At 40.7% G+C, this 1,115,959-nt stretch overlaps 4 protein-coding genes across 7 annotated transcripts; 2 read left to right on the forward strand and 2 right to left on the reverse strand.

Annotated features, from left to right (window-relative positions):
* Positions 1-129,544: 129,544 nt before the first annotated feature.
* On the reverse strand, positions 129,545-685,551 carry tmem135 (transmembrane protein 135). Of its 2 annotated transcripts, none has more exons than XM_060825966.1 (15): positions 685,468-685,551; positions 637,965-638,092; positions 635,671-635,763; positions 545,880-545,913; positions 430,193-430,258; positions 318,378-318,424; positions 212,635-212,676; positions 205,890-206,054; positions 173,189-173,258; positions 169,617-169,784; positions 164,016-164,079; positions 159,429-159,505; positions 152,379-152,477; positions 148,039-148,106; positions 129,545-132,370 (listed from the first exon to the last, which is right to left on the reverse strand). In XM_060825966.1, exons 1-15 carry the CDS (start codon positions 685,489-685,491, stop codon positions 132,241-132,243), a joined length of 1,275 nt encoding a protein of 424 aa, XP_060681949.1. In that variant the 5' UTR covers positions 685,492-685,551; the 3' UTR covers positions 129,545-132,240. The 2 variants fall into 2 exon arrangements, with proteins under 2 accessions (XP_060681949.1, XP_060681948.1); XM_060825965.1 differs by lacking the exon at positions 685,468-685,551 and adding an exon at positions 657,175-657,401.
* A 9,750-nt stretch (positions 685,552-695,301) lies between these two features.
* On the forward strand, positions 695,302-698,370 carry fzd4 (frizzled class receptor 4). Its single transcript, XM_060825967.1, has 2 exons — positions 695,302-695,892; positions 696,798-698,370. Exons 1-2 carry the CDS (start codon positions 695,638-695,640, stop codon positions 698,127-698,129), a joined length of 1,587 nt encoding a protein of 528 aa, XP_060681950.1. The 5' UTR covers positions 695,302-695,637; the 3' UTR covers positions 698,130-698,370.
* An 85,325-nt stretch (positions 698,371-783,695) lies between these two features.
* Positions 783,696-804,526, reverse strand: LOC132816419 (serine protease 23-like). Its single transcript, XM_060825968.1, has 2 exons — positions 804,146-804,526; positions 783,696-785,156 (listed from the first exon to the last, which is right to left on the reverse strand). The coding sequence occupies exon 2, from the start codon at positions 785,138-785,140 to the stop codon at positions 784,034-784,036; it is 1,107 nt and encodes a 368-aa protein (XP_060681951.1). The 5' UTR covers positions 785,141-785,156; positions 804,146-804,526; the 3' UTR covers positions 783,696-784,033.
* A 112,693-nt stretch (positions 804,527-917,219) lies between these two features.
* On the forward strand, positions 917,220-1,102,453 carry LOC132816420 (NADP-dependent malic enzyme-like). Of its 3 annotated transcripts, XM_060825972.1 has the most exons (16): positions 917,220-917,445; positions 917,548-917,769; positions 994,026-994,159; positions 998,018-998,167; positions 1,004,124-1,004,199; positions 1,026,608-1,026,769; positions 1,044,149-1,044,252; positions 1,052,597-1,052,706; positions 1,072,913-1,073,010; positions 1,073,651-1,073,764; positions 1,078,683-1,078,788; positions 1,083,798-1,083,940; positions 1,086,186-1,086,359; positions 1,092,043-1,092,141; positions 1,100,878-1,101,087; positions 1,101,526-1,102,453. In XM_060825972.1, exons 2-15 carry the CDS (start codon positions 917,548-917,550, stop codon positions 1,101,037-1,101,039), a joined length of 1,854 nt encoding a protein of 617 aa, XP_060681955.1. In that variant the 5' UTR covers positions 917,220-917,445; the 3' UTR covers positions 1,101,040-1,101,087; positions 1,101,526-1,102,453. The 3 variants fall into 3 exon arrangements, with proteins under 3 accessions (XP_060681955.1, XP_060681953.1, XP_060681952.1); XM_060825970.1 differs by having other exon boundaries at positions 917,220-917,452; positions 1,100,878-1,102,453; XM_060825969.1 differs by having other exon boundaries at positions 1,100,878-1,102,453.
* Positions 1,102,454-1,115,959: the final 13,506 nt, after the last annotated feature.

The raw sequence follows: 1,115,959 nt of genomic DNA on the forward strand, positions 1-1,115,959 counted from the left end.
GATTGAGATCCTGCTGTGCTATACTTTGCACAACCTGGCTCTAAAGAGGGGAAGACCTGGCCAAGGAGAATCTGACGAAGAGAGCAGCCCAGCCTGATAATGAGGAGGGTGAGCTGTGTTAGCCAACTTCAATTTTCAAGATTTCCTAAATCTGCAAAGATTCCTGTCAACTATGGGCTAGCTTTTCCCATTTCCTGGCAAAGTGTTGCTTTCAGGAAGATTCTTGGCAGGTGATCCCATATGGAACATGTTGGCTTTTTTCTTGGATGCTAACTTCTCGTGATTCATGTACAAAGACTGCCAAAACTCTGTGTTGCCGCTTTCTGCAGTCATTTTAGATTTAAATAATATTCACCTCCTCTATTCTTTCCGCCAAAGTGCATAACCTCACTTTCTCTCACATTATATTCCAGCTGCCAAGTTATTGTCTCAGATGCATTGCTGGTAATACTGGACAACACGGAAATGTTGTCATGCCAACACCAAGCTTAAAATCTCTTTCTCCACCATTGAATATTTCTCTTGATGAGCGTTCAACGTCCTGGAAAAATACCAGATGGGTTCTTCTATCTTCTCGTCATCCTTCTGCAGGAGCAACGCACCAACACCCACATCACTGGCATTAATAGCCACCTTGAAAGGCTTCATGTAATCTGGTGTGGCTAATACTGGGGCAGTGTTTAACACAGTTTTAGGCTGTCAACTGCCTTTTGACAGTTCGCTGTCCACTGAAACTTCTTGCCCTTTTTTAACAATTCGGTGAGTGGAGCAGCCATACTGCTAATGCTCAGCACAAAGTTCGGAAAAATCCATTCACTCCCAGGAACCGTAGTACTGCTTTTTCCATCGACGGTGTGGGAAATTCCTCAATTACTTTCATTTTCACATCTTGTGGGGCCATTTGTCCATGTCCTGTAACATGGCCCAGGAAGGTGACTTGGGCTTTGACAAATTCACTTTTAGCTAGATTTACTACTAAGTCTGCCTCAAATGCTGTAAATATTCCTTCTATGAGTGACTAAAAATCACCAGGTCACCAATGTAAACAACACAGTTGTGTAACCTGTCAATGACCTTATTAGTCAGTCTCTGAAATGTGGCTGGAGCGTTTTTCATACTAAATGACATGACTTTAACGGATATAGTCCATTTGGTGTTACGAAAGCCAAAATTACCTTTGCTCTCTCTGACAGAGGTACTTGCCAGTAGCCTCTGAGCAAGTCCAACTTAAAAATGTAAGTTGCTCGTCCCACCTTTTCGACACAATCCTCCAATTGTGGGATTGGATATGCATCAGTCATTGTAACAGCATTGACTCTGCGATAGCCCACACATAACTGTTGGCTATCATCTGGCTTTGGCACCGTGACTATGGGTGAGCTCCAGTCACTGTTATTCACTTTGATAATGCCATCTGCAGCACACACTATCTCTTTCTGAACCCATGCCAAGTTTAGAGAGTTGTGCCTATAAAGATGTTGCTTCATTGGAACAGCATCTCCTAAATCTACATCATGCACAATTAGGTTATTACTTCCCAGTTTATTCCTGCATATCTCCCCATGTGAGTCTTCTTTCAGGGCATTTGATGTTTTTGTGGAAGGTTACTCAATACTTTATCCCAATTTTTGACAACTTCCTCATTGCCCAATTTGATTTGAGGAATGTCTAATTCAGAATCCTCTGAACTTGGTTCTTCCTTCTGTGCTGTAATCTTTACTACCTTTTCTTACCTTCCTTATATAAATAACTTCTGAGCATGTTTGCATGACACACTCTGTGAGATTTCTTCCTGTCTGGAGTCCTTATCAAGTAGTTCACCTCACTCAATTTCCTCTTGATTTGATAAGGTCTATGAAACCTTGCTTTTAAAGGCTCACCTGTTATTGGAAGTAACCTTAGCCCCATTGCAAAATTGCAAATTTGTGATTTCTTATCCACTTCCTGTTTCATTGTATACTGTGAGACATTTAAATGCTGTCTAGCCAACTCTCCAGCTCTATTTAATTGTTCTCTAAAATTTGACATATAGTCCCATAGTCTCTGAATTCTGACTTATTAATTTCTCCTTAATCAATTTTAATGGTCCTCTTACTTCATGTCCAAAGATTAATTCTAATGGACAGAATTTTTGTCAATTCATTTGGTGCATCTCTGATTAGAAAAAGTATAATGGAACACCCTTATCTCAATCATCTGGATAATCCTGAACATAAGCCTTCAACATGGTCTTTAGTGTTTGAAGTCTTCGCTTTTGCGCTCCCTGCGATTCTGGATGGCATGTGGTAGATTTGAATTACTTTATTACCAAGTTATCTATAACCTCCTTGAATACTTTGGATGTGAAGCTTGATCCTTGATCTGACTGGATCTCTATGGGTAGGCCGTATCTAATAAAAAAATTTAAGTAATTCTTCAACAACTCTTTTAGCTATGATGTTGCGTAATGGGATTTCCTCTGGAAATCTAGTCAATACATCCAGGATTGTTAATAAATACCTATTCCCACATTTTGTTTGAGGTAGGGGATCTACACAGCTGAAAATGTGTTGTTGGAAAAGTACAGCAGGTCAGGCAGCATCCAAGGAGCAGGAGAATTGACGTTTCGGGCATGAGCCCTTCTTCAGGAATGAGGAATCTACACAATCAATCAAGACTCTTGTGAAATGTTCCTCAAATGCTGGAATAGGTATTAAAGGTACAAATATATTATTGCCTGCGGTTTTCTACTTAGCTGATATGTATGACATGTCTGGCTAAAATTCAATTGCATCCTTGTTTAGTCCAGGCCAGTAAAAATGTTTTTGCATTTTAGCCTGTTGTTTCCTCATCCCAAAATGACCTCCAGTTGGTAGCTCATGTGCCAGTCACTGCACCTCCTTTATATACCCTACTAGCAAAAACAATTTGATGAATCATTGCCCATTTCTCACCTACTTGAATGTGTGATGGTCTCCATTTCCTCATGAAGACACCATTTGTTAAGTAATAACACACAGGGACTCATTCACTCTCCTTCTCTGCAAATGCCTTTTGATATAACTGTTTTAAGTTCTCATGTTTCTGCTGCAACTCAATAAACTTAGCAGAGCTAAAGACACTTGCACTTTTATCTAGTTGCTCCAGCTCTGTCCCACTTCTCTGATCAAAACAAGTCTCAGATAAAGCTATGTCAGCTTCTTTATATGTGCCTTTTGAACTCTCCTGCTTCAGCTTGTGCCTTTGTGATCTTGTGATCACATAATCAGGGAAAAGTCCTGAATAAAGATCCTTCATTTCTTCAGTTGCCTGTGTTTCCACTGGCTTTTCAACTAGCCCACCTACCGGTGAATCAGCTATATCATTTGCAAGGACAATTGTATTCCTGGAACTGAGAGTTTGAATTCTCTACTCTTCTCTGGACGCTCTCACCTCGCTTTACACAATTCAGCGCTTTTTGTCTCACCAGGAATTCCTGTTACCAGTACGTTCTCTGACAATAGTCCCTGCGGAGTACATATCTCCTCATTCTTCACTATTACAGACTGACAGGATCCCGTGTCCCTTAATATTTCAACCTCTTTACCTGCTACTGTGAATAAACTTTACCCTTGCATGTATATTTTTTAAGCAGACCTGGCACTTCCTCCTTAACCAATCTCTGATCATCTTGTACACTCTGAGGCAGTTGTCTAATTTCCCCTGTGCTTTTTGTTGCTAGCCCAACAAAACTTCCAGGCTTGTCTAGTTTTCCTACATCTGGCTTTCTCCTAGGCCACCAACACTGTGGTTTTGTGTGGCCCACTTTATTGCAATAAAAACATCAAAGCTTTGTAACTCTTTTGTCCCCCTCAAGGGTTTATTTTTTACCCTGTGGTAAGTTATCCTTATGATCATCACTGATATCTACCTTTCCTTTTCCATGTGAGGATTTCTCTTTGCCCCAGTTTTTATCCCTCATGGACTGAAATTGATTCTGGAAGCCAACCATGTTTTATGGACCAGCTCATAATCATCAGTCACTTCAGCTGCTAACCTTGCTGTTTTAACTCTCTGCTCTTCCACACACTACTTCCTCACTAAGGTTACCTTCAGCCTTTATCTCCAGCCTTTTAAGCTGACTTTCCTTTCTAAGTGTCAGTTTTTGAAGTTTAAAAGCTCTCTCCTTTTTCTTTCTCTTCTGCTGCTCTCTTATGCTGCTCATTCTTTCCCTCTCTTCTGCTTTTAATCGTAACTCAAACTTTCAATACTGCTGCACTTTCCTTATCTCTCGCTTCTAGATGCTTCATTTGCGATTGAATGTTTGCCATTTCTATAGATTCGGATGGTTTCTTCAGCAGGTTTAAATGCTGAGCTACTGCTGTAATTATCTCTTTTTCCTCACAGATTAAGGCAGGTCCAATTCTGGCTTGTCTGCTAATTCCTGCAGCTTGGTCTTATTCACCTTTTGCAAAACTTCCAATGTCACCACATCCACTTCGAGAAAACTTCTGGCGACTGGAAGAGCGTTACTATCCCATGATTTGTTTACCCAACCAAACCAACAACCAAAGCAAAGACACTGGCACCTACCACTCACTGTTTAAAATTCCACAAAGAGCCCTCAGTCTGTTATGGAATAGGCCAGATCACTCAAAACATTCTTAAGCAAGTAGCCCAGACCATAACTTTACCACTTGTTTTGGTAAGTGTACAGTGAAAAATACCCGGAGAAGGCTAGCTAGGTTGATTACTAGGTTTTAAAAACAGACAGAAATGTATTCACAAAATTACATAATGAAACTCAAAGAACAGAATAAAGAACCCCCACCAAACTCAGTCTATCCAAACTAGACGTAATTATGCTGCTCCACATATACATGTCCCAATAAGCAAACTTCCTTAAAACACAGTAAAACAAAAGGAACAGGTGTTTACAGGTTGAAGTTAGAAGGGCACAAAAAGAGAGACCCTGTTCACACAGTTCACTGCTGAACTCCCAACTAGTTCTGAACTGAGCTGCCCAGCTAGAGAGCTGACCGCTCCTATTCCATTATACAGTCACTTTTAAAAGATGACCACTTTGGCCTGAAGTCTCATCTGTTTACATATAAACAAAAGGCCTCCCAAAATCCTTTCCACCTCTGTACCAAACCAGTATAATCGGAGCCCAGCCAGTTTACGACCCCTCTGAAAAATATCAAGAACACAGTATCCTTGAGAAAAGGAACAGCTTTGAGAAAAGAGGGACCAGCTTTGTGACAGTATCATGTTCTACCTTGACTTTGAGACTATATCTTAACTTTCTGCCTTCTATTGAAGGCAAAGCTATTTATATTAGTTATGGTAAACTATTTATGGATTATAGTAGCATCACCCGAGAGACAAAAGTCTCAGTTCTGAGGAAGCGTTACTCGACCCTAAACATTAACTGTGATTTCTCTCCACAGATGCTTCCAGATCTGCTGAGCTTTTCCAGCAATTTCTTTTCTGTCACAGTTACCCTGATGGATTACATTATTTTGCTTCCTTTATTTGGCAAAATTCTATTGTTGAAAAATGTGTTGCTGGAAAAACGCAGCAGGCCAGGCAGTATCCAAGGAGCAGGAGAATCGATGTTTCGGCCATAAGCCCTTCTTCCTGAAGAAGGGCTTATGCCCGAGACGTCGATTCTCCTGCTCCTCAGATGCTGCCTGACCTGCTGCGTTTTTCCAGCAACACATTTTTCAGCTCTGATCTCCAGCATCTGCAGTCCTCACTTTCTCCTAAAATTCTATTGTTGTCTGTTCAATAATCTGTCGGTTGTATGAACCTCATTGAATTCTTACCCAATGGTTTCCCATCGCGTCCAGGTACAGAGTTTTCATTTAAATAAGAAGAATCATGTCTGATGTTTGGGAAATGAGCAAGTTCCTGTGAAATCCTGTGATTGTGTTTGCTCACCATTTGGACACCAAACACTTTGCATTTGTGAGTGTGCTGGTGCTGTGTAAAGGATCCAGACAATGTTTTGAACGTTGGAGATTCCAACAGTTTGAAGGTTCGGGAAGAGCTGGAATCAGTCTCAGAAACTAGGAAAAGTTTAATCGCAATCTTTTCATTACAAGGGTTTATTCAATAGATGGTAATACAAAACCTGTGAATACAGTTGTCCCAATACATATTCAGGGTTGTGTTTTTAGATTTGTATGGATGACTACATGCAAATAAATGAGCAGTGCATCTCTCGTGCAAGTAAACCTATCTCACATTCCACCTTTCAAATTTTTCTTCTTTCATGCAATAATAAAGTTGAGAAGGAAATTCAATCTATTATTTATTTCAAGAATGAATGCTGCAAAAATAGTTTTGCATGCTCACTTTCTAGGGTATGCTATGCCCTTTCTCACCCAATCATCACTTTTGCAAGCTACAATCACAATACATTCTTAATGAGAAAAATCAGGAAAACTCAGTAGTTCCTTGCAGATTTTATACAGCACCCAATTGTTGAAAAATCTATCCTATAATTGACAGATTCCTGATGGTAGAATCACAATTTTTGGCATCTCAATGCCAAGTAAGGGATTTTTTCCTTAAAAAAAACTCTTTCTGCATTTGCTTCTGAGGTTTGCATTCCCAGCACAAATAAGTTATCAAATATTAGCCAAGAGATAGACTGGGTTATTTCTCATGGAGTAGAACCTCTTGGCACTTCAACACACGCAATCAATTCTTCACCCAAGTAAAATTCAATCTCAGATAAAACTGTTATCAATGAGATTTAACAGCATTTTGACTAAAATAAACCATAAAGTGCATGATTCTCTTGTCCCTGTCCTGGTTGAGATCACTCTTGATCTTTCAAAATCCATTTAGAAAGTTGTGCAGACTTAGATTTTTGTTTTGAATCTATGTTCCAACCAGTTACACTTTAGGAAAAAGTCCACAAGCCAAAATCACATGTACAGAAATGACCAAACATGGTCAAATATTGCAAACGGCATTGTAGAAAATGTGACCAGTCAATTTCCAGTCCAATAATTTCAAAAATGACAAATCATCATCTACTGAGATGCAGTCACCATATTCATTTCTGAATTCACCCTGGGTAAACCCCTAAAAGTTAATGCTCCAATGTGACAAATGAATACATAATTAACAGTTCAGTAAAACTATCATAAATGTATCCATCACGTTTTCCAATTAATCTAACAACTTTATTCCTACCACATACTTTTCTGGGGGTCTAACAATCTCCACTGACATTTCCTCACACTGTCCCACTGCAGCAAAACATAGAAGTGACCAAAACTTCCAGTCTCTGACCACTCCCTGAAAGATGCATGTTGAAACCTCTTGTAAGTCTTGATGCACTTAGTACATGTTATGTCTGTCAGAAGTTTAAAGTTCCCCGATGGACAATTTCCTGGCATCTTGAACTGTCCAGAAAAAAAAAGCCTTCAGCTCTGAGTTAGGTTGGGGGACTGCAAAAGGTTCCAACTGCCTTACCTTAATTTTTTAAATTCATTTTTAGGGTGCTAGCGTCTTTGGCTGGGCCAACATTTATTGCCCTTTCCTAACATGCCTGGAGAGCAGTTAAAAGTCAGCAACATTGCTGTATCACTGGAGTCATATGTAGGCCCAACCAAGTGAAGAGGACATTAGTGAACCAGACATGTTTTCACAACAATCAAAAGTGGTTACGCAATCACATGAGACTACTTTTATTTTTAATTCCTGATCTTTATTTATTTCAAATTACACCATCTGTGAAGGTGTGGTGCAAACACATAACTCCAAAATATTTGCCTCGAGTTCTTGGTTACTTGTCGAGAGTGAGATGCTGGAAAAGCACACCCAGTCAGGCAGCATCCGAGGAGCAGTAGAATTGACATTTCGGGCTTAAGCCTTTCATCAGGATGGTCTTATGCCTGAAATGCGATTCTCCTGCTCCTCAGATGCTGCCTGACTGGCTGTGCTTTTCCAGCACCACACTCTCGACTCGGACCTCCAGTATCTGCAGTCCCCACTTTCTCCTTCTAGATTACTTGCCCAGTGACATTACTATTTGTCACCACCTTATTTAGGCAGGAAAATGTCAGAGGAATTAACTTGTTCTAAATCCTGGCTAACTGTAAAATTGCCACAACCCTCCATTCCAGAATTCCCACTCAGTGTTCCAGTAATTCCCTGACCCAACCACTGACAAATGACCATCGCATCCAAAACCTGACCCACAACTAGCAGCACTCTCAATGCAGAACCCCACAGCCCATGACCCCTAACCCTCATCTTCTCACTCACTCACTTGTTACCTATACATCTCCCAGTAGTTGTCAGAGGTTTTGTGACCGATAAACCTCTTATTTAGCAGGCATAGAGTGGCTATCGCCTTAATAAGGTGCATGACTTCTACAAAGATCTCTCCGACACCACTTGCAGAGATGCTGGGCTGTACCTCTTGGTATGGATTTTGCACTGGAAGCTGAACATCCCAGGAAGGTATGTCGGCAACATTTTGTCTGATCTGTGTTGGAAATTGATTTTCAGAATCAAATGTGACTAGTTGTACAACCTTGAAAAAAGAGCTTGTTAAATGAGACACTGACAGTCAGTTCTTGTGAAAACAGCAAGCAAGTAAATTTTACTTAAAAAAAGCAAGTTCAACATTGAAGTAGAATGCAAGATGCAAGTTATATTAGTGCAGATTAAATAACTTCAGATTAAAATTGAAGGAGGTGGATCAATGGCAATGTTACACCTGGATGAATTAAGGCTTATTAAAGTATCGGATACATATAGAGTTGGGACAGGTATTAAGGTGGAACAAAATAGGATAAACCTAAATGTAATGGAAGGAAAGAAGGAGAGTTAAGTATTAATGATGGTTTCAAAGGAGGAACTGACATTTGAGTGAGAAGGAGATTTCAGGAGAAAATTCAAAGAAGTGGTACACAATTGCTGAAGGACCAGCTAACGATGGTGAGTAAAACATAAGTGTAACGGAAGCTTGAGTCAGAGCGACGGTGAAATTAGTGTTGGAAGGTGGGAGGTTACTGGATAAGATGAGGTGATGTCATAGATGGATTTAGACTCGAGCAATTTTAAGTCTGAAGTATTGGGGGAAATGAGGATATTACATTGGACAGTGAGGATGCATATTGGGTGAGTGAGACTTGGAACAAATTGAATCAGGGTCAGCCTTTAGGGTAGGAAATGACTCCATACTGACAACAACTGACTCTTAACTGCTCTCTAGGTAATTAAGATTGGGCAATAAATGCTGACCTGGCTAGCATTTACCCATGAATGAATAAAAAATCTGAAAAAAGGGGAAATTTTTGGATGCTGCAGGACGATTAGCTGATAAGGGTGGCATGAGAGATGTTGCATCTAGGGGTGACAAAAAACAAGTATATATCTGAGAATTGAACTAGACAGTCTTTGTGAGATTGATGTTTGCCAGGATCACTGAAACTGGTGACATCAATTCACACTGTAGTTGTGGGTGTCCACATTTCCAAGACTTCATGATATTCTTTGTCTGAAAATAGGAGCATTTTTACTGTGGGCATAATTTTGCATTTCTTCTACCAGTCATACTTCTATATCCTAATGAAATAAAAACTTCCCAAGACATTTTACATTCCTAGCCTCGGGCTATATGCTCTTTCATTTGCACCAATTATGTTTTTTTGCTTTCAGTCATTTCAACTTGCTTGAGCTTAACTGCTGAACTGCAAAATTATTCAGTCATAGGTCAGACTTGTAATAGAATATCTACAAAATACTTAGTGAGTTATCAGATTTTATCATACAGTGCATTTTTTTAAATAATAGAAATCTGAGACAAAAAAAACTAAAATGATAAACACTTTCTGTCTCATTGAAAATGTTTTCACAATTTTTCAGCTAACTTTATTATAACAGCTAGAGCTGTTCACTCCCAATTGTCAGCTCACAATTTTCATCAAAATTTATAATTTTCAGATTGTCTCAAAAGAGTGTGACCATGTTTGCTGTCCTATTAGCTATGTCACTGAATACTACGATTTGGAAAAATGTTGTTCAATATTTGGAGACCAATTTGAGACTATATGCCACACTCTATTTGGTTACCTGATTGTCAAAGAGAACAGAACCCACTTTATCTGGCAGAATATAAAAACGCAAAAGACAGTAAGCATTGGAAATCTGAAAAAGAAATAGAAAATGTCTGATTAAGAGTCATCTATCTGCCTGAAATACTAGGTGGAATTTTGTGTTGCTTCCATGAATGTGAAGCATGACACACAAATAATATGGGAGGCAAAAAAAAATCAACTTCAAAATGGTAAGTTGAAACGAAGATATCAAGGTTTGCAGGTTTGAAAGGCAGATTAAATTTCTTGAAAGCACGCATTGAGAAACCTGTGAGGATTCTTCTGCAGGTTGTGCATGCTCATTCAAAGGCTGGCTCTCCAGAATTAGGTGCACCTTTCAAATTAATAATCAAGGAGCAATTAATCCATCTTCAGATTCACAACTGCATTTTGGTAGTGTGCAGCAGGTTATGCTTCTTGAAAGCACACATTGAGAAACCCTTTTGGATATATCTGCATGCTGTACCAGAATAGCAATAATCCTAAAAGACAGAGTTAATGTTATTAACAGTGAGGTCCTGGAAGCTGGGAATTGAGGCTATTGGAAAGAGGAAGGAACAGACACAGTAAGAGGAGGGAGTGAGGTTTGGGAGAGTGGGAGTTCCAGAGTCATAGTTGGGTATTAAGTGGCCTTATGGGGAAGTCACAGAGTCTAATGGATTATATAATATTGATAAAGGGAGGGTTCAGGATCAGGTTGACTGTAGGACAGTAATGGATGTAGATTCAGAGGGGAGAGGAGGCATGTGGAAAGTGATGATGTTAGATTTAAGGGTAGTGGGTGAAGGTTCAAGAGAAACAAAGGGGAGAGGAATGGTTATATTGGGTGGGTCAATGCTGAATGTGTTGGGACCAGTCTGGAATTTGACATACACCACTTTTTAATTGTTTTCCAGAAAACAAAATCATTCTGAAAGTGTATCCTTTGAAATGGAAGAGGGTTATTTTCAGCGAATGGAGATATTGATGAGTACAATTAGCTGACTTATAATGAGGAATTAAATGATTCAAATGACTGCTAATCTTTCCCCTTTCACTATTGAACCTCAGTCCAATACTCTTATCTTGCCTTCACTGTGTTAGCTCTGAAAAGCTATCACAGTACCTTGAGCTTCCTCCCAGCTCAAATCCATTATTGAGATGTGTTTTCATCCCTACGGTTATCCTCTGAACACAGTAGCATTACTGCCTGGCCAATGGGTATCATTGAACTGAGATTCCAACAACTTTGGTAGAAGAAGTGGGCAGTGTACTGAAGAATAGCTCTTGTGAACCAAGGGAAGAAGGAAGGAAGGTTGGTGCCTGCCCTTCAATCCCTTGAAGGGGACAGAGATAGGGTACTTGACCATGCCAGGAATTTGATGTCTACAGCAAGTCAGGAAGAATTGTTGGAGGAGCAAAGTCATTGTTAAGAAGGTTATTTTGAAAGTCTTGAGATTCCAGGGTAAATACAGAAGCTGAAGAATAGCAGTCAGAGTGTTGAGAATGTTTGACTACAGGGTGAGGATTTTGTTGATGCACTGGAGAATGTACCATTAAGCTGAGAGGAAGTTCATGGCTCTGTGATAGGTTTTCAGGGCTGACATGGTGAGGGCAAGACAATGGTATTGCACTGAGGTCCAATAGTGATGGAGAGAAGATACACAGTCATAGCTTCCACTGCTCCAATGTTCACACACGTGATCACATCAACAAAAAGTGACATCAGGGCCTTCAGAATGGCATTGACCTTTGGGAAGCGGATGGAGGCCAAGGTGTCAGGTATGGCTTTCCATTGGGTAGAAATGCTCATGACAGGAAGTAAGACCTCAAAGAATATGCTGACCAGATCACTCCATTCAATTTGTTCATGGATCACATCAGGCAGACATTATAATGGTTTAAGTCAGCCCAGCAATTCTGCCAGCTAAGGGCAAGCTGCCAGAGGCTAGCCCAAAGCCAGCCTGAGCAATGACCAGAAATGGAATAGTGAGTGGAAACACACTGAGAAGCAGTACATGATGCTGCCAACCTGGGTCTAGTGCAACAGCGAGCTTTGCAATGGAATCAAATATACCACAGCGGTGCAATGAGCTGTAAATCTTTAAGAGGTAATATCAGTGACAACAGAAGATCTCATAGACTGTGGATACTGACATATAACCACACCTCCAGGAAGATCTGCATTTGGGACAGTGCCACCCACCCTGACCTAATCTAAACGCTGTATCACCTATACGGCACCCTATCCAGCTAGTACAGGTCGTTTTCCTATTATACAGGTCATTAATGCAAATTCGCTATAACACGATTGACAAATTGAGGGCACTGTTTGTATAGTGAGAACTTTAAAAGCATGCATTGGTTATAGCATTATCTTAAATGCTGCCGCTATTATATGATTTTCTTACAATACAGGATTGCATGAGAATGGAACTACAGCATTATAGCAGAACTGTCTGTACCTTACTTTCTCATTCATTTACAGGAGGTGGGCATCATTGGCTCAGCCAGCATTTATTGTTCAGCCCTAATTGCCCTGAGAGCAGTTTAGATTAGATTCCCTTCAGTGTAGAAACAGGACCTTCGACCCAACAAGTCCACACCGACCCTCCGAACAGTAACCGACCCAGACCCATTTCCCTCTGACTAATGCACCTAACACTATGGGCAATTTAACATGGCCAATTCACCTGGCCTGCACATCTTTGGACTACAGGAAGAAACTGAAGTAAACCCACACAGACATAGGGAGAACGTGCAAACTCCACACAGTCACCCGAGGCTGGAATCGAACGTGGGATCCTGGTGCTATGAGGCAGCAGTGCTAACTATTGAGCCACCGTGCCAAGTTAACAGTCAACCACATTGTTATGGGTCTGCAGTCATTCATAGATCAGATCAGGTAAGGATGCAACTTCCTTGCTTAAAACCAGACAATTTTTTCCAACAATCAACAACATTATGGCTTTGGTAAACTCCAGTTTTTTTTTATTGAATTCAAATTCCACCATCTGCCACAGTAGGATTCAAACCAGGGTCCACAAACCATTGTCTGAGTCTCTGGATTGATAATATTGTGAGAATACTACCATACCATTGCCTTACCTAGCATCTTACTTCTCTGTCACCTGATCCTCCTGATATCCAAACTACACATATACTTCCATTTGGTAGCAGCTGTCAAGATGTCTGTGATTCTAAACCTTTCCATTTTACAGTTCAGCAGCTGACTGCTGTGAAAAGGAGATGTGGTTCCCCACCCCCAACAGTTTTGCACAACAAGAGAGCTATCAGAATGGATTTGCATCTGCATTTCTGAAGGAGCCAAGATCAGAGCCTCCTGTCAGTAATACCTAGCTCTCCCTTTATGTGAAAACAAATAAGATTGCCACCCCTTAGAAAATCGAACCCAATATTTCACTGCTTTGAACCCTCAGGCAGAACATTGCAGTACTTGCCAGAAAAACAATCTACTGCACCCTGTACAACCTCATTCAGTACCTTCCCCTCCACAAATTCCTCCCCCATTTGCTGAGTAAGAGAATTTAAACGTGACATCCAAAACAAGAGTACAAGACAATGAAACAAAGATATTTGCATCTACAAAAATACCGCAGGCTTCCAGCAACTTGTGAATGAAAACATATTGTAGTATAGAGATGGAGCATTCTGTCAGTGAAATCTGATGTTGTTAGGGCTGTCACAAGCAGCATCACTGTGCCCCATTAGCCTGGCATCTGCCACTGCATCTATACCATCCACTCCCTTAGTTCCATGCTGCTGTTATTATGATCTTTTGTATGTACCAATCTGACATAAAACACATCCTCTGAACACTAGATGTGTTCTTAACAAAACTATAAAATCAGTACCAGTGAGACTAGAGTGCTACCTCTGTAACACTGTATATTCCCTGACTTCTGGCATCTAGAAGCAACAATGATATAGACCCTTGGCAAAAACAAACCCACACATTATATTTGAAGTCATATGCACTGTAATTTGGCTAGAAGTTATATATGGCTCAGTGCCACATTCTCCAACAGACAGAAATGTCTTGAAAAGAACTTTTTCATGCGAACCCCAACAAATACTGCATTGACTCAGCCATCAATGGTACTCAAACAGCAGTATCAGTAGAATGATAAGCAGGTAGTAAGCTATCAACTGAGCTGCCAGATGCCAAGCCCCTTACTTAACAAATGATGCCCAAAGTTTAATCCTACACAAGTCAGTGTAATCAGTATACCATCACTGAAGAGGTGGAGATAGTGAGGACTGCAGATGCTGAAAGGTCAGAGTCCATAAAGTGTGGAGCTGGAAAAAGCAAAGCAGATGCAGCAACATCTGAGGATTACGGAAGTCAATGTTTCGGTCAACTTCATCAGGGCTGGGGAGGGGAAAGGGAGGGCGGTAGGACTTCGGGAAAGGTAGGTGGGATGGTGACAGGTGGGTGCAGGTAGGAGGTGATTGTGATTGGTCATTGGGAAGGGTGGAGTGCATAAGTGGGAAGGAAGATGGACAGGTTAGATCAAGTCAAGGGGACAGAGTGGAGAGGGAGATCTGTACCTGGGATGAAGTGGCCTCAACATAGAATTCAACAGCTTCCAAATCTCACCACCATCCACCCCATCCCAGGTCCAGTCAAGCTCCCTTCCACCCAATCACAATCACAATCATCTCCTACCTGCATCCACATATCACCATCCTTACGTAACAGCCTTAAATTGCAGGAACTAGCAACAGAGTAGAATTTGTAAATAAGGCAAAATTAAACATATATGTACTGTGTTTCATATACACAGTGATTAGACTTCTGTGCCATCTTTATGTCTTCATAGTTTCTTTCTCTTTTCCTATTAGATTGATTTCGGGTAGGCTCATTGTCCACCACTAACAGAGGGTTACCTGCTGACCTCTATGCCCTGCAGCCTGAGATGTTTTCAATGAATGGTCCTGGTGGTCAAAGAGCCGAGAGAGCTCCAGACTGCTGATGGTCTCTTGGACAGTTTTAGATGCACCCTCCCCAGCCTAACTTCCTGGAGGTGATGGTGATTATTAGCAAACATGCAATGAAATGGTAGTACACCCTTAGAATGTCTTGAGATGAAGCTCCTGGTTTGCTTTGCTGGCATTCCTCCTCCCTGTCAGTGCCCAGGTTGAAACTCATATGGAAGCTGAATCTTTGAATTTGGCCATAAGAAGCCTGATGGAGATGCAGAAGCAGGCAGGGGCACATCTGGTCAAGGGCACAATGACACTTTCTGGATTTCTTGAGAAGGCGGAGCAGTTGGAGGCAGGTTGAGGTTCAATGATCTGTATTGCTTAGCCATTAGTGCATTAGACCCATTATTAGAATAATGGCATGCAGATCTGACTGCATATCTAGCATCTGATGCATGTTCTGCTGCATCAAGATTTCAAAAGTGGTTGCTATCCTTTCCATGCCAAGAGACATGACAGCAGTCAGAAATTAATTAGACTCCTTTCGCTCCAGTCTCCTGTTGTCTGTGGCATCACTGCCAGATGTGCCCCTGCCTGTTCCTGCATCTCCATCAGGTCTCTTATGGCCAAATTCAAAGGTTCATGTTCCATGTGCCTTTCAACATGGGCCCTGTCCCCAGCAGTCCTTTGAGTGTCAGACACCTTGACTGTCATTTCCTCTGTCAGATGCAGGCATCTGACTGTGATCTATTTGCTAATCATGACTCTTAAGCCTCATCTAGAATGCATGCTCACTAAGATGGATGTCTCTGCACTGTCAGGGGGTGCAAAGGAATGTATCCTCCAATTGTCCTGTGTCTTTGTCCCCAGAGCTGGAGCTGGAGCTGGAGCTGGAGGTGGAAGTGGAGCTTGGACAGGAGGAGGTGGTGGAGACTGTCGCCTCTCCATAATTTTAGCTTTGCTGTGACAACCTGCAGTAGAGAATAACAAAAAGAATTGGATGATGGTGCTCACAATCCCTTTTCACAACAATGTTGATATGTTAATCCTGTTTGTCCTTTAAACAACACTGGAGATTAACAGCACCCTCACTGGATTACTGTGAGACTCCAGTCTCGCCATCACCCAGACTCTGCCGATGCCCCCACCAGTAGATTCGATCGCCACCATCTTAGCTGCTGTCAGAATTCTGAAGACTGCGACTTCTCCTTCAGTCTCAAAGTGCTCTCACCTATTTATATGGTTTTCTACTGCATACAGACATAATGATTGAGTGAGATGCCAACAAGAGCATGACCACTTGAAGGGTTACTCATGCCAACACCTGAACCCTTTGTGAGTGTTCAACAACTATTAAGCCCTAGAACGGGGCCTAGCCCTGATAGAGCATTCACAACATGAAGTGATTCTCACACATTCAGACCACTTGCAGCATCTGATATCAGGCCTGCAAACCTAAACATTGTCTAATAACCATCTGCAACTGTACACTTCACTGTTTGGAGTTTTTATGAATGATAAATTGCTGTGATTTCATGGTGCCACTTATCCCAGCAAGTCAATCATCCTCTTCCTACACTACATCCAAGTTCTAGAATGAGCCCCAGAGGCACTAACACATGCTGCAATCTCCATTGTGGACACCATTATCTGCTTGGTAGCCCCCTGCTATCATCCCGAGGAAACAGAATCTCCCGCCTTTCCAGATGGACCTGGAACAGAATCTATAGTGAGGTGTTGCTAAACCACAGAGCCACTTAGTTGTCTGTGCTCAAACCAAGTGGGGATGATTACAAGCAACAAATGGTGAGAGTAGTTAAAGCTTTCAAACACTCCACAGTCAATGAGAATGGAGATCCTGGCTTGCAGAGAATGAATGCATCCCTCAGTGCCTCTTAAATAATGCACTTGAATCTCGCCATAGCATTGTGTATGATCAATTATCTTGCCACCGAGTAATTGCGTTGCTCACTTCCTGTCCCATCACCAACAATCTCATGGTTACCAGTAGTTTCAGCCCATTATTCTATTCCTCTCTACAGATGTTGCCTTACCTGCTGAGTAAGTCCAGCATTTTCTGTTTTTACATTACTGTATCCGTAGAATGTCTGCACCCTGCATGTGTGGCATAGCTTTGTTTCTTCAAGAATGCTAAATAGCACATTGCAGCAGAATAGATCTTAGCAACAGTGGACATGTGACTTTATGGTTTGGATTTCAAAGCAAGAAAACAGTTAGTATGGCATTGTCTTAAAATATGGAGGCACTAAAATGATTTCTCCATATTGAGTAATTCCTTTTGTCCATTATTTTAACAGTAATTTTATTCTTTTTTCAGATAAATGCAATTGAAAATGCAGATTGCAAATTGCATATAAATGCAGTCAATTGTTCATGCACTAATATCTATGGAATAATTTTGAACCCTATTTACAGTATTTTTCAAACCCTTATGATTTCAAAATTATGTTTTAGCAGGTGGATATGGGTATAATATTACGCAAGGATCAACAGCACAAGTAATTTAGCAGTTCTGATCTGCTGAAAATCTCATCAACATACTGTAAATTATTCTCCAACAGAAAGCTTTTGCTAATTGAGAATATGCTGTGTTTTCCCCCATCTAGTGGAGGTAACAACAGGGTATCATTCTTTTTATTTTTTTTAATCTTTGCTACAAGGATCAGAATTCTAATCATGAGGCACATGATTAAAATGTGTAAAGTAATCTCACTCACTCTGACTGTTTATGGCAAACCCAGCTATTTATATTTGCAGTGATCTGCAGTTGCTCTTTACCAGACAGAGCTGACTTATGACAGAACTAGTAAATGGTGGGCATTTTAAAAATGCCAATTGATGCCATCTAACTGAAACTAAAATTTATATTTTCCTCAAAATCCAGTATGATTTTATATGTTTTTACAACTCTGCCTTTTGTCAATCTTCACTTTCTCACCATAATCCTTGATCATTTTCATGGTATAAGGTGTGACCTTCTGGGCCAGACAAAATGAAAAGTGTGACTGGGATAATATAAAGTGAAAGTCAGCATCACAAACCCATTAGGTAAAGCAGCCACCCAGTTAAAAGCAGATAATGCAAACAATTGTGTGACTACATGGGGGTGCATTTATTTTATGTGAATTTTATGTGCAGGTGGAAAATCCAAAGTTAGTGCAATATTGCAAGCACTTTCACTGAATATTGGAGCATAATAGTAGTTCACTACTGGATCACCATTACTGCATTCTCAGATTGATCTCTTTCCTCACTATCTCAGAAAAAAAATCAAAAAAAGGCAATGGCATGGTGGCTCAGTGGTTAGCACTGCTGCCCCAGGGTCCCAGGTTCAATTCTAGCCTTGGTTGACTGTCTGTGTGGGGTTTGTATGTTCTCCCCGTGTCTGTGTGGGTTTCCTCCTGAGGGCAGGTGAATTAGCCATGCTAAATTGTCCATAGTATGAGGGGCATGGGTGGATTACTCATGGTTGGTATGAGGGTTGGTATGGACTTGTTGGGCTGAATGGCCTGTATCCACACAGTAGGGAATCTAATCTAACCATATCTCAAAAGATGCTATATGCATTGCTAGTTATTAGGCAGGATAGTTTACATAACATCAACTTTTATTGTCAGGTTATTTTAGCCTACTCGGCAATACCATAGATATCAAAATTAACTCCAAGAATTATGTGTACAACATCACTGAAAATAATCAAATTGTGCAGAACAGGCACACACCAAAGATTGATTGTTTGTGGAAAATGAGCTGTATGTTATAATTCACAAGCATTGCAGAATAAAACTTTGACTTGATATAACTCATGAATTATCATGTCTGAAAGAAGTCATCTTTTTCCAATGAATCACAAATCCTTCTATAGTTCATTTACAAAACATCATTCTTTTGCTTAGTTTTGTTGGGCAACTATTGCAGATTAATGTTTACAATAAAGCTTGCAATAGGAACACAAATTGAGAGTTCAGATTTAAAGATCAAAATATAGGACAGATGTCAGAGGTAGTTTCTTTACTCAGAGTAGTAAGGGTATGGAATGCTTTGCCATCAGCAGTAGTAGATTTGCCAACTTTAAGTGCATTTAAGTTGTCATTGGACAAGCATATGGATGTACATGGAATAGTGTAGGTTAGATGGGCTTCAGATGTATGACAGGTTGGCGCAACATCCAACGCCAAAGGGCCTGTTCTGCGCTATAATGTTCTATGTTCTATAAAATGCAAAAGTTAAATATTGCAATTCTGGAGGGCCGAAAGAAAAACAAAGAAATGCCTGAAATACTTAGTCAGTCGGGTAGCATCTAAGGAGAGCAAAACAGAAATTTTCAAGACGATGACCAAAGCTGATGATTAACATGCCTGATTCCTAGCCACTCTTGCCTATTTATGAATAACCTCAAAACATATTTTTATGAAACACTAATGCAGTAGCTGATAACATGGAAATATTAATCAACACTGACCAATTCAGCAGTTACATCATATTAATTTGACTATCATTGCACCAAATTCATGCTTGGAAAACAGGCATAACAGTGCGGAATTTAACTCCCTAATTGTTCTGCAGGGATTGATATTAATCACAAGTCTAGAGCCAGAATTTATAAAACCAAATTCAGTAGCATTCTGTGTTTCTCAAAAGAAGTACACTCCAGAGTCTCATTTGGTAGCGTTGCCTTAGTTATAGTGGAATTGTTTTATTGGCTTCAGCAGCAGCAGGAGCATTGCAGCCGACAGTCAGTGTGAAGTGCTGTGAATGCTTACATCCTTCTCAAATCAATCAATTGCATGATTATCAGCCACGGGACAATCAGATGAACAATAAGATTTAAATACTCATACACAAAAGATTTAATGGATTTTTTTTTCAGATGTATTTTCAGAAAGATAAATATTTGTTTTAGCTTTTGACATTTTTTTAAGAAGCAGGCAACATAGCAACACAGATAACAACCTTCATTAAATTTGACACCAACATTGAAAAGAATCCCTTAATCTAATAATTATTGTCATGTTACTGTAGACCCTTGAATAGATCATTACCACTATAATAAAATGTGATAGCATATACTGTGTATTTCAGTCAACAGCAACATCTTTCTGAGCTAATGCAATACTGACATCTATTGGATTAACTAGGGAAAGTTATTTCAATACCTTTCAAAGCAGACATTTTACCATATGAATTGGTATGTTAAATTCATTATTTATTTAATTAAAAACACGTGTATTAAAAAAAAATCTTGCAAGAAAGTTTACTTGGCCTGAAAACCATTGATGCGTCAAAGTGATGGAGAATGAGTTCACACGAAAACGTCGTATTTAGAAAACCACACTGGTAACAATGACTGAATATTTCTTTCAACAGAAACCTCATTTCTGGAAATGTTTCTTCAGTGATACGTGAGCAGCTCCAAAGGTGTCCAAGTCATGCTTTTCTTAGCAATGGTGTATTTTTGATGAATGCTGGTATGGCAGTCATAATAGATGGGGACATGAAGACTTTCCATTCAGTATCCTGAGTCAAAATGTAAACATATTCTTTTTAAATGTCTATTGTTTCAGTAGGTATCCAGCCATGGGAAATTTTAATCAATGCAACGTTTTACAAATTCATCCCAGGAGTGTGGACTTCGCTGGCATTTATTACCCATCCCTGGTTGCCCTAGAGAAAATGGCAGTGAGCTGCAGTCCTTTTGCTGTGGTCACACCCACAGTACTGTCCGGCAACACTGAAGGAACAACAGTAATGATCAAAATCAGGATGTTGAGTGGCTTGGAGAGGATCTTGCAGGCAGTGGTGTTCTCATTTTTATGCTACCCTTCTCCTTCTAGATGGTAGTGGTTGTAGGTTTGGAAGGTGTTTCTAACGAACCTTACTGATGTACTTCATTCATCTTGTAGATGACACAAATTGCTGTGACTGAATATGGTGATAAAGGATATGAATGTTTGTGGATGTGGTGCCAGTCAGGTGGGCTGATTTGTCCTGGATGGAGTCAAATACCTTAAATGTAGCTGGAGTTGCACTCATCCAGACAAGTGGGAATATGTCACTTTTTCTTATTTAATTACAGGATGAGAGCCTTGCTGGCTAGGCCGGTGTTTATTGAGTCAATAATTGAACATGTAGAAGAGTTAACTACATTGCTGTGGTCTGGAGTCAAATGAAGGCACTTTCCTTCCTTAAGGGGCATGAGTGAACCAAACAAGTTTTTCTGACAATAGTTTCATGGTCACCATTAGACTCTTAATTCCCAATTTTTTATTGGACTCAATTCAAACTGCTACCATGGTGAGATTCAAACCTGGATCCCCTGGATATTACCTAGGTCTTTGGGTTAATAGGTCTAGTGATAATACCACTAGCCATTGCCTCCTTTCATTGCTTCCTTGACTTGTGCCTTGTAGATGGTGGATAGACTTTGGGAAATAAAGAGGTGAGTTACTTACAACAGGTTTCCTGCTCTGTGAGCTGCTTTTGTAGCCAAATTATTTCTATAGCTTGACAAGTTCAGTTTCTTGTAAATGGTAACCCTCAGATTGTTAATATTGTTAATATTGTTAATACTGATGAGAATGCCTTTAAGAATTTTTAGATTCTCTCGTGGTGGAGATAGCCATTGCCTGGCATTTTTATGATGGCAATGTTACTTGTCAATTGTCAGCCCAAATCTGAATATTGTTCAAGTCTAGTTACATTTAAACATGGACGGTTTCAATATCAGAGAAGTTATCATGGTGCTGAATAATGGGCAATCATCAGTGAACTTCCTCATTTCTGAGCTTTTGGAGGAAGGTGACTGAGGAGGCAGCTGAAAATGATTTGGTTGAGCATATTATTATAGGGGTTTAGATAGGGTTGACAGTGAGAACCTTTTTCCACGTATGGAGTCAGCTGTTACTAGGGGACACAGTTTTAAATTAAGGGGAGGTTGGTATAGGACAGATGTTAGGGGTAGATTCTTTACTCAGTGAGTTGTGAGTTCATGGAATGCCCTGCCAGTATCAGTGGTGGACTCTCCCACTTTATGGTCATTCAAGCGGGCATTGGATAAGCATATGGAGGTTATTGGGCTAGTGTAGGTTAGGTAGGCTTCGGTCGGCGCAACATCGAGGGCCGAAGGGCCTGTACTGCGCTGTATTTTTCTATGTTCTATGTTCTATTATCTTGAGGAACTCCTGCAGAGATGTCTGGAGCTGAAATGGCTGAGCTCTAACAAACACAACCATCTGCCTATTACCAGGTGTGACTCTGAGGGTTTGCCCATTGATTCCTATTGAACTTTTATTTGCAAGACATTTTGCTGCTACAATCGGTCAAATGTGGACTTGGTGTGACTGTCACTGTCACCTCAACTCTGAAATTCAGCTTTTTTGTCGATGTTAGAACCAAGTCTGTAATGAGGTCAGGAGCTGAGTGGCCTTGGTAGAATCCAAACTGTGTATCACTGAGCAGCTTATTGCTAAACAGATGCTACTTGAAAGCACTACTGATGACACCTTTCATCATTTTACCAATGACCAAGAGCAGACTGATGGGGCAGTAATTGGCCAATGGATTTTCCTAGCTTTTATGTCCAGGACATATCTGGGCAAGTTTCCACATGGTTGGTAAGATACCAGTAGCTATACAGGAACAACTTGGTCAGGGAAGCAGCGAGTTCTCAAGCTCAAGTTTTCAGGATAGTTAGATGGTTATTTTGACTGGTGCAGATTCAATGGGCTGAAAGGCATTTGCTGTGCTGTAGGCCCCTATGATTCTATTCTGATGGAAGGTAACCACACTGTGAAGATAAGACTCAGTCTCCTCAAGGATTGTACAGTGGCCACTGTTACTTATATTGTCATGGGCAGATCATGACATTTGTCTTTTTCATTGCCTCACTACCTGTCACAGACCCAGTCTAGCAGCAAAGTCCTTTAGCAGTTGACCAGCTTGGTCTGTGGTGATGCTATTCTTGGTGATGATGTTAAAGTCCCCCATCTAGAATATATTCTAAGCCTTAGCCACCCACAGAGACTCCTCCAAGTGGTACTCAACATCAGCTGAGGGATGAGGGATGCAATTGTGATAATCATCAGGAGGTTTCCTTGCTTACGTTTGACTTGATGCCTTGGGACTTCATGGGGTCAAGACTCAATGTTGAGGATTCCTAGGGCAATTCCCTCCCAGCTATATACCACTGTCTCACCACTTCTGCTGGGTCTGACTTGCTGGTAGGACAGGACGTACCCAGGGATGGTGATCAATTTTTTTTCTGGGACATTGCCTGTCGAGTACAGTTCCATGAATATGATTATATCAGGCTTTTTTCTTGACTAGTGCATCCATATAACAACTCTCTCAATTTTGGCAAAAGCTCCCAATGTTAGCGAGGAAGACTTTGTATGTTAACAGTGTGATTTTGCCATTGTCATTCCTGGTGATGTTTTCCTATGTTAGCTGTTGTTTTTAATCATATATATCGTTATTAGATTAATACAATATATGAGCTAGAACAATGATTTTATTGAAGAATAACATTTTGCCACCTCCTAATTGAGTTGGGGTAATGTTCAGTATATCTTGATATATACAGCTAGGGTAATTGTCATTAATTGATTCTCTCCATGTTCCAAAAGCAATGCCTACAATTTCTAAACAGATCAACCTGGTAATATATATTAAATCAAACAAGATATTGAAATACTTTCAAATGCAGCACAGGCGTACAAATGCAACAATCTCACACTTTCTGTCGAGGGCAACCTTAAAGGCCCTCTCATGGAAAATGTTCAGAGAATGGTGCAATTATGTGAATTATAAACTGTGTTACCATAACAATGATGCCTGTCTGTACAAAGTCATTACTATTCAAATAGTGGATTCATTTCTATAAATTTTATCCTTGTTCTGAGAATTGAACAGATGTTTAAGATAGCAGCTGCAAAATAGACGCACCCTGAATGTTTTATAGAAAGATCACATTTGGAAAAATAGCTGGTCTCAAAAACATTCCATTTGCTTTACTCTGCCAGCATTCTAAAAACAATTTTCTAAATAGAATCACTGGTATATTACCTGTGCTATAATATCTGTTATAAGTAATATTTGCTGATGTGATCTAGAAACTGACCTAAATGTACTAGACACCGATGACAACTCAGATGTGGAGATTCCACTCAAAGTGCTTCCACTGTCACTCAACTTTGTATCAAGCTTAAAATTAAAGGAACATCATTAACATAAATATCTTCTTTCCAAAACACTCAACTTAAATCATTTTCTTCCCCCAGAACTAGCTTCTCTGCTTTTGTACCCTGTTCTACCTCATGAACTTATTTTGTGTGTAGCTATTTAACTTTCTGCTGTTCTGTGACAAGGCCTAGTTCAACACATCTTCTGAAGGAAATTTTTATTTAACAGGTAAAGCATTTTTTTTAAATAGGAGGGCTCTTCTTCTGCTTATTAGATTTCCTTGGTCCACAATGCTGACAATGAGTTTTAGGACTTTCTATCTGGCTTCCTTATTGCACTGGTTTCTCCCATGTTTTTAGGGTTTTTTTTAACCATTACACCATGAGACAGACAAGCAGACTTAAGCCATTCTGTCCATTGAGGATGCTTTGCCAGTGGATCATAGCTTATATGTTTCTCAACCCCATTTTCCTGTCTTCTGCCCATAACCTTTACTCAAGAGCTTTTATATCTCTGTGGCACTCAATGGCTTGACCACCACAGATTTCTGTGGCAATGGATCCCACAAGTTCATCAACCACTGGCTAAAGAAAGTCCTCATCACCTCAGTTAGAGTCATAGAGTCATAGAGATGTACAACATGGAAACAGACCCTTCAGTCCAACCCGTCCATGCCGACCAGATATCCCAACCCAATCTAGTCCCACCTGCCAGCACCCGGCCTCTATCCCTCCAAATCCTTCCTATTCATATACCCATCCAAATGCCTCTTAAATGTTGCAATTGTACCAGCCTCCATCACTTCCTCTGGCAGTTCATTCCATATACATACCCTCGGTATGAAAAAGTTGCCCCTTAGGTCCCTTTTATATCTTTCCCCTCTCACCCTAAATCTATGCCCTCTAGTTCTGGACTCCCCATCCCAGGGAAAAGACTTTGCCCATTTACCTTATCCATGCCCTTCATAATTTTGTAAACCTCCATAAGGTACGGTGGCACAGTGGTTAGCACTGCTGCCTCACAGCGCCAGGGACCTGGGTTCAATTCCTGCCTCAGGTGACTGACTGTGTGGAGTTTGCACGTTCTCCCCGTGTCTGCGTGGGTTTCCTCCGGGTGCTCCGGTTTCCTCCCACAGTCACAAAGATGTGCGGGTCAGGTGAATTGGCCATGCTAAATTGCCCGTAGTGTTAAGTAAGGGGTAAAATGTAGGGGTATGGGTGGGTGGCACTTCGGTGGGTCGGTGTGGACTTGTTGGGCGAAGGGCCTGTTTCCATGCTGTAAGTAATCTAAAGGTCACCCCTCAGCCTCCGACGCTCCAGGCAAAAAATCCCTAGCATGTTTAGCCTCTCCCTATACCTCAAATCCTCCAAGCCTGGCAACATCCTTGTAAATCTTTTCTGAACCCTTTCAAGTTTCACAACATCTTTCCGATAAGAAGGAGACCAGAATTGCATGCAATATTCCAACAGTGGCCTAACCAATGTCATGTACAGTTGCAACATGACCTCCCAACTCTTGTACTCAATACTCTGACCAATAAAAGAAAGCATAACAAAGGCCTTCTTCACTATGCTATCTACCTGCAACTCCACTTTCAAGGAACTATGAACCTGCACTCCAAGGTTTCTTTGTTCAACAACACTCCTTAGGACCTTACCATTAAGTGTATAAGTCCTGCTAAGAATTGCTTTCCCAAAATGCAGCACCTCGCATTTATCTGAATTAAACTCCATCTGCCAATTCTCAGCCCATTGGCCCATCTGGCCCAGATCCTGTTGTAATCTGAGGTAACCCTCATCGCTGTCCACTACACCTCCAATTTTGGTGTCATCTGCAAACATACTAACTGTACCTCTTATGCTCGCATCCAAATCATTTATGTAAATGACAAAAAGTAGAGGGCCCAGCACCGATCCTTGTGGCACTCCACTGGTCACAGGACCCCAGTCTGAAAAACAACCCTCCACCACCACCCTCTGTCTTCTACCTTTAAGCTAGTTCTGTACCCAAATGACTAGCTCTCCCTGCATTCCATGAGATCTAATCTTGCTAATCAGTCTCCCATGGGGAACCTTGTCGAACACCTTACTGAAGTCCATATAGATCACATCTACCGCTCTGCCCTCATCAATCCTTTTTGTTACTTCTTCAAAAAACTCAATCAAGTTTGTGAGACATGATTTCCCATGCACAAAGCCATGTTGATGATCCTGAATCAGTCCTTGCCTTTCCAAACACATGTACATCCTGTCCCTCAGGATTCCCTCCAACAACTTGCCCACCACCGAGGTCAGGCTCACTGGTGTATTGTTCCCTGGCTTGTCCTTACCACCCTTCTTAAACAGTGGCACCACGTTTGCCAACCTCCAGTCTTCCGGCACCTCACCTGTGACTATCGATGATACAAATATCTCAGCAAGAGGCCCAGCAATCACTTCTTTAGCTTCCCACAAAGTTCTCGGGTACGCGTGATCATGTCTTGGGGATTTATCCACCTTTATCCGTTTCAAGACATCCAGCACTTTCTCCTCTGTAATCTGGACATTTTGCAAGATGTCACCATCTATTTCCCTACAGTCTATATCTTCCATATCCTTTTCGACAGTAAATACTGATGCAAAATATTCATTTAGTATCGCCCCCATTTCTGCGGCTCCACACAAAGACCGCTTTGCTGCTCTTTGAGGGGCCCTATTCTCTCCCTAGTTATCATTTTGTCCTTAATGTATTTGTAAAAACCTTTGGATTCTCCTTAATTATATTTGCCAAAGCTATCTTGTGTCCCCTTTTTGCCCTCCTGATTTCCCTCTTAAGTATAATCCTACTTCCTTTATACTCTTCTCAGGATTCACTCGATCTATCCTGTCTATACCTGACATATGCTTCCTTCTTTAACTTAACCAAACCCTCAATTTCTTTAGTCATCCAGCATTCCCTATACCTACCAGCCTTCCCTTTCACCCTGACAGGAATATACTTTCTCTGGATTCTCATTTTCTCATTTCTGATGGCTTCCCATTTTCCAGCCATTCCTTTACATGCGAACATCTGCCTCCAATCAGCTTGCATAATACCATCAAAATTGGCCTTTCCCAAATTTAGAACTTCAACTTTCAGATCTGGTCTATCCTTTTCCATTACTATTTTAAATCTAATAGAATTATGGTCGCTGGCCCCAAAGTGCTCCCCAACTGACACCTCAGTCACCTGCCCTGCCATACTTCCCAAGAGTAGGTCAAGTTTTGCGCCTTCTCTAGTAGGTACATCCACAAACTGAATCAGAAAATTGTCTTGCATGCACTTAACAAATACTTCTCCATCTAAACCTTTAACGCTATGGCAGTCCCAGTCTATGTTTGGAAAGTTAAAATCCCCTACCATAACCACCTTACAGATTCTTACAGATAGCTGAGATCTCCTTACAAGTTTGTTTCTCAATTTCCCTCTGACTATTATGGGGTCTATAATACAATCCCAATAAGGTGATCATCCCTTTCTTATTTCTCAGTTCCACCCAAATAACTTCCCTGGATGTATTTTGAGGAATATTCACCGTCAGCACAGCTGTAATGCTATCCCTTATCAAAAATGCCACTCTCCCTCCTCTCTTGCCTCCCTTTCTAACCTTCCTGTAGCGTTTGTACCCTGGGACATTAAGCTGCCAGTCCTGCCCGTCCCTGAGCCATGTTTCTGTAATTGCTATGATATCCCTGTCCCATGTTCCTAACCATGCCCTGAGTTCATCTGCCTTCCCTATTAGGCACCTTGCATTGAAATAAATGCAGTTTAATTTATTAGTTCTATTTTGTCCCTGCCTGCCCTGACTGTTTGACTCACTGCTGTTCTCAACTGTACCAGTCTCAGATTGATCTCTTTCCTCACTATCTCCCTGCATCCTACCCCTACCGCCCCACCCCACTTACTAGTTTAAATCCTCCCGAGCAGCTCTAGCAAATTTCCCTGCCAGTATAATAGTTTCCTTCCAATTTAGGTGCAATCCGTCCTTCTTGTACAGGTCACTTCTACCCCAAAAGAGATTCCAATGATCCAAAAATATGAATCCTTTTCCTATACACCAGCTCCTCAGCCATGCATTCATCTGCTCTATCCTCCTATTCCTGCCCTCACCAGCTCGAATAATCCAGATATTACTATTTTCGAGGACCTCCTTTTTAAATTTCTGCCAAACTCTCTGTAATCTCCCTTCAGAATCTCAACCTTTTCCCTTCCTATGTCGTTGGTTCCAATGTGGACAATGACCTCTTGCTGGCCCCTCTCCCCCATGAGAACATTCTGCACCCTCTCTGAGACATCCTTGATCCTGGCACCAGGGAAGCAACACACCATTCTGCTTTTTCGCTGCTGGTCACAGAAACATCTGATTGTACCTCGGACTACAGAATCCCCTAACACAATCGATCTCTTGAAAGCCGACATACCCCTCATTACATTAGAGCCAGTCTCAATACCAGAAACTTAGCTGTTTGTGCTACGTTCCCCTGAGAATCCATCACTCACTACATTTTCCAAAACAGCATACCTGTTTGAAATGGGTATAGCCACAAAAGACTCCTGCGCTAACTGCCTACCTCTCTTACCTTTCCTGGAGTAAACCCATCTATGTGACTGTATCTGAGACATCCCCACCCCCCCACCCCCATAAATGCCATCCATCACATACTGTTGTTATTGCAAATTCCTCATTGCTTTTAATTGTCTTTCCAACCAATCGATTTGATCTTATAAGATTCGAATCCTGCAGCATTTATGACAGATATAATCCGCAGTAACACTTAAACTCTCTTCAAACTCCCACATCTATCAAGACATACATATCACTGTAAAAAAGGCCATTTTTGCTCCTTCATAATCTACAGACTCAGAAAATAACACCATCTTATTCCTCTACAAAACACTGCCCCAGGTTAAATTAATAGTTTTGGCTTATATTTTAAATTTAATCAAGAGACACATCTCCAAAAACACATAAACAAAAAAGAACTCACCCTACTCACTACTGCTGCCTTTCTGCTGGACACACTTAAAACAACGATTAACTTATCTGATTCTGTGCTGTGAACTTTGCCCAAAAAGGTTCCTCCAAGATCAGTTGTGAATTTCACTGTTTGTTAATTTTCCAGACGCACTCCGATGTCCAACGATATATGAATTCAAAACAGCAAAGGCAGTAACTGTGCAGGTTCTCTCTCTCTCTCCCTCACTGACCTCACCATGTGCTTCCTTTGTCTGTTCTTCTCCCTTTTAAAACTGCTGTTGTTTTGACTTTTTTTTTTCCAAAGTTCCAAACAATGCAACAACATATGAAACAGTAATTACTGCTCCTGGAATTCGAGAAAATCGCCTCCAGCACCTTTTATGTCAGTGAGCTAGAACATTGAATAGAAAATAGAAGAAGAATAGAATAGGTCACCATGCCAATGTTAGGAGACTGCCACACCGCAAAAGAGACCACTGCAACAGGCCGGGAGGACACCACACCAGGAGGCCACTGCACCAAGCCAATAGACTGCTTTGCCAGGTTGGGAGTTGACACTGGAGGCCAGGAATCATGACTCGTTTGAGGCCAGGAATTGTCCCTCCTCACTGGAGGTCACCAGAGGCTGGGAGTCAAAGAAAAAAAGGAAGAAAGAGAAGAAGAGAAAAAAAACTAGGAAGAAAAGAGACGAGAAAGAAGAAAAGAGGAAGAGCAGACAAAGCGGATGAGGTCTGGCTGGAGCATCCTACCCTGCTGCCATCCACCTTCAACTGAAGCCCAAGTTGAATACACAAGTGTATTTACTTGCTCAGCTTACTTTTTCTTATTTGTTCATGGCATGTGGGCATCACTGGCTAAGATGGCATTTGTTGCTAATTCCTGTTGTGAAGTTAGTGGTGAGTTGAACCACTACAGTCCACAGAGTGTAGGAACAGTCACAGTGCTGTTATGAAGGGGATTAAATTTTGACACCGCAACAGTGAAGGAATGGCAATATAATTCCAAGTCAGGACAATATGTGTCTTAAAGGAGAACTTACAAGTGGTGGTGTTCCAATGAGCTTGTTGGTCTTGTCCATCAAGGTGGTGAAAGTCATTGGTTAGGGAGGTGCAGCCAAAGGAGCTAGGTGTGCTGCTGAAGTGAGTGGTGCAGATGGTGCAGACTACTGCCAACAAATGTCAGTGATAAAAGGAATAAATGTTAAAGTCGTTTAACAGGGTACAAATCAAGAGGGTTGCTTTGTTCTGAATACTGTCAAGTTCCTTGAGTGTTTTTGGAGTTGCACGCATTCAGGCAAGTATGGAGTATTCCATCACACTCCTAACATATACCCTGTAAATGGTGGACATGCAGTGGGGGGCACAGAACTCACTGATTTCTTAGCTAAAACAAAGGACTGCAGATGCTATAGATCTAAAACAAAAAAGAGAAAGTGCTGGAATAACTCGCCAAGTCTAGAAGCATCTGTAGAGAAAAAAATCAAAGTTAATATTTCTAGTCCATATTATCACCATTTCCCAGCTGCTTTCAATCAGGTCATTGAACTCAAAATGTTAACTCCGTTTTTCTCTCTATGCTGCCAGACCGGCTGAGCTTCTCCAACACTTTGTTTTTAACTCAGTTCTTGACCATTGACCTGCTCTTGTAGCCATAGTATTTATGTGGTTAGTCCACTTCATTTTTCAGTCAATAGTAATACCCAAGATAATGCCCAATATACAATCCATGCCTTGCTGCATACGGACATGGGCTACTTCAGTATAAAGGAGTGGCAAATAGTGCTGACGATTGTGAAATTGTCAGCAAATATCTCAACTTTTACTCTTACAATGGAGAAAAGATTGTTTGTGAAGCAGTTGATGATTGGTCCTATGACATTACCTGACAAACCCCTACAGTAATGTCCTTGGACTGACCCCCAACAACCACAATGATCTTCCATTGTGCTATATATGACTCTAACTAATAGAGTTTTCCTCTTGATTCTCATTGATGCTAGTTCTGCTAGCACTGTGTGATACCACACATCAATGTCCAATTTAGACACAATACTGTATCTTAAGAATTGTTTTCTATAATATCTCTAATTCTGTGATCTTGTTGGCCCATCCCTGAAATTAAATCTTTCTACCATATCAGTTCTATCATGTATTCTAGTTGATTATTTATTTTCCTTTCTCTAACGGCTTTTAATTTATTATGCAAAAATGCTATTAAAATGGTGGATATTGCTTTCTGTGAACTAAGTTGCCACCCAAGTGGATAGGGTTGTTAAGAAAGCATATGGTGTTTTGGCTTTCATTAACGGTGGATCGAGTGTAAGAGTCGTGAGGTTTTACGGCAGCTCTACAAGTCCCTGGTGAGACGACACTCGGAATATTGTGCCCAGTTCTGGTCACCCTACTATAGGAAAGATACAGAGGCTTTGGAGAGGGTGCAAAGAAGGTTTACCAGGATGCTGCCTGGACTGGAGAGCTTGCATTATGAAGAAAGGTTGAATAAGCTCGGACGTTTCTCTCTAGAGAGAAGGAGGAAGAGAGAGACCTGATCGAGGTGTACAAGATAATGAGTGGAATAGATAGAGTCAATGGCCAGAGACTTTTCCCCAGGGCAGGATTGACTGGTACAAGGAATCGTGTTTGAAGATATTAGGAGGAAGGTATAAAGGAGATGTCAGAGGTAAATTCTTTATGTAGAGAGTTGTAAATGCATGGAATGCGTTGCCAGCTGTGGTGGTGGAAGCAGAGTCGTTGGAGACATTTAAGTGACTGCTGGGCATGCACATGGATAGCAGTGAGTTGAGAGGTGCATAGGTTAAGTTACTATATTTTACATTAGGATTAAACCTCAGCACAACATCGTGGGCCAAAAGGCCTGTTTTGTGCTGTACTTTTCTCCGTTCTATATTCTAAAATGGATGACTCCCACATTTTGCATGCAAAAAGGGATGATTCTAAATGGTTCCTACTGCTTGCAACCCTAATAAGTAATTCCAATTTCCTCAATGCTTTACAGAATATATCACTGTGGTTTAAATAAATTATTTCCATTTTTAATAGCTTTACTAAATGAATCCCATTGCCTGTGACTTTAATAAACAGTTCTCAATCTTTTGATGCTTTTAATTCGTTAATCCAAATATTCATAACTCTGTAACATAAATCCGGTTTCTTTAAAGGATTTTCCTAGATGATTTCTGCTGTCTGCAGTGCTCTAATAATTCTTGTTGTTTTACAGGTTTTCCCTGGATCAATCTCACTGTCTGTGGTTTGAATAAACGTTTCCTGCCTTTAACTTTGCTAAACTAATGATTTCCTTCTTTTTCCATAGCATCAATAGTTTGCTAACTTACTTTTTCCATTAAACCTTGTTTGCTTAAACTTCTATCTTGGTCCTCTATTGCTTCAATTCAGGCTTTGTGATATTCCTGGGTCTGTGGCCTAATCTTAACTTGCATCTAATGCTCTCAATTTCTCTCATGGTAGCCATGCCTTGTCATGCCACTATAGTTGTGATGCTTGAGCGAAGTTGTAGGTGCCTTGCTTAATTCTAGGCATTCCAGCTCTGTAACCATGCCATTTCTTTAAGCTTTCCCCTATTCCATCAGAGATTGCAACTTTACTAATGGAGCCTCTGATGTCTATTAATTATTTTGCCAAATTTCAAGATGGGAGCTCTCCCACCAGTTAATGCGAAGCCCTCAGGAGCTAATTTAGTATTGAATCCTGGATTGTCCTTCTATAGAAGGGTTAGGATTAGGAACCCTATCTCTCAAACTAACCAAGATAGCCTAGGTGAGTGCACTGTCATCAGAGTTTCTTCAGTGAAACTGACAAATCCAGAAGGTTTTGATCAGTTCACAGAAGAGCACCAGCCATGGCCATTGAGAAACAGCCATTCAAAGTATTCCCTTTCTCCGTACATGTTTCCACACTTTACCAAGAGAGAGTAAACAGCTTGTAAGTCACTATACCTGTCCTGCATTTCTTACACTCTTACACATGCTGCCAAACTTTGCCACAGCATGAAGCAGCTTCTATTGGTTTCCTTTCCATCTCAGCTGAGGAGCAAGGATAGAGTCCATACTACAGATAATTTCTCCAGCAGCAACAACACCGGCACTAGTACAAGCTATCTCTTTCTTAACTGCATGCTGTTCCTCAGGAAGGAGAGATAGACAGGGATCTCAAGCTTGAAGGAAGTGAGACCCTGAAAAGAAGTCCCCAAGCAATGGATTGACTGAGTACTAGTGCCTTAGGAGGCTCACTGAACCAGGTGGGCACCAATATCATCAGCTGACAGTGTACTCTCACCCAACCCCACTCCACCGGTTTTTATTTCGCCCTAAGTTGTGTGTTCTCTTCTATAATAAAACACAGATCTCCAATATTCACAGTTCTTTGTTTTATATGTTGTGTGTTCTTGTCTGCTGCAACCAGATAAAGCAGAGAATGTAAGGCCTTGTGGTGACTTTTCATTGGAAAGACAGAGAAGGAATTCATTTGTAGAGGATCACTGTTAGTTTTGGTTGCAAGAGGCTGTGGGTATGTCAACGTTTTTTGTTTATTCATTCATGGGAAAAGGATATTACTGGCCAGGCCAGCATTTATTGCCCATTCTAGAGGGCGGTTAAGAGTCAACCACATTACTGTGGGTCTGAAGTCACATTTAGGCCAGACCAGGTATGTTTTCTTCGCTAAAGGGCATTTTTCCAATAATTGGCAATGGTTTCATGGGTATCATCAGACTTTAATTCCAGACTTTTTTTTATTGAATTCAAATTCTACTATCTGCCACAGCAGGATTTGAACCAGTGTTCCAGAACATAACAGTCTAATGATATACCACAAGCCCATCACCTCTCCAGGTGTGAAGAAGTATCTAGTATCTGAAATGTATATTGCAAGAGATTACTGTGAAAATCAGAGGGTGGAGACTGGCACCTAAAATTTATTCCACTCAGCTCCCCTGCCTTCATGTGGACCTGAGTATCAAAGTGCACTGTATCAAGGAAAAGGTATACTTCTGATAAATCAGCATGCAATCCCAGCAGATGAAAGTTCTCACCAGGGCCACAAAGTCAGGAATTGATTTTCACAACTTATTGAACAAAAACTTTCTTTATGTAAATATTTCAAAGCAGTGTTGCATAGGGAGAGCACCACAGACTTCTACATACATGACCCATTTGAGTTTTCCATTTACATCAATTCAACTGCCTACAGAGAGTTTTCTGCAGGAGACTGGAAAGGAGAAATCTCTGATCCTTGAGTGTGGTAAATATGCCCAATGTTACAATAAAGTTAACCCAATAAGTGAAAGAAGTCATGTCCGCAGTCTAGAGAATCAGAACAGAACAACATAGGTTTTGGTAGGGCAAATCAGGGCAGGACTTCTACAGTTAATGGTAAGGTCCTGGGGACTGTTGCCGAACAGAGAGACCTTGGAGTGCAGGTTCATCATTCCATGCAAGTGGAGTCACAGATAGATAGGGTAGTGAAGAAGGCGATTGGTACGCTTGCCGTTATTGGTCAGTGCATTGCATATAGAGGTTGGGAGGTCACGTTGCGGCTGTATAGGATATTGGTGAATTCATTTTTGGAGTACTGTGTTCCATTCTGGTCTCCCTGCTATAGGAAATATATTGTGAAACTTGAAAGGCATCAGAAAGGATTTACAAGAATGTTGCCAAGGTTGGAGGGTTTGAGCTAAAGGGAGAGGGTGAATAGACAAAGGCTACTTTCCCTGGAGCATTAGAGGCAGAGGGGTGACCTTGTAGAAGTTTATAAAATCATGAGTGGCATGGATAGGGTGAATAGTTACGGTATTTTCACCATGGTATGTGAGTCAAAAATCAAAGGGCATAGCTTTAGAGTGAGAGGAGAAAGATTTAAAAGGAGCAAATCTTTCATGCAGAGGGTTGTACATGTATAGAATGAGTTGCCAGAGGACGTGATGAAGGCTGGTATAATTATAACATTTAAAAGACATCATGCTATGGACCAGGCCAGACCCGCTCAAAACATTTCAAGAAAGTAGCCAGACCCTACCTTTGCTAGTTGTTTTAAGCAGTTGTAGAGTGGCTATTTCAGGCGTGATGCAGCTGGCCCAACCACTTAGCTTAAAACAAAACAGAATTTACTTGCGATTTCACCAAATGAAACACAAAGGAGAACAGAATATATAATAACTTTATCCATCAGAAAAACCAACACACTAACCCAACTTAATGATGCTGTTCCAAATTCCTGCAACAATCCCCATAAACACCTCTTGGCAAAAAAGGTAAAATCAAACACAGGGTCTTACAAGAGAGAGAGATGCTGAGAGATTCAGCATAGAACATGTAGCTGTTTCTTGGCGCAACAATCTCAAATTGACTGACTGCTTTCAGTGAACAGCCAGATTGCTAAAACCAAGCCAAACCAGAGAAAAGCTGAGCTGGGAGAACTAGCCACTCCCCTTTCATTATACAAGTGTCTTTTTTTATTAAAAGCCTTTTGTCTAAGACAATATCTGTTAGCTATAACTAAATTGGCCCTAAAATCCTTCAAACCTAGACTTTTTGGAATCGCTGCTTTTATGACCTCTCTGAATAAAAAGCCAAGGATAGCATAACCTTGTTGAAGAAGAAGCATCATCACCATCTGGATGAGAACATGAATAGGAAGAGTTTAGAGGGATATGGCAAAATGCTGTCAAATGGGACTAGATTAATTTCAGATAGCTGGTCAGCATGGAGAGGTTGGACCAAAGGGTCTGGTTCCATGCTGTACATCCCTATGACTCTATGACAGAAGTTGGTCATTTAAGAACAGGCGGTTAGCTCACTAACCTGAACCAAATTTGCAAAGCTGCATTAGCAACATCAATAACATTAAAAATAGAAATTCAAAAGTTCCTATGACAACAGTGATGAGCCTTGGAATTGGTTCATGACTTTCTGCCAGCACCAATGGGACACAAGGTACAACCCTGGTACTGGAACATGAGGGACAAAGACAAATCTAATAAAATACCTTATTAGTCTGGACAGCTACCATCATCTCTTGGATGACCCCAGGCTACTTGTTAACATTGAGAATTTTAATTTCATGGTGCTGCATTGCCAGTGGTGACTTCCAAATAAGTCCTGCCAGGAGCAATCAGTAATCAGCATTCATCTGCTCTTCAAGTCTGTCACAAGCCAAAGAGGAGCATTTCTGCATCTTCCATTCCACATTTATGTAAGTACTTTAAAAAAAAACAAGCTTTGGTGATGGCATGTAGGGGTCCCTTTAGATCACTGGTTTGGCTTCATATAAACTACATTTGCCTGAAATCAGTCAGTCTGCCTCCTGAAAGGTAGGCACAGCATCACTGACTGTCTCAGGCTTGGAGTCTGCTCTGAAGGTCACAACAAATTTTTAGTGAGTTGTCTAGCAATAGCTGCTTCTTCTGAATGTAAAAAGAATCATTTTAATTGTTACTTATTCCCTTTCTTTCCTTCCCTGTTTGGGAAAATGGGAATGTCACTCTAGTTAAACCAGAGTTAAAAATCACACAACACCAGGTTATAGTCCAACAGGTTTAATTGGAAGCACACTAGCTTTTGGAGCGACGCTCCTTCTTCAGGTGATAGTGGAGGGCTCAATCCTAACACAGAATTTATAGCAAAAATCTAGTGTGATGTAACTGAAATTATACATTGAAAAATTGATTGTCTGTTAAGCCTTTCATCTGTTAGAATACAGTGATAGTTTCACTTCTCTCATGTGTAAATCTCAAAAACCGTTTCTTAAAAATGTTGCATTCTCAGGTTAGCTGTTAACAATGGTGATAGCTAGACAGTATGTTAAAGGTGTTAGCCCCCTGTGTTCTCTGTCTATGCACGATGTTTAGATTGATTCTAATCTAAAAAGTGAGATAACAGAGTTTTACATAAATTCATGCAGTTTTTGAGCTCAGAGTTCTACATGAATGCATGCAGTTTTTGAGCAAAGTACAATGTAACTCTGCAAGTACAAATTCACCCCATATATTTTGTGGGGTGAATTTGTACTTGCAGAGTTACATTGTACTTTGCTCAAAAACTGCATACATTCACGTAGAACTCTGAGCTCAAAAACTGCATGAATTTATGTAAAACTCCGTGATCTCACTTTTTAGATTAGAATTAATCTAAACATCGTGGCATAGACAGAGAACACAGGGGGCCAACACTTCAACATATTGTCTAGCTATCACCATTGTTAACAGCTAACCCGAGAATGCAACTTTTTTAAAATAAAGGTTTTGTGATTTACACATCAAAGGATTGAAACTATCACTGTATTCTAACAGATGAAAGGCTTAACAGACAATCAATTTTTCAATGTATAATTTCAGTTACATCACACTAGATTTTTGCTATAAATTCTGTGTTAGGATTGAGCCCTCCACTATCACCTGAAGAAGGAGCATCACTCTGAAAGCTAGCGTGCTTCCAATTAAACCTGTTGGACTATAACCTGGTGTTGTGTGATTTTTAACTTTGTACACCCAGTCCAACACCGGCATCTCCAAATCATAGTTAAGCCAGGGCTCTGTGAACAGGGATTTAAATGGCAGTCAGCAGAATTTTAATTCAATTCATAAATCTGGAATTGAAATCTAATCTCAGTAATGGTGTAATGAAATTATCATCAATTGTCATTAACAAGCCATTTGGTTCAATAATGTCCTTTGGGGAAGGAAATTTTCCATTCTGGTCTAATCTACATATAACTTCACAGCAAAGCTGTTGACCCCTAGCAGCCCTCTGAAATGGACTATTAAACCATTCAATTGAAAGATTGACCAGGAATGGGCAATAATGGGCCTTACCAATGATTTCCATGTCCCATCTGTCGTGATTGGGGTGAAGTCAGCGGCTTGATATCATAGAATATGAGTTCTCTGATGGAGGTGTTTAATCTGGTCCAAACAAGGAAGTCTGGCTGGCATAAAAGGGTGAATGTCAGGAATATTGAGGCCCTGAATGCCTGATTCAGTGAGAGACAATGCCATTGTCAAAGGTTATGCATTTGTAAATAAAGGGTGATTGGTGATGGAATGTCGGCCTCTGAAGAGTTATTTTAGTGGTGACAAGAGTAAAGCATGATCCTAAAGAAACTCGCTCACAGCAGTTGTTTTGAAATTGGAGGGATAAGCATTTTCTTACATCATGACTCTGTTTGGGAAGCTTGATTCATTTGACCCTGTCGTTGAGGACTGGGCACAGTATGTGGAAAGAATATGTTATTTTTTCTGGGCAAATGACACTGTGGCAGACAGCAAATAACAAGTAATTCTCCTGACAGTCTGTGGAGCTGCAGCTTTTTCTGTCATTAGGAGACTAACATTTCCTGAGGCACCAGTTACCAAAACCTTTCAAGAATTGATTGACCCCAATATTACAATAATACTCCTTTAATTCTGAGATTCTATTACTTTTACTAGACAATACGAGATTGAAGAGAATCCTGAAATTCTGAAGAAGGGTCACTGGACCCCAAATGTTAACTCTGATTTCTCTTCGCAGTTGCTGCCTGACTTGTTAAGTTTTTCCAGCAACCCCTGTTTTTGTTTTTGTTGCATCTCATGATTGTTCAATAACTTAGTCCCTACCTGCATACTCACATCAGCCATGCTTTGCTTTGTCATGCCTTGCTTTTCCATCCCTTGCTTTGCCTTGCCTTGTTGTTCAATTAGCACAGTCACACAAGAAGTTTGCCTTGCTGGTCAGCAGTTCTTAGTCAAGATGTCAAGCATCTTGCTGTATGGCAGTGTGCTATCAATCTCACATCTGCCCATTTTGTCAATAGCTTACACAGCATACACACTGCTTGTGCAGCAAGCAGCGCACACTTCAAACTTATTACCCACAGGTGGACTACTTTTCCTGTGTTATGGTTATTTTTCAATGGAATGCATATTCATCGAACATAATAAAAAATTTTTTTAATGTTTGCTATTTCTTGCCTACCTTTTAGCATAATTTTTCAAGCTACCAATGTTCAAAAGCCATTAAACACTCAAGAAGGTTCAAGATCTCAAGATCTCAAGATCTTGGTGTCCATGTACACAGATCTCTGAAAGTTGCCACCCAGGTAAATAGTGCTGTGAGGAAGGCATATGGTGTACTGGGCTTTATTGGCAGAGGAATTGAGTTCCGGAGTCCTGAGGTCATGTTGCAGTTGTATAAGACTCTGGTGCGGCCTCATCTGGAGTATTGTGTGCAGTTTTGGTCGCCATACTATAGGAAGGATGTGGAAGCTTTAGAACGAGTGCAGAGGAGGTTTACCAGGATGTTGCCTGGAATGGTAGGAAAATCTTATGAGGAAAGGCTGAGGCACTTGGGGCTGTTCTCATTGGAGAAGAGAAGGTTTAGGGGAGATCTGATAGAAGTGTATAAGATGATTAGGGGTTTAGATAGGGTAGATACTAAGAACCTTTTACCGCTAATGGAGTCAGGGGTTACTAGGGGACATAGCTTTAAATTAAGGGGTGGTAGGTATAGGACAGATGTTAGGGGTAGATTCTTCACACAGCGGGTTGTGAGTTCATGGAATGCCCTGCCCGTATCAGTGGTGAACTCTCCTTCTTTATGGTCATTTAAGCAGGCATTGGATAGGCATTTGGAAGTTATTGGGCTAGTATAGGTTAGGTAGGATTCGGTCGGCGCAACATCGAGGGCCGAAGGGCCTGTACTGCGCTGTATCCTTCTATGTTCTATGTTCTATAAGGTTAATCTATGCTCTTTTATTTCCATTATCTGTGCCAGTGGCAAAACATTTGCTTTCAGTCTGTTTCATTCTCAAGATGTTTATTGCAAATTTCATCACAACTTCAGCATTTCCATGTGCCATATCTGCTTACTCACTCAGAAGTGGGTTCACCTCTGTGTTGTCATAATTGCAGAACAGACACATAACAGAAATTCAAGTCAGCAGGAAAAGTGTAGACTTAGCAGAGTTCTTATTAAACATATGGCAAGTATCCAAATGTATGAAAGTTACAATGGGATTAATGATGAGAAAACAATTTGCATTGTCTTGTCCCTTTAAGCAACAATTATTATGATATTTATTTTTCAACCTAGAAAGAAACATTTTCTTTAATGTGCAGCAAAATAAGCATTTTGGGGACAACTTAGGGACAAATTCTTTACTAAAGTCCATGGAGATACCATCAGTCAGGGGATCCCCACACAGTAATTCAAGGGCAACCTCTAATACCAGTCTACAGTATTGTCCACATTAAAGCATAAAGTCAGCATTTCTTGGTTGGGGTCCACCTCTCCACTCCAGGGAATGGGTCATGGTCAATAGCAACACTGCAGACAGTCCGAGGGGTCAGGAAGATGAACAGACATCAGCCATGGATCTGGGCACTTGTCTGGGTCTGCACAGTTAAGTCACTTGTTTGAGAGGGGATGGACAAGAATGAACATCAGTCCGATGTGTTTGTTGGCAGAAACTAAGAGGAAAGGAGAGTGGGTGGGGACAAGGGACCCACTGTTGTGGGAAGGATACAAATTATTCTTTTGGAATCGGGTCTGCAGGCTGGGTGGAGGAATGGAGGGATGGGACAATGTAAAGCACAGATTGAAAGAGGGTAATGTGAGAATGAGGTTTGTCCACTTTCGGGGAGACTCTAGCTTCAGCAAGAGGGTGACCATACAAGACATAGTCACTTTATATGCCAGAGGCTAAAGAGCAAGATTTGAGTGGGACCTAGGCAGGTGCAAGATGCATTATTAGGGAGCGGATTTTGATGTTTGATGTACTGACATGTAGATATGAAGACTGCAAGCTACTGCCTTGGGAATGCTCATCATCGTTTTCCATCATGCTGGAAATCCAATCACTCCGAGTTGACAAGGTAAGTGTCTCAACCTGTAGGGGAGAAGGATGCAAGACCCACCAGTGTGAGGATATCTATAGAGAAACAATGTTTTACACCAACTCATACAATGCACAGGGCATAGACCTGCAGGGTCCCTAATCCTCAGCCATTCTAATGCAATGGCTCCCTGTTTGCTGTGCATCTCCCTGTCCCAGACGTCACTGACCACCTCATTTGCACCAACAGTTTTGGACTAAAAGGCCTGAGAAAGAGTAAGGAAGTTGTAATACAAGAGACAATAGTGGCACTAAGATCCATTATCTTGTAAATGCCTTGTTTACCTTGTTTCCACAAGCTGCAGCAAGCTGTCAACACAGACACTGACTTATGATAGTCCCTGTGTGGAAATGGAGATTTTGATTAGATTCCCTACAGTATGGAAACAGGCCCTTCAGCCCAACAAGCCCACGCTGACCCTTCGAAATGTAACCCACCCAGACCCATTCCCCTACCCTATATTTACCCCTGACACTATAGGGCAATTTAGCAATTTTTTTGGGTTGTGGGAGTAAACCCACGCAGACATAGGGAAAATGTGCAAACTCCACACAGACAGTTGACCGAGGCTGGAATCGAACCTGGTTCCCTGGCATTGTGAAGCAGCCGTGCTAGCCACTGAGCCACTCTGCCACAGGAGTTATGCCTCCTGCTGAGACAGTTAGATTCAGGAAACACAGAGACAAACAACAAGGCATAAGGCCAAAACAGCGCAATTTATAGAAAAAAAAAGTGTAAAGTAACATACAATGTATTATGTACCTGTGCCACTGAAGTAACCTCATAAGTTTATGTCTTACAGTGCTGCTGGCTGTTCCACATCATGGAGATGGCACTGACTAGAATGTGACCTCACACCAGGGTGCCAGGGTCTGGTGATCTCTGCTACCAGTACTGCAGGAAGAGAAATCCTCTCCTTTGCACCAGAAAAACACCTTTGGCCACAAGTCTATCAGGAAGTTGTCAGCACGTAGTGTCCTGAAGACCCTTCGGGAAAAGGAGAGGGCAGATCCTGTTGAGCGGTTCCCTGAGTAGACTGTCAAAGTCATTTGGCAGAATGTCTCATCGCCAGAACTTTCCAACATGCACCAAGGCATGGCTTGGCTGATGGTGAGAAGGACTCTGCCTGTGAGATCCTTAATGCACGCCCAGACCCTCTGCCACACTGCACGCTGCCCTCGAAGTGGCTGTGAGGGGATGAGACTGTCACACACCTCCTTCTGGAATGTGCCTATGCAAAGGAAGTCTGGAGAGGAATGCAGTGGTGTTTATCGAGGTTCATCCCGAGCAGCGCCGTGACGTGGGACTCGGTGCTCTACGGTCTGTTCCCCGGGACGCACACCAAGACGAACATCAACTGTGCCTGGAGGATCATCAACTCGGTGAAAGACGCTATTTAGTCTGTCTGAAACTTGTTGATCTTCTAGCTGAAGGAGCTGACCCCAACTGAGTGTTGCGGACTGCCACATTCCAAGGTCCAGGACTACATGCTGAGGGACGCGCTGAAGGTTGGGGCAGCTGCTGCCAAGGCATGGTGGGGAAAGACCACCGTGTAACATCTGCCTGCCAAAGAACAGGGAAACCACGCAGTAAGTGGGTTCCACTAATGCCTCAGCTGAACATATGGATGGTAAACATACAGGCCTGTATGTACAAATGCTAAATTCTGATCTCTGTATGCAAAGAAATGGAATGTTTACGTATGTATGGCATGACCAATTGTACAGATCATCAAAATATTTTATGAATAAAGTATATTTTTGAACTTAAAAAAAAAGTACTCGATCAGGAGCTCCAGATCCCTGTCAGAATATTGTAGTACCATGTTTCCCTTCTTCCTGATCAAGAAATGTCCTTAATCAACCAGGGCAGCTTTCAAATGCCAGTGCTCGACTGGGTGTGCGCCAGACATTTATAAATGGCAAGGAAACAAGGGGTATCGATGAATACCCAATGAGGAGCACATTGTTCTGGGAACAGTGCACAGTAAGATGGGGACAAGAGAGACATTATAAGGATGGGGGTAGGTAGTCAACAAGGTATGCTTTTGTATGATATAGTGAGAAGTCCTGCTAAGCAGCTCAACAGGAATTCCTCCAAAACTCCCTCATCATAACATGCACCATGGCTAAAAATGGTAAGATTTACTTGATAACTTCCTCTGCTCTGATATTATGTTGACACTTTATTGATGAAGTGTACAAACTTTGCAATATTTAAGTCATTAGTACCATTGAAATCATGTCATGCCTGTCACTACAGCCAGAGGTAAAGACTGTCATTACTGTCATATTAAGGTGCTCTTCACTGCAAACACACAGACAGGTGGCTTGTCATGCTTAACGTTCGGATCTGTCCTGGGATGTAGGGGAGATCAACTCAGTGAATGGCACACCGAGACATCAATGTAACTCCTTATAGCATTTGCCAGCTGCCTACGTGGCAAACAGACTGCATGTTCATTCAACTGAATGGATATATCAGAACCTGGTGGGTGTTAGTCCCCAGTCCAGTCAAGGGGGGAGCCCTTGTCAGTCAGAGGTTTCCAGTATCATCTGTTACAAGCACAGTCTACACACAGTGCAGAGGTTTGGCCAGATCAGTCTTGCTGGTCATGGTTACACATGGGACACCATCTGTTCAAAGAGTCTGTCCAACTACAACCTGAGGAGTAGGCAATGGTCAGTCCGGTGGGGCCATCACAAAGAATCAGGAGAATCACACTGCCTCAGTCAGGGAACTACGAACACAGCAGTCAGGGGCCTGATCAGCATGTATAGGGGCTGAAGTGGAGTGATTACAGTCCTGGGGTTCACTCAACAATGTTTCAGGAGGGCACAAGGGTGGCCTATACAGGCAGCAAGGCTCCGCTCCAAAAGAATTGGGGGAGTCAAAGCTGGAGACAGCAGAAGGCAAACCCCTAGCATTTGTAAAGGTAGAGACAAGGACATTGATGGAGGGGAATCTCAAAATGTGTGAGGGTATATGCAGAACAACTTCAGAGAGTATGGTAGATTGTGAGGGTGTCTATTTGTGGCAGTGACCACTGCTACGGCCTCCACAGCAAAGTGCAGAGGAGCAGAGTGGACATCATTAAAGTGTAATGTCAGGCCTCAAGAGCAAAGAGAAGTATTGTCGATGAAATTCAGATGATGATGTTTGCATTCTGCAAAATTAAAGGGGACGTGAAGGCTTTGGAGGATACCTGGTATCCAGTGCTGACTGTGTCCATTGTCAGCAGGATGTACATTTGCTGGACACTAAGACAAATACATAAAGCAGCTGTTTTCAAACCCCAGCTCAATTTAATTTATAATCATTCATTGTTAGTTTGCTATTCTGAAAAAAATATAGGTGCTTGGGGTCAGATGCTAGTTAAACACGATTTACAGCCTGCAACTGGTGCTTGCATGGGCTTCTCAATATGTTGAAGTTAGTAGCAATTACATTATAAAAGGCTAATGTTGGCAGAACATGAACCATTATTCATTTAGCTTTCAAGGTGCTATGAAAACCACAGCATACTGGTTCATCCCCGTAACAGTGGCACAGTGGCTCAGTGGTTAGCACTGCTACCTCACAGCGCCAGGGACCCGGGTTTGATTTCCACCTTGGGTGACTATCTGTGTGGAGTTTGCACATTGTCTCCATATCTGTGTGGGTTTTCTTTGGGTGCTCCAGTTTCCTCCCAAAATCCAAAATATGTGCTGGCCAGGTGAATTGGCCATGTTAAATTGCCCACAGTATTATGTGCATTAGTCAGGGGTAAATATAGAGTTGGAGAATGGGTCTGAGTGGGTTAATCTTTGGAGGGGTGATGTGGACTTGTTGGGCTAAAGGGCCTGTTTCCAAACTAATCTAATCATCTGTCACGTTGATGTAATGATAGTCTGAATTGATTCTGTGGTGAGAAGTTGGGCCTCTGATGAGAGGTGAAGATAACTGGTGTGCCAGAGCACTGTAGGTGGCAATCACTCAGCCAGTATGGAACAATCACCAAGTTGCAGCACCAATTGAGCCTTAAGGTGAATAGATGATGGAAACATCTCCCTCATTATCAGGATGCAGCATGTGTCAATGTATCAAGAGATGTGCTTAGCCCTCACTGGCAGGGTATGCCATCCGAGATCTAACAACATTTTCTGTTCCTACTGTTCGCATGTTAGGTCCTCTCCACTGCGAATACTGAGCCCTGTCGCTGGTGAGATGTTGGCTGCTTTCTTAAGAATATGAAGGTGGATGTAAGGGAGAATCCAGGGCAAACCTCAGAGCAGCAGCAGCAGACTACTACAGAGGCCCAGGAGCACCCAGCTCAGGGGGAATTTGCAGCCTTGGGGCACTTCAAATTTTGCAGGGTGTGCAGGAAGCCTAGAGATTTTATAGCTCCCAGCTCCATTTCTTGGGGATGAGTGAGGCACCGTGCACAGATGCTGAGACAGAAATTTGCTGGATGCTGGAGTGGAACTATAGGACTGCAGGAATAGGAGGCCACCCTCTTCTGGTGACCATGAAATTGACTGAAACATAGGAACTAGGAACCTGCCTCACCAATCAATATGGTCATGAATGATCCTCTATCTCAGTGTCATATTCCTACCTTATCCCCTAATCTGATGCCTTTAAAATCTAAAAATATATCAAGCTCTCTCTTGAATATATTCAGTGACTTGGCCTGTACTCTGGTAGAAAATTCCAGATGTTCACTAGCTGAATTTCTCCTGGTGCCTTTCAGGGAGTGGTGGGTGACCTGTGTGGAATTTATCTGTCATACACCCACAAATGTATTGGGATAGTGATCAGGCCAGCTGTGTAAGGTCATAGCAGTGCATTTCATTTTCCCAAGCTGAGACAAGGAAAGCACGAGGTGTGATTGACTGAACACACGTGGCACTGAAGGATCCATATCACAGCATGCCAAATACATAATCAGAAAGAGCTTCATTTGTATCACATTCAATTGATCTGGGATTATCACTTCCTGGAGGAGTGTATCCACTATCCTGGCAGCTGCCATGGCATCCATATTCTGGAGCACCCTCATGTGCTTTCTGTCTTTGAAGGTCCAAGTACCCTACTAGGCAGGGTACTGGAGGACAAAAGCTACATACTGCAACAATGGTGCATGACACTGTTGCACAACCCTATGACTGATGCAGAGTACAAATGTAATGGTACCTATTCCTTGACCAGAGTAAAGTATCGGGCTGGCGAAGAAGTGGTTCTGCCGCTTGGACCAGTCTGTGGGGATCCTCAAGGTGTGCTGTGCTCTGCACAATTGGAGCAGGCAGTAAAGCAGTGTGATAGATGCTAAGTAACTGAAAGAATAGGAATAATCTTCTGAGTGTAATCGTAATTCCCAATAAGTTGTCAGCTAATTTTTAGCTATGTCTGATGCTGCTCCTGTCATAATTTGCATTCCCCTGTACGAAGCAGGATTGGTTTTCCGATTTGATGGAGATTATAAACTGAAGAATATAGTGGATCATATGTTAAAGGTTTGCAGTACAATTCTGCTTCTGCTGAATGCTGGAAACACCCCATGGATACTAGTTTTGAGCTGCTGGATCTGTTCTGAAGCTCTTTCATTTAGCATGATGGTAGTGCTCCATCACACAATGGATGGTGTCCTCTGTGTGAAGATGGGACTTGTCTCCAGAAAAGCTGTGTGGTGACTGACCACATCAATACAATAACCACATGAACATATGAACAAGGAACAAGATTTGTCCATTCAGCCTTGCTAGCCAGCTCTGCCATTCAATAAGATCATGGCTGATCTGATTTTAACCTCAACTCCACAAACTTTCCTAACCCTCTTTCATTCCTGTCTTAATCAAGTATCTGACTACCTCTGCCTAAACATATGTAAGGATTTTGCATCCACTGACTCTTGAGGGAGTGAGCTCCAAAGACTGTCAACTGTTTGAGAGAAAATCTTTTCCTCATCTCTGCTTTAAATTGGTCCTTCCTTATAGTTAATCTATGACCCCTAGTTCTAAATTCTCACATAAGAGAAAAAATCCTTTCAATATCCAACTGGTCAAGTCCCATCAGAATATCATATATTTCAATTAAGTCACTATGGTGTCAGATGATTCCTTGAATAAGCATCAGTCAAAAAATATTCATACAGCCACATAGACTCTTTGGTCCAACTCGTCCATGTTGACCAAGTTTCCCAAACTAAATTACTCCCATTTGCCTGCTGCACTTTATGAAAAAAGGTAATAGCTAGTGGTCAATACACAGCGGAGTTGATTTCACACACTTGCTTCGATGTCACCAATTGAAAAATGTCCATATTACAGAGGGGGAAGTGCTGGATGTCTTGAAACACATAAAAGTGGATAAATCCCCAGGGTCTGATCAGGTGTACCTGAGAACTCTGTGGGAAGCTAGAGAAGTGATTGCTGGGCCTCTTGCTGAGATATTTGTGTCATCAATAGTCACAGGCGAGGTGCCAGAAGATTGCAGGTTGGCTAACGTGGTGCCACTGTGTAAGAAAGGTGGTAAGGACAAGCCAGGGAACTATAGACCAGTGAACCTGATGTTGGTGGTGGACAACTTGTTAGAGGGAATCCTGAGGGACAGGAAGTACATGTATTTGGAAAGGCAAGGTCTGATTAGGGAAAGTCAACATGGCTTTATGTGTGGGAATTCATGTCTCACAAACTTGATTGAGTTTTTTGAAGAAGTAACAAAGAGGATTGATGAGGGCAGAGCGGTAGATGGACTTCGGTAAGGCATTCGACAAGGTTCCCCATGGGAGACTGGTTAGCAAGGTTAGATCTCACGGAATATAGGGAGAACTAGCCATTTGGATACAGAACTGGCTCAAAGGTAGAACACAGAGGGTGGTGGTGGAGGGTTGTTTTTCAGACTGGAGGCCTGTGACCAGTGAAGTGCCACAAGGATCGGTGTTGGATCCTCTACTTTTCATCATTTATGTAAATGATTTGGATGGGTGCATAAGACGTACAGTTAGTAAGTTTGCAGATGACACCAGAATTGAAGTGTAGTGGACAATGAAGAAGGTTACCTCAGATTACAACAGGATCTTGATCAGGTGGTCCAGTAGGCTGAGAATTGGCAGATGGAGTTTAATTCAGATAAGTGTGAGGTGCTGCATTTTTGGAAAACAAATCTTAGCAGAACTTATACACTAAATGGTAAGGTCCTAGGGAGTGTTGCTAACCAAAGAGACCTTGGAGTGCAGGTTCATAGCTCCTTGAAAGTGGAGTCGCAGGTAGATAGGATAGTGAAGAAGGTGTTTGGTGTGTTTTCCTTTATTGATCAGAGTATTAAATACAGGAGTTGGGAGGTCATATTGCGGCTGTACAGGACATTGGTTAGGCCACTGATGGAATATTGCGTGCAATTCTGGTCTCCTTCCTATCGGAAAGATGTTGTGAAACTTGACAGGGTTCAGAACAGAATTACGAGGTTGTTTCCAGGGTTGGAGGATTTGAGCTATAGGGAGAGGTTGAATATGCTGGAGCTGTTTTCCCTGGAGCGTCAGAGGCTGAGGGGTGACCTTACAGAGGTTTACAAAACTTTGAGGGGCATAGATAGGATAAATAGACAAGTCTTTTCCCTGGTGTCGGGGAGTCCAGAACTAGAGGGCATAGGTTTAGGGTGAGAGGGAAAAGATATAAAAGAGACCTAACGGGCAATGTTTTCACACAGAGGGTAATACATGTATGGAAAGAGCTGCCGGAGGAAGTGGTGGAGGCTAGTACAGTTGCAACATTTAAAAGGCATTTAGAAAGGTATATGAGTAGAAAGGGTTTGGAGGGATATAGGCCTGGTGCTGGCAGGTGGGACTAGATTAGGTTGGGATGCCTGGTCAGCATGGACAGGTTGGACCGAAGAGTCTGTTTCCATGCTGTACATCTCTATGACTCTATGACTCTACTGTGTATCTGCAGATTTAATACATATACCCATCAATAAACATGAGAAACAGTTTACTCATTTCTGGTTCAACGAGATTGAGATTGCAAACAATAACATTGATTTGAAGAATAATCATGCTATCATGCAACATACAGCAGTCAGTATGGTGACAGTAATGACCCGCTGCATCCTGAAACTTGGTATCTTGCTTGAGTGTTTCTTGTAATGCTAAACTATCCAGTTGGTGCAATGAAAGGGAACCAATACTAATTCAGCTTATGCCAAACAGGGGATTGATTGCTGGCTTGCTTTGAAAATTGCCTGAAAACCTACTTCTGCACCTTGGCTTTTCCTTCTGTTATGCACTAGGCCAGACCACTTAAAACATTCTTAAGCAGGCAGCCCAAACCGTAACTTTGCAAATTATTTCGGTAAGTGTACAATGAAAATTACTCAGATTAAGTTAGCAAGTTACCAGGTTTAAAACAGACAAAAAATGTATTCACAAAATTACACAATCAAACATGAAGAATAAAGAACCCGTACAGAACTCAGTCTGTCCAAACCAGACTTATGTATGCTGTTCCGAATATACACAACAGACCCAATAAGCAAACCCCCCTTAAAAACCAGTACAAATGGAACACATGTTTACTGGTGACAGTAGAAGGGCAGAAAGCGAGAGAGAGCAAAAGAGAGACAGTTTTCACACACTCACTATTGAACTCCCAACCAGTTCTGGTCTGAACTAAACTGTTCAGCTAGAGAGCTACCACTGCCCTTTCATTCTACAGGTCACTTCTAAAACATGACCACCTTGGCCTGAAGTCTCACCTGTTTACATATAAACAAAAGGCTTCTAAAAATCCTTCTCACCTCTGTACAAAACCAGTCTGACCGGGCCCGGCCTGGTTTGTTACCCCTCTGAAAAAAAATCAAGGTCAAAGGATCCTTGAGCCAAAGAATAGCTTTTTGAAGAAAGAGGACTAGCTTTGTGACACTTCCCCTTCATTGTTGTTTCTTAATTCATAATCTCCTGCCCCTTCAGCTGAGCAGTAACCTACTTATGGGTAAAGATGCTTTTTGTTTGAAAGATAGATTATTAACTTTTTTTCATTAATTTTGATGGTTTAAATTTCACTTCTATGGAATTTACAGTGACTAGAATGTTATCTATACTCATTAAATTTAATATTTTGACCCTGTAAATAATAACTTCAGTCAGGAAATGGAATGCTCATGTTTTTGTTTCAGAGTGGATTGGAACCAGTATTCAACCTTTCAGAACTCATACGACAAGCAAATAGATGATCTTCATCCTACCTTAGCAGATTTGTTTTAGTTAGTGTAGAAGTGAACATATATTATACGTGTCGGACTACACAGAATTGAACCTCATCCTATAGCAAGTACAAAGCAATGATACAAGTCAAGATGTAAATTTTGAAAAATTCATTTCATGGACTCATTAAAAAAAACATATTTAGAGGATCAAAACTGCTTAAGCGTACATGCTAACCATCAGAGTTTAGGAGTTACCATTTATTCATCCATGTTTCTGGCTATTTCCAGCTTGCTCTTTGTACTTAGTTCCAGATCTTCCCTTCACTACCTCTTCTCCTTCCTACATAATGCTATAACTACTGTTTCAGTGGATGTATCTCTGCTTCATATAGCGAATAAGAATTATCTTTATGCTTTAAAAAAAGCACATTCTTCTGTTGTGTAGAGAATTTTTAACATGAACAATACAAGAATAAACATTTCCTGAAAAAGGGATTTTCTAACTTGCATTTTTCTACTTTATGATGTACTTTAATTAAAAAGCATTGTTTGTATTCAAACATGGACAGCAAAACACCATTATGCAGAAAATGGGTTTGCACTGAAGGCCAATGTAAGCTGGCGAGTTATACAAAAAGCTTCCAAAGAAACATGAATGAACCTGCTTCCTTTTCCTACAAATCCTGAATTGTACATTCTTTCCACAATAATTCTGTCCAGCCTTACATTATATTGTATTGCATTATTTGCCTTATGTTATGAAGGGCAAAAATAAAAGCATCATGACACTTTAACATTCCTTGGTTATTTAAAAGGAATATATCTATTTTACATAATTTCCTATGTTCAAAAATGTATTCACATTGTTTGTGCCAAGGGGGAATCAGATTTATTTCATTTGAAGTGCAGTATTTGCTAAAGTCCCACTTATGGTCTTTAATTCGGATTGGTTACATTGCATATTTGTGTCATTTCCTGCAGATTGATCTGCTCTGTAATTATTTGAGCTCTGTAATTATCTACATGTATTATATTTTCATTCAGAAGCATGCATACATACATTTGTTATTGCAAAATAGGTGGGTAGTCACTTTTTGTAATAGCTAAATTCAGGGCAGTTAGTGGTAGTACCTGATGAGCATTTCGTGAAACATTGTTCCACGTTCAACAAACTTAGTGACTGTTACATACACATCTACCTCGCTATGCATAAGAATCATAAGCAGATGTTGTACTATAAATGTTTTTTTTTATATATTCACTCACAGGATGTAAGCCTCTCTGGCCAAACAGCATTTATTTGCCCAAAGGCCAGGTAAGAGTCAACCACGTTGCTATGGGTCTGGAGTCACATGTAGGCCACACCAGGTAAAAATGGCAGATTCCTTCCTTAAAACCAGATGGGTTTTTCCAACAATCATGGTTTCATGGTTATCTTTAGACTCCAGTTTTTCTTAATTGAATTCAAATTCTGCCATAGGAGGTTTCGAACCAGGGTAAACATAATGTGTATTTTTCTGAAAATTGACAATAGTTTTGTGATCATCAATAGACCGTTAATTCCAGATTCTTTATTGAATTGAAATTGCACAACCTGCTGGAGCAGAGTTTGAACTCAGATCCCCAAACATTAGCTGAGTTTCTGGATTAACAATCTAGTAGTAGTACCATTAGGCCATCACCTCTCCTTTTGCAAAAAATCAAAACGATAGCACTCTCTGGAAAAATGTTCCATCACATTAAATTCTGTTAAGATTCAAAATTCTAAGTTTGCACCTTTATGCTTGTTGTTCAATCTACTGAGTAAAAAACAAAAAAGGACTGGAAAGCTATAAAATGTGTATTAATTAGATACTTTAGTGCACAACATGTGGTTATTAATCCTAAAATTATTTTCAGATCATAAGAAACAGTCATAAATCTTCTATTAATACAAAAGAAGGAAAGTTGAGCAGTTGATTTGATTGAAATGCATGTCAATTATTTAGATTTTTGCTAATTACTGTGCTGAAATGCTCCAATACACAAATGATGCAAATATTGAAAAATCTTCCCTCATCTCTGATTAGACAAGAAAGATCAATGTGAAAGCTTAACCATGTTGATATTGAAAATGGCAACTCTGATGTCAATAATAAAAAGAATTTTAAACTCGTTGGAAAATAAAGAAATAATAAAATGATAATTTCTTTTTGATTATATTTAATAGTGTATTAGAATCACTATATTGGCAATTACTGTAGCTGTAATAAGTGTGGCTGTATTTATTTCAAGTCTAATTAATGTTAGATATCAGTACATCATTTATTCTTTGTAGAAAATAAACGGGACAAAAAGAAAATTTTAATCATTATTCTCAAAAAGTAGTCATTTTTTTGAGCATTCAACCTTGACTATATCAAAGATTAATTAGCATATATTTGAAGGAAGGTAGCATTAATTAGCATTAATTAGCAAGGGCACAGAATGTACTCTGGATTGAAAACTTTGATGCCTTAATTTCATTGAATGGCATAGGAGCAGCAATTCTGATCAGCTCAGTGCTAAAGGACACAGCTGCCATATTTGGAAGCTGGTGTTCCAATTTTAAGGGAAAAGCTTTCAGGACCTTGTTCTCACTAAAGTATCTGTCACAGGGCAGGTATTCAGCTAAAGATTGGGGCATGCACCAAAGTTTGGCGAGTTGTGGTGAATTAAAGAGTGGAGGAAAGGTAACAGAGGAAGGAATTAATTTGGGCAATGATAAGCAGAAAGTGACAGGAAAAGACAGAGGAGGCAGATCTAAGAGCAAATCAACAGAAATGACTAGAGATTACGAAAATAATAAATGAACAAAACTTAAGGCACTATGTTTGAAGGAAGGTAGCATTCAAAACAAACAGAAGAATGAAGGAAGTGAGCTGAATAAATAGAATCTCTGAAGCATAGACATTCGTTCCACCAACACAAACATCACATCAAAACCTTTCCCATTCTGATAGACTGCCCTGCCAATCTGAGAAGCGATAATTAGCTCAGGGGCGATACTCACACCACCAGCTACAGAGGAGAGCAGCCCCTGAGAGCTGCTGACAATCTGTTGAGTTTCTCACATACAGTTCTCTAATTCCCAGTCATGCATGTTACAGAGAACAAACTCAAATCTGCAATTTGTGTTCTTTTAGCAAATAGTAAATTCAGGGTTTGAGCAAAGCAAACATGGTCATTCATAATTCTGTTTGACCTGACATAATTATAAGTCAGCCCGCATGTTCTTAGTTCAGATTAGTGAGTCAGCATTAAAGTACTTAATTTTCGTGTTGCTTTTTTTCTGTATTATATGTGTGTGATTGATTTTGGCTCCCTTTTTATTTTGTCGTTTTAAAGTAGGCCTTAAAGTCAGTCCTGGAAGCTGCTGGATAAATAGTACAAGTTTCTTTTTAATATGAAGGAGTATGCAGATGGAGAGTGTTCTTTGCAGCTTTCTACATTGCTGTGATATTCTCCCAACCTGTTATGTTTGTAGGTGGGTGTGCTGCCCCTTTAAGATAGGTTAGGAGAAAGTGAGGACTGCAGGTACTGGAGATCAGAGTCGAAAAGGTGCTGCTGGAAAAGCACAGTAGGTCAGGCAGCATCCAAGGAGCAGGAGAATCAACATTTTGGGCAATGGCCCTTCATCAGGAAATTTCCTTTTCAACTCTAAGAGAGTTAGGTGACCTGGAGGGGCAGAGAGTGGGTCCAGTCAAGACCTGGCTGTGAAAGTGTGAGGATCATCAATAAAGTGTTCTTGTCCAGATTTACAATTTATTTCTCTATTATCTAATGCCTGGCTCCAAAAGAAGCACCAACATAACAACTGACAACAAGAGTGAGATTTGGACTTTGAACTGTATGCACCTGCCATTCCTTTTGTCTGGAGGAGACTTGCCTGCACTTCAGAGTGGGCATAAGGAGGTAATGTCAAGCGAAGCGGTTGCAAGGACACTCGAACTATAGTCGACGCCAAAAAACATGGTATTCACTAGGGAGGTGTCCAAGAGCGATAGTCGTGAGGAGATTTGGACCAACAGCTGAAGAAGAGAGCACTCACCCAGTAGCTTACGGAAGTCAGATAGCAGTCATAAAGAGACTTGGGCTACAGGCTACATACAAGCAATGCCAGGGAAGAGCAGTACATTAGCATAGTCAATGAGGGGATGGCTGTGCAGAGAACATTTACAGAAGGGACTTGGGCTACTAAACAATTACCACAGTGGAGTAGTGGGCAAAATTCTCACCAGTGGGAAAACAAAATGTTGGGCCATTTTGCGACCATTTGAGGAAGAGACAGAAAATCGGACTTTATACACAGAATGCTTACAATATTTCCTAGAGGCAAACAATTTTGCTGAAGGCAACATGGCACCAGTACCAGCAGGAGAAAGATATTCAGAATTCTAAGGTGCCTGGTACAGCCAAAGGAACCCGCAGAAAAGACATTTCAAGAGCTATGCAAAGAGTTGGGAGATTATTTCACACTTAAGCCCTGATGATCGCAGACAATTTCCATTTTTATAAATGGGCATAGCACGAAGGAGAATCCATAGCCTTAAAGAACATTTCAAATTCCTAGGGTTCTTCCAAGATGCCTTATGGGCATATTTGGTTTGTGTTCTCCAACACAGAGCCATCAAACAGAAGCCACTGACAAGAAAATACCTGGATTTCAAGGCAGCGTTTGGATTTGCCAGCTTGATGGAGTTGGCTGCTGGTAAAGCAAACCCAGTTGATTGATGACGCACAGGTGCAAGTCATGGAAACTCGGCAGATGCAATACCAATCGTAAAATGCCTCCAATGTGTGTGTGGGGGTGTGTGTTGGGGGAGGTGGGGGGTGGTGGTTGGTGGCGGGGAGGAATGAAGGGAGTTGAAATTCAATTACAGTTGAAGTTTGTCCTAGAAGTCAGAAAGCACAATCAGTATGCTGTACCATCCGGCCTAAAATGAAGGCAGAACTGGAACGGTTGGTGAACGTGGGAGCATTGGAACTAGTAACCACCAATAAATGAGCAACTCCCATCATTCTGGTCAGAAAGCAAATGGTGAGGTAAAGATTTGTGACTCCTTTAAGCCCACAGTCCCGAGTGCGGATCGATACTCACCTCAACTCTCAAAGATCTATTCAGAGGACTGCCTGGGGGTAAGAAATTCTCAAAAAGAATCTGTCACAGACCTACCCACAGAGTCATAAAGGAGTCCCAGCCACCGCTGATAATAATGACATACAGGGGGTCTTTCCACTACAAGGGACTTCCTTTTGAAATCACATCAGTGCCTGCTCCGTCCAGAGGGCCATGGACCAAATTTTGAGTTAATGGCCAGTTCTACAGTGTTATCTGAATGATAGTTGGATACACCCAAGAGGAACATTTGAAAAATTTAGAAGGAGCCCTCCTCACATTGCAGGAGCATGGCCTAAAAGTGAAAAGGGAGAAGTGTTTAATGCGAGATGAAGCAAGCCTTGAAAATGTTGGAAGCATTCACAACGTTTTGAATGAAGTTGACATTGTAGTTGGTTTGTGATGCCTCGCCTTGTGGGATTGGTACTGTACAACTACACAGCTTGCTGAACAGAGAGGAAGAGCACATTGCTTTCACATCAAGGTCACCAACAAAGACTGAGGAGAAGTATACCCACGTGGAAAAAGAAGGATTGAGTGTTTGGTGTTAAGAAGTACACCCATTTACTTTAAGGCAGGCACGTTGTGCTACTGACCATCCACAGAATTGCATTTTTGGGCTGTATACGGGAATACTGTCAATGGTGGCAGCAAACCAGAGATAGGCACCGGTTCTGTCAGCTTACTCATACAAAATCAGACACCGATAGTTGGAGAAGCTTTGTCAAGGTTACTTCAACCAGGAAACAACGATGTTCCCAACTGGAACCTGAAAATTATGTACTTCTTCTAAGAAGACAAGGTACTGGTGTCAGTGAAGCAGTACCCTGAGTGACTTGGTCTTGAGCCAAGTGGTGGACTTTACCCTGAGAGGATCAGTCATAAAAACTGCCCATAATTACACCTTACCTGTCTAGGAGGTGGGAGTTGTCCATATTCAGAGGAGTGTTCAATGTAGGGAATGAGAGTTGTCATCCCGTCCCCATTAAGAGGAAAAGTGCTGGAACAAGCGCACCAAGTCACTCAGGCATGTTGTGAATGAAAGAGATAGCCAGGAACTACTTTTGGTGACTGACGGTAGACTCCCAGATTGAAGAGGAAGCAGGATCATGTGAATCCCGTGCATTATTAAGGAAGGCACCACTGTTAACACCCCTTCACCGAGGGCAATGGTCTCAATCACTATGGCAGTGGGTTACATTAATTTTACAGGACCAATAAAGGGAAGGATATTACTAGGGGTCCTGGATGCCCATTCCAAGTGGCCAGAGGTGGTGGTCATGAAGTTGGTATCAGTGGAATCAATAATAGATATTTACCAGGTTCTGGAACACTGAACAAGTTGTGAATGACAATGGTCCACAGTTTATGGTGCAAGAATTTGAGAAACACTTATGGAGTCAGACATGTGAGATCAGGTCCATATTACACTGCAGCAAATGGTCAGGCAGAGAGATTTGTACAAACTCTGAAGCAGGTCTTAAAAGGCCTTACAGTGTTGGGGGGAGAGGAGGGTTGTATTTAATAAGATAGTCAACAAGCTCCCCAGCAGGAACATCCCATATGTGACAACCATATGTCCATCAGTGTCCTCAATGTTCATCCACCAGCTGAGAACCATGGTTGAATTACTGCAGCCGGAAGAGACCACAAAGGCGATAGAGCAAAATCAAGAAGGACAGATGTTCAGAAGGGCAGGAACTTCAAGGTTGGGGGCATTCCAAAAAGGAGAAACTGTGTTGGCCTGGAATTCTATGTCTCGGGAAAAATGGATCCCAGCAGTGGTGGTGGCTCAAACAGGATGGTTATCATATACAGTACAGGCTGGGATGAACCGGTCTGGAGAAGACACAGACCAGCTGCTCAAGGTACCTCACAAACAGGGGAAGGTTCTTCAGAATACCGAGCCAGTCCGGATGGAACCAGTGATGTCAACTGAGTCATGTGTCCCTGAGCCAGCATTGGCCATATCCAGGAAGGAGATGACAGCAGAACAGCCAATCAGAGAAGGATGTAACTGCAAAACAACAGGAGCTTTGGGAAGTCCAAGAGACTATTCTTGAAAGGGTTCCTGACATGAAGAGAAATTGTCATCCCCTCAGAGGTAGTTCATATCAATGTAAACTATAGAAGGGTTGTTTTCTTCTCCATGCTTTTGTTTGTATGCAGTCTTGATGATGCATATATGTTAGCTACAATGCCTATGGAATAGTTATAATTTTAGTAAATATGTTTATTAACGGGAGTTTTAAAATGAAGGTGGGAGAGGTGTTATGCATGTAGTTGGGGGTGAGACCCTTTAAGAGATCTGATCAAGTGACCTAGCAGGAGAGAACTTGAAGCTAGTCTAGAACCGGCTATGAAGATATGAGGATCATCAGTTCCCATTCAGACTTGCCATTTGTCTGACTTGTGTATGATTCCTGATTCCAAGGGAAGCACCAAAATAACACAATCCATTCGTAATTTACCTGCATACCTCATTCTCCCATACTTTCTCATACTCACTTCTTCAGTGCCATCACCTGCTACCTCGAGAAACAAAATATGGATGATCCTGTTATGAAGGGATTCTCTTTAGAGCAACAGTTAAACAGGTTGAGACTATTTATAAGAATTTAGAAGAACAAGAGATGATCTCATTGAAACATATAAGATTCTTAAGGGGCTTGACATGGTACATGCTGAGAGGATGTTTCCCTTCATGGCAGAGTCTAGAATCAGAGGGTTCTAGAGGTCACGATAAAGGGGTGGCCAATTAAGACTATGATGAGGAAGAATTTAATCTCTCATGGGCTTGAGAATCTTTAGAATTCCTTGCCATAGAGAGGTCTGTGGGGAGAGTCCTTGTGTGTCTTTTACGCTATAATAGATAGATTTTTGATCATAGGGGAATCAAGGGTGACAGGAAAAGAGCAAGAAAGTAAATATGAGGCATGTAACATCAGCCATGACCATATTTAATGAGAGGCTAAACAGCTTGCTCTTGTTTCTATTTTTTATGGCCTTTATAAGACTGAATTTGTGAACAATAGAATGCACAGGCCTGAATGCGTTACATTTCATGAGCAAGACATGTCTTGCAAAGTTTAATTAGCAAAAATGCACTTTTATTTTATTGTTAACATTTTCCATTTCAAACTAGTTCTGACAATTTATGGAGATATAAAGACTAATAACCAGATGTCATGGATCACTGCATTTAATGAATAAGCAAAGTAGAACGAAGATCCATGACTTCTGGTCTGGATCCTTTTCTGTGAATTAAGGATGTATGCGCTTGGCTGATGTCAGACAAATAGGCAGGAGGTTAAATTCCTTTATTCATTTTCTGATATTTCTATAGCTCCTTTGGTGTATTGTATATTTGGCAGCTTGGGACATTGAGATCAAGAAAATTTTGCAGCCTTTCCCCCAGCCCTTGACAGTCAGAAGATTGGATAGGGCAGGCAACATCCTGTCAGTCATTAGCGTAAGGGTCAGAGATGGTTTGAGATTAAATGGTTATTTGCAAAGACAGATCGTGTGGATGAGGAAGAATCACTTCCAGTTATATGGGGGTCATGATAGCAGTTTATCAAGAATGCAATATGAAACATTGCATGAGATGGTCATTAGTTAATATTAACTTTATTTCTAAACATTATCACTTATCTTCCTTTGAAATATGTTATTATGTATATTCTCCTTACATTAGCAGCCATAGCCATTTCATCTCTCTTGAGTAGCTTTCACATGTTTGACATTCCTGCTATTATCATCTCTTGGAAAATTTATTCCAGAGCATGCTGAATATAAAAATTGAAATTAACATCTCACAACAACAGATTAATTAGCATACTCACCATATTGAAAACAATTCACAAAAAATATCATGCAACATTAAACAATTTTTAACCTCTTCATCCAATTAACTTTACTGAATTCTAAATCTTTCTCACTTTCGAGTTATGAAATGAGGTCACTCAAGAGATGGAAATCTGAACCCTTGGGTACTTGATCTGCATCTTTCATGTCACTGAGCTAATTACTATGCAATGTAATGCAATCATGGATGCTGCTTATCAACAGATTCTAATTCAGAATTTCTACTGATAATGTGGTTTATCACTATAATGACTATATTTGTCTCCATAAAAATTGCCTGCTTTAGAACTCCCCAGACAGAATAGAGCAGCCCTGAGGTTAGATTAAAGAAATGGAAAATGATTGTATCCCAACTATATATAGCCCTCTCTAGACTACTTTACATTTTTAGAAGTGGCAGAAAAGGTAAGGATGTTGATGCAATATGGTTTATGGTTTTTGATAATTAAGAGAATCCTGAGGAATAAAGGTTGCTAGGTAGAAATTAAAATTATATTTTATTGCTCCCTGCACTCACACTGTCCTGATAAAAATAATATGTGCAGATTAGAACATGATATTACAATGCATCTTTAAGCAATATATTATTTCTGGCATTAAATTATCAAAATATATTTTTGATAAACAAATTTTAAATCACTTTTCTGATACAGAATGGAAACAATTAATCAGGTCCATTACTAGGCATGAAACTATAATATGGTAAACAAGCATGGAAATGCTGGAGAAACCCAGCAGGTCTGGAAGCATCTGTGAAAAGAAACTATAATATCGTATTTGGAATATAACAGCCCTCATTTTACGAAACAAATCTCTTTTATGGCAGCTGGAGGAAGATAGACATAATAAATATTCCCAATTGAAGTTATTTAATACCCATTGGATTTATACTTCCAATACTATTGAAGTTTGATTTGGGGACAGAAGCAGTCCTCCAACTTATTTTACTCATATATTTTTCATATATGATATAGGCAATGAGCATTAGCCATTTATTGGAAGCTTTAGAGTTTAAGTTCTGTTCTGTTGCTGCCTGAAGTTTATGCACCTACAACTTCCAATAGATATTGCTGGGCACTGATATTTCTGGAGCTAAAATGAATGATAAAAGATTCCGAACCAATCCGCTAAATGGTGTCTGCTTCTGTTCTCACTGTTTCAGGTAAATAACATATGGGATACAACTCCCAACAGTCCAGTAAACCTGATTTTTAGAACTGCAGTCATCTCTTTGCCAGGTCCCCTTAGTTTTAAAGTAGTAGCTTCCATTTTTTTAGCCCAATGTCCAAAAGTAAAATCAATAGTAAGACATGGTCTTTACATGACTCTACCTTAGGGGGATGAAACTTCATTTCAAAAATGGGCTTCATCACAAAGTATTTGACACAAAGTTAAAAAAAGCAGAACTTACATCCATTCTTTCTTGTAACCAGTCTTAAAGAATATTTTAACACCTCCTAAATCTTTAACTTATTTAATCATTTAACATTTGGGAAAAAAAAATCTGTAATCACATTAATTTTACCAGAATGTGAATAATCTTTATATTAGAATGGTTGGCTCAATAGATTCCATCTCAACAGTCGGCCATTTTGATTTTTAACTTTTGAACAAAAGTATTTCTCAAAAAATAGGATATTCCATTAGCTTTTGTGCACAGTCTCCCAGTCCAAATAAAAAAATGTTAATCTAAGATAATAATTCTCAATATATGTATTCAAATCTTCATTTGAATCAAAAAAGAATTTTATTTGGTGTCATACTGAATTCCTCCGCAACATTGTCTAAAATTACTTTGATTTAATTCTGTTCCAAGGTAATACTCTTGGGTTAGAGTCATTGGATTCTTGCTGAAATTTTAACTCAAATTATCACTTCAATGAAATCATTCTCAAGGTACAAACTTGAAACATTCTCCCACACCTCTGTCTATAGGTCTGTTTCCTTACATTCAACTGCAATTTCTTGTTTTGACACAATTGCTTCACTAATGCTCACTTCCTAAGGTGTGAAGGAAAGCCTGATTGCTCCGAATAGCTGATCAGTATGTGTGTTAATCAAATAATGTGTCATTGGTACATTTATTAGTCTGAACCATTATATTAGACCCACAATATTTTTCGAGAGGCCAACTTACTAACTCTTGTTCTTTTTATTTAAACAATGGCATTTAAATTTTCTGACCTTTTTATTTTATCCAAATGAACCCAAATTTTTGCATTCATTGAACTGAATATGATTATAATAATCAGTGTGAGGAATTTAAATCATAGATGTTTCATGATGCAGATCCAAGCTTGATGATTCTGATTCAACATTAATTTCTGTGTCACAAATTCGATGCATTTTCTACTTTCTCTTTCTGAATGTCCTGCTTCTTTTTATCAGAGTCACTAGGGAATTCCTCTACTTCAAAGTCTCCATCAAACATTCTGAAAAATATTGATATTTCCTGACTATAATTTGACAGATCTACATTGACATGAGATTTTATAGGAGGAGGCTCAACAACTATGTTTTATCTTTTCAATGGTACAATGGCTGTCTGCATTATTCCATCCATCAAACAATATAATCATTTCTAAAGCATGGTATGAAACATCTGGACATGATATTACTGTGGAGAGTGTTAAAAAAGTCTTTAATGACAATACGGTCATTTTATTGCACAAAATTTACCTGTATTTCCTTGTTCTCCTGCAGTTTGAGCAAGATTACTACTTCTTGAGCACTATAATCAAAATTTAAACCCAATGGTATAGATTATTCTGCTATAGGAAACTGAAAGGTTGTTTCATATTCTTCAAACTGAAGAAGTTTTATTCATGCTATATTCCTGGATTAGTGCTTCAGGTTCAGTATCTTTATCCCTTGTTTCAAACAAAACAGTGATTCCTTTATCACATTTAACATTTTCCTTTGAACTAACAATCTATGCCAACGGTTCTTCCAAACTGTTATGGTGTTAAAGATGCCAGATTAATCACACGTTGTGGATTTCTACTACCTGATATATATGACATGTTTGAAAGAACCGCACCATATCTTTTGAAATCTTGCTCTTTAAAAATGCCTGTTTATCAATGTTTGAGTTTTCGGTATTCCTACATATCGTGCAATAGGAATTTCACATGCTACTCACAATATGTCCTTACAATATCAGAGTGGTACCACTGTCTGTAGAATAACAATCAAATCCTTGCCTGCAGATCTCTGAATGTATCTTCACTTGCTCTTCAGAACTTGATTCTTAATACAATAGTACTCTGGAACACCTTCAACCTCATCTTCAGTGTGAGCTGCCTGTGCCGATTTATTTAACTCTGAACCTCTTTCTGAGCTTCAATTAATGAATACATGTAAAACATCTTCTTTGAATTCTCCTCACCATTAAAGCATGCTTTGACTATCGTAACATTTGTTTTTGGCATTACTTTGATCTGTTGATGGTCATTGTTTAACCAATGCTCTGGTCAAGATACATGATGGAAAATATCTGGAGCTTGTAAATGTTTTGTCTCCTTAAACATCTTCAGGTATTTTGCGTTTATGATCTTTTAGGATTTTAGGCCTTTGGTTTTCACCTCCACTCTCAGTATCATCCTTTCTGATCTGAGGAAGAGATCTTGGGGCATTCCTTTCTTTACTCTGGTACTTGCATTTTTTTCACTCTCCCATGCCTAATCCTTCTTAAGTTTACAGGGATGACAGAGAAAAGATTTAGTTTCATGAATCAGTTCATGAATCATCAACAGTCATCATTACCTAGTGCTAATTATTGCAGCTTATCCAGCAGCTGCATTCCTTCAGTCTTCAAAATGGGTTCTTATTACAAAGGGTAGTTATTTTTAAAATTATTCTCAGGGAATGATCTCTCTGAGAATTTCGTATGTATTTTCAACTCCTAATGCTCATTTCGACCTGTCAAAATGACTTTGCTTAACTCTTTTAAATTCAAGGTAGATTCTTCTAGACTATGTCCTTAAATTTTGAAACTTCTGCTTGTATGCATCAAAACCTAACTCATATGCACCCATTATAGGTTGTTTTAAGTGTCATAATCCCTAGAAGCATCCTTCAATAGAGATACATAAACCTCCTTTGCTTTGCCCATCAACATGCATTTTGAGGCACCCCCACAATCTTCTTTCTACAGAAAAACTGTCAGAATGGGAGCAGGAGTAGGTTATTCAGCCGTTGAGTCTGCTGTGACATTCAAGGTAAACTAAATGCTGGCCCAATCAAGAATGTCCATTATCTGTGAAAGAATAAAAAAAACTTTTAAAGTAAGATTATGGTTAATCTGAGTGTGGCCCTTACTCCACATTCCTGCCTAGCCCATAACGCTACTCTATTTTCAATCAAAAGTCTGTTTAAATTAATGTTGAATATATTCAAAGACCCAACATCTATTCCTCAACAGGGGAGAAAATTTCAAATACTGATAACTCCCTGAGAATAAAAACCAACTTTGTCATCACTCCTTAAATGTACTTTACTATATAACTGCGCTGTCTAGTTTTAGATTCTTGTCCAAGAGGAAATATTCTCTCAGTATTCGTCTTGTTACGTATGTTGTGGTTCTGCTCGCCGAGCTGGAAGTTTTTGCTGCAAACGTTTCGTTCCCTGGCTAGGGAACATCATCAGTGCTGTTGGAGCCTCGTGTGAAGCGCTGCTTTGATGTTTCTTCCGGTATTTTTGCAGCAAAAACTTCCAGCTCGGCGAGCAGAACCACAACAACGGATACCCGAGCTACAAATCTTCAATCAGATCTTGTTACGTATGATAAGAATTGTAATTATAGATGTGTAATTTATATATATTTTGATATCATTTATTTAGATTAGATTTTTGAATTTTATCCGGTGGTTTTTGTGCAACTGAAGAGGTTTAAGAATTAATTTGCAAGTATTTTTGCAGTTATAGAGATTCCTTTGAAAACACTGTGCTAGAAAGATTATCTGGAGAGTGGTGAATTTTTATTTATATTGGGAGAATGTCATGAGTGAAGAAAGTAAATATAGTTACACATTAGTGGGTAAGGGAAATATCCATAGCTTGGGGGTTCCATGTCTCTGCTGTCCTTGACCTACTGGTTGGTAGACGTTACATGTTTCAAAGGCGCTGTCTCATGAGCCTTGATGAATTTCTGCAATGTATTTTATAGATGGTACACACTGCTGCTACTGACTGTTGGTGATAGTGGGTGTGGATATTTGTAGATGTGATATCTATCAAGAAGACTGCTTTGACCTAAATAGTATTAAGATTTCTGAGTGTTGTTGGAGCAGCACTCATCAAGCCAAGTGGGGAATATTCAGTCAAACCCATGACTTATGCCTTGTGGACAGGTTTAGAGAAGTCAGAAGGGCAGTTGTTCACTGCAGGTTTCTTAGCCTCTGGTCTGCTCTTTTAACAACAGTATTTACATGGATCATCCAATTCAGATTCTGTTTAATGGTAATGTTGATACTGCAGGGTTTATAATGGTAATGCCCTTGAATGTCAATGGGTGATGGTTACATTTTCTCTAGTTGTAGATGATCATGGGTTTCGTGACCTTGTGCATCCTCTTCACAGCAATTCCTTCTTCCATTCTCACACCATATTTCTTTTCCGCAGCACAGATAATTGATGAGTTCGTAAGTATTACAGCCTTTGAAATCAGTTTCAGGTTTCATTCCTTTTCCTCGAGGATCCATTTCTGTTCATCATTTAACCTGCATGTTCTGTACTTTGTGGGTAATTTTTAACTCCCATTCACCTTATTGTCAGCAATCCTTTGCCATTTGCTTGATGCCATATGCTAATTTATAATATTGAGCAAAATATACATTTCTGTACTGAACAGTTGTGGTTGTCTCACGTTAGATCTCATATGTTCAGTGAGAGTCTGTGTTGCCAACTGTATTCAGGTGACCTTTAATGTGATTTACAGCATAGTTACAACATACAGCAAAAAGACACACAAAAATCTTCAGGATGTCTTAACTTATACAATATAAACTCAGAGTGCACGTGCCCTTCCTTTGATTACTATTGGTCAATGGAGTTGAATTGTTCCTCTCTAATTGACTGGTATAATTTAAACTTGCCTCAGCAAAATGACAAAGCCATAGACAGGCTTGTGGTCCACTCCCAGTCTTTCATGATGTCTTCTAGGCTCTTATCTTCTTTCTTGAGACTTTTCACAATAGATCTTATTACTTTAGAATCTTTTAAGTTTCTAATTACAGGAAATAATATTGATTTTTGACCATTTCCAAAAAGGTAATGTGGTTACACCTAATATTAGAATTATTTACTGAACAAGTTGTGTTTTAATGTGTGCATTCAATCTACATTCCAATGTTTGCTAATTGCCATATTCATTCCTGTCTGCAATGATAAAGAGGGATGGTTTTTTTACTATCTGAAACTGGTTTGAATATTTTCCTTTAGTGCTTTTCTATAACTAATTTGGATCTATAATTATAATTATTGATTAAACAACTAACTCGTGTGAGATGTTCTTATTTAATGCCTTATGCATTAGCTGCAATCTTGATTGTTATCTAATGTAAAATTTTACTATGTCTTTACAGAGTTGTTATTCTACTACTATTCTAATCAAATGTTTAAAATGTTATATCTATGTCTTTATGCACATTCAGCAACCTTGAAATATTACTGTCAGCCTTGTTCTGCTGCATTTGCCATGGGTAGCCATTGGCCATTTTGTGAGCTCAGTTATGGGCAGTCCTAACATCTCATAATACAATTATAGGATTTTTGAGCAGATAAAGGAAGTTGACATATTAAGTGAGTCTAGACCGAAACTTAATTTTTAGTGCCAAAAATTGAGTTGTCTTATACATCATATTGACGTATACACATAATTTAAAATCATAATGGGATTTGAGACAGGGAAAACAGAAAAAAAAATCCAGAACAGAGGGAAGTTCAATAATGAAATTGGACTTTTGAGGTCATTTAAGAAGGAAGTGAGGAAGCACATATTTCACACAAAGGTGGTGGAAATTTGTAACTTTCTTCCTAAAAAGCTCTTGATGCTAGGTTAATTGAAATTTTAAGGACTGAAATTAATAGATTACTGTGTGGTAACTATATTAAGGATATGGATCAAAAGTGGGCAAATGAAGTGAGATTCAGATCAGCGAGTAGGCTCAATGGGTTGAAGAGCCTACTCTGATTCCTATATTCTGAACATGACGTACACTGTGCGTGATTATTGTTCACAAAACAGACAAGTAATGATTGAATATTTAAATCATAATGTAGAAAAGAGTTAACTGCTTTAAGTTAATTAGTTAGTGGATCTACAGATTGTAATATTAGACTCTAATTGATTCTACCTGTTCTTTAATAAGGTGACAGTTCATTGTTAGTTACATCAGATCCAGAGTAAATTAAGTACACCTTCATTCCCTGGGCAGTACGATAATACTTTCAGTCATCATCAACACTAAAAGTGCTTAGAGCAATAAGCTAGATGCTGGGATGGAGAGGTTGTACCTGCCAGAAAAGATTGAACAGGTAAAAGAGCTAGATGAGCTGATAGAGATTATGAAAGGGTCAGATGCAGAATCATAAAAAGAAGTTTTGGTTTGTTTATGAACAACAGTCACAAGGGAATTCAGGAAAAATATCTTTACCAAAGAGTGGTTATCGTTAGGAGTTGTGCCAATGGCAAGGATGCATTTAATGGAAACTAGATAAACAATTGAGGGAAAAAGCAATGTTGATGGGGCCAGGCGAACAACAGCTGGAAGGAGTTTGTGAGAAGCCTAAGCAATAACATGGAACTGTTAGGTCTGTATCAATACTCTAACTACTTTATAGTTAGCATTAGCCTGACACCACTAATCAATTTTTAATAATGAATTATATTTTTCCAACCATTTCTGGGAAAATTCTTAAACAATATAACATGAGTATAACTACAGTAATTGGAGTATAATCAAAAGTCTGGACTTTCCAATATCTCAATACCATTTGATAATAGTTATTACATATAATGAGAACATAATTGTTAGCCAATAGTAAGTTAAAAGTAACAGGTATTTTCAGGCCTTTTATTCTTCTATCATAAAAATAGTGATGTCAATGTGAAACAGCTGATCATTCAAAATTGCCGATCATTGTTGGCACTCGAACAGGATGTTGGTGAGGCCTCTTCTGGAGCAGTCTGTGCAGCTCTGGTCACCCTGTTATAGGAAGGATATTATTAAACTGGAGGGAGTTCAGAAAAGCTTTACTAGGATGTTGCTGGGAATGGAAGATTTGAGTTATAAAAATAGGTTGGACAAGCTGGGGCTTTTTCGATGAAGTGTAGGAGGTTGAGGAATGAACTTAGAGGTTTATACAATCATGAGGGGCAGATAAGGTGAATAACAAAGGCCTTTTCCCTTAGGTGGGGGAGTTCACAATTAAGGGGCTTATTTTTAAGATGAGAGGAGAAAGATGTAAAAGGGATGTGCGGGACTTTTTTTTTACACATCGAGTGGTTAGTGTGTGGAACGAACTTCCAGAGGAAGTGGAACATGCAAGTATAGTTACAATGTTTAAAACACATTTGGATAAGTATATGAATAGGAAAGTTTTAGAGGGATTTGGGCCAAATGCAAGCAGGTGGGATCAGTTTAGGTTGGGAATGTGATCAGCATGGACTAGTCGGACCGAAGGGTCTGTTTCCATACCATATGACTCCATGACTCTGTAATTGCTTGTTCCATCAGTGTTTAGCTGACCTGTGTGCTGAATTAAAATGTTTTCTCAATTTTCACAATTCATGCAAAGGAGGAATATATACACTTTGCAAGTGTTTGTTGATTTTTTTCAGGTAAATTTTCAATTATTCCAGTTTAGTCAATTTCATGTTTTTCAATTCTGACAAATGTTTCACACCCATCAGAGGAAATTGACTTCAAGAAACATAACTAAAGACCATTCACAGAGATATTAGAGGAAAGAAAGGATAATTCACTGTACCTATATTAATGAACAAATTAATTAATTAGCTATTTAGCTAACAGGTGTTAAATGTTTCACAAAGTTCATTTATTAAATGTTCTTAGTAAGTATTGTTGCATACCTTCTCTCTCAATTGAGCAGTGATGAACCATTGACAATTTTAATTCTTCAATAATCCTTCCACTGTGTCCAAATTGAGTTGTGGATAACTTGGAAAACATTCCCTCCAGCTCATAATTTTGATGCCACAAATCATCAACAATCAATGAAATAAGTGAAAGCTACTACATTGCCAAGTAGTTGGAAAGAACCAGTAATTACACCATGCCTTTTGTCGTACTTAATCTATAAAATGTATTGGTAAAGAACAAATTATAAATGTCAAACAGACCAAAACAAATCTTCCTTCCAGATCCCTACTGCTGTTACAGTAAGTTATTAGCATTAATGATATGTTAAAATTTCTGTTGCTAAAAATGTTATACAACACTGGAATTATACATGGACTTCCAGAAGAAATTCGTCAAACACTGAATACTGTTTCTTACCTGACAGCTAACAAAGCATGTGCTATTCTTTTATTTTAATTCTATACTTTGAAAGGAGTGACAATTCTTTCAGAGAATTTAAATTTAATGGCATGTCTGGAGGTTGGTGGATTGCAGTTCATGAAAATGTTTGTAGATGAGTGAAGCTTCATCACCCTCTTCCCACAGGAATGTAAACTGTCATTAACAAATTTGCCGGTGCAGAAGATGATGTAGAAATGTTACCAGCAGTTCAGGCTCCCTTGATAAAAAAATTTCCAAAATTATTCTTTGATCATAAGATATCTTAGAGTACATAATGTAACAGTTGAAATTTGACAATGGATATGCTGAAATACATTTAAATTCTTCCATTGCAATATGTGATACTCTGGCAATTGCATCATTCCATTTCTTACAATTATATGTTACATTTACAATTAGCATCACATAGTTAACGTACATGTTTTTACATGAATTGCATCGCCTCAATTAGCAATGATGGGAGAGCTTTGGTCAGAGGGCTTTCAGCCTTTGCAGCCCTTAATCCTGGACCTTAGACCAAAGAGGAATGCGTCAGTTTGCAATTGTGCTTTCAGTTTTCCCCTTTCTTCCTATGTCATGGCAGACAGTTCGTTTATGAGGAACAGTTTTGCCTGATCTTGATCTTAGGAAATATCCACAGATATATATTTTCCCACAGTATCTCCTGGATAGCCCAACTACAAGAGATTTGGCTGATTTTCTGAGAGATTAACTGCAAGATTCATGTTCTTGCTTCAACTGGGATCATCCAGCTCAGCATAAAGCTGAAATTGAAATCAGATTTTTCATTGCATATGTAAAAATTACCAGCAATCTTAAAGAGATTTTCATTGAAACTGCTCTGTCTTTTTTGCTGACCAGTTAGTCATTGTGTTTCTTGCTCAAATAAATTAATATTATGTTCTTCTGTTATGCAAGGACTTCAGGATCCTGGAACAACTTTATGATGGTGTTTTGGAGCTGCACTTCACGGAATGTAAGCACCACAGTGCAACTTGAGTTAGAATAAACTGGAAACCACACTCTAGGAGACATGGTAGAGTGAGACTCTCTGGAAGAAACACATAGAGCACATGACATAAACACATGAAGATGATGATGAAAGCTTTCCACCTGTAGAATTAATGGTCAATGGTGGGTTTTGGCTGTGCCTTTGGATGAAATGTATTGACTCCTCACCACCTCCATTATACCTTTTAATCAACTGTTTCAATAACTACCCATTGGTATGTGCTCTGCTGGAGAGATTTTCCAAAGTACCATGTCCAGCATTTTACAGGGACTAGATCGCATCATATACCATCCTGATGATATCCTAATACATGCTGAAAGTACCCAGCTCCATGATATCAGATTACATAAGAACATGAAATGTTCATTAGCAAAAAGCTTTATTGTGAATAAAGTCTGGTTGAAGATTTGTAGCTCGGGTGTCCGTTGTTGTGGTTCTGTTCGCCGAGCTGGAAGTTTTTGCTGCAAACGTTTCGTTCCCTGGCTAGGTAACATCATCAGTGCTATTGGAGCCTCCTGTGAAGCGCTGCTTTGATGTTTCTTCCGGTATTTTTAGTGGTTTGTTCTTGCCGCTTCCGGGTGTCAGTTTCAGCTGTAGTAGTTTGTATGTGGGGTCCAGGTCGATGTGTCTGTTGATGGATGTTCTTGCCGCTTCCGGGTGTCAGTTTCAGCTGTAGTGGTTTGTATATGGGGTCCAGGTCCATGTGTCTGTTAATGGAGTTTGTGGATGAATGCCATGCCTCTAGGAATTCCCTGGCTGTTCTCTGTCTGGCTTGTCCTATGATGGTAGTGTTTTCCCAGTCAAATTCATGTTCCTGGTTGTCTGAGTGTATGGCTACTAGGGATAGCTGGTCGTGTCGTTTTGTGGCTAGCTGATGTTCATGGATGCGGATTGTTAGCTGTCTTCCTGTTTGTCCCATATAGTGTTTTGTGCAGTCCTTGCATGGTATTTTGTAAACTACGTTAGTTTGGCTCGTGCTGGCTATTGGGTCCTTTGTTCTAGTGAGTTGTTGTCTGAGTGTGGAAGTTGGCTTGTGTGCTGTTATGAGTCCTAAGGGTCGCAGTAGTCTGGCTGTCAGTTCTGAGACGCTCCTGACGTATGGTAGTGTGGCTAGTCCTTTTGGTTGCGGCATGTCCTCGTTCCGTGGTCTATCTCTTAGGCATCTGGTGATAAAGTTGCGTGGGTATCCGTTTTTGGCGAATACCTTGTATAGGTGTTCCTCTTCCTCTTTTCGCAGTTCTGGTGTACTGCAGTGTGTTGTGGCTCTTTTGAATAGTGTCCTGATGCAGCTTCGTTTGTGTGTGTTGGGGTGCTTACTTTCATAGGACAAAGGACCCAATAGCCAGCACGAGCCAAACTAACGTAGTTTACAAAATACCATGCAAGGACTGCACAAAACACTATATAGGACAAACAGGAAGACAGCTAACAATCCGCATCCATGAACATCAGCTAGCCACAAAACGACATGACCAGCTATCCCTAGTAGCCATACACTCAGACAACCAGGAACATGAATTTGACTGGGAAAACACTACCATCATAGGACAAGCCAGACAGAGAACAGCCAGGGAATTCCTAGAGGCATGGCATTCATCCACAAACTCCATTAACAGACACATGGACCTGGACCCCATATACAAACCACTACAGCTGAAACTGACACCCGGAAGCGGCAAGAACATCCATCAACAGACACATCGACCTGGGCCCCACATACAATCTACTACAGCTGAAACTGACACCCGGAAGCGGCAAGAACAAACCACTATAAATACCGGAAGAAACATCAAAGCAGCGCTTCACAGGAGGCTCCAATAGCACTGATGATGTTACCTAGCCAGGGAACGAAACGTTTGCAGCAAAAACTTTATTGTGAATGTTGTAGGGATTCAATTTGTTTCAAAGGTCATGTTTTCAACAGGATTTGATACAAATTGAACCTCCCTAAACCAAGGTGGTAAAAGCCTTCTGATTCTGAAGCCAGTCTGAAGACAGTTTCTAGTTATGATAAATCACATGGCCTAATTTTCACTATATCTCCACTTCAGTGACTAAACCTTTGAGAAGTCACTTTTAAAAATTCCAGACATGGTATTGGGATGGACAGCAAAGAATGATCTTTCAGAAAATTCAAGGACATACTATTGTCCACTGATGTCTTTCCCCATTATAATCCATCACCTCCCAGGATTATACTTGTGGATGCATCAGCCACAGATATTGGAGTAGTCCTTTATCAGGAACAGGTGGTAGGATACCGAACACTCTTTTATTTGTGATTCAACAGCATTGTCAAATGCAAAATCCCAGTATATCATTATCAGGGAAGAAGCTTTAAGTAGTTACCTGGGCCTGTAAAAAATTTTCAGATTAAATTTTAGAGCCCTCAGGTATGATTGTGACTGATCAGACATTTCATAGAATCATAGAATCAGTGTGAAAGCAGGCCATTCAGTACTTCGAGTCTGCACCACCCTCCAAAGAACATCCCATCCAGACCCTGTCCCTGTAAGCTTGCATTTCCCCTGGCTAATCCACACCACAGGCAATTTGGCATGACCAATCCACCAAATCTGCACAATTTTGAACTGTGGAGTAAAACTGAAGTACCCATGCAGACACAAGAAGAATGTGCAAACTCTTCACAATCACCCACGGGAGGATGTTCAATCCATTTGCAAAATTATAATTCACCTACATATATTCAGTTGAATAAAGAAGCAGAAGCATGGTTCAGGCATCAAAAAATCTGCTTAAAATATTTCCAGATATTCTTTCAGCTCATTTACCCCTCCACTCACCCCAGGGAAAACAGCTATTGGGCACAGTAGTCATTCCAGATTGTTTCTCAGAAGGAATGCCAATCCTGACTAAGCAGTTGTTGAACTATAATAAACCTTTTGCGCCAAAACACTGTCTACACCAGGACATGGACAAGTGGTCTAATAAGGCACCTCTGTAAGGAGGGCACTGTTTGAGTGGAACTATCAAGACTGCATTGATCATGCGTTTCAGACACAACTGAGTGTCTAGTTGTTCTAACTGTTGTTACTTTATTTGACAATTAGAGCCTATCCAGTTATCATCCTTACCACAGGAATGACCTACTCAATTGGGACAAAATCAAACACCACTGGCAGTATGCCATGATATGCCAGTCAGAATCCTAGATTTGTATTACCCATTCAAAGCATATGGTCAGGCTACCAGATTGATTGAATGTCTTACTTAAAGTAGCCAGTAAAGAACAAACAGGATCTCCAAATACACCTGACATGCTTCTATACCTTATCATAGATTTGGGGATGGGTGGACAAGACAAAGTCAGAATCTACAGTGAATATTGTAAAAGATCATCTAAGTTACTTGTTTGTGAAGGTATATAATCAATGATTATGACAGGAAGAAAACATATTTGGGAGGAAGGTCATGTAAAGGCTTCAGGACCTGGAAAAATATTGATAGAGAGCTGCACGTCACTGAATATAAATGCCACTGTATGGTAGAGTTAGAACAAAGTAGAAAGAAACGCTTTGAAAAACACAGGGAGAACACATGGGCAGGAGCATACAAAGAAGTTAAATTAGTCCTTACTTAATGTAACTATAACATCAGAGCCTGGTATTTCTATAATTGCCATATTAATATCAATCTATAATAAATAGCGTAACTTTGAGGTCTAAAGCTGGGCAGTTCTTGACTTTACCTTCTCCTCAACTAATCTGCAAATAAAACAAGTTCATAGTGTGCCATCAAGCCACATGATAAAAGACTTCTGATCACAAATAACGTTTTGATGTTTTATACATTAAAATTCACTGATCCGCAGTCACCACATCCTATGATGAACATAAAACCTTTACGGAATGCAATTCAGCAGTGCTGAATGAAGAAGAAGAAACATAAATCAGCAGTTATGACTTTCTAGGAAGGACATTTTCTATCGCTGCAGCTGCAACACTTATCACACAAATTTATGGTATAATGATCTATGTACTCTCATGGAAGCTTACCAAATTGGCTGTTGCTGAGCTATATTTTACATTCAGAAGTAAAACTCATTTGAGTACTATTTGATGATAATTTTATGAAGACTTGCATTTAAAAAGAATTTTGCACAGGCTAAAGACATCTCAAAATACTTCATAACCAGTTAAGTAAATAATGATCAGATTATCAGATTAAATGATAGTCAGAACACGAGCAAGAATCCCCTTCATTTCTTCAAATACATCCAGCTAAGAAGAGACATGACCCAGATTTCTTATCAGAAGTAAAAACCCTATTTCCAAACCAGACCAAACAATAAACTACACATCTATCTCTTGGCCAGTTCTGCCTGGGAATTTCTAGGCCAGGAACTTTCTGTCACAGAACAGTGGAGACCAATCCAGGAAACATTGCAGCTAGCAGCACAGTGGACCAGCATGGAAACCACACAACCCTCTTCAGCAGTAATGAAATATCCAGCAGGATAGAGCAGATGAATGTATGGCTGAGGAGCAGGTGTATGGGAGAAGGATTCACATTTTTGGATCATTGGAATCTCTTTTGGGGTAGAAGTGACCTGTACAAGAAGGGCAGATTGCTCCTAAATTGGAAAGGGACTAATATACTGCAGGGATATTTGCTCGAGCTGCTCGGGAGGATTTAAACTGGTATGGTGGGGGGTGAGACCCAGGGAGATATTGAGGAAAGAGATCAATCTGAGACTGGTGCAATTGAGAACAGAAGTGAGTCAAACAGTCAGGGCAGGCAGGGACAAGATAGGTCTAATAAATTAAACTGCATTTATTTCAATGCAAGGGGTCTAACAGGGAAGACAGATGAACTCAGGGCATGGTTAGGAACATGGGACTATGATATCATAGCAATTACAGAAACATGGCTCAGGAATGGGCAAGACTGGCAGATTAATGTTCCAGGATACAAATGCAACAGGAAGGATAGAAAGGGAGGCAAGAGAGGAGGGGGAGTGGTGTTTTTGATAAGGGATAGCATTGCAGCTGTGCTGACGGTGGATATTCCTCAAAATACATCCAGGGAAGTTATTTGGGTGGAACTGAGAAATAAGAAAGGGACGATCACCTTATTGGGATTGTATTATAGACCCCCTAATAGTCAGAGGGAATTTGAGAAACAAATTTGTTAGGAGATCTCAGCTATCTGTAAGAATAATAGGGTGGTTATGGTAGGGGATTTTAACTTTCCAAACTTAGACTGGGACTGCCATAGTGTTAAAGGTTTAGATGGAGAGGAATTTGTTAAGTGGGTACAAGAACATTTTCTGATTCAGTATGTGGATGTACCTACTAGAGAAGGTGCAAAACTTGACCTACGCTTGGGAAGTAAGGCAGGGCAGGTGACTGAGGTGTCAGTGGGGGAACACTTTGGGGCCAGCGACCGTAATTCTATTAGATTTAAAATAATGATGGAAAAGGATAGACAAGGTCAAAACATTGAAGTTTTAAATTGAAGAAAGGCCAACTTTGACAGTATTAGGCAAGAACTTTCAAAAGCTGATTGGAGGCAGATGTTAACATGTAAAAAGACGGCTGGAAAATGAGAAGCCTTCAGAAATGAGATAAGGAGAATCCAGAGAAAGTACATTCCTGTCAGGGTGAAAGGGAAGGCTGGTAGGTATAGGGAATGTTGGATGACTAAAGAAATTGAAGGTTTGGTTAAGAAAAAGAAGGAAGCATATGTAAGGTATAGACAGGATAGATCAAGTGAATCCTTAGAAGAGTATAAAAGAAATAGGAGTATACTTAAGAGGGAAATCTGGAGGGCAAAAAGGGAACACGAAATAGCTTTGGCAGATAGAATTAAGGAGAATCCAAAGGGTTTTTACAAATACATTAAGGACAAAAGGGTAACTAGGGAGAGAACAGGGCCTCTCAAAGATCGGCAAAGCGGCCTTTGTGTGGTGCCTCAGAAAATGGGGGAGATACTAAATGAGTATTTTGCATCAGCATTTACTGTGGAAAAGGATATGGAAGATATAGACTGTAGGGAAATAGATGGTGACATCTTGCAAAATGTCCAGATTACAGAGGAGGAAGTGCTGGATGTCTTGAAACGGGTCAAGGTGGATAAATCCTCAGGACCTGATCAGGGGTACTCTAGAACTCTGTGGGAAGCTAGAGAAGTAATTTCTGGGCCTCTTGCTGAGATATTTGTAATATCGATAGTCACAGGTGAGGTGCCAGAAGACTGGTGCCACTGTTTAAGAAGGGTGGTAAGGACAAGCCAGGGAACTATAGACCAGTGATAGTTCCAAACTTCCAGCTCAGCACTGTCCCCATGACTTGTCCTACCTGTCTATCTTCTTTTCCGCTTCTCGATTTCACCCTCCTCCCTGACCTATCACCTTCATCCCCTCCCCCACTCACCTATTGTACTCTATGCTACTTTCTCCTCACCCACCTCTCATTTATCTCTCCACCCTTCAGGCACTCTGCCTGTATCCCTGATGAAGGGCTTTTGCCTGAAACGTCGATTTTACTGCACCTCGGATGCTGCCTGAACTACTGTGCTCTTCCAGTTCCACTAATCCAGAATCTGGTTTCCAGCATCTGCAGTCATTGTTTTTATCTAGTTAGTTTTAACCCTACTGTGAATCCTCTTGCAAGGATGCCTGCCTTGAAGAAGTTTTCCTCCTCTCTCTACAAGAATCTCAGGGAGTCCCTCTCCTACTGCAACTCCCAGGTCATTTCCTCTGCCCTGAAGCTCCTCAACCATGTCGTGAAACAAATTCAGTACCACAGCACATTTGCTTCCTCAGTGCCTGTCTCCATAACCAACTCATCCCACACGGACTCCAGACCACCTTTAAACCAGTGGAGTTCAGACCCGAACAGGACAAACAGTACAGACTAAAGATTCAAAAACACCAGCAGCAGTTCTCCCTCAAGATCCTCCGCTCCACGCTCGCAGCAATGCGCCGGCACCTAACCTCTCTACAGTCAGCTCTGCCTCAGCTGAGAGCCACACTCTCAGAATTGCAAAGGACCCACTTTGTACTACATCCTCAGGAGAATTCATACTCTCAACAAACAGTATTTCAACTCTATCTCAAACATCAAAAACTGTAAGTATAACAAACTTTTATCTATCCACCTCCATAACCAGCACTCCTCAAACATTCCAGTAGATTCCCCCGGCCTCTGGAACTGCTCGGATGCCATTAGCTATGCGGCTGGTGCAGCCACCACGCTGATTGATGACGTCACTTCCGCCCCCATCATGGCCGCTTCCTCAGCCACTTCCACCCCTCACAATTCCTCATGAACCACATGTAGCATCACTTCCACCACTCACATCATCACTGATGTCACATGCTCAGTGACTTCCGTCCCCCGCCATGTTTGCCACCACTTCCTCCCCCACCAATGCCACTCACCTGCATTCTGCTTACATGCCCCTACAGATCCCACTGTCACCATCCCCACCCCCCAGAACCCTGAGGGGAACACCACTCCTGCTCATGACTCCACCCCCATTCCCCCCACCACCACATCCACTCCAGTTACTGACTCCGACCCCACGCCCAGCTCCACACCCACACCAGTTCCCAGTTCCCAGCCCTGCCAAGTTTTTCACCATTCCTCCAGACCTCCCCCTCACTGAGAACGAATGATCAGTCCTCAGCAAAGGACTCACCTTCACCCCCCTTCGTCCACGCATCAATGAATTTAATACATGCCGTGACGTCAAATACTTCTTCTGCCACCTTCACCTCCGAGCTTACTTTCACAATCAGGATTCCTGCCCGCCTTCCAAGGGGCCCTTCGCCCATCTCCAACACACTACATCCATCTGGACACCCCGCGCTGGCCTATTACCTGCCCTCGACCTCTTCATTTCCAAGTGACCCCAGGACATTAACCACCTCAACCTGTCTACCCCCCTCCCCCACTCCAACCTCTCACCCCCACAACGTGCAGCCCTCCAATCCCTCTGCTCCAATCCCAACCTCAGCATCAAGCCAGCAGATAAAGGGGGCGCAGTGGTAGTCTGGTGCACTGACCTCTACACTGCTGAAGCCAGACGCCAACTCGTGGACACCTCTTCCTACCACCCCCTCGACCATGACCCCCTCCCCCCCCCATCACCAAACCATCATGTCCCAGACCATACAGAATCTCATCACTTCAGGAGATCTCCCACCCACAGCTTCCAACCTCATAGTCTGGGAACCCCGCACTGCCCGGTTCTACCTCCTTCCCAAGATCCACAAGCCTGACCACCCTGGCCGACTCATTGTCTCAGCATGCCCCTGCCCCACTGAACTCATCTCCACCTACCTCGATATTGTCCTATCCATCCTGGTCCAGGAATTCCCCACATATGTTCGAGATACCACCCACGCCCTCCACCTCCTCCAAGACTTCCGTTTCCCCAGGCCCCAATGCCTCATCTTCATCACGGATATCCAGTCCCTCTACACCTCCATTCACCACGACGACGGTCTCCAAGTCCTCTGTTTCTACCTCTCCCGACATCCTCAACAGTACCCTTCCACTGACACACTCATTCATTTGGCTGAACCGGTCCTCACTCTTAACAATTTCTCCTTCAAATCCTCCCTCTTCCTCCAGACCAAAGGGATAGCCATGGGCACCTGTATGGGCCCCAGCTATGCCTGTCTCTTTGTTGGCTACTTAGAACAGTCCATCTTTTGTAATTACACTGGCACCACTCTCCACCTCTCCCTCCGCTACTTTGATGACTACATTGGCACCACCTAGTGCTCCCACGAGGATGTTGAGCAATTCATCAACTTCACCAACACATTCCACCCTGACCTTAAATTTACCTGGACCATCTCTGACACCTCCCTCCCCTTCCTGGATCTCTCTATCTCCATTAATGATGACCAACTTGACACCGACATTTTTTACAAATCCACCGACTCCCACAGCTACCGGGATTACACCTCTTCCCACCCTACCTCCTGCAAAAATGCCATCCTGTATTCCCAATTCCTCCGCCTCCACTGTATCTGCTCCCAGGAGGACCAGTTCCACCACTGAACACAACAGATGGCTTCCTTCTTTAGAGACCGCAATTTTCCTTCCAACGTGGTTAAAGATGCCCTCCAACGCATCTCGTCCACATCCCGCACCTCTGCCCTCAGATCCAATCCCTCCAACCATAACAAGGACAGAACACCCCTGGTGCTCACCTTCCACACTACTAACCTTTGCATAAACCAAATCATTCGCCGACATTTCCGCCACCTCCAAACGTACCCCACCAGCAGGGATATATTTCCCTCCCCACCCCTTTCCGCCTTCTGCAAAGACCGTTCCCTCCGTGACTACGTGGTCAGGTCCACGCCCCCCCCTACAACCTACCACCCTCCCTTCCTGGCACCTTCCCCTGCCACCACAGAAATTGCAAAACCTGCGCACACACCTCCTCCCTCACCTCCATCCAAGGCCTGAAAGGAGTCTTCCACATCCATGAAAGTTTTATCTGCACATTCACCAATATTATTTATTGTTTCCGTTTCTCCCAATGCGGTCTCCTCTACATTGGGGAGACTGGATGCCTCCTAGCAGATCTCTGGGACACCCGCACCAATCAACCTCACTGCCCTCAGGTCCTGGGCCTCCTTCACCGCCGCTCCCTCACCACCCAAAACCTGGAGGAAGAATGTCTCATCTTCCGCCTCGGAACACTTCAACCCCAGGGCATCAATGTGGACTTCAACAGTTTCCTCATTTTCCCTTTCCCCACCTCACCCCAGTTCCAAAATTCCAGCTCAGCACTGTCCCCATGACTTGTCCTACCTGCCTATCTTCTTTTCCACCTATCCACTCCACACTCCTCCCGGACCTATCACCTTCATCCCCTCCCCCGCTCACCTATTGTACTCTATGCTACTTTCTCCCCACCCCCACTCACCTCTCATTTATCTCTCCACCCTTCAGGCATTCTGCCTGTATTCCTGATGAAGGGCTTTTGCCCAAACCGTCGATTTCGCTGCTCCTCGGATGCTGCCTGAACTGCTGTGCTCTTCCAGCACCACTAATCCAGAATCTGGTTTCCAGCATCTGCAGTCATATTTTTACCTAATACAGACCAGTGAGCCTGATGTCGGTGGTGGGCAAGTTGTTGGAGGGAATCCTGAGGGACAGGATGTCCTTGAAAAGGCAAGGACTGAATAGTCAACATGACTTTGTGCATGGGAAATCATGTCTCACAAACTTGATTGAGTTTTTTGAAGAAGTAACAAAGAGGATTGATGAGGGCAGAGCAGTATATGTGATCTATATGGACTTCAGTAAGGCAATCGACAAGGTTCCCCTTGGGAGACTGATTAGCAAGATTAGATCTCATGGAATACGGGGAGAACTAGCCATTTGGACACAGAACTGGCTCATAGGTAGAAGAAAGAGGGTGGTGGTGGAGGGTTGTTTTTCAGACTGGAGGCCTGAGACCAGTAGAGTGCCACAAGGATCAGTGCTGGGTCCTCTACTTTTTGTCATTTACATAAATGATTTGGATGCGAGCATAAGAGGTACAGTTAGTAAGTTTACAAATGACACCAAAATGGGAGGTGTAGTGGACACGAAGAGGGTTACCTCAGATTACAACAGGATCTTGACCAAATGGGCCAATGGGCTGCAAAGTGGCAGACGGAATTTAATTCAGATAAATGCGAGGTGCTGCATTTTGGGAAAGCAAATCTTAGCAGGACTTATACACTTAATGTTAAGGTCCTAGGGAGTGTTGTTGAACAAAGAGACTATGGAGTGCAGGTTCATAGCTCCTTGAAAGTGGAGTTGCAGGTAGATCGGATAGTGAAGAAGACAAACTGGATGTATAAAAAGGAAGTTGAAGGGAAAGTTAGAACAAGAGAAGTCAAGAAAGACAACTGTACCAATGAGGCAGAAAATTCAGAAAGGGATCATGCTGTAAGGTTGAGTGGAATAGGGGTTGATGGGAAGGGTGAGAGCAGCAACAAATTAAAAATACTGTATATGAACGCACAAAGCATTAGAAATAAGATGGATGAGCTTGAGGCTCTTTTGGAAATTGGCAGATACGATATTGTGGGGATAACTGAGACGAGGCTTCAAGTGGACAGGGCCTGGGAAATGAATATTCAAGGCTACACGTGCTATCGTAAGGACTGACTGACGGGCAGAGGAGGTGGAGTGGCCTTGTTGGTAAGGGAGGATATTCAGTCCCTTGTGCGGGAGGACCTAGAGTCAGGGGATGTAGAGTCAGTGTGGATAGAGCTGCGAAATACTAAAGGTAAAAAGACCCTCTTGGGAGTCATCTACAGGCCCCCAAACAGTAGTCTGGATGTCGGATGTAAGTTAAATCAGGAGCTGAAATTGGCCTGTGGTAAAGATGTTACTACAGTTGTTATGGAAGATTTTAACATGCAGGTAGCCTGGGAGAATCAGGATGGCATTGGACCTCAAGAAAGAGACTTTGTGGAGTGCCTCAGAGATGGATTCTTAGAGCAGCTGGTGCTGGAGCCGACCAAGGAGAAGGCAATTCTGGATCTAGTATTGTGTAACGAATCAGAATTGGTCAGAGACCTCGAAGTGAAGGAGCCATTGGGAAATAGTGACCATAATACATTAAGTTTCAATCTGCAATTTGAGAGGGAGAGGGTACAGTCAGAAGTGACAGTACTTCTGTTGAATAAAGGGAAGTATGGAGCTATGAGGGAGGAGCTGGCCAAAGTTCAATGGTGCAATACCTTAGCAGGGATGACCGTGGAGGAACAATGGCGGATATTTCTGTGTATAATGCAGAAGTTGCAGGATCAGTTCATTCCTAAAAGGAAGAAAGATCCCAGGAGGAGGCATGGGTGGCCGTGGCTGACGAGGGAAGTTAAGAAACATATAAAGTTAAAAGAGAAAAAGTATAACATAGCAAAGATAAGTGGGAAAACAGAGGACTGGGAAGCTTTTAAAGAGCAACAGAGGATTACTAAGGAGGAAATACGCAGAGGAAAAATGAGGTATGAAGGTAAACTGGCCAATAATATAAAGGAGGATAGTAAAAGCTTTTTCAAGTATGTGCAAGGCAAAAAAATGGTTAGGACTAAAATTGGGCCCTTGAAGACAGAAACAGGGGAATATAATATGGGGAACAAAGAAATGGCAGAAGAATTAAATGGGTACTTCTGATCTGTGTTCACTGGGGAAGACACAAGCAATCTCCCTGAGGAACAGTGACTGAAGGACCTGAACTTAAGGGAATCTGTATTTGCCAGGAGTTGGTGTTGGAGAGACTGTTAGGTCTGAAGGTTGATAAGTCTCCGGGGCCTGATGGTCTACATCCCAGGGTACTGAAGGAGGTGGCTCGGGAAATCATAGATGCGTTGGTGATTATTTTCCAGAATTCGATAGATTCAGGATCGGTACCTGAGGATTGGAGAGTGGCTAATGTTATACCACTTTTTAAGAAAGGTGTGAGAGAGAAAGCAGGAAATTATAGACCAGTTAGTCTGACCTCAGTGGTGGGAAAGATGCTGGAGTCTATTATAAAGGATGAGATTACGGCACATCTGGATAGTAGTAACAGGATAGGACAGAGTCAGTATGGATTTATGAAGGGGAAATCGTGCTTGACTAATCTTCTTGAATTTTTTGAGGATGTAACTCTGAAGATGGACGAGGGAGATCCAGTAGATGTCGTGTACTTGGACTTTCAGAAAGCTTTTGATAAAGTTCCACATAGGAGGTTAGTGAGTAAAATTAGGGCGCATGGTATTGGGGGCAAAATACTAGATTGGATTGAAAATTGGTTGGCTGATAGGAAACAAAGGATAGTGATAGACGGCTCCATTTCGGAATGGCAGGCAGTGACCAGTGGGGTACCGCAGGGATCCGTGCTGGGACCGCAGCTTTTTATAATATATGTTAATGATATAGAAGATGGTATCAGCAATACCATTAGCAAATTTGCTGATGATACAAAGCTGGGTGGCAGGGTGAAATGTGAGGAGGATGTTAGGAGATTACAGGGTGACCTGGACAAGTTAGGTGAGTGGGCAGATGCATGGCAGATGCAGTTTAATGTGGATAAATGTATGGTTATCCACTTTGGTGGCAAGAACAGGAAGGCAGATTACTACCTCAATGGAATTAATTTAGGTAAAGGGGCAGTACAGAGAGATCTGGGTGTTCTTGTACACCAGTCAATGAAGGCAAGCATGCAGGTACAGCAGGTAGTGAAAAAGGCTAATAGCATGCTGGCCTTCATAACAAGAGGGATTGAGTATAGAAGCAAAGAGGTGCTTCTGTAGCTGTACAGGGCCCTGGTGAGACCACACCTGGAGTACTGTGTGCAGTTCTGGTCTCCAAATTTGAGGAAAGACATTCTGGCTATTGAGGGAGTGCAGCGTAGGTTCACGAGGTCAATTCCTGGAATGGAGGGATTACCTTACACTGAAAGACTGAAGCGACTGGGCTTGTATACCCTTGAGTTTAGAAGACTGAGGGGGGATATGATTGAGACATATAAGATTATGAAAGGATTGGACACTCTGGAGGCAGGAAACATGTTTCTGCTGACGGGAGAGTGCCGAACCAGAGGACACAGCTTAAAAATATGGGGTAGACCATTTAGGACAGAGATGAGGAGAAACTTCTTCACCCAGAGAGTGGTGGCTGTGTGGAATGCTCTGCCCCAGAGGGCAGTGGAGGCCCAGTCTCTGGATTCATTTAAGAAAGAGTTGGACAGAGCTCTCAAAGATAGTGGAATCAAGGGTTATGGAGATAAGGCAGGAAGCGGATACTGATTAGGAATGATCAGCCATGATCATATTGAATGGCGGTGCAGGCTCGAAGGGCTGAATGGCCTACTCCTGCACCTATTGTCTATTCTCGATTGTCTATTTGGTATGCTTTCCTTTATTGGTCAGTGTATTGAGTACAGGATTTGGGAGGTCATTTTGCGACTGTACAGGACATTGGTTAGGCCACTGTTGCAATATTGCATACAATTCTGGTCTCCTTCCTATCGGAAAGATGTGAAACTTGAAAGGGTTCAGAAAAGATTTACAAGGATGTTGCCAGGGTTGGAGGATTTGAGCTATAGGGAGAGGTTGAACTGGCTGGGGCTGTTTTCCCTGGAGTGTCGGAGACTGAGGGATAACCTTATAGAAGTTTACAAAATTATGAGGGGCAAGGATAGGGTAAATAGGCAAAGTCTTTTCCCTCAGGTGGGGGAGTCCAGAACTAGAGGGCATAAGTTTAGGGTGAGAGGGGAAAGATATAAAAGAGACCTAAGGGGCAACTTTTTCACACAGAGGGTGGTACGTGTATGGAATGAGCTGCCAGAGGATGTGATGGAGGCTGGTATAATTGCAACAGTTAAGATGCATTTGGATGAGTATATGAATAGGAAAAGTTTGGAGGGGTATAGGCTGGGTGCTGGCAGGTGGGACTAGTTTGGGTTGGGATGGCTGGTCAGCATGGACGGATTGGACTGAAGGGTATGTTTCCATGCTGTACATCTCTCTGACTATGACTATAAGGTACAGTGAGAAGGTAGCCGTGAGTGGTAAGGTAGGACTACAGGTGGCTGAGGCTCTCGTGACAAGGTCAGCAGAGGGTTAGGAGTATGTGGTAGAGTGGTGTAAGGTACCAGGCAGTTTGCAGGTATGTAAGGGGGAGAGGGTGGCAGGTAGGTGAGGGTTTAGGTGAAGGTAGGAAGACATTTGTGTTAGTGTATCAGATAGGAGATAGTGGGGATTGCAGATGCTGGAGAAGTCAGTCAATAAAGTGTGACGCTGGAGAAAGCACAGTAAGGTTTAGCCCTTTTGCTCCTCAGATGCTGCCTGACCTGCTGTACTTTTTCCAGCACCACACTTTATCAATTTAGTGTATTAGGTTGATGAGGAGATTGGATTGATACCCAGATAGCTATTTGGAATAGTTGCCAGCGGGGTGCGGGTCCACAATGGAATTTAGGCTCAGGGCTAGATGGGTGACTGGTGTTGTGTCAGGGCAGAGGAATTGTAGGGTTAAGCAGACTTGGGTCAGGACTGAGAGTGTGGTGCTGGAAAGACACAGCAGTTCAGGCAGCATCGGAGGAGCAGAAAAATTTATGTTCCAGGCAAATGCCTTCCTGATGAAGGGCTTTTGCTCAAAACATTGATTTTCCTGCTCCTCAGATGCAGCCTGACCTGCTGTGCTTTTCCAGCACCACACTCTCGACTCAAACCTCCAGCATCTACAGTCCTCATTTTTGTCTTGGGTCAGGGTTGCATGTTGGGTGGAGAAGTTACAGGTGTGGAGTGGTAGTGTCAGGTCCACAGGGTCAGGAGATGGTCAGGTTCGGATTTGTCAGGAATTGGAGTGATATCGATGTAAGTGCCAGCAGTGAGTCATGGGTTCAACTTAATAGTTACCCAGGAATTAGAGCAGGTTTGATTTCTTCTAACTTTGCATGGGTAAGCTTAAATGAGTTGGAACTTTTGAACCCTCAAACTTAACTTCCAATTGGGTACTTTGTTTGGAGGGCTTCAGATACGTGATTGCCTGAAGAAAATTTCTACTTCCTTGGTGGATTATTCGGTTAAGCTCTGAGTCAAGGTTATCATTTTCAGTAGGGTTAGGACAAACTAGGCAAAGCTGAGGGAGTGGTGACAGTTGTTGGACCCAGAACAGGATAAGCATTGAGGGCTGTATCAGGTCCAGCAGGGTCAGGTCAGGAAAGAGGTGGGGATGGCATTAATGCATGGGTCCAAACGGCTAGATCACAACATTAACTACCCTTTTAAAAAGTAACCCATTGGCTGTAAAACAGTTTGGGGTATCATTAAGTCCTGAGAGGCCCAATACAAATGCTATCTACTTTCATGCCTTGGTCTGGGACTTAGATCCTATCATCTTCAGACTCACAATTATTCAAAACAATTCCCCATAGTTCTTGATGATGCAAATAGTCATCTGTGTTTTCAAATATCCTCATCTATCTTCTACATCATCATATGATCAATGTTCTGTTTGTTTTGAGATTCTACCAGTCAACTTTACATTAATTAGCAATCTGGAAACTCTGCATAGATGTCAATATGATGTCATATGTGTAGGCATTTTCATGGTATGCCAAAAAGAGGGCATTTCACTTAGTTTGTAAATGAGATGTGTGTGCCAATATAAGTATATACATGATGATAGCATTGTTGCTTTGACTACATAAGCAGAGGCATTTAACAGTGGCTGAAGTCAAAATAAAATCAGAAATGCATTAAGAAGTATATGTAGTGCTTATAGAAACATACTTATTCCCTCGATCATGAAAGAATATCTTTGTGAGAAAGACTGTTCCAAAAACTGAGCCCATCGAAAGTAAGGCTAATGGTTCTTTAATGAGAAAATTAATCTTTGGAAATTTATATACAATTAACTTGACCCACTTCAGTTCTGTTGTTACCAGTTGAGTACTCAGATCTTAAGTCCACAGGTCAACCTGAGAGGTCAAACTACATTTGTTATTATTTGCAAATTGTGACCTGATTGACTCAACTAAAACTCACATGAAAACAAATATTCATGAATGTGCAGATGAATTGTGATTTACATTTGTGACAAGATGGACAATAAGAATTTCATTAAATATGTACACTGGAATAGAGGGGCTGAAGTTAATATAGACCCCTTAGAGAATGAGGCTGGGTAAATGATAAAGGGGAACCAGGAAATGGAATAGGAGTTCAATAAATACTTTGCATCAAACTCCACAGTAATAGATGCTAATATCATTCCATAGCAAAAGGATAAGAGGAAAGAAATAAGTATCACTGGAAAATATATGCTAGAGAAACTAAAAATCAATAAATCCCTAATCTGATGGGATGTATTCTAGCTAAAAAGAAATAGCTACAGAGATAATGGATGCACTGACAGTAATCTTTGAAGAATCCTTAGATCCTCCCAACATAACACTTTTATTTAAAAAGGAAAGGAGACAAAAAAAAAACAGGTAACTGTAGGCCAGTTATTGGGAAAATATGATAAAAAATGGCAAGGCAGTTAAAATTCATAATATGATCAAGCAGAGTCTGCATGGCTTCATGAAAGGTAAATCATGCCTGACAAATTTATTAGAATTCTTCAAAGGAGTAACAAACAGGATGGATAAAGGGGAAATAGTGGACACAATGTATTTGTGGGGATCTTCAGGAAATGCTTGATAAGGTACCACACATTAAGTTACTTAATAAGATCCTAAGAGCCGCTGGTATTGGAGATAGTATACCAACATGGATAGAGGAGTGGCCAACTAATAGAAGACAGAGACTTGGAATAAACAAGGCATTTTCAGGATAGCAATCCGTAACTCATAAAGTGCACGTTGCTGGGGCTACAATTCCAATATATGTTGATGATTTAGCTGAGGAAAGTGAATATACTACAGCTGAGTTTGTAAATGACACAAAAATAGGTGGAAAGGTAAGTGGTGAGTCTGCAGAGGGATATAAACAGATTAAATGAATGGGCAATAATTTGCCAGATGGAATAGAATTTGGGAAAATGTGAGGTTATACATTTTGGCAGAAAGAATAAAGGACCTGAATGGTATAAAATTGAGAATTGTTGCAGAAAGCTACAGCAAAGGGGGTTTTGGGAGTGACTGTGCATAAATCATAAATATGCTAGCATGAAAACTCAACAAGTAATAGGGAAGGCAAATGAAATGTGGGCCTTTACTTCAAAGGAAATATAGTGTAAAAATAGGATGGTCATACCACGAATATGCAAGGCATTACTCAGACCACATAAGGAATGCTACGAAAAGTTTTGGTTCCCTTATTTAAGCAAAGATATATTTGCAATTGAGGCAGCCTAGAGGAAGTTTGCTAGGCTGCTCCCAAGCATGGAGGAATTGTTTTATAAGGAGAGGTTGAGTAGGTTGTCTGTACTCATTGGATTTCGGAAAAATAAAAGGTAATTTTTTTGAAACATACAAGATTCGTAGAGAACTTGTCAGACCTGCTTAGTTTTTCCAGCAATTCTTTTTTGTTCTGATTTCCAGCATCTGCAATTCTTTGGTTATTTGTTTAGCATATTAAATGGGTCACCAGTGTGACTCTAGCAGACCTCCCAGCAACCCTGTGGTTAGTTCTTGAAATAATTGAGAGAGCTACTGGCAGGAATCAAACCCACGAATGCACAAATTCTGCAGGCTGATTTTTATCAACATCTCAATTTTTGAAAGTTCCTTCATATTATTTAAATATGTTTCAAATTCATATTCTCATATTCAATCTTCAATAAGAAATGAACATATGATGCAGCACAATTGTTTTCATGGATAATTACAGAGACTGTGTTGCATTGACATTTGACTAAACAGTGAGAGTGTGGAAAATACAACACTCAAATGCAGAAATTTTTAGCTTGGAGTGAGATTGCTTATGAATAGTATCTGACTCATTTACTTACAGTTTGCAACAGATTCAATGCTAGAAATCAAATCAATGTGATGAAAGTTGGTATGTGAAAATATCTAACCTCATGTAAATAAACAAAAGGAATAAAACAACTAATGATCAAGGGCTTACTTAATTTAACACTTAAGGCTTAATTTTGCAATGTGTGGAGCCTTTCTGGCAACAAATGTAGGTCAGGCCAAAAATAGAACAAATTCATTTGATAAACAGAGAGTATATTAATGGAAAATTGGCTCCATGCAGACTGAAACAAAAAGTACCGTTAAATTACATCCTGTTAGAGACTACACTGAAAAGAATCACCATGGCAACTTTCAGAAAAGGGTTCCAATTCTGCTGGATATTTATATAACATAGATACCTGAATAATGTTGTAAAAGAATACATGATGAATCAATCCGAGAATGTACCTGAAGAAGCTTAATATTGGCAACGAATTGCCCTGGCAATGTGGTTCAAAATTAAAAGGACTGAAAACTGCAACCATAGGAAAAACGTGTATTTCCTCTATACTCTACCAAACCTGATCTCAGCCCCACCTCTATCAACTCCTCCACTGTTTCAAAATAAATAGACTCTTTGTTAAAATGTGATTCTAAATTAGCAGAAATTTTCTCTGATTAAGTATAATGGAGACCAAACTATTGACATCTGCATTCCAAAAATGCCATCTTTGGCCAGCTCTTTGTCAACTGGCTGAAACTGAGCTAGCCTGTTCACAATCTTGGTGTAATAGTTGATGCCAAGATGAACTCGTGATCACTACAAGCACACATTTTCACCTGTCAATTGCCAATCTTTATCCCACTTTGGCTCATCCATTGCTGAAACCTGCATTCATACTTTTGTTACCTCGAGATTTAGCTATTGCAGTATATTCCTAGCTGTTCACCCACATTCTATCTTCTGTAAACTTGAGGTCAATTCATTAACTTGCCCTAAGTGACATTCCCCAATCATCCCTGTACTCAATGAATACACTATTGGCTCCCTATAAGCAACATCTTAATTTTAACATTCTCAGTTTTGTTTTCAAACCTCCTCATGGACTTACCTCTCCTTTTCTTTATGATCTCTTCTATGCCCACAACACTCTGCGATATCTTTTCCTACCAAGTCATGATCTGTTTTGATTTTGATTGGTTCGCGTTGGTGGCCATGTCTTCAGTTGCCCAAACCTTAAGCTCTGGAATTCCCTCCTTCGATCTCTCTGTTTCTACAGCTTTCCTGTCTGTTCTAGATGCTTCTTATTCCTTACCTTTTGAACCGGGATATTGGCTATTCACACAACTGTTGTTTTTTGTAACTGTTCTCAAATTTGCTGCCATGAAAGACCTTGCATCATTTTATTCCTTTGATATTGCTATATAAATACATTGCTGTTAATGTTCTTCAACTGAAACACTTCTGCCAGAATATTAATTAGGTAAGTTGTGCCATTAACAAAGCATTTAATAAGTAATGATGCCATTTAATTGGCAACATCTCACTGCCTACCCAGAAACTCACCTCACCGCTTGTCAAACCATAAGAGATGGCACAAAATGCCCCTGATGTCAAGGTAGGCCTTGCTGAACATACTTGATTCTGCTCCAAGTCTCCCCTTCAGCCCCCTATCAGATTTTGCCCGTAGTTACCCAGTGGCACAATGACATAATGGTTCACACTGCTGCCTCATAGGACCAGGGACCCAGGTTTGATTCCAGCCTTGGGTGACTGTGTGGAGTTTGCACATTCTTCCAATGTCTATGTGGGTTTCCTCTGGGTGCTCTGGTTTCCTCCCACAGTCAAAACGTATGCACGTTAGGTAGTTTGTTCATGCTAAATTTCCCTGTAGTGCACAGGGTTGTGCAGGCTTGGTGGATTAACCATGGTAAATGCAGGGTTATGGGTATAGGTTGTGATGCTCTTCAGAGGGTTAGTGCAGACTTGATGGGCTGAATGGTCTCTATCTGAACTGTGGGGATTCTATGAATTACATTAAGCTTTAATCTCACTGATGTTGCCTGGCAAGTTATTTTCAAGTAAGTAGGCCACAATCTCTGAAGTCTCAAATGTTATGTCAGAGCTGGAGATATTTTTGGACTGTTCCAAATGCAGGGCATATTCCCATGACAAATTTAGACTTCCAAGGAAAATCCCTTGTAGTCACAGTGTTTTGATTTCTGAAGAGTCCTGTAATGCTACTTTCACAGGACATCTGGAGACCAGAAGATCTGGGCCATATAATCAAATCATGTAGTTGGTAAAACAAAAAGGCATTTTAACCAAATTAAAGAATAACAATAAAACTTTACATAACTCCATCACCACCAAAGTCTCCAAAAAACAGTGGCAATTTGCAAAACATTCTTTTGTTCCCAAATTAGATGATATGACTTACAGTAGTAGTCCTTATCATATCAATTGTCTGCCAACCACAACGTGAACAGTTGCAAATGAGGATACCAATTCCATTCTATGGATTATCTTGAAGCTTCCAAATTATAGTATTTATTTTCACATTGCCATTTACTTTAGACCAAGACCATATTTAAAATAAATTACATTATGTCTGAAGCAGTGGATGTAACATTAAGAGAATGTCCAGGTCTTGGGAGAACATTCAGAAGTGGTCAATATTGAAGGAATTCCAAAAGGAATTCTGTTATCTTTCAATACATTCCATGATACAGCAAAGAGATGTAAGGATCATTTCTCAAGACTCATTAACTAAAAGTACAGACAAAAGTCACACCAAGATAGTGTTTTACTCCCCATGTATTAATAACTTTGATTATTTACATGCTAATTTTAATGGAATCTTCATTTTTGCAATGCCAAAGCTAGAGTGCACATGAGTTCTAATAAAGAAACCTAAACTGTTAGTGATTTCTGACAATGTTACAAGTCTCTATAACACAAACATCACAATCCTTTGAGAATGAAGGCAATGAACTGAAATTAATTTTCTTTTTCTTCTACATTACACTAGGGAAAGGTTAAAACACCAACTTGAAGAAAGGAAATTCTTTCAGTTGCAACAAAGGATATCAGAGCTGTGTCCACAGCTGCTGGAACAATAACAGAATTATTAAACACTATCTCTGGGGATAGATAAGATAGCTAAAAAGAAGAATGAAAACCTTCAGAAGACCTAAATTCTGGAAATGAGGACTTTTCTACTACTCAAGAAAGACAAAAACATCTTTTACTGTGTATAGTGATGTCATTTACTATACTTGTTTCAACTCAAGGTTGCTCCTATGAAGATAATAACATTTGTAAACTCCAACAGAAAGGAAGATTATACCATTGTTAACAAATGCAATACACATTTACACTAGGAATGAAAGGAATGCCTGCACAGTACTCTGGTCTGCAAATTTATTGGAAAATTAATCAATGGTGTTACATTCAAAGTCTGCATACTAGTCTTAAACTTGTCCAAAGGTTTTGACTGACTAGATATCAAGGGCTTAAGTCATACAATTCCCTCCACCTTTTTTATATTTCCTTCTTTAAAAGATGTTAATTGTTCTGAGGTTGATCTCTGTAATTAACAAATGCTTGCTTTTCCAGGATATTCTTTTGCACAGATAAACTAAGATTGCCCAATAGCTTCCATTCCAGATGTGAGACCATTACATGTTGATTGTAGATTGCAGTCCTTGGAATAGAGTTTCTGAAGTGGAGACTGATTCACAGGGCACTGAGTTGACTCCAGTTACTTCTGCAAATGCTGCAGCAAGAAGTTTCAAAGTCACATTAGCATTTACACTTAGCAAAGAGTGATGATTGAAACTGAGAGACAAAGCATCGGTGATCTCCCTTCCTCACAGTGAAATACAGCTGGTATATGCCTCTCACCTTCTGCATTTTAAAATTGAATGGAGGAAGGTCATAAAATTCTTAGCCTCCATCATGGCTTTGCATGCAAAAGAAAGACATGCCCACCAGTGTATTCAATTTAAAATTCATTTTCTGTCTTAACCATGAATATTTGTATATCACATTCAACTTGTGGGCTTATTTAATCAAAGGACCAAAGACCTGCAGTGGGTCCATTAAAACCTTTAAGAGGAAGTCATCTTGCCCTTCAATTTCCTCCAATCTTTTGATACATGCGGAATGTTTATTCTATCTCTAACATCTTGTGCTACTGATCCAATTCAGAGATGATTTTTTTTTCCTGGCATCAAGATCCTTTCTACTATTTAATAAAGTTCCCACTGAGTTCCAGGGCCCCAAGGTCAGGACCAAACGGCTGTGTCCAACTGACCCTTAAAAGCATCATATGCACACTGTTTCCTTCCATGTATTCCACTTGTGAACTTCCTGAGTGACTTTTCCTTCTCATATCTGCAAATAAATCTAATCTACAGTGATTCATTACTCTCTGTGAGTGACTTTTCCTGAAATTTGTCAGCATTGTGCGGGGTTTTGCTGTCTGCAACTCAGTGACTTGCTTGATATTAAAGTCCTTTGCCTGCTGCACCATAAAACAGTTTGTCATCAGACATTTCTGCCCTTTGGTCGTCAGATCGTTGGACTGGCCTCATTCCTGACAAGCTGCACCATGCTGCCATTGGGCCTCTTTACAGATACTCACTTGCCAACTGGCAGCAGTTCTGTGGATCTAGTTGCTACTTGCCCCAATGTAATAAGATCAGGTCTGGGTTGTTGATCGAAGATGAATGATGTAAGTAAACATCAACAATATTTATTGAGTACAAACTATAAAATTTGATGAGAGTAAGGTCCTAGTTCCATGCATTCCAACATCATTATGAAAATGGTCTGTAGAAATTATTGGTAAAATTATCAATCACATTCTATTCCACAACATATACGATTGAATTCTACAAGCCATATTTCAATTATGTGACACACTGTGCCAGTTTGTGGCATTTAGCCACAATTGTAATCATTGTTCACCAAGGAAAAGGAAAAAAATATTTAAGTTGATGCAGTATCTTAATGCAACTCTTAGGAATGAATGAAAGCGCTCTGAATACAATTATGACTTTGAAAGGCAGAGATGGTGCTTGTAGACTATTAAACAATAAAGATGCAAGCTATTGAACGTTGGTACTGCTTATATGGAACAACCAACTGGAGCGCAATTATTATTTTTAAATAGGAATAGGAAATGTCAGTGAAATAGAAGCTTTCCTTTGAATTTGAAGTTTGCAATCACAATCCTATTGAATGCTGCAATAGACATTAGATGGTTCTATACTATACAATGCCAAATGGTACAGTATATTTATAATGATACATCTTGAATTACAGAAAAGGATAGCTTGTATTTGTGTATTACCTTTATATTCTCAGAACATACTAAAACATTTTAGATATAATGAACTTTTGTTGTAGTAGACAAACATCACAGCTAATCTGCACACATTTCCACAAACAAAAACTAAACAATTGAACAAATGATTAATTGCTTTTTTTATATAAAGTTGAGCAAGGAATATATTTGGCTCCAAAACAGGATAAATTCTTCATTTTTTTTTAAACTGCCTTGGGATCTTTTCTGTTAACTTGAACTGGGAGATAATGCCTCAGCAGAATTTTTGGACTCAGACTTTTGCTGTCAAGGTGGGTAGCATGAAATAGGATCTTTTCCCACCTCAGGAGCAACTTCTCCTTTCAGTCATGTTGGGACAGGGATAAAATGGTGGGGGGGCACTGCAGCCCATTACTGTGGATGGAGGAACTAGATTGGTATGTGTGTGTGTAAATAACATCACAGATTAACAGGTTTTATTTTGTTCTTTCATGGGATGTCAGTACTACTGGCATGTCCAGCATTTTGTTGCCTATCCTAATTTCCCTTGAACCAATGGATTTTCAAGCCATTAGAGATGGCAATTAAGAGTCAATCACATTGTTATTGATCCTTGATCACAGACAATGCAAGGATGCCAGCCTTCTTCCTGAAAGAATATTACTCACCCAATTGAGTTTGGTAGTTTCTTGGTAACTACTAGATGGTAGGTTTATGGTTGCCATAATTGAAACTAGCTTTCAATTCCAAATGTTATTAGTCACAATGAAAATGGAAATGTATAGAAATGGAAACAATTTACTGACTTGGAAAAATTGGTTAGGGTTCAGGAGGTGAGAGGTTGGATTAATGAACTTGTACCCAAAACTGGCAGTGTATAACTAGCGGCCAGGACCAAGTGGCCGTGTCCAACTGACCCACGGGCCCCACGGCCAGGACTGAGCGGCCATGTCCAACTGACCCAGGGGCCCCACGGCCAGGACCGAGCGGCTGTGTCGAACTGACCCAAGGGCCCCACGGCCAGGACCGAGTGGCTGTGTCGAACTGACCCACGGGCCCCACAGCCAGGACTGAGCGGCTGTGTCGAACTGAGCCACAGGCCCCACGGCCAGGACTGAGCGGCTGTGTCGAACTGAACTCCCAGTCCCCACAGCCAGGACCAAATGGCCATGTCCAACTTACCCACGGGCCCCATGGCCAGGACCAAGCGGCCGTGTCCATTTGTGCTCCCAGGCCCCACAGCCAGGACCAAGCGGCCGTGTCCATTTGTGCTCCCAGGCCCCACAGCCAGGACCAAGCGGCTGTGTCCATTTGTGCTCCCAGGCCCCACAGCCAGGACCAAGCGGCTGTGTCCATCTGTGCTCCCAGGCCCCACAGCCAGGACCGAGCGGCCGTGTTCAACTGTGCTCCCAGGCCCCACAGCCAGGACCGAGCAGCCTTGTCCAACTGTGCTCCCAGGCCCCACAGCCAGGACCACGCGGCTGTGTCCAACTGTGCTCCCAGGCCACACAGCCAGGACCAAGCGGCCGTGTCCAACTGTGCTCCCAGGACCCACAGCCAGGACCACGCGGCTGTGTCCAACTGAGCTCAGGCCGCCAAAGCCAGGACCGAGCAGCCGTGTCCAACTGAGCTCAGGGCCCCAAGGCCAGGACCACATGGCCGTGTCCAACCAAGCTCAGGGCCCCAAGGTCAGGACCACGCTGCCGTGTCCAACCAAGCTCAGGGCCCCAAGACCAGGACCGAGTGGCCGTGTCCAACTGAGCTCAGGGCCCCAAGGCCAGTACTAAGCGGCCGTGTCTAACTGAGCTCCTGGGCGCCACAGCCAGGACCGAGCAGCCGTGTCCAGCCAATCTCCCAGGCCCCACAGCCAGGTGCGACAGACATGGCCCTGGGTCCCATGTCCTTGAACCACTCACTGGGACCTTGGCCCCAGCCTTTCCCCGCGATACTGCCAAAGCCCAAGGGCCAGGTTCTCTCCGTCCAGACTAACATCAACTTCTGCTTTGAGTTGCGGGTGGGCGGGGGTAGGGTTGGTTCAGGAGGGATATGTTTCTCAAGCTGGGGTGTGAGAGCGGAGGATATTTTTACTGGGGGAGGTTGTGAGGAAGGGGGATTTTTCTTACTGGGGGAGGTTGTGAGGGTACTGGGAGGGGGTGGTGAGGAAGAGGGATGTTTTTACTGGGAAGGGGTGGTGAGTGAGGAGGATGTTTTTACTGGGAGGGGTGGTGAGGAAGGGGGATATTTTTACTGGGGATTGTGAGGGAGGGGACTGTTTTTACTGGGAAGGGTGGTGAGGGCAGGGATGTTTTTACTGGGAGGGGGTGATGAGGGAGGAGTATATTTTTACTAGGAGGGGTGGTGAGGGAGGGGATTTTTACTGGGGATGGTGAGGGAGGGGGATATTTTTACTTGGGGGGAATGATGCGGGAGAGGGATGTTTTACGTGGGGGGTGATGAGGGAGGGGGATGTTTTTACTTGGGGGGTGATGAGGGAGGGATATGTTCTTCCTAGAGGGGCGTTGAGAAACTCTGATTTCAAACCTCTGCTGCCTTGCAGTCATATTCATTTCGGGAGTAGTCCCTGAGGACACATCTGGAGCTGGAGTCCCTAACGCTATCCAACATTGACTTCAACTTTGGTCTGGCAACTCTTACGACACACTGGTGCCAAGCTGTAACAGCCCTTGCCCCTCCCTCGAACAACATCGGTGGTGTGGATAGGGGAGTGTGCATGGGCAACTGCTTCTGTTCTATACAACCTTGCCCAGGCCTGCGCCCTGCAGAGGACTCTCCAGCATCGCCTCACCACAATAGTGCAACACTGAAAGCAGCAGGATACTAGTTATAAGCTTGCACTCAATTGGTGTAGAGCAAGGCACTAGGGGCTGCTTTTGACAGAGGAAGAGGTCATCGTGCCTCACTGAATAGCTACTGCCCACCTCAAGCAGAGCAGCCCTCAGCCAATTAGGTGCTGTCCTGCCACCGTCCGCCCACTCCGCTGGCTGATACAAGTAGCCCGAACTCCAGACTGTAAACCCTGTAGCTAGTACAACAAGAAGACAAAGAGAAAAGCCACACTCAAACCAGGAATATATGGACCATACCCACTGGTGTATCAGATGACCTTCGGGAGATCAGCGACATACACAAGATAGCAGTGAGTAACAATGAACTGCTGAGACTCCAAGTGAACATTGCAATGCTCCAAGAGACACCCCCCCCCCCCCCCCCCCCCCCACAGAATCAGGAACCCTACGGGAGAGAGACTATACCTTCTGTTGGCAGGCGAAGGACTCAGATGAGACCAGAGAGCATGGAGCCAGCTTTGCCGTTAAGAACGCAGCGCTAAAGACGTAGACCCTAGTGAGAACAGGATGGAACACACTTTCTCACTCTGACTCTGTACATCTGGTAAGCCAGCAAGCCTGTCAACCTTGTCAGTGTTGATGTTCCAACCCCCTATTGTACACAAGACGCAAACGATGAGTTCTAAAACCAGCTCTCGATAATAATATAGGGGATCCCAAATCAGGAACAGCTGCTGCTATTGGCTACTTCAATGCCACAGTAGGCGCCAACCATGACTCCTGGCCAAGCTGCCTGGGGCAGTATGGGATTGGCAGGATGAATGACAACAGGCAACAACTGCTTGAGCTTTGCACGCTCCACAAATTGGGTGTCACCAACATCTACTTCCAGACCAAAGCTCAGCACAAAGTGTCTTGGTAACATCCCCGCTCTAAACACTGGCAACAGATAGACCTGATAATTACCAAAAAACACCACCTGAGAAACGTGCGCATGATTTGCTCCTTTCAGAGTGCCTACTGTGACATGGATCACTCTCTGCTTTGCTGCAAGATCAGACTTCGGCCAAAAAAGCTGCACTATGCCAAGCCTCCAGGCATGTAGCACATCAATGCCAGTAAGATCCAACATCCAGACAAAGTAACGGAGTTCATCAACTCACTGGAAGATGCGCTCTTTGCAGACCCATCAGAAGGAGATGTTCAGCAGAGATGGGACTCTCTCAGGGACACTATCCACAGCACTGCACTCAAGGCCTTCGGGAAGAAACAGGGTAAGACATAGGACTGGTTTGAAGTGAACTCAAGTGAGCTCATCACTGCCATTGAGACAAAGCATGTTGCACTACTACAACACAAACACCACCCTACCCAGGAAAAACTGCAAATGCTAAGGACAGCAAGAGGCAAGGCCCAGAAAGCAGCCAGATGCTGCACAAATGATTACTGGCTACAACTATGTGAAAGCATTCAGTCATCATTTGACACAAGCAATATCTGTGGAGTGCAATGTTGTGATCTCTCATGTCTTGCTGCACTGCTCTCTCTTTCCAGCACTTAAGCAGTAATTCATGCAGGCAGTTTAGCCGGACGCCCTTTATGCACTTGATGGCCTCTGGTGGAATGCCATCCAATCCTGGTGCCTTCCCAGTGGGTAAGCTATTAATTGCTTTACTTAGCTCTTCAGCAGTTGACAATGCATCCAGTTCCTCCATGACAGGTAGGCGTTCCATAGCGTCTGGCTCGCTATCTGAGATACTGTTTCACTCTGGAGGAGATCAAGAAAACCTTCTGTCCAACCCAGAGGAAGACAGCACCACTGAAAACAATAACAGACTAGACTATCAAAGTCAATGGCAAGCAGATGGAGAGATGGGTGGAGCATTACTCAAAACACTACTCCAGAGAAAACAGCATCTCGGACAGTGAACCAGACACTGTGGAATACCTGCCTGTCATGGAGGAACTGGACGCATTGCCAACTGCTGAAGAGCTACGTAAAGCAATCAATAGCCTGCCTACTGAAAAAGCACCAGGATTGGATGGCATTCCACCAGAGGCCATCAAGTGCATAAAGGGCATCCTGCTAAACCGCCTGCATGAACTACTGCACCAGTGAAGGAAAGAGGGAGCAGTGCTGCAAGACATGAGAGACTACAACATTATCACCCTACATAAGAACAAAGGGGACAGAAGCAACTGTAACAACTATAGGGAAATCTCTTTGCTCAGCATCATTGGGTAGGTCTTTGCCCGTGTGGTCCTAAACAGACTGCAGAAAATCGCCGAGAGGGTATATCCCGAGTCTCAGTATGGTTTCGGGTCAGAACACTCTACAATCGACATGATCTTCTCCCTTTGACAGCTACAAGAGAAATGCAGAGAGCAAAGACTATCACTCTACGTCGCCTTCATTGACCTCAAGAGGCCCTTCAGCCTTGTGAGCAGGGACAGCCTGTTCAAAACCCTCACCAGGATTGGTTGTCCCCCGAAGCTCCTCAGGATAGTTTAGTCATTTCCCACAGACATGAAAGGCATCGTTCTGTTTGACAGCTCTTCTTCGGAGACCATCAACATTCACAGCAGTGTGACGCAGGGCTGTGTGTTTGCTCCCACCCTATCCAGCATCTTCTTCCCAGTCATGCTGAAGCAGGCCTTTGGAAAATCAAGTGATGGTGTCTACCTCCACATCAGATTGGACAGGAGGCTGTTCAGTCTGTCCCGGCTGAGAGCAAAAACTAAGGTTTGTGTAGTACTCATCAGGGACATGCAGCACTGGCAACATACTCGGAAAAGCAACTGCAATGCCTCATAGACAGCTTTACAAGAGCCGGCCAGGACTTCAGCTTAACCATCAGCCTGAATAAAACCAATGTATTGGGTCAAGGTGTTGAGTGCCCCTCGCCATTACCATCAACGAGTACAAGCTGGAGATAGTTCCCGAGTTTACATACCTTGGCTCCACCATCAAGGACAGTCTCTCCCTAGACTCTGAAGTCAGCAGATAGATCGGATAAGCAGCCTCAGCCTGACAGACAGACTCTGGGAGAACAGAAAGCTGACCACACATACCAAGGTTGCAGTCTACAGGGCCTGTGTCCTCAGCACACTGCTTTATGGCAGTGAGACCTGGAGCCTTTACTTCAGAAAAGAGCAGTGTCTCAATGTCTTCCACCTTTGCAGCCTGAGACGCATCCTGGACATCAATTGACTGACCGCGTTGCCAATGAGGTCCTAACCCATGCCCGAATACCCAGCCTCTTCACCCTGTTCCAACAATGCTGTCTTCACTGGCTGGGCCACGTATACCACATGTCAGACAGGAACATCCTGAAAGACTTCCTGTACAGGGAACTGACCTCCGGCAAGAGAGCGTAAGGGCAGCCCTATTTTTGTTCCAAAGATGTCTGCAAGAGAGATATGAAGTCACTGAACGTGAACGTCGAGAGGCAGGAGGATGTTGCAAGTGATTGCTCTTGCCAGAGACTGGAATTACACAAAGGTCTAAAAGGAGGAGAGCAGAAGCTGAGGTTTGCTGCTGAAGAAAAGTGCACCCGCCGAGAAACAGCACCAAGACAACACCGGAGGTCTCAGCGCCTTCAAGTGCAGTCGCTGCAGCCGAGACTGCCACTCCCATGTGGGCCTCTACAGCCACAACAGATACTGCTCTAACAACAAAGACTGAAGCAAGACTTCCCAGGCACAGATCCATGGTCTCACAAAACTAACAGATGCCACCACTATAACCAGTGTGGTCTTTAGGGAACTGTTCTGGGGTCATGCCTTTTCATTTTAGTTATAAATTATTTTGATGAAGGAATAGAAACAAGTGAGTAGAAGATTGCTAATAACACCAGCTTAGGTGCAATATAAATAATGTTGATACAAGCAAAAGCTTACAAAGAGACATTGGATAGATCAGATGAATGGGGAAATCTGTAGGTACTGGTTAGTTTGGACCTGAGAAAGATGCGTTAAATATTTTCGAAATATTGGGAACCTAAAATATTTGGATGAGCAGACTTTAGGAAAAGCAGGAGTTGACAAGCATAAAAATGATTTAAAAGGTTCTTTGAATGTTACCTACTATTTGAAGCAAGTTGGAATACAAAGAAATAGAAGGTATGTAACAGGCATACAAGACGTGAGATGAAATCCCTTCTAGAGTAGTATTTCCAGCTCGGACAATGTAGCTGAGGAAGAATATACTTGCCTTCCGATGGGCACAGCAAAGATTCAGAAGAATGATGCTCATCTAAAATGTTTAAATAATAAAGAGAGGCTTTATTGAATAAAGTTGAATTTGCTTGAGTGCATAAGTTAAGGGATGAGCTAATTGAGGTGGCTTAGGATAATTAAAGGATTAATAGAGTGGAAGATTTTTTAAAAAGCTTTTTTTTCCAGTTATAATCTTGGACGAGGGAGGCATAATGTTAAAATTAACTCTGAGGAGTACTACAAGAAACACTTCTTCACACAGTGAATAACTGAAACAAATTGCACCTCAAAAAGTGGCTGAGATTAGGCTAATCATGCTTATTCTATGCTTATTCCCCCACCTGTATATAGTGAACAGAGAAAAATATAAGCACTACCACAGTTAGGCAGCAGTGTGGGATTTTTTAAAAAAATTATAGTGAGCAGAGATATCATTTTATTTTCAAGATTTGAAATATAATGTACCAGTTTCATTAGAAAATGAAGCTTAGCACACTTTATTTTCATGCAAATTGGAAAGTTTTACTCATGCAATCTTTTGACTGTTGATTATTTTCTTCCAGTTGCAGCTCAGAATGCTTTTCTTTCCCTCATGCTGCTTTTTCATTTCCTTTTGATACACAGCACTAAGAAGCTACATAGTACTGATGCTCCTAACAGTTGTGTGGGCCTGTTTGCTTCTGAAGTGCATGGATAATGTTGTAATTTATTGTCCTTGCAGAGATGTTGCTGTTGCTTTCTTTTGTTAATTGTCCATTCGATAATCTGGTTGGATCAAATAATGCTGTTTAATTTCCTGCAGGTTGATCCATGCGACTGTATTAAATGTTGTTATTTGTATAATTTAATGGTTAATCAGAATGTGTCACTATAATTTATGTGCTTCCATCAAATAAAACTAAAAAGTGGAATGTTCAGTTTAAAATTTTTAAATTGATCATTGATATAATAGAAAATGTCAGAGGAGCTAAAGTTGATGCTGACTTATAGGATTAGTCATACTACAAATCTTAAATTAATCATTTATTGCAGCCTTAAAGCATGATTGGAAAATAAAGAGTGAAGGAAATAGCACTGGCAGTTCCTTTGTCATTTATAATGTTAAACCAGAAAGGCATTGAGTAAATAAATGGTCAAATTACTACAGTCCAAAAATGTCTGTTTCCATAAAATTCTACACAAATTTTCTAAATGCTATAATGAATAAAAGTGGAAAAATACAAATATTTATATTATTTATCATATAAAATATAACTAATTACCTAAAACAACACAGGGTACACAACGTAAACATGCAGTCTAGTGCTATTTATAGTGTCGGTACTTTTGCGCTGGTTCTTTGCTAGATGTGAATAAAAGAATATGAAATAAGATGACAATAAAATGTTTGTCTTTGAAATTAACTTATGTAGTTTGTAGCACAATATACATTTATTGAGTCTTGGACATAGAAGACGTATTTCATTTCATTCCAGTCTTCTGTTGGCACAGTTTTGAATGTTGCTTAAATTTGGCACCTTCCATCATGCTGAAAAATTCCAGTTTCTTGGTTCTAACCATTTTATTTTCACAATGGATGCACAATCTCTCTTCATCTTCATGCCACACTATGACAGTCTGAGGGCTTTCTACTTCTTTCTTGATTGAAGACTCAATAAATACCTGTCTATGACCGCCTTCCTCTGCCTGACCAAACATGATCTCATATTGAACAACTTCTCCTATGCCTCCATGCACTCTATCCAAATATGGATATGGATATCCATTTGGGGTTTAGCTATTCCTACTTTGCCACAAAACATTCTTTAATCCATTCCTATGCAGGTTCACTTCCACACTTTTTTTGCTTTTTTCACACTTTTACTTTACTGATTGTAGCTAAGATTTTGATTCAGTTTTGAAACTTTCATCCTCTTTGATCTCAATTTCCACTTTTCACTCAATTTCAAAATGATCCACCTCCAACTCTTCCCTTCTTCAATATCTTCACCTCCATTCTATGACCAATGTCCACTAAAAGACCATGACTCACACATAACGACACATTCTTTCAATTTGATTCCCTGAGAAAATCTGTTCTATTCTCACAGTTCTTCTACCACATCTGGTCAGACAATGCCACTTTCCATACAAGTGCTTCTGATATATCTTTCTTGTTCTCAACTAGAGTTTTTGTCCATCTTGGTTGACAGGGTCTTTGACTGGGTCCATACAGTTTTATACACTTCTGGTCTTACTCCATCCTATGAACCTCAGCACCAAAAAGGATTTCCCCTTATCCTCACTTTCCAACTCACCAGCCTTCACATGCAACAAACCTCCTTGCCACTTCTACCACCTTCCATGTGGCGCAACCATCAAACACACCATCCCTTGCTTCCCTCTTTCTGACATTCCTGATGAAGGCCTTAGGCCCAAAACATCAATTCTCCTGCTCCTCAGATGCTGCCTGACCTGCTATGCTTTTCCAATGCCACACTTTTCGACTTCTTTCTATCACAGCCCAGAGGAACTGTTGCCCCTCAGCATCTTGGTCTTCTCCTCATAGTGGTACATTAAGTTGACAAGGTGATGTAAACAAGGATTTTGAAGGAAGTGAGGATAGAAATTATTGCGCACTGGATGATATCATTTGGTTTTCCATTGACCCAGGGGAGATGACAAAAGTCTGGGGAATTTCCAAATTTATGTTTTGTTCAAGAAAGATTATAAGGTTATTTCTAGCCATTACGGATCAGTCAGTTCATGATGAGGAAGGTTCTAGAAACAATTGTGTGGATTAGAATTAGTAATCACATGGAAACATCTGGGTTGATTATGAAGAGTAAGCATGAATTTCTAAAGAGAATATCATGTTTAATTAACTTGCTGGAGTTTTTTGAAGTGGGGATGAAAGAATTGATGACAATCCTGCTTTGATGTGTTATACATTGATTTTCAGAATGCTTCTGATACTCATACAAGGGGCTTGTGAGTATCGTTATAGGTCATGGTATAAAGGGACAGAAGCAATATGCAATCAAAGCTTGATTGCAGCAGAGTTCCCTAGGGCCCTGCATCAATACCCTTGTTTTTCTTGATATGTATGCATGAACTAGAGCTTGATGTGCAGGGGAAAATTTCAAAATTTGCAGATGACACAAAACTTAGAAGAACTGTAAATTGTGAGGATAGTATGGAACTCCCAAAAGATATTAACAATTTGGTGAAATAGTCAGCTAGATTGGTAGATCAGAGAAGGGTGAGATGAAGCACTTTGGTTGCAAAAACTTTGAAAAACAATATAAAACAGATGGTACAATTTAAAAGGGGGTGTGGGAGCAAAGGGGCCTGGGAGTATATAAGCACATGTGAAGGTGGCAAGATAGGTGGAGAGAGCAGGAAAAAAGCTTACAGTGTTCTTAGCTTTATGAATAGGGGCAGAAAGTACAAAAGCAAGGAGTTGATATTGGACTTGCTAGGCATCAACTGAGTATTGTATACAGTTGTGATTCAAATACGTTGGAGAGAATGCAGAAGTGATCTACAAGCATGATTCCAAGAAGAATAAGAAGTTGGAACTTTCTTCTGGGAGAGAATAAGACTGAGAGGAGATTTGGTTGAAGTTTTCCAAATTATGTGTGAACCTGATGGAGTAGATCGGTAAAAGCTGTTCCTGCTCATAAAATGAATACAATGTGAGGGCATAGACCTAAAGTGATTTGTAAAAGAAGCAAGGGTGACATGAGGTTTTTTTTTTCACTCAGTGAGTTGTTGGACAATTGAATGCACTGCCTGAAAGTGTGATGGAGGCAGGTTCAATTGAGGCATTTAAAAGGGCATTGAGTGATTAGTTGGATAGGAGATTGATTTTAGATCCAACTTTAGAAATTTGGATTTTTTAGATGGAAATAGTGTGTAAGAGTATGAGGGGAAAGCAGAAAGTTTGTGCTAGGTAATGATGCTCATTTGCAGACACAATGGGCTTCTGCATTGTGATAATTCTGTCAGGGATAATGAAATTTCCAATGATTGAAAAATTCTTCTCACTCACTCCATTTTTTAAAAAATTTCACTCAAAATTCAATGTCAGATGTACAGCATTATTGTATTCATATGTAAAGATACAGCTAGTGATATGATTAGGTTAGATTCCCTACAGTGTGGAAATAGGATCTTCAGCCCAACAAGTCCACACCGACCCTCTGAAAAGCAACCCACCCAGACTCATTCCCCTCCATTTGCCCCTGCACCTAACACATGCAATTTAGCATGGCCAATTCACCTAATCTGTACATCTTTGGGCTGTGGGAAGAAACCGGAACATCCGGAGGAAACCCACACAGACACGGGGAGAATGTGCAAACTCCACACAGACAGTTGCCCGAGGCAGGAATTAAACACGGGTCCCTGGCACTGTGAGGCAGCAGTGTTAACCACTGAGTCATCATGCCACTCCCAATGGTTATACATGGGTACGTTCTTGGTCAGAAATGTCAGTTTTCAAACTGAAGGATGCACCAAGCATGGCACCCCAATTCCTCCAGCCTTTCAACTCTTGCTCTAGGGTTACCCTGTTTCTATCCATTTCTCTTGTAAAAAGCTGTTCTGTTCAAGAGACTTTCTGAAGTAGAGATACTGGATTCAAAACATTACTCTGCTTTTCTCTATGTACAGATGCTGCCAGACCTGCTGAGTTTCCCAAGAATTCTGTGTTTTCATCCATTGTAAAGAGGTTTAGTTCTGTTGTACGCACAGGCTGTATATCTTGCTAAGTCCTCTTGCAGCATGACATGCTGAGGGAAGCATGCTGGGAGTTGTTTCTTTATAAACAGTCACTGCTGTTAACCCAGATCTGTTCTACTCTCACAAGCTGCTGTGGATGCGGTGATGGGCTTTTTACTGAGTTGAATAAGGCAGCAATGCTCAATTTGCTCCTCATGATTTAACTGGGAATTTTAGGAATTGTTAAAATCTCTGCTCAACTTTCTTATGTCCTTTGAATATTGATACATTAATTGATAATTCTTAAACACATTTCATTAAATGAAATAAATTTATTGTGTTCAAATCTAATTTTAGAAGAACCTTAAGCTGGTCAAATGCTGGTTAATCTGTAAATCACAAAATAATTATCAGTCTCTGTTAATCTGCTCTAGTACAATTTCTGATTGTTTCCTACCCAGCACCCTCTCCAATTTCTGGATTCACTAATAGGCCTAAACACAAGCTGCAATGTGTTAGACATTCCCTTAAGTTAAAACCAATTAAACGTGTGAGTGACTAACTGGTCTAGTATACTTCACAATAAAAGTCCAGTCTGACCAGTACATTCATTTCTAAGTATTATTGTTTTCTTTTACTGTATATTTCTTTGGGTTATGCTGTAAGGCACCTACATCTTGCTTCATTGGGGTAATGAAACCAAAGGAAGATTTTAGTTTTGTCCTCCGGGCTCCCCATTCTTGTATGTAGTTTCTGTATCACATCAGAATCAAGCCCAGTTTTGGCTTTTCTGTGTGCATTTAACATTGACTCATTATTTGCTTTCAGTTTGATAGGGACTTGTGTCTTCTCCACATTCCTGAAGTGTACAACTAATTATATAATGATCAAAAAAAAATTGTGACCTTGACTTCCATTTAAATGGAACTTGTCCAAAGCAATTTTTCTAATAGATGAGGTATGTCATTTTAAAAGGTATGTTGGCAGTGTCTGACCAAGATGGAGGAGGGACTCAAGAGTCCTGCCTTAGAGTCAAAAAGGGGAAAGCTTGATAAGTCTATGCTAACCTTTTTTCCTATTCCTAAGCCCTTTCTCTGAAGGAATTAGCTATTGCTGCTTTTAAATGCATTCCCATTGGTCTACTTTCTCCAAGCAGCCCACCAAAGAAGATCCAAATCTAAAGAATTGCAGCAGTTTAGTGAAAAAGTTTTGAGAGCTGGCATCTCTGATATCACATGTTGGTGTCCCTTTGATGTGATTGTCAATACTACTGATGTTGGCATCAAAATCTAACTTTGATCTCTTTTTAATGCATAGATATGGCTGTATGCAACTCAGAAATAAATAGCCTTATGTTTTTATATGTGTTCTTACATTACCCTTTAAACTAGATTCACAACTGCATCCCTTTACAATTCAATGAAGCACATTTTGAATGTCAAAGATTATCTCCATATTTCATTCATACACCTCTGCTCTTTTGAATTAATTCTTCCGTTCATATTCCCAACTCAGCTTTATGTTAACTCTCAATCAGCTCCTCATGATTCAACTGGGAATTTTAGGACTTGTTAAAATCTCTGCTCAACTTTCTTATGTTCTTTGAATATTGATACATTAATTGATAATTCTTAAACATATTTCATTAAATGAAATAAATTATTGCATTCAAATCTAATTTTAGAAAAAATATACGCTGGTTGAGTGCTGGTTAATCTCTAAATGTAACCATACTGTCCTCTAGTGGATATTCTTGTAAAGCTGCAGTTCAATAATTTCTTAACACTCACTTGTTGTTCTTTCACACTTGTGGGCACAGTTTTATCATCATTAAAAAGGCTTTTGTTTCATTACAAATGGACAATATTTATACTGGCCAAGCCAAATGACTATTTAGCTGTAAAAGTCAGTACGACCAAATCTAACACTGACTTAAAACTGAAAGAAGTGCAGGTGCTGTTTATCAGAAACAAAAACAGAAATTGCTGGAATTACTCAGCAGGTCTGGCAGCATTTGTGGAGAGAAATCAGAGTTAACGTTTCAGGTTGAGCGACCCTTCCTCAGAACTGATGGTAATTCGGAAAATGTCAGGTTGCATGTAAAAGATAGAGTTGAAGGAGGGGGTAAGGAGTGAATGACAGGTAGGGATAAAGCCCAAAGAGACAGAAGAATGTTTGGACAGACAAAGGCATGGATAAAGATCTAGCTAGGAGGGTGAACAGCTATTAACGGAGACTGTTAGTGGCTAATAATGGATTGTTTGTAATAGTAGATTATGTGCTAATAAGGTCTGGTATGTGGGAGTTGGGGTAAGGACATGGGAGAGCTCAAGCCCTAAAGCTGTTGAACTTGATGTTCAGTCCAGAAGGCTGTAGAGACCTCAAGTGGAAAATGAGGTGCTGTCCTTCCAGTTTGCATTGAACTCCACTGGAGCACTGCAGCAAGCCTGATACAGAGATGTTGGCCAGAGAACATGACGATGTGTTGAAGTGACAGGCAACAGAATGTTCAGGGTCTTTTTTGTGGACAGAACATAAGTGTTCTGTGAAGCAGTCACCCAGTCTATGATTTGTTTCCCCAGTATACTGGAGACCACATTGTGAGCAGTGAATGCAGTAGACTCAATTATGTGAAGTGCACATAAAGCAATTGGGGATTTTATGCATTCAGGGTTTGTATGTTCCCCACCAGATTACTCTGATACTGTATTTTCCACCTCTTACTTAATCTATTTGTCCTCCTATGCTGAAATCTAAACTGCTCCCAATTCTCAGGTCTCTACATTTTTTGACCAATAAATGTGCCCCTTCCTTGAATCTAATACAATCTCTAAATTCCCTGTTTAGCCATGGTCGGGATATCCTTCCTGTTTTATTTTAGAATCAGATAGGAACAAACAACTGTTGCAGTTTTTCCATACTCTCTTTGATTGTTTGCCATTGCCTATCAAACATGATCTCTTCAAATAACATATCCCAATTTGTTATAGCTAGCTCACACCTTTTACCATCATATTTTCCTTCATCTAGATTCAGGACCCTAGCCTTAAAATCAATTATGTCACTCATATTTTGGTCCCATTTACCCCCATTTCTAATTATTCCTTTTTTGTTACGTAATACCCTTTTGTTGGTACCTCAATGTATTGATCCAGAAAACCATCTCATATTACAGAAATTCCCCCTTACAGCATTTTACTGATTGATTTGCTCAATCTATGTGTAGAATAAAGTTGCCCATAATTACAGCTGTAATTGCTTGCATTCATTACTTGCATCTCAAACTTCCTGTTCAATGATTTCCCCAATGTTACCACAACAGTTTTGGTGGTCTGCACTTAATGCTATTATCGTTTTCTGCCCCTTGGTATTTCTGCTCATATGCTAATATGCTTCCTCACAGTTGTGGTAATCTTCGCCTTAATAAACAATGTTACTGAATCCCTTTTCCTTTTTGTCTGCCTTTCCTAAAAACTGAATACCCCTTGATATTCAGTTCCCATCCCAACGTATCCCATGGTCTTTTAACTCCAATCATATCATACCTGTTTATAAATATGTGCTTCACTAATTCATCCATTTTATTGTGAATGCTCAGTGCAGTAAGACACAAAGCCTTGTGGCTTATTTTTTACACATTCCTACAACTGTTCACTCTAGCCATGTTTGATTCTTACTCTTGAATTCTCTGCCTATCACTTTTCTTATTTCCTATTCTATCTTTGTTCTGTTCCTTGTTTCCCTCTGTTATGTCTCCCCATGCAGGTTAACATCCTCCTACCATTTTAATTTAAAGTCTCCCCAACCACATTAGCAAATACTTCCCCAGGACATCTGTTCTGATCCTGCCAACATGCAATCTATCCAGCCTCACTTCCCCCAGAACTGGTCCCTGTATCTGAGGAATCTGAAACCCTCCCCTTTGAGCCATCTTCCTAACTAGCTATGTTTCACTTTCAGGACCGTATCCCTTCATTTTTACACATGTTGTTCGTACCGATGTGTACAACAACCACAGGCTGTTCATTCTCCTGCTCCAGAATGTTCTGTAGTTGCTCTGAGATATCCTTGACTCCAGCACCCCGGTAGGCAACAAACCATCTTGAAGTCTCATTTGTAGCCACAGAAAAATCCATCTATATGATTAAATCCCCTATTACTATAGCCTTCACACACTTATTCTTCCTCTGCTGTTCAGCAGAGCCAACATATACACTTTGTGCATATACGATACAACTGTGATACAAGCTGCTTAGATTTACATATATCATTAATAATCTGATTGAGGTTAAAGGTTGTTTCTCAGTTTGGTTTAAGAGGAAAGTTTAATCCTAATATACTGAAATTTCAGAATATTATAATTTATCAATGCTCAGCATAGCAGTGGCTGAGGCATTTGCAATCATCTTCAACCAGAACTGCCAAGTAGATGATCCATCTCAGCTTCCTCCTGAGGTCCCCAGCATCACAGATGTCAGACTTTGGCCAATTCAGTTCATTCTATATTATATGAAGAAATAGTTGAAGGCACTGGATACTGAAAAGGTTATGGGTGGTGACAACTTCCAATCACTCATTCTGAAGACATGTGCTCTATAACATTTTGCTCTTAGCCTAACTGTTGCAGCTATAATCCTGAAGATTTGTGCTTCAGAACTGGCCACATCTATATCTAAGCTATTTAAGTACAGCTACAACACTGGCATCTACCGGACAATATGGAAAATTACCCAGTATATGCTGTACACAAAAAGCAGGACAAATCCAACCCAGCTAATTTCAATCATCAATAAAGTGATGGAAGGTGGAACAACAATATTAACAAACAACACCTGCTCAGCAATAATCTGCTCACTGATGCACAGTGTTTGTTCCGCTAAAGACACTTATTCTACCAAGGTTGTAATAAGATCTGGTGCTAGGTACAGGAGTAGGCCATTCTGCCCTTCGAGCCTGCACCACCATTCAATATGATCATGGCTGATCATCCTTAATCAGTATCCTGTTCCTGCCTTATCTCCACCTTTGATTCCACTATCCTTGAGAGCTCTATCCAACACTTTCTTAAATGAATCCAGAAACTGGGCCTCCACTGCCCTCTGGGGCAGAGCATTCCACACAGTCACCACTCTCTGGGTGAAGAAGTTTCTCCTCATCTCTGTCCTAAGTGGTCTACCCTGTATTTTTAAGCTGTGTCCTCTGGTTCAACACTCACCCATTAGCGGAAACATGTTTCCTGCCTCCAGAGTGTCCAATCCTTTAATAATCTTATATGTCTCAATTTGATCCCCTCTCAGTCTTCTAAACTCAACGGTATACAAGCCCAGTCACTCTAGTCTTTCAGCATAAGGTAGTCCTGCCATTCCAGGAATTGACCTCATGAACCTACGTTGCACTCCATCAATAGCCAGAATGTCTTTCCTCAAATTTGGAGACCAGAACTGCACACAGTACTCCAGGTGTGGGGTCTCACCAGGGCCCTGTAAAGCTACAGAAGAACCTCTTTGCTTCTATACTCAATCCCTCTTGTTATGAAGACCAGCATGCTATTAGCCTTCTTCACTACCTGCTGTACCTGCATGCTTACCTTCATTGACTGGTGTACAAGAACACCCAGATCTCTTTGTACTGCCCCTTTACCTAAATTGATTCTATTTAGGTAGTAATCTGCCTTCCTGTTCTTGCCACCAAAGTGGATAACCATACATTTATCCACATTAAACTGCATCTGCCTTGCATCTGACCACTAACCTAACCTATCCAGGTCACCCTGTAATCTCCTAACATCCTCCTCACATTTCACCCTGCCACCCAGCTTAGTATCATCAGCAAATTTGCTAATGTTATTACTAATACCATCTTCTATATCATTAACATATATTGATTTGATTTGATTCATCATTGTCTCATGTGTCCAGGTACAGTGAAAAGTTTGGTTTTGTATGCAGTACAGGAAGATCATACAATGCAAAGTGCATTAGGGTAATAGAACAGAATGAAGAATACAATGTCCCAGCTGGAGAGAAGGTGCACAGAGATCGAGATCAGCATGAAATGTCAAATTTGAGAGGACCTTTCAGAAGTATAATTATTGAGGTAAAAAAGCTGTTTTTGAATTCTCCCTCGTATGTGTTTACAAACTTTTTTTCTTCTGCCTGATGGAAGAAGGTGAAAGAGAGTACAGCCATGGTCTGTGATTATGTTGGTTGCTTTCCCGAGACAGTGGGAAGTATAGATGGAGTTAATGGATGGAAGGCTGGTTTGCGTGATTGGTTGGACTGTGTTCACATCTCTCTTGGGAAGAACAGTTGCCAAACCACACTGTGGTGTGGCCAGATTAAATGCTTTCTATGGTGCATCTACAAAAATTGGTAAGAGTCCTGTGGACATGTTGAATTTCCTTAACCACCTGAGGAAGTAGAGATCTTATTGTGCTTTCTCAATCACTGCATCACCATGGGTAGACCAGGACAAATTGTTGGTGATCACCACTTGCTGGCACTTCCTCCACTCCCTTGGTACTCCCCGTCTACCTCCTCTTTAAATACTTCCAATGATCTAACCTTCACAACTTACTCTGGTAGACAATTCCAGACATTCATTATTTTGGGAGAAAACATTCCTTTACATCCGAGTCTTAAATTTGTATCCCCTTATTCTGTCACTATATATTGTGGTTAGAGACTTTCCCCCAAGAGTAAAATATCTTCTCAACATCTACCTTATCAAGCCCCCTCAAAATCTTGTATGTTACAATAAGAACACGCCTCATTCTTCTAAACTGTACTGAATAAAGGGCCTAATCTGTTTAGCTGTTCTTGTACATCAAGGTTTTCAACCCAGGAATCAATCTAGTGAATTTCTTTTGAATTGCCTCCAATGTCAGTAAATTCTTTCTTCAATGCAAGCCAAAGTCATGCACAGTATTCCTGGTACAGCCTCCCTACACCCTGTACAGTTGCAAAAGGTTTTCCCCATTTCCAACTCTGAATGCCCTAGCAATAAGGCCAAAACTCCATTTGCATTCTTAATTACTTGCTGGATGCTAATTTCTTAAGTTTCGTGAACAAGAGCACCCAGATTCTTCTTCGCTGCACTCTTTGGACTCTCTCCATTAAATAATTGTACACCTTTTGATGTTTTGCAACCAAAATACATGCCCTCACACTGTCTTTAAATAAACTCCAGCTGTCAAGCTTTTTCCCACTCACTTAACCTTGCAGCATTGCTCTCCCACCTATTTTTGTCTTATCAGAAAGTCTGGACATATTACACCCTGCTCCTCCTCCAAATGCTGCTCCTACTCTCTGTAATATACTTCCTTGCGGCACCTTGTCAAATACATATCCCTCTAATTCTATTCTATTCATGTACCCATCCAGGTGCCTTTTAAATATTGTACATGTACCCACCTCCACCACTCCCTCTGGTAGCTCATTCCATACCCTGTGCATGAAAACTTTGACCCCCCAGGTACCTTTTAAATCTTTTCCTTCTCACCTTTAAGCGATACCCTCTAGTTTTGGATTCCCCTACCCTAAGGAAAAAAAAGACTTTGGTTATTCACCCTATCCATGCCCCCCATGATTTCTTAAACCTCTGTAATCTCAGCTATCAATCTCCAGTGCCCCAGGGAAAAAAAGCCCCAACCTATTCAGCTTCTCCTTACAGGTCAAACACAAATCCCGGAAACATCTTTGTAAATTTTTTCTGAACCCTTTCAAATTTAACGACATCATCCCTGTAACAGGGAGACCAGAATTGAATGTAGTATTCTAAGAGTGGTCTAACCAATATTCTGTACAGTCATGACATAACATCACAACTCCTATACTGAATGCGTTGACCAATGAAGGCATGTATGCAAAATGCCTTCTCCACCACCCTTTCCACCTGCGAATTCACTTTCAAGGAACTATGCATCTGCACCCCAGGTCTCCTTGTTTGGCACCACTCCCCATGGCTCTACAATTAACTGCACAAGTCCTGCCCTGGTTTGCTTTACTAAAATACAACACCTCACATTTATCTAAATTAAACTCTATTTGCCACTCCTTGGCTCATAGGCCCATCTGATCAAGGTCCCATTTTACTCTGAGGGAACCTTCTTCACTGTAATATATTGACCGATGCACCCATTTTCTCTGTAGCCACTTCATTTCAAATCCTTCAATACAATCAATTATATGCTGGCAACTTCTCTGACCTCAATCTCTTCATTTGTCAAATGTCTTATCCCTGGTGGTAGAAATGCGTACAAGATCTTTCTTCTCTTTAACATATTGCTCATCTGTTATCTTTGTGATTTTCATGGAGTTTTCCAACATGAGTTTTCCAAATGCAAAATATTGATTTAAATTATCTGCTATTTCTTCCATTATTAATTCCCCAATTGTATCCTCCAAAGGTCCCATATTCACTGGCTACATTATTTTTTATACATATTTGTAGAAGCTCTTGCTATCTATTTTTACATTTCTTGCCAATTTACTTTAATAATAATTTTTTTCCTTCTTTCTTACTTCCTTCTTTTGGACCAAAATAAAATGCTGTTCAGGATTATGAAATACATAATGCTTTCCTGAATCCTCTGTAATTGCCCTTACTGAGGTTGATGACACTGGTTTGAGACCTGAGTTGTTCTCATGAAGCTGAATTCAAAATTCTACCACATTGTGAAGGCTATCCCCTACTCGGTCCTTAACTATGAGATCTCTTATCAATTCTGCTACATTCCACATTACACATTACTTGATCGAAAATAGCCTATTCCCAGATCGGTTGTGCAATATACTGTTGTAAAAAAACAATGTTGATTTACTCTACATCTTCCATCTTATCCTTGCCCATTTGATTTGTCCAGTGAATATGTAGATTAAAATCACCCATGACAATTGTTGAACCCTTCTTACATATCTCCATGATTTATATGTTGCCCTATATTGAAACAAATCTTTAGAGACCTGAAGACGACTCCCACTTGTAAAGTTTCTCCTGTATTCTTCTTTACTTACACTCAAACTTATTCCACATCACTGTCTATTGTGCCTGTATCACTATGCACCACCACATAAGTACCTTCCAAAAACTGGCAAGGAAGCTGGAAGACATGAATGGAAGATACAGGTTTAAAATACTATTATAAAGATGTATAAATTAAATGTTATATAATAAATAAAAACTTCATCCTCTGCTTATGCACATGATTCTAGCAATACTAGAACCCTGAACATACCTTCCTCACCAGTCTCTACAAATTACAAATAAACACAGCATCATTCTGATGCACAAGGCTTTTATAATACAAACGGTTTTCCTAACGGCCTTCCATAAGTTGAACTCAACTGGGACAAGTAATGTACAACAAATGACTAAATACCAGTTAGTAACCATTTCAACTGCCCAGTTAAACCAGTGATTTCCTTCAGGTTTAGGAAGAAATTTCTGGCAATTTGGGGCTACATTGTGCAAAGGCCCAGAAGATCAGCTTGCAGCAAACAAAAATGAAATAACAAAAGATCAAAGTAATTCAGCATTAAATGAGAACCATTCATGAATTGATATTAGTTTTAAATGTTTTTGATATGCAAGCAGATAAAGGAAAATACCCTTTTTCTGAATTTTCTGTTCCAATATTTACATTTCAAAGTCCAGGCTCTTTTAATCTTCTGTGGATTTGAAGAATAATTCAAAGCAATTAAATGCAGTTCTATTTAACATTTTCAAAATAAACGTTTGTTCTCTTAGAAGGAGCAAAACAGTAACGTGCATGATTTAGAGTGGCATCTGGGATCTGAACTATAAACTCAACTTCTTAAACAATACATGGAAGGAGGAATAATCCACAAAGAGCAATAGATAATTGTCTTCATTAAAGAGAGCCAATGGTAATGTATAGCTTTGGGGTAACCACTTCACAAGCATGGAGTAAAATATGGAAACAGGCTCCTGTGAATTACCACAGCTGGTACCGGGATTGAACCCATGCGGCTTGCTTTAACCTGCAACACACACTAGTCAGTCAATTTGATTGATTGATTTGATTGATTGTCATGTGTACCTAAGTACAGTGAAAAGGTTTGTTTGCGAGCAGTACAGGCAGATCATTTAGCTAATCAATCCCTAAATAATATACACATTATATTATATCTATTCACTGGCCTATTGTGTTTCTGTGCAGGATTGTGATGAAATCAAGTTCCAGGTTCAAGGAAATTGGTTATTAATTTTATATCAGTTGCGCTCACCTATATTCATACCACTCTACTCACCTTTAGTAGAATAGTTCAGATATTCAGGGTCGGAAAACATTCATATTTTTAGCAAGGGATTTTTACAAACCTCATGGCTTCCATCGATTGCACAGCTATCACTAGAGGGCGGTCAGCTACTAGAGTTACATGTAATTCACATTTTGTATGAATCAGGTGCAAAGCCACATACAAAATATGTGTCAAACTGTCTTAGCTAAGGTCTGAAAGAATTAATGTAACCCTCCCACCTCACTGCAACCCCTCCATTCCCAGCCCAACCCTGAATAAAAATAATTTTTGATCATTAGCATTTGTTTTGCATGACTTACTCTGATAACAATTACAATTTTTTTTAACCAATTGCAGAGTAGGAAAAATGTGTTGGATTCGCAATTTGCTGGGAAGGAGCTGGTGATGTTGAAGGTGGATGCAGTAACCCATAGTAAATCCAAAAGTTAGCGCATCTTGTCAATTAGTGGCTTTTTAGCCCAGCAGTTATATTAATACAATATTTCTGGTTGTCCGGCTCAATTAGCAGAATACATATGATGATAACCCACACTTAATCAATTTAAACTCCTGTCTTTAAAGGCACATCGTAAATATGAAACTTGATGGATTCTGGAGTGTTAGAAACAGAATTTAAGTCACAAAATGCATGTTAGATGCTCAACAGCTGTACCCTCCTTTATTGATGTTTCTCTAGGTACAAGTTGATGGTTTTCTAAATTTGCAGGGAAATACTGTTCTCTACTAATTGAAGGAATAAGCCCATCAGTAAAACCAAGGCAGTGTGACTGGAAGTAATGGAGTAGGTCAGCAGCAGGAGTCTGATGCCATGTTCCTCAATTCAAAGCTGAAACCATTTTAACAATGTAAACAGAGTACACATTCTAAGACAACGTGAATTGCACATCATCCAACCACCTCACATTGTCATGTATGAGCTTATTCCAGCACTTCATCCAACCTACTTTGCCAATACAGTCACCCTGACTGCACATGCAACTCTTCATCTCCCCATCTGTCCAAGACCGCTGACATTTGCAATTGGCATTAAACATTATTATGATTCTCCTTCAATGTCATCATCAACGTATATCCTCCATTTGTTTGACACATTCTTCTCATTCATAAATGCCTTCCTTCCCTCCTGGCAAGACTACATGATAAAGAGGCAAAGAACCAAAGTCTTGCAAAGTGCAGTTCACAACTGAACATTAGTAAAATTGCAGTGTACCTGATCAGAGGGACACCCTCATATCTACTGCTGACAGATTAAAGGTCAGACAGGCATGTAGCATATGACACACAATGAGGATATCAGAAGTGAATGAAATATGATCATGGACTTAATGATTATTATAATATCCTTACCTTCATAGTTTTAATTTATGGCCTGTCTCTAATAGGGCCCTCAAGCATCCTGCAGGAGTTGATGCTGAAGGACAGCAATGACTTCTCACATCACAGGATCTATTTAGACTGCACAGATTCAATGGGACCAGGAAGGAAACTGGTTTTCATCTCATGAATCAACCATCATGGGTGGCATGGTGGCGCAGTGGCACAGTGGTTAGCACTACTACCTCCAGTGCTAGGGACCTGGGTTTGATTTCAGCCATGGATGATTGCCTGGATGGAGTTTGCTCATTCTTCCCGTGTCTGCGTAGGTTTCTGCCGAGTGCTCCGGTTTCCTCCCACAGTCCAAAGATGTGCAGTTTAGATGGATTGGCCATTCTAAATTGCCCAAAGCGTCCAGTACAGGGATAGGGCAGAGGGAATGGGTCTGGGTGGGATACAGTTTGGAGGGTTAGTGTGACATAATAGACTGAATGTCCTCTATCTGCACTCTAGGTTTTCTATGATCACAATGTTAGGAAAGGTAGATGGCAGAGGCAAGGATAACAATGTGGTAGATATTGCAAGATTCTCAAAGTTCTGCTTATCTGGAGGTAGATGCTAAAATTAAGGTGCCATTGATGAAAAAGATATTGCTGGAGCAGCATAGAACCATAGAAATAGGAACAGGAATAAGACATTTGGCCCTTTGAGTCAATATGATCATCTAACTCAGTGCCATATTGCTGTTTTCTAACCATACCATTTGGTCCCTTTAGCCCTAAGAACCATATCAAACTCCTTCTTGAACACATTCAACACTTTGGCCTGAGCCGCTTTCTGTGGCAGAGAATTCCACAGACTCACCACTCTCTGGGTGAAGAAATTTCTCCTTATCTCAGTCCTAAATGGTTTGCCCTGTATCCCTGATTCTACACTCTCTGCTCTGTGGGAACAGCCTTTCTGCATTTATCATGCTGAGTCCTGTTAGAATTTAATAGGTTTCTATGAGATCCCACTTATTCTTCCAAACTCCAGCGGGTATATTCCTAACTAATCCAGTCTCTCTTCACTCATCAGTCCTGCCATCCCAGGAATCAATCTGTTGCACTCCACTAGAATATCCTTTCTCAGATAAAGAGACCAAAATGGCAAACAGTTCTTGATGCATGGTCTCATCAAGGTATAATTGTAGGAAGACATCCCTGAGCGGTACATGAATCCTCTTGTTGCAAAGGCCAATATACTATTTGCCTTCTGTACTGCCTGCTGCACCTGCAAGTTTACCTTCAGTGACTGGTTCACAAGGGCATCCAGTTCTTATTGCAACTTCCCCTTTCCAGCACCATTCAAAAAATAATGTGCCTTCTTGTTTTTGCTACCAAACTCGATAACTTTGCATTTATCCACATTACACTGCACCTACCAAGGATTTGCCCACTCATTCAATTTGTCCAAATCACATTGAAATACTTCTGCATTTGCCTTACAATAGGGAGGGTTCTGCTGGGTGTTTTCTTGTCTTTAAATTTCAAAAGCAGAGGCATGGCTATACTAATACAGAAGAATCTCCATTCCAGTTTGTAGACCAAATTAAGGACGAGCACGGGTGATTTGTGATCCACAAAGCCCTAATACGCGAGGAGGAGTACAGCATTTTGAATGTCTATTGCCTGCTGGCACACCCCCTAAAATTTTTAATTGATGCACTTTTCAGGCTGATGGCCCTTAGAGTGCGTCACCTGACTATAGGGGGAGACTTTGTCTGTCTCATGGATCTCGAGGTGGATAGGATGCCAAGGGATCTTTTGGGCATCTCCCATGGAGTTGGGCTTGGTGGATGTGTGGAGATGTCTTCACCCTAAGGGAAGGGGTTTTACTTTCTTCTCCAACCCACACAAAGATTGATATGTTTTTTGCCCCACCTACTTTTTTGGATTTGTTACTTACCTGTAAGATTCAGAATGTAGCCATTTTGGACCATGCAGCAGTATATTTGGAGGTTAATGGGACACATACACAGCATTGGCGTATGGATTCTTTTCTCTTGAAAGACAATAAGTTCGTTGAGTATTTCACAAAGGAGTTTAAGATCTTCTAGAATATTAATTCGAGTATGGCCAACAACCCATCGGTGCTCTGGGTGACTGCCAAGGCTTATTCAAGGCTTATCTCATAATCAGCAACCCAGAAGAAACAGAGGGAAGAGCAACAGCATATACTTAAAGTCCGGTTGAAGGCACCCAAGACAGCATATTTTGACAGACCATCTGTTATTAAGTTATAGCGTGTTACAGCTCTCCGGGCTGCTCTGAGCTTCGTGTGCACCCAGGCAGCAAAAACTATTTGAGCTCAGTGGTAAGCCAGGTCGATACTTGGCACATCTGGCCAGGAAGATGAGTGCTCCTCAATCTGTCATGTCCATTAGAGGGGGTACTGATACTCCCACTCGTGAGTCCAAAAAAATCAATGCAGCATTTGGGAAATTTTGTGCAGAGTTATACTGGCTGGAGGGCTGTGAGGATGGGTTGGTGAGGATGGGGAGTTCTTTTTTGAGAACTTGGATCTTCTAGGTGTAACTTTGGAGCAGGCCTCCCTTTGAATGCCCCTCTGACAACACAAGAGGTACAAGAGGAGGCAAAGTGCCTGGCACGGTTGGATTCCTGAGCAAGTTTCATAAGAAGTTTATAAGCATGTTGGCCGAGCCAATGTTATGCACGTATAACCATTCGTGTAGTCAGGACTGCCTCCCGCCCTTTCTCAGGGAGGCTAATGTTTCCTTTATTCGTAAAAGAGGGAAAGATCCTGAGGACTGCGCCCTGTACAGACCTGTCTCACTACTAAATGTGGATTTTAAAATTCTGTCTAAAATGTTAGTGTTGACACTGGAGAAGCTATTGCCCTCTATTGTAAAGGAGGATCAGATCAGTTTCGTTAAGGGTCACAGGTCCTCTAACATCAGGAGAGTGTTGAATATGGTCCAGGTGTGCCGTGGGCTTGGTAGTCTCCTTAGATGTGGATTTGTTCGGGTGGAATGGCCGTACCATTTTTATGTCTTGGAATGGTTTGGTCTGGGGGGATGGGTGGGCTCTTTGCCAGGTGGGTGGTAATGTTGTATAGCAATCCCATGGCAGCAGTTCTCATGAATGGCATAAATTCAGACAATTTTAGAATTGGTAGAGGCAGCCAATAAGGGTGCCCCCTCTCATCACTGCTGTTTTCTTTAGTGATCGTACCGTTAATGAGACTATTTGAAGGACCCCAAAATAGTTGCCGGAGAAGTGGGAACAGGAGAGCATAAAATCCCTCTCTATGCAGACAATGTTCTTCTCTTTCTAGCAAACCTGACAATGTCTATGCCATGTTTAATACAAAATATTAATTTATTTGGTTCTTTTTTAGGGTATAAAATTAATTTTATGAAATCAGAGGCAATGCCCATGGGGGTCTTGTGGGAGTACCTGATCTTGAAGACGGAACGCAATTTCCTTTTAGATGGTCGCAGGGAGGTTTCCTATATTTTGGTGTTTTCATTATCCCCACCTTTCGCCAAATGTACAAAGTTAATTTCATACAATTACTTGAAGATAAGACAAGACCTATAGCGTTGGGAGATGCTACCAATATCCTGGTTGGGTAGAATAGCTCTGATCAAAATGAATGTTGTTCCTCACCTACTATATCCCATGTGAATGATCCCCTGGTGCTACCTCGGCAAGCACTGCAGAGACTTAATGGTTGGCTTGGATCTTTCATTTGGCACTGCAGGTGCCCTCATTAAGTTTGCTAAGCTGCAGATTCCACAGGGAATGGGGGTTAAACCTCACAGACTTCAAAAGATATCAAATAAGTTGTTGTGGTTCTGTTCGCCGAGCTGGAAGTTTTTGCTGCAAACGTTTCATTCCCTGGCTAGGGAACATCATCAGTGCTATTGGAGCCTCCTGTGAAGCGCTGCTTTGATGTTTCTTCCGGTATTTATAGTGGTTTGTTCTTGCCGCTTCCGGGTGTCAGTTTCAGCTGTAGTAGTTTGTATGTGGGGTCCAGGTCGATGTGTCTGTTGATGGATGTTCTTGCTGCTTCCGGGTGTCAGTTTCAGCTGTAGTGGTTTGTATATGGGGTCCAGGTCCGTGTGTCTGTTAATGGAGTTTGTGGATGAATGCCATGCCTGTAGGAATTCCCTGGCTGTTCTCTGTCTGGCTTGTCCTATGATGGTAGTGTTTTCCCAGTCAAATTCATGTTCCTGGTTGTCTGAGTGTATGGCTACTAGGGATAGCTGGTCGTGTCGTTTTGTGGCTAGCTGATGTTCATGGATGCGGATTGTTAGCTGTCTTCCTGTTTGTCCTATATAGTGTTTTGTGCAGTCCTTGCATGGTTTTTTGTAAACTACGTTAGTTTGGCTCGTGCTGGCTATTGGGTCCTTTGTTCTAGCGAGTTGTTGTCAGAGTGTGGAAGTTGGCTTGTGTGCTGTTATGAGTCCTAAGGGTCTATACACTCAGACAACCAGGAACATGAATTTGACTGGGAAAACACTACCATCATAGGACAAGCCAGACAGAGAACAGCCAAGGAATTCCTAGAGGCATGGCATTCATCCACAAACTCCATTAACAGACACATGGACCTGGACCCCACATACAAACCACTACAGCTGAAACTGACACCCGGAAGCGGCAAGAACAAACCACTATAAATACCGGAAGAAACATCAAAGCAGCGCTTCACAGGAGGCTCCAATAGCACTGATGATGTTCCCTAGCCAGGGAACGAAACGTTTGCAGCAAAAACTTCCAGCTCGGCGAACAGAACCACAACAACGGACACCCGAGCTACAAATCTTCAACCAGACTTTAATCAAATAAGTTCTTTATTGTCTTATGGGAATGATTGGGCATGTCAGGATCCCAGGTCAATATGGCTCAATATTGAGGTCTCCCAGGCAAAATGTCCCCTTAATAATTTGCTAGTGACAGGTTGAGAACTGTAGTGCAGTACTGTAAAATTCCAATCATAATTAACACAGTCAAGGCTAAGAGAATGATGTGACAGAGCAAGGGTAATTTACATAAGACATACCCGCTCACCTCCATAGTAGGAATACAAGGATTTAGGCTGGGATCAAAGGATTCCAGCTTTAAGGTATGGGAATCGAGGGGCGTCTCCTATTTGTGAAACCTATTTGAGAGGGAGGTCATAATGTCTTTTGATCAGCTGAGTCATAAATATGGGTTATCCAGTCAGGATCTCTCCCGCTATTTTCAGATCATGGAATTTATACAGAAAAGGACCATGCTATTGGTTCATCCCTATAAGTCCAAATTGGAGAGGAGAGTGCTTCGGACCACAGGTACTCTCTCAATTAGTACCCTCTGTCATTTACAGGGATTGGGTGCCTCAGAAGATATAAAATCTGGAATCAAGAACTGGGAGCAGAAATTTCATCAGAAGTATGGGAGGTTATCTTGGAGAATGTGAAAAAGATTTCAAGTTGTAATAAAACACAGGCCATGCAACTAATGTTTCTCCACAGGGCCCATCTGGCCCCCGAGCAGATAGCAAAATGTAAAAAAAACAGCATCTCCAAAGTGCCCTAAACATAAACCAGACATTGGTACTCTCACACATTGCTTGTGGTCAACGATAAAATTTGCAGATATTGGGGCGCCATAGCAAATGTGTCGGAGGAGATTTTGGGAACTGAGGTTAAAGCAAATCTGGTATCCCTCTTTCTTGGATTGCCAAATCTGCCTTCTCTAGATGAGCATGGGAAGAAACTGCTTAACATTCCTACATATCCCACGTGGAAGAACATTCTGATGACCTGGGTCTTGGAAAACACTCCAGGCCTTCCAGGATGGCATAGGTTAGTGATGGAGCATGCTCCCCTAGACTTCCTTACAAGTATGGTGCAACAGAAAACAGAACACTTTTTTATAAGACATGGTGGCCCTTTTTGAATCATACTGTTGCAGACTTGTCAGCCAGATTGATTAGGACTTTTTGTTTAGCCACGAAGACTACATTTGGTGGGCCGGGGACCCAGATAGGGAGAATCCTGAATAAATATGGAAATGTTAACTGATGCTCCCAATGATGGGAGCTTCGGTGGGGTGGTGCTGAGTGGTGAAAGTTAGTTTAAGTCAATTTAACCTAATTTAATTTAACTTACATCTAATTATTTATTGAATTGTAGTATGGGAAGATTGTTCTTTTCTTTTCCCTTTCGTATTTTTGAATTGTTTTGTAAAGTAGCATAGTAATTAGTGTATTATTGTTGTTGCACCATAAGATTGTTATACTTTCGCTTTAGTAATTTTATAATTTTGCTTAAAAAAATCTTTTAATAAAAAAATTGTAGTTGTACAAGGGCATGTGCATGGAAAATCTATATAATGTTTGAGTCACGTACACATCATTTGTTTCCACCACCTCTCTACACTGCTGCCTGAAGCTTGTGATAATAAGTTAAAATAGAAATTGATATTGGGAAAGAGATGCTTGGTAGTTCGCATGATTGTCAGTGTTGGGGGAAGAAAGAAGCTGGGTAAGTGTTGGTAGGCAGGGTGAAGGATTTATGTTGCTGTCAGATGAATATAGGGTATTTTTGGCATTTATACATGCCACTGTTGTAGCATTGGCCTCATTGGTTTTCTCCTTTACCTCATCCTCTCAAACACTTGTATTTGGAATCCTCCTTTCACTGTAGACCTAGGCCTTGTGCTGTATAATGTTATGCAGAGCATCGTACACCACAAGTACGCAGAGAGCGGCGCGAGCTGGGCGGAAGTGAGGTTGGAGCGCAGAGCTGGTTGGGAAGGTAAGTGATTGGTATTTAAAGAACTCACCTCGACGCCAACGGTCTTTTCACCGCAGAGAGCGGCGCGAGCTGGGCGGAAGTGAGGTTGGAGCGCAGAGCTGGTTGGGAAAGTAAGTGATTGGTATTTGAGTGGGTGTGTTCTAGACCCCAGGCCCTACTTCGTAGGGCCTCCCTCCCATTCTCCTCCTCTAACCTAACTTAAGTCCACAGGTAAGCGACTCAGTGTTATTGACTCAGTGTTCTTGTTTTGGAGACAAAGTATACAGTCATGGCAGTGCAGGCAGTGGAATGTTCCTCCTGCAGGATGTTTGAGGTAGGTGTGACCACCGATACTCCTGCCGACTTCGTCTGCAGGAAATGCAGTCAGATCCTGCTCCTCACCGAAGGAGTTAGGGAACTGGAACTGGAGTTGGATGAACTGAGGATTATTCGAGAGGCTGAGAGGCTGATTGATAGAAGCTACAGGGACATAATTACGCCGGAGGACAGAGGTAGCTGGGTAACAGTTAGAGGTGGGAAGGGGAAGAAGCAGGCAGTGCAGGGTTCCCCTGTGGTCGTTCCCCTAAACAATAAGTATACAGCTTTGGAAACTGTTGGGGGGGACAGCCTTGCAGGTGTAAGCTGCAGTGACAGGGTCTGTGGCGTGAGGTCTGGCTCTGAGACTCAGAAGGGAAAGGGGGAGAGGAGGAGAGCGCTAGTTATAGGAGACTCTCTAGTTAGAGGGACGGACAGGCGGTTCTGTGGACATGGGCGAGACTCTCGGATGGTTTGTTGCCTCCCGGGTGCCAGGGTCTGAGACGTCTCGGACCGTGTCTTCAGTATCCTTAAGGGGGAGGGTGTGCAGCCAGAAGTCGTGGTACACATTGGCACCAATGACATAGGTAGGAAGAGGGGTGGGGAGGTCATTCAAGAGTTCAGGGAGTTAGGCTGGAAGCTAAAAGCTAGGACAGACAGAGTCGTCATCTCTGGGTTGTTGCCGGTGCCACGTGACAGTGAGGCAAGGAATAGGGAGAGAGTGCAGTTGAACACGTGGCTGCAAGGATGGTGTAGGAGGGAGGGCTTCAGGTATTTGGACAATTGGACTGCATTCTGGGGAAGGTGGGACCTGTACAAACAGGACGGGTTGCACCTGAACCAAAAATGCACCAATATCCTGGGGGGTAGGTTTGCTAGCACTCTTCGGGGGGGGTTTAAACTAATTTGGCAGGGGGATGGGATCCGGACTTGTAGTCCAGCAAGTAAGCTAGCTGTTTGTCAGGATGTCCAAGAATGTAGGGAGGCTGTGGAGAAGGTAGCACTGACAGGGAATACTTGCGGACACAGAGATGGGCTCAAGTGCGTATACTTCAACGCAAGAAGTATCAGAAATAAGGTGGGTGAACTTAAGGCGTGGATCGGTACCTGGGACTACGATGTTGTGGCCATCACGGAAACGTGGATAGATGAGGGACAGGAATGGTTGTTGGAGGTTCCTGATTACAGATGTTTCAGTAAGATTAGGGAGGGTGGTAAAAAAGGAGGGGGGGTGGCATTGCTAATTAGAAATGGTATAACAGCTGCAGAAAGGAAGTTTGAGGGGGATCTGCCTTTGGAGGTAGTATGGGCTGAAGTCAGAAATAGGGAAGGTGCAGTCACCTTGTTGGGTGTTTGCTATAGGCCCCCCAATAGCAGCAGAGATGTGGAGAAACAGATTGGGAAACAGATTTTGGAAAGGTGCAGAAGCCACAGGGTCGTAGTCATGGGCGACTTCAACTTCCCAAATATTGATTGGAAGCTCTTTAGATCAAGTGGATTGGATGGGGCGGTGTTTGTGCAGTGTGTCCAGGAAGCTTTTCTAACTCAGTATGTAGATTGTCCAACCAGAGGGGAGGCCATATTGGATTTGGTACTCGGTAATGAACCGGGACAAGTGATGGGCTTGTTAGTGGGTGAACATTTTGGTGATGGTGACCACAATTCTGTGACTTTCACCTTGGTTATGGAGAGAGATATGTGTGCACAACAGGGTAGATTTTACAATTGGGGGAAGGGAAATTACGATGCTGTAAGACAGGATTTGAGGAGCATAAGTTGGGAGCATAGGCTGTCAGGGAAGGATGTGGTGGAAATGTGGAACTTTTTCAAGGAGCAGATATGACGTGTCCTTGATATGTATGTACCTATCAGGCAGGAAAGAAATGGTCGTGTGAGGAAGCCTTGGTTAACGAGGGAGGTTGAATGTCTAGTAAAGAGGAAGAAAGAGGCTTACATAAGGTTGAGGAAACAGGGTTCAGACAGAGCAGTGGAGGGATACATGATAGCCAGAAGGGACCTGAAGAAAGGGATTAGGAGAGCTAAGAGAAATGAAAAATCCTTGGCAGATAGGATCAAGGATAACCCCAAGGCATTTTACGCATATGTGAGAAACATGAGAATGACGAGAACGAGGGTAGGTCCGATCAAGGACAGTAGTGGGAGATTGTGTATTGAGTCGGAAGGGATAGGAGAGGTCTTGAATGAGTACTTTTCTTCAGTATTTACGAACGAGAGAGACCGTATTGTTGAAGAGGAGAGTGTGAAACGGACTGGTAAGCTAGAAGAGATACTTGTTAGGAAGGAAGATGTGTTGGACATTTTGAACAACTTGAGGATACACAAGTCCCCCGGGCCTGACGGGATATATCCTAGGATTATGTGGGAAGCAAGAGAGGAAATTGCAGTACCGTTGGCAATGATCTTTTCGTCTTCACTGTCAACGGGGGAGGTACCAGGGGACTGGAGAGTAGCGAATGTTGTGCCCCTGTTCAAAAAAGGGAATAGGGATAACTCCGGGAATTACAGGCCAGTTAGTCTTATTTCTGTGGTAGGCAAAGTAATGGAAAGGGTACTGAGGGATAGGATTTATGAGTATCTGGAAAGACACTGCTTGATTAGGGACAGCCAGCACGGATTTGTGAAGGGTAGGTCTTGCCTTACAAGTCTTATTGAATTCTTTGAGGAGGTGACCAAGCATGTGGATGAGGGTAGAGCAGTGGATGTAGTGTATATGGATTTTAGTAAGGCATTTGATAAGGTTCCCCATGGTAGGCTTATGCTGAAAGTCAGGAGGCATGGGATAGAGGGAAATTTGGCCAATTGGATAGAAAACTGGCTAACCGGTCGAAGTCAGAGAGTGGTGGTAGATGGTAAATATTCAGCCTGGAGCCCAGTCACAAGTGGAGCTCCGCAGGGATCAGTTCTGGGTCCTCTGCTGTTTGTAATTTTTATTAATGACTTGGATGAGGGAGTCGAAGGGTGGGTCAGTAAATTTGCAGATGATACGAAGATTGGTGGAGTTGTGGACAGTGAGGAGGGCTGTTGTCGGCTGCAAAGGGACTTAGATATGATGCAGAGCTGGGCTGAGGAGTGGCAGATGGAGTTCAACCCTGCCAAGTGTGAGGTTGTCCATTTTGGAAGAACAAATAAGAATGCGGAATACAGGGTTACCGGTAGGGTTCTTAGTCAGGTGGAGGAACAGAGGGATCTTGGGGTCTATGTACATAGATCTTTGAAAGTTGCCACTCAGGTGGATAGAGCTTGTAAGAAGGCCTATGGTGTATTAGCGTTCATTAGCAGAGGGATTGAATTCAAGAGTCGTGAAGTGATGTTGCAGCTGTACAGGACTTTGGTTAGGCCACATTTGGAGTACTGTGTGCAGTTCTGGTCGCCTCACTTTAGGAAAGATGTGGAAGCTTTGGAGAGGGTGCAGAGAAGATTTACCAGGATGTTGCCTGGAATGGAGAATAGGTCGTACGAGGATAGGTTGAGAGTTCTCGGCCTTTTCTCGTTGGAACGGCGAAGGATGAGGGGTGACTTGATAGAGGTTTATAAGATGATCAGAGGAATAGATAGAGTAGACAGTCAGAAACTTTTTCCCCGGGTACAACAGAGTGTTACAAGGAGACATAAATTTGTGAAGGGTGGAAGGTATAGGGGAGATGTCGGGGGTGGGTTCTTTACCCAGAGAGTGGTGGGGGCATGGAATGCGCTGCCCGTGGGAGTGGTAGAGTCAGAATCATTGGCGACCTTTAAGTGGCAACTGGATAGGTACATGAATGGGTGCTTAATCTAGAATAGATGTTCGGCACAACATCGTGTGCCGAAGGGCCTGTTCTGTGCTGTATTGTTCTATGTTCTACACTGGGCACTCTGCTCGATGCACATAGAACACCTGAAGCACGTTTTCAACAAACCAATGGCTTGCTCAGTGACAAATCATATAGTCAAATGGCTTACATCATATTTTTTCTCAGGCCTCATCAATTGGGTTTCTCCCAAATATACTTCGCCACATTTTCAAAACATAGTGCTAACCTTTTCTGCTAGTTGGTAATAAATAATCAACCAAAAATTGAACATTGTATTCTAGCCCAATTGAGACAAGGATCAAAGTTATGAAGTTATTTTCCAGCTTTGTAGATCTTTGGTCAGACCCTGTTAACTTGTGATAAGATATTCACAACTTGTAGAGACAAATTGAACCTGGAAACCATGTTTAACCCATATTACCATCATCCTCAATTTTCATAGATTTTATGAAGTTCTTTACTTGAAGAATGAACCACTTTGCTTCCCTTGAATTCTATTTTGCTCATTCCTACATGCCCACAAGTCAGTTCACAATCAGTCAATCATACTGCTATGGCTCCAGAGTAAAGGACATTCATGTACAAGATGGGTTTTAATGACAACAGACAATAGTCAACATTAGGCTAGCTTTTGATTCCAAATTTTACTGAATTAAAATTTCACCAATTCCCACAGTAGGATTTAAACTCAGTCTCAGAACATGTACCTGTGGTTGTTAATTATTAGTCCAGGGACATTACCGCTATACCAATGTTTTCCATAAGTGAGTGAACGAGGTGGGCAAAGTGTGAACGATTTAGGTGGGTGTGGAGGTCGGGGGAATCTGTGGGTAAGACGAATTGGTGGTGAGTGGTTCATTAGGGGAATTGGGTTGGGTAGGGGAGAGATAGCCAGGTAGCTGAGGAATGATGAGGCAGTTATTGAGTTAGATTGATTTATGGAGTTAGGTGTAGGCAGACAGGTAAGTGGTCAGGGAGATGGTTTTTAATTGTCTAACATTTCCTGGGCAACTATCCAGTTAAATGCCATGAATTTGGTCCAACTCTAGTAGTTCAGAGTTGGAGACATTCATGGAAAGTCTTGGGGAATAGGAAAATTGACCGTCAGAATTTTAAATTTCTCAGGGGATTCCCAATAGATGTGTATGTCAGGCCACTTGCAGAGTCCTGATGCATATCGCCTGTTATATGTTCAGACTGGAAAACTGTTAAAGTTGCAACAATTCAAAGTCAGACTAATATTTTAATGTTGTTACAGGGATCAGCATAAAGTAATGCAATCTAATTATAATTGGGTTTTTTTTGCATTAACTAAACATTTAAAATGAAATGTTACTTGTTTCGCTTTCTGCTACCATTAGCACGAAAGAAATCCTTTGAACACGATTGTTCATTCGTTGCAAAAAATTGTTAAAAATGCAAGTAGGACGAAGACATTTGGAATTTCAGTACCAGGGCATAACTGCCTGTTCCTTCAGATTGATTAGAGCATATCACCTTTATTAATGCTTAGTAACTTGCTCTTCATCAGGATGAATCAAAATCATGGTGATGGCTTCTTTTTAAAATTGCACTTGAGGTAGTTTTTAAATAGCTGGAACTGGGTTACTCATATATATCATGACAAGAAAAGTAAAAGTATGAACAACATGAGATAGCATGCGCCATTGCACAAAATTAGGAATGCCCACATAAACATAGACAAAACGTATTTTATATAGCATACAAAATGTCAATGAACAATTATTTCCAACAGGAGAAAATCATCAGTGCATCTCAGGTCAATAATATTCATCTGTGCCAGCTGCCAATTAGACTGTCACTCATGAAACGATCTTCACAGTCACAACAGCCGATATTAAGTCCGGAAACAACATACACCAGGGGTACAGTCCATCATCTCCTTAGATAGTGGGATCAGAGTCTAAATACTCTTGTTGCAGATTATATTTGCATAAATACTTGTAAGTTTGAAGAAACTATTATTATTGGCTTCGGGTTACTGCCACTAACCAAAAAGAAATATTTGCATTTGTAAAAAGCCTCTGATGATCATTGGACAACCAAAAGAATCACTTGTTGACATGTAGTCATTGTTGCAATGTAGTGCCAGTTTGCATGCAACAATCTTCCATGGTGTCGGTTGATCAGAAAATCTGTTCTTTGTGATGTTGATTGAGAAATAAATATTGTTCGATCCCCAAGCATAACTCCTCTACTTTTCTTCAAAACAGTGCTATGCAACAAATTAAAACAGGCATTATACAAATAATACTAACTTCTATCATTACTATATGTAAAAATATACTTGGCCTCATTGATGTTTTATTAGCATTTTAATTGTTAAAATTAATAGCCATTTATATTACTTTACAAATGTGTTAAGATACAGCCTTAAATTTATCACATGATTTACATATTGAGACTTTTCCCTACAAAATTGAATGCAATTAAATGGTAGAATTTCTAGATTTACTGTGCCATTATTTGCGATGAAGACATTTTATACAGACCACTAGAATCTGTTGACATTGGAAGGGTTCATGCCCTTTGTTTTCCTTTGTGTTTCAAACACAAGTTTTCCAGGAAGAGATTTAAGGCAGTATGGACAAATTGAGTGATGACAAACAAAAATCAGGCTCTTTGCATATTAAGCTATACATAAACAGGGACAAATTTCCCTTTAGCCCTTTGTAACTCAATGTGTGTACACCAAAGCAATAAACTCTTTTTTTAAAAACAAAAGACATGAATTCCTTTTGAAGTTTGACATGTTTTTGAATCAACTTTTCCAATCTAATTTTTACCAGGGAAAAAAAAACAATGCTTCCAAAATGTTGAAATAATTTGAATGCTCAGTTTTAATCAAAAGTGCCAAAGTAACTCATCACAATGTGTGATCAGTCCTCCTTATGAGGTAATTAATCTAATTCTACTGATGATCAATCAGACACTATTTGATGGAATACAAGTCACAGCTTTTGTCACTCACAACCACTTGTGAGTAAATATATTGTTCACATAAGACTTCAAGAAACCATAGTACTTCCCATTCTAATTGCACCCACTACTGAAAATGATGTATGTGGTACAATTAAACAGCTTAGGCATAGTTAGATTTTAAGATTAAAACAGTGACTGTGGCCTCATTAATAATTAGATATACAAGATCTAGGAAATCACTATTTCCAATTACAACATATGTAATATATTAGAGTAGTTCCTGTCAGCATATACAAATCACTTGTTAAGCATCTGTTTTTTATTGCAAGTTCCTAAAACTGCTCCATTTATACCTCAGCTGTAGGTATAATGTCAGTTCTTACAGATCCAGCATACATCCATTTTTTTTTGCTCAAATAAAATAATTTTCACACGATTATGTCCAGAAATTACTTTTTGAAAATTTTGTGGTGGCATAAAACAGATTCAATTGGTGAGTATTTAAATTTATTGCACTTTCAAATATTTGGAATTTCAATTTCTACATGACATCCTTTTTGAACAAATTACTCGGTGACCAGTATTTCATTATTAGAAACAAAATCTCTTCAGCACTTGAAAGGCTCATGAAGCTGAATTGCAACAAAAGCCTCTAGGATCAATTTCACAGTAATATTTCTAATTGAATTGCTTTATTTGTTTTAATTTTGTGACACAATTATTCTTCTGAAATACACCATTGCATTTATAGGCAAAACTATTCTTTATAATTTTTATAATATTCCAGAGTATCAAAAGTTTCCATTCAGTCAGAAGAAAATTAATAAATGCTGCAACAGAAAATGTTACTAAGATTTTCATTAAGATAGCTGTATGGATAGCATTTAATGATAAAGAGGTTACTTCCTTAAAGGAAACTAAAAACACACAGAACAATTCAATGGTAAAAGCAAAGTTTCTTCAGCAGTGCAAGTGGGTGGTTTAAGTTATATAGCTGGATGTAACTTATTTTCCATCAAATTCTGTTTCCTTCATTTGTTTGTCAACCATTGGTTATAAGGAATGAAACCATAACCACTGACGACATGAAAGAGAAAACATATTAAATTTCTCAAACAAATCTTTCAGTACTGCATGCATATAAAACAGGTGAGACCCTACAAAAAAAGGCTGTTGGCATGACATTTGTAGTAACCTGAATGTGTGTATATAACATTTAAAATAACGAGCAAAAGTTGTAACAAAATCTGGATCAATTAACAGAAGCTACTGAAGTTCCAAAAAAAAGTATTTTAAGCATTCACATTTCTTTTAATTATAGAAGAGGGGCTCAATTAGGCAGCCCTCCTCTTAAGGAAAACAGCAAGAATACGATTATTGACCATTTTTATTTTAAAGAAGAACACCAGAATTACTTATTGCTGTTAAACCTGCCAGGAGAACTGAAACACTGCACCAAAATTTTATCCTGGCCAATAAAACAGAGCAAGTCAGGAATGGACATCAAGTTCTGGTGTTACAACAGTGTATCTTGGGTCCAGTCTTGGTATGAATCCTTTGAAGTCTCTAGAGGCTTGTGTGCCAAAAATATCCAATGCTCTTCTGTTCATCAGAGCAAACCTAATTGAAACAAAATTATAAGGGTGAATACTGTTACAAACAAAGATAAAATCACCTACAAATATTCCATTTTCATGATTTGACTTTAATGGACTAGAAAACAGCTTTAAAAAGGAGTAAACAGGCCTTATATACCTGCTGAGATTATCTGACAAGCACATTCAACTCATTTCCAAAACCAACTGCCTTGGTGTTATCATTATAATCAAGAGATGTTAAAACTCAGTAAAGTCTGAAGAAATTGGCATCTCTTGTTTCACTCACATTTGCAAAATAACAGAACATACTGAGAGATAATGTGGAGGTGCCAGTGTTGGACTTGTGTAGACAAAGTTAAAACTCACACAAAACCAGGTTATAGTCCAACAGGTTTAGTTGGAAGCATTAGTTTTCAGGGCACTGCCCCTTCATCAGCTCTTGGAGCAGGATCATAGGCACAGAATTTATAGTAAAAGATCAAAGTGTCATACAACTGATATGATGTATTTAACAAATCTATATTGCTGTTAAGTCCTTAATCACTTAGAATGGGTTGCAGGTTTCAATTCAATAATATGTAAATCCCAGAACTACTTTCAAGTCACATTCTCGAGATAACTTAAGGTTTTATAAAAAAAACTTAGACATCTCAACTGAGGCAATATATTAAAGGTGTTAGGTTAGAGCCTGTCTGTATCCCAACCTTGATTCAGACCTGTTCTTTTTCTAAAGTAGGAATTTTTAAAAAAGTCATATGGACTGACTGCCTACAGATTGTGTGCTATTTGAACAAAATAGAATGTATCTGCAAATACAAATTCACCCCATAGACCTGTGTGTGTGAGCATGCGAGAGAGAGAGAGAGAGAGAGAGAGAGAGAGAGAGAGAGCGCGCATGTGTGTGAGAGGTGGGGGTAAAGTGTGTGTGCGCACAAGTGTGATGGAGTCTATGCCTGTGAGAGGGTAAGGCATGTGAGTGAGAGTATGGGTGTGTGTATGTGTCTGAGAGAGAGAGAGAGAGAGCGAGAGCGTTTGTAAGAAGAGGGCCTGCCTGAGTGTGATCGTGTGTGTGCGCACGTGCGTTTATAGCATTGTGGAGTCAACAGTAGTGTGACATGAATGCAAGATCCTGGTTGAGGCCACCTTCATGGGTGCCGAACTTGGTATCAGCCTCTGCTCAGTGACTCTGCGTTGTTGCATATCCCAAAGTCCACCCCGAAGATCCGAGGCCGAATTTCTTGACCGCTGGGAGGACCGCTGCGATTGTGTTGCAGGTCACATTATCAATGAGCACTTCACCAAGACCTTCCCCACACCTCCACTACTTGCCTTTAAACAACCGCCAAACCTCAAACGAATCATTGTTCGTAGCAAGCTGCCCACCTCTCAGGACAACTCCATACAACCCGTCACGGTAGGCACTGCAAGACATGTCAGTGTGTGGACATAGATACCACCATTACACGTGGGGACACCTCCCATCTTGTACGTGGCAGGTACTCATGTGACTCAGCCAAGGCAGGTACTCATGTGACTCAGCCAACGTTGTCTATCTTATACGGTGGAGGCAAGGATGCCCGGAGGCATGGTACATTGGGGAAACCGAGCAAAGGCTATGACAACGGATGAATGGACACCGCACAACAATCAACAGACAGGAGTGTTTCCTCCCAGTTGGGGAACACTTCAGTGGTCCAGGACATTCAAGCTTGGACCTTTGGGCGACCATCCTCCAAGGCAGACTTCGGGACAGGCAGCAGTGAAAAGTGGCTGAGCAGAGGCTGATAGCTAAGTTCGGTACCTATAGGAAGGGCCTCAATCGGGACCATGGGTTCATGTCACATTACAGGTGACCATCATTGCACTATACACACACACAGACACTCCTATACACATACACGCATCCTCTCAGAGACTTAGACCACTCTACACTCATGCGCACACATACATACTCTAACAGACACTCATAACCCACCACCCCAGACATGCACACGCACTCCTATACTCTCACATGCACCCCCTCACAGACTTAAGACACTCTACACTCACTACACACACATATATACACTCTCTCTCACACTCACAACCCCCAACTCAGACAGACAGACAGACACACACACACAAAGACAAAGACCTACATGCACAAATATATTTTGTGGAGTGAATTTGTACTTGCAGAATTATATTGTACTTTGCTCAAAAACTGCGTGAATTCATGTAAAACTCTGTTATCTCACTTTTTAGATTAGAATCAATCTAACCATCAGGGCATAGACAGAGAACACAGGGGGTAACACCTTCAACATATTATCTAGTTAACACCCATTGTTACAGCTAACCTGAGAATGCAACTTTGAAAAAAAAGGTTTTGTGATTTACGCATGAAAGAAGTAAAACTATCGTGGTACTCGAACGGATCAAGATATTTTTCAACGTACAATTTCAATTACATCACACTGTAAATTTTTGCTATAAATTCTGTGCCTTAGAATTGTGTCCTCCATAATCACTTGATGAAGGAGCGTCGCTCCGAAAGCTAGCGTGCTTCCAATTAAACCTGTTGGACTATAACCTGGTGTTGTTGAATTTTAACTTTGTACACCCCAGTCCTACACCAACATCTCCAAATCATGGCAAGGATACTAGAAAGTCTGTCTGTCTTCCTTTCTCAATTTCCAACTTTAATCACAGACGCCAGCACTGGTATAGATGCAACATGGAAAAAATAACAATTTACTGAGGACTTAAAATCCAGAATCTTTGCCACTACTAAAGAAATACCACAACAGCTAAATGGTTGCACTCAGGTCTTTTCATTCTCTCAACCCAAAGGACTTTATTAGAAACTGCTTTGCCTTTTACTTCCTATCTGTAAAAGACACCCTCAACCATCTTTGTAAAGTATTTCAGTGCATGACTGATATCACATTTTAGTTTATTTCACAGTAGTAGATAATGATATTCAACTTAAGAAAGCTTTAGAATTGGTTTTCCTTTATATTTGGTTTGGTTACCTGAGTCTAAGTGAAGTTTAATTGTTAAAAAAAATAAAAAATACATTTGTTCTGACTGATGAAGGGGTTTTTTAAAAAAAGAGCTGTGACGCCACATTATGTGGTCAAAGAAAATTCTAATACTTGAAGATACACAAGTTACTCATTGCTAATCCACCGAACCCTGTGGATGACATCGTGGTTAGCACTGCTGCCTCATGGCGCCAGAGACCCGGGTTCAATTCCCACCTCAGGCAACTGTCTGTGTGGAGTTTGCATATTCTCCCCATGTCTGCGTGAGTTTCTTCCAGGTGCACCGGTTTCCTCCCACAATCCAAAAGCGTGCAGGTTAGGTGAATTGGCCATGCTAAATTGCCCGCAGTGTTAGGTGATGGGGTAAATGTAGGGGAATGGGTGGGTTGCTCTTCAGAGGGTCGGTGTGGACTTGTTGGGCCGAAGGGCCTGTTTCCACACTGTAAGTAATCTAATCTAACCTAATATTGTTGGCTAGTACCTTTGAACAGTCATGTTTTTTTTTGTTGTTTACTTAGCCCACTTTATCTTGAGATATTTTACACTATAAGTCAAAATCTAATATGATATTCACGTTCAGAAAGATTAGTGGAAAGGAGGGGGTGAAGGTACTAAGATGGGGACAAGGGAAGAGGTGCAACTGAAGGCGAGAAAAGAGATGGAGTGGAAGGGGGAAGAGATGGAATGGAGGAGAAAAGAGATGGTATGGAGGAAGGAGAAAAGAGATGGGAAGTGTGTAGGAGAAGAAAGATCGGGCAGAAGTGGGTAACAAGATTGTTGACTTCAGTGCACAAATTGTGATAAATGGGTATAATTTAATTGGCAGAAAAGCGGTGTAGCAAAAGTGACTAAGACTGCAAAATGAATATTTAAAGATCATTTAGGAATGATAGGCAAAAAATAAAAGGAGGTATTAGGTCATTCTTAATAAGGCATGAGATCACAACATTGGTGAGACACGAACTTAGGATCAAGATGTAGAATCAGTCTCGGCACAGCTTTAAAAAAAGCAGCAAGAGATAGCAACATTAATGGGGAGTTGTTTATAGGCCACCACACAATGATGGTAATGTTGAGTATTGTTACAACTGAGAGGGGAGGAGTGCACTGACTGTGCCTAGTCACATGACTGAAAGGGTCACAATATAAATTTAATTGTTTAGCCAGTACATCATATGAATGCTCTCTCAATATTAGATTTAAAACATCAAGCAGAGTTCTTTAACAAACACAAAATTATTGATTGTAAAACAAAACATATCCAACAAAAATATAGAACTGGTTAACACAGTTTGAAATATGAAGGCATAAATGTTTAACTGTCTAATTCACCAAAGGATATATATGCATGCACACAGCAGGTTAGAAAAAATCATTTCTGTCCGCAAAGATTCTTATTTGGGGAAGATAAAACACATTTTTTGGCCAGTAATGGTTACTTCTTAAAGGAATAAAGGATAAGGTGTGGAATGTTAAGGTGGTTGTTCTGGTAGACTCAGAGAGACCACTAGGCACGTGCAATCGGTTCTGGGTCCTGGTTGTCACAGCTTTCTCAGAGAACATAATATTGAGATGCATTCCAGCCATTGTCCAAGAGAAAATCAGGTTACACAATGGATGCACAACTGAAGTGTTGTGACTAGGCAACGATACGAGCTGGGTAGCCCTTTTTTTTGCAGCAGGCCATGTGCCAGTTGACAGTACACAAACAAGATAATCACAAAACCCAAGATAGGTGATTTCTAAAATTGAGTCCAAACAATTAGCCGATAACGTAATTTTTCAGAAGCATTTTTTAAATGTTCTAACACACTCATCCCATTGACATGTACGTTAAAGAAAGCACGGCACTTGCACTAAATCGATTGTGCACAATTTATCAAAAGTCAAGATCTTAAAAAGATTAAATATTTAAGTTTTATAACATGACAAATCAGTAAATTAGGGTACAGTGTATTACAAAGTACAGTTGTATCGGGTGACTTCAATGTACATATAGACTGAGTAAACCTAATAACACAAATGCTGGAGAGGAGATATCACAGAAACTAGCAGGTAGTGGTCATTCGGCCCTTTGAACTTGTCTGCCATAGCTAACCATCCATCTGAATAACCTGTTCTTACTTTCCATAATTAACAGGGCCCTCAGCCAAATCCAAACCATTCTCCAAACTTTTGCCCTCACCCCTTCCCTTCCTTCCAAGGAGAACAACAATAGAGTCCCCTCATCCTTATTTTGCACCTCAGCAGCCTCCATACCTGAAGGATCATAAGCTGCTATTTTTGCAACCTCCAGCAGGATGCGACCACCTGACATATATTTCCCATCCTTCCCTTGTCAGTATTCCTCAGGGACTGTTTCCTCTGGAACACCCTGATCCACGCCTCCTCCAGCCTCATCACACTCCCACTGGTCCTTGCTGTGTAGTCACAGAAGTTGCAGTCCTTGCCCATTTACTTCTTGCTTTCTTGGTATCCAAGGCCTCAGACATGCCTTCCTGGTGAAGTGGTGATTTACCTGCACTTCATTCAATCTAGTGTACTATCTTTGTGGGCGGCACGGTGGCACGGTGGTTGGCGCTGCTGCCTCACAGCGCCAGAGACCCGGGTTCAATTCCCAACTCGGGCGGCTGGCTGTGTGGAGTTTGCACGTTCTCCCCGCGTCTGCGTGGGTTTCCTCCGGGTGCTCCGGTTTCCTCCCACGGTCCAGGGATGTGCAGGTCAGGTGAATTGGTCATGCTAAAGTTGCCCGTAGTGTTAGGTAAAAGGGGTAAATGTAGGGGAATGGGTGGGTTGTGCTTCGGCGGATCAGTGTGGACTTGTTGGGCCGAAAGGCCTGTTTCCACACTGTAAGTAAGCTAATCTAATCTTTGTTGATACCATATAACCTCTCCCCACCTCAACCATCTCCTTTAATCGCTTCAGCACCAAGCGTTATATCTAACTTCTTCTTCAAATTGTACAATGCTTTGTCCTCAACTGCTTTCTGTGGTAGCAAATTCCACAGGCTTACAACTCTGAGTGAAAAAAGTTCTCTTCATCTCAATCCAAAATTGTTTACCTTACATCTTTAGACTGTGTCCCCTGGTTCTGGATTCCCACACCATCAGGAACAACCCTCGTGCATCTACCCTGTCTCGTCCTGTTAGAATATTAGACGTTTCCATGAGACTCTGAACTCGCACAAATATATTCTGAACCAATTCAATCTCTCCTATTACATCAGGAATCAGTCTGGTAAACCATTGATGCACTCACTTTATAGCAAGACATGCATCCTTAGATAAGGAAATCAAAACTGCATACAATATTCCAGATGTGGGCTCAGAAAGTCCCAATATAATTGCAGCAAGACATCCCTGTTCCTGGACTCAAATCCTCCAGGAAGGTCAACATACCATTCGCCATCCTTACAATCTACTGTATCTACATGCTTACCTTCAGCAACTGGTGAACAAGGACACCCAGATCCCATTGCACATTCCTCTCTCAATTTATTAGCCATTCAGATAATAATCTGCCTTCTTGTTTTTGCTACCAAAGTGAACTACCTCACATTTATACACACGATACTAGTTCCGCCATTAATTTGCCAATTCACTTAGGTCAAAACCACACTGAAAACTGGGGTCCAAGTACTGATCCCTGCAATATCCCAGAGTCATTGCCTGCCTTGTAGAAAATAAATTGTTTATTCCGATTTTGTTTCCTGTATGCCGACCAGTTTTCTATCCAATGTAACACACAACTGAGCCCAAGTGTTTTAAAATAACACACTAATTTCCAATGTGGAACTTTATTTGGACTTTCAGAAAGCTTTCACCAAACTACATCTGCTGGTTCCCCTTCATCAACTCTACCAGTTCCATTCTCAAAGAATTCCAGTAGATTTTTCAAGCATAATTTCCCTTTTTAAATCCATGCTGACTCTACTTGGTCTTGCTACTGATTTCCAAATGCTCAGCTATTACTTCTTTTATAATGGACTCCAGCATTTTCTCTATTCCCACCAGGCTGACTGGTCTGTAATTTCTGGTTTTCTCTCTGCTTCCCTTCTTAAATAGAGGGGTCACATTAACCACTCTCCAATCTTTAGAAATATTCCAGTCCATAGAATCTTGGAAGATGACCACTAATGTATGCATTATTTGTAGGGCCACTTCCTAAGTACTCAAGGATATGGATTATCAGTGCCTGGTGATGTATCAACCTTTAATCTCATCAACATCCCCAACACCATTTCACTAATAATATACATTTCCTTCAATATCTCCCTCTCACTAAATCCTGTGTTCCCCAATATTTCTGGTGCATCTGTTCTGATAATGCCACTTTCTGCAGGAGGGCCTCAGAAATATCCACTGTTTTCCTCAACTGGACCCCTACCCATGTCTGACCCACTTCCTGTACTTTTACTCTCACCTGTTCTGTTCCCCCCTACACACCGATATGGTCTCCCTAGCATCTGCACCCACAGGATCATTTGCCACCATTTTTGCCATCTCTTGTGGGATGCCATCACAAGACACGTTCCTCCCACATCAGCATTTTGCGTGGACTGCTCCCTCTGCAACAGAACAATTTTGCTTCACCACCACTCCCAACATTTCCCACAGCACTTTCCCATGCAACTGTAGAAGGTGCAACACTTGTCTGTTTACCTCCCCCTCAACACTATCCAAGGCTCCAGATATACCTTCCAGATGAAGCATCAATACTTCACTCAATCTAGTCTTTTGTATTTGCTGCTCACAGTGTGGTCTCCTCTATTATAGAGGGATGAAGCACAGCTGTGCAACTGCATTGTGGAATTTATACTTTCTATGCTCAAAAATAACTTTGAGCTTTCAGTTGTCTGCCACTTCAACACACCAGTGTGTTCCTTGACCAACTTTTCGATCTTGCAGCTGCTGCAGTGCTCCAGCAAGGCTAGAAGAAGAGCATTAATTTTCTGCTCGATAACTGCAGTGTTTATGACTCAATATCAAGTTCAACAATTTTAGAACCTGAACATCATCTTCTATGCTCGGTAACCACTCCCACACCCAGGCCCTGTTATAACAATGGCTGCTTTCAACACATCTAACACATTTTCACCTTCTGACAGTCCCCATTATCAGATATTCTTTCAGCACATTCTCACCTTTTGTCTGCCTATCTGTCTTTCTCTGTCCAGGTTCTGCACCTATTTGCTCACCCTCCCTCCCGCCTCATTCCCTCCAATTCATCTGTTTCGGCTCACATATCACCTTTTCCAAGCAATCATAAGTTCTGAAGGGGGATACTGGACTCAAAATTTCAAACTCCACTTTCTATCCTCAGATGCTGCCAGACTTGCTGAGTTTCTCCAGCAATTTCTGGTTTTGTTTCCGATTTTCTGCATCCGTAGTTCTTTGTTTAATTTCTGTTATGTTATTTTCATCAGCCTTTACAAACAGAATCAATGTATGCACATGTGTCTCCACCAATCTTTTTCTCTTCACATACTTAAAGAAAATTTTACATTTGTATGTCCCCATATACACTCCAGGAATTCCTCCTCAACAACATAGTTACTAATTTGATTTGCCCAATCTATATGTGGATTAAAGTCACCCATAATTAAAGATGTTCCTTTATTGTTTGTTCTCTGATCTCCTATTTATGGTCATTCCAAACATCCTACAGTTTGGGGTTTTTTTTCACCCCTTGATATTTCTCAGCTCTACCTATGCATTTGCTACATCATTGGAGCTAATATTCTTTCTCACTGTTGTGTTAATTTCCTCTTTAACCATCAATGCAACTCTATGTCTTTTCCTTTTTTTGTCTGTTATTCTTGAATACTGAATGCCCTTGGATATTCACTTGTCATTCCTCCATCCATGACTCCGTTATACTGACTATGTCATACTTGGTTTCATCTATTTGTGTGATTAGTTCAAGCACTTCATTGTGAATACTCCATGCATTAAGATGCAGAGCCTTCAGTCTTGTCTTTTTAACATCACTTGTCCCATTCCCATTATATTTCATGATGTTTGTGTATGATCATGATCCTTGATTTTTGAGCATATCACTTTTCTATTCCTCTTTCGATCTTTTATTCTTGTTCTTGATTCCCCTTCTTCTCACTTAGATTCTCCTTCACCTGCTTTTTTAGTTTAAAGATTCCTCAACCACTCTAGCAAATATTCCTCCTAGGCAATCAGTCCCAATCCTGCCCAGATGTAACCTGCCCAGTTTGTATTGATCCTACCTTCCCAGAACTGGTTCCAATGCTCTACAAATCCAGCTCCATCTCACACCATTTCTTCAGCCTCACATTCATCTCATATATCAAACCATTTCTGCTGGCTAGCACATGGTATCGGTAGCAATCCTGAAGTCTTACCTTTGAGGTAAGTCCTATGTTTCAACTTGCATCCAAAATTTCTATATTCTACTCTTAGACCTCTTGCCTTCTTCTCATCTATGTCATTTATGCTAACGTTTACCATAAACACTAGCTGTTGACTGAACGTTCCGTAGCTGTTCTGAGATATCCTCAACTCTATGTCATTTATGCTAACGTTTACCACAAACACTAGCTGTTGACTGAACGTTCCGTAGCTGTTCTGAGATATCCTCAACTCTTGCATTAGAGAGCCTACACACCACCTGAGAGTCTCGCTAGCAACCATATTATGCCTGTCTCCTCTCCTTACTGTTTAATTCAATGTCATTATTGCTTTTTACTCCTCTCCTGTGCAGCAGACCCAACTGTCATGCAACATATTTAGCTGTTGTTCTTTTCCCTGAAGAGGCCATTCTCCTTAACAATGTCCAAAGTGGTATATCTGTTTTGCAGAACAGTTATAGAGGAATCTTGCTCTAACTAGTCCTCTTGGTCCGCCTGATGGTCACTCTTTCTCTCTTGCCTATGGAGTTTTAGCCTGCAGTGTGACCACTTCTCTGTATGTGCTATTGCAACATTCTCCATCTCGCACATGCTCTACAGTGTCTCCAGCTGCTGACCTAGCTCTGAAACCCAAGTTCCAGGAGCTGCAACTGGAGGTATTTCCTCACCAGGGCACTGGAAATTTGCCTGGCTTTCAACATAGAGCAGCAAGTGTACACCATAGCTTTGAGCCCTTCTGCCATGACTTACCTCTTTAGATTAAATCTTTTGGAAGATGCCTATTAACAGGTAAAATCAATTATGTAAGAGTTTTTATTCACTGGTCATCATTCCTATAGTACCATAGTGCTTACAAACTGCAAAACAAAAAAAACACATCTTCTCCTCTGCATTGGTTTCTGCCATCTGTGAAGGATAGAAATTAAGGAAAAGAGAAATCCTCAGCTAGTAAAAGAAAAAGATGATCTCATTGAAGATAGCAAAGATAGTTTTCCACAGATTAAAAAAGGACCGCATGAGAAGGGAAGAGATATAAAAATCCTCAAGTATTTTCACTGTAATAAACTGGAACACGAAGTTACAACGTTGATGGTTTACAAAAGGCTCTGGGAAGACAGGTGTTAAATCAGGACAAAGTTTACTCATGTGTACCAGGAGGAGTAGGTAAAGAAATTAAAATTTTAAGAGGTCCAGGAGCAAGCCAATCTTTGATGTGAGAGATGAGGAGGTATGCACTTTGGAAGGAGTATTGCCAGAAAAGGTGGAGTTCATGCTGAGAACAGTATTGTCCATTGTATAATGCAAGGCTGGAGAGACCAGTGGAAAGTAGTGAAGTGGTGGTAGGAGTTATAGAGATATACTCAGTTGCAGAAATACAGTTTATCCTCAATACAGGCAAGAGTGATGCCTACTGTGGTTGAAAAGCCAGTGGAAAATCTGGCAACTGAGATGTTACAGAAAGTATATTCTGGGATTTTTCTTGACTGTGTGGTAACAAGGTTACAAAGCCACAGGTTGAAACAGGAAGAGAAATCAAAGAAAATAGATAAGGAAGTTAAAGTTAAACCAAGGAACTGAAATAAATTAACTTTAATAAAGTAGTAATATTTGAAAAACTTAATGGATCAAAAGTTAATGAATCATTTGGACCTGATGAGTTAAATTTGAGTACTAAAGGAGGTGGCTATAGGGATGGGCGATATATTGGTGGTTACCTTTCAAAATTCTATAGCTTCTAGAAATTTTCCTGAAGACTGAAAAATAAAAAATGTAACCCCACTATTTAAAAGGGGAGCACAAGGGAAATGGAGAACTACATGATAACTCGACACAAGGTAAATTGGGCAGAAGCAACATAGATTTATAAAAGGGAAATCATGTTTGACAAACCTGCTGGAAATTTTTTAAGGATGTTATTTGCAGCATAAATAAATTAAAACCAGTCAATCTGGATTTCAGAAGGCTTTTGGTAAGGTCTCAAATAGGAGATGGAACACAAAATTAAGCATATGGGTTTTGGATAATATACTGGAAAGGACTTAAAATTTGTTAACAAACAACTAGGTCCACAACTATTCACAATCCCGATAAATGACTTGGATGTGGAGATCAATTGCAATTCTCCCAGATTAATCTATGTTTCAAAACTGGGTGGGAATGCAAGTTGTGAGGGGGAGACAAGGAAGCTTCAGGACAATGTGGTCAGGCTAAATGACTGGGCAAGAAAATTGAAGATTGAATGTAATCAGAATAATTGCAAAGTTATTCATTTTGAAAGATGATCACAAAAAGACAATATTTTCTAAATGATGAAACATTGGTAAGTGTTGATTTCCAAAAGGACTTAGGTTCCTTTGTTCATGAATCCTTCAAAGCTGGTACGGAAACTAAACCTGAGAATTGGATATGCTGCCAGTTGGATACTGGCCAAATGGAAATTTAAGGGAATCGCGATGTTGATGACATGTTGTAAAATTAATTTCAGGTTACAGGTTTCTCCTAACCTTGTTTATTCACCCATTTCAAAAGTGCTTCCACTGCTAGAGGTTCAGAATCTTACACTGCTCTATGGCATCCCCAGTGGCCAGGTTATTATTAAATGCAGAGATAGCTACATGAAGGTTCAAATCAAATTGTAACTTCTGTATTTCCTTGACTGCTACCACCGTTTAGCATTACTGCTTAGTGACAACCCATCACAAATAGGTCTCTCAGGTTTGTATGTAAATATAAGAAAAATAAATAAATAAACAGTTGACATAAAGATTTTCATTACATTCTAAACTAGAATATTGAGAAAACTTCTAAATATATATTGATAAATATGAATGGTGAATTCAGAACAATAAATATAATAAATTGCAAAAAGTAAAATCAGGGTCAAGATTTAACCTATCAAGCCTTCTCAGAATGTTGTGTTTCAATAAAATCATCCCTCATTCTTCTAAACTCTCATGAATAAGGGCCTAACTTGATTAGCCATTCTTGATAAGCCAACACCTTCATCCTAGGAACCTGTCTGGTGAATTTCATTCGAACCGTCTCCCATGTCATGATATCCTTTCTTAAATACAGAGGCCAAAATTGTAAACAGTACTCCAGGGCAGACTCACCAATACCCTGTATAGCAGTAACAAGACTTCCTATTTTTAAACTTGAACCCCCTAGCAATAAAGGCCTAAATTATATTATTTTTAAATACCTGTTGTACCTGTATGCTAGCTTTTTGTGTTTCATGCATAACAACATAAAGACACTTCTGTGCAACATTTTTTGGAGTCTCTCGTCATTTAATAGTAGCCTGTCTTTTGATTCTTCCTACCAAAGTGTATGACCTTACACTTTCTTACATTAAGTTTTATCTGCCTGGATTTTGCCCATTCATTCAATCTATTTCATTTTTCAGATTCCTTATGTCCACATCTGAATATGTCCTCTCATCTATTTTTTGTAACATCTGCACATTTGGATATAGTCCACAATACCACTTCTAGAAATCACCTTCTATGTGGCACTTATTAAAACCATCTGTAAATTCAAATACACTACATCTACCAGTTCCTCTTTGTCAACACTGCTTGTTATGTTGATAACTAGAAAATTTGTTAAACGTGATTTCACTTCCACATAATCATGTTGACCCTGTTTGATTGAGTTAAGCTTTTTTAAATGTCCCATTTCTTCGTTAATAATGGACTTTAGCATTTTGTCAACAACAGAAAATATATTTTCATACTATTATGTACATCATCTTATGTTTTACAAACAGGGGCACAGATTACAGAAGCAAGGAAACTATTTTTACAGAATGACTGGCCATGATCTAGAAAGGATTAACTGAAATGATAATGAAAGCAGATTTAATCAATGTTTTGAAAAGGGAACACAATAAGCATATGAAGCAAAGGAAAATTGAAGAATTACAAGGAAAGGACAAGGAAAATGAGACCATCTGTAATGTAATTGTGGAGGGATAGTATGGGCTCAGCAGACCAAATTAGCTCCCTTCTGTGCTATAACTATTTTATGAAATCAAGAGACTAACAGATTGTTGGACTGATACATTCAAGGGAATTAAGCATAAAATTCTTTGAAACATTATCAGTCAATATGTCAAAACACATCGAAGGTAGACATTCTCAGCTGGCCTAACTAGTATTCTAAAGTTTTAAAAGTAAAAATATAAACCTAGACCGTCCTTAATGTAAGGCCAATCTATCATTAGATATGTTGTATCTTCGAAGAAGTTGCATATCGGAAGCTTAAAGAAGAAACACAAAACTAATTTAGAAAAAATATCTTTGTAAATTTTACCATTTTAGTTTGGAAAACCTGCGCTCTATCAGAAATTTTCACACTTTCAAAGGATAAATTAAGGGGAGCCAGAGGCGGCACAGTGGCTCAGTGGTTAGCGCTGCTGCCTCACAGCACCAGGGACCCGAGTTCGATTCCAACCTCGGCCGACTGCGTGGAGTTTGCACATTCTGCCCAGGCCTGTGTGGGTTTCCTCCAGGTGCTCTGGTTTCCTCCCACATTTCAAAGATGTGCAGGTGTTATGGACTAGGCCAGACCACTCCGAACACTCTTGAGCAGGCAACCCAGACCATAATTTTGCAATTTGTTTCAGTAGGTGCACAGTGAGAATTACCCAGAGAAAGCTAGCTAAATTGACTACTAGGTTTTAAAACAGACAGGATTTTATTCACAAAATTACACAATGAAACACAAAGAACAGAATAAAGAACCCCTACAGAACTCAGTCCATTCAAACTAGACTGGATTGTGCTGTTCTGAATATACACAACAGACCCAGGAAGCAAACCCCCTTAAATAGTTAAAAATGGAACAGATGCTTACAGGTTGAAGTTAGAAGGGCAGAAGGAGGGAGGGAGACGGAGAGAGGGAGAGAGAGAGGGAGGGGGAGAGAGAGAGAGAGAAAAAAAAAATGGAACCAGTTTTGTGACACAGATTAGGTGAATTGGCCATGCTAAATTGCCCATGGTGTTCATAGTTAGGTGCATGAGTCAGGGGTAAATGTAGGGTAATGGGTTTGGGTGGGATATTCTTCGGAGGGTCGGTGTAGACTTGTTGGGTCAAAGGGCCTGTTTCCGCACAGGAGGGATTCTAATTCCAATTCTAATATCAAGTGTCTTCGAAACAGAAATCTAAGAGATTCATTTCTTAAAGAGATAGAATGTGAGGTTAGGTTTTCATTATCAAGATAGTCTGTCTCTGAGTGAAGTTAACTTTAATAACATACCACATTGCTGCTGAGTCTGAAATATCCACTGTTTGAACAATATAAAGGCAGCATACAATGAGATCCAGTAACTTGCTTTTAAAAGTGCAGAACTCTTTCCACGGTCCTTGCTCTAAAGCAGACCCAATCCGCTTTTGATCCATAATACAAAATAAAGAAAAATAAAGGGATATCTTACCAGTTCCTGTATAAATAAAGTATAAACCCCCTACTTTAGTATTCAAGTTTTGTATTTGCAATAGTTAACCTTGTATTGGCTTTCCTGATTAGTTGCTGCACCTGGATGCTAACTGTGTAATTCATGCATCCATATCCCTCAGCATCTCAGACTCTGTAACATCCTGCCATTTAGATAATATGCTTCTTTATTATCCTTCCTGCCAAAGTGGATCACTTCACATTTTCCCACAATGCATTCTACTTGCCAGATTTTTGTCCACTCACAACCTACCCAGTTGCTTGGCAGTATTTTTATGTCACCTTCACAACTTATTGTCTGATTTACCTTTGTCTCATCAGTATATTTGTAAATGATACGTACCATCCCTTCATTCAAGTCTTTTATAAATCTGGACAGTTGAGTGCTGTACTGTACCAACCCTGATCGCTATGGTCTTGTGGTACACCACTTGTTACATCTTCCCAACTCAAAAGACCATTTATATCCATCTCTACTTTCTGGTAGCCAGGCGATCTTCTATGCCTGCTATCCTTCACACCATAAGATTTTGTTTCCCACAATAGTTTTTGATGCGGCATGTTATCAAACATCTCGCATTGCAGGATAAGGCCCTGGGAATGCAAAATTGTATCAGTTTGAACTCAGCAAGTACAAAGTTCAAATGGTCTTGCTAAGTTTGGGTTTCCCACCTATAAATTGTGACTATAAACAATTGGATCTGTCGTAGGTGGAGACAGGAGCCTCTATATCCGGTTTAGCATGCCATTTTTAAAAAGGTCCTCAGAGTCTTCCTGACTCCACAGAAATTCAGCTCCAAGTGACTGATGTTAACTGAGGCACTTACCTTCCCTTTGTTAGCCTCAGTAAAAACTTCCAGTAGGAAGGCCGTAAGTTCTGTACTTCCATCACAGCCTAAAAGTGAAGAAGAAAGTTGACCATAATTTTTCAAACAAAATGAAATGTAATTTGGCTGAGTACATAAGAGTAATGTGCAATATTTTATGTTCATTTAAATGCACAGAAAAGGATGTCAAACCTGCATTTTCCTGACAAGTACAACATGTTCTGTTTAAAATTAACTATTTACTTAGTCCCATTTTCTTATAAAAATTAAAGGATGAAATAGATCAGATGATCAATAGCTTTATCAAAGAGATAGAATTTAAAGAATATACAAAACCCCTGTTTTATGTTGCCCATTTAGAGTCAATCTGCTTTAACACTGGACAGTTTTTTAGTATCAGAGAGTACGCTTTAAAGTCATTTAGCATCTGGTTATAGTCCAACAGATTTATTTGGAAGTACCAGCTCTCAGAGCGTTGCTCTTTCATCAGGTAACTAGTGGGGCATGATAACAAGACACAGAATTTATAGCAAACGATCACAGTGTCATGCAATTAAAATGATATATTGAACAAACCTAGATTTCTGTTATGTCTTTCATCTTTTAGCATAGGTTGTAGGTTTTGGTTCATTCATATGTAAATCCCAGAACTTCTTTTAAGTCACATTCTTGAGATCACTTAAGTTCTTGCATAAAAAAAAGGTGATATCTCAGCTCAGACAATGCATTAAAGGTGTCAGGTTAGAGTCTGACTGTATCCCAATCTTGAGTCAGACTGGTTCTATTTTCAAATTAGGAATTTATAAAATGTTAACTGGATTGACTACCTGCAGGTTGTGTGTATTTTTTATAGCAAAAATAGAATGTATCTGCAAATACAATTCTGCAAATGCACATTCACTCCATTGATTTATACGTGTGCATGTGTGTGTATACGTGCATATGAGTGTGTGTGTGAGAGAGAGAGAGAGAGAGAGAGAGAGAGAGAGAGAATATGAGTGTAAGTGCGCATGAGAGTGTGAGTATGTGTTTGTGTGCGTGCATGCTTGGTAGAATGTGTGCATTAGTGTGACGGAGTAGAAGCCTGTGAGGTGGTGTGAGTGAGAAGGGTGTATGTGTGTGTCTCTTAGAGACAGTGTGTAGATGAGAGAGGATCTGCGTGAGTCAATGCAGGCAGTCAATCCAGTTAACATTTTATAAATTCTTACTTTGGAAGTAGAACCACTCTGACTCAAGATTGGGATACAAATAGACTGTAACCTCACACCTTTAATACATTGTCTGAGCTGAGAGGTCGCCTTTTTGTTATCAACTAAGTTATCTTGAGAATGTGATTTAAAACAAGTTCTGGGATTTACATATTAAAGAACCAAAACCTGCAATCCATTCTAAAAGATGAAAGACTTAACAGCAACCTAGGTTTGTTCAATATATTATTTTAATTACATGACACTGTAATCTTTTGCTTTAAATGGTGTCTTATGACCCTGTCCCACTCATTCCCTGACAAAGGAGCAGCCCTCTGAAAGTTAGTACTTCCAAATAAATATGTTGGACTATATCTGGTATTGTGTAATTTTTAACCTTGTCCACCCCAGTTCAACACTGGCACCTCCACATTTAGCATCTATTCAGCTTAGGTTACAAAACCCAATAAGTAGCTAGGAAACAGAGTTTTGAATGGGAGTGAAAACAATGGCTTCAGCCTTTCCAATATTCAATTAGAGGAAATTCAATTAAATAAATGTAAGTATACAATCTATATTATGGGGAAAAAAAAAGGGATAGTAATAAGGCAACCCTATATGCTTCAGGTCATTGGCCCATCTAGCTTATAAACACAAATGTTCTACTGGGTTTCATCTCATGATTCCACGCTAATTGCTCATTAGCCTGTTATTGTCAAGAATTATTCAATCTACATTTGCCATAGTTTCTGATAACAATTACACTGATAACTTCTGGAACGAAAAAAGTTGTGTCAATCTTTTTGGTCTCTAAACTTAATGTTCTATACTTTGTCCTTGTATTTGGTACTGGACAGACTTAACTCCAAAATCTGCATACGCTATTAAGTAATTGCACAAAGTTGACAATGCTCTGTTTCCTGTGTGGATTGTCAACATTTCAAGACTCTAGAAATCAGTAACTTTCCAGCATTCCACACTAGTATTACACACTGCTAATATTAGTACAGTGTTTTAAAAATTGGAGCAATATTCACTCAAATAAATAAGGTGATACTGGATATGGAAACTTGAGGATAGTAATTTAATTATTGCTCTCTCATCATTAAAGCCTGTTGGGGAAAGAGAGGAGAAGCAGTTATCGGGAGAGGAATATCTGACCTCCATCTTTCAGATAAGGTTGCAGAATTTTATAGAAAAAAGTTTAAGGAAACAATTGATAGGGAAAAATCAAAAGTGAGAACTACCTACAAAGTGGGTTACTTTGATGTAAATTACTTAAACCATGTGCTGGATGGTCAAACTAGCTGCACACCAAATATGCCAAGTTGATGCTCCCTTGGACTTGAAGGATGCAAATAGGTAGACGGTGGCAATCACTCGTTAATGATTGTCCACCTTGGAAATTCCAAGTCACTGGACTTGCATCCTGTGCATCCTCACAGGCTGATGAGCCTGATCCTAGAGCTGCATTTTCGACAACACATTAGTACACACCATGGACAAGCGGGATGGGAACAAATAAGTATTTTCATGGGGGCAAGATCATCAATGATGGAAGCGAGGGCATGTTTGGTACAATACTATAGCGGCAGATGTGAACGATGAATGAATGGCCACAGGATAGGCAGTTGGGAATTTGAAACTGTAGTTCAAAGCCCTAGAATATTAACATTATCATGGAGTCTATTAGAGTTTGTTATATGCTTCATCAATTTTAATGATAATGTTAAGTGAAAGAAGGCTGATCAACTAAAGCTAGAAGTGCATTTCTACTTAAATGTACTTCAAAATAGTTCTTCAGTTTTGTATATGGTATTGAATGACTAATTCTTCTGAATTTTTCTGAATCTATGCCTTCTATTACCTCTGCCATCACAACCAAAACTCTTTTAGTATGCCCCTTGTAATAAGACAACATTGTGCAATTACAATGGATGAGAAATAAGGTCAACCCAGAAGAGGGGCATATTAAAAATATTACTGTACATATGTAAAACTCCTTCTGTATAGTAATTTGAAACATGGTGTCCTGTTCTTCTGTATGTCTTCGTGACATCAGCTTGGAATTTATGGACTTCCTAATCTGTCAAAGAACTTACTAGGTTACCTATTACAGAATCAATTTCAATTTATGAACTGACCTTTTCACTATATTATTCCATTGTTTTGTCTACCCTAACATGGATTGGGGCTGGTCATGGGATTACTGGAAATAGAGGCTTAACTTGGGGTTGGTATTTTGGTTGAAGTAGTAAGGGCATTTTTTTAAACTAACTCTTTAAAAGCAAACACTGCAGCAATAACATGTTCTAAGTGGACTAAATTAACTATTTCTATTTCCAATCAATTTCTCACAAAGAGACTATTAACACCCATTGTCTACTTGCTGTTTGCCTGTCAATGGCACAGGTTTTCACAACAACCTGCTTCTTCCATACCTGATCCCACATTCTGCCCAGCGTGTCATCCTCCATTTCTCAATTGTGCACCCTTATAGTCACTACCGCTAAATAATTACCAATTTATTTCCAATCAAAACCATTTTTACACAGTTCACCCATGTCCATTAGGTTTATTTCATTATGATCATTACAGCCTTCAGTCCTGGCTAAATTTCAAGTAAAGATCTGTCATCAAATATCTTCCTTCAGAGAATCCCTACAACGTGGAAGCAGGTCATTCGCTTATTGAGTCCACACTGACTCTCTGAAGAACAGCCCACCCAGACCCACCCCCCTTACGCCTAGCCCTGCACATCCCTGAACGCAATGGGGAAATTTAACATGGCCAATCCTCCTAACCTACACATCTTTGGACTGTGGGAGGAAACTGGGGCACCCAGAGGAAACTCATGCAGACATTGGAGCATGTGTAAACTCCACACAGACAGTAGACAGAAATTTTTACCATTAATTTCAGTTCAATTGGATGACTGGCAATTACTTTAAGTGGACATGTTCAAATAGCAAATTTTCAAAGCTGTGTCTGAAATATTGTTTAAATCTTTGCTTTAGAGCATATAGAGCAACACGTTATATGATAAAGTAATCAATCGTTCTAGTTAATGTGAGATTCTCCTAATTTGAAATTCCGAGAGATGACTTTCTAAAGAATAACGTGTGAAAACCTGTCCCATCATTTGGTACTTACTGCTTGAAAGCATATAGCTGTGGAAATCGCATAGATGACTGTGTCTGCATGTGCAACATACGGACATTTTCCTGCTTCAATGCCTTTGAAATACATTGCCTGCCAGTAAAAAAAAACATTAATTAATTAATTAATCAATTAATTACTTTTATTACTTATGGAAGTAATCTGACTGTCATTATTTTAATTTTAACACTAATATGCAGTATCCAATATCCTATGTTATGTTACACATTTGAATTCACCACAAACCACTACTGGAATTTGTCTTCTGAACAATGATCAATAGGGCCGTTCAGAAAAACAATTAATGTCATGGCTAAAACAATGCATGAAAGTAAGGGCAGCCTTACGTAAGGTAATACAGCATCCAACGGCAAGAGATTTTACCAGGAGGAAAACCATTAAAATTCATATTACTCCCACTCTCGAGCCAATTGGTTTCAATGCACAAGGAAAGAGAAATTGACTTTCTAGACTGCTATCTCATGAGCCCTGCTTGAAGTGCATGCCTGGGCACTGAGATAGGACAGTGTAATGCTCAGCTATGATGCCTTATAATAGTAGTCTACTGACACACACACACCGCCAACTCTCACAAATGGATAAAGTTGTATATGATCAGATAATATATGATAACATGAAGGCGATGGAAAAATCACAAGACTATTGCATAGTCCTGTACATTAACAGCAGCAACTGCCAAAATGTGGACAGCAATTAAAAAAGCAACAATGGACTGTACAAATAAAAGCAGATCTGGCAGCAACTGGGGAGAGAAAATACAGTTAACATTTCGAATAATGTGACACTTCTTCGGAATGGGCCATGACTAAAACAGGAGAAAAATGAGTGGATCTACAGACATATTTGAGATCTCGAATTTTTACTTTAAATAGCATATTTTGATCTAATGTGACTTTACAAACTCTAACTTCAATATACTTCATGTAAAGTCTCCTTTACATATTTCATTTTTCATGTACTGTTGGAGCTGATCTCCAACATATTCTGTTTTGAATTTGTAAAAGTAGTATTTTAGTTTATTTCCCAATCTTTCCTATGATAAAATACTGTTAGGAAAACAGAATAGAAATTCAAGGTTTTAAAAAATTTCCTACACAAAGCTACGGTGGCTTATAAAGTTACTTTAAACTATTGGAAAAGAAAAAACAAAATGACAGATTAAATTTAATGCTATTCATTTGAAAGCATTCTGCTTTACACAGACCAGCTTTAGTAGAATGATAAAATGATATTAAATAAATTTGAAGAGGAAAGCTTTTACACTGATCTAAGTTAGATTAAGACCTAAAGTGAATTTATCTGGAGCTATTTGGAAAAATAAACAGTATGAGGAAATTCACTACAAATGGTAATATTTAAAAATGTCTGATAAATAGAATGCAAGTGAGCAAAGCCTTAAAAAAGCAAATGATTTTCATTCATAGGGCTATTAAATATAAAAGTCAGGAAGTGACATTGAATTTAAACATATAAGTTAAATAGAACAGTTAGGCATTCTATTAAAAAATATTAAATTCTACAGAAATTTTGACTTCAAAATGAACAGCCCAAAGTGCACAGAAGATCTAATGAGACAAAAGAACTACTGAGCCAAAGGGTATATTTGGTAAGAGTAACCACTAGCAGATTCAAAGAGATGGATTTTACCATGGGCCTCAAGAGAAGAGGCAGATAGAAATGTACATAAGATTAGAGAGACATTTCCTATGATAGCTGGAGGCATGGCTGCCATGATTTAGGCAAAACAAATGCACAAAAAGCTCAAATCAAAGAAACATTGAGTTTTATGAGATAATATGGGTGAAAAAAATTACCTTTCATGATGAGCTGAAAATGTGTTGCTGGTTAAAGCACAGCAGGTCAGGCAGCATCCAAAGAACAGGAAATTCGACGTTTCGGGCCAGAGCCCTTCATCAGGAATGAGGAGAGGGTGCCAGGCAGGCTAAGATAAAAGGTAGGGAGGAGGGACTTGGGGAAGGGGCGATGGAGATGTGATAGGTGGAAGGAGGTCAAGGTGAGGGTGATAGGCCGGAGTGGGGTGGGGGCGGAGAGGTCAGGAAGAAGATTGCAGGTTAGGAGGGCGGTGCTGAGTTCGAGGGAACGGACTGAGACAAGGTGGGGGGAGGGAAAATGAGGAAACTGGAGAAATCTGAGTTCATCCCTTGTGGTTGGAGGGTTCCCAGGCGGAAGATGAGGCGCTCTTCCTCCAACCGTCGTGTTGTTATGTTCTGGCGATGGAGGAGTCCAAGGACCTGCATGTCTTCGGTGGAGTGGGAGGGAGAGTTAAAGTGTTGAGCCACGGGGTGGTTGGGTTGGTTGGTCCGGGCGTCCCAGAGGTGTTCCCTGAAGCGTTCCGCAAGTAGGCGGCCCGTCTCCCCAATATAGGGGAGGCCACATCGGGTGCAGCGGATGCAACAGATGATGTGTGTGGAGGTGCAGGTGAATTTGTGGCGGAAATGGAAGGATCCCTTGGGGCCTTGGAGAGAAGTAAGGGAGGAGGTGTGAACGCAAGTTTTGCATTTCCTGCGGTTGCAGGGGAAGGTGCCGGGAGTGGAGGTTGAGTTGGTGGGGGGTGTGGACCTGACGAGGGAGTCACGAAGGGAGTGGTCTTTGCGGAACGCTGATAGGGGAGGGGAGGGAAATATATCCCTGGTGGTGGGGTCCGTTTGGAGTTGGCGGAAATGACGGCGGATGATACGCTGTATACGGAGGTTGGTGGGGTGGTAGGTGAGAACCAGTGGGGTTCTGTCATGGTGGCGGTTGGAGGGGCGGGGCTCAAGGGTGGAGGAGCGGGAAGTGGAGGAGATGCGGTGGAGGGCATCGTCGATCACGTCTGGGGGGAGTCTGCGGTCCTTGAAGAAGTAGGCCATCTGGGCTGTATGGTGTTGGAACTGGTCCTCCTGGGAGCAGATGCGGCGGAGACGAAGGAATTGGGAATATGGGATGGAGTTTTTACAGGGGGCAGGGTGGGAGGAGGTGCAGTCCAGGTAGCTGTGGGAGTCAGTCGGTTTATAGTAGATGTCTGTGTTGAGTCGGTCGCCCACAAGGGATGAACTCAGATTTCTCCAGTTTCCTCATTTCCCCTCCCCCCACCTTGTCTCAGTCGATTCCCTTGAACTCAGCATCGCCCTCCTAACCTGCAATCTTCTTCCTGACCTCTCCGCCCCCACCCCACTCCAGCCTATCACCCTCACCTTGACCTCCTTCCACCTATCACATCTCCATCGCCCCTCCCCCAAGTCCCTTCTCCCTACCTTTTATCTTAGCCTGCCTGGCACCCTCTCCTCATTCCTGATGAAGGGCTCTAGCCCGAAACGTCGAATTTCCTGTTCCTTGGATGCTGCCTGACCCACTGTGCTTTAACCAGCAACACATTTTCAGCTCTGATCTCCAGCATCTGCAGACCTCACTTTTTACCCTTACCTTTCATGATGGCCATGATGGGATATAACGCAAGGATGAAATTTTAAATTGGATATTTTGTGGACAAAAAGCACAAATGCACATAGTTGGAGCTGGAATGAAGAGGGGTACAACTAAGAGAGCTTTGTGATGGACAGGGGTTGGATTCGAAGCTCAATTCAGGATTGAATTATGAACAGTTTGATTAAATCGTGGAGATGGAATTTGAATTGGTACTATGCATTTGGAATTCGTAGTGATACTGCAGAGGCTGTTGGCATTTATTTTTAATGCAGAGGGTAGTGGTTGTGGGTAATTCACTGGCTGAATTGAGGTAGAGACTTTAGACTCGTTTAAAGCATACCTGGATCTGCACCTTAAATGCTGTAAGCCACAGAGCTATGGACTGTGTGCACCAAGCTGGGATTAGAAATTGTATCTGGATGTCTTTGCATAGGTACGTAGAAGATTGAGCAAATGTCCCCCTTCTGTGCTGTTTCAGTTTAATGATTTCAAGATGGCTTCCTTCCATCCCAGTGTTTGAGCAAAGGAAATTAATGGCTTCCAAACAAGCAGTCTGGAAATCTAGATTCACTGGACGAATCCAATCAGAATGTCAACAGAACTTTATCCCAAGAGTGGGAATCATGCTGGAGTCAAGAAATATTTTTTAGGATCCCTAGAAATAATTAAGCAAAGGCAGAAAGGGAACAAACTCTTCACATCCACACTCACTGTGCGTAATTGATTGGCCCTTGCAATAATTTAGCCCATTGTAGCAATAATTTCCCTCTTTCTGTCCAGATGTTGAAAGGGAGAACAAAACACTGCAATGGTTATGGTTGCCACTGTTTGCATCTTCTGGGTGCTCTCTCGTCCCAAAGGGAGGACCAAGCAGAACTAACATTATTTTAAATTTAATGTTCTGCAATAAGACACAGTTAATAAGTAATTCAATACCAAAGACCTACTTTGAAAAAGTGACAATAAAAGTGAATTCCACATATAGCTGAAAAGTGACATCCATTTGTCTCAATTAAGAATCTTAGCTTTAAACAAAGCAAATTACATCGATATAGAGGGAAAGCTTGTTGAGCTTGACTGAGTAAATAGACAGAAGATATGGTGTAAATAAATAGGCTGACAGGTTTAAAAAAACAATTTAAAATGGTCAACTAACTCAAATATCATTAAAAACCAAAAGGTCAGCAAGAGAGATCTGTGGTTTACTAAGGAAGTTAAGAATAGTTTTTGGTGCAAAGAGTAGTTTTCTAATGTTGCAAAGAATAGAAGTAAAGTGGAGAACTGGGAGCTTTTCAGAAATTAACAAAGAATGAGCAAAATGATGATGAAAAAGGAAACAATTGAAAAGAGGAAACTAGGTAGGAGCTTGAAACAGATTTTTTTTATAGAATCCATACAGTGTGGAAGCAGGCCATTCAGCCCATCAAGTTTACGCCAACCCTTTGAAGAGTATCCCACCCAGGCCTACCCCCTATCCTACACTTTTCCTGTAACCCTGCCTTTCCCATGCCTAATCCACCTAGACTACATATCCCTACACACTATGGACAATTTAGCATGGCCAATCCATCTAACCTGAACATCTTTGGACTGTGGAAGGTAACCAGAGCACCCAGAGAACACCCAAGCAGACATGGGGAGAAGGTGCAAACTTCACACAGACAGTCGGCGAGGCCGGAACTGAACCCAGGTCCCTGGTGCTGAGAGGCAGCAGTGCTAACCATTGAGCCACCATGCCACCCAATTATGAGAGCTTTTTAATAAGATTTTTAAAAAGGGAGTAGCTAAAGTTACCATTGATTCCTTGAAGGAAGAGACAGGATAAATTATAATGGAGATTAAGAAAATGGCAAACACTGAACAAATATTTTATGTCCGTCTTCACAACAGAAGACACAAATCGCATACCAAAAACAGAGCGTAACTAAGGGGCTATAAACAATATGAACCAAAGGTAATTAATACCATAGACAAAAAAGAATTGGAGAAACTCACAAGGGCTAAAATCTGACAAAGTCTCAGAACCTAAAGCTTATAACCTAGAATTATAAAGGACATAGTGGCTGAGAGAGTGGATGCTGTGGTTACAATTTTCCAAAATTTCCAAGATATTAGAATGGTCCCAGCAGATTTGAAGTTCACAAACATAACAGTGATATTCAAGAAAACAGAAAGAGGGAAATCTCGGAAACAAAGCCCAGTTACCCTATTAGCAGTTATTGGGAAACTGCTGAAAGCTATTGTTAATGAATTCTTAATAATGCACTAAGAAAATCATCTGATCAAAGTCAGCATGGTTTTTGCAAAAGAGAAACGTGTTTGACAATTGTAATAGCATTTTTGAGGATGTAATTAGTATGGTTAATAAAGGGGATCCCAAAGATGGAATATACTTGAATTTCCAAAAAATTCATTGAAAAAATGCCACATGAAAGACTATACAAGATAAGGGCTCATGGGTTCAAATAAAATATTAACATTATTGAGGATTAGACAGGAACCACAGAGTAGGCATAAGTAGGGCATTCTTGGAGTTGGAAGATTAAATATGGAAGAGGCAATGACCTCATGGTATCAATCTATCAATCTCGAGACCCTGGCAATGGTCTGGGGACCTGAGTCTAAGTCCTGCCATGGCAGATGGTAGAATCTGAATTCAATAAACATCTTGAATCAGGAGTCTAATGATGACTCTGAAACAGTTGTCAGCAAAACTCATTTAGTTCATTAATGTTTAGGGAAAAAAAGTTGCTTTCTTTACCTGGTCTGGCCTACATAGGACTCCAGGCTCACAACAAGGTGTTTGAGACTTAACTATCCTCCAGGAAAGTAGGGATGGGTTATCAATCCCTGGCCAGTGGTGTCATACATTCCGTGAATGAATAAAAATAAGTAGCGTGCCATAAGAATCAGTGCTGCCACCCCAGTTATTTAAAAGTTATATTGCTGACTTATTGCAGTCAATGCTCTATTTAAGTGTGAGACAGTCAGATTTCTGGTCTCCAAGGGAATTGGGGAGAAGGTGGGAAAATAGTGTTGGGCCTGAACATTGGCTTTGACCATAGTGAATAATGGAACAATCTCAAGATGCAGCATGCTCTACATTTGCTGCTATGGATAGATAAGAACAGAAATCATTGGAAACACGTGGGAAAATGATGGGCCAGATTTTCTGAGGACTGGCAATTTCTTGAAAATTGCCATTTTATTCCTTCATTTATATGAAAGTAACTCTGCAACTTTAACACGTTAGGGTTGCTTCAGAAATGTGAAGCCATACCACCATTTTGACACATCACTTGCAACTTAGAATAGTTGGGAGAAGGAAACCATGCTCCCTTTTCGCAGTGTCAGCTGCTGTTTTCTGGAATCCATGAGCAATTTAAAGAATATATAGACTTGGTACTGAGTGATTTCACCTTTTTTCACTCTTTCTTCTATACTGTTGTCGTATGAAACGAATATTTTCCCCATTCAGTAAAGAGACAAAGAACTTATTTTCTTAATCTAGTTTACAAAATACTATACCCAACATGTAAAAGCATCGAAACACATATATATGTATATTAAAGACAAAACAAAAACTTTTGTTTTTACCTCCACAAGTTTAGAAGCCAAGTACATGGAGATGGTTGTGCTTTTGTAAAACATCATTGACATTCCCGCTAAGAAACCTGAATAAAAATATGATTGACGCATTCTTATAAACTGAAACAGTGATGAAATGTAAAACTTTCTTAGCTCTTCTTGACATTTGAGGTTGCACTCTAAGTGAGTATAGTTGCCTCAAAAATATTTCAATGATGTAATGTATCGCTGAAAACTATCTGTGGAAGACAACATTTGACAAGCTGGATCTGAAAATGAATTGAAGTTTACTTTTATACCCGAGATCACATGTAGAAAGAATTACACAGGGCATTATTTAGTTATGTTTCTTCTTCTACTTTCAATACACATTCACCCTCATTTTCATTCTGAGGTCATGTGCACATAAGAAATAGGAACAAGATTAGGCCACTCAGCCTCTCACACCTGCCCCACCATTCATAAGATCATGGATGACTCACACCGGGACTCAACTCCAATTCCCTGTTACCTAATCATCGCCCTCAATTCCAATCTACCTCCTCTTTAAATACTTTCAGTGATCTAGCCTTCACAACTCTCTTGGGTAGAGAATTCTAGACATTCATTACTCTCTAGCAGAAGAAATTCTTCCACATGGAGTCATACAGATCAGAAACAAATGCTTCAGTTTATGCTGAACATAATCCCAAGCTAAACTAGTCCCACTGCCTGCTCCATCTCAGTTTTAAATGTACATCCCCTTATCATAACTAAAGTCTCCTGGTTAAGAGATTCACCCACTAGTGGAAACATCTTTTCAACATCTTTCTTGCCAACCTCTCCTCAGAATATTATTCAACAATATCATCCTGTATTCTTCTAAATTCTAATTAATAAAAGCCTAACCTTTATAGCTGTCTTGATATCATCCCAGACATCAGTCTTGTGAATCTCTTTTTAACTGCCTCTGATGCCAACATATCCTTTCTTAATAGAGGAAACATGGAAAGGACCCTAACCCTCCTAGTTTCTAAGGAGACAAAAAGTTGAAATTGCATTTTGGATGAATTTTTCCAGCCCCTAAATGACATGGACATTGGTGAGATAGTTGGAAAAATACAGCAAGAACATTAAAATGAAATTCTCAACATCAAGAAAAAGGGATAGTTTCCTAGTTATTGCTTTAACAGCTCAAGGGGAATCTGTATTCTCACTTCATGTATATATACATTGCTATTTCCCCAGGCAGTGAAGAAAAACTAGGTGGCAATAATTCTTGACATAGAAGTCAGAATGGGACACTGTCAGCTGAAGCTTGCTGGAGTCTTTTCCAAGCCCCTACCTTGGCCTGCATTCTCCAACATCTCAGGTTATAATCCACGGGCAGCAGCCGCATGCACTCTCTGGTCCTGGATGCTGACATCCACAAAGCACGAGGTGAACATCTCATTATGGCACGTCTCACAGTCATGTATAATACAGTGCAGGACTTCAGAGTTTACTGATATCTTATGTTACAATACCACTGCCAAGTCACTTGATATGAAGGGACAGATACCCCACTGCACACATCAGAACAAGGTGCATCACACAACTCTTGATATCTTAGTTCTCACTCACTTTGAATTTACTTGGATACCAGTTATCACTCTTTCTTGCCTTGCCTTCTCCCCTCCATTGTCAACTTACTAAGAAATTAAAGGCTCATAGTACACTATATGGCAGCAGCTGATGTGGCAAATACACTAAAATGCTTCCATCAAATGGTCATTCCGCGAAATGGTAGAATCCTTAGTCAGATTCAGGGGCAGTTCTTGTAAGTCAGAGTACTGCCACATTCAGTCAACATCATCTCATTTCGTTCCAGGGGCTCAGACATAGTCAGTCAGCTGCTTGGACATTTAGGGTCAGGGATTCCGTATCATTATAGTTAAAGCAGGGAGCCATGGTCAGTGCTGCAGGTCAGCACAACTAATCCAAGAGTAGCTGTAAATCAGTAAGGGAGCTGTACATATATCAATAAGGGACCTGGTCAGTCATCAGCCAGGGAAATCGTTCCAAACTAGTAAGTGATGTAGGCTGTGGTCAGTCCTAATGGTCTCTTCAGGGGGATTACCAGGGACTACAGCAGTGGTAGGGAAGTTGGGGAGGTCAAGTACAGGGATTACAGGGAGTTTGGTGGGATATAGAAGGGACAATAATTGTGAAGTGGGTGGCAATTTAATGTATAAGGATGGAAACAACACAGGATAGTAGGGCACAGGGTACTATGTGGTTGAACTGGAGAAGTGTATTGACAGTCATCACCACCCCGAATCACTAGGCATGATGCATACAGAGTGCGTAATGATGTTTGTTACATGGGATAAAATGGGAAAATACCAATGTTAAATAGAGAGCTGGGCAGGAATGTTAGGAAGATCAAATCCAATGGAGTTGACGGTGAAAAAAACAGAAGAAAGATGAACATTTGGGGTGAGGGTGTCAGGAGGTCATTCAGATGTCAGAATTGTTTTTCTCACACATTGAACTGTAAATATTTCACAATATTATGCACAGTCTTAAGCACAATTCTGCCTGACTTGGATCATCTGTGGGAGTTGGAAGAGAAAATGTCATAGTTCCTACCACATTTACAATCTCCTACTGTCAGTGTGCAATCTGGCTTGAGCAGCATACATCCATTGCTGGAGAAATGCAGCAGATCTGACAGCATCTGTGGAAAGAAAACAGAGTTAACGTTTCGGGTCCAGTTCAGGTCTAGTTCTGAAGAAGAGTCACTAGATCCGAAACATTGACTTTGACTTTCTTTCCACAGATGCTGCCATACCTGCCGAGTTTCTCTGGAAATTTCTATGTTTGCTTCAATTCAGTTTGCTGTGCATCTGCAATAAATCTCCTGTGTTTGTTTGTGCATTTTGATGAAGCTTTAAGTGGCCATACTATGGATTGCCCTCTTGCCCGGGGATTAACAGGTATCTAATCTTTGGCACTTCTCCAAATATCAGCTATTTGGGTTTTTTTTCCCCTCATCTGTGGAGATGTGGCAGTTCACCATATGTACTCCCACTCTAATCTAGCTATTGTACCCAGTAAAGCATCAATATCTGAGTTGGAGGAGGATGCAGAGGACACTTTTGAAGGTCTGAGGAAAGAGTATGGCCCATGTTTCTATCACCTGTCCTCAAGGTCCCTGTCAGCAAATCAGTGTTTGCTATCAGTTATTAATGGGGTAATTCTTCCAACACTGGAACTGTGAAATCCAATTCACCATTGAACTAATGCACAGCTGGGCTTTAAATACAGTGCCAAAATCCAGTCAATTCCAGATGTAAGTATTTCCACCACTGGTGAGCTCAAGATAGCACAAAAGTGGTACCATAGAGGGATTTTGTGTACTTAATGAAATGAGCACTATAAAATTGCACAGAAAAATTTGTTTGTCGTGAAATCTTCCATGAAACCCCCAAAACTGATACTACCACTTTGATTTAGGAAAAGTCTGCCCTTGGAAACCAAAGCTGCAGACTCACCTAAGCTTAGTACTTGCAGTTTAGACTCAGTTTGGTTGATAGCTCAAAGTGATAGCAGGAGTAAATGGCAGTTAGCTACGCCTGCCCTATAAGCAGACCAAAAATATTAACTTAATTATTCACTATATGGAATGGTGAGGCAGAATTAAATTTTGTGAGAGAACAGACACTAAAGGATTGCCTAGCTTGAAAGTATAAAAATGTGTTGCTGGAAAAGCACAGCAGGTCAGGCAGCATCAAAGGAACAGGAGAATCAAGGGCTTATGCCTGAAATGTCGATTCTCCTGTTCCTTTGATGCTTTTCCGGCAACACATTTTTAAGCTCTGATCTCCAGCATCTGCAGTCCTCACTTTCTCCTAGCTTGAAAGTATAGAAAGAATATACTGTGGACCGACAGAGTCTTCAGACTAAGAAAAGTAACCATTAAATTATCTAGGAAATGTTGGAAAAGTAACCAGTACAAAGACCAAGGCATCCATTATCAAGAGGTGGCAAATTAACATTTTATCTTTGTGGATAGCTGGAGTTGAGAATTCAATTTGTCTCCAGAGAACCACAGCATACGTAAAGCTATTTACTTTGCTTGAACTATCTGTAAGATATCATCATGTATAAAATAATTCTTTTGTGAAGTCAATAGTAAACCCAAAGGCCTAACACTAAATTATTATCTTAATTGTGTTTGCTATGTTTAATTTGTTTCACATACAAAGTATGCACTTTGTTTAAAAGACATACTATCTTGTCAAGTTGCTCTACTGATTAAAACAAGGTGCTCGGATTTCTCTTTAAATATTAGCAGTCCCTAACTGAATTTCAACAGTAGGCAAAACAATAGGGGTGCATGTTACATCGTGATGTGCAAACTGTGAGATTATAAACATAATTTTAATGAATTAAGATAATATAAACAGAAAGAAAATAACTTTACAAAAGGGTTCTATTGAAAAGCAATTTTGCGTTTTAGTTTGTTATCCCTACTTTTAATTTGCGTTGTATAATCCCTCAACTTGCAGACACGTGATGAATGGATCGTAAAACCTTTTTAAGGGAGACAGCTGAGAAAAAAATTACTCTCACCGGCAATCAATGCGTGAAGTTCATTGTCCAAATTTCTCACCCATCGGAGGAAGCAACTTACACCCTTGACATGAAATAAAAACACTATGATCATACAGCAAATCACTGTCAAAATTTTGTAATTACGTTTTTTCAGACTTTAGAAAGCAAAAAAACTATCAGCTTGCTAACATAGAACAAAGCCTTTAAGTAATGATTCAGAATGATAAAAAAATCAACCAAAAACTTGAAAATTGGTTGGAAATTGATTTTTAAAAAACTGTACGAACAACACACGGTCATTTATGTGCAAACTGGTTGGCAAAGTTCAGAAATTAGGGGAGATATCAGAAGTTACAAATCTTCAGAAGTTGCCATAGTTGACTCTTAACTGCCCTCTGACATGATATAGGAAGCCACTCAGCTCCAGGGCAAATAGAGATGGGCAGTAACTGCTGGCCCAGCCAGCAAGGCCCACATTTCATGAGTGAATTGAAGAAAATTAGCCACTTCACCATCCACTTCATATGAAGAGCATCTTATTACCCTTTGCTTCTCTCACCTTTTTGAAAATAACTTGCTGTAATTGAACATCATTTGCCTGTTAAGCTCACTAGAGAAAATGTAACAGGGCACTCAGCCATATCTGACCCATTTCCCGCACTACTTTCCTCACCCCTTCTCTTCTTAGGTGCCTTATTAACAATGTAATAGACAATTGCCCATCAATCCCTTCACCAGAGAAAGTGAACAGTTTAAATTGTGGTACCTCATTCCAACAATGTAATAATTGTTAATGATTACCTTTTGAGAAATTCAAAAAATATTTTTAAAAAACAATTCGTTCTGTAATTGATTTGGCAGTAATTCACTTGTTCTAATTCATCTCCTTTGTCATTCCTCTGTTTCTCAATCTTTCAATCTATTTGATTAAAAAGATATTCTGTTGATCATCCCATTCACTAAGATTCTAGACACTCTATTGCCCTTCACATTCATGGCTTCGGGATACCCCACTACAGCCTGTTAATGGGTAGACATTTTCGCTCAGCACTGAATGACAATTATCAAACTTTCTTCCATATTTTTATAAGGTTTTGCACTTCATAGGAAGCCAGTTTAGTGCCAAACCTTCTCAAGAAGATCTGCCACAAGGTGAACTGGAAAAACAACTGTGTATCTCCTTAACCAATCAGAATGAAGAATCATTACTGAATTTAGCTGAACTAGAACATATCAGTTAAAAAAATTAATAGTAAAATAATGTAGTGACAGTGCAATAAAGAGGGAAAGAAAAATGTTATTAAGGCTTACGAGTTTAACTTTTTCTTAAAATTTCTTATTAAATTATTTCTTTTTTAAAAAAAATTGGCCAACAGTATTTAAAATCTTTAGGAATAAAAATCTCTACTTGCAAAAGTAAATTATCTAGACAGGTTCTTTGATAGAAATTAAGATGGATTACCTGTTAGGAATTTACATAAACCGGTAAGGGGGTATCCTAGAAAGGGGCTTTTGTGACAATGTTAAGTGTTCCTACTTTTGAGCCAGAAGGCCCAGATTCAAGTCTCATCTACTCCAAACGTGCATCATAAAACATCTGAACAGTTTTGTTTAAAAAAGTCAAGATAAACCCTAATTTTACCTGGCAAGCATTGTAGAGACATATCATGCGAATGCAACTAGTCCAGCTATTTCAATACCAAGTCTCTCTTGTAGTGAAATAAAACAAATGAGTGCATATACTGCATATCTGAAACAAAAACAGAAACTGCTGCAGAAACTCAGCACATATGGCAGCATTTGTGGATAGAAAAAGAGTTAACATTTTGAGTCCAGTGACTCTTTGCTAGAACTGATTTATTGAGGACAGGATTGTGGTGGGGGGGGGGGGGGGGGGGGGAGGCAACCAGCAAGAATGACAGTGAGATAGAGCAAGGGAGACAGCAATAGAGAATTGCTGTTAAAGTGCGAATTCTTAAAAGTGAGTTGGCTGTACTGGAATCAACCCACGCAGAACAAGATTTGGGCAGGGTGGGGGCATTAATATCTTCTTCACAGTCAACTGTACATCAGTTTTGGTGTTACCGCAAACTTACTAACCAGAAAAGACCAAAGAACTGCAGATGCTGTAAATCAGAAAGAGAGAAAGGAGCAGAACTTCAATGTGGGTATGCCAGTTCTGACAAAGGTAGACAAACAGCAGGCTGGAAGAACAAGTCGGATCAGGAGTTGGAGAAGTCAACATTTCGGATAACCTTGGATTCCAGCATTTGCAGATTTTTTTTGTCTCTAACCAAGTTCTGAGGAAGGGTCACCGAACCCGAAACGTTAACCTTGATTTCTCATCACAGACCTGCTGAGATTTTCCAGCAACCTCTGCTTTTGTTTCTAACTTACTAACCATGCCTCCTAAATTCTCATCCAAATTGTTTATATAAATGACAAATGACAGTGGACCCAGCACCAATCTGCGTGGAACACAGCCCAAAAGCAATCTTCCACCACCACCCCCTGTGTCCTACTGGTAAGCCAATTTTGTATCCAATGCAAAAGCTCTCCCTGAATTCCATGTGATCTAAACTGTCAACCATGTGGAACCTTGTCAAAGAATTTCTTAAATTTTCTCCAAAGCTACAACCCTGCAAAAATTCTGTGTTTGTCCTGTTCTGACTGCATGCATATTTTTAAATTCCTTTACCCCGTCTCTCGCAGTCATGCCTTCATCTGTGTAACCTCTAAATTCTGGAATTCCCTCTCTAAACCTGTCTGCAAACTTTAAGGTGATCTTTAAAACCTACCACTTTGACATAGCTTTTGGTTCATTATTATGATTTTTTTTCTCAGTGTCTTTCCCATCACTTAACAAAACGTTAGTACTTCTCAATGGTGCACAAGTGGAAGTTTAATATTCATATTTGTTTCTTCATCAGTTCCCAAGATAGAAAGAGAAAAAGTTGTGGAGTTTTACAATTTGTCTTCTGGTACAAATCAGATATTTAAGTTTCTTTGCATGGTACTGAATTTAATGCAAATTATTTCAGATATTAATAAAGGCAACAGCCTAAGGATCAATGATTCAGTGCTTCTTTCGCAATGCTTATGTTAACTATTCATTGGAGCTCAATGTTTAAACTGCAAGAAACACACAGTTGCTCAACTCAGTAATGTTAAATCCTGGTTAAACAAACGCAACTGTATAAGTACAACTACACATTTTACAGCCAGTTTTGTATTTCAACTAATTTTATAAGGCTGACTCTGCACATGCTTTTGAAATGGTGAAAGATATTTCTTGTGATGTACAATAATTTTTCATAATACTTCAAGCCATCCTAATCTGAAACATGCAAGATCTCACAAAAATAGGACTTAACATTGATTATGTGAACTGTTTGCTCCATTGTACTTCAATATGCCCTATTGTATTAATACAACACAGTGAACACATTTTGTATAATCTTACAGCATATACCAAGTCTACTAAAAACTTGTTCAAAATTGCTGTCCAACTTGTACGTTTTATTCCATAATCAATTGATCACATACAGTAATCAATAAAGGAAATAAAAATGAAGTCTAGCTTCCAGATTAATTGGAATTAGAATGTTGAGGAATGATGAATCTAGGGACATTAAGATACAATTAAATCTTCAGCTTAAGATCATTAAGCTATGTGCAGAATATACGCACATTATATATTCATTGTAAATGGATACCTCCCCATTTATAAAGGTGACTGATTAAATAATAACACACTGCCGCCCCCACTGCAAAACCTCCGCTGATCACAGTGCCTCTACCATGAGAAAGAGTGCAACTGCAGCAGGACAAATTGACTGACAGTTTTCATTACAAATGTGGTGGTAGAAATTTATAACGCAAAAGTTGGTATGAAATACACACAGATAGACTTTTCAAAAACGTATTACTATAAATGGATAGTCATGAGAAAACTGAGGTCTACACTAGAAGTTGAAAGCTTTAGTGAGATTTGGGAGGAATGATCTAGTGTCACTGAATATTGTCGCATGCGTAATTAATCAATGGAAAGATGTAGCTTTAGCACTCATGCTGCTCAGCTCCCAATCTATGTCATGGACAAAATGACAGAAACAACTAAGGTTGCAGACAGGTGATTCAACCAATCACAGCTAATGAGAAGGCTCTGTTTATTTCCCATAATTCTATATTTAAATATTTATCAATTCTTCCTTCAATGATAAAATGGGTTTTAACCCAAATATTCTCTTTGGCAAAGTATTTCATATGGTAACACCCTGCAAAAGGTTCTCACCTCATTCTTTTTGTGAATCTGTTAAATAAAGATTTATTTGTCATTTAATTAGAAATCAGAAGAAATAAATTGACTAGGAAAAGACTATCAAAATGGTTGCTTGGCTGTACAGAATTTGAATGTTACTGAAGAGAGACAGATGCATGCCTGACATTTCTAAGGACAAATGTAAGAATGACAACATTTAAACTGTCACAACAATTTACATTTCAGGAGGGGAAAAATGGAGAAGGCAATGGGGGAACTATAGGCTCCTATAACTCCTGGTTAATTTGAAAAAGGCACCACAATTGAACATAGTCCCTCTTTATTGTAGAGAATGCACCTATATTTGAATATACATTGTTTCTAGCAAGTGTAAATGAGCTATCAAACCATTTCAAATTATTTTAAAACACTTAAATGTCAATTTAGCTTTTTTCAGGACAAGTAGAATATTTCAACTCCATTCCACAGGATTTTAGAACACAGGAAGAGGTCACTCAGTCCACTGTACCACAGTCAATTCTTTGCCAGACCAGTAATGCTTTGCCCACAAACCATTTTTTTGTTGACAGCCCTGGAAACTCTTCATCCTCAAATACTTGTCCAACTCGCTTTCAACAGTATTCATGGAATGAGTTTTCATCAAATTTTCAGGTAGTCTGTGCCAAACATCTCTTTTGAAATATCTCTCCTCATCTTCCCTTCAGATCTTTCTAATGACTTTGAACCTATAACTTCTAATTATTGGCCCACTTATTTCCGGTGAATATTTTTTCTCTACCTATTCCATAAAAACCTCTTCTCATACTAAAACCCTCTTAACTTTTTTAGTTCCAAAGAGAAAATTTATAGCACTTCATAACAATAATTTCTCATTCCAGTAGTCATTTTGGCGAATACATGTTGTAGGCTCTTGAAGACTCTCCATATGTTTTAATATGGTGCGAGTACAAAACATATTATAATTCTTACTTTCAGATAAGAGTTATATTATTAATTCTCCAAGAACATGGACGCACTGTTATGTCTTTCTAAGTATTTCGTGTAACAAAAACATTCACTCGAATCTCAACTTTTCTTCATTTTAGTACATTTCTACAGGAATCAAAATTCTTAATTCTGGTTTTTGCATTTATTTTCCATACAGCTCCAAATTTCCCTAGTTATTCATTCTAAATAAGCTAAGAAATATTGAACATTAATTTCCATTTCTTATGCACTTTATTGTCACAATATTAACTCCAATGACATAATATCCAAATGTTGTCAAAACTGCAATTTCCCAGTATCTCAATTTCAATCAAGTAAACCATTAATCAAGCATTGTATACTGTTGTTACCTTGTAAATACTGACAAAGGATCCTAGAAATGCTCCAAGCTGGAAGTTTTCTTTATTGTACAAAGCAGACAGTAGCCGAGATGGCTTTGTAAACAGGTGTCTAAGTGCTGATGGAATACGAAGGCAGCACTGAATTAAGTAGCCAACACTGAACATCCGTATAAAACCCTGGAAATAAAATATTTTTAAAAATAACATGACATTTCAGGCATCAAGTTACATTTTCTCTATTGCTCTAATGCCTAATGCAAAATAGAACATTGTAAAAAGCAAGTATAAAATGAATAATGGGTGCTATATAATTCAAACAATAGCCAGGATCAGGGTTACTATAATTGATATAGTTAATGCAGCCCTTATAAGTGTTCACTTTGAACAAAACTTCAAATGTCATTGTACTGAACCAATATTAACTTCCTGACAATAGTGCTTTTTGCTATTCTCCAAATAACTATAATAGCATTCAGTTGTTGTTGCAGAGAACCCAATATTTGAATTTAGTTTAAAAAATATAAACAAAGCTAGTAAAGATCATTGTGAACTAATCAGGTTGATGTAAGAACTGTTTTGACCACTAGGATGTCTAAGATAGTTATAAATGCTCTCAAGAGAGGGAGTAATATAACTCATAATAAAGACTCATGTAATTTGGTTCCCATGATGACAATGGGCCATTCTCAAGCCCAACTTAAAGTCCGATTTCAGTTTTAAAGTCTAAACATTGCCGAAAAAGTTGCAATTCTGGCTTCTTTCAGACTCATGGGCTACCAGAATCAGTCATAAACAAAATTCTGCAGAAACTGATACAGCTACATAAGGATGGAGAGAAAGTTTGTTTTTAGGGAACCTGCATTGTGAATAGTTAGAGATCAGAGAACCGTCAAAGGAACCATTCAAATGAACGTCTATTTGATTATATTCCAAGTGCTGAGTGATGTGGATTTTGATTATGAGAAAGCTGGAAGATTCACTTTAGTGAGAAAAGGGAAAAAGCATCCTGTTAGAGCTGGAAAGAGCTTTGAACTTTAGTTCAAGACTTCAGGCTAGATTCTAAGTAGTGCACCACTGAGCTCTGAAGTACCTGATTGGCTGGCTATTCCTGAGGGCAGTACCTCCTCCCACTGAGGGCCAGAAGTGCCACTGTTTAACTTAATGAGCCTGCTGCCGATCACAGGACAGGTTTCCAAGTATGTCAGCTATCGGTGATTTTCCTTCTGGGATGTAAAGTTGGGGGCAGTTTCCACCCACTGTAAAACATAGCGCTACATTTCTACAGAGCATGTGATACAATGTGTAAATATAATGTGGAGTTGTGTTCAGGAATGGATAACATTCCTGTAGTTTAATGCCTTTTTTCTGGTTTCCAAAATATTTATTGCCTACCAACTAACATTTATTCATATTGATCTTTACTTTGCTTATTAGAGTACAGATTTTAAGATGTGAAATATTTCATGCAGTTCTTTCCATAGATTACAGGAAAATTCATCTCAAGTTATCATTCTCTCCAAGGAATCGTAACAAATCCCAATTAGTTCATGAAAGCCTTGAGGGAAGGAAACTTGCTTGGTACGGTTTATATGTGATTCTAACCCACCATCAACTTGGTTGACCTTCTAATGTGCAGAATTCTTCTTCTACTATGTTTACACAAATATATCGAAAAGGAGGAAAAAGTATAAATGCTAGGAACTGAAAATAAACACACGATGTCAGTGAAAATTTGTTAAAATGAGGATATGATACTTCGGATAAAAAATTATTTTGATACAGGATAAATATTCAGAGCTTTATAGCCTGTGAATGATGCACTGGGAATTTTGAACATCTGTTGCTTTTAATCTGATTATATTGATTGACTAGGATACAAATAATCTCTAATGCTATAGGAGGCAGCAGTTAACTAAAAGTGGTGTCATTAGGAAATAGCTGCTTGGCTTTTGCAATGTCAGTGAGTAGTCTTGGTGGATGGCAGAACACTTATCAGCACTTTAATAGTTCATCTAAGGTGTGACAATGCTCTCATGGACTGCTTGGCCCCTCATCTTGCTCAGCACGTATACCTGCATTGGTTCAAGGCTGGAGTCAATGATCTGATTTTATGAAATGGTCTACATAAACACCTTAAAATGTTGCTTAATGGGCACCCCTAACTGGTCCCAACAAGCCATCCTTCTGAAATAACAACTTTTGGATTATTTGACTAGAACCCCCGAGTGTTGGACCGAAGGGTCTGTTTCCATGCTATACATCTCTATGACTCTATTTGTGAACCTTTGAAAGGAAAAAAAATGTCTCATCTCTAACTTTAATAGAAAATCCTGACTTTTAAACAATAGTTCCCAATTCTAGATTCTCTAGAAGAGGAAACATTTGCTCCACAATCTCCCATGTCAGCGAATGTGGGCAGTTTTGGAGACTAGTGCATACTTTCCATGCTTTAGATTCCTGTTTCAGCCATGAAATAATACATTCCTAAAAACAAGCAAAACGTAGCATAATGAAAATAGAACGTGTTGCAAATATTCAGCATTATGACAGCATCTTTGAAGAAACAGAACGAGTGTAGCAAGATATTTTGCAAGTAGTGCCTGCAATAAAGTAGCATTCAACTAATTAAGAGAACACAAGCATTCACAAAGAAAAAGAACAACCATTCATGAGGGATACAAGTACAAATGGTGCAAAGTGACTTCCTACCTTCATCTGGAATGAGTGAGGAAAATTCTAAGAGAGAACCTGCAATAGTCATTCAGCACACATCTCATGGCAAAGAACTCAGACCAGGGGCTGCTGGCCTGTTTCCTTGATGAGGTTTGGTGAAACAAACCAACATAGAAAAAAGAGAGACAGAAAGAAAATAACTTAACAAATAGGAAATCATATGCACATGTCTACCAGACATAATGGAAACATACAAATTATGTCAAAGCATAATTATGCTGTAATGATGATACTCAGGCATCAATGAAGTTGGCGAGTGAACTGGTTAACTGTACGAAAGCCATTTTGATGTGATATCACTTTTTGAAGGAAATGTGCAAATGCATGATAGCCCTGGAGCTCGGAAAAGTTTTTTTTCTCTCTCAGCAGATGAGTATTTCCAGCATCTGCAGACATTTGCTTTTGTATGTAAGAACTGAAAATGTCTAAAAAGCTAATGGTTAGTGATTATAATCTGATAAAGACAATACCATAATTTTAGTTCAATGGTAGCTAAAATGTAAAAATACTATAAAATATGAAGAACATGGAGCAAGTTAAAAATGGGTCTCCTTTAAAATAGCTGAAAAATATCAATTGTTCTTAAAGAAAAAAGAAGCATTGTACAGAAAGTTAAGAAACTAAAATAACTTATCTCATAACTAATTCTTGGATGAGAGCCCAGATTTCAACACATTACACTCCACACCAAATCACTGAGCCAATATTTTTGATTTTCAAACAAAATTGTTTTAGTTCAGTCGAAACAACAGTTACCGACATCATGGGCTACATGGTTAATTGCAAAGTGTCACGCTCTGTCACTTATGCTAATGAGGTGTTGCCCATTTTATTTTAAAAATACTCACTTTAATGCAGTAGGAGATACAGTTGTCTTCGTAATGTTTACAACATCTGTGCCTTGGACCATGTTTGCAGCTGAATTAAAAGAAAAGTTTTAAACATCCAATCCCCTCAGTTACAGTATATTTTCTTTTATTAATACTATTTTAAATAGAGTTCCAAACATTTATAATGTACAAGTTATATTTTTGTTCTGAGAAAGTGAAATAAGCTATCATATTACATATACATGTTGCACAGCTTTTAAGACACAGTTTTGCTAATTGATGAAACACTCTGAAAGGGTCAATATATATTCTGCCCTCTACATCAGACTTCTATTGTGCTCATTGTATATAGTTATTAAATACATGACAATTTAATGTACCTCATAAAACAAAATGAACAAGCAGCACCATACCAGTTAAATTTCAACTGACAACAGTCATAAATTAAATGGCGTGCAAGCCTTAAATCACAGAAGTAAAATATTGGGTCATACATCATATTACAAGCAGCATTCTCAGATTCTGTGATTAAAGGTCAACTTTTAAAAAAAAACTCAAGCTTGACATTATGAGATTACTTCACGTTTCCAACTCATTGTCAAGGCCAGAATTTCTCTACACAGCTGTACCAACAACTTGTGCAAGCATTTCACTGCAAGGTATCCTTTGGTAAACTACACTTCCATTCCTGACCTCAGTTCATCTTTCCTAACATGGAAATAATACGAAGCAGTCAGTTATGTTGTGGAGCAAGCCATCATCTTCAGAGATTATACTGATAATATATTGCCAGGCTGTGCAGGGTTTTGAAGATGAAGGCATGGAATTTTAACTCAATTCATTGGTGAATAGGAGTCAGTGGAAGTCAACAAAGTTACAGATGAATGTTTTAGAAAATAATGTCAAATAAGGTCAAGCTGGAGTGTTTAAAGGATATAAATCCAGGAAAGAGAACATCCCAAAGTGCCCAAACTATGGCAAGAATTCTGATAGTGATAGGATAAGCAAAGCAAACGCACTTTGCAATATAATTTTGGTCCAATTTGGTCAAACTAATAAAATGAATACAGCATCTGTTCCAGGCTTCTTCTGATGAACTTGTATAACTGATTGCAAGGAGATCAGAGAAAGCAATTTAGGGTGGTGAACTGTCAGGTTTGGAACATTTTGATGTGAAACCACTATTCACATTCCCTTTTGATGGAACACAAGACAAAAAAAAGTGATAGAAATCATTGAATACTTAGCCCGATATCAAAATTGGTTTACATTTCTCTAGTTACATATAATAATTAATAGTTAATAACCCTGTTCATGTGTGTGCTTGGAGCCATTACGTACACATGCTATTTCATGAACTTCAATTCCATGAAATTTCATAGAGGGTTTCTCTCCATGAGCAAGCTCTTTCACACAAGTACCCCCCATATGTGCACACCAGTCCTACTGCACTGCATTTGCACCATCGTGAGCTCACCAGTGGCAGAGGTACTTCCATTTCTAGGATTATTTCAGGATTTCTGCCATTAATGCCATGTTTAAAACTTCATGATGCATCAATTCAAATGTTTCCAACCCATCACAATATATGTCGTGGGATAGAAACTAATTAGCAAAGCTTCTGAGGGCACACAAATTTAGCAATATATTGGTACTTGACTGATATCTGCAGCTCACTGAGTGACATCCCAATAATCCCTAGACAGACTGCACTGGACCTCGAAGACTTGATGACTATAGCCCATTCCGCAGGCTGTAATGATACAGACCCTGAACCTGACTGTACTCAAGCCCCTGGATTGAGATTGTATGATGCCCTGACTGATTGTGGCAGGACCCCTGCATGTTGATAATCCCCCAGACTTGACCAAGGACTATGTCCTTTAGACTTTGAGACATGGCCATTTCATTGAAGCACAATAAGTTTGCTGCATACGCTACTGGTTTTCTCTCTGCACTAAAAGATATAGTGTTATGAAGTTTAAGGCATTTACCATACCTTGAAGAGAGAATGACAGCTGAAAGCTGGCAAGCACCTGTCATGTCGCAGAGTGTGCTGGAAAATTGAAAGATGTAACATTTTGGCTGTAATCTAGATACCAATTGTTTTCACAGCAGTTTGACTTTAACCAGTTTAAATTATGCCCCAAGATACTAAAACCTAATCCAATTTGAATTTTACTGCTTTGACAACATTGATTCAAGAGACAACCTGATGTTTGGAGTATAAAAAGCAAACATTTTGGACAGTTAGCCATAAAGAGCGCCACCTGTCAATGTCAGGCAGACTGCCATAAAACTCTGTCAAAGGTATCTTTCTCATATGAAACATCTTTGCAGCAGAAGACCGAAGACTGCCCAGAGGGATCTACAAACAGAGGAAGATCAACATTGGAGACAACAGCCACTGTCTGGTTTTGAAAATTAAATTGCTGTAAATTTAATATGGGCTTTTTGGGATTAGTATATTGTTATAGAGTAGGAGGTAGATAACAAATCTTTAAGAGAAAGGAGACTTACAGTTGTAAATAGTTATTGTTTAATGTTCATTTTAGAGTTAAAATAATAAAATTGTTATTTTTTGTTAAATAGTGGGATTTGGGTAATTCCCTGTCACTCATACTTTAATAGATTACAGGGCAAGGTGAGTTTTTCTGTATGTTTGGTTTAATTAGCAAAAGGCTTTTCTGCTGTGTTGTAACAATAGCAAGACACAAGTACTGTGAGACATTAAATTCTGAATGAGGCAGAAATGCACAAGGCACAGCAGAGATGGTGTGGGCATCCACGTAGGTGCAAGGTGAGTCAGTACTAAGAAAGCAAGCAAAGAACCAAGGAACACCATTTTTTCCTGCTGCGTGAGATGCGTGCCTGTCCCTTCGTGCAAAGTGGCTCAGCAACAACACTGCAATCTGTGTTGGTGAGCTTCAAGTGCAGTAGCTAATAATAAACTGTATTATGAGAGTCCAAGATGTGCTAAGATGATGTGTTAAGACGGTGCTTTGCAGATGTCAACCTCCACGGTCAGAGAGTACAGGCAATTGCTACCCACTTGAAGCATACCCTGAAATGTTGGGAAATTCTGGCCAAGATGGACTGCTTGAAGAAGCAAACAACGGAACACAGTTGTGTTTCTCTAGTGCTTCTCTCTGCTGCCTGGGAAAATAACAACTTGCATTTAAATGAAGCAAGCATAGGTATGAATGAGCTATTAATACATGCAAGTTGCCTCTCACCAGTGAGATTCACATCTCACCATTAAAAGCTGAGGTGGAAAATTAGATTTTTTGTTCTTAATAGAAAATAATAAGACTTCCAGCATCTTGTCACATTTTCCCCCATCAGAGTCACGTGTATATGTTGTTCAAGGGTTGAAAAAAGTCTGCCGCTTATAACCAATCTTAATCAGATTAAAAATTACTCATTTATCTTTAGAATATTCCTGCAGTGGATGATGCCGGAAAGGGGTCCTTGTTATGAATGACATATCCACAAATCCAGCAGCAAAGATGACTTTTTTTTAGTATTTTTCCTTATTCATTCATGGGATGTGGGCATTACTGGATAGACTAGTATTTATTGTTTATCCCTAATTGCCCGGGGGCAGTTAGGAGTCAAACACATGTAAGATATACGAGGTGAGGATGGCACATTTCTTTCCCAAAAGATTGAGTGCAAAACAAATGAATTTTAAACAACAGTTGACATGCTAGGCATTAGATAGGCATTTCATTTCAGATTTTTTTAAAATTCAAATTTCACCATCTACCATGGTGAGATTTGAACCAGTGCACCCCAGAACATTTGACTGGAGTTCTAAATTACTAATCTGGTCACATTATCACAACACCACTGCCTCCCCCAGTGAGTTGCAAGACTTTGCATTCATCGCTTTGATGGACTTTTATTGAAATTTCCAGATGGAAGTGAGTTGCACGTCAGAATCTTCAATTTCCAGGCAATTGACAGGAATTCAGCTGTTTCCAGGATTCTACACTGTCCAGATGCAAAACGTCTAACCCTATTTCTGGCCATCAGAATATTTGAGTCAATGTAATTTCTTCTTGTAAGAACAAATCATCATAATTATTTATTTATTGGGATGTTGAATTAATCAAAATACTGAAGAAATTAGTTTGAATGTTTAAGATATTCAAGGGAAACAGTTCAGTGTCAGAAATGGCCATTTCATATAAAAAACAGAAAACGCTGTGCAGGTCTGGCAGTATCTGTGAAGGGAGAATTAAGAGTTTTTGTTTTAAATCCAATCTGATCCTTCTTCAGAATTGAAGGAGGGTTGCAATATGATGGGCTTTATGTCAATGGAGGGTGGGGGAGTGAGTGCAAAACAAAGGGTAATTCTGAGATAGGTTAAAGAGTAAATGACAAAGGGTCATGGAACAAAAAAAGCAAAGGGAGTGGTGATGGCTGAGAAAAGAGCCAAAGCATTTGTCAAGAGTTACTGTAAATTCTCGAGGGAGGAACAGAGCAGTCCAAAACTAAATACATAAAAATAAAATTAAAATCATCACACGGCAGAAACAAGCAACAAAATGGAAGACAAACTCGTGACTTTGAGTTCAGCAACTAGCAAGATCAGAAAGCTGTGAAATACCTAATTTGAAATGAGATGCTGTTCTGTGAATCTGTGTTAAACTTCCCTGGAGCACAGCAGCAGGTCGGGGACATAAATGTGTTAGAAGGAGGTAGTGAATTAAAATGGCAATCAGCCAAAAGTTCAGGGTTATGCTTGTTTACCTGGAGAAAGAGAGTTCTGCAAAGCAGTCACCCCATCTGGGTTTGGTCTGCCCGACGCAGAGGTGACTGCAGTGTGAGTGCAGGTATACAGGATAGAAATTGGAAGTAGGACAAGTCAATTGCTGCAGCATCTGGAACAAGTGTTTGAAGCTCTGAACAGCTTAGAGAGGACAGGTTTAACATCTTCTGAGACTGCATGACAAGCTGCTTTGGGAAAGGGATGAGGTTGAGTGTAATTGAAAAGTGAATCAGGGTGTTTCTGAGGGAATGGTTATTTTGGGATGCGCCCTAAGAGAGGGCAAGATATGCTTAGTATCATGTCAGGGGATCAAACTGGTGAAGGACAATCTTGTGAATGTGCAAACTATTAGAATGGAAGGTGAGGAACAGGGTAACACCCCTCGCAGTTTTAGCTGAGAGGAAACAGGTGAGAGCAGAGGGATGGGAAATGAGTCAGATGTGGGTCAAGCTCTGTCAACCAGTGTGACAGTGAGTGTGTGAGACTGCGAGTGTAAGAGGTGTGAGAGATAGAGATTATGAGCTGAGAGAAATGAGAATATGAGATTAGAGTATAAGGTGAGAGAGAGAGAGAGAGAGAGGAAAAGAATATGAGGAGAATAGAGAAAGCGTATGAGACGAGAGAGAGTGTGAGGAGAGAGACAAAGGGGGAGAGACTGAGAGATGTTGGTGAGAGACTGAGGTGAGACAGAGAGAGAGGGTGAGGGGTATACAAAGAGTGAGGGAGTAGAGAGAGACTGAGGAGTCGAGAGAGAGAGGGAGGTAGAAAGAGAGAGGGGGGGTAGAGAGAGTGAGGGAGGTAGAGAGAGAGAGGGAGGTAGAGAGAGAGGGAGAGAGAGACCGTGCAAGAGGGAGTGAGAGGGAGATAATGAGAGAGAAAGAGTGTGAGATAAAGAATGTGAGAGAGTGCATGTGTAAGAGAGAGAGAGACAGACAGAGACAGAGAGGGAGAGGGAGATAGTGAGTGTGTAAATACATGCAACGGCCATTTCATCACACTGGCAAAAGCATACACCATGTTGTAGACAACATGGCCCTTTACATTTATATCTGAAAGTTTTAACCATTGTAAGAAAGAAATGCCTGCACAAATGATTCAGCTGAATGAATGTCAACCAACTGAATAATAAAAAACAAAGCCATGCACAAAAATAATTTTATAATGTCATTTGAGTACATACACTCACTAACACACTGGTTGATAGGGCCTCGATCCCACAATCACTCACATCAACCTCTCCATCAAAGGGAGCATTCTGAAGAGACCATTCTCTCCATGACATCCTGATCCACTTTTCAATACTGTTTTGCACCATTTGTTTAAACTTGGTGTATCATTCTGATAAAGTCAGTGAACAGAAGGATCCATTATATAAAAGTATGATATTTAATGTTTGCTCTTATATATTACTTACACTCAAGAATTTTGAATTTGTACACTTAGCCTTAAATATTAGACAAAATTCCGATTCGTGCTAGGTGGATATGAAATTGTGGCTACTTAAAAAGTGGTATTATAAATGTTTTTTGGTAACTTCCACACCTAACCCTCTTATTTCACATCTGTCCCTCCCTTTCCTTTCTCAACTAGCCTGTGAGCAGAGAGGGTGGGCACACAACTTGTGCTAAATTTCCCTGCAGTGACATCCCATAACACACAGTCAACTGGCAGGACAAATTTCTTTTATTTTATTTCCCTCCTTTTACCATCCCTCCTTGCTTTCTGCATAATATGGCTTCTGATGGACAGCTAATGAATCTGATAATTCTCCTATTTCATTTCGGACTTGAATATTTTAGTTGTGCGACATTGGAGTAAGATTTCCGTTCTGCTAATTAAGAAATGGTACTTGCTCTTCCTGTCTCAGGTCAAATTAATCATCCTGTGGCCAACTCACTTCCTTAACCTCTAGTTAAAACAACTTTAGAAAAGGAAATCTTGGGACCCAACAGATTTGACTGCTTTGCTTTCAAGCCTGAACTTTGGGTTTAATTTACTCTCAAGTGAGACTCACAACACAAATCAGCAAGAGGCAATATACCATGTGAAACACAACAAATCCTACAATAATTGTGTTTTGAAGTTGAGGTTGAAGCACAGTCTTTGAATTAAGCAGTGACTAGCGTTTTACTCTGCATCTAACCCATTTAATCTTTACTGACAACGATACTGACAAAATAAAAATGTGCTCTTTCCTTTACAACCATCACCTTCATCTCTACAAACACTGATGCAATCACAAACTTTAAATACAAATGTACAATGTTATTACTGTTTTAAGAATTAACTATTTTGTTTGATTACACATATTTGGAATTTGTATAAATGCAAATTTTATTCAGAAAAAAATTTTTGAAACTCAACAGAAACAGGAGACAGAATAAGCCATTCAGCCCGAGCCTGCTCCACAATTCTACACGATGACCTTTACCTGCAATCTCCCCGTATCTCTCAATGTCATTGGTACCTAGAAATCTACTGATATTTGTCATGAACATACTGAATGACTAAGTTTCCAAAGCTCTCCAGGCAGAGAATTCCAAAGGATTTCACTATCTGATTAAAGCAATTCCTCTTCATTTCAGTCATAAATGGCTTCTCCATTATTTTGAGAATACTTCCCGACGTGTTACATCAAAATAAGGCAGCACACTGGAAATCAAGCCCCACTAGTCCCAGAGCAGTCACAAGGGTAAAGATCCAGCCACATGTAAACAACTATGAACTAAGAGGGCAGCACGGTGGCACAGTGGTTAGCACTGCTGCCTCACAGCGCCAGAGATCCGGGTTCAATTCCCGACTCAGGCGACTGACTGTGTGGAGTTTGCACATTCTCCCCGTGTCTGCGTGGGTTTCCTCCCACAGTCCAAAGATGTGCAGGTCAGGTGAATTGGCCAAGCTAAATTGCCCATAGTGTTAGGTAAAGGGGGATAATATAGGGGGATGGGTGGTAACGCTTCGGTGGGTCGGTGTGGATTTGTTGGGCCGAAGGGCCTGTTTCACACTGTAAGTAATCTAATCTAATCTAATCTAAAACAAAACTCCTGACATACAGCACCATGAGTTGAAACTCTAACACCCTTCTACAATACACATACAAAGAGACACAGTCAAAAAAAGCAGTGGCCTTAAGGGTAGAGGAAAGGCAGGGTTTGTTAGATGATCATCTACTTGCTATGAATTGCTGTTTTTCAGTCTTTCAGCTCAAAGTACATAGACTTCCTTGCGGGAGGTAGTGAGCAATCAATTCACAAATTATAAAGTCTCTGACTTATTGTTTATAAGTAATAGCTTACAGAAACTGATGGCAGAAGGTAACTGGCTTTCTTTTGTATTTTCTGCTGCACGAGCATAGAAGCATAGAATTCCTACAGCGTGAAAGCAGGCCATTCGGCCCTTCAAATGCACACTGCCCCTCCAAACAGCATCTCACCCAAATGCGCACACGTGTATCCTATCTGTCTCCCATGGCCAATCCACCTAACCTGCACATCTTTGGACTGTGGGAGTAAACCAGAGCATCTGAAGGAAACCCAAGGAGACAGGGGTGGAATGTGCAAACTCCACTAAGACAGTCGCCCAAGGCCAGAATCGAACCCAGGTCCCTGAAGCTGTGAGGCAACAGTGCTAACCACTGAGCCACCGTGCCACCAAAGCGAGACACACTGCCTCCCCTTCCAGAAGTCCAAAGGCTTCTCTGGCAGTATCATTTACACACATGCTGTACATGTCTGCTGGCAAAATCTCACTTTGTACACACCCTTGGTTCAAGTCCATGTGCAATCAGATTTCTCCGAATGAATAAAGCAGCAGTATAAACACCACTTACAATGAATTTTGGCAACTTACTTTTAAAATGTGCCGCAATCCTTTCCACAATCCTTGGCTTTTAAACAGCTTGTTTTCTATTTCAGTCCATAATCAGAAATACAGAAAAATTTAAAAACAAAATTCCTTTATACCTGGCTCTAATCCTTGCCTTGCCGGAGAAAAAATATTTCTGCATCCACTCTGTTGAATCTTTTAAGGATTTCGTAAATGTAAGGACATTACTTTTCATTCCTTGATACTCTGCAGAACATAGACACAGTGTCCTCAATCTCTCTTCATAGGACAGTCAGAGTCATACAGCATGAAAACAGGTTCATCAGCCCAACCCGTCCATGCTGATTAGGTTTCCTAACTGAATGAATCCCATTTGCCTGCATTTGGCCCAAATCTCTCTAAACCTTTCCAATCCATGTACCTGTTCAAATATTGTAATTGTATCTGCCTCTACCACTTTCTTTGACAGCTCGTTCCATATCTACACCAGCTTTGTGTGAAAACGTTGCCCCTCAGACTCCGTTTTAAATCTTTCCCCTCGCACCTTAAAACTACACCCTCTAATTTTGGGTACCCCCTACCCTGGGAAAAAGAGCTAGGTTATTCAACTTATTCATACCGCTCATGATTTTATAAACCTCTAGAAAGTCAGCCCTCAGTCTCCTGTACTTCAAGGAAGAAAACGCCAGCCCATCCAATCATTCCTTATAACTCAAACTCTCTAGATTCAGTAACATTCTCATAAATCTTTTTTGCACCCTTTCCAGTTTAGTAATATCCTTCCTATTGAAAGGCAACCTGAATTGTACACAGTGCTCCAAATGTGGTCTTACCAATGATTTGTACAGGTGTAATATGACATCCCAACTCCTATACTCAGTGCTCCAACCAATGAAGGCAAGTATGCCGAATGCCTTCCTCACTACCCTGTCTACCTGTGATGCCACTTTCAAGGAACTACAGCCCTAGGTCTCTTCATTCAACACTCCCCAAGATTTGACCATTACCTGTGCAAGTCCTGCCCTGGTTTGTCTTAGCAAAATCCAGCACCTCACATTTATCTGAATTAAAAACCATCTGCCATTTCTCAGCCTTTGACCCAAATGATCAAGATCTCAATGTACTCACAGAAAACCTTCTTCACTCTCCACTATACCACCAATTTTGGTGTCAACAGCAACTTACTAACCATGCTTCCTATATTCTGATTTGAATCATTTATATAATCGCAAGCAATAATGGGACCTAATCAATCCTTCTGCACATTGCTGATCACAAGCCTCCAATCTGAACAACAATCCTCTACCACCACTCTCTGTCTCCTATCATTAAGCCAATCTTATGTCCAAATGGGTTAGCTTTCCCTCTTCCTGAATCCCATGTGATCCAACGTTAGCCAGTCTACCATGTGGAACCTTGTCATAGGCCTAGCTAAGGTTCATGCAGACAATGTTTATCATTCTGCCCTCATCAATCTTCTTGGTCAGCTCTTCAAAAAATTCAAATTTGTGACACACCATTTCCCATGCACAAACTCATGATGATTCTCTATAATCAGTACTTGCCTTTCTAAATGCATGTGGATCCTGTCTCTCAAAATTTTCTTCAACCACTTACCCACCACTTATGTTAGGTTCAACAATCTGTAGTTCCCTAGCTTTTCTTCTTTTTATAAATATTTTTATTAAAATATTTTTCAAATCTTTTACAAAACAACAATATATATTAAAAAAAACCCCAAAGTACAAAAAGATAGAGGTAATACAACAGCGTCATATCACAATACTATTAATAATAAACGACCTAATATTCTACCAGAACAAATGTATCTACTTAACTTGAACTAAACTACAATCAAATTAAATAAAAATTAAATTAAGCTGAATTCAAATTAGCTTAAATTAAATTATATGACATTACTTTATTCTATTTCACTCACCACACCTCCACTAAAACTCCCACCCCTGGCAGCACCATTCATTGTGCCTGTAATTTTTTTTTTCCCCAGCTTCCTCTTCAATCACCAGCCTGCACCACCCAATAAGACTTGGGGGTTTTTCCAACATCCAATTCAATAAATGTTCTTCCTCGTACAGTCTATTCCCCCAGAGAAAGCAAATTTGGCAACCCCAGAAGAAATATCGGGTCCAGTTTGATATTAATTCCCAGAATTTCCTTCAGCTCCCTTACTGTGGCACTCCAGTATCTCTGGATCTGGCAGCATGACCAAAAGCAGTGTGTAAGAGTGCCTATTCTAATTTTACATTTGGGACACCCTGGAGATGCTCCTCTCTTGAACTTAGCTAGCCTCTCTGGCACCATATGAGTCCTGTGTACAATCTTCAATTGCATGGCCTGCGCTTTGTTCCATATTGAAATTTTCTTTACATTTTCCCATGTACCTTCCCACATTTCCAATGAAATATCCTCTCCTGGTTCCCAATTCTAAGTCCGACAGAGTCTCTCCACATCTCCTAAGGCATGTCTTTTCTGTAAATAGTACAGAGTACTAACTGAAAGAGCGCCCATATACCAGAGCACTCTTTTCTCCATGTATGATTTGTAAGGCTGAGCCAGGAGCATGGTCCTCTTCTGTATACAATCCCTTATCTGAAAATACCGGAAAAGGTCCGTAATAGACAATCCAGATTTCTGACTTAGTTGGCTAAATGATATCAATACCACCGGCCATTCTATCCAGTGAAACACCTTTTCAGTGTCTAGGAAGACCACCAAACCAGAGATCAATCTTTGCTGGTATACCTGCACTACGTTCAACCCCCTCCTGTTATTGTTGGAAGAGCTACAGCCCCTGGTAAAACCAGTCTGATCTTCTTTTATAACATTGGGCAATACCTTTTCCAACCTCAGGGCCAGCACCTTTGACAGAATTTTAAAGTGTACATTCAACAACAAAATTGGTCTGTATGAAGCAATTCTTTCAGGGTCTTTCCCCTTCTTTAAAATGAGGGAGATATTAACCTCCCTAAGAGAGGGAGGAAGGCAATCCTGTGTATATGAATAGCTATACATCCCCAAAAGTGGCTCCCCCAACACATTTATGAATCCCTTATAAAACTCACTAGGGAATCTATCTGGTCCTGGTGCTTTGCCACCCTGGAGATGCTTTATTGCTTCCTGCACCTCTTGTATTGTCATAGGCACATTTAACAGGGAGACACATTCAGTGATTATACTGAGGAGGTCCAGGTTCTCACTGCACCATCTTCACTGCCTTCCAACCGGTATAATTCTGTAAAGTATTTCCGAAATCTAACATTGATCTTCGTCAACTCATGGGGAAATGTGCCAGTCCTCTCTCTAACAAACATAATGGATTAGGAAACATTTTTCTTGCTAGCCAGACATCCACCTGGCTTATCTCCAAATTCAAACAAACAATCTTTGTTTAGCAAAGGAGACCTCTTTTTTGCCACCTGTGTATGCAATGAGTTGAGAGCAGCCGGAGAGCCATGATCCACTGTAGCTTGACCACTGAAGGCCTATTATAATATGCTTCTTCAGCTACCTTCAGCCGGGTCTCCAGCATCCATTGCTGCTCCTCCCTCTGTCTCCTTCTCATTGTTGAATAAGAAATGATCAGGCCACATAAACATACCTTTGTGGCTGAACTGGCTGTACCTGAGTTGATATCCCAGAAGGCCCTGAACTCTCTTGTAATGTACTCAACGAATTTGCTATCACTTAACAGGAATGGGTCCGTTGAACGAAAAAGTCTCTTCCGTTAACGGTGGAGATTCATCCACTAACCCCAACTCCTCACAGAAGTCCACCAGCTGTCCAGATTGCACGGGCATACCTGCTGGACCTCTTGGCATCCGGTCCAACCCGGGATTCATTAGGCAGTTAAAATCCCCTCCTGTGATAGCGTGGCACACCCCAAGATGCATTAATTTAGCAACTGCATCAATTAGAAATTTAAGAGGGAGTACCAGGGGACGATAAACACTCAAGGCGCTATACTTTTCTCCTACATTAGAGCTTTAAGAATAATGAACTGTCCATGTTCATCCTCAATTTGCTCAGTTATCTGGAATGGGAGGTTATTTCTTACCATATAGCCACTCCTCTACTTATGGAGCTAAAGAAGGAGAAGAATACCCAATCATAAACCCGCTGCTGCAGCTTCAGATGTTCCTTATCAGTTAAATGTGTCTCCTATAGCAGGGCAATGTCAACCTTTCCTTCCTAAGGCTTGAGAGCACCTTCTTACTTTTAAAGGGGGAGTGGTTCCCTTTTACATTCCAGGTGCAGCCACCTGAACAAATCATTAGCCATGGTTGGCCAGGGCAGCCCGTGTTTTCCCAAGTGGAAGAAGCTTTTCTGAGGTGCGTCAATCGAAAAAGACATGAACTCTATAAAGTCTACAAACTATCCCTATAAAAACAACTACAACTGAAAAACTAACCACAACATTTAACTTAAACAAACACCCAAATAAACCCCAATTCACTAGAGTTCTCCTCCCATGCCCACAGGGGGCAATCCTCCCAATCCTTGCTACCATCATGGCTCCTTCCAACTGAGGCCACGCATAGATAAAGAAAACATGTTATTTTACATTCTGAGAGTTAACAATGGATGCCCACCCTCCTCCCTCCACACCTATTCTCCATACATCTTAACCAGAGGTATAGCCACCCCCAATCCAAAAAAAAATACCGTACACAATAACCAATCGACCAAAATGATAAACAAATCAGGTTTTACACCAAGGCAGTACAAAAGTTATAAAACCAATAAACACAAAAAGGGGAGAGAGGAGAAAAAGAGGGGAAACAAAGTAAAGAAAAACTGAACCATTGTCTGTAATGGTGCCCATTCCCCCCACTCCCAACCCGAGTCCTTTATTTCAATGAGTTCACAGAGTCCTTTGCCTTTTCTGCTGAATAAAAATTATATACCACCTTTCCATGAGCAAAACGCAACACTGCTGGGTACCTCAAGGAATACTGAATGTTCAGATTCCTTAATTTTCTCTTCATCAAATGCCTTTCTCTTCATGATTATGACTCCTGAGAAGTCCTGAAAAAAACATTATTCTTGAGCCTTTGTATGTTAAAGCCAGTGGATCTCTTCCCAGTCTTCTTACTGTTTCAATCACTGCTTTTCTTTATAGCGCTGGAGTCACACTAGGACCAGGCGGGGGCACGGATCTGGCCTAGACCTGCGCACTGCAATCCACCAGGCCCAACTTCAACTCAAGCCCCAGGAATTTTGGGAGCCACTTCTCCAGGGATCCAAAGACGTCCAATCCTCGGACTCCAGGAGACCCACGAGCCGCAAGTTTTTTCTTCAGTTTTCCAGATTGTCTACTTGTTCCTGAAGGATCCGAACCTGGTCTTCCAGTGTTCAGATCCTTCCTCCTGAGACCTCCACCACGGTCTCTGATGCTGCAGTCCTCTGCTGCACTGCTTCTACTCTTCGGGTCCAGTGTTTTAATCTCCTGCTCATGCTTTTTCAGCATGGTAGGTATTGGCTCCATCGCTGTTTCAATCTTTTCTTGGAGTTTGTCAAACTCAGAGAGTAAGTGTTACTGCCCCATTAAATCCAAAGGGGCCGCCCCGGGAGTTTGAGTTTTGGCTATGGGCACCCCTGACACAGTAGGGGAGTGCCCTCCTTGCTGTACTCTGTTCACCCCATTTCTTTTATTCGCTTTCACCCTGATCTTAGAGCTGTCAAATCACAATTTTAGTAGGTCCAGATGTTCAGTAACTTTATATTACCGATTTTTCTCCTAGGGGTGGTTAACGAGAAGGGTAAAGGTCCATCTTGCCAGGGGATGTGCCACAGAGCCCAGCACAGCAGACCACTCAGACCACCGCCATCTTGGATCTCCCCAGCCTTAAGTAATGGCACAGCGTTAGCCAGTCTCCAGTCTTCTAGCGCCTCACCCAAGGCTGAAAGCGATACAAATATATCTGCTAGCGGCCCCATAATTTCTTTCCTAGCTTCTCACAATGCTCTGGGAAACACCTAAGCAAATAAAAAATAGGTGGGGGTATAGGCCATTCAGGCCTTGGAACCTGAACCACAATTCAATATGATTTAGTATCCTTCTGTTCTCTCCCATACCCCTTATGCCACAAGGGTCACGTGCAGCACTCTCTTGAATATCTAATGAACTGATCCCAACAGCTTCCTGAGGGAGAGAATTCCATAGGTTCACAATTCTGAGGGAAGAAATTCTTCCTCATCTCAGTCCTGTATGGTTTACCACTTATCCATGGACTGTGATCCCTTGTTCTGGACTTCCCCAACATTGGGAACATTCTTCCCACATCTCGCCTGTCCAGTCCCCATTAGGATTTTGTATGTTTCTATAAGATCCCCCCTCAATCTTCTAAATTCCAGTGAATACTCGCTCAGTTGATCCGGTCTTTCCTCATATGTTAGTCTTGCCACTTCAGGAATCAATCTGGTGAACCTTCATTGGACTCCCTCAATAGTAAGAAGAGACTATCAGACCAAAATTGCACATAATACTCAAGGTGTGGCCTCACCAATGTCCTGAACACATTTAAATTCCTCTTCATCCAAGCTTTTAACTCATTGCAGTCTGTGTTTGGAAACTTAAAATCCCCTACCATTACAACCTTATTATTCTTACAGCTATCTGCAAACTCCTGACATATTTGCTCCCCGCAGCGGGGAATGAGGGAGGACTAATGAAATAAACTAATTATCTGAATTCCAGAGGCCTGATAGGCGAGGCAGATGAACTCAGAGTATGGACGGGAACATGGCACTGGGATATCATAGCTATTATAGAAACATGGCTGAGGGAGGGACAGGATTGGCAGCTCAGTGAGAGAGCATGGATACTTTCGGAAGGATAGAAGGGGTAGCACAAGAGGAGGTGGAGTGGGGCTTTTGATTAGGGCAAACATCACAGCAATACTTGTAGAGAATATATGGATAGAATTGAGATATAATAAGTGGGTGGCTTTTGATGGGATTGTACTATCAGTCACCAGTGGTCAACGTAAAATTGAGGAGCACATATGTCAGGAGTTTGCAGATAGCCCCCTATCATAATTGCTTGGACTTTACAGCAGAATTAGTTGCGATGCCAAAGACCTGGCTGCTGCTGCTGCTATCTGCCCCTAAAAAGCTAGCCCCCCCAACTGTATCGAAAACGGTATATTTGCTTGCGGGAGAAATAGTCACTCTAGACTCTTGCACTACCTGCCTACCTCTTCTTGTAGTCAGCCATATACCTGACTGAATCTGTGGTGTGATTACCTCCCTGCAGCTACTATCTATCACAGTTTCTGCCTTCTGTATGCTCCTGAATGTGTCCAACACTACTCCTACTGTCCATGTTTCTGAGAGGAGCTGCAGCTGGACACAATTCCTGTAGATATAGTCACAGGAACTATGAGACACTCAACTGCTCGCTAATGTCCCACATCTGGCAAGAGGAGCATACTACTACACTGACTGGCATCTCTCCCCTTTTAGCAACTAGTGGACCTCGAAAGAGAAGAGCTTACTTGCCGCTTCTTGCCCTTCTTAACAAAACCCAATATTCATCTAAGCTTCCGAATGGACCTACCAGCAGCACTTTGACCACAAAGCAGCCCTCTCAAATATGGCCAGAAGATGACACAGCAATGTTTCCCTCTCCCACTCCCCTAATCCCCCACACTTAGCTCAACTCCCAGTGTTTTCACTCTCTGCAGCTCACCCACCATGCTGGAGCATTTTAGATCTTGCTTTTATACTTTAGGCCTGCCCTACAGAACCAGACTAAACCAATATACATAACTAGTTGCCCTTTATGTGCTACAGCAGTAGGAGAGCTTGTTTAAATTTTTCTTAGGCCTGAAAGAAAAGAAAAACAATCTTAAATGACCACCTTCACTTATCCATAGTTTGCTAGATATTAAGAAGGCAAAATATTAAGATTTATACCCTTAACCTCCAAGGTTTAGCGTTTTCACTATCCTGCCAACCACAGGATTTAGTCTCATGAAATGTCACTGCTCTCCATCTTTGGAAAGTATATACTTAGGAGATCAAAACTGCATACAAAAATCCAGGTGTAATCTCACCGACAATTCATTAGAACTGAAGCAAGACATCTTTACTCCTGCATTTCTTCTGATAAAAGCCAATATATCAGTTCCCGTCCTAATTGCAAACTGCCCTAGAATGTTGGCTTGCAATTACTCAAACAAGGAAACCCATATTCCTTTAGAATCAAATTTGCCAATCTCTCACCATTCTAGAAATACTCTACACTTCTGATTCTCTTGCCAAAGTTGCTAACCTCACACCTATCTACATTATATGTCATCTGCCAAGTTCTTGCCCATTTATTCTAAGACATCTTTTAGGTGCTATTCTACCGCCTCAAGATCCACAATATCTAGTTTTGTGTAATCCTCAGATTTGGAAATATTATATTTGGTTCCAATATCCAAATGACTGATCAATACTGTAAACAGCTGTCATTCAAGCACTAATTTATTAGTCACAGCTGCCGCCTGTTCTCTGTTTACTTTAACCAATCCTCAACTCATGCAAGTTTGTCTAACAAGATTTCTCTTTCTTAAGTGCAATCAGTATTATTTTTTCAATGCCCAGTTTCATATCCTTCATAATCAATTCCACAATTTTCTCTACTAACAGATTTGCAGTTCTCGGTTTTCTCTCTTCTTTCTTAAATATTATGGTTACACTTCAGCCTTTTATTCTGCAAGCACAATTTCAGAATCAATGGAAATTTGAAAGATTATCAATTGTGCATCCATTATCACTATGACCACCTCTTTTAACACTCTAAGATATAGATAATCAGCACCTTGCATCCCATTCATTTCTTTAGTGCTGCTTTTTGCTGTTGGTAATTTATTTCAGTTCCTCATTCTCAGGAGTCTTTTGGTTGTCTATTATTTCTGGAAAATTTTGTGTATCTTCCTCCACAGAGATAGACACTCTATTTCCCATAATATATTCTCCTGTCTTTGTTTGTGATAAGCTCATATTTTATTTTTCTCACATTTTCCTTTTTACATAACTACAACAGCTTTGCCGATCAATTTTTATGTTCCCTGCTAGTTTATATTTTGGTTCTATTCTCCCTTTCTTTTATTAAATCCTGATAAACCAGAAGACACAAGAAGATAACAAGAATAAATTGAAAGTAGAGTAGCTTACTACTTCAAGTTTATTTAACATAATGGAATATGGTGAAATGACAACAGACCTTAAGTAATTAATGAAGCTGCAAGTCAATTCTAGGAACAGTACTTTATCATTTGATAAAGTAATTCAAAGCTCTCTGGATTCAACATTCTATTTGAGAATTTCAAACTGTAAACTCTGTCCTCATTTTATTTTTTCTCTCTTTGCGGATTTGAATTTTACTTTCATTCTATAGAAGCACAGAAGGTGACCTCTAGCCTATCATATTTATATCACAGCTAGAGACAGACAGCTCATACTATCCCCCATATATTCCTTGAAGTCCAACAAGTTTTTGTTTCACTTCAGATATTATCCAATGCCCCTCTGAAAGGTATGATTGAATCAGCCTTCCCCCCCAAACACACGTAATTTATTTCAGTATAACCTTTTGCTAAATTAGAAAGCATTCCTTCATACCACTGTTGGTTCTTTCACTGTTGGACTTAAACTAGCACCCTCTGTCCTCTATTCTTCTGCCAATGGGAAGAATTTTGCAATATTTACTCTGTCATTACTCCTTCGGATTTTGAACACTGTCAAATGTCCTCTTAGCAGTCCTAGCTTCTCCAATCTATACTGTAACTGAAATCCCCCATTCCCGGAGGTGGTTATGGAAATAGTTTCTGAAACCTCTCTAATGCCATTGTAACCTCCATGAAGCCATATCATTACTTTGTAAAGAATCACCATAACTTCTTTGCTTTTGTACTGCATGGCAGTACTTATAAGGGTGCAGAATCAAGCAACTATGCCAGAGCGAGAGATACAAGTCAGAATCAATCTACTTTCACATGGGGACTTGGCCAATGGCAGAAAAGTGTGCTTAATGAAAAGAAATTGCAACTTGTGAAGTGTGTTAAATATTACCAGAATTAACAGTACTAGTAAAGTTTATCTGTAGTTTTATAGTTTTAAGTTTTATACCACAAAGTAAAACAGAGTCAATCCATGCTTGGATGTTTACAGCACAATAATTTGACTTCTTGTATCAGCACCAGTCTACAAGGGTCTGACAATACTAATCACAGTTTCCAGCTCTTCGCTCATTGGTTTGGAGGCTAAAGCAATGCAAATGAATATCTAAACAGTGCTCAAATGCCACAAGAGTTTCTGACTCAACCACTCCTTCAGACAGTCTGCATCAAATTGCCAACACCCACAGCATTACAAGATCTCTGAGTAACTTAAGTGAAGTATGGTTAAGACATGGCAGGACAGCTTGGTCCTGATGCCTGCAGTCTGTCAGAAGTCATAGATGCCACCACTAACTGAATGCTGCAAGTGTCACCAACTGCAGAAACTGGAGATCCAGGTTTCTGTTCAGACAAGCAATGGCAGAAAGCACTGTGGCACATCCACAAGGCTGAGAATTATGTGAATAGCATGCTCATAGTGGTGGTCATATGGCAGCCCAGGAGCAAGCAGACATAAAAGGTATGGGTGATCGCCAGGCAGTCTAAGAAACTAGGAAGGTGGTGCAGGAGACACCCCAGGTCTCACTCATTTTCTATTTTAGATGTTGATTAGGGCATAGGATGTTTAGAGAAGAACAGTCAAAAAGAAGCTTTTAGCTCTAAGGATGGTTCACCTGTCCATGAAGGGAAGAAGATGGGAAGAGCAGTAATGATAGGGGTTTCATTAGTCAGAAGTTGTGATTCCCAATTCACCCAATGATATGGGTAGGCAAGGGAATGAGGACCTAAAGCAGATTGCAGTGAGCTAGAAAGGCGACTGAAAAGCAGAATCCCTAAAGCAATAATCTTAGGATTACCTCCTTCTTCTCAAGCTTAGTGTGTTTGGAATCACCATATGAGAATTGCGATTGAACACTTGGCTGTAAAACAAAATTGGAGGTACAACAGAAGACATTAGAGACATTAAGAGCTGTCTGGGGTTGGTGGGACCTCTACAGATGATCAGTTCTAACAGGACTGGGACTTGCACCTTCACAGAAAGACCTGCTGCTATTTCAACAAGGGCTTAAGTTAGATTGGCAGGGGAGCTACGTTTCAAGGGAATTAAAAGTAGCATGAGGAAAAGTAGAAATTAAAATTAGAAGAGAGGTGAAATGTAGATAAGCATCAACAGGATTGGAAGAAGGAAAAACATAAAAGAAAAAGCAAAATTAAAGGCACTCTATATGATGCATATAGCATTAAAACAGGTTGAGAATTTGAATGCACAAATTAGTTAAATTAGTATTACTTAATTGACATGATGGAAATGTAGCTGCAGGGCAGCCAAGACTTGGACCTGAATACAAAAGGGTATTGGACATTTCAGAAACTTAAGCAAAGAGGGAAAATGGTGGGAAGTAGAAATTTTAATAAAGGACGAGATCATTAGATCAAAGGATCAAATGTGGAATCCAAGTATGGAGCTAAGAAGCAGCAAGGGACAGCAAAATTGAAGGAGCTGTTGGTAAAGCTGGGCACAGTATTAGAATTACATATAAGGTGGCTAATGCAACAATAACTTCAATTAACATAGACTGGCTGACACAAATTAGCAAAAATAATGCAATGGACACTGTAGGATTGAGCAGAAATCCCCATTATATAAAATACTGGACAAGACCCTGGACTTTACTAACATTTAAAATACTGGGCTCAGGTTGCAAACACACAACACAGCCAGAATGATTTTTGCCTGGGACTGTTGTTCAGCCTGGAATTCCAATTTAAACCTTCACTCCAAACCAAACCTAGCACCGTAGACCAAAACTAACTTCGATACCTCAGGCAACCAGGCACAGACAATATGGGACTAACATGCATACTGAACATTCAACTTCAATCAAAATCCATTCACTCATACTCTTAATTGTCAGGAAGCCAATCAACTTCAAAGGGAACACCAGAAACACAATGGCAAGTACAGATTTGGAACCAAGTTAAAGGGCTCACAATTAGTACAATTGCAGGCCCCAATCTTACCCGAAGCAGCAATTCCCAGGTGAGATCCCAGCAGCTATCCCCAGACGGGTTCAAGAGAGCTATTCCCCATGTGTTCCAAACAGCTATCCCCAGAAACCAGCTACTTCCAGTTGCTATTTATAATAGCCATCTCCAGAAGGTGGATCCTGACAGCAATTCTGAGAGCTACCAAAAAGAGTCTGTTCTGAACCAGGGGAACCAGCCACAACCAACCACAACCATGAGATCCAAGAACTGACAAGCTCCAAAAACCAACCGACATCACATAGCCTCAGACATGTCCTTAGGTGAAAACTGGGCCAGTAAAACCACCAGAAACTAAGAAAAACCAAGTACTTATCCAACAGATCAACTAAGTGTCCTACCACATCAACCCAGAGTGAAGGCCTAAGTAGTTCAAACTCTTCATCCAAGCACTGGGTACAGCAAGCGGGGAAAACCAGCTCAAAATCGCGTTTTCCTCAGTAGTGAGCTTAAACTACCAAAACCCAATGTTTCCAACTGAGCTAGCAAGGAAGGGAAGGCGGGTGATGACAGGAAGCCTGATTCAAGTTTCTGTGGTTAAAACTGTTGCTTTAGGTTCTAATAGTGTTTAATTTAATATGGTATATAATTACATTAATTTCACTGTTTACTGTTTATACCTGTATTTCTTGTATTATACCCTTTGCATTTAAATAAATGCAGAGATTCTTTTGCTCTGAAACATCTGTCTCCTGCTTTCTTCATTTCACATTCCTTAAACAAGTCCAGTGTCTAGAACTAGAGATCTAGAGCCAGACAGGATATACCCAAGGTTACTACAGGTAGCAAGGGAAGAGATTGCGAGTCTTTGGTGATGATCTTTGCGTCCTCACTGTCCATTGGAGTAGTGCCAGATGTTTGGAGGGTTACAAATGTTATTCCCTTGTTCAAGAAAAGGAATAGGGATAATCCTGAGAATTACAGGCCAGTCAGTCTTATGTCAGTGGTGGGCAACGTATTGAAGAGAATTCTGAGAGACAGGATTTATAATTACTTGATATACTCATGTAAAAGTCGATCTCATGTAAAAGTCCACATTTTATTTTTATCCAAAAAGTCTTTCATCTTCCATCTCTTCTAAACGGTAATCCTACTATACTGCATTATAAACCTCTCACAAAGGAGACTGCATGTTCCCATTAACTCATTAAATGAAATCGCATTCACTTATTCCGGTAACTCTACTCATCATTCTCTGTTTAACAAATTGCATCTCTACTGATTCATTCATTCATTCATTCATTCATTCATTCAAAACTCTACTTAGCCCACTTGGTTTACACAGCATGTTTTGATTAATTGATTGATTCATTCATATTGGTACTAAGTCGTTTGGTACTTAACGCACTTTGTTCACAATAGATCCAAAAGTTAATACTATTAAAAAGTTCATCATTTTAATTGTGCCATTATATCTGAATAAAAGGGAGATATATTAGCTACATATATCTTTAATTCCTTGACAAATTTGTTAATGTTGTTGAGGTTCATTACATACGAGAGTAAATGGGAGGGAAACTGAAGAATTTGGTGGGAAAGTTTAAGATGCTTACACATACAGAATTTAATAAATGTTTCATTTTATGTGTGCCATTATACCAGGTTATGACAATGTTGAACGGTGTGATTTTTCAGGATTTCAGTGACTCTTTGACATGTTAAATTTTCATACTGGTGCATGTAAATATAATTTACTACTAGTAATTCATTCTTGTTTCTCTTGCTTTTATTTGTTAATTCCTTCTACTGTAATTCATTGTGCTTTTCTTTTTTACCCAGGACTAGTTGAGCGATCAAATCAACTTCTGCTAATATGGCATTTCGAACTGCAGCATGAATTTCAGCCCCTCAAAACTAGCGCCTGTGTAATAGTCAACCCTATAAATTGAACCTTTAAAAATAGTGTAAAAAATTTGACTTTTACATGAACATATATGGTACTTGGAAAACCATCGTTTGAATAGAATGAGTCAGCATATGGCTTTGAGAGGGGCAGGTCATGCCTCACAAACCTGAATGAATTTTTTGAGGACGTGACAAAACATGTATTTAGATTAGATTACTTACAGTGTGGAAACAGGCCGAAGCGCAACCCATCCAAACCCATTCCCCAAATCTACCCCTTCACCTAACACTACGGGCAATTTAGCAAGGCCAATTCACCTAAACTGCACACTTTTGGACGGTGGGAGGAAATCGGAGCACCCGGAGGAAACCCACACAGACACGGGGAGAATGTGCAAACTCCACACAGACAGTCGCCTGAGGTGGGAATTGAATCCGGGTCTCTGGCGCTGTGAGGCAGCAGTGCTTGCCACTGTGCTGCCCACGTTGATGAAGGTAGAACAGTGGGTGAGATGTACATGGATTTTAGCAAGGCATTTGATAAAGTTCCCCATGGTAGGCCCATTCAGAAAGTTGGGAGGCATGGGAAACAGGGAGACCTGTCTGTCTGGATACAGAATTGGCTGGCCCACAGAAGACAGAGGGTGGTGGTTGACGGAAAGCATTCAACCTGAATGACCAATGGTGTTCTGTAGGATTGGTTCTGAGACCTCTGCACTTTGTGATTTTTATAAATTACTTGGATGAGGAAGTGGAAATGTGGGTTAGTAAATTTGCTGATGGCACAAAGGTTGGTCAAGTTGTGGATAGAGTGGAGGGCTGTGGTAGATTGCAATGAGACATTGACAGGATGCAGAACTGGTCTGATAAGTGGCAGATGGAGTTCAACCTGGAAAAGTGTAAAATCGTTCAAATGTAACAGGGTTAAAGGCAGGAATCTTAGCAGCATGGAGGAACAGAGGGATCTTGAGGTCCATCTCCATATATCCTGCCACCCCAGTTGATTGGGTTGTTAAGGAGGTGTATGGTGTGTAGGCTTTCATTAGCAGAGCGATTAAGTTTAACTGCTGCAAGATTATGCTGCAGCTCTACAGAGTCAAGAGCGTGGTGCTAGAAAAGCACAGCAGGACAGGTAGCATCCGAGGAGCAGGAGAATCAATGTTTCAGGCATAAGTCCTTCATCAGGAAAAACCGAAACGTCGATTCTCCTGCTACTCTGATGCTGCCTGATCTATTGTGCTTTTCCAGCACCACACTCTCAACTCTGATCTCCAGCATCTGTAGTCCTCACATTCTCCTTCCTGCAACTCGAGAGCATCCTGGTTTAACCACACTTGGAATATTGGAAATGTCTATCATGAGCGGGCATAATTTTAAGGTAATTGGTGGAAGGTTTAGGGGCGATTTCAGAGGTAGGTTCTTCACTCAATGGATGTGTGGAATGCACTGCCAACAGTGTTAGTAGAGTCAGATACATTAGGGACATTTAAGCAACTCTTGGACAGGCACGTGGAAGTTCGTACAATGAAGGGTATGTAGGTAAGTTGATCTTAGAGTAAGATAAAAGGCCGGCACAACATCAAGGAAAAAGGGACTGTACTGGGCTGTACTGTTCTATATTTTCTATGTTCTATCTGGGAGTGATTCAAACTACCTAAAATCAACAAATTACTGGTTGCAAACAGAATCCTGTAAGACATTTCTCAAATGCATATGTGTGATGGTTTCTGGTGCAAGATAATGAGGAACCAACTAGGGATCAGGTTATTTTTCTTTTGATGCTAATTAATGAGAACCAGCTAACTAACGACATTAGTGTAAAGTAGTCTTTGAGAAATAGTGATCATAACATGATAGTATTTCACATTAAGATTGAAGACAATATGATTCATTCCTGAGGCAGGACCTTATATGCAAAGGAGATCATTATGCTATGAAAGTTAGGTTGTGATGAATTGAGAAAATTTTCAAAAGATTGGATGGTAGACAGGCTATGGCCAACTATTTAAATAAATTGTATGTAGTCTACAATAGATATACATTCCTCAAACACACACAGAACAGTGAACTAAAATTAAAGTCTGCATTAGATCAAAGGAAGTGGATAACAAGAATGCCAGAAAAACTGGCAAATCTGACAAATGGCAGTAGTTTAGAACACAACAAAGCAGGACCAAGAAATTGATAAAGAAAGGGGAAACTGAGTATTAATACAAATAAGGAACATCAAGGTGGAGTGTAAAAGATATGCAAAAAGAAAAAGATTGACGGACAAATGCAGACCCATCACAAATGGCATTAGGAGAATGTAAAGGGGAAAACAGAGAAATGTCAGAGAAACTAAACAGTTAATTCATGCCTGTCTTCACAGAAGCAGCTGCAGAAAATCTCTCAAGAATACTCGGCAATTAAGAGACTTGCGTAAATCAGGAACTGAAATAACTCAGTATTTGAAAAGCTAACCGGATTCCAGATTGATAAATCCCCTGGAGCAAATAAGGTTAACTCCAAAATGTTGGACGTGCCGAGAGAATCAGTGAGCTTACTTCCAGTTATTGTTTAAAAATTCTATAGGATCTGGAAAGGTTCCTGTGGACTGTGAAGTAGAAAATATAGACTATTATTTAAGAAAACTGGAAGAGAGAGAATGAAGAACTGTTAGTTCTAACAGACCTGTTAGTTGCCCTCAATAGTCAAGAAAATATTAGACTTTAATTCAAAGGATAGGATAATTGGATATGTGGAAAAGGATGGTAAAATTGGTCAGAGTCAACATGGATTTATGAAAGGGAAATAACAATGAATAAATTTGCAGAGTTTTCTGAGGATATTATTGTAACAATGATAAAGCAGACTCTGTGGGTCTGGTGTATTTGAATTTCCATAATGTACCACACAGGAGCTTAGTAAATAAAATAGGTGGCATGAGATTTAAGGAAATATACCACAAAGAATTGACATTTGGTTATTAGGCAGAAAGTGAGAATGAACAAGTTGGGTACTACAAGGATAAGTGCTCAGTCCATGTCTGTTATCACAAATATAAATACTCTGGCTGTTGTCAACAACTAAAATTTAAGACCATAAGATGAAAGGGCAGACGTAAGTTGTTCAGCCTATTGTGTCAGTTCCACTATTCAATAAGATCCTGGTTGATCTGATAATCAACTCCACTTTCATGCCATAATGAACTCTACAAGTTCATTACTGTCCGAAAGGAGAAAATCCTCTTCTTTGTCTGAAATGACTGACCATTTTGTGAATATGCTACTCCTTTAACAAGGTTATATTGTCCTTGTCAAGAGGGGTTTTAAAGGCATAGGTTCCAATACATGTGGCAATGTTTACCTTGAAAATGCTTAAGTGCTTTTTGAAACACTTGTACAATGAAAAGGGGTGGCCAATTCTCCCAGTTTAGGATTTTGTTTGGTTGGGTTTTAGCAAGCAATCTGTTTTGAGGCTGCTGTTCAAAGAAACTGCTCCATGCTGATCCTCTCTCTCTCTCTCTCTCTCTCTCTCTCATATTTCTCTCCTGTAAGGACCTTTGTTTGATTGTACCTTTTTGCCATAGGGGTGTTATGGAATGTTGTGGGAAATCAGAACAGCTTTTGTTAAGTTGAGTTTGTGTTGGTTGTGTTTTCAAATAGTTATGTTATTCTAAATTTAGTTTTCTTTTATTAGTGTATAAATAAATTGTTTTGTTTAAAACTGAGTGGTTAAGCCAGCTGTACCATTACTGGAATATCCACTTTAACCACCTGCTTAAAAACTAGAAAAGTTAGGGTCTGAGCTACATTCTTGAAATATGTTGAGGAGGAATGGATTGGTCCATAACACTTTGCTCTGAGATGATGCCTTCTGGTTCTAAACTCTCCCTCAAGGGAAAACAACCACTCTGCATTTAATCTGTCAAGCCCCTTAAGAATCATGTACGTTTCAATAAGATCACTTCTCATCTTTTTAAATGCCAATGATTACAGGCTCCTTCTACTCATAAAATATCCCTCCACAACTGAATTCAACCCACTTCTATCCAGTGCCTCCAAATGCCAGTTTATATTTACTTTGATAAGTGGATTAAAACTGTTCACAGTATTCCATTTAAGTCTCCTACTTTTATACTTCATTCACTTCAAAATAAAGGCAAACGGTCCATTTGCAATCTCTATTTCCCAATGAACCTGGATGCTAGCATTTTGTAATTCATGAATTCAGGCAGTGAGGGAAAGTTGTCATAGAGACTTACAAAATTCAAACAGGAAAAGACAGGGTTGATGTAGGGAGGATATTCCCAATGGTGGGTGTGTCCAGAACCAGAGGTCACAGTTTGAGGATTTGGGGTGGACCATTTAGGACAAACATGATGAGACATTTTGTCACTCTGAGTGGTGGACCTGTGGGATTCATTGCTACAGGAAGTAGTTGAAACCAAAACATTTAATGTATTCAAAGGGCAGCTGGATATAGCACTTGGGGCGAATGGGGCCAAAGATTATGGGCAGAAAGCAGGATTAGGCTATTGAGTTGGATGATCAGCCATGATCATGGTGAATGGCAGAGCAGGATTGAAGGGCTGAATGGCCACCTCTTGCTCCTATGTTTCTATGTTTTCATGTACAAGGACCCACAAATCCCTGCATGTTGCAGCTTTCTGCAGTCTCATTCCATTTAACTAATATTCAGTTCTTCAATTCTTCCTGCCAAAGGGCATAATCTCATGTATTTCCATATGACGTTCCACCTGCCAAGTTTTTGCATATTTACTAAAGATGTACCTACACCCCGAGGACTGCAGCAATTCAGAAAGGCACCTCATCATACGGACAATTAGGTTTGGAGATTAAACTTTGGCTTGGTCAGTGATGTCCACAGATCACAAATGTTCAAAAAAATCACTGCGTTGTCCTTATTGTCCCTATTACACACACTTCCTTATAGACTATTGTCACCTTTCCCCTTTTTACTCATTTGCTTAAAACTATTATACTTTTAACATCTCCCAGATACGATGAATGGTCCAGCATTTCCCAATTTTCTGTTTGGACAAAGATTAGGATACCTTAAGAAAGCAGGGAGTGTAAAACTGTCAGATTTTAAATCAGAAAAAAATACAACTATTACCACTTCCAAGCTGATGTTGAACTGTTCAAGATGGAAAACAGCCATTTTGTCTAGCCAATTGACATGTGGGATCTCATTAGTACCAAAGGCTCCTACCCTTAATGGCATCTACATTTATATGCTTATTGTCAGACAGCCAAGATTAGAAAATTTAAAATTAATGCAGAAAACTTTATTCCTTACTATAGGCTTCTTTAAACTACTTCTGGTTCTATTGTGTTGGTCTCAACAAAGCAATAAGAAACATAAGACCTCTTATTCATTTTCTTATGATCACAACCATTTGACTGTTAGCATTACCCTCGCTCGGCAATAAAGATGTTTGAAACATCTAAGATAATATTGTCTGCTGGTCGTATGATCTGTTTTTTTTAAAAGAAGTGATTTACCATTCAAACCTGCTTCATCTCCACTTAAATAATGAATATAAATCACCCAGACTATCCACTGAGACGTGTCCTAGTATGAATTACTTGATTCAATTTGAGATTTACAAAAGCACGTCTGTCTCACAAATTATTTCTGTTTCTCATTTTGTTAAGCAAAAGTCTGGGTCATTTTTCACTTAGCATCCCATATTCCACAATGGCACATCAACAACTCACTATTTAGTATGTTGAATTAATGCCTTCAAAAGAAATTTATGCTTGAAAAACAAGAAAAAAAATGAAAAGCTCTTCATTTAATTCAGACATCAGACAAAAAGGTTTGGTAACACTTCACTAATCACAATTTCAGTTTATTATGATGTCATATGTATGTTGTGAACTAATTCTTCCCCTCTGCCTTTGTAGTTTGAAACATTTGCATTTAAACTTTGCACTGACCATCCCACATGCACTTTCGAGAAAATTACATCTGTTGACAATCACTGAAGTCACAATAGTATCAATTCTGCTGCAAAATTATATTTAATTGAGAAGAAAGCATGACTTCCTATCAAAAGTGGGAGAAAGTGAGGCCTGCAGATGCTGGAAATCAGAGTTGAGAGTGTGGTGCTGGAAAAGCACAGCTGGTCAGGCAGCATCCAAGGATCAGCAGATGAAGGGCTTATGCCTGCTCCTTTTTCTATCAAAAGTGACCTGCTTAGCTTAGTTGTAAACAAAAATCACACCAAACTGTTCTACGATTATCTAACTGAAGCAAAATCTTAATCTAAAATCTTAAATTCCATTGTTAGCATTTACACCTTTGAATCAAGTGTTATAGGGCTGAAGTCTCCACATGAAGAGACTTGAGCACAGATATTCAAATTCAGTGCTAAGAGAGCATGTTGCACGACTGGAAAGGTGCCATCTTTCAGATCTGATGTTAAATAGAGGCCCTTCTGCCTGTCAAATAGATGGAAAAACCTCTCAGCATGATTTTTAAGACAAGCTGACGAGTTATACCCAGTAGCCTGGCTAATGTCCGTCCCTCAATCAGCAACACAAAGCAGATTGATCTTGTCATTATCGCATTGCTGTTTGTAGAAGCTCATGAGACATGATTTTTCACACACAAAGCTATTAACGATCCTTAATCGAGTTTCCCTTTCCAAATACATGAAATTTCCATCCTTCAGGAGTTCCTCCAACAACTTCCCCACCACCGATGTCAGGCTCACCTGTCCATAGTTCCCGAGCTTTTCCTTACCACAGTTCTTAAATAGTGGCACCTCCAGTCTTTCAGCACCTCACCTGTGACTATCAATGAACCAAATATCTCAGCAACGGGCCCAGCAATCACTTCTCTAGCTTTCCACAGAGTTCTAAGTACACCAGATCAGTTCCTCGGGATTTAATCACTTTTTTGCGATTTAGGACATATAACACATTCTCCTCTGTAATATGGGCATTTTTCAAGATGTCACCATCTATATCCACACATTTTATATCTTGCATGTCCTTCTCCACAGTATTGTTTCTCGATTTCTCACTGAGTATTGGGTGGTCTATAGTACAATCCCAATAAGGTGATCATCCCTTCCTTATTTATCAGCTCCATGCAAATAATTTACCTCGAGGTATTCCAAGGAAAATCATCCCTAGGTACAGCTGTAATTTTATCTCTTAACAAAAACGCCACTCCCCCTCCTCTCTTGCCACCCCTTCTTTCCCACCTACAGCACTCGTATCCTGGAACATTAAGCTGTCAGTCCTGTCCATCCCTGAGCCACGACTCTGTAATTACTATGAAATCCCAGTCCCATGTTCCTAACCATACCCTGAATTCATCTGCCGTCCCTGTAAGGACTCTTATATTGAAATAAACGCACTTTAACTTATCAGTACTACCTCATTCTTTGCTTTGTTCCTGCCTGTCCTGACTGTTTGACTTGTTTATTTTCCTAACTGTACCAGTCTCAGACTGATCTGTTTCCTCACTACCTCTCAGGGTCTCCTCGCCCCCAACAAACTTACTAGTTTAAATCCTCCCGAGCAAATCACCCTGTTAGTACATTAGCCCCTTTCCAATCCAGGTGCAATCCATCCTACCTGTACAGGTCACTTCTACTCCAGAGATTACAATGACCCAAAAATGTGAACCCATCTCCCCTGTACCAGTTCCTCAGCTACACATTCATCTCCTCTATCCTCCTATTCATAACCTTACTAGCTTGTGGTATTGGGTGTAATCCAGCAATTACCACCCTTGAGGACTGCTTTTTTAAATTCCTTCCCAACTTCCTATATTCTCCCTTCGGAATCTCATCTTAATTCCTCCCTATGTTGTTAATTCCAACGTGCACAACGACCTCCTGCTGGTCCCCTTCCCCTTTGTGAGTATTCTGCACTCTCTCAGAGATAACCTTGATCCTGGCAACAGGGAGACAACATACCATTTTGATTTCTCACAGTCGCCCGCAGAAACATCTGTACACATGCACCTGACTAGAGAGTGCCCTTTCACAATCGATCACTTGGAACTCTATGTATCCCTCGTTATATTAGAGCCAGTCTTGGTACCAGAAACTATGCTGTTCCTGCTACATTCCCCTGAGAGTCCATCACCCCCTACATTTTCCAAAACAGTATATTGGTTTGAGATAGCCACAGGAGACTCCTACACTACGTGCCTCCGTCTCCTACCATTCTTGGAGGAAACCCATCTACCTGACTGTATCTGCAGTTTTTCTCCCTTCCTACTGAAGTAATGAAGAGCATTGATGAGGGAAGAGCGGTAGATGTGATCTATGTGGACTTCAGTCAGGCATTGAACAAGTTTCTCCATGGGAGACTGACTAGCAAGGTTAGATCTCATGGAATACAGACAGAACTAGCCATTTGGATACAGAACTGGCTCGAAAGTAGAGGGATGATGGTGGAGGGGTGTTTTTCAGACTGGAGGCCTGTGACCAGTGGAGTGCCACAAGGATTGGTGTTGGGTCCAATGCTTTTCATCATTTGTATAAATGATTGGATGTGAGCATGGTTGGTAAGTTTGCAGATAACAGCAAAATTGGAGGTGTAATCAACAGCGAAGAAGGTTACCTCAGAGTACAATGGGATCTTGATCAGATGGGCCAACGGGCTGAGGAGTGGCAAATGGTGTTTAATTTAAATAAATGTGAGATGTTGCATTTTGGAAAGGAAAATCAAGGCAGGACTTATACATTTAATGGTAAGGTCCTGGGGATTGTTCCTGAACAAAAAGAGACCTGGAGTGTAGGTTCATAGTTCCTTGAAAGTAGAGTTAAAGTAGATGAGATAATGAAGAAGGCGCTTGGTATGCTTTCCTTTCTTGGTCAGAGTATTGAGTACAGGAATTGGGAAGTCAAGCTGCAGCTGTCCAGACATTGGCTAGGCCACATTTGGAACATTCTGTGCAATTCTGGTCTCCCTCCTTTCAAAAGTATGTTGTGAAACATGAAAGGGCTCAGAAAAGATTGACAAGCATGTTACCAGGGTTGGAGTGTTTGAGTTATAGGGAAAGGCTGAATAGTCTGGGGCTATTCTTCCTGGAGCTTCGAAGGCTAAGGGGTGAATTTATAGAGGTTTATTAAGTCATGAGGGGCATGGATAGTGTAAGTAGACAGGGTCTTTTCTCTGAGGTGGGAGGAATCCAGAACTAGAGCGCATAGGTTTAGGGTGAGAGGGGAAGATTTAAAAGGGACCTAAGGGGCAACTTTTTCATACAAAGGGGGTGCTGCGTGTATGGAATGAGCTGTCAGAGGAAGTGGTGGAGGCTGGGACAAATGAAAACATTTAAAAGGCATCTGGATGAGTATATGAATAGAAGGGGTTTAAATGGATGTGAGCCAAGTGCTGGCAAATGGAAGTAGATTAATTTAGGATATCTAGTCAGCCTGGAAGAGTTGGACCAAAGGGTTTGTTTCCATCTGTACTTCACTATGACTCTATATTATGCAAATTGGCTGCTGTGCTACTTGCATCACAGCTGCAGTTAAAAAAATACTTAACTAGTTGCAGAACACTTTGATATCTCCTGAGGTTGTTAAAGACACTAATAATGTGTTTCTCTTGAGTCTTTTTTTTAAAAGACTGGTTATCCCATTATCTTCATGGAGAATGCATAAACTTGCAATCTGTTTTTGATGTGCCTGAGCACCCAATGTATTAACTAGTTAAAATAAACTTCCAAGCTTTTCATTTCTTGGCTTATCATCTGATTTTGTTATTTTTAAATGTTGAAGTTAAATATTTCATCTAGGAGGAAGTAAGGACTGCAGATGCTGAAATTCCTGATGAAGAGTTCACGCTAGAAAAGCCGACTCTCCTGCTCCTCAGATGCTGCCTGACTGGTTGTACTTTTCCAGCATTACACTCTTCGAGTCAAATTTTTTCATAACTGATCATGCAATCGGTGTCTACTGAAACTTTGGTCTCTCACTAATGTAACGAATAGTGCCACACGTTATCTTGACTTATTCAAAAAAATATTTTTCCTATGGTCCCTTGCTTACATTGGTAGACAATGGAAATAATGCCTCTCTCGACAAAAAATAAGATTGGTAATTAAAATATTTTCTTACATTCTGTCAACAAGTTGTCTTGTCAAGGCTAGCAGAGACTTCTTGGTCTTCTTGTTTGGACCTTCTATTGCCTGGTGCTCAGTCGTGTGACTACTGGGTACACTGATGTTCCGCGGTTCAGCCGAAATTGGATGTGTTGGAATTTCTTCCTTTCCAACAATAAACCTAACATATGGGAATCAACAACATTTTTCATGAAGTAAAATGCAAACAAACAGCACTGTGAATCTTTAAATTTCCAATGTGGTGAGTCATTGCATTACTTAAAAAATACAAGTCAGGATTGCAGTTGGAAATGATTTAATCTTTACATTTAAATCCAAGGCTCCTTGATAGCTTTGTTACAAATGTATTACCATGTAACTCCCAGTCTGGTTTCAGTCAGCAATCTCAGTTCAGGGAGCAGCTGAAACACCATTTGTGGTTTTGACACCCCTAGGTTAAGGGATGGAAATCATTATTCAAGTTTCAAAATCCAGATAATTGCCTTGTGGCCCAGCTGGAAATTCTGTGTGTTAACACAGAGAGGACAGAGTAACTTGCCAGTATTCAATGCCAAGCATTACTGAAATGGTCGTGCTTCATGTGTAATGAACAACAGACATGGACATGGAATTGCTCATTCACACAAATCAAAATTTGAATACAATAAGAAAAAAAATACAAAGTTGAAGACCTCAAAACGTATTAAAGCAAAAATTAACTACTTACACAGGTCATAATTCAGAAATTAAATCAGATAAACAAAAACCTGGCAAATTTATGCTACCAATGCACAAGGAAAACACTGGTGACTTGTAATTGAAACCATCTGTAATTTACATTGACAATACCACATTTTCGACGTCAGATCATCAATGGAGTTGTGATATTCCAGATGCACCAGAGCTGACCATCTCTTGTGCTTCAGCTTTCAAACTTCAAGAAGTCATGCGTTTCTGCCATAAAGAGGGGCTATTTGTAGGCCTCATAACACAGACTGACAGTTTGGTAATGCTGGTTACCAGTCTACCTCATTATCTTCAATAAATACATCAGTCATTAATATCAATTAATAGCTATGATACAATAAAGCGATTTCTTTTAAATTTAACAAGTTGAGAGTCATAATATTTCAAAGTGCAGATATTTTATCTATACATTAGTGAAGGCAGATTCAATGGTGTCTATTTATTATTTTTAATTATTCTATTCTTTCTCATTATTCTATTTATACTCTTACCAAGATCTGAAAAAAATTACTATAGAATTTAATATTGCTTTAAAATTGAAGTTGATTTCCAACTTTTACCTTCTTCAGTTTTTACCTAAGTTCTCATGAATAATGCTATTTTGAAACACTCACAAGAGTGCCTTTTTCCGAGTCTTTACATTGCCCGTCAATGTTTTGGACTCTCTAGCATCACCACAGTCCAAGAGTACTGGTGTTATATGAGGCTCGGGTATTGGTGGTCCTCCATCGGTCTGGTATCAGACTGATCGTGTTTTTGGTGGGCCGGTGTCCCTGTTTTTTATTTTTATCTTTATTTCTTTTTTTTTGGTGAGGGTTGGCCGGTGCTGGTCTCCGGCCAGAGCCAGTTAATGGTAGTTTGCTCACTTATCACTAAAGAGTTGTAATACTTCGAGTGTTAGTGATAATGTGAATTTGGATGTCTTTTGGGCGAAGGGTTCAAATCTTTCTATGCAGAGGAATTTCATTAGGCTGTTTTTCAGGCCCAGCCACTTGCCTCGAGCGCCCATCACAAAGCCAAAGTACTTAGGTTCAGAGCCTCCCATCAATTCCGTTGTCTCAGTGTTGAGGTGTTTATATGTCTCGCCTTTCTCACGCTATGCCATATCCAGTGCTTTGCTGTCATTTTTGTACCGCTCTGTGACATAGACTACCACAATATTTTGATCTTTCTTAAACACGAGATCAGGTTTCCACAGTCTTTTGCAAATAACCTGGGCTCAACGTACAATATCCAGCCATACTTACTGACATGCTTTTGCAGCTGGTCTGCGATATTATTATGGCGTTTTATTCAAGCATTTTTGACAAATGGGCAGCATCCTGAGATGGTCTCGATTGCCGTCTCACACCTTCAGCAAGCTTTGTTTCTATTTGGTCTTCCCCTTGATAGGGTGGCTCTTGTTGGTAATAGATTACATCGCAAGAGCAAGCTGTTTATAAACTGTGAGGATTTCTGTTGGATTGCTGATTTCAGCCACGAGTTAGAGATCCTGCTGTCTCTGAAATACTGGATGCCTGTCCCTTGACATTCCAGCCTTCGTCACTTTTCAAATTCCCATCCTACATACCTGTTGGGCAGTTTCTGTCGCCCAGCATCTGCCTCCTGGAGTGCTGACATAATGGCCTGGATGTGAGTCATCAGGACCGTTTCCCCTTCGCTGCAGTTTTGGCTGCTGGTCGGAAATCTTCAATTTATTTGAGGACTTTGAGCTCGTGCAGTCCTGCAACAGTGTCTGTTTTGCATTCTCCTTTGTACTGAAAGGAGGCTTGAATTATAACATTGTTGGACATCTCTAGTGCCTCCCGTTTGTGGAGGATCATGAATAGAATTTGCACCTCCAGTTTTGGGATGGCTAGACCACCGTTCCTGTTGCTGGCATACAGGACTACATCAGTGGTATGAGGTGGAAGGTGGAGGAATTCTTTTGTGGTGTTACGGATGATCTGGGCCAGTTTTATAAGTGTGCATTGAGATGCTTCGGATAGGATCAGATGGAAATACAATCTGGGGATGACATGAGATTTTAGGATCTCCAGCCATTGCCTTGGTCGGAGAGATGCTGCCTGTATTCCTTTAACCCAGGTTTTAAGCCTCTCCTCCCATTCTCCTTCTGACACATCTGCCCACACATCGATATGGGCACCCAGGTATTTCTCTGTATCGCCTGGGAATATATAAGCTATGGATTCACTGTGCAGCTTCCAGTTATAGAAGTGGCTGTTTCAGAAGGTCTTCCTCTTAAATATAAAATGGAAGCCCTTTGTCTTCGTGATGTTAATACTGAGACCCGTATGGTCACAATATGACTGGAGCAGCCTCAGATTCCTCGCCATACCGGTGTGAGAGTCAGTCAGAAGGTCTTTGTCATCTGCAATGGCCAAAGTCGAGCAGTTGACTCTTCTGCCTCCCAGGAGCATGGCGATGTTAGCGATGTTAAATGATACTGGTGAGAGTGTGCCGCCCTACTTTACGTGGCACCTATGGGCCTACCATGGGGAACCTGATCAAATGCCTTGCTAAAATCCATGTACATCACACCCACTGTTCTACCTTCATCAACATGGGCGGCACGGTGGCACAGTAGTTAGCACTGCTGCCTCACAGTGCCAGAGACCCGGGTTCAATTCCCACCTCAGGCAACTGTCTGTGTGGAGTTTGCACATTCTCCCCGTGTCTACATGGGTTCCCTCTAGGTGTTCCAGTTTCCTCCCACAGTCCAAAAACGTACAGGTTAGGTGAATTGGCAACACTAAATTGCCAGTAGTGTTAGCTGAAGGAGCAAATGTAGGGGAATGGGTCTTCGTGGGTTTCTCTTCCGAGGGTCTGCGTGGACTTGTTGGGCCAAAGGGCCTGTTTCCACACTGTAAGTAATCCAATCCAATCAATGTTTATTGGGGTGATACTGTTACTGTTCCCTGGGTTCCCCATACCACCATGGTTGTATTGCCAGTGTAGAGATCCTTGATCCTTGATCAGACCTACAAAGGCTTTGGGATGTTGTGCTCTTTGTAAAGTTTTCACTTGTAGCTTGTGCCCAACTGAGCTGAACACTTTCGCCAGATCAACAAAGACAACTGAGAGGTCCTTGAGGTTATGTTTTGCTCCCTTAATGATGTTTTCGAGGTTGACAATGTTTTCATTACACCCGGGAGTGGCTGCTAAGAACCCCTTTTGCCTAATTTTGACTGTTTCACTGAGGCATTTTGCCATTATTTTCGTGAATATTCGGAGCAGCATCAGACCAATAGTTATCAGCCGCCTGTTGTCAATGCTTTTCAGGCGGTCTTTATCTTCACTTAGGAATCAAGACTGTTTGACTCTTTCTCAGTGATTCCAGTATCGTGCTTGATTTGAGCCATAGGGAGAAGAGTCGGTGTAGATAAGTTTCTTCCTCTTCATGGATTAATCGTATATCGCTCAGTTTCAGGCCGTTTGGTCCAATGGCACTGTGCGCGTTCATCCCTCTTGATGGGTACCTCGACATCTTCTACCTCTAGGGGTTTCATCAAGGATCCGTCATTTACGTTCCCTGTATATGGGGCGTACTTATTGAGGTTTGATTTCTGGTTCAGTATTGACAATTTCTCACGGAAACATGCCTCCAGGCCCTCTTTTGAGAAAGGACAAGTGGATGAGGTCAGCACTCCCATGATCCTGCAAACTAGTTGGTGCCGGTTGGTTTTGTAGTGCTGCTGTATCGCTCTAAGCAGCGCTCTATATGCTGCCCATGTTTTCTTTGTCCCGGTGTTGTTACTGGTCTTTTTGTATTTATTAGCTTGGTCTTTCAGAGGCTTATTTTGTTTTTTTTCTGTCTCTCCCTACTATTCATTAGTAGGTTGATAATACTTTCCATCAGTCCTACCCCTAGGGTAAGTGTGTCCAGGTTGTTCCTCGCGCTCAAGAGCTCCTCAACTTGTGTTAGCTGGTCATCTATGTCCCTATGCTTAGAGATTGAGGCTGGTGTTCTGCAGCTGGCTCTTTGGCACAGGTTTGGATCATTGAAATTTTCCTGGACCTCTCCGCCTCGGATTCGTGCAAGTCATCGGTTATGCTTGACTTGTTTGGGTTTGGACCTTCGTCAGGGTGTTTGCGAGGTTTGTGCTTGGGTGTTTTCATTTTAAGGATGTTGACAATCGATTTATTCATGAATTTGCATCCTGCAAATCTCACTTCTAGTTCCCTCAGGAGTGCTATCTCCTCCTGTGACTATACGCAATCACTTCTCCCTGGTCGAGTGCAGTTTTGAGGAGATTTTCATTCCATAGAATAGGATGTTGATGCCTCTCGTGTTGACCAAGTCTCGCCTGAATTGTAAACCATTGGTTACATGCGCTGCATGCAAAGTCCCCTGTTGGAGGGGATTTCTTACATTTGCATTTGGGGTAATGGCAGGAGATTGCGTGGTACTTTCCTGCTTTGTCACAGCATTAACATTTTGTTCGAATGTTCTTAATTTTGTGCACCTTAGTCATATGGGGTGGCACAGTGGCTCAGTGGTTAGCACTGCTGCCTCACAGCACCAGGGTTCCAGGTTCAATTCCAGCCTTGGGTGACAGGCTGTGTGGAGTTTGCACATTCTCCCAGTGTCTGCGTGGGTTTCCTCCAGGTGCTCTGGTTTCCTCCCACAGTCCAAAGATGTGCAGGCCAGGTGAATTGGCTATGCTAAATTGCCCGTAGTGCTAGCTGCATCAGTCAGAGGGAAATGGGTCAGTGGGTTACTCTTCGGAGAGTCAGTGTGGACTTGTTGGGCCAAAGGGCCTGTTTCCACGCTGTAAGGAATCTAATCTAATCTGGATCTTAAACAGGCTCACCATGGGGAAGATAGTGTCGCAATCCTAGCAAAACAGCCCGTCGATGGGGTGATGGATTACTACCTCCGGGACAGACATTCTGACATATACTGGTTCGATCATAACTCCTCCTATAAAGGCAATTGCCTTGGTTATCATATCACCAGTCTTGGTTTCAGTCTCTTCAGCCATATGGTCTGTGCCCTGTATCGAAATGTGATATCTCTTGTTGTTGAAGGTTTGGGTAGTTATGCTTATCCCATCTAGAGATGGGCCGCCCACACAGTTCCTTCTCTAACGTATCTATCTCATCTACTGGATGAACGGGCTCCCTGGCAGGGGTGGCCAGCTCAGTTCCATGTAGAGCAGGAGGTATCATCTCAAGACCGCAGTCTCCGTTTGAATCGAGATGGATCTTGTTGCCGGTTTTGTTGAGCAGGCACATTTACAACCTAATGACTTAACGCAGCTTGCAGTTGTGGACAAGGCTGCAGGGAGGTTGTTTATCCGGGACACTTCCTAGCCGGACTGTTCCGTTGAAAATGGAAAACTCATGACTTTTGAAAGCCATACCGAGGTATCCGATCTGCGTGGACCACGGCCATCTCACACTTTTCCTCAGTCGTTTTGTCACTCAGCAGCCAAGACTACCGAGCTTACCAGCAGGGCCAACGAGGAGGCACGACACCAACTATGTGCCAAAAATACGTCAAAACGTCATTGTTACTCCCGCATTAGGAAGAGCTGCTTTTACTTCCTGCAAAAAGAATGCCATCAGTCTGACATTGTACAAATACAACCAAGGGAGAAAGTGAGGACTGCAGATGCTGGAGATCAGAGTTGAGAGTGTGGGGTCAGGCAACAGCAGGTCAGGCAACATCCGAGGAGCAGGCGAACTGACATTTCAGACATATGCCCTTCATAATAGTATGAATAGTTTGGGAAACTTAGTTGGCATGGACGTGTTGGTCCAAAGGGTTTGTTTCTGTGTTATGTGACTCTATAACTAATTCAGCAATAGCTATACACAGGTCTTGATCATCTTTATTTAATAATTGGTGTCATTCAGGTTGTACAATCCTGAAACTGGAACAGAAGCTATCCATAATACAAAGCTTCTTTGTAAACTTATATGTAACTAGATTTATGTTTATTGTTTAGTCTTGTGAGCAAAAAAAATGAACAAATAAAATTTAGAAAATTCACATTTGATCTACTTACTTGAGTGCTGAGAAAGCAAATCCCTTGAGGCCATCTTTGCATCTGGAAAACAAATGTCACTTGATTCTTACGTGCAGTTAAAACTGCCATAAAGCATGTACATTCTGCTGTAATGTCTGGTGACTTATATTCTTTTACATACTGTTTTCAGCAAAGAAACCACCATTCAGCCCAATAGGTCCAAGTTCCATGTGACTTCCCTCCAATCATTCTTTCTCAAATCTCATCAACATAACTATTCTGCTCCTTTTTCATTTTTCTGTTCAATGTTTGGGTAAAAAAAGTTCCCTTGCTAAAGTCCCTATAGGAATTATTATTAGTAAGTACTCTATATTTGGGGTAAAGGGTAAAACAGAATGAAAAAAAGCTAAAATTTCTACCTTTGATCTCCATTTCTTTAAACTTCTGCTGGAAAGAACATATCAGAGAAAGGTGGCAACAACAATGTCAAATCCAATATCGGATCTCAAGGTGGATTACAGGCAGACAACGTAAACTGGAGCCCACACCTGAACCTACTCTCCCCTAAGCCACATACTTCAAAGCTCCTAGGACTGAAGGGATCATACCTCAGCTGGATTCAATGTCTTCAGGTAAAGAACAGGGGAGAAAAGAGAAAATAGAAGTTTCAGGGAAAAATGGGAAAGTAGTGTAACTACTAATATACAGAAATTTACCAGATCATACATTGCAATCTTCTGCAAATTCAGTTAGCAACTGCCTACAAGGTGAAAGGAATGGAGGTCACTGATTTTCTTGAGATAGAGCTGATGGCAAAATCTGACAAAGTTGTTATGGCACAGAAAGAGACCATTTGGCTCATTGTGCCTTACCAACTCTTTAGTCGAACATCATTAACCCGTGCTAATCTCCTGCATTTTTTGTTCCATACATTTCAACACTATAATCATCCAATGTTCTCTTGAATGCCTAATTCAATTCAGGCAATGCATTCCATACTACATTAATTTTCAGTGTGAAAATATTTCTCACGAACACTTTTGCTTCATTTGCACATCATTTTAAATATATATGCTCTTGTTCCTCTTCTCTAACCATCCCGCTCACAATTTTAAAAACCTGTGTCAAATCTTGTCTTAGCCTTCTTCCTTCCAAGGAGAACAGTGCCAATTTCTTCTATCAATCCTCATAATGGAAGCTTCACACACCTGGAACTAGTTCTGTAAATCACTTTTGCTCTCTCTCCAATGTATTCACATCATTCCAATAATGTGGCACCACAACTGTAAACAAAGCTCCAACGGAGGCCTAACAAGTGTCTTGTACAATTTCAACATCATCTTTTTGTAATCTATGCTCCTATTAATAGATTTGAGGATATTGTATTCTTATTAACTGCACCTGTCATGCCACCTTCAATAATCTGTGAGACGTTTATTCCCAAGGTCACTTTGCTGCTGCACTCCCTCCAGAAAATACCCTCTATTATATTCAAACAAAGAAATGCAGATCAGAAACAGAAATTGCTGGAGAAACTCAGACCTGGCATCATCTATGGAGATAAAGCAGAGTTAACATTTTGAGTTTAGTGAGCCTTCTTCAGAGCCTTCTTATTTTGTATTGTCTTTCAATGCTCTCCCTACTGAAGTGCAGTACATCATACTTCTCTGCATTGAACCTGTCACCAATTACCCACTCCAATAGCTTGTCAATGCCGTTTCAGAGTTACATATTGTCCTCCCCACAGTTTAGAAATCTTCCAAGTTTCAGGTCATCTGCAAAGTTGTCCCCTGCACACCAAGATCCTGAGTGTTAACACAGATCAGGAAAACCAAGGGTCCCAGTACTGACCCCTGGGGAACTCCACTAATAAACTTTCTCCAGCCTGAAAACTATCCATGATCATTACTTTCTATTTCCTATCAATCAGCCAATTTGTATCCATATTGTCAATGTCTCTTTTGTACATGACACATAAGTTTCGTCACAAATCTTGCTTGGTGCTGGATCAAATGCTTTCTGAAAATCCATGTATACCACATCAACTGCAATACCCTATCAGGACTCTTACTTCTTCAAAGAATTCCAGCAAGTTAGTTAAACACAATTTGCCCTCTAAGAATCCATGCTGATAATTCCTAATCAATGTACCTTCTTCTATGTGACGACTAATTCTATCCCAAATAACTGTCTCTAGAAGCGTCCCACCACTGATGTTAAAGTGACTGGTCAGTAATTGTTTGGATTCTCCTTACACACTTTCCTAAACCAGACTGTACTGTTCAAAATTCTCAAATCCTCCCAGAGTCCAGCAAAGACCAAAAGATCTTGGCCAGTAACCCCTGCAATTTCTACCCTCAGGCCCTTCAAAATACTTGGATGCATCTCACCCCGTCCTGGGGTCTTATCAGCTTTAAGTACCAACAGTAAATTGAAGACACTTCCCTTCTTAATTTGCACCCTTCTAATGACAGAGTTTCCTCTCTGTCACCATGGCCTTGGCAGTATTCTCCATTTTTGTACAGACAGAAGCAAAGTATTAATTTAACATCTTAGCCATTCTCCCTGCCTTCAGACATAAATGCCTTTATGGGCCTTACCCTTCCTTTAGCCACTCTTTTACTATTTATGTGACTTTGGAATTCCCCTTTATGTTAGTTGTTAGGTTTTTCCCATAATTCCTGTTTGCTTCTCTTATTTACTTTTACACCTGCCTCTAAACCTTCATATTTTTCTTGGTTCTCAATCATAATTTGTCACACTCTGTCATATATTTTTTCTTCTTCTGCTAATCTCAATCTCCTTTTGTCATTCATGCAACTCCAGACATTTTTTTGTCCAATCTTTTCCATTTGAGTTCTTGCTCCATCTCTGCCAATTAAGTTTTCTTATTTTGGATTGTTGCATGTCATTTTCCAATATCATGTCGAACCTTATGATATAATTACTTTTGCCTCCCATAATTCCCTGGGACAACTGATCCACTTGGCCCATGTCATTTCCAAGGACCAAGTCTAAAAGTGCGTTCTTTCTTGTTGGACTGGACAAACACTGATGTAGGAAACTCTCCTGAACACTTGGCCCGCCACCAGTATCCCTGGTCTATATATGAGTAACTGAATTCCCTTGATATTCTATAATGTTGCCATTTCTCTGTAATTTCTCTGCAGATTTGTTCCTCTTCATACTAGTTGGTGGTCTACAGATCGCAGAGTAATGTAATTGTAACCTTTTTATTCTTTAGCTCTAGCCAAAATGGCTCTACCCTTCAATCCTCAGACATCTTCTTTCTCCAGCACTGCAAAAACCCTCTCCAATCAATACTGCTTCCTTTTTCTTTTCCTCCCTTTTCACCTTGCACCTAGGACTATTTAATTCACAATCTTCCTTGAGCCAGGTTTCTGTTATTGCCACATCATATTTTCACATTGCAATCTACATCTGTAACTCCCAACTTTATTCGTTATACATTTACAAATATGCATACTAACTCTGTTTTAGACCATTTCTTACATTTTACTCCAACTTCACATATTATTTTGCTATTCTCTATGCTAGTGCCAGCTGTATTTTGCAAAACCTAGTAGTCTGGTCTACTGTTTTCTCTTGGCTCCCCAATTCCTGCCAAGTTAATTTGAAGCCCTCCCAACAGCACTAGCAAAACCACTTTGCAAGAAACTCAGTCCCAGTCATGACAGGGGACAATGTGTTGGAGAAACTTGGTGGTGAACTGAGAAACCTGATTTCAAGCTTTTACTTAATACTAAATTTACCTCTAACATGCAACATTATTTTGTTAGGGGGCAATGATAGCACTTCCCTAACAGTTCAATAATCTTGGAGGTATAGTTTCAAGTCCCACCACAATGGTTAATGACAGTTAAATTCAATTAATAAATGGTGACAATAAAATTAGTCTTAGTAACAGTGATTATGACAACTGATATTAATTGTTGTAAAATTCTATCTGGCTCACAAATGCCTTTAAGGGAAGGAAATCTGCCATCTCTAGCCAGTTTAGTGAGAACACCAGACCCATTGCAATGTATTTGTTTTTTAACTGCCCTTAAGAACAGACTAACTGCTCTGAAGAACAATAGAGATTGCTAGCAGCAACCACATCCCTACAAAGAATACAGCAAAAAAATTTACAATTATCTGCCTAAAAATGTTGCATTTGCTGACACTGATGCAATGACTCACAAATGTGCATACTTCAGGGGACACAGCCAGACTGGGGAAGAAAAGATTAGGGTTGAGGCATGAGAGTGGTGTGTGGTGGGGAAATGAGCGATCTGGATGGTGGGAAGAGAGAGAGAGGTAGACAAATGATCGGGACTTTGGGGAAGGGAGACATTGGTACAGCGAGGGTGAAGAGACTGCGACATAGTAAACAGGGTGGTCAAGAGATTGGGATTGTAGTGAAGCATTCAGGGGGACCTGGGATGGGAAGAGGGTGGGATTTTTGAGATCTGGGAGAGAACTAGAGGGGTGGTTTTGGTGGGCCTTAAGAGGAGCCTAGAGGCCAGGAGGCTATCTCCCTGTTCGTATCCCTTCTGGCTCCTGGGTCCCTCTTCTGATCCCTTCTTATAGTGGGAATTCCTCACCACCCACTATCGACATCCAACATCACTCTCCCCACCAGCCCCCATCCAGCATCCAGATCAGTAAGCTTCGCAGAGTCAGGAAGGCGTGATCACAACAGGAGTGAGACATAACCTGAGTGTATAATTCAGGGAATTTGGAGGTAGCATGGTAATTTGGTGCAGTGAGGAAAAGTGCTTTTCAAGCCTCATAATTTGTAAGTTTTTTTTAACAGGATGAATTTTAGCCTAAGATTAGGGACCCAGGACAAAACAGTGACATCACAGGTCAATCATAGATTCATTGGTCGGTGTTAGCTACTAATTTGACTATAATAGAATGAATTTTAAAAATCTGAAAGTAATCATGTTCCTGGCTAGGCAGCACTTATTGCCCACTCCTAATTGCCCAGAGAGCAGTTAAGATGCAACCACATTGCTGTGGGTCTGGTGTCATATGTAGTCCAGATCAGGTAACACCGACCAGGTAACACCAGGGCAGTTTCCTTCCCTAAAGGACATTAGCGAACCAGATGGGTTTTTTCGACAATCAATAATGGATTCATAGTCATCATTAGACTCTTGATTCCAGATATTTATTGAATTCAAATTCCACATCTACCGTGGCAGGATTCAAACCTGGTCCCCAGAACATTACCTGAATCTCTGGATTAACAATCTAGCAATAATACCATTAGGCCATCACCTCCTCACTAAAGATTGATGGTAAATAAGGGAAATATTCACAGGCTACCAACAGAACAGGCTACCAACAGAACAGGCTACCAGTAAGACAGTTTTAAAAAGCAAATCAGATCATAGTGACCACATCTGTAACCAGTGTTGGTTGCTTAGGAAATTTGGCACAGAGTTGATAAGTTGGAATCAAAGCTTTCAACATGGTGATACATCAGGGAAGGGGAGAGTTACTTGGGCATTGTTTCAGGAGGCAGTCACCCATTTTAAATTAACTATCTCAAATTCAGTCAGTAGTCAGGGACAGGAAGTGTGACTAGAAGTGAGACATACACAGGGATTCAGGAGGTAGTGCTGAAGGAGCCTCAGTCCTTGAGGTTATCAAACAGGTTTGAGATTCTTGCATTCTGTGTGGACAAGAGTGGAAGCTATAGGAAGAATGAGCAAACTGACCATGGCATTGTGGTATCGGGAGGTATTCAAGACAGGAAAGAAAAGAGAAATGTAGTTGAAATTGGAGATAGTAGAGTCTGAACTCTTGACACTGCTCTTTGTAGCCAGGATTGAGAGTCCTGAAGGATTTGTTGCCTGCCTGGGTGAGGATATCCCATCCAGGTTGAAGAGGAACTTGGAGTAGGAGAGGAAAGATCCACATGTTGTGGCCCACCAATATTATATGTTGAAAGAGGAAAGAGCTTCTGCTGAAGGATTATGGGCAGTTGGGGCTAAATTAAAAGCAGAAGCAAAAAAGATAATAATCTCTGGATTACTACCTCAGCCATAAGCTAATTGGCACAGGGTCAACAAGATTAAGGAGGTAAACATGTGGTTCAAAGATTGGTGTGGGAAAAATAGATTTGAATTCAAATGATATTGGCACCAGTACTGGGGAATGAGTGAGCTGTTCCAATAGGCTCCACCTGAATTATGCTGCGACTAGAATCCTGGTGAATTGCATAACTGGGGCTGCGGACAGTGCTTTAAACTAAATAGTTGGGAGGTGGGGTGGGGGGAGGTTGACCGAATTGCAGGCAACATTACATAAACAGTTAAGTGAGGCAAGGCTTAGCAGAGAGTATTAAAGTTGCCAAAACAAATAGAAGGGGTCAGGAATCTAAATTTGCGAACAGCAGATGAGGAGAAAACTATCAGAAGGGGGCAGTCATTGCAGGGTATTGTACTGAAATTCATACAAAACAAGGTGAATTAGCTTATAGTACAGATTGAATTTGGCATTGTGGGTATCATGGCAGCAAGGGGATCAGGGCTCGGAACTACATATCCAATGATACACATTCTATCAAAAGGACAGGTAGTTGAGCAGAGGGCGTGAGGTTGCCTTGTTAGTGAGAAATTAAGATAGCAAGAAGTGATATGGAATTGGAAGGTATAGAATCTATGTGGGTAGAATTGAGTAACTGCAAAGGAAAAGATACCCTGTTGGGAGCTGTGCACAGGCATCTGAGCAGTAGTCAGGATATGGGGATAAAAATAAATAAGGAGATAGTAAAGGCCTGTAAGAAACATGATTACAATAATCATGAGGATTTCCAATATGCAGATGACTGGGGAAAATCAGGTTGGTGGCAGATCCCAAGAAAAGGAATTTGTGGAATGTCTACGAGATGACTTTTTGGAGCATCTTGTGATATAACCCACAAGGGAACAGGCAATTCTGGATTTGGTGATGTGTAATGTGGTAGACCTGATTAGGGAGATAAGGTGAAAGAACTCAGCAGGGTGGCTCAGTGGTTAGCACTGCTCCCTCACAGCACCAGGGTCCCAGGTTCGATTCCAGCCTCAGGCAACTGTCTGTGTGGAGTTTGAACATTCTCCCTGTGTCTGTGTGGGTTTCCTCCGGGTGCTCTGGTTTCCTCCTACAGTCCCAGGTGAATTGGCCATGCTAAATTACCCATAGTGTTAGGTACATTAGTCAGAGGGAAACAGGACTGGGTGGGTTACTCTTCGGATGGTCGGTGTGGACTTGTTGAGCTGAAAGGCCTGTCCCTACACACTGTAGGGAATCTAATATTAAAAAAAATCCTAGGCTGGCAGTGACCGCAATATGATAGAATTAACCCTGCCTTTGACAGAAAGAAGCTGGAATCAGATGTAACAGTATTATAAGTGAGTAAAGGTTCAGTCATTCCTCTTTTTTGTTGGAAAAGGACTTTTCTTTTCCTGAGAACCCCCCCCCCCCCCAAAGAATGATGAAATACACGACTGCAGAGCTCGCTTAAAAATAGGTTAAAGTGGTTAAAAATATTGTTGATTTCTGTTATTACTTATTTTTTGGCACAGATAGGAACAATTGTGATTCGTGATTTCACAGATACAGACGATTTATGATACCTGCAAATACATGAGGCAGGAGTTGGCCAGAATTGATTGGAAGCGAAGCCTAGCAGGAAAACAATGAAGCAGCAATGGCAGGAGTTCCTGGGGTAACTCAAGAGGCCGAGTAAAAATTCATCCCAAGGAGGAAGAAATATACCAAGGGAAAAAAATAAGGCAACTATGGCTGACAAGGGAAGTCAGGGAAAGCACAAAAGCACAAGAAAAATTATACAATGTGGTGAAAGTTTGTGGGAAGCCAGAGAATTAGGAACCCTTTAAAACCTAGCAGCGAATAACTAAGAAAGTACTAAGGGGGAGAAGATGAAATATGAAATACAAACCATCTAGGAATATAAAAGAAGATTTCAAGAGTTTTTTAAAAAAAAATTAAAAGGTGAGCAAGAGGCAAGAGTGGACAATGGACTGACAACTGGGTAGTAGTAATGGGAAATAAAGAAATGGCAGTGAAACTGAGTAGGTAATTTGTGACAGTCTTCACTGTGGATGACACCAGTAGCATACGAAAACTTCAAGAGAATCAGGTTTAGAGGTGAGTGCAACAATCACCATTAACGAGAAGGTGTTGAAAAGCTGAAAGGTCTGAAGATGGATGAATCACCAGGATCAGACGGACTACACCCGAAGGTTCTTAAGGAGATAGAGACAGGAGGAGATTGTAGATCATTGTGGTGATCTCTCAGGAATCATTGGAATCAGGGAAGGTCCCAGAGGATTGAAAAATGGCTAACAGAAAGGGAGACTGAAGAAGGGAACTACAGACAGGTTAGCCTGACCTCAGTAAAAATTGAGAGTCCATTATGAATGATGAGCTTGCAGAGTACGTGGAGGTGCATAGTAAAATAGGGTTGAGTCAGCACAACTCCATCAAAGGGAGATCATGCCTAACTAATCCATTAGAATTATTTGAAGAGATAATAAGCAAGTTAGACAAGGGAAATCTATTGGATGTGATCTATTTGTATTTCCAAAGGCCTCTGAGAAGGTGTGGGACAGGAGGCTGCTAAGTACAATAAGAAATCATGGTGATAAGGTACTGTGAATAGAGGATTGGCTGACTGAGAGAAAGCAGACAGTAGAGATAAAGGGTTCTTTTTCAGGAGAAAATGCGTTGCTGGTTAAAGCACAGCAGGTCAGGCAGCATCCAAGGAATGCAGCCAAAGACTAACAAGTTCTGCAACTACTCAAAGTACATTAACTATCAGAATGAAGGAACTGACAGCATTGTTGGAAACAGTAAGGACTGCAGATGCTGGAAGCCAGAGTCAATAGATGGGAAGCTAGAAAAGCACAGCAGGTCAGACAGCATCCGAGGGCATTGTTGCTAAGTTTGCAGATGATACAAAGATAGGTGGAGAGGTAGATGTGTTGAGAAAACGGGAAGGCTACAGAAGGACATGGACAACTTAGGAGAGTAGGCCGAGAAGTGGTAGATGGCTTACAATATGAGTGTGAGGTCATGCACTTTGTAGTCGAGAGTGTGTTGCTGGAAAAGCACAGCAGGTCAATCAATAATTTGGGCATAAGCCCTTCATCAGGAATGCTCATTCCTGATGAAGGGTTTATGCTCGAAATGTCGATACCCCTGCTCCTCGGATGCTGCCTGATCTCTGATCCCCAGCTCTCCCTTTCTCCTTCATGTACTTTGTAGGAAGGATTGAGGTGCAGGTTACTTTCTGAACAGAGAAGGCTTTGGAAATCTGAAGCACAAAAGGACTTAGTAGTTCTAGTCCAGTATTTTCTTAAGGTTAACATGCAAGAATGATCCTAGGGATGAAGGACTTGTTGTAGAAGGTTGAGGACTCCATGTCTCTACTCGATGGAGTTTAACAGGATGAGGGTTTTTTTTAGATTAGATTATTTACAGCGTGGAAACAGGCCCTTCGGCCCAACAAGTCCACACCAAACCGCTGAAGCGCAACCCACCCATACCCCCACATATACCCCTTACCTAACACTATGGGCAATTTAGCATGGCCAATTCACCTGACCCGCACATCTTTGGACTGTGGGAGGAAACCGGAGCACCCGGAGGCAACCCATGCAGACACAGGGAGAACGTGCAAGCTCCACACAGTCAGTCGCCTGAGGCGGGAATTGAACCCAGGTCCCTGGCGCTGTGAGGCAGCAGTGCTAACCACTGTGCCACCGTGCCGCCCATAAATTTGGTATTTGGTTCTGGTTGAAACTTACAGAAAATTGAGAGGCCTGGATAGAAGGAGAGACTAGGACCCAGAGACAGTCCTTTAGAAAGGAGATGAGGAGGAATTTCTTTAGCCAAGGTGGTCAATCTATGGAACTAATTCTGCTCCTATGTTTTATCCCTCTTGACATCACCCCATCCTGTCCCCATCACCACCCCCATCCCATATCCGGAATCCCTTTCCCCTCACCCCATCCCTCTCCCCTATCAGCTCCCGTCCCATGCCCAGCATGCTTCTCCCCACCATCCCTCCATCCCCATCCCCATTCCCATTCCCATTCCCCCACCTACCCCCAACCCCTCTTCCTACCCCTGGAGTCCACTTCAAAATTGTGCACGCTTCACTAAATATGCATAGTAATGCACTTGCACATGATGTCACATGCAAAATTAATGTGGTCATGTCAATGTATTTTGCAATGAGTACACATGCTTAGTTGCCTGCAGTTGTCTGTCAGCAAACACTACCACTTACAAATAGAATCAGCTGTAGAAACTCAACAGAACTGGTATTATTACATTTGGTATGTTAACTTCACTTCGCTTTCAACAAGTAGATAAGATTACTTATAGTGTGGCAACAGGCCCTTCAGCCCAACAAATCCACACCAACCTGCCGAAGCGCAACCCATCCAGACCATTCCCCTACTTTTACTCCTTCACCTAATACTACAGGCAATTTAGCATGGCCAATTCACCTAACCTGCACATTTTTTTTGTGGACTGTGGGAGGAAACCGGAGCACCAGGAGGAAACCCATGCAGACACGGGGAGAATGTGCAAACTCCACACAGTCAGTCGCCTGAGGAGGGAATTGAACCCAGGTCTCTTGCACTGTGAGGCAGCAGTACTAACCACTGTGCCACCATGCCACCCAAAATTGAATTCAAAGTCCACCATCTACTGTGTCAAGGTTTGAACCCAGATCCCCAGAACTTTGGCTGAGTTTCCTGGATTAACAGTCTGGCAATAATACCAATAGGCCATTCCTTACCCTAAAGGACAAGCAATGCAGAGTCAGACGCCCCGGATGGGACTTGAACCCACAATCTCTAGCTTAGGAGGCCAAGGCCTTAACCATTAGGCCACAGGGAGCTTTTGCCTACCAAGCCTGCTGAGTTTATCTAATATTTTCTATTTTTATACAGATTACCAGCATTTGCAGAACTTAGCTTTTGTTCAAACATCTGCATCTTCCATTAACCACATCAGAATCATAGAAATCTTCCTTTAAATGTACTGAAGATACTTTCCTGAAATCAACCTGTCAGAATTTGTTATTGCACACCTCTGGAGCAGATGAGACTTGAACCTGGGCCTGTTGGATTAGAGGAAGGGGCATTGCCACAGAGTCACAAGAGCCCTTATTATATGTGGAGGATACTTTTAGCAGTGTCCTCCTCTTGTGTATCCTTAACTTTAATAATATAATAAACATGCCATTAACACTATCCTAATTTGGAACTGCAATCCCTTTACTATTGGAAATATACCTTTTTTGTGTCCCTGGTACTTGGTTGAAATTCTGGAGCTCCCTTGCTAACAGTACTGCGGTGTACCCACAGCTCCAAGAAACACACAGTTCAGGATGGAAGCGCCCGACCACTTTGTGAATCACAATTAATTATAAGTGCAATAAGAGCTGGTTTTTCTAGAGACGTTCATACTCTTAAAAACAAACAAAAACTTGCTCCCCAACCCATCCTACTGCAAAGCCAAATCTCACTCCCAATTTCCCAAAGGCATTCAATGCCCTTCAAATGTGATCCTTCCCATCTCCCCAACCACATCAATCCCCAATTTAATCTCTTCCACTACTGAGGTCTTCAATCTCTCCCTTCCCGACTCCCTCCAATTATTTTCCCCTCCAAATTCTACATATGCTTTTGATTTTCAGAAATATTTTGCATGGCTTTGTTTCCAAGTCACCCCTGACCACAACAGGTTCCTTATTTTGTAGCTTCCACTTGTACTTGACACCATTCAGCTCTCATTATCCACAACCTGTGATTCTACAAACACCCTAAAAACTGCTAATCATAAATGAGGTAGAACTTTCTCTAACTGAGTTCTTGAAAACTATAAACCATTTTAGTCAGTTCCCACCAAAGTTCCACAGTTTAACTCCGGCTACACCAACCCTTTCCCAGCTGTTGAGGCACACATTCACTGTTACGTTCTGTAGTATGTTGTTTCAGTTCTAATATATTCATCACTTAAACCTTTGATCTCTTCTGCAAAGGTTGCCACCTTTGTCTTTATTTCATCAGACAAACAGTGAAACTCCAGTCTAAGCTTGCAATATCTCAAATTTTAAATCTCCAGCACCATCTGTCAGCCCTCAGAGTTGTACGAAGGGTTTGGAGGGATATGGGCCAGGTGCTGGCAAGTGGGACTAGATTGGTTTGGGATATCTGGTCAGCATGGACAAGTGGGATTGAAGGGTCTGTTTCTGTGCTGTACATCCCTATGACTATGATTCTAATAGTCATTGCAGGTTGCCCTTCAGTTGACAATTAAACAATACAGATTATAATTTAATAACACAGTTTCAAAATCTCTGGATGTTCCACATTCAAAACAGATTTGAACTGAAGGCTCCAAAGTTTCCACGGCAGCTTTCCAGCCCAGGTTTTTGTTTGTCTCTGGAAGGAATTTCAATCCTATAATAATTGCTTTTTTGCTTCAAACTGGCTGCCAAAGGTACCAGGTTATAAACACACATATATCCACATTTATGTTAGGTTACTACTACAGAAAAGAAATAGTAAGTGAGTCTTACAAAAGAATGAACAGGTACAAGGTGCAAAATCTTAAAATAAGTGTTTATTTCAGAGAGCACAGGCACTCAAAAGGTTACATTTTGAGCCAAATTTAATATACACTAGCCACAAGTGAAAATTTCACATCTTTTCAATATGCAAGAGCAAACTGGCAAGTGATAAAATTGTTTTGCTGATGTATAACTGGGGGAAATGAAATGTCGACAAAGAATCTTGATTTAAAATATGAATATTACATTATATTCAATATTAATTTTGAAACTACATTTCAGAAGTGAATTTATTTCATTAACTTGCCATTTGATTGCTTAATGTAATACTCCAATTTGCCTAAAGAGGTCCTCAATCTACTCTTGTTCACTTTGTACAATTCCATGGTTTGAAATAAATTATTTCAATACACTGTAAATTTTGCATTAATCTCTACCAAAAAAGGACCTCAATTGTTATTTAACCTTTCTTTTTAACTGTGGCTTCAGATAAAACAATCTTTGCATTATATTTATTTTACTTAAAAGTGTTGTTCCTTTAGGCTTTTTTATATGAATAAAATGTATGGTTCTTTCTCATATAACATGTTCTACATGTTTGGTGAATGGAGAAGAAAGCTATGAAAATGTTCTCAGACCAGAAAGTGTTGGTGGGGCTGGTTAAACATGCAACAACAATAATATGGATTTAATCTGTAATCATACATGATCTAACGGGTCACAATATAAAAGCAATCACCAACCTGTCACCAACCTCTAATATCCTCAACCCCTGACCACCTCAGCCTATACTCTGCAATTACTTTTACAAACTGCATCAAGCTTTCTTGTCTTTCCAATAACAACCTGCACAAAACCTATTTATTTGACCAAGTCCTCAATCATCTGTCCTAATAGTTCCTTCTTCAGCTTGTTGTCAATTTTTGTCTCATTACACTCCTTCCTTTTACTTTGTTGTGGCTTTCTTCTGGTAAGGACACCTTTTATATGAACAAAACTCACAAGACAGACAAAATGCCCATTTGGGGATCCTCTTAGCATATTTGAGCTTAGCCCTGAATTTTGACACATACCCTTATCTTCCCATGATCTTGTTGTTCAATCACTAGTTTCATCATCACCTGTCAATAGTTTGACCAACGTGCTTGAATTGCTGAGCATTCAACAGTGTAAATAGGGCTTCTGCTGCATTATGTAGCAAGTTATGGTTTTATATGCATCTCCAATGAAATATTGCAATTAGATACAGGGAATGAAATAGTCAGAACAAAAGGTCTTCAATAATAATGATATAAACGCAACAGAAACACCCACCAACTAAAAACGTATTAGAATGACAAAAGAAACATGCAGATTCCCGATGACTGAGAGTAATATTTGATACGGAAGTGAACCAGACAATCAGGAAGTCACCAGGTTTGAACTCATGCCAAGGGAGCTGTTCTCAGCTCATGCTTAAATGTGGCTGTTACAATTTTACCAACATCTCTAAACTAGGAACAGGAAACAAAACTTAGCCAGTGTCTATTGTCAGATAGTGTACTTTCCTGCACAAACTTTAGGAAAATGAAAATCTACATTGCTACGTTTCTGAAAATCTTTCCTTATATTGAACAATAAGGCCAAAGGAAATTAAGTGTATACCTTTTGTTTGGAAGGAATGGGTGGAATCAACCCTAGAAATTTGAATGACTCAGTTATTCTTTAGTGATCAGCATCTAGAAATTGAAATGATTTCTCAAACAATCTTGGTGGATCAATTTTTTCAAGCAATTTCAAGCATTGCTGTCAAGTAATGTATTGATGCAGTTAAAGGACTGTTAGGAATTCAGGCTCATTGACATTGGTACATCACATTTAAATTATTTGTTTTGAAGGGTTCTTCTTTCATCAGCAATAGTTGGGAAGGTGCAGACAGGTTTTTGCAGACGCAAGGCAGATAAAACCTAACACAGCTGTGATACATTTGGTAGGAAGAATGAGAAGAAGTATTATGAAAACCTTGGTACAGTTTTAAACAGAGTGCAGAAGTAGAAAGAAATGTGATCATAAAAGTATGTGCAATCATCTTTGAAGGCAGCAAGACAGGTTGAAAAGTTGTTGAGAAGCAGATGCACTCAGACTATTTTTAATAGAGACAGAGTATAAAATCAAGGAACAAATGCTAAATCTTTATAAACAAGTAAAGCAACATGGCCAATGCCCTGCTTTAGGAAGAAGGTTGAAGTCTCCTTAGCAGGAGAACTAAAATTATGCTAGTGATGAGGGACTTACGTTATATAGAGACTGCAGAAGTCGGGTTTATTCTCCTCTGAGCAGGGAAAGTTTAAAGGGGTTATAATAGAAATGTTCAAAATTCTGACTAGATTTGGGAAATAATAAAAAAACTTTTTCCATTGGCAGGAGGATCAGTAACCAGAGAGCTCATATTTCAGTGATTGGCAAAAGAAGTACAGATGATTGAAGATAGTTTTGATTTACAAAGTGAGTTGTAGCGATCGGAATTGCACTGCCAGAAAGGATAATAAAAGCAGATTCAACTGTAGCTTTCAAAATTGGACAGGTTCTTAAAGTGGAAAAATGAGAACTAGCTATTACGACAAAGCAGGATAATAGGATTAATTAGCTGGCTCTACTGAACAGGAGATGCTAGAGATCAGAGTCAAAACGTGTGGTACTGGAAAAGCACAGCTTGTCAGACAGCATCTGAGGGGCAGGAGAGTTGATGTTACGAGCATAACCTTTTCATTAGGAATTGGGGGAGGGGGCAAAGAGGCTGAGAGATAAATGGGAGGGGGGTGTGGGGCTGAGGAAAGGTAGCTGGGAATGTGATAAGTAGATGAAGGTGGAGGGTGATGGTGATAGGTCGGAGTGAAGGGTGGAGCAGATAGGTTGGAAGGAAGGTGGACAGGTAGGACAGTTCAAGAGGACATTGCCATGTTAGAAGGCTGGAGCTGGGATAAGGTGGGGGAAGGGGAAATGAGAAAAGTGGTGAAATCCACATTGATTCTGTATGATCAGAGGGTCCCAAGGCAGAAGATTAGGTGTTTTTTTCTCCAGTTGTCAGGTGGCTAAGATTTGGTGGTGGAGGCGGCCCAGGACTTACACCTCCTTGGCAGAGTGGGAGGGACAGTTGAAGTGGTTGGTGACAAGGCGGTGGGGGTTATTTAGAGTATGTGTCCCAGAGATGTTCTCTGAAATATTCCGCAAGCTGTCATTCTGTCTCCCCAATGTAGAAGAGGGTGAACGGTTGACACAATACAGTGGGCTGAATAGCCTCTTTCTGTGCTTTATCATTCTAAGAATCTATTTTTGAATTATAAGTTAGGATGTTGATTGATTTTGCATGCATAAATATAGCTAATATATTAAATGTACTCTCAGAAAGAGCACTACAACTAGAGTTCTCTCATGTTGATAGTTCAATGAATATAGATTCAAAAAGCAGAAAAATAATTAAGAATAAATTCTATAAACAGCACTTTTATATGAAAACAGAAAACACTGGAGAAACTCAGCAGTTTTGATGGGGACTATGGAAAGAGAGAAACAGTGTTAATGTTTTGAGTCCAAAGATTCTTCTTCAGTTCCACTAGCCATTTCCATGTACAGCAGAGGAAGTGGCCACTCAGCCCATTGTGTTTGCAATAGTCAACAAAGATCTGACTACACTAATCCTATTTTCCAGCTTTTAAGCCATGGAGCTGGAGGCTATGGCAACACAAGTGAATATCTAAACTCTGCTTAAATGTTGCGAGACTTTCTGATTCAATCGTCCTTTCTGCCAGTGAGTCCAGACCCCCATGTGGCAAGCTATGTGCAGTGTGGGCATACAAAAAGGCTCTAAGTGAATGCATGCTCAGACAGCAAGGGAGCAACTTCAAGATGCAACCTGGATCAATCCATCAGCTGGGTAGCTGTGCCTCTGTGCAGCCTTTCAACATTAATTGCCAGTGTGCCCTGCAATCTAAATCAATGCTTCCAGAGTGCATTGTCAGTGCATTAGAGAGATGTCAAAGTTGTGTTGGCTATGGCATCTGACATAACTCAATATCCATGGAGGAAGGGTGCATGAAGCCCGTTCTCCTGGATCATGCCTTGGACTGTAGTTTGGTTATTTGGAGTAAGCAGCAAGCCGAATCTGTAGGTTATAGACTCTGATTTCTATGTCAAGTTTTGCAACTGTCTCACTTTTATGTTAAAATAGGAGGGTGAATACCAACAAGACAATTTGTTCTGTCAACAAAGAATTTAACAACCAATAATCTCCCATAACTGACAAGTTGTTGCTATCTAAAAAGAAAATCATTATAATAGGTCACTCTCCAAAAGCATAAACGATGGAGCAAGTTGCTTCTGTATCGAAATGCACCTCTTTGATCTTCTCATCGGACAGTCCTCCTCGTCTATGCTCCTATAACACTTCACCCTATGTACTAACTGAATCACTGATGATCACAGTGCAATATACACAAATTTTGTAATTCCGATCAGTTAATTATAGTGAAACCTATTTATGAAAAATTGTTTGATTAAAAAGTTCTGATTCATGTAACAGTATCAAGTAGAAGAATATCTTAAGTAGAACAGAACACATTCTTTGGACATGAAGAAGACTACACAGAAATATTACAAAGCCTCCAGCACACCCCTTCTGAAAATTGCAGTTAAGCCACACCAAAGTCACATGAACCTTGGAAGAAACAATTAGGAGCCTCTAAACTATGACATTTAAACTACTAAGTATAAAAATACAAACGTTACATATAAAATTCTTAACAAGTGATTACTGATTTCTCTAAACTGGTTGCCTCTATTGTGCTTGGACCTATTAACACATCTCTGAACAAGTATGTTTGTCTTGTGCACATGATTCTGTGGTTAGGTGAATCTCTTAAATAGAAATTCCCAAAATGGGGGGAGAACCCCACTGCTGATTTACATGATTTCCTTTTTCATTTTAAATTTTTTCAACAGATTTTGTATCATTGAATAGGAAGTCTTCAAATCATTAAAATCTGTTTAAATCATAGCTATCACCCCATGACTGAATCTACTTGGGAAACTGTGCATCATAGATGTATCTACAAACCAGAAGGATTACCTGTTGCAGTAAATAGTCATCATAGTCCTAAAGGACTATAGAACTCTCATTAGAGAAAGGTGGTGGTTTAACCTGAGGGTCACTATACTTCAGGTGAGGGGTGAGGTTGAGAAAGAGAGTCCTTCATGGTGACCTCAGCTGGTACAGGAATTTAACTGTACTGTTTGTGTCACCCTGCTTCACAGTGCATCATAAACCAGCTGCCCAGTAAGACATAATTTAAATATGCTGGTTATGCATGTGAAAACACATATTAAAGATAATATAGCCGTGCCCATGTCTCGAACAACAACAATTGATATAAATTACAGAAATTCTAACACATTGTTCATTGTTTAAAAAGCTATACATACTAAATAAGTTGTTCCATCTACTGCATAGATTCTGGCAAAGAATGAGTGAAAATTAGAAAATAAACCCTGATAGTGTTGGAATGTGCTGAAGTCATAGGGAATGTGTAATATAACTAATTTATTTTAAGGGGCAGACCATTAATACATTCCAAATTTAGTATTTAAACAATAAGAACTAATACCTAAAGGGGAATAAAATGTGCAATCTGCAAACGAATCTCAAAGTTTCCTTCCTGGCAAGTAGCATGCATTTTTTTCTTCATGTATACAGTATCAACTTGTATTCTGGATTGTAAAATATGTTTTCTTTAACAAAGTATATATATTGTGACTGTTTAGAAATTCATCATAATGAATTACAGAAATTTTACATTACTGCAAAACTAACTGCCCTCTGGATATGTCTAAGCTATTTCCCTTAAACATCAGAACCACATAAAAATAACATGGATCAAGAGTCCTTTAGGTTCAGTTTTTAGCTTTCTTTGATCAAACAAAATATGGAAAATTACAGTAAATATGTTATCCTAAGTAAAATCTGGCTGTTCCTTCCTTCCTTTTATTTCCAGTCTTTCCTTTAGACATCTGAGGCAGTATTTAATGCCTTTCCATGTGACAAGTTTAGTTTAGAGGCATCAACTGTGTTAGGTGGATAACAGGTGGGGATCCTGCTACCCACCTGTCTCCTTCCTAATTAAGTCCGTGGTGGGATAGCCTACAGACAGCATCCCCTCTCCTGTCAATTAAGACTGTAAATGGTGCAATTAGTGTATACTTAAGAGTCTCATTCTATTGCTTATTAACCAGTGGCAGATGTAGAGCTTACCATGCAGGGGATATGGCGACCAGGAGTCACTTTCAGGGTTCAAGGCTGTGCAGTGACAGCACCCATTATGCTTCTTGCCAACTACCACTGCTCTTTTCCTCACCTTTTCTCACTATCCTTACCCTGTCGACCATTCTCCCACTCCCACTTTGCCCCAGATCTATCGAAGATCCTACTGATTGAGTGGGGATCACATATGTACCAGACACTGCCTCTCCAGTTTTCTTGCAACTCATAGAGCTGTCAGCCTCTGATTATCTGTCAGATCTCAACACGAGGGACATTTGCCCAAGGGGTCTGTTGACCAGAAGGTGGCCAAGCTATCTTTCGACATGCCTCGGAAGTACATGGTGCTATAGGTTTTCCCAAAATAAAGCAGTGCAGACTTTCATTAGCACTCCGGCTGGTGAAAAAGACTCCCATCACCTCCATTAAATTCTGCCAATACTCAGCCTTATTCATTAATACCTTAATGCCAGGCATTTCATTCATATTCTTAACCATAACATGGCTTTTTTACGACATTTATCAATACAATTGTCTCACGTCCAAAGGCCTACAGGAACCTATGAAAGCAAATTGCCCCACCACTGAATTGATAATATTGATCAAGATAATTTACATTAACCAAGAATGTCCATTAATTAAAAACTGCTCCCCTTCATTGTTCAAGCCTCATGTCAACATCCCAATGCATAATCAAGCTGAAGATCAAGAAGGTATCTTGACAAATATCCATGCTCTGCTGAGTTAACAGATCACAGCCACTGCTATGGTAGGGACATAAGAATTCTCCCCTGTAACCTTGAACTTTAGAATATAATAATATGCTGCCACAACTGCCATGGCTCTGTGCTATCCAGAATCACCAACATCAGATGAAGATACAACCATTCTCGACTGTGATACTCTGATATGGCAGCACTCAGACTTTAATTTCAAACATATTGAGTTATTTAAGTAACAGTGCATAAGAGAGCATAGTTATTTCTATTCTGGAATGGCAACGTACCAAATTTAAAAGAATTGAAGAATTGAATTAAAAGTGCTACAAAAACATATTTACCAAATCCCAATGAATGGGTCAATTAACATAATATCTATTAACCAGTAGGGAGAATAAGTACTTTAGAAAATATTCAAACTAATCCCACATTTTACAGTGAGTAGAAAAGAAACAGCACTCATTAATTCTTTGGAAAAAAGATGTCCAAGCTTTAGCGAGCTTTCAAGTACATAAGTAGGCCTGGGTTGTTAGACTTTAAATTTAATGTGATCATTTTAAAACTAACTTTACATTCACTGTAATGGAAGGGGAAGGTAATGACCTAGTGGTATTATCGCTGGACCATCAATCCAGATATCTTGGTAATGATTAGATTAGATTCCCTGCAGTGTGGAGACAGGCCCTTCGGCCCAACCAGCCCACACTGACCCTCCGGAAGAGTAACCCACCCAGACCCATTTCCCTCTGGCTAATGCACCTAACACTATGGACAATTTAGAATGGCCAATTCACCTGATTTGCACATCTTTGGACTGTGGGAGGAAACTGAGCACCCAAAGGAAACCCACACAGACACGGGGAGAATGTGCAACCTCCACACAGACAGTCGCCCAAGGTTGGAATCAAACCTGGGACCCTGGTGCTGTGAGGCAGCAGTGCTAACCACCGTGGTAATGTTCTGGGGACATCAAAAAGTCTGGAATTAACAGTGATTCCATTGTCAATTGTTGAAAAAAACCTCATCTAGCAATGTCCCTATCCCATGAAAGAATAGAGAAAAAAAAATCTAAACAAACTCTAGGAAGCCATTGTTATCTGAAAACAATAGTGTAGTTTCATTGAAAACAATGAAAACCTGATAGAAGGCATCTTGTATTAACCACATGAATTATCAAATTACTGCACAAGGTAACAACCACTCAAAGCAGATAATTATTCATCTAAGAAGTGAGCTTTAGTTGAATTAAAATGAATGAATCAATAATCATAATATTAAGATTGAAATTTTCAGGTAAAGCTTGTAGATTTATTGCAAGTTTTTTTCAATGTCTGAAAAGGGCAGTTTAAAGAGGTTGTTCAAGTAGAGTAGTTCTTGAATCTCTATAATATTCCTGTGGGGCAGCACTGTGACATCAATGGGTGGAATCTTGTTTTTCTGAGACTAAATGTGGCATTGGTTCTAAAAGTGAAAACTACTTCTGCTTGGGGTCAGGTTGAGCTGTCTCACGTGATTATACTCATCTTAGCATGGGACTATATATGATATATAATGTCATGCTAATGTCACTTAATTATTCTAAGTGCCTATAGGGGAAGAACATGCACAATAGGCACAAACGTGCCCAGCCCTGGAGGGTCTAGGTGTGTGCGCAAGTGGAATAATGTACATGGAACAGCAATATCTTCAAAACATCTCTTTAAGAGGGTAGCTTGAAAAACTAACAAATCCTTATGTTTTTCTATGCAATCTCCAAATCTCACAATCACTACAGGAAGGAAAATAGTACAACGCCATCCCTCAGACCCATCTCTTGCACAACCTCAGAGGAAGAGGAGTCAGCACTCAAAGGCAGCGCTGTCAAGCTCTTTTCACAACCTTTTCCACCAGTGCGGAGACATTGAGCTTTGTCAGTTATTTATCTATATGAGGCTCAAGGTCATAATCTGATGAATGTAGCACTGACATATGTTCACAGCAAGCACAGAAATTTAGAGTGGAGTTTCTGAGCGATAGAAAGAGAGAAAATGTCAGTAAATTGGTAAAAAAAAATCAAAAAGCAAGAGTTCCACAGAGGTAGAAAAAGAAAGAATAGCTGAAGTAAGTATGGGATCCTTGGAGGATGCGACTGGGGAATTATTAACAGGGAAAAATGGAATAGAAGATAATTTAAACAATTTTTTTCAAAAAACCTTCACTGTGGACAACACAATAAACACCTCAATGATAAATGATTAACAGAGTACTAGTGGATGAAAAGATCCTGCATTTGGCAGTATGTGACAAACTAATGGGAATAAAGGCAGACATGTTGCCAGGACCCAATGGCCTGTACTGAAGGGCTTGAAAGGACGTGGGTGCAGAGATAATAAAGACATTGTTTGAAATATTCTGGAACAAACTGGATTCTGGGAGGATTTCATTGAACTGGAAATCCACTGATCTGATGTCCGTATTCAAGAAGGAAGGGAGTCAGAACTCAGGAAACTACAGGTCAGTTAGCCGAGATTCTGCTGCTGGAGAAGGAGCTACAGTTCATTACTGAGGAAGAAATAGCAGCTCATTTGGAAAGGCTTAACACAATCAGAGTCAAGATGGTTTTACAAAAAGGAAATCATATTCAACAAATTAATCAGAATTCTTTGACAAAGAGTTGATAAAAAAGATCCGGTACGCGTAGATTCAATCTAGATAACTGCGAGATGCTGCATTTTGGTAAGGAAAATCAGTGCTGAATGGTCAGGTCCTGGGGAGTGTTACCAAAATAACAGGCCTTGGAGTGCAGGCTCATAGTTCCTTGAAATTGGAGTCACATGTAGACTGTGAAGGCATCATTTTGTATGCTTGCCTTTATTGTTGAGTACATTGAGCAAAGGAGGTCATGAAGTAGCTGTATGGGACATTGGTTAGGCCATTTTTGGAATACTGCATGTAATTCTGGTCTCCCTGCTGTAAAAAAGATGTTGTGGAACTTGAAAGGGTTCAGAAAAGTTTTTCAAGGATGTTGTTGGGTTTGGAGAGATAGGGAGAGTCTGAATAGGCTGAGGCTATTTTCCCTGGAGCGTTCAAGGCTGAAAAGTGCCCTTACAGAGATTCATAAAGTCATGAGGGGCATGGATAGGGTTAATAGACAACGTCTTTCTCTCAAGGTAGAGGAGTCTAAAACTAGAGGACATAGGTTGAAGGAGAGAGGGGAAAGATTTAAAAGGGATCTAAGGAGCAACTTTTTAATGCAGAGGATGGTATGTGCATGGAATGAACTGCCAGAGGAAGTGATGGAGGCTGGTACAATTACAACATTTAAAAGGCACCTGGATGGGTATATGAACACAAAAGATTGAGAGGCACGTGGGCCAAATTCTGGCAGATGGGACTAGATCAATTTAGGATAGCTAGTCAGCATAGACCAGTTGGACTGAAGGGTTTGTTTCTATGCTATATATCTCTATGACTCTAGTGGCATGGATATCCACATGACAGTCACAAAAATTAAGATTTCTTTCTATTTGCTCCCAGAGATTCCTGAAATGAATCTACTAGATTTAGACCATTTGAACTGGTTTATATTTATAAGATTAATGCTCATTAAAATTGATTATGGAGAAGTTCTTGAATGTTGAATTGCATTCATGTTTGTAGAACGACTCTTAGGCACATGTAAAGTAGCAGAAGAACATTTGAGAGATTCACATGCAAAATGGAAACGTTCAAGCAAACATTCAGTCATTAGAATGTCTCAAGCTGGAGATTAAGTATTGGCATTGTTGCCTAGATAAAGTGAACCTCTGACAGCAGAATTCAGTGATCCATATAAATTAGTTAGAAGCATTAATATAGTGACTTATGTAGCAATTTCTCAAGACCATTGGATGAAGAATCAGTTATATGACATAAACATACTGGAAAGATATTATAGGGAAGAAGAGGAACAACAATTGTATCTTATGGTAGGAATAGTATAAGATGACAGAATAAATGGAAGTGAGGTACAGACAGAGGTAGAGAATTCTCAAAGTAAACCTCCCACAATTCGACTTGTTAAGGAAGGTATATTAGGACAGTTAAACACTGTGTTCTCATATTTCGAAAAAGATAACAGGAAGATCTTGTTAGATTACTGAAGAAGTATGATGCAATCTAGAGATATACCTAAATCTAGCACATTAGCTAGGCATACTGTGGATGGGGATTAATATGAACTGAGAAAACAACATCCAAATTGGTTGAGATCAGAAAAACAAGCTCAATGGAACACATGCTGGAAAAACACTAAATTGAACAGAGTCAAAGCAATTGGAGTTCATCAAGAGTGTTGTTTCTGCAACTGAATGGAACAACTAGATGTGCATAGATTATAGAAAGATCTATGTGGTCACAAAGTCAAAATCACTCCAATGGCACAGTTAGAAATCCGCTTTCATTTCAATTGGCAATGCCTCACTCCTTTCCAAGACTAAGCTATTGAAGGGTTACTGATGACCTATTGAATTCAAGGGCTAAATAAATATCCTCTTTTGTCAGACCAAATGGGTTATATTAGTGTTGAGCAATGCTATTTGGGTTAAAGAACGCCCCTTCCACATTCCAGAGGATTATGAATCAAATCATAGCTGGAGTTTGCAACTGCATAGTTTATCAAAATTATGTTATAGTATATACTAACAACTGGGAACAATATGCGAGACAAGACAAAGACTTACTTAAGCAATTATGGTTGGTTATTGTTGGCTGATTTAATAATAAGCGCTGAAAAATATGTTGCTGGAAAAGCGCAGGTCAGGCAGCATCCAAGGAACAGGAGAATCGACGCTTCGGGCATGAGCCCTCCTTCAGATATCCAGGAGAATCGATGTTTCGGGCAAGAATAACTTACTTGGGGCATACTGGTGGAAAGGGATAAATGTTACCTAGGCCAGCGCAAATGAAGACTAATACCCTGTTCCTAAAACAAAGCAAGAGATTATGAGGTTTTAGCAATATGTAGATTTTATCAGAAATTTCAACACAACAGCAATGCCTTTAACAAATTTGTTAAAGAAACAAGCAAAAGTGGTAAAGTCAAGGAGCCTTTGAGAAATTAAATGAACCAGTGTTGGCCACTCCTAATTTTTCCAGGCAACTCAAAATGGCAACTAATACCAATGACTTAGGGGTAAGTGCTGTCTTGTTCCAGGATGATGAGACAAGAGGAGAAAAAACAGGCAATACTTCACACAGAAATTAAATCAGTATTAGAAATATTCCTCTACCGTGAAAAAAGAAACTTTGGAATTATTAACTTTTTAAACACTTAGAAGTCTATATCTGACATAACAAAGAAATGCTAATTTACAATGATCATAATTCAGTTGCTTTCATTGAAAATCTTAGATACAGTCTTTTATTACAACCATGTGATGTAAAATGTATTAATGTTATGGGAAAAGAAAGAAAATATACTTGCAGAAGCATTGTCCCAAATATGAAACGCTGGAATAAGTGAGATGTTAAATGAATATTAAGACTGTATAAGGTTGCCCAAGAAGGGAAGAAGAATGAATGGATACAATTCTTGTGTTTTGTTGCTTTTCTATCCCAAATTTATAACGAAACACATTATTTTGAAAAGCACACCATTTTCTTATAAGTGGACGAATGTGAAGTCCATGAACTTTTATTTTTGTGCTGTTATGACATGGAGGGAGACAACTAAGTCAAATCAGCCCCCTTAGCTTGTAGCACAGTAAAGTTAAAACTTTCAAAAACCCTCAAAATGGACCCCAAAGGATCCTAACCAGACTTTTTGAATAGCCAATCCTACACTCTCCAATAATCAATGTTAGAGACCCAGTTTATAGTTTAATTAAAAGACTAAACTATTTATCTTTATGATAACTTCAGCAGAGCAAAATTAAAGAACATAATTTAATTGATGTCTGTGATTTAAACCTAACAACCTTTGTTTTCAGCCCCATTCACACAAAAGAAAAGCACATGATTAAGAGATAAATAAGAGATTATAAAAAAATTGACCAGATCAATTAAACAAATTTCACAATGTATATGTTTGCTTCTTGGTGGATTTTCTGAAGATGTCGATCAGGGCCACGATTTCAGTTAACTCTGGGGGAGTTTCTGCAAGACTTATAACTTAGTTTCTATTATCTGAACTTCCAATAGCTGATAATGAGAGGTTAGGCAGAGAGTTTTCAGGTCTTCATGCTACGCTATCAACCGCCAAATTCCTTCTTTCAAGAAGCATGTTGCAAAAATAAAACCAGTTCCATCTCTCCAGCCCCTCCCTCAGTTTAACTATGGTGTTCTCTCCCAGACTTGCTGGCACCAGTACCTAGGTGCTGACCTTATTGAGCCAAACTAACCCATCAGATACATTCATTATATGTACAGTTGGACTTATGAACACATGGTTTTCTCACTTTTGCAGAACAAACTGCATCCATGAACATCACATCACGCAGCAATGCTAACGTGCTTCCTGTCTCTCACCGTTGGCGCAGCATGTTGACCAGAAAGCCTCTGAGAACTTAGTTCAGAAAATTTAATGTGATATAGGAAATCTGAATTCCGGGCAACTAACTTCCCTCTTTTGCCTTTCTAAGGACATTCTTCAAGATCAGACAGTACCTTAAGTATGCTACTTCCCTGAGATTAACAAGTTTCAACCTGTGAAGAATCAATTAAATTAACCTAATAACAGCAAGCACCAATTATTACCTTGGAAAAAGCCCAACTCTGAAGTAGGATGATGATCCCTTAAGAGTTAAAACCTGGGGTTATAGAGTCATAGAGTCCTACAGCACACAGATGGGCTCTTTTGGCCCAAACTGGTCCATGCCGACCAAAATGCCCATCCACACTAACCCCATTTCCTTGCACTTGGCCTCTATCCTAATCCTTTCCTATCCACAAAGTTGTCCAAATGCCTTTTAAATGTTGTTAATGTGCCTGCCTCAACCACTCCGCTGGCAGCTCTTTTGTATGCATACCACTCTCAGTATAAAAATGTTGCTCCTCGAGTTCCCTTTTATTCTTTCACATCTAACTTTAAACTGATGGCCCCTCATACTCAATTCCCCAACCCTGGGGAAAAGACTGAGTACATTCATTCCTGGTGAAGGGCTTATGCCCAAAATATCTATTATCCTGCTCCTCGGATGCTGCCTGACCTGCTGTTGTGCTTTTCCAGTGGCACATTCTCGGCACTTCACCCTATCCATTTCTCTCATTATCTTCTACACGATCCTCCCTCAGTCTCCTACGTTCTAAAGAAAAATGTCCGAGATTGTCTAACCACTCCCTATAACTCAGACGCTAGAATCCTGGTAACATCCTTGTAACTTTCTTCTGTACTCTTTTCAATTTTACAACATCCTTCCTATAGTAAAGTGACCAAAACTAAACACAAAACTCCAAGTGCAGCCTCACCAACATCCTGGACAACTGCATCACAACTTCCCAACTTCTACACTCAACACCCTGACTGATGAAGGTCAATGTGTCAAAGCCTTCTTCACTGCCCTGTCGACCTATGACTCCACTTTCAGAGAACCAAGCACCTGAACTCCTTAAGGCCCTACCATTTACCATGAAACTTCTACCTTAATTTAACTTTGCAAAACGCAACACCTCACACATCTATATTAACTCCATTCACCATTTCTTGGCCCACTTCCCCAGTTGATCCTGCTGCAACATCTGATAAACTTCTTCACTGTCCACAACACCATCCCCACTTCAGTGTCATCTGCAAACTTACTAATCATGCCTTATACATTCTCATCCAAATCATTGATATAGAAAGCAAACAGTAATGGGCCCAGCACCCACCCCTGAAACACTCCACTAGTCAAAGGCCTCCAAGTCCAACAAACATTCTTCTGCTGTTATCTTCTGCTTCCTACCATCAAACCAATTTTGCATCCAATTTGCTAGTTTCCTCTGGAGTCCATGAAATCTAACCTTCCAGAGGAGCCTACCATGTAGAACCTTATCAAAGCCTTACTGAAATCCATAGAGACTACATCTACCGTCCTGCCCTCATCAACCTTCCTGGTTACTTCATCAAAGCCATGCTGACTACTTCTAATCAAAGTTGAGAGTGTGGTGCTAGAAAAGCACAGGAGGTCAGGCAGTATCTGAGGAGCAGGAGAATCAAACCCTGTCTTTCCAAATGCATGTATATCTTATCCCTCAGAACCTTCTCAAGTAACCTACCCATCACAGATATTAAGCTTACTGGTCTATAATTCCCAGGCTTTTCTTTATAACCCTTTTATAATAATGGGACTACGTTGCTACTCTCCAGTCTTCCAGGACCTCATCTATGGCTAATGATGATGTAAAAATATCAGCCAGCGCCCCCATAATTTCTTCTCTAGCCTCTTGCAATGTTCTTGGACTTACCTGGTCAGGACCAGGAGATTTATCAAAGTTAAAAATCTCACAACACCAGGTTATAGTCCAACAGGTTTAATTGGAAGCACTAGCTTTCAGCATGCTTCTCCTACATCAGGTGGTGGTTGAGTACATCTGTTGGACTATAACCTGGTGTTGTGTGATTTTTAACTTTGTACACCCCAGTCCCACACCAGCATCTCCAAATCAGGAGATTTATCCACCTTCATACATTCTTATATATCCAACACCCCCTCGACTGTGATATGAACTGTCCTCAAGATATCACCATTAAGTTCTCAATTCTTCATGTCTTTTGCCATGGTAAAGACAGAAAAGAAATATTCATTGGTTCTGTAAAATTTAATCATTAGCCAAATTCTGAAAATAGTCACAGAGTCACTCAGTATGGAAACAGACCCTCCAGTCCAACCATCTATACCAACCAAGTTGCCCAAACTAAACTAGTCTCACTGCCTGAGCTTGGCCCATATCCTTCCAAATCTTTCTTATTCATGTATTTATCTAAATGTCTTTAAATGTTGTTACTGTATCTGCAACTACCACTTCCCTAGCAGTTCATTGCATATGCGAACCACCCTCTGTATAAAATGTCCCCTCTCAGGTCTGTATTAAATCCATCCCCTCCAATCTTAAAAATATGCCCGAGTTTTGAATTCCCCCATTTTAAAGAAAAGACACCTGCCAATCACCCTATCTTATTCCTTATGATTTTATAAACCTCAATGTTAACCCTCAACCTCCTGTGCTCCAGTGAAAGAAGTCCCAGCGCATCCAGTCTTTCCTTAAAACTCAAAACTCTCCATTCCCAGCATCAACCTGGTTAATATTTTCCGAAACCTCTCCAACTGAATAATATCCTTTCTTTAGCAGGGTGACCCCAGAACTGTAAATAATACTCCAATAGTGGCCTCATCAAGGTCCTGTACAACCTCAAGATGATGTGCCAACTCCTATACTCAATGATCTGAGCAATGAAAGCAAGCATGGCAAATGCCTTCTTAATCACTCTGCCCTGCCTGTGATGCAAATTAGACTTTCAAGGCAAAACCATGTCATGTTTGTATGCTTAACTTTTTGAGAGCTATAGAGTCAGTCAGCAATACTTATGACTCATATAAACTTGAGTAATTACAACTCAAATAAAAAATCTCAATCTTAAATGAACAAGCTTAAGTTTTCCATTTTTCAGACAGTGAAGCAGGATACACTCACATGAAGCAAAACGTGGACAACATACAGGCTTGGGATGATTTGTGCCACATAATAACCATCTCATGCAAGAAAAATCTAACCACCTTCACTTTACATTCAATGGCATCATATTGTTAAACCCTTACCATCAACACTCTGGATGTCACAATTTATCAGAAACTGAACCAAACTTGCAAAATAAATACTAACGTGATAACTTTGGGTAATTAGTTAAGTTTCATGTCATGACAAACATTCAGAACCCATGAGTCAATGTAACAAGGAGTCTATTGGAAGAGCAATCTTTCACTAGATTTCAGTTACAACAATTGCAACGAGCTGAAAATGTGGCATTTTGCCCAGGTATATTTTGTCCATAACATCAAGATGAACAGAATCTTACCAAATAATCCCAATAAACTTATATACAATTTATCAGTAAAGTTTGGAAGGTGATATTGACAGTGCTATCAATGAACATTTATTCACCAATACTTGATGCTCAGTCTGCATTCTGCCAGTACTATTTGATGCCAGACTTCATTACAACGTTGATCCAATCATGGACAAGAGTTTAATCCAGAGCTGAAGTGTGAGACTGATTGACTTTGGCTTCAAAGCAGCATGCAAAAAAGTATAGCATGAAGAAACCATGAGAAAACTGCAGTTAACAAAAATCAGAGAAAACTGTTGGTTGGCTAGAGTCTTGAAACGATAGAAAATGGCTGTGGCTGTTAGAGGTCAATCAGAACAACCCCAGCATAAGTATTCCAGGGCAGTATTTTAATTCCAACCATCTGCAGCTGCTATATCAATGACCTTCCCTCCCAGGTCAGAAGTGGGGAGGCTTGCTCATGATTGTAAGGTATTCAATACCATCTGTGACTCCTCAGACAGTGAAGCAGGATACACTCAAATGGAGCAAAACATGGACAATATTTAGGCTTGGGATGATTTGTGCCACATAATAACCATCTCATGCAAGAAAAATCTAACCATCTTCACTTTACATTCAATGGCATCACATTGCTAAACTTTTACCATCATCACTCTGAATGTCATAATTTATCAGAAACTGAACCAGACTTGCAAAGTAAATACTACTGCTAAAATATAGGTCAGAGACTAGAAATTCTGAATTAACTTACTTCCTGCCTCCCCAAAGCCTGTCCACCATCTACAAAGCACAAGTCAGGAGCATAATAGGATACTTACAACTTGTCCTGGAATAGTGATCAACTTTGAAAAATCTTGACACCATACTGGACAAATCAACCCACTTGATCAACACACCATCCAGCCCATTAAATGGTCACTCTCTCCTACAGCAGCATGCAACAGCAGCCTTGTGTACAAGCTACAAGACGCACCACATAAATTTGCCAAGTCACCTTTGCAATACCTTTCAAACCTGTGACCTTTATCATCAAGAAAACGTCAGCAGATACATGGGAATACCATTACCAATAGCAATTTGCCCGCCTCGTAAAACTCCATTCTGATGTGGAACTATGGCACCGTCCCTTCACTGCTACTCAATCAAAATCCTGGTCCTTCCTCTTTAATAACACTGTAGGCACATCTCCATTACGTGGACAGCAGCAGTGCATAACCACTTTCTCAAGGACAATTATGGATGGATAATAAACAAAGGCTTGTCAGCAATGTTCACATCCTACAAACAAAATAATTAGAATTTGCATACATCAGAACTTACTGTAGTTTTGTACAGCAAATGTAGGTTGGCAGTTATTAGTACAAAGAAAAAGTGAGGACTGCAGATACTCGAGATTAGAATCAAGAGTGTGTTGCTGGAAAAGCACAGGTCAAGCAGCACCCAAGAAGCAGGAAAATCGACGTTCGGGCAAAAGCCCTTCATCAGTTATTAGTATAACACAACCTAGAAATCGAGTTCGTACCAAAGTTGGAATGTGGAAGGTTAAGAATCAGCATTTAACAGCAGTTTATGGAGACTAAAATTTTAGATGGATCAGGTTTTATATTTCAAATAAAGAGGGAGCAATGATTTTTATCCCATAAAAGTATTTTCTTGTTGTTTGACATGGGATTAGATCCAAGTAATGTGCACAGGCAATACTTTGTAAACACTGCCATAAAGCTCTAGATTTCTGATCATACAGTAAGAAATTCATAGTTGCACTCTGACATGCTTTGACACTTGTTCCTTTACCAATTACACAATCTTTCAAAAATTCTTTATTCATCAAAAAGTTCCTGCAGTGTTGATTTGCCAGCTTTTGTTCATGAGATTCTGAAAGAGGCACTGTCATCTCCACTTTGCCTCCAGTTTCTTGTACTTGAGTAATCAACAGCATTTACACTGGAGGTTCTGTTCATATTTCAAATAATATATAAACAATGTTCTTGCATTTCAATGTATTTTATCATTGAATGGATAGGACAAAGTGCAGAATATAATCATAGCATTGTTTAAAAAAAAACTGAATTGATACATCACCTGATTAATTGAAACATCTTGTAGAGAGTGACCATTATGAATTGCTTGCCATTATTTTGACAGCAATTTTTGGAAGACAGACTTTGGCCCTCAGCAAACACAACGCACTTAAAATTGCTTGCATTTCCTGACCAGCCACTATCAAAGATTGAATCAAACTATCAACATGTGTGTTTCAACCCTGGGCTGCATTTCCAAAACAATATCCCCTCCATAACAAAGATTATTCTACCACCCACTTGACAATGAAACAAACTTTTACTTCACCCATGTGTCTCTGCAACTCAGTGTGAATTACTCCAAGGCTTTCATGAAGGCCTTCTCTGTCTTCTAATCCCAGCACACTTCACTTAAGACACCAAAGTGAAATCCTGCTTCATCATCTTCACTTGAGATACTAACCAAAGACTGCTTGACCCCAAGCATTCAAAATTTTAATCATGTACAAGTCATTTACTTTCATACTATAACTGAAATCTTCTCCATTTCCACAATAATTCCTTGACCTCAGCTTTTTGCAAACCCAAATCTACTTGTATTATTCCATGATTAGCCTTCAACTGCCTAAACTGCAATCAAACTGGCTGCATTAATCCCTCAGCCCTTCACCTGCACAACCCCTCCCCATCAAATTATTAAAACCAACCTCCGACACGTAGTCAACTCTTTGAATCCCTGCACATTCTCACCATTTTCAGACATTTTTTAAACTTAAGCCATCATTAAAAATTATTTTAGTATTGCCAACATGTTTGTTGCATCCTGGTTAGAACAATTACTCTAGATACAATTTAACACTTCAATTTGTTTGAAACTCTGGATTATGACATGGAAATTACATACAGGAGAATTATTTCTCCCTGCTAAGATTGAAATTCAGGGGACTGCATGGAACAGCACAAAAGACAAACAAATTTTTACACAAGATAAATATCTTGAAAAAAAAAGAAAATCACAGTTCAACTTGACTACAAATCAGGTAAAAGATATGGGAAATAAAATTGTACACATGGTTTAAAAACACCATTATCTTCAAACATGTACCTTCAATAGTAAAAGATCCTAATTAAAATTAGCTTTCTCTCAGGTATATGCTCCTCCATTAGCAAAGATGTTTAAAGGCCTATAACGAAAGGAGCATATATAACGTCTAGAGTGATTTTCTCCACTGGGATCTCATGCATGAGAAACTGCACTGAATGAATATCTGATGGTCTGAAGAAGGCAAGCAATTGAAAGGTGCTGTCCATTTGAATATGATTGTAAAACATACTGCTGTAATCACTGCAATATACAGAACAAACCATACAGGTCTGGGAATGATGGACAAAGAAATGAATATTTTGTTGAATTAAAGCTATGTTCTCTTTCAAATCACGTATCAACCAATGGTAGAGGTTTTATAACATAACAGCTACGCTACAGAAGTAGTAATTCAAACATTTGGGTGAATAACCCAATCGAAAGTGTATTGGAATTCTTTCATAGTTGCTGGTCAAAATCCTGGATTTCTTACCTATGCAAGTACCTTCACCAATTGGACTGCTGTGGCTCAAGAGGTTTACCCACATTACCTTTGCAAGGTAACTAGAAATTGAACATAAACACTGATCTTGTCAGTGATGTTCAAATCACAAAAATTTTTTTTAAAATTTAGTTTGGAGCTAAAAATTGATTCCAAGTTAACATTGTTGTTTAGTTTAAAGAGAGACTTGGTATCTAATTTGGTTCACTGAAGTTGATCATAAATTATTTTAGGCTTGAACAATTATTTTAATGTCATGACAAAAAAGCAGAATTGTTCTTTTTAGAGGAAATCTGGTAGCTATGAAATATGGCAAGTATTGCATAGGATCACCTATACAATAAGTGCTAACCGTAGGCTAACAGTGCTCAAAATTAACTTTAAGTGGTACTACTGGTACATCGTGTTCATTAGAAAGATAATTGCACACAATTTAGAATTATAATTTTTAAATGAGCTCAAGAAAACTTGTCAAACAAAGGAGAAGAATAAGGTGCCAGGGTTAAGTTACAAGGTTTTAATAAATCTGCATTTAGTAAGTTATACTTGTCCTGAAAAAGCACCTAACTTGTTCATTTATCCAAGAAGCAGTGTGAACTTTTCACGTTATTCTGATGCCACTCATTCAGATTTTATATGCTCAGCACTTCTTAATTCCTACATACACATGCTTTACTGACATGTGAAGCATACTGTTATGGACCAGAGCAGAGCCCCTCAAATATTTTAAGCCTAGACACTATTTTTTTCATATTTAAAGGAAGCTGTTAAGTGGGTGCTGCTGCAGGTATGGTGTAACTGCTCAAACCACTCAGCTTTAATCAAAACAGAATTTATTGAAACACGAGAGTTGAAAATAAACAGAAGAAAGCAGAATTTGGAATCACTTAACTGACCCAGTACAATAAATATTACTAATTAACTGTTCCAATATAGTAGCATGCCCTAAAAATATCTCTGGGCAAAAAGATAAATTCAAACTCAGATTGTTTTACAGGCAGGAGGGAACAACATCCAGAGAGATTTCAGAGAAAGTCAGTTAGGAATTATTTACTGAAGCTTGCAACCCTTCTGGTACTCATTCTTCTTATAACAGCAATAGCTAAAAACAACTGAATAACCTGAACTGGGAGAACTGGCCACTCCCCTTACATTGTTTAATTATTTCAAGAAAAATTGTTGACTCAGTCTGGTTCACTAGCCACTCTGGCACCCCTGCCTTTCCAACCTCTCTTCAAAACAAAAACCAGGGCAAAATAACCTTTTCAAAGGGACAGCACTGTCACAATACCCATATCATATGTAAATAAAAAAGAAAAAGTAAAAATTTAATATCTTTAGTACCCTTGGCAAAAACATCTGTTTACTTGTCTTTGCAAGCGCAAATGTAGGCATTAACGGTCTTTCTAATAGCCTATAGAAAGAAAAAAAACATGATGAGGCAACTCTTGTTACCAAGAAAAATGCCTTTGTATCAAGGCAGAGTGACTGGAAACCTCGCAGACCAGAATTACCTTGGTCATTAAATTAATTCTATAAAGCAACATAATTCAGCAAGGAGATTGTCTCGTCTAATGAGCAGGTGGAACATGGGATTGTGCAGCATTCTGTCATAGTATGACAGATGATTACAAATTCTTTTGTCAAAGACACAAAATATCCAAATCATAGGTAAGCCTAATGACTTAAGCACCGGGTTTCCACTGAAACAGCAAGTTGCCAGACAGATCAACAATTTCTTATGTAGCAGATTGATGAGTTCAACCTTTCCATTATATTGATGACTCTACTAAAGCTGCTTTTTGGTGTCTCCCGTTCTACAGAATTTAATTGACTGTTTCAGATTTGCACCCCTCGTTCTCAGGTCAATTGCCTTGCAATTCAATTATGTCATATCAAGAAGATGTCCCTTTGAAGTTGGGATCACAGCAAATGTGTAATAAAAAATATTACAAATACACAATGAAGGTAAAACTGATAAAAGGCCATGAGAGTTAAATTTAAAAATATAACAGATTCTTGTAAGTTAAAAAGTTGGGAGTAATATGTTTAAATTGACACTGCAAAAGTAGGTGGGAGAAGAATTAAGATGAACCTACGAAGCATGTGGATATTAGCAAGTTCATGGTTAATGAAAACATTATGTCAATGACCAATTACTAACATAATAGATTAAATGATTAATTTGAGACAAAATAATTGACTAGCTTCGGTTTACTTTTATTTTGTTTTGTTAACAAGTTTAGGAAATAAAATTAGAAATTAATTGAAGAGTACCAACATTTCATTAATCTGAATCAATTGCTCCAATGATTTATGTTGGTTGCCCATTGTCACAGTCAAAAAGTGTGGTGCTGGAAAAGCACAGCAGGTCAGGCAGGATCCGAGGAGGAGAGTCAACGTTTCAGGCACAAGCCCTTCATCAGGAATATCACCGGATTGTAGTGATTCATTCAAATATGAAACTTGAAATTCTACAGCTGTAGCATTTCCATCTTAAAATTTTCCATACTGCTTAATCTCATTAAAATTAATAATTTTCCCTCAAACAAATATCATTACAAGTCTCTTCCTTTTCCATATAAATGTAGGCATTTCATAAAATCATGGGAATGAAAGAAGGCAGACAGTTGGTGTCACCCAATACTGGAAGCATTTAATGCATGGATTAAGGAAATTCAAACACCACCCCAGTTATTCTACAATAACTGACAAATATTTGTCATTTATTTGTCAATTATCTGACTGTTTTTGTTTAACAAATAACTGTTAGGCAGCTTTCTTTCTTTAGTTTCAAGGGCTGGTTATACATACCTGATTAAGTTATGTGAGGGACAGGTATGATTTACCTTAGATTTTAATTTTAAAAATACCACGCTTCAATATATTTGAAAGAAAGCAAATGCAATGTTCAAAGAGTAGTGTCAAGGAAGACGACTGATCAGGGTTTAGAAACCAAAGGATGAGTGCTTAAAAAATTGGAGTGTGAATGAAAACTAGCAAGAAATACATAATAGTAAGTAACAAGAAAAAAAGTCTCCATCTTAGAGGGCATAGTTTCAGAGTAAGCAGTCACCAAGTTAGGACAGAAATGAGAAGGATTCTTCTCTCAGAGGGTGAATTGTCACTGTGTGGAATTATTTGCTGCAAGGCTTACTAAATATACAGAACAACTTTGGTTATCCAAACCTCAATTATCAGAATTTTGGATTATCTGAACAAGATCTCAAGGTCCCATAAAAATGTTACATGAAAGAGGTAAGTGAATTCAGATTACCTGTACTGACGAACATGTGAAAACGCTGGCAAAAACAAAGAAACACAAGCTCCTCTAGCAACAGCAACTGGACATTTTTTATGAAAGGGTTAGTTTTACAGCCTTTTGCAAAAGTAAGTGCTTTATTCCCATCACTTTACTAGGCCGTTCATGAAAAAACATGGCAGAGAAAGTAAATGCATGTGTGAAGCAGTGCTTCTGTCTTTCTATCACGACACTGAGTTCAGCAGAAATGCTCTTGTGATTGTCGAAGCTGTTCAGGACCTTGTTTGACGCTGGTATTTCGATATTTACATGATGGTAAGGGTTTAGTCCTTCTCAGTTTACCCTGCAATTTGTAGGATGCAAAGATTCGTTCGTTTAAGTAGCAGACTCATCAAAATTGTAGATTTAAACAAACTCTCCAATATAGCACAGCATTAAATCAGTATGGCTTCCTTTGTTCACGATCAGAACAGTTATCCAAACAATCAGGCATTCCAACAAAATACTCCCCGTCCATCTCATTCAGATAATCGAGGTTGTTCTGGATTCAAGACTGAGAGAATTAGATTTTTAATCAGCAAAGATATCAAGAGTTATGAGGAAAAGGCAAGAAAACAGAGTTTAGGATTTCCAGATCAGCCACAGTCCTATTGAATGGCACAGCAGATTCAGTAGGTGGACTGGTTTACTTCTGCTTCTATGTCATATAGTCTGTAAGATAGGATACTCTCCACTTTATTAGTTGAATGTGGCTCTAACAAGACTCAAGAAACCTCATCACCATCCAATAATAGCAGCCTGGTTGATTGGCACTCCATCTACCACCTTAAAACATTCACACCCTACAGGACTGACTCACAGTGGCAGCAATCTGTGGTATGTACAAAATTCACTGCAGCAACTCACCAAGGCTTTCCAATAGCATGCTTCTAATACCATGACCTTAATTCTCTAGAATGACAAGCGTAGCTGATTCACAGGAACATGAAAGTCTGCAATTTCCCATTCATGCCACACAAGATCCTGACTTGGATCTATATTGCCACTTCTTTACTGTTACCAGAACAGAGTCCTTCAACTCATTTCTTTATAATACTCCAAGTGGACCTGCACCATTATACCACTATCTTTCAAAGCCAATAAGGGATGATCAACAAAAATTAGCCTGGTCAACGACATCCATGTGCCTTGAAGAAAATGAAAAATGGAACCATAAACAAACTTTACACAACCCAGTGTCATCATTTAAAACCTTGAAGCGCTGCTATAAAGTATAGTTGTGCAAAACGCGCTGTGCATATACATAGATGTGTGTCCTGGTTTGAGATTAGTTCCTTCTGTTTCCTTATGCCAATTTGTTCAATACATACAAATTAATTTAGGCAAAGAAAAGACAATCACCATAAAATAAATGTAGCTAGCTTTTTTAAAAAACTCATTCGTGTTACATGGGCTTTGCTGGCTGGGCCGGCATTTATTGCCCTTTCCTAGATACTCTCGAGAAGGTGGTGACGAGCTGCCTTCTTCAATCACTGCAGGCCATTTAGTACAGGCATACCCACAGTGCAGTTAGGAAATGAGCTCCAGGTTTTGTCCCAGCAACACAGAGAAGGGCAATATATTTCCAAATTCAGGATGGTGAGTAGCTTGGAGATAAACTTGCAAGTTATGGTATTCCCAACTATTTACTGCCTCTATCCCTCTGAATGGAAGTGGTAATAGGTTTGGAAGGCGATACCGAAGTAGCTTTGGTGAGTTTTTGCAGTGATAGTACACATTGCTGTTATTGAGCATTGGTAGTGGAGGGAGTGAATCTTTGTGGATATGGATATGGTGTCATTCAAATGAATTACTTTGTCCTACGTGATGGGAAGTGCTGTTGGAGTTGCACTCATCCATGCTGGTCAGAGTTAATCCTTCAGTCTCCTGACTTTGCAATTTTTTTATATATTTTTTTATATATTTCATATATATTATATTTCATATATATTATAATATATTTCATATATTTTATATATATATTTCATATATATATATATATATATATATATATATATGGTTTTATGTCTCCTGTGAAACACTTCCAGAGTTTTGACATTGATCCAGGACATGTTATCTGCACCATGTAAATGCACTTATAGGATGAGATAAGTCCATTTAATGAAACAGCAATTGATGTAATCTGATATTGTAACAGGGCAACTCTTGTTTGAGTAGTAAATATTTGTTAAGATTACTTTCTAATAGTTATATTACTACAGTGCATAATTTATCTTTTTTTAAAAACAGTGCTATCATAAACACCTCAAAGTATTTAACATCTGTTTTATGTTTCCTCATTTTTTGCCATGAACAGCATTACTAATTATTACCTCTGAGTAATCCATTATTTGAATAAGGGTGACTTGTAGTTGAAAATATGTTAGTGCAGTCATATGTGTTTACAACTAAATACTTGAGACACATTGGCATTCTTGTGTGAAAGATACCTTTACCGTGTAATATAAACAAAATACCAACACTTTTGCAGCTATCACTTAATGCATTAGGAACCTTTACAATAAAGTGCAAGTTACACAAGAAATTCCTGTTTTCAAACAAATGGGTCAATTGAGATTTCAGGGAGTCAGACAAAAAATGGTTTTGTGCAAGATTGTTTATTCTATTTTGCTAAATCCTTGGACATCTAATTCTTTAGTCAAGACAGAAAGGCGAATTTTCACTCATGCTGCCAATTCAGCTCTTTACTGTGAGTGCAACAGAAAATTCTGTTTTCTCACAACTCCAGTGAATAATATCATTGAAATTGACTAGGTCTACATTCTCCCACAGCCAGGTAGTCATTTCTAAAACTTAGCTGGGAATTGCATTTGGGGGCCCTATAGAACCCCCTTTGTCGCTCCAAAGGAATCGTCCAAGAAGTTGAAGATTCTACTGGGCAATTCCCCTTGACCTGGATCCTGTTGAAAGTCTTCATTTAAATCCGAGAATTTGGAGGGTTCTGACATTAAGCAAATACGCACTCTGGAAAGGTTAGTTGATTAAATACCTAGTCTCACTGTTAAGTAACTATTCAACTAAATCTGAACCTACTTGACTGATCCTAACTATACTGCTTAAAACCATGGCCCTCCACCCCCTGGCCCTAACATGCAATAACACACATCCTAACATCAACCCTTTCCGCCTATACAACAAATGCGCCCCATTCACCAGGCTTTGGCATCCTCTCCTCTCCTGCATCAACACCAGATCTGCCCTGGCACACCCCTTCTTCTTGGGATTCTGTAAATTACATAATACACCAAATGACTGGTGTGGAAAGGGAAAAAGAGGGGTGGGATGTGCTTCATGGCTTGTCTTTCCTCAATTGTGTTGCATTATGAAGGACCTGGCAGACTGCAAATACATCCTCGTAATTCATTCAGGAGCCTTAGAGCAGAAGGCTTTCATTTTGTGAAAAAAGAGCACAATGGCATCTGCTAGCTACCTGGAGGACGAGCTCGGCTCCGAAAGCTTGTGGTTTCAAATAAGCCTGTTGGACTATCACCCAGTGTCACGTGACTTTTGACTTTGTTCACCCTGGTCCAACATTTAAAAGACATTAGGACAGGTAGATTAGATTAGATTCCCTACAGTATGGAATGTCAATAGGTACATGAATAGGAATGATTTAGAGGGATATGGGTCAAATGCAGGCATTTTGAATTAGTTACTCTGATTTGCCTTTCAAAATGCAGCACCTCACATTTACCCAAATTAAATTGGCCCATCTGATCAAGATCGCGTACTCAGATATAACCTTCTTCGCTGTCCACTTAACCTCCAACTTTGGTCTCATCTGCAAACTTACTAACTATACCTCCTATGTTTACATTCAAATCATGTATATAAATGACAAAATCCAGTGGACCGTTCAATGTTTTGAAGATTTTGCTATTGTGCATCATATTAGGATATTTTCAGTGGAGAACAAGCCAAACATAATGAAATCTGGACACACCTTTGATATGAAGGATTGGCAGTGACTGTGCCCTCTGCACAATGTTTCTGTTTCTTACTGGCACATTGACAACCATCCAATTAATGAACAAAATCAGAGTCAGTGCAGCCATGCATTAATACCAAGATTTTAATGTATTTGACAGAAGAGAGCTGGAAATCAAGCTGACATAAACTAATGAACATTTATTGGTCGTTTACATGAGTTACTGGTAAACAGTTTTGCAGATTCATCAGGCAGTTTCTGGGTCAGCTTCCAATTATATGTAATTTTAAGTCATTTGAGTGCACTGATGCTTCACTCTAGCATTTCACCTAATAGCTCTTAAACTCTTATTCTGCAGTAATGGCAGTCAGTGACTTCCTGCCTGCCCTCTCCACACAATTAGCTGATCTCGTTGACATGTGATTACATGGGCAACTGTCTCACCTCCAAACAAAATTCCTGCTTCTCCAAGTTCCTGTTTCTCCAGGGATGTTCACCAGAGCAAGAAGATTCCATCATTTTCAGGCAAGAGTAATAAGGTTAGAATTATTACCAGAGTGCTGCAAATAAACAAAATTCTACTTCATTTTATTTTTAACATGAAATATGACAGGAATTGGACCTTTGCCACTCATATTCTCCTACTTCCTATGGGGAGGTGATGGCCTCATGGTTTTATTGCCAAACTATTAATCCAGAGACTCTGTTAATGTTCTGGGGACTTGGGTTCAAATCCTATCATGATAGATGGGGGAATTTGAATTCAACAAATACCCAGAATTAAGAATCTAATGATGACAGGAAATCATTGTCAGGAGTTTCAGGAAAACATTCATCTGGCTCACTGATGTCCTTTAAGGGAATGAGACTGCCATCCTTACCTGGTCTGGCCCACACATGATTCCAGACCCACAGCAATGTGATTGAAACTTAATTGCCCTTTGGGCAGTTAGGGATGCATAATAAATACTGGCCTGGCCAGCGATGCCCACAGGTTGTGAATGAATAAATTTTAAAAATTGGGGAACCAAATATTCATATTCAGACTCTTCGAACTCTATTTGGTGTGGACTTGTTGAGCCGAAGGGCCTGCTTCCACACTGTAAGTAATCTAATCTAAATTATTTTGGGCAGCCTCAGTTCACTTAGTAGCTATAAAAAGTTAATTGTGGGCGGCACGGTGGCACAGTGGTTAGCACCAACAGTCCAATAAGGCATCTCGAATGAACTTTCCAAATTTGCAAAGTTCCCCTTACATTGTTGGGTCAAATTTGATTAGATTACTTACAGCGTGGAAACAGGCCCTTCGGCCCAACAAGTCCACACCAACCCACCGAAGCGCAACTCACCCAGACCCATTCCCCTACATTTACCCCTTCACCTAACACTACGTGCAATTTAGCATGGCCAAATCACCTAACCTGCACATTTCTGGACTGTGGGAGGAAACCCATGCAGACATGGAGAGAATGTGCAAACTCCACACAGTCAGTCGCCTGAGGCGAGAACTGAACCCAGGTCTCTGGCGCTGTGAGGTAGCAGTGCTAACCACTGTGCACCGTGCCACCCACAATTAACTTTTTATAGCTATTAAGTTCAACCCAACGTTATATTGTCTCTCCAGTGGCCGTGGTTTATTTCTATTCAACAGTTTAATCATAGTTTGTGGTGAGTTCGAGGAGATTTGTCATTTACTAGTTTCTCCCCAAGCTTCTGTTTAATTTCAAAAAAGGCAAACCAGCTCTGTTCAGGGCACTGTCATGAGAAGTGCTTCAGAAAACAGTGTGCGCCCAGGTTATTGTTTCATTAAAAAAGTTTCAATGTCTAGACACTGTCTTTCTATTTACAATGGACAGGCCCTGCATGTGAACATGTCACTTCTAACAAGCACCAATCCTTGTGGCAATCCACTGGTCACACACCTCCATGTCTGAAAGGCAACCCTCTGCCACCACCCAGTCTTCTATCTTTGAGCTAGTCCTGCATCCAAATGTATCTGTATTCCATGTGATCTAACCTGGCTAACCAGTTTTTCATGAGGAAACTTGATGAATGCCTTACTGAAGTCCATGTAGATCATGTCCACCATTCTGCCCTCATTAATCCTATTTGTTACTTCAAAAACCCAATCAAGTTAGTGAGACATTATCTCCCACACAAAGCCATGTTGATTATCCCTGACCAATTCTTGTCTTTCCAAATACATGTAAATCCTGTCCCTCAGGATTTCCTCCAATAACTTGCCCACAACCAATGTCAAACTCCCTGGCTTTTCTTCAATAGTGGCACCACATTAGCCAACTTCAGTCTTCCAGAACCTCACCTGTAACTATCAATGATCCATATATCTCGGCAAAGGGCCCAGCAATCACTTCTCCAGCTTCCCACAGAATTCCAGGAGATACCTGATCAGGTCCTGGGGATGTATCCATTTTATGCATTTTAAGACATTCAGCACATCCTCCTCCGACATACGGACATTTTTCAAGGTGTCACCACCTATTTCTCCACGTTCTATATTTTCCATAGCCTTCACCACAGTAAACACTGATGCAAAATACTTGTTTCATATCTCCCCCATTCCTGCAGTTCCACACATAGGCTGCCTTATTGATCTTTGAAGGGTCTTATTTTCTCTCTCTTTACCTTTTTATCCTTAATGTATTAATAAAATCACTTTTGATTCTCCTTACTTTATTTGCCAAAGCTATCTCATGTCCCCTTCTTGCCCTCCTGATTTCCCTCCTAAGTGCATGCCTTTATACTCTTTAATGTCTCTGGACTCCCATTATTTTGTTTTTGAAGACTTCCCACTTTTCAGCATCCCTTTACCTCTGAACATCCGCCCCCAATCAACTTCTGAAAGTTCTTACCTAATACCGTCAAAATTAGCCTTCCTCTAATTTATAACTTCAACTTTTAGATCTGGTCTATCCCTTTCCAACACTATCGTAAAACGAATAGAATTATGGTGTCTGGCCCAAAGTAGTCCCCCACTGACGCAATGATCACTTGCCCTGCCATATTTCCCAAGAGTAGGTCAAGTTTTGCACCTTCTCTAGTAGGTACATCCACATACTGAATCAGAAAGTTTGCTTGTCCTCACTTAACAAATTCCTCTCCATCTAAACCCTTAACACTATGGCAATTCCAGTCTAGTTTAGAAAGTTAAAATGCCCCACCATAACACCCTATTATTCTTACAGATAACTGACATCTCTTTACAAATTTGTTTCTCAATTTCCTGCTGACTACAGGGGGTGGGGGAATCTATAGTACAATGCAAATAAGATGATCATCCCTTTCTTATTTCTCAGTTCCACCCAAATAACTTTCTTGGATGTATTCTCAGGAATATCCTCCGTAATTACAGTTGTAATGCTACCCCTTATTAAAAATGTTACTTCCCCTCCTCTCTTGTCCCCCGCCTTCTTTCCTATTGATAGCATTTGTATCCTGGAACACTAAGCTGCCAACCCTGTTCATCCCTGAGCCACGTCCCTGTAATTGCTATGAAATCCCAGTCCCATGTTCCTGAATACATCTGCCTACCCTATTAGGTCTCATGCATTGAAATAAATGCAGTTAAATTTATCAGTCCCACCTTGTTCTCTCATTTGTTCCTGCCAGCCCTGACTGCTTGACTTGCTCCTTTTCCTAACTGTACCAGACTCCCCTTCCTCACTATCTCCCAGGGTCCTCCCCACTTCCCACACCCCACCCCCACTTAACTAAATTAAATCCTCCCAAGCAGCTGTAGCAAATCTCCCATTGTTTGCGTCCTAACAATCTATCGACCCGGAAACTAGCACCATCTTACTGCTCTAAAATACACTGCTCCAGGCTAATTTAGTTCTTATGTTTTAAATTTTAATAATTTAATCGAGAAGGACCTCAATAAAACATACAACAAAAAAAAAACCACACGACTCACCATTATAGATTTATGGCAAGGTTACACTTAAAAATTATGCACTTAGCTTCTCCATTTCAATGAGATCTCCCACACAGGTTCCTCCAAGGTCAGCTGTGAATTTTACTATTAGTTAAATTTTCTAAGAAACACTCCAATGTCCAGAGATACTTGAACTCAAACAGCAATGGCAGCAGCAGTGCAGATAGCTGCGTGGGCTTCTTTCTCTGGCCATGTGGTCGCTGCCTTTGTCTCTCTTCCTCCTTTTCAAAGTGCAATTGGTTTGACCTTTCTCAACTTCACAAAGTTCCACAAGAATACAACAACTTATAAAGCAGTAACTACTGTTCCTAAAATTCAAGGAAAACACCTAAAATACCTCAAAAACAAGCAGCTCTTACAGCCACAAATATTTCCCATATTCCATCTTGGATTACCCAGAACACTTTTTCTGTTGGTAAAAACAATAATGTGGCACAGGAATCAAGGATGGAACCTCAAATGTTGATAAGGTATATAAATGACTGGGACGAAGGTATGGTTTTCAAATTCGCTGATGATACGTAGGTCGGTAGAAAAATAAGTTGCAGAAAGAACATAAAGAAGTTATAAAAAGATATAGATTGGGTAAGCGAGTGGGAAAAGGTTTCGAAAATGGTGTATAATGTGAAAAGTGTGAACATTTTCATTTTGGCAGGAAGACCTTTTTAAAAAAAATATCTAAACAGTGAAAGATTGCAGAGCTCTGTGATGGGAGTGAGATGTATGTCCTAGTGCAATCTTGCAAAAGGCTAGGGTGCAGGTACAGCTATAACATTATACGTTAATAGATAGTTAGATTCTTGATAAATATGGGAGTGAATGGTTATCAGGAAAAGGCAAGAACGTGGATTCAAGGTTACTATCACATCAGTCATGATCATTGTGAACAATAGAGCAGAAGCGAGGGTCAAAAAGCTCCTTATTCACGTTTGTTAAATTTGCTTTTTTCTCCCACTCCATCTTTCTCATACTATCAATTCCACCATAATGTATTATTTTTATTGTGTTTTAATACACCTGCTTCACAAGGTCAGATAAGGACAATTAAGTTAAGAAGGTAAGTAAATGAATTAAACTGATCGGAAAGTTTGATCCCTAGTTTCTGAGATATGAGATACCTAATCTCAACAGGACACAAGTTGCTATTGTTTTCCTTTACATGCCCGAGAGATTTGTTCCAGACTCCTCCCATTAACAGGGTATGCCATCTGCTTTGACTTCAAACCAGACTACTTAGTGATTTTGTTTTTCTTCTGGTGAGATATAATTTCAGTTTTTCTGAATTCTTGTAATGGAATATTTAAAGCTAAAATTGATCATATGATTTAGATAAATTGTGGTGCATGAAAAAAATTTATAGATATTTATGAATTATGATTTATTTTACAGTTTTTTAAACTTGTAAGCATTTATTAAGCTGAGTAATGAAGAATGATTTTTTTCAACATTATTTTCAAGTTAGATTTATGTTTCACACAGCAGAACGCAATCTGTACCTTCTCCAAACCTCAGCAAAACTCTCATAAATTGAAATATATTCAATGAATATTTTTAAAAGTATATATATTAATTTGAATCTTAAGCTATGTTAAATTACTTTTAACTTTAAAAATTTACTCCATCCAAAATCGCATGAAAATAATGACAATAAAGTTCAGAAGTGGCGATACAAAATATTTAACTTGTCAAGTAAAACGATTAGCTGCTTTTCTTCAGATCAATGAAACAAACCATGTTTGCGAACATAAAACAGATTAAGAATAAGCAACAGATCAATCTAAAAGTCCAAGTGATTTTGGGTTGTGATTTTATAAACAAGCAGGTCGCAATACTCTTACAAGCTTCATACCCTCAATCTGTCACAATCTTTTTCTTTTGGGCATAACACCATGATGTTAAAATGGGATTAGGTTAAAAGAAGAGACTTGGAAGCCAATTCTTCCAACAGCAGCAATCACTGTTGGTTTGCTGATCTTGCAGGTACTTTAGTAATATGTCCATCCTCTGCATTTCTCAGCCAACTTGTGATGTTGGGAGTATTCTGTTAATTTAGCAGAATCCTTGCAGCGATGCATAATCAAGGAAAGCCTAGTTACGCATTGTTGTTTACATAAGTAACTGCCACTGATGAAAGTGCTTTCATTTATCAACACATTGCACAATGATAGGACATTTAAATTGCTTTTCAACATGTTAATGAATGAGTTGGAGTCAGATATTTGGGTAAAGGGGTTTGGGGTGAGATAAGGAGGTAAGGAAGAGAATTAATAGTGTTGTAGGATGGAGAGTGGGACAGGGGCTAGTCAAAACATTTTAGTGATAGGGATAGTTGGATCAGATTTTTTGGAGGGGTTGGGCGACATGTAGCAAGAGTCAGATCAAGTTGAGGTGGGAGACTAAGCTGAGATAAGTCAATAACATTGTCACATGCTCAGGATGAGATCCTGATCATTTAGAACAAGAGAATGTGTGGGATTTCATCACTCAAAAGGTTGTAAACTTTTGGAATTCTCTGCTCCACAGGGTCGTGGATATTCTATTGTTCAGTGCATTGAAAGCTGAGATGAACCCATTTTTACTCTGTTGGAATCAAGGGATAGGCAGGAACATGGACATGAAACACAAGATCAGCCACTGTTATAATGAATAACAATTGATATTATACCCACTGGCACTAACACTCCTTTACTCCATGAATCATAGCGTTTAAACAAGTGTTTCAATTAAATTACCAAATGGCTATTGCTTCCCTGATTCGAGACAGATTCTTCATAAGGCCATAAGAGTTCAGCTGCCATGACTGATCTAACAATCCATAACTACTTTCCTGCTTTTCTCCATAATCCCTGATGACTAAAAATATCTATCTCAGTCTTGAATACACTTAAATGACTCAGCCCCCACCACCTTCTGTGGTGAAGAATTCCACAGATGCACTACCTTGTGCCATTCTCACGACTGGCCTTCCTACCTATTTTTGTGTCATCCACAAACCTGGTGATAGTACATTTATTTCTGTCATCCTAGTAATCAATATATATTGTAAGTAATTGTGCCCTGGCATTGATCCGTGGCACTCAACTAATTTCAGGTCATCGTCCTGAAAATTCTAACATTGTCTTTTATTAGCTAGCCAATCCTATATCCATGCTAACATATTATTCCCATTAGTCTCCCTAGAATCTTTCTCCAGTGATACTTGCATCTCTATGCCCCAGCCTCTTAATTCTTTAAACTGTTTTATATGCGATACCTTATATTGTGGATATCTCAATGCTCTGCTATTGCATCCTTTGTATTAGACACCAGCAATTCCTCAATTACTGATGTTAAGCCAATTGACCAAGTTATCGTTTTTTTGTTTCCTTCCATTTTTGACTGAGAGTTTTACTTTGACAGTTTTCCAATCCTCTAGGGAATTTCCAGAATCTAAGAAATTGAGAACGATTACTACCAATGCATCTACTATCTCTTTAAAATGTTAGCATGCAACTTGTCAGGCATTTATTGGTCATTAGCCCCCTTAGTTTCCAGAGTACATTTTCCTCTACTGACACCAGTTGTGTCTATTTCCTCCCCCTTTTGGCCCCGTTTAGTATTTTAGTATTAGTATCTGCTATTGTGAAGACTAACGCAAAGTATTTGTTCAAATCCCTGTCACCTCCTGGCTCCCAATATTATTCCCCAGCCTCGTTCTTTAATAGGCCTATATTCAGTATTGCCTCTCTCTTCTTTTTTAATAGTCATAGAAATGTACGGCATAGAAACAGACCCTTTGGTCCAAGTCTTCCATGCCAATACATATCCTAAATTAAGTCAGTCCCATTTGCTAGCATTTGACCCATATCCCTCAAACCCTTTCGATTCATATACCCAGTCAAATTGCTTTTTAAATGTTGTAATTATACCAGCCTCCATCACTTCCTCTGGCAGTTCATTCCATAAATGCACCATCCTCTGCATGAAAAAGTTGCCATTAGGTCCCTTTTAATTCTTTTCCAACATGGCAAAACTGAATGGGTGATGCTGGCACAAGAATCCTCAATGAAAAATGTTGACAGAAAAGTATAACCAGAAATTGTGACAAGTAGCAAGGCTGTATTGCTGAAAGTTTTGTCTCAATGAGATTATTTTATTAATTAACAAACTTTTTTTGTTGAGGGAAACAGTAAAATAGTGGCAATATTACAGGCTCTTGCAATCCACAATCACAGACTAATGCTCTGGGGATATGTGTTCATATCACGAGAGCTCAGAATTGGAATTCAATTAATAAAACCTAGAATGTAAAGCTCTCTCAGTAACGATAACCACGACCGTAAAAACCAATCTAGTTCATGGGAAGGGCATCAGCTGGTAACTGAACCAGCCAACAGGTGGCTCAATAGCCACAGCAATGTGGCCAACTCCCAACTGCCCTTCAAAGTGGCCCAACCAGCAACACCATGATTAGGAGAAGACAACAATGCTGGCAGCATTGCCAGCAACTGCCACATACCATGAAGGAATACACAATTTTTTAATAATACTCAGTTCAACCCTACATTATTGAAAAGTCACACTTTAGAAACAGACTTAAGGTGTTGATGCTGTAATCATGTTACAGCTAACACGTTTTAAAAATTCATGCAGGAGAAACAGCACCCCCAATTCATCAATTCCATTACAGCGAATTTGCATTGATGAAACACACATTATAACAGAACAACCCATATATACTATATATGTTTCAAGATATTTTTCAAGCAATTAATGTCCATTTGTGTGTTTCATGCTAGATTGCCCTCTAGTTTATTTTCTCCTTTTATTATTCTTTTGGTCATCTTTTGTTGCCTTTTAAAATTTACTAAATTCTCTGATTTACCACCAGTTTTTGCCATGTTGTATATATTTTTAACGTTCAATTTGATACCGTTCATTAACTTCCTTGGTTAACGGTGTTCGTCTATTTTCATCTGAGAGTCCTTCTTCCTCACTGGGATATACTTTTGCTGTGAGTCATGAACTTTTTTAAAAAAAAATCCACCATTGTTCACCATTGTATGCTAAGCTCCTCTTCCTAGTCCACTCAGCCAACTCTACCCTCATTCCAATGTAATTATCCTTATTTTAGTACCGTGCTTCCGAATCAAGTTTCTCAAATGTAGAGTGGATCCACTAAGTAAGATTGGCCACAGAAACAGAGTGTGTCATGGAGATGTACAGCATGGAAACAGAACCTTTTGTCCAACTCGTCCATGCTGACCAGATATCCTAACTTGATCTAGTTCAATTTACCAGCAGTTGGCCTACATTCCTCTGAACCCTTTCTATTCTTATACACATCCAGATGCTTTTCAAATGTTACAATTGTACCAGACTCCACCACTTCCTCTGGCAGGTCATTCCATACACACACCATCTTGTGTGTGAAAACTTTGCTCCTTAGGTCCCTTTTAATTTTTTCTCCTCTCAACCCAAATCTAGGCCCTCTAGTTCTACACTTCCTTACCCCAGGGAAAAGACCTTTCAACCCTTTCAAGTTTCACATAGGAGGGAGGGGGACCAGAATTGCACACAAAAGGGATCTGTCATCCTCCCCTGGTCTATACATGACTTTAGACCCACAACAATCTCTGGGCAGGGACAAATAATAAGTGCTGGCCTCACAGAGACACCTATCCCTTGAACAAATTTATTTAAAAAAAAATAAGTTCCACCTGTAGAGAGAGCACAGAAAAGATTAACAAGTGATGAAGAACTTCAGATGTAAGAACATCAGATGTAAGCTAATTGGCAAAAGAAGCAATTGCAGCATGAGGACATGGTTAGGTTCTGGAACGTACTGGTTGACAGTGTGATGGAGGCAAGTTCAAAGGAGGCCTCCAACAGGAATTAAATGAATATTTGGAAAAAAAAATGAATACAGAGAATTACAGAGTGGGGTAGCGGCTATAGGTTAAATGTCCTGCAGATGGCTGGCTCTGCAGCAATACAGACTGGGCTCTTCTGTAACAATTCTGTGAAATATATAAAATATTTTGACATACTTTGGAATACCTTGGACATATTTTGGAATATCTGAAGTCACATGGTCACATCACAGGCATGTTACTGAAAAGACAGAAATGGTTCTCAACTCTAAATCAGGTGGCATGGATTCCTGGTCTACTTGAGCATGAGGTTGGACATCTTTGTTTGAGGTGTGACCTTTCAGATCCACTAAGCTAAGGCCCTGTCAGGTTGTAATAAAAAATCCTAAAGCACTAGTCAAAGAACAGCAACAATTTTCAAACTGCCTTGGCCTAACACATGTAACTTAACTATCTGAGTAAAAATAATTTGTTACTAGTGGGGCTTTGTAAATTGATTGCATTTTGCCCACAAATGAACAGTGACTGCAGTTCAAAACTAACTCCATCTGTAAAGTACATTGGGTTATCCTGAGGATGTAGAGTTCAAGTTCTTCATTGAAAGATACATACCGAGAAAACTGAAACCTCAGATTTTGCTCTCACCTCCTTTTCCTAGACATGCTCTGAAAAATCCAATAACTTTTCACTTAATCTCCATCTAAACATATCTTATCATTTTCCACAAGAGAACAGCAGACATATCAGAAAACAGATCATTTTACAGTGTGAAAAGCAGATTTCCTTCAGAGAGAATCCTAGACTCTCTCTAGAGAGAACACTAAACATAGTCATTTATTCTCAACAAAGCACAAAAACATAATATGATCCAACATTTTTCACAAGAATAGAATTATTCACATATAGTTGAAGAATTCACTTAGATGACCTGCCTTTTTCCTGTTGTCGGCTTTTCATTTCATTTTTTGAAAAAAATGATGCCAGACTTTACTTAAACAGGTAATGCTAATAAGCCCTTAAGGACTTGGTGGAGCCACAAAGAACATAAAGAAACCTTTCTTTGCTGGTAAGCAGTCACTGAGCCTTAAAATAAAATTAATTTTCTTTTAACCTCTCCAACATTAAGTTTGCATATCAACTACCATTAATCTGTTCAATAATTTCTTCCAAAGAGAATTCAATAAATGTCTGAAGTGCAGAAAATTACAGGTCTATCAGAAAGGGCAGAGCACTGGGACAAATTGGATAGTTTATTTAAAGGACCAGCACAAACATGATGGGGTGAATGGATTCCTTCTATTATGATTCCGTTCTTCAAAATTCAGATCAGCATCAGGAATGTAATGGATTTGACCTAACATATTGGGGCAGCATGGTGGCTCAATGGCTACCACTGCTACCTCACAACACCAGGGATGCAGGCTTAAGTTGTCTTGGGTGACTATGCAAACTCCACACATTCTCCCCAGATCAATGTGGGTTTCCTCCCAGTGCTCCAATGGGCAGGTCAGGTGAATTGGCCATGCTAAACTGCCCATTGTATTAGGCGCACTAGTCAGAGGGAAATAGTCTGGATGGGTTACTCTTTGGGGGGGGGGGGGGGGGGCGGGGGGTCAGTGTGGGCTTGTTAGGCTGAAGGGCCTGTTTCCACATTGCAGGGAATCTAACCTAATCTAATATGCCGGTTAAGTGGCCATGCTAAATTACCCATAGTGTCCCTGGGATGTGCAGGCTAGGTGGGTGAGCCAGGTGGGAAATGCAGGGTTAATGGCATAGAGTAGGGAGTGGATCTGGGTGGGATGCTCTTTAGTGGGTCGATGTAGACTCAATGGGCAGAATAGCCTACTTCCACACTGTAGGAATTTTCTGATCAGACCAAAAATGGATACCGCAATCTCATACTAGGTGAAAAAACTACAAGCTTGAAAATGGAATTGTTTACTTTTCATGTTTGTTTGGAAAATGGTTCAGGTTTATTTTAAAGTAATGATTTTATCAGGTACAACATCATAAATTCAGAGTGACAAATTTGCAGGGCCACGATATAGTCCTGTTTTTGTATTAGCTTGTACTAAGACAAGAACAGTGTTGTAAAATGTGTCGCTGGAAAAGCGCAGCAGGTCAGGCAGCATCCAAGGAGCAGGAGAATCGACGTTTCGGGCATAAGCCCTTCTTCAGGAATGAGGAGGGTGTGCCAAGCAGGCTAAGATAAAAGGTAGGGAGGAGGGACTTGGGGGAGGGGCATTGGGAATGCAATAGGTGGAAGGAGGCTAAGGTGAGGGTGATAAGCCGGAGAGGAGGTGGGGGCGGAGAGGTCAGAAAGAAGCTTGCAGGTCAAGAAGGCAATGCTGAGTCCGAGGGTTGGGACTGAGATAAGGTGGGGGGAAGGGAAATGAGAAAGCTGGAGAAATTTGCATTCATCCCTTGTGGTTGGAGGGTTCCTAGGCGGAAGATGAGGCGCAGCTCCTGCAGGCGTCGTGTTGCCATGGTCTGGCAATGGAGGAGGCCAAGGACCGGCATGTCCTTGGCGGAGTGAGAGGGGGAGTTAAAGTGTTCAGCCACAGGGCGGTTGGGTTGGTTGGTGCGTGGGTCCCAGAGTTGTTCTCTGAAGGGTTTCGCAAGGAGGCGACCAGTCTCCCCAATGTAGAGAGGCCACATCGGGTGCAGCGGATGCAGTAAATGATGTGTGTGGAGGTGCAGGTGAATTTGTGATGGATATGGAAGGATCCTTGGGGCCTTGGAGTCTGAGACGGTCCAGGTAAATTTGAGGTCGGGGTGGAAGGTGTTATCCAGGTAAATTTGACCTTCCAATTTGACCTCAAATTTATCTGGACCATCTCAGACTCCTCCCTTCCCTTCCTATACCTTTCCATTTCTAAGTCGGGCGACCGACTCAACACGGACATTTACTATAAACCAACCAACTCCCACAGCTACCCAGATTACACCTCCTCCCACCCCTGTAAAAACGCTAACCCATATTCCCAATTCCTTCGCCTCCACTGCATCTACTCCCAGGAGGACCAATTCCAATACTGAACAACCCAGATGGCCTCCTCCTTCAAAGATCACAATTTCCCCTCAGGATGTGGTTGACAATGCTTTCCACTGCATCTCCTCCATTTCCCGCTCCTCCGCTCTTGAACCCTGCCCCTCCAATCGCCACCAGGACAGAACCCCACTGGTCCTCACCTATTACCCCACCAACCTCCAGATACATCGCATCTTCCTTCTTCATTTCTGCCACCTCCAAACAGACCCCACCACCAAGGATATATTTCCCTCCCCTCCCCTATCAGCGTTCCGCAAAGACCACTCCCTCAGCAACATCCTCGTCAGGTCCACACCCCCACCAACCCAACCTCCACTGCCGGCACCTTCCCCTGCAACCGCAAGAAATGCAAAACTTGCGCCCACACCTCCCCCTAACTTCCCTCCAAGGCCCCAAGGGATCCTTCCATATCCATCATAAATTCACCTGCACCTCCACACACATCATTTACTACATCCGCTGCACCCGATGTGGCCTCCTCTACACTGGGGAGACAGGCCGCCTACTTGCGGAACGTTTCAGAGAACTCTGGGACACCCGCTGACCAACCCAACCACCCCATGGCTGAACACTTTAACTCCCCCTCCCACTCCGCCAAAGACATGCAGGTCCTTGACCGCCTCCATCGCCAGACCATGGCAACATGACACCTGGAAGAAGAGCGCCTCATCTTCCGCCTAGGAACCCTCCAACCACAAGGGATGAACGCAGATTTCTCCAGCTTTCTCATTTCTCCTCCCCCCACCTTATCTCAGTCCCAACCCTCGGACCCAGCATTGCCTTCTTGACCTGCAATCTTCTTCCTGACCTCTCCGCCCTATCACCCTCACCTTAACCTCCTTCCATCTATCGCATTCCCAACGCCCCTCCCCCCTACCTTTTATCTTAGCCTGCTTGGCACACCCCCCTCATTCCTGAAGAAGGGCTTGTGCCCGTAACATCGATTCTCCTGCTCCTTGGATGCTGCCTGACCTGCTGCACTTTTCCAGCAACACATTTTTCAGCTCTGATCTCCAGTATCTGCAGTCCTCACTTTCCCCAAAAACAGTGTTGTTCCTGCATGGTCTACTTAAGATGGCTGCGATGAGTCTCCAAGTTTTTTTTTCCACTATACTTGGAGCTATACTCATATCTTAGATCATATATATTTCAGTATAGAAATAAACCATTCAACTATTAGGTGCAACAATTCAGAATTCAACCTTTACCTCAATGTCATTCCATTACCCATTATACTTTGGTTCAAATGTTGATCCTTTCTTTTTCCCTTGGAAGATGCAATATTCTGCACCTCAATAATTTCCTATGTCAAAGTAGGTGGACATGGGCAAACGCAGAATAGTCAATGCTACTGAAGTGGAAGTAGGTAATATTTATAAATTATACACTTGGAAGTTCACTTTGTGGTCAAATTGAATATTTAAGTTTCAAACACTCAGGATAAACCTGAAATTCTTAAGGGCAAAGGGAACCGAATTTGTGACAACTGAACTGACTTTGTGACGTGTCCTGTAGATAGCAACATTCAGTTTCCCAATGTTTAACTGGAGAAAATTGCAACTCATCCAGGAATAGATATTGAGCTCATTGAGTGCTGAGCATGATTTTGGAAAGGTAGAGCTAAGTGTCATCAGTATAGATGTGGAACCCATATCTTTCAATCATATTACCAAGGGGTAACATGCAGATGAGGGAAAAAAACTGAGCCAAAGACAGATGTGATAGACTGTGGTGGTTATGATGTAAGTGCAGGAAGTGCAACTGTCAAAGAAGTTCCATTGCAATTTGATATCTAAAAGTGAACTCATGGGAGACAAAGGAAAAGTAATTAAAATGGAATAAACCATTTCCCCACCCAAAGTCAAAAGGTTACAGGAAGATCAAGAAGGGCAAAGTGGGATGTACATCATAATTTGTCATAGGGACTTTGATCAAGATTGCTTCAATGATGTGGCAGGGTAAGAAACTTGATCAAGAATTTAAAACTGACTATAGCAAATAAGGGCACAAACAATATTTCAAAAGCTGCAGAATTGAAAGGAAATTTGGAAAAAGAGTTAGAAGCTCAAGGGTTGAACTTCTGAAGAGAGATGGATGGCTGAACTTTGAAAGGAACAAACAGAATCTGAGGAAAAGGGAGAATTTACCATATTGACTAGCATACAGACTGGGAAGGGTAGTTAGTTGCTCAGTATTTGAAGTAAGAATGCAGTAAAGTGGAAATCTAACAAGTCTCTAAAATTGACTCAGAGTACATGAGGAAAGAAATGAGAGAATCCAAAAGATTACGCAAATTTATGTCTAAGTCAAGAGGAAAGATATTTACCTTGCTGAATAAGGGCTATGAGGGAATCAGAAGAAACATTCAAATGGATGGGCTCGATCTTAGTGACACAAAGTCTACAAGTTCGTATACACTTCATCAGCGGGATAGATGGTTTAAGGTTTAGAAAGGTTTAAGGAGATGGATGCAGCTGACAAAAGGGATTACCCATATTACCCAAATGATCTCCCCGTGTGGAGTAGTTTAGGTCAAAGAGAGCAAGGCATACGTTGCAAGACGTAGTCAAGCAAGATCGGAAGAATGCAATTGGAGCTGTGTGTCACATACACTCAGGATTCCACTTCACAGGAGCTGCTGTACATGATTTTTATGATTTCACTTGCAGAATAAATACTATCAGGAAGTACCTTTACAAAGTAACAAATTATTACAAAGTACTCTTGATTTTTTACAAAATATTAGGTCATCTGGATACAGGAATTCTGTTCTGTATTGCACCAAAAACATGCTTCATGGGATACTCTGGAAACAAATAATCAAAGAATGCAGGGAAGAGAAATAAAGGAAATGTTAGCAGCATAAACCCCAATACTTTCTACTGCACTAGGGAGGAATGAAACAAAAGAAGGGTCAAGACAGAATCTATTCACTTAGAATTAAGGGGGCGAGAGATCTATTGCATTATTGGGTACACGTTACTTGCAATAGTGGAAGATATATATTTGTCCAGATAAATACTTGAACTGATAGAGCATTTAAGTGCTTTAACATAGACTGGGATATTGACAACTTAAAGGATAAAGAAGGGGAGAATTAATGAAATTTGGATAAGAATATTTTTAAATGGTGTATTCCCAGCTCAATAAGGAAGGAACAATGCTGGGCTGAGACATTGGAAAAGAAGTGGGGAAGTGGAGAAAACTTCAGTGGGAGAGCTTTTGAGAAATAGTGACAGTAATATCATCAGGATTAGAACAATTATGGAAAGGAACAAGAGCAAATGTAGCATAAAAATACTTCAAAGGAAGAGGTCAGATTTCAGGGAATTAAAAAGACACTTGGCTCAGGTGGATTAAAATCAAGAACTGGTCAATAGTTCATCAATCAATGAACACTGGAATTAGATTAGATTAGACTTACAGTGTGGAAACAGGCCCTTCGGCCCAACAAGTCCACACCGACCCGCCGAAGCGCAACCCACCCATACCCCTACATTTACCCCTTACCTAACACTACGGGCAATTTAGCTTGGCCAATTCACCTGACCCGCACATCTTTGGACTGTGGGAGGAAACCGGAGCACCCGGAGGAAACCCACGCAGACACGGGGAGAACGTGCAAACTCCACACAGTCAGTCGCCTGAGTCGGGAATTGAACCCGGGTCTACAGGCGCTGTGAGGCAGCAGTGCTAACCACTGTGCCACCGTGCCGCCCACAACAAATGTCTACAAAGAGATGGTTTGGGTATGGCCAGACATTTCCACCAGAGGTGAAGGAACAGCATCCAAAATTAGCATTTCCTGTGTGACAGAAAATGGTGAATTAATTTATATCCAAAAAGGAGGCTTAGAATAAATGTAGATAGATTTTAGATTGTAAGATTAATAATGCTTTAGACATCAAAACTGAATGTAGAAAGTATAGACAAGATATAAAAATCAGAAAAACAGGGGCAAATTTAAAGCATTGGAGTATGGTCCAGGGGCAACAATTATCACACATGGTCTAGGGCATTCCAGTCAGTCATGAACCAGCTTCAAAGCAAACCTTATGGTACAGCTCCAATCCATTTACAATACAGTTCTCAACTTGAATGCCACACTTTGGAGTACATCAACAGCTTTTCTAAAAATGCTATATCAGGTTCTTTGACAGACATTGATCTTGTGGACTGAACCATGGATGCCTTTCTGTGCTTCTCACTTGCTCTCCTGGATTTACTCATATGTATCAACTGGATGACGACTTTGCAGAACACTACTGTTCAATCCATAAACATACCCCAACCTGTGGTCACTTATTTTGATTCTCCACCCAATTCCCTCTCTACACAGCTCTACTTGATCTCCTGCATTGTTCCAAAGAAGATCAATTGAAGATTGGAGATCAGAAACTCATCTTTTAATTATTCATTACACAGCCTATTAAACAACACAGAATTCAATAACTTCAGCCTATCAAACGCAACACAGAATTAAATAATTTCAGGTCTTCATCTCAATTTCCATTTTTGTTCATTTTTTTTCATCTTTGGATAGCAGCTGTTGGCCATAAGGTTGTTTTTTCCACTTGCACCTCTCCTCAACCAAATTTTTGCTTTTTTTAATTGCCCCATTATTGTCTCATCCTGCAACTATTTTCGCCAGTTAACTTTAATTGCTTTCCACCTGATTACAGATACTCCCTTTTGTTCTTTTTCATATTATATATATCGTTTAGTTTCCCTATGCTGACAGAACAACATAAAATGTTAATTTTATGAGCATTAATTTTTAAAAACTGGGCATTTCTCAATTGGAACATCACATAATATAAGTTGGAAGTGTTTAAAGTTATGTAGAAATGGGAAAGCAGAACTAGTAGCTAATGGTTTCCACCAATTCAGCAATTATGAAAAGATATGTTGACATTCAAGGTAAGACAAGGCCGAGTGCATGCAGTTGCTAGGTAAGAAAGTCTGAATCTTTAATTTGTACAAATCTAATTTAACTTGTAGTCATAGTTAAATTGAAACTTACAATTTAGATTCTGAAAGTGCTAGCCATAATGAATTTTGTTTCCCAAAGGTTGCAATGAATGAACAGAAGACTGTATTGATGCCAGGGGTCCAGCAATTTCTGGACATTGTGCAGTGAACTGAATTAGACGAAAGATTGGTATTTGTGATTTTGGGGTTCACTAGACAGGAACAATGCACATGGGACTTCTGGCTGAAGATTGCTGCAAATGTTTAACCTTTACCTTTGCACATTATTTGCACAGCCTCTTCCTCCAGTGTGTCATTACATTAGCCATCACCATCCATGACTAGATGTGACAAGACTGCAGAGCTTCAACCTGATCCACTTCTTTTTGGCTTCACCAAGTTGACATCATAATTTTAGGTTTGCTGATGGTGTTCCTGACATGCTCTCCTGCATTCTTAATTGAATCTGGCTTGATGTTCATGATAGTGTAGGAGAAATGCCAAGGCAATGAGGTTGAAAGTTGTTGGCAGTACAATTCTGCTGCTGCTGATGGCCCATCAAGTGCATCATGGATGTCCATTCTTAACGTGCAAGATCTGTTTGAAGTCTATCCCATTTATCACTGTGATAGTGCCACACAATATAATGGAAGGTGTTCTGAATGTGAAGATGGCACTTCATCTCCATAAGGTCCGTGTCATGGTCACTCTTAGCATTATTGCCATGACAGATTTGGGAAGAATGAGACCAAGTCTGCTTGTTCCTCACATTGATTTCTTCACCTCCTGTTGTAAGTCCAGTCCTTTAGGACATGACCAGCTCAGACAAGAGTGGGCCTTCCAGAGTACATTCTCCACCTTTGCTTCTCTCAGTAATTCCTCCAAGCATTGTTCAACATGGAGGAGAAGTGAATCATCAACCTAGAGGACAGTATGCGGTAATCAGCAGGAGATTTCCTTGCCCATTACCTGATATTGTGAGAGACACAGTAATATTGAGGACTTCCATAGTAACTCCCTCCAAATTGCATACACTGTGCTGTCACCTCTGCTGAGTTTGTCCTACTGGTGGTACAGGATATACTTAAGGCTATTTATGATGTTGTCCGAGACATTGCGTATAATTCAATGAAAATGTCTGTGACAAGCTGTTACATACTTGTTGCCTAAGGGCCTCTCCAATTTTACTCCTCTTTTGAGATTTTTTTTAATAAAAAGAGGTTAACACAATTGGGCAGTTCAAGTCAACCCCATTTCTGTAGGTCTGGAGTCACATGTAGGGCAGATCAAATAGAGATGCAGTTTACCTTCCTAAAAGACATGTGAACAAATAGGTTGCTGCGAAAATCAACAATGGTTTCATAGCCACCACTAAAAATTTAATTCCAGATTTTTATTGCATTCAAATTTAACTACCTGCTGTGGTAGAATTTCATCCTGGATCCCCAGACTGTTACTTGGGTCTCTGAATTACCAGACCAGCAATAACACTACCATGACACTGCCTCCATTAGCTAACAAAATTCAGAAAGTTGGGTTAAAGTGGGCATTTTCAGGATGGCAATCTGTAATTAGTAGAGTGCCACAGGGACCACTGTTGAGGCCACAATTATTTACAATATATGTTAAAGCCTTGGATGAGGCAAGTGAATGTACTCTGGTCAAGTTTGCAGTGGCAAAAAAACAGGTGAGAAGTCAGGTTGTGGGAAAGACACATTTGCAGAACATACAGATAGATTAACTGAGTGGGGAAAAAAAAACCTTGGTATGTGGAATATAATGTAGGAAATTGAGAGGCTGTACTCATTCATAAGAAGAATTGAAGAAACTGATATCATTTAAATGGATAAAGACTGCAGACATTTGCAGTACTCAGGGATTTGGGGGCACTTAGACATGAATCCCAAAAAGCTAGCACCCAAATTCAGCATGAAATAGAGGAGGTAAATGAAGTCTTCTCATTTATTTCAAAGGGAATGAAAGCCAAAAATACAGCAGTCTTGCTAAAACTATACAAAGCACTAGTTAGAATCACACATGGAATACTGCAAATAGTTTTGATTCTCTGGAAAAGATATATTTGCATTGGAGCAGTCCACAGAATGTTCACTAGCTTGATCCCATGTTCTGAGGGAAGTTCTCAAGAGGACACGGTTGAGTTGGTTGGTTCTGTACTTATTGGACTTCAGAAGAATGAGTGGAGGCCCTGTTGAAGCGACTAAGATTCTTAGAGGGCTTGACAGGATAGATGTGGACAAACTGGTTTCCGTTATCAGAAAGTCGAGGACTGGAAGGCTATCCTCAACAGGGTTGCTCATTTAGACAAATAAATTTCTTCTCTCAGAGTAGTCAATTTGTGGACTTCTTTACTGCAAAGAGTCACTGAGGCTGGGTCATTAAGTATATTCAAGGCTGATATAGTCATATTTTAATCAGTAAGGACAATCAAGGGTTTTGGGTAAATGACAAGAAAGTGGAGTTGAGGATTGTCAGATCATCCATGCTCTCATTGAATAGCAGAACAGAGGTGATGAGCGGAATAGCCTACTCCTGCTTCTACGTGTTATGGTCTGAAAAACATGTTGGTGGATTTGAAAACAAGGTGAATCATCGTTAGTAGTCACATGGAGAACAAATGGTGCAGACCAGTTGAGCCAAATGAACAGTTTGTATAATGTAATTTCTTTGCAAGTGATCACAAATCTATCTTGCTACAACATGAAAACTATTAGCGTAATCTGCACCAAATTGGCAGTGGTTTGGGGAAATCTATATTTTATAAATTGTCAAGAAATACAGCTTTAACAAGTATCTATATATTTTTTTTAATGTAAAATAATACAATCTATATTGAGGCACTGTGCCAAAATAAGAGCATAAATCATTTTAGAGCTGCTGAATTGTATATCTGGAATATGGCTCACTGAAATAAAATTTTCGTGCACAATCTCTTTACTAATCATTTCTTTTAGCTTTTCAGTTTCAAGTTTCATGGTCACCAAGTATTCCTGAAATGTTTCTTGTATCTTCTTCCATGAAAACTAAGGCAAGGTAACTGCTTAGGTTTTCCCCTATTTCCCTGCTCTCTTCTATAAATTTGCCTGCTCTCAACTGTAAAAAGCCTACATTTATCCTTGCTGATCACTTTTATTTTTAAAAAATCACACAGATGGAAGATTACATAGTCCACCTTTATGTTCCTGGCTAGATTGCATTCATATTCTTTTTTCCTGATAAGATTCTTGGCCCTTCTTTCCTGGATTCTATAAATTGCTCCCCATGCTCAAAGTTGGATAAGCCACAAGCCACAAAACAGACTTTGAGAAGGAGTGGACGTGAGCAATAAGAAGGTGCAATGAGTTGCAAGAAAGTTCGAAAGATCACGAAAGGAAGCAGACAAAAAGCTTGAGTAGGACGGATGGGCTATCAGCAAATGTAATTGGCTTGTATCATGCGAGTATAAGCAACAGGCCATCAGGGAGCAGGGGGCCATAGCAGCAAGTGAAAGGGCATTAGGGAGATTTGGTGAAAACTGGAAAAGGAAGCGATGGACCACACGGAGGAATGGGAGAAAAAGATTGGGCATGACCAGAGAGGGGAAACAATGGGCTACAAGTAAGATTGATAAATTCTTAAGGGATCTGAGCAATAGCAGCAGCAAGGGTGTGCAACAGATTGCAAAATGGTGCAATTGACGGTGATGGATTTTGTTTGGGAGTGGATGAGAGCTGCAAAAGAAAGTGACATGTAGGAAGAGGAAGAGGGCAACAGTTTGCGGCACGGTGGCACAGTGGTTAGCACTGCTGCCTCACAGTGCCTAGCACTGCTGCCTCACAGCGCCAGAGATCCGGGTTCAATTCCCGCCTCAGGCGACTGACTGTGTGGAGTTTGCACGTTCTCCCCGTGTCTGCGTGGGTTTCTTCCGGGTGCTCCGGTTTCCTCCCACAGTCCAAAGATGTGCGGGTCAGGTGAATTGGCCATGTTAAATTGCCCGTAGTGTTAGGTAAGGGGTAACGTAGGGGTATGGGTAAGTTGCGCTTCGGCGGGTCGGTGTGGACTTGTTGGGCCGAAGAGCCTGTTTCCACACTGTAAGTAATGTAATCTAACCTAATCTAGTAATCTAATCTAAAAGCTGCATGAGGGAGCAAGTGAGTACCATGACAAGGAACAATGCACCTTGACAGCAACAAACCATGACAGGAAGCAGGCAAGGGTCCTAAAAAGAGCAAAAGAGTGCAAGAAGGAGCAGTTGTGAGCCATAAGAATGAGCAACAGATCAAATGAGAAAGCAAAGGTCTGCAAATGGGAGCAACAAGTCACGACTGTGAGGGTTCAAGAGCCGCAAGAAGGAGCAGTGGGAACTAACAGGAAGGAGGTAAAAGCTGAAAGAGTGAGCACCAGTGACAAAATTGATAAATGGGCTACGCGAGTTAGCGTTAGATGGTAAGAGTGGGCGAGAGTAAAAAGATATGGTGTTGGGCTGAGAGAGAGGGATTACCATTTAACCCATTACATTAAAATAACCTTCTATAAAATCCATTTCTCATTTGTATTTCGTGCAGCCACATTTGATAAACTTTTGTCTACAGGTGTGAATCATATGCTTCAAAAAAGTGAAAAAATCAATTTTAGTGAAAATAACCTAATTTACTAAAAAGATACAACAACTTTCCTGGTTAATTAATTCTTTCAAAAGAATTCTTTCAAAATCTGGAACTTTCTACGTTTATGGTGTTATTTATCAAAGCATCAAAGGCAAAATATCTGCAAAATTTCTTTCACCTCCTTTAGTTTGTAGTATCATTCTAAAAAACAGGTACTGACTAGAAGACCTGAATCACTGAGATGTAATGCATTTTAATCATTAAAACCAGACAGAAATCATTCCAGGGCAGCTGGGATATAGGTCCCGACAGCAACAAGCAGCTTATTATCTGTGGCCTGAGAACCATACAGCCACTTTCTCCCTTCTATGCTTTTAGATGACAGGAACATGATAAACAGCAAAGACACAGCAACATCAATGAGCTTAAATGACAAAGACGCTTTGTGATTGACAGAAGGGGCTGCTGGGAGGGTCCCCTCTTTCCTTCCTCAAGGGATGGCTCTGAACAGAGATGTCTGAAACTTTAGACATTAAAAGCTTCTCTTATTACCATCTCCTCACCTAACAGGTGAACACCTTCCTGGTTTGCTAGATTGCAGTCACAGAACTGAAACCAAATACCCAGGGACAGCAGAAAACAGCAAGCAAAATCTTTCAATTCCGTTGTACTGTTGTAATTTATGCAGTACTTGTCCAAAGGCTAAGCACTTTCCTCTCAATCTGCCTCAACAATCAACTCATACTGCAAAAGAAGTAATTGTCTGTTAAGCAGCAGATATGAATCATTGCTACGAGCTGAGGGTATCTTTCAATTAGCACCAGGTGCTTCTCATATCTTGCCATCTGCCATATGTCGGCAAAAGAACAAGAGGAAAATCAAAATGCAGCACCTACTTCTTACTGTTGCGTATTATTGAGCTGTCAGGAAAAAATAAACAAGGTTTATATTCTCCTAAATACACTAGTTGTTTTTGAAAAATGAAGTAAAATAAGTGGAAGCAGAAAACCTCTCTCAGCACATTAAACTTCCAGATTTAATACAGACTACAGCACATTTTCTCTCATATTGAATCTTTTTTAATAAAATACTGCAAGTAGATATTACCTGCATAACAATTTTAAAATGTTTCATTTTTTATTCACTTGTCGGATGTGGGTATCACTGGCAGCCCAGCATTATATTGCTAATCTCTACATGCCCTTGAGAAGATGTTGGGGAGCTGCCCTCTGGAGCCTCTGCTGTCTGACTCTCAATGCCATTCGGGAGGAAATTCCAGGATTTTGATCCAATGGCATTGAAGGAAGAGTAGAAACTTTCTAATTCGGTATGGTGCATTGCTTAGAGGGGAACTTGCAAGCGGTAGTGTTCCCATATATCTGCTGCCTTTGTCCTTCTAGATGGAAGTGGTTGTGGGTCTGGAAAGTGCTATCTGGCCAGCAGACTGGGGACCCAGAAGAGTAAGCCAGCGGACTGAGGCCCGGTGCAGACAGCCTGGCAGTGTAGGGAAAGCAAGGCCATGTGTGGAAAGCCCACAGTGTGAAGAAACTGCAGGCTGTACAAGCTCTGTAACATTTATCTTTAACTTGATTTCTTTATCTTCCTAATTTTTGCCATCAAGAATTGTAATGTAGAACTTTTATCTTTTTCCCTTTCTCTATTTTTGTACCCATTTTAGTACCTAAGATTTGTGCATAGAAACTTTGCATCTAAGAATAGCCCCTTGTGTGGCAACACTGTACACATTTCACTGTATTCTTGTATTTTGTACATGAATATGCATGACATTAATCATAATTTTAATTCTAGCCATGGTATTTAGGTGGGGAGTCCAGTTGAGTTTCTGGTCAATGGTAACTTCAAGGATGCTGATCATGGGGAATTCAGTGATGGTGACATGGTTGAATGTCAAAGATTGGTAATTAGATTTTTCTTACTGGTAATGGTCATTGCCTGGCACTTATGTGGCATGAATATTATTGCCACTTGTCAGCTAAAACCAGGATATTATCCAGATCTTGTTGGATTTGATATCTGAGGTGTTGGGAATGATGCTGAACATTGAGCAATCATTGGCGAACATTGCCTCTTCTGACCTTATGATGGAGGATAGGTTATTGGTGAAGCAGCTGAATATGGTTGGGTCAAGGACACTACCCTGAGGAACTCTTGAAGAGATATCCTGGAGCTGAGATCTCCAACAACCACAACCATCTTCCTATGTGCTAGGTATGATTCCAAACAGCAGGGAATTTGCACTTTGATCCCCATTAATTCCAGTTTTGTTGGGGCTCCTTGATATCACACTCGGTCAAATGTGGCCTTCATGTCAAGGGCTCTTCCTCTGGTGAGTTGCTTAATTGTCCACAATCATTCATGACTGGACATGACAGGACTGCAGAGCTTAGATCTGATCTGTTGGTTGTGGATTCACTCAGCTCTGTTCTATCACTTGCTGTTTATGCTGTTTGGCATAGGAGTAGTCCTGTTTGGTAGAGTCATCAGGTCGAACACCTCATTTTTAAGTATGTCTGGTGCTGCCCTCCTGAACTCTACACTAAACCAGGGCTGATCCCCTGACTTGATGGTAAGGATATGTTGGGCCATGAGGTTACAAATTGTTTTGAAATACATTCTGCTGCTGTCCTCATGCATGCCCAGCCTCTGTTCAAAATCTGTCCCATTTAGCTCAATGATAATGCCACACAACACGACAGAGGATATTTTCAGTGTGAAGGCGAGACTTCATCTCCACAAAGACTGTGCAATGCCCACTCTTACCAATACTGTCATGGATAGATTAATCTGCAGCCACAGATTGGTAAGGGAGAGGTCAAGTATGTTTTTCCCTCACCACCTGTTACAGACCCAGTCCAGCAGCTGTGCCCTTTAGGACCCAAGCAGAGGTTTTACTTGCAAGCCATTCTTGGCATTGAAGACTGAAAGCCCCCAACCACAATACATTTTGCACCCTCGCTACCCTCAGTGCTTCGTCCAAGTATTGTTGAATATGATGAATATCAGCTGAGGGAGAAGAATGCATGGTAATCAGCAAGAGGTTTCCGTGCCTATGTTTGACCTGAAACCATGAGACTTCAAGTGGTCCAGAGTCAGTGTTCAGGACTCCTAGGTCAAATCCCTCCAGACTGTATACCACTGCGCCACCACCTTTGCTGGGTCTGACTTGCCGGCGGAACAGGACATTTCCAGAGATGCTGACTGTGGTGTCTGGGTCATTTTTTGTTAGTGAGCATGATTTTGAGACTATGACTATGTCACAGTGTTCTTTCACTTGTGTCCCAATTTTTGCACTGGCCCCCCGATGTTTCTAAGGAGGACTTTGTAGGGACAACAGGGTTATTTCTGTTGTTGCTTTTTCCTGTGCCTAGGTCGATGTCAGGTGGTCTGACTGGTTTCATTTCTTTGTTAAGACTTTTTAGTGACTGATGCAACTGAGTGGCTTGCTCGGCCATTTGAGAGTCAACCACATTGCTGTGGCTCTGGAGTCACATGCATACCAGACAAGGTAAGGTTAGAAGACTTCCTTCCCTGAAAGACTTTAGTGAGCCAGATGGTTGTTTCCGATGATTGACAATGATTTCATGGTAATTCCTATCTTATCTGAATAATTCTTATTTTTTATTGAATTAAAATTCCACCATCAGCCATAGCAGGATTTAAACCTAAATTTCTGGATTAATAGGCCAGTGATAATATCACTAGGCCTTCACTTTCCCACAATTTAGATTATATATTTCCTTTAGATTTTGTTCAATTATTTCAAAATAAAATCTGAGCAAAACTTACTTCAAGTTAAAGAATAACATTCCAGCAGTTTAGCTGACTGTACTGTGTTCCTGCATCCTTGGAAGTTAGGTACACTGTACCACCTCAGACTGCACTACATAGTAAAGGGTGAATAAGAATTAGAGAGATGAATGCAAGGCTCAAAAACTGGTTTGGAAAAAATGGGTTTTGAATCAGAGGGCACAGGCATCAGTATGGAGAAATTGGGAGCTGCACCATTAGAATGGGCTTCATATGATCTATGCAGTTTTCTAACCACCCATAACTACAGCTATGGAGAGAATTTTAAAGTAAATAGTAGGAGAAGGAATTATGAGAAAAATGTGAGATTATATACTCTGGCAGGAAGAATAGAGGAGCTGAATATTATCGAACGGGAGAAAGACTGAAGAAAATTTCAGAACAGAGGGATTTGAGAGTCTTTGATCATGAATCACAAAAGCCTAGATTCCAAGTTCAGCAGGTAGTAGAGAAGGTTGGTCTTTATTTCAAAGGAATGCAATATGTCGGATGATTTTGCTAAAACTATACAAGACATTAGTCAGACTACATCTGGAATACTGCAAAGAGTTTTGAGCCCCTTATTTAAGCAAAGATATACTGGCATTCGTGGCAGTCCAGAGAATGTTCACTAGGTTGTTACGAGGTATGAAAGGACAGTCTACTTCTAAGACAATCTACATCTTGAACCTGAACCTATTTAAAGATAAAATAATGACAGGCAATCTCATTGAAGCATACAAGTCTTAGAGGACTTGATATGCTTTCCCTTGTGGGAGAGTCTGGTAGAAGGGGGCATGATCTCAGAATAAAAGCACATTTAACAAAGAGACAAGGAGGAATTTCTTCTCTCTGAGGGTTGTAAATCTGTGGAACCCTTTACCACAAAGACTGGATCATTGAGTACATTCAAGGCTGAAATAGATTTTTTAATCAGTAAGGGAATTAAGGGTTATGGGGAAAATACAGGAAAACAGAGTTGAGGATTATTAGATCAGCTGTGATCTCATTGAATGACATAACATTCTGGTGAACCTTCCTCAGAACAGTGAACCCAAAATGTTAACTCTGATTTCTGTTCACAGATGCTGCCAGACCTGCTAAGCTTTTCCAGCAACTTCTGTTTTTGTTTCTGATTTACAGCATCCGCAGTTCTTTCAGTTTTTATTTGACGTAACAGACTTGATAGGCTAAACTATCTACTTCTATTCCCATGTCTTATGTTTTATGACATCTTCTCTCATAAAACCAAAGACAAACAACAAGGTAGGAATAAGTAGGGTTGCAAATTTAACAAGTAATAACCTGAGTGTGACAGGAAAGGACAAGGAGTATGAAGTTAAGAATATACCAGGGGATTAAGACCAGAGATCGCTAAAGTAGTAATAAGATAACTGAATGCACACAGCATTTGAAACAAAATGGATGAATTGCTAGCCCAGCAAAGTCGAGTTGAGACCAAAGCCAGATCAGCTAATCTGTACCATTGGATGAATAGACTGAGTTCATGCTAGCTAAAATTATTGAGAACACCAAGATAGTTGGGAAACTAACATGTCAACAGGAATTAGACAATCTGCAGAGGCTTATAGACAGATTAAAATGAATAGATTTGGCAGATGGAGTATAATTTGGTCATTTTGTCCACTTTGGCAGGAAGGAGGGAGATGGATACTATCTAAACAATGAGAGATTGCATAACTCTGAAGTACAGAGAGATTTGGGCACCTTGTTACGTGAATCTCATCAAGTTAGTACTGGATGCAACTTCAACAAGTGAAGCTTGCAAGTCAAGTGTGATGTTGGAATTTATTGAAAGTGGATTGGAATATAAAAGTATGGAAACTCTACTGTGGCTGAAGTAACTGTATCAGAGTAAAAAAGGCTCTGTTCATTCCTGGAATGAGGAGTATATGTTATGCACAAATTTGGGCATGTAACTATGAGAGGTGACCGTATTAAAACATTAACTGCTGAGGGGATGTGGATGTGTTGTGATAGCTGAATAGTGAATACTGAAGGATGCTTTCTTTTATGGTAAACACCAGAACTAGGAGTCATGGGAGAGCAAGAGATCTCATTTTTAAGACTAAGAGGAGAAGAATGCTGTTTTCTTTCTGTCAAACAGTCTAGAATGTGTAATTCATTTCTTCAGAAAGCAGTGGAGACTGGGTCTTTGAATTTATTCAAGGAAGACTTAATGATATTTGTAGTGAACAAGGGAGTTAAGGGTTCTGATGTGAGGGGACTGGAGAATTTTATTGAATGCCAGAGCAATTTGCAAGGGTTGAATGGCCTGTTCCCATTCCTAAGGCCCATGCTCAGACAGAGAACTCACATTTATTTCACAGTTCTGAGTAACATCACTAAACATAAAACCAAGGCTTTTGAGAGGAATTCAGATCAATGCTTTAACTGCGGCTTTAGAAGGCACAAAAATTCAGAAATGAAACTCTGAAATATGCAATTTCTTGAAATATTTATGTACAGCATTAAAAGGCATTACTGAGCAAAAATGGCAGACTTTTTTTTCAGAAATCATTAAGCCATTTGCAGAGAATAGTTAATTGTGGTCCAAATCACGGTACAGCACAGATCCTTGGCAGACAAGTGATAAAAGATACAACTGATACAGCTTTCACAATCACCCTAATAAACAGTACTCAGGGAGCCCAGCACATAAATGCAAAAATCAAAGCTGAAACCATTTATATCCAACTTCAGTCAGAAACGCTAAGTGGATGGTCTGTCTTGGTCTCCTCCTGCAGGTTCATGACTTGCAGCCAATTTGATTCATTCCACAGATGCTGGAAGACCTGTAATGTTTGTACCATACTAGTGCCAGGCACCACCACCCAATAGGTACACATACACAATGTCACTGATTCAAAATCCTGAAATCGGCTTCAATTACAGTTGTTCCATTTTACATTTAGCTGGTAGATTTTTGGTGTAGCTGTTGATACTTTTTCATTCTTATTCTGTTTTTGGATTTGTTTTGTCAAGGTACAGAACAATATATGATTGTACTTGCTTTCCTGGCAAAATTAGAAAACATATAGCCAAGACAGCTTGGAATTAATGAGGTGGAACAATGTAGACAAGTAAAAACAACATCTGTTATTTTGTTAAAGAAAATATTTATGGTTAGGATCTTGTCACAATAAACATTTGCTCTACCATAATCAGTTGTCATAAAATCATTTGGTCCAGCACGCCCCTACTAGCTCTCTGCAACAGCAACTGAACTAGTTCCACATTGTTACACAGAGCCTTGTAATTTTCTTCCTCTTCATTCTAACAAAATTCCTTTTTTGGAAACCATAATTAAATTAGTTTTCTCCATGTTCTCAACCTTTATGTTTCTGATTGCAACCATTCATGGCAAAAAGGTTTTTTCTTCATGTTTCTGTTGGTTTTTCTACCAGCACAGTGGCACAGTGGTTAGCACTGCTGCCTCACAGTGCCAGAGACCCGGGTTCAATTCCCGACTCAGGCGACTGTGTGGAGTTTGCACATTCTCCCCGTGTCTGCGTGGGTTTCCTCCCACAGCCCAAAGATGTGCAAATTAGGTGAATTGGCCACGCTAAATTGCCCGTAGTGTTAGGTAAAGGGGTAAATGTAGGGGTATGGGTGGGTTGCGCTTCGGTGGGTTGGTGTGGACTTGTTGGGCCGAAGGGCCTGTTTCCACACTGTAAGTAATCTAATCTAATCAAATTACCTTAAACTCGTATTTTTGGTTCTCAACAGATCAACCAATAAAAAGTTTCCATACATCTTCTGACTAAATCTCTCATAATTTTGAACACATCTTTTAAATTATGTTTTGATCTTCACTTCTCTAAGGACAGCAGCCCAAGCTCCTTCAATACTTTCACCTAACTGAAATCCCAAATCAATGACAAGGTTTTGTGACAATCCAGCTATAAAGATGACAAGTGTTTTTGATCAAGTGCAATGATAATCAAGAAAGGAACAATGAGGTTATTGTCTTAACTGGGGAAAATTAAAACATATCTACATACCTCAGATAAAATTACAGACCAAAATACCTGATACTGAAGTGCTTGTGCGAGCTAGTTTAGAAAAATATTTGAATCCTATTGAGGCAAACACAACTAAGTTGGGCTGGCCATACAGCGAGATTGTCTGACACTTGCTTATTAAAGTGCATCTTCCATGGAAAATTTGAGCGTATGATGTATTCTCATTGTTGTGAAAAGATTACTTTAATTAATAGTTTTGAAATGGACTTCAAGACCTGGGAAAGCTTGCTCAAGATCACTGCATCTGACAACACAATAAAAAAGGATGCAGTTTCCTTTGAAAGAAAGTGCACACCAAAAGGTAGACAGAAAGTGCAAGAACAGGAATGCTAAGTCAACAACTTGTTTTTTGATACAGGTTTCACAAGGGAGGCAAGTTAAAAAGCTCAGGTTCCAGGGTAATTTGACAATTAGATCTAAAATTGATTGAGTGGCAAGAAGCAGAGGGTGATGGCGAACAGTACCCATATCTTTTTTGAAGGCAAAACATTTGTGTCAGGTCAAGGTTTGCTTGAAAGTACAGAAAATCACAGGATAGACTTGTAATTAAATGAACTACAATAAAGACAAACCAATTCATAGATTTCACACCTGATTTAAAATAATGTTGTTCTCCAATAAATTTGTGAGATTAATTTAATTGATATAATTTGAGAATATATCAATATTTCCAACAAGATGCTGTGTCATTGTTTAAGAAGGGACGTAAGGAGAAGCCGGGAACTCTTGACCTGAGAATCTGACTGGTGGGGGTAAGTTGGTGAAAGTGATCGTGAAAGCTAGATAGGCTCTACATGCATTTAGAGAGGTAGGGAATGATTAGGAATAGTCAGCCTGGTTTTGTGCAAGGGAAATCATGTCTTACAAACTTAATTGAGTTTTTTTGAGTAACCAAGAAAATTGACAAGAGCAGAGCAGTAGACACTGTTTACTCTGAGAAAGTGAGGACGGCAGATGCTGAAGATCAGAGTCGACAGTGTGGTGCTGAAAAAGCACAGCCAGTCAGGCAGCATCCGAGGAGCAAGAGAATTGACGTTTTAGGCACAAGCCCTTCAGCAGGAATGAGGCTTGACCTTGGACTTTACTTGCTTGCTTGGAGTTTAGTAAAACGTTTGACAATGTGGTAGACTAATTAATAAAGTTAAATTACATGGGATTCTGGGTAAAATTGCCAATTGGAGACATAATTAGCTCAACAACAACAGGAGACAGAGAGTAATGGTGGAGGATTGTTTTTTGGACTGGAACCTGTGACCAGTGGTATTCCACCGTGATTGGTGTTGAATCCACTTCTGTTGTCATTTATATAAATGATTTAGATGAGAATATAGAAAACATGATTAGTAAGTTTGTGGATGACACCAAGATTAATGATATCATGGACAATGAAGAAGGTTATCTAAGATTACAAAGAGATCTTGATCAATTGGTTTAATGGGCTAAAGAGTAGCAGATGGAGTTTAATTTGAATAAATGTGAGGTGCTACATTTTGGAAAAACAAGCAAAGACAAGGGTTATACAAATAAATGTGGGGCCTTGGATAGTGTTGTAGAACAGAGAGACCTAGGGGTTCAGGTACATAATTCTTTGAAGTTTGCATCATACATAGATAAATGCATTTAGTACGTTTGTCTTCATTGCTCAGACCTTAAGAGTATAGGAGTTGGAACCTTATGTTGAAGATGTACATGGTGTTGGTGAGGCTTCTTCTGAAAGACTCTGGTTGCCCCGTTATAGGAAGGATATTATTAAGCTGGAGAGGGTTCAGAACAGATTTACCAGGATATTCTTTTTCACTTCATTTACGGACAGTGGACATTGCTGGCTAGGCCAGTATTTATTGCCCATCCCTAATTGCGATGAGGGCAGTTAAGTGTCAACCACATTGCTGTGGGTCAGGAGTCACATGTAGTCCATAGAGTCACAGTCCGACAGCATGGAGACAGGCCCTTTGGCGCAGACTGGTCCATGCTGACCAAAATGTCTGTCCATACTAACCCCATTTCCTTGCACTTGCACACATTCTTCTAATCCTTTCCAATCCATATATTTGTCCAAATGTCTTTAAATGGTGTTAATTTGCCCGCCTCAAAGACCAATGCTGGTAGTTCATTCGATATGTGCACTATCCTCTGTGTAAAAGTTTTTCCCCTCTGGTTCCCTTTTATTGTTTCCCCTCTAACCTTAAACTGATGCCCTCTAGTCTTCTAATCCCTGACCCTGGGAAAATGACTGAATGGATTCACCCTCTCCATGCCTCTCATGATCGTATACACCTCAATAAGATCCTTCCCTCAGTCCCCTGTGCTCTAAAAAATAAAGTCCTAGCATGTCTAACCTCTCGCTATAACTCAGACCATTGAATCCAGGCAACATTCTTGTAAATTTCTTCTGCACTCTTTCCAGTTTAATTACATCCTTCCTATAGTAAGGTGACAAAAACTGAACACAATTCTCCAAGTGCAGCCCCACCAATGTCCTGTCTACAATTGCAACATTACTTCCCAACTTCTACACTCAGTGCCCTGACTGATGAAGGCTAGTGTGCCAAAAGTCTTCTTCACTGCCCTGTCTATGAACCTGAACTCCAAGATCCCTCTGTTCCACCACACTCCTTAAGGCCCCAACTTTTCACCATGAAACTCCTACCTTGAACTGACTTTCCAAAACGCAAGGCCTCACACTTATCTGTATTAAACCCCATTTGCCATTTCACGGCCCACTTTCCCAGCTGATCAAGGTCCTGCTACAATTTCTGGTAACTTTCCTTACTGCCTACGATGTTTTAATGTCATCAGCAAAAGTACTAATGATGTCTTGTACATTCTCATCCAAATCAGAATAGGCCCAACACCAACTCTGAGGCACTCACTAGTCACAGGCCTCCAGTCCAACAAGCATCTTTCCACTATTATCCTCTGCTTCCTACCATCAAGCCAATTTTGTATCCAATTTGCCAGCTCGCCCTGGATTCCATGCGATCTAACCTTCCAGAGCACCCTATGTGGAACCTTATCAAAGGCCTTACTGAAATCCATATAGAGTATGTCTACTGCCCTGTCCTCGTCAACCTTCCTGGTCACTTCATCAAAGATCCCCCACAAGCCAAGTCATGCCAACTACTCCTAATCAAACCCTGCCTTTCCAAATGCATGTAGATCTTGCCCACCACAGATGTTGAGCCTACTGGTCTATAGTTCTCAGGCTTTTCTTTGCAGCCATTCTTGAATAGTGGCACAACATTCGCTACCCTTCAGTCTTCCTGAACCTCACCTGTGGCTAACCATTATGCAAAAATATCAGAAAGAAAAGTTTGGTGGTTATATGGGCCAGTTTGGGACGATGGCCGGTATGGACTGGTTGGACCAAAGGGTCTGTTTCCTTGCTGTACAACTCTAAGATTTTCTTCATTTTAAATATTCCAAGTTTATACTATTTGTTGGTGTCAGTGGCAGAGAAGAGAGTAATGCCAAATCAAAACAACTGAAGTGTGCTAGGAGACCGCTCTGCTTGTGTGGACCTGGGTAGTTGCGGGAACAGATATTAGTTATCCTTAATCAACCTGTTTCGAGATTGCATGACACATGGCAGGAGTAAGTGGGATTCTATCCCAGAACTACAGAACTATAGGTGTGGGAAAATAGCATATCCATGTTAAAGCTTTTTTTTAAAAAACAAACCTGTTCAGGCACGTTATGACACACATCCAAGGCAGGAGGGACTTGAATATGGGCCTTCTGGCTCAGAGGTCAGGATGCAATCATTGTTCATAAGACCTGGGAAACATATTCTAAAATTGCCCCAAGCTCCATCTCCTTAGAAGAACCAGCAGTCAAGGAATTTTCAACTACAATTAGACACTTTCTCCTTTTAAAATGACTAGATATATACATTTACTCCACTGTCTTTCCCATTCTCCCTACTTACTGCCACAAACAAATGGTGCTATCCATTGTAAGTCTGAGTGTGCATTGTTAAAAAAAAATCTTGCATCCTGTTTATGATTGAGACTCAGATTTATAGTTTGCAGCATGATAGTCTTGGCTCTCTGCTCACAATATGATCAGGAGTAACAGTTTTCTGCTTCAGTCTAAGTGTAGTATGTATTTGCTCCCTGGTGGCTTGTTTTGTTGAAGTCAACATTTGATATAATGACTACAACCTAATCACTACTCTCATGATTTATAAGCAGCAATAGACCCAAAGTGACATAACGTGGCATAGTCAAAGAATTCTGGTACAGGCTATGGCTGGACAGGCTGCTCAAAATGATGGCTCGATGGAAAAATGGACAATAAATGAGGCATGCTGGGAAATTGAGGCAAGCCTTGGCCAAAACTGACTGTGCTCAAAGACTCTGAAATAAACAAGCTACAGACAGTCAGTATACACTTGACTCAGCAGATGCATATAATACTATATACACTTGAACTTGAATTGAATGGAATTGACCTGAGTGCCATCCCTCAGACAATCAGAAACATCAAGTTGTTTACCAAACAAAGGGGCACCTCACACCCTCATTGGGAAAGGGCTACCTGACCTATGTGCCTCCAACACCTCAGAAATGGATGCTCAAGGTCCACTCTGCCATCGACATGTCAACACCTGGTTGGGTCTAATTGAAGAGGGTTATCGAGCCCTGATCGATCTACCTGTGGACATCGAAGACCCTCCAAAAAGGGTGTGAAGACTTCTAAGTATAAGAATCACCGCAACACACCCACAGGATGGTAACTCAACACCAAGCACTGTGAAGCAAAGATATTCCTGGGACCACTGGAAGGCGACAACCAGACAATCATTACCATGTGGATCAAGGCCAAGATCTAGTGTGGCGGTATATGATCATCCAAAGTTAAAGCACATAATCGTTGATTTATATTTATGGTGTAATTTGTTAGTTTGTAGTTACTTATTTATCACAAATAATATAATTATATAAATGGACTTATTAAGCGTTGACTCGCAGTTTCTTTGCTAGATATGAGTTAAATAACACTGTAACAGGCGCAAATTGGCACCCCAGATGGGACCTTTAGAAGAAGTGACTATCACTCGGAGATCAAATCTCCTAGAACCTAATATTCCTTGAGATTTTGCCGAAGACAGTTATTAAAAGGACAGCTCTCCCATGCGAAGGTCAAGAATTGAAATATATCAAAGGAAATAGAAAGGACTACACTGAACTGTTCTTTAAAGGAAAATATGCCAACAGTTGTTTACTCCTGATCAAGCAAACAGCTTTTTTTTTGTGTGGGAGAGGGACCCTTAGCGGGACAGGCAAGGTAAAACATTGAAAGTCAGTAGAGAACCAGTGGGATTATGACCAGAACATACGAAAGCCACATCCTCAGTCGGATACACCCCCTATAAGCCTTAGTTAATCAAGAAGGGCAGAGAAAGGCACAGGAGTAGGAGACTCTCCCTTTCGTGTAAAGAAGCTAAGGCAATTTATTAGCAATAAAAAGTAGCCCATAAGGGCAGAACTTGGCTGTAATGATGGAACTGGACCATGATCCCTCCGACAAAAAATATTGGGAGGATTTCAGGAAAATTCAAGGGAAGCTGGCTCCCAAACTTGAAAAGGTCACAGCAATGTCGTGCTATCTGGGACAATCGAGAGGGACAGAACAGGAATTGAAATAGTCTGTGAAGAATTAGAGGACACAAAGAAAGAAATAACAGAGTTGCAACTAAAAAATGCAGTTCAGGACCAAAGAAATCAAGTAAATCTACTATACATGGGGCAATTCCAACTCTGAGAGAAAGCACACCAGGCACGCAGTGTCAGCGAAAGGCCACTGAAAATGAAGTGAGTCAGTTAAGAAGTAAATGTGCAGATCTACAAGCAGCAGTATAGGTAGTACACCAGGCAAATATGGAGAAGAAACAGGCAGACGCAGACCACACTAAGTGCATGCTGAAGATTGAGAAGTTAAAAGCTCAACTCTCAATCCACAACACAATAATGTATGCATATGAGGAAGTTAAAAGGGAAGGAGCACAGGAGATAGACTGGGATGAGCTCAGAGAAGACACGCAGCAGTAAGCTATGTGCACAGAGGACTGGGGTTCGCTCCCACTTTTCCCAAGGAGTCAACTCCTTCCGCGCTCTCAGAGACACACCCTGTCGCAATGAACTCCATTACCACCAAAAGACAGACTGGGGATGCCAATGCTCCAGCAATAACATACACCACCCCATTCACAGAGGCACAATTAGCAGAATTCACTTTAAAAGGTTCTAGACTTTGAGCCATCGGCTGATCCATTTGTATTCTTTAAAAGGGTCAGAAAACACAAGTTTCACATGGGTTGGATGAGAGAAGAGGTAAAACTTATTATAATGCATCTGAGCCAATGTAGTCTGCAATCCCAGACCCACTAAATGTAGGGGAAGGAATCCTTGCTGATATGAAAAAGGCAATCCTAACAGCATCTGGGTACAATAGGTGGGTTAGACAAGTTTAAGCTGAAGAAGGGGAAACACCTGACTGCCGTTACCAGTCATTTATGGGTGCACTTTTCTTGAACGCACAGGGACCTAAACAGGGGTCAGTTATCCGAGGCTGACTCAACTAAGTGGACTAGGACTTCAGTTTCACATGCCACCGAGGAGAGCAGGAAGGCCTGTGTGAACTTCAGTCCCACAGAGCCAACCCACAATGATGCATGGGTTTTGAGGAGAGTGTCCTGGGGTTGGGAAAAAGAAGCCCATGTACTAACAAGAGTAAATGCTTTCTTTCTAAACCTCCAATCAAGGTCTGTTGTGGAGGAATGAAAGAAAAGGGGAAAACTCTTATCAAAGGAACCCAGTTCCACCTTACACAGCCACAGGCAGAGATAGAGGGACAGAGCAGGGAAATACGTGGTAGCCAGTGCTGTGCTACCACTGAGAGTACACAGGGCATGATGTGAGAGATGTAGAGCCCATGTGCAGCCACACACACAGCCACAGGGACCAATGAGTAATAGAGGGAGTCACCATTAGAAGGCCCAATTCAGCAGGGTCTGGTCCATGCCGTGGACATTAGCCAACCCATGTACTCCCCACTCCCAACCTATGGCCATCCACATGACGGTGGTCAGGCTTTTGCCTCCCCTGTGTGCAATGTGAACTGGGATAGTGTGGGTAGGGCAGTAGTCAATGGCGAGTAGGAGGCCACCCTGTAGAATGAACTTACAGAATTTAAACGAGGCGACATTACAGGTCAGCACCTTGCTATCTGAGTCAACTATCCCCCAGGTGCAGAACATATCTTTGGTGTCGATTACACGACCACATGCAAATCTTACCTTTGATCCTTTAAATGCCTGCATATGGCAACTGTCTCCGGTTAGCAATGCACCACCCATCATCTCAACAGGAAACTACGCTAATCAAATCAGTTTTGGTTTAATCCCTTGACAATGACCATGGATCCAGCTATGAGAAAGATCATAGTGAAACACAAAGGGTTATTCACCCAGCATAAATATGACTGTGGGCGTATCCCAGCAGAGGTGATAATCGAAAGGCCCAACCCAAAACTACAAAGACAATACGGCTTCCCCAGACAGCCAGAGGGGGAGGTGGCCAATGTGATTAAGTCTGTTACTGCAAGGAGTGCTGCAACCTGTAGCCTCCACTAATAATGCTCCAATTTAGCCAGTCAGGAAGCCAGATGGTTCATGGTGTTTAACCATTGATAATCGGGAGCTGAAAAAAGTCAACCTTTGCACTGCCCCAACAGTAGCCACCAGCCCAGCCACAACAATGAGGCAAGCCCCACAAGCGAAGTACTTCACAGTACTTAATAATAGTAGTGGTTTTTGATCCATGCCTTTAAATCAGTCCTGTCAGTACAAATTTGCATTTACCTTCCAGGAACAGCAGTATACCTGGACCTGACTATCCCAACGGTTCCAAAACTCATCCTCGATTTTCCATGGATGATTGGGCAAGGGACTAGAAAGGTTTACCCGGCCTGACTGCTTAATCCAAAATGGAGACAACCTACTCCTGCAAACTAAAACAAAGGAAGAGCACATCCAACTCCTAGACAAACTGCTCAACCTTTTACACATGCTAGCTGTAAAATAAACCTGAAAAAGGCACAAATTCGACAGCCGAGGAAGAGAGAGAAAGACCAAAAGTGATTAGATTCCATAGCTCCAACTCCCACTGCATGGAGATGTTAGTGCACGCTCAGATTTCCTAGCTCTAGTGGAAAACTGCAGGAACCACATCAATGAATTTGCTACCGAAGCAGTCCCATTCTCAGAACTGCTGAAAAAGGCGGCTGCTTGGAATTGGACATCTCAACATCCAAAGGTAATGACTGATTTAAAACGCATCCTCGCAACACCACCCACCTTAATAGTTCCCAACCCTGACTTACCACATACCTTAGAAGTTGCAGCCACGACCAGTAGAAAGCTGCTGTTCTACTCCAAGAGTGCATGGTAGGCCAGGCCCAATAGCCTACACCTCCAGGGTCCTACAGCCTGGGAAACAAGGGTTTTCCATGTGCTAACGACACCTTCTCATAGTCTTTTGGGCAGTCCAGTATTTCAACTACATTATTGGTTTAAACCCACTGACTATATTAACTGAGCACACAACTCAGCTGCTCCTGGACAACTGAACCACACAATGAGCCACACAATGGTCTCTGCTGCTTCAAATTCGGGACATCATGGTCAGACGTACGAAGATGCCCTCCTTCCAAGTCAATAACCTAAATTATGGGGGAGACCCACATGACTGCCAAATCATAGTCACTAAACACCATACTGGCTTTTTTATACCAAAGCAGCATAAGAAACAACTATGAATGAGAGAAACGAGAGACACAGGTAGACACTGCAGCCAAAACACATGTGGACGGATCCTCCACTATAGAGGATGACAGTCGGTCACTGGCTATACATGACAGACACTCAAGGACAGCCACGAATTGAACTAGCTTTAAAGTTACACAGCCATCTAAGTGCCCAAGCTGTTGAACTAGCAGCTGGTGCCTATTTAGTCAGCTAGCCTGATCTGTTCCCTTCCTCCTCCCCGCCGATATATACTCTTGTAGCATGTATGTATGCAACAGCCTCACTAAATTTTTACCATTATGAGAAGCTAGAAGATTTATTTCTGCCTATGAGAAACCCCTACCATAGACACCCCTTATTAAAATACATACTGCAGGCAGCCAGTGGAAGGAAATATGGCATAATTAAAGTTAGAAGCCACCACACAACATGCCAGAAGGTAACCGCAAAGCAGATGAGTTAGCTAAGAGAGGTGATCATGAAGAAGAATTCTGGCAGCCACCCCCAGGTGAGCAGGCAAATGGAGTCACTAAGCCAAACGGATGTGGAGGACCGTAGGCAAACACAACACCGCGACAATTCCTTGAAACAGATTTTGCGAGGGGTTTATCCGGATACTATGATAAATGGAAAGTTTCCCTACGGGTACAGGATGGATTAGTTTTAAAAGCAGGAGATTATGTAGTTCCAATTCAAGATAGAAATCAAATCATATGCCAATACCATGATGGGCATAGGCACCAGGGAGTAAAGGCCACTACCAAATGACTGAAAAAACTGTGTTGGAGGCCCGAGTTACATAAGGATGTAGCACACGACATAGGGAACTGTCCGGTGTGCGCCCAAAACAATGCAGACAGGTATGCTTGAAAGGGAGAACTGAGGCACACCCATCCAGTGGAAGGGCCCTAGACAAATCTATAAATTGATTACATAGGTCCTCTTCCATGCACGTAGGAATGGATTTACTTATATTCTAGTCATCACAGACACGTTCATAAAATGGGAGAAGATGTTTCCGGTTAGACAAATACAGTCAAAACAATTGCACAAATCAGAACACAACAGATATTTACGAGATTTTAGTATTGAGTCAGATCAGGGAACCCATTTCACTGGCCAAGTCATGCAAAACCTGATGACTACACTTGATATGAAGCAGAAATTCCACATTGCATACCACTCCCAATCTAGTGGAATTGTGGAAAGGATGAACTGCACCCTAAAAGGAATGATTAGGAAGATGATGCAACTACATAATAAAACCTGGGACATAGTACTTCCAATTGCCCTCATGTGGGTACACAACACCGTCTCACTATCCATTTAGTATATTGACAATATTAAAAGCCAAAGACACAATCCGATGCTTTGAGGGTATAAGACCGGGGAAAATTGAACAGTTGGGGGAAGAAGTGCCAAAGACCAACAGATGTAGGCTGCTAGTCAGAGCTCTGAGAGGTACCTGTCTAGAGAAGGAGTCTGCACCGAGAGAAACATCAACACTGACTTGGAGAGGAAGATATAAAGAGAAGATTCGAATGTTGGCTGGTTTTGTAATATGAATTATTCGTTAATTCTTAATTGGGAATCTTTATTAGACTAGTATCATAGAAGGGAAAGTAAAAGATAAGTTAGAGAAGAGAGTTGTAAACAGTTGTTAATTAATTATTCTCAATTATACTTTAAGAAATAAAGTTGTTAATTTTTACTTTAAATAGTTCTTGGCGTCTCAAATTTCACAGATTACTGCACAGGATTTTTTTTTTGTATATTGCTGGATTGAATTAAGCAGGAGGGTTTACCCAGTGACGTGATACCCCTCATTATACAAGGATCTATTTGCTACAGGAAAAACTTGATGGTACCATGTAAACCAACTAAAAGCCTATGGCACTCAACATAATAACTCCCACCACATTGAGATGTATATGTTGCATGACTCTGTCCTAGAACAAGTGACAAGACCAAATTTAGCCCAGGTACCAAGGACAACCTCTGAACATCCTCTCAGTCAAACTGTACCCCTGACGAAAATTATATTTTCCCATTGCTACCACCCAACTACAGTTTCAACGCTGAAGTGACCCCCAGACTGTCTAATTGACTTAATGGAAGACGCTCTAACAGATTGGAACAACTCGCTAGTGACTGACAGCATGCATGTGTTTCTCATTCCCAACAGTCTAGACACGACAGTCTCTGCAATAACTTTCTGATAGACAAGGAAATCAAAAGACCCCAAGTCCTTATAACTCAGGCCCCCAGACATTGTATCCATAACATTCAGGACATCATCACTAGAGGGAATGACAGGACACAGACATAGGAACTGGGAGGATACAATGTTGTCAAGACCCCAGAGACAAAGGATTCACCAATAAATTGTTGGGTACATATTTAATGAATGCACTAACTCATTAATCCAGATGATGAAACAGCTCCTGACAGTCACCCAAGGCAAGGGGTCACTATTTCTGATGGTGCAAACTCACATGCACTTTCACATGTCTCTACAGTCCCAAGGGACGAACTCTTATTCCTGTACATGCTGATGGGATTAACCAGGTTACAATTGTTTGGTTTTCCTAGCATCATTCAATGAATGTAATCTCCATACCAGAATCTGGCCCATGGTCACAACGAAGGTCTCATCTTCAGCTTAATATTCCATTCATAGGTCACAACAAGCACTTCGTTTTCACATTTAATTCAATGGTCATGATGACCATCTCATTTCAGTCTTTTCTGACTCTTTGGTCAGACCACTTAAAGCTACAAACTCCTACCACTAGAAACAGAGGCAAAAACTTACCAGGCATCTAAACCTGAATTAACATTCCATATGGGTTCCTATTCCTTAAAAAAAAAAGCAGGGGAGGGTTAGGGTGCTTGCATTACACTTGTTCTAAACTCTTCAGATATTAGACAAGGATAAATCAGAAACAACCTTAATCTCTCCTCAGAACAACCATGACCACACACGGAACATAATCAAGAATAACTTCAAAAATATCATCATCATCACCGGAAACAATATACAAGAAACACTAAATAGACCAGGATACTTATGGTTTGCCCCACCGGACGCAGGCGAATGTGAGGACGGTGTGTTATGGGTATACTCCAGTAAAAGTACAAAATTCAGATGCAACAATCAAAGAAAACAAATGATCAGATGATTGTTATTGAGCATTAAAAAATCACGGGTGATTTGTAGGCATTCTCAAACAATGGGTGCCCGATGTAGGGCAAGCAGGCCAGGAAAGGGATTAGAACTCTGACGGCAATGCCCTGGAAAACTTATAGACGACCTGGTGTGAAGATTTCTGGGACTTGGGCACCAACATACAAATCCATCCCCGAGTCCACCTTATGTTACATCTGTCTGTGGTGTTAATTCTGGTTACCTTGATATATCTCACCATTCTTCAAGTCAAATTTGCCCTATGGAGAAGATAATTATCGCAGAGACTGGACATAAGGACCTCACTCAATTCATGGTCTCCAGAGCTTATTAAAAGCTATGGTGACATGGTAAATATTTGTTTAACCTATTGTTTGTATAAAATATTCTCCGGATTATTGGTTCATTGTACACAGCAACCTTTGCTCGATCACTGTACTCCGGTTTATAATGAAAAATCAAACAAACATTATGGACTGCTTTTTCTTTTCTTTTCCAATGTCTTATTTAGTTCTAATTTACCACACTTGCTTGATTTGCTATTAAGCCCAAATTTTGATATTCCATTTAGGTATAGTTTAATGATGTTTGCTTGATCTTGGTTAGGTGTGATTTTCCAATTTGCCATCTGTAAGAGTTTAATTGCTTAAGTGTTATTTTGTGCTTTGCTTGAGCTTGGATGATCATATAGTCACCACATGGAAATTGATCTGTGGTCATGCGATCCATCATGCTTCACATTCAGGATCAAGAGGAGGGACTGTGGCCAGACAAGCTGCTCAAAATGATAGATTTATGAAGAAAGGGAATATAAATGAGACACGCTTGGAAACTGAGGCAAACTCAACCATAACTGACTGTGCTCAAAGATTCTGAAATAAAGAAGCTGCAGAATCCAAACAGGCTGCAGCGACAGACAGACAGTACACAATTTACTCAGATGCAAACAAAACAATATACATTTGAATTTGGATTGAATGGAATTGACCTGAATGCCAACCCCAGCACAATCAGAAACAGTGAGTTGTTTACCAGACGAAGAGGTGTCTTGCACTCTTATTGGGAAAGAGCGATCTGACCTACATGCCCCCAACATCTCCATGAATGGATGCCCAAGGACCACCCTGCCTGGTTGGATCCAATCAATCAGGGTGATTGAGCTCAGATTGATCTATTGGAGAGCAACAAAGACCTTCCCCAAAAGGCATGAAGACCTCTAAGAATTGCCGTAATACAGCCCTCGGGGCGATAACTCAAACCAATTATCTTGAAGAGAAGACAACCAGACTATCATCGCCACCCGGAGCAAGGCAAGATCTAGTGTGGTGGTATATGATCACCCAGAGTTGAGTTAAAGCACAAGATAGTTGATCAGATTTAGTATGAACTGTTAGTTTGAAGTGTATTTTATTATGATATTAATTATGTTAAATAACACTATTGTGCATTATTATTGAATCGACTTGCAGTTTCTTTTCTAGATATGAATAAAAACACACTGGCAGGTGCAACAGGACTGTCACAGTGCAATATGACACCAGTTCTTGAAATAGAGCAAAAAAGCAGATATTTAACATTGTGTCTCAACCCAGTCCAGCTTTTTGACCTTCTATTCAATGCATCAACTTCAATGTGATTAAAAGAATGTTCTGCCTTTTGTTCTGGAAAACTGTAGCCTCATCATCAACATGCTGTATGACTGCTCAACCCAGAATTTGCTTCAGTGTTGAATCTGATATGGGGATGGTTACACACAAACTAGATGTCTGGACTAACTACACCCACTAAATGATCAGTTGTGTCCAAGAAAAGTGCTCCTGAACCAGGGCATTCCAGCCTCCCCACACCACTCTGGGCAGTATGTGATTATTCAAATCTGATATCTCATTGATCTTATATGTTTGAAATGGTGGTGGCTGCATCACTTCTGCACCGACATTAAGGGGTTTGGCACAAGGACAGCTGCCATCTTAGTACTCGGTATGTTTTACCCATCAGGAGCCATCAAAAAAGGTTATCTGGTAATATGAACAGCTCAAATATCCACTGCTTTTTTTTATTCATATAAATGATTGGGATGTGAATACAGGCGATATGGTTCATAAATTTGCAGATGACACCAGAATTGAAGGTGTGGTGGACTGCAAAGAAGGTTACCTTAGAGTACAACAGGACCATGATCGGATGAGCCGAAAAGTGGCAGATGGAGTTTAATCAAGATAAATGTGAGGTGCTACATTTTGATGGGGCAAACCAAGGCAGGACTTATACACTTAATGGTAAGGTTCTGGGGAGTGTGGCCGAACAAAGAGACCTTGGACTCTTGGACATAGTTCCTTGAAAGTGACAGACAGCTATTAAAGGTGGTGTTTGGTACACTTGCATTTATTGGTCAGAGCATTGAGTACAGGAGTTGAAAGGTCATGTTGCTGTTGTACAGCTTTTAGAATCTTGCATTCAATTCTGATCTCCCCACTATAGGAAAGATGTTATGAATCTTAAAAAGGGCTCAGAAAAAAATTACAAGGATGTTGCCAGGGTTGGAGGGTTTGAACTCTAAGGAGAGGCTGAATAAACTGCGGCTATTTTCCCTGGAGCATTGGAAGCTCACGGGTGACCTTCTTGAGATTGATACAACTATGAGGGGTATGGGTAGGGTGAATAGTCACAGTTTTTTTTCCCCAAGGGAATCCAAAACTTGAGGGCATAGGCTTAAGGTGAGAGGGGCAAGATTTAAAAGGGATGTAAGGGGCAACCTTTTCATGCGGAAGGTAGTATGTAGATGGAATGAGCGGTCATTGGAAGTGATGGACGCTGGTACAATTACAACATTTAAAAGGCATCTGGATGAGTTTACGAAGAGGATGGGTTTAGAAGCATATGGGCCAAGTGCTGGCAAATGGGAGTAAATTAATTTAGGATATCTGACTAGCAGGGACAAGTTAGACCAGAGAGTCTGTTTTCGTGCTGTACATCTCTATGACTTCATGACTCTAACTCCTGAGACTACCTGACAACTGCCAGGACATCTAGCACATACACGAAGGAACAGCTTATACACCAGTTGCACATTAAATGAGCAAAGTCCTTTCTTGGTGGTCATTCGGGTACAGTACTGCAGCTGAGGGAGTCCTGCCATTGAGGCAAACACCGTGGCCTTTTGTATCTGACTGGTTTTGTCCAAGTTTAAGACAATGAATCAGATGTCCTCGTTAAAAATGTAACTATCACTTCAGGAATGCAACTGCAAACTGCCAATTGTAATTTCCTACACAGATTTTTTGCCAATTGCTAAACTGAGCTTGAAGATACAAAAAGATCACTGCTAGATTGACAGCTAGAGCACATGAAGCTCACTGTGCCTTGTACCAGAAAGTTATTCTCCAAGAATGCACAGAACTCTCTCAATAGGTGCAGCTGGCAGTAGCACTGCAACTCAAGAAACCAACCCAGTTTCCAGGTATCATCCTCAGCCACTACCCCACCCAGTGACCAGCACCAAGTGCACCAGGTAACTGTTTTTCTTACTGGGACCACTGTTTCTTCCCACAACTCCAGCCCAGATGCAAGTAAATGGGCTCATATTCAGGTATTGCCTCAGTCACTGGGACTTCAGCTGGCAAATTTCCCCTGTATCTCGATGAATACACCATTTTTTAAGATCCATAATTTTAGTCAGCACTGTCAATTCTTAAGCTCTGATGACACCATTAGAAATTAATAACTACAAGTAAGTTTATGTCTCAATGACCCTGCAACTTCACACAGATAACTTAATGTCAACTGTTTTAAACAAAGGGCTTCAGCTGAGAGGTGACCTCATCTGCTTGGATACGATGCTAACACAGCACGACGCCCACATATCTGAGAAAACTGAAATGCTGTATTGATAAGCTTCGCAAGTGCTTATTCACCAGACTGATGCAACCAGGCATTGCCGCAAAGGAACCTCCAGAAAAAGCGTATCCAGCCGAAGCATCAGGCAACCAGCATGCCATGCTGCAGCATGGATTTCAGAGCTTTCACTCCTTACCCAGTCTAATGCCAATGGAGCACTGAAAATACCTATAGGATGCTCAGCTTAAAAAGAACCCTTTTAGATAAAAGTTTGACTTTTGCTTTTTATCCTGTGGTGTGCATGGAGGGTATTGAAAAAATGGAATCTGTTGATAGCAGGTACCCTATTGTTGAAATAATGTTCACAAGACCACCTTTATTCTGCCATTTTTAACATATTTAATCAATTTTAACACCACTGTATCTTGCATGTATCAGTGATAGCCAAGTAATTAGAATAGTGCAGCAGGGGGAGCTGGAAGCTAAATTGTAAAACCACAAAACCTCTGTTTCAAAATCTGTTGATTCAACATTTCCTGTGGGCGGCCAATATTGTCCTGCTTTATTTCATAAAATGACTAATATAGCTGATGGTGAAACATACAATATAGGCTTTCCTTCTAGAATGCCTGTACATATTATTTTAACATCTGCACATCTGATCTTTTTTAGTTGATTTAATGCTTGTAATTGTTGATTACTTATTCCTATAATTTCTGTGATCACTTATGTGTCACTTATAGTGTCACTTATGTAATAAATCAACCCAAGGCACTTTTACTGGTATATGACATCAGTGATACCAAGCTATATAAAGAGATAGTAGGTGGAATGATTAAAAGCTTGGTCAGAGGGGTAAGTTTTCAGACATGTCATAAGGAAGGGAAGTAAAATTAGAAAAGTATAGCGAGGGATCTCCAGATTCCACACAATTGTAGGAAGCAGTTATGATTGTGAATGCACAAGAAGCCAGAATTAGAAGGAATGCAGATCCCTCTGAGAATGAGGGGTTGGAAAAGATTTGAGATAGGCAAGGACAAGACCAGAAAGACACTTGAAAACAAAGATGAAATTTATAAAATTAACACATTGCTGAGAGCCGACGCAAGTCAGTGCTAGGGGATAAGGCCTTGCTGGACAGGAAAAGCAGAATCATGTATTCTTCCAAGTTTACATGTGGTAGAATATAGGAATCAGCAAGGAATGTAACGGGATAATTAAAATATAGCTCGATAAGGGTTCCAGCAGATGAGCTGAGACAGGTGCAGTCAACCAATGTTACAGAGTGGAAACAGGTAGTCTTAGATAGAGCATAAAATGAGGCTGAAAGTTAATTTTGATATCAAGTGTGACAACAACATTGAGAAGATATTTTAATCTCAAACTACCGCCAAGCAGAGTGATGGAGTCAGTAGCAGGGGACAGAATTGAAACAAAACCAAAGGCAATTCTTTTTATCTTCCAAACTATTTAATTGCAGGAAGTTTCTGCTCATTCAGTACTGTGTCAGATAAACCATTCAATAGACTCAAGAGATGGTAATAAAGTAGAATTGCATGTGGTAAGTGCACATGAGAACTAGCATAGGCACCTGTGGATGATCTTGCCAAGGGACAGCATGTACATCAGCAATAAGAAGGGGAGCATCAAAACAGGAGCAGGAAGAGAAGCCATTGCAAGTGACTGGAAGTAATTAGAATGATACCACATGAAAGCAGTCCCAACCATTTCAATGAAAGGATTGAGATTTTGGAGATAGTCATACAACACGGAAGAGGCTCTTCTGTCCATTGAGTCTGCACTGATCAATCTACACAAACCTCACTTTTCAGCATTTGGCCGTTATGACATTACAAGTGCTCATCCACGTATTTTTTTTTTAAAAAAGATTGAGCTTTCCTGCCTCTACTACCCTTCTAGGCAGTGCATTCCAGATTTCCATTGCTCTCTGAGTGAAAAATGATTTCCTCAAATCTTCTGCTCTTTATCTTATTATGCCCTCTTATTTTTGACTCTTCAGCGAATGTGAGCATCTGCTTTCTATCCACCCTGTCCAGGCGCTCAATCTTATACACTTCTAACAGGTCACACCTCAGCCTTTTCGGTTCCAAAAGAAAACAACCCGAGCCTATTCTGTCTCTCTTCATAGCTAAAATGCGGTAATCCAGGCAACATCCTCGTGAACCTCCTCCGCTCCATATGCAGTGCAATTACGTGTTTCCAATAGTGTAACAACCAGAACTAAACACAGTATTCCAGCTAAGGCCTAACCAAAATACTTACACAGCTCCAGGATGACCTACCAGCACTTGGAATCCACGTCAATGATAAAGACAAGTGTCCTGTACGCCCTCTTAACCACCCTATTAATCTCTCTTGCTGCCTTCAGGGACCAGTTGGCAAACACGCTAAGATCCCTCTGTTCCTCTAAGCTTCTTAATGTCCTGCTATTCAGTGAGTTCTCCCTCACCGTGTCACTTCTTCCAAAATGTATTCCCTTCTACTTACCAGTGTTCAAGTCCATCTGCCACTGTTCCATCTATCTAAACAACGTCTATACTTTTCTGTAATCCAAGACCTCATTTTCACTATTAACCACCCAGCCATCTTCATGTTGTCTGCAAACCTACTTCTCATTCCCCTCACATTCGATTCTATCACAAATGACAAGGGATCCAGCATTAACCCTGTAGCATGCCACTGGACACCAGCCTCCAATCACACGAAGAGTCTTCTACCAGCTCCCTCTCTACCAATGAATAAGCCAATTTTGGACCAAACTTATCAAATTTACCCAAATCTGCCCCCCCCAGACCCATAGTCTCACTACCCGGAACACCAACTTACAGACTGGCCAAAGAACTACACGCAAGACTGAAATACCTAGTAGAAGAGTCACAGCACTCCATCCACTCCACCCAGGAATTCCTAAAAATCATCAAAAACACCAAAATAGAAGAAGACGAAACAATGATCTCATTCGACGTAACAGCACTGTTCACCTCCATCAACATCGATCTGGCAAAGGAAACACTTACCACATTTTTAGAAGAGACCATCACACACACCCCAACCACCAACAATCACATTACCAACGAAAACATCATGAAGCTAGTTGACATGTGCCTCACCACCCACTTCACCTTCAACAACATAGTCTACAAACAAACCAACGGCACACACATGGGATCTCCACCATCAGGATTCTGAGCGGAAGCGGTAATGCAAAGACTAGAACAAACAGCCCTACCAACCATCAAACCAAAAATCTGGGTCCGCTACGTAGATGACACCTTCGTCATCACAAAACGAAACAAGATAGAAGAGACATTTGACATCATCAACAACACCCTCACAGGCATAAAGTTCACCAGGAGGAAGGAACCGACAACAAACTTGCATTCCTGGACGTCACAGTCGAAAAAAAGGACAACAGAGAACTACAAACCTGCGTATACAGAAAACCGACAAACACTGACCAAATACTTAACTACACACCAGCAACCATCCCAACACACACAAACAAAGCTGTATCAGAGCACTATTACAATGAGCCACCATACACTGCAGCACAGACGGACTTCAGAAAACAGAACCACCTATTCAAGAAGAACGGATACTCAAAAAATACACAGTCTGCAGATTCCTCAAGAACAAACCACGACAAGCAGAAGAAACACAGCCAGAAACCCTAACCACCTTGCCATACATCAATGAAGTTTCAGAAATGACAGCCAGACTACTAAGACCCCTTGGAATCCTAGTAGCACACAAACCCACCAACACTCTCAAACAAAAACTAACAAACTTAAAAGACCCAGTACAATCCATGGACAAAACAAACGTCATCTACAAAATTCCATGCAAGGACTGCCACAAACACTATGTAGGACAAACAGGAAGAAAGTTAGCCACCAGGATACATGAACACCAGCTAGCCACAAAAAGACACGACTCTCTCTCCCTCGTAGCCCTACACACAGATGAAAAAAACACCATTTTGACTGGGACAACACATCTATCCTGGGACAGGTTAAAGCAAAGACATGCCAGAGAATTCCTAGAGGCCTGGCACTCCAACCACAACGCCATAAACAAACACAAAGATCTAGATACCATCTATCAACCCCTCAAAACAAACAGGAAATGATATCACCACAGGAACCCCATCCAGGACAAACATATAAATAGAAAGCAGGTAATGAAACGTCTGGATATTAAACCAACAGCTCAGCGAGCAAACCTATACCCTAAATCTCATGTACTTTTACCCTCTTATCATTTAGAATCTTGTCAAAGGATTTGCTGAAATCCACATATCAAAACCTGGTCATTATCTTGAAAAATTGCATGTGTTAAGCAGACCTCCCTTTGACAAAGGTTTGCTGATTATACCTGGCCAGACTTGGCCCCTCCAAAAGGAAATTAAGGGTCTCTTTCAGAATTTTCGCCAATAATTTTCCCACTACAGTTGTGAGATTCACCAGTCTATAATTCCCTGGATTATTCCTATCACCCTCCTTAAGAAGTAGAATCACATGCCTGGAGGAATGACAACGGTCAGGGACAATTAGGTTTTACAAGGGATTAGGACCTGAAAAAGGTCCAGGCAAGGGCACAGTTGAGAAAATCAAGATTTACAAGGATGGTGCTAGAGTTAAAGGACTTGAATACAAGGAGAGATTGAATAGACTGGGCCTGTTTTCCCTGGGGCATCAGAGGCTGAGGGGTGACCTTATAGAGGTTTATAAAGCCATGAGGGGCACATAGAGGGTAAATAGGCAAGGTCTTTTCCCTTGGGGGGAGGGGGGTTGGAGTCTAGAACTAGACGGCATAGGTTTAGGGTGAGTGGGGAAAGATTTAAAAGGGACCTAACGGGCAACTTTTGTATGCAGAAAATAGTGTGCATGGAATGAGCTGCGAGAGGGAGTGGTGGAGGCTGGTACAGTTACAACATTTAAAAGGCATCTGGATGGGTTTATGAATAGGAAGGGTTTAGACGGATGTGGGGCAAGTGCTGGCAAATGCACTAGATTAGTTTAGGCTTTCTGGTTGGCATAGATGAGTTGGATCTTAGGATCGGTTTCCATGTTGGACATCTCTATGACTCTATAATATTGACATAAATGTGGCTGTTGGACAGGTTTCACAATGCTATAAACTTGATTATAATATATTTATGATAAACTACTAGTATTACTCATTATTAGTTGAAAATAAATAAACAACATACCAAAATGGATTGAAGCCAGAGACCTGAACAATAAACGTAACTACCCTGAATGACCTGTTCAGGGCTGTGGATCTACAATGAAGTTTCCAATGGTGCACATTATGCAACTATGTGCCACTTGCAGCTGCTCCTTCCCTAACTTTAGGAGAATTCTGAATACATACTCTCTTCTGTCCATGTACAGCACAATACAGAACAATAAGAAATTGTCACAGAAATTGTCAATGGCATATCTTTAATTTGTTAATTATAATAATCAGTTGTTATTTTTGCTACTTCACTACATAAAGGTGTAAATTAATTTTTTTTGCCAGATTCCTTGAAAAGGTCATAAAAGCATTTTACTTTCAATCTCATTTCCTCATTCCATTTTCTACTGAATCTAACACAAGTTTATTACGTATTTATTATTTTATCAGAACGTGTTCATAAGTCTCCACGAAATCCTGTTTAAAACATCACAATTGTGATTACACTCACTCTCAAGTACTTATTCAGCTTTAAAACACATTTTGGACGTTGTGAAATCATGAAGAGTTCTACGCAAATCCTCTTTTTTTTCCTTTTGTCATGCTCTCAAGCAGACGTATGGAGTTAGTCTCAATAATGATGAAAATCATTGATTACTGTAAAACTCATTTGGTTTGCCTGATAAGTTAACAAAAGGGAACTGAGACAGTTAAGCAGATAGCCAGTTTGATAATGATTTCTTAAAGTTTAAAAATAGTAACAAATTTGTTGCCTTGGCTTGGCAATCAGCAAACACCACAAACTCATTGGTTCAGGAGGTCTGCAACTCTGATTACAAAACCACAGAATTGTTACGGTGTAGAAAAGAGGCTGTACATTACTCAGCAGAAGACTAGTAAGACTTCTCTTACTAGTTGGACTTGTATTTTTGCTTGCATGAAGGTGAGTTGAGAATAGTTAAAGTTGACACAATTCAAACAAAAATCATAAGGACTATTAATTTGACCATTACAAACAATTTTGTTAATTCCAGGAAAACATGGTAAAATGCAACTAATGGCATGATGCATGTATGAAAGTGGTCTCTCCAGATTAATGCATACAACAAATCTGTTAATTTTCTGGAAATTCCAGGCCATTGTTTTTGTTTGTTGACAAAATTTTAATGGCAGTGAAAACGCAATCTAACATTCTTAACAGGACTTTTTTCAAAACCACAAAACCATGACAGTAGCAGTGACTATGAAGCATTTTTAAAGGGGAATTATATCTGGAATGTGGACATCATTTTTGCCCATCCTTAATTACTCTTAAGAAGATGTTGAGTTGTTTCCTTGAACACTCCAGTCATTGTGTGGGGGGGGGGGGAGTAGGGACATCAGGGGGAGAATTCCAGGATTTTGATCAAAGAGGGAACGAGAATACAGTTCCAATTGAGGATGATGTGTGACTTGAAGGCAAGAATGACATTGTCAGGCATCTGCTGTCCTTGGAGAAAGTGAGGACTGCAGATGCTGGAGATCAGAGCTGAAAATGTGTTGCTGGAAAAGCACAGCAGGTCAGGCAGCCTCCAAGGAGCAGGAGAATCGACGTTTCGGGCATGAGCCTGAAGAAGGGCTCATGCCCGAAACGTCGATTCTCCTGCTCCTTGGATGCTGCCAGACGTGCTGCCCTTTTCCATCTGCTGTCCTTGATCTACTTGATAGTAGGTTTAGAAGATGCTGTTGGAGAAGCCTTGCTGACTTACTGCAGAGCATCTTGTAAGTGATACATTTAATTGTTACTGTGGGTTGGTGGTGAACAGAGTGAAAGTTGAAGGTGGTGGGTAGGGTGCTAATCAAGTGAGCTGCTTTAGTCTGAATGATTTCACATTTCTGGAGTACTGTTGGAGCACAGTCACAAATTCATAGAGCCATAAAGCATTCAAATAGGCCTTTCATTCCAACCAGTCCATACAGAACATAATCCCAAACTAAACCAGTCCCACCTGCCTGCTCCTGACCCATATTCCTCCAAACCTTTCCCATACATGTACTTATCTACGTGTCTTTCAAACATTGTAACTGTGTCTGCACCCATCACCTCCTCAGGAAATTCATTCCACACTATGTAAAACATTTGCCCCTCCCCCATGTTTTTTAAAACCTCTCTCCTGCTAGTGGAGAACATAACATCATACTCCCAACTTCTATCTTGCAGGTGGAGGACTGGCTTAAGGAAAACAGAGGAGGGTTTTTTAGATTAGATTCCCTACAGTGTGGAAACATGCCCTTCGGCCCAACAAGTCCACACCGACCCTCCGAAGAGCAACCCACCTGGACCCATTGCCCTACATTTACCCCTGACTAATATACCTAACACTACAGGCAATTTAGCATGGCCAATTCCCCTAACCTGCACATCTTTGGACTGTGGGAGGAAACCGGAGCACCCGGAGGAAACCCATGCAGACACCGGGAGAATGAGTTACTCTCCACAAAATTCCCAGTATCTGACTTCTTCTGTAGGCATAGTATTTATATGGCTGGTCCACTTCAGTTTCTAGTCAATGGTAGCCTCTTGGATGGTTATAGTTAAAAATCACTCAACACCAAGTTATAGTACAACAGGTTTATTTGGAGGCAATAGCTTTCAAAGCTCAACTTCTTCATCAGGTGGAGTTTTTAAGGATAAAAACAAATTACTGCGGATGCTGGAAAATGCTGGACAATGTCAGCAGATCTGGCAGCATCTGTACGGAGAGAAAAGAGCTGACGTTTCGAGTCTAACTGACCCTTTGTCAAAGCTAAAAAAGGGGAGAAATAGGGAGGTATTTATACTCGCTACCACAGCCACATTTGCTTCCTCAGTGTCAGCCTCCGAACCACCACAGAACACACCAGATGGTCTTTAGAGACCGCAATTCCCTTTCCCACATGGTTAAAGATGCCTTCCAATGCATCTCGTCCACATTCCGCACCTTCGCCCTCAGACCCCACTCCTCCAACCGTAACAAGGACAGAATGCCCCTGGTGCTCACCTTCCACCCTACCAATCTTCGCATAAACCAAATCATCCGCTGACATTTCCGCCACCTCCAAAAAGACCCCACCACCAGGGATAAATTTCCCTCCCCACCCCTTTCCACCTTCTGCAAAAACTGTTCTCTCCATGATTACCTGGTCAGGTCTAAGCCCCCCTACAACCCACCCTTCCATCCTGGCACCTTCCCCTGCCACCGCAGGAACTGCAAAACCTGCGCCCACACCTCCTCCCTCACCTCCATCCAAGGTCCTAAAGGAGCCTTCCACATCCATCAAAGTTTTACCTGCACATCCACTAATATCATTTATTGCATCGATTGCTCCTGATGCGGTCTCCTCTACATTAGGGAGACTGGACGCCTCCTAGCAAAGCGCTTTAGGGAACATCTCTGGGACACCCGCACCAATCAACCAAACCACCCTGTGGCCCAACATTTCAATACCCCTCCCACTCTGCCAAGGGCATGGAGGTCCTGGGCCTCCTTCACTGCCGCTCCCTCACCACCAGACGCCTGGAGGAAGAACGCCTCATCTTCCGCCTCGGAACACTTCATCCCTAAGGCATCAATGTGGACTTCAACAGTGTCCTCATTTCCCCGCCCCCCCACCTCACCCTAGCTCCAAACTTCCAGCTCAGCACTGTCCCCATGACTTGTCCTACCTACCTATCTTTTTTCCACCTATCCACTCCATCCTCCTCTCTGACCTATCACTTCATCCCCTCCCCAACTCACCTATTGTACTCCATGCTACTTTCTCCCCACCCCCACCCTCCTCTAGCTTATCTCTCCACGCTTCAGGCTCTCTGCCTTTATTCCTGATGAAGGGCTTTTGCCCGAAACATCAATTTTGCTGCTCTTCGGATGCTGCCTGAACTGCTGTGCTCTTCCAGCACCACTCATCCAAAATCTGGTTTCCAGCATCTGCAGTCATTGTTTTTACCTAGGTATTTATACTAGGCTGAGAGAAGGTGAGTCATGGCTCCAGAAGCAAAGGTAGCAATAAAGAGGTAATAATGACAGTGCATCGAGAGATTATAGGGAGACTAGGAGTTGTGAATGACCAAGGCTGAAGCCAGTGCTATGTGACAAAATATGTGGGGATGGATGAAGCAGAGGCAAAATGGAAAACAGGGGAGAAGGGTAGCAAAGGGGGAAGAGAGGAAAAATGTGATGAGAGTGTGGGGAGCAAGAGAAAGAGAGACAATCGAGAAATAAGAGGTACAGAACAGTAAAAAAAATATAAAAAAGATAAATAAAATAAACGAAATAAAATTATCTGAAGTTGTTGAATTCAATGTTGAGACCGGCAGGCTGTAACATGTCTGGTCGGAAGATGAGATGCGGTTCCTCCAGTTTGCGTTGAGCTTCACTGGAACATTGCAGCAGGGCACGGATAGACATGTGGGCATGGGAGCAGGATTGCATGTTGAAGTGGCAAGCCATGGGAAGGTCCGGGATCTGATTGCGTACAGACCGAAGGTACTCAGCAAAGTGATCACCCAGTTGGTGTTTTGTCTCTCCGACAACGAATGGGAGCAACGAATGCAATAGACCAAATTGAAAGAGGTACAAGTGAAACACTGCTTAATCTGAAATGAGTGTCTGGGCCTTGAATGGTGAGCATGGAAGAGGTAAAGGGGCAGGTGTTGCACCTTCTACGATTGCATGGGAAGGTGCCGTGTGTTGATGGGAGAGGTGTTAGGTGTGGTGGAGGAGTGAACTAGGTTCTCCTGGAGGGAACGATCTCTGCGGAATGCAGACAGGGGGAGGGAAGGGAAGATGTGTTTAGTGGTGGCGTCGTGTTGGAGTTGGCGAAAATGGTGGAGGATTATTCTTTGCATGTGAAGGCTGGTGGGGTGAAAGGTGAGAACAAGAGGGACCCTGTCCTTGTTCTGAGAGGGGAGGGAGGGGGTGAGGGTCATAGCGCGGGAGATGGACTGCATGCTGTCGAGAACCTTGTCAACAACTGTAGGTGGGAAGCCACGGTTGGAGAAGAAGGAGCACAAATGAAGAGCACCACTTTGGAAAGTGCCCTCATCGGAACAAATGCAGCGGAGGCGAAGGAGCTGAGAGAAAGGGATAGAGTCCTTACAGGACGCAGGGTGAGAACAGCTGTGGGAGTCAGTGGGCTGGTAATGGATATTAATGGATAGACTATTGCCGGAAATGGAGACAGAAAGGTCAAGGAAAGGAAGGCAAGTATCAGAGATGGGCCAGGTGCAGGTGATGATAGGATGGAAACTGGAAGCAAAGTTTATGAATTTTTCCAGGTCAGGACGAGAGCATGAAGCTGCACCAAAATAGTCATCAACGTATCGATAAAGCAGTTGTGGGAGGGGACCCGGGTAGGCCTGGAACAAAAAATGTTCCACATACCCCATGAAAAGGCAGGCATATTTAGGACCCATGCAGGTACCCCTTGCTACACCTTTGATTTGGAGAAAATAGGATGAGTTGAAGGAGAAGTTGTTAAGAGAGAGAACAAGTTCAGCCAGGCGGAGGAGAGTGGTGGTGGATGGAGATTGTTTGGGCCTCTTTTCGAGAAAAAAGCGAAGAGCTTTCAAGAGGTGTAAAGAAATTGCGCATCCATGGTGAATAGAAGGTGGTTAGGGCCTACAAACTGAAAGCTATCAATGTGTCACAGGGCATCAGAGGAATCCTGGATGTAGGTGGGGAGGGAGCGAACCAGAGGAGTGAGGATGGAGTCAAGGTAGGAGGAAATAAGCTCAGTGAGGCAGGAGAATGCTGACACAATGGGCCTGCCGGGACAGTCCTTCTTGTGGATTTTGGGGAGTAGGTAGAAACGGGCTGTCTGGGATTGGGGGATCATGAGGTTGGAAGCTGTGGTTGGGGGGTGGGGTTAAGGAGTTTTAAGGAGAAAAGTTGATACAGTTAAATTCTAGCAGTAAACATAACTTTCAGAGGACTAAGAGAAAGGGAAAAATGGGTCAAACGTTTTTAAAAATTCAATTTAGAGTTAAATAACTTTTGATTCATTTGGTTGTGAACAGAAATTTCAACTTCAAACAGAATCAATCAGCACAAAACAGTCTATCAATACTTATTTAGACAGTCGGTGTGGATTTATTGGACCGAATGGCCTGTTTCCACACTGAAGAGATTCTGTGATCTATTTTTTTCTCTGATTCTAAATAACTGTTTCGAAAAGCTTCCACATCATTGAAATTAAACTGAATGATCAGTAATTGCTGGCTTTTCCTTACAAACCTTTGTGACCAATGGTGTAATAGCTGCAATTTGGCAATCATCTGGCATTTCCTGTAAATTTCTTGTAAAAGATTAGGGTAATGCTTCTGAAATTTCCACTCATCTTTCAAGAACCTTAGGTATGCTTCATTCAATCTTTATGTCTTTTCAACTTTGAGTATCAACAACATATCCAACTCTTCCTCCTGACTAACTTTGAACCTTTCTAATGACAAAGAAGCATAGAAATTCAGAGCAGGAGTTGCCATTCAGCCTTTTGAATCTGCTCTGCTAGCCAACATAATCACAATTGATCTTCTTTCTCGTTTTCTCCTCATATCCCTTGACACTTTTAAATCTAAAATTTATCTCTTTCATAAATACATTCAGTCACTTGACCCTCACAGATTTCTGTGGTAGAGAATTCCACAGGTTCACTGGCAGTTGAGTGAAGAAAGTTTTCCTCCTCTTAATCCGAAATGGCTGACCCCATATCTTGAGGCTCTGTCTCGTGGTTCAAGGGTCCCTAACCAGCGAAATATTCTCCCACCATCTAGTCTGACGAGCTATTTTAGAGTTTGTGAAAAGATTTGTAGCTCGGGTGCTCGTTGTTGTGGTTCTGTTCACCTAGCTGGAAATTTGTGTTGCAGACATTTCGTCCCCTGTCTAGATGACATCCTCAGTGCTTGGGAGCCTCCTGTGAAGCCGGAACCGGAGTTATTCGTATGTGGCGTTTAGGTGGTTGGCACAGGATTCCCATTTCCTGGCTTGTCTTAGCGTCTCTCGCCCGTAGATGTTCAAAAGTTTGTGAAAAGATTTGTAGCTCGGGTGCTCGTTGTTGTGGTTCTGTTCGCCGAGCTGGGAATTTGTGTTGCAGACATTTCGTCCCCTGTCTAGGTGACATCCTCAGTGCTTGGGAGCCTCCTGTGAGGCTTGACAGGAGGCTCCCAAGCACTGAGGATGTCACCTAGACAGGGGACGAAACGTCTGCAACACAAATTGCCAGTTCGGCAAACAGAACCACAACAGCGAGCCATTTTAGAATTTTATACATTTCTATCAGATCCCCTTTCATCCTTCTAAACTCCAGTGGATGCAGACATAGTTGAACCAGTCATAAGATAGTCCTACCATCTCTGGTATCAGCTTAGAGAATCTCTGTTGCACTCCCTTTAAATAATATCCTTTGTTGGACAGGGAGACCAAAAGAGCACACAGTACTTCAGGTGTGGTCTCACTAAGATCCTGTACCACTACATTTTTTTCTCTGCACAGGCTGATTAGAAGAATTGGTATTACTTCAGTAAGATATGCCTACTTCTGAATACAAATTCTCTTGCATTGAAGGCCAACATACAATTTGCATTCCTAATTGCTTACTGCACCTACTTATATACTTTCATTAACTGGTGCACAAGGACACCCAGATGCCTTTCTGAATCTATATGTTAGATTTCCAATGTATTAGCATTCAAATAATACCTTCTCTTTGGTTTTCACATCAAAAACTTCACATTTGACTATAATGTACTGCATTTACAATGTGCTTGACCACTGACTCAACTTATTTCAAAATTAACTTGAAGCTTGCATCCTCTTGACAACTCCACCTAACTTTGTGTCATCAGGAAATGTTGCATTTGGCTAGTTCATCCAGGCCATTCATAGATAAACTGAATGGCTGGGCTCAAATACTGATCCTTGCAGTACCTCACTAGTCACTGCCCACCATTCAGAAAAAGACTCATTTATTCCCATACTCTGTTTCTTGTCTGTCAACCAATTCTTGATCTATGCTCATATAGTACCCTCATTCCATGGACTTCACATTTGTCCCCTAATTTCTTGAGCAATCTCATCAAAAGCTCTGAAAATTCAAATGCACTACATCCACTGGTTCTCCCTTACCTATTCCAAAGTTGCATCCTCAACAAGCTCCAACAGATTTGTTCAGCAGGATTTGGCTTTCATCAATCCATGTCAATTTTTTCTGATCTCTTTAATGTTTTCCAAACATTCTGTTATCACCTGTTTTATACGAGACTTTAGCATTTTCTGGACTACTGATGCCTCTTGCTTCCATGTGTAAATCCCTTTTTTGATCCCTAATTGGCCTCGCTTCTCTGTGTCCACAGGAGACAATTGGATTCAAACACTAATCTGGCTACATTTGAAATTTCCTTGACAATGTTTATATGGGCAAGAACTTGGGATACTCATAACTTTGACCTACAGAGCTCGATGAACTCAGATCTCTTAAGAAATATATTACTTGAGATTTCATTTCCTTCATATTTTTTACCACTATTATCAAAGTTAAATTTTACATTAATTTTAGACATTTTTAATACTGTATGCTCATTTGCTCAAGATATGCATCTTAACACACAACTGAATTGCAACAAAAGTACATAAAAGTCTTGTTGAAAGACACAGCTTGTATTTATACTGAACTTTTCACATCCTTAGCATGTCCCAAGGAATCCCATACCCAACTGATTCGGTATGTAGTCACCAGTTACATAAACAGGTAATGTCTCATAAGCATTGAGATAATTGACCAATTAATCTGTTTTATACTGTTGACTGAGGCATAATGTTGGCATGATGTTGGATGCAAGGGCTCTTCTGGCACAATGATCGTGCCTCTGCCTCAGTGGCAGAAGAATCAGGGTCCAGTCCCACCTGCACTGGAGACGTATCATACCATGTCTGCATAAATCATTTCAAAATACTTAATGAACACACTTCCTGCTCCTCTTCAAAGTATACCATTTGCATTTTTACAACTATCTAACCAAGAAAATAGGGTCTCAAGTTAACATTGATTAATTTGGTTACATTACAGACTTATGCAAGAATGCCGCAGCTAAGATGTTATTCAAAATTCATGGGGAAAGTAAAATGCAGAATAGTCTTTTTATCAATTCAGACAGTGCCTTTAAAACTCTCAAAACAATACTGATCACAACATTAAACAAGAGTAGATAAAGAATATTAGCTCATACACATGCGGTTTATTAGTATTAAATGGTTAGCTGAGAAAACCACTAAAAATCTCACCACATTTTCGCATTGTTTCCAATGAAATTCTGATTGAGGTTTTGAACTTTTCTGGGAAGTTTTTTTTAAAATTGCTGCAGCAAACAGCTAAATAATTAAAAATACTAACCGTGGAGAAACAGCCAATTAACCACCAGCTATCATTACACATTTGTAGGCACTAACATATGTTCGCAGGATGTTTAAAAATATCTACAATTGTAGGCACTACTAGCAAACCTACCAAAAATTAAATTTACTCGTAATAATGAAGTGGGTTCTTCAGGAACCAACAGAATTATTAGATATTCAATTTCGTAAAGCAGAAAAGGCTTGGATTGTTGTTCACTTTGTTATTCTCAATGATTTCATAAAAGACTAACATTCCTTAGAGACAATTATAAATGTGTGTAATTTTTGCTAAGTCATGATATAATTTTGATTATTTTGTAGGCCCAACTTCCTATGTGCAACCAGGTGATGCTGAAGAATTTCCCTGGCGTAACTAGCAACCCAATTGTTAAGGATCACTTTCATAAATTAAAATTGTATAATTCATAGAATAATAGTTGTGAATGTTAATAATGTTGTGTGGCACAGAACAGTCTGAATAAGTCAGGGAACCCTTAATTTCCTGTTCACTGTCACATATAAATTGATGACACCCACTTCTAACTCTCTTGACTCATTCATTGTTGGTAAATTATCAGACTACTCATCCAACATACAGTGCTGAATGAGCAGAAATTCCCTCTCTAACTTTGGTCCTTCCTATTGGGAGGATCAGAGCCATTGTCCTTGGAAACCACTACAAGCTTCATTCCCTAACTACTGATTCCATTCCACTCCCTAGCAACTGTCTAAAGCTGAACTAAAAACTGCTTAAAGTAGCAATGTCAATATCTAACCAAGATATGAACTTCAGAATGTAAACTGCACCATCACTAAAACAGCCTATTTTGTTCTCTGTAACATTATTCAACTCCGTCCTATTTTAGTGCATCTACTATAAAAGATGGTACACATGTGTGCGATGTGTTATTTGTGGAGCCCTACTCGAGTTCTCTGATGTGGAATGTGATACACCAAAATGACTGTCATGCCCTCCTGTGCTGAGGGCTAATTAAAATTCAACTACTATAATCCTCTGAAAAAATGAGATAGCAAGAACCACCATGACTGCCTACATTGATTAGATCAATGAAACTTTAGCCATCACAATCCACCAATTATAAAGAAGTTTCATCGTATTAATTTCTGCATTAGTTATTACTGTACTGCATTTGGAATAGTGTCATGTGCAGGAAAGGCCTGGAAGAGCAAGAGTTGAAAATCTCAGAATTATTGAAGTGCAGAAAGCTGGGAAAGGAGTGCATAATTTTCTTCTCCATATTGAGGGGACTTTTTAAATCAACATTTGAAGAAAATGGAGCATATCTTCCTTCCAGATGGCCACAAAGATAGATTAAGGTGGTGGTGAAACTTCTGTGACAATAACCTGAGACTGTACAACACTGCCACTTCTGTCTCTGCTGCAACAATCTGATCGTTCTACACACCGGTATCATCGGTACTAATAGTTCTCATTCAATGTAAAAGTCAACATCTCAACTTTCATACAATGAACCAATGGGCAACTACTCTGTTGAAATCTTTACTGTCCCTAGATTGACTTTTCAAAAGACTCCTAATCGGTTTCCTACATTCTCCTCTTTAAACCTGTGATCACCCAAATTCTGCTATTAGTGTCCTTATTCAGACCAAGTCATGTTTTCTCATCCACCTTCTGTTCTTTGGCCTATATTTGTTCCTAGTTTTGTAATGTCACAATTTTAAAGTTCAAATTCTTGTGTTGAAATCTGTGTCCTCACCCAAACTTATCTTTGCAATCTCCTACAGCACCACAACATTCGAGATATCTGAGCTCAAGGTAATTCTCATCTCACACAACCCCAATTATAAGTGTTCATCCTTAGCAGCTGTGCTATCAGTTTTCTCAGCAGAAAGCTCTGGTACTCATTCCTTCTCCACGTCTCTACCTGAGTTTTCTTCTTTAAGAAACCCTTAAAATCTACCTCTTTAGCCAAGTTTCAGTAATTTGACCTAATGTGGATTTGATCAGATTAGATTCCCCTACAATGTGGACATAGGCCCTTTGGCCCAACCAGGCCACACCAACCCCCATTTCCCTCTGACCAATGCACCTAACATTCTACGCAATTTAGCGTGGCCAATTCACCTGACCTGCACATCTTTGGACGGTGGGACGAAACCAGAGCACCTGGAGGAAACCCACGCTGACATGGGGAAAATGTGCAAACTCCACACAGTCACCTGAGGCTGGAATCAAACCTGTGTCCCGGACGCTGCGAGGCAGCAGTGCTAACCACTGAGCCCCCGAACCCAAACCGTTCACCGGCAAACTGGCGCCCAAGCCTCCCCCCGGAAGTCATCCTGGCACCAGGATAACTTCCTTATATACTTGTGTCAAATTTTGCTGTGTTTTCTTCCTGTGAAGCATTATTTATTATTTTAATGGTGCTATGTAAATCAAAGCTACTGCTCACATTTTACTGCATGGGAGATGTTTACCGAGCTCTTGAAATGTATTAGAAATACTTTTTTTGAGTGATGAAGAGGGACACGGAGGCTCTTCATTAACTGTTAGAGAATGATTAATTCAACCCTCCTTGTTAAAATATTATAGTAAAACATGAGCCAGTTTAAATATTAAAAATTCCAAGATTCTCAAGTGTTACACCTGCAATTTTTGGTCAGTTTTCTCTCCAAATCTCCTCGCTTGAAAGCCAGTATTTATTCCCAATGCCAAAGCCTCTGGATATTCTGGCCAACAATGTTAAGGCTTGCAAAGGATCACTGTTAAACCCGAATGTGCCCTCACTTAGCAGACATACCTTCAAGAGTTGAAAGCCCGGCTTTGCAAACTTTCCTAAGCATTGAACATTTAGTGTAATTGCAGCACCTTTATCACAACCCAGGCAAGATCATCAAGTTCAGTATAAACTGGAATTTGAGGCCAAAAATCTCCTGGTTTGTACATCTTGGCAACATTTGGCTTTGTGAACGGAGCCTTAAATGAATGTACGCAGGCATTTTTCAAATCTTCTCTTGATTAAGATTTATAACTTGTGGGTGGCACAGTGGTTAGCACTGCTGCCTCAGCGCCAGAGACCCAGGTTCAATTCCCACCTCAGGCAACTGACTGTGTGGAGTTTGCACCTTCTCCCTGTGTCTGTGTGGGTTTCCTCCGGGTGCTCCGGTTTTCTCCCACAATCTAAAGATGTGCAGGTCAGGTGAATTGGCCATGCTAAATTGCCATTAGTGTTGGGGGGGGGGGGGGGGGGAGAGAGTGTAAGTGTAGGGGAATTGGTCTGGGTCGGTTGCGCTTTGGCGGGTCAATGTGGACTTGTTGGGCCGAAGGGCCTGTTTCCACACTAAGTAATCTAATCTAAAAAAAAATCTAATAACTATTCTCTTATTTTGGTAATAATTTAAGTCATTTCCAGCTTGCTTTGAAGAATTAATCAGAGCAGTATTATTTCTTTTGGTGAAAGAATTACTCTCTTCAAGAAACAACAGAATAGCCACAAAAGGACAATGAAGAGCCAAGAACAACAAATATCTTTCAATTTAAAAGAACAGGGCAAGTATTATGGTTATAATTTAAATACGAGTGAAGTTCATGCCAGATCCAAGAAATTTGTTTGCCTCACTGTGGACGAGGTGATCGTCACAGTATATATATATCTATTTACCTTCTGAAAGGATCCAACAAAATTGAGTACATGCATAGCACAAAGATATTTTCAGTATTTATTGTTAGAAAAGAAAACGCAATGCCACTATGTTTTCCCTTGATTTGGGAAAGTATTTATTGTAACTTAATTACAAGTGTGCACTAGAGTATCCACTTTTCAGATCAATTAAAATGAAGCAAAACTTTTGTAGGCCTATACAATAGAGAAACTGGATTAACTACCATGGTAACTTCATGTTTTCTACTCTCACATCTTCACTGGTTGATCACAGGTAAGCTTTGGAATACAAAGCTCATGTTTATTATTCCCATCTCATCCCACGAAGCTTTACTGCTTAAGTTAATTATCCCCCCCCACAAGAAGTGTTTCATTATCTTTTGAAGTCTGGTAACCATTGTTATGCTTATTAAATTCAAATATCATTTGAGGTGATTAAATTGTTTATAGTGTATAGGCAAGTGTTCATGTTTTGATTGCTTGCTACAACTTCAATCAAACAATAGAGGAAATGAGCAATTACCTAAAATTGTCAGCACTGCATCTTTCAATTTGAACATACCTGTCAATGTTCTTTGTGCTTCATCAATGAACCATGATTGTACTTTACTGTGTCTTGTCTAATATGTAAATCAATCTATTCCAAATGGTTTTGTTCAGAAGAAAAATAGGCTGACCTGTGGTGCCATTCTAACTAGTTCGCTCAGCCCAAGTCTTTTGCAAACATATTCAAACTCATTGCTCTGACCCAGAGGGCTCAAGGGAATGACAAGCTTTCAAAGCTTTGAATACAATTCTCTTCGATGGGAATAACATTTCAGCAAACCTCCCAATAATTGGGAGCATTGGATCAACACACGAAAAGACGACAGAAAACAGCAAACTCAGTAATTAAAAAGGCTGAGAAATACAAAGACCATATACTTACCTAAAGAAGAACATGTACAGGGCAGCTGTGAAGCAAAACAACAGGACCTGTACAAAACAAAGGTAAAAGGAAAGTTATTCTAAGTGTAAAAATATGCCAACCCATTCTCTGTCCTTTCAAAAATAACAAAATAAAAATCCAATGGGCAATCAAAATCTGAAAGTCGTAATTCCAAAGAAAGCACATCCAGCTGAATTTTAGTATGTCATTTTCTGATAAATATCAGTGCAGGGTTTCTGAGAAGTTAATTTGAACACAGATTTATTGTTCAAAATAAATCCTATTTGAATGCTTTATTTTAAAATACCCATTTATGTTTCTGCAGACAAAAAAAATTGGCGATGCCAGTAATTCACTTATGAAAATCATAATCAATAACCCGAAAGCTCAAATGACCAGAGCATGCCATTCACTCAATGATCAGATAAATAGCTTCTTTGAGAATCTTATTTTGATAACAACCTTATGACTCAAATATTTTCATAGTGACTTAACTGCATGTAAAAGTTTTACAAAATCAAAAGTTAACAAAGGATTCAAACCAAATTGTTTCTTGGCCAATATATTGTTGTTTAGGTAATGCTATAAACACACTCCTTTGCATTTTCTCATGGCTCGATATAAAGAAGTGGTCCTGTACTGTATTGAATAATTCATGCCTGGAAAAAGCCAGTTTCAAGCTGGAGGTCTTTGGAATCTTCTATTTTTGCTGGAGGTGGGAAGAGCATTTAATTAGTTAGGGTGTTGTGCCTGAACATCACAGCCTGCACACTTCAACCAAATTAAGCTCTTGTTGAGATGGTTCATAGTTGACCTGCCACCCTTGCCACTAATTAAGGCTTTTAAGTGGCCAATTAGGGACCATTTAAGAACCTCATGCCACCACCTTTGGGATTAATTCAGTTGCAAACTGGTCTGTCATCATGCTGTATGCATAACAGGTCAAACTGTGGGGGCCACCTCTCACCTCAATGGGTTGGGCAGGTGTTATCTCTTGAAGCAAAGCAATCACTAACGCCTGGACACCAGGAAGTGAGTGTCCACAGTGAGCGAAGACCACACGCCACCCTCTTGTTTCATCAGTACCATCTCCACAATTCTTCTGGCATGGTCCGCATTCCCTATGATCCTTGTACTCCAGCAAATGTTATTCTAGCAGTAGTCCCCTCATTGATAGTGCTGAATGCAAGAGATATAACCACCAACAGCTCCATGGTGCTTTGGTGTGATGTTTGCTCCCAGCCTTGCCGGATTTTCACCATCCCTCCAGATCTCCCCCTCTCTGAGGATGAAAGATCAGTCCTCAGCAGGGGCCTCACCTTCGTTCCCCTACGCCCTCGGATTAATGAGTTCAACACGCGGCGAGATATTGAACAATTCTTCCGCCGCCTTCGCCTCCGTGCCTACTTTCACAACCAAGACTCCCGCCCACCCTCTGACGACCCCTTCTCCCGCCTCCAACACACCCCATCCACCTGGACACCCCGTGCAGGCCTCCTACCCGCCCTCGACCTCTTTATAGCCAACTGCCGCCGTGACATCAACCGACTCAACCTGTCCACCCCTCTCACCCACTCCAACCTCTCACCCTCAGAACGTGCAGCCCTCCACTCCCTCCGCTCCAATCCCAACCTCACCATCAAACCCGCAGACAAGGGAGGCGCGGTGGTAGTTTGGCGCACTGACCTGTACACCGCTGAAGCCAAACGCCAGCTCGCGGACGCCTCCTCTTATCGCCCCCTTGACCACGACCCCACCTCCCACCACCAAACCATCATCTCCCAGACCATCCAGGACCTCATCACCTCAGGGGATCTCCCATCCACCGCCTCCAACCTCATAGTCCCACAACCCCGCACCGCCCGTTTCTACCTCCTGCCCAAAATCCACAAACCTGCCTGCCCCGGCCGACCCATTGTCTCAGCCTGCTCCTGCCCCACCGAACTCATCTCCCAATACCTCGACACGGTCCTGTCCCCTTTAGTCCAAGAACTCCCCACCTACGTTCGGGACACCACCCACGCCCTCCACCTCCTCCAGGATTTTCGCTTCCCCGGTCCCCAACGCCTTATTTTCACTATGGACATCCAGTCCCTGTACACCTCCATCCCCCATCACGAAGGACTCAAAGCCCTCCGCTTCTTCCTTTCCCGCCGCACTAACCAGTACCCTTCCACTGACACCCTCCTTCGACTGACTGAACTGGTCCTCACCCTGAATAACTTCTCTTTTCAATCCTCCCACTTCCTCCAAACTAAAGGAGTTGCCATGGGCACCCGCATGGGCCCCAGCTATGCCTGCCTCTTCGTAGGATATGTGGAACAGTCCATCTTCCGCAACTACACTGGCACCACCCCCCACCTTTTCCTCCGCTACATCGATGACTGTATCGGCGCTGCCTCGTGCTCCCACGAGGAGGTTGAACAGTTCATCAACTTTACTAACACCTTCCATCCCGACCTGAAATTCACCTGGACTGTCTCAGACTCCTCCCTCCCCTTCCTAGACCTTTCCATTTCTATCTCGGGCGACCGACTCAACACAGACATCTATTATAAACCGACGGACTCCCACAGCTACCTGGACTACACCTCCTCCCACCCTGCCCCCTGTAAAAACGCCATCCCATATTCCCAATTCCTTCGTCTCCGCCGCATCTGCTCCCAGGAGGACCAATTCCAACACCGCACAACCCAGATGGCCTCCTTCTTCAAGGACCGCAGATTCCCCCCAGACGTGATCGACGATGCCCTCCACCGCATCTCCTCCACTTCCCGCTCCTCCGCCCTTGAGCCCCGCTCCTCCAACCGCCACCAAGACAGAACCCCACTGGTTCTCACCTACCACCCCACCAACCTGTGCATACAACGTATTATCCGCCGCCATTTCCGCCACCTCCAAACGGACCCCACCACCAAGGATATATTTCCCTCCCCTCCCCTATCAGCGTTCCGCAAGGACCACTCCCTTCGTGACTCCCTTGTCAGATCCACACCCCCCACCAACCCAACCTCCACCCCCGGCACCTTCCCCTGCAACCGCAGGAAATGTAAAACTTGCGCCCACACCTCCACACTCACTTCCCTCCAAGGCCCCAAGGGATCCTTCCATATCCGCCACAAGTTCACCTGTACCTCCACACACATCATCTATTGCATCCGCTGCACCCGATGTGGCCTCCTCTATATTGGTGAGACAGGCCGCTTACTTGCGGAACGCTTCAGAGAACACCTCTGGGCCGCCCGAACCAACCAACCCAATCACCCCGTGGCTCAACACTTTAACTCCCCCTCCCACTCCACCGAGGACATGCAGGTCCTTGGACTCCTCCACCGGCAGAACACAACTACACGACGGCTGGAGGAGGAGCGCCTCATCTTCCGCCTGGGAACCCTCCAACCACAAGGTATGAATTCAGATTTCTCCAGCTTCCTCATTTCCCCTCCCCCCACCTTGTCTCAGTCGGTTCCCTCAACTCAGCACCGCCCTCCTAACCTGCAATCCTCTTCCTGACCTCTCCAACCCCACCCCACTCCGGCCTATCACCCTCACCTTGACCTCCTTCCACCTATCCCACCTCCATCGCCCCTCCCCCTAGTCTCTCCTCCCTACCTTTTATCTCAGCCGGCTTGGCTCTCTCTCTCTTATTCCTGATGAAGGGCTTATGCTCGAAACGTCGAATTCTCTATTCCTGAGATGCTGCCTAACCTGCTGTGCTTTGACCAGCAACACATTTGCAGCTTTACGTCTTGTTTCCACGAAAGGATCTACTGGTGGCCTTACCTGATTGATGTGTGGATAGCAGGCCTGCCCAAAAATAGACACCATGAATCTCACTCAGCTCGCCAGTCAGCAGGCCATGCCTCATAAAGGTTATGCTTTTGGTCTTTTTCTGAATTAGGTAATCAGAGACTGTTGATTTCAGCAATCTCTCAATTATACAGAGAAACCAGTAAAAGGCGGCACTAAATGCCCAGCTAAGAGATGTGTAAACATCTGTAAGAATTCTTTTTGGGTTATTCTCCAACACTGACCAATTGCTGACAGGTAGATGACTTAGAGTTTATTTGTCCCCTGCTCATTTCAAGTTCAAGTAACTCAGCACGTTCAGGGGAGAAATTAAAAAGTGCATGAAGCTGATGGGGAGGAAAAGTAAATCAAATCTGATGAGGATTAATTCTTCGCAAAGTAAGTAATATATGTGCACCATATCCAATATATCACAAAATTGGTTGAGAGTTTTCCTTCAAGGTGTAAAATAAAAGCAACATAGCTCCAGGTAATGTTATTTTATTCAGTGTGCTCCTGAAACAATAGATCGGAAACTCAAGATCAACAGTGGAAGGTACAAATGATCCTATAGTTCTTTTCAAAGAAGAATAGGGGAGTCCTCTTGGTGGTGCTGGTAAAATACCAATTTGTCAAGAAATGTCATTGAAATTGTATTAAATTGGTGGTGGAAATGTCACTGGACTAATAACACAATGCCAGTTCTGGTGTGCATGTACTAGTGTTGGACTGGGGTGGACAAAGTCAGAAGTCACTCAACATCAGGTTATAATTCAACAGGTTTATTTGAAATCAAAAGCTTTCAGAGTATAGCTTCTTCGTCAGCGGAAGTGACTTCAGCTGATGAAGCAGCTGCACTTTGACAGTTTGTGATTTCAAATACACCTGTTGAGCTATAACTTGGTGTTGTGTGACTTCTAACTTTGTTAGTTCGGGGGCATGAGTTCAAATCCCATCATGACAGCTGGTGAAATTTGAATCTAATAAAAATCTGGAATTAAAAGCTAGCCTAAAGTTGCTAGGGAAGGAAATCTTCCTTGCAAGAGGATTCGCAGTAGGTTAAACTCCTGAAGAAGGGCTCATGCCCAAAACGTCAATTCTCCTGCTCTTTGGATGCTGCCTGACCTGCTGCGCTTTTCCAGCTACACATTTTCAGGGAAAGAAATCTGCCAACCTGTATAAATCTCCATGTGATTCCAGCCCTACAACAATAGTTGAGGTAAAACAATGACTGCAGATGCTGGAAACCAGATTCTGGATTAGTGGTGTGGAAGAGCACAGCAGTTCAGACAGCATCCAAGGAGCAGCAAAATCGACATTTCGGGCAAAAGCCCTTCATCAGGAATAAAGGCAGAGAGCATGAATCGTGGAGAGATAAGCTAGAGGAGGGTGGGAGTGGGGAGAAAGTAGAATAGAGTAAATAGGCGAGTTGGGGAGGGGATGAAGGCGATAGGCCAGGGAGGATCTCCACTGTCATTTCAGCAATTGGGGATTGACAATAAATGTTGGGCTAGACAGTGATGTTTATTCCTATGAATAAACATCGCTAAACAAAAAGTGATTTATTTACTTATCGTACTTGTATTGTTTGTAGGGCCTTAACACTTGTAAATGGATGCCTAGTTTCCTTGCAATCATCTTCATCTTCAACTGCTTCAATGACTTCCTTAAGTCAGAAGTGGCAACGGCACTAATGATAAAACAATTTGCAGCACCATTTGCATAGTCTCAGAAAATGAAGTAGACCGTGCCAATATGCAATAAGTCCAGGACAAATCCAGGCTTGGGTTAATAAATGACAAGAAAGATTCATGCCAAGTAAGTATTGGGCAATGATTATCTCAATCTAACCATCACCCCATGGCATTATTGTGGCATTTGAAAGAGGCATATCACACTAATTTCTGGGATGGCTAAAAATGTTAGGCCCTTGTTCCTCATACTTTGCAAGAATAAGGAGCAATCTTATTAAAAAATGCAAGATTCTGAGCAGGCTTTGCAGGAACAGTAAATCCGCTGCATCTGTAAAATCACAAATCGCAAATTCACCTTTCCACGCCAGAAAATAAGTAACAACATAAATGAACATCCTCGGGCAGAACTTGTGTTTCAGTGATATTTTTATCCACTTTAACCTATTTTTAAATGCACTCAGAAATTTCATCATTTGCAGAGGTTCTGTGGGACGGAACACTCGCAGATATGGAGGAATGACTGTAGAATTTGAAATGATATTTCCACTAGTGAAGAACCTCAAACTAATGGACACTATTTTGTTTCTCCCAGACGGTAGTGAATGTCTACTCCAGAGAGTTGCAAAGGCTATATTACTACAAGTATTTAAAAAGGCAGTTGATAGATTTTTGAAATATTAGAGAGTTGAGGGTTATTAAGAGCTGGTACTCTTCAAAATAGCTGTGGCCTAGGTAGATTGGCTATGATACTACTGAAAAGCAGATAGGTTTGAGCGACCGAATGGCCTATTCTTGCTCCTATTTCTAGTGACTACCATGAATTGCCCACTGATATTATACTGAGGATGATCATGGATTAGAAACTGAACTGGATAGATAAATTAGTACAGCTCCAACAATACCCAAAACACTTAACACCTGTACAGGAAAAAGCAGCCCACTTGACCAGCACCCCGAACATTCATTCTGTTTACCCACACACACACACTGGCAGAAGTATGCATCAATTAGAAATTATTATAGTAATTCATCAAACCTCCAATTTCTAACATCTTGAAGAAGAAGGGCAGCAGATGCATGGGAACATCACCATCTGCAACTCCCCCTCCACATCACACTATCCTGACCTGGATTAACCAAGCATATAATGATCTATATCTCTGGCACTAGGTCAAAATCCTGGAACTTCCCTCCTAACAGCACTACATTTTAAGAACTACAGCAGTTCAAGGCAGCTCACAACTTCTTTCTACAGGACAATTAGAGATAGGCAATAAATGTTGGCATAACCAGAGATGTTCACATCTCATGCATAAACAAAATAAAACAAGTGATTGTACTGAAAAATGTATTCCATTCATTGGCGTGCTTTGAAACATCTTGTAGTCATGAAAGACATGACGTAAGGTGATTTTTTTTTATTTACTCCTGGAGAAATTGTAATAGAATGGGACCAAGGAGATAGCTCTTTCAGAAAGCCAGTGCAGGTGCAACAGGCTTAGCAAAGGTCCATGTATCTATAGACACCTGTTTATCTCTAAGAATAATTGCATCAAAGTGAAATGACAATCCCTATAACATATATTATATTCCCAGTTAACATAACTAGAGAGACATTTCTCCAAAAAAACTCTTTTAGCTAATTTAATGTAGGTAGCCCATAGCTTAAATTTGACTCAAAAATAATTACATGCAATCCTGCTTCAGATGAGAAAGAGATCATTGTTAGCTTTGGTAAAGCCTTTCTTCTCTCAATTGTCTACTTACTGTGTTTATATATACTATGATATTACTCCATTACCCTACAAGGTTGGAGGTAGATCTTAATAATCATAACGGTGACTTGACATGATTAACCACAAATCTTTACTATATAGAATTGCTCCAATTAGCAGCTATTTCTAAATGCATATCAGAATCACACAGATAACAGTGGCTGATGTTGTGGTTTTAGTTTTTTTAAATACAGTGATCTTAATTTCACCAAGCAGCAGAATGAATTAGATGCTGTTAGTTATCCGTGATTGCAAAAGGAGTATTTCTAATTTTTGTTCCATGGAAAACTGTTGCAATTCCACAAGTGTACTATTTTGTTAATGACAAAATAGTAAGTTCTTCTAATACTGACATGGTGACATGATTATTGTCACATCGGGAATTTTAAGTCTCACTATCAAACTAGCCCTGACTATTACAGCTTAAATCTGCAGACCAAACAAAGCCCTAACTTTCATTAATCTGAAGGTGTAAACATTCGAACAATCTCACATGAGGAAAAATGTTTCAGAACATTTTACTGAACAGGAAGTAAGTGGGCATCGACTAGATGTACAGAAAGAAAAAAGACAACACTGAAGAGAATTCTTTTGACAATGAATGGAAAAGCTGAAGGATTTTAGACAGTCCTGTAGAGAGTAGTGCCCTGAGAAGTTGGAAGGGGTATGAATATAAAATAATCTAGTATTAGAGCAGCAAATAAAGCATGCGAGGAAAACAACCATGGGAACAAAGGCAGATAGCGAGAACCTGTGGAATTTTGACAAAAAAGATGAGCATTGTTAAATTTCAGCATGCTGAGAAATGGTAAGCAGAACAATGTGACTGAAGAACTAAACTTTGGGAAGGAGTAATGTTTTAAAAAAAAGTGTTGATTGCAAATTCCTTCTTTCTTTCCTTTTTCCTGCCTGTGTGGAGAGATTAGGAATGCTGAGGGTTTAGGGCAGAGAGAGTTTAAAGGAGATTAATTGAGATATTGAAAATTATTAAGGGTTTTGATACAGTAAATAAGGACAAAGTGTTTCCATTGGCAGCAGGATCAGTAACCAAGACAATAATCAGTGGATATCACTGGTAAAAATTTACTAGACGGGAAATAGATTTTTAAAATTATGAGGGGCATGGATAGGGTAAATAGGCAAAGTCTTTTCCCTGGGCTCGGAGACTCCAGAACTAGAGGGCATAGGTTTAGAGTGAGAGGGGAAAGATATAAAAGAGACCTACGGGGCAACTTTTTCACACAGAGAGTGGTACATACATGGAATGAGCTGCCAGAGGAAGTGGTGGAGGCTGGTACAATTGCAACATGTAAGAGGCATTTGGATGGGTATATGAATAGGAAGGATTTGGAGGAATATGGACCAGGTGCTGGCAGGTGGGACTAGATTGGGTTGGGCTATCTGGTCAGCATGGATGGGTTGGACTCAAGGGTCTGTTTCCATACTGTACATCTCTAAGTTGTTAAAACCTGAATCACATATTCTCAAAGCAGAATGGAAGGAGATAAAATTGTGACTTTAACAAAGAAATTGAAATATACCTAGAGGAAAAACAATATGGAGAAAGAACAGAAGAGCTGGATTAATTGGGGGGGGGGAAGAAGTCTTTCCACAAGTCAGCTCAAACAAATTTAGCACAGTGGTCTCCTGTTCTCTAAGTATCAGACACGTGAAGCATTTAGTACTGTAGTTTCATGTAGGGAAAACACATGTCCTTAAAATAATCAAAAATCAGAGCAGGCTGAAATGGTGATACCTCATAACTAGAAAGACCAACCTCTAATTTTGAAGACTGGCTAAGCTGTAAGAACACCAAGGTTTATTATAACAAGATTGGGCTGAGCTCAGTCATAACCATACTGGTGAATGACTGAGGTCAAAACACAGATGTGTGTAGGACACCACTGGTCATAACGTTCAGCCCACTCCATCATTGAATAAGATCATGACTGATACCTTTATTCAGAATTTCACATTTCAATCTACCCCTGATAAACGCTTATTCCATTGTCTAACATAAATCTATCCTCTCTCTCAAAGACACTCAACCCCCCACCCCAGACATGCACACATTCCCAAATGCACCCCCTCACAGACTTAGACACTCACATACACACATATGTACACATTCTCTCACACTCACAACCCCCCATCCGAGGCGCGCGCACACAAACACAAAGACCCACCATGCACACATATATGTATATGTTTGGTGGGGTGAATTTGTACTTGCAGAGTTACATTGTATTTTGCTCAAAAAACTGCATGGGTTCATATAAAACTGTGTTATCTCACTTTTTAGATCAGAATCATTCTAACCGTTATGGCACAGACAGAGAACACAGGGGACTAACACCAATTGTTACAGTTAACCTGAGAATGTAACTTCTTAAAAGAAAGTTGTGTGATTTATACATGAAAGAAGTGAAACTATCATGGTATTCGAACAGATGAAAGACTCAACAAACAATCAAGAAATTTTTCCATGTATAATTTCAGTTACATCACACTGTAAACTTCTGCTATAAATTCTGTGTCTTAAAATTGTGTTCTCCACAACCACCTGAAACAGCGGCGCTCCAAAAGCTAGTGCTTCCAATTAAACCTGGTGGACTATAACCTTGTGTTGTGTGATTTTAAATTTTGTACACCCCAGTCCAACACCGGTATCTCCGAATCATGACCCCTAGTTTTGGACTGACTTACAAGAAGAACCATCTTTTCCACATCAACTTTATCAAAACCATTCAAGATCTTACAAAGTTTAATCTGGTCACGCCTTATTCTTCCAAACTCCAGTGGGAAAAAAGTTCAGCTTGTCGAACCTGTCCTTATAAGGCAACTCACTTATTCTAGGTATCCATCTAGTAAACCTCCTCTCAGTTGCCTTCAATACAGTTCCACACTGAAAGGGCTGAAAATTAGGAGTTCAAAACTGCACATGGTTTGAGATGTGGTCTCAACAATCTTCTGTGCAAGTGAATCGTAGCATTTCTATTTTATGTTCAACTCTTCTCAAAACAAAACATAGATTCAATTTGCATGCATTAGTCATAGAGTGTTCTCTTGTTGTCTATCACAGAAAGGTCATTGCAAGGAACCTCCTCAATCACCTTTTCCTTGCAGGGCTCATAATGGGATTAAGTCTTTCAAGATGCACAGTGGACTTAAATCTTAATAGCAAGAAAAGTCCAGAAAATGCAGACAGCACCAGCAATCTCTATACATGGTCTTGTTTTATTGCACGAGGTCCTTTGCTTCAACTGGTCAGTCAGGACGAGCATCCTCCCTAATCAGAGTCAATCCACCCTCCTGAAATTTGGCTGCCTGTTGAAATTCAAAACCATCCTCCACCAACTGCATGATAATATGCAAGCCATTGATCTCATTAAGGACCTAATACAAGTGCAATGTGAGGACAATCAACATTGTATCATTGCACGAACATTCCTTTCCAGATCCCTCCCACATCCATGAAGCTTCTCAATGAAAGACCTTTGGAGGGCCAATGGAAAACCTGTTATCTCCAGTCCAGAATCAAATCACTGAGCTACAGTGTGCTGACAATACTTGTATGAGCACACTTTGAGGCTGAGCTCCAAAACATTCTTGATGCATTTATGGAGGTCTGAGACAATTGGTCTTATGCTAAACATCCTGAAGACTGAGGTCCTCTACTTGCCTCCTCCAGCTACACAACACGGCTGCTGAGAATCAAGATCCATTGCAAGCTGCTGGACAATGTGGATTAATTCTCATACCTTTGGAGCCTCCTTTCAGAGAAGGCCAACACTAGTAATGAAATTCAACATTATCTCCAACGTGTAGCCTTTAGCTGTTTAAGGGCAAAGGCCTCAAACACAACACCTATCTATCTCCTGGTCTAAAATTTTACCTGCATCAGAGACATGAACAATGTACAGCAAATGTCTTAAATCCCAAGGGAAATACCATCAGTGGTGCCTCCATAAAATCCAGACAGGATAGATATTCAACTATCAATGTCCTCTTTCAAGCTAAATCCCCAGATTCAAGTCATTGGTTACAGTCAATCCGTTGTATTTGGCCACCCACATTTTACTGACACAAAATTTCTAAAATAAGCTCTCCTCTGAAAGCTCCATCGTGGAAATGATTGCCAAGAGAGCAGAGAATCATGCAAGCACCTGATCATGCCAGACAATAACCGGTTTGAACATCAGCTGTGGAAGGAAATGTGGATCTCGCACTGGACTGTTTACTCACCTTAGGATCCACAACTCTGGATTGGAATAAAGTCATCCACAGCCCAGAGGAACTACTTAGGATGATGATTTTGCTTGTAGTATACTCCAAACTTGCAAAACATTTTTTAAATACACAGGCAAAAAAGTAATGACATTTTAAAGTGCTATTCAATCACCCTGGTTTATAGAACATTTTACTTTGGTGATATGCAAGTGAATTTGAGCAAAAGTTTTCATTGAAAATACCAGAATAATTTTAAAAATCAATGTGCACTGGATTGCCAATTTGTACCCAAAACTGAAATTGTCTTCAACTACAAATGGATAAATTTGGGTTTTATTCCCACACCCAATCATAATTGTGGCATTTAAATAATTTATTTAGAACCTTTGATAATTACTTAGGTGCCAGAGAAACCCGAAGGCAGTACATCAACAATCTACAGCTAAGGATTAGAAATCAACACTGCTGTCAACAGTTTGAAATCACTTTGTACGTTAAGAGGTTATATTGCCCTCCCCCATACTCTTTCTCCACCACTATCCTCCCTCCCCCTTCTTTAGACAGGAATAGGTCAAACAAATGAAATGCCTCATGCAGCAAGCCATCAGGCAAAAACATGCCAAGTATATATTATCAGCAAAGCTTAAGTTCAATTGCTTCAACATCCTGTGTCATTTACAAATGGTAGTATGGCAGATGGTCTGAATAGCTAAATGAATTGAATATTCCTCAGGTGGGACTGTGAAACCTGACAACTCAGATCAGCTTCATACGTGAAGTAAACAAGTACAACAAGCAGACATACTGACTGCTTTTTTGAGGGGATTATGCTGCATAGAAATGAAATTTGAGCTGCGGATGTTTAACTTTGTGAAAAAATCCAGCTGTACAAAAGATGCATTTTGCTGTACAAATAAAGGTAGCTCAGACAAAATAAATTCCTTTAAATCAATTCACAATTATTAGCTCACCAGATATTTCACACTCTAATTTAATTAGCTGCACTAAACTGGCAACAAAACAGTTGACAGACCTGAACTGGAAAACAATTCAGGCTAAAAGGCTGTTGGTTTGATCACAGTGGCCTGGGTGTTCCCAGCAGTTTATTAAGTAACCAAATAGAGGTCAGGAACCTCTCTATGTTGGGCTTGAAAGAGCAGAATGAAAGAGGAACAAATTCAAGCTTGCTGCTGTATTTGTATAATGTAAGAGTTGCAGAGACAAGTTGCCCATTTAAAAATCCAGATCCAGCAAGCTCCGTACATATGTATAAATTGACCTTTAAAGGCTCAAAACATTCTTCTAAAAATAGGGATCACCTGATTAGTATAAAGGTGAAAGGCCAAATGGCGTGAATGGTCACCATCTGCGTATTTCCCCACATGGGGTCTGGTATATGTACGCATGTCTTTAAATTCCCACACAGCTTTGAATGTAGCCCAGAACACCGCAACTTTCTTGGGTAGACCCTCAGGATTGTTTCCAAACTGGTTCAGAGTTGAAAATGGTTGATTAGTTCAATGTGCAAGCTGCAAATTGTTTCACTTATGCGAAAGAGAATTTGAGGGATTGAGTAAACAGATTGTGTATAAGATTGTGCAATTCCTCTGATGCCTCAACTTCACTTCTACATGATTCCAATCAAGTCATTTGATATATATGATGTTATCTTTAATACTCTATTTCCTTCTCAAATGACATTGTCCGGCATGCTGAGATCTCTGGCATTTTCTGTTTCAGATTTCGAGTATTTTGCTTTTAAATTTGCCTCAAGATGGTACATTTTTATATTCAACATACTTCCTAATGAAACTCAGTTGGGCATTGAGGCCAACTGCAACTCCTGTACTGTTATTTTGGCTAAGATCAAATGATCTGGGTGGCAAAGTGGCTCAGTGGTTAGTGCTGCTGCCTCACAGTGCCAGGGACCCAGGTCCCAGCCTTGGATAACTGTCTGTGGGGCATTTGCACATTTTTCTGGTGTCTATGCTGGCTTCCTCCAGGTAGCTCCAGTTTCCTCCCATAGTTCAAAGATGTGCAGGTTAAGTGGATTGACCAAGCTATATTGCTCATAGTGTCCAGGTATGTGCAGGCTACTTGGGTTGGCCATGGGCAATGCAGGGTTATAGAGGTAGGATAGGGGAGTGAGTCTGGGTAGGATGCTTTTTGGAGGGGTGGTGTGGATTCAATGGGCTGAATGGCCTGCTTCCATACTGTAGGGATTTTATGATTCTATGAGGAACAAAGATAGGGCATTTTTTCTATGTGGTTCACCAATAATGAAGTACTGCATTTTCTACTGCTCTAACAAAAGAACTGTGTAATTTAGATAAATCATTGTACTTAATATCTCTTAATTACTATGTGGAGGTGCTGGTGTTGAACTGGGGAGGACAAAGTTCAAAATCACATAACACCATGTTATAGTCCAACAGGTTTATTTGGAAGTACTAGCTTTCAGAGTGCTGCTCCTTCATCAGGTAGCTGTGGAGCAGGATCATAAGATACAGAATTTATAGCAAAAGATCAGTGTTATGCATGCAACTGATACAATATATTGAACAAACCTAGATTGTTGTTAAGATTGCTACTAATTATTGTACTTAATATCGACAATATATATTTTTGCAATTCCAATGGTTCATTATTCATCACCTAGTTAGAGTTCCTACAGTGTGGAAAGAGATGATTCAGCCCATAGAGTCAACATCAACCCTTCGAAGAGCATCCTATCCAGACCCAGTCCCCTACCATATTCCCATAACTCCACATTTACCATGGTTAATCCTACCAATCTATCTAACCCACACATCTTTGGAATGTGGGAGGAAACAAGAGTGCTTGGCAGAAACCCATGCAGACACAGGGAAAACATGCAAACTCCATACAGTCACCCAAGGCTGGATTCAAACCCGTGTCCCTGGCCCTGCGAGGCAGCAGTGTTAACCACTCAGCCACCAGGCCGTTCTTAGGGAATTATATTTGAAGTGCTTTCCAATTTTACTTACGAATGGTATACTTTCGAAGACTATAAACTTATGGAAAAGCAATTACCTTGTTGTTACTATTAAGCAGATGCTAAACTTCAGACTAATCTGAAAATCAATTCAGAGCCAAATCAACAGTTGGAGTCCAGCTGTGGAGCAGCACTCAGTCCAGTGAGAGTCTGGCCTCAAAATTTATAATGGGGCCACTGCAGTGTGCAAAGTCACAATTAGAAGATGACAATATCACAGAATCTGCAATTTTCAGATGGTCAAGTTGAAAGGAGTGAACCATTCTCTCAGATATATATATATATATATATATATATATATATATATATATATCCAGTCCAAAGTCTCTGGCTTAGATGAAAAACACCTGAAATTGAGTTAAACTGATAAAATACTCTCTTCGGTTTACATTTTCTACAACAAACTGCAACTGCCAGATTTCCAACTGATTCCGTTTGTGAATCACTATTGCGACACCATTTTAGCCCATGAAAACCCTGTCAAAGTTTTGCAAACATGTTATGTTCCAAAGGACAAGAAGTAATTCATGAAACATTTCAAAAAATGTTTGAGTAGCCATATCAATGTGACAAACTATTACTAACTTAGTCCTGCATTTAATTTGTACCACATTATGGCTTCACTTAATATACTGTGAACAGGTACATGTTTTCATTTATCGTTTTACAACTCTGATAAGAATCAGCAATAAAATAAACCTCAATGCGTACCCAGTTTTGACATGCTCATCTTTAATGTCTCTGGCAAGAACACCCTCAGCATATCTGGGCCATCCAGACACAAACACACCTTGGGGGTCACCCAACCAAACTGCCAGGGCCTTGGGCTGTACTGACAAAGTCTCCCTCCATCCACATCCAGAACCTGGGACTACACTCAGAAGTAATTAAATGGAAAGAAAGAAGATAACCTATTGAGCGCACATCAATGGTACATCACACAAGCATCAGATTTGTATAAATTTGATTATTTTGATATTGCATCTGTTTATTTAAATCTGTGCAGCCCTGAAAGTAGCTGTTTCCCCAATGACGGCTAATTCCATGTCACACAGTATGTGGCATGGATCGAAGAGTGTTAAAAGCCTCTTGCAGCATCTTGAAAGAAGACGAACAAAGAATATGCAAAGCCATGGGTTCTGCTGACTCTGTTGCTCCTCATCTTAATACATCCCTATTTTTTCCTCTGGTTTCTTTGACCGAAGACGCAGATGTAAATGAGGTCGTTGGCTATATGAGAATCAGGGAAGCACGCAGCACACAAGAAGCTAATACAGGAGAATCACTAGGGATTAGGGACCCTGTACAGATCTAGATGTGATGTAATGTTTCCCTTCAAAGGGCCTCATGTTGGCAGATTCTGAACCCCCTCTCTCTCAGGTCAAGAACTTATCCAGTCCACTCTGTGTTGTCAGTCATTTTCCTTCCCATTGAATTCCTTTGAATTCCAGCAAGATGAAAGGCTACAGTGACAACTCTTCAGCCAGTGGTTCCACCTCTTTTGTGAGACCCCAAGCATCCAGATCCCCTTCCTGTGAGCCCAACCCATGACTTCAATCAACTTCGTAACTCCCCAAGTTTCCATTCAACCCGTTTACATGAGCCTGCACCTGCCCACTTTTCCTCCCCACTATGTGACATTTGAAGTGATCATGTCAGGTGTGATTATACACTGTTTTAATCCCCCTTGAAGCCAGGGAGCTCCTGACTGTGTGTAAACTCACTTGCTGCTTTACTTATTCCCGTTCATATTTTACTGTACCCAAACTTCACAAATACAGTTGCCCTCCTTTACAATTATCATTCCCCTTACGTCAAGCCTGCAGTCTCCAAGTCCCCTTGCCATGGCAGCAGCACCCCTGACTCCCCAAAACCAAATGGCAGCCTTGTTTGCTCAAAACATTGGGTAAGATAGGTTATAATAACTGGCAGAGGCATGTGACTTTGGTTTTGCCCTTAATGAATGCTGAGAGACTGTTTGGTATATGGGATTAAGTAATCATGCAAAAACATCTACTAGCAAAAGCCCAACTGGCCTTCAAATATGAACAACTGGTTTTATTATCAAAAAATGTGGTAAGTGGAGCTTGATTACTGCAGGGTATGTCAATGGAAGTGGATACCCTTGCCAGTCCAATTGAGCTCAAGAAACACCACTTGAGAGAAGGCAATTGCATTGACTCACTCAAGATATATCCTGACTAAAGATCAACCCACAGGAAAACCCCAAAACAAAGCCAAGCCTTGGCCAAATGGTTAAAAGTTTCCTCAGGATCTGAGCCAGCAAGCCTTGTAGTTGCTGCTAGTATGCAGACTCAAGATAGCAAAAGAGTCATAACACGCCCGAACAGGTTTAATAAAAGTATCGACAGTGCCCTCTTGACTGCCTTGATTGAACTGGTCTTCACCACACTTTCAGGCACTCTCCAATTTTTCCACATAACTGAAACCATTCTCAAACTCTCCTGCACTCTCTCAATGTATTCACATCTTTCCCATAATGTGGAACACAGAACCAATTCCTGAGTTGGGGTCTAAACAGCATCTGCTTATAACTCTCTTGCTCTTGCATCCTATGCTATTCTTTGCCTCTTGAGTATGCTTTATTCACAGCTCTCTAGTTGGCTTGCATTTTTAAGGCAGTTATATGTACACTCAGGTCTCCATAATCTGCAGATGGTTTTAAAATGTATGTTTATATTGCTTCCATGTTCTTTGCACCAAAATTTATCACACTTCTCCGCATCTAACTCCATCTGCCACATATGTCTATTCTTTCCGATCAGAAAAACATTTTTTAATCATTATACTCTAATAAATAAAAGCAAAATAATGCAGATGCTGGCAAATCTGAAACAAACACAGAGGATGCTGGAGAAACTCAACGGTTCTGTCAGCTTCTGTGGAGAAAAAAACAGAATTAAAATTGAGTCCAGTAAGATTCTATTCAGAGTCATTATTCTCTGTTTTCTATCTCAGTCAACATTGCTTTTGTCCCTTTATTCCATGACCTATAGCTCTCCTCAAAAACAAGTCTGTTTTTGGCATTAGATCAAAAAACCTTTTGGAAGTCTACATACACCACAATCAACCTTTCCTGTTCATTGATGGGTAACATTAATATGCACTAGGAAAGTTCCAGATTCTGTACACAATTCATACAAGAATAATTTCAGTTGTGTAACCACAGAAGTTTCAGAATTGGCCTTAGGCTTTCCAAGTTGAGGTGCTCAGAGAAAGATGGCAATAACAAGTTTTTAATCATGATAAAGACATTGATGCTTGAAACCAAACACATGATCTTGTTAATGTGAATGAATTTGATTGTGGGGCAATGTGTAGCTTCACAAATTCAGAACAGCGTTTCAGAAGACACACCAAAGGAGCAACAGCACCAAAAGAACCATAGTTCACTATAAATTACTAACCTCAGATGGGGACGAGAAGTAAAGGAAAACTGGAAAATGAAAGAAAAAATTACATCTAACTCCAGGTTCAAGTATCACATTATCTCTCCTCAGCAATGCTGGCGAGGAAAGGCTTTGCAATTTCTAGAAATTATACAAATGAAATCTGGAAATGACTGTATGTGATTATTCAAGAATAAGAGTTTCAATGTATAAGTCCATATTCCTACAAATGGAAAGAATGTTTTACATTAGTTGGTTTTAAAAATATTAATCTTCTAAAAGTCAAGATTTGATTTTGATCTATTGTCACGTACTTAAGTACAGCGAAAAGTTATGTTTTGCATGCAGTACAGCAGATCACACCATACAAAGTGCTTAAAGGTAGTAGAACAGAGCAAGAAACACAAAATTATGGCTGCAGTGAAGGTGCACAAGGAGCAAGGTCAACATTAAACTTAAAAATTGAGAAGTCCATTCAGGAGTGTGGTGCTGAAAAAGCATAGCAGGTCAAGCAGCATTTGAGGAGCAGGAGAATCGATGTTTTGGGCATAAGACCTTCATCAGGAAGGGCTTATCCCCAAAATATCAATTCACCTGCTCCTTGGATGCTGCCTGACCTGCTGTGCTCTTCCAGCACCACAGCCCCAACTCTGATCTCCAGCATCTGGAGAAAGTCTTCACTTTCTCCAAGTCCATTCAGGAGTCTAATAACAGTGAGAAGAACTGGTTCTTGAATCTGTTGGTATATGTTTAAACTTTTGTATCTCCTGCCCAATGGAAAGGTTCGAAGAGATTATAACAAGGGTAGGAGTAGTCTTTAATTATGTTAGCTGTCTTCCTGAGGAAGTGAAAAATGTAGACTGAGTCAACAGAAGGAAGGTGGGTTTGCATGATGAATTGGACTGTATTCAAAACTCTCTATAGTTTCTTACGGTCCTCAGCAGAGCAGCTGCCATGATGTATCCATATAGAATGCGCTCTATGCTGCATCTATAAAGATTAGCAAGAGTCTTTGCAGACATGCCAAATATCTTTAGCCACCTGAGAAAATAGAGGTGTTGTTGTGCTTTCTTGACTGTAGCATCAATATAGGTGGGCCAGGATAGATTTCTGGGGATGAACATCACTCCTGGAAACTTGACGCTCTCAACCATCTCCACCTCAGCATTATCAACATAGACAAGGGCTCGACCTCCACCTTGCTTCCAGAAGTCAATGATCAGCTGTTTCATTTTGCTAGCATTGAGGGAGAGATTGTGATCTTTACACCATACCACCAAACACTCCATCTCTTTCCCGTATTCTGTCTATCATTGTTTGAGATCCTGCCGACAATAGTGGTATCATTATGAAACTCGTAGATGTAGTTAAGACGAAATTTGATCTCTCAGTCACAAGTGTATAGGGATTATGGCAAAGGGCTGAGTACACAGCCTTGCGGGTCACAAGTGTTGAGGATTATTGTGTTATTGCCTATTCTCATTGATCGTGGAGGGTGGGTCAGGAAGTCAAGGATCCAGTTGTAGAGAGTGAAGCAGAGACCTAGGTTTTGGAGTTTGGAAATTAGTTTGGTTGAAATTAGTGTTGAAGGAGGAGCTGTAATCAGTAAGTAGGTGTCTGACATATCTATCTTTGTTACCAGGAATGAGCGTAGGGCCAAGGAGATGGTGTCTACCATGAATCTGTTGTGACGGGAGACGAATCGCAAGGGATCAAGGCAGGTTGGCAGGCTAAAGTTGATATTAGTCTTTGAGATCCCAAAGCACTTTATGATTATGGAGGTCAGAGCCAGGCAGTAGTCATTGAGGCAGGGTCATGAGCTTTCTTTGGTACTGGGATGATGGTGGTCTTTTTGAAGCAGATAGGGACATCAGGTCGTAGTAAGGAGTGGTTAAAGAGGTCAGCATATACATCCGCCGGCTTGTATGTGCAGGATCTGAGTGCACAGCTGGGGGCTCCATCTAGGCAAGTCACTTTCCAAAAAGGCCAATCTGACATCTACAACAGTGACTGACAGAACAGGTGCTTGCAAGGCTGTCAGGACAGGTGACTTTGTTTCACTGACCTTCTGTTCAAGATAAGCGTAAAGTGCATTCAGTATTTCAGGGAGTGATGTGTTATTGTTCGCAATTCTGTTCTGCTTTGTTTTGTAGCCCATTAAGTCATTTAAGCCTTACCACAAATGGAAGGGGTCAGTGTGGTTAGTACGAGTGTCTAGCTTCGTCCAGTACTGGTGTCCCTAATGACTTTACGGAGGTCGTATCTGGATTTGCTTGCAAAGGTCAGGGTCATCTGATTGAACATCTACTGAGGTCCAGGTGTATGGCAATTGATCTCCTGCTTCATCCATGATTTCCAGTTGGGGATCCTTTGGATTAACTTCTTTGGTGTGCAGTCTTCTACACATTTGCTAATGAGTTTTCAAATATAAACCAGTCCACCAATTCTAAACAATCCTGTACAAGCTCTTCTACTGCCTCAGACCAGCACAGTATTACTTTCTGTACTGGGTCCTCACATTCCAATTTCCGCTTGTCCAAAATGCACAAGAGGTATGGAGCAGCAGGTACCTTGAATGGTTGCATAGATCTGGTCAAGAATGTTTGGATCTCTGGAAGGACAGGAGACGTGTTAATGGTATTTTGGTAGCACACTTTTATTTGAAGTTCGCCTGGTTGAAATCACTGGCTACAATGAACAAAGCTTTGGAGTATCCATCCAAAGTCCTTTAAAAATCTATATTTTATCAAGTGCGCTCTTTGCTTCCACATTTGGGAGAGGCGAGTGGGATATGCAGACTGCTGCTGTCAGGATAGCAAAGGTGAACTCGCTCAGCAGGTTTTAGGGAAGGTACTCCCTCGGAAGTGCCTTAGGAATCATTTAGGAAGGCTATAATGTTCAAATGTGGAATTTTCAGTTAAATTTTAATTGTGAACAATTAATTTCCTCATATGCTCAGTACTCCCATTTTCCAAAATACAAATAGAACAACATTATGACAACAAATCATGGATGACCATCCTAAGAGGGAAGGAACTCCTTAAAGTTTGAGCTAATAAACTTTATAAAATTGTTGAATGATATTCTGTTTCAATATGCATGCTGGCAGAGTAAAGTGTTAAAAACCTTTAACTTTGTGAATCTCAGTATTAGAGAAACAACTTTTTAAATTGAGTTTAACTCCTATTCTGATGGCACAGAACTGTAATTCAACTTAACTGCTTGTACTGTTCACAGTTAGGGGAGCAGTATGAAAACTAATTCAGCTCAAAAATATTCACTGTTTTAATTTTTTAGCTTCAACAACGTTTTGGAGGAATATGCTTCAAAAGGATTATTTTTGAACAGTTTTGATTTGAAAGACTCTGAATTTTACACTTAGCCTCACATGTTCTGTCTGTCCATACAAGAGAACACTATAGCTGAGTTTAAAAAATTCTAGAGGCAAAAATCTCAAAGGAATCACAACAGTTGAAAAGGCAGACACATGACACAGGACTGCAGTGTCACAAGGAGTCATACTGCACGGAAACAGACCTTCCAGTCAAACCAGTCCATGGTGACTATAATCCCAAATTAAACTAGTCCACTGCTTGCACTTGGTTTAAAACCCGCCAAATATTTCCTTATTATATACTTGTCTACATGAATAGAAAAGAAACAAAGCCATACTATTAAAACAATTTTTAAAATTGGATGCTGGAAATCTGAAACAAAGCTTGAAGGTTCATTTCCAGACGTTTCATCACCCTGCTAGGTAACATCTTCAGTGGGCCTCAGGCAAAGCACTGCTGAAAATTCCTGCTTTCTGTTTATATGGCTGGGTTTCTTTGGGTTGGTGACGTCATTTCCTGTGGTGAAGTCACTTACGGTTCATTTTCTGATGGGGTCTAACTTGATGTGTTTGTAGACAGAATTCTGGTTGGAATGCCATGCTTCTAGGAATTCTCGTGTGTGTCTTTGTTTGGCTTGTCCTAGAATGGATGTGTTGTCCCAGTCGAAGTGTTGTCCTTCCTCATCCGTATGTAAGGACACTAGAGAGAGAGGGTCATATCTTTTTGTGGCTAGTTGGTGTTCATGTATCCCAGTGGCCAGTTTTCTGCCTGTTTGTCTAATGTAGTGTTTGTTACAGTCCTTGCACAGTATTTTGAAAATGACACTAGTTTTACTTCTTGTCTGTATGGGGTCTTTCAAGTTAATTAGCTGCTGTTTTAGTGTGTTGGTAGGTTTGTGGGCTACTATGATGCCAAAGGGTCTGAGTAGTCTGGCAGTCATTTCATGAGATGTTTTTGATATAGGGGAGAGTGGCTAAGGTTTCTGGACGGGTTTTGTCTGCTTATTTGGGTTTGTTACTGAGACATGGGCGGACTGTGTTAATTGGGTACCCATTCTTTTTGAATACACGATATAGGTGATTTTCCTCTGCATTGCAGTGTGTGTCAGGCTCATTGAAATAATGTTCTGATGCAGTTTCATTTGTGGATATTGTGATGATTGCTTCCATAGTTCAATATTTGGTCCGTATGTCTTGTTTTCCTGAACACGCTGGTTTGAAATTCCCCATTGGCTGTTCGCTCGACTGTGATATTCCAGGAACGGCAATTTGTTGCTATTTTCCTCCTCTTTAGTGAATTTTATGCCAATAAGGGTACTATTGATGGTCTTGAAAGTTTCCTCTAATTTGTTTTGTTTAGTGATGACAAAGGCATCATCCACGTAGCGGATCCAAAGTTTGGGTTGGCTGGTTGGCAGCGCTGTTTGTTCAAGTCTCTGCATTACTGCTTCTGCTAAGAACCCTGACATTGAATGTGACATCACCAACCCAAAGAAATCCAAACATATAAATAAAAAGCAGGAATTTTCAGCAGTACTTCGCCTAAGGCCCACTGAAGATGTTACCTTGTAAGGTGACAAAACGTCTGGAAATGAATATTCAAGCTCAGGAAGCAAACCTACATCCAAAACCTCAACCTGAGCTACAAATCTTCTCAAAACTCGATCATCTGAAACAAAACCCGAAATTGCTGGGGAAACTCTGCAGATCTGGTAGTACCTGTGAAGAGAAAGCAGAGTTAACATTGCAATTGCAGTGACCTTCTTCAAAAATGTGTTTTATCTGGAATTAAGGAGGAACAGAAATATTGACATTAGAATTAGTTTTCATGCAATCAGAAGGCAAGTAAGAATGTAATGGAGAATAGGAGATCAAAAGTAACCTGGAGACCAGTTCAACACATTCAGTCCAGAAATGCATTGAAAGCGTTACAACTGCAGAGTCCACAGTTGTCAAGGAAGAAATAACTGGTATGACATAAGATGGTAACTTCCAAGGCAATAGGTCGTTTCAGCAATGCAGAGAGTGTCACTAAACTACAAGCAGTTGGTTGTTCATGAGTTTCAGCCTATTTAAACTTTATTATTACTGGACAGAAAGAGTACTGAAGATAATATTACTCGTTGGATTCCGAACAGAGAAAGATTTTGACAATGTTTGAAACTTAGGTAGGCTTTCTTCCTATACTTAATTCAATTCAATTTCTTCTCCATCACTTAAATGCTTTCTTATAATAAAAACAGTGAGAGTGGCAACAGTGTTGTTGGATACCCACAACACTGAAATTGCTCTACTGTGTGATCAGAGTTTTCAATTATACACTTTGGATTGGATGAAGTAGCAAGTCCAAAAACAGCAGAAAAATATTAAGGGCAGATTTTTTTCCCCTCGCTCTTGAATTGAACACAGCTGTGATTGGGTGATCAGTACGCAATTCTAGAACAAATATAAAAAGTGCTGGAAAAACTCAGCAGGTATGGCAGCATCTGTGGAGACAGAAACAGAGTGCACTTCAACTCTTCTACAGAACTGAAGGTTGGAAGACATTTTTATACACTTTGGACCGAAGTGAAGAAAGGGCGAAGAGAACAAATAATGTGGTGGCCCAGCACAAAGTCAATAGGTTTCACCATTAATGGTGGTGGAACTGAAAAAGAGATGTACAATGAGAGTAAACCATGGTTTAAGGGGGAGAGAATAGGTCCTCTCTACTGACAAAGTGAACAAGACACAAAAGCAACACAAGACTGTGGGGGTGGGTATCATGCACACAAAGAAAGTGACTGCAAACAAAATGGATGACAGGTATCATACGGTCAGGCTTTAAAGTTCTTGAATTCAATAATGATTCAGAGGCCATAAAATGTCTGAACTGAAAATGAGAACTATATCGAATATCATCTTCTAACATGTGTTATGCTTTGTTGGAAGATTGCAACAGACTCAAAGTGGAAATGGTTGAATGGAAGCAAAATGGTTTATTGAAATGAGGAGTCACTGGAAGATCAAGGTCATTCCTTTAGACATACTGGAGGTGTTCTGTAAAGTGGTTACTCAGTTTGCATTTCATCTCACCAAGGTAAAAGAGACTGCAATGCGAGTGGTGAATGCAGTAAACTAGATTGAAATAAATACAAGTAAAACACTGATTCACCTGGAAGGTGTGATTGGCACCTTGGAAAGTGAGGAGGGAAGAGGTTAATGGGCAAGTATTACACTTTCTGCAAATGCCTGGGAACATGCCATAGGGGACTGAGGAAATGTTCGGAGTGGACAAAGGTGTCAGGGGAAAATTCAAATGGATTCTTTGCAGGAAGCAGGGAGTAATGTGGTGTGTTTGAAGTAATTAAGGCAGTCAGTGAAATAGTAATTGATATTGGTGGACAGCCTATCCTAAGAAATGGAAGCAGTGAAGTCAAAGATTGGAAGGGAAGAGTCAGAATGGACCAGGTGAAGGTGCCAAAAGAATGAAAATTGGAAGCAAAATGTATTCATCGTTTCAATTCTAGACAAGAGCATAGTTGCACCAAAGACTTAATCAATATATTTGAGAGGTTGTGGGTCGAGGCTCAAGTAGGACTGGAGCAACAAATGCTCCATACACCTCACAAAGGGACAGGCACTGCTGGGACCCAGTCAGATACCCACAGCAACACCTATTTCAATTCAAGGAAACACTCAATCAATCCAAGAGGTTAGCAATCCTATCCCCTCATGCAATATCAATTATAACCATTCAGTAATCCACAGGAATGAAAATCAGACTTTCAAATTCAGTACAATTAAACCAAAGGCAAAAAAAAAGATTGGTTTAAATATCCTAAAACGAGACATGTATGAACATAAGAATCCTTCCCTAGACATAGAAGGCACAGATGACATTTCTCAACTTGCATACAACTTTTATCTTTCAACAGAGTTTTGAAAATGACTCATCAACAGCTTATAACAAGTATAAAGATTGTGAAGCAACGGCATAATTCTCAATATTCTGGACCCTCTCGAGATCAACTGATTAAACTGTTGCAGTGAGTCCTAATACCTCCTGACATTTTAACTGTGGTCAGCTGTATTCCTTTAAGCAACAGGATATTTTATAACATACATTTATTAGGATTCTTTTTGAGTTTCTCTACAAACAATAAAAGAAAAACAGAAAACTAGATAAAATCTTCAAACAAAAAAATAGTTTTATTTGCTTTGGGTAGGTTATGACATTGTGATAATTTTTCAATCTTTGCAACTCCAGCTATTTTTAAATTGTAACGTCTGCAAAAGACGTACCCAATTTCACAGTTAATTTTTGATTATGAGTGACTCTATGGTATTACATTCATCCTAGTGCTCAGCAAATTAGATTTGGTCATCTTGACCTCCACCCTTCACCCCAAAGACATCCTCACATGATGCTTCACATGAACTACTAGGTTTGTCACAGCAGATTCTACAAGATCTCTATTTATAGGCAAACAGAAAGATGCTTTATGACAAACCTATTTCAATCATATTGATATCTGTGCTATATTGCTCTTATTGCAAAAAACAAAGATATATCTATTTTAATAGTACACTTTTGAATGATAACTTTTTTAGCACAGTGCTTTTTCAAGCACATTTATATGAATGTGATTACATATGCAAAATTAAACTAACTATTGATCTAACAGTCTGACAATGTAACTTGCTGCTACAAATAAAAGTGATGGTTTTACTACTTTGCACAGTACATTGGGTGTATGAAGTAGTGTATGGAAGGTATACTGGGGCATCATTTTTAAAAAATTACCATACAAATTCAACAAATTTATGAAGAGAATCAACTCCTTTCCTACCCAACATGATTACTGAGCAATAATTGAGGTTAACCAATAAACCATGGAAGCAACGGGCGGCACGGTGGCACAGTGGTTAGCACTTCTGCCTCACAGCGCCTGAGACCCGTGTTCAATTCCCGACTCAGGCGACTGACTGTGTGGAGTTTGCACGTTCTCCCCGTGTCTGCGTGGGTTTCCTCCCACAGTCCAAAGATGTGCGGGTCAGGTGAATTGGCCATACTAAATTGCCCGTAGTGTTAGGTAAGGGGTAAATGTAGGGGTATGGGTGGGTTGCGCTTCGGCGGGTTGGTGTGGACTTGTTGGGCCGAAGGGCCTGTTTCCACATTGTAAGTAATCTAATCAATATTCTGAATTTTACCTTAAACAGGTCAAATGCCAATTTTGAGGAGCTTCGCTACTCTCTTCAAGAGTCGAGCAAGTTATTTCATACAATTTGCTGCAGCTTGCCATATTAGCTATGCATCATACACTATGGTATCTTGCCTGCGCTCTCTTACACTCATCAATTGTAAGGAATTCAACACTACCAGGATAGACAAACATTTTCTCATGATTCAACATGGGAGCTTCATATATGGAACGCCATCAAATAGGTGTAATCATTCACTTTTATTCAGCAAAAGCAAAGAAATAGCAAAGAAAAACTGCTTGCCTTTCTATCTTTAGTAAATTTATGATCATTACATCCAACTGGCATCTCTTGAAACCATGTGTCAATGAAACCTTGCTTTGCTTGTTGTGCATGAAGCTGCTTCACTGTATGATGCTGAAGGTGATGTTCCTCTTCTTCAATACCCTCATCCACTGCCACAGAAGAGTGTTGTCCCAAGCACTGAGGATGTCACCTAGACATGGGACGAAACATCTGCAACACAAATTCCCAGCTCAGCGAACAGAACCACAATAGTGTTGTCACTCTCCCAGCTCTTCAGTATCCATCGCATCTCCTCTTTGCCTGCACCAGATACGAAGAGCGCTGCATGTTGGGGTTGTGCAGTACATTCTATCTGGACTAACATATCCTCCCTCGCAAAAAGATTGATCGAAGCATTTTCAGCCAACTTATCATTTGCTCCATGACGGCCCGACTAATAAGAATTAGCCGCATTGTATTTACAATCAGCCTCATTCAGAGGGTTGCATAACAGAGTCATGAGCAATAGTTGCAGAGTATAGCTCTTGTCTTTTAGTAACCATCCTTGTAAGATTTCTGACCTATGAGACAAAGCAGGAACATAAGAGTTCTCAAGAATACCTGCATCATAGCTGCTCCCAAAATACCTGGCTGATAATCACAAATACCTGCACATAAACTACAATTATTCAAGAAGCTGGTTCATCACCACCACCTTCTCACAGGCAACTTGGGATGAGTAATAACTGCTGGCCCAGCCAGTGACATGCACATATCTGTGATCTAATTAAGAAGTTACTTGCACATTGATGGAATAGAATCCTTTACTATTGATTAAGTCAGTTGCATTATGATATGGCACTCTCAATGTGACATGCATACAGTCTACTATACCCTTTACCTGCAAGCAATCAAATATATTGGCAAAGTTACAGCCTGAGCTCATCACAGGAAAATGTGTGAAGTAGTGTGATCAATCTAAGTTGCACTGGCAACACACAGGGTCAATTAGCTCAGTTGGTTGGATAGCTGGTTTGTGATACATAGTAACACCAACAGTGTGGGTTCAATTCCTGCACTGGCTAAGATTAGTGCCATGAAGGATTCTCCTTCTCAACATTCCCTTTGGCACAGGCATAGAGGTCCAGAGGATGATAGGTTCTGGGCCTCCTGTACTTCCTCTGTATCCTGAGGGGCCCCCTGTGGTAATATCTTCATGTGGAGGCTGTTTGGCCCTAGACTTGCTGATCGTGTATCCGTTCCTCTCCAATTTGTCTGTACCTTCAAAGCATACAGCCAGGACAATGCCCCAAGGTACCCAGCTGAAGGAGGACACACATACAAGCCTCTTAGAATACAAAATACAGAATCCCCACAAGCACTTAGCCCAACAAGTACATACCAACCCCTCAAAGAGCATCCCATCCAGACCCAACCCTCTGCCCTATCCCTGTTACCCTGCATTTCCCATGGCTAATCTACCTAGCTTGCATATCCCTAGACACAATGGCCAATTTAGCATGGCCAATCCATCTAACCTGCACATTTTGGGACTATGGGAGGAAACCGGAGCACCTGGAAGAAACCAACGCAGACACAGGAGAATGTGTAAACACCACCCAGTCGCCAGGTCGAATCCAGGTCTCTGGTGCTGTTAGGCAGCAGTGTTAACCACTGAGCCACAGTGCCACCTTATGACATGCTACCCTCAACATCAATGAGGAAACAGACATGTAGACTGTGACTAGTGTCCCCTTAACTCACCCACACAATTCATGTGTTCTGATGGTATTCTGCAAATTTAATGAAACTGCATGCCTTTATATAAATATGACTCAGTTGTCAACAATCAATCATCATTGGCCAATTAAGATGACCAAGTCTCAAAGGGATTTAAAAAAAATAAACCATTTGCTATTGTGCTTTGAATAATCCACACTAACACAATACATTTTTCCACTAATGAGGAAAAACACTGCTTTGTCTCAATGCAATGTATTCAATAGGTTAACATTCCTAACATTGTACCCTGCAGCTGTGAAATAAAATTTTCCAGAAAACACTGCCTTGTAAAAGAACACTGAAATAAATCCCAAAACACTGGAAAATGTCACATGTATGAAACATAACAATCTACATTCCCAGATCACTTTGTTTGCAGGAAGCACGTGGTAATTAAAGTAAAAGCTTGCACTTACACAATGTCTTTCACAACCTTGGAACATACCAAAAATACTTCGCAGCCAATTAAGTATTTTTGAACTGTGGCCACTCTTGTAGAGTAGGAAAGTGGGCATCCAAATTGCCCTCAGCAAGTTACAACAAACAACAATGGAATCAAAGACTGAATAAATTGCTTTAATAGTATTTGTTGAGGGATAAATCAATCAGGATACCAGGAGGATTATCTTCATCTTTTTCAATAAGCTTGCTACATCCACTGAGTGCTAGATAGTGTTGTGAATTAACAGTTCATTTGAAAGATAAATTCCCAGACTTTGAAATAAGTGTGTTAGCACTGACCCATGGTGAGCTTCAGCCCTATTTTTCAGAAAGCAAAGCAGCCAAACTGGACTACATAAAGTACAGGGAAACACTAAGCTGTAATTTAAAAATCTATAAAACAGCAGTACCGTTTAGAAACAGTAGACACCACACTGATATTTATAAATCTTGACATAAGTAATAGCTTGGCCTACTCAATTTAGTGCAATAACTAACACGATACTACATTCTGCTTACATACTTAAATGTTGGTCACTGTACTATCTGTCATACTTTTGCCTCTAAGTCATATGGTTGCAGGTTAAAATCTCACAAGAACTTCAGCACATTGACCCTGGCTGATTCTCTAGTGCAGTACTGTTGGAGTGCTGCAATGTCAAAGGTATCATTGTTCTCCTTTAGCTATAAGAGATCTCATGGCATTATTCTGAAGGGAAACAGGAGAGTTCCCCTGAAATTTTTGACCTATATTTATTCTTTCCTCCAATATCATAAAAACAGATTGAACACTACCACAGTTCTGCTTGAGTTACTTTGTCATGCATAGTAGTTGTTTTTTTCCTACATTATATCATATATAGTTAATAGTTAGCAGCATTGATGTACAGAGGAATATTGGCGTTCAAGTTCACAGCTCCCTGAAAGTGGCCATAAAATTAAATAGGGTGGCAAAGCTGGCGTATGGCATTGGGGAATTGAGTACAAGAGTCAGGTTCAAGATTAGAGGGGTGCGGGAAAAGCACAGCAGGTCAGGCAGCATCCAAGGAACAGGAAGATTGATGTTTCATCAGGAATGTGGCCTCAGGAATGAAGGGCTTTTGCCTGAACCGTCGATTTTCCTGCTCCTCAGATGCTGCCTGTCCTGCTGTGCTTTTCCAGCACCACTCTAATCTTGACTCTATCTCCAGCATCTGCAGTACCCACTTCCGCCAACAAGAGTCACGATGTCATGTTGTAGCTTTGGTTAGGTTAGACTTAAGAGTTTTGTGTTCACTTCTGATTGCCACATTACAGGAAGAATGTGAAAGCTTTGGACAGGGTGCAGAAGAGGTTTAACAGGATGCTGCCTGGATTAGAGGTTTTAGGAGAGGCCTGTAAACTTCAGGTTGTTTTCTCTGGAGTAGTAGAGGCTGAGGGGAGACTTGATAAAATAAAATATGAGATGCATAGATAGGGTTGATGGTGAGAATATTTTTCTGAGTTGAAAGTCTAATTCTAGGGGACATGCATTTAAAGGTGAGAGTGGAAAGTTCAAAGGACATGTGAGGGGCAAGTTTTTTTATTTCAAACACAATGGTAGGAACCTGGAACATGCTGGCGGGGTGATGATTGAGGCTCATATGTTAGGGGCATTTAAGGGGCTTTTAGATAAACACATGAATATACAAGGAATGGAGTAATATGGACCACGGGCAAGCAGAAGGGATTAGTTTAATTTTAAATTAGTTTAATTTAAAACATGGGATACCTTCTGTATCTGCCACCAACTAATTTGCCAACTGTTTTAAAAAAAAACTAACATCATCATGTGCTAAAGGGCCTGTTCCTATGCTGTATTGTTCTATCATCTATGTTCTAATCACTACACTCCAAAGAGTACTTTGTTGGCTATATAACTCTTTAGGTCATCTGGTGGTCGTGAAAGGCGTTGCACAAATGCAATTTTTTTAAAAATCTGGAAGCAAACGTCCCACATGCTTAAAAGTCAGATCAAAAATTTGTAATCATCAGCCACTTATTTGAGTCATCTGTAGAAAATACTTGTCAATACACTGGAGGTAATAATGCTATGATTACACTAGTAGGTTCTTGTCATATCAACAAAAAAATTGAATCACTGTATGAATGGAAAAAGGTTTTGCAGAAATTCCTCTTGGATAATTAAGAGAAGCTCTTTATCTTTTGTCGACAGGCAGGAAGCACTAAATAACCCAGCAGTTTGTGCACAATTACATTCTGGCCTGTTTCCTGTAAGTTTACAGAATGTCTTCCTGTAAGATTTTGCTTAGTCCCAAAACTCTCATCTCTTGAGCCACATAAAAATTAAAAGAGGCACACATTTTGGCAGTCTTTTTGCAGCCTAGCCATTAAAGTAAGCATTTAAAAGGAAAACATGTTTTCCAAACACAGTAATAAGCAGAACACTCCTTCAATGGGACACCTGTTTTCAGGTGAATTCCTGAATTCAAAAAGTTCTCTTTTTAACTCAACAGCTTTTTTTAGCATCTGCAATTCCTTTTAACACAATGTGTAATTCCTACTAGAGCAACACAATTTACTTAATATGTTTCAGTGAGACACAAAGTACTGGTCATAAAGTGAGATAAATATGCCAAATTGAATATTTCTTCATGCATTACCATCAAAACATGGGATACCTTCTGTATCTGCCACCAACTAATTTGCCAACATTTTTTTAAAAAAAACTAGCAGAAGCCTCCAGCAATTTCAAAAAACAATCTGAAGGTTGACAGCTGCAACTCTTAATGCAAACTCATGATGTGCAAAAATGAGTACTCAAATAGGCTTAAAAGGCTGTGTTCCCCAAAATTCAAAGTACATTGAACATGCCCTTACTGTCCTCAGTGGAAAAGTATACATATATGAAATCCCAAAAGAAGAAATACTAACCTTGAAAATATGAAACTGGTAGTGTATCTATATGAGACTCCAAGGTATAATCCCTTGGAGTAATTTTACATTATAATAATGCATTCACGCTAATGTTAAACAGAAGTCAGCCACTTTGCCCCTTGAGTCTGTTCTGCTATTCAGTGAGATCATTGCAATATGGTGACCTTTGTCCTAGATCCCTTAATAGCTTTGGTTAAAAAAGTCCTCAGACAGAATTTAACAAATGAACTATCATCTGAGGAAGAGAGCTCCAAATTTCTACCACAACATATCAATGAAGTGTTTCCAAACTTCGCTTCTGAAAGATCTGGCTTTAATTTGTAGATTATGCTTCAAGAGCTCCTGCCTAGAAGTAGTTTCTATCAATCACTTCATTTCTTTTGTTACAATGATACAAAACGTGGACTTTTGATCTGAGCTCCACCAGCTGATATAAAATCTGAGACGATCATTGACTGAAACTGTTTTAAAAAGAAACCAAAAACACTGACTTAAAATGGCCACAGGGATTACCTGACCCACACAGGTTGGCCATGTTTCATGAAATCAACATGGATTGAACAAAAGCCAGTCTATACGGAAATCAATATTATACCTAAAGGTAATTAAATCAATGAGCCTTCCTAACCCTACCCGCCTCCACCCCCAGGGGTGGAAAGATTATAATTTCCTATTCTGATTTGCACTTTTATCAGAATCTTCACAAGTGAAATGTCAAGGCTAAAAACAATGAACTCAACCGACAGAATATACAAGCATGTTGTTAAATTGGATTTTTGACTGCAGAATTGAACAGGATTGAAAGACCTTCACTTGATTTCTTAAGAACTAGAGTACCTGGTTATAGCACTGATTGGAAAGAGACATCAAGAAACTAAGAATTTAAAAAGAGAACTCTATTCCTGATACCTCAAAAACACAAATGAATGAACCACTCTCACAAAGCATAACTGAACTCAAAATGTTAACTTTGTTGCTTCTGCCACAGATATTACCAGATCTGCTGAGATTTTCCAACACTTTGTTTTTGTTTCAGAATTCCAACATCCACAGTTTTGTTTTATTAACGAATCATGGTCACTGGTTAAAATGTTAGTGCCTCAAGGATATCTAAATAATTCTAAACTGTGAACTCTATGGTGTGCTTCTGAATTGAACTGGAATTCAAAGAGTCCAAACAAAACTGGAGTTAGTGAGAATCAGGGAAAGCTTTTACCTGGTTGGAGTGAAAAGGTAGATAGTTATGGTCATTGGATTCCAATCATTGCAGCACAATTTACTCACTTTAGGCATTCTTCAGAATAATATTCTAGGTCCAAACCATTTTCAACAGCTTCATCAACGATATCCCCTCCATGATGAATTCAGAGGTGAGGTTATTAACTAATTACTGAATAATGTTCAGTACCATTTGTGAATGCTCAGATTTTGAAGCAGTCCATCTCCAAAGCTTTGACAACATCCAGGTTTAGGCTGATACATGGTAAGTAACATTCACAGCACACAGTGCACACATCTCCAAAACACTGAACAGAACTTTTGACTGCTTGATGTTCAATTGCATTACTGTCACAGAATTCCCACTATCAGCATTCTGGAGGTTACCATGAACTAGAAATTGAACTCGACCAGCCATAACTTTTGGAATATTGCATTCAATTCTGGTCTCCCTCCTATCGTAAGGATATTATGAAACTTGAAAGTGTTTAGAAAAGATTTACAAGGATATTGCCAGGGTTGGAGGGTTTGAGTTATAGGGAGAGGCTGAACAGGCTGGGGCTGTTTTCCCCAGAGCATCAGATTTGGGGGGGGGGGGGGGGTGACTTTATAGAGGTTCGTAAAATCATAAGGATCATGGATAGGGAAAATAGACACTGCCTTTTCCCTAGGCTGAGTGAGTCCAGAATTACAAACATAGGTTTAAGATGAGAGGGGAAAGATTGAAAAGGGATCAAAGGAGCAACTTTTTCACGCAAAAGATGGTGCATGTATGGAATGAGCTGCCAGAGGAAGTGGAGAAGGCTAGTACAATTACAACATTTAAAAAGCATCTGGATGGGTATATGAATAGGAAGGAATTAGAGGGATATGGGCCAAAAGCTGGCAAATGGGACTAGATTAATTTCGGATATCTGGTCAGCATGAATGAGTTGGACCAAGGGGTCTGTTCCATAGTGTAATCTCTATGGCTCTATATAAACCATGGTTACAAGAACACATTAAAAGGGTAGGAATTTTGTGGCAAGTAACTCACCTCCTTCTCCCCAGTACCTGTCCTTCATTCACGAGACAGAAGGCAGAAAGATAACTGAATACTTTCCATTTGGCAATATGGGTGCAGCTCCAACAACACAAGCATGACATTATCTAGGATAAAGCATCCCACTTGATGGACATCACATTCAAATGTTTAATGCTTACAATTTTCAAAACTAATGCACAATGCCGCAAGTGCATACTTGATGGCCCATAAGGCAGTGGAGCAGAAATTAGTCAATTTGGTCCATTGAATCTGCTCTGTCACTCAATCATGGCTGATAAGTTTCTTGACTCTATTCTACTGCCTGCTCCCCATAGGTTTAGACTCCTAACAACTAAGAACCTATCTAACACGGTCTTAAATATATTCAATGGCCTGACCTCCACAGCTTTCCGTGCCAATAAAGTCCATAGATTCACCACTCTCTGGCTAAATAAGTTTCTCCTCATCTCTATTCTAAAAGGGTGTTCCTTTACTCTAAGGTTGTGCCCTCAGGTCTTGGTTTCTCCTGCCAATGGAAACAGTTTCCCAATGTCTATGCTGTCCAAGCCGTTCTGTATTCTGTCAGTTTCAATTAGTAACCCCCTCATCCCTCAAAACCCTATCAAGAATGGACCCAGAGTCCTCAAACACGTCTCATTTGTTAAACCTCTGCATGCTTCCTGAGATATGGGGCCCAAATCTGCGAATAATACTGAAAACGTGGTCTCACCAGAGCCTTATGGAACCTCAGAAGTACATCACGGCTTCTATATTCTATGCTTCTCGAAATAAGTGGCAATGTTGCATTTGCCTTCCTAACTACTAACTCAACCTGCAACCTTAAGAGAATCCTGGAAGAGGACTGAATTTTCTCCACATTTAGAAAATACTCTATGCCTCTATTCTTCCTACTAAAGTGCATGACCTCACACGTGCCCACATTGTATTCCATCTGCCACTTCTTTGCCCACTCTACCAGCCTCTGTAAATTCTTCTGCTGCCTTCCAAAGCTCCTCAATACTACCGGTCCCTCCACCTATCTGAGTACCATCTGCAAATTTAGCCAGAATGCCCTCAGTTTCTTTATCTGGATCATTGATTACATAACGTGAAAAGTTTTGGCCCCAACATTGACCCTTGCAGAACATCGCTACTCACCAGCTGCCATCCTGAGAAGGAATCTCTACTAGATGCCCTGCAGTTACCCATCAAAGATCCTTCTAAGACATCATCCAAACCCACAACACCTACCACTCAGAAGCTAGACATATTGGAACACTATCATCTGCAAGTTTCCCAAAAGTCACATATCATCCCTACTGAGGATTATATCATTATTCCTTCACTGTAGTTGGGTCAAAATGCTGGACCTCCCTTCCTAGCAACAGTGTAGGTGCCCCTACATCACAAGGACTGCATTTCTTCAACAAAGCAACTCCCCACCATCTTCTCCAGGACAATTCGGGCTTGGCATTAAATGTTGGCGTAGCCACTGATGACCACATCCCACAAATGACATTTTTAAAAGTCAATCAATAGCAATACCATACTAACAATAATAATTGCAATAAAAATCTACAAGTAAAAAAATGCACTTGGTGAATTCAAGTCTCTCATATATAGTAAAGGTCACCAAAATTAAACATAAGAAAGTTGTACCTGTTATAGACCCAGACCCAACCTTCTTCAAATATATCAAGGTACCCTGGACCCTAATTTTTTTTTTAAAAGTTTAAGGGTCTGTGCTCCAGCAATTATTCAATTGGTTACACCACTCAGCTTTAAGCAAAATACATTTTATTCTTCGTCGAGAGTGTAGTGCTGGAAAAGCACAGCAAGTCAGGCAGCATCTGAAGAGCAGGAGAATCCTTTGAAGGGGTAATGTCCCAAACATCAATTCTCCTGTTCCTTGGACACTGCCTGACTTGCTGTGCTTTTCCAGCACCACACTCTCCACTCTGATCTCTACCATCTGCAGTCGTCACTTTCTCCACATTTTATTCTTATCCTACAATTAAAATACAAGCAGAAGAATTGTTCAAACTAATTCTACTGGAACACTTAATAGAATAATATATTGTTGTGATTCTGTTCGCCGAGCTGGGAATTTGTGTTGCAGACGTTTCGTCCCCTGTCTAGGTGACATCCTCAGTGCTTGGGAGCCTCCTGTGAAGCGCTTCTGTGATCTTTCCTCCGGCATTTGTAGTGGTTTAAATCTGCCGCTTCCAGTTGTCAGTTCCAGCTGTCCGCTGCAGTGGTTGGTATATTGGGTCCAGGTCGATGTGCTTATTGATTGAATCTGTGGATGAATGCCATTCTTCTCGGAATTCACTGGCTGTTCTCTGCTTAGCTTGTCCTATAATATTAGTGTTGTCCCAGTCAAACTTATGTTGCCTGTCATCTGCGTGTGTGGCTACTAAGGATAGCTGGTCATGTCGTTTCGTGGCTAGTTGGTGTTCATGGATGCGGATCGTTAGCTGTCTTCCCGTTTGTCCTATGTAGTGTTTTGTGCAGTCCTTGCATGGGATTTTGTCCACTACATTGGTTATGCTCATGCTGGGTATCGGGTCCTTTGACCTGGTGAGTTGTTGTCTGAGAGTGGCTGTTGGTTTATGTGCTGTTTATCAGTCCTAGTGGTCGTAGTAGTCTGGCTGTCAGTTCAGAAATGTTCTTGATGTATGATAAAGTGGCTAGTCCTTTGGGTTGTGGCATGTCCTCATTCTGTTGTCTTTCCCTAAGGCATCTGTTGATGAAATTGCAGGGGGATCCGTTTTTGGTGAATACATTGTATAGATGTCCTTCTTCCTCTTTTTGCAGTTCTGGTGTGCTGCAGTGTGTTGTGGCCCTTTTGAACAGCATCTTGATGCAACTTCTTTTGTGTGTGTTGGAATGGTTGCTTTCGTAGTTCAGGACTTCGTCTGTGTGTGTGGCATTCCTGTATACCTTTGTGGTGAATTCTCCGTTCGGTGTTCTCTGTACCAAGACGACTAGGAATGGGAGTTGGTTGTCCTTTTCTTCCTTTCTAGTGAATCGGATTCCTGTGAGTGTGGCATTGATGATCCGGTATGTGTTCTCTACTTCTGAGTTTTTAATAATTACAAAGGTGTCATTCACCTATCTGAACCAGAGTTTGGGTTGAATTTGCGGTAAGACTGTTTGTTCTAATCTCTCCACTAGGACTCATAACAGCACACAAACCAACAGCCACTCTCAGACAACAACTCACCAGGACAAAGGACCCGATACCCAGCATAAGCATAACCAATGTAGTGTAAAGTCCCATTAAAGGACTGCACAAAACACCACATAGGACAAGCAAGAAGACAGCTAACGATCCGTATCCATGAACACCAACTAACCACGAAACGATACAACCAGCTATCCTTAGTAGCCACACACGCAGATGACAAGCAACATGAGTTTGACTGGGACAACACTACTATTATAGGACAAGATAAACAGAGAACAGCCAGAGAATTCCTAGAGGCATGGCACTCATCCACAGATTCAATCCATAAGCACATCAACCTGGACCCAATATACCGGCCACTGCAGCTGACAGCTGGAACTGACAACCAGAAGTGGCAGATTCAAACCACTATAAATGCCGGAGGAAAGATCACAGAAGCGCTTCACAAGAGGCTCCCAAGCACTGAGGATGTCACCTAGACAGGGGACGAAACGTCTGCAACACAAATTCCCAGCTCGGCAAACAAAACCACAACAACGAGCACCCGAGCTATAAATCATCGCACAAACTTTGAAGAATAATACATTATTTAACTACTAAATAGCAACTGTTCCAATACAGCAACATCGCATAAACACACCTTTGACAAGAGCAAATTCAGTCGAACAGATTGTCTCACATGCTATGCTTCTCCAGTCCGGGAGAAAAGAACTCCAAGTGAAAACTCTGGGAGAAAGAGAAGAAAGATAGCTTCCACAACCAACTTCAAAACCCCAACAACTACAAGCTAAACTAAAACCATGGCTCTTTGGGAGTATGGTTCCACACATTTGTGCTACTTCTATTGTTCTAACTCTAAAATACCCAAGGCCTCACAAACTGTTTACTTTATCGGCTTAGATGAGATAGCTCAACGCCTGTGGTTCAAAACCGCTTTTAAAAAAAAGGATAAACTACACCTCTTAATATCTTTACATACCACTGAAAGATTTATTTCCTGAATTTGAGCCAAATTCAACAATTATACTTGAAATGTACTCCATTGGTTGTAAAAGTATGGGACGTCCTGAGGTAATTAAAGTTACCTTATAAATGCAATATACCATTACATATTTTACATCAGATTTCCATGTTGATTTGCTTGGCTTATCCATATACTTCTGTATATCACAATGGGGTCAAATTGTATATTTGTTTGAAGTTAAAAATCACAACACCAGGTTATAGTCCAACAGGTTTAATTGGAAGCACACTATCTTTCGGAGCGACGCTCCTTCATCAGGTGATAGTGGAGGGCTCGATCGTAACACAGAATTTATAGCAAAAATTTGCAGTGTGATGCAACTGAAATTATATATTGAAAAATTGATTGTCTGTTAAGCATTTCATCTGTTAGAATACAGTGATAGTTTCACTTCTTTCATGTGTAAATCACAAAACCCTTTTTTAAAAAGTTGGATTCTCGGGTTAACTGTTAACAATGGTGATGGCTAGACAATATGTTGAAGGTGTTAGCCCCCTGTGTTCTCTGTCTATGACCTAATGTTTAGATTGACTAATTTAATAAGTGAGATAACAGAGTTTTACATAAATTCATGCAGTTTTTGAGCTCAGAGTTCTACATGAATGTATACAGTTTTTGAGCAAAGTGCAATGTAACTCTGCAAGTACAAATTCACCCCACAAAATGTGCGCGCATATGGGTCTTTGTCTGTCTGTGTGTGTGTGTGTGTTTGTCTGGGGTGGGGTGTGTGTGTCTGTCTGGGGTGGGGTGTGTGTGTATATGTGTGTGTGTGTGTGTGCGCGCGCACGTGCACACAATGAGTGCAGAGTGTCTTAAGTCTGTGAGGGGGTGCATGTGTGAGTGGGTGTCTGTGTATATGTGAGAGTGTGTGCGTGTAGGAATAGCTGTGTGTGTGCGCGTAGTGCAATGGTGATCACCTGTAATGTGATATGAACCCAAGGTCCCGGTTGAGGCCCTCCCTATGGGTACCGAACTTAGCTATCAGCCTCTGCTCGGCCACTTTCCTCTGCTGCCTGTCCCGAAGCCCACCTTGGAAGATGGTCACCCGAAGGTCTGAGGCTGAATGTCCTGGACCACTGATGTGTTCCCCAACTGGGAGGGAACCCTCCTGTCTGTTGATTATTGTGCGGTGCCCATTCATCCATTGTTGTAGCCTTTGCTCGGTTTCCCCAATGTGCCATGTCTCCGGGCATCCTTGCCTGCATCGTTGCCTATCTTATACGTTGCAGGCAAGGATGCCCGGAGGCATGGTACACATTAGGAAAAACGAGCAAAGGCTACGACAACAGATGAATGGGCACCGCACAACAATCAACAGACAGGAGGGTTCCCTCCCCGCTGGGGAACACTTCAGTGGTCCAGGACATTCAGCCTCGGACCTTCGGGTGACCATCCTTCAAGTTGGGCTTCGGGACAGGCAGCAGAGGAAAGTGGCCAAGCAGAGGCTGATAGCTAAATTCAGTACCCATAGGGAGGGCCTCAACCAGGACCTTGGGTTCATGTCACATTACAGGTGATCACCATTGCACTACACACACAGATATTCCTACACACACACCCACACACACCCACACGGACACAGGTACACACAGACACCCACACACACTTATAGACACACACACTCCCACATGCACCCCCTCACAGACTTAAGACACTCTGCACTCACTATATATATACACACACACACACACACACACACACACACACACACACACACACCACCCCAGACAAACACACACACACTGACAGACAAAGACCCACATGCACAATATTTTGTGGGGTGAATTTGTACTTGCGGAGTTACATTGCACTTTGCTCAAAAGTTGCATACATTCATGTAGAACTCTGAGCTCAAAAACTGCATGAATTTATGTAAAACTCTTATCTCACTTTTTAGATTAGAATCAATCTAAACATCAGGTCATAGACAGAGAACACAGGGGGCTAACACCTTCAACGTATTGTCTAGCAATCACCATTGCTAACAGCTAACTCGAGAATGCAACTTTAAAAAAAGGTTTTGTGATTTACACATGAAAGAAGTGAAACTATCACTGTATTCTAACAAATGAAAGGCTTAACAGACAATCAATTTTTCAATGTATAATTTCAGTTACATCACACTGCAAATTTTTGCTATAAATTCTGTGTTATGATCAAGCCCTCCACTATCACCTGATGAAGGAGCGTCGCTCTGAAAGATAGTGTGCTTCCAATTAAACCTGTTGGACTATAACCTGGTGTTGAGAGATTTTTAACTTTGTACGATGTCTCCAAATCATGACTATATTTGTTTGGGTATGTTTGAGTTGCATCAACTCTTTTGAAAGGTATTTCACCACAAAATCTAATGAGTATTTTTGCCATATCTTACCAAACCCATTCCATAAACCATCTAATCTGCCACTAGGGTAACCCTCTTATCTGATTCAAGCCCAATCTTACCATAGACCATTCCCAGAACAACTCACATTGCCTGCAGAACTGAGAATTGACTGGCATCTCATGGACCATGTCCTGAGAGGTGACTGGTATCTAACATTGAGATTGCTTAGAGCAAGCTGTTAAAGTTGCCAGGTACCCATTCTAACAACCATGTCGAGAAATTGTACGTCTAGTTTGTTCAGCATGTTGGTAAGATCAGAGAGCGAACATTAATGAGACCAGTTGTGGTATTAGTTAGCCATTTAACAAGCAATAACCTCATGTGACAACTCAAGCTCACCACTGAGCAAAAACAAGTTGCTGCAAGGTGCTCCTGATGTCTAGACAGGTCTCACCAGATCACTGGCCTGATTCTCTGCTGCAGACTGTGTGGCATAGCTCACATCATTCAGGTCTCTGCAAGATTCCTCCCAGTGTTTCTTACATAACACAGTACAACTGATTTGCTCAAGTTATTGGACAGTGTGTTTCTGTTGGAATTTAAAATTTAAAACATTTAAATGTCAAGAGAAAACATACCATACATAATCGATCTCATGTGAAAAACAATCCCTTACTTTTGACCAAAAAATCTGGCATTTTCCATATACCTTCTGCAAACGTTGACCCTAGTTCTTCACAGATAACAGATCAACATTTATGAGTCAGTCATAAAAAGTAGTCAAAAAAATTTGACTGTTACCTGAGTATATACGGATAGTTCAATAGAGTCACACAGCACAGAAACAAACCCTTTGGTCCAACTTGTCCATGTCGCCCAAGTCTCCCAAACTAAACTAGTCCCACTTGCCTGTGTTTGGCCCATAACCCTCTAACCTTTCCTACTCATGTACCTGTCCAAATATTGTTTTAATGTTGTAACAGTACTGAATTTTCCACTTCCTCCGTTAGTTTATTCAACACATGAACCACCCTCTGTGCCAAAACATTGCCCCTCAGGTCCCTTTTAAATCTTCCTCCTCTCAACTGCTATCCCATACATTGATAATATCTCAGCCGTTAGAACACTCTTAGAGGAACGTAAATTTGTGGGTTCAATTCTACAACGGGACATAACAGTACTGAGAGGGCGCTGCAATTCTAAATGCCTCTCTAACCTTTTCGATAAATATTGAAGACATCACAGCATACTTCAAAGAAAAAGAAAAAAGTTCCTAGTAGCTTGACCAATATTCCTCCCTAAATACTACCACCAGAAACAGACTTATCATCTTCGGTCTCTTAATCAGATATTCCCTACATGGAATGATTGTTGGATTTATCTATTAGTAGTACGAGTATCTAATAATAGTTATATTCAAAATATGATTATGCATCTAATGCTTTGAGATACTAGGAAATTATTTTAAAAATTCAAATATTATTTGTTATCTGGATTTAATTTACTGAGCTTGATTACAATTGAACATTCTCATGCAATAAAGGCTTAGAGCATTCATCTAGTCTTATGGTATAGATGGCAAAAATAGTCAGATTAAGCTATACTTGTAAAGCTTATGAAGCATGTGAACCTTTCAATGGGTCTTCGCCTTTGCTAATCGTGAAAGGCACTATATAAAGAGGAGTTCTTTTCTTTATATAATTATTTCAAACATCCACAACTGTTTTCAACTAATCTCCATTTAATACCAATAACACGTTTTTCTTACAATACAATAAGCAATACCACAATTCACTTGGACAGTAGAATTATTCAAGGTAGGTATCCACCAATCCACTGCCAAAACCTAAGCTAAAATAAGGCAGCTTACAGGAACACAAGCAATTGGTAAAGTATTCGATTGGATTAAAATTTCAGAAATTTTCTCAATGATCACAGTCAATACATATTATTCAGATTCTTGCTGTGTGTCATGCACATATCCAAACTGTTTGCATATCTATTTCAGAAACGTTAATTAAGCCCTAAATTACAATGAGGTAAGAGTTGAATGACATACGGTCTGATAGTGCGACAAAATCCATAGTTTCATTGCTCCCAGGAAGACCAATTCCACCACTGAATATCCCAGATAGCCTCCTCCTTCAAGGACCATAATTTCGCAGCCCACATGGTCTATGATGCCTTCCAGTGTATCTCCTCCACTTTCCACACCTCCACCCTTGAACCCCCACCTCTCCAATCACAACAAGAACAGAACCACCCTGGTCCTCACCTTCCACCCCACCAACCTCCAGCTACAATTCATCATTCTCCACCATTTCCGACACCGACAAACACACTCCACCACCAGGGATATATTTCACTCCCCACCCCTATCTGCGTTCAGCAAAGAGCATTCCCTCCGCGACTCGAGTGTTAGGTCCACACCCCCCACAAATCACCTTCCACTCCCAGCACCTTCTGCCACCACAAGAAGTGCAAAATCTGCACCTACACCTCCCCCCTCATCTCCATCCAAGGCCACAAAGGATTCTTCCACCTCCAACAGAGGTTTACCTGTAATTCCTCACACATCATTTACTGTGTCTATTGCTCTCCTCTACACCGTGGAGACAGGACGCCAACTTGCAGAACATTTCAAACATCATCTCTGGGATGCACTCACGAAACAACCCCAGCACCCTGTGGCCAACCACTTTAATTCCCTCTCCCACTCCACCAAGCAAATGCAAGTCCTGGCCTCCTCCACCGCCAAACTCTAGCCACTCGCCTCATCTTCTGCCACGGGACCCTCCAACCACACAGAATCAATGCTGACTTCACCAGCTTCCTAATTTCCCCTCCCCCACCTTATCTCAGATGCAACCTTCCAACTCAGCATCCCCTTCAACCGTCCTACCTTCCCACCCTCTTTTCCAACCTATCACCATTATCCCCCACCTTCACTTACCTATCGCATTCCCAGCTGCCCTCCCCCCAACCATTTATCTCTCAGTCCCCTTGGACTATCCTCTCATTCCTGGTGAAGAGCTTATACTCGAAACATTGACTCTCTTGCTCTTCAGATGCTGCTTGACCAGCTGTGCTTTTCCAGCACAACCCTTGTTGATTCTGATTTCCAGCATCTGCAGTCCTCACTTTCTCCAAGTGGATGCTACAGTCATGACTGAGTGGGCAAGGAGGTGGGATATTAAAGCTTTTTGGAATAGAAGAACCAAGATGAGCCAATTGATTCTCCTTGGCCTGTTGTAATTTTGTGAATTTGCGGTGACTAATCTTTCAGTTTAAGGGAATGATTTTGTGGCTGCACTACTTCCATGGCAATTTGATTTGTACAGTGCATTTTATTAAGTGCACTCTCAAAGACATTCAGATAGCAAATTTATCTCTCAGCTCACCTCCTACTTCAATAATTCTGTCTACATAAACCAAAAGTGCATTTCTGTATCAAACTTTCCCAACCTCCTTTTCATCCTATAAACCAATTCCTCTTGGAAAAAGCAATGTATGCTGGTGTACAATTTAAGGCCTGACAGACTTTTGGAACTTCACCCAAGATGGTATTCTTTATACATATGCCCATACAGTCAAGTGTCACCAACTGGGAGACAGTCGTGACAGCAAATCTCAATCCAATGCGTAAAGCATTCATGAACATCTGACTTTTAAGCAAACGCATGGACAGTAATCAGAGAAGATGTACACTGATTATTTCCTCTCAGATTTTACTGCACAGATGCACTGGCCAATTGCTCCAGTGCAACCCCATCCGAGTCAAGCTATGCAACACATACACAGAAAGCAGACTTAGAACTTCCTGATATATTTGGCACAGTCCCAACACACGATATACTTACCCATCAGGGAGGTTATAATATGTTTCAGACAATGTACAGAGCAAAAGAAATTAACGCTAGGCAGTCTAATCAATCAAGTGCACTGCATGTTCTTAAAAAAATTGATATAACAGTCAAAGTCAAAAGTTTTTTTCACATATTACAAATCTCCCTAGCAAAACATTTTTTCTTGCACCATAAAAAATTCTTTGCTTCCAGCAGTCAGTACAGTTCAGTTCAGGAACACAGCATTTACATAAGTGTCAAAAATAAGCAACAAGTGAACAGACCTATAAACAAATAATATAATCATATTAGTTGATAAAACGTGGAGCTGGAGAAAGCACAGCAGGTCAAGCAGCCTCAGCAGAGCAGGTGCGTTGACATTTTGGGCAAGATCCTTCGTCAGGACCAAAACGTTGACTCTCCTGCTCCTCTAATGCTGCTTGACCTGCTGCGCTTTCTCCAGCTCCACATTTTATCAATTCTGACTTTCCAGCATCTGCAGTCCTCACTATTTCCAATTATATTAATCTCGCTATTATGGAGTGATGTAAAAATACAAGTGCTGGATGATAATGGTCAATGCATATCAGTAGGTGTGATCTTAACTCAAGTTAATTACTACTCTTCATTGTGAAGACTACATTATAACAAGAATGTTTATTCAAATTTTTACTTTAAATAAAGGTAATAAGATGGAAGGAAGGGAGCTGAGAGAGCTGAAGAAGTTGGGGAATCAAGGGATGACTTGGGGGGACAGAGACAATTTGTTTATATGAAAATGGACTGAAGATCAATATGAACAGGAAATAAAGAATATTTCACTGAGCTTATGCAGACTGGTGCAAGCCCTGTAGCTTTACATAACACAGCAGTGGAAGACAACACATAGTATTGCTTGTAAGCAGCATTATTACATTTCTATATTCAGCCAAAAGTTCCAAATCCATCAAGCTGCATCATAGTTCTGAATGTGTGCTTTGTCTTCATTGTGTACGATGAGGAATCATGACAAATTCAACAGCATATAACCCTTTGGGTATCTGATTTATTCATCTGGATATTTTTAGAACCCATATGGTGGAATCAACATATTAGAGGAAGGTATAGAAAGGAATGTCGAACAGCACTGCGAATCAAATATCAGAATTACACACACAAATTTTCTAGTTAGGTGGAAGGATAAGTTTCAGTATGATGGTGAGATAATGTTGTTTGACCAATGCTATTGCTTTGATCCTAACTAATGGCAATACTGGCCACTCATCCTTTTATTATCAGTCTTTGAGAACAAGATTTCTTTATCAATCTTATGTAAACCAGTCATAACATCCTATTTGGAGAAAGTGAGGACTTGCAGATGCTGGAGACCAGAGTTGAAAAATGTGGTGCTGGAAAAACACAGCAGGCCAGGCAGCATCCGAGGAGCAGGAGAACCGATGTTTCGGGCATAAGCCCTTTTTCAGGAATGAGGCTGGTGTGTCTATTTGTCCAGCAAAACTCCTTTTAATTTACTTGGTCCAAGGAGAATAACCTCAAGTTCTCCAAACTTGAAAGCTAAATTTCCTCATCCCTGCAACTGTTCCGGCAAAACTCCTCTATAGCGTTCCTAAAATATGATCACCAAAACTGAGAGCAATATTTTAGATGTGGCCTTACCACAGTTTATAAGGTATAACCTTCCTGTTTTCATAACCTATTTATGAAGCCCCAGATCCCAAATATCTTCCAAACTACAGGTCAACTGCAAAGATCAACGCACGTGAATTCTCAGGTCTTTTTGTCCCTGCATTCTTTTGAAATGTGCCACTAAAATTATATTGTTTCTCTCAATCACTTTATCAAAATAGGTCATTAAGTTCGACAGCTATTTTTCTATACATTTTCTGAGCCTATATCATATTACAGTTCATTGGAGTGCTACATTTTAAACTATAGGAAAATGAATAAAGGAATTACTGACAATCCAAAATGGAGAAACAGAAGGATAAATTTAAAAAAGCATACTGAATTGCAAAAGCTCCACAGAATATAGTAACAGTTTCAGTTCTAAGTAAAAATGATAGGTGATGGTGAAGGTATCACAATACTGGAATTTAAAATCCTTCCAGAAAATGCAAGGACCAAACTCCCCTTACTTGTACACTTTTAATTATGGAAGAAAAAGTAATAAACATGCACATTATTTCTTTCAAACTTTGTTTAATAAACTTTCAATAACCAGGCTTTTTTGTAGAAACCAGATGGACCTATGTTCAAAGTGCAGCTTGACAACAGAAGAAATAACTACTTTATCAGAGATTGGATTAGTAGTTCCCAACATGAAGTCATCAGACACCATCATTCCAAGGGAATCATCATTATTAGAATAAACAATTCCTCATCGATATTTATGTTCTTCCACTTTTCTTCCTGAATTCTTCCATCCTTGAAAATGGTGCTTCACGCTGGTCTTTGGTCTCACAAGCAGAAGTTTCTCTCTAATGTTTAACACAGATGGCCTTTCTTGAAATGAGTTACTTTATAATGTACAATGTAATCACTGAGCTTGAGGTTTATTATGAAATAATTGCTAGCTATATGCATACATGTACACACAATTTTCTCTTCATAGGGTTGGTGTGGACTTGTTGGGCCATAGGGATTGTTTCCACAATATAGGGATTCTGAAAGAACCTTCTGGAAACACCAAAGTCTTTAGAATATTATCTGAAGAGTACTTATTCACAGAATGGCCAAATGTTGGTCTGCAGCTGAAATTTATATTCAAAATCCTGATTTGGGTCTATGTGATCTCCCTTTCATTGCAGAATCAGTGACTATTCAAGAAATTTGTGTTTTTTGTCAATTAAATATTTTGATTGTTATAGTTAGTGTCCTCTGCTTGAAAGTGTTTTCCTCAAAAAAAGTCAAGGCACACATCCATATCAATTAATATTTTAGATAATACATCTTCACAATGCTGTCTCGGTATTTCTAATCCTGTGATGGATCATCCTCAGAGTGAGTGATCTCCTCTTAAGAATTTCCCTCCTCCTCCTGCACCACTTGAATACTTGAAGAGTCTGTGAAGCTGGGTAGAATGATAGTGAGTTGAAAAAAAACTATGGTCCCCTTTAAGAGAGAGCTTAAGGTACAGCAAATGCTGCCAATATACAGAGCAGCTGGGAGGCAGGCTGGCCCAAAATAGACACATGTATCAATTGGCTGTTAAATGGATACCTGAGGTTTGACTGCTGTTTTGACAATTGAAATCCAACCAATTGATTTAAACCAAACATTCAGCCCTTCAAAGCCAAATGAATTTAAAATCCGATGATGTTGACAGCCTGAAACCAATCCAACTCTAAGAATTTCAGGTGTAAACAGAGTATAAAAATGAGTGTTTTTGAAAACAAGGGAAGAGCAACTGCCACAGACAGACAGCTAACAGCTCTGAAAGAAATCTCAGAAAGAATCAAGGAATTTTATACAAAGATATTCGGACAGTTAAAAAAAATCATAGAAGACGGTCCAGGGAAAAGACAGCAGAATCATAAGGATGGAAGGAAATGGCAGATTCAGAAGACCGGAAGGAACTCAGCATAAGAGATTACATGGACTTTGACAGATTAACTTAATTTAATGTTTATAATTTGTGTTATTAGAGCAGCATTTTGAGAGAGTTGGAGTCAGATAGTGATTAGTTAAGAAGAAGGGGCTTGGGTTTATTAATAGTTTTTGTTTAATGTTCACTGTTAGAGTTAGGAAAATAAGCTATTATTCTTTATTTAAACAGTGGAAATCAGGGGTTTACTTTCTTTCACTCACTCACATTTTTAACAGATAACGAGATGATGTGAGCTTTTCTGGGTGTTTCAGTTTTAATTAGCAGAGGGGTTTGACCTCCATGTCGTAACACAAGATAAAAAATGTCAAGATCATCATTACGTATATCATTATTTTCAAAGCCTGTTGACAGTAAGTTAACATGAATAGTGTTGCATGCCATGTGACTGCACACCAATTCAACTCTGTCACCAGGTGCATCAAGGTCTGGCTTACATCGAATGCCTCCTTTTCAACAGTTATTAAAATAGAAATGATTGGAGGGCCATCTCTACTTCTCTCGGACTCTTCAGCAACTCTGCATCATCTTCTATAATGAAGGCAACAGGAGTGTAAAATATGGAATATACAAATATGACAGAAAGACTATTTATATAAAGTCACTGTAAAGGGTTGATATGACATTGCAGTAAGATAAGGCTAAGTAAAAGTGGTGGCTAGTAAAGATGGTGATGTGAGAAAGTGACAAGGAAACAGATGTGTTAATGAGGCGTGATGTTCAGGAGGTTTGAGAATGTAGTGATGTGGGTTGGGTTAAGACACATATCAGGACACAGTTGGAAGCGCCATCCAAACATCCATGCAGCTCTAATTAGGGCATTTAACCTCTTCTACAACTTGATTCAGGAGCATAACATCCCACCAAAACAGGCTGTTTTCTCCCATATCCAAGGGAAAAAATCTTTCTATGGATCAAGCTAAAAATCAAACACCACCAGGTTATAGTCCAACCGGTTTATTTGGAAGCACCAACACTGGCACCTCCAACTCAAACCTTTGAATCCTCACATAACACAGCATTATTTGCACATACATATCACTGAATCATGGCAATGCTCTAGAAACAGTGTCTTTATTTGTATTTGTGTTTTCATTTCTCATTCTGATACTATATGAAGATCTTTGCAATGTTTCAAATTTGATCCTTGCAGGATCCCTTTGAAGAGTTGAGCTGAAATGTAAGCCGTCATTACATCATATCATTTTAATTGGCAAAGAAAGCAGAAGTTCGATGCAGCTGCAGGAGGTGGGTTAAAAAGACATCAACAAAGTGCAATACTGAAACTGCTAACCTCTCTTTTATGAGCAGGTCAAGTTCAATTTCAGCACTTGTACTTAGATTTGGTAAGCTCCACTGGTACTAATCAAATTGAAGTCATTGGACGGCATTTTATCACTAAACTAGGTTAATTGCAGGAAAAACTCTGAAAAGTGATTCAATAATAAAATATTGCAGATGCTTATTCATTAGTCTGAAAACTGTAATATTAGCTTTTTTTTTGAAACAGAGTCAATTATTTTAATTCTCTCAAGCAGTCAAATTTGTGGCTGCAATATTATAACTCAACCAAAATGGGACATTCCTGAGGGGTACTGATCTCTTCAATGCTGTATCAATAGTCCTTACTTAATTAGCAGGTACATTGAAACAAAAATTACCAATTGGCAAATAGAAACAGAATGTAATTTTACAGCAATATTACTGCTAAAATTTCTGCACATGGCTTAAGTTAATATGAAGAATGGTTGTTCCTTGGTCACTTCAAAAGCCATGTCAAACAGCCATAACCAACAGCTTGAGAGAAAAAAAATCATCCAACTTCAGGACTGAGAAGTTTATCTCAGAAGAACCAAGGGCATAATCATCTGCTGTCTGGACTCAAGAGAGTGTTCACATTAACTACAATATAAAGGTGGACATCATACACATCACTGCACCTAGTCAAGTACAAAATGGGGTTCAGGATCAGTTTAATCCTTAGTCATAGAGTCAAAGATGTACAGCATAGAAACAGGCCCTTTGGTCCAACTCATCCATGCCGACCAGATATCCCGACCCAATCTAGTCCCACCTGCCAGCACCCGGCTCATATCCCTCCAAACCTTTCCTATTCATATATCCATCCAAATGCCTTTTAAATGTTGCATTAACCTAGTTTAATGATAAAATGCTGTCCAACGACTTCAATTTGATTTGTACCAGTGGAGCTCACCAAATCTAAGTGCAAGTGCTGAAATTTAACTTGATCTGCTCATAAAAGAGGGGTGAGCAGTTTCAGTGTTGCACTTTGTTTTTAACCCACCTACTGCAGCTGCATCGAACTTCTGCTTTCTTTGCCAATTGAAGTGATATGATGTAATGACAGCTTACATTTCAGCTCAACTCTTCAAAGGGATCCTGCAAGGATCAAATTTGAAACATTGCAAAGATTTTCATATAGTGCCACCCCATACACCAACCACATTGTGTGTGAAAAAATTGCCCTTGGGTCTCTTTTATATCTTTCCCCTCTCACCTTAAACCTACGCCCTCTACTTTCGGACTCCCCCAACACAGGGAAAAGACTTTGTCTATTTATCCTATCCATGCCCCTCATAATTTTATAAACCTCTATACGGTCACCCCTCAGCCACCGACACTCCAGGGAAAACAGCCCCAGCCTGTTCAGCCTCTCCCTATAGCTCAAATCGTCCAACCCTGGCCACATCCGTGTAAATCTTTTCTGAACCCTTTCAAGTTTCACAACATCTTTCCAATAGGAAGGAGACCAGAATTGCATGCAATGTTGCAAAAGTGACCTGACCAACGTCCTGCACAGCTGCAACATGATCTCCCAACTCCTGTACTCTATACTCTGACGAATAAAGTTAAGCATAACAAACGCCTTCTTCACTATCCTATCTACCTGCGACTCCAATTTCAAGGAGCTATGAACCTGCACTCTAAGGTCTCTCTGTTCAACAACACTCTCTAGGAACTTACCATTAAGTGTATAAGTCCTGCTAAGATTTGCTTTCCCAAAATGCAGCACCTTGCATTTATCTGAATTAAACTCCACTTGCCACTTCTCAGCTCATTGGGCCATCTGGTCAAGATCCTGTTGTAATCTGAGGTAACCCTCTTCGCTATCCACTACACCTCCAATTTTGGTGTCACCTGCAAACTTACTAACTGTACCTCTTATGCTCGCATCCAAATCATTTATAGAAATGATGAAAAGTAGTGGAACAAGCACCGATCCTTGTGGCACTCCACTGGTCACAGGCCTCCAGTCTGAAAAACAGCCCTCCACCACCACCCTCTGTCTTCTACCTTTAAACCAGTTCTGTATCCAAAAGTCTAGTTCTGCCTGCATTCCATGAGATCTAACCTTGCTAATCAGTCTCCCATGGGGAACCTTGTTAAACGCCTTACTGAAGTCCATATAGATCACATCTTCCACTCTGCTCTCATCAACCCTCTTTGTTACTTCTTCAAAAAACTCAATCAAGTTTAAAATCACAGAACACCAGGTTATAGTCCAACAGGTTTAACTGGAAGCACACTAGCTTTTGGAGCGCCACTCCTTCATCAGGTGGTTGTCCGCTCCGAAAGCTAGTGTGCTTCCAATTAAACCTGTTGGACTATACTGGTGTTGTGTGATTTTTAACTTTGTACACCCCAGTCCAACACCGGCATCTCAAAATCAATCAAGTTTATGAGACATGATTTCCCACGCACAAAGCCATGGCGACTATCCCAAATCACTCATTGCCTTTCCAACTACATGTACATCCTGTTCCTCAGGATTCTCTCCAACAACTTGCTCACCAACGACATCAGGCTCATTGGTCTATAGTTCCCTGGTTTGTCCTTACCACCCTTCTTAAACAATGGCACCACGTTTGCCAACCTCCAGTCTTCCGGCACCTCACCTGGACTATCGATGATACAAATATCTCAGCAAGAGGCCCAGCAATCACTTCCCTCGCTTCCCACAGAGTTCTAGGTTACACCTGATCAGTTCTGGGGATTTACCCACTTTTACGCATTACAAGACATCCAGAACTTCCTCCTCTGTAATATGGACATTTTTCAAGGTGTCACCATCTATTTCCCTCCATTCTATATCTTCCATGTCCTTTTCCACAGTAAATACTGATACAAAATACTCGTTTAGTATCTCCTCCATTTTCTGTGGCTCCACACAAAGGACACCTTGCTGATCTTTGACGGGCCCTATTCCTTTCTAGTTACCCTTTTGTCTTTAATGCATTTGTAAAACCTTTGGATTCTCCTTAATTCTATTTGCCAAAGCTATGTCCCCTGTTTGCCCTCCTGATTTCCCTCTTAAGTATACTCCTATTACCTTTATTCTATTCTAAAGATTCACTCATTCTTTCCTACCTCTCCCTGACATATGCTTCCTTCTTTTTCTTAACCAAACCCTCAATTTCTTTAGTCATCCAGCATTCCCTATACCTACCAGCCTTTACTTTCACCCTCACAGGAATATACTTTCTCTGGATTCTCGTTATCTCATTTCTGAAGGCTTCCCATTTTCCAATCAACCCTTTACCTGCAAACATCTCCCCCCCAATCAGCTTTTGAAAGTTCTTGCCTAGTACCATCAAAATTAGCCTTTCTCCAATTTAGAACTTCAACTTTTAGATCTGGTCTATCCTTTTCCATCACTACTATAAATTTAATACAATTATGGTCACCGGCCCCAAAGTGCTCCCCAACTAACACCTCAGTCACTTGCTCTGCATTATTTCCCAAGAGTAGGTCAGGTTTTGCACCTTCTCTAGTAGGTACATTCACATACTGAATCAGAAAATTTTCCTTGTACCCACTTAACAAATTCCTCTCTATCTAAACCTTTAACACTATGGCAATCCCAGTCTATGTTTGGAAATCCCCTATCATAATCACCCTATTATTCTTAGATAGATGAGATCTCTTTACAAGTTTGTTTCTCAATTTTGCTCTGACTATTTGGGGGTCTATAATACAATTCCGATCCCAATCATCATCCCTTTCTTATTTCCCAGTTCCAACAAATAACTTCCCTGGATATATTTCTGGAAATATCCTCCCTCAGTACAGCTGTATTGTTACCCCTGATCAAAAACGCTACTGCCCTGCTCTCTTGCTTTCCTTTCTATCCTTGCTGTAGCATTTGTATCCTGGAACATTAAGTTGCCAGTCCTGCCCGTCCTTGAGCCACGTTTCTGTAATTGCTATAGTATCCTAGTCCCATGATCCTAGCCATGCCTTGAGCTCATCTGCCTTCCCTATTAGGCCTCTTGCATTGAAATAAATGCAGTTTAATTTATTCGTCCTACATTGTCCCTGCCTGCCCTGACTGTTTGACTCGCTTCTGTTCTCAACTGTACCAGTCTCAGATTGACCTCATTCCTCACTATCTCCCTCGGACCCACCACACGCACCCCACCCCACCCCGCCCCGCCCCTGCCCTCTTCCCCACCCCCCCGACCTTATTCGTTTAAATCCTCCCGCACAGCTCTAGCTAATTTCCCTGCCAGTATATTAGTCCTTTCAAATTTAGATGCAATCCATCCTTCTTCTACAGGTCACTTCTACCCCAAAAGAGATTCCAATGATCCAAAAATGTGAATCCTTCTCCCACACACCAGCTCAGCCATGCATTCATCTGCTCTATCTTCCTACTCTTGCCCTCACTAGCTCATAGCACCAGGAGGAATCCATATATAACTACTCTCGAGGACCTCCTTTTTAAATTCCTACCTAACTCTGTCATCTCCCTTCTGAATCTCAACCTTTTCCTTTCCTATGTCGCTGGTTCCAATGACCTCTTGTTGGCCCCTCTCCCCTTGAGAACATTCTGCACCCTCACTGAGACATCCTTGATCCTGGCACCAGGGAAGCAACACACCATTCTGATTTTTCGCTGCTGGCCACTGAAACGTCTGTCTATACCTCAGACTAGAGAGTCCCCTAACAAAATTGATCTCATGGAATCAGACGTACCCCCTCATTGCATTAGAGCCAGTCTCAATGCCAGAAACTTGGCTGTTCGTATTATGTTTCCCATTGAATTGATCACCCCCTATATTTTCCAAAACAGCATACTTGTTTGATAGCCACAGAAGACTCCTGCACTAGCTGCCTATCTCTCTTATCTTTCCTGGAGTTAACCCATCTTTGTGACTATATCTGAGACTTGCCCCCCATCCTATAATTGCCATCCATCATATACTATTGCAAATTCCTCATTGCTTCTAACGGTGTCTCCTACCGATCCATTCGATCTGATAAAATTCGCAACTAACAGCATTTATTGCAGATATAATCCACAGAAACCCGTACACTCTCTTTAAACTCCCACATCTGACAAGAAGAGCATATCACTCTACTAAGGGCCATTTTTTTCTCCTTCACAATCTATACACACTCAAAATAACACCATCTTATTCATCCACAAAACACTGCCCCAGGTTAAATTAATAGTTATGACTTATATTTTAAGTTTAATCAAGCTTCAAAGGAATACTATAATCCAACGTGCAATTCACAATTTACCCCATGCCATGTTAACTCAAAGCCTGTGCAAGAATTAACATTGACATTGAGTGAATTACTTTCAAAACATCCCTTACAAAATCATGTTTTACATATACAGTATCAGTAAATTACCATAAATTACTTTTTGCCTATTTCTATCTCCACTGGAAATTGCATTGGATTAAAAGATAATTTTTGACACTGAAGGTGAAAGATACTTAATAGAACGGCATTTCTAAAGTGACACCACAGTCCACTTTCAATGAACATAACTCCAGAAAATAAGGAAAGCTACTGAAGTAATACAGATTAACTGTTTTAATCATACTTTTGCACTTTGACTCTGGACTCTAACATGAAGGACATTTTCAGCATTACCAATACAACAGATAGCCCATGTGATGATGCTGCTCCTTTAACTAGGTTATGCTGTCCATGGCTTTTTTTTTTGCAGAGAGGTCGTAAACAACACATACTCCAAAAGGTCTAAGTTTGTAGAGTTTTAGGGCCAGTTTGATTACAGCTAACAGATACTGCCTCGTGGAAAAGGCTTTCGAGTTTTTGAAAATAAAACACTTGTACAATGAAAGCGGAATGGCCAGTTCTCCCAGCTCAGCTTTCCTCTGTTTGGTTTGGTCTGGCTATTCACTGAAAGCAGTCAGGCAATTGTGAAGCTGCTGGACCCAAAGAAGTGGGTCCATGCTGGTACTCTTTCTCTGACTTCTCCCCTGTAAAAACCTGTGTTTTATTGATGTGGTTCTGTTCGCCGAGCTGGGAATTTGTGTTGCAGACATTTCATTCCCTGTTTAGGTGACATCCTCAGTACTTAGAAGCGCTTCACAGGAGGCTCTGGTGATCTTTCCTCCAGCATCTATAGTGATTGTATCTGCCGCTTCCGGTTGTCAGTTCCATCTGTCCGTTGCAGTGGTCGGTATATTGGGTTCATGTTGATGTGCATATTGATTGAATCTGTGGATGAATGCCATGCCTCTAGGAATTCCCTGGCTGTTCTGTGTTTGGCTTGTCCTATAATATTAGTGTTGTCCTAGTTGAATTCATGTTACTTGTCATCGGAGTGTGTGGCTACTAAGGATAGCTGGTCGTGTCATTTCGTGGCTAGTTGGTGTTCATGGATGCGGATCGTTAGCTGTCTTCCTTTGTAATCATTAAAAATACAGAAATAGAGAACACACACCAGATCATCAACGCCACACTCACAGGAATCCAATTCACTAGAGGGGAAGAAAAGGACAACCAACTCCCATTCCTAGACGTGATGGTACAGAGAACACAGAATGGAGAATTCACTACAAAGGGATACAGGAAAGCCACACACACAGACCAAGTCCTGAACAACGAAAGCAACCATCCCAACACACAAAAGAAGTTGCATCAAGACACTATTCAAAAGTGCCACAACACACTGCAGTACACCAGAACTGCAAAAAGAGGAAGAACACCTATACAATGTATTCGCCAAAAACGGACACCCCTGCAATTTCATCAACGGATGCCTAAGAGAAAGACAACGGAACGAGGACAAGCCGCAACCCAAAGGACTAGCCGTACTACCATACATCAAGAGCATTTCCAAACTGACAACCAGACTACTGCGACCACTAGGACTCATAACAGCACATAAACCAACAGCCACTCTCAGACAACAACTCACCAGGACAAAGGACCCGATATCCAGCATGAGCTAAACCAATGTAGTGTACAAAATCCCATGCAAGGACTGCACAAAGCACAACATAGGACAAACAAGAAGACAGCTAACGATCCGCATCCATGAACACCAACTAGCCACGAAACGATACGACCAGCTATCCTTAGTAACCACACACGCAGATGACAAGCAACATGAATTCGACTGGGACAACACTACTATTATAGGACAAGCCAAACAGAGAACAGCCAGGGAATTCCTAGAGGCATGGCATTCATCCACAGATTCAATCAATAAGCACATCGACCTGGACTCAATATACCAGCCACTGCAACGGGCACTGGAACTGACAACCGGAAGCGGCAGATACCAATCACTATAAATGCCGGAGGAAACATCACAGAAGCGCTTACTGAGGATGTCACCTAGACAGGAGTCGAAACGTCTGCAACATAAATTCCCAGCTCGGTGAACAGAACCACAACAATGAGCACCCGAGCTACAAATCTTCTCACAAACTTCGAACCCTGTGTTTTATTTTATCTTTTATGCTGAGGGGTGTATACAGAGATTGTTGCAAGTATTTGAAACAGCATCATTAGGTTGGAATGATTTGTTGAGTTTTCAGATCGTTTACGTTATTCGGTATTGTGTTCACTTTGGTAATCTTGTAAATAAATTGTGATTTGTTTAAAACTAAGTGGTTTAACCGGCAGCCTCTCTCCTGGAACATCCACTTACACCTGCTTAATATAATGAGCAAAATTAGGGTCTTGGCCACTTTCTTGAAATGTTTTAGAACATAGAACATAGAAACATAGAAAAATACAGCGCAGCACAGGCCCTTTGGCCTTCGATGTTGTGTCGACCCAAGCCCACCTAACCTACACTAGCCCACTATCCTCCATATGGCTATCCAATGCCTGTTTAAATGCCCATAAAGAGGAAGAGTCCACCACTGCTACTGGCAGGGCATTCCATGAACTCACGACTCGCTGAGTAAAGAATCTACCCCTAACATCTGTCCTATACCTACCTCCCCTTAATTTAAAGCTATGCCCCCTCGTAATAGCTGACTCCATACGTGGAAAAAGGTTCTTATTGTCAACCCTATATAAACCCCTAATCATCTTGCACACCTCTATCAAGTCACCCCAAACCTTCTTTTCTCCAATGAGAACAGCCCCAAGTGCCTCAGCCTTTCCTCATACAATCATCCTACCATACAGCAACATCCTGTTTAACCTCCTCTGCACCCGTTCCAGTGCCTCCACATCCTTCCTATAGTATGATGAGCAAAACTGCACACAATAGTCCAAATGCGGCCGCACCAGTCTTATACAACTGCAACATGACCTCAGGACTCCGGAACTCAATTCCTCTACCAATAAAGCCCAGTACACCATATGCCTTTTTCACAGCACTATTTACCTGGTGGCAACTTTCAGAGATCTGTGTACATGGACACCAAGATCCCTCTGCTCATCCACACTACCAAGTATCCGACCATTAGCCCAGTACCCCATCTTCTTGTTACTCTTACCAAAGTGAATCACTTCACACTTACCTACATTGAACTCCATTTGCCACCTTTCTGCCCAGCTCTGCAGCTTATCTATATCCTGCTGTAACCTGCCACATCCTTCCTCACTGTCAACTCCACCGACTTTCGTATCATCCGCAAACTTGCTCACCCAACCTTCTAGCTCCTCCTCCAGGTATTTATAAAAATGACAAACAGCAATGGTCCCAAAACAGATCCTTGCGGAAGACCGCTAGTAACTGCACTCCAAGATGAACCTTTACCATCAACTACTACCCTTTGTCTTCTTCCAGCCAGCCAATTTCTAATCCAAACCTAACGCACCCTCAATGCCATATCTCCGTATTGTTTGCAGTAGCCTACCATGGGGGACCTTATCAAATGCCTTACTAAAATCCATATACACCACATCTACCGCTTTACCCTCGTCCACCTCCTTAGTCACCTTCTCAAAGAAAGTGTCTGGCCTGGTCCATAACACCACAATACCTGAACTTGTTTTTGATAGAGTTACTTTGAAAGGCAACTTATTTGCAGTTTTGACTAACTTCTATCTTTCATTCAGAGTAGCAGAACAGACAGCACCAAGGAATGAGTGAAAAATAGGATGGCGAAGCAAGTTTCCCTATCATGATCAGTTTTTCTAAATAAGAAATTCTGCATATCATACTTAATGAAATAATAACGAACTCATTTGTGATTAAGTACTGTCTATTTCATTCTGAAGCAGCTATCCTCACGAGCGATTACCAACAAATACTATTCGCACGCACACCGCTCAGAAATATCATTGAGACCCACAAATCAAAATGCCTAAAGTGCCCCTTAACGAACTGCAGTTCTTTAGTCTGCATGTGAACTGAATCACAATGTTATAATAGGGGCAAAATATTGCTCCTATTCATTCCTGAAGAAGGGCTCTTGCCCGAAACGCCGATTTTCCTGCTCCTTGGATGCTGCCTGACCTGCTGCGCTTTTCCAGCAACACATTTTCGGCAAAATATTGCACCCATGAAGTAGTTTCAAAGGCTAATAGAAATTGAACTTTATGAGTTGCTGACCTGGTTATATTGGTCTTGTAATCCAGAAACACAGTTAATGTCTTGGGAACCCTGGTTCAAATACACCTTGGCATACAATGGGTTTTGAATTCATTAAAATCTGGAATTGTAAAAATCATCTGGTCTGCAATCGACATTACCCCATGTGCTATCTACCCTCTGAACTGACCCCCAAGAAAACTACTCAATTGGAAGGAAAAATCTCTAAAACGACCAACTGGCTCTGACTATGGAACCAGATATAACAATAGCAAACTCAGCCTTATCGGCTATGCAAAGTCCTCCTTACTAAAAGTGCCAAATTTGGGAGGGCTGATTCTTTGACTAGTCAAGCTACAACCTGACATAATCAAACTCTCAGAATTTTACGTTACAATATCCCAGATAGCACCATCACCATCCCATCCTTGGGTACACACAGTTCATTGGCACAGGTCGCAGCAAAATGGAACTTCTCAACATTGACTCTAGACGACTTGAAGTCTCAGGTCTCACACAGGCAAGATAACTGATTGTTGATTACCACATATTACCAATTCCAACACTGACCTTACCCAGCTAAACAGATCAAGCAACTCAAAACTGGCATTGTGAGCAACTAGCAACAGCAGCTGAATTGTATTCCAACACAATCTACAATCTCCTATCCCATTTATCCCCAACTCTGCAAATTATCATCTAGCTGAGAACCGATCTTTGGTTCAATGAAGTTTGCAGGAGTGCATGCCATTAACAACATTAAACATATGTAAAAGTGAGGTGCAAACCTGAAAATATAAAACAGGACTACTTCTCAGTCAAACCATGTAAGCAGGAAGTGATACACAAAAGATAGTGCTTCCACAACCAATGGATCTAACTTAATCTCTGCAGTCCTGCCACATTCAGTTATGAATGGTGTTGGATAATTAAGCAACTCACTGGAGGTGGTGGCTACACAAATATCCCCATCTTCAATCATGCGGGAGCTCAGCGCATCAGTGCAAAAGAAAAGGATAATGCATTTGCAATAATGTTCAGAAGTATCAAGTGGGTGGCCCATCTCAGCCCCTTCCAGAGATCCCCTGAATCACAGCTGCCAGTCTACATCCGATTTGGTTCACGCCATGTAATATCTAGAAATACCTGAAGGCACTAGACATTGCACATGTTATGGGTCCTGACAACATCCCAGCAACAGTACTGAAGATGTGTGTCATCTCAGGTCCAGGAGATCGCCACAGGACGTCCTCAACGTGATGTCTTAGGCATAACCACCTTCAGCTGTTTCATCAATCAAAGTTGGTTCATTGTAAGATCTGAAATAGGGATACTCACTGATGATTACCCAAACTTCAGTACCATGCACAACTCTTCAGGTAATGAGGCAGTCCACATCAAAATGCAGCAATATCTGGACAAAATCTCAGTTTCAACCGACAATCAATAATGAATTCACGTCACACAAGTGCCAGGAAATGTGCAGATTCAACAAAACGGAATCTAAACATTACTCCATAACATTCAATGGTATTGTCGGAACTGAATTCCCCCACTATCAACAGCCTGGGGAATTCTCAATGACCCAAAACAAAACCGGATTAATCATGTATATTCTGTGGCTACAGAAGCAGGTCACAGTCGACAAATTTCGTAGTGAGTAAGTAGATTTTTGACTCCCTAGAACCTGTCTATTATTTACAAAGCACAAGTTATGAGTGTGATGAAATATTCTGCACTTGCCTGGAAAGAGTGCAGCTCGAACAGCACCCAAGAAGTTTGACAACATTAAAGACAAAGCAGCCGGTTTGATGACATCACATTCATAAACATGCAGCCCCTCCACCACTGACAATTATTAGCAGTAATGTGTATTATTTACAGGATGCATTGTAGAAATTCGCCAAAGCTCCTTAGGTAGCACATGCCAAATCCACCACCACCACCACCTCCAGGAACAAGGACAACATATACATGGAAACACACCACCTGCAAATTCCCTTCCAAGCCACTCACCTTTCTGACTTAGAAATATATCACCACTCTTTCAGTATTGCTGGGTCAAAATCCTGGAAATCCTTAACAGCATTGTGGGGTCTACCTATAGCACGTGGACTGCAGCAGTTCACTGCCACCATCACAAAGGCAACCAGGGATGGACAATGAATGTTGGCCCTGCCAGTCATACTCACATTGCATGAACGAATTAAAAAGATGTCAGAACGGACAGAGCAGCAGGTACTGATACTGGATAAGTCAGGCTGCAGAACAAGATGCTACAGAGCAACATAGACTGTGCAAAGCAAAACTGTGCAGTTTTTCTTTGTGGAACAGGATTCAATTTTAACATGTGAGGATTGCATATTTCATCATCAAGGGAGAGTGTGGATTTTTTTGATAATGGTTGGAAGATTCAGTTTAGTGGTTTTTTGATTTGCTTTTGTAAAATGCATTCACTCAATATTTGCATCATGTAGACTCAAAGTTTGGATGCTTGTCCTATTCTTATGACAGATATGGATCAAGTTATGTGAAAAAAACACGTTGTGATTTTAAAAAATTCTTTAAACTAACTGCAATATGGCATTTTGAAAGATAGTAATATGCTAAAACCTTTAAAAAGTCTAAAGTTGAATCTACTATCTGGGTCACAGTGATGTTGATGAATGGTCAAAAGTAGGAATGTAATGAGGATGAAAATGACCTTTGTCTTTGCCTGCTGGGCAGATGTTGTAGTTCGTATGTAAGGACAAGTAGGTCAGAGGTGTCCAAGCACAGAACAGCAGGAAACCAGGGCGAACTAGAAATTGGATTTTCATGGCTATTCACTAAAATTGTTACTTTCATGGAAAAAGCAAGCCAAACTACAACACATTGCTCTAATTCTTAAAATTAACTTAATTACTGACTTACTGGTTTTCATTAAAATTCAAAATGCAGTATTGTAATAGATTGTAATTATATCTTAACTTCCTAACAGCAATGATTTCAGATGATGCCATAAAATGCATGTGTAAAAGAATGATTTACAGCACCTACAGCCCATCACTTACAAACAGTCACTATTTTTAACCCACACATCACCAGAGAGTACAGTTCGTACTTAGTTGGAACTTCATCTTTTGACCTCTGGGATCAAAGTTACCATACGCTGTTGAGATAAGATTTCTCAATGACAGAGTCAAAAATGCTCACTGAAAACAATTAATGCAATAACAACTAGTTTGAAGTTCAATCACCTTTCATATAAAGTTGCTATTAAGTCATATCCTCACTCAGGAAAGCCACAACTCGGATGAATAGGAAGGTCATATTTACAATGTGGAGTGGTCTTCGTTGGATGTAGCAAAGCCATTGAACGATGCAGTATCAGAATTCAAAAAATATTTTCATCAGCCAAAGGGATGCTAAAGTTTCTTTTTCTCATACCATTGTAAACAGTTTTAAATCACTAAAGCTAGAGTAAATATTTGACACTTATAGATTCTGAAATACTTTGGGCATCAATATGAATACTATGATTCAGAGAAAGCAGATAGCAGTATGCTCGGAAAAATTAAGCTTTTCAATGTGGCTTTAAGACCATAAGAAATAGGAGCAGAAATAGGTTATTGCAACCAGAGTATATTTTGCCATTCAATATGGAAACAGCAAATTTGATTATAGCTTCAAATCTACTTTCTTGCCTGTACCCCACGATCCTTAATAAAAAAAATCTAAGTCAGACCTGCATGTACTCAATGGTACAGTCTCCACCGCTCACTGGAGAAGAACAATGACAAATTACTCTACGAGGGGAAAATATTTTCCTAATCTCCACTTAAATAGGAAACTGTCCATCCCCCAATTCTAGATTCCCCATGAGGGGAAACAACCTACTTACCTACCTTGTCAAGTTTCCTCAATTTTTTTTATTTCAACAAAATCACGTCTCATTCGTCTAAACTCCAGTATATATAGAACTTTCTCAACTGGTTCTCATATTACTTCATCGCAGAAATCAAGTTAATGCACCTTCCCTGAATTACCAGAAATAAAAATGTCCTTCCTTAAATCCTTGAGTTCTTGGGTCAATTGGCAGGATGATTGAAACCTCCTTTGACTTATTGCAGTACATTTCTTAACTTATAATCTGCCTCATGTCAAAGAACTTCTAAACTATTTCCACCAATGACTACTTCCCAGTATTTGTCCTATTTCTTATCTCCAATCAACAGACTGTGTATCCTGCCAAAATGTCAAACTCCCTTCAATGTTTAAATGTGATCATTTTCCAACCATATCTCAACAATCATACCCAGCTCAGTTATTCCACTTGCACTAACAATTCACCCATCTTCTTACAAATGCTGCATGTATTCCGATAACGACTTTGGAAACACCGAAATTGGGAGCAGAATTGGGCCACTCAACCCTTTCAGCTTACTCTGTCACTTAAGATGATCATAGTTGATCATCAACTCATTACCCAGCTTTCTCTCCTCACTCTTTTATTCTTTTAGCCTTAAGAATTATATCTAATTCCTTTGTGAAAACTTTCAATGTTTTCACCTCAATTGTTTTCTGTGGCAGAGAATTCCTCAGCCTCAGCACTCTGAGTAAACCAATTTCTCCTCATCCCAGTCCTAAATAGCCTATCCCATTCTCTTAGACTGCAACTAGGGTCCTGAATCAAAACAGAGGAAACTATGATGGCATGAGGCATGGCTTGGTTACGTTAATTTGAAGGGATAACGGTGGAAAACCAATGGTAAAAATTCAAAGAGCATATGGGTGAATTGCAACCAATTGTTCATTTCTATGCACAAGTCAAAGGTGTGGGCATGGGTACCCACATGGAGCCCAGTTATATTTGTCTCTTTGTGGGGTACATGGAACATTCTTTGTTCTAAACCTATTTGGTTCCTTCTTCACAACTCTTTCTCCAGTATCTTTTTCATCAATCTTTCTTTATCCTAATTCTCTCTCAATCATCAATTTTCCATCAACGAAGTCATCAGTGCTGCTTTCCTCCCTCATTGAGAACTGAAAAAAATTATCAATTTTGCTTCCAATTTCAATCCTGCTCTCATCTTTACCTGGTCCATTTCTGACTCCGTTCTTTACTTCCTCGGCATCTCTGTTTCTATTTCTGGGGATAGGCTTGCCACTGATACACACTACAAACCCACCAACTCCCACAGTTACCTTGACTATACATCCTTTCACCTGAATCCTATAAGGACTCCATCCCATTTTCCCAGTTTCTTAGTCTCTATCACATCTGTTCTGATAATGCCACCTTCCACAGGGAAGCCTCCGCAATGTCCGCCTTCTTACTTAACTGAGGATTCCACGCCATCTTGGTGGACAGGACCCTCAGTTACACCTAACTCTTCTCCTGCTCCTTTGCCTTAAACCCTTTCCTACCTTCTCACAACAATGAAACAGTCCCTCAAGTCTTCACTTACCACCCCACCAGTATCTGCATCCAAAGGATTGTAAGCCATCATTTCCATAACTTCCACTGGGTTGCCATGATCAGACATATTCTCTTCCCCTTCACTGTCAGCATTCTACAGGGATCATTCTCTCCAGGACACACTGGTCCACTCCTCCTCCACTCCAAATACCTCCCCACATCCCCAAGGCACCTTCCCATGCAATTCTTGAAGATGTAACACCTGCCAGTTTACCTCCTTCCCCCTCATCAAGGCCCCAGACACACTTTCCAGGTGAAGCAGTGATTCACCTGCACTTCACTCAATCTACTGTATTCGCTGTTCACAACGTGGTCTCCTCTACAGAAGGGAGATAAAACCACTGGACAGGTTGACCACTTTGCAGAACACCTACATTCTGTCCACAAAAATGAACCCAAGCTTCTGTTCCCTGTCACTTCAACACGCCACCATTTTCTCTGGTCAACATTTCTATCGTGCCCCTGTTGCAGCATTTGAACAATGCTCAGTGCAAGGTCAAAAGAACACGCCACATTTTTCGCTTGGAGACCCTGCAGCCTTTGGGATTTGACATTGAGTTCAATAACTTTAGAGCCTGAAACTATCCTTCCATGCATTTGATCCATCCCACACCTGGTCCTGCTATGCCATGAGGTGCATTAAGCATAGCCAACTTATTTTTTTGACCCTTAGCCCTTATTATCTGTTATTCAGCTCTTCTTCTGTCCTGGCCTGCAATCAATTATCTCCTGGTTTACCTACTCCTTTCATATCTTTCTCCTGGGTTCCATCCCCTCCTATTCATTAAACACTCACCACTCTCCCTCTTTCCATCACCAATTCCACCAGCCTCCCAATTCAGCCTCAGCATAAATACTACTTGTTCCTAGCCACTAACAGTTCTGATGAAGTCACTCGACTCAAACCATAATCCCTGCTTTTTACCTCCCCCACAGATGCCATGCCTGCTAAGTTCCTCCAGTAATTTCCATTTCATGTCAAAGTAAAGTTTGTTACTGCCAATGCTGGAGAATGAAATAAATTGCACCTGAATCAACAGCATGGGCAAATTCAACACAGTTTTATATTCCAGTACAAAAGTAAATGTAATTTTAACTAAAATTTTAAGATGTTGTTTTAAATAGTAAGTGACGTATATTGAAAGCAAAAATAAAATGCCTATTGTGGAAATTTGTAGATGAAGGTCACAGTGGCTTTGTTATTTGCGAGGGAGTAGATGGTGCATTAACCCTTACCCAGCTGAACAAATAGAGCTCCATCTGGTTAGCATGCAAAAACAACAGACTAGAGTTAAAGAATAACAAGATGATAATTGACTGAGGTAAGAAGTTCATCATCCAACTCATACTGCATTAGTTTGCTGAAAAACAATTTGGAAGAGAATAGTCGAAGTGGGTATATCAACAAATCTTGGCGCAATAATCAGCGCATTACCTTAACTTATATTTAGTGAAAACCTGCAGTGCAACATGTCATCAAATGAATAAACAATGTAAAAGCTACTGTCCTTTTCTTTAATAACTTAATCAGTGAGTACAGAAGTATTGGCTTGAAAAAATAAAGCAGACTGCTTTGTCCTGCATAGCATCCAGTTTCTTGAATTGATGAGCTGTATACATGGAGCCCTCTGAAAACTATTCATCACATTCCTAATTTGTGGAAAGTAGTCTGGTTTTAACCAGTCAGGAAGGGACCTCCTTGCCACAGACTTGGTCATGTACTCATAGTACAAGTTTTAGTTTTGGATGCCAAGCCAGTGGTGGTCAGTGCCCGGGGTGGGGATTCTCCAAATTTAGAAGTGGCTGGTACCATATTGGCCAGAACGAACCTCTCCATCATGGCCAGTTTGGCTCTGGGGTCAGGAGTGGACTTTTGGGTTGAGGGGAAGAGAAATGCTGCTGAACACTGGCTGTGGCAATGGCCAGATGAAATTCAGCAGTTACAGCAATGCAAACTGTGAGAGGTTATATGTTGGCAGGCTGGGAGTGATCTCAGGTTCGAGAAAATAGCATTAATCAGGTCAGCAAATGTAGTGTAACAAACAACTTTTTCAAATCTCGTGATGCCCCGTAAAATTTTCAGTCTCATTAATTAATCAATGTTAAAGTAAATTAATGTTAAATAGATTACTTTAACTGTAGGCTGTCTGTAAGGCTGACTTAGCCTGGTCTCTGGTAACCCATAGGTATTGATAGTATGAAATTCAGCATTAAATGACAAGATAGTTAGTTCCACTCTCTCATTTGGAAATGGTTGCTGTTTGCCACATGCAACTTGAATTTTCCTTGTCAATTTACTATTGTAAGCCTAAATGCAGTCCAGGCTTTGTTGCATTGGAGGAATATCTGAGCATAAACAGCAGGTTATTGCTGAGCAAGTATAGATTGATGGATCTTTGACTGCATTAAAAAGTAAATATTTTCTTTCAGATTGAAAAGTCATTACACATTGATAAGATTGCATTTTTAAAAATATTTCTGGCAATTACATTTTATACGTAAAAGAAAAGCATATTAAACAAACTTTTGTAGCAACCATCTTTCACAGGGAAGTATTTGTAATGATTTATTTCCTAAATAGGATTTACAGGACTGGATACTCTTCTTTGAGATTACAGATTCCATGCCAAGTTTGTCAATAACAATAAAATAAAACTGGCTCAAGAGAACAGCATTTTCTCACAGCTCTGGGCACAAGGCAATTTAACAAGTGGACTTTTGGCCTACACCATGGAACATCACGCTCCACAGTACAGTGTCCAGTTTTTGATTACAAAGAAACAAAGTTGACAGCTTCCAGAGGAAGCACAAGGCTGATCTACAACCTAATAGATATGAGTTGCAAAAAATGAGTAGAGGTGGCTGGAGTTTATACATATCCATACAGGCAGTGCCCTGTGTTTGGACTGGAGAGATCAGGGAGAGTGATTACAGGTTCACTGAAACTTATTAATGGGGGTTCAGTGCAAGCAATTGGCAGGAGTTCAGTGCGAGTCATTGACAAGGCTTCAGTGAGAGTCATCAGCAGAGTCTCAGTATGATACACCATCCCCTCTCCAGATTAAATGCCCGACATCTGATCCACTCTACCTTCTTAGCCATTTAGCTGACAGTCAACTTCTTCACCCTTTTACCAACTTACCTTATCCCCTCATTCATTTACCGTCCACTTGTGAGCCTACCCACATACACACTTGTTTTTAACACTTACATTCTCTCTGCGTTAAAGAGATTTTGAACTCTATGCCCAGGAATATGGCAATTGCTTCTATGAAAAGGTGGCACAGTTTGGCTTCCAATGCTGATCCTGCATTGTACTGGAAAGCTTCCTCGATAGATCTACATTTGATTCAGGTCTATGCTGAAATAAGAGTTTCAGGCCAGGAACACTGAGCTCTGATGCAGGGTATGTGAAAAGGATTGCAATGGTGATCTGTGATTGCCACTCTTTGTCATAAACCATAACCAACTTAATCCTTTATGGCAATCCAAATATTAGAATGCAATAAATACTGTAATATACTCACTCAAAAACTGTGGAAAAATATTCTGACTAGGTACAGACAGTTAACCTGCAAATTCAAATTTACCTATGGGTCAAGCAAAGAAATGCAATCTAGAGAAAGTCAAGTATCAGCTGGGACTAGTAGCACCTTACAATCTGAGATATTAAAAGATTCAGGCAAGTTGATGAAGAAATCATTTTGTTTAAACATTCATGATTCTGTTTTCACAATGATAATGATAAGGAAAGGAAAGATAAGGAAACAAAACATTTTCATTAATTGCACCAATTTAATAATCATAACTGATGGAAAACATTCAGTGGATGGCAGGGAATATCCACAAGAGAAAGATGGGGAGAAAGATCAACAGAAATTATGCATGAAGTGACACTGTGCACTTCCTGGTGTATACTTAACTCTTGTAGATCTTTATGCGACAGGAATTGGAAAAAATGAAATAGACAGCTTTTCTAAGAATGTTACATACAAATTGCTGATTACTGTGCAAATGCAGCTGTTCTTTCAAAGCCTCTTTATTCCACAAGTACAGCATAGGATAGTGAAGGCAGCATTTGGTCTGCTTGCCTTTATTGGTCAGTGCATTGAGTATAGAAGTTGGGAGTTCATATTGCAGCTGTACAGGACATCGGTTAGACCACTTTTGGAATACTGAGTTCAATTCTGGCCTCCCTGCAATAGGAAGGATGTTGATAGGGTTTAGAAAAGATCCAGAAGGATACCAGCAGGATCGGAAGGTTTGAGCTATAGGGAGAGGCTGATTAGGCTGGTGCTATTTTCCTTGGCTGAGAGGCGACCTTATCGATTTTTATAACAAGATGAGAGGCATAATATAAGGTGAATAGACAAGGTATTTTCCCCAGGGTAGGGGAGTCCAAAACTAGAGGTATAGATTTAAGGTGAGAGGGGAAAGATTTAAAAAGGGGGCCTAAGGGGCAACCCTTTCACACAGATGGTGCTACACAAATGGAATCAGCTGCCAGAGGAAGTGGGGGAGGCTGGTACATTTACAGCATTTAAAAGACATCTGGATGAGTATGTAAACAGGAAGGGTTTCGAGGGATATGGGACAAATTCTGGAAAATAGGACTAGATTAATTTAAGAAAACTGGTCCGCATGGATGTGTAGGACCTAAGGGTTTCCATGCTGTACAGCTCTACAATTCTAAGTGGATTGTGAAGGATTGAATTGGCAGTTGCAGCTTTTGCAATGTAAAAAATGAAGTTAAATAATTTATGCACCACAAAAGATCTGGGAAATTTGTAGCACAACAGAAATACAACATCAATTATAATTTTGGACAGAATGGTTTTTAAAATAAAATCCTGCAACTTGGGAGCATTATCCAAGAGTCCAGACATTTCTGTTGTGTAAAACTGCCTTTACAACTTTATCACAATCAGTAATTTGACAAACTCAATGGATTGCTAAGAACTAAAAGTTATAACCAAAATATTTAGATTGAGCAGCAAGAAAAAAAAGTATGAATTAAATTTAAAAGTGGTTTCCAAACCTGATTCACGTAAGTGCACACCATTCTCTATTGAAAGATAAAACTGATAAGTCACTTTAGCATCATTAGCGAGTAAGATTTTAGAGTAATCAAGGGAAAAAAATAAAATATACTTGGAGAGCTCTGAGCTAATTTGTCACATCCTGCATGGATTTGTAATAGACACATTCACTATACTAACTGAAGTTTTTAAAGAAGTGACTAAGAAGGATGAAGACGACAATTCATAAAAAGTGCCTGTACAGATTTTCATGAAGTGTATGATCGTATTCTAAATAAGAGATTAATTAACAATATCAACTATAACAAAATAGGTGAGTATGTATCAGCCAGGATATAGAAATGATTCAAGGCCAGTGACAAGCAAGTTGTGATAACTCTAGTTACCAAGGATCAGTGTGAAGACTCCACTGTTTTTTTGATGAATGCAAATAGTTTGGATATTTGAATACAGGATAAAACTTTAAAGGTTGCTGTTGATACTAAATTTGAAGCTATTGTAAACAGTGACAAAAGTAAAAGAGTGATCAACTGCCTGCATCAGGACATAGATTGGCTAGATGAATGAGACGACAAGTAACAATGCAATTTAATACAAAGAAATATGAAGTAATGCATTTTGGCAAAAGACATAGCAAGGGAAAATATAGTGACATGATGGCAAGGTTCTAAAGGGTATAATTGAGCTTTCTAGGTATCAAGGCATATAAAGATAATAGTTAGCAATACATATCAATCTTGGGCTTGATAAATTAAGCATGACAAAAGGAAGTTATTCTGAACCTTCTCATCTTGCTAGTAATACTTCAAGGAGAAAATTGGGCTTTTATTCTCAACATCGCCTTTTCATTATATATTGCCAACTTTCTTGCCATTGCTCACAATATTCAATGTTAGGAAAACCCACCCCAGTACTTCCAAGACAAGTATCAGTTGTAAGCAGATACTCCTTCCAGTTCCACAGTTGATGTACTCGCACATAATAATGATGCTTGTGAAGTATACTTATTCTCAGGCAGCAGCGTTATCTTGATCACTTTCTTAAGGGACAAACTAAAGGAGTATCCCGAGTGTGTGTTTGTGCAAACATATGGAACACAAAGACAGCATGGTGCTCAATTCATGAATTGTGCCATGATGACTTACTTCAAACACTGGTAGCATTCTCTATTGTTTTCAATGATCAACTGGTAATCCCCCTTGCATTGTGGAAAGACATCCTTCAGATGCTTCACCAAGAGCACAACAGTGAGGCTGTTCGTTATCGAGGGATCTTGAAACTGTTCAAGGTTCTTGTCATCAATTACAATACACGTGCTCTACACAGTAATAAACAACAAGAATATTTCATTTTTATAAAATTTCCTGGTATACCCTGGCCAGTTTGGGTGTGTACCTGTTTATATATGAGAATCATTCATACCACATAATTTCAGCCTGGGATAGTTTGGATTAGAAAAAAAACCTGACATCAGGGAATACTAAAGCAGTTTTAGGAGCCCTACCGGGAACATCATATTCTGGATGCTGTTGGAATGGCCATCTCTAATGCGATGTTCAAAATAGCAGCAATGGCACTGAGATTTTAACATGTCACAAATTAGGTTAGATACCTCTGTTTCAATGAAGAGGCAAAATGAGCAGTTCACTTAGAAAAATATCAAAAGATAAATACAGTTTTTCTTACTACATGAAGCATATGTAACAGCTCTCTTGGTTCATACTACCCATTCAAGGTGTGCAATCAGACCACCAGATCAAATGAACAGTTTTGACAAAGGGACCCGAAACATTAACTCTGCTTTCTCCCCACAGAAGCTGCCAGGCCTGTTGAGATTTCACGGCAATTTCTGTTTTTGTTTCCGATTTCAACATTCATAGTTTTATTTTTAAAACATAAGATCACCAACTTTATCACAAATGCTTCTATACTTGGTCATAGACCTTCCTAATTTACCAATCAATACAGACAGATCAAGACAAAGACCCCGAGAGGAATACGAGAAACAAGAAAACTATGTATCTTAAAATGTAAAAAAATTCGGAATTTAGGGAATGCATTTGAGAAGATATGTGATTTTTATTCAATGTTTATGATAAGGGACAAATAGATAGAAAGAAATTTGCAAAAGTACAGTAAAACATGCAAAAATCTCCACAGAAACAGCACCATTTAATCATATAAACTATATATTCATTAAAATCAGACAGAGATAAACATCATCTTTTGTTTATTCCATGGTCTCTTCATTTCATGAACCGATGAGTGCCGAACATCAGGGCCTGCCCAACTGCCATGGATGGAGGTGGGCTGCCACAACTGCCAAGGACTAGAGGTTGTCTGTCAAAACTGCCAAGGTCCATGAGCTTGTTGAAACAGCCAAGGGCAGGGGTCTGTCAAAACCGCCGAAAACCTGGCACAAGGTGGTAGTGGGTACTGCAAATGCGGGAGATTAGACTCAAGGTTAAAGTGGTGCTGGAAAAGCAAGCAGGCAACATCCGAGGAGCAGGAAAGTTGACATTTCGGGCAAAAGCCCTTCATCAGGAATGGGACCAGGGATTCTCCAACCAAAACTACCATGCCTCAGCCACAAAAAGAGGAGATTTATTTGATACAAAAGGTAAAATTAAGAAATAATAGAAGGATGCAGCTGATCAGCCAAAAGGATGTGGACAGACCAAGAGCATGAACAATACCTAACCTGTCGAGTCTGCCATCTTGATATCATGGTGTTTGGGGATCTTGGACCCGTGCAATGATGTTACTGAATATTACTAGCACAGTATGGAGAGCTAGAATATTCTCAAAGACTGTATCACACCAGATATTGCACCCAGAATGACAGAATGTGTGAAGAGCATGAACACACAAAATAGATCATTTGTTCTTATTTCATGTAAATATAAGTCAAAGCCTATTATATCAATAAAAACCAGGAATAATAGTATTTAGTATGAACGTATTGCGTTTCTTTGAAGCAAGAATAACACGGTGGTTATGGTAGGGGATTTTAACTTTCCAAACATACGCTGGGACTGCCATAGTTTTAAGGGTTGAGATAGAGAGGAATTTGTAAAGTGTGTACAGGAAAATTTTCTGATTCAGTATGTGGATATACCTACTGGCTCAGAGATGGACAGGACTGGCAGCTTAATATTCCAGGGGACAAATGCTACAGGAAGGATAGAAAGGGAGGCAAGAAAGGAGGGGGAGTGGCATTTTTGATAAGGGATAGCGTTATAGCTGTACATAGGGAGGATATTCCTACTAGTGAAGGTGCAAAACCTGAGCTACTCTTGGGAAATAAGGCAGGGCAAGTGGCTGAGATGTCAGTGGGGGAGCACCTTGGTGTTAGTGACCATAATTCTATTAGTTGTAAAATAGTGGTGGAAAAGGATAGACCAAATCCAGAAGTTGAAGTTCTAAATTGGAGGAAGGCCAATTTTGTTGGTATTAGGCAAGAAATTTCAAAAGCTGATGGGGGTAGATGATCGTAGGTAAAGGCATAGCTGGAAACTAAAAAGCCTTCAGAAATAAGATAATGAGAGTCCAGAGCCTAACCAAACCAAATTGTGGGTTTGGTTCGTAAAAAGAAGGAAGCATATGTCAGGTACAGACAAGATAGATCAAATTAACCCTTAGAAGAATATAAAGGCAGTAGGACTATACGTAAAAGGGAAATCAGGAGGGCAAACAGGGGACATGAGATAGCTTTGGCAAATAGGGTTAAGAAAAATCAAGGGTAACTAGTGAGAGAATAGGGCGCCTCAAAGATCAGCAAGGTGACCTTTGTGTGGAATTGCAGGAGATGGGGGAGATGCTAAATGAGTATTTTGCATCAGTACTTACGGCGGAAAATGACATGGAAGATATAGAATGTAGGGAAATAGACGGTGACATCTTGCAAAACGTCCAGATTACAGACGGGAATGTGCTGGATGTCTTGAAACACATAAAAGGTGGATACATCCCCAGGAGCTGATCAGGTGTAACCAAGAACTCTGTGGGAACCTAGGGAAGTGATTGCGGGGCCCCTTGCTGAGATATTTATATCATCAATAGTCACAGGAGAGGTGCCGGAGGACTGGAGGCTGGCTAACATGGTGCCACTGTTTAAGAAGGATGGTAAGGTCAAGCCAGGGAACTAAAGACCAGTGAGCCTGATGGCAGCGGTGGGCAAATTGTTGGAGGGAATCCTGAGGGACAGGATGTACATGTATTTGGAAAGGCAAGGACTGATTAGGGATAGTCAACATGGGAAATCATGTCTCACAAACTTGATTGAGTTTTTGAAGTAGTAATAAACAGGTTTGATGATAGCAGAGTGGTAGACGTGATCTGTATGGATTCAGTAAGGCATTCGACAAGGTTACCTCAGATTACAACAGGATCTTGTTCAGATGGGCCAATGGGCTGAGGAGTGGCCGATGGAGTTTAATTTAGATAAATGCAAGGTGTTGCATTTTGGGAGGGTAAATTTTAGCAGGACTTATACACTTAAGTAGGGTCCTAGGGAATGTTGCTGAACAAAGAGACCTTGGAATACAGGCTCATGGCTCCTTGAAAGTGGAGTCGCAGGTAGACAGGATAGTGAAAGCGGCATTTGGTATGCTTTTCTTTATTGGACAGAGTATCGAGTACAGGAGTGGGGAAGTCATGTTGCAGCTGTATAGCATATTGGTTAGGCCACATTTGGAATATTGCATGCTATTCTGGTCTCCTTCCTATCAGAAGGATGTTGTGAAACTTGAAAGGGTTCAGAAAAGATTTACAAGGATGTTGCCAGGGCTAGAAGATTTGAGCTATAGGGAGAGGTTGAATATGCTGGGGCTGTTTTGCCTGGGGTGTTGGAGGCTGAGGGGTGAGCTTATAGACATTTATAAAATCATGAGGGGCATAGATAGGATAAATAGACAAAGTCTCTTCCCTGGGATGGGGAAGTCTTGAACTAGAGGGCATAGGCTTAGAGTGAAACGGGAAGATATAAAAGAGACCTAAGGAGCAACTTTTTCACAGAGGTTGGTACACGTATAGAATGAGCTGCCAGACGAAGTGGTGGAGGCTGGTACAATTGCAACATTTAAAAGGCATCAGGATGGGTGTATAAATAGGAAGGGTTTGTGAGGATATGAGCCGGTTGCTGGCAGGTGGGACCACAGATCGGGTTGGGATATCTGGTCAGTTTGGATGAGTTGGACCAAACAGTCTGTTTGTGCTGGATATCTCCGACTCTATAAAAGCCTGAAGAAAATCTTATTTTGCCTTCTTCGAAACCATAAATAACCCAAATTCAGTATGGCATTAAACCACAAACAAAAGAGCTGTCACTAGTAGGAGAGTTAGAAATTCAGAAATTCAAAACAATTGAAGGCAAAAACACAGAAGGAAGTGAAAATTTGTTTTTAACCTCATGAAACATCATGATTGGTTATTGCTCAAGATCGAAGCACATGGTATTAGTGTAATACAATTTGCATGGATTGAGGATTGGTCAACAAAAAAAATAAATTTGGATTAGCATGCATTTTTCACGTTGCAAAGAAATACATTGTGGAGTGCCACAAGGGTCAGTTAAATGGCTTCTATTATATACTAACAATACTGATAACTTGAAAGAGCGGTTAGAACGTAATATATTCAAATTTTCCAAGATAGGTAGGAGGCATGTTGCGATGAGGACAGAAGAAATCTGCAAGGTAATATATTTAAGAGTTAAAAATCTCACAACATATGGTTATAGTCCAACAGGTTTATTTGGAAGTACTTGCTTTCAGAGCTCTGCTCCTTCTTCAGGTGGTTGTGGAGTAGGACCATAAGACACAAGTTATAGCAAAAGATTGCAGGGTCTTGCAAGTAAAATGATACAATTAACAAACCTCAGTTGGCGTTAAGCTTTTCATCTGTTAGAATAGGTTACAAGTTTTGGTTCGTTAATATGTAAATCCCAGAAATTCTTTTAAGTCTCATTCTTAAGATAAGTGAAGGTTTTATATTTTTAAAAAGTGGCATCTCAACTGAGACAATACCTTAAAGGTGTGAGTCTGTCTATATTCCAATCTTGACTCAGACTGGTTCTATTTCCAAAATGGAATTTACAAAATATTATATAGGTTGACTGTCTGCTTTGACGGTTCTCTCAGGGAAGTGATTTTGGCCAAAAAGCTTAATATTTATTGTTCACTTTTATGTTTTTCTACAATTAAACCACTTAATAGTTTATTTTCTGTTGTTCAGAGAATGTGGCCTTTGCTGGCATGCTAACATTGATTATCTAACCCTATTGTGCCCTTGCTAAGGCACAGTGAGTAGCCTTGAACTGCTTTAATCCAGATGTTGTATGTACACCCACACTGTTCTTCGGAAAGAAGTTCCATAATTTTGATCCAGCAGCAGTGAGACCATGGTAACATAGTTTCAAGTCAAGATGATACATGGCGTGTAGAGGAATTTACAGGCGGTGGTGCTCCCAAATTGAAAATAAAAATCCTCAATTAACTTTAGAATGATCATAATTGTAATAAAAAACAACGAATCAGGAGGGACTCAAAATTTGTCCATCTGCAAAGTTTTATCTCCGGCTATAAAGAAAAACTGGAAGCCTTTTCAACTTTGTCACTTGTTACAATTATATCTATTTGTAACCTTGTTTCTGTTTTCTAAATAATAGCAAGGAAAATTGCAGGTGCGATCCAATAGTCTGTGAGGTTAAAATTGAACAGCTCAGACTCAAAGAGAAACTATTGTCGTGTCAAGTGCATAAAACTGTGCATTGAAAGAAAGTTATGAGAATTCAATTTCCAGGGTTTTATAAGCAGCAAGAAATTTCACAAATTTCCATACCCTAAAATTATCTCCTGCTTACTAGTGAGTGCCTCACCCTGACACTTCGGAGACTAAGGGTATTTTCTCCAATAGGAAGTTTGCATTTGAAGTGTCTTGAAATATTTCACTATGTAAAAGGCACTATATAAGCATGCTGTCATTGCTGAATTAAGAAAAAGACGGCTTTTTGCATATCTATTAATGAAAAGATTGAGGCAATACATACTCTCTCAATGACCGTGACACCCACACACATTGGGACACACACACATACACACACACACACACACACACACACACACACACACACACACACACACACACACACACACAAACATTATCTATTTATCCTTTTCTAAGGATTTCTCTGACCCACGACCGAATCCACATCTTTGAAACATCATATAGGTTCCGCTTGATATATATTATTTTCTTCTGCATTCATATCTTTCATACTTACACCATTTCTTCCTTTCTCTGTACATGCCTTATCTTTGGTTTTTGAAAACAGGCGGCACGGTGACTAGCACTGCTGCCACACTGTACATAGGACCCAGGTTTGATTCCAGCCTCGGGCGAATGTGTGGAGTTTGCACATTCTCCCTGCGCCTGCGTGGGTTTTCTCCGGGTGCTCTGGTTTCCTCCCACAGTCCAAAGATGTCCAAGTAATTGGCCATGAGGAGTAGGTTAGGTGCATTGGTCAGGGGTAAATAGAGGATAAAAGGTTGGGGGATGGGTCACTTTTCAGAGGGCAAGCATGGACTTGTTGGGCCAAAGGGCCTATTTCCACACAGAAGGGGTTCTATTATTCTATCTCTCCCCTTTCATCTGCTCATCAGGTCTGCAGCCAGACTCCAGGCTCTGATGCTCCTATCATGCTAAACATGAACCAATGATCTTGATAATATTAGACGATTTAAAGGGAGCCACACAACATGTAAAGGCTAGACAAAGAGTGGATGCAAGCCAGGAGTGCACAAAAATCATTTCCCGTGGCCATATAATTAGGAGTAAGTACTCTTGGGATCATATGAAGTCAGACTTAATACTCCAATATTTCAGATAGATGAATCAAATGACAACAATGGAATTTAGATGGATATTTATTTCTAAAATCTTTTGATTCAACAGTTGCTGACCTTTCACTTTCCTCAGGAGTGTATTAAAACTTGTAAAATTTAAAGTGAAGCTTACCTTGTCATATTTAAGACATAGTGTATTACATAGAAGAAAAAATCCAGTTAGTTCTTTAACACATTGACAAAACAGTTTTAGGATCTTTACGATTTCTTTTCTCTGTTCATAGTAATCTCACATAATATTATTTGCTTTCTCCCTCAAAAACAAGATTGTTTTACTATAACCAATAATGTACATTAACTTGCCTACTCAAAGACTGAACTGGACCATAGGATATGCATTGCTATTTAATATATAGCTTGAAATTGTAAGGATCACCTCATATTGAATATAACTAACAACACTTTTCCCCAGGGACTTAATATACAAGAAATTATTCAAAAGGGACAAGAAATTTGGACACAAGACTAGAAATTGGAGATGTCTCACAACCCATGTGAACAGAACTTTTGAACTCTTGGCAATAATAACATCTTTGTAATTTGAAAGCAACGGAAAATTGTAAGGCTGGTATCACATCACTACTTTCTACATAACGTGTCTGTGAGTGATTATGCCTGGCATGCCCGTAGGCTGAAATCATAGGAAGCAACTGCATCCAAATGACACTAATTGCAATGAAACTGGAAGATCACAGTTTTAAATCTCATTTAGGGCTTTCACCCCTTCTTTCATAGACTGTTCAAGTAACGTACTTTATGAACTCTATCTCTCTTTCTTTGACATTTTCTCAGGCTCTCTGTGTTGTTTGTCTGTTAAGCTTTAATCGAATAAAGTGAACAGCACACTGACTGGGGGAAATAAAGACTATAAGCACTTACTGCAGAAATATATTTTCAAACAGTTTATATTTAAAGGAGTCATTAAAATGCACAAGAAAATACAGAAAAAAAGCTTATCTGAAAAATAGATAAAAAGTTGAAACTGAGAAACATTTGCTTTTAAAATCACAAGTACTTGCCAGAACACTTGTATAACAAAAGTCTCGGATGACTTAACTACTTTGTACAAGCATTGCACTATGAACATTAGGTTTAGTAATACATTACTAATACTGGCTACTTTTAGAGATATAAATATTTTGAAAATCAAATTATTGTAATCTTACAAATACATTTTTCATTTGTTTTTAAACAATGACCAATCTACTATGTACTGCAAATAAGAGTTACAGTCCTGTACTAATACACAAACGCTATCAAATTGGATCAAAATATATTCTTTATTCCAAAGGTTCTGAGAATTTGTAATACTCTAAATGTTCAGTGATACTAAAAACACATTTCAACTCTGAAGGCATCATGCACCATTTTGAAAGGTGAAGTTCTCAGTTAATTCCATTAAAAACACCCGACCTCAATTCCCCCAACATACAAAAATAATTGCATATTATTCACAGAATATCCCTCTTACTTCCTCATGTATCATGCATTTTTCGAGGCAGTGCAGTATACTATTGAGTTAGAGAGGCCCTTTTTATTCCATGCAATTACAATTTAAGAATGGTACACAATGATGTAACACAAGTCTGTTGCTGAGGCAGAAATGAGCCTTTGCTGATATAACAAGGGTCAACTGGTTTGGAGCTACCTCGACGCTCCAATGCTGACCCACAAACAAACAGGGAAGACCTAATAACATTTGGGAGTTGAGAATGGTGATACAAATATATAGAGAGAATTTATGTTCACCTCTTGTATAGCAGAGCTTGGGCTACAATATTCTTAATTATTCCCGCAAGTGATCAAAATCCTTGCTCTGCCAAGACTGTGTGTAGTTGGGAGTGCAACAGCCACCCCACACTGAAAGAACTCGTACACTGGTATCTTCCACCACCTCAAAATAAAGTTCAGGACTTAGGAGCATCAGAGCCTAGCAGTAACAAACTTCAATATCATACAGATATCATAACCCAAGTATCCTAGTGCTACGACATTGGCACCACTCTCCAGACTGACAGACAGTGGACAGGAGAGATCAGCTCAAAGAAAAACATGAATATATCTGCTTCTGAAAGACTAAAGTTGAGGAAGAATGCCAACTCCATGGGGTTGATTTCTTCGTAAAAGCAAAGTTGTTGACTTTCTTAGTGAGCCCTTGGGGGACAAACAAATGTCTCATGACCCAACTGCTCACCCTAACCTAGGAGTGCATCACAGTGATTCATGCATACATCTCAACCTAGAAAGATCAAATGGGGGATTCTCATCCGGCCTTGATCAGTCACTGCCTGTATCCCAAAGGCTGACCAGTAAACTCTCTTTAGTGATTTCAGTGCCTGAGTTAGGAAGGCAACAAATTTCTGGAAAGAAAGGAAGGATGAGCATAGAATGGGTCAGAAAAGCAAACACCAAGAAAGTCCTTCTCTTGACGAAAGTTAAGCGGCATTATGAAGAAGGCTGAGGTGCATTAAAGCCTTAAGTTAAATATCCAGACATAAAACATCCTGTTGAACTTGGAGGTAGTAAAGACTGCAGATGCTGGAAGTCACACTCGATAAAATGTGGAGCAAGAAAAGCACAGCAGATCAAACAGCATCAGAGGAGCAGGAACGTCGGTGTTTTGGGCCAGGACCTTTCATGAGGACTGCGCAGAGGGAAAGAAGTTCAGAGATAAAGAGAGAGAAGGGGGTGGGGGTGGGGCTGGGGGGAAAGGTAGGTGGAATGGTGATAGATGGATGCAGATAGGTGATTATTGTGGTTAGTGGAGCAGGTAGGTGAGAAGGAAGATGAACAGGTTAGGTCAGGTCTAGGAGGCAGGGAGGAAAGGGATGGTTGGACATGAGATGAGATTGTGGGAGGGCAGATTATGAAGCTGGTGAACTCTATGTTGGGATGTCAGCTCCCGAGGTGGTACATACTTGTTGTTGCTCCAGCAGTTTGTGTGTGGCCTTATTTTGACAGTGGAAGTGGCCCACGATGGACAAATCACCAAGGGAGGGGAAGAGGGTGTTGAAATGGCTGGCAAACAGAACGTGATGTTGACTGGAGTGTACAGAGTGCAGACACTCCACAAACTTGTTTCCGAGTCTGCATTTAGTAGAGGAGACCACATTGGAAACAATGGATGCAATAGACCAGGTTAGACATGCAGGTGAATATCTGCCCAATTTGGAATGATTGATTGGGCCTTGGACAGAGGTGAGAGGGGTGATGTAAGAGCGGATATTGCATTTCCTGCAATGGCAGGGAAGGTGCTAGGTGTTGAGGAGAGGTTAGAACTGATGCGAGTCACAGAGTGATAGGTCCCTACAGAAAGCAGATTAGGGTGGGGAAGGAACAATCTTTTGGTGGTTAGGGCTGACTCCAGGTGGCAATAATGTCAAAGCCTGATGCATTGGATTTGGAATTGGTGGGGTGGTATGAGGACCAGGGGAACTATTGTGGTTGGGGGGTGTGGGGAGTGTGTTTGAGGGCATTTGATAGCAGAGATGCAGGAAATGGAGGAGGTGCAGTTGAGTATATCATTAATCATGAGACAAGGGAAATTATGGTCTTTGAAATAGGAGGGCATTTGGGATATCCTGGAGTGGAATCCCTCATCTTGAGAGCAGATACAGCAGAGGCAGAGTTATTGGGAGTGTGGAATCACATCTTTACAGGAGGGCGAGTGAAAGGAATTGTAGTCAAGGTAGCTGATGGAGTCGGAGGGTTTGAAACGGATGCCAGTGCTCCATCGGTTTCCAAAGATGGAGATGGACAGGTCCAGGGAGAGGAGGGAGGTGTCCGAGATGATAGAAGGGAATTTGTGGTCAGGGTGGAAGGTGTTGGTGAAGTCAATGATCTGTTCAAGCTCCTTGTGGGAGCATGAGGGAGCGCCAATACAATCATCGCTTTAGTGGAGGAAAAGGTGAAGCATGGTGCCAGTGTAGCTGCAAAAGTGGAACTGTTCCACACATTCTGCAAAGAGGGAGGCACAGCTCGGACCTATGTGGGTACCCATAGTCATTCCTCTGGTTGTAAGAAGTGGGAGGAGTCAAAGAAGAAATTTCTGAGGGTGAGGACCAGTTCCACCAAGCAAATCAGTGTGTTGGTGGAGGGGGACTGATTGGGCCTGTGGGAGAGGAAGAAACAGAAGCCTAATAGGCCATCCTCATGGGGGATACAGATGTAGAGAGACTGAATGTCCATGGAGAAGATGAGCTATTAGGGGTCAGAGAATTAAAAGCTTATGAGAAGATGGAGTGCATGGGTTGTATCCCAAACATAAGTGGGGAATTCCTGGACTAAAAGAGGACAGGATGAAGTCAAGATTAAACATGATGAGTTCCATGGGGCAGGATCAGACAGAGGCAGTGGGTTGACCAAGGCAGTCAGGTTTGTGGAATTTGGGTAGGAGACAGAAACAGAAGGTGCACTGTTGGGGATCATCAGATTAGGAGCTGTTCATGGGACAACACCCAGATAATGGAGATTGTTGATGATCTGGGAGAGGACGGTTTGGTGATGAGGTGTGGGATCACGATCAAGGGGATGATAGGAGAAGGCATCAAAGAATGGCTGTATGGCCTCAGCGACAGATGTCAGTACGTCATACTACCAACTTGTTCTGACAAGGAAAGGTTGAAGTAGGTGAGAGGGGTGAAGAGATTCAGGCGAGTGATGATGCGACGGCAGTTGGAGATAAAGAGGTCGAGGGAGAATAGGAGCTCCAGGAGAATGGAGTTTGTTGCAGGTGGGAGAAGAGGTCTTCACATAGTGGGTTGGATTCATGTTCAAAGAAGTAGGCATGGAATTGAAGGTGGCAGGGGAAGAGTTCGACATGCAGATGTGTGCAAAGTAGAGGATGTGTGAGCGTAGAGGAATGAAGGTGAGTTCTTTGCTGAGGACTGATTGCTCATCCACAGTGTGGGGGCGGTGTTTGGGGGGGGGGCGAAATGATGAATACCCAGCAGGGCTTGGGGCTCGGGCTTTATATTAAGCTGGAGTTGTTACTACCATGCAACAATATCCGCTTTACTACCTGTTCATAAGTTCATGGTCTGACAGTGAATTATTATAAATTTTAACCAAATTGTATACCTCAAGTAACACATATTTTCCATCTGTAATACTTTCCATTCTTTCATTTATGATCAACCATAATGGAGATAACTTCTGCAATTTTAGAATACATCACAATAATTACCTGAACTAACCTTATATTGCAATTTTCTGTAAATGGTAATGACCGAAATACACACAGAATTGTGGAAATCTGGAACTTTTTCACACAAAAGGCAGACGTTGGGTCACTTTAAATTTTCAAGACTGAGATACGTAACTTTTTGTTCCATAAGACTATTAAGGACTTGGAGCAAAACGCCCACTAAATGAAGCTAACGGACAGATTAACCATGATATGTTTCGATGGCAGAGTAAATGGAGGCTAACTGGCCTCTTCCTTCTTCTTAGGCAGTCCCTTGATCCAAGGATTAATTTACCTGGTTGTGGAATGGTGGATCCTCAGGTGACTGAACTGACCCCCACCCCCTTCTAGATCGTCAAATACTTAGATTAGATTAGATTACTTACAGTGTGGAAACAGGCCCTTCGGCCCAACAAGTCCACACCAACCCGCCGAAGCGCAACCCACCCATACCCCTACATATACCCCTTACCTAACACTACGGGCAATTTAGCATGGCCAATTCACCTGACCTGCACATCTTTGGACTGTGGGAGGAAACCGGAGCACCCGGAGGAAACCCATGCAGACACAGGGAGAACGTGCAAACTCCACACAGTCAGTCGCCTGAGGCGAGAATTGAACCCAGGTCCCTGGCGCTGTGAGGCAGCAGTGCTAACCACTGTGCCACCGTGCCGCCCTTCTGCTGTTCACACTTGATTTCCAATGTGCCTTTTAAATGTTTTTAAACTCCATTTGCCACTCCTCAGCTCATTGGCCCATCTGATCAAGATCCTGTTGTAATCTGAGGTAACCTTGTCGAATGCCTCACTGAATCCATATAGATCACATCCACCACTCTGCCCTCATCAATCCTCTTCATTACTTCTTCAAAAAAATTCAATCAAGTTAGTGAGACACAATTTCCCACACAGAAAGCCACATTTACTATCCTGAATCAGTCTTTATCTTTCCAAATACACATAAATCCTGTACCTCAGGATTCCCTCTAACAACTTGCCCACCACAAATGTCAGGCTCACTGGTCTAAATTCCCTGGCTTTTCCTTACCACCTTTCTTAAATATTGGCTACATGTTAGCCAATCTCTCTTTCCGCACCTCACTTGTGGCCATCAATGATTCTTTCTTGATCTCATCTCAAAATGCCCTAGCATATTAGCATGCTCCACACAAATCTCATTATCCTCCATATACTTTTCCTGGGTAAGTACCAACACAAGTACTCATTTAGGATCTCCACCTCCAAGCACAAGTTCCCTCCTTTATCCTTTAGCAGTCCTATCTTCTCCCTAGCTATTCTCCTGTTTTTAATGTATGCACAGAATGCATGGGGATTCTCGTTAACCTTACTTACCAAGGTAATTTCATGGCCGTTCTTGCTCTCCTAATTCCTGCGTGAGGCAAGAACTCCTGCTTTCTTTAAATTCCTCATGGGCCCTGTCTGATTTTAGCTTCCTAAACCTTAGATACGCTTTTTTGCCTTTTGACTAAATTCACAACCTCCCTCGTTATCAAAGGGTCCCTTATCTTGCCATCTTCGTTCTTCCCCCTTACTGGAACATGCTAGTCCTAAATCCTCATGAGCATGTCTTTAAATAACTCCTGCATGTCAAATGTGGGGTTGCCTAATATTGATATAATTTGCCCTCCCCCAATTCACTACCTTCCCTCAAAGTCCTGACTTAACCTTATTCCTAGCTATCTTAAAACTTAAGGAGTTGTGATTATTGTTTCCAAAATGCCCTTCCACTGAAAAGTCAGTCACCTGGCCAGACTCATTAGCCAATCCAAGGTCCAATATGGCCACTACTCTAGTTGGACTATCTACATACTGTTTCAAGAATCACCTTTAGATGCACTTAAATTCTGCTCCATCTAAGCAAGTCCCGGTCAATATTGGAGAAGTCAAAGTCACCCACTATGACGACCCAGGTTTATTGCATCTTTCCGTAATCTGCTGACATATTTGTTCCTCAACGTCTCAGTGGCTGTTGGGGGACATATAGTATAATCCTATCAGAGTGATTGCATCCACTGTATGTTTGAGCTCAACCTATATTGCATCAATGGATGAATCCCACAATACGTCCTCTGTGAGTGCAGATGTGATATTCGTCCTGATTAGTAATGCAACTCCTCCAACTCTTTTACTTTCCTCTTTATCTCATCTGAAAACAACGAAATGCTGGAAGGTTCAGCAGCCAGTCCTATCCCTCTCTCAACCAAGTCTTCGTAATGGCCACAACATCATATTACTACATACTGATCTAGGCTCCAAGCTCAACTACCTTACCTTAAATACTCCTTGCTTTGAAATAAACATGGTTCAACCCATTAGTTCCATTGAGTTCATTTTTTTCCCTGTCCTTCCTTTCTGATTGAGTAGTCCTACCTTGCCCTCAATCCCTCCACTTGCAGACCTGCTGCTCTCGGTCCCAGCCTCTTGCCACTCTAATTAAACCCTCCCAAGTAATATTAGTGAACTTCCCTGCAAGGATGTTGGTTCCATTCCAGTTTAGGTGTAACCTGTCTCTCAAATGAGAGAGCCCAATGATTCAAGAACCTGAAATAAATTTACACCTCAAGTCACACAGTAAATTTCTGCTTTCTACGAGTTGCTGCTTCTAAATTGCGCCTCTCACTTCAAATCTTCTCCAGTTTCTATTTGTTATATTTTATTTCATTTGAGTAGCAGTAGATGGTATAAACAATCTTGTCTCCTCCACCCAACTTTATCTCTGTTCTTTTATCCCCCACAAATTTGCCCTGATTTTCCCTCCTCCCAAACCTTGCCTCTCCTCCTCTTCTTCCACAATGATTTCACCAACTGTTCTCACATTGTTCCAGTACTCAGCATTCAGCTGTTGCCCTCACACTTCCACAGCTTTCATGTCCCTTTTCTACCCAGTTGTTGATGCATTTGGTCTTGAGTCTTCTCTCCATCAGTCTTTCGTGTTCCCTCTCTTCTTACCACATTGCTTCTATCTTGACATTATTTTCCCATATCATGTTCTTGCTGAACTGTTACTCCCTCCCGCCCTTTATTCTGAATAACTCCTCCTTTGCTTCTACATTCAACTGTCTTCTCTATTGCTTCTACTTCACAGTCCCATCTATCTCAATCTTTCCTTTGTACCTTTTAGAAGTTAGAATCTGTGGTAAGCACAATAATTAAACAAACCAACGACATTGGAAGATAAAAGGATGAGATTCTGAAGGAAGTTGGGCAGGAAATTAAAAAGGAGGTCCTCGAGGGTACTAATATCTGAATTACTAGCTACAAGCTAGTGAGGGTAGGAATAGGAGGATAGAGTAAATGAACGCATGGCTGAGGAGCTGGTGTATAGGAGAAAGATTCACATTTCTGGATTATTGAAATCTCTTCTGGGGTAGAGCTGCTCGGGAGGATTTATACTCCCTGCCCACCTTACGAGTTGAGAGAAGATGGAAGCCAGAGAGATAGTGAGGAAAGAGATCAATCTGAGACTGGTACAGTTGAGAATAAAGTCGAGTCAAACAATCAGAACTGGCAGGAACAAAGCAGTGAACAAGGTAAGACTGATAAATTAAACTGCAATTATTTCAATGCAAGAGGCCTAACATGGAAGGCAGATGAACTCTGGACATGGTCAGGAACATGGGACTGGGATACCATTGCAATTACAGAAATGTGGCTCAGAGATGGACAGGACTGGCAGCTTAATGTTCCAGGATACAAATGCTACAGGAAGGATAGAAAGGGAAGCAAGAGCGGAGGGGGAATGGCGTTTTTGATAAAGGATAGTATTACAGCTGTACTGAGGGAGGATATTCCCAGAAATACATCCAGGGAAATTATTTGGGTGGAACTGAGAAATAAGAAAGGGATGATAACCTTATTGGGATTGTATTATAGACCCCTAATAGTCAGCGGGAAATTGAGAAACAAATTTACAAGGAGATTTCAGTTATCTTTAAGAATAATACGGTAGGGGATTTTAAACTTTCCAAACATAGACTGGCACTGCCATAGTGTTAAGGGTTTAGATAGAGAGGAATTTGTTAAGGGTGTACAAGAAAATTTTCTGAGTCAGTATGTGGATGTAGCTACTACAGAAGGTGCAAAACTCGACCTATTCTTGAAAAATAAGGCAGGGCAGGTGACGGAGGTGTCAGTGGGGAAAGACTTTGGGGCCAGTGACCATAATTCTTTTCATTTTAAAATAATGATGGAAAAGGATAAACCAGACCTAACAGTTGAAATGGTAAATTGGAGGAAGGCTAATTTTGACGGTATTAGTCAAAAACTTTCAAAAGATGATTCACAGGTAAAAGGGACAACTGGAAAATATGAAGCTTTTAGAAATGAGATAATGAGAGTCCAGGGAAAGTATATTCCTGTTAGAGTGAAAGGAAAGGCTGGTAGGCATAAAGAATGCTGGATGAATATGGAAATTGAGGTTTTGGTTAAGAGAAAGAAGGAAGCATATGTTAGATATAGACAGGATAGATTGAATGAATCCTTAGAGTATAAAGGCAGTAGGACTGTACTTGAGAGAAATCAGGAAGGCAAAATCAGGACACGAGACAGCTTTAGCAAATACAGTTAAGGAGAAGCCAAAGGGTCTTTACAAATACATTAAGGACAAAAGGGTAACTGGGGAGAGAATATGGCCCTTCAAAGATCAGCAAGGCGGCCATTGTGTGGAGCTGCAGAAGATGGGGAGATACTAAACGAGTATTTTGCATCAGTGTTTACTGTGGAGAAGGACATGGAAGATATAGAATGTAGGGGAATAGATGGTGAGATCTTGAAAAATGCCCATATTAGAACAGAAAGTGCTGGATGTCTTGAAACGCATAAAGGTGGGTAAATCCCCAGGACCTGATCAGGTGTACCAGAGAACTCTGTGGATAGCGAGTGACGTGATTGCTAGGCCCCTTGCTGAGATATTTGTATCATCAATAGTCACAGGTGAGGTGCCAGAAGACTGGTGGCTGGTTAAAGTGGTACCATTATTTAAGAAAGATGGTAAGGACAAGCCAGGGAACTATAGACTAATCAGCCTGGCGTCAGTGGTGGGCAAATTGTTGGAAGGAATCCTGAGGGACAGGATTTACACGTATTAAGAAAGACAAGGACTGATTAGGGACAGTCAACATGGCTTTATGCGTGCGAAATCACATTTCACAAACTTGAGTTTTTTTGAAAAACAAAGAGAATTGATGAGGACAGAGCGGTGGATGTGATCTAGTTGTTCGACAATGCCTCCCCATGGGAGACTGGTTAATAAGGATAGATCTCATTGAATACAGGGAGAACTAGCCATTTAGATACAGAACTGGCTCAAAGGTAGAAGACAGAGGGTGGTGGAGGGTTGTTTTTTAGACTGGAGGCCTATGCCCAGTGAAGTGCCATCAGGATCGGTCTGGGTCCACTACTTTTCATCATTTATGTAAATGATTTGGATCAGAGTATAAGTGGTCTAGTTAGAAACTTTGCAGATTACATCAAAATTGGAGGTGTAGTGCACAGCAAAGAAGATTACCTCAAATTACAAAAGGATTTTGATGAAATATGCCAATGGGCTGAGGGGTGGCAGTTGGAGTTTAATTTAGATAAATGCGAGATGCTGCATTTTGGAAAAGCAATTCTTAGCACAGCTTATACACTTAATGGTAAGATCCTAGGGAGGGTTGCTGAACAAAGAGGCCTTGGAGCACACGTTCATAGCTCCTTGAAAGTAGAGTGCACAGGTAGATAGGATAGTGAAGGTGGCATTTGGTATGCTTTCCTTTATTGGTTAGAGTATTGAATACAGGAGTTGGGAGGTCATGTTGTGGTTGTATATGACACTGGTTAGGCCACTTTTGGAATACTGCAAGCAATTGTGGTCTCCTTCCTAGCAGAAGGGTGTTGTGAAACTCGAAAGGGTTCAGAAAAGATTTACAAGGATGTTGCCAGGTTTGGAGGATTTGAGCTATAGGGAGAGGTTGAATAGGCTGCGGCTGTTTTCCCTGAGTGTCAAAAGCTGAGGGGTGACCTTATAGATATTTGTAAAATCATGAGGGGCATGGATAGTATAAATAGACAAAGTCTCTTCCCTGGGGTCGAGAAAGTCCAGAACGAGAGGGCATAGTTTTATGTTGAGGGGGGCAAGATATAAAAGGGACCTAAGGGGCAACTGTTTCACGCAGAGGGTATTGCATGTATGGAATGAGCTGCCAGAGAAAGTGGTGGAGGCTGGTACAATTACAACATTAAAAAGACATCTTGATGAGTATATGAATAAAAAGGGTTTGGAGGGATATGGGCCAAGTGCTGGCAAATGGGACTAGATCAGGTTGGGATATCTGATCAGCATCGACAATTTGGACCGAAGGGTCTGTGGCCGTGCTGTACATCTCTATGACTCCAGTTCATAGCTATTACAATTAGCAAAATCAAGTTTATGAACTTTGTGGAATAAAATTTCCTGAAAACTAGTTTCTAAAAATAGCATATCTATTGAGTCATGTTAATTTCTAGTTTTTAAGATAGAAAATTTTGATATTAATGACTTGCAAGTTTTCAAAACCACACCCAAGTTTCCTTGATATAGTTTCCAATTTTGTGAAATCTCCATTGAAATTGCCACAATGATCATCAGCATTGATTTTCATGTAACTTAACTCTGAACAGGCTGCAAATGTAAGCCTTAAACGTTAGCTGCAAGAGGGCCCAAACTCACATTTATGGGAACCACTTCATCGTTAAAACTTCTAGTTGCTGAGTAAAACAAACTACAGATGGAAACCTTTTCCTGATTTATCAGAACAGAGTGACCAGAGTATACAATCCTAAAATGATAGGCTAAACACAAAACTGAATCAAGAGGCCAAGAAAGGGAAGAGTCCAACTTTTAACATTGAAAATAGCTATCAAAGTGCCACCTACAGCAGTCATAGATATTGCAACAATTTCAAAAATTATCAAAGAAATTCAAGCATATTATACCAAATTTTATTTGCAATAGATTGAATTCACTCAGATCAACATCAAGAATTACTATTTTCATGAGGTAGGTATTGGAGAAATTTCTTGAAGTCATACCCCAGCAAGAGTCATGGTTTGGAGGTGCTGGTGTTGGACTGAGGTTATAGTCCAACAAGTTTAATTGGAATCACTAACTTTCAGAGCACTGCTCCTTCATCAGGTGGTTGTGAAGTATAAGATTGTAAGACACACAATGTATAGCAAAAGACTGTCACCTGGTGTTGTATGATTTTTAAACCAGCAACAGTGAAGGATGGAAATTTCAAAAGAAGAATCGCTCTTGCAAAGCCAGTTGAGTTAGTCACAATACTACATCCTCTCCCAGAAACCCTACAAATATTTTTCCTTTTCAGTGCTTATCCTTTGAAACTCAAATGAAACTATCCTCAACAGCCTCTCAGGCAGGATGTTGCAAGAGATGCTATTCTTCTGTTTCTCATTGAGTATGTATTAAATATTTCAAGTATCATATGGCTCAGTGCGCACCTCACCATGTGAGGCCATCGAAGGCCTGTATAGATTTCAGCAACTATCAAGGATAACCTTCAACTAGAGATAAGAGCTGCAAATAATCAGCTGCACAAAACATTCTTGAGCAATTGCTGTTTGTTTAACATTGCTGTCAATATCATGGAATCTAGCCCACATTAAAAGCAGCAACACATACAGCGTGAATTAATACCAACTCCAATAAACACAATTTGACAGTAATATGCCTGTGCATAACTTGGCACAACTGAATTTCTAATGAGCACATTTTATCAAGTGTTGTAAATGACAGTACAGTTGCACCATGACAAACATAAAATAGAGAATAATAAAGAACAGCTGAATATGCAATTTCTTCCCCAGATGACATCATGACCTTACAATGAGAAAGTTGTTCAAAGTGGACTTTTAAATCATAACTCTAATAGTTCAATATTGCTGGGAAGAACTGATTACTTGCTTGATAGAAAAATATTTAAATCAATCAATAATGGGACATCTTACTCAGCTTTATTCAACATTTCTCACAATTGAAAAACTTGAATAAAAACATTATTCTCTGCCCTTCCCTTTCAGCTAACATACAAAATGGTACAGTTGACATAATTAAAAGGAAAACCAACTAGCCAAGACAAATACACAGACTCCAGAAAAATGAAACAAAGTTACTTAAAAACTTAACCTCTTTATACCTGTATTACTAAAACTGGGTGGCTACAGGGAACACTACAAGTGCTTTACAATAACTTCACAAATTTATAAAAGGCAAGCTTAGAGTCACTTCTTATGTTCATCTAAAAGATTACTTTCTTTATTGTTTTTTGACACAACTCTTTCAGGTCTATAACATTGCTGAGACAAGAGTACACAAATTGCAGATTGCACGGACTTTCACAGAGATAAGGAAATGATGTGTAAAGCCTAGCAACACATCTGGTTCCAATACTACTTGGATGAGTAGAATTTATTCCAACCTTATTTAATTCACCGTATTTCAAGTATAAAGCATCAACGTGAGAAAAACAATGCAGGATAAAGTGAAAACCAGTTAACAAAAAAAAATTCTGCTCATTATATTTCCATAATTTGAAAGACCACAATAACAAAATGATTTAAATGCTGTTTTCAATTTTCATTTTATTCTGCTCCCTTCCATAAGACTTGGCAAGTTACTTTCTTGTCCTCAAAGGACATGATTAACAATATACTAAAAAACAATGTATTTCACATCAAACACTGTGGATCTACATGTCCATTAAATGTGATTTTTGCATGCTTCCTCGTAAACTGTACTCCTATCCGTCACTAACTCACAGCATGAGACAATATTCATCACTTACGCAGGTATAACAAACTCAGGTTCTAATCTAATCCTGCGTTTAATTGTTACTAACCCAGAGTTATATAAGACTTCTTACTAATCATACTGATCTTCCGGGTCTTCAACTCAAATTCACTTAAATTTTACATTTGTGTGCCAATATTCAATGACAAAACAATAACCATGTAACCGCAGCTTTAATTGTGCATTTTAAAGGGTGAAAATAGAGATGACAAAGTAATTGGAGGCGGCAGAGGAAAGAACTCAGATAGTCAATGTCTTCAAGCTGATTTGTCTAGTCTCTAAACAGATGCGAGACAGCCAGTGATTGATGTAAATATAGTGATTTTTAGATCACATAATTCAATCCAAAGGATGGACTATTTAATGTGTACTAACCAGTGCTAAGAATTTAGCCAAAAAACTACTTTCTTTACCCAATGTGGTTAAATGTTCCACTATTGTGCCTGCATTAGCAGACAATAAATACTGTATTATGGTACATTAGCCAAAGTGATTTCCCAAACTATCTGTTCCATAACAAATCAACCACATACTGGAATTTAGCCAATCATATGTATACAGTACAAGGTTCAACCTGTTGAAATGCTATATGATGTCAAAAATCTGAGAAAGATGTGAACAGTCTGGGTCAGACGTGACAAAGAACAGACTTACTATCAAATTAGCAGATAATGCAACAGGGTGATGCAACCATCCCTCAGATGCTAGGGTAGTCCAAATTTACTGATCCCCAATCTACTTGTATTTTCACTTCTTAACACCCCTCAATATCCTCTGAAACAAAGCTGGAAAAGAAAAATCACGAATGTTCCAACAATTAAATGTTTTATAAAAACGCTACCTACAGTGAATGATTCAATGTACATTCAAAGGTCAGTCCCTACCCCTGAACCTGGGTTCAAGTCCCACCTGCTGCAAAGGTGTAAGATAACATCTCTGAACAGATTGGTTAGGAAAGTAAGCAAATTCTATCATCTGAAGAAAACTGGAGTCCCCTCTTGTGGGCGTAGTGGTAGTGTTCCTATCCCTGAACCAGGAGGTCTGGATTCACATTCCATCTACTCCAGAGATGTATTATAACATTACTGATCAGGCTGATTAGGAAAACAGGATAAATGAAAATAAATCAATATGAATTCCATTGTATTTCAGCAGACTGAGATACTTTGACAGCTGAAGAATACTTGTAAATTAATCCAAAATTAAATGCAAATCTGAAGACTTGCACCAAGAACTGTACATGGAAATAGTGCAACATATCTTGAAAACGAAGATATAAACATGCCAGCATTTTAGATCAGGTGGCAACTAAATGTTAGACATTATCAGGACTTGTAGCTGAACTTCACTGTTACTAGTTATAAGCAATTTCACACACACAGAGCAGGATGGGAGGTACTAATGGATGTGGGGAAGAGAGGAAGCACACCTTGGAAAGAGCGAGTAAGGGAAACCAGTAAGCATATACAAACAAGCAACAGATAAACAACACACCAATAAACATAATGACAATGGTTTTAAATCTAGTAGTGCAAATCCTACATTAGCAAGATCATCTACGCCCTAATTTAGTTAATCTTGCAATTGCCTTTGGGTACACTTTCACACTAATTTAAATTCCTCTTGTATTATGCAACCACATAACGTTATAGTCTTTCAAATGGCTATTTGGCAGACTCACCAGTATTCCGAGCTAGTGGGGCACAAGCTCTGGAGACACTGCCTGCAAACAAGAACCAATGGATTACTTCAAGAAACCCTCAATTTCTGATGCTTTCAATTCTAAGTGTCAGATCACTTTCATATTCTCAACAAACAGCAATCAAGATAATTTTTGGAGGATTTTGAGTTGAGAAGCACAAGATGTTATAATACAATATGCGATCAAATATATTCATCAGCTGTTTGTTCTGGATCTATTCTTCATGCAGCTAAGTTATGAATTCTACATGCTGCTTTCTTGACTGAAGTGATTGAAATCCGGTATTTTGGTACTGTAGACAACTGGAAAAATAGTTTAATCTAAGTTCAGTTTTAAGTATGGAAGAAAAATAATCAAATTTTATTAGAGATATTAATCATTCATTCTATAGAGCTACTTTGCAGTTCCTTAATCCAAAGATATATTCTAACTGCTGTACACAATGGAAAATTAATGCCACAAGTCCAGAGCATACCATTTTATTATTAAAAGGGTCTACCTTGATATATTAGAAATACAATGATACCAAGTCTCCATAATTATTTCCTTTCAATATTTAGAAACAACTGACAACGCCTTTTGTCTCTAAACAGTTGGTTAGTACCTTTTCTCTTTATCATTTCTTACTTTTTAATGATATCAACGTCAGTCTAAGGAAAACATGTGTTCTGACCATTGTTAATTTGCTAAGGGCACAGGTATGACTCATTCAATAATGTATTTGCTTTCTTATTTGACGGAAAATTAAGTCTACACACAATGTCCCAGCCTCGAAATTTAACACAGATCATGAAGTCACACAAGGATGTGTACAGCTACCAGTGGCCCAATTTTTCCAAAAATCTCATTGTACTGCTTTGTAATTGGGCACCCATGCAATCCTCCACTGGATCTGCAGCAAATCATTATACCAAAGAACAAACTTGCTCTTACTCTGCACATTAACCGTCTTATTGTGCACCGAGTCTTCCAGACATTATGACAAGATAAATTTGACATAATAATATAAATCTGCAAAATACTGCATTGAAAGGTGTGATTAATCAATATTCTAAAGAAATATGCATTAGAAGATCACTGTTGAATTCTAACTCAATGTCACTGCATCCACTACCAATTGCCCTCTACCCACCAATGTTTCAAATAAAAAAAAAGTTCTGTTAGACTTAAAGAATATGAACTCTACAGTGCATGATGTATGGCACCTTTGACAAATAATTAGATCTAGGCACAGAAAAAGACCAATTTGTTTGCACAGCATTAAGGAAATGGTATTCATTTTAGAGAAAACAAGAGATAAATTAAGAAGTACTTTTATTCTTGAAAGCTAACAGACTGAATTTTCTCCAAATATACAAACTGAAAGAGCTAATTTAAACATTATGTGAGGCATCATAAATCTGCATTATGTTTTCTGTGAGAAAAGTTCATCCTTCTTTAAAAAAAAGACATGAATTGTCTCACAAAATGACCCTAAGAAGCCAAATAAGTTCTCTTGTACATGTACAACAGCAGCTAAAAACATCAAACTGTGTTGTCTTAAGAGACAATTACTCAACCTCTTTAAAATAATTCTCAAATTCCAAGACTGACATTTGTGAAAATACTATGCTTTTAATTTTTTTTTAAAGAGCGGTTTTGAAACAGAAGTGATAAGCTGTCTATTTGAATCTAACAAAGTAAACAGCTCGGGCAGCCTTGGGTTTTTTTTAGTTGAAACAATAGAAGCAGCCTGAATGGGTGGGGTCGAGCTCCCCCAGAACCAGGACTTTTCATGTTCAGTTGCAGTTGCTAGGGTCTTCAAGCTATGGTTAGAAGTAGCAGTACATCTCTCCCTGGTACTTATCTACCTACCCACCCATTCAGTTTCTGCATTTTTTTTTCTTCTTGGACTGGAGAATTATCTGCAAGACAATTTATTTTACTGAAATTGCATTTGCTAAGGGTTTGTTTCTGGAATGCTAGTATATTGGAACATTTACTGTTTAGTAGTTAAATAATCCATTATTCTGTTAAGTTTTCCAATGAGTTAATTTTTCCAATTCCTTCTTCCTTTTGTTATATTTTAACCATAGTATATGGGTCAAGTGTACTTTGCTTCAAAACAGATAATTTGACCAATTGATTTGCATCCAAAACACAATGCCTGGCACTTGTTATAAAACAGGATAAAGTTAGGATCTAAGCTATCTTCTTAACATAATATGAGGGTTTGGGCCGGTCCATCATACATTGTACTGTCAAAATGTGTGAAGATGCAAGACAGTTGTTAGGGTCAAAAAAACGAGAGAACAGAAACAGCACAAGACATATCAACATAACTGACTTTGATTTGTGGAACTATGAAGAATTAAGATTATTAGGCTGCAATCATTTTGCTGGATTGTGATAAAACTGCCCGACAATAGCCATTTTAAGGCATCTTAAAAGAACACTACTGTTTCTTAAAAGACGGGATATCCAGGATTGCTGTACTAAATCAAGCCGGCAAGAGTCACAAGCTGAAATGATATGAAAACAAAACAAAGGAGCCTTTCACTCACTCCTACGATCACATCTGCCCAGTTCACCTGTAGCAACTATGAAAATCTTGATAGCTGCTGACTCAACTTCAAGTTTTCAACCTTTTCACTTCAAAAACAAAATCTTCCAGTAGCCAAACCCACAATGGTATTAGAGACTGATCTTATTTTTGTTTTTATATTTAACTTTTACCCTTACTTTATATATTTGCAACTATAGTTTAGCTAATTTTATTTTTCTCACTTAAATACAATAAAGAAAAAGCTTTATAATTATCTAACCTTATACCTTGTGTTAATTAAGACTTTTCATATTTAATAAGATTGGTGAACTTGAGCTCAAGATATTGTGCAAATGCCTAGATATCTTTTAAAAATGTCAATAAAAATACATATTGGAAGATTTTATTTTAAAAGAAACAAGGCATTTGAAACCATAGGTTTCTAGATAATTGCAGATCTTACTTACTCCAATTCATTTCAGGTAAAACACCAACTATTTAATGTTTTATATCTCTCTGTTTGAACAGTGTTTGCAGACTTGGAGTTTGTATTTGGATTGTTTCAGTTGAGCAAAATCCACTGCAGAACACACTGCTTAGCTTGTAACCCTATTCCTGAAACACCTCGACTCTGAGATCAGGGTGACACTTGTCTGTTTTTCTGCAATTGCAATGAAACGTATGACTAAAATATTTCCTGAGCAAGCTATATCTCCAAAGACTCCAGGAAAACGTGTATTAAATGACTTGACCATATATGCAAGAAAACAAGATCAACAGATTTAGAAACATTCCACAATTTAATTTTAAAAATACCCATCATTGACTTTATTTTTAAAAGAATCTTTGGAAAGAGAAATCAGTTTTATTTTCTCTTTAACTGAAATGAGAAAGAGCAACAGAGTAGGCATACATACACATACATGCATTTTGAGTTATTTAGAGGAGTCAATATTTATATTTTCATGTTACAAACTACAGTTACTAAAATAAATTTTTGCATTTTCATTGAATGGTTTAATGTATCAATATTTTTGTGTTTGTTAAAGAAACGTGGCTGTTGGGTCTTTTCATTTTAAGTCTAATATAGTTGATTATATCAGGATTGGGTAAAATATTGCTATCTTATTTGCAAGCCATGGAGTACTGGGATTAAAGAGTGACAATGCACCCTTAACACATTGGTTATAACACTTTTCCACATATAAAGCTATGCTGCTGTTTAGCTTTACATTAAACCACTCAAACTAAAAAGACTATGGATAAGCTTGTAAAATTTTTAAGTTCATGAACCACTTGGAGAACATACCTACTATGTGGTCATGACAAAGATGTCACTTAACCACCTTAATGAAACAATACAGAAGTTTCAAATAATCTGTGTACCACTCTCCCAGTGGATGACCTTTACAAGATCATTTTGGCAATAATTGACTAATGTTCCTGATTGTATTAAGTTAATCTGCATTGTAGAACAGAAATGAGTAACCTAATTCCACTTATAGTTACAAACTGAGACACTATTGGCTGTTAAAATAAATCCAAAGTCCACTATCTCAATTACACACAAAACACACAGCAGTATTATGATGCCATGATAATAGCAGTTACAGCCATCCAAAGACAATGGCAAAATTAAAGGGCAGTGATAAATTTTCTCTAACAAAGACTCTGATCATTTACGTTTTGTTCTTCAATTATCAGCATTAATGAACACCTATATTAATAGTAACAGGTTACTTCTCGGACTAAAACCAGAAAAAAATTAAGGGTCTCAATTAATAAGACATATTTTTAAGTAATTAAAATGAAAATTGGTGCATAACTTGGTGACTGTAGATGCAGTTAAACCTAGAAATCAGGAAACTGTTGTTCTGAGTTGGCCCTGTGTTTCAGATGCCTTACTACATCAGAAATTCAAGAAAAGAGTCAGCATGAAATTTGTGTGTAGTTACTTCGATGACAAAGCTGATTAGGTGCAGATGTTTGCAAGTAAAGGGACGACTGGAAAATGGGAGGTCTTCAGAAATGAGATAACGAGTGTCCAGAGAAAGTATATTCCTGTTAGGGTGAAAGGAAAGGGTGGTAGGTATAGGGAATGCTGGATAACTAAAGAAATTCAGGGTTTGGTTAAGAAAAAGAAGGAAGCATATATCAGGTGAAGACAGGATAGATCTAGTGAATCCTTAGAAGAGGACAAAGTCGGTAGGAGTATCCACAAGAGAGAAATCAGGAGGGTAAAAGGGGACACGAGATAGCATTGGCAAATACAGTTAAGGAGAATTCAAAAGGTTTTTACAAACACATTAATAACAAACGGGTAACTAGGGAAAGAATAGGGTCCCTCAAAGATCAGCAAGGCGGCCTTTGTCTGGAGCCGCAGGAGACAGGGCAGCTACTAAACCGGTACTTATGGATTCATGCAAGACTCTGTTAACTCATTTTTTAGATTAGAATCAGTTTGTTAAACATTATGGCACAGACAGGGAACACAGGAGGCTAACACCTTCAATACCTCAACATCTCATCTGCGCTGACACCAATTGTTACAGTTAACCCGAGATTGTAACATATTTTTGAAAGGTTTTGTGATTTACATATGAAAGAAGTGAAACTATCATGGTCATTCTAACAGATGAGAAACTTAAACAATCTAGGTATTTTTCAACGTATAATTTCAGTTACATCACACTGTAAACTTTTGCTATAAATTCTGTGTCTTACAAATGTGCTCTTCACAACCAGCTGATGAAGGAGCAGTGCTCCGAAAGTTAGTGCTTCCAATTAAATCTGTTGGACTATAACCTGGTGTTGTGTGATTTGTTACTGTAGAAAAGGATATGGAAAAATAGAATGTAGAGACATAGATGGTGACATCTTGAAAAATGTCCATATTACAAAGGAGGAAGTGCTGGATGTCTTGAAACGCATAAAAGTGGATAAATCCCCAGGACCTAATCAGGTGTACCCTAGAACTCTTTGGGAAGCTAGAGAAGTGATTGCTGGGCCTCTTGCTGAGATATTTGTATCATCGATAGTCACAGGTGAGGTGCTGAAAGACTGGAGGCTGGCTAACGTGGTGTCAGTGTTTAAGAAAAGTGGTAAGGACAAGCCAGAGAACAATAGACCAATGAGCCTGACGTCGGTGGTGGGCAAGTTGTTGGAGGGAATTCTGAGGGACAGGATGTACATGTATTTGGAAAGGCAAGCACTGATTAGGGATAGTCACCATGGCTTTAAGTGTGGGAAATCATGTCTCACAAACTTGATTGAGTTTTTTGAAGTAACAAAGAGGATTGATGAGGGCAGAGTGGTAGATGTGACCTATATGGATTCAGTAAGGCGTTTGACAAGGTTCCCCATGGGAGACTAATGAGCTAGGTTAGATCTCATGGAATACAGGGAGAACTCGCCATTTGGATACAGAACTGGCTCTAAGATAGAAGACAGAGGGTGGTGGCGGTGGTGGAGGGTTATTTTTCAGACTGGAGGCCTGTGACCAGTGGAGTGCCACAAGGATCGGTGCTGGGTCCACTACTTTTCATCATTCATGTAAGTGATTTGGATTTGAGCACAAGAGGTACAGCTAGTAAGTTTGCTGATGACACCAAATTTGGAAGTGTAGTGGACAGCGAAGGTGGTTACCTCAGATTACAATGGGAACTTGATCAGATGGGCCAATGGGTTGAGGAGTGGAAAATTTAGATAAATATGAGGTGCTGCATTTTGGGAAAGCAAATCTTAGGACTTATACACTTAACTGTAAGGTCCTAGGAAGTGTTGCTGAACAAAGAGACCTTGGAGTGCAGGTTCATAGCTGCTTGAAAGTGGAGTCGCAGGTAGATAGGACAGTGAAGAAGGTGTTTGGTATACTTTCCTTTATTGGTCAGAGTTTTGAATACAGGAGTTGGGAGATCATGTTGCGGCTGTACAGGACATTGGTTAGGAACACAGCATGTAATTCTGGTCTCCTTCCTATCGGAAAGATGTTGTTAAACTTGAAAGAGTTCAGAAAAGATTTACAAGGATGTTGCCAGGGCTGGAGGATTTGAGCTACAGGGAGAGGTTGAATAGGCTGGGGCTGTTTTCCCTTGAGCATCGGAGGCTGAGGTTGTCGAGATTTATAAAATCATGAGGGACATAGATAGGATAAATAGACAAAGTCTTTTCCCTGAGGTGGGGGAGATCAGAACTAGATGACATAGGTTTACGGTGAGAAGGGAAAGATATAAGAGAGACCTAACGGGCAACTCTTTCACTCAGAGGGTGGGACGTGTATGGAATGAGCTGCCAGAGGAGGTGGTGGAGGCTAGTACAATTGCAACATTTAAAAGACATCTGGATGGGTATATGAATAAGGAAGGGTTTGGAGAGAAATGGGGCAGGTGATGGCAGTTGGGAATAGATTGGGTTGGGATATCTGGTTGGCATGGACGAGTTGGACCGATGGGTCTGTTTCCGTGCTGTACATCTCTATGATTCTATAAATACCCATAGGTAGGTTAAAAAAAAGTTAAGGTACATTCATTCCAGTATCAGTAAATTTTAACTTCCACAATTGTCAAATCTCATTCCCTCAGACTTTGTTTATTATTGAACATATTAAATTAAAATTGAACATTTTCTTTGGCTTTTCTCCCTCTCTACGCCATTTTATGTACATAATTTGGCATATTATTATTTTAGTGTAAAAAATGAGGTCTGCAGATGCTGGAGATCACAGCTGCAAATGTGTTGCTGGTCAAAGCACAGCAGGTTAGGCAGCATCTCAGGAATAGAGAATTCGACGTTTCGAGCATAAGCCCATATTATTATTTTTCTAACTTGTAGGATGGGAACAGAGGTGGACAGGCAAAGTAGTTTGTTAGGTCAATCAAGAGGCTATTAAAGCCATTAATTAGGGTTCCATAGAGTCCAGTTGGCATCATAGCCAACATGAATCATCAGGAGTATGGGTAGATGCCTGAAGGTGATGGTTTCCCGATGACAGACAGAGGAGACCCCTATCAGGGTCACTTTGAGGTCCCACTGTTTGTGGCTGCAGCTGTGGCCGCAGCTGTGGCCAGCTAAACTGTCGGCACTTGCAATACTGACCATTATTATTTTATATCTGCTAACAGTGTGGGGGGGGGATCGTCAAAATGGAGACATTCTTTCTGTCCCTTTCTCCTTACCTGCATTTACATGTTGCACCACCTCTAGTGATGGAGGATGTCTACTGACCTTCCTCAAGTTTCAACATCTGACAGCCATCCTCAATTGAAAACAAGTGTGCTTTTGAATCATTAGCCAAAGCATCCAAAATTTTGACTATAATTTATACTTCAGACTCTGTGCTGCAAAGAAAGAATTCTTTACCCAGATCAACAAACTACATTGCTGCTTGAAAATACGCAGCAGACTTTGCAGCACCTATTCCCGAAGTTCCCAAGCTTGCAGAGTATTTACCACATTTTCTTTTTACACATCAGATTTACAGCACCTGCTCTATTTTACTTTTGTGAACAGTTGTTTGTCATGTTCACACGTTTCAGTTCTCTTCTAGAGGGCTGTGTGCCAAAATAGCTTTCCAATCACAGCAAGTTCAAGGGCAAAACCTCATGAAAGGTTTGTAGGTAACAGTAAATGGCTCACAACACTCATTCACTGATGACGGTAAATTCATTTCAGATGGTGAAATCCAACCAGAATGGCTATGGTTAAATTGAGTTAAATAGTGAGACCATGTTTGCAACAAGTTCACTTCATAATCTATAAACTGACACCTTTATGGTTGTTTATATAGGGGCCTTGATGGGCCGAATGGCCTTACTTCCATTCCTATGTCTTAAAAGCTCTAACTTATTCTACACTCTCATATAATAGATATAATGTCTCAAATTAATTTAGATTTTTACATCTTGCTTTCCTGATCAAAAGAATTATAGTGTTCCCATAACATAATTCTTTAAATAATTTAATAACTTACTAATGCTACAAGTTAACTATCAATGAAAAATGATAATTCTAATAACAGTGGCTAAAAACTAATGCTAATTTTAGTGAGACATTATTCAAGTATATAACATAATAAAATGTAGATTAAGCTCATAGAAAGAGCATATTATATGATCCTTTAGCACATTTAGCACAATTAGCACATTTCTCTTTTGCATTATCAAGTACAAATAAACATCGTAATGTTTACCCCATCAATGGAATGAAGTTAGAAATTGTGGGACAAAACCACCTGATGAAAAAGCAGTGCTTTGAAAGCTAGTGCTTCCAAATAAATCTGTTGGACTATAACCGGATGTTGTGAGATTTTTAACTTTGTACACCCCAGTTCAACACCAATACCTCCAAATCAATGGAAACACATCTTAACTGATAGCTAGCCTTTTTTTAAAAACTCTATTCTTATCTAATCTGTCGAGTGCATATACTAAATGCAGATTATCAAAATACCACACAAATTTTCAATGTGCACCACTGTCTTTTTTTTAATTGGTAGGTTTTATAAATTATTAACAATTGTATTACAAAGCTGGGAGTAGCAAATCTGGAGCCATTTCCTGTACTAAACTTAATGTGACTGCAAGTAGTTTCAAGTGTATTACCAACGATCAAAAGGAGAGGAATAAAGATGCTTTACACTTAAGAATGCATTGTTTAACTTAGTCGAGTATTTCTGCAACCTAAAACTATTAAAATTCCCAACTTTTTGACTGGTTAAGACAGATAATGGCATTACTCTGCTTCACCAAATTAAGGCTCACATTTCACTCTAACAAATCCAGATCAAAATGTAGTTATGCTAGATAATAATTTGCATCAATTAAAATATTGACTGGAAGAAGGCTAAGACAGGACATGAGGAAAGTCTTCTTTCCCAAAAGGGTGGTGTGTGCCTGGAATCCTCTGCCCAGTTTAAATGTTTCTGCCTAAACTACTAAAGACATTTTAAAGGAACCTAGATGTGCACTTGAAATACTGTAACCTTCAAAGGTTATGGATCAGAAACTGATAAGTGGGATTACAGTGGACAGTCTGTAGATAGACCGCAGTGTGAATTACAGCTTAGAAAGCACTCACTTTTCTATGTTTCTATGATCAAAATCCAATAAGAACCTGTCTTTATTGTTTGCAGTATATTTTAGCACTTATTGTCAGATTATGCCAAAAATAAAAGTTTGTGTTGATCGTCTTCACTTGTAAGTTGATGTTTAAATATTATGGAGTAATTTATTTGAGCCAGAGAACAACATGATAGGTTCAGATCGATCTTCCTAAACAATCCCTTCCCTACAAAATAAGAGATACTATAATTTTCATGTTTGGGACAAGAAACTGAAATGGAAGTTGGATTGCAGTAACTGGAAAATCAGAAAAACTTTTGTAAGCTGAAAATCAGGAGCTGCATATATTGTTAAACTGCACGCTTTGATGTTGCTTCTTGAAGTACTAAAAGGAGTATTCAAGATGGAACCCCCAGCACCAAGAAGTTTTTGAGTCTAAGAAATTCAACCTGACAACAGCCCTCTGAGACAACTTTTTAACATTCTGTAGACTCAACCTATGTGGCAAGGAGTGACAAAGAAGTAGAACATCCAGAGTCTGCTGCCAGAAAGCACCCATCTCTCCCTTTCTCTGTCTCCTTATGGGAGAAGGACAGAAAAATAAAGCTTTAGAGAACAAACGTATATGAGAAAATGAACTGATCAACCATCACCCTACAAGCAACATTTCATCATTGTTAAAACTGAAGAGTGTGAGACAATAAAGTTCTCCCCATAGTATACGTGTTAAACCATTTTTCTTTTGCTACCTTAATCATGACTGCGTCTACTTGAAGGATGCTTTAAGGGGTCTTGATAAAATTGCATAGATTAGAAATTCTTTCTTTTCACTGCTATATTGAAGTTAAGTGTGTTACAAAAAATAGACTTACTTTCTCAAACACTGATAAAACCTAGTGTGAATTGCTTTTGTACTGAGTTTCAGTCAGTCAGTGTTTTAGTGCTCTCTTCAGGATATTGTACATTTAGACATTTCAGAGACTGCTTATAGAATAGTGGGACACAATTGTCAGTGCATGCTTTCCAGTTAAATCATGCTAAAAGTGGTGAAGTACATACAGAATCCAGGGTCCAATCCTGAGAAAACAGCAATAGCTGTCAAGCAACATAATTTCAACCTCCCAGTCAATTTAACAAACTAACTTAGACTTACATACTTTAAATCAGGTTCCAGTATTTACAAATCATTCAGTTTCAACAAACCAGTTCATTAAGTTTCACAGCTTTACACTTCATCTTTTAAATGATACAGGACAGTAAATTGAATAAAAGCAAAATACTGAACATAGAAAATCTGGAATAAAAGCAGAGTGCTGGAGAAACTCAACAGGTTTAACAACATCTGTGGAGATAAAAACAGTTAAAATTGAGTCAGATTCTTCTCTTCAAGAGTTCACAGGAGCTGCAAGACATGCTGGGTTTCTCCTGCACTTTTTGTTCATATTTCAGTAAATAGTTTTAACAGGACAATATTTCATTAAAACAAAAATAATGAAAATATTCACCATTTTTTCTTATGAATTAGTTTTGTTTTGGTTAAGATAATTGCATGAAATGTGTAGGAAAAGATAGTTAATAACCAAGCGTGTTCCTCTGGTGAACTTGCTTTTGAAAGACACAGAATTCAGTACCGTTCTGGTATTTTGTTTAATTTTCTCCACTTTCTTGATGGGAAGACATTGCAGTAGCTGTTTTGACACCAGTCTAGCAATCCAGAAATCCAAAAGGTTACCATGTAGAACACCAATTGGAAGAAGGGTAGCAAGAGTGCAGAATTATATTCTGGTTGAGGGTCTTTACTTAGCAGTACCACAACTGACTAAGCTGGCCAAGTCCTAAAGGATAGCTCCGAGACTAGGCGAAAGTGAGTACTGCAGATGCTTGAGATCAGAGTCAAGAGTATGGTGCTAGAAAAGCACCGCAGGTCAGGCAGCATCTGAGAAGCAGAAAAATTGACGTTTCGGGCAAAAGCCCTTTATTAGGAATCAGGCTGAGAGCCTCTGGGGTGGAGAGATAAATGGAAGGGGAGTGGGCTGGGAGGAAGGTAGTTGAGAATGCAATAGGTGGATGGAGGTGGGGGTGAAGGTGAAAGGTCAGAGGGGAAGGTGGAGCAGATAGGTGGGAAGGAAGATGGACAAATGGGACAGGTCATGAGGATGGTGCTGAGTTGGAAGGTTGGAACGGTGGTAAGGTGGTGGTGGGTGAAAGTGGGGGGTTCTGGATTAGAATCAATCTGAAAATTGTGGAACAGACTATCTCACACAGGGCAGCTCACATCTTAAATTCAATATCTGGGCCGACATGACACCAATTGTTAAAGTTCACTTGAGAATATACTTTTTAAAAAGTTTGGGATTTGCATATGAAAGAACTGAAACCAACGCGTTCATTCTAAAAGATGAGAGAATTAACAAATAATCCAGGTCTTTTTCAATATATAATTTCAGTTACATTACACTGTAAACTTCTGCTATAAATTCTGTGTCTAATGATCTTATACTCCACAACCACCTGATGACGCAGGAGCGCTCAGAAAGCTAGTGCTTCCAAATAAACCTGTTGGATAATTTTAAATGAAGAAACTCAGAAGCAAGAAAAACACACCTTATGTCATCCCCACCAATCTACTTGACGCAGGTGCACTTGTCTAATATGGGATCATAAAAATAACCATTGCACAATCCTTGTGAAAACAAATTCCAACCTTGATGTTGAGGATGCCCTCCATCGTATTGTGTGGCACCACTGTCATGATAAACAGAATAAATTTCAAACAAATCTCGCAAACGCAAGGCTTTGCATCCGTAAGGCATTGTAGACAACCCACAGCAGCAGAATTGTACTAAATCCTAAACCTCATGGCACAGTACTTCCCCCTACACAACCATTACATCCAACTGAGAAATCAGCCCTGGTACAATGAAGAGTGCAGGAGGGCATGTCAGGAGCAACAACAAGCATACATAAAAGCCTGGTGAGACCACAACCAAGTGCTCAAATACCAAATAGCATTAGTAAGTAAGTAATTCAATAACCAACATATCAGACCAACATTCTGCGATCCAGCCATTTTGTGAATTATGGTGGACAATTAAAAACACTTTGGAGGATTTGGTTCCAAAATAACCAGCCCTGCATATCAGTGCAAAAGCTGAGTCTGAAGCATTTGCAACACTCTGCAGCCAAGTGTGAATTAAGTGACCTATCTCAGCTTTCACCAGAAATCTCCAGCATCATAGCCTTCAGTCAACATTGCAAGATATCAAGAAACAGCTGAAGCACTATGGACCCTGACAATATTTCAGCAATAGTACTACTGAAGATTTATGGGCCAGAAAAAGCCACACCTTGAGCAAAGCTTTTCCAGGACAGTGACAATACTGGTATCTACTTACAAGTGGAACATTTTCCAGGTATGGCCTGTGCACAAAACGCAGAACAGCCCTGACAATTACCACCCCATTGGGCTACTCTCAATCATCAGGAAAGTGATGGAAGGGGACCACTCAGCCCCTGACCTTGTTGCAGCCTTAGTTTAACAATGAACAAATGAGCTGAACTCCAAAGGGAGGGATAGAGTGACTGCTCTCAACATCAAGACAACAACATTTGAACAGATGCGGCATCAAAGAACCAACTCTCCATCAAAAGGTCAGTAGTCTGGTTTTCAACGGTGACTGCTCAATGTTCAATACCATTCACAACTCCTCAGATACTGAAACAGTTCATGACCAAATGCAGCAAAAACATGCAAGAATAGGTCAGAGACTACGAATCCTGCAATGAGTAACTCACTTCGACTCCCCAAAGCCTGCCCATCATATACAAGGGACAATTCAGAATGGTGATGGAATATTCCCCTGCTGCCTAGAGTATAGCTCCAACTACACTCAAGAAGCTTGACAGCATCCAGAACAAAGCAGCTTGTTTGGTTGATCACATCCACACTCCCCACAATTGAAGTATAAAGTGACAGCAGTGTGTACCATCTACGAGATGTAACGCAACAACTCATCAAGTCTGCTTAGTCAGCACCTTCCAAACCAGTGATCACGAGCATCTGGAAGGACAACGGTAACTGATATAGGGAATCATCACCACCTCAGGTTCCTCTTTAAGTCACCCATCATCCTTAATTGGAAATATATCACCGTTCCTTCAGGTTTGAGAGGTCAAAGTCCTGAAACTTTGCTTCCTTGTGGATATACCTACACCAAATGGACTGCAGTGGTCATGACAGCAACTCACCACAACTTGCTGGAAGCCCACATCCCACGAATAAATAAAACAACTTTAACAGAAAATTGAACATAAGCATTATAATTTTCCACTTCAATCATTTAAACAATTTGTTAAGCAATGTACTTAAGCATAATGTCTCCAAATGCTCTTTCAGCCACATTTTGCAGTCGCTCTTCATAGATATAGCTACAGGTAATATTTAAAGCTCTGACTGATACCATCATAAATAGAAAGTATGTGACTGAAATATTTAAAAATATTTAAAATATTTAAAAACATATTCAATTGAAAAAATATTAAAATCAAAGTCTATTTGGAGACTTACTTAATCTTCCATGGATTTATCATATCCTGTGTAGAAATACTCAAACATACTCAAACAAAAATATTCAAAATTTGTAAACCACTCTAAACTAAATTTTAAAACTGAAGTACTAGTAGTCACCATAAAACAAATAATGGCAACAGGGTAGGTCCCACTTGATTGGAAACACAACATAAAAACTATTTTCAAGGAATGTTATCAAAGAAATCAAAGTACGAAAGATAAAAGCAAAATATTGCAGAAGCTGGCAAAGTTAAATAAAAGCAGAACAGTATGAAAGAAACTCAGCAGGTCGTGCAACATCTATAGAGAAAGAAACAGAGTTAACTTTTCAAGACATGATGTGTCTAGAGAACTACAGTACTACAATAAGTACTAGACATGGCTTTTTAAAATATTGCTAAGTAATAATAGAATCAGTAATGTGGATGTGAATGAGTATCAATATGAAAGTCCAAACCTAAAGTCAGAGTTGTTATCTAGAGCTCAACGTTAAAAAGTTAAAAAATTTATGCAAAATGTTGATTCTATTGGAATCAACCTTAAAATTGAAGTTAAGTTCCATACAGTCAAGAGTGTGGTGCTGGAAAAGCACAGCAGGTCAGGCAGCATCCAAGGAGCGGGAAAATCGACGTTTTGGGCAAAAGCCCACCATCAGGATCAATGCTGCGCTTTTTCAGCAACACACTCTTGACTCTAATCTCCAGTATCTGCAGTCCTCACTTTCGCTTAAGTTCCATACAGTCTTGCGAGTAGAAAACATTTAAAACAATATACCTGCAATCACAAAATTGAAATAAAGCATTTTAAATGCCTAATTCCTACATTGGTAAGTGAGATAACTGTTAACCTAAGTTTCAAAACATAAATGAAAATTGCAGCATTCCACTGATAGTACTTCCAATCACAGACCTTCAGAGTGGAGCTGTGGGACCACTGCTCAGGATCAGTATCGCTGCTGAGGGCTTTTACTCACTGGGCTCCAAGCCATCTGAAGTAGTTATTTATTCCTGGTTACTGTCCAAAGGCATCTTTTTGGGTTCAACAGCAGCCCTTCTAATAACCAGTGCCTCTGGTAGCCATTTTAATCAGTGGTCAGAGGACATAGCAAGTAGGGCACTTTGACTTTTGTTTACCCCCTCCTCTTAAGTGGAGGTTGCAGAGTCGTAGAGATGTACAGCACGGAAACAGACCCTTCGGTCCAACCCGTCCATGCCAATCAGATATCCCAATCCAATCTCATCCCACTTGCCAGCACCCAGCCTATCTCACTCCAAACCCCTCCTATTCATACACCCATCCAGATGCCTTTTAAATGTTGCAATTGAAACAGCCTCCACCACTTCCTCTGGCAGCTCATTCCATTGACATACCACCCCCTGCGTGAAACATTTGCTCCATAGGTCACATTTATATCTTTCCCCTATCACGCTAAACCTATGCCATCTAGTTCTGGACTCCCCCACCTCAGGGAAAAGACCTTGCCTATTTATCCTATCCATGCCCCTCATGATTTTATGTCAGCCCCAGCCTACTCAACCTCTCCCTGTAGCTCAAATCCTCCAACCCTGGCAACATGCTTGTAAATCTTTTCTGAACCCTTTCAAGTTTCACAGCATCCTTCAGATAGGAAGGAGACCAGAATTGCACACAATACCCCAATAGTAGCATAACCAATGTCATGTACAGCAGCAACATGACCTCCCAACAGCTGTACTCAATACTCTGACCAATAAAGGCAAGCATACCAAACGGCCTCCACTTGCGACTCCACTTTCAAGGAGCTATGAACCTGCACTCCAAGGTCTCGTCATGCAGCAACACTCCCCAGGACCTTACAATTAAGTGCGTAAGTCCTGCTAAGATTTGCTTTCCCAAAATGCAGCACCTCACATTTATCTAAATTAAACTCCATCTGCCACTCCTCAGCCCACTGGCCCATCTGATCAAGATCCTGTTGTAATCTGAGGTAACCTTCTTCGCTGTCCACTGCACCTCCAATTTTTGTGTCAACTGCAAACTTACTAACTATACACCTCTTATGCTCACATACAATTCGTTTGTATAAATGACGAAAAGTAGTGGACCGAGCACCAATCCTTGTGACACTTCATTGGTCACAGGCCTCCAGTCTGAAAAACAACCCTGCACCACCACCCTCTGTCTTCTAACTTTAGCCGGTTTTGTATCCAAATGCCTAGTTCTCCCTCTCTGTATTCCACGAGATCTCACCTTGCTAATCAGTGTCCCATGGGCAGTCTTGTCGAATGCCTTACTGAATCCATATAGATCACGTCTACTGATCTGCCCTCATCAATCTTCTTTGTTACTTCTTCAAAGACTCAATCACATTTGCAAGACATGATTTCCCACGCATTTAGCCATATTGACTATCACTAATCAGTCCTTGCCTTTCCAAATACATGTACATCCTGTCCACCACCGGCTTCATGCTTCCCTGGCTTGTCCTTACCACCTTTCTTAAACAATGGCATCACGTTAGCCAATCTCCAGTTTTCCAGCATCTCATCTGTGACTATCGATGATACAGATATCTCAGCAAGGAATCCAGTAATCACCTCCCTAACTTCCCATAGAATTCTAGGGTACGCCTGATCAGGTCCTGGGGATTTATCCACTTTTATGCGTTTCAAGATATCCAGCACTTCCTCCTCTGTAATATGGACATTGTTCAACATGTCACCATTTATTTCAATACATTCTATATCTTCCATGTCCTTCTCCACAGGAAACACTGAAGCAAAATGCTCATTTAGTATCTCCCCCATTTCCTGCTGCTCCACACAAAGGCCGCCTTGCTGATCTTTGAGGGGCCCTATTCTCTCCCTAGTTACCTTTTTGTCCTCAATGTATTTGTAAAAACCCTTTGGATTCTTCTTAACTCTATTTTCCAAAGCTATGTCATGTCCCATTTTTACCTTCCTGATTTCCCTTTTAGAGTATAAAGGCAGCAGGAGTATACTTAAGGATTCACTCCATCTCTCCTGTCTATACCTGATATATGCTTCCTTCTTTTTCTTAACCAAACTCCTCATTTCTGTAGTAAATACAGCATTTCCTACACCTACAAGCCTTTCCTTTCATCCTAACAGGCATATACTGTCTCTGGACTCTCGATATCTCATTTAGAATCATAGATATATACAGCACAGAAACAGACCCTTCGGTCCAACCTGTTCATGCCAACCAGATATCCCAACCCAATCTAGTCCCATCTGCCAGCACCTGGCCCACATCCCTCCAAACCCTTCCTATTCATATACCCATCCAGATGCCTTTTAAATATTGCAATTGTACCAGCCTCCACCACTTCCTCTGGTAGTTCACTCCATACAGGCACCACCCTCTGCATGAAAATGTTGCCCCTTAGATCCCTTTTATATCTTTCCCCTCTCACCCTAAAACTATGCCCTCTAGTTCTGGACTCCCACAACCCAGGGAAAAAACTTTGTCTATTTATCCTATCCATACCCCTCATGATTTTATAAACCTCTACATGTTCACCACTCAGCCTCCAATGCTCTGGGGAAAACAGCCCTAGCCTATTCAACCTCTCCCTATAGCTCAAATCCTCCAACTCTGGCAACATTCTTGTAAATCTTTTCTGAACCCTTTCAAGTTTCACAACATCTTTCCGATAGGAAGGAGACCAGGTTGCAGCTGGGCTTACTGAGATTTCCCACTGGAATGCTCTCCAGTGCTGAATCATGGCTGGTGAGGAACTGCAACAGAACTGCTGGGTTTTGCTTGGTCTGTGGTGGTGGTGGAAGAGAGACAGGGAAGGGGTTTGTGGAGAGAAGAGAGAAGAAAGTAGAGAGGAATAAAGGTTGAGAAGAAGATAAGGGAGGAGGGTTGGCAAGGATCCCACAGAAGTGAATGGGGAAGGCTATTCAGGGAAAAGGGGCAGGTTCGGCTGTGCAGAGTCCTCTTGTGAGGAGCTCAGACAGTGGTGAGAAATAGTTAGAGACCACAAGTCAGGAGGCAGGGAGTGGCTTGAGAGGCAAATGCTGCTCCAAAACACCACCAACTGGATCAGGTAAAGTACTACAATATTGGAAATTACATGCATACAAATCTCATAATTCTCAGAGATTTCTGGTCTTGTTATTGTGTGGAAACAGGACTGCAGCTATTTCTGCATCACACTTTCAGTAGTATTGATAGAACATGGTCAGTGCCATTAGGTTTAGCAGCATCCAGTGTCTTGAGCCAGTTCTAGAAAGCGCATGGAGTATATTGATTTGGCTGAAGACTGACATCTGTAATGCTGGGGTCTCCACAGGTAGTTGTGCTGGATTATCTATTCAGCATTTTTGACTGAAGATGCATACAAATGCTTCAAATTTGTCTTTTGTACTAATGTGCTGGGCTTCTCCATTATTAAGGATGGCCTCAGTGTGAATACCCACCCAATCAAGCAGAATAGGATTAGGTGAATGTCAAAAGCTTAAAAATTAAAGTTTTATCCCAAATCGTCACATTCCTAGCCACAACAGAATTAACATAGACCTCATTTTCTTTTTTTGGAGACAACTTTGGAATATACCTCAGTGAGTAATGCAAGCCTCATTGAAAATAATTCCAATTTACTATTCATCTACCAATGACACAAAAACAGAGTGATATATTCTTACCTCGCCATGTTTAACTGGTGTGATAAGACCCCTTGTTACTGCCATTCGAAATATGCTTTCAGTTGCCTGTAAAGAAAGACAGTTTTAAGAATACAGAAAATGTGAACCATTCTAAAAGTGAACATGGCACTTTTTTTTCTCCCCTATAAACTAGCACTTACAGTACGTCTCAGAAACAAATATCTCAGAAGCAAAGTTCTCATTTGTAGACATGTCAGCCTTAAATAGAGTCATAGAGATGTACAGCACGGAAACAGACCCTTCGATCAAACTCGTCCATGCTGAACAGATATCCCAAACTAATCTCGTCCCACCTGCCAGCACCTGGCCCATATCCCTCCAAACCCCTTCCTATTCATACAACCCATCCAGATGGCAGCTCATTTCACATAGGCAACAACCCTTGTGTGAAAAGGTTGCCCCTTAGGTCTCTTTCATATCTTTCCCCACTCACCCTAAACCTATGCCATCTATTTCTGTACTCACAACCCCAGGGAAAAGACTTTGTTTATTTACCCTATCCATGCCCCTCATGATTTTATAAACCTCTACAAGGTCACCACTCAGCTTCCGACGCTCAAAGGAAACCAGCCCCAGCCTATTCAACCTGTCCTTATAGCTCAAATCTTCCAACCTGGCAACATCCTTGTAAATCTTTTTTGAACCCTTTCAAATTTCACAACATCTTTCCAATAGGATGGAGACTAGAATTGCATGCAATATTCCAACAGTGGTCTAACCAATGTCCCATGCAGCCGCAACATGACCTCCCAACTCCTGTACTCAATACTCTGACCAATAAAGGAAAGCATACCAAATGCCTTCTTCACTATCCTATCCTATCTACCTGCGACTCCACTTTCAAGGAGCTATGAACCTGCACTCCAAGGTCTTTTTGTTCAGCAACACTCCCTAGGACCTTACCATTAAGTGTATAAGTCCTGCTAAGATTTGCTTTCCCAAAAAGCAACACCTTGCATTTATCTGAAATGAACTCCATCGGCCACTTCTCAGCCCATTGGCCCATCTGATCAAGATCCTGTTGTAATTTGAGGTAATCTTCTTCACTGTCCACTACACCTCCAAGTTTGGTGTCAGCTGCAAACTTACTAGCTATACCTCTTAGGCTCGCATCCAAATAATTTATATAAATGATGAAAAGTAAAGGACCCAACACTGATCCTTGTGGCACTCCATTGGTCACGGGCCTCCAGTCTGAAAAACAACCCTCCATCACCACCTTTGAGCCAGTTCTGTATCCAAATGACAAGTTCTCCCTGTATTCGATGAGATCTAACCTTGCTAATCAGTCTCCCATGGGGAACCCTGTCAAACGCCTAACTGAAGTCCATACAGGTCACATCTGCCACTCTGCCCTCATCAATCCTCTTTGTTACTACTTCAAAAACCTCAATCAAGTTTGTCAGACATGATTTCCCACGCACAAAGCCATGGCGACTATCCCTAATCAGTCCTTGTCTTTCCAAATACATGTACATCCTGTCCCTCAGGATTCCCTCCAACAACTTCCCCACCACCAGTGTCAGGCTCACTGGTGTATAGCTCCCTGGCTTGTTCTTACCACCTTTCTTAAACAGTGACACCATGTTAGCCAATCTCCAGTCTTCCGCACCTCCCCTGTGACTATCGATGATACAAATATCTCGGTAAGAGGCCCAGCAATCACTTCCCTAGCTTCCCACAGATTTCTAGGGTATACCTGATTAGGTCCTGGTGTGTTATCCACTTTTATGCATTTCAAGACGTCCAGCACTTCCTCCTCTGTAATATGGACATTTTTCAAGATGTCACCATCTATTTCCCTACATTCTGTACCTTCCATGTCCTTTTCCACATAAATATTGATGCAAAGTATTCGTTTAGTATCTCCCCATCTTCTGCGGCTCCACATAAAGGCCGCCTTGCTGATCTTTGAGGGGTCATATTCTCTCCCCAGTTACCCTTTTGTCCTTAATGTATTTGTATTGTAAAAACCCTTTGGATTCTCCTCAACTCTATTTGCCAAAGCCAACTCGTGTCCTGTTTTTGCCCTCCTGATTTCCCTCTTAAGTACAGTCCTACTGCCTTTATATCTAAGGATTCACTCGACCTATCTCATCTATACATATGCTTCCTTCTTTTTCTTAACCAAAACCTCAATTTCTGTATTCATCCAGCATTCTTTATATCTACCAGCCTTTCCTTTCACCCTAACAGGAATATACTTTCTCTGGACTCACGTTATGTTATTTCTGAAGGCTTCCGTTTTCCTGCCATCCCTTTACCTGCGAACATCTGCTCCCAATCAGCCTTTGAAAGTTCTTGCCTAATACCATCAAAATTGGCCTTCCTCCAATTTAGATCTTCAACTTTTAGATCTGTTGTATCTTTTTCCATCACTATTTTAAAACTAATAGAATTATGGTCGCTGGTCCCAAAGTGCTTCCTCACTGACATCTCAGTCACCTGCTGTGCCTTATTTCCCAAGAGTAGGTCAAGTTTTGCACCTTCTCTAGTAGGTACATCCACATACTGAATCAGAACATTTTCTTATGCACACTTAACAAAAATTTTAAAATTCCAATGTCATTCAATGGCTGAAACATAAATCAGATTCTAAAAGCTCCAAAAACTTCCCTTCAAGTAGCCCTGCATATTTTCCATAAAACTCATACAAGCATTTTAAAGCAACTTGAAATGATTCATCTCCTCTTCAACCAACAAACTTAATTAACAAAACTATAAGAGAAATATTCCCTGTATCAGATTGCCTTTTTCTCCAGAGGATTTAAGTACAGGAACAAAGAAGTGTTGCTTCAATTGTATAGGAAAGACAGCACCTGAAATATTCCATTCAGTTATGGCCCTTAAGGAAGGAAATAATTGCCATAGAGGGAGTGCAGTGAGCTTCACCAGACTAATTCATGGGATAGTGTAACTGTCCTAGGGGAAAGAGATTGAGGAGAATGGGCGTGTTTTTTCTAGAGTTTGGAAGAATGACAGGTGACCTCATAGAAACTTTACAACATTCTTAAAAGGGACAGCGTAGATGCAGAAAGGACTTTCCTCAGCTATGACATCCAACAAAAGGACACATAGACTCAGAATAAAACATGAGTCATTTAGGATTGAGATGAGGAGGCACCTCAGATAGTGATGAATTTTTGAAATTTCCCTCTCCAGACAGCTGTGGAACTCAGTCATTAAGTTCAAGATAGTAATTGATAGATTTCTAGTAACTAATAATGTCAAGGGAAATAGCGACAGCATGGAAATACAACACTGTGTTATGATTGTCCATGATTTAGAATGGCATGCTCCTATGTTTCAATGTTCCTAGGCCACTGCAAAAAAAAAATTTATATTATCGTTGATATGGCTGTGGACATGGAGTCATGGCAGATTTCTTTCTTTAAAAAGGGCATTACTGAACCAGGTCTTTGGTTTACAACAATCCAGCAATTTCCTGTTAATGAGGCTAGCATTTTATTTCAAAGTTATAAACTGAATTTAAACTTCCTCAGAATTTTTAAAGCAATGGTTAATGACAATTTCATGGTCACCATCACTGAGGCTAGGTTTCCAGAAGTTTTTATATTAATTAAATTTAAATTCTAATATCTGTGTCTCCAAATCAGTAGCTTGGGCCTCTGGCATTCTAGTCAAATTACAATGCTGCCAACTAGCAAGGAACAGGGAAAGCAACAGGGAGATTGATTAATAAATAAGTAACCAGCAACAGGAAAACAGATTAACCAAAACATCAGGGCGAGTGAAGAATTCTCACAAGCAAAGCTGGAGGCAAAATCTTGGATTATAAACCATATATAGTTCTGTATAGTGAAAGTAAAATAAAGACTAAAATAGTAACAAACACTAGAGCGAAGTATTACACAAAATTGTCAAATTTAAAAGTGACCCCGAAGAAGAAATTACCAACAAGATTGTACTTTACATGGCTTTCAATTTAATATGAATCAGAACAAATGCAACCAATGAATTAACAGGCAAAATATAACATGGATTATTTGATATCAAGATGATCAATAAATCAAAAATTCAGTCATATTTTAGAGCTTCCAAACATTTGAACAAAATATGAAAGGACAAAACATTTATTTGAAACTCATTATCTGCGCCATGATACCACCTAAATAATGACAAATAGCCTCAGATGTTTGTATGAATAGGCCTGTATTAAGGCAGGCACAGCAATCAACTCTGCAGTATTAATTTGATGGGGAAACAAAGTGTAACAAGATCGATGCAAAGCTGGGGTTGATAGGCAGGATACAATATGGGAAATTGCAGCTCATGACTGGTGTATCAGATTTCAAATGGCAAGTTAGGATCAAGAAAGAGGACAGGTTGGGCTGAGATGTGCGTACTGTCAGTGACACTGAAGGATGAGCCAAAAGAGTTTACACAACTAGTGAAAGTAAATAGATAGAACTGTGCACAATTGTTATTTATATGAGCAGGCAGAAGGAACACCCATCTCAGGACACAGTGTAAAAGTCCAGGTGACAAGTCGAGTAATGAACTGAATGGTCAGACAGAGTTCCTAGTTAATAACAACTGGTTCAACAGACTCAAATGAAGACCTGGGATAAAACAGTTAACGATCCTTTAAGAGATTCAGGTCAGCAGACAGAGTTGCAGCTGAAACCATGAAATTGAACGTCTAGCTCAAGTACGAAGGCTTCACACCACAGCAAACGAGACAGGTCAGTTTGCCAAGAATCTGCCTGATGCCATTTGGCAGCAAAGACCGAGACCCCTAAGACTTCAGGATTTAAGCAAAAAAAATGTAGGCAATGCAAGCACCAAGAGACATTCAGCTAATCTGTAAAAAGACAAGAAACCATAAATTCTCTCCAGTTCTTCATGTAGCTCTTTGTTGTGTTTGCAGCAGCTTTTTTTTTGACCATAAGCCAAACTATTTCTTCCATAACTTCTTTCTGTTGGTATTGCTTCTAAGTCAATTCTTGCCCAGTCATATTGCCCATGAAAATACAATAAAATTACAAGTGATCCCTTCATTACAATTGATGCAAACTCTTAAAAGTAATTTTCAAGCACTTTTAAAATAAACTCTATAAACAAATTTTCCTTGCTGTACTACTTCTGACCCAAAGGTCATCACAAGATGTAACATGAGAAAAAGGTAGAAACTTAAGTCTCAAAACCAAACATTAAGAATAACTTTTTTTAAAAATCTGTAAAACGTAACTTTTTTTGAGGAAGTGAGATTATATATGTGCAAAGTCAGAGAAATTGTTAATCTGCCCTAATCCTGATTAAAACAAGGTGTAATGTTTTATACAGTCCTTACAGTGAGAACACAATATTAGATAATTAGTTCAAATTCATGCCTTAACAGTGATTGTAATGCTGATTCCATCATCACAAATTGCAATAGCCCACTCATAGGAGTAGGTGACCAATGGTAAAGTACAAACATGCAGATGCCATAAGTTGCCTTCAGACTCACCTAGTTAATAATGGTGAGTGCTGACAGCCTTGCTGTTATTACAACTGGAAACTCCAGAACAATACGTTAAACATCTTTCTTGAGCTTTCTATGCTTCAGGGGAATGTGAGCACTGCAGATCCTGAAGATCAACGTCGAGAGTGTGGTACTGGAAAAGCACAGATCAGGCAGCCCTCCTGATGAAGGGCTAATGCCAGAAACGTTGATTGTCCAGCTCTTCAGAAGCTGCCTGACCCTCTGTGCTTCAGTGGAAATAGCACAAACATTTCAATTTGTTCCCATTCAGCTTATGGCTTAAATGCTCTTTCTATAACATGTCAATGAAAAGTAAACAAGGCACTAAAACTGTGGTGTAAACCATCAATTTATACCATTATATTATATGTTTGATCTTTGATTGTCATGTGTGTCAGTTTTTATGTTTCAACTTGCAATTTGTGTTTGATAGGTTAGGTGGAGTGAGGCGCAAAGCGAACCAATAAAAATACATATGAAATGTTCACATTTTTGAACAATGCACAAAGCTAGAGATGATTCAACATCTTAATTTAAAATGTTCAGTACGTACATATTTGTTATTAAAGACAACAAATGCTGGAGATCACAGCTGATCACACAACATCCATGGAGAGACAGCAAGCCAATGTTTCGAGTCCAGTGTCTACATAACTTATTCCTAAATATTTGTTATTAAGTTGGTTTCGGGTGTCCACAGCTTTTTTTTGCTTTTTTTGATTATAGAATGCCTTCACCCTCAGAAATTATGCGGTCATTTCTAACAATTGACTTTCTGACCATTTAACAGCTTGCTTCTCAGGAATAGATAAAATAACAATGTCCATGAAAGTCTTCACTGTCGGTTAGTTTAAAAAATAATTTGAATACATCTATACTTTTTTGCACTGGTAACTTTACACATTTATAAATAAACAAAATTATTCTGCATCATAATTGAAGCTGAAGTGTTCTTAATTTAGATACAAAATGAAATAACAAATGTGACCACTATTGGAACTCAGTTAAAAGCATAAATCTGAAAAGTCACTGCTGTTCAATCAGACCGTCGGGTTGCTCTCTCATTAGAGAGACATAGCTAGTGATAGTTTGACCTGAGGGTCGTCACACCTCAGCTGAGGGTCGTCACACCTCAGCTGAGGGGAGAGGTTGCGAAGGTCAATCCTTCATAGTAGCCTTAACTGGTGCACGAACTGAACTCATTGTTGGTATCACTGCACATTGCAAACCAGCTATCCTGCCAACCGAGCTAACCCCAATCTTAGGGTTAGGGGCATGCACAAACAAACCTGAATACAAATCTTGACTGACAAGTAATCATACTTTGGAATCACCCAGAAGGGAAAACTGTGACCACAAAATAAATCTTGAGTAATGTCCACAAGGTGATCCAACACACAAGTGCAGATTAAAAGGAAAAAAGTACAGAGAAATTGAGACTTCAAATACGGTTTCATTGTTAATTAAGCATTCTATTTGCAGATCTTCAGAAGTTAACACACATCACATGGGATCACAAAAAGCATGACTAATTCTTTAAGGTCATGTTCCTAGATTTGTCTAACGTAAGATTTATTGGTTCTCTTTAATTGTAACTATGACATAAAACAACCTTACAAGTAAAAATAATGCAACATAAATGGGGTTCACACCAATGCAGCAATTGAAAATAGAAGAACAATTATTTTCTCGTCAATCTAAGCAACATCACACAAGTAATTATACACCTGTTAGAGGGTAGGGCACTGACTGTACAATGGCATTTAATCTAAATGGGTCTGATGTGAACTTACTTAAATTATCTAATATCTATGGTAACTTCAAGCTCTTTTTCTCACACAAGAAAGGGGACAGAAAAGGGGAGGGAACATGTTAAACAAGTTTTTGTATTCCATGGAATTGCTTTCTTTCATCAGTCTTCCCACCAACGTTTTAAGAATGTTTCAGCCAAACAGAGTAGACTGTGAATCCAGTTAAGCTTCTTTTTTCTATTGAGAATCACTGATGTGTGGACTTTTCTTTTCTACAAGCAAGAGATCTTTTTAATACACTGGTACTTATACAACTACACCGCATGTCAAAACCATTCAAATACAAGACAAATCTGCAGACCTTGAAAGGTTGGTACCACAGATCCTTGATAGAAACTGCACACTTGATGTGTTCTGTGACACTAAGAAGATTAACACAACAAGTACAGCTTCCTTTCTGAAAAGGGAGAAGAGACCACCTGGACCTATTACAAACTGACAAAGGATAAGCTTCTAATGGCTGTGATAACTTCATTGCATCAAAGAGATGGCAAAAGAAATTTCCAACATGGAGAAAATAAGCAAGAAAAAAATAGTATAAATCATAAAACTTCACTGCATTGACATGTTTTTGTAAGGGGAAGGCATAATAATTTGACAAGAACCTGGCAATTTTCTTCAACCATATTTTAATTACCTTTATTGATTCGGTCATGCAGTTAAGCCTATACTTCAGCAATAAAAAGACCCTGAAGCAATTTCAGTGATTATGACAAATAAACACCATTTATCTTTATGTATGAACTTGATCATTAACAAAAGGAAGCTTTTTGGTTAACTAATTGTAATGAGGTGAATAGAGCAGTTAACACTATAGGACAAATCATACCAAAAGCTGAAAGATAGCATGTACAGAATATAAGCATACTGATTTGATTGTCTAGAACAATTCAGGTGAATTAAGGACTGCTTATTCAACAACAACCACATGTATTTCTATAGAATTCTTTAAATAATAAACTATCAGAAGGTACTTTACAGAAGCAAAATTTCACACCAACCAGCATCTGAAGATAGCTGATGAAAAACTTGGTCAAACAGGTAGGTTTTAAGGAGTGTCTTAACACAGCTAGTGGCATAGGATAGTGAAGGCGACATTTGGAATTCTAGAGAAAAAGGTGCAAGAGCTAAAAGCACACACAGCCAGCAATGGTGGTGCGATTAAAATTGGAGATGCTAATGAGGCCCAAACAGGAGAAGTGCCGATATCACAGAGGGCTGCAAGACTGCAAAGATATAAAGACAAGACAGATAGAGGGCTGAATCTTACCACTTTCAACTTTGGAGCACAGTAAATACACTTCCCGGTCGCAAACTTGCCTTCCCAATTAAAGGCTTTCCAGGTACCCTTTCCAGAGCAGAGAAATTAACACCTGTCTCTGGGCTTGCTTTCCAATTATGGGAAGCAGGTGGGATACCATTTCAGCAACAGTCATAAAGGTTCACTACTTAAAAAGACCCAACAATACTCTCAATGGCTCAATTATCTGGTTTGATGCACTTACTGCAGGGTGCAAAAGAAAGAAATGAAGGAAAAACGTGGAAAGGCAGGACTTGGTTCCCTGATGATAATGTTAAAAACAGTCAGGGCAAGAAGGCAAGTGCTTTTTCGAGAGCATGGCAAGAAAATAAACAGTTGAAATGTGGTGCAGAGGACCTGGATCCAATGCCATAAATATTTCATTCTCAAGTCTCCACTCCAACAGACACCACTAATTTACAGTCTGATACCTTCACACAGACTATTTCCTTGTCATCCCTCAATGACCTTGCCTCTCCCCTTAACAGACATCTCACACCTCAGTCCTAATGCTCTGCCATTCCACATTGTGGAAGACAAGAGGGCAAGGAAGTAGTGGATGGAGCTGCATTTATGCCCATCCAAACAGTGTCAGGGAAGGATCCCCTGGAGATTGGTGGGATAATACTGCAGGTGGCTGGCAATGAAGCAATCTGTGGCACAGTGACCTCATAAAAACATTAGCCACTACATTGCCACTTAACAGTCATTCATGTTAAACTAATATATTAGCATTGTACAGATTATTATAATAAAGGTGAAGAGACATTTCACCTACGAGCAGTACAAATATCTGTGTTTCGTCTCCTGAAAATGCATTGTTAGGATCACAGCAGCAGCTGGAGGAGAAAACAGTGGAATCTGCAGATAAGGAACTTCACTTTGAGCTTCAAAATGCCTCATATTGTGCACACACTCTACCAACACAATGTCACATACCTGAATGGTTCAGCACTGCAAATAGATAAGGGGTGCATGGTAACACGAACAGCATGAGAGCAGGAGCTGGTCTAAGTAGCAGGAACAGCCGTGGAGAAATTTTATCAAAGACCTAGATACAGATGCTAAGTCTTACTATCGTAATCCAAACAGGTACCCAGAGAAACACTAAAGGGAAATGGGCGTGCACTTTTCAAAGTTTATAGGCAGCGTACACCCTTGTGCAGAAAATGGAAGTAAGTCCATAAACGCTGTGTTATCTCATGCACTCATGATAATACTTATCTCCAACAAAACAGTGACAAGTCTCCTGACAATGTCACCTGGCAGGTCACCAAAAAGATGTAGGGCCCTGGCAACAGTATATATACACCAGACAGCAACTTGACAAATCATTGATCAAAGGATCACTTTCATAGCTGAACACTATAGTCAACTGCAGCAAGTACTATCCTGCTTTTGGTTACCACTACAAGTACCCTGATGGAGAAAACAGAGACAGGGACAGCAGCAACAGTGACTCTACTCAAGTTGTCACAGGTCATGGACCATGCCTTCAATCTCTCTGACAGAGTCACAATTGCTGCTTCCTGCTTTCACGACCAGAGCTGTCACTGCACAGGTCCAGTTGGTCTTTGACAGAGACCTCCTGGGTTTCACAACTCAGAGAACATCCACCAAAATATATAGTACTACTAAAACAGCACATGTTTTTATCAAAGCTTTTTATCTTGTATTCATTAGAACAAATTACAAAAGTTACCAATAAAATAGTACAAGATGGATGTGCTAATTAGGTTTCAAATGGGCTGTGAATGGTCAAGGCACTGCCAGAGAATGACTCTTATCCAGTTTGTTAAGTTGAAACAAATGCAATGCATGTACGTGTTCTTTTTATTTCGTGCATATTAATATATGTAGCTTCCAGAAGACTAAGTTTGCCACACTGCAAGCCCAACTGACAATCCTAAATTGGTTGCCAGTTTAATTCTTCAAACACTCAGCATTTCCATTCAGTAATTCATAAAAGCAAACTGCGATGTACCAACCAGATTATTGTCTTGCAAATTTTGCATGCACAACCAAAATTATCTTTAATTCTGTCATTGAAAAACTTTTGCCAAATAGCCCAATGTGCATGAAAACTGGCAATTGATGATTGTCAGTTCACCTCACTATGTGGCATATTGTGTAACAGAAGCCAAAAATATTAATATTCAGGGATTTATTTTTGTAGAAAGAAAAAATAAGTACACAGTTTGCCATTTGTTCTCAGATTCAAGTAATAATCAAAGTTTTCAGAACTTATTTAAAAGTATCTGCACCTTCTTTCGTGTTTTGACAATTTATAATGTTATCAGTTGGAGATCCTATTGAATGCAGTGGGTGGTCATGGAGTATTAAGGTCAGAAAGAGTCCTTCAGTACATCAAGTCCACCTTGGTCAAGAACCTATCAACTCTAACTTTATTCTCCAAAACTTGGCCTGGAGCCTTGCATGATATAACTTTTAAGTATTCATCTAAATACGAGTTAAATTGTGATGGCTCCTACCTCTACCACCATTTCAGGCAGCAAGTCACAGATAACTCACAAAAACAACTTTCTTTTATCCTCCCTAAACTTTCTGCCCTTTACTTTTAATCTTTGCCCCATGTGTTGGCTCGTCTACTAGGAGGAAAGGTTCCTTCCTCTCCACCTATTTATGCTCCTGATAATTCTGTAGACCCCAAATAGGTTTCCCCCACCAACTTCAGCCTTCTCTGTTCTGAAGAAAACAAGCCCAGATTATTTAGCTTTTTCCTCTTAACTGAAACATTCCAGCCCAGGGAACATCCTGGTAAACTTCTTCTGCAGTCTCTCCAGTACAATCACATCCTTCCTATAGCAGAGACCAGAGTGCATACAAAACTTCAGTTAACTGACATTACATACAACTCCATCATAATTTCCATGCTCTTGTATTCATGGCCTAGGCCAACAAAAGAAAGAATCCTATACGCCTTCTTAACCACTCTGTCCATTTGCCCTATTGCCTTTAGGGATACGTGCACATATACACCTCTGATCCTGAGTACATCCCAGGGTCCTACCATTCATAGTATACTCCCTACCTTTTTAACTGTACCAAAGTGCATCAGACAATAAGACGCAAGAGCAGAATTAGACCACATGGTCCATCGAGTCTGCTCCACCATTTGATCATGGTTAATAAGATTGCTCAGGATTAAACCTCACCTGCCATTGTTGTACTCATCTGACAAGCCCATCTGCATCAGCCTTTCAAGTAAAACTTGCCTCCTTGCAATTTGCCATACCAGCAATGTTTGTCTCATATACAAACGTAATGATCAACCATCCTGTATTCATGTTGAGAACATTAATGTATAAGACAACTACAGGAAGACCAACACTGAGCCTTGTGGTACGTTACTGAACACAGGTTTCCAGTCACAAAAACAATCTTTGATCATCACACTCTGCCTCCTGCCACCTAGCCAGGTTTGGATTCAATTTGTCAAATTGCCCTGGATCCCATGGGCTCTTAACTTCTTCCATTCAACCTTCATTAGTATGCAAATTTTATTGAAATCCATGTAGACAACATCAACTACACCACCATCATCTAAACACCGAGACAGCTCCTCAGTAAATTAAATCAAATTTGTTAGATATTTTCTTCCTCTGACAAAGCCATGTCAATCATCCTTGATTAATACGCGCCTTTCCAAGTGTAGATTAATTCTTTCCAATATTAGAGTCATTGGCTTGTGGTTCCCCAGTTCATCCACTCGTTTTGAATAATGGTATCAAATTAGCTGCCTTCCAGGCCTCTATCACTTCTCCCATGGCCTGTGGTTGATTTGAAAATTAAAGTCAGAATCCCTGCAACCTAGTCCCTTGCTTCAAACAGCAATGTGCATTCATGGATTAATCAGGATTTAAGGAGTTATCCAATTTCATTCTACTAAAGCCACTCACATCTCCTCTCTCTCAATGCTAATTTATTCAAAGTTATCACTGTACCCCCTCCCTGATTTCTATACATACAGTGTTGTTATCCATATCGTGATTACAAGTGCAATGTATTTGTTCAAATCATCACCTACATTTTCTAGTTCTTGATACAAAGTGCCACTTTCATCCCTTATGGGCACCACTCTTACCCTGATTATCTTCTTGTTCCTAATATCTTACAAAATGCCTTTGGATTTTCCTTTATTTTATCCACCATTTTACATTACGTCAGCCATGTCTCCATGATATCATATCCTCACGTGTTAATCGACACCCTCAACTCATCTATCTTAAAATGTCAGCCAGCCTTGCCATACTTACCTTAACTATGTACACTCTGCTTTCTACAGTGACTTGATTCTTCGTCGCCTTTGCATCACTCTGACTGCAACTTCTAATCTCTATCTCAGCCCACTACACTAATTTAAACACCCACCAAAAGCATTAGTAAGCATTCTGCCCCTTCTGTTCTTATCAATAACCCCTGTTTCCTCCCCTACAAGGACAGTAGTCTCATTTAGATTTATTCCAAACTGTCAGGCTTTTACATGTCCCACCTTCCCGTAAAATGGATCCAGTGATCCAAGAATCAAAAGGATCCCTCCTGCATAAACTTTTCAACCATGGATTCATCTGTTCTATCCACCTCTTCTTACAGGTACATTGCACCAGGTACAATCCAAAGATTACACCTTGAGGTTCTGCTTTTCAATCTTCTGAGCTCCCTGAATTCTTGTTTCAGGACCTCATCGATACCAATCTGTACTATGATCTCTGAACATTCACCCTCCACCGTTAAAATGCCTTGAGGCCAGTAAATGTCTTTCTTAACATTGGCCCACAGGAGACAACATACAAACCTGAAATCATGTCTCAGCAACAAAAATGCCCATCTGTACCTCTCATCATTTTGTCTGCCCTTGCTGTGTTTCTCCCCCTCCCTTGTTTAGCTGGGCTCGGGCTGCATTCCCCAGAATAACCATCACTTCACACTGCTTTCCAACATAGAAAGAGTGTTCTTGAATTATGTATTTCTTTGTTCAGCTTATGATTCAGTGTATAGGCTTGAAGCAATTCTGTATCTTGAGAACTGCATTAACTGAGATATCCAATCTTGTGCTTAATTTATCCCAACTCTTATATTAAATCTTGCAGTTGATATTACCTCCAGTCATGTCTTCATAAAGTGAATATTTCTTCTTACCATAAAGATCTTGAACTTTACAATCTCTAGAAGACTTTTAGTTTCGCAAACAGCAATGCTGCTTTATTTTCCATATCTTAAAGCTTTTAAACTGTGCTGTATTTGCTGTATTATTTTATTTAAAGCTCATAATTCTGCAAATCATCATAGAATCCGTACAGGGTGGAAATATACCCTTCAGCTCAACAAGTCCACACAGACCCTCCAACCATTTTCCTGCCCAGAACAATTCCCTGACCTTATTACTCTACATTTCCCATGATCAATACATCTAACCTACACATCCCTGAACACTATGGACAATTTAGCATGGCCAATTCATCTACGGTGCACATCTTTGGACTGTGGGAGGAAACCGGAGCATCCAAAGGAAACCCACGTAGACACGGAGAGAATGTGCAAACTCCACACAGACAGTCGTCTGAGGCAGGAATCAAACTCGGGTCCCTGGCGCTGTGAGGCAGCAGTGCTAACCACTAAGCCACCGTGCTGCCAGTGTTAAAAGTTCATGCCGTATGACTGTACTGCGTACTGGGGGTTTACCCATACTTTGTCAGTCATTATAGATACTTCCCACCTCCCATTCTTCACAGCCAACAGACAATGCAGGGAAGATGGTAGCAGAGTGGGACTGTCACAGTGCTAATAAACCTGTCCCTAGGCTAATGTTCTGGGACAATGGATTTAAATCCCATCATCCTCTATGGTGAAATTTGAACATGATAAAAATCTGGGATGAAAAGCTACTCTAATAGTGAACATAGAACTACCAACAACTGTTGTAAATACCCATCTGGTTCACTAATGCCCTTGAAAAAAATCTATTGTCTGGCCTTAGCCACCCAGTCTGGCCTCCACTTGACTCCAGACTCTCAATATGGTGGACTTTTAGCTACCATCAAAATGGCCTAGAGAGCCAATAATTTCAATGCCAGTTGGGAATGGGCAACAAATGTCAGCCATGCCAGTGACACCTATCTACCAATGCTTCCACAGATCCACACTTACAGATGGAAGTTACAACTACCTGAATTACTTCTTACCAGGTTTGAAGCGAGAGCTTTAGTCTGCAATGCCTTTTCTCCCTTGCTGATCTTTCCATAACTTCCTATTGGTTGGCCATTTGTTCAAGTGCTTGCAGTTGCTAATTGTCTATGAGTAATTCTTAAAAGGGGTGAATACTTCAGCACTAAAACTTACCTGAACTTCTGCAAGCTTCATTGTACTACCAGTAATGAACAACATACCTACTGCTAATCACCATGGTGTATCTGTGGATAGCAGGATACAACCATCATTCCTTTTTGGTGATAGGATTTAGGGACATATCTGGACTACAATGGTCAAAGAACCACCATTAATGACCCTTAACAAGAATAGAATTTTGTCTTAACATGAGATAGTTTATTGCATGATAACAAAAAATTACATTAGCTAGATAGACATTGTTGCTGGGTCTGCAAAGAGGGCGATTTATATGTCATACCTGTCTCTTTCAAGATCCAGACTGCTCTTCCCGAGTAGCTTTGGCAGAGGGGAAAGATTTCTTAGCCAATGGAATGTAGGAAACCAAAGACTGTATGATATTGCTCAACTGGGTGAAACTTAATGCACCCCAACACTAAACATTTCAGAACCATTACCTTATTACATAGAGTCAGATGTACAGCATGGAAACAGACACTTCGGTCCAACTCGTTCATGCCGACCAGATATCACAACCTAATTTAGTCCCATTTCCCAGCACCCGGCCCATACCCCTCTAAACCCTTCCTATTCATATACCCATCCAGATGCCTTTTAAATGTTGCAATTGTGCCAGACTCCTGCATTTCCACTGGCAGCTCATTCCATATACGCACCACCATCTCAGTGCAAAACGTTGTCCCTTAGGTCTCATTCATATCTTTCCCCTCTCACCCTAAACCTATGACCTCAAGGTCTGGACTCTGCCACCCCAGGGAAAAAACTTTATCTATTTATGCTATCCATGTCCCTCATGATGTTATAAACCTCAATAAGTCCACCTCAGTCTCCAATGCTCCAGGGAAAACAACCCCAGCTTATTCAACCTCTCCCTATAACTCAAATCCTCCAACCCTGGCAACATCCTTGTAAATGATTTCTGAACCCTTTCAAGTTTCACAACATCCTTCCAAATAGGAAGGTGACCAGAATTGCATGCAATATTCCAAAAGTGGCCTAACCAATGTCCTGTACAGCCGCAACATGATCACCCACCTCCTGTACTCAATATTCTGACCATTAAAGGAAGGATTACCAAACGCCTCCTTCACTATCCTATCCACCTGCGATTCTACTTTCAAGGAGTTAAGAACCTGCACTCCAAGGTCTCTTTGTTCAGCAACACTCCCTAGGACCTTACCATTAAGTGCATAAGTCCTGCTAAGATTTGCTTTCCCAAAATGCAACACCTCACATTGATCTAAATCAAACTCCATCTGCCACTTCTCAGTCCATTGGTCCATCTGGTCAAGATCCCATTATAATCTGAGGTAACCTCCTTCACTGTCCACAACACCTCCAATTTTGGGGTCATCTGCAAATTTACTAACTATGCCTCCTAAATTCACATCCAAATCACTTACATAAATGTCAAAATGTAGTGGACCCAGAACCGTTCCTTGTGGCACTCCACTGGCCACAGGCTTCCAGTCGAAAAAACAACACTCCACCACCACCCTCTGTCTTCTTCCTTTGAGCCAGTTCAGTATCCAAATGGCTAGGTCACCCTGTATTCCATGAGATCTAACCTTGCTAATCGATCTTCCATGGGGAACCTTGTCGAACACCTTATTGAAGTTCATATAGATCACATCCACTGCTCTGCCCTCATCAATCCTTTTTGTTACTTCTTCAAAAAACTCAATCAAGTTTGTGAGACATGATTTCCCACACACAAAGCCATGTTGTCTATCCCTAATCAGTCCTTACTCTTCCAAATGCCTGTAAACACTGTCCCTCAGGATTTCCTCCAACAACCTACCCACAATCGAGGTCAGGCTTATCGATCTATAGTTCCCTGCTTTTCCTTACCACCTTTCTTACATAATGGTACCACGTTTGTCAACCTCCAGTCTTCCTGCACCTCACCTGTAACTAACGATGATACAAATACCTCAGCAAGGGGCCCAGCAATCACCTCTCAAGCTTCCCAGAGTTCTCGGGTACACCTGATCAAGCCTGGGGATATTTCCACCTTTATGCATTTCAAGATATCCAGCACTTGCTCCTCTGTCATATGAATATTTTTCAAGATGTCACCATCTATTCCCCTGCATTCTATGTCTTCCATGCCCTTCTCCACAGTAAACACTAATGCAAAATTAAGTTTAGTACCGCCCCCATTTTCTGTGGCTCCACACAAAGACTGCCTTGCTGATTTTTGAGGTGCCCTATTCTCTCCCTAGTTATCCTTTTGTTCTTAATGTATTTGTAAAAACTGTTTGGATCCTCTTTAGCTCTATTTGCCAAAGCCATCTCATGTCCCCTTTTGGCCCTCCTGATTTCCCTCTTAAGTATACTTCTATTGCCTTTATATTCTTGTAAGGATTCATTCGATCTATCTGTCTGAACCTAACATATGCTTCCTTCTTTTGCTTAAGCAAACCCTCAATTCCTTAAGTCATCCAGCATTCTCTATACCTACCAGCCTTTCCTTTCACCCTAACAAGAATATACTTTCTCTGGACTCTCATCATCTCATTTCCGAAAGTTTCCCATTTTCCAGCTATCCCTTTACCTGCGTATATCTGCCCCCAATAAGCTTTTGAAAGTTCTTGACCAATACTGTCAAAATTAGTATTCCTCCAATTTAGAACTTCAACTTCTGGATCTGGTCTATCCTTTCTCAACACTATTTTAAAACTAATAGAATAATGGTTGCTTGCCCCAAAGTGCTCCCCCACTGCCGTCAAACACCTGCTGTCCTTATTTCCCAAGAGTAGGTCAAGTTTTGCATCTTCCCTAGTAGGAATATACTCCCTCAGTACAGCTATAACGCTAACCCATATCAAAAATGCCACTCCCCTCCTCTCTTTTGATCCTTCCTGTAGCATTTGTATCCTGGAATATTAAGCTGCCAGTCCTCTCCATCCCGGAGCCATGTAATTGCTGTGATATTTGTAATTGCTATGATATCCCAGTCCCATGTTCCGAACCATGCCCGAGTTCATCTGCCTTCCCTGTTAGGCCTCTTGCATTGAAATAAATGCAGTTTGATTTGTTAGTCCTACCTTGTACTCTGCTTTGTCCCTGACTGTTTGACTCGCTTCTGTTCTCAACTGTACCAGTCTCAGATTGATCCCTTTCCTCACTATCTCCCTGGGTCCCACCTCCCCCGGCCAAACCCCAACCTCACACCACCCACCCACCCGCCCCCGCATCCCCCCCCCTACACCCCCCCTCCCCCCCCCCCCGCATCCCCCCCCTACACCCCCCCCCCCCCCCCCCCCCCCCCCCCCCGCATCCCCCCCCACCCCCCCCCCCGCATCCCCCCCCCTACACCCCCCCCTCCCCCCCCCCCCGCATCCCCCCCCCCCCCCCCTCCCCCCCCCGCACCCCCCCTCCCCCCCCCCCCCCCCCCACCCCCAACCCCCAAACCTTACTAGTTTAAATCATCCCAAGCAACTCTAATAAATCTCCCTGCCAATATATTAGTCCCTTTCCAATTCAGGTGCAAACCATCCTTCTTGTTCACATCACTTCTATCCCAGAACAGATCCAATGATCTAAAAATGAGAATCCTTCTCCCAAACACCAGCTCCTCAGCCACTCGTTCACCTGCTCTACCCTCCTATTCCTAACTTCACCAGCTTGTAGCTCCAGGAGTAATCCAGATAATACTATCTGAAGGACCTCCTTTTTAAATTCCTGCCTAACTTTCTATATTCTCCCTTCAGAAGCTCATCCTTTTTCCTTCCTATGTCATTGGTTCCAACGTGTACAATGACCTCCAGCTGGTCCCTCTTCCCTTGGAGAACATTCTGCACCTTCTCTGAGATATCCTTGATCAGAAAGGCAACACACCATTCTGATTTTTCACTGCTAGCCACAGAAACATCTGTCTTTGCCTCTCACTACAGAGTCCCCTAACACAATATACAATAGAGCTTTTCATTTCTATGTATTTCCTCCATTTCACTCCAAAATCTGTAGCAGATTTTGAAAAGCTCTCCATTGACAGAATATACCCATGTTGTCACATGCAAAGACGTGTCAATTTTAATTCAGCCTCCCAGGTCGGCCTAAGGAAGGCTCACATTAAAGGAAATGTCTTCTATAAAAGTTAAAGTTCTGTATGCTGTGAAAGAGAGAGATAAAGTAAGGGATATTGCATAAACGTCTCTTCTTTCATAATTTCACTAAATGGCACCACCAATGAGGGAAATATACCCAAAAATTCAACTTAACTGAAACCTTGCCTCACATAAAAAGGAAATTGTCAATTACAGTATTTATAATCCTTCTGAGAAAGACCAAACTTCCTCAACCTCCACTCCCATTTGTAAAGAAAAGTAATTTAAGTAAGAATTCTATGGCTGTGCACTCCAAGATAAGCATTTCCTCCCAAGACAATTACTGCAAACTTTGGACTTCAGTTGTTGCCATTGCTTACTTGTTTAAATCTTGAGTAATGTTTTCAAAATTTCCATCTGCTCTACACAGAGGAAGTGAAATACATATGTTTCTCTTCAGGGTTACAAATCATTTTGGAGAGCTATTTTAAAAAAGACTCTTCAAGAGTCTTGATTCGAATTTTTCCACAACCCTGAGTTTTGGTAATTATGAATTTTGGTGTTTGAAACAATTGAACAAAATAAAATTGCCTTCACAGTTCCGCAGAGACTTTAAAAACTGTTGCGATGATGGACATTACCTTTACCTCCCTCTTCCTCCTCATTCCTGGCATAACTCTTGCTATCGCTCCCCCTACCACATCTGCTAAAGCTAGTCTGTGGACTAACTGCTAGATGGAGGAATTACACCAATTCTAAATTTTCCTTAATTCCCTGCCATAGTTAGGATTTTTTTTTAAAAAAAGTCAATCACAACATCCTAGGGAGTGTTGCTGAGCAAAGAGACCTTGGAGTGCAGGGTCATAGCTCCTTGAAAGTGGAGTCGCAGGTAGATAGGATAGTGAAGGTGTTTGGTATGCTTTCCTTTATTGGTCAGAGTATTGAGTATAGGAGTTGGGAGGTCATGTTGCGGCTGTACAGGACATTGATTAGGCCACTGTTGGAATATTGCGCACAATTCTGGTCTCCTTCCTATCGGAAAGATGTTGTGAAACTTGAAAGGGTTCAGAAAAGATTTACAAGGATGTTGCCAGGGTTGGAGGATCTGAGCTACAAGGAGAAGCCGAACAGGCTGGGGCTGGTTTCCCTGGAGCATCGGAGGCTGAGGGGTGACCTTATAGAGGGGCATGGATAGACAAATAGACAAAATCTTTTCCCTGGGATCGGGGAGTCCAGAACTAGAGGGAATAGGTTTAGGGTGAGAGGGTAACAATATAAAAGAGACCTAACAGGCAAAGGGTGGTACGTGTATGGAATGAGTTGCCAGAGGATGTGGTGGAGGCTGGTACAATTGCAACATCTAAGAGGCATTTGGGTGGGTATATGAATAGGAAGAGTTTGGAGGGATATGGGCTGGGTGCTGGCAGGTGGGACTAGATTGAGTTGGGATATCTGGTCAGCATGGACTGGTTGGACTGAAGGGTCTGTTTCCATGCTGTACATCTCTACGACTCTATGAGTCTATATTAACCCTCTGAAGAGGATCCTACTTAAACCTACACCCCCTACAGCTAATTCACCCATTTCCCACAACTAATTCACCCAGCTTGCACATCCCTGGATATTAGATTAGATTAGATTCAATTCCCTACAGTGTGAAAACAGGCCCTTCGGCCCAACAAGTCCAGGCCGACCCTCTGAAGAGTAACCCACCCAGTCCCATTTCCCTCTGACTAATGTACCTAACACTATGGGCAATTTAGCATAGCCAATTCACCTGGGGCTGTGGGAGGAAATCGGAGCACCCGGAGGAAACCCACACAGACACTGGGAGAATGTGCAAACTCCAGACAATTGCCGGAGGCTGGAATCTGTGAGGTAGCAGTGCTAACCACTGAGCCACCATGCCGCCCTATGGCCAATCCACCTAACTGGTAGGTCTCTGGTCTGTGGCTGGAAACCACAGGACCCAGAGGAAACCCACACAGACAGTCACCAAAAGGTGGAATCAAACCCAGGTCCCTGGTGCTGGAGCTGTTGCTAACCACTGAACCATGCCACCCCTAATTGGCCACAAACCTTCATGAAAATTTAAGAACTAATACTTTGACCAGTGCAGTAGATCCAAGCACAAAGTTTTCACTAATAATGTTAAAACTAGAATTGATGACATTGCAAAACACAGGCAGGAAACTGCACTTGTGTACCCGTACATCAGAATGAATTATTCCTGTTCTTTCCCTAAATGTGCATAAGAGAAATTGTAAAGTAACATCAATTCATACAGCTAAAAATGTTTCAGATCTGCCTCAAGTGCTGCAGTGGTGGCAACTCCCACAATCAGTGTTAAAGATCTTAAATTGAGAAGTTATCTTTAATGGCAAAACATATCAAACGCTTGATGGCTTTTGAAAAAGAAAATTTGACACCAAGCCACAACAGGCAAAACTGAAACAAATGAGCAAAAGCTTCCCTAAAGAGTCGGATTTTAAGGAACATCTGAACACAAATGAGACAGTTGGAGAGGTGGAGAGATTTATACAGGAAATTGCAGAGCTAAGGATTTAGGCAAAGGAACATCAAATTAACATGCAGATTAATAGTTACATTCAATTTCTATTTAGATCCACCCAACTCCAGAATGTTTTACAAAAATAAGGAATATCATTTAAAGCACACTGCATTTCCACTGGTCTTCTGATTTAATCAGCTGTGAGCTCAAGATTACTGCTTCCATTAATAAGCCCAGCATTCTTCTTACCAGCTAATCGATGGTCCATTTGCCTTTATTTGCATTCACCCAAGTATCCACAGGAAGTAGAATGGAAGAGGCTCACACTCCTCCACCAGTCAGGGCTTCATGACTGGGCCCACTAACCAACCATTCTCTCCACATATTTTCAGTGGGCATTGCGTCCTGATGTCTTTTGAATAGAGTTATCCTCATAACATCAATTAAGGTTTTTTTTGGGTGATCAGATATTTGAGAAAAAAAATGTATCAAACCCCCATGATTTTAGATAATAGGAACTGTAGACATGTTAACTCCTCAATCCTGCCTCAGTGTTGCAACATCAATATTAAAATCTGTGTAAATATTGAATTAAAACAGAACCTCAAACATAATAAACAAACTTTTTCACTCAGAGTGAGGTCGGAATCTGGAACTCATTGCCTATAAGATGGCATAGGCAGAAACCTTCACAATAATTAAGAAATATTTAGATATGCATAAATGATGCCAATGCATAAGTGGCTATCGATCAAGAACTAGAAATCAGGATTAGAATACTTAGGTGGGTGTTTTTGACCAGGGCTGAATAATGGGCCAACAGGCCTTTTTCTGTACTGTAGACCTCTATTACACTATGAGTCCTCCTAAGTCTCTTAAAAAAGAATGTTACGTAGTCCAAAATGTGATGTAGCTTAGCATAAATATGGCTATTATCACAGAGATTCATGGCTGGTCAAGTAAAGGACACTGCACATAAATTGTCTGGTAGTTCATAGTTGAGTGCTCTCTTGTAAAATAGGTCATAAATTTTAATTGTGTTTCCAACTACTCCAAATTCACTTATTTCAACGAAAAATAGAGTTAGCTCATCATAAGCTGTAGGACAAATGGCTATGGTGAAGAGGTACATGGATGCTGGGGAAGCAAAAAAGAAGCTTGCTGTCTCTGTTTTGCTGGCGCGCACAGGAATCTTGTTTTCTTAGTTCAAGGATGTGGGATGTCATACATTCAAGAAGCGAAGAAAAAAATGAACTAATTTTTCTTTAAAACTACAACAGGAGTGTACAATATCCATCTGTTTGTGTATGCCAAGAAGGAAACGCTGACAGCTACATTCGAGGACATGAAATATCTTTCGGATGCAAAGTTAAACCAATTTCCCAATTGTACAGTCCTGAGAAACAAATGACATCATGAGTTAGCATATCTCCTAAATTGCCTTGGAGACTCCTGGAATACAGTGCAGATTTCCTGGCCAGACCATAGGGTCCTGAAACTTCTCCCTTAAACTTCTCTTATTCTGGAAGGTCATTTCTATCACCACAGGCACCTGAGACTTTCTGATGTGTTTGCCTCAAGAGAACTGCAGATTGAAAATAAGTGGGAGAGTCAGTGGAAGATGTAATTAAGAGTCAGTGTTTTTTTGGTGGGGGTGATGTGCCTCAGGTGCGCAGAATAAGTCAAGGGTCAATGGAAGCCTCGGGGAAAGGGCTAAATCTAAAATATGTGGCAGTACATAGGGAAGGGGATTTAAGTATCAGTGGACGCCTTGGAGTGAGGGCTAAATGAGAGTAGCTACATGGCAAGACCTAGAAGTCGACACCAGAGCATGGATTTGAGAATGGATGGGTTTCGGAGATTTGGAGATCAGGGAAGAGGAGGAGATAGGATGGCTGGCAAGGAAGAGTGAGAAACTGAGGATTAAGGCAAAGAGAATGAAAGCCTAGGATGAGAAGTCAGAAAGTGCAGGTTTGGATTTTTTGACAAGAACTTGGTTTTGGAATAGAACAGAAGACAGAGGATAAAGGAAATTGTGACACCAAGAGGTTCAGATCTGGAAGAGAGAAAAGAATTATTCGGGGAATGGGGTGGGACCCAATAATTCCTCGAAGGTGTTGGCCCACACAACAACTCAAATGCTATGCACATAAGCTAGTCATAAGTTAGTCCTTATTATCAGCCGTACGTGTGTGGCTGCTTAAAAATATTGAAAGGGGCTGTTTACTTAAACAAATCACCTATGCAATCCAAAGAAAAGGGATGGATTTCACTGGGGGGTAGCAGAGCCATATAAAAATCAGCCAGTAACAGAATGAATTAATGATGTGGAGGTGCCGCTGTTGGACTGTGATGTACAAAGTTAAAAATCACTCAACACCAGATTGTACTCCAACATGTTTATTTGAAAATACAAGCTTTTGGAGCACTGCTCTTTCATCAGGTAGCTAGTGGGGCAGGATCATTTTCACAGAATTAATAGCAAAAGATCAAAGTGTCATGCAACTGATGCAATGTATTCAATAAACTTAGATTGCTGGTACGTCCATAATCACTTGGAATGGGGATGCAGGTTTCGATTGATAAATATGTAAATCTCAGAATTTCTTTCAAGCCACAGCTCCGAGATAACTTAAAGTTTTATCAGTATAAAAAAGATGACATCTCAGTTCAGACAATGTATTAATGGTGTACGGTTAGAGTCTGTCTGCATCCCAACCTTGAATCAGACTGGTTCTATTTCCAAAGTAGAAATTTGTAAAATGTCACATGGACAGATTGTGTGTTTTTTGAACAAAATTGTATCTACAAATACAAATTCACCATACAGACTTATATATGTATGTGCCTGTGGGAGAGGGAAAGTACATGCATGAGAGAGAGCAAGAGAGCGAGAGCGTGAGAGCTGTGTTGTGTGTATGAGTGTGACAGAGAGACAGACCGAAACCGAGATAGAGGCAGAGAGAAACGTTGGGTCACCTGAAACCCAGGGTCCTGATTGAAACCGTCTTCATGAGTATCGAATTTGTCTATCGACCTCTGCTCAGTAACTCTGCATTTTTGCATATCCAGAAGTCCACCTTGGAAGATGGTCACCCAAAGATCCGAGGCTGAATGACCTTGACCGCTGAAGTCAATGTGGTCAATGTTGTTCTGAAGACTGAGCAGTTTGCTGTGAACATTGGTCTGCTTAAGGGTTGGCAGTTGTTTAAAGGGGAGAAGGGGAGGTGTAGGTAAGATCATGGCGAGGTGCTCATCCTCATCCATAATGTGTTAGCATGCTGTAAAGAATGAACTAAGCCTTACAACCTTAGTGTGTTTTCACAGATCCTGGAAATGAAGTGACAGCAGAGATCAGAATCAGTGGGGGCCAAATTTCTACCTTTCTGTGAGAATGCTCATTTAAGAGTCATAACGAACTGTACATAGTGAAGATGAACCAGCAAATTTTAAGCATTCATTTTCTGATTTTCATAGACTGAAGCGGTTTTAAAAATTACACTGTTGAACTAAAATGGCTGATGTGATTATCTGAAAACTGACACAGAATATGCAAAACTGAGGCACAGAATTATCGAAATCAAGAACTCAATGAGGCATCAAAAAATTTGCATCGCATTTCACTCACATTTGCTAAATAGCCATCCATATTAAGAGGTGAATGGATGCCTACAACTATCCAGATTGAAATGGAAAATGGACACAGACTCCAGAGTCCACAAAGTAACAATATATCAACAGTAGCCTTTTGCTAAAGCAAAAAACAGAGAGAAAGCGACGTGGACTGATAAGAGTAAGGATACCGGGAGGCCTTTTTCAGCCACAAAAAAAGTTAAAAAGCAAGTTGGGAGAAAATTACTGTTCACTGAGAAATCAAGATCTGCAAACTTTGCTACTGCTAAAGAAACAGGACGATAGCTAAAAAGTTGGACTCTGGTATTATCATTCTCACAACTCAAAGGCTTCTTTGTTCCAAGGCATATATGTGCACTTGCCTTTACCTTTCTGTCTGTCTGGTACCAAACACCCCTCTCTCCCATATCTGTTCGTTCATTACATGTATTTGTGTGTGTTTGATGCTATATTTATATTGCTATATATACTTAATGTGTATTTTTAGTTCAGGACAGGAGGTAACAAAAGTCCACTCCCTCATTTGGAATTGGCTCTCCTTCAGTTTTTTTTTAAATCAGTTAACACAGATTAATTGATGCAGGACTGCGGCATGATTTAAAAAAAAGACTTTTTATTACTGACCAGCAGTGTTACCAAAAGGGGAGCTATGATATCTCTTCATATGATTAAAACTCTTCATAGAGTTGCTGCTAATTTAATTGTAATATGTTTCCTCTGAGAAAACAAACTCACTATGTTCTTTGCAATTTATTAGACTGGTCCAGATCAGACTATGACAGCTGACTTTCACCAGTGAAGCCCGAGAATACATTAGCTCTGACGGAGGAGTGCCCATCTTCATATGCAACTCAAGTCCATCCAAACCAGGGCCTAAAGAGACTGGAAGGAAGATCATACTGTGAAAAGCAACACTGACTGAAGCACCTCTCTGTACAGGGTGCAGCTTGGTGAGCTTTGGCCTTAATTTCAAAGTGAATGTCAGTGAGGTTACAGGATTACTACTAGTTACACATATGGAGGTATTATACCCATTACAAGCAGTCATGTGTATCATCCTATTAGATTATCAAACATAGCCTTCAGCCTTGCTGGTATTCCAAATGAGGCTATCAAACTGGTCAATCTTTGCCTACATCAAGCCTCTATATAATGATTCGAAAGATTTAAATGGATAAAGAAATCATGCCATCCCATATTTCAGGAATATGAAAATTGTAACTTACTATCTTCACATAAGGAACTAAGTCATGCTCTAGAAATTATCAAGATACTTCTCTTTTGTCCGCGCATGGCAGTTGGGGGGGGGGCGCGGAGATGCCAATGTGCATGCTCCTGAATCACTATTTTGTGGATGAAAAAATTCTACCAGGGACTTGGTGGCTTTAGATCTTCCAGGAAAATCTCCATCAGGCAATCGAGATGAAAAACTGACCAACTTCAATCATCTCTATGTCAAGCTTAACTGACCATCATAGCATACATAATCTACAGCATGCAGATGACTGCAATGCCAATGCAAACTGCAGCAAAATTATAGGTCACTTAATCCCATTAATTGTGCAGACAAGAAATTTGGCCATCTTTGCATCTTGCCAAAACAAAACATGCATATCAACTCTATACCAGGTTAGCCATATTCCACCTCTAATATTTGATGTATGAGGCATGCTAGAACAAATTGAACACTTCCATCTTCAGCAGGCATCTCTCTCAGGTGACAACGAGACTAAAGCTAGATCAGCTAAGTGCTTGAAATAAAGACCTTTACAAGTCAACAGAAGTTCAAGTGTACAGTTATTGTCACCAATTTTCCATACTACAGTGAAACCTAGAATGTGTATTAATGACACATAAGAACATTAGAGCCATTTCATCAACAATGCCTACTCCTCACTCTCCAGATTCAATGCAAGAACCATTGAATAAATGTTTAAGGCCTTCTTGAAATGTAAAACTCTGTCAAAACCAACTCTAATGTCCTGGGACCAAATCACCCTGCCTCATCAGGTTCTCTAAACTCTCAAATAGAGTCAAAGTTCAGCAAAGAAAATGTTTTAAAGACATTTTGAAGTATGCCTTAAAGCATGTTAGCATTAATCTTGGTAACTGGAAATAACTCACTCCCAAATGAAACATAGCAGCACGAAAAAGGGAAGAAAATGATGCAAAGTAAAACTCTGGATCCCACTTCCTCATAGGACATCCTGAACCATATGCACAAAGATCAGCAGATTAAGAATCTGCTTCATCAGCTAAAACAAATACCAGGGCAGATACTCCCAACTCTCTATTGACATCAATTTCAAATCAAAGGACAGGCTGCTAAGCGGCAAGTAACAATCATGGGACACAAGTCTCAGATAACGACGATCTCAATACAAGAGGATCCAATGACTTTCCCTTGACATAACAATAGCAATACCATCGCTGAATACAGATAAGTGACATCCTGGGGTCCATCCTTGACCGATCGAATAAATTGGACAAGTAATGTACAAGAAATTTACTAACATGAACAGGCCAGAAGCGGAGCACTGTGCAGTGAGTAATTTACCTCTTGACTCCTCAGATCTTTTCACCATGAAAGAAGTTCTAACATGCTGAAAAAACTTGGCATCACGCAGAACAAAGCAATTCAGTGGACAGGGAACATCCGCCATATTAAATATTCACACTCTCAAGTCACTAGCCAAACTAGCTGCACTGTACCAAGGCTCCTTCAACAGCAACTCGAAAACCTGTGACCACTTGGACCTAGAACAAGGGTTCCCAATTAACATTCCCATAGGGACCTATAAAAAGCTGGAAAAACACTGTGACCCTTTGTTGAGGACTATTAGAGCAAAGGCAGAGAGGGGACTTTAGGAGGGCAAAATGTGCATAAGAAAGGATTATTAGACAATATCACTGTAACACCTTGAAAGAAATGTGAGGATTTTAAAGCTGTCTGACAGCAGTTCACTCATCGGAAGCTCTTGGTACCCTTTACAGCTTTAGATCTTGCAACCCCAAAATTTAAGACTCATTCTCCACTTAGGAAATCCCTGACCTAGAAAAAAACGAGGATAACAAAAGCACAGGAACCATTACCTACAAGCTCCCCTCCAAGCCGCATGTCATCCTGACCTGCTATCACTGTTCTCTCACTATCAGTGGATCAAAGTCCTCAAACTCACTTTATAATGGCACTGTGACCATATCTGCAAACGGTGGGATGGCAACAACTCATGATGGAAGCCCTCCAGAAATTTCTCAAGGGAAATGTAGGATGGGCAATAAACGTTGGCCTTGCCAGCAGTACTATATGCCAAAGCAAATTATAAAACCAGCTTATCAGTAGGACATTTTATTTTTGGCTATGACAGGAATCAGTGTGTTACCAGAGTTTGTTATCAGTGGTATTTTACTATGTTATTATTAATTACTGGTGGAATTGAAGCTCCACCCTTCCGTGGCTCCCACCCCTTAAATATGTCATCACTTCAGCTTCTCCCTTCACCAGCTTCTCATTGTTGCATGCTCAGAAGCAGTCTTCTGAATTTCACAGGCAGAAGCACAGATCCATAATTCTAAAGTATTAACTGTTATAATGCACATTCAACAATCGTTGTAGATGTGATGTCAGATCATATGATATTTTCAGACAACCAGGAATTCTTTCAACAAGAGCTGACAGTTGTAACAGCACCTCATGCTAAACTGAATGTGCAAAAGTTTCTCTCTCTGTATGGACCTAGAAAACAGCTGCAAAGAATGGTGATGTGCGGGACACAAGCCAATGCTGACCACAAATCATCCAATGTATTTGTAATTTCTAAACTTGAAGATTTGCACAGACTTCAGGGCTTATGAGTATTGCGTGTCTCAGAATTTTCATCAGAAAGTTTTGTCAGAGAATTTTGATAGTTAGCCACACAGTATTCAATACATATAGTCCTGATGCTATGCTCAGATTTTCTGCGGATGCTGGAAATCAGAAACAAACACTCAGAGGGGTCATTGGTCCCAAAACGTTAACTCTGATTTCTCTCCACAGATGCTGCCAAACCTACTGAGCTTTCCCAGCAATTTCTATTTTTGAAAACTAACTTGCTCCGAGTTAAGATTCATAAAAAATAATTACTTTCAACAATTCTGATAAAAAAAGGATCCAAATATTAAAATCAGAGGAAGACTGGCAGTCACTTGTGTTATAGTTTACAACACAAAGAAATGCATCATTTTTGAAGCGCAGAAAAAGTCAGATGTCTAAACAATAATATCTTGTTCAACTGACTAAAACAATTTCATGGATAAGATAGCTACTGATACATGCTTTTTGAAGTGGACCTTCCTTGTTTAGCAGTTTAAGACATTACCAAATCTTCTGTGGTATTTATTCACACATACAAAAAAAGCCAATGAAAAACAGATATGTTTCCAGTTTGCAACCTAACAGTGCTCAAAAGTTCAGATGTGAAATTTTAATTCCAGGATGAGATAGAATGTCAAAATGAGTTATTAAAAATTCACACATCACCAGAGTTGCTGAAGGGCCAGATGAGAAATTCTTGTGTGACAACTTGGCCCTCATGTGCAATGCTAAATGTCATTCAAATGATGAGAACAGAATTTAAACAGCGAAGTGCCAGTGAAGCACTGGTGACTGACAAGGTAGAATACAAGAAATGGACGAGACAGAAGCTTTGAAATACAACGACTCTAAATAACTTCACGCCAGGATGAGAATGGTTTTGATTGTAAAACAAGGAGAAGAAAAAGTGTTGACAATATGCTGGAAAACATTCAACCTCTGCATGTGTGAAAGTATTTCCCTTTCTCTAATTTGCTAAAAAAAAATGTTTATAGAACATAGAACAATACAGCACAGAACAGACCCTTCGGAATTTTTCATTCAGAAAAATTAGCAAAATACTCATCCTTTCAGATGGTTTAAGAACTTTACAGCTTTTCATTCAAATACAACATTTTAATTTCATTCAACTCTCTAGATACACGCACAAAGGCAAATCTTGGATTTAGCTGTTTGACCACATTTTGGTTCCACATCTAGGAAAACACAAGACACTTACAAACCCAGCCAGTTAGTTTTGCAATATATCAGAATTATGCAAATTTGAACTTAAAAATAAAAACCATGCATAAATGTAAAGGGAACAATAGTCTATTATGCTCTGTAATAACTCAAATTGACCACCCATTGAAAAACAACCAATAATTTGTAGCCACTGCCCCATTTGTGATAATTTCTTTTATTGCTACCTCAGTTTCAGATGTCTTGGTAATGATTTCCACATTTGATCAAACAGAAATGAGTACCATATGTCCAAGCAGATCTTCAGTATTTACAACGTTTAGCAATAACATGCTGGCTTTTGTGCAATCTGGCTAGCTTAATCACGTGGAGTACATGAATCTTTTTCCCAGGTTACATCTATTTGGGCACAGGATGTGCTGTTAGAGACAATCTCCTGAAAGACAGAATAGAGGTCTTATCGAGCGTTACAAAGTAGAAATTTAACCAAATAGCCCAGATGGCACCAACTACAAAAATGTCACGTATTTTCACCTCTCGAACTTAGTTTTGAATGCAGTACAATCTAATAAAATTAAAATCACTGCTGACTCAGAAACCAAATTGAAACATGTTTGATAAAGTTTTTTAATGATCACAAATGATAAGCACCTTCTCACAGTTTAGCACCAATTTGTATTTTCACGCAAACAAACCTCAGGTATAATTAGTCTGGAAACAAAGTTTTAACCTAATGCTCCCAAACAGGAAGCCAGCATGATTTCATCAGCTTCCCATCTTTATTTCCCATTGCCTTGCAGAAAATAAAACCAAGAGACATGTAAAGCAATGGCAGCCAATCCAATTATGGCAGCTCCTAATATGCACAGGTTAGATTAAAATGATACACAAAATGCCACAGCAATAAAGAATGCAGCCAAAAGATTTTAGGTTGGATGTAGCTGAAGCAATGCATTGACAATCAACCCTGTTAAACTTTTATCTAGACCAATTAGATTAAAGGGTTAAGAAACAAATAGCAATCATGAAAAAGGAGAATGTATTACAATGGGTGAACAAAAGTCAAATCGGGTGAACAGAAGTGGAAAGAGGGAACTAAAAACAGGATTGCAAAAAACAGTAAGAATAGGGCAGATAATAATCTTAACTACTACATTTTTAAAACTGCCAAAAAGGATAGAAATAACAGTGATTTTAACCTTTTCATTTTTAAAGTTAGAGGAGCTGATTACCATTGTATGAACAATTATCACACCATCTAAAAAGCTGCTTATAGCCTTAATTACAAAACGTACTTTCTGTGACAAATTTAATGGGCAGTCAGTGTACAAATGCAGCAAGTTTCTAAAACTAACAGTAAGACAAAGCGGGAAGATGCCACTTGAGCAAAGGAGAGTACAGTGGTACATATCACCAAGCCAGATCGCCAATTCACAGTCAATGCAAATATCTCTTAATCCACTGAATTCACTGGCTAAATTACAAATTAATAACAGCCTACAAGAATAAGTCAGTATTATTTTTCCAACAAAATCATCCCAATGTTGCACAGATTAGTAAATTCTACTATACCACAGAGAGCACTCTCCAGAGACAAGAAGAATAATTTATCTTACTATAAACTAAGATGCTCAGGAACTGTGCATTGAAAATATAATCTGGTTTAGATGACATCTGGAAACACTTTGAAGTTAATAAGGTATATGAAATGGATGCAGTGCTGTGTTTATATCAGCAGCATCAGTGTTAGCCCAAATCAGTGCATGTATAAAGCATTTAAAATCTGATTGAAGATTTGTAGCTCGGGTATCCGTTGTTGTGGTTCTGCTCGCCGAGCTGGAAGTTTTTGCTGCAAACGTTTCGTTCCCTGGCTAGGGAACATCATCAGTGCGGTGGGAGCCTCGTGTGAAGCGCTGCTTTGATGTTTCTTCCGGTATTTATATTGGTTTGTTCTTGCCGCTTCCGGGTGTCAGTTTCAGCTGCAGTGATTTGTATCTGGGGTCCAGGTCGATGTGTCTGTTGATGGATGTTCTTGCCGTTTCCGGGTGTCAGTTTCAGCTGTAGTGGTTTGTATATGGTGTCCAGGTCAATGTGTCTATTGATGGAGTTTGGGGATGAATGCCATGCTTCTAGGAATTCTCTGGCTGTTCTCTGTCTGGCTTGTCCTATGATAGTGGTGTTTTCCCAGTCAAATTCATGTTGCTGGTTGTCTGAGTGTATGGCTACTAGAGATAGCTGGTCGTGTCGTTTTGTGGCTAGCTGATGTTCGTGGATGCGGATTGTTAGCTGTCTTCCTGTTTGTCCTATATAGTGTTTTGTGCAGTCCTTGCATGGTATTTTGTAAACTACGTTAGTTTGGCTCATGCTGGGTATTGGGTCCTTTGTTCTAGTGAGTTGTTGTCTGAGCGTGGATGTTGGCTTGTGTGCTATTATGAGTCCTAAGGGTCGCAGTAGTCTGGCTGTCAGTTCTGAGACGCTCCTGACGTATGGTAGAGTGGCTAGTCCTTTTGGTTGTGGCATGTCCTCGTTATCAAGTGGATAAAGTCTTATCCTAAATTGCACAGTTGTGATCAGAATATATAGCAGCAGAACGAGGCCATTTGATCACAGATGATGTGTTTCTCAAACCCACTCTCTGCCTTCTCCCCTTACTAATCAAGAACCTACCTATTTCTGTCTTAAAGAGAAAGGAACTAGTTGTTTAGTGATTCTCTGGTCAGTGTTTAATGTCTTTTATATCCTTAAATGTTAATATACAAAAAAATTGGTAAGGTTGAAGATATAAATGAATGTTAAAGCTCATAAATCAGATGATGCAGCAAGACTGCAGTCTGTGGAAGCTCAGGGATACCATTATGATCCATGACAAACATGCTTGAAGTAAATGGTCGAAGATTAAGCAGCTTCAGATCAGAGTTTTAGAGCTGGAAGCTGATGTACAAATACAGCAATGCTTCAGGAAAGGAGAAAGTCACCTGAATTCTTTGTACAAGGAAGCAGACACATTACTTAGGATGGTCAGTGAGGAGGGACAGAGGCATGCGAATACAAGAGAGATAGATAAGGAGACCTAGAGGGCAGAACTGTTGGTTTCAATAATTATTCAATAATTTTGAGTTTCTCTCAACTTGTTTAAACGAGATTGGGGGCTGCAAAGTGGAGATGCAAACTGACTATGACACATAGTTGAAAATGTTGGGGTAGCAACTCTTAATGCGGTAGTAGTTGATCACATAGCCAGGGAATTGGTAGCATTCTCTCTTACAGAGTGACAGTCCAAACAGACATGTCACTTGCTCCATGGCACTGATTAGGAAATATCCTCAGAATTGGAAAGGGAGATGCACTGGGAGTGGGAAGGAAAGAATCCAATGGGTATAGCCCATACAGGTACAAATGAAACAGGTAGACTCAGAAAGAGCTTCTGCAAGACTAAAGGCATAGTTAGATAGGAAAATAGTAATATAGGAAATAAGGGTCAGGAAGAGGACATCAACAAAGACGACTCAATATTACAAAGGTCATTATAAGAAAAAAGAAAAGGCTTTATATCTATTCACATGCAGCATTCATAACAAAGTAAACAAATTGATAGTGTGCACTGAAGTAAGTGAAAACGATCTTGCGCAATTACAAAGAAATGGCTTCAGCATGACAAGTACTGGCTCCCACATAGGAGGGGTACAAGATATTTGAGAAAAACAGGAACCTAGGTAAAGACAGCAGGATAGTACTGTTAAACAACCATTTGCGCAAAGGTTCAGGAGGTCATGGTGCAGGATCAATTTGGTAGATGAGAAAAATATTACGGGAAATAAATCACAAAAGTGAAAGTGGTCTACAGGCCCCCAAACAGTCACAATCATGTGGGACAAAGTGTGCAACTGAAGAAATTTTGGGAGTTTATATTGAAGGGATAGCAATAAACATCTAGGGCTTTAACAAACCCAGAAAATGCTGAGATACTCAGCAGGTCCTTCAGTATCTGTGGAGAGAAAAACAGTCAACATTTCGAATACAGTATGACGCTACTTCAGAACTGAAAGATCTTGGATAGCAAGGTTCTGTTTTATACTTTTGACAGAGGCAGAGAAGAAGCAGGAGGACAAGGTGCAGACGTCCAGTGCAAAAAACAAAGGGGTTGTCAATGGTGGAGAAAGAAGACAGATGAAAACTGGGTATAAATTAAGTTGTGAAACTGAAGAATCAATCCCTTCTATCAACTGCAAAGTGGACAATATACAAACACAATGTGACTTTTTTCTTTGGCAGAGGAAAGTAGACAATTCAAGAAAAATGTAAAACAGACATGCGTTTGTGAAGTTATTGAATTCAACAACCTCTCCCACCCCAACTCCCTCAGAGATGTATCATATTTGAGACACATCTGGAGGCTTATCACTGAGAAGTTATATTAGATTCAACAATTGTGCAACGTGACAGGATTAAGAAATGATTGCAGATTAAGGCACACAGTGAGCAATAACCACATGAATGATTGAATTTTACATCCGGTTTCAAATACAGAAGATTGTCTTTAATACTAGCATTTTAAATTCATAGAAGGGCAACTATGTGAGGTTGAAGGTTGAACTGCCAGAAGTGAACTGGCATACTAGATGAGGGTATATATCAATACAGAATATTCCTACTGCAAAGAAAAATTCCAAAGGGAAAGCCTGTGTTTAACTGAAGTAGGAAAAGCATGAAAGATAAAGGGGAAAAAAAAAGTCACAACTGTGCAATGATGAATGACAGGTCAGGTGATTCGTCAGAATATAAGGAATATAAAGAGTAGCTTTAAAAAAAAAGTACTCAGGGTAAGGAGTTTAAAGTAAGAGAGGCTGCTAGCACGAAATGTAAAAATTGACAGATACGTTTCTACAGGTATTTTCTACAGAAGTAACTACAGTAAGTTTTGACCCTCTAGAGAAGAGGAAGATGAGGGAAGAGTAGATAATGAATAATTGACAGATAAGATGAACACATCGTGCTTCTGTATTCATTACAGAGAATAAAACAAATATTAGAGTAATAGCTACAAATCAAGTGCTAGAAAGGAGAGGGGAACATTGCAAAATTACAAATAAAAAAGGAGTAGAAAGCAAAGCAATAGAATTGTGGGCTGATAAGTCTCCTGATCCAGATGAATTGCATCTTAGGATTTTAAAAAGGTTGCAAATAAGGCAATAAATTAATTGTTTTCAATTTTCCTAAACAAAGGTTAGGAAGGTCTAGAAAGGTTCCAATGGATTGAATGGTAACAAAAATAACTCTTCTAAAAAAGAAAGGATGGAGGCAGAAAATAGGAGATTTTAGGTCAGTTAGCTTGATCCTGCCATGGGGAAAGTATTAGAATTGATCATTAAAACAATTACAGCTATGCACTTACAAGAATTCAAAATAACCAAGCAGCAAGTCAACGTGGCTTTCTCAAAGGGAAACTATGTTTAACCAATTTAGTGGACATCTTTAAATGAATATCATTCACTGTGGGTAAATGGGAGCCAATAGACATAATATACTTGAATTTCCAAAAGACAACTGACAAGATGCCATGTGAAAGGTCACTGCAGAAAATAAATACTCATGGTTTAATGAGTAACATATTAGAATGGACAAAGATTGGCTGGCTATTAGAAAACAGACAGTATGCATAAATGGACCTTTATCTGATTGGCAGGTTATGATGAGTGAAGTTATGGGTTACCGGTCAGTGCATGGACCTCAATGTTTTACTATTTAAATCAATGACTGGTAAAGGGAACATAGGCATGGTGATTAAATTTACAGATGAGGCAATGTTAGGTAGGAAACCGTCATGAAGACGACATAGGGAAGTTTCAGTGAGTGCGTAAAAATCTGGTAGATGGAGTATAATGTGGGAAAATGAGAAACCATTACATTCAACAGGAAGAATTTTTTTTAAAACAGGCATTGCTTACAGAGGAAACAACTAGAATTCTGAGATACAAAAAGTATTTTGGTACACGAGTTTAAAAAATAAGTAGTATGCAGGCACAACACATTATCCAGAAAGCTAACAGGATACAGAAGGAGTGGAAATGAACAGAAAACTAAGGGTAAAAAGTACTTGAGAAACTCAGCATCTGTGGAGAGTGAAACAAAGTGCTTTTTTTTTGTTTTCTACGAGAACTTTTCATGTTGCACTTTATTTTAATTTCTAGAAATCCAAGTATAGTATGTCCACAGGCCTCCGTTTATCCAGAGTACACATTACTCTTTCAAAGAATGTTAATATTAAATACAAGTTTTCTTTTACAAGAAAATGTTGACTCTTTCCAATTGAGGTTTTCTAAACACATAGCCATAATCACTTCAATAATCAATTTGAAACACCTTCCCAGTAAGTGGCACCAAGCTACTTAGCTTTTAGTTTCCTGTTTTATGCCTCACACCCTTCTTGAACTACATCTGCTTATTTTCATTCCTTTGGAACCTTTCTTGAATCAAGGGAATTTTGAAAAATTATCAATATATTTACTAATTAGCTAATTCAGTTAAGGGTCAAGATGAATTTCATCTGGACCCAGATAGTTGGCGAGCCATAGCTCCATCAGTTTGCTTAGTGAAATTACATTCCCATAGAACTGGTACTAAGTTCCTCTCTCCCTTCCACAAATCACTGGATCCACCCCCTTCTTTCCAGCACTGAGCATCTATCCTAAACTCTGTCATCGAACAGGCAGCACAATCATTGGACATTTACTCTTTGCTCCAGAGAATGATATCAATCCCCTTGTTTTTAGTCACTCATTGGCCAGCATTTATTGCCTGTCCCTAGATGCCCTTGAGAAGTGATGATGAGCTGTCTTCTTGAACCACTGCAGTCCATATGCTATAGGTAGAATCACAATGCCCTTCGAGAGGGAATTTCAGGATTTTGAGCTAGCTTCAGTGAAAGAACAATGATATATTTCCAAGTCAGTTATGGTGAGAGGCTTGGAGGGGAACTTGCAGGTTTTGGTATTCACATGTACTTGTTCCCATTGACCCTCTAAATGGAAGTGGTCATGGCTTTGGAAGGTACTGTCTAAAAATCTTTGTCAAATTCCTGCAGTACGTCTTGTAGACAGTACACACTGCTGCTACTGAGTGCCAGTAGTGGAGGGAGTGGATGTTTGTGGCTGTGGTGTCAATAATGCAGGCTGCTTTGTCCTAGGTGTTGTAAAATTTCCTGAGTGTTGTTAGAGGTAATTGAAGAATATTCCATCCCACTCCTGACGTGTGTGTTTTGTCGATGGTGGCAGGTTGGGGTGAGTCAGGGGCTGAGTTATTCGCTGCAGCATTCCTAGCCTTTGAACCTCTCTTGTAGCTACAGGTCGTTCTTCTGACAGGATTGTTGCTTTCTTGTAGAACTCAGTGTTATAGAAAATCACACTTTAGAACCAGTGTTGGCAATGAAATCATGTTACAGCCAACACACGTTTTAAAAGTTCGTACTTTAGAAACAGCGTCCATAATTTATCAATAACTTTATAGTGAATTTGCATTAACAAAATGTGCATTAAGCAGAATGACCTGTACTGTATATGGTGAGCCCAGTTGTGTTTCTGGTCAATGATGTTGTTGATAAAAGGAGAGTCTCATGGGGGGGGGGGGGGGGGGGGGATGGTGAGGGATCTTTGATTATACGATCCCATATTACTCATCCACCAGTCAGTCACTGTTTTTATGGACCAGGCCAGACCCCCTCAAATATTTCAAGAAGGTAGCCCAGACACTAACATTTTCAGTTATTTTAGGCAGATCTAAGGTGGATATTCCAGGAGTGATACAACTGATCAAACCACTCAAGTTGAAGCAAAACAGAATTTATTTACAGAATATGGTAGAAACATGAACAAATGAAAACAGAATTCAGAATAACCTAAATATTTGAAAATCCAATCAAGACATCGCAACCAACAAACGAGCTGTTCCAATTACCCGTAACACTTCTATAAACACACCCCTTGGCACAAAAAGGTAAATTCAAACACAGGTTCTTATAGGAGAGATGCTGGAGAGAGAGAGAGTCAGCCAGAAACATCTGTTGAATCAGGCAACTTTTTCCACACTAGATTTGTTTGACCAATGGCCCTTAGCAGAGTCGGAGGGGGAGTTGAAGTGATCGGTTACAGGGCGGGGGGCTGTTTAGTGCGTGTCTCAAAAGTGTTCTCTGAAACATTCCACAGGTTGGCGTCCTGTCTGCCCAATGTAGTAGAGGCCACTTCCAGAGCACAGTAGATGAGGTTTTGGAGATTCAGGAAAATTTCTGCCAGATTTGCCTCCATCCAAGGTTCCAAAGGATCCTCTCACTATTTTATCCAACAGTTTCCCTTTCAGTGATGTTAGATTCACTGTTCTATAGTTTCTTGGTCTACCTCTTCCACCCTACTTATAAATTGGAACCATATTAGTTGTCCTCCAGTTCTCTGTCACCTCCCCTGTGGCCAGAGACAATTTAAAAATCTAGTTCAGAGCCCATGTAATTTCTTCCCTTATCTTGCACAATAGCCTGGGGCACAACTCCTGTGAACTGGGGATTTTCTTGAACTTTACATCCAACAAACCCTCCACTATCCTCACTTTTTGTTGAATCACAAATGACTATACTTCAGCCGCCAGCTCAAACTCTGAGCTGAAGGTGCTCAAACTTGAAGCACTTCCTGCAGACAGAAGATATGATCAGTGTGGACTTCAGTAAGGCATTCAACAAGGTTCCTCATGGCAGACTGGTTAGCAAGGTTAGATCTCATGGAATATACGGAGAACTCACCATTTGGATACAGGACTGGCTCAAAGATAGAAGACAGAGGGTGGTGGTGGAATAGAAGAAAGTGAGGACTGCAGATGCTGGAATACCAGAGTTGAAAAATATGGTGCTGGAAAAACACAGCAGGCCAGGCAGCATCCAAGGAGCAGGGTGAGGATGTCAGACAGGCTTTCAGGGAGCTAGGTTGGAAGCTCAGAGTTAGAACAAACAGAGTTGTAGTCTCTGGTTTGTTACCCGTGCCACGTGATAGAGAGTCGAGGAATAGGGAGAGAGAGCAGTTAAATGCGTGGCTACAGGGATGGTGCAGGAGGGAGGGATTCCGGTTTCTGGACAACTGGGGTCCTTTCTGGGGAAGGTGGGACCTCTATAAAAAGGATGGGCTACACCTGAACCTGAGGGGCACCAGTATCCTTGGGGGGAGGTTTGCTAGTGCTCTTTGGGAGGGTTTAAACTAACTCCGTGGGGGCATGGGAACCAGGACTGTAGCTTTAGGGTACAGGACCTTGAGTGTAGGGAGGTTAGGAATAATGCAGTGATCTCTAAGGAGGGTGCCTGTAACCAGAAGGGTGGATTGAAGTGTGTATACTTCAATGCCAGAGTATAAGGAATAAGGTAGGTGAACTTGCAGCGTGGGTTGGTACCTGGGACTTCGATGTTGTGGCCATTACAGAGACGTGGGTAGAACAGGGACAAGAATGGCTGTTGCACGTTCCAGGGTTCAAATGTTTTAGTAGGATCAGACATGGGGGTAAAAAAGGGGGAGGCGTGGCATTACTTGTGAAAGATAGTATCACAGCAGTGGAATGGACGATGGAAGAGGACTTGCCATCTGAGGTAGTTTGGGCTGAGGTTAGAAATAGGAAAGGTGAGGTCACCCTGTTAGGTGTTTTCTACAGGCCTCCTAATAGTCCTAGAGAAGTAGAGGATAATATTGCGAGGATGATTCAGGAAAAGAGTGAAGATAGCAGGGTGGTTGTTATGGGGGACTTTAACTTCCCAGATATTGACTGGGAGAGCTATAGCTCGAGTTCATTAGATGGGTCGGTGTTTGTACAATGTGTGCAGGAGGGTTTCCTGACACAATATGTCGACAGGCCAACAAGAGGGGAGGCTATATTGGATTTGGTTCTAGGTAATGAACCAGGCCAGGTGTTAGACTTGGAGGTAGGTGAGCACTTCGGGGACAGTGACCACAACTCGGTGACTTTTACTTTAGTGATGGAGAGGGATAATCGTGCGCCGCAGGGCAAGAGTTATAGCTGGGGGCAGGGAAATTATGATGCAGTGAGGCATGACTTAGGATGTGTGGATTGGAAAAACAGGCTTCAAGAGAAGAACACTAATGAGATGTGGGGATTGTTCAAGGAGCAGCTACTGCGTGTCCTCGATAGGTATGTACCAGTCAGGCATGGTGTAAAGGGCCTTGTGAGGCAGCCGTGGTTTAGTAAGGAATTGGAGTCCCTTGTGAAAGGGAAGAAGGCGGCATATGTAAAGATGAGGCGTGAAGGTTCAGTAGGGGCGATTGAGAGTTATAAGGTAGCCAGGAAGGAGCTAAAGAGGGAGCTAAGAGAAGCGAGAAGGGGACATGAAAAGTCTTTAGCTGGTAGGATTAGGGAAAACCCAAAGGCTTTCTATAGGTATGTCAAGAATAAAAGGATGACTAGGGTAGGTATCGGTCCAGTCAAGGATAGTAGTGGGAAGTTGTGTGTGGAGGCGGAGGAGATTGGAGAGACATTAAATCAGTACTTTTCATCAGTATTCACTCAGGAACAGGACACTGTTGCTGATGTGAATATGGAATCACAAATAATTAGAATGGATGCCCTGGAAATATGCAGGGAAGAGGTTTTGGGAATATTGGAAAGGATGAATATAGATAAGTCTCCTGGGCCTGATGGCATTTACCCCAGGATCCTATGGGAAGCTAGGGAGGAGATAGCAGAGCCATTGGCCTGGATTTTTATGTCGTCATTGTCAACTGGAATAGTACCAGAGGACTGGAGGATAGCGAATGTGGTCCCATTGTTCAAGAAAGGGAGTAGGGATAGCCCTAGTAACTATAGGCCAGAGTCTGACTTCAGTGGTGGGCAAAGTCTTAGAGAGAATGGTAAGGGATAAGATTTATGAACATCTGGGTAGGAATAACGTGATCAGGGATAGCCAGCATGGTTTTGTGAAGGGCAGGTCGTGCCTCACAAACCTTATTGAGTTCTTTGAGAAGGTGACTAAGGAAGTGGACGAGGGTAAAGCAGTAGATGTTGTGTATATGGATTTTAGTAAGGCGTTCGATAAGGTTCCCCATGGTAGGCTAATGCTAAAACTACGGAGGTATGGCATTGAGGATACATTAGAGGTTTGGATTAGGAATTGGCTGGCTGGAAGGAGACAGAGGGTAGTAGTTGATGGATTATGTTCATCTTGGAGCGCAGTTACTAGCGGTGTACCACAAGGATCTGTTTTGGGACCATTGCTTTTTGTTATCTTTATAAATGATCTAGAGGAAGGACTTGAAAGCTGGGTAAGCAAGTTTGCGGATAACACAAAAGTCGGTGGAGTTGTGGATAGTGAGGAAGGAAGTGGTAGGTTACAGCGGGATATAGATAAGTTGCAGAGCTGGGCGGAAATGTGGCAAATGGAATTCAATGTAGCTAAGTGCGAAGTCGTTCACTTTGGTAGGAATAACAAGATGATGGATTACTGGGCTAATGGTAGGCTACTTGGTAGTGTGGATGAGCAGAGGGATCTTGGTGTCCATGTACACAGATCTCTGAAAGTTGCCACCCAGGTAAATAGTGCTGTGAGGAAGGCATATGGTGTACTGGGCTTTATTGGCAGAGGAATTGAGTTCCGGAGTCCTGAGGTCATGTTGCAGTTGTATAAGACTCTGGTGAGGCCTCATCTGGAGTATTGTGTGCAGTTTTGGTCGCCATACTATAGGAAGGATGTGGAAGCTTTAGAACGAGTGCAGAGGAGGTTTACCAGGATGTTGCCTGGAATGGTAGGAAAATCTTATGAGGAAAGGCTGAGGCACTTGGGGCTGTTCTCATTGGAGAAGAGAAGGTTTAGGGGAGATCTGATAGAAGTGTATAAGATGATTAGGGATTTAGATAGGGTAGATACTAAGAACCTTTTACCGCTAATGGAGTCAGGTGTTACTAGGGGACATAGCTTTAAATTAAGGGGTGGTAGGTATAGGACAGATGTTAGGGGTAGATTCTTCACACAGCGGGTTGTGAGTTCATGGAATGCCCTGCCCGTATCAGTGGTGAACTCTCCTTCTTTATGGTCATTTAAGCGGGCATTGGATAGGCATTTGGAAGTTATTGGGCTAGTATAGGTTAGGTAGGATTCGGTCGGCGCAACATCGAGGGCCGAAGGGCCTGTACTGCGCTGTATCCTTCTATGTTCTATGTTCTATGTAGAATCAACATTTCGGGCAGTGGAGGTTTGTTTTTCAGACTGGAGATATGTGACCAGCAGTGTGCCGCAAAGATCAGTGCTGGATCCACTACTTTTCATCATTTATATAAACGATTTGGATGTGAACATAGGAAGTATAGTTAATAAGTTTGCAGATTACATCAAAATTGGAGGTTTAGTAGACAGCGAAGGAGGTTACCTCAGAGTACAATGGGATCTTGATCAGTTGGGCCAATGGGCTGAGGAGTGGCAGATGGATTTTAATTTAGATAAATGTAAGGTGCTGCATTTTGGAAAAGCAAATCAGAGCAAGATTTATACACTTCATGGGAAGGTCCTGAGGAGTGTTACTGAACAAAGATCTTGGAGTACAGGTTCATAGTTCTTTGAAATTACAGTTGCAGATAGAAAGGATAGTAAAGGTGACATTTGGTATGCCTTCCTTTATTAGTCAGAGTATTGAGTACAGGAGTTGGGAAATCATTTGCAGCTGTACAGGAGATTGCTTAGGTCATTTTTTGGAATATTGCGTGCAAGTCTGATCTCCTTCATATCGGAAGAAACCTGAAAGAGTTCAGAAAAGATTTACGAGGATGTTACCAGGGTTGGGGGATTTGAACTATAGGGAGAGGCTGAATAAGCTGGGGCTAGTTTCCCTGGAGTGTTGGAGACTGAGGGGTGACCTTATAGAGGTTTATAAAATCATGAGGGGCATGGATAGGATAAACAGACATGGTCTTTTCCCTGGGATGGGGAGTCTAGAACTAGAGGGCATAGGTTTAGGGTGAAAGGGGCAAGATTTAAAAGGGACCTATGGGGCCACTTTTTCACACAGAGGTTAGTGAGTATATGGAATAAGTTGCCAGAGGAAGTGGCGGAACCGGTACAATTATAGCATTTAAAAGGAATCTGGATGGGTAAATGAATAGGAAGGGTTTAGAGGGATATGGGCCAAGTGCATGCAAGTGGGACTAGATTAGGTTAGGATATCTGGTCAGCATGGACGAGTCACACCGCTCTATTTCCATGCTATACATCTGTCTGACTCCATGACCTATTTACATGGATCTCCCACACGCTGCAGTCTTGACACATCTCATATCTGGTAATCCTTATGCAATTAATGAATTCATTTGTGACCTTATTCAATGTTAAAATTCAAGAATATAAAATAGAACAACTTAACTTACATGAGACTGAAACTCCTTTCCCTGTTATTCAGCAAGAACAAATTCCAATCATTTCCAAACAAACAACGTCTCTCTGACTCTAATTGCTCGCCTTGGCATTGTTTTCTCACGTGCACTGCCAGATAACAGTGACTGTCTGTTTAAGGATCCTCATCTCACTCGCTCCTTTAGATAACATGGATTATCTGTGTCCGAGTCATCCCCTCACAACTCCTCTAGGTAATGCTAGCTGCCTATTGAGTGTCCTCAGCTCACCTTGTCCTTCCTGAAGCATTTGGAAAGCACTATTACTATTAATATAAAATTGTTTAAACATATTCATTCTGCAAATTTTATCACTGTTTTGGTTCTGTGACTATATTTTTATTTTTTCCCTGATTAACACCTGGAAATGCAGTCTCAAAAGACAGAGAAATGTTTATGGAGGGAGTTCCAAAGCCTTTGTTTGTCCTTGGAGAGCTGGTCAGTCCCAAAAATGGATCATAATGGACAGTGCAGGCTTAAGTAAGAAGTGATTTAATTTTATGGTAGACAAGGTTTAGTGGTGTCAGGTCATTTAAGGTTTACCTATCTCCATGGTGCATTGGCTACAGTGGGAGATATCTCACTAAATCAACATTCAATAATGTGACAATAAAGTTCATTAATAAATTTGTCTTGCCAACTGAAGCAAGTTATAAAATCATGCTTTTCTTGTTGTTTTCTTCACAGTGAGATGATTCTCTAATATCTTTCTGAAATTTGCTCACACATTCTCTGTGTGATAAAAATATTGAAACAAATCTCATGTGGAAAAGTCAGACACTTGGTGCTGGATAGACTTGTCTAAACATGGTTGCCACAACACTAAGGAAGGAGTATAACTTTTCCCAGTTTCTAGCTCTAACTTCAGTGTTAGTACCAGAACTCGCAAGATCAGCTACTGCTAAAACTGACCATTTCTGCTCCAGCTCCAAAAGAGCAAAAAGGCAATTGGAAGTAAAGATATATTTCCAGCAATTAGATCTGGATTGATCAGGTCTAGAAATGGAGGACATACCATCAATATTAACCACTTACCTGATACATTGTACTTGTACAGCAGGTGAGGAATGTCTTCAAATTTCATCATATTCTTTATCGAAACATAACACAAGCTGAAATGCAGAGAAGGCATCATGAACCACTGAGGTTCAAGAGACAGCTTGTTGCCAGCTTCTCGGGGGTAATTAGGTGGGCAAGTGCTGGCCTGGCCAGAATAAAAGTAATTGACCTCTCACTCCTCAGCCTTGGATACTTTCCAATAAAGATGAACACCAGCTTGAGAAACAGCAACTCATCTTTCAATTAGGCACTACTTTACTGCCTTTTGGAATTAGTATTGAATTCAAGAGTTCTGTTTTCTAAGTAACAGACAAGGATACTGTTTGCTGCAATAGATTGTACATTGGCCTTTACTCTAAAAGATTAAACCACAAGTGTAAGCAAGTCTTGATGCAATTCTATAGAGCTCTGGTGAAAGCATGCCTCAAGTGCCTGAATAGCCATGTTGGAGGAGTTTTTTTTTAATTTATTAATTGCCAGCAATGTGGGCAATAAAGAAACTATAGTTTATATCAAGACAAAACTTAAATAATACTTGAAGCAGAAGAAGGGAAGTACATGGCAATGTTTGGGTTGTTCTCACCAAAAGCTAGCAAAGACAGAATCTTTTGAAAGATCTTTCTGTGCTGAAAACATCTAAGGTCATATAGCACTAGTACTAAACATTCCTGTACTACTCCCAGAATTCATCATGCATACCAGCTACTACTGTCTTCCATCAAGAATGATGTTTACAACCAAAATTATCTCAGTTCTCCACTCCTTTATAATCTTCATTATGTACTCCAAGAGCATATTAATGAGATGAGATTTCACTTCTCTCAGATGCTAGAGTGATGAGTACTTACACAATTCAGACTGTTTACTATAAGCACTAAGTTTATAGGTAAGCCTGCTTTTGAAAAAGAAACATATTTTTAAAAAGCATTCGGAACTGAAGCTTAGTCCCAAAGGTCAAGCCACAAAAATTACATGAATAAGGAGCTATACCATTTAACTGCTTCATCTCAAAAGATACATTTTCTGCTCTGTTAGAATCACTAACAAAATGCGTGAGCTCCAATTTACAAATTATCCATTCAACAACTATATTGTCACCATTGGGTAATTGCATGCAAATCAAAATACTTGCAGCGTAGAATGCAGTAGAAATAGTATTTCAGAATCATATACAAATACCTATATTATATGGATATTTTCATGTTGTGAAATCTTATTCCAGTTTTAAGTTCTTACAAAATTGATGTTTTCATACAGCTGCCCGTCTGTTGCAGATATAAATTTTTTGTTTGTATAACTAGCAGTGAACACTTTGCAGTACTCTTGATTACTGAACTGTCAAGATCACATGGTTTATTTCCTTCATTTTTAAGGCTGCGGACTAAAAATGGACGACACTGCATTAAACCAAGGAGATTGTGCAAAGTGATGGTTGTGGTTTAAAAAGTGTCTTTACTGGAACACCTTGTGAGTTGTTCACAATGTTGCTTTTTCCTGGAACAGTGAAAACAAAGCAGTTAAATGGAACAGACAGGGGTTCTGAACTGGTGGACAATCACTAGATACCAATGTTTTTATTGGTACCTCACTAGTTTACTATGGCTTGTTTGGGACCAGTGCTCAAGAAACATTCAGCCTGTAAAGTGAAAATATCAAAAATCTCTCAGAGGTACCAAATAGCCTACTCTAAATGCTAGCCGATTCCCACATACCTTCCTTTGCAAATCCCTATTGAGAAAAAGGAAAATAATCTTCAAAGACATTGAAAGTGGCAATACCGCATTGAATGAAATCAATAGCATCAGTTTGTAAACTTCACCTCATCAGTCAAGAAATAAAAGGAATTGGAACAAATCAGAAAACAAGACCAACTTCTACGATCCAGATGAATACAAATCAGTTTCCTTATTTTGTTTTCTTTTACCGCCCTTAATGTTACTGTTTTATCTATCTTTGTGTATCTATCCATATGTGAAAGAATTAAAAGATATAAACTTAGTGATACCAATTAATAATTCATATTTCATCTTTACCATACATTAAAGATAATTTGTCCACGATAAACAGTTACTTTCTTGTGAAATATAGAAACCCAGTGACCATTTTCTTTTAACCTGAGTTCATAATTTGAGTAAATTGGGGACTTTTAATTTGACTAATTTTTTTTAATTGTCACAACTCCGGGAATAGTGGGGTTTGATTTTCAGTTCACTACCCTAGTGAGTTGTGACAGGACTGGTGGACTGCTATTTATGAAGTAAATATGGCTGCAACTTATTGTTGTTGTTTTGTGACCAATACTGGACCCAAATTCTGACATGAACATTATTTTTCATTTCCTCAAATCACAAAAATTGAGCAGCAATACCGATCAGGAGATTCACTGTCATTGTATGCTAAGCTCACCCATTTTGTGCCATCCTCATACATCTGCTGTAGCTCATCTGCAATTGCAGATTGTAAAATGTGTCATCCAACTACACCTAGATTGATTCCAACATCCACAACTTTTGCTTTATTTCAATTTTAAAAATGCCATGTTGACAAACAAATACCAAGAAACTTTGCAATTACTCCTTACCTTGTATAAATAAATGCTTCATTTATCAGTAAAAATGCATGCTTTTTCTCTTTGTTTTCTCAAAAATGTGAGCTACATGTCCACAGATAACTGCATGATCCAGTAATTAAACAAAAATGCTTTGCTTGACATATGTTAGGAAGTTAACCTACTACATGATAGTAGAATGGCAGAAAGAGCCCAGAGCAGTGTGAATCTAAGTGAGTTTGGCAGCTTTCTCTGCAGGACAGTGTAATGCCAATGCAAATCATGTGAATGTTGGTATATTTTCCTGTAGGAAGTTGAATGGTAGTGTGAATGTATATACAGGTACTTCTCGGATAACGCACTTTGGCTATAATGTCGCTGAAGAATTAGGGAACAGTATTTCAAGAATGCTTATCTCTGCTCACAATGCGCGATTCCAGCAGGGATCAGTCCATGTGCTTCATTCTACGCGTGTGCCGATGTCAGCGCCAAAATCTCCGTGCTAATCTGAACGTGCATCAATTTCCGCACGGAAGTCTCAGTGCCATTCTGTACATGCACGATGTCAGCACCAGTCTTCATGCCATTTTGCACATTCGCCGACGTCAGCTGCTGACAGAGCAGTTTTCTGAGAGGTACTGTACAGAGAGCAGCTTTCTTACATTTTCTAAATGTACTGAATTAAATTTACTTTTGCTTCGTTAGTAAATATGATTTCAACCTTCATTCAGGCTGCTGTACTTCGTGTTAGACTTTTGAGTGATCGTGAGTGATATTTTTTGCTGATACGCCCCTAACCCCACTTTTCCCACAGGCCTCATTATTTATATTAAGTGATTTGCTATTAAGCGAGGTTTAGCTGGAATGCAACTATGGCGTTATAGGAGAACTACCTGTAGTCAATAACTGAAACAGACGTTATATGAATTTATATTTTTATGATGCCTGTTCTGTCAATTTTTTTTCTTTGAATGCTGTCTTCAAATTTCTTCTTAATTTGCTTGTCCTATGGTGATCACATTTTTTTGTACCACAATGTTAACTTGCTATGACTGCTGCTTAAGTATATCCAGGTCCCCCTAAGTACAGACATTTTCCAGTCTCTCTCAATTCATCTTAGAAAAGTCCTGCTCATTTTCATTCTTCTGAGCAAAGCAGTTAATTGCCTCTTTAACACTTGCCCACTCATCCACCTTCAATATATTCTTCTGGAGGAAAGACATCCAATCAAGCAAAAGAAAGTGCAAAATACATCTGTATTTTTAGAAGTGTTTTCTGTATGCAGAAAACACACTGGTTCTGACTAGCCATTACACAGAAATATATCTGAGGTACATTTCCACAAGGGCATTTTTGTCATGTCAGAGTCACATTTCAAATATCTGGTTTTAGTCAAAGGAAGCTATCCAATAAGAAGAACAAGGTTTAACCTGCAACTAACAGTTATTTAATCCAGGTAGTTGAGTCTCAATGCAAGTATATACGACAATTTATTACTTACAAGTTTCTCTACACATCATTTCTAACTTTTCTCCAACAAATCAAAGCACATTCTAAGGACCTGGGCACTGCAACTAAAAACATGACAGAGATAATAAGCGTTTTGGGCATTTCATTCACAATTAAAGAGTGAAATCTGCCCAGCCTCTGAATGACATGGCATTAGCAAGTCAGTTGGAAAACGGAGTTGAAATTAGCAGAAATGAGATTTAACATAAGAATAAGGCTGATTCTCCTGCCAATTCTTGAATGGCGAGATGAAAATCTCGCTAGTAAGTGGTAAGAGACCTACTTGCATCTATTTGCGTGTAAGAGCATGCCATCATTACCAAACCTCATCTCACTGATATGCTGCTTCCCATTCTTCCACCTACCTGTTAGAAACTAGACATTGATAATTCCCAAAATGAAAGTCAGAGCAGGTACCTGGTGACTGCAATGCACCATTTGTTCCTCTGAGGCTCCAGCAGTCACCAGCATCCCAAAGCAAGCTGCAGGGGCAGCAACTGCCCACGTCCACAATTCATGGACATTAGCATCAGACACATTCTAGCCTTACCATATCCTAATGGCACACCTCTAACATACTTACAACACAGCTCTACACTTCACTGTTGCACTGCGGAGAACACTAGTGGCCTGGCATTACCACCAGGGCATTTTGTGCTCGGGAACAGGCACCCAAACCATGGATTAGGTCATGGTACATCTCAGAGATCCTTGCTTGCTCCCTTCACACTCACTCACTTTATAGCTACTTAGATGCTCACAGCATCTTCTGCCTTGCCTTCTCCTTTAGTACTTCTTGTCTCTTCAGACAGATCCTAAAAGCTCACAGTACCTCTACCTTGCATTGCTGTTTAGCTCAGACACAAAGCCAAGCAGCTTGTCATGGTTGCCATCAGTCCTAAGTCAAGGGAATGAACAAGTTGCTGTTTGGCACAATGCTATATCAATCTCACACATGCAGCATATGTCAGCAGCATACATGGTAAACATGGTGCATATGATTCACCCAAAAGACCATGTCTGAAAGCCTAAGTGGACAAAATTCTAAGTCAGGCCAAGAGAGACTGTATTTATATAATGGCAGAGATGCCAGGCATCCAGGAGGCATTGGAACTGATGAGTACTTCACCACTGTTGAGAGGGAAGATGAGGCAAACTGAGCACCACAAAGGCATGGTGCACAGGTAATAAGACAAATTTCAAACAACAGTGATAATCTCACTAGGGCTCACAGGGAGAAACTGTACATTAAGCTTGTCAAATTGACAATTAGCTGATTTCTGATAAAACTTCAGACCATTGTATCATCACTCCTCATCTCCATTACAGACCTTTCTGAAGCTCTGTAGAATTTAGCACAATCTAGAAAAGGGAGTCCATATTGCCAGACTGAGTTTTACCTGCACATCCACTAATATCATTTATTGTATCCGTTGCTCCTAATGCGGTCTCCTCTACATTGGGGAGACTGGACGCCTTCTAGCAGAGCGTTTTAGGGAACATCTCCGGGACACCCGCACCAATCAACCACACCACCCGTGGCCCAACATTTCAACTCCCCCTCCCACTCTGCCGAGGACATGGAGGTCCTGGGCCTCCTTCACCGCCGCTCTCTCACCGCCAGACGCCTGGAGGAAGAACGCCTCATCTTCCGCCTCGGAACACTTCAACCCCAGGGCATTAATGTGGATTTCAACAGTTTCCTCATTTCTCCTTCCCCCACCTCACCCTAGTTCCAGATTCCAGTTCAGCACTGTCCCCATGACTTGTCCAGACTTGTCCTACCTGCCTATCTCCTTTTCCATCTATCCACTCCATCCTCTCCTCCCTGACCTATCACCTTCATCCCCTCCCCCATTCACCTATTGTATTCTATGCTACTTCATCCCCTCCCCCACCCTCCTCTAGCTTATCTCTCTGCCTTTATTCCTGATGAAGGATTTTTGCCTGAAACGTCGATTTCGCTGCTCCTCGGATGTTGCCTGAACTGCTGTGCTCTTCCAGCACCACTAATCCAGAATCTGGTTTCCAGCATCTGCAGTCTTTGTTTTTACCCCGTGGTGATACATCTACTATCCCTCTTAGGATGCAATACTGTCTACTAAGTTCAAGACGTTGGCTTTGAAAATGATGGTAAAGTAGATCTCGGCATGGCTCCTGAGGCTTTCCGTGGTGGTTAGTGGGCAATTTGACTTGCAGCATATAAAGGTAAAGGGTGCTGGATTGAGGACATGGGTCGCCACTTAGTGAGAGAATGAAGAGGGTCATTAGTATTGGATATGAGGGGTGATGACTGGTGGGTAGTGAAGCATTGGTTGGTATTGAATGTAAATGCTAGAGTTGCTTCTTATTATTTTTGTCACAACTGGGATGAAGTCTCAAAGCAATGAGGTGGGCCTTTTAACCAGACCACATCAATAGTTGTTAGACTTCATAACTGTCTCCAAACTATTCTTGCTGGTGGCAAGCCAGACTCTAAAGTGCATCCCTGTCCACATACAATTCTATGTCTCTAACCGCACTGGAATGAAAATCTGTCCATTCAGGGCTCTTTCGCCTGAGGGGGGCTCAACAAGCCAGGAAATAGTCAAATTTGTATATCAACCTCAGAAACATACACACGGGTCATGGTTTATTGCAGGACACTTAAAACAATCACTTACATTCCATCATTTGGCAAATGCACCTTGTAGAAGCCCAAGAAACCACAATGTCATAATATAAGGAAGATGTGATATTACTTTAAATTTGAGAAAGTTGAACGAATACACTGGGACCAATAGTGCACTGAAAATCCTTTTGAGAGATAATATAGCCATTCAGGAATAGAAAGGAACATTTTGGGAATTTTCCCTCCGAGTTCTTGATTGCATGACAAGTATAAGGCTGAGATATGGTTTTCATTTCAAAAGTGTATTTATACCGCACTTGCGATGGTTATACATTTATCCTTTTCTTTCCCATCTTTTTATAAAATTGGATTTATCAAAACAAAAATCAAGCAGTCAATTTTGTTAAAGACATACATGAATACAAATGTTTCAGCTTTAAGCTATACTTATAGATGAACACTTAGAAAGTCAGAATATAAACTAAAGAAAACTGTAAGCTCTTGGAGCTGCAGCCATCTTAGCTATCTAAATACACATCCGACACAAATCTTCAAACTGTAATGTCTCATTTCATGCCTAACGAACTTCATCAATCCTCCTACCTCCCCGAAGGAAAAACCCATAAAACTATTTATCATACTTCCCAGTATGCCTCCGGTTAAACAATAACAGACTAGTGTTACCTTAAAATTAATCTTTACTTGCTTTGTTTCAGACAGGAGTGAATGCATAGATATCAGGAAAGTAGACAAAAACAACATTAACTTATGTAATAATTTTCTTATCTGTGATGCTTCTGGCTCTGGACTTTTAATATGGTTCAATTGTTGAAGCATCAGTTATGTACTCATTTACACAGAAAAATAAACCACATACTTGTCAACTGTAGCAAGGACACAGGAATTCAGAGAATTATTTATCGAGATTACAGAAATTTGTATCAATATCTTTTTACTAACATCCAGAAAGTCTGTCAACAATTTCAGATGATAAGAGCAATGAATGAGAGGAGAGGACAATTATTCCAGATCCAACTTTTCCTCCAAATTCTGGTCAGGCCCCAGTCCCAAAGGGATGATAATTTTCGATGACTCATACGATTGCTGGCAATTTTTCAGTTGAATTATACTCCAAGGAGAACCTGAAACCTTAATATGCAGAACAGCACTGTAATAAAATTGACAGACATTGGCAGAATGGAAAGAGGAAATAATATACTACCAAGCTCAGGATCATTCAGGGCAGATTCACTAGAGGCTTTAGTTTAAAAGAAAAGTACAGAATCATTTTCCACAAACTGGAAGGAGGGGAAACTGAATTATCTCTTTAATAACATAGAAATCTTTACAAAGGAAGATGGCTAAGTGCACAGTCATTTCAAAATGTAGGCAGAAGTGAATACTGCAGATTGGAGTCAAGATTAGAGTGGAGCTGGAAAAGCACAGCAGGTCAGGCAGTATCTGAGGAGCAGGAAAATCGATTCCTTCATCAGGAATTCCGTCGATTTTCCAGCTCCCCGGAAGCTACCTGACCTGCTGTGCTTTTCCAGCACTTCTCTAATCTTGATTCTAATCTCCAGCATCTGCAGTACCTACCTCCGCCTAGTTGATTTTAACCTTACTGCGAATTCTCTTCCACGGATGCCTATCTTGAAGAAGTTCTCCTCTCTCTTGATGAAGGGCTTTTGACCGAAACGTTGAGCTCAAATGCTGCCTGACCTGCTGTGCTTTTCCAGCACCATTCTAATCTTGACTCATTTCAAAATGCAGCTGAAAATGTGTTGCTGGTCAAAGCACAGCAGGCCAGGCAGCATCTCAGGAATAGAGAATTCGACGTTTCGAGCATAAGCCCTTCATCAGGAATGAGAGAGAGTAGCCAAGCAGGCTAAGATAAAAGGTAGGGAGGAGGGACTTGGGGGAGGGGCGATGGAGGTGGGATAGGTGGAAGGAGGTCAAGGTGAGGGTGATAGGCCGGAGTGGGGTGGGGGCGGAGAGGTCAGGAAGAAGATTGCAGGTTAGGAGGGCGGTGCTGAGTTGAGGGAACCGACTGAGACAAGGTGGGGGGAGGGGAAATGAGGAAGCTGGAGAAATCTGAATTCATACCTTGTGGTTGGAGGGTTCCCAGGCGGAAGATGAGGCGCTCCTCCTCCAGCCGTCGTGTTGTTAAGTTCTGCCGGGGGAGGAGTCCAAGGACCTGCATGTCCTCGGTGGAGTGGGAGGGAGAGTTAAAGTGTTGAGCCACGGGGTGGTTGGGTTGGTTGGTCCGGGCGTCCCTGAGGTGTTCTCTGAAGCGTTCCGCAAGTAAGCGGCCTGTCTCACCAATATAGAGGAGGCCACATCGGGTGCAGCGGATGCAATAGATGATGTGTGTGGAGGTACAGGTGAACTTGTGGCAGATATGGAAGGATCCCTTGGGGCCTTGGAGGGAAGTGAGTGTGGAGGTGTGGGCGCAAGTTTTACATTTCCTGCGGTTGCAGGGGAAGGTGCCGGGGGTGGAGGTTGGGTTGGTGGGGGGTGTGGATCTGACGAGGGAGTCACGAAGGGAGTGGTCCTTGCGGAACACTGATAGGGGAGGGAGGGAAAGGAAATATATCCTTGGTGGTGGGGTCCGTTTGGAGGTGGCGGAAATGACAGCGGATGATACGTTGTATGCGGAGGTTGGTGGGGTGGTAGGTGAGAACCAGTGGGGTTCTGTCTTGGTGGCGGTTGGAGGAGCGGGGCTCAAGGGCGGAGGAGCGGGAAGTGGAGGAGATGCGGTGGAGGGCATCATCGATCACGTCTGGGGGGAATCTGCGGTCCTTGAAGAAGGAGGCCATCTGGGCTGTGCGGTGTTGGAACTGGTCCTCCTGGGAGCAGATGCGGCGGAGACGAAGGAATTGGGAATATGGGATGGCGTTTTTGCAGGGGGCAGGGTGGGAGGAGGTGTAGTCCAGGTAGCTGTGGGAGTCAGTCGGTTTATAATAGATGTCTGTGTTGAGTCGGTCGCCCGAGATAGAGATGGAAAGGTCTAGGAAGGGGAGGGAGGAGTCTGACACAGTCCAGGTGAATTTCAGGTCGGGATGGAAGGTGTTAGTAAAGTTGATGAACTGTTCAACCTCCTCGTGGGAGCACGAGGCAGCGCCGATACAGTCATCGATGTAACGGAGGAAAAGGTGGGGGGTGGTGCCAGTGTAGTTGCGGAAGATGGACTGTTCCACATATCCTACGAAGAGGCAGGCATAGCTGGGGCCCATGCGGGTGCCCATGGCAACTCCTTTAATTTGGAGGAAGTGGGAGGATTGAAAAGAGAAGTTATTCAGGGTGAGGACCAGTTCAGTCAGTCGAAGGAGGGTGTCAGTGGAAGGGTACTGGTTGGTGCGGCGGGAAAGGAAGAAGCGGAGGGCTTTGAGTTCTTCGTGATGGGGGATGGAGGTGTACAGGGACTGGATGTCCATAATGAAAATAAGGCGTTGGGGACCGGGGAAGCGAAAATCCTGGAGGAGGTGGAGGGCGTGGGTAGTGTCCCGAACGTAGGTGGGGAGTTCTTGGACTAAAGGGGACAGGACCGTGTCGAGGTATTGGGGGATGAGTTCGGTGGGACAGGAGCAGGCTGAGACAATGGGTCGGCCAGGGCAGGCAGGTTTGTGGATTTTGGGCAGGAGGTAGAAACGGGCGGTGCGGGGTTGTGGGACTATGAGGTTGGAGGCGGTGGATGGGAGATCCCCTGAGGTGATGAGGTCCTGGATGGTCTGGGAGATGATGGTTTGGTGGTGGGAGGTGGGGTCGTGGTCAAGGGGGCGATAAGAGGAGGCGTCCGCGAGCTGGCGTTTGGCTTCAGCCATATAAAGGTCAGTGCGCCAAACTACCACCGCGCCTCCCTTGTCTGCGGGTTTGATGGTGAGGTTGGGATTGGAGCGGAGGGAGTGGAGGGCTGCACGTTCTGAGGGTGAGAGGTTGGAGTGGGTGAGAGGGGTGGACAGGTTGAGTCGGTTAATGTCACGGCGGCAGTTGGCTATAAAGAGGTCGAGGGCGGGTAGGAGGCCAGCACGGGGTGTCCAGGTGGATGGGGTGTGTTGGAGGCGGGAGAAGGGGTCGTCAGAGGGTGGGCGGGAATCTTGGTTGTGAAAGTAGGCACGGAGGCGAAGGCGGCGGAAGAATTGTTCAATATGCAGTCCTGATGTTAGTTTAGCTTTGTGGTCATGCTTTATGCATGACGTAGCATGTATTATTTTATATGAGCTTTTCATATACTGAGCTAAAAATTTAAAACGTTACAATCAGCTTTAATATTAAATGAACACTGCACTAAGTTTTCAATGCAGCTGATTGATCTGGCCAATCAGATTTCAGTGGACATGTTTAGTGTGACCAAATGGTCAATAAAACCTTCAAAATGACAATGAAGAATGCCATTATTTTACCACTATTTTATAAATACATATATTAATGTTCTTTCCATGCTGATTGACATGACCTGTAACTCTGCAACGATCACAGCTACACACTGAGGTCATTGTGGCCAAGCTTTCGCCCTGAGCTAGATAAAAGTGAGGACTGCAGATGCTGGAGATCAGTGTCAAGATTAGAGCGGTGCTGGAAAAGCACAGCAGCTCAGGCAGCATCCAAGCAGCAGAAAAATCGATGTTTCTGGCAGGAGCCCTTCATCAGGAATGAGCTTCCTGTCAGTAGCTGAACGGGCCCCTCTGTCTCTATCTATCTCTCTCTCTCTCTGCCTGTCACACTTGATGCATTCCCAAATATGTTTTTGCAAATGGCTGTACGATAGCAGCATTATTCTTCCCAAGTGACAGCCTGCAACTAAGTTTTTTTTAAATTTACTCCTTAATTACTGCTCTTACCACTACAAAGAAATGTGAAGACAGCAAAACTAATTTTTTCCATTGCAACAACATGCATTTTCCTTGTATTACCAACAATTTAAAATATGGTATAAGTTCACAATTTGGACTTTGAAACCACAAACAATTTCTAAATTTGCTGATGTTAGACAATACAAACAGAAGGAGCAAATGGCTGGCAAATGAAAGTCAACGCAAATAAATATCAGATAATACGTTTTTTTCCGAAAGAATAGGGAGGTCGCTTATGAATGCACTAATTACAAAACATTGCACTGTAGGTTAGCAACATAATATAACAAAAATCAAATACTAGTTTTTATTTCTAATGGGACAAAATCAAAAAACTACACAAGTTATCTGAATTTGTATCGAACTTCAGTTGGATCAAATTTAGAAGGAATGCAGTTCTCATTGCCATATTATAAATGGATGCATGCATGGAGAAGGCAAAGAAAAGAGTTCTATGTATGTGCAAACAAATGCAAGGGTCTACATATCGGTACAGGATATCAAAAGATGGGAGAAAAACATTTATAATAATAACCAAAAGGTTGCCCACTGAACTGACCCTCATCCCATGTTTTATGTGTTTTGTATACAGCAGCATCAAACAACAAAAAACAGAATCTGAGTGGCTGTGTCTCCAATGATAGCATCAATCTCTGCCAATGCTCCAGACCTTCAAATGGCAGGTTCCTTCCCACCTGTGCTGGTCACTCCTTTATAAACAGAATCTACAACTGGAAGATCAGAAAGGATGGGAAGGAGTGTGACCAGTAAGCTTTCCATTGTCAGGAAGGAGAGATCAAATCCAGAGAAGACATAGTCCTAGTGAGTATATAGTTCAGGGAGTTTGATAAGGGTTACCCATGGTAGGCTAATGGAGAAAGTGAAGTCGCATGGGGTGTAGTAGCTAGATGGATAGAGAACTGGCTGGGCAACAGGAGACAGACAGTAGTGGAAGGGAGTTTCTCAAAATGGAGACTTGTGACCAGTGGTGTTCCACAGGAATCAGTGCTAAGACCATTGTTGTTTGTGATATTTATAAATGATCTGAAGAAAAGTATAGGTGGCCTGATTAGCAAGTTTGCAGATGACACTAAGATTAGTGGAGTAGCAGATAGTGAAGGGGACTATCTGATAAGGCAGCAGAATATAGATACATCGGAGAGTTGGGCAGAGAAATGGCAGATGGAGTTACAGAATGGCAGATACAGGAAACCCTGGATGAATCAGTATATACAGAACCTGCTAAAAACCAGGCGTGAGGCCTTTAGATCATGAGACCTATTCAAATATAAGGAATCCAAGTATGTCCTTTGCAGAGCCATGAAGACAGTCAAGGACCAATACTGGTCCAAACTAGAGACCCAGACAGACACTTGGTGACTACAGCAAGGACTGAATGACATCAGAGGTTCTAAAAAGAGACAGTGCAAGATAGCAGATGATGACATATCCCTCCCAGATCATCTCAACATTGTCTATGTTCACTTTGAGCAGAATTCCGGTGGAGAGGTAACACATATTCTGACAAACCTATCCCAACAATCACTGCATCAGAGGTCAGATCAGTTTTCCTTCATGTGAATCCAAGGAAAGCGATGGAATACCAGGCAATGCATTCAGAGCATGCACAGATCAACTGGTAGAGGTCTTCTCAGACATCTTCAACCTCTCCCTGCAGCAGGCCACTGTCCCTGTTTCTAAAGAGCCAACTTCATCCCTGCGCCTGAGGTGGCTCATGCAGCATGTCTCAATGACTACAGTCTAGCGTCCCTGACTTCAGTGATCATGAAGTGCTTCGAAAGGCTCGTCATGGCATTAATCAACTCCAACCTCCCCACTACTTTTGACATACTCGAATTTGCCTATCGAACCAACAGATCCATGTCAGATGCCATATCACTTGCCCTTCACTCCTCTCTAGAACATGCTGACACCAAGAACAGCTACGTAAGAATCCTACTCATTGACTACAGTTCAGCCTTCACTAAACTTAGTGATCTCAGACTAAGGCCCACTCTCTGCAACTGGATCCTCAGTTTCCTGACCCATAGGCCACAATCAGTGAAGATTGGGGACAATATTTCATCCTCACCAACACTCAACACTAGAATCCCCCAGGGATTTGAACTCAGCCCCCTACTGTACTCACTGCATACCCATGACTGCGTCGCCAAATACCAGACTAATGCTATTTACAAGTTCGCTGATGACACCACCATATTTAGTCGAATCTCAGATGGCGACGAAACAGACCACAGACGGTAGGTCGAAGACCTGGAAAAATGGTGCACTGAGAACAACCGAGCTCTCAATGCCAGCAAAACCAAGAAACTCTGTTGACTTTTAGCAGGATGTTACTCATGCCCCCCCACCCCCAACACACGTTAACAGCACAGAGGTGGAACTAGTGGAGTGTGTCAAGCTCCTGGGAGTGGTCACCCTCAACACACTTTCTTGGACTCTTCATGTGGATCCACTTGTTGCAAAGGCCCAAAAACATCTCTTCTTCCTCTGGCAGCTGAGGAAATTTGGCATGATGGCAAATATCCACTTTTATACATGTGCCAGACAGCATTCTGTCTGGATGTATCACTATCTGGTATGGCAACCGCACCATTCAAAATTGGAGACTTTTATAGAGAGTCGTGAACTCAACCAGGGCAATCACCAAGGCCAACCTCATATCGACACAATCCAACTACCAGACCCACTGTCAAGGAAAGGCTGCCAGCATTCTCAAAGATCCATCCTACCTTGGCAATGTTTCTCCACAACCTCTACCATCGGGGAGAAGGCACAAAAGCCTGAACACACACACACACCAACTAGTTTTGAAACAGTTTCTACCCTACTGTTGTTAGGATACAAAAGGGACTCAAACTCTGAACATTCACCTGCACCTATGTTTTTGTTTTGGCCGCTGTTTACCTATTATTTACTCATCTATGCTATTTAACGATGTGATTTGCCTGTATTGCTCGCAAGACAAAGTTTTTCACTGACAAGACAAAGAAATTCAATTCAATCCAGGCAAATATGAAGTGATGTATTTTAGAAGATCCAATTCTAGAGTAAACTATATGGTAAATGGAAAAGCCCTGGAGAAATTGACGGACAGAGAGATCTGGTTGTTCAGGACCATTGTACCCTAAAGGTGGTAACACTGGTTGATAGAGTGGTCAAGGGGGCATAAGACATGCTTTCATTCATCGGACATGGTATCGAGTACAAGAGTTGGCAGGTTATGTTACAGTTGTGTAAGACTTTGGTTCGGCCACATTTGGAATACAGAGTACAGTTCCGGTCACAACATTACCAAAAGGATGTGAATGCTTTGGAGAGGGTGCAGAGGAGGTACACTAGGCGTATTGCCTGGTATAGAGGGTTCTAGCTATGAAGAGAGGTTGAGTAGATTAGGATTATTTTCATTAGAAAAGTGGAGATTGAGGGGTTAGATTAGATTCCCTACAGTATGGAAACAGGCCTTTCAGCCCAACAAGTCCGCACCGACCTTCCAAACAGTAACCCACCCAGACCCATTCTCTTACCCTACATTTACCCCTGACAAATGCACCGAACATAATGGGCAATTTAACATGGCCATGTCACCTGACCTGCACTCTTTGGATTGTGGGAGGAAACTGCAGCACACAGAGGAAACTCACACAGACACAAAATGCGCAAACTCCACACAGTTACCTGAGGCAGGAATCGAACCTGGGTCCCTGGTGCTGTGAGGCAGCAGGGCTAACCACTGAGCCACCATTCCACCCCTTGACTGAGGTCTACAAAATCATGAGATGTACAGACAGGGTGGATAGCACGAAGCTTCCCCCTCTCCCCCTGCCCAGAGTGGAGGACTCAATTACTAGGGGAAGGATTGATGGGAAGGGGACTCTCGCAGGAAAGACAGTAGAGCAGCAAGGCAGGAGTTTGAGGGTAATTAGGGAGGCACAGCAAAAATTCATCTCAAATGCAAAAATTGTATGAAGGCGAGGATGAGGCAACCATGGCTGACAAGAGAAGTCAGGAACAGCATAAAAGCAAAGGAGAATGTTTATAATGTGGTAAAGATTAGTAGGAAGCTGAAGGATTGAGAAGCCTTCAAAAACCAGTAAAGAGTAGCTAATAAAGCATTCAGGCGGCGGTTGGTGGTGGTCGGGCTTGCAGATAATGAAGACGAGCAAAAGCTAACTAGTAATAAAAAAGATGATTGTAAGAGTTTTTTTTAGATAGACAAAAGGTAAAAGAGAGGCAAAAGTGAACATTGGACTACAGAAAAATGAAGCTAGAAAAGTACTCATGGAGAAACAAACAGCAGAGGATAATCTGCAAGGTGGAAGACATCAGTAGGACAGCAGAATCTAAAGACAGTCGGGGGAGAGGTGAGTGTACTGGCCATCACCAAGGAGAAGGTGCTGGAGAACGGAAAGGTCTGAACATGGATAAATATTCTGGACCAGATGGACTGCACCCCAGTGTCAGAAAGAGATAGCTGAGGAAATTATGGCGGCATTGTTGATGAGGTCTCCAGAGAACTGGAAAATAGCTAAGGTAACACTCCCGTGAAACTTGAAAGGGTTCAGCAAAGATTTACAAGGATGTTGCCAGGGTTGGATCTGAGCTACAGGGAGAGGCTGAACAGGCTGGGGCTGTTTTCCCTAGAGCGTCGGAGGCTGAGGGGTGACCTTATAGAGGTTTACAAAATTATGAGGGGTATGGATAGGATAAATAGATAAAGAATTTTCCCTGGGGTCAGGGAGTCCAGAACTAGAGGACATAGGTTTAGGGTGAAAAGGGAAAGATATAAAAGAGATCTAAGGGGCAACTTTTTCATGCAGAAGGTGGTATGGGTATGGAATGAGCTGCCAGAGGATGTGGTGGAGGCTAGTACAATTGCAACATTTGAGGCATTTGGATGGGTATATGAATAGGAAGGGTTTGAAGGGATATGGGCCGGACGCTGGCAGGTGGGACTAGATGGTGTTGGGATATCTGGTTGGCATGGACGGTTGGACTGAAGGGTCTGTTTCCATGCTGTACATCTCTATGACTCTAAGACTCTAAGAAGGAACAGAGGCAGAAGACAGGAAATCATTGGCCTGTTAGCCTGACCTCAGTCACTGTAAGGATGTGAAAGCCCATTACTTAGGATGAGATAGCAAAGTATTTGGATGTGCATGGCAAAATAGGACTGAGCCAACGCAACATCATCAAGGGGGTGTCATGCCTGACAAATCTGTTCGAACTCTGAGTAGGTAATGAGCAAGTTAAGCAGAGGAGGCTGTTAAATAAGATAAGAGCCTATGGTCTTAGGGATAAGGTATGGCATGGATAAAGTATTGACTGACTGACAAAATGCAGAGAGTGGGTATAAAGGAGTCTTATTCAGAACGGCAGCCAATGACTAGTAGAGTTCCACAGAAATCAGCGTTGCAATCACAATTATTTACATTACTGTTGAGGAACTGGGGAGGCTGCAGAAGGACTTAGACAGGCTAGGAGAATGGGCAAAGTAGTGGCAGATGGAATAGAAATGCAGGAAAATGTGAAGTTACGTAATCTTGTAGAAAGAACAGTGGCATAGATTATTTTCTAAATGTGGAAAGGATTTGGGAACCTGAATCAGCAATGGACTTAGAGGAGACTCAAGGTTAACATGCAGTTTCAGTGGGCAGTTAGGAAGGCAAATGCAATGTTGGCGCTCATTTCAAGAGGATTAGAATACAATAGCAGAGATGCACTACTGAGGCTGTGTAAACTTCTGGTCCAACTGGCATTTAGAATATTGTGAGCAGTTTTGGGCCCTGATCTAAGGAAGGATGTATTGGCCTTGCACAGTCCAGAGGAGGTTAACAATAATGATCCCAAGGATTAAGGGCTTGTCATATGAAGGGCGGTTCTGAATTCTGGGTCTTACTCAATGGAGTTTCAAAGGATATGGGTGAATTTCATTGAAACTTATAGAATACTTGGAAGTCAGAATAGAGTGAATGAGATTATGTTTCCCCTTGTCGCAGAGACTGGGACCCAAGGACAATGCCTCAGATTGAAGAGATGGCCCTTTGGAACTGAGTTGAGGAGGAATTTCATCAACCAGAGGGTGGTAAATCTGTAGAACTCATGGCCTCAGCAGCCTTCTGTGGTAAAGTCAGAGAGTGTTTTAAAGACAGATATAGTTAGCATCTGGACTGGTAAGGACATCAAGGCTTACAGCGAGAAGGCAGGAGAATGGGGTTGAGAAACATAGCAGCCATGGTCAAATGGTAGAGCAGACTCAACAAGCTGAAAGGCCTATATCAGTTTGTATATCTTGTGGTCTTATGGAACCTATGGGGGACTTCAGCCTATACTATCCACCACTTTAACCTGTCAACCTCCTCTTGGGTGGAATAAAGAAGCAAGGTATAAGACAACACATTCAGTAAAGCTTTACTGAGAGCTAAAAAAATTATTCAATGTCTCATGAGATAAACATTTCACAAAGACAAAAAAAAAGAGAAAAGACAAAGGGAAACTGAGATCAATGTGAAATACAGGAAAGCATTTCTATTGCAAGTCACTAACAATCTCTATTGTTTATCTGATGAAAAAAATACAAGTTTAAAAACTCTTAAAAACAGCTGCCATGTGTAATAAATATTTAACAATACAAAGCTAGTCTAGTTTAGAAGACTTTGACATGAACACACAAAAATACACGTGAATTTGTAATTTATGATGACTGAGTAAGTTGGTGAAAATGAGAAAGGAACCCCAGAAAACCAAAAAGTGCTGCTGACAACCTGAAGGCAAGCAGTTTCCTTCCTCAAAAACAGTCCTCAAAAATTATTTTGACCCAGGAAACCATTAATATGGGAAATTCACTTGTGATACTTATTTACTCAAGAAATGGTGAGAACACGAAACTCATTACACAGTTTGAAGACCCATTAGCATGGTTGCCTAGCTCCCCCTTCAATGCAATCATGTAAAGGAGAAAGTAGAGGGTTGTATTTATAGGTTGATATGAGCAAAGACAGGTGGTGGCTCTAGTGGAGCATTAATGCCATATTGGACGTGGTGGGCTGAACAGCCTGTTTCTGTCCTATATATCCTGTGCAATATCATTTTTATTTTGAACTCCTCGCTTTGATCAATTGCTCTGCAATCCCTGCTCGCAACATGCAGGTTTACAGAAAAGTGCTACTAAAACTAACATTTACAGAGCATGTTTTAAAGCACAAACCCATAATAAAAAAAAATCACAATGTGTCCTTTGTCTGTTAAAATACCTAACTTGTTAGTTCACAAAGTTGGATTTTTAATGCCAATTCACATAAATTTGACATGCATTGTAAATAAACCTTAAACAGCAATTATGTACCGCTTGCAACAGCACATAATTAACAGCTATGCAATGGCAAATTTCATTATAATTGACTAAATGGCCAATACATTTTACTCACACAAACTAATTATAATACTTACAGCTGCAGAAAAAACATTATATTGGAAAGTGATAATGTGAAACAGTTTTGGGGCTGAGATCTATTATTTAAAAGCTTCCTTGGAGTATTACCAAAGATTGTGAAGTCTTGCATTCTTGAACAGTTCTGAAGATAGTTTGATAGATTGGAAAGCACCTTGTATCAAGTTGGAAAATTCAGCAGATAAACCAATTCTCTGTTGCCAAACTATATTTCTAAAGGCTGTTTGGGTACGATATGGAAAATAGCCACATAGATCATGAAAAGAACCGCCATTTTACATGGAGATATCCTGAATTGGAAACTTGGGAACTTGGAAACCTATTCCATGGAATAACACTTGCTTAATTTTTTTTTAAAAAATCGATTTTTTTTATGTTTGTTGAGTCCCTTTAAAATTCTACAAAAAGAAAACCACTTCTCCACCCATTTTCCAGTTAGCACATGCATATTCTGTTTATTTGCTGTTCTTATCCATTCAATTGATCCCAGCCATTTTGTTTACCTGATTCAGTTAACTGTCAATTGTTTAAATATCCAATTCTACCTGAACTGTATGCAAATTCTCAACTGTTGTCACAATGATTTAGCGAATGTCACAATTGCCCTAACTATGTGCAGTAGATGGGACTGCAATGCTGATTTGCATGAGGTTAAGAGATTAGACTGAAAATCTAACAGGACTTCCCCAAACAGATTCTGATCTTGCTTACAGTGGATTACAAAGCATTGGAGTCAATGCTTCAAATATTTAATTTTCATTAATCAACTTGCACTACAAGGATTTTGGTGCAGGCAGCAACTCCAACATTGGGAAAGTTTCCAGCTGAACCAGTATGGGAAGGGAGAGATTAGGAAAGAAATACAGTATAAGTGATAGCTTGAAAGCAAACAAGAGACATGAGAGCAGAGTAACAGTCAAATATTGTGCAACAGGCACTTCATTTGGAACACAAAAAAAACATTCAGCCTGGTGATTCAGTGAAATCACCAAGACCATTTTCCTCAATTTCACCTTCCTGTACTATCTCCACCTTCCTCGATATCACTAGCCTACAGTTAAGAGTCAGAGATGTACAGCATGGAAACAGACCCTTCGGTCCAACACATCCACGGCGACCAGATATCCCAACCCAATCTAGTCCCACTTGCCAGTAACCAGCCCATATCCCTCCAAACCCTTCCTATTCATATACCCATCCAAATGCCTCTTAAATGTTGTAATTGTACCAGCCTCCACCACATCCTCTGGCAGCTCATTCCATACACATACCACCCTCTGCGTGAAAAGGTTGCCCCTTAGGTCTCTTTTGTATCAATTTCCTCTCACCCTAAACCCATGCCCTCTAGTTCTGGACTCCCCGATCCCAGGGAAAAGACTTTGCCTATTTATCCCATCCATGCCCCTCAATTTTGTAAAGGTCATCCCTCAGCCTCCGACGCTCCAGGGAAAACAGCCCCAGCCTGTTCAGCCTCTCCCTGTAGCTCAGATCCTCCAACCCGGGCAACATCCTTGTAAATCTTTTCTGAACCCTTTCAAGTTTCACAACATCTTTCCGATAGGAAGGAGATCAGAATTGCACGCAATATTCCAAACAGTGGCCTAGCCAATGTCCTGTACACCGCAACATAACCTCCCAACTCCTGTACTCAATACTCTGACCAATAAAGGAAAGCATACCAAACACCTTCTTCACTATCCTATCTACCCGCAACCCCACTTTCAAGGAGCTACGAACCAGCACTCCAAGGTCTCTTTGTTCAGCAACACTCCCTACGACCTTACCATTAAGTGTATAAGTCATGCTAAGATTTGCTTTCCCAAAATGCAGCACATCGCTTTTATCTGAATTAAACTCCATCAGCCACTTCTCAGCCCATTGGCCCATCTGGTCAAGATCCTGTTGTAATCTGAGGTAACCCTCATCGCTGTCCACTGCACCTCCAATTTTGGTGTCATCTGCAAACTTACTAACTGTACCTCTTATGCTCGCATCCAAATCATTTATGTAAATGACAAAAAGTAGACGACCCAGCAACGATCCTTATGGCACTCTACTGGTCACAGGCCTCCAGTCTGAAAAACAACCCTCCACCACCACCCTCTGTCTTCTACCTTTGAGCCAGTTCTGTATCCAAATGCTAAGTTCTCCCTGTATTCCATGAGATCTAACCTTGCTAATCGTCTCCATGGGGAACCTTGTCAAACGCCTTACTGAAGTCCATATAGATCACATCTACTGCTCTGCCCTCATCAATCCTCTTCGTTACTTCTTCAAAAACCTCAATCAAGTTTGTGAGACATGATTTCCCACGCACAAAGCCATGTTGACTATCCCGAATCAGTCCTGGCCTTTCCAAATACATGTACATCCTGTCCCTCAGGATTCCCTCCAACAACTTGCCCACCACCAAGGTCAGGCTCACTGGTCTATAGTTCCTTGGTTTGACCTTACCACCCTTCTTAAACAATGGCACCACATTAGCCAACCTCCAGTCTTCCGGCACTTCACCTGCGACTATCGATGATACAAATATCTCAGCAAGAGGCCCAGCAATCACTTCTTGAGAAAACTAATCAGTCTAAACCAAATAAACCAGAAAAGGGAAACAGAAAACACGAGTAAAACATTAAAGTAAGAGAGGAGTCTGTTGCCTAAATAAACATTCCTTATCCAAGTGTACTCAGTACACAAAACAAATGAAGTGAATTGCAACCACAATAGAAGGATTGGGGTTTTGTACGCCCCAGTCCAACACCGGCATCTCCAAATCATGACAATAGAAGGAGACAGTGGTGTGACTGAATACATCAACATGTCAATTAATCAGATAGAATCAGCATGAATTTCTAAAGTCAGTTCGTGTCTGACAAAGCGAATGAATTTTTGATTTGAAGTGGCACCAAAAATATTGGAGTGGAATGTCTAAGGATGCTGTTATATGGACTTCCTAAGGTATTTAATAAAATCTTTCATGAATGTTTCATGAGTTTCAACTTCAGCGAATGAAGACAAATTGTGGCCCAGTTAGAAAACTGGATGATGACAGGAGACAGAATAGGTTTATTGGTTAGGTAGCCTAATTTGCAGGCTGTGATGAGGACCATCTGCGAGGATGGGTGTTGTGGCCTCACCTGTGCACCAGGCTGATTAACTTAAAGGACAGTAGTCATGATTTGGAGTTGCGGTGTTGGACTGGGGTGTACAAAGTTAAAAATCACTCAAAGTTAAAAATAACCTAGTGTTGTGTGATTTTTAAGTTAAAGGATGGCATAGAAAGTCCCATATCCAAATTTAATGATAGCATAAGGAGGAATAGTATTCTTATTAGTGGAGATGAAAAATAAAATTGAGAGATATTCAATGAATGACAGAACAATAATAGATGGACTTCAATGCAAAGAAAGGTCACCCACTTTGAATCTAAAATGATAAACTGGGTACTTTCTAGATTTAAAATAGTAGAAATAGAAAGAAGCAACAAGACTTGGTGGGGGGGGGGGGAAGCTGATGTACCCAGATCATTAAATATTATGAATAGTTGTAAAATTTGAAGAAATTATTGCCTCAATTAAAGTATTAATGAAATGGAAGTTTGTGCACCATAGAGTCTACCGTTACAATATCTGACCTCCAAATGTTAAAGAATAAGAAGAGATTCAACAAACTAAGGTCATACTCCGTAGAATTTAGGCGGTGAAGCCATAATTTGATTAAAGTTTTCAATAGGTCATGGGAAATAGACAGGACATAAATATAGATAATTTTGTTTGCTGGTTGAGAGATTGAGAACATAATCCAAAACTGGAGCCAAATCTGACAAGATCTGAAGGTGAAGGCTGAGAGAAATTTGGAACTCAATTCCAAAGGCTGAGATTGTGACAATTTTGTTAACCCAAGGCCAATAATGGAAGTATACGCAACAAAAGTGGCACACACAGTTAAGTTGTAGATTAACCATGATCTCAACTGAAAAACAGGTTCAAGGTTTAAACGGTTTGCTCTTTTTCAAATTTGCTATTTCAGCTCAATACATTATTTAAATATGTTCAAACATCTCAAGTGCTTCACTCACTCAGCATAATTAATTTGAGTTCCCCCAAACCTCTCATTTTTTATGCAAAACATTTTCTTTCATTTAATTGTCGGTCTCACCTTAAACGCTTTGTCCCCATTTAAAATAATTTACATTTCACAGTATTAAGTTTCATCTTCTTCTATGCGCCAAGATTCTAAGTGTATTTATAGCCTTCTGCAGTTTATTCAACTCAGTTTTGCAGCATACCAACTTTATTTGCTTTGCGTCATCTGTAAATTCAACCACTGCTGATGTGTTCTGAGCTGCATAAAATTTATTAAGATCCCAAGCAAGGGGTGCCAAAACAGAATACAATGACAAGCTCTGTACCACCATTGTCTAACTTCTACCAATTAACTAAATACATATCTATTGCAAAATATTCCCACAGATGCATAATTTATTCACTGTAGGAGACTTTTCAGAGGTACCATACTGAAGACCTCATGAAAATACATGCACACCATTATTCACTGTCTTCATTTATCTAAGAATGGGCTGAAAAATGGTAGATAAATTTCAGTACAACAAACAGAAGTAGGTTGCGTATGATTAATGGTCTTGGATAGTGTTGTAGAACAGAAGGACCTAGGGGGGTCAGGTAAATAATCCTTTGAGTTTCCATCACATATAATTAGAGTGATTAAGAAGCATTTAGCACACATGCCTTCACTGTTTAGTCCTCTGAGTACAGGAGTTGGTAAGTCATGTTGAGTTTGTACAGGATATTGATGAGGCTTCTTCTGGAATACCGTATCTAGTTCTAGTCATCCTGTTATCGGAAAGATATTGGGGTTCATGAGAGATTTACCAAATGTTGCCAGATATTGAAGGTTTGAGTTATAAAGAAAGGCTGGACAGGCTGGGACGTTTCTCACTGGAGCACAGAAGGTTGAGAGGTGACCTTACACAGATTTATAAAATCATGAGGGGTATAGATGGGATTAATGGTAGTTGCCTTTTCGCTAGGATGTGGATTTCCATTCTAGAAGCCATCTTTTTAAGGCGAGAGTAGAGAGATTTTTTAAAAATGAGGGGCAAATCTTTCTACAGAGGGTGGTTCAGTTGTGGAATGAACTTCCTGAGGTACAATGTTTAAAAGACACTTAAATCAATACACGAGTAGGAAAAGTTTGGAGGGATATGGACCAGGAGCAGACAGGTGGAGCCACTTTAATTTGTGATTATGTTTGATATGGACTGGGAAGACCAAAAGGTCTGTTTCCATGCTGTGTATGATTCTATGACTCTGTTATTAAGTATTAAAGCAATTGTACTGAGATGTTAAAAGATGTTAAACTATTCTTTCCCAGAATATAGTAGGCCAACATGAGAACAAACTCTCAATGTGCCTTCAGGAGAGTTTTGGACTAGTTCCTGGTTGGCAAGGTGAAGTTTTATAAAAGGCAATTTTCTCTCCAATTCATTTACAGGAAATGGGAGTCACTGGCTGCCTATCCTGAATTACGTTTGAGAAGATGGTGTGAGCTGCCTTCTGGAGCTCCTGTAGTCCATTTGTTGTATGCTGGCCCCTTTGGGCAGAGTTCCAGCAACTGATCCAATAACACTGAAGTTACAACACCAAGTACTATATTTGTGGACCATCGGCGGGGGGGGGGGGTCCTGGACTAGTTTTCATCACCTAAGGGAGTTGGAGAGGACAGACAGATGCACATATATCCACACAAGACTTCATGATGTTGGTTTTGATTTCCTAAACAAGACATTGCAGGCACTGCCGTTGTCTTGGGCAGATTCGGTTGTTAACTTAGTCGTTTCCTGTCTGCTGATTTTGTACACGTATATAATACGTATAAAGCTGGAAAATAGATTGACATAGTCAATATGTGTCCATCAAAGGAAGGTTATGGCTTTTTTATCTATTCAGATTGACAGCAAGTTATCTATAATAAGGTCGTCCATAATGAATAGGAATCCCATCTCTCTTTCTTCAGTTCTTTAGTAACTGTCTCATGTTCAGTGATTTCTGGAAGATTTATGTTGAAGTTCTTTCAATCTCCACTCTTTGTTCCCCAAGGATCATAGGATGCAATGCTAGAGAATTATTTACTTGGAATTTTCACAGATGTTTGGCAACTACGCTGGCAGCAATGTTAAAAGTATCACAATGTATCTCTGCAGCAGCCTCTATCTAACTTCAATTAAACAAAACTACCTGCCTTACTTCTTAGTAAAAACTAAACTTAGTCAATGTTACACAGGTAGGAAATGTGCTATCTATCAAGTCCTTACTTGTCTTTACTTTCAGTTGTCTCATGTACTCATGATGATTTCAGTTCATATGACATTTTTTTCTAATGAAGATGGAAATCTAATGACAAAACTACTATAGGATCTCATTGGCTTTTAAACTAACTCATCTGGGCTGACATAGGACGTATACCAGATGCAAAACACCAGCCATGTAATCAAAAAGGAATCAATTTTCTTTTCACATCAGGAAGGCTTGGCAGGATACAACAATAAAAAGACCACAAAAACCTGTGTACTTAAGTGAGACAAGTAGCACGTGTCTAATTATCAGTAGCCAGGATTGAGATACCTTGGGTACAGTATTGCTTTTCTGTTAAATTACTATCATCCTAGGTAGGAAAAAATGGGGAGTTAAAAGGAAGTTCCTCCAGAGTTAAATTGACTCCAATGTCCTGAGACCAACAATTGAACACCCACAGAATCAAAGAAGTAGGTCTCCAGTTTCTTCAACCTGCTCTACCATTCAATAAGATCATAGCCGATCGATTTCCATTTCCAGTTCCACATTCCCACTTGTCCTGGATAACTTTTGATTTCTCTGCCTAGCAAGAATCCACCTTAAAAACAATGAACAACACCAGCTCAACCACCTTTTAAGAAAGAAAGTGGCGTAACCCTTAGGGGCAAAAAGATTGTTCTCATCCCTTTCGAAAATTATTCAAGATTCTATTAATTTAAAATCATGTCACCATGGTCTTCTAAACCCAGTGCAAAGAAAGCAAGGTCTGTCAAAACCCGCCCTCACAAAATAAAAATCCACTCACCAGGCATCAGTTTAGTAAACTTGTGCTGAACCATGTCTAACACAATTATATTTTCATTCACTAAGGAGATCAAAGCTGCACATAGTACGCAAGATGTGGTGACATTAACAACTTTATGCTGAAGCATGATACCTTTATTTTTATAAAAACAAAACACAGCATATGCTGGAAATCTGAAACAAATATAGAAAATAGTGGAGAAATCCAAAACGTCTGACAGCAGAAATAAAGTTAATGTGTTTATTCCAATGGGACCAGACCATAACGTGGAGGAACAATCAACCTCACCATCCCTCTGCTGTAACAAATTTGAGATTCACTAAACAATAAAAAACTGAAAAAACTGCAGATGCTAGAAATCATTAAAAATCAGAAATTAGTTGTGAAGAAGTACTACTCTACCCAAAGCATTTACTCCAATTTATCTTCAAAGATGCTGCCAAATCTGCTACATTTTTCCAACAATTTTGGTTTTGTTTTTGCTACAGATTCACTGCCCTCTGAAGGAAGAAATTCCTCATCTTCAATATGCAACACCTTAATGTGAGATTATGTCCTCTGGTCCTCGACTCTCCCATAAGGGGAAACAGCTTTTCCATAAGCAAGAATTTTATATGTTCCAATTTGGTTGCCTTCATTCTTTTAAATTCCAATAAGTACAGGCTCAACCTTCTCAACTTCTTTTAAGACCATCCCTCATACCCAGGATCAGCCTGGTGAATCTTCCTTGGACTACCTCCATTGCCAGTATATCTTTCCTGAGATAAGAGGTCCAAAACTGTTCAGTATCCCAGCTGTAGTGTGACCAGTACTTTGCGTTGTTTTTGCAAAACCTCTCTACTTTTATATGCCATTCCCCTTCAGAACTGAAGAACAGTCATATCAGATTCATAGCATTGTTTCTTTCCAAAAATGCTGCCAGAATATCCTTCCTCTTATAATAAAGGATAACATCCTATTGGTTTCCTGCACCACATGCTGTACCTACACAGAAACTTTTTGTGATTTGTGCAGCAGAATACCTAGATCCCTCTCCAGTCATTCTTTGTTTAAGTTATACTGCTGTTTTATCCTTTCTACCAGAGATAACTTTGTAATTTCTCACATGATATTCCATCTAACAATTCATTTTTACCTATTCATTCAACCATTCTAGATTAGTCTACAAATTAATCATGTCTTCTTCACACTATATTTTTCTGCCTATCTTTGTATCTAAATTCATGAATAACACAAAGTTTTCATTTCCTTCATCTGAATCATTGATGCAATTTTTAAAAAAAATGAAGTTTCACCATAAACCCTGGTGGGATTCCATGAATCACATCCTGTCAACCAGACAAACAGTTACCATTTATTCATACTCGTATTCTTCTGCCAGTCAACCAATCTTCGATACATAAAGCATTACCCTCTATACCATGAGTATTTATTTTCTATAACAAACTTTGATGTGGCACCTTATTAAATACCTTCTGAAAGTCCTAGTACATCTATAGGTACCCCTTGATTCACAACACATGCTACTCTTTCAAAGAACTCTAATAAATTGGTAAACACATGTTCCCATTCACAAAACTATGCTGACCCTTCCTGATTACCTTCAGTTTTTTTTAAGTACTCAGCTACAAACTTCTTCACGACCAATTCTAATATATTTTGTATGACAAACATCAAGCAAACTGGCCTATAATTTGTATTTCCTACCTCTGTCATTCCTCAAATACAGGTGGTTTTTAATTCATTCACAGGATCAGAGCATCGCTGGAAATTTATTGCTCATTCCTAATCACCCAGAGGACAGTTAAGAATCACCCACATTGCTGATAATCTGGAGGCACATGTAGGCCTGACTGTCTGTGTGGAGTTTGCACAAAACCCCATATCTGCATGCATTTGTGTTGACTGCTGCAGTTTCCTCCCACAGTCCAAAGCTATGCAGGTTAGTTACACTGGCTATGCTAAATTGCCTCATAGTGCCCAGCCTTGGATTGACCAAGTGAATTAGCCATGGTAAATGTGGGGTTACTGGAGTAGTTTTTTTTGGGGGGGGTGGGCAGAGAGAAGGGTTGTCTGGGTGTAATGCCTCTATACAGTCAGTGCACACTTCATGCACTATAAGGATTCGATGATTCTGCTGCACAAATTTTCACTTTTATTTTTCTTTAATGTCATATAGACCTCAATATTCAAGACCCAAACTTTGTCATCCTACAGCCATGTCTCCCTATAAGCTACAAGACCATTTTTTTGCTTCAATGATTGCTTAAAACGTGTTTGATTTGTTATGAATGCTCCAGATACAAGGGTATGAAGTATTTTATCTTTGTTATTTTTGCAATATCTAATCTTGATTATTGGTGCACTTGTAGGTTTTTTTTCTCATATCCCTTCACTCAATTCCCATTTTACTACTTTTCTCTCTCACCTGGTCTCTACTCTTGATATGCTAGATTGATTTGTATCAATCCCTTGCCTGTACCTTTTAGCTTAAAAACTTCTCTACTTTTCTAGTTAACAAGAACACTGCCCCAGTACAGTTCAGGTGCAGACCATCCCATCTGTAAAGCTTCCACTTTCCCTAATAACAGAGCTAGTGACCCAAAATCTTGAACTCACTTCCCCCACACCTGTTTTTCATCTAAGTATTTTTTTATAACTTTATGCACTGTATGCCTATTTGCAAACACCTCAAATAATAATTTAAATATTATCAGCTTTAAGATTCTACCCTCTAATTTAGTGCTTAGCTCCTCATACTCCCTACGCAAAGCCCCTTTCTTAGTTTGACTTATATCATTGGATCTTGCATGGACCACGACCACTGAATTCTCTTCCTCCCACTACTACAGGTTCCTCCCCAGCTCCATGATCTGAACCTTGGGCCAGGTGGATGACACAGCCATGAGTTCTCAATCTTTGCCACAGAAAACATTAACAATTCCTTTCATGGTAATCTCCCCTTCTGCCACAACATTCCTTAGAAGACCTCAAAGTTGAAAGACCTCCTGTGCCATGGTGTTATGATCAGCTTTCACATTAATCGTTCAGCCCCACTTTCATCCAAATAAGCTGACAGAACCAAAAAACTACTGGACAACTGACAATTCTACCCTCTGGGTCACCTTACTAGCCTCACACTCAGTCAGACTTTTCTGCTCTTGACCACTGTCCAAATCAGAAGATCCTATCCCAAGTGGTAAGCAATGGGGTACATAGATTCTAAATATTTTTGGCCTGCTCTGATGTGTTGCGGACTCTGCAGCTCAGCTTCAGTGTTAATAGGTAGAGCTTCTAGAGGCACAGACACTGCACAAATGTCTGCTGTAAATCACAATAGTATCCACTGTTCCCATGTGCCTCAATCTTGGCACATTAGGTTTTTTTGCTATCGTAATGCATTTTAGTTACTTAATTATATTATTCACTGTTTACATATATTTTATTAACTGTACTATCAACTTGCATACTACTTTAAATCTCAAGGATAAAATACCTTAACCACTTGCTTGATACTCACCAAAAGCTAGCCCCTTTCCCTGAAGAACAGCAAGAATCAATTCCTACAGGGAGAGAAACATAGTAAAGCAAAACCAAATAAAAACCTTCCCTGAACTCCCCATTCACCAAACTTTCAAATTTCTACCTAACTTCCTTAGCTGCACTTGTTTGCCTCTGCCAACACTGAGGAATCATGTATTTATAGCCAACTAAACTGGAGGATGAAGTAGCCAGTTAGCTAATCAACTACACAGCCTATCCAGTGTGTGTTTACCCGGAGTAGGTTGCGACAAACAGAAACCTGTCTGTTTATGCAGTGCTTTCCAATTCCTGCTAATTACAGAATAGATTAGAATTATGGATAAAATATAAGGACATGACACTTCAAACTCCCTGTTCACCAAACTCTCAGGTTTGCGTCATCTTCAAAATTTCAGAAAATTCACGAGGTGCAATATAGTTGGTTGCACCTTTAGGTTTCAATCTTTTCCTAAAAATAAACAGTTTGGAGTGGCTCATGTTCACAAGTTAAAAGACAGCTTTTCAGGAATCAATACTTTATTTTTCTATTGCTTTGAATTACGAAGTGAGAAAGCATGTACTTTTTTTGGTTTAGAAATGTTTTTAAAAAGTCAAAGTAAAAACACCCCAGTCTGACAGGGGTATTACAATTTAGTATCAAACATTCTTTCTGGTCAGATTGCCTTTATAGAGAATACATAATATACAGGTACACAATAAGCACAGGTAAATCACCAAAATTTCAAAGCCAAAGGGAAATTTTAGTTACTGATTACCATAGTTCTTCATCTCATGAATAATACCAAAATCACAGGTTAATGCAGCTGAAACTCATCGATATTTCAAGTTCCAAAAAAACTGATTTATTACGAGAGATTTAGCATGAAGTAACCTCTATTTGTTATGCCAAAAATAATCTACAGCATTCTATACAAATTCCTTTAAGAGCTGGATCCTGATACAAATACACTTTAACAAGATTTGGAATAGTACTTATATTAGCACTAAATAAAAATGACCAATCCATACAACATTGAAATCCTTGAATGCAAGCTTAAAAGATTGATGGCACAAAATAATCCCTACGATGTACACTCTCTAAAGATAGAGTAAATTGGTTAAAATTGCTGAGCACAAGATTAAGAAAGATAATCCTGGATACAAAAGGCAGGTTGCAGCCACCATCCCCCTCATAAGGAACAAAACACATAGTAAAGTTACTCTGGTCATTTGTCTACAAATAGAATACTTGTTTTTCTCTGTTGACAGGGAATAAGTACATTATTAAGTTACCCAAATAGCATATGGGTAGAGGGAACCTAATAATAAATAACAATGATGTTTCTGATGCATTTCAACATAGGATTCCAGCCAATAAGCCATGAGAACTCGTACTGAATCAGGAATATAGTAATTAACAGCATTAATAAGTATTAACTCAAAGATTCTACAAAATGTAAGCCTTATTCATCCTAATGATTCTGACCTTGATCTAACATCACCTCATACAATTATCAGAATAAGATTCTTAAGATTTAATTACATATTTTAAATAAAAATTGAACTTAATTTTCATTATTGCATTCTAAATCATCAACATTCAAGCTAAATATAAGTAAATAATTATGCATCATGGAAAGTATTAGAAGATTATATAAGATCATCTTACAGTGACTCATCTCTCAACAAGTAGCCTCACATAAGTATTAGCAATGTCCACCCTCTTAGTGACAGGTCATACACAAGGAAAACAAAGAGGTCACAAGCATTGGTAGCTTTGTTGATGACTGTATTTTTGCAGTATGAAACGGAGCCATAAATAACTGAAAAAATTCAAATTTATTGCCTTAGATTGTTTTGAATGAACTGATCTCTGCCAGACTATTATGATGGCCATTAGAGATAAGCTCTATATCACTTAGTTTATAAACATGGTCAAAGCAGCCACTTACAACAACAAGTGAGTGATTGATGCTAGAAAGTGCATTCAAAAAAAGAACAGGGTCGTATTCATCTATAATGTCTTCCAACTGTTAAATAATCTGGTAATGAAAAAACAAAGAACTATGGATGCTGGAGAGCTGAAACAAAAACTGAAATTGCTTCAGAAACTCAGGAGGTCTGGCAGCATCTATAGGAAAAAAGCAGACTCAACATTTCGAGCCAAGTGACTCTTCATCAGAACCTGGTAACACTTGTTGCCACAGTTCAGCCTTGCAGATTGCTTCAGAAAGATAACAAAAATTTCTGGCATTATAGGAAGTATGATCCATCACACATTAGTCCCAAACAGGGAGAAATTAGAGATGAGGAACAAATACTTTCATAGAGATTTGAATACTTACAATTATAGATACATCTGTGACATAAATAAAGTTTAAAGTCACTAACTTATGAGAACAAAGAAACAGGAATTAGCCATTTGGCATTCTTGTCATTTTTTTTTGGAAATGGCAGTTCCTAATTAAGCATTCTTCTCCACATCTCTTATCGCTGCTAATTCTGAAGAAAGAATTGAAACATTTGAATTTTTTTCACTTCTTGATTTTATAAATCACAATACGAATCATTAGGCAACCCATTATGGGAAGGAAATTTCCGTACGTATTTTCAACAGGCTTACTTTGAACTCCAGTCCCTCAATACAAGCTTTCAAGCTAATAGAAAATGGGATCCAATTACAACACAATGTTGGTTCTAGGGGGTGGGGGGATGGGGGTGGGTGGGTGGGATCGATGGGTGACAACAGAAATAAAGAACCAACAGGGTCAAAGGTCCTTCAACCATAATGCAGACAAGATCACCAATCTGTTAACAAAAACAGAACCAATATCAGCACCGCTGATATGGAAGGCTGCACTCAGAATAGATGCAACAACAGAAAAATGCATCAGACTCCTTACATTTGCCAGTTCTGTTAACATCCCTTCCCCCTCTTCCAAGAATCATGTTTATTTTTCCATACTCTGACTTGCTCTATTACATTTCTAATTCTTCCCAATCCTGATGACAGGTCATTGACCTGAAACATTATCTTCTATTTCTCTCTCACCAAGCACTGCCTGACCTGCTAACTACTTTCAAAGTTTTGTTTTTATTCATTATCTCAGTCACACGATGTTTAATTGCTTTACTATTGTCATGGTAACTTTCTTATGTTTATATTCTAAATATTTAATTTCTATTGTACAAAGTGACTTGTCAGATTTGTTTCAGGAACCCATGTCAGGATACATTTCTGCTTTTCTTATATTGTTTTAACAAAGGCCACATGTGTAAGTTTGTTCCTTTTCTATGTTTATATTTTAAATTTCTGGGTATCAAGAGTTTGACTCAAATGATCTGAACCAAGTTAATTTATCAGAGATTTTTGCTCTACTCAAAAAAGCAGTTGCTCCATAAGGATTCTTAGGCTGTGTGCAACTATTTCCGCAGCTCCCACAAAAACATTCCAGAGTCACTAAAAACTGGCTTACATCTGAAACTTCATAGGAAGCATCTTGGACAACATACCACTAAACACTTCCTTTTAATTCTCTGTTTTGATTCACAATTTACCTCCACTCAGAAACTTTTAATGAAAAACATGAAATTTTGAAATCAGTGTTTAGCTTCTCTTCCAACCCCACTACTGATCAGGGACTGCAAAAATATCAGGAACCAAAAGTAGAATATTATTCTTTTGCGTGGCTCAGAGTATGTCCACAGGTTCAACTGTCAATCAAGGTGGTGACGCTGCAAAAGTTTAATTTAACTTGAGTGAAATGGAAAGCCACAATTTTTTTTTAAAATTATTAGGATATTCTTGTGACAAAGCAAATGTAAACACTCAGCAATGCAAATGTGAAAGTTTTTGAGTTTGGTTTCTGGCATGTGTACAAACTTAATCGAGTTAAAAATCACAACAGTTGGTGACATGAGCTATGGGCCCTGACAGCATTCCGGCAAGAGTAATGAAGACATCTACTCCAGAACTTGCCATGTTTCTAATCAAACTGTTCCAGAACAGCTCAAACATTGTATTCTAACTGACATGGAAAACGACAAAAACAACTTGACCAGTTACTGTGCCATTAGTCTACTTTTATCATCAGTTAAAGTGACAGAAAATGTCATAAACTTGCTGATTAGTAATCTGCTCACTGATGCCAGTTTAGATTCCAATAGGGTCACAAAATTTTCTGACCTCAATCCAGCCTGGTTCAAACATGACAAAATAGCTGAAATCAAGAAATGTGGTGAGAGTGATGAACCTTGACATCAAGGTCATTGTCATGGACCAGACCAGACCCCCTCCAAAGTATATTATGGAGATAGCACAGATCCTAACTTTTAATTTTTTTTTGAAAAACAATTGTAAGGTGCTGTTTTCCAAATATGATTTAATTGGTCCACCACTAAGATTGAAACAAAATACACTTTATTCTTCAACTCAGTTAAAATACATCAAAAAGAAGAATTTACATGACTTTACTGTAGTGAAATACCTAACAAGATAATGTATTATTTAACCATTAATCATCAACTGTTCCAATACATGCAGGATCCCCAAAACATATCTTTGGCAAAGGTAATTCAGCAACATTGTTATTATTCTCATGTGCTGTCTCTCTCCAGTCCAGCAGAAACACCGAAAGAAACATCTGCAACTTTTGATTTTAAAGAGGAAGCATCTCTGCCTAAGACCTCACTAAAACAGCAGAAAACTCAAGTTTTCAGCTCCAGCAACCAGCAAAAAAACCCACCAAATAACCAAATTAACGCAAAATCAAAACCTTCTCAGTCTCAGTGAGCCTGATCCAGCACACACATGGCTTTTTTGTCTTTGTTTAAAAATAAACCCAAGGAGAACTCAAAGCTGTTTACCAACTGCTTGCCTGGAGCAGAAATTTTGCCACTACTGTGACAATGCCCCTCTACAAAGAAACCGGAAAAACACATCTCTTAAATGCACAATGTCATCACACCTCCTGCCTTAAAAAGAACCATTAATAGCCAAAGATGGCTTCATTTGCAAAGCCTTTAGTCTTACACTATTAGCACAAAATTAGACCATGTCAACATTCAATAATACAATCCATTTCAGTCTTTAGTCAATATCTCCATCATCAAAGACATGACAAAGCATCAGCAATTACATTTTCTTGTCCTACTACATATATAATTTTCAAAGTGAATAGCTGTATCAATAAACTTCATCTAAATAATCTGGGATTTTTATCCTTCAATTTTTCCAAAAACATTAACAAGTTATGACCAGTATATACAATCATCTCAATAAGTTACTGTGTAATTGGGTGTTGTGAACACGGGGGCAGTGGCCAACACAGGTTTCAGGCCAGCAAATGCTTTCTGACACTCATTCGTCTGCTAAATGTTTCTGCACTTCAACAGGGCAGTCAGTGGAGCAACCAGACTGCTAAAATTCAGTATAGATTTCTGATTTTTAAAAAACACTCATGCACAGGAATTGTAAAACTTCCCTCTTTGTTGACTGTATGGGAAACTCACCAATCATCTTTGTTTTAACATCCCATTCGCTATCTATGCCCAATAGTATGTGATAGGAATGTGATTTCACTTTTGTGATCTCACTCTTAGTCAGGTTTATCACCTAAGCCCACCTCCTGAAATTGATCGAAAAGTTCCGCTGAAAGCTCCAAATGTTCCTTCTATGTGACTAAAAATCACCAGATCATCTGTGCACATCATACAATTGGGTAATCTTGAAATTACCTTTTTGGTTTATTTTTGAAATGTGACTGTGCATTCTTCACACAGATGGCATGACTTTTAACAGGCACAGTCCATTCAATGTCACAAAAGCTGAAATTTCCTTCGCTTTGTCAGGAAGCGATCCTTGGAGTTAGTCAAGCTTTGTATACAAGTTGCTTGTCCCACCTTCTCAATTCAGTCTTCCAATCTTGGAATTGGATATAAATCAGATTTTTTTTTAAAACTGTGGCGACGTTTTGACAATCCACATACAATTATTGGGTACAATCTGGTTTTTCATACCATCACTGCAACTCACTTTGATTATATTGTCTCTGAGCATGCCTTCAATCTCTTTTTGAACCTGTGTCAATTTTAGAGGGTTAAGTCCGTAAGGATGTTGCTTAATTGAAACAGCATTTCCTATATCTACATAATGCATAATCAGTTTTATACTTGCCAGCTTATTCCCACATGTATCGTCATGTAGGAGCAAATTGCTGCGGATTTGGAGTTTGCACTGAAAACAAAAGATGCGAGATCGCAGCGAGTCAACAGCATCCATGGAGAGAAAGCAAGTTAACCTTTCAAGTCTACATGACTCTTCATCAGAATTGACATGAAGTGCAGAGGGAACAGCATTTTTGCTTTAGTTGGGAGTCGCTGGGGGAGAAAGGGTGCTGATAGTGCAGGTTAAGTGAATGAAATGTGAGAATAGCAGAACAATGGTGTAATTAACTGCCAGACTGGAAAGAACAGATAACCCCAATGGAGTGGCAGAGTGGAGAGAGGACATGATGGTACAGAATACAATTAGTAAAGGCAAAAGAGGGGAAGGAATTAGAGTGGGTTCACAATCTTCATGTGAACATCATAACTCTTTAATGTCATATTCGCATCACACAAGTGCTAGACAACGACCATCTCAATTCAACAGCATCATCATCACAGAATCCCCCACTATCAACATTCTGGGTTATCATTGGTCAGAAACTCATAAATACAGTGACTACAAGAGGAGGTAAGAGACTAGGAATATTGCAATGAGAAAGGCACTAAACTCCTAAATCCTTCCCACTGTCTACACTATTTACAAGTCACGAGTGTGATGGAATACTCCCCAATTGTCTGGCTGAGTGCAACTCCAACAACACTTAAGACGTTTGACACGAAGACAAAGCAGACCATTTGACAGGCACTCTATCCACCACGGTCACTCAGTAGCAGCAGTGCGTATCCATCTACAAGACACACTGCAGAATTTCACTTAGGTTCTTTAGATAACATTTTCCAAACCTATGACCACTTCCATCTAGAAGGAGAAGGCCAGCAGATACATGAGAACATCAACATCAACACTTTATAACCTGACTTGGAAAAATATCATTTTTTCAATGTCATTGGGTCCAAATCCTCGAACTTGCTCCTTAATAACGTTAAGACTCTACCTGCAGCACATGGATTGCAATAGTTCAAGAAGGCAGCATGCTGCCACCAAAAGGGTAACTAGGGATAGACAAAAATACCCATTAAAAATTGTTTTACAAGTCAAATATTCACAAGTGTTTTTACAAACAATCATGAAACATTGTATTAACAATAAATGAGTTCATGAATAAAAATAAAAAATAAAGTTTAAGCTGATTTTTCAACTTTTAGGTCTCCCCTTATACAAATAATTGTGGCACAACCCAGACATTTAGAGACATGTCAACTTTCATATCAGCTTCACTGCAAAAGCCAGAAAGCTGCATTAACACACGTACTTTTTTCCCTTTAACTGCCAAGCTTCCTGCCCTGAAGTGATGGATGAGATTTCCTGGGGCTGACATGCCAAAGCCAATTAGCCATGTCAATCCACAAGAATACCAGCTGCCAGAATCTAAAAAAGTTTATTACTGTAAGATTCGAGGGCAAAGAGGCCACAACTGGCCAGGTTCATGTAAACGGCCCTGACAAAATTCTTTCAAAACATTTCTTAACATTTGTAAAAAAAAAGCCCTCATCTAATAAGCGGGTGTGAGAAAACACAGTTATAGTCAGGCTTACCTCTGGAATAGGTTTTAATGCTAACTAGATCAACTAAGATATGTTGGCATTAAATAAAACCAAATTACATTTCGTGTCATGAATACAGAAAATCAATTTACAGCTGTTTTATGAATTCAGTCACAAACATTTTAAATGCAGACATTTGATAGATTCCAGATAGGGTCTTAAAGTTTTGCAGCTATTCTAGGGGAAACTACAGTTTCTTTCATTTCACTATTTTGTACTAATTAAACATTAGAAATATACTCAGTGTATTGTTGTCATCATGTCTACTTTCAAGAATAATTGCCTCCTTAATCACCATCAACCACCCCCCTAAACCTGTCATCATTACATATATAGAAGGCTAAATAGGTAGCTCAACTAATAAGTAGTACAGCTGTTACTGGATAAAAGGCAACAATTCTGAAGAAAAATGCTTTTACTTCTATTTTCTCTAATTATAATGTTTCAAGTTTAAGTAGAACTGGCCAATAAAAACAATTATATTGTATATAGTATAAAATATACTATATAACTTATAAAGTATAAACTCAGGCTGAACAGCAAGTTACAATACCCATTTCATTCCAATTTCTACACAAGGGCATTACCTCACCACAAAATCTCAATAAAGTCATAATTTACAAAATCGGCTTCTTCACACACTTCCGCCAGTTTACAGTTGTGTCATTTCTTTGGCCCAAGCCCATAACTGTTCATGACTGTAACTTCTCCCTAAGAAACACAAATGGGGGCCTAAGTATGAAAAGACTGGATGATTACTACAACTAAAGGTTCAGAATTCTTAAATAAATGTTCAAAATCATAAAAATCTTTTCTCAAACCATTTGGATATAATCAGGTCAATTCTTCCAGTTCTACTTGTTCTTACGCACATTGCTAATGTGTATTGACTACAGTCTTAAGAAATGCAAACAAGGCTTTGCAGTTACAGCTGATGGCCTTATAAAACAACATAAACCATAACAAGAATCATTTCATACCATGTTGTGCATTCTGACTAAAACATCTGAAGCAATATTGCACAATCTTTTTTACACTTAAGAATGGCTCCCTCACAGAAATAGGGAAAGAGCAAGGATCATCAATTGTCAATAGCAAATAAACATTGACTTGCAAGTTTTGGATTGTTTGCTGTAAATCCAAAATTCACAGACATTGATGGCAAAATTTATGAGAACCAAAATTATACATATATCTTTAAAACTAACAAAACATTAAAACATTCCTTTTCACTTTGAAGTGGAAAGATTCTCCTGAGGCAACTCAAGTATATAGTACCAAAATAGTTCTTGGTAAACCAAAATTAAAAAGTTTAAAAATGTGTCTGAAAGATTTTCATAGTATAACTGTCAGAAACCCTATTTTTTTCTCACTAACAATGGACACAGGTATGAAAATGGCTCAAAAGAGATTGCATTAAAATACACAATAGTGTAGGAAATGTTGGTATTTGATCTGCTGTTAAAAGCATATTCATAAAATTACTTTTTTTTGGACTGTGTCTTCAGTTTGAGATAAACTGGAGAATCACATTCTGCAGTCTACCTAAAAACAAGTCTGGATAATGCATAGTGATCAAGGGTGGATTAAAGGAAGTGCAATTTGTCCACGCTTGGAAACAACGATAGGAGCATTGGTGTTTAGACTGCAGTTTCAAAAGTCCCAGAAAGATGCTGAGTATGTCAGTTTGCAAACAGTCTGTTTTCGCCTATTCAACTATTTCCAAGATAGAATATAGTTGGGATCTGAGTGGCATGGTGGGTCAGTGGCACTGCTGCTTCACAGCGCCAGGAACCTGGGTTCGATTCCATCCTCAAGCGACTCAGTGTGGAGTTTTCACATTCTCCTCATATCTGCGTGTTTCCTCTGTGTGCATTAGTTTCCTTCCACAGAAAGCGGTGTATATTCAGCTATGCGCCCTTAACTTGGTCTTTTCGACATCATTCCATTTTGAAGCATTTTTGATGCTCAGCTTGGTTTCTCCTGTCTTCTATTTCCATATCATCTTTTTGACTTCGTTATCCACCATACTTCATTCAAATTTGGGTTTCTCCTCAGGTTCCCATCCCCTGAGCAGCTCGTTTTAAACCCAACTGAGCAACACAAGTAAACCTCCCAATGCAACTATTAGTTCCTGTCCCGTTAACGATGTTGGTTAGGCCACTTTGGAATATTGCGTGCATTTCTGGTCTCCCTGCTTTAGGAAAAATGTTGTAAAACTTGAAAGAGTTCAGAAAAGGTTTAAAAGGATGTTGCCAGAGTTGGAGGGTTGAGCGAAAGGGAGAGGCAGAATAGGATTGGGACTGCTTTCCCTGGAGCAGCGTAGACTGAGTTGTGACCTTATAGAGGTTTATAAGGTCATAAGGGGCGTGGATAGATTGAAAAAACAAGGTATTTTCCCTGAAGTGGGGGAATCCAAAACTAGATGGTATAGTTTCAGGTGAGAGGGGAGAGATTGAAATGGGACTTAAGGGTGGTTTTCATACCAAGGGTGCTGTTTGTATGGAGTGAGCTGCCAGAAGGAGTGATGGAGGCTGATACGGGTACAACATTCTACAGGCACAGCATTTTACGGGCAAGTGAATGGATAAATGAATAGGAAGGATTGAGGGATAGGGACCAAATGCTGGCAAATGGAACTAGATTAAATTAATTTAGGATAGCTGGTCAGCATAAACGGGTTGGACCAAAGGGTGTTTCCATGCTCTATGGTTCCAAAAGGAACAAGGAGCAAATGGACTGCTGGTATTCACTTCTGGCATACTTAAAGTGAGGAGGCGATTTTCAAGGGATACTGGATGACTCCAGGTGGAAGCAGGCAAATCTATGATGCAGAATAGAGAAATAGACTTGATAATAAATGATTACTTTTGTGCCTATTTTCACTGAAGTAGTTACCAGAAATTGTGCAGAATTAGAGTGCCAAAGGGATCGAGAGAATGAGTAAAAGGAAATTAACCTTAAAGACTGCATTGGAGAAATTAATGGAGCTAAAAGTGCATAAAGCCCCAGGACTTGAGGGTCCACACCCCAGACTGTTGAAGGGGTAAAAGAGAGATTGATGCATTGGTGATTATCTTCCAAAATTCTATTGATTCTGGAATGATTCCTCTGGGTTGGAAGGTAGAAAATGGTACCCCACTATTTAAGAAGAAAGGAGAGAGAAAACAGGGAACTATGGAACTGTTGCCCAACATCACTAGCTTAGAAAATGCTAGAATTCAGGGAGGTAGCCATAGTGTAGGTATTCCACAAAACTGTTTTAGAGGGCAAACACCCCTTTCTTTGTCTACTACCTATCTCCACTACTCCACGTCCTGGCAAGAAAGGAGTTGCTTTCAGTGTAGCCAAGCCATTTTTCAACTACTCATAGTTCTCATCACCATCTGTCTGACTTCTTTTCTTCCCTACCTAACGGTCAAGAATCTCTTTGTCTGCCTATCTTTTCTCTCTCTGGGCTCTCTTTCCAATTGTCTGCTAATTCGTTCACTTTACCCCATTCTCCAAACTCATCATCAGCAGAAATACTACCTTCTTCTAGTATGTGAATCTGAAGAAGGGTCACGAACATGTCAAATATTAAATGTTTTCTCCTCTGGAATTTCTGTTTTTGTTTGTTTCAGATCTCAAGCATCTGCAGTTTTATGGTTTATTTATCAGGAAGAATGAGTTGGGATGGCGGCCCTAATATTTCAGAAGGGACTGGATCAGTTAGAACTATATCCACTGGATAGAAGAAGAATAAGGGGGTATCTCACAGAAATCTATAAAATTCTAACACACCTAGACAGGACAAATGCAGGAAGAGTGTTCCCAATGACCGGAATTCCAGAACTAGGGTCACAGTTAAAGATATAGAATGGCCATTTAGGATTAGTTTGAGGAGAAATTTCTTCATCCACGGAATAGTGAGCTGAGGAATTCTTTGCCACACAAAGTGATTGACGCTAAAACATTGAATGATGTCAAGGAGCTAGATATAGTGCTTAGTGCTATAGGACTAAGGGATGGGGTGAAATTGGCAGCAGATGACTGAAGAATGATCAGTCATGCTCACATTGAATGGTGGAGCAGGGCTGAAGGGCCAAATGGTCTACTCTTAATCCTGTTTTCCATGTATGAAGACTCCCCTCATGATTTTTTTTTAAGCGTTCTTGCACTAACAATGATTTTTGATCAAGGTACTTAGGGGTTACCGGTATTAATACAACAAAGACCAACATGAACTCCTGCTATTAGGAGTTGAAGGAATCTTTCTATAATTGAAGTAAAAGTTCTTTCTTATAGAGATAGAGGTTGATGCAACAATTTAGGTTTGCTTTATTTTTCCATTTCCAGTATCTTAGTTTTGTCACTCACTCACAACTTCAAGTCAACTAATTAATTTCCTAAATTCCAAATTAGCAATAAATAAATAAATAGCCTGATATACAACATGCTTCTAAATTTTAGAAGGAGAAACAAGTCATATTTCTTATTTGGGCACTAACAATTAGTTTTTCTCTTACAAGTTAGACAGGACCATTGTGGAAACAATACATTGACTCCCAATAATTAATACTTATACACCGCTTATAATGTCATGAAACATCTTTGAAAGTTGCACAGGATATAAAACGAACCAGGACACCAAGTCACATAAACTGTATTAGGACAAATCACCAAACATTTGGCCAAAGTAGTAAGGTTTAAGAGTCTTAAAGGAGATGAAGAGGCAGAGAGGTGAAAGAAGTCTTTATCCTGCTTGAGACGAAGGCAATGCAAGACATAGGTATCATGGAAGGGTTGATGGAAATTACAAAGATAAAGATTTTTAAAGAAAAATTAGCACCTTAAAATTAAGACATTGCTTGATTGGAAACCAATGGAGGTCAGCAAAAGTAGGGAAGATAATGGACAGGAACTTGTTGTGAGTTAAGATATATTCTAAGCATTTTGAATGAGCACAAGAGCATAAGAACAATAGAGTCCAGTAAGGAGTCCATTGAAAGTCAAATCCAGATGTCAAATGGATGAGGGTCTCAAAGAAAATCAGTAGAGCCAGGAGCAAATTTGGTCAATGTTTGAGATTTCTGGCACATTCTATGACAACTACACCTTCTAACAGGAGACACAGCTTGAACATTTTCAGATTTTTCCATCTGGAGTCAAAAAGAACCAATATTAAACATGTCAAACAATCTCCCAATTCAAATGAACTAAAGTAAAAACGTGAAATTTAGTTACTAATATTCCCCTACTACCATCCTTCCAGCGGCCAAACACAAAATGTTAATTAGTTACACATTTTGCAAATTTTTTTATTTTGCTTTCATGCTTGTTCATAATTTAGTGAGATCCTACACAATATTCTAATCTAATAAATGTGATTTTATTTCACTCTGAAATGAAGCAAACAATAAGGATTTTTTAAACATTACAATCGGAAGGACTATTGTGCCAATAATGTGTATTAGTGTATCGTAGAAAAACATTTTAGATGCACCCTTGACATTTTTTCCCTTAATGATTGCTAGTGCACTTCTGTTGTGTAATATTATACAGACATCCCCATAGTTCAGCTTCAAGACAGGAGAAGGCAAGATGAAGAACTGTCTTCAGGTTTGGGGCTCTTTATGAAACTGTTAATTACATATTAATACTAAATACTACAATACACGGTATTCAGAAATATATGAGGATTTAATCTTACTGTTACATTATGCAAACATTATTCCAACAATTCAACCACCTAATGCTAGCTGGTCTGATCCACATGCTTCTCTGAATGTGTCTTCTCTCATTAACTCTGTCTGCACTGCTATTTATGCCCAATGAGTAGCAGTTTTTATAAGTATAAGCTGTCCCAGCGTCATAAAGTCCTCAGGTAACTGGTGCCATATCCAAAATGTAATTATAGTCAGGAATGAGGTACTAATGATCTTTTTTGGGGTCCTCCTGTGGGACAGTGGTAGTGTCCTTACCCCAGGGTCCAAGTCCCACCTGCTCCAGAGGGGCATAATAACATCTCTGAATAGGTTAATGAGAAAAATAGGTTAAGTTAAAAAAAAAATTTTAGAGCATTTACAGTTAACATTAACATTAAGATTATATTACAATTCATTTTATAGAAAATGATACAAGTTAGCAAATGCTGAGGTTAAGTGCTCCCTTCAATTTGCCTTGTTGCTTGCTTCCATGCTTATAAATGCCTCAGATCCTTAGTCTAGGACACCACACTGCATCTGTCACCAAAGACAGAAAATCTCTGCTCAAAAGTCAACAAGAAGTTTGGTGGCAGCTATCATTAAGGTAAATAGCTGGAGCAATTCCTTCACCACTGATCGCAAATTATAGATTGTTAGATATTAATTCAAATTTAACTACCAATGCATGGATCAGTTTTAATTCCTAAGAAAAGAAAACTTAAAATTCAAAAGATTGTTCATAAATAAACTGTGTTTAAAAATTTAAAAATATTGCTGACAAGGCACAATCTTTTTTTCCTTAAAGACATAATTCATTGCCCTTACAGTATATTCAAGGCAGAATGGCACACAATAGCTATAGATCTTCCAGAGAAATTTGGAAAATAATAGCTCTCTTTTTGGACATAGGAAAATGTCAGGCAAACTATTAGGCACAGCTACAGCTTAGCACCTTTCCTGAATGCAACTTGAACAAGCAACGATAGCCGGACTCATCATCAAAGTGGCATATTATAAAAGATTTTGACTGAGCAATCTTGTTTGCAAACATAAATGTTAAACACATTAAAAGGTCAGGACTCCAATTTGCTCTATTATGATGTCGTAAAGATATACAATTCTTATAAGTGCACTGCTAAAATGTGTGACCGCAACAGTTGTCTTTGCTGTTCTTATTGCCCAAAGTAATACCCAGATTACATTTTATTCTGTTAATGAATGATCAGAGAACCTTTGACCATACAATGTGGAAATTCTAGGATATTGTTTGACAAATCTGAAATAATTATATTAACTCAATTAAATTGCACACACTACATGTACTGATTGAAATACATGTTGTGATTGCTAGAATAAGACCAGAGAAACTTAGTTCCTCCACCTTTGAGGGGAAAGGTTCCCAATGACAAGGCATAACCAAGAAATTTAATAGAAGTAGACTAGTTTTTTTCTTGAGTCTTGGATTATAAAATGTAACAGTAATGAGTTACTTCAAATATCCCCCATACGGGATCTCTTTTTTTAGGAGCAAACCTTTACATCATAAAAACATCATTGTGCAATAAAAACCTAAATGTTACATGCTAGATTTCTCTTAAATAGGAGACTGTTATGCAATGATTCAGACAGAGAGTACATGATTTTAATGAGTAAGCTTTTAAAAATAGCTAGTTTTCAAAATCCTTAGCCAAACTTCTGCACACAGCATTTCATATCAGTCAGAAGAGGCCAAGTTGGCAGAAACAGTTTGTATTAAAACCCTTTGACTAAGCAATGTCACAACAACAGAAATGGCAATTGAGGCAAATTCTGTCTCCCAAACCATTTTGCCTTTCCAGCTGAATAAAATAAGGATATTAGGGAGATTAGAACAAAGGGCGATTTGACGGTGATGACTGCAAATAGAATGGTCTTTCACAAGTCAATACTCATCCCTGGATTAATTGATGAAGACGAACTAACCCTCCACATATATTAAATTACCATACTGAATTTTAAACAAAAGAGAAGACTCATTAACCTCAAAAGAGTCAGGCCCGAGAGTTAAAGTCTAAAACAGTCATGAAGTAGACAAATCCACATCATAGATCAAATGTAAGCAAATGTCTCAACTAAATGATTCCAAATGTGAGAGGTCAGGGGGAAAAAGAACATAATTCTTAGCATTTCAAGATCTCATTGTTTCAATGTCCCTTGAGCACCACATTTTTGTATTGGTAAAAATAATGACTCAAAAATTACTGTCAAAATAACAGTGAGCTAAGACAGGTCACCAACATCTACACACAAGTGCCTCAGCAAGTTCAGGCAAAGGGCAGTCCACAGTTTAAATGTGGATATCGAAAAGTTGCTATGACTTGCATTGCTCCACTGCCAACTTTACAAAAATGGCATCTCACTGTTAGGTTCCCATTGAAACAGATTGAGCTAAGATAAAGTTGCAGTTTGTGCAAGGAAGATGTGACAACTTCACCACAGAAAGTTATCATTTTCCAAGTCTTCAGTTCAAAGTTTGGGACAACCGGAAGCGGTAGGTACAAATCACTATAAATGCCGGAGGAAACATCACAGAAGCACTTCACAGGAGGCTACCAAGAACTGAGGATGTCACCTAGACAGGGGATGAAACGTCTGCAACACAAATTCCCAGCTCGGCGAACAGAACCACAACCAACTCTTCAGTCTCCTCTCAAAATGATGTTAAATGTTAATTATGGTATTTCAAACTCTTTGGCATAGAAAATTAATTATTAAAACATTGTCAAAGCTTTAACGGTTTCTGGAGATTTTTCCACATGAAAAGACCGTATCTTTTTATGTTCCTGTATTTTTGATTGTGAACGGAAAATGTGCAAAGGGCAGTTTCATAAACCAAGGATTGAGGAAGGGATTTCTGTGCTTTGAAAAGCAAGCAACCAGTACTTCTTATGACGGCTGTTTATATTGTTGTTTGACCCACCAGTGAGGAATGTTTAATTGCACACATGCTGGCACCAGGGAGTGTGTACAAAGAAAGATGTGGCCAACAACATGTAGCTGACAGGTCTACAGAGGATGACCATTTGTCAATGGCAAAGGCCTTCTGCCTGTCAACAACTGTGTGATTAGCTCCCAGAAACCTTTGGATTAACAAGAACCAACCCAGCAAATCTTGTGAACAAAAAATACAGAACTGTTTTCTCAGTTTTCCTGCAACCAGGTGTTTCATTTTCTGTTTATGTTTGTCCATCTGTGTGTATAAGGAAGTTTATAAGGGGTTTCAAGTTTTAATTTGTAGAGTTTATTTAATTTAGTTTAATTGTTAATATTTAGCTAGAATCTAATTATCTACAATAAAACAGTGATGCTTATTAAGTACAGAGAACGGGGTCATGCTTTTGATCCACCAAACCCTATCACCAAAACAGCTCATTTGGAGAAATTCTCTTTTAAGACTTTTAACTTTTGTGATGACTCCAGCAATAGTGGGGCTTGATTTCTAGTGTGCTACCCCAGTGAAGATTAACATGAACTGAATTGAAAATTTGCAATTTTGAGAAGATTGTATTCAAACGTTTCATCACCATGCTAGGTATCATTATCTGTAAGCCTCCGGTGAAGCACTGGTGTTCTGTCCCGCTTGCTATTTAAGTGCCTTGGTCTGTTGTGGTGGGTAATATCATATCTGGTTCTGTTTCTGAGAGATTGGTAAACAGGGTCCAAATCGATATGCTTGTTAACAGAGTTCGATTTGAATGTGAAGCCTCGAGAAATTCCCGTACGTGTCTTTGTTTGTCTGTCCCAGATAGCCCCAGTCGAACTGGTGTCCCTCTTCCTGTGCGTGTATGGCTACTAGTGACAGTTGGTGGCTTTTGGTGGCTAATTGGTGCTCATGTATCCTGGTGGCTAGTTTCCTGCCCATATGTCCAATGTAATGTTTGTTGCAGTCCTTGCAGAGTATGTTTTTATATGACATTGAATAACTGCTTCTGTTAAACGTCCTATATAATGGTTAGAATGAACAGCCCTTCCCACAATCCAGCCTAAGCTTTGGGTCCGCTACGTGGATGAGACCTTTGTCATCACAAAATGAAACAAATCAGAAGAGACCCAAAACACAAACAACATCCTTACCGGTACAAAGCTAACACGATTCCTGTACAACAGACTTAAACAAGATGACACAACACGCCCAGAGACTCAAGCCACCCTGTCATACATTAAAGACATCTTGGAGATGACGACCAGACTACTCCAGCCCCGAGGCATCATGGTAGCCCACAAACCTACCACCACACTGAAACAGCTCCTGATGAATTTAAAGGGGTGTCACAGCGGCTCAGTGGTTAGCACTGCTGCCTCACAGCATCATGGACCCGGGTTCAACTCCAGCCTCAGCTGACTGTGTGGAGTTTGCACATTCTCACTGTGTCTGCGTGGATTTTTCCAGGTGCTCCAGTTTCCTCCCATAATCCAGAGATGTGCAGATTAGACAAATTGGCCATGCTAAATTGCCCATAGTGTTCAGGGGTGTGTAGGTTAGGTGCATTGGTCAGGGGTAAATGTAGACTAATGGGGAATGAGTTTGGGTAGGATACTATTCAGAGGGTTTATGTGGACTTGTTGGGTTGAAGGGCCTGTTTCCACACGGTTCTATCCTATTCTGTAAAGGACCCCGTACCAATAACCAGAACGATAAATACAAAATACCCTGCAAGGACAACAGGAAACATTACATGGGACAGAAGGGCAGGAAACTAACCACCAGGATACATGAGCACCAAGTAACTACCAACTGTCACTAGTATCTGTACACACAGACAAAGAGGGACACCAGTTCAACTGGGACAGGCTCAACAAAGACACGCACAGGAATTCCTAGAGGCCGAGCATTCAAATCTGAACTCTATTACAGACATATCAATTTCGAACCCACTTACCAATCTCTCTGAAAAAGAACCAGAAGTGATATCACGCACCACAACAGACCAAAACACATAAACAGCAAGCGGGATAGAACACTAGTGCTTCACCAGAGGCTCACTGATGATGTTCAAAGTGAGGACTGCAGATGCGGGAGATCAGATCACTGATGATATTACCTAACATGGTGACGAAACGTCTCAGAACAAATCTACCAGCTCAGCGAGCAAACTTAAAACCTAAATTAAAAGTTTTGCTTTTTCGCCCCTTTCTTTGCATCATTTAATCAGATTTTTCTATTCACCCTTTACTTGTCCTTTTAAATTTGATTTGAAAGTGAGTTCATGATAGTAAGTTATACTTCACTGTACAAGCCTTGTACTCTATACTTGTGAGTGATAAAGGAGATAATAGTTTCAGAGTAAAATAATGGGACACTGGAAGTCGAATACTAAAACAGAAAATGCTGGAAACATTCAGTAGGCCTGGGAGAATCCATAAGAGAGTAAAAGAATTACCATTTCATCAACCAAAAATATTAACCCTGTTTCTCTCAGAAGTGTCAGAATGCCAGATGCCCTGAGTTACACAGATAGTCGTCCTCGTTATTCAAATGTCAGGTGCCTGTAGAGGTAGTCAGGTAGCTTGAAGGGCAAAATATCATGAAGTTAAACAAGTTTAATTAACAGCAGGTGCTGTTCATTATCCAGATATAGGAATTGTCTGGGTCATTATTCAGCTTACATGGAATTAACTGCATTATAAAATGCTGAAGTTTTAAATCATGTTTGCAATGTTACTAAAAATAAATTTGCTTTTCTTCTTTAATTATATCAGTGCTTTGAGCCAAACCAGACATGAAGCAAGGCCCGGAGCAGTCTGGAGACAGGTGCTGGCACGGACTGGATTGAAAGGACTGTTATTCTGAACTTTTTATTCCTTTACTTTTCTAATGTATTCCTATGGTTTTGTACTATTGTACCAAAGATGGTGCAAAGATCTGTAATGCTAGATATGTTATGTCTTTCATTTTTCTATTTTTTATCCTAAGAATTTGTACTTAAAAATCTATACCGAGGTACTTTTGTACCTGAGATGGCGTCATAAGTGGCGACTTGTAATCTTTTCACTGCATGCCAGTGCTTGGGACAATAAATCTAATTTGAATTCTAAAATAATATTATTCACTGTCCACTTGCAATACTGATATACTATAAACAATGCAGAAAATTAACAAACGTACACGTACTCAGAACCTGTTGGTACTTTTTCATACCTACATTTTTAAGAGTAAAATAAATTCTCTCATCTGTTGTTTCAATCAATTTATTCAATATTGGCCAGGGAAGTCATGGTTTGGTGCCCAATTTGTGCTAAGTTAGAAACTTTCAGCCAAGATGAAAGTTACTTTTTGGAGGGTCGGTGTGGACTTGTTGGGCCGAAGAGCCTGTTTCCACACTGTAGGGATTCTAAAAAATATATTTCTCAACACAGAACTGTTCAATATCATAAAAAAACATATTGTTCTCCAGGTTACATTATAGACTCTCAAACAAAAGCTCAATCAATCTTGTGTGTTATTTCCTGATTAGTTTGTTCTTAGATTAAGATCACAAGTTCCTTTATCCTATTTAAAATCTTAAATTCATTTGGGCGGTACAGTGGTTCAGTTGTTAGCACTGCTGCCTCACAGCACCAGAGACCCGGATTCGATTCCAGCCTCAGGCGACTATCTGTTTGTAGTTTGCTCATTCTCCCCGTGTATACATGGGTTTCCTCCGGGTGCTCCGGTTTCCTCCCACAGTCCAAAGATGTGCAGGTTAGGTGAATTGGCCATGCTAAATTGTCCAGGTTGGGTGCATTAGTCAGGAGTAATGGTAGAGTAATAGGGTAGGGGAGTGGGATACTCTTTGGAGGGTCTGTGTGGACTTAGAGTCATAGATTTGTCCAGCACGGAAACAGACCCTTCGGTCCAACCCGTCCATGCTGACCAGATATCCCAACCCAATCTAGTCGCACCTGCCAATTTGAATTCAAGAAATATCGGGAATCAAGAGCTTCTGATGATCATGAATCCATTGCTGATTGTTGTAAAAACCCATCTGGTTCACTAATATCCTTTAGGGAAGAAAGCTACTGCCCTTATCTGGCCTACATGTGACTCCAGACCCACAGCAATGTGGTTGACTCTTAACTGCCCTCTGGGGAATTAGGAATGGGCAATAAATACTGGTTATCCAGCAACGCCCTCATCCTATGAATGAGTTAAAGAAATACACAGAGGGCCCAGATTTTACTTGGAATGGGGAAAAGGGCATGGTAATGAGTGACAAAACTGCAACATGATGTAATGTGGAAGGCTGCCTTTGGCTTTCAAAGGGATTTCTCTGTCTGTTTCCTCATGATGTCACAGGTGCGAATGTCAATTCCATGACCAAGCACTGTTAGGGCAAGGGATTTCTGGTCATATAAGAATGGCAGAAGTAATACATGTCTAAGTTTTGTTTATTCATTCAGAGGATGGGAGCGTTGCTGGCTAAGCCAGCACTTCTTGCCAATTCTTAATTATTTCTTGAGAAAATGAGTTGCCTTCTTGAACCGCTGGAGTCCCTGTGGTGTAGCTATACCCATAGTGCTATTAGCTGGGGGGGGGGGGGGGGGGGGGGGGGGGGGGGGAATTCCAGGATCCAATGGAGCACTGAGTTATGCATCTCAGAGTACGAGGTGTTTACCAAAGCATGCGTCATGTCCTCCCTCTTCTTCACTGACTGAGCAAAGCATCATATGCCAAGCATCCTTCAGCAGCAACTATCAAACCCACTTGCTCTACCCCCTAGAAGAACAAAGACAGCAGGTACATGGACTGCAGTGGTTCAAGACGGCAGCTCAACACCACCTTCTCAAGAGGCAAACAGGAACGGGCAGTAAATGTGATACCCACATTCCATCAATAAATTTAAAAAAAGGTACCTGAACTCAAACTGAGCCATCAGCTACTTTCTGCTTTATCTTGTAGTTAAATGACTGTTGTTGTACCTGTTCTGCTGCAGTAGGGTGGGGTTCTGAAAAGGCATCATCTGTGATATAGAAGAGGGTGACCACTGCCCAAAGCATTCAACCTCTAAGACCTGTACTAGTTTGAAAATGTTTCACACCTCCCCTGAACTTGGTATGACTGCTCATTTGGCTCCTGAACTGCTGGCTCTGACATTCCCCCAAGGATCTATCCCTTCCTATTACTCATCTTCATGCTGCCCTTTGGTGACATCATCCAAAAACATGAAATCAGTTTCCACGTCTGACTGTTTATCTAACACCCACGTTTGGCTGTCAGAATTGTGTCTAGTTCAATCTGAGGATTACCCGTAAAACATCTTGGATCCTTGCCTACAATGCAATTGCTCCTCCTCAGTCACCATTTCAGGTTGAAGCCAATTGTTCTCACCCACTATTCAACCCCATATCCTCTCCATCACAAAAACAGACCAGATTTCAGCTCTGTAACACCACTGCCTCAGTTCATTTACTGCTGAAACCTCTCATTCCAGTGCTCTCCTGAACAACATTCTTGTTCAGCAGTAGGGCCTGTTTCCACAAGGTAGGGATTGTATTAAAAAAACTTCAATGGTACCCCACTGTTTTCAAAAAATACTTTCAAACATTTAAACAGATGAAAATAAAAATACATTACAATAAGAATACATTCCTTAAACTATCAATATCAATATAGACAGGAAAATTTATCCATTTGAAATTCAAAAATAAATACAGAAATACACAGGTTAGTTAGCATCTGCCAAGTTGAAGCATATGACATAATTTTCCTGAGATCATAGATAGGAATTGTGGAGTAAATGAACCTAGCAGTACTCAGGGGTTCCTTTCATTTCAGCCTTCACAGCACTCATGTTCTGCATGAGCCCTCCCCTTCCACTTTACATCTGCTCCTTCAATTCCTTACTAATATCACTCCTTCCTACCAACCTTCAGTCCACTTGCAACATTTACTTTTGACCCTTCGAAATGTGTGTCCTGTGATTCTTTCTTTTGATGTTATTCATTTCAAGCTTAACAGTCAACTCACTTGTCCCCCTCTCATTCTCAAGGATCACAGACAGGCTTTTACAGCTTTTTTCTATGCTATATTCCCTGCAATCTATTTTGCTCAAAGAAGCCTCGTTGCTACAATGAACTTTGGTTCATTGGAGGGAGACTAGGGATTAATAGTGGGAAATACAGAAATGGCAGACACACTAAATCAATATTTTGCCTCAGTTTTCACTGTTGAAAGTAATACTACTATCTCAATAATGATATGTTATGCAGGGGGTTTAGAAAGGGGAAAAAGGTACAGCGCAAACTATTGGGATTGAAGGCAGGAATTGAAGGAACTTCCCAGCAGCTGATGTCTACAGTCTGGGGTCTTAAAGGAAGTGACAGCAGAGATATTGGATCCACAGCCTTTCCCTGGATGCAGGAAAGGTTCCAGTCGATTGGAAAAATGTTAATGTAATGCCCTAATTCAAAAAGGAAAGAAATCACAAAGTAGGAAATAACCGACTTGCTGGTTTAACATCTCTAGGTGGGAACTTCGTAGAATCCAATATTAAAGGCAATAACAACAACAGTTTAGAAAGTAAAAACACAATCCATCAGAGTTAGCATAGTCGCATGAAGCGTAAATCGTGTTTGATTAATTTCCTATAGTTCTTTGAAAATCTAACAAGTAAAGTAGATAATAGAAATGTACATGTATTATAGATAGACTTCCAGGAGGCACTGGATAAGTTGCTGCATAAAAGATTAATACACAAGGTAAGATCATGTGGGGCTAGGGGTAATTTATCTGCTTGAATAGAGGATTTGCTAACAAACAAAAACCAGAGAGTTTGAGTTTTTTTCTGGTTGACAAGGTGTAACTAGCGATGCCACAGGGTTCAGTCCTTGAGCTTTGTAATAACTCAGAAAGCATGACTGGAAAGGAAAATCATTTATTGTTGAATATCAAAAGAGCCATTATTCTTGACATACATAAGCTAGTCCCAGGTAATAGAAAGTGAGGACTGCAGAGGCTGGAGATTAGAGTCGAGAGCTTATGCCCAAAACGTTGATTCTCCTGCTCCTCGGATGCTGCCTGACCTGCTGTGCTGCTCATATATTGCAGTCTGGAGAACAGATCTCTATGGCGCGGAGGCCAAACGCCAACTATCCGACAGCTAAAAAAAAATAAACTAACAGCCAAATTCACAGCTGACCTTGGAGAAACCGGTGTGGGGGAGGTCATGGCAAGGGACAGCTAAGTGGCTAGTTTTATAATGTAACCTCACTGTTTTATTTTGAAAATCTACAGCAGTGAATAGTGAGTAGAGTGGTTCTTTGATTATATGTTTTTTATTTAGATCTGTCTCTTGATTAAACTTTAAAAATTTTAAAACCATAGCTACAAAGCTAGCCTGGAGCAGTGATTTTTGGTACAGTAAAACTGCTATTTTCTGGGTCTGTAAATTATTAAGGTGCAAAGATGGCCTTGAATAGAGTAATGTGTTCTGCGTGTCGAATGTGGTACATTGTGAAGAGTCTCTGTGTTACTGATGATTATGACTGCAGGAAGTGTGTTTAGTTGCGAATCCTATCAGATCGCATGGATCAATTGCACTGTCAGTTACAGGCACTGAGGAATTTACCGGAGCTCGGGGGTGTGATGGATGGCAGTTGCAGGAAGAGAAATAAACTGGAGATACAGTCAAGTAGACAGGTTACCACAAAGAAAGGTAGGAGAGGGAGACTTGTCCTGCAGCTTTCCCCAACTCAAACATAATTGGCTTCATGGCAGGAGACAGAGAGTAATGGTGAACGGTTGTTTTTCAGGTTGAGGCCTGTGACTAGCACTGTGCCATAGGGATGGGTTCTAGGACCTCTTTTTTGTCATTTATATAAATGATTTGGATGACAATAAAGAAGGTGTAGATAGCAATTTTGCAGATGACACCAAAATTAGTGACATAATATACAGTGAAGAAGGCTTTCGAAGATTACAAAAGCATCTTGATCAAATGGGTAAATGGGCTGAAAAATGGATAAATGTGAGCTATTGCATTTTGGTGCAACAAACAAGGGTAAGGCTTATATAAGTAATGTTAGTAATATAAGTAATGTTATCGCAGTACAATGAGACCTTGGAGTGCAGGTTCATTGTTCCTTGAAAGTGGAGGCATAGGTTGATAGGATAGTGAAGATGGCATTTGGTATGTTTTCCTTTATTGGTTAAAGCATTAAATACAGGAATTGGGTAGCCATACTGCAGTTGTACAGGACATTGGTTAGGCTAATTTTAAAATACTGTGTTCAATTCTGTCTCTTTGCTATAGGAAGGATGTTGTGAAACTCGAAAGGTTTTAGAAAAGATTTACAAGGATGTTGCCAGGGTTGTAGGATATGAGCTATAGGGAGAGGCTGAGTACACTAGGCTGTTTTCCATGGAGTGTCAGAAGCGGAGGGGTGACCTTATCGAGGTTTATAACATCATGAGAGGCATGGACAGGGTAAATAGACAAGGTATATTTTTTCCTGGGGTGGGGGAGTTCAAAACTACAGGGCATTGGTTTAGGGTGAGGGGGGAAAGATTTAAAAGACACCTAAGGCGCAACCTTTTCACAGAGAGGGTGGTGCATATATGGAATAAGCTGCCAGGAGGAGTGATGAAAGCTGATACAATTATAACATTTAAGAGGCATCTGGATGGGTGTATGAATAGGTAGGGTTTACTTGGCCAAATGCTGGCAAATGGGACTAGATTTATTTAGGATATCTGGTCAGCATGGACGAGTTGGACAGAAGGATCTATTTCCGTGCTGTACATCTTTATGACTGTGTTATTAAACACTTCTGGAGCAGTTGGGACTTGAACCTAGGCCAACTGGCTCAGAGGTAGGGACACTACCATGACACAACACTCCTCTGTTTCTGCTTTTTTTTCTAATAATCAATCTGGTCAGAGATGTTAGTACACACTTCTGGAGCTAGTGAGACTTGAACCCAGGTCTCCTGTTTCAGAGGTAGAGATACTACCACAAGAGCTCTTCTGGGTCTTTAGTAATATATCGAGAAATACTCTTAAACACAACTGAATAGCTTTCCGACCACTAAATCACCTTGACTTCTCGTTTGTTTTTAAAATATTGACCGCCATCAATAAATTACAATGTAGCCAATTTATTCTTTACATGCAAAGCCCATCACAGTCCTGGGTCTGCTAGTTCTAGTTTTCAAATTAGCTTTCTAATCAATCTGTTCAGTGATGGTATCACACATCTCTTCAGCAGTTGGGACTTGAACCCAGGCCTTCTGGCTCTCAGTGACTACCACTGCACCACATCAGCACTCATTTTCTCTGCACAGATATTTTCTAATGAAATTGTTCAGGAGCACACAATTACACACCCCTGGAGCTTAACATCAGGTCTTTTCTGGCTCAGAGAGACGGACGCAACCACTATGCCACAACAGTCCTCCTGCTCACTTGATCTTTTTTTCTAATCAACCAGTTATAGAGTCAAAGAGACGTAAGGCACAGAAACAGACTGTTTTGGCCCAAACTGGTCCATGCTGACCAAAATGTTCGTCCATACTAAATCTATTTCCCTGCACTTGGTCTAAATCCTTCTAATGCTTTCCTATCCATATATTTGCCCAAATGCCTTTTAAATATTGTTAACGTAACTGCCTCAGTCACTTCTGCTGGCAGCTCATTCCATATGCGCCCCATCCTGCCCCTCAGATTCACTTTTATTCTTTCCCTTCTAACCTTAAACTGATGCCCTCTAGTCCTTGGTTCGCCAACCCTGGGAAAAAGACTGAGTGCATTCACCCTTTTCATGCCTTTCATGATCTTATACGCCTCTACAAGGTCCACCCTCAATCTCCTACGCTCTAAAAAATAAAGTCCTAGCTTGTCCAACCTCTTGCTATAACTCAGACCCTTGAGTCCAGGCAACATTCTTGTAATTTTCTTCTGTACTCTTGCCTGTTTAATAACATCCTTCCTATAACAAGGTGACCCAAAACTGAACACAATACTCCAAGTGCGGCCTTATCAACGTCCTGTACAATTGCAACATAACTTCCCAAGTACTATACTCAATGCCTTGACTAATGAAGGCCAGTGTGCCAAAAGCCGCCTTCATTGCCTGTCTACCTGTAACTCCACTTTCAGAGAACTGTGAGCCTAAACTCCTAGATTCCCTCTGTTCCACTACACTCCATAAGGCCCTACCATTCACCATGAAACCCCGACCTTGATTTGACTTTCCAAAATGCAAGACCTCACACTTATCTATATTAAACTCCATTTGCCATTTCTTGGCCCACTTCCCAAGCTGGTCAAGGTGCAACTGCAGTTTCTGACAACCTTCCTCATTGACCACAATACCGCCTATTTTCACGTAATCAGCAAACTTACCAAACATGTAACTGTACTTAGATTCAACACTTCCTTATTGGATGTGTTAGCTTAACAAGGGTGCTTTAAATCCACTGACTTCCTTAAAAGAGGAAATCTCTGCATGAACTATGTAATTTAAATCTAGTTTCCAGTTCCACAATCATGATGATGAGATAAGACAGTGGCAGAGAGAAGTGAGTTTAGTTAACTGCAGTCAAGAATCCAGTGACAGAAGTACATGGTGGTGTGCTGAGGAAGAGGAATTTAAATCAATAACTGAAGGGGCAGTTAATCATTTGAGAAGAAATAATGCTCTTCACTGTCCACAACTATACCACCAATATTGGGATCATCCACAAACTTACTGGATACACCTCCTAAATACCCATCCAAATCATTTATATAAATGACAAATAACAGTGGACTCAGCACCAATTACTATAGCACACCAATGATCACGTCTCCAGTCACTGTCACCACCCTGTCTTACATCATCAATCCAATTTTGTATCTAACTGGCTAGCTCTCCCTGGTTCCCATGTGATTTAACCGTACTGAACAACCTACTATGGGGTATCTTGTCAAAGGACTTGCTCTCATCTACTTTTTTGGTCACCCTCTCAAAAAATTCAATCCAATTTGTGAGACACTATTTCCCACACAGCAAGCCATGTTGACTATCCTAAATGAGTCCTTGCCTCTCCAAAAGCCTGTACATCGGAGTCTCAGAATTCCCTGTAACAACGTACCCACCATAGATGTTAGACTTACTGGTCTGTAGCTTCCAAGCATTTCCCTGCAGCCTTTTTTTAAAAATGACATGATATTAGCCACTATGCAATCTTCAGGCATTTCACCTATGTCTGTCAATGATACAAGTATCTCTGCTAGAGAGCCCACAATTTCCTCCCTAAACTCCCACAAAGTCCTGGGATACACGAAAGCAGATCCCTGGGATTTATCTACCTTACTGCCTTTTCAAGACTTTCAATATCTTTTCTGTAATGTCAACTCTCTTCAAGACATCACTATTTACTTCCCCAAGTTCCCAAGCATCCATGCCTTTCTCAGCAGTAAATACAGATGAGAAATATTCATTCAGAATCTCACTTATCTCTTGTGGCTTTGCATGTGAACGACCTTAATAATTTTCAAGAGGTCTTGTTCTCTGACCAGTTACTCTTTTTCCTTTTATGTACTTTTAAAATGTCTTTGGATTATCCTTTACTTTACCAACCAAGGCCATTTTATGCCCTCCTGATTTCTCTCAATATACTCTGACACCCTTAATACTCAAAGAATTCACTTGATCCCACTTCTTTACCTCTTCTCAGTCTCTGTCCCTGTCTATTTCTTAACTAAACATCACCCTCTCACCTTCCAGTCTTCATCTGCCCTCTCCCTTGCTACCTCACCATGAGTGTCAAAAAGGTTAGCAGTGGAAAAGCCCAGATTAGACAGCATTCAAACAGCAGGAGGGTCGACTTTTCAGCATCCTCACCATTTCTATCCTCTCCTTCTCCCATCTTTCCTTTCATTTCCATTTCCTTAGCCTCTGCTTTGTAACTACTCAACATGAAACATTCAAACTGATCTTTACCATCTATTATTATGGTCGTCAACCCTTGTTTTAATTAAACAGTGAAATTAATTTATTTTAAAACAGTAACTTTTTTTCAACAGCTTGCATCCAAGGCTGGCTTTGCTACTTACTTCAATATTACAGAGCCAAAGGATGAAAATTCTGGCGATTTAAAGGATTGTGGATAATCCAAGATGGAGGAAGAGAAAAATTTGTGGCTTTAAGGGTTGTTCCTTTTTTGAGGTATTTCACATATTGGAGCAGTAATTACTGCTCTATAAGCTGTTGCATTGTTCTGGAACTTTAGGGAAAAATAGATCAAAACAAAGGCACTTTAAAAAGGAAAAAGAGAGGGAAAGATAGAGACCACTCGGTCAGTGTGTGAGAAAGGGGGGGGGGGGGGAACAGGGAGCGAGACAGACTGGGAGCGAGACAGACTGGGAGCGAGACAGACTGGGAGCGAGACAGACTGGGAGCGAGACAGACTGGGAGCGAGACAGACTGGGAGCGAGACAGACTGGGAGCGAGACAGACTGGGAGCGAGACAGACTGGGAGCGAGACAGACTGGGAGCGAGACAGACTGGGAGCGAGACAGACTGGGAGCGAGACAGACTGGGAGCGAGACAGACTGGGAGCGAGACAGACTGGGAGCGAGACAGACTGGGAGCGAGACAGACTGGGAGCGAGACAGACTGGGAGCGAGACAGACTGGGAGCGAGACAGACTGGGAGCGAGACAGACTGGGAGCGAGACAGACTGGGAGCGAGACAGACTGGGAGCGAGACAGACTGGGAGCGAGACAGACTGGGAGCGAGACAGACTGGGAGCGAGACAGACTGGGAGCGAGACAGACTGGGAGCGAGACAGACAGGGAGCGAGACAGACAGGGAGCGAGACAGACAGGGAGCGAGACAGACCGGGAGCGAGACAGACCGGGAGCGAGACAGACCGGGAGCGAGACAGACCGGGAGCGAGACAGACAGGGAGCGAGACAGACAGGGAGCGAGACAGACAGGGAGCGAGACAGACAGGGAGCGAGACAGACAGGGAGCGAGACAGGGAGCGAGACAGACAGGGAGCGAGACAAAGACAGAGAGAGTGCGAAAATTGATCTCTGACACAGCAATGAATTTACATAGCTACTGCCTTTGCTGTTGGAGTTTACGTATTTGTGGGCAAAATGCATCAAAGAAAAATAAACAAACAATGAAATTCACAGCTGACCTTGGAGGAGACTTTGTGAGAGAGATCACAGCATAGGAGCAGATAAGTCCATGTTTTTAAAGTGTAACCTTGCTGTCTTTTTTTAAATAGTGAATACAGTGGGTTCTTTTTGGTTATATGTTCTATTGAGATCTGTCTTGATTAAAATTTAAAAATATAAAACACAGGTACTAACTTAGCCTGGAACAGTGCAGTTTAGAGCAGTAAGATGGTGCTATTTTCTGGGTTTGTAGATTGCTAAAGTGCAAAGAATGGCCTTTCATAGAGTCATGTACTCTTCCTGTCAGATGTGCGAGATTAAGGAAAATTTCCATGTTACTAACCATGATATCTACAGTAAATGTGTTTGGTTGTGAATCCTATCAGATTGCATGGACCAGTTAGAATGGCAGTTAGAGCAATGAGGAATTTACAGGAGCTAAGGGGTGCAATGCAAAACAATTATAGGGAGGGAGAAAACTGCGGATACAGTCAGGTAGATGCATTACTGCCAGAAAAGGTAGGAGGGGGAGGCAGGTAGTGCAGGAGACTCCTGTGGCTGTCACCATCTTAAAAAAGTATGTTGTTTTGGAAAATGTAGGGGATAGAGGACTCAGGAGAATACATCCTGAACAGCCAAGATTTCTGCTAGAGAAATTGGCTCTAAAATAACAAGGGGTACGTCAGGTTCCAAGCAATCAATTGTGAGAGGGAACTCTCTAGTCAGAGGCACGGACAGACATTTCTGTGGCCGACAGTGAAAAATCAGAATAGTGTGTTGCTTCCCTGGTGACAGTATCAAGGATATCACAGAGAGAGTGCAGAATATTCTCAAAGAGAAGTGGGAGCAACAGGTCATTGTAAACATTGGAACTCAAGACATAAGAAGGAAAAAGGAGGAGATTCTGAAGGAACAATACAGGAAGTTAGGAATTTAAAAAGGAGGTCCTCAAGGTTAGTAATATCTGGATTACTCCCAGTGTTACAAGCTAATGAGGATAGAAATAGGAGGACAGAGCAGATGAACACGTGGCTGAGGAGCTGGTACGGGGTGAAGGGTACACATTTTTGGATATTTAGAATATCTTCTGGGGTAGAATTGACCTGTAAAAGGACAGATTGCACTAAAAATTGGAAGGGGACTAATAAACTGGCAGGGAGCTGTGCTAGAACTGCTTGGGAGCATTTAAGTTACTAAGGTGGGGAGGTGGAACCTAGGGATATAACGAGGAAAGTGGTAAGTCTGAGACTGGCACAATTGGGAAAAGAAGCAAGTTAAACAGTCAGGGCAGGCAGGAACAAAGCAGTCGACGAGGTAGGGCTGATAAGTTAAGCTGCACTTATTTCAATTCAAGAGGCCGAACACAGGAGGCAGATGAACTCTGGGTATGATAAGGAACATGGGACTGGGACATCAAAGCAATTACAGTGACGTGGCTCAGGGATGGACAGGATAGCAGCTTAATGTTCCAGGATACAAATGCTATAGGAAGGATAGAAACGGTGGGGGGGGGGGGGGGGGGGGAGGGGGCAAGAGAGGAGGTTTAGTGACATTTTGATAAGGTTTAACATTACAGCTGCACTTAGGAGGGAGGATATTCCTGGTAATATGTCCAGGGAAGTTATTTGGTAGAACTGGATGATCACCTCATTGGGATTGTACTGTAGACCCCTTAACAGACAGCAGGAAATTGAGAAACAAATTTGTACGGAGATCTTAGTTATCTATAAGAATACTAGGGTGGTAAGGTCACGAATTTCAACTTTCCAAACATTGACTGGGACTATCATAGTGTTAAGAGTTTAGATGGAGAGGAATTTGTTAAGTGTGTACAAGACAATTTTCTGATTCAGTATTTGGATATATGTACTAGAGATGGTGCAAAACTTGATCTATTCTTGGGAAATAAGGTGGGGCAAGTGACTGAGGTGTCAGTGGGCATTTTGGCTGAGGGTGGTGAGTTCAAAAGGGCACATTTTTAAGGTGAGAGGAAAAATCCTTAAAAAGAACACGAGGACCAACTTTTTTTTTTAAATACAGTATCAAATTGGAAAGGTTTGGAGGGATATGGGCCAAGCACAGGAAATTGGGACTAGTTTGGGAACATGGTGGGTTTGAAACTGGTTGGGCCAAAGGGTCTGTTTCCTTGCTGTTTGACTCTGAGATTCTAATATCAGATACAAACACCTCTGCATTGCAATTAGACCAATGGATGAATAAATTTCTTACTTTATCGCTCCTATGCTTCTTAAATAATACAGCAAAATTGGCAGTTATCCAGTCCAAGGAGTCAATTCCTAGTTTTAGAAGTGAATGAAAATGCTTCAAAATTTTCCTTACCTGGTTCTTTCAAAACCCTAAGAAGAAACTATCTCTAGATCTTTAAAATTAATTTCTCTTCTACCTTTCATTTTATTTGTACTCAATCTAACTTTCTATGATTTATTTTTAGCTTTCTTCGTATTTCTGGCACTGTAACCACATCCTTTGCAGTGACACTGGATATAAAGCAGATATTTTGTAAGGGTGACATCTCCTGATTTCCAATTAAAATATAACCTGTACCTGCATGTCACTGAGATACTACATAACTTTTACCACCTTCAGCAAACATACTAGCTAACTACAAATAGAGGTAGGTCATTGGTTTCCCCGAGCCTATTTTGCCATCCAAAACAATCATGACTGGCCCGATTACTCCACATCCCAACCATCCTGATAACCTCTTACCTTCTTACTTATCAAGAATCTAACTACCTCATTCAGTCTTGAACATATTCAAAGACTTAGCTTCCACTGCTTTGAGGAACACACTTCCAAAGTCTGATTATCCTATGTACAAAGCAAATCTCATTCATTTTAAATCTGTAAAACTGGAAGTACCCTTTTCGTATCTACTATGTCATGAATCCTCAGGATCATTATCTATTACCCATCGAAACTTTAACAGACAGAAGTCTAAACTGTCCAACCTTTCCTCATCAGACAACCTGTCCACTTCATTTTAAATAAACAAGTTAAATTCACTATTTACTTTTCTCATAGAACCTTCTCTGGAAAAATTAGAAACAGTACATCAATTCTGTCATTTTAAGATGCTAAGATGAAGTCAATCAGGATTCAGATACTTGGCTTGTAGTTCCAACAATTTTCTCAAAACCATTTCCCAAGAAACTGGCATTTTCTGTAAGTTCACTCCATGCCTTCTATTTGACTCTCTGACGCTGTTTAACCTGGTCAGTTAACCATGGGTGATCAGTCCGCCACACTCTCTCTCTCTCTCTCACTGGAATGTAACTGTGCCCTTAAATGCCTGTCACTACATTGGGGTTGACCTATCCTTTAATTTGATTTGCCAGTTGACTTGCTTTCATGCCATACTCATAATTCCTGCATTTTTAAGCTCAAAATACCGACTTCTCTCTCCCTCAAAATGAACGTGAAACTCGAACATTATGATTGCTGCTACCTAGATTCATCTTTGCTTTGATATCATTAATTAATCCCACCTCATTGCACAATTGCAGTTGCTGTCAGTCAGAGACAAAATGGAAATTGCTGAAAAAGCTCAGCAGTCTGGCAGCATCTATGGAGAGAAATCAGTCAACATTTCAGGTTGAGTGATCCTCAAGTTCATATTTTTGGTCATAGCTTGCTCTCTGGTCAGATGTGCTGTTTTAAGAATGTGTCTTAAAAATAACTCATCTCGGCTACCTTGGATCACTGGGCTATGTTTTGTGGTAAGCATAAATGATACAAGAGAGACAGTTTGCACCTTAATAGGTTGGGGACCAGCATTCTGGCAGGCAGGTTTGCTACTGCAACATAGCTACGTTTCAACTAAATATCGGGGGGGAGGGGACAAACTGGATGTTTAAGAAGGAAATTGAAGGGAAAGTTAGAACAAGGGAAGTCAAGAAAGATAACTCTCAATGAGGCAGAAAACTCCGAAAGGGATCATGCTGTAAGGTTGAGTGAAATAGGAGTCGATGGAAAGGGTGAGGGCAGTAACAAATTAAAAATACTGTACATGAATGCACGAAGCATTAGAAATAAGATGGATGAGCTTGAGGCTCTTTAGGAAATTGGCAGATACGATATTGTGGGGATAACGGAGATGTGGCTTCAAGTGGACAGGGCCTGGGAAATGAATATTCAAGGCTACAGGTGCTATCGCAAGGACAGACTGACGGCCAGAGGGGGTTGGGTGACCATGTTGATAAGGGATGATTTTCAGTCCCTTGAGCGGGGGGATCTAAAATCAGGGGATGTAGAGTCAGTATGGATAGAGCTGAGAAATTCTAAGGGCAAAAAGACCCTCTTGGGAGTTATCTACAGGCCCCCAAACAGTAGTCTGGATGTTGGATGTAAGATGAATCATGAGCTGAAATTGGCCTATCGCAAAGATGTAATTACAGTTGTTATGGGGGATTTCAACATGCAGGTAGACTGGGAGAATCAGGATGGTATTGGACCTCAAGAAAGAGACTTTGTGGAGTGCCTCAGAGATGGATTCTTAGAACAGCTGGTGCTGGAGCCTACCAAGGAGAAGGCAATTCTGGATCTGGTATTGTGTAACGAACCAGAATTGATCAGGGACCTCGAAATGAAGGAGCTATTGGGAAGTAGTGACCATAATACAATAAGCTTCAATCTGCAATTTGAGAGGGAGAGGGTAAAATCAGAAGTGACAATATTTCTTTGAATAAAGGGAACTATGGAGCTATGAGGGAGGAGCTGGCCAATGTTCAATGGTGAAATACCTTAGCAGGGATGACAGTGGAGGAACAATGACAGATATTTCTGTGTATAATGCAGAAGATGCAGGATCAGTTCATTCCAAAACGGAAGATCGATCCTAGGAGGAGGTATGGGTGGCCGTGGCTGACGAGGGAAGTTAAGAAACATATAACGTTAAAAGAGAGAAAGTATAACATAGCAAAGATAAGTGGGAAAACTGAGGACTGGGAAGCTTTTAAAGAACAGAGGATTACTAAGAAGGAAATACGCAGAGAAAAAATGAGGTACGAAGGTAAACTGGCCAAAAATATAAAAGAAGGATAGTTAAAGCTTTTTTAGCTATGTGAAAGGCAAAAAAATGGTTAAGACTAAAATTGGGCCCTTGAAGACAGAAACAGGGGAATATATTACGGGGAGCAAAGGAATGACATAAGAATTGAATTGGTACTTCAGATCTGTGTTCACTGGGGAAGACATAAGCAATCTTCCTGAGGTAACAGTGGATGAAGGACCTGAACTTAAGGGAATTTATATTTGCCAGGAATTGGTGTTGGAGAGACAGTTAGGTCTGAAGGTTGATAAGTCCCCAGGGCCTGATGGTCTCCATCCCAGGGTACTGAAGGAGGTGGCTCGGGAAATTGTGGATGCGTTGGTGATTATTTTCCAGAGTTCGATAGATTCGGGATCAGTTCCTGTGGATTGGAGGGTGGCTAATGTTGTACCACTTTTTAAGAAAGGTGGGAGAGAGAAAGCAGAAAATTGTACTATAAAAGGATGAAATTACGACACATCTGAATAGTAGTAACAGGATAGGTCAGAGTCAGCATGGATTTATGAAGGGGAAATCATGCTTGACTAATCTTCTGGAATTTTGAGGATGTAACTCTGAAGATGGACAGGGAGATCCAGTAAATGTAGCGTACCTGGACTTTCAGAAAGCTTTTGATAAAGTCCCACACAGGAGGTTAAAGAGCAAAATTAGGGCGCATGGTATTGGGGGCAAAGTACTAATTTGGAATGAAAGATGGTTGGCTGACAGGAAACAAAGAGTAGTGATAAACGGCTCCATTTCAGAATGGCAGGCAGTGACCAGTCGGGTACCACAGGGATCAGAGCTAGGACCGCAGCTTTTTACAATATATATTAATGATATAGAAGATGGTATTAGTAATAACATTAGCAAATTTGCTGATGATACTAAGCTGGGTGGCAGGGTGAAATGTGAGGAGGATGTTAGGAGATTACAGGGTGACCTGGACAGGTTAGGTGAGTGGTCAGATGCATGGCAGATGCAGTTTAATGTGGATAAATGTATGGTCATCCACTTTGGTGGCAAGAACAGGAAGGCAGATTACTACCTAAATGGAATCAAGTTAGGTAAAGGGGCAGTACAAAGAGATCTGGGTTTTCTTGTACACCAGTCAATGAAGGTAAGCATGCAGCTACAGCAGGTAGTGAAGAAGGCTAATAGCATGCTGGCCTTCATAACAAGAGGATTGAGTATAGAAGCAAAGAGGTGCTTCTGCAGCTGTACAGGGCCCTGGTGAGACTGCATCTGGAGTATTGTGTGCAGTTCTGGTCTCCAAATTTGAGGAAAGACATTCTGGCTATTGAGGGAGTGCAGCGTAGGTTCACGAGGTCAATTCCTGGAATGGCAGGACTACCTTACACTGAAAGACAGGAGCAACTGGGCTTGTACACCCTTGAGTTTAGAAGACTGAGGGGGGATCTGATTGAGTCATAAGATTATTAAAGGATTGGACACTCTGGAGGCAGGAAACCTGTTTCCGCTGATGGGTGAGTGCCGAACCAGCAGACAAAGCTTAAAAATACAGGGTAGATCATTTAGGACAGAGATGAGGAGAAACTTCTTCACCCAGAGATTGGTGGCTGTGTGGAATGCTCTTCCCCAGAGGTCCAGTCTCTGGATTCATTTAAGAAAGAGTTGGATAGAGCTCTCAAGGACAGTGGAATCAAGGGTTATGGAGATAAGGCAGGAACAGGATACTGATTGAGGGTGATCAGCCATTATCATATTGAATGGTGGTGCAGGCTCGAAGGGCAGAATGGCCTGCTCCTGCACCTATTGTCTATTATCTATCTGACCTTTCTGGTATATACACAGATCAATATCCCCCATGATTGTGTATTTATTGTTCAGGTGCTTGTACACTACTTCCAACTAGTGAATTCTTGCCTTTCTCTACCCCAACCGTTTCTACATCCTGGTTTCCTCAAGTTGGGCTATCCCTCTTTATTGTGCTAGTACCATGATTAATTAATAGGTCCACCCTTCCTCTTTTTCCTAGCTTCCTGTCCATTCTAATCTTTCAATATTCAAGTTCCAATCTACATTATCCTGTAGCCATGTCTTTGTAATAGCTATATCATACATATGTCATTTTATTCTCAGCTCATGTTTTATTCTGAATGCTGTGTATTCAGTTACAGAATCTTTCGATTTGTTGTTTAATGACTTTTCTAATCACTGCCCTTAGCTGTCATTTTACTCTTCTCTTCTTACTCTCCTGCCTTTCCGGTCAGTGTTTCTCAATCATTGTTCCCATACTAAATCTTTCTTTTAAAATATTTATGAAATCTTTAGAGCTGTTCTTGCTATTCAAGTCTTTTTTTTAATTTTTGCAGTTCCTATCATTTTGTTTTAAATCCCTTTATTGTTCTTTATACCTCTTGCTGTGTATAAGGCATCTCCTGCTGTTTAACTTTTAAAAAGTCCTTTGTTTGAATATTATTCCATTTCTCATCTGCCTTTTCTGACCAAGATTGTTTAATCATATAAGCTGAACTCTTGAAGTTCTTGAATAGTTCTTGCGACATGTCCTCATTCCGTTGTCTTTCCCTTAGGCATCTGTTGATGAAAATGCCGCAACCCAAAGGACTAGCCACACTACCATACATCAAGAGCATTTCCGAACTGACAGCCAGACTACTGCGACCACTAGGACTCATAACAGCACACAAACCAACAGCCACTCTCAGACAACAACTCACTAGAACGAAGCACCCGATACCCAGTATGAGCAAAACCAATGTAGTGTACAAAATCCCATGAAAGGACTGCACAAAACACTACATAGGACAAACAAGAAGCCAGCTAACGATCCGCATCCATGAACACCAACTAGCCACGAAACGACACGACCAGCTATCCTTAGTAGCCACACACGCAGATGACAAGCAACATGAGTTCGACTGGGACAACACTATTATTATAGAACAAGCCAAACAGAGAACAGCCAGGGAATTCCTAGAGACATGGCACTCATCCACAGATTCAAATCAATAAGCACATCGACCTGGACTCAATATACCGACCACTGCAACAGACAGCTGGAACTGACAACCAGAAGCGGCAGAGACAAACCACAATAAATGCCAGAGGAAACATCACAGAAGCGCTTCACAGGAGGCTCCCAAGCACTGAGGATGTCACCTAGACAGGGGACGAAACATCTGCAACACAAATTTCCAGCTCGGCGAACAGAACCACAACAATAATGGTTCTGAAAGCACTAACTTTGAAAACCGCATTAAAATCTAACCAATGTGATGATGTCATGCAGTCATGGATAGGGAAAAGTGTCATCTGGCTCAAGATCCCAATACAGACATGTTATTAGTGTCTGCTGATTGGCTAGTTAAGCATAATAACCAAGACTAAATAATTCATACCTGTTGTTATAATGCAACAAACCACTTCATTAAAGCAACTGACTCTTCCCATTAAGACTCACTAGCAATTCATCCTAGACCACTGTTGACCATATAAATTCAGTCTAAAAGCCAGGATCAGCAGCAGCACCCTACCCTAGCCATTAACTGACAGTGGTTGCTTTGACCACATACAGAACAATTCAGTCCACCTATCTTATTGAACCAAGGTTAGCCTTACCTAAAACTATTAGCTTTTGTTCATGAAGCATCCCTTTGCTCTTTTGAGAACCAGTGAATGTCAACATATTACTGTCGGTAACTAGTTGAGATTTTTGACTAATGCAGATTCATTTACTCACCATTAAATATCAAATATTTATCACCTTCAATATAAAAATGTGTAAATAAATGCCAATATCTACCAAAATTTCCCAATTAAATACAAGATTTTTTTCTTACTTCTCCACATAGTCAAATTTTAAACAATACTTTTAATGACAGTTCCTCCTATCCTAAAAAAAACGTTTTTCTTATTTTTGACAAATGGCAATTGGATTGAACTGGAGGTAGAAGGCAGGCTAAGGCAGTAAAACTGGATAACCCTCATTAAATACCTATTTGCACATAAAAAAAGCTTCGCCCAATCAACACCATTTGCCACAAGAAATATTGTTGCTAGTTGCATTTGCAACTTATTATTGTGGAAATTGTGAGAGGTTTTTCACTCTTCTTCACCCCTTTTTAATAAGGAGGAATCATTATACACTCATTGTATTAAATGCATTCTGACAAAAAGAATAAGACTGTTTTCAGATTTATGTGTCATTGTCACACTTAATAAAAAGAATGAAAATTCAACTCCAATTAATAAAATCATAATAATTAAGACAGTTAAGGCCATTTATTTCAACTATGGCTTGAAAATATTTGACTTCACATTTAGAAGTCCAATTTCAATAAATGCTCCTCTTTAAGCTAACCATTGTCGGTTTCATTTTAATTCATACAGCTTCAATGTAAAAGCATTTCGACTAGTTGTTTGAAGGCAATGACTCATGCCATTGTATAATTGCACAGACACTGGCTATCCTACAAACTTGTCTTTTGAGAGTCATAAAAGCTCAGAAATAGGGTAATCAGATCAACATGTGTGCACTGGCTAAAAAAGGAAAAAAAAGTAACAATTCATTCTAATCCTACATTCCAGCACCTGGTCCAGAGCCTACAGGTTACAGGATTTCAGCAGCAGATCCAAGTACCTTTTAGACTAGTTGAGGGCAGCAAATTCCCAACAACCACCATCACCTAGGTGACTAGGTTTTTCCCTCAAACCACTGTCAATCACTTAAACTGGTAATTTACCTCCCTGCTAAGGAAGCTTATTATGAGAAGGTTTTGGTAGATTCTTCAGTTGTGCAATTCGACGTGACCTTCAGGAGTGTGAAGCAATGTGAGCAGCTCCTGAAGGTCTTCAAGGAGAAGGAAGGGGAGCCGCTGTTCTCCATCTTGTCAGTGATCCCATTGTGTGTGCTTCCTTCACAGAGGAGTCGGGTTGTTACAATCCATTTGTACAACCCCTATGTTCCATCGGCTGATGTCCTGACCTTCCAGGGAAGGTACGTCCAAGTCAAGGGAGAAACCACTGATGTGGTCGACCCCTTTGGGATCTGGACCAGTAAGCGGCAGGTCAGCGTAACTCTGAGGGTCGATGACAACAGGAACATTCTCCACCCACCCTCGAGCTTCACAATTGGAGGGAGCAGGGCAGCCGAAAGTGTGCCGAACCTGCAGGAAGTCGGGACACATGGCGGCGGGATTGCAAAGTGACCATCTGCAGGAACTGCAAACAGGAGGGTTACCTGACCAAGGACTGTCAGGAAGTAAACAGCTGCAACCTGTGCGGAGAGGCGGGCCACATGTACAAGACCTGCCTAAGACGGGGGGGGGGGGGGGGGTGCGGGGAGCCCCACTTACACACATATGGCTGTAGATGGCAATGTGAGTCAGGGACCTCCCAACCAGGAAACATCAGACCCCCCCAAAGTCCATCCTCCATCCAGTGAGAACCAGGGGATACCCACTGCCCCACAGGTAACTGAGAGCTGTGATCCTCTGACAGTCCCACTGTCAGACACTGTACTGGACGGTGCGGACCCTTGCCTTGGCTCAATGACACCAGAGGGGGGTAAATGACCCCAGTGAGAAACTGGATAGCTACCTCAGCCCAGTGAGGGTCCAGCAGTTCGTGCTCACCATGGGGATGCAGACAGCTATCCCAGAGACAGGGCAGTCAAATGGACAATGGTAACCCCATAAACTGGGGGTTAAAGAAGGTTCCTTTGCTACCGTATAACAGGGGGCCCACTGTGGGTTACGCTGAAGCCACAGTTAAATACTAAAATTCTGGATGGTTAATAAAGGGAACTGTAAATACGATAACTGTAAATTCGATTAATTCAACCTGTTCTCTGTAATGTTAAGACATGCAATGTGTGTGTGTATACATATGTGAACGGCATGACCAATTGTACAGGGACTAAAGATTTATTTCTGTGAATAAAGTATATTTTGAAATAAAAAAAAAGTTTTGGTAGATTCTTCAGTTGTGCAATGACAAAACCCACCGATCTGCCATAAAATATATACTTCCCAGCAGGAGTAATTGGTAAAAAGAGCCCTGGTATGGTTTTTACTTTTCTCAACCAGGAGCACCAAGGGTAATCATAATATTCCCCACTACAGCTCTACTACGGCTGAAGCTAGTTAACTCGGCAGAGATCAAGGATTGTTATTGACTTGTGACCCTGTGCTGTTTATTTGATGTGCAGTTATATTAACTTTCTGCAATTGCTGGGTCACCTGTGAAAAAGAATCATGCTACTCTGCTCAGATGTATTTAAAATTCTCCCAAAGTCAGCCAGCTACGTTAATCAAGTGATTTTTCATGGGTAGGAAGGAAGGAAGGAAGAAAGAACGAAAGAAAGAAAGAAAAACACCTTTTTTCTGTCAGTATTTGAGCATCAACAGCCAAATGGTACTGAAGTCAATGTTAATTATGAACAACCTGAAAATATTTAATTCCTATTTAATATTCATTCTAATATTATCAAAGTGGCTGGATAAGTAGTAATTTTCTTTTATTCAGTGGTATTTAACACATTCAATGCAGAAAAAGAGGGGCGCAGATTATGAACAGTACAATCAAGATCACCATGTTCAATAACGCAAAGCCAACAAGTATCTAGGAAATAATTGGATAAAAATTACATTTTGCAATCTTACAAAAATAGTATCAACCAAAGTGTAAGCAACAAAAAGCATTGACGGAAACAGAACAATTTCCAAAATAAAAATGTCACTTACCAAGTTCGCCATATAAATTGTTAACAGCCCTCGCCTGTAAACCAAAGAGACATTTAATTATGTACTGGATACTTAGTAAATATGGCTACATTACATTGGCTGAATGCATTTCCAGATAAAGGTGTTAAGGGTTTTTCAAATATTATAATATAAAAGCCTTTTTTGGGATGATATTGCAACATAAAATGACCAGAAGCTGAATCGTGAAAATTGTCAAGTTTTTAATCTGAATGACATTTTTGTTAAAAATCACACAACACCAGGTTATAGTCCAACAGGTTTAATTGGAAGCACACTAGCTTTCACAGCGGCGCTCCTTCATCAGGTGATAGTGGAGGGCTCGATCCTAACAGAATTTATAGCAAAAATTTGCAGTGTGATGTAACTGAAATTATACATTGAAAAATTGATTGTCTGTTAAGCCTTTCATCTGTTAGAATACAGTGATGGTTTCACTTCTTTCATGTGTAAATCACAAAATATGAAAGAAGAATGAAAGAAGTGAAACTGTCACTGTATTCTAACAGATGAAAGACTTAACAGACAATCAATGTATAATTTCAGTTACATCGCACTGCAAATTTTTGCTATAAATACTGTTACGATCGAGCCCTCCACAATCACCTGATGAAGGAGCGTCGTTCCGAAAGCTAGTGTGCTTCCAATTAAACCTGTTGGACTAAACCTGGTGTTGTGTGATTTTTAACTCAATGAATTAGACTCAAAAGTCTTCTGTGACAATGAGTTTCACAGATTCACCACCTTCTGAAGAAATCCCTCCTCACCTTAGGTCTAAAGGGTCATACCTTCATAGAGGCTGTGCCCTTGGACTCTCGTCTTTCCTACTAATGGAAACATCTTCTCCAAATCAGCTCCATTCTCTCAGTACTTCTGTAAGTTTAAATGAGCCTTGTGCACTCTCAGCAGTACATTTCCACTCTGTATTCCAGTCCTCTTACAATGCTAATGCTGCATTTGCCTATCTGTCAACTGAAACTGCATGGAGACAGTGAGGACTGCAGATGCTGGATATCAGAGTCATAAATTGTAGTACTGGAAAAGCACAGCCAATCAGGCAGCATCCCAGGAGCAGGAGAGTCGATTTTTTGAGCATAAGCTCTTCATCAGGAATGTGGGGGTGGCCCAAGGGGGCTGAGAGATAAATGGGAGGGAGGTGGGGCTACGGGGGAGGTAACTAGGAATGCAATAGGTGGATAAAGGTGGTGAGTCATGGTAATAGGTTGGATTGAAGGGTGGAACGGATAGGTGGGAAGGAAGATGAATAGGTAGGACAGTGCCAAGTTGGAGGGTTGGATATGGGATGAGGTGAAGTACGGGGAGATGAAGAAACTCATGAAATCAAAACCGATCCCGTGTGGTTGGAGGGTCCCAAGGTGGAAGATGAGGTGTTCTTCCTCCAGATGTCAGGTGACTAGGATTTAGCAGTGGAGGTGGCTCAGGACTTGCATATCCTTGGCCCAATGGGAAGGGAGAGTTGAATTGCTCGGCCACAGGGCAGTGGGGTTGATAGATGCATGTGTCCTGGAGATATTCTGTGAAACGTTTTGTAAGTTGGCGCCCTGTCTCCCCACTGTATAGGAGACCAGATCGAGAGCAATGGACACAGCAGATAAGGTATTTGGAGATACAGGAAAATCTCTGCTGGATGTGGAAGGATCCTTTGGAGCCTTGGATGGAGGTGAAGGGAGAAGGTGGCTGTGGCAAGGGAAGGTGCCAAGAGTGGAGAGTGGGTTGGTTTTCTTTGGGGGGGTAGGGTGCGTGGGTTAACCTTTATTGAATCCTGAATTAGTAATCCCAAGTACCTTTGTGCTTCAGATTTCCAAAGTCTTCCCCCATTTAGACAAAATGTCTGACACCTCTCGCCAACAAAGTGCAAAACCTCACATCTTCCCACACTGGATTCCATCTGCTACTTCTTTGCCCACTCTCCCCTCCCTGTCCAAGTCATTCTACAGCTTCCTTACTTCCTCAACACCAATTGTCCCTTCACCTATCTTTGTGGCATCTGCAAATTTAGCAACAATGCCCATGTTCCTTCAGCCAGATCATGAATGTGTAATGTGAACAGTTATGGTCCCAATGCTGACACATGCAGAACTGAACTAGTCACTTGCTACCATCCTGAAAAGGACCCCTTTATCCCCACTCTGTCTTCTCCCAATCCTCTATTCATGCCTGTATCTTGCCCCTAACATCATGGGCTCTTATCTTATTTAGCAGTTTCCTGGATGGCACTTTGTTAAAGACCTTCTGGAAATCCAAATACATCATGTCCACGGGTTCTCCTTTGTCTAACTTACTCATTATCTCCTTAAAGAATTCAATGGATCAATGGATGAGAGAATATATCACAAATCTGGAAGAAAAATTAAAAAATAAAATCTGAAGAAAATAACTAACTTTAACCATGCCCATAAACTTGCCTCATAAAACTGCAAACCTGTCATTGTAAAACGTGCTCCAGTTGCAACTTGCAAGATGAGATAACTATAATATTTGACTTTCTATTCCATTCAGGATAAGTTCAAACTTCCACTGATCACCTCTGCTCTCAATCACTTTAGTGGTTTTCAAATACCATCCACTACTCACCTAAGTACAGAAACAGCATTATGTCTTTTCCAAGTTTGACAAGCAGATCCAGCAGCATAACTTGAACCAAAAGTTCAAAAAAAAGGTAGCTACAACATTCCAAGAGCGTAAGTCTATGTATATACGCTGTATAGCAAAACCAATATCAAAAGTCACTCATTATCAGATGTGTTAGTCAAAAAACATTGCAGCATGGTTTCAGTTTTCTACTATCAATTTTAATTTATCGTGAAGGCTAAAACTAATATCATATTTCAGGCTGTTAAATAGATCAAATTTTGATATTCATGATTTGTATGGTCAGTTACTTGGGAGTGCAGTTTTTCCATCAGTCATTCCCTTTAAAATTTGTTCTTTTCTTTAACAGCTTCCAGCAGACCAAGCTATGTGCCCAGAATTCCCTGATGATCTTGGACAGGCACCAACTTTTGCATTGTACTCACAGTACTTCTGTGACAAGATTGAGGCTGTGAGGCTTTGGATGGATACTTCACAACAGATTTGGGCAGTGAGCAGGATGACTACTCAGTTTTGAACATAACATAACCTAGTTGTCCAGCAATTGTAATTAAAGTCACCATAGGCCCAGAGGACAATAGGTGTGCTCTCTTGTTAAATAGAGCTGACTTTAATCGGAGAGTCTCCACACCACAAGGGGTGATGTTGAAAAGGTACAGTGACCTCACCCAGTGTAGGACTTCTACCTGCACTATTGGCTTCACTTTGCATCACAAATCACCTATTCAGCCAACTGAACTATCAAATCTTTTATCAGCAATCATAGACAAAAAAAAGACTAGAGGGGAGATCTGAGTTTGACAGGCATGCTTGCAAGATGACAGAACAAACCAGTCTCATTTATAGTCACATGGGAATATAGAATGTATGCATATGCAGATCCTAATCAATCCTGGAGAAACATTGTTTGTGGTAGCATTGGTTTTACTACATACTTCTCACCACTTCTCATTTCTAAAATTATAGCAAGAAAATTAAAACTATTCATCATTTTTATTAGCAACAAATAATACGATCATGAGCCAGATATCTCAGTTAGTGACCAACACAATAACTGGAGTCATTGAAAGCAATGAGGATGACCAATGAGATATTTGTTTATAAGTAGTTTGAACAAGTGCAGTGTAGATTTAAATTTGTAATGAGAATTGTTTCTGAACTGCAATAGTTTAAATATAATTACACAAAACTATGGTATAGTCACAGGAACGGTACAGAAACAGACCCTTTTATCCAACCAGCCTATGCTGACCAAATATCCTCAACTAATCTCGTCCCATTTGCCAGCACTTGGCTCATATCACTCTAAACCCTTCCTATTCAAATACCCACCCATATGCTTTTAAATGTTGTAATTGTACCAGCCTCCACAACTTCCCCTGGCGGCTTATTCCATACACACTCTACCCTCTGCATGAAAACATTGCCTGTTAGGTCCTTTTTGAATTTTCCCCTCTCACCCTAAACCAATTTCCTCCAATTCTGGACTCCCCAACCCAGGGAAAAGACCTTGCCTATTTACACTATCCGTGCTCTTCAAGATTTGATAAATCTATAAGATCGCCACCTCAGCCTCCAAAGCTCCAGGGACAGCCCCAGCCTATTCAGTATCTCCCTATAGCTCAAATCCTCCAACCCTGGCAACATCCTTGTAAATCCTTTCTGATCCCTTTCAAGTTTCACAACATCGTTCCAATAGAAAAGAGACCAGAATTATGCACAATATTCCAAAAGTGGCCAAACCAATGTCCCATACACCCGCAACATGACTCCTAACTCCTATACTCAATGTTCTAACCAATGAAGGAAAGCATACCAAACACCTTCATTATCCCATCTACCTGCGACTCCACTTTCAAAGAACTATGAACCTGTACTCCAAGGTGTCTTTGTTCAGTAACACTCCCCAGGACCTTACATTAAGTCCTTTCCTGATTTGCTTTTCCAAAATAAAGTACCTCACATGTATCTCAATTAAACTCCATCTGCCACTCCTCGGTTCATTGGCCCATCTGATCAAAATCCTGTTGTACTCTGAAGTAACCTTCTCCCCTATCCACTACACTTCCAATTTTGTGTCATCTGCAAATTTACTAATTATACCTCCTATGTTCACATTCAAATCATTTATGTAAATAACGAAAAGCAGTGGATTCAGCAGTGATCCTTGTGGCACAGCACTGATCACCAGCCTCCAGTCTGAAAAGCAACCCTCCACCACCACCCTCTATCTTCTACCTTCAAGCCAATTCTATATCCAAATGGCTAGGTCTCCCTGTACTCCATGTGAGCTAACCTTGTTAACCAGTCCACCATGAGGATTTTTGTCAAACACCTTATTGAAGTCCATATAGATCACGTCCACCAATCTGCCCTCATCAATCACCTTCACTACTTCTTCAAAACACTCAAATTAGTGGGACATGATTTCCTATGCACAAATATTTGTTGACTATCCCTAATCAGTCCTTGCCTTTCCACATATATATCTCTCAGGATTCCCTCCAACAACTTGCTCACCAATGTCAGACTCGTCGGTCTATTCCTGGCTTTTCCTTACCATCTTTCTTAAATAGTGGCACCACATTAGCCAATCTCCAGTGTTCCGGCACCTCATCTGTGACCATCAAAGATCCAAATATCCCAGTAAGGGCCCAGTAATCACTTCCCTGATTGACAGCTTCAAAACAATTGGATTGTATTTTCAAAATTTCTCCTGGAAGCACTGGAAAGATTTGAGGTTCAATAGCAACCCTATTAAACACCATCATGAATTGCCCTGAAGAAAATAAGTGAAACAGATAGCATAGCTATAAATTGTTTCTCCTGTTCCTAAAGCAACTGAAATATAAAATCACCTTTGTTCCAAATCCATTACAAATGCACATTTGCACATACTCATGTACCTCATCACAAGAATGTTCCTCTTTAGAAATGTCTTGCAGAATCATGGTCCAGATGTCAAATATATTTCACCTATTCAGAATAAACTTTGAGCTGTTGATGCATTAAGATGCAATGCATATACTACATCTCTGACCCTACTTAACATGACTCCAGTAAATTCCCTGGACTACTGGTGAAAGTAATTGTCAAACTATTATAATGGAGCTCTGTTACAAAATACTTGAACCACCTGCAAAATATTTTCACCTGATCAACAGAAAGCTTCACTCTACATTAAATACCAAAATACAGCAAACTCAAACTTTAACCAAGTGATTTTAATTCAAATACAACTAAAACCTGATTTATGATTCCAGTTCACACCATTTTAGCCTCAGATCTGGTCATTTGCTATAATATTGGGTTATATACATCCTAAAGCTTCACCATAGAATAATGCTGTATTTCTCTCTAACCACATTTCAATTACAGCCTCTGTTAAAGATACATGCACAATCATGGAGTGTGTTAGACTAAATCCTATAAACAGTTAACTGCAATAGTTTGTGAATACAGAAAAAAGTGTCAGAATCTCAGGCCACAAGTGTGTAAGAAAAAGTAGCATGGAAAGAAATGAATATAGCCATGTGTTAATAACTATATTTATTATAATATTTATAATAAAGTTAGAGTGTTTTATAGCCAGCAAATTGAGAGTTATTGATAATTATTGAATTTTTGCCTTGAAGTATGTAAATATCTCTTTGCAGATTCTGGTCCCAATATTTTTATAATTATGTGTTTATATTAAACTCAAAATTGTCTTTCCAATTTCATTTACACAAATCCTGATTGTGTTTTGCTACTTGAATGTGGGAGAGATCTTCCTTAAACTCTTTACTAAAGTGATTACTTGTGCAGCGAACAGCAAATAAATATCTGATAGGAGTCCAGAGTAGATGACTCACCAAAGTAGCAATACCTAAAAGATTAGCAGAACCAAAGAATGGTGACAAATAAGCTTTAAAAATATACCCAGCTGACAAAAAATTGTCGACAAACAAATGCCTGACCAGCCATGGATATCAACAACCCACAAATAAATTAAAAAGCCCTCAATTCATTGCAGTGATAGATAAGAACACAAATTCAAAGAAAGAAAATGCCTAAACAAAAAAATTATGAATAAAATAAAGCAGTGCAACTGTTCAGGCATTTTAGTTTTATATTGTTTGAATTATCACATTTTTTGGTGAACTCATTACTTGGACGCTATAACAGTTTTCCAAGTTTTGCAGATAGGCAAAGATAAATGTAACAATAGCATTTCAGACTCTTTCTCTTTGAGCAAATATCCAATTGTCAATGTATTATGCAACCCTAGCAAAGATATTTAAATTTGTTGGATCCAGCCATTTGCAGATGAATTTATAAACACACAGAACAGCTGCATTAAATTAAATTGGTTTTATAAGCACACACAAGCCAACAAGGAAAAAATCTTAATGGATCAATTAGTAAAATGTAATGACAATATGGAACATAAAAACTAACATTATTCACATTTAGCAAAAGCACATTTTAAAATGATCACATACAATCATGAATCCAATTGCTGTTACACCACAAAATAGGTGGTCTGAACCCAGTACCTGTCCATAGTAAATAGAGGGCTGCACAACCAGCTGAGTTGCATTGTCCGCTGTAACTTGTACTGATTTCAGTAGCAGAAAGTCCTGCACATTCACTATTTGCACAATAAGGTAGAACACCAAGGAATTAGGAGACATCATTTATTAGTTTGTTAGAAAAAGGTCAGAGAGTTCTATTGTTATACATTTCGTCTTCTGGATCAGATATTAAGCTAAATTCTCAATTGAGAATAGAAGTTCTATGACAATATTCAAATTAACTCCAACTTTCCAATCAATATCCCAAGAACGAATTAAGAACACTCACTTCATAGTAGTGACAGAGAAGACCACAAATTGAAAGAAAGAAAATGCTGTATAAATTTATGAACAAAATTAAGCAGTGCAACAGTTCAGATATTTTAGTTTTATATTGGTTCTTACAATCCTTAACAACATCAGCAAAAATAGTTATGAAGAAAAAAGGAAAGAACTTAAACAAGAAATTGCTGGGGGGTTTGTTGAAAGGGGGCTGAAAGCAATTTCCTTGGCAAGTAGGATTAAGGAAAATCCTACATAGTCTGATTTTATATTAGAACTAAGAGGGTAGGTCCACTCTAGGAGAGAGGGAATGTATGTATGCAACTCGAGGAAGTTGAGTGATGAGTACTTTGCATCATGATTCATCAAGGAGGAGGACATGGATGATGGTAAGATTAGAGAGGAGTATGTTGATATTCTAAGGCACTTCAATATTAAGATGGTGTTGATGTTGGGAGACATTAAGATAGAGGAGTCCTCAGGGCCTGATGAGATCTGCCCCAGGATATGGTTGGAGGCAAAAGAGGAGATTGCTGGGATCTTCACGGAGATTTTGTATTCTTTTCAGCCATAGCTGAGCTCCCAGGAAACTGCAGAATTGCTAGTGTTGTTTCTTTGTTCAAGAAGGACAACAGGGATAATCCAGGAAATTATAGGACACCGAGGCTTACATCACAGAAATTACTGGAAAAGGTTCTTAGGGACAGGATTTACTGTACTCACAGTTAGAAAAGAATGGATTTATTCAAGATACTCAGCGTGGCTTTGCATGGGGTCTTGTGTCTCAAACTTGACTGAGTTTTTTGAGGAAGTGATGATGATGATGATTGATGACATTAGGGCAGTAGGTGTTCTCTACAGGTGCCTCATATAGACTGGTCCAGAAGACTAAGTCACATGGGATTCAAAGTGAATTGCTAAATTGGATACAAAATTGGTGTGGTCTTAGAAGACAGAGGATAGTTGTGGGAAGGGTGTTTTTCTGATTGAAGGTCTGCAACCAGTGATGTTCTGCAAGAATCAGCGCTGGGACCTCTATCATTTGTTTTATATATAAAAAGATGTAACTATTTGGATGCAAAAGTAGGCGGCCATATAGTAAATTGACAGATGACATGGAAATTGGTGGGGTTATAGACAGCGAGGAAGGTTGTTGAAGGTTATAGCAGAACATAGATCAGTTGAAAAGTCGGATGGAGAAACTGCAGGTGGAGTTTAATCTGGACAAATGTGAAATGATGCATTTAGGAAGTCAAATGCAAGAGGCAAGTATACAGTAAATGGTAAGATCCTTAGGAGCATTAATATACTGAGGGATCTTGTGGTGCAAGTGGATACGATCATAACGAAGGCATATGGCATGCATGTTTTCACCGGATGGCACTAAGCATAAACGCTAGCAAGTCAAGTTGCAGCTGTACAAGACTTTAGTTATGCCACATTTGGAGCTGTGTGTGGAGTTTTTGTGGCTACACTATAGGAAGGATCAGAGGCTTTGGAGACAGTGTAAAGGAGGATTACCAAAACATTGTCAGGATTAGCTTTCATTATCTATAAGGAGGGTTTGTACAAACTTGGATTGTTTTTGCTCAAGCGTCAAAACCAGAGGGACAACATGTTACGAGTGTATAAAATTATGAGAGACATGGATAGGGTGGATAGTCGGAGGTTTTTTTCCGCAGGCTGCAAGTGTCAAATACTAGGGAGCATAGTTTAAGGTGAGGGGCAAAAGTTTAAAGGAGATATGCAAGGCAAGCGTATAGCACAACCAAAAATGAGTTCAGAAACTCACTTGTCAGAGAATAGTTAAAATTTAATTGGTTTTAAGCAATTTCAGATTTCCATAGGAATGGAAAGAAAATAATATTAAACAGCATATGGTTTGCTGACCTCAGCTTTAGATTCTTAGTGCCTGCCAATTGCAACTAGGAGCAAAAGGAAACTGTTGAGGACATTCCTAAGTAATGGTACTGCATTTGGAAACAATGGAAAATAAATTTAACTCCAGCTTTTCCTGAAGCTTGCAAGCACAAAAACCTTAACCACTAAAAGCATTTCAATTTTCAGGCTAGTGAGGAAGTCTGAAATTTGCACTGAAGAGACCAACAATAGGCCAAAACTAATTGCACCTTGTTGCTGCTGGAGAGGCACAAGGGGAAAGAGACCCCGAGTCACAATCATATTATATTGAAAGAAAGTGCTAAAGCAATGTGTTAAAATCCTACTCATGGAACCTCAACTGAAAAATATCCTGAAAAAATTCCTACGGCCCAATAAAATTACCAAAAGACTCCTTGTCCAAATGAACAGTTTGTCTCTGAAGGAATGATTTCTTAAGTATATGCATAAACTAGAAAACTATTGAATAAATGACTAGAAATGGGTCTCACACAGGCTAAAGCTATTGCTATAACACAAGGTTAACAAGAAAACGAAGTTATTTTACCTCTTATCACCAGCCAATGAAATAGCAATAGTAAATTAGTCACCCTCATTACAAGGCAATAGTGAAGTCTGCAGAGTGTAAGACTAAAGAGTTAAGTCGATAAAATGTGGCACTGGAAACAGCATGGCAGGTCTGACCCTCCTACCTGCATCCACATAATGTCATCCACCTACCTTTACCCCAGTCCCGCCCCACAGTGTTATTTGTCAGTCATCTTTCCCTTCCCCAGTCCTGATGCAGGGCACTGCCCAAAATATCGAGTCTCCTACTTCTCAGATGCTGTCTGGCCTGTTGTGCTTTCTCCAGCACCACATTTTATCGACTCCCACTCTCTTTACAACACATTTAATTGCCCTCAAACAAAGAAAAGCAAATCAGGCAAGGTGCAAAAGTGTGACTGAACTTTTATTTGTGGCAATTCAAGTTAAAATTATCCCAGGTTCAAAACGTTAACAATTTAAACAGTCTTATTTGAATTTTGGTTGTTGTAAAGTCAACCATTTATTCTTCAAAAATATGTTCAGATTTATCAGCTGTGCCTTCAGGAAGGCTCACAAGACATAAAAAGCAACTAAGCCCCAGTAGTAACTATTCAAATTTTACCAGTGTCCTTTGTCAACAAGAGATGAGTCGAAAACAAGTGCAAGTTGTGGTACACCAGCTACTTAATGGAAGCATTCACCATGAAAAAGTCAAGGCATCAATACACACTAAAGGATGAATACTCTGTTTAAAAACACTAAGTGAAGAAAGAACTACAAATTATGCATATATAAAGCAGGTACACAAATAGCTCAATAGGCACTGGAGACTTCAAAGAAATGGTTGAAGACTTCAATTGACTGGGTAATATCACCACTGCTACAGAACAAAACTATTGGAAAAAGATGACTGGCTGAAATTAGAGACTAAATAATGTAAAATTATACATCAGAGATTTCATAACAGGGTTTGGGATCAAAATCATGATACAATGCAGGTGAAAGTTGTGGCAAGCACAACAGATAGCAGGACAAGATAATGTTATACTGTATATTAACGGTACAGATGAAGGAACGGAGGGTATTGCTGCTAAGCTTGCAGATGATGCAAAGACAATTAAGTGGAAAGGTTGTGTTGAGGAAGTGGAGAGGATGCAAAACGTCTTGGATAGGGTTGGAGAGTGGGCAAATAAGTGGCAGATGGAATACAGGTAGTTCTGGAATAATGCATTTTTCAGCAGCACAATTTGGCAATAACGTCGCTGAAGAATTAGGGAATGGTATTTTGGAGAATGCTTACCTCCGTTGGCAATAGCACGATTCCAGCGGGGACCAGTTCACACACTTTGTTCTGCGCATGCACCAATGTGCACACCGAAATCTCCACACCATTCTGCATTCTGCACATGTACCGATGTTAGCTACCGACAAAGCAGCTTTCTGTAAGAAGTACTGTACAGAAAGCAACTTTCTTACATATTTTAAACGTACTGTGTTAAATTTACTTTTGTTAATAAATTAAGATTTCAACCTTGATTCAGGCTACGCTATACTTCTGGTTAGACTCTTGGGTGATTTTTGAACGATTGAGTGTAACATTTTTTGTTGGTCCACCTCAACTCCACTTTCCCCATAGACCCCATTGTTTACATTAAGCAATTTTTCTATGAAGCGAGGGTTCGCTGGAACACAACTACAGTGTTATAGGCGAACTACCTCTACAGATGTGGGAAAATGTCAAGTTATGCACCTTAGTAGGACGAAGAGAGGCATAGACTATTTTCTAAATGAGGAAAGGCTTTGTAAATCTGAAGTACAAAGGGACTTAAGAGTTTTAGTTCAGGGTTCTCTTAAGGTTAACAAGTAAGTTCAGTGGGCAGTTAGAAAGGAAAATGAAATTTTCACATCCATTTCAAGAGGGTTAGAATACAAGGTTTATGCTTAGGCTGCATAAGGTTCTGAAGACCAAATTTGGAATGTTGTTAGCAGTTTTGGGCCCTGTATCTAAGAAAGGATGTGCTGTCCTTGGAGGGTGGCCAGGCCAGGTTTGAGAATGGTTCCAGGGTTGAAGGACTTATGAGGATGGTTGAGGTCTCAGGGTCTGAACTCAATGGAATTTCAAAGGATGAGGGAGGATCTCATTGAAACTTACAGAACACTGAAAGGCCTGGATAAAATGGATGTGGAGAATAGAATATGTTTCCACTATCAGGAGAGACTAGGACCCAAGGACACAGCCTCAGAGTGAAAGGACAACCCTTTAAAACTGAGATAAGGAGAAATTTCTTCAGCCAGAGGGGTGGTTAATCTGCCAAGGCAGGCTGTGAGGATCAATTCATTGAGATTATTTAAGTCAAAGATAAAAAGGTTCTCGATGAGGAAGGAGATCAAAGATTATAGAGAGAAGGCAAAAGGATGAGGTTGAGAAACATAACAACCATGATCAAATGATAGAGCAGCTTCGATAGCCAAATAATCTAATTCTGCTTCTTTAGCTTATATTCTGTGGGACTTTGAGCCATGCCTTCAAGATCCAAAGCCAGCATTGAATAGGGTTAGTCAATGTAATTTTCCCTGGAGCAGTCAATTTGTGGCAGCAATAGTCTCTTGAAGCTGGATAGCCAAGCAGAAGCCTTCCAAAAGGAAAGCAACAGCAGAATGTCATAGCAAGCGAGAGGGAGGATGCTGCAAAATGAAGACTCCCTCTTCCCAACTTTTCAACATTTAAATAATAAACTAAATTTGCAGGTACGCCATCACTGTTGGTCTCAAACCAGGATGGCACGCAGTTTGGTGATGCACATGTACCTTTATTCCCAGCTTTGGCAGGAGCTGAAAAATCCAACTTCAGGAAATGACTACTCAGTTTTGAGAAATAAAATGATATTTACACTTTGAACGTTACTTGATAATCAAAGCAAGATTTTATCAAACAAACATCTCAATGTCAGCTTCCTGAATTTCACAAGCTAAGTTTAGTGTACTTAAAAGTTACGGACCTCATTGACTAGACCAGCATTTATTGCCCATCCCTAGTGGCCCTTGAAAAGACGGTGGTGAGCTGCCTTCTTGAATTGCTATGGTCCTTGCAGCATGAAGTAAGCAATGGGTGAAAGAAAATTAGACTTGAACAGTCAAATTTATTCACTGGGCATGTAATCATTGTGAATTAACATGCTCATATATGCTGTGACATAGTTTGGGGACAGATGAGACTTTAACCCACACCTTCTGGTTCATAGGTAGAGATGTAACAATGTAGCAGCATATTGGTACTGGCTCTCAATTCCTCCCAACAGAGACAAAACCTGACAATTGGTGCCAGCTAAATGTTGCAAAATACAAAGTTTGCATAAAGATTTGTAGTTCGGGTGTTGGTTGCCATCGTGTGGGTATGTTCACCAAGCTGGGAAGTTGATTTGCAGCTGTCTTGTCCCCTATCTAGGTGACATCTTCAGTGCTTTGGTGCCTCCTGTGAAACACTGCTATATTGTGTCTTCTGGAATTTATTTGGTTCCATTCCTGATGCTTCTGGTTGCTGGTTTTAGTTGCTCACTGCAGTGGCCGGTATATTGCGTCTAGGTCTATATGTTTGTTGTTGGAGCCCATGGAGAAATGCCATGATTCTAGAAGTTCTCTCTGGCTGTCCTCTGTTTAGCTTGTCCTATGATCATTGTGTTGTCCTAGTCAAAGTTGTGGCCCTTGTCATCTAATGTGGATGGCTTCTATGGACAGTCATGGCATTTAGTGGCTCGTTGGTGTTCATGGATGGGGATCGCTAGCTGCCTGCCTGTTTGTTCTCACTAGTGTTTCATGCAGACAACAAGAACATAAACCTAGACAAGGATGAAGTGATGATCTCATTCAAACTAACAGCACTGTTCGCTTCAATTGACAAAACTCTAGCCAGATAGATTAGCCAACCTCCTGGACAAACAGACCAGATGACACAATGGGGAACCTATCAACAAGAACTGCGCACCCAAACCATTCGATCAGTGCTTGACGACACACTTCACATTCAACAAGCAAATATAGGAATAAATCAATGGGACACCTATGGGCTGACCTAACCCCAGGCTCGTAGCAGAAGCAGTGATGTAAAGACTGGACCCAACAATCCTCCCGCAAATCCGACCCAAACTCTGGATCAGGTATGAGGACAACACTTTGGTAATTATTAAGAGAACAGAAATTGAGAACACACACCAGATTATTACCACCATGCTTACAGGGATCAAATTTACAAGAGGAGGAAGCTAACAATCAGCTCCCATTCCTGGATGAGGTGCTAGAAAAAACACAATAGTGAATGCGCTACGAAAGTATACAGAAAAGCCACACACACTGACCAAATCATGAACTACAACAGCAAACACCCAAACACACACAGAGAAGCATTAGGACTCTGTTCAAAAAGGCTACAACACACTGCAGCACTCCCGACCTACAGAGAAGATGAAGAAGAAGAACACCTCTACAGGGTCTTCACCAAGAACGAATATCCCACAACTTCATCCACAGATGCCTGGCAGACAAACAACGTGACTAAGACATGCCACGACCCAAACACATTAGCCATGCTACCATATATAAAAACATTTTGGAATGAACAGCCAGACTTCTCCGACGACTCGGGTTCATGACGGTTCATAAACCTACAGCCACACTCAGACAACAACTCACCAGGATAATAGACCCTATACCCCTCATGTGCAAGACTAACGTAATTTACAAGACTCCATGCAAAGACTGCATGAAACACTATATAGGACAACCAGAAGCAGGAGAAACGGAACCAAATAAATTCCAGAAGAGACAGCAGCGCCTCACAAGAGGCTCCAAAGCATGGGAGAGGTCACCAAGACATGGGACGACACACCTGCAAATCAACTTACCAGCTCGAACATACCCACAACAATGGTTGCAATTTTTTTTTTAAAAACTCATACATTTTACTTGGTAATGAAACTCTCCAAACGGGAACTATAATTTAAGAGTTGAACTCATTAGTACAGGTGGGGAGGGAAAGACATTGTGGTGCACAGCATTTCAAGTTAAAACTAAATGTAATTTAACTTGGTAACAGTATAACGAACAAATAGCCTGTTATGCAATTTTATGTGTTTTTTAGTGATTACTCTGCAATTTATAACCCTCGGTCTAGCCAGTGATTTAACAAATAAAATGTCACAGTAAATAAGCTTTGCTTACCCAATTATATATTATGCAGTGAATAGTTTAATAAACACAGCTGGAACTAGGCATATGTGGTGAGCATTTTATGGCAACTGTACCAACTGCCAGCAGAACTGAAATGCTGGAGTCTCCTTCAGGGCTGAGGAACCCAACATTGGGAGATCTTCCAGATACGGATCTCTCAGTACAATGGAAATATATCCCTGCTACAATTTTCCAATGTCAGGGCCAATTAATGGCCAGAGGTCACGCTCATCATTCAAACAAGCTAGATGGTAAGGCTCCCAAGGCTAGGTGGCCAATGTCACATTGACATCACCACCATCCAGGGTTGGAGCTGCCAATGTATGAAGGACAGAGGCAATGCCTCCGTCTCCGAGCTTACTTTTTCAATCAGGACTCCCGCCCACCTTCCAAGGACCCCTTTGCCAGCCTCCAGAGCACTCCAGCGAACCCTGTGCTGACCTATTACCTGCCCTCGATCTCTTCATTTCCACCCACCGCCGAGACATTAACCGCCCCAAACTGTCTACCCCCCTCCCCCCACTCCAATTTCTCACCCTCAACGCACAGCCCTCCACTCCCTCTGCTCCAATCCCAACCTCACCATCAAACCAGCAGATAAAGGGAGTGCAGTGGTGGTTTGATGCACTGACCTCTACACCGCTTCACCTGGACCATCTCTGACACCTCCCGCCCTTTCCTGGACCTCTCCATCTCCATTAATGACGACCAACTTGACACTGACATTTTTTTTTACAAACCCACTGACTCCCACAGCTACCTGGATTACACCTCTTCCCATGTTACCTCCTGTAAAAATGCCATCCCGTATTCCCAATTCCTCCGCCTCTGCCGTATCTGCTCCCAGGAGGACCAGTTCCACTACAGAACACAACAGATGCCCTCCTTCTTTAGAGACTGCAATTTCCCTTCCCACGTGGTTAAAGATGCCCTCCAATGCATCCCACACCTCCGCCCTCAAACCCCACCCCTCCAATCGTAACAAGGACAGAACCGCCCGGGTGCTCACCTTCCACTCTACCAACCTTCGCATAAACCACATCATCCGACGATATTTCCGCCACCTTCCAACAGACCCCACTAGTAGGGATATATTTCCCTCCCCACCCATTTCCGCTTTCCGCAAAGACCTTTCCCGCCGTGACTACCTGGTCAGGTCCACGTCCCCCTACAGCCCACCCTCCCTTCCTGGCACCATCCCCTGCCACCACAGGAATTGCAAAACCTGCGCCCACACCTCCCCCCTCTCCTCCATCCAAGGCACCAAAGGAGCCTTCAACATCAAAAGTTTCACCTGTACATCCACCAATGTCATTTATTGTATCCGTTGCTCCCAATGCAGTCTCCTTTACATTGGGGAGACTAGACGCCTCCTAGCAGAGCACTTCAGGGAACATCTCCAGGACACTCATGCCAATCAACACATCGCCCTGTGGCCCAACATTTCAACTCCCCCTCCCACTCTGCCTAGAACATGCAGGTCCTGGGTATCCACCACCGCCGCTCCCTCACCACCCCACGCCTGGAGGAAGAACTCATCTTCCACCTCGGAACACTTCAACCACAAGGCATCAATGTGGACTTTATCTCATTTTCCCTTCCTCCACCTCACCTCAGTTCCAACCTTCCAGCTTAGCACTGTTCCCATGACCTGTCCTACGTGCCTATCTTCCTTTCCACCTATCCACTCCACCCTCCTCTGATCTATCACCTCCATCCCCACCCCCATTCACCTATTGTACTCTATGCTACTTTCTTGCCACACCCACTCCCCTCTCATTTATCTCTCCACTTTGCAGGCACCTTGCCTCAATTCCTGATGAAGAGCTTTTGCCCGAAACATCGATTTTCCTGCTCCTTGGATGCTGCCTGAACTGCTGTACTTTTCCAGCACCACTCTAATCTAGGCAATGAGCATGTGTACACCCTACATCTTCCTACACATTTTAATATGGAAGAAAAGAGAAATAGGCCATATCTATCAGGTCATCATCATATTGCAGTCTCCACAGACAGCCCACCTCCTAACCAGAAAATTCCAATCACTGTGGGACAGAGGCCTTAACACACTCCTTATAATCCCTTTATAAGTGCTTACCACAGATAGCAATTTCACCCACATCCAGCTTTTTCACTAAATCCTTCATTATCAACATAGTGGGGATTACCACTGACCAGAAACTGAACTAGGCTAGCCACGTATATCCATGGTTTTAAGTGCAGGTCAAAAGCTGGGAATTCTGTGGCGAGTCACTCATCTCCTGTCTCCTTGGAGCACGTCCATCATCTAAAAGACACAAGTCAGGACTACAATGGAACACCCTTCACTTGCCTGGTTGAGTGTAGTTCCTACGTAACTGAAAACACTATCCAGGACAAAGCAAACTACATGACTGGCTCCCCATCCACCACCTTAAATATGCCAACGATGTAGTGGTAACATCACTAGACGAGTAACCCTGAAACTCAGGTTATTGTTCTGGAGACATGGTTCAAATCCCACCATGGCAGACAATGAAATTTGAATTCAATAAAAATAAAATCTGGAAATAAAAAAGAAAGCTGACCATGGAACCACAACTTATTTTTATAAAAACACATCTAGTGTACTAATAACTTTTAGGGAAGGAAACCAGCTGTCTTTACCTAGTCTGGCCGACATTTGACTCCAGACCCGCAGAACTGTACAGTCATAGAATCAAGATGTACAGCACGGAAACAGACCCTTCGGTTCAACTCATCCATGCCGACTAGATATTCTAACCTAATATACTCCCGTTTGCCATCACTTGGCCCGCATCCCTCTAAACCCTTCCTATTCATATACCCATCCAGATGCTCTTAAATGTTGTAATTATACCACCTCCACCATTTGCTCTGGCAGCTCATTCCATACACACACCACCCTCCGCGTGAAAAGGTCACCCCTTAGGTCCCTTTTAAATTTTTTCCCTCTCACCCTAAATCTATGCCCCGTAGCTCTGGACTCCCCCACCCCAGGTAGTTGGCTCTTAACTGCCCTCTGAGCAATTATCGTTGGGCAACCAAGGCTGGTCTAGCCAGTGACACCCAAAGTTCAATAAGCAAATTACAAAAATCCCAACACAACAGCAGAAGTATGTACCATCTACAAGATGTAGTGCAGTAACTCACTAAGCCTTCTTTGACAGTACCTTCCAAATGAAAACAAAGGTAGCAAATGCAAGGAAACCATGACCTGAAAATTCCTCTCCAAGCCACATCATCCTGACTTGAAACTATATTGCTATTCCTTCAATGTCACAAAGGTCAAAATCCTGGAATTTCTTCCTAACCTGTAATATATTGGGACATCTTCCAACCAACAATTGTAACTGGAATGTCAAAAACTTAATGGTCTGCTCAATACTGGTCCTTAGGAGATATTCATCAGTTGAAACCTATGTGGGGCTCTACTGCAGATGCATGAAAAGTTGTCATTAATCATCTCTTCAAGAGATACCCCTGTACTGCCAGGAAGAGCAGTGGCACTCAATTGCCCAAGAATAAAGGATGGATAGCAGCTGCCAAAGTGATAAGTGCACAATAACAAAGTCTTTATGGTAATCACAGTCCATCTGAACATTTTGTGAATGAAAGCTCTCCCAAGTTGCTTACTCAATAGCCACATGTTTCCTTCAATTATGCACTGCATTACAAGAATACAGCTATAGACATGAATTTCTCTGTCCTTGGAGCATACAAGACCACCTCTGTTTGGAAGCTAATGCACTCTAATGCTCTCGTAAACAGGACACGAGTGACCTCCGATTTGCAATAATATAGTGCTACTTGCAAGAATTCACAAAGATCTACTGCTGATTTTTGGAATGATCCCAAGGCAACAAAGTTCAAAGCTGACCTTACAGAAACTGACAGAGCATGACCACATGAGTTCTGTAACCAGTGAAGTCTTCCATGCAAAGGACACAAACATCAGAACCCATATGCCTAGATACGCACAATCTCCTGTGGCCCCAATTTTCTGACACATCATGTAGCACATTCTTCTATAGTTTACTCAGTATGGAGGGTATGATCATCATTGCTTACATGCCCCACTTTTGACTTTCTTGTCCATCTTATCCCCAATGCTCCCTAGATTCTCCCTTTTCATCCCACACTTCCTTCTTGAACTGCCCTCTATGCACTCCACCAACTGTCTTACCTGCACAAAGAATGGCATTTATGCGTCAATAAATGAGCACATCTGTGAGCCTTCCACATTTTTTTTAAATGAACCTGCATCTCAAATATATCCACTGCGAATGTCGAGTGACGAGGCAGGCAGAATAAAAGGGCAACCTCAAATCTCTGGAACTATGTCCCAGTTGTCCATATTACATATTATGACTTCTCGCCCTCACCTTCCACACATCCTCACCCTTTCTCCTCACTCTCTATGCTCATCCATGCTACTTCATGCCAACTTAGTCCCCCAATCACCCCATAGTCCCTATATTCACTATGCAAACTTTGTTCTAACTTATGCCAACCCATACACTATCATTTACACTTACACCTTACACACTTACCTAAAATACTGGTTAATTGATTTATTTTCGTCACATGTACCAAGATGCTGTGAAAAGCATTGTTTTGTGTGCTGTACAGGCAGGTAATACCATGCAACGTGCTGTAGGGTAGCAGAACAGAGTGCAGAATACAGTGTTACAGCTGCAGAGAAGATACAGAAAGAGAGCGATCTAAATTAACATTTGGGAGATTTGTTTTATACAGAGGGTAAGAAGCAGCTCTTGAACACGTTTGTCCGTATATTCAAACTTTTATATCTTCTCTCTAACAAGAGGGGATGGAAAGTGGTATAACCAGAGTGAGAGGGGTCTTTGATTTTGTCGGTTGCTTTCGTAAGACAGTGGGAAGTATAGATGGAGCCAATGGATGGAAGGTTGGCTTCCATATGGGCATGATGACTTTCCTTAGCCTCCTGAGGAAGTAGGGCGTTTGTGCTTTCTTGACAGTCATATAGACATGGGTGGACCAGGACAGATTTTTGGTGATCAGCACTCTCAGGAACTTTAATTCCTTAACCATCTCCATCTCAGGACAGGGACATGGTCTCCACTCTGCTTTCTGAAGTTAGTAACCAGCTCCTTCATTTTGCTGATGTTGGAGAGATTGCTGCTTTGATAACATGTCGCTAAACGCTGAATTTCTTTCCTGTATTCTGTCTTATCGTTGTATGGGACCCATTCAACAACAGTGGTGTCACCAGCAAACCTGTAAATGGAGTTGGGGTGAAATATAGCCAAATAGTCATATATAGGGAGTATTGTAGGGAGTAGAATATACAGCCTTTTGGGGCACCAGAGTTGAGGACTATGGTGGAGGAAGTGGCCATAACCTTGGGAAGGCCCCAACTACCAAGGAAGATGAAATAAACTCAAATTTGAAACATCCATAATCAATTTCACTTATGACTCACAGAGAAATAGTCTTTACTTCACTTGTGTTGTAAATGGATTTTAAAACAGCAATCTCCAGTTCTAGACTCTCCCATAACAGAGCACATTCTCGGCACCCTGTCAAGGCACTTCACAATCTTCTGCTTCATTAAAGGCACCTCTTAGTTGTCTAAACTCCAGCAGATACAAACCTACGCTGTCCAACCTTTCCTCAAAAGACAGTCCTCTCATTTCAGGTATTTGTCTAAAACCTTTTCTTAACTGCCTCCAGTGCATTTACATCTTTCTTTAAAGAAAGTTGAGCAATATTGAGCACAGATGCAATTTCACCATGCCCTGTAGAAGTGAAGAATAACCTCTCTACTCTTATATTCAATTCTCATGACCAATAATAATATTCTACAACATTCCATTATTAATCCTTTCATTACCTCCTATCTGTCATTCAAACTGCAGGCTGTGGAAGCTGTTAAGTATTCATAATGCTATAATGACAGCACTAAAGTTGTATCAACAAACAGCAAATTTTTAAGGGCATGTACTTTAAATAACCTGACATCTAGACAGCCCTGCATACTTTACCCACCTTTCAAGAGCATTTACATTCCCAGTATAAAGTTATGAAGCACACTGCCACTTTAAGTTATTCATATCAGCTTGTCCTATGCAACAGGTTTACATGTGTTAACTAGTAACTCACGCTTAAGTGTTTCATGCCTTACCTCTTTCCCTTACTATCAAGAAAGGGAATTTCCAAACAATGGGGCATAGGTTCCAGATCCCATTCCCATCAGGCATTATTAGAAGTCTGCAATCATGTTAACCCATAGTCTTGATTTTCCAATCACTTTCTGAGGGGATTGTATTCCATTTCAATTCTATAGAAATCTGCTCAAAAATATAACTCAATTCTACAGGATTGAGAAAACATAGCAAATACAGAAACATGGCTCAGGGTGGACAGAACAGGCAGCTTAATGCTCCAGGATACAAATGCTATAGGAAGGATAGAAAGACGGGAAAAGGAGGGAAAGTAGTGTTTTTGATAAGGGAGAGCATTACAGCTGTACTTGGGGAGGATATTCCTGGAAATACATCCAGGGAAGTTATTTGGTGAAATTGAGAAATAGGAAAGGGATTATCACCTTATTGGGATTGTATTATAGACCCCTAATAGTCAGTGGGAAATTGAGAAACAAATTTGTAAGTAGATGTCAGTTATCTGTAAGAATAATAATGTGGTTATGATAAGGGATTTCAACTTTCCAGACAGACTGGGACTGCCAAAGTGTTAAGGGTTTAGATGGAGAAGAATTTGTGAAGTATGTACAAGACAATTTTCTGATTCAGTATGTGGATGCACTTACTAGAGAAGATGCCAGACTTGACCTACTCTTGAGAAATAAGGCAGGACTGGTGGCGGAGGGGTCAGTGGGGGAGCACTTTGTGGGCAGCAACCATAATTCTATTAGATTTAAAATAATGATGGAAAAGGATAGACCAGATCTATAAGTTGAAGTTCTAAATTGGAGCAAGGCTAATTTTGATGGTGTAAGTCAAGAACTGATAAGGGGCAGATGTTCGCAGGTAAACAACTGGGTGGAAAATGGGAAGCATTCAAAAGTGAGATAAGAAGAGTTCAGAGATAGTTTATTCCTGTCAGGGTAAAAGGAAAGGCTGATAGGTATAGGGAATGCTGGATGGCTAGAGAAATTGAGGTTTTAGTTAAGAAAGAAAATGAAAAAAGTGTATGTCAAGTACAGACAGGAGACATTGAGTGAATCCTTAGGAGTATAAAGGCAGTAGGAGTATACTAATCAAGAGTGCAAAAAAAAAAGAGGACATGAGATAGCTTTGGCAAATAAGGTTAAGAAGAATCCAAAAAGTTTTTACAAATACATTAAGGACAAAAGGGTAACCAGGGAAAGAATTTGGTCCCTCAAAGGTCAGAAAAACAGCCTGTACGTGGAGTCACAGGAGATGAGGAAGATACTAAACGAGTATTTTGCATCAGTGTTCACTGTGGAGAAGGAAATGGAAGATACAGAATGTGGGGAAATAGGTGGTGACATCTTGAAAAATGCCCATATTACAGAGGAGAGTGTGCCGGATGTCTTGAAATGCATAAATAAAGTAGATAAATCCCCAGGACTGTGATCAGATGAACCATAGAACTCTGTAGGAAGCTAGGGAAGTGATTGCTGGGCCCCTTGCTGAGATATTTGTATTATCAATAGTCACAGGTGAGGTGCTGGAAGACTGGAGGCTGGCTAACTGGTACCACTATTTAAGTAAGGTGCTAAGGAAAAGCCAGGGAACTATAGACTGGTGAGCCTCACATCCTGAGGGACAGTACTTACATGTATTTGGAAAGGCAAGGACTGATTAGGAATAGTCAGTATGACTTTGTGCATGGGAAATTATGTCTCACAAACTTGATTGAATTTTTTTGAAGTAGTAATAAAGAGGATTGATGAGGGCAGAGCAGTCGACGTGTTCTATATGGATTCAGTAAGGTTCCTCATGGGAGACTGGTGAGCAAGGATAGATCTCATGGAATACAGGGAGAACTAGCCATCTGGATACAGAACTGGCTCAAAGGTAGAAGACAGAGGGGGCAGTGGAGGCCTGTGACCAGTGGTGTGCCACAAGGATCGGTGCTGAGCCCACTGCTTTTGGTCATTTATACAAATGATTTGGATATGAACATAGGAGGCATAGTTAGCAAGTTTGCAGATGACACCAAAATTGGAAGTGTAGTGGACAGCAAAGGAGGTAGCCTCAGAGTACAACGGGATCTTGATCAGATGGATCAATAGGCTGCGGAACGGCAGATGGAGATTAACTTGGATACAAATCAGAGCAGGACGTTTACACTTAATGGGAAGGTCCTGGGGAATGTTGCTGAACAAAGAGACTTTGGAGCGCAGATTCATAGTTTCTTGAAAGTAGAGTCGCAGGTAGATAGGATAGTGAAGAAGGTGTTCGATATGCTTTCGTTTATTGGTCAGAGCATTGAGTATAGGAGTTGGAAGGTCATGTTGCAGCTGTACAGGACATTGGTTAGAGCACTTATGGAATAGTGTGCGCAATTCTGGTCTCCTTCCGATTGGAAGGATGTTGTGAAACTTGAAAGGGTTCAGAAAAGATTTACAAGGATGTTGTCAGAGTTGGAGGATTTGAGCTATAGGGGGAGGTTGAATAGGCTTGGGCCTTTTTCCCTGGAGTGTTGGAGGCTGAGGGGTGACCTTATAGAGGTTTATTAAGTCATGAGGGGATGGATAGGGTAAATAGACAAGAGCTTTTCCCTGTGTGGAAGAGTCCAGAACTAGAGAGCATAGCTTTAGGGTGAGAGGGGAAAGATATAAAAGGGACCGAAGGGGCAACATTTTCACAGAGGGCGATTCACGTATGGAATGAGCTGCAGAGGAAGTGGAGGAGGCTGGTACAATTTACAGCATTTAAAAAGCATCTGGATGGGTATATGAATAGGAAGGGTTTAGAGGAATACAGGCCAAGTGCTGGCAGGTGGGACTAGATTAGGTTAGGATATCTGGTCGGTATGGACGAGCTGGACCGAAGGGTCTGTTTCCGTGCTGTATGACTATGATACTGGGGGAAGATATTAAGCGTAAAAGCACACTTTTGCAACATAACATGTTCTGTAGAGGTCACAGCTGACTGTCATCAAAGCTGATGAAGTCATCTAGTCTCAAAACATTAGTTTAATCTCCCTCCATGGATGCCACCTGACTGCTGTGATTTCCAGCATTTTTTGCTTTCAACACAAATTCTAGCATTTGGAGCAAAAGTGGAAAATACATAAAGTACACAGGTCAACCTTCTACGGAATAATAAGATGAATTTTTATTATTTGTAGTTCTCCCAAACAGAAATAGTTGGCAGAAATAATAACATGATTTGAAAAAAGGACTAGATCTTTTGTTAAGAAACAGTGAAAAGATCATATCAATAAAATATGAGATGAAACATTAAGACATTAAAGAAACAAAAAGGTGCACAAATAGCTAAAGCAAAAAACAGCAAACTTTTTTTAAAAAATGTAAGCAAATGAGAAGCATGTAGAATTTGGAAAAACCTGGAGAACAAGAATGAAATTACTGGAGAGAAAATTTAGGATATAGTTAAATTCCAAGGTTGCTGAAATCAATTTTCAGATCCAGAGCACCAAAAAAGGACACATCATTTCTAAAACTTTCAGAATTTCATTAGGACAGTATACCAAGCAAAATGAGAATAAAAGTTAGCAGGGCACCAAAGCAATTTAGGTTGGTGGTTGCCAACAGAACAGCAAAGCAGTAATTTCAATTCAGTCTCCCCAAGCTACAGCAGACCACACCATGATCTGAAAGTACAGTTTGCTAGAATTGCGGGTGCATTAATAAATTGTTCTCACATAATGTGTGTCAAACCTCAATGCATAAGTTTTACATTTTGCAGAGGCAAGTATGATTAAATAAAGGTCAGGATAATTTTAAAAAATGAATCTTGTTGTCACAAAGAATAATTTCTCTTAAAAACAGTAGATGATCCAATTGGTTTCTGGACAATGCTGTAGATGGCCAGCAAAACATTTAATGGTGACATTAAAAGGAGATTTGCTGCAAGTCTTCTCTAAGAGTTTGGGAAGAGATTCAAGGAACTTGGCTGGACTAGGTCGATAGCAGTGGTGAACTATATTTTTACTTGGAAGTTTACTTCTATAAAGGAGAACTGCTCAGAAGCTCTAAACATCACATATCAACACAAATACATTAGAAATTAGAGCAACTTGGACAAAAAGATGGAGTATTTAAAGGAAATAGGATAGGAAGAAGAATGTGTCAAGTAAGTGTGGACATTGGGGAGCTTGCAATGGATTTCAACAGAAAGCTCAGCACCAGAGATAAAAAGGAAGATGTCCAGATTTGGAATCAAAGGAGGAGTAATGATATTACAGATCAACATCAGGGGTTTGAAACTGGAAACACGTTGTGAAATTCTGAAGAACAAGAGCAAAACTACTAAGTAGAATGCATGATTGTCATCAATGCAAGTGTGGTGGACTGGGACCGGAATAAATAAACTTCACTATACCTGTCAAACAAGAGATTAAACAAGACCTGCATAGCCAAAGTAATTATAAATCAATTAGAAAGTATAACAGATTGTGACATGCAGCATGCATGCACATCAATTATCAAAAACAACAAGGCAGCAAGAGATAAGCAACAAGTGCACTTATTACTTTTTTTTATAGAATACTAAATCCTCAAATTCCAACTTTATCACAGAGTGTCTTATGCTATGCCTTCGAGTTCTTTGAATTTCATATGAGGCATGAGGCTGAACTACACTTCTTCGGCAGGTAAAGTATTCAAGCCTGCAGAAACAAATGTCATCTCTTCTGGACATGGCTTCCCATATTATGATTCTATGGTCAGTTTGATGATTCACCCTGCAGCCCTTGTTCTCAGCAGACAGCGAGCAACCATCTCAAAACTGTTAGTCAAATGCAAAAGCTGAAAACTATTCCAAGACTATATTCCTGGATCCCCATGCCAACTGATTTAATCATCCCATCCTCCTGCCCTCAGTCACTGACCAGCTAAAGTTCCACTTAATCTAATTTACGCACCTCATATCATTGCTAAACAGATATGAATTTTGAAGAAGTTGTTAAACAACCCAATGCTAATCAATGTGGCTAATTCTGACTGTCATAAATCTGGAGAAAACACTCAAACTGGAACAACACAAATTCTAGAACAATACTGTTGAAAAAGAAAGTCCTTGCCTCAATATACCTGATAAAATGCCAGTTAGAGAATCACAAAAACAGATGAAAACTGAAAAACCATAATAAAATCTAAAACTAAACTGCTTAATTCTGTTTTTACAAAAGGTAAACACATCAAGACAGTGAAGTATCTTGAAACAATAATTAAATGAAGACATTTAACTAAACAAAATGAAGACAACAGCCATAATAGACTGGCAGCTTTTTTTCAAACCTGTACTCGTCGTTAGCTACTGAGTCAGTGTCTTCAATTTATTCATGGAATTTTAGTCTCACTGACTGGACCAATGTTTATTGTCCATTCCCAATTGCCAAAGAGGCAGTTAGTGGTCAACCGTGTTACTGGAGGTCTGGAGTCACATATAGGCCAAACCCGGTTTAAGAAAGAAGGCAGATATCCTTTCCTAAAAGGATACTAGTGAGCCAAATGGATCCAGACATTAATTCAATTCATGTTTCACCATCTTCCATGTTGGGATTAAACTCATAATCCTAAAACATTAGCTTGGAACTCTTGATATCTTCAGAGATGCATGTACCCACACACAGCAACATATTTTGATTTGCGAACACTACAACACGTACTGTCAACAGGCATTTTTCATTCAGACAATAATATAAAACCATACGAAAACACAACTAGACTGTCCAATTGCTGCAGTCACCGGAAATGCGTTTAAATCCTGGATTAGTTGATTAAGGAAAATCCACTGTAATAACAGTCATGTGTTTGAGTGGAAGCATGTTTCTACATGCACCCACGTGTAACAGAGGCAAAACCCTGATTTAATTTCTAAGTAATTATCTCCAAAAATTGTGTTGTTCATTTCAAAATTTGTCAATTTTACTTGGACAAAACTGTTACATAAAATCTAGAACTATAACCTCATTACTCATCTGAACACCTAAAATCTAACAGTTTCAACATTCAAGAACCATTGTAGCAAATTATTTTCAAAAACTGCCAACTAAAATGTTTGTGTTGCTAATATCACATCCCTATGGCCTTGCACAATATAGAAATTAAGTGTCCCTTCATCAGAACCGGACCCAAAATTTTAACTCCGATTTCTCTTCGCAGATGCTGCCAGATCAGCTGAGCTTTTCCAGAAATGTGTTTTTGTTACTGATTTACAGCATCTGCAGTTCTTTCAGCTTTCAAAAACAGGAAACAATTGTTTTATACTATCAAAAAGTGACAAATGCACTAATAGAAATACAAATTAAAATACATGGTTAACTATCACAACACAATTCACAACTGACACAATCTTAGATTTGTAGATGGATGTCATGTATGAAACATTTACAAAGACAGATTAAGTGCACTGAAATAACAAACCTGCTGTTTCTGTTATTAATTGTCAAAATCTCTTAGGCCCACTGATTTCCTTCAGGTAGTTGACCCCCTGCAGTGCAGTCAATAGTGCAAAAGATAATGTGCCAGCAATGAGACTGGAATGCAAAAGAATGGTCCTACACTAATCAGGTACAACTAAATAAATCAGTGTCTGGCATCTTTGCTTAGAAATAATTTTAAAAAATGGAAGCAATGAGATAATGATGAAATCCAGTCTCATGCTTCCAAATTTCATCAGATTTTGAACCACAAGAGTAAGAACCTGAGCTTTGAAATTGCTTACTATGAACAACTAAATCCTCCAGTAAAATATGGGTGGATCTCTGTCAAACGTTTTAAAGTTAAAGCTTGTATCCCTACGGTGTTTTTTTAAAGTCTGTACATTGACAAGAATTTTTAACAAAACTTTCTGCACAACTTCTCCATGTTTAACATTATGAAAACTAGTCTAGCAATGTCCAATGATCTTCAGATACTAAATTCATCATTCAGCTGTGACAAAAAAAGTTTTCAATGAAAAACACGAAGTGAAGTTGTAACAATGCAAATTAAACATCATTTCTAACTGATTGGCTGTCAAATACTCCAACAAAGTTCGAATGCAAAGTTATGAGACTTAAAAAGTTAACACTGTTTCTCTCTCCAGAGAGACTGCTAAATGTACTAAGTTTCCCCAGTACTTTGTTTTTATTGCTCAAGTCTCTTTCCTTCCTTTCCTACCCCCTACTATTAGATACTATTATAGAGGCAGAGTCATAGAGACGTACAGCACAGAAACAAACCCTTTGGTTCAACTCATCCATGCTGAGCAGACATCCTGAATTAATCTAGTCCCATTTGCTAGAATTGGTACACATCTCTCTAACCAATTCCTATTCATATACCCATCCAGATGCCTTTTAAATGTTATAATTATATCAGCCTCCTCCACTTTCTCTGGCAGCTCACTCCATACATGCACCACCACCTAAGTTAAAAGTTGTCCCTTGAGTCCCTCTTAAATCTTTCCCCTCTGATCTTAAACCTATGTTCTCTAGTTTTGAACTCCTCAGGCTTGGGGAAAAGACCTTGACTGTTCATCCTATCCATGTCCCTCAGCCTCCAAACACTTATAACCCTAGCCCCAGCCTCCATTCCCTATAGCTCAAACCTTTCAAACCTGACAACTTGCTTGTAAATCTTTTCTGAACCCTTTCAAGTTTAACAACATCTTTCCTGTAGCACAGAGACCAGAATTCAACCCAATATTCCAAAAGTGGCCTAACCAATGTCCTGTACGGTTGCAACATGACCTCCCAACTCTTATACTCAAGGCAAGTATACCAAATGCCTTCATCGCTCCCGTCTCTCTGCAACTTCACTTTCAATGAACTATGAACCTGAAGTCTGATGTCTCTTTGTTCAGTAACACTCCCATGACATTACCATTAAGTGAGTAAGTCCTGCCCTGATTTGTCCCACCAAAACGTAGCACCTTATATTTATCTCAATTAAATTCCATCTGTCACTCTTCTGCCTATCTGATCAAGGTCCCATTGTACTCTAAGGTAGCCTTCTTCGCTGTCCACACCACCACCAATGTTGGTGTCATCTGCAAACTTACTAACCAGACCTCCTATATCCACATCTAAGTCATTTGTACAAATGACAAAAACCGGCAAACTCCCAACCAATCCTTGTGACACACCACTGGTCATAGGCTTCCACTCCAAAAAGCAACCCTCCACGACTACCTTCTTTCTCCTACCTTCTGACCAATTTTGTATCCAAATAGCTGGTTCTCCTGGTTTTTACCTTGTGATCTAACATTGTTAACCAGTCTACCATGTGGAACCTTGACAAACGCCTTACTGAATTCCCTATAGATCATGTCCACCACTCTGCCTTCAATGTTTCTTTGTTCCTTCTTCAAAAAACTCAAGTTAGTGAGGCACAATTTCCAACACACAAAGCCATGTTTGACTATCTATAATCAATCTTTGCCTTTCCAAATACACATGAATCCTGTCCCTTAGAATACCCTTGAACAACCTGCCCACCAGTGATGTCAGACTCCCTGTCTACAGTTCCCTGGCTTTTCCTTACCACCTTGCTTAAATAATGGCACCACATTAGCCAACCTCCAGTCTTATGGCACCTCACCCCTGGTGATCGATGATACAAATATCGCAGCAACGGGCCCAGCAATCACTTTCCTAGCTTCCCACAAGGTTCTAAGGCACATCTGATCCAGTCCCACAGATTTCTCCAACTTTATGCATCAGTAGTAAGCAACCAGAAGATTCAGTAAACTTTGCATTAATTCAAAGTTTTTTTTCCTCATTGAATGGTACAAAGTAGTAGTGAAATCCAAACACAAATTCTGAACTTACAATTTTTCAGGAAAATAATATGCATCGTACAAACTGTTGCAAACTCAAAGGGAAAATAAAGATGAAAGAGTTACTTTGCAGAATAACTGTTCTTCAAATTCTGAGCTTATGTTCCCTAATTTTAGGAATGCAGAACCTATCAAAAGCCAAACCTGTCAGAATACGCCATAAATACCAAGCTCATGCTTTCAAAAAGTGACTTCTAAAGTTGTACAATAACTGCTAGTCTCATTGACTGTATTCACTATTTCCTAAAGACCACTTATAAATGTTTATCCCATTATTGAACTCAATCAAGGTCACAATAACTTTCGAACTTTCAAAGTATTTATTTTATGCACTGAAAACTGAAAATCTACCTACACAAAAACTGTCAGCTTTTACAGCACTTTACTGAAATTGCAAAAGTTTGGAACAAATCAAGTGGCATGATTTGACATGCAAGAATATAACTTAACATTGAAATCAAAACAGTTTAATCTCAAGTTTTTTTTTAAATTTCGTGGCTATAATATTTTCTAGCTGTTAAACCATTAACAGAGACCAGTGAAGGCATCATGAAATTCGTTAGGTTATCCCGAGAAACAAAGAAAATTAGACGTAAGACAAAAACGTTGTTAACATGTTTTACTTTTAGGCTGTATCTCTGACACCTTCTTTCACTGCAAAAGTGCAAAAAGCATTGAAAAAAATTGAGTTATTTCACAGCAAACTAACCACCCTTCCCTTTCTAAAATTGTTTTTCCAATAACTTTGACTCCTCCACTAAGCAGAAAAATAGCAAGAACCCTGGCCAACACTGCCATGCCAGTGTTTGGGCATTTTAAAAAAAATTTATAACACCAATTGTGTCAGACACTCTTGGAAGCAAAACATTTCCCACAGGGAAAACCAGTTACAGAAATTTACCAGTGAGTTACAGCAGCTTGATTCTGGCCAAACTCCAATCACACTTCATTTTTGTTAAACACAGCAAACCCCTAACGAGTCTTTTTCACAATGCACCCCAGTCACAGAGATTTTGCACTTCATTGCATTCTGGACAAGTACAGCTTATTCTGTCATGTACAACGAAACAAAAAGGCCTGTAACTACACCACATGCACTTACCATCTCTCATCAACTGAAGCCTAAGCCATAGCTGAAGTTAAAAAGTATTTAAACTGAGGAATACCAATCCTTTCAGATAATAGCACAACCATAATGTCAACTAGTCAGTAGTTATTGATTGAAAATAGAGCTTAGTAAAGTGTGTTCAATAACATCTGGTCAAAGGCCATAATTCCAAGCAGTGACATGCCTGAAGGCTACTCTTTCAAATTCACTTCCTAATCAAACTGCTTCAACCATTATCCTGCATACCATTAGAAATCCAAAAGAATCAAATCCTAAACATTGTTCATTTACGACCCAACACAATTTCTATGATTACATTTCTGAAGTTGTCAGCATTTGTTTCCAGCTTTGCACTCTACAGGATGTAACTTATAATATGCATTGCTCTATGATACGATATTCAAATCCATTTTAGCATCTGTAAGAAAGGCACTGAGCAGGAAACTGCGAAAAAAAAAATCATTTCTGCACATTACTTTTTTAATTGACTTTCTCTCCATACTAATGCAGGTCTTAAGCTGTTTTCACAGAGAAATGGAGAAATGGAGGGTCCAAATATGAATGAGGAGTCCAGTATACTCAAAGCAGAGTGATGATATCACTCAAACAAGCTTCTGGAGTAACATGGGCAATCTCCTTCGTTGTTGGTCTTGTTCCCCCTGTACAGGCTATCAATTATTCACTAGTCTGCTCAACAAGGCCCATTATAGCCATCGGGTCTCAAAACTAAAATAAGACGACAAAATAAACTAAAGTAAACAATGGATAATAAAATGAATATATTCAGAAATCTCAGTGATCACTGAAGCAAAATGTAAAAATGTATTATACAGTGAGGTGCAAAGAAATAGTCCACATATGACGCTGTTATTAGTCAATCTTTACTCAAATTTGGATTGCTTAGAATGTCACTAATTTGTTACTGTTTACCAAAACAAACATTTCATCACCTTTTAATTCCCAATGATTTTTCCTAAATTCGCTTTTTTTACGATGCCTTGGATAACAGAACCTACTTCTACATTTTATAGAAAGACTTTTGTTCTTTCCCTACCAAAACAGAAACGGTGAAACGACATCAAATTTGATGTACATTCATTTTTCAAAGGGATTTAGAGAGAAGTACAGCACGGAAATAGACTTTTCAGTCCAACTCATCCATGTCAACCAAATATTCTAAATTAATCTAGTCCCATTTGCCAACACTTGGCCCATACCCCTCTAAACCTTCCTATTCATATACCCATCCAAATGCCTTTTAAATCTTGCAATCGCACCAGTCTCCAATACTTCCTCTGGCAGCTCATTCCATACACACACCACTCTCTGTGAGAAAAGTTGCTCCTTAGGTCCCTTTTAAATATTCCCCCTCTCAACCTAAACTTATGCCCTCCAGGTCTGGACTCCCCCCCACAAAGGAAAACACCTAGTCTATTTACCCTATCCATGTCCCTCAGATTTTATAGACCACTAGAAGGTCACCTCCTCAGCCTCTCTCACTCCAGGAAAAATAGCCCCAACCTATTCAGCCTCTCCCTATAGCTCAAACCCACCACCCTGGCAACATCCTTGTCAATCTTTTCTGAACCCTTTCAAGTTTCCCACCATCTTTCCAATAGAACAGAGACCAGAATTGCACATAATATTCTAAAAGCAGCCTAACCAATGTCCTGCACAGCTGGAACATGACCAGCAGCATGGTGGCAAATGTACCGACGCTTGGGAGGTGTGGAGGTAGAAACATAATTGCTAAATCTTAATCTACTGGAATGCACTGCAAGGTAGAAACACATTTGCGTGCACCATACCAACAAAAACAAACAGCACGAAGTGCCCCTGGGACAGCCCACCCCTCTCGCTAGCCCGGGCTCTCTACAATTCAGCAGCATATTAGACGTTGCGTCTGACCTATGATACATCGTAGGTATATGCAATGTCACAAGCAGCTAATATGTTTATTGCACGAAATGGCCATGCGTGGTTTCTATTGGGGAAGATGTCTAGATGTGGAAAGCAGTCTGCAGTCTATAGGGCTCTGCTCCGGAGGAGTGCAATTGAGCCCCAGCACAGTCCAACCCACAGCAATGTAAGGGTTACAGCTTTTATAGGTCTCACTAAAGCTCCAGGATACCAAGAAATGGACTAGAAAACAATTCGAGTGTGTCCCCAATGAGACACGAGCAACCAAAACTTTAATTTTGAGAAAGACCTTACATATGATATAGACCTTACAACATGGTGACAATGGACGAATATATTGATCAGCTTCTTGCAGAGTGGCAAGTGGACTCTGAAGAGGGAAGCAATTTGTCAACCTAGACATCCAGGACCTTCCCCCAGTTCAGATAACCAACGAATCGTGGGTCAAGATCTTGAACAATGATAAAGAGGAGTTCAAAGTCGACGGTGCCACGGAGGTCTTCTCCACATGGAGAGTAGAAGCAGAAGACCCGCTTGACATCGGCGAAGTAGAGGTTGCTGATGACATTGAGGTCAGGGTAGGCCACATGTCCCTGGAAACTCACATCATAGATGAGAGCAGCACAACTCCTTAGAGTACAAAAAAATCAGTTCCTGCACAAGTGGGATGAAGGTGACTGAGTTGTTGAAGACAAGTTTGATTTGGTTCAGACTGAGAAAAAGAAGGACCAGAACATCATCGAAGGAGACCAGCCCAGGTTTTTTTTACTGGCATCGACAAAGTCTTCTACCAGAATGCATATCCTGTCACCGCTGTCATCTATGGCCTCTACTCCCTAAGGGAACCTGGTGTAGCAAATCTGGCCCCATTCAGAGATGGTGACCTCAACTGCATTGTGAGAGGGTCCACAACCCGGCACCACTGTTGACGATGTGGCTGAGCTCGAGAAGATCCTTAAGTGGGTGATCATCCTTAAAGACATCGCTGGCGCAGAAATCTACAACTGTGGCATATACCTGTTTGGAGGAAACAGTGTAAGAGGAAAAGTGAAGCTCATCGTCCACAATGGCCACACCTGGCTCAAAGACTTTCACTTCCACCCAGAATAGGCAAGTTCACATTTACGAGGGCAATGTCTGGGAAGCCACTGAAGAGGCCACACAAAACAAGCCAATTGCCATCTGGCCCTTTGGTAGCCAAGACAAGCAGCTCAGCGTTGACTAGTTCATCCTGCAGGATGGATGCCCCTACACAATCTTGCACAAGCTTCAAGGAATCAAGGCTTATGTATCCCTCAGGACCTGTGGCTGCAAGGAGGAATGGTGTGTCTCTTGCCTCAATGGCCAAGAGTATCTCTTATCAATAGCTCTGGCCCAGTGGCGCGATAAGTGTGAACAGCCATGCATGCCTCAGGAGCACACCGCTTACCTCCCCAGGCCAGAATACTACAGCCAACAAAAAGACATTTCACACTCCACAGCGCCTTGCTGTAATGACCCCTCACCCACCATCAGCTGAGCTATCTCAACGGCAGTGGTCGCGTGGGCAAGACGACAAGAATGACTGAGCTCTTCAAGGTGAGCGATTCCCTGGTGTTCGCCCTGACACATTAGCTGGCCAAGGAAATGCCAGCCAAAGGTGTCAAGGCCCAGACCTACCACAGCTTCTTCCAATGTTCGCCAGACCGAATGGGCCAGATGTTCACCCCTCTACATCAACTTGGACAAGGTTTGCACAGCTCTCCGACTCATCTTGAAAACCTTCCTAGCCTGGCTAGAGCAACCTGGGGTCCAAGTTATCTGCTGCAGCGACCAAGGCCAGCCCCACCAAATTGTGGGAGAGATGCCCCACAATTGCCTACGGGAGTATGTCCACTACTACGAAGAGGTCGAGGTTGACCATAGAGCTAAGAAGGACACCCCCAAGGCTTTGAAAAGAGCAATTTGTCTGCAGACCAATGCCAACATACGCAAAAGGCGTTCCCCAGCTGCCTAGGGTCGGACAGATTCATGGAGCAATGGAATCCCAGTGATCTCATCCTCATCAGCTGCCAAAAAGTCCAAGACAGGGCACAGGACCTGCTGTTCTAGAGAGACAAGGAGCAGTATCCAAATACTCTAGTCTCACTCCACTACCACCCGAGGACAGCTAGAAACAAAATATCATGGTAATAGTCCCAAAACAGACAACCGTGAAGAGTTTGTCCTGGATATCATTGTGGAAGTCACCATCAAGGCCACTAAGCAGGCCACTGCATCCCTGCATAGAGACCGGCATTTCGGCTATGCATTCACAGTCCACTCTTCCCAAAGCCTCACAGTCCACTCTTCCCAAAGCCTCACAATCCACGACCCGCAATAGGTATGAATAATTACACCTCCAGTAGGCAAACTTGGCCTACCTCTCGGTCTCTAAGATCGAGTACATGTGCCAGCTTGAATGGGTGACCTGTCCACCAGCACAGGGGATGGAGGTCAGGCAGCCCACAGAGCAGCAATACCACAAAAACATCGTGCAAAAGTTCATAGCCGATAAGCAGGACCAGGCGAAGAATTCCCAGAGTTTAACCTCAATGTCGACTATATCTTGCAGCTCAAAGCGCGCCAGTAGAACTCTCGTGCGGCATGCAACATCAAAATGTTCTGGGCTGACCAGCCAAAGGACACACAGCAATTCAGCACTGACCGGCTGGACAACAGTAAAGGGCACTGCAAGGACAATGTGCGCCCTTGTTGCTTAAAATGCAACTGAAAACGAAAGGCTGCAGCTCTCAACAAGTGAGAACATCACCTGGCGGCAGCTGGGTTTCTGGAGGCACCACAAGCAGCTCTTCCCAGATAAAGCCACAACCTGGTCCGTCCTGAAGGTAATACAAGACAGATTCATCAACCTTTGTCTCGGACTTTCCCAGCCTGTAAATCTGCAGGGACCACACAGGGTTTGTAGCACAGCGATGCCCTCCTCTAACTCGCCTGGCTGGTACAGGTATCTCACCCCAACACCAGAGGGGAGCTTTGGCTCTTCCAAGCCAACAGCGCGACTTGCAGGCAGAGGGGGCTTTTGTGCGATAACCTTGGCCTTGATAGCATCAGAGGGTTTTTCACCAGTCAGGTGAGTCACCTCATTGTTCAGAGTTGACACAATGGCAGGTAGTTGGGCAACCCATTTGGTTGACCTTTAGCCCTCAGAAAACCTCATTTCCTGCACATACTGGTGCCCAAAGAGCCTTTCGGCAATGGTACGTTGAAGCGCTCCACAATAGCCTGATCTCGGTGGACATCCACATGACTGCATCTCACCAAAATACCACGCTTTGCTCGTAACTGAGTTCCCCCATGAACTCACACCTAGGATCTACCTGTAGCAGCTTAAGCCAAAGAGGGTGCTGTTTGTACACCCTTTCGAGGGCACCCGCAACCTCACTTGTCTCTTTTGTGGCCAGGGGGTTCTATCTCTTTGTAGCTGGAGGCCACATCCACCACCATGAGGGCATACATGTAGGCCTTATGACCACGGGTCAAGCGATAATGTGGCAGAAACAGTAGATTGGCCTGGTGGACCTCATTTGGCACACATAAATCGATCTTTGATCATGGAATATGCCTTAGGGCTGGCAGATGACCTGCTTTTTCAACCAAGCCCAAGCCACATCTTGGTAGCCACTACCAGTTTCCTGATGGCTGATATGCTTTTCTAGCAGCCCTTGGGGTTGTAGTATACTTGAGCCAACTTCCGTTCCATTGCCAGAATATTAGATATATTCCAGCAATGTTGTAAGCTTTCAACCGGCTTGCAGAGAGTCCTCCGACAGCTGCCCAATAGTTACGCTTAGGTTGGCTGGACCCGAGAGCACCATAGCAGCAAAGTGTGAGAGATCATAGTGTGAGCCAGAGTCCAGGGATTTTACAACTTCACGTGTAGTACTCTACTTCTAGCGTTGCACAATATACTTGTTCAAGGATCCCCTTGATGCGATACATAGGCGCACAAAATAAGCCCAAAATCGAACACTCAAGCCTCAGGCTGTGTCAGTGTGCTGCCCCAAACAACAGGTGGCAGATGAAACACGGTCTTTTCCAATTACTGGCCTAAGTTTATAGGTAACAAGGCCTGTCATGGCCAACCAACGACAATGAAGGCGATCTCGCAGTCCCTTTGACCATCTGATGACGTATATTAGACTAAACGCCGAGGCTCACGGCCAAGGGGGTTAAGTGTTTTGCCCACGACCAGGGCCTACTTGTGGCTTGCGATATCAATGTCCCAGAAAGTTTGCACAGCATGACCTTGCCAGTGGAGGTCCTCACTGATCTAATCGAGGCATTTGGTTAATTTAGATGACCATTTGGCCTGCGCAGCTTGTAACTGTTCTATGCCCATATTGTGATTCACGCAATGCGTCAGCCTTAGTGTTTCGCTGCATCAAGAAGAGGTACTTGCTTCCGCTAAAGGCCAAGGCTGTAAGGACAGTCCTCCTTACAGTCACTTTTTTGGGGTCCTTTTGGTGCACTGCGTTTCTAGAAGTCTTGGGGTCTGCGGTTCCAGCTCCTGCAACAGCACAGTCACTCTTGACGTCTCATGGGTTTTTTCCGACATCCTCAATCTGCTTGTCTTCTATTGGGTTAGTGGGTGCAGTGTCCAAATCAGCAATACTTGGTGGCTGTCAGGGCTGCCGTGAGTGGAGTCAAGTACATACATAGCGATAATACAGCTCGCAGGTGGCACTGCTCAGTGTGTGCCCGACAAACGGGTCAGTATCAAGGTCAGCAACCATTTTGATTGATTTTGTGGGGTGGGGGAGGGAATACTTCCCGGATTTCCCACTGAGCTTTAGCACTTTATAAACAGTTCGTTGATCAGTCTTCAACAGCAGCTTGCTATGTCTCTGTCAGCAGCTGGCAGACAGCAGGTGGCTCTTACTATGTGAGGATCACGTCATTCTCACGAAAGCAGTCCTCAAAAGAGTCATGGCCCATGCATTCGACCCACCACATCTGCTCGCACAAATCCTTCAGGACAGAGATGCACTTTTGCGTTAAGGGCCAAATGCTTTGATGCACGTGGCAGCCAGAGAAGCCAGCTCTGACAGCATGTTCTTCTTTTGGGTCAAGGCCTTTGTTGCTGAGCAGTCATCAATCACAAAGAGTGGGCTTGCTGGCAAAGCAGCTGTACAAGGCTCGGAGGTAATCATGCAGCCACTCACCTGGGTCAACAATGAAGACTTCGGGATCAGCCCATAACTATGGTCAAGTTTGGTAAGTTTTATTACATTGCGCTGTGGGGCAGGGGACCACAATATGTTCAAAGACGCTTCAATAGGGGCCCTCCAACAGGTCAAGGAAGAAAGAATGTTTTCCCACGGCAGTCTGGCTGCAGATGATGATCGAGTGCGGATCCTTCGGAAGTACATCAATACAAGGCACTAACAAATCTGTTGTCTTGGATGTTGAGTTGGGCATCCATAATGACATACAGGTAAATGGTCAAAACGTCAGCCAGCTCTGCAGCTTTTGTGATCTGGATTGTGACACCCTTAGAGGCATTTTCAACGTGCCAGCCACTGTCATGAAGCTGGACATTGTCAGTTGTCCTGAGGTCCAGCCACAGGGTGTATTTGCTGCTGAGGAATTGGCTGAGGGAGGCATCTGCCAGCACCAGGTCTTTTGCGACCATCGCCTCCTCGAGGTGCTGCCTGCTGCTGGGAGAAACTGCGAAGAACTTCATGACCTCATCCCAGCACTGGTGTAGGCACATGCCCTGAGAGTACAGCTGATTCAGAACGCCCTCGATGGTCACCTTGACAGTGGTAATCTTCGGGTTGCAGAAGGCCTCTGCATCCTGAATAAAGGCTGCAGCCGGATCCTTAAATAGCATCACGATTGCCTTCATGCTGCAGGCTGGTACGTTCAGGTTGACATTCCACAGAGTGGCACTTCTGTTGGCTGCAGTCTAACATGGCGCCCTGCGTACTGTCTGTGGATCTGATGAGCCACTCCAGCTGAGCGACCATGTCGAACTCCTGGCTGATGTATTTGATTGTGCATCTGGCATTTGCATCACCGGTCGCCTGTACCACCCAGCTGTAGTCACTGAAGTTAGTTCATACTCTAGCCGGCCACCAAGGGCGCTCTGGTAGCAGGGCAGGTGGCTCTCCAGCAGCTCATGATTGCACTGTCAACTGCATATACCATGCCATCTCCACGCCAACCTGCAACTTGAAGACGTTTCTTACTGCTGAGGTATTGGTGCCCTGGTGTTGGGCATTCTCCCTCTCCTGGGCAGTTTTCCAGAGATCTTCGTAGCATGGATGTACATTTGAGTCGTCAATACTCATGATCTCGTTGCTGCTGATTTTGGTCATCGTCTTCTTAGAGTCATAGAGATGTACAGCATGGTAACAGACCCTTCGGTCCAACCTATCCATGCAGAACAGATATCCCAACCCAATCTAGTCCCACCTGCCAGCACCCGGCCCATATCCCTCCAAACCCTTCCTATTCATATACCCATCCAAATGCCTCTTAAATGTTGCAATTGTACCAGCCTCCACAACTTCCTCTGGCAGCTCATTCCATACACGTACCACTCTCTGCGAGAAAACGTTGCCCCTTAGGTCTCTTTTAAATCTTTCCACCTCTCACCCTAAACCTATGCTCTCTAGTTCTGGACTCCCCAACCCCAGGGAAAAGACTCTGCCTATTTATCCTAGCCATGCCCCTCATAATTTTGTATACCTCTATAAGGTCACCCCTCAGTCTCCGACGCTCCAGGGTAAACAGCCCCAGCCTGTTCAGCCTCTCCCTGTAGCTCAAATCCTCCAACCCTGGCAACATCCTTGTAAATCTTTTCTGAACCCTTTCAAGTTTCACAACATCTTTCCGATAGGAAGGAGACCAGAATTGCACGCAATATTCCAACAGTGGCCTAACCAATGTCCTGTACAGCTGCAACATGACCTCCCAACTCCTGTACTCTATACTCTGACCAATGAATGAAAGCATACCAAACGCTTTCTTCACTATCCTATCTACCCGCGACCCCACTTTCAAGGAGCTACGAACCTGCACTCCAAGGTCTCTTTGTTCAGCAACACTCCCTAGGACCTTACCATTAAGTGTATAAGTCCTGCTAAGATTTGCTTTCCCAAAACGCAGCACCTCGTAATTATCTGAATTAAACTCCATTTGCCACATCTCAGCCTATTGGCCCACACTGTCCAGTTCCAGCTGTAATCTGAGGCAACGCTCTTCGCTGTCCACTACACCTCCAATGTTGGTGTCATCAGCAAACCTACTAACTGTATCTCTTATACATAAATTATTTGGATGCGAGAATATGACAAAAAGTAGAGGGCCCAGCACAGATCCTTGTGGCACTCCACTGATCACAGGCCTCCAGTCTGAAAAACAACCTTCCACCACCACCCTCTGTCTTCCACCTTTGAGCCAGTTCTGTATCCAAATGGCTGGTTCGCCCTGTATTCCATGAGATCTAACCTTGCTAATCAATCAGTCTCCCATGGGGAACCTTCACCATAGCCCGGCCTAGATTCTGGACCACAGTTATGTCAGCGTCAGTTGAGTTCAGAACTCCAGGCAGGCAGTCCAGGGAACAATGATGTCATGGGCGCCAAGGTTGGTGAATCGGATCAGAAGCTGCCAGTTCTGATTGATCATGTTTGGATTGTTTGTGATAACAACCAATTGGCGCATGCCTTTGATTCTGAGGGGGTTGCGCAGTCTGCGACGTGGGTTAGGCTTGCAACCATATTGACTGGCAGCCATAGTGTGTATGTGGTATTGAACCGACCGCAGTGATTCTTCAAAACACAAAGACAACATGGCAGGCTTTGAGGTAGATGACTGGTGACACTGCAGAGAGGCCTAACACCTCTGACTTGATTGAAGAAGAGTGTAACCTCATTGACTCATCTGTTGGTGTGGGGAACGCTGTGGATGCTACTATCGGCCCTACCGTAGAGCCCACCCAGCTAACCATAGAGGCGCAGAGACAGAAGCTTCTGGATATTGCTGTCGATAGCTATTACAAAGTCTTGGCCAGAAAAGGCCAAATGCCATTGGACAGGATTATTTGAAATTTGAGCTCGTCAGTGGGTGGCTGCAGATGAAAGCCTACCCCAACTTTGATATCATAAATCATCAGGATGGTAAACCCTTCACACTATCAACAAATGTTGGACAACATGGGGGGGTTGTGCCATCCATGATGAGCTGGGATTTGAGAGTAGGAGCTTGAAAAAAAAAGACAGCTACCACCTTGGGTGACCCCAGTCCTCCAGGAAACTAATACTCAGCTGAGTGAAGTGGCTACTGCCGTAAAGAGTATTGAACTACAGGACCTGGGGCAAACCGCAACTGAAGCTTCAGCTGCAGTCCACAAACTGGAAACCAGATTGATGGACGCCGACACTGATAAGATTCTCAGAACCCTGGATGACCCCTCACTAACTCTCCGCGAGCTCAGGGTGCTTGAAAATGCAATGCAGACCATCCAAGTGAGTTGACGAACAATCTGGCCAAAATATCCGAACCGGATGAACACACTGCTGAAGGCCTGTGTTAAATTGGCAGGAAAAGCAGCTGCGGCTCTTCCGGGGATCATTGGCTCTATCGTTTCCTGGCTGCTCAGCCTTCTCGCAAAAATGGCTGGTCAAAAACCTGTGGGCTGTGGCTCTCGCAGTCAGAGGACTTCTCCTCATTGATGCTGCATGCAGCCAGTCACGGGCAGCAATGATGTGGCAAAAGCAAAGTCGGCCGACAGCAACTCTACCCACTACATGGGTAGTTTCTTCACCTTGGTGTTTCTCAGCTGCTGCACTCGCAGATGCTGTGGCAAGAGGTTCAGTGTCCTGTGGCTTCACTAGACCAGTTTTTTCTGATGTTCCGCCAGAAGGCACCCCAGCGATGATTCTTTTGGCTTCACTCGATCAATTTCTCCTGTTGTGGGGCTTGGTGGAGCATCTTGACACATTGGGATTGTTATCGCAACAGAGGACCAGTGTATAGCAGCATGCCGCTTGGGGCCATGTCGAGCCTGAATCCAAAAGCAAAGTCAACCTTAGAGCCAGCATACTGCAACACATCTTGATAGTGCTTGATTGCTGAAGGGTGCTCCACTGGGCAAGACATGGCATTTTCCAGGTTGGCTAAGTTCTACTGCTATTATTTAGCTGTTCATTCCCTGGCTGAGTGAATCCTTGTGATTTTTCAAGGAGGAAGGTGCTCCTGGCACTATCTGCATTTCAAAGAATCCTGCTTGATGAAGTCTACATGCAGGACCTCGTTCGTTGTTGGTTTTGTGAAAGATATACTGAATGGGTTGTACGACCCATCACTCATGGAGTGATATCCATTCTTGGTCCAGTAGTTGTACACCCGCCCCAGACCATGGTTTTGGCCCTTAACATGCCAGTGTGTGGGGACATTCCAAACTCACTACAAATTCACTCATATGCCCTCCGATCATATGGATTGCTGAAGGCTGCCCAGGCCCAATCCACAGGCAGCAGAGCCTTTATTTCAAGCAAGATTCTGCAAATGTGGCAGTACATGTGGAAGTAAAATAGGGCCCGAATCAAAGGATTGGCAGTGGTGAGATGGTACTGTGCTGACAGGCTACAGCCTGTTATTGCACTTCATACGGCGAAATTCATTTGGTTCTGCCTGAACTGACAGGTTGCTGTTCCACACCGGAATTAGCTGATCAGACGCCTCGCTAAGCAGTCGATAATTTTGAAACACGTTGGGGACCTTGGTTTTCAAGGCCCCCACTATCCCTGTTTAGACATGAATGCTGGGTTGGGTTAGTTGTGCGACCTCCAAAGCAAGGGAGAAGACCCCATCAGTGTGGTATTTCACATCCTTGTTAAAGCTAAATGCTTGTGTATCACCCATTGTCGCAACTATGTTTCACACACTGACAAACGTTTAAAGAGGAGAGGCGATAGGCCTCCAGCAATATACTGACAACCAGGCGGGCAATCTGCAAGTTGGTCTCCGTTCCATTATCTAAACAGTGGCTTGGTAAAAGGTTGGGCTGCAGGAGATGCTCTTGTGGCAGGGAACTGACTGCTTTGAGCACACCGTTGACATTCCCTCGGTTCTTTACAGCTTCACACAATTGAAAGATTTTATCAAGTCTTAATCTGAAACGCTTACCGTCTCGTTTCTACTCGGGCTAGATAACGGTGCAGGGGGGCAATGGCTCCATGAAGGAAATTATGAGGATGATAACCCTGTAAACGTCGCAACTACAAAACACTTAATGTGTGCCACAACCAGATAAACACCACTGCAAACACGGACACGCCAAAGCCTCGGGCTTGGGTACCATTCATTCGGTGATTTCAAAAATCCCGTGTTCAAGTGCCCCCAGAACGGTACAGTGAGCGAGTTAAAAGATTACTATCAGACATAATACTGGAAAACTTCTTGACAATCAAGATCTTCCTATCTCTGTGGTACTTGAAATAATCCGAAAATAGCATTGATGGACCCGATGCCTGTTGCAGGGGCACAAACTCCAATGATGATCTCTCCGATTACACCAAAAAGAACTATGTTGATGTCTGGAACAACCTGAGTGTTCTGAAGGCCAGTGACAGCATGACTGGGACCGTCGACATGGGCAACAACATAGTCACAAATGCGGCACACCTCACAGAGGCACAAGATGCAGCCACCAAAGGCCACATGGATTCCCTTGCTGAGGGCACAGTATCCCTCATTGAACCTAAGACATTGCAGCGTGACAACATGACGGCCCCGATACAGAACATCAGCTGGAGGGCGGCCCTAAGATTGTGCAGATGGCAAATTCTAGGACGTAGTCACCAAGGACTACATAGATGCCCGGGTAGCGTCTCTTGCTGATACGTGGCTTTCAAACACCCCCACCTGGTTGCTACTTTCCACTCATGTCTCAAAAACCTACACAGCTGAAACTTGGAGCTCGTATGACACACCCAATCCAATAGCCCAGGTTCCTAACTGTACGGCAGGAAATTATTTCGAGACCTACATCATTGTAGTGGATGACTACCCAGTTAAAATGATATAGACAATCTTATAAGGGTCCCCAACACCAATTCTACTGGCAACAGCATCCTTCCGATCAACCAGACCGGAGTGTTGATGTTCACAGGCGATGACAACAGTCTCAAACTAGGCGATATCAGGGTACCACCCTTGTATCATTCCAGCTGGAGTAACTGGTCTGTGTGTCGTTTCTCTAGAGATTCAAGCAAAATCAGATAACCTACGCACATGGCAGGCTACTAGTTGCGGCATTCTTGTTAAGAAAAATGCATGTTATGCCCCTCTTACATCTTCAGAACAGAACATCCAAACCTGGTTATTGTTTGTATGACACACACAAATGTGTTTCTACCTCACGGAGCATTCCAGTAGATTAAGAATTGGTAATTGTGTTTCAAGCTTGCACACTTCCCAAGAACCAGTGCATTCACCCAACCCCTGCTGCTTGACCTCCCAATTCCAATACTCAATGACCTGACCAATAAAAGAAAGCATACTAAATGCCTTCCTCACTATCCTACCTGCACTTTCAAGGAACTATGAACCTGCACTCCAAGGTCTCTTTGTTCAACAACAGTCCTCTGGACCTTACCATGAAGTGTATAGGTTCTGCCTTTATTTGCCTTTTCAAAATGCAGCACCTCGAATTCATCTAAATTAAACTCCATCTGCCACTCCTTGGCCCATTGGCCCATCTGATCAAATTCCTGCTGTACTTTGAGGTAACCTTCTTTGCTGTTCACTAAACTTCCAATTTTGGCGTCACCTGCAAACTTACCAACTGTACCTCCTTTGTTCACTTTCAAATAATTTATTTAAATGATGAAAAGCAGTGGACCCAGCATCGATCCTTGTGGCAATCATCCATCATCACCCTGTGTCTTCGCACTTGTATCCAAATGGCAAGTTCTCCCTGTATTCCATGTGATCTAACCTTGCTAACCAGCCTACCATGAGGAAACTTGTAGAATCAACGCTGTGATTTGTGGCACACAAAGCAGTTGCTATTGCTACTCTCCCCAATGCCTGACTACAACCCCAACCATAACCCCAGCCACACACTCAGTTCAGAAGCACCACTTTTAACAATGCTGCATCCCATTATTTCAGGAAACTTCTCAACAGGCTATCTGGGGTCTGCAATTTGTCTAAACTAAAGGGCAACACAGCATCTCAGTGCTTAACACTACTGCCTCTCAGCGCCAGGCACCTGGGGTCTATTCCAGCCTTGGACGACTGTCTGGGTTTCCTCCACGTTCTCCTATTTCCTCCCACAATCCAAAGATATGGGGGTCAGGTGGATTGGCCATGCTAAATTACCCATAGTGTTCAGGGATGTGTAGTTAGGAGTACTAGTCATGGAAATTGCAGCATTACAGGGATACAGTAGGGGAATGGGTCTAGATAGGATGCTCTTTGGAAGGTTAGTGTGGACTTATTGGGCCAAATGGCCGGTTTCCACACTGTGGGATTCTATAAACTTGCCCTATCTCCACCTGAAAATCTTATTTGAAGATCTATCATAATGATTTAATTACAATATACAAACATAATAATTTAGAAAATGCCCTGATATAAGCCAAAATGCATCCTCTCTGTCCTACTGAATCAAGACGACAGTGTAAAAAAGGTTGAATTCATTAAAATTAAAGCAATAATTATGACCCAGTTGATCCTCAAATGTAGTTGCCTAATCTTGTATACATATATATCACAAGCATTGTTATTAAGATCAAAAAACCTGGCCCAATTAATCCCATTTTGGCGCCACCTTTCCCACTTCATCTTTTGGCTACTCCAGGCTATCTGACCCCTCCCAGTGCTGCAACTGGATGTGAGGTATTGATCAGGAAGTCATGAGCGAACAAACTGCCTGTCAGAGCCACAAACCAACAGTCCCCCAACTAATCACCACTGTAGCTGGACCAATGGAATCTGATTTTGGTGGGTATGAACAGACCCCAACACTCCTAGTACGCTTGCCCCACAGGTCTTGGAAGTTCCATCCACCAACCCAATCCCTTTCACCATTGTGATTGACACCTCCCCTCTTCTCATCCCCCAACCTCTGTCCCCTCACTCCCCCCTCTCTTTTCCCTACCACCTCTCCCACTTTCTTGCTCATACTCAAGGTTATTAACCTCTCAACCTCTCCTGGCACCACTTATTCCTAGAAATAGGAGGTTAGGGCAGAAAAATGCTTGGCTGAGGAGTTGGTGCAAGAGGCAGGGATTCAGATTTTTGTATCATTAGTATCACTTCATGGGCAGAAGTGGCCTGTACATGTTGCAGGTTGCAACTGAACTGGAGGTTAACAATATCCTGGCAGGAAAATTGGCAAGAGCAACTCGGAAGGGTTTAAACTAGTCTGGAAGCGGGAAATGAACCTAAACAGTACTGAGGCAAGAGAAGGTTAAATAGACAAAGTAGACAAGAGCATATCGGGGCATGAGGGAAGACTGTTGAACTAAACTGTATTTATTTCAATGCAAGAAGCTTGGCAGGTAAGGCAGATGAACTCAGGGCATGGTTGGGAACATGGAACTGGGATATCATCACAATTACAGAAACATGGCCAAGGTAGGGGCAGGACTGGCAGCTCGATGGTCTAGAATGCAGGTGCTATAAGATGAATGGAGGATGGGGTGGGGGAGTGGTGTGGTGCTTTTGATTAGGGAAAACATCATGGCATTACTCAAGAGGTTTTTCTTAAGGGATCATCCAATAAAGCTATATGGGTAGAACTGAGAAGTAAGAAGGGGGTGATCACTTCGATGGGATCGTACTATAGGGCACCTAACTGTCAGCAAGAAATTAAGCAAATACATAGGGAGATTGCAGACAGCTGTAAGAATAGTAGAGTTGTAATAGTGGGGGATTTTAACTTTCCAAACATACACTGAGACTGATAACAAATTCCTCCCCATCCGGCCCTTAATACTTAAGTGCGTTCAGGAAAACTCTCTCAATCAATTTGCAAATGGCCCTACTTGAGAAGAGACAAAACTTGACCTTTTCTTGGGAAATAAGGCAGGGCAAGTGCCTGAGGTGTCAGTGGGGTAGCACTTCAGAATCAGTAACCATAACTCTATTAGTTTTAAATTGGTTATGGAAAAGGATAGGCCTGGTCCACGAGTTAAAGTTCTAAACTGGGCAAAGCCAATTTTGATGGTATTAGACAGGAACTTTCAAAAGTTGATTGGGGAGGCGACTTTTTGCAGGTAAAGGGACATTTTGCAGGTAAAGGGACATTTTGCAAGAGGGAGGCTTTCGAAAGTGAGATAACAGAAGTTCAGGGCCAGCATGCTCCTGGCTAGTGTGAAGAACAGGACTAGCAGGTGTAAGGAACATTGGATGACTAGAGATATTAAGACTCTAGTCAAGAAAAATGTGACATATGTCAGGTATAGGCAGCTGGGATCAATTGAATCTCTTGAGGAGCACAAATAAGAGGGACATCAGGAATGTAAAATGGGGACATGAGATAGCTTTGGCAGACAACCTAAAGGGATTCTACAAGAATGTTAGAGGCAAAAGAGTAACTGGGAAGCTAAAAAGGCCACTTAAACATCAACAAGGCCAGCTATGTGTGGAATCACAGGAGATGGGGGAGATCCCAAACAAATATTTCACATCAGTATTTACTGTCCAGAAAGAAATGGAAACTAAGGAACTCTGGGAAATAAACAGTGATGTCCTGAATAAAGTCCATAATGCAGAAGGGGAGCTATTGGAGGTCTTAAAACACAAAGGTAGACAAATCCCCAGAACCTGATCAAGTGTACTTGAAGACGTTATAGGAAACGAGAGAAGAAACTGTGGGGCCCCTAGCAGAGATAATTCTACCATTAACATCCACAGTTGAGGTGCTGGAAAACTGGAGTGTGGCTAATGTTGTGCCACTATTTAAGAAAGGCTGCAAGTAAAAGCCAGGAAACTACAGATTGGTGAGCCTAATGTCTGTGGGTTTAAGTTGTTGGATCGGATTCTAAGAAACAGGATCTACATATATTTGGAGGGGCAAGGCATGGCTTTGTGCTTGGGAAATAGTGTCTCTCAAATTTGATTGACTTGTTTGGAGAGGTGACCAAAAAGATAGATGAAGGCAGAGTGGCTGACATTGTCTACAAGTACTTTGCCAAGACCTTTGACAAGTTTCTGCATAGTAGACTGTAAAGTAAAAGTTACATCACATGAAATCCAGGGAGGGGGATAATGAGGCAATACACATGAAATTGGCTTGATAGTGAGAGACAGATGGTGGTAGCAGAGAGTTGTTGTTCAGAATAGAGGCCTGTGACCAGTTGTGTGTCGCAAGGATCGGTGCTGGGTCCACTTTTGTTTGTCATTTTTGTGAACAATTTCGATGAGAATATAGCAGGTTGGATGAGAATATAGGAGGCATGGTTAGTAAGCTTGCAGATGCCATGAAAATTGGTATAGTGGGTAGTGAAGAAGGTTATCTAAGAGTATAATGGTATCTTGATTAATTGGGTCAGTGGGCCAAGAAATGACAGATGGAGTTCAATTCAGATAAATGCGAGATATTACATTTTGGCCAGACAAACTAGGGCAGGACTTGCACAGTTAACGGTAGGGCCCTGGGTGGGTGGTAGAAAAGACAGACCTACGTTGCAGGTGCAGTTCCTTGTAAGTGGCATCACAGGTTGACAGGGTAGTGAAGAAGTTGTTTGACATGTTTGTCTTCATTGATCAGAGTATTGATCTCTATCAGGAGCTGGGACAACATATTACAATAGTACAAGATATTGGTAAGGCCACATTTGGAGTACTGCATATAATTCTGGTCAGTCGGCTAAAGGAAGAATGTTATTAAACTGGAAAGGGTACAAAAGAGATTTGCAAGAATGTTACTGAGACTGGACGGTTTTAGTTAAAAGGAGAGGCTGGATAGGCTGGGACGTTTTCCTTGTTGTGTGGGAGGCTGAGGGGTGACATTTTAGAGGTTTATAAAATCATGAGTATAGTTCACGTGAATAGTCAAGCTCTTTTCCCCAGAGTAGGGGATTCCAAAACTAGAGGGCATAGGTTTAAGGTAAGAGGGAGAATGATTTAACAGGGAACTGAGGGCAATTTTTCCACACAGAGGGTGGTTCGCACATGGAACAAGTTGCATAGTAAGTGGTAGAAGCAGATGCAATTACAACACTTAAAAGACATTTGGACAGGTATATAGACAGAAAAGGTTTCAAGGGATATGGGCCAAATGTAAGCAAATGGGACCAGTTCAGTTAGGGAAGCTGGTCAGCATGGAACAGTTGGACCAAAGGGCCCATTTCCATGCTGTATGACTGTAGGACGACCTACCCTCCTTTTTGCCACCCCACTTCTGCCCCTTGCTCGTCTTCTCACATCACCCTCTCTTTGCCTTACCACCTCTGGACCCCTCCTCCATCCCACCTCTTTCCATCCAACCCCAACTTCTCCCCCTCACATTTTTTACCTCACCATTATCCTTTTGCACTCCGAATTGTTCAGACTCCATTCTGGTCTGATTGGAATTGGAAACGAAAACAGGAAACAATTCCTTCTTTCTGAAGAAAAGGCCATGCATTTGCATAGCAATTTTCACAAAAGCAAAACAAGTCAAAGCAACATACAAATTAAAAAACACAAACCAAATTGGTTACTGGCTTCCACAAAAGATCAATAAAATAAAGGGTCACACTGTCTGGTAATGAAGCTGGTGAGAGATAAATATTGTCCCAGGGAGAAGAACTTGTTTAGTGTTCTCAAATAATACAACAGATCTTCCATGTCCACCAGAAATGGGGATAGCCTGGAGTCTCATTTTGAAAGACAGTATCTTCACCAGTAAGAGTGGCAGCACTCTTACCGAAGTGCCATCCAAGAATACCTGCTTCAGTCTTGAAGGTAATATGCGACTGCATGGCCATGTGACTGAAAGGCAGATTGTTACTGCTGAACTCAAGTTCACTCAGGTTTAATTTCACTTAAACAGAATCAGGTTCTGAGATCAGGTTAAGGAATTGAACAATTATTTCATGTCAGTCTTCATAGCGGAAGATATAAGTAATAGCCCAGAAATTCAAGAGAGTTAGGGGGCACCAAGGAGAAGGTGCTAGAAAAACTGAAATATCTGAAAGTGGTTAAATAACCTGGTCTAGATGTACTACACCTCAGAGTCCTAAAGGAGATAACTGAAGAGATAGTGGAGGCATTCATGTAAATTTTCAGGAATCACTGGAGTCGGGGAGGGTCCCAGAGGAGCGGAAAATCACGATGTGGTATCGCTGTTTAAAAAGGGAGTAAGGCCTAAATCAGAAAATTACAGGTCAATTAGCCTAAGCTCAGACATGGGCAAAATTTGAGTCCATTGTGTAGGATCAGATTTCTGAATACTTGGAAATGTATGATAACATAGGGCAAAGTTAACACAGTTTCTCCAAGGGGAAGTCATACTTAACAAATCTATTAGAAGTATTTGAGGAAGAAACTCCTTGAGGAGCTAGTTACACGAAGGAGAGAAAATGGATGTTATATACCTGGACTTTAAGAAGGCCTTTGACAAAGTGTCACGCAGGAGGCTGCTGAATAAGTTAAGGGCCCATGGTGTTAGAGGCAAGGTGCTAGCATGGATAGAAGATTGGCTGTCTGGCAAAAAGTAGAGAGTGGGAATAAAAGGATCCCTCTCAGGATGTCAGCTGGTAAAACACAAGTGGTGTTCCGCAAGGGTCAGTGTTGGGACCACAACTTTTCACTTTATACATTAATGATTTAGATAAAGGAACTAAGGGCATTCTGGCTAAGTTTGCAGATGATACAAAGATATGTAGAGGGACAGGTAGTATTGAGCAGGCAGGGGGCTGCAAAAGGATTTGGATAGGTTAGGAGACTGGGCAAAGAAGTGGCAGATGGAATACAACATGGGAAAATGTGAGGTCATGCATTTTGGCAAAAAGAATAGAAACATGGGCTATTTTCTAGATGGGGAGAAAATTCAGAAGTCTGAAGTACAAACAGACTTGGGAGTTCTAGTCCAGGATTCTCTGAAGGTAAACTTGCAGGTTGAGTCAGTAGTAAGGAAGGCAAATGCAACACTGGCATTTATTTTGAGAGGACTTGTAGATAAAAACAGGAATGTACTTCTGAAGCTCCATAAGGCTTTGGTCAGACCACATTTAGAGTATCTTGTACAGTTTTAGGTCCCATATCTCAGGGAGGATGTACTGACCCTGGAGCGGTTTCAGAGGAGGTTCACAAGAATGGTCCCAGGAATGAAAATCTTGACATATGAGGAACGCTTGAGGACTCTGGGACTATACTTGGAGTTTAGGAGGAGGAGGAATGATCTAATTGAAACCTACTGGATACTGAATGGCCTGGACAGAGTAGATATTGGGAAGATGTTTCCACTGATAGCAGAGATTAGGACGCAAATCAGCCTTAGAATCAAGGGACAGCCTTAGAATTAACGGAGGACCTTTTTGAATGGAGATAAGGAGTAATGTCTTCGGCCAGACAGTGTGAATCTATGAAAGTCATTGCCACAGAAGGTTGTGGAGGCCAGGTCACTGATTATATTTAAGACTGAGATAGGTAGGCTCTTGGGTATCAAGAGGATCAAGAGTTACAGAGTGAAAGTGACAGAATGGGGTAATAGCGTTAAGAAATTTCCTGATGAAGGGCTTATTCCTGAAACGTTGATTCTCCTGTTTCTCAGATGCTGTCCTGACCTGCTGTGCTTTTCCAGCACCACACTCTCGACTCTGACCTTCAGCACCTGCAGTCCTCACTTTCTCCTAAGAAACTTAATCAGCCATGATTGAATAGAGCAGCACACTCAATGGGTTGAATGGCCTAATTTCTGCTCCTATATCTGATGGTTTAATACACAATTTATGTTACTTATCTGGAAAGATATTTTTACTTCATGAACATAACCTCATACAGTACTGTCAAATTTGTTGCTATTTTACCAAATACTTCAAATATTACAAAGGGTCCAGCACTGAGAATTTATTATTTTATAATGCATAAATATCAGAATGCCAATGCAAAAACAACCTAGAATATTTTTCTTCACTGCAAGAGAGCAGAAATGCATCCACTATTTCAGTTTACTGCACTGAACAAGCATTTCTTGGTCACAACCTTTTACTTATGCACCTAAATAAGTCCATGTCCACAGGCAATGCAAACTCCTCTAGCTTAAAAGAGGAGTCATTTCTTTTTGGAGGAGAAAGTGAGGACTGCAGATGCTGGAGATCAGAGCTGAAAAATGTGTTGCTGAAAAAGCACAGCAGGTCAGGCAGCATCCAAGGAGCAGGAGAATCGACATTTCGGGCCTGAAGAAGGGCTTATGCCCGAAACGTCGATTTTCCTGCCCCTTGGATGCTGCCTGACCTGCTGCGCTTTTCCATCAACACATTTTTCATTTCTCTTGGAGGTCAACATTACTACCAAGGCTGGCATTCATGGCCCATCCTTAACTGTACATGAGAAAGTAATCAAAGGTTGTGAACCATCTCCTTGAACTATTGTAGTCTGTGTGGCATCAAAACGTGAATAACACCGATAGGAATTTGAAACAGCGAAGGAATAGCAGCTGAGTTACAAATCAGGATAGTTTGAGACTTGGAGGGCGGGGGGAATCTTCGAGTGATATTCCCATGCATCTGTTGCCTTCGTTCTGGCTGGTAGAAGTTACAGTCCTGCAAATGTGTTGTCAAATGACTTTTGTTTTAAAAGGAGTTGCTGCATGCATCCTTTACAATGGCACATACTATTGGTTCTCTCAACATCAGCCACAGGCCCAGTCTGGCAGGTTTGACTTTCAAGATGTATCAGTGTGATCAGTCGTTGTGTTAGTAGGCACCGCTCATTGATGGACATATTGATGTCTGCCTTTTATCAAAGAGTTTTCAAGAAGAGAGAAAATTAAACAGATTTATTCAGCAAAAGAGACGTGATGATTGGGTGTCACATGAGCACCACCCATAAGTTTAACACTGAGAGAAGCTAAGCACAATTCTTACTCCAATTATCTTAAAATAATTGTCAAGATTCATTATTAAGACTTTGAATCCTTTAATTTAATATTCAAATATAACTTTATATTCAAGGATCTGCCACATTTATATTGCACTAAATGACCAAATAGGAGAAAGTGAAGACTGCAAATGCTGGAGATCAGAGTCGAAGACTCTAGTGCTGGAAAAGGAGCAGGAGAATCAACGTTTCAGGCATAAGCCCTTCATCAGGAGGGCTTATACCCAAACCATCAATTCTCCTGCTCCTTGGCTGCTGCCTGGCCTACTATGATTTAGAGGTGCTGGTGTTTGACTAGGGGTGTACAAAATTAAAAATCACAACACCAGGTTATACTCCAACAGGTTTATTTGGAAGTATTATCTTTCGGACCGCTGCTCCTTCATCAGGTGGATGTGGAATACAAAACCGTAAGACACGGAATTCATTGCAAAAATTTACAGTGTGATGCAATTGAAATTGCTGTGCTTTTCCAGCAGCATACTCTTGGACTAAACGACCAACGGTATATCTACATACCGTACTATTCTATAATATTCTAAAGATATGAGATTCTAAAGATAATGAAATGCCAAAGAAAAGACATGTACAACTTTTAAGTTCAAAGGAATATGGGCAGACGAGGAAAAAATAATTCTACTTACTGACAAAAAGTTAAGTTGAATTGGCACTACGAACCTTTTTTTATATTCTTTCTTGGGATATGAGCATCACTGTCGGAGTGGCATCGAATGCCCCGGTTCTGAGTGGACCATTGCAGAGGGTAATTAAGAATCAAACATATTAAATTCAATACTTCAATACTAAAGAGGAAAATTGATGAAACTTCTGTTAAACAACATAATATAAAACTACACAATCTACATTAAATTCTATGGTCAGGCTGTAATAAGAGGGTTCATTACACTGAATAGCTTTACTTTCCCCATAAAATTTAACAGGTCACTAAAATATCAGAGATGTTCATCCTTGCAATAGAATGTGCCCAGAGGCCAGATACTCAAGAAGAGGTGGAAAGGGCTGGCAATGAAATGGTACAAACAAAAGAGCAGATTCTTGAGACACAATGCCAGCACAGCAGTCAAAATATGTATCTGTGTGCTTAGAAAACCAATTTAATGATAATAAACCTTTCCCAAGTATAAACAAAATAATATATTGCTGAAGCAAGACTAAATAATAGATAATAAAACAAGCTCAATTTCCTACAAAATTCCTTGGAGATGAGGAATAGGAAGGGAAAAAAGTCACCAGTAGGTGTGCTCTACAAGCCCCCTAGCAGTAAGCATACTGTCAATCGAAGTATTCAAGAAACAACAGTGCTTGTTTGTGATAAAAAGTTGGCAATAATCATGGGTAATTTTAATCACCATATAAAGTCAGAAAATCAGATCAGCTAAAGTCCAGAATGCTTGTAAATAATTTCTTACAGCAACACAGTCTGCAACTGACAAGACAGCAAGTGATACTAGACATGATCTATATGAACATTTGTAAGGCGTTCGACAAGGTTCCCCATGGGAGACTGATTAGCAAGGTTAGATCTCATGGAATACAGGGAGAACTAGCCATTTGGATACAGAACTGGCTCAAAGGTAGAAGACAGAGGGTGGTGGTGGAGGGTCCCTTAACAGACTGGAGGCCTGTGACCAGTGGAGTGCCACAGGGATCAGTAATGGATCCACTACTTTTCATCATTCATATAAATGATTTGGATGTGAGCATAATAGGTATCGTTAGTAAGTTGGAACAGTGGACAGTAAGACGTTTACCTCAGATTACAACGGAATCTTGATCAGATGAGTCAATGGGCTGGGCAGTGGCAGATGAAGTTTAATTCAGATAAATGCGAGGTGCTGCATTTTGGGAAAGCAAATCTTAGCAGGACTTATACACTTAATGGTAAGGTCGTAGGGAGTGTTGCTGAACAAAGAGACCTTGGAGTGCAGGTTCATTGTTCCTTGAAAGTGGAGTTGCAGATAGCTTGAATAGTGAAAGCAGTGTTTGGTATGCTTTCCTTTATTGGTCAGAGTATTGAGTACAGGAGTTGGGAGGTCATGTTGTGGATGTACAGGACATTGGTTAGGCCACTTTTGGAATATTGCGTGCAGTTCTGGTCTCCTTCCTATTGGAAGTAGTTGTGAAACTTGAAAGGGTTCAGAAAAGATTTACAAGGATGTTGCCAGGGTTGGAGGATTTGAGCTATAGGGAGAGATTGAATAGGCTGGGGCTGGTTTCCATGGAGCGTCGGAGGCTGAGGGGTGACCCTGTTAAGCCAAACAGCTTGTTTCCACAGTCTAGGAATTCTATGAATCTTCTATGAATCTAAGACTGCTTTTTAAATCTAAATAAGGGCACACAAGTCAACATGAAAGCTAAGCTAGCTGAACTGGAATACCCAGCTCAGGAACAGATCAAGAGAGATACAGTGGCAAACATTTATATTCCAAACATTCAATATGTATACCCTATGAAAAGAAAATTCTGAGGGGAGGACGCACCATCCATGGCCAACAAAATAGTTTAGGGAGGAGTCATATTTATGGAAAGGCATATAATTGTGCAAAGATGAGTTGCAACTAAGATAATTTGGCGAAATACTACAAACAACAGAGAATTAATAATCGGGGCAAGAAATTGGGCATGAGTGAAAGCTAACTAGAAATGTTAAAACAGTCAGCCAGTTTCAATAGGTATTTAAAAAGGATACAAGTAAAATGAGCCTGGACCTCCAGAGAGTAAGGTTTGACAATTACATGATAGATAACAAAAAGGCAGATCAAATTTTGCTTTGACTCTGTCTTCATTACAGACGATAGAAACAAAATTCCAGTAATGACTGAAATCAAGAGGTGGAAGTGAGAGTAGAAATGATCATCACTGGGGAAGAAGAACTAAAACCGTGCGATGAAATGTCTCTGGGCCCTGATGAACTTTATCCGAGGAAATGGAAGATGTGGCTAATGCAGTTGTAGAAGCATTGTTGGTAATTATTCGAAAGCACACTAAATTCTGTAAAGTAGCAAATATAATTTCTCGACCAGGGTGTGGGGGGAGGAGAAAAACAAAAAGGTATAGGCCAGTTGGGTTGATGTCTGTTGTCTGGAAGATGTTAGAATCGATCATTAAGGTTAGAAAAACTCAATGTAAGCAGGAAGAGTCCACATGGCTTTGTGAAAAGCAAATCATGTTTAACCAATTTATTGGAGTCCTTAGAGTAATACACACTGTGGATAAAGGGGAGCCTGTGGGCATATTGTACTTGGATTTCCACAAGACATTTGACATAAAAGGCTATTTCACAAAGTGGAGCTCATGGTGCAAGGTTTAACATATTTGCATGAACAGAAGTCAGACTGGCTGACAGAAAAAGAGAGTATACATAAAATAGGCATTTTTCCAAAGGACAAAACATGTCAAGTAGAGTTCTCCAGAGATCGGTGCTGGAGTCACAACTTTTTACAATTTATATCACTGACTTGGAAAGAGGAGTGAAGGCATGGTAGTTAAATTTGCAGATGACTTAAAGTTAGGTCAGAAACTATGATTTGAAGACCACCTAAGGAGGTTGCAGTGGGGTACAGGTAGGTTGAGTGATTACGCAAAATCTGGCAGATGATATATAATGTGGGGAAAGTATAAATTGTTAACTTTGGCAGGAAGTATGAAAATGTAGGCTATTACTAAAATGAGGAATGACTGCAGAACATAGGTATGTGGATACATGGCACATAAGTCATAAAAAGTTAGGATGCAGTCATAGAAAGCAATTATGCAGGCTAATTGAGTGCTTTTGCTTATTGCATGATGAGTTGAGCATAAAAAAGATGTCATACTTCAGTTGTGTTGGTAATTGATGAGATCACATCTTGAACAATGTGCATCGGTTTTGGCTCCTCATTTAAGGAAGGATGTAAATATGCTGGAGGTGAGTTAAAGGTGGCTTACTATTGATACTTGGAATAAGCAGGTTATCTTACGAGGATAGGTTGGACTGGGGGAGATTGTTTTCACTGGAGTTTACAAGAACATGGTGCGGGGAGAGAGGGGGCAGTGATGGCTTGATTTCAATGTAAAAGATCCTAAATGATCTTGATAAGGTGGACATGGAAAGGATGTCCTTTCTCTACCCTGAGGAGCTCGGTCTTGCCTGTGCAGGTTGCTGTAAAGCCCTTTCACCTATAACTGGCATTAAGACTTATCTTCAGAAATACAGGACTTCCCTAACTTGCTCCCAGCTCTTAAGTAGAGGCATAAAGATGCACAGCACTGAAACAGATTCTTTGGTCCAACTCGTTCATGCCAACCAATATCCTAATCCGATCTTGTCCCATTTGCCAGCACTTTTCCCATATCCCTCTAAATACTTCCTGTTCATCTACCCATCCAGATGCCTTTTAAATGTTGTAATTGTACCAGCCACTACCACTACCTCTGGCAACTCATTCCATACACGTACCACCCTTTGTGTGAAAATGTTGCCCCTTAGGACACTTAAAAACAATGCACTTAGCTTCTCCCATGCTTCTCCCACACAGGTTCCTCCAACGTCAGCTATGAATTTTGCTGTGTTTGTTCATTTTTTGTAGACACACTCCAATGTTGAGATACTTGAACTAAAACAGGAAAGGCAGTAACTGTGCAGATTCACTGCTGCGTCAGACAGCATTGTAGGTTTCTTTCTATGACCATGTGGTCTCTGCCTTTGTCTGTCTTCCTCCTTTTTAAAGTGCCGTTGTTTTGGTCTTTTTTCCCTCAAAATTGCAAAACAATGCAACAGCTTTTAAAACAGCAATTGCTGCTAAATCACCTCCAGTACTTAGAATATCTCAAAAAAAGCAACTCTTATAGCTACAATTTTTTCCCCTCCTCCATCTTGGATTACCCAGAATCCTTTCTCTATGTCAGTAGCCTACATCAATTTTGTTTTAAAACTTCAGTCCTTAACTGTACTAATTGGCCTCAGTAACAGTACAGCAAGTTTGCAGGCACATACTTTCAAAACCACATGCCCACTAAAATTTCATGCAAATAAACCTGAAGTCAGACTTTGGTGGCATTTTTCTGCCTTCCCCTTTCCCTCATCCTGTTTAGCCTCACTTTGAGCTACAAAAATCTATCCCAGGAATCAAAACATGTAATATTGGAAAAATAGAATTGTGCAAATAAAGATAACAAGTGCAAGATATGCTCAGCGTGTCCGGCAGCATCCAAGAAGTATACAGAAGAATTCAGATTGACGACATTACTTCAGTATTGGAAACATTATCTCTCAAAGCATGTATGACATTTAATTGCTGTGCTTCAAAGCATGGATATCTTGAATACTATTCTTTCCAGTCAAAATACTTTTCCTCAAATCCTTAAGCTTTTGGATCTCTATTTCTTCAAATAGAACCAAACTGCAAAATACATTTGGCTCAGAAAGGGACAGTGATTAAATCAGTGAGAGTTTCCCAAGTTGTTCTTGACAGTAACCAGACATATTTATTATAGCATGTCAGAAAATTTTTAGCGTTTTGGGAGAGTTTAAAAAAACAAAATAAAAAGTTTAAAAAAAGAACAAATCATTTTACATTTCATTGGCGTTATGATGATTATGAAATAACTCAATGTACTGTGATGCGACATACCTGAGAGTTAGAACAGATGTTAGGCCAGACAGTGAAGCAGGGTGAAATACCAAAGGGACAACAGGCTGAATGGTTTCATTTTTATCATAAGTTTTCTATGTTTCTATATTGATGGTAAGAGATAACTGGACAAGGGTGCAAAGATGTAATTTAGTGCATATTTTAATTTTTTTCATGTATTTATTTTAAATGCCTGTTGCTATATTTAACAAAGTGGTAAAGCACAGAACTGGAATACAATAACTAACATTTTGTTGAGTAAGATATAATTTTGTTTTTCAGAATATACTACTTTCATAATACTGCATATTACTTCACACTGGCCCTGGAAAACAAATTTATATTTATGAAATGCCATTGTCTCTAACACTATATAATTTTAAAGTGTCTTTAATATAGTGCAAGTTAAAGTATGTAATTTATGTATAATTTAGTGTACTTTGTTTTAGAACTTGATTTTGATCTAGCGATACCTGGGTTTGGTCTGCATGACTGAAGGGGTTGATTGAATAACTGTCAAGTATGCCGCAGCCATGGTGATTTCTTTTAAAACAGTGTTACAGGTTTCCTGGAAAGTAATGGTGTTGTAACTGGTAGCGTTTACTTGCAAATAATAATAAACATTAGGGTTTATTTTAAAGGTCAGAATTTTTAAATTTCATTTACAGGAAACACCGTAACTTGGGAAGAAACCTTCGGGTTTCAGGTTGGGCAGTTCTGCAGAAGTTTTGACTGAAACTAGAAAAGTATTACGGTAGCTCCTAAGAAAGGAAGGAAATTTAGGATTATTAAGAAATAGGTTTAGAAATAGGACTGTTAAGGAGTTTAGTTTAGAAGTTCAGATTAGAAATGTTTGGTTAAAACCCTGAAGGGGTTATTTGAAGTTGAAAAAGTCCAAACTCAGTTGTATTGAAGCTCGAGAACAGGCTACCAGATTCTCAAGACATGGAATTGAAGCCATGATTAAATCAACTCTATTTAACTGTTAACCCCAAAGCTGCACAGTTTTATATTTACATTTCAGTTATCACAATATAAAAGCAAAATATGATCTATCAAGCCAGATTTCAATCTGGGATTCCACCAGTCAGAATGACTGACATTTCAGCATCTATCAAATTCCAAATCTTAATTATTTATTCCACTATTTAAAAATTAAACTGACATTGAAGAACAAAGTGCTTTTAGTTTCCTTGTTTGAAATCTGAGAGAACAAATACTTCAATGCAGTTGGCTGTGTAGCCTGCTTAGTGATCCCCTTTACTTGGCACCAAATTCAAATTAACATTGGGAAGGAGTAAACCCATGCAACAAAAATATTTCTGGATAGATTTTTCCAAAGTCCACAGCTAGCACAGAAGTTATGGTGTTTCCTGCTTTGTTTCACAATAATCTCAGCCTGCAACCTCAGACCATAAGCTCAGGCAATGAATGTGAACTCAATGCGAATATCAATTCCTTTGCAGCTGACATACTATAGATAAAAGATTAGTGGTTACTGCTTCTAGCCATTATGGTCTCCTTTAATTTTCTTTATCACCAGAGAGGAGCTTCCCAGAGTTCTGTTCCTAAATTGACTAGATATTCTGCTTTCCCAAGTGGCTTGGTTATTTGTTGGAGTGAGTGAGTGAGAGAAAGAATCTATCAGGAAAGAGAGTGGCCTTATGAGATTCATGATGTGCATCAGAACGATATGGGCCAGGTGAGCTTTACCTGTCTCATTTAAGAACATTTTTTTTTAAATTATCCTGATGGCGATTCACAGGTGATTCACTGACAGCTTACTGGAACATTAACACACTGCCACTACAGCCCTTCAATTTCCTCAAAGATGCCCTACTTGCTGTTACCTCAACAGGAAGACACTGGGCATAAATAAAAGAAAAATAAAGAGGTATACATCCAAAATGTCCCTGCATCCTTTCCAATAGCCAATTATAAACCAGCATTAAAAATGCCAGAAAATAAAATCAACAAGCTTCTCAAGGCTATCCAAAGAAGTAGAAGAAATAAAAGTACAACCAGGTAAATAAATTGTCTAAAAATGATATGGTAAACAATTTCACAAGGGAGGTAAATCAAAAATCAGACAATGATGAAAGATAGGCTGATCTGTCACTGCGATCAAAATACTAGGAAATTAGCCAGGTGTCACAAGCGCTTATGTTGCAGTAATGTATCAAGTTCACATATAGCTGGATTTATTGCATAGATAACAGGACATGTTTTATTTACACACACCGGGTATGCAAATTAATGTCTAAAACATTTCATGATCATAATAGTAAATACAGTATTTCACTTTCAACTATAGAACACGGCTTCATTTTAATCAAGAAGAATGTTGGCAAAATGTGCAACCTGTGCTCTGCCAAATATGAACGTTCTAAAAACAAAAACAATAAACTCAGCTTTACTGCAACTTGTAGAATTATAATTAAGGTTAAACTGGGAACGGTTTTTGCATTTAAAGACTCTCAGTGCAAAGTATGACATCATGCAGCTGCATCTAAGAATAAATAACTAGTCTCAACTTCATTATTTAAAATGTGTGGATTAATGGAGGGGAAAAGGAAAATCATGACTTGAATATGGAATATATGCTAACCACAAAACATCAGAACCAGAAGTCGGTCATTCAGCCCATCAACTTTTCTCTACCAATCAATATGATCGCAGCTGATCATCCAACTCAGTATCCTGTTCCCATTTTCTCCTCTTACCCTTTAGTACTTCTAGACCCAAGAATAATACCCAACTCCTCCTTGAAAACATTAAATACTTTGGCCTCAACAACTTTCTGTGATAGAGATCTCCATGGGATCACTATTCTCTGCTGTGAAGTCTTTACTTGTCTCAACCCTAAATGACTGACACTGTATCCTTTAGCTGTGACCCCTGGTTCTGAAATCCCTGGTCATCAAGAACATCCTTCCTCTTACTTTCTGGATTTATGCTGTCTCGTCCTGTTAGAATTTTATACGTTGCTATGAGATCACCCCTCATTCTTCTAAACTCCAATGAATATCATCCTAATCACATATGTTTCACTAAGATTGCCTCTTAACCTTCTAAATTTCAGGGAGTCCAAGCCTAACCTACTCAATCTCTTCTCATAAAACACAGACTTCAAGACCTCGCATCAGCCTACTGAATTTTCTTTGGAATGCCTCCAGTGCTAGTATATCTTTCTTTGGATAAGGAACTCAGGACTGTCTGGTATTCCAGCTATGATCCAACTGGTGCCTTATATAGTTTTAGCAAAACCTTGTTACATTCATACTAAATTACCATTGAAATAAAGGCTAACATACAAATTGCCTTCCCTATTATCCACTGAACTTGGATGCTGGATTTTTATGATTGATGCACGAGGATTCCCAAATCCAGCTATTCTGTCAATTTATGTTGTCTTTCACCATTGAAATAATATTCAGCTCCTCTGTTCTATAAGTTAAAATGTATAACCTCACATTTGCCCACATTATATTCCATCTATCAGGTTTTTGCCCATTCACTGAAACCAGTCTACACTTCTGTAGAATGTGCATAATCACCACTACTTACCTTCCCACCTACTTTTATGTCATCCGAAACCCAACTATAATGACTTTAAAATCGTACAATGTATTCCACCAGGGCCATGAAGACAGCACAGTGGCTCAGTAGTTAGCACTGCTGCCTCTCAGTGCCAGGTTCAATTCCTGCCTCAGGCACATTCTCCCAGTGTCTGCATGGTCATCCAAGTCATTTATATATTTTTTTAAATAATTGCAGCCTCAGTACTGATACCTGGGGCATTCAACTAATTACAGGATGCCATCTTCAAATGTCTCACTTTATCCTAACTCTCCAAATTCTATTAGTAAGCCAATCTGCAAGCCAAGCTAATATACTACCTTCAACAAGAAGGGCTTTTTTTTTTAAAGTAGCCTGATATATGGTACTTGCAAAACAATTTTGAAAACCCAAATATATTATATCCACCGTTTTCCCTTATTCATCCTGCAGGTTACCCCCTCAGAGAATTCTAGTAAATTTGGCAGGCATGATTTTCCCTTCATTAAGACATGTTGATTCTGCTCAATCTCATGTCATGTCTTTCAAAACGTTCTGCTATCACATCCCCTTTTTAGATTTTAACATTTCCCAGTAAGAGATGTTAAGCCAACCAGTCTTTAGTCATTTGGTTGTTTCCTTGACTTCTTAAATAAAACAGCTACATTGGTAATTTTACAATCAAAAGGCTTTTCCAGAATCTAAGGATTGTTGGAATATTAATGCCAGTACATTTACAATCTCCATACTTACTTCATTTAAAATCGTACAATGTATCCCACCAGGGCCATGAGGGCGGCACAGTGGCTCAGTAGTTAGCACTGCTGCCTCTCAGTGCCAGGGACCCAGGTTCAATTCTTGCCTCGGGCAACTGTGTGGCGTTTTCACATTCTCCCAGTGTTGTAGGAGTTTCCTCCAGGTGCTCCGGTTTCCTCCCACAGTCCAAAGATGTGCAGGTTAGATGAATTGGCCGTGCTAAATTGCCCATAGTGTTAGGTGTAGGAGAATGGGTCTGGGTGGATTGCTCTTCGGAGGGTCGGTGTAGACTTGTTGGGCCGAAGGGCCTGCTTCCACACTGTAGGGAATGTAATTTAATCTGTCTTTAGCCCCAGGAGAAGGGCTTGTGTTCCAAACGTCGAATTCCCTATTCCTGAGATGCTGTCTAACCTGCTGTGCTTTAACCAGCAACACATTTTCAGCTGTGATCTCCAGCATCTGCAGACCTCATTTTTTTACTTTTTTCCTAGTGATAGTTACTATACGTATTTCCTCACCACCTCTTGCTCCTTGATTATTTAATAATTTTTAAATGCTATTACTGTCTTCTACTGTGAAGATGCAATATATTTATTCAACCCCCCTCCTGCCATTTCCTGGTTCCCCATTATTTCCCAAGCCTTGTTCTTCAAGGGGCTCAGGTTTTTTCTTTCAATTTGATGCTATCTTTAACTTCACTCGTTAATCATGATTGTCTTATCCCTTTCCGAGAAACCTCCTTCTTTATTGGAATATATATTTGCTGTAAGCCATAAGCTATTTTCTTAAACTTCTACCAGTGTTTCTCAACTGTCTTTGCAAATAAACGCCTTTCCCAGTTCACTCCACCTGGCTGCTCATTTTTTTAACACTTGCCCTAATTTAAGCTTAGCCCAGTTATTTTTGGCCCAAGTTCCTTCCTGTCAAATTGAATGCTAAATTCTACAATATTGTGGAAAAAGTGAGGACTGCAGATGCTGGAGATCAGAGCTGAAAAATGCGTTGCTGGAAAAGCGCAGCAGACCAGGCAGCATCCTGATTCCTGAAGAAGGGCTTACGCCCGAAACATCGATTCGCCTGCTGCTTGGATGCTGTCTGACCTGCTGTGCTTTTCCAGCAACACATTTTTCAGCTCTACAATACTATGGTCAGTGTTTTCTTTGGGTTTTCACTCTGACGTCATTTATTAAACCTTCCTCATTACACATCACCAGACTCAATTGTACTGACCAGTGACCACACATGCCACAAACAGAGCAAAATTCATTTGACTTGGAGAGTTCTTATAAATAGCTGTATTCTTGAAAATGCTTTTCACTGGATAAAAAAAATTCCAGAGTGATATAATTATCCTCATCAATAAGTGATCACTTAAATACCATGGACCTTCGAAAACTTTAATACTTTCGATATAGATCAGGTCATTGATATCCACTAACATCTGTTGCACATAACTAAATACACACTTACTTTGTTAAGGGGCCAGCAAATATTTGTGTTGCTCATCAAACGTGATTTCATTTAACTCAAAAAACAAACTTGCATTTAAATAGCATCATATGACCACCAGACATCTCAAATGTCTGAAAGTCAATCCAGTACTTTGAGAGAGAATGGATGTGTTTACAAGATGACTCAAAATTATGAAAAGGAAAATACTCATAAGATGCCACATTCTATCCATTTTGCCAGATGCTTCAGAAACCTTGATAATAAGTAAAGATCAATGTAAGAAAGTAGAAACTTTTGAAATATGGATGCCAATACCATAGAATCATATAGTACAGAAGAGAATGTTATGACACTTCAAGTGCTCATCAACGTACTTTTTAAAGTTTGTCAGATTTCCGCCTGAGCTACCTCCCAGGCAGTGCAGACTGCACCATACCACCCTCTGAGTGGAAAAGGCTTTCCTCAATCCCTTCTCAACCTCCTGCCTTTCACTTTAAATTATGTCCTCTTGTTATTGATCCTTTGATTGAGGAGAACAGTTGCTTTCTATTCATCTCGTCCAATCCCTCATAATCATCGAGCTCCTCCAGTGTGGAAGCAGGCCGTTTAGCCCATCGAGTCCACACTGACCCAATCACCTCCCATATCCCTGTAACCCTACATTTCCAATGGCTAGTCCACTTAGCCCACATATCCCAGGACACGATGGGCAATTTTGCACGGCCAATACATCATAGTTGTGCATCTTTGGGCTGTGGAAAGAAACCGGAACACCCAGAGGAAACCCACACAGACACAGGGAGAATGTGCAAACTCCACACAGACAGCTACTCAAGGCTAGAATCAAACCTGTGTCCCTAATGCCGTGAAGCACAAGTGCTAACCACAGAGCCACTGTGCCGCCACTAAGAGTATATCATCTTATATACTTTTATCACAACCAGAGTTGCGCACAGTACACCAAATGTGGCTGAACCAAATTTCCATACAGTTCCAACATGACTTCCCTGCTCTTATAATCTATGTCATGACTGATCAAGACAAGCATGCTGTATGCTTTCTTGACTACCACATTGATATGTTCTGTCACCTTCACAGATCTGTGGATAAGTACTGAACGTCCTTCTGATATTGTATTGACATTCATCAAATACTCCTTATCTTGCTCCTTCTTTCAAAGGGCATCACTTCACATTTATCAAAGTTAAATTTCATATCCCATTCATCTGCCCAATCATTTACACTTTCCATCTATCGATTAACCACCTGACCAGTCACCCACAAACTTACTTATCATCTCTCCCACATTCATATCTACACCATTTGTGAATATCTCAAACAATGAGAGATCAAGCACCGATCTCTGTGGTATGTTAATACACAGCAGACTCCACTCACACCAACAGCTTTCTACCACCACCTTCTGTCTCCTATCACTAAACCAATTTTGGACCCAGTTTGCTGACTCACCCTTGATCCCACGAGTTTTTACCTTTGTCAGTTTTTCACGTGCAGTCTTGTCAAAGGCCTTGCTGAAATAAAGATAAAGATAAACTATTTTAACCGCTCTACCTTCATCCAAACACTTGGTCAACTCTTCAAAAAATTCCACTACATTTGTTAGCCATGACCGCTCTCTGACCAAGCCAAAGTGACTATCCCTGATCAAACCTGGTCTTTCTAAACGAAAATACATTTTCTCCTTTCAATATATTCGCCAATAGGTCCCTACCACTGATTTCAGACTCACTGGTCTGTAGTTCTAGGCCTACCTCTACATGTAAAGTGAAGTCACATTAGCTGCCTTCCAGTCCTCTGGCACCTCCCATGCAGTCAGAGACAATTTAAAAATTGCAGCTGTGACTTCCTCCATTATCTCCCACAAATAGTGTAGTTATGGTAGGGGATTTTAACTTTCCAAACATCGAATGGGACTGCCATAGTGTTAAAGGTTTAGATGGAGAGGAATTTGTTAAGTGTGTACAAGACAATTTTCTGATTGAGTATGTGGATGTACCTACTAGAGAAGATGCAAAACTTGACCTACTCTTGGGAAATAAGGCAGGGCAGGTGACTGAGGTGTCAGTGGGGGAGCACTTTATGGCCAGCAACCATAATTCTATTCGTTTCAAAATAGTGGTGGAAAAGGATAGATCAGATCTAAAAGTTGAAGTTCGAAATTGGAGAAAGGCCAATTTTGACGGTATTAGGCAAGAACTTTCGAAAGCTGATTGGAGGCAAATGTTCACAGGTAAAGGGACGGTTGGAAAATGGGAAGCCTTCTGAAATCAGAAACAAGAATCCAGAGAAAGTATATTCCTGTCAGGGTGAAAGGAAAGGCTGGTAGGTATAGGGAATGCTGGATAACTAAAGAAATTGAGGGTTTGGTTTAGAAAATGAAGGAAACATATGTCAGGTATAGACAGGATAGATCGAGTGAATCTTTAGAAGAGTTATAAAGGAAGTAAGAGTATACTTAAGAGGGAAATTAGGAGGGCGAAATGGGGACATGAGATAACTTTGACAAATAGAATTAAGGAGAATCCAAAAGGGTTTTTACAAATATATTAAGGACAAAAGGGTAACTAGAGAGAGAATAGGACCCCTCAAAGATTAGCAAGGCCACCTTTGTGTAGAGCCACAGAAAATGGGGGAAGATACTAAATGAATAGTTTGCATCAGTACTTATTGTGGAAAAGGATATGGAAGATATAGATTGTAGGGAAATAAATGGTGGCATCTTGCAAAATGTCCAGATTACAGAGGAGGAAGTGCTGGATGTCTTGAAATGGTTAAAGGTGGATAAATCACGAGAACTCTGCGAGAAGCTAGAGAAGCGATTGCTGGGTGTCTTGCTGAGATATTTGTATCATCGATAGTCACAGGTGAGGTGCCGGAAGACTGGAGGTTGACAAATGTGGTGCCACTGTTTAAGAAGGGTGGTAAAGACAAGCCAAGGAACTATAGACTGGTGAGCCTGACCCCTGTGGTGGGCATGTATTTGGAGGGAATCCTGAGGGACAAGATGTACCTGTACTTGGAAAGGCAAGGACTGATTCGGGATAGTCAACATGGATTTGTGCTTGGGAAATCATGTCTCACAAACTTGATTGAGGTTTTTTGAAGAAGTAACAAAGAAGATTGATGAGGGCAGAGCAGTAGATGTGATCTATATGGACTTCAGTAAGGCGTTCGACAAGGTTCCCCATGGGAGACTGATTAGCAAGATCTGATTCTCATGAAATACAGGGAGAACTAGACATTTGGATACAGAACTGGCTCAAAGGTAGAAGACAGAGAGTAGTAGTGGAGGGTTGTTTTTCAGACTGGAGGCCTGTGACCAGTGGAGTGCCACAAGGATCGGTGTTGGGCCCTTTACTTTTTGTCACTTACATAAATGATTTGGATGAGAGCATAAGAGGTATAGTTAGTAAGTTTGCAGATGACACCAAAATTGGAGGTGCAGTGGACAGCGAAGAGGGTTACCTCCGATTACAACAGGATCTGGACCAGATGGGCCAATGGGCTGAGAAGTGGCAAATGAAGTTTAATTCAGATAAATGCGAGGTGCTGCATTTTGGAAAAGCAAACCTTAGCAGGACTCATACACTTAATGGTAAGGTCCTAGGGAGTGTTGCTGAACAAAGAGACCTTGGAGCGCAGGTTCATAGCTCCTTGAAAGTGGAGTCACAGGTGGATAGGGTAGTGAAAAAGGCGTTTGGTATGCTTTCCTTAATTGGTCAGAGTATTGAGTACAGGAGTTGGGAAGTCATGTTGCGGCTGTACAGGTCATTGCTTAGAAAGAACACTGTTGGAATATTGCATGCAATTCTGGTTTCCTTCCTATCGGAAAGATGTTGTCAAACTTGAAAGGGTTCAGAAAAGATTTACAAGGATGTTGCCAGGGTTGGAGGATTTGAGCTACAGGGAGTGGCTGAACAGGCTGGGGCTGTTTTCCCTGGAGCGTCAGCGGCTGAGAGGTGACCGTGTAGAGGTTTACAAAATTATGAAGGGCATGGATAGGATAAATAGACAGAGTCTTTTCCCTGGGGCCAGGGAGTCCAGAACTAGAGGGCATAAGTTTAGGGTGAGAGGGGAAAGATATAAAAGAGACCTAAGGGGCAACGTTTTCACGCAGAGGGTGGTACATGTATGGAATGAGCTGCCAGAGGATGTGGTGGAGGCTGGTACAATTGCAACATTTAAAAGGCATTTGGATGGGTATATGAATAGGAAAGGTTTGGAGGGATATGGGCCGGGTGCTGGCAGGTGTGACTAGATTGGGTTGGAATATCTGGTTGGCGTGGACGGGTGGGACCGAAGGGTCTGTTTCCATGCTGTACATCTCTATGACTCTAACAGCCTGGGATATTAGGCACCTGGACCTGGGGACTTGTCCACTTTTAAGTCCACCAATGTGGTGTTATGGGGATACAGTGGAGGTCTGGGTCTAGGTCTGGGTGGGATGTTCCTCGGAAGATCGGTGCTAACCAATGGGTCAAATGGCCTTTTTCCAACTGTGGGCATTCTTTTGCTGTTGTCCTGTTTCCTCTGGGGTGGCAAACTTTAAGATAGCCTTGACTTCTTGGTAGGCAGTGGTTTCCCTAAGGTGTTTCTTCACCAGTGCTAATTTCTGAAATTGAGAGGGGAGCAGGGAAAGAAAGTACAAAACCCTTGCTGCTATTATTAATCCATGTTGCATTTTTTGTGTGTTGCTCAAAAGCCATTATTGATAAATGGTTCCTTTGCGGATTCTGATATGTATGTCAATGTTCATTCTAAGCCGAATAATTGTGACAACCTTATAAAAGTGTCACTAAAACAAGAGGTCAAAATTTGTTTATGTATCACTGAGTTTCAGTGCCTCTTGATTAATCGATTAATTCCAATACAGCCAGCTTTGGATTTTCCTTTCGAGTTGTCTGGGTTTGTCAGGTGATTACATTTTAGGTACTTCTTAAAACCATAAAAATGTGAGCTATTACAGTAAAATAATGAAAGCTGAACATTGACAATCCAGTTTCATATTAATCATAGTACCTTCACACCAAAAATAATAGATGTAAACAATATTTCTCTGACTTGTTTACATTGAGCATTCCGTTATAAAGTCAATATGAAAAATCAACATACAAAATCAGGATGACAACACTCGTACTTTACGCATTGACATTGTATTCTAATCTGGATTCACAACTGGATTTGGGAATGGCAATCAGATGTGTTTGCTGCCTTTTAACCCTTCATTGCAACAACTCTATAATCTATGTACAGGTCGTTCTGCTAGAACACGCACTTTGTTAATGCAAATTCGCTGTAATGCGATTGACGAACTGGGATCACTGTTTCTAAAACGCGAACTTTGAAAGCACATACTGGTTATAACATGATTCCGACACATTAGTTTAAATAGTGCTATTACACGATTTTCTTATAACATGGGATTGCGAGAGAATGGAACTACTGCTTTTCAGCAGAACCAACTGTAACAGATTCTATCATTTTACAAATTTGCATTCTTGAGGTTGATAGGGAGCTGTCTGAGGTTTGTCTCCTTTATAATATCTAAACTTACATCCTCTACTTTCTTTCCCCCCTCCCTCCTCCTCCTCTCCCCAACCCCCTCCCCTCCACCTCATAACATTTGACTGGTTGAAGTCTTGGTACAGTTCTTGACATTTGCAAGAGGATAATTGCATGTTTAACTCACTGGCATGCTCCTGGTAGCCTCCACCAGTCTACAGTGGGGTATATTTCTTTCTCTTTGTTTTGGGAACAGGTTTTCCCTGAAGCTGTTCCACTTTATCTGGAACACTATGGTCATCAGTTGGATTGTCAACTATGCTGTGCCTTAGGAAAGTAGTTCTAATAGGTTTTGCCTTCACTTTCTCCCAGCCTTTATGACTATCAGGCACGGTGGCTAGCACTGCTGCCTCACAGCGCCAGGGACCTGGGTTCAATTCCCGCCTCAGGCGACTGACTGTGTGGAGTTTGCACGTTCTCCCCATGTCTGCGTGGGTTTCCTCCGGGTGCTCCGGTTTCCTCCCACAGTCCAAAGATGTGCGGGTCAGGTGAATTGGCCATGCTAAATTGCCCGTAGTGTTAGGTAAGGGGTATATGTAGGGGTATGGGTGGGTTGCGCTTCGGCGGGTCGGTGTGGACTTGTTGGGCCGAAGGGCCTGTTTCCACACTGTAAGTAATCTAATCTATCAGCCTAACCTGCACCCATTTACTCCTTCCAGATCTGTTCTGACAATTTCTGACACTTACAGCTTGACATCAGCCCTATTTAAAAAGTGACCCTTTACAGGCACCCCAAATCTCTCAGTTCTTCCTGCCTCCTGCATGTCTTCAAAATCGCTCAGTTCCCAACCTCTTTGTTTCCCATTGGTTTAATTCAAATGACCCCTCTTCAGCCACTCAAATGGGACAGCTGGGGTCTGGGCACAAGTTCCCAATTCATTACAATTCCAGGCAGGATAGCCACAAATAGTTATTACCTGGGTGATGAGGGATGAATTGGCTCCCTTCTTAATTAAACCCCTCTCTTGACTGGTCACAACAAAGGTAATTTAAAAAGAATCCCTTTCCTCATGCAAACCTTTTCAAATACTAAATGTATTCATGTTTTTAAAAGGAACCAAATTAATGAGACTTTCTTGAGTCCAAGAAAGAGTGAATTTATTCTCTACGAAATGCATGTAAGGATAATACAATGGGACACCTGCAGACTCTGATTTGAAACGTGAAGAGAGTAAAACGATAACAGTTAAAAATGTATCAAAATAAGTCTGAGTTTTGTTAAGAGTAGAACATTCTGACCATTAAACTGGATGATAATGGTACTGAAGCATTAATTTCAAATTCTTGGCTATCCAAGCTAGTTGACAGACTTTTGTCCTTTTTCTTATTAACAGTGATTTCAATGGCTGACCTAATTTCCAGCACTCCAACCAAGAGAAGTGTTTCATTTACCTGTAGTGCAGGGGTATCTAATGGCTGTCCTCAAGCTGTGAACTTCATGGCACACTCAATTACACAAGTACATCAGCCCATGAACACACTACGACTAGGGCTGAGCGAATTTTTAAACCTCTGCTCTTAATAAATTAAAACATGTTGTCTGGGATATAACCCACAGAAAATAGCATTCTTGCTGAGAAGGGTAATTAGTTTTTGTCTTGTATCAATTGTTTTTAAGTCTTTCTGAAATCTCCCTGACACTTTATAGGTGTGACATTCCATGGGTTGACACAAAGACCTTCAGTAGTCAATGAATTCTAATCTCAGGACTTCCGTAATTCAGCTTTTCTGGGCTTCTGGACCTGTTTTTTTCCAAGATAAGTTTTGCTTAATTTGTCAGTCAGTAATTTTGGATGATGATCCATTGTCAAGACAGCAATTCTCACTAGCTTTGCTTCCTGTTTAGACCTTCTGAAGCTCTTTCAGTCCCCAGCTTTCCTGCCACTAGCTTTCTGGGTCATCTCAGTCTCTCTGGCTTGCCCTCGTCTATTTGAGAAGTATATTTTACAAAATCATACCCTTATAAAATATCTCTATTTGGCATTGGCAAGTTAATCTTACCCTTAAGTGACAACCTAATAAATGGTACCTCTATATCATTTCTTAGGAGCTACTTCATTGGCACTCTATCAGTTGATCTGCCTTCAGGTGAAAGTTCCCATATTATTCCCAAAGCAAGAGTAGTCAGCACCCAGTGTCTCAAAGAATACAGATTTCTTTTTCTAAATGCTTAAAGCAGTCAGTGGTCACCATTACTTTTGATAAAATCTCAACAGCTATCCTGAAACCTGAAATAGCACAGACCAATGACAATAGACAATAGACAATAGGTGCAGGAGTAGGCCATTCAGCCCTTCGAGCCTGCACCACCATTCAATATGATCATGGCTGATCATTCCTAATCAGTATCCGCTCCCTGCCTTATCTCCATAACCCTCGATTCCACTGTCCTCGAGAGCTCTGTCCAACTCTTTCTTAAATGAATCCAGAGACTGGGCCTCCACTGCCCTCTGGGGCAGAGCATTCCACACAGGCACCACTCTCTGGGTGAAGAAGTTTCTCCTCATCTCTGTCCTAAATGGTCTACCCCGTATTTTTAAGTTGTGTCCTCTGGTTTGGCACTCACCCATCAGCGGAAACATGTTTCCTGCTGCCACAGTGTCCAATCCTTTCATAATCTTATATGTCTCAATCAGATCCCCTCTCAGTCTTCTAAACTCAAGGGTATACAAGCCCAGTCGCTTCAGTCTTTCAGTGTAAAGTTATCCCTCCATTCCAGAAATTGACCTCGTGAACCTACGCTGCACTCCCTCAATAGCCAGAATGTCTTTCCTCAAATTTGGAGACCAGAACTGCACACAGTACTCCAGGTGTGGTCTCACCAGGGCACCTCTTTGCTTCTATACTCAATCTCTCTTGTTATGAAGGCCAGCATGCTATTAGCCTTCTTCACTACCTGCTGTACCTGCATGCTTGCCTTCATTGACTGGTGTACAAGAACACCCAGATCTCTCTGTACTGCCCTTTTACCTAAATTAATTCCATTGAGGTAGTAATCTGCCTTCCTGTTCTTGCCACCAAAGTGAATAACCATACATTTATCCACATTAAACTGCATCTGCCATGCATCTGCCCACTCACCTAACTTGTCCAGGTCACCCTGTAATCTCCTAACATCCTCCTCACATTTCACCCTGCCACCCAGTTCTGTATCATCAGCAAATTTGCTCATGTTATTGCTGATACTATCTTCTATATCATTAACATATATTGTAAAAAGCTGTGGTCCCAGCACGGATCCCTGCGGTACCCCACTGGTCACTGTCTGCTATTCCGAAATGGAGCCGTTTATCACTACCCTTTGTTTCCTATCAGCCAACCAAATTTCAATCCAATCTAGTACTTTGCCCCCAATACCATGCGCCCTAAGTTTACTCACTAACCTCCTATGTGGAACTTTATCAAAAGCTTTCTGAAAGTCCAGGTACACGACATCTACTGGATCTCCCTCATCCATCTTCAGGGTTACATCCTCAAAAAATTCAAGAAGATTAGTCAAGCATGATTTCCCCTTCATAAATCCATGCTGACTCTGTCCTATTCTGTTACTACTATCCAGGTGTGCCATAATCTCATCCTTTATAATATACTCCAGCATCTTTCCCACCACTGAGGTCAGACTAACTGGTCTATAATTTCCTGCTTTCTCTCTCCCACCTTTCTTAAAAAGTGGTATAACATTAGCCACTCTCCAATCCTCAGGTACCGATCCCGAATCTATCGAATTCTGGAAAATAATCACCAACGCATCCACGATTTCCCGAGCCACCTCCTTCAGTACCCTGGGATGTAGACCATCAGGCCCTGGAGACTTATCAACCTTCAGACCTAACAGTCTCTCCAACACCAAATCCTGGCAAATACAGATTCCCTTAAGTTCAGGTCCTTCAGTCACTGTTATCTCAGGGAGATTGCTTGCGTCTTCCCCAGTGAACACAGATCTGAAGTACCCATTTAATTCTTCTGCCATTTCTTTGTTCCCCATATTATATTCCCCTGTTTCTGTCTTCAAGGGCCCAATTTTAGTCCTAACCATTTTTTTGCCTTTCACAAAGCTAAAAAAGCTTTAACTATCCTTCTTTTATATTTTTGGCCAGTTTACCTTTGTACCTCATTTTCCTCTGCGTATTTCCTTCTTAGTAATCCTCTGTTGTTCTTTAAAAGCTTCCCAGTCCTCTGTTTTCCCACTTATCTTCGCTATGTTATACTTTTTCTCTTTTAACTTTATATGTTTCTTAACTTCCCTCGTCAGCCACGGCCGCCCATGCCTCCTCCTGGGATCTTTCTTCCTTTTAGGAATGAACTGATCCTGCAACTTCTGCATTATACACAGAAATAACCGCCAATGTTCCACCACGGTCATCCCTGCTAAGGTATTGCACCATTGAACTTTGGTCAGCTCCTCCCTCATAGCTCCACAGTTCCCTTTATTCAACAGAAGTTGAATACTGTACCGACTGTACCCTCTCCCTTTCAAATTGCAGATTGAAATTTAATGTATTATGGTCACTACTTCTCAATGGTTTCTTCACTTCGAGGTCTCTGACCAATTCTGGTTCAAGCCATATCTTGCTGCGAGTTCCTAGAGGATGCTGAAACCAATAGATTTCCTTCACCTGCTCTGGGTTCCTGCAGTGGAAGCACCATGGGGGTTTTCCCACCTGTCTGCCGGTCAAATGCATCCTTTAAATGTCTAAGGACATTTCCACCTTCACTGTCTGGTTTCCTTTTTCATTCTAGCGGACTCCTGCAGTATTTACCTTGCCCTCATTCCCCTCCAGTCTTTGAAAGTTTCGAGACACCAAATTCCCATGGTTTATGGACTTGTGGATTAAATTAGAGTCATCAGACATAATTTCTGCCTGTTCCTCAACAGGAGTACCATTTGGAAAGAATATGGAGATTTTGAAACCATTGAGGAGAATCACCTCAACCACGTTTTCATAGATGGTTTCAACTTTAAATTGCTGTACCCACTGCTCAAAAGCAAGTTCCTCAAGCTATTCATTTTCTAGGTATACTTGGTGAGACCGTTTCTTGATGATACGGAAATTTCACCCTGTGTCCCTGAAACCAACAGCAATGCAGTTAAAATAACCCCTTTGGCTCAAACTGGTAGTAGTTTCTGGGTCAGCCTGCTCTGTAACAGTAATGTCAAACAATGGACTAGCCACTTAAACTGCTGTGCTCAATTTGTTAAAAGACAATATTCAACTTTCCTAATTATTAGAGAAGGCACACAGAATGTTAACTTTTTTTTTGCTAAGTAATAGTATTTTTCATTTTAGCTCATCAGCATTAATAAAATGCCTCTAGAGATTTGAAGCTAATTAGATGGTAAATTAGTTGACTGCTAAACTGGTTGCTAAATGATTTAGTACCAGAACAGATTACAAGTCACAACCCATTTCCAAAGTCACATGCAGGCAATTAAACTCAGCCAACTTGACTGGACACAAGAGTGAGTGCTAAATTTTAACAACTTTTGCCGTTACTCCTTCCTCATCTTCAATCTCTCTTTTCCCTTGACCACATGGCATCTCTCAAAACGCAAAGGCTGGAAATTTAAAATAATAAAACACTGAAAATCTAGAAAACACTAAGGTCATTTGAACGGAGAAACTGCTGCGACAAGTTGTATTTTTAAGTTTTTGGCTTTTGTTCCATACACAGCTGCAAAGTTATCTTCTCCAGTTAAACCATGCAAGACTAACCAATCAAGCCCATGGGTCGCACATCAAGATTTGATTTCAAAACATGATTCCAGCTTAATCTTGTAGCTACTAAGAGTTTTCTTTTTGAATGACTTCAAAATAAACAAATTAGGATTTTCTGACCAAGGTGCTGTAAAATATTTCCTGTGTCTGGCTCTCTGAATAAAATTAGAAATAGAACAGATGCTTTGAAACAAGTATAACCTATAATTGAGAATTGCCCTTTTTGAAAAGGACAAGCCTCCACTTCCACTATCCACAGGTAATTACGAGTCTTATTTTTGTTGAACAATAGGAAGTATCCACAAAAACTGCAACCAAAAAGCTACCAACTTTATTACTATCAATTGTCAAGAGGGATTTTTTAATAAATATTTTTATTGAAAAGAAAATAAGTTTTCAAATTTTTTACAAAATTAAAAAACTAATACAAAATTGTGTAATCTCTTTACACTATAGTGACAGTATCAGTATAAAAAAAGCTAACTACCGATCTCCTCTACAAACTACCAAAACACAAAATAAGATACAAGAAAAACTCTATCCATTAACAAACAAAACTACAGTAGTGCATAACTAACAACAAAAGAAGAGAAAAAGGAAATGAATAAATAAATAAGCAAAGTAAAATTATGTCAAGTCATAATAAAACCAGTATTTATACGGGATTCTTCTTCCCAAGGGCCCCGCACTGACAGACATAGTCCTCATGGCTAAACAAAGATCAATACATCTGCATTGATATCAAAAAGGGCCGCCACATTCTATAAAACAATTCAGTTTTTTGGTGCACACAGTCGTAAGAAAGTCTAGAGGGATATATTCCATAACTATCCTATGCCAGTTCGAATGTTCAGGAGGACTTTTGGATACCCAACTTGCTATTATGTTTTTCCTTGCACAAAATGTGAGGATAGAAAATAATTTCTTCCCATATCCATCTAGAGAGGAAACATTTGAAGAGCCCAAAAGGCGAGACACCAAGTCTAACCCAATCTCTGTTCCCAAAATCTTTGCCAAGACATTCACAACACTGTTCCAGTAACTACGAATCATATGGAAAGTCCACAAACAATAAATGAGAGTACCAACTTTTATTTTACATTTAGGACACATTGAAGATGCTCCTGCCTTAAACTTTGCAAGGTTCTCTGGTGTTATATGGGTCCGAGAAGTATTTTCAATTGAATAGCTTGAGTCCTATTACAGATCGCATCTTATCCATAAACAATAGATTGATGAGGGGCATTTTGATTGGGAAGCCTCAATATCCAGTCAAATTGATTGGGTCTCTTGTGATTCACAGTCAGCCACATATGATAGTAGAGTGCTCAGTTGGTACTTTCTAAAATCCGTAAAATCCAGACCTCCCCTTACTTGTGGGAGCTGTAATTTATCTAATTTAATAAGGGGCCGTCTATGATTCCAAACAAAGGAACCAAGCCAACCATAAAGCTTGCTCAGCGCCTGTCTCAGCAACATCAAGGGAAGCATTCTCATGGGATATAATAAGCATGGGAGGATATTCATCTTAACCAAAGCTATTTTTCCTAACAGGATATCATGAGATCTTCCCAATGCTAGAAGTCCTGCCTTATTTTCTTTAATAATGAATATAATTAGCTTTACAAAACTGACCAAATACCGGGGTTATAAAATACCTAGATAGAGAAAACCTCTCAGTGACCACCGAAAGGGGAAGCAGGATCCATCCACAAAGTTAGATATACTGGTGAGACCTCTACCAGCATGGCCTCTGATTTCATGAAATTAATTTTGTATCCTGAAAACACACCAAACAAATTAATGATTGAATTAAGCAGGGCACAGATGTCAATGGATCATTTAAGAAAAGAAAGACATCGGCATAAAGAATAATTTTATGCTTGCCTGATCCTACCTCCGGTGCCATTATACTGGGGTCAGTTCGGATGGCTTTCGCCAGCAGTTTGATCATTAGTAAAAATAGTATGGCGAAAGAGGACATCCTTGGTGACAACCTCTGCCAATACTAAAACGATCCGATCTTATGCCATTAGTAGTCACCGTTGCTTTTGGGCCATTATATAAAACTGTGACCCATTTAGTAAAAACCTCTCCAATACCAAACCACTCCATGGTTTAAAAAAGGTATGGCCATTCTACCCGATCGAATGCTTTCTCTGCATCTAGGGTGATAACTAATCGATTGCTTTTTGCTTGCAGACTTTACCATATTTAACACTCTTCTGATATTATTAGTAGACCTGCGACCCGTAATAAACCCCATCTGATCCTCTTTTATAATAAATGGCAAAACCTTCTCCAGTCTTATTGCCAGCACTTTCGAGAGGATTTTAAAGTCTACATTTAATAAGGATATAGGCCTGTGCGAGGTAGAGTCATCTGGGGCTTTCCCCTTCTAGAGGAGGAGAGAGATATTCGCTTCTCTCAGAGAGAGCGGGAGACAACCCTGACTAAATGAGGAGTTGTACATGTGTCCAGCCAACTCGTCTATGAACCTTTTCTAAAACTCAGCCTGGAATCCATCTGAATTGATCTTTTCATGGTCACAAGCCAAAATACCAGCACCATCTCTCATAGATGTAATGGATTGGGGAACTTTCTTCTTTCTGGCAAGCTATGCTAGATACCTGCCTGGCTTATTGCTGTACTCGAATAGTCTCTGCTTCGCAAATAGTATCTCCCTCTTTGCTGTTTGAGTAAGAGTAGCATTCAAAGTAGCCTTGAGGGCTGTAGTCCGCTGCAAGTGAATTATGGATGGCTTATTAACATACACTAACTCAGCTGCCTTCTGGAGAGCCTCAAGCAGACGCTGTTGTTCTCCTTTTTGTCTTTTCCGGGTCGCAGAATATGAAATAATTAAGACGCGCACATGTGCCTTAGCAGTCTCCCACATCATCAAAGAGTTACTGGCCGTACCTATGTTAATGTCCCAGAAAGCTTTAAATTCCTGCAAAACGTATTCTATGAACTTACTATCCTTCAGGAGTCTATCTTATCACCACTCGTGTTGACCTCCATATAGACTGCTGCATGGTCAGAAATAGCTATATTTCCTATTTTACAGGACAGTATCGAATTCAGAAAAGTCGAGGGGACAAAACAAAACATCAATTCTGGTGTGACACTTGTGTGGGTTAGAATAAAAAGTGAAATATCTACCCTCAGGGTGAAGACATCTCCACACACCTACCAGTCCCAACTGCCTATTCAAATCAACCAGCTGCCTAGATCGCAGAGATATGCCCGCAGAGCTCCTAGGTATCCTGTCTGCCTTGGAATCAATAATACAATTAAAATCTCTCCCCATAATTATGTGACATACCTCAAGGGCCATCAGCCTGAAGAATGCATCCAATAGAAATTTAAAAGGATGTGCCGGGCGGGGTGGCAATATACATTCAAAATCCCATACACCTCTCCACATATTGGAGCTTTAAGTATAATAAACCGCCCGGACTAATCTTTTATCTGGCTTAACATTTGAAATGGTAGATATTTCTGAATAAGAATGGCCACTCCTCTACTTTTCAAGTTGAAGGGTGAAAAGAACACCTGACCAAATCCCCTCTGTTGCAGCTTCAAATGCTCATCAGTTAGGTGTATCTCTTGTATAACGGCTACATGAACCCTCTCTTTTTTAAGACTCGATAATATATTTTTCCTTTTTATTGGCGAGTGGCTCCTTTTAACATTCCAAGTGCACCATTTAAATGAATGGCTAGCCATGATCGCTCAAGAAAGTCAGAGACCCCCAGGAGAGGAAGAACCCTACACAACAAACATTGAGTAAAAACCGCAAATAATTCATTGTAAGTTTTAAAAAAGACCTTTACAAAACTACTAAAAATTACTCCTAAAAAATAACAACAGTATAAGAGAGGACTTTCACCCTTATACACAGGGGCACTCCTACTGTCCAGTAATCCCGCCATAACTCCTTCCAACTGGAGCTATGCCCTTGCCCCAGACATTGCAAAATAAAATGGACAAATACCAATGTCTTATAACAAGGAAATTAAAAGTGGGCATCCAGTCCATCCCCTCCATATTATTAACTTAGGCATTCTTAACAAAACAGCATCATGAAAAATATATATAAAATTACAATCCCAGAAAATATTCAAGGAAAACCCGAAAAAATTCAGAAACAACCCCCAACCAGATAAACCAAGCAAATTATAAATAAAAGTTAAAGGACAACCCCCTCAGGGAACGATAAGAAGAAAAAGGGGGAAGGAGGAGAGAAAAAAAGGGCGTAAAGAAGAAAAATAATTGTTCATATAATTCAAGTCCGTATTTAAGAGCATCCAAAATTTCTTTTGCATTTTCCGGTGATCCAAAGATATACACAGACCCTCCGTGACTGAAATACAGTGTTGCCGGGTATCTCAAGGCGCACTGAATATTTAAATCCCTCAGAAGCTTCTTTACCTCATCAAATGCCTTCCTCTTATGTGCCACGACAGGAGAGAAGTCCTGGAACAGCATTATTTTCGACCGTTTGTATACCACAGCTTAGGGATCCTTCCCCAAAGCTCTGGAGGCCTCCAACAGCATTTGCTTATCGCTGTAAAGATGGAGTCACACTAGGACCAGGCGGGGGCGCTGGTCCAATTCAGGCCTGCAAACAGCAACCCAGTGGGCCCATTCAACCCGCACCCGGCCTAGCCCCAACCCCAGCTTCAGCAGTTGTGGGAGCTCTTCCAAGGTCCAGACTCTGCTTTCCGAAGCCCGGACCTGACCCACAGAGGATTCAGCAGCAGTCTTGAAGGCCACCTCTCCAACACGCTGCCCAAGTTTCTCAATCTCTCTGTCATGCTTCTGCAGTATGACCAAGATTGACTCCCACCTAGACCTGGTCTCTTCCACTGAAGCATCAATCTTCTCTCAAAGTTGACAAACTCAGAGATCAGGCTCGTCTCTGCAGGCAAGTCCCCCGGGGTGGCCGCATTTGTTGCTGCAGGCAGGGGAAGGGTCCCTGCCTGTTGCAAACTGCATGATTCTTTTCCTTTGGTCATTTTGAAATGTACCAAACTTTTGAAAGTTTGGTGCAAAATGGCTGTAGCAACTGGGAAATAGCTAGTTTTAGTGGTTTAAAACATGAGAGGAGGGTGGGTATCTCAGTTTTTCTGGGTGCTGGGCAGAGCTCAGCAAACTCGGACCTACTGGGTCGCCGCCATCTTGAAACCCCCAGGAATTTTTTATTTGTATTTAAAAAAGGCTCACACACACACACACACACACACACATTCTGAAAGCAGGGAAGATCCCTTGTTCAGCACAAACATTTTAATCACAAAATCCAACCCAGACCCGGGTTTGATTTTAGTTACAAAATCAATACAGCATTTATACTGGAGAACTATACATTGGAAGGATTTACCATTACAGGCTATTGCTTCTATAGAAATTGCTAGATTTATATTGCAGGCCAATTTCAGCAGTGTGTAGATATTCAATAGGACTGTACAAATTCATTTCTATGTCAAAATCAAAAAATTCTACAAAAATTCAGCAGGTCTGGCAGTATTTCTGGAAACGAACCAGAGTTAATTTTTCAAGTCCAAAGACTCTTCTTTGGCCACCCATGACAGTAGACCGGTATTTCAATTGCGGACTAGTCAATCAATTAAATTTAAATTCCACCAGCTGTTATGTTGGGACTTGAATCCTTGTTTCAAAAGTATTAGCTTGGACCTTAGGATTATGATTCTAACAGTATTACCACTATGCCAGCGCTTACTTACGGCATTACTACTTTGGATCTATCTTTACCATAGAGGAAGACACTGCTCAGGCTACAGTGAGAGGACGCAAATCAGACTAATGAAAGATTTAAAACTAATAAGGAGGCAGCATTGTATAGGCTGCCTGTATACAGCTGATGAAGCACCAAGAAAAAGTGCATCAAAAGATACACAGGGAAAACAAACTGCAAATTGCAGAGGCAAGAGACAATTCTCTAGTCTTCCATTATCTCTGGAACCTCCTAAAGGACTAGAAATTTGCAAATGTTACATCCTAGGGGAAAATGATGTGAAGATAAGCCCAGCAACTATAGGCCAGTTAGTTAAGTTTAGTGGTATAGAAGCTTATACTAAAGGTTACTTGGGCAAAAGTTGCTTAACAAGGAGCGTCAGAGTGGATGTGTCAAACACAAACCATGTTTAATTAACTTATAGTTTATTGACAAGGCAACAGAAGACAGATGAGACGTACTTGATTTCCAAAAAAAACATTTGATACAGTAAGCACAAAAGACTTGTGAGCAAAAGAATAGGTTACGAAATGCAAGGGACAGGATCAACACAGATACTAAACTGGCCAAATAAAACAGAAAGCAATAGTTGATACGTATTTTCAAGACTCGATGAAGATTTGTCAAGATCGTGACTCTCCTAATTATATATTAATGAAGACCATAATTTAAAAATCTGTAGATTTTTCTATAAACTGCACAATTGTGAACTGGGGAAAAAGCAACTTAAGCACACAGAATTGTGTTCCATTTAAAAAGTTGGGGTCATGTTGTTTTAAGAAATTAACAATTAGAAAGATAGGATAGAAATAGGTGAACTTGCCAAGCTGGAGACATGATGTCTACTCTGCCTGCAGTAATATCAGTCCAGAGATATATGTGTTTTTAAGTTAAATTAGTTAAAAGCATTCCGTGAACTCTGCAAGGCTGCAAAACCAATTTACTTCATCACGTCAAAGAAGAAATTATAAATAATACTTCATACAAAAAGTCAAATTAAAAGGTAGTACAGAGTGGGAACATCATCATGGAGATGTGCACAGCCTAAGGTTTCTCTGGTTTCAATTTATCTACATGCTTGCTGCAAGAAGCACTGGCTGAATTTTGCAGCTGGAGGAGTGCTACATCAAAACACTTATTCTCTAATGTCCTTCAGGGAACAAAATCTGCCATAGAAACATAGAAAATAGGTACAGGAGTAGGCCATTCAGCCCTCTGAGCCTGAACCACCATTCAATATGATCATGACTGATCATGCAACTTCAGGAGCCCATCGCTGTTTTCTCTCCAAACTCTTTGATCCCTTAAGTCACAAGGGGTCACGTCCAGTTCCCTCTTGAATATATCTAATGAACTGACTCCAACAGCTTCATGTGGGTGAGAATTTCACAGATTCACAACTCTCCAAGTAAAGAAATTTTTCCTCATCTCAGTCCTGAATGGTTTAATCCTTATTCTTAGATTGTGACTCTTAGTTCTGGACTTCCCCAACATCAGTAACATTCTTCCCATATCTAGCCTGTCCAGTCCCATCAGGCTGTTATATATTTCAATGAGGATTCCCCCCCCCATACTTCCAAATTCCAGCAAGTACAAGCCCAGTCGATTCAGTCTTTCCTCATACTTCAGTCCAAGAATACATTCACTGGACTCAGTCAATGGCAAGAATGTCCTTCCTCAGACAAGGAGGCTACTGCATACAATACTCAAGATATGGCTTCCCTCAGGCTGCATCTACATGCCAACCTTCAAATGACTGTTCCACCATAACACCAAGGTCTCATCGCACCTCACCTTTTCTGAAACTGCCACATTCAGATGATAACCTGCCTTGCGACCAAAGCAGATAACCTCACATTTATCCACATTATATTGCATTTGCAAGTATTTGCCCACACAGCCAGCCAATCTATCCAAGTCACTCTGCAGCCCTTTAGCATTCTCCTCACAGCACACACTACCACCCAGCTTAGCGTTATCTGCAAATTTGGAGATACTGCATTCAATTTGTTCACCAAATCATTCATGTATATTGCAAACAGCTGCAGCACCCCACTCATCACTGCCTACCACTTTGAAAAGCACTCGTTTATTCCAACTCTCTGCTTCCTGTCTGCCAATCAGTTCTCTACCAATGTCAGTACATTACCTCCGATATCTTGAGCTTTAATTTTCTTTACCAACCTCTTGTGTGGAACCTTGTCAAAAGCCTTTTGAAAGTACAGATATGCAACATCTACTGATTGATACTTGTCCACTGTACTGCTCACATCCTCAAAAAATTCCAGAAGATTTAGCAAGCATGATTTCCCTTTAGTGAATCCATGCTGACCAGGACCTATTCTGCTACAGCTTTCTAAATGCTCAGTTATTACATCCTTAATAATTGATGCCAGCATTTTCTCCACCATCGTGTCAGACTAACCAGCCTATAATTCCCCATTTTCTCTCTCCCTCCTTTTTTAGGAGAGCTACCCTCCAGGCAATTGGAACTCTTCCAGAGTCTATAGAATGCTGGAAAATGATCGCCAATGCATCCACTATTTCTAGGACCACTTCCTTCAGTATTCTAGGATGCAGAGCATCAGGCCCCAGGGATTTATCTGGTTTTAATCCCATCAATTTCCCCAATATCACTTCCTGAATAATAAAGATTTCCTTCAGTTTTTTTTATAAAGTATTTTTATTGAAAACATTTTTCAAAATTATAAAATTACAGAAATATGAAAATATAACATTAGAATGACAAAAACAACAATAAACAATAAAGCAACTACTATACTACTCTACAAAAAAGCTCACAACTACACTTATTACACATCAATAAATAAATAAGTACATAAATAACGCTGGTCAGCATAACAAGACCTCAGCTCTCAACTTTTGACAGCATTAATTGTTAAACTCATGTTTGCTCAAAATATATCCTCTTGGGACATTAGGTTTATTAAACCAAACCAAAATGGCTGGACAAAAGCCCTAATTAAAATCTGCTTCCAAATAGTGCAAAAAGAGCTGCCATGTCTTATAAAAATTGTCCATTTTCTGGTGCACCATGTTTGTAAGGAAGTCCAAAGGAATGTGTTCCAGAAATTAACTAATGCCACCCCAACAGACCCGGGGAGTTCTCAGACACCCAGCACATCAAAACGTTCTTCCTCACACAAAAAGTGAGGATGCTAAAAAAAATTTCCCATGTACATCTAAGGAAGATAAATGCAGCAAACCCAGGAGAAGAGAAAGCAGGTTCACCTCGTCTTCGGTTCCCTAAACCCTCTCTATTACTCCCGCCACAGCGCTCCAATATGTACGGAGCCTGTGGCAAGAACACAAACAATAAGTGAGGGTACCTCTATTTATTTTAGATTTGGGGCACACTGAAGACGCACTCTGCTTAAATTTTGCAAGACGATCTGGGGCCAGATGAGCCCTATGAAGAATCTTTAACTGCATAACATGGGTCCTATTACATATCGAAATCTTCGACACATTCTCACAAATGTCCTCCCAAGTTTCCAGAGTGATCTCCACCCCTAACTCTCTCTCCCAGACCTCCCGTAATCTGTCAATGTCACCCAAGGAATCTCCTCCCAACAAATGATAGAGAGTACTCACTGAAAGAGTGCTCTAAGCCTGAAGCACCCTCTTTTTCTATCTCAGACCTAAAACAGTCAAAAGTGTAGTCTCTTTTCAGACAAAATCTCGGATTGGAAAAAACAGAAGAGGTCCCTACTCGATAATCCAAACTTAAGAGTTATTAGATCAAATAACATTAATTTTTCATCTTCAAACAGGTCACCCAAACAAGAGACTCCCCTATCAGAGATCCATTATCCCTGGCTGGAAACCTGGCGTACCAACTATGGGACTATGGAAAGATGTTTTAGACATCTTACCCTCCATCTGTCTCATTGCCTTCCACTCTTTGTCAGTATTAATAACCATTGCCGCAGTCCAATGTTCCGCAACTATCCTCATTTTGGCCAGAAACAACAGGTTAATCAGAGGACACTTTGCCTGGGAGCCGCAAAGTCCAATCATACCGATACCGAATCCTCACAGGCCCAGTCACTCACAAAAAATAGAAGGAAGCTCAATTGATATCTTCTGACTCCTCCCAACCCCTGCAGCATCTGTAATTTCATAAGCTTGACAAGGAGCCACTTATGGTGCCAAATAAAAGAACTACACCAATTAATCCCCAAAATATTTCACTAAAAAAGCAAGAGAAGCATCTGCAGAGGGTACAATAAGCCAAGAAGAACAATCATTTTAAGAAGAGCAGCTCGACCTAGCCATGACATTGGAAGGGCTCCCCATCTCAGAAGGTCTTGTATAATCTTGTGAAACACATTAACAACATTAGCCTTAAATAACTGATCAAAACTAGGGGTAACAATTAAAGAGAGCCTCCCAGTGTCCACTTAAAGGGGAACCCACCTTCAACGTCTGGTATTTCCCTAAGACCCCCATAGGCATAGCCTCCGATTTTGAAAAATTGATCTAGTAACCTGAGAAAAAGCCAAATGAATGAATACGTTGTATCAAATAGGATACTGAAACTGCCAGGTTTGAACGAAAAATGAAAACATCATTGGCATATAATGTGCTCTTATGCATCTTCGACACTACCCTTGGGGCAACTATATAAGCGTCCCCACGAATGGCCTCTGCCAGCAGTTCAATCACCAATGTGAAGAGCAACGGTGTGAGGGGACTGCCTTGCCGACTGCTCCTATCATGTTAAAATTACCAGCCATTATACCATTCGTGAGAACCGTGACCAGAGGATCACTGTAAAGGATCCTTATTCATCTAGTAAACACTTCACCCAGGCCAAACTACTCCAGGGTATGAAAAAGATACAGCCATTCCACCCAGTCAAATGTTTTCTTCGCATCCAAGGAAACCACCAACCCTTGAACTGATGTTGCTGGCACACTTGAATCATGTTAAACAGTCTCCTAACATTACTAGAAGACCTGTGACTCTTTATACAGCCCTTCTCATCTTTCTTAATAAACGAGGACAACACCCTTTGCACCTACAATGCCAGAGTCTTCGATAAAATTTTAAATTCAGAGTTTAAAAGCAAGATGGGTCTACAAGAAGCATAGTCTTCCAGGGTCTTCCCTTTTTCAAGGATAAGAGAGATATTAGCTGAAAATGTGTTGCTGGTTAAAGCACAGCAGGTCAGGCAGCATCCAAGGAACAGGAAATTCGACATTTCGGGCTAGAGCCCTTCATCAGGCTCTGGCCCAAAACGTCGAATTTCCTGTTCCTTGGGTGCTGCCTGACCTGCTGTGCTTTAACCAGCAACACATTTTCAGCTCTGATCTCCAGCATCTGCAGACCTCACTTTTTACACTAAGAGAGATATTAGCCTCTCTTAAGGAAGGCGGGAGGCGATCCCAACAATATGAATAGTTATACATGTCTAGCATCGGTCCTGACAGAATGCTTGCAAAATCTTTATAAAACATCAGGGCTGGGCACCTCAACACATTGAAGTTGCCTCACCACCTCCTGTATCTCTGGATTGTTAACGGAGCACAAAGGAGAGACACCTGTTCAGCAGACAAACCAGGAAGATCCACATTCCTAAAAACAGACTCCATCTTCTCCAGTCTGTCCTCACAGCATTCAGCTTGGTAAAGTTCAGAGTAAAACCTCCGAAGCACTTCATTGATTTTTTTAACATCGTAACTAAGAGAAGCAATAGACTGGGAGACATTCTTCTTCCTGACCAAATATGCCATGTATTTACTAGTCCTATCACCATGCTCAAACAATCTCTGCTTTGCAAGGGAAGGTTCCTTCATTGCTGTATGTGTTAGCATGGAGTTTAAGGTGGATTGGAGAGCTGTGATCCACTGCAGCTTAGTCGCCGATGGTCTACTTGTAATATGCTGTCTCAGCTGTCTTCTGTCATGCCACAAGCAAACGCTGCTGCTCTCCCTTCTGTCGCTTCTGATATAATTCTCCCTCTAGCATAAGCCTTAGTAGTGTCCCAAAGAATGGATGGATTACTAGCTGTACCTGAATTGGTGGCCGAAAAAGCTTCAAATTTCCCAGAGAAGTATTCTACAAACTTGCTGTCCTTGAGGATGAAGGGATTAATTCGCCAGTACCATTAGCTCATTGCATCACCCTTAATCTTAACCATTACAACCTAGAGACAATATCATTAACATCCCTGGATATGTCCTGTCCCACCAATAGGACATACCCAGCAGAGGTGTCAACACAGTATTACACAGTCTGGAGGTGCTGTGTTATGAACCTTAGTGAATTTCGGCAACACATATCAAACTCCGGGCTGATGTAAAGTTGCTTTCGTGCAAACACTAAAATAACTTCCATAACCTAAAAACATTATAAGACTGTTAGCCCAAATGTCCTTCAGTTCATATTCCATTACTACTCAATTGCCAAATTTAGTTTCTTGTTTGACTCAACATTGGATTCCTTTTTCCTTGAAGAAAATAGTAGTTTCTCTCACAAAACAGGTACAGACAATAATGTTCCCTTCCTCTCCCTGTGCCCTTTTGATAAAGTCTGAGGAGATTTGAAACAAATCCTGCCATCATTGTAGGATCTTTCCTTTGAAAAAGCATTACATACACAAACAGAAATTTTAATCTTTTATCTGGAATTGCACCTTAAGCACAATTATTATGGCATTTCTGACCATCAATTTTTTCTCATTTTTTTCTCGAAATCATTATTTTATCATGACCACATCAGTCAATTAACAAAGTGAATTTATTCCAGAATGTCCCGACTGACAACTGTTCTATGGTAACCGATTACATATCCAAACATTAGGTTTGGCATATTCCAAACATGCCATTACATAAATTCCATCGAATTGAAGAACCCTTATGAGAACATAGCATAAATGATAGCAAAATGTGAAGAACACTTTGAGACATAAAAGCAAATAAAAACACAGAAATGTTAAAACACAACTAAATATAGTCTCAAAAATAAAAGTTAGATTGATGCAGGTTTTAAATTTAATTTTATTCAGTGCTCTAAAAATACATTTTGTATTCATAATTTAAGAAAATGATTTGTTGCACATGGTAAATGTCCTCTGATTCCAAATGAAGAGTTATTGTCCATGTTCCAGTCTGACAAACAGAAATTTACTAGATCTTTGCATTTTATAAACGGTAAACAAAGAACTTATGTAGGGGAGTTCCATTAATTTTCAATAGTATGTTGGCATTGTTGAGGGGCTGTGGAACCAAATTTTCTAAATTTGTTTGGAAGATTTTGATTTAACTAGCAATTTAGAATGCTGGGGACAAACAGTCAAGCTCAAGCACTTATACAACAGGAATAGAAGAATTCTTATTTTTACAAGATGGTGCCTTGTAGTTACAATTAGGAGAATAATGGGTCTCAATGGCCAAGAAAGTCACCTGATTACTGAATGAATTTAAGTGTGCAAGATTTAGTCAATATGTGATAGCAATCACCAGCAGTTGACTCAATCTACAATACACTCAAGTGTGTCACAGTTTCTTTAATGGCTCAGTAAGTTTATCCCGAGAACAATACATCACAAACCAGGGCCGCTGTTGAGTTAACTGACTGCAGTTTGGATGGCCATTGGAATGCTACAAATAATTTAGCACCCTGACTGAAGGGAGAGGAAAATAAAGTCCCCACTCCTTACTGCAATCCAACTCTTCCTTCTGGCTATGCACACCACCATCATTTGATGTCCTTCACAGCTGAATTATCGCCTGACCCTCACATATAAACACACATGAAAACCCATGTATGATACAATCTTCAACGCAACAGCAACTTTTCTACAAAGAGGAAAAGCATTTAAGATATGAGATGGAAGAAAACTAGCAATTGTTGGGGTGTGGGTAAGAGTTGACAATGGTGCCAATAGATCTCAAACACAAAAAAATACAAACAAACATTCTATATGACAGCATTATTAACCCTTTAAGATAGGGATTCAAAGAAGTGTTACTCACTTGCCATTTCAGAATTTCATTGCAATATATTCTTGCAATACATATATCAAAAGTACTTTACAGGGCAAGTCCCTACTTATAGTGGTAGTAATTTTAAAAATAATACCTGCTTTTCCTCTCAATCAAAATGGCCAAGTAGGAAGCAGGCAAAGCAGCACCAAATCCTGGGGACCATATGTAGAATTTCCCAAGAAGTTTCCTAGATTTGGAGAAAAACAAAACCTGACACTTAAACTAATTTTATTAGCCAGATCAATATAATCATCTGGTATATCTGTACAACAATTTCCTCAAATAAATAAAAATAAAGCATGAGAGAACTGATGGAACTGCCAACTAAAAACCTCTTCTGGTTGGATTTTTATTTATAGAACTGCAATTTCTCCTTAATTCTGTGGCCAACGGATAAATATTACCCATTAAAATTTACCAAACATTCATAACTTGCAGTGTTTGTTTAGGTTTGTTCATGAATAATTTCAGAAATGAAAAATGTATTACAGTACTAAACTTTTAAAGCAACACATGCAGTACAACTCAATTCTATTTTCTACAAATCAAAGTACGTTCCTGAAAATAAAGAGCCATTCTGATAAAACTTTCTGTTTTGCATTCATCAAGACAGAATTGCAAGAATATCAAATTTCAAAACAAACAATTCACACTACATGATGGTGCTGGCTGGTTGGCCTGAGCTCTGTATTTGGTCAAGTCCTCACAATGGAAGATGTACCAGGAAACAGTTAATCCATAATCTTGTATTTTCAGTCAAACCAGACAACTGTGATCAGTAAGGGCATTACCATTGAGACTGCATCAGGAAATGGCTGTCCTACCTCTGCTTAGTTGAAAACAGGCACTAAACAAGAAGACTTTCTTTATGTTTGCAAAGAATAGGGTGCTATTTATGAATATATATAGGTTTTAGAAAGCATAAGTGAACTACAAAGCAAGCTCAACTGATAATAATATGATTGCTGGCATAATTCTTCACACAATCTGGAGTGATTATTAAATATTACCTAACTGTGAAATCATAACTAAGGTTAACAGGATGTGTTGAACTTGCAAGAATGGTCTAGTTAAGTACTGTCAACAGCATCCCAGTTGAGACTGGCCAAATAAATGCGTTATTTCATACAATTTACCAGTCATTATAACATACAACCTACGTTCTCAGCAATTAAGTTCATATCATAGTACTCATTCATGGAATAGGCCTTTCAGTTTGATGGACTATGTTAACGGACAGTTATTACAGCTTAATAGCAACATAAATGGCTAGCTACACCTTCAAAGCTGCAGACAAGGTGCCTCAGGGTTGATCCACTATAGTCAGTGGAACAAGGTAGAGTTAATATCTACTGTGAAACGGGGTTGCAGTACAACAGGCATAGGGAACGAAAGGCTATGGAGCAAGACCCAAGCAGTCTGCAAGGGAAAGGAAGACATACCTGAATGAAGGGCAGGATAAGCATAAGTAAGTGAGGTAGCTGGCTGATATGACAAAGGAGAAGCCCACTTCTAAAAGCGCTGGAAGATTGCAAGATATTCATGAGAACACAGAATGGGGAAGAGCATGTATGTAGGCACATCACGGGGCTAGGGAATGTTGATCAACTTTCTGTGATAACAACATAGTTATTTAAGTCAGTGTTTTATTTCTCCTTTATATCATTACCTTTTTAAAAATCACATTTAAAATGAATGGTTATAATTTCAGCTAAGTTGCCAAAAACCAAGTTACAGGTCATCTGCTGTAACTTAGACTTTGTTAATGCAAATTCGCAGTAAAGCGATTTGACAACTTGAGGACACTGTTTCTAAAGCACGTACTTTTAAACATGTGTTGGCTGTAACATGATTACATGACTAACATTTTAAACGCTGTTGCTAAAGCACAATTTTTCTATAATGCAGGATTGCGCAAGAATGCAACTATCGCATTATAGAAGAACTGCCTGCACCACTTTTACTCTGTAGTGTGATAGTTGGTCAATTTTGCAGTGTTCAGAATTATACCAGCAATTTCTAAATACAAATCATTCCATTGTATTTTAACATTCACTCAGCTAAAAGTAGCAAATACAACCACAAGAATCAACTCAATCAAATTAACTTCAATTGTTTAATTTAAACTGCATTACTTCGTGTCATGAGGCAGGTGTCATGAAAATGAAATTGCATTTAGCCTAGTGAAATGCTCACAAAAACAAGTTCATTTATTATCACATTTACAACAAGTTTGATGGATACTGTTCAGCTGCATTTGTCAAATAGTTTTATAGTAGCTATTGCCTATAATTGGTTGGAGATATCAGCACATAGACTAAAGCTTCCAACACCTTTAGGACAGATCCTACAAATCAATGCCCCCCATCGGTTAGTAACCCCTCTCACCTGAGGATACAGAAAAACATAATGTATAAGCCACCATTTGCAGTCAGGAACGAGGTCGATTGGAGAATCTCTGGAAGCAGTTTGTGAATGTAGTAGTCTAACTTCCGCCTTCTAAGAATGGCTGCAATCTGAAAGAAACATGGTAAGATTTCTATTTGTAAAAGTGACAGAAATTGAGAACAAGTTGCATTCGATTCCATATCAGATTGCTTTGATGCTTCATTTCGTCATCCCAAAATTGCAATTAACATCTATCAAGTTGATAAAGTTTTACTTCCTTGCTATTCTTGCAGCCCAAGCAGATTATTCCAAAACTCTATTTAATTTACTATTTAAATCAACTTGTCTCAGCTTTCAGTATCTTCGCAGGTAGCCTGCTCCTGGTTGTGAAAACTCACATCATTAAAAACTTTCCTCACAACCAAATTAAGATTTTTGTTTTTCCAAAAGTGAAACAATCAGATGCCATAGAAAATGTTACCACACAAGGGCATATGACATCGGGAATGATACACTACCTCAGACAGATGCCTGGCTGACAGCAGAGAATCAGGATGAACTGGCCATTTTCAGCTTAGCAAACAGTAGCCAGTGGAGTGTCAGAGATCAGAGCAGAGACCCAAACTATTTTGGATCTCTGTTAATGACAAGGATAAAGGGATGGCATACCACAGAGGAGTCTCGATTAGCAGAATACCAAATATTCAAATTTCGGATTATCCAAAGGTGATCTCAAGGCCCTGATAGAATTACATCAAACAGGTGTTTCAACACTGATCATGTCTTTTGATTACAATGATTAAAAATGAACTTGGCTTACTGAAAGGCTGCCGAGAACAGTCCTGGACATCGATGAGAGCCCAGGCACCATCTCCAAATGACTGACCACCTGCCCTCTCTCTCCCCACACTTTCCCTTGAGTACTAAGCAGGGGTGTACCCAATCCACAGATAATCTGTCCAACATTGTCCTGTACAGGGCAAAGGTGGGACTTGTCAAAATGTTGCAGTATAAAGTGTGCACATCTGCATGTGTGCGTTATTTTGAGACTCAACCGTGAAAGGCAGCAGCTGTCTTGCTGTTGTTGTCTAGCCCGGCTGCCACTGAGATAGGGTGGAGCCGGTGGCGGACGGGAGTTGACAGGGCCAGAGGCAGACAGGGTTGGGGGCCAGGGTAGGAGTGGACAGAGGGGCGAGTTTGGATGGGGCTTGGGGGGGGGGGGGTTGCGGCGGGGCGGATGGGGGTGTGGGGGCAGAGGCTCGCACGCGGTGTGCTGCTGCCTAGTCTCCTGAATGGGCAGTGGACATAGCAAGTGCTCGCTGTGTCAATCCCATTGGAACTGATTGGTGGGAGGGTCTTCAGCAATGCAGCAAGTCCCTTACGCATAAGTGTGTGTCTGCTTAGAAACCAACCCTGAGACACAGAGAGGGAGCAAGGCAGGCAGAGTAAGGAAAAAGGAAACTTCAGGTTCCAGAGGGGCGGCATGGAATCAATTGACCGAATAATCAATTATCCAAACGAAATAGTGCCTACCCATCTTGTTCAGATAATCGAGGTTCCTCTGTATTGCAGCCAAATGTGTAGACTATGCACAAATAGGTCGGAATTTTAAAAAAAGGAGAGCAAGCTATGAGAAGGATACAAAGAGTTTGCAAAGATACACAGATAAGTTAAGGGAGTAGATAGAAGTTTGGCAGATGGAATACAATTAGAAAATGTGAGGGTGGCTATTTCAGTAGCAAGAGCAGAAAAACAAATTATTATTTAAATATAGACAGACTACAGAATGCTGCAGTACGGAAGGGCGGAAGGGCTGGGGATCCTCATTTCATGAATCTCTACAGTATGGAATCAGGCCATTTCCACACCAACCCACCAAATAGTCACCTGCCCAGTCCCATTCCCCTACCCTATTACTCTACATTTACCAAACTAATTCACCTAACCTATACATCCCTGAACACTACGGGCAATTTAGCATAGCCAATTCACCTAATCTGCACATCTTTGGATTGTGGGAGGAAATTGGAGCAGCCAGAGGAAACCCATGCAGACATGGAGAGAATGTGCAAACCCCACACAGACAGTCATCCGAGGCTGGAATCGAACCCAGGTCCCTCGTGCTGAGGCAGCAGTGCTAACCACTGAGACACCCCGCAGCCCTTGTACATGAATCACAAAAAGCTAGCATGTAATTCTGGGAAATTCATCAAACTTTCTTTCAGCCAGCACCTTATGAACCAGCACGCTCCATAAACAGTCAACAACTGTACACCAAAGAATCGTGGAAGTTTACTGTATTTACCGTGATTCTCGTAATGTCCAAGTAACCAGTTGAGGGTGTGAGTGAGAAGGCTCTCTGCCAGTAACTTTTATTTAAGGCAATGTTGCATTATTTACAACATAAATCACTTTATTAAAGTATAACAGTGATGATCATATGCTCTGCATTACATTTCTATTACTTAGTGTGTGCTTTTATATCAGTTATGTGGACCCATCAACCAGAACATGTGATCAACTGATACACTCCTGGACCCAGAAGTGCCAGTTAATGAAGTGTTTGCTGCTATTAGGAAGGGATATAGAATACTGGACTTTAAGGAAAGGATTTGAGCGTACAAAAATAAGGAAACTTTGCCCCAGGTACAGGGCATTAGTAAGACCACATCTAGAATAGAGTGTGCAGTTTTGGTCATGTGACTCAAAGACAGCCACACTTGCATTAGAAGCAGCTCAGAAAGGACTCAAAAAGCGGTTTTCTCATTTCACGGAACTTCTTTGTGAAGAAATATCAAACAGATTAGGCCCCTTACTCACTAGAATCAAGAAAAGTAATCTTATAAAAACATATAATGTTGCATCTTCCAATATGAACCACAATTGGTTTTGCCTAGCCCTTCTTCAAAGTAATTTGCACACATTCCACTAAATAGAGCCAGAGTCAGACAGCACAGAAACAGACACTTCAGTCCAACCATTCCATGCAGAACGTATTCCCAACTAAACTAGTCCAACCTAGAGTCAGAGTTGTACTGCATGGAAACAGACCCTTCGGTTCAAACTATCCATGCCGACCAGATATCCCGACCCAATCTATGCCCACCTGCCAGCACCTGGCCCATATCCCTCCACACCCTTCCTATTCATATACCCATCAAAATGCCTCTTAAAATGTTGCAATTGTACCAGCCTCCACCACATCTTCTGGCAGCTCATTCCATACACGCACCACCCTCTGTGTGAAAACGTTGCCCCTTAGGTCTCTTATATATCTTTCCCCTCTCACCTTAAACCTATGCCCTCTAGTTCTGGACTCTCCCATCCCAGGGAAAATACGTTGACTATTTATCCTACTCATGCCCCTCAATTTTTTGTAAACCTCTATAAGGTCACCCCTCAGTCTCCGATACTCCAGGGAAAACAGCCCCAGCCTGTTCAGCCTCTCCCTGTAGCTCAGATCTTCCAACCCTGGCAACATCCTTGTAATTCTTTTCTGAACCCTTTCAAGTTTCACAACATCTTTCCGATAGGAAGGAGACCAGAATTGCACGCAATATTCCAACAGTGGCCTAACCAATGTCCTGTACAGCCGCAACATGACCTCCCAACTCCTGTACTCAATACTCTGACCAATAAAGGAAAGCATACCAAACACCTTCTTCACTATCCTATCTACCCGCAACCCCACTTTCAAGGAGCTACGAACCTGCACTCCAAAGTCTCTTTGTTCAGCAACACTCCCTACGACCTCACCATTAAGTGTATAATTCTTGCTAAGAATTGCTTTGCCAAAATGCAGCACCTCGCATTTATCTGAATTAAACTCCATCTGCCACTTCTCAGCCCATTGGCCCATCTGGCCCAGATCCTGTTGTAATCTGAGGTAACCCTCATCGCTGTCCACTACACCTCCAATTTTGGTGTCATCTGCAAACATACTAACTGTACCTCTTATGCTCGCATCCAAATCATTTATGTAAATGACAAAAAGTAGAGGACCCAGCATCGATCCTTGTGGCACTCCACTGGTCACAGGCCTCCAGTCTAAAAAACAACCCGCCAACACCACCCTCTGTCTTCTACCTTTGAGCTAGTTCAGTATCCAAATGGCTAGTTCTTCCTGTATTCCATGAGATCTAACCTTGCTAATCAGTCTCCCATGGGGAACCTTGTCAAACGCCTTACTGAAGTCCATATAGATCACATCTACTGCTCTGCCCTCATCAATCCTCTTTGTTACTTCTTCAAAAACCTCAATCAAGTTTGTGAGACATGATTTCCCACACACAAAGCCATGTTGACTATCCCTCATCAGTCCTTCCCTTTCCAAATACAGGTACATCTTGTCCCTCAGGATTCCCTCCAACAACTTGCCCACCACTGAGGTCAGGCTCACTGGTCTATAGTTCCCTGCCTTGTCTTTACTGCCCTTCTTAAATAGTGGCACCACATTTGCCAACCTCCAGGTCTTCCGGCACCTCACCTGTGACTATCGATGATACAAATATCTCATCAAGAGCCCAGCAATCACTTCTCTAGCTTCCCACAGAGTTCTCGGGTACACCTGATCAGGGCCTGGGGATTTATCCACTTTAACCGTTTCAAGACATCCAGCACTTCCTGCTCTGTAATCTGGACATTTTGCAAGATGTCACCATCTATTTCCCTACAGTCTATATCTTCCATATCCTTTTCCACAGTAAATACTGATGCAAAATATTCATTTAGTATCTCCTCCATTTTCTGTGGCTCTTCACAAAGGCCACCTTGCTGACCTCTGAGGGGCCATGTTCTCTCCCTAGTTACCCTTTTGTCCTAAATATATTTGTAAAATTAAGGAGAATCCAAAGGGTTTTTATCTGCCAAGGCTATCTCGTGTCCCCGTTTTGCCCTCCTGATTTCCCTCTTAAGTATACTCCTACTTTCTTTATACTATTCTAAGGATTCACTCGATCTATCCTGTCTGTACCTGCCATATGCTTCCTTCTTTTTCTTAATCAAACCCTCAATTTCTTTAGTTATCCAGCATTCCCTATACCAACCGGCCTTCCCTTTCACCCTGACAAGAATATACTTTCGGTGGATTCTTGTGATCTCATTTCTGAAGGCTTCCCACTTTCCAGCCGTCCCTTTACCTGTGAACATCTGCCTCCAAATCAGCCTTCGAAGGTTCTTGCCTAATACCGTCAAAATTTGCCTTTCTCCAATTTAGAACTTCAACTTTTAGGTCTGGTCTATCCTTTTCCATCGCTATTTTAAAACAAATAGAATTATGGTCGCTGGCCACAAAGTGCTCCCCCACTGACACCTCAGTCGCCTGCCCTGCCTTATTTCCCAAGAGTAGGTCAAGATTTGCACCTTCTCTAGTAGGTACATCCACATACTGACTCAAAAAGTTGTCTTGTATGCACTTAAGAAATTCCTCTCCATCTAAACTTTTAACACCATGGCAGTCCCAGTCAATGTTCGGAAAGTTAAAATCCCCTATCATAACTATCCTATTATTCTTACAGATAGCTGGGATCTCCTTACAAGTTTGTTTCTCAATTTCCCACTGACTATTGGGAGTCTATATATAATCCCAATAAGGTGATCATCCCTTTCTTATTTCTCAGTTCCACCCTGAATGTATTTCCGGGAATATCCTCCCTCAGCACAGCTGCAATGCTATCCCTTATCAAAAATGTCACTCTCCCTCCTCTCCTGCCTCCCTTTCTATCCTTCCTGTAGTATTTGTATCCTGGAACATTAAGCTGCCAGTCCTGTCTAGCCCTGAGCCATGTTTCCGTAATTGCTATGATATCCCAGTCCCATGTTCCTAACCATGCCCGGAGTTCATCTGCCTTCCCTGTTAGGCCCTTTGCATTGAAATAAATGCAGGTTAATTTATGGGTCTTACCTTGTCCCTGCCTGTTTGACTCACTTCTGTTCTCAGCTGTACCCGTCTCAGATTGATCTCTTTCCTCACTATCTACCTGGGTCTCACACTCCCCCACCAGTTTTAATCCTCCCAAGCAGTTCCAGCAAATTTCCCTGCCAGTATATTAGTCCCCTTCCAATTTAGATGCAATCCGTCCTTCTTGTACAGGTCACTTCTACCCCAAAAGAGATTCCAATGATGCAAAAGTGTGAATCCTTCTCCCATACACCAGCTCCTCAGCCATGCATTCATCTGCTCTATCCTCCTATTCCTGCCCTCACTAGCTCGTAGCACTGGTAGTAATCCAGATATTACTATCCTTGAGGACCTCGTTTTAAATTTCTGCCTAACTCTCTAATCTCCCTTCAGAGTCTCAACCTTTTCCCTCCCAATGCCGTTGGCTCCAATGTGAACAATGACCTCCTGCTGGCCCCTCTCCCCAGTGAGAAGATTCTGCACCCTCTCTGAGACATCCTTGATCCTGGCACCGGGGAAACAACGCACCATTCTACTTTTTCTCTGCTGACCACAGAAACGTCTGTCTGTACCTCTGACTACAGAATCCCCTAACACAATTAATCTCTTGGAAGCCGACGTACCCCTCGTTACATTAGAGCCAGTCTCAATATCAGAAACTTGGCTGTTTGTGCTACGTTCCCCTGAGAATCCATCACCCACTACATTTTCCAAAACAGCATATCTGTTTGAAATGGGTATATCCACAAAAGACTCCTGCCCTAGGTGCCGACCTCTCTCACCCTTCCTGGAGTTAACCCATGTGATTGTATCTGAGACTTTCCCCCCTTCCTATAACTGCCATCCATCACATACTGTTGCTGTTGCAAATTCCTCATCGCTTCTACCTGTCTCCCCAACCGATCCACTCGATCTGATAAAATTCGCATCCAACAGCATTTATGGCAGATATAATCTGCAGTAACCCTTAAACTCTCTTTAAACTCCCACATCTGACAATAAGTACATATCACTGCAAAGGACATTTTTGCTCCTTCACAATCTACAGACCCAGAAAATAACACTGTCTTATTCCTCTACAAATACTGCCCTAGGTTAAATTAATAGCTATGGCTTATATTTTAAGTTTAGTCAAGAAACTTATCTCCAAAAACATATAATCAAGAAAGAATCCACTATACTCACGGTTGCTCCAGGTTCATATCCCTCCAAATCTTTCCTATTATGTACTTGCCCAAATGTCTTTTATATGCTGTAATTGTACCCACATCCACCAGTTCCTCAGGAAGTATATTCCACATGCGAACCATCCCCTGTGTAAAAATATTGCCTCTCCCCCTTGGCTTTTCTAAAAATCTTTCTCATCTCACCTTAAAAAATGTGACCCCTAGTCTTAAAATCCCTCATCCTACCACTAACTCTGTCTATACTTCTCATTATTTAAAAACTTCTGCAAGGTCACCTCTCAACTTCCTACAGTCCAGTGAAAAAACTCCCAGCCTGTCTAGTCTTTATTTATAACTCAAACCTTCCATACCTGGCAATATCCTGGTAAATCTCTTCTGAAGCCGCTCCATCTTAGTAATATCCTTTCTATAACTCTCCCACATGAGCACATGGAAGGCACTAAAGCATGAACCACAGATGTTAATGTGTCTTTTCCTTAAATTAAGGACTTCCCCATTATTACTATAGTTTCTGCATTTAACTCTGAACAGGCATTAAGTTAGTCCCATATGCTACACTTCTCCCATATTCTTTAGCATTTCTTTTTCATTTTTTGTTAATTTCATTTAAATAGTACCAGTCACGTCCTCGGGCCACTAAAAGCACTTCATAGTTGTTACAACACGGTGTTTAACCCAGTGATCGGTTAAATTCGAATTGTTGCCAAAGTAGCAACCAACTCAGGTATCCATTTCACAGCCAAATGTTATATATTTTCAATTTTCCACTACACTCTGACTGTTCTTGTAAGTCTCAGTAGACAGGCTGGAGGCTAGAAGAACACAGCAAGCCAGACAGCATCAGGAGGTGCAGAAGTCGACATTTCAGGTGCAACACTTCTTCATGACTGGAGGTGGGTGTACGAGAAGCTGCAGATAAAGGGAGTGGGGCAGGGGCAGGATGGTGAACTGGGGATAGGTGAAGACAGGTAGAGGGTAAGACCTGGTTGGTCAATGGGAGGAATGAATCTGGTTGTTGCAGGGTGGAGTGGAAGGGAGACGGAGGGGTTGGCAAGGGAGTCGGGGGATTGGGCGGGAGGTTATTTAAAAATGGAGAACTCAATGTTGAGTCCTCCAGTCTCTAGGCTGCCCAAATGGAAAATGAGGTGTTGTTCCTCCAAACTGTGGTTTGGATCATTGTGGCAATGGAGGAGGCCAAGGATGGTCAGAACAGCAGTCACTCTCTCAAAGGTACTGCACATGCCTTCAACTTCATAACACCTCCCCCTTAAGAGAAAAATGAGCCATCATAAAGAAAAGATGGCTTTTTTTCGAATTCATAATCCCATTGCAATGAAATACATAGGTCATGAATCTAAGTTCATATTAATTTCTGCTCACATATATAACATTGGTATCCATTCAAAGTTAATCATACTTTTTTCTTTGAATACTTAATAAGACATCTGCTATCACATTCTTACAATGCACAAAATGCACATTTTGTAGTCTGCAACATAAGACTCCAACAAAGTCTCCAACTTCAGCCCTGTCAATTTTTCTTTAATTAATTTCTGAGGCCCTGTCACTTCATGTTTGAATATTAACTCAAAGGGAGTAAACAGAGCAGATTGGTTTGGGGCATCTTTAACGGAAAACAACACGAATGGGATACCTTTCCAATACCAATCATTCGGGTAATCCTGACAGTATGTCCTTACAGCGCCTGAGACCTGGGTTCAATTCCCGACTCAAGCGACTGACTGTGTGGAGTTTGCACGTTCTCCCTGTGTCTGCGTGGGTTTCCTCCGGGTGCTCCGGTTTCCTCCCACAGTCACAAAGATGTGCGGGTCAGGTGAATTGGCCAAGCTAAATTGCTCGTAGTGTTAGGTAAGGGGTAAATGTAGGGGTATGGGTGGGTTGCGCTTCGACGGGTCGGTGTGGACTTGTTGGGCCAAAGGGCCTGTTTCCACACTGTAAGTAATCTAATCTAAAACATGGTCTTCAGGGTCTGATGCCATCTTTCCAAAGCTTCTTGGGATTCAGGATGGTACGCACTTGGGTTTAAAGCAATGTATACCTAGGATAGCCATGACTTCCATAAACAGCTTAACTGTAAAATTAGACGCTTGGTCTGACTGAATCTCTCTTGGTAGCTCACATCAGGAATTTGTATCAGTTATAAGTAGGCAGGGAAAGAGTTAAGTTCTGAGTTTTGTGAAACAAGAGGTTCAGCTGAGCATGGCTCAAATCAGGTAAGAACTTGAAGTGAACAATGAGGTGCTGAGGCAAAGGTAGTGGGTTAACAAGGTGGAAAAACATTCATTATGTAAAGCCATTTAAGAAGATGAAGCAGCATTCAGTATGTGAAGTCAGTTAACAAGGTGAAAAGTATTCATTATGTGAAGCCAGTTAAGAAGGTTAAGAACATTCATTGTGTAACAGCAGATGGCTTAATCTCTACTATTGACACTCGCTGATTGTAACAGTCACCCAATAAATAAGTATGTCGCTTCACCTGGATGCTCCTCCTTGCAAATTTCTGTAAAATCCATAAAGAAACTGCTGTTTGAGAGAAAACTGAGAACTCATGTCTCTGTACACATGGGTGATCATTCTGTCTCCCTCCAGGGCCCGGAATAAAGATGAAGGAGGTAAAATTATACTGCATCTCTGAGCGTTTTGCTTCAACTGAGGCAGGAATGGGACAACAATACAGTGAAGAAAGCTAATAACTTCTCTATCACCCGTTTTGCCTTAATATTCCATAATGGAATTGCTTCCAGAAATCTGGCACACACATCCATTATGGTTACCAAGTACTGGTTTCCACTTTTACTTTTAGGGAGGAGACCTACACAATCAATCATGGCCCACGTGAAAGGTTCTTCAAATGCAGGAATTGGCAAAGGTCTTGGTTTTATTACTCCCTGTGGCGTACCTACCATTTGGCATGTGTGTTATGTACAGCAAAATTAAACCACATCCTTGTTCAGTCAAAGTGCTTTTGGACTTAACCTTAGTCTTCCTCACACTTAGGTGACCTCCTACTGGTAATTCATGTGCTACCAGCAACACAATCTGGTGCACTTCTGCCCAGTTCTCCTCTGCACTAACCTGCCATCGTCTCCATTTTCGTCTTAGGATTCTATCTTTAAGATAAACACCCTCAGGAATACATTCTGATTCCTTTTCTGAGCAAGCATCAATATATATATCTTTTATTGTCTCATCTTTCTGTTGTTATCCATTACCCTTTCAGGGCGAAACACTTCTGCTCAACTCTGTGCCTGTTCAGATTTTTTTCTGCACCATTACATCAAACAGGGTGTCTGTTAACTGAACCTCAACTCTTTCATCTTTCTCTTTAATTTTACTTCTTACTGTGACGTACGATAGTGGGATCTTGGTACTACACAATCTGGAAAAATTCCAGGGTATTTTTCTTTCAACTCCTCAGTTCCCTGGTCTTCCTTTGGCTTCTCCACAACAAGGGGTGTCATCCCACCTTGGATCCTGCTCAATCATTCCCAAGAACAAACTGTATTCCTAGAACTGACACTCTGTCAATCATTCCCACTGTTACTTCCCCAATCTTGAATTGGCACTCCAAACTGATCTTAAATAGGCGAATGCTATAAATTTCTGTCCATCTAGCGCACAAATTACCACTCACTTGGGTCACAGGTCAGAAGGAGCGCAAATATGTTCATTTCTTACTGTTAGAGACTGATTATAGAACATAGAACATTACAGCGCAGTACAGGCCCTTCAGCCCTCGATGTTGCCTGTCATACCAATCTGAAGCCCATCTAAACTACATTATTCCATGTACGTCCATATGCTTGTCCAATGACGACTTAAATGTACTTAAAGTTGGCAAATCTACTACCATTGCAGGCAAAGCATTCCATACCCTTACTACTCTGACTAAAGAAACTACCTCTGACATCTGTCCTATATCTAATCACCCCTCAATTTAAAGCTATGCCATCTCGTGCTCGCGGTCACCATACTTGGAAAAACGTTCTCCGTGTCCACCCTATCTAACCCTCTGATTATCTTATATGTCTCTATTAAATCAACTCTCAACCTTCTCTCCAATGAAAACAGCCTCAAGTCCCTCAGCCATTCCTTGTAAGACCTTCCCTCCATACCAGGCAACATTCTAGTAAATCTCCTCTGCAACCTTTCCAAAGCATCAACATCCTTCCTATAACGCGGTGACCAGAACTATACACAATACTCCAAGTGCAGCCGCACCAAAGTTTTGTACAGCTACAGCATGCCCTCATGGTTCCGGAACTCTAGTCCTTTGTTAATAAAAGCTAAAACACTGTATGCCTTCTTAACAATCTGGTTAACCTGGGTGGCAACTTTCAAGGATCTGTGTACATGGACACCAAGATCCCTCTGCTCATCTACACTACCAAGAATCTTACCATTAGCCCAGTACTTTGCATTCCGGTTACTCCAACCAAAGTCTGCATTAAACACCATTTGCCACTTCTCAGCGCAGCTCTGCAGCTTATCTATGTCTCTCTGTAACCTACAACATCTTTTGTCACTATACACAACTCCACCGACTTTAGTCTGCAAATTTATTAGCCCTCATCCAGGTCATTTATAAAAATGACGAACAGCAGTGGACCCAACACCGACCCTTGCGGTACCAGTACACCATTAGTAACTGGACTCCAGGATGAACATTTCCCATCAACCACCACCCTGCCTTCTTTCAGCAATCCAATTACTGATCCAAACTGCTATATCTCCCACAATCCTATCCCTCCGCATTTTGTACAATAGCCTACTGTGGGGAACCTTATCAAACACCTTGCTGAAATCCATATACTCTCGTTTACCTGTTTGGTCACCTTCTCAAAGAATTAGATTAGATCCTGTATCTCTCAAAACTATAACTTCTTTCTCTTCTTCCCCCTGTTCTTTCGGAGTAAACTTTATCCACAGAGGCAGAGTCTTTATAGAGATCAGGCACTAACTCAATACCCAGCCTCTGCCTAGGCTGCGCACTTTCCTGTAGTTCCTAGACTTTCTTGCGATTTCCTTTACAACTTTCACTAATTCCACTGGCTTTGCCTCTTTTACCACATCTTTTCCCACACTGCCTTTCTTTAATGACCAGCACTGTGACTTTACGTGTCCCACTTTCCCACAGTGGAAACACCGGAGGCCTTTCACCTCCTTTTCACCCTCTTGGGCTTCCTTTTTAACCTGTGGTGAACTATTTCGCCAATTACTAGTATGCTTTAATCTTTGGTTTGTAGTGCAGGATCTCCCCTTCTCCCAATTTCTGTCTCTCACAGGGTGAAATTCTTGCCAAAGATCAAATTTACTAATGCATTATCATCTTCCATTTCTGCTGCTCTTCTCACTTCTTGAACTTTCTGTTCATCCACATGAATTCTTATCATCTCTGGAAGTGAATTGTTAAACTCCTTCAGCAGAATAACCTGTCTCAGAGACTCATATGTTTTCTCTATTTTTGAGGCCCTCACTCATCTATCAAAATCATTATGTTTAATTCTTTTGAACTCAACATAAGTCTGATCTGATTCCTTCTTTATGTTTCTGGACCACTGTCTACATGTTTCTGATACCAATTCATAAGCACTCAAAGTACCCTGTTCAATAGTTGCACAATCTCTCGACCCTTCATATGAAAGCAGTGCAAATACCTCACTAGCTCTACCTACCATCTTAGCCTGAACCAGCATTACCCACATGTTCTCTGACCACTCCATCTGCCGAGCCAATATTTCAAATGAAATAAATGCAGGTTTTGACATCTTTCTCATCAAAACGTGGCAGTGTTTTAACAAAGTTGTATACATCATTATCATCTCTCTTCATCGCCATCCTGTCAACTTGACTTTCCTGACTAATTTGCAACTTTTGAAGTTCAAATTCTCTCTCTGTTGCTCTTCCTTCTCTCTTTCTTCGCTCAGCTAAGAATCTTTTTTCTTTTCTCTATCTTGCTCTTTTCCTTTCCTTATCTTCTAACTCCATTTGCCTCAATTGCAATTTAACTTTTTCTAACTCTACTGCAATTGTCTGTTTCTCTGATACACATACCTAAAGTGTTAACTAACACCATTACAATTTCAGCTAGGTAAAAACAATGACTGCAGATGCTGGAAACCAGATTTTGGATTAGTGGTGCTGGAAGAGCACAGCAGTTCAGGCAGCATCCAAGGAGCAGTAAAATCGATGTTTCGGGCAAAAGCCCTTCATCAGGAATAAAGGCAGAGAGCCTGAAGGGTGGAGAGATAAGCTAGAGGAGGGTGGGGGCAGGGAGAAAGTAGCATAGAATACAATAGGTGAGTGGGGGAGGGGATGATGGTGATAGGTCAAGGAAGAGGGTGGAGTGGATAGGTGGAAAAGAAGATAGGCAGGTAGGACAAGTCATGGGGACAATGCTGATCTGGAAGTTTGGAACTGGGGTGAGGTGGGGGAAGGGAAAATGAGGAAACTGTTGAAGTCCACATTGATGTCCTGGGGTTGAAGTGTTCCAAGGCAGAAGATGAGGCGTTCTTCCTCCAGGCGTCTGGTGGTGAGGGAGCGGCGGTGAAGGAGGCCCAGGACATCCATGCCCTCGCAGAGTGGGAGGGGGAGTTGAAATGTTGGGCCACAGGGCAGTGTGGTTGATTGGTGCGGATGTCCCAGAGGTGTTCCCTAAAGCGCTCTGCTAGGAGGCGTCCAGTCTCCCCAATGTAGAGGAGACCGCATCGGGAGCAACGGATACAATAAATGATATTGGTGGATGTTCAGAGAAACTGGGATGGAGGTGAGGGACGGTGTGGGCGCAGGTTTTGCAGTTCCTGCAGTGGCAGGGGAAGATGCCAGGGTGGAAGGGTGGGTCGTAGGGGGGCGTGGACCTGACCAGGTAGTCACAGAGGGCGGAAGGTGGAAAGGGGTGGGGAGAGAAATATATCCTTGGTGGTGGGGTCTTTTTGGAAGTGGCGAAAATATCGGTGGATGATTTGGTTTACGCAAAGGTTGGTAGGGTGGAAGGTGAGCACCAGGAGCATTCTGTCCTTGTTACGGTTGGAGGGCGGAGGTGTGTGATGTGGACGAGATGCACTGGAGGACATCTCTAACCATGTGGGAAGGGAAATTGCGGTCTCTAAAGAAGGAGGCCATCTGGTGTGTTCTGTGGTGGAACTCCTGGGAGCAGATACGACGGAGGCAGAGGAATTGGGAATACGGGATGTCAGTTTCGCAAGAGGTGAGAAGAGGTGTAATCCAGGTAGCTGTGGGAGTCGGTGGGTTTGTAAAAAATGCCAGTGCCAAGTCAGTCATCATTAATGGAGATGGAGAGGTCCAGGAAGGGGAGGGAGGTTTCAGAGATGGTCCAGGTAAATTTAAGGTCAGGGTGGAATGTGTTGGTGAAGTTGATGAATTGCTCAACCTCCTCGCGGGAGCACGAGGTGGCGCCAATGCAGTCATCAATGTAGCGGAGAAGAGGTGGGGAATGGTGCCGGTGTAATTACGGAAGATCGACTGTTCTACGTAGCCAACAAAGAGACAGGCTTAGCTGGGGGCCATACATGTGCCAATGGCTACCCCTTTGGTCTGGAGAAAGTGGGAGGAATCGAAGGAGAAATTGTTAAGGGTGAAGACCAGTTCGGCCAAACGAATGAGTGTGTCGGTGGAAGGGTACTGCTGGGGACATCAGGAGAGGAAAAAACAGAGGGCTTGGAGGCCCCGATTATGGCGGATGGAGGTGTAGAGGGATTGGATATCTATGGTGAAGATGAGGCATTGGGGGCCGGGGAAACGGAAGTCTTGGAGGAGGTGAAGGGCGTGGGTGGTCTCTTGAACGTATGTGGGAGTTACCATTGCAATTTCAGCTTTCCTTTTGTCCCTTGTTAAACCCAATTCTAACCTGTTTGCTAATTCTAAAAGTATGGCCTTTCTTCTTTCTCAACTTTCTTGGCAATTTTTGGAATCATCTTCAAATCCCAGAACCTCCTTAGCAATCTTAAGAGCCATTTCTCTCACTTTTAACTTAACCAACCACAAATAACTGAAATTAAACAAATTATCTCACCTACATTTTATTTAAAGATCGAAGACACTAATCTGCAAGTGCTGGCATCTTTCATACCCCAAATCTGTACAAATCTATCCAAATCTCAAACTAGACCTGTCTAAACCTGCCCAAATTTACAAATTCATGACAGCACTTGTCAATGCGTTATTAACATTATCCTTAGCACAATACGAACTGAATTGTAACTCTCCCAGTTGGAATTACAAAACTTCAACCCAATCAAGAAAGGCAAAACCTTGAATAGAAGAACAGACATTCAGATATCTGGTTGACGTAATGCTTTCCGGTAGCTGTCATGCGTAGCCTCGGCATTACCATAGAAAGGCAAGCACCACAGGTGCATGAGTTCAAGAGTATCCAAATTCTCCGGCAAGCTACACAGCATCCTGCCATGGAAATAAATTTCTGTTCTTTCATCATCATTAGATCATGATCTTGGAAAGCTCTACCTAACAGGAAGCAGCTTCACCACACACAGGGTGCAGTAGCATAAGAAGGGACCTCACCACCAGGTTAAGAAAACTAAGGATGAGCAGCAAATGCCAACTTTGGTAATACAATACCTACATCCAAAAAACAAATGAAAAGCATAGCCAATACAAGGAAATAGATTGAATATGTGAGTATATAATACAAGGAGAACATTCAGGTGAAACAAAATGATTTAAATTCCATAAATATCATTTCAAAATAATCTGTGCTCTTCATTACTAAATAATGACTATCAGATACAACATTTCATTATGGATTAAACAATGTTTTTGTTAAACAAGAATACCTGTCTGCTTGACCGTCATTAACAGTAAATCACAAATGAAGATTTGAATACAAAAATAAAAAAGTGGACTGTAATTGAAAGAGCACTGTTAATGCTGAAATATAAAGAAATAACCATATTGCAATGTGCATATGAAATTGAAACATTACAATTATAATCAAAGACTATACCGGATATAATCTCTTCCAGAAGATCGCGGGCAGAAGATACAAAAGTTTGAAAATGCATACTAACAGATTTAAGAATAGCTTCTTCTCCCCTGTTTATAGAATCATAGAATCCCTACGGTATGGAAGCAAGCCATTCTACCTATCAAGTCCACACCAACCCTCTGAAAAGCATCCTGCCCAGGTACACCTCTCTACTTTATCCCTGTAACTCTGCATTTCCCATGGCTAATCCACCTAGCCCACACATCTTTGGACTATTATCAGACTTATGAATGGATCTCTCATATATTAGAGTTGATCTTTCTGTTCACCTTCTCTCTCAGTGTAACATTACAATTCAAGATAAAATAAAAACAAAATAAAAAGATGCTGGAATCCAAGGTAGACATGCAGGAGGCTGGAAGGACACAGCATTCAGGCAGCATAAAGATGTGGAGAAGTCAACATTTTGGGTGTAACCCTTCGTTGGGTCGAGGGGTGGGTGGGGTGTAAGGAGAGCTGCTGATAAATGGGGACGGGGGGGGCGGTGTGAAAGAGGGTTTTGCGTGGGGAGAGAGGCAGGTGGTGAAGTAAGCATGGGTGAACACATGTAGAGGGCACGACCTGGTTGGTCAATAGGAGGAGTGAATCCAGTTGGCAGCTGGAAGGGTCAATCAGAGGAATGGAAGGGGGCAGTACTGGAAAGGGGGTCAGGGGATGGGAAGGGAGGTTATTTGAAAGTAGAAAACTCAATGTTAAGACCTCTCCACTTCCATCACCAGTGACAGTCTCCAGATGGACTTTTACTCTAAGCCCACAGACTCCCATAACTATCAAGACTTCACTTCCTCCCACCTAGCATCCTACATTATCACAATTCCTCTGCCTCCACCACATATGCTCGGACGAGGAGACATTCCACTCCCAAGCATCCAAGATGTCCACTTATTTTGAACAATGTGCTTTCCCTATCATCTACACAGTCCTCCGCCACAAAACCTCCGTTCTCCGCTTCACTGCTCAAACCTCCACCCTTCCAAATGCAATAAAAACAAGATCAACCTTGTCCTCACCTACCACCCCACCAGTCTCTGCATCCAACGTATCATCATGAAACACTTCTGCCAATTCTGATTAGACCCCACCACCAAGAACATCTTCCGTAAACTCAGGGCACGTTTCGCCACAAAACCTCCATTCTCCACTGCACTGCTCAAACCTCCACCCTTCCAAATGCAATAAAAACAGGATCAACCTTGTCCTCACCTACCACCCCACCAGTCTCTGCATCCAAAGTATCATCATGAACACTTCTGCCAATTCTAATTACACTCCACCACCAAGAACATCTTCCCCTTTCCCAGGGGCCAACCTGACCTCCCAGTCATAGCCCATTTCAATTCCCCTTCTCACTCCCTTTCTTGCAACAGAGGATCAGATCGCCAACTGGAGGAAAAAAACCTCATCTTCCACCTCGGCAGCCTACAGTCCAGAGGGCTTAACATTGAGTTCTCCAATTTCAAGTAATCTCCCGTCCTATCCCCCAACTTCCTTTTCAGCCCCACCCCCTCCCTTCCATTCCTCTAACCGACCTTTCCTTCCAGCTAAGGACCGATTCATTCTTTCCAACCAAGTCATACCCTCAAACTGTGTTCATCTATGCCTGCCTCACCATCCCATCCCTCTCCCCAACCCCCTTTATCTGCAGCTCCCTTTACACCCACCCCCAGTCTTGAGGAAGTGGTACACCCAAAACATTGACTTCTCCACCTCCTGATGCTGCCCGACTTTTGCTGTGTTCTTCCAGCCTCCTGCTTACCTATCCAGTGACACGATAATTCTGCATTCTAGTCTTATATAAGGTATGATTTGTCTGGTTAGCATGCAGAACTAAACTTTTCACTGGATCTCAGTACATGCGATAATAATAAATTAAATCAAATATAAATAAACAGAGTTGCAGTTATTTAAAAAGATGTTGCTTATAGTCAAAACAAAACAGTTCCGTACATTACATTTTCCAGCATCCAAAATCCTTAATTACTACACACTTTACATTCACTTAACACAATAAAATTTCATAAAATAGTATAAATCAAATAACATTTTCTTTACATCTGCAAATGCTAGCTTTGAACTAAGATTTCAAAGAAATAATGAACACCTCCACAGTGGACGGCAGGGTGGCACAGTGGTTAGCACTGCTGCCTCACAGCGCCGGAGACCCGAATTCAATTCCCGACTCAGGTGACTGACTGTGTGGAGTTTGCACATTCTCCCCGTGTCTGCATGGGTTTCCTCCGGGTGCTGCGGTTTCCTCCCACAGTACAAAGATGTGCAGGTCAGGTGAATTGGCCAGGATAAATTGCCCGTAGTGTTAGATAAAGGGGTAAATGTAGGGGTATTGGTGGGTTGCGCTTCGGCAGGTCGGTGTGGACTTGTTGGGCCAAAGGGCCTGTTTCCACACTGTAAGTAATCTAATCTAATCTAATTAAATGAAGAATACTGCATATATGGGAACGAGATTATATAGAGGAGATCATAGAGGAGATAGTACAGTACTAATTAAAGGTCATTTGTATTCTAACAATCTATTCATTCAATGTTTTGGAGTATTCCACGTTTGACATTTTGTGTAATATTCACGTGAGGCCTTCAAAGGAAAAACTGGATAATTATTTAAGTGAAAAAAAAGTCAGGCAACAAGAAAAAGACAACTTGTGGGGCTAATTGAGTTGGTCTTACGGAGAGCTGGTACAGAGATCAGGGCTGAATGGCCACCTTCCATGCTGTAACTATTACATGACTCTCAGGGAGATGGTTCTATAGGAAGTGATAAAAAGGTAAAGAAAAGAAAAAACTTTTTTTTAAAAATTCATTCATGGGATGAGGGTTTCACTGGATTGATATGCATTTATTGTTTTAAACTCAGTGTCTTCCTTCCCTTTTTAATGGCAACCCAGCTTGTATTATAACTAGATTGGGGAGCTGGGCGAGTTTAAGAACTAGTATGCTGTGTAAAGGTTTCCTCTCGTAGCCCTCCCCAATCTCAACAATCTGTTTCCTTTTGGAGCGACCAGGCCTCCCCCAACCTTCCGCCTCTCTGCGCCCCGCTTTCTTACAACGTACGGCCGTACTCACGATGTACAGGGGCGCATAAATTTTCAGCGACTCTTGGAATGCTCCGACAGTGACTTGAAAGGCGGACATGGTGCAGGAAGTGCTCCATGTGTGACCAATCTCATAGCAGCCGTGCGGGATACTCTTGCTGAAGGCCGCCATAATGCTGACGGGAGCGCCAGTGCCACGGCGAGCGGGGCAAAGGTCAACGCAGCTGGTGGAGGTTACTCCCGGTCAAAGGCAGGAGGACCGTTGAGAACGTTGGCTGAGGAGCTGGAGATGTTCGGAGCGAGTGGTTATTTTTCAGACGAGGGCAACAGTGAGAATTCCTCAGGTATTCTGACAGAACCAATGGCTTGCTTGATCTTATTCGCAGAGACAAAGTCAAAAATCGAAGATATTGTGAGAAGGACGGTGTTCAGTCTCGAGGAATTTGGCTGATGAAATGGGTGATCTTCACAAAATTGAAATTCGAATTCGGAAAAGTGCGGAGTGGTTCGTTTTTTTTGGAGAAACGAGATAAAATAGAGGATAAAGTTTAAAAATGGGGTGCAGAAGCAGAAGGACCCAAGGACTATAACGTGGCCAAATCGTTGAAAGTAGCCTTGCAATTTGAAAAAATAGTTCATAATGTATGTATGATGTTGGTCTTTTAAAAGAGATTCTAGATTAGAGTGGTGCAGGAAAAGCACAGCAGTTCAGGCAGCATCCGAGGAGTATTCCTGATGAAGGGCTTTTGCCTGAAACATCGATTTTGCTGCTCCTCGGATGCTGCCTGAGCTGCTGTGCTTTTCCAGCACCACTCTAATCTAGAATCTGGTTTCCAGCATCTGCAGTCGTTGTTACCTTTTTAAAAGAGAGCCATTGAGTACAAAGGAAACTACTTTCTGTTAAACCTGTGTAAAGATTAATTTGTGGCTTCAACTTTACTGTGTTCAGTTCTGGGCACTACACTTTAGGGGAGCTACGTGTGCAGAAAGTATTCATAAGAATGGTTCCAAGAATTAGGAACTTCAGCTAAATGGAAAAGTTGGAGACCCTGAAGCTGTTCTCCTTGGAGAAGATTAAGATGAGATTTGATTCAATTATTAATAATCATACATGGTTTGAACAGAGTAGATACAGAGGAGTTCCTAATAGTGGAAAGGCAGAGGAAACCAGTTTAAGGAAACTGCGAAAAAAAGGGACATGAAGAAAAATGTTTTAAACATGGAATGTACTGTGAGAGTATAGCAGAGACAAACATAATTGAGGCCTTCAGAGGAAAAATTGGGTAATTATTTGAGTGAAAAAAAAATGCCAGGCAACAAGAGAAAGACAACTTGTGGGGCTACTTGAGTTGGTTTTACAGAGAGCTGGTACAGAGATAAGGGCTGAATGGCCTCTTTCCATGATGTAATTATTCTATGACTCTCAGGAGATACTTCTATAGGTAGTGATAAAAAGATAAAGAAAATAAAAACTTTTTTAAAATTCATTCATGGATTGAGGGTATCACTGGATTGATCTGCATTTATTGCCTGTTTTAATTGCCCAGAGGGCAGTTAAGAGTCAACCATATTGCTCTGGGTCTGTGGGCCAGACCAGGTAAGGATGGCAGTTTCCTTGTTAAAGCACAGCAGGTCAGGCAGCATCCAAGGAACAACAAATTCGACGTTTCAGGCCAGAGCCCTTCATCAGGAATGAGGAGAGGGTGCCAGGCAGGCTAAGATAAAAGGTAGGGAGGAGGGACTTGGGGGAGGGGCGATGGAGATGTGATAGGTGGAAGGAGGTCAAGGTGAGGGTGATAGGCCGGAGTGGGGTGGGGGCGGAGAGGTCAGGAAGAGGATTGCAGGTTAGGAGGGCGGTGCTGAGTTCAAGGGAATCGACTGAGACAAGGTAGGGGGAGGGGAAATGAGGAAACTGGAGAAATCTGAGTTCATCCCTTGTGGTTGGAGGAAATCCGCCACAAATTCACCTGCACCTCCACACACATCATCTATTGCATCCGCTGCACCCGATGTGGCCTCCTCTATATTGGGGAGACGGGCCGCCTACTTGCAGAACGCTTCAGGGAACACCTCTGGGATGCCCGGACCAACCAACCCAACCACCCCGTGGCTCAACACTTTAACTCTCCCTCCCACTCCACCAAAGACATGCAGGTCCTTGGACTCCTCCATCGCCAGAACATAACAACACGACGGTTGGAGGAAGAGCGCCTCATCTTCCGCCTGGGAACCCTCCAACCACAAGGGATGAACTCAGATTTCTCCAGTTTCCTCATTTCCCCTCCCCCTACCTTGTCTCAGTCGATTCCCTTGAACTCAGCACCGCCCTCCTAACCTGCAATCCTCTTCCTGACCTCTCCGCCCCCACCCCACTCCGGCCTATCACCCTCACCTTGACCTCCTTCCACCTATCACATCTCCATCGCCCCTCCCCCAAGTCCCTCCTCCCTACCTTTTATCTTAGCCTGCCTGGCACCCTCTCCTCATTCCTGATGAAGGACTCTGGCCCGAAACGTCGAATTTGCTGTTCCTTGGATGCTGCCTGACCTGCTGTGCTTTAACCAGCAACACATTTTCAGCTCTGATCTCCAGCATCTGCAGACCTCACTTTTTACTGGCAGTTTCCTTCCCTCAAGGACATTAGTGAACCAGATTGAATTTTCCTGACAATGGCCATCATTAGACTTAGTTCAAGGTTTTTAATTCCACCATATGCCATGGCAGGATTTGAGTCTGGATCCCCAGAACATTATCTGGGTCTCTAAATCAACAGTCCAGCGATAATACCACAAGGTCATCATCTTTGCTATGTTTTTACAATATGTAATTTAAACACTTTTATACTCTAACTCCAACTGTATTAATCCAGGCATATTATTAAACATGCCTGAATTTTTAAATGTGAAAATATTGTGAAGTTGTCAGGAACTCAGCCTCACTTTGGAGCATAGTCTGACACATGGGATCCCAAAATATACAGTAGGAATGAAATGGAAATCTGAAAAATGCATTGATCACATCTGAAAGTTGGTATGCTGTCAACTCACTTTTCCTTTCAAAATGCATACTTTATTCATAAAATTTGTCAAAGTACATTACATAAGAGTTCATAAAATCATTACACAAAGTGTAATTTAGTTTAATTTAGTCAAATGCAGCACGTTACACTCTGAGGTGCCTCACTTCAATTACAATAATAAGTCAGATTTACAATATACATTTCACACCAAATATTTCCAAGTGCATACAGTTGGGGGTTTTACACAGTTTCCAGTTCTTTACAATGACAGAAGCATCTTAGACTGTGGAATATTCCCGATGAGTCTAGGGTTAGCTGTCCTAAGATTTTGTGCATCCCTCAATATATGTTTGCATTTCTGAACGTTGGTGTATGTCATTCACCAACACTCAAACATTGGCAGTGAAATAACTCCACAAAGGTTGAGGGTGCTAGGACTTTTCTTATTGGAGCGAAGAAGGATGAGAGGTGATGTGATAGAAGTGCACAAGATGTTGAGAGACATAGAGTGGATAGCCAGAGACTTTTTCTCATGATGGCAGTGTCTATCACAAGGGGCATGATTTTAATAGGAGGAAGGTTTTGAGGAGATGTCAGAGGTAGGTTCTTTACTCAGAGAGTGGTGGGTGTGTGGAATGCACTGCCAGCAGTGGTAGTAGAGTCAGATACATTAGAGACATTTAAGTGACTCTTGGATAGGCACAAGGAACTTCGTACAATGTAGGGTATTATGTAGGTTAGTCTGATCTTAGAGTAGGATAGAAGGCTGGTCCAACATCGAGGGCAGAAGGGCCTGTCCTGTACTGTTCTATGTTTCATTGAACTATGGTAAAGACTGATTCCACAATCACTGACACCGCTGCGCCAGTACTGACCTCCATTACAATTGGTGACCATTTACCAAGATGTTTATTTTGATTGATTCTGCTTTGGATTCTGCTAAGCAACTTAATTGTTCCAAACCAGCTGTGGGTGGATTTTCCAGGGTGTGCAGTCACTATGATACTGGGTTATGAGTTCTCTTGCTCAACTCAGACCTAGTGAGTCTCTTTTGTCATCTCCGGTCCACCTACTGATCCCAATTACAATGGCCTGCCAGCCTGGATCCTCGAGAAAGTTTTAACCATTTGGCTGAGACTTGGCTTTATTTGGGTTTTTGCTGTGGGCTGACCTAGAGTTTCTCTGTTCAGGATATGTTATGGCTGTTTGAATTCTCTTTTTGTCAGAAGACAGTATGTAAATTCAGACTTCTTTGAAGAATCCTCAACTTGTGGCACTGAGGTCTTTCTGTGGGTTTCAGCTCAAGCACTTTGATGAGAGGGGTTTCAGAGAAAGAAAAAGAAGCAAATACTATTTCCCCCGTGCAGGTTCTCTTTGAATACCAATATTTATTTCACCCACAAATAAATGTTACCTCTCTTTGAAAGTGTTGCACCTTCAGTGTGTCCATTCAGAGCTTGTGATTTGCAAATGCCATTTAGACTGTATCTTTGCAAAGAGCTTTTTCCAAAAAGTCCAAGACGTATATGTCCAGTCACTGATATTTAGATTTATATTTTGGATAACATATTTCATAACAACTCTGTTTACAAATGCTGCTGAATGGTTCCTGCATTTCAGGTTATATTTCAAATACTTTCCAACTTGATATATTCTTTCATTGTTGATGTCAAAATGCTGATCTCCTTCCTTCACCAGCAGCACTTCATGGAGAATGCATGCCCTATTATTTTAGGGCAACTAAGGATAAGCAACAGCTTTGTCAGCATCATCTATTTCCCATTGCCGAATCAAATACAATGCTTGAATTTCTCAGTTCCAGCTGACAGTGCAAATGCCAGAAAAGTATAGAACAATTATATTGAGAAAGGACATTAAAAAGGGAAAATATATTGTAAAATAGAGGGAAGGAGAATTGAGGAAAACAACAGAGATTGATACAAATCAACAGCGAAGTTGTATATTAGAAAGATTGAGACATACAGATTTTGGAGAAATGTGCATGTCTGAAGATATAGGTAATTAAACAACATTGAGAAATCAAATGGAATTAAACAGAAGCATTAGCATTTTAGGAGAGATGGTGGCATAGTGGAAATGTAGTTGGACAAATAAATCGGGGATAAAACTGTGGACATGTGTTCAACTCTCACTATGTTAGCTTGTGGGACTAGAATTCAGTTAATACAATGTGGATTTGAAAGTTAGTCACCACTAATATTGACCGTAAGGCCATCTTTAAATATTGTACAAATTCATCTGATCACGATTGTCCTTTGGGGAATGTCATGAACCACTTGTGAAACTATGTTAAACTGGACTCCAATATTCCTGGGACCTTCACAAAATTTAAAGATTTACTCAAAAGCCCAATTTTCCTAAGTGATGAACTCAGGTTAACTCAGCATCTGCACTTAGTAAGAAACTGTCATTTTTTTAACAAACCAATCACTTTGAACCACTGACAAATAAGACTATGAATTGTCAACTTATAAAATTAGTAACTGAAACTCTAACCCTCTCCTTAAACCTCTACACATACGTAAGACAAATAAACAAATGTACATGTTGTGTGGAGATAAAATACTAGGGAAATGCAGTTCAGTAGAAATAGACCACAAGATTTGATGAGGCATTCCTTCTACTTTCCAAGTGCTTATGACCTCTTGAGCATCTTAGACTTTCGAATTTCTTTCAGTTCTTTACCACAGACACGGAACAATTGACAGTAATTGTTCAGTATTTCAGTCTCAGGTTAGAGGCATCAGCTTACAGCAAACATTGGGAGAGAATTTCGGCATTCAAGAGGGCATCGGATGAATATTTGAAAAGAAGTAATTTGCAGGGATATGGGGAAAAGCAGGAGATTAGCACTACATAGTGACTAAGATGGTGCAGACATGATGAGTCAAACGGCTTCCTCTGCACCACAACTCTTCTTTGATCCTGCAAAAGTTATCTACTAGTTATTGCTTCTGCACCTATATTGTTCAAAGTTTGTGAGAAGATTTGTAGCTTAGATGCTCGTTGTTGTGGTTCTATTCGCCGAACTGGGAGTTTTTCTTGCAAACGTTTCGTCCCCTTTCTAGGTGACATCTTCAGTGCTTGGGAGCCTCCTGTGAAGCGCTTCTGTGCTGATTCCTCCGGCATTTATACTGGTTTGAATCTGCCGCTTCCGGTTGTCAGTAGCTGTACGCTGCAGTGGCCGGTATATAGGATCTGGGTCGATGTGTCTGTTGATCAAATTCGTGGATGAGTGCCATGCTTCTAGGAATTCCCTGGCTATTCTCTGTTTGGTCTGTCCTATAATAGTGGTGTTGTCCCAATTGAATTCATGTTGTTTGTCATCTGAGTGTACGGCTACTAGAGATAGCTGGTCATGTTGTTTCGTGGCCAGTTGGTGTTCACGGATGCGGGTTGTTAGTTGTCTTCCTGTTTGTCCTATGTAGTGTTTTGTGCAGTCCTTGCATGAGATTTTGTAAACCATGTTGGTTTTGCTCATGCTGGGTATCAGGTCCTTTGTCCCGGTGAGTTGTTGTCTGAGAGTGGCTGTTGGTTTGTGTGCTCCCCTCTCACTTCCCTCCAAGGCCCCAAGGGATCCTTCCATATCCATCACAAATTCACCTGCACCTCCATACACATCATTTACTGCATCAGCTGCACCCGATGTGGCCTCCTATACATTGGGAAGACAGGCCGCCTACTTGCGGAACGTTTCAGAGAACACATCCAGGACACCCGCACCAACCAACCCAACCGCCCCGTGGCTGAACACTTTAACTCCCCCTCCCACTCCACCAAGGACATGCAGGTCCTTGGCCTCCTCCATCGCCAGACCATGGCAACACGACGCCTGGAGGAAGAGTGCCTCATCTTCCGCTTAGGAACCCTCCAACCACAAGGGATGAATGCAGATTTCTCCACCTTCCTCATTTCCCCTCCCCCCACATTTTCTCAGTCCCAACCCTCGGACTCAGCACCACCTTCTTGACCTGCAATCTTCTTCCCAACCTCTCCGCCCCTAAACCCTCTCCAGCCTATCGCCCTCACCTTAACCTCTTTCCACCTATCGCATTCCCAATGCCTCTCTCCCATGTCCCTCCTCCCTACCTTTTATGTTAGCCTGCTTGGCACACCCTCCTCATTCCGGAAGAAGGGCTTATGCCCGAAACATCAATTCTCCTGCTCCTTTGATGCTGCCTGACCTGCTGTGCTTTTCCAGCAACACATTTTTCAGCATATATTTGGAAAGGCAAGGACTGATTAGGGATAGTCAACATGCTTTGTGCATGGAAAATCATGTCTCACAAACTTGATTGAGTTTTTTGAAGAAGTAACAAAGAAGATTGATGATGGCAGAGCAATAGTTGTGATCTATGTGGACTTCAGTAAGGCATTCGACAAAGTTCCCCATGGGAGACTGATTAGCAAGGTTAGATCTCATGGAATACAGGGAGAACTAGCCATTTGGATACAGAATTGGCTCAAAGGTAGAAGACAGAGAGTGGTGGTGGAGGGTGGTTTTCAGACTGGAGGCCTGTGACCAGTGGAGTGCCACAAGGATCAGTGCTGTGTCCTCTACATTTTGTCATTTACATAAATGATTTGGATGCGAGCATAAGAGGTACAGTTAGTAAGTTTGCAGATGACCCCAAAATTGGAGGTGTAGTGGACAGCGAAGAGGGTTACCTCAGATTACAACAGGATCTTGAGCAGATGGGCCAATGGGCTGAGGAGTGGCAGATCGAGTTTAATTCAGATAAATGCGATGTTAGCAGGGAAAGCAAATCTTAGCATGACTTATACACTTAATGGTAAGGTCCTAGGGAGTGTTGCTGAACAAAGAGACCTTGGAGTGCAGGTTCATAGCTCCTTCAAAGTGGAGTCGCAGGTAGATAGGATAGTGAAGAAGGCATTTGGTACACTTTCCTTTATTGGTCAGTTTATTGAGTACAGGAGTCAGGAGGTCATATTGGCGCTATACAGGATATTGGTTAGGCCATTGTTGAATATTGCATGCAATTCTGGTCTCCTTCCTATCAGAAAGATGTTGTGAAACTTGAAAGGGTTCAGAAAAGATTTACAGGGATGTTGCCAGGGTTGGAGGATTTGAGCTATAGGGAGAGGCTGAACAGGCTGGGGCTGTTTTCCCTGGAGCGTCGGAGGCTGAGGCATGACCTGATATAGAGATTTACAAAATTATGAGGGATAGGGTAAATAGGCAAAGTCTTTTCCCTGGGTTTGGGGAGTCCAGAACTAGAGGGCACAGGTTTAGGGTGAGAGGGGAAAGGTATAAAAGAGACCTAAGGGGCAACTTTTTCATGCAGAGGGTGGTACGTATATGGAATGAGCTGCCAGAGGATGTGGTGGAGGCTGGTACAATTGCAACATTTAAGAGGCATTTGGATGAGTATATGAATAGGAAGGAGTTGAAGGGATATGGGCCGGGTGCTGGCAGGTGGGACTAGATTGGGTTGGGATATCTGGTCGGTGTGGACAGGTTGGACCGAAGGGTCTGTTTCCATGCTGTACATCTCTATGACTCTATGTAATACAAACTGAGAGTGATCCAAATATAGAAAGGCATGAAAATTAAATTAGAGTATGAGAGTAAAAGTGGTACTTGTTGAAATGCAGAAGAGACATTATGAGAAATGTGCAAATGAAATGAAGGAGAAAAATATGCAAAGTATCACAAAATAAACTTTGAGAAATCTATGTTACTGAGTTAGGGAATGCACAATTTTGTATATTACAGAAATTATTTTTTGCGTCAAAAATGAAAAAATGTTTCAAATGAGGGAGATAACAGTCCTATTTTGAAGTGGAGACTTACATATATAGTAAACATTTCCCCTATACATTATTTGATTCCCTCATCACATTTTTTTACTGCTGGCATTTCTTCCCTGCATAGGTTCCAAATTTATAATGTTGGAAAAGACATATTGTTATATTTTTGTTCCTTTGTTTTAGATTGTGGATCAAAATGGGAAAAGATTGCTTTAAAGCAATGACTGAGGAAGATGTAACTGCACTTTTAAAAACCAGTTAATTCATTATGAGTTGTATTTACATGATTACTTTGTTCAAACAGTGGAAGGAAAATAGATAATATGTCACAACTTTGTGGGTGTGTGCCTAATAAGCTTTGCCCTAGATGGATTGTTAATTGGTTTATGCAGCAGGACCTGTTGTGCAGGCCAGAATTCACCATCATGACAAAAACTCTCTGGCTTCTGGAATGGTTAACAAATAACAGATGAACAATACGGGTGTAGATTAACAATTAGTGTGCCAATTGCTCTCTGCAGTAAAGAACTGAAACAACTCAGGAAGAATAAGAAGCTTGGAAATCAAAAGAACTTGGGAAGCAAAAGGGACCTGTGGACCGGTACTATTGAACTATGTTTCCCCAGTAATCTTTTTCTTGACCCCATAATGTCCAGTTTTCCTTGCCTGTAAGGTTTAAGATGGGGATTAAGAGTTTCACCTCATAGAGCCATATGTTGATAATTCACAGTTTTGTTTGCTTGTGGCTAAAATTCATTCCTTTGTCATAAATAGTACAATTGTTAAGTACAATTACCTGGTCAGTATTTTCTATTAAGCTGAGTTCATTAGATAGGAAGACTGGTTCTTTGGGTAATTTGATTAAAGCTTTAAATTTTGTGATGACCCCTGGAGTGGTGGGGAGTCAAGTATCAATGCTGTTTCCAAAGTGGATTATGGCAATGAACTCTATCCATGTAAATTTCTCATGTTTCACTACAATGTGCAATGGTGCCTCAATCTCTTTTGATCCATCTCTTTGCCAGTAACGAGCCTTGCTATTAAATATCCTCTTACCATTGATCTTCTTGCCAACGTGGCCAAAAATTGGCATCATTGTTCTGGAAGCTGAATGTATCTGTCGGTATTAGAAATAAATTTCTGCTTTCTCCAGGTCTCCATCCATTCTGATTTTCAAATTTGCTTTAAGCACCAGTTCTGGTTCAGCTCAACAGAGTTACTGCCAGATTTCTCAGCCCATAGCAATCAATTAACTATCTGAAAGAATTCGTTCAGCACTGCCAGCTCACCAATTCTATTCTAATGAAGAGCAGCCAAGAAAATGGTTTGACCTGCCACTGACCCTATCAGGTCAGCAGCTGAGTCTCCACCCATCACTAGACCAATGTGCACGTAGCCCAGAAATCAGCCCTAACGTTGCTGCATTATGTGAGCAAAACATTTTTTGAGTAATGTTAAAATCTCTCTTTTGCCTTTTGAGATTTCTAAGATTTTGAGTTGAAGTATTAATGGTTTCAAACTTTACACAATTGATGTGAAGCGGTCTGGCAACCCAACAAGCGCATTGCAGAGTAACACAGAAATGAGACAAAAAAGTGCTAATTAGAGTCATAGAGATATACAGCTTGGAAACAGACCCTTTGGTCCAACCCGTCCATGCCGCTCAGATATCCCAATCCAATCTAGCCCCACCTGCCAGTACCTGGCCCATATCCCTCCAAACTCTTCTGATTCATATACCCATCTATATGCCTTTTAAATGTTGCAATTGTACTAGCCCCCACCACTTCCTCTGGCAGCTCATTCCATACGTGTACAACCCTCTGAGTGAATAGGTTGACCCTTAGGTCTCTTTTGTATCTTTCCCCTCTCACCGTAAACCTATGCCCTCTAGTTCTAGACTCCCCCATCACAGAGAAAAGACTTTGTCTAGTTATGCTATCCATGTCCCTAATGATTTTATAAACCTCTATACGGTCACCCCTCAGCCTCCGATGCTCCAGGGAAAACAGCCCCAGCCTATTCAACCTCTCCCTATTGCTCAAATCCTCCAATCCTGGCCATATCCTTATAAATCTTTTCTGAACCCTTTCAAGTTTCACAACATCTTTCTGATAGGAAGGAGACCAGAATTGCATGCAATATTCCAACAGTGGCCTAACCAATGGCCTGTATAGCCGCAACATGACCTCCCAATTCCTGTACTCAATCCACTGACCAATAAAAGAAAGTATATCAAACGCCTTCATCACTATCCTATCTACCTGCGATTCTACTTTCAAGGAGCTATGAACCTGCACTCCAAGGTCTCTTTGTTCAGCCACACTCCCTAGGACCTTACCATTAAGTGTATAAGTCCTGTTAAGATTTGCTTTACCAAAATGCAGCATCTCACGTTTATCTAAATTAAACTCGATCTGCCACTCCTCAGCCCATTGGCCCATCTGATCAAGAGCCTGTTGTAATCTGAGGTAACCTTCTTCGCTGTCCACTACACCTCCAAGATTGGTGTCATCAGCAAACTTACTAACTATACCTCTTCTGCTCACATCCAAATCATTTATATAAATTATGAAAAGTAGTAGAGCCAGCACCGATCTTTATGGCACTCCACTGAATACAGGCCTCCAGTCTGATCAACAACCCATCACCACCATCCTCTGTCTTACACCTTTGAGCCAGTTCTATATCCAAGTGGCTAGTTATCCCTGTATTCCATGAGATCTAACCTTACTCACCAGTCTCCCATGGGGAGCCTTGTCGAAAGCTTTACTGAAATCCATACAGATCACATCTACCGCTCTGCCCTTATGGGTCCTCTTTGTTACTTCTTCAAAAAACTCAATCAAGTTTGTGAGACATGATTTCCCATGTTGACTATCCCTAATCAGTCCTTGCCTTTCCAAATACATGTACATCCTATCCCTCAGGATTCCCTCCAATAACCACCAACATCAGGCTCACTGGTCTATAGTTCCCTGGCTTATCCTTACCAACTTCTTAAACAGTGGCACCACATTAGCCAACCTCCAATCTTCCGGCACCTCACCTGTGACTATCGATGATATAAATATCTCAGTAAGAGACCTAGCAATCACTTTGCTAGCTTCCCACAGAGCTCTAGGGTATACCTGATTAGGCCCTGGGGATTTATCCACTTTTATGCATCTCAATACATCCTGCACTTCCTCCTCTGTAACATGGATGTTCTTCAAGATATCACCAACTATTTCCCCACATTCTGCATCTTCCATGTACTTTTCCACAGTAAATACTAATGCAAAATACTCGTTTAGTATCTGCCCCATCTCCTGCGGCTCCACACGAAGGCCGCCTTGCTGATCTTTGAGGGCCCTATTCGCTCCCTAGTTACTCTTTTGCCCTTAATGTATTTGTAAAAACCCTTTGGATTCTCCTTAATTCTATTTGCCAAAGCTATCTCATATCCCCCTTTTGCCCTCCTGATTTCTCTCTTAAGCATACTCCTACTGCCTTTATACTCTTCTAAGGATTCACTCGATCTATCCTGTCTATATCTGACAGAGGCTTCCTTCTTTTTCTTAACCAAACCCTCAATTTCTTTAGTCATCCAGCATTCCCTATACCTACCAGCCTTTCCTTTCACCCTAACAGGAATATACTGTCTCTGATCTCTCGTTATCTCATTCCTGAAGGCTTCCCATTTTCCGGCCATCCCTTTACCTGCGAATATCTGCCCCCAATCAGCTTTTGAAAGTTCTTGCCTAATACCGTCAAAGTTGGCCTTTCTCCAATTTACAATGTCAACTTTTAGATCTTGTCTATCTTTTTCCATTGCTATTTTAAAACTAATAGAATTATGGTCACTGGTCCCAAAGTATTCCCCCACTGATACCTCAGTCACCTGCTCTGCCTTATTTCCCAAGAGTAGGTCAATGTTTGCACCTTCTCTAGAAGGTACATCCACATACTAAATCAGAAAATTTTCCTGTACGCAGTTAACAAATTCCTCTCCATCTGAACCCTTAACACTATGGCAGTCCAATCTATGTTTGGAAAGTTAAAATCCCCTACCATAACTACCCTATTATTCTTACAGATAACTGAGATCTCCTTACAAATTTCTTTCTCAATTTCCTGCTGATTATTAGGGGGTCTATAATATAATCCCAATAAAGTGATCATCCCTTTGTTATTTCTCAGTTCCACCCAAATAACTTCCCTAGATGTATTTCTGGGAATATCCTCCCTCAGTACAGCTATAATACTATCCCTTATCAAAAACGGCACTCGCCCTCCTCTCTTCCTTTCTATCCTTCCTGTAGCATTTGTATCCTGGAACATTAAGCTGCCAGTCCTGTCCATCCCAGTCCTGTCCATCCCTGAGCCATATTTCTGTAATTGCTATAATATCCCAGTCCCATGTTCCTAACCATGCCCTGCGTTCATCTGCCTACCCTGTTAGGGCTCTTGCATTTAAATAAATGCAGTTTAATTCATCAATCCTATCTTTTTTTCTGCTTTGTCCCTGCCTGCCCTGACTGACTCACCTTTGTTCTCAACTGTACCAGCTCAGATTGAAATCTATCCTCACGATCTCCCTGGATCCTACTGGCTCATAGCACCAGGAGTAATCCAGATATTACTATGCTTGAGGACCTCCTTTTTAAATTCCCGCCAACTCTCTGTAATCTCCCTTCAGAATCTCAACCTTTTCCCTTCCAATGTCATTGGTTCCAATGTGTACAATGACCTCCCTCTCCGCCTTGAGAACCTTCTGCACCATCTCTGCGACATCCTTGATTCTGGCATCAGGGAAGCAACACACCATTCTGATTTTTCACTGCTGGCCACAGAAATGTCTGTCTGTACCTCAGACTAGAGAGTCCCCTATCACAATCGCTCGCTTGGAATCCGACGTATCTCTCATTGCATTAGAGTCAGTCTCAATATCAGAAACTTGGCTGTTTGTGCTATGTTCCCCTGAGTATACATCACCCCCTACATTTTCCAAAATAACATACTTGCTTGAAATGGGGATAGCCACAGAAGACTCCTGCACTACCTGCCTACCTCTCTTACCTTTCCTGGATTTAACCCATCTATGTGACTGTATCTGCAACTTTTCCCCCTTCCTATAACTGCCATCCATCACATCCCCTTGCTCTTGTAAATTTCTCATTGCTTCTAACTGTCTTTCCAACCGATCCATTCGATCTGATAGGATTCGCAACAAATGGCATTTATTGCAGATATAATCCTCAGTAACCCATAAACTCTCCCTAAATGCCCACATCCAACAAGAAGAGCATATCACTCTACTAAGGGCCATATTTGCTTCTTTCAATTCACAGACCCAGAAAATAGCACTGTTTTATTCCTCTACAAAACACTGCTCCAGGTTAATTTAGTACTTATGGCTTATATTTTAAGGCTAATCGAGAGATATAGCTCAATAAAACATGCAGAGTTATTTTAAGGCCATGCTTACAATTCACTTATCTGCTTCTGTGCTGTGACCTCTCCCAGATAGGTTCCTCCAAGATCAGTTGTAAATTTCACTTTTTTAATTTTCCCAGTCACACTCCGATGTCCAGCGATACATTAATTCAACAGCAAAGGCAGTAACTGCTAACTCTGTCAGTTAACAATGTGGGTTTCTTTCTCTCTCTCTCTCCTGCGCTGACCTCACCACGTGCTTCCTTTGTCTGTTCTTACTCCTTTTAAAAGTGCTGTTGTTTTGACTTTTTTTTTCTCCAAAGTTCCAAAACAATGCAACAGCATATAAAACAGTAAATGCTGCTCCTGGAATTTGAGGAAATCACCTCCAACACCTAAAACACCTCAAAAAAGGAGCAGCTGTTATAGCTACAAATTTTTCCCGTCCTCTGTCTTGGATTACCCAGAATCCTAATTGATTGATCTTTGAAAATTTCCAGTGGTTATGTTGTGGGAGCAGGAAAAGATAACGCAACTGAGGGTGCTTTGGTTACTATCAGTTAAGTAAAAGAGAATCAATAAGAAAAATTGAAGGAGGATTGTATTGTTGATCATGTCAAAGGTTTCCAGAATGTCAAGGACAATAGTAACATCAACTTGTGATCATCTGGTGTCTGGTAGTCTTAAAAGATTCGAAGACATATCACAGAATCATTCTTCTTGAAACCTCTACCTGAAGATAGGCACAATAAACTTCATCATAGCTAGGTCAAGGAGACCAATCTCAAATCCACTCCTGGAGAAACAGGAGCTGAACCCTATACTATTGACACTAATCTGATCCGTACCAACAGCCCAGTCAACTAAGCTAACCAGCTGGCCAAGGAATTCAAGTTGTGACAACTTCATGTACTTCAACATGCATGTTGTAACCTAGCACTTGTGAAAGTAAAGGCTCTGAAATTTTTTCATTGCATAACTGATCAAGATTCTCTTCCACACATACCTCCTGCCATTGGTGTATATTGGCAGATTTGCAAGTCAGGTGAAGGAGCCTTGGATGACAAGAGAAGAGGAGCTTCTCATCAAGAGAAAGAAGGAAGCTTACTTAAGTTTGAGGAAGCCAGGATTGGCACAGTTTTTGAGGGTTACAGGGTAGCTAGGAAAGAACTCAAAACTGGACTGAGGAGAGCTAGGAGACAGCACGAAAAACCCTTGGTGGGAAGTATTAGAGAAAACCAAATGTGTTCTACACTTGCATGAGGAATAAGAACATGATCAGAGAGAACTTAGGGCCGATCAGAGATAGTGGAGGGAACTTGTGCCTGGAGTCTGTAAAGGTAGGGGTGACTCTAAATGAGTGTCTTGCTTCAGATTTACTAGAGAGAGGGATTTTGTTGATTGTGAGAACACTGTGGACCAGGTTAATAGGCTTGAACAGATTAATATTAAGACAGTGGATGTGCTATAAATTATGGGAAGCAACAAGATAGCTAAGTCCCCAGGGCCAGACCAGATGTATCCAAGGTTACTATGGGAAGCAAGGAATGAGATTGCTGAACCTCTGGTGATGATCTTTGCATCCTCACTCTCCACGGGAGTGGTACTGAATGATTGGAGGAAGGTAAATATTGTTCCTCTGTTCAAGAAAGGGAATAGGGAAATCCCTGGGAATTACAGACCAGTCAGTCTTATGTCTGTGCTGAGCAAGATACTAGAAATTCTTCTGAGAGATAGGATTTACGGTTATTTGGAAAAACGTAGTTTGATTAAAGATAGTCAGCATGGCTTTGTGAGGGCAGGTCATGCCTCACAAGCCTTATTGAGTTCTTTGAGGATATGACAAGACAAGTTGACGAAGATCAAGCAATTGATGTGGTGTATATGGATTTCAGTTGGGAATTTGACACGGTTCCCCACGGTAGGCTGATGCAGAATATTAGGAGGTATGGGATACAGGAAAATTTGGCTGTCTGGGTACAGAATTGGCTGGCCAAAAGAAGACAGCGAGTGGTTATGGAGGCAGAATATTCTGCCTGGAGATTGTTAATCAGTGGTATCCTGCAGGGATCTGTTCTTGGGCCTCTGCTCTTTGTACTTTTTATAAATGACTTGGATAAAGAAGTGGAAAGGTGGGTTAGTAAGTTTGCTGATGATACAAAGATCGGTAGTATTGTAGATAGTGTCGAGGGCTGTTGCAGGTTTCAACAAGACATTGATAGGATGCAGAGCTGGCAGATGGAGTTCAACATAGATAATGTGAAGAGATTCATTTTGGAAGGTCGAATTTGAAGCTGAATACAGGATTAAAGACGGGATTCTTGGTAGTATGGAGGAACAGCAAGATCTTGGGGTCCATATACATAGATGCCTCAAAGTTGCCATCCAAATTAAAAGGGTTGTTAAGAAGGCATATGGTGTTTTGGCTTTCATTAACAGGGAAATTGAGTTTAAGAGCCACGAGACTCTTCCCCAGGGCAGAAATGACCATCACAAGGGATCATAATTTTAAAGTGATTGGAGGAAGGTATGGGGGAGATGTCAGAGGTAGGTTCTTTATGCAGAGAATGGTGAGGGCATGAAATGCACTGCAAGTGGTGGTAGTAGGGTCAGTGCCATTAGGAACATTTATGTTGTATAAATGCTGTACAATCACATGGACAGCAGTAAATTGAGAACGCGTGAAAGTGGATAAATCCCCAGGACCTGATCAGGTGTACCCGAGAACTCTGTGGGAAGCTAGAGAAGTGATTGCTTGGCCTCTAGCTGAGATATTTGATTCATTGATAGTCACAGGTGAGGTGCCAGAAGACTGGAGATTGGCTAACATGATGCCACTGTTTAAGAAGGGTGGTAAAGACAAGCCATGGAACTATAGACCAGTGAGCCTGACCTCGGTAGTGGGCAAATTGTTGGAGGGAATCCTGAGGGACAAGATGTACATGTATTTGGAAAGGCAAGGACTGATAGGGATAATCAACGTGGTTTTGTGAATGGGAAATCACGTCTCACAAACTTGATTGAGTTTTTTGAGGAAGTAACAAAGAAGATTGATGAGGGCAGAGCAGTAGATGTGATCTATATGGACTTCAGTAAGGCACTCGACAAGGTTCCCCATGGGAGACTGATTAGCAAGGTTAGATCTCACTGAATACAGGGATAACTAACCATTTGGATACAGAACTGACTCAAAGATAGAAAACAGAGGGTGAAGGTGGAGGGTTGTTTTTCAGACTGGAGGCCTGTGACCAGTGGAGTGCCACAAGGATTGGTGCTGGGCCCTCTACTTTTGTCACTTACATAAATGATTTGGATGCGAGCATAAGAGGTACAGTTAGTAAGTTTGCAGATGACATCAAAATCAGAGGTATAATGGACAGCAAAAAGGGTTACCTCAGAGTACAACAGGATCTTGACCAGATGGGCCAATGGGCTGAGGAGTGGCAGATGGAGTTTAATTCTGATAAATGCAAGGTGTTGCATTTTGGCAAAACAAACCTTAGCAGGACTTATACACTTAATGGTTAAGGTCCTAGGGAGTGTTGCTGAACAAAGACACCTTGGACTACAGTTTCATAGCTCCTTGAAAGTGGAGAAGCAGGTAGATAGGATAGTGAAGAAGGTGTTTGGTATGCTTTCCTTTATTGGTAAGAGTATTGAGTACAGGAGTTGGGAAGTCATGTTGCGGCTGTACAGAACATTGGTTAGGCCACTGTTGGAATATTGCATGCAATTCTGGTCTCCTTCCTATCGGAAAGATGTTGTGAAACTTGAAAGGGTTCAGAAAAGACTTACAAGGATGTTGCAAGGGTTGGAGGATTTGAGCTATAGGGAGAGGTTGAACAGGCTGGGGCTGTTTACCCTGGACCGTCGGATGCTGAGGGGAGACCTTATAGAGGTTTACAAAATTATGAGGGGCGTGGATAGGGTAAATAGGCAAAGTTTTTTCCCTGGAGTCGGGGAGTCCAAAACTAGAGAGCATAGGTTTAGGGTGAGAGGGGAAAGATATAAAAGAGACCTTTAGGGCAACATTTTCACGCAGACAGTAGTATATGTATGGAATGAGCTGCCAGAGGATGTGGTGGAGGCTGGTACAATTGCAACTTTTAAGTTTGGATGAGAGTATGAATAGGAAGGGTTTGGAGGGTTACGGGGCCAGGTGCTGGCAAGTGGGACTAGATTGGGTTGGGATATCTGGTCGGCATGGACGGGTTGGACTGAAGGGTCTGTTTCCATGCTGTACATCTATATGACTCTATGAGGTGTGTAGGTTTGGTTGATCTTAGATAAAGATAAATGCTCAGCACAACCATGTGGGCTGAATGGCCTGTACTATGCTGTACTGTTCTATGTTCTTTGTTCTGGTATTCAACTTGTATGACTCATTCTGAATGAACCTTCCTTGGCCACAAAGTTGTCGAGTGGGAAGATGAGCTTTGAGGGTAATCTTGCAATAATATAAAGACAGACAGCAAGAGTTTCTTTAAATGCATTAAAGAAGAGAGAAGCCAAAGTGAACATTGGTCATGAAGAGAATGAAGCTGGGAGACATAATGGGAAATCAGGAAATGGCAGAGAAGTTGCATTAGTACTTTGCACCAGTCTCCACAGTAGAAGACATTAATAGTATTCCAAATTACTAAATTATTAAGGGGCAAAAGGAGGAGAGGAAATACATACACTAATTATCATGAGAGGAAAATGTGCTTGTGAATCTAATAGGATTAAAGACACATAGGTCCCCTGGACCTGATGGGATACATCCTAGTATTTTGAAGGGAATAGCTACAAAGATAGTGGATGGACTAGTAATAATCTTACAGAAATCTTTAAACTCTGTAGAACTCCAGAAGATTGGAAAACTCCCAATGTAACACCTTTATTTGAAAGGAAGAAGACAAAAATCAGGTGGCAATAGATCAGTTAGCATAACATCTGTTATTGAGCAAATGTTAGCCTATTATAAATAATGTAATAGCAGAGCATTCAGAAATACATAATATGATCAGGCAGAGTCAACATGAAATGGAAATCATACGTGATAAATTAATTAGTATTCTTTGAGGAAATAACAATTTTTATAGATAAAGAGGAAGCAATACGTTTGGACTTTAAAAAAGCATTTGATATAGGACCACACATTTGGCCACTTAATAAAATAAGAACCCATGGTGTTGCAGGTAATATATTAGCATGGATAGAGGATTGGCTAACTAATAAAAGACGGAAAGTTGGGATAAGGTGGGCATTTTCAGGATAGTAATCTGTAAGTAATGGAGAGTTACAGGTTTCATTGCTGGTGCCACAATTATTCAGACTATACATTAATTGCTTGGATTAGGAAAATAAATGTACCATAGTCAAATTTGCAGATGACACAAAAATAGATAGGAAGGCAAGTGGTGAAGATTACACAAAAAACTCTGCAAAGGGATATAGATAGATTAGGTTAATGGGCAAAAGCTTGGAAGATGGAATACACTGTAGGAAAATGTGAGGTTATGCACTGTGGCAGGAACAATTGAGGAGCTAATTATTATTTAAATAGGCAGAGATTGTGGACAATTACAAAACACAGGAATTTTGGGAGTGCTCAAGAATTAATCACAAAATGCTAGCATCCTAGTTCAGCAAGTAATAGGGAAGGCAAATTCCTCTATTTCAGGGGGGATGGAGTATAAATGTAGAGAGATTTTGCTAAAGCTCTCCAAGCCGACAGCTGGAACAGTTTTGAGCCCCTTATCTAAAGAAGGATATATGGCATTTGCAGCAGTCCAGAGAACATTCACTGAGCTGACACTGCTTGTGGAGAAATCTTAAGAGGAGAGGTTGATTAGTTGGGCCCATACCCACTGGAGTTTAGAAGAATAAGAGACAACCTTATTGAAACCTACATGATTCTTAGGAGACTTGACAGGGTAAATGTGAAAAAGTTGTTTCCCCTTATGGGTGAGTCTTGGACCAGAGGACATAGTCTCACAATACTGCAGGAAAGGAAGAGGGGTAAGTAGTGATGGTTAAGGAGCATATTGCAGTGATAGAAAAGGAGGTTATCTCAGAGCATTCAAGGATGGAGTCAATTTGGCTAGAACAATGGAATTATAGAGCAATGCATTACATGGGTTTGTATAGTGTACAGACCACCAACTAAGGGAAAACATGTAGAACAAATCTGCAGGGAAATTCAAGAGAAACACCAGGATTATTGAGCAGTTATAATTGGAGACTTCAGTTTCCCCAGATATAGACTGGGATACTGGTAATGAAAGGGGCTTCAAAAGATAGGTGTTCCTCAATTATGTCGGGGTGTGCTTCCTACAGGATATGTGTCCAGTCAAACAAGGAGGGATGTATGTTTGGATCTGATAATGAGATAGGCCAAGTGGATCAAGTGTTTGTGGGGAATGTTTAGGAGACAGTGATCATTGTATTATAAGGTTCAGGTAGGTGTTGGAAAATAAAATACAACAATCCAGACCAATAAAAATCAATTAGTTGAGAGCTGACATCAGTGAGGCTACAACTGAGCTGACAGGATTGATTGAAATAGGAGGTTGGTAAAAATATCAGTAACTAAGTAATGGGCCATCTCCAAGGAACAGATGATTTTGGTATATTCAAGTTATACTGCCTCCAGTGCAAAAGGTAAGACAAACAAATCCAAAGTACCCTACGTGTCAAATGAGATAAAAATTAATATTGAAAGGAAAGGTTGTGCTTATGACATGTGTAAGGCAGGAAATTCGATTGGGAATCAACAGGAATGTTAAAGGTGGGTGGTGAGGTGAAAAAGCCAATAAGGAAAACGAAGAGGAACTATGAAAAACACTAGCAGTAAACATAAAGGAAAATCGTGAAGTCTTCTATCAGCACATAAACAGCAAAAGAGTTGTTGAAGGATGTGTAGGTCCAATCAAAGTCCAGAAAGGGTATTTACAGCAGGAGGCAGGAGCATGGCTTAAGAAGGAAATGAATACTTTGCATCTGCCTTTACAAAAGAAGATGCTACCCAGACTGTAGTAACAGAGGAAGAAACTCTGTCACTAGAAGGGATCAAAAATAATAAAGTAGAAGTCTTTCTTTTATTGGTTGAGGAACTGAGTACAAGAGCCAAGATATCATGTTGCAGCTTTATAAGATTTTGGTTAGGCCAGACTTCAAATATTGCATTCAATTCTGGTCACCATATTACAGGAAGGGTGTGGAAGCTTTGGGAGGGGACAGAAGAGGTGCTGCCTGGATTCAAAGGTATGTGCTATAAGCAGAGGCTAGAAAAACTCAGGTTGTTTTCATTTGAGCGGTGGAGGCTGAGTGTAGACTTGAAAAATATCTATATAATTATGATATGCATAGATAGCTCAGACGGTCAGAATCTTTTTCCCAGAGTCGAAATGTCTAATAATAAGGGGCATGCATTTCAGGTGAAAGGAGTAAAGTTCAAAGGAGATGTGAGGGGCAGGTTTTTTACACAGAGAGTGGTAGGAATCTGGAATGCACTGCCAGGGGTGGTTGTTGAGGCAGATATGATAAGTACATTTAATGGACTTTTAAGTGAGCAAATGAATATGCAAGGAACAGAGGTATCTGGACCAAGGGAAACAGAGATTTATTTCATTTACCATCATGTTCGGCATAACATGTGTCGAAGGTCCCATATCTGTGCTGTGCTGTTCTATGTTCTAAGTCTTTGATAGATTGTTGGCCCTTATATTTAACAAGGTACCAGATGCATCCATGGATTTTGAAGGCAGTGGGGGTAGAAATTGTGGAAGCACTGGCCATAATATTTCAGTCTTCCCTGGTCTGGAAAATTGCCAATATTATGGCCTAGTTCAAAGAAGTTGAAAGGCCAGTTCCAACGATTACAGATCAGTTAGTTTAACTTCAGCAGTGGAGAAACTTTTTGCAAACAATTGTTTGAGATAGAATAAGTTGTCTTGTGGAAAAGGTTGTGTTGATTAGGATGATTCGGCATGGATTTCTAAAGCGAAAATCATATTCAGCTAACTTGCTGGAGTTTTTTGAAGAGGTAACAGAAAGGGTTGATAAGGGTAACACTTTTTGATGAGGTACACGTATTTCCAGAATGCATTTTCTATAGCAGACTTTTGAGGAAAGTTAGAGGACATGGATACAAAGTTAACTGTGTGACAGAAAACAGAGAGTAATAGTCAATGGATAATTTTCAGTCAGTTTGTAGTTTGTAGTGTAGTTCCCCAGCAGTCAGTATTGGGACTCCTTCTTTCTTGATTTTTAAAAATGTATTCGTGGGACAGGGCATCGCTAGTTGGCCAACATCTTTATTGCCCATCCTTGTTCACCATGAGAGGTTGATGGTAAGTTGCCTTCATGAACTGTTGCAGTCACCAAAGAGTAGACAGACACACAGTGCCCGTAGGAGGGAATTGCAGGATGTTGACCCAGTGACAGTGAAGTAATGGCAATACATTTCCAAGTCAGAATGGTGAGTGACTTGGAGGGGAACTTGCAGATGGAGATATTCCAATACAGCTATTGTCCTTGTCCTTCTAGACTGAAGTGCTCTGGATTTGGAAGGTGCTGTCTATGGACCTTTGGTGAATTTCTGCAGTGCATCTTGTAAACCGTACACACTGCTGCTGCTGAGCATCAGTGGTGAAAGTAATGGATGTTTGTGGATCCAGGTTTTGTTGCATTTGGGCATGGATTGCTTCAGTATCTGAGCTGGTGGGGTTGAACATTGTGCAATCATCAGTGAACATCCCTACTTCTGATCATACGATGGAGGAAGGGTCATTTATGAAGCAACTGCAGATGGTTGGGCCTAGGGCATTGCCCTGAGGAATTCCTGTGGTGATGTTCTGGAGCTTAGATGACTGACCTCCAACAACTACAACCATCTTCCTACATGCCACATATGACTCCAACCAGCAGAGAGTTTTCTCCCTGGTTCCCTTTGATTCCAGTGTTCCTTGATGCCACGTTTGATCAAATGCAGCCTTGATTGCAAAGGCTGTCACTCTCATCTCAATGCTGGAATTCAGCTCTTTTGACCATGTTTGAACTCAGGCTGCAATGAAGCCAGAAGATAAGTGGCCCTGGCAGAATCCAAACTGGGCATCATTGAGCAGGTAGTTGTTAAGCAGGTACTGCTTGATAGCACTGTCGATGACACCTTCCATATGTATAAATGATCTAGATTTGGGTGTGCAGAGGACAATCTCCTCATTTACGAAAGACACTAAACTTGGAAGAATGGTAAACTATGAGGAGGATAGGATAGATTGGTGGTTTGGGTAAATTGGTAGCAGAAGAGGTTAAATGCAGTGAAGTTTGGATGATGTACTTTGGTTGGAAGATCACCGAAAGACAATGTAAAATAAAAGTTATATTCTAAAGGGGCTGCAGGAACAGAGGGCCCTGGGTGTATATGCAAACGACACATTGAAGATGGCAGAATAGGTGGAGGTTGCAGTAAATAAAACAATTTTGTCACCTTTATTAATAGGCGCACAGTATGAGAGTAAGGAGGTAATTTCAGACTCATACAGGTCACTTGTTAGACCTCAGCTGGAGAACTGGATACTGTTGCGGATGCTACATTATAGGAAAGATATGAATGAAGTGGAGAGAATGCATAAGCAGCTTATTGGTATGGTTCCAATTATAGGAAACTTCAACTCTGAGGCTATATTGAGGAACTTGAACTATTCTTCCTGGACAGAAGTAGATTAACAGGAGATTTGACTGAGGTTTACAAAATCATGAGGGTGTACTCAGTTGATTACACTGGGGGAAACAGTTTCTGCCTGTAAAAGAAACAAGAGTGAGGGTGGATAGATTTCAAGTGATGTGAGAAAAAAACTTCCTTCCTTGCAGCAAGTTGTTAGGGTATGGAAGGCATTGCCTGGAAATGTAGAGGGAGGTTCAATTAAGGCATTAAAAAAAACATTTTATGATCATTTGGATAGTAAGAGTGTGCAGGAATATGGGGAAATGGCAGAAGATTGGCACTAGATAACAGAGCTAGTGGAGGCACAATGGCCAACATAAAATTTCTTGAAATTCTGTGAAAATTTTCCAAGACGTCAATTCTAATCTGTATTCCATCTATTTCTACTTCTGGATAAGGTTTGCATTTTCATTAATTGCATTCACTTACATCTTTATATAGTTCTTTTATATAGTTTCTTTCATATCTTAAAAGGCTCCATCCTGTCTTCAAACTTACATTTGAAATGGAGCTGTCAAATGAGCTCCTGTTCTTTGATGTTGTTGCGAAATCAGCCAGCAGATTATCTATTACTGTTTACTGCTGGTCTTCACTGGTCAATATACATAATAGGATTCCTTCACTTGCAATACATAGGATTGGGTTTATCAACAGCCTTAATAATAGGGCTCAAGCCCCATGTGCAAGTAATGCTGAAAAAGAATGTATCAAAATGATCTGCAAGATAATAACTAAACTGATCATATCATTTCACACATTATATCATACAAACTCATGGATAAGCTTAAGACATGAAAAGTTCTATAAAGGACTGGACCTCATCTTGAAAAATGACCAGTCTACCTCAGATGTCCCTCAAATCTGAGCAATAAACGTTGCTAACTGTTTCATGCTTTTACTATCCAGTAGCAATATATGTGTTTTTCCACATGAGCAGGATGCTGTTCCAATCAAAGAATCCCTACAGTTTGGAAGCAGGCCATTCAGGCCATTGAGTCCACACCAACCCAACAAAGAGCAACCTGCCCAGACCCAGCCCATCACTGTAACTCTGCATTTCCTATGATTAATCCATCTAGTCTGCACACCCCTGGACACTCTGGGCAATTTCAGCATGGCCAATCCATCTAATCTGCGCATCTTTGGGCCATGGGAGGAAACCAGAGCACCCAGAGGAAACACACACACACACGGTGTGGCGAAACTGTTCCTTTTACAAGGTTAAGTTGTCCTTTATTTTTCAGAGAGGTTCTAAATGACACATGTTATGAAAAGTCTGAGTTTGGATGGGTTTTAGGGCCAATTTGTTTACAGCTAACAGATATTGCCTCAGGCTGAAGGCTTTAAAGTATTGAAAACTAACACTTGTATTGAGAAAGGGGAGTGGCCACTTGTCCCAGATCAGCTTTTCTCTGGTTTGGTGTTTTTTGTAGCAGTAGTGTGAAAAGCTGCTAGAATTCATAAGCAAGCTCAGGCTGGTCCTCTCTCTCTGATTTCAATCCTGAAAGAACTTGTGTTTGATTTTACTTTTGTGCCAAGGGGTGTTTATGGGCATTGTTGCAAGTATTTTGGAACAGCATCATTAAGTGGGATGATCTGTTGGGTTTTTGGATAGTATACATTATTCGGTATTCTGTTTTCTGTTCTCTGTGTTTCAGTTGGTAATCTTGTAAATAAATGTTGTTTGTTTAAAATTAAGTGATTTGACCAGCTGATTCTCTCCTGGAATACCCACTTTACACCTGCTTAAAACAACTAGAAAGATTAGGGTCTGGGCCACCTTCCTGAAAGGTTTTGAGGCATCTGGCCTAGTCCATAACAATGGGGAGAATGTGCAAACTCCACACAGACAGTCACCCAAGGCTGGAATCGAACCTGGGTCCCTAGCGCTGTGGGGCAGCAGGGCTAGGCATTGAGCCACCTTGTTGACTATCAAGCCAAGAAAACATTCGGCCCATCAAATTAGTCATGTGATTTACAACATTCAGTACTGAGGTGATGCTAGGCATGTAGGCTGTATGTCCCAAAACACTGGTAGACCATATCAAGAAGCATATCCCTCTGGTTGTACACAACAAGCAGGGCACTTGCTAACTGTACCCAACTAGCCCATACTTGTAAACATCAAAACACAGTCTGCAATATTATGGGTGATTCTGCAATTGGCCAACATTTGCTAAATAATATGGAGAATGTAAACATTTACACTGACAATCAATTTAAGGCTTTGCAGTGTGCCCTGCAAGCTACATATCTTCATACACAGGGCTGGTACGTTACTGAGATAAAGAACATCTCCAAAAACTGCATTGTTTCAACTCAACAAAATAAATGGCCACCATTCTCTGATTCATTTCTCAGGAAAATTCCTTGACCCATCAAAGGGCAGCACGGTGGCACAGTGATTAGCAGGCTGCCTCAAAGTGCCAGAGACCTGGATTCAATTCCCACCTCAGGCATCTGTGTGGAGTTTGCACATTCTCTCCATGTCTGCGTGGGTTTCCTCCCACAGTCCAAAAATGTGCAGGTTAGGTGAATTGGCCATGCTAAATTGCCCATAGTGTTAGTTGTAGGGGAATGGGTCTGGGTGGGTTGCTCTTTGGAGGATCAGTGTGGACTTGTTGGGCTGAAGGGCCTGTTTACACACTGTAGGTAATCTAATCTAAAGTCAATCTGCCTGGTGTAAAATCTAAACAAAAGCTTGGCAGTTAATTGTCAGTCATCACCCAACTGATAACTTGCATGGTGAACATGCTAAATTCTCATAGCAAGAAATAGAGCTCAATTGCCAACAAGTAAACAGAATAAACATTGTTCTCCTCTTACATTTGCATTTCTTGTTAATACTCCTGATAAGTGCAGTTGAAAAGTTTCAACAATGCATGTCATTATACTGACTGGAAATAGACCCTTCAATCCAACTCATCTGCATCAACCAGTTATCCTAAACTGATCCAGTTCCTTTTGCCAGCATTTGTCCCACATCCCTCAAAACCTTCCTATTCATGAACCCTAGATGCCTCTTAAATGGTCTAATTGTACCCATCTCCACCATCTACGCTGGTATCCTATTCCATACATGCACCACTTTCTGTGTGTAGAAGTTGAGCCTCAGATTCCTTTTAAATCTTTTACCTCTTACCTTAAACCCTCTAGTCTTGGACTCCCGTACCCTGAGAAAAAGACCTTGGCTACTCACCCTATCCATGATTCTCATTATTTTATAAATCTTTATAAGGTCCCTAGCCTCTGACGCTCCGGGGAAGGTGGGGGGAGGAATAAAAGCCCAGTATATTCAGCCATTCCCTATAGTTCAAACCCTCCAAACCCAGCAACATCCTTGTAATTTTTTTCTGAACTATTTCACGTTTCCCTGCTCTTCCTTCAAACACACTACTCTGACATTGGGGTAATCCCTGGAGTTGTTAAACCAATTTGCACCAATTTAATAATAGAATGACCTGCACCCATTTTGCACAGTTATTTATCACATTCTCAATTTGAGGGCCTATTTTTGAAGCACCTGATGTCAAAACCAAATGTTAATTTTCTTGAATACATAAACTTGAAACCTAATAGCTGTTACACTGTTCTTTTACAAAATGAGTCAGAAGTGCATCCTAACATATATGGATAGCTTGATTAAAAATCTTCAAGATGAGTTACCAATAAGCAGGGGAGGTACTGGCCTCTAACGAATACAAATAAACTACCTGTCTTGGCTTGACAGCCCTGGCAACTTAATCATTTAATTGATACCTCAGGGTCAATTTGGCTGACCTTGTAGATTCGCATGGCACCAGATCTGAGTCAGTAAAATGGGAGCAGACTAATTTGTGCACTCTATATATTATATACAGTTCTGCAAGAGAACTCCATATTGATCTAAAAATGCAAATTGGTGTTTTCTTTAATCTGCTGATTCCTACTTCACCACGACAAGGGTGTTGACTACAATTCCTCTTCCCCCCGGTCTCAAGATCATCCATAGCTACTCCAAACATCAGTCACACAGTAACTAATCAGAGCACAATTGCCCCAAGTATACTGCATATAGCATTTTTCAGTGTTGAACTTCAATTTCCACCAGTCTGTCTAGTGAGCTCATTTGGATGTCTCGACCTACCTACCAGATTGTACTCGGTCATCATTCCAGATAGGAACATGTGCTCATATGGCCAATTTTTGGTATAGTTCTCGGTGTATGCTGAAAATGAAGATTAGGAACTGTAGACAATGCAAGATTAAGTCTGAGAAAATCTACTCAGGACTTTACACTGCTTCAACAATATTCACCGAAAAGGATTAGCTGCTTCTATTATTTTATTCAACACATTATACAAATATCACCGCAACTATTTAGAAATTTCATTCAGTCTTACTTTCCTAATAAAGTTTTTTTTCATTCCGGCAGAATCCAATGCGAACTAAGACCCGGCAGGAACCATGTCTGCAAAAGCTTTCGTCTTCTAGCCAGTACACCCAAAAGTTCACTGTTACTTTTCAAATGTACACGCCCGGTTTTTATTAAACTGGTAGTTTATCGTAATATCCTAAATGTTGGAGATCGGATTGTTAACAGAACAAAATAATTTGCATCTATTTAGCAGGTTGTTAAAAATGCGTAAAAGGTTTTCAGAATCTGACCCCCGATAAGTGCAGACGAATAAACGACTAGTTAATGTGCAGACATCCAACAATTCCTGTGTTTGTGTGCAATTAGTGTCAGTAATTGTGAAGGATAGACCGAAGCCTGAAATTACATTCGCAGAGGGCAGACATTCACCAGACTGGAATGCAACGGGCTCTGCCTTGCAATGTTTGTGTTTTGATAACAAATGCCTTAGAAATATTTGAGCTCTAAAAGAACTTTCCATACACACAAAAAGTTGCCAAAGGTCAGCTAATTTAACTCTCCGCGATATAACTGCATTATTTAGTACATGACACATTCCTTTGTCTTTCTAATCTATGTGTCTACCCACTAAAAATGGTGGGGGTGGGGGGTGGTGATGTTTAAAATAATATCAGAAAACCTTTAAAGAAATCGTGAAACATAACCCCGCTTTTAAATTGTGTTTCAAATTTGTATTCCCAATTATTTTTCCAGCCCGTTCCCAGTTTTATTTCCATTATGGCGCGTTTTTTTGTGAGTGGAATTCGAACTGAGAGTTAGACTCTGCCGCAGTGCACGGAAACAACTTTGAAAACCCCTTCCCATTTATCTCTCAGTCCCCTTGGCCCACAAGCCTCATTCTTGATAAAGGCCGAAACGTCGATTCTCCTGCTCCTCGGTGCTTTTCCAGCACCACACTCTGATCTACAGCATCTGCAGTCCTTACTTTCTCCAACTTTGAAACTAAACCGCCCAAGACTGATTAGAGATGACCACAAAAGTTACATGCACACCAAATTTGCACAATAAAACTACGGTCAAATCTGTCAGTTTTTACTATTTTACCTGAGGAGTAAGTTATTTTGATAGAGTTGACTTATCAGTTTATTTTCCTTTTTAAGGTTTCTTTTACAACTTCTGCAAAATAATAACCATCGACCAACTGGATCGTCCACAGTGACCACTGTGGCATAGCAGATATATCATTAGGCACATGGAACACTAAGGTCCCCTATCATCCAGCTCCAACAGCAAAACACTTCCCAGTCTCTTGGAAAATATTTGTCATTTTTCATATCATAGGCATCTCCTACATATTAGGAAAACATTTATGATGAAATATTGTCTCCAATGTGCCAGTTTGACCTTTGGCCAGCTAATTGAGGATTTGAGAGCAAGGGTAAGGGTTCACCAGCCAACAATGATTGCTGAAGGTAAAAACAATGACTGCAGATGCTGGAAACCAGATTCTGGATCAGTGGTGCTGGAAGAGCACAGCAGTTCAGGCAGCATCCAACGAGCAGCGAAATTGACGTTTCGGACAAAAGCCCTTCATCAGGAATCCTATTTGCTATGGAGATTTTAACATCCTACAGCAGTCACTAGAGAACTACCTGCAACAATGCCTTCAGAGGATCCTTCAAATCTATTGGTAAGATATGTAGTCGAGCAGCAGCATTCTCTCCTAAATTTACTTGCCAAACACCAAGGTGCTAATCACTCAAAACCAACTGTGCTGATGTGTGTCTGCATGTGTAAGGGGTAGAGGAAGTTATTTGCATGCCTGACACCAGACTTCTCAGGCAACTGCTCAACTTAAACTCATTCGAGGCATGAGATGCTCAGGAGCACAACGGAAAATCTTTAGGGCTGTCCTCAGAAAATCTCAGGTTAAATCCCAAGGAACTTTCCAATATGCAGTTTATGTTACAGGGATGGTTATTCAAACGCTTATAGAAATATTCCAAAGTCTTGATTGTTCCAAAAGTTTATCTTACCTGATCTGGCCTATACTGTTAATGAATTCCTGATGAAGGGCTTATGCTCAAAAAGTCGATTCTCCTTCTCTCAGACGCTGCCTGACTGGCTGTGCTTTTCAAGCACCACACTCTTTGACTCTGTATATGAATTCAGACCAACAGCAAAGTAGTTGAGTCAAGTACCTTCAGAAATAGCCCAACAAACTAGTCATAAAGTCATACAGCATGGAAACAGGCCCTTTAGTCCCACTCGTCCGCACCTACCAGACATCCCAATCTGAACCAGTCTCATTTGCTAGCATGTGGTCATTGTCCCACTAAATCCTTCCTATTTATATACCTATCCAGACGCTTTTCAAATGTTGTAATTGTACCCGCCTCTACCACTTCCTATAGCATCTCATTTCATACATATACCAACCTCTGCATGAAAACGTTACCCCTCAGGTTCTTTTTAAATATTTCTCCTCTCACCTTAAACCTATGCCCTCTAGTTTTGGACTCTCTCAGCCTGCTGGTGGATTTCTCAACAATTGCTCCTGGTGATCGTACAAACCTTTTTGAGGTCACTTCTCAGCCTCTGATGCTGCAGGGAAGAAAGCCCCAGTCTAGTCAGCCTCTCCCTATAACTCAAACCAGGAACATTCTTGTAAATCCTTTCTGCACCACCTCAAGTTTAACAGCATCCTTCTTAATAGAAAGGCAATCAGAATTGTATACAGTATTCTAAAAGTGACCTCACCAATGTCCTACACAACCACAACATGACATCCCAACTCCTATACTCAATATTCTGACTAATGAAAGCAAGCATGCCAAACACCTCTTCACCACCTTGACAACTTTCAAAGACTCCACTTCTAAGGAATTATGCACTGGCACCACTAGGTCTCATTGTTTAGCAACACTCCCCAGGGTTACACTATTATCTGTTTAAGCACTATCCTGGTTTGCCTTACCAAAATCATCTTCGGAGAAGCAAGACACTAATCACTCAAAACCAGCTTATCTGACGCGTGTCTGTGTGTTTGTGTGTAAGGGATATCCATATTAAACTCCATCTGCCACTCCTGGATCCATTGCCCAACTGATCAAGATTTTGTTTTCTCTGAGATAATCTTCTTCACTATTCATTACACCACCCATTTTGGTGTCATCTGCAAACTTCCTAACCATACCTCTTATATTCACACTCAAATCATTTATGTAAGTCAGTTTATCAATTTACAACAAAAATGTTAAGTAAAACCTCAATGAATTAACTAACATTGGTCTAGGCCCGAGACAGGGAGACACTGCAAACTCTTCCTTCCACACTTCTAGGTACAGTCAGTTAGTGTTCTTTCAGCTAATGTTCCAGAATCCTCCATCACCACCCCAGGTATGTCTTGTGGCAGGACAATGCCACTGGAGGTAGTAGAATAGTGTCATACAGAGGTGGCACAGGAAATCTTCAATGTTAACTCTTGGATCTCTTGAACTTACATATCATAAAATTATATCTGGACAAAAAAAAATCTTCTGTCAAATGCAGTCTAGTCTTCTGCTTCAGTCACTGAGCTGTACTTCTCAAATTTGCATTCTACTTGGAAGAAGCACTGTTGTATGACTGCAGAAGGTAATCAAGGATGGAGCCATATCTAACATAAAGGCATGTGGTTGTGGTTGCAGGAGGACAAACATTTCAATACCAGAATAGTTCTACAAGAGATCCTCAGGGTTACGTTCTTGACCTAACCATCTCTACCTGCTTCACGAATGAACTTCCCAAAAGTTAAGAGTGGATATGTTTCTTTATGACTCAGCAGCATTTAATATCAATCATAACTCCAATCCAATTTTGGCTGATAAGTGGCAAACAATATTCATGTCAAGACGTTTTGCTATATTTAATCATTTCTGCTTAAGATTCAATGGCAAAGTCATGGCTAAATCTCCACCCTTAAAATCCTGGTTGTTTCCATTGACCACATTGGTAACAAAAAGATCAGCTAAATGATCGATCTGGCTACAAAAGTAAATCAGAGGCTGGGTATTCTTCAGTGTGTGACTTTCCTCCTAACTCTACAATGTCTTTCCACTATCTACAAGACAAAGTCAGCGTTGAGATAGACTATTCTCCACTTGCCTAGATCAGTGCAGTTCTGAAAATACTCAAGAAATTTGATGCCATCCAAGACAAAGCAGTCTGCACTCCAATGGTATTCCATCCACTACCTCAAACATATACTCCACCACCAATACGTAGTGGCAATACTGAGTATAATTTACAAGATGTATTGCAACACACCAAGGCTGTTTTGACAGCACCTTGCAAACCAATGACCTCTACTTCCTCAAAGGACAAGGAAAGGAGAAACCTGGAATTCCACCAGATAAAGGTTTCTAGCTCATATTGGCAGAACACAAATTTTGAAAAGTTTTGGGAAATAGTTTATAGAGCTTTCAAGGCTTTGTGGACCAGGTTCTTTCACAGCCCAACTAGCACAGATGATATTTACTGTACTGGGATCCTTAATCCTGTGACAAGGTCTTGAGCGAGGTCTTGGTGATGATTTTTTTAAATCAGTAAGGTAATAAATTGTACTCAATTAACTGAGCAATAAACCTTTGAACAATATAGTTTGAGCATGGTTCTTTGGCAGATATAACTGTTTCCATAATGAGTTGTTATGGATGACACATTAATTGGAAAGTATCTGGATTTACCAAACTGAACTGATTATTATTGCTGGCACTGCTGCAACATTTTCATTGGCATTTTATATTCTTACTCTGTCATAGTTTTGTTGCATCTGGTTTCAGGCACACATTTAGGGGTGGATTGGATAATAGACACAAACCTGTGACACCTGCTACTATAAAGCATCTGTATATGTGCAAGAAGTGCTCCCTCCCCTCCCCCCCCCCCCCCCCCCCCCCCCAATACGGTGATACAAATAAACATGATATTACAGAATCACCAGATTGTTGCAGCACTGATGGGCAACCTATGGTCTGCTGCGGAGGGTCCTATGGGACAGTATCCCTACCTCTGAATCAGGAGGTCTGATTTCAGGTCCCACCTATCCAGAGGTGTGACCAATATATCTAAACAATTTGATGTTTTTACAATCCATCAATACCTGTGCTGCTATCACACCCCCAAAACAAATAATTCGCCTTGTGACATGACCCCCATATCCCTGTACGTTCATTCTTTTTGTATAATAATGCAATTCCCTCTTGAATGCCTCAACTGAATTTACCTCCACCATACTCACAGACAGTGCATTCCTGATCATAACCACTCACTGTGTGAAAAGCTTCTTGTGTCCCCTTTGCTCCTTTCCCATTGATCTTAACTCTGTGCCTCTCAGTCTTGATCCTTTAAAGAGTGGCAGCAGTTTTTAGTCTGCTTTGTCTGCACTTTTCAAGATTTTGAATACCTCTGTAGGCTCGCCTCAATGAAAACAGTCCCAAATTTTCCGGTCTGACTCTATAACCGAAGTTTCTCATCCCTGGACCCATTCTTGTGAATCTTTTCTACACTCTTTCTGATGCCTTCACATCCATCCTCAAGTGTTGGAAGGGGACTAATATCCTGGCAGGGAAATTTGCTAGAACTGCTTAGGAGGATTTAAACTAGTAAACTGGTGGGACCCAGGGAGATAGTGAGGAAAGAGATCGATCTGAGATTGGTACAGCTGAGAACAGAAGTGAGTCAAACAGTCAGGGCAGGCAGAGACAAGGTAGGACTAATAAATTAAACTGCATTTATTTCAATGCAAGGGGCCTAACAGGGAAGGAGAAAGTGAGGACCGCAGATGCTGGAGATCAGAGCTGAAAATGTGTTGCTGGAAAAGCGCAGCAGGTCAGGCAGCATCCAAGGAGAATGAGAATCGACGTTTCGGGCATGATTCCTGAAGAAGCCCGAAACGCCAATTCTCCTGCTCCTTGGATGCTGCCTGACCTGCTGTGCTTTGCCAGCCTAATAGGGAAGGCAGATGAACTCAGGACATGGTTAGGAACATGGGAAAGGGATATCATAGCAATTACGGAAACATGGCTCAGAGATGGGCAGGACTGGCAGCTTAATGTTCCATGATGCAAATGCTACAGGAAGGATAGAAAGAGAGGCAAGAGAGGAGAGGGAGTGACATTTTTGATAAGGAATAGAATTGCAGCTGTGCTGAGGGAGGATATTCCCGGAAATACGTCCAGGCAAGTTATTTGGGTGGAACTGAGAAATAAGAAAGGGATGATCACCTTATTGGGATTGTATTATAGACCCCTCGATAGTCAGAGGGAAATTGAGAAACAAACTTGTAAGGAGATCCCAGCTATTTGTAAGAATAATAGGGTAGTTATGGTAGGGGATTTTAACTTTCCAAACATCGACTGGGACTGCCTTAGTGTTAAAGGTTTAGATGGAGAGGAATTTCTTAAGTGTGTACAAGACAATTTTCTGATTCAGTACATGGATGTACCTACTAGAGAAGGTGCAAATCTTGACCTACTCTTGGGAAATAAGGCAGGGCAGGTGACTAGGTGTCAGTGGGGGAGCACTTTGGGGCCAGCGACCATAATTCTATTCGTTTTAAAATAGTGATGGAAAAGGATAGACCAGGTCAATTTTGACGGTATTAGGCAAGACCTTTCGAAGGCTGATTGGAGGCAGATGTTTGCAGGTAAAAGGATGGCTGGTAAATGAGACCACAAGAATCCAGAGAAAGTATATTCCTGTCAGGGTGAAAGGGAAGGCTGGTAGGCATAGGGAATGCTGGATCACTAAAGAAATTGAAGGTTTGGTTAAGATAAAGAAGGAAACATATGTCAGGTATAGACAGGATAGATTGAGTGAATTCTTAGAAGAGTATAAAGGAAGTAGAAATATACTTGAGAGGGAAATCAGACGGGCAAAACGGAGATATGAGATAGCTTTGGAAAATTAAATTAAGGAGAATCCAAAGGGTTTTTACAAATACATTAAGGACAAAAGGGTAACAAGGGAGAGAATAAGGCCCCTCAAAGAGCAGCAAGGCAGCCTTTGTGTGGAGCCAGAGAAAATGGGGGAGATACTAAATGAATATTTTGCATCAGTATTTACTGTGGAAAAGGATATGGAAGATATAGACTGTAGGGAAATAGATGGTGACATCTTGCAAAATGTCCAGATTACAGAGGAGGAAGTGCTGGATGTCTTGAAACGGTTAAGACCTGATCAGGTGTACCCGAGAACTCTGTGGGAAGCTAGAGAAGTGATTGCTGAGATATGTGTATCATCAATAGTCACAGGTGAGGTGCCAGAAGACTGGAGGTTGGCAAAAGTGGTGCACTGTTTAAAAAGGGCGGTAAAGACAAGCCAGGGAACTATAGACCAATGAGCCTGAACTCGGTGGTGGGCAAGTTGTTGGAGGGAATCCTGAGGGACAGTATGTACATGTATTTCAAAAGGTAAGGACTGATGCATGGGAAATCATGTCTCACAAACTTGATTGAGTTTGTTTGAAGAAGTAACAAAGAGGTTTGATGAGGGCAGAGCAATAGATGTGATCTATATGGACTTCAGTAAGGCACCCGACAAGGTTCCTCATGGAAGACTGATTAGCAAGGTTAGATCTCATGGAATACAGGGAGAACTAGCCATTTGGATACAGAACTGGCTCAAAGGTAGAAGACAGAGGGTGATGGTGGAGGGTTGTTTTTCAGACTGGAGGCCTGTGACCGGTGGAGTGCCACAAGGATCGGTACTGGGCCCTCTACTTTTTGTTATTTACATAAATGATCTGGATGCGAGAATAAGAGGTACAGTTCGTAAGTTTGCTGATGACACCAAAATTGGAGGTGTAGTGGACAGCAAAGAGGGTTACCTCAGATTACAATAGGAGCCGGACCAGATGGGCCAATGGGATGAGAAGTGGCAGATGGAGTTTAATTCAGATAAATGCGAGGTGCTTCATTTTGGGAAAGCAAATCTTAGCAGGACTTATATACTTAATGGTAAGGTCCTAGGGTGTGTTGTTAAATAAAGTGACCTTGGACTACAGTTTCATAGCTCCTTGAAAGTGGAGTCCCAGTTAGATAGGATAGTGAAGAAGGCATTTGATATGCTTTCCTTTATTGGTCAGAGTATTGCGTACAGGAGTTGGGAGGTCATGTTGCAGCTTTACAGGACATTGGTTAGGCCACTGTTGGAATGTTGCATGCAATTCTGGTCTCCTTCCTATTGGAAAGATGTTGTGAAACTTGAAAGGATTCAGAAAAGATTTACAAGGATGTTGCCAGGGTTGGAGGATTTGAGCTACAGGGAGAGGCTGAACAGGCTGGGGCTGTTTTATCTAGACCGTCAGAGGCTGAGGGGAGACCTTATAAAGGTTTACAAAATTATGAGGGGCATGGATAGGATAAATAGACAAAGTCTTTTCCCTGGGGTCAGGGAGTCCAGAACTAGAGGGTATAGGTTTAGGATGAGAGTGGAAAGATATAAAAGAGACCTAAGGGGCAACTTTTTCATGCAGAGGGTGGTACGTATATGGAATGAGCTGCCAGAGGATGTGGTTGAGGCTGGACAATTGCAACATTTAAGAGGCATTTGGATGGGTATATGAATAGGAAGGGTTTGGAGGGATATGGGCCGGGTGCTGGCAGGTGGGACTAGATTGGGTTGGGATATCTGGTCGGTGTGGACAGGTTGGACCGAAGGGTCTGTTTCCATGCTGTACATCTCTATGACTCTCTGACTCTATGTTGCCATCAAAACTATAGTCAATACTTCAATTGAGATCGAACCGGTATTCTGCGTAACATATTAAAACAAAGAACTGCAGACGCTGGAGACCTGTAACAAAAATAGAAATTATTAGAGAAACTCAGCAGATCTGGCAGTAAATATGGAGAGAGAAACAGAGTTTCGAGTCCAGTGACCATTGGAAGTGTTAACGATGCTGCCAGATTTCATTCGTTTCTCCAGTAATCTGTTTTTGTTTCAGCATTCCATACATGTTCAAAATTACTTCGGTACTCTCATATTTTCTGCCCCCATAATTACAACCTAAGATTAACATAAAGCTAAAACAGAACGCCAGTGAATAAGTCCAAATTTCTTCAATTGTCTCATGTCGACAACGTTCTGCGTTATGTTGTCATGATTTTCCCTGTGACGATTTCCATCTTTATTATTCAGCGTCGATTCGACTCCTTTATGAAAATTGTTCAACATGGTACTACTGTGAAAAGCACTTATCAATGTGTTGCGAACTCAGAGATTTTCCTTACCAAAGGGCAACGTCCCTGGGCGCAATACACTTTTGGTACATAAAACACAATACTAATATGCATCTTTATCCAATGGACAAATGCAAGCCTGGATTTTTTTTTACAAATGTTCTTCAATATCTATAACAGAATATAATAGTAATCACAGTTTTATTTCGTCAGTTTCGCATATAAAGTTGCGACCATGATTATGAACAACCACACTGACCACAGCAGAGAAACAGCCGAGAGCTCGCAAGTTGCCGGAAATAACTCCAAGCAGTCTGGCTAATATTTGTGACTGCCTTACGTATGTTCATTCAATTTGAATGTGATTATGCATATCTCGAGGGGCACACAAACCGAATATGTAAGTTATTTCTGCACTGCAACACGAGACTGTCACTACAGATCTGGAGAACTTAAAGAGCAAGGAATAAACTGACAAGCCAGGAGGGAGGCAGTCTCCCGGTGAAACGGGGCGGGGCACAGTCTTTGGATTGGCCCTGGACGCTTTCGGTCAGGTTCAGGGCTCCGCCCAGAGAGCTCGGCAACGCCGCCTCCCTGCTCAACTTTCACTGGCGGTTGCTTTGGGAACACAGCAATGTGTGGCGATGTCAGGAGCAGCAGCACTCTCGGTCACGTTAAACTGAGAAGGAAACGTCTTTCACCTTCAGCGGAATAGTTGGGACTAAGATGTATAATCTTTTGGGGCTGCGAGACAAATACTTTAGACATTGATCTGTTAATATTGTGGGGTTCGCGGCTAACAGATGATTTCGTTCCATTTGTGTCGATTGTCCGACGAGAAATGGCGTTAAACAAGATTAAGTATTAACTCAACTCAAAGTGACCGAACTGTGGCAGGGACGATCGCCGTTCGTCTTAAACGTTAACCGTTCTGCTTTTCTAGCTTTTCAGCAGCAGAACTACCACTGGAGATGAATTGGTTTTCGACACTGGATTTGTTGGCGCTTTGCTTAATTTTCTTCCAGCATAAGTTCGGCGCTGTTAAAGGATATGGGGACGAAGACGAACGGAGATGTGATCCTATCAAAATCGCAATGTGCCAGAATTTGGGCTACAATGTGACCAAAATGCCGAATCCATTGGGTCACGAGTTACAAACAGACGCCGAGTTACTGTTACAAACTTTTACACCTTTGATTCAATATGGCTGTTCCAGTCAACTGCAGGTTTGTAACATTGGACGACAGAGTATAAAATGTTTCTCAGAGTATAAAATGATCTTCTGTTGTTGTCAGTGCGCGGGCACGTTTCTTGAGTTGACTTCAAGTAGTCTGTGAGAGTTGGGAAATTGCCGCTATTGCCAGAAAGCTCCACGGAATTAGAACGTGAGGGTTGCTAACTTTGGATCGTGACTAAAACTTCCTGAAACACGAAAATATATTGATGTAGGACACATGAGAAATATGACTTGATTTCAAATGACGTAGTCCAGAACATACAAAAAGTTGACTACTTTTTTGCAATATAATTTCAATTCAATAAAGAGCTAAAACACAATGGAAATGTTAATATACACGACAATTTTTTTAAGAAAAGGTTTAAAGAGGTGACCTATAGTTCTATCATACGTGCAGTGCTTTTCCATCTTTCGATGGCAATTAAAATCTTCCCTTGTACCAAGTAGACGTCGGAGCAAGAGACAACTATGTGTTGATTTTCTTCTAAAATATCCTTCAGATATTCAGCAATTTATATGCCCGCTTGACGGGCAAGTCTCTGCATGGGAGTTGAGTTATGCTTAAGACGGAGTCTTGCTCTCCTTACTAATGATTCATGTTAGTTTGTTCGGTGCTTTTCTGATGAAAGGTACTTGTAAATGTTAATCCGCGCTTTTGACGAAAGGCCCGTCAGCCGCGATTTTGCAGGTAAGTGGTTAAGCTGTTCCCCCTGTTAGTCAGTTCATCGAAACCTTGGAGAAATGTTCATTCATTTGAGAATGAAATGGTTACCTTCCCGAGATTGAGACTGAATGACAGTAAATAGCAGCTTGTAAAGATTATCACGGGGGAGTGGAATTTTTGTCGTGTTTGGTGTTTACTCTTTTGATTGACCACTTTGCTTTTCTTCACAGTTTTTTTTATGCTCTGTTTATGTGCCGATGTGCACGGAAAAAATCGACATCCCGATCGGCCCGTGCGGCAGCATGTGCCAATCTGTGAAGCGGAGATGTGAACCTGTTCTGAAGGAATTAGGTTTCTACTGGCCCGAGACATTAAACTGCAGCAAATTCCCACCGCAAAATGACCACAATTATATGTGTATGGAGGGGCCCGGGGACGAGGATGTCCCCTATCATACTAACAAAATATCCATCTCAGCAGAAGAGGAGTGTCTGAACATGGGGGGCAAGTTGGATAACTATATCTGGGTCAAGAGAAGTCTCACTTGTGCCCTGAAATGTGGTTACGATGTTGGTTTGTTCAGTAGATCTGCCAAAGAGTTCACAGACATTTGGATGGCAGTTTGGGCCAGTCTGTGTTTTCTATCGACAGCATTCACAGTTCTGACATTCGTCATCGATTCTTCTCGGTTTTCGTACCCAGAGCGACCGATTATTTTCTTGAGCATGTGCTATAACATATATAGCATCGCCTACATAGTGCGGCTCACAATAGGCAGAGAACGTATATCATGTGACTTCGACGATGCCGCCGAGCCGGTGTTAATTCAAGAAGGACTCAAAAATACTGGATGTGCCATTGTTTTCTTGCTGATGTACTTTTTTGGGATGGCGAGCTCCATCTGGTGGGTAATTTTGACACTTACTTGGTTCTTGGCCGCTGGTCTGAAATGGGGACATGAAGCAATAGAGATGCATAGTTCCTACTTCCACATTGCAGCATGGGCTATCCCAGCGGTGAAGACCATTGTTATACTAATCATGCGACTAGTAGATGCTGATGAACTCACGGGTTTGTGTTATGTTGGAAACCAGAACATTGATGCAGTCACTGGGTTTGTGGTTGCGCCTTTATTCACATATTTAGTCATAGGAACTTTGTTCATTGCAGCTGGCCTGGTGGCATTGTTCAAAATCAGATCTAATCTTCAGAAAGATGGAACAAAAACAGACAAGCTAGAAAGACTGATGGTAAAAATTGGGGTCTTTTCGGTTCTGTATACAGTACCTGCCACCTGTGTCATTGCCTGCTACTTTTATGAAATATCAAACTGGAACCTTTTCAAGTATTCAGCAGATGATTCCAATACAGCTGTTGAAATGTTAAAAATCTTTATGTCTTTGTTGGTGGGCATCACTTCCGGCATGTGGATTTGGTCTGCAAAGACATTACATACTTGGCAAAAGTGTTCAAACAGACTAGTGAGTTCTGGAAAAACGAAACGAGATAAACGTGGAGATGGCTGGGTTAAACCAGCAAAAGGCAGTGAAACTGTTGTATAAGTGTGTGTATATATATTATATATATATATGGGAAGAAACATGTAATGGTGTCGCTTTTTGTTTGTTTACAAAAGCTTGATTTCAAAGCATCGCAGAGAAATTTGCTGTGACCCATCACTTATTGAAACTTCAAAATAAATGAGAATGTGCCTTTGTACTGAAGAAAACCAGTTGGAAACCAATGTACGTTACTGAACAAAAATGTAAGTCTACAATAAAGTAGAATATGACTTTATATGAACATCTGGTCCAAGATTGTGGAATCTTATATCTTTTGTGTATTGTATTTTAGTAGTTCTTACTGTACTTTTGGAGAAGCAGTGTATGTAAACCAAAGAAAAGAGAGTAATACTGTAGTTCTTTCGTGAAACTTTGGATAAATAACCGTGATACTCGAAAAGCATTACAATGTCTAAATAGATAGATCTGTGACAAAATTAGTTTCATTTTAGTAGAAGAACAACTCATCCATCTCATATAGACATTAAATTTGGTACACTGGAAATGTGGAGCTAAATATGAATGTGTGGTTGAAGCACAACCAATAGCCAACATTACAATCTAGACAACATGGTGTGCTATACCTCCTAATCTTTGGATAAATGAAGTAGGCTATTATTTACAAATGTTTAAGCACAGAAGTAGGTCTGCTGGTTTTATGTATTATTCTGCATGAATATTGTAAACATAACAGAATGATCTGTGTGAAGAAATGTTTATCAGGTGCTTGAAATTCTCTGAGCCTTAAATGCAAATTGACTGCAAGCTGCTTCATTCAGGGCAACACTGAAGGATATTTTCTATGTTTTGCTGTGACAGGCTCCCCAGGGATCCATCATAACTAATTCTTTGAGCATTGTGGGTTTTGAGCTTCTAAAATTAAAGATCTATTAAGTGAACCCAGTTGTTTATGCAACTGAATAATTTAAAAAATCAAAACTCTACTCAAGGTGCATGATCAAACTAAACATATTAAGTTTGAGAAATACACAGTGGGTAAGTCAGTGTTGTACGGATAAAAGGCCCAGTTAGGACACTTCGAATACTTTAGTGGGATAATCTTAACTTGAAATGTCATAATTTGTCTCTATTTGCAGTTGTGACTTCCTAGCATTTTCTGTTTTTATACAATTGTATACATTTCACTGAAGAGGCAGAAAATCCAAGAATAAGTATTTTCCGTTCAAAATAGATGGGGATGAGTAATACGTACCATAGAGAAGCTTCAATCATTTTAATGTATGTTGCTACTTTGGATCAGACTCAGAGCCATATCCTTGTAAACATTCTACCATCTATATGTTTTATATTTCCCAATCCTACAGTTATACTTGCAATATTCATCATTCAAATTTCATAGAGCAACAACCTTTCAAGTAATATGATATGTTGGAAACTGCTAGTATGTTTTGTAAGTGACTAGTGAAATTCAGTACTCAAAAAGTTTGACCATGTTGACATTTAGTTAATAGCTGTAGGTTCAAAACTGTTGAGGGATCAAGAGATATTATTTTCTATTGATTAATATCACAGAAGATACAACCCAAACTAAATCTTATTTGTTGAATTGAGCTCTGTGGGCTGACTATGCAGTTAATTTTAAGTTTGACTTGTTTATTTTTGTACTTGGACAATAACTCTTGTTATAAATAGACACGTGAAACTCTATTTCATTGTAAGAAGAGAAAACTAATGCGAAAGGTTAGTTACTTATTAGCGTGTCTGTAGTTTTGCAATCATTCTCTTACTCATTGTGAAGGTATACAAAGTATTCAGTTATTCAATGCCATTTTGTATTCCATTAATAACTATTCGATGTTTGTTTTGCAAATGCCCTCAAGCATATCCTGTGTTTAGTACAGATGAATCCCACATTGTTTTGGGGTTCACATTACCTGAATAAATAAACAGACATTCAGGATTTGCTACAGTTTTCAGAGAAAATGTCAAAAACCATTTATTATTACTTGTAAATGTAAGTGATGTAAATTTCTAATTTAAGTTTTTGTCTGGTCTTATTTAAATTTCATTTGTACCTGAGGAAAGCAAAATTAAATTTCTCATTCCTTATTTGTACAAGTGTGGTGAATTTTAAAATAAAAATGTTAACAGATTCTGATGAAAATATGTCTCATAAACCTCTCTGGGAATGATATTGGGGCTAAAGTAGAAAGACCCTGAGAATTAGTGTAAGGAATACAATGCGCAGTTCACCCATGCCTGTTGACTGCAATGTGCACACCAATTTTGCCATTAGCTGCCAATTCTGCAGGAGACCGATAACATGATTGACCAGAAATACATAATGGTAGCCTGCATCTCTTAGATCATACAATCAGGGATGATATATCGTGGCTCAAGCAGATGTTGAAATCATGGCTAAAGAGGATATGACTTGACAAAGGATGAGGAAAAGCGTAACAGAATTGAGTATAAGCTCCAAAGTTTACTCACATCAAGCTGAAGGTCTTTGGTGAAGGAGATGCAAAGGGAGAGAGATGGCTGCAGAGAGAAAAAGGCCTTCCATGCAGATTGCCACATTTTTAAGATGAGAGGAGAAAGATTTAAACAGGACCTGAGGGGCAGCATTTTTACACTGTGTGGTTTGTATGTGGAATAAACTGCCAGAGAAAGTGATAGATGCTGGTACAATTAAACACTTAAAAGACATTTGGACAGATACATGAATAAGGAAAGATTTAGAGGGATCTGGGCCAAATGCAAGTAAGTGGGAGAGGTTTAGTTTTGGAAACTTGGTATGGAGTTGCGCTGAAGGGTCTGTTTCATGTCATGTGGCTATTGCCAAAGTGCAATGTGCACCGTTAGCCAAGAGTCAAGTCAAGTTTTAAGTGCAGTCCCACAAGACATTTAATAACCTTACACTACTGGTGAATGTCAGTGAATGCATATTCAAATGTAATTTCCTACCAAGTATAGCACTGACTTGGGCCACTGCTTAAATCATCATATAGTCATCACATGATTTTCAAGAATTTATTATCAATCAGGCTTCATTTCCAGCATTCATAAGCTTCACCTCAACCTTACAGTTATCATTGCTACACACCTGGTAGCCACATATCATATTTCACACATTCTAGCTATTCAACCATTACAACAAGAACTAGCAATTTGTATGACACTCACACACGTCCTTCAATTTTGCAGGATAAGGTAATACGTAGCCAAAGGCAACAGGATTGACCAAGTGACGAGGACATTGAGTAGAGTACATAATGTCCACCCCACTTGTTAGCTCATTATTTTTACAATTATGTAACTCTACCTTGATGCTTTCCCTGCCCAGTTAATGCTCTGGACATTAAAAATTGCAAGTATATTTTTCTTATTAAGAACTTCAACCTAATTAATCCTCTCGGGCATCCACATCCAATAATCTGCTCTGAAAACTCTGCTCAGGTTTTGAAAAATGCAGGATCTGGATCTGAACCTCTCCTGAAAATAAAATAGTTCTCTCATGGACCAGGCCCTATCAATGTACTAAATCTTCTTGAAATCTATCCATTAAATCGTGAGATACATTATTGACAGTTGAACAGACTAATAGGTGAAAACATTACCTCAACTAGCAGAAATATATCAGTGGGTACTGATATGGCTTCATATCCTCAACCTCAGGGAGGAGAGACATGCACTTATTATTGGTATTCTCTTTCTGAGTTTATGTCAAATGATGGACTGGAACCAATGAAGATAATGATATAACCACACCTTCTCACATCCCATTTAACCCTTATTCCAAAATTTGGTCCAATTTGGAAGTTTTTAATTGTGAAGTAAGCATCCACTACTCTCTATCCACTACCACACATCTAAACCCACAAACTAACTTACTATACGACAAACTTATCCTTGTACCTTTTCCTTTCAGCTGAGCAGGCAGTGCAACCTAGTTAGGCAGAGGAACACAAACAGGGAATTGATGTTGAAGACACAACTTCCCCACTTGATCTCATTGACACAGCAACCAGCTACTGTACTGACTCTGCAGGTGTTATTGAGGCTTGATTGACATGGTGAGGTATTAGACATGAATGAACTGCAGCCAGAGTAGTGAGGAGAGGTATGATTTTGCTGCAGAGGATGTACATGAAGATTTTGAAAGTGCAGGACATGGAAGAATGTTGATGAATATGCCAATCAAAACTTGGCTATTGTAAGAAAGCTGTGGTCAAGATCCAGGAGCATGGTGATTCAAATTTCCCCCTGGGCTTTGTGCAAAGCTTAGAAGCCATCCCTTACAAAATGGAAATGGTGACCAGCTCCATGTGCATTTGTGGACTTAGCAATGACACAGTATCAATGCTGCACTTTCCAAGGTAACAAATGCAGTGGCGATACAAAGTTTGAGTGCTGCAGTGAAAGCTCCAATTGTTGTAATTCAAGATTAGATTGCTATCCTGGCTATGGATAACAGTGTGCATTTCAGCAATCTTTCCTCAATAGAATACTTGGACACTGAGGTGCCACCCTGTAGGAGTAGCAATGGCCTCATGGAGTACAGACATATTGTTGTCTTTCAGGAAGATGTTATTCATCTCCCAGTGCTCTTCGTTTTTTTTCATATTTTAGCCATCCAGTTGTGCTACACATGCCAAGGTGGTGTAGTCCAAAGTCAAGGTTTTCTAGGCTCAGATCTGTTTGAGCTCATCCTCCAAAGCCATCTACAGTTTCTTCCATTGAATCCCAGCAGCCTTCCATCACCAAGATAGCACTATGTGGGAGCATGACAGTCATCATTGCAGAGAGGATACATTCTGAGGGACTGTGCATGGGTGATAACTTGTCAGATATATGCAATGTGGAATTATTTTGCTGATAAACTTATTTTGGAATATTTTCTTTACCATACGTTTTATTTTTGCATTGTGGCAAAGCAGACAGTGTTCAGTGACAGCGGGAAATTAAGGTGTGGGGCCCATTGGCAAAGAGGAAATAGAGTTGTGGTTATTCGTATTGCACCAGGTTAGGTCTTCAAAGACAGGCTGGGAAAAAAGTGCATATTTTGCCTCCTCCTCTGCTTCTGCTCCTTCTCGTACTCATGTTCCTGCTACTCCCGTTTACTACATAGCTGCTGGCAAGGACAGCATAATGAAGTAGTAAGCATGAGGCAGGCAACTATAAATCTTCACACCTATTCTGCTATGTACTGTAACGCTTCTCCAAAGTGATCCATGAAGCAGATGCATTGCGTTAGCATGTCAGTAACTGTCTATCAGTACACAGTAACTTGACATTGAGGGAATGGAATCTTTCTTGTTTCTGGACTGTTTGCAAGTTTCCCCATGGTACAGAATGGTACTGCTTGCATGTAAGTATTTGCAGTGAATTACATACAAGCAATGGCATTCTGTACATGGGGAAACCTGCAAACAAAACAGATCTATGTGTTCATTTCATTTGACTGACTTCAGCAAACAGAGTAGTGAATTTCAGTGACAGCCCCCAGATTACAGTGGGCAGAAAACTGCAATGTTACAAATACTCAGAATTCTAATCTCCAAAGATCCAAATAGAGAAAATTCAGTGCTATGATTATCCCCGCAGCCACTGGCAGTGCACTTCTTGCCTCTCTCTGACATTGCAGTTATGGCTGCAGCAGGTAACAGATTATAGAGAGGAGGTCTTTACTGAAGCTCAGGTTTTGTTCATTGCTGGGGTTCAGGTAGGAGAATTGCACCCTAATCACCCAAGGCAAATATGGACTTTCATTCTCCCTTTTCTCCTCCTGCTGCTTCCAATAGCCTGTCCTGCTTTTCTCATTTTCAAACCTTATTATATTTTGAGTGGAATGTCCAATGGTACACCACCATCAGATATCAAGGGCCAAAACCTTGAAGCTAATAAAATGCCCTTCAGCATTATTACACCACTCCCTGTTGACTTTTTCAGCTTCAAACAATTGTAGAAATTATCAAAATTTGCAGAGTTGGAGCAATTCAGCAAATAAGAAATCGCTAAACAACTAAACTGTAACTAGTAGAGGATCCCTTTTCATTATGTCCCAGGGATTCTATCTGCTACTGAACCTGTGTTTAGCTGTATGAGGTTATGAGAGGAAGTTGACTGAAGCATTGATTTCCAAAACAGTACTGCTGGTGTCAAGTCAGTGTTACATATTAATTGATATTATGATTTGCCTGCTCTGTAGACCTGTGATTAATAATCACTGCATGCAAATATATAGCCAGCCCTCATGCATAACACAAAAGTTATTTTAAAGGTGTGAAGGCAATTGTAGCACCCCTAAAGACCAGAGCTAATGCATCCAATTTCTTGCCCTGAGCATCTAAAGTGAATTTGGGAAGTTTAGTTCCATATCCAGTAAGAAATGAAATATGCAATAAAATTGAACATCATTTTGCATGAAAGATGTGAATGGACGAAACATTGATTTTCCTGCTCCTCGGATGCTGCCTGACCCGCTGTGTTTTTGCAGCACCACACTTTTCAACTCTGGTCTCCAGCATCTGCAGTCCTCACTTTCTCCCAACCTAAAATGAAAGCAGAACTGGAAAACTGGTGAAACTGGGAGCATTAGAACCAGTAACAATCAGTGAATAGACCACTCCAACCATCCCTTAAAAAATAGATGGTATGGTGAGACTCTTTGGTGACTTTAAGCTCACAGTCAACCCAGCCCTGTGTGTGGATCAATATGCACTTCCACTCATGGAATATCTATTCAGTGGACTAGCTGGGGGAAAGGCATTCTCAAAAATGGATCTGTCACAGGCCTACTTGTAGATTGGGGTCACGAAGGTGTCCCAGCCACCACTGATGATAGTGATACACAAGGGACTGTTCAACTACAAACGACTTCCTTTTGCCATCACAACAGCACTGGCTGTGTTTCTGAGGGCCATGGGCTAAATTTTGAGTTGATTACCGAGTATCCAGTACTATCTGGATAATATTTTGATTACTTGATCTTCCAGAGAGGTGCATTTGAAAAACCTAGAAGAAACTCTAAATAGGTTGCAGGAGCATTGCCTACAAGTAAAAAGGGAGAAATGTGAGTTTTTTTTAAGACTGCATAGAATACTTGGGCCATGGAATCAATGACAAAGGACTATACAAGGTGCCCAAAAAGCTGGAGGTTATCATGAAGGCTTCTAGACCAGAAGATGTGTGTCAACTGAAAATTTTCTTGGGACTGATAAATTACTATGGCAAGTTTGTGTCTGACCTGCTAAAACCCTTGCATTGATTACTGGGAGAAGGGCAGCTACGGAAATGGACCCAGGAATATGAAGAGGTTTATTGGAAGGTGAAACAAACCATAAAAAGGTCAGAGGTGTTGACTCATTTTGACTTGAAGTTGGCACTGCAGTTGGCATGTGATGCCTTGCCTTATAGGGATGGCGCTGTACTGTCACACATCTTGGCAAATGGAGAGGAAAGGCCTATCACATTTGCATCGAGGTCACTAGCGAAGATGGAGGAGAAATATGCCCAAGTGGAAAAGGAAGGATTGGTCACAGCGTTTGATGTTAAGAAGTTCATCCACTTCCTTTATGGCAGGTACTTCATTTTGTCAACAGACCACAAGCCACTAACCTCCATTTTGGGCCGTATATGGGAATACTGTCGATGGTGGCAGCAAACCTGCAAAGACAGGCATTAACTCTTTTAGCTTACTCATATGACAGCAGATATAAGGATGTTCCAACTGGAACCTGAAAATCATGTACTTTTCCAAGGAAGACAACCTTATGGTGTCAGTGAGTCAGTACCTGGAATGACCTGATCTTGAGCCAAGCGGTGGACTTCTTCCTGAAAGGTAGGGCATATCATTGGAACTGTTCAGAATTACCTGTCCAGGAGGTGGGAGTTGTCTGTGTCAGGGGAGTATTTAATGTAGATAATGACAGTTCGTATCCCTCCTCATTAAGAGGAAATGTGCTGAAACAACTGCACCAAAGGCACCCAGGCATGTTGTGAATGAAGGAGATAGCCAGGAGCTATGTTTGGTGATGAATTGTGGAGTCTCACATTAAGGAGGAAGCAAGATCATGTGAATCCTGAGCATTAGTAAGGAAGGTGCTACCATTGTTGGTACTGCTTTCAGTCACCATGGCAGTGGATCATGTCGATTTTGCTGGACCAGTAGAGAGATGAATGTTACTAGCGGTCGTGGATGCCCGCTCCAAGAGGCTTGAGGTGGTGGTCATGAAGCTGGTTTCAATGGAAGCAATGATAGATCGACTCAGTGAGATATTTCCTAGGTTCTGGAACCCCAAATAAGTTGTGAATGACAATGGTCCACAGTTTATAGTGCAAGAGTTTGAGGAGCACCTGGAAAATTATGGAGTCAGTCACGTGAGATCAATTCCATATCACCCTGCAGCAAATTGCCAGGTGGAGAGATTTGGAAAATCTTTGAAGTAGATCTTAAAGGCCTCATAAGGGGAGGGTTCACTACGACGGTGACTCAACAAGCTCCTCCACATGTATGGGAACATGCCAGACACAACAACCTTAATGTCCTTAATATTCAATCTCCAGCTGAGAACCATGTTTGACTTAATGCAGCCAGAAGAGACCAGAATGGTGGTAGAGCAAAATCAAGAAGAACAGATGGTCAGAAGGGAACCTTCAAGGTTAGGGGTATTCCAAAACGGAGAGAGCATGTTGGCCTGGAATTACATGTCTTGAGAAAAATGGTTCCCAATGGTGATGGTCACTCAAACAGGACGGTTATCGTATATAGTACAGGCTGGGACGAACTGGTCTGGAAGAAACACAGAGATCAGCTTCTCGCTGCACGCCACCAACTGGGGGAAGTCCGTCAGAATATTGAGACGGCCTGGATAGGAGTGGTGTCAACAAATCATGTGTCTCCAAGGCAGGGTTGGCCATACCCAGGGAAGAGGCAATAGCAGCAACATATATGTTGCCTTTTAAGAGAGGGAGTCAGGTGACACAGGAGCAGGAGATGGGTAGGCAGTCTAAAACCAACTGTGGAGCTGAGAGGATGCACAATAAAATATTCCCTTTCAAGTTTACCCTCCATCTACCTCACGTTCTATTTACGATTTTAGTGAACCACAAACATAATCATAATGGTGGAGGTTGGTAGGATGGAAGAAGCGGATTTAGAGGATTTTTCAGATGGGAAAGGAGCTTGGAAGAATTTTCTTGCTCATCAGAGCCCCACAAAAATATTGGTTGTCTGAGAGGTTTCATTTATTGGAGTGACACTAATTGTTGCTCTGGCCAGTAGACCTTTGAAATCACCTTGATGCCATTTCTTAGTGATTGAACCTGAATTAGCCAATATTAATGAAGAATCCACTTGAATCAGACAACTGTTCCTATATTGTCCACACTAAAAGCGGAACAGGAAAGAGTTATTGAGTTTTAATTCCTGTTTTGCTTGATTTCCTCGAAGATGGATTTTGTCTCCAGGTGGTTTTGGACAGCTAATAATACCAATGTGAGAGATTGATGTTTTGACAGCTAGGTTTTGGCAGCATGTTGTAGACAGACATGGAACAAAAATTGAGTGCTTAAGACAGCCTGTCAGTTTCAAGTGCTTGAATACCAGGCAGATCTCAGGGAAGAGTCAGGCCTACGCCAAACAGGTGGGGGGAAGGAGGTTTTGAGGGAGGGTATGAGGTATGCATTTAGGAAATTATAGTTAAACTGTGGACCTAGAAACAACATTTCTGGAACTATATTGCCTTTCCTTCACTGACCTATGATCAAAATTCTGGAACTGATTCACTAATAGCATTATGGGTGTATCTCCAGCACATAGACTGCAATAGTTCAAGACGACAACTTAACTATTGCTTTCTCAAGGATAGTTATGGATGGACAGTAAATGCTGCCTAAAGGAATGACATCCATGTTCCAGAAATAAAACGGTCTGACCGCTTGCCCAATTTTCAGTACAAGAACTTTCATCCAATTAACTGCTAGAAGACTGAAGCATTGTCTTTGGACCCCACCACAAACTGCATTCCCTAATTTTTGATTTAATCAACCTTCCATACAGGTTTCTGAGGCCGTTCTCAATCTCGGGGCTGAATTTTACAGGACATTAATGGGCGGGTAAACGGATGGGTGAACCTTCAGTGCCACCTTCTGACCAGCTTTAGTTTTAAACAACTTGTTCCTGTTTTACAAAGTTAAAAATCAAACAACACCAGGTTATAGTCCAACAGATTCATTTGGAAACACTAGCTTTTGGAGCACTGCACTTCATCAGGTGGTTGTGAAAGCTAGTGTTTCCAAATAAACCAGTTGGACTATAACATGGTGTTGTGTGATTTTTAACTTTGTACACCCCAGTCCAACATTGGCATCTCCAAATCATCTTCCAGTTTTCTCTGCTCTCAGGAACATTGACTCCTTCAATGGGGTGCAATTTTACATGTACTGATTGCATTTCCAGCATCTTTTTAAATAACTTGTTTTGAAAGTATGGCTCAAATAGTGATTGTAGAGAACAATCTTCTCACCTGATACCCATGAGGGTGACCTTTCAGTAATGGTTGGTGTCCAGTGTCCAGTACCAGGAATTAGTTGATTTTCTTTTTTGTAAACCTATGAGTTGAACCACCCTGAAATTGCTACCATTTGTAATGTTTGATAAACTTTTTGCTAAACTGGAAGGAAATACATCTCTTCTTCTTTCTTGACCTGCCTGAAGCTTTTGATGCAATTTACTGCACGAACCTCCTCTAATGTCACTCTAGTGCTGTTGAGCTGATTATGCTTGTCTAGCTTCATTCTCATTTGTCCCCTTGTAGCCAAAGTCTCTTCATGTGTCCTTGCTGTTTTCCTTTGGTGTTTCCCACGGAGCAATCCTTGGAACTCCCCCGACATCTCATCTAACTGCTGTCCCTCGATTACATCACTCCACAACCGAGTCAGTTTCCACAAGTGAATTGATAACACCCAGCTCTACCTCACCATCACCTCTCGCAACCCCTTAGACTAATAGAACAGTGCAGATGGAGGCCAACCAGTTCACTGACCCTCCAAAGACCATCCCACCAAAGAGCATCTTTCATCCCCACTCTATTCCTGTAACCCTACATTTATCATGGCTAATCCACCTAGCCTTCTCAAAAGTATCAGACTGCTTGCCTAATATCCAGTCGAGTCATAATCATAGAGTCATATAGCATGGGAATAGACCCTTTGTGCAATCACTGGTAGTGCCAAACAGTGAGAGGAGTGCAAGTATTAATTTTTTTGTTCACAGATGAGAGAAAGATAAACCTGGCAATTTAATATGGGGATGCTTTTAAAAACAATAATCTTGGAGAAAATCACTGGACACTTGGAAAAGCATAGACAAAGAATGAAGACCTAGTATGGATTTGTTGAGGACAAATTATGATTTATTCCATTGATCAAATTTTGAGGATTTAACAAAAATGAATATACAGTCCATTCTATATGTGGGCTTCCAAAGCAACTTACTAAATTATATTACGTAGAAAACTTGAAACCCATGTGATTAAAAAAGTAGTAACATCATGGATACAAAATTGACAAAAGGTTAAAAAAGTGCTATGGTGAATGGTTGTTCTTGAGACTGAAGGGAGAGTTGTAATGCCGATAGATACAGTAGAAGTGTGCGTGTGTGTGTGTGTATAAATATATATTTGTTGCAAGAGATATAATGAGTATAATGTCCTAAGAGTCTACATTGGGAACATTTCTGCTTTTAAGTAAATTAATAGCTTAGTTTTGAGGATGAAAGGGTAGTTGCAGAATTTGCAGATGGCTCAACACTTGAAAATGTAACAAACAGTAAAGAAGATAGTGGTAGATGTTAAAAAGACATAAACAGTGAAATAACTGCACCAATGCTATTATCCCATCACCAAGTCACTCTTTATTTACCCAGGAAATTTCCTTGACACTGATCAAGTTCCTTCAGAGTCAGCTGCCAGAGTGAACAGAATGTATGACTTTCCTGTTTTTATCTGTCAGCCAGGGCTCCCTGCTTGGACCAGATTAACAGCCCCAATCAGGGAAACCATAGTCTACGAAGTCCACCTAGCTCACCTTGTTACAATCATTACATTCTTCCCACTGGGTTCTTTTTTTTGTAGGTCCTCCTGGGCGTTTTAGATCCGGGTCAGGTTCCTCCAAATCTGTTTCAGATATGGGCAGTGTGTTATGCACAGTAGCTCACCATTTTACTTTGCTTTGCTCAAAAACTGCATGAATCCATGTAAGATTCTGTAAATCCATTTTTTTAGATTAGAATCAGTCTGACCATTGTGACACAGACAGCCTCACACAGGGAGCTAACACCTTCAATACATTATCTGGGCCAACATGACACCAATTGTTAAAGTTCACTTGGGAATGTAAATTTTAAAAAAAGTTCTGTGATTTACAAATGAAAGAACTGAAACCAATATGGTCATTCTAAATGATGAGAGACTTAACAAACAATCCAGGTCTTTTACAATATTTAATTTCAGTTACTTCACCCTGTAAACTTTTGCAATAAATTCTGTGTCTTATAATCTTATTGTCCACAATCACCTGATGAAGGAGCAGCACTCCGAAAGCTAGTGCTTCCAAATAAACCGGTTGGACCATAACCTGGTGTTTTGTGATTTTCAACTTTGTACACCCCAGTCCAACACCGGCACCTCCAGTCATGACTACCAGCTGATGAAGGTGAGCTCTGTTTTAAGTACTTTCTTCTAACACTTTTATAGCTCAAAATGGTGCCATATTCTGCCAACAGAACACTTTTCACAATGTCTCCCAAGGTATATATGACAATATTTCATTCAATCGTTCATTCAAAGAAAGTCCCTTACGGGTATATTTCCATATGTTAATCAGCTTCCTGAGGCCTTGCAGCAGACAGCTGCTGTGCATCCAATCCCATGGTTGATAAATAGCTGCAGTAGCAGGCATTCATGGGGAAGTCATCCTGATGAAACTCCACATGATTTTTACAGGCCCCCATCCCAGCACCATTATATCCCAGTCCACGTGGGACCAGTCAAATTTTGTCTGATTCTCTCACTACCCTTTACAGATGATTTTGGAGAGGCGAAAGAAGAGCTTTACAGGAATGTCGCAGAAAGGATAGGCAGAAAAGACCAATGTTCTCTTTGGAGCAGAGAAGGCTGAGAGGAGATTTGTTACAGGTGTTGAAAATGATGAAAAGTTTAAAAAAGAGCAAATACAGAGGAACTGTTTCCCATGGCTGAAACTTGATAACCAGAGGCTACGGATTTAAGGTAATTACGAAGAGAACCAAACATGAAACAGCATGAAAAATGACATTTTCTAATTCAATTCTTTACAATTTTGAGGACACTGCCTGAAAAGCTGATGGAAACAGGTCCAATAATAGCTTCCAAAAGGAAATTGAATTAATGGTTGGAGAAATAATTGCAGGTGTATGCAGGAAGAGTAGGGTAAAATAGAATGGTCTTTGGAAAAGCTGGTACAGCAACAAAGGTTTAAATCTCTTTGTTCCACGCTCGGGTCTGCTGCTACACTTTTCTGTCTTACAGTAATAACTTAGATTCAGAAATACAATGCACATAGGTTAAATTTATATTTTATGCCGAATTCAGAGAGAAAGTTGCTTCTGGGAAAAATAAACACTACCGCAGTTACGTGGTAGTGTGGGGGAAGCAAAAAAGAGTCAATCACATTGCTGTTAAAAAAAAGGAGAGTCAAGACATACTGAAAAGAAAAAAAAATAAACTGGAATGTCAGATGCCCTGAAAAAAAGAAAGTTGTTTCTGAAAGGCAACTCAGAACTCAGAGAGTGTGTTAAACAAAATACATAACTGTCAATAACCTGACATAAAATTTTAGAAAATTGAGAAATGGGGTGGCGCAAATAATTTATTAATAGTGTCAAAATAGCTAAAAAGGGCAATGAAAGACATAAAGAAACTTTAAGACAAGGTGCTCAGCATGTTCAGAATTGGAATAAATGCATCTAACATAATGATAAACTACTGGAGCAGGTCAAGGGAAAATTATAATTAAACCATACAATGATGTGGTCAGACCATTCCTCCATTTACTTAGTCACTGATAGACAATGTAGGTATTTAGGCCTAGAGGCAATGTGGAGAAGGGCCATGAGGTTGTTTTCTAGCATCAAAGAACTGGGTAAAAGTGGAAGACTTGACAAATTTGAGTTTGAATAGTGAGATATAGGGCTTAATTTTATCAGAAATTGAAGTCTCAGTTTTGATGAGTTTCAAGGAGGATTTCTCTCTGAGTCCTTGCCCTTCTCGTCCATTGTGTCTCATTTCCTATGCACCAAGCTTCTATGGTACATTGTTTGTCCTATCTTCCCTTTTGCCAGAGACAGAAATACTTGCCACTGCTAGAACATCTGGGATTCCTGTCACAGGCACCTGTGAGCTCTCTCAGAGACTGGTCAAACGCCAGCCTGACATAGTCATATGCACAGGATCATACCTTACAAGACAACGTCCCAGACACCATCATTGCCATCCATGGACATGTCCTGTCCCACTGGTAGGACTGCATACCTATCCAAGCTGTCTAGTATAGCTACCACATTGGCATCTACCTGAGAATGTGGAAAATTGCTTCTAAAAATCTGGCCAAATCCACAGGTCCTATCACAGGTGGTGGCATAGCGGTATACAGTCAGGAGGGAGCCTCCCTGGGAGTCGTCAACATTGGCTATGGACATTGTTAAATCTCATGGCATCAGGTTAAACACAGGCAAGGAAACCTCCTGCTGATTACCACATACCATCCTCCCTTGGCTGATGAATAGGTACTCTTCCATTTTGAGCAACACTTGGAGGAAGCACTGAGGGTGGCAAGGGCACAAAATGTACTCTGAGTGGGTGACTTCAATGTCCGCCACATGGCTGAGCTACAGCACAACTGATCGAGCTGGTCAGGTCCTAGAGGACATGGTTGCTAGATTGGGTCTGCAGCAGGTGGTGAGGGAACCAATAATAGCAAAAAACATACTTGATCTCATCCTTACCAATCTGCTGCCTGCAGACACATCTGTTCGTGACTGAAATAGTAAGAGTGACTGCCACACAGTCCTTGTACATGGTGGCACAGTGGTTAGCACTGCTGCCTCACAGTTCCCGACTCAGGCGACTGACTGTGTGGAGTTTGCATGTTCTCCCCGTGTCTGCTTGGGTTTCCTCCGGGTGCTCCGGTTTCCTCCCACAGTCCAAAGATGTGTGGGTCAGGTGAATTGGCCATGCTAAATTGCCCATAGTGTTAGGTAGGGGTAAATGTAGGAATATGGGTGGGTTGCACTTCAGCGGGTCGGTGTGGACTTGTTGGGCCGAAGGGCCTGTTTCCACACTGTAAGTCTAATCTAAAAAAAAAAGTCCTGCCTTCACATTGAGATTGGCTTCCATCATGTTGTGTGGCACGAACACCATGTTAAATGGGACAGACTAAACAGATTTAACAATTCAAGACTGAACATCCATGAAGTGCTGTGGGCCATCAACAGCAGCAGAATTGTACTCTAGCACAACCTGCAACCTAGCCAGAGGATCAACCCTAGTTTGATAGAGAGTGCAAGAGGGCATGCCACGAACAGCATCAGGTATGTGTAATGATGAGGTGTCAACCTTGTGAAGCTACCAAACAGGACTACTTGCATGCCAAACAGCATGAGCAATGTTATGGACCAGGCCAGACCCCCCTCAAAACATTTCAAGAAGGCAGCCCAGACACTAACTTTTCTAATTGTTTTAAGCAGGTGTCAGTGGACATTCCAGGAGTGATGCAGCTGGCCCAATCACTCAATTTTAAACAAAGCAAAATTTATTTACAGACTACTGAATGAAACATGAACAAAAGAGAACTGAATTTACAATAACCTAACCTATCTGAAAGCCTAGTCGACTCTATCATAACTTAATGAAGCTGTTCCAAATACTTTCAACATCTCAATAAACACCCCCTTGGCAAAAAAAGGTGACATGCTCTCACAGGCGAGATGTCAGAGAGGGAGAGAGAGGAACAGCATGGAGTTGTTTCATTGACCAGCAGCCTCAAATGGACTCCTTGCTAAAAAAAAACGAAACAAACCAAAACATTAAAAAAATCCTGAACTGGGAGAACTGGCCACTCCCCTTTCATTGTACAATGTTTTTAAAAAAAACTTAAACATCTTTTTCAAACAGATATTTCCTGACATAGCAAAACCTCTGCCTTTACAACCTCTCTGAAAAAAACCAAGGACAGAATAACCTCGTAAAAGGAGTAGCATCATTAAAGCAACAAGTAATAGCGCAATGCGATCTCACCACCAATGGATTAGACTTAGATTCTGCACTTCTTCCACATCCAACATTTTGCGAAAGCAAATCTTAGCAGGACTTATACACTTCATGTTAAGGTCATAGGGAGCGTTGCTGAACAAAGAGACCTTGGAGTGCAGGTTCATAGCTTCTTGATAGTGGAGTCACAGGTAGATAGGATAGTGAAGAAGGCATTTGGTATGCTTTCCTTTATTGGTCAGAGTATCGAGTACAGGAGTTGGGAGGTCATGTTGCGGCTGTATAGGACATTGGTTAGACCACTGTTGGAATATTGCGTGCAATTCTGGTCTCCTTCCTATCGGAAAGATGTTGTGAAACTTGAAAGGGTTCAGAAAAGATTTACAAGGATGTTGTCAGGGTTGGAGGATTTGAGCTATATGGACAAGCTGAACAGACTGAGGCTGTTTTCCCTGGAGCAACGGAGGCTGAGGGGAGACCTTACAGAGGTTTACAAAATCATGAGGGACATGGATAAGATAAATAGACAAGTTCTTTTCCCTGGGGTCGGGGAGTCCAGAACTGGAGGGCATAAATTTAGAGTGAGAGGGAAAGATATAAAAGAGACTTACGAGGCAACCTTTTCACGCAGAGGGTGGTACATGCGTGGAATGAGCTGCCAGAGGATGTGGTGGAGACTAGTATAATTGCAACATTTAAAAGGTATCTGGATGGGTATATGAATAGGAAGGGTCTGTAGGGATAAGGGCCAGGTTCTGGCATGTGGGACTAAATTGGGTTGGGATATCTGGTCGGCATGGATGGGTTGGACCAAACGGTCTGTTTCCATGCTGCATATCTCTATGACTCTATGACTCTATCTTGTTATGAATGGTGGTGGGCAATTGAACAACTCACTCCAGGAGGTGCTTCCATAAATATCCCCATCCTCAATGATGGAAGAGCCCATCACATTACTTTAAAAGATAAGGCCAAAGCATTCACAACAATCTGTCAAGTGGATGATCTATATCAGCCTCCTCCAGTAGTTCCAACCATCACAGATTCCAGTCTTCAGCCAATTGGATTCACTCCATACAATGTCAAGAAACAGTTGGAGACACTGGATACTGCAAAGACTATGAACTCTGACAACATTCCAACAATAGTACTGAAGATTTGGGTTCCAGAACTTACTGCATACCTACCCAAGCTGTCTCGTATAGCTACCACATTGGCATCTACCTGAGAATGTGGAAAATTGCTTCTAAAAATCTGGCCAAATCCAGCCTGGTGAATTACCGCCCCATCAGTAAAGTGATGGAAAGTATCATCAACAGTGCTATCAAGCAGCACCTGCTCAGCAATAACCTTCTCACTGACACTCAGTTTGAGTTCCACCACAGCTACTCAGCTCCTGGCCTTTTATCCCTACAAGCATGGACAAACTGCTGAATTCCAAAGGTAGCGTGAGAGTGACAGCCTTTGATATCAAGGCCAAATTGACTGAATGTGACACCCAGGAGCCCTAGTTGAAATCAATGGGAATCGGGGGCAAAACCTGCACTCATTGGAGTCATACCTGGTCATAGCAGTTGCAGGTCAGTCATCTCAGATCCATAACGTAGTTGCAGGTATTCTTTAAGGTTGTGTCCTCAGCCCAGCTATCTTCATCAATGGACCTTCCCTCCATCATAAGGTCAGAAGTGGGGATGTTTGACAATGATACATGATGTTCAGCACTACTTGTTACTTCTCAGACACTGAAACAATCCATGTTCAAATGCAAGATCTGGTCAATATCCAGGCTTGAGCTGACAAGTGGCAAGTGACATTTAAGCCACACAATGCTAGGCCTTGACCATTTCCAACAAGAGGGCAGCACAGTGGCACAGTGGTTAGCACTGCTTCCTCACAGCCCCAGGGACCCGGGTTCAATTCCAGCCTCAGGCAACTGTCTGCGTGGAGTTTGCACATTCAACCACGCTTGTGTGGATTTCCTCCGGGTGCCCCGGTTTCCTCCCATAGTTCAAAGATGTGCAAGTTAGGTGAATTGGCCATGCTAAATTGCCCATAATGTTCAAAAATGTAGGTTAGATGCATTATTCAGGGCAAATGTAGAGTAATAGGTTAGGGGAATGGGTGTGGGTGGGAGGGTCGGTGTAGACTTGTTGGGCCGAATACTGTAGGGATTCCATGATTCTATGAAGAGACAATCTAATCACCATCACTTGATATTCATTAACATTACTGAATCCCCTACTATCAACATCTTGGAGGTTATCATTGACCAGAAAATCACTGGCAATTACCGTACAAATACAGTGAAGACAAGAGCAGGCCAGAGGTTAGGAATACTGCAGTGAATAATTCACTTCCTGACTCCCTAAAGTTTGTCCAACATCTACAAGGTACAAGTCAAATGTAATAAAATTCTCTTCACTTGCCTGGATGATTGTAACTCCAATGATACTCAAAAAGCTTGACACCATTGAAGACAAAGCAGCCTGCTTGATTGGCACCACATCCAAAAACGCCTACTCCCTCCACCACTGTCTACAGTGGTCTGCTACCTACAGGATACACTGCAGAAATTCATCAAGTATCCTTAGACAGCACCTTTCAAACCTCTAACCTCTTCCATCTAGAAGGACAAGGGCAGCAGATCCATGGGAACGTCACCACCAGCAAGTTCCCCAACAAGCCACTCACCATCCTGACTTGGAAATATATTGCTGTTCCTACTTTGGCACTAGGGCAAACTCTTGGAATTGCCTCTCTAACAGCATTGTGGGTTGACTTACAGCATGTGGACTACAGCAATTCAAGAGGGCAGCTCACCACCACCTTCTCAAGTGTGATAGACTTGGCCCATTATGATGAAAAACAGGTTAATTAGTCTCAAAGCCAAATCATTGTGAAATCCACAGAGATACAGTTGTAGTTTGCCTGACATAGAGTGCGTGATCCATGCTATATCCTCCAACTCTATTCCTTTCAGGACCTGTGTTTTACGCTGAAACAAATTATTTGCACATACTTAATCAGAAATGTAACTTTGGTCTCTATAGCTTTACTCAATTGAGTCTGTACGTCAGCCCATGTACTACTGAAACCCTCATTCAACCCTTGATTACCTCAATAGTCAATAATTCCAAAGCTTTCCTGACCAACCCACCAAACTATAACTTCTGTAAACATCTGCTGCCTTATTCCAATTCTATACGAGATCCTACTTAGCCTTCATCACTTTGTTCACTAACCTATCCTGGCTATAGCTCAACTAAAATTTAGAGTTCTGATCATTGTGTTCAAATTTTTTGTTTCCTTTTTCTCTGGAATCTTCTCCGATAATACAATTCCTTGTTCTCACTGAATCTTGTTTCTTCTGTCTCTTGTGCATCTCTCTTCCCCTTTTCTCCTCCATTCGTGATTGTGACTTCGGTTGGTCTTAGGGTCCCATCAAAGAGATTTCCTCATCAAATCCTTTTCTTTCTACCATCTCCTGCTTTAAAGTCCTCTCTAATGATTCACCTTTCTGACATTGTTTTTGAAAACATTTGGAATATGTTCTTTTTATCTTGGGTTGGGAGGATACCAGGTTTAACCAGGCACCTCCTAACCACTAACAGATACCCAACATGGGCAAAATGTTTAGTTGTGAACTTGGTAGGCAGTCAATCTAAACTGATAGACAGATATGTAAGGGAATCAAGGGTTATGGGGAAATGATGGGAAGTGAAGTTGAGAATTATTGGATCAGCAATAATCTCACTGAATGACAGAGCAGATTCATTGAACTGAATAAACTACTTCTGCTCTTATATCTTATGGTCTTACTCTTCGAAGCTTTTAAAGGGTGGATGTTTTTTTCATCTGGCTACAGGATCAATAGTAATGGTCACAAAACATAGGCCATTTTGGAAATTCCTTCATTAGAAGCAGTATGAACATTTAATTCTCTGCCTTGCAGTCTGTAGGTGCTGAGTGGATGGGTGTACTATGGACTAAGATTAATATATTTTTAAGTTCTAAGGCTAGCAAGAGAAAAAGTGATTGGTCAGAAAGTGTGAGTGGTGTAAAACCTTAGCAGTGATTATTTTGAGTGGCTCAACAGGATTGAGCACTCCTACTCTCACTATAAATGGTCTTATGGTTTTATTGTGTGGGAACATGGTGATATGTCACAGTTTCTAGATTGAGTGACCTCCAGTAGGAGTGTATTCTCTTCTCCAGTAATACTGGATTTGGAGACAAAAACTGAACAATGTAAGGACTCAACAAATTCTGGACTCTGTTTCTCCCAAAGCAGGCACAATTACCTGACAATGGCAGTAGAGAATTGGTTTAGCAGAAACAGTGTGACAGAATTATATCTTTACAAAGATATCCCCACTACATTTAGCATCCATTTAGCACTGCCACCAAAATAACTTGTTCGGTGTTTATTAATGTTTAGCTCCTTCCAAGTTATTGATGGGATATCCGCAAAGTGTGAATAAACTCCTTCCAGGGCTGTGATTATTTACTGTCTTTGAATCCTATAATAAGATACGCAATCCTACTCGATACTTCTGAAGTTCAACTAACAAATGTTCTGGGGTGGCTCAAGGAAAACACCCCAAAGGCATCCTGAAGCTTTTCTTGAAGCCCAGCAGCAGTCATATTGGTGATTGGGCAGAACATGCTATCCATGCTAGGGTGGCAAGGTGGCACAGTGGTTAGCACTGCTGCCTCACAGCACCAGGGACCTGGGTTCAATTCCTGCCTCAGGCGACTGACTGTGTGGAGTTTGCACGTTCTCCCTGTGTCTGCGTGGGTTTCCTCTGGGTGCTCCGCTTTCCTCCCACGGTCCAAAGATGTGCGGGTCTGGTGAATTGGCCATGCTAAATTGCCCGTAGTGTTATGTATGGGTGGGTGGCGGGCCGGTGTGGACTTGTTGGGCCGAAGGGCCTGTTTCCACACTGTAAGAAATCTAATCTAATCCATCATTCAGAATGAAAACAATTTGTTCCAACACAGTAAAAATGAGGTAGAGTCACTGCAGAAAAGAAAATTAAACAATTTCTGTCCTCCAGATTGCATCACCTCATGAAAAGTCCTGCTGTATGTTCCCACATGGTCCCAGTTAAAAATTAGCCTGTTCAGTCATATGGAGTCCCACAGCAGAATATCATGACTGTAGAACAGACATCATTTTAAAATGGAGGACAACTAAAGACAATATAGTTGAGGAATAGACATGCGTCCCTTTCAGAAAATGCCTTCATTTTCTGAATCCTTGGAGGAGGGGTTTCTGTATTTTGTGAATAAGTGTCTTCCTTTTCTCAGTCTGTAAAGCTTTAATCATTTGGTGAGCAAACAACTACTTTTGCCTTCTCTGTGCTATTTCAGGGGCTCAGCTAGTCTATAATTGGAGCTAAGAGTTAATTTAAAGAATGTAGTCCTTCTCCCTTCATAGTGTTTTACCCACTAAGCGAGAGAGATTTCCCTTCAGTTATGCCCACAGACTGCAACCAACAATACCATGGGTAAGCCAGCAGGAATAGGTTCTTCCAGCAACTTTATTAACATGTAATCTATCCAAGAATAGCACGCCAACAACAATTCTTAAGCATACGGAGACACACTGACGGCAGCCAAAAACCCACAAAAATGCAATCCTGCTACTGTGATAAGAAGCCTACATTTAGTTATGCAATTCAGGGGATCCTTCTTGTCTGTTTAGTCCCAACAAATCTCCATCAAAGAACAGAGTCCTGTGCACCTACAAATGTTGTCTCCCTATCTTAGTGCAGCAGCAGTATGCTACATGTATGTTGATCATCCAAAACAGGATGTGGTAGCAATTGTGAAAAGTGCCTTTTGGAATGTTCTGCTTAAAACATGTTTCCATGTTGCCTTTCCCATTTCCAATTAAACTCTAACCTGTGACTGTACTTTTAGTCATTTTAATTTTTACCTTGAAAGTTGGGTGCAGCTGTTGTTTCCAAGGCCTAGCTATGGTTACTGTAACTGGGACTGAATAGGTTGAAGCCTGCATTTGTGGCATTCAGATCCTCCTTCAACATTCCTCATGCATCTTCTGTCTCCTTCAGATAAAAAAGTTCGTCTAGTGTGTAATTTTGGTTAGATGATGTGTTCTATTATCTCGAAAGCTTTGATTAGTTGCTGTTTGTACTTGGCTGTCACTGATCCTCCCTGACTTCATTGTAAATTAGAAACAGCACCTACTGTTTGTATTTGTGCTAAGCCATCTATTTTCAAATAAGTAGTTGCTTCTAAGGACAAATAATTATAAACACTTTTCAATTCGAGTAATAAATCATTTTTTGTATAAAATGAGCAAATGAAAATGAAGGATGGTAAAAGATCAACTTACTCAGTGCTCATGCAACTTATGACTCCCAGCTGTTAACACCAATCAGTTATGCAATCTTCTGGAAGAGATAAAATAAAGACATAAAATAAAGATGGTGAAGGCAGTAATATCAGAGCACAGTTGCTGAGAAACACATTTCCCAATTGTCTTACTCTCATAGAGAGATACAGCACGGAAACAGACCCTTTGGTCAAACTCGTCCATGCTGACCAGATATCCTAAATAAATCTAGCTCAATTTTCCAGCATTAAGCCCATATCCCTCTAACCTCTTCCTATTCATATACCCATCCAGATGCTTTTTAAATGTTGTAATTGTATCGGCCTTCACCACTTCCTCTGGCAGCTCATTTCATACACACACCACCCTCTGCTCGACAAAGTTGCTCCTTAGGTCCCTTTTAAATCTTTCCCTTCTCACATTAAACCTATGCCATCTAGTTTTGGACTCCCCCAACCCCAGAGAAAATACTAAACCTATGCATGATTTTATAAACCTCTATAAGGTCACCCCTCAGCCTCCAATGCTCCAGGGAAAACAGCCCCAGCCTATTCAGCCGCTCCCTATAGCTCAAATTCTCTAACCCTGGCAACATCCATGTAAATCCTTTTTGAACCCTTTCAAGTTTCACACCATTCTTCCTATAGCAGGGAGACTAGAATTGCACGCAGTATTCCAGAAGTGGCTGAAACAATGTCCTGTACAGCTGCAACATGACCTGCTAACCTCTATACTCAGTGCATTGACCTATAAAGGCAAGCATTCCAAACACCTTCACTATCCTATCTAACACTGACTCCACTTTCAAGGAACTATGAACCTGCACTCAAGGTCTCTTTGTTCAGCAATACTCCCCAAGACCTTCCCATTAAGTGTATAAGTCCTGCCCTGATTTGCCTTTCCAAAATGCATCACCTCATATTTATCTAAATTAAGCTCCATCTGCCACTGACCCATTGGCCCATTGATCCAACTGATCAAGATCCCCAAGTACTCCGAGGTAGTCTTCTTCGCTGTCCGCTACACTTCCAATTTTGGTGTCATCTGCAAACTTACTAACAATACCGCATATGTTCAGATCCAAATCATTTATAAAATGACAAAAAGCAGTGGACCCAGTACCAATCCTTGTGGCACACTGTTGGTCATAGGTCTGCTGTCTGAAAAACGGCCATCTACCACCACTCTCTGTCTTCTACCTTTGAGCCAGTTCTACATCCAAATGGCTAGTTCTCCCTGTATTTCATGTGATTTTTCCTTGCTAACCAGTCTATCATGAGGAACCTTGCCGAAAACCTTATCTAAGTCCATATAGATCACGTCCACCACTCTGCCTTCATCAATCCTGTTGGTTACTTCTTCAAACAACTCAATCAAGTTAGTGAGACTTGATTTCCACACAGAAAGCCATGCTGACTATCCCTAGTTAGCTCTTGCCTTTCCAAATACACATAAATCGTGTCCATCAGGATTACCTCCAACAAATTGTCCACCACTGATATCAGGTTCACTGGTCTATAGTTCCCTGGCTTTTCCTTACCATCTTTCTTAAATAGTAGCACCATGTTAGCCAACCTCTAGTCATTCAGCACTGTACCTATCAATGATACAAGTATCCCAGCAATTATATCCCCAGCTTTACACAAAGTTCTAGGGTATACCTGATCAGGTCCCGGGGATTTATCCACCTTTATGCATAATAAGACATTTAACATCTTCTCCATGGTATTATGGACATTTTTCAAGATATTCTTAAGGGGCCCGATTCTCTCCCTAGATACCCTTTCATTTGTAGAATCCCTTTGGATTCTCCTTAAGTCTATTTGCCAGAGCTATCTTGTGCCCCCCTTCAGCCCTCCTGATTTCCCTCTTTAGAGTATAAGGAGGCTTTATACTTTTTTAGAGATTCACTCGATCTCTGCTGTCTATACCTGACATATGCTTCCTTCTTTTTCTTGACAAAAACCTCAATTACTCTGGTCATCCAACATTTTCTATATCTACCAGCCCTGCCCTTTATCCTAACAGGAACATACTGTCTCTGGACTCACATAATCTCATTTTTGAAGGCTTCCAATTTTCCAGCCAACCCTTTACCTGCAAACATCCATTCTCAATCAAGTTTTGAAATTCTTGCCGAATACCATCAAAGTTGGCCTTCCTCCAATTTAGAACTTTAACTGTTAGATTTGATCTATCCTTTCCATCACTAATTTAAAATGAATAATATTATGCTTACTGGCCCCAAAGTGTTCCAAGACTGACACCTCCGTCATTTACCTTGCCTTATATTCCAAGACTTTTGCACATCAGATTTTGCACCTTCTCGAGTAGGTGCATACCCATACTGAATCAGAAAATTTTCTGGTGCACACTTAATAAATTCCTCTCCATCTAAACTCTTAACACAACGGCAGTCCCTTTCTATGTTTAGGAACTTAAAATCCTCTACCACAACCACCCTATTAATCTTACAAATGAAAACTGAGATCTCCTTACAAATTTGTTTCTCAATTTCCTGCTGACTACTGGGGGGTCTAAATTAAAATCCTAATAAGGTGATCATCCCTTTCTTATTTCTCAGTTCCACCCATATAACTTCCCTGGACATATTCCCAGGAATATCCGCAATGATATCCTGAAGCAAAAACACCACCCTCGCTCCTCTCTTGCCCCACCCCTTTCTATCCTTTCTATAGTATCTATACCCTGGAACATTAAGTTGTCAGTCTTGTCCATCCTGAGACACGTCTCTTTAATTGCTATGATATCCTAGACCCATGTTCCCAGCCATACCCTGAGTTCATCTGCCTTTTCTGTTTAAATTATCAGTCCTACCTCATTCTCTGCTTTGTTCCTACCTACCAAAAATATTTAAATTGGTGCTTTTCCTAATTGCACCAGTCCCAGACTGATCTCTTTTCTCACTATCTTCCTTGGTCCAATCACCACACTCTCCCTCCCTTTACCAGTTTAAATCCTCCTGAGCAGCTCTAGTGTATCTCCCCACTGTATATTCATTCCTTTCCAATTCATGTACAATCCATCCTTCTTATACAGATCACTACTATTCCAGAAGAGAATCCAATGATTCAAAAACTAAATCCTTCTCCCACACACCAACTCCTCAGCCACACATTCATCTGCTCCATCCTCCTATTCCTACCCTCACCAGCTCATGGCACCAAGAGTAATCCAGATATTACTACCCTTAAAATTCCTACCTAACTTCCTATATTCTCTCTTCCAAATCTCATCCTTTTCTCTTTCTATGATGTTAATTCCAATGTGTACAACAACATCCTGCTAGTCCCTCTCCCCTTTGAGAAAATTCTGCACCTTTTCTGAGATATCCTCAATCCTGGAAGCTCCTATCACAATCGATCGCTTGGAACCTGACATATCCCTCATTACTTTAGATCCACTGTCGGTACCAGAAACCTGGTTGTCAGTACTACATTCCCTGAGAGTCTATCACCTCCTATATTTTCGAAAGTGCATACTTATTTGAGATGGGGATATGCCATAGGAGACTCTCTTCTGAAGTGGAAATGATCTGTATAAGAAAGATGGATTGCACATGAATTGGAAGGGGATGAATATACAGTTCAGAGATTAGCTAAAGCTGCTCAGGAGGATTTAAACTGGTAAAGGGAGGGCTTGTGTAGTGGTCGGATCTAGGGACTTAGTGACCTGCTTCCCTTTCATACCTTTCCTAGGGGTCACCCATCTACCTGATTGTATCTGCAGTTTATTCGCTTCCTGCAACTGTCATCCATCACACACCCTAGCTCCTGTAAGTTCCTCATTGCCTCTAACTGTCTTTTCAACCAATCCAAGTGATCTGATAGGATTCCCAACCAAACACATTTCCTGCAAACATAGTCATCAGTGACATGTAAATTCTCCCTAATCTCCCACATCTAATGGGAAGAGTGCATCACTCTACTAAATGCCATCTTTGCTGCTTAACAATCTGCAGACCCAGAAAATGCCACAGTCTTACTGCTCTAAAAAAGCATGGTTCTAGGTCAACTTAGTACCTATGTTTTATATTTTTAAAATTTAATCAAGTGACAGATCTTAATAAAACATATAATCAAAAGGAACCTATTGTATTCAGTATTGTAAATTTACAAAACAAAAAGTAATATTACACTTTAAAAAGCCACTTAAAATGCTTTAAGCTTTTGTGAGCTTCCCCACACAAGTTTCTCCAAGGTTATTTGCCTTCCAGATGCACTCAGGAACTCTTCCAGCTTCATTCTGAACCTTGTTTAAGATTATATCAGCCAGTATCAGGTTTCGTATTTGACAACTTTCCATGAAAAAAATAACTCTTGACCTGTAACTTAGGTTCCCTGCTTACACAACTTAAACTTATATTTAGCAGCAATCAGATGGGAATATAGAGCAATCAAGCCCAAAAGACTGCTATTGGGTTGGGAATTCAACATAATCCTTCTGGGTTCTAAGAAGGGTCACTGGTTGTGAAACGTAAATTCTGCTTTCTTGCCATAGATTCTGCCTAATCTGCTGAGTATCTATGGCAAGATCTTTCAGATCTTCTGCATCTTGAGTTTTTTTGTTTTATTTCATGATCCTTTGCCCATCTGGGTTGACCTGGGTAGAATTGGAGGTGAGTAGGAAACCCCCTTGATGTTGACTGCAAAGTAATTTCAATATTGAAATCCCCATTGAATTAAGGATTTAATCCAGCATTTTGACATTAACATTCAGCACATAGGTTTTCTACACTGTGTGGAATACCTCAAAGTCAACAAGATGACAGCACAGCAGTGAGTCATTCCTCAGTGAAACTGGTGGTTTGAAAAGCCTTCAAACTGTAAAACAGCATAGTTGTTGGCATGTCTTTGTGTAAAAGTAAAGCTCCCAGGACCTGACTAGAGAGCATTGCTTTATGGCTTTGAAGGTGAATTTGACCTTTTGGTAGTCATTTCCCTACATTGGACAATGTTCATTTTGATCTTTATTACCATGAGTCTTCACAACAACCTAAAAACAAGTCATACAGTATAATATGGACCAATAATGAGTAGCAACAACTACAGTCACACCAACAATAGTAAAAATAGGGGCCACAGATGCCACAGCAGCATTAACAACAGAAACAGCAACAATATCAGCTTCCTTTTCTGCAGGCTTATGCCACTCCAAGGACAGGGGGTAAAGGCAAAAAGTAAATGCTTGACAGGAGCCACACTCACAGAGCCTGACAAGGAATCAGGATTCTGGATATGGCAGAACACCAGCACCCCAGGAGGCTCAGGCTTTCACAGAACATATAATAATATAGCATCGAAACAGGACCTTTGGACCATCAGCCTGTGCCAGCCAAGATACAAATCCCATCTTCCTGCACATGGTCTATACCCCTCTGTTCCCTGCCTGTCCGTGTGTCTGTCTAAATGCCTCTTAAACTTTGGTAAAGTATCTGCTTCTACCACGTCCCATAGCAGCACATTCCGGACACCTACCGCCCCTGTGTAAAAAACTTTCTTTGCATATCTCCTTCAAATTACTCCTCTCTCACCTTAGGTCCATGCTCCATAATATTTGATATTTCCATTCTGGTAAAAAGACTCCAATTATCCATCCATCCTGCATGATCTAATATTCTTCAATCAGGTCGTCCTTTAACCTCTGACGCTCTATCTAAAACAATCCCCATATATAGATAATGCACTTCAAACCAGGCAACATCCAAATAAACCTCTCTTGCACCTTCTCCAAAGCCTCCAAATTCTTCCTGTAGTGTGGTGATCAGAACTACACACAATGCTCCAAATGTGGCCTAACTAAAGTCTGATACAACTGCAACATGACTTGCCAACTTTTATAGTCAATGCCCCATCTGATGCTGTATACCTTCATTGCCACCTTATCCACTTGTATTACCACTTTTGAGGAGCTATGGACTTGCACCCTAAGATGTCTCTGTATAGCAATGCTCCTCAGGGTCCTGCCATTTACTGTATATTTTCCTCTTGCATTTGATCTCCCAAAATGCATCACTTCCCAGTCCAGATTCAAGTCTATCTGTCATTTCTGTGCCCCATTTTTCAACTGATCAATATCCTGCTATATCATTTGATTACCTTCCCTTCTATTCACAATTTCACTAAATTTTGTGTTGTCTACAAGTCAGAATACTTTCATTTTCATCCAAATCATTCACATGCATCTTACAAACAACAGAGGTCCCAGCACTGATCCTTGCAGAACAATTGGTTACAGATCTCCAGTCAGAAAAACACCCTTCCACAGCTATTCACTGTCTTCTATGACCAAGCTAATTTTGTAGCCAAATTGCCAACTCACCATGGATTCATGTGACTTAGTCTCCTGGATTAGCTTACTGTGGAGATCATGTCAAATACTTTTGTAAACTTCATGTAGTCAACATGCATTGCACCAACCTTATCAATTTTATTTGTCACTTTCTCAAAAAACTCAGTCTAGTTTGTTAGACAATAGGTGCATAAAGCAAAAGCCATGCTGACTATCCCTAATAAGTACATTATCCTTCAAATGCGAGTAAATTCTGTCCCTAAGAATCTTCTCCAATAATTTCCCTACCACTGATGTAAGTCTCACTGGCCTATCATTGCCTGGATTATCCCTCTTGTCCTTCTTAAACAAAGGAATAACATTGGCTTTCTCAAGTCTTCTGGGACCTTGCTTGTGGCTAAAGAGTATAGAGAGACTTCTCTTAAAACCCCAGCAAGCTCTTTCCTTGCCTCATAGAATCCTTTAATCCCTCCAGTGCTGAAAGAGACCATTCAGCCCATCAAGTCTGCACTGGCTCTCTGAGGAACACTCCCTCCCCTTCCAAAACCAATCCCACTCTTCCCTCTAATCCTGCATTTCCCATGAGTAATCCACTAGTCTGCACATCCATGGACACTACAGGGAAGTTTAGTATGGCCCATCCATCTAACCTGCATATCTTTGGACTGTGGGAGGAAACTGGAGCACACGGCAAAAAATCAAGCAAACACAGGGAGAACATGCAAACTCCACACAGAATATCACTCAATCGAACCCCGATTTCTGACACCATGCCTCCTTCAGTATCCTGGGATATATCTCATCACAGATTGGGAACTTATCTACTCTAATGTTTTTCAAGATATCCAACACTTCCTCATTCTTAATACTTTTCTCTAACTTTACCATCATCCATATCCTTTTTCTTGGTAAATACCAATGAGAAGTACTCATTCAGGACCTCACCCACTTTCGCTGGCTCCATGCATAAATTCCTTCCATTGTCCTTGAGTGGACCTATCCATTCCATAGTTACTCTCTTGATCCTAATGTACACATAAACTGCTTTGGAATTCTCTGTTATCCTACTTACTGAGGATATTTCAAGGCCCCTTCCACCTCTCCTAATTTCTTGATAAAGTTCTTCACTCTTCCTTTATACTCTTCAAAGGTCTTCTTTGAGTTCCGTTTCCTAAATCTTACATATACCTCATTTTCTTTTGATTAAATTCTCAATCTCTCTTGTCATCCAAGGTTCCTGAATTTTGCCATCCCTATCTTCCATCCTCATAGGAACATGCTGGTCCTGAACTCTGATCAACTGGCCCTTAAAAGACTCCCATATGTCAGATGTGGATTTACCCTCAAACAGATGTCCTTAGCCTACAACAACCCTGTAATTCCAACATCATTCCATGATTTGCTTACATGTCTGTTCCTCTATCTCCTGCTGGCTATTGGGAAGCAATAAACTTCTTCACAGTGATTGCTTCTTTCTTTTTCTTACGTTCCACTCACATGGCCTCAAAGATATCCTCTCTAAGTACAGCTATTACATTCTTCTTTATCAGTAATGCAACTCCTCCACTCCTTTTATATTACTCTCTATCTCACCTAAAACATGGTTTGGAGCTGTCAGTGTTGGACTGGGGTGTACAAAGTTAAAAATCACACAACACCAGGTTATAGTCCAACAGGTTTAATTGGAAGCACACTAGCTTTCGGAGTTTAAATCCTCCAAGAGGTATCAGCAAACCGAAGATATTGGTGCCCCTCCAGTTTAAGTGCAACCCTTCCTTCTTGTTCAAGTCCCACATACCTTGGAAGAGATCCCAATGATCCAGATATCTGAAGCCACCCTCCTACACCAGCTCTTTAGCCACACATTTAACTGTTTAATCTTCCTATTTCTGGCCTCAGAAGCATATAGGTCAGGAAGTAAACCTGAGATTACAAACCTAGAGGTCCTGCATTTCAACTTCCTACCTAACTCCCTGAATAACCTTTGCAGGACCTCATCTCTGTTTCTGCGTATGGTGTCAGTGCCAATATGGACCACGACTTTTGGCTCCTTATCGTCCCCTTTCAGAATATTCACTGCCTGCTCAGAAACATCCTTCACCCTGACATCAGGGAGGCAACATAACACCCTGGAGTGTCCGCTTTCAAGAACTTGGAACAAGATCTCCTTTCAAGAAGACCAGGACAGCATACTTTTCCAGTGGACATTAAAATCACCAAAACCTTTTTTTTCAGATTCTGGCATCTTGCATGAATCTACTGTGAACATCTACAGGATTGCCCTTAAGGACAAATCATAGGTTACTGTTGACTTAGAGTCATAGAGTCATAGAGATGTAAAGCACGGACTTCAGCCAAACTCATTCAGGCCAACCAGATATCCCAACCTAATCTAGTACCACTTGCCAGCACTGACTCAAATGTCTCCAAACCATTCCTATCCATATATCCATCAGATACCTTTTAAATGTTGCAATTGTAACAGTCTCCACCACTTCCTCTGTCAGCTCATTCCATACACACACCACCCTCTGCGAAAAAGATGCCCCTTAGGTCCCTTATATGTCTTTCCCTTCTCAACCTAAACCTATGCCCTCTGCTTCTGGACTCCCCCACCCCAGGGAAAATACCTTTTCCAGTTACCCTATCCATGCCCTTCATGATTTGATGAACCTCTATAAGGTCACCCCTCAGCCTCCTATGCTCCAGGGAAAACAGTCCCAGCCTATTTAACCTCTCCCTATAGCTCAGATCTTCCAACCTGGCAACATCCTTGTAAATCCTTTCTGAACCCTTTCAAGTTTCACAACATCCTTCCGATAGGAAGGAGACCAGAATTGCACGCAATATTCAAAAAGTAGCCTAAACAACATCCTGTACAGCTGCAGCTTGACCTCCCAACACCTATACTCAATGTTCTGATCAATAAAGGAAAGCATACCAAATGCCCTTTTCAGTATCCTATCCACCTGTGACTCTATGTTCAAGGAGCTATGAATCTGCACTCCAAGGTCTCTTTGTTCATCAACAATCCCAAGGATCTTACCATTAAGTGTATAAGTTCTGCTAAGATTTGCTTTCCCAAAATGCAGCACCTAACATTTATCTAAATTAAACTCCATCTGCCATTTCTCAACCCATTGGCCCATCTGACCAAGATCCCATTGTAATCTGAGGTAACCTTCTTCGATGTCCACTACACCTCCAATTTTGGTGCCATCTGCAAATTCACTAACTATACCTCCAAATCATTTATATAAATGACAGAAAATAGTGGATCCAGCACCGACCACTCCATTAGTCACAGACCTCCAGTCTGAAAAACACCACCACCCTCTACCACCACACTCTGAGTTCTACCATTGAGAAAGTTCTATATCCAAATGGCGAGTTCTCCTTGTATTCCATGAGATCCAACCTTGCTCATGTGTATCCCATGGGGAACCATGTCGAAAGCCTTATTGAAGTCCATATAGATCACATCTACCGCTCTGCCCTTATCAATTCTCTTTGTTACTTCTTCAAAAAACTCAATCAAATTTGTGAGACATGATTTCCTACGCGTAAAGCCATGTTGACTATCCCTAAACAGTCCCTACTTTTCCAAATTTGTGTAAATTCTGTCCCTCAGGATTCCCACCAACAACTTGCACACCATTGACATCAGGTTCACCGGTCTATAGTTCTTGGCTTGTCCTTATCACCTTTCCTAAATAGTGGTACCACATTAGCCAACCTCCAATCTTCTGGCACCTCATCTGTGACTATCGATGTTACAAATATCTCAACAAGGAGCCCAGTAATCACTTCCCTAGCTTCCCACAGAGTTCTACGGTACACCTGATCAAGATCTGGGAATTCATCCACCTTTATGCGCTTCAAGATACCCAGCAGTTCCTCCTCTGTAATATTGACATTTATCAAGATGTCACCATCCATTTCCCTACATTCAATATCTTCCATGTCCTCCTCCACATTAAACACTGATACAAAATAGTCGTTTCCAAGACTGTCAATTATGTCCACTTTTAAAAGGAAGAGGCTAAATAAACACAGAGTCATGGGTTTCACTGCTTTTATTGAACTCTTATATGTCTATGGAATTATTGGCTGTGCACTTGCAGCAATCAAAGTGTCCTCAGATCCATTTATAGCAATGAGTAGGAAGTCCATTTCTCAATGTTCAGATGGTTTGATCACTGGAAATCATCATGAATGCCTGGCTTAGATAACCAGGGACCTGTTATGATTCATTTATTGTGCAGCAATCACACCTCCCAGAGAATTCAATTCCACTACACAGTGAGTGGTTGGGTCCTTGGAGATAATGGCTACCCCCTGAAAACATGGTTGCTCATTGTTGTGTAGAAACTTTGAAATGTATATATGTGTATTTCAACATCAACTATTGCAAGTTTGTGTTTTTGGAATTCTACGTTCAACATATGTGTATGCCTGCATGTTTAAAGGTAACAATAGCTTTTTAAAACTACAATACTAATAATTCCAAGTGAATCCTAAGTTATCCAGAGTTCCCATGATGTGGAAGTGTTGGTGTTGGACTGGGGTGGATAAGGTCAAATGTCATATGACACCAGGATACAGTCCAACATTTGAAATCATAAACATTCGTCAGGTGAAGTGAAGAGAGCACCCTGGCACAGACTTTATGATCAGAAAGATCAAAAAATCATACAAATGGTGTGGGTGGAGTGGCAACAGGCCAAATGATAGGTCTCTGCAGGTGATCAAGAGTGTCATATGGCATGAGTGAGGTGTCAACAGCTAAACGACAAGTGAAGGGACGATTTATAATCTGATTAATTGAAGCAGAGAGGTAATTACAAAAAAACAAAAATAAGGCGGTGCTGGAGACAATCCAAATGACTGGAAAAACATACTAGGTATAAAAGTCATATGCTGAGGGTCTAATCAAAGTAACAAGTAATTCAAAACTGTATAAACTAATTAAGGTAGAGAGATCATAGCAAGTTATCAAGGTGTTGGTGTCAAAACCCAGAGTTCCTAAGGAACTGCCCAGAATGCTTAGGGGAGATCATTCTGTGACTTTCATTTTTTAATCTGAGGTAGAAATTCATTTGCAAGTAAAACATGTATCAAGCTCTGCAGTAATAAGAAATCTTCTAATATGGTAACGTGCGACGCAGCACTTCGAAGAAAATGAGTCAAAAGTAAATACATTATTTGAAAATAAAATGTTATTATTAATCCCAGATTGAAATGTTGGGATAAGGTTGGAGGAAAAGTAGTGATGTTTTTGAAGTTTTCAAATAAAGAAGTAAAGAATTTGAACCTACATCAAAGATGATATTGTGTTGGAAAGAAGTGAAGTCTGGCGCATAATAATAATTAAGGTGAAATTTCCAGTTCCAGCAGATGAGTTGACATTTTCAGTATTTCAAGCCAAGCAAAGTATTGAAAAAGAAAAGGGTATCTCTCCCTCACTTGGAAATGAACTGGGCTGTGTCTTACTAAATGTTCAGCATGAGAGGTTCTTAAAATTACAGCAATGTTTGTAATTTGTAACAGCATGTACTGTTACTTATGCAAAGTTGCGGTTTCTGTTCAATCCATTAAGAGTACTTAGTTTATTTTTACTATGTGTTTAGAAATCTTTACATCTATGTGGTTTGAGCGGTTAGTTAGAGTGGTTTGCTTTCTTGCATATCATAATTGAAACAAAGACAGCAATATTGCATCCTTTTGTTTTATTAAAAGATCAGTTGAATCACAAAAAGATTATGATTATCTAGCCAGATTCATGTCAGGTATCTGATTTATCTGGTATTAACATTATCTGGTCAATACCCAATAAAAAATTGGGACCACAAGATCATCATAAATCCTTTCAGTGAGCCAAAGCAAAGATTCAGCAGGAGTCACATCTCTGACAAGGTAATAATAGGGGGTTAGCTTAGTTTTAGTTAAAGAAATATGCAAGTGTGTATATATTAGGTGATGAATAAAAATACTGTATTCTAACAGATACAAGACAGTGAATGCAAAACACGTATCTGTAAATACAAGTGAATAGAGATAAGATAAATGGTTCAAGTATTTGCACAGAAACTCTTCTGAATGTGAAGCAAGGATCTTTGAGATGTTATGTGATTTGCTTCACCTTTTATAACACGTATTGCAGAGAAGAGTGAAGCTGCATGAGTTAGAAGGGCAGTTCAATCAATATTTGCTTGCATGGAGGAGGAACGGGAGAATGGGACACATGTAACCGTCATACTTGCAGCCACACACTGTCAGTAAGGAGGAGCCTCTGGAAGCCTCACCCTAGCATGATTCACCAAATCCAAGGGTAGAAGGGCAAGTGTTATCGGACAATATCACAATATCATCAGAAAACCTGTGTCTATTCCTGAAAGATTCCAACAGTCAAAAATCTAACTGACACATGCACATCCTTTCTTCCTCATGAAACCTAACCATACAAGTCATCTGAAGACTACAATTCATGGTGAATTGAAGCTGCAGCAAAGTACAGGTCAGGATAATGAAGAGTTTGAACAGTGTTTCACTTATTGAAATAAACATCGAAATAACATCATAAATATTGCTATGCACAATCTGAGGATTAAAGGGTTAACAATACCTTTATTCTAAGAATAACTGCTGTGTCACTGTGATGTCAAATTGTATGGGACTGGATCTTGAGTGTGCAGAGTTCCAGAATTGTCTTCTCTTGGCATAATAAAAAGAAATTACTGTGGATGCTGGAAATCTGAAATATAAACAAAAGTGCTGGAGAAACTCAGCAGGTCTGGCAGCATTTGTAGAGAAAGAAACAGAATTAACATTTCAAGTCCTAAATGACTCTTCTTTTGCAATCCGCATATATGGTTATGTTTCATAAAACCTGTTAATGTTCATTCACCTGCATTCAGACATAATGTTACTAAACAAGCCAGTGAGTGCTCCTGCAATTACAAAGTCTTTTTCGTCTGCTTCCTATTACAGCCAGATGTTGAAACCCCCGTGGCTTCAGCAGAGTGAGTTGCAGGCAGCTCATTCTGCCAGGAGGGAAGGTGGTAGTGGGAGAGGATGGGATGGTTGAGAAGTGAGAACCTGAGAGAAAACTCCTCAGTTTCATGTGCCTGTTCTCAATATTTTCTTCTCATGGGCCATCTTGATTTAATTTCATTGAAGCATTGAGCCCCATGGTTGTTATCCTTCATCCTGTATTAACATAGAAGTCAGAGTATGCAGGGCATTATTCATAACCAGCATGCACTTAATTGATTCCACACAGGTGACCATTGTTTTCAAGGAGATGCAAATATGTGAATCATCATAACGCTCAGGTTTGGGATGGAGTCCTTCATTCCCTTTCAAGGGTCAACACTAACTCAGAAAATACTGATTAGAGTCATAGAGTTATTCAGCATGGAAAGAGATTCTTCAATCCAACTCTTCCATGCTGGCCAGGTTTCCTATGCTAAACTAGTCCCATTTGCCTGGATTTGGCCTATATTCCTCTAAACATTTCTTATCCATGCACCTGTCCAAATGTCTTTTAAGTGTTGTAATTGCACTCACCCCTACCACATCCTCTGGAAGCTCGTTCTGTGTATGCACCATCCTCAGTGTGAAAACGTTGCCCCTCAGGTCACTTTTAAATCTTTCCCCTCTTGCCTTAAACCTATGCCCTTAGTTTTGGGCTCTCATACCCTGGAGTAAAGTTCATTTTACCTCTGCCCTCATAATTCTATAAATCTCTATAAGTTCATCCCTCAGCTTTCAACGTCCCGGGGAAAAAGTCTCAGCCTATCCAGCCTCTCCTTATAATTCAAACCCTCGTTTTGCACCCTTTCCAGTTTAATAACATGCTTCCTGCATGTTTGCAGTACTCCAAATGTGGCCTTACTAATGTCTCACACAGTTGTAACATGAAATCCCAACTCCTATATCCATTGCTCTGACCAATGCAGACCAAAAGCCTTCTTCATCACTTTTGTCTGTCTGTGACAGCATTTTCAAGGAACGATGTACATGTACCCCTCGATTACCCAGGGTCCTACTTAAGTATGTACGTCCTGCCCTGGTTTGTCTTACTAAAATGCAACACCTCACATTTACCTAAATTAAACTCTGTCTGCCATTCCTCGACCCACTGGTCCAGTTGATCAATTAAGATCCAATGTTTATTCTGAGAAAAACTTCTTCACTGTCCACAATACTATTGATTTCCATATCATTCACTGTCTTATTAAACATGCCTCCTTTATTCATATCCAAATCATTTGTATGAATGAAGAACAACAGTGAGTGCAGCACCAATCCTTGCAGCACACTGCTGATCACAGGCCTCCAGTCTGAACTGCAATCCCCTACCACCACTTTCTATTTCCTACTGTCAAACCAATTGTGTATCCATTTGGTTTGCTTTCCCTGGATCCCTTGTGATCTAGCCTTACTGAGTATTTTTCCATGCAGAATGTTGTCAAAGACTTTGCTAAATTCTATGTCTACTGCTCTGCCTTTACTTATCTTCTTGATCACTCTTCGAAATAATCAAATTTATGGGACACAATTTGCCCTGCACAAAGCCTGCTGACTATCCCTAATCATTCTCTGCCTTTCCAAATGCGTGCAGACCTCATCTCTCAGAATCTCCTCCAACAACTTACCTACTGCAGATGTCAGTCTCACCAGTCTGGAGTTCCCTGGCTTTCCCTTGCAGCCTTTCTTAAATAATGGCACAATATTAGCAACCTTCTGTTAGGGGCCCTGCAATTTCTTCCCTAGATTCCAATTAGGTCTTGGGATACACTTATGAGGTCCACTTGCACAAAATACGGAGTTTTGGGATTGAAGGTGATTCAGCGAATTGGATCAGAAATTGTCTAGCTGAAAGAAGATAGAGGGTGGTGGTTGATGGGAAATGTTCATCCTGGAGCTCAGTTACCAGTGGACTGCCACAAAGATCTGTTTTGGGGCCACTGCTGTTTGTCACTTTTATAAATGATCTGGATTAGGGCGTAGAAGGATGGGTTGGTAAATTTGCGGATGACTCTAAAGTAGGCAGGGTTGTGGATAGTGCTGAAGGATGTTATGGGTTACAGAGGGACATAGATACGATGCAGAGATAGGTGGAGAAGTGGCAAATGAAGTCCAATGCAGAAAAGTGTGAGGTTATTTTGGAAGAAATAACAGGAATGCAGAGTACTGGGCAATTGGTAAAATTCTTGGCTGTGTAGAGGAACAAAGAGATCTCGGTGTCCAGGTGCATAAATCCCTGAAAGTTACCTCTCAGGTTGATAGGGTTGTTAAGGAGGCATGTGATGTGTTGGCGTTTATTGGTAGGGGGATTGAGTTTCGGAGCCATGAGGTCATACTTCAGCTGTACAAGACACTGGTAAGGCTGCACCTGGAGTATTGCGTACTGTTCTGGTCACTATATTATAGGAAGGATTTGGAAACTTTGGAAAGGGTTCAGAGGAGATTTACTAGGATGTTGCCTGGTACGGAAAGAAGGTCTTATGAGGGAAGGCTGAGGGAACTGAAGCTGTTTTCTTTGGAGAGAAGAAGATTGAGAAATGACTTGGTCGAGACATATAAAATAATCTGAGGGTTAGATAAGGTGGATAGTGAGAGCCTTTTTCCTCAAATGGTGAAGACTAACACGAGGGGACATAGCTTTAAATTGAGGGGTGATAGATTTAGGACAGATATCGGGGTAGTTTCTCTACTCAGAGAGTAGTAGGAGTGTGGAACAGCCTGCCTGCAACAGTAGTAGACTCACCAATGTTAAGGACATTTAAATGGGCATTGGACATACTTATGGATAATAATGGAACTGTGTAGGTTAGATAGGCATCAGATTAATTTCACAGGTTGGCACTACATTGAGGGCTGAAGGGCTTGCACTGCACTGTAACATTCTATGTTCTATGTCCTGAGAATTTACCTGGCTTTACATTTTTTAAGACCTCCAACACCTCCTTTTCTGTAATTTGGACTTTTTTCAAGACTTCACTATTTATTTTCCAAGTTCTGTAGTTTCCATGTCTTTCTTCACAGTAAATACTAATGCAAAATATTCATTTAGGATCTGCCCTATCCGCTGCAGTTCCACTCATAGCTGACCTTGTTGATCTTTAAGGGGCTCTATTCTCATCCTAGTTACTCTGTTGTCCTTAATATACTTCTACGGTCTCTTTCGATTCTCCTTAACTTTATGTGCCAAAGCTATCTCATCCCAATTTTTCCCTCCTGATTTCCGACTAAAGTGTAGTCCTACATTCCCTATACTCCTCAAGGGATTCACTTGATGCCAGCTGGTTATACCTCACATTTGCCTCCTACTTTCTCTTGATCAAAGCCTCAATATCTCTAGTCATCCAGTGTTCCATACTCCGGCCAGCTTTGCCCTTCACACTAGTAGGAACATGCTGTCCCTGAACTCGGGTGACTGACTGTGTGGAGTTTGCACGTTCTCCCCGTGTCTGCGTGGGTTTCCTCCGGGTGCTCCGGTTTCCTCCCACAGTCCAAAGATGTGCGGGTCAGGTGAATTGGCCATGTTAAATTGCCCGTAGTGTTTGGTAAGGGGTAAATGTAGGGGCATGGGTGGGTTGCGCTTTGGCGTGTCGGTGTGGACTTGTTGGGCCGAAGGGCCTGTTTCCACACTGTAAGTAATCTAATCTAATCTAATCTAATCAAAAAAATTCTCATTATCTTACTTTTGAAAGCCTCCCACTTGCCAGATATCCCTTTACTTGCAAACAGCCTTTCCCAATCAACTTTTGAAAGTTCCTGCCCAATACCACCTAAATTGGCCTTTCCCCAATTTAGAACTTTAACTTGTGGACCAGGCTTATCCTTTTCCATTACTGGTTTAAAACTATTAGAATTACGGTCACTGGTCCCAAAGTGCTTCCCCACTAACACGTCAGTCACTTTCCCTGCCTTATTTCTAAAGAAGAGGTCACGTTTTGCACTTTCTCCAGTAAGACCATCTATACATATTGTTTGAGAACATTTTCTTGAACACATCTAACAAATTCCTCCCCAACCATGCCCTTAACACTATGGCAGTCCCAGTCGATAGTTGGAACATTAAAATGCCCTATTATTACAACCTTTAATTCTTACAATAATCTGCAATCTCCCTACATGTTTATTCCTCAATTTTCCACTGATTGTTGGGGGGCCGATAGTACAATCCTATCAAAGTGATCACCCCCTTGTTATTTCTCAGTTCCATGCATATAGCTTCACTGGTTGATCTCCCAGGAATATCCTCTCTAAGTACAGCTGGGCTATTTTCCTTCATCAAAAACATTACTTTCTCTCCTCTCTTGCCTCCCCTCATACCCTTCCTATAGCAGCCACATCCTGGAACATTGACCTGCCAGTCCTGTCCTTTCCTCAGCCATGTTTCTGTAATAGTTATGATATCCTAGGCCCACGTTCCCATCAGGCCCTGAGTTTATCTGCCTTACCTGTCAGCCTTCATCAATCTTCCCTCATTCTCTGCCATGCTCCTACCTGCCCTATTTTTTGGCTTGTGCTTTTTAACTTCAGTACCAGCCTCAAACTTCTCTCTTACTCACAACTGCTTAGAGTCCCAGCCTCTTCCCAGGGTAGTTTAAACCTCCCGTATAGCTCTAGCAAATATCCCCACCAGGATATTGGTTCTTTCTCCAGTTAAAATGCAGCCTGTCCCTCTCGTGCAGGGTTGCTACTGACCCAGAAGAGATCCTGATGAGCTAAACATCTGAATCCCAGCCCCCTGCACCAGCTCTTCAGTCTCACATTCACCTGCCCTGTTTTCCTATTTCCTACTCTCACTACACACGGCACTGGGAGTAATCCAGAGATTATTACCTTTGAGGTCCTGCTTTTTAACCATCTGCCTAACTCCCTATGTTCACTCTGCAATGACCTCACCCCTTTCTCTACCTATGTTGTCAGTACCAATGTGTACAACAACCTCTGGCTGCTCATGTTCCCCTTTGAGAATACATTTCCTGCAAGTTCCTTTTTTGCAAATGGCTTCTGAGATTGAACACCAGCATCCAAATAAGCAGAGCTTGGAGTGATCTGTGTCCTCCAATGGGTGCTCTACACTGCAATCCCTGTCTCCAGCACCACCTCTTGCTCACATGAGATGAATGCCACTGAACTATGAGTGTCTGGGCATTGTAGTATATCAATGAATTATATGGTAATGTGTCTTTAGAAAGCTCCAATTCTTTGTTTTGGTCCCTCAACAACTCTTCCACCACCCTTGAAGAACCTGGAGGAGATTAAAAAATGAGTTAATTCAGATATAGGGAATGTGAACAACTCAACATTGTGCAAATCATTATATTTCAGGTAGTGATGTCAACAATTCGCCCTGAGCACATAGAATCATAGATGTGTACAGCATGGAAACAGACCCTTCAGTCCATCTCGTCCATGCCAACCAGATATCCCAACCCAACCTAGTCCCACCTACCAGCACCTTGCCCATATCCCTCCAAACCCTTCCTATTCAGGTACCCATCTAGATACCTTTTAAATGTTGCAATTGTACTAGCCTCCACCACTTCCTCTGGCAGCTCATTCCATACACGTACCACCCTCTGAGTGAAAACGATGCCCCTTAGGTCTCTTTTATATCTTTCCCCTCTCAACCTAAACCTATACCTTCCAGTTCTGGACTCCCCCACCCCAGGGAAAATACTTTGTCTATTTACCCTATCCATGCCCCTCATGATTTTGTAAACCTCTATAAGGCCACCCCTCAGCCTTCAACGCTTCAGGGAAACAGCCCCAGCCTATTCAACCTCTCCCTATAACTCAAATCCTCCAACCCTGGCAACATCCTTGTAAATCTTTTCTGAACTCTTTTAAGTTTCACAACCTCTATCCAATAGGAAAGAGACCAAGATTGCAAGCAATATCCCAACAGTGACCCAACCAATGTCCTGTACAACCGCAACATGACCTCCCAACTCCTGTACTCCTCTGACCTATAAAGAAAAGCAAACCAAACATCTTTACATCACTATCCTATCTATCTGCAACTCCACTTTCAAGTCGCTATGAACCTGCATTCCAAGGTCTCTTTGTTCAGCAAAACTCCCTAGGGCCTTATCATTGAGTGTATAAATCTTGCTAAGATTTGCTTTCCCAAAATGCAGCAGCTCACATTTATCTAAATTAAACTCCATCTGCCACTTCTCAGTCCATTGGCCCATCTGATCAAGATCCCATTGTAATCTGAGGTAATCTTCTTCACTGACCACTACACCTCTAATTTTGGTGTCATCAGCAAACTTACTAACTATACCTCTAATGCTTACATCCAAATCATTTATGTAAATGATGAAAAGTAGTGGACCCAGCACCAATCTTTCTGGCACTCCACTGGTCACAGGCCTTCAGTCTGAAAAACAACCCTCCACCACCACTCTCTGTCTTCTACCCTTGAACCAGTTCTGTATCCAAATAGTAAGTTCTCCTTGTATTCCATGACATCTAACCTTGCTCACCAGCCTCCCATGGGGAACCTTGTCAAACACCTTACTGAAGTCCATATAGATCACATCTACGGCTCTGCCCTCATCAATCTTCTTTGTTACTTCTTCAAAAAAATGTAATCAAGTTTTGTTAAGTGCCACTTGACAGTGCAACATCTAATGCTGTCAGCAGGTTTATGGTCTGACACCACCCCCAATTCTTTGATGTTCAGTGCATGTGCCACCTTCCAATTTCCACTGGGCCCTCCTTTATTTTAATAATTGCTGCAGGCCAATGGTTCTCAGCTTCCTTCTGAAGTTGTGTACTCTATTCTACAATAAGGGAAAGTAGACAGTTCTGAAGGTAGAATGTGAACTTATTGAAGATGGCTGAAAGGGATAGGTGCAAGATGACAGTGGTATAAAGGTGAAGGTAAGTCTTTCCTGTTGAGATAGAGATTTGATTACAGGCCTTCTCGCAATCACAGCCTCTCCCCACTGGTATGATCAGCAAAACCACGACCCCCTTTCCTCTGACAAATAACTCCAATCTCTGGTGTACTCCATAATCCATGACTCCCCTCTTCCATCCTGGCCTGCCTCATGATCAGTGACCCCATCTTGCTCCTGATTTCTGCCTTGCCCCACAATCTGTGGCATTATGCCCTCTCCCCAAAACCCCAGAATTTTGGACAGCCAAACAATCATGAACAACATTCCCAAAATCCCTGAGCTTTCTGTTTTGCAATCTGATGGTCTGTCCACACCTGTCCATGAATATTAGGGCTAATGAGTCTTACCAGGTCAGTAAAATTCTGAAAATGTTGGATCTGATTGATTGCTTTCTGTTTTTGTGCTGAAAATTAATTAGACATTTTTGACATTTTTGAACTGATCCTCGAAATATTTAAATTGGATATGTTGAATAATAATTTATATTTATTTTCAATATTGGCTAAATAAATGGTTGACTCATTTTTAATGTGCACTCAACATGGTTGTTGTCAAGATTAATTAAAATCTAGTTTAAACATATCACATTTCACTAATTCAAGCTCACTTGCTTTGCCGTGATGATACAAACTTGATATGTTTATTTAGCATGCACATAAATTAAATTGAAAGTTTCAAAAAGAATCAATTGCATTTTTCTTTTCTTTGCATGGCAAACAAAAATTAGGTTAGTCCCTGTTTTCTATTCATTCTTTCAGAATTCACCTTGTGTCACAGCTGTATTTGAACTCTGGGTGCTTTATTAACTTACTGTTTGCTCAATCAATTGAGTTTTTACTGTTTCAGAGAAGGTTAAAAATTTCAAAGTAAAAATTGAAACAGGTCTAACAAAATCTGAGAAGGAAGGCTGCTTTGATATAATATTGCTGTATAAATACTATACAAATCACTTTGAAACTACCCTACAGTAATTTTTTTAAATTTAAAAAAGAACAACCAACCAATGTTTTGTTGATTGTTACTTAGTTAGTCACACAACAGTAATGGACCCATGGCCAAGATAACACAGAGGGTGTGTTTTGGGGAGTTGTTGATCAGAAGCCAGGTGCCATCCTAGCAGCTAGACTGTCTGACATCTCATGAATGGTTGGTCAGTCAGCATTCCTAACTTTGGGAGGATCAATACTGGAGGCGTTGTTGTGGAGAAAACATAGAGAATCACCAGGAGACTCAGAGAGTTCTCCAAGATTAGATCTTTTATTTGCAAACAAAAAACTGAGACACTGAGAAAGCAGATTCTCGAATGCCCCCGAACCTCAAGGTCTGTGGATTTTTATATTTTTTTTAATCATGTTTCTGTTAGCTTATCAGCATGTCCAACTATATTAATCAAAGTACCTCACTCTAGTTACACAATAAACCAGTGACGTTATTTCCCATTATCTCTTCAGTTGTACATTCTACTTATTGTTATTCTAATGTCATGGTTAGATATTTATTGCTAACACTGCTACAGTGCTCTTCTATTCCAGACTAACCAGTTATGTTAGATATTTAGCTATTCCATCTATTACAATAGTCTCCTGTCTCAAGCTGACTCTACTAACTATCAATTAGATATTTTGATGTCATGTACCAAATATTTATGGTCCCAATCCTGTCATAATGACACTTAACAGAGAAACTTGCTTTATTACTTGTGTTAGAGTAAAAAGTGAGGTCTGCAGATGCTGGAGATCAGAGCTGAAAATGTGTTGCTGGTTAAAGCACAGCAGGTCAGGCAGCATCCAAGGAACAGGAAATTCGACGTTTCGGGCCAGAGCCTGATGAAGGGCTCTAGCCCGAAACGTCAAATTTCCTGTTCCTTGGATGCTGCCTGACCTGCTGTGCTTTAACCAGCAACACATTTTCAGCTTATTACTTGTGTTATCTCATCTCGCCATAGTGACCTTTCAGCATTAACCTTACTCTGCTAATTGGTGTAAGAGCATTCCACTGTTCTTATCCCATCCTGCCTTCCACAAACCACAGATTGCCAGTGGTCTTCATGCTTTAACCCTTCCCATCCTTCCATAGCATGAATTCAGTCAACAGACTTTCCAGCAAGTCAGCCCCATGTTCTCATTGATTTTTACATGAATGTGTGTGTACTGCAAGTGTTCTGCATATGGACATATCTCACATGACTGGGGTGTTCTTGTCACCCGAAACCTTAAGAAATTATTGTGATATTTTTTCACCCTCTGACTGCTGAGCTCGAAATCCCTTAATTTTGTTTCTGATTTGCTTATACTTGTCTTGCACATCCCCTGTGAAGAGCTGATTTACCTTCCAGTTACTGTCTAATAGAAAAGAGCTAAAATGGTAATTTTAGGTTTCATGTAACAATATACCAAGCTGATCTAATATGGAATACATACTATTTCAAAATCTCTTCCCCAGAGGGAAGTGAAAGCTTAGATTTTGAGTATATTTAAAGTAAAGTTTAATACGTTTTTGATGGTCAATGGCATGAAGGGTTATGGGGTTAGTATGGTAAAAAGGCTTTGAAGTGTTCAATCAGCAAAGCTCATGTTAATGGTAGAGCAGGCTCAACAGGCTGAATGGCCTACTCCTATTCCTATACACCTGTACTCTAGTACAAATGAGCTGCTCTGGGATGGTGCCATATGCAAGTCAGATGCCTTTTTCATGTGGTCAAGAGAAATATCTGAGGATCCAAGGTAATGCAAGAAAACTAGATGAGCATTGAAGCAGATTACTTACTAATGTTCCTTTTTATTTTCTCCAACTTTTACAATGACCAGGAACGTTGGACAGAAACCTGATGGAGATTACCATCTCATAAAAAGGCAGAACATAACAAAAACAGTACAGTGCATTCCACAATTAGACTCAACACATCTTCCCTCTCCTATTGAATTTCTCCTTGAAAATACAAGAGATCCAAAGAATGCCCCTTTATCCCATCTATTTTCACCAACCAAGGTCCTAAATACCTCTTTCAGGAGAAATAATGATCTCCTTTTATATACTGTATTCACTGTTCATGATAGAGCCTCACCCACATTAGTGACACTAATCATAAACTGGGTGACTGCTTTGAAGAACACCTCCATTCAATCTGCAAGCATAACCTCTAGCTTCTGCTTGCTTGTTATTTCTTTTGTCCATCTTGGTCCGACACTGACCTTTCTGTCCTTTCTTGTCCTGCTGTAATGTTCCAGTAAACATGTTCAAGGACTAGCACCTAACTTTTTACTGAGTGCTCCACATCCTTCTGGATTGGCTTCAACACTGGAATCAAATAAGACTCTCATCTTTGCCCCAATTTGTTCCATTTTCTTTGCTGAGTTGTTCTTTTGATTCCCTCTGGTTTCTCCTCCTTTTTTCAACTGTAGGTATGATTGACCTTGCCATTCACATCTCCCTGTACATATATTCTGTTTCTTGTCTGATCATCATTTGCTGTGACCTCATATCTGCATAATTTAGTCTAATCCTGCATTCTTCCCTAACACAGACCTTTGGGATTTTTCTGCCCCCCCCCCTCCCCCCCACTCCCCTTTCACTTGTTCAAAATTTATTACAATTCTAACTTTCCCCAACTGAAGAGAAAGGCCATAAACCTGAAACACTAACACATCTTGTCTCTCCACAAATGTTGATTCTGATGTCTCATTACTCAAACCTGACTAGTATTTTCAGTATTTATTTTATGGCTTAATGCAACTGTTTTCAGTGCACCTACCTAATGAGCTACCAGAAGAACTGTTTAACAATCTCTAGAATAGATACAGACCACCGACAATTCAGGTTTTCTTTCACATAAGGGCTAAATATATTGTTTACTCTTGTGGTGAAATATGGAGGCATTAGTTATTAAAGCTATTGATTGTTATCGTGACAATTTAAATTTGCCCGGAGGGTTTTTTTTGATAGGTCAATTAAAAGAACAGATTGGAACTTTTTTCAAGCAAGGCATTTGCCAGAAACCTAGTTCTAGATAACTGTTTGTCTTGGTTATTTGAACTCAATTCTGGCAAATGCCTTACTGCTTTATGTCTGTTCTCCTTGAAAAGTGTTTGCAGACTTTGGATTCGTGTTTACATTTTAGATTAGATTAGATTAGGTAACTTACAGTGTGGAAACAGGCCCTTCGGCCCAACAAGTCCACACTGACCCGCTGAAGCGCAACCCACCCATACCCCTACATTTACCCCTTGCCTAATACTACGGGCAATTTAGCATAGCCAATTCACCTGACCCGCACATCTTTGGACTGTGGGAGGAAACCGGAGCACCCAGAGGAAACCCACGCAGACACAGGGAGAACGTGCAAACTCCACACAGTCAGTCGCCTGAGTCGGGATTTGAACCCGGGTCTCAGGCGCTGTGAGACAGCAGTGCTAACCATTGTGTCACCGTGCCGCCCAAAAACATTTCTTGTTTAGAAAAGTCTGCTATAAAGCCGCTCTGTTTTTGATATAACTTTGTGGCCAATTTGGTATGAAACTTGATTATTCTTGTGGAAGAGTAACTGAAAGAACTTCTCAGTATTATATTTTCTGAGCAAACTGTGCCTGCCAAAATCCCAGAGATAATTGGGCATATTTGACCAAACATGCAATAACACCAGGTTTACAGACTTTGAAACATTCTATTTCTTAATATATTTTGCCTTCAAGGTAACTACTGTTGGTCATAGGCATGTTATAAAGTGTATCTCCACAGAGAGAAATCATTTTCTCCCCAGCTACCTGAAATGTATCTGCTTGGGTTATTTAGAGGGTTAAGCATTGATATATTCATGTTACAAGTTGTGTGTGTTAACCAGTTCTGCATCTTAATTGAATATTTTTTCTAATAAATAGATAATTTTATATTTGATGGATCTTTTCATTCTAAGTCTAATAGAGAGAAAGTATACAATTGGCTACAATTGACTGTAATATTTGGAGTAATGGGGAATAGAGGAACAGTGCACTCTTCTCATCTCAGTAGGAACATAAGATCAAGGGTTCATAGCAGTACATCCAGTACAGACAATGTCTCATTGGAAATTAGGACAATAATAATTGAAAAAGGATAACAAAGGAAAGATTAGGATGAAATTTTCCTAGCCTGTAAACAATATGGACAATGATGAGTTAATTGGAATATGATGTGATCAGAAAAATGAGATTCTTGATGGCGAGAAAAATAATTTTGCACCCAAGATTTCAGTGGAGAGATGAAAAGTTTGCAAGTGAACAGTGAGAGGCCTATTTGCATGAAATAACATTCCATTAGTACTGAATTGTACCTCATTTGTATGCAGTTTGCTATTCTCTCACACTGTATAGAAAAAGTAGATGCTAACAATTCCCACGCTGAAAGTCAAAGTGTCTGCCTGGCAGCTCCAGCTCACTGTTTGCTTGTTTGGACTTCCATCTTAGCTCTCAGTCCCAACATCTCAGAACACACTCCATGGCTAGAGGCTATTCTTTGTCCATGGAGCTATCCACTGGCCTCACCACATCATCATAGCATATTTCTAAACAAATGAAAGTGGGGCAGTCACACTTTACCCTGTATACAATTGGCAATCATATCATCATGTCATGATGTTCAGTGAATCTATAATGCAACATTTTCCACTGGGCCCAACAACGGCCATCAGATCTTTCTTCCACATTAGGTTTCCATTGCGGTCATGTCTGGTGATCTGTTACAGTAAGGTGCAGACAGAGCAAATCACTTAATCCTCGAGTTCTTGCTCTAGGTAATTGGAGGATGCACTAAGGTGATATTATGGACAATGAGGATCTATATTGACCGCAACATTACACCAAGTGCAAACGTAAGAAAGTTTTTCATAGAGAACAACATCTTTAGCATCCAACAGTGCAGCAATATCAGCCAAAGGCGTGCAAGGCAGTGGATCTGAGTTACATGAAGTCACATTTCACTGACTGCAAATGTTTGATGCTACTGAGGCCAGTAACCCCTGTGTAAACCTAACTGCAAATGCAGCTTACTGTTTGATCTATTTAAGCTGTTCTTGTTGTTGAATAAATGTTAAAGTTACAAACTGATGCTCAACATTCAACATGAAACAGTTTTATGCTCATGTGGCACTAGGAAGAGGATAGTTATTGTTCAGAACATTATGCAGTGCTAAGGATTGCTACCCTCTCTATATTCATTCCTATGGGAGCAGCTTGAATTCTAATTGTTCAACCAGTTGAAAATGAAAGGTGAACACATATTTCCAAAGCTGATAGGGTATTTACAGTAAGATTTCACCTGTGCCCTCATAAATTTTATATTTTCTTTTCCCATCCATTATGTCCAGGTGCACTCCCAAGTTTCACTGCTGGGTTGGTGGGAGCCTGCCATAGAATGGAGCCAATTGGCCTTGAACTTTTGAATGGGCAACCTGATGAGTGTTTATTGCTAGAGAGTCCAGATGTTCTCCCATTGACCCACTCAGATTTTAGCTGACCGTTCTCAGTTTGCAATCTCACATAGTAAAGGAGGACAGGCATGGTGGAGGTGGGAACCTCTGGAATATCTTGAGAGGAGACATCATGGAGGGTGCCTTTCTTTTTCATTTGTGGGATGTAGGTGTCACTGGCTGGCCAGCATTTATTACCCATCCTTGCTTGGGCGATAAGTAGCTGAGGATGGTTGGGCCAAGGACACTATCCTGAAGAACTCCTGCAGAGATGTTCTGGAACTGAGATGACTGACTTCCAACATTTACAACCATCTTCCTATGTGTCAGATATGACTCCAGTTTGCCCTCTGATTCCCATAGTTTCCAGTTCCGCTACGGTTCTTCAATGTCACACTCTGTCGAATGCAGTCTTGATGTCAAGAGTGATCACTCTCACCTCACCTCTGGAATTCAGCTCCTCTATTCATGTTTGAACCAAACTGTAATGAATTCAGAAGCTGTGTGGCCCTGGCAAGACCCAAACTGGGTATCACTGAGCAGGTATTGCTAACCAGGTGCTGTTTGATAGCATTATTGATGTGACCTTCTAACACTTTACTGATGATTGAGAGTTGACTGATGAGGCAGTAGTTGCCTGGGTTTGATTTGGCCTGCTTTTTTATGTACAGGGCATAACTTGGAAATTTTCCACATTGTCAGATACTTGTAAGTGTTCTAACTGAACTGGAAGAGCTTGGCTGGGGTGTGGTAAGTTCTGGAGCACAAGCCTTCAGTACTATTGCCGGAATGTTGTCAGGGCCCATAGCCTTTGCTGTTTACATCCCACAAATGAAAAAGAAAGGCACCCTCCATGATGTTTCTCTCAAGATATTCCAGAGGTTCCCACCTCTACACTCTATCATGTAAAATGAATCAAATTGGTTGAAGACTGGTATCTATTTGGTAGGCACCACTGGAAGAGGCTGAGATGGATCATGCACTTGACACTTCTGGCTAAAGATTGCTGCAAATGCTTCAGCCTTGTCTTTTTCACTGATGTGTTAGTGGTTCCTTCTCCAAATGATGCCTATTGGCACTGCCCTGTCTCCTTGTGAAGAAAGGGCACCTGTAATGAGGCCAAGTTGCCTCACTGCACTTGTTGTCTGTCATTGTTGCCGAGCACCAATATCTAGAGCAATAGTGCAAGTCTGTGCTGGACCTTGGTCTCCACAGCAGCCATCAGTCTGTCCAGGGGGTAGCCAAACATACGCAAGTGAAAGACAGCATAGCACATTTATTGTTGGTGGAAACCTCAAAGTTTTCATTCAGTTTCCCTGTCAGGTCTGACAAAGTTGTCTGCTTTGCTAGTGACTTGATGGTATTTAAATGAAGTTATTAATGGCCAACACTGTGGACGCTTCTACAGTCCTGTGCTGAGTGGGCATCAGGTCTCTGACAGTCCTCAGAGTGCCCAAGTAAGCTATTCAGTTGTATCAAACAACTGCAGAGGTTTGCAGTGTTCAAGATGAAGTGAAGTATAAAGATATAAATTGTCTTTGTTCATCGAAATTGCCCTTTGAAGAGTTTGGAGAATTTGAATGATTTTGCCTGAAGAATATGTTTTACCCCAAAATATTCAGAAACATACTCGAGTAGTGCACATAAGAATGATGTTATTTATACTAATGAAGAAATATCACAAAGGACTACAAAAGTCATTGATGAGTTTTCTAACTGCTGATGAGAAATTACCTTTATTCACAGATCAAACTGACCCAACAAAAACATTAACTTGACTTTTTCTTTGTTGGTGTGGAAGATTTTTTTGTTAAAATCTCCAAGGTCTTATGATAAATGTGGACTGCAGTGCTGAAGATGTCAGAGCTGATAAGGTTTGGCTTTGGAAAAAGCACAGGAATGCCGTGCAGCATCTGAGGAGCAAGGGAGTCGACATTTCGGGCTTAACCCTTCATCAAGACTGGAGAGAGGGAAGGGGGCTGAGAAATAAATGGGGAAGGGAGGAGGGGCTAGAGTAGTTAGGATGGTGATAGGTGGGTGAAGGTATGAGGTGATAGTGATACGTCAATGGGAAGTGTGAAGTGGTAAGGCGGGAAGGAAGATGGACAGGTGTGTCAGATCAAGAGGTCGGAGCCAATTCAGAGGGTTGGATCTCGGATGAGGTAGGAGGGAAGGGGAGATTTGGAAATTGATGAATTCAATGTTGAGACCATCTGTTGAGACCGCTCCTCCATTATGCAGGTGGCCTTGTTTAGACAGTGGAGGTGGCCCAGAATGGACATGTCATGAAGGGCAGTGGGAGGGGGAGTTGAAATGGATAGCCACAGGAAGGTGGGGTTGGTTGGTGTGTACAGATCACAGATGTTCCCTGAACCATTCCGTGAGTTTGTGCTTGGTCTCTCTGATGTAGAGGAGACCACACTGAGAGCAACGGATGCAGTAAACGAGGTTTGAGAATATGCAAGTAAATCTTTGCTGGATTTGGACTGATCCAATGGGGCTTTGGACGGAACTCAGGGGGGAGGTGTGGGTGCAAATTTTGCACACCTTATGACAGCAGGGAAGATGCCAGGTGTGGAGAGAGGATTAGTGGGGAGAGTGTACCTGACACGGGAGTCATGGTGGAAACAATCCCCACGGAATGCAGATAGAGGTGGGGAGGGAAATATGTTTCTGGTGGTGGGATCTGACTGTAGGTGACAAAAATGGTGGAGGATGATATACTGGATTTGGAGACTAAAGGGGTGGAATGTGAGGACCAGGGGAATTCTATCCTTGTTGTAGTTGGGTTCAAGAGCAGGGGTGCAGGAAATGGAGGAGATGTGATTGAGGGCATAGTTAATGACAGGGGAGGGGAAATTATGGTTCTGGAAATAAGAGGACATCTGGGATATCCTGGAGTGAAATTGCTCGTCCTGGAAACAGATTCGGCAGAGGTGGAGGAATTGCGAGTAAGGGATCATGTTTTTACAGGTGTGGGGCTGTGGGAATCGGTGGTTTGAAGTAAATGTCAATGTTAAGTCAGCTGCCGAAAACAAAGAGGTCCAGGAAGGGGAGGGAGGTGTCAGAATTGGTCCAGGTGAAGTTGAGGTCAGGGTGGAAGGTATTGGTGTAATGGATGAACTATTCAAGCTCCTCATGAGGCTGTGCTGATGCAGTTATCAATGTTGCAGAGGAAAAGGTGGGGGGTGACGCCCGCGTAGCTGTGGAAGAAGCCACACTTAAGGGACTTATGATAAATGTGCACTATTCATGCTTTCCATCTCTTTAAAATATATCTCAAGAAATTAACATTTTTCCTTTCTTGACAAGAAAAGTGTCCTTCAACAAACGTAACCATGCCATGATTGGTATTGACCTATGACAAATTATCTTTTTCCTCATTACAAAGTCTGCATCATAGGCATTATAATTTGGAATCCCATATTATACGTGGACTACACTGAAGTTTAAGATGAAAACATTCTGATTTTGGTGCATAGACATATTCATTTATTTTGTTTTCCTTCTGCACAGTACATGGTCTGTGGCCAGCTAGCTCAGGTCAGTCACCTCAACTGAGGAGATTCTAATCTCGCAATTATATATTTTTTATTTTTTATTTTCTTTTGTTCTCATTTTTTTTAATCCCCTCCCCACACTACTGCCAAACAGCAGCAGCATTTATTTCTCCCCAGCAACAATTTCATGTGCCTGTAGGTGCAGGACACAGTGAAGAAACATCAAATGGAGAAAACCTTATTCATATTCCATCACCAGGAAGAAAAACCACCCAAGAGGCCAGTGACAAGCAGTGCTCTTCTCTTCAAGGGAACATATACATTTATTGTGCAAAATAATTTTCTCTTTAATCATAATGTTGATAGAACTGTTCAACAGAATGTAAATAGTAGTGCGAATACATCCATCCTTGTGTAACCCCTAATTTTATAGAAAAGCCAAAGGAGGAAGCAGAGACAGTCGGACCATAATCCACACTTTAGTATTCTGCATTGTCCTTATATTTGGCGGGTTTAACACCATACCAATCATCAAAATGGCACTGAGTTACTGATCATTCAGTTTTTGCTGGCCCTCCACTTGCTGTCATCTTCATCAGGCCTTTTATATTGCCAGATGAATCATACACATGTTTACATGGAAAACAATTTTAATAATACAAATCTGAGTCTTATGACATGCATACAACTCCAATTATGATTTTGTATTACAAATGGATATGTTGAACATGCTCCATGTATTTGTACCAGCTTTGAGAAGCCTAACCAACTCATACACTTTTGGAAGCTGCTTAGAAAATGTCCTAAGCCATTTTCATCCTTTGTTTTTGTTGGAGAAATAATACTACACCTGGCAGTACAGAATGAATCAGTCCTGTACCAGTACTTCCAGTGATTCATTTCACCCCTCTGTGAGGTTCAGACTTTCCCCAAACAACAAGCACATAGGACTACCATGAAAATGGAATCCATCCCCATACTAATTAGGGACTTTCAAATGTGGTGTCAGGACAAGGTGGAACTGGGACATGAGTGTGTAGGGTCTCAGCTCATCAGAAAATTGTTCATGTGACAGCAGTCAGCAAACTCGGGAAAAGATTTGCTGCTGTAAATCTCTGTATACAACTCTTTGTCATTGTTCAGACCAACACTGCTATGGCTGAGATCAGTGAAAGGCCGTACGTGCAGGCCTGCTTATCTTAGAACATAGAACATAGAAAAATACAGCGCAGTACAGGCCCTTCGGCCCTCAATGTTGCGCCGACCGAATCCTACCTAACCTACACTAGCCCAATAACTTCCAAATGCCTATCCAATACCCACTTAAATGACCATAAAGAGGGAGAGTTCACCACTGCTACTGGCAGGGCATTCCATGAACTCACAACCCGCTGTGTAAAGAATCTACCCCTATACCTTCCACCCCTTAATTTAAAGCTGTGTCCCCTTGTAACAGCTGACTCCATTAGCGGTAAAAGGTTCTCAGTGTCTACCCTATCTAAACCCCTAATCATCTTGTACACCTCTATCAAATCTCCCCTAAACCTTCTTTTCTCCAATGAGAACAGCCCCAAGTGCCTCAGTCTTTCCTCTGCTACTCTGTGAGAGTAGCAGAAACCAAATGGGGAAAGATTTACAATAGACAGCTCATCTAATGTCACGAGTACTGAACGTTAACATTAACCCCACTCAAGTACCATTTTTTTCTGTTTCCTCCTTCAGGTACCATGCTCGAAGAGGGCACTGGTGATGTGGACTTCCATTGGATTGGCACTAATTATCCTGCACAAAGTATTATTGTGGCTGCATTCAACAGTATGGTTGACTAAGAAACTCACCTGTTCTAATTGCCTGTCACCAGATGGGCTGGAAAGGGTTATGTCTGATAAGCAGACTGGACATTTTATGAACACATTTTCTGTGATCATCAAGTCCGAAATAGGAACTTGAATCCAGACGTAGAGAAGCAAGTCCAAAAGACTTCCTCTTTCCACTTCTTAAACAAAAAATAAACATCAGCATGAGAGTGATCACTGGAAAACATGAACAATCATTAACATTAGAATTATAAAGACATTAATTTTGCCATGTTTCCTGTCTTTTAGCTTTCTCAATTGTGGGCTTTAGTAAATACCAAAGTCTGCCACTAGATGATGCTGTCAACACATGGTTGGGAATATATTCACAACGAAATCTTGAAAATTCATATGCAGCATTTTGTGGCTCTGACGTTGCAGAAACAAAACACCCTCCCATTCATAAGACCTGCCAGCAGTCCCAGTGTCTGCCTGCCCACTGAGTAACAGTGCTGCTATGGCACAATCTGTAAGGTCAGCTTATCCTTGTGCTGAATGACATGAAGGTACTGTGGCTCCAAGGCAATGTAGGAGTATTATATTCGTACTGGGAAACTTTATTGAATGATCTGTTGTGACATGCAGTATTTGAGAAAGAAAAACAACAGTAGACTGCAGGATAGATTCAATGATTTGCTTGAGTAGGCAGTAAAGTAGCAAATTAAATTCAATTCAACGATGTGCGAGGTTATGCATTTGGAAAGGGTAAACAAAACACAACAAACAAGAGGATATTAAGAAACATAGAGGAAGTGAGAAACCTTGTAGTACATATCGACAGGTCTCTGAAGGTGGTATGTAAGGTTGTTAGGTGATAAAGAAATCATATAGGATGCTTTCTTTACTGTGCAAAATATTGAAAACAAGAACAAGGATGTAATGCTTGAACTCTGTAAAACATTTGTTCGGACAAAGGTAGAGTTCTGTATGCATTTATAACTATTATATCGGAGGAAGGGCATAATTGCTCAAGGGAGAGCACAGAGAATAAGAAGAATTTTGTCAAGGCATTAAAATTGCTGTTACAATGAAAGATTAGCCAGAGTAGTGCTGTTCATGTTGTGGCTGTGCAGGACATTGGTTAGGCCACTGTTGGAATACTGCGTGCAATTCTGGTCTCCTTCCGAATGGAAAGATGTTGTGAAATGTGAAAGGGTTCAGAAAAGATTTACAAGGATGTTGCCAGGGTTGGAGGATTTGAGCTATAGGGAGAGCCTGAGGGGCTGTTTTCCCTGGAACGTTGGAGGCTGAGGGGTGACCTTATAGAGGTTTACAAAATTATGAGGGGCATGGATAGGCTAAATAGACAAAGTATTTTCCCTGGGGTCAGTGAGTCCAGAACTAGAGGGCATAGGTTTAGAGTAAGAGGGGAAAGATATAAAAGAGCCAATGTCCTGTACATCCGCAACATGACCTCCCAATACCTGTACTCAATACTCTGACCAATAAAGGAAAGCATACCAAACACTTTCCTCACTATCCTATCTACCTGTGACTCCACTTTCAAGGAGCTATGAATCTGCACTCCAAGATCTCTTTGTTCATCAACACTTCCTAGGACCTTACCGTTAAGCGTATAAGTCCTTCTAAATTTGCTTTCCCAAAATGCAGCATCTCACATTTATCTAAATTAAACTCTATCTGCCACTTCTCAGCCCATGGACCCATTTAATCAAGATCCCACTGTAATCTGAGGTAACCTTCTTCGCTGTCCATGACACCACTAATTTTGGTGTCATCTGCAAACTCACTAACTATATCTCTTAGGCTCACATCCAAATCATTTATATAAATGATGAAAAGTAGTGGACCCAGCACTGATCCTTGTAGCACTCCACTGGTCACAGGCCTCCAGTCTGAAAAATAACCCTCCACCACCACCCTCTGACTTCTACCTTTGAGCCAGTTCTGTATTCAAATGGCTAGTCCTCCCTGTATTCCATGAGATCTAACCTTGCTAACCAGTCTCCCATGGGGAACCTTGTCGAACGCCTTACTGAAGTCCATATAGATCACATCAGGTCTTAGGTATTTATCTACTTTTATGCATTTCAAGATATCCAGCACTTCTTCCTCTGTAATATAGACATTTTTAAAGATGTCACCGTCTATTTCCCCACATTCTATATCTTCCATATCCTTTTCCACAGTAAATACTGATGCAAAATACTCATTTATTATTGCGCACATCTCCTGCGGCTCCACACAAAGGCTGACATTTCTCTCTATTCTCTCCCTAGTCACCCTTTTCTCCTTAATGTATTTGTAAAAATCCTTTGGATTCTCCTTAACTCTATTTGCCAAAACTACCTCATGTCCTCTTTTTGCCCTCCTGATTTCCCTCTTAAGTATACCCCTACTTCTAAGGATTCACTCAATCTATCCTGTCTATGCCTGACATATGCCTCCTTCTTTCTCTTAACCAAACCTTCAATTTCTTTAGTCATCCAACATTCCCTATGCCTACCAGCTTTTTCTTTCACCCTAATAGGAATATACTGTCTCTGGATTCTTGTTATCTCATTTCTGAAGGCTTCCCATTTTCCAGCTGTTCCTTTACTGCGAACATCTGCCCCCAATCAGCTTTGGAAAGTTCTTGCCTAATACCGTCAAAATTGGCCTTTCTCCAATTTATAACTTCAACCTTTAGATCTGATCTATCCTTTTCCATTACTATTTTAAAACTAATAGAATTATGGTCGCTGGCCCCAAAGTGTTCCCCCACTGACACCTCAGTCACCTGCCCTGCCTTATTTCCCAAGAGTAGGTCAGGTTTTGCACCTTCTCTAGAAGGTACATCCGCATATTGAATCAGAACATTTTCTTGTACACACTTAACAGATTCCTCTCCATCTAAACCCTTAACACTCTCGCAGTCCCAATGTATGTTTGGAAAATTAAAATCCCCTACAATAACCACCCTATTATTCTTACAGATAACTGAGATCTCCTTAAACATTTTTTCTCAATTTCCCTCTATTAGGGGGTCTACATTACAATCCCAATAAGGTGATTACCCCTTTCTTATTTCTCGGTTCCACACAAATAACTTCCCTGGATGTATTTCTGGGAATATCCTTCCTCAGTTCAGTTGTAATGCTATCCCTTAACAAAAGTGCCACTCCCCCTCCTCTCTTGCCTCCCATTTGTCCTTCCTGTAGCATTTGTATCCTGGAACATTAAGCTGCCAGTCCTGTCCATCCCTGAGCCATGTTTCTGTAATGGCTATGATATCCCAGTCCCATGTTCCTAACCACATCCTGCGTTCATCTGCCTTCCCTGATAGGCCTCTTGCATTGAAATAAGTGCAGTTTATTTAACACTCCTACCTTGTTCTCTGCTTTGTCCGTGCCTGCCCTGACTCTTTGACTCGCTTCTGTTCTCAACTGTACAGTCTCAGATTGATCTCTTTCCTCACTATCTCCCTGGGTCCCCCACACCTTACTAGTTTAAATCCCCCGAGCAGCTCTAGCAAATCTCCCTGCCAGTATATTAGTCCCCTCCCAATTTAGGTGCAACCCGTCCTTCTTGTACAGTTCACTTCTACCCCAAAACAGCTTTCAATGATCCAAAAATGTGAATCTTCCTCCCATGCACCAGCTCCTCAGCCATGCATTCATCTGCTCAATCCTATTTCTGCCCTCACTAGCTCACAGCACTGGGAGTAATCCAGATATTACTACTCTCGAGGACCTCCTTTTTAAATTCCTGCCTCACTCTCTGTACTGTCCCTTCAGAATCTCAACCTTTTCCCTTCCTATGTCCTTGGTTCCAACGTGTACAATGACCTTCTGCTGGCACTTGGCACCAGGGAAGCAACATGCCATTCTGATTTTTCACTGCTGGCCACAGAAATGTCTGTTTGTACGTCAGACAAGAGAATTCCCGAACACAATCAATCTCTTGGAACCCGACGTACCCCTCATTGCATTAGAGTCAGTCTCAATACCAGAAACTTAGCTGTTCGTGCTACATTCCCCTGAGAATCCATCACCCCTACATTTTCCAAAACAGCATACCTGTTTGAAATGGGGATAGCCACAGAAGACTCCTGCATTACCTGCCTATCTCTCTTACCTTTCCTGGATTTAACCCATCGATGTGACTGTATCTGCAACTTTTCCCCCTTCCTATAACTGCCATCCATCACATCCCCTTGTTCTTGTAAATTCCTCATTGCCTCTAATTGTCTTTCCAACCGATCCATTAGATCTGATAGGATTCGCAACCAATGGCATTTATTGCAGAAATAATCCTCAGTAACCTGTAAACTCTCCCTAAACTCTGACATCTGACAAGAAGAGCATATCACTCTACTAAAGGCCATTTTTGTTTCTTTCAATATACAGACCAGAAAATAGCACTGTCTTATTCCTCTACAAAACACTGCTCCAGGTTAAATTAATACTTGTGGTTTTAAGACATGAGAGAACAAAGGAATTCTACGTTTGGGAGATTTGTTTGAGGGAAAAGTCCTGATGTCATTCAGTCAGTTAAGTCAGAAATGCAGATTATCCAATAAGGACCTTTTCCGGATACTTCCAGATAAGGGGCTGTATACAGAGGAAGACCACACTCCTGGCCCAAAGTTATGAATCAGATGTGGAGAAAAGGGGACTTCGGTGTACAGGTACTCTTTCACTTAGTACTTTGTATCATTTACAGAAAGACTGTGCTCTGGCGGTTATGGAAGGACTCTGTAAAACATGGAACCGAGAGTTAGGACAGGACATTTCACCGGAGATATGGGAAGATACCTAGGGGAAGCATAAGGAAAATCTTAGTATGTAACAGAGTACAGGCTATGCAATTGAAAATCGTACATAGGGCTCATATGGCACCAGAAAGGCTAGCTAAGTTCAAGAGAGGAGTGTCACCAGAATGCCCCAAATGTAAAATTAATATATTTACTCTCACACGTTGTTATTGGTCATGTTGCAAGATCCAAAGATATTGAAGTGCTATAGTAAGGGAGTTAAAGGACATTCTGGGGACTGACATTTACATGGATCCAGTAATTTTTCTTTCAGAACTGCCAAACTTGCCCTCTCGGGGGGAACATGGGAAGAGACTGTGTAATATCTTTGCCCATTGCAGAAGAAGAACATTTTACTAAATTGGATGTCAGAAAAACCATCAGGTCTTATGGGGTGGCGTAACCCAAGGTTACCTTACAAATATGGTGCACCGCAAAACAGAACATTTTTATAGGATGTGGCAGCCCTTTGTAAATTATATTGAAATTGATTTGTCGGCAATATTAGTCAGGACCATGGTATAGCCGTGGGAACCTTTATGGGTGCCCATGGGAGCCCAGGAGGAGGAGACTGGAAGGAAAAGAATATAGGTACTATAGGGGGTGCTCCCAGGGATGGGAGCCTCAGTAGAGGTGTGATGAGTAAGACAGAACAAAGTAGTAAGACATTATATAATTTAAGTAACTTGAATGTAATTTAAGCCAGTATTTATTCAATATGTTCGTAGTTTAGTTTTAGTTAAGTAGATAGGTTTGCTTCGGTAGAATAGTGGGTTGTTTAATAGCAATGATACTATGTTATAGCCTTGTTCTTTGTACTTTTTTTCTGTTTTGATGAGTTTTTTAAAATATAAATATTTGGTAAAAGATTTAAAAAATCTTTTCAATAAAAATATTTATAAAAAATACTTATGGCTTATATTTTTAAATTTAATCAAGAGGCATATCTCAATATAACATATAATCCAGAAAGAAGCCACTGTGCTCGCTACTGCAAACTTACTGTAAGGCCACGCTTAAAATATTCACTTATCTGTTTCTGCGCTGTGACCTCTCCCAAACAAGTTCCTCCACGATAAGTTGTGAATTTCACTGTTTGTTAATTTTCCCAGATACACTCCAATGTCCAGCGATACATGAATTCAAAAAGCAAAGGCAGTAACTGCTAACTCTGTCAGTTAGCTGTGTGGGTTTCTTTCTGCTTCTCTCACCTGCACTGACCTCACCATGTGCTTCCTTTGTCTGTTCCTCTCCCTTTTAAAAGTGCTGTTGGTTTGACTTTTTTTCTCCAAAGTTCCAAAACAATTGCTGTTCCTGGGATTTCGAGGAAATCACCTCCAATACCTAAAATATCTCAAAAAAGGAGCAGCTATTACAGCCAGAAATTTTTCCCATCCTCCATCTTGGATTAGTGGACAGTAAAACCCATCTTCCCTAATAGAGAGTTTAATTACAAGGATACATAGATTTAACATCATTGGTAGATGGATTAGAGAGGCCACGAGGAAAAACCACTGCACAAAGTGGGTGATGTGTGTGTCTGGAATACATTGCCCTGTTTATGGTTGAAGCAGAGACCCTCATCTCATTTAAAAGAAACCTGGATGTGGACATGAAGTGTTGGACAACCTGCAAGGGTGGCTGGTTTATTCAACCACACTGATTTAGTGGCTAAATGGCCTCTACCTATGCTGCATCTTTTGTAGTTTTTATGGTTCTCTTCAGAACCAATCTGGAAGCTCAAAAGATGATATTCAAGACTCTCCATGGGCTATATGTGGTCGGAAAATTATATTTTATACCACACTGCAACCTGATAGCCCGGTAGACTTTTGATCAATGGGCTGTGTGGAGGGTTTTGCCTGGAGCAGTGCCAGGCATATCAAAAAACAAGGTATAAACCCAGTGAAACTATAGCAAAGGACCATGTGCAAGTTAAACAGAAGAAGCAGCAAGCTCTGTATAGAACTAAATGATCCCATAACGCATCAAATCAAAAGAGTCCTGTCATAGCTAAGTATGAATGATGGTGAACAATTAAACAACTAAAGAGGAGGAGGATCTAAGAATATACTCATCCTCAATCATAAAGAGCCCAGCATGTTCATAAAAAATGCAAGACTATAGCATTTACCTCGAATCATTGAGTGAATTATTCATTTTGTCTCCTCTCACTCCAATCAACACTAAAGCTAGTCTTCAGTCAATTTGATTCACTCCAACAATACCAAATGTCACACCTGATACATACAGCAATGGTTACATATGCCCTGACAACATCCCAATAGTGATACTGATGAGATACAATCCAGAACCAGCTATCCCTCTAGCCAAGTTTTTCCAGCACATCTACGACACTAGCATGTGCTCTGCAAAGTGAAAATTTGCCAGGTGTGTGTCCACAAAAAGCAGGACAATTGTAATTTTCACTCTATTACCTTATTCTCAATCATCAGCAAATTGATGGAAAGGTGTTTTTGACAGTATATTTACTGGCACTTACATACCAATAACACACTCAGTGATGCTCGTTGTGGGATCTGCCAGAATCTCTCTGCTTCAGGTCATGTACTGCCATGGTTCACAAATAGACAAAAATGAGGAATGCTAGAGATGAGGGGAGAGTATATCAAGATAGAATTTGACAAAATGTGGCATCAAGGCATGTGGTCCATAGAATGCCCATGTGACTCAGGAAAAAGCAATGTTCCACTGGTTATTGACATACATACCATAAAGGAACATGCTTGTAGTTATAAGAGGCCAATCATCTTGTTCCCAGGACTACACTGCACGTGTTTGTTTAGGGAAGGATTCCAGCCCCTTTCTCACCATCAGAGTAGGGATATTAGCTGATGATTGTGCAGCATTCAGAGCTACTCACCACTCCTCAGAAAGGTGTGTGTCTGCATACAACTAGACCTGGACAGCATTAATGTTTGAACTTATGTGATAGGTAACACTTATACAATACAAATGGCAGGCAATGCTGAGGGTCTAACCATCTTTGCTCGATATGCAGCCTATTAACAAAATCAATTCCGTCACCATTAAAGAGACCCCACTTGTCTAGAACTCAACTGGATCATAGAATCAAGGACTTGTAGAGATATACAGCACAGAAACAGACCCTTTGGTCCAACTCGTCCATGTCGACCAGATATTCTAAATTAATGTAATCCCATTTGCCAGCATTTTGCCCACATCCCTCTAGACCCTTCGTATTCATGGACCCATCCAGATGCCCTTTAAATGCTGTAATTGTACCATCCTCCACCACTTCCATACACACACAAGCCTTTGCGTGAAAAAGTTGATCCTTAGGTCCCTTTTAAATATTTTCACTCTCGCCTTAAACGAAACCCTCCGGTTTTGAATTCCCCTACCCTGGGGAAAAAGACCTTGGCTGTCCACCCTATCCATGCCCCTCATGATTTTATAGACTTGTATAAGGTCACCCCTCAGCCTCTGATGCTCCACAGAAAACAGCCCCAGCTTATTCAGCCTCTTCCTATAGCTCAAAACTCCAAACCTGGAAATATCCTTGTAAATCTTTCTTGAATGCTTTCAAGTTTCACAACATCTTTCCTACAGCAGGGAGACCAGAACTGAATGCAATATTCAAAAAGTGGCCTAACAAGTGTCCTGTACAGCCACAACATGACATCCCAACTCCAATACTGAATGCACTGACCAATAAAGGCAAGCATCCCAAGCTCCTTCTTCACTATCCTGTCTTCCTGTGACTCCACTTCCAAGGAACGATGTACCTGCACTCCAAGGTCTTTGTTTGGCAATACTCCCTAGGACCTTGCCATTAAGCATATAAATCTTGTGCTGATTTTCCCTCCCAAAATGTAGCACCTCAGGTTTATCTAGATTAAACTCCAGCTGCCACTCCTTGGCCCACCGGCTCATGTAATCAAGGTCCTGTTGTACTCTGAGATGAGTGCCATAAATCTGAACTTATTGGGGTCTGAGGGAAATGAATTACAGTGAGACCTGTGGCAGAACTGTTTGAAAAGTCAGGCATTGCTCACCTCGATGTCAAGAGCATTTCATTCCACCTTTTAATGCGTTTCACAGACAATGTGGTGAGTGTCATGCTAGGCAGTGGCACGTTGCCAACTCTGGAGGATTATTCTTCATTAAGTACCTTGTTGATGACTCAACTTGCCAAACAACTAAAACATTGAGAAAACTCGACATGGAATTCAGAGTTGATGGACTCAGCTCACTGCTTCCTCTGAAGGATCTACATTTTGCTCTGCATCAAACAACATCTCAGGGCACAATCCATGGGCATCAGACCCATGCATCTCTCGTCCACAGATATTAGCATGCTGTATTTGCCAACTCTTCATGACCTCGACAGCACTTCTCAGATGTAATCATAGAATTATAGTATCCCTATTGTGTGGAAGCAGGCCATTTGGCCCTTTGAGTTCATACTGAATATCTGAAGAGCACATCCCTTAGGAAGTACTTGCACATCCCTTAGGAAGCGTAGACTCATATGGTGGGGTGGGGTGGCATTGGAAAGTTACAGGAATACCCGGATCATTGTCTGGACTGGGCTGCATCTCACAGCTGTTCATTGGCTCTTAGCATTGTCCCAGTTAGTGGTTACCTGCATGTTCACAGCATCCACGACTTCCTTAGCCTTTTCATGCCTGTTATACATTGGTATTTAAGCGAGAGTAAAAACCTATTAAAGTTGCTGTGTACTGATGCTCTCAGGGTTCAGTGTTCTTTAGCACTGCCACATAAACAGGCTGTTTGTCATGGTCATCAGTTGGGATCTCTTTCGGGACAGGGGTGATCCATTTTGTCATATAGGATACATCAATCTAATAACTACCGCATATGCCAATTCCATGGCAAACTCCTGAAAATTTATTCAAGAAAATCGCCCTGTCAGAAAATAGGTGGGCCTGATTGTCAGTCCAATTAAGAGGGAGCAGCTATCAGTCGGGGGGTCATGGTCATGGAGTCTGTCATGGTCATCATGGCACACATTTCAAGGGCTTGACAACAGTCAGTTGTCTGCTGAGGCTGAGAACGTCAGGGATGTGTCCAACTGGGGAGAGGCCAATGGTCCATCCTGCATGGTCATTGCAAATGGTCAGGGGAATCATTTATGCATTGACTGTCAGGAACTGCATATACAGGAGTAGTTATAGATCTGGTCAGTTATGTATAGGGGTCAGGGTTGAATAATGCCCTGAAGGTCTGCGCAAATGAGCTCTGTAGGGGCAACTTGGGGAAAGTGTCAAAATTCACTGAGGTGGGGCTGGGAGGGAAAAGCAGAGGCATCTATAGAGGTAGGGTCAAGGTGGCTGCTGGTGGTAACAGACTCAAGATATATGGGAGGGGGTAGGTGGAAAGCACAGAGGGTTATGCTGGTCTGGTTGTCTATAGGAGTGGTGTTATTGGCAGTGCCCACTACCATGTTTTCTACAGGAAAAGCCAAGAGGAGGATGGTGTAACATCAGATTTCACTTGGAAGTGAAATTCAATGTAGTGGAGTAGGTGGAAATGGATTGCCAATGAAGAACAAGATAAAAGGGACTTGGAGGTATCTTGGGGGTACCTGGTGAGCACATAAGGCCAGATGTTAACAGTGTCCACTGCAAGCTGCATTCCCTGTGTTAATTCTGATATTCCTTCACAGATGCTGCCAGACCTGCTGAGTTTTTCCAGCAATTTCTGTTTTTATTCTTGTTTCTGAATTCCAACATCGGCTGTTCTTTTGATTTTTTATGTTGAGTGAAGTCAATGTCTGTTTGATGAACGAAGTGCAGGATCCATGCCTGCTAGACCCTAGCCCACTAATGGGACAAAAACATGACGTAGAAATTTGCTAACTTCAGTTACATTTAATTTGCTATCATTTCATCCTCCATTTGCAAACGTAGGCTTCAAATACTGGTCAAATCTGGATTGCACCAAGCCATAGGTGCTTGCAAATTTAATATTGTCATCTCAGAATTTAGAGACATGATTTAAAAAGAGGCAAAAGCTGGTCAAAAGTGTCCCTCATTTGTGAACCCTCCAGAGTTGCTGTGGGAGGTAAGAGAACATTATGCATCATATGCCGTGTAACTCTACTTAATGCAATTAGATTACCTACAGTGTGGAAACAGGCCCTTCGGCCCAATAAGTCCACACCGACCCGCCGAAGCGCAACCCACCCAGACCCCTACATTTACCACTTACCTAACACTACGGGCAATTTAGCATGGCCAATTCACCTGACCCGCACATCTTTGGAGTGTGGGAGGAAACCGGAGCACCCGGAGGAAACCCACGCAGACACGGGGAGAACGTGCAAACTCCACACAGTCAGTCACCTGAGTCGGGAATTGAACCCGGGTCTCTGGCGCTGTGAGGCAGCAGTGCTAACCACTGTGCCACCGTGCCGCCCAAAAACATTTCTTGTTTAGAAAAATCTACTATAAAGCCGCTGTGTTTTTGATGTAACTTTGTGGCCAATTTGGTAAGAATCTTGATTGTTCTTGTGGAAGAGTAACTGAAAGAACTTCTCAGCATAGGTTCAAGACTACTATTTTGAATTTAAACAAGGGTGATTATGAGGGCATAAAAGCAGATCAAGCCAAAGCAAACTGTAAGTTTAGGTTAATGGATAGGTCAGTAGGCAAACATTTAAGGAGATATTCTAGGAAGAGCAAAATAGATTAGATCCCCTACAGTGTGGAAAACAGGCCATTCGGCCCAACCAATCCACATCAACCCTCCAAAGAGTAACCCACTCAGACTAATGCACCATGGGCAATTTAAGCACAGCCAATTCACCTGGCTTGCACACCTTTGGACTGTGGGAGGAAACCCATGCAGACTCCACACAGACAGTTACCCAAGTCTGGAATTGGACCTGCAACCCTGATGCTATAAGGCAGTAGTGCTAACCACTGAGCCACCACACCATCCATTGATACATTCTAACAAATAAAAAACAAATTAAGAGACAGACCATTCATGTGTTACTTAAAAAAATCAAAGATTGTAGCAAACTCAAAGTAATGACATAATTGTGCAAAGCTAGGTGGCAGGTAAGAGGATTGGGCAAACTATAAAAAAATCAAAGAGTTACTAATAGGTTAATAAGATGGGAAAATTATAGTACAGGGAAAGTTAATCAAAAATATGAAAATTGACAGGAAAAGTTTTCTCAGACATTTAGAAAAGAAATGAGTTAGCAAAACAAGTTTTATTGAAAATGGGTCTGGGGAATTAGTTATGAAGGGTAATGAGACAACAGATAAATTGCGCAGATAGTTTATGCTAGTCTTCACTAAAAAGTTGCAAATAGCATTCCAGAAATAGCTGTAAGACAGGAATTGAAAGGGAGGGAGTAACTCAAGCAAACTAGTAAGAGGAACGTAATACTGATTTAATTGTTAGAACTGAGAGTTGACAAATGCTCAGGTCCTGAGGAATTTCACCCTAAGGTTTTAATTGATATTTGATAAGATAGTTGATGCATTGGTTTTAATTTTCTGAACTCATTAGATTTGGGGAAGATGTTTTTAGATAAAATAATAGCTAACGTAGCTTATTAAAGGGAAGCAGAAAGCAGAAAATTACAGGCTAGTTAGTTTAACGTAGGGAAAACATTAAATACTATTTTTAAAGAAGTTATATGGGGCATTTAGATAAGTTCAAGGTAATCAAGCAGAGCTAACATGGTTTTGTTAAAAACAAATTGTATTTAACTAATTTATTGGAGTTTTTTGAAGAAGTAACTTGTTCCAGATAAAGGGTAACCAGTGAATGTATTGTAATTAGATGTCCAAAAGGCATTTGAAAAGGTGCCACATGAAAGGTTAATGTGGAAAATAAAAGATCATCATATTCGAAGAACATATTGACATGGATAGAAGATTAGCTGGCTAACATGAAGCAGAGATTAATTAACTTGGGTCTTTTTCAGTTTGCAAAATGTCATGTGTGGCTGTGTCACAGGGGTCAGTATTGATCCTCAACTCTTCACAGCTGAAAAATGTGTTGCTGGAAAGTACAGCAGGTCAGGCAGCATCCAAGGAGCAGGAGAATCGACGTTTCGGGCATAAGCCCTTCTTCAGGAATGAGGAGGGTGTGCCAAGCAGGCTATGATAAAAGGTAGGGAGGAGGGACTTGGGGGAGTTGTGTTGGGAATGCGATTGGTGGAAGGAGGGTGATAGTCCGGAGAGGGGGTGGGGGCGGAGAGGTCGGGAAGAAGATTGCAGGTCAAGAAGGCAATGCTGAGTCTGAGGGTTGGGACTGAGATAAGGTGGGGTGAGGGGAAATGAGGAAGCTGGAGAAATCTGCATTCATCCCTTGTGGTTGGAGGATTCTTAGGCGGAAGATGAGGTGCTCTTCCTCCAGGCGTCGTGTTGCCATGGTCTGGCAATGGAGGAGGCCAAGGACCTGCATGTCCTTGGCAGAGTGGGAGGGGGAGTTAAAGTGTTCAGCCACGGGGCGGTTGAGTTGGTCGGTGCGGGTGTCCCAGAGGTGTTCTCTGAAACATTCCGCAAGTAGGCAGCCTGTCTCCCCAATGTAGAGGAGGCCACATCCCAAACAGACCCCACCACCAGGGATATATTTCCCTCCCCACCCCTATCAGCATTCCAGAAAGACCACTCCCTCTGCGACTCCCTCATCAGGTCCACACCCCCCACCAACCCAATCTCCACTCCTGGCACCTTCCCCTGCAACCGCAAGAAATGCAAAACTTGCGCCTCCCCCCTCACTTCCCTCCAAGGCCCCAAGGGATCCTTCCATATCCGTCACAAATTCAGCACCAGCTTCACACACATCATTTACTGCATCCGCTGCACCTGATGTGGCCTCCTCTACATTGGGGAGACAGGCCGTCTACTTGCGGAATGTTTCAGACCATGACAACACAATGCCTGGAGGAAAAGCACCTCATCTTCCACCTAGGAACCCTCCAACCACAAGGGATGAATGCAGATTTCCCTCCCCCCACCTTATCTCAGTCCCAACCCTTGGACTCAGCACTGCCTTCTTGACCTACAATCTTCTTCCTGACCTCTCCGCGCCCACCCCCTCTCCGGCATATCACCCTCATCTTAACCTCCTTCCACCTATCGTATTCCTAACGCCCCTCCCCCAAGTCCCTCCTCCCTGTCTTTTACCTTAGCCTGCTTGGCACACCTTCTTCATTCCTGGAGAAGGGGCTTATGCCTGAAACGTCGATTCTCCTGCTCCTTGGATGCTGCCTGACCTGCTGTGCTTTTCCAGCAACACATTTTTCAGCTCTGATCTCCAGTATCTGCAGTCCTCACTTTCTCCTCAACTCTTTACAGTCTATATAAATGATTTGGATGAAGGACTGAAGATATGGTTGCTGATGACACAAGGAAAGGTAGGAAAGTGAGTAGTGAAGAGGACTTAAGGAGGCTAAAAACGATCTACATGGGTTAAGTGTGTGGGCACAGATCTGGCAAATGAAGTGTAATGTAGGAAAGGATGGAATTGTCCATCTTGGTGGGAAGATTGTAGGATATCTTTTATTGTCCATATTTTGTAAATGGTGAGAGATCACAGAGGTCTGAGATGCAGGGAGATCTAGTGCCCTAGTGAATTAATCACAGAAGATTATTACTCAACTATAATAAGTAATCAAGAAAGCTAATCAAATGTTATATTTTGTTGCAAGCATAATTGAATGTAAGAGTAGGGAGGTTATGCTTCAGTTATGTAGGATATTGGTGAGATTGCATCTGGACTACTGTGTACAGTACTGGTCACCGTACTTACGGAAGGATGTAACATGTTGGAAGCATTTCAGAAAAAGTTTACTGGACTAAAACCTGGAATGAATAGATTGTCTCATAAGAAAAGGTAGATATATAAGGTGATAGTTCTAGTGTTTAAAAAAGTCACACATAAGTTCATTGAAACATATACTTCCAGAGAGGACATGACCAGGTGAATGTGGAAGGGGTGTTTCCTTTAATGGGAGAATCTAGAACTAGAAATCATAGTTTAAAAATAATGGGTCACCCATTTAAGACAGAGATGAGGATTTCTTTTTTTCTCACAGATAGTTGTGAGTCTTTGGAATTTCCTTCCTCAAAAGGCAGTGGCTGTGGAATCTTTAAATATTTTTAAGGCAGAGGTACATAGATTTTTGATTACCAAGGGGATGAAAGAGTATCAGGGATCTGTGAGAATGTTCAGTTGAGATTAATATCAGATCACCCATGATCTTATTGAATGACAGTTGGGTTTAATGACAAATGGCCTACTCTTGTTCCTTGCTAACATGTGCTCTCTCCACAGATTGAGACCTGCAGCTTCTCCAACAATTCCTGTTTCTATTTCAGATTTCCAGGATTGGTAATCATTTTATTTTATTACTAGCTAAATTGGATCTGATTGATACAGGATTCAAGTAAATCTGAGCTGGGTGCAGAAGATCATTATGAACTGTAGAATGATCTTCCGTCATGATTCCAACACTAGGTTTGCATTGTGGGGGCAAACTGCTCCCTGTTCTAATTTTGTTCCTAGTCCCTTTTGCTATCTGTGAGCAAAGCCCATGTTTGGAGCAACCTGATTGCTTGTCTGTGTGTAATGTTCTCATATTGGACAGTGATAACATGTGTGTGTCCAGCAGGCACTGGGGACAGAGTGGTAGTGACTTAGAGAGGATGCTCAGATATGATGTAGCTAAGGACAGATAAACTGTGTGATACTGTGGTTAAACAGTGACTAAGGTGAGGATATTTCTGAGGGAGTATCAACCATAACAACAAGTGCTGTGAACAGTGTGATTTTGTGGCCGCTGTTCCAATGTGAGGGGCAAAGATGATACATAGTTAAATATGGCACTGGCACAAAGGGATGCCTGTTTTCTGGTGGGTTATCTGCTAAATGACAAGTTGATTCTGGAATGATGTGGCAAAATGAGTATAGAATCGGGGAATAGGGACATTATTGGGGCAGAGTAAGTTGTTAAGGAGGTGGGTTCAATAATTTACAATGAGAAATCTTGCTAGGCCTCTTGGTGAAAAAATCCTCCAAAACTCAGACGAAAACAATTCAGCCCATTAATACATTAATAATTAGTAATAGACAATAAATGCTTGCCTTTCTTGTCTTATCCATGTCCTATGAATGAATTTAGAAGAGATAAGTTAGGATGCCAGATTGTGTTCAGTTGCCTTAACACAAGATTTGTGTCATTTTATAAGAATTCCTTTACTTTTAAGAAAAGACAGACATGCACAAAGAAGGGGTGAATGTGCTGTTCCCTCAAAGGTAGAGAAAAATACCAAATGGGATGAAAATGAGCATGTATTGCCATTGTTTTCCATATTTATACCAGCTGAAATTTAGCTTTAGGATGAATTATTTCCCATCTGTGAAGGCAGTGAACTCACTGTCAAACTAGTAGGGCCCATAATTACAAGCAAGTTGAAGAATCATTTATAAAAATAGTCAGACCTGCCTCAAGGGAATTCTTCAGCAGGCTCCTCAGTGTCAATGACTGGTATATTTAAAAATGTTTCCTTAAAATCACATCTTGATATTGGAGAAAAGACCAGTGTAAGTACCCACCAAATTCCAAATATATTTGCAATTGCTTCTTCCCCATCCCTCACACCTCCACCTCCACATTCTTCTGGGATTTACCTTAGGGTCACTCATATTGAGGCAGCTAACTTTAAAGTGGCGTTGAACTGCCTATTGAGGTGTGATTGGTGCTTGAAGCTTGATTCAAATCTGTGGATGGCCAGCAATCTGTTTATTTTAAATTCATGTAGTTCAGGGATAGCGCTGAGCCCAGACTAATTTTGAATCATAATGTTAAACAATTTGCCCCCAGAATTTTGGTTTCATGGACTTAAACAAATAATAGCATGGATAACACAAATTAAGCTAACAATCTTTAATGACAGTCCAGCGAGAAATATCAAGTTGTGTCAGTGAGGTTATCCACTTTGACAGCAAACAACAGGAAGGCAGATTATTATCTGAATGGGAACAGATTGGGAAAGGGGGAAGTGCAACAAAACCTCGATATCCTTGTACACCAACTGTGATTAAGCATAATGTTGAAGGAAGTGGTGTGGAAGGCAAATGGTATGTTGGTCTTCTTAGTGAGAGGCTTTGAGTACAGGAATAGGATGACTTGCTGAAATTGTACAGGGCATTTATAAGACCACACCAGGAATATTGTGTGCAGTTTTGGTCTCCTTATCTGAAGAAGGATGTGCTGGATATTGAAGGAGTTCAAAGAAGCTTGACCAGACTGATTCCTGTGATGGCAGGAGAGACAAAATCAGTTAAGACTATATTCACTGGAATTTAGAAGAATGTTCCCAATGACTGGGAAGATTAGAACCGGGGTAATGGTCTAAGGAGATTCAATAGGCCGTTTAGGACAGAGATGAGGAGAAATATCTTCGCCCAGAGAGTGGTGAGCCTGTGGAATTCTCAACCAGAGAACGTTTGAATATTTTTAAGGAGGAATTAAGTATAGTTCTTAAGACTAGAATGATCAAAGGAAATGGGAGGAAGTGGAAACAGGGTACTGAATTGAATTACCAGTCATGATCTAATTGAATGGTGGAGTAGGCTCAAAGGGTCTAATGGCCTATTCTACATTTCTATGTTATGAGATATGTTGTCTTAAATGTATGTTGGCAGGATTTTATTCAATGATAGACTTGACAGAAAATGTCTGCTTATGTTAAACAAGTGGGAAATATGTCAAATAAGCCCTTTCACCTGTAGCCTTGAACCTCACTCTTGTCACCATCACACAGTTGCTGATATATGGCAATGACATATTGTAATCAAAGACATTAGTGTTATCCTAATATGTGATATGCAAGTATGATAAATCACTAAAGAAATGAAAACAGAAAATACTGGTAAAACCAAGTATTTCTGGAGGGAGAAACATAATATTACAGGCTCATGACATATCATCAGAAAAAAATTAAAATACTGGAAATACTGATTCCAGCTTTCCAACATCTGCAGAATTTTGTCTTTGTGTTATATCCTTTATTGAAGTACAATTATAGTGCAAAAAATGCAGACTGCACAAAAAGTGACTGAGAATTTGCTTATCACTCTATAATTAAGGAAGTGTTTAATCAAAGATTTGTCTGAGGTGAAACTTTCAAGACATTGATTTTTTTATGAATATGTCGTTAGACTTTTCCTGATGTGAATCAGTGCAATACTGTAATTTAAATAACCTGCCCTCATGTTATGACAATGAAGAATAGGAAAAGTAGCTAATGTAGATTATTTTGAAAGCTGTAGCCTATCATCTACCTACTGTTTAAACAGCAGTTTATCTCATAGTTAAGACATTTCACATTACTGTACTGTGTACTATAAGAGGATAGTAGAGATTTGATTTAAATTACAGTCACTCAGTTACTTCAGAACAGTTTGGAGGAGTGGCAGTTAATATTTGAAACTAATTCAAGAGAGAACAATTCCCCTTAAGTAAATCCATTCTAAATATTTTGGATGATATATTTTCTTGAATTAATGCTGAGACAACAATCAGATTTCACAGCATTGCATTTTAAAAGTTCAGTAGTTCTACCATTCTTCATCCCACTGCTGTGTAAATAACTTCCATTTTGCTATTTGAAATTTGGTGTGTTTGAAATATAATAAAACAGAATAACTTGTAGATGTGCTTTGATAATGTCAATAATTAATTCCAAATAATTATTATATCAATTATTTCAATAGTGCTAATTATTTTATTGTAAAACACAGTTAATTAATGGTAGATTAGAAACCTCACACATATTAATTTTCTTTTAGTGGGATATGGACATTGCTGGCTGGCCAGCATTTATTGCTAATCTCTAGTTCCCTTGAACCATTGCAGATCTGCTTGGGTTGACCCACAACACCATTAGGGAAGGAATTCCTGGTTTTTGACCCAGTGACAGTGAAGGAATGGTGATATATTTCCAAGTCAGGATGGTGGGTGGCTTGGAGGGGAACTTGGAGGTGGTGGTGTTCTCATATATCTGTTGCCCTTGTCCTTCTAGATGGAAGTAGCCATGGGTTTGGAAGGTGCTGTCTGAGGATCTTTGGTGAATTTCTGCAGTGCATATTGTAGATAGTACACACTGCTGCAACTGAGTGTCAGTGGTGGAGGAAGTTAATGCTTGTGGATGTGGTGCCAATCAAGAGGGTTGCTTTGCCCTGGACGGTGTCAAGTTTCTTGAGTATTGCTGGGGCTGTGCTCATCCATGCAAGTGGGGATTATTATTCCATCTCACTCTTGATGTGTGCCTTGCAAATGGTGAACAGGATTTTATGAGTCAGGAGGTCAGTTACTAGCTGCAGTATTCCTAGCCTCTGACCTGCTCATGCAGCCACTGCTTTTATGTGGTGAGTCCATTTAAGTTTCTGATCAATGATAGCTCCCAGGATGTTGATAATAGGGAATTCAATTATAGTAACACCATTGAATGTCATGGAGCGGTGGTTGGATTGTCTCTTGTTGGTTATGGTCATTTGCAAGGTGTGAATGTTATTTGCTACTTGTCAGCCCAAGACCGGATATTGTCCAGATCTTGCTGCATTTGGACACGGACTGCTCCAGTATATGAGGAGTGGCAAGTGTTGCTGAACATTGTACAATCACTGACAAAATTCCACTTCTGACCTTATGATGGAGAGGCCATTGATAAAGCAGCTGAAGATGGTTGATCCTAGGACACTACCCTGAGTAATTCCTGCAGAGATATCCTGGATCTGAGATGACTGACCTTCAACAACCATGACCATCTTCCTATATGTCAAGTATGACTCTAATCACTGGAGAGTTTGCCCCCAATACCCACTAACTTGCTAGACCCCTTCAATACCACACTTGGTCGAATGCAGCCTTGATATCAAGAGCTATCATTCTCACTTCCCCTCTGGAATTCAGCTTTTGAACATGCTTGAACCAAGGCTGTAATGAGATCAGAAGCTGAGTGGCCCTGGCAGAACCCAAACTGGACGTCACTGAGCAGGTTATTGCTGAGCAGATGCTGCCCTGTTGATGACCCCTTCCATCACTTTACTGATAATTGAGAGTAGACTGATGGGGTGGTAATTGGTTGGGTTGGATTTGTCCTGCATCTTATGTACAGGACTTAGCTGGACAATTTCCTGCATTTTTGGATAGATGCCAGTGTTGTACCTGTACTGGAAGAGCTTGGCTAGGGGAGCAGCAAGTTCTGGAGCACAATTCTTCAGTACTATTGCCAGAATGTTGTCAGGATTTATAGCCTTTTCAGTATCCAGACCCTCCAACTGTTTTTTGATATCACATGGAGTAAATCGAATTGGCTGAAGACTGGTATCTGTAATGCTGGGGACTGCTGGTGGAGGGTGAGATGGATCATCCACTCAGTACATCTGGCTGAAAATTGTTACAAAAGCAATGCCTGGATGTGGCATGACTGCAGAGCTTAGATCTGATCTGTTGGTTGTGGGACCACTTAGGGCTGTCTATCACTTCCTGCTTATGCTGTTAGGCATGCAAGTTATCCTGTTTGGTGGCTTCACTAGGTTTTACCATCATTTTTAGGTATGTCTGGTGCTGCTGCTGGGATGCCCTCCTGCACTCTCCATTCAACCAGGGTTGATCCCCTGGCTTGATGGTAATGGTTGAGTAGGGGATATGCTGGGCCATTAGGTTGCAGATTGTGCTGGAATATAATCCTGTTGCTGTTGATGGCCCACAGTGCCTCATGGATGCCCAATCTTGAGTTGCTAAATCTGTTCAAAGTCTGTCCCATTTAGTATCGTGATAGTGCTCTACAACACGTGTTAACTTCCACTCATTGGCATCAAACTTTGCAGAGGTAGTAGGTGTTTATAGAATCTGATTTTACACCTCAGTAAACAAGGCCATTGTGTACAGATACTATCAATGTTTTCATCATCCTCTGTTGAGAAATATTCCTATAATCATGCCCAGGCTACTGAGTGTTTGAGAAGCCAGCAAGTATATTTTGAGTCATGTACATTTCTCAAAACTTATTCGTTAAGATGAGAAAAAAAGGTCTGTGGAGAGAAGGGAAACAGATGCAATAGGAGGCATTAGGAATGTCAATGATCAGGAGGCAGGAATAAATGTTGATATTACTTTATTCAAAAATTGTGGTTGAGATTTGCAATGTTATCCAAATCAGGAGTATCAACAGTTTCAACGGAATATGCAATGCTTTTTGCAGGAAGTAACTTTACAGAAAAATTACCAAAACCTACCAGCATGATTTACCAGGTCAAAAGACTTTTTTAAGTAAAGTAACCTGCTTATAGCTACAATTTTATTTTTTCATGAACAAAATGGAAAACAATGTTTTCAGACCTTGGGTTCATAAGCTGACATCAGCAAAGCAATCATACTTCAAAGCTGCAAGTGGCTTTGGTGTAAAGTTAGAAACATAGTAGAAAATAGACAATAGACAATAGGTGCAGGAGTAGGCCATTCTGCCCTTCAAGCCTGCACCATCATTCATTACGATCATGGCTGATCATCCTCAATCAGTATCCTGTTCCTGCCTTATCTCCATAACCCTTGATTCCACTATCCTTGAGAGCTCTATCCAACTCTTTCTTAAACGAATCTAGAGCCTGGGCCTCCACTGCCTTCTGAGGCAGAGCATTCTACACACCCACCACCCTCTGGGTGAAGATGTTTCTCCTCATTTCTGTCCTAAATGGCCTACCCCTTATTTTTAAGCTGTGTCCTCTGGTTAGGGACGTTATGTTTCAATAAGAAATGAAATTGGATATAAAGAATTAAAGACAAATTGTCTATTTCAGGTAGTTAGGCGCCCAACCATTGAAATAAAGAAATGGCCATTGTGATGATTTTTGACCCAGACAGAATACAGTAGGAAAATTTGTAATTTCTTTAAAAGCTTGGCGGAATCCGGAATTGATTCTTAAAAGTTTGACAAGGAATTTTAACATGTTGCATTATTTGTAGAACTAGACATTGTAATTTTCTAAGATAATAGTTCCTTGTGCGATGATGATCCTTGACCAGGAACTAATTACAATAAAATGAAAGAAAAGGAAAGTGTGTGGAGACCAGACACAAAGGAGAGCTAAAAGCAGAAGAATTGGAGAATAAAGACAATCAGTGTGCAGCTGCATAAACAAAGAGGAGCATTGTGAATTCTCATAGAATCATACACATCACTCCAACAGTCCATGCTGAACATAATCCCAAGCTAAACAAGCTCCATCTGCCTCCTCCTGGCCCATATCCCTTCAACATTTCCTATTCATGTACTTATCCAAATGTCTTTTAAATGTTATAATTGTACCCACATCCACTCCTTCCTTAGAAAGTTCATTCCACATGCGAACCACTCTCTGTATAATAAATTTGTTCCTTTTGTCTTTTCAAAATCTTTTCTCCTCTCACCTTAAAAATGCAATCCCTGGTCTTGAAATTCCCCATCCCAGGGAAAAAACAATTACCATTCACTCTATCTATAACCATCATTATTTTATAAACTTCTATAAGGTCGCCTCTCACTCTCCTATGCTCCAGTGAAAAAGTCTCAGCCTATCCAATCTTTCTTTATAACTCAAGCCTTCCATACCTGGCAGCATCTGGTAAATCTCTTATGAACCCTCTCCAACTTAATAATATCCTTCCTATAACTGGGCAACCAGAACTGGATACAACATTCCAGAAGAGGCCTGACCAATGTCCTCAACATGACTTCCCAACTCCTATACTCAACAGACTGAGCAATGAAGACAAGCATGCCAAACGTCTTTTTAACTACTGTGTTTATGTAATGCAAACTTCAAAGAATGATGTACCTGCACTTCTGGGTCCCTCTGTTCTACAACACTACCTAAGGTCCTACCATTGATTGTATAAGCCCTACCCTTGTAATGAAGAGAAACAAATTGCTTTCAGATTAGTTTGTATTTATTTGGCAGAAAATGAGGCAGAAGCACTTTGAGGCACTATGTAAGCTGTTTAAAAAGGTCAAAAATCTGGAAAGCTGTGTGAATAATTGAGACTCTAAAACTTTGGTGTTTTCCAACAGAAGACCAAACCAAAAATTGAATTCTTATTGGTTGGTCAGTTGAAAATGTAATCTGAAACTAAACCATGTTATAACTGCAGAGAGACAGAAGGTTTATAGATGTGTGCTTTGCTGATGATAATCATATCCATGAAACGTGAACATCAAAGTTGTTGTTGGATAGAACCGCTGATAGATATTCTGTGAATGAAGAACAACATATTGTGAAACTGTATAGTTACATACTGCCATAGGTTTACAAGGAGTGATGCAAATATTTTGATTGTATAAAATGTATCTTTTTTGTTATAATTATTTTAATATTTAAAGTGAAATTTACATTTTCAACTGCCTGTTAATTTTGGTTTAATTTGCATTAATGCTGACTTATGCTAAAGGGTTCAAAAACTGGAACCTTGTCAATAATTTCTTCATTTGTGTTCATTAAGTAAATTTGGTTACTTTGGTTTACAGTTTCCCCATTGGGATTAATACACTATAGCTGAACATATTAAAAAGTTCAGTTGCTTTAACTTGTATGAAAGTTACTTGGAAGCTTCAAGAAACTGGCCTGAGCTGGCATTAGTTAATGATATCAAGGGCTGAGGGTGGCAGGCAGGGTGGAGATAGAAGAACCGGCCACCTTTGAAGTGACCTGAGAAGCAATGTCAAGGGGGAGAGCAGGATGTATTGTTCCTCCTTTGGCTGAACACCACCCTGACTCTTTGTGAGGAAGGGACAGCTGCCGTGAGACCAAAGTTCCTCGTCCTGCAATCATAGAATCATAGAGCTGTACAGCATGGCAACAGATTCTTTGGTCCAACTTGACAATGCCAACCAGAAAGCCTAAACTAATCTAGTCCCATTTGCCAGCATTTGGCCCATATCCCTCTAAACCCTTCCTATTCATTTACCCATTTGGAAGACTTTTAAATGTTGTAATTGTACCAGCCTCCATCACTTCCTGTGGCAGCTCATTATATAAATGCACCATCCTCTGCGTGAAAAAGGTTGCCATTTACATTCATTTTAAATCTTTCCCGTCTCACCTTAAACCTATGTCCTCTAGTTCTGGACCCCCTTACCTTCAGAAGAAGACCTTGGCTATTCATCCTATCCATGTCTCACATGATTTTATAAACCTCTATAAGGTAATCTCTTAACCTCTGATTATTCAGGGAAAATAGCCTCAGCCTATTCAGACTCTCCCAATAGCTCAAACCCTTCAACCCCAACGGCATTCTTGTAAATGTTTTCTGCACCCTTTCAAGTTTAACAACATCTTTCTTATAACAGGGAGGACCAGCAATGAATGCGGTATTCCAAAAGTACAGCATTCTAATGTCCTGTACAGCATTGCCATGCTATGAGCTCGAATGTCTGAAGTGATGAAGAACAGATATATGCACTTAGCCATCAGACTCTGAGATTGCTGGGCCTGGCTTTTCTTTGCAGCCACCAGTCTGTTCATGGAGGTAGGCAGAAAGCTTGCAGGCCTGAGGCAGAATGATCTAGCTGCATTACCCCAATTCTGCAGCTTTTGTATCAGGTTATAATGAGAGAACTGGAAGAATTGAGTAGGTTACATGTTTGTAGTGCTTGGGGGAAAAGTCTGGAAGAGTCCCAAGTGAGTGAGTAGGCAGTGCAGAAGGTATGCGGGGTTCATTGTGTGGGAGTATTTGGGAGAATGGAGAGTGGCAGAGGGAAGATATTGCATGCAGTAATGACAGTGGTACCTCTGCCCTGATTTCCTATGCGTACTAATTCATATTCATATTCCCACAAGACTCATTTCTAGTTTCTCTTATCAACAGTTTGTTAATCATCAAAACCTGATGTGTTGTGATCTGGACAGGTATTACATATAACGGTCCCATGGTTTAATTCCACCCAGGGTCTTTCTAACCTTTGAAAAACATGCAATAGCTTTATTGTTACAAAATGATTTCCTTTGTGATTTTAAAAAGATTCTCACTGAAACATGAACAATATTTAAACAAAATGTCACTCTCTGCTCTCCAATTTTTTTGGATCCCCAGTAGATTAAAGAGGACCAAGCAGCTGGATTGAACATTCCAATGTGTGCCTCTGTTCTGCATCATAACGCACGGATACAGGAACAGAAGAATGCAGATATTCTGAGAGTGTTCCCTCACATTGTGGTTATTACTTTAAACTAGTTTGTACTTTGCAGCACATGAGCTCTGCAGGAAATTGTACATTAACTTAATGCTTAAGAAAGTTGTAGATCCTCCATGTCTGTTCTAGTGTGACATCTCCTAACCTGAACATTAAACTTTGGTTCCTCTTGCTATATGGCAACAGTGCTAACCAATGAGCCACCGTGCCACCCATTTGACTATTCAAAAATTCTACTCCATTTCTTATCCTGCATCACATCCTGCTCACTCATCACCTTATCCTTGCTAACTTAGAGTGGTTTTGTTCCACTCATCCAATTTGAATTTCTCATATTTTTATTTAAATCCTTTCATGTCCTCACTCTTTCCTATCTCCAACCGCCTTCAATTCTACAACCTCTTCAGAATTCAATAGTTAGCACTGCTGTCTCGTACCAGGGACCTTAATTGGATTCCAATCTTGGGTGACGTTTATATGGAGTTTGCATATTCTTCCTGTGTCTATCTGGATGTCTGGTGTTCTGGTTTCCTCCCACAGTCTAAAGATGTGCAGGTTAGGTGTATTGGCCATTCTAAATTGCTCCATAGTTTCCAGGGATGTGCAGGTCAGATGGATTAGCCATGGTAAATGTAGGATTACGGGGTAGGGTGGTGGGGAGGGTGTTGAATTGGATGGGTCCAGGTGGGATGCTCTTCAGAAGGTCAGCAAAGATTCGATGGGCAGAATGAGTTCTATCTGCAAAGTAGGGATTCAATGAATTCAACTTTCCCAGACATTTGTATATTTCTTACACTCTTTTGCAATAATAATTAGGGTCATAATTTGGCAAATTGAAAAAATTAGTTGAGAGCCTAACTTCTGGAACTCCATTCTACTGTCCTCCTAAAACCCAACCAATCTTTTGGTCACCTTTCCTCATATTTCAGCTTTTAATTCAGCATCTAGTTTTGTCTTGTATTCGCTCAATGAAGTGCACATGCAATATGATTCTACAAATAAATTTATAAATGAGTTATTGTGGTTACAGGATTGTTTTCACAGAAAGAGTATCCTTATATGAAGCAAAGTCCATCATGTCACTTAAGAAAGCATTAAACACTATAATGTGGGAAAATGTGAGGTTATGCTCTTTAGCAGGAAAAATAGAGGAGCTGAATATTATTTATTGCAGACAGACTGCAGAAAGCTTTGGAACAAAGGGATTTGGGAGACCTTGTCCATGAATTACACAAAGCTGGCATACAAGTTCAGCGGATAATCAAAAACGCAAACGAAATGTTAGTCTTTATTTCAAAAGGAATAAAAGTACGCAAGTTTTGCCAAATCTAAACAAGGCTTTTGTCAGACCAAAGCTGGAAAAAGCAGGGAAATGGAAATAATGATTACCAAATGAACCATAATCTAATTGAATGACATTGCAAACTCGATCAGCTGAATGGCCTACTTCTGATCCTACATCTTATGGTTTTATTTCTGGAACAAAAGCATTGACATTGAAGAAGGCAAAGGGATAAAAGGCTATTGCTCCAATGTGAAGGCTAGATATTACAGACATAATGGACTAAATACCCCATTTTCCCATTCTAGCACTTCAAACTGCTGTTGATAAGTGGAATCTGGAATCTACATATTAATAACATGAGTAGGGATATGCTCATTGCTATAAATGTTGTCATTTATAAATTTTAAAGTGCATTTCAAGGATTTGATACACATACAAATTAAGCTACCTTATTCATTGCTTTATTGAGTAATATGTTGACATACATTGCATTAGAAATTGTCTGCATCAAAGCCCCAACAAAATAGAGTAGCCACAAGATATTAAAAACAATTCTCAGTGCAGCACAGTACATTTTAGCAAGGTTTTTTAAAATATGAATAAAACAATTTTGATCATTCTGTACAAAATTGATTCTGGTAAGTTTACATTCAGATCGATATAACTGCAACTGGATACTTCACCACTGAAATTTCTACTGAGTTGGCACTGTAAGAAAATTGACAACAAAACTGTGATACATTCCACCCTATGTTCATGTTGTGGCGTAAACTAAAATTTCAGACATTTCACACATCACATACTGAGACCATCACTTTAAGACACACCAAGTATTAAAACAAATTGTTTTAAATATTCACACAGAATTTTATGTACATGTTCACATTCAGTACTGTATCTTGTCCAAATGCAACCAATAATACATGGTCAATTTTTTTTTGTTTTGTTGTCATTGATAGCCAACAACAACTTGTTTATTTCCTTTTGAGTAATATTCAATCCAAATCCTATGGAGTTCAGCTGGTGTAGTATCAAGATCTTTACTCCAAATTATTACAGTTTCAAGTTCAAGTTAAGGTAAACAAACACAATTAAATATCTGGTGAGATCAGTCATTAATGGCATTGCTGATGTAACTGCAAAGAACTTCGAGGGAGTGGTGATACTCAAGTCATAACCTGAATTTGTCAAATCACAGGTGATCTGTTGTACTTTTGCTTACTTTGCTTGCTCAGCTCAAACATGCTGGTCCATATCAGCAAATTTAAACATGTCAGTGTTTGCTCAAAACAGGAGTGATACTCAGTTGTACACGTCACTGCAGCAGAGACAGGATATTGTCAGACCAGAAATGATCTCTGTTGACATGTCCCAACTATTCAATGAATAATCTCTGGTACATCACAAACACATTTCCATTGAATAATCCTACCCCGGAGTCCAAAAACTAATTGTTATGCATTGTGATTCATAGACAAGACTGCTCCTAAACTGCAGCTGCTCATCTTAACAGGAAGTCACAACTGTCTGATTAATATAGTGAGTAATCTGTTTATAGTATCTGGATTAAATTTAGGAGAGATCTTTAACTGTCTACAGCTAGAGTTTTTCTACCAGCATTTAAAGTGTAAGGTAATGTGAATGACAGCACACATTACTGCAAAAGTATGTAAAATTAATTGTAGATTATAAAAAAAAATTAAGATTCCGGAGACCACAGGGAACTTTTAATTCGCACCGGATTAAGGAGTCATACAGCTTGTAATGTCAAACTGAAACAAAGTGAGATTTCCTGCACTAAAAGATTCTTAATCTTCTTCTCTCTGGATTCAGACTGGATCCTGCCTCTTCATCTCCACTGACATTGGGAATTCTATGACTCTGTAAGTTGGAACACCACTCTAGCAGTCAGCCACCTTAAAGTGATAAGGAGGAATAAGGAATGTGAATGAATTAAAATGGGATTTAAAAACAAAATGGATGTTTTAAAAAGCAGCTGTTGCTATGATTTCAGTTAGCATTGGTTGCTATGATTTTAGTTGACTACACCCCAAAGCCTGGAATGTCCTTCCTACCATTTTTTACTCTCTCTGACTTTCCACTTTCAGAACACACTTTAAAATCGACCTCCATGACCGAACTTTAGTCTCCTGATCCAACAGGTCCTTCTGTGGCTCAGTGCCAAATTTGTTTCCTAGCCTTTCTGTGAAACACATTGGGAAGTTTCATTACAAGTTGTTACAATGTATGCTACAATAGTGAGCATTACAAAATACTGTGTAAACTTTTGAGTATGCTTATGAAAAATATGATACAGAAAATAATTTCAAAATATTCATGGATGATAATAATTCCACAACTGATCAACATATAGTAGAATAACACCAAGAGGCTTTCACTAAATGTTTAGCAATTTCAAAATGTTAAAACTGGAGCACTGACTGTTGGAGTTTTCATCAACATCCCAAATGGACTTTGAATATGAGTTGCATATTTATGCAAACAATGTTATTGATAATCACAGCTATTTTCAAGAAAGATTGTAGCATTACTTTGTTCAAAAAACTTTACACTAGTAAACATAACTTATCCTGGGAATATGATATTAAAAATAAAACTTATCTAAATAAGATAAAGAGATAGCATGACATGCTAATAATGTGAGTTGCAGGGATAAAATGAAAATAGCTCTTCCCAAGTCATTCCACAGATATTATGTGAAAAACAGGAAAGATCTGCCATCAGATTGAGGATGAAACATGTTCTTTAAGGGTAACCCCAAATGGGGAGTTAATTGGCCACTCATAAAATATTCAATTTTTTGAGAAGAAGGCTCAAGAAACGGAATACATAAAAATAAGAAGATCTTGTGCCAAAAAGTAATTAACAAAATTTAATTGGCTAGCAGGTCTGCAAGAGCACCCAAAAAATTTAATATTATCCGCAGCACAGCCATTCACTTGATTAGCAGCTCATGCACTACAAGCAATTCAGGGTGTATGATCAAAATGATACAGGAACTCATCAAGGTTTCTTCAGCAACACTTTCTGAACACGTGATTTTTACCAACTAGAGAACAAGGACAGAAAGTACATAGGAACGGTGCCACTTCCAAACTTTCCTCCAAGTCAAATCATCATTCTGAATAAGACGCACTGTAGTTATTTAATTGTCACTGGGGTAAATTCTTAGAACGCAATATCTAACAGTATTGCTGGAGTACCTTTGCCATATGGACTGCAGGTATTCAAACAAACCAACATTACATCATCAGGGAAATCCATGCTGACCTCATCAGGAACTCATATGTGATAGAAATGGATCAATAAAACTTGAAGACAACCTTGAATTGTGACTAATTTGATAGCTATCTTACTTAATGTTCCTGTTAATATTAATGAAGCTTTCATTCTTTTATCAATGTGAAAGTTTAGATTAGATTAGATTCCTTATAGTGTGGAAACAGGCCATTCGGCCCAATAAGTCCACACTGACCCTTCGAAGAGCAACCACCTCGACCCATCTCCCTCTGATTAATGCATCTAGCACTATGGGCAATTTAGCATGGCCAATTCACCTGACCTGCACATCTTTGGATTGTGGGATTGTGGGAGGAAACCGGAGCATCCGGAGGAAACCCATGCAGTCACGGGAGGATGTGCAAACTCCACAAAATTTTAAAATGTTCAATTTTGCACTGCTATAGGAAGGATATTATTAAATTACAGAGGGTTCAGAAAATATCTACCAGTTTGTTGCTGGGAATGATGGGTTTGAGTTATAAAAAATAGGCTGGATATCCAAAAATTTTTTTCACTGGATTATGGGAGGTTGAGGGGTGACTTTATAGAGGTTTATAAAATCATGAGAGGCATCGATATGATGAATAGCAAGGGTCTTTTCCCTAGCATGGGGGAATTCAAAATTAGGAAACAGATTTTTAAGGTGACAGGAGAAAGTTTTAAAAAGGACATGAGGGGCAACCTCCTTTAGGCGGAGAGTGGTTAGTATATAGAATGAATTGCTGGAGGAAATGCTGGATGCAAGTACAATTATAACATTTAAAAGACATTTGGAAAAGTACACGAATAGGAAAGGTTTGGAGGGATATGGGCCAGATGCAGGCAAGTGGGAGTAGTTTAATTTAGGAACATGTTCAGTATGGATTAGTTTCCAAGCTGTTTGACTATATTAGAGTCAATGACAGGTTCTGTATAACCATATTAGCACTGTATTAGATGTATTACTGACTTACACATTATCTCACATCCCTACATAACTGTCATTAATAACTTGCTTTTGAGTTCTGATCCATAGCTAAATAAAAAGAAAAAAAATACCATTCTGTGAGTAGCTCTGACATTTGTAACCAGCTTTACTATGTATGAAAATATTTTTAAGCAACTGCTTCCATACTTCTACACTCAAAATTTACAGTCTTATAAAGGGGACAGAAGAATCTCCACACTTGCTGTGCAAACACCTGTCTGGTAAGATAGTTTCCATATTAAAAGCAGTGACTCAGTTTTGCAAAAAATGGCCTTTTAACATTACAACTCATTTGAAAATTCACTTTAAGTGCTGCAACATGTTCAAATAGCATTGTAAATCAAGACACCAAAAGGCATTTAATGCTATCTTATTAGACTGGCTGTTTAAAATATTTAAACATTTATGGCCGGGAGAAAAGAAATGGTTGCAACATTAAACACAACATGTTTTAAAGGTGTTCCAAAATGCAGCAAAAGGAAGTTATTAGAGGGTTGCTATCTTTTTTAAATTCAATGTGCCACAATAAGCAGTTACAAAGCATTTTATAATCTTTTTTTCTATATTTTTAATTGAGCTCTGTTGCAATATTTTGTCCTTACGTTGCAGTCACATGACATGTATCCACAGTACATTAAGTTGAATGTCTCTTGGATACGAAAGCTTACCAGCTTACACAGTGCAGTTTTAAAAACATCAAATAAAAACCTTTATCCATCTCTACAGTCAACATAATTTCCTTTGATCCAGAAACAAATCTGTGCATATTTCAGAGGAGTGATCCGAACAGCCACATTGTAATCCTGCTGCATGCCATTCTTGTCCACCCACTGATGTCCTGAGAATATGCCAATCACTTTTCGCTCCCACTTCCGACTTTGCCGTTTCCACATTCGAATGTAAACACCTGAACCACTAGCTCCTGGCTGAGCATCACAATGCTGATACAAAAGGTCATAAGTTTCATCTTTGACCAAGCAGAAACGATAAACAAGATCTCCTGGACGGTCATTATCAAAACCTGAAAAGTGAATCCTACCACCAGGCATCCTTCCCCGAGGTGGAGTAACTCCTATTTTCATAAAGGGTTTCTTGTGAGGTCTTTTCAGTTCCAGTAGTGCATAGTCATAATCCATGCCGATTTCATTTGCTGAACCTTTGATCCATCCCTTTGGGACATGTGTCCGTTTTACTCGTATCCAATGGAGCCTAGGTTTTTCTGGAAATATTGAGTTGGTTTGATTTGTGGCTTTTTGTTTCTGCTTTAAAAATCCAACTTTCAACCTTTGTGCACCCTTCACGTAGTTCTTACCGTCATGAATACAGTGGGCAGCAGTTAGAACATGCTTCTCTGATACAAGAATCCCAGTGCAACCTGTGGAAACTTTCACTGACGTTGAGAAAGGATAGCTCAACAGAAAGTTTTTAGCCAAGATGCTGAATCTGCCATCCAAGCCAAAGACCTGCCTTTTCGTTCTTCGACCACTGCTGTAATGTTGTTTGTTTTCCAAGTTGACAGAATTGAAACTATAGATGTTTACACTTGTGAGGGTTCTGCTTCCATTCAAGTACAGAGTTTCAAAAGACAAATATTCTTTTAGATCTTCATACGTTGGTAGGGGTGCTCTTTTATGACACTCTAATTCACATGGAGAGGTTACTTCTAGTTTTGTTTTACCCTGAAAATGAGCTTTCTCCAGTGTCACGGTATCATGAGGCAAAATAGCAGGTATTCTTGTCTGTCGCCATTCTGCCTTAAGCAGCATTACATGCTTGATGGAACAAAGGAAAATGACTAGTATTGGCACTGTTACCATGATGAATAGTGCTTTGCTGTTGAAAGAACACAGACTTTGGTTAGTAATGCTAATCACTTTAAACACCTACAATTTGAAAGGCTAGCTCAAAAAAATTAACTCCTGTGTGATAACATTCATGAAATGCTAATCTGATGGTAGGGTACCATTCTGCTGACTGATGTAAATGTAACAAATTCACTTTTAACCACTGGGAAACATCTTACATAGAATTTCTGGGAAGCAGAATACTTGGATGCTAAAAATCTGAAAGAAGCTAAAATGCTGGCAATAGTCATTAGGCTGTTGCAGCATCTGTGGAAAGAAAAAACAGAGGTAACATTTCAGATCTGTGTCTAATCATCAAACAGTGAAAAATTAATAGATTTAAGTAAGACGTGATGAGACAAGGAATAAAAGGAAGGCCTGTGAAACAGAGAAAGACCGCACAATTAGTCTTCCAGGGCCAAGGATAGTGATGGGACAAAGTTAAAACAAAAAAAAGGAAAAAATGGAACTGCAGTAGGTGCACTACTGCTTCTGCTGCTGACTAAAAGCAAACAATAAGCAGAAAATTGTAACAGGCAAAGACTATGAAACAAAGTGAGCACTGAGATTATGATTTGAAATTGCTGAACTGTGTTGACTCTGGTAGGCTGTAAACTGCCCAGTTGAAAGATAAGATACTGTTTCTTGAGTGTCATTGGAAATGTCAGTTCGAAACCAAGGTGAAGAATTAAAAAGTTGAGCTACTAACAACATGGAGTCACACTTGCAACTGAATGGAAGAGATCCAAAAAACAGTCACCCAATTTGCACTTGCTCCCCCAGTGTACAGGAGACTGCATTATGAGCAATAATTAAAATAAGCTACATCAAAGAAAGTACTTAGAAGTCACTGCTTCACATGAAAGGAGTGTTCGGAGCTTTGAACAGTAAGGGAGGCAGGAGGGAAAAAGTCAGGTTCTACATCTCCTGTGTTTGTATGGGAGGTTACTGTGGGAAGCGAGGTGGTTGGGTATTATGGATGCCTGAGGGGTGAACCAGGGTATTATTGGCGGGAACAGTGGAATGCTGAAAAGACGGAAAATGTATTTAGCAAGGTGCAGGTGGCAGAAATAACCAAAAAGGTCTGTTGAATAGAGGCTGATAGCTGTAAGGTGATGAAAACAGGAACCCTCGCATGGTTCCAGGAGGAGGAGAAAGGATAAGTCAGAAATGTAAAAAACATGGCACACACAGACAAAGGCCCTGTTAAATACAGCAGTGGAGGAATCTTCTATGAAGAAAGAATGTAGGCGTCTCAGAACTGTTTTGATGGAAAGCTGAATTATCAAAACAGATATGATGTAAGCCAGGAGTAAGCTTGCTGTGCTGAATTTAATTTTATAAAACTATATTTTGGCAAGGTTGAGAGAATGAAAAATTTTCTTTTCAAGTTTATTACAAGATATCCTGCAAAAGTGACAGACAGCTTTCAGTGGAAATGTGTTTTATTTATTTTCAAACTAATAAACTGCTGGCTATAGTTATCTTGTACACAGAATCATTTAAATTTGTTCCTGTTTTATAATATCACAAATGCCTAGTTTTAGGATTTGCCAGGATTCGGGTGGGTGTTTAGATATTTGATATTTCAGCAAAGACAAACAAAAGGGCTATTGTCTCTTCAAATGACTAACTGTAAAAATGATAGCTACGCAGAATTATGAGCTCTGTCTCTACATGTTGTGTTGTCAACAAAAAGAACAAAAATATGAACAAGAGTATGTCTACTTTAAAAAATATCCATTTGTCATATGGAAAATGGCTGAAAACATTTTAAAGATGCACCAAAAACACATCATTTTTGATATCACAATACCTTCATAGTTATCAAATGCTGACAATGTATGCAAAAGTCACTGAAAACCATTTCTTCAAAACTCAAAAACACTCAGCAGTAGCTTTAATGATTAACAGTAACTGGTGGTGTATATTTAATGCACCCATTCAACCATAAGCATTATATTTTCTGGTGTTTCTGATGGTACTGTTGCCTGTTTTATTTTAGCAAGGATATAACATAAATATTATGAATTACCATTTGTCAAACAAAAGTCACCAATTTAGCTAACTATCTGGATTATTCATTTTTTTCCTTTCCACTTCTCTATTCATCTTTTGTATCACTCTCCCTTGGGAGGACAGGCATTTCCTGACAGCAGGAATAAAAAACAAATATCTGATGCTACAGCTGGAATTCTAAAGTTAGTGGCTCAGATTAACGTAACTCCATCTGAGCCACATTATCATCAACCGATTCAATGGTGTATGTAAATCATAAAGACCAACATTCCATACTTAAGAGATTGGTGAATGATGCCCAGACATAATGCAGCAAGTATCTGTAAACTGTCTATTAATTGAATCTTAGTCGATTTTATATTCCTGATTTATTTGAACACTATTTAAAATGGATTTTCTGGAACTATGGTCAAAATCAATGTATGGCATCTATGTGCCACCTTAAATTTTGGGCTAAACATCAAAGTAATCATACAAATTATACATTCATTATTGAAAGAACATATTGCACAGTAATAAATGCTAGGATACCTTGATTAAATTTTGTCTATTTGTACCCAATGTATATGACATGGAAAGTGCCCAAATTGTTTGTTTGGCAATCCAGGCATAGCCATCTTGTTGCACTTAATGAAAAAAAGCAGTGGTCTGATGACAAATGAGGAAAATTTAACAACATATTAGTTGAGCCTTTTGGCAGCCTCCTTGGAGCTCACTTAGATTTTTTTTTAGATTACTTACAGTGTGGAAACAGGCCCTTCGGCCCAACAAGTCCACACCGACCCGCTGAAGCGCAACCCACCCATACCCCTACATTTACCCCTTACCTAACACTACGGGCAATTTAGCATGGCCAATTCACCTGACCCGCACATCTTTGGACTGTGGGAGGAAACCGGAGCACCCGGAGGAAACCCACGCAGACACGGGGAGAACGTGCAAACTCCACACAGTCAGTTGCCTGAGGCGGGAATTGAACCCGGGTCTCTGGTGCTGTGAGGCAGCAGTGCTAACCACTGTGCCACCGTGCCACCCTTAACTGAAAATAATCTGTTACAGCAATGTCAAATCAAACTTGTCAATGTACTGACAGCCAATGTACTGACAGGTACACAGCATGGTAAGTATTCTTGAAATCCACCCCAGTAGATATCTAACTTAATTCATAGGTAACAGAGGTAAGAAAAGAGGTGACAAGCATCCAGAATGCTTGGTTTCTATCCTGTTAAGTTTGGAACAAGCCCTGAAATCCCATGTCAAGTCACAGATCAACTGTTTAGTTACAATATTTCCATGCCCAATGTATGATTAGTAATGAAATAGTATGGGCAATCTTGGCTTTCTCATTGTTAAAGATCAAGAGTTGGCATTGGCTATTGTATCAGAGAGACTGAGGAGGCCTGTCAACAAGGAAGATACCTTATATCAGGTGGAAATCTGTTTTTGAGAGTGATGTTTTTGTGGATGGCACGGTGACTCAATTGTTAGCACTGCTGCCTCACAGCACCAGGGAACCAATTTGATTTCAGCCTCAGGCGACTGTCTGTGTGGAGTTTGCACATTCTTCCCATATTCTGCATTGGTTTCCTCCGGGTACTCCGGTTTCCTCCCACAGACCAAAGATGTGCAGGGCAGGTGAATTGGCCATGCTAAATTGCCCGTAGTGTTAGGTCCTTTAGTCAGAAGGTAATGTGTGTGGGTGGATTACTCTTCAAAGGGTTGGTGTGGACTTGTTGGGCGAAGGGCCTGTTTCCACACTGTAGGGCTAATCTACTCTAATTTCCAGACCTGGGGCCAGTGGCCTGGTCTGCAGTTGTGACCTTTTTTCTTCTGGAATACCATTCCAAGCTGAGAGCCTAACTTTGGCACACAGCCCCCCCAGCAACATCAGTACCAATAACCTCTGGTCTTTCCTCTGTCCTTTTAGGAAGGAAATCTGCCATCCACTTGTGGTCTGGCCTACACATAAATCCAGATTCAAAGGAACGTTGCCCTCTCAGCAGCTATGAATGGGCAAGACATGCAGATCTAAATACTAATGTGGTAAGTGGGCATCATCATCAGAAATTGGCAGAGATAGAGAATGTTAGATAACTGAGTTAAGTTCAGACACAAAGAGTGATGAGTTGAAGAATAATCAAGTTAGCTCTGGAAGTCTGCAGGCTTATAGGCATTGTTGACAAGTAGTCTTTGATGTATACTTGCAACCATGCAATACTCAATATGAAAATCCCCTCTTTTGGCTCAGATCTAAACATGAAAGATTCAATGACAAAATGTACAGGTTGGCTTACCTATTTTATTATATTTAAGTGAAAGAAAAACATCATTTTCTGACTACCATTAACTAATAATGTGCCACTAAAATTATTTTGATAATATTTCTATGAATAAACAAACTTGTTTATTAACTGTAGATGAAACAAAGTCCTCAGATTGCAGATCTTACTTGCCCATTTTACATAATTGCTTCAACTTCCTTTTGTATGGTTAAAATCCTTTAATTTCTATTCAACCACCTTATCATTGCTGCATGATTCACAATTGCGTAATTTCAGATGGCACCAATTACAGAGCCCAGCCTGGTCACAGTTCTCTGCACAACAAGATTCTTCTCAACTTCCATGAACTTTGATATCTTTATTTTCAGCTGTAAATATACCATTTTGTGACCAGATGTATTTTTTTCATCATTAGCACCTTCCAGCTCTTTATGTTGTTAAAGCTTGTTATGGCAAATGTGGTTTGACTTGATTGTAGTTAATTATTGCATAAAGGATGACATTGCCCAACTTTCTAGATAGGCAATGAATTTTTACAGTACAAATGTACTTTGATAAGCTCAGAAGCAGGGAGAATATTTTATATTTAATAATACATCACTGACCGTGAATTCCACATATTCAACTACTTGCACAGCAGCTCTTTTGATTTGAGGGTCTAATGGACTATAGGAATAATTCTTAAAACAAACATTTTGTAGTGCAACTGTATTATCGCTTCAGGTGGTTAAGACACTCAAAGTAGGTTGACATGAATCTCTTATTAAAAGTGAATGACTTTACAAAATAAGCTGTGGATGTTACTTATTCGAGTTAAATTATATCTTTCGGATTTCATAGAATCCTTACAGTGTGGAAGTAGGCCAAACTTCCCCGTCTGAAAAGCATTCCACCCAGACCCCCTCCCTGTAACCCTGTAGTTCCCATGGTTAACCCATCTAGCCTACATATCCCTGGCCACCAGGGGCGATTTAGCATGGCCAATCCACCTAACTAGTACATCCTTGGACTATCAGAGGAAACTCATGTAGACAAGGGGAGAATGCATAAACTCCACATAGATAGTTACCTGAGGCTGGAATTGAACCCAGATCCCTGGTGCTATAAGGCAGCAGTGCTAACCACTGAGCTATCATGCGGCCCCAAAGAATTTAATGAATGAAACAGCCTGAACACAAAAAGATTGATATTAGTACATTTGTTCAAATCATCGATAAAGTGAAAAGAAACAAAAGAGCTAAAAATTAATTTTAAAATAATATATATACATATACTTGGGGTGTCTAGTCTAAGAAAAACTCTGCATAATTCGACAAGGAAATTCATTTGAGGCATGCTATGACTTCTGTGTGGTTTATCAGTGGATATGTATTCATTTTTCATTTATGTAATACTTTTCCTTTCCCATGGATGGCAGTAGTAGGTAGTAGATGAACACGAAAGATCCTTTGGGATGAAGTTGGCCAATCTCATTATCTGGGCTCCATTAAGGCTCCAGTTGGAACATAAGTGACTGCTGAGCCCAATCTGTATTCAGATCTGCTGCAAATAGATCAGGATACAGAAGATGATTTGAATTCTGGGACAAGTTCTGAGCTGGGGACTTCCTCTCCTTTCCCTGCTTCTGCTATGTGCTTGCTGCAAAGAATAGTGCATCATTTTTTATTTGGTTGTGCCAGATGCAGTGATTTGCAGTGAGCTTCTCTCACAACTGGCAGACCTTGTGTAGTTTTGACAATGATAAGTACAACCCAGACTCGATCCCTATATTGAAGACAAACAAATATCAGTATTCTGGTTACATAATTTGTCTTTCTCAGTTGCAATTTTCTCATTGTGGTGTGAATGGTTGGCATGCCAGTTTGAATAAGCACCTCAGAGTTTGGTACTTTGTTCTGCCACCCAATCTTCAGAAGCTTCTGAAGGCACCTCAAGAGAAAGTGGTTGAGTTTATTGGCATGACACCAAATCCTGTCTGCAGAGAGCTCAGTGGGCAGATCTATTGTCTATTGACAAAAGTAGACATTCTGCTCTTCATTCCTGATTGATGTTTGAAGTCTTGCCTATGTATTATTGTTAATGTTAAATGGGTCAAAAGTGGGCAACTAAATGCACTTATCCTTTACTGATGGGTTCTGGTCATGGACTGTAACCTGAGGCTTGACAGAAGGCCCTCCTGGAATAGGCTGGTACATTACCTCCATTTTCTTTGTGCTGATTGTAAAAGCCAAGTTCTTCACATACAGTGCCAAACAACTCCATGCTACATTGCAGCTCCAGCTGTGAACCAGCAGCAGGTGTCCAGTAATTTGCAGCAGGTAATCATAAGGTTTATCCTTCTCACAAGCAGGCTAGTTACACTGTTTGGAGTGACTCATCTCAAACTGGCTCTACCTTCACCTAACTTAAAATCATAGAATCCCGACAATGTGGAAATAGGCCGTTTGCCCTGACAAGTCTACATCGACCCTCCGATTAGTATCCCACACAAAACCATTCCCCTACCCTATTACTCTATATTTCCCCCAACTGATGCACCTAACCTACACATCCCTGAACACTATGGGCAATTTAGCATGGCCAAATCGCCTACCTTGCATACTTTTGGACTGTGGGAGGAAACCGGAGCACCCAGAGGAAACCCATGCAAACATGAGGAGAATCAAACCCGGGTCCCTGCTGCTGTGAGCCAGCAGTGCTACCAACTGAGCTACCATGCCACCCCTTGGTTGTTAGGGGGAAGGTCATGATATGGTGGTTAATTTCACTGGACTAGTAAATAAAATCCATGTGGGACAAATGTTCAAATCCCACCATGGTATTTGGTGAATTTGAATTCAATAAAAATCTGGAATAAAAGAATCCACTAAATGGTAACCATGTTAAAAAAAATGTGGGTCACTCATGTCTGTTAGGAAGGAATTCCATTGTCCTTATCTGATCTGGCCTACATGTGACTCCAGACCCATAGAAATGTGGTTCACTCTTAACAGACCTCTTGGCAGTTAAAGATGGTAATAAATGAAGTCCATGACCCATGAACAGGTTTAAAACATTTCCCTAGATATAAATGATCATGGATGACTTCGCAGGTCTGTGAAGTGGGCTGTGTTTTGCCCTTTGCCTTTATTTAATATTGGCAGGATATTTATTCTTCAGCAACGTGTTTTTACTTCTCATTGACATTAACCTAATTCACCTTAGTTTACTCTCTAAAATAAACAAATATTCTGTCTATTGCAGTTGGTTGTATTGCATTTCATCTGCTATTAATCACTTTTTTCCAGACTCCATCTAAAACTCTCTGAAAGTTCCATCCAAACCTTGCCTCTGACCATGATGCAAGGGTGATGCTGACTCGTATAATGTCAAACATTTACATGAAGAAAACCCAAAAATGCACTATTTCAAACATCATTTAATGACACAATTTATAGATGTTTAATGTGTAACAATCGTAGTCAGACTGCTATTTGTATTTATCCATATTAAATAGAGCATCATACTACAAAAGTCCACTTCATCATTTGCTCCAATCACAGAGACAGTCTACGTCTTTGCCATATTAATTACCATTATTATGAATGGTCCTAGCTGCAATGTCCAGTTCAATTTCAATCCAGGATAAGACCCAATACAGGAGGTAGAGATAAAGTCCAAATATAGAGCCTAAATAAAATCAAAGCTATTGATTCCCACCTTCAGCACAAAGTGAGGTCATAAAGGTAGCAACAACATTGGGAAGCACAATAGTAATAACATGAGAACACAAGTCATAATACTGACCACTGAGTCTGCTCAGCTATTTAATATGATTAGAACTAACCCTGGTTTCAACTCCAATTTCTCATCCATTCCTCATATTCCTTGACTTCCCAAGAGATCAAAAAGCTCTCTCTTAGACTTAGATATGTTCAACAATGGAAACCAATAACCATCTAGGGTGGAGAATTTCAAAAGATTAACAACCCTTTGGGTGAACAAATTTTTTCATCTGAATGCGAAATGCCCTTTCATAATTGTGCATGCTTCCATTAGATAACTTTATATTCCTCTAAACTCCAAAGTGCACAAGCTCAATTTATTCAACTTGTTATCATAGAACAACCCTCTCATCCCTGATTCCAATATAATGAACCTTGTCTGCACACACTTCAATGCAATTATATCCTTCCTTAAGTTTGGAGACTAAATCTTCATGATATTTGAGCTCTTGTCTTACCAAATCTGTGAACTATTATAAGAAGACTTCTTTATCCTTATACTCCAAATTTGTTGCATTAAAACCCAACATGCCATTTGCTTTCCTAATTGTTGATTGTATCTCTTTGCTAACCATGTTTCTGGTATGGGTCTCCTCAATCTCTCTGAACAGAAATATGAACAAATTTCACAAATTTTACAAAATATTCTGGGCTTTTTCTATTTACAGTATGTCATCTTAAAGATGTCCCAGTTAACTGTTTGCTTTGTTTCCTGCCTATTATTTATTCCTCAAATTATACCATAAGATTACCACCAACTCCATGAGGCCCTTATCATCCGTATGAATATTTCATGTGGCAAGTTATAAAATGCCTTTTGAAAACCAAATCTACTACATCTACTGTTTCTCTCTATTCAAATAGTTACATCCTAAAAAAAGACATTTATCAAACAATTTCTCTTTCATAAAAGCATGCTGACTTGTTTTGATCAGACGATGATTTTGCATTGCTCAACTTCCTTAATAGTAGATTCCATCAGTTTCCAAACACTGATGTCAAACTGACTGACTGAGGTACACAATTTTCTCTCTCAGTCCTTTCTTGTTACATTTTCTAATATCCAATCTGCTGGATTTTGTTCTAAAATCATGAACGTTTGGGAAATCATAGCCAATATATCCATTAACTTTGTTGCTAAGTCTTTTAGATCATGAGGATGTACTGTATCAGGTCCTGGGGATTTACTAGCTTTTAGTCACTTCAGTTTCTCCAGTACTTTTTCTCTACTGATATTAATTACCTTAAATTCCTCACTCATCTTAGCCCCTAGGTTAGTCTTTATTTACTGGAATGTAACTTACGTCTTCTAATTTAAAGACAAACAAAATGCTTGTTCAATGGTCTTTACTATTAGCTAATGCGTCATGATAACATTTCCTGTCTCTGCCTCTAAAGGATGAAAGTTTACTGATAGATAGAATGTATTTTGTTTTGTACCAGATTATCCTCACAATACATGTTCAATGTGTTTTTACTAAAGTTACACTCATTTTGTTCTCCTCCCTCAATTCAAGACGGCACTTTTTGTTTTACAGTTTATGCTGATGTTTAATATAACTCCACAATTCTGGTTCAGGTGAATCGTTTTTCACCTCTCCAGTGCTTCACTCACGTACTCCTGGCTCAGTATTTTCTGGTGCTCTTAGTTTAGATTGGCAGTCTTTTACCGTTAGTCCAAGTTATTGCTTTTCACTTCATTTGACTTTAGTTATACTAACACATTTCATCTTTCCTGCCTACAGATCACTGATATATTTCCAGATTTGCTGTGCAGGTTTCTTGATTGATCTGTTTGCTCCCTTCATGCCAGGATCTTTCAACTTTCCTTCCCTGATGGTGCTCTCTTCTTGCCTATCCCTCTCCTTATTACTTCTTTCTCCAGCTCCATGCCTGGCCCTCCATGCTATGTGGGTGTGAGTTCCTGTTTATTAAATCTAGTTGCAGAAATTTGTACCCCCTGGAGTATTTCAAAGGACGAGGAGTGGAAATGGTTCTAAGGTATAAGTTGACAGCTTCACACGAAGTTTCAAAATGCTCATCATCTATGTCTATGACATATCGACATACTAGTGGTGACCCCTGGGTCACTTAGCTCATCTTCACTCCTACCATCACTTCCCTAACAAATGCCCACTGTTTTTCTTTCTACACAAATGGAATTAATCAACTGTTCATATGGAGGATAATCACTGACATGAACTGATGTTCTCATGTCGTGATTACTCCATCACTTCATGTATATCAAGACTTTATTGTGAATTCCCCCTGTTTTCTATCTTATTAGCAACGTTTCCTAAGCAAGTTTATTGAACCCTTTCTGAAAATCAAGCCATGTCACTTGATTTTCCATAACCCTCTGAAATGTGCTACCCTTAAAAATGCTCAGGCCATATCTTTCTTCTGAAGCCAAATTTGGGTTGGAATACTCCCAACATAGTCTTTGGAGAAAATGTAGAACCAACAACTGGTTGAGAATCCAAAAGATGAGGAATCGGTTTAGCCAAGATTCTTTAACTGTGCCATGTTAACACACCACCTTTGGGTTCCCTGGTCATTCAGGGAGAGTTAGTGGGCTAATACACTGGATCTATAAAAGGAAGGATCGTACAATAAAAGAAACTCCAGCAGAGATTACCTTAGCTCAAATGTTTGCAGTTCCAGCAGCCACTGCATTGGAGAGAAGAGCTGGGAAAACTGCTTCCCGAGTTCTTACATGTCTACATGGAGGTCTTTCTGAGGGATCTGCTGCATTCCAGTTTGGTGACATTCCCCCAAGACAGGAAGAAGAGAACAGCCTCTCCAACGAAGCATGTCTATCTGACCAACAGGGAAGAAGATCCTATTCCAAAAGACTGCAGATGTTAGCAGTGAACCAACCCAACAGCCTGAGCCTCTTCCACTATTGATGCTCAGATATGCTGAATGAACCCGTAGACATGTATAAGGGATTTTATCTGGCTAGATCTCAATGTCCTTCTCCTCTGCTCCATACAGTGGTTTACAGCTGAGATAGCTGCTCGTATTGCTGATGTTGGACTTACTACTCTTGTTCCTCCTCAGGGGTTCAAAGTAGAGATATTAGCCAATCCCATGTTGTGGTCAAAACTGGAAGCAGGGAAGTGCAGATGAAGATCAGAAAACTAGGCAAAGTACTTTCCAGTGAGTCAGCAATCAATTTTCAAGCATCTTCTCAGAAAAGTGCCTTGAAAAGCCTCCTCTCACCCGGTCATGACTGGAGCTCTGATGAAATGTTTCCCATTTTTGTCGGTTTCACCGAAGAAGATTTCCCCACTATGCACTCACTCCAGTGACTCTGGTGAGTATCTGACAGTTGGAAAACAACTGCCCTGACCGTTAAAATTAGATTCAAATTAAAACAGCATTTAGTTACCTATTACGTTGCATGTTGCATATTGACAGTTGTATGTTGGGGGCTGAATCATCACCTGCCTTCAAACCTGCCTGGATGAAACCCAGACGCAGGTAGGATGATGTTGGGATCATGACCTGACAGGGGTTTTAAACTGCCTGAATGCTACCAGACCCACTTCACTCTCCCTGGGAAAATCCTCCACCCCCAACACTGCTGAATAGTTATTGTACAGATAGTTCTCAGATGTATTTGTGATAACTGATTCTAACTATTTACAGGTAAAAATATTTAAAGTACCAGAAGATGCATTTTTATCATTGTTTAAAAAAAATCCTATGTAGTCTTGCCCAATGTGTTGGGAAGTGTTACAGTTACCTTCCTCAGCAAACTTTGCATGCATGATTCATATTACTGGAAGTGATCCATCATTTTCTCTCTACTTTTTAAATAAATATTTTATTTAAACTATCATAGGCATCAGGCACTTACTTGGATTACAGTATAAGTAATCAGTATATAAGAGAATTACAGCATACTTGTGAAACCACTAAAATATGTTGCAGCTTGTAGATTTCCATTTGTTTTTATTCATTATTAATCATATTTTATCATTAAAATAGTAAAATCCTTCAATTTCAAAATAATTCTGTCTTGTACAGGAAATTGCTGACTAAAATCAAAGGAACCTTTTGAATATTCCATTAAATGAATGGCCTGAATAAAAAGTCGCTTGCTTATGCAGTACATTCTATGGCAATGTGCCATTAATTAAAGAACAGTGTCCTACCACCACATCAATCGTCTTTAATATGAATGCTGTTCCGTTCAGTTCACAAATGTTCTTGAGAGAAGGGTATCTACTGTCCTTTACTTTATATGGGCAGACCTCTATGTGATGCTCCAGATCCACAGTAACATGGTTGATTCTTAAACTGTGATGTAGTTTAGCAAGTCACATAGTTATATATAGTAGGGTACTCAGACCATCTTCACAATGTCAAATTCAAGATGAACAATGAATGCTGAACATCCCAGTGAAGCCAAATCCCATGAATAAGAAAATAAAAGGAACAACTTCCAATCAAAGCTAAAGATTCTGCACCTTTCTGCTTTTCTTCAGTGGGATGAACCTGTCAAAAAATCTGGAAGAATGAAACTAGTACAGAACAGTAAATCCTTGTTAATTCACAATGTAATATCTTCTAATGTCTGGTGTCGTAATATAGTCAGCACAAGTCAGGACTGATTTTCACAGATCTGTATCCCAAGTTTGGAAAAATATAAACAACTTTTCAAATGGTGAATGTGTTGAAAAAGCTTAAATTTCACCTAATATGCTTTGTTTACCTAAATTCTTTCCAGAAAGGTTGCTTTTTTGCTCCTTAAATGGAGCTGTTTACTTGTATGAAGAGTGGTTTTCCTTGGAGCCAAAACTGTGATGAGTAAAACTGGAACCACCCTATACAACCCACCACACCCACCAACCTTATAGTCAGTGAACCAGATCACAAACGCTTCCTTAACAACACCTTCCAAACCCATGGTCTTGTCCTGGAAAGACAAGGGTAGCAAATGCATAATCTAACATCTGGAAGTTTCCCTACACATCATATCCATCCTGACTTAGAAAAGCATCATCACTCCTTCACAGTCAGTGAGTCACACAGCTTAAATCCTGTCACAGATTGTGGGTGTTCAAGAAGGCAACTGATCACCATCTTTGTAAGGAATAAATGCTGAATTTGCCAGCAATGATCATATCCCATAAAAGTGAAATTTGGTCCCACCGAGTTTGAGGTCCTCATCTTGTTTAACTTACTTATATACACTCTATTCAACCATAAAATCAAGAATTCAAGCTTCATTTATATAATTTCATATTCCAGATGACATTGTTATACTGTGAAATTGCTGATACTCAGTGTTTGTCCATTAATCTGGCTGTCAAAGACCCGATGAAAAGAATAAGGATTTCTTGAATCTTCCCTTTACTGACACCACCAACAATTCATTAACTTTTTACCCTGCAGTGGGAGTATTCTACATTGCTAAGGAAAAGACAAAGACACTTTTTGTTTATTCTGTGCATTAGTTTTAAACAATCCTCAAAGACATTTACAAATAATTTTATGCTGAAATCATTAGTCAAGAACTTTAGGGAACAAAATGTATAAGTGTGCATCAAGAACATAGCAGGGATCAAACTGAACTTTTATATTTTCCTTATTAAAGGAAATCCACAAACATTAAATTCTTTCAGTTTCAAAATCTGTTCTTTAAAATTCTGCAGGGATATGGATTTACATGTTTATCTGAAAACATATGATTCTTCTGGCATATGCTAAAAGGTTAACAACAATCCCACGCTCCTCTAAGTGGGCTGTTTTTCTTTACACAGGTGTCACGTTAATGTTACCATCACAAATGGAATGTCAGCACAAAATCAGCCAGTAGTACTTCACAATTCCAGTAAACAGTTTGGGGCCTGGTCAGTCGATTAGAGGATGTTGTTTAAGTACAGTTGGTCTTTATTACTTCTGGTCCCACATCTTCAAGTCCAGTTACTACAAGGAACCAGACAGGCTCTGCTCTCCACACAGCATACGCCAGAGAATAGCATCTCCCTAGTTTGCTGCAAGGAAACATTCCAAAAACATGTGCTCACACGGATATACAGACACAGCCGTTAGCTCTGTGAGACAACCATTACACCAGGAGCATGCAGGAAGGACAGCAGGATCTGCCTATTGCATTAATAGCTGATTCAAATTAGACTGGAGAAATGGGCAGTAGACAGAAGGGCTAAATGGATGGCAGTGAAAGGAATAACATAAGAGTGAATGTCAGTAACGGGTAGATTGGGTGACAGTGAAAGGAGCATGTTAATAGCAAGGAAAGGGCTAGAATCAGCGGCAATTTTTTAAGAGAAAGAGGTAGAAGTGGAGCATGACGTTTTATTGCATTATCCAAATAATAAGGGAGAGGGTAGGTGCTAGAATGAACTCTGGAGGCACACTGCAGGATATGAGCATGAATAGACAGAGTGGAATGGGAGTATTAGCAGAAGAGGCTGGAACAGATGGAGATTGCCCGGGTCAATTGCTTGTTAGACAGGAGGTGGGGAGAGAGTGAGTAAGAGAGAAAGGAATGGCAGTACAAAGTGAAACAACTGGAAGAGAAGCAATGCTCTGAGTGGAGAGATGGGTAGTTGGATGGGTTTCAGTATTTCTGTGAAGCTTGAATAATGTACTGTCATGAATTAAAAGGAGGAGTGGGGGAAGGAGGCTGAGTGCAGGAAAGTCACAGTCTGGAGGATTTGCAAAAATCCAAATTCATTGTTTTCTTTTGCAACTAATTAGTTATTTATCAATGAGGCACAAAGCGGCTGAAAATGAACAGAACACATATTTTGATGCAGAATACCAGTTTTTTTCAAATGATTTTCTTAATAAATCCACTAATTACACAACCCCATTCTTCGGATTTTACTATTAAATTTTTATGCACTTTTTTTCTTTTCCATTGCAGATGAAAGAATGTTTTTCAAGTCCATCATTTCCGTTACAGCAATGCCAATGTAACTATGATTCCACATGTCATAGAGGCATAGAGATGTACAGCATGGAAACAGACCCTTCGGTCCAACCCATCTATGCCGACCAGATATCCCAACCCAATCTAGTCCCACCTGCCAGCACCCGGTCCATATCCCTCCAAACCTTTCCTATTCATATACCCATCCAAATGCCTCTTAAATGTTGCAATTGTACTAGCCTCCATCACATCCTCTGGCAGCTCATTCCATACACGTACCACGCTCTGCGTGAAAAGGTTGCCCCTTAGGTCTCTTTTATATCTTTCCCCTCTCACCCTAAACCTATGCCCTCTAGTTCTGGACTCCCCAACCCCAGGGAAAAGACTTTGCCTATTTATCCTATCCATGCCGCTCATAATTTTATAAACCTCTATAAGGTCACCCCTCAGCCTCCGACGCTCCAGGGAAAACAGCCCCAGCCTATTCAGCCTCTCCCTGTAGCTCAGATCCTCCAACCCTGGCAACGACCTTGTAAATCTTTTCTGAGCTCTTTCAAGTTTCACAACATCTTTCCGATAGGAAGGAAACCAGAATTGCACGCGATATTCCAACAGTGGCCTAACCAATATCCTGTACAGCCGCAACATGACCTCACAACTCCTGTACTCAATACTCTGAACAATAAAGGAAAGCATACCAAACGCCTTCTTCACTATCCTATCTACCCGCGACCCCACTTTCAAGGAGCTATGAGCCTGCACTCCAAGGTCGCTTTGTTCAGCAAGACCCCCTAGGACCTTACCATTAAGTGTATAAGTCCTGCTAAGATTTGCTTTCCCAAAATGCAGCACCTCGCATTTATCTGAATTAAACTCCATCTGCCACTTCTCAGCCCATTGGCCCATCTGGTCCAGATCCTGTTGTAATCTGAGGTAACCCGCTTCGCTGTCCACTACACCTCCAATTTTGGTGTCATCTGCAAACTTACTAACTGTACCTCTTATGCTCGCATCCAAACCATTTATGTAAATGACAAAAAGTAGAGGGCCCAGCACCGATCCTTGTGGCACTCCACTGGTCACAGGCCTCCAGTCTGAAAAACAACCCTCCACTACCACCCTCTGCCTTCTACCTTTGAGCCAGTTCTGTATCCAAATGGCTAGTTCTCCCTATATTCCATGAGATCTAACCTTGCTAATCAGTCTCTCATGGGGAACCTTGTCGAACGCCTTACTGAAGTCCATATAGATCACATCTACTGCTCTGCCCTCATCAACCCTCTTTGTTACATCATCAAAAAACTCAATCAAGTTTGTGAGACATGATTTCCCACGCACAAAGCCATGTTGACTATCCCGAATCAGTCCTTGCCTTTCCAAATACATGTACATCCTGTCCCTCAGGATTCCCTCCAACAACTTGCCCACCACCGAGGTCAGGCTCACTGGTCTATAGTTCCCTGGCTTGTCCTTACCACCTTTCTTAAACAGTGGCACCACATTTGCCAACCTCCAGCCTTCTGGCATCTCACCTGTGACTATCGATGATACAAATATCTCAGCAAGAGGCCCAGCAATCACTTCTCTAGCTTCCCACAGAGTTCTCGGGTACATTTGATCAGGTCCGGGGGATTTATCCACCTTTAACTGTTTCAAGACATCCAGCACTTCCTCCTCTGTAATATGGACATTTTGCAAGATGTCACCATCTATTTCCCTACAGTCTATATCTTCCATATCCTTTTCCACAGTAAATACTGATGCTGTCTTGTTGGTTTTGGATTGACAGCTTCTGGGAGACTGTGTCAGCCTATTTGATGTGATTGATTGGCTTTTGTTAGTGTTATGGGTTTGTATTTGTTGAACTCCTTGACTTTTCTAGACACCACTCATTTTGTTCCTCTCCTCAGTTTATCTTGTAGAAAGAAGCAGCATTTAATGAGGACATTCAGTCAACTTGCTTCTGCGGAGGACTATCAATTACAGGTACATAATCCTTTATTCAAAATTCCGAAATCCGAAAAGCTTAGAAACCCAAAATTTTTTTCGTGGAGTGTGGAGCGTCATTTTGGCATGCGAACAGGTGACCCAACTCCACACCCCAACAGACGCCTGTAATCTACCTGTTCAGAAAAAATGATACCTCTAAAGCAAATGGGACTTGATTTTAAACCTAGGAGAAAGCGAGGACTGCACATGCTGGAGATTTAGAGTCTCTCCAAAGTCCCCTCAAAAAAGGCTAGTGGGAGATGTGTTCCAACATTCCTGATGAAGGGCTTATGCCGGAAATATCAACTCTCCTACTCTTCAGATGCTGCCTGACCTGCTGTGCTTTTCCAGTGTCACACTTTTCAACTTGAATTCAAGCCTTCTGGCTCAGAAGTATGGACACTACCACCATGGCACAAAACATTAGCTTAGCAACCCAAATCCTTAAGGATAAACCAAAGTTCCTTTGGAAAGTGACTAATGAAACTCCTCCCACCACCCTCTCAGGTACAAACATCCCTGAGCATAACAATGCAGCGTGAAAAACGTTCACGTATCTCCCCCTAGCCTTTTTTGAGGGAATTTCTTAATGTGTTTTCTGTGTCCTCAGGTGACTGACCCGTTGTTATTGGGAACAGCTTCTCCTTCCCGATATTATCCAACCCTTTGCAACTGGAAACAGCTCTTGTTCAAATCTCCAAATCTGCTTTCCTCTAAGGAGAGGGATACACCTCGCTACCGAATTGATGCAAAGGAGGCTGTGATGATAGGTTATGTGAAATGGTAAAGACGGTTTGACCTGTCCGGGCTGAACCCAGATCCAGCTGCTGGGATGTTTCACCACCAGGAAACCCGGGTAACCACAACAAACCAGTTTCTATGACATGGCTGATTTCTCAGGATGAGAATCTGAAGCCAGCCAGAGCTGTAGGAGCTCCTCAAAAAGCGGCGAATGTTTAAGACCTTTTTTTTTGCAATCTTCAACACTTAGGCTCGATTGCAAAGGATGTCATCGTCCTGGAAACATGAAAACTGAATAAACCTTTCAGCAATCAAAGAACTTCTGGGAAATGAGAGACAGGAGTAGTCGAATCGCTCTAGCAGTGATATGCTCATCGGGGCCGGAATACTTTCTGGCGCGGAAAGCAGCCCCCTTCGACACGCGAGTGAATCCCACTAGCGCCTGGTCGGGCTCTGTCTATCCCTGCCGGCTCGAAACTGGCCTGGAGTTGTCCCTGACAGCCAGGTCACCAAGCAGATTTCACCCAGGCTCACAGTTGAAGGAAGGAAGGTGAAAATGGGCGACAGTCGGAGACTCACAAAGGTGGCTGAAGAAAAATAAATGATTTGAAAGAAGGAGGAGATCTCCTGTAGCTCGGGCCCAAGGTGTTAGCTTAAATCTTAAATGCATTCAAATAAAGAATAATCTTACCCACCGCGGAGTGACGCCCTGACCCTGTATGAGAAGAGAATATAAGACCACAGTGCACGTAATGTGCTCTCTTCTCTTTCCCTTTCACCAAACACACCTCAGTGAAGCATAACTGGGCTAATCGTGGCCATGATTAATTCCCAGCCGGATTAAACAGCACACACAACAAACGGACAGTCAGGACACAACGCTGAACCTGGCCTCTCTCAATCCTCAAACCACGGACACCGGACCTCAGAAATGGAAACAGCTACAGTTCAAAATTGCAACCAAAGTTGTTTCAATCTGAAGATGAAATAATCAAAAGTACCGAACGTGACAATATTTTAACAGCTAGCCATTCTCGGTTGCAAAGTATGGAACTTATTTTTACACACATTTTTTTGACTTGGTTAAGAATTCATTCTCTTCGTCTTTTCTATGATCTGTCAGGATTAGTTTATTCCGGAGATATTGGTTTAAATGAATAGTTTGCGGTTATAGCAACTCGACGAAAGCGCATTCCCGCACGCAACTCTTGAAGTGACACAATGAAATATTCATGCAGAAACTAAAAGGATGAAACAGCGGGACACAATATACCTGGGCTCGCTTTTCAAACAGCCTGATCCCACTTGCAATGCTGTGGCTTTTGTTCAGACTCCGGCAGGTGCACACACTTTCATTCTTTCTCTCCTCTGAGATTTAAAGTGAGGAAATTCAGCCTTCTCTCTGTTCAGTACAACTGGGGATCCGGCTGGTGTCTCTCCCGTCAATGTGCTCTCTTTACTCCCAGCCTGCAGAGATGCTTGTTTTCGTGTAGCTGCGAGAACTGCTCCATACAGCTGTGTGTAGCTCCTTTTTAGTCGCTACTCACCAAACCCTCAGCACAAGTTCCTGGGAAAGTTTTTTATTGCTGAACTTTCCCTAACTCTCGCTGTGCTGGATGTTTGTTCATCACGTGGGTCCAGACGACGTCCAACGTTCACCGTTCACATCAGCCCAGCTCTTATCGGCCTCTTCTCCCCACCCCTCCCCAATCAAACAACACCAGAGTGTAAACTATTATAACATTTTAAAGTAGTGCCAATTAGTTTTTTTTACTAAGTGGTATAATACCGCTATGAGCCTGGGTTCAAGACTGGCTGAGGAGAAGGCAAACTGAATAACTGTCTTCAGGCTGAGACCTCACAGTAATACTATTTACTATACAGTAATATTTATACTATGATGCATGGAAATCATACATATGCCAAACTCAGAGTTACATTATGTAGGGATTAATCTATCGTCTTCACCTGTCCATGTCCACATGAATCTTTCAGTCTAGATTGTTGTTTGTGGCTTCCAGAGTGCAATGTGTTCTAACTCTGCCCACACTGATCTATTTATACTCAGTGATGTGCAGCGCTGGAGCCTCACAGTTGTCCCAGGGTCCTGAAGCCCTTGTCCACATTCTGTTAATTATAATGAAATTTTAAAAATGCTATTAAAAAGGCTGTCCAAAAGCTTCACCAGATACTTGGATGGATTCGTTTCCAGTACCTGCAGCGTCACTAATTGTTTGCAGATCTAGTGAACTACAAACGAGTGCAATAATATGCAATAATATTATACTCGTTACCCCTGATGGTTTGATAACCACATTGAAGGTTGCTCAAATTCACAGCCTGCATGCTGGCCTCCATCTGTCAAAATTTCTTTCACAGAACTTCTAAAATCAAAAGCTTCAAGGCAGTTGAGAACATCTGAAATACTTACAGTACCAGTGACAAGTGGAAAGATAGAGCATATTTACCCAGGTCAGGTGATCTCAAATTTTGGGATTGTACTGAGTCAGACTGATTTAGTGAAAGTGTGAAAGTACAGTTTGTTCCTGCTCTAGCACAAAGCAAAATCCATGAGATCAAGACGTGCACACATCTAATTCAATAAAATTACTATTCAAATTCCCATATTCAAAATCTGTGTAGACAACTAAATTTGACCAAATGATTTTAAATTATGTGGGTTGTATTTGAAACATTATAGTCTATATATCTATTTATTGCTGTTATATTAATTAGTAAGACAAATTTGCATGAAGAATGAAAATTAATCACACTTAAGAATGTAGGAACATGCAAAGGCCATTTAGATAATCCACCATGCAGGTGCTGTTTCAGGTAAATTTGACCATTGTTCATATTTTCCCAAGCTCCATCCCATAAAAAAAGACATATTTCCTTCAGTCATTATTTATTCCAGTTTGCCACCTTGATATGGTGTAAAGACATGCATGGTCTCTTGAGTGAATTTTTCGGGAGTTCTGTGCTCTTAGTAGGGTCACCCATATGACAAGGTCAGGGTGAGATGCCAGATAAAGTCTGGACCAAAAGGTTGCCCATGCAGAAGAGGCAAACAAAGACTGTGCATCTCACATGCTACAAAGCTGTCGGAAGGCTTTAGCAGTGAGGAGGTCTTAGTCATTATGGCGTGACAAGTTACCAAAATGTGATCACTGACCTGTTAAGATTGTGTGGATAATGATGGCTACCCCAATGTCCCCATGTTAAACAAAGTCACATGCAAGCTTCTACTGAGATCTATTTGTCATTTGAATTTGGCAATGGGGACAAGGTTGTAAACCTGGAACCTGCTACTCAAGAATTTCCACATGGGTAACAGATGCATCAGGTCATTAGAGGCATGTACTGGGACCGAGTCTTTGGGCAGTTGCATTTATAACTGTATATCCTCTTCAGAATATCCTCTGTTCAAGGGGAAAGGGGCTACAAAAGAAGCATGTCCAACTTTCTCCTGGTTGGGAAATCATACCCCATGGGATCATCATCATCTTGGTGGTCAAATAAAGAAAAGTTAACACATTGCAATTTGGAACATTACAAAACTCAAGGCAAGTCTCAAGGCTGGCATGACGGAAAAAAAGACATAGAGTCATAGAGACATAGAGATATACAGTATGGAAACAGAGCCTTTGGTCCAACTCATCCATGCTGACCAGATACGAAGCTGAAAATGTGTTGCTGGTTAAAGCACAGCAGGTCAGGCAGCTTCCAAGGAACAGGAAATTCGACGTTTTGGGCAAAAGCCCTTCATCAGGAATGAGGAAAGTGTGTCCAGCAGGCTAAGATAAAAGGTAGGGAGGAGGGACTTGGGGGAGGGGCAATGGAGATGTGATAGGTGGAAGGAGGTCAAGGTGAGGGTGATAGGCCGGAGTGGGGTGGGGGCGGAGAGGTCAGGAAGAAGATTGCAGGTTAGGAGGGTGGTGCTGAGTTCGAGGGAATCGACTGAGACAAGGTGGGGGGAGGGGAAATGAGGAAACTGGAGAAATCTGAGTTCATCCCTTGTGGTTGGAGGGTTCCTAGGCGGAAGATGAGGCGTTCTCCAACCGTCGTGTTGTCATAGTCTGGCGATGGAGGAGTCCAAGGACCTGCATGTCTTCGGTGGAGTGGGAGGGAGAGTTAAAGCATTGAGCCACGGGGTGGTTGGGTTGGATGGGGTTCTGTCCTGGTGGCGGTGCGGGGGCGGGGCTCAAGGGCAGAGGAGCAGGATGTGGAGGAGATGCGGTGGAGGGTATCGTCGATCACGTCTGGGGGGAATCTGCGGTGTTTGAAGAAGGAGGCCATCTGGGCTGTACGGTATTGGAACTGGTCCTCCTGGGAGCAGATGCGGCGGAGACGAAGGAATTGGGAATATGGGATGGCGTTTTTACAGGGGGCAGGTTGGGAGGAGGTGTAGTCCAGGTAGCTGTGGGAGTCAGTCGGTTTATAGTAAATGTCTGTGTTGATTCGGTCGCCCGAGATAAAAATGGAAAGGTCAAGGAAGGGGAGGGAGGAGTCTGAGACAGTCCAGGTGAATTTGAGGTCGGGATGGAAGGTGCTGATAAAGTTGATGAACTGTTCAACCTCCTCGTGGGAGCACGAGGCAGCGCCGATACAGTCATCGATGTAGCGGAGGAAAAGGTGTGGGGGGTGGTGCCAGTGTAGTTGCGGAAGATGGACTGTTCCACATACGCCAGCTCGCAGATGCCTCCTCCTATTGCCCCCTTGACCATGATCCCACCTCCCACCACCAAACCATCATCTCCGAGATAATCCATAACCTCATCACCTCAGGGGATCTCCCACCCACCGCCTCCAACCTCATAGTCCCACAACCCCGCACCACCCGTTTCTACCTCCTGCCCAAAATCCACAAACCTGACTGCCCCGGCCAACCCATTGTCTCAGCCTGCTCCTGCCCCACCAAACTCATCTCCGCGTACCTCAACACAGTTCTGTTCCCCTTAGTCCAAGAACTCCCCACCCACCCCCTCCACCTCCTCCATGATTTTCGCTTCCCCGGTCCCCAACGCCTTATCTTCACGATGGACATCCAGTCCCTGTACACCTCCATCCCCCATCATGAAGGACTCAAAGCCCTCCGCTTCTTCCTTTCCTGCCGCACCAACCAGTACCCTTCCACTGACACCCTCCTTCGACTGACTGAACTGGTCCTCACCCTGAACAATTTCTCTTTCCAATCCTCCCACTTCCTCCAAACCAAAGGTGTTGCCTTGGGCATCCGCATGGGCCCCAGCTATGCCTGTCTCTTCGTAGGATATGTGGAACAGTCCATCTTCCGCAACTACACTGGCACCACCCCCCACCTTCTCCTCCGCTACATCGATGGCTGTATCGGCACTGCCTCGTGCTCCCACGAGGAGGTTGAACAGTTCATCAACTTTAACAACACCTTCCATCCCGACGTCAAATTCACCTGGACTGTCTCAGACTCCTCCCTCCCCTTCCTAGACCTTTCCATTTCTATCTCGGGCGACCGAATCAACACAGACATCTACTATAAACCGACTGACTCCCACAGCTACCTGGACTACACCTCCTCCCACCCTGCCCCCTGTAAAAACGCCATCCCATATTCCCAATTCCTTCGTCTCCACCGCATCTGCTCCCAGGAGGACCAGTTCCAATACCATACAGCCCAGATGGCCTCCTTCTTCAAACACCGCAGATTCCCCCCAGACGTGATCGACGATGCCCTCCACCGCATCTCCTCCACTTCCCGTTCCTCCGCCCTTGAGCCCCGCCCCGCAAACGCCACCAGGACAGAACCCCACTGGTTCTCACCTACCACCCCACCAACCTCCGTATACAGCGTATCATCCGCCGTTATTTCCGCCACCTCCAAACGGACCCCACCACCAGGGATATATTTCCCTCCCCTCCACTATCAGCGTTCCGCAACGACCACTCCCTCCGTGACTCCCTCGTCAGGTCCACATCCCCCACCAACCCAACCTCCACTCCCGGCACCTTCCCCTGCAACCGCAGGAAATGCAAAACTTGCGCCCACACCTCCTCCCTTACCTCTCTCCAAGGCCCCAAGGGATCCTTCCATATCCGCCACAAATTCACCTGCACCTCCACACACATCATCTATTGCATCCGCTGCACCCGATGTGGCCTCCTCTATATTGGGGAGACGGGCAGCCTACTTGCGGAACGCTTCAGGGAACACCTCTGGGATGCCCGGACCAACCAACCCAACCACCCCCTGGCTCAATACTTTAACTCTCCCTCCCACTCCTCCAAGGACATGCAGGTCCTTGGACTCCTCCATCGCCAGAACATGACAACACGACAGCTGGAGGAAGAACGCCTCATCTTCCGCCTGGGAACCCTCCAACCACAAGGAATGAACTCAGATTTCTCCAGTTTCCTCATTTCCCCTCCCCCCACCTTGTCTCAGTCGATTCCCTCGAACTCAGCACCGCCCTCCTAACCTGCAATTTTCTTCCTGACCTCTCCGCCCCCACTCCACTCCGGCCTATCACCCTCACCTTGACCTCCTTCCACCTATCACATCTCCATCGCCCTCCCCCAAGTCCCTCCTCCCTACCTTTTATCTAAGCCTGTTGGATACACTTTCCTCATTCCTGATGAAGGGCTTTTGCCCGAAACGTCGAATTTCCTGCTCCTTGGATGCTGCCTGACCTGCTGCGCTTTAACCAGCAACACATTTTCAGCTCTGATCTCCAGCATCTGCAGACCTCACTTTTTACTACTACATGCTGACCAGATAGCCTGACGTAATCTATTTCCATTTACCAGCTGTTGGCCCGTATCCCTCTAAACTCTTCCCATTCATATAATCATCCAGATGCCTTTTAAATGTTATATTTGTACCAGCCTCCACCACTTCTTCTGGCAGCTCATTCGATACTCGCACCAACCGTTGCATGAAAAGTAGCTCCTTAGGTCCCTTTTAAATTTTTCCCCTCTCACCCTAAACTTATGCCCTCTAGTTCTGGATCCACCACCCAAAGAAAAGATTTTATCTATTTACCATATCCATGCCCCTTATAATTTTATAAACCTCTACAAGGTCACCAATTAGCCTCCAGTGCTCTAGCAAAAACACCTCCAGCCTATTCAGCTTCTCCCTACAGCTCAAATCCTCCAACCCTGGAAACATACTTGAAAGAGTTCAGAAAATATTTACAAGTTTCAGAATATCCTTCCAATAGGAAGGAGACCAGAATTGCACACGATATTCCAAAAGTGGTGGAACCAATGTCCTGTACAGCCACAAAATAACCTCCCAACTCATATACTCAATGCTCTGAACAATAAACGAAAGCATACCAAATACCTTCTTCACTATCCCATCCACCTGTGACTCCACTTTCAAAGAACTATGAACCTACACTCTAAGGTCTGTTTGTTCTGCAACATTCCCAGGATCTTACCATTAAGTATGTAAGTCCTGCCCTGATTTGTTTTTTCCGAAATGCAGCATCTCACATGTATCTAAATTAAACTCCATCTGCCATTCTTCAGCCCATTGGCCCATCTGATCAAGGTCTCATTGTACTCAGAGGTAATTTTCTTTGCTGTCCACTGCACCTCCAATTTTGTTCAAGTCAGAGACGGACAGATTTTTGATTGCTAAGGAAATCACAAGTTCAAGGAATAGTGAAGTTAGGGCTAGCTGAGGTTGAAGATCAACCATGATCTTATTGAACTGTGAAGCAATCTTGAGCAGCTGAATGGCCTATGCCTGCTTTTATTTCTTATGGTCTTGTGTTCAATCTATGCAAGACTGCAACATGTTTGGTATTTTTTTCTCTGGTTCAACCCTGATAGATGATTTTATGACTCTTTAAAGCAACATTTCCTCTCATTATTTTTTTCCACTTTGATATATTCCATTTTGATGTTTCACAATGTATGTGGAGGAAATGAAGAAAGTCGTATTGAATAAAATAGATCCTCCACCCACCATGGTGTGGTCCTTCCTCCTCACAGGCCCCTCAGGAAGATAATTATGGTGGCTTGAAGTGAAGGTGTAGTTGCTTCCAATTTATCTTGTACTGATGTTTATAACATCCAAAAGTCATAATTATGTCAGTGCTAAAGCTGTGTGTGAAGTCAGAGGGAAATAATTAATTAGCTGGAGTGTTGTGACATTTTCACATACAATTATGAAATTATTTCTCCAATAGGTACTATGACAGAACAGTATTGTTGCTTCGGAGTGCTCTGTCTCGAGGTTGGGTCAGACCAGCCAACAGCTTGTGTGAATTATAAAACCACAGCATCACACTCTCAGGGTTGTGCCTTGACAATTCTAGCAATTGTCAGACCACATTTGGAGGATAGTGTTCAGTTCAGTATACACTTTTTAAGAAAGAATGTTAAAGGCTCTGGACAAAGTGCTAAGGAGATTTACTAGAATTATATTAGGAATGAGGGATTTTAAGTACAAGGAAGGATTAAAAAAGTTGGGCATAACCTCCATGGAGCAGAGAAGATTAAGAGGTGATCTTATTGGTGTTCAAAGTTATGAACAATTTTGATAAAGTAGAAAACAATATTCTGTTTCCACAGCTTGGTATGTTAGTAACAAGGTGAGGGGGCGGGGGGTGTCACGATTTGAAGATTGTCAGCAAGAGAGCTAAGGGTAAGATGAAGAGAAATTTCAATATTTAGAGTTGTTAGGATTTGGAATGTGCCGTCTGGCAGAGTGGTGCGATTCCAAAGTAGGTCTCAAAAGACAACTGGATATATATATTTGAAAATGGTGAATTTAGAGGGTTCCAGAGATAGGGTTGGAGAATGGGACTAGCCAGATAGTTTTTGAGGAGCCAGTACAGACACAGTGGGTCAAGTTGCCTTCTTCTGTAGTATAAAATTCTGTGATTCTTTAATGTGTTGGACAACAAATTGAGAAATTGCTGATCTTGCATTCTTGTTCATAGTGCTGGAGAAACTCAACAGGTCTGGTAGCATTTGTAGATGGAGAAACAGAGTCAGTGTTTTGAATCAAATGACTTCTTCAGGTGCTGTGGAAGGTTTTGGCATAGGTTTAATTGAGGGTCATGACCTCTGCATCCATTTTGAAGCTTATCAAATTTCCTGTAAGAACTATAAATTGCTAACCAGTTTTCACTTGCAAACATAAAACCTGTCAATGTTGCCTACCACAAACAAAATACTAAAATAGCTGTTCAGTTTCTCAAAGGGAATTTATGAACTTTTGGTTTTCTTTCGCTGGCTATTTTACAACAATGTACAAATAGCCTCTTGTCTTTCACCGGGTGAATTTGGGAAATGAGTATGAGAAAAGTAAAGTGAAATAGAAGAAACCATCAGAAATCGAAGCTGAGGAAGAAAGGAGCGCAATCTTAAAATAGAACAAATAAAACTAAGGACAGAAATAAGTTAGAAAATAGAGCAGATTGTAAATATTCAAATTGCTTCCAGTGTCTCATGTATATTTTAGTAAAACACAAAGATTGCAAAAATTGGATCATGTTATTTTACAGTATATTATAATTTGTGCACTTGGAAAAGATAGAGGTATATGAACTGAAATTACAAGTAAAACTGTTAATTATAATGAAAAAAAACAAAAACAATTTACTTCCTAATTTTGTTCCCATTCCTGGGAACCAGGAAGATTCCACCCTGCATCTCAGTGAGGATTCTTATATCCGTTTGAAGAGAAATGCTTGCACTTGCCCTGTTCATACATGCCTGAGATTGCCTGTGGAGAATGCCTTGCAGAAAAGGATTCTATGCTTTTCAAAATCTCTTAAGAATGTCTGTGAGTGAGCAGATTTAAGCATAATGAATGAAGTGTTCGAATCCTTCGCTGCAGTCTATAAAATCAGGGTATAAAAATCATGAGTCACACTTTTCAAAAATCAAGGATTTGATAAATTCATATCTAAAGTTATTGGCTGACAATTTATCTGTGGGAGAATTTTAACCCATAGAAAAAAAGTGAGAGCAGTAATGGAAAATGTTCTGATGCAAGTAACAATGTAATAATTATCTGCCTTTTGCACATGCCTCAGATTTCCTCCCTCTTCTTTGCCGTAATTGCAGATTCAAAGGCAATTAAAACAGTGTTTATTAAATCTCCTGTACAATTCTCAGTTTGTGAGAATTAAGTCGAAGTCCATCAGGGAGCAAATGTTTATTGAAGCTTTGAGGAGATCTTATTTTAGTCTTTGAGTTAACATGACTTCTCCTGAGAGTATCTCTTTGTTGAATCACTTGGAAAAATGGAACAGGAATGGCAGGAGAAAATAAGCTGGGAGTTCTGAAGTGCAGAGGATGTCATTCTGAGGCTGGCAGTAGCCCAATTAGTTAGTTTAGGTTTAGATTTATTGTCAGATGTATACAAAAATACAGTGGTATTTTTCGTGTGTTAAATGCAAAGTATCGCCATACTCTGGTGCCACATTGAAACACTGAGTATAATATGAATGAGCAGTGCTTTAAACAATGGTTCCTGTGGAAAAAGGTAATCACTGATATGTTTAGTTGGTTGAAACAGACCGGCAGATGCAGTCAATTGATAAAACAGAAACAGTTATGGAAATTAAAATGACTACAAATTTAATTCGCACAGAGTTACACAAAACAGAAGCTGGTTTTCTAGATATTGTTGAAAAGAGACCTGTTGATGAAGCTTTTCATGCAGCACTCATCAGGATAAATGTAAAAAGCTAAATTTCAAATAATTGTAATAATTTATACTCTAGGAGTAAGAATGGTATTGATTTGTTGGCAAGTTCTGATTGGTAAAGGCATTGCTTTGAAGGAAACACTTGGGTGCCTTGTGCCTTTTAAAATTATTTGGGAGCCTAAGGCTTGAAAATCTGTGTTTTGTTTGCAGAGATTGGATCCCTAAGAATGTATGGCACCATTCCAAAATTTAAATGAAGTGCCTAACAACAACTTATGCCAACCACACAATTCTTGGGAACCTGACTGAACTTGGGTTTGGCAACATGATTATCATGAAGACTGGATCCCATTGGAAGTACCAATATGGATAAATACTGAGAATGTCCTCAAACAAATGCTGGATAATTCTCCAGTCCTTACCATTTGCCCAGATCAACTATGCAAGAAGATAATATTACCAGTAATGGGGACCTGAATATTGTAGACAATGACATAATTGAATCTGATGATCATACAACTGCTTTGTAAACAATCACCGTGTTCTATGTATAGTGACAGGATGGCAAGTCTCAAACATTAAAATGTGTGACCTCAAGCATTAGGTGGCAGTAGTAACAGAGGACATTACGTAAGGGAGCTCAAGTAGTCAAATGGACCTTCTTTAGTGGGAAAGGTATCTTTATTAGAAATAGGTCTACTGGAAAGAGAGGACTGCAGATACTGGAGATCAGAGCTGAAAATGTGTTGCTGGAGAAGCGCAGCAGGTCAGGCAACATCCACAGAACAGGAGAATCGACGTTTCGGGCATGAGCTTCATTCCTGAAGAAGGGTTCATGCCCGAAACGTCGATTCTCCTGCTCTTTGGATGCTGCCTGACCTGCTGCACTTCTCCAGCAACACATTTTCAGCTGCTGGAAAGAGAGACAGACAAAGGATTTCTTTAACCAATGTGAACTACAGGTTTAATTCCATATAAATACTGTTTCTTAATTTAACTTTAATTTTCTTTTGTGTTTGTAAAGACCAAATGCCAGTGAAATAAAGAAACTTTGCTTCATGATTTTCAGATTGTCTACGAGCTCCAATTTTGTGTTACACAGGTATGTAGGACTTTAGCTACTAGAATAGATAGGAGAAGCTGGAGTTATGTTTCTTAGAAAAAAGTAGGTTGAGAGGAGAGATTTGAACAAGCTGATGCTGCTGAAACTCACGTTCATGTCTTTGCCTACCCCTTGTCCTGACAACTTTCATACACTGACTAGTCTCCCAAATTCTAAAAGACCATAAAGAACAGAAGGTCCATTAGATGTGCTGCGCCATTCAATACAATCATGGCTGATCTGGTAATCCTCAACTCCATTTTCCTGCCTTAACATCATAGCCGCTGACTCCCTTATTGATTAAAAATGTGTGTAATTCACCTTTGAATATTCTTGATGACCTGGCTTCAACAGTCCTCTGTAGTAACAAATTCCACAGTTGCACAACTTTCTGAGAAAGGAAATTCTATCTCATCTCAGTCCTAAAGGGGTGACCTCTTATTCTGAGAGACTTGCCCCAACCCTAGATCTTCCTACAAAGAGAAACAACCTTTCCATTTCTACCCAATCAAACTCCCAATGAATTTCATGTGTTTCAATAAAGTCTCCTTTCATTCTTTTAAACTCCAATGGGTGTATACCCAAGCTTTTCTTCAGAAATGAATCAGCCTTTGCTGGACTGCCCCTAATGTCTTGGATAAGAGGATCATAACTGTTCATGGTGTTCTAGGTGTGGTCTGAATAGTGCCTTTGTAGTTTTAGCAAGACTTTATACTCTAATTCCTTTAAAATAAAGACCTACAGTCCCTTTCCCTTCCCTATATCTGCTTCACGTAGAATAAGAGTTTTACGGCATGGAAATAAACCTTTTGGTCCACTCTGTCCATGATGCTCATCATCCATCCATCTATTCTAATTCCATTTTCCAGTAGCTGACCAGTAGCCTTGTATGCTATGGCATCTCAAGTGATCATCTAAATACTTCTTTCATGTTGAGGGTTCACACCTTTGCCACCCTTTTAGGCAGTTAGTTCCAGCTACACATCACCCTCTGGATGAAAAATATTTCCTCATTCCTTCTAAATCTCCCTAAAATTGTGCCTCTGGTTGTTGACCTCTCTACTAAGGGAAAGGTTTCTCTGTCTTTATCCTGCCTATGTTTCTCAGAACTTTACAAATCTCAATCAGATCTGCCTTCAGCCTTCTCTACTCCAAAGAAAATAACCCACACCCTCCTAGTCTCTTTTTCAAAGCTGAATCAATCCAATCTAGGTGACATCCTGGTGAATCTCTTCTGTATCCTCTCTCCTGCAATTACGTCTTTCCTATAGTGTGGTGACCAGAACTGCACACAGTAGTCCAGCTGTGGCCTAGCTAGCTCTATCAAAATCTCTCTGCTCTTGTATTCAATGCCTGATTAATAAAGTCAAGTATCCCATTTGTCTCTTAACTACTTTTACTACATGTCTTGCTGCGTCAAGGATCCATGGACATGCAAACCAAGATCCCTTTGATTCTCTGTACTATCAATGATGCTACCATTAAGTGGATACTGCCTTGTGCTGTTAGTACTCTCAAAGTGCATTACCTGTACTTGCCAAGATTAAATTCTATTTGCTTCTGTTAAGCCCATCTGACCAGCCTGTCCATACCATCCTGTAGGCTAAGGCTTTCCTCATCACTACTTACCTGACCAATTTTCATGTCATCTACAAACTTGCTGATCATATCACCAAATTCCTCCATACCTACATCAATGTACAAAACAAACAGCAAAGGACTAGTACTGAAGCCTCTGGCATTTCACTGGATACAGGCTTCTGATCCCAAAATCTTCCTTTCATTCATTAGCTTCATGGTAGGAAACAATTTTGGCAGGGAAATTTGACAAATTGCATCCATGACAGACCTTGGCACAGACATTACTGGAGTCTAGATTAGAGTGGTGCTGGAAAAGTACAGCAGGTCAGGCAGCATCCCAGGAGCAGGAAAATTGACGTTTCTGGTAAAGACCCTTCATCAGGAAGGGCTCCTGATGAAGGGCTTTTGCCCAAAACTTCAATTTTCCTGCTCCTGGGATGCTGCCTGACCTGCTGTGCATTTCCAGCACCACTCTAATCTAGACTCTGATCTCCAGCATCAGTAGTCCTCACTTTTGTCACAGAGCTTACCGGAGGCCATATTAATGGTACTATACTCAATTACTCACCTGGTCATCCCCTTGAAAATTTAAATTTGTTCGACATAATCTCCCCTTGACAAAGCCATACTGACGAATTTGGATCCATACTTTTTTGTGATCTATGCACTAAGATGCATGGATGACACTGAGCTGCAGTTTTCTGCAGTCTGTCTCCATTTACATAAAACAGGTCATCTATTCGTCCTATCAAACTGCATAGTCTTACATTATCCTACATTCTATTTCATCTGCCAAGGTTTTGCCCACTCATTTAACCTGTCTATATCCCTCTGTTGACTCTTTGTCCCATCTTCCCATTTGTGCTTTCTCATCTATTTTTGTGACAAGCACAACTTCATAGAATTCCTACAGTGCGAAAGCAGGCAATATTTGTAGATTTATAGACATGGGGTCCTCTAACCCACTTACAGCCAAGGTGTGGTGTCTTCTGACTGGCACACAGTGAAACATTGAAATATGGCAGAGGGACCGTGACAGAGAAAGTAGGAGAGCAGACAAGTTCTCTCACAGAGCAGGATGTCCTCAAGGAGGAGAAGCTCCAGAGACAGATGAAGGTCTTGTGCTCTCAGTGGGGTAAAGAGAATACCTCACCAACCTTCCACCTTGGCCTCCTGTCCCTCTCTCCTCCAGCAGCTGGTACTGTACTACCTGACCTTATTTAGTTTTCTCACTCTTTGTACAGATCAATGAAAACCCCTACAAGATACTCAAGATCAAGCACTGACCTTCTGTTGATGCTTCCAAAAGGTGTTCAATAAAGTACAGGAGCACAGCACTCACTTCCTTTAGGTAATATCATCAAACAATTTCTGAAATAAATGTTGCTAAATGTATGTGAAGTCTTGACAAAGTTTACCAGAATGTATCCTGATGTCTTTCAAAGGTATTCGTCATAGCTCCACTGGCAAGTGAACATGAAATAGTAAGTATCCCTATAATTGGAACTTGAAATCAATATCAATATACATTTACTCACAAATAGACAGCCACTAATAGAATAGTGCAATAGAAGAAATTCTAGTCACCAAAATTCCATACAGCCTCCTTAATGAACATTTCAAATGGCAAACAGCACCTTAATTAGTCTCCAGGCAACTGTTCCTAATGTCAACTTCAATTTCTTTACCATTGAAGAGGAGTTTTTTTGCAGGCTAACTTCACATTTCAGTTCAAGGCCCCAACTTATATGCTTTGGAAATTGTTAGTATCTGAAAAAGGCAGTCAAAATTAGTCCTTTGTACATTTTACTATTCTAACTGATAGCTTTCAATACCACTGTAAATGATGGAAGGACATTGCTTCCACTTTCCATTGCTGCCAGCATGCTCCATTCTTAAAGCATACATTAATATAACATCAGAAACTGTGAAGTATTTGTAGTAATTATTTTTAAATCTAGGCCTAAATTCAAAGTATTATTATTTTCCTTCAACTCAAATACAGATACAGGGCCTGTAGCATTTGATTTGCCTCATTTTGTCACAGTGACTACTCCCCAGTGGCTCTGACCTGCATAATTATGAAGTGTTTCGAGAAGTTAATCATGGCTCACATCAACTCCAGCCTAGCAAATTGCCTTTATCCTTAGCAATTTGCCTATCGGTGCAACAGGTCCACAGCGGATGTCATTTTCCTGGACCTACACTCATCCCTGGAACATCTGGATGACAAGGAGACCTACATCCGGCTCTGATCTTTTGACTAGTGTTCTGTTTCAACACCATAATTCCAAACAAATACATCCCAAAACTCCAAGACCTAGGGCTCAGCTACCCCTCTAACTTGATCCTCGATTTCCTGACCCATAGACTGCATTCAGTAAGACTAAGCAACAATCCCTCCTCCATCATAATCCTCAACATCAATGCCCTGCAAGGCTGTGTACTCAGCCCCATACTATTAGTCTTTACGTACTTATGGCTGTTTGGCCAAACTCCCCCCAATTCAATTTACAAGTTTGCTGATGACACCAACATTGTAGGTCAGATCTCGAATGACGAGACAGAATATGAAAGAGATCGAGTGCTTAGCAGCATGGTGTAAAGAAAACAATCTTTCCATCAACATCAGCGGAACAAAGGAGCTGGTTATTGACTTCTAGAAGCAAATTGGAGGGCACACCCCTGTCGACATCAATGATACTGAGATGGAGATGGTCAAGAGTGACACGTTCCTGGGAGTGATGATCACCAACAATCTGTCCTGGTCCACCCATGTTGACACGACGGTCAAGAAAGTACAACAAAGTGTCTACTTCCTCAGAAGGTTAAGGATATTCAGCAAGGACTGATAAATACACCATAGAAAGCATACTATCTGGATGCAGCACAGCCTAAAAATGGCAGTTGTTCTTCCCAAGACCACAAGAAACTATAGAGAGTCATGAGCAGAGCCTAGTTCATCATGTAATCCAGCCTCCATCCAATAACTCCATTTATACTTCTTGCTGCCTCGGGAAAGAATTCTGAAATGTCAATTCGGACCTCTGTCTCTGCAGCTTTAACATTGTATTTCTGCACTCTGTTCTGCTACCCTGATGTACTTTTTAATGGTATGATCTACCTGTATAGCATGCAAAACAGCACTTTTCACTGTATCTTAGTACATATAACAATCAATCAATCTGGATGCAGCATCAATACAATGATATCTAGGAGTTTCATCCTTGTATGATTTTATACTGCATTTGGGAACACATTCTTCAATTTGAATTCTGAATTACTTTACCATAGCAAGAAAAACAGATCCAGTCTCAAATCTAACTTGTGGCCTCAGACAAGGTTAAGAAATCTATGTTCATTGTGATAAAAAGGTATAAAATGTTATATTTTAGGATTTGGATTACAAAATAGAAGTACAGTAGATGAATATGGGTCATGTTGAGACAGTAATTTTTTTCAAAACACATAGCAAAGTATTTTAGAACAGTGATCTATGTACATTAATTTAAGTACGCGGCAGAACCTTGATAGTTTATGCTGTTGAATTTAGAACAGACCAGCAAGTCTTTAGTTTAGTTTTATTTTCAGAAGGGAGAATAGATTATCTTAGCAGGGAAGGCAACCTTTTAATTCAGGGGAACCAATCATCATTTTTGAAGTGTTTTCATTTGTGCAGCTCAAAGCCAGCAGAACACGATTAGAAATTTTCAAATTCTTAGAACTGAGAAAGATTAGGCTATATCATAGTGACAAGTTGATGCTGATGGACTTGTAAAGAAATTGTAAAATTGTCTTCACAGTCCAAGGCAAAGAAACTGGAAAAAACCTTTTTAAAAAAACTTAGAGTTCAGATCGTAGTGAAATTTCTCTGGAATTTAATATCTGTGCAATAACATTTCTGGGGAACAGGTTAAAACATTGTTTGTGTAAGATCATTCTTCTGTTTTACTATATGTATATTGCTTTGTACTAAACTTATGTTCTGTTGTTAAAGAACATTTGTGGCCTCATATCAATCTGTTCCAATGACTAACCACCATAGTAGCCAAGGAGGAAAATTATAGTTATGATCTATCAAACCGATTTTATACTAGCATCTGACGTGTTCAGTGTTTCTTCAGCTGTGATCATATTGCCTTTAGTTTGAGAGAGAAACAAATTGACTAAAGTCAATTATTAATAATGTAGTTTTTTCTTAAGTGGGAATTGTACAGCAAATTTCAGTAAACATCAGACAGATGAAGAACATTATATTTTTCTTTAAGAGGCATTTAGCTATCAATATTTATTTGGCTTAATTTTAAAACAGTTGGAATAGTTCCACTGTTCCAATTATATTAATGTGTCTGGGGATGACAACATCAAAAATGTGTGTTTTACATCTTACATCTTTGAAAATACTAAGAATGTGGAAAATTGCACTTCAGACACAATGCACCCCAGTTCTCAATGTCATCCCTACAAAAATAGAGTCAAGATTTGTTTCATTAAATATATTTATGAACATACTACTGTTTGCTTGTAATTTCAAACTTGGAACATGAATCTGCTCTGGAAGCAAGTCCCAGGTTCATAAGGAACCAAGTTACATCCCTCCCTGTTTTACATTTCAATTTTCTTACAATTCAACTTTTCTCAGGACCTTTGTATTATTTAGCTTTTCCTGCCAGGTCATAAAGCCTTTCCTGAGTTAAATAATCAGTTTGAAAATATGTAAAACATGAGAAAATAATATGACATGGAGGAGACTGGAAAATATGTGCCTTACTGCTTTATGTGTAAGAACCACTTTGTGTACAAATGCCCACTTTTTTATTTGACTTCTTAGATATGACTTCCAAGTCATTTTCCTACATAAGTGTTGTACATAACCACTGCTTTAAGTTTAACTCCAATCCATCAAATGTTTGACACTGTTGATCAAATTTTAATACTTCTCCAGGTTATTAGGAATGAAAAATTGTTCAGGTGGATGTTAGTCCCACTTTGGTTCACCTCAATACTATATTCCAGAAGCTATCATCCTTAGTTCCTGCTTTTGCTGCTGGGCCAGAGACAATGTGTCTTCCATATGGAAATGTTTTTGTATTTTGTAAACATGATGTGCTAGAAATCAGTTAAGTAATGAATTAAGCGCAATAAACATTTAACTATAATTAGTATTTAGTTTTGTTTATATTATTCCAAACAGAAGAAACTTCGTTATGTTAGATTCTTTGGAAGCCAGACATCATTGCCAATAAAGGGAAACAAAACTGCAGCATTAATGATTTGTGAGACTCTGTTTTCAACGCAGCATTATTGTGTCTTTTAGCTTTGGTTATAAATATTCCCAAACTTCAATCTGCTATCTCCTAAATTCAAGCTCTGTATGTAAAGGATTCATGTTGAGGTCCGAGCATTGCAATCCATTTCAATATTTTGATCCATTCTTTGATCTGAGCATTTCCTCTTTCAGCTTAATATTTACATCATTATATTATCAACAATTAAGTACAATAAAATAACTCATTTCCATACATGTGTTTTTTTTCAAATTAGCTGAAGATGATTGTAGTTCTTCATCTGGCCTTATTTTTAAAAGGACATGAACTGAACTTACATTTTTGACTCCACTAAAAAAAGTACATTGCTGCAAAACTCTAAGGTTCTAACTGATCAATTGTCAACTTTTCTCATTTCTTCCTGGGATTTGGGCATCACTGGCTGAGTAATTAATGCCCACCCCTAGGTGCTCTTGAGAAGGTGGTGATAGTTGCCACCTTGAACCACTGCAGTCCATCTGACATAGGTTGCACTCACAATGCTGTTAGGAAGGATGTTCTGGGATTTTGGATCTTAGAGGTCCTGGCTTGGAAGGTATTGTTGAGTCTTGGTGAGTTACTGCAGTGCACTGTAGCAACATTTCACCTGAATTCTTAAAATCTTCAATCAACTAACATTGTCAGACTTGACAATTCCAATGCTGTCTAGATCATTTCTAAAGTTTATTTCATTAAAATCGTTGCTCCCAACATTGTCTGTGATAGGAGGCCTACTTGACAATTTCCCTTTCCACAAATACTGCTGGAATTGCTAAGTATTTACAGCATTTTCTGTTGTCATAATCAACAATAGCAGAGGTGATCATGTAGTGGTGAAGTTACTGGATACATTATCCATAGACCCAAGCTAATGGTCTATTGACATGAGTTCAAATTCCACCACTGTAGCTGGTGGAAATTAAGTTCAATGAATAAACTTGGAATTAAAAGGTAGCCTTGAGGTGATTTTTTTGCCACACTTATCTGGTTCACAAATGCTCTTGAGAAGGAAACCTGTCACCCTTATCTATTTTGGTCTACTTTTGACTCCAGAGCCACAGGAGTACAGTTGACTCTTAAATTACCTTGGAATTGACCAAGCAAGCCACTCAGTTGTATTAAACCACTTCAAAGTCTAATAAAAGGAATTAAACTGGTTGGATTAACTGACTTTAACCAAGGCACCAAAAACAACATTAGCAAACACAGCCCTGTCTACCCTGGAAAGTTTGCTTTCTTAACAGTTTGCAGTTTGTGCCAAAATTGGGGGTGCTGCCTCACAAAGTAGTCATGCTTTAACAGCATCATACTCATAAAATTATGCCTGTAGACAATGTCTCAGTTTAACCTTCATCATACTGTCCCACCTCCTGGCAAAACTGATCAGAGGTGGTGGAACAGTGGTAGTACAATCAGAAAGGAGGCTTGAGAAACCTTAGCATTGACTTTAGAAGCCAGGGGTTTCATAGTATCAGGTCAAATGAGACCAAAGAAACTTCCTGCTGATGATTCAGTACCATTTAGTACCTTCATATTGATCAGCACTTCCAGGAAGCATTATGGATGGAAAAGGTGCAGAATTTATACTGGACAGAGTATTTCAATGGCCAGCACTAAAAGTAGCTCAGCAGCAGTATTACTGATTGAGCTGGTCAGGGCTGAAAGTTGAGGGAACCAACTAAAATGAAATTCTGTGTCTTGCAAATTTGGAGGGATACGCCAGACCTGTAATGGAGACGGATTGTCATTAGAATTTCTGATCCATTTCTTTCAGTTCTTTGTGATCAAAGGAAGATTTCGCCTTGGCCCATCAAGTCCACTCCGCCATTCAATCATGGCTGATGGGCATTTCAACTCCACTTACCCGCATTCTCCCCGTAGCCCTTAATTCCTCAAGACATCAAGAATCTATCAATCTCTGCCTTGAAGACATTTAGCGTCCCGGCCTCCACTGCACTCTGCGGCAATGAATTCCACTGGCCCACCACTCGCTGACTGAAGAAATGTCTTCGCATTTCTGTTCTGAATTGACCCCTCTCTAATTTTAAGGCTGTGTCCACGTGTCCGAGTCTCCTCGCCTAACGGAAACAATTTCCTAGCGTCCACCTTTTCCAAGCCATGTATTTTCTTGTAAGTTTCTATTAAGTCTCCCCTCAATCTTCTAAACTCCAATGAATACAATCTCAGGATCCTCAGCTGTTCCTCGTATAATAGACCAACCATTCCAGGGATCATCTGTGTGAATCTCCGCTGGACACGTTCCAGTGCCAGTATGTCCTTCCTGAGGTGTGGGGACCAAAACTGGACACAGTACTCCAAATGGGGCCTAACCAGAGCTTTATAAAGTCTCAATAGCACAATGGTGCTTTTATATTCCAACCCTCTTGAGATAAATGACAACATTGCATTCGCTTTCTTAATCACGGACTCAACCTGCATGTTTACCTTTAGAGAATCCTCCACTAGCACTCCCAGATCCCTTTGTACTTTGGTTTACGAATTTTCTCACCATTTAGAAAGTAGTCTATGCCTTTATTCTTTTTGCCAAAGTGCAAGACCTTGCATTTGCTCACGTTGAATTCCATCAGCCATTTGCTGGACCACTCTCCCAAACTGTCTAGATCCTTCTGCAGCCTCCCCACATCCTCATTACTACCTGCATGTCCACCTAACTTCGTATCATCGGCAAACTTCGCTAGAATGCCCCCAGTCCCTTCATCCAGATCATTAATATATAATGCGAACAGCTGTGGCCCCAACACTGAACCCTGCGGGATTCCGCTTGTCACCGGCTGCCATTCCGAAAAAGAACCTTTTATCCCAACTCTCTGCCTTCTGTCAGACAGCCAATCCTCAATCCATCCCAGTAGCTCACCTTGAACACCTTGGCTCTCACCTTGCTCAGCAGCCTCCCGTGTGGCACCTTATCAAATGCCTTTTGAAAGTCTAGATAGACCACATCCACTGGGTTTCCCTGGTCTAACCTACTTGTCACCTCTTGAAAGAATTCCAACAGGTTTGTCAGACATGACCTCCCCTTACTAAATACATGTTGACTTGTTCGAATCAGACTCTGCTCTTCCAAGAATTTAGAAACCTCATCCTTAAATGATGGATTCTAGAATTTTACCAACAACTGAGGTTAGGCTAATTGGCCTATAATTTTCTATCTTTTGTCTTGATCCTTTCTTGAACAAGGGGGTTACAACAGCGATTTTCCAATCATCCAGGACTTTCCCTGACTCCAGTGACTCTTGAAAGGTCTCAACCAATGCCTCCACTATTTCCTCAGCCACCTCTCTTAGAACTCTAGGATGTATCCCATCGTGGCCAGGGATTTATCAATTTTAAGACCTTTTAGCTTTTCTAGCACTTTCTCTTTTGTAACGGCAACCATACTCAACTCAGCCCCCTGACTCCCTTTAATTGTTGGGATATTACTCATGTCTGAAAATGTGTCACTGGTGAAAGCGCAGCAGGTCAGGCAGCATCCAAGGAACAGGAAATTCGACGTTTCGGGCAAAAGCCCTTCATCAGGAATCCTGATGAAGGGCTTTTGCCCAAAACGTCGAATTTCCTGTTCCTTGGATGCTGCCTGACCTGCTGCGCTTTAACCAGCGACACATTTTCAGCTCTGATCTCCAGCATCTGCAGACCTCACTTTTTACTCGAAGATATTACTCATGTCTTCCACTGTGAAAACTGACGCAAAGTACTTGTTGAGTTCTCCTGCTATTTCCTTATCTCCCATCACTAGGCTTCCAGCATCAGTTTGAAGTGGCCCAATGTCTACTTTTGCCTGTCGTTTGTTTCTTATGTATTGAAAGAAAGTTTTACTATCATTTCTAATATTACTGGCTGGCCTACCTTCATATTTGATCCTCTCCTTCCTTATTTCTCTCTTTGTTATCCTCTGTTTGTTTTTGTAGCCTTCCCAATCTTCTGATTTCCCAATGCTCATTATATCCTTTATTACTTATTACTTCCTTAAAAACTAATTCCAACAATAAATATTTGCCTAACCAGGCTATAGTTTGACTAATTTTTTCCTCCCTCCCTTTTTGAATAAGTTTCACTTGAGGAGTTTTACAATCCTCTGGTACTTGTTCAGAATCCAATGACTTTTGGAAAATTACAGCCAATGCATCCACTATGTTTGTAGTGAATTCTTTTAAGGTCCTCAAAATCAAACCATCAGGGCCAGGGGACGTACCTGCCTTCAGCTCCATTAGCTTTGCATAATATACATCACCAATCATGGTGGTGGTATTTATTTCTTCTTCCATTTTATTTAGTATTAATGTGATATTTGAATTATCTTACACCATGAAGACTGATGCAAAATAGATGTTTAACACCTCTGCCATTTCCCTGTTCCCCATAACTATCGCTCAGATTCATTTTCTAAACAGCCTATGTTCACTTTGACCTGTCTTTCTTTTTATATATTTAAAGAAGCTCTTACAATGGTTTTCATATTCCTTACTAAATTTGCCTTATTTTGTCTTAATTATATTTTTGGTCATCCTTTGCTGGATTCTAAATTAATCCCAGTCTACGGGACTAAAACGGACTTTTCCCACAGCCTTTTTCCTGTCCGGGAGCAGCGAGAGACAGAGTGGATGGGATATTGGAAACCAGGAGGTTGTCGGGAAAGTAAGGGCTTAGTATATATTTGGGCAGCAGCTAAACCCGAGATACTACATGTGTAGTATCTCCCTCCCGCACCCACCCTCCTAACCAGAAGAAAAGGACTCTGTAAGGTAAGTTTATTTTTTATTTTCTTTCAAATATTTAAGTGCATTGTTTGCTTTTATTTTGTTGATATAAAGCAAAGGCTTACAATGGCAGGGAACCTCAGACCCATGGCATGTGCCTCTTGCTTGATGTGGGAGCTCAGGGAAGTAGCAGATGTCCCTGATTCTTACACTTGCAAGTCGTGTGTCCAGCTCTTGTTTGACCGTATTATAGCTCTGGAGCTGTGGATGGACTTACTGTGGAGCATTAACGATGCTGAGGAGGTCGTGGATAGCACGTTTAGTGAGTTGGTCACATTGCAGATTAGAATTGCTGAGGGAGACATTTGGTCACCCATTCAAAGGCAGAGAAAGAGTAGGAAGGCAGTGCAGATATCCCCTGCGGTCATCTCCTCCAAAATAGGTATACAGTGGCACATTGGGACCAGTTTTGGGGGAGGTGGGACTATTGCAAATTGGATGGTCTGCACCTGAACCAGACTGGAACTAGTGGGAGGTTTTGCTAATGCTGTTGGGGACGCTTTAAACTAAATGTGGCAGGGACTCAGAACCAGAAGAGAAGACTAGTAGGCAATGAGATGGAAACTGGAGACTGTAAGTATCATGAAGTTAGCATTACCAAGGGGAAGAATAGGCAGAGAGCAGATGAAAGCAAAAGAACTGGCAGTCTGAAGTGCACATACTTTAATTTAAGGAGCATAGAGGGTAAGGCAGATGAACTTAGCACTTGGATTGGTGTGTGGTAGTATGACAGCATTGCAATCACAGAGAGACTTGGTTGAAGGAAGGACACAATTGGCAACTAAATGTTCCAGGATATAAAATGCTTCAGACAGGACAGGGAAGGAAGTAAAGGTGGGGGGGGGGGGGGGGAGGAAAAAGGGGTTGCATTGCTGGTCAGGGATGATATCATGGCTGTGCTAAAGGAGGACACTATGGAGGGCTTGAGCAGTGAGGCAGTATGGGTACAGCTGAGAAGTGCGAAGGGTACAGTCACATTGTTGGGGCTGTATTACAGGCCTCCCAACAGTGAGCGTGAGGTAGAAGAGCAAATAGGTAAACAGATTATGAATGCAGAGTCAACAAGGAGATAATGGGAGATTTTAATTTTCCCAATATTGACAGGGATACACTTAGTGTCAGAAGTCTGGATGGGGCAGAATTTATAAGGAGCATCTAGGAAAGTCTTCTAGAGTAGTATGTCAATAGTCCGACGAGGGAAGGGGCCATATTCGATCTGGTTTTGGGGAATGAGACAGACCAGGTGGTAGAAGTTGCAGTGAGGGATTTCTTTGGGAATAGTGACACAATTCTGTAAGGTTTAGAATACTTGTAGCAAAAGATGAGTGGTCCTAAAGGAAGGGTACTAAACTGGGCCCAGACATATAATAATATCAAAATTCGTAAGGAGCAAGAAAATGTGGATTGGCAGCAGCTTATTGAAGGGTAGTCCACATTTGATACATGGGAGGCTTTCAAAGGTAGGTTGAAGAGAGTGCAGAATAGGCATGTCCATTTGAAAACAAAGGATAGGAAAGGCAAGATTCATGAACCGTGGATGAAAGGAGAAACCGTGCGACTAGCCAAGATGAAAAGGGAAGCATACATATGGTCCAGGCAGCTAAGAAAGGAATGGGCCTTGGAGAAATATTGGGAGTGTAGGACCAATCTTAAGCGAAGAATCAAGTGGGATAAAAAAGGGGTTATGAAATAACTTCAGAGCAGAATTAAGGAGAATCCCAAGGTCTTTTATTCATATATAAGAAACAAGAGGGTAACCAGAGAAAGGATTGGTCCACTAAAGGATAGGAAGGATATATGCCAAACCTGAGAAAATGAGTGAGATTCTCAAGGATTATTTGATGAATGTTGAGATTAGAGATAGATGTTTGTTTACTCTGGATCACATTGACATAAGGAGGGAAGATGTGTTGGGAAGGCTAAAGGATATTAAGGTAGACAAATCTCCAGGATGAAATGGGATCTATCCCAGGTTGCTGAGGGAGCAGAGAAAGGAAATAGGTGGGGCCCTGACATATCTTTGTTGCATTAGAGTGAACTATACTGTAAATGGAAGTGCCTTGGGAAAAGTTGGTGAGCAGAGAGATCTGGGAGTTCAGGTCCATTGGACCCTGAAGGTGACTGCACAGGTGGATAGAGTGGTCAAGAAGGCATATGGCATGTTTGCCTTCATTGGATGGGGTATTAAGTACAAGAGCTGGCAGGTCTGGTCACCACATTACCAAAAGGATGTGGACGCTTTGGAGAGGGTGCAGAGAAAATTTATGAGGATGTTGCCTGGTATGGAAGGTGTTAGCTATGAAGGGAGGTTGAGTAGGTTAGGATTGTTTTCATTAGAAAAAAGGAGATTGAAGGGAGACCTGATTGAGGACTACAAAAAGATGAAGGGTATAGACAGAGTGAATAGAAATAAGCTTTTTCCCAGGGTGAGGGACTCAATAATGAGAGGTCATGCATTCAAAGGTGAGAGGTGAAACGCTTGAGGTGGATACACGCAGAAAGTACTTTACACAGAGGGTTGTCGGTGCCTGGAACGCATTGCCAGCAGAGGCAGTAAAGCCAGGCATGGTAGATTCAGTCAAGGTGTGTTTGGACAGATGCATGAGTAGGTGGGGAGCAGAGGGATACAGATCCTTGGGAATTGGGCAATAGGTTTAGACAATGGATTTAGATTGGCTCAGACTTGGAGGGCCGAAGGGCCTGTTCCTGGGTTGTAAACTTTTTGTTCTTCTTTTGTTCTTTTGCCTCCTTGTATGCTTTCTCTTTCAACTTTATACTGTCCTTCACTTTCTTGGTTAACCAAGGTTGATTTATCCCTCTCAGAATCTTTCCTCCGTATGGAATATTTTTTTGCTGACAGTCATGAAATAGACAATAGGTGCAGGAGTAGGCCATTCTGCCCTTCGAGCCTGCACCACCATTCATTATGATCATGGCTGATCATCCTCAGTCTCCTGTTCCTGCCTTATTTCCATAACCCTTGATTCCACTATCCTTGAGCTATATCCAACTCTTTCCTTAAACAAATCCAGAGACTGAACCTCCACTCCCTTCTGGGGCAGAGCATTCCACACAGCCACCACTCTCTGGGTGAAGAAGTTTCTCCTCATCACTGTCTTAAATAGCCTACCCCTTATTTTTAAGCTGTGTCCTCTGGTTCGGCACTCACCCATCAGCGGAAACATGTTTCCTGCCTCCAGAGTATCCAATCCTTTAATAATCTTATACGTCTCAATCAGATCCCCTCTCAGTCTTCTAAACTCAAGGGTATACAAGCCCAGTCGCTCCAATCTTTCAACATAAGATAGTCCCGTCATTCCAGGAATTGACCTCGTGAACTTACACTGCACTCCCTCAATAGCCAGAATGTCTTTCCTCAAATTTGGAGACCAGAACTGCACACAATATTTCAGGTGTGGTCTCACCAGGGCCCTGTACAGCTGTAGAAGAACCTCTGCTTCTATACTCAATCTCTCTTGTTATGAAGGCCAGCATGCTATTAGCTTTCTTTATGACCTGTTGTACCTGCATGCTTGCCTTCATTGAGTGGTGTACAAGAACACCCAGATCTCTTTGTACTGCCCCTTTATCTAATTTGACTCCATTTAGGTGGCAATCTGCCTTCCTGTTCTTGCCACCAAAGTGGATGACCATACATTTATCCACATTAAACTGCATCTGCCATGCATCTGTCCACTCACCTAACCTGTCCAGGTCACCCTGTAATCTCCAAACATCCTCCTCACATTTCACCCTGCCACCCAGCTTTGCATCATCAGCAAATTTGCTAATGTTACTATTAATACCATCTTCTATATCATTAATACATATTGTAAAAAGCTGCGGTCCCAGCACTGATCCCTGCGGTACCCCACTGGTCACCGTTCCAAAAGGGAACCATTCCGAAAGGGAGCCATTTATCACTACTGTTTCCTGTCAGCCAACCAATTTTCAATCCAAGTCAATACTTTGCCCCGTACCATGCGCCATAATTTTGCTCACTAACCTCCTATATGGGACTTTATCAAAGGCTTTCTGAAAGTCCAGGCACACTACATCCACTGGATCTCCCTTGTCCATCTTCAGAGTTACATTCTCAAAAAATTCCAGAAGATTAGTCAAGCATGATTTCCCCTTCCTAAATCCATGCTGACTCTGGCCTATCCTGTTACTGCTATTCGGATGTGTCGTAATTTCATCCTTTATAATTGACTCCAGCATCTTTTCCACCACAGAGGTCAGACTAACTGGTCTATAATTTCCTGCTTTCTCTCTCCCACCTTTCTTAAAGTGGTACAACATTAGCCACCCTCCAATCCACAGGAACTGATCCTGAATTTATTGAACTCTGGAAAATAATCACCAACACATCCACGATTTCTAGAGCCACTTCCTTCAGTACCCTGGGATGTAGACCATCAGGCCCCTGGGACTTATCAGCCTTCAGTCACTCCAACTCCAATTCCTGGCAAATATAAATTCCCTTTAGTTCAGGTCCTTCAGCCACTGCTGCCTCTGGGAGATTGCTTGTGTCTTCCCCAGTGAACACAGATCTGAAGTACCAATTCAACTCTCCTGCCATTGCTTTGTTCCCCGTAATGTATTCCCCTGTTTCTGTCTTTAAGGGCCCAATTTTAGTCTTAACCATTTTTTTTCCCTTTCAGATACCTAAAAAAGTTCCTTAAAATGTCTCTCACTGCTTGCTTACAATAATCATCGGGGAGACATCAATATACTGGTGCAATGGGAAAATCAGGTTTGTATTGGAATCCAAGGAATTGCAGACTTCCTTTGTTTTAACTTGAAAATAAAGAAATAAAGCTGGAAGTTCAAACACTACAGTCTTAAGTGCTTAATGGGACTGTGCTTAAAGGAATCGCCTCAAGACCAGAAGTCCATGTGGAAGCCACACTGAACCCAGAGACTGCTACATAATGTTGAAAGACCACTATACTAGGCTGAGAGACCAGACTCCATCATGCAGGGCCACGAGTCCGCCACACCAGGCCCGGAGCCACCTTTACTGGGTCGCTCTGAGCACAAGACCATGGATCAGTGACTGTGAGAAGAAAGACAGGTTATAGCAGAACCCATGAAGGAAAGGCAATTCTGGACCTGGTGATGTATAGGTAAGCAGACTGGATTAGGGAGCTTGAGATGCTTTTCCCCCCTCTTTTTCATCTCTTTTGTATTTTTATTTCCTTCTCTTTTCTTTCTTCTCACAGTCACTGATCCGTGGTCTTGTGCTCAGAGCGACCCAGTAAAGGTGGCTCTGGGCCTGGTGTGGCGAACTCATGGCCCTGCATGATGGAGTCTGGTCTCTCAGACTGGTTATAGTGGCCTTTCAACATTATGTAGCAGTCTCTGGGTTCAGTGTGGCTTCAGCATGGACTTCTGGTCTTGAGGTGATTCCTTTAAGCACAGTCCCATTGTGGCTAAACACTTAAGACTGTAGTGTTTGAACTTTCAGCTTTATTTCTTTATTTTCAAGTTAAAAAAAAGGAAGTCTGCAATGTGTAACTTTAAACCTTACTTTATATGTTTTACACTATACTGTAATTATTGTAATGTTTAACTTTTAACTTTGCTCTTTCTTTCTACCTTGTTCTTAAGATTCTGTACCGAGGTACTTGTATCTAAGATGACACCTTATGTAGCGACATGGTACATTTTTCACTGTACTGTAAGGAGGTTAGAGAGGTAGTAATGGGAAAAAAAAAACGACGAAGGAACTGAATAGTACTTTGCATCATTCTTCAATATTGGAAGATACCAGTAGCATACCAAAGCTTCAAGAGAATCAATACACAGAGGTGAGTAGTGGGAGAAGGCACTAGGAAGCTGAAATATCTGAATGTGATTAAATCACTGGACCATATGGACTACATCCCAGGATTTTGAAGAGATAGTTGAGATGGTGGAGGCATTGGTCGTGATCTTTCAGGAATCACTGGAGTCAGGAGGATCCCAGAAGACTGAAAATGGCTAATGCAACACTTTAGTTAAGAAAGGAGGGAGACAGAAAATAGGAAATTATGGGCCGGTTAGCCTGACCTTGGTCATTGTTAAGATTTTAGCAGTCTATTATTAATAATAAGACTGCAGAGTACTTGGAAGTCTATGGTAAAATAGGGTTGAATCAGTGTGGCTTTGTCAAGGAAGGTCATGCCTAACAAATCTGTTAGAATTCTTTGAGGAGATAATGAACAAGTTAGACAAAAGGAGAACTAGTGGATGTGATCTATTTTGAATTCCAGAATTTTGGCACCTTGTCAAAAGGTTAAGATAAAAGCAATAGACTAAATAAGAGTTAGGGACAAGGTACTAGCATTGATGGAGGATTAGCTGGTTGGCAGAAGGCAGCAAGTTGGGATAAAGGTGTCTTTTTCAGGATGGCAGCAAATGACGAGTGAAGCTCTGCAGACATCAGTGTACAGACCACAACTATTCTGGTGTTACTTTAGTGATCTAGGCAAAAGAACTGAGGGCATTATTGCTAAGTTTACAAATGAACAAAGATGGGTGGAGGGAAAAGGCTTCAGAAATCTGAAGCACAAAGTAATGTAGGAGTCTTCCTTCACAATTCTCTTAAGAGTTAATATGCAGGTTTGACAGGAAGGCAAATGCAGTGTTAGCATTCATTTCACGAGGGCTAGAACAACAAAGCAAAAATATACTGATGAAGCTGTAGAAGGTTCTGGACAGACTGCATTTGGAATTATGATTAGTTTTGGGCTCCGTATCTAAGAAAGGAGGTGTTAGTCTTGAAGGCATTCGAGAGGAGGTTCACAACAATGATCCCAGAAATTAAGGACGATCTGTTGAAGTCTCTGGGGCAGTATTCAATGGAATTTAGAAGGATGAGGAGGGACCTCATTGAAACCTGCAGAACACAGAGGCGTGGATAGAGTAGACATGGAAAAAATGCTTTAATTAGCAAGAGGGATTAGGATTCAAGGGCACAGGCTCAGAATGAAGGGATGGTCCTTTATAACTGAGATGAGGAGGAATTCCTTCAGCCAGTTGGAGGTGAACCTACGGAACTCATTGCTGCAGAGGGCTGTGGAGGCCAAATCATTGAGTGTATTTTTATGGAACGGAGGTCAACACCTCTCTGATAAGTAAAATCAAAACATCCAGAGAAGCTCACCTTGCCTTGTAATCTGATAAAGGAAGTGTTAAAGAAGTAGTTAAATGAAATGGAATCCTTTCACTTAGTCTATGATCAACAAGTAACAATTTATTCATCTAAACGCAACAGTCAACAGATTAGCAGAATTACTAACCAATCCCTCTCTAACTACCTATTTCTGAATAAGATTCTAATAGTATGCTGTTCAATAACACAGGTCCCACTTATATCAATGTAATAAGAAAATAATAAATTAAAACTTAGTCTCTCGAAGTTCACACAGAATGTGTCTTCCAAAATGTTTGTCGCCTTTTCCGCTGATTTTCTTTTCAGAAAGCCTTCTCTGTTGTTTGCCTCGGTCTGAAATGTCTTCTCTAACATTTTCTCTAATGTCTTTTGTGCAGAATGCCTCTCCCCATTGAATTCTGGTGTCAGGAATATTATCTAAGAGTGCCATGTACTTTGTGAATAGCTGGTGCTTTTTTCTGACAGCTGAACAGTTTCTATCTCTTCAGATGGTAGTTGGCTCTCCTCATTCTGTCCAATTGTCCCCATCTTCATACCTATGATGACATTTTGATTTCTTTACAACCAGATTGACAACCTAGAACCAACGCCATCAGATTTAAATTTAATTGGCTTTCAATCTCTAAGTGCCCTGGGACATCCATCCCAATCCTTCCCAGGTATAACCCATTCAGTTTGTAGTGGTCTCACCTCTCCCAGAACAGGTCTCAATGTCCAACGAATCTGAAACCATAACCCTTGCACCATCTTTCCAGCCACATTCATCCAGCTATTTCTACTCTGATAGGCACATGGCATTAGTTATAATTTGAGATCATTACCATTAAGTCCTATTTTTCAACTTACTAACTCTCCCATATTCTGCTTTTAGGACCTCATTTTTTAAAAATCTTTGTCACTGGTACCAATATGCCCCATGACTCCTGGCTGTTTACCCTCCCCCTTCAGAATGTCCTATAGCTACTCTGGGACATCCTTTACCCTCGCACCAGGGAGACAAATACAATCCTGGAATCTCATTTGCAGCCACCACACACACACACACACACACACACACACTCTCCTAAACAGCAGAGCCAACCATTGTTGTGGTTCTGTTCGCTGAGCTGGGAATTTGTGTTGCAGACGTTTCATCCCCTGTCTAGGTGACATCCTCAGTGCTTGTGCGCCTCCTGTGAAGCGCTTCTGTGATGTTTCCTCCGGCATTTCTAGTGGTTTGAATCTGCCGCTTCTGGTTGTCAGTTCCAGCTGTCCGCTGCAGTGGTCGGTATATTGGGTCCAGGTCGATGTGCATGTTGATTGAATCTGTGGATGAGTGCCATGCCTCTAGGAATTCCCTGGCTGTTCTCTGTTTGGCTTGTCCTATAATAGTGTTGTCCCAGTCAAATTCATGTTACTTGTCATCTGCGTGTGGCTACTAAGGATAGCTAGTCGTGTCATTTCATGGCTAGTTGGTGTTCATGGACAGCTGGAACTGACAACCAGAAGCGGCAGATTCAAACCACTATAAATGCCAGAGGAAACATCACATCCATGAACACCAACTAGCCACGAAACGACATGACCAGCTATCCTTAGTAGCCCCACACACAGATGACGACAAGCAACATGAATTCAACTGGGACAACACTACTATTATAGGACAAGCCAAACAGAACAGCCAGGGAATTCCTAGAGGCATGGCATTCATCCACAGATTCAATCAATAAGCACATCGACCTGGACCCAATATACCGACCACTGCAGCGGACAGCTGGAACTGACAACCAGAAGTGGCAGAGACAAACCACTATAAATGCCGGAGGAAACATCACAGAAGCACTTCATAGGAGGCTCCCAAGCACTGAGGATATCACCTAGACAGGGAAAGAAACGTCTACAACACAAATTCCCAGCTCGGCAAACAGAACCACAATGAGCACCAGAGCTACAAATCTTCTCACAAACTTAGAGCCAACCATGGTGCAATAAATTTGACTCTTGTTTCCCATGAGGTCATTACCTCCAACAGTACACAAAGCAGTATATCCATTTTTTTTTCAGGAGAATGGTCACAGGAGGTTCCTGCACTGCTAGCCCAGTCCTCTTACTCTCCCAGGTGATTACCCATTCCCTTTCTGCCTGTGCAGCTTTAGCCTGCAGTATGACCACCTCTCTGTATATGCTTTCCATAATCCACTCAGCTCCATGGATATCCTACTGTGTCCCCAGCTGCTGGTCCAGCTTGAAACCTGTACTTCCAGGAGCTGCAGCTATAGACACTCATGCTTACATGCTGGCTGCATACACTGAAAATGTGCCTAGCTTCCCACAAAGGAGGAGCAAATCATGACTTACCCCTTTGGACTAAACCTTTAAAAGGCCCTTAAAATCAAATAATACAAAATTACTTTTGGGCCCTTCTTCCCTTGACCCCATCAAAACACAATTATAAACAACAAAATATTTACAATCTAAGTAATCATAGTACTAATATTTGCTGCTTGTACTCACCCTTACAGCAGCTTCCCTGTGTCACTTTTTAATCCTGATTGCAGAGCAATTCTGATCATAAAAGACCCTGGTTATAATCTCTTCCAACCTCTTGTGTCAGGCAGAAGATACAAAAGCTTAAACACACCTCAACAGGTTCTTCCCTGCTATTATTAGACTTTTGAATGAATCTCTCAAATTTCAAATCTAATATTGATCTTGCTTTTTGTACACCTTCTTCACAGCTGTAACTTTTATTCCTTGATCTGTTCAATCACCCTATGATCTTGTATGTTATGATATGCTGCATTGCACACAAAACAAAATTTTTCACTGTACTTCACTACGTGACAATAATAAATCAAATCAAATGATGTCACCTCAGGAGCTCTGCCTCTGGATTGAGTGAAGCCAACACTAGGCTGCACCTTTGAAAGTTCTCCCACTGCCCTGCTCAGCTGCCCCTTGCCATAGCCATGCTCTGACTTCTGGTGCTCTACATTGTAAGAGTTCCTCAAGGTTGCACATTCCCCTTCTACCCCAAATTCCACAAGACTTTTATATAAAGACCAGAAGTGAGAGAAATAAAGACTTTTGAAACTGAATTAAATTGTTTGTCTAATTATTAGCTGCAATAAATCATGCTTGACATATCTACTCGAAGTTTTCACGGATGTAATTAGTAGAATTCATGAAGGAGAGCCAGTAGATTGGTATATATGGATTTTCAAAAGGCTGTTGATAAAGTCCCACAAAAGAGATTAATGTGTAAAATTAAGCCACATGGGATTGTGGGTAATGTATTTAGATGGCTATTAAACTATTTGCAGGGAGAAAACAAAGAATTGGGATAAATAGGTCCTTTTCCAAATGGCAGGCAGTAACTAGTAGGGTACTACTGTTTAGGACTCCAACCATTTGCAATATATATTAAACAATTTGGATGAGGAAACAAAATGTAATACAGCATCTCCAAAAGTTGCAGATGGCACAAAGCTGGGTGAAGGGTGAAATGCAAGTAGGCTGTAGAAATACTTCAGTGTAATTGAGACAAGTGGAGTAAGTGGGCAAATGCATAGCAGATGACGTATAATGTGAATAAATGGGAGGTTACCTACTTTGGTCACAAGAACAGGAAGGCAGATTATTATCAGAATTGCTATGAAGTGAGAGAGGAGAACATGCAGTAAGACCTGGGTGTTCTCGTATACTGGTCACTGATGGTAAGCATGGAAGTGCAACAAGCAGTCCAGAAGGCAAAGGGTAATTGGCCTTCAGAGAGAGAGGATTCAGGTACAGCAGCAAACATGAAGTTTTGCAGGGCTTTGATGAGACCACATCGAGAATATGGAGTGCAGTCGTGGTCCCCTTATCTGTGAAAAGATGCTCTTGCTATAGAATGATTGCAGCAAAGATTTGCCCGGCTGATTCCTGGGTGGAAGGATTGATGTAAGAGGAGAATCGGTTAGGATTATATTTGCTACAGTACAAAGGAATGGTGATAGGTGGGATCTCATTGAAATATACAAAACTCTAACAGGATAGACAGAGTAGATATAGGAAGGATGCTCTCAATGGCAGAGATTCTAGAATCAGTGGTAATAGTCTAAGGATATTATATAAACCATTTAGGAAAGAGATGAGGAGAAATTTCTTTACCCCAAGAGCAGTGACCCTTTGGAAATTGCTACCACAGAAAGCAATTGAGGCCAAAACATTGTATGATTTCAAGAATGAATTGTGTGTAGAACTTAGGTTTAAAGGGATCTAAAAATATGGGGGCAACACAGGAACAGGCAGTTGAGTTGCATGATCAGCTATGGTCGTTTTAAGGGGCTCTTGTATCATAGTAGCAGTATCCATACTTTTGGACCAGGATGCCTGGTTTCAAGTTCCATCTGCAATAGCATCTTTGAAAAGGTCAATCAGAAGTACCTAAAAATGAATGCTGGAGTAGTCTTGAAGGATTGAATGGTTTACTCCTACTCCTATTTTCTATATTTCTAGATCATTTGAACCAAGGCTTTAGTACAAAACATAGCACTAAATAGTACGTAAAAATATTCACGACAAATCATAAACAGAAAACAGATTTTGTAACATCTGCTCTGTTTAAATGAATACTCAAATATAAACATCAATTAACACAAACTATGCAATCCCTTTTTAATGCAACTTAAGTAAAATACAGTGGGAATATTTGGTAAAATCTAATTTTGGATCTTGTGTCTCTGGTTGGAACTTGACAAAGAAGTGATTTTCAAGAATGAAAAAGAACACCAAACAACATCTTTATCCATGTATCAAAATCCTGGGCATTATTGTTATATCAGTACTTTTTGTGCATCATATGTGAATGTTTCAGTGGAATTCCACATTTGAGTCAAAAATGTGTTTATCTGGAGTTGGCTACATAAAGTTATGTTTATTGCTTGCAGTTTGTATTGCTGTTTAATCCTTCCATGAGCTGAAAAATGTGTTGCTGGAAAAGCGCAGCAGGTCAGGCAGCATCCAAGGAGCAGGAGAATCAACGTTTCAGGCATAAGCCCTTCTTCAGGAGGCTCATGCCCGAAACGTCGATTCTCCTGCTCCTTGGATGCTGCCTGACCTGCTGCGCTTTTCCAGCAACACATTTTTCAGCTCTGATCTCCAACATCTGCAGTCCTCACTTTCTCCTAATCCTCCCATGAACAAGGAATCTCATGGACAGTTTATGTCAGTAATCGTGTCCAACAGTTCACTAAAGGCCTCTAGGGAAGGAAATCTGCCCTCCTTGCCTGCTGACTGACACGTGACTCCAGACCCACTGCAATGTAATTTGTTCTTTTGCCCTCTGAAATGGCCTTGCAAGCCATCAGTTCATGGTCACTTACAGAAAAGAAACAAATGCTGGCCTCACGAATAATGCCCAAATTCCATGAAATATCTTTTAAAAAATTCCTTCTGTTTTGAAGCATAGAAAGGAATCTTTAATATGGGCATGTTCTGACATACTTACAACCAATTTCCTATTTTCCAATGATTCAGAGATTTTTTTTTCTAGTTGGTGATCAGAATCCTACATGCAGAGACCAAGAAGGTTGCAAGTTTTATCTCTAGTGTCAAGATTCCAATTATTGGTCACTGGAGGGGCAGTTCCCATCTGACCTCAATTTTGAAATGGCAGAAGGAATTAATGGGCAGGAAAGGCCAACAATTCACCCTTCTTGTACCTCAGGCAGGAAGGCAAGATGCCACTTCCTAACCCCCAAAAAATATTATCTTCGCAAGTTTGCAGAATCCCTCCCTCACTCCACCCTGAACCCCGCTCAACGTCCCTTTACAATCCAATCCCCCCAAGATCTGCTTCCCTCACACAATGCTGGCTTACCCATCCAGTGGTACCCTTTTTCTCTGGCCTCGCCAAGTCCTCATATCCTCTCTGCATCCTACCATCTCATTCCCCATCTCTTCTACCATCTCTCCCTGAATTTTGGGACTTTGAACCTTGGACCTGCTTCTCATCCCAAATCTGACCACTGCAGCAACTTCTGGGAATCTGAATGTCTGAAGTTCTGAGGCAGGGCCCTCACCTTGAAGGAAGTCCTGTCTCCAGCTATTAAAACTTGATGAAGTCCTAGGGCTGCTGTCTGCCTGAAATATGCTTGTGTGGATTGTTGCCTCATGTGTATGGATGTATTTCATATCAATAGATGATGCAGACCACATTGGGCTGAGCTGTGATGTTCCATAGAGAAATAGCCTGCTGCCACCTATTATTAAACCTCACAGATATATACTGACAATAATAGGAATCACTAGGCAGCAAGTTCCATCATTTAAATCCCTGTAAGGCATCTGTGCCTTCAGGAGAGAAAAGAAAATTGAGAAAAATTAGCACGAGAATATTATTTCAAATTAAGAGTACAGCCAATTTGTTTAAAGCAGCTCCCATTGCTCAAATGAACTCTGGGACTAAGATACTTAACTGAAACAAAAACAGAGGTTCCTGGAAAAGCTCAGCAAGTCTGGCAGCATCTGCAAAGAGAAATCAGAGTTAATGTTTTGGGCCTGGTGACCCTTCCTCAGAATCCAACTGTCACCGAATGCTGCTGGACCTGCTGAGCTTTTCCTACAACTTCTGATTTTGTTTGATTTATAGCACCTGCAGTTCTTTCAGTTTATACTTAGAATATAGAACATTACAGCGCAGTACAGGCCCTTTGGCCCTCGATGTTACACTGATCTGTGGAACCAATTTGAAGCCCATCTGTCCTACACAATTTCATTTTCATCCATATGTCCATCCAATGATCATTTCAATGCCCTTAAAGTTGGCAAGTGTACTACTGTTGAAGGCAGTGCGTTCCACGCTCCTGCTATTCTGAATAAAGAAACTACCTCAGACATCTGTCCTATATCCATCACCCCTCAATTTAAAGCAATGTCTCATCCTGCTAGTCATCACCATCGGAGGAAAAAGGCTCTCACTATCCACCTTATCTAACCCTCTGATTATCTTGTATGTCTCAATTAAGTCACCTCTCAACCTTCTCTCTAAAGAAAAGAGCCTCAAGTCCCACAGCCTTTCCTCATTGGTCCTTCCCTCCATACCAGGCAACATTCTAGTAAATCTCTGAACCCTCTCCAAAGCTTCCACATCCTTCCTGTAATGCAGTGACCAGAACTGTACGCAATAGTCCAAGTGCAGCCGCACCAGAGTTTTGTACAACTGTAGTATGACCTCGTGGCTTCGAAACGCAAATCCTCTACCAACAAAAGTTAACACACTATTTGTCTTCTTAACAACCTTATCAACCTGGATGGCAACTTTCAGGATCTAGGTACATGGACACAGATCTCTCTGCTCATCTATATTACCAAGAATCTTAACATTAGCCCAGTACTCTGTATTCCTATTGAACCTTCCAAAGTAAATCACCTCACACTTTTCCACATGAAACTCCATTTGCCACTTCTCAGCCCAGTTTTGCCACTTAACTTGTGTCCCTCTGTAACCTGCAACATCCTTCAGCACTATTCACAATTCCAATCGGCTTCATGTCATCCGCAAATTACTGACCCATCCTTCTATGCCCTCATCTAGGTCATAGAGTCATAGAATGTACAGCATGGAAAGATCCTTCAGTCCAACTCATCCATGCCGGTCAGATATCCCAACCCAATCTAGGCCCACCTGCCAGCACCCTGCCCATATCCCTCCAAACCCTTCCTATTCATATACCCATCCAAATGCCGCTTAAATGTTGCAATTAATTTATAAAGATGACAAACAGCAGTGACCCCAAAACAAATTCTTGTGGTACACCATTAGTAACTGAACTCCAGGATGAACATTTCCCAACAACCACCACCCTCTGTCTTCTTTCAGCTAGCCAACACCTGATCAAAACCACTAAGTCACCTTCAATCCCAGGCCTCAGTATTTTGTGCAATAGTCTACCATGGGGAATCTTATCAAACACCTTACTGAAATCCATATACACCACATCAAGTGCTTTGCTCTCATCCACCAATTTGGCAAATATCTCAAAGAACTCAATAAGGTTTGTGAGGCATGACCTACTCTTCACAAAACCATGTTGATTATCTCTAATCAACTTATTCCTCGCTAGAGGATTTTAAATCCTATCTTTTATAACCTTTTCCAAACTTTACCCACATCAAAGTAAGACTCACTGATCAATAATTACCTGGGTTGTCTCTCCTCCCCTTTTTGATCAAAGGGACAACATTTGCTATCCTCTAGTCTTCTGGCACTATTCCTGTAGACAACAATGACAAAGATCAAAGCCAAAGACTCTGCAATCTCCTCCCTGGTTTCCCTGGGAATCTTAGGATGAATCCCATCCAGCCCAGGGGATTTATTCATTTTTCCACTTTCCAGAATTGCTAACATCTCATCTTTGCTAACATCAAGGAGAAAAGGAAATGTCATATGGTTTTAAAAACAATTAAGAGCCTTTTCTATTCCAGAATTGAAGCAACACATTTGTAATTGACAACAATGGACACATTCTCATCAGAATCTATGCTGCAGTAATAAAAACCTACAAAAGTTCAAAAAGCATAAAAACAGTGACCCTTTTAAACAAAGCTCCTTAAAATCAATTGCTCCAGATTCTCTTTCAGTTTTTAAACAATTCAGGATGACTTATTTCCCCAGAAGTGCTGCACATCCAACTGCCAGGAAGTTGATTGCAGGACATTTGTGATATTTAAATGGAGATCAGCCTGTTTTGAGCCAGAGTTTTTGACACTTGGCCCTGTACTCAGTTTTTATTTGGTACCATGGAAAATGGACAGAAATGATTTGCAATTGATCTTTGCCCATTTTCTGTTTTAGTCAGTTCTGTTTATTTCTGAAGCATGATGCTGTCCTCCAGATGAGGTACTAAACAAAGGATCTGTCTGTCTATTCAGATGGCTCATATTGATGTCAGAGACTCAATGGCACCATTCAGAGAAAAGGTGTCCAGGCCATTATTACTTTCAGGTAACATCAGTGTACAAACAATTTAATCTGGTATTCACATCATTTATTGTTTGCAAGTTCTTGCTCTGTACAAATTGCTTACTGTGTTTGCCCATTCATTAACAATAATGGTCAAAATTCAAAATTAACAAACTCTGCTCTAAACTACATTGTTCGCTCCCAAGGTCTCTCCCTTTCTTTATTCAGGTTCACAAACAGACTGAGTCATTTCCTCAAAATATCCCTAAGTTACCAAGATTACAAGAATTCAGACAATTCCAAAAGCAAAAGGAAGACCCACTCATCAGAAGTTATGACAGCATATGAACCAGAAGAAAAAAAAAGTCATTTTATGCTGATTTCTGGCAAATGTATGAAAAACCTAAACAAAGGAAATATGTGGAACATAGATCTAAATTCTGTACAGTATATCAATTGTGAGAGACTGGACAAGACAATGAAGTGGTTTGCCTGACTGGCAAAAAGGATAAAAGCCAAGAAACACAAGACATGCTTATCAATGTTTGCTCTTTTACTTCTGTGGATGGCAGAAAGTTGGCTCATCATTTATATGGGCATATTTCCAATGCAAGAATAAAGAAAGTTCTGTATTGCTAAACTTTATTTCTCTTAGAAATTAAACGAGATCAGGCCAGTACAGTTGTCATCTAATTTTCTAATTTAGGATTTAAATCAATCAATTTACATTTAGACTTTGAAGAGTTGCTGAGATGGTTCTCTCTTCAACAGGACTTCCTATTGATATAGAATCAAAGAAACATTAAGTCATAGTAAATAGGAGAGGCATATGCAATTTGGCCTCTCAGGTCTACTCTGCTACTCGGCATAATTATGTTTGATTCTTTATCTCAATACCATACTCCTGCTCTCTCCCAATACTTTGACATCTTTAGCCTCTGGATTTTTATTTCTTTTTTAAGCAAATTCAAAGACTTGAACTGACACAACCCTCTTTTGTATTGAATTTCACTGGTCCAGCACCCGATGAGTGAAGAAATTTCTTGTTGTCTCAGTCTGAAAAGGCTTATCCAATATTCTGAAATGGTGACCCCTTGTTCTGGATCCCCTGACCAGGACAAACATCTTCCCAGCATCCAATGCATGTCAACCTGTCAGAATTTTATGATTCATAAAGAGCCCCCCTCATTCTTTTAAACCTGAGTAAATAATCAATCCCAAAATGAACCTGCTTTCCTGGGAACCTTCACTGCATTCCCTCTATGGCAAATAACATTTTTTAGGCATGCACACATTCAGATAGTTGTTCAAACTATTTACATTTAGGATTTTTCATTTTAGTCATAGGGTGGCATGGTGGCTCAGAGCTTAGCACCGTTGCCTCACAGCATCAGGACCCAGGTTCAATTCCATCCTCAGATGGATGTTTGTGTGGAGTTTGCACGTGCTGCCTGTTTCTGCATGGCTTTCCTCCAAGTTCTCCAGTTTCCTCCCACAATCCAAAGATGCGCAGCTTAGGTGGATTAGCTATGCCTGTAGTGTCCGGAATATGTAGGTTAGGTAGATTAGCTATGGAAATGCAAGAATAAGGAGGAGCGTGGGATGCTGTTCAGAGGGTTGGTGTGGACTTGGTGGGCTGAATGGCCTGTTTCCACACTGTAGGGATTCCATGATTATGAGAATTTTCTAACTTAATTTTTAAAAAATCCATAATGTTAAATGGAGCTCACATTTCAAATGCATCGTCATTCATCTGCTTCTCCCTAAACACTAGCTTTTATGCTCAAATCCTAAAAATATGTATTGAATTTGGAACATCTAATTAGTTCACATAATTTGCTCAATCTTTTTTATTCCCAAATCTTCCAGATTATATTTGGTGCACATTCACACGAATAATTTTCACTATTGGTAACTTTACTTAAAAAAACAAAAAAGTTCCATCCTGTTCCCATTATTAACTGTTTTAGAATTAGGGGTAGATCCCTGTGGACATCGTAATTATATGAGCATTGTCAAAAAAAAAAAGCACAATAGACTAATAGAGTCAGAGTCATAGAGATGTACAGCATGGAAACAGACCCTTCAGTCCAACCCGTCCACGCTGACCAGATATCCCAACCCAATCTAGTCCCACCTGCCAGCACCCGGCCCATATCCCTCCAAACCCTTCCTATTCATATACCCATCCAAATGCCTCTTAAATATTGCAATTGTTCTAGCCTCCACCACATCCTCTGGCAGCTCATTCCATACACGTGCCACCCTCTGCATGAAAAAATTGCCCCTTATGTCTCTTTTATATCTTTCCCCTCTCACCCTAAACCTATGCCCTCTAGTCTGGACTCCCTGACCCCAGGGAAAACACTTTGTCTATTTATCCTATCCATACCCCTCAATTTTATAAACCTCTATAAGGTCACCCTTCAACCTCCGACGCTCCAAGGAAAACAGCCCCAGCCTGTTCAGCCTCTCACTGTAGCTCTGATCCTCCAACCTTGGCAACATCTTCTGAGCCCTTTCAAGTTTCAGAACATCTTTGATAGGAAGGAGACCAGAAATGGACACAACATTCTAACAGTGGCCTAACCAATGTCCTGTACAGCTACAACATGACCTCCCAATGCCTGTACTCAATACTCTGACCAATAAAGGAAAGCATACCAAACACCTTCTTCACTATCCTATCTACCTGCGACTCCACTTTCAAGGAGCTATGAACCTGTACCCCAAGGTCTCTTTGTTCAGCAACACTCCCTAGGACCTTACCATTAAGTGTATAAGTCCTGCTAAGATTTGCTTTCCCAACCTCTCATTTATCTGAATTAAACTCCATCTGCCACTACTCAGCCCATTGGCCCATCTGGTCAAGATCCTGTTGTAATCGGAGGTAACCCTATTCACTGTCCACTACACTTCCAATTTTATTGTCATCTGCAAACTTACTAACTGTACCTCTTATGCTCGCATCCAAATCATTTATGTAAATGACAAAAAGTAGAGGACCCAGTACCGATCCTTGTGGAACTCCACTGGTCACAGGCCTCCAGTCTGAAAAACAACTCTCCACTACCACCCTCTGTCTTATCCCTTTGAGCCAGTTCTGTATCCAAATGGCTAGTTCTCCCTGTATTCCAGGAGATCTAACCTTGCTAATCAGTCTCCCATGGGGAACCTTATCAAACGCCTTACTGAAATCCATATAGATCCCATCTACTGCTCTGCCCTCAAACCTCTTTGTTACTTCTTCAAAAAAAACTCAATCAAGTTTGTGAAACATGATTTCCCACGCACAAAGCCAATGTTGACTGTCACAAAATCAGTCCTTGCCTTTCCAAATACATGTACATCCTGTCCCTCAGGATTCCCTCCAACAACTTGCCCACCTCCGAGGTCAGGCTCACTGGTCTATAGTTCCCTGGCTCGTCCTTACCACCCTTCTTAAACAGTGGCACCACATTTGCCAACCTCCAGCCTTCTGGCACCTCACCTGTGACTATTGATGATACAAATATCTCAGCAAAAGGCCCTGCAATCACTTCTCTAGCTTCCCACAGAGTTCTTGGCTACATCTGATCATGTCCTGGGGATTTATCACCTTTAACCGTTTCAAGACATCCAGCACTTCCTCCTCTGTAATCTGGACATTTTTCAAGATGTCACCATCTATTTCCCTACAGTCTATATCTTCTTTATCCTTTTCCACAGTAAATACTGATGCAAAATATTCATTATCTCCCCCATTTTCTCTGGCTCCACACAAAGGCCACCTTGCTGATCTTTGAGGGGCCCTATTCTCTCCCTAGTTACCCTTTTGTCCTAAATATATTTGTAAAACCCCTTTGGATTCTCCTTAATTCTATTTGCCAAAATTATCTCATGTCCCCGTTTTGCCTTCGTGATTTCCCTCTTAAGTATACTCCTACTTTCTTTATACTCTAAGGATTCACTCGATCTATCCTGTCTGTACCTGACATATGCTTCCTTCTTTTTCTTAACCAAACCCTCAATTTCTTTAGTCATCCAGCATTCCCTATACCTACCAGCCTTCCCTTTCATCCTAACAGGATGATACTTTCTCTGCATTCTTGTTATCTCATTTCCGAAGGCTTCTCATTTTCCAGCCGTCCCTTTACCTGCTAACATCTGCCTCCAATCAGCTTTTGAAAGTTCTTGCCTAATACCATCAAAATTGGCCTTTCTCCACTTTAGAACTAATAGTTGGATTGAGCTGTTATTGATACCCCAGTACATATCTTCTTGAAAATGGATGTTTATATTTGGGACTTAAGCTCCTACCAGCATATATTACTTGCAGGTACATTGGTATAAAAAGCTGTTATTTCAAAACACTTCAAATTTTAAGTGACAAAAGCCATACTGGGGAAATTCTTGGGGCCATAGGCTTTTCTTCCCTGCCTGAAGGCTCTAAATTTTCCTCAGAAATATTGCCCCGATCTCTATCTTGCAACTTTTCAATGCTGCTTTGCAAACTCTGGCAGCCTTCTCACAGAAGTAGAGGAGGAGGTCCATCCGCCATTGGTGCTGTTAAGTGGCCAGGATTTGAATCCTTAATCTTGGAAATTAGCTGTTAGCCACCTTAGTGCAAGCAGCCTGTAGGAGTTTGGTCCTGCCTCCTGCAAAATTCTCCAGTATTGGAGCATATAAAAGTAGGAGCAGGAATAGACCATTCAGCCCATTACACCAATTCCACCATACAATTAGAACATGACTGATCATCTACCTTTCCTGTGGCACTGCTATACGATATCTTGATATGAAGTGCAATAATTGAGCCTCGGGGGAGAGAATTTCAAACATTCACCATCCTCAGAGTGCAGCTATCATGGATCTTTGTGCCATGGTGGCAGATAAGGTGAGCTTCAATGGTGTTGGTAATCTGTTGTATATTGCATAACCTGGCACTGGAGAGTGGGGATGCCCTGGGCAAAGAAGATTTAATTGTAAGTGAAGAGGATGATGTTGAGGCATCAGTTTTACCAAGGAAATTATTGGAGGTATTTTTAGCATTTCAGTTTAAAGGGATCCCGCATTTAATTTAAATGAAAGAGAAGCTCCCCATAACTTTTTAAGTAACTGCTCTCCAGGAGGGTTAGGCGGTTGGCACTGGATTCCCATTTCCTGCCTTGTCTTAGCGTCTCTCGCCCGTAGGTGTTCAAAGTTTGGGAGAAGATTTGTAGCTCGGGTGCTCATTGTTGTGGTTCTGTTCGCCAAGCTGGGAATTTGTGTTGCAGATGTTTCGTCCCCTGTCTAGGTGACATCCTCAGTGCTTGGGAGCCCCAAGCACTGAGAATGTCACCTGGACAGGAGACGAAATGTCTGCAACACAAATTCCCAGCTTGGCGAACAGAACCACAATAACTGCTCTCCAGTTCTGCTCAGAAAATCTGGCCATGGATTCAGCCTGCATATTGAGATTGGTGTCACGTAGTGAGGAGTGTTAAAGAAATAAGTCAGTTTATTCCAAACATTATTTTGTATATTTACATGTAATAAAGTTCAACTTGGCTCACTGTTTAAAGAGAAAGAACAGAAGAATTAGATACTTGCAAAATTACAGTGTCCAATGCACATGCAAGACTACACCCTTATGTGACTACATGATGATGAGATATAGTGAAGTCAATCTTGACTGTAAAGGATATTTGGATCTACTGAGAGAGTTTGGACTTCTGAAGAACATCCTGAAATTAGTAACAGTGACTCATTTTTTTTTTTAACAAAAATGGGCCAGAAGATTCAGGGGGTCCTGTTTTGACAGCTTAAGTCTCATGGAGCAGGATCTCTGCATAGCCTTACTTCAGGCCAGAGAATCAGTGCCAAATACCAGCCCATGGGCAAAGCCAAATACAGAGTGGGTGACCACTTTGCAGAACACCTCTGCTCTGCCCATAGGAATGACCCTGACCTCCCATTGCTTGCCATTTCAACAAGTCACCTTCTTCTCATGGTGACATTGCTGTCCTAGGCCTGCTGCAATGTTCTAATGAAGCAAAAGGTGATTTCAAACACCTCATTTTCCACCTAGACATGACCTCAAATTCACCTGGACTGTCTCAGACTCCTCCCTCCCCTTCCTAGACCTTTCCATTTCTATCTCAGGCGACCGAATCAACACGGACATTTACTATAAACTGACCGACTCCCACAGCAACCTGGACTAAGCCTCCTCCCACTCTGCCCCCTGTAAAAACGCCATCCCATATCCCCAATTCCTTTGTCTCCGCCGCATCTGCTCCCAGGAGGACCAGTTCCAATACTGTACAACCCAGATGGCCTCCTTCTTCAAAGACCGCAATTTCCCCCCCAGACGTGATTGATGATGCCCTCCACCGCATCTCCTCCACTTCCTGCTCCTCTTCCCTAGAGCCCCGCCCCTCCAATTGCCACCAGGACAGAACCCCACTGGTCCTCACCTACCACCCCACCAACCTCCATATACATTGTATCATCCGTCATCATTTCCGCCACCTCCAAACGGACCCCACCACCAGAGATATATTTCCCTCCCCTATCAGCATTCCGAAAAGACTACTCCCTCATCAGGTCCACACCCCCCACCAACCCAACCTCCACTCCCGGCACCTTCCTCTGCAATCTCAAGAAATGCAAAAGTTGCGCCCACACCTCCCCCCTTACTTCCCTCCAAGGCCGCAAGGGATCCTTCCATACCTGCCACAAATTCACCTGCACCTCCACACACATCATTTACTGCATCCGCTGCACCCGATGTGGTCTCCTCTATATTGGGGAGACAGGCCACCTACTTGCGGAACGTTTCAGAGAACACCTCTGGGACACCCGGACCAACCAACCCAACCACCCCGTGGCTCAACACTTCAACTCCCCCTCCCACTCCACCAAGGACATGCAGGTCCTTGGACTCCTCCATCGCCAGACCATAGCAACAACATGACGGCTGGAGGAAGAGCACCTCATCTTCCTCCTAGGAACCCTCCAACCACAAGGGATGAACTCAGACTTCTCCAGTTTCCTCATTTCCCCTCCCCCCACCTTGTCTCAGCACCGCCTTCCTAACCTGCAATCTTCTTCCTGACATCTCTGCCCCCACCCCCACCCCGGTTTATCACCCTCACCTTGACTTCCTTCCACCTAACGCATCTCCAATGCCTCTCCCTCCCCCAAGTCCCTCCTCCCTACCTTTTATCTTAGCCTGCTGGACACTTTCCTCATTCCTGAAGAAGGGCTCATGCTCAATGTCGATTCTTCTGCTCCTTGGATGCTGCCTGACCTGCTGCGCTTTTCCAGCAACACATTTTCAGCTCTGATCTCCAGACCTCACTTTCGCCTCCAATTTATAATCTCCAAGTCTCAATAAGAAATTCCATAATTTCAGAAACTAACTGTATGAAGTCGGTTATAGAGACACACAGCTGTACAGCATGGAAACAGACTCTGATCCAACTCAGCCATGCTGACCAGATGTCCTAAATTAATTTAGTCCCAACTGCCAGCATTTGTCCCAAAACCCTCTCAACCCTTCCTATTCAATACCCACCCAGATGCTTTTAAATGATGCAATTGTACCAGCCTTTCCAATTCTTCTGGCAACTCATTTCATTCATGCACCACCCTGGGTGAAAACATTGCCCCATAGGTCCATTTTAACTCTGTCTCCTCTTACCTTAAAGATATGTCATGTAGCTCAGGACTCCCCCACCCTAGGGAAAAGACTTTGTATACTTACCCTATCTATGCCCCTCATGATTTTAAAAGCCCCTAAAAGGTCACCCTTCAACCTCCGACACTCCACAGAAAATAGCGTCAGCCTATTCAACCTCTCCCTATAACTCAAACCCTCCAACATCCTTGTAAATCATTTCTGAACTATTTTAACCCTATAGCAGAGAGGCCAGAATTAAATGCAATATTCTGAAATTGGCCTAACCAATGTCCTGTACAGCTGCAACATGACCTCCCAACTCCTATACTCTATGCATTGACCAATAAAGGCAAGTATGCCAAATCCTTCTTCACTATCCTATCTACCTATGACTCTACTTTTAAGGAACTATGAACATGCACTCCAAGGTCTTTTTGTTCAGTAACACTCCCCAGAAACTTACCATTAAGGTGTACAAATCCTGCACTGATTTGCCTTTGTAAAGTGCAGCATCTCACATTCATCTAAATTAAACTCCATCTACCTCTCTTCAGCTCACTGGCCAATCTAATCAGGGTCTCGTTGTACTCTGAGGAAACCTTCTTTGCTGTCCACTACACCTCCAATTTTGGGGTCATCTGCAAACTTACTAACTACGCCTCCTATGTTCATATCCAAATCATTTATATAAATGAAGAAAAGCAGTAGACCCAGTAGGATCCTTGTAGCACACCACTGGTCACACCTCCAGTCCAAATATCATCCCTGCACCACCACCGTCTGTCACCTACCATTGAGTTCTGTATCCAACTGGTTAGTTCTCCCTGTATTCCACATGATCTAACCTTCCTAACCAGTCTACCACGCAGAGCCTTTTTGACCACCTTACTGGAGGTTCACATAGATCACATTCACCATTCTGCCTTTATCAATCCTCTGTTACTTCTTCAAAAAAGCTCAGATTAGTGAGACATGATTTTCCATACACAAAGCTATGCTGACTATCCTTAATCAGTCTTTGCCTTTCCAAATACATGCAAATCCATTCCCTCAGAATCTCCAAGAACATGCTCACCACCGATGTCAGGCTCACCGGTCTTTAGTTCCCTGGCTTTTCCTTACTACCTTTCTTAAATAGTGGCCAACTTTCAGTCTTCCGACATGTCACTTATGACTGTTGATGATCCAAAAATCTCAGCAAGGGGACCAGCAATCACTTCCCTAGCTTCCCCCAGAGTTCTCGGGTCAAGACATAAGAATTTATCCACCTTTGTGTGCTTTAAGACATCAAGCATCTCCTCCTCTGTAATACAGATGTTTTTCAAGATATCTCCATTTTTCTTACATTCCTGTCCCTCTTCCCACAGCTTTGACATGTCGATCTCTTGTTCACTTTGCTCCTAGAGAGAGGACTCATTTTCTCCCTATCTTAATTTTTAACCATTTTCAATTTGTTTCTCTTTCACCACCTTTAACAATCCCTTTGTCTGTTGCACAGGCCTCTGTACCCTATCCCTGCACCCCTCTTTTCGCCTCAGTCATAGAGGGGCACAGAAACAGACTTTTCGGTCCAACACGTCCATGCTGACCAGATATCCTAACCTAATCTCCTCCCATTTGCCGGCACTTAGCCCATATCCCTCTAAACCCTTCTGATTCATATACCCATCCAGATGACTTTTAAATGTTGTAATTGTACCAGCCTCCACCACTTCCTCTGGCAGCTCATTCCATATACACACCAACCCTTGCTTGAAAAAGTTGCCCCTTACGTTCCTTTTAAATTTTTCCCCTCTGACCCTCAGCCTATGCCCACTAGTAGTGGACTCCCATACTTCAGAGAAAAGACTTTGTCAGTCAATAACTTATGTTTTAAAAAAATCTCATCACCTTTCAGAAAAAAAGTCATATTCGGCTTGACATATTAACTGTGTTTTTCTCTCTCCACAAATGTTACCAGACTTGCTGAGTTTCTGCAGCATCCTTGGTTTGTTTCAAATAACCAGCCTCTACAGTGTTTTACTTTAATCTATCCAGAAAATAAAATCAGGTGTAAGATTAAGTTATCTATATTTAGTGAGGGCATTTTCTAACTTAATAGGTTGAGGGGATGAGTGGAAGTTGATTTAATATCTTGATGAGTGCCTGTGTTCCTCAGATTATATCTGAAGCATGTACTTGCCCAGTGGGTTAAATTGCAGAATATATTATTTGGAGGATCTTTGAGTTTTTCCCGAATAAGGTTTAAAGGTAATTGGTTGCTCTTTGACAAAAGAGAAATTTACAACTTATTAATTGGGATGATATTGCAGAAATCATTAAGTAAAGCCACATACTTTGAACTGAAGCACCAAAAAAGGCAATCACACTGTGAACATGTAATGTAAGGAACTCTAAACTATCAGAGGGAAGCAGAAAAGCAAATGACCCTGATTGGAGAAACTCTTCTTTCTCATGATTAGAGTGGTGCTGGAAAGGTCAGGCAGCATCCGAGGAGCAGGAAAGTCGATGTTTTGGGCAAAAGTCCTTCTCATGTCTACCTCTGTTCCAGGCTGACATTCTACATAGCTGAATTAGAGCAGCATTAGGAAACATGTGTTTGAGAAGTGTAGAAACAATAAGGCAGTAATAGTGAGAGATTTTGATTCTCTTACATTAGCTTGAACTGAATTACTTTGAAACACCACAGAGGGAACTGAGTTCTTAAAACGTATTTGGAAAACTGTTTAGCCAGAAACTAGCAAATACAGCCAGAACACGGAAAATTTCGGCTTTCATTTTAGACAATGAAACTGAGCAAGTGAAAGGAGTATTAATTGGGAAGCATTTTGTTGGAATTGATCCTTATTTAATTACATTTAATTTGAGTTTCACTGCAGATAACTGAGGTAACCTGAAGAGGTGGTAACCTGAATTAGAGATTAGATTAGATTAGACTTACAGTGTGGAAACAGGCCCTTCGGCCCAACAAGTCCACACCGACCCGCCGAAGCGAAACCCACCCATACCCCTACATTTACCCCTTACCTAACACTACGGGCAATTTAGCATGGCCAATTCACCTGACCCGCACATCTTTGGACTGTGGGAGGAAACCGGAGCACCCGGAGGAAACCCACGCAGACACGGGGAGAACGTGCAAACTCCACACAGTCAGTCACCTGAGTCGGGAATTGAACCCGGGTCTCAGGTGCTGTGAGGCAGCAGTGCTAACCACTGTGCCACCGTGCCGCCCACACGGTGTTCTTGGCATGTTCTTGAGTCATGTGTTTCTGGTGCTGCCCTAATTTCCAGTCTCAGTCAACTCCTATTTATATTGCTGTAGGAATAAGTCAATGCTGCAGATGTTCGGTCCTTTGATGTTTAGTGATATAATCACATCATTATGTATTTCAAACTATGCAGAAAATGGAAGTTTTATATCCGAATGGATTACTGCGAGTTTAATGACTATAATTCAAATAACAGCTTGTATACATATTGCACTTTTAACATCATGAAGTGTTTTGATTTTAGGAATTTCAGAGTAGGACCATGACAGCTGAAAGCATGATTACAAATGGTGGAGCAATTAAATCAGGAATGTGCAAGAGATTTGAATTGGAGGAGCAGAAAGATTTTGAAGTTAAAAATCACAACACCAGGTTATAGCCCAACAGGTTTAATTGGAAGCACACTAGCTTTCAGAGCGTCGCTCCTATAAATCACTTGATAAAGGAGCGTCGCTCCGAAAGCTAGTGTGCTTCCAATTAAACCTGTTGGACTATAACCTGGTGTGTGATTTTTTAAACTTTGTACACCCCAGTCCAACACCAGCATCTCCAAATCAAAGATTTTGAAGGTTTGTTTTGTCGGTGGAAGCTCCAGAGATAGGGATGGGCCAACAGCGATGAGTATTTTAAGGCAGAAGTAAGCCAGATTATAAACCAAAGTAGGTCCGAGAGGACAGTGTTCATGAGTGAATGAGATCTAATGCAAGATATGAGCAAAGTTTTAAATGAACTCAAGTTTATATGGTGGAAAACTCAAGGACAGTCTTTAACTAATCAAGTTTCAAGGCAACAAAAGCATGGATGAGCACTTCAACAGCAAATGAGATGAGGCAGTATTGTTGGGTGGTGTTACAGAAGAGGGAGCGGGGCAGATATGTGACCAGTATCTCGTCTCAAAGTTAAACACATTACCAAGGTTACAAACAGCTTGGTGGAGCCACAGACAGTTTCTGGGGAGGGATGGAATCAGTGACTAGGGAATTCAATAGATTTGTTCTTCCCAATATTTAGTTAAATACAATAATGGTAGAAAAAAAGAACAACATTCATTCAACATTCAATTAACTGTGCTTGGAAATATCAAAATGGGGAGGCTATTTTGAAAATAGGTGCCATATAAAACATCAACAAACAAATACTTTGTTCAGAAACAATTGAGGTTTACAATATAAGCTTTCAAATTGTATATGATTTAGCAAATAGATTTAATGGTACAATTATTTATGATGAATTTAAGCATTATTCCACATCAAAACTGTGACAAGTTTAGATTTCCTGGAGTATGGAATGAGGTACTTTGCTCCTAGCAAGCAAATTGGGGCTGAAGACAAACTAGAAAGTTAGTGTAACAACGGTCTACCTGAATTTTCTGTTGCAATTGTTCTTTCTGCAATCTACACTGTATGACAAATTAAATTTTGGTAATGAGTCACAATGACAGTGAAAAGAGTGTTCAAAGAGTTAAAATCAGACTCTCCAGGAGGCTTAGACTTATGGAAGGTGCATATGAATGTATTGAGTATAACTGAGAAGCAAGTATTATTGTGGAAGAATATCATTGATATAACTGGTATGTTTAGATTTAAATGATGGAGTATTATTAATTTAGATTTAAATAAGTAATACCTTCAGGTTTCAATAGGGGCCAGATTGGAGGCATAAAGAGAGTTTCTATTTCTACTACTCTTTCAGGGTGTGGGTTCCAGATTTCTCTATCCTACTGGGTGGAAACCCTCTTTCTCCTTAACTCCTCTCTAGCCCTTCTACAATTACCTTCAATTTGTGCTCTTGGTTATTGTTTTGTGTATGAATCACAAAAAACAAGCATCCAAGTTCAGTGCGTAATGAAGGCGGCAAAGAGAAACACAGAAGTCAGGAATAGGCCATTCAGCCCTTTGATCCTGTACACTATTCATTATGAAGAGTGTGGTGCTGGAAAAGCACAGCCAGTCAGGCAGCATCGAGGAACAGGAGAGTCAATGTTTTGGGCATAAACCCTTCATTCCTGATGAACAGCTTATGCCCAAAACGTTGACTCTCCTGCTCCTCAGATGTTGCCTGACCGGCTGTGCTTTTCTAGCACCACACTGTCAACATTGTTCTCCAGCATCTGCAGTCCTCACTTTCTTCCTGCTTTTCATTATGACTGATCCTCTATCTCAATGCCATATTCCTACTTTCTCCTCATACCATTTGGTGCCTTTAAAAAAATTCTAAAAATGTTTCAATTTCTTTCTTGAATTGATTCAGCGACTTGACCTGTATATTCAGGTATATGAAGACACTCTTATAGTGAACATGAACAGTTGAACTCAGTAATTGATGAAGATGAGCACATAAAACAGAACTTGCTAAAAGTATTCCAGGTGTGGTAGGGAATTCCACAGGTACATGCTCCTTGGAGTGAAGAAAATTTTCTTCATCTCAGTCCTAACTGTCTACCTCATATTCCTGTGTCCCCTGGTTCTAGATTCTCCCACCAGGTGAAATATTCTCTCTGCAGTGAATCTGTCCAGCCCTGTTAGAATTTTATATGTTGCAATTAGATCACTTTTCATTCTTTTAAACTCAAATATATTTCGAATCAAGCTAAGCTCAACTTTCATAGAAATTTTATAGAATCCCTACAGTGTGGAAACAGACCATTTGGCTCGACAAGTATCCCACACAAACCTATTCCCTGATTATTCAACATTTCCCCTGACTGACAACACTATGGGCTATTTGCCAATTCACCAAATGTGCACATCTTTGGAATGTGGAAGAAGCACCTGGAAGAAATCCACACAAACATGGTGAGAATGTGCAAACTCCACACTGACAGTTGCCTGAGTCTTGGGACGCTGACGCTGTGAAACAGCAGTGCTAAGCACTGAGCCACCGCGCAGCCCGAAATCTTCTATTACATAGCTACCAACAGTCCAGTAGTGGTTGGAATACTTGTTTGCACAGATCTCTGTATAGCTGTGATTCATGATGTTCAAAACACACCCACTGTGATGGAATAGACTGCATGTGATGCAATTGAGTCAGTCAGTCAGTCAGTCAGTCAGTCAATGATTGCCAAGCACATGACATTGAAACAAGATATCAGCCATGTTATAGAATGATTATTTCTGACATGCTGAGCAGATTACTCAATCAACAGAAAAACTGAGTATTCATCTTGACCTAGAAATGTATGCTCCAGACTACTGTTATGATATGGAAATACAGAGTGCAATGAAATCAGCCTTTCTGCTCTGTATTGACAACACAGTAAAATTAAGCTAAGCGAAGACCCTCAATGGTTCCTAACCAGATTTTTGAACAACTAATCCCAGTCTTAAGATGAGTTTAATTGCAGATTCCTGTTTTGTATCTTAAACATACAATAATGTTTGCAAACAAATAAACAAAGTACTCAAATTAATGTCAATGCTTTAAATGTGAAAGTTTTCTTTCATCCCATTCACACAAGAGGCAGCCAAACAAGGTTAAGGAATAAACAACAAAAAAAAAAGTGATTATTTAACTGTTTTTCACCTGCATTGCTTAAGAGATGTAGATGTGAACTCTTTGGTTGCTTTTCTGGAGATAAATCAGGGTTATGTTTTCAGTTCACTCAGATTGTCATACTTCTAACTAAGCTTTCTACTCTCTGGACTTCAAACACCCGTACAGAAGGTTACACAAGTAGCTTTCAAATCTTTATGTTGTGCTATCAGTAGTCAAAATTCTTCTCTCCAGAAAATACGGCCCAAACACTATCCAACTCTAGGACCTAACTTGATCGGCATCTGCCTTTTCCTAAGGACAAAAACCAAAAACTGTTGAAAATCTCAGCAGGTCTGGCAGCATTTATGGAAAGAAATCAGAGTTAATGTTTTGGGTCCAATGGCCCTTCATCAGAACTTCCTTTGGCTCTTTCCTGAAGCTATTCAACATCTGTCATCTACTTGAATATGGAGTCTCCTCCAGACTTGACAAAACCAATTCCAGATACTGACATAATTTATAATGAACTTCTGCTTTCTGTTTTGACACAATGCTCTACCCAGGGTTGTTGTGTCTGGAGGAACCATTTTAATTAGGACTCAGCTGATGATTAGCCTCCAGGTCTAGCTGCCCAAACATACAAAAGCTTGTTTTGTCTGTTCTTTTCCTTTTACCACAAGGTGTGTCACAAAGTCAAGGGTCATCTTCAGCTCAAAATTATTAGTTCACAACTGCAAACTAAATTTGCTAAAGAAAAAAATAATAATAGGTAATGAAAAATTAATGAGGATTCTCACATGAGAAAGAGGAGGACCCTCTCGTAGTGAACATGAACAGTTGAATTCAGTAACTGATGAAGATTAGTACATAAAACAAAAGTTGCTAAAATATTATCCAGGGATGGCCGTGGCAGTATAGAAGTACCTGAGAGGATTTGTTCATTTTCACAATTTGAAGACATACATATACTGTTACACATCATTTTCAAGGGCAAAGAAGATCTGATACCAAAACATCATTGTTATGTTAGACCAAGGTCACTTGGGTTACACCTACATCTGGGTAAAAAATGAGGACTGCAGATGCTGGAAACCCGAGTCTGGATTAGAGTGATGTTGGAAAAGCACAGCAAAGCATCCAAGGAGCAAGAAAATCGACGTTTCAGGCAAAAACCCTTCATCAGGAATACAGGCAGGGAGCCTGCAGGGTGGAGATATAAATGAGAGGGGGGTGGGGGTGGGGAGAAAGTAGCATAGAGTACAATAGGTGAATGGGGGTGGGTATGGAGGTGATAGGTCAGAGAGGAGGGTCTCTAGTCCTGTTTAAATTTAATAGATTTCTATGAAATCTACCTTCATTCTTCTGAGCTCCACTGAATATAATGCTAACTGATTCAATCCCACCATTCCAGGAATCATTCTGCTAAACCTTCACTACATTCCCTCTATAGCAAGAACATCCTTTCCTCAGATACGGAGACCAAAACTATGCACGATATTCCAGGTGTCATCTCACCAAGGCCCTGTGTAATTGCAGTAAGACATCCCTGTTCCATCTGCATACTTACCTTCAGTGACTGGTGCATAAGGACACCCAGGTCTTGTTGCACACTCCCCTCTCAATTTATAGCCAAAGATAATAATCTGCCTTCCTGCTTTTAGTACAAAAATGGATAACCTCACATTTAACCAGATTATACTGTATCTGCCATATGTATGCCCACTGACTTAGCCTATCCATATCTCACAGAAGCATCTCTGCATCCTCCTCACAGCTCACCTTCCCACCCAACTTTCTATCGTCTGCAAACTTGGCAGTATTAGATTTAGTTCCCTCATCTAAGTCACTCTGAACTGGCCAGGGGTCTATTAGGATAATCATTGATTTGAATGTATGTGAAGCATGCCAAACATCCCATCACCAGCCATGATGAAAGGCCATATATCCATATGTTCCATACACTCCTTCAGTAACCTGCACAGACCTATTCACAGTGCACAATGGATCACTTCTGAATTTCACATTGCTTATGGCTTAGCAACATAACAATTGTCAGCAAAAATCAGTGTTTTTTTTCAGTTTATTTGGTATCCTGGTCAAATCAATGTCTCATTCAGATCACAATTCACTGACAAACTGTTTCAAGATGTGTAATGGATAGGGACTGATCCATATCACACTGTTTAAATGTGGATGGCAGTGTGACAAACAGTCTAGTATGATACACAATCAAATCAATCATTGTTAATTATTTAGAAACAAAAACAGGTTTTTCGCATTGCATTATGACAGTTTCACTCAACGACAATGAAGAAATCATTACCAAACACAGCACAATTTGAAACGCAGCAGCAATTTATCTTGCCCAGCGACATTCTTCTTAAGAAATACAATAGAATGAATGGGATACAGCATGAGAGCAGGTAGAGAACAACCAAACTGAATATTGTACACAGTGCATTTCTGAAATACTCTTACATGGACGTCAGCAATAATCTCTAAAAATGCAAACAACCCCAATCATACAGTTAATTAATCATTGCGCTACATTGTGAAGGAACAGAAACCATCTCAGATCAATATACCAATTGTGCATAGTTGAGAGAGAAAAAGAAATACTCTGTTGATGGCAACGAAGTTATCAAACAAATCCATCAAAGAGTACAATATGGATCACACCACACAGGTGTATGATCAAGCCTCCAAAGTGTTGCATTGAACTTTGAAATATTATTAGTAAATTTCCTTTGACCTCTGTCTCAGTATTGAAGCAATAATACTGATGTACAATCATGAATACCTGTTTAGCTAAGTTTTTATCTTTGGAAAAATGTAGATGTTATGTGATGACTCACAAGCAGTATTCTTTTAACAAACAGATCATGATAATATTATTGTATCATGACATGTGATCTGAAGGCATAAAGTTGTCTTACTTGGTTTTATCCAAGACCACCTGAAGCATCACATATAATAAAACCTTAGAAATGATACAGTACACAAGGGGGCTATTTGGTCCATCTTGTCCACGCCAACTTAAAGACATCCAGATGCCCTTTATAATCTATGTCCATTGAAGACTGAGCCAAGGTAGCCCAACAGAACCAAACCAAAAGGAGAAATGGGAATTCATGATGGAGAAGGTAAAACAAGTTCGTAACGTGTAAGTGAAGGGCTGGAGTGCACACCTTTCTGCTGAAAATAAACAAGGGCTCAAGTATATTAGAAATTTTTTGAACACTTTTTTTAATGGAGACAACATAGCACCCATCTCTTTCTGTAGGAGTGTGAGAGCAGTCGGATGTTTTATGTTGCCCAAGAGGAGACATTTTTGGAGCATAGTGTGATTCCTAATGATAGCTTTGGAGGATTTTCTCATACAGGAGAAAAAAAACACAGAAGCATGGAAGGAAAGGAGTGAGGCAGTGTTAGGAGGATGTGCCTTTTTAAGATCTTAACACTCCCCACAGGAAAAAAAAACAGGCAACCCAACTTCAACTAAGATTATGGAGGGATCAGTATTGGAAGTGTTACCTTCAGAGAATTAATGGGAGAATTTACCAGCTGCTGTAACCATGGTCTCTGAAATGAATAAATGGCATCAGGTAACTTCAGGCAGTCAGCTGGTTTCTCTGTAATATTAGCCCAGGAGTTCTGATGAAAAGTTCCAATCTGAAATGTCGACTCCCCTGCTCCTCTGATGCTTGACCTGCTGTGCTTTTTCCAGCTCAATTTATCAACTGACTTCCCAGCAATAGCAATCCTCACTACCTCCAATGAGCCCAAATACTGTCCAACCATGTAGTATTTGTATGACACCTGATGCATTTTGCCAGAGAATTGGGATGCCAACAAATTTAGCATCATAAAAGAACAGCAGTAGGTAGAATGACTATTTAGTTTGAGGATTCTGACTTTCCTGAACTGCAAGGAACAATAAATAGCATCCAAATCAGGTCTGACCTTAACAGAAAGTTTTGACATCCAGTAAATGAAATACCTATCTGTGACAACCTGACAGATGTTCCCAATCTTTCTTCAGAATTGAGCCCTTCCTCTTCAATTCAAACAAAATATGGGGACAGATAGCTTGCGGATGTAAACATAGGTGCAAATTAGTTACTTTATAATGCCTACTGGTTTGGTTGTTGAATCTATTCATGTCCTAAATGGATAATTCCAGTATTTCAATGGTTCAAGAATATACAATATTGTTAAGCAAATGATTCTTGTCTAATATAATGATTCATGTAGCCTGTTAAGCCTTACATGACTTTGCCATGAAAAAATGCTTGGAAGGCGATGCCTCTAACTTCTTCAGAAGAACTACAAAGGAGTACAGCATTAAAATGACACTTACACTGAGAGTTTGCTGCAGGAAATATTAAAATATAAGTGATACATTAAGTAATCTAATCTGTTTAACAACCACCTTGTCACCTCTACTTAGCATGTTAAATCCATCTTGAAATAAAGGACAAATCCTTCAATCCCATACTTATCAGATATTCTTCATGACCAAGTGTGCCCAGCAATATCTAGTTATTTGATTAAATCAACACAACTTAAGTGCAATCTTTCCATTTGTGATAATTCTTCTCTGGTTTGTGTCCTTGTATATTTTGAGGGTTGCTGATAATTACTGTGATTTTACTACAGGGGATGAGGACAAGGTGGTAGGGCTGATGTTTAACTCAGGTAGAAGGGGTACTGAACCTTCTGCTGTTGATATTATTCTGAACTATATGCTAGCCATATAGAAATCGGAGCTAAACAGTCTCTGAATGTTTTTGATGTCCATAAGTAACAGAGCACAACATAAGTGCCACTTCCTTCTTTAAGATAAATTTTGAAATGAACAGAAACAAACTCCCTTTCTCCATACACCACACATATATATCTGCTGGCTGTCTAACAAACTTCTTTCAATTTCTCATTCTTCCCACTGTAATGGGAGAATCAATATTACAAGAACTAATTGGCGGCTTCTGTGCTACAGATTACATTGGATTGGAATGGCCCTCATCGCAGTTTAGCTTGTTCCTGACTGGAAACTTCCTTACCAGACACCTTAGCCTACACGGTCATGGTGTGTAGATGGAAAAACCAAAAGGCTCAGCATGTGTTATTGTCCTCAGGAGCAGCAAATTCAAGAAAGTTTATTCCTGTTATTGCTTTGCCTTTGGGTCTCTCCAAGCTGACCAAGAGCTGGTCAAATAGCATGCATGATATGCTGAAAATCCTGAATAATAGCATCCTGGCCTCCAAAGTCTTGGAGTTGGTCAGCAAATCTGTCATCTGATACCATTAGAGTTCCTTCTAGCAGTCTTGAACTGCAACCTTGAGTGATTCAATTGGCATACTGCATATTTATTTTGCAATGTTGGTTAGAGTCATACAGTAATACAGTATGGAAACAGGCCCTTCAACCCAAACTGTCCATGTTGATAATGGTGTCCACTCAGCTAGTTCCATATTCCTCTAAACGCTTCCCAAATGTTTTTGAAATGTTGTTTTGAACCGGTCTTAGCCTCATTCTCTGGCAGCCCATTCCATATATGCACCACTCACTGCAAGAAGAAGTTGCCTCTCAGGTCCTTCTTAAATTTTTCCCCTCACCTTTAACTTAAGCTCTCTATTTTCAATTCCCCATCCCTCGGAAAAAGACAATATTGCATTCATCCTGTCTACACATGATTTTATACACCTTAATAAAAGGTCACCTCTCATTCTCCTAGGAATGAAGTCCTATCTTAGCCAATCTCTCCCTATAACTCAGGCCTACTAGTCCTGGCAACATCCTCCAATCCTATTTGCACTCTTTCCAGTTTAACTATGTCTTTCTTGTAATAGGGTCACCAAAACTGTACACAATACCCCAAGTACAGCCTCACTAATGACAAATGCAATTGTAACATAACATCTAAACTCCTATTCTCAATGCCTCGACCAATGAAGGCCAGCATGCTAAATGCCTTATTCCCCATCCTGTCTATCTGTGATGTCGCTTTGAAGAATTATGTACTTGTACTCCTAAGTCCCTCTGTTCCACAGCACACCTCAGGACATAATCATTTACTGTAAGAGTCCTACCTTGGCTTGACTTTTCAAAGTGCGACACCTCACACTTATCTATACGGAATTGCATTTGCCAATCCTTAGTCCTCTTTCCCACCTAATCAAGATCCCTCTAATTTTTGATAACCTTCCTCACTATCAACAATACCTCCTAATTTCATATCATTCGCAAGCTTACTAATCATGCTTGTACATTCACATTCAGATCATTTGTGTAAATAACAACAAAAGGTCCCAGCACCAACCCCTGTGACACACCACTAGTCACAGGCCTCCAGGCTGAGATAAGGCCTTCAACTCACACCTTCTGCTTCCCACCATCAAGCCAATTTTGAATCCAATTAGCTAGCTCTCCCTGGATCCTATGCAACCTTGCTGGAGGTCAGTCATCTCAGCTCCAGGAAAGCTCTACAGGAGTTCCTCAGAATAGTCTCCAAGGCCCAACCATCTGCAACTGCTTCATCAATGACATTCCTCCAACATTATGTCATCCATGGGAATGTTCATGGATAATTGCATAAAGTGTAGTGCCATTTGTAACTTCTTAGATATGAAACAGTCCATGTTAAGATGTATCAAGATGTGATCAATTGTCAGGCTTGGGCTGAGGTGGCAAGTAATATTCATGCCATTCAAGTCCCAGGCAATGACCATTTCCAACAAAAGAGAACCCAACTATTGGTCCTGACATCCAATGGTATTACGTTGCTGAATCCCCCATTATTAACATCCTAGAACTTACAATTGATCAGAAATTAAACTACACTAGCCATGCAAGTACAAGGGCTACAAAAACAGGACTAGAAATTTTGAAACATGTAACTCACTTCTTGACTTCCCAAACCCTATTCACCATCTACAAGACATGAGTCAGGAGAATGATGGAATACTCCCCACTTACTTGGATGAAAGCTAATCCAACAACCTTCAATTTGACATTATCCAGGAGGAAGCACCTCATTTGATTAACACCACATGGACAAATATTCACCCCATCCAACACTGACACTGTGTAGCAGCACTTACCATCTTTATTCCAAAATATGATAACATCCCTTCAATGTCACTGAGTCAACATTTTGGAACTCCCTCCCTGATGCCATAATGAGTCCCCCTACACCAAATGGATTGCAGTGGTTCAAGAAGGCAGTTCATCACCACCTTTACAAGGCCAACCAGCATCACCTACATTTCACAAGTGAATGAAAGAAAGGAATATCTCTCTCATTCTTCCCAACTGATTTTCCTCAAGGAAGCCTGGGAGCTCCACCTAACTGGAATTTCTGTTGTGTTTCTGTAAAGGTCATCTTCTTATTGGCCATCTCTGCCAGTTCACCAAACAGAGGACCTTTCCAAACACTGGGATCACACAAGAGCAATCTTGTATATACTCAATTCAGTGGGAAATACATACCCACATATATACTGCTTCCCCAATCTACTCTAACTTTCAATTAGCAAAGAAGTACTGTGGACACTGGAGATCTGAAATACAAACAGGAAGGGCTGAAGAAACTCAGCAGACTTAGTCACTTATACTGCGATCATCTGGATTTTCTGATAAACAGATCATCACTTCAGAAGTAAAAATGAAAGCTGTGCATGGAGACCTTGCAAAATCCCCATTACAGGGCAACTTAATAGAATTGAAGATTCTGCTGGCAATTACCCTTTGCCTTGAATTCCCAGTAAGTATCCATTTAAGTTGAAGAATTCAAAGGGTTTTGCTGTAGTTAAATAAATAGTTCTTCTGAAAATGTTAGGCTGTTAAGTACTTAATCTAACTCTTGGGTAATCATTAAACTGTTCCCCAACTTATCTCACATACCCCTGGTTACACCTCTCCCAACCACTTACACATACCAGGGTCTCTTGCCCCCTTACATCTACTTCTCTTGCAATTTACCCATCTTATATCTTTAATCCTACCTACTTATCATCCTACCCACTTTACACTCTACTTCCAGCTCGGCAAACAGAACCACAACAACGAGCACCCGAGCTACAAATCTTCGCACAAACCTTGAACACTCTACTTCACTCACATCCACTTGACCACAAACCCTCCAGGCATCCTCACACTTACCGTATGTACTTACGGTTTAAAAGCAACTGCCAAAATCACTAGCTGAGATTTTAGTCTTTTACATTTCAAAATACAGCAGCTGTGAAAAAGTGGAAGCATGGTTTGCCTTTCCTTATTTGCAATATGCTACAAGTGAGCTGCCAAAATTGGGAAAATGGCTATTCATTTCTGAAGGAGCATTAATTGGAGTCTCCTGTCAGAAAACATTCTTTTATTGGAGAAAAAGGAGCAGAGTGTCAACCACTCTGTGATTGTTCACTCTACTTTTACTTCTAGGTACCGCCTTCCTGGTCTAATTCCTGAATCGTATCACATTTTCTGACATGTGAATCAAATGGCTGGTGCACTGAAATTCCAAACCAAATCTGGTGACATCAATTGACTCTCAATTAACTTTCTCCTGTGACTAACATGTGTGACCTGAACCTGACCCAGAAATATATCACTCCAAGTTACTGGCATCAAATATGCTGCAATTATACATTCAGACTATCCAAATTCAACTAAACATGGCTTGCATTTTTCACCATTGGGAAAGAAATAATGTATTTATTGAATAAACATTTGATACATATTAAATATTTAAAAATTGTCCAACCAGTATAAGCACAAGGAATTCATAGCTGTTGAAGTAATTAGTAACAATCAAACATTGTCAAACCAATGTGATTAATTGGTTTTCTTATTCAGCAATTTCAGAGCACTTTGACTGTAACTGATATATTAATCAGGGGTTATGATTCAGTAAGAGATTATGACACTGTGGTACCTATTTCTGCGTCAGGAGACTTAAGTTTCAGTTTCATCTGCTTCAAGTGGTATAACTTTTGTGAAGAGCTATTCTGGGGCACGTTAATTTACCTCTGACTTTGCATTTTTGAGGACATGGAGAGCAAATAATCTGCAATAACAGAGTGATTAATCACAACACCAAAATGGCTGTTGCTCATGCCCAGGCATATAGAGTCAATTTGTCACAACACAAAATGCTACAAGAAGTGTCTGAGTTTTTGGGTGGCATAGCGGCTCAGTGGTTAGCACTGCTGCCTCAACTCTGGAGACCAATGTTCAATTCCACCACAGAGTGTGAAGTTTGCACATTCTCCCTGTATCTATGTTAGTTTTCTCTGTGTGCTCCAGTTTCCTCCCACAGTCCAAAAATCTGCAGGTTAGGGGGATTGTCCATGTTAAATTGCCTGTAATGTGCAGGGATGTGTAGGTTAGGTGGATTATGGGAAGGTGGGTTAGGTTATGGGAAATGCAGAATTACATGAAATAAGTTTGGGGGTATGGGTCTGGAAGAGATGGTCTTCAGAGAGGGCTTATGCTCGAAACGTCGAATTCTCTATTCCTGAGATGCTGCCTAACCTGCTGTGCTTTGACCAGCAACACATTTGCAGTTCAGAGAATTGGTGTAGACTTGATGGTGGAATGGCCTGCTTCCACGTGTGGGGATTCGATTATTTTACGTGTTGATGACATAATTGCATTCTATTCACAGTGACATCAGCATATGTGCTGGGTGCCAAGAGGGAATGTGGTGGCTAGGACCCTGATAAATGTTTGCCCAGCACCACAAGCAGTGAGAGGGCCTACACTGGGAGGAAAGGAGCAGGCGTGTACCAGGAGCAGATCTGGGGGTATATTGTACAAAGAGCAGACTTGCACTGGGAGCAATGGCATGGGTCTGCACAAGAGCAGGGGGTGGGTCAGCATAAAGAGCACAGAGCTGCACATGCTCTGGATGCAGGAGCAGGGTGAGCCTGCACTGGGAGTGAGAGTGGCGGCTGGCCTGGGAGTGGATGAGGAAATGTCCATTTTGTGTATTAGGTTTTATTACAGAGAAAAATTAAAATCCGAAGTAATTTTCTAAATATACATTACCTATAATGCCATTGAGACTGGCTTCTATTTGTGATCCCTTATAATTGATGTCAGCTTTCTTTTTATAATTGCCCACTTTTTGCACCATCTATAAGTTGTTCATATATGAATAACAGCGACAAACAGACTAAGAAGATCAAAAATGTGAGTTAACACTTCGCCATAGCATTTAGTCATTTAAACCTTGGAAACTGCAGTGAATTTTCAGACATTAATGGTGCAAGACCACCATGGTCTGTTTGTTGTCAAACAAAATAAAACTAGTTTGATGACTAGATGCTAGACATTCTTCCATAGGGAATGAGAGGAAGGAATAATGCCATGTATGGTAAAGATTGTAGGAAGCAAGATTTTATGCATTTCCAAGCAGGATTTCAGCTCTTTCGTACACTACCCATAACCATCAATATAAACTGTAACTCAGTAACTCACTGCTATCTGCCAACTCTGCAAAGCAATCTCTTCTGGTCATTTTCACTACTGTAGAAATGTTTACATTGTTATAATAAGACCAGCAACAGATGCAATTAAAATATGGTAACAAGCTACATTCCTGGTAGGCCAACCTTAAAATGGAATCACAAACAATAAAATGCAATTAAACACCAGGATGTCAAAATATGCTATTTTAAGAAATATTACGCTATTGAATAGCAAACAATTTAAAAAGCTGACCTAAATGAGTCATAGAATAGTAACAGAGGATGAGATATTGCAAGGTTCTTGTTTAGTTTGTGCACACTTGTAATGAAATAAAGGTTAAATCTTCAAAATCCCAAGATTATTCAAGAGACACTACTGGTGATGGGGTTAATCTGAGAGGCACCATGCCTCATGCAAGGGGCAAGGTTAGGAAAGTGGGAACTTAAGCTCTCAATCAGTACAGGAATTGAACATGCTCTGTTGGCATTGCAAACCAGTCCTCCAGTCAACTGAGCTAACCAATCCCTCTGGATGTTACAATATATAAGTTGTGCATTAGGCCTATCATGTTTATTTGTATAGTAGGTAATTTTTGAAACCCGGACCACTAGAACATTTTATGAGACTCCACTTACAACATGGGGCCTGAGCTGATGGGAGGAAAAAAACAGGTTTGGGAGGGGTCATCACTTCCAATTTGCAACATTCTGCATTGGGGTTGACGATGGTACAATGGTTATAATTTCACTGAGCCAATACTCCGAAAGCCTAGGCTAATGCTCGACAGCAACCCCACCATGTTAGAAAGATACATATGATCATGGCTGATTCTCTATCTCCATTCCATATTCCTTTCTCCTCATACCCCCTTTCGCCTTTAAATTTTAAAGTATTATTTATCTCTTTTTTGAATATGTTCAGTAACTTGGCTGCCACAGCTTGCTGTGACTCAGAATTCTACAGGTTCTCTGGTCTTTGAATAAAGAAATTTTTCCTCATCTCAGTCTTGGATGGCCACCCTGTATTTTGAGTCTGACCAGCACTTTTAGAATTTTATGCATTTCTATCATATTGACTCTTCCTTGTAGGACATCCTGCCATCTCCAGTATCAGCTGAGTAAACTTCTGCTGCACTTCCTCTATGGCAGTTATGCCTTATTTTTAACTGCATGCAAAACTCCAGTTGTGCCCTCACCAAGGTCCTGTATAGCTGCATTAAAGATGTCTCTACTTCTAACCTCAAACCTCCTTGCAAATAAGGCCAATAAACCATTTGCCTTCCTGATTGCTTGCTATATCTATGTATTTACTTTCAAAGACTGGTGTACAAAGGCACTCAAATCCTTTTATACATCTACATTTCCAACAGTTCACCGTTTAAATAATACTCTTCATTTGTGTGTTTCACACCAAAGTAAATAACTTCACATTTAGTCTTGTTATACTTCATCTGCCATGTGTTTGTCCACTCATTGAACTTAGTCATATCCCCTATAACTCCCTGCCCAGTTTTGTGTGATCAGCAAACAGGTAAATATTGTATTTGGGTTCCTCATCTAGTCATTCATAAATATCATGAATAACAGGGACCCAAGCAATGTCCCTAACGATGCCCCATCTGCCACTCTGAAAAAAGACCTATTTTTTGCCACACTCTGTTTCCTGTGTGTCATCTAAATCGCCATCCATCCAACATATTACTTCCATTCCATGTGCTTTAAAGGTGAAAATTAATTAATAAATCTGGAATTGAGTACCGATCTCAGTTTTGGTAATTGTGAAGACAGGTTTGTTGTTAAAAACCCATCTAAAGCTCTTCAGGGAAGGAAATCTTCCTTAGCTGCACCGGTATACATGTGACTCCAGAGCCATTGCAATGTGATTGACTCTTAACTGCTTCTGAAAATACCTAGGCAGTAAATGCCAGCCTTATTAATGATGCCAAAAGCCAATATATAATAATAAAGAATAAAACCTGCATTAGCTACCTGAGTCCCTGAAATTGAGGACTTGAAACTGTATGATCTCCAAGTTTACATTAATAAAGAGGTGAGGGAGGTGTATGAGGTGTATGAGGTGAGGGAAGCCATTAGCGTCCCTGCTGAGTACACTTGCAAGAAGTGCACCCATCTCCAGCTCCTCCAAACCCGTGTTAGGGAACTGGAGCTGGAGTTGGATGAACTGCGGATCATTCGGGAGGCAGAGGAGGTCATAGATCGGAGCTTTAGGCAAGTAGTTACTCCGAAAGTTCAAGATAGATGGGTGACAGTGAGGGGGAGTGGGAGGATGAAGCCAGTGCAGGGACCCCCTGCGGTCATTCCCCTCAAGAACAAGTATACCGTTTTGGATACTTGTGGGGGGGATGACTTACCAGGGGCAAGCAACGAGGTTCAGGCCTCGGGCACGGAGCCTGGCCCCGTTGCTCAGAAGGGTAGGGTGGAGAAAGGTAGAGCAATAGTTCTTGGGGACTCGATAGTGAGGGGTACAGACAGACGGTTTTGTGGGGGCGACAGGGACTCACGTTTGGTATGTTGCCTCCCAGGTGCAAGGGTACGTGATGTCGCTGATTGTGTTGTCCGGGTCCTTAAGGGGGAGGGGGAGCAGCCCCAGATCGTGGTCCACGTTGGCACCAACGATATAGGTAGGAAGAAGGGTGAGGATGTCAGACAGGCTTTCAGGGAGCTAGGTTGGAAGCTCAGAGTTAGAACAAACAGAGTTGTAGTCTCTGGTTTGTTACCCGTGCCACGTGATAGAGAGTCGAGGAATAGGGAGAGAGAGCAGTTAAATGCGTGGCTACAGGGATGGTGCAGGAGGGAGGGATTCCGGTTTCTGGACAACTGGGGTCCTTTCTGGGGAAGGTGGGACCTCTATAAAAAGGATGGGCTACACCTGAACCTGAGGGGCACCAGTATCCTTGGGGGGAGGTTTGCTAGTGCTCTTTGGGAGGGTTTAAACTAACTCCGTGGGGGCATGGGAACCAGGACTGTAGCTTTAGGGTACAGGACCTTGAGTGTAGGGAGGTTAGGAATAATGCAGTGATCTCTAAGGAGGGTGCCTGTAACCAGAAGGGTGGATTGAAGTGTGTATACTTCAATGCCAGAAGTATAAGGAATAAGGTAGGTGAACTTGCAGCGTGGGTTGGTACCTGGGACTTCGATGTTGTGGCCATTACAGAGACGTGGGTAGAACAGGGACAAGAATGGCTGTTGCACGTTCCAGGGTTCAAATGTTTTAGTAGGATCAGACATAGGGGTAAAAAAGGGGGAGGCGTGGCATTACTTGTCAAAGATAGTATCACAGCAGTGGAATGGACGATGGAAGAGGACTTGCCATCTGAGGTAGTTTGGGCTGAGGTTAGAAATAGGAAAGGTGAGGTCACCCTGTTAGGTGTTTTCTACAGGCCTCCTAATAGTCCTAGAGAAGTAGAGGATAATATTGCGAGGATGATTCAGGAAAAGAGTGAAGGTAGCAGGGTGGTTGTTATGGGGGACTTTAACTTCCCAGATATTGACTGGGAGAGCTATAGCTCGAGTTCATTAGATGGGTCGGTGTTTGTACAATGTGTGCAGGAGGGTTTCCTGACACAATATGTCGACAGGCCAACAAGAGGGGAGGCTATATTGGATTTGGTTCTAGGTAATGAACCAGGCCAGGTGTTAGACTTGGAGGTAGGTGAGCACTTCGGGGACAGTGACCACAACTCGGTGACTTTTACTTTAGTGATGGAGAGGGATAATCGTGCGCCGCAGGGCAAGAGTTATAGCTGGGGGCAGGGAAATTATGATGCAGTGAGGCATGACTTAGGATGTGTGGATTGGAAAAACAGGCTTCAAGAGAAGAACACTAATGAGATGTGGGGATTGTTCAAGGAGCAGCTACTGCGTGTCCTCAATAGGTATGTACCAGTCAGGCATGGTGTAAAGGGCCTTGTGAGGCAGCCGTGGTTTAGTAAGGAATTGGAGTCCCTTGTGAAAGGGAAGAAGGCGGCATATGTAAAGATGAGGCGTGAAGGTTCAGTAGGGGCGATTGAGAGTTATAAGGTAGCCAGGAAGGAGCTAAAGAGGGAGCTAAGAGAAGCAAGAAGGGGACATGAAAAGTCTTTAGCTGGTAGGATTAGGGAAAACCCAAAGGCTTTCTATAGGTATGTCAAGAATAAAAGGATGACTAGGGTAGGTATCGGTCCAGTCAAGGATAGTAGTGGGAAGTTGTGTGTGGAGGCGGAGGAGATTGGAGAGACATTAAATCAGTACTTTTCATCAGTATTCACTCAGGAACAGGACACTGTTGCTGATGTGAATATGGAATCACAAATAATTAGAATGGATGCCCTGGAAATATGCAGGGAAGAGGTTTTGGGAATATTGGAAAGGATGAATATAGATAAGTCTCCTGGGCCTGATGGCATTTACCCCAGGATCCTATGGGAAGCTAGGGAGGAGATAGCAGAGCCATTGGCCTGGATTTTTATGTCGTCATTGTCAACGGGAATAGTACCAGAGGACTGGAGGATAGCGAATGTGGTCCCATTGTTCAAGAAAGGGAGTAGGGATAGCCCTAGTAACTATAGGCCAGTGAGTCTGACTTCAGTGGTGGGCAAAGTCTTAGAGAGAATGGTAAGGGATAAGATTTATGAACATCTGGGTAGGAATAACGTGATCAGGGATAGCCAGCATGGTTTTGTGAAGGGCAGGTTGTGCCTCACAAACCTTATTGAGTTCTTTGAGAAGGTGACTAAGGAAGTGGACGAGGGTAAAGTAGTAGATGTTGTGTATATGGATTTTAGTAAGGCGTTCGATAAGGTTCCCCATGGTAGGCTAATGCTAAAACTACGGAGGTATGGCATTGAGGATACATTAGAGGTTTGGATTAGGAATTGGCTGGCTGGAAGGAGACAGAGGGTAGTAGTTGATGGATTATGTTCATCTTGGAGCGCAGTTACTAGCGGTGTACCACAAGGATCTGTTTTGGGACCATTGCTTTTTGTTATCTTTATAAATGATCTAGAGGAAGGACTTGAAAGCTGGGTAAGCAAGTTTGCGGATGACACAAAAGTCGGTGGAGTTGTGGATAGTGAGGAAGGAAGTGGTAGGTTACAGCGGGATATAGATAAGTTGCAGAGCTGGGCGGAAATGTGGCAAATGGAATTCAATGTAGCTAAGTGCGAAGTCGTTCACTTTGGTAGGAATAACAAGATGATGGATTACTGGGCTAATGGTAGGCTACTTGGTAGTGTGGATGAGCAGAGGGATCTTGGTGTCCATGTACACAGATCTCTGAAAGTTGCCACCCAGGTAAATAGTGCTGTGAGGAAGGCATATGGTGTACTGGGCTTTATTGGCAGAGGAATTGAGTTCCGGAGTCCTGAGGTCATGTTGCAGTTGTATAAGACTCTGGTGAGGCCTCATCTGGAGTATTGTGTGCAGTTTTGGTCGCCATACTATAGGAAGGATGTGGAAGCTTTAGAACGAGTGCAGAGGAGGTTTACCAGGATGTTGCCTGGAATGGTAGGAAAATCTTATGAGGAAAGGCTGAGGCACTTGGGGCTGTTCTCATTGGAGAAGAGAAGGTTTAGGGGAGATCTGATAGAAGTGTATAAGATGATTGGGGGTTTAGATAGGGTAGATACTAAGAACCTTTTACCGCTAATGGAGTCAGGTGTTACTAGGGGACATAGCTTTAAATTAAGGGGTGGTAGGTATAGGACAGATGTTAGGGGTAGATTCTTCACACAGCGGGTTGTGAGTTCATGGAATGCCCTGCCCGTATCAGTGGTGAACTCTCCTTCTTTATGGTCATTTAAGCGGGCATTGGATAGGCATTTGGAAGTTATTGGGCTAGTATAGGTTAGGTAGGATTCGGTCGGCGCAACATCGAGGGCCGAAGGGCCTGTACTGCGCTGTATCCTTCTATGTTCTATGTAAGACTCCAGATCAAGATCAGATACTTGCAAATTAATCATCAGACTTTGAAGATAAGTCTTAGCTTGTGCAATAGTGTGTTACTAAATTTGATCCGATATTGATGTTGCTCCAGATATTTACAATTGAATAGATACTTAAACCAAAGTCAGAATTTCCCATTATGTTGTTGAGGGTAGAGGTACCACTTTTTTAAACAAGGACATCAGAGTGGATCAGAAGATATTGATTCTCTCAGATAAAGATTAGTTAAGGTCCACTTAAAGTGTAGTATTGAGAGTCTACAGAAGCTGAATGCTTGAATCACACCCAAAATTAGAACTTGGATTTTATCTGATTATTCCTATTAAGTTTCTGCTTTCAGTGTGGCCTAATTTCACAGTAAGTCTCTAATAAAGGTCTTGTGCCATTTATCAATACATATCCTTTCTTGTAAACATTGGTTGACCTCTAATTATTAACATGTGAAATTCTCATCATTGTGTTTGAACCTCTCCATGTCCTAATTTTCTCATTTCTCTAACGTTTTCCTCTTACGCTGTGCTCCAGCTTTATAAGTCAACACAACCCTTCTATTCTCCTTGTTCCTCTGACTCCCATTTTCCCTTTCTTGGCAACAAAACCTTCAATCATTTATGCCTCATGCTCAAGATGTGCCTTCTGTTACCAGCCTACCTATTGGGCAAATAACATACTAGGCTCACTGTAGCTTCACCTGAACCACAGGACATTCCTGCTGGAGTCCCTCAGGGTAGTGTCCTAAATCGTACAATTTTTAGCTGCTTCGTTAATTACTTCCCCTCTATTGTATGGTCAGAGGTAAGGATGTTTGCTGACAATTGTACAATGTTCAGCACTTTTTACAACTTCTCAGATGAAGAAACAGTCTGTGTCCTGGATAACATTCCCCAGTCTTGAGTTGATAAGTGGGAAGTAACATTTGCATTACTCAAATGCCAAATAATAGTCATCTTTAACAGGAGAGAATCCAACCAAACTCCCTGACATTTAATGGCATTGACATCACTGAATCTCCCATTCTCAATGTCTCAGGGGTTACTGTTAAGCAGAAACTGAACTGGACAAGAAGCCAAATAGCTACAATAGCAGATCAGGGGCTGGGAATTCTATGGCAAGTAACTCACCTCCTAACCTTTATAAGCCTGACTGCATTAATAAAGCACAATCAGGAGTGTGATCAAATACTCTCCGTGTTTTGGTCAATTGCAACTACAACAACACTAATGAAGGCCAACATCATTCAAGGCAAATTATCCAGCTTGATTGGTACCCCCTCCATCACCTTTAACATTCATACATTCCATGCATGATGCTAGCAGTGCGTATTACCTATAAGATACACTGCAGCAACTCTCCAAGGGTTCTTAGACAGCATCTTCCAATTCCATAACCTCTACACTTAACATCTATATCTTAAAAGAACAATCCGGGGCATGGATACATGGGAACAGCACCACCTGCAAGTTCCCTCCAAGCCACATACCATCTTGACTTGGAAATATATCATTATTTATTCAGTGTCATTGATACTAAGTCCTAGAATTTGTCCCCCTGATATTGTGGTACACTACCACCACCTAAGACCTTAAAGTGTAGAGGCAGAAGGAGGCCATGCAGCCCATTGAGTCTGCTCCTCCATTCAATGAGTTTAGAGGTGATCTGATAATTCTCTCCTTCACTTTCTTGCCTTAATTCCCTGACTGATAAAGATACATGTCTCAACCTTGAATTTGCTCTATGACCCAATCTTGAGTGCACTAAAAATATCCACAGATTCACAATTCTTTGAGAGAAGAAATTCCTTTTAATTTCAAATATAAAAACAGAAAGTGCTGGAGAATCTCAGTAGATCCAGCAGCAACTGTGCAGAGAGAAAAACAGAGTTAATAATTGAGTCAGATTTGACCGTCCTTCTGAACACCAGAACTCCTCTTCATCTCTGTCTTAAATGGGCAACCCTTATTTTGTGATTGCATTTTCTGGTTCTAGAAGCTCCCACAAGGGAAACACCTTCTCAGCAACTACGCTTTAAGCCCCAAAGAATTTTGTATATTTCAAAAAGGTGTGCTCTCATTCTTCTAAACCCCAATGAGTACTGGCTTAACCTACACAACCTCTCATCATAAAACAGTTGCTCCATACCTGAGATCTGTCTAGCGAACCTTCTCTGAATTCTTCCAATGCCAGGAGAAAGTGAGGACTGCAGATGTTGGAGATCAGAGCTGAAAAATGTGTTGCTGGAAAAGAAGGGCTTATGCCTGAAACATCAATTCTCCTGCTCCTTAGATGCTGCCTGACCTGCTGTGCTTTTTCAGCAACACATTTTTCAGCTTCTTCCAATGCCAGTATATTTTCCTTTAATTAAAGGGACAAAAACTGTACCCAGTATTCTAGGTGTGGCCTGACTAGTACCTTTTATAATTGGACTACATGAGCTACATTGGTTAAAGAATGCAGCTCATCCCCACCTTCTTCAGAGAAATTTGGGATTGGCAATAATTCTGATTTAACCAGCAATTTCCACATCATGTGAATAAATAAAAAAAGACTTCTTTCCATCCTTAAAACGAACTCTGATCAAGCTTTCTGAACATTTCTTAATACCTTCCTCGGAAAGATGAATGCAGTTAGTAATTGGAACATAGCACAGAAATTTTGGAGTTCTGAAATGTGGACTATGGTGAGATGTGTTGCAGAACTGGGCAACGAGTTTAGTGAGGCCTATCTCAATGTAGCAGCGAGTCATGCCATTCTTTATGCTTTTCACAAGTGGCATTGCAAGATTGTTGCTAGGCAGTGGTGAGTTGCCAATTTACAGTGATTATTATTTGTTAAGCACCTTGTTAACAGCCCAACTTGCTTTGTTAATATTCAATTTCCCATTGTATTAAAACTCACCAAGCAATCTCAAAATCAGAGCAGTGGAAATCAGAGCAAGCCTCTATCAGATTCAGCATGCTGCTTGTTCTCAACAACCTTCATATTGGATACCTTCATATTGGAATCTGCTTGAGGCACATTCCATGATTGCTAGCTCCATGTAGCCCACAACCACAGGCATGGGCAATTGACATGTGCCAGGTTCCGAAAACTATCTTGGTACATTTCTGATCCTCTTACAGGGTGCTTCTGCACTTCCATGCTGAACATTGAGCTATCCTGGCAACTATCATTGGAAGAATCCAGTAAGGATATCGTACACTCAGGGACACACATTCATTTCATGGACTGGACCAGGCTGCATCTCTGGTTCTTCATTTGCTGTTGATCTGCTCATTCACTCTGAACCTACTTAGATGCTCACAGAGTCCCTACCTGCTTTTCCTAAGCTCTTTGCACTTTGGCCCTGTAATATTGGAAAAGGTGGACTTTGTTGACTGCAAAGTCTTTAATTGGAGTGGTTAACTGGAACCAAACAGGACACACTGGCTGACCAATATAAATAAGCAGTTTCAGGGGGAGGTGGGTACTGCAGGGAGTGCAATGTTTTATCTTCCCCCTCCAACACTATTTTGATTTAATCCCAAATCTCCTCTTCACTTTTTTAATCATGCAGCGTTGCTCTTTGTTGAGAAGGGCACTGCTTGCACTGGCCATTCTGGTGTTTCCTTTCTTCCTGGTGGTGGAACATAAATAAAGATTTTTGTATTTGTTGTTCTTCACTGAGTCCTATACCTGCAAAAAAAAAGAAAAAAGAAAATTAACAAACAATTTAGAATCACCCCAGTTCAGGGACTGAGTACAAACTGGCAAACCACAGCCAGTGTGCTGTGCATAAGTAAACAAAAGGTGACTTAGTGATGGAATGCTGGCCTCTGTGCAGTTACTCAAGTGGTGACAGGAGAAAACAGTACTTGTTTAAAGAACATTCACTTGCAACAGTTATCTTGGAGTTAGGATAAGCATGTCTGGCATAATTTCCTTATTTGAGAGGTTTGACTTAATCCTGCAGTCCAAGACTGGGCCCAGTATGTGGAAAGAATGCGATATTTTTTATGGGCAAATGAAATTGGGGCAGCTGAAAAGCAATGAGTAATCCTTCTGACTGTTTGTGGAGTCACAGCGTTTTCAAGTTATAAGGGTCTTAACTTTCTCAGAGGCACCAAACGCTAAAACTTCCCAAGAGTTGATGGAGTTGGTTAAGGAATCTTACAACCCCAAACTTCCTCTAATTCTGAGATGGTATCAGTTTTATTTGGCTGTTAAAGAACTGGAGGAATCCATATTGGGATTTTTGACAAGGTTGAGACGACTGGCAGATGCAGGTGACTTTGGGTTAACCCTGAATGAGATGTTGGGAGACCATTTGATATGTGGGATTAATGACGTAACCAGGCAGAAGTGCCTACTAGCTGAAGTCCAACTGGATTTAAAAACAGGCACTGTATCTGTCATTAGAAAATGCAGCAAATGGAGCATATGAACTACAGGGCATCCCAATGAAAGTGGACACCCTCACCTGTCTGATTGAGATTGGGGAATACCTATTTAAGTGTAGGCAATTGCAGAGCCTTGTGCAGGACCAGCCCTAGGCCAGCCACAGCAGAACTCCACAACAAAGCCAAGCCTTGGCCAAGTGGCTAAAATGTTCTTCTAGATCTGGGCCAGGACAACATTGCAATTGCTGACAGTATACAGACTTGAAACAGCAAAGGAATCCTACAAGGCCTGACATGAATAAGAAAACTTGTAGGACAGTACCCATGAGCGTGCACACCCTGGAAAGCCCCCTTACATATAGGTTGGAACAATTAAATTGCTTAGCATCGTCCAAATCAGAACCAATTAAAATTAGTGTTCAATTAAATGGTCACCCAGTTTCCATGGAGGTTGACATTGATACAGCTGTATCTGTCATTGCAGAACCTGTCTTTAACAAGATTCACTTGGATCTCCAACTCTTAAGTTTGTAAAGACCTCATTCAGACTGAGAACATACACTGGGGAACAATTGCAAATTAAGAGTATGACAATGATTCCAGACTCCTATGAGAATCAATTGATGCAGTTACCACTGATGATACTAAGAGGCTCGGCCCCAAGCCTACTGAGGCAGAAGTGGCTGAGAAAGATTCACCCAGATTAACTCAAAAGTTTTTGATTAGAAAATGGCTGCCTCAGTGAAGTCCGAGTGAAATACCCAGGGTGTTTTCAAGAAGGACTTGGGACTGTAAAAGGGGCCAAAACCACTTTGCATAGAGTCTACATGTTGACCAAGAAACAATTCCATAATTTTACAAGACACTCCCGGTGCCATTTGCCTTGCGGGCAAAAATAGAGGCAGAAATCAGGAGGCTGGAGAGTGAAGGACAGCTTGCAGAATAGACAGCATCAGTCATACTGATTGTGAAGCCTAATGACTCAGTTCGCGTTTGTGGGGATTTTAATCAAATGGTAAAGAGCTTCTTGCAGCTGGATAAATACCCAATCCATCACATGGAGGACTTGTACGCAAAGTTGGCGGTGGGCTGTCCTTTACAAAGCTGGACATGAGCCACACCTACTTGCAATTGCCTCTGGATAAGGAGTCCCAGAAGTACGCTACAATTAATACCCATAAGGGTTTATTCCAACGTACAAAACTGTCTTTTGGGGTCATCAGCTTGTGTCCTTTTCCAGCAGACCATGGAGAACATTTTACAAGGTCTATCCAAGGTTGCCATTTACTCGGATGGTTTGCTGCTAACTTGGAGGACCAGTAAAGAGCAATTGGAGAACTTGGACATAGTACTAAATGTTTCTCCCAGGCAAATGTATGCCTTAGAAGGGAAAAATGTGTGGTCCATTGCCCCAAGTGACCTGTTTGTGTTACAGAGACAACAAAACTAAGTTACTCATGTTGGAAGAGAAAGTGAGGGCAATCAAAGGAACCCTGGCTTTCACTTCTATATCGGAGCTTAGGTGCTTTCCTTAGGTTCATGAAATATTACAGAAACTTCATACGTAATGTTGCCTCCATGTTGGAACCCTTACACCTGCTATTTAAAAAGTGTCAGTCTTGGAAATTGTTGTGTTGCCCAATATGTAGTGCTTAGGGAAATGTTATAGCAGCTTTAGTCTTCTAAGGTGTTGGCCCACTTCAATCCAAGTGAGAGGTGGTGCTGACAGGTGATGCCTCCCCGTATAGTATTGGGGTAATATGGGCTCACCAGTGGCCTGATGGAGAGGAATGCCCAATAGCTTATGCTTCCCAGACTTTGGCTGATGCTGAAAACAAATATGCCCAGAGAGTGAAAGAGTGTTGGGCAGTCATCTTTGGTGTGAGGATGTTGCAGACAGGAATTTATCATAGTAACAGATCACAAACCCCTTCTAGGACTACTGGAGGAAAACAAGGTAGTGCCATCCATAGTTTCTGGTAAAGTTCAGCACTGGTCCCTTATTCTCTGTGCATACAAGTTAGAACATTGTCCAGGAAACCAAGTAGCTAATGCGGATGCCTTGATCTGCTTCCCACTGGCAGGTACTCCACCGTGGTGCCACCTCTGAAAGAGTCCATTCTGGTTTTAACCTCCCTGGACACTCTTCTGGTCATAGCTGACAATATGCAACTGTGGGCACAAATAACATGTTTTAGCAAAGCTGGTGGTCATAGTGGAGACAGAAGAGCCATCGCAACCAGGACTGAAATCTTTCTGGATCAAGTGAAACCAGATCACTGTAGAGGATGGCATATTACTTTGGGAAGTAAGAGTGATTGTCCCAAGTAAAGGTCGCCTTGAGACATTGGCCGAACTCTACCAGGGCATCCCAGGCATTTCCAAGATGAAGATGCTAGCAAGAAATAATATTTGGTAGCCAGGATTGGATGCTGATAGCTACATTGGTGTGCCAGTGTTTTCATGGGGTTATTGTTCCTGGTCTTTGTGGATGCCAATTCAAAGTGGTTGGACGCACATAAAGTCTGTTTGGCAAACTCGGATCACAATTGAAAAGCTCTGAGCGAGAGATCCAAGATGGCGGCAACCAAGCAAATCTGAGTCTATAGTGCTCCTCCCAAGACTTGGGCAAAGTGGGCCCCCTGCCTCCATCACACTCATCAAATCATTTAAAATAGTTTTTAATATAATTAGTTGCTCTATACTAAATTTAAACAGTCTAGTCTCCTGCAAAAAAGACTAAAGGGAAAGGTGCCCACACTTCTCAGCACACAGGAACCCCTCCCCCACCCTCCCCAGCTGCAGCAGAGGCATCCGCAGCTGCCCTGGGGGACTTACCTACGGCGACGAGCTTCGTGGAGGTATTTTCCAAACTTGACGCGAAGATCGACACCTTCATCGAAGAGTCCCGGAGCAGATGGAAAATACTCTCGGTCGCGCTACAAAAGCACAACCGAGACATCGAGGAAATCAAGCACCGAACCGGAGGGGCGGAGCTAAAGGCTGTGCCCTCCGAGACTACCACAGAATCGGCTGTGGGTTGGGTCTGGACTATTGAACAGCAAGTCCAGACCTTAGAAATACACATCGACAATCTTGAGAATCGAGGTTGTCGAAAAAATATTCGTTTGCTGGGCCTTCCCGAACGGGAAGAGGAAGGCCAGCTTACAGCGTTCCTCGAGCAGTGGCTTCCACAGCTGCTAAATCTGGAGGCTGGATCAGGCCAGGTAAGGTTGGAATGGGCCTACCAGGTTGTAATGCATGAGTCCGGCTCGAACCAGTGCCCCCGCCCGGTCCTGTTCCGATTGCAGAGCTACAAGGAGAGGCAGATGCTCTTAGAAGCTTCCAGAAATCTTGGGAAAGATCCCCAAGCCATGATTTACAAAGGATCTAAGATTATGCTATTCTAGGACTTCTCCCTAGCTTTGGTCCGAAAGAGGAGGGCGTCTGATGAAGCAAAGAAGTGTTTAAGGGACTTAAACATTCAGTACACCCTTCACTACCTAGCGACGCTACGTTTTAGCCATGAACGGTCTATGCACAACTTCGGATCGCCGGAGAAGGCCAAGGAATTTCTGGACTCTCTTAGATAAATTGTAAGAGTTAATCCAAGTGGTGAATGATGTTGTTCTTTCTTCCCCCCCACCCCGGTTCATCCCTTTTTTTTTTCTTTTATTACCTTACGGTTTAATATTGTCTCTGGGGTTTGGGGAGAGGGGTTTATTTATTTGTTCTTCACTTAGCGATTCCCCCCCTTTTTTTAATATATATATATATAGGCCGGGTGGTCTAGTTAATGTAGGTGAGGGGAGGTGGCTACCTTATCCTATTTTATCTCTGTTTTCAATTCTGGTGTGACATTTATGGAATTGAAGTAAAAAGAAAAATCTCTGCCTTGTTTTTTTGTATTACTATATTTAATTATTATTTGTTGAGACTGTAAATTTATAGTTATATATGTTCATACATGGTATTAACATTACCAAATATACCTAGGTGTTGGTGTGGGTGGGGAGGTAGGGTACTCACTGTTAACTTTAGCTTTGTAGTATATTTGAATTTTCTTTATTCTATCGTGGGTGCCTAGGTCAAGGGTGGGGCACTGGTTGGGAGAGGATATGATGGGCTTTCGGAAAGGAAGTGATGCCCCCTGGGAACAAAGGGGAAAATCTCCATTTAAATTTGTTTTATGTTTTTTTTATTTAGAAATAGTTTTTTATTATATTGATGTGAGTGTATTAAAGAACCTCTATTTTTGTGAATTTAATATGTTCTATGCTCGGGATGTTTTGGATGGGGTTCTTCTCCTGAGGGGTCTCAGACTTGCCCGGATGATTATGATTAGTAATCCGATTAAATGGTGCACCTGGAATGTCAAGGGGAGTAATTCACCAATCAAAAGGAAGAAAATATTATCAAACCTCAAAAAAGAAAGGGTTGATATAGCTCTCCTACAGGAGACACATTTATTGGATAAAGAACACTTGAAATTACGACAGGGTAGATTTGATCAGGCCTTCCTTTCTTCCTTCAGTTCAAAAAGTAGGGGAGTTGTCATCCGTATTTGGAAGAATCTCCCTTTCAAAATCCTAAATCAGATAAAATACGAATCTGGACAATATATTCTCATTAAAGCCCTTATAAATGGAGAGGAATATGGGATCTTCAATCTGTATTGTCCCCCGGCACATCCTTTCAAATTTATAATGGAAGTCTTCTCCAAATTGATGGTTCTCAGTGCTCATCATACAATTATAGGGGAGACTTTAATTGTATTATGGACCCGGAAATAGATAGGATTCCCAAGAGTACTGCAGGAGTATCCCCCAGATCCAGATAATTGGTGGATTTGAACAAAGAATTAGGACTAGATGATGTATGGAGATGCCTTCATCCACAGGGCAGAGATTTTTATTTTTATTCTAATCCACATAAATGTCACACCAGAATCGATATGTTTTTTGCCCCCTCAATTTTTAAAATTCCATATCATCCTGTAAATTAGGTAGTATAACAATTTCTGATCACGCTGCTGTATATATGGAAATCAAGGCCAGGAACAATGAGACATCCCCCGGCATTGGCGTATGGATTCTTTCCTGATGAAGAATAGTAAATTTGTAAAGTATTTCTCTCAAGAATTTAAAACTTTTTTGGAAATTAATTCAGGTACGGCTAGCAACCCATCAATGCTGTGGGAGACCATCAAAACTTATGCACGAGGTTTGATCATTTCATACTTGGCGACCCAGAAAAAAATTAAAGGGAGAACAACAGCGTCTGCTCGAGGCTCGCTTAAAAGGAGCTGAAATAGCATACGCTGACAGACCTTCTACTATCAAATTACAAAGGATTACAGCCCTTAGGACAGCTCTGAATACCACGCTTATCCAAACGGCTGAGAAGGAAATATAATTTGCAAAACAAAGCTTATATGAATTTGGCGATAAACCTGGTAGACACTTGGCATTACTCGCAAAGGGAAAAAAGGCCCCTCAAACTATCACATCTATAAGGAAAGTGCGGGCACTCTGACTCATGATCACAAAAGGATTAACGCAATCTTCAGAAAATTTTATTCTGATTTATATAAATTGCAGGATTGCAAAGACAGGACTAGGAGGATGCAGTCATTTTTAAAAACTTGACCTTTCCGGACCTAACCCTGGAACAGGTATTGGTCCTGAATGTTCCCCTAACAATCCAAGAAATACTTGACACAATCAGGCAAATTCTGAGCAGTAAGGCACCTGGCCCAGATCACTTTCAAGCTGAATTCTACAAAGAATTTACAGAAATACTGGCTGGCCCATTTATGGACATGTTTAACTACTCATACAGTCAGGGCTGTCTCCCGCCTTTGCTGAAAGAGGCGAGTATCTCCCCTATTCTCAAAAAAGGAAAGGACTCAGAAGATTGCGCGTCATACAGGCCAATATAATTATTAAACATAGATTTTAAAATCCTTTCTAAAATGTTAGCATTGAGGCTAGAAAGGATATTGCCATACATCATACAGGAGGATCAAACGGGATTTATTAAGGGCCGTAGATCATCCAAAAATGTTAGAAGGGTTTTGAATGTGATTCAAGCCTGTCATCAGGGAAAGATACCAGGAGTAGTAGTCTCATTAAACGCGGAAAAGGCATTCGACAGGGTTGAATGGTCATACCTGTTTTATACATTGGAAAGGTTTGGCGTTGGAAAGGTATTTGCCAAATAGGTCTCAACTCTGTATAATGATCCCAAAGCAGTTGTGATTACCAATGGACTAGGCTCGGATAGCTTCAGTATGGATAGGGGCTGCCGTCAGGGATGTCCTCTCTCACCATTGCTATTTACGTTAATAACTGAGTCACTAGCAGAAGCTACACGGACTGATCCTAATATAACGGCCCCGAGGATTGGTACAGGTAAACATAAAATTACCCTTTCTGCAGATGATGTTCTCCTATTTCTCATTAATCCTTTGATGTACGTGCCTTGCTTATTCCAAGTTATTAATACATTTAGTGTATTTTCAGGCTGTAAAATTAATTGTTGTGGTTCTGTTCGCCAAGCTGGGAATTTGTGTTGCAGACATTTCGTCCCCTGTCTAGGTGACATCCTCAGTGCTTAGGAGCCTCCTGTGAAGTGCTTCTGTGATGTTTTCTCCGGCATTTATAACCACTATAAATGCCGGAGGAAACATCACAGAAGCGCTTCACAGGAGGCTCCCAAGCACTAAGGATGTCACCGAGACAGGGGACGAAATGTCTGCAACACAAATTCCCAGCTCGGCGAACAAAACCACAACAACGAGCACCCGAGCTACAAATCTTCTCACAAACTTCGTAAAATTAATTTATCAAAATCAGAGGCTATGCCAATGAGTGGCCTTGCTAGTATATCCCACCTATCGGATGGATCCCACTTTCCCTTTCGGTGGTCCCTGGAGGGTTTCTAATATTTAGGCATTTTTATCACCCCAGCATTTGGCCAGCTATACAAGGCTAACTTTGTGCATTTACTGGAAAGGATAAGGTAGGACCTCCAGTGATGGGGAACCTTCCAATTTCCTGGTTAGGCAGAATATCACTAATCAAAATGAATGTCCTGCCCCGTCTCCTATACCCTATGAGAATGCTCCCGGTGATGCTGCCGAGGCTGGCACTAGGCAAATTGTATGGCTGGTTGAGTTCCTTCATCTGGAATCATAGACAGCCCCCATTAAGCTGAGGAAGCTACAGCTTCCACAGGCAAGGAAAGGACTGGATTTTCCAAATTTTAGGAAATATCAGTTAAGTTCCCTATTAAGCTACATAGCCAATTAGGTCTTGTCTGACCCGCAATCAATCTGGCTGGACATCGAGGCTTCTCAAGTAAAATGCCCACTTATTAACCTCTTATTTTCAGAGGAGAATCATTACAGACCACTGTAAAAACCTTACAATACTAAGTACAATTAAAGCTTGGAATATAATGCGGCAAAATGAGGGTAATTCACAGAAAACATCCCCTTATATTCCAATAATGGGGGCATGGGGGTTTCAACCGGGGCTTATGGATGTCACATTCAAACTCTGGAGATCCAGGGGTATCTCCTGCTTAGGAGATCTGTTTAAGGAAAGGGCCTTGATGTCTTTTAAACAGCTGCATCAGAAATTTGGATTACCTAATGGTGATCTCTTTCAATACTTCCAAATTCGAGATTACATACAGAAGAAGACTATGCTATTAGATAGTCTTTATAAATCAGACAGAGAACGTAGAGTATGATGGCAAATGGGGGTATCTTTGGTCAGCACTATTTATCATTTATTACATGATGAAGTATCGGAAGATATGGACAATCTGCTTAAAACATGGGATCAGGATTTGGGGCTGGAAATCTCCATAGAAATATGGAATGACATTTGGGAAAATGCCAGAAAAATCTCCATCTGCAACAGAACCCATTCAGTTGAAGGTACTTCACAGGGCCCATATAGCACCAGATCAATTGGCAAAATCTAAGGCAGGAGCATCTCCAATGTGTCCCAAATATAAAATAGAGGTGGGCACTCTTGTACACTGCTTATGGACTTGCCATAAGATCCAAAAATATTGGATTAAAGTAGCAAATGCCCTGACAGAAATCTTGGGAATGGAAATGAGAGTGGATCCAGTATCTCTCCTTTTGGTCTTTTCAAGCTTGCCTTCCCTGGATGTGCACGGGAAGAGAGTAACTTAATGATGGGATACCAGCCTCTGTGCAGTTATTTTAAGCACCTTAGACAGAGCTATTAGGCTCAGTATTGGTACGTTTGGTGCAAACCCAAGTCAAGCAAACTTGTCATGGTTGTCTGCAGGTCTCAGTCAAATCAAGACCGTTTGGGGCGGCATTGTGGCTCAGTGCCAGAGACCTGGTTCGATTCCAGTCTCGGGTTTGCACGTTCTCTCCATGTCTGTGTGGGTTTCCTCTGGGTGCTCCAGTTTACTCCTACAATACAAGGATGTGCAGTTTATGTAAATTAGCCATGCTAAATTGCCCATCGTGTTCAGGAATGTGTAGGTTAGGTGTATTAGTCAGGGGTAAATGTAGGGGAATGGGTTTGGGTGGGATACTCTTTGGAGGGTTGGTCAGGGCTTGTTGGGCTGAAGGGCCTGTTTTCACACTTAGGGATTCTATGATTCACCCAGAGTCCTGGCACAGTAAGTCAAGAGCAGCTTTTGATCTTTGTGCAGGACCATTTAGCTACCCACGGTGGTCATTGTCAGAATTCTCTCTTTATATGAGATCCAATGGGCAGTCCATCTCTCTTGACTCTTTCTGCCCTATTTGGGATGACACCAATTCAGGTAATACAGAAGAGCTGACATATGTGTTTTAGTGATGTGGATCTTGAGGTGGATGACAGCAAGTGAGAAGATGCTTCAGACAGTAATGAGAGTGGTATATTCATAGAATCCCTACATTGTGGAAACAGGCCATTCAGCCCAACAAGTCCACACCGACTCTGAAGAGCATTCCACCCAGATCTGCTCCCTTACCCTATCCACGTAACCCATCATTTCCCTTGCTAATCTGCCTAATCTAGACATCTCTAGACACTGTGGTCAATTTAGCATAGCCAATCCATCAACCTGCACATTTTTGTACTGTGGGAGGAAACCAGAGTACCCAGAGGAAACCCACACAAACTCAGGGAGAATGTCTGACTATCTGTCTGACTGTGTGTACAGTTGCATGGGATTGGAATTGAACCTGGGTCCCCACATGCTATGAGGTAACATTGCTAACCACTGAGTCACTGTGCCACCCCAGTGCAGGAACTAATGAGATGTGGGTACTTTAGATAGTATGAGTATCAGTGAGAAGATGATTGTACTTATCCTGATTGAGTGGAGAAGGCCATTGCCTCTCTATTTGTAGGGCTTGGCATTCCTTCAGACAATTGAGACCATGGTGGCAACCTTGAACTAGGCCAGACAGACAGTGCTTGTCCGGGTGCACCAGAGATTTTTAAAAATGGCACAGACCCAAGGAATCTTAGTCTATCAGCAGATATCCACTGAGCAGCAAGTTGTTTCAGGGCATATGGTAGGATGACACTGATATCAGACATGAGAGATGCCATGGGGCATTGCAGGTAATTTAATGAGATTAATTTAGAGATAGAATGAGAGAACCTGTTCGTACCCATGGCACCAAACCCTCCAAAAATCTCAATGCAACTTGGATTTAGCTAAAAAGATTCAGCCCAAAATGTTTTTAAATGTGCATAAAATGGAAATTTTGGAGTAGATTTTATTCTGGCAATGGAAAATGATGCTTAGTCTCCACCAGTAATTTTGAACAAGTTGCTGTTACCGCAGACATCCAACTAGAACCAAGACTTTAATGTCAAACTAATAGCTGAAGCAACAGGGATCTTCAAATAGTTCTAGGATGAAAAAGAATGGGATGGGTACTGCATAGGGTCATAAGATGAATGACAATAAGATGAGTAGCATTTTCAATTCCTGTGAAGTTGGCGAAGCACTCCAACTTCACTGTCTGCAAAGAAATGGGTGACATAACTGGGGTCATCAGTCAGGCTGAAGTTTGAGTGAGGCTGGCCTGACATTTGTCCTGTTTATCATTCTCTAATTTCAGCAGGCATCAGATCAATAGCTTTTGTAGTTGACCAGGCTGGCTCTGTGGTTTTATTAATCAATTGATATTGCTCCTACAATATTCCCTGTGCTCTAGATGGTCTCAGCCCATATTTGACTGGAATTTCAAAATGGAGATTTAATTTCAAATCAAATTGCCTGTACCTACATACTAGTAGTACAAATATAATGTCCATAATAGCAGTTCAGCTGGCTATACACACTGAAACAAGAGCGGAAGAAATGACCTAATGCCATGGCAGAGAGAAAGCATTCATTATACAGTTACTTCAAGTCACATGGATATGTAGGAGTTATGAATTAAAACCAATCAATTGTTAGGTCAAACTGGCATAGCTCTGTTCTATAGCATAATGCAGGCTCATGAAGCTGAGTCATCTCTTCCTATTCAAAACTATTGTATAAGGATGAGCTCATTCTTTTGAAAACATTTCAATGTGAATTTTGTATATAGTAGAAAGGGCATGAGGTAACCTCAACAAAGGAAATTAAATTCATAAGTGTTGCAGAAAATGTTTGGAATAAAACCAGCTAATAAACTTACAACATTACTATTGATATGTGGTCATGATGGGCAAAGTCCTGCCACAAAAACAAGCATTTGGAAAGTAGACCTTGCAGTGTTACATTATAATACCATTGTGCCTACCAGTGAGTAATATTTAAATCAAGACCTTTGCCAAGCAAATTCTAACAATCTGTCATTGGCAGTTCCTTGATTTTTAAAGGAACTCAGGGTCTCAGGTTTTGCTCTGGATTTTCACACCAATTTTTGACCCGAATATCTTTAGACACGTAGAGCAAGAATAAGTTCTTATTCATTTAAGTCTGCTGTAGGGTCGTCAAGGAAAGCTTCAGCATTTCTCTGTTGTGTTTTCTTGGTCACCCACTGAAATGTCGTCCAACATTAGTGAAAAGAACCAGGCCGGGTGATGACTTTCAGCCACGTATATACAGTTGACCAGTCTATTGAAGATGCTTTTCCAGGGGTTTTGCCGGAATGCTTGTGAACCCGGTTTCAGCTTTTGTTTGGCCATCCTCCCACTTTGTCTGGAGGATGTGGTAGAGGCACTGCTGATGCACTCTCTTATCATTCATTTTTGATACATAGTCCAGATCATTTTGCAGTATTAAAGTGTGGTGACACCAGCTGCTCTGGGAAAAAAAGGTTTTCTTGTCTAAACATCCACATCATGCTAAAACATGAGATAGTTTAGAAAAGGTCAGAATAGGTCAAGGGTTGTGCAGCAGGTTAAAAACTAACATTTGCTTTCAGGGATGTGGATAGAAATGCAACCAAATCTAATAGGATACTAAATTCCTTTGCCAACTAATTTCCTTTCTGAAATGCATCTGAAAATTCTCCTTGAACCATGAGCCTCTCTTTTTTTCTCCTAGATGCCAACACACTCTCTGTGAAGTTCCTGGATTTGCTGTTTTTGTTTCCTTTTTGTTGTTATTTTGTACCATTGACCATTATCCTGAGGAACACAAAGTTTCTTAAAAAGTGATTACTTTCTTTGCCTGCCTTTGATTTATTTGGAACAAAGTTTTACTTGTTGTTGGTGTTTTCAAATTTTTTTTTAAGGAGGTGTCATTCTTGATCTTCCACAGTCTTTGACACACTTGATCACATTGTTTTCTTTCAATAGCTCTCCACACTTCTCTAGCTGGGTGGGACTGCATTACCTGGTTCCATCATTATCTATCTATTCATGGCCACAAAACAGTCAATGTCTTCTCTTACTGGTCTTGACACATTAACTCTGGTGTTCCCAGAGATCAATCCTTGGCTCCTTCTATTTCTCATCTATTAACTGCCCTTTGGTGACAGCATTTGAAATTACAGTGTCAATTTACATGTTGATGGCACTGAGCTTTACCTCACCAATATCTTTCTCAATTGTTGTATTCTTTCTAAATTGTCAGACAACTTAACTGAAATCAGTTAATGCGTGAGCATGACTTCCTTCCAATTAAATTAAAAGATTGAAGCTGTTAGCTTTGGACATGACACAAACTGCATTCCTTTGCCACACTGGCAACTGTCTAAGGCTGAGGAATAATGCTTTTCAAGCTTAGTGCCATATTTCACCTCAAGAAGAGATTACGATATACATGCTGTGACTGCCTATTTCCATCTGCATAATATCATCTAAATCTGTCCCTACCTCAGCTCAGCTGTTGCTATAACTCTCATTATTGTCTTTGTGACCTCTAGACTCGACCAGTCTAACATATTCATGGCTAGTCTCCCAAATTCTGTCAACCTGAGGTCAAGCAAAGTTCTGCTGAGCATGTCTAATTTACACCAAGTCCCATTCATCATTAACTTTGTGCTCATTGACTCCTGGTTAAATGTATCAGTTTTAAAATGTTCATCCTTGTGTCAGATTCCCCCATGGCCTAGCCCTTTCTATCTCTGAACACTCCTCCAGCTTTGCCATTGGTGGCCATGTTTTCAGTAGCCACTGTACTAAACCCTCAGAATTAACTCTCTAAATCTCTCATTCATTGTGTCTTGTCTCTCTTTCTTCTCTTAACAATATTTAAATTCTATTTATTTGAGTAAGTTTTTGGTCCATAAGACCATAAGACATAGGAGTGGAGGTAAGGCCATTCAGCCCATCGAGTCCACTCCACCATTCAATTATGGCTGATGGGCATTTCAACTCCACTTACCAGCATTCTCCCCGTAGCCCTTAATTCCTCATGACATCAAGAATCTATCAATCTCTGCCTTGAAGACATTTAGTGTCCCGGCCTCCACTGCACTCTGCAGCAATGAATTCCACAGGCCCACCACTCTCTGGCTAAAGAAATGTCTCTGCATTTCTGTTCTGAATTGACCACATCTAATTCTAAGGCTGTGTCCATGGGTCCTAGTCTTCTCGCCTAACGAAAACAATTTCCTAGCGTCCACCCTTTCCAAGCCATGTATTATCTTGTAAGTTTCTATTAAGTCTCCCCTCAATCTTCTAAACTCCAATGAAAACAATCCCAGGATCCTCAGCCGTTCCTCATATGTTACACTTACCATTCCAGGGATCATCCGTGTGAATCTCCGCTGGACACGTTCCAGTGCCAGTATGTCCTTCCTGAGGTGTGGGGACCAAAACTGGACACAGTACTCCAATTGGAGCCTAACCAGAGCTTTATAAAGTCTCAGTAGCACAACGGTGCTTTTATATTCCAACCCTCTTGAGATAAATGACAACATTGCATTCACTTTCTTAATCACGGACTCAACCTACATGTTTACCTTTAGAGTATCCTCGACTAGCACTCTCAGATCCCTTTGTACTTTGGCTTTACCACTGCCCCAGTACCTCCTTATGTAGCTTGGTCTACTTAATACCTCTTTTTGAAGTATCTTGGAATATTTTGTTGTTTGGCTCCTCACTTCTTCCTGAAGAAGGGCTTATGCCCGAAACGTTGATTCTCCTGCTCCTTGGATGCTGCCTGACATGCTGCGCTTTTCCAGCAACACATTTTTTAGCTCCTCACTTCATCAGGATGGCCAAAACATCAAGAGGCTCACACTTGGAAAAGCTAACCTGCTTTACTTAAAAAAAAAACTGTGGATGTTGGGGATCCAAAACAAAACTCAGCAGATTTGGTAGCATCTATGGGGAGAAAGCAGCATTAACGTTTCATGTCCTATGATTCTCCATTAAAGTTCTCTAGCAATTTCTGCCTTACTTAAAGTCAGCCAGCCCTTTTAAAGAGAGTATGACCAACAATAGGTAAATGTTATAATGAAAGGCATTCTAATGCAGAAAGAAAATGTAATAATTGTACAACCTGGAAGACAGCAGCTGGAAGATTTTCCAACCTTATTCTTGAGAACGGATACCCAAATGCAGCTGGTGGATACAGTGCTCACACTCATCTTTGCTAAGTCAGTGAACAGAAACAGGGCTAAAATCATTAAAGGTAATAGTATCCTTAATTGCAATCTTCATTTTCATATCCTACATGCCACTTATTCTGTATTTCCTTATGTAGAAGATGCAGATGATGTAAGCATGTACCTCTTATTTTTTCACACTTTATTATCTACAATCAAACATTTGTGAATTTTTCCTTTTCAGATAGTCAAGAATTGCAACCTGACCAGCCAGTAATGGAAGCTGCAACAGGTAAGAAGATAACAATGATGAAGAATTACCATTACTTGCTTTGATAGCAAGAACTAACCACACTGTTATAAACATTGTGTGTCAATGCATTGCAAAGCTGGCTGTATTATTACTGCCTGTAAAGTTTTCTATGCCCTAATGGAACTGTACATTTTCAAACAGGACATCCGATGTTGATGGATGAGTGAGTGGGGAAGTGGTTGGGTGAGTGAGTGGATGAATTTGTGGGTGAGCATGTGAGTGGATTGGTGAGTAGATGAGGTAATCGGTGGATAACAGGTTAATGAGGGAACAAGTGGATGAGTAAGTGAGGGAGTTGGTGTGTGGGCAGCCAGGTCACTTAAGATTCCTGGGGGTAGTTGTGTCAGTGGTGGTCAGGTTGAATTTGGTGTTGTTTGAAGTATAGATTATGGTTGCTCAGCTCACTATCACTATGTTAGGCTGGGCATTGACCAATGGAACATTTCCTTGGTAAGAATCCTGGCAAATCCTGTGTTGCTGGCTCAAGTCTTTGAATCTGAGATCAGTATTGGAGACAACTATGGAGACAGTGCAAATCAGTTCCAAAAAGCAGACACTTTGGACTCAATGTTAACTTTATTTCCTTTTCCATAGATACTGGCAAATCTACTGAGTTTTTCCAGCACTTAGCTGTTTCCAGCATCCGCAGTACTTAACTTTTATTTGAATGAAATTCAGTTCGTCGGAAGTTTAAACTTTCCAGGGAATTACAATGCATTTGTTTGTGGCAGGACTTTTGTGAGTCCCACTGTATAACACAGCCTTAAGTCAAAATTTCTCTGTCCTGGACATCAGGCAACTTGGGCCAGGCAGTGTTATTTAATGTAAGGTATCTGCCTTTTGGTACTATTTGGCATGCAAACTTTACAAAAACGAAAATAGAACAGAGTTCAAACTGTGAATAATACAGACAAAGGCTCATTTGTGGAACATGATGCAAATCCTACACAGAATTCATTTGTGATAAGTTATCATAGAATCATGGAATGTTTTGTACAAACTGTGTGTTAAAGAGGCACTGCCTTTATTTTAAAGATGAATACTTTTTTAAAAAATTGATTATGTTGTATTTACAAGGTATATTTTGGAAACCTCTCTTAGATATTGCTCTGAATCTAAGTGCAACTTTTCCCGAGGGTCTCTCACACCCTCCGGATTTCAAGGCTGTTGGCCTGAGGCCTGCAGATGTTAGACCCATCCCACAAATATCCCTTTTTTAAACCAAATCCATTTCCATAACTACAACATACTATGTTGTGCTATGTGCTATGCTTTATTTAAAATAATTGGTATGTTATGTAGGGGTGAATGAAGACTATTCCATAGGTTTCAAAGAGACCATTTTGGCATCGTGTCAATGATAATTTTGCGAAGATTGTTTAGGATTAAATGCGACAACAATAATGATTTGTTTTTATATCACATCTTTGGATGTAGGAAAACATGTCTAGGCACTTCATAAGTGTTATCAAACAAAAGTTGACACTCATATAAGATGACTAAATGCCTGGCTAAAGAGGCAGCTTTTAAAGAGCATCATTAAAGAGATTGAAGAAGGAAAGCAAAGGGGCTGGGGTGTGCTGGGGAACAGTCATTCCAGAGTTTAAGTTGTTGACAGCTGAAGGCTAGGCTGATGGGTTTAAAATCAGATGTTCTTGAGGTTAAAATTGGAAGAGTACAGATGTCTCAAGCGGTAGTAGGGCTGGAGAAAATTTGAGAGATGGACAAAGCCACAGATGGATTTGAAGCATACGTAAGAATTTTACAATTTGAACTGTTGCTTAAGAGGGAGCAAATATAATTTAATAAACTCAAGTGAAAGTTGAGCAGAACCTTATGCAAGTTAGGACATGGCAGCAGAAGATTAGATGACCTCAAGTCTTTGGAAGTTGGAAAGTGAAAGATGGGTCAGGATTGGTTTGGAATAGTTTAATTTAGTAGTAATAGAATGTCATTTGGTTTTTTGCAAGGATAATTTATCACAGAAAAATGGAGCTATGCTTCAGTTTTACAGGGCAATTGTAAGATTACATCAGGAGTGCACTATTGGTCACCTTACTGAAGATGGTAATGCATTGGAAGCAGTTCAGAGAAGATTTATGCAACGATCTTGGAATGGATGGTTTGTACTATGAGGCAAAGTTAGGAAGCTAGCTTTGTGTCTGCTAGAATTTAAAAGATTGCGAGCGACTTAATTGAAACATACATGATCTTGAGGAGTCTTGACAGCGTGGATATGGAGAGGATGTTTTCACTTCTAGGTGCATCTAGAGCTATGAATTATTCTTGAAAAGTGGTTGACCATTTAAGGTATAGATCAGGAGAATTGTTTTCTCACAGGAAATTATGGGTCTTTGGAACTCTCTTTCACAAAAGGTGGTGGTTACTTTTAGGCCAGAAGTACATAGATTTATAAGAAGCAAAGTGGTTGAAAAGTTTTGGTGGTAGGTGAAAATATGATCAGCCAATATCTTACTGAAAGTCAAGGACCTGAGCGACCTACACCTGCTCTTAATGTGTTCCGATTGTTTCAAAAGTGGATATAGATAGTTGTAGTGATGGCATGAACATGGTTGAAGTTTCACATGGGATCAAATATGACATCAAGATTGCAAACAGCCTGGTCCAGCCTCAGACAAATGCTGGGGAGTTGAGTTGGCAGTAAGGACTAAAGGCAATAATTTTGGTCTCTCCAATATTTAGTTTTGAAGGAATTAATAATGGATTGCTGCTAAATAATCTCAAAATTTGGAGACTGACATAGAACACCTCCAGTGCGGATACAGGCCATTAGGCCCCACAAGTCCACACTGACCCTCTGAAGAATAATCCACTCAGACCCATTCCTCTACCCTACTACTGTACATTTCCCCTGACTAATGCACCTAACCTAAGCATCCCTGGATACTATGGGCAATTTAGCATGGCTAATTCATCTGACCTGCACATCTTATGATTGTGGGAGGAAACCAGAACACCCGGAGGAAACTCACGCAGACAGGGGGAGAATGTGCAAACTCCGAACAGAGGTTGGAATCAACTGGGTCCCTGGCGCTGTTAGGCAGCAGTGCTAACCACTGAGCCACTGTGCCACCTGACTGCAGAGTAGTTGAGAAGTTGTAGTATAGTTGAGCTGTGTGTCATTAATGTATATGCAGATACTGACTCTGCTTTCAGATGTTGGTGAGAAATAGGCAAGAATCGAGGATAGAAACCTGGGGAACCCAAGAATTAATGGTGTGGAAGCCCCAGTAGAAGAACTGCAAGTGATTCTCTAGCTCAAACTAGATCGATAAGAATGGAACTCGGTATGTGGTCCTGTAGCACTGGACATTGTTGGCAAGGTGTTGGAAGGCTGCAGACAGGTTGATCATGGAAAGGAGAAATAATTTACCTTTGTCACTATCATTTAAGATGTCATGGGTTTTGAGTGATTTTTGACCTAGGAGCAATTTCTTTTGATGTTCTGATATATTGGAGAATATCAGACTACACAGTGAGGGCTTGTTGACAAGAGATATAGTATTTCTGATAGCCTTTCATTTAAATGCCTTTATTATGGAGGAAAGATAATAGCACAAGTGCGGTAAAGTTAGGCAAAATTTAAACAGAATATATTTATTGAATATTAACATCCCTAACCCCTTACAGAATGTATGATAAGGGCAATCATATGAGGATGTTAATGAACAGATGTCAATAGGGGTGCACTTCAACAATGAGACAATAAGAGGGTCTGCCACCAGCTGCATTAGGATTGTCTTCTCCAATTTCTGTATCAATGAAGGTGTTGCAAGCGCCTTTTTGTTCATGGCACAATGTTATTCTAGACAAGGTATTTTAATTACAGGTAACTGTATCACAGCAATTTTAGGTTTCAAGCAACACTGTACAATTCAGAGGTCACTACTGGGGTGTAACACAAACTGATGTGAGAGAAGCCATTTCCCTTGAGATTTTGTTACTTCTGAAGATTTTACTGCTATCACTTTGGTGCAAACATTGTCATATCTTTGAAAGCAAGTTTAAAGGTGTGGAGGGAGTCAGGAAAATGTGGAAGAGACTTTGGACAAGCAATCCTGTGTCTCTCTTCCAACATCCCCACCTCCATTCTCTACATTTTCAGGTGGCTGTTAGTGCAGGTGAAACGCAGTTAATTTGGATGATTCAGAAGCCAATAAAGACACATCAAATGGGAGAAATGGCTCTTTCCCAATGCATATGGGTTGCATCTTATGTCAGCAATGTGGGAATTAAGGAAGGCAAGAGTGCAAGGACACTCATTGACAGCTTGCCATCATTGCAGGACTATTAAGAGAAAAACTAATATTTAATATTTCAATCATAGTGTAAAGCTAGCACAGACGAAAGTAATTCCTGAAGTAATTATGCTAAAATTTGCAGTCTGAAGATCTTAGCATAATTTAAGACTACGGAGAAATAAAATTGCTGTATTGGCCTTTAAGGCAGTGTGCTTACTCAGGAATATACATTCGACCTAGTCTGAAGTCAGCTTGTGTCCTTTTGCTGTCTTTTGGAAATAGTACCTGCTTCCACATTATCACAGCTTCCAATATAACTTCAAATGGTATATCTGTGTGTCCAGAGACTATCCACCTCATTCTGACATTTATTTCCTCCTCTTTTTGCTGCTGCAATTTTGCAGTCCAGATATACAGTTCTATTATTGTTCATGCTGCCAGATACCCCAGCATTTGTCTGAGGCTGGACCAGGCTGTTTGCAATCAGGCATCCTTCCAGTTTCTGACTGCTGAGGTGTCTACTCTGACGGATAGAAAAAAATGTCTTCAGATACTTCTGAGCCTGGGGAATTAGTAGTAGAAAATGAAGAGATAGCAGGTGAATTGGATAAATATTTTGCATTGGTCTTCATGAGAGAGGATACAAGTAATATCCTGGATACAAGTAATATCCTGGAAATAGCTGTAAATCAAGGATTGAAAGGGAGGGAGGAACTCAGGAAAACTATGGGTAAGTAGTACTGAGTAAATTGTTGGAACAGCGAATTGACACATCCTTTGGTCCTGTTGGATTTCATCCTAGGGTCTGGAAAGGAAAAGCTAGTGAGATAGTTGATGTGTTGGTCTTAATTTCCCAAAACTCATTAGTTACGCTGAAGGTTCCTTTGGAAAATAGTTAATGCAACTCATTTTATTTATGAAGGGAGACAAAAGAAACTACAAGCCAGTGAGCTGAACATTTATCATGGGGAAATTGTTAAAAGTCAATATTAAAGATATTGTAACAGAGGATTTGGATAAGTTCAAGGCAGCCAGGCAGAGCCAACATGGTTTTGTCGAAATGTTTAACTAATTTATTGAAGTTTTTTAAGAAGTAACTTGTATTGTCGATTAAAATGAACCAGAGGATAGTGTATTTAGATTTCTAGAAGGCATTTGATAAGGTGCCACATTAAATGTTGTTCTGAAAAATAAAAGTTCATGATGTAGAGAGTAACAATTTGGCATGGATAGAAGATTGGTTGGCTAACATGAAGCAGAGTCTCTTTCAAGCTGGCAGGATGTCACCAGTGATGTATCACAGAGGTCACTATTGGGGCCTCAACACTTTAAAATTTATGTAAATTATTTGGATGAATGGTCCAAAGGTATGCTCACTAAATTTGCTGAAGGCACAAAGATAGGTAGGCAGGTAAATTGTAAAGAGAGTATAAGGAGCCCTCAAAGGAATATAGATAGGTTAAGTTTAACTGAGTGGCAAAGATCTGCCAAATGGAGTATAATGTGAGAAAATGTGAAAATACACATTTTGATAGAAAGAATAAAAGAGAATCATATTATCTAAATGCTGAGAGTTTTCAGAGCTCTAAGATGCAGAGAGATCTAAGTGCCACCATATATGAATCACAGGTTAGTATGCAGGTACAGCAAGTAATCAGGAAAACTAATCAATTCCTATTTTATTGCAAGGGGAATTGAATGCGAGAGTAGAGAGGTTATGCTTCAGATGTTTTTCATATGGGAGACTAAAAGTTTAAAAGTAAGTGGTTACCCATTTAAGGCAGAGATGAGGAAAAAAATTTTTTTTCTCAAAGGACTGAGAGTCTTTGGAATTCCCTTTCTCAAAAAGCAGTGGATTTTTAGATATTTTAACGCAGAAGTAAATAGACTGCTGAATACCAAGGAATATGCTGTAATGCAGAAATTAGCTTAAAATCAGGTCAGTCATGAACTAAGTGAATAGCAGAGCAGTCTTTAAAGGCCAAAGTGACCTATTATTATACCTTTTTTGTTTGTGTGTGCTCCTGCTGTCCATTGCAGCTAATTGGACGCCAGTTCTAAAGATGGCCATTGGCTGGCTACTGCAAAATGCAACAAGCAGGCCCAACACTAGAAGGGCCAGGTTGCAAATCTGCACACAATTAATCAAAAATGAAAGTAATAATATTCTACTATTGGATTGAAGCTTGTAATATGATTGTATAATAATGCTGGAAATTTAACTTGCAAGTTATCCATTCACTGCTAACCAAAGAATGTTTAATACATCTCTACTTCCTTTTGCTACATCTACACCTGAATCAAAGATTTTGGGCTAAATCTTACCAGAACACGGCTGAGTATCTATGTTTGTAGATTTCATGGATAGCTTCTCACTGCAAGGCCTCATATTTTCTCACATTACTCTCCCAAACTTATTTCATTACCTATGTGCCATACACCCATGGCACTCCAGTTGTTGTATTCTCCCAACTGGCATAGGCTGAAGTACTCACCATTCCTGGGACATCCCAGAGTCTCTGATGCTGGTGCCATCTTTGAAGCCCAGCTCTGCACCTAGTCAAATATTGAGGTTAAAATCAGTTCGGCAAAACTGAGGACTGCAGATGCTGGAGATTAGAGTCGATAGTGTGGTGCTGGAAAAGCGCTGCAAGTCAGGCAGCGTCTGAGGAACAGGAGAATCAACATTTTGGGTGAAAACCCTTAATTATCCTTCACTAAACAGGCAGTCGGAGAGCAATGACAAACTAATGCTTCTTAGGACATGTAGGTGACACTGTACATGCTTCCTTGCACACTGTTACATCTATTGCTGTTTTAGAACCAAGCCACTCAGCTTACCCTCCTTTAGCCTAATGCTTAGCCTTGTGAATCCTAGCCTTTGGCCCTAGACTCGCTCCACAAGGGAAAACAACCTTTCCACAATTACCCTGTCAAAACCCCTCATAATTTTGTGTGCTCATTAGAGTCATAAAGGCATAGAGATATAAGCATGGAAACAGACCCCTTGGTTCAACTTGTCCATGCTGACAAGATATCCTAAACTAATCTAGCCCCATTTTCCAGCACTTGGCCCATATCCCTCTATACTCTTCCTATTCATGTACCCATACAACTGCCTTTTAAAAGTTGTAATGGTGCCAGCCTCCACCACTTCCTCTGGCAGTTTATTCCATACACGTACCACACTCTGCATGAAAAAGTTGCCCCCTTAAGTCCATTTTTAATTCTTCCCCTCTCAACTTAAACCTATGCCCTCTATTTCTGGATTCAGCCAACCCAGGGACAAGAACTAGTCTATATACCCTATCCATGTCCCTCATGATCTTATAAACCTCTAAGTCACTCCAGAGAAAATAGCCTCAGTCTATTCAGCCTCTCCCTATAGCCTAAAAAATCCAATCTTGGCAACATCCTTGTAAATATTTCTAAATCCTTTCGCATTTCACAAATCCTTCCTTAAGGAGGGAGACTAGAATTGCACACAATATTCAAAAAGTGGCCTAACCAATGTCCTGTACAGTTGCAACATGACCTCTCATTTCGTATAACCTATGCTCCGATCAATAAAGGAAGGCATACCAAATGCCGCCTTCAATATCCTACCGATCTGTGACTCCACTTTCATAGAACTATGAACGTGTATTAGAACCTCCCTAAGACCTTACTATTAAGTGTGTAACTCCTGCCCTGAATTGCCTTTCCAAAATGCAGACCTCACATTTATCTAAATTAAACTCCATCTGCCACTCCTCAGCCAATTAGCCCACCTGATCAAGATTTCCTTGTACTCTGAAGTAACCTTCTTCACTGTCCACTTCAACTCCAATTTTAGTATCATCTGCAAGCTTACTAACTATACCTCCAATGTTCACATTTAAATCATTTATATAAAAGACGAAAAACAGTGGACCCAGCACCAATCATTGTGGCACACCACAGCCCTCCAGTCTGAATGGCAACCCTCCACCACCATCTTCTGTCTTTTATGTTCCAGCCAGCTCTGTATCCAAAATGGCTAGTTCTCCCTGTATACCATTTGAACTAACCTTGCTAACCAATCTCACATGGGGAATCTTGTTGAATGTCTTATTCAAGTCCATATAGATCACATCCACCACTCTGGCCTCATCAATCCTCTTTGTTATTTCTTCAAAAAACCTTAATCACGTTAGTGAGACATGATTTCCACACACAAAGCAATGTTGACTATCTCTAATCAGTCTTTCTAAACACACGTAAAACCTGTCCCTCAGGATTCTCTCCAACAACTTGTCCACCACCGATGTCAGGCTCACCAGTCTCTAGAACATCAAACATTGAACAATATAGCATCGTATAGGTCCTTTGGCCCACAATGTTGTTCCGAGCATGCATCTTAATCTAAGATCAACCTAACCAATACACAGCTCATGTGCTTGTCCAGCAGTCACTTAAATGTCCCTAACCTATCCGAATCTATTACTACCACTGGCAGTGCATTCCACACACCCACCACTCTGTGTGCAAAGAACCTACCTCTGACATCTTCCCTATACCTTCCTCCAATCACCTTAATATTATGACCCCTTGTGACAGCCATTTCTGCATTGGGGAAAAGTCTCTGGCTATCTACTCTATCTGTGCTTCTCATTACCATGCACACCTCTATCAAGTAACCTCTCTTTCATCTTCTCTCCAGTGTGACAAGCCCTCCAACCCAGGCAGTATCCTGGTAAATCTCCTTTGCACCCTCTTGAAAGCATCTACATCCTTCCTATAACGAGGCAACCAGAATTGGACACAATATTCCAAGTGTGGTCTAACCGTGGTTTTATAGAGCTGCAGCAAAACCTTGCAGCTCTTAAACTCAATTCCCCTGTTAATGAAAGCAACAACGCCATATGTCTTCTTAACAACCATATCCACCTGGGTGGCAACTTTGAGGGATCTATGTATGTAGACCCCAAGATCCCGTTGTTCCTCTACAATGCCAAGAATCCTGTCTTCAACCCTGTATTCAGCATTCAAATTCATCCTTCCAAAATGAATCATTTCACATTTATTCAGGTGGAACTCCATCTTCCACTTCTCAGCCCAGCTCTGCATCCTGTCAATGTCTTGTTGTACCACACAACAGTATCTACAACACCACTGACCTTTGTGTCATTGGCAAACTTACTAACCCACCCTTCCACTTCTTCATCCAAGTAATTTATAAAAACTACAAAGAGTGGAGACCCAAGAACAGATCCCTGCACGACACCACTGGTCACAGAACCACAGGCAGAATATCTTTCCATCCACGGCCACTCACCGTCTTCTTTCGGCCAGCCAATTCTGTATCCAGACAGCCAAATTTCCCTGTATCCCATACCTCCTAACGTTTTGAAGTGGGGAACCTTATCAAAGGCATTGCTGAAATCCATATACACTACATCTACTGCTGGACCCTCGTCAACTTGTCTTGTCACATCCTCAAAGAACTCAATAAGGCTTGTGAGGCATGACCTGCCCATCTCAAAGTCGTGTTGACTATCTTTAATCAAGCTATGCTTTTCCAAATAGTCATAAATCCTATCTTTCAGAATCCTTTTCAGTATTTTGCTTACCACAGACGCAATACTGACTGGTCTATAATTCCCAGAAATTTCCCTATTCCCTTTCTTGAACAGAGAAACAATATTCGCCTCCCTTCAATCATCCAGTACTACTCCTATGGAGAGTGAAGATGCAAAGATTATTGCCAGAAGTAAAGCAATCTCATTCCTTGCTTTCAATAAGTAACCTTGGATATATCTAGTCTGGCCCTGGGGACTTATCTATCTTGATGCTTCCCAGAATTTCCAGCACATCCACTTTATTAATATCAATCTGTTCAAGCCTATTAGCCTGGTCCTCAATGTTCTCACTATCAACAAGGTGCCTCTCGTGAGTGAATACTGAAACAAAAAACTAATTTCGGGCCTCCCCAACCTCTTCAGACTCTAGGCACAAGTTCCTTCCATTATCCCTGATTGGTCCTACTCGCTCTCTGATTATTCAGAGACAGAGATGATGGCCTAGTGGTATTATTGCTTGATTATTAATCCAGAAACCCAGAATAATGTTCTGGGGACCTGGGTTTGAATCCTGCCATGGCAAATGGTGGAATTTGAATTCAATAAAAGAAAATATCTGGAACTAAGAGTTGACTGATGACCATGAAACCATTGTCAGTTGTCGGAAAAACCCATCTGGTTTACTAATGTCCTTTAGGGAAAGAAATCTGCCATCCTTACCTTGTCTAGCCTACATATGACTCCTAAGCCACAGCAATATGGTTGACTCTCAACTGCCCTCTGAAATGGCCGAGCAGGCCACTCACTTGTATCAATCGCAAAAATGTCACAACAAAGAAATAACACGTGGATGCGCAGCTGGTGTAGGAGGGAGGGCTTCTGATATGTAGATAATTGGGATGCCTTCTGGGGAAGGTGGGACCTGTACAAAAAGGACGGGTTACATCTGAACTGGAAGGGGACCAATGTCCTGGGTGGAAGAGTTGCTCGAATACTTCGAGAGGGTTTAAACTAGTATGGCGGGGGGGGTGGGGGGGGGCCTGAGCTGTATCCTGGTGAGAGTTGATGCAGATGAGGCAATAGCAAGAGGTAGACCAGCTAGTGGGAAGGATTTTCCTGGGAAGGAACCAAGGGATCAGTTAAACTGTGTTTGCTTTAACACAAGGAATATCAGGAATAAAAGAGATGAACTTAGAGCATGGATCAGTACCTGGTGCTATGATGTTGTGGCCATAACAGAGACATGGGTTTCTCAGGGACAGGAATGGTTGCTGTATGTTCCAGGGTTTACAGCATTTAAAAAGAATAGGGAGGGGGGAGAAAGAGTAGGGGGTGTAGCATTAATCAGAGAGGGTATCACAGCAACAGAAGCTTCCACTGTCGAGGAAGATCTGCCTACCGAGTCAGTACAGGTGGAAATTAGGAACAGCAAGGGAGCAGTCACCTCATTAGGGGTTTACTACAGGCCCCCCAATAACAGCAGGGAGATTGAAGAAAGCGTAGGTCGGCAGATTTTGGAAAAGTGTGGACGTAGGAGGGTTGTTGTAATGGGTGACTTTAACTTTCCAAATATTGATTGGAACCTCCTTCGAGCAGAAGATTTGAATGGAGCAGTTTTTGTAAGGTGTGTTCAGGAGGGTTTCCTAACTCAGTACATTGACAGGCCAACAAGGGGAGAGGCTATTCTGACTTGGTGCTCGGAAACAAGTCAGGGCAGGTATCAGCTCTTGTGGTGGGAGAGCATTTTGATGATAGTGACCACAACTGCCTCACATTCTATATAGCTAAGGAGAGGGAGAGGATTAGGCAAAATGGGAGGATATTTAGTTGGGGAAGAGGAAACTATGATGGGATTAGACATGAGTTAGGAAGCATGGATTGGGAGCAATTGTTCCATGATAAAGGCACTATAGACATGTGGAGCCTGTTTAAGGAACAATTGTTGCGAGTGATGAATAAGTATGTCCCTCTGAGATAGGCAAGAAGGGGTAAGATAAAGGAACCTTGGATGACGAGAGCGATGGAGCTTCTTGTCAAAGGAAGAAGGTAGCTTACATAAGGTGGAGGAAGCTAGGGTCAAGCTCAGCTCTAAAGGATTACAGGCAGGCAAGGAAGGAGCTCCAAAATGTTCTGAGGAGAGCCAGGAGGGGGCACGAGAAAGACTTGGCAGAACAGATTAGGGAGAACTCAAAGGTATTTTACACTTATGTGAGGAATAAGAGAATGGTCAAAGAAAGAGTAGGGCTGATCAGGGATAGCATAGGGAATGTGTGTGGAGTCTGAGGAGGTAGGGGAAGCCCTAAATGAGTTTTTTGCTTCAGTCTTTACGAAAGAAACAAACTTTGTAGTGAATGAAACCTTTGAAGGGAAGGTGTGCATGCTGGAATGGATAGAGATAGAGGAAGCTGATGTGCTGAAAATTTTGTCAAACATTAAGATTGACAAGTCGCCAGGCCCAGACCAGATTTGTCCTCGGCTGCTTTGGGAAATGAGGAATGCAATTGCTTCGCCACTTGCGAAGATCTTTGCATCCTCGCTGTCCACTGAAGTCGTACCTGAAGACTGGAGAGAGGCAAATGTAATTCCTCTCTTCAAGAAAGGAAATAGGGAAATCCCCAGCAATTACAGACCAGTAAGTCTCATGTCTGTCATCTGCAAGGTGTAAGAAAGGATTCTGAGGGATAGGATTTATGACGATCTGGAAGAACTGAAAATGTGTTGCTGGAAAAGCGCAGCAGGTCAGGCAGCATCCAAGGAACAGGAAATTCGACGTTTCAGGAATAAGCCCTTCCTGAAGAAAGCATATGGTGTTTTGACTGTCATTAACAGGGGGATTGAGTTTAAGAGTCATGAGATCTTGTTGCAGCTCTATAAAACTTTGGTTAGACCGCACATGGAATACTGCGTCCAGTTCTGGTTGCCCTATTATAGGAAAGATGTGGATGCTTTGAAGAGGGGTCAGAGGAGGTTTACCAGGATGCTGCCTGGACTGGAGGGCTTATCTTATGAAGAGACGTTGACTGAGCTTGGACTTTTTTCATTGGAGAAAAGGAGGAGGAAAGGTGACCTAATTGAGGTATACAAGATAATGAGAGGCATAGATAGAGTCGATAGCCAGAGACTATTTCCCAGGGTAGAAATGGCTAACACGAGGGGTCATAGTTTTAAGCTGGTTGGAGGAAAGTATAGAGGGGATGTCAGAAGCGGGTTCTTTACAGAGAGAGTTGTGACAGCATGGAATGCGTTGCCAGCAGCAGTTGTGGAAGCAAGGTCATTGGGAACATTTAAGAGACTGCTGGACATGCATATGGTCACAGAAATTTGAGGGTGCATACATGAGGATCAATGGTCGGCACAGCATCATGGGCTGAAGGGCCTGTTCTGTGCTGTACTGTTCTATGTTCTATGTCTATGTTCTAAAGAAATGAAACCGGATGAACCACCTGGCATCGACCTTGAAACTGGAAAAGACAATGGCAAAAACACAAACAGCCCTGTTGACCATGCAAAGTCCTCCTTACCAACATCTGGGGGTTAGTGCCGAAATCAGGACAGCTATCTCACAGACTAGTCAAACAACAGCCTAATGCAGCCATTCTTACAGAATCATATCTTACAGATAACACCCCAGATACTACCATCACCATCCCTGGATATGTTCTGCCCCACTAGTAGGACAGACCCAGCAGAGATGGCAGCACAGTGGTATATAGTTAGGAGGGACTTGCCCTATGAGTACTGGACATCAACTCTGGACCCCATGAAGTCTCATGGCTTCATATTAAACACAGGCAAAGAAACCTCTTACTGGTTACGATGTACCGTACTCCTTCAGCTGATGAATCAGTACTCCTCCATGTTGAACAACACTTGGAGGAAGCATTGAGGGTGGCAAGGGTGCAAAATGTGTGCTGGCTGGGGGATTTCGATGTCCACCACCAAGAGTGGCTCAGCAGCATTACTGATTGGGCTGGTTAAGTCTTGAAGGAAATAACTGCTAGACTGGGTCTGCAGCAGGGTGCAGGAAGCAACAAGAGGACAAAACATACTTGACATCCTTACTAATCTGCTGGCTGCAGAAACATCTGTTCATGACAGTTGAAGTAAAAGTGACCACCACACTGTCTTTGTGGAGATGAAATCCGACCTTCACATTGAGAATAACTTCTGTCTTGTTGTACAGCACTATCATCGTGCTAAATGGGATTGATTTCAAATTGATCTAGCAGCTCAAGACTGGGCATCCATGAGGTGCTGTGGGCCATCAACAGCAGCAGAACTGTACTCCAGCAAAATCTGCAACCCTATGGCCTATCTCCCACTAAATCATTATGATGAAGCCAGAAGATCAACCCTGGTTCAAAGGAGAGTGAAGGAGGGCATACCTAAAAATTAGGTCTCAACCTGGTGGAGCTACCAAACAGGACCACTTGCATGTCAAACAGCATATACAGCAAGTGATAGACAGAGCTAAGCAATCCCACAACCAACGGATCAGATCTAAGCTCTGCAGTCCTTCTGTTACAACACTGGGTAAAACCTTCTGCTAATTTAAACCAGCCACACAGTGATGATTCACCTCAAACTGTAATCTGTTAAGAGGCAAAGAACTATCCCGAAGGCCACTATTTAAAGTAAAAATTAACAATTTTATTCTTTAAGTCTAACAGAGAATATGAAAAACCAACAACTATTTACAACTCCTTTCTCTTAAACCAATCTTTTATCTCCCACTCTCCAAAATTAGTCCAATTAAAAAATCCGAATTAAGATTTACAAAAAAAAGGCACATTTCAAAACCACTCAGCTTTGCCAATTCTCCTTTGTAGATTTTCCTCTGACCAGGTCGGTCTCGATATCCTGCTGCACTAACTCCCCACAGATAGGAACCTTTCAGACAGCTCTTCAGCTAGCAATCTACATTTATTGGTCTTTGGCAGTTCTCCCTAAATGTTCAAAATGTCTGGTTTAATATCCAAAAATATTGAATCATTTCATTGGTTTTGATGTCATCAAAAACATTTTATTCCAAATTCGATTGGATTTTGGTATCTTGAGGCATAATTTAAACGAATTGGCTGAATTTGAATTTGTCTTTGTTTCATAGCAACACAACTCCACTATTTGTTTCCCAATTGTTACATTATTTTGTTGTTCAGGACTGTGCTTTGTCAGTTCTTGCTAGTTTTACAACTCTCTTAAAGGTACAGTATACCTCTACACCTACACCAATCGTGAATGGTGGTGGACAATTAAACAACTCACTGGAGGAGGAGGCTCCACAAATATCCCCATCCTCAATGATAGAGGAACCCAGCATATCGGTGCAAAAGACTGACGCATTTGCAACAATCTTCAGTCAGAAGTGCACATTGCATAATCAACCTCTGGCCCCTCCACTAGTCCCCAGTATCACAGATACCAGTCTCTAGCCAACTTGATTCACTCCACGTGATACCAAGAAATGGCTGGAGACACTGGATACTGCAAAGGCAATGGGCCCCGATAGCATTCTGATAATCATATGAAAGACATGCTCCAGAACTTGCCACTCACCTAGCCAAGCTCTTCCAGTACAGTTACAACACTGGCATCTACATGACAGTGTGGAAAACTGCCCAGGTGTGTCCTCTTCTCAAAAAGCAGGACAAATCCAACCCGACCAATTACCGCCCAATCAGTCAACTCTCTTTCATCAGGAAAATTATGGAAGGGATCATCAACAGTGCTATCAAGCAGCACCTGCTCAGCAACAACCTTCTCAGTGACACCCAGTTTGGGTTTCACCAGGGTCACTCAGCTCCTGATCTCATTACAGCCTTGGTTCAAACATGGACAAAAGAGCTGAATTCCAGAGGTGAGCTGAGAGTGACAGCCCTGACATCAAGGCCACATTTGACCAAGTATGGCATCAAGGAGTCCTGGCAAAACTGGAATCAATGGGCACCAGGGAGCAAACACTCAGCTGGTTAGTCAGCTGGCACAAAGGAAGATGGCTGTGGTTGTGGAGGGTCAGTTATCTCAGCTTCAGGACATCTCTGCAGGAATCCCTCAGGGTTGTGTCCTAGGCCCAAAAATCTTCAGCTGCTTTGTCAATGACCTTCCCTCTCTAGTAATCCAGCATTCCCTACACTTTTTCTTGACCAAAACCACAATTTCTCTAGTAATCCAGCATTCCCTACACTTACGACCCTTGCCTTTCACTCTAACAGGAATGCACTGTCCCTGGACTCTCTTTATATCGTTTTGAAAGCTTTCCATTTTCCAGCCATCCCTTTATTTGCAAGCATCTGCCCCAATCAACTTTTGAAAATTCTTGCCTAATACCATGAAAATTCGCCTTCCTCCAATTTAGAACTTCAACTTTTAGATCTTGTCTATCCTTTTTCATCATGATTTTAAAACTGATAAATTATGATCACTGGTCCCAAAATGCTCTTCCATTGACACTTTCCCTGCCTTATTTCCCAGATCTCATGGAATACAGGGAGAACTAGCCTTTTGGATACAGAACTGGCTCAATGGTAGAAGACAGAGGGTGGTGGTGGAGGGTCGTTTTTCAGACTGGAGGCCTGTGACCAGTGGAGTGCCACAAGGTTCGGTGCTGGGTCCTCTACTTTTTGTCATTTACATAAATGATTTGGATGCGAGCATAAGAGGTACAGTTAGTAAGTTTGCAGATGACACCAAAATGGGAAGTGTAGTGGACAGCGAAGAGGGTTACCTCAGATTACAACAGAATCTGGACCAGATGGGCCAATGGGCTGAGAAGTGGCAGATGAAGTTTAATTCAGATAAATGCAAGGTGCTGCATTTTGGGAAAACAAATCTTAGCAGGACTTATACACTTAATGGTAAGGTCCTAGGGAGTGTTGCTGAACAAAGAGACCTTGGAGTACAGATTCATAGCTCCTTGAAAGTGGAGTCGCAGGAAGATAGGATAGTGAAGCAGGCATTTGGTATGCTTTCCTTTATTGGTCAGAGTATTGAGTACAGGAGTTGGGAGGTCATGTTGCGGCTGTACAGGACATTGGTTAGGCCACTGTTGGAATATTGCATGCAATTCTGGTCTCCTTCCTATTGGAAAGATATTGTGAAACTTGAAAGGGTTCAGAAAAGATTTACAAGGATGTTGCCAGGGTTGGAGAATTTGAACTATAGGGAGAGGTTGAACAGGCTGTGGCTGTTGTCCCTGGAGCGTCGGAGGCTGAGGGGTGACCTTATAGAGGTTTACAAAATTATGAAGGGCATGGATAGGGTATTTAGGCAAAGTCTTTGCCCCTGAACCGAGGGAATAGGTTTAGGGTGAGAGGTGAAAGATATAAAAGAGACCTAGGGGCAACTTTTTCACACAGAGTGTGGCACGTGTATGGAATGAGCTGCCAGAGGAAGGGGTGGAGGCTGGTACAACTGCAACATTTAAGAGGCATTTGGATAGCTATATATGAATAGGAAGGGTTTGGAGGGATATGGGCCAGGTACTGGCAGGTGGGACTAGATTGGGTTGGGATAGCTGGTCAGCATGGACAGGTTGAACTGAAGGCTCTGTTTCCATGCTGTACATCTCTATGACTCTAATAGGTCAATGTTTGCACCTTCTCTTGTAGGTACATCAACGTACTAAATCATCATATTTTCTTCTACACACCTACCAAATTCCTCTCCATCTAAATCCTTAACACTATGGTAGTCCCAGTCTCTGTTTAGAAAGTTAAAATCCCCTACCATAACCACCCTATTATTCTTACATATAACAGATCTCCTTACAAACGTGTTTCTTAATTTTGCACTGACTATTCAGGGTCTATAGTACAATCCCAATAAGGTGATCATCCTTTTATTTCTCAGTTCCACCCAAATAATTTTCCTGGATGTATTCCTAGGAACATCCTCCCTAAGTAGAGCTGTAATGTTAAAAATACCACTCCCCCATGCTATCCTTCCGACAGCATTTGTATCTTGGAACATTAAGTTGCCAGGCCTGTTCATTCCTGAGACACATCTCTGTAATTGCTATGATATCCCAGTTGTATGTTCCTAATCATGCCTTGAGTTCATCTGCCTTCCCTGTTATGCCTCTTGCATTGAAATAAATGTAGTTTAATTTATCAGTCCTACCTCGTTCTCTGCTTTGTTCCTGCCTGTCCTGACTGTTTGACTTGCTACTTTTCCCAACTATACCAGTCTCAAACTGACGTCTTACCCCACTATCTCCCAAGGTCCCACTCCTCCGCCATACTAGTTTAAATCATTCCAAGCAGCTCTAGCAAATCTCTCTGCCAGTGTATTAATCCCCTTCCAATTCAGATGTAATCCATCCTACATGTACAGGTCACTTCTACCCCAGAAGATATTCCAGAAATGTGAACCCTTCTCCCCTGCTCCTCAGCCACAAATTAATCTGCCCATTCTCCTATTTCTACCCTCACTAGCTCATAGCATCAGGAGTGATCCAGATATTACTACCCTCGAGGATCTCTTTTTTAAATTCCTGCCTAATTTTCTATTTTCTCCATTCAGAATCGTATCCTTTTCCCTTTGTATGTCATTAGTTCCAATGTGCACGACCTCTTGCTGATCCTTCTCCCCTTTAAGAGTATTCTGCACTCTCTCCAAGATATCCTTGATCCTGACACCAGGGAGGCAATACATCATTCTGATTTCTCGCTGCCGGCTACAGAAACATCTGTCTGTCCCTCTGTCTAGAGAGTCCCCAATCACAATCAATTGCTTGAATCCTGATGGACCCCTCATTGCATTAGAGCTAATCTTGGATTTTTCTAAATTCCAATGAGTACAGTCCCAATCTACTTAACATCTCTTCATTAGATAGTCCCCTCATTGCTGGTATCAGTCTAGTGAACCTTCTCTGGACTGCCTCCAATGCCAGTATATCTTTCCTTAGATAAGGATCCAAACTGTTCACATTATTGCTGCTATGATCTCACTACTGCCTTGTGTAGTTTTAGCAAAACATCCCTACTTTTCTCCTTCAACCCCTTTGAAATAAATGCCATCATTCCATTTGTTTCCCTATTACCCTGTCAAACTCTGACACAATTTAACTTTCATTGAGTTGCATCCCAGAACTGACTGCCTCTATGGACAGCCCCTACTGATGAGTGATTAGATTCCAGACTGAATTGTGTGCAATTCCCCGACTGACTTACTGCAAATCCCCTCAGTATTTACACTGTGCTTTCAGGACTAACCATGGCCCATTCACTGGACTGTAGCAATAAGAACCCTTAACTGTGACTGCCCAAACCAGGTTTACTGACGGTGCCCAAGGCCCTTTATTATTGTTGGATGATGCCCTTAACTTACTTTACAGGAATCCCCTGACCAATAGTGGCCCCACTGACTGATGATTACTCTCCTTAGATGGAGGGGCGATGGATCAAACAGTAAGCTGCAATTGTCGGGTTACTGGTATCATTTTCATTTTGGGAATTGTCACCATCTAATTTCTATCCATTGTGTACAAGAATGGGAAACTACATAAAAAGGAGCTGAGATTATTTAATAAAAGAAACATAGAAAAAAGAATAGGCCATTTGTCCCTTCAAGCCTGCTCCACTGTTCAATATGATAATGGCTTATCTATTACATCACAGTTCCCATATAACCCTAAGGACTATATCTATATCCTTTCAAAAATATTCAATGTTTTGGCCTCAGCCACATGCTATGGCAGAGAATTCTACACATTCACCACTCTCTGGGTGAAAAATCTCTGTCCTAAATGGCCCACCCCATTTCTTTAGACTGTGACCCCTCCTTCTGGACTCTATTGTCATCAGGAACACTTTCATATGTTTATCCTGTTCAGGCTTGTCAGAATTTTATAGGCTTCTGTTGGATACCCCTCATTCATTTAAACTCCAGTGAATATAGTATTAACCAATCCAATGTCTCTTCATACATCAGTCCTGCCATCCCAGGAATCATTCTGGTAAACCTTTGTTGCATTTCCCCCATAGCCAGAATGTCCTTCCTCAGATAAAGTTCAAAATCACATAACACCAGGTTATAGTCCAACAGGTTTAATTGGAAGCACATTAGCTTTAGGAGCGACGCTCCTTCATCAGGTGGTAGTGGAGGGCTCAATCCTAACACACAGAATTTATAGCAAAAATTTACAGTGTGATGTAACTGAAATTATACATTGAAAAACTGATTGTCTGTTAAGCTTTTCATCTGTTAGAATACAGTGATAAGGTGTCCAGATAAGGTGTCCAAAACTGCACACAATGCTCTTACTAAGGCCCTGTACAATTGCATCAAGACATCTCTGCTCTTGTATTCAATTCCCTTCTTTGTGAAGGTATACGTACCATTAACCTTCTCATGGAAAACTGTACCGGCTTGCTTATCTTCAACAAATGGTGTACAAAATAGGCAGGTTTTGATGCATTTCCTCCTTTTCCAATCTATCACCACACAGATCTGCCTTTCTGTTTTTGCTACCAAAGTGGATAACCTCACATTTATTCACATTACAGTTCATCTTCCATGCATTTGCCCACTTCCTCAACTTGTACAAATCACATGAAGTCTTACCTGCATCCTCCTCACATTTCACCCCCTCCATCCATCTTTGTGTCCCATGTTAATATGAGATGTTAATATTTACTAATGAATGCAAATAAGCTCTTGCTGCTCATTAGTGAAAATCTTGTTCAACATTTGATTGGAATCTCTCGACATTGAGAAGGCAGACATCTCACCCAATTTTACCAACTTCCTCAACATGGCCCATGTCAATCAGAGTCTGGGAAGAATCCATCCAATTAATTGTACCATCTATAGATAATATTATCACTCATCTGAAACTTGCGTGACTTCTGATCCACATTAATTATTTTATTATCTGATGAGAAGTATATTGAGAGTTACACAAATCAAATCAATCTCAATTGAAGAATAGTGTATTGCTGAGTACTATATTAAAGAGAAGATTGAACACAGATGCACACAAACCAGTGTTATTTCTTAATTTATATATAATGTATTTAGTGCGACCATAATGTTACAGAATTACTCAAGACGATAATATTAACTTATCACAGACAGAGATGTAGTTAAAGTGTTGCAGTGTCAGTATATTTTATTTGATTAGTGAACAAAGGTACTGTCTGTCCAATGTTCAAGGTAACTATACAATTTAGCTAGATTGTTTTACAGTTTGAATTCAACATGTTGCTGATAGACTGCCAACTTTGAACAATAAAACCATTCATTGGTGATCTGAGCATAAGTGTACAACTTATACTATCCTTCAATTGAAGTTAGTTTGACTTAGAATTTCTGAATTCATCTCTGGGGCTCCTGGGATCAATTGTCCTCTTCTCATTGCAACATTATTAAGGGTGTATGTGTATATTTCTATGTTGTAATATGTTTACAGTTTATCTCTCTGTTTTTAACAGATTGAAGCTACTGCACAACTGCATGATACACTTTATACATTTTGAAGACAAGCAAAGAAGTCTCCCAGTGTCCTCGCCAATATTTATCCTATGTGGTCATTATCACAAGGCTATTTTTTGGGGATTTTGCTTTGGGCAAACTGCTTCCTATTTTTATCTCGCGATTGCATTGCAAAACTACTTAAGCAGTCATAAAGTACATTGGGAGGATATGAACTCTGTAAGCTGTTTTTCTTATATTTATCAGTATTTTACAAAAAGCAAACGCTAAGGCCAAACATTGATAGAAAATTAAGGCACCTAATCAGAGTTGAGGCACAATAATCAAAATTTAGCACATTATCAGGTTGATAATATATGTCTTGGACTTTAGGAGATACTAGATGAGTTTAATTGGAATATTGCAGTGCGCTGTGCTGGAAAACTAGAAGGGTGCACTTTATTATGGTAGATGTGTACATCATTGTAATTAAGGCATATTGAAAAAAAAATGGCAATTTAATACACAGGATGGAACTTATTTATTCAAATCCAGGAGGCACCCCACGGAATAATAAGTAATGTGCAGTTACTACTGACCTGCAGCTCAACTTGGCATGGGATTCAAAAAGAATTAACAATGTTAAGAAAATAATTAATTAAACAATAGCAAATCAACCCTAAATCGGAAGACCACCAGGGAGAACAAAAACTATTTACATTCTGAAAGAGCCAAAATAGATATCAATCCTCAGGGTGAAAGCTCCAAATTTGAACCCTTGTCAATGCACCATAACCTCTGAGAAATTTCCTGAAAATTCAGGCATGTACAGTACATCATTTCCCAAACATTTTTACTTGATTAAGCATGTGAGGAACTAAATTACATTCTATTTAGTTATGATTAGTTGTAAAACAATTTCTCTAGTGAAGAAAGGATATGGTCTGAGTATTAAGCAGAGTTATATTATTATTGCTATTTTAAGGGTCAAGTTCATGTAAACTTAGTATCTTAATCAAAGACACTTTATGTTTTAAATGAATAACATAAAATATGTAATGAGCCTAAGTGTACTAGGTTGTGGGTTGTTTTGAGCTTACCTCAGCTCAACTGAGGTAATGCTTTTATTCCTCTGGACTGGACTATTTGAAAACATCCTGGCCAGCTGCCAACATTCTACTCCCTACAACTTGTTTTAGGCATCAACAGTTATTATGGCATCACACAGTTTTGTAGCTAAAGGATATTGATAGATCTTTGAAAAGATTCAGATGTATGATTTTGGAATGACAGTTAAGTTCAACAAACGAACTGTCTGCTCATTGCTTTCATCATATCTTGGTAAAGATCTATAGAAATGGTAAACTAAGAGAGACAAGCTGTCACGATAGGATGATCTTATAAAATGATACGCACGTGAAAAAATTCATCAGGAAACAGTAGGAAGTATAGCCATTTAAAATCAGGAATTGGAGATACATTATTTAGTCAGTCAATCTAGGATGGACCATGAACTGTTCAAGACAACCAGAGTTCAAGATGCATCTGTTCATGAACACTGGGCAGGACCATCAAGGGTTATTAAGACCTGGGATTTAGTGGTTTCATGCATAAGGAGAATGATCAAAGACATAAACACAGATTCAGTCAACAGAACAACAGACCTGTAAGCAGTCAACCAGTTACAGCAACTAGCATCTCAATGTGGAAAACCACTCTTTGTATTTAAATATTATATTTGGTACTAGTTATGGTAAATGTAACTCATTATGTTGAAGTTGTGAAAATATTGAAATTGGTTCTGTAACTAACCAGGGACTAATGAACTTCACACTGGTTCTTTCACTCAGTCTACAATTGTAACTGACACAGAACTTACAAATAAAGTTAGTGAACCCCAAATCTTACAAGACTACGTGTTAAAAGTTCAGACATAATTTTCTAGCCGTTAATTTACATGGTTGTGTACACACAAATTTCCAAGATGTGCTTTTGATAGGCAAGATAAAATCATGGATTGTAAAACCTGCAAAGTCAGAAGATGATTCTCAAATATTTGGCCTCAATAATCTGGAACAACATATGTGAAAATGGCATCATCCACCATTGATTTCTAGCAATTAGGAGTGAGAAGAAGATTTGGAGGTAGAGCTTGTGGATGAACGAGACATTTTGTGATCATTGCAGGGGGTTTTCATCCTACAAGTATGATTGTTTTGGATTTATGTGTAGTAGTTGACATAACACCCCTTCTCTCCCAACTACCTGGCCTTTTATTGCCAGAACTCCAGAAGGAGGTCTGTGTAGAAACCTTTTAAATTTAAATCAGATTTATAATAGCATGCTAGAAACCTGATTGAAGTATGTTGATGAAGTTGCTCTCCATGACAGGACTCTTGCAAACCAGCTTCACAACACAAAGAACAACTTATTTGGAATAAGACATACAATGCACAAGCATTATAAAACAAAATAAGATGCTTAGACATATGACAATATCTTGGATGAAAGCAAGAGGCCGTAGGGAGGGAATTTCAGAATTTATATTCTCAAGGTGGAGCTACCATTGGTGGATGTCAATAGGGCAGAATTAGATGAGTGCAAATATTTTGGATGATTGCAGAGTTAACCATTGAAAAGTGTTTTTAATCCTCACCATTATTTAAGAAGAGTTAACATTGAAGTCAGCGAATCAGTGAAACATCATAGGTGTGGTATTTTCAACGAATAAATTCACATCCCATCCTGCAAGTAATATATTGTGAAGGGCAGTTCCTACACCTGTCTATTACTTATTCTTACAGGTGTAGCTAATGTCCTATCAATTCTATCAGTAAAACATCTACTTTTACTTCTTTTATGTCACCAACTCTTACCTCAGTTCAACTGCTAAAAGAATTCACTAATCTTTTATTCCTCTGGACTGAACTATTTGAAGACACTCCTGGCCAGCTGCCAACTTTCTATTCCCTACAATCCCTGTAAACTCTTGACTCATTGTTTCATACATTTTTACAGAACAGAGGGAGGGCATTTGGTCCATAATTCTACAAGGATCTGACCACACACTGATCCAATTTTCCACCTCCTGGCCCACAGCCCTATGAGCTATGGCATTGTAAGTGAATATTTAAATACTGCTTAAGTGTTTTGGGGTTTTTTGACTCAACCAGCTTCTCAAGCAATAAGTTCCAAACTCCCACCATCTGGGTGAAAAAGTTTCTTCTACAGTCTCCTCTTAGCCCCTCCCTCTTCAGTAAACCCACCTTTAAAATAGTTGCTTGTTTTAACTTGTACCAAGGCCTGTTCACCAGTCGGACTTCACTAACTTACGTTGTCTCTGTTGAGTAATGGTTCAATTTTTAAAATCTCATAATTGTTTTCTGATCCCACTGTGGCCTTACCCCTCTCTATCTCTGTAATCCCCTGCAACTGCTCAATCCATAAAAATGTGTTAACCTCTCTAATTCTCATCTCTTGAGCATCCTCTTCTTTAAAAGAAAAAATCAATTCACAATTAGTGGTCCTCCCTTGGTTCTAAGCTCTGGAATTCCCCAGCCTCTCCTCCCACTTTCTCCTTTAAGAGTTGACTCACAAACCTAATCTTCCCTGACCAAGCTTTTGAACATGTTTAGTCGAAACGTGTGCTGCTTTTTGAAAGGCTTATGCCTGAAACGTCGATTCTCCTGCTCCTTGGGTGCTCCCTGACCGACTGAGCCTTTCCAGCACCACATTTCTTCAACTCTGATCTCCAACACCTGCAGTCCTCACTTTCTCATTTTGTTGTTTCGTGACAGTTTTATGTTATTTCATAATGCTCCTTTGAATAGATTTTTTAAATGACATAAATAAAAGTTACTGTTGGGGATGCATGATCAAACGCATAAATTATGGATTTAATGAATATACAACATCCCATAGAAGGCCTTTGGTTGCACAATGCTTGAAGAAATGGGGCCTATGCAATGTTCTTAATTTATCTAACGTATGGAAATAATTAAAATGTAAATAGAGATTGCAAACTCCTTTGTCAAAGCTACGTCCCGTTTAATGAAAAAAAAGCTCAAAATGGAATAAAAATGTAAAACAGCAGCATCCAGTTTGTGCCATGACTGCCCCCCTATTTGTCGTGCTTGAAGCGCGAGATTGAGTGCACCGCCAGCCCGCGGGAGGTAGTGAGGGCGCGTGCGGAGCAAACTGCCGCCGTTATTAGGAGAGTGGAGTTGGGGCACTAACCGGTGTCATCGTGCAGGCTCTATCACGACTGAACTTTGGCCTTGCAGCGGGGTATTAACAGCTGGTATCAGTAGTCAGATATCCCGGAGACTGCACTGATCGGCGGTGTATCCTGGAGCAGTTGCTGTATACTCACGGTTGGTAGTGAGTGAGTTTGTACAGTCTGGGCTCGGGGGGGAGGGAGGGGATTTGACTCTTCTCTCCATGTTCCTCATCTCGCTCGCTCTCCTTTTTTGCAGATGAATGCGGTGAGGAACATGAGGTCTTTGGCGTTTGCTCGGCGGCTCTTCTGCCGAGAGACTTTCAGCAAGCCGGCGCTCAGCCGCCTGACAGGAGTGGGAGCCCTGAGCGATTTGGGGCTGGAGAGAAGGAGCAGTAGCGGCCCAGGGCCAAGCCCCAGCCAGCAGCCTCACATCAAGAAACGCGGCTATGAGATTACCCGCAACCCCCATCTTAACAAGGTAAAAAAGAGAGTAGGTTCCTTGGGGAGAAGGACTGGGAAGGTTGGGGTGAGGTTCCTCCAGCAGCTTCCCGCTCCTTGTTCAAAGTAGGCCAGGTCAAGGCAGCTCCAGCGTAACCTCTGCCTGCAGATGCACAACAAAAATTGCTCATCACTGGAAAAGAAAGCTGCAAAAATGCTGGCGTTTCCAATTACATCGATTGCTGTGTGAAACTTGACAAAGCTGTCTCGGGCAACATGATAATATTTAATACAAAATCTGCAGGAATGGGTGACGGGTCCCGAGATCAGCAAAGTTGCATGCAGAACGTTTTTCCAGAGAGTCAGGATCCAATTTCCTTTCTTTTAAGAAAAACATTGTAGTATTGTAAAAGAATGAAATGCTCTGGCCTGATCATTTGCGTTGCGAAAGCAGAAAACCACTCCGGATCTAGGCTTTACACCTCACGGAATACAACTCCAGTGTCCTGTTTGAAACTGCTTATTTGAGCAAAGCACGGCGTAAAATAAAGCAGATTCTTTTAGAAAAAAGAAAGCTGCAGATGGTGAAAAATTTAAAGCTAAAGAAAAATGCCGGAAACACTGATCAAGTCGAGGCAGCATCTGAGGAGAGAACAGATAAATGGACATCTCAGAAATGGGTCTTTTTATCAGGATATTATGTTTTTGCTTTATATGATAACATTTAAACTCAACTTACCAGAGACTAGCCTCTGTGTGAGCTTCCTATCCTCCATTATATTGGAGTGCTGGTGGGCAGGTCTCTCCTTGTTAATGGCCTAAAGTAGGTATTGTTGTATAACTACTAAGTTGAATAGTGTAGCATGAATATATGCTAAACCCAGACATCCAGTTTACTGCAGGTGATATAATCATCACATCCTTGTGTATGTCTTTTAGCAAATGCGGGAGAGATTTGTGGAATGTTGCAGAAAATCCAAGCCATTTCAACTGTACAATTCCAAACGCCATCTTAAATGTAGAAAGAAAACAATACCTTTTTCAAATTATCCTCAATCATTTTGATTTTTTTATTTTCTGAATAAAATACTGTAATGAAAACTAACCCTCTCTAGCTTCTAAATCTCTTATCCCCGAATGCTAACCATAGTCATGTTGTTTTCCTTAACACAGAATTGTCCCTCTCATAATGGATTGGCAAATAGTGCAGATATAATTTACTCCAGTCCCAAACAAGTTTACATAAAAGACAAAGCTATAGAGCAAATCATCCCTTGTGTACTGCTGCTTGGTTTCCTCATGGCTGCTGGATGTGTGTTGTCTTCCTGATCCTTGGCACATTAGTGCATTCAGAACCACATTATTGTTGGGGGCAGAAAGGCACAACTCAGCCCATCATATCTTCATTGGCTCATTGAACATTTTAACTTCATGTCAAACTCTCTACCTTTTTCACGTAACCCTGCACATCGCTTATATTTAAATAATCACTCAAACATGCCATGGATGCTCTCTTCTATTTAATCTGCCTTCATCTCTTTTCCAGGCAGTGCATTCCATACCCTAACTGATTACTGTGTGAAAATGGTTTTATCAGTTTGCATTTGCTTCTTTTGCAAAACACTTTAAAACTGTATTCTCTGAATCCATTTGCAAGTGAGAACAGTTTCTCCCTATTTACTCTGTTCAAGACCCTTAATGATTTTGAAAAAATGTATCATGTCTACTTTTAGCCTTCTCTCCAAGGAACACAGTCCCATCTTCTCCAGTCTTTCCTAATAACTGAAGTATCTAATTTCTAAAATCATTTCCTCTGTGCGCTCTCTCCAATATGTTCACGTCATTCGTATAGCATGGCATCCAGACTGCACAGTACTCCAAGTGAGGTCTGACCTATTGCCTATAAGTTCAACATAACCTCCCAGTCTTGAACTCTAATGATTGTATACATATGCATGCAGATCTTTGCTCCAGTACACCTTGTATGATATTGTCCTAATTTTATATTGTTTACCCATGCTTTTTGTATCAAAGTATAATGCCTCACAGTTCTCTGCATTGAATTTTGTCTGCTACTCCATCAGTGTGCCAATGTCCTTTGAAACTCTGTCTTCTTCACAGTTTACAATTCTCACAAGTTTTGTGCATGTGGCTAACTTTGCAAGTGTCTTTTGCACACTAAGATCTTGGTTATTCATATAATCAGGAAAAGGATCCCCAAACTGATGACTGGGTCACTTTTGAATCCACATTACTAATGCCCTTTTATTCTGTGACCTGTCACTTTCCTATGTGGCATTGTATTGAACATTGTTTGGAAGTCTATTTACAACACATCAACAGCCTTCTTGTGAACTGCCCCTGTGTTATCTCTTTGAAAAAAAAACTCCAGCAAATTAGTTGCACTCCATTTTCCCTTAACAAAGATTCTGGGTAATCCAAGATGGAGGGCGGGAAAAATTTCTGACTGTAACAGCTGCTCTTTTTTTTGAGGTATTTTAGGTGCTGGAGGTGGTTTCCTTGAATTCCAGGAGCAGCAATTACTATTTTGTATGCTGTTGCATTGTTTTGGAACTTTGGGGGAAAAAAAAGTCAAAACAACAGCAGTTTTAAAAGGGAGAAGAACAGACAAAGGAAGCCATGGTGAGGTCAGTGCAGGATATAGAGAAAGAAAAACTGACACTGCGTTTGCTGTTTGAATTCATGTATCATTGGACATCGGAGTGAGTCTGGGAAAATTAACGAACAGTGGAATTCACAAACGATCTTGGAGGAACTGTTGGGTGAAGTTCGCAGCAAAGAATCGGATAAGTGAATTGTTGTTTTACGTGTGGCCGACAGAAAGTCTGCAGTAGTGAGTAGAGTGGGTTCTTTCTTGATTTATATCTTTTTGGAGATATGTCTTTTGATTAAACTTAAAATATAAGCTATAACTATTAATTTAACCTGGGGCAGTGTTTGTAGAGGAATAAGATTATATCTTCTGGGTCTGTAGATTGTCAAGGAGCAAAAATGGCCTTTAATAGAGTGATATGTGCTTCTTGTCAGACGTGGGAGTTTAAAGAGAGTTTAAGGGTTACTGCGGATTATATCTGCCATAACTGCTGTTGGTTGCGAATCTTATCAGATCGAATGGATCGGTTGGAGACACCATTAGAAACAATGAGGAATTTGCAACAGTATATGATGGATGGCAGTTATAGGATGGGGGCAAGTCTCAGATACAATCACAAAGATGGGTTAACTCCAGGAAAGGTAAGAGGGGCAAGTTGTTGGAGGGAATCCTGAGGGACAGGATGTGCATGCATTTGGAAAGGCAAGGACTGATTAGGGATAGTCAACATGGCTTTGTGCATGGGAAATCATGTCTCACAAACTTGATTGAGTTTTTTGAAGAAGTAACAAAGCGGATTGAAGAGGGCAGAGCGGTAGATGTGATCTATATGGACTTCAGTAAGGCATTTGACATGGTTCCCCATGGGTAGACAGATTAGCAAGGTTAAATCTTATGGAATACAGGGAGAACTAGCCATTTGGATACAGAACTGGTTGAAAGGTAGAAGACAGAGAGTCGTGGTGGAGGGTTGTTTTTCAGACTGGAGGCCTGTGACCTATGGAGTGCTACAAGGATCGGTACTGGGTCCTCTACTTTTTGTCATTTACATAAATGATTTGGACGTGAGCATAAGAGGTATAGTTAGTAAGTTTGCAGATGACACCAATATTAGTGGTGTAGTGAACACCGAAGAAGGTTACCTCAGATTAGAACAGAATCTTGACCAGATGAGTCAATGGGCTGAGAAGTGGCAGATGGAGTTTAATTCAGTTAAATGCGATGAGCTGCATTTTGGGAAAGCAAATCTTAGCAGGACTTACACACTTAATGCTGAAGAAAGAGACCTTGTAACGCAGGTTCATAGCTCCTTGAAAGTGGAGTCGCAGGTAGATAGGATAATGAAGAAGGCGTTTGGTATGCTTCATTTTATTGGTCAGAGTATTGAGTACAGGAGTTGGGAGGTCATGTTGCAACTGTGCAGGACATTGGTTAGGCTACTGTTGGAATATTGTGTGCAATTCTGGTCTTCCTATCGGAAAGATGTTGTGAAACGTGAAAGGATTCAGAAAAGATTTAAAAGGATGTTGCCAAGTTGGAGGATTTGAGCTATAGGGAGAGACTGGACAGGCTGGGGCTGTTTTCCCTGGAACGTTGGAGGCTGAGGGGTGACTTTATAGAGGTTTACAAAACTATGAAGGGCATGGATAGGATAAATAGACAAAGTCTTTTCCCTGGGCAGAGCTAGAGGACATAGGTTTAGGGCGAAAGTGGAAAGATATAAGAGAGACCTAAGGGGCAACGTTTTCACATAGGGTGGGTACGTGTATGGAAGGCGCTGCCAGAGGATGTGGTTGAGGCTGGTACAATTGTAACATTTAAGAGGCATTTGGATTGGTATATGAATAGGAAGGGTTTGGAGGGATATGGGCCGGGTGCTGGCAGGTGGGACTAGATTGGATTGGGATAGCTGGTCGGCATGGACGGGTTGGACCGAAGGATATGTTCCATGCTGTACATCTCTATGACTCCGTGACACGCACTAAGAGTGAAAAACATATACATTAGGTAATTGTAAAGCTATTTGCACTGAAAAAAAGTAAGATTGAAAAGTTAATGTCAAAGAGTCTGTAATATATAGATGGTTTGACTATCCTCTCTGATATTGTGATTGTACAATTGTTCACACTTCTGGATGCAAAATTTGGTGTTCTTAAATTGGTGCATGTTGGTCTGTTGAGTTTTTAGGATAGGTTGTTTTCTGAAGGTTTCCATATGTTCGTTGTCCAAGAGTATCTTTTATGTGTTCTCTGCACAACCAAAAGATTGTACTATTGATTGAGCTGATTTCTGTTTCTCCTCAATGTTGCTCCACTAGGTATTGTGACTTAGTATCTAGGGTCACTGCAGTATCCCAGCAGGTTACCAGGTTCATTGATTTAAGTTGTATGACTCTGACATTTTGTGCAATTCACAATTTAGGCAGTGTGGCATTTGCACAGCAGTCATGGACCATTTCTATTCTCCATCTTCTTTGGGAGCTTCTCCTGGATTTCTGAGAACTCAGAGAGATGATGGCTTGACAAAGTTCTCTAAATTTGTCTTCCAAATGCAATCCCTGTTGACAGTAAGTGCGTGTCTGGAGGTGTGGTTCTTAAGTGCAGCAGAGCAATTTGAAGGTCCTTTTTTGTCACCCAAACTTCACGATAAGCACTTTCATGATGTGAACCATTTGTTTGGTGAGGCTGTCGAGTTTAAGATAATACAGTAAAGTGTCATGTGGTTTATGCCCCATTTGGTACACATGTCCCTAAAAGATCATTGTCGGACATGATCACATCAGGTGTACTGAGCAGAGTATATATTGGACTAATGACGTGAAATGTCATTTAATTGTCTGACAACTGGAAATTTGAAAAAAATAGTCAGTGACGAGGAGAGAATTGTTGCTGTGAATGATAAATAGATCTGTTGTAATTTTGAACCAAAGGACTGATGAAATCATGTCCGCTTCTTTGTATTGCGGTGGTTGGTGGCTCTGTCACATCTTGCATACCCCACTTTTTTTTTCTACTTCATTGTTGATCTCAGGCCAATATGCAGTATCCTGTGCCAGGCATCTTGTTCAATCTGTTCTCAGATTGCACCTGTGACTGTATGTCCTGGCAAAGGGCTTTGACTGTACGCATTTATTTCCTTTCTAAAAATTGCACCCCATGAGACATGTAGTTCATCCCTGTAGGGCATTTCTATTGCATCTTGTATTGGGCCAGACCATCCTTTATGATAACATTCCGCGTCGTCTTTGGCCATGAATCATTAGCTATTTCATCTTTTAGTTGGTTGGATTGGTGCTGACCAAAGTTCATGAAAATTGCCATGAGTAAATCTTCCATCTTGATGGCTGTACTGTCTACTTGTATGCTTAGTGTAAACTCAGCATTCATATTTTGCTTTGGTAATTTGCTCAGTATGGAGAACTATTTAATAACAGTTTGAAGAAGACATTAACATTGTACGGAGGCGTTTTCTGCACCAACCATACTTTTACTAAATGTTGTTATATTTTGGGTAATGATCTTTCCAGTTATTATGCAAAAATAATTTCCAGTGATTGATGATCAGCTTTTACAGTGAATTGCTTATGGAACAGATATTTACAAAATGTTGTGATATAAATACTGGAGCAAGTGGTTCATGCTGTGTGTTGGAATAGTTGGAGTGCTCTTGCAATAGACATTTGGATTCAAATGCAATTAGTTTGCCATCTTGCATGATGTATGCTTTTTATCCTTTTGAGATACATTGATTTTGAAGAATGTTTTCTTCCTTGGATCATCGTATTGTGGTTACCATTTTCTGCTGACAATAATTATTTGAGTGATTCATGAATTGTTGGTCCTCTTGCTATACATATGGTGTGTCTTAAGCATTGTCTTAATGATGGTGCTTTGTTGGAAAAGTTCGGTATGTATGGTGCTAGGAAGTTTTAATAATCCAACATATTTCTATGGATCTTTGTCTTGGGGAATATGTATGTGTCTCAATACTGGATCTGTTGCTTCTCCAGCCCAATTCAGAACTGATTGGTAAACTACATGGATCACACATCTGGCTATTAAAACAGTAGCATAACAACATGCATCCAAAAACCCTTTAATCCTCTTGGCTGTAGTTTGGGAGTGTGGAGGAAGGAAATAGTAGTTTAAATGACTTTCTTCTGTGGCTTTCACACCCATTGCAACATTCTAATAAGTTTCACGGAGCTTTTATATTCTTTCTGTAATTAAATGCTCAAAATGGTAAATCGTATTCTAACTGCAGCTTCATTTAAGTGTTCTAAAAGTTCAACATCCGCTGTTGGATCTGTTACAACACTGGGGTAAACCCTCCTGCTTAATTTAAATCAGCAACACAGAAAAGATTTATCCCATGCAGTAATCTGTAAACATTCGAGAGGCCAGGAACTATTTAAAGTAAAAAATAACAACTTTATTTCTTAAAGTGTAACAAAGAATAATTAACTATCAACTATTTACAACTTCTTTCTCTAACCTATCTTTTACTTTCCCTTTAAAATACTAGTCTGATAAAACCCCCAATTAAGATTCACCAAAATTCAAGTTTTCAAAACCATCCAGATGTCGAAACATCTTGTTATATCTTCCTCTGTCTTCTTTTCTTCTTCCTAAGGATTTTTGTTTCACAGATTACTGATTGGTGAAGGTACCTTTTTAAGAAAGCTATTCTCCAGGCAGTCTGCACATGCTGGTGGCTTGGCAGTTCTCCTCCCAACTGTTCAATGTTCCCAAGTCTTCTATACCCAGAGTGTCAGATTGTGTCATTGGCTTTTAAGATTGTCAATATACTAAGTTCAAATTTGATTGGAGTTTGGGATTTCTCAGGGTCTAATTTAAATTGATTAGCTTAATTCAAATCTGTTTTGTCATTTCCAGGCAACCAACTACCCTAGCTACTGGACTAAAATGTTACATATATCTTGTTCAAAACATTTGATGCTGTCAGGTAGTTCTGCTAGCTTTTAACTCTCTTAAAGGTACAGTACACCCACATCTTCATAACACCTCCCCCCCCTTAAGAAAAATGAACCATCATAAAGAAAAGATGGCTTCAGTTTTCTTTCTACTATTCTTTAAATATATTGCCCTAACATATTGATAACTTTAATTAAGTTCGTCTTAACTTCTTCCCATATAAATATATATAACATTAAATACAGACCTCACCTAAACTCTATCAGTTAAATCCACGATAATTCATCTGCGATTACATTGTTACGACCTGCAGCATGTACGATTTTTAAATTTTAAAAGTCTGTAACATAAGACTCCAATGAAGTAAACACTTGTCTTTAAAGTGTTCTAAGAATGTAAGTGGATTGTGATCCTTATACACAACAGTCTCTGACATATTGTTTGTGACATACATATTAAAACATAGTCCGGCCAGTACCAAACTCAGTAATTCTTTTTCCTCTGATGGATGTTGATCTTCTTCGAAAAGTAGCCAACTGGCAGTTCAATCCCATCCTCCTCTTCCTGTAGGATTACAGCTCCAACTCCAATGTCACTAGCATTGATGGCAACTTTAAAAAGTTTTGAAGGTTTGGTGTAGCTAAAACTGGTTTGGTGGTTAATATGGCTTTGAAATGTTTGAATGCCTCCTTGGTATGGTTGTGTCAACTGAAACTTTGTGTTCCTCTTCAGCCAATCGGTTAACTATGCCATTACGCTGCTGAAGTTTGGAACAAACTTCCGATCGAATCCGCTGAGTCCTAAGAATCAAAGCACCTCTTTCTTCGAGGTTGGTCATGGAATTTCTTCGACAGCCTTCCGTGATTGATGTTATGTCCCAAGAATGCACCTCTGCTTTCGCGTGTTTCAACTCTGCTTTCAACTGCTTTCTATGCTCCTGTGACTGATAGCTTACTAACCTATCCCACTACTTAAGGACTTCTTCATTTTTCAATCTATTTTGACGCACATCAAAGTCCACATCATCTGGATTTGATTCTTCCCTCTGCGGGGCAGTTACTAACACCTGTTTCTCCAGTTCTTTTTCTCCAGTATAATTCAGTTTCAGTATATTAACATGACATACCCGATACCTTTTTTTTCTATCTGGAATCTTTACTAAGTGGTTCACCAGACTCAACTTTTTTCTAAATTTGATATGGAGCACAAAACCTGACTTTGGGATCTTCTGTCACTGGTAACAGTACTAACACATCATCTCCTCAGGAAACCATCTGAGTCTTGGAGATTTTATCTGTCACCTGCTTTATTCTATACTGTGCCCTCTTTAGGTGCTGTTTAGCTAACTTACCTAATTTATTTAATCTCTCCCTCACCTCTGATACATAAATTTAAGCATAAGATCTCTGATTTTGGTTCTGTCAATTTGTCTTTAATTAATTTCAAAGGGACTTTGAAATTAATACTCATGCCTGAGTATTAACTCGAAGAAGGTGAACCGAGTAGATTCGTTTGGGGGACCTCTAATGGCAAACAATATGAATGGGATAGCTTTATTCTAATCACTGGGTAATCCTGACAGTATGCTATCATCATAGTCTACAAGGTCTGATGCCATCTTTCTAAAGCTCCCTGGGATTCAGGATGATATGCACTGGATTTAAAGTGCTGTATACCTAAGCTATCTATAACCTCCTTAAACAGCCTAGCAATAAAATTTGACATTAATCTGACTGAATCTCTCTGGGTAGCCCATATCCTGTGAAGAAAGCTACTAACTCTACTACCCTTCTTGCCTTGATAGTCCATAATAGAATTGCCTTCAAAAATCTGGTAGACACATTAATTATGGTTAAGGGATCTATTTTTTAAAATTTATCTGGAAATCTACCAATCAAAGAGGATGTAGTTTCCATATAGGAAAGAAGAGGGCACATTGTAAGTGCAAATGATTGCACATTGTAAGTGCAAAATATGCAAAAGAAAAGCCTCTTGCTCATGCAGAGCCTCTTTGTCAGATTGGTTTGCCCTGAGGTAGCCTGTGCCAATAATGACTAGTGACAAACTTGGGATTTCTGTTAATCTACAAAGCAAGTGCTCCTGCAACCCCCTGTGTTAGCCTCCCGGATTACTGTTGCCACAGCCCCGCGTACCTGAAGTTGCTGCATGATCCTGCATGTTTGAATAGCAGTGGCATTTATGCAGCATTATAGTCTATGTTAATTCCCGTGGAACAATATCTGGGGATTTTCATGTATTGAAGTCCTTTCTACAACAAAATGTTCCAACATCATCTTGTGGACTCAACCTCCATATTAAGAGAATAATTATACTAAAATATCAATAGAGAAATTATGACATTATCCTCTGTTAAACTTTTAAACCTTACTGGACATGGAATGACGGCCGAATGATTTGTGTCTGATCAAAGAATTCAAATCGAGAACAATAAAAGTCCTAGCTCAGCAAGTAGTCAGATTTTAAAAATTCATTCTCGGGATGAGGGCATTGCTGGCCCAGCCAGCAGTTATTGCCTATTCCTAATTGCACAGAGGGCATAGAAGAGTCAATTTCATTGCTGTGGGTCTGGAATCACATGCAAGGCAGACCAGGTAAGGATGGCAGTTTTCTTCCCTAAAGGATATTATTGAAAATCGACATTAGTCAACTCTGAGTAGGGTTATGACTCAACTTCCTGTATTTTTTAAAAATAACTTCAAGTAACTTTGAAACCTAAAAATATTTTAATAGCTGTGATTGACAAAAATCCCTATTTCAAAAAGGTATAGTAACTTTTTTTGTAATTGCACCACCCTTTTAAAATCCTACAATGTAGTAATTCTGTTTTGAACTACTTCTGTTCTCCAGTCAATTAGCACAGTATTGCTGGGGTATGGATTGCACTGCAAATAAACTTGACCAAAAGCAAATAAGGAATGCTGCAATGAAAAGTATATTTAAGATAAGCATTTTGTAGATCTGATAGGAAGTTTCCTGTAGAAACTTTCTTTTGACCCGAATAGTACCTATATTGACAGTATGTTAAATTTACCATTAATATCATTAAATGTGTGTTGCCTTTTGCTGTGGAATTGATGTGGGCAATTACTGCCTTTGACTGAAAGAGTTTATTCTGAGAACTTAACAAGCAATATTGGTTTATGTGTGGAAGGAGCATTTGTCCACCTATATAATTATACTTTGCCTCTTAAAGTAAATGTAACTTTAGCAACAACTAATTTCTATCATGCATTGATTTTATGTCTGGTATTACCAGCACTTTTTAAGAGACAAAAAATCTATAGCTGCTGGAATCCAAGGTAGACAAGCAGGAGGGTGGAAGAACACGGCAGCATCGAGGCAGAGAAGTCAATATTTCAGGAGTAACCCTTCTTCAGGATGGGGGGGGGAGGGGGTGGCGGTGGGGTGGGGTGTAAGGGAAACTACAGAGAAAGGAGGTGGGGATAGGTGAACACAGGTAGAAGGTACAACCTCGGCTGACTGGAGGAACAAATCTGGTTGGTGGCTAGAGAGGAAGGCTTAATGAGAGGAATGGAAGGGAGGGGAGGGGAGAAGATGAAAAGGGAGTTGGGTGATGGGAAGGGAGGTTATTTGAAAGTGGAGAACTCAATATTGAGTCTTCCAGGCGGAAGATGAGCTGTTGTTCCTCCACTTTGTGGTCTGATTCGTTGTGGCAATGGTAGAGGCCAAGACTGGTCATGTCAGAAATGGAATGAGAAGGGGAATTAAAATGGGTGGTGACTGGGAGGTCAGGTTGGCCCCTGCAGGCTCAGCTGAGATGCTTGGTGAAACATTCCCTTAGTTTATGTTTGATCTCCCCGATGTAGAGTAGGCCAACTTGACCTCCCAGCCACTGCACTTTTAAGAGGCACTGTTAACTTTGTCCATTACATATCACTTCTTGTCAGCTTGAAAAAACTAACAGCAAATGGAATATTAATGCAATGTGGTGTTTACCATTTAAACCATAGAGTGTGGTTCTACGGTTTCATCTTGGTCTACAGAAATGAATGCAGAGCTCTCAATTGAGAGGAAAAACAGCCTGTAGGTTGAGAATATATTGATGATCAACTTCCAGAATAGATTTGGATTCACTGCTTGCCTTTCAAAAGGAGCTGAACTTTGAATTATTTTCTCAACCGGCCTGAGGCTTTTTCTTTTTGCTTCTCTTTTTTTCCCCCAGTGATTGCATGAATAGGTAGGCTGAGGAATCTCCTTCATAAGCAGTTCCTTGTGATCGAGGATGACATGCTTCCACAATAGAAATGAGTTCTCACGTGACTTAAGAGTTCAATGCACAGCTTAGTCTCTGCCACAGTTGGATGAATAGGTAGGTGACCAGATTTGCCACATGCTGCTTACTCTTTTGACGCTTGTCTCTTTCAGCGATGTGACTCAGGGGGTACACTTCTCACTGACGCTTTCCCTCCACTTCAGGCAGTTTTGGGCCAGGGTGTTCCAGGTCTCATGGGAATATTGTATTTTTTCAAGGAAGCTATGACTGATTCCCTGGAGCATTTGTTTTCCCTTCCTGGGACTTACTTGCTGTATAGATGTTCCACATAGAACACTCGTTTTGGGAATTTTGCATGAGGCATGCAGATGGTATTGTCAGCTCAGTGGAACAGATAGAGTAGGATCAGTGTCATAGAGATGTACAGCATGGAAACAGACCCTTCGGTCCAACCTGCCCATGCCGACCAGATATCCCAACCCAATCTCATCCCATCTGCCAGCACCTGGCCCATATCCCTCCAAACCCTTCCTATTCATATACCCATCCAAATGCCTCTTAAATGTTGCTCTTGTACCAGCCTCCACCACATCCTCTGGCAGCTCATTCCATACACGTACCACCCTCTGCGTGAAAAAGTTGCCTCTTGGGTCTCTTTTATATCTTTCCCCTCTCACCCTAAACCTATGCCGTCCAGTTCTGGACTCCTCAACCCCAGGGAAAAGACTTTATTTATTTATCCTATCCATGTCCCTCATAATTTTGTAAACCTCTATAAGGTCACCCCTTAACCTCCGGCGCTCCAGGACAAACAGCCCCAGCCTGTTCAACCTCTCCCTATAGCTCAAATCCTCCAACCCTGGCATCATCCTTGTAAATCTTTTCTGAACCCTTTCAAGTTTCACAACATCTTTCCGATAGGAAGGAGACCAGAATTGCACGCAATATTCCAACAGTGGCCTAACCAATGTCCTGTACAGCCGCAACATGACCTCCCAACTCCTGTACTCAATACTCTGACCAATAAATGAAAGCATACCAAACGCTTTGATGATTGGGATGATCTGAGCAAGAACACTGATGTAGGTGCTCCACTTCTGCCATTGAATTTGCAAAATCTTCTAGATACATCAAGGATTTTGAGGTACGTCCCATATATAGTTTATGTCTCAGCCCTATTGGGTGTCAGGTATCACGACTGCTCTGTAGACCACCAGCTTGGTGCTGCTTTTGAGATCCTGGTCTTTAAACACTCTCTTCCTCAGGTGATCAAACAGGATGGTGAGTGTAGGTGGGTGCAGTCTGCACCATAGAATAATTAAGTGCATCAAATGCCCTTTTTTTTGTATGTTTGATCTACTACTGAGAAAGACTAGCTAGTTCCCACTGAAACAATATTGGAAGTATAGATAAAATCCGTTTACTTAGACTGAGGGCTTGCATTTGAGCTGTGAATAATGAAGCATTGAAATTCGATTCAGTAGCAACATGCATATATTTATTGCTTTAATTCATATGACCTATTGAAAAAATAAATAAGGTGTGAAAGCAAACAAAGTTTAAAAATAAAATTCATTAAGTTTGATCATTGATCATCAGCATTAGTATTGAGTCAGATTCTTTTGTCACTCATCAAGTTCATTGTTGTTAGACCGGAGAGGGATCTTCTTTGTTGTTAGACTAGTTGCTAGATTTGCAGACATAAGTAAAACTCAAAAGTGGTTGCTTTTGATGTAAGGAACATCCTGAGAAGATGAAGTTCAATACTAATTGTTTATTCTTTAATTTCTACCATTATAGGTACTTCCTCTCTTGAGAGAAGTGAATAGCCACATGTGAAACTTCAGAGAGAAACTGTTTCTTTGATTCTCAAATATATGATTGAATAGTTTGAGAAATGTACTTACTTTATAGGTCTGTACTAATCATGTGTTTTTGTGACCCTTTAAAGTACTTATTGCCTTGATTTGTAGTTACCTTCAAATAGGGTGGAAGGTTTGACATGGTGCATTATTTTAATCTAAACACCTATGACCGTTTCACTATTCATGTGTTTGTGATTTTAAGTATCAGAACAGGTGAAAATTCTGATGTTCTTTTATTTTCTCTCAATTTACATACAACCTTTGTTTCCTTCTTTTCATGGCTTAATATGTTAAGAGGCAATGTTGTTGAGATTAGTATATGAGCTTGGATAGAATATTGGCTAGATAATAGAAGTCAGGGTTGGGGTAATAGAAGGCACCTTGAGAATGGCAAGCTGTAAGTGGTATGCATCAGTGCTGGTGCCATGTTTATTTATAATATATGTAAATCACTTGGCTGAGAAAACTAATGTACAATAGCCAAGTTTTCAGATGACACAAAAGTAGTGGGAAGGCAAGTGGTGAGGATGACACAGTATGCAGAGCGATATAGGCAAGTTCAGTGACAGGACAAAAATTTGACCTGTGGAATAAAATACAGGAAAATGTTTGGTTATGCGCTTTGGCAGAAAGAATAGAGGAGTGGATTTTATTTAAATGAAGAAAGACTGGCGAAAGCCTCCGAACAGAGGGGGAGACAGTAAGGGCTGCAGATGCTGGAAGTCAGAGTACATAAACGTGAAGAGCATGGCAGATCAGACCGCATCTGAGGAACAGGAAAGTCAACGTTTTAGGCCACAACCCTTTGTTTGGATGGGAAGGGGGAGGAGAGCCCACAAGTTAATAGAGGGATGGGGTAGAGCTGGGTGAAGGGTAGGTGGAATGGTGATAGGGAGTTATTATGATTTGTCAGTGGGAAGGGTTGGAGCAGATAGGTGAGTAGAAAGTTGGACAGGTTAAAACAGGTAAGGGAGGGGAGGAGGAAAGTTGGGGATAGACATGGGATAAGGCTGGAGAGGACGGAACTTGAAGTTGGTGATGTCAATGTTGAGGCTGAAGACCACGTGACAGCATCAATGACTGGATTACTTTTGCTTCTGCCCATGTGCGTGTGTTCAAGATTCTGTAAAATCTTCCTTACTTTCCTGTTTTGACACCATCACCTTGATAACGTATGATCTCTCTACCTTAATTAGTTTGTACAGTTTTGGATTACTTGTTACTTCGGTTAGACCCTCGACATGTGACTTTTATGCCGTCATGTTATTCCAATGATTTGGTTTGTTTCCAGCACCACCTTATTTTTAAGTTTTTTGTATTTACGTCTTAGTCTCAATCAGTCAGATTATAGGTCATCCCTTCACTTTCCATTAAGTTGTTGAAACTTTACTCACATTGTCTGACACATCTGATTACCTTCAGCCTGGTGACACTCCACATATCATTTATATGATCTTTTGATGTCTTTGCCAATAAATTATGTGCCTTTGTGCTCCTGTTCACTCCAACTGATGAAGGAGCAGCATTCCGAAAGCTTGTGATTTCAAATAAACCTGTTGGTCTGTAACCTGGTGTCATGTGACTTCTGACCTTGTCCACCCCAGTCCAACACTGGCACCTCCACATCAACATTAACAAGATCACTATTATTTGAAGTTAGAGAGTCCATTCATCAGCCTAATAACAGGAGGGAAAAGGCTGTTCTTGAACCTGTTGCTGCATGTGTTCAAGCATGTATCTTCTGCCTGATGGAAGAGGTTATGGGAGAGCATTACCGAGGTGGGAGGGGTCTTTGATGATGATGGCAGCCTTTATGCTAGCAAGAAGTGTAATTGGAGTCTATGGATGGAAGGTTGGCTTCTGTGATGGTCTGAGTTGTGCACACAACCTTCTGTAGTTTCTTATGATCCCGGGCAGAGCAGTGCTGTACTAGGTCATTGTGCACCTAGATACTATGTTTTCTGTGGTGCACCTGAGGGTCCTTATGGACATGCCAAATTTCCTAAGCCCCCGCAGGCAGAAGAAGCATTGTTTGCCTTTTTGACCATCACATCTACGTGGGACGTCCAGACAGGTGGTTGGTTATCATCACTCTGAGGAACTTTACGCTTTCCACCCTCTCAAACTCTGTTCTGTTGATGTAGCTGTTCTCTTCCTTTCTTTCTGAAGTCAATGATCAGTTGTTTAGTTTTATTGACATTCTGTGCAAGAAATGGGTTGAAGTGATTTACAGTCTTGTTCAGTGTTTTTATTATGACATTCCACATGCTGCATGTTAATCAATTTCACATCCTTTCCCTCCATTAAAAACAAGCTTAGAAATCTAACCTTGGTAAATATAATTTTATTTGAGAAATGAATGGGAAACTGTTCTTAAATGCACTCTGAACATTTCCAGATCTCTTTATTTAACCATGCTGTTAGCTCAACTGGTTTGGCTTTTATTTGTTTGGAAATTAAAATCTGAGAAGTAAATAAACATTGAAGCACAACGTTATGACACATGATGTATTTTTCTTGATCCTCAATGAAAAATGTTTGTAAAGCACAGTTCATCCTGAGACTGATTCTTTTCAAGTGTCATTTTAGGGTAAATATTTATGTACTCATTCATTTGTATAATCTGCCTACAAGAAACCTAATTGAATTAAGTAACTATTGTAGTATAGGTAATTATAGACAAAAGAGTATTGAAATTGACAAACAAGTGCAGTGTTGCAAGGGGATTGTAGATTTTGTTGTTGTTTCCTAATTGCCAAGAAAAGGTGATAATGTAGATTTGGTGTAGGTACACTTCTCACTGATGGAGAGGTCTAGGAGTTTGACCCACTGACTGGGATTGAATGGAAATATTGCTCAAAATCAAGAGGGTTGTTTTCCCATGCACCCTCAACTTGTCCTTCTAGGTGGTAGACATTACAGGTCTGGAAGATGGTGTTGACTAGCCTTGGTACAGTGTATCTTATATATGGTTCTGCTGCTGCCACTGTTTATCAGCACTGAAGGAGTGAATGTTTTGGTGGTGGATACAGTGTTAATCAAATGGGCTATCTTGGCCTGGTTGTTTTGCTGCTTGAATATTTTGGTTCTGTTTACTGAGCTGGGAATTTGTGTTGCAGACATTTCGTCCCCGTCTAGGTGACATCCTCAGTGCTTTGGAGCCTCCTGTAAAGTGCTTCTGTGATGTTTCCTCCGGCATTTATAGTGATTTGTATCTGCCGCTTCCGGTTGTCAGTTCCAGCTGTCCGCTGCAGTGGCTGGTATATTGGGTCTAGGTCGATGTGTTTGTTGATATACCAGCCCAATATACCAGCCACTGTAGTGGACAGCTGGAACTGACAACCGGAAGCGGCAGAGACAAACCGCTATAAATGCTGGAGGAAACATCACAGAAGCGCTTCACAGGAGGCTCCCAAGCACTGAGGATGTCACCTAGACAGGGAACGAACGTCTGCAACACAAATTCCCAGCTCGGCGAACAGAACCACAACAACAAGCACCCAAGCTACAACTCTTCTCCCAAACTTTGAATATTGTGAGAGACTTGGTCATTCAGGCAAGCAAAGAGTATTCCATCACATTTTCACTTTGAATCTCGGAAAGATTGGATAGGCTAGAATTGTTTTCCTTCAAATAAAGAAGGTTGAAGGATGACTTAATTGAGCTGTACAAAATTTATGAGGGCCTTGGATTGACCGGACAGGGAGGACCTGTTCCTCTTAGTAGAGAAGTCAATTCTTCTGAGGCACAGGTTTAAGGTGAATGGTAGCAGTTGATCACTCTCTTGTGGAAAAGCTTTCTCACCCAAAGGGATGGTGGATATCTGGTCCTTGATGAACAGTAGAATGCTTCCTTGCCCCTGTCTGATTTAATGTCAAGAGACTCCATGGAATCCAGAGTTATGTTGAGAACTCCCAAAGTAATCCCTTTTGGACTACTCTGTGCAGCTACTTCTCATCATCTTCCTGTTGTTGAGACAAGATATCCACAAGAATATTGATAAAAGTGGCTGGAAACTCGTTTGTGAATTGTGATTTCTTTGAGTATGACTATGACAGGCCGTTGTTGTCTAGTATAAGGGGTAGGTAGCTCTCTCGATTAGGTAAAGTCGCATATGTTTATAAGGAGGCTTTGCAGGATCAGCTGGGCCAATGTGCCTAGGTCATTGCTGGATCATTTGACTGATTTTAATTTATTTTGACTTTTCCATAGCAGTTTGGTAGAATTGGATGGTTCATTAGGCCATTTCATGGGTAAATAAGAGCCAACTGCATTTGCATCTGGAGTTACGTGGGCTAGACCAGGTAAGAACCGCAGATCTCCTGTCGAGGAAATTAGTCAACAAAATGTTTTTTAAAATGATGGTCAATTATAGTTTAATGTGGAGCTTTTTATTCAAGACTTAGTAATAGTGAATCAATTATTTATTTAAATTCTACTGTATCCTGAGCATTACCTTTGCTCTCTGGATTACTAGTCCAGTCCTTTACATCACATTTCCCTCGTGTTTCAGATTTAATGATGGTAAGTGCTGCAAGTAGCTCTCCACCTTTTAGAATTATCGTAAGGGATAAGGGAAATTGATATTCATGCAGGAATTGAGGGTCAATGGAAAACATCTGTTATGGGATTGGAGAATAATAAATAGTTCCTTTGTGCTAATCTGCTGTTATGCAATTCGAGCACCCCTGAGAGTGACTGGTATTTACTCTATCCAATACCAGGATACCTCTTCTCAGAAAAAGGCACATGTGGTGTGGCTTAACTTGCAACTATTAAAGGAGCTGCTCAGCCTTTTACAATTTGTGAACTCACTTCGGTGTCCCAGCTTGAAAACCTTAGCAAACTGAAGCATTGAATAACAAGTTCACTGTGGATGCCTTCTAGTGTTGTCTTATCATATTCACAGCTTCATGAACTGAGATTAGAATATTTTTTTGGTATAAAACATACTAATAGGAATATTGGGTTAGACAGCTATACCTGTACGTCTCTGAACTCAAGTGATAAATTTCAGATTTGTGAGTGGGTAAATATTCAATGCATTGAAAACTTCAAACAGCTGGGTTTGGAATGTTATGCTACAGAATGTACTTTTACCTGTGCATATTTTTAAATTTAATGTGACTTAACTACTTTGTCACCAGGGTTATACATTATGATTTGGGGATTTCATTTTCAAGTAAATATTTTTTTCCTCATCAATGATGAGAAATGGATCCATTTATGCTTGCTGAAAATTACAACTTTAATTCCATTATTCTGGGCTGACTTCAAAATCAACAATCAACAATCAAAGATCTTTTGTACAGGGAACCCTCACCCACTTCACACCTTGGGATTGATATCTCGCAACCAACCTCAATTATCTGAAACATTCAACATACCCTGATCCCTTGATATCTTCTTCACTGGCACCCTACTCTGCCAGAATTCTAACCTCACTTTTGCCGTATGTGATTGCCATTTGAAAGCAGCTGTCCAGGTAACCAGTAAATTTCAGTGTATAGCAACTAACGTCCTTAGAATATAAGAATGTAAGACATAGCAGCAAAAGTAACCCATTTGGCCCATTAAGTCTGCATACCATTCAGTGAGATCACAGCTGATTTGATAATCCTCAACTCCACCTCCTTGCCTTTTCTTTGGATATGAAAAATCTGTCTAGCTCAACCCTGAATATTCTTAACCCAGCTCTACAACCCTCTGCAGTAAAAAAAATCCACAGATTCTTTACCCTCTGAGAGAAGAAATTCCTCCTCCCCTCTGTCTTAAGTGAGTGACCCTTTAGCCTAACGTTATGCCACCTGCTCGAAGACTCTCCCACAAGAAGAAACAAGCTCTGCACCTCCCCTGTCAAGTCTCCGAAGTATCTTGTATATTCAAATAAGGTCTCTCTTTCTCCAGTGAGTGCAGTTCCAACCTACTCAACCTCTCCTCATGTGAAAATCCTTCCATACCCAGGATCAACTTTGTGATCCTTCTCAGGAATGCACAATGCTACGATATCTTTTCTTAGATAGGGGCATCCAAAACTGATCACCCTTGTGATGTGGCCTAGTTAGTGTTTACATAGTTTTAGCTGGATTTCTGTACTTTTTAACACACTATTCTGTTTGCCTGATTATTGTGTACATGCAGTGCCTCAGCATGATGCATTTTAGTTACAAAGAATCAGCAGACATTTCCAGCCATACTAAAATACCTGGATTTGAAATGTGCACAGACTAACAATGTTAGAAGAACATTTATTTGGGATGCAGACAGAAAAACAAAGGACACAATTAATGCTAAATAGTGGTGTTTAATAGTTCTTTAACTTTGCAACCACACTGCCTTGACTGACATTCATTTCATCCTGTGGCATGTTGATCACCCGTTTGTTATGGATGCCTTTTTATACACGGCATCTATTTTTATCATTGTCATCTGGCATAGTGATGCATCTATTTATCTTAATAGTGCACGTAACCTGTAGTGATATATTTACAATGATTAATCTTAAAGATCGCTTAGCTGAAGTATGTGATCTTTTATTTATATTCTGTTGTGTTACCCTGTGGTTTCCTTAATCAGACTTGTATGATAGCACCTAAACTCTTGTGAATACTTTGTGAATATTGTGCTTCAGATTTTGAGCATTTTCTCATTGTAGAAAATTACTGTTTCAGGGAATAGATGGATGTGGACCACATGCAAGCAGATAGGATTAGTATAGAATAGCATCAAGAGTGGTGTGCTGAAGGGCCTGTTCCCGTACTGTACTCCTATTCTCCTTGCCTGAGCTTCCACTGCCACTAAAACCTTAGGATAAAACAAGACCTACTCCTTTGCATGCCCACCCTCCATGTCAGGGATAGAATGGTGCTGGAAAAGCACAGCAGGTCAGGCAGCATCCGAGGTACAGGAAAATCGACATTTCGAGGAAAAGCCCTTCATCGGAATGAACATGTTCATTCCTGATGAAGGGCTTTTGCTCGAAACATCGATTTGCCAGTTCCTCGGATGCTGCCTGACCTGTGCTTTTCCAGCACCACTCTAATCTAGACTCTGATTTCAGTCCTCACTGTTGCCACCCTCCATGTCATTCATGAGGTATCCATATCAATGTGACAGACTTTCCTCATTAAAATTCAGCAGGATTGTCATAACCACCTTTTTTCAACAACCTCTTATAGTTATATAGCTGTTTCCATAAAATAACATGTTCCAAGATGCTTGGAAACAAAGTAGGACATTTGAGTAGTTTCTTAGGAGACTCTGACAGAAGACCAACAGCTCCGTCAAAATGGTAGATTTTAAGGACCAAAGTGCCTTTGAGAGACAGATCAATGTAGGGAAGGAACCCTAAAGCTTAGGGCCCAGGCATCAAAGGCACATCCACCACTGGTAGAGTAATAACAAACAGTGGTACCCATGAGGCCAGAATTAAATGAACACCGGTCTATTTGTGGTATTCGGTGGATGCAAGTACAGTGCTTGTGGAGGGAAGGCTCTTTGATAGTTAAATAAACATGCAGGTTGAGTCCGTGATTAAGAAAGCGAATGCAATGTTGTCAGTTATCTCAAGAGGGTTGGAATATAAAAGCATCGTTGTGCTACTGAGACTTTATAAAGCTCTGGTTAGGCCCCATTTGGAGTAGTGTCTAGTTTTGGTCCCCACACCTCAGGAAGGACATACTGGCCCTGGAACGTGTCCAGCGGAGATTCACACGGATGATCCCTGGAAAGGTAGGTCTAATATGAGGAATGGCTGAGGATCCTGGGACTGTATTCATTGGAGTTTAGAAGATTAAGGGGAGATTTAATAGAAACTTACAAGATAATACATGGCTTGGAAAGGGTGGGGGTTGGGAAATTGTTTCCGTTAGGCGAGGAGACTAGGACCCATGGACACAGCCTTAGAATTAGGGGCGGTCAATTCAGAACAGAAATGTAGAGACATTTCTTTAGCCAGAGAGTGGTGGGCCTGTGGAATTCATTGCTGCAGAGTGCAATGGAGGCCGGGACACTAAATGTCTTCAAGGCAGAGATTGATAGATTCTTGATGTCACGAGGAATTAAGGGCTACGGGGAGAATGCTGGTAAGTGGAGTTGAAATGCCCATCAGCCATGATTGAATGGCGGAGTGGACTCGATGGGTCGAATGGCCTTACTTCCACTCCTATGTCTTATGGTTTTATGGAAATCATGAGTGAAGTTTATTCAAATAACTTGTTAATCATGAGTTTTATTTTTAAATATTTGTGCTGTTAGCGGTTGTGATAGGGCGCCGAGTATGATCAGTTAAAAGTAGTTGCAATTTATTATGAACTTTTCAAATATCTTTGCTAGTTATGATGACAGATTCCTGTGGTCAGTTCACCTCTATGCCTCTGATTCGAGAACATCTTCGAGCTGCATCTTTGACCTAGACGTGAATTTTACGTGCTCTCACTGGTGGGTTTGTGAGCAGGGGTCTGTAAAATTCCTCAGAATTTTCTCACCTCCCTGACCTCTCGATAAGCCTCTGGAAATTCAGCCTGAAATGCCTCAGTGGAAGGCTAATTAATGACCACTTGAGCAGTTTTTCATCTGGTCTCAAATTTCTAGGTTAGTGGCAGGGGTAAAAAAAAAGCATCATTTGTGTTCCCTACCCTTGCAGAGGTACCCTTCCCTTCTCCACACCCATGATCGGGCATCTCCACAAACTCGTTCATATACACAGGGCCTACTGAAGTAACTGGGCAGGGCAGCAGCCATCAATATGGCACAGAACAAGTGAAGACCCCTTCCAGCTGGCCCAGGGCCCAAAAAATGCCTGAGTTCCTGTGCAAGGTGTGCCCCCCCTCCCCTTCATTTCTACCCTTGGAGGGTGTTGAAGTTAGGATTTTCAGAATGTAGTTCTATGAATATATTGATCATTGACCCATCTGTCCACAGACTTTATGCTGCTTAGCAACAAAAACAAGTCAATTATGTTTTTTGACTTAGAGTCATAGAGATGTACAGCAAATTGCAAGCAAATTTACAGCCAATAGTAATTAAATTCTTGAAACCCTTAATGTGAAACTGGCAATACCATGATCACAATTATTTGCCTCTGCCCATTAATTTGTGTGCCAGTAAGATCATAATATGGAGAATAATCTTGTTTGTGATAGTTAACAGAACCTGTGTTCTGTTCAGGTATTGGAATGGCGTGATATTTCACAATTCGTGCGGCACTTGGTTTCTTGTGGTATATCTGCAGATTTGATGAACTGAATGAGCTCCTCATGTTTTACAAGTGTTGGGTCACTTCTGCATCCTGTTGTTTTATCACTGCACATGAATAGAGGTCCCACAGGGAAGCGTGAAGTGTCCTAGTGTTGTTCATGTCTTCAAAATAAATAATGTAATCATAGTCTGCTCCCACACTGTAGGAGTTCTATTTGTCCCATTGTGTCCCACACTGACCTTCAAAGTGACCCACCCCTCCTGTGCTAGCCCTGTCACCCTGCATTTCCCATGGCAAATCCACCTAGCCTGCATATTTCCTGGACACCACGGGCAACTTAGCATCGCCAATCCATATCAGATGTGCATACTCCACATAGACAGTCACCCAAAGGTAGAATCGAACCCTGGTAGCTGGCAGTACGAGGCAGCAGTGCTTGCTACTATGCCAACCCAATAACTGAGTCACTGCAGGAATCCAATGGTAGAAGTGCATATAAGTGAACCAAAAGTGTATTGAATGACTAATAATCCTAGAGCCCTGAGAGGGCTGAAAGTGCATCTTTTAGCATTTGCACACGGTTTCAAGTGGTAGCCCCTTACCTCAATAATCATATTTGCTGAATCTTACTGGATTAAACAGCTTCTTAGTTTTCTGTAAAAGCTAATTGATAGATGAGTAGTTATTCTTGAAGTGCTTATCACTTCTCAGTGTCATTAATTGTCTCAAAGTTCTATATTTGTGATTTTAAAAATTCCACGTATTTAACAAATGTTTTTGTAAGTCTTATTTTTATTTTAACTTGCATGTATTTCTTTATCTGAAATCTTACCACATTAAAACAGAGGAAATTCTATGAGGGCTTCACAGTATTGCTCTCAACAGAAAAGTAAGCTCAAGGAGCTGTGGGGGGGACAAGTTAAAGGAGGAACCTAAACAAAATGTTAAAGGTGGAAATGGGGTTGTGGAGGCAGAGATGTTTAGGGAGGGAATTGTAAAGTGCTGTGCCTAGGTAACTGTTAGTATGGGCAACAATGGTGGGACAAAGGAAGTGAAGTATAAAGAAAAGGCCAAAGTTAGCAAAATGGAGAGTTGAGGTTTGTAGAACTTTTGCAGATTGAAGCTTTTGAGTTATTTATTGTCACATGTTTCTAGAGAGATATGGTGAAAAGTGTTTTGTTACCACAATCCAGTGTCATTTTGAGTTATGAAAGGAAATTACATAAATAGAGTTCATCTTCTGTGCAAGGGATCTTAACACTCCAGGGTGTCCGCACAATCTCTGCAAGATGTCCAAGGCCTGAAGGAGTCCCTGCACTTCAGGCACCTCCTCTGCCACAATGACCTACCATCATTGCCAAGAGTCCCAGCTCTGGGTAGCACCACCACCCTACAGCAATATTATAGATGAAGCTATGAAGGAATGATGATGGAAATGTTAAATTTGGGTCTTGTGGGAGTGAATATTAGGTAGTACTTGGTGGAGCATAGAACACACGCTGTAGAGTTCTTGTTAGGCCAAAGGTAACGAAAGATGGGAGAGTGTTTGCTATATCAAGTGTGGAGTTATGCTGGGAAGCACGAGGGTTTCAGGAACAAGTGGACTGGGATGGTGGCAAAGGATATTGAACATCTTTGTTAGAAGCCCTTTGTTGATTTGAGAAGTGACGATGCTTTCAAGGTCTTTGAAGGGAAATGGAGATTCAAGATTGGGATGAAATTTGAAGAGTTGGAGGGGTTGAAAGTGAATTTCTTTGATACTGTTTGTTTAAGTTGCTGTTGTGCAGTTATAGAAAAAATCTATTTTTAATCAACCTGCTCAGAAATCACATTCATATTTCTGGATGAGATATGGTTTGAATCTGGGCTTGCAGGACCAGTATTACTGAGACATTACCATTGCTTCACAAGAGCCTGATAGTTGACATAAAATTAAATGGGCAATATGACATACCCAACAAATTTATAAACAGGAAATGAATGCCCTAGACCAGAGTGACTGTGGGCAGTGTAACTACTTTGAATCATAAATGATGCCACAGTGCCCTTAATTCATGAATTCAACCTTGCATCTGCCCATTGACCCTGCAAGCATTTGGGTTAGTGACAGTGGTTAATGTATGCTAGGATCAGAAACATCCATGGAAATGCAATATTATTAGACAGGTCTTGAATTTTTAAAAGATCTTTTGTTGGTGGAAAAACGCTTTTCAACCATAAAGTTTAAATAAGAAAATAACATAGTACCGGAAAAGGCCTTCAGCCCATCTTCTTTGTACCATTGCACCTCACTTTATCAAACATCTAAATAAACAATCTAAAAATTCTTACAAAGAAGTTATACAGGACAATCTTATGGTAAAAATTAAATATGGAGTTTTTTCCATGTGTTTCAACCCCAATTTTATGCAGAATTCTTGTATCCCTTAGATTTCTACATATTTAAAATACTATTGGAAGGACGTTGTGAAACTTGAAAGGGTTCAGAAAAGATTTACAGGAACGTTGCCAGGGTTGGAGGATCTGAGCTACAGCAAGAGGCTGAATAGGCTGGGGCTGTTTTCCCTGGAACATCGGAGGCTGAGGGGTGACCTTATAGAGGTTTACAAAATTATGAGGGGCATGGATAGGATAAATAGACAAAGTCTTTTCCCTGGGGTCGGGGAGTCCAGAACTAGAGGGCATAGGTTTAGGGTGAGAGGGGAAAGATATAAAAGAGACCTAAGGGGCAACTTTTTCACGCAGAGGGTGGTACGTATATGGAATGAGCTGCCAGAGGATGCAGTCGAGGCTGGTACAATTGTAACATTTAAGAGGCATTTGGATGGTTATATGAATAGGAAGGGTTTGGAGGGATGTGGGCCGGGTGCTGGCAGGTGGGACTAGATTGGGTTGGGATATCTGGTCGGCATGGATGGGTTGGACCAAAGGGTCTGTTTACATGCTGTACATCTCTATGACTCTATCATTTCAGTCTTGGACATATTCAAAGACTGAGCCTTCTGGGGCAGCAAATTTTAAAGATTCACCATCATTTGGGTGAAGTAATTCTCCCACATCTCAGTCAAATGACCTTATTCCTTATTCCGAGATTGTCCTTCCCTAGTTCGAGATCCTACCATACATCCCAGCCAAGGTTCATCCTTCCTACATCTATTCTGTCAAGCCCTGCGAGAATATTGTGTGTTTGAAGACAGTTAACTCTCGTCCATTTAAGCCCTCTAGGATAAAGGCCCAGTTTATTTCATATTTCTTTATAAAAATCACTCCATTCATCCCAAGGATTAGTTTGGTGAATCTTTGTTGCATGCACTCTGCCAGCTGTAGCTAAGGAAGCAAAAACTCAGGCAATACTCCAGATGTGGTCTCACTGCTGCAAAGATCCCAAAGAGGGAATGGTGACAGCTGATGCAGCAACACTCTGCAAAAACAGAATGACTCTTATCCATGGATTGTAGGTCTTGAGGAGGGGAAAGATGGTGATTTTCAATGTTTAGGAGATAGTTTATGTGAAGGGGAGTACAATTCACAAGGTAGTTGTTACGGAAGATTGCTATCAAAGCTTGAATAGAGTCACCAAACATGTTAAAAATTAAACTGGTATGTTAAAATATGAAAAAGCGTCAAGGTTTAAAGATACAAGCTTCCAACAACCCTCAATAACACCCAAAGATATTTCAAATGCCATACAGTCTTAATGTGCCAAGAGGAGATCAAGTGAAAAACTGAAGCTCTTTGAAAGGAAAAACTGGGGTCTTCAAAATGATGTTAATTGTCATGTGGAATCTTCCCCAGTAAAGTTCATTGCCAGTATCACTGTCAGATAAACATGGCACTGCAATTCCCAAAACATCTGTGGGGCCTTCAGTGGTTTAATGACTTAAATATCATTCTCTTAAAACGGAAACTGCTCAGGGTTGCCAGAAATATAAGGGACTCACATGAAAATCCAAATACTGTTTTCAACTAAGGATGCAAGGAAAATGTGATGTTTTATATAGTGCTCCATTCGTGCCAGACAGAAAAAGAACAGACTGGCAATGAAGCGTGGTCTTTCATCTCAATTGAAACTGAACTGATTCCTTCAGCAACTCAACACGAGCTAGCTGGTGGGTCACATTTCCTCTTGAAACTGAGTTAAGGAATTTCTTCTTACTCACATTTGTAATCTGGCAATGTCTGTGGAGAGAGAAATACAGGGGCCATTTTCAGACCTGCATCATTTCAACAGAACTGCAAAATATCATGATTTGGAGATGCTGGTGTTAGACTGGGGTGTACAAAGTTAAAAATCACAACACCAGGTTATAGTCCAACAGGTTTAATTGGAAGCACACTAGCTTTTGGAGTGCCGCTCCTTCATCAAGTGGTTGTAAACTTTTGTTATACATTTTGTGTCCTCCACAGTGTGATGTAACTGAAATTATACATTGAAAAATACCTGGATTGTTTATTGAGTCAGAAATGGTTTACTCATTTAAATTTGCTTCTCCCCCCACAGTTGGTGTCCGATCTGCTGAGTGTTTCCAGCATTTTCTGTTTTTATTTCAGGTTTTCAGCATAGACAGTAATTTGCTTCTTGTACATTTGTAATCTAATGCACAATTTAGTTCTGGTTTACGGAGGTCTGCATGCTGTCAGAGAGGGAAGCTGTTGTATTGGTTTAGTGTTGCAGGGTTAGATAAAAGAGGGGACAAAAGGAAAAGCACTGATTTTGTACACAGTGTTTATCTTTTGCTGAGCTTGGCAATACCATTCACAAATTTCCCAGTGTAACCACACTGCAGCTCTCCTACTCATTACTTCTGGCGGTCATATGCATTACAGATTTGGCCAATGATACGGTAAGTGCATATTATTTTATATCTTTGGACAGGAAATCTCACAAAACATTAAAAGTTTACAGGTAATGATCACAGCTGAGAAATTTAGCTTCTTTTAAATCAAAAACACTAGGAAGACACTGCAGATAAAACCCTCAGCATTTGGTAGTTCCTCCATATGGGTGATGTCATAAGTAGTTTACACTCAATCGCCTCAGTAAATAATTAATTAACCCTAACAAATCAACAGACAATAACGTGCCTGAGTTTTCAGTATAAGAGAAAAGCTATGGGAGAAGAGACTGGTTAGGAAGAACCTTGGCCCAATTGTTTTCAATTAAAAGCACCTTCCAGCCATCTCACACAAGGATATTGATCCAGATCTTCTGGAATCTGGATAGCCGGGAAACCAGACACATTCTATAAAGTGCATGTATGGAAGCCCCATTGACTATGCAACAACTGCCCTAGAAATTTAAACTTCTGATGAACAATCATCTGCCATCTGCAATCCTGTGTGAAATTTTGGAAAAAAAACTACAAAAACTAAGTGTTAATCATGGATTTTTTGAAAAAAAAAGTTAAACGATATAAGGTTACCAGGTAGTTGACACACCTGCTTGGCTAATGGTAGTAAAAAGTCCTGCAGCTTGTCTGTTCACCTGCCAGTAAATGGTTAGGCATTCTGATAATGGAGGTAATTATGGGAACAGGACAAAACTACAGAGAGAATAAAATAAAAGAAGGATTTATTTAAGGAGTAAAAGTAAAGGACAACTTCAAACACAAATGCTCAGTTACCTCAGTGGCATGTACTGATAAACTTCATAAATAAATCAAATCAAAACATAAAGGGAATTATCACCTCTTTATACATAATAAAGATTATCTACAACTTTCGATTCTGATTATTATCGAAGTAAACCTCGACATTTTCTCTGAGTCAACATCAATATTATAACACACAATGTTCCAATTGTGGTCCAAACAAAGTTTCCATATAGAAATGACATGACCTCAATACTTTTATATTCTGTTCCTGCGGAAATTAGCCTCAGTAATTTGCTTGCACTGTCAATTAAAATTAATATGTTATTAAATATACAGAATGCTAAGACAGAATTTCAACAGAATGATTGCACAAGGTCACAGACTAGTTGACTCTAATAAAGTGATACCAAGTCTATAAGCAAAGTTATTTTGCAACAAAATATCATGCATGTTAAGATAAAAACAAAAGTACTGCAGATCCTGTAAATCAGAAGCAAAAACAGAACTTGCTGGAAAAGCTCCAGCAGATCTGTCAGTATTAGATTAGATTACTTTTTAGATTACTTACAGTGTGGAAACAGGCCCTTCGGCCCAACAAGTCCACACCGACCCGCCAAAGCGCAACCCACCCAATACCCCTAACCTAACACTACGGGCAATTTAGCATGGCCAATTCACCTGACCCGCACATCTTTGGACTGTGGGAGGAAACCGGAGCACCCGGAGGAAACCCACGCAGACACGGGGAGAACGTGCAAACTCCACACAGTCAGTCGCCTGAGGCGGGAATCGAACCCAGGTCCCTGGCGCTGTGAGGAGAAGTATCTGTGAAGAGAAATCAAAGTTAACATTTCGGGTCCAGTGACTGGTTCGAAGGAAGGGTCATCGGACCCAAAATGATAACTGATTTCTCTTCACAGATGCTGCCAGACCTGCTGAGCTTTTCCAGCAAGTTCTGTTCTTGGATGTGTATTAAGATATATCTGGGAGAAGAGTTCTTTTGCAAATGTAGAATTTTAAAGCGCAACGTTCAACTCTACAATCACAGAATATTGTGAGGAAAAAATGATCATCAGCAACATGGAAGAATGAAAGAATTAAATTCATTTCATCGAGGAACTATTCAAGTTTAAAATGCACCAGGGAAAAGCTGAAGCAGAGACCATCGTATTTTCAAAAGAAAAGTGGAGAATACTTTAAGAAACAACAGGACAATCAAATTAAACTTTGTTTACTCAAACAAAGAGTTTGTGTAGTTGCCTAAATTAACTCCTCCCATGTCAAAATATTTAATAGATCTACAGATAATCAAACGGTGATGGAGAACTGATAAGTTAATCAATGCATGAATACATGGAGCCACCGTGGTAAACCTGTGGAATTTTTTTATCACAATGCTGTGGAGGCCAAGGCACTGAATGTATTTAAAAAAGGAACAGATTTCTAGACAGTGAACACATTCAGGGGTATGGTGAGACAGTATGGCACTTAGATGGAGGATCAGCCATGATCATATTGAATGGTGAGACAGACTTGAAGGACCAAGTGGTCGACTCCTTTTCCTACTTTGTGTTTCTATGATTATGGGTCAGTTCTGTGAAGGTGTTTTTTGAAAGAAAAATGTTAAATGTCTGTTCATGAACAGTGACTTAAATACATCTGTTCTAGAAAGCACAAGATTACACGAGTGCCTGGTCAACCCATACAGTGTTGATGGATAAAATGATTATACAGTTGTGTTTATGACAGGCAGAGTAAACACATTTAGGCAATTAGTTGAGTTATGACTTCAGAAGCAAACAGTGTTCCTTGTAGCAGAAGTATCAAGTCAATTTAGGGGACCCAGTCATTTAATCAGAATTGGTTTCTAATCTATGGAGCATCCACGACAGGCACTTTTGGATGGAACTTTTCAAATGTTAGCACAGATGTTTAGCCATCAGAATTATGAGAGATTCTTATAGCAGACTTATAAAGAAATAATAAAATGGTCTCTGGTGTTCAAGAAAAAGAAACTGGCAGAAGTCAGTGAAGGAACTAAGGTATGGTGCTGGAAAACAGTTTGAAACTTTGCATTTGTATTTGGAAGATTATTCTCACTGTCTTTTATATAACTTTGTTTTTTTTTCTGTAATATGAATAGCCACAGCTTTAATTCCCTTCAAAAATTGGCCTGTCAAATCAGGTTACATTGTAGGGTCTAACTTAACTAGTGTTGCCATCAATTGGGATTGTATTACTATCCTTAATACTTTTTGGAAAGTCAGTTCTTCGCCCTGAAGTGCAGAGGTAGGACTTCAGTCAACAGCCGTCTCAAGTTTTGAGAGGCCCCTTCTATTGTCTCTTTTCTACTGCCTGCCTTAGGTTGCACATCAAAAAGCGGATCTTTTTCCGACCAGATTTTTGAAGTGGGAAGCATATGTTCTCAACACCATTTGTTCAGGAAGCTACTTAAACTTGTAATTGAATTGGCAGACACAAATTGAGCGTTTCCTGTTGCACGACCTATGATTTTTGGATATGGGTTTGTGTGTTTAAAGTTTATGCAGTTTAAAAAAAAGTTTCTTCCTCAGAGTTGTGGTGAGCCCTTTATGGAATCTCTACTCCCATGTTTAAGATTCCCCAGATTTTCCCAAAGGTTGACTTTGAACTTTGTTTAAAGCAGAAAGACTTTCAAAAAATGATAATTTTCTCTAAAGTTTAGTGGGTTGACCCTTGTGGCATGGTTAGTTTATGAAATGTGATTTGATTTGTATTTTTAAAAAACTTGATTTCTGTGTATATAATATTCAGATTATTATTTTTATTTTATGGCTAAATCTCAGCTGTAATATTTATCTTTCAGTCACTATTGAAAATTCAGCTGTTCCATTTGTGGAAATGAGTCACTTCTTTTGTTCTCAACTGTATTATTTTATGAAATGGAATGCAATTCCAGAGACCCCTTAACGTACTTTCCATGTTGTGGTGGAAAATAATGGTGGAAAAACCACCAAATCAGTGAACTAGCATTCTTCTAAGGATGTATTTAGAATGGGTGATGGAAAGAACATAGTTTTATATTGTTCCAAAGAATGTCATGTTGTTTCTCATTCTCTGGATACTTGATTTGCAAACATAATTAAGAGATTTCAAAAACTAATTCTTTCCCACAACTCAATATTTATTTTTGCATATAACATTAATAAGACAAATACATTTGCAGAGATTGCTTCATAGTTTAGCAAGTCTTGTGCTCTTGCTATGCCATTTTCACAAGTTATGCTGGGTAAAAAATAAATTGTTGTTCAAGTGAATGTCTTTCATCTGCAAATTTTGCCATAGCTAGACACATTTGTTTACTACCATCTTGAGTATGGAGTTCTTCATTCTTCTTTTGATTTGTTTCATTTGCATTGACATTTTAACTGTTTGTGACTGTGGCAGATATCAGAGGTAAATTAGCCTCAGCCACCACGATAAAAACTGTGTGAAATGTATCAATTTGCAGTGTTGGGGTGCTAGGATTGTTGTTGAGGATCTATTTTGTGCATTTATTGGTGCATTGGCAGTGCCTTTTTCCAGTTAAATTTATATGGTCCTTTGTATGTATACCTTTTATTAATGTCTCCAGCCTCAATGCACTACTTCAGTGTGTGACTGAGATGAAAATGGAGGTGTTTTGCCTGTGTTTACTACTTTAAGTGGGAGAATGTTTGTTACGTAGAGTTAATTGCTTTAGGTTAATTTAGTTTGAAAATCACTTGAATTTAAAATTGTCTTCAAGGAAATCATTGTGATGTATTCTTGTATATAACCTGATTTTTCTGGTAATTGGAACATCTGTGGAAACTCTTAACTAACAATATGTGAGTAGCTATTTTAAAACTCAAAGTATTTTCTCTTAATGCTGGAAGGATTAAAAACTGTAAGAGCTTTGTGTATCAATACCATTCATATCATCTTGAACTCCACAAGTGCTTTTTGTCTGCTCTTAGCAGAAATGGCATCATAATACTCAATAATGCACAAAAACAGAAATTGCTGGCGAAACTCAGCAGGTCGAGTAGGATCTGTGGGAAGAAGGCAGAGTTAATGCTTCAAGTCTAGTAACTCTCTTCAGAACGGAGCAGGAGTTTCTGCTGAGTTTCTCCAGTGTTCTCTGTTTCATTCTGTTAATTATATTGGAACTCTCTCCGTTTTTTGTGAGTTAGATTAAAGCTTCATGATTCTATGCTTAGACCACTAGGTCATATACTCATGGGTTCATGTCTCACTCAGCAATCTTAAACACATAATATAAACTAGTGCAGCACTCATGTACCATCAGCAATGCTATGTTCAGGCTAAGATGTTAAACTGAGTTCTTGTCTGTTCTCCCGGATTGACATAAAAGATTGCACAGCACATTCAGAAGATCAGGTGCGTACATCTGGCATCTTAATGAATACTTAACTTTTTTTCTTAGGTTGTTAATCATGTCATTTTTTTCATTCCTGGCTATGAAACCTTGATTTCTCTGCATAAATGGACTGTTTCATTACACAACAATGATTATACTTATAAAAATTGCTTAATTGACTGTTGAGTGCTTTAGAATGTCAAGAAGTCACAAAGGCACTATACAAATTTTTTTCCCCCCTTTTTATTTGATTTCCCCAGTTGTATTGGTAGATTGTGTTCATGTCATTTCCAGATAATTTTATGTATTAGTGAATTATACATGTTTGGTATCATAAGATGGAGGCTGGGGTCTGTATACATAGTTTAGTTTTAACTGAAAAAACACTATCAAAAGGATGTTATTCTGAACAGAAATAGTAAAACGTGAGTGTTTTGAACTGAAGTTTGAAGAGCCTGCTTTGTTCCTGAGTATAGCTAGAAAGTGGAAGGAAAAGCTGCAATAAATCTTCTGTTTAGTCACTCAAACACTAGTTTGTCACTTTACAAATATTCTTTATTACGTTTTCAGCAAGTGCTTTCCTCCCAAAATAGACTTAAAATGAGGGTGCTGAAAGTGTGCTATTTAGAATCAGTAAAGTTGTCCCTTATATTTCTGTTGAAAGGCCATGACCCAGTTTAGAGTCTTGTTCTACACCCAGGGAACATTCTCCAGGGATGAATCTGGACTATGAAAGTCAACATACTGTTGACTATCGGAAAGGCAAAAGAAGGGAGGTTCGGGGAGAGGGAGAAAGGGCATGGTGAGGGAAGGCAGGCAGGTACTATTCTCACTTCCATTTTCTATTAGATATCATATAAATAACAGACTAGGACAGAAGCTGTGCCAGGGTTTGACATGTTTTTCTTCCTTTGCTGTTCCAGGAATACCAAATGCAATGTAATATTTTGATCTATTGGAAGAGTAAGAAGGTAATGAGAGACAGAGTAGGGCCTGTTAAAGATCAAGGAGGTCGTCTTTGTGTTGAATTCCAGGAGAGATACTGAATGAATATTTTGTCAGTTTTTATTGTGGAGAAATGAGTAGAGTCTAGACAACACAGAAATAAACATTGATGTTTTAAAATTGTTCACCTTACAGAGAAGGAAGGTCGGAAGGTCTTAAAGAATGTAAAAGTGAATAACTCTCCAAGATGTGAAATAATGTATTCTAGTGTGTTGTGGGAAGTAAAGGATGAAATTGAGAGACTCCTTACAGAAATATTTGCACCATCTATAACGACAAGTGAGATACATAGTGAGTGGACGGTGGCTAATAGAATCGTAGAGTCATAGAGATATACAGCACAGAAACAGACCCTTCGGTCCAACCCATCCATGCCGACCAGATATCCCTATCCAATCTAGTCCCACCTGCCAGCATCCAGCCCATATCCCTCCAAACCCTTCCTATTCATATGTTGTACCTTTGTTTAATAAAGATTGTAAGGAAAGACTGGGAACTGTACAGCTGTGAGTCTGACTTCAGTTATAGTTGTAAAGATGTACAGCATGGAAACAGACCCTTCAACCCAACTTGTCCGTACTGACCAGCTATCCTGAACTATTTGCCAGCCTAACCATGCCAGCACTAGGCCCATATCTCTCCAAACCCATCCTATTCATGTGACCATCCAGATGCCTTTTAAATGTTATAAATGTACTGGCCTTTACCACTTCCTCTGGCAGCTCATTCCAGACACGCACCACCCTTTGCGTGAAAATGTTGCCCCATTAGTCCCTTTTAAATCTTTCTCCCCTCACCCTAAACCTATGTACTCTAGTTCTGGACTCCCCTAATCCAGTGAAAATACTTTGTCTATTTACCCTATCCATGCCCCTCATGATTTAATAAACCTCTATAAGGTCACCCCTCAGCCTTCGATGCTTCAGGGAAAACAGCACCAGCCTATTCAGCCTCTTTCTATAACTCAAACCCTCCAACTCTGGCAACATCCTTGTAAATCTTTTCTGAACCCTTTCAAGTTTCACCTCATCCTTCCTTTAGGGAGACCAGAATTGGAAACAGTATACCAATAGTGGCCTAACCAATGTCCTGCACAGACACAACATGACCTCCCAACTCCTATACACAATGCACAAACCAGTAAAGGAAAGCATACTAAACGCCGCCTTCACTGTCATATCTACCTGAGACTGCACTTTCAAGGGTCTATGAACCTACACTCCAAGATCTCTTTGTTCTTCAACTCTCCCCAGGACCTTACCATTAAGTGTCTAACTCCTGTCCTGATGTACCTTTACAAAATACAGCACCTCACATTTATCTAAAATAAATTCCACCTGCCACTCCTCAGCCCATTGGCCCACGTGATCAAGATCCTGTTGTACTTTGAGGTGACGTTCAGTGATCACTACACCTCCAATTTTGGTGTCCCCTGCAAACTTACTAATTATACCTCCTATGTTCACATTCTAGTCATTTTATATAAATGATGAAAAGCAGTGCATCCAGCACTGATCCATGTAGCACACCACTGGTCACAGGCCTCCAGTCTGAAAAGCAACCCTCCACCACCATCCTCTGTCTTTTACCTTTGAGTCATTTCTGTATCCAAATTGCTAGTTCTCCCTGTATTCCACAAGGTCTAACTTTGCTAACCAATCTATCATGAGGAACCTTGTTGAATGCCTTACTGAAGTCCATGTAGATCCCGTCCAGTGCTCTGCCATCATCAATCCTCTTTGTTACTTCCTCAAAAAACTCGACCAAGTTCGTGAGACATGATTTCCCATGCACAAAGCAATGTTGACTATCCCTAATCAGTCCTTGCCTATCCAAATACGCATACATCCTGTCCTTCAGGATTCCCTCCAACAACCCTTTCCCCACCGATATCAGGTTCACTGGTCTGTAGTTCCCTGTCTTTTCCTTAGCACTTTTCTTTAGTGGCACCAAGTTAGCCAACCTCCAGTCTTTTGGCACGTCATCTGTGACGAATGATGATCCAAATGTCTTAGCAAGGGGCCCAGCAATCACTTCCTGAGCTTCCCACAGAGTTCCAGGATACACCTAAAAGGATTTATCCACTCATATGCATTTTACAACATCCGGCACCATCTCTTCTGTACTATAGACATTTTTTTAGATGCCACCATGTATTTCCCCACATTATGTATCTTCCATGCCCTTTTCCACAGTAAACACTAATGCACAATACTCGTTTAGTATCTTCCCCCTTCTCCTGTGTTTCCACGTTTCGGCTGCCTTGCTGATCTTTTGAGGGGGTCCTATTCCCTCCCTAGTTACCTTTAATATATTTATAAAACACCTTTGGATTCTGCTTAACCCTATTTGTCAAATCTACCTCATGTCGTCTTTTTGCCCTCCTGATCTCCCTCTTAAGTACACTCCTACTGCCTTTATACTCTAAGGATTCACTCAATCTGTCCATAACTGACATATGCTTCCTTCTTTTTCTTAACCAAAGTCTCAATTTCTCATCCAGCATTCCCTACAGCTACCAGCCTTCCCTTTTACTGTAACAAGAACATACTGTCTCTGGACTCTTGAAATTTCCTGTTTGAAGGCTTCCCATTTTCCAGCAGCCCCTCTACCTACGAACATCCTCCACCCCCCTCATCAACGTTTGAAATTCTTGCCTAATACCGTCAAAATTGGCCTTCCTCAAATTTAGAACTTGAACTTTAAGATCCTGTCTATCCTTTTCCATCACTGTGTTTTAAAACTAATAGAATTATGGTCATTCGCTGCAAAGTGCTCCCACTGACACCTCAGTCACCTACCCTGCCTTATTTCCCAAGAGTAGGTCAAGTTTTGCACCTTGTCTAGTAGGTACATCCACATCCACATCCACAAAATTTTCTTGTACACACTTAACAAATACTTCTCCATCCAAACCCTTAACACTTTGGCACTCCCAGTCGATGTTTGGAAAGTTTAAAATCCTATTATTCTTAGAGATAACTGAGATCTCCCTGCAAATTTGGTTCTCAATTTCCTGCTAAGTATTGGGTGGGTCAAAGTACAATCCCAATAAGGCGATCACCCTTTCTTATTTCTCAGTTCCACCCAAAAAACTTCGCCGAATGTATTCTCTGGAATGAGAAAGTTAGGACTGTAGATGCTGGAGATCAGAGTCGAGTGTATGTGGTGTTGTAAAAGCACAGTAGGATATGCAGCATCTGAGGAGCAGGAGAATTGACGTTTCGGGCAGGAGCCCTTCATCAGGAAGGAGCTGGGACCTCCGGTGGGGAGGTAACTGGGAGGGGGGTGGGGCTGGGGAGAAGGTAGCCGAGTGCGCAATAGATGGATGGAAGTGGGGGTGAAGGTGATCGGTCAAAGAGGAGGGTGGAGCGGATAGATGAGAAGGAAGATTGACAGGTTATGGGAACGATGCTGAACTGGAAGGTTGGAACTGGGGTAAGGTTGGGGGGTGGGGAAATGAGGAAACTGGTGAAGTCTACATTGATGTCCTGGGGTTTTTGAGGTGGATTTTGAGGCATTCTTACTCTTGGCGTTGGGCGGTGAGGGAGTGGCAATGGAGCAGGCTCAGGACCTGCATGTCTTCGGCAGAGTGGGAAGGGGAGTTGAAGTGTTCGACCATGAGGTGGTGGGGTGGATTGGTGCGGGTGTCCCAGAGAGATTTTCTCAAGAATATCTTCCCTAAGTACAACTGTAATGTTATCGCTTATCAAAAACGCCACTTGCCCTCCTCTCCTGCCTTCCCCCCACTTTTTTTTTCTATCATTTCTATAGCATTTGTATCCTCAAAAGATTAAGCTGCCAGTCCTGTCCATCTCTGAACCACATTTTTGTAATTGCTGTGATATCCCAGTCCCATATTCCTACCCATGCCCTGAGTTCACCTGCCTTCCCTGTTAGGCCTCTTGCATTGAAATAAATGCAGTTTAATTTGTCAGTCCTACCTCGTTCTCTGCTTTGTTCCTGCCTTTCTTGACTGTTTTTGACTTGCTCCTTTTCCCAACTGAACCAGTCTCAGACTGATCTCTTTCCTCACTATCTCCCTGGTTCACCCCATGCCCCACCCAAACCCCTCCAACCTGACTAATTTAAATCCTACTGAGCATCTCTAGAAATCTCCCTGCCAGTATATTAGACCCCTTCTAATTCCGATGCAATCTGACCTCCTCCTACAGGACACTTCTACCCCAGAAGAGATTCTGGTGATCCAAAAATGTGAAGCGTTCTCCCCTTCACCAGCTCCTCAGCCATGCATTTTTCTTCTCTATCCTCCTATTCCTACCCTCAGTAGCTCGTAGCACTGGGAGTAATCCAAATATTACTGCCCTTGAGGACCTTTAAATTCCTGCCTAACCTCTTATATTGTCCCTTCAGAATCTCATTCTTTTTTTCTTCCTATGTCGTTAGATGCATCAAATTAATTGACAATTCAGTCCATTTGAATTAATTTTTGGGCATAAACTAAGAGGACATTAAAATTTGATTAAGGAGAAATTAATAAGTCAGAATTCAGAGACCTCCCATTTGGACTATGTGTCAAATTTTAGAGAATGATTAATAGAGCTGGAGAGTTGGTTAGACAGCATTTAAAAGTATCACAGCATACAATGAAACAAGAAGCAGATAAGAAATCACAAATTCACAATTTTGCAGTTGGGGATAAGGTATTGGTATTACTTCCAGTAACAGATGAACCTTTTAAAAGCAAGGTTTAATGGACCATGTCAAATTGAGAAGAAATTGAGTAAGGTGAACTACTTGATAAGGACTCCAGACAGGAAGAAATCTCTGTCATGTGAATATGCTCAAAAGGTATTTTGATAGGGAAGAGAAGCAAGAGAAGGTGTTAATGCTTACAGCACAGAAGGAATAACCAAGTTCAGAGGATTCTGAATTGGACATTCCTCAAATCAAATTGGACAATGAAGAAGTTGTCAAAAATTGGGCAGCAGGATAGGATGGGATATGTTCAAGAATACGAGGGAAGTCAGAATCAATATTGTTGACGCACTGATCATCATTTTGCAATCTTCCTTCGACTTCAGGATGTTGCTAGAGGATTGGAGAAGTGTAAATGTTGCAAAGAGTTTATAAAGATGAGCCCAGCCACCTGTGTTGTAACAGTGTGCAGAGAACACCTTGAAATTTGTGGGTGACCAAAACATTGGACATTACAAACTGTTAGCATAGTGATAAACTTGAAAAGATAGGCAGGTGAAAGGGGGAGATGAAATTGAATGCTGAGAAGTGTGAAATGCTTAACTTTTGGTGAGAATAATAAGGACAGACAATTTAAATATAGAACAGTTCCAGAAAGGATGCAGGAGCAGATAAACTCTGAATATATGTGCAAAAATATTGATAGTGGTAGGACATGTTGTTAAAACAGATAGTATAGCATACGAAATCCTGGTTTTCAAAAATGGGGACACGTGGAGTTCAAAATTAAGGACGTTCAGACCTCTAGTTTGACCTCGGTTGGGGCATTCTGTCCTATTCTGAACACCGTACTTTAGGAAAGATGTGAAGGTCTTGGCTTTGGTGTGGAATAGAATCATGAGAGTGGTTCCTGGGATCAGGAACATCATCTCTGTGCACAGATTGGCAAAGCTGGAATTTTTCTCCTTGGAGAAGATAAGATAAAGAGGAGAATTGATCGAGATATTCAAACCAATGAAAAGTTAACTACAATGGATGGGAAGAAATTTGGTATCAGAGGAAGTGGTGAGAATCAGCTGACATTAACTTAAGAGGCAACAGCAATGCATGGAAAAGCTTATTTATACACCTGAGTGATTCAGATTTAGGATGGTCTGCCTGAGATTTTAATAGAGACAGATTAATTTCGAGCCTTCAAAAGAAAAATGGATATTTGTTTAATGTGCACAATTTTGCAAGGCTGAAGCTGAGGATGGGGGGATGATACTGAAGAATAGGACTAGGTGAGTTTCTTTTCGATATAATGCAGCTTTTTGCAGCAATACAGCACTTTCCTTTTCTGGTGTTATAAATGTCCCATAAAAGGGTTCCATTCTTTTTCACACCTTTCTTTAAGTCATACGTTTGCTTTTTTAATCAGTTTTCCTTCAATCTGATAGCATTAACTTTGGCAGTTTACTGGAGATTGCCATTCTTGAGGCCTTACTTTTTGTTTAGTGATTCAGCTCATGACATTCCATGTCTTACCATTCTATTATAAGCTCTGTGGATCACAGCAGCAAGTTCTTTTCCCTTTGGTTTTCTACCAATTTAGCATATTCTTGTGGGAGCACGCATTCCTAGGCTCTAAAGTATGATGGTAGAGGATTGTGCTTATCACCCAATTTATAATACCTCAAGAACCACAACCTTTCAGTGCGATTTGCCACCATTCCTTATGGACTTCTTTTCCTCCTCAGTGCTATAGCTGGCATTCTAGTCATCGTCCCTGTAGCTTTCTTCCTAATCCATGATCATCTTGTGTTTTCTCCTTCCATGTCTTCACCAGGTTTCTCTTTAGCCTGAGGGTTACCATGAAGGACACATCCTATTGACCTCAAAGGTCCTATCCTACTGATCTCATCATTCAATTAAGGCACAGTGACTCTCCGGTTAAACCACCATCAGTCATCTCTCTCTAATGAGAGTAGCCTAACTCCCTTACCCAATTGAGCAGTGTCTGTTGTTTCTGAGGCCCGACTGTGATTGGAATAAACTATAAAACTAGAGAAATATTTCTTGTGTATCAGTGTTTATCAAAACTGTATTCAAATTTGACAATGTTGATTCAAACATTAAACATTTCTCACAAGTCATAGAATCATAAAGATGTACAGCATGGAAACAGACCCTTCGGTCCAACCCGTCCATGCTGATCAGATATCCCAACCCAATCTAATCCTACCTGCCAGCACCTGGCCCATATCTCTCCAAACCCTTGCTATTCATATACCCATCCAAATGCCTCTTAAATGTTGCAATTGTACCAGCCTCCTCCACATCCTCTGGCAGTTCAGTCCATACGCGTACCTCCCTCTGCGTGAAATAGTTGCCCCTTAGGTCTCTTTTATATCTTTCCCCTCTCACCCTAAACCTATGCCCTCTCGTTCTAGACTTCCTGACCCCAGGGAAAAGACTTTGCCTATTTATCCTATCCATGCCCCTCATAATTTTGTAAACCTCCATAAGGTCATCCCTCAGCCTCACGCTCCAGGGAAAACAGCCCCAGCCTGTTCAGCCACTCCCTATAACTCAAATCCTCCAACCCTGGCAATATCCTTGTAAATCGTTTCTGAACCCTTTCAAGTTTTACAACATCTTTCCGAGAAGAAGGAGACCAGAATTGCGCGCACTATTCCAACAGTGGCCTAACCAATGTCCTGTGCAGCCACAACATGACCTCCCAACTCCTGTATTCAATACTCTCACCAATAAAAGAAAGATAACAAACATCGCCTTCACTATCCTATCCTATCTACCTGTGACTCCACTTTCAAGGAGCTATGAATCTACACACCAAGGTCTCTTTGTTCAGCAACACTCCCTTGGACCTTACCATTAAGTGCATTTGTCCTGCTAAGATTTGCTTTCCCAAAATGCAGCACCTCGTATTTATCTGAATTAAACTCCATGTGCCACTTCTCAGCCCATTGGCCCAGGTGGTCTAGATCCTGTTGTAATCTGAGGTAACCCTCTTCATTGTCCACTACACCTCCAATTTTGGTGTCATCTGCAAACTTACTTACTATACCTCTTATGCTCGCATCCAAATCATTTATGTTAATGACAAAAGGTAAGGACCCAGCACTGATCCTTGTGGCACTCCACTGGTCACAAGCCTCCAGTCTGAAAAACCACCACCCTCTGTCTTCTACCTTTTGAGCCAGTTCTGTATCCAAATGGCTAGTTCTCCCTGTATTCCGCGAGATCTAACCTTGCTCATCAGTCTCCCATGGGGAACCTTTATGAATGCCTTACTGAAGTCCATATAGCTCACATCTACTGCTCTGCCCTCATCAATCATCTTTGTTACTTCTTCAAAAACCTCAATCAAGTTTATGTGACGTGATTTCCCAGTCATCCAAGTTGCTTTGTTCACAAATTCCCATTTTTGCAATCCTGATGCTTTTGTTTATTTATTGTGCAATCGTTATTTACCTATTTCCAGGGGTGACCATATTACCTTTACTTTGAAATCTAATTTATTTCACTTGGTTTCTCATTGATCTATTGCTCGGTTTAGTTATTTAGCCTTCTTATCTTGCAGCATCGGCTTTTGGTTAATCTTATTGATTTAAAGCTGCTAGTTAGATACTTACCCTTATCTATTTTTTTACTAATTTCATATCTCTGGTGTCATTAATTTTCTGTGTATTAACTGTTAACATGCATAAAGAACATAACTTTGTTCTTTTGCTAGTTTACTTCGTCTCCTGCATTTAAATTTCTCTTTCTCCAAATCCCTGTCAAACCCCTTGCTCTGTTAACAGATCTCTGCTGTGCTCTGGTTCAAGCGAGGTTTTAGGATATACAAAGGCCAATATCCTTAAGTCACGAGCCAGTCTAAAATGATCATTCAGCTCCCTACCCCCATATCTCTCATGATCTAAATAACTAGCTGGTGGCCTAGCTGGGTGGTAACTGTTTAACTGACAACTGATTTGCAATTTTATGTTAAAAAAAATTAGTTCCCTTTTCGTTTGGTGAAGAAACTAAGCTTGCTTTTAACCAATGTACCTGGATCTTACTTTTCCTTAAGTTCTAACACTCACTGAATTCATATTTCAGAAATCTTCCCTCTGCTTCACCTGCTTGTGCCCTTGGTTCAAGCCAGCCTCTGCTGGCAGGGAAATATATTTAGACTTCACACTGGTTTATTCATATATAGTGTCAATGACTAACATGTTATTTTTAATAATTATAGCAAATTTTCCTGTGATCGTCAGTTAACCTCCAGTGTGTTAACCTCCTCAACCAAAACTAATTTCCTTATTAAAAATCAAATCAGCATTATTTGCTTCTCAGAAGAAATTAAACCATTTTATTAAGATCAAAAACTATGCAATGTGTGTCTGACAATGAACAAGAGAATTTATGTCATGACATTGTACAGTTTTGTTACGTACACTTGGATAGCTTTTTGGTTAGTTGAACAAATGGAAGAAGTACAAATAAGGAAATTTGCATTGCTGGATTTGCAAGCCATAGTCTTGATATTGATTTCTAATTAAGTTTGGACTGACTAGAATAAAGGCTAAACCACCTTTAATTGTGAGCTACCAGGTTTGAGTGAAGTTTGGTACAGTGGAATTATTCAAAGTGTATAGAGTCAGAAAGATCAGTGTATAGCTTGTAAGATATGAAATAAAAACAAAGTTAGGGATATTCTGCAGGTTTGACATCATCTATGGACAGGCAAATAATGCTTTGTGTCCCAAGACAACTTCGGAATGGATTTTGCTTTTATGCTCTTAGATCAGAGATTTGGGAAATCATTTGACTAAAAACAGGCAGTTGATTAAGTTATGATCCCAGCCCATGGTATCACAGGAAAAGCCATGTTCCAGTGATACCTGGCTTAATAGACCATAAGTATTATGTTTGCTATTTATTCCTCATGGTAATCAATCACTAAACATATTAATGAGGGTTATCGCACACTATTAACAAAAGAACATCAAAGTTTATTACACATTGTTACAACCAATGATGGAGGAGAGCATTGCCACTCCGACCCCATGTGTGAATTATGACATAAAATTTTTTTAAAAGAAGGTAAAATGATCTGTTAGCCAGGTTTCTTAATTCACAATTATCTGTTCGTTATCAAACAAAACTTCATCAAAAGATGCAATAATTAGTTAACATGTACAGTCAGTAATATAGGTGTGTCACAAAGCTAGTCCTTTTTTTTTTGTCTAAAAAGCTGTTCTTTGGCTCAAGGAGACTCTTTGATTTTTTTTTAAAGAGGGGCAACAAACCGGGCCAGATTCCAATCAGTCTGGTTTGATACAGAGATGTAAAGGATTTTGAGGTACTTTGCTTATATGTAAGCAGATGAGACTTCAGACCAAAATGGTCATGTTTTAGAAGTGAGCTGTCTAATGAAAGGGGAGTAGTCAGCTCTTTAGCTGGACTGAACAGTTTTAGTTCAGTCTTGAACTGGGAAGTTCAACAGAGAGCTGTTTGAACACTTTTTCTGCCCATCAACTTCAACCTGTAAGCATGTCTTCCATTTATACTGTTTTTTTAAAGGGAGTTTGCTTTTTGGGACTGTTGTGTATATTCAGAACAGCATAATTAAGTCTAGTTGGATAGGCTGAGTTCTGTAGGGGTTCTTTATTCAGTTCTTTGTGTTTCATTGTGCAGTTTTGTGAATAGATTTTTGTCCATTTTAATATCTACTAGTCAATCTAGCTATCTTACTCTGGGTAATTTTCACTGTACACTGACTGAAACAAATTGCAAAGTTATGGTCTCGGGCTGCCGGCTTAAGAATATTTTGAATGGTCTGGTAACGGCCTTGATGCTGGGACCACAGCATTTTGACACTTATGTGGATGATTTGGATGCGAACTTAAGAGGTATAGCTAGTGGTACCAAAATTGGAGGTGGTATGGACAACGATGAAGGTTACCTCCAACAACGGGATCTTGATCAGTTGGGCCAGTGGGCCGAGGAGTGACAGATGGGAGTTTAATTTAGATAAATGCGACCTGCTGCATTTTGGTAACTCATTTCAGGGCAGAAATTATACTTAAGATCCTAAGGAGTATTGCTGAACAAAGAGACCTTGGAGTGCAGGTTCATCATTCGTTTAAAGTAGAATCACAGGTAGACAGGATAGGGAAGAAAGCATTTATTATGCTTGCTTTTATTCGTCATTGTATTGAGCATCGGAGTTGGGAGGTCATATCGTGGCTGTATAGGACATTTATTAAGCCACAATAGGAATACTACATTCCAGTCTGGTTTGCCTGCTATTGAAAGGATGTTGTGAAACTTGAAAAGTTTGAGACAAGATTTACAAAGATGTTGCCAGGGTTGGAGAGTTTGAACTAAAGGGAGAGGCTGAATAGGCTGGACCTATTTTCCCCAGAGCATCTGAGGCTAAGGGGTAACTTTATAGAAGTTTATGAAATCATGAGGGACATGGGTAGAATGAATAGCCAAGGTCTTTTCCCTCAGTTAGAGGAGTCTAAAACTAGAGGGCAGAGGTGAGAGGGGAAAGATTGAGAAGGAACCTAAAAGGCAACTTTTTCACACAAGGGTTAGTGCATATATGAGCTACCAGAGGAAGTGGTGGAGGCTGGTACAATTAATAATTTTAAAAAGCATCTGGATGTGTGTATGAATAAGAAGAATTTAAATGTGTCCCATTCCCGCCTCAGTCAAAGCCAAACACTTAGAGACCCAGTATAGTCTTACCACCTTCATCTTTATTCTGGGCCCTGGAGGGAGAGAGAACAATTGCCCATGTGCACAGAGACATGAGTTCTGAGTCTTCTCTCGAACAGCAGTTTCTTAATGAATTATATAGTCATTTTACGAGGAGGAGCATCCAGATAAGGCAACATAGATATTGATTGGGTGACTGTTATAATCAGCGAGTATCAGTAGTAGAGATTAAGCCAGCTGGTGTTACACAATGAATGTTCTTAACCTTGTTAACTGGCTTCACATAATGGATAATTTTCCCCTTGTTAACTGACTTTACGTACTGAATGCTACCTCGTATTGTTAAATGGCTGTGCATAATGATGGCTTTTCCACCTTGTTAACCCATTACCCTTGCCTCCGGCACCCCATTGTTAACTGCAAGTTCGTATGAGTCATGCTCCGCTGAACCTCTTGTTTCACAAAACTCAAAATTTAATTCTTTCCCGACCTGCTCATTCCCAGTACACATTCTCAGATGGATATGGGACAAATGCTAGCAAATGGAACTAGATTGATTTTGGATATCTGGTTGGAATAGACAAGTTGGACCAAAGGGTCTGATTCCAAGCTGTGCAGCTATATGACTCTATAATGCATTTCCACTGAGTATCCCGAGAATCTCACTTGAAAACATACAAGTGCACATGCATGCACATTGAGGAAGAGAGAAGGCAAGATCACTGATTACATGAAGTTATCTTTAAAGTCTTTCAGTTGTAACCTAGTCTGGAAATACAATCTAGAGATGGTCTTCCAATTACTCTTTCAAGAGAACAAATAGAATTTTCCCTGAATAGATGTAGTTTTTGTTTCAAAAGTGGAGGCAATCAGCTGAATTGCTGGTTCTCAGCAAGCTTTCCTCCAACTCCACTCAAAACAACAACCTCTCCAAGCCGGTCACCATTCAAAAACGGTTCTAGGAGGGTCTACCGTAAAGAAAGCTGTCATCACTAGAGTCATAGAGATATACAGCACAGAAACAGACCCTTTGGTTCTACTCGTCCATGCCAACCAGATATTTGAAATTAATTTATTCCCATTTGGCCCAAATCCCTCTCAACTCTACGAATTCATATATTCATCCAGATGCCTTTTTAAATGTTGTAATTGTACCAACCTCCACCACTTCCTCTGGCAGCTTATTCCATACATGCACTGCCCTTTGTGTGAAAATGTTGCCCCTTAGGTCCCTTTTAAATCTTTCCCCCCTCATCTTAAACCTATGCCCTCTAGTTTTGGACTCTCTCACCCCACTGAGAAATTTTTGCCTATTTACCCTATCCACGCCTCTCATGATTTTATAAACCTCTATAAGGTCACACCTTAGCCTCCAATGCTCTAGGGAAAATACCTTCAGCCTTAGCAAGTTTTGAGAAGATTTGTAGCTAAGGTTGAGATTCTGGATGTAGGTTTGCTCGCTGAGCTGGAAGACATTTCATTACCATACTAGATAGCATCATCAGTGAGCCTCCAGATGAAGCACTGGTGGTATGGCACACTTTCTATTTGTGTGTTTCGGTTTCCTTGGGTTAGTGATATCATTTCGTTTTCTTTTTCTCAGGTGGTGGTAAATGAGATCCAAGTCAATGTTTGTTGATAGAGTTCTGGTTGAAATGCCATGCTTTTCGGAATTCTCGTGCATGTGTCTGTTTTGGCTTGTCTAAGGTTGGATTTGTTGTCTCAATCGAAGCAGTCTCCTTCCTTATCTGTATGTAAGGATACCAGTGAGAGTGGGTCATGTCGTTTTGTGGCTAGTTGATGTTCATGTATCTTGGTGGCTAGTTTTCTGCCTATTTGTCCAATGTAGTATTTGTTATAGTTCTTGCAAAGTATTTTGTAAAAGACATTAGTTTTGCTTGTCATTTGTATAGGAACTTTTTTAAGTTCATTAGCTGCTGTTTTAGTGAGTTGATGGGTTTGTGGGCTACCATGATGCCAAGGGGTCTGAGTAGTCTGGCAGTCATTTCCAAGATGTCTTTGTAGGGGAGAGCGGCTAGAGTTTCTGGACGAGTTTTGTCTGCTTGTTTGGGTATGTTGTTGAGAAATTGGCGGACTGTGTTCATTGGGTGCCTGTTCTTTTTGAATACACGGTATAGGTGATTTTCCTCTGCTCTGCATAGTTCCTCTGTGCTGTAGTGTTAGATGGTTCGTTGAAATAATGTTCTAATGTAGCTTCATTTGTTGGGATAATTGCTTCTGTAGTTCAGCATTTGGTCCGTATGTGTTGTTTTCCTGCATACACTGGTTTGAAGTTACCCATTGGCTTTCAGTATACTGCGACATCTAGGAATGGCAGTTTGTTGTTGTTTATCCCCTCTTTAGTGAATTTTATGCCAGTAAGGGTATTATTGATGGTCTTGAAGGTTTCCTCTAATTTGTTTTGCTTAGTGATGACAAAGATGTCATCCGTGTAGCGGATCCAGAGTTTGGGTTGGATGGTTGACAGAGCTGTTTGCCGATTTTCTCAGCAACAAACCCACACAAGCAGACAAAACACTAGCCAGTCCCCCACTAGCCACAAACAGCAGCTAATGAACTTGAAAGACCCTATACTGATGACAAGCAAAACTAATGTCATTCTCAAAATACTGTAACAAATACTACATTGGATAAACAGGCAGAAAGCTAGCCACCAGGATGCATGAACATCAACTAGGCACAAAAAGGCATGGCTCACTCTTACTAGTATCCTTATATACAGATGAGAAAGGATACCACTTTGACTCGGGCAACACATCCATGCTCGGACAAGCCAAACAGAGAGAGACACAAGAATTCCTAGAAACATGGCAATCCAACCAGAACTCGATTAACAAACACATTGTCTTGGATCCCATTTACCACCCCAAAAAAAAATGACGTCACCACAAGAAATTACATCACGCACCCAAGGAAACCCAAACACATAAATAGAAATTGGGCCATACCACCAGTGGTTCATCCGGAGGCTCACTGATGATATTACCTAGTATGGTGACGAAACGTCTGAAAACAAACCTTCTAGCTCACCAAGCAAACCTTCAACCTAATCAGCCTCTCCCTAAAGCTCAAACCCTCCAACTCTGGAATCATCCTTGTAAATCTTTTCTGAACCCTTTCAAGTTTCACAACCTCCTCCCTATAGAAGGTAGACCAGAATTGCACACAGTATTCCAAAAGTGACCTAACCAATATCCTATAGAGCTGCAACATGACCTTGCAACTCCTATATTCAATGCACTGACCAATAAAGGCAAGCATACCAAATACCACCTTCACTCTCGTGTCTGCTTGCAACAAACTTCCAAAAAACTGTGAAACTGAACTCCAAGGTGTCCTTATTCAGCAACTCTCCCCAGGACCTTACCATTAAGTGTATAAGTCCTGCTCTGACTTGCCTTTCCAAAATCCAGTACCTCACGTTTATTTAAATTGAACTCCATCTGCCACTCCTCGTTCCATTGGCCCATTTGATCAAGTCCCATTGTACTCTAAGGTAACCTTCTTTGCTGTCCACAACCGCTTCAATTTTGGTGTCATCTGCAAATTTAATATCCGTACCTTCTGTGTTCACATCCAAATCATTTATATAAATGACAAAAAGCAGTGGTCCCAGCATTGATCCTTGTGGCACACCACGGTCACGAGCCTCTGGTCTGAAAAGCCACCACTGCTCTCTGTCTTCTACATTTGAGCTAGTTCTGTATCCAAATAGCTAGTTATCCCTCTATTTTGCATGATCTAACCTTGCTAACTAGTCTTCCATGAGCAACCTTATCGAAAGCCTTACTGAAATCCCTATAGATTACATCTGCTGTTTCCTCTTCAATTCTCTTCTTTATTTCTTCAAGAAAACTCATTCAAGTTAATGAGACATGATTTCCCACACACAAAGCGTTCCTTGCCTGTCCAAATACATATAGCAATGTCATTTTTTGCAAACATTGTTCAAAAAAAACTTCCAATGTCCAAAGTGAACTCCAATGACCTGTTTGAATGAAAATACTCCTATTATGTCCACAAAATTTGCAAGAAATTTATTTTTCCCACCGTTTTTCAAAATGTAACTCTCCTACTATCAAATGTTTTTATATCAACACAAAAGAAAAAAAAACAAACTATGTTACATTATTGCAAGAATGAATATTTCCAATAAGTCTCCAACAAATCAACCTTTTTACGGACCCTCTCGTCTCCTTGATGAGTCACCCTGTCTGACTTGAAAATCATTCTCTTTTTGGCAAATATTTGTATTCAGTCAGTGCTATTTCCTTCAGTTGATGTTTCTTCCTGAGGCCCTTAAACAAATTGCGACCACAGTTCAAATAAAAACAAAGTAGTCCAGATACTGAAAATCAGAAACAAACACAAACACAGTAATATAGCTACATAAGTTGTGCACTCAGGTTTACTTCTTACTTCTCTTAAATCTCCCTTATGACACATCAGCCTTAAAGCTGTTTATGTTTGTAGGGATCATCTGTCTGTGACACAGTCCTCTGGAAAATTTTCCTGATTTCATACCAATCTTGAAGACAAATGCTTTCATTTATTATTTGTTGATTGTGGATGCTTCAGTCCCTTGTTCTGGTATTATTTCTAATTCTAGCAAGTTAAGCTACTTATTGCTTTCTTTAACACAGCTTATGTAGCTTCAGCTTGCCAATCTTCCTGCATTTGTTCCCTTGCAAAGTTCAAACTCAAGCCTCACCTGAATCCTATGGGGTTAATAATTAAAATAGTGTTTTACACTGCTCACATTGCAGGCCTATACTTAGGCACAGTCAATTGTATTTTTGTTATATTCTGAGTTGCAAACCTGTACAGGTTCCAAACAGGAGCTAACTCTGAGTCAACAGCCAGAAGATTGAAAGAGAAGGACATTCTGAAGTTCCATTCATATCCATGACAAGGGAGCCTGATCTGGGTTACCTCAAACTGATCTTTTAAGTTAAATATCCCTCCTTTGCAAGGTATTTTGATGTAAACAGTTTCTATAGGCTTTCAGGATTTGCTGATTGCTTGGAAAGTAATTTTAGTTTTCACTTCCAAATCAACATCTTTCTGGACTGCACTTCTTTATAAGCATTACAGACCTCATGTGTCCATCATTTTGGCTAAGAGATTGCACCCATTATTTTATGTCTTTCTGTTCTGAACTTTTTAAGCTACAACCAATACATTGTCCTTATTCTAAAACAGATGATTCATGAACTAAATATTCACAACAGCATGGGTTAAATTTTCTTCATATCCAAATGACATGGGCAATGTAGAAAGTTGGAAGAATATCATTCAAATAAAAGTAAGATTCTAGATATAAACTAGTCCAATTTTTTCCTTAAGGTTTCTATGTTTATTTGAGAATCTCGCTAGTAAGTGCCATTAGCCCCATTTGCATGTAATATTATCACATTAACTGATCTCACTTCATTTGTAAACAAGCTGCTATTCAGTCAGGCACCAGTGAGAAACTGGACAATTCCTGACTTGAAATATATAGCAATTACCTGGTGGCTATTTCTCATTGCTTGCTGTTTTGGACTACCACCTTGGCTTGTTTTGCCTAATGTCTCCAGGCATGCTCCATGGGCAGAAACTGCTTGCATTCTCCATTCACTAATGTCCTTCAGGGAAGGAACGCTGCCATCCTCACCTGGCCTGACCTACATGTGACTGCATACCCACAGCAAAGTCATTGACTCACTACAGCCCTCTGAAATGATCTAGCAAGCCACTCAGTTTAATAAATCACTACAAAATCTTGACAAAGACATGAAACTGGATGGGCTACCTGGCATTAATGATGGCACTGGAAAAGATAACAAAAACAGTCCTGTCGACCATTCATTGTCCTCCTTTGCTCCATCTGAGGGCTAGAGCCAAAATTGGGGTAACTGTCTCTCCGACTAGTCAAAAAACACAACTGACTTGGTCATGCTCTCTGAATTACGCCTTACAGACGATGACCCGGACACCACCATTACTATTCCTGGATATGTTGTGTCTCACCAGCAGGACAGACCCAACAGGTGTGGTGGCACAGTGATATACAGTCAGAAAGGACTTGTCCTGGGGTTTCTGAACATTGGCTCTGAACTTCAGGAAGTCTCATGGCTTCAAGTTAAACATTGGCAAGGAAACCTCACACTGGTTAACAGATATGGTCCTCTCTCAGTTAATGAACACATACTCTTTCATCTTCCATACTTGGAAGAAGCACGTAGGGTGGCAAGGGCGCAGAACATAGTCTGGGAGAGAGATTTCACTACCAAGAGTAGTTTGGCTTCAGCACTACTGATTGGGTGAGTTAGGTCCAAAAGACAGTTTACTCTCGATCATCAGTAAAGTGCTGGTCAGTTCATCAACAGAGTAATCGAGCAGCACTTGCTCAGCAATAACCTGTTCAGTAATGCCCAATTTCAGTTCTACAAGGGCCAATCAGCTCCTGACCTCATTACAGTTTTGGATCAAAAATGGGAAATGAGCTGAATGCCACAGCTGAGGTGTGAGTGACAGTCCTTTGCATCAAAGCTGCATTCAACTGAATGTGGCATCAAGGAGTCGTAGCAAAATTGGACTCAATGGGTATCGGGGCAAACTCTCTGTTGGTTGGAGTCATAGCTGACTTATAGTAAGGTGGTTTTGATTGTTGGAAGTCAGTCATCTCATTGTCCTAATGTCCTTGGTCCAACTATATTCAGCTGCTTTATCAATGACCTACCCTCCGTCATAAAGTCAGAAGTTGGGGATTGCAAAATGTTCAGCAACAGACATGACGCCTCAGACACTGAAGTAGTCCATGTTGAAATGCAACAAGATCTGGGCACTATCCAAGCTTAGGCTGACAAGTGGCAAGTAAGATTTACACCACACAAATGCTAGGCACTGGTTATCTCCAAAGGATGCAATCTAACCATTGTCCCTTGACATTCATTGGTTGTTACTGTCACTGAATATCATTCTATTAACATCCTGGACTTTACCATTGACCAGCAACTCAATTGGACTTGCCACATAAACACTGGTTACAAGAGCAGGTAAAGGGCTAGGAATACTGCAAAGACTAACTCACCTCCTGACTTCCCAAAGCCTGTCCATCATCTCCAAGGCAAAGTAAGGAGTGTGATGGAATACTCTGCACTTGCTTGGATGGGTTGTAGCTCCTGAAAATGTGTTGCTGGTTAAAGCACAGCAGGTTAGGCAGCATCCAAGGAATAGGAAATTCGACGTTTCGGGCCAGAGCCCTTCATCAGGACCTGAAATGTCGAATTTCCTGTTCCTTGGATGCTGCCTAACCTGCTGTGCTTTAACCAGCAACACATTTTCAGCTCTGATCTCCAGCATCTGCAGACCTCACTTTTTACTGGGTTGTAGCTCCAACAACACTCAAGCTTGACACCATCGAGGTCAAAGCAGCCTACTTGATTGGCACCAGATCCACAAGCATCCACTCCCTCTACCACCAATGCTCTGTAGCAGCAGTGTACTATCTACAAGATTCATTGCAGAAATTCACCAAAAACTCTTAGACAGCATCTTCCAAACCCATGACCACTTCCATCTAAAAGGACAGGAGCAGGAGATACATAGGAACACTCCTTGCCAAGTCACTCACTATCCTGACTTGGAAATATATCACCATTTCTTCACTGTTGCTGGCTCAGAATCCTGGAATTTCCTCCTCCTGGCATTAGAGTCAACCTACAACACACAGACTGCAGCAGTCTCAGAACATAATTCATCAGTAACTTCTCAGCAGCAACTAGGGGATGGTAATAAGTGCTGGCCAGCCAGCAATGCCCACTTGCCATAACTGAATTTTTGAAAAAATGGAAATTGGCATTGGCAAAGCACCAGCCTCATTATGGCACATTTCCCAATAACTATACAGTTTGCCACCTGAATGCTACGCTTTGGAGCTCACTGACTCCTGACATTGCAGTGCTCCTGTCGGGCTGCTTTGTATGTCAGGAGGGCACCCGTCTTATGCATCTTGGAGCTCTTGGTTTGTTAGCACTCAGTTATTTTCAGCTTTATTTTATGCTCATAGGTCAGTTAGCTAAGTTAGTTGGATGACTTGAGGTATCATGCCAACAAGAGAAAGGGAGGACTGCAGATCAGAGCTGAAACTGTTTCTGGAAAAGCGCAGCAGGTCAGGCAGCATCCAAGGAGCAGGAGAATCGACGTTTCGAGCATGAGCTTCCTGAAGAAGGGCTCATGCCCGAAACGTCAATTCTCCTGTATCATGCCAACAACGTACATTCAATTCTTGCACATGGTTTCCATGAATGACTCTCCTTAATCTCTCCCCACACCTGAGGCACGGTGACCCTTGGGTTAAACTACCACCAGCTGTCTCTCTGTCTAATGAGAGTATCACTATGGTCTCGTAAGGCTGTGGCAATTTTATTCTCTTCTTTCCCTTGTCTTTACTGTAGCCAGATTGCTGAGCAGAGAGTCATACTTGTCAGCACTGAGCAGTCAGGTAGGTGGGCATATTGTTGTTGTACTCCATCCTGCAGCATTGTCGCAGCCACAGTATGTGCCAGAGATTATTTGGGCAAACACACTGCACGTGCTTCAACCAAATGATCATGTCTGAAAGTCTAAAGGAAATAGTGCTTAGTCCAGTAAAAGGGGACTGTGGTCTGTCCTCAGTCAGGAAAGGTAGTGAAGTGTCAAAAGTGACTCGTAGGAATTAGAGAGCATATAAAACATATAAAACTATAAAACATCATAGTTTGGAGAGATGCAATCGTTAAGGGAAGATGTTGAATGCTATCATGAGTCCAGTAGACCACAACCCTTGGTGGGAGATGTATGCAGTGGCAGTGAGTCTGAAGTAGCAGAGAGAAGGAAGTTTTAAGCTTCTTACATCATTGCTTCACGTCATTCCACAATACAACCCTGGGAGACTGCTTCAGATCAGACTGGTGTTGCAGTCTCCTCCAGTGATCCTGGAGAAGGAGGGTGTTCCTCCTCCCTAGCACTAGGACCTTGAGATCCCTGTCTGTAAAGCAGGGTATCTCAACCTGTCCACCCCTCTCACCCACTCCAACCTCTCACCCTCAGAATGTGCAGCCCTCCACTCCCTCCGCTCCAATCCCAACCTCACCATCAAACCGGCAGACAAGGGAGGCGCGGTAGTAGTTTGGCGCACCGAACTTTATACCACTGAGGCCAAACGCCAGCTCGCGGACACCTCCTCTTATCGCCCCCTTGACCACGACCCCACCTCCCACCACCAAACCATCATCTCCCAGACCATCCATAACCTCATCACCTCAGGGGATCTCCCATCTACCGCCTCCAACCTCATAGTCCCACAACCCCGCACCGCCCGTTTCTACCTCCTGCCCAAAATCCACAAACCTGAATGCCCCGGCCGACCCATTGTCTCACCCTGCTCCTGCCCCACCGAACTCATCTCCACATACCTTGACATGGTTCTGTCCCCTTTAGTCCAAGAACTCCCCACCTACATTCGGGACACCACCCACGCCCTCCACCTCCTCCAGGATTTTCGCTTCCCCGGTCCCCAACGCCTTATTTTCACGATGGACATCCAGTCCCTGTACACCTCCATTCCCCCATCACGAAGGACTCAAAGCCCTCCGCTTCTTCCTTTCCCGCCGCACCAACCAGTACCCTTCCACTGACACCCTCCTTCGACTGACTGAACTGGTCCTCACCCTGAATAACTTCTCTTTTCAATCCTCCCACTTCCTCCAAACTAAAGGAGTTGCCATGGGCACCCGCATGGGCCCCAGCTATGCCTGTCTCTTCGTAGGATATGTGGAACAGTCCATCTTCTGCAACTAGACTGGCACCACCCCCCACCTTTTCCTCCGCTATATCGATGACTGTATCAGCGCTGCCTCGTGCTCCCACAAGGAGGTTGAACAGTTCATCAACTTTACTAACACCTTCCATCCCGACCTCAAATTCACCTGGACTGTCTCAGACCCCTCCCTCCCCTTCCTAGACCTTTCCATTTCTATCTCAGGCGGCCGACTCCACACAGACATCTACTATAAACCGACTGACTCCCACAGCTATCTGGACTACACCTCCTCCCACCCTGCCCCCTTTAAAAACTCCATCCCGGGGATCCAAGATGGCGGCGACCCAGCAAGACTGAGTCCACAGTGCTCTACCCAAAACTTGGGAAAAGTGGGCTATCCACCCCCACCACACTCACTAAACCATTTATAATAGTTGTTAACCTTAAATAGTTACCTATTAGTACATTTAAATAGTCTAATACTAGCTGGAAAATGAGTAAAGGGAAGGGAACAGGCGGCTCTAAGAAAGCAGGGACCCCTCCCCCACCCTCTCCCTCTTCAGCTGCAACAAAGGTGTCTTCAGCTACTTCAGGAGATTTACCAATGAAGATGAGCTTTGAGGAGATGTTTGCCAGGTGGGAGGCGAAGATTGATGCTTTTATCGATGAGTCTCGGCAGAGCAGAGAAGCACTATCCGCCGAGCTGCAGAAGCAGGGCAGAGACATTCAGGAATTGGAGTGCCGAGTCAGAGAGGTGGAGTCGAAGGCCGCAGCCTCAGAGACTGCGATAAAATCAACAGCCGACCACATCCGTTTTCTCGAGAATCGAGTCCAGAACCTAGAAAACCACATTGATGACCTCGAAAATCGATGTCGTAGAAAAAATATTCGGTTGTTGGGCCTTCCCGAGCAGGAAGAGGGAGGCCAGCTGACAGCATTCTTAGAGCATTGGCTGCCACAACTTTTAAATCTGCATAATGGATCAGGCCAGGTAAGGGTGGAATGGGCCTACCGGGTCACAGTACGTGGGCCCGGCTCAACCCAGCGCCCACGCCCGGTCCTGTTCCAGCTGCAGAGCTATAGGGAGAGGCAGATGCTCCTGGAAGCCTCAAGAAATCTGGGAAAAGATCCCCAAGCTATGACCCACAAAGGATCCAGGATCATGCTGTTCCAGGACTTCTCCCCAGCTTTGGTCCGAAAGAGGAAGGCATTCGATGAGGCGAAGAAGCGTTTAAGGGACTTAAATATCCAGTACTCCTTACGATATCCAGCGACGCTACGCCTTAGCCACGAAGGATCCATATATAACTTCGGATCACCGGAGAAGGCTAAGGAATTCTTGGACTCTCTTAAATAAGCTGTAAGAGATTGTGGACGCTGGTCTGCCTTTCCCATTATTTTGGTTTATATCCCTTCATCTTTTCTTATCTTTCCCCCTATGTGTGTATGTATGTATATATATATATATATATATATATGTTGGGGCGTTTGGTTAATGTTGATGGGGGGAGGTGGTTACCTTATTCTATTTTACTTCTGTTTTTAGGAGCGGGGTTGTTTTTCTTTCCCCTGTTATTTTGTGGTATTATATTTAAGTATTACGTGTTGAGATTGTAATCTTATAGTTATATATGGTATTAATATTCCCAAATATATTTAGATGTGGGTGTGGGTGGGGGTGGGGTGTTCACTGTTAACTCTAGCTTTATATTATATTTGAATTCTCCTCATTTTATTGAGGAACACCTGGGTCAAGGGTGGGGCACTGGTTGGAAGAGGGTAAGATGGACTGTGGGAGAGGAAGTGACGCTCCCTGGGAACAAGGGAGAAAATCTCCAATTCGGAATGTTTTATATTTTTTATACTTAGAAAGAGTTTTTTGTTATATTGTTTTGAGTGTATCAGAGAATCTTTACTTTTGTAAATCTTATATGCTCCATGCTCGGGATGTTCTAAATAGGGTTTCCCCTCCCGAGGGGTCTCGGATCTGTCCAGATGATTATGGCTGAACAGTCGGTTAAGTGGTGCACCTGGAATGTCAGGGGGAGTAATTCGCCAGTTAAAAGGAAGAAAATATTATCAAATCTTAAGAAGGAGAGAGTTGATATAGCTCTCCTACAGGAGACACACCTGTCGGATAAAGAACACTTAAAATTACGACAGGGCGGATTTGATCAGGCCTTTTTTTCCTCTTTTAATTCAAAAAGCAGGGGAGTCGTTATCCTTGTCCGGAAGAACTTCCCTTTGAAAATTCTAAATCAGATAAAAGACGAATCTGGACGATATATTTTGATTAAAGCCCTCATAAATGGAGAGGAATATGGGATCTTAAATGTATACTGCCCCCCGGCACACCCCTTTAAATTCATAACGGAAGCTTTTTCAAAACTGATGGCCTTTGGTGCCCGTCATACAATTATAGGGGGAGACTTTAATTGTATTATGGATCCGGAAATAGACAGGATTCCCAAGAGTGCCGCTGGAGTATCTCCCAGATCTAGACAACTGGCGGACCTGAATAAAGAATTAGGATTGGTAGATGTATGGAGATGTCTCCATCCACAGGGTAGAGATTTTTCTTTCTACTCTAATCCACATAAATGTCACACAAGAATTGATATGTTTTTTGCCCCATCGATTTTTCTAAACTCTATAGCAACCTGTAAAATAGGTACTATAGCAATCTCTGACCATGCCGCTGTATACATGGAAACTAAGGTAAAGAACAATGGGACATCTGCTCGGCATTGGCGTATGGACCCCTTCCTGATAAAAGATAGCAAATTTTTAAAGTACTTCTCCCAAGAACTTAAAACTTTTTTAGAAATTAATACTGGTACGGCTAGCAATCCGTCAATGATGTGGGAGACCATCAAAGCTTATGCACGAGGTTTGATCATCTCCTATTCAGCGACCCAGAGGAAAATGAAGGGAGAGCAACAGCGTCTGCTCGAAGCTCGCCTAAAAGCAGCCGAAACAGCATACGCTGATAGACCTTCTATCACAAAATTGCAGAGGATTACAGCTCTTAGGACAGCTTTAAACACCGCGCTTACTCAAACGGCTAAAAGGGAAATATTATTTGCGAAACAAAGATTATATGAATATGGCGACAAACCGGGTAGATACTTAGCATTTCTTGCAAAGAAAAAGAAAGCCCCTCAAACTATTCCGACCATCAAGGAAAGTACAGGTACCCTGACTCATGATCATAAAAAGATCAATGCGACCTTTAAAGAATTTTATTCTGAACTATATAGATCGCAGGATTGTGAAGATAGGATTAGGAGGATGCAGTCATTTTTAAAAAATTTGACCTTCCCGGGCCTGACTCCGGAACAGGTGTCGGCCCTAAATACCCCTTTAACAGTCCAAGAAATACTTGAGGCAATTAGGCAACTTCAGAGCGGAAAAGCACCGGGCCCGGATGGTTTTCAAGCTGAATTCTATAAAGAATTTACAGGAATATTGGTTGACCCACTTATGGATATGTATAATTTTGCGCATAGTCAGGTCTGTCTCCCGCCCACGCTGAAAGAAGCAAATATTTCTCTTATCCTCAAAAAAGGAAAAGACCCAGAAGATTGTGCATCTTACAGACCAATATCCTTACTAAATGTAGACTTTAAAATTCTCTCAAAAATGTTAGCACTAAGACTAGAAAGGGTACTGCCATATATTATAAAGGAGGACCAGACGGGATTTATTAAGGGCCGCAGATCATCCAATAATATCAGAAGGGTCTTGAATATGATCCAAGCCTGTCATCAGGGAAAGATACCAGGAGTAGTAATTTCATTGGATGCGGAAAAGGCATTTGATAGGGTTGAATGGTCATATTTATTTTACACATTGGAAAGGTTTGGCGTTGGACAGGTGTTTACCAAATGGGTTTCAACATTGTATAATGACCCCAAAGCAGCTGTTATTACTAATGGGTTAAGATCGGATGGCTTCAGTGTGGGTAGGGGCTGCCGTCAAGGATGTCCTCTCTCACCATTGTTGTTTACACTGATAATCGAACCATTAGCAGAAGCCATCCGGACTGATCCTAATATAATGGCCCCGAGGATTGGTACAGGTAAACACAAAATTACCCTCTATGCAGATGACGTTCTCTTATTCCTCAGTAATCCTTTAATGTCAGTGCCTCATCTAATTCAAGTTATTAATACATTTAGTGCATTCTCAGGCTATAAAATTAATTTTTCAAAATCGGAAGCCATGCCAATGGGTGGTCTGGCTATGATACCCCACTTAATGGACGGATCCCCTTTTCCCTTCCGTTGGTCCCTGGAGGGCTTCTTATATTTAGGTATTTTTATCACGCCAGTATTTGATCAGCTGTATAGGGCTAATTTTGTACAATTAATGGAAAGGATAAGGCAGGACCTCCAGCGATGGAGAGACCTTCCGATTTCCTGGCTAGGGAGAATAGCATTAATTAAAATGAATGTTCTGCCCAGTCTCTTATATCCTATGAGAATGCTCCCGCTGATGCTGCCAAGGCTAGCCCTACGTAAATTATATGGCTGGTTGGGCTCCTTTATTTGGAACCATAGACGGCCCCTTATTAAGCTGAAGAAGCTACAGCTTCCACAGGCAAGGGGAGGACTGGACTTCCCAGACTTTAGGAAATATCAGTTAAGCTCCCTACTAAGTTACATAGCTGATTGGGTTTCATCTGATCCACAATCAATTTGGCTGGATATCGAAGCCTCCCAAGTAAAATACCCACTTATTAACCTTTTATTTTCAGATAAGAGGAAAATCATTACAGACCACTGTAAAAATCCCATAATATTAAACACAATTAAGGCCTGGAATATAATGCGGCAAAATGAGGGTAACTCACATAAAACATCCCCCAATGCACCAATAGTAGGCGCATGGGGATTCCAACCGGGGATTACAGATGCCACCTTTAAACTCTGGAGATCCAGGGGCATCTCATGCTTAGGGGACCTATTTAAAGATGGGATCCTGATGTCCTTTGAGCAGCTGCGTCTGAAATTCGGAATACCTAATGGGGATCTCTTTCGATACTTCCAAGTTCGAGATTATATACAGAGGAAGACTACATTAATAGATAGTCTTTATAAATCAGACAGAGAACGTAATGTCTTACGACCAGCGGGGGCATCCTCCGTTAGTACTATATACCATTTGCTACATGATGGAGTCTCAGGAGACATGGATGACCTGCTTAAAACATGGGAGCAGGACTTGGGGCTAGAAATCTCTGAGGATATGTGGAATGACATTTGGGAAAATGCTAGAAGAATTGCTATCTGTAACAGAACTCAGGCTATCCAACTAAAGATACTTCATAGGGCCCATATAGCTCCGGCTCGACTGGCAAAATTTAAGGCAGGAGCATCTCCAATGTGTCCCAAATGCAAAATAGAGGTGGGTACTCTTGTACATTGTCTGTGGACTTGTCAGAAAATCCGCAGATACTGGACTAAAGTGGCAAATACCCTGACAGAAATTTTAGGAACGGAAATTAGGGTGGACCCTGTATCTCTCCTTTTGGGCTTTTCGAACCTCTCATCTCTGGATATGCATGGGAAGAGACTATTTTCTATTCTCTCTTTCTGTGCAAGGAAAAATATTTTGGTGAACTGGGTGGCTGAGGGCCCCCCTGGACTTTCAAATTGGCACAGATTAATTTGGAATATATCCCCCTTGACTTCCTCACAAATATGGTGCACCGAAAGACTAAATTATTTTATAAAATATGGCAGCCCTTTTTGAATTATATAAATGCAGATATTTCGGCTATCCTAACAAGGGCTTTTATTTAGTGAAGATTTCAGACCGGGCTGCTCCGGGGCCCCTTGGGAGAGGAATCCTGCGCGAATACGGGTTTTATTATATTTGATGTTTATACATTCCGAGCATGTAAGAGACTTAGGTATACACTCTGGTTAGTTATAGGTTAGATTAGTAGAAAGTTGAGTTTTTTTTTCTTTCTTTTTTCGTTTCTTTTTTCTTTCTTTTTTCGTTTCTTTTTTTTTCTTTTTTTGTTTTCTTTCTTTCTCTTTTCTTTGTTAAATTATGACTATTGTATATATGATTTAATTGTACATCAATGTTTGTATTTGAGAGTTTTGTTTATTTTTGTAAATTTGCAAAAATGTTAAATTTCAATAAAAATATCTACAAAAAAAAACTCCATCCCATATTCCCAATTCCTTCGTCTCTGCCGCATCTGCTCCCAGGAGGACCAGTTCCAACACCGCACAGCCCAGATGGCCTCCTTCTTCAAGGACCGCAGATTCCCCCCAAACGTGATCGACGATGCCCTCCACCGCATCTCCTCCACTTCCCGCTCCTTCGCCCTTAAGCCCCGCTCCTCCAACCGCCACCAAGACAGAACCCCACTGGTTCTCACCTACCACCCCACCAACCTCCGTATACAACGTATCATCCGCCGTCATTTCCGCCACCTCCAAACGGACCCCACCACCAGGGATATATTTCCCTCCCCTCCCCTATCAGCGTTCCGCAAAGACCACTCCCTTCGTGACTCCCTTGTCAGGTCCACACCCCCCACCAACCCAACCTCCACTCCCGGCACCTTCCCCTGCAACCGCAGGAAACGTAAAACTTGCGCCCACACCTCCTCCCTCACTTCCCTCCAAGGCCCCAAGGGATCCTTCCATATCCGCCACAAGTTCACCTGTACCTCCACACACATCATCTATTGCATCCGCTGCACCCGAAGTGGCCTCCTCTATATTGGGGAGACGGGCCGCTTACTTGCGGAATGCTTCAGAGAACACCTCAGGGATGCCTGGACCAACCAACCCAACCACCCAGTGGCTCAACACTTTAACTCTCCCTCCCACTCCACCGAGGACATGCAGGTCCTTGGACTCCTCCACCGGCAGAACATAACAACACGACGGCTGGAGGAGGAGCGCCTCATCTTCCGCCTGGGAACCCTCCAACCACAAGGGATGAACTCAGATTTCTCCAGTTTCCTCATTTCCTCTCCCCCCACCTTGTCTCAGTCGGTTCCCTCAACTCAGCACCGCCCTCCTAACCTGCAATCTTCTTCCTGACCTCTCCGCCCCCACCCCACTCCGGCCTATCACCCTCACCTTCACCTCCTTCCACCTATCACATCTCCATCGCCCCTCCCCCAAGTCCCTCCTCCCTACCTTTTATCTTAGCCTGCTTGGCACACTCTCCTCATTCCTGATGAAGGGCTTGTGCCCGAAACGTCGAATTTCCTATTCCTTGGATGCTGCCTAACCTGCTGTGCTTTAACCAGCAACACATTTTCAACTGTGATCTCCAGCATCTGCAGACCTCATTTTTTATCCCCTTGCCTTGCTCAACCATTTCATTTGGAATTCTGCAGCAATATACTAAGGGTAGTTCCTGGCTTGCTGCATTTGAAATGGTTTGGCAACTGGTGGTACCTGAGGCATGGACACTGGGAGGTCTTACCACTGGCTTGCAAAATCATGCAAGAGCGCTTACTTAGTGAGGAAAACAGCAGTGAATTGTGTGAAAAAAGTTGCCAAGGAAACTATCCATGAAATGCTCCTTGGGACTTTTTTAAATAAGGTAAAATAAGCTGAAGGAATACGCAAGTTGCAATTTAACATCACTGCATTTACATTCTTTATCAAAATGCTACTGATAATGGATTGGAAGATGTGACCAATGCTAATCTCTAAGGTGAAGGATTTCATACACTGAATGCAGAGTAGCATAATTTGGACATCTACTGAGTCGGAAAATTATTTTGTTTAGAATTTAATGCTACATAATAGAAATCTGGAGGAGTGGCTTCAAGGATGCTGTGTGGAAAGTATGTCAAGTTGTTGATTTGATACAACTGAATAGATTACACTCCCTAAACTAAATATGCGCTCAGAATATTTAGGTCAAGCTTGTTCTTAATATTTTTCCTGTTTTAAGAAATGTAAATCATTTTATCTCTGGCTGTTTAAATCGGAAACGGAAGGCTCGCCAGAACTCTTGCCAGCTGTTGTGCTCAAATAGCCCAAATATGATGGATGTAGTATTTATCCATTGTTACAAGGCAAGTTCATTATTTTCAGCCTGTGCGCATCTTTTATTAGTATCTAAAGTATACGTTGTCAACTTCTGACTTTTTTTCATTTATATTTTAGCATTTTCATCCAAGTTTCTTTTAAATACATACATTTAAAGCAACTTCTTTCTTGAACCCCTGCTGTGGAAAATGGTGAACAGACATGAAATGGGGCAGTCAACTTTGTCGCTGTTTTGAAATTTCTCAAAAAGATCTGTTCCACAGATTGTGATGAGTTGCAAGCAAGCTTTGATCATAGTTTCCATCATCAACAATAGGAAATACATTTAGTCAGAACTAATGAGGGGAGAAAAGAATCGCTTCAGAACTCCGTTCAGATTCAAAATACATTGTTCATTTTTCCCAAGAGAAAAAATTCAGATAAGCAGGAGAAAATGTTTGGCACACACACTGAACACTCATTTCTTTCCCCAAGCTTATGTTAAAGCAAAACTGTTATGTTTGATAAAATCTACTTCCCTATTTATATCCGTTAGTAATCCGCACTTTGTCCTGCACAAATATCCATTGCTTTCTTGATCCTGGATCGCAATGTTTTGTTAACCACATTCTTTTGCAGGAATGATATACATCAAACAAGAATGCCATAAAACATATCATCCACAAGTAAGGTATCCTCCACCTGGAATAATTAAACTTCCATGCAGTATTTCAACATATATCCCTTTGTTAAATAAAATTGGAAATTAAAAAGACCAGAATATTATACGAGTTGCAGTTTGCACATTTGTCCAAGTGTGCTCCAGCATCAAAGTTAATATTTCTCGGGAATGCGAGGAAGAGTGTTTTTATTGCTTGATGAACCATTTAAAATCTTTTCAGATGAAGTAGTCAGATGCAAGAATCATAAGCCTAACATAGTGAGGCTACTGTAACAGTATTACTGCACACAAAATATATTTATAATATCAAAGTATTTCATAGAATTTGTATGTGCAGGACTACACATTGTTGACAGTGCCAGTGCTGCTGTAAAAGCTGTCCTAAATTCTTGAAATCAATCTGTAAAGTTTACATAAGAAATCCATTCTTTCAAGAGCCTGAAATGTTCTGTTATGCTATCCAATTTGGTGTGATGTTTTAAAATTCACACACTGGATGTAGGCGTTGATGACTGGGTAAGCATTTAATACTGTTCCTTAGTTGCCCTTGAGAAAGTTGTGGTGAACTGACTTTTTGAACTGCTGCAGTCTTTGTGCTGTGGGTTGACTCACAATGCTGTTAGGGAAGGAATTCCAAGATTTTTAGCCAGCAACAGTGAAGGATTGACAGGTCAGGCAGCATCTGAGGAGCAGGAAAATCAACGTTTCGGGCAAAAACCCTTCTTCAGGAAAATGCATCACTTCACATTTATCTAAATTAAACTCAATCTGCCTGTCCTTGACCCACCATCCCATCTGATCAAGGTCCCGTTGTACTCTGGGTTAACCGTTTTGGCTATCCACTACACTGTCAATTTTGGTGTCATCTGCAAACTTACTAACCATCCCTCCTATATTCAAATTCAAGTAATTTACATAAATGACAAAAATCAGTGGACCCAGCATTGATCCTTGTGGCACACCACTGTTCACAGTCCTCCAGACTGAAAAACAACCCTCCACTACCATCCTCTGCTTCCTACTTTCAAGCCAGTTCTGTATCCAAATGTCTAGTTCTCCCTGTGTTCCATGATATCTAACCTTGCTAACTAGGCGAACCATGCGGAACCTTTATCGAAAGCCTTACTGAAGTCCATATAGATTCTGTCAACCACTCTGCATTCATCAATCTTTTACTTTTTCAAAAAAATCAAGTTAGAGAGATGTGATTTCTCATGCACAAAACTATATTGACTATCTCTAATCAGTCCTTGCCTTTCCAAAAACATGCAAATCCTGTTCCACAAGATCTCCCCCAAGACGTTGCCTGCCACTGATGCCAGGCTTGCATGTCTATAGTTCTCTTATCTTTTCCTTACCGTCTTTTTTTTAAATACTGGCAAACATTAGCCATCCTCCTGTCTTGCAGCACCTCACCTGTGATTATCGATGATACAAATATTTCAACAAGGGCCCCAGCAATCACTTCTCTAGCTTTCCACAGAGTTCTAGGGTACACCTCATAGAGTCACCAAGATGTATAGCACGGAAACAGACCCTTCGGTCCAACTCGTCCAGGCCAACCAGATATTCCAACCCAATCTAGTCCCACTTGCCACAACCGGCCCATATCCCTCCAAACCTTTGTTATTCATATACCCATCTAGATGCCTTTTAAATATTGCAATTATACTAGCTTCCACTACTTCCTCTGGCAGCCCATTTCATACACGCACCACCCTCTGCATGAAAAGTTGCCCCTCAGGTCTATTTTATATCTTTCCCCTCTAAACCTATGCCCTATAGTTCTGGGCTCTCCCAACCCCAGAGAAAAGTCCTTGTCTATTTACCCTATCCATGCCTCTCGTGATTTTATAAACCTCTATAAGGTCACCCTTCAGCCTACGACGCTTCAGGGAAAACAGCCCTAGCCTATTCAACCACTCCATATAGCTCAAATCCTCCAACCCTGGCAACATTCCTGTAAATCTTTTCTGAACCCTTTCAAGTTTCACAACATCCTTCCAATAGGAAGGAGACCAGAATTGCACGCAATATTCCAACAGTGGCCTAACCAATGTCCTGTGCATCCACAACATGACCTCCCAACTCATGTGCTCAATACTCTGACTAATAAAAGAAAGCATACCAAACACTTTCTTCACTATCTTATCTACCTGTGACTCTACTTTCAAGGAGCTATGAACTGATCAGGTCCTGGGGATTTATCCACCATCATGCATTTTAAGACATCCAGCACCACCACCTCTGTAATATCCATATTTTTCAAGATGTTGCTATTAATTTCCCCACATTCCGTAGCTACCATATCCTTCTCCACAGTAAACACTGATGCAAAAAACTCAGCATCTCCTCCATCACCTGCTGTTCCACACCTAGGTGGCCTTGCAGATCTTTGAGGAACCCTATTCTCTCTCTCGTTACCCTTTTGTCCTTAATGTATTTGTAGAATACCTTTGGATTCCTCTTAACCCTATTTTCCAAAGATATGTCATGTCCCCTTTTTGCTTTCCTGATTTCCCTCCTTAAATATAATTCAACTGTCTTCCTTCTTTTTGAAAATGCTGTTGTTTTGATTTATTTTCCAAAAGTTCCAAAACAATGAAACAGCTTATTAAACGGTAATTACTGCTCCAAAAATTCGAGGAAATCTGCTCTTATGCTGAAAATACCTCAAAAAAGGAGTAGCTCTTCCAGCTGCTATTTCTTTCCCATTCTCCACTTTGGAGTATCCTAAATCCTCTTCTATTTATTGTGGCTAGAAACAATTATGGTGTTATACCACTTAATATTTGAACAATCCTCTTCATTAATAATGATCGTAAAAAGTGCTGCCTCCAATATTTATTTATAGAAAAATGTGCCAGAAATGCCAGTCGCTGGGAGAATGTCCTGCCAAATCCACCTCTTTAGCATTTCTACTATTTGCATTAGGTAAACAGCTAGATTAATAACCTACCAGTCTACTTATGCTGCAGCTGAGCCTCTTCCCAGCTTATCTTTTCTCATCTAAAACTATAGTCTTAACCATCTTCTCCCTGTGAAGATCTGAACCCCCGGCGGGATCTCTCGGTCCCGCGATGGGTCAATAAACACTAGCAATCTGTCTAGTCTTAAGACTTCATTTTTTGTTTTTCATATGGCCAGGCACAGAGCGTCCAGAAACAGAGGTTATACACTTATGTTCCTCAGAAGAGCTGTGTCCATGGCTTAAAACAAAGACATTTTTATACTTAAAGAAGGGTACGGACCATGATTGCATAGTACATTCAAACAATTACCAATCAGTACACGATTCTGCTTTACTTGATAGTTACTTGGTCTAATAGTTCCTGGGGAAAAAAATTTGTTTCCAACACTCAGGCCACCCTTATCTCTGTTGTTGTGATTCTGTTCGCCAAGCTGGGAATTTGTGTTGCAAACGTTTCGTCCCCTGTCTAGGTGACATCCTCATGCTTGGGAGGATGATCACAGAAAGATCACAGAAACGCTTCACAGGAGGCTCCCAAGCACTGAGAATGTCACCTAGACAGGGGACGAAACGTTTGCAACACAAATTCCCAGCTCAGCGAACAGAACCACAACAACGAGCACCCGAGCTACAAATCTTCTCCCAAACTTTGAACCCTTATCTCTCTAACCAAGCCATTGCACCTGCATCTAAAGGTCAGTTGGGATGGCCTGTAATGTCTTATCTAGTCTAGTTATTTCTATGCTGTAAAGGGAGCAATGACTGCTAATCTCTGTTGAAGCAGACTGTGGTTAGTCAATTATGCTGCTATAGCAGAATTAGCAGTTAGTAACTTAAAAGCTGTTTTATGCAGCTTTAGCAGAATTGTCAGTTTTGCAGCTAGAAGCCATTTTTTGTCATGGTATTTGCATCTAGAAGCTATCTTGTTGCCACCTAAGTTATTAAGAGCATCTGTAAAGTAGTTGTTCCTGACAACAAGTAATTACCTCAGCCTGTATTCAGGTTTCATATCCTCACCTGTTCCCTCAAATACATGTCTAACTTCCCTGTAAATGCATCTCAACTATTTGCTTCCCTGTTTTAGAGAGCTCCACAACCTCTGCAATCTTTGTTTAAATAAGTTTCTTCTGAATTCCCTGTGGGATTTTATGGTGACTGTCATATATTGACAACCTACGATTATGCTTTGCCATCGGAAGAGGAAGTAAATTTTCTCCCTTTATCCACTCTGTAATAACATTTTCATAATTTTTAAGACCTCTTACGTCATGCCTCTACAATGTCGATAATATGAGTGTAGGAGGTCAATCTGCCCGTGGAAGACCCCAGAATGCCTCAGAAATTCCACTCATAGGGGTAACCAATCCAAGGAATGTCATGCCAATAAGTAGAGTGTCAGAAATGATATGGGGCAGTTCTTCCAGTCACAGGTTGGTTTTCTCCTGGGCTTGCTGGTAGTAGATTCATTACTGCATTATCAGTCATAAACTTTAGAGAAGAGCTGCCTGTGACTGGAGGGCAGCCAGTAGGATGAGAAACAAGAGCTACTAGTAGGGAGAGAGGTGCTGCCTTTTACTGAGGCCAGGAGGGCCCTTTTTCTCAAGGCTGATGGGCGTCATGCTGGATCCAGGATTATTGCCTTCGTGAAGTGGGATAGGAGTGTCTGCCTGGGAGGGCAAGTTCAGATTGGAGAGAGGCATTTGGGGAAGGAGAAGGAGGCTGAAGGTGATGGGAGGCAATAGGATAAGAGTGGGCTGCAAAGGAGGGTGGAAGGAGGAGGAGGCATTATGAAAGGTTTTGGGGGAGAGGGAGGTAACATAATGTGAATGAGAGAGAGAGAGACACTGCAAAGGAGAGAGAATTTTAAACCCCTCAACAAGGAATAATATTCAGCTGATTGTAAGCTAAGAAAACTTGAAATCTCAGAAGTAATAGTTTTCTTGCAAATTCATGTGGAATCTTTGGTTTAAATTTGAGGCAGTTCCAAACTTGGAAATAATATAGTGGATTCAACTGTAGTGAATACTCTTATTAATTTTTATGTTTAAATCTGAAATTAATCTTTGAGAGTTGCAAATGAAGTTCTAAATGCATGGTTTAAATATTCCAACTTTGGCAAAGTGTTACTGTGACCTCACTGACTCTGGAAGATGTGATGGCTTTTTGAGTGTAGAAGTATGTATCAATTACTTTGAGGGAGAAAAACAGCTTATGCCTGTTGCCTTGTACTATTTGAAATATTGTGGTATCTATGAAATGTAATGCTTTCCTTGTTTGTTGGAGCTTTAAATTCAATAGAGAATAGATAATTAGAGGTTATTGGTGAATTCTCCTCATTCTGAATATTCCATATATCAACATGAATACAGAATGTATTATTATTGTGACAATATCAGCTGATAACTCAGTTAGTGAGAACTATTGAAAACCCAAAAGTAGCCCTCAAGAAAATCTCAGTTGGTGAAAAATATTTTTGACCTCCTGTCAGTCCTTTTCTCCCCTAATAGAAAAGAGATGTAATGTGTTGATAACATATATTCACAATTTCTAATATCATTCTTGTAAATTTCTCTGTATTACCTCATGATTTCATGTTATAATATAAGCAACCAAAACCTGCACTCCGTACTGTAACCAAGGCTCAGGATAGATTTAGCACCAACCTCCCTATTTTTTAAGTCTGTCCCTCTTACAAATAAAGCCTAATGTTTGTTTTGCTTTTGTTTATTGCCTTGCTACCTTGTGGTGATCCCTTTATTCCTCCACTAAGATTTATACTAGTAAGTAATCTCTCCAATGGGCTGTAATTACCTGGAAATATTCTGTTTGCACTCTTTAGACAGAGAAATTACATTGAATACATGTCAGCCGAATGGCACTCTTCCTCCCCCCCCCCGCTCCAATCCCCCAACTAGTTTTAAATGTATAGTAATGCCTTTGCTACCTCTTCTCTATATTCTTTCAGTACACATCAATGTAATCTATCCATGGCTGGGCTTTTATCATTTTAGCTTATTCAGTACTTTCCTTTTAGTATTTAAGTATAGTTGTTTAAACAGACATGTCCTCATGTTTCCCTTTTATATCTGGTTGATACTTTGCCATCTCTCTATCATAGCCTGTGGTATAATTTTGTTTATTCCTTGATGGTCCTATCCCTAACTCAGCCTTCCTCCTTTTCTTGATGTACCTGTAAAATGTTTTACCATTTTGTTTTATCTTCCTTGGTCATTTCATTTCCTAATTATTTTTCATTTACATTTGTTTTTAAATGGCAAGCCTAATTTCTTAGCATTTTTTCTGACCATGCATCCCTCGGGTATCTGTATGCTTCATGTCTGCCTTGTTCCTACCCTCTGTTTTTGTCTGAAGTTTTTTTGTTTGTTTGTTGGACATGGGTATTGCTGGCTGACCAGCATTTCCTGCCCATGCCTAGTTCATCAACTCACCGTATTCATACAGTGCAAACAGAGACCGTTTGATCCATCGAGTCTACACCGACCCTCCAAAAGAGCATCCCATCCAGATCCACACTACCCACTCCAACCACATAACCCTGTGTTTACCATGGTTAATCCATCTAGCCTACACATCCCTGGACACTACGGGGTAGTTTAGCATGGCCAGTCTACCTGACCTGCATATCTTTGGACTGTTACCCTCATTGCCCTTCAGAAGGTGGTAGTGAGTTGCCTCCTTGAACTGCTACAGTCCATGTGGTGTGGATTGACCCACAATGTGGTTAGGGAGCGAATTCCAGGACTTTGACTCAGTGACAGTGAAGCAACAATAATATATGTACAAGTCAGGATGGTGAGTGGCTTGGAAGAGAATTGCAGGTGATGGTGTTTCCATGCAATTCCAGTGTATCAGTGCACTGCTGTACTGAGTGTCAGTGGTGGAGGGAATGGATTTTGTGGCTATGGTGTCAGTCATGCAGGCTATTTTGTCCTGAATGGTGTAAAACTTCCTGAGTGTTGTTAGAGGTGCACCCATCCAGTATTCCATCACACTTCTGACTTGTGTCTTGTAGATCGTGGACTGGCTTTGGGGAATCAGGAGGTGAGTTACTTGCCACAGTATTCGTAGCCTCTGATCTGCTCTCTTACCCTCTGTGTTTATGTGGTGGATCCAGTTGAGTTTCTGGTCAATGGTAACCCCAAGGATATTGATAGTGGGGAATTTAATGATAGTAATATAATTGAATATCAAGGAACGGTGGTTAAGTTGACACTTATTGATAATGGTCATTGCCTGGCATTTGATGGCATCAATGTTACTTGCCACTTGTCAACCTCTGGATATTATTTATATCTTTTTGCATTTCAACATGGTCCACTTCTGTATCTGAGGAGTTGCAAATGGTGTCGAACATGATGCAGTTGTCAGTGAACAATCACACTTGTGAAATGATGATGGAGGAGAAGTCATTAATGAAGTAGCTGAAGATGGTTGAGCCAAAGGTACTACACTGAGGAATTCTTGCAGAAATATTCTAGATCTGAGATGACTCCAACCAGCAGGTAGATTGTGCCCTGATACCCTTTGTTTCCAGTTTTGCTCAGGCTCCTTGACACCAGAGTCAATTGCAGCCTTAATGTCATGGACTGTCACTCTCACCTATCCTCTGGAATTCAGCTGTTTTATTTTCTTATTTAAGCCAAGACTGTAATGAGTGGCCCTGGTGGAACCCAAACTGGGTGTCAATGAGGAGGTTATTGCTGAGCAGGTGCTGCTTGAAAGGTGATGACACTTTTCGTCAGTTTACTGATGATTGCGAGCAGACTGATGGGATGGCAATTGGTCAGATTTGATTTGTCCTGCTTTTTGTGTACAGGACATCTTTCTGGGTAATCTTCCACAGGGTTGGGTAGATGTCAGTTTTGTAACTATACTGAAAGAGCTTGACGAGGGGAGCCACAAATTCTGGAACACAACTCTTCAGGACTATTACTGGAGTGTTGTCAAGACCTATAGCTTTGCACTATCCAGTGTCTCCAAACATTCTTGATATCACATGGAATGAATCAAATTGGCTGAAGACTGGTAGTTGTGATGCTTCTGGCTGAAGAATGCTGCGAATGCTTCAGCTTTATCGTTTGCACTGATGTGTTGAGCTCTTCCATCATTTTAAGGATGGGTAAATTTGAGAGTTGTTAAATCACCCACCACCATTCACAATTAGATATGGCAGGACTGCAGAGCTTAGATCTGATCTGTTGGTTGCGAGCTTAGCTCTATCTATCAGTTGCTATTTATGCTATTTGACATGGAGGTAGTCCTGTTTGGTAGTTTCACCAGGTTGACACCTCATTGTTAGGTCTGCCTGGTGCTATTGCTGGAATGCAATTCTGCATTCTCCACTGCAGGGTTGTTCAATGGCTGTGGAGTCCAAATATTGTTTTTAACAAAATATATCTTCCCTGCATTTGCATGTTATTTTAAATGGTTCCTATGTAGTTTCATATCTTTGTCAATATTATTATCTGTTTTATTATCCCTAAATTGTGTTCTCAATTGCTCATAATCAGCTTTTCTCAAATCTGTTAATCATACGTATATTTTTCCCTGATCATAAAGCTCATGAGATTATGGTGACCAATGCCTATGTGTTCGCTGACATTTATTTCCGTTATCTGACCTGGTTGATTCTGCATCACTAGATCCAATCGTAAATTGATCCTTGTTTGGATTTTTACATATTAAGTTAGGAAAAAGTTCTATGCAAGTTGTAGGAGTCTTGACTTCTTATTCCGTTTACCCAAATCCAATTATTCTTCACTTTTTGCACGCACATCTGTATTATGTCTGCATATTTAATATTGGAGTGGTCCACAGGGTTCAAGCTACCGCTGTGGGGATATAAATCAAATCCGGAATTGAAAGCCACCCCCCCATCAGTAGTAGTGATTGTGAAACTGTCATTGATTCTTGTAAAAATTCTTCAACCAACTGTTCAACTAATGTCCTTTAGGGAAGGAAATCTGTCGTTATTAGCTGGGCTGGACTACATGTGACTTTTATAACACTGGTTGTCCTCTGAAGTGGCCTAGCAAATCACTCAATTCAGTGGGAAATTGGGGATGTGCAATAAATGCTGGACTAGCCAGCAACACCTACATCTGTGAAAAATGAAGAATAATCTTTTCATCTTCCTTGCACTACTAAGTGGTCTGTATGCTACATCTATTCGTCATGATTTGGAGATGCCAGTATTGGACTGGGGTGTACAAAGTTAAAAATCATACAACACCAGGTTATAGTCAACAGGTTTAATTGGAAGCACTTTTAACAATTGGCATTAAAGTTAACCTGAGAATGTAACTTTCAAAATAAATTTTGTGATTTGCATATGGAAGAAGTGAAACTAACATGGTCATTCTAACAGACGAGATACTTAACAGTCAAGGTACTTCTCAATGTACAATTTCAGTCACATCACACTGTAAACTTTTACAATAAATTCTGTGTCTTACAATTGTGTACTTCACAACTGCCTGATAAAGGAGCAGCGCTCCGAAATCTAGTGCTTACAATTAAACCTGTTGGATATAACCTGGTGTTGTGTGAATTTTAACATCTATTAGGGTGATTGATCCTTCATAATCTTTAACCTCTAGCTATATTGAAAGTTGGATTGTATATTTACTGAGCTAATATATGTATCCTTTATTTCCTACCATTATTTTTTATTCCTAATAATGCAGCGAACTCACCTCTCAACTTCATTCTCTACAAAGGTTTTTGGAACCAAATCTCAGTACTCCCTACAATGTCTGGTTCTTCATGATGGATGATTGATTCCAGTACCTTTTATTGTATTACGTATTCTGTGCACATTACTGTTCAGATGTTAACCCATGTTTGAGAGGATTTCATCCCATGTCATATTTAACAATCTTTATAGACTCAAATGATATAGCTCTCAGTATTCCCTTGCCAAAAATATCCTCCCTTTTTATTTGCTGCTGTCTTTGTTAATATTAAGGCTGCTTATGTTTCTTGACCCTTTCCCATCTTCCTAGTTGAAACCTTTGCTGCCCCCCTCTACACCCTTCGTGGCAGGACTCAAGGCTCATCTTGGTTCAGGTGGATCTTTTATCCCAATGATATAGCTCCTTCCTATTGCAGAACTAGTCTGAGTGTTCTGTGAAAAGAAACTTCATTTTCTAACACCAGCCCTTCACCCAACCTTTACTTCTCCTAATCTGTTTCTTCCTATACTAATGTGCATTTGGTTCAGGAATTAAACCAGGAGTAATTATCCTCAAGGTTCATTCTAATTTAGAGCCTAACTTGTGGTACTTTTTTTTTTAGCTGATCTTCCTTCCTGTTCCCTTCAATGTTATTTGTTTCAACGTGGCCTATGGCAACTAGATTTACTCCCTTCCCTCTTTTCCAGATTTGTCCCCAGCTGACCTTAGCACTGGCTTGGCACCACATCTTTGGAATATTCATTTTTGACTATAGATTCTGCTATCAAGCCCTCTAATTATCATCCTTTATAATGGCCGCATTTCTACTCTTCTTGGTGCTCTCATCCTGGCAAAACAGCCTCTGATAAATGATGACTGTCTACGTTATGGTTTTACTCGCTGCATTCATTCTCCCTGCCTCATCAATACATTCTAGCGTTTGAATAGGACCAGTGTCAGGAAGATCATCTTCTCAATGTCTGCTAAATCTGTTATTCTGCTCCTCATCAGTCACATACTCCCTTTCCTGAGCTTCTCTTTTCCTCCACATATAACTATATTCCAGATAAACTGTCAAGGAATTCCACCTCCATTGTATGTTGGGAGTCTCTCCTTCCAGCACTTGAGTTCAATGACACTAAGTTGGACTGATTCAAGATGGACACATGACGGCAATGTGTTTGCTCTGGACAAACTCAACAGCCAGAAGGAAAAACCTGTAAAACTTAAGTGACATAGTCAGTTCTGATATAACACGATAGTTCCATTCCAATGCAACGCCATGTTATAAGAAAATCACCTAATAGCAGCACCATTAGTTTAAATGAGGCTGAAATCACATTATAGCCAATACAGCTAAGGAAAGTTCGTTTTCTACAAATAACGATCTAAATTCTACATTTGTGTTCTAGTCTATTCATATTGAAGAAATGCACGTTATTACAGAATCAACTGTACTGGCCCAATTTGTCTTATAAATGGTCAAAATGGAGAACCAGTGTGATCAGTGCATTCATTGCTAAGAATGTTTAAAATTGTTTTTCCCCTGGACATCAATAACTTGCCCAATCTACAAGGAAAGGGGGAGGGCAAGATCGAGGCTTGGTTTTGGGGGTGGATTCAGAGTCTGAAGAAACGGAGGGTGGGGAAGAATGAGGCTGAAGCAGCAAATATGTCTGTGTCATAGCATTTTCAGAGATTTAATGTATTGTGCCAAATGTTCGAGTAGCATTTATTGTTTCTTTGATTAATAGCAATTTTTAATCATTGATTATTTATAGTTATATCAAGTAGTTTAATTATGTAATACAGGACTTGCATTTGCCTAGCCCTAGTTTAAACTACAATCCTAAATTGGAGAAACAAAATTTACAACTCACCAACTAACTGATTATCTTTTTAACTATTTTAGATCATAACTCTTAGGTTATCTTCCCCTCTCTATTTATGTTGTTCAAATGTACCTTTTCCCTTACTCTCCAAAACTCTGTTGAGTGGTCGAGTGCAAATCTGGATTTTGTGCTTCTTACCTTATCCAAAGTAAAATGGCCTATTTTTATACAAGATGAAATTCCAAAGGCCTCAATCAGTGCCTGCTGTCAAGATAATCTGTTCTAACCCACCATCTGATTAACTAATTGTCCAGTTGTGTCTAGAAAGCATTTACAAGTTAACTTTAAAATTTAACTAGATTTTTGAAAGATCTCCATTTTTAAAATTCACCACTGAACCCTGGTAATTAGAAAGTACGTATTTGTCGAAGATTTATTCTGTGTAATGTGCTTCATGAAGATGTGTAAAACTCCTATGTCAAATTCTGGGAACTAGCTGTCATTGAACTATCATGCATTTGACAAAGTTTGCCAATTAAGGATAGGGGCAGGGCAAGATTGAAGCTTGCTGTTGAGGGTGGATTCAGAGTCTGATAAGAGGGAGGGAGGGAATGAATGGAGCCAGAGTGTGCCTGTCATCTGATTTCCAGTACAGGCTTGAGGTTAGGGGTTTAGGTGGGGGAGGAAGGGCTGTTTCAACAGGTCCAACCAATTTACATGACGTGTTGGTGAGGATGAAACAGTAATCCAGTTATGATTCTGAAGACGTGATCAGTAGGAAAGGCAACTTCTCTGAGGGGCATGGGAGAGTACTCCTGCTGCTCTTGTGACAAGGAGATTGTCCTGAAAGGCATTTATTTGCTGGCGGGGCCTCCCTCCATTTCATTGCTGGAACAATGTGAAACCTCACCAGCAGCTGCTAGATTTGCATTTGACTCACAACTGCACCATGGGAGCCAGATTTAAATATTGTTGTGAAGTGATCAGCTTCTCCAGGTAAGGACACCTTGTTGGTGCAGGCTGTGACACAAGAAAAGTACAGTTTTATTAAGGATGCTTCTGTTTTTCAGGGTATGGCATTTCCTCTTGAAGAACGACTACAACTTGGAATTCATGGTCTGCTCCCACCATGTTTTTTAACCCAAGATGTTCAAGTTCTCCGTGTCCTTAAAAGCTACGAGACCAAAACTAATGATCTTGACAAGTAGGTAATTATTATAAAACAAATTTTAATTAACCAGACACAGCTATACATAAAAAGGGGATTTGTTTTATCTTTGTTGATACTTAAGCATTTTCAAGTTAAAGGCTGCAAAATTTGACATCCCTGCACTATGGTTCTGTTGACTCTCACTCTTTAAATTCACCCAGCTACACATGCATTCAACTGAACTAGCACCCCCACCCCATCCATGTTACTTAAAAGGATTCACCTCTCAGGTGAGATTCATTTAACTTGCCCTACTGCGTGGGAACGGTATTACCATAGTGTTATTTGAAGAATTAACAGATACTTCTGGATTCACAAAGGTGTGGTGCACGGTCTGCCAAGGACGCTTTAGCTTTTATAGGGCCAGGCAGGAGAATAATAGCAGTTATAGTTGGAGTTCCTCCTGAGCTGCATCAGTACTTTGGTATGGAGCATACGAAGCAGGCAGAGTCAGCAGTGTAGAGAGAAGGGAAAGAGGGTTTTTAAGTAGAATGCCATACTAGCCAAAGGTCCTCAAAGAGCATTTCTACAGATGCCTTTGCCAGCTCCAGTGGCTGCTGCACAGCTTTGGAAAGTTGCTATCGGTGATGTTGACTGTAGATGCCTTGTAGAATTCCATGGGTTTTGAGGGTCCAGCTTTGGATTGTGCAATCATATCATTGGTGGCAGTCACCTGGACAATCTGGCTTCAAAAGGTGCAATGGTGAAGTGGCAATTGTGAATGCAAGGATGCTTTCACCTCAGAATATAAAACCATAACAAATTGATGCATGAGAGAAGGTAGCTGATTTACACATAAACGAGGCATTGCCGCAGCCCAAAGATGGCCTTTCAGTCAGTGGACTGTGCTGAGACCTTACAAGCCCCTTTGAAAAATGGTATTTGTGCCCATGATGGCAGCAGTCTAACCTGCATTGTGCTGTGCTTGGCTAGCATGACAATGTGTGAATCTCAGGACTGTAATCCGAGCTTCCACTATAGCTGTGAGGCTTCTAATGGCTTTGGTCTGTACTATAATGAAAACTGAGATGTTGGTCATATCCACACAACAATTGAGTCCATCAACGTTTGTATACAAAGAATGGACTCCAGGCTCACCATGAAGCCCAATGTCAAACTGGAGCTGGATTAATTTACGCTCCTTTGATGTCAAGGCCCATTGCAGCCTTGTCAATACACTAAGCATGTTAATAGGCATTTCCATCGGTGTACTGTATGCCACCCCAAAGTCTTCATATGAGTCACTTTGTGGTGAGCCAGCAAACGCATACTGTTTTTACCTCTGGCCTTACAGCAGGCCACTTCTGCACATGCTCATCCTAGTACTGAGCTCCCCATTGTGCATAATTCAATGTCAGTTCTGAGTATGAGATCAAGAAATTCATGGTCTTGTCAGAGGTCACGTGAGACTGTACCAGCTGGTCAGGCCCCAAATCTTGCGCTGAAAATGTAAATGTAGGATGTCAGCAAAGTATGTAGGGGTGGGAAACAAGAGTTCTATGGTCACACAATGTGCAAACTTCTGTTCATACCATGTGGCAGAATAAGGCAAAGGATAAACCTCTATTAGCTGAAACTCTTAAACTCCTCCTTATAATACCAGCTGACATTATTACTGGACAAGTCAAATCTCAGACTGGAATTTGGCTTGATGAATCATGTTTTGTATTTTTATTCTTTTTATTCTGGTGGTCTTTCGCTGGAACATGTGCTTATAATGCTGCTGATTTGATTTAAGCAGTAAAGGCTTATTTGCTGAAAGAAATGTGGATTTATAAAATAAACCAAGTTACATACATTTTAGCACACGTTTGAGGATTTCAAAACATACAGAAATCTAAAATTCTATTAATTCCACCAGCAGTCCATTGCTGTATTCAAAAACTAGAAATAATTCCCTCTCAGAAGATGGTTCACATGTGGAATGAACTTCCAGAGGAAGTGGTGGTTGTGGATATAATCACAATGTTTAAAAGACATTTGAATAAGTACATGAAAAGGAAGAGTTTGGAGAAACATGGACCAGAAGCTGGCAAGTAGGACTAGTTTAGTTTGGGATAATGATTAGCATGGACTGGTTGGACCAAAGGGTCTGTTTCTATGCTGTATAACTCTTGCATGTAGAATTTGACTTAAATATGACTAAAATTCCTGGTCTTGAGAATCTGATAGTTGCGTGAGGAATCAGGGAAGATGCTGAGTATCAACATTCTCAGCCTCAAATAACCCTTCTGGAGTTTTAACCAACCAAAACGTCAATTCTCCTCCTCCTTGGATGCTGCCTGACCGGCTATGCTTTTCTAGCACCATACTCTTCGATTTCTGGTCTGGAATTTGACAACTAACTTTGCTAACTGAGCGAACTTATTTATGTTGTGGTTCTGTTCGCCGAGCTGGGAGTTTTTGTTGCAAACATTTCGTCCATTTTCTAGGTGACATCCTCAGTGCTTGGGAGCCTCCTGTGAAGCGCTTCTGTGCTGATTCCTCCGGCATTTATAGTGGTTTGAATCTGCCGCTTCCAGTTGTCAGTTGCTGTCCACTGCAGTGGCCGGTACATAGGGTCTAGGTCGATGTGTCTGTTGATAGAATTTGTGGATGAATGCCATGCCTCTAGGAATTCCCTGGCTGTTCTGTTTGACTTGTCCTATAATAGTTGTGTTGTCCCAATCGAATTCATGTTGTTTGTCATCTGCGTGTACAGCCAATAGGATAGCTGGTTGTGTCATTTCGTGGCTAGTTGGTGTTCATGGATGCAGGTTGTTAGCTGTCTTCCTGTTTGTCCTATGTAGTGTTTTGTGCAGTCCTTGCATGGGATTTTGTACGAGCACCCGGGCTACAAATCTTCTCACAAACTTTGAACTTATTTATGAACAGTCCTAAATTCAGTAGGAAGAATAGTTTCTCACAATCTGCATTAGTCAGAACTTCTAATAAAATCCCAAGAGAAATCCAAAAGCTTCTTTTCAAGCTATGGGTGTTTCCCATAGTCATAAGCACAATTTCTAGAACTTTCTGAAATGAAACCTATTGCACCACGCTGTTTACTTTGCTCATAAACATGCCCAATGAAAACAAAATCTTGTTGCTCCCCAAGAACACACTCACTCCGTGTTTTTTTAAAATAAATTTAGGAAGGCTGCAGCAATACCCACAGGTTAATCATTAAATCCCTTCACAGACACAGACCAAAATCCATATGCCATTAATGTAGATGGACGACACACCTTACATCAAACCTCCTCCCAAAGAAGAAGGGAAATGTATGTTTAAAAAGCATTTTCATTACTCATCAAGCATCATTTTAACTTTATTACTGTGTCACTTTGACATTAATAACGTATCGGCATTAAGTATCTAGTGAGTTGCACAGCAACCTTGTTTTTGCTTACGTTCATGGGGACCACATTACTCAGTGACCTTCAAATATGTTCTCAATAAAATGTCCACTCTAACAGTTTCTTTCACAGAAACAAGGACAACTTTCAAATTATAGGGTTGGAGATTTCAGCTGCACTGAACTAGTCACTAATTCTTGTCCCAAGTCCATTTTGAAGAAATTCGAAGGTTCACAAACTGCTGTGGTCCTAAGTGGTGGCTTACCACCACCTTCTCCTAACCAATAATATCCACATCGGATGAACAAATTAAACAAAACACAATTCAATATGTAAAGCAATCATTAATGAAAGCTATGCTTTGTTCTTCTTTTAGGACATGCAGTTATTGATCAAAGATGTATTTTATTTATTTTAAAACTGCAGTTGAAATCTAGGTGGAATTAGTGAATCTTTATGGCAGTCAGTTTTGATCAGTTCGCTTTAAAGTGTTGCATGTTGTAATCTGCCTCAACAGATATATTATCCTCATGACCCTGCAGGATCGAAATGAAAAACTTTTCTATAGAGTGCTTACTTCCAACATTGAAAAATTTATGCCCATCATTTATACCCCTACCGTGGGCCTGGCATGTCAGCAGTATGGCCTGGCCTTCAGAAGACCACGGTAAGTCAAGTCTTTTCTTTGACTCAACTCCTGCTCTGCATTTTTCACACTACTAGCGTTGCATTGCATTCTGTGTGCAGTTAAATTTGTTTTTAAGTTTTCAATGTGCTATTATCAAACTGATCTTTATAATACAGATTTCATGATATTTCACTTTATCCCTAGTTATCTTTATTTCTTAATGGCACAATAACTAAACAGTTATTCTTGTTATTCATGATTTGGAGATGCTGGTCTTGGACTGGGGTGTACAAAGTTAAAAATTGCAAACACCAGGTTATAGTCCATCAGGTTTATTCAGAAGTACTAGTTTTCAGAGCGCTTCTTCGGCATCAGGTGGTTGTTGAGTATAAGTTCGTAAGATTCTTGGTGTTGAGATTGAGGTCATGATTGCTTAATAAGATTTTTGGCTATGAAGAGCACTGTAGGTGAGGTCTAATTCTTCTCCTATCTTAAGTCCAATCGCCACCCTAGTCTGGACATTGGTACCAGTTGTAGTAGCACAACTGCATTGGTCTCTGCCCTTGGTTTTCCTGCCAAACCCCATTTCATGATTGGAAAATTGTCGAGATTCCTCTGTCAGGACTGTGAGAATGTGAGGGCAGACTAGTAAGATGGGACCCTATTAGGTGTGGGTTAGAGAAGGTGATGAGGCAATTCATTGTTTTTAACAAAACTGTGGAAAGCCTGTTGTGGAGTCGGGTCTTGAGGTAGTTTTGTTTACGCCATACTGTAGTGTGACAAAGTGCGAGAATTTAAAGCTGTTTTGCAGCAATCTGCTTGGTTGGCACTCTATCGCCTCTGACCTTGTGACCTGAAATTTTGACTCATGACCCCCCCAGTTTTGTGAAGGCCTGCCCATGCCCATTGAGAGCAGCTATTTCAGTATATATTTAGTGCAAATCTATTTTACTGCAACACAGGTTGGTGCTTTCACGCATCAATCTGTGAAGCAGCATTTTATTTTACAAATTACAGAAATTTGCTGTATCTTCCTATCAATATTGTGCGAACAAACATGGTTTTGTTTTCAGACAGTGCTTCACAGTCTGAGACACTTCTGTCTGGCTGAGTTGTTCTGGCACCACACCCCATGACTAATGCTGGCTTAATGTCAGAGTTACAAGGTCATTATAATAACTATATTTGTTTGGACTTGTGTTGTGTGCAATTCTTAGTTCTCAGACCATATCTACAAGGCTGTGTTAGAGTTGCAAAATGGTCAAAGTGTTGGATTTGCAAAATGGCCAAAGTGACATTTCTGTTCCTGTTCTAAGAGAGGTGTTGAAATTAGTTTGTTTAGTAAATTAACTTTAAAGCTTGCCTGATGTTTTTGTATGCTTGCCAGTGCAACAGAGAATGGGAGCTTTCTAAAAAAAGTAATGTCTGTGTAATTTTTAAAGACTGCCACGATATTTCAATTCCAAATTGAGTTGAGACCGACATGAGATCAGCCATGATCATATTGAATGGCACAGCAGAATTAAGAGGCTGAATGGTCTACTGTTGCACCAGTTTTTATGTTCTTATGTTCATATGTATATCCTTCAAATGTAGGCCCAGAAAGAGCTCTTCCAACAGTTTTATTAGTTACACTGGCTTCAAAACTCAGCCATACTTTCATGGTAACTTGGCAGTGGGCCAGTCATGCTATTATATTCATTGTGTGTTAAACCTGCAGCACATTTGTAATTTTGCATGATTTTACAGATTTGCAGTTCTGATATAATCTGCTAAAATTCCCATAATTCTACAACTTAATTGTCGTCATATGCTTTCACTTTGAAGTGTCAGCCAGGATTTTTACCAAATAACCATTCTTGCATTGAATTAAACTATGATCGTCAGTCAGCTGTTTGGCAAAGAACTGCAATGGCATCAAGCACTGCCTTCTTTCCAATTTTTTTCTCATCTCTGTCTGTTCTACCTAATTTTCTAATTGAGAACAGCTAATTCAGCACGTTAGTCTTAACCTCTTGGTTTGGTTTTACAATGGATATAGCAAGAATCGAAAAGTGTGGCACTGAAAAATCACAGCAGATCAGGTAGCATACAAAGAGCAGAAGGAGCTTCTTGATGAACGGCTTATGCCCAAAGTGTTGACTTTCCTGCTCCTTGTATGCTGACTGACCTGCGCTTTTCCAGTGTCACATGTTTTGACTCTGACTCTCCAGCATCTGCAGTCCTCACTTTCTCCTAGTTACTGGATGTAGCAACATTATTAAGGAAGTTAAAAATCGCAGTACACCAGCTTACAGTCCAGCAGGTTTATCTAGCTTTCGGAGCATTGCTCTTTTATCAGGTAGCTGTGGAGCAGGATCGTAAGACATCGAATTTATAGCAAAAGATCACCATGTCATGCAATTGAAACGATATATTGAACACACCTAGATTGCTGTTAAGCACAGAACCTGCAGGCAGTCAATCTGTGTAACATTTTACAAATTCCTACTTTGGATGTAGAACCAGTCTGACTCAAGATTGGGATACAGACAGACTCTAACCTCACACCTTTAGTACATTGTCTGAGCTGAGGCGTCTTGTTTTTTTTATAAAACTTTAAAGTTATTTTGAGAATGTGACTTAAAAGGACTTCTGGCATTTACGTATTAATGAACCAAAAGCTGCAACCCATTCTAAAAAATGAAAAACTTAACAGCAACCTCGGTTTGTTCAAATATCATTTCAGTTGCATGACACTGATCTGTTGCTATGAATTCTGCATTCTATGATCCTGCTCCACAGCTACCTGATGAAACTAGTGCTTCCAAATAAACCTGTTGGACTACAATCTGGTGTTGTTTGATTTTTAATTTTGTCCAACTCAGTTCAACTCCGGCATCTCCACATCTTTATGAAGGAAGTCAGCAGGTCAGGGAAGAGAAATTAATCCTTAAAATTCTTTACTTGGTCAGTATGCTCTCTGGCATCTGATTCAGAAGCAGCAGCAGCAGCAGCAAAAAATACATTGATGGACTGACTTCATAATGGGATTGGTATAGGACTTATTTACTCAATTTTGAATTACCTCACAAGTCGATGTGGCATTAATATTTATCACCTGTGATAGATACTTTTGATAGAATTACTACCGTGTGTCGGGAATACATAATTTCATAATTTTTACATTTTAGAGTATAACTTAATAAGAATTAAGAACGGGGTAAGCTTTTCAGCCCTTTGAGCCTGCTCTGTAATTCAATCTGATCATATGTAGTTTGATTATGACCTCACCGTTTCCTCATCATTTCCAGTCTAGCCACAGCCCTTGACTCCCTTTTTGATCACAAGTTAACTTAGCCTTAAAGGTATTCAATAGCTCAGCCTTGCACCTCCCTGGGGAAGAGAATTCCATAGAGTAGCAATTCTTCTCTCTCCATTCCACCACCATTAGGAAAAAAAAATGTCCCTTACTCCGTCTTAAATGGGAGAACCCTTTTAAAACTGTCCCCACGTTATACACTTTACCAAGACAGGCAACATTCCCCCCCCACCCCTTCCTGTGGCACCTTCCCCTGTAACTAACTACAGAAGGCCCAACACCTGCCCCTCCACCTCTTCCCAGCTCACCATCCAAAGGTCTAAACAGTCTTTCCAGGTGAAGCAGCATTTCACCTGTACCTCCTCCAATCTTGTGTATTCACTGCACCCAATGTGGCCATGTATTGGAGAAACCAAACAGAGATTGGGTGATTGCTTTGCAGCACACCTCTGGTCTCTGTGCAAGCATGACTCTGATCTTCCCATAGCTGATAATTTTAATACAGTACCCTGCTTGCATGTCCACTTGTCTGTCTTTGGCACACTATGGTGCTCCAGTGAATCACAACTCAAACTGAAGGAATGACATCTTACCTTTAGATGCACTTTATAACCTCTGGACTTAATATTAAATTCAACACCTTCAAATTACACACAAACTCCCATTCTTTCCCTTTCTTGTAGCTTTACTTGTTACATTCTCTTTCACCATGATGTGTCTCCTATCACCAATTCCCCAGTGGTGTTCTTTCAGGTCTGGCAGTTAGACACACCATTGTTCTGCCATTCTCACATTCCGATCACTTAATCTGAACTATTAAATTCCTTTCTTCCCAGAACTCTATACTCCAAAACCCCTTCCCAACTATAGCATAAATGCTGCCCCCTCCACACTTCATGACAGCTCTATTGAAGAATTGTCTAGACTTGAAATGTTAGGTTGCTCTCTCTCTATGGGTGCTGCCTGACCCACTGATCTCCAGCATTTGTTGTTTTGGATGTTCAAAGTGATCTGGATGTCCTCGTATACCAGTCATTGAAGGTAAGCATGAAGGTGCAGCAGGCAGTAAAGAAGACAAATTGCATATTGGCTGTCATAGCAAGAGGATTTAAATACAGGAAATTGGGTCTTGCTGCAACGATATAGGACCTTGGTGAGACTGCACCTGGAATATTGAGTGCAGTTTTGGTCTCCTTATCTGAGAGAGAAGTTTCTTGCTGTTGAGGGAGTGAGGCAAAGGTTTACCTTGCTGATTCTCGGGACAGCAGGACTGATGTATGAGGAGAGGTTGGATCATTTAGGATTTAGTTGCTGGAGTTCTGAAGAATAAGGAGGGATCTCAGAGAAACTTATAACAGGACTAGACTGGGTAGGTGTGGAAAGAATATTCCAATGACACGGGAATCCAGAAGCAAGGTTCACAGTCTAAGGATATGGGATAAAGCATTTAAGACTGAATGAGGAGAAATTTCTTCAGCAAGAGAGTGGTGAGCCCATGGAATTGGCTACCACACAAAGTAGTCAAAATGATTTTGAAAAGTAATTGGATATAACGCTTGAGGCTAAAGGGATCAAAGGATATGGGGAAAAAGTGAGAACAGATTATTAATTTGGAATATTAGCCATGTTCACAATGAATGGCAGAATAAGCTCAAAAGGCTGAATGGTCTATACCTGCTCAAATTTTCTGTTTCTGTGTAACACATCCATTAGTGGTGGCTGTGCTCTCTCTTTTTTACCCTCTACACAGTGGGGAGGAAGTGGTCTAGTGGTCACTGTACCAATAATCCAGAGGCCCTTGCTAATGTTGTCCTGATACAGTTGGTGGAATTTGAATTAAAAGCTAGTCTCTGTAGTGAAACTATGATTGATTGTCAGATAAAAACCATAATCTTCAAAATGTCTTTTGCCATTTTACCAACACTGCCATCCTTACCTGTTCTGGCCTATGTGTAACTCTTGACCTCTGAAATGGTCTAGCGAGGGATGGGCAACAAAGCTGATCTTATCACAGGTGTCTATATTACATATTCCTCCTTTAATATATTCCTTCTTGTTATCTGACCTAATATCTACTTACCTGGGTCAATTTCACATTCTTTTACAATATTTCTAAGAAACACCTCAGAATATTTTATGTAATTTTATATATATTATATATCATGATTACTGATATTAAGTTGAACTGTCATAGGCTGATTGACGAACAAGTTCAAAAGTCATTCAAAGCATGACTTTGTGAGTATGCTATTTTTAAGTCAGTTAGTTGGGTGAATAAAAGGGAAAAGAGGGGGACACTAAGAGCAGAAATAGTTTTCTTCATGAAAGACAGTTGCCTCAATTTATGCAGTAGCAGTTCCAATGAAAAACAAATAAAATAAATTGGGGAATTCAATTATATTTTAACACAAATTATCTTTGACTGTTGCAGGGCTTGTGAAAGTAAGTGTTGGGATCCCAGTGAGGTTACAAGCTGAAATTTTGAAATAGTGATCAATGAGGCAGCAATGACTATCCTCCTATCCCTCCTCTCATAGTTCTTCTCTTTTTCCTTCCTTCTCCTTCCACTGGGGACCATAACAATTTCCAAGACTTAAAGTTGGTTCATAGTCTAAAAAGGTTTGGGGAGAGCTGGGCTATTTATGTCTCTTCAACTGAGAAATTTTTAAAAATATTGTTTTTCCCCTCATCCAGAGGATTGTTCATTACCATTCACGACAAAGGCCACATTGCTACAATGTTGAAATCTTGGCCAGTAGAAGATATAAAGGTAAAGCTTATTTCAAGGTTTGTTAATTTCTGAATTCATGTTGTGTAGCGATTGGTGGAAGGTTAGAACAAAATGATGTATTAAAAAGAAGATAAATTCATGCTTGTATAATGTTAATCTACAAAATGATGTAAGTGATGATCCTGACTAATAATTACATTTTTATTCAGTCCCAGCGATTTATCTGTGTTCACATATGTTATAATGAACTTTACTTGTATACTTTCCTAACAAGATCTCTGGGTCCAGTTCAATCATGGATAATGTTCACTCAAAGGAGTGGGAGCAGATTTGGTCCACTCAAATTAGAAGGAAAGATTACCAGGCAACACTTTGGCTGATGTTATAAAAATGAATGTATGTACTGTACTTTTAAGAGAGAGCTTACAGATATCTGTGTGATATGACTAGATGACCGTCTTCGAGTGTACTGGAAAATTGAAAATATGTAACATTTGGCTTTGAAATGGATACCTAAGTTGGTTGCTGTTTTGACTACAATTCAAATTTAACCAATCAGTTTAAATTATGGCCCCAGATACTAAAACTCAAGCAAGTTTGAATTTAATGTTTTGCCAACATCAAACCAATGAGTTGGTCTGATGTTGAGGTTATAAAAATGCAGCATTTTGAAAATTGGACAGAGCAACTGCCATGAACACAGATCAAGAAATTAGGAAACACACTCTATCAAAGCTACCTTTTCATAGGAAATATTTTGGCAGTAAAAAAAAATGAAAATGACACGGGAGATCTTCAGCCGGAAAAAAACAGACACTGAAGGCGACAGCCGCTGTGTAGTTTTGAAATGAAGTTGATGTAATTTTAATAAGTGTCTTATTGAAAATGTATATCATTATAGAGTTGAAAGACAATAGACAATAGGTGCAGGAGTAGGCCATTCAGCCCTTCGAGCCTGCACCGCCATTCAATATGATCATGGCTGATCATTCCTGATTAGTATCCTCTTCCTGCCTTATCTCCATAACCCTTGATTCCACTATCTTTGAAAGCTCTATCCAACTCTTTCTTAAATGAATCCAGAGACTGGGCCTCCACTGCCCTCTGGGGCAGAGCATTCCATACAGCCACCACTCTCTGAGTGAAGAAGTTTCTCCTCATCACTATCCTAAATGGTCTACCCCGTATTTTTAAGCTGTGTCCTCTGGTTTGGCACTCACCCATCAGCGGAAACATGTTTCCTGCTGCCAGAGTGTCCAATCCTTTCATAATCTTATATGTCTTAATCAGATCCCCTCTCAGTCTTCTAAACTCAAGGGTATACAAGCCCACTCGCTTCAGTCTTTCAGTGTAAGATAATCCCGCCATTCCAGGAATTGACCTCATGAATCTATGCTGCACTCCCTCAATAGCCAGAATGTCTTTCCTCAAATTTGGAGACCAGAACTGCACACAGTACTTCAGGTGTGGTCTCACCAGGGCCCTGTACAGCTGTAGAAGCACCTTTTTGCTTCTATATTCAATTCCTCTTGTTATGAAGGCCAGCATGCTATTAGCCTTCTTCACTACCTCTGTACCTGCATGCTTGCCTTCATTGACTGGTGTACAAGAACACCCAGATCTCTCTGTACTGCCCCTTTACCTAAATTAATTCCATTGAGGTAGTAATCTGCCTTCCTGTTCTTGCCACCACAGTGGATGACCATACATTTATCCACATTAAACTGCATCTGCCATGCATCTGCCCACTCACCTAACTTGTCCAGGTCACCCTGTAATCTCCTAACATCCTCATCACATTTCACCCTGCCACCCAGCTTTATATCATCAGCAAATGTGCTCATGTTATTGCTGATGCCATCTTCTATATTATTAACATATATTGTAAAAAGCTGCGGTCCCAGCACAGATCCCTGCGGTACCCCACTGGTCACTGCCTGCCATTCCAAAATGGAGCCATTTATCACTACCCTTTGTTTCCTATCAGCCAACCAATTTTCAATCCAATCTAGTACTTTGCCCCGAGTACCATGCGCCCTAATTTTACTCACTAACCTACATTGTGGGACTTTATCAAAAGCATTCTGAAAGTCCAGGTACACTACATCTACTGGATCTCCCTCGTCCATCTTCAGAGTTACATCCTCAAAAAATTCCAGAAGATTAGTCAAGCATGATTTCCCCTTCATAAATCCATGCTGACTCTGTCCTATCCTGTTACTACTATCCAGATGTGCCGTAATTTCATCCTTTATAATAAACTCCAGCATCTTTCCCACCACTGAGGTCAGACTAACTGGTCTATAATTTCCTGCTTTCTCTCTCCCACCTTTCTTAAAAAGTGGTATAACATTAGCCACCCTCCAATCCTCAGGAACCGACCCCGAATCTATCGAACTTGGGAAAATAATCACCAACGCATCCACGATTTCTCGAGCCACCTCCTTCAGTACCCTGGGATGTAGACCATCAGGCCCCGGGGACTTATCAACCTTCAGACCTAACAGTCTCTCCAACACCAAATCCTGGCAAATATAGATTCCCTTAAGTTCAGGTCCTTCAGTCACTGTTCCTCAGGGAGATTGCTTGTGTCTTCCCCAGTGAACACAGATCTGAAGTACCCATTTAATTCTTCTGCCATTTCTTTGTTCCCCGTAATATATTCCCCTGTTTCTGTCTTCAAGGGCCCAATTTTAGTCCTAACCATTTTTTTGCCTTGCACATACTTAAAAAAGCGTTTACTATCCTCCTTTATATTATTGGCCAGTTTACCTTCGTGCCTCATTTTTCCTCTGCGTATTTCCTTCTTCGTAATCCTCTGTTGCTGTTTAAAAGCTTCCCAGTCCTCAGTTTTCCCACTTATCTTTGCTATGTTATACTTTTTCTTTTTTAACTTTATATGTTTCTTAACTTCCCTCATCAGCCACGGCCACCCATGCCTCCTCCTGGGATCTTTCTTCCTTTTAGGAATGAACTGATCCTGCAACTTCTGCATTATACACAGAAATATCCGCCATTGTTCCTCCACGGTCATCCCTGCTAAGGTATTGCACTATTGAACTTTAGCCAGCTCCTCCCTCATAGCTCCATAGTTCTCTTTATTCAGCAGAAGTACTGTCACTTCCGACTGTAGCCTCTCCCTCTCAAATTGCAGATTGAAGCTTAATGTATTATGGTCACTACTTCCCAATGGCTCCTTCACTTCGAGGTTTCTGACCAATTCTGGTTCGTTACACAATACTAGATCCAGAATTGCGTTCTCCCTGGTCGGCTCCAGCACCAGCTGCTCTAAGAATCCATCTCTGAGGCACTCCACAAAGTCTCTTTCTTGAGGTCCAATACCATCCTGATTCTCCCAGTCTACCTGCATGTTGAAATCCCCCATAACAACTGTAGTAACATCTTTGCAACAGGCCAATTTCAGCTCCTGATTCATCTTACATCTGACCTCCAGACTACTGTTTGGGGGCCTGTAGATGACTCCCAAGGGGGTCTTTTTACCCTTAGTATTTCGTAGCTCTATCCACACTGACTCTACATCCCCTGACTCTAGGTCCCCCCGCGCAAGGGACTGAATATCCTCCCTTACCAACAAGGCCACCCCACCCACTCTGTCCGTCAGTCTGTCCTTACGATAGCACGTGTAGCCTTGAATGTTCATTTCTCAGGCCCTGTCCACTTGAAGTCACGCCTCAGTTATCCCCAAAATATCGTATCCGCCAATTTCCAAAAGAGCCTCAAACTCATCCATCTTCTGTCTAATGCTTCGTGCATTCATATATAGTATTTTTAACTTGTTACTGCTCTCACCCTTCCCATCAACCCCTATTTCACTCAACCTTACAGCATGATCCCTTTCCAAGTTTTCTGGCTCATTGGTACAGTTGTTTTTCTTGACTTCTCTTGTTCTAACTTTCCCTTCAATTTCCTTTTTAAACATCCAGTTTGTACCCCCCCCCCCCCTCCGCTACTTAGTTTAAATGTCGCAGTGTTGCAATAGAAAACCTGCCTGCCAGAATGCTGGTCCCTAACCTATTAAGGTGCAAACCATCTCTCTTGTAGAATTTATGCTTACCACAAAATATACCCCAGTGATCCAAGAATTTAAATCCTTGCTTCCTGCAGCAGTTCCCCAACCACACGTTCAAGTCCATTATCTCCCTGTTTCTGGCCACACCAGCCCAAGGAACTGGAAGCAAACCGGAGATAACCACCTTGGACGTCCTACTTTTCAGCCTTCTTCCTAGTTCTCCAAAGTCCCGCTATAGTATGTTCCTCCTCTTCTTCCCGACGTCATTTGTGCCGACATGTACCACTACCTCTAGCTCTTCACCCTCGTCCTTGAGAATTTCCCGCACTCTGTCCGCGATGTCTTTCACCCTGGCACCAGGAAGGCAACACACCATCCTTAAATCCTGTCTGCTGCCACAAAAACCCTGGTCAGTTCCTCTCACGTTGGAGTTCCCTATTACCACAGCTCTGTGCGATGTCCGACTCTTCCGCTCTGCCTCTGCGCCAACTTTTGATTGACAGACCTGGCCGCCTTGCGAACTGGCAGTGTCATCAGTCTGTTCTGTTTCCAAAAGCGTCAACTTGTTCCTGACAGGTACTTCTCCCGGGGTCTCTTGCATCTGTCTCCTCTCTGCCTTCCTCATCGTCTTCTCTCTTCTGGCATGGTTGGTGTAATAACCTCGCTGAAGGTCTTGTCCAGAAAGATCTCGTTCTCTCGGATGAGCCTAATGTCGTCGAGTTCTTTCATTAGCGCTGCAATATGCTCGGTCAATAGCTGAATGTGCACACACTTTCCACACATATACGAGCCAGACACACCAGAGTCGTTGACCTCCCACATCAAGCACGTAGCGCACTGAACCAGCTGGGCAGTCATGTCTTCACCCTCTTCAACTGTGGCATAATAAAGCAGCTAATAAACAGTTAAGAGAACAGGGGGCTTAAGAGTTATGAATAATTGTTTGATCACTTTTAGAGTTAAAAAATTAAATATGTTATTTTCTTTAAATAGTGAAATTTGGGAGTTCTCTGTCACTGAAATTTTAAATGTTTGAGGCGAGGTGAGCGTTTCTGGGTGTTTGGTTTAATTAACAGATGGGTTTGCTGCCATGGCGTAACACCGATCAATTAGTTATCTTTAAATTCAATGGTGGGAAGCATCTAGAAACAGAAATAGTTGGAAATAGAATTGGATGATTTGGATGAGGAAACGAAATCTAATTTCTTCAAATTTGCAAATAACACAAAGTTGGGTGGGAGGATGGGCTGTGAGGAAGATGCAGAGATACTTAAGTGTGATTTGGGCAAGCTGAGTACGTGGGCAAATGCATAGCAGATGCAGTATAATGTGGATAAATGCGAGGTTACCCACTTTGTTAGCAAGAACAGGAAAGCTGAATATTTAACATGACCTGGATGTCCTCGTACACCAGTCACTGAAAGAAAACATGCAGGTGCAGCAGGTGGTAAGGAAGACAAATGGAATGTTAGCCTTCAATTTGGGTACAGCAGCAGATGTCTTCCTGCAATTATATAATTCCTTGGTGAGACGACACCTGAAATATTGAATGCAGTTTTGGTGAGAAGAGTGTTCTTGCTACGGAGGGAATGCAATGAAGGTTTGCCAGACTGATCACTGGGATGGCAGGACTGACGTGAGGAGATGTTGAATCAGTTTGGATTTTGTTTGCTGGAGTTCTGAAAATTGAGAGGAGAATCTATAAAATTCTAACAGGACTAGACAGGGTAAATGCAAGAAGGACAATCCTGATGGCAGGTGTTGACCAAATCAAGGTCATGATCTAAGGATATGAGATGAACCATTGAGGACAGAGGTGCAGAGAAATCTCTTCACTATGGAATTCGCTACGACAGAAAGCTATCAAGACCAAAACATTGTATCATTTCAAGGAGTTGGATATAGTACTTGAGCTCGAGGGATCAGAGGATATACAGGAAAAGCAGGAACGTGTTATTGAATTGATGATCATAAAGAATGACGGAACAGGCTCAAAGGGCCAAATGACCTATTGCTGCTCCTATTTTCTATGTTTGAAGTGGGTGATGCTGTTGATGTGTACATGGACTTCTAGAATGGATTTCGATAAAGTTCCAAATACCAGACCTGAGAGAAAAGCTATTGCTCATGGAAGTAAAGAGTCAATAGAAATGTGCCTTGGCTGAGAATTGCTTGACTAATAGGAAACGGGGAATGGTTTTAGGGATGAGAAAATTTTGGTTATGAGTATAATTTTGAGAATTTGAGACAGTTCTCCTTGGGGAGAGGAAGACTGAAAGAAGATCTGATACTTTTTTTTCAAAATTATGAAGGGCCAGTCAAAGTAGAAAGGAAGAATCGGAGAATCCCTACAGTGCAGACAGGGGCTATTTTGGCCCATCAAGTCTGCATCAACCCTCTGAAGACATCCCCACCCTATCCCTGTAAATCTGCACTTACCATGACCAATCCAAGAAAGATTCACACCTTTGGATTTTTGGAAGAACTGTTCCTGTTTGTAAATATACACAGGTACAAAGTGATTTGCAAAAGAAGTGAGTGTAAAGTGACAAAAATCTTTTTCACGCATTGCGTCGTTCATACTTCGAATGTATTGCCTGGAAATGTGGTGGAGGCAAGTTCAATTGAGACATTCAAGAAGGCATGAGATGATTTAAATAGAAATAATGTGAAGGGTGCTAAGGAGAGCACTGGAGAATGGCACTAAGTCAGGATGTTCATTTGAAGAGCTGGTGGGCTGACCAATTGGCCTCCTTCCATTGCATCTATGTGATTCTGTAATTTTGAAGAAGTGAATGTTTGGGTATGGTCAGGGTACATTATCATGAGGGAGGATTGCAGGGCAAACAGATGCAGAGCTGCTTAGATGATGTAAGAGATGCCCATTATAAATATAAGTGAGAATTTAATAGACTATATTACTTGTGTATTAGATAATTAAAAATGTAATGAGTGGGTTTGATTGGAGATCAAAAAGGGGATTTATGAAAAATGGTGAAGTTATTCATGAATGAATACTTTACATCTGTCTTTATTAAGCAAGAAACTGGACTTGGTAAAAGATTAGGTTATTTTAGATATTTGCAGTATTAATATGGTAAGAAGGAGGTATTGAATAGGCTGTTTGTACTTAAATTTGAAAAGGTTCCAATACAGGATGAATTGCAATCAAAGATATTGAGGGAAGGGAGAGTGGAAATTGAGGCACTGGCCATAATTTTCTTTCTTCGGTTTACAAATTTTACATCCTTGTTTAATAAAAGGGTGTAAAGATAAGAGTAATAACTAAAGGTCAGTCAATTTAGCCTCAGTGGTGGGAAACGTTTTAGAATTCCAATTCACCAGTTCACCAAAAATCCTTAAACAGCACCTTACGAAACTACAGCCATTTCCATCTAGAAGGACAAGGACAGCAAACACATGGGAACTCTATCACCTGCAAATTCCCCTCCAAGCCACACACCATCCTTATTTGGAAATATATCACCATTCCTTTACTGTGTCTGGGTCAAAATCCTGTATTTCCCTCCTTAAGGACAGTGTGAGTAAATCTGTGGCTCATGGACTGCAGCAGTTCAAGAAGGCAGCTCACCAACTCTTCAAGGGCAACTAGGGACAAGCCAGCAACACTGAGTGAATATTAAAGAAAAAACAATAACTTGAAAAATTAATACAGTAAATCATCATTTTAAAGTTGTTGTTGCCTTAATGAAAATTACAGCATCAGTGCAATGACTTGAAGTAAATCCCGCTTTCCCATTAAAACATTTAAAAGCTGCAGTTAGATTCTGCAGGGCTTTATCAGAAAATATATGAAAAAAATCGTTTCCTACAACTTGACTTTATGTGCTAATTTCCTATATTGGCAAATGAAACAATTAAAAATATAAGAAATATGTTAACGAAGAAGTGGCCTGGTTGAAAATGATTTAGTGTGGGTAGAATTACTGAAGGTGTTGGCAATAATTGCCAATCAGTGGTTACTATTGACTTGAAAATACAGAAAACAAATTTCAGAAACAAATGGTTGCCAGAACAGTGGACTACAGTTCTACGCAGGCTACATTCAGATTTCATCCAAACTATAATTTAGTACTAGATCAAAAGAGACAGATTAATATAGAAATAAGTCATGGGGTCCAAGGACAATTTTCATCCTTGTCTATTTTTCCTTTCCACAGCATGACAGGATTAATATTTAAAAATGGGTTTTTACAACCAATGTTTAGACAAAAAAACTTTGTGGTGTATTTCATTATCAAATACATAGTCTAGGGCAAAAATGACTTTCTAATGTCCATGGGGATTCACCCCTAAAAAAAGGTATGAAGTATGGGACTTTAGGAGGCCTCAGTGCAATAAGTAGTGGAGAGTAACTCTTCAGGGTAGACTCATGTTAATCTTGTATAGTCTGAGAAGTCATGAAGATGTGAGACTTTGAGAGGAAGAAAATTATGAAAAATGGTATTCGTGCCAGCCACCTTATCTAATCTGAACAGGTTCTCTCGCCATGATATGTTTTTACTGTGTAACTAGTGTGCTATGTCCAACTTTAAACCCTGATTAAATTCAACATTCCATCATATTGGTTGTACTCAATCATGATTGAAAGATTAAAATTATTAGAGCTGGAAATAACTGCAGTTATTGCTACTGACAAAATAACTAATTGTTGTCAAAATAACTGTTTCGGCACATAAATAAAAAATGCATGTCCAAACTAAATTTCAGAAGCTTGGTTTAAACAGCAATTTGAGCTAAATGTTATGTGTAGAAACAGCTAAGTTTCGTTTCATGCTGGACCTACCAGGAAAGTCTTGTCAGTCCAATACTGTAATATCAAAGTGCACAGTTGCTGAAAAATGACAAACTGACAGCAGACTAAAAGAGGACAACTGACTCCATTGAGAACTGTCTGGAACTCTCAGAGCATGTTCAAACTCAATCAAAAATCCAAGATGGTTCTCCAATCTTAGTCAGAGAAAGGTTAAAGAAAAAAATGCAACCTTGAACTGTGAGGGTGAAGAGAAAATCTGGGCAGACATCTCTGCAGACTCAAAACATGACGATCAGAATTTTTCATATTAGTTTGGGAGAAACCTAAGAAGATATTAATGAGCAAAAACTGGGGATGAGCACAATAAACAATGATTATTGTCCTGAGTAATTGCTTCTTCACTGGAGAAGGCAGGAGCAACATGTTTTCCTAAATAACAACATTAAAATGATTAACTTTGAAACAAATGTGTTGCCACTTTTAAGGTAAAATGGCTCAAAATAAAGAAATCGCAATGCATGTATAGCTCATAACTCAATGGTAAGAGGAAATATAGATTTGTAAAGAATAACAGTCAGCACAAAGCAATTAGATTCATAGAGTCAGAAAGATGTACAGCACAAAAACAGACCCGTTAGTCCAACTTGTCCATGCCGACCAACTGTCCTAACCTAATCTAGTCCCATTTGCCAGCACTTGGCCCATATCCCTCTAAATCCTTCCTATTCATATACTCATCCAGATGCCTTTAAATGCTGTAATTGTATCCGACTCCACCACTTCCTCTGGTATCTCATTCCATACATGCACCACCCTCTGTGTGAAAACATTGCCCCTTAGGTCTCTTTTATATCTTTTCTCTCTCACCCTTAACCTATGCCCTCTAATTCTCGACTTTCCCCACCCAAGTGAAAAGACCTGTCTATTTACCCTATCCGTGCCCCTCATGATTTTATAAACCTCTATATGATCACCCCTCAGTCTCTGACACCACAGAGAAAACAGCCCCAGCCTATTTAACCTCTCCCTATAACTCAAATCCTCCAACCCTGGCAACATCCTTGTAAATCTTTTCAACTTTCACAACGTCCTTCTGATTGGAGTCATGATTTGGAGATGCCGGTGCTGGACTGGGGTGCACAAAGTTAAAAATCATACAACACCGGGTTATAGTCCAATAGTTTAATTGGAAGCACACTAGCTTTCGGAGCGTCGCTCTTCGAAAGCTAGTGTGCTTCCAATTAAACCTGTTGGACTATAACCTGGTGGTGTGTGATTTTTAACGTCTGACAGGAAGGAGACTAGAACTGCATGCAATATTCCAAAAGTGGGTTAACCGATGTCCTGTATAGCCACAATATGATCTTCCAACTCCTATACACAATGCTTTAACCAATAAAAGAAAGCATACTAAACGCCGCCTTCACTATCGTATTATCTACGTGAGACTGTACTTTGAAGGAACTGTGAAAATGCACTCCAAGGTCTCTTTTTGTTCAGCAGTATTCCCCCGGACCTTCCCATTAAATGTATAAGTCCTGCTCTGATTTGCCTTTCCAAAATGCAGCACTTTGCATTTCTCTAAATTAAACTCCATTTGCCCCTCCTCAGCCCATTGTTCCATTTGATCAAGATCCCATTGTACTCTGAATTAATTTTCTTTGCTATCCACTACACCTCCAATTTTGGTGTCATCAGCAAACTTACTAACTACGCCTCCTATGTTCACATCCAAATCATTTATACAAATGATGAAAAGCAGTGAACCCAGCACCGATCCTTGTGGCACACCACTGGTCACAGGCCCCCAGTCTGAAAAGCAACCCTCCACCACCATCATGTGTCTTCTACCTTTGAGCCAGTTCTGTATCCAAATGGCAAGTTCTCCCTGTATTCCATGTGATCTAACCTTACTAACCAGTCTCCCATGAGGAACCTTGTTGGACGCCTTACTGAAGTCCATATAGATCACGTCTACTGCTCTGTCCTCATCAATCCTCTTTGTTATTTCTTCAAAAAACTTAATCAAGTTTGTGAGACATGACTTCCCACACACAAAGCCATGCTGACTATTCTTAATCGGTCCTTGCCTTTCCAAATACACGTACATCCTGTCCCTTAGGATTCCCTCCAACAACTTGCCCACCACCGATGTCAGGCTCACCGGCTTTTCTTCACCACTTTTCTTAAATAGTGGCATCATGTTAGCCAGCCTCCAGTCTTCTGGTACCTCACCTATGACTAATGCTGATACAAATATCTCAGCAAGAGGCCCAGCCATTATTTCCCTACCTTCCCATAGAGTTCTAAGGTACACCTGATCAGGTCCTGGGGATTTATCCACTTATATGCGTTTCAAGACATCCAGCGCTTCTACCTATGTAATATGGACATTTTTCAAGATGTCACCATCTATTTTCCCATATTCTATATCTTCCGTGTCCTTCTCCACAATACATACTGATGCAAAATACTTGTTTAATATATTTCTCATCTCCTGCAGCTCCACACATAAGCTGCCATGCTGATCTTTGAGGGGCTCTATTCTCTCCCTTGTTATCCTTTATGTATTTATAAAATCCCTTTGGATTTTCCTTCACCCTATTTGCCAAAGCTGTCTCATGTCCCCTTTTTACCCTCCTGATTTCCCTCTTACATATACTTCTACTGTATGGGCGGCACAGTGGTTAGCACTGCTGTCTCACAGTGCTAGAGACCCGGGTTCAATTCCCGCCTCAGGCAACTGTCTGTGTGGAGTTTGCACATTCTTTGTGGGTTTCCTCCGGGTGCTCCGGTTTCCTCCCACAGTCCAAAAATGTGCAGGTGCATTAGTCAGAGGGAACTGGTTCTGGGTGGGTTCCTCTTCGGAGGGTCGATGTGGACTTGTTGGGCCGAAAGGCCTGTTTCCACACTGTAAGTAATCTAATCTACTGCCTTTATACTCTTCTAAGGATGCATTCAATCTCTGCAGTCCAAACCAGACACATGCTGCCTTTTTCTTATCCAAAACCTCAATTTCTCTAGTCATCCAGCTTTCCCTACACCTACTAGCCTATCCTTTCACCCTAACTGGAATATGCAGTCTCTGGGCTCTCATAATTGATGAGTGCTAGGAAATCCTGATTGAAAGCAGGTTATGTTACAACATTGTGACAGAAGAACCCACAGCTATTATAGCACTGTATTAATATTCAGTAAACCACTGAAAGAGAGGTAATTTTGGGATTACTTGTGGAAAGTAACCTTCTTTAACAGAGGTGAAAATGGATTCAAAATGCTGTGATGCCACTTTAGCACATTGACTTCTTTAGAAAAGTCCAAATATACACAAAGTGATGCATCTTAGCTTCTTGAATGCATTTGATATTGATTCAGCTTTTTCTATGACCAGTCATTATGCCAGTGTAACAGGCTCAAAGGGAATTACCCAGGAAGGTGACGATTCTGTGGATAATTCTTCTTTCCCTGGAACCCTCCATAAAGTCATCATTTAACTCTGTGAGAATTCACAGTGTTCCGATGAAATTAAATCAAGCAGTAACAGGAAATAATATTGTTAATTTTTTAAAAATTATTCATTCAAGGGACAAGGACCTCATTGGCTAGGCCAGTATTTATTGCCCATAATCAGTTGCCCAGAGTGCAGTTAAGAGTCAACTTTTAGGTCTGGATTCGCATATGGGCCAGACAAGGTAAAGTTATTTATTTGTTAGAATGTATCTATAGGATGGCACGGTGGCTCAGCAGTTAGCACTGCTGCCTCACAGCACCAGGGTCCCAGGTTCAATTCCAGCCTTGGGAGACTGGAATTCTCCCCATGTCTGCGTGTGTTTCCTCTGGGTGCTTCAGCTTCCTCCCACAGTCCAAACATGTGCAAGTCAGGTGAATTGGTCATGCTAAATTGCACCTAGTGTTAGGTGAAGGGGTAAATGTAGGAGTATAGGTGGGTCGGTGTGGACTTGTTGGGCGGAAGGGCCTGTTTCCACACTGTAAGTAATCTAATCATAAGAGGTACAGTAAGTAAGTTTGCAGATGACACCAAAATAGGAGGTGTAGTGGACAGCGAAGAGGGTTACCTCCGATTACAACAGAATCTGGACCAGATGGGCCAATGGGCTGAGAAGTGGCAGATGGAGTTTAATTCAGATAAATGTGAGGTGCTGCATTTTGGGAAAGCAAATCTTAGCAGGACTGATACACTTAATGGTAAGGTCCTAGGGAGTGTTGCTGAACCTTGGAGTGCAGGTTCATAGTTCCTTGAAAGTGGATCGCAGATAGATAAGATAGTGAAAAAGATGTTTGGTACGTTTTCCTTTATTGGTCAGAGTATTGAGTACAGGAGTTGGGAGGTCATGTTGCGGCTGTACAGAACACTGGTCAGGCCACTGTGGAATATTGTGTGCAATTCTGGTTCTCCTTCCTATTGGAAAGATATTGTGAAACTTGAAAGGGTTCAGAAAACATTTACACGGATGTGGCCAGTGTTGGAGGATCTGAGCTACAGGGAGAGGCTGAATAGGCTGGGACTGTTTTCCCTGGAGCGTCGGAGGCTGAGGGGTGACCTTATAGAGGTTCACAAAATTGAGGGGCATGGATAGGATAAATAGATGAAGTCTTTTCCCTGGGGGCGGAGAGTCCAGAGCTAGAGGGCGAGAGGGGAAAGATATAAAAGAGACCTAAGGGGCAACTTTTTCACGCAGAGGGTGGTACGTGTATGGAATGAGCTGCCAGAGGATGTGGTGGAGGCTGGTACAATTGCAACATTTAAAAGGCATTTGGGTGGGTATATGAATAGGAAGGGTTTGGAGGGATATGGGCCAGGTGCTGGCAGTTGGGACTAGGTTGGGTTGGGATATCTGGTCGGCATGTACCTAAGGGTTGTACCTAAGGGTCTGTTTCCATGCTGTACATCTCTATGAATCTATGTAAGGATGAGATGTAAAGACTTAGGGCACTTGAGAGTTACAGGTTAGCCAGGAAGGACCTAAAGAGAGAGCTAAGAAGAGCCAGGAGGGGCCATGAGAAGTTGTTGGCAGCTTGGATCAAGGAAAACCCAAAAGCTTTCTATAGGTATTTTAGGAATAAAAGAATGACTAGAGTCAGAAAAGGGCCAGTCAACGACAGTATGGGAAGTTGTGGAGTCAGAGGAGATAGGAGAAGTGCAAAATGAGTATCTTTCGTCAGTATTCAAATTGGAAAAAGGCACTTTTGAGGATACTGAGATATCGGCTAATGAGATGATGGGGTTGAGGTTCACAAAGAGATGTTACCAATTCTGGAAAGTGTGAAAATTGGAAAGTCCCCTGGGCCGGATAGAATTTATCCTAGGATTTTCTGGGAACCCAGGGAGGAGATTGCAGAGCCTTTGGCTTTGATCTTTGTCGTCATTGTCTATAGGAACAGTGCCGGATGACTGAAGGATAGCAAATGTTGCTCCCTTGATGAAGAAGGGGAGTAGAGACAACCCTGGTAATTATAAACCATTGAGCCTTACTTCGGTTGTGGGTAAAGTGTTGGGAAAGGTTATAAGAGATAGGATTTATAATCCTTTAGAAGGAATAAGTTGATTAAGTACAGTCAATATGGTTTTGTGACGGGTAGGTCATACTTCACAAACCTTGAGTTCTTGACCAAACAAGTGGAAGAGGGTAAAGCGATTGATGTGGTATAAATGGATTTCAGTAAGGCATTTGAGAAGGTTCCCCATGGTAGGCTGTTGCACAAAATATGGACGCATGGGATTGAGGGTGACTTGGTGGTTTGGATCAGAAATTAGCTAGGTAAAAGAAGACAGAGTGGGGTGGTTGATGCGAGATGTTCATCCTAGAGTTCACTTACTAGTGGTGTACCACAAGGATCTGGTTTGGGGCCACTGTTGTTTGTCATTTTTATAAATGACCTGGATGAGGGTATAGAAAGATGGGTTACTCAATTTGCAGATGACACTAAGGTAGGTGGAATTGTGGATAGTGCCGAAGGATATTGTAGGTTACAGAGGAACATAGATAAGCGGCCGAGCTGGATTGAGAGGTGGCAAACGGTGTTTATTGTGGAAAAGTGTGAGGTAATTCACTTTGGAAGAAGCAACAGGACTACAGAATATAGGGCTAATGGTAAGATTCTTGGTAGTGTAAATGAGCAGAGAGATCTGTGTCCATGTGCATAGATCCCTGAATGTTGCCAGCCAAGTTGATAGGGTTGTTAAGAAGGCAAATGCTGTATCGGCTTTAATTGGTAGAGGGATTGAGTTTCAGGGCCACAAGGTCATGTTACAGCTGTACAAAATTCTGGTATGGCCACAGTTGGAGTATTGCATGCAGTTCTGGTCACTTCATTATAGGAAGGATGTGGAAGCTTTGGAAAGGGTTCAGAGGAGATTTACTAGGATGTTGCCTGATATGGAGGAAAGGCTGAGGGACTTGAGGCTGTATTTGTGAGAGAGCAGAAGGTTGAGAGGTGACTTAATTGAGACATATAATCAGAGGGTTAGATCGGGTGGACAGTGAGAGCCTTTTTCCTCAGATGGTGATGGCCAGCACGAGGAGACATCGCTTTAAATTGAGAGGTGATAGATATAGGTCAGGTGTCAGAGGTAGTTTCTTTACCCAGAGAGTAGTAGCGGTGTGGAATGCTCTGCCTGCAACAGTATAGACTCACCAACTTGAAAGACATTTAAATGGTCTTTGAACAAACACATGGATGAAAATGGAATAGTTTAGGTTGAATGGGTTTCAAATTGGTTTCAGAGGTCCATGCACCATCAAGGGCTGAAGGGCCTGTAATGTGCTGTAATACTCTATGTTCTGTACTGAATGGGATGAAATCCAAAGTACTCCATGAAGGGAGAATTGCACATGTATTCAGAAGAAGATATCAAAATAATTCAGGATGAGGTTTGGCAGACCTGAGCTCAACCTTGTCACCTACTCTTGTATGATTTGGTACACAGTGTGTCAAATACAGTCAGTTATTCTATAACTGCAACATTGTGTTAAAGAAAAATCACCCTATAGAAATAGCACTTGAGATGCCGTGCTGTAATCACATTACAGCTAACACAAGTTTTAAATGTTTGTGTTGTAGAAACAGCTCCCTAGTTAATCAATTGCATAACACCAAAATCGCACTGACTGAACACGTGTTATAACAGAATGACCTGCATCAGCAAATTATAATTGAAAACAGGACGCTGAGCAAATAACACTGAATGATGTGTTCATGTCATACCTTTTAAATTATTCTCTCTAATTTTTAACTCGCCTCCCCTAGGGAAAAGACTTTTGCTATTTGCTTTCTCTATGCCTCCACAATTTTATAAAGCTCTGTAAGGCCACTCAAACTCTTACACTCCAGGGGGCAAAAAAAGCCCCAGACTCTCTTTATAACCCAAATTCTCCTGTCAAGGAAACATCCTTGTAAATCTTTTCTGCACCCTTTTCAATTTAATAATATCCTTTTTATAGCAGGATGACCAGAACTGTACACAGTACTCCAAAAGTGGCCTCATCAGTGTCCTGTAAATCTGTGATCCTTGTGCTATCAGCTAAAGGAACTACTTTTCTTTAAGTACTGCAGACCAGCTAGGTAGACAGTGTAAAAGGGGGAAAAAAATGCATTCTCTCCAAGACTCTTTAAGACTGGAGATAGTAGAGAAATTGCGTTGCCTAAAGAAGTGATTGATAACCTTTGCAAATAATAATGACATTAGTTGCTTTCATGTGTTTGGCACATTCTGTGCATGTTTTTGGATAACAAGTTACGTAGGACACCCTATTTCCTGCTTTAGCCTATTGGAAAGTCTGGTCAACCATGTTAAAAATCACACAACAACAGGTTATAGTTCAACAGGTTTATTAGAAAGCACTAATAGGTGGCACGGTGGCACAGTGGTTAGCACTGCTGCCTCACAGCGCCAGGGACCTGGGTTCAATTCCCACCTCAGGCGACTGACTGTGTGGAGTTTGCACGTTCTCCCCGTGTCTGCGTGGGTTTCCTCCGGGTGCTCCGGTTTCCTCCCACAGTCCAAAGATGTGCGGGTCAGGTGAATTGGCCATGCTAAATTGCCCATAGTGTTAGGTAAGGGGTATATGTAGGGGTATGGGTGGGTTGCGCTTCGGCGGGTCGGTGTGGACTGGTTGGGCCGAAGGGCCTGTTTCCACACTGTAAGTAATCTAATCTAATCTAATCACTAGCTTTCGGAGGGCTGCTCCTTCATCAAGTGATTGTGGAGAATAAGATTGTAAGACGCAGAATTTATAGCAAAAGTTTACAGTGTGATGTAACTGAAATTATATATTGAAAAAGACCCGGATTGTTTGTTTAGCCTCTCATCTTTTAGAATGACCATGTTGGTTTCAGTTCTTTCATTTGTAAATCACAGAACCTTTTTTTTAAAAGCTACATTCTCAAGTGCACTTTAACAATTGGTGTCATGTTGGCCCAGATAAGGTATTGAAGGTGTTTACTCCTTGAGGCTGTCTGTGCCACAATGGTCAGACTGATTCTAACCTAAAAAATGGATTTACAGAATCTTACATGGATTCATGCAGTTTTTGAGCAAAGTAAAATGTAATTCTGCATATTTGTATGTGTGCATGTGGGTGTGTACGCATTTGTTGAGGGAAGGGGGTGTGACGGGGGAGGGTGGTGGTGGCATTATGAGTGTGAGTGAGAGGGTGTATGTATGTGTGTGAGTGTAAAGGGGTTTAAGTCTGTGAGAGGGTGTATCTGGGAGTGTATGAGAGAGGGTCTGAGTGTGCGGCCAAGTTTGGTGCCCATTGGAATAGCCTCAACCAGGACCTTGGGTTCATGTCACACCACAGGTGACCCCCATTGAATTGTATGTGCGCGTGCGCACACACGCTCATCTCCTCTCTTCCCCCCCCCCCCACACACACGCACGCCCGCATGCATACATACACATATACGCTTGTGGGGTGAATTTGTACTTGCAGAATTACATTTTATTTTGCTCAAAAACTGCATGAATCCATGTAAGATTCTGTAAATCGGTTTTTTAGATTAGAATCGGTCTGACCATTGTAGCACAAACAGCCTCGCAGCGAGTTAACACCTTCAATACCTTATCTGGGCCGACATCCCACCAATTGTTAAAGTGCACTTGAAAATGTAGCTTTTAAAAAAAGGTTTTGCGATTTACAAATGAAAGAACTGAAACCAACACGGTTATTCTAAACGATGAGAGACTCAACAAACAATCAAGTCTTTTTCAATATATAATTTCAGTTACATCACACTGTAAACTTTTGCTATAAATTCTGTGTCTTACAATCTCATTCTCCACAATCACCTGATGAAGGAGCAGCGTTCCAAAAGCTAGCGCTTCCAAATAAACCTGCTGGACTATAACCTGGTGTTGTGTGATTTTTCACTTTGTACATCCCAGTCCAACACAAGCATCTCCAAATCCTGATCAACCATGTCAGAGTTTCCAGACAGTTATAGAGGCACAATAATGGAAAGTCTTTCTTTGTCACAGTCACATTTGTAATTTCAATAACAGTTGTTTGGCAAGGTTGAAATCTGATAGAAGAGATTCAAACAACAAGTTCCAGGAAAGATGGGAATAGACCTGACAGATGGCAACACATTCATTGAATTTGGGAGGGAAAGGGAGGTCGGGAATCGAGTGGTAGTTTGCAGGGACAAGTGGTAAAGGTTGCATTTTAGAGTGAGCGATGGTACCAAATGACTGCTGTGTTTACCCATGTCAAGTCACAGATGGACAGCATGGAAACAGACCTCTGGTACATCTCGTCCATGCCAACTAGATATCCTAAATAAATCTAGTCCCATTTGCAGCATTTGACCCACTTCTGTCTAAGCCCTTCCTATTCCTATACTATACCCATCTAGGTGCCTTCTTAAATATTGTAATTGTATCAACCTCCTCCACTTCCTCTGGCAGCTCATTCTATACACTCACCACGCACTGTATGAAAAAGTTGCTCTGTATGTCCCTTTTGAATCTTTCCCCTCTCACCTTAAACCAAAGCCCTCCAGTTTTGGGCTCCTCCACCCCAGGGAAAAGACCTTATTTATTTACCCTATCTATGCCCGTCATGATTCTATAAACCTCTATAAGGTCACTCCTCAGCTTTTGATGCTCCAGGGAAAATAGCCACAGCCTATTCGGTCTTTGCCTGTATCTCAAATCATTCAACCTCGACAACATCCTTGTAAATACTTTCTTAACCCTTTTGAGTTTCACATATTTCTTCCTATAGCAGGGAGATCATAATTGCATGCAGTATTCCAAAAGTGGGCAAACCAATGTCCTGTAAAGCCGAAACATGATCTTCCAACTCCTATACTCAATACACTGACCGACAAAGACAAGAATACCAAAAGACTTCTTCACTATCCTGTCTACCTGCCACTCCACTTTCAAGGAACTATGAACTTGCACTCCTTGTTTAGCAATTCTCCACGGGGCTTTACACTTAAGTATATAAGTCCTGCCCTGACTTGCCTTTCCAAAATGTAGCACCTCGCATTTATCTAAATCAAACTCCATCTGCCACTCCTTGGCCTACATGTATGATGATCGTAAGTACCAATGGTATTTTGGAAAGATGTAACTAATCACTTTATTGATGCAAGTTCCTCAATTATTTTTGTAATATTTTTTATTCTGCACAAGTAACCATACTCAACATAGAAATACCATTTAAAGAAGCATTATTCCTAAATATTACTTTTGCCAAATATTTCATGATCCATCCTTAACAAAGAAATAGTGACTTGGCATCATGCTCAAATCTGTTGTGAAGTTCACCTGATTGTTGTGTTATTGTTGCTAAGATAATGGGAAAATATTTATCTTAGCAAGTTAATATATTGAACCAAACCAGATATTCATTTGATTCAGATGTTTTAATGTAGATCAGTGTTTCTCAACGGTGGTGGAAGCACCCCTTGAGGGGCGTTTGCCTTCCTTTGGTGGGCATTGAAGTCAAAGGGGGCGGCAAGGGGGCATTGAACGACTTTGTAGATAGCTTACCAATCACTTGGAAGATTGCAGTGTCCCTGAAGGACATTGCTGTGTGCAGATGGATAGTCGCATGACACGAGTCTGTTATTTTCCCTGCACCCATGGAGGCGTGCGCTCTGATTGGTTGCTGCGCTATTATTGATTAAAAAATGAGGTCTGCAGATGCTGGAGATCACAGCTGCAAATGTGTTGCTGGTCAAAGCACAGCAGGTTAGGCAGCATCTCAGGAATAGAGAATTCGACGTTTCGAGCATAAGCCCTTCATCAGGAAAAAGGGCTTATGCCCGAAACGTCGATTCTATGCCAAGATCAATATCACCTAACTCGTGTCGCTTCTAGGAAGATGAAACGCTGCTTTTCGACTGTTCTACCGGGTGGCATAATGAATGCACATTACAGCTAATTAGCCAGTCAAATTTTGCCACTTGTCTGAGCGTCTTAAAATTATCGTGATAAGGTAATACCCATGATTCCATCAGGGTGTTTGAGCAACTGTGTGAAAATGGTCTCATCGAGTAAGAAAAGGTGCAGGCAGTATAGCTTAGACTATTTGCGATATGGCTTTATTCAAATAAGCTGTTACCACGGTGCTTGCTCTGAACAAAGTTTTTCCAACGAGGCCATGAAGCCTTCCCATCTTAGTAAATATTTGGAAAAGAAACACAGTGACAAAAAGGACAAAGATTTGGCATATTTTCAAACATTAAAGAATAAATTCAATCAGCGACCAACGATTTCCACTGCTCTTTCAAAGATGGGAGCCACAAATGTGGATGGCCTTGTGGCATCATTCAACATAGCGAAGCTAATTGCAAAATCTGGTAAACCTCATTCCATGGGTGAATCGTTGGTGCTTCCAGCTATTGCCGATTGTATTATCAACTGTGCTATATCAGGAACCATCAATAACTATCAAGCGTATTCCTCTTAGCAACGATTCTGTGAGAAGGCGCATCGATGAAATGGCCTCAAATGTTGAGGATAAATTATGTTCCCTTTTGATATCGAAAAAAAATTGCCTTATAAATTGATAAAAAGTATTATATGTAGAAATCAAGCTTTACTTTTGGGGTACGTATGTTTCATTGACAAAAATGAAATACGTGAAGAACTACTTTTTGCTCTGGATCTACCGACAGATACCAAAGGTAAGACTATCTTCGACTGCGAGAAAGTGAGGACTGCGGTGCTGGAGATCGGAGCTTAAAAATGTGCTGCTGGAAAAGCGCAGCAGGTCAGGCAGCATCAAAGGAACAGGAGAATCGACTTTTAGGGCATAAGCCCTTCTTCTTCCTGAAGGAGTATAAGCCCTTCTTATACACTGCATTATCCATCGGCAGCATCTGGCTGCAAAGAAACTTAGTGAATCCCTCAACCATTCTCTAAAAGTGGTGATAGATGTGGTAAATTATATAAAGAGACATGCTCTGAATGAATGACTTCTCCGCTAACTCTGTAAAGATAATGAAGGTGAATTTCTGCAATTGCTGCTACACACAGAAATGAGATGGCTCTCGAAAGGAAAATGCCTCAATCATTTCCATGAACTGTTCAATTCTATCATCGAATTCCGACACAGAAATAATGAAAACCTTTGTATGAAAGCCGAAACTGTAAAACACGACTGTGCATATGTCGTGGATATATTTGATAAGTGCAATTTGCTAATCATGCAGATACAAGGAGATAATGTGAGTCTCATTAAAGCAAGGAATATTGTTACATCTTTTATTACGAAACTTAATCTCTTTCATTGGAATATCAGTCGTCGTGAGTTTTACCAGTTCCTGAGTTTAAACAATATGGCAGAGGATTTTTACTGACAATCAATTACTTACCTACTCAGCTCACATTCGTGCACTGCAGGATGATATGAAAATACGATTTGCTGATCTTATCGAGATGGAGATCCCTACATGGCTGACTGACCCCTTTATATCATGCGCAGAAGAAATGGACATTCGCCTTCAGGAAGAAATGATAGAGCTCCAAAATGACACTGCAATGAAAATTCGGTTTTCACAAATGGATCAGCCTCTTTTTTTGGATTTAAGATGCCACCCGATGTTGTTTCCCACTATTAAGTGAAGAAGCAAAGTAGTTTGCACGACCATTTCCTACCACTTATTTGGTTGAGAGAGAATTCAGTGCTGTCGCCAGAATACAAGATAAGAACTGCAATCGCATGGATGTTGTCCAGCGTGGTGACCTGCGATTGCTTTTGACAAAAATTGAACCAGATGTTTATGATTTAGCAAGACAATATGAACCACAAGGATTGCATTGACTATTTTGCTATCACAGACTACATTTTATATAGAGTGAGCCAAAAGTAGGTGGACAGTAAGAACAGTAATAAATGATTTTTTTTGTTGTATATAAAACATATTTCACAAAAGTTTTCTGTTTTCAGCACTGCAGTGTATCGCAGTTATATGTGCAAAAACAAACCGGTGATTTGGGGGCATTGCATGATTTCAAGGATAAGAAGGGGGTGTTGAATACGGAAAGGTAGAGAAACACTGATGTAGATAATCAGATGTTATTTAAACAACTGTTTATTCCTGGGTTGAAAATTGTTACAAGTAATGACTTACGCTGATTTTTGTTTCCTTATATTTCTAAGGCCATTGTTGTTACTGATGGTGAACGTATCCTTGGACTTGGAGATCTTGGAAGCTATGGAATGGGAATTCCAGTTGGAAAACTAGCTCTCTACACTGCCTGTGGTGGAGTGAATCCACAGCATTGCCTCCCTGTGCTTCTGGATGTTGGTACAGACAATGAGGTATACATGCTTTATTAGTTCAAGGCCACATTTAGAAAAGAATGTTTGAAATGTCTGATCTTTTCAGAATTGAAAACCACAAAGCAAATGCTATCAAGCGGTAGACATGATCTGTACAGACTTCAGTAAGGCATTCGACAAGGTTCCCCATGGGAAACTGGTTAGCAAGGTTAGATCTCATGAACTACAGGGAGAGCTAGCCATTTGGATACAGAACTGGTTCGAAGATAGAAGATAGGGTTGTTTTTCAGATCGGAGGCCCGTGAGCAGTGGATTGCCACAAGGATTAATGCTGGGTCCACTACTTTTCGTCATTTATATAAATTATTTGGACATGAGCTTAAGAGGTATAGTTAGTGAGTTTGTAGATGACACCAAAATTAGAAGTGTAGTGGACAGCGAAGGTTACTTTGGATTACAACGGGATCTTGATCAAATAAGCCCATGGGCTGAGGAGTGGCAGGTGGAGTTTAATTTAAATAAATGTGAGGTGCTGCATTTTGGAAAAGCAAATCTTAGTAGGACTTATACACTTAATGGTAAGGTCCTAGGGAGTGTTGCTGAACAAAGAGACCTTGGAGTGCAGGTTCGTAGCTCCTTAAAAGTAGAGTCACAGGTACATAGGATAGTGAAGAAGGCATTTGATATGCTTTCCTTTATTGATCAGAGTATTGAGTACAGGAGTTCAGAGGTCATATTGCGGCTGTGTAGGACATCGGTTAGGCCTCTTTTGGAATATGGCATGCAATTTTGATCTCCTTCCTATTGGAAGGATGTTGACACTCGAAGGGGTTCAGAAAAGATTTGCAAGAATGTTGCCAGGGTTGGAGGATTTGAGCTAAAGGGAAGGGTTGAATAGGCTAGGGCTGTTTTCCCTGGAGCATCAGAGGCTGAAGGGTGACCTTTATAGAGGTTTATAAAATCATGAGGGGCATGGATAGAATAAATAGACAAAGTCTTTTCCCTGGGCTGGAGAGAGTCCAGAACTAGAGGGCATAGATTTAGGGTGAGGGGGAAAGATATAAAAGAGACGTAAGGAGCAACTTTTTCACAGAGGGTGGTGCATGTGTGGAATGGGCTGCCAGAGGAAGTGGTGGAGGCGAGTACAATTGCAACATTTAAAAGACATCTGGATGGGTATATGAATAGGAAGGGTTTGGACGGATATGGACAGTGTGCTGGTTTGGGGGACTATATTGGTTTGGGATATCTGGTTGGTATGGACGAGTTGTCAGAAGGGTCTGTTTCCATGCTGTACATCTCCATGACTCTATTTAAAACCTGCTGTATTAGCATACATATATAACTGAAGAAAATGTTGGTTGCATTGCTGTTCTTCATAAGCTTGTTCCGTCAAGAAAGATATAATCCTGAGTTGTTGTCAGACTCTATTATGAGTTTTATGCAATGAAAGTACTTGTTGTGCCTCTTTCAAATAATGAATTTATTGAGTTCTTGTAAATGCTTAATGTAATATTATGGATAAGGAAGATAGTAGTTTTTAACGTGCACTTTATTATTTTGAAGTCCAACTGAATGATCATTGCTAAGTTAATTTAAAAATGCTTAATTACATAAATATCACATAGAGCAGAAATGCTGCCCTTCCTAGAAAGCATACCAAACCTGGTCCTAATCGTGTTATTGATGATCCTGTAAAATAGATGTGCACAGTTAACATTACTGAATAGTAACAGATTACTGTGAAGAAGGTTGTACACCTCAATGTCAAAACATTGCAATCAATTAGTCTACTTTTGCTACACACCAACCAAGCAGACCAGTTTGAGCAAAACTGTTCATGATGGATTATACCAACATCAACTTGTAATTATATTGCTAGTAAGACAGAAAAATGTCAAAAAGGACTTTCGTTGACTTCAATTGAACCAAAATAGGCGCTCAGCCAAAAAAATGGAGCATTCAGTGGGGGTGGGGTTATCGTCAGTGATGGTGTTGCCTGAAGTTTAGGCAGGAAAAGAGTAGAGAGAAGAGATTAGGGAAGGATTATCAAACAATTGTGAACAATTGTGTAAGAAGCTGCAACCAGAGAAACAGAAAGGGGAGGAATGGGTTGCAAAGCAAGGAAAATTGAAGATTTGGATGTGTCAAACCACAAAATATTGAAATATGAGGCTTCATATTTGAAGGTTGAGGTTGTGGAGGATTGGCTGTTAGTGAGGAAAGATTAGAGTGGTACTGGAAAAGCACAGCAGGTCAGGCAGCACCCGAGGAGCAGGAAAATCGACGTTTCGGGCAGGAGCCCTTCATCAGGAATGAGTACTTTTGCCTCGTGCTAGTGAGGATAGTTGCAATGCAAGTGGGATTTGATATGGAATACAATATGGGTGGCTTGTTATTACATGAATTAATGTTAATGTGTAATGGATGTAAGTGACGAGAGCTTGGAAAACAAAGGAGAGGCTGAGGCCAGTGACGTTAAGGATATAGTAGCAGATCACCGTTTATAATTGAGAATATGAGATTCCAAACATTGAATTATAAAAAGAGCTCTGAGGCTATGAACATAAGTTGGGTTAGAAGAATTGGCTTATGCATGCTGTCCTGTTTGTTTATCACAACAGTGTATATTTGCATAGCACTGATAGCAGAGCATTCCAAGGTGCCTCACAGTGATGTTGTCTAAAATATTTGACATCACTCCACAGGCAACTATAGTATGGTTAAACAGTTTGGCTTCAAGGAACAGTTTAAAGGAGAATGATGCCATGAAGCTTTGCAAAGGAATTCCAAAGCTTAGGTCCCAGGCTATCATTGGTTGGAATAAAGTATGAGATGTGTCAGAAGTTTGAAATTGAGGAATGTTGAGATCTCGAGCTGAAGGGTATGGCCAGGTAGGGATTTAAAGAATGAAAATCAAAACTTTTAAATGAATGCATTGTCAGATCAGAAGCCAACATATGTTGACAAACACAAGAATGATAGGTGAAGGAACGCGGTGCTAATTCTAATACAGGCAGCAGAACATCAGATGTGTTTGTGTATGCGAGTAGTAGATGGAGGCCAGTCAGGAGAGCATTGGAATTATCCAGTCTGGAGGTAACAAACATGTGGATGACAGTTTCAGTACAGATCCGCTGAAGATGGAGTTGGATGATGTTACGATGGGGTAAATTGGAATTATTAATGATTAAGCAGATAAGTGGTTGGAAGCTCATCTCACGATCAAATCAAGTGCTAAGAATCCATTTGTTTAGCTCGATGCAATGACATGAGGGAAAAATGGAGTTGATAATGGAAACCTCTGCTCCTTCAGAATTGCATGTCAGAGAGAGAAGTAATGCATGTGAGGCAGAGGAGAGGTTGAGAGAGATGGTGCGGCATAGCATTGAGTTTTGTCAGCTTGCATGCAGAAACTACTATCTTTCATAATGTTGTCAGCAAGAGCAAATGAGAAGTTGCAGGGAGGGGAGCAGGTGGAAGGATCAATCTTTGTGCAGTGGGGGACTACAGGGGTAATTGAGCAGAAAGAGTAGCCGACTGCAGGTGATTCTCTGGTTCCACTGGATAGATGGAAAGAGTGTCTTTTTACTGAGTTGATGGAGGGTCAGCATTGGTGAAGAATGTAATAATGGGAAATGTACAATGCAAAAAACTGCAGAGAGATTGAAGGATGAAGACAGATTTGCCATAGTCTCTCACAATGCCATTGGCACATCCTTTTGTTGTTTAGTGCTATATCAGGGACAGACGCCTGAGTGTCTGGAACAAAGGCAGAATTCCAGGAAAAAGATGGGCTCAAATCTGGGAGGTGACAGGAAGTTTGGAGAGGAAAGGAAGATTGGAGATGGTTAGATGTGCTGCAATAAATAAGGAAGGATGTCAGATGGCAAATTTGCAGGGGAGGGGAATAATAACTGAAGAGGTTGGAAGCATTAACAATATCAAATAATCTGGGGGCCAGGAAGGGAAATTGGGTAGTGAGCAATTTGATGCGGAAAGGATAGAGGGAGCAGCCAGGCAGTCTCCTAAACAAGATGAGTTCCAGGGTAAATTTGAGGGAAGATGCGATGGAAACTAGCAAATATATTTTGAGGTCAATGGCAGAGGCGAGGTTTGCAGGCTAGGGTGGAAGGTCAGAAATTGAATTGGTGATCTCATCTTAGTGATAAAGAATGCTACAAGCTTTTTCTACTTATTTGTTCTGAGAGGAAAGAAGACAGTAGGGAGTTTAAGAAGGCAGTTGTATTGGAAAATAGAAGTCAACATTTTATTTGCATTGTTGAGGGACTAAATCAGCTATCTGTCATAAGCCTTCAAGCCTGTATCTCTTGGACTAATGGGAGTAGAGATGAAGACTATGCCAGGAAAATTATCAGGGTGAGAGAAAGTAGTTGTTTTAGTCGAGTCAAGTGCATCAAAAATTGATATGTAGATGTGATTGAAAACTACCATCTGCATATTCCCCTCCAATCACTCACCATCCTGACTTGGAAATATTTTGCCATTCCTTCAGTGTCATTGGATCAAAATCCCAGAATTCCCTCCTTAATGACACTGAATTCACATTTCATCATCTGCCAGGGTAAGTTTTGTATCCATGTCTAGATTACTAGTCTAGTGGCATTTCCACTAAGTCTTTGCCTCCCGTTTATGCATAGACTCCTAAATCCCTCTGTCCTGCAACTTTCTACTATCTCCATTTAAATAAAATTCAGCTTCTCTATCTGCAAAAGTACATAACCTCACATTTTCCCACATTATATCCTGTCTGCCAAGTATTATCTCACTCATTTTATCTAATTGTATCTGCAAAATCTTTTTGTGTCATCCCCACCACTTGCCTTCCCATCTATTTATGTTATCTGCAAACTTGGTGATGGCACATTAACTCCTTTCATCAAAGGAATAGTTATTCATAATCCATCCTGCCTCAGACATAACTGTATGGAGACAGAAGGGCGGCAGGGTCCCAACTCCACACCTTTCTACCACCCTAAGTGACCCCCCACCGCCCCGGCCACTGGCATGTCTGAAAGTGCTGTTGAATGGGTATTAAATTTCATCCTTTGTCTATCCTGGTCTGCATAAATTGGGAATCTATCAGTTGTACTGAAAAAACATTAAAAGCAGTGTTGAACATTAAGATCAACTGCACTACTTTTTTCAATATCGTTTGGCCAAAACCAGCATAACTAATATTAAAGATTGTAAGCATTGTTGAATTTGAAATAATTTAAGCTAATTTAAACTCAGCACATATTGTGTTTGTGATTTTTTTGCTCTAGCTTCTGAAACATTGTGCTGGTAGCAGATCCCAGAAATAAATTGGATGCACTCCTCAACAGTTACAACAAATTGCACTTGTTTGCACACCTTTAAAGGAGGCTTTCAAAAATTAAGTATTTCTTTTGGTTTCAAGGCCATGGGAAGTTACACTTTTGAAACATGAAAATATGATTCTTTGTTTTGATTTACTGAGACTAAAGTGTCCAAATATAACTGGGAAATTGTTTTATCCAACAAAAAAAACTAAAGGATTAAAAAAAAAGTGAGGGGGAGAAGATGAAATATGAGAGTTAGCTAGATAGTAATATAAAAGAAGACCACAAGAGATTTTCTTAGACATTTAGAAGATAAGACAGAGGCAAGAGTGTATAGTGAACCACTGGAAATAAGGCTAGCGACGTAGTAATTGGGAACGAAGAAAATGTGGATAAACTTTCACAGTGGAAGACACCAGCAGCTTATTAGAACCTCAAGAAAGTCAGGCACAGAGGTGAGTATAGTGGCCATCGATGAGGAGAAGGTGCTGGGGAAGCTGAAAGGTTTGAAGTTGGATATTCACCTGAACCAGATGGACTACACCCCAGAGTTCTGAAGGAGATAGCTGAGGCATTTGTGGCAATCTTTCAGGAATCACTGAAGTCGGTGAGAGTACTAGAGGACTGGAAAATGACTGAAGTAATGTCCCTGTTAGAGAAAGGAAGGAGGTAGAAGATAGGAAACTATAGTCCAGTTAGCCTGAATTTGGTCATTGGTAAGATTTCAGAGTTCATTACTAAGGATGAGATTGTTAAATACTCGGACGTGCACGGTAAAAAGAAAGGTCTGGGTCACCATGGTTTCAGTAAGGGTAATTCATGTCTGACAAATTTGTTAGAATTCTTTGAGGAGGTAATTAGCAAGTTAGATGAAGAAGAGCTAGTGAACATGGTACGACACAGGAGGCTGCTAAATAAGAGTCCATGGTGTTATGGGGGAGGTCCTAGCATGGATAGAGGATTGGCTGACTGACAGAAAGCAGAGAGTAAAGGCAAAGAGGGAATATTAGAGAGCCTTGGCAGATAAGGTTAAAGATCATCCAGAAAGTTTCTACAGATACATTAAAAGCAAAAGAGCAACTGGAGTGAGAGTAGGGCCCCTCAAAGATCCACGAGGTTGCCTTTGTGTTAAACCTCAGGAGATGGGAGAGATATTAAATAAATATTTGACTTCAGTTTTTACTGTTGAGAGCGAAGTGGAGACTCTGGGAAATAAATATTGATGTTTGAACATGGTTCACATTACAGAAGAGGAAGTGCAGGAGGACTTGGAAAACACAAAGGTAGATAACTCTCCAGGACCCGATCAAGTGTATCCCAGAACATTGTGTGAAATTAGAGAGGAAATTGTGGGCCCAGCAGAAATTTTGTATCATCTATAAACTCAGGTGAAATACCAGAGGGGTAGAGTGTGGTTAACATTGTGCCATTGTTTAGGAAAGGATGTAAGGAGAAGCATGGAAACTGTAGACATGAGTCTGAAATCGCTCGTGGGTGAGTTGTTGGAGGTGATTCTGAAAGACAGAATTTACATGCAATTGGAGAGGCAAGGATTGAGTAGGGATATTCAGCATGCTTTTGTATAGGAAAAATCGTGTCTCACCAACTTCATTGTGTTTTTAATGAAGTAATCAAAAAGATTGATGAGGGTAAAGGAGTGGACATTGTTTACTTGGACTTCACTAAGGCCTTGAACAAGGCTCTGCATGATAGACTAAATACTAAAATTAGATTATGTGGGATTCCGGGAGAGCTTGTCAATTGGATATAAAATTGGCTTTATGGTAGAACAGAGGGTGTTGGTGAAGGGTTGATTTCCTGGAGGCCTGTGACCAGCGATGTTCCACAGGGATCAGTTCTGGGTTAACTTTTGTTTGTCATTTACATAAATGATTTAGAAGAGAATATAGGAGGCATGTTTAGTAAGTTTGCAAATGACATCAAAATTGGGAGTATAGTGAACTGTGAAAAAAGTTATCTAAGATTACAAAGTGATCTTGACCAATTGAGTCAATTAGCTGAGGAATAGCAGGTGGAGATTAATTTGGTTAAATGTGAGGTATTGCTTTTTGGTAATACATCAAGGACAGGATTTATGCAGTTAATGATAGGGCCCTAGATGGTGTTGTAGGACAGAAGCGCCTAAGAGTTCAGGTGCAAAATTCTTGGACTTTTGCATCACAGGTAGACAAGTTAGTTATGATAGTGTTTGGCACTTGTGCCTTCATTCTCAGACCTTTGAATGTAGGAATTGGAATGCCATGTTGACATTGTACAGGATGTTAGTGAAGCTTTATCTGAAGTACTAGGTGCAATGCTGGTCATCCTGCTATAGGAGGGATATTATTAAATTGGAGATGGTTTTGAAAAGATTTATCAGGATGTTGTTGGGAATGGAGGGTTTGAGATATAAAAATAGACTGGAAAGGCTGGGACTTTTTCCATTGGAGCATAGGATGTAGGGGGTGACTTTATAGAGATCTACAAAATCATGAGGCACATAAGTTAAGTGAATAGGAGAAAGTGAGGACTGCAGATGCTGGAGAGTCAGAGTCAAAGAGGGTGGCGCTGGAGAAGCACAGCAAGTCCGGTGGCATCCTAAATGCAGGAGAGTCCATGTTTTGGACATAAGCCCTTCATCAGCAGTGAAGGACTTATGCCCAAAACGTCAACTGTCCTGCTCCCCGGATGCTAACTAACCTGTTGTGCTTTTCCAGCACCACCCTTTTTGACTATAGATCAGATGAATGGCAGTTGTCTTTTCCAGAAGGAAAAGGATTTCAAAACTAGGGAGTTTTTTTAAGGTGTGAGGAGAAATACTGAAAAAGGACATGCTAGTCAACATTTTTTTTAAGAGTTGTCAGTGTGTGGAATGAACTGCCAGAGAAAGTGGTGGTATTTAAGATTTCTTTACAAGTTGCTACTTGTGACCTTAGTGTTTGTATTATTAGAAACAGAATGAGTTAAATGGCAACATTCCCAGAGCGAGTTGAGTCTTGAGGTTTTTCTCTTGTGAATACTTTAAGTGAAATTAATTAACTTACTTTGGCAGGAGTAAATAGTATGCACATCTGCAAGGAGTATGTATGGTGTACAGTAGGAGAGCCATTATAGATCATTTCCATATTAAAGGATGCACTGTGACCTGATTTTAACTTAACAGATCTGTTGGGAGCAGTCGAGATGTAGAAAGTGTGGGGAACCCAGAAGTCCAGATCACCCTGCATGCTGTGGAATTTTAACTCCAGAATATGCATTTGGCACCACCAATTAGTTTCCCTGATCAGCAGTAAGTCTGATTAATATTCTTAGTTTTCAATCAGAGAGAGAAACCAATTCAAGGTTTGTGCGAAGGTTTGTGCGAAGATTTGTAGCTCGGGTGCTTGTTGTTGTGGTTCTGTTCGCCGAGCTACAAATTTATCTTAATGTTCAGTTTATCTTAATGTTGCCTGTCGTAAGACCCCTCCTCCTGATAAGGTGGTGGTAGCAGGTCTTAGAATATTGTTAAACAAAGAGGGTAAAAGGTTATGAGGGGTACATGGGAATGTGGATTTGAAGTTATGAATGGAGGTTCAGACTTGAGGAGCTAAATGGCCTACTCCCACCAGTTGTCTTAATCCTTAACCATAACTATCCTCCAGCCCCAGGATCAGCAGCCACACTGTCAAGCGATCCCCACAACTACTGAAAATTAACCACACCCCCTCCCCTCCCCATCCTACTCCTGGACTGAACCCATTTCTCTCTCTTCCCTCAAATTGGCCTTTAACAATTGGTTTCTCTGTTGTGGTTCTGTTCGCCGAGCTGGAAGTTTTTGTTGCAAACCTTTCGTCCCCTGGCTAGGCGACATCATCAGTGCTCTGGAGCCTCCTGCGAAGCGCTTCTTTGATGTTTCTTCCGGTATTTATAGTGGTCTGTCCTTGCCACTTCCGGGTGTCAGTTTCAGCTGTCCGCTATAGTGGTTGGTATATTGGGTCCGGCAACATGAATTCGACTGGGAAAACACCACTATCATAGAACAAGCCAGACAGAGAACAGCCAGGGAATTCCTAGAGGCATGGCATTCATCCACAAACTCCATCAACAAGCACATCGACCTGGACCCAATATACCAACCACTACAGCGGACAGCTGAAACTGACACCCGGAAGCGGCAAGGACAGACCACTATAAATACCGGAAGAAACATCAAAGAAGCGCTTCGCAGGAGGCTCCAGAGCACTGATGATGTCGCCTAGCCAGGGGACGAAACGTTTGCAACAAAAACTTCCAGCTCGGCGAACAGAACCACAACAGAGAAACCAATTGTTAAAGGCCAATTTGAGGGAAGAGAGAGAAATGGGTTCAGTCCAGGAGTAGGATGGGGAGGGGAGGGGGTGTGGTTAATTTTCAGTAGTTGTGGGGATCGCTTGACAGTGTGGCTGCTGATCCTGGGGCTGGAGGATAGTTATGGTTAAGGATTAAGACAACTGGTGGGAGTAGGCCATTTAGCTCCTCAAGTCTGAACCTCCATTCATAACTTCAAATCCACATTCCCATGTACCCCTCATAACCTTTTACCCTCTTTGTTTAACAATATTCTAAGACCTGCTACCACCACCTTATCAGGAGGAGGGGTCTTAAGACAGGCAACATTAAGATAAACTGAAAAGGGTACAGAAAAGACTTACAAGGACATTGCTGGGATTGGAAGGTTTGAGATATAAGGAGAAGCTGAATAGTCATAAAGGTGAGGCTGGGACTACTTTTCCTGGAGCGTCAGAAGCTGAGCGGTGACCTTCCGGAGGTTTATAAAACCATGAGGTGTATGGATAGGGCAAATAGACAAGATCATTTCCCCAGGGTGGGGAAGTCCAAACTTTGAGGGCATAGATTTAAGGTGAGAGAGGAAAAATTTAAAAGGGAGCTACAGGGTAACATTTTCACACAGAGGGTGGTGCATGTATGTAAAGAAATACCAGAGAAAGTGGTGGAGGCTGGTACGATTAGAACATTTAAAAGTCATCTAGATAGGTACATAAATTGAAAGGATTCAAAGAGATTTAGGCCAAATGCTGGCATATGGGACTATTTAGGATATCTAGTTCGCATTGATGAGTTGGACCAAAGGGTCTGTTTCCGTGCTGTGCAACTCTTTGATTATCTTAACATTCAATTCTTTGCCTTATCTCTGTTTTACGTCTCCCTTGAGTTTCTGCATCTTACAATCTTACTCTCCACAATCACTTGATGAAGGAGCAGCGCTCCAAAAGCTAGTGCTTCCTAATAAACCTGTTGGACAAGAACCTGGTGTTGTGATTTTTAACTTTGTACGCCCCAGTCCAACACCGGCGTCTCCAAATCTTGAGATTTAAACAGTGTACACCTAGATCTGGATTATATTATATTGAGAAAACATCATCTCCCCTTTGAACCTGTCAATTCATTGCCGTGGAATGCAGTGGAGGCTGGGACACTAAATGGCTTCAAGGCCAGGATTGATAAATTCTTGATGTCACAAGGAATTAAGGGCCACGGGGAGAATGCTGGTAAGTGGAATTGAAATGCCCATCAGCCATGATTAAATGGTGGAGTGGACTCGATGGACCGAGTGGCCTTACTTCCACTCCTATGTCTTATGGTCTTAAGACCCTCAGAATCTCATCTGTTCGAATCAAGTCAACTTTTACTCTTATGAACTCCAATGAATGCATGCTTTTCCTATCCAACCTTTCCTCCTGAGACAAACCATCCATTCCAAATATTACAAAGGTAAAACTTCTCTGAACTGCTTCCAATGAACTTATATCGATCCTTAAATAAAGTGACCAGGATTGTACACAATACTCCAGATCTGGTCTCACTAGAGACCTGTAAATGAAGCATAAATTCCCTACTTTTGTATTCATATTCTCTTGTGATAAATTGCAACATTCTATTAGATTTCCTGATTACTTGCTGTACCTGCATATTTGCCTTTTGTGATTCATACATTCAGGTACCTGTGCATCACAGGTTGTCACCATTTAGATAAAATTAATAACGTGACATTTTCCACATTATATTATTTTCCAGATATTTGCACACTCACTTAATCTATCTTGTTTTCTGTAACTTCCTTAGGTTTTCTTTAGAACTTACTTTCCTACCTATCTTTGTGTTACCACCAAATTTGACAATCATGCCTTCAGTTGTTTCTCAATCATTTTTATAAATTGTAAACACTTAAAAATCCCAGCAGAAATCTCTCTGGCACACAGCAATTTAGATCCTGCCAACCCTAAAAAGTCCCATTTAATCCTACTCTGCTTCCTCTTATCCAGTTAGTCATCTGTTAATGCCAATATGCTTTCACCTACACAATGACCTTTTATCTTCTACAGTAACTTTCGCTGTGACTCTTTATCAAATGCCTTTTGAAAATCTAAGTATGGTTCCTCTTAATCCACAGCAAATGTTACTTCCTCAAAGAACTCCAGTAGATTGATTAAACATGATTTCCCCTTCACAAGACCATATTAATATATTTTTATTCTGAATTTATTGTATTCCCTTATATATTGTAATAATATCATCTGGCATATGGAAAATGTTAGATGCTAAGCTAACTAGCCTGTACTTTCCTGCTTTGTGACTCCATCTCATTTTGAACAAACAAGTGATATTTGCTGTCTTTCTGATTTGATGCCCAAAACGAAGGAGCTTTGGAAACTACAGGGGAACCTCCATTATCCGATACCAATTATCTGAAAATCAGATTATCCGAAGTAGATCTCTAGGTCCCGACAGAAACATTACATCAAAGACCTGTGTCAACACTGATCGCTTCTTTTGTTTACAGTGATTAAAAGTGCTGCCAAGAGCAATCCTGGGCTGATAGGAGCGCAGGCACCGTCTCTAAATGACTGACCTTCCACCCCCTGCCTTCCTTCCCACACTTTCCCTGGAGTTCTAGTCAGATGTGCCCTGGAGAGTGGGCGGGGATGGGGCTGGACTGGGTTTGGTGGGGCAGGGTTGGGCCAGCATTTGGAGGACTGGCGGTGGCGGGGTTGGATGGGATTGGGGAGCAGGTGGGGTTGGACAGGTTTGGGGGCAGGTGGGTGGGGGGCGGGATTGGACCGGGTTTTGGGGCTGGAAAGGGGCAGAATTGGATGGGGTTTGTGGGAGGGGGGCAAAGTTGGATAGGGTTTGTGGGTGGGGGACGGGGTTTTCTGGCGGACAGGGCCTTGCATGCACTGCTGCAGCTAGTCTCCTGAATGGGGAGCAGACTTAATAGAAAACTCCAAGCCCCAGAGGAAAGGCATTGAATCGATTAACCGAATGTCAATTATTTGAATGAAATAGTGCCTGCCCATCTTGTTTGGATCATTGAGGTTCCTCTGTAATTACAAATGCATCAACCATCACACCAGCCACTTCTTTTAATACCCTAGGAAGAAGTCCCTTGTCACTCGTCATCCTACAGCAGCAGCAATTTACTCAGCGCAACATTTCTAGTGATTGTAATTTTCTTGATTTTTCTCTCTTTTCCATTTCTTGATTTATTCTTGATTCTGGGATGTTACTTGTGCCCACATACCTGTTCTATTCATTTGCCATCTCCTTGTTTTTCATTATTCATTTTCAAACTTGCTTTCTCTCGCTCCAATGCTCCCTTTAAGTCCCCTTAAAAAAATTAATGAAATGCTCATAATTCTATATTTCTGACTAGCTTTCTCTAATGCTTTAATATTTTTGCTTTCTCTAATGCTTATTAATTTTTGCATTCATTTTTATATTCTGTCCAATCTTCTGACCTTTCATCTTTGCACAAATGATGTGCTTTTTCTCTTTATGCAATGTTATATTTAACCTTTCTCAGTAACTGTGGATGCAAGATTTCTTCCCTTGGATATTTTTCTTATTGGGATGTATCTAGTCTGTTCAATCTGAACTCTTCAGTGTCTACCACTACATACTAGACTAGGTGTGATTGAGGTTCATAAGGAAGAGGTATTAGAAATCCTGCAGAGTGTGAAAATAGATAAGTTCCCTGGACCGGATGGGATTTATCCTAGGATCCTCTGGGAAGCCAGGGAGGAGATTGCCGAGCCTTTGGCATTGATCTTTAAATCGTCATTGTCTACAGGAATAATGCCAGAAGACTGGAGGATAACAAATGTGGTTCCCCCGTTCAAGAAGGGGAGTAGAGACAACCCAGGTAATTATAGACCAGTGAGCCTTACTTCAGTTATTGGTAAAGTGTTAGAAAAGGTTATAAGAGATAGGATTTATAATCATCTAGAAAAGAATAATTTGATTAGGGATAGTCAGCTCGGTTTTGTGAATGGTAGGTCATGCCTCACAAACCTCATTGAGTTCTTTGAGAAGGTGACCAAACAGTCAGATGAGAGTAAACCAGTTGATGTGGTGTATATGGATTTCAGCAAGGCGTCCGATAAGGTTCCCCACATTAGGCTATAGTACAAAATGCAGAGGAATGGGATTGTGGGAGATATAGCAGTTTGGATCAGTAATTGGCTTGCTGAAAGAAGACGGAGGATAGTGGTTGATGGGAAATGTTCATCCTGGAGTCCAGTTACCAGTGGTGTACCGGTACCGCAAGGGTAGATGTTGGATCCACTGCTGTTCGTCATTTTTACAAACGACCTGGATGAGGGCGTAGAAGGGTGGGTTAGTAAATTTGTAGACAACACTAAGGTCGATGGAATTGTGGATAGTGACGAAGGACGTTGTAGGTTACAGAGAGACATAGATAAGCTGCAGAGCTGGGCTGAGAGGTGGCAAATGGAGTTTAATGCGGACAAGTGTGAGGTGATTCACTTTGGTCGGAGTAACTGGAATGCAAAGTACTGGGCTAATGGTAAGATTCTTGGTAGTGTAGATGAGCAGAGAGATTTCGGTGACCAGGCACATAGATCCTTGAAAGTTGCCGCCCAGGTTCTCAGGGTTGTTAAGAAGGCATAGTGTTTTAGCTTTTATTAATAGAGGGATAATGTTCCGGAACCATGTGGTTATGCTACAGCTGTACAAAACTTTGGTGCGGCCACACTTGGAGTATTGTGTACAGTTCTGGTCACCGCATTATAAGAAGGATGTGGAAGTTTTGGAAAGGGTGTAGAGGAGATTTACTCAGATGTTGCCTGGTATGGAGAGAAGGTCTTATGAGGAAAGGCTGAGGGACTTGAGGCTGTTTTCATTAGAGAGAAGTAGGTTGAGAGGTGACTTAATAGAGACATATAAGATAATTAGAGGGTTAGATAAGGTGGACAGGGAGAGCCTTTTTCCAAGAATGGTGACGGCGAGCACAAGGGGGCATAGCTTTAAGTTGAGGGGTGATTAGATATAGGACAGCTGTCAGGTAGTTTCTTTACTCAGAGTAGTAAGGTTGTGGAATGCTTTGCCTGCAATAGTAGTAGATTTGCCAACTTTAAGTACATTTAAGTCGTAATTGAACAAGGCATATGGACGTAATGGAATAGTGTAGGTTAGATGGGCTTCAGATTGGTATGACAGGTCGGCGCAACATCGAGGGCCGAAGGGCCTGTACTGCGCTGTTATGTTCTATGTTCTAACTATGACTTCATATAAGTATCTAACCTATTTACAGATTAGGATTGTCTTGGAAATAATGCAGTTGTAATTCATTCTTATTTAGTTAAAGGGAAATTCTTCAGTAGTCTGTCTGAACTGACATCAAAGAGGTATTCCAGTAGTAATTATGACTTTGGGTACATCATTCAATAAAGCGTATGTTCAAATAATAGCCTAAAAATTGCAAGTGCAATCAATTCAGTCACTTATTGGTTTTCATCAGATGAACTCTATAGCTCACCCTCTAAGAGTCACTTATGGTAAAAATTCTGTGCATGTAGATACACAATGTTGCTGCCATTCTCACAGAATGGTTGCTGAAGCATTGACGGGTTCTCAGTTTTTGCACAAATGAAATCCAGATTTTAAAAAACCAAGTTACTACTTTGAAGAGTGTTTTGTTTAAGAAACCTCTAAAGAGAAAATCTTAGTGTTAATATTTATAGCAGGACAGGGAGGGTACAAAGGAGCATGATAGCTTTGTGCAAGCTTGGATACAAACTGATAAATATTTTCTTTTTTTCCAACCTGACAGCCACCCTGATTTTCAGATCCCGAGATGGGAATTTAGAATTTGAGAGGAGTATGGCACAAGGGTCAGTGAGCAGCTTCCAACTGTGATTGTGAAAAGAAGATTTCAGAACAGAAAAGAGAGCTAACACTCCTGTTGTTGCTGACCTACAAAGCTCTATGAAAAATGTGCAGCCTATGGAAACTGGTGGCTGTCTCCTCCCTTTCACTGTCAGGTATCCAAACCATGGAGAACCCGACAAGCAGCTGCTAAATTTAAATCTGGTTCCTCACTTTACTCTGACAATTCTGCATTACCTGTCCAAAATTGGATGCATCTGTTTCTCACAACTAGCTAACATAAAAATGACGGTAGTATGTACATGGTGTGATAGGAAAAAGTTTGTCAGTTTTTAATCTTTAAATCCCTAATCTCCCCATCATGAGTTGGTTGACATAGAGATCATTGTCGTGGTTAACAATATTTTTTTCTCTTTTCCCCATCCTGTCTAAATTATATTAAATCTCTTTGCTAGTCAACAATTTCATACTTTACAAATTCCTTTATCATTAGGAAATGCTTAATAGTTGCACAACTATCCTGAATCTTTTAGTAAAGTAAACTGCTCCATTTTCTCTTCTTGAGAAGAGTTTAGAGTTACACAAGCCTATTACTGACTGTTCAGTCACAACAGGTCCCTTTGAAAGGGGCATCCATACTGTGTGTTCTCTGTTTACAGGTGGACAAAAATAAATGTTAGATAAAAATCTAACCATCTCTTTCTAGATAGTTTGTTTTTTATTGAATTCTTCTCACTCTCCAGTGGACATATGTGATTGACTTGTTCATAAATTTCAATTTAGGCCTTCTGCTTTAGTCAGGAGTTGATTTTATTTTTTTTAAGGCTGGGACTTTTTTCAATGGAATGTAGGGGTTGAGCTGTGATGTTACAGAGGTTTATAAAATCATGAGGGACATGGATGAGGTAAACAGCAAGGGTCTTTTCCTAGGGGGTATTTTTAAGATTAGAGAAGACATTTTAAAAAAAATACACCATTTTTGCACTGAGTAGTTCATTTGTGGAAGGAACTGCCAGAGTAAGTGGTGGATGCAGGTACAGTTACAACATTTAAAAGACATTTGGATAAGAACCTGAATAGGAAGGGTTTGGAGGGATATGGGCCAAACACAGGCAAATGGGATCAGATTAGCTTGGAAAACTTTGTCAGCATCGACTAGATGCACCAAAAGACCCTGTTTCCGTGCTGTACGACTCTGTGACTTATTTAGTTGCTAGTTACAACTTGTAAATGGTTAGTTACCCAAGTTTAATTCTACTTCTTTCTGTTGTGAAATGTAGTTGATCTCTGTTAACCATATGATCAACTATATACAGTAAGCAGGAATTAGTTAGAAAGCAGTTTTGAACACTATAGTCATATTTTTATACATAGTGTACAAAATAACAATTTATTACACAATCTGTAGAAAATATTTTATATTGAAAATTCTCCCAGCCCCTGAAGTAATACGAGCCATATCTGAAAACTTCAATTCAATCTGTCTCACCTACTGGCTGTTATATTTCACGCACTGTGAGAATGAAAAACTCTTTAACTGGAAAGACTTACAGAAACCCAGCATATGGTTGTATGGCTTTTGAATGTTACTCATTTTTTTAAGCATGTTTATGGTATGCCTTTTAATATTGTATGGAACCGATAATAATGTTTTAATTATCCATTTACTGTTCAGAGATTTTGTAAAGGCACAAATTGAAATGTCAGTTGTCTAATTTACTCAGTTTTTCATTTATTTATTGCCAAGTAAATAGACTTTAACTTGTTACAGTTTAGCAAAAAACTTAAGTATAGGAACCTGGATCATTTTAAGTACTTAATTTGATTTCTTCTAAGTATAAAAATGCAATGGCGAATTAATTACAAGGCAACGTTTGGAAAGTTACAAAATTCGTTAAGCATAGATTTAAAAGTTGCTAATCTTTTCCAGACTCTCCTCAATGACCCACTTTACATTGGATTGAAACATAAAAGAGTTCGCGGGGAGGCGTATGATGAATTGGTTGATGAGTTCATGCAAGCAGTCACAGACAGGTTAGATGTTGTACCTATTTGTGTTCTCAGTACAAATTAACTGTGATTCCAATATTAGCAACAATCACGTAGACTGTGTTGGACTGGGGTGGACAAAATCAGAAGTCACACAACACCTGGTTATCTTGAAATCTCTCAAGCTTTTGGAGCGCAGCCCCTTCATCAGGTGCTGTGAGAGAGCAAGGCGCACAGATGCAGAGTTTATAGGCACAGGTATCAAGGACCGAGAGATCAAAAGATCATAACAACTGGTGTGAATGGAGTGACAGATAATACATCTCTGCAGTTGACTAAGAGTGTTAGGCGGTGTGTAAATTACTTTATAAAGTCAATGTCAGTGCTGTGCTGTCATGCCAATCAGGCAGAGTGATAGGAAATACAAAAGGTGACTTCTCAGGTCAGACCCTGAATTGAAGGTGTGAAACATTGTTCAATATCTGTCTCTAGTTTTAACCTGGAATCAGGCTGGTTTTATTCCGAAAGCTGGAAATTATAAGATACCACATTGACTGACTTTGATTAGATTAGATTAGATTACTTAGTGTGGAAACAGGCCCTTCAACCCAATGAGTCCACGCCGACCCGCTGAAGTGCAACCCACCCAGACCCTTTCCCCTGCATTTACCACTTCACCTAACACTATGGGCAATTTAGAATGGCCAATTCATCTAACCTGCACGTTTTTGGACTGTGGGAGGAAACCAGATCACCCGGAGGAAACCCAAGCAGACAAGGGGAGAACGTGCAAACTCCACACAGAGAGTCGCCTGAGGCGAGAATTGGGTCTCTGGCACTGTGAGGCAGCAGTGCTAACCACTGTGCCGTCCACAATGACTTTGACTACAAATTGTGTGTTTTTTGAACAAAATGGAATGCATCTGCAAATACACACACATGGTTGTTTGTTTATTTGAGTATGTGAGAGAGAGAGAGTCTGCGTGTGTGTACGTCTACGTCCGCGCGAGTGTGAAAGTGTATGTGAGAGAGTGTAATAAGTAATTCAAAACTGTACAAAATAATTAAGTTAAAAATTACACAACACCAGGATAGAGTCCAATAGGTTTATCCGGAAGCACTGGTTTTCGGAGCACTGCTCCTTCACCTAACTAGTTAAGGCAGAGAGATGATAATTTATCAAATTGATGCTGTCAAAACAGGAAAGTGAGGAAGATTTGAAGACACAGGACAGTGTGATGGGGTCACCTCCCTCTCTCCATCTCTCGTGCTCTGCCTGTCCCGCTCTCTCCCTCTCGCTCCTACGTCTCTCATCCTCTCCCGTTCCCACACTCTTCTTCTCACGCTCTCCTTCTCCCCCCTCTCTCCCTCACCCTGGCTCCCCCTGTCTCCCTCTTTTTCCCCCCCCCGCACTCCCTCCCTTTCTCTCTCCCTCCCTCTTGCTGTCTTCTGCTGTCCATCTCTTCCACTCACCCACCCACCCCTCTCTCTCCCTCCCCCTTGCTCTCTCCCGCTGTCCTTCTCTCCCCCCCCTCTCTCTCTCTCTCTCTCTCTCTCTGTTCTTCCCCCCACCCCTCTCCTCTCTCTCCCTCTCTCCCTTCCCTCCCCCTCCCCTCCCCCTCTCTCCTTCCTCCCTCCCTTCCCTCACCTCTCTCTCTCTCTCTCTCTCTCTCTCTCTCTCTCTCTCTCTCTCTCTCTCTCTCTCTCTCTCTCTCTCTCTCTCTCTCTCTCTCTCTCTCTCTCTCCCCCTTCCCCCCACCCCCCCTCCTCTGTCTCCCTCCCACTCTCTCCCTTTCTCGCTTGCGCTAACTCTCGCTCTCTCACTCTGTCTTGCCCTCACCCTCGCTCTTGCTCTCTCTGTCTGACCAGAGATGCCACCTTTTGTATATTCCTATCGCTCCTGATTTTCATGACAGCACAGCACTGACATTGACATTATCAACACTACACACTGTCTAACACTCCTGGTCACCTGCAGAGACATATTTTCAGATACTCCACTCACACCAGTTGTATGATCTTTTGATCTCTCTCTGCCAATGATTTCTCTGCCTATAAGCTCTGTGCCTGTCTGCCTTGCGCTCTCTCAGCACCTGACGAAAGGGCTGTGTTCCAAAATCTTGTATGATTCAGATAAACCTGTTGGACTATAAACTAGAATAATGGCAGCAGATTCAGATTGAATATATTTTCTATTACATATGAGTGTGTCAGACATTTGGGGTATCACGTCAGATCACATTTAGGTGTATTGTGTAACTTCAGAAAGTCAAATGGGGTTCTCATTATTCAATTTCTAAGATTTTTCATGACAGTGACAAAACAAAAAGTCATTTTTAAAGTTGCAAAAGAAACACAGGATTAACAGGATCAAGTTTGTTGGATTGGACTTTATTACAAACTGAGGAAAATTTTACTGGAGTGGCTTCTGAAAAAAATAAGAGATTAATTTGAACATAGGTTAGCCATCTAAATTTAATATGTCTTTACTTGTAAAGTGCATAATATTTGCTAATCAGCTGCACTGACATGGTCACAACATTGAAATGGCCCTAATGAAAGTCTCAAATTTTATCTCATGTTATTGTCCTTCCCCATTAAAACCAAACTGTATATAGCCTTTGATGTGGTGGACCACATCTGTGCATCCTCTTTGTTGTATGACTGGATGAGATTGTCTTCCCTCTGCTTCAGTTCCCATCTATGCTGTGGGAGGGAAAGAATCATCTGTACTTTCAAAGAAGACTCTTACAAAAAAGAGTCATATTGGACTCAAAACTTGACTGTTGCTCTCCACGGATGCTGCCAGGCATGCTAGTTTTTCTAGCACTTTTGTTTTTATTTCAGATCTCCACCAGTCTGCAGTCATTTGCTTTCATCTGTAATGGCTTCTCTTAAAATGTCTGCATCATTACCTCTGGAGAATCTAAACATATTTTTCCCAGATCCCTCAACCATAAATTAACTGGCAGGTTCTGCCTGTGTTTTTCTTCTGCTGTTACTATCCCTTTGCTTTATTACCTTACTTCCTTGGTAGTCACTATTCAATGGACAGACATTTTCTTCAATTAAGCTTAGGGAGGACTGAATCCATTGTTTTCAGCCCCAACCACAAACTCTGTTCCCTTGCTACCAACTCTTCCCTTTTATACTAGCTTCTGTTTGGGGCTGAGCCAGGCTACCCACAACATTGTGTCTCTGGCTATGAGCAGAGTTTCTGGCATCATATTTTCTCCACCATTAAGACAGACTGCTTCTGTTTCTGTAATGTTGCCTGTTGTCACCGTACTTTATTTGATCTGCTGTAACCCTCATCCTTGGATTTATTATCTCTGAAGCCAATTATTCCGATGCACCTTGCAGGACTTCTCATTTTATATGCCTTAAACATGAGCTCAAGCAAAGCTCTACTGTATACATGATGATTCACAAAAAAAATCTCATTCACATATTAGATGTGCACACAATTTTAAAATTCTCACCCTAACTTCAAACCTTTCACCACTCCCTATGTTACTGTTTCTAGACTCGCATTCATTCAGATGTCTGCACTCCTCTAGCCTCTTTCAAAATCTTTTACTTTATTCCGTCAATGACCGCCATCCATTAAAATTGCTCATTGCCTAATTTCTGGAAGTACCTCCCTCAATCTTTCTGCTCTGCTCGGTCACTCCTCTTCTGAATCACTCCATAAACTTTACTACTTTTACCAAGTATAATATATGACCTACACTTGTGTCTTGCTGTCAGATCTTACTCAATAAGGCCCATGTAAGTCTTGTTTTACAACATTAAAATGGCAAATAAAGACAAGAATTTATGAAGGAGACTATTCATCCCAGCTGGTTTACCCTTGTGTGAAAATCTTCGTAGTTTGTAAGAACCTGAAAACGTTACTGCTGTACATTGTGGCTAATGCACTTAGTCTGAAATAAGTAGAAAATGTAGATTTTCTTTTCATTATTTAAAGTGTGTTTCAATTCATCTGTGAGGCTGAATTCTTCATTACTTAGCCTGCACCACTGAATGATAGGCATGTAGCCATTATGCAACTTACACCTTTTAGATGCATTTTTAAAAACTTAATGTTTTGGCATTTTATGTTTTGATAAATACTCACTAATTCAAGAATGTTTTCAAATACCTGACTTGAGGTAGAAGCTTGTGGCATGCTCCATAACTGAATCTAGATCTATGTTATTTCAATGATATTAGTTCAATCTTGAGCATTTTCCTTGTATTGGTTTAGTAGGTGAGTAAAGCGAAGGTCTGTATGAGAGTTGGGAAAAGGCAATGAGAATTTACGGTACTGATAGGTCATCACCCAGCTAAGTGATGAGTTGTCTGTACTTCGAAGCTATAAGTTACTAAAGAAGTAGCTTATTCAACGGGTGAACAATACTGAGAGTACTATGAAATGAAAAGAAAACTGAAAATTATTGTTCTTCATGTAAAAAACCAAACTGGAAACAAAGAAGACAAAGTCAGAATTATCAAATACAGTTTGTAATCCCCTTGAGAAACTAAAAGAACTCTGAATGAAACATAACAGGATGGATTGATTATGAAGTTTTTTTATTACTGCAATTGTGTGATTCACTTCCTGGACCATGTACCGTCTACAGTTCAAAAGACTTCCATGAGAATTCCTTTTTTGTTCTCCTCAAACATTTCTAGAAGCCATCTGCTAGAAATCTGAATCAGGAAGAAGCTTCAGCAGAAACGTGCTTGTGCACCTATGGCCACTCATTTAGTTATACAAAGGGATGGTGATCATTCAGACTTATTCACTGCACTTTCAAATTCGTTTAATAAGTAATGATTACGTTCAAAAAGCTCTTAACTACTGCATGTTGTTAAAGTTTTCCTTTCTAGCCATCTCATCCCTTTTCTTCAACAAGAAAAGCAGGATTTTATTGATTCCCTTTGTCAATGCACATTTGAAACCATTGGTGGATCTTTCTCTTATCTGGTATAATGTGGTGAGGGGAAGAAATTGGGAACTAGGATGAGGTGATGGGGGAGATCAATGCCCAGTAGGGGGTTTGTTGGTAACGGGACCCTGAAGAAAACCCAAGGAGTGTGGGCCGGGGGAGGCATGTGTGGGGAGCTGGGGAGAACTCTTGGGGATTAGGAAGCCCTAGAATTTCTCCCCGTCACTGGTGAAATGAGAGGTTGTCTTCTGGTGAAAGCTTAAACAGGTTAGACTTATACTGCTGAAATTTAGAAACATTAAAAGTGATTTGGCTGCAATGTTTAACATCCCAAGGCATCTTGTCAAGTTCTGGGGAGAAGATGCTTCCACTTATGGCAGAAGCTAGAACTAGAACTTGGGGTCACTGTTTGAAATATCATCGATCACTTATTTTAAGCAGAGATGAGACAAAATGTTTTCTCTGAGGATTGAGTTTGTTTAGAAGCCTTTCTGAATAGGTGGTAGAAACCGAGTCATGAACTACTTTTAAGACAGATGGATAGAGGGAAATGAAAGGTTATCAGGGGTTTACAGTAATGTGAATTTGAAGTTTCAGTCAGATCAGCCGGGACCTTGTTCAAAATTGTAGATGTACCAAGGGGGCAAAAGGCCTGCTGCTATTCCAAGTTTGTATGTACAAATTTTACTTCTCCTACAATCTCAATGATGTTTGCATTTGGTCTCACAGCTGTAGTCAGAGCTGCAATTTGGTCTATTGTCCATTTCATCAAGGTTCCTTTTTATTAACCATGTGTGCCCTATTAAGTTCTATGCACCTACCTTGCTGCAATATGCTGGAGGGTCCCTACCTTGTGACAGTGTAAACGCTGAGGCTTTCGTACATCATTTCTGCTCTCAGTACCTTCCTTTCTGGCCTGAGGAGGAGATTCTGGTGCATTCCCATCTTCCCCTTCTCATCCTGACTACTAGCCTTCCTTTAACTCACACACTAATCCTTCTCAGGCTTATGGGTATGACAGAAAATGGATTTGGATTTGTGGACTAACTTATAGTCAGCTGCCTGTCTTGCTGTTGCAACTTTCAGATTCTCTGTGTCCCCTTTCTAATTAAGGAAGTGATTTTAAACATGCCTCGATGAGAATTATTTCTCTTGGGTGTCTCATATATAGTTTCCATTTTTTATACCTGCATCCAATCATCAAAGTTATTTTTCTTTATCTTCTCTATACAAATTGCTCAGGTAGCTTCCAGATACTCTGAAATTTTTACTTGCAAGTCTCAGACCAAACCAACACGCACCAAGAATAGCCTCTCTTTGTCCACCTCTTCAACTATTAAAGCTTCATTAGATAGCAGGACAAAAACCTCATGAGCTCTGCGCATCAGCCTGCTTTGTATGAGCAATATCCAATTTTCTGTTGGCCACCTCATCTGTCTTTTCTAAAATTTTTAAATACTTCTGTGTCCTTTGCATTAAATTCTGAGAGGGCATGCACATATTTAAACAACTGCCCACTTGGATGTGGACTGGAATTGTATCTTTCCATATCAGACTGTTCCCTGGATTTGGAGGCCTCTTTTAAGATGGTATTTCCTCTCTCCTGGCACTTTTCAGTTTTTTCCTTCCTATTGCAGTTCTACTTCCAGCTTCTGGAATTCTGTTTCGTTTTCCATTCCTCTTTCTAACATGTTCTTTTGTTTTCTTTAAACTCTCTCTGAAGTGCTTCTTTTTCAGGTTTTTATTTAGTTAATGTGGGTGGCACAGTGGTTAGCACTACTGTTTCAGCGCCAGAGACCTGGGTTCAATTCCCGCCTCAGGCGACTGTGTGGAGTTTGCACATTCTCCCCGTGTCTGGTTTCCTCCGGGTGCTCCGATTTTCTCCCACAAGTCCAACAATGTGCAGGTTAGGTGAATTGGCCATGCTAAATTACCTGTAGTGTTAGGTGAAGGGATAAATGTAGTGGGGTAGGGTTGCACTTCAGCGGGTCGGTGTGGACTTGTTGGGCCGAAGGGCCTATTTCCACACTGTAACTAATCTAATCTAATCTAATCTAATCTAATGTTTCAGTTCGAGTTAAAGATATTTCTTTTTATTTTCTTGTTCACGCTGCTTAGTTTGAAATTAAGTTCAGTCAAATCACAAACTTAATTACATTGCTTCTCTTTCAATTTCAGATGATTTGCTATTATCCCAGTTATGTCTCTTTTCCTAGCCACTGCCTTTAAATTTGTTTTCAACCTTTCCATCAAAGTAAATTGTTCTAGCCTTGGTTGCTTTTTATAAATCACTTGGGGATACATTTCCTCACTCCAGAAAGAATCTTAGCAACTACAAAGCTATTTTGGATAATTAATGTACAATAAACTTTTATCCTTTTTATCTTTCTCCAAATAACTTTGTTTTAAAATTCATTGGGGGGAGGGGGGTGCTAGCCAGCATTGACTATTAACTCTTACTCTGTTTCCAATTACACATTGTCAGCATTGAGTATCGTGCTATAATCACTAATGTTACGTTAATATGGAGTTGGGAGGAGAAAGGTGCACAGTCTTTTCGTTGCTTTCCAGGTCAGATGTTTTACTCCAGTGTGTGATATGGTTAATCATATACTTTCAACATATGAGAATAAAAAGAATTATCAACTTGTTTTCTTTAATGAACACACAATTGTTTATTTATTATAAAACAAATCTTATTCACTGAAAATTCAAGAACTAGTTAATGCACAATTTGTAATGAAAATGTTTGTCCCTTTAAATAAACCAACACATACAAAATAACAGATTTTTCTTTGCAGAAATTCACTTTTGCAGGGAGGATAAAAATCTCTTGGTTGACCATCTTAGTTTTTATTTGACATGTTCAGATGGCTATTGATGTGATATAACAGTTTACAAAAGCGGATATTGCTGAACACGTGCAGTTATCACTGGGGATCTTTGTGGACACAGTTGTTCAGGAAGTATCAACAAGCTTGGAGTTTTTTCATGCCAGAGCAAATGGAACGGGTCTCCAGGTAGCATGCTGCAGCCACAATAAGGGCCTTTTTCAGAAACCGGAAATCTAAACAGACTGGTTGCCTATTACGATAAAGAATATCTTAGCAGACGCTGCAATCTGACAGTAAGAAACCTAAGCAGAAAGTCTTCAATAAGCAAATAGTTACGACGAGATGTGTGACTATTAAGAAATGTATTATTTTAAAACTTATAATCTTCTTTCATTGATTTCCTTTAAAATAAATCCAAATATCCACAACTTGTTCAAATTCCAAAACATTACTAAATATGAAGCCTTCATAATTATGTTCAAATCAGCAACATTAATAAAACTTTGCATCTTTGCATCCTTAATATCTGATTCCAGAAAAGAATGTAGCCTTAACAGTTGTTCTATTTAAAATTATTGTTGTATGTTTAACTACCTATTCATTTATTTCATTGGGTCTTAGGTATGGAATGAGCTGTCTTATTCAGTTTGAAGATTTTGCAAACTCCAATGCTTTTCGCCTTCTTAACAAATACCGCAATAAGTATCTGACTTTTAATGATGACATCCAAGGTATGCAGACAAATTATTTACTACAAGATTCAAAACATACCATGTTTAGAAGTCAATCTTTGGAATGCATAAATTGTGATTAGTATTTAATATTTGCAATCTGACCAGCATTCACCATATACATTATGCAGACAATGCTGTTTGTCTTTCCAAACTCTGGTTCCAAACTTCCATCTGTTATAATTGAACTTAACCTTTCACTGCAAGTACTTTGGAACAAAAGTCAGGATGCATTTTTTTCCAAGATTTGTTATCCTTAATGGGAAAGATAACCGAGAAGAACAATTTAAGTGCAATGTACCTCAATTACACAGTATGTGCATGGAGACATGCACACAGTAGCTGAAGGTAGTTGGTAAACGTTCTCCTCTCTGGTTCTTCTCTGTGGGTAGGGAATTAGTAGAAGTCTTTACTGGTGAGGGCTGTTGAGGCTGAGTCAATAAGTATATTCAGGTCTGAGATTTTTAAAAAATCAATAAGATAATCAGTGTATATGGGGAATAGATAGGGAAAATGGAGTTGAGATCTGATCAGATCAACCATAATCTTATTGAATGGTGAGTAGACTTGATGGGTGAAATGGCCTATTTCTGATGGTTTGATAAATGAGACTACCATCACTTGCAAGTTCCAACACCAAGTCACTCCTCATCCTGGCTTAGAAATATATCATGGTTCCTTCAGTATAACTATGTCAAAGTCCTGGAACTCCATCATAATGGCGTTGTGGGTCTACTTATGCTAACCAGATTGCAGTGGTTCAAGAAAGCAGCTCAACACCACCACCTCAATGCCTATTGCAGCTGACTAGTCAATGATGCCCACATCCCATGAATTAATAAAATAACAAATATTGAGGTAACTTGGTGAAAATCTACTAACCCTTTAAAGATCCTGGGCGTCAGCACTAGTTACACACTGCGAATTCCCCTCCATTTCCATTATTTTTGCTGTATGTTTCCTATCTCTGAACGAATTGCCAATCCAAGCCAAAAAAATTATCTCAAGTTCTAAATGTTCTTAGTTTTGTCCCTTGCATTGTAGCTAATTGAATGTCTTCTGGATATTCATATAAGTATTGTTTTTTCATTCTTTCATGGGACATCTATCACTGGCAATGCCTATATTTGTTATTTATACTTATTTTCCTTGCGCAGATGATTGTGAGCCATGTTTTTGAGCTGCTGCAGTCGATCCAATGTATGTGTACCATAGCGATGTAAAGGAGGGAGTTCCAGGATTTTAACCCAGCAACAGTGAAGGGTCAGTGAGAGACTTCCAAGTCAGGATGAACTATTGCCTGGAGTTGAATTTACAGATTATGGTGTTTCCATGGCAATTACTGCCCTTATCCTTCTAAGTGTTTGGTGATCACATGCTTGGAAAGTGCTATTATTGATTGTTATCATGTGTCTTATATATGGTACCTCAATTACTGTGCATAGGTTGTGACTGTAAAGTTGACGTGGTAGATGAGATGCCAGTCAAGCAGACAGATTTGTCCTGGATAGTATCAAACCTTTTAAGTGTTGTTTGAGTCACACTAATCCAGATAAGCAGAGAGTACTCCATCACAGTTCTTTTTTATGTGTCTTTGACAGTGAATATGTTCTGGGGAGCTGAGAGGTGAGCTCCTTGCTGCAGGAGTCCAGCCTCTGACCTGTTATTATAACAATAGTATTCATATAATTGATCAGTTAAGTTTAAGGTCAGTATTAACCTCCAGAATGTTGATAATGAGAGATGGTTGGAATCTCTCTTATTGGAAACGGTCATTGCCCAGCACTTTGTACAGTGTGAATGCTATTTGTCACTTATAAACCTAAGGCCAAGTATCGTCAGTGATTTGCTGAATGTGCACTGCTTCTGTATCTGGGGAGATGCAAAGATATTAAAACTTGTCTCATTATCAGTGAACATCCCACTTCTGACCTTATGTTGGAAGGAAGGTCATTGATAAAGCATCTGACGATGGTTGGGCCTAGGACACTAGAAACAACCTGTTCTGCCACGTTAGTTACCTCTTTAAAATGTCCAGCTAAGGGTGTTAGACATGAATTACCATTTACAGATGCATGGTGTTTTGGTTTCTTGTTTCACTTCAGTTATCCAAGTACTCAGTCATACTCTTCATAATCATAGATTTCAGTAAGTTACTGATAACTAATATTAAATTGACTGTCCATTAATGAAGAATGTTCTTGTTTATTTTTCTTGTCTCTTAAATATTAGAAAGTCATTGGCACTTTTCCAATTGAAGGGGTCAAATGCTGAAACAGAAAGTTTTGGATGATTGTGACTAATACATTGGATTCTAGCCAAAGTGGAGCTCTATTTTGTGACCATCTGCATTCCATAACACTGAGAATGTGCATTTTTGATAATTAAATGGCCTAGTAGTACTCTTGTTTGTGTAATTAGATAATCTTACAAAGTGAATGAATCATAAATGATAAAACAAACTCCTTAAGGCCCGTGAAACTGAGTTCCCACACAATTTCTTGTTTAAATAGAGTTCAAGCTCCCAACCCCAGCAATCTTTCATAGTTTTCATCATGACAGTACAAAGTTTGTTTTTCGCAAACAATTTGTGAGTTTGCAGGGCAATATTTAACATAATTAAAATGTTAACACAATCTTTCATCTTGAAGTTTTCTATGAAATTTGCATAGGGAGTATTCTGTGCTGTTTTAACAAGAATATAATTTGTAAGTCATCTGGACAGAGGGTGGATAGTTGGTGATGCTCCTTGACCTTCCTGGTGATTAGGTCACCTGGAAGGTTTGGAAAATGCTGTACTAATCTGGAAAAGCCATTAGATGTAAGAACAGAAGAGGCCATTTGGCCCATCAAGTCTGCTCACCAATCAATGAGATCATGCCTGATCTGATGATCCTCAACTCCAATTTCCTACCTTAATCCTGTAATTCGTGGTTCCCCTACTGATTAAAAATCTGTCAGTTTTGAATGTACTTGACAACCCAGACTTGACAGAATTCTGTGGTAAAGAATGCCATAGATTTTCTACCTCTGTGAAATAAAAAATCCTCCTCATTTCTGTTTGAAATGGACAACTCCTTACTCTGAGATTACGCCCTTTGGTCCTAGACTTTCTAACAGGGGGAACAACATCTATCCTGTCAAACCCCCTAAGATTCTAGGAGGCTTCCTCTCACTCTTCTAAACTCTGATGAGTACAAGCCCAATCTATACAACCTTTTGTTAGAAGAAAATCCCTCCATACCTAGAATCAGCCTCGTGAAACTTCTCTAGATTGCCTGCCGTGCCAGTACATCATTCCTTAAGGGAATCAAAACTGCTCATCATATGTGACAGTGTAGGGAGAAAACATTCCCACTTATCAAGAACAAGAGGGCACAGATTTCAAGTAATTTACAAAAGAAACAAATGTGATGTGAGGAGAAAAAAGCATTTTTACACAGTGTTTAGGGTATGCAGTGCACTGACTGGAAGTATATTGAAGCAGGTTCAGTTGAGATATACAAGAGGGCATTGGTTGATTGAATAGAAACAACATAGTGTTATGGGAAAAGGACAGAGGAATGACACAAAATCATGAAACTCTTTTGGAGACCTGGTGCAGACATAATAGGCCGAATGGGCTGCTTCTACACTGTAATAATTCTGTAATAATCTTTGTAGTTCTCTTATAGTTATCCAATTACTCTTTATCAGCAAATGACAATTACATTTTTCGGGCTGTGAACGTTGCTACTTAGGCTAGCAATTGTTGTGAATCCCAAAATATTTGAGATTTTCAAAGATGATGGTGAATTATCTTAAAATGTCTTGTCAAATCTTAAAGACAAAGAGCAATTTACTTCAGTATTTTTCCTCTAGTATCTGAATACTGTTCTTCAAAAACATATACGTGTGGTGCTGGGTATGGTGCAAGAGCAGTGAAACCAGGTGCTATCAAGCAGAAGAATGCAGATTCCATGCCTAACAGAACTTTTGTTGTATGTCATAAAACCAGAAAGTTCTAGAGAAATTCTGCAGGTTTGGCAGCATTCATGGAGAGAGAAACAGAATTCCAAGAAGATTTTTTGGACTCAAAGCTGTAACTCTGTTTTTCTCTCTCTGCAGATGCTGTCAGATCTGCTGAGTTTCTCCACCACTTCCTGTTTTTATTTCAGATTTCCAGCATTTACAGAATCTTCCTCTTATACTGTTGCACGCCATCTGCCTTCCAATGCATGATCATAAGGAATGTAATGTGAGAGTAGCCTCACTTCCTGCTTGGTGACAAGCATAATTGCTGATGGAAGAATAACAATGAGACTAAATTTGTCCAAAGTTAAAAGTCACACAACACCAGGTTATAGTCCAACAGGTTTAATTGGCAGGACTAGCTTTCGGAGCGCTGTTCTTTCATCAGGTGGTTGTGATGACCACCTGAAAAAGGAGCAGCACTCCGAAAGCTAGTACTTCCATTTAAACCTGTTGGACTTTAACCTGGTGTTGTGTAATGTTTAATAATGTACACCCCAGTCCGACACCAGCATTCCAAATCATGACTAAATTTGACCACCTCTTTTAGCAATGAAGTGATCTTCTTAGTGCCTCCCCAAAGAATCAACAATAGAGCTGGTGGCACAAAGAATTCCAAATATTATCTAGTTAAGAGCGTGTGGCTAGTTCCTCAGTTTTCTGTTCTGTCTGTGCTCAAGCAATCAGTCATGGAACATTGTTAGTAAAGGCCTTGCATCAAGTTTTACTATCCAGTTTAAGTAGAAGATGATTGTATGCTTTGATCAAAGATAAAACTAAATATACCAAATGAGCCTGTATAAATTCTGCTGAAAGTGTGAATGAATGAACCAAGAATGACAATGTGGCATTTTCATTTTCATTTATCACCTCTTTCAGATATGTCTCAGTGCTGCACATAACATGAATTACTTTAAAATAAAAAGCTGTAAATATAGTCCTATGAGGTTGTCAGTTTATAAATACAAATGAGCATGGCAGTGGTTTTGTACAATCTGATATCTCAGGTGGTCAGGATCATGGATGTATTTCATAATGACAAATTCTGTGTGTCACAATGAGACCACTGCCCCAAGGCAAAGTTTTCTAACTACGTATAGAGATCATTTGATGCATAATTACAGACCAAAGAAGATAACCACATGCTTGGAAATTTGCAAGCTGAACCAAAAAGTCTGTTTTTCTTATGTATTTGACATGGTAAATTGAGCAGCTTTTCTATTTCACTTTTGCTATGTATCTATAAATGAATATTGTGCAATGACACTGTATATCTATACACTGTCTATAAATATACAGTATATTTATATGTCTGAGTATTTAATGTAGATGTGTTGTAAACTGTTGGGACTGATGTGACCTTCCTGTTGATCTTCACCTGCTGCTACAGCCAATGGCACAGTTTCTTTGACCATCTCTGATGTAAATTGTCTCTATTTTCAAGACACACTCAGATGAATTAACATATATATGCCATTCATCTCCATTGTTTCTTTGGAAATTGCTCTCATTATAGCTAATATGATGATTTACTTGTCAAAGGAATGAAAGGACAGGAGTAGGACCTTATGAAAGATCATGGATAACCTGCAATCTGACTTCATATGGGCCTTCATATGAGTCTTGGCCTCAAATCCCTTAATGTTTTTGATTATCTGAATCTATCAGTCTGATTTTTAATTAATGATTGCTCCAGCATTAATTATGTTTGCAAAATGGAGTTTTAACCTTCTATGATTCCTGAGTTAATTCAAAGAGGTTTGTTTTAATTTAAATCATTGTATCCTTATCCTAGAACTTGTTCAGTCCATGAACTTCAATTTCTTTCACCTTCGTATAATATATTTGATGATTAACTCTAGGAAGACTAAACACAGATTGGATGATGGTTTTGTGGAATGCCTCCATTCAGTCTGAAAGTATGATCCTGATCTGAAGAAAAGCACCTTTAGCGAATGATATAGAAGTTATATCACTTATAATTGTATAATAATAGCTATAAATGTATAATTAGTTGAATTAAGTAATTGAATTAGTCAGATTGTGTTGTTAGAGTATGTAGATTTATTGATGTTTATGGCTAGAATTATACAAGTCTGTGCCTTGATTAGTGCCAGATGATATAATTAATTTTTTAAAAGTTCGTATGCAGAAGTAGAAATTAGGGAAAACATTGTTGTCAGGTTATTGAAACAGTGTGATCTATGGAAGGAAGCTTTTTGGGTTGGTGGAACTAACTGTGGCCTTGGCCTTGAAATTGGAATCATCGGCTACAGTTGTATGGTGATGAGATCTGAAAAATTGGGTGGTAAAATAGGGTTGAAAATGTCTGTTGCTTACTACCAGGGGTGACAATTTACCAGTGACTCAGAAGGTGGGAAGCGGACCTTAAGTCACCAACTAAAGACCTTGTCTCACCACTGCTGGCACTTACCCTGTGGTGAAACCCCACCATGTGTGGAATTGCTTCTTTTGGCTGATGAAGTCCGAGCAGGAGCTGTCTGGTTCTTGGGGTGCTGCTGGGACCAACAAGCTGCCAGCCCTCCAATGGCTATCACAGGACTTGGGAGAGTCCTGGATGAAAGAAACTGGGGACAAAGTTCTGGATGTAACAGCAGTGGACAAGCTTTAGGGGATTGAAGAATCTTTGGGGTAGGCTGCACTTTGTGGAATGCACAGTGACTAAGGTTTTCTTGGGGTGGATTGGAAGTGGAAAGTGTGATTAAAACTGGATTCTTGACTTGGGCAAATTTGGTTAGTGGCAGAAGGCCATGTGAATGACCAAGAATAAAAGTATTTAGGTGAGAGAATGTAAGGACAAGAAGCCCAAGACATGTTTTTCAACTGCTAATATATTAATTGTAAGTCATGTAAGTGAAAGACATTACATCAAACCATGATGACATGAGAAATATTGTTACTGAATTGTGTACCTAAGCAACTTCCTTTATGAAAGTGGTTTTGGAAAAGAAGTAGACAGTGATTTATTTATTGTTGTTTCTTATGATCAGAAGAGATATTATTGGTTCCCCACTGACATCCCTGGCACTTTTCTGACCAGATGTCAATGAATATCTATCTAGAGATTATCATCAGATGTTCTCACCAGAGCTGCTGCTGCTTTTGGAAACTTAACTGAAACAATACAAAATAATAAATACTAATTTAATTTTCATTTATTCTATATCCTATTCACAATTTTAGTTATTAAACTTGCACATTGTTTAATAGGAAAGTAGTGTTACAACTCAGAACCACTAAATAGTTATTTCAGTTTCTAAAAAGTGCTTCATTGGCGTCACATTTGCAAACATCCAACCCCTCTGCCACCAACAGTAGCAGTATACCATCTACAAGATGCACTGCAGAAGTTCACCAAACATCTTTGGACAGGATCTTTTTAACCCATGACTACTACCATCTAGAGGGTAAATGCAGCAGATACATGGGGGCACCACACCCTGCAAGTTCCCCTCAATCTTGATTTGAAAATATATCACCATTCCTTCAGTGTACTGTATCAAAATTGTGGAATTCCTTCCCTAGTGTGTTGTGCATCTACCTTTAGCACAAAGACTGTGGTGGTTCAAGAGGGCAGATAACCACCTTCTCAAGTGCATTTAGAGACCGGTAATAAGTGTTGATTGAGCCATTGGCACTTATACCCCATAAGTAAATTTGAAAAAATAAATAATTAGAAATTGTGATGACAGAGCAAGACCAGGCATGCTGACTGAGGAATGATTAAAGAACTAGATATTGAGCTTTTGAAGATGAAGGCGGGGGGAGACTCAAGATGGGGATTTGGAGAGAACATTTCATTGGTGAACTGAGACAGTTAAGGCTTCATGGTTTAAAAAGTGGTAGAATGTAAAATAGACTAAAGTCGAGCGTTGAGGGCTGAGGGAAGCTGTAGCAATGGAAGACCATGGTGGCATTACAACTGAGGAGAAGAATTTTTAAATGGGTGCTATACCAGAAAGAGATGCTGCTTTCTCCCATAGCAACTTCCTTTATTTTACAACTGTTAGAGCATACACTACAAAATCCCTTCAACTTCTACCTATATCTTTTCCTAAATTGTAACTTGGAAGACTTCATTTTGATATAGAAGTCCATGATTTTGCTGCATTATTGGGAGAATCCAGGTTTGCCATAAAGCTTATTTTCCTGCTGAAAAGTTTAGAGTGAAATTCAAACTGGATTTGGGTTGGGTGGGAAGCAAAAATAAAATTTTTGTCTAAATTTTAATTGGGCTTGAACAGAGCCTATCCAGTTTTAATGGAAGAGGGAATCAGGATCATGGGAAATGACCAATACTCTGAAGAGGAATATCTTTCATTTCTTTGTTTCAATTAGATCAGGTTCCTCAGATCATTTGGGTCTTGGAGAAATCTGACAGCTAAAGGACATTAAGCAATGTTGAATGGAAGAAGCAGGTGCTTTTCCAGCAAAACTTACAGGTCAGAAGCAATGAATGTGCTTCCTTCTGACCCTTTAAAGGAAATGTTTCTATCAGACCTTTAATTATGTAACAGAATTAGTAAAAGTAATATTAAATACTGTTCTAACTGCAAAATGACACTTTCTCTCTTTGTCAGATGAGTGGGTCACCTTTATCCACTAACCCAAAGTATTCCTATTGCTTTTGTAAAAGTTACAGTTGGAATATAAAAATGTAGCAAAGGGGTTGTTATGGACCAGGCCAGACCCCCTCAAAATAATTTAAGAAGGTAGCCAAAACCCTAACTTTTTCTTATTTTAAAGACAGATGTAAAGTAGATATTCTAAGTATAATGCAACTGGTGAAATCACTTGGCTTTCAGCAAAACAGAATTTATTTAAACACTATAGTTGAAACACACACACAAAAGAAAACAAATTTAGAATACCTTTATTGGCAAACTTAACTGACCCAATGAAATAACTACAACTAATTAACTGTTCCAATCCAGTAACATGCCATAAACACAACCTTTGGCAAAAAGTTAAATTCAAACACATTCTTACAGACATCCAAAGAGATTTCAGAAGAAAATCTGATGAATTCTTTACTGAGCTTTGCAAATTTCCTGGGCTCACGCATATTGTGACTGCTACAGCTAAAAACAAACCAGAAAAAACCTGAACTGGCTACTCCCCTTCCATTGTTAAACTAGACACTTCATAGACTCTTATGTATCTCTGCCTTTACAACCTCTCTTGAAGAAAGCCAAGGACAAAATAACCTTTTTAAAATGACACCATCATCATACCTCCCCTCTTTTTTGAAAAAAAAAGAACCACCAATATACAATGATGGTTTCATTTTAAACCCGTAAGTCTTATTCTGTTAGTACTCCCTAACACACACATATTATGATTTGGAGGTGCCGGTGTTAAGAATCACACAACACTAGGTTATAGTCCAACAGGCTTAATTGGAAGCACACTAGCTTTGGGAGCGTCGCTCCTTCACCTGATGAAGGACTGATGCTCCGAAAGCTAGTGTGCTTCCAATTAAACCTGTTGGACTATAACCGAGTATTGTGTGATTTTAAACATTGACTTCAGAAGGCAAACATTCACTACTACATTTACTCCTGCCATTAAACATCTCAGATTTTCTTTTTTCATCCAAGTCTCAACAATGCATCAGCAGTTATGTTTTCTCGTCCTGCCATGTGTATAATTTTCACCAAGCTTGCCTCCTGAAGTCAATTTAATAATACTGATAAATGATGCAAATATTTCTTCCATGTGTGACTAAAAATCTCCAGGTCGTTGATATATACCACATAATTGCATAATCCAGAAATGATTTTATTGGTTAGTCTTTGAAATGCGACTGGCACATTTTTTATACCAACACTGATACAGTCCATTCAATGTTGCGAAAAGTGAAGTTGTCTTAGCTCTTTCAGATAAAGGTACCTGCCAGTATCCTCTGAGTAAGTCAAACTTAGAAATATGAGTTGCTTTTCTATACAGTCTTCCAAACATAGAATTGGATTTGAATCAGACTCTGTAACTGCATTGACTTTGCAATAGTCTGTACGTAACTGGGTATCATCTGGTTTTGGCATCATTACTATGGGTGAGCTCCAGTCTCTGCAACTCACTTTGATTATGTGGTCTTGGAGCAAACATTCAATTTCTTTTTGAACCTTTGCAAACTTTGGAGGGTTAAGTTTCTGTAAGGATGTTGCTTTATTGGAACAATGTATCCTATATCTACATCATGCATAATTAAATTAGTACTTCCCAGCTTATTCCCACATTTCTCTCCATGCAATAGTCATTTTGATTTTCCTTTAAAGGTAACACAATTTATCTGAATTTTTGAGAGCTTCCTCATTGTTCAATTTAATTTGAGGAATGTCCAATTCAGAATCCTCTGAACTTGGTTCCTCACTTGGAATCCCAACCAGTAGCACATTCTCCTTTTGCTTTCCTTCCCTATCAAAATACCTTTTGAGCATATTAAAATAATACACTCTGTGAGACTTCTTTCTATCCGAAGTCCTTCTCAAATAGTTCATCTCACTCAATCTCCTTTCAATTTGCTAGGGTCCTCTTGATAAGGTTCACCTATCACTGGAAGTACTCTAACACTTTGTGAGCAAGATTGCAAGATTTTGATTTCTTGTCTGCTTCCTGTTTCATCATATGCTATGATATTTTAGATGCTGTCTAACCAACTCTCTCTTTATCTAATTGTTCCCTAAAATTTGACAGTCCAAATATGTAGTCTCTGAATTTTGACTCACCAATATCTCCTTAATTAATTTCAGTGGTCCTCTCACCTCTTGCCCAGAAAAGTAATGCATGTGGACTGAATTTTGTCTATTCATTTGGTGTATCCCTAATGGCAAAAAGTATGGATGGAATTCCTTTATCCCAATTGTCTTGATAGCCTTGACTCTAAGTCCTTAACACAGTTTTTTAAAATTTGATGCCACCATTCTAACGATTCTTGTGATTTTGGATGGTATGCATGGATTGGAATTGTTTTATTCTTAAGATATCTTAAGACAACTTCACTGAAAAGTTTTGATGTAAAATTTAACCCTTGGTCTGATGTATCTCTTTGGGTAATCTGTATCTGGTGAAAAATTTGAGTAACTCTTCTACAATCCTTTTAGCTGTGATACTGCATAATGGAATCGCCTCTGGAAATCTAGTGGACATGTCCATTATTGTCATCAAATACTGATCCCACTTTTTGTTTTAGGTAGGGGTCTTATGCACTCAATTAAAACTCTTGTAAAAAGGTTCCTCAGACACAGGAATGGGTATTACAGGTACTGGTTTTCTTATTGCCTGAGGTTTTCCAGTTAATTTCTCTAAGCTAAAAATATCCACTTTGTCCTCCATCTGTTCCTGTTTGTTTCAACCATCCAATCAACATTGTCTCTGATAATTCTATTTCAACTTCCTTATCTGTATTCTTTGATTGCTCCTCCTGTTTCAACTCTGATGGCTTTGTGACCTTGTTATCATACAGTCTGGAGAAATCCCAGGTTATACTTCCTGTGATATCTTAGTTGCCTAATTCTCCACGGGCTTTTTAACCAAAGTAGGCAGCACTCCTACCCATGATCCAGCTATATCATTACCAAGGACAAATTGTATTCCTGGAGCAGAGTTTCTCCAGTATTCCAATCACCATTTCTTCACTTTTCATTGGACACGCCAATCTCACTCTACATAATGAAGCACTTCTCATCTTATCATGAATTCTATGTGTTAGCACTTTTTCTGGCACTAGCCCTTCTGAGTTAAATATGTCCTCATCTATTAATGTCAAAGATTGACATGATCCCATATCTCTTAATAGTGTAACTTCTTTACCTGCTGCTCCTGGCCTAGGCAAGTAAACCTTACTGTCACAAGTAAATGGTTTAAGAAGATCTGGCACTTCCTTCTCAACTAAACTCTGACCATGCTGTAGTGGTGGTGCAGCTTTTTAGCCTCCACTGTGCTTTCCTTTACCACTTTAAGAAAATTCACTTGCTCATCCTGTTTTCCTACAACCATCTTCCCAGTGTTTTTTCTAAGCCACCAACACTGTGACTTTGTGGCCCACTTTATTGCAGTGAAAATACTGGAGCTTTTTAAATTTTCTTTCCCCTTCATGGGTTTCCTTTTTACCCTATGGTAACCTATCTCCGAGATCTACTTTTCCCTTACTACCTGAGAAGTTTTCTTTTCCACAGTTTCTATCCCTCATGGATTGAAATTGATGCTCGAAATCAAACTTTGATTCATGAACCAACTCTCAATCTTCAGCCATTTTAGCTGCTAATCTTGCCGTTTTAACTCTGCTCTTCCACGAGTTCGCACTACCTTAGGAAGTGAATTTTTGAACTCTTCCAAAATAACCATCTCTCTAAGAACATCATATGTTTGATCTATTTTTAGTGCCCTTATCCACCTCTCAGAATTACTTTGTTTGATCCTTTCAAACTCAATGTATGTTTGACCAGGGTTCCTCCTTCGATTCCTGAAACATTGTCTGTAAGGTTTTGGCACAAACTCATATTCATTTCAGATAGCTTTCTTTACCACCTCATACTCCCCACATACCTCCCCTGATAGCAATGCAAATACCTCACTAGCTCTACCTACCAACTTTGTCCACATGGTCACTGGCCACTTCAATTGTTTAGCCAATTTCTGGATGGAAATGAAAAAGGCTTCTACATCCTTCTCATCAAATGTATGAAATGCTTGGATATATTTAAACAAATTCCCACTGGACCTTTAGCTACAATGGTCTTCACTATCCTCCTGACTAAGCCTACCTTCTACCTTCACCTACATCCTTTTATGTTGACTTTTGTGTTGTAAGTGCCAACTTTTGAAGTTCAATCTCTCGCTGTCTCGCTGTCTCTCTCTCGCGCGCTCCCTCTCTCTCTCTCGCTCTCTCTCTCTCTCTCGCTCTCTCCTGTCCCTCTTTTTTCCTCTTTCTTCTGCTAGGGACTTCCTCTCCTTCTTTTCCTTTTCTTCTGCCAGTGATTCTTTTTCCTCTGCTTTTAATCGTAATTCAAACTGTTTCAGTTTCATTTCAAGTTCAAGCTGCTTCATCTGCACTTACGTTCTAGCCATTTCCAAACATTCAGATGGCATTTCCAGCAAATTTAAATATCAAGCTATTACTGTAACTACCTCTCCTTTTCTCACAGACAAAGGCAATCCCAACTGCAGCTTGTCTGCCAATTCCAACAGCTTTGCTTTGCTCACTTTCTGTAAAACCCCCAAAGTCACATCTTCCACCCCCAGAAAGTTCTTAGTGACTGAGAGAACCATTACTGCGCAGAGCACTATTTAAATCAACCAAATCCAATACCTGAAACAAAAGACACTTAGACGTACCACTTGCTACCTTTGAGTCCCAAATGGAATTATAGCATTAATCCTAGACGAGCTCCCAATCTGTTATGGATCACTCAAAATAATTTAAGAAGGTAGCCTAGACCATAATGCTTTTTATTTTCAAGGCAGAAGTGAATTGGATTGACAAAAAACAAGGGCAAAATAACTTTATTAAAGTGACAGCATCATCACAGGATTAGCTGTTTTTAATGAAAATCTCCCCAAGGAGGTTTCCCTCCCACCTCTTGCAAACGGTCTGTTGGGAGAAAATAGTTTTAGAAGAATTTACTGATAGCATATCATGGAAATATGACTTGCATATGCAACTTGGAGAGTGTGTGACTGTTGTGAAGAAAATAAAGTAGTGTGCAAAAGTTGCATTATAATTTGTAATATTCTGGGTGTAATATTTTTTTTACAAAATGGATTTTAATTTTGAATGGAAATGTGACTTGGTCCTCTTCCAGAATCTTAAGCTGCAAATATTACCTACCACCTTACCCTCAGAGAACTGAATGTGCAGGTGGTTAAAGGTTAAGTTAGGGCAGATTACTTGCCACCCCATTTCCACTGAACACCCAATTTGAAATGTGAACTTAAAGGAGCAGTACGACAAACTTGACAGCTCAATACTCTCATGTCCCAAATTAAAATCAGGTTGTAAGGTTCACAATACAATTTACAAACTAATGATATCTGTAGTTCTCTCTCTCGTATCTAAAATCACAAAAAAAATGCTTTTGTGTGTGTAAATGACACTAGGTTAATGGGAGATGGAATTTAATACAGTGGAGTGTAAGCTGATGAATTACAGCAGAGGAAATTGGAAAAGAAACTATACTTAATGGTACAGGTATGGAGAGTGTCTGGAACAAAAGGTGGCTGGACAGCGAATGGTAAAGAATAAGATTTCAAAATTCATAAATGGAGAACAAAACTTGGAAATTGTTTTATAAAACTTCTGTTATGCCACGGTTTGAGTATGGCATGCATTTCTGGTGAATGCATTTTAATAAAGGTGTGAGGGCTTTTAAAAAGATATCAAGAAGATTTTATACAATGGTTCCAGCAATTAGGAGTTTTATTTTTGATTAGGCAAAAGTGAGGACTGCAGATGCTGGAGATCTGAGTCTAGATTAGAGTGGTGCTGGAAAAGCACAGCAGGTCAGGCAGCATCCGAGGAGCAGGAAGATTGACATTTTGGGCAAAAGCCCTTCATTAGGAATTTTGATTGTTGAGCACGAAAAAAATTGACGTGTTAATTCTGCAAAGTCCTTCCTTGACCTTGATTCCTGTAAGGTGGTTGCTATGGTAACATGTCATTTTAAAATGAACCTTTAAGATTTACAGGAATGTAGTAGCAGTATTCTACCTGTAGGCGGTGTTTGCACCAAATAAGGATTTTCTTTTGAAAATTTGAAGAATGCTGGGACTGACTGTACTTGAGTAAAGCTTTTTAATGTAGAAAATTGTGTTTTTTAGTGTTTTTAAGTTGCATTTGTTTTTCAAGGGCAGCCTTGGGCTTGTGCTTTTAAGGCCTTTCTCTAAAATCCAATCAGCCTGTTTTTTTTTGAAAGCGAGGAAGAGTAGTCACTGTGCTTCAGTTCAAGTCATGAGGAATTGTTTTAAATGTATTTGCATTTCAACCTTATTACTGTTAATTAAAGTAATCTTAGAACTCGCTCATAACTTAAAAAACTTATTTTCTAATGAAATTTAAATTAACCTTGATAGAATGCATCCCTGGGTACTAAACGAGATGGCAGGAGAAATAACAAATGCACTTGTGGTAATTTTCCAAAGTTCACTGGACTCTGGGACAGTTCCAGCAGATTGGAAAAGACCAAATGTGATGCCATTGTTTGAAAAAGGGGGTAGACAAAAGATGACGTATTATAAACCAGTTAAGCTTAATTTCTATACTGGGGAAAATGCTTGAATCTGTTATCAAGGAAGAAATGACAAGACATCTAGAAAGAAGTAGTCCCATTGAGCAGACGCAGCATAGGTTAATGAGAGGCAGGTCATGTTTAACTAATCTACTGGAATTCTATGAAGACATTATGAACATGGTGGACAATGGGGACCCAGTCGATGTGTTTTATCTAGATTTCCAAAAGGCATTTGACAAGGTGCTGCACAAAAGGCTGTTGCATAAGATAAAGATGCATGGCATTACAGATAATATATTAGCTTGCATAGAGGATTAGTTAACTAACAGGAAGCAAAGAGTGGGGATAAATGAATGCTTTTCTGCTTGCTGATCCGTGACTAGCGATGTGCCTCCAGGATAAGTGTTGAGACTGCAATTATTCACAATTTGCAAATATGATTTGGAGTTGGAGACCATGTGTACAATGTCAAAGTTTGCAAATGACATTAAGATGAGTGCTAGAGCCAAGTGTGCAGAGGACTGTGAAACTTGGCAGACTGACATAGTTGACTGGACAAAAGTCTAGCAGATGGAGCACAATGTTAGGAAATGTGAACTCATCCATTTTGGTAGGAATAACAGTAAAAAGATCTATTATCTGAATGGTAAAAAAAAAAGAATTGCAGCATGATACTGTGCAGGGGGACCTGGGTGTCCTTGTGCATGAATCACAAAAAGTTGGTCTGAAGGTCCAACAGGTAATTAAGAAAGTAAATAGAATCTTGTCCTTCCTTGTTAAAGAGATTGAGTTTCAAAGCAGGGAGGTTATGTTGCAGCTGTATAGGGTGCTGGTGGGGCCACACCTGGAGCACTGTAAGCAGTTTTGGTCTCCTTATTTGAGAAAGGATGTACTGGCACTAGAGAGGGTGCAAGAGAAAGTTCACTAGGTTGATTCCAGAGTTGAGGGGGTTGGCTTATGAGGAGAGACTGAGTAAACTGGGATTGTATTCTTTAGAATTTAGAAGAATGAAGGGGGATCTTATAGAAATTTACAAAATTATGAAAGACATGGCTTAGGGGAAGCAGCTTTAGGACTAAATTGAAAAGGAACTTCTTCACCCAGAGAATTGTGAATCTGTGGAATTCCTTGCCCAGTGAAGTAATAGAGGCTACCTCATTGAATGTTTTTAAAACTAAGGTAATTTTTTGAACAGTAAAACAATTTAAGGGTCATGGTGAGAGGACAGGTAAGTGGAGCTGAGTCCACAAAAAGATCAGCCATGGTCTTGTCGAATAGCGGAGCAGGCTAAACGGGCCAGTTGGCGTACTCCTGCTTCTATTTCTTGTGTTCTTGACGGCCACTACCCAATCTATAGATCTGTACGGCTATATGTATTCTCCAAAACTATTATTGCTATTCATCCAAATACTCTGAAATCTAAGTTGCCTGATTGATCTTTAGTTAATTTTTCAAATATCTTCCAGCAAAACATTGGAGTGTTTTATGTACAGCCATGTGGCATTACAAACCATGCTGTGAGTTTTTTCTCCAGTGTAGTGTTTTTCCTGATACAGTAATGCTTATTTTATCTCCTGTAAATTGAGAAACGGGATGTGATCATTGTGATATTGAAGAATCAATAATTGTTTATTATAGCTAACTATTATAAATAAACATTAGATTACAGCAAACCAGCAGTAGTTTCCAGAAATGTCATGATTTGAGCAATCTGAGGATAACATGGCATATGAGACCTTGATACCATCAGGCTATATGCCTTGATACAGTAATGATTTCATGAGCATGTCTCTAAAAGGTGTATTGACATACTGCCCATGAATTACAACTGAGCATAGAGAAAGAAAGCCTCTTTCCATTTGCTAATGGTTCAAGGACTATTCAACCCAGAGTTGAGATTTTGGGCATGAGGCAAATGAGAATGTGAGGAAGAATTGTTATAGGTGGTAATGACCTAGGATCTTTTTCCTATGCGGGTGATGGAAGCAGAGAAAATTAATAATTTCAAAAGAAAATTGAAATAAATAAACTTGGAAGGTTATGAAGCTGAAGGAGGAGAATGGATCTAACTGGATTACTCCACAGGGAACCAGTGTGAATTCCATAGGCGCGCTGAACTTTTTGTCTCTTTAACACCATGGAATCTACGGAATTAATTTTGTATTGATCTCATTTTTTTGCAGTGTGTTTTTTTTAAAATCAAATGCATATTATTGTATTTAGGGATTTTTATACTTTTAAAATTAATACATTGTGCTGGGGAATGCTTCAAATCACTTGATTCTGTAATTTGGATATTGTCTTTAGCTTGGTCCTAAGTGAATTGATTTACCCATAGGGAGGGCCTCAACCGGGACCTTGGGTTCATGTCACACTGCAGGTGACCACCACTGCACTATAAACACACACAGACACATACACACATATACATTTGTGGAGTGAATTTGTACTTGCAGAGTTGCATTGTACTTTGCTCAAAAACTGCATGAATCCATGTAAGACTCTGTTAACTTATTTTTTTAGATTAGAATCAGTCTAAACATTACAGCACACGGGGCAAATACCTTCAACACGTTATCTGGGCTGACACCAATTGTTAAAGTTTTAACAATTCTTTTACATTTGAAAGAAGTGAAACTAACATAATCATTCTAACAGATGAGAGACTTAATAAACAAGCCAGGTATTTTTCAATATATAATTTCAGTTACATCACACTGTAAACTTTTGCTATAAATTCTGTATCTTACAATTGTGTACTCCACAACCACCTGATGAAGGAGCAGCACTCTGAAAGCTAGTGCTTCCAGTTAAACCTGTTGGACTATAACCTGATGGTTGTGTGATTTTTAACTAAGTGAGTTGCAGTTTGTTCAGGAGGCTCAATGAATTATTGCAAAACAATATGTTACTCATTATTATCAATATTATTGCTTTTGTTGGAAAATGAGATTTCTTTCAAACATCCTAAACTGAATGAAATAGGAACTGTTTTTGAAATGTTAGTTTTGCAACTGTTTGGCACTTTGAGCAAGGACGGTTGACATCTGCATTTTTATAATAAGGAAGCAGTATTTTTCACTTTACTTTTATTAAGTCTATAGAAAATGCCATATTTTCATAGTAATAGAAGCAGGAACAGGCCATTTGGCTCATTGACATTCATTAAAATCATGCCTGGCCCATCTAACGTTTCAACTCCTTCTACCTGCATTATCCCCATAATCCCTAATTCCTGTACCATGCCAAAACCCATCCGACTATGTCTTGAATATATTTAATGACGCTGCCTCGACTGCTTCCTTGGGCAGAGAATTCCATAGATTCACTACTCCTTGGGTGAAGCTGTTCCTCCCCATCTATGCTAAATCTATGTCCCCTAATCTTGAGGCCATGTCCCTTAATCCTAGTCTCAGCCACTAGTGGAAACAACATGCCTGCCTCTATCTTATCTATCCCTTTCATAATTTTATATGTTTCTATAAGATCCCCCCTCAGTTTTCTAAATTTCAGTGAGTACATCCTCTTTTCATAGGTAAGCCCCTCATCTCTGGAATCAACCTGGTGAACCTCCTCTGCACCACATCCAAACCCAATATGTCCTTCCTCAAGTAAGGAGACCAGAACTGCACACAATACTCCAGGTGCAGCTTTACCAACATCTGGTACATTTGCAGCAGAACCTCCCTGCTCTTAAATTCAATCCCTCTAGCAATGAAAGCCAATATTCCATTTGCCTTCCTGATTGCCTGCTGCACTCTTTCAAATAATACTCTGACCTGCTATTTTTACTTCCAAAGTGGACAATCTTACATTTACCAACATTGTACTCCATCTGCCAGACCCTTGTCTACACACTTAACTTATCTAAATCTCTCTGCAGGCCCTCCACATCCCCTGCACAGTTTGTCTTTCCATTCAATTTAGTGTCATCAGCAAACTTGGATATGTGAAACTCGGTCTGCTATTCCAAAACATTCATATATGTATACAGGTAGACAACTCTTTATCCAAAATCTGAAAAGCTCTGAAATCCAAAGGTTTTCTCGTGAAAATTTTTCTTTATTAACAAGGTTGTTTGGCGTGCAAGCCGTTAACCCAACTCCACATCCACTCGATGCATGTCACTGAGATGTGAGGGCGTGGCCCAGCTCTGGAAGGTCTCAATTCTGTTTCAGAGCCTGTTTTACTCATAGTGCATCTGCTGTTTGGTAAGATTTTTAAAAATTTCACCATCAAACTGCCACTTATTCTGAAATTCGAAAATTTCTGAATTCTAAAAATCAGCTGGTCCAAGCATTTCGGATAAAAGATCGTGCCTCTGTATTATGAATAATTGTGGGCCCAACACTGACCCCTGCGGCACACTGCTCACCACTGATCTCCAACCAGAGAAGCACCATTTACTTACTCAAACTGCCATATTAAATAAAGTAGAATTTATCTGATATTGATAGAAGAAACATTAAGTTTTATAAGGGAACCCAAATATACATGTTACAATTTATATTTGATTCTTAATGAAAGATTTTTAATTGCAGTTTACAATCAGTCTCAATATATGCACCCATACTGCACAAGTTCTTCATATGCTATTTTCACATATTTATCATCCGATTTAAAACCAGTAACCTTTATAAAATAGCAAGCAAGAATTATTATCAAAACATGCCAATTCATGATACTACAGAGAAGTAAGTATGACTGGCAAATAAGGTAAGAACCTTGGCATGGTTATAATGGTCACTCTGGGCAATTGTAGTCATGACCATCTTTCTAGGGTCATCTATGATGCTCATAGATCTTCCTTAACTGATAACTGATTAAAACTGAATTAGTATTCAAAGAATATTTGTTTATTTATTGCAAGCTATATAGGATCTGAAGTTTTCTTTTACTAATCTGTTTCAGAGTTGATCTCTAATGGTATCCCATTTTGGTCATAGGAACAGCATCTGTGGCTGTTGCTGGTATACTTGCTGCATTGCGAATCACCAAGGACAAACTTAATGATCATAAGTTTGTCTTTCAAGGAGCTGGGGAGGTAACATTGCTTCTCTGTCTTTTTTCACTGTTGCATATTTCATGCCAATGAAATGTGAAACCCTTATGTCCCTCTTTCAGAATCTGTCAATGAAAGTAATATCTGGTTTTAACATCTATTCCGAAGTATTTTTAATTGGTTAAATATTAAATATATTTCAAATATTTTTGAAATTTTCTATTGACATTCTGACTTGGACTCAGAATCTCACCCGTTTACCTGATGGGTAATGTACACTCAGTATTGTAAAAATAGGTATAATGAATTTTGTCATAGTTCTGTGTCACTCTTGGAATTTATTCACATGAGCTTAATTGGAACTTGATCCTGTACCAGACATAGCTTAGTTTGCAAATTTGTTTTTAGAAATAATTATGGTTGATTTTGATATTCAAATTAATTTTAACATCTTGCAAACCGTTTTGCTGACACACAAAGTTCTGTTGTCTGTGCCGAAGCATTTGACTGTGTGCAGCAATGTAATATTCGTGCAAGTTGTTAGTTTTAGTTAGTGATCTCTTTTTGTGAAGTAGTCCCACTTTTGGGCTGTCCTTTGAGTGTGTTGTTTTTAACTTTAAAATAGTTCTACTAATTTGGTAACTCTTAACTATATAGCTATGTCTTTATTAATGTATCACAGGCTGCCATGGGAATTGCACATCTCCTCATGATAGCTATGGAGAAAGCTGGAATATCGAAAGAAGAAGCTGTAAAAAAGATTTGGATGGTGGACTCCAAGGGCCTTATTACAAAGGTAGATGATTTTATATTATTGAAACCTTAGTGGTCTATTTCTATGAAGTGGAAGTATTTTTTGCATTTAAGGGTGAGCAAATTCACACAGTAAGAATAGCAACATATTTGAACAATCAAAATTGCATCTCCTTCCACAACTAGATGGTTTGACCAATCAGAGTGAGCAACATGTAGTCCTCAAAAACTAAGTTTGTTGAGTTTTGGGTGAAAACGTGAAATTATTTTGTCAGTAAATGTAAGATATCTAAGTGTTTTCAGAAACTTACCAGTTGCCTGTGGCATTGCCAAACAATGTATTGGAGAATATCACCTCATCCTATCTATCTCTCATCTTCTGTTTCTGAATCCTCTCTTTCTCTTATCAGTTACTACTCTTTTAACTCTTCTTTCTTCGTTTTCTTTCCTTTTCAGGTGGAAAGTACTGTTTGGTATGTTCCCATGTAGTGGTTGGAATGATGTGGGGTGGCAAGGAACAGAATCGCTAATTACTACAGACTATTTAGGTTGGGGTTTCAGAACATTGGAACATTTAGCAAATTGGTTCCCCACCCCCCTCACTCCTGCTGTCCCATTTATTTCCATTACATCCACAAGACTGCTACACTTTTCTGCTTTTCATGCCCTCCCCTATAATTCCTTCTGACCTATCACTACCTCAATGCTATAATCGTCTTTTTACTCTTACTGCACTTACACATGTGCTCCCACACAGGGTGACTACAGAAAGGTCAGAGATCCTCACTGTTAACCTGTGGCTTATCTTCAAAGCAGTTTATTCCTTCCCATATTCAACTTGCATTTCATTAAAATAAATCAAACCGTAATTAAAGAAATAAATTCTATGTCGCTTTGCTCTCTAATTATGTTTTTCCTCTCTAATCTCACTCCTCAAATGCTGCTCCATTGTTCCACTCAATGACACTCTGCTTGCTTATTTTCATTTTTACTAGCCCAGATGTGGCCTGACCACCCCCTGCAACATCGTCTTTTTCCCAGCTCATATGCTAGGTATCTAGCCTTTACTGTCTCTTCTCTTTATTCGTATTGTTTTCCTTAAGAAATACATCTGTAGGCATATAGTTGCCTTAAACATGTATCTTGATGGCACCCTGCTCCACCACACCACCCTCCTTGAACTTTCCAATGCATTTGTGTTGTTGAATTGCAACTTAACATCCAATCTTGGATGTGGCATGACTTCCTATTAATTGTTGGAAAAACCAAACTATTACCACAATCTAAACCATATTGTTTGCATTTGCAGTCTAGATATTCTGTTTAGCCCTGAGCTGAATTTCCAGCCCTATATACTCTGGTTTACAAAGATCACCAGCCACACAAGTAAGCAGTTTGGGAACATTCAGAAATACACATTGTATTCAGAGTCAACGTGTTTTCACAAGGAGAAATCATGCTTGAGGAATTTATTAGAATTCTTTGAGGTGATAGCAAGTAGGATAGATAAAGAGGAATTGCTGAATGTAATGCATTTGGATTTCCAAAAAGTGTTTCTTGAAATACTACACATTAGTCTACCTAAACAGACGAATGTCCATAGTGTTGGGGGTATTATATATGCGTGGATAGAGAATTAGCTTCGCAAATAGAAGACAGGGATTTGGTATAAGGAACATTTTCAGGATAGAAACCTGTAACTAGTAGAGTGCTACAAGGATCAATGCTGGAGGCCACAATTATTTACAAAATATATTGACAAAAGTGATTATACAATAGCTAAGTTTACAGAGAACACAAAATTAAATGGTAAGGCAAGTGGTGAGGATTATGCAGAGAATCTGCAGTGGGCTAAAGAGGAGTTTATTGAGTGAGCAAAAACTTGGCAGATGGAAAATAATGTGAGGCTTTGCACTTTTGCAGGAAGAATAGAGGAGTTGCATATCATTTAAATGAAGAATTGCAAAAAATTGCGGCACAAAAGGATTGGAGGCCTATGCTTAAATCACAAAGAAAATGAACATGTAAGTTGAGCAGGTGATTGGGAAGGCAGGTGAAATGTTCACCTTTACTTTAGAGAATGGAGTAAAACAAAAAGGGAAGTATTGTGAAAACTATACAAGATACTAGTTATACCACAACTAGAATATATCTAAGGGAAGATACTCTGGCATTGGAAGCAGTCCAGGGAAGGTTCACAAAGTTGATTCTAGATATGGAGGTAATGTTTCATGGGGAGAGGTTAAGTAGGTTGGATCTTTACTCATTAGCATTTAGAAGAAGGTGAGACAACCTTGTTGAAACTATGGCACTTAATAGGGTAGGTATGGAGAGGTTATTTTCCCTTTGGGAAACTCAGAACAAGGGGTTGTCATTTGGTAAGGTTGGTAAGAACTTCGTCTCCGAGTACAGTGAATCTGTGGAACCTTTCCTCAGAGAGCTATAGGTACTTGATCATTAACTATATTCAAAGCGAGATTTTTACTCAGTAAGAGGATTGAAGATTATGGGAAAAAGACAAGAAAGTGGAGTAGAAGGCTATCAGGTCAGCCATGATCTCATTGAATAGTGGAGCACACTTAATAGGTCAAATCGTGCACTTGTCTTATGTCTTATAGTTTTAAATTGCTGCCAGCACTGGGGGGGGGGTGCATATACACTTCACATGAACTGCAGCAGTTCAAGAAAATAATTCATCCATCAACTCAAAGACAATTCGCAATGGCCAATAGATGCTGACCTTTTCAGCAATGTCCACATCATGAAGAGAAATGTTTTAATAATTTAATTCCTGTCTTGATGCCGTGAATTCTTACATCTTTACCTCTGCTCATCTGCTGCTGAAACTATTCTCGATAATTTGTCTCTTCCATTGTCTCTTGACCATTTCAAGCTCCAACATTTGAAGTCATCCATAACTCAGCAGGCCATGTCTCAACTGGCAGCAAATCCTGTTCCCTTATCTCCCACCCCTCTGCTTACTGATATACATTCGCTTTCAGTCAAGTAATATCTTGACTTTAAGATGCCCATTATTATTTTTAGTTCCCTTGGTGGCCTTATCTCGACATTATTTTTGTAATCTCCTCCAGTTCCACAACCCTCTGAAATATTGGCATTCCTTTAACTCTAGTCTCTTTCCAGTTATAATTGCTTTACCTCTTATGGCTTCAATTGCCTGAGTGCCATGTCGTGAAATATCCTCCCTTTGCCTCCACCACAATTTCATCCTTTAAGATACTTGTTAAAACTTGTTTTGACTAATGTTTTAGTTGTCTGACTTTATATTTCTTGGTGTTGTGTTTATCTTATGCTTGTTAAGCACCTTGGAACATTTCATTGCACTAAAATTGCTTTATAAATATAACTGGTGTTGTTGCCTTCTACTTGGCTTTCCTTCATCCACAAGTTACACTTGCCTGTCACATCAACTTTCACTTGACCTTCATTGGCTTAAAGTTCCACAGATTCACTGTACTCTGAGACGAAGTTCTTACTAACCTTACCAAATGACAACCCCTTGTTCTGAGTTTCCCAAAGGGAAAATAACCTCTCCATACCTACCCCGTTAAGTGCCATAGTTTCAACAAGGTTGTCTCATCTTTTTCTAAATGCTAATGAGTAAAGACCCAACCTACTTAACCTCCCCCCATGAAACATTACCTCCATACCTAGAATTTGTGAACCTTCCCTGGACTGCTTCCAATGCCAGAGTATCTTCCCTTAGATATATTCTAGTTGTGGTATAACTAGTATCTTGTATAGTTTTCACAATACTTCCCTTTTTGTTTTACTCCATTCCCTGAAGTAAAGGTGAACATTCCACCTGCCTCCCCAATCACCTGCTCAACTTACATGTTCATTTTCTTTGTGATTTAAGCACAGGCCTCCAGTCCTTTTGTGCTGCAACTTGTTGCAATTCTTCATTTAAATGATACGCAACTCCTCTATTCTTCCTGCAAAAGTGCAAAGCCTCACATTATTTTCCATCTGCCAAGTTTTTGCTCACTCAATAAACTCCTCTTTAGCCCACTGCAGATTCTCTGCATAATCCTTACCACTTGCCTTACCATTTAATTTTGTGTTCTCTGTAAACTTAGCTATTGTATATTCACTTTTGTCAATACATATAAGGTTCTCATTCTTATTTATAAATCTGTATGACATTTGCCATTTTCTGTCTCCAGATCTCAACAACCTTAATACCCAACTACATTCGCCCACCCCATCCTAAAACCACACCAAACCCATTAGTCTTTTGACTTCAACCCCCTTGTGCGTCCATTTCCCTTACCCTGTCATTGACAACAAGATTTCATGTTGTCAAAGAATCGTATTTCCAGAATTTCCTTTTCAATCCTCTTCAATCTCTATCCATTTGAGAACCAACCTTTAAATGACTAGCTAAAGAAGTAAATTTGCCATTCGCTATTCTCCCTTCACACCCAGCAACCCTTTCCCATGACCCTCTTCCTCCCCACAGCCTGTCAAGGAATTATTTCCTTATTCTTTGCCCCTCACACCATTGTAAAATAATTTGAAACAGTTTTCAAGGTATGCAAGTGCTGTTTGTTAGAAATGGCAACACCATGCTCTACGTAAAAGCAAATATGTCGAACCAAATATTGTTTATTCAAATCTAATCTTGTAGCGCTGCTCTTGATTTGATAGTTTGAATTTAGTCTAATTTTTAAAAATTCTTGTGAAAGAAACAATGATGTGAAATTTGATCTGCTGCCTGCCTCATTGTCAATACCCTTCCATCGAGGTACAATGATGTTGATGGAAATGCAGCAAAGCAAATCCGTTTGGGAATGCATGGTTTCATAGGGTTTTCTGTTGCTGATGGCTAGAGAGACCAATCCATGAGGTGCAGATTTTGTCACGTATGAAGTGGCAGTGCAACATGTATAAAATCATTACTATTTTTATTGTGTGTTCTCCATTCTTATTTTGTGCAGGGAAGAACTCATCTGACCCATGAAAAGCAGGTATTTGCTCAGGATCATGAGCCAATAAGAAGCCTGGAAGAAGTTGTTCGGAAAATAAAACCAACAGCTTTAATTGGTACGTTAAAGAATGAATTTTACACTCTTCACACTGAACTTTAATGTAAGGTTGTGACACTGAGCTGCCATGGATAAGGAATAAGTGTTAATATGTCTGAAATTGTAGCATTAAAGACTCCACTTTTGTTTTGTTTAAAATAAAATGACTTGCTAAATCCTGAAATTTAATTTAATTGGAGTTTTATTTTTGCACCTAGACTCAAAACACCAGAAAATAAAGTTTCTTACTTCTTGCAGTTCAGGGTAATGCTGCTAATGATCTCAAATTGAAAATGTTCGATGTATTTCCTGGTACTTGAGTCCACAACTCAAAATCAACCTTCAGGCTCTAACCAGTCCTGTACCCTGTAGTCTTGTTCTCTGCCATTCTTCTCCAGTCAGTTCGCATTTGTAATAACTTGATGTTTTATCAAATAAATCAGTCAAATAAACAAATAACTTGATGTTCGGTCAAATAAATGATGCAATATCATTATTGTGGTTACTGTCTTTGTGGAAAATGTGACTCACTTGATAAAGGACACATGACCTGGTCTGGGGCATTCCTATGTCACGAGAAAAGTGGAAGTCAGCTGATTCTGCTCTTGAACAGTAATTGCTGAACAATTACCACAATTAGCAGCCAATTTAAGATAATTATTTACAGTTGTTAGATGTGACATGTATTTGCACACAGCGATCTGTTCTTTGCAAATAAAACAAATATGTTGAGGATTGCTTTTTTTTTCTTACTCAGAAGCCTATGTTCCCTGTTGTTTTCCCCATGACATGCAACCTGCACCTTTTTCTCCTGCAATGTAACTTGTTGAAATCTGGCACCCTTATGCTAGTTCTAATGAGTACAAGATGGAAATTGTTTCAGTATTCAACAGTGTTCAAGTTATTTTGCAATATAAAATGTCATTAGATGTACTGTATTCTGTAAGTTTTTGTTATTTTTAAGAGATCTGATTTCAGATGCCCAAATCAGAGAAACTTGTAGAGTCCAATTATTATAAGATTACCGTACAGATTTGCATCAAGGTACGGGGTTAAAGGATGCAGCTGCTTATATTTTCAATATCACATTGGCATTGTCCAGCGACATACTAAAAACTTGGTAATGAAGTATTTAGTTGAAAAAAAATGATGATGAGGGTTGGTAAGGACAGTGTTCTCTTATTTTTGATATGCTTCTATAGCTCTCACTGTTGATTACATTTGGCTGTGCTACACAGTATCCATATATTTACTACAAATGAACAGATTGTAACAGCAGCGTGCAGTTGTGCCTGTTCTTTCCACTATTATAAAAAGCATTGCTGGCACATATGGTGCAGAGGTACCTCTGAGCCAGGAGACCTGGGCTCAAGTCCCACCTGCTCTAGAGGTGTGTAATTACTTCTCTGAACAGTTTGAGTAGAACACATCTAAAACAGGGATTAAGAATTCTTTACATTGTTCTAATAATTGCCCATAAATAAAACAGAATATAAAGCACCAAAAAGGTACAGTTTCATTATTGGGGTGGTACAGTGGCTCAGTGGTTACCACTGCTGCCTTACAGCGTCAGGGACTGCTTTGATTCCAGCTTTGAGCTGTGTGGAGTTTGTATATTGTCCCCATGTCTGCATGGCTTTCTACTAGGTGCTCCGGTTTCATCCCACTGTCCAAAATTGTGCCAGTTAGGTGGATTAGGCATGCTAAATTGCCAATAGTGTTCAGGTGATTTTTAAATGCTGTAATTGTACCAGCCTCTACCACTTCCTCTGGCTATTCATTTTATAGATGCACCACCCGCTGTGTGAAAACGTTGCCCCTTAGGTCGTTTTTAAATCTTTACCTCCTCATTCTAAACCAATGCAGTCTTGTTCTGGATCTTTCTGGACACTCCCCAGGGAAAAGACCTTGTCTAGCTACCCTATCCATGTCCCTAGCCTTTTCAGCCTCTCCCTATAACTCAAACCTGCCAACCCTGGCAACATCCTTGTAAATCTTTTCTGAACCCTTTCAAGTTTAATAGGATCCTTTCTATAGGAGGCAGACCAGAATTGCACACAAGTAAAAGCTGTCATCTTTTTGTTTTGGCCAAATACGTTTTTTTTTCAGTCACCTTTGTTTTAATTTTAAGGAAATATAGCCCAGGTAGTAAAAGCCCACCCGATCTTGGCATGCCATGCAGATTTTTTTTAACTCCGCCTTCCACTGTATTAGTTTCTGCACTTTCCTAGTCATTTCTGTTCTCCCATTGTATGCTCTTAGTCACAGCTGGAGGAAATCAAGTTTTCTATATTATTAGCACGTTTCCTTTGTTCAAACATTTTACAACATTGGCAACAACCTTCCTATGTTTTCTGTCATTTTTTCCCTTCCTGCAATATTAGACTTGCTTAGCCAGACTGTTACTTATGGCTCTTGAAAAAGTGCACAAAAGAAATTTTGAAATTAGACCTTAACTAATGTTACCAGATTCAAATTTCCATGTTTCTATAGAGAAATTGAAAGCTGGTAGTGAAGAAACATGGAGAATGTATTCGCGTAATTTTGTTACTCAACAGGAACAATTTCTGGGTCATCCGAGGACTGCTAAAGGAAGGGAAGCTAGTTTAGAAACTGACACAAAAATACTTGTATTTATAATGTGCTGTAAAGGGATAAAACATTCCCAAGGTGGTATACAGATTGTTCTAAACAAAATTAGATACCAAGCGACTTAAGGAGATATTACACTACATGGCCAAAAGCGTAGTTTGAGTAGTAGCTTTTAAGGAGCCTCTCAAGAAGAAGAATGAGAACTCAAGAAAATTCCCAACCTTCAGGCTTAGGCAGTGATGATGCAGCTTCTAGTAATGATCCTCAAAAGACGAGAATTAGTTGAGCCCAGATATCTTGAAAGGCTGTGGAGTTGGAGGAGTATACAGAGACAAAAACAAAAAATTGCTGGAAACATTCAGCAGGTCTGGCAGCATTGGTGGAGAGAAAACAGAGTTAACATTACGGCTCAATGACCCTCCTTCAGAACTTTCTGTACAGATGCTACCAGACCTGCTGAGCTTTTCAAGTTTTTTTTTTGTTTTTGTTCCTGATTCCGAACATTTGCAGTTCTCCGTTTCTTTTTGTTTGGCGTATTGGGAGGATTTGAAAACTAAGATGAAAATTTTAAAATATATAATTCCTTGGCTGAGAGTCAATGCAGGTCAGTGAGCAAAAGAACGGTAATTGATTGGAACTTCATAGAGTCATAAAGTCATACAATAAGAAGAGGCTCATTGGCCCATTGTATCTACACTGCAAAAAAAATACTACTCCTACACAAGTCCCACTTTCCCACACTGAGCCCATAGCCTTGCATGACAATTTAAGTGCTCATCCAAATACTTTTAAAATGTTGTGCAATTTCCAGCCTGAACCACCATCCTAGCCAGTGCATTCATGACCCCACCACCATCTGGATGAAAACACTTTTGCTTGAATCCCCACGTGACCTCCTGCCTTTCACTTTAAATTATGATTTGGTGAAACGAAGGACTTGGCCAGCTCATAGTATCAACGTTGCAGAGAATAGAATGTGAGAGTGTGTAGTCAAGTCTCAGGATGATAATACATGAATGAGCATCAAATAACAGAGTCAAGGATGAAGTAGAGCAATAATACAAAAGTGAAAATACTTAGAATTAGGTAAGCTTCTCTCAAGGTTTCATAGCTTTAGTTTTACAACAAGTATTTCATGATCCCATTTTGTTGGTCTCCTTAAATATGGGAAGGAGCTGGAATTGGCAGAAATTCCACATTTTTATGTTTCTGCGCCCTCAGAGTTATTAAATTCTGAACTAATGGCATTGCCCCATGTGGCAGTTCATGAGTAGTTGAGGTAAAATTTACTTTAAAGTCCTGGAGTGTTTGCAGTCCTTCAGTGTTTGATCAGCCATGATCGTATTGAATGGCAGGACAGGCCTAATGGACTGCGTAACCTCCTTCTGTTCCTATTTTCCCACACTCAACTTCAAACCAACAGTACCGGTGAATTCCACTCTATTGTTGGTGGTATACAAAAGGAACATGCCCCACGAGTACACACCAGGTCAGGCAAATTATCCAAACTTCCAACACTGGGATTATTTTTCACGATTGTATGTTAGCTGCCTTACTCAGTGATAAGGAAGTCAGAATTACAGATGGAAGCTCCACCACCTTCCAGGGTTGAAAGAGCAGCCACTAGTTTATGTGGATGTAGTGATGCTTGCCGTCACTTGTCCCAGTTAAATGAGAGGCTGTGCAAACACTGGTGAGGCTTGTGTTGGATGCATGGCCCCACTATAACTGCAGTGCTTGTGACTCAAGGACATAATGGAGCCTTTGGAGATATGAGTTGCCTCCTGTCCAGGCCGCTTATGCTTACCAATGGTTTGTCATGTAGAATTTGATGGGTGAATAGGAAGAAGTTTCTTTATCTTGGCCAGTTCACACATCAAGCAGCCTGGCTTAGTTGTGTAGCCATTTTAAACCCTTTTGAAATTGACAAGAACTGTCATTTTAGGTTTCAACTCTTGGTCTTTTTCTTTATATGGTTCCTCTGCTGCAGTCATTGGCATCTCTTTACAACTGAAGGAAGACTAAAATAATTCTGAAATTACACTTGAACTGATTTTCAAGATTTGTAACTCATCTAGTCATACAGAAAAATGTCCCTTAATAGCCTCAAGAGATAGTTATTCATTAGATGCACAGTTAATGTTTGCAGCCATTGTATTAAAATGCTGCACTAGTCTTCAAACAGTTATTTCAAATTTCTTTTTGTGAAAAGAAGAAAGGTTTTAAACCCTTTCATTTTAATTGTTAGATGAAAGATGCCATTTTGCTCCCTTCTCTTTTTAGTTTCTGATCTTGGAAGAGTGCCAAATAGCATTGTTGTAATTATACAAACTGATATGAGACACACAAGATGTAAGTGTTCAAATCTTCAAATGCTTTAATGTCAAAACATTTTAAGTTAAATAGGCACATTATTCTTTCTTTGTATTTTCCCAGGAGTAGCAGCCATTGCGGGAGCATTTACAGAGAAAATATTAAAGGATATGGCTTCATTTAATAAACATCCAATTATTTTTGCTTTGAGTAATCCTACCAGCAAATCAGAGTGTACAGCAGAGGAGTGTTATCGTCTGACAGAAGTAAGAAATCTACAGTATATTAGCTATGTCTAGCCAAGTTCTCAACTTATTTAAAGACCAGTTTTATAGCAATAATGTAGGGTACATTGCAGAAATTATCCTGACCATTGGAAATTCTGGGCCAGAGTGGACTGGAGTTGCATATTGAGACCATGCAGAAATCCCGACACAACTGACTCTGAGGGAATTTGCCAGGAAATTGAAAATTCTGATGGACAATTTTTCTAAGTCTGGAACCCTCTAAAAAAATGCCTTAAAGTTGGAGAATTTGGAGAGTTTCAATTTACTTGAACTAAATGGCTTCCCAGGAAAAGCTGTTGTAACTCAGAGACACCTATGGAACGGAACCCCTCACTTATCGCTGATTCGCACTTCTCTAAAGACATCAGCCTCTTAGTATCCAACACACATTAAATCTCTTAATGCAACCTGATTTGACAACCCTGATCCAACTCTTTCACTGGCCCAGAATGTTATCATGAAACCTTTAAGTAACAAATGGATGTGTCTTGGCCTGCAAAGCTACTCCTACTTGCCAGTGATGGATGCATTAGAAATAAGTCAGACTCTGCATTCTGCCCTGATAAATCACTGACAATCAATCAAATCTGTTCATCGGTTATTGGAAAATCTGGGCCAAAAACTTTAAATGTTTGTGGATATCCACTCAAGTGAACTTCACTTCTCTAAATTCTTTGAGAATCCTTCAAACAATAACTCCAAATAGTCTGAATATCAAGTATTGATGTTGTCACTCTCTTATTCATAAATCTAATAAACAACTAATTTCTTGTACAATCTCAAATAAGATAATTTCATGAAATATGCTATTGATGTTTACAGAGAATATTGAAGTCCTACAATTAGAGCTGTAAGTGGGAAGCAATCCTTTTCCAGTTGGCAGCAAGTGCCGGGGCAGCATTTTGCCATGCGAGCCAATTGAGATGCTGACATGTCCTCAAATGTTCATGACCCAAGCAGAGAACCAACATTCACAACAGCATCTCTGCTAAGAGGCAACTTCAATGACAGGGGCTCTGGTGAAGTGAGGTGAATTTGGTTGGGAGAAGCTGGACCAGGCAGATATGCTTCCAGCAATCAGGATAAGAAGTGTGTGTATGCACTGCTACTGGAGGCTCTCCTTGAATCATGAAGCACCATTGATGAAGGACTCTCTTTCTTGGAACCCACTGGGAGATTGCAGAGGCTTATCTGGTAGTCTGTTGAAAGTCTGCTGGGCTCTCTCAACATGGGCTAAATGCTTATGGGAGCAGAATGTGGCCATTTTATTGGCCACTGAAGTTGTGCAATTCAGGCGGTCTTGATACCAGGTTTCTCTTCACTGGCAATATGCCAAGGCGCTAGGAATACTTTGGATTTCTGTCCAGCTTTCTCACATCTTATCCGAACCTCAGTGACCAGAGAAGTTTAGCCCACAGTTTCTGTTCTGATCTTACTCAATTCATTTATACCTACTGTATACAGTTCCAGTTGCCCTGCTGTAGGGAGGATGTTATTAAATTGGAGAGGAGAAAAAAAAACATTTCAAAGAAACTGATGGGACTGGAGGATTTGGGTTATAAAGAGAAGCTGGATAGGCTGGGACATTTTTCAATGGAGTATAGGAGGTTGAAAAGTAACCTTATAAAGGTTTATAAAGTCTTGAGGGGCATAAATCAGGTGAATAGCATAGGTCTTTTCCGCAGAGCGCTGGAGTTCAAAGCTAGGGGCATATTTTTAAGGTGAGAGGAGAAAGATTTAAAACGGACCTGAGGGGCAACTTTTTCACACACAATATGGTTTGTATGTGGAATGAAATGCCAGAGGTGATAGATACAGGTACAGTTATAACATTTAAAATACATTTGAACAGGCACATGAATAGGAAAGGCTTAGAGGTATATGGGCCAAATGCAGGCAGGTGGGGCTAGTTTAGATTGGAAAACTTGGTCGGCATGGACATGATGGACCAAAGGGTCTGTTTCCATGTTGTATGACTCCATGTCAATAGTAAGGTTATAATGAATAATTGAATCAGGATATAAGAATGTTTAATTTTCTATTCAGAGAGATTACCTATTGCTGATGCTTAACAGTCTACATTGTTACAAATATTTTATTAATAATGTATCTGTTGTATTGTTTTACATGCACATTATAATGTCGCGAAAATGTGTAAGAAGAATATTGTGAATTTCTTTCTCTTTAGTAATTCATATATTCATTGAGATTTGATTATCTGCAGGGCCGTGGAATATTTGCCAGTGGCAGTCCATTTGATCCTGTAACCCTGGCTGATGGTCGTACCTTTTACCCAGGTCAGGGTAACAATGCCTACGTTTTTCCCGGTGTTGCACTAGGAGTTATCGCATGTGGAGCAAGGCACATGGACGATGACATATTCCTAATTTCCGCTGAGGTTTGCATCAGTACACTCACAGTTTGTTGAATTGTTGCAAAATGTTAAATTAGTTTTTATTTCTTTTAATTTGTTGGCTGAGTAACTAATATACATTTTTGTAAGTATGACTATAAAAGTCTCAGAGGGCCATAGGATACGGCTGCGCTTTCATTAGAGAGACAACTGGTGATGAGTTTAACCTGAGGGTCACACTGTTCAGTAAGGAGCCAGGTTGGGAAGGCAGGACCTTCATCATATCCTCATGCAATTATATTCTCTTCTCCCTATATACAAGTATTTGGCTATCATACCTTTTAATTAAAACATTATGGCAAGAAAAAACATAAGTTGCATTAGTGTAGTCCCTTCAGATGGGTCAAACATTTTCCTGTACAAGTAGTTCTTCTATAAAGCTATTGTTGCTTAGTTGTGCAACCCCACATTATAGAAAAATCGAGCTTTAGAAACAGTGCTTAAAGTGTTGGTGATGTAATCGCGTTACAGCCAACACAAGTTTTAAAAGCTCGTGCTTTAGAAACAGTGTCACCAATTCATCACTTGCATAACAACGAATTCATGTTGACAAAACCCATGTTACAGCTGAACAACCAGTACCTTATACTTCTGACTTGCTGAACCTCATTAGCTGTCGGGAAGATGAATACTACAGTCTCAATTTCTTTCAGGTATTTTTCCTACTGGAACACAAGTGTAGTGATTAAGTAGTTTCTAATTTTCATTATTGCACAATCCACTTCATTTAAAAAGAAGTAGATTGGTACTTCTTTGTGTAGAAAACAAAACTATGTCATTCACAAGTTAGTATGTAGGATGACCGATCCATGCTTCAACCCCACGCATAGTGCATGTATATATGTTATATAATTGTATTATTATACATATTACTTTGAAGCACACAAGCTGCTGAAAGAATGAAGATGATGTTTGCATTCCTGACACCAGATTACAAGTACAAAATGTTCGTTGACAGGCATAAGCTATGTCCTTTAGCATTCTTGGGAGTTGGACCATTGTAAATATGATAATAACTGCAACTGTGTAACAGATTTTTGAGATTTGTAGCTCAGGTTGTGAATCAGGTTGTAAGTTTGCTCGTTGAGCTGGTGGGTTTGCTTCATCATCAAAGTCACCATAAATGCTAGAGGAAACAACATAGAAGTGCTTCACAGGACGTTCCCAAGCACTGAGGATGTCCCCTAGAAACGTCTGCAACACAAATTCCCAGCTCGGCAAACAGAACCACAACAACGAGCACCCAAGCTACAAATCTCACAAACTTTGGTTACCAGTGAGTCTCCAATAAAATGTTGGTGTTCTGTCCCACTTGCTATTTATGTGTCTTGGTTTGTTGCAGTAGATAATATCATTTCTGGTTCTGTTTCTGAGAGATTGGTTCTGTTTCTGAGAGATTGATAAATGGGGTCTAAATCTATATATTTGTTAATGGAGTTCTGATTTGAATGCCAGGCCTTTAGGAATGCCCATGCATGTCTTTGTTGTCATGTCCCAGAATAGTTGTATTGTCCCAGTTGAACTGTGTATGGATACTATGATAGTTAGTCATGTCTTTTGGTGCTTATGTATCATGGTGGCTAGTTTCCTGTCCATCTATCCAATGTAATGTTTGTTCCATTCCTTGCAGGGTATTTTGTATATGACGTTTGTTCTGCTGGATGTGGGTATGGGATCCTTTAAATTCATCAGGAGCTGTTTCAGTGTGGTGGTAGGTTTGTGAGCCGCCATGATGTCTAGGGGCCAGTGTAGTCTGGTCGTTATCTCTGAAATGTTTTTGTATGGTAGGGTGGCTAGAATCTCTAGGCATGTTGTGTCTTCCTGTACATTCTGTTGTACAGAAATCTGTGGACTGCGCTTATTGGGTAACTGTTGTTCTTGAATACGTTATATAGGTGTTTCTTTTTCCCTTGGCTTCTCAGTTCCTGGGTCCTACAGTATATTGTGATCCGTTTAAATAATGTCCTGATGTAGCTCCGTTTGAGAGCGTTGGAATGGTTGCTGCTGTAGTTGAGTATCTGGTCAGTGTGTGTAGCTTTCCTGTCAACCCTAATCTGCAGCTCTCCAATGGCTTTCTGTTTTACTATGACATCTAGGAAGGGGAGTCAGTTATTGTTCCCTTCCTCTTCGGTGAATTTCATACCAGTAAAGATGTTGTTTCTGTGCTTGTGGGTTTCTTCTAGTTTCATGGTGACAGAAGTATCATCCTCATAGTGGACCCAAAGTTTGAGCTGGTTCATGGAAAGGGCTGTTCGTTCGAACCTCTGCATAACTTCTTCTGCTATCAGTCCTGATATTGGTGATCCCATAGGCGTTCTGTTGATTTGTTTGTAGATCTTATCGTTAAAGGTGAAGTGGGTTCCAAGGCACGGGCCTAGTAGTTTGAGGATGTTTTCCTTGCTGATGATTTGGTGCTGTCAGGTGTTTATGTCCTTGGTTTGTCTAGTAGTGAGGCCAGTCTCTCTTTGGCCAGGGTGATGTTTATTGATGTGAATAGGGCCTTCACGCGAAGGAAACCATGACCTCATCATCCTCTACCTTGGTGTCTTTGATGTTGAGGAATTCCTGGGCATATAACCAGAAGATCCAACACACCCTGTTTCTCTGGATTACCAAAGGTACCTAAACAAAGGGCCCCTCAAGTCTCACTTTCCAGCTCACTGACATACAGGCTAGCAATGGAACTGCAACATAAACTGAAACGTCTGGTAGAAGACTCAACCCACTCCATCCACTCGACCTAGGAGTTCCTGAACACCATGAAAGACACCAAGGTAGAAGACAATAAGTTCATGGTTTCCTCTGACATGACTGCCCCAATCACATCAATAAACATCACCCTGGCCAAAGAAACACTGGCCTCACTACTAGACTAACGAAAGACACAAACACTAGATAGCACCAAATCCATCAGCAAGGAAAACATCTTCAAACTACTAGGGTGTGCCTTGCAACCCACTTCACCCTGAACAACAAGATCCACAAACAAATTAACAGGACACCTATGGGATCACCAATGTCAGAAACTACAGTGGAAACTTGGTTATCCGAACGTGATGGGTGGGCACTATTTCGTTCGGAAATCGATTATTCGGAAAATCGATTAAATGCCTTTCCTCTGGGGCTTGGATTTTTAAAGTCTGCTCCCTATTCAGGAAACTGCAGCAGCGCACAGCACGCAAAACCATGCACCCAACATGGCCCCACCATCCATCCCTGCCTCCCAACCCAGTTCAACATCACCCCCAGCACAAAGCCTGTGAGCACCCCTCATCTGGTCCAACACCACCCCCCCGTCCCTCAGCACAAAGCACATGAGCCCCCACACCCAACACCGGACCCCCCATCCATCCTTTCCCCCGCCCAACCCGGTCCAACCCCGCCCTCTGCCCCCCCCCCAGCACAAAGTGCGCGAGCCCTCACCTCCAACACAACCCTCCACACCTGTCCACCCCTGCCCCCTCTCCGGGGCATCTGGACTGTACACCAACAACAAGACTCCTGCTGCTGTCTTTGTGGGGTAAGTCTCCAAATGATGCGTATACACACACACACACACACACACACACACACACACACCGTTTTACTGCAAATTTTTGACAGATTCCATGTTTGCCCTGTACAGGACAATGTTGGAGAGATTATTCCTGGGAAGCCGCAAGGAGGGGAGGGGTGGGGGAATAAGAGCAGTTAGGGTACACCCTCTGTAGAACTCCAGGGAAAGTGTGGGGGGAGAGAGAGAGGGCGAGAGGTCAGTCATTTGGCGACGGTGCCTGATCAATCACTGTAAACAAAAGACACAATCACTGCTGGAAACACATCTTTGATGTAATGTTTCTATCGGGACCACGAGATCTCCAACGGATAATCCGATTTTCGGATAATTGGTATTTGGATAATCAAGGTTCCCTGTATAGCAGAAGCAGTTATGCAGAGGTCAGAACGAACAGCCCTTCCCACAATCCAACCCAAATTTTGGGTCCACTATGTGGATGACACCTTTGACATCACGAAACGTAACACAGTAGAAGAAACCCACAAAAGCATTATGCAACACACTTACTGGTTAAAAAAAATTCACCAAAGAGGAAAAGAACAATAACTGACTCCCATTGCTAACATCGCAATTTACCAAATATTGTGATGTAGACCAGCATTTACAGGAAGGTCACGCACACTGACCAGATACTTAGCTACAGAAGCAACCATCCCAACACCCATAAACGGAGCTGCATCGGATCATTATTTAAACAGGCCACAATTCCATGCAGGACCCACGAATTGCGAGGGAAAAAAGTATCTGTACAACGTATTGAAGAACAACGCTTACCCGGTAAGCGCAGTCTGCCGATTCTTGCACAACAGACCTAAACAAGAAGACGCAACATGCCACATCAAAGACATTTAAGAGTTAACCACCAGACTGCTCCAGCCCATAGGCATCATGGTGACTCACAAACCTATCATCACACTGAAACAGCTTCTGATAAATTTAAAGGACCAAACCCACAGCCAGCTGAACGAATATCTTATGCAAAATACCCTGCAAGGACTGCAACAAACATCACATTGGACAGACAAGCAGGAAACTAGCCACCAGGATACATAAGCACCAACTAGCCACCAAAAGACATGACCAACTATCACTGGTATCCATGCACACAGAGGGATACCAGTTCGACTGAGACAATATATCCATCCTGGGACAGGCTAAACAAAGACACGCACAGGAATTCCTAGAGGCCTGGCATTCAAACTAGAACTCCATTCCAAAACATATTGATTTGGACCCCATTTACCAATCTCTCAGAAACCGAACCAGAAATTATATCATCCACTACAACACACTAAGACACACAAATAGTGAGCGGGACAGAACACCAACACTTTACCAGATGCTCACTGATGATGCTACCTGGTGTGGTGACGAAACATCTCAGAACAAACCCTCAAGCTCAGTGAGCCAACTTACAACCTGTGTAACAGAATTTCGTCCCGTCTGTATCCTGTTAAAAATTTGAAAAGCTTGAATTAAGGAGGCGATAGCTGAGTGGTATTATCACTATACAATTAATTTACTGACCCAGATCCTGCCATGACAGATGGTGGAATTTGTATTCAATAAAAATGTCTGGAGTTAAGAGTGTGATGAATACCACGAAACCATTATTGATTGATTTGGAAAAACCCCATCTGCATCACTAATGTTCTTCTCTGGTCTGTCTATATGTGATTCCAGACCAACAGCAATCTGGCTGGCTTTTAACTTCATACTTTAAGATGCAGATTCAGAACCTTTTTGCCATTTTCTTCATCTTTAGCCCCCATAGTCTCCTGCAAACACCAAGTATGGAATTGAGGATCTGCACCCAGCTATCTCTAAATACCACTGATAGCTGCACTAACTAGCAGTGTTGATGAGTGTGACAAAATAACACACTGATGGATACCTCTATTTTTACACTTGCTTCTCATTGTGAAAAAATACATTTGTCAGCAGTAAAATCTTGCAGACTTGAATTCTTTAGTCTTTAACAATGTAGAGCTAAGTAGACATTCATAATAAGCATGATATATTTATGATACTCTGTCATAATAATTATTGATTGTCATATTTTATGCTGCATGTATCCCAATTATATTGATTTGAGGTTTTTCTTGTGCCCAGGTTCTTGCTGAACTGGTAACGGAGAAGGATCTTGCAGAAGGACGTCTGTACCCACCACTTGGCACCATCAGAGATGTTTCATTCAAGATCGCCATAAGGGTATACAAATATTTTTGTTGTTAAATGCAAATTAAACTGTTGCAGTTACAAAGAGCTATTGTTGTTTCTGTGAATGTTTTGAAGCAGAAGACCAAGACATGGTAGCTGAGTTTTAGTGGCACATGATCCTGATTTGTTTCTTTCATTTTTATTTATTTTCTTTTTATCAGTCGGTGCAGTTTGCAACAATGTTACTTTAACTCTAGAACGGCCAATGGAGTTAACTAATGCAGAGATTAACTAAAAGCTTTAAATCAAGACTTTTACAGAGGTTCTTACCAATAATAGCCAAAGATTTAGATTAGATTCCCTACAGTGTGGAAACAGGCCCTTCGGTCCAACAAGTCCATAGCAACCCTCCGGAAGAGTAACCCACTCAGACTAATTTCCCTCTGACTAATGCACCTAACACTATGGGCAATTTAATATGGCCAATTCACCTGACCTGCACATCTTTGGACTGTGGGAGGAAACCGATGCAGATATGGGGAGAATGTGCACAGGCAGTTGCCCAAGGCTGGAATCAAAACTGGGACCCTGGTGCTGTGAGGCAGCAGTGCTAACCACCATGCCACTGTATAATATGTATTTTTGAGGCAGGAAGAAATAGAACTGTGGGGCAATTTCCACATGTATTCATATTCACAAAGTAGTGCAAGTCAATTAGAAGCTAGTTAAATTGATATTATTAGAAGAAATTATGAGAGATATACAGACTAGTCATTCGGAAAGATTGTGATGCCAGCTTTCAGTGATGATAGATATCTATGTATTTGCAGGATGTGGAGTTAGTTGTTACATTTTAAGCTGAAATGCAAGTGGTCCCATTATCGTAGCCAGATATGGCAGTGAACAGTTTTGTATCCCTTATCTAAAGAAAGATATACTCACAGTGGAGGCAGCCCAGAGGAGATTTACTTGGCTGATTACAGGTATGAAAGGACTGTCTTGTGAGGAGAGTTTGTGTAGTTTGGGCCTGAATTCATTGGAATTTAGAAGAAGTGTGACCTTATTGAGACATACAAGATTCTTAGGGAACTTGACAGTGTAGATGCAGAGAGATTATATCCCCTCTGTGTTAGAGTCTAGGACCGGAGGACATAGTCTCAGAACAACGTTTAATACAGAGTTGGGGAGGATGGTGCATCTGTGGAATTTATATTGCGGGGCTATTGAGACTGAGTCATTGAGTATATTCAAGTCTGAGATAGACATATTATTAATTAGTGTCAAATGGTATAGAGAAAGTGGAGTTGAGGATTATCAGATCAATCATGATCTCACTCAATGATGGAGCAGACTCAGCGGGCTGAATGGTCACCGTCCGCTCCTATGTCTGATGTTTACAGTTTTGCTCAAGTCGGTTGTCGCTGCCAACAGAATTGCTATATAGACTAAAGGCAAAATACTGTGAAGAATTCTGAAGAAGAGTCCGACCGGACTCAAAACATTAACTCTGTCTCTCCACAGATGATGTCAGACTTGCTGAGTTTCTGTAGTATTCTGTGTCTGCTGTTTAAACTGTTGTTCTTCAGCATTTTTATTAATGATTCGGATGAAGGCATCCTGAATGCAGAATTCAGGCTTGCTGACAATATTAAAGATTCTGCAAAAGTTAACCTTTACACAAAGCAACTAGACTACAGACTAATTTAGATATATAAGGAAAATGAACTTTAGCATACTGGCTATCAGCATTTATGTAGTGCCTTTAGTATTGGAGAAGGGATTGATGCTGGCCGCACTTTTGTTTGTCATTTATATGAATGATTAAGGTGAGAATGTAGAAGCACGGTTAGTAAGTTTGGCAATGACACCAAAATTGGTGCATAATGGACAGTGAAGGAGGTTATCTAAGATTACAAAGAGATCTTAATCAATTGGATCAATGGGCTGAGGAATGGCAGATGGAGTTTAATTTGCATTTTGGTGACACAAACAAGGGCAAAACTTATATACTTAAAATAGGGCCTTGAGTAGTGCTGTAGAACAGAGACACCTAGGGATTCAGATATATAATTCTTTGACATTTACATTGCATGTAGACAAGGTGTTCAGCACGCTTCCCTTCATTGCTCAGACCATTTGAGTGCACGAGTTGTGACTTCATGTTGAGTTGTACAGGTCAGTGAGGCCTTCTCTGGAATACTGTGTCCAGATTGGGTCGCCCTCCTGTAAAAAAGATATTATTAAGCTAGACAGTGTTCAGAAGAGTTTGAGCAGGATGTTGCCAGAAATGGACGTTTTGAGTCATAAGAAGAGATTTGATTGGCAGTGACGTTTTTCATTGGGGCGTAGAAGATTGAGGAGTGACCTTAAGGAAGTTTTTAAAATCATAAGAGGTGTAGATGGGGTGAATGGCAGGTGTCTTTTACATCAGGTGGGGAATTTCAAGACTAGGCATAGAGGAGAAAGATTTTAAAAGTCATGGGGGCAACCTTTTTACACAGAGTGGTTCATGAAATATTAAGAATGAACTTTCAGAGAAAATGATGGATATGGTTACAGTTACAAAGTTTAAAAGACACATACATTTCCTTGATTATCCAAACGACATGGGTGGGGATTATTTTGTTCGGATAATCGAATGCCAGATAACACAGTTTAGTCAAGCATCGGGACCTTCTGATCTTGCTGGATAATCTGAAATTCGGATAATCGAATGCCAGATGATAGAGGTTCCTCTGTAGGTAAGAACATGAATAAGAAATGTTTGGAGGGATATGGGCCATGTGCAGGCAGCTGAGACTAATTAATTTAGGATTATGGTCAGCATGGATTGGTTGGACCAATGGGTCTGTTTCGTGTTGTATGACTTTATAAGTCCCAAAACAGTTTACAAAGGATTAATAAAGTTGATCTTCTGATATTAAACCAAGAAGATAGGATATTACTGGGATTATTGACTAAAATCATGGATTAAAAATTAAGCTTTAAGGAGAATTTTGTTGGAAGAGAGGTAAGTGCTGAGTCAAAGGACTGTACAGAAAAAATTAGTGTGTATGGCTTCTAGACAGGTGGTTGTTCTGTTAAGCCATCTGATATGCAATACAAGTGCTATAATGCCGTCATAGAGCATGTAAACAGACCCTTTGTCCAACCCATCCATTGAGCAACTAAGTTTCCCAAACTAAACTTGTCCCACTTACCTTCCTTTGGCCCATATCTCTCTAAGCAAGTCATATTCGTGTACCCATCCAAATGTCTTTTATCTTGGAGGAACTGTCTGGGTGAAGTTCACAGCACAGAAGCAGATAAGTGTGACCTACAGGAAGTCTGCAGGAGTGAGTAGAGTGGGTTCTTTCTTGATTATATGGTTTTGGAGATATGTCTCTTGATTAAACTTAAAATATAAGCCATAACTATTAATTTAACCTGGGTCAGTGTTTTGTAGAGGAGTAAGATGGTGGTATTTTCTGGGCCTATAGATTGTGAAGGAACAAAAATGGCCTTTGGTAGAGTGATATGTACTTCTTGTCAGATGTGGGAGTTTAGAGAGAGTTTAAAGGTTACTACAGATTATATCTTCAAAAAATGCTGTTGGTTGCGAAGCTTATCAGATCAAATGGATCAGTTAGAGAGGCATTTAGAAGCAATGAGGAATTTGCAACAGCAACAGTATGTGATGGATGGCAGTTATAGGAAGGGGGGATGTCGCAGATACCGTCACATAGATGGGTTAACTCCAGGAAAAGTAACAGAAATAGACAGCCTTCTGTGGCTATATCCATTTCAAACAAGTATGCTGTTTTGGAAAATGATGGATTCTCAAGGGAACATGGCACAAACAGCCAAGTTTCTGGTATTGAGACTGGCTCAAATGCAACGAGGGTTATGTTGGGTTCCAAGAGATCAATTGTGTTAGGGGACTCTCTAACCCGAGGTACAGACAGAAGTTTCTGTGGACAGCAGTGAAAAATCAGAATGGTATGTTGCTTTCCTGATGCCAGGATCAAGGATGCCTCAGAGAGGGTGCAGAATGTTCTCAACAGGGAGAAGGGCCAGCAAGAGGTCATTGTCCACATTGGTTCCAATGACATAGGAAGGGAAAAGGTTGAGATTCTGAAGGGAGATTAACGAGAGCTAGGCAGAAATTTAAAAGTAATATCTGGATTGCTCCCGGTGCTACGATCTAGTGAGGGCAGGAGTAGGAGGATAGAGCAGATGAATGCATGGCTAAGGAGCTGGTGTATGGGAGAAGGATTCATATTTTTGGACCATTGGAATCTCTTTTGGGGTAGAAGTGACCTATACAAGAAGGACGGTTTGCACCTAAATTGAAAGGAGACTAATATACTAGAGATGCTCGGGAGGATTTAAACTAGTAAGGTGGGGGATGGGACCCAGGAAGATGGTGAGAAAAGAGGTCAATCTGAGACAGTTGAGAACAGCAGCGAGTCAAACAGTCAGGGCAGGCATGGACAAGGTAGGACTAATAAATTAAACTGCATTTATTTCAATGCAAGGAGCCTAACAGGGAAGGCAGATGAACTCAGGGCATGGTTAGGAACATGGGACTGGGATATCATAACAATTACAGAAACATGGCTCAAGGATGGGCAGGACTGGCAGCTTAATGTTCCAGGATACAAATGCAAAAGGAACGATAGAAAGAGAGGAGGGCGCATGGTGTTTTGATAAGGGATAGCATTACAGCTGTGCTGAGGGAGGATATTACTGGAAATACATTCAGGGAAGTTATTTGGGTAGAACTGAGAAATAAGAAAGGGATGATCACCTTTTGGGATTGTATTATAGACTTTCTAATAGTCAGAGGGAAATTGAGAAACAAATTTGTAAGGAGATCTCCGTTATCTGTAAGAATAATAGGGTGGTTATGGTAGGGGATTTTAACTTTCCAGACATACACTGGGACTGCCAAAGTGTTAAGTGTTTAGATGGAGAGGAATTTGTGAAGTGTGTACAAGAAAACTTTCTGATTCAGTATGCAGATGTACCTACTAGAGAAGGTGCGAACGTTGACCTACTCTTGGGAAATAAGGCAGGGCAAGTGATTGAGATGTCAGTGGGGGAGCACTCTGGGGCCAGCGACCATAATTCTATTAGATTTAAAATAGTGATGGAAAACGATAGACCAGATCTAAAAGTTGAGGTTCTAAATTGGAGAAAGGTCAATTTTGACGGTATTAGGCAAGAACTTTCGAAAGCTGACTGGGGGCAGATGTTCGCAGGTATAGGGACGGCTGGAAAATGGGAAGCCTTCAGAAATGAGATAACAAGAATTCAGAGAAAATCTATTCCTGTTAGGGTGAAAGAAAAGGCTGGTAGGTATAGGGAATGCTGGATGACTAAAGCAGTTGAGGGTTTGGTTAAGATAAAGAAGGAAGCATATGTAAGGTATAGACAGGATAGATTGAGTGAATCCTTAGAAGTGTATAAAGGCAGTAGGTGTATACTTAAGAGGGAAATCAGGAGGGCAAAAAGGGGACATGAGGTAGCTTTGGCAAATAGAATTAAGGAGAATCCAAAGGGTTTTTACAAATACATTAAGGACAAAAGGGTAACTAGGGAGAGAATAGGGTCTCTCACAGTTCAACAAGTCAGCCTTTGTGTGGAGCCGCAGAAAATGGAGATACTAAACAAGTATTTTGCATCAGTATTTACTGTGGAAAAGGATATGGAAGATATAGACTGTAAGGAAATAGATGGTGACATCTTGCAAAATGTCCAGATTACAGAGGAGGAAGTGCTGGATGTCTTGAAACACAGAAGTGGATAAATCCCCAGGACCTGATCAGGTGTACCCTAGAACTCTGTGGGAAGCTAGAGAAGTGATTGCTGGGCTTCTTGCTGTGATATTTGTATCATCGATAGTCACAGGTGAGGTGCCGAAAGACTGGAAGTTGTGTAACGTGATGCTACTGTTTAAGAAGGGTGGTAAGGATAAGCCGGGGAACTATAGACCAGTGAGCCTGATGTCGGTGGTGGACAAGTTGTTGGAGGGAATCCTGAGGTACAGAATGTCCATGTATTTGGAAAGACAATGACTGATTAGGGATAGTCAACATGTCTTGGTGTGTGGGAAATCATGTCTCTCAAACTTGATTGTGTTTTTTGAGGAAGTAACAAAGAGGATTGATGAGGGCAGAGCGGTAGATGTGATCTATATGGACTTCAGTAAGGTGTTCGACAAGGTTCCCCATGGGAGACTGGTTAGCAAGGTTAGCTCTCTCGGAATACTGGTATAACTAGCCATTTGGATACAGAACTGGCTCAAAGATAGAAGACAGGGTGGTGGTGGAGGGTTGTTTTTCGGACTGGAAACCTGTACCCAGTGGAGTGCCACAAGGATCGGTGCTGGGACCTCTACGTTTTGTCATTTACATAAATGATTTGGATGCGAGCATAAGAGATACAGTTAGTAAGTTTGCAGATGACACCAAAATTGGAGGTGTAGTGGACAGCGAAGAAGGTTACCTCAAATTACAGCAGGATCTTGATCAGATGGGCCAGTGGGCAGAGAAGTGGCACATGGAGTTTAATTCAGATAAATGCAAGGTGCTGCATTTTGAGAAAGCAAATCTAAGCAGGACTTATACTCTTAATGGTAGGGTCCTAGAGAGTGTTGCTGAACAAAGAGACCTTGGAGTGCAGGTTCATAGCTCCTTGAAAATGGAGTTGCAGGTAGACAGGATAGTGAGGAAGATGTTTGGTATGCCTTCTTTTATTTGTCAGAGTATTGAGTACAGGAGTTGGGAGGTCATGTTGTGGCTGTACAGGACATTGTTTAGGCCACTGTTGGAATATTGCGTGCAATTCTGGTCTCCTTCCTATCAGAAAGATGTTGTGAAACTTGAAAGGGTTCAGAAAAGGTTTACAAGGATGTTGCCAGGGTTGGACGATTTGAGCTATGGGGAGAGGCGGAACAGGCTGGGGCTGTTTTCCCTGGAGCGTCTGAGGCTAAGGGATGACCTGATAGAGGTTTACAAAATTATGAGGGGCATGGATAGGGTAAGTAGACAAAGTCTCTTCCCTGGGGTCGGGGAGTCCAGAACTAGGTAGCATAGGTTTAAAGTGAGAGGGAAGATTTAAAAGGGACCTAAGGGGCAACCTTTTCACGCAGAGGGTGGTATGTGTATGGAATGAGCTGCCAGAGGATGTGGAGGCTGGTACAGTTGCAACATTTAAGAGGCATTTGGATGGGTATATGAATAGGAAGGGTTTGGAGGGATATGGGCCGGGTGCTGCCAGGTGGGACTAGATTGGGTTGGGATATCTGGTCGGCATGGACGGGTTGGACCAAAGGGTCTGTTTCCATGCTGTACATCTCTGTGACTCTATGACTCTAAATGTTGTAATGGAACCTGCATCTATTACTTCCTCTGGCAGTTCATTCTACATACAAATCACCATCTGTATGAAAGATTTGCCTCTTAAGTCCCTTTTAAATCCTTTTCCTCTTACCTTAAAAATATGTCCCCTAGTTTTAAACTCTCCCACCCTAGGGAAATGACGTTTTGTTATTCAGCTTATCCATGCCCCTCATGATTTTTTAAATCTTGATAAGATCATACCTCAACCTCTGTACTCCATGAAAAGAGTTCCAGTCTGTCCACCCAAACACTCCATTCCTGGAAGCATACTTGTAAATCTCTTCTGCACCATTTCCAATTTAATAATATCTTTCGTATAGCAGGGTGACCAGAATTGTACATATTACTCCAAAACTGGCTTTGCCAACATTCTGTACAACTTAACATGATATTCTAAGCATGGAAGGCAAGCATGCTAAATGCCTTCTTTACAACTACTACCCTGCCTACCTGTGACACAACTTTCAAAGAACTATGTTCAAAGACCTGAACCCCTAGGTCTCTTTGTTCAACAACACTACCTAATGCCCTACCATTAGCTAGAACAAAGTGAGGACTGTAGATGCTGGAGATCAGAGTCGAGAGTGTGGTGGTGAAAAAACACAGCAGGTCAGGCAGCAACTGAAGAGCAGGAGAGTCGACGTTTCAGGCATAAGCCCTTCATCAGGAAATAAAGGGCTTACATCCGAAACGTCGATTCCCCAGACTCCTCGGATGCTGCCTGATCTGCTGTACTTTTCCAGCACCCACACTGTCAACCCTACCATTAACTGCATAAGTCCGACCTTGTTTTACCAAATTAAACACCATCTGCCACTCCTTAGCCCTTTGACCCAATGATCAAAATAGTTAACTTTCATCACTGTTGACTATATCATCACTTTTGGTATCAAATTTACTAACCATGTCTCCTAAATTCTCATTAAAATCATTTATATAAATGACAAAAAAAAGCGGATCCAGCACTGATCCTTGCGGAGCACTGCTGGTCGCAGACCTCCAGTCTGAAACACAACCTTCCACCATCATCCTCTGTTTCTTACCGTCAAGCCAATTTTGTATCCAATTGGCAAGCTCTCCCTGAATCCTATGTGATCTAACTTTACTAATCAGTCTATCAAGCACTGGTTATTGTCAATTTCTCTAGTTTAATATCTTAACTTCCCCTTTCCCTTTTACAAACATCACCTAGGACTCTTGTCCTTCTCTGAAATTACAGCCTGTGGTTTAATAAACATGTATGAATTCACTTTGTTTCAAAGGACAATATTTAAACCTGATTTGTCACACTGCCTCCATGAGAGAAGAAATAATTAAATATCTTGATATTGTCCCATGACATTGATGTTTTTAAATTTTACAAGACTTTGTTTTATTTTTATATTTTATTGTTTATTTATAGGTTGTGGATTATGCATATAAACATAATCTTGCTGCCTGGTACCCTGAACCTGAGGACAAAGAAGCATTTGTTCGTGCTCAAATCTACAGCCCTGATTATGATTCCTTTGTGTTGGATAACTACAAATGGCCAGAAGAAGCTATGGAAATTCAGAAAGTGTAGTTATCTGTGCCACTCTAGGCATAACCTAGAATGTATTATCAAAGCCAGGTAACCTTAATTGCAAACTATATGCTGCCTTCTGACATGATTATTCCAAAGCATTATAAAACAGTTGCTGTTAAAAAGAAAGTCACTCTCATTTATTAATTTCAAACCATCAAAAACATCTTCAGTAATAATCTTCTAGAAGTTTGTTGCAATTTTTGAATTTCTTTAAAATTTCTTTTTTATTCATCCAGGGATTTTTGATGTTTCATGATTACATTGGTACTTCCACCTTTTAACAAACATTATTTGCAATTTGAACAACTTTAATAGATATACTATTTCTGCACTTCGTTATAACTATGATATCAAAAGACAGGCTCTGGGTTGATATTCACTGAACTGCCCAATCTTACATGGGACTTATAGCTATAGTATCATCAGCATTTTTCACAAAAGTTGTTTCTTTCCTGAACATGGCCACCATTTTTTTCCCTCCAGAATCATGTGTATGTAGGTTATCTGCTATAACGCAACAGTTGTTCTTCTGCAACCTTGTGCAATAGAAAATCAGCCTTTGGAAAACCGCTATAGAAAATCACACTGTTGAAGATCGCTAATAGAAAATCGCTATACTGATATACCCTTTCAGTAGGAAGTTTGCGTTATCTAAACAACATCCAAAATTCGTCAATTGCGTTATAGCCAATTTGCACTGATGAAACGCACATCATAGCAGAACACATTGTAATGCCATTGTTTTAGTTTGGATGTATTTTTGCATGCTGTTCTGCTTTTGGAGTAAAGTCTAATTTAGCAGTGCAAAGAGCACGTGGGATGACCTTTCCCAGAATTTTAGCTAAAACTGTGTTCGTATTTAAGCAACTTCCAAGTTGCTCAGTAATAAAATAAATTATTCATTAACACGTCATCCTTTCATCTGTAAAAGTTGAATCTAGTCCAGAATGATTGACTAAAAGCCATCTACTTGAGATCCATTAAACCTTTCCAAATGAAACCATTTGGTGGTGGCTTTCAAGTTAATAATCTGCTGTAGCCAATAATTATGAATTGTTAGGGTGCAGTAATAATCATTTTCTGAAATTGCACCCAAAACTATATTTTAAGCATTTCTGCTGTGCTGTGCTGCAATGTCATTGTATAATTGTAGAAAGAACATAAACCAAGAATCCTGTGAAGGTGTACATTGGAAGAGAACAAAATGCTTAATAAATCATGACCTTGAATCAATTGCTGTTCTTCATTATTGCTAGCCATGAAAAAGAGTTACAAGAGTTATTGTGGAACGAAACATCTGAAACCGTCAGCTATCTATATTTATTTTCTCTAAAAAGGCTCCAGAATAAACTAGAATATATGAATGTTTCTCTATCCTGGGACACAACATGATTTGACAGTGGAATTTATTTAGAAGATTGTATACTGTACTGAAACTCCACATATTTTAGATCTAGTCATCTTGTTAATCTGTGCTACCAGCTTTATGTATATTAAAATTCAGGTCAGTTATTTCCACCTGCTGTGTCATTTGGTATTTCCAGACAGTAAGTGACACTATTAACTTGCATTTGCTTGTACTCTTAAATTCAAAATCATTTGAAAGATGACTTTGCTAAGTGTACAGAAAATAGTTTTGCTTCAGGTGGACCAACATTAAATGATTCTTGGTTATGTGTTGTTTTCCTATTTTATGGTCTTCATTTTGCAGCATTAGAGCCATCTATGAACACTGATTTCCACATTCATCTCATCCCAGGTTGCATTTGTTAGTCAGGTTGGTCTCTTCTTACCATTCCTAGGGGGAAAAAGCTTCCTTTCTCTCCTGGATAGCCTTCAGTGATGCTAAAGATGGCACCAGTTTTTGATTGCTGGCTAACATCTCCAGGGTTGGAGGTAATGCTCCTGGGTTACAAAGAGTGAAGTGCTGTCAAGTGCCTTTTCAATTTGACGTCTAGAAGGCTCTAGTGAGGGACAGACCCATAGACTTTGGTGTTCTACTGCACATGTTTATTTGTAATGACCGGAGAATAAAATAATCATGAGAAAGCCTATTCTGTCCCTGAGCAGAAGTACAGGTTGTTCTCCTACAATGCCCAGTTCATCATTGCAATTTGGTGAAATACAAACTCCCATTGGCTATTACACGATTCCATTCCTGGTTATATTGAGTCCATTCTAGGTGTTTCCTTCGGGTCAAGCAAAAGTATTTGGATGACTGGTGTTGTGAAGATGTGGGTGTAAGTTAAAAGCTAGCAGTGACAGCACCAAGTTCTCAATAAGATACAATGTAATATTTGGTTCAGGACAGATAGCACTGGCTGAGTTGCTATGAGGCAAAAAAAAATTCAAATTTGGCCAATCAGTTTAAATTATACCAAAAATACCAAATTCAAATCAACTTTGAATTGAGTATATTGACTATCTTATAAGCCATTGACACAATCCAATGCTTTGACGGTATAAGACTAGGAAAAATTGAATAGTTGGGAGGAGAACTCCTGTACACTGCCCAGAAAAATAGCTCTCTTTAAAGGTACCTTTCTTAATCAGTAACCTGTGAAGCAGAATTCCCAAGAAGATGAAAAGGCAGGAATACTGAAAACTGCCTGATTTTGAGATTAGCTTTGTAAATCTTAATTGGGGGTTTTATCAAACTAATATTGTAGAAGGGGAAGGTAAAGATAGGTTAGAGGAAGGAGTAGTAAATAGTTGTCAGTTAATTATTCTGTTATACTTTAAGAAATAAAGTTAATTTTTACTTTAAATAGCTCTTAGTCTGTCAAATTTTCACAGATTACTGCACGGGATAAATCTTTGCTGTGTTGCCGGGTTAAAATAAGCAGGACGGTTTGCCCCATTCATAACACTTGGGCAAATGTTTTCTGATCTTATTGTTGATGTTTTGTAGGATGTTTTAGAAATTATTGCAGGAGAAAACATTTTGACTTCAATATTCTCCTCATTCTGGACAATGCACCAAACCATCCTCCCATCATTGGCGAGCTTTCTGAAAATATAGAAGTGCTATTTCTACCTCTAAACATAACCTCTCTCATTTAACCCATGGACCAGGGTGCAATAGCAGCTTTTAAATCTTATTATTTAAAACGCACATTCAGGAAGCTGATTTCAGCTACTGAGGGGAATAATGAGGACAGTTTTCTTCAATTTTGGAAGAGCTTTAACATTAATAATGCTGTTGACATAATTGTGGGTGTCTCGGCTGATGTCAGTCAAGATTGCTTGCATGTAGTTGGCAGAAGCTTCTCCAGGATTTTCTTCATGATTTTAAAGGCGTTGAACCATCAGAGAGCCTCTAGCAATGAAAGAACATTTGTTGCTCTTGCAAAGAAGTGGACACTGAGAATGTTGAGGAACTGCTAGAGTCCCATTATGAAGACCTCCCCACTGTTGATCAACAACTACTTGTGGGGGAAATTGAAGTTGGAGATGAAGACAATGAAGTCCAGGATGCAGCACCACGCGAACTTCCCACATCGCTTTGTCTTTTATCCAGAGGGAAGTTGAGAAGTGGTTGTAACTTTTAGAAGACAATGACTACAATGCAGAATGCAGCAGTTTGTGGCGTAGAGCCATATCTGGCACCCTATGAACAGCTTCTTCATGAAAGAAGAAAGATGCTAAAGCAGCAAAAACTAGATTTTTTTTTTCAAAATCAATCCCAAGAAACAGTCTGAGGACAATGAACCACAGCCATCTGCTTCTGGACAAAATATTTTCTTTTGTTGTAACCTCAACTGCAGAATTGCACCTGAAAGTGACGATGCTAATGATGAGCCTCAGCCATAAACTCTTAATACAGTACCATAACTCAGCAAACCCAGAAACCCCTTCAAGTTCCCTTCCAGTTTTTCAGGGTAAAGTGTTAAGTTTATTGTGTTTTTGATTAAAGTATGATTTTAACATTTAGACTATGCTATCATTTTGTGTTAGGCTAAATACTATTTTTGTTTTGATTTTTGCTGATATTTTTGGTGGTCTGCCCCAACCCTAATTTTCCCAAAGGCCCTGTTATTTGTATTGCGTGATTTGAGATCACGCAAGACTGCAACTATCTTGTTATAAAAGAACAAACTGTATTCCTGCTTTAAAGCCTGTGTCGACTCTTAGGACAGAATCATGTTTTTTTATATAGACTTATGTAGAGCCATGAGCTATATAAAATGATCAAATGAAACATTTAAAGTTGGTTGTACAATGGTACGGTAATTTTAAAATTTTAATTGTGATAAATGCTATATATATTTACTGATTGTCTCAATCCCTGAAAGTTACCAGAAATCTGGATCAAGATACAATTAATATAGCTTACATTTCATAATATGTGGAACCTGGTCTAAATTTCCAGATGTTCTAAAGTGCAACTTAAATTTTGAATGTTTATTCCTGTGTTCTGTATTGGTAACCTTTTAAATAAATTGTAAAAACAATCTGCATGTTCCTTCTTGCTTGATAAATTCAGCAAGTTTTCTTTTCCTTGTTTGTCTTAAACAGGGATTTGTGTTGTAACAGATGGTATCAGTGACATTGACTCTTCCACCAGCATTGGCCCTTTCCTTCTCTTCAGACATTTTATTCACAGTTTTTTCACATATCTTATAGCAATAGGAGAAGATTGTTGTGACTTGGGTGAAACATTTAATCAATTTCACCAAATCTCAATAGAATACACAATGGTACTTTTGCCCCATTCAAAACAGGCTTCTTCAATTCTGATAATGGCTCAAATGGAAAGATCAACATGTAATTAAGCCCTATGTACTGAAGGGCCATAGATTCAATTCTTTGGGCAGTGTGCGCTGATGTAATAGATGCTGTACAATTAACTGACTTCAATTCTCTACCCCCTTGGAAAAAGCAGATAGTACAGTGATTCAGAGCAGTGATGATTTTCAAGCATTACGTATTGCAGTAGAAACAAAATCTTTAATTAATGGAAAACTGTCTACACAGAAAACCTACCTCTTTTTCTTTAAAAAATTCATTCTCCATTTAGCTAACTGTAGGCAATCCATTTTGAATTAGCACTAGATAGGACTTGAGTCTCGAGTCCAAACAATCCTAACTTTCATATGAGATTCCTTACTTTTATGTGACAATGGAATTACATTATACAGCAGCATTGGAAGAAATTGGAAATCTCTGTAAGGATCATTCTGACTGAGGAAACATCAAGATGTTTAAATGAAGGATATTGCTGCCCAACTCAGCCAAGAGTCATCTTGGTGCTTGAAAATTCTCTACATAAAGTTTACAGGCTGTGAATTAAGTGGGCTTGCATCAAAAATTCTTGGCTAAGGAAATGTAGATTCTTCAGCCATAAGCACTACAGTGCTGCCCACTACAAACGTCTCCTCTGTTACAGGGCTTAAACCAACTCTGCAGCCTTTACTTGTAGCTCACAAAAGGTGAACATTAGTTCATGCTTAACAAAAACAATCAATTATATTTTCCAAAAGTTTCTGCATACAGTAACAGGAGGAATTGATTCATGTAACTGTGTCTTTCTCCTGACTTCATTTCAGAATTCATCAGCTCCACCAAGTGGAGAATGAAGAAATGTGGGGACATTTACAGATCCTAGTGAACAATACACAATTGAAAATATAAGAAAGTAGGGGTTTTTTTAAGTAACCTCCAATCCAATTATTAATTTACTGTTTCTAATCATCCTAAAAGCTTGCATGATAGAATTTCTTATACACGAAGGCTTAAATATTTGTAATTGCTTGGGGTGCAGAGCTGGGTGAATTGCAATCAGTGATATGTTCTGATAATTTAGTTGTCTCGTGTATACCAGAGGTTCACATTGACAGAAATGCCACCAGATTCTTTAACTCATGGTGAAGGATTTCTGAGATTGAGGGAGCTGAATCCACTGCAGAACATGTAGGTGACTGAATAATTTCAGGATCACCAGCTCAGCATATATGATATCAGCTCACACTGCCCACAGAATTGCAAAAATTGCCTCACATCCTAATAGAATTCTGAGGAACAACTTGAAAACCTCTGACCAGAAAAATAGGAAGAATAAGAGCTGGAATCTTCCACCTGTGGCACTTTAAAGACCATCGAGTAAAAAATGAGGTCTGCAGATGCTGGAGATCACAGCTGCAAATGTGTTGCTGGTCAAAGCACAGCAGGTTAGGCAGCATCTCAGGAATAGAGAATTCGACGTTTTGAGCATAAGCCCTTCATCAGGAGATTTTCTTTATTCGTTCATGAAATATAAGTGTTACTGGCTAAGTCAATATTTACTTTAAAGACCATGTTTGGCACTAAAGGACTGAAGTTCCAAAAACCAGAAAATAATAAGGTTGCAGTGGTAAACATTGGCTGAAGAGATGGGGGGAAAGCCAAGCAGCTCTAGACCTACTGAAGTGTGTCCTAGGGTGTGTTCTCATTCTGGTCCCAGAGTAAGCAGCATCATGTAGAGACTGCACAGGGAAGAAGTTATACAGAAGGACATGTGAGGTTGTAAACTACAGACTTACTCTCAATACCCACATTTAAGAGGCTGAAATGTGGTATGCCAGACTTACACGTGACTAGATGTATGGTGTAAGTTCATAAGATATAAGAGCAAAATTAGGTCATTTGGCCCATCACATCTGCTCCACCATTCGATCATTGTTGATATGCTCCTTTTTCTTGCCTTCTCCCCGTAACTCTTCAACCCATAACCTACATAAAAATCTGTCTAACTCCTCCCTAAATTTACTCACTGTCCCAGCATCCACCTCACTTCGGAATAGCGAATTCCACAGATTCACAACTCTTTAGGAGTAGTAGTTTCTCTTCAATTCTGCTTTAAATTTGCTACCCCTTACCCTAACACTATGACCTCTCAGCCTAGAATCCCCCACAAGAGGAAGCATCTGCTGAGCGTGTATTTTATCCATGCCTTCTATCATCTTGAATACCTCAAATGGACCTCTCCTCATTCTTCTAGAGTCCAGAGAATATAGGCTTAAACTGTTCAATGTCTCTTCATATGACAAACTCCTCATCTCTGGGATTAATCTAATGAACCTCCTCTGAACTGCCTCCAATGCCACTACATCTTTCCTCATTTAAGGGGACCAAAACTATACACAATACTTCAGTTGTGATCTCACCAATGCCTTGTATAGTTGCAACAATACTTCCTTACCTTTATATTTTATTCCTTTAGCTATAAAAAGCAATATTTCATTTGCTTCCTTTATTATCTGCTGCATGTGCATGCCAGTTTTCTGTGACTCATGAATGAGAAGAACCAGATCCCTCTGCTACACAACATTCTGAAGTCTCTCTGCATTTATATAATAGGTTGCCTTCCCATTTTTTTGATTAAAGTGCATGACTTCATACTTACCCACGTTAAACTCCATCTGCCACATTTTAGCCCACTGTCCTAACCTATTTGTAAGGTTCTTATTTCCTCATTGCAATATACCGTTCCGCCTATTTTTGTGTCCTCCACAAATTTGTCTATAGTGCCTGCTATCCCTGTAACCAATTTGTTAATGTAGATTATAAATAGCTGGAGTTCAAAGACTCAGCCCTATAGCACCCCACTAGTTACATCTTGCCATCCAGGGAAAAAAAATTATCCCAACTATGTCTATCTTCTGACTATCAACCAATCATCTATCCAAGCTAATAAATTATCTCTTATCCCATATGATCCAACCTTGTGAATTAACCATTTCTGAGGCACCTTATCAAATATCTTCTGGAAGTCCAGACGCATTACATCTACAGGATCTCCTTATCTACTTTGCTTGTTCCATCTTCAAAGCACTCTAGCAAGTTAGTCAAACCTGATTTGCCTTTCATAAAACCATGCTAACTCTGATGGATAGTGTTTTGGCTTTCCAAATGTCCTGATATTGCTTCCTTGATTGATTTTAACAAATTCTTCGCAACAGATGTTAGACTAACTGATCTGTAATTTCCCATATACTGCCTCCTTTTTGAATAAGGGCATTACATTAGCATATTTCCAATTCACTGGAACCTTTCCCATGTCCAGGAATTTTGGAATATTTTAACCAATGCATCTGCTATCTCTGCCGCCACTACCTTTAATACCTTAGGATGTATGCCATCAGGCCTGGGAGACTTGTTCTCAATCTAATAGTTGACTGAGTCCCTTTTCCCTATCGATATTGATTTTCTAAATTCTACCCTTTCTATTGTCTCTGACTGTTGTCCTCCACTGTGATAACTGAGGCAAAGTATTGATTTAGCATCTCTGCCATTTCAGTATTCCTCTCTATTAACTCTCCGGTTTCATCTTCCAACAGACCAACATTCACCTGAATGATTCTCTTGCCTTTTAAATACCAGTAGAAGGTTTTGCTGTCTTTTTTGATATTTTTTAAGAAGGAGATCTTCAAATTCTTGGGAAATTTTAGAGCAATTAAGTGGCAGTCAACATATGTTCAAAATAAAAACACAAATTGCTGGACAAACTCAGCAAGTTTGGCAGCATCTGTGGAGAGAGAAATAGAATTAATGTTTTGAGACCAGTGATCCTTCAGAACAACATCCTCCAGGAAGGTTAAACAGTGCTGTGAGGGAAGGTTCAATCAAATTGAACAAGTAGTTTGGTACTAAGGTGCAGTTTTAAAAAAAACAAAAGAAAAAGTAGAAAGGTCTACAGTGGATGGCAAGGTAGTAAAGGAAATGATACAGAATCAGGTACTATCATTAAAAAGGTCTGTTAGGTTTAGAGATGGCCGAATATTTATAAATTCAGAATATTCAAAAGCAAGCCAGCCCCCAATATCATAATCTCCATTCCATTTTGTTTCTTTTTGATTTGAGATTGTTTTAAAAGAATTAATCACAGCAACTGTTCAAACACAAAATAAAGGGACTATTTTGCCATTTTGTAATAGTCAGCAAAAATATACTCCAGTCAAATTAGAAGGATGAACAATCTGTGGTTAACAAAGTGATCAAGGGAAGTAAACAATAAAAACTAATGCATAGAAAGGGAGAATGAGTGAGTGGTAGGCCAGAAGACAGTGATTTTTTTTAAGGAACCAGCAGCTGATAAAAAGCTAATAAAGAGGGAGATAACTGACTATGAAAGTAAATTGGCAAGAACTGTTAAATCACAAGAGCTTCTGTGGATATTTGTTCATAAAAAAAGTAGCTGAAATGAATACTGAACCCTTGGAAGACTGGGGAACTGATAACAGGAAATAGGAAAATGGCAAATAATTTAAACAATATTTTGCATCAGTCTTCACTATGGATGACTATAAACATCTCAAAGATATCAGATAAGCAAGTTATTAATAGGAAAGATTTTACAACAGTCTCCATCCCAAAGGAAAATGTATTTGACAAAGTAATGGGACTGATGGCAAAAAGTTACCAGGACAAGGTGGGCTGCACCCAAGGTTTTTAGAGATATTGATCAAGATATTCCAGAATTCATTTGATTCTGGCAGGGTTCCATTAGGTTAGAAAATCACCACTGTGAAGCCCCATTCAAAAAAAAAGTGAGACAAAAGCAAGAAAAGATATTTCACTTGGCCTAGCATCTGTCATTGGTAAAATGCTGTCATTCACTATTAAGGAAGAACATTTAGAAAATGTTAGCAAAGTAGAAGAGTCAGAGGGAAAGGGAAATAATATTTGACAAGATACAAGGATTATACATTGAGGATATAACAAGCATAATTGATAAAGAGAAATCAGTTTGAATTTCCAGATGCAGTTGATAAAGTGCCACATAAGAGGGTAAATGTACAAAGGAGATGATGGTATTGGGGTAAAGGATTGAAGATTAGTTAACTCACAGGAGAGAGAAAGTTGGGATTAATAGTCCTTTTTCAGGTTGAAAAGGTGTAACTAGTGAAGTACAACAAGGATCAGTCCTGGAGTTTTAATTATTTATTTTCTTATTAACGACTAGTAGGAGTGAGCAGAATGTGTTTTGTATCCAAAAGCACTGATGATTAAAATAAGTGGGAGGGCATGTTGTAATATGAACATAAACAATCTGAAAGGGGATTATAAATAAGTTGATTGATTGGACAATTAGGTGGAGTTTTCTGTGGGACAGTGTGAGATCATGAACTTTGGTAAGAATAATCAAAAGGCAGACTATTATTTAAATAGAAACTTCGAGAAAGTGCATCACAAAGGGATCCATGGGGCTGTTGTGCATGAAGCACAAAACATTGGTATGCAGGTGCTGCAAGTAATTAAGAAGGCAAATGGATTTTTGGACCTTACTGCTAGAGGTTTGGAAATTTAAAATAAGGAAGTTTTGTCACAACTGTATGGGATTTTGTTGAAGCTGCACTGAGAACACTGTGTACTGTTTTGGTCCCTGTATTTAAGAAAGGATATACTGGCTTTGGAGGAACAGAGATTAACAAAGCCAATTCCTGGGACGAATGCAGGTGGTGTGGTAGCTCAGTGGTTAATACTGCTACCTCACAGCGCAAAGGACCCGGGTTCAATTCCACTCTCAGGCAACTGCGTGGCATCTACACATTCTCCACATATCTGTGTAGGTTTCCGGCAGGTGCTCCGGTTTCCTCCCAGAGTCCAAAGATGAAATGTTAGGTGGATTGGCCATGCTAAATTACTTATTGCGTGTAGGTTAGCCATGCAGGGATAGGGTCTGGTGGGATGATCTTTGGAGGGTTGGTGTGAACGAGTTAGGCTGAGTGGCCTGTTTCCATGCTGTAGGGATTCCATTAAAAAAAATTCCATTAAAAAACATCATTGTTCAACAAGATTGGCTACAGCGGTTTGGCCTTTATTCCTTAGAGTTTAGAAGAATGAGAGGTGATCTTATTGAATCATGCAAATTTCTGAATGGCTTGACAGGATAAATATTGAGAAGGTCTTTCCACTAGTAGAAGAATCTCAGATTAGGGGAGGTAGTTAGGGGACACTATTAAAACTGTGATATGAAGGAATTTCTACTCTGAGGATAGTGAATGTGTGGAGTTCTCTATCCCAGTGAGTGTGGAGACAAAGTATTTAAAGAGGAGATATAGAGCTTTTTGAAATAACAGGAAGTTGTGGGCCATGAAGAACTGATATGAAAGAAGAGTTGAACTCTGGGCAAATCAGCCATGAGCTTATAGAATGTCAAGTCAGATTTGAGGGGCTGAATGGCCAACTCCTGCTCCTTTTTTTTATGCTCTAACATTTACATCTCATCTCCACACATACTGCATTATCACTCCCATTGTTTTTGTACCATGAAATCTTTTGCATCTAACATATCTTGCCTTAAATTTGGTTACATGCCTTATCTTTTTGTTTCCATCCTGCCCCATTTGGCTTGATTAAAGTCTATTATGATCCCACATTCCTCTCATCCTGAGATTCTGTCAGACCTGATGAATATTTCCAGCCTTTTCTCTTTCCAATTTTCAGTATCTACAATATTTTGCTTTTATAGTGAACCTCATTTGGGATTGTCTTAATAAGCCAGTTTTTGGGTGGACGATTGGTAAGAATCCCTGTTTGGTGCAGAGATGGAACATCTGACAGTGAAGTCAAAGCTGCCAGTTGGGGAACTGTGAGGAAATTTTCAATGATGATTCTTGGGAGAATGAAGCTTTACAAAGAAGGCTTTAGATGGCTGGAGTCAAGGCTGCCAATGATGGAACAAAACAGAGATTGAATGTGAGGCCAGAATCAGGGAAATGAATAATTCCAGAGGTAAAGGGGGCAGCTGACATTTGTTGAGTTAAAGAAATTGGCGAGGGTGAAATGTATTTAAACACAAATTTGCCAAATTGCTTGCAACTCAAGTTGTAACAAAGAGATTATTAATGTTTGTGGTTCTGCTTTTTAATCTGCCTCAAGGTAATTTATACTCCCTTAGCAGAACCTCTTTCTCAGTCCTTACCATGTCACTGCTGTCTGCAAAGATAACAATTAAATCTTTCCCTTCCTTCATCTCCAGTCCTAAAAAAATGTACTTGGTATAGGAGGCAACACAAGGGTTCACTTACATGAGAAGACCATCATATCTATCACCACTCACTCATCCTGCCAGGCACTTGATCCCTCAGACATCAGGACAGGGAAGAGACGTCCAAGGAAATGGCAACAAATCTAAATAGCCCACATCTGGTGTCTCTAAAACCTAAGGCAACTATGAATCCCTTACCTTGCAGGACAATTTGCACGTAATTTCAGGAATATTTTGGTGTGGTCATGCAAGGAATGGTAGAGTTTCATGCTTATGGAAATGTCAGGATGATGATCTGGTACCCTTTTTAGGATGTGGATACAACAACAGCCCCCAAATTTGAGAAAGACCTATTTCTTAGACCCCATGGCTCTCTGTGCCTATGACATTATGTCCATGTGAAGTTTATGTGCTCCCAATCTGAGCAAAGATAATATCTGCGGAAATCTGTCACCAACTCCTGGAAAGGGCCAGCAGCATCAAAATTCAGGGACATGGTAACTTAGATGTCACTGATATCAGATTTTTTTTAACCATGGCACCCAATATTATTTAAATGATGGACTGTAGAAAGCTATGGAATGGAGAGATTTGGAAATCTTTGTGCATTAACCAGAGAGCCAGCATCTAAGTTCACTGGGGAATAGGGAAAGCAAATGGAATGTTGGCCTTTAATTCAAAGAGAATGGAGTATAAAAGTAGGAAGATCTTGCTAAAACTATACAAGGCTCTAAAATCATAGAACAGGTTTGGGCCCCTTATTTGATGAAAGATATAATAGTATTGGGGGTAGCCTAAAGAAGGTTCACTAGGTTGATAGGCTATGGAGGAACTTTCTCATGAGTAGTTAGGTCTTGTATTCATTGGAATTTAGAAAAATGAGAGGTGATCTTATTGAAACGTATTAGATTTTTAGGGAACTTGACAGGGAAATGTGGAAAGGATACTTTCCCTTGTGGGACAGTCTAGGATCAGACAACAAAATCTCAGAATAAGGGATTGCACACTTAAAATGAAATGAGGAATTTATTCTCTAGGGGTAGTGAATCTGTGGAATTCTTTATCACATAGGCCTGTATAATGCATATTCAGGACTGAGGTTGAAATCTATCAGTAAAGGAATCAAGGGTTATTGGGGAAAACACAGAAAGTGGGGTTGAGGGTTATAAGATCAGCCATGATCTCATTGGTAGAGCATACTTGATAGGCTGAATAGCCTACTTCTGCTCCAAGTCTTATAGTCTATATATCAGTAACCAATTTGCAGGTTAACCTGTAACACCCTGATTCTCAGTCAAATCCAGATATGACCTCTATAATTGGTAACTCTTACCTCAGGATGAGACTTGGTTGTTGTCCTCCTGTCTGGTGTTTGTTGTGTTGTCTCCAATTCTTGGCTTTGTCCTCTCCCTCTGGATGCATGTTGCTCCTTATCATGTATTCTATGACATGAAGATGTGAAGTTGCCATCCGTATTTCATAGCTTCTTTGCCACACTGTACGCATTTCTCCTCATCTGCACACACTCTATCCTCTCAACTGTGCCCAAGGCACAAAAGGTAAAAATATCTGACCTTCTAAGATCACTGGCCCCACACTTCAACTCCTTTGGCTGTTAGACAGAAATCTATGTTTAAATTTGTTCATGTTCAGTGGCACTTGGTAAAAATTATTAAAGCTCTATCAAAGATATCCACCTTCCCCAAAAGATTACCAGAGAATTCCAAGAACTCTGAAACACAAACATAAATATTTGGAAAAATTTGGATCTGAAGAAGAGACACTAGATCCTTAAATGTTAACTCTGCTTTCTCACCACAGATGCTGCCAGACCTGCTGGGATTTTCTAGCAATTCCTGGTTATGGTTCAGACTTCCAGCATCCGCAATTTTTTGTTTTTTGTTTCTCCAAGCACTCTGTTATATTTGCACTTTTTGCCAAAAGTAATGTGTATTATGAGTTGTGGTCTATAAATCTTTCTGATAAAAAATATTTCTGAGTGAGGGTAGCTGCACTGTCAATGTACATTTCTCAATGTACAATGTGTGTGTGTGAAATACTTCCCAACCTTCCCCCTCCACTATGATGAAAATGGTGGGTGCCAGATACAGTTGGGGGCAGGTACGGTTGGGACATCCAGATTTGGAACTCCAACAAATTTTTGTTAACCATAAACTCCAGGCCAGGTAGCTTTCCCTTTCCCTGATGCATTGCAGTGTCCAAAGTTTAGACTCCAGCTCACCAACTCCAAGCTGATGCTCCTCAAGCAGCAGATACCAACTGCAGATGTGATTTCTGTGAATCACACTGGTATTCTCCAGCACTTACATTTACAGCCACAACAGATCAACTGCTTTGCCATTTTTGTTGTAGTTTGTTTAAGGAATAAGGGTCTCAAATTTAGAAATATCACTTAACAATAAATTGCAGATATCTCATTTAACTAGCGAAGTTTTACATTTAAAAACTTAAAGAATTGCAGATGCTGGAAATCAGAAACAAAAACAGAAATTGCTGGAAAAGCTCCGCTGGTCTGACAGCATCTGTGGAGGTAAATTAGAGTTAACATTTCGAATCTAGTTCTGAGGAAGGGTTAGTGGATCCAAAATGTTAATTTTGATTTCTTTCTACAAATGTGGCCAGATCTGCTGAGCTTTTCCAGCAATTTCTGTTTTTAAGTTTTACATTTAATATTTCCATGGTGCTAGTTTAAACTACTGTCTCAGTTTGAAGAAGGAAATTAAAACCAATCATCTACTTGTTTATCTAATTTAATTTCTTTGAACATCAGAACTCAGATGTCACTATGATCCTCTCCCTAATTCAGACCACTATTTATTCAGTAGAAGAATTTTTAAAATCCTCTTCACTTAATGTGGTGAATTTCCTTACCAAATTTCCATTTACAGTGCTCTATCAAAGCTGTACTCATCAAACAGTAAAATA

This window comes from Hemiscyllium ocellatum, chromosome 6 (assembly GCF_020745735.1).
Source record: "Hemiscyllium ocellatum isolate sHemOce1 chromosome 6, sHemOce1.pat.X.cur, whole genome shotgun sequence".
Lineage (NCBI taxonomy): Eukaryota > Metazoa > Chordata > Chondrichthyes > Orectolobiformes > Hemiscylliidae > Hemiscyllium > Hemiscyllium ocellatum.

Bases quoted from the DNA above. Each gene is read 5' to 3' on its own strand.
- tmem135 (XM_060825965.1), bottom strand. From the start codon at position 657,315: ATGGCGGCCTTCAGCAAGAGTATCCCGCACGGCTGCTATGAGATTGGT. The intron at 212,677-318,377 runs GTAAGTATATGG...TTTGTTTTCCAG, and splicing joins CTGTACATGTTCTTCTTTAG to ATGCAAAGATGGCCTCAAGG. The intron at 164,080-169,616 runs GTAACAACAGTA...TTTCATGTCAAG, and splicing joins CCTTTGTCAGTATTTACAAG to GGTGTAAGTTGCTTCCTCCG.
- fzd4 (XM_060825967.1), top strand. From the start codon at position 695,638: ATGAATTGGTTTTCGACACTGGATTTGTTGGCGCTTTGCTTAATTTTC. The intron at 695,893-696,797 runs GTTTGTAACATT...TTTTCTTCACAG, and splicing joins GCTGTTCCAGTCAACTGCAG to TTTTTTTTATGCTCTGTTTA.
- LOC132816419 (XM_060825968.1), bottom strand. From the start codon at position 785,140: ATGGTAACAGTGCCAATACTAGTCATTTTCCTTTGTTCCATCAAGCAT.
- LOC132816420 (XM_060825970.1), top strand. From the start codon at position 917,548: ATGAATGCGGTGAGGAACATGAGGTCTTTGGCGTTTGCTCGGCGGCTC. The intron at 1,078,789-1,083,797 runs GTACGTTAAAGA...GTATTTTCCCAG, and splicing joins AAAACCAACAGCTTTAATTG to GAGTAGCAGCCATTGCGGGA. The intron at 1,092,142-1,100,877 runs GTATACAAATAT...GTTTATTTATAG, and splicing joins CATTCAAGATCGCCATAAGG to GTTGTGGATTATGCATATAA.